Raw genomic sequence first — 1,153,433 nt, 5'->3', positions numbered from 1 at the left:
ACACAGTGATGCAAGCTTATGGAAGTTCTCTTCTGATTATTTCTATTTTCTCAGTGAATAGGGAAGCAAAGTCATGAGATGAGATGGAAGATTGGATAGGAGGTGACAGAAGTTTTAGATAGAGAAAAAGTAATGAAATGACCATCTTGGAGAGTGAAAGAATAAACAGATCAGGGAAATAGGGGCTGTTTGAGAATGATAATGAAGCTTTTGTGTATTTTTCTCTATTCACCTCAGGAGTGCAGATAAAGAGTAAGTGCAGAGTTAGAATTAACCAGAGATGAAGTTTTGTTAAATTACTAGTATTACAAAGAAAGAGAGGGAAAAGGGAATGAAGAATGCTTGCTAGTGTATGAATGTATTCTAACAATAGACAACGGAATTAAGCTGTATAAGGAGGCAACTATTGACTTGACAGAGGTAAAAGGCAGTGATGAAGTCACATGATCTGGTGATATCCAAGGAACCTTGCAGTCATGGTTCTAGCAGTATGAGCTGGAGAGATGATGATGACAGTCTAAGAGGAAGAGGCTTAAGACTGAAAAATGGTCAAGGCATGGGGGTGAAGGATTTGGAAGGATCGTCTACATAGATATTGAAATTGTCAAGAATTACAATACGAGTAGTGTCTAGGATAATGACTAATCCAATAACCAAAATCTCCATGGAACTTGTTTTTGAAGTTAAAGTGAGTGGAAGAGAATATAAGTTGCTATTGTGTGTGTTTTTTTTAATAAGTCTTAATCTGTCTTGAGATTTTTGGAATACACTAAAACTGGCTTTATTTCTTTCCTTATCCAGATTACTTTCTTTCCCCTACCCTTATTCTTCAAGGTCGAGATATCCTTCTCTCAAACCTTAAATTTCCCTACCTTTTGCTTTCCCCCTCACCTGCACTTTTCCTTTTGCCAGCATCTCTTCTAATACACTAATGCTGTCTTTGCTTCTTTTTATCCATAATCTCTCTCCCATAGCTCAAGTTTCATTAATGGGAGAGTGAAGTTTGGGATGATCAAGACCAGAAAGAGATTTAGGGCCAGAGACAAAAAATATGAGAGGAAAATGGGGCTGACATATCTAATTTATATCACCTCCTAAGATCTATTCTACTCAACTATCCATTAAACTCTGTTCCGACATGGTCTTGATATATTTACATCTTGGGCATGGTGTAAAGTTGCATGCATGAGACTCAATATCAAGGCATTACCTGAATAGATTCAAAATATTCTATGATATGTACAAATGAGTGAAGTAAATTTGATTGCACATTCTGAAAATGTACTCAGAGCTTCTCAAATGAATGTCTTTCTACAGAATAGTAGCAATAATGATGACTACTATGGTTTCTACTGCAATAACAACAAATAAAAAATCAGCTCCTTTTATGACCGAATTGAGCCCTTTGACTTTTGACTAAAACATAGCACTGCTTAATAACCAGCAGAACCTATTATTCTCTACCTTACCTTGCATACCATGGAGCTTGCCAACTTGCATTTAAAAATATTTAGAGGATAGACAGCAGCCCTAATTGTAAAAGATTGTTTTATGAGAGGAGATAAGAGGTCATCAAATGACAGCTAATAAATACACTTCTTTAAGTGCTGGGTGTGGTAAATTATAGACATTTGCACCTGAAATAAAGTATCTAAAAAACAAGATATATTTTTAAGTTGTTATCTACTCTGTAGCACAATTATGGCTAAACATTTACATTCAAATTCTTCTTGGTTCCAAGACTTTAACTCAATTCAATTAGTTTGACATTCTTTGGTATCAGGAGTAAGACAAATTCAAAAATGAATAATGAGCTGAGCTGATCTCTCACACAGCACTGGAAGATTTTTTTCTTTCCTTTTTCAATAGCTAGAAATCTTCATTCTCATTGATAATCTTCCTGTATAATTTCTCCCAGCATTGTTACTGTTTCTTTGTCATACACATAAAATTTGTGGCAACATCATTAGTTAGTCTTCAAATGTCAGCCTCTCTGGGCTTTCCCCTTACATTTATGGCTATATTTTCATCAGCCTAACACTGAGGAGAATTAAATTTGATCGATACTTATGTAGCAGATCTGGATGACTGGTTGTTGATGGTGATATTTCAATAACTGTATAATTCTCATCTTGGTGCATTCAGATTTAGTGCCCCAGAGTCTCTTTCCCAAGAGGCTGAAAAGTAAGGATCTTTAAACATATTTTATGAAATACATGTGCTGAATTTCAGTGATAGTGTTCAACTTAAATGTGGAAGGCTGCATCTTTTGGGAGCTTGTTGATATCCTTGCTACTGAAAATGTGATCTGTAGACTCCTGGGGCATCACCTGGGATCTAGTTAGAGATGCCTTGCCCACACTTATGAAATCCAGACTCATTCTACATCTACTAAGACAGAATCTGTGTTTTATCAAGCTCCCCAGGCGATTTGTATGCACACTAGAAATGGAGAAGCTTTGATCTATGAGATTTCCTTTGTAGCTATAGAGGAATGGAAAGGGAATGCAGGGAAACCATGCAATAAATATTCATAACATCTATTCATTTACTCAACTTGTATTTATTGGGTGCCTTCTATGGGCCATTCACTGTGCTAAGAGCTAGGGCACAGCAAAGAAAATTTAAGACTCTGTGTATATGGGGATTACAGTTGTGTAGATACTTTGCTATGGACCTAGCATTGTACCAAGCAATATGAGACTGCAAAAGAAGTAAAATTCATTTAGCCAAATATTTTTATGTAATTAGTACATGCACAAGTACTCTAGAGCTACAGGAATTTATAGAAGTAAAAGCTCTGCCCTTAAGAAGTTTACATCTAGTACCAAGACATGTTTCCAGCTCCTACAATTCAATGAGGCCAACAAGATTCACATACACCAAGCATTTTGGGAATTATACAAATATAATAGTGTTATGTGAAGTAGGAATAATGTTGCAATTGGAAAGAGGGAAAGAATATTACTTAAAGAACTCATTAGATTACATTTCAGAATGAGACCTGCAATGGCTATTGAAAAATACAAGGGAAATTCATGGTGGACTCAGGAACGAACTATTTCCAAATGGATTATGTAGAAAATAAAATTATAAAATAACATAATGAAGCTAGATTCAGAATTTGGGATCCATTGAGTTTCCTTATAAAAATATATACAGTTAGATCTATTAGAAAATGCACTGAGGAACGTGTACCCAGATTGTAGTTTCAAAGGAGTATACTGTAAAAGGGTTTAACATTTAAAGGAATATAAAATGGCCATTAAGCCACTTCTTCACACAGGCCATGCAGGTATCTGACCCACATCTCCAAGTGTAGGAAGGGCTAGTCCTTTGGAAAGGCAGGGGTTTAGAAGTCAAGAAACCTAAGGTTTTGCTTCTTAATACCTTGTCTAAGTTTTGATGTCATAATGTCCATCACAGCCCTCTCCTCCCTTACTGGTAAAAAAAACAAATAATGTTATTTCTGCCTCTGTTTCAGCAAGCATATGATGATTCCCAAACAGTGTCCCTTACTCCTCCATCCATTCCCAAAGAATTTCACACATCCAGTGTGACTGCCTCTCATAGAAGCAGGTAATCCAAGCAATGTAGTTCTCTAGTATGCTTGCTTATAAAGTTCCACAGAGTACCTACAACAACCACAAGGCCTGGATTTTTCAGGATAATTGTGTTTTAAATATTTCATCACAAAGTCTCCCTAAACACATTTTTTGCACTATGTAATGAAACAGGAAAAAACTGAGCTTCAAAACCAGATGAATGAAGTTCAAATCATCAGATAGTTCTTCTATCCTCTCTGAGACTTAATTTCTGGACTGTAAAATGAAGATAATACGTTATGAAAATTGTTATAAAGATTATGAATAATGTATGGAAAGTCTAACACAGTGCCACACAAGACTAAGCCTATATAGAAGGTAGATTGTATAGCCAGCTATTGCAACATATAATATATGATTCCTATATATGTATTCACATGTTTTTCCCTTTAATGCCTTAATCTACCTGATAATTTTCTATTTCATCGTGCTCAGTGCCCATTCACCTTCACTGAAGTTTCTCCTCCACTCTCTACACCCTTTTTCTCACCCCTATTTCATTCGGTACAATCATATTTCTCATGGACATCAAATCTGTCATGGAAAGGTCACACATAACCACAGAATAAAGCTAAAGACACCCTTGAAGCATATCTTTCCCTCTCCCCCACTCATTACCATATATGCCCCAAAGAAAGAAACTAAAGTCTAAGCATAATTAAATTAGCTTTATTCTTTCTCCAGTTCTCTTTTTTATGGAACAAGAGAGTAAAATGATATTTACAGCAGGTGCTCTATAAATTGAAAGGTGAATGATGAAATAAAAACATCGTCTTTATTTACTAATTACTAAAGGAAATTTGATCTCCTACTGTAATCAGTCATTGTAATATGCATAGGATGATAAAAAATTTAAGTCCCTTTGAAAGCTCACATTTCAATGTGAGAAACAGTTACAATAAAATGTAAAATCTATAAGAAAGATACACAATTTAAGCTAATTTTAGCTGCTGTAACCAAAAAATCACATAATGGTTCAAATATGATAGTAAATATTTCTCATTCATAATATTTCATACTTTAAAATGGATGATTGATCAGTGTGTAAATTTTCTCCAAGACAGAGTTCAGGGATCCAGGATCCTTCCCTCTTTTAGGCTATTCTACTCCTGGGTGTAGTGGTTAGAAACAGAAGAGGAAATAGATGTACACACATCACTTGTACTCACGTCCCATTGGCTGTAACTCCATCATATGGCCACATCGTACTGAAAGAGAAGCCAGGAAGTGTAGTTATGCTCTTTACTCAGACAGAGGATGGATGTGGTAATCAGTTAGCCAGATTCTACCACAAGAGGTACATCCAGAGTGCTATTGGACCATGAATTTCTCAAAGTGTGAAAGCTTTCCACCCCTTTCCAGGGGTAGCAATGAGAGTGAGATGGGGTCTGGAGGTATAATAAGGTTAACTTCATTCAGAAGAGATGTATTAAGTACATTCATCTTGGCAGTCATTGTATTAGACATCAACCAGAATCAGCTGCTATCTTCAGGAAATTTATGGTCTACTATCTTGAACCATCATCTACAGCATCACCTGGGAGATTATGGGAAACCCAGAACTACTGAATCAGAATCTAAATGATTTGTATGTAAGTGAAAGGTTAAGAAGCACTAGTGTAGGGCATTTCATAGCTACTACCTTCAAAGAACATTATTCTGAGCCCCATGAATTTGAGAGTCAAATTCTACAAGGACAAGCGCCTGAGGTCAGGAAGTTGGTAGGCATGGGTAAGTGCTGCTGGAGAGAACGAAGCTGACCAGAAGCCCAGGAGAGAACATTAAAAAGGGGCCAGTGTGGGTATCTGGGCAGGACATCAATATCCACTAGCTTACACAGTGATGAATTCATCAATGTCTTCACAAAGATGTATGTTACATATCTACACACTCTTCTACACAATTATATATATGTCCCCAAACATTGAAAGTTACAAGCATTAATGAAACTAATAAGTTAAATATACTGTTTTCTGTATATTGGGAAGAGAAGGGGACGCCTCTCATACAAAGCAGTAACATAAACATTCTGCCCTGTGTATTTTGTACCTGAATAAAAGTCAAAAACTCAAAATACTGGACCGGGTTTACACTTTCTAATATGGGCATAAACGTGTATAAAATTTCTCAACTGCTTTTACACAAATATACTTATGAATGCATTTAAAATCCTAAAAATATAGAGAAATTTATGCCAGCCCTACTTTGGTGAGGACTTACAACTTCACTTGCTTTGTAAGTGTGTCTTATACCATTTAACTGCTTTACTATTACCTGTTTGCCCCCTAGCTTCTCTCTCTTTTCTCCCTTTGCTTCTTCCTTTCTTTAGGAAATATCCTTGCTATTCTGAAGTCTGGAGTATATGACTTGGTAAATAGAGAATGACTGAAGGATTGAAATCTAAGCAAACAGCATACTTGATATAAGAGGAGATAGCTTAGAATTTATAATTAGAAGCTTATTTCAGCTTCCTTCATAGCACTACTGAAATCCTTTTCAGGGGTATCTTGACTGCCTTGAAAGTGAATGTCATTGAGGATTTTTTTGCCCTCTCTTGTTTCCTTGGCAACAGGTTGGTGATGCAGCAGCTGAAATCCACTGTGTCCCTGGAGATGCTGGTGTGGGCAGGTCACAAACCACTGGTAATGGCTGCAGTGGATACCGAACTTGACCAAATCTTTTCATTCTAATCCTTCTAAATGCATTATACAAAGAAATTGACTTAATAGAAGAATGCTTTGCAACATAATTATTGGCATGACTATCAGCAAGGAAAGTATTAATCCTTCTTTTAAAAATAGCTTACCTTTGCACACATAACTTAATAGTGAGTTTTAACATGTAGAAGTTTCAGGTTATTGTATACATTGATTCAGTGTCAGAGCAATACATTGAAAAAAGGCGTTCAGTGTTAATATAAAGTCTGAAAGAAAGGGGCAAGAGATCAAGAATCAGGACCCTTTCCTTTAGATTTATGTCAGGCACATGGTCCTCTTCGGGCAGCCACGTCCAACAGCTACTCTGTATCCCTTGAATGTTCTGAAACACATCATGCCTGTGATCTGCAGAGAAAACGTGGAGGGACTGTAAATGGATCTCATCTGTCAGTGTTCTTTTCTAGAAGACAAGGGAAAGGGGGCAACTAGGAAAGAAAGGTCAGCTGGGCTGGGAGCACCATTTAGGGAAAATGTACAAGATGGCTGCAGGGACAGACATAAATGGAAATGGCTATAACAGTCTTAGATGGACAAGGCAGCTGGAATACAGATGGGCCTACTGCCAAAGATGGGATGGCTTAGACACTCAGGAATTGGTGAAAGGGGCTTTATGTGAACATGATAAACAGAGGGAGATGCAGGTAACAAAACCATAAGGACCTATTAGTGGAACATGTGAGCAGAGAGGTCAGAATTTGACAAGGAAAAAAATTACAGTTTAATTCACTTAAAAAGTAGATTTTAGAACAAAATGGATTTCTTTTTAAGATAGTTGAATCCAACCATTTGTTGAATTTATGCTGAGAATAGATTCAGAAGAAAAGAAGGCATGAAAGAAAATGTGTTTAGCCTAAAAAGTATGCAGGGGAAACGAATGCTGAGAAAACATAGTGAGGGTGAGGGCTGGGTGGAGTCTGAGAGACAGATGAGCAAGATTATGTAAAGGTAAAACAGGAAAAGGAAAGACGAGGAAGTCAGACTAGATAAAGATGCTATTCCAAAACTATCAAAGGAAAGAGAGTGCCTACTATGGGTAATTCAACTGAAGAAAAATTACACTAAACATGTGTACTAAACATGTGATAGTTATCATGAAGCGTGCTGAGAAGTGTTATTTTAATATGATACATTTTGCAGTGGCCACATTATAGCTTGTGAACATTCTGAGTGATGAATTCCTTCTGAAGACTAGAAAAATGTACATGTAACTTGCTTTTTGTCCTCCAGTACTAATAGCCACTTCAGGTACTGAGGAATAAATATCTTGGGAAAAGACATTTTATTTATTTTAAGAACATGCTCACTGACCTAACCTTTTGCTCCCTCCATTGACATAAGCAGCATAGCCCAAATAAATCAAAAAGGTAGTTTTCCTTCATGTTAAGGTCAGAACACATAGCATAGGAACATGAAGAATAAAAAGGAACAATCAAAGAATTCTTGGGCCAGGCACTGTGGCTCATGTCTGTAATCCCAACACTTTGGGAGGCCAAGGCAGACAGATCACCTAAGGTTGGGAGTTCAAGACCAACCTGACCAACATGGAGAAACCACATCTCTACCAAAAATATAAAATTAGCCGAGTGTAGTGGCACATGCCTATAATCTGAGCTACTTGGGAGGCTGAGGCGGGAGAATTGCTTGAACCTGGGAGGCAGAGGTTGCGGTGAGCCAAGATCGCACCATTGCACTCTGGCTTGGGCAACAAGAGCAAAACCCTGTCTCAAAAACAAACAAACAAAAAAAGAATTCTCTCACTGTTGCACTTAGTGGTTAATTGCACTGATTCTGGAGTCAGGTAGCCTGTGCAGGAATCGCAAATCTAGTTTTTAACAGATGAGTGGCCTTGAGAGAGGAAATTAATTTGTCCAGGCAACAGCATTTCTGTCTTTAAAATGGTGATAAAAACAATACCCACCTCATATGGTTATTGTTAGAATTAAATCAGGAAATTCATGTGAAACTTTCAACACAGTTCTTGGCACATAAAGGAATCTTAGTTACTATATTTTATAATTGTCAAAATACTTGACTAATCAATCTAATTTTGAAACCCAATGGAATTCATTATTAGTTTAACGTCTAGATCGGGCAGCTATGTTGAACAAAATGGAGTAAATGTCTCATTCCAATTCTTTATCTGATAGTACATCTGATACTACCTCATATGTAAAACTAGGTTTGCTAATGCTTTCAGAATCAGTCTATTAATATTAAAGTGTTAGGCAATCATAGGCTTTAAATTATTTTTCTTCTATTTTCCCTTGGATGTTTCCCTTTTAAAAATAGTATTCAAATTTATTTAATTCCGTGAATTTAAGTTATGCTAGACTTAGAGAAACAGTATCTTTTTAATCAAACGATGGTTCATTACACATTCACTGAAAATTTTTGAATCACCTTAAAATGCTGCCTGTGATATTCCTTTGCTATTTTCTTTTCTGTCTCTTTTTTCTTTTTTTGTGGTAACCTATATGGATTTTATTGAAGTGGAAACAGAATAGAAAAAGGAATAGAATTGAATTCATCTTGGTCAAGTATCTTTTAATGCAGAGCAGAGGTCAGATACTTGATAAAATAGGAGTAAATGTTCTAGGTCATGCTGGCACCATCAACAGCAGTAGAGCCAGAGGATAAAGGAGGATATTTGAACAAGGAGAGCAGGGGACAGCCCACAGGATGGTGAACAGACCACAAGGGTAGTGATGTTTCTACATGACAATAGACCATCAGCAGTTGAGTGATGAAGGAGATGAAGGAGACTGGACCCTCAATACCAGAAAAGAAGGGCAGAGCATAATGATGGCTAGTAAATTAAATGAATCATAACCACATATTCAGGCAGGCAGGCAGCAGGTGTGAAGAATCCAAGAGAGAAGCAGGCTAAGAAGTGGGTAAAGAAGTCAAATAAGTGGCTGGGCACGGTGGCTTACACTTGTAATCCCAGCACTTTGGGAGGCCGAGGTGGGTGGATCACGAGGTCAGGGGATTGAGAACATCCTGGCTAACATGGAGAAACCCCATCTCTACTAAAAATACAAAAAAAAAAAAAAATTAGCCGGGCATAGTGGTGGGCACCTGTAGTCCCAGCTACTCAGGAGGCTGAGACAGGAGAATGGCGCGAACCCAGGAGGTGGAGCTTGCAGTGAGCCGAGATCGTGCCACTGCACTCCCGCCTGGGAGACTGAGCAAGACTCCATCTCAAAAAAAAAAAAAAAAAAGTAAAATAAGCAAAAAGCAATATTTACTATTGAATTCTATTAAATGTTTAATACCAATGTTTCTCAAACTATTCCAAAAAACTTAAAGCAGAGTGAATTTTTCTTAACTCATTCTATGAGGCCAGCATAACCCTGATACCAAAACCAAGCAAGTACCCAACCTTAAAAGAAAACTACAGGCCAATATCTTTGATGAACATAGACACAAAAATCTTCACAACCAAATACTAGCAAACTGAATCCACAACACATCAAAAAGATGATAAACCATGTCCAAATGAGATGTATCCCAGGAATTCAAAGATAGTCAATATATGTAAATCAATAAATGCTATATATCTCATCAATAGAATGAAGGACAAAAACCATGTGATCATTTCAATAGAGGCAGAAAAAGTATTTTATAAAATTCAGTATTACAAAATTCATGATAAAAACTCTCAATAGGTAGGGCACGGTGGCTCATGCCTGTAATCCCAACACTTTGGGAGGTTGAGGTGGGTGGATCACGAGGTCAGGAGTTCGAGACCAGCCTGGCCTACATGGTAAAACCCTGTCTCCACTAAAGATACAAAAATTAGCCGGGCATGGTGCCAGACACCTGTAATCCCAGCTACTAGGGAGGCTGAGGCAGGAGAATAGCTTGAAAGTGGAAGGCGGAGGTTGCAGTGAGCCGAGGTCATGCCACTGCACTCCAGCCTGGGTGAAAGAGCAAAACTCTGTCTCAAAAAACAAACAAACAAACAAAAAACTCTCAATAAATTAGGTATAGAAGGTAAGTACCTCAACACAATAAAGGCCATATATGACAAAGCCACAGCTAACATCTTACTGAAAGGGAAAGCTTTTCTCTAGGAACTAGAACAAGGTAAGGATGCCTACTCTCATTACGCCTATTCAGCATAAAACTGGAAGGGCTAGCCAGCACATTTAGGCAAAATAAAGAAATAAGGGACATTCAAATTGGAAAGGGGGAGTCAAACTCTTCCTGTTTGCAGATGATATGATCTTACATATAGAAGAAACTAAAGGCTTTACCAAAAAGTTCTTAGGACTGATAAACACATTCAGTGAAGTTGCAGAACACACAATTAACATGTATAAATCAGTAGTGCTTCTATACATGAACAACAATCAATAATAAATCAAGAAGGTAATTCAATTTATAATAGCTACCAAAAAAAAAAAAAAAAAAAAAAAAAAAAACAAAAAAAAAAAACAAGTACCCAACAATAAATGTAACCAAGGAAGTGAAAGACCTCTACAAGGAAAACTACAAAAACAGTGATGTCAGATGGTTTGGCTGTGTCACCACCCAAATTTCCTCTTGAATTGTAGTTCCCATAATTCTCATATGTTGTGGGAGGGAGCTGGTGGGAGATAATTAAATTATAGGGTCAGTTTCCCCCGTATTGTTCTCATAGTAGTGAATAAGTCTCATGAGATCTGATGGTTTTATAAAGGGAAACCCCTTGCACTTGATTCTCATTTTCTCTCTTGCCTGCCACCATGTAAGACATGCCTTTCACCTTCAGCCATGATTGTGAGGCTTCCCCAGCCACATGGAACTGTGAGTCCATTAAACTTCTTTTTCTTTATAAGTTACTCAGTCTCAGGTATGTTTTTATCAACAGTATGAAAACAGACTCATACAGATAAAGGAAATTAAAGAGAATACAAAACAAATGGAAAAAGCATCCCATGCTTACAGTTGGAAGAATTAATATTGTTAAAATGACAATACTACCCAAAGCTATCTATAGATTCAAGCCAATCTCTATCAAGATACCAATGACATTCCTCACAGAAATAGAAAAAAGTTATAAAATTTGTAGGAAATTACAAAAGACCCCAAAGAGCCAAAGCAATCCTGAGCAAAAATAACAAAGACCTCAAAATGTACTGCAAAGGTGTAGTAACCAAAATAGCAGGATACTGCCATAAAACAGACACATAGACCAATAGAACAGAATAGAGAACTCAGAAATCCACATATTTTCAACCATTTGATTTTTTACAAAGGTGCCAAGAATTCTCATTGGGGAAAGGATAGTCTGTTTAATAAATGATGCTGGGAAAACTGGATATCCATATGCAAGAAGAATAAAACTAGATCTCTACCTCTCACCCTAAACAAAAATCAACTCAAGTTGGATCAAAGGCTGAAATGTAAGACCTGAAGTGATAAAAGGAAGAAAATATACTAGAAGAAATAGAATGATACTAGAAGAAAATATAGGGGAAATGCTTCAGGATATTGGTGTGGGAAAATATTGCATGAATAAGATCTTAAAAGCACAGGCAAAAAAAGCAAAAATAAGGTAGGATTATATCAAACTAAAAAGCTTTTGCACAGCAAAGGAAATAATCAAAGGAGTGAAAAGATAACCTATAGAGTAGGAGGAAATATATGCAAACTACTCATCCAGTGGGGGATTAGTATCTAGAATAGACAAGTAACTCAAAATCTCAACAGTAAAAAAAACCCGATTTTAAAATGGGCAAATGATCTGAATAGATATTTCCCAAAAGAAGACATACGAATGGATAAGAAATATATTTTTAAATGCTCAACATCATTAATCATCAAGGACATGCAAATCAAAACCACAATGAGATATCATCTCACCTCGGTTAGGATGGCTATTTCCAAACAGACAACAACAACAAGAACAAATGCTGGTAAGGATGTGAAGAAAAGAGTATTTTTATAACACTGTTGGTGGGAATGTAAACTAGTACAGCTACTATGGAGAACAGTATGGAGGTTACTCAAAAAACTACAAATAGAATGACCACATAATCCAGCAATTCTACTACTGGGAATTTATCCAAAGGAAAGGAAATCATTCTGTCAGAAACATCTGCACCCCCATGTTTATTGCAATACTATTCACGATAGTCAAGATATGGAATCAGTCCAGGTGTCCAATAACATATGAATGGATAAAGAAAATGTGACATATATATACAATGGAATTCTATTAGGCCATAATAAAGAGTGAAATCCTGTCATTCATGGCAACATGGATGGAATTGAAAGATGTTATGTTAAGTGAAATAAGACAGGAACAAAGAGTTAACCACTGTATGTTCCCATTTATATGCAAAATCTAAAAAAACCGTGATCTCCCAGAGGTAAAAAGTAGAACAGAGGATATTAGAGGCTGGGAAGTATAGTGGGAAAGGAGGAATGGGGAGAAATTTGTTAAAGGATACAAAATTACAGCGAAATAGGAGGAACAGATTTTAGCGCTCCATGCTACCTTAAGATGACTGTAGTTAACAATAATACATAGTTTTGAATAACTAGAAGGAGGAAATGGAATGTTTCCAACACAAGGAAATGATAAATATTTGAGATGATGCATATGCCAATCACTTTGCTCTGATCACCGTATATTATATGTATCAAAACATTACTATGCACCCTGTGAATATGTACCGTTATTATTTGTCAATTTTAAAAATTAAAATAAAAAAATATATACCCAGCAACCAGGGAACTATTAGTCTTTTATTGGTGCAGCATCATTCTATCTCATCCAGAAATTTCTTGCAGATTTTTATTGGGAAAGAAATCCTTAATGTGAACAGCCTAGAACTCGCAGATTTGGGGAGAGAGGTCAGTCACCAGACTGAAAAGAAGAAAAGAAGAGGTAGCAGCTCAACGTAGATGTAGAACCAAAGCCTGTTTGATGATAAATTCAGATAAATCACCAAAATCAGATGGCATCCACCCAACAATCTTCAAAAATTTTGAGGTTGTGACTTTGGGAATCATGTTTAAACTGATATCCTGTCTCTGGAAATCATTGCTGTGAGGGGAATTTTCATTCTTTGTTTTTCTCCAAGACTCTCCCTACCTTGCACAAAATACCTGAAGGTTCAGTAGGCCATTTTCAAACCTGTATTTTTCAATCCTCAGGAAAATCTCCAGAGGAAGAAATGCTTGCCAACCAGAATTGCAGGGAGCCAACGTGGGCCATGTTCAGGTGGCTTTGAGGAAAGTAACACTGACCTCAAGCTGCAGGGTGGCACTGGTGCCACAGGAATGCAAAGATAAGGGAAAATTAAAGGAATGAGCCATCTAATGTGGGAGGAACACAAGTATAAAGCCTAAGAAACACATGACTAAATAGTTAAACTACCAGGTCTACTTATTAGTACATAGACTTTATATCCCCGATTTTCCTTCAATTATAGAAAAGTTGACTTTGCACTTTAAATGGCAGGATATGTGTATATATAAAAGTGTGTGTGTGTGAATGTAGGTGTGTGTGTGAATGTGTTCTTGGATTCCTGAGTCACTGAGCTGAGTCCCAGAAGCTAACAGAAGATCAGCATGTGGAATTTTTTACTTCTCACTGTAAGAACTATTTTAAGAAAGTAAATAATAATAGCGAACCAGTGTAAATTTTATTAGATTGTGCTCCTGTTGACCTATATTTTGAACAATTTAAAACAAATAAACCCAGTTACCAGTAATTGTTGGTAACACAGAGTTACCAATAATTCTTCTAATATACACCCAAGAAAAATAAAAACGTATAGCCAAACAAAACATTGTACATGAATGTTCACAGCAGTGTTATGCATAATACCCCTGTATTAGCTTGTTTTCACACTGCTATAAATAAATACCTGAGACTAGGTAATTTATAAAGGAAAGAGGTTTAATACAGTCACAGTTTAGCATGGCTGGGAGGCCTCAGGAAACTTACAATCATGACAGAAGGGGAAGCAAACACATCCTTCTTCACAAGGCAGCAGGAAAGAGAAATGCAGAGTAAAGGGGGAAGAGCCCCTTATAAAACCATCAAATCTTGTGAGAACTCACTCACTATTACAAGAACAGCATGGGGGAACCCTCTCCCCCATGCCTCATGATCCAATCACCTCCCACAGGGTCTGTCCCCTAACATGTGGGAATTACAATTCAGATTATAATTCAAGATAAGATTTTGGTGGAGACACAAAGCCTAATCATATCAACCTGAAAGTGGAAACAATCAGCATGTCCACCTGCTGATGAATGGATAAACAAAATGTGGCATATCAATACAGTGGAATATAATTTAGCAGTGAAAAATAATGAAGTTCTGATATCTGCTCAACATGGATAAATCTCGAAAATATTGTGGTATATGAATTAAGCCCATCCCAGAGGACCACATTGTGTATGTTTCCATTTATATGAAATATCCAGAATAAGGAAACCTACAGAGACAAAGTGATAGTTGCCACGGGGTATGTGAGGCAGAGGATAAATGAAGAATAACTGCTGATGGTTATGAGTGCTTTTGAGAGGGTGATGAAAATATTTTAGAATTAGATTGTGATGACGGTCATACAACTTTGAAAATATACCAAAAACCTCTTAACTAAACATTTTAAATGGATTAATCATAAGGTATGTGAATTAAATCTCAAGTTTAAAAAAATGAACCACTCAGAATTTAGGAAAAGTACTTCCCCTGGATGTAAGCTAGTATGATGCACCGGGTAACAGCATGGGTTCTGGAATCAGACTGCCTGGATTTGAGTACAACTTTGCCACTTACAAGCTATGTGATCTTGGGCAAGTTACTTGACTACTTTGTGCCCCAATTTCTTCATCTTTAAAAGGGGTGGATAATTGTACACACCTCTTGAGATATCCTTGAAGATTAATTAATAACATAAGTGCTCAGAACAGTACCCTGCACTTTGCACAATAAAACCATTTACTATTATTATCATTATCAGCTTTACTGATGTGTTACCTTGTTGGGACCTGAGAACAGGGTCACACCCCAGAGAGTAGAAGGTGATAATTCTCTTAGGGAAGGTCATTATTCCTATTGGCAATCAACCTGGCAAGCCACTGACCTTTGGAGAGGTAACGAGATCTTGGAATATATGACATAAACATATCACAAAGTCTAGGTTTTTATTTTTCTGAGCCTTCTGACCCTTGGAACCAGAATTCTAGAGATGCTTGAGTCGGTTTCTGGTGATAGGGTTATGCTGGTCTCTACCTCACAGGAAGGCTTAGAAGGCAGGGAGCCTCACAACTCATCAGGAACTATCTAAGGAATATTTGGGTGTGCAATGACTGGCCCTTGAGCTCTGAGTACAACCACATCCAGAAGCAGTTGTGTTACCCTATGAGTTGTGATTCCCTTTTGTCGATGAGGAACTTCAATAAAGTCCTATTAAAAGACACAGCCTGGGCTCTACTCTGCTATGGGAAGTGAAGAAAAGGGTGCATTCCGTCTATTCAATGAAATGTCATACAGGAAGGCAGCCTCTGGCCCCATCTCCATCTCACTCCAAGGTTAGTGGGATGGTTGCGGAATTCACCAGGGAGGTCAGGTTTCCCAGATCACAGGAGGAAATCAGCAGATGTGCAATAGGCCTATAGATAGAGTGGAATTGGTAAGTCCAGAGCACTAATGATTAGGAAAAGAGGCAGAGGCCCAGAATGACAAAGGATCCTGGTTGCACAGCACCATCCTGGACACTAGGGGAGGAGAGGACTAGGTGAGGAAGGGTAAGGACTGACATCCTTTTACACTGACAGGTGGTGCTGAGAACCATCATAATTGAGGTACTTAGGTTGCTATAAATGTGCCCATACTTTCAGACTAAGAGAAGAAGTTTAAAAAATTCCACAATCCTTATATTCAAGGAGCCTATGACCCAGTGTTTTTGGACTGTCAAGTAAATAGAACAATCATAAAGGCAAACACCAGATTTTCGGGTAGCTTGAGCCCTGAGAGATCCAGGAAGTTTTCTTCTTATGGAATATGTTGAAAGAAAGTCTGAAAGTAGAAATTTATAGTAACCTAAGTACCTCAATTATGATGATTCTCAGCCCCCCTGTCAGTGTAATAGGATGTCATTCCTTACCTTCTTTAGTACAGGTGAACTAGTCAAACTCTTTCAAAACCCAGGAAATGAAGCTAAAGCTTCCAAAATCAGTTCCACAACATCTTCCATAAAAAGAAAACTTCCTGGACCCCTCAGGTCTCTATCTACCCCCAAATCCTGTGTTTGTATTCATCATTGTTTTATGATAAAGTCGTAAAATAGTCCCAAACAACTGACAATCCCAAACACTGGGTTACAGGCTCCTTCATAGAAGGATTGTGGAATTTTTCATACTTCTCTTTTCTTCTGTTTTTTCATTTTCCTTTTAGATTTCTGGGTCACATTGCTTAACTGAACTTCCTATTCTTATGCCAAGCACACAGAAAGTACTCGTTGAATGAATGAATCACCAGTTGAGGATAATTTAATTATGGGAAGTAGTTAGAATGCAACCACACTTTTGTGTTAAGGTGGGATCCAGTCACAGTGCTTTTGTTCCTTTACTATCCCTGAGATGTACTGAGCTGTCTGTTCTGACTCTCCCATTTCTGCTCAGTTCAGCCCCTTCCTTTTTTGGGCCCATTTCCTCCTGTTCTCTATTCTTTGTGCCCTCTGAAGCTCCTGTTTTCTTACCAAGAACATTGCAGCTATGTTCAGATCTTTTCTGAAAAAGACCTTACACATTGTTGTTTAATGAATGCAGGACCTTTTACCTCTGGGGCTGCTTTATCTCAGTTCCACTGATTCCTCTTCTTTCAATTAACATTTAAATGTTGATGATTCTAGAATTAGACCATTTAATTTTATTCTTCTCAGTTTATATCATCTCTCCTGAGGGAACTGGAGACTAAGTATAAGGTGAACATTGGGAAGAATGAAGAGATAAGGCCAGAACATTTAAGTTGGAAGCTGATTGAGGAAAGATGTTAATGCTATGATATAGAGTCTAATTTGGAGGTCAGGGGTCATGGTGGGTATGGATGAAACGTTCTTAAGAACAGGAGTTGCATAAAGTTATGATTCTGAAAAATAATTGTTTGTGGGTTCTAAATGGACTAGTGACAGGAGAGCTTGAGTCAAGAAGATTGGGTGATTTGAGCTGACCCTGGGAATTGGCAGTGGTATAGGTGGGAGAGATGGATTTAACATATTTCCAAGGGAAAAAAAGTACAAGATGTAGTGACCTGTTAGACATAGCAGATAAAATAAAAGAAGTGAAAGGATCCTGGAGGTTTGGGCTTGGGTAATGCACAAATGGTGATAACATATTAACAAGATGAGAAGTAGAAGAGGACAAGAATAATTTGCCATAATCTGATGTGGTGGTATTATTAAAGTAATGTCTCTAGGTCTTTCGCAGTCAGTGTCTCATATGGATGAGTGGCAGCTAATTCATTCTATTAGAAGTGATATAGGCAGGGCCTCAGTTAACAGATGACAAAAATATTTCAACTTGAAACTTTATTTAACCAAGGCTTCATAGCTCTTTCCACATTAACCAGGATTACCACAAAGACATAGCGTAAGAGAACTAACATGAAAATCAAAATATTTACCTGAGTCCCAGTTATGCCACTTATCATCTGTGGAAGATAGAGTATTTCACTTGTTTGAGCTCATGTTTTTTCTCATCTGTAAAATGGAAAGATAATACCTCACAGGGTGGTGATAAAAGTTACATAAAACAATGTATAGAAAATTGATTTGTGAGCCGCCAACACATAGTTGGCTGGGGGAAATTTAATGCCAGTCTTAGGAATCATTTAGGCTGAGGGTTTGAAAAGGCAAGATTTAGAGTTAGAAGTATGCATCCAACATTCTGTTATAACTGCATGTCTATATTGTGATGAGACTTGGGAAGAAAATCCACCAAATAATCTAAATAGCTCCATGAGCGTGACGTTATACTCTTATACTTCACAGACAGATGGTGTGTCTAAGATGGAAGAGACCTCAAGGATCATATTGTTTTCTTTTCTAGATGATGAGTCTGAGGCAAGAGAGGTGATACAACTTATCTAAGATCACAGAAACCACTGATAGCCAGGATAAGACCCATGCTTCTCAACTAACTCCTGGCTCAGGGCTCCTCTGCTGTATTACAGAACATTCCCCTGCTACTGAAAAAAAGACATCTCATTCTGGCCAAGGAGTCATCATCTTTTTTTTTTTGTTGTTTAATTTCCGTTTCATAAAGCCGGAATAATTTCTGGTCCAAAACTATTCTTTGCTGGCCTGGCTGATTTACCCAAACTGTTTTTCATTTTATCTTGCCCTGAAAACTAACATTTTTCTTTCTTTGGGGGAAAAAAAAGAAAAATGGCAAAGCAATGGAAAACTTCTACTCATAACTTCAGCATTTCTAAACCCTGAGGCAAGGGAGAGGAGAGGTAGAAGTGGCTTCACACTGGCAAGGGAATGTTAGCTGGAGCACTCTGCAGCCTTGTAGCAATGGAGAACTCGTACTGTGTGAAGTCTGAGACTCAAAGTGACAGGAAATGTATGTTTTTTGCTTTTTATGCCACTGCTCCAACCTGCCATGGCACTTGTAGAAATCCCGTTTTGATCATCTGGTCCTTACCATCTCCATTCCCATAATAACCACTTCCCAATTCCTTATTGAGGAGACTCTTGACAGAGGTCACTCCGACACCAGGTTGGGCAAGGAAAGAAAGTGAAATGAGAAAGGACTTCTCTTGACTCCCATGGTGACTAGAGAAGCTGTTAGGTGATTCAGAGTGGGGGACCTTGTGTACCATCTTCAACATTGACTCATTCAGGTACATTCTCCTTTGAGTGCTGAAGCGTGCTCTAGGGATGTATTAAATGGAGAGTGAAGATATGAACAAAGCTCTGATGATCTCCCATTCACATCCAGGGGGCAGGAACTATGCTTTCTTTATCTTAATATCCTTTGCACTTATCTCAGTACTCTGCATATAGAAGAGTGCACAGTACAGTTCTGTGTTTGTGGTGTGTGTGTTTAACTTGTTGACATGTAGTTCATGTACCATATGCATGGTACAGTTTTGCTGAACAAATAGATCGGAAGGAAACAATAACTTCCTCAGGCATCCAGCAGCCAGATTATCAAATGCTAGCAGTGGCTCTGGGCATGATGGCCCACGACTATAATCCCCGCACTTTGGGAGGCCAAGGTGGGCAGATCACTGGAGGCCAGGAGTTCGAAACAAGCCTGGCCAACATAGAGAAACCCCATCTCTACTAAAAGTACCAAAAATTAGTTGGGCGTGGTGGTGCATGCCTGTAATCCCAGCTACTCAGGAGACTGAGGCAGGAGAATGGCTTGAACTCTAGAGGCAGAGGTTACAGTGAGCTGAGATTGCACCACTGCACTCCAGCCTGGGCTATGGAGCCAGACTCTGTCAAGAAAAAAAGAAAAAAGCTAACGGTATTATTTCAAGCAAGAACATTTATTGAGTCCCCTCACCCCCAACAAATACTCATCAATTTGCTTGTTGATAATCTTAATAAAGTTTTATTTTTCTTAAAGTTCTGATAATAAACACACAGATGTTCCCAAGACAAATAATAATTATTAAACCTTTAATGAATGCATATTATGAACCCATGCTATGTTAAGCATTTTGTGTGCCTTTCTCATTTATTCATTACAACACCCCTCTGAAGGAGGCACTATTATTAACCTCATTTTATAGCTGAAGAAACTGAGGCTAAGAGAGGCCACACAATTTGTCCAAGCTCAAGAGAAAAGCAGGGGAAAAAAGCAGGATCTAGAGGAAGGTCTATAGATTCTGAAACCTTTTTGCATTTATCAAGAACTTTCCAATTCTCCTCAAGTGATCATTTACATTTCACAAAGAAAACACAAAAATCTATGCTTTCATCAAGGTAGAGGATGCTGATGCTTGAGATAGACCAAAGGAATTGTTAACAGGGAAATACTTGCAGAGCTGAGAGGAAGAGGAGAAGCTGGAACCCACTAGAATGTTGGTGCTCTTCATGGTTTTACTGTGAACCAGTCTTGCAAGCAGAGATTATACAGATGAGGACACTTGGAGATTTTTTTTCCACTGCCTTTCTCCAGAGTTTTAGAATGCCTGACATGAGTTTGACATGGCCATCTACAAAGCATTTCTCTGACTGGGATGAGAGCCAGCAAATAAATCCTTGTGTTTCCATTACAAATTGTTTTGAGAAAAGCTTCATATAATCTTTGAAGTTGAAGGTGGAAAAGGGGTTGCAATAAAAGAACTGATGGCAAATGGACCTTTCAAAAGATTATTGAAATGTGTACCTATTATATATAGGTATATACATCTATTTAACATGTGCATACTTGGCCAGAAGCTGTGGCTCACGGCCATAATCCCAGCACTGTGGGAGGCCTAGGTGGGTGGTTCCCTTGAGTCCAGGAGTTTGAGACCACCCTGAGCAACATGGCAAAACTTTGTTTTGACAAAAAGTACAAAAATTATCCAGGCATGGTGGCATACAACTGTAGTTCTAGCTGCTCAGGAGGCCAAGGTGGGATGATCGTGTGAGCCCTGGAGGCAGAGGTTGCAGTTAGCTAGCAGTGATGGCACCACTGCACTCAAGCCTGGGTGACAGAGCAAGCTCCGATCTCAAAATGCGCGCGTGCACACACACACACACGTATATTTACACATATATGCATATTTACCTTATTTATAATTTTCTATACTCCCAAGTTTATCTTTTAATACCAGAATAATTTAGATTACACCAGAGAATCCACAGGTTTCATTCACACTAGAGATAAATGGACTTGGGCAATCACATATGGAAAGACCACAATCGTTGCTCCAAATAGACAGAGGTAATTGTGCCCTGAATATTTTTCTAAAGGGAAATAAAAACAAGAAAGCTTATTTCTAAAGGGAAGTAAAAACAACAAAAGGTTTAGGTTAAGGAGCCCAGAAAAGAATAAGAATAGACATGAGCACAAAAGTCAATGGCCACAAGTTGAACAGCATTGTGGGACTTGCAGGTGAGGAGACTCAACCTACTCTGTTCTGAACCCTCTATGCATTCCTCCTCCATAACCCTCTATACATTCCCAGCAGCATGCTTCACTGGAGACCTCCTAAAAATTTCAGATTCCTAGGCAACACCCATAGCTTGGTGAACCTGAGAAAGTCAAATTGTTTCTTATTTTTGCATCATTGACTAGTCAATGCACACAGGAGCTTAGGGTGGCCACTGTATTTTCTGAAGTTAAAAAAGAATGCTGTCTTGTTATGTTGTGAAGGTGGTGGGTTTACTTGCTGGAGACCTGAACTTGCTACAACTTGCTGTGCAATGGGGGTAGATCAAGTGATGGTTTGTAACTTCTTCCCTATCTCTAAAATAGAGACACACCATGCTCACTTCAGTGACAAAGGAAAGTAAAAGGATATAAAGCAATATGAGTATTTTGGAGGGAATAAACAATACAGATAGAACACAAGTTCCACATTGTATTTAGGAAAACCAAACAGAATGGCCATGTTTTGTCTATTGGTTTCCAGAACTGTGTACCTGAGAGTGGATAATGTAAGCTTGAAATACCTCTTTGACAGAGTTGTGTTTAAATATCCACAGGATCCCATGTCAGTTCTTTGGGGTGCTTATTCAAAACACCGATTCTCCAGCCTGGGCAATAGCGTAAGACCCCTTCCCTACAAAAAAATTTTAAAAATTAGCCCGGTGTGGTAGCCTGTGCCTGTAGTCCCAGCTACTTGTAGGACTGAGGTGGGAGGATCACTCCAGCGCAGGAGGTCAGGGCAGCAGTGAGCCTGTGATGGAGCCATTGCATTCCAGCCTGGACTCTGTTTCAAACAAAACAAAAGAAAACAGATTCTCAGGCCACCATCTACACCTTCTACACTGAGACAGTGCAATCATAATATCCGAGTTATGGAGCTTGAGTGTCTTGTTTTTGATAGGCTCTCCAGGTGATTCTTATGTACAATGAAGTTAAAGAACCACTGTACATCTTCTAAGGCAGGAACGAAAATACATTCATCACTGTAACCTTTTCAGTGTATTAAATATAGTAAGTGGCCAAGTAACATCCTTTGAGGAAACAAAGGCATAAAGAGAAAAATTATTTCATCCTTGATCCTTCTCATAGCATGTTTTTATAATCAGAGGCCTTGGTGAGCTGTGTCTAGGGTGAGTAAGCGGAGCTTTAGGCTATACCTCCTGATGGGGAGGGAGCTTTAGACACAGGAAATGCCCCTTTCAAAATGATCCAGAAAGACTTTCAAGAAAAGCCTCCCGGGAGCTAATTAAGGAGCCAGAGGCAGACAGTCTGCTGAATTAGATCTTTGGTAAGCCACTGAACTCAAAGATGAAAATCTTAGACCAGGAATAGCCATGAAAACCCCTGAGGCTGAAGGGATATAGGCTGATAGCCAAAGGTCAAACAGATCATGGTCAGTAAACTGGTAGCTAGAGGGGAAAAGGAAGCCACATGTCCAGCTTCTACAAAGCATTAAGCTTCTGTGCAAAGCATGAGAGAAAAATGGGACTTGAGACACTTCTGAGTCTAACTTTAGTGAACGCTGGGTGATGGGGGCCTGGGAAAGAGGGGGCAGGATGGGCGTTAACAGACAAGAAATGCCTGAGCAGTAAAGTGCAAAACTCAGTGCTGTTGGCTTCCCAGTTTTAAAAGGACTTTGGCCATTTGTGGGTTTGGTCCCTCGGAAAAAACACCTGAGGCTTCCACAGGGCGAGGTGGAAACAGGCCTCCCTGAAGAGTTAATTGTTACAAATTGCTTCTTATGATGATTGTATAATTACATTTTCTGTTCTATCCTTATGTATTTAAGGAGCATTATAGTACAACCCCTAGTAAACTATGTTTCACGCTGATTTCCCACATACCTCCGCATGCCGTAACATTTTCCAAACAATTTATTTTCTTTGTCAGCTTTTAGTTAGGTGAAAACTTTGAAAAATCAAATGTTAAAACTTCCTAGGACAGGAGCTGTGCAAATGGCAGGGGACCTGTGACAGCCTGATCACACTTATTGCTTCATCCACTGCTTCACTTGACAATATGGGAGCTGAGCCAGAGTGAGTGATGTAACTGCTCTGAAAAAGTGGTGGAGTCCCAGTTTCCTTCTGCATGCTAATGGATCATGCTTGACCTCAGTTCTCTAAAACCCTCGAAGAGCATCAAAGGAACCCCTGAAAGGGTAGGGAGTCCCCAGAATCCCTTTAAGATGCAAACAATCAAGCTTAGTGTTGCAGAAAGCATACAGATCATAGCCAACTACTGCCAAGTAAAGCAGCAAATCCCTCTAATTAGAAGGCCAATTAAAGAATTAAAAGGGAAATGGTGAATCTCTTACTATGGATGATAAAGAGTGTCTCTCTTCTTTCTTTGATGTTAATCATCTGTGTGGTATTGTCCTGGGTTAAGTACCCTCGGGACTGTTTATGAGTAGCACTATGACAGAGTGTGAGTCAGCCAGAGCGACACAACTTGAGAGAGAGACAGGGCAATCTAAACCCGAGAGAGACGGGGCAATCTAAACTTGTTGTGTATGTGCTCTTTTTTTCTTTTCTCTGCTTATCTGTGTCTCAAATATGTTTGCTTGGTCTTTTAAACCAATGGCTTCTGTGAATCATTGTTTTCCTATAGATGGGAGAGTAGTAGATGAGAACACAGGATAGGTTTGTCAGCCTAGGACCTGCTGCTGGTGAGTAAAACAAAGAGCTAGATAATTAAACCATCATAGGTGGGCGTACTTGTTCACCTTGGTGAGGCTTCCTAATTCATATTCCTGTCTTAGAACTTAAGAAGATTCTTCCTATTGAAACTGTTTTTGCAAAAATTATAACTGAGAAAACAATGACAGTGAAAGATATCTGACCTAACTGACTCCAACTTGCTTCTAACCTCCAAGCTACCCTTGTTTACACCTGGGCATAGGCCTAACTAACTTTGGGAGGAACTTAGTTTATAGTTGAACTTTGAAACAAAGATGATAACAGCCCTTTCCCAAAACAAACCCCCTTCCTGCCTAAGGACTAGACTGCCTTTGAAGGACTAACAAATTAGGCACGAGATTAGAAATTATGGTTTAGGAATCATGCAGCCGGAGGCTGCAAAATTCTGAACCTCTCCAAATTGCCCCTGTGGATAACATCACTATTGTAAAACCTAAGGTCAGTGAGTGAGTTATTTTGCAGACTCTGTACGCAGTGGATCAACTGGCACCACCCAGATCTGTAAACTGGCTGGTATTGTTGTCCCCACCTGGGAACTGACTCAGTGCAAGAGGACAGGTTCAACTCCCTGTGATTTCATCACCGACCCAACCAATCAGCACTCCCAACTCACCAGTCCTGTCCGCCTAATTATCCTTAAAAACTCTGATCCCTGAATTCCCTGGGAGACTGATTTGAGTAATAATAAAACTCCAGTCTCCTGTATAGCCAGCTCTGTGTGAATTAAACTCTCTATTGCAATTCCCCTGCTTTGATAAATTAGCTCTGTCTAGGCAGTAGGCAAGGAGAACCCGTTGGGCCATGACACTATTGACTCTACTTGGGTTCATAAATAGAAAAATGTACTAAATTGTCTTATAAGGGATGTAAAAAGAAAATTTTCATTTGAGATATTAGAATGATACAAACCTCTTATTTGAACTACTTTTCATTACCTAATATTGACTGAGAGGCTTACTGAATACCAACCACTGTACTAGTCTGTGCGTTTTCCCTGAATTGTCTCATTTTATCCTCACAATGACCTTTTAGGATATGTTTCCTTTAGGATATTATTTTCTTCTGACAGATGAGAAAACTGAGGCTTAGAAAGGATAAGTAATTTGCCTAAGGGTACAAATCTAGTAAGTAGCAGAGTAGGAACTTGTCCTAGGCAATAAAATTCTAGTTAGTTAATGCACTATGCTACCCTTAATACCATTGCCTTTGTAATGTGTTTAACATAAAGTCCTATTTATATGTAAAGTATTCTTGTTATTATTATTACTATACATTTAGTTTTCCAAGCCATTGAGATGATACAACAGACCCATTAAAATGTAGACACATGAGAATATATAAAACAAATCAACATGTTTCCAGTAATATCTTCTTTAAGATCAGTTATTGAGGGGTAGACCTGACTGTAGCTTCTTCTTATCTTTCATATATCTTTAAAAAATAAAATAGATTCTTTTGACCTATCCCCTAAATTTTTGTTACAACCTACCAAATATGAAAGAATGTACAGTTAAGGATAAAAGAGAAAGAATTAACATAAATAAATCTATTTATAATATTATTCAATGCTTTCCTTAAATCATTTGAATGATTCTACATGAAGCCATAATGATATGATTTTCTTTGAAACAAATTGCTTATTTTCTTGATTCTTAGATGCAAATTTCTTCACGTCCTGATGTTTTTGAAACCAGTAGATGCTTATAATCAATGTGAACCATTTAATGTAGAGTTTTTTTACCTTCCTTCCACCCTCCAAGAAGCTATTATTAAAACTATGGTGCATCTTAGTATCTTAAAATAGAAGAAATGCCATAGTATTTTACATTTTTGTTAAGATTTGTAATACTAGGTCTGCCAATATAGATCACCCACTGTTTGACTATATGGACAATTAAATTTGTCCAAACTGGCACTTAGCCACAACAGAAGAAACACTAAATATCTTTTAAAATCTAATTTTATGTCTAGATTTGGGTTTGTAAATACCATTCTCTCATTTAAAACACACATACACACACACACACACACACACACACACACACACACACGACTGTTTCTAGGGTTGGGGCAGAGAAAATACAAGATGAATTTAGAATATCTTACAGTGCTACAAAGTAAAGAAGTAATTTTTTTTAAATGAAAGATGTACACCTGTTAAAAGGACGCAATGACCAACTTGAAAGGGTTCTCTCTGATCAAATCTGTGATGATTTGTGCATTGAAAAGCATAATTATGGTAATTTATTATAGCCCATTGAATAAGAACCAATGAGTTCATATTGATAATAAGGAAATATATAAATAAACAAGAGGGGAGAAAGGAAAACCCTTATAATAGCATGTTACATCATAAATGTGGAAAGAATGATGGCATTTAAAAATCACCGTTTTTCAGTCATCCATGGAAATTAGGTAAGAATCATCAATGGGTGCTATAAAAATTGCTGAAAGTTTGATTAGAAAAAGGATATTTATATAATCTCAAAATATCTCTCCACAGACTTTGTTAACATGAAGGAGAAAACAGTAACCTTACAATGAAATAGCTGACACACAGCACCTCAACCAAGCAAGCACAGTTTACATCACCAGCAATGGGACAGTCTGACATCATGTCCCTCTTCATGTCATGCACTGGGAAGGACACAGCATTTCTTACACACTGTAGCTGCTGAAAATGCATCACCTGCATGAGAACATGAAGAAATATCAAGCTCCAAACAGCTAGCCTGTACTTTTCTAACAAAGCCAATATCATAAAAGACAAAGGCTGAAAAACTATTCCAGATTAAAGGAGACTAAAAACTTATGACAACTAATTGAAATGTATTATCTTGGATTGGATTCTAAATTGGGAATGAGACAGAAAGGATTACCCTAATAGTGAAAGTTCATACAGTGACTCTTATAACAGATAATAGTACTGAATAAATATCAAATGTTCTCAGTTAAATGTTTATGTAAAAGCATGTCCTTATTCTTAAGAGATATGGAAGTATCTAGGAGTAAAAGGCTTGATTTATGCAACTTATTTTCACATACTTTGAAAGAGAAAAGGGATATGTGGCAAAATGTTAACAATCAGTATATTTGAATTAATAAAATACCAGAGCTACTTTTATTATTTTTGAAACTTTTTTGTATTTGAAATTATTTCAAAATAATGAGTTAAAATTTTTTTAAAACCTAGGTGTACTCTGTTTGAATGTAATTTCAAAATAATTTTTGAAGCATTTTTGCCAATGGGTTTTGATAGAGGCCAACCTGGAAATTTGTAGTTAAGAAGTAATAAATAAATAAATTTAATTTCTAAGTTAAAGTTCAGTCCAAGGTTTCAAAAGAAGTTCTTATGTAGAGGAAAGTTGTTAGATGGAAATTATTTGGAAAAAGGATTTTACATATATCTTTGCAGTCATGTTGTATGACTATTTTATAATATTCTTTCAGAATTATGAACAAAAAAAATCACCATTTTGAAATTTAAAGAATTTGAAGAGAAAACAGAACAATGGAAATATTAAATAGTATGGGTGCCAAGCAAAATGGAGTAAAGTTTTTTCAAAGGTCTTTGATGGCAAGCCAAACATGGAAAAGCAGAAGCTGTATATAAATTTTATCCCTCAAAAAAATTTCAGGATGAATTGTTTTACAATTATCCAGGGCTAGAATCGGAATTAAATTAAACATACATCGATAATAGTTAAGAGTTACATATTGGTGTCTTATTATATCATGTATTTATATTTCTTTAGCATATATCTGTTTGTATTCCTTCAAGTAGTTTATTATTTTTGTATACCATCTTCTCATTAGTTGACTGTTCAACTTTGCTGTCATGCTAAAGTTCAATTTTAAAGTAAAGACAAGTTGACTATAGAATATACAATAACCCAGGCCTTCAGTTACTCATGATCATAGTCCAGAGAAAGTTACCTAATTTATTTGAAAGTTGCAAAGTGATTTGCTTTGGAATCCAAGTCCACGTAAGGGGAGAAATGCTACTGATACAGTTGCTTTTCCTTATAAACGTGTTCCTCACATCAGAGATGCCAAATAGATTTGATCTGACATGTCAGTTTCAGTTCATTTATTATGGCTGCTTAAGACTCTGTATTCCAAAAGATTGTGAGGCTACTTGAGTACTGCAGAGTAAAGAGCCCTGATGGAGCATGGCAGTGTGTCACCTCTTTGCAATCCCTGCCCTCACATGTAACAGATGATTTTCAGCTACCCCTAATTGAGGGTGTTCTTATTTTGTCTAGTACATGTCTCGGGGCACATTTTTAACTAATATCTTGAAAGATTAATGCTGGTATATACAGGAAAACTTTACTTTTGGTTCTTTTCACTAACAAGGATTATGATGGGTATCTCTGGGACCTGTGGAGCAGCTGACATTTTTTAAACAATATATTAGATTATAGAGATGTGTTCCCCTTCTACCCTTTTGGTAAAACCATTTTAGTTATCCATGGCAATCAGGTAAGAATCACCAATGGGTACTATAACAATTGCTGAGAGTTCGGTAAGAAACAGGATATTTATGTAACCTCAAAATCTCTCTTTACAGACTTTGTTAACACAAGGAGAAAATGGTAACTTCACAATCACACAGCCCCTCACACAACACCACACACAGCATTTAAAGCTACAGTTTTCAAACCGAAATGGTTAGAATCATAAGAATGCCAAATACTTGACGGGATAACGAGGCTGACCTTCACACAGGCATTAGTTAGTCCTGAATTAGAGCCCCAAATTACAAAATCATCAATCTACAAGTAGTTACTGAGTCCTAACTGTGTGGAAAGTATTGTGCTAGCTGCTTTAGGGGAAGCATAATTAAATAAAATTGTTCTGCTCTCCTGGAGCTCAGCTTTACTTGGGAAGATAATATATTCACAGAAGTAGCTACAATACAGGCTACATTCTCAGGGTCATGGGAGTGGTAGAGGATGGGGACCAGTGAGCGGTGGCTCTCTCTCCTTGCTGCTTATCTCTGGACCCAGCCCCATTATTAAGAGAGAGTTGAAGGCAACAGATTATCAGCCCTGGAAGGAGCCCTCTAACATCACAAATGCAAAAGCCAGACTCAGAGAGATTGTTATTTGATGAGAAGCACATGTTATAATTCAGGTCAACTGCTTTTTCTGATGTAAATAGTGAATTTCTCCTAGTCTGGTTTCTTAAGGCAGCTGTGAGGGGTGGAAAGGGCGTGAGACAGGAATGGATTCTCATTAATTACAGCTATGATACTTAATCCTGTGCTAACTTAATTTTCTAATTGTAAAAATGAGGATAATACTATGTACTTTGCATCTTATGCCCCATGGGTTGGTTAGGAGAGTCATGTGAGACTGCGTGAAAGTACTTTGAAAATAATTAAGTGCTATAAAGACGTAGAGGATTATTAATAGCATCTGACATTTATTAAGTACTTATGATGTGCCAGGCATTGTGCTGGCAGTTTATATTCATTAGCTTAGTTAACTCTTCTGCAACCCTCCAAGGTAGATGCTGCTATCAACATTTTATTGAGGAGGAAACTCAGCTTTACATCAATTATTTGCATAAAAGTAATTGTCCCAAAGAGATTTCAGACTTGAGCAACCATATTCTACAGTCCTCACATAATCATTTTTCTCATCAATTATTATGGAAGTTGCAAAATGGCTGAATGACCATTGTCTACAGATGGACAAGAACAAACCCTGCTCATTCTCCTAATGATGACCAGATTTACACTTGGGGTCAGCATGGAGTTAAAAACCAAGCACCTTGCTGGGGGTGGAGTCGGGCAGAAGTGGATGGAGAAGGTAAGCCTTGGAAAAAAGAGCATTTCTCAGAAGACTCACTAAATCCCTTTCCTTCATGTATGCATGAACATGCACATTCCTGCCTTGGGTATTTAACCAAGCTAATTTCACACTAATATTCAAGGCTTGCTACAAAGGCACTGATTAATCCATTAGCCACCCTTGGTAACAAGCTGAGGAATTATTACTTCAACTGCTCTCTTCCTGCTCAAAGCTCAAAGGGACTGCCTCACATTCTCTTCATTGCCATGGATTCAGTGGAAGTTCCCTGGTCAATGAACCAGGCCACTTGAGGACAAAGTTTGAAGCCAAAGCTGGGGAATCTGGGGAGCCAGCAGCTGATTCTGAGAATCTTGGCTTCTGTTTATAAAGGTGAATCCAAATTCTGCTCTCACTCTCCAAAATTGTCTAGCAAAAGCCTGAGGCTGAGAGCAAAAGGTGAAATGAGATTTAGAAATAGAACCCCAGAGAATGTGTGCCTGCATATTGTGCGGAAACAGGAAGAAGAAGAGAATAGACTGAAGGGGGAGGGGCGGTATAGTTGTTGTTGGAGTGTCAGCATTTCCCAGCTAGGAGAGAGCCTGGCTGGCCTTGAGAAAGCATCTCCCACAAGGCTGCCCTGTCCTCACCCTAACACCTCCTGGAGCGCAGGGCCCCAGGGAGAACTAGCAATCATGCTAATTGCATGCTGGCTGGAGAAGCAGTAGCTAGAGAAGAAAGTCACTGTGCGATGAAGTAAATGCCTCAGTGCTGCCCAGTTTGAAGAGAAATATTTGCAGATTCTGGTTAGGCCAGAATGAATAGCAGAGCAACATCATCTATTCTTTCTTGCCACCCCCTCCCTAATCCCTTCCAGTAAAATAATGCAACAGAGGCAATGGGAGGGACTTGGGGTCTTCTGACTTCTTTTCTAAAAGCCAAGAGTCCTCCCAAATGTATACTGAAGCTCATTGCCCTTTAATTTGATTTATTATGTATTAGGCACTGTGGCAATCACTCAGTATACATCATCTTATTTAATCTTCACCACACTCCTAAGAAATAAGTGTTATTATCCCTTTTTGCAGATAAGGAAGTTAAGGGTCAGAAAGATTCAATAACTTGTAGCAGGTAATATAGATACAAAGAAATGAATTAGGGTGAGAACCCATTTTCTCTAACTCCAGAGCTCAAGCACTTATCCCTACAGCTTACTGTTGAACTGCCACACTTTGGGCATGTCAAGCAAGAATAGCAAAAGAGAAGTTTGGCTTTGGTGATCTCAGGTTGTGTGCATGTGTGTGTCTCTGTGAGTGAATGCATGCTTATTTTTATTCTATTTTCAATCTCTTGCTCCCAGTCCCCCAATTCTTTGCACTCATATACACCTTTTACCTATCCTGTTTTCTTATTCTTAATTCTCTTGTCACCAACCTGAGAAATTAATTCATGAGCATGTGTTAAGAATTTAATAATTTAACTTTCCTTAGACTATTTGCATTTTAAAAGGAAATAAAAATGTACCAGTCCTTCAAGCAGGAGTGGGTCAAGATATTTTCTGGAAGAAGACAAAATGATAATTCGGGAACCATAAATCCCAGTTCTTTTCACAGAACAGGTGAACAGAAAAACTCAAACGTTCAGAGTAATCTCAGATGCATATGCATCAGAGGAGGAAGGAGAGCCCAGGCTGATTCTGTTTGAGATTGCCCAAATAAGCATATCTGGGTCTCAAAATGGAAAATATTTCTGTTATTTGAGCAACAAAAACTTTTCTGTGTCACCAAGGCCCAGATAAGGCAGGGCTGGGCCCAGGAGAGGGTGTAAGATGAAGCATAGTCTTCCCCAGCAATGTCACCTCATGCACCCCACCAGCCCAGGATAAGCAGGCACAGCCTTTCTGTCTGCTCATGTCACCCATTCTACAGCAGACCCTGATATACAAGCTCAGGATTTCTGTAGCATTCAAAGCAGATCAACCTACACTACAAGCTTCATAGTGAACAGGAAACAGTCTTTCTACCCTTGCATTTTCAACATAGAAATGCAGGCTGCAAAGGAAGAGGGGTTGGGAAGACAGGAGGACGGGAAACTGGAGAGTATCACCATGGTAACTACCTTCGTGGCATCATTTTTTCCCTCAGACCAAGCCCATCCCCAAGAGCCCAGTCCTTTCTGGAGTGATAGCCCTGTGCAGAAGGGACCATGTACTGCACAACTCTCTCAGATATCATGCTCGAGTGGTTTTTTCCTCCCTCCTCAGTGCATAGTCTGAGTGTTGGTTCTTCTGTAGTTTTCTGTTAACCAGACTAGTCATGGTCTCTGTTTCCATTTCACTAACTGCTACCTCATTCCCATTCCCCAAATAGAATATAATAAACTCCATGAAAGCTAGGAATTTCGATTATTTTGTTAGTTGATGTATTCCCAGTGCATGGAACTGTGCCTGGTACATAGCAGGTGCTCAATAAACTTTTGTTTAATAAGGGAAAGAATAAATGTATACATTTATCAGAAAATGCATAGCTTAGCTTTAATACAGACACCCATCAGCATTTGGCCAAATATTCCTAGTGAAACAATTGAAATTCCCATTCCTTGGCCACACATTGGGTTACAGCTACAGCTTGTTGCTTACTGAGGTAAATGCATAGGGCAAGGGTTGCCCTGTCTAGAAGGTCAACTTTCCCTTCCCAGAACTTTAAATCCAGATCTGAGTTATTCTACCTTCTGAGTTTCTGGTGAGAGCCATAAAGTTAAAATGGGTTTGCTCATTCATTTATTCAATTAATATTTAGTGAGTCCTGATACACCAAACACTCTTCTGGGTGCTGGAGCCAGAATAATGACTGAAACATAAACATGGAGTTTATGCTGTTTGGAGTCATGTATGGACAAGACAGGGCTTCTGCAATAAGACTCCCTGTACTCATTTTTTTTTTCCTGGAGATATTTAGCTAGTTGTTTAACCAAAGAGGCTGCATTTGGCCTACAAACATTCCAGAAAGGGCTGAGGAGGGGAACCTCTAATCCTTTGGTATAAAGAATTGGGAAATATTTACACAAAAGAAACTGGAGAGAGGCTTAAAAAAAAAAGGAGAGAAAGGTACTTCTGAGGGGTGCTGCCTTTGAAGGTCCTGGTAAACAGGGGTTAGCCAGAGGGCAGATGGGGGGACACTCAAGGACCTGAAAACCTAATGCCACTAACACACTGATGTGAATTAGTTTCTCAAGCAGGTGACTAGGGAGCAGATTTCAGTTTAAATGCCAGCTCTACCTTTTCTTAGCTCCTGGTCTTAAACAAATGCTCAACTAGCCTCACTTGCAAAATGGAGGGATGACACTTGCTCATCCCACAGGATTTAGTGAAGCCCAAGACCCAGTGCCTACCTCATAGTGGAAGCAAGACAAATCATAGTACTGATGAACTGTTGAAAAATGAAAGGGAGCAAAGATGAAAGGGAGACGAGAAGGTCCCCATAGACAAATCTCAATTCTGGATTTTGCCAAAACCAGATCTTGTCCCTCCTCTCAGAGTCAAACATAGACATTACTTCACTCAGGTTGGGTTTCATGCTCTATTTTTGTCTTTTCCCTAAGAATGGTGATTCTTGAACTTTAGTATATATAAAAGCAAATATGGACACGTGTTAAAACACAGTTTACAGAATTCAAACCTAAGAGACTCTGATGTTGCGAATCTGAGGTAAGGCCCAGCGATCTATATTTTAAAATGGCAATTCAAGTAATTTTCATGCATGTTATTGCTAGATCCTACTTTGTAAAACTTGCAGAGGACTCCAAGACAGAGGTTATGTAAATTAATCTGAGACATAGAAGTGGCGATGCATCGTAAATAGAAGGTGTAAGCAGAGGTTAATGTACAGAGTATAGTAGTAATTATGTTTAAGAGAGGCCTGACTCAAGACTACCTCTGGAGTGAGTTGTCTGATGAACAGAGGCCCTGCTATTTTTCATCCTCTCAATAAAGCAGCTATCAGTTTGACTTTCACTATGTGACTAAAACCCTAAAGCTATCCCCAAGTATCTAGATGTTTGATAGTCAGATGGTAGCCTGGATTTTCCTCTATTCATCTCAATGATTCAGACTCATGTAGATGACCTTAATTGTCCAAGTCTTTACCACAATTCTAGGCTTAGGCAAGTTATTTCCGTAATCAAGTAACTCTTCATAAATAACCAACTTCACAAAATTAGCAAGACAGGAAACAAGCAAGAGCAGCCTGCCATAAGTAGTGCATGTTTCCATGTGGATAATTGCTGAGGCCTATCTCTTCTCAGAATGTCAATGTAACAAAAGGAATCTATGTAGGAAAGGGGAACAGAAACAAATGACAATAATGAAAAACATTTTTATAACTAGAAGGAAAACCTTTTAGTCCCAAATATAGTTAGCCACAGTAGGCCTATTTAATAGTGATGGGGATATCAATTAAATAAAAGCTTACTGGCAGTGCAATACCAATTACTCCTAAATGAAGGTACATTCTACCAAAATGCAAAGTTGTGTCTTTAGGATGCCAAAATGCCCAGTCGAGTAGTAAAAAACCAAGCCACTAGGGTTACTTTATCTACATCCTTATTTTACAGGTCTTTTGTCTTCACTACATCCTTGCGTGTATACATTTTCTGCTATTGTCCATGGGCTATCCCCCAAAGCAAAAAGAAACTTGGAATAGCATTATGTATAGCAGTGTGGTGGACTGTAACAACATTGGTGGGCCCCAAGGACCCACACCTCTTAATATTCAGCCCTTCAGTAGTTCCTGCCTACATGGAGTTGGAAACCCAACGGTTTAGAAAATGAGACATTAGCAAGCATGACTCAAGCAGAGGCCTAATATTTGCAGATTGAGCTTGTCTTTTGGAACATTTGCTTTTGAAAACCAGCTACCACATTTTAAAGAAGCTTGATTTTGACAATGAATAATGAGAAGACAAGCAGATAGGGGCCCTGAAGCACCACCTTGGACATCCAGCCAGAGCTGACTCCCAGCTGAATGCAGTCACTTAAGTGACCTAAGCTCTCTCCTACATGAAGCACAAGAATGCTCAGCTGAACCAGTCAACCCACAGAATTTTGAGAAATAATAAATCATTAATGTTTTAAGTCATTGGGTTTGGGACAATTGTTACGTAGCAACAAATAATTAACAGAGCAATTACCTACAAAAACCTAAAGCAAATGGCACTGAATTGTCTTTCAATATACTTTTGTTTGTTTGTTTCAAGATATGTTTTTTGTTTGTTTGTTTTGTAATTCAAGTCTAAATGAAAGACAACAGAGATGTCAGGAAAAGACAATTGGTTACCCACCGTTGTCAAGAGGAGATGGCATACCATGCTACCCAGGGCCACATGGGGAAGCACCAGGGTCTGTCAGGAAGCAAAAGAAGTGAGGGTAAAGCATGGGCAAAAGTCCTTATTACAGTTTTCATAGTACTCAATGAGTGAGGCAGGCTAATTAGGCTAAGCAGGTTTAGGATTGCAGAATTTGAAAGATTTTAGGGGGCTCTGGGGTATAGGAGCTGTCCTGAGTTGTCTCATATTTATCCCTGGGGCGATTAGGGCAGTGGATGACAGGTGAAATCTTCATAAAAGAGGTAATTGGGGAGTGGGCTCTAGACTGACTGGTATTTTAGGTTGAATGCTTGTGTCACACCCAGAATTCATATGTTGAAGCCCTGACCCACAATGTGAGGGAATTTGGAGTTTGGGCCTTTGGGAGGTAATTAGGTTTAGATGAGGTCATAAGTGTGGGGCCTCCCAGATGGAATTAGTGACCACTTAAGAAGAAGAAGAAGAGACCAGACCTTTCCCTGTCTCTGCCAAGACAGGCTGTGTGAGAAGACAGCCATCTGCAAGCCAGGAAGAGAAGACTTGCCAACAATCGGACCATGCTGGAACCCTGATCTTGGATTTCCCAGCCTCCCATGTGAAAAATAAATGTTTGTTGTTTTAGCCACTTAGTCTGTGATCTTTTGTTAGAGTAGCCCAAGCAGACGAAGAAAGTTCTTTTGCATAGAAAAAGTGTGCTCTTGGGGGAATTTCTTGCTATCTCTAGGAATTAGCTAGCTCTGGAAGGGGCGGTCTCTCCCATGTGAGCAAGTCCCTCAAGATGTCAAAGCATCATCAAATACAAAATATGAAAGACATGATTAATACAGGATTTGGGACTAGACAGAAGAAGGAGGCCTGAAAAATGAGAAAATGATGGGTAGAGGCTGGAAGAACAATAAAATTTCTACTGAAAGCTAGAGAAAAAGGAACCTGTGTTATATATTAGTAGAAAAATGAAGGAGATTGTCACCTGCAGTAACATAGAAGGCAAGATAAAAGAATATAACTAGTAACTTGAAACTTTAGCTAAAGAGATTTCCAAGCAAAACACTGAATGTGTCAACTGGTGTTTTAAGTTATCTGTGATAAGATATTGCAAGAAAAATGGAGAGAAGCTAGAGTACTATTGAGTTTTCTAACAGAATTTAAAGGAAATATTTCCAGCTCATGACTTTCTGGGTTAGACAATACAACTGTTTCTCATTTCTTATATCTCCAGCTAGCAAAATGTTTTAAAGTAAGAAATGTCCTCAGGTATAAATATCAACTCCATGGGGCTATCAGTAAAATGAGGCCTAAGAGTAAATATCAGGTCAAAGATTTACAACCTCTCAGCTAAAAAAAATATCTCTTCTGAAGATCTCACAGACATTTTACACAACATACTTGCTCTCTGCTCAAATTAGGGAGAGACCTATGTAAAGAGATTTGTGTGTGCAAGATTTTGTGTAATGCAATGCATTTTAAATTTTAAATTTGATATATAGAAAGCCCATACCATTTTTAAAGGAGTTGTATCAGCTTGGATAAAAGGGACAGGTCAAAATGAAAAGAAGCCTCTGAGTCATCAACTTACTCTCAGCAGGAAACGGCCTGAGAGTACTACTCAGCTGCAGGCATGAGCCGTTCTTTAGGGAAAGGAAAGCCATCTCACAAAGTGGAGCCAAGAACTCAGAAGATCAGAGTTGAGGAGAGCAATGGATTCAGAAACCACTCTCAGGAAGCACAACAACCATTTCCTTTCCCCAAGTGATATGTGCTCGGTGGATGACAGAATTGCTATGGGGGTAATAGTTGTATACCTCTGGCCCTCCTCCTCACTTACATTTTTGGAAATGAAATGTCTACTGCAGTGATTATTTCTCTTTTTTATCATTGAACGTTGGATGTGTGGGGGCAGATTTCTTGTTTTACTTCACATTTCTCTGTACCTGAGGAACAACACCCCAGGGCTGTCATCTATGCAAAACTGTAACTGTCACCTTGTGACAATCAAGTTGGAACTGAAACTGATTTATATGCCAAGAAGTTAGATGCCAAGCCTGAACCTGATGCTCAAGTAAAGACATTTTGTGGGTCCTGGAAAGAAGGTAAGTATATTTTGAATGTAGGAAAGACATGAATACTTGAGGGCCTGAAGGCTGACTGTGGTGGTCTGTCACATTGCTGGCCCCCAATGATCCATGCTTCCCAGGAGTCACACTCCCACATTGTCTTGGGGATTATCCATGTGACTTTTGTTAGCCAATGAGATTTTTAGGAAAATGATGGAAGAAGAGGTTTGATAAGCACTTGCAATGTGGGGCTTGAACTCTTGGTCCATTCCTTCCTGGAAGCCATATTCCATGAGATAAAGGAGCTCAGATCAGACTAATGAATCATCAGAAGCTATGTGGAGAGAGGCCTTGGAGGATAAGGAGCCACCTTTGATGTTCCATCTGTAGTTAAACTATCAGCTAAATGCAACCACATAAATGACCTCAGTTATGCTATGGAGCAGAAATACTGCTCTGCTGAGTCAATCAACTCCAAGAATTGTGAGAAATGATACAGCTATTGCTGTTTTAAGCCAGAAATTTACAAACGATAGCCTTGCAGGCCAAATTTGGCCTGCTACCTATTTGTAAATAAAGTTTTACTGAAACACTGGCAGGGTCATTTGTTTACATCGTATCTATGGCTGCTTTTGCATTACAATGGCAGAGACTACATGGCCCATAAACCTGAAAATGTCTACCATACAGTTTCTATAGAAAAAGTTAGCCAACCCCTGTCAAACTTCAGCAGTGGTTTGTTATACACAGTATATAAATGGAGCAAGTGGCTAGAGAAAAGTGTAAGTCTTCATTAAGTGGGCATAGGATACAATAAGAGAGGCAAAGGGAAGAAGAGAAATAAGAATACAAGAGAGAACAAGTGCCTAAAGGGGGAGATGAGATGCAGGAGGAGATGTGACCAAAAGAATGGGAAGATGAGGAGAAGGCAGAGGGAGAGAAATAAAAGGAAGAAGAACATCTCCTGTGGAATAGGTATAATAGTCAAATTGTGTTTGAAACTTGGAATTATTTGGTCAGTAACTATGAATTATGTTTTTGTTTTGTAGGTGGTCAGTGTTTATATTGTAGTTAGTAAAAGGATCAGTGCTATTGGTTAGCACAATATCCATTTTCCCTTAATCTGTTCCTCAGAGCTATGGGGTTGTTTTTTAAGTATAAAATATGCTCAGTTAAAATATGAATGACCCCATACTTCCTCCTGCTATGAGTGGCCACGTGACTGAGTTTCCCCCAAGATGTAAGCAGATCACTGGAAGGTCTTTATGGAAAGCCTTTTAAAAGTGGACAGGCAACTACTGGCTTTTCACTTCCTTTTGCCCTTAGCTTTTGTCATTTCACTTTCCTGCCTGGAACATTGATACGATTTGCAAAATTGTAACCGTCATCTTGTAACCACAAAGATGGAAGCCCTGGCTGGAGATGGAGAAAGAAGAAGATAGAATGAGCCTCAGTTTGTAAGAACACCTTTGAATGGCTACATCAGCCTTGAACTATATACCTTCATATTTTTTGTTACGTGAGATAAACGAGTCCAATCTCTGTTTATGCCACTATTTTTCAGGTTTTTGTTACTTACAGCAAAAATAAATCATAACTGATATGGATAACGCTCTTGCTTTTCCTGAGTTATCCAGCCCTATCTTCAGAGAGTTGGCAGACAGAAGGATGAAGAGTAGGAATACAACATGAGAGCTGCTCTCTTTTTCTCTCTAGCTGTAATTTACCGTTGATCAAGCAGCCCTTGCTTTCATCATTTTATAAGTGATAAAGAGTAAGTGCATTCTTCTGATACTTTGGCTTGTTGTGAGTGAGAAATAGAAATTAAACTTAATTGCTGACAAAATTACATTAGACTGCTTAAACTAATATACTGTAAATTGTCCCTAAATTGCATGTTTCTTATAATACACTACTCGGGTCGATAGAAGATTTTTCATGTTTCATTGTGGAAAGATCTATGGTACAATTAGATCAAGTACTCTCTCTCTGTCTTATCATTTTTAAAACCTGTGAATTGACTGACTGAATCTGTCAATGACTTTCAAACCAATATTCCCCTCTGGGGCGTTTTCTCTGACACCAACGAGCTTTCCAATTTTATAACACCAACTTGGTGTCCAACAGTTCAATTCTGACACTATCTCAGATCCCACAGTTTAATGACTCCGTCCCATAAGACTTCAGGCACCAATGGTAAGTTTCAGAGACCACCCATACTCTAACCAACTAGCTACGAATCGGAAGTTCCCATGACACCCTCCTGATGTTTGATAATTTACTAGGTTGGCTCACAAAACTCAAGAAAGCATTTTACTTACACCTACCAGTTTATTATAAAGGATACAACTCAGGAATAGCCAAATGGAAGAGATGCATAAGGCAAAGTACGAGGGGTGAGGCATGAAGCTTCCATGCCTTTTCTGAGCATGCCATCCTCTGAGCAAGTGGAAATGTTCACCAACCTGGAAGTTCTCCAAACCTCCTTCTTCAAGAGTTTTTGTAACCCATGGCAAGGCACAGTGGCTCACGCCTGTAATCCCAGTAGTTTGGGAGGCCAAGGTGGGTGCATCACCTGAGGTCAGGTGTTTGAGAACAGCCTGGCCAACATGGTGAAACCCCATCTTTACTAAAAATACAAAATTTAGCCAGGCATGGTGGCAGGCGCCTGTAATCCCAGCTACTCAGGAGGCTGAGGTAGGAGAATCACTTGAACTGGGGAAGCAGAGGTTGCAGTGAGCTGTAGTGCTCAAGCACTACAGCTTGGGCAACAAGAGCAAAACTCCATCTCAAAAAAAAAAAAGCGGGGAACAGAGGTGGGTGCATTTTCTAACCCAATCTCCAGCTCCTCCTTCCCTCCCCAGAGGTCAAGAGGCAGAGCTGAGAGTTCCCATTCGTTTAACACACATGTGGTCTTTCTAGTGACCAGCTCTTATCCTGAAGCTATCTAGAAGGCCCAACATAAATCACCTCATAAAAAGAGTTATCCAAAGGGGTTCTTTATGAATAACAATAGACATCCCTATCACTCAATAAACTCCTAGGGTTTTAGGCACTCTGCACCAAAAACAGGGGACAAAGTCTAGAGTATTTTCTCCAGCGGTTAATGAGATGAGTATGAAATTCATAAAATTCTCAACTCTTACATCTTGATATGGTTTGGCTGTGTCCTCAACCAAATCTCAACTTGAATTGTATCTTCCAGAATTCCCATGTGCTGTGGGAGGCACCCAGAGGGAGGTAATTGAATTATGGGGCTGGTCTTCCCCATGCTATTCTCATGATAGTGAATAAGTCTCAAGAGATCTGATGGGTTTATCAGGGGTTTTCACTTTTGCTTCTTCCTCACTTTCTCTTGATGCCACCATGTAAGAAGTGCCTTCGCCATGATTCTGGGGCCTCCCTAGCCATGTGGAACTGTAAGTCCAATTAAACTTCTTTTTCTTTCCAGTCTCGAGTGTGTCTTTATCAGCAGCAGGAAAAGGGACTAATACACATCTGTAAGAAGAAGCGATGGTAGCCAATTTAAAACTCTTCAGATAATCCTTGTATTATCATTATAAAATTCAGATAATCCATGCTATCCAAGACTGGGTAATTTATAAAGAAAAAGAGGTTTAATGGACTCAGTTCCACATGGCTGGAGAGGCCTCACAATCACGGTGAAAGGTAAAAAGGCACATCCTGCATTGGTGGCAGGCAAGAGAGAGAATGAAATCCAAGAGAAAGGGGTTTCCCCTTATAAAACCATCAGATCTCATGAGACTTATTCACTACCATGAGAACAGTATCGGGGACGGTCTTTTAGATTATGGAGATGATTTTTTAGTTAACGTATACTAATTAAAAGAGGAAATCTATAAGGGACAACAGTTTGGTTCAACTAAGCTAATTGGAGTTCTGCTCCCTAGAACAGGGGTCCTCAGCCCCAGGGCTGTGAATGGGTACTGGTCTGTGGCCTGTTAGGAACTCGCCACACAGCAGGAAGTGAGCAGTGGGGGAGCCAGCATTACCACCTCAGCTCTGCCTCCTGTCAAATCAGTGGCAGCATTAGATTCTCATAGGAGCACTAACCCTATTGTGAATTGAGCATGTGAGGGATCCAGATTGCACACTTCGTATGAGAATATAACTAATGCGTGATGATCTAAGGTGGAACAGTTTCATCCTGAAACCATACCCACCCCACCCTCTCCATGGAAAAAATGGTCTTCCACAAAACCTGTCCCTGCTGCCAAAAAAGGTTGGCAACCACTGTTCTAGAAGAAACAACGGAGAAGTCCGAGATTTTGAGACTAAAATCTTCTCAGGCTGTCAAATGTGTTAAAGCTACTTCCACGAAGCTGTTCAGACCATGGATAGATTCTGTCTGAAGTGCTCTCTTATATATCCAGAGCCACCCACCCATCTGACTGCCTTGCCTGGAACTTTGTCTCTCTGACTTCAAGCACCCTTAATAACAGCTGCCCACCCTGACCCCATCAGATCCACATCTGCCCATCATTAATCCTTATAATCAGTTTCCTGATCCAATTGGTTGTCCATGACTTTATCTGACCTCAACTATCATCCATTTCAGTAGCATAACATGAGGCAATTACACACAGCATCTGTACTAAAGTTGTTGCAGTGAGTCCCCTACTGCTACTATTTTAACTATAATAACTGCCATAAAAAATGCACCCACATATATGCATTCACACACATACACAAACACATACATACACACACCAATAATAGTGCAACACTTAAAAGTTATCAGGTTATAAGAAAGAAGATTAACAGAAAGTCAAGATAATTCTGATCCAGTTTTCTTTTTTAAAAAAGAAAGCTATATTTTTTATATAAAACATTCTCTTCAGTCAAAAGTCTTTTCAGGAAACAAAAGTCTTTTCAGGAAACAAAAGTTTTACAAAATTATTTTCTGTGACTACATGTACCAAGCATTTGATCAATTCTAATCATTTCATTTAAAAAATCAGAAAAAAAGTTAATTTTTCCCCAAATTCACACAAAAAGACAACTATTAGTTTACCGAACATTTAACTTCTGGCTAATGAAGTGTTGTGTATGCTCAGCCTAGAAAAGCTGAGAGCAAAACAGTGATAAAGCAGTGGAATCTGACCCCTATAAAAAGATATGCAGTATTAAAGCTGGATATACAGTTAAGTAGAATTCATGAGGGAAAAAACAGACCAATCCACTTGCAAGATATGAGATGGCATATCTAGAATAGATGGTTAAGTATTTGGACGTGGATTACAGCTAATCCAAAAATACATAGGTGGGTATATATTTAAGCTAAGCACATTTAGGTAAATGCAAAAATGTCAGATGCATTTATTATGTCTTTGCTAATATGTAAAATATTTAATTTATACTAGTGTTTTGCTTGAGTTAATGCTATCAAAGAGAAGTAAGCAAATCAGAAGGCTCATAGAAATGTAACAGAGAAAACTGAAACAGAAAAAAATAGGTTTTCTAACAAGACATAATAAATAAGTAGGGATATAAAATGAAAGCTGGCTAAAAAATAAAAAAGTACCAATTGCCTTAAAAATCTGTCCTAATAGAAGAAATGAAGAAAAGTAAAATCAACAGAAACTAATGGTAATAAGCAAAGTTGAAGATAAAAACTTGGTGAGTTGAGTATTTCTAAGCAATTGGAATGAGGGAAATGCATCTGAACCACAAAAGGCATAAAAGCTAGGAGCCAGTATACACTTGGCAATCTCGTCTGTGTAGCTTTACTGAACTGACCAAAACACTGCCAATTTGTTTTGTTTTGTTATCTGCCATTATAATGAATAGTTACTGAGCAATTGATTGTATCATTGTGCACTTGGTTGGATTTGGTCATTAAGATGGATGAAATGATTGGACCAAGTGTTTCATGGTCTGGCAATCTTAGTCACCTTAATGACCCAATTGCATTGACCGTGGAGAAGCCTGACTGCCATGCATTCTCTCCATCTTCAATGGATATATTCTTATCATCCATAAACTGTACTTCTAGCTGTTTTCATGTTGCCTCTATTTTTTAAAAAGTCTCTGAAAACTAAGTTGCCGCTAAAGAAGGTCTAAAATGAACATAAACTAATAACATAACTATATTAAGACACAAATCTGTAAGCATATTGTAGATAAAGAATTTAAAAATAGTACCTACAACTGAGATGCTTTAAAAAAAAAAAAAAAAAAAAAGGTACAAGATAAAACTTCCACTATGGAATCATTAAATTGAGATTTGTAGATCCTGACATGCCTTTTTCCATCCTCCACCCAGAGTATAATTTTATGTCATTAAGTATAAATTGGACTTTATCAACTTCAGGGTATGGTGTCCTGATCTCCCAGCTGCATTCAATAGAGCCTCAAGCCTGTAGGCTTAGCCCTGTCTCCCATCCTGAGGCAGTGCTTATTGAGGCTGGTGAGGTCTTGAAATAAATCTAGACACCTAGACTGGAGGCCTGAAAATTTATCTATGACTGTTAGGGGTTTTTTCATGACTTACAACTGTCTTTTCCTGCCCGTTTAACCCGAAAACTGTAATTGCAGGGTGAATCGTAGGTGTCCTTGTAGCCCATGTTAGAGCTCTCCCCCTGATAATTAGCCTTGGCTGTGTTATCTTACTTCTGCTTAACGTACTTCTTTTTGGTTTGTGACCAGTTATCATGAGACAGGCATCCATCTCCCTATTCCCAGAGCCCAATTCTGCACTGTAGTATATCTGGCTAGAGCCTGGACCCCACCTGGCACCTGTCAGCGCTCCACCCCAGGAACTGGAGCTTTGCCTGAACTCATCCTTCTGGAGGGGATTCTGCAACATATGGGCACATCTCCCAGAACCATGACTGCCACCTGCCTGGCTCCCAAGGGCTCACCCACTGCTGTGCTCTGTCCTACCACATTGGACCTAGTGTCCAAGATTGCCTGAACCATGCCTGAACTTCCTCCGTGTTTTTCAGCTGGGCTTTGTCCTTGCCATTTCGGGAACTAACATTACAGTTTCATCTCCTTGGCTTCTGCTCCACTAGTCTGATGCTTCTAATATCTGACATCTTTCCTATACCAAACCCCTTCATACCTCAACCTACTAGAAGTAACATCAAACTGGAGGCCCAGAAACCAGTTTCTAGCATTATTTCAGACACTAACTAGTTGTTTTTAATTTTCCAGTCTCAGTTATCTGAACTACAAAGTAAAAGCTGTTGGAGCACAATGCCAGAAGTTCCATTTGATTTTGATCTTCATTTATTCTACAGAAAGGCTTAATATTTGGTTTAGAAAAGTGAAGAAATTGTAAAATGAGCATTCATAAAGTTGGTGAGAAATGTTCCTGTTAGGATGACATAAAGGTCAATATTATACATTCTGATTTGGTTCTATTTAGTGTTATATTCATGATCTAGAAGGGAGTATGCAGCACACAGTGAAATTTGTAAATTATATTAAAATTTAACTTATTGAAGACAAAATAATATAAATGGACCTAAAGTGCTTAGAAGACAGGTAGAAAATATTAGTATTTGGACTATAAAAATGCCAGTGAATATATCAGGGATAATATTATTCAAATAGATGTTACACAGGTAAGAAAAATAGTAGAATCCATGTCCAAACTATTCAAAGACAAGTTCCATAAAAATTTTGAATTAAGAAAGCAGTAGAGTAATATAAGATGAAAATCAATTCTAACTTGGAAACAGAGCGATGATTAGAGAGTGACACCTGATCTTATCCCCTATGGCAACCAGGAGCTGTTTTCCAACCCCATCTCTCTTGCTTTCCTTCAGCTATGAACACAGTCGGGGGAAAAGCAAGATACTTACTTTTCCAACCTCCCTGCTGTCCAGGTATGATCATTCAACTCAATTCTGACCAATGCAGCACAGAGTAGACTGCTGGGAGGATTCTGGGGAAGTTGTTACTTTTTTACAAAAGGGCCATGTATTGGTACTCCCGCTTCCTCTCTTACCTGCCTAAAAAACATCTGTAATATCTGGAGCTGCAGCAGCCATTTCACCATCAGAGACAACACCCAAAGGATGGGAGGAAGGCAGAAAGGGGGAAGGCACACACACACACAAAATGGTTAAAGATGTCCCAGCATACAAAAGTAAAGAGCTTGGGTCCCTAATGATGCCATCCATGAGATGAATAAATGCAAGCAACTACTTACCGCCATGCTTCTTATTATGGAATAATGTTCAACTCTTATTTTTATTTATTTATTTATTTATCTCTAAGAAACAAGGTTTTGCTATGTTGCCCACACTGGACTCAAACTCCTGGGCTTAAATGATATTCCTGTCTCAGCCTCTTGAGTAGCAGAGACTACAGACGCACCCCATTGTGCCCTGCTTCAATTCTTAATTTTTTAAGTCATTATTAATTGGGTTCAGTTACTTATAGCTTTAAAGCCTTCCTGGTACATCCGTTCTATGCCTGGTTTTGCACATACACACATACACTCCAAAAAATTTTACCCAACAGTCATGAGTCTTATATAAATGGCAGAGTATAAGTAGCATTTCTGGTGCAAGGGAGTTGGGTTTAAGCAAATTTTATTTCTGTTTTCAAAAAATTAAAATGAGGAGAAAAATGTTTATTCATAAAACTAATGAATTTATTATTGGTTCACTAATCTAGAGTTGAATATTGCAGTTATGTTTTGAGAATAGATAAAAAAGTACTAATCCCAAAGAACCAGCCTCTGTTCACCAAGAGCAAATCATGCTAGTTTCTACATTTCTTTGAATGGGATATAATGTATTAAATAAAGGAAAGTCATTCATTCACTGAAGATTTACTGAGTGACTTAAGATGTGATGGGCCATGTGCTAAGAACTGGAGATACAAAGATAAATACAATTTAATTCCTTCCTTTCACAAATTTGTTACTTTTTTAGTTCCCCTCTAGTGATGAAAATAGGCAGGTAAATAAATACTGTCAACATGTGATAAATGCTTGACAGTGGCCTGTACAAGAAAGAATTGTAACATAAGAAATGGTGGTATGAGGAATGTCATTTTTCACAGAGGAGAGTCAGTTTTAGCTGTTACTCGGAAAAAAATGAGAATTCAATCACTAAACAATGGGGAAAATTATTCTGTGAATTGAAATCAGTGTGTATAAAGACATAGAAATAATTAAGCAGAGATATATTTAGAACATGCAGTAAATTAAATATTTAGGGATGTCATTGGAGAGGTAGGCAGACAGGTTACGTGATGATGAGGCATTTAGACATGTTTCTGACATGAACTGAGAGCCACTGCGGGGTATTAAGTAGAGGAGGACCATGATCTGGCAGGTTTGTTTCAGAAAACTGATTCTGGTTGTAAGTAGAGGAAAGATTATCAAAGTGAGACTACAGGCAGGGGAAGTAATTGGAAAACTACCATTAAAAAATCTGACAAAAAAATGAGAATTTAAAGTATTGACATCTAGAAGGTTTCGTGACTTATTGAACGTGGGTGAAGAGAAAGAGAGAGGTTTCCAGGATATTTCTGGCTTGGGCAAGTGGGTGAGTGGTAGTCCTATAAACAAGAATAGGGATTGCAGGAAGAGGTGCATATTTTGGTGAGAGGATGCAGGGGGAAGAAAAAAATGTTCATTTTGGGAGAATGAATCATGCATATGGAGATCTACATTTGAAGCAAAATTCCAACAAGGTCTAGGCTGAAAATAGAGAATTTAGAGTCATACCCAAAGATGTGGTGGTGGTGGAAGCTGTGGGGATTGCTGAGAATGCCCAGGCAAGTGGAGACTGAGGAAGAGAAACCTGACAAAAAGAAAGGGAAGGCATCCAGTGATGGAGAAAGAAAATTAGGAGAGTAAGGTGTCATTGAAACAAAGGTAAGAGAAAATTAAAGAAAAAGCCAAACAAAACAGGAGTGGTTAGTCTTGAAGCTTCAGAGAAGTCATATAAGGTAAGAAATAATAAGGGTCCATATGTATGTATTTGTGTGTGTGTTGCAACTATGAACTTCCTGGTGAACCAATGTAGTGGTGAACCCAAAAGGCAAATTGCTGAGAGCTGAGAGTTGAAGATGGGGTGAACAAGTGCAGATGGTGGGCAAAGGAGTACAGTAAGATGGAGAACTAGAGTTGAAGGATAATGTTTTACTTATAAAGAGAAGAAAGAGGCTAGAGCCATCTAAAGGATGAGGCTAAACATTCAGTTGAAAAGAGGGTGATGATATAAGAGATGGGATAGGAGAACCAATGTCTCTGAGGAATTACTGTGAGAAGATGATATTCCAAATATGGAGGGGAAACTTCCACCTCCACTTGGCCAGGTTCGGGTGCTGATAAGTCTGAAGGTGGCAAAGCAGCAAATGGGTGGAGTCCCTGCCTGAATGCATCTACTTTGTAAGTGGGAGCAGGGTCATGGTATTAGTCATCTGCTGAGAATAAAGGGGGACAGATGGAATAGTAAGCCCAAGGAGAGTGGAAAAAACTGAAATCTGCAATATGCCACATGGGATAAAAGACAGAGTGGAGAAAAAAAAAATTTTCAGACACAGCTTATATGTTATGTTTATATGCTAGAGAGTGGAGGTAGAAGGAGAGACAGGTTGAAAAGAGAGATGAGAGGAGGCGTAATTGATGCATCCTGGAGAGTGTGATCAGCTTTTCATAGGGGGAATGTAACCTTTTCCTCTGACATAAGAAGGAATTAAGTGAGGGATTTGGGACTCAGTTATTCATTTAATAAATAATGTTTCCAGAGTCTTATGCACAAGGTGAAGAAAGAAATTTGGACTAGATAAAAAGGCAATTCAGTAGGCAAAATACCTTGCTGAATCAATGTTGATTAATGATTTGATGTTTGTGTGGAGGGAGAATTCTATTTGCCTGGCCAAGGATTCTGTCCTTGGCTCTGTCCTGTAAGGTTTTTTTGTTTTTGTTTTTCGAAAAATTCAATACCTTGGGTCAGAAAATATAAGGCTTGCTCATTAAATGTGTACAAACAAGCCAGAAGGGACAAAGATGATGGAGATCTGGGATGACAGAATTAAGATTTAAAGAATATTGACAGAGTGAAATGATTGGTTTTATCTAAGAAGATAAAAATAAACAAGAATATATATCCAATATTCTACCCTGGTGAAAACAATGAAACAAAACTATAATAGAATTGAAAAGTTCAAGATGGTATAAAGAAATGTTTTGATATTCTAGTTGGAGTAAATTAGTGGTATTCTAGACATGGTAGTATGGGCTTTTGTGAGCCTATTTTTTCTTAAATTTATTTATTTCAGTAGGTTTTTGGGGAACAGGTGGTGTTTGCTAACATGAATAAGTTCTTTAGTGGTGATTTCTGAGATTTTGGTGCACCCATCACCCAAACAGTGTACACTGTACCCAAAGTGTAGCATTTTATCTCTCACCCCCCTCAACCTTCCCTCCAAGTCCCCAGAGTCCATTGTATCATTTTTATGCCTTTGCATCCTCATAGCTTAGCTCCCACTTATGAGTTAGAACGTACAATGTTTGGTTTCCATTCCTGAGTTACTTCACTTAGAATAATGGTCTCCAATTCCATCTAGGTTGCTGAAATTGCCATTATGTTTTTCCTTTTTATGGCTGAGTAGTATTCCATGGTATACCACATTTTCTTTACCCACTCATTGATTGATGGGCATTTGGACTGGTTCTATATTTTTGCAATTGCGAATTATGCTGCTATGGACATGCATGTGTGAGTATCTTTTTCGTATAATGACTTTTTTTCCTCTAGGTAGATACCCAGGAGCAGGATTGCTGGATCAAATGGTAGATCTACTTAAATAGTGTGGAATCTCCGCACTATTTCCCATAGTGATTGAACTAGTTTACTTTCCCACCAACACTGTAAAAGTGTTTCCTTTTCACTACATCCATGCCAACATCTCACTTTTTGATTTTTTTTTTATTATGACCATTCTTGGTAAGAGTGAGGTGGCATCACATTGTGGTTTTGATTTGCATTTCCTTGATAATCAGTGATGTTGAGCCTTTTTTCATATGTTTGTTGGCCATCTACTGATCTTGGTTTGAGAACTGTCTATTCAAGTCATTAGCCCACTTTCTGATGGGATTGTTTGTATTTTTCTTGCTGATTTGATTGAGTTGCTTGTAAATTCTGGATATTAGTCATTTGTCAGATGTGTAGATAGCAAAGATTTTCTCCCACTCTGTGGGTTATCTGTTTACTCCTTTGATTATTTCTTTTGTTCTGCAGAAGCTTTTTAGTTTAAGTCCCATCTATTTATCTTTGTTTTGGTTGCCTTTGCTTTTGAGTTCTTGGTCATGAAGTCTTTGCCTGAATCAATGTCTAGAAGGGTTTTTCCAATGTCATCTTCTAGAATTTTTATGGTTTCAGGTCTTAGATTTAAGTCTTTGATCCATCTTGAGTTGATTTTTATGTGAGGTGGGAGATGAGGATCCAGTTTCATTCTTCTACACGTGGCTTGCCAATTATCCTAGCACCATTTGTTAAATAGGGTGTCCTTTCCTCAGTTTATGTTTTTGTTTGCTTTGTCAAAGATCAGTTGACTGTGAATATTTGGCTTTATTTCTGGGTTATCTATTCTGTTCCATTGGTCTATGTGCCTATTTTTATACCAGTACTGTCCTATTTTGGTGACTATGACCTTATAGTATAGTTTGAAGTCGGGTAACATAATGTCTCCAGATTTGTTCTTTTTGCTTAGTCTTGCTTTGGCTATGTGGGCTCTTTTTTGGTTCCATAAGAATTTTAGGATTGTTTTCTCTAGTTCTGTGAAGAATGATGGTGGTATTTTGATGGGAATTGCATTGACTTTGTAGATTACCTTTGGCAATATGGTCATTTTTTTGTGAGCCAATTAAGTTTTTAAGAATTTTGAAAGCCAGTTGGTAAACAGTCATTATTACAAATTAAATTTTATGAACACAAAATTAAATAATTATATTAAAACAATGATAAATACTGAAAATGCATCACTTCTTAATTATTATTATCTATTCTCTCGAGATTATTTATGTCTGTTTTATCTGTATGGTAGACGTACTATATAACGTTATGCTGTGCATAATTTTCCAGCTCTGCATTTAATGATGCTCATTGGTGGCTTGAAATATGTCATGGTGGGAATGTTTACATCATGGAAATTGAAAAATGTTACAAATAATACCTTCTCCTTCCCCCTGAGAGCCAGTCGTTAAACATTTAGCAGCCCATACCACTTAATAATTTCACAATTAATTGGTATGATGGTGAGACACACACACAGAGAGAGAGAGAGAGAGAGAGAGAGAGAGACAGAACAGAGCTCTTAAAGTTCTGTGATATATTATTTAATATTTAATATTAATTATGGCAGTGATTTACTCACTTTTCCCATCTCATCCTTTGTCACCTCAAATATAATTATTAGTTATGGATCCTACATTTTCAAGGATATAGATAAATTATAGTGTGTTCAAAAAAGATAGGAGAGTATCCAAAATGAGGAGACTCAAAATCTTGTAAAATGAAGACTAGCTCAAGAGATGTGTAGCATACCGAAGACTTGGGGAGGATGCAGGATTTGTATTAAACCACTTGCTGAAATAATATGTGAAAGTAATATTATTGTTGGTGGCCCCAAGGCATCCAAACAGGACTAAACAGGTGAACCTTATATGGAGACAAACATCAGTTTTTATAGGAAAGAATCTCAACAGTTGTTAAAAGTTAAAAATGAAAAGCTTTGGAAGTAATATGCTTTCCTTCAAGCACAGGATGTTTTAACATTTGGTAACATCAAATGGGGAGCTGTGTGGATGATCTTATAGGTATTGTCTAACCTGGAATCTTTGAAGTTCAGCACATGCAATGCAAATGATTGAAGTTAAGCAGAGATAAATTTCTGTGAAGCTAATTTTTCAAAGCTTATTAAGAGGGAGCCCATATCCTCATTGTCATTCAGACCATTAAACACATCCACTCTGATGGAGGTCCAAAAGATGACAATTTGCTAACATGAAGGAAAGACACTCCTAATATATCAGATATTAGGAATGAGAATGACAAAACTAATGAGAGACTTCCTTGATTAAAAGAAAAAGTAAAACTTCAGAGTAACTAGTTAGTGGTAGGAAAATAGACAAGAAGATGTTTTTGAGCTCCAACTTCAAAAATTGTAACCTTCCAATGCTGTATAGTCTAAAGAAATGAATTAAAAATATAATTAATGTATGTATAAAATCACCCTTTTATACTCAACATTCATATGTGGATTAGGGAGACTATGGTATGGATCAAAATACAGTTCACCCTTGAACAACACGGGGATTAGGAGTGCTGACCTTCCACCCAGCTGAAAATTCTAGTATAACTTTTGGCTCCCCTAAACCTTAATTGCTAACACCATGCAGTTGACCAGAAGCTTTATCAATAACATAAACAATTAATTAACATATATTTTGCATATGTAGTATATATTGTAGTCTTAAAGTAAGCTAGAGAAAAGAAAATGTTATTTAAAAATCTTAAGAGAAAATATATTTACTTTTCATTAAGTGGAATTAATCATCATTATCCCCATCATCTTCATGTTGAATAGAATGAGGAAGATAAGGAAGAAGGAGCAACAGTCTTGCTCTCTCAGGGGTGGCTGGCAGAGGTGGAAGAAAATCTGTGTAAAGTGAATCTATACAGTTCAAACCCCTGTTGTTCAAGAATCAGCTGTATAATGCAGTGTAGATAGCTAACATTGTCTTAGAAGTTCAGTGAGGGACCTTTTTTATCAACAAAAAACTTTGAAAGGCCTTAATGGTGACGTGTTTGGTTGAATTTTAGAGAAGTTTGGGATTTTTAGATGAACAAAGGAATAGAGAACTTGATGTAGAGAACTTGGAAGTAAAGAACTGAAAACCAGCAAAATAATTTTGGAGTAACTAATAGGTACTAGAAGCAATTTAAAGGAAGATCGAATGAAGATTATTGCAAATGTTTATCCCAGCACTTTAAGGAGAGAAAATGGAGAAGTTTGTTCAAGAAAATTCTGTGGATGGGTTACATTAGACATTCTAGGTGCGTTTCTGATACCTCCACTATGAAGAATTTTAATTTAAAGGAGAAGGGTAGATGGATTTCAGGCATAAAAAGACCAAGGTTGTTAAGTTAAAAAGCTCAGTTTTTGGCTTGACAGAATTATAGAAGGGTGGGGAAAGGGAACAATAACCCAAAGGATTAAATTACAGAACGAACTTCCCTCTTTGAATGAGGGTTGAAATCAGTGAAATGTATCTGTGCCTCAAGGCAAGAAAGCAAATTAAGTAAAATGATGCTATATATCTGAAATTTATTTTACCGTACAACTGTAAATTTTGTAATATATGAAACCTCCCAACACTTCCCCAGTCTGTAGAAAATAGTGTATTTTAGAAAGAGGTATCATAAGGTGTTATAGTAAAAGAGGTATCATAAGACAAGAGAAGATAAAAGGTGATGCATTTAGGGATATGGGTTTTGAAGAAAAACACCTCTCTGATACCCTGTGTGATGACAGTTAGCATTTAATGGAACCCAAATGGAGAGCTTCATGTTTAAAGCCCACCAGAAAGGCTGTGTTTTATCATTTCTCCAAACCATGTGTATTCCAGAAGAAAATTTAGAGTGGGACAAATGCAGGATATGAGTGGACATGGTGAGAAATCTAGCCGAGTCTGTGCAGAACAAAATAACAACAACAGATTGAAACAATTTGGTATTCTGAAAACTAGTGTTTGAAATTTAGCTAAACCAGCCTTCCTCCCTCCTTTTTTTTACCTTATTCTCCAGTTTTCTTCATTATCTCTTCCTTTCTCCCTCCCTCCTGTTTTTCTTTAATAATGAATTGTTTCTTGACGATTCAATAGCTCTGTGTTCAATCCAAGAGGCCAGAATCACATTAACCAAGAAACTAATGTGGCCTAAGCTTCAGAGCTTCTCACTTGAATGGACCATGTGTCCATGGTTCTGCTTTTGTATAATATTTGAAATAGCAAAAATATTTTAATAGCAATCCATTAAGACTGCTATCTCTTTCTGTTTAAACTTCCCCTCTGCAATATATCCCCTCAGGTCAGGTTGTGTTGAGTGGCTGTAGGAAATTTAGGAAATCAGCTAAGATGAGGAATTGTATTGGTATTACATGCAGATTGGGTTTAATGGGATATATTTATGTTGCAACTAGGGACTTTTATGTAGAGTTAAGGTATTGCCAGTCATCCTGGTGTAGGAATGGCTTCAAGTAATGCAATATGCCAACTCATTGGGCATTGTGACCAGAAGGGCAGGACCAGAGGTTGAATTACAATATAAGCATGTCATATGTCACCTGGCACCTGAAATGCATAGTAAAGATGAGAATCAAAGTTTGAAATGTATGACGCCAGAAGCTGGTCTGGGAGAAATTCTTCTGATCATTACCTGTGTGAAATTGTGAGTGGGATAATTCAGTTCTTATCAAAACTTGATAAAAATCAAAGTTATTTTTATCAAAAATAAGTTTGATAATGCTGTGTATACAACTATAAACATACATATTTTCCTCTTTCAATAGCAATTGTTTGAAATAGAATTTCTCAGAATTCATGTGTTTTTGTATTACTGCTAGTGCCCTACACAACAAATACATCTGTACATGAAGTCTCCTGTTTTAAGAATCCCAACTCTCAACAGTAAAATCAAATCCAACTATTTTAGAGGAAATACTGGATTATCTTTCCATTCTCCCATAAAAAAATTATATTACAAAGTCATTTTCACATAAAGAGGTTGTTGACGAGCAGAGAGCTAAAAATGAAAAAAAAAAATTATTACAGAGATCTGCCAGGCAGTTATTAGAAAATATTACATTTCTTAAGTAAGGATCCCTTTCCCCATTGCTTGTTTTTGTCAGGTTTGTCAAAGATCAGATAGTTGTAGATGTGTGTTCTTATTTCTGAGATCTCTATTCTGTTCCATTGGTCTATGTGTTTGTTCTTCTACCAGCACCATGCTGTTTTGGTTACTGTAGCTTTGGAGTATAGTTTGAAGTCAGGTAGCATAATGCTCCAGCTTTGTTCTTTTTGCTTAAGGTTGTCTTGGCTATGTGGGCTCTTTTTCTGGTTCCATATGAATTTTAAAGTAGTTTCTTTCTAATTCTGTGAAAAATGTCAATGGTATTATAATTTAATGGGAATAGCATTGAATCTATAAATTACCTTGGGCAGTATGGCCATTTTACTTTGGGCAGTCTGGCCGTTTTCATCATATTGATTCTTTCTATACATGAGCATGGAATGTTTTGCATTTGTGTGTCCTCTCTGATTTCCTTGAGCAATGGTTTGTAGCTCTCCTTGAAGAGGTCTTTCACTTCCCTTGTTAGCTGTATTCCTAGGTATTTTATTCTCTTTGTAGCAATTGTGAATGGGAGTTCATTCGTGATTTGGCTCTCTGCTTGTCTATTGATGCTATATAGAAATGCTAGTGATTTTTGCACGTTGATTTTGTATCCTGAGACTTCACTGAAGTTGCTTATCAGCTTAAGAAGCTTTGGGCTGACAGGATGGGGTTTTCTAGATATAGGATCATGTCATTTGCAAACAGAGACAGTTAACAAATGGGGCTGGGAAAACTGGCTAGCCACATGCAGAAAATTGAAACTGGACCCCTTCCTTACACCATATACAAAAATTAACTCAAGACGGATTAAAGACTTAAAGTAAAACTAAAAACTATAAAAACCCTAGAAGATAATCTAAACAATATCATTCAGGATATAGGCAGAGGCAAATATTTCATGATGTAATTGCCAAAAGCAATTGTAATAAAAGCAAAAAATTGACAAATGGGATCTAATTAAACTAAAAAGCTGTTACACAGCAAAAGAAACTACCATAAAAGTGGACAGCCAACAGAATGGGAGAAAATTTTTGCAATCCACTCATCTAACAAAGGTCATCCAGAATCTACAAAGAACATAAATACATTCACAAGAAAAAAAAAAAAAACACTAAAAGTGGGCAAAATACATGAACAGACACTTCTCAAAAGAAGACATTTATGTGGCCCACAAACATATGAAAAAAACTCAACATCACTGATCATCAGAGAAATACAAATTAAAACCACAATGAGATACCATCACATGCCAGTCAGATTGGCGATTATTAAAAAGTCAAGAGGCTGGGCGTGGTTGCTCACACCTGTAATCCTAGCACCTAGGGAGGCCAAGGTGGGCGGATCATGAGGTCAGGAGATTGAGACCATCCTGGCTAACAGGATGAAACCCCGTCTCTAGTAAAAATACAAAAAATTAGCTGGACGTGGTGGCGGGCACCTGTAGTCCCACCTACTCAGGAGGCTGAGGCAGGAGAATGGCATGAACCCAGGAGGCAGAGCTTGCAGTGAGCCGAGATTATACCACTGTACTCCAGCATGGGCAACAGAGTGAGACTCTATCTCTTAAAAAAAAAAAAAAAAAGGTCAAGAAACAACAGATGCTGGTGAGGCTGTGGATAAATCGAAACACTTTTACACTGTTGGTGGGAATGTAAATTAGTTCAATTCAACCATTGTGGAAGATAGTGCGGTGATTCTTCAAAGACCTAGAACCAGAAATATCATTTGACCCAGCAGTCCCATTACTGGGCATATACCCAAAGGAATATAAATCATTCTATTATAAAGATACATGCATGCGTATGTTCATTGCAGCACTGTTCACAATAGCAAAAACATGGAATCAACCCAAATGCCCATCAATGATAGACTGGATAGAGAAAACATGATACATATACACTGTGGAATACTATGCATCCATATAAAGGAACAAGATCATGTCCTTTGCAGGGACATAGATGGAGCTGGAAGCCATTATCCTCAGCAAACTGATGCAGAAACAGAAAACAAAACACTGCATGTTCTCACTTATAATTTGGAGCTAAACAATGAGAACACATGGAAACAGGAAGGAGAAAACACATACTGGGGCTTGTTGGGAGAAGGGGAGTGGGAAAGAGAGGATCAGGATAAATAGTTAATGCATGCGGGCCTTAAAACCTAGGTGATGGATTGATAGGTGCAGCAAACCACCATGGCACACACCTTTACCTATGTAACAAACCTGCACATCCTGCACATGTATCCCAGAATGCAAAATTAAAATAAATTGAAAAAAGAAAATAATACATTTATTTTTCTGAATGTTGTGATGTTTGTGATAGATATCAATGTTTAAAAATATATAACTTGTGATTTCTTTCCTTATTCTACATAAGTATTAATTTCATACTTAACTCATATTCTTTTTCTTGAAGAAGGACCCCTCCAAATCATATACTCTTTAAGTCCGATAAGGTCCATATATCTCTCTGCTGGAAACACCAACATATTGGCGTTTAAATTGTTTAAATTAAAAACAAATGTAAAACAAATTTAAAAATTGAGACATGGTGCTTGCCATCGAGAAATGTGCATTTTAGGCAGGATACAGGCTTGTAAACAAATTGTCACAATACCGAAAGGGGAATACAAAAGAGGTATGCAAAAAGTTCTGTGGCTACTTCAATGACTAAGTCCAATGGAATGTTTTGATTTCAGCCTGTGATGGTGTGTTGGTGGTGGAAGTTGGTGTAATTTAATGGGATTTTTCACCTTACCTGCTTAATGCACTAGTAAGCCATGAGTTAGATTTGTTCACTCAATCATAAACTTCCTCTGGAGCTGAGTGACAGGTTAAGTCTTAACTTATGGGCTACATAGACAAAAATCTTCTCTTCCCATGCCACCAGCACAGGGCTCCCTCATTAAGATTTCTTTGTTCTGGAATATTGGCTATTGAGAAATTCAGGCAGCCTCCATGGTGTGCTGGAAGGAGGAACTTTGAAAGGACTTGAGACAAGTCTGGAAAGATGGGTGGAGATTTGGAGGGTCCCCTAAATCAGCCAGATCTTGGCTTCAGAAATCTTGTCTGCCTACAGGAAGCAGGGTGAATCCCGGCAGTGAGGACATACTGAAATGCTATCAACCTAATTAATATGGTGACATCATATCATAGAGGCAAGCCTCTCCTTGGAACCAGATGCAGCCATGTCTGCCTGAAAGCTTTTGGCAAGCTCTGCCTGGCAGCATCATCTCAGAACAACAATCCAGGTCCAGTCAGAAAATGTTTGCTGAGTACCTGTTATGTGCCAGCCACCAGACCAGGTGCTAGGAGTAAAAAGATGAATAAGAGAGGGCCCCTGCAAACAATGAACTTACATCTGAATGAGGACAGTAAATAATATTAGTGTGGTAAGTGCCAATAAAATACTGTATCCTGCATGTTATGGGACCCAGAGGAGGTGAGCAAGTCTCTTCTGGGCATTCAGTGAAGGCTGCTCAGGGAAATTTACTATTTGTCTGGTTACTGAGTTTTCAAGACTCATATGAAGTGGGTAAATTTTTCTAAGTATACGGAACAGAATGGCTTCAAGAATGGAAACAAGATGAGGTGTTCATTGAATGATTTCTTCATTACATTATAAAGTGTAAAATGGGGAGAGGTAGAAGATACTGTCAGAACAGTATCAGGAGTCATGAATTCGAGCTTAAGCTTTGTCCCTCAGACCATTCTTTCTCAAAGTGTGATCCAAGTATCACTGTTCTAACCTTATCCCAAAATGATAACTATACACATTGCAGATTCAGAGCACTTCCTCTCATCTACCGAGTCCAATGATCTGTTAAAGAGCTCCAGAGAATCTGCATTTTTAGCAAGTTCCTCAGGCAGTTCTTTTGTGCGCTGAAAGTTTGAGACAGACTAATTATGGCACAGGGATCCACAGAGGGATTTTAGGAAGGGGAAGGGTGTTGTTTGATTTTCATTTTAGATAGATCCATCTGGGTGCAGTGTTGAAGGTAGAACTAAATGGTGGGTAAATACAAAAATAGCAAAACCAATTAGAATGTTATTGCAATAATCTTGGCCAGAAATGCTGAAGGCCTGTGTTAGAGGAATTGAAGAAGAACGACTTAAAAAAGAATATTTCAGAGATAAAGATGGGCAGAACATTTAGGAGGAAATGAAAACTGGTTGGTTGTGGAGTGTGGTTGTCATGGAGTAGGAGGAGGTGATGCTGACTAGGGTGAATGATGAATCATGGGGCGCTTTACTAATACTGGGAATACAGGGAAAGGAACAAGCTGGCAGCCAAGAGGCCAAGTTGAGTTTTAGTTTGAGATTGGGGTATCTATGAGCCATCTGTGTGTATTCACAGCAAGTAGATGAATACCTAGTTCTAAAGTTCCTATCTGAGAGAGATTTTATTTAATGTTGTACCGCTGAATGCCAAGCCATGGAACAGGGCAAACATGAGTAATCCATATTTAGGGTGGTTTGGTGCTAACAGACCTTGAGAAATGTGCCCCAAACCAAGGTCATCTGAGCCCTGAATGCTGTTAAAAAGTATTTAAAAGTCCACAGGAGTATTGAAGATTTCCCAGTACACTCCTAGATATAATTATTGTTGCAGCTTGATCTGTATAGAGCAAGGATCTAATTTTGTGATTTCTGCTGCTGTTGCTTCTTCACCTGGTAAACACACATGAGGCATCTTCCGCTGTAGAAAATGCCCCACTATAACTGAGAAGGTGTGGAAACCAAGTGCTGTATGACTCTCACCACTGAAAAGTAAAGATTTTAATTTGGAGTTTTCTTTGTTTTGTTTTTTGTTTTGTTACTTTTTAGGTAAGAGGATGTTAGTTTAATGTCAGTGCACCTCCATGTTGTCCTACTTTACATCTTGGGTCTTGATGATATATTGTTTTCTGACCAGCTATTGTTATGGTTATGGTTTTTGAATTTCAATATTTCCATTCAGGATGTTTAAAAAATAACATCTTGAGACAGCACAATGTAGAACGATCCTTTCCTCTGGAAAGACGTGTGTCATTCCTTGAATAGTTCTCACTATGGATACTTATAAAATCACACCTGGTTTACTTACTTATGCAGGTATTTAAATGACAAGTCAATTGAATTTATAAATGACATTTTAAGAGGATAAAGGCAAGGAACTTTCTCAAGCATTTTTTAGGCTATTGTTACCTCTAGTTTACCCCCATGATGGCTTCTTTTCTTGATCCTGTCTTTGAGTTCCTGAATCCTGAACATTTCTCAAAGTTCATTCTTTGGTCCTCTGATTTCTATAGCACACTGTAGCTCACAAAATGAATTCCCTTTGATGGCTCCAACAATGACCCGTAGAAAGACAATTCTGACTTTTGTTTCTTACCATCTGATCCTGTATTACTCTTGAATGTGTCAATGCTTTCATAAAATGAACACTTTCAAGCTTGACTCATCACCTTTCTCACAAAACCAGGTCCCTTTCCGACTTTTTAAACTCTCATTTTCCAGGCTGTCTAGGTTCAATCTCTGCACAATTTTTGGTTCTTGCATTCTTCTCTCCCTCCTAGATATTCTCCTGTGAGATAAAAGAAACAAAATACGTAAAGCACAAAATATGTGGTATATGGAACACACTAGGCACTTAACAGGTGACAGTTCACTTTTTCTTCCACGGTTCCTCCCAGATATAGCATTAGAACAATTCTAAGTTTTTCTTAACAGGACCCCAGTTTATCTTTCTCACCATTTTATACTATACGTTACCAGAGGCATTCTTTAAAATGTCCCCATTCATAAATCTGAGGTCTAATACCTCGTAGTGGGGTGACTTGCGTCTCCCAAAAAGCTATGTCCAAGTCCTAATTCCTGGTACCACTGAATGTGAACTTACTTGGGAAAAAAAAAGTCTTTGCAGGTAATTTGTAATGAAGTTGAGGATATCAAGATGAGATCATCTTGGATTTAGGGAGGGCCCTAAATTTGATGACAGATGTCTTTCTGAAAAAGGGAAAGATGGGGCTGGGCACAGTAGTTCATGCCTGTAATCCAAGCACTTTGGGAGGCCAAAGCGGGTGGATCACCTGAGGTCAGGAGTTTGAGACCAGCCTGGCCAAGATGGCAAAACTAGTACTCTACTAAAAATACAAAAATTAGCCAGCCATGGTGGCACACGTCTGTAGTGTCAGCTACTCAGGAGGCTAGGGCAGGAAAATCACTTGAACCTGGGAAGCAGAAGTTGCAATGAACCAAGATCTCGCCATTGTACTCCAGCCCGAGTGACAGAGCAAGACTCTGTCTCAAAAAAAAAAAAAAAAAAAAAGAAGAAGAAGAAGAAGAAAAGGGAAAGACACAGGGACCCAGAGAGGGGAAGTTCTTATGGAGATGAAGGCAGAGATTGGAGTGATGTTTCTTCAAAACAAGCAACACCAAAGATTGACCACAGCCACTAGAAGCTAAGAGAAAGATCTGGAAGGTATCCTCCCTCAAAGCCTCCAGAGGGAACAAACCCTGCCAACTGATTTCAGCCTTCAGGTTTTCAGAAATGTGAGAAAGTAATTTTCTGCTGTTTTAAGCTACCAAATTTGTTACAGCAGGCCTAGGAAACCAACATATCCCCTTAGTCTGATCTTGAAGATCCCTGTTAATCTGGTTTTAACCTACGTTTTCAACATTGTCTCCTGCCAGTATCCTTTACAGCTTCCCCCACTTCTGTATCCTTCCAGTCCCTTGATCATGCAGTGAATATTTGTGCATTTTGTCTTTTCTAATGTGATCCCTTTCCCTTGTCTAAAACTCCTATGTCTTCTCTATTCTTTCAAATCCTAATCCTGAAACGAAAGGCCCATCATAGTCTACAGTGATTTGTTTCCTATTTTGAATGCTTATCAAACAATTTGACATTGAATCATATTTTGTACACACAGTGTTTGGTTTTCTTTTCACATATGTGTGACTTTCCTTGAGGGCAGAATGATTTTTGCAACATAGAAACTGTAGATTAAATGAGTGAAAACAGCAAGCATGGACAGAGAAAGCAGGTGTTTGGGATGAATTATGTCCCCCTTATTTGCAAATTCATATGTTGAAACCTAACTCCCAGTACCTTAAGATGTGACTGTATTTGGAGATCTTTAATGTGACCCTTTAAAGAGAAAATTAAGGTGAAATGAGGCCATAGGTGTGGGCCCTAATCCAATTTGATTGGTGTCCTTATGAAGGAGAGCTTAGGATACACAGGGACAGACAGTAGGGGTGCACATGCACACAGAGGGACAACCATACCATGGGCAGAGGCAGCAGAGGGCAGCCAGCTGCAAGTGCAGGAAAGTGGTTTGGAAAGAACATTCCTTTAGGACTCTCAGAGGAAACCAACTCTGCCAGCAGCCTGATCTTGGACTTCTAGCCTTCAGAACTGTGAGAAATTACATTTTGGTTGTTTAGACCACCCAGTCTGTGCTATTTTGTTACGGCAATGCTAGAAAACTAATGCAGCAAGTAAGAGGCTTAGATTAGGCACTGAAAAAATAAGAGGAGGCCGAGGTAAGAGGATTGCTTGAAGCCAGCAGTGTGAGACCAGTCTAAGCAACATAATGAGAACTCTGCAAAAATAAAAAATAAAAAAAATTAGCCAGGAGTGGTGATGTGTAGTTTTAGTTCTAGTTACTCAGAAGGCTGAGGTAGAAGATTGCTTGAGCCCAGGATTTCAAGGTTGTGGTGAGCTATGTTTGTACCACTGCACCGCAGCCTGGGTGACAGAGTGAAAACTTGTCTCAGAATAAAATAAAATTTGAAAAAAGGGAGAAATAAGACTAACATATTTTCTACCTGAATTGATGACATTATCTTCTCTCAAGTACCAGCCATAATCCTAAAATGGTAAACTATTTGACAGAACCCTTAGTAAAGACCAGTGATTTCTGGGTTCATTATACAAGCAGTATCACTTTAGTATAAATTTCAAAGAGATCTGAGCGTGGAACTGGGACCTGGCCTCTACCACTCTTTATCTTTTTCTAGACTGTTACTATTGTCTAACCTATAGTCAGGAAGTTAATTGATAGTCTTATGAGTTAATTTGCTAATCTAAAATTGTAAAAGGGTTAGTCATGGGGTTTAAGCCTATGCATTTTCTAGGATTAGTTATAAGAGTACAAGGATTAGTAGGTCTATTGTGTTGTTGCTTGGCAAAAATCGGGACATCGGTTATTTTATTTTTTATATATTTTTGCAAAGCTCAGAGCAGTTTGTGCTTTCTCTTCCTTATTCTTTTGCCACCCATAACCGTCAATGCTTAGAGAAAAAGATGCATTAGAATTGATTCCGTGTTATGCAAATTAAATTTGGAATCTTAGGCTCCCAAATTGGGAGGTAATTTTTCAAGGTTCCTTGATAGAATGTAGTACGTCCAGCGGAAGGCATCAAGAAATGGTGAGAACCTTACACACTGAGATACCTGAGGGTAGGTGAAGGAGCAGACATCTCGTCAGAAATACATGGAGGGCTCTCTATTGTATGAAAATATTAGCTTGTTCTCCATGGCTCTTGAGGTAAGAGTCGGGCCTAAAAGATGGATCTTGCTGATTTCATTTCAACATTGAATGCTGATTTCATTTCAGCATTAAAACTTCCACTATGTAGTTTAATCTCTTAAGGACCAGAAGTAATGATGAGTAGAGACCTATTGAGTGGTGACTGATGTAGCCTAGTGGTTAAGAGCCTTTTAGAGTCCTAGCTTTACTACTTATTAGTTCTGTGACTTAGTCAAGGCACTTAACTTTCCTTAGCTTTGGCATCCCCATCAAAATGGGGTTACTGCTTGTGCCTACCTCATTTTGAGTATTAGATAAAATAACGCATGTAAACTGATGAGGAAGCTGATCCTGAGCTGGGTGGTTTCACATATTTAGTCACAAATTTCATCAATGCTTGTGCCCAGTTTTAAGCCCCAGCTTGTTTAACTTCATTATGCCACTGTTTCCAAATTTCCTTCACATAAATAAAGGGGAAAAAGTATAAATGGGATGGCTGAGGTGAGTACATTGAAAGGGAAAGGAGTTAATCTCACTGTTTAAGTTTAGCCACACAGTTAATGAAATGGCCTTATCAATGAAGTTATCCTGTTTAAACACCAAAAGGAGCAATTTCTTCTCCATCATCCCAAATTCCCACCTTCTCTGCCTCCTCTCTTCATTACTCTTTAGTCACTAGCAGGCTAGGTAGGGTGTTCCTAATCTGCAATTGGAATGTTTCTGGTAGGAGCCATTTCTCACCTACTCTTTGTCCTCTTCTATCACTTAAAATCATGGAAGGCTGTTCTGAAAGCAGCTGGGCTTTCAAAACTGGGCTCATTGTAACATTAAAAAATTATTAAACTCAGAAACTAATTCTGTTTTTTAATCATAAAATATGAAAACTAGGAAGCAAACTGGAAGAATGAAAGACCAAGTCAGCTGGATCTGAAGCGGGCCATTCTCAGGAAGACTACTGAGGAATAATTAAGACTAATTTGAAGTATCACCTCCTGGGTATCACCATCATCATCCCCAGGTACCTGAGATAGTTCATTTTGAAATAGATACACCTGAAATTATGTTAAAATGTACTAAGCACTTATTGAGCTCAGCAATCCTGAAATATGCCTAATAGTAAGCTGCCTAGTTGCCACTTATTAACTAGGTTTATGTCTAGGAGGGACTGTGAAGAATAAGAGCTGTTTAATTAGGGGTACTTGTCATCACTAATGAACAACAAGAAATAGTTTTAAAACTTCTTCGAGATATTCGCTTGCAAATGTCACCCGAGTTTCAGAAAAGTACAGTCTCTGGAGTAAATCTCCTATACACTCAGAGAGACTCTGTTGTGCTTTGCATGCGTTATGTCGTTTAGTCCTCAAAACATGTTGGCAAGGTTTGCATTATTATCTCCATTTTAAAGATGAGAAAATTAGGTGCAAAGAGCTTCAGTAACACACTCAAACTCATTCAACAATAAATAACTAAAAATTGTGCTATACACACTTTAAGAGTCACATGTTCCTCCTCCAAAATTATGAAAGGCCATAGAACGAATTCAAGAAGTAGGCTTCATGACATATCGTTTCTTCTCATCTCAGATGGATTCACTTTAATCTATCATGCCCACATTGTAAAATATCATTTTGATCACCATCAATATTACACAGACCTGTTTCAATGTGCTCAGGTTTTTCAGTAAAATTAGAAGAAACCACAATTTACAAACAGGTATATGTGCATTAAGAAAAAAAAAAAAACTACCATGTGATTTTATATATGGATGCCAATTCTTAAACATTATTTATTATTTCTGAGCTCTAGTGCTTAGAATGTTTAAAATGCAATATATTTATGTGGATTTTTTCCAGGATATTGGAACATACATAAAATATGCTTGTGCATATCTAAGCTTTGTATTTATTTCAGGTTATATGTATACTGAGAAGAATATATAAACAGTGTATGATAGTTACATCTTATTTCATTTTTTGAGGGAAATTAACCTCCACAATTATTAACTATGCATAAAATGTAATGGCAGATATATTGTATAGGACTGACTGCAATTCCTCTTTAGAAATAGTTGTTCTTTGCTTTTATAATACTAGGAAAAGAGGAGAAGAGTTCTTAAAGAAATACAAGGATTCCTCAAGCCCCTCTTCCCTAAAACATGCTCTATCATATCTCCTGGATTGACTGGAATATCCTTCTCTGCCCCCACCCCATTACCCTCTCAATGCAGTGGAAAAGTCGGTGGGTAATTGGGTCCAGATTGGAGGTGTTTAAATATTCATGAGGCTGGCAGGGGACTGGGAGGGGGTGACTGTCTAGAATGGGGGTAGGGGCTGGGGGAAGTGATTAGTCACTGAAGGCTAGCGAACAATTCCGAGAAAGAGACGGAGAGAGAGGGAAGAAAAAGACAGAGAGACAGATACTGGGGGGGAGGAGAAAAAAGGAGAAGAGAGGGAAGAGAAGAGAGGACAGCAGAGAGAGAGCACCAGAGAGAGAGAGCGCGTGCTAGAGAGAGAGAGCGAGCATGTGCGATGAGCAATAGCTGTGGACCTTACAGTTGCTGCTAACTGCCCTGGTGTGTGTGAGGGAGAGAGAGGGAGGGAGGGAGAGAGAGCGCGCTAGCGCGAGAGAGCGAGTGAGCAAGCGAGCAGAAAAGAGGTGGAGAGGGGGGGAATAAGAAAGAGAGAGAAGGAAAGGAGAGAAGGCAGGAAGAAGGCAAGGGACGAGACAACCATGCTGTGCTGTATGAGAAGAACCAAACAGGTAGAGCTAAAGATTTTTACTTCTTGCTGTTGTGGAATAACCAGAGTACAGTATTTCCCTATAAAGGCAAACAATTTTTTTACTGCTTCTGCTCTGGCCATGGTGCTCGCGCTTCCTTAGCATATGGTAACTGATGGTTGCATCCCAGCTTTTATTCTTTTCTGTCTTTCATGCTCCGGTTTTGGAATGCTGCTACTAATTAGGGTGAGGGTAGAAAAAACATGCCTGTTTGGCTAGAAATTTTTTTTTTTTTTTTTTTTGCTTATTAGTGAATGCTCAGCGTTTGAGGTCTCTGGTCTTGAGGGTGTGGACGTAGAAAGGGGTGTGGGGGAGATTATGTGGGCTCTACCTACAAGATGGGGAGGCAATTCTTTATATTATTTGCAAAAAGCAGGGTTGAGGAAATAATATGCAGGACTGAGTATTACCTCTCTGTCATACAATTTTCTCACATGTGCTGCGGAAGATGCCTTATTTCGTACATGCATGAGCTTCGAAGGGGCGCAGGTATTTATGGAAAAACGTGCAGGTCTTATTTATTTATTTATTTTTCAATGAATGAATGAAACTATGATTTGATAGATTTTTTTTTTTTTTTTAAGAGAAGCTAAGACAACTGGGGCTGGGGGAGAAATTGGCCATGCAGAAGGGGAAAATCCCCTTCCTTAAGATCAGCAGCCGATTGTGCACCAGCTGGTCGGAGGAGAGGGTGGACCACGCCCCTAGGAGCTCGGATGGGATGGGAAAGACAGCCGGGTGTTACCTGTTGGAAACCAGGTCTTGTCTCTTCTCCCCTTCCCTTGCTTCTTTCCTGGGATTGTCAGTGACCAGAGACAGGCTAACATCCTGGATAATAAGTATGGTGACTCATTTTCATCAGGAAGAGGGACACATCCAAGATTAGGAAGAATCAGAGCCCCTCCTTCCCTCCCCCACTGCCCAGGTTTTACAGCCATTTCAATTGCTCGCTTATTTCTTGAAAGACATTTTAGAAACTTGACTGGGGTGAGAGTGGGAAGGAATGACGAGTGTGGTATTCCGCAGCAACCGACCATGCCATGACAGTCTCCAAAAGAAGCTTTCAAACATTTGTTGGAATGCATTTGAGTGATTTTGGCGAAGGTTAAGGAGAAAAATGGGTGTGGGATATGGGTGAGTGTGTGCGTGTGCTTGACTGGGGTGGGGGTGGGGGTGTGGTGGGAGCAATCTTGGTCAAAGAAGCCCTTTGCAGACTGATTGCCTTAGGGGTGGGGTGCAAGAGATGGAATTTGGGTATAATTTCCAGTGCAGGTATTGGAAATTGGGCAATTTGTAATACTCTCTGAATCCGAAGGGGGTGGAAGAGAGTGGAGAAGAAACAGCCTGCCAGCTTAGCACATTTAGCCAGCGCCCTGGAAGGAAGGGTGGGGAGTGAGGATGAAGGAGAAGGAGCAGGAAGAGGAAGGGAGACTGAAGCAGAATGAGCAGAATGTCAGAGCAATGGGAGTAGAGGTTTGGCATAAATAAATAAAGTAGCAGACATCCTGGATTGTGTGGGGCTATTTGGGGGAAACGTCGGATAGTGGGGGATTGAGTGGGGGGCAGTATTTGCAGCATCTCCTGAAACTGCCCTATGGTTACAGAGATTGATGCTTCCATTGGCTCATTTTATCAAACCAGGGCATTTTCTCTCCGTGTCCTCCTTCATTTTAATATATAAATGTAATAAATACAGGTGTCTGGGTTAAGAACACTGTCAAAGAAAAGTCCTGAGGTTATTTCACTGGTGAGCTGGGGAAATAAAATTTAGGAAGGTAGAGCACTAAGTAAGCCAAAGCTATCCACTTAAAAAGCTTTGATTTTGGAAAGAAAAATATTCAGGTTCAAAATTTGTTCTCACCCTATGTGTATGCATGCGAGTATACATACATCTCCTTTAATAAAGGAAATCATGTATGATTTTTAGAAAAGGAATTAGAGCTAAAGGAATTCCCTTCCCAAAATGAAGACAACTGCCTTCCCTGGGGCTCTATTTCAGCAACAGCCTCAAGCATTTACTCTGATGTGCAAAGTGATGAAGATGAAATTGTGTGTTTAGAGTTGCAGAAATTCTCATGTAAATGCATACAGCATCCACATACTTCATATGCTACAGTTGCATGTGTAAGTGTGGTTTCCACATGCCTCCCTGTGTTTTAGCATCATTTATATTCAAGAGAAAATTAAAGGTATAGAAATTGTCCTGTTTTGCTCATGCATTTTATAAATGTGTACTTCTGTGTGAAATGCTCATGTCTCTTATATACCACTGTTGTGTATCATTCACATTAGCCAGTATTTAGGATACCATTCAATCAGACTACAGGAAATGGTGTATTCAGGGCGTGGGCTCACACTACACTCACTGGCATTTATGTAGCATGAGTACTTAAGTCTCACGCAGGTTGCCTGCTTGTGGATGAAACTCTATATCATTTATGACAAAATCCAGTGGTGTCCATCCTTCTGCTGGCATCTATTCATCATCTTAGTACTTAACAGGGAATAAAACAAGGGCAAAAACCTGCAAAGGTCTAAGCTCTGCCACACCCATAAAATCCAGCAGAAACGTGGGAGGGGGCTGAAGGGCTTGCACTTCCTTCCTCTTCCACTTGAGCGGCATAAAGAAGCAACCTTGGATTTCTAAGTTGGAATACATTGCCAGTGGGTGAGAAGAAAGCATAAATGATCTATATTAGCCATTAGTTATCACTATAGATTATTATAGCAGGAAGAAGAGAATAAGAATGGGGTAGAGACGAGAATATGGTAAAGGAGTGGGCAAAGGAGGAATAAAATAAAAGAATCCCTAAGATTGTATTGCCTTATGATATTCAAATATCTTGGAGTTTACTTGAAATAGCTTAATTGCCACGTGTATTGCAGATGATTAAAAACTTGGCAAGGTGTGAGCTATGTCTACAAAGCAAGAAAACTACGAGGTGTTTCTTTTGTTGAAAAATAATGACTTTAGTTTGTAATTGAAGTGTAAAGAATTTCATGCAAGCAAGTAGTCCCTCTACTCCCCAGCCCCCCATCCATGCCAACATCTGCTTTTTCCCTTATGCAACAAATAAATCTTATCTCTGAGAGTGTGATCTGTGGTTTAGAATTCCGACCTCTCTGTGCCTTTTCCTTGCAGTGTTGGGAAGGTATGGAAGGATGCTGCCTTGCTGCTTGGTGCAGGAGATTCTTCCTAGTGATAAATTGGATTCCTCCCAAATCTCTCTGAGCCACACCCAGTGTCACCCAGGGACTTAGTGAATTAATTAAACTGAACCATTTTATTTAATATAATTGAAGCTTCTTGTTCTTTTTTTTTTTTTAATAGTGATTTTCACCACAGGTTTCCAAATTTAAACAGAAAAAACATTTGAAGGGCATTTCCTTTCTTTCTTTCTCTCTCTCTCTCTTTCTTTCTTCTTCTTTTTTTTTTTTTTTTTTTTTTTTTTTTTTGCCAAATTATCTGGACTTGCAGAGAACCTTAGAAAAATCATGGTGAGTCTAGAAAGTGTTCATTTCTGGTGACTCTATAATTCCTTCTAACCCAGGCCAGGGTGCATACACAATGAGCCCTGATCTCTCCTGCTGACAGAGTCTGTGTGACTCTCTTTCCCCACCCCCTCCCCTACCAACCCATGCTGAGGCAACTGGAATAAGAAAATGCAGAGTTAATTTTCTATCTTGCTGAGCTGGCAAAACTACAGAACCCTCCTTTGATGTTTCACGCTAAAGGGCAGTACTCCTGCTCACTGAGAGGGAGAGTGGTTTGGGGTCTCCTTTGCCTCTGTCAGTGAAATTGCCAGTGTTATGCCTGGGGCTGAATTAATCCACAGACTTCAGACTTTTACCTGGCCCCATGAGGAAGGGTACTGGTGTTCTTTCAGGCAAGAATAGAGCATACATATTAACCAATCATATTGATAAAGTAAGACAAGTCTTCTTCTATTAATAGTTCAAAGAATGCACATAACCAGGTCATCTCAAGAGAAGGTACAGCAGCATTTAACTATTCACTTCCCTATTAGTATTAATAAAGGCATTAGGGCAACCAAGCAGTGGCTGTTGCAAACCAAAGAAGTGATTTCATGCAGGAATTCTCCCTTTTGAATTTCTGAAGTTGCTTTTGTACCTTTGTAATAAATCTTCATAACATTTTCAGAAGTGTTGGGAAGAATATTATACTGTGAGTCCTTAGTGGAAGCCACTTACTGACTGTGATTTGAATGAATCACATCACCTTGGGCTTCAGTTTCCTTCTGTAGAATGAAGAGTAAAAATCAAAAACCAAACACACATGAACACCTTGCTTACCTTAAGGATTTTTGTAGGGCTTAAACATACTTGATGTGAAAACAAAGATCAATATAAGAAATTTTTTTGTCCCCAAGTTTTGCAGTGTGAGGCTTGTCTTAGCGCCCCCAGCTTTGCAGGATGATCCAGTGCCTGCTATGTCTACTTTTCTCTGTTAGAGATGAGTTCCTTCTAGTCTTAGTTGAGCCTTCTGCTTGTGCTGTTGCTCCTCCCCGCGCCGTGTTTTCCCTAGAACCCCACTCCTTCATGCCCTGCTCTCTCTTGAGATTTCATCTTCTCGTGCTGCACTGGCTCCTTTCCTTATAGCTTATGAATATGCTTTCGCCTCATCTATCTTAAAAGATCCTCTCCTGACTCTATGTACCCATCTCTATAGTGTTCTCACTCTCCCTTTAGAACAAAGTTCCAAGTACTCTCCACCCTCAGTTTCTCCTCTTGTTCACTCCCCATTCACTATTCCTTCTAGTTTAATTTGGCTTTGGTTTTCATAATTTCACTGAAAAACATATTCTGAAAGGATGCCAAATCCAGTGACCCTTCATTGCACATCTTATTTAATGTCTCTTTGGCATTTTGTGTTGCTGGCCATCCTTCTTCCTGAAACTGTCCCCTTACTGGGCCTGCATGATATGAATAGCTCTCCTTATTCTCCCTCTCAGATAAGACCCTGCTCAGTCTCCTTATAGGCTTCTCTTGCTCTCTTCACCCACCTCCCCAAATCTATGATCTCCTGGATCATAATCTTGATTCATTCCACTCTTCTCATTTGACTCACTAATCCTAGGTGATCTCATCGTGTCATCTACGTCCAAATCTTTAGCCACCTGTGTGATTTCCAGATCTGTAGACCAGATATCTGTTTTTAGCTTCTGATCCATAGTTATCTTGGTCTAAGTGCTTCATTTCAGAGACACTCAAGTTTATTAGGTACAAAACCAAACTCAGTGTCTTCTGTTTTGTATCACACTTGATCTTCCTCACTACACTTATTGCTCTGACACTGTCCATCCAGCCTCAGAGCTCTAGGAACCTGAGAGTAATACTGAGTATATTTTATTTCAACTCCTATATCCAGTTTCTAAATCCTTTGAATCTTGTTTAAAAGATTGAATAAATCCTCTGCTTTTCTACCCTGTTTATATAAATAACCTGGCTAAGACTTTTCATGACTACTCATCTAGACAAAAGCAATAACTTTCTACGTGGAGTTCTACCACCACATTGTTCTTTAGTTTACCTTGCAAATAACACCGCAGCTATCTTTACATGATGCAAATCTGGTTTTGTTATTTTCCTTGTTAAAATATAAACTCTTCAGCATGAATGACATAATCTAGTTTTGCCTGCTTTTCTAGTGCCAAACTCCAACCCTCACCCCTGCCTTTTTTGTTTTTTTACCTGATGATACCATGCCAAGATTTCAGGCCTTGGTGCTGTCGCTTGTACTCTACTCTCTGCCCACATTACACTTCCCTCTCCGCCTGAAATATTCCCACTTTCCCTGTAAGAGTTAGCTCTTTGAAGCCATTCTTAACCTTCCTAATTAAGTTTTCTTCTACCTTCTCTTTGCTCATGCTGTATTTTGTACTATCTCTATTATCACTTATTGCACTATTTGACATTTATTTTTCACATACTGGGGTCCACACTGTTAGCTTCTTGGGGAAAAGGATGAAAACATAATTATTGTTTTATCTCTACCATAATACATGGTACATAAAATAGCTCATGTTAACCATGAATAATCTGTTTGCTAAATCTATATGGAACCAGGTTTATAGTATTTTCACAAGCTATAGCATATCTAAATGGACAGAATCACTAGGAGATTTTTTTTTTAAATGTCTTGGCATGAAATTTTAAAGTGGAACTGATCATTAGTGATTCTTGTTATTCACTTATAGACATGACAGCCATCAGTTTTTAATAAAAGCAGCTACAAAATGAACCCATTTATAGACTGTATTTCTCTGAACTCTCATAGCTGGCACTGTCTCCCCTCCATGTCCTCCTCATCCAACAACCAGCATTATAGCCCCACCTTCTCTGGTTACCACAACCCTGGATCTTCACGTGCCCTTCCTTTGAGGCTCCAAGTACTTACACTCACTGCTTTGCTTCACAACTATTACAAATAGACCGTAAATCAATCTGTGTGATCCATGAAATAAATCAACTAAGAGTAGCAAGATTTTTTTTTCTTTAAATGCATGTAGTGCTGGCCTGTGCTTAGGTGTGTGTGCTCAAAAATTAATTTTACCTTCATTTGGATTTCTTTTCTTCCCTCTGAAGTATCCACATAATAATATTTCACAAAGAGAAATCATGATTGGAAGTACAGGGAGGGTGAATGGTAAGTAGTCCCTCAAATGACTGTTAAATGAATGTTAATATCAGATGAATTGGATTTTTCTTAGGCTTAAATAGACTGAAGGGACTTGGGTTCTGAAGTAGGCCTATTGTACCCAGCATGGAACATATCGCAACCACTGTTTTCCATGAAAACACTCTTGCCAGACACTAAGTAGTGTATTTTCTCTGACTGAATTGGCATGTCCTTGAGAACAGCAGAAAGACTAAATAATTTGTAAGTGAAGTTTGTCTTCAACTGGTAAGGTTCAGTAGTATTTGTCAATTGCCATACCCTCACTTGATATCTTGCTTACTGCTCCCAATCTCTTTGGCATTGAGTTTTTCTATTATTTTCTCCTCCTGTCAGACCCAGGTAGAGTTTTTCTGATTAAGTAATACCAGTTCATGCTAGTGTTTAGTGGGTGAGGCTATGGAAGGAGAACTTTAAGAAAAAGTGTGTTTCTTCAAACTTTCTAAAAAGTATTTATAGACAAAACAGGCATTTTAAGCTATGTCTGGCACATCTTAGATTCTCAATAAATATTTGTTGAAGGAATAAATGTAGGAAGGGTGGGAGCATCATGATGGGTCATTAGGGGAGATGTTTTGGGACAGATGACCATTTCTGTTTACCTGTTCAGAGTGGGCTTTGTGTAAATGCAAGTTCAGCTCTATTGGTCCCCCTCACAAGGTGGACATAGTCAAAGTTCAGTTCCCACTCCTGTTTGCTTAGATCAGAGAGACACACTTGCAGTCATTTCATTCAGGTTTAGCATGGGAATGTGATCTTCCAGATTTCCTATCCTTAATTATTTACAGATCTTATTTTCTTAGATGTTGTCTGTTTAATGTCCTGTTTCATGTCTTTGTAGTGGAATAAACCCTTTCCTTGGGTTCTAGACCTGGTTCTGCCAATTGCTTGTCATGTGATGTTGGGTAAGTAATTCAACCTTTCTGAGACTAGTCTATTCATCTGTGTAGTGGGTACATAAAAAGAACCCTCCAAATCCTGTCTTACCTGTTTTTCTTAAAAAAAAGTAGGTTGGTGTGAGTCTCAAATGAAGAGATTATAATAAAAGTGTTTTGCAAACAATGTGTTTTTGAAATATAAGCTATTATTAATTACAGAGTTTCACAGATCGAACACTAAAGTATTCATGGCTCTAAGCAAACAAGGAGTACTCTTGCTCTCTGTATAGAATACACACATTCCCCATTTCCACCTGACTCCCATACTCTACAAATTTTTTTTTTTTTTTTTTAAGACGGAGTCTTGCTGTCATCCAGACTGGAGTGCAATGGTGTGATCTCGACTCACTGCAACCTCCACCTCCCAGGTTCAAGCAATTCTCCTGTCTCAGCCTGTCAAGTAGCTGGGACTACAGGTGCATGCCACCACATCTGGCTTATTTTTGTATTTTTAGTAGAGACAAGGTTTCACCATGTTGCCCAGGCTGGTCTTGAACTCCTGAGCTCAAGTGATCCACCACCTTCGCCTCTCAAAGTGTTGGGATTACAGGCGTGAGCTACCACGCCCAGCTCAGAGTAAATATTAACCATGCTAATGGATGGGAACATAGTATCTCTTTATTATTTTCTTTGAAAACTTCAGTGACAGAATTTAGATAAGCCAATACTCAAAGTGTTATAAGACCCAAGGATTACTTCAAATGATTAGAAATACCCACTGTTTTTCTTTTTATCTTTCTCTGTTTTCATCTTTTCCTCATATTTAGATCTCTTTACTTCTTCATTTGCTAAGTTTGCTGCCTCCCCCTCTATACCCACCCCCACTTCACCTCTACACAGGGTTCTCTGCACTGGATGACCAGCCATGCTGTGCTCATATCCATCACATGAGGGCCCAATCAGGCAGAAGAGTGGAGAGAAAATGCAATGCTGGTTGGGAGACTGAAAACGTAGATACAGTTTGGTTGGGGGAAGCACATATGACTAACATTTAGAAATATTTTAAAGTATAATAACTGGATCAAATTACTCTAAGAGATTCTATTTTTCCTAGAAACCAAAGGTTTAGCATAAAAAATTTAGTATCGTACATATTTTGCCAAAATACTTGTATACAAAGGGCTCATGTAGACTGCAATAGAAAGGTGTGTTAACTAGAAATTTGAAAATAAACCTGTGTCCAGAAGAAAATAATGATTTATTTAATTATACTTATAGTTGGTTAACAGTGAGTATCACCTTTAATCTTTCACTCTAGCTACATCCCTTACTCCCTCTTTCTTTCTTCTTCTGTCTCAGAACACAATACTTCTATTATATATGGGTTTTTTGATTGAGAACAAGTATCCAAAACCAACTTTCAGAGTCTATAAAAGGAATTCATTGAAAAAAAAAAAAGTAGGGATCATAGGAAATTAATAAGTTGAACAACCATGCCTGTGGGAACCAGGGTAGAATTTCAATAACAGGAATTCATAAACTATTTATAGGGCCCTGCATCAAAAAAAGACTCAGTTATTAACAACCCCCACTATAATTCTAAATTCTAGATGAAGAGAGAGAAAAAGAGAGATAAGAAAGAGACAGACAAAGGGAGAGAGAGACAGGGAGAGAGACAGAGAGAGACAGAATGAGGATGAATGAATTTTATTGGTTCTGCTTGGGTCACCTAGTTACTGCCACAGGGCCAATATCTCTGATTGGAAAAAAGGCTGGGTGATAGGTAAGCCCACACTTGTAAATCTAGTGAGAGGGTAAGTTGGTTGAGAATTAGTCTTCTGCATATATACCTCTATGTTCACATAGTCCACATGTGGGTTAGCTACCCGAGTCAGGAGGAACTTATCTCAAATGTGGTGGACTATTCATTTTTCCTTTTAGTTATTTTCAATTTGGTCTGTATTACATATTATTCAATTTGGTCTGTATTACAATTTGGTCTGTATTACATAGGGTTATTGTCACTGATGGCTCTAAAAGGAAGTAGTAACCGCACAGATAACTGAACTTATGAGCTTACACACGTAAAAAAGAAAGGCCAGAGCAAATCTCCCTACTGGTTTCAGTTATGGAGATGACAGACACTGGGTTTTCACCATCCTCCTGAGGCTTAACTCTGGCAGGTGCCACCTGTCTAGGAGGAATACTAGCTACCATATATTCTTGCTAATTTGAAATGGTGTAAAATCTCTTTTTCAGGTTGTGAGATCTAATTTCTGCAAAAATATTGGACCATCATGGGTGTAAAACAGCTCAATTGGATTTATATTACAGGAATGCTACTCCTTGACATTAGTCATCTCATTTTGAATGTTCTTGAATTAATTCCAGCAATAATAACCACATTTATCTATTTTTAGCAAATTGGCACTTTGTAAAATATTGAGCCGTTGTCTCCATATGCACCAGTTTGCTCTAAATGTAGAATATTGGTAATTAGCCTTACATCCTTTATTTATAATTCCAGTTCCAATAACTATTCAAAAATGTTATTTTTAAATGAAAGTTGGAAAGACCCTAATATATTTTCATTAATGACTAGATAAAAGAGCTAGATAAGGCAAAGAAAAAAAATAAACAGGCCGGGCACGGTGGCTCACGCCCTGTAATCCCAGCACTCTGGGAGGCCAAGGCGGGTGGATCATGAGGTCAGGAGATCGAGATCATCCTGGCTAATACAATGAAACCCCATCTCTACTAAAAATACAAAAAAAAAAAAAAAAAAAAAAATTAGCCGGGCGCGGTGGCAGGCGCCTGTCGTCCCAGCTACTCTGGAGGCTGAGGCAGGAGAATGGCGTGAACCCGGGAGGCGGAGCTTGCAGTGAGCCGAGATCGCGACACTGCACTCCAGCCTGGGTGACAGAGCAAGACTCCATCTCAAAATAATAATAATAATAAATAATAATACACAAAATGATCTCCAAAGGTTAAGCAAACTCAGAAATCGGTTGCTTTTCTTAAGTGGCTGCAGAACTTCTTAGTCAGCATAACTAGGCTTGACTAGAACCTGTGAGGATGCATATCCTCTTCCTATTCTTACTTAGCTTTGATTCCAGAACCAATTTATCAGGTTGGAATATAAGCTGAGAATTAAATTCCTCTTAATGGCCAAACTAGTTCCGATAACAGCTATTTCCAAAGGATGTATTCTACAGGTCTACACAAATTTTAATAGAGGCAATTGTCTCATTATTTACCTAAAAAGGAAAGAAAGAAAAAAATTGACTGGATATAGTGGCGCATGCTTGTAATCCCAGGAATTCGGGAGGGTGAGACTGGAAGATTACTCAGGAGTTCGAGACCAGCCTGGGAAACATAGTGAAACCTTGTTTCTGCAAAAAATCAAAGAATTAGCTGGGTGAGTGGTGCATACCTGTGGTCCCAACTACTCTAAAGGCTGATGAAGAAGGATTGCTTCAGCCTGGGAGGTATAAGCTGCAGTGAGCTGGGATCACACCACTGCACTCCAGCTTGGGTGACAGAGTGAGACCCTGCCTCAAAAATAAATAAATAAAAATAAAAATTCCCCAGTTTCTAAATAATTAACTTGCGTCTAGATTTATAGGTCCATGTTGTACTGAGGGTAGCCCACTTTGGTTGTCCAGACTCTTACTAACATTCCAGTGGGGAAAGGAATAAGCATTGAGTTATATTTTGCGTGGACATTGCATTTCGGTCTTTTCTCTTTAAATCAATTTTAAAAAGTAATATTTTATTTGAGAGGTGGGAAGGACTAAGAGACTTCATAAGGGAGAATGATATTGTCTTACTTAAAAAATACCAATTCTTTCTTCAGTAAAATCCAAACTGGGAGTTTGATTTATTCAAACGTCATTTTTTTTTTTCCCTGAAATGCACCATTTGCAATATTTCCTTAACTCTCAGGGACTTGTTTATCCTAATGAAAGAGAAGGAAATTGTTTTCTCTATCACCTGGGAAAGTTACTCTGGAGAACTCAGGTTGGTATTAAATATTCATTTGAAAAAGTCTTTCACGATAATCCTCTTAATTCAGTGTGCCTCAGGGCTTTGATTGCCTTTGGTTGAAAGACACAGGGTGATAGCTTTTTGATAACTCAGCCAGATTTGTGCATCCATAATGATGGACAATTAACTGGAGAACTGTATAGAAAACCTAAGGACAAGACTTCTTGCTTACACATTCTTTCTTCCATCTTAAACTTTGTACCTTACACCTCTTGAGTGAAAACAGTATGGAGGAGGAAATGAGGATTTCTATAATTGAAAAGGGAGAAGGAGTCTAGAGTTATAAAATAAAATTACTCAGTTTGGAATTGGGCCATAACCTTCTAGTAAAAACTGTCCTGGGATCATTAATGATCACAGATGGTTCAGACCTCACTTCTGAACATCATCTGGAAAACACAATAAGCCCAAGAGAAACAATATTCAGAAAAGAATCCAAGAAATACTCTGCAGGATTAGGAATGAAAAGAGAAAAAAAAAAAGTATGAGCACTAGTATGCTTAAATATGCATAATCAAACTTAGGACCCAATTCAGTTTTTATCTTCACTTAGTGAAAGGAAACTATTGAATCTTAGCTAAAAAGAGAACTGCCAATTTTGTCGTCATAGTTACTGCCGTATCTTATGCTAGACCAAATCTTTCAGCAATGAATGGTTTTCCTGCAAGCTTCTACCGTTCTCCTGTGTTATCATTCCCGTGTCATTGGAAACTGATTGGTTTGTGTACAAACTTAAGTCTATTTTATTAATCATATCTTACCAAAATTGTTACTTTTGCTCAACTTGGGTATATAGTAAAACTCCATCTGTAAAGAATCAAACCATAAGAACCATAGGAATACCAATAGGAAAATTAACTTTCCCACTATTCGAGGTCTTCAAACATTAAAAATACTATTTTTCCTTTTGCTCTTTGTGGTTCCCTCAAAAAGTGTCATGTTAAACTAATTATCTTCTTTGCAAATTAGACTTTCTACTCCCCTACTCTTAACAATATCTTTTAGAGATCCCAGCATATTTTCAGTTTTCCAGCTCATAACAGAAATAACTAATTACTCTCCTTCCCTTATAAAAGTCCTACTATCAGTTACCAAATTCTTTTTGTAATGTATTTCACATATGCTCTTTTCATCTTCTGCCAGCCTTTCTTAACCAGCATTCCAGAAGACAGCCAAACGTAACCCTTAAAGCCCTAGGGCCCTAATGTCCATATGTATGTAAAGAATTAACCCCTCTCTTGTACACCTAGATGGGTACCAGTTATATACCATCCTTGGAAGAAGAGAAAATATCACTCATTTTCGTGTTCTGTGGTTCAGATGAGAAACTCCACGTGAAAACAGGGCTGGACAGTTACCAAAATTCTCTATTTTCAGTATCACCTCTACATATCGCCTGCTGGCTAATATTATGTTTAATTCCCCCTTTTCCCAAATTTCAATGCTTTCTCTTTATTTCCAAGGTTAATTCTAATTTATTTACTTACAGTTGTGTTTCAAGGCTCCTTAGGATCTATTACCAATCTCCTATTCTTGTCTTATCTCCTACTGGCTCTGGCATTGACTAGGCTTGTGAATTTAAATAAATTTAGTCTCTCTCAGTTGTCATTTCCTTTTACGTAAAACGAAAGTATTGAATGAAATCATCTCTAAGGCTTTCCAACTTTTAACGAACAGTTCTATAACAAAATGCATCTTTTACTTGGATATTCTGTCCCACCCAGACTTAGTATAAATTTAAGTATTAATTTTCCTATACTTTTATTCATTGTTACTGCCACTACTTGAAAAGTCCCCTTTTGGGCCTAGCTCAATCTCACCTAAACTCTGGGTCCTGAATCAAGACTTATCTCATTTGTAAGGGCTTTCCTGATTAACACAGTCTTCCATGACCCGTTCTGCCTCTTAGATCTTTTGCAGCACGTACTACCTGTCCCCTTGCTTTGACATTCACCAAACAGAGCCTTAGCCATCCGTTTGCGTTTTTACGTACCTGATTCCCCCAACTGGTTTGCAAACTGTTTAAGGGTAAGATATCCAGTATAGTGCATGACAATAAACATATTGTATCTACTCTGTGATAAGCTCTGTATTGGACTCTAAGGGAATGTACAAGTCAAATAATTTCTCAGAAAGACAAGTGGAACTATCTTACATTACCTCTCTGGGACATTTGACATCATGAAACACATGAAACATACCTTGCTTCTTGAATCTCTTTATTTTCTTGGCTTTCATAACATTTGTTTCTGCTGGCTTTTCCCATCTACACCTTTGGTTGCACTTTTTTCCCCTGCTTGGCTTCTCTTTTCTACCAACCTCTGAAAAGTTGGTGTTATTCAGCGTTTTGTCCTTATACCTGCACTTTCTTACTCAACACAAGCTCCATGAATAATCTAATTTGTGCCCATAAGTCTCACTTGGACTAGTGAATCTCAAATTCTCCAGGCTCTCCATCCAAACCTACTTCCTCAGCTCTAGAGCTTTATATCTTACTGTCTCTGGGAAATATTTTTCTGACCCACGGGAACCCCAATCTCAACAGGTCTTAAAAGTAAGTCACTATGTCGTGTTCCCAAATCTCTTCCCCTTTCTTATCCAGTCATGTAATTCAGAAACAGAACCCTTCATTTCTTCCTTGTATCTTCTTTTTTTCATTGGATGCTACTATTCTTTGGTTTCTATAAGTGAAAACCAAATAAATAAAAAAACCTTTTCATTCCTTCCTTTCTTTCCTCTTCTCAAAAATACGTCATTCATGCAAGATGGGAGCATAGTAAAAATATAAATAAACAAAAGAAAGAAATATGTCTTGACTCTATCCACCATCTCCAGTCAGCTGTAACACAGCCATTTTTCATGGAGACTAACGCAATATCCTCCCCCTATAATCACCTTCTTCTACCCTAAACCCTTGACAATCCTTCCCTCAGCAGCCAGAGTGGTCTTTTGAAAAGTGTCTATAAGATTGTGTATCTCCCCTATTTAAAAATCTTTGATGGCATCCCATTCCACTTAGAATCAAAACCATACTCATTACAAGGCCTAAGAAATCCTACATTATCCAGGCTTTGCCTCCCTTTCTAGCTTCTGCTTAACAACCATGCATCTCTTGGTCACAGAGTCTGTTGGCCTCTTTTTAGTTTTTAAAACACATAAAACATGTTCACTCTACAACGCCTTTACATGTGTTGCTCCCTGTCCACAGAATACTCTTTCTCTGGCTCTTTACTTGAGAAGCCTTCCCATCTGAATGGTGTCCAAGTCACTCTCTAACACATCACACTTTTTAAAAATCTTTTTGGGATTGCTCTCAATCTGATTTTTTTTTTTTTTAAGTATTTACTTTTCAATATTCTGGTCACTGCCTATCTCTTCAAGCTTTAAAACCTACCCCTCTTCACATTCCAGACTCTATTGCAATTGTGTTATTTCATGGAATGACCCATATTATTTCATCCTTTTTCCCTTTCTAAACACTGTTCCTTTTGTCTGTAATGTCTTCCTTCCTCTCCTTTTCTACATGACACGTTTCCTGTTTATTTCTATGATGTGGCTGCAGTTGTTTTCTTCTTTATGGAGACTCTCTGATCCTCCAGTCTGATACAATTATCCTTCCTTTCCTGCCTTCATTATGTCTAGTACATACCTCTATTACAACATTCAACAGACTTTATTATATGTATTCATGTATATGTCTATCTCTTCTGCTATACCAGGAGCTCCTTTCAGGGAGGCATTATGTCCGTGTATAGATCTAGTTGAATGTTTTGCACACTATGATTTCTCATTAAATTCGAGTTGAATAAATGCAGTCTACAAGAATGAACAAATACCAGTGTCCAGTGAGTAGTATGAGATGGCAAAATTTGGTTAGGACTAAGGCAAAGGTTGACCAGCTTACAATGATCAGTCATGGAAACTGTTCACTTCTGGCACAGCCCATAATTGGGCAGCTAATAGATATTTCACACAGAGCTAAGACCATACAGACTTGGATTTCACTCAACTGATACCAGCTGGTTACTTCAGCAAATAACAGTCACCATTTTATAGAGAGATACTTTAGTAGTCAGAAAGATAGCCATCCTTGACTCTATAAACTTCTTATTATCTAGGCTAAGGATGAGTATTCACTGTAAAATATACAGCTATATCATTTTAGCCAATTATTCTGTTTCCTAAACTTGGTGCTTAGGAAGCTTGGCCTTTCCTCACATTTAAAGCTTGTATCTTCTGGTACTCCTCCCACAGGAATCCTAGTGAGGTTTCAGATCTTCTCCTTTGTCAATAATATGATTTATAGTTGCATGTACACTGTCTCTTTCCTTCTCTAGTTAAAAAAAACTATGTATAATAACGCTTAGTTATTACTATTTTTTGTCCCCCTTTATTACGGGGGAAGTATCCATCTGTCTGATGTTATTATATCTATCCCCAAACCAATAAACAAAGGATAAATACTAGTAAATTTTCCCATAGGGAAATAAAAGAACAAACGACCAGAAAAATCAATGACTTCTCAACACCTAACTTATATCTCCTACACACAAAAATTGAATTACTGGGGGAGGGATCTCGGAAGGAATGGCCTTCCCCTTATAATTCTGGTGAGGGAAAAATATCTCCAATTAAGTCTGTTCCCTTTGCAAGAATATTTAAGAGAATCAAGAAGGGAAAAGAATGGTCCATGAACATTAGGTAGCTAGATCTTTTTGAAGTGAAGCTAAATAACATAGGAATTAAATATACCTCTTTGAAGTCTAGATGGGAAACTTAAACACTCTCTTGAATTTTTTTTTTTTTCCAGGAAATGTTAGTCTAAGTTTCAAACTGGTATCTTGGAAAATAAACTTTGGAAATACATCTCACTTGTAGGTTGGGATAGTTCTCACTCAAAAATAAAATTTAGGAAGGACCAAAAGAATATAATTTTTCTGTTTAGAGAATGGATGATCATAAGGAAAGCAAGGTGAAGTGCCCTTTAGCTGAAAAAAATATGTCACTTTTTTTCCATTGTACTTTAAAAATTTTAATTATGTCAAAAGTGAAGAAGATGCATGAGTAGTTTGGGTTGCCAAGAAAGCAGGTAAGACAGGCAAGTATTCAATATTGAAGACATTGATTTGATGGGATATGGTAGAATTTTGAGAGACCCATCAGTCATGGGTAAAACCACTTGGAGCCTTTTCTGGAAGATAATTCATTTTCTTTTTTCTTTTCTTTCTTTTCTTTTTTTTTTTAAACCACCGTGCCTGGCCCATTTATTCTTAACTATACTTCTATGAGGGGTGGTATTTTTAGTCTCATGAAGACATTACATTTTAAAGCCTATTTCTTTTCACTATACCAGTAATTTCCAAAATTGTCTGCACGTACCCTTTGGGGTACAGAATTGAGAAAAGAAAATTTTAGAAGCAAACTGTGAATGAGAGAGGTTAAGTAATTTGTCTGAGATCACACACTTTAGCTTTTACATTTTCTATTCCACTTATCTGGTCATACATTCCTTTGCTTCCAGTTTTCACTGGCTTTTCTATTAGGCTGTTTACTCAACAAACTATATGTTGACAGAGTGGAATACAATTTCCACCTGAAGGCTCTGGACTCCTCAATTGATGTATACCCAGAGACACTGCAGTGTCAGTCCACTGTAAATTCAAATTGCCAGTAATTATATGATATTCCAAGAATACTCAACAAGTCTGGGTTACTCTGATTAAACCAAATTTCTTCCAAATTCTCTGGAACTAAGAAGGGGGTTTCCCTTGGATTCCAGTGAAGGGTAAGAGGTCAGGTCTATGTTGGCACAAGAAGATCGGAGATTAAGGAATAATGATGTTTACTGGGCCCTCTCTCTATGTATGAACTTTTATTACCACCTAACAATAAAACTGGTACTATTTTCTCCACCTGAAATCTTTGCTTCACTTTTCTTTCTTGCTTGCTTGCTTGCTTTCTTGCTCTCTGCTTTCTTGCTTTCTGCTTTCTTGCTTTCTTTCTTGTCTGCCTGCCTCCCTCCCTCCCTCCTTTCTTTCCTCCCTTCCTCCCTTCCTTCCTTCCTCCCTTCCTTCCTTCCTTCCTTCCTTCCATTTCTCTTTCCCTCTCTTTCTTGCTTTATTCTGTTTCTTTAAAAAAAAAAAAAAAAAGAGAGAGAGAGATTTTACTACATTGCCCAGGCTGGTCTTGAGCTCCTGGGCTCAAGCAATCCTCTTGCCTTGGCCTTCCAAAGTGCTGGGATTACAAGCGAGAGCTACCACATCTGGCCCTGAAATGTTTTTTCTTCCATTCTACCAAACCACGTTCTGCCTTCAAAAATTCTGTTGAAAAATCACCTTCTTCATAAAATCATTTAAAACATTTCCTCATTCCCTACCTGGTTCCATATGGCATTCACTATAGTAACCTCCTTAGCAATTCCCCTTTTCTCATATTGTCTATGTGTGTGCGTGCGTGTGTGTGTGTATGTGTATACATATACACATAGGGGTGTGCATATATATACACACACATATATATAAAAACACACACATATATATACAGAGAGAGAGAAAGAGTGCATTTATATGTTTTGTGCATATATTATATATATATATACACACACACACACACACACAGCGCTTTCCTGTTTCCCTAGAGACTGCTAAAAGGCTCATTCCTGAGGTTTCCTCTGTTTTAGATTTCACAAGGCACTATGCAATGCTTGCACATACTGGGTCCACAGTTAAAGCTACTAAATTTTTATTCAAGCTCCAAAGGAAAAGTTGTCACCTTCTTTGTCTTTATACCTGATGGTGATAATTATCACTGACTAGTAGAGCTAAAGAAAGCTTAGGAATTACCTAGTTTGTCTTTCTTTTATCTTGTATTTATTTAACCACAGCATCTTTTTGACCCAGATTGAAATGTTTCTCAGAATCCAATAATGTAAAACAGATAAAAAGGTGTTGTTGCCACTAAAGCAGAGTTTGGTGGCCCAGAGATCTGTCTGGTCAGCTCCCTCCTCTCTCCTCTGAAACCCCCTGTTGAAGACTGGGGAGCAGTTTTGAAACACTGATGTACAGCCTGTCCTTCATGGTGTAGATGTTAGGAGGTTCTATGCTCAAGGCCATTCAACTCGAAAGGGCTAAGATGGAATTTCTTCCCATGTCAGTGCTACTCTTTTCAGAGGAGTGAAAGAAGACCATACTCCCAACTCCTAGATGTACATATGCCTAAATTTTCTAAAGTTAACTCAGCATTTATGTGATTCAGCAGTAAACAGGGTTCTTTTACAAATGAAGACTTGGAAGTTATTTTTTTGTTTTCTACCTTTTGACTCTTACTCATCTTATTTTTCAATTAGACTGTATCACCAAGACCAATTTTAGAGACAATATCTCCTGTAATATTATATGAAAATCCTTTATTCATTCAAAAAACATTTATTAGTAATCTACCATGAGCCAAGAACTATGCCGGGTACTGGAAATACAGAATTTTTTTTTTTTTTTTTAAAGAAACACTCTTTACCCTGAATTAGCTCATAGTATAGTGTGGTAGACATATGTGTGTCAATTTAAAAGTCTGTATTCTAGAATGTGCTCTTAAATAATTTTACTTAATCTCAGGTAGTATTTTCCTAATTGTTCAAGAATATTTCCCAGTATAGGCTTACACTAATGTTTCTTCTTGTGTAGATTCGACTATCAACAAGCCTCAGAGGTTTGGGGGATAAATTTTGTAAATAATAGAACATCCATAGATCTACAGACTTAAGTACCACTATTCCAAAAGATTTTTAAGAATTAAATGTGTTAATACACCTACAATACTTATAATTATGCCTGCCAAATAGTAAGCACTTAACATTAGTTATTACTCATTATCATTGATGCTATTGTTGAAGATGATATTTTATCTATATTAAGTGAATCATATATCTAAATAGCTTTTTGTGGTGATTCTTAAAGGACTAGTTTCTGGATTTTGGGGGTATATGTGTGTGTTCGTGTGAATGTATGCATACACATCTGAAGTTCAATGAACATACAATTGGTTAACTGACAAATGAGTTATTAATGCCACTGACTTAAACTTTGCATGTCCTATGCTCTCAACACTTTTTAATGCTAATATATGTTGTTTCTTGCAGTCTTAGAACTCAGAGACATAATTAGCCTTATCTTAAAGATGTGGCTGATAAAGGTTGAATAAAATTTTCAGGCTGCCTCTACTTAGAAACCAGAGAGGCTCATCATTTTCAAGGAGCTGAAATGTAGACATCTCAATACCTAGACTCAGCCACTTTGTATCTTCAAGGAATGACGTAAAGATGCAATTGGCAGTTACAAATTATCTTCAGTGATGGTGGTATCCACTGTCTGTGGCTATGGTATCTATGGACCCATGTTCTAATCAGTTGGTGGTTTTGCCTTGACTGTGTTTCCCGGGTCCACCTTCACTTGGTTCCTGCCTAATTTTTGAGCCTGTTTCTCTAGCCTTGCCATTAATACTGTGAACTCTCTGATATTATCCTACTCCATTTCAAGTTCTATTGCTTGCACTGAAAAATCTTACTGATGTAACCCTGTACTCAGAAATCAGGTGCAAGCTGCTAATATTTTTCACCTGGATTATTGCAATAGTCTGGGAGCTTTGTACTCACTGTTCTGTCTCCCTGAAATACTTTGTTGCAACATATTCACATGAGTAGCTTCCTTACCTCTTCAGGATTCTACTCAAACTCACCTGTTTAAATCTTATCAAGGAGAAGTTCTCTCATTACCCTATGCAAAATGGCCACCCACCCTAACACTCCTTATCTGTCCTCTTTTGTTCTCTTTCATTTTATTTTCTACAACCCTTGTATCTACTCAAAATACTTATTATAATCTGCTGGCACCAGTGGTATGTAAACTCCGTGAGAACTCCAATACTCTTTTGGTGGCTTATATTTCCTGGAACCTAGTACAGTGCCTGGTATATATCAGGTACTCAACAAATATTTATTTTATGAATATATGAATGCACTTAAATTATGTTCAGATGTAATAATAATAATAAGCTAAACACGTGCTACAGCTAATGCATCCATTTCCACCTGCCTCCACATCCTTCCTGATTTCTGTTCCTTAATCTGAACCAGCAGTAACCCATATATTTCTTTCAGCCTAGCTGTCAGTCTAAGGTGTGTGATGCAGTGGATTTCCCAAGAGTGAGGAAAGAAGAATTTGGTCCTGCTCACCACTACAAAATGCCTATTTGTTTCTCCTTTTATATTTTAATTGTTCAACTATTTGGGGAGGATTGTCCTGCTGTGGTAAATTTATACTCATTAAATTGTCAAGTGTAACTGTATTATTTATTTATTGCAGGCACTGTAGGGGAAATGCTTGCTTTGCCACTGGCACCATCTGGCTTTGAGTGATTATTGTATTTTACCTGATAGTTTTTGGACAGGACTATCAGGGTGATGAATGGGTGAGAGTGGGAGGAGTTCAAACACTGGTTGAAAAAAGGATAAGAAACCTGTAGCAATAAGTCAGTTACCATGAGGCATTCTAAGCACTGAATAAGATAGAACATCCATTCCATGCCCTGTTTGCATTCCCGGTTAATCTTCAAAGAGTCAACATGGCAAAAAACATTCCAAGATAAAAATAGCAAGATCTTCTAGAAAAGATTTAAGTTTCAACGCAAAAAGAAAAATCCTTTATGGTTACTGAGTATTACTGAGTATGCTGTGAATCCACATAGTTGTGGTTGTAGCTAAAATGCTGCATATTTCTTTTCTCAGCATCAGTGATTTATAAATAGAGAAATTTTAAAAAATGAATCTCTGAAAACATTCCAGAAGAAAATTTGATTTGTGGGAACTGAAGGATAAAATGTGTAATGGCAAGTAGCACAATGTCAGACACTGGGTTCTGTGGTTATAACCTGATCTCAAATCAAAACCCAATGCCCCTGGCATTCTCAAAGCTGGATCATCAGAGGTTTTGTTCCAGATAGAAGTGAGGTCATAGCTCTGCTAATGTAAGGTAACTTCAGCATGTCTGAATCCATCTAACAGTCTTGTTGAGGCCAGGAGCCTAAAGAAGCTATTCGATCTTTTTTTTTTTTTTGAGACGGAGTCTCGCTCCATCACCCAGGCTAGAGTGCAGTGGCACGATCTCGGCTCACTGCCAGCTCTGCCTCCCAGGTTCACGCCATTCTCCTGCCTCAGCCTCCCAAGTAGCTGGGACTACAGGCACCTGCCACCAAGCCCGGCTAATTTTTTGTATTTTTAGTAAAGACGGGCTTTCACTGTGTTAGCCAGGATGGTCCAGATCTCCTGACCTTGTGATCCGCCCGCCTCGGCCTCCCAAAGTGCTGGGATTACAGGTGTGAGCCACCGTGCCCGGCCAAAGCTATTCAGTCTTTTATCTTTCCCCAAGGAGAAACGACTTTAAAGTGTATGTATTGTTGGCCCCTATATCATTTTTATCAACAGATCATCTATTGCTTTCATGGTATCTCAAGATTTAGAAGAAATTCAGAAGGCATCTTATCTATGAGTTATTCATTTATTCATTAGGAAATCTTTATTTAGTGCCTACTATAAATTAAAGGATGTAGATAAATATATGAATCAAATATGTCCATTCCCTTTACAGGATTCATTAATTATTTTCCATGACATCCTTGTTAGGTTGGAGTTCAGGCTTTGGTGCAGTATCTCCAATATTTTTTGTGTTGATGCTAGTCATTTAATACAACACTTCTCAAGTGAGTAAAAGCAAATTAGCCTTCACTCAAAGTAGTGAGGCCCAGTCAACTCTTGTCTACCCCTCATTCAAGAAGTCAGATGCAGGGATCGAAGAAGAATCAGAGTGGAAGTGCTGAACAGTTAACTTAGTGAACTCTTTCACCTTATCTTCTTGTTTTGGTTTCTGTCAGACTTCACTGTACCTGGTCATTCTTTGTGCTATCCAGAGATGGAAGCGAAATACTAAATTTTCATATTTGTAACCCAGTAAATACTAGTATCTTCATGACAGAAAAACAAAACAAAAATGATCTAAAAGTCCCCAAACCTCTTAATATATTTTAGAACACTCTTTCTTTTTATTGAATGAAAACTTAACTCAGTTTAGTTTTGTTTGCATACACAAATCAAGCATTGGAATAAATATTAAGAGAGAAAATGAAATGACTGTATCTGTAAAATGCTTAGAAATATCCCCAGAAAAATATTTCTTAAGGCTTTTCAGCATTGTCTGTGGCAAGATGTAAGGCATTTCAAGGTCTCATAAAATAAAAAGTAAAGTAGCATGCAAACATAGGCAGACACAAAACTCTAACTCCGGAATTTTAGGGATTTTTGAGATTTCTAGTTTGGGTTTAAGATAATGGTCAATTGTCACTTATTGGAACTTTGGTTTAATAATAATTTTAAAAAATTAAGTGTTGGACTAACTTTTAAAATTTTAAATTTACTCCTATAACTAAACCATATTGGATTATGCCTCTTGCCAAGATTATTCTTAAACCATGATCTAAGAACCTCCTATTATTCTTTCACTGTCAGGATCCAGAAACTCAGTGCCAAGGGTAAGTCAGCCTTAGATAAACAGATTGTCTGGCCTAGGCCACCAATCTGTCCAACATTTGTGACCTATAAAGATTTTTTTCCTGCAAGCAATTCTGCTTATGCCAACTGTTTATATGCACAGTGGAAACTTCCAAAGCTGTCATTTCCTAGGTTTGCTTTGCTTGTACAACTAATTACTACTGTGTTAGAAATTTTTCTCGATTTATTGGATCCCAGAAAGACTCAATTAACCAGTGCCTTTTGGTCAAGGATAGTAGCTGAAGAATAAGACCTCAAGATCACAGCATTTAAACTTTGCACAGTGCATCTTGGTGATATGACAAGGATTCAGGGATAAGCCTGATAGGCAAATATTGCCTTATAGGATAGGTGGGGGCTCAGAAGGGTTCTAATGAAAGAGAAAAAGAGAGAGAGAGAACTTCAAATCATACTGAAGAAATAGAGGAAAGCAGAAGTAATCTAAGACAAAAGAGGGAAAGCCCTTTGGATATCTTGAATTAAATATAAACCCTCAGAAATATTTGCAGTGCTCTAAGTTAGTAGATTGTCATTTCTTTTGGAGGCGACATAATTAGAATGGACCCCAACCACAAGAGACCTCTCCATTAAGACTCATTTGCGATTTGGCACCAGATTGCAAATGAGTCTTAATATAAAATATGTGTCAGAATCCCTCTTCTCACTCCACTTTATATGTTAAGTATCTCTTTTCAGGAAACTAAACAACCAACATGTATTTCCTGAACCCCTACAATGAACCAAAGTCTATTAGAGGTAGCATGGGGCATTGTGTTGGGGGCAGAGGCATACAAATCCCACCAACAAGGAGGGTGCTATGATTTGAATGTTTGTTCCCCTCACATTTCCTCTGTTGAAATCCTCATCCTCAGTGTGATAGTGTTAGGAGGTGAGGACTTTGGAAGGTGATTAGGTCAGGAGAGTGAAGCCCTCATGAATGGGATTAGTGCCGTTTTAAAGAGACCCCATAGAGCTTCCTTAACCCTTCTGCCATGTGAGAACATGAGAAGGCTCGGTCTATTACACAGAAGGCAGGCCCTCACTAGACACCAAATCTGCCAGCACTTTGATCTTGGACTTCCCATCCTCTGGAATGGTGAGAAATAAATTTCTGTCGTTAACTACTGTTACCCAGTTTATGTTTGTTTTGTTTTTTAATACCAGTGGGAACTAAAACAGAGAAGAAGGAAGGCTGATATTTAAGAAATATGTACAAATTAAGGAATAACACTCATAAAAATAACAAAACAAGGCAGTTTGTAATTAAAGTATACAAGTACTATAAAAGCTCAGGATTCACAGGAGGAGGCGGGGGAAAGTGAAAGCTTTAAAGAGGGAAAAAACTAGGAGAGTACCCAGTATGAAGGGAGAGGAGAAGGCATTCCAGAGAAGTGGGATAACATGGGGCATGGTCATGAAGCCTTGAGGAGACCATCCTAATAAACCATAGCCAAAAAAAGAAAAAAACAAAACAAAACCCAACATGATAGGGCAAGAAATTTGTGCCATTAGCAGCTTTTGGCTAGGGGAGCAAAGTGATGTAAAAAGCATTTATGGCACCTGTGCATGTAGGATTGCATGGGAGACTGGAGGCAGGAAGCAAGTTAAGAGGTTATCATTTGAAACATGTGTATGGAAGAGAAAATGAAACCATGGACTAGAGTGTTCATAATTGAAATATAAATGTGAAATGAATTGCAGATCTTTTGAAGAAAAATGGGTCATTTTCAGTGCCTATGACACATGAAGAAAAGTCTCTGCCAATACATGTGGTCCATGACCCTTTCAGTTTGGCTAACCAGTTGTCTTGTAGTCTAGGCTGTATGACGGTATGACAAGGCTCGTCATGGAAGTAATCCTTCTTTTACGCAATACACTGGGCCCTTCTGCAGATCTACTTGCATTCCATTTTTATTTCCCTAATTCTTGGACTGCTGGCTGTATACCGCAACCTTCTTTTCTGCTTCTGACTCCTTTAGGTAGACCCTATCTGATATGCTGTCCTTGCCTCTGAGACTGGGACTCCTCTATCCACTGGACTCTATCTCCTGCTCTGTTCTCTATCCTTGGACACCATCTTCAGCATTGAATTCCATTGTCCCATTTCCAACCTATTGCACCCTATAAACCAGGAGAATCCCCCTAACTTGCCCTATGATGGGTGGAGAAATAAATATGATTATAATATTTCTAGCTTAGATTTACTGGAATGGATGGGCTATTGGCAGAACTGATAAAAGAAAGAACTGATTTGGTGAGGAAGACAATGATTTTTATTTCCAGCATGGCTAGCATGAGGAAAACGTCCAGAAAGAAATGACTAACTGAAGGTCCGGAAGTGGAGGCAGAGGGTACAGGGGGCAAATGACTCAAAGGCTGATTGAGAACTTACTCATCTTCATGGCATTAGTTGAGGAAGGGTTAGAAAGAAAAGAGCTGAGAGAAGGGCTTACTCACCCTTCAATAGCAGAAGATACTTCATTAAGAGAAAAAGAGCAGTTAGTAAAAGCATATGGGATCAGGGAAGCCAACAAAAAGAAAGCTCTAAAATAAATGGTCAGTACTATTAAATCAGAGTGATTAAGAAGGATGAGAATGGAGAATAGACCATTGAATATAGGAATAAAGAGACCATTGATAACCTCCAAGTGGGTAGTTTTGTAGAGTAGTGAGGATGAAAGCCAGATTTTAAAGGCTTAGAAGAGGATTGAAGTGGAAGAAATACAGATAACTGGCATAGACCACAAATCTAGAAATTCGGTATTTCTCTCAGTCAATTCCTGCTGCTACAAAAATAATCACAGATTGGTTATTAGTAACAGAATTTTATTTCTCACAGTTCTGTATGCTGATCCAGGCACCGGCAGGTTTGGTGTCTAGTAAAGACCTGGTCTCTGTCTCCAAGATGGTGCTTTACTGCTGCATCCTCACATGGCAGAAGGACAACAAGGAATAAATTCACTTTCTCAATACTTTTAATGAGGACACTTGCTGAGACCTCTTGACCTAATCACCTCCGAAAGGCCCCACCTCTTAATACTATTGCATTAGGGATTAAGTTTCAACTTGAATTTTAAAAAGACACAAACATTCAAACCATATCAGTGTTGAATGGAGAAAGAGAAATGAGATTGTAATGAAAAGGTGCTATTTTTCAAGGTAGGGAGAAACCTGTGTTAAAGCAAAGGGAATAATAGAGAAGAGAAGACTGAATGGGTAACAGAAGAAATCAATGTGACATTAGAGAAGGGATAAGTTCAAATGTTTAGATCTCAGCAGAGTTCCTTGTGGAAAAATGATATAGCTTTGAAACAGAAAGGAAAAAGAAGAGGACAAGAAATGAGATGGTTTATATTCAGGGGATCCTGTCAAAATCCTGAATGTTGATGCTTCATGTGATGACTCCCACCTTTAATCCCAGCTGCTCGGTCGGGTGAAGCAGGAGAATTGCTTGAGGCCAGGAGTTCAAGACCAGTCTGAGCAACATAGTGAGACCCCGTCTCTAAATAAAAAAAAAAAAAAAAAAAAAGAAAAAGAAAATCCTGAAACCCTCCCCTCTTTTTCCCCTTAGTGAAGAACCTTGGTTGGCTGTTCAGAGTAAAAATGGGAAAGCAAAAACCTTCAGGGGAGTTTACTAACTGACAGGAATGAATTAGGCAACATTTTCCCAAGTGTTCTGTGGATCACCTGACAGTGTCTCCCGGAGAAGGTTTTTAAAATGATCTCGGAGGAGACACTTCATTCACAAGGTCCTCAGATGATTATGATGCTTGCAAACGTCCAGGAGTGAGTGCCTTGTTGGAGGTGGAGCCATCTTGAAAACACTGACTAATTTAGGAACCTAGCAGGAAGCTACATTGTCTCTCATCCTGTGGTTATTTTTCTCTTCACATCCCTCACAGGGCTCCCTTCACTGGGTGTATTTCTATGGTAAAGAGTGCAACTCATCCCAGCATACACCAGCATAAGCTCTTGGTTAGGTCCAAAATATCAGGGAGGGCATTATAGTATACCTACAACCCAAAAGAAAACCTCAGTACTTATTATGTGCACACATGAAGTTTCAGAGGAATGTAAACCATGTATTTTTTATACTGAAATTACCTTTCAGTCCATTAAGAGTTTATTTGGGGTAGCCATATGGGATCCCCTTCTCTCTGTGAGCCCTGTTTCTTTTCTCTTTCCCTCCCATACCATTTCCTATTCTTCTGTTCCTCCTTCTCCCCAATCCCACTTCCATCTTCGACTTGAGTGGGGACATTAGATCTTAATGGTTCTGCGCATTGCACTGAGCTCTACCCTAGAGACTCAGCACTAGACTCTGCAGACACTAGTCAGCACTAGAATCTGCACATGTAGAAGATCCACAGGTGCTTTCTTGCTAACATAACCATCTCTAGTAGCATAACTTTGATATGTAACTATTATTTTTACAAGTCACCATTTCTTACTCTAGTCTTACTCCTTCTAAAAATTAAAAGGGAAGGAAAAGGTGTGTGGAAGAAAGTAAAATCTGGACACGCATGGTGGCTCTCACCTGTAATCTCAGCACTATGGCAGGCCAAGGTGGGAGGATTTTTTTGAGCCCAGGAGTTCCATACCAGCCTCGATAGTGAGACCTTGTCTCTACAAAAAAAAAAAAAAAAAAAAATCAAAAAATTAGCTGGGCATTGTGGCATGCCTCTGTAGTTCCAGCTACTTGGGAGGCTGAGGTGGGAGGATTGTTTAAACCTAGGAGTTGGAGGCCACAGTGAGCTGTGATGGTACCATTGCACTCCACTCTGGGAGAGACCTTGTCTGGAAAAAAAAAATAACAATAATAATAATAAAGAAAGTAAAATCCAATTCTGTCACACCGAGAAACCTTTTATTGTTTGGAACCCATATGCCAGGAGGCCCTCAGTAAAGCACGGTCATTGGAGGTGGGGTTCTGTAACATTATGAGTTTCTTGCTAAATGAAGTCAAGTCTCCCTCTCTCTCTCTCTCTCTCTCTCACACACACACATATGCATGCAAACTCATGCACATACGAAAGACCTGTTGTTTGAAAAGTTAAGTGTTTGAAAAGTATATCATTTGTTTTTAATTTGTTGTATGAATTTTTTTGTTCATTTGGCAGGATAAATTTTACTACCAGTTATCTAGGATGAGAGCGAGCCAACTTTGAACCCTCACTTGTTGCCTAACCTTGGCATCAAGAGAAAAATCTATCCTAACTCAGTTCATATGTACATTTCTATATTTTTCTTTCCTCTTGCTGCATTCCATTTTATTTACCAACATAGAAATAGAAGGTTGTAGTTTCTCTATTTCCTTTTTCTGATAAACACCTCAAAAGAATATAGTAATTTCCTCCATTTTTATCTGGCCCATGCTTTTCTTAAACACATGTAATCTGTTCTTCCCTCCCTCCCCCACTGTTCGAAAATTGCTTTCCCTGAGGTCCCTGGTGGCCTTGTAATTTGCATTTGCAAATTCTCAGCCTTCACTTAACATTTTTGCATTGACTCTGCTGAACACCCCTTCTTAGGATCCTCTCTACTCTTGGCCCCTGTTCTGGTGCTCTTCAATTGTTACTCCCCTCGTCTAAGCTGGCTTTACTTTCTCCTCTGTCTTCTCAATAGAGGCGATACAAAAACACAATCTTAGTTTTTCTGATCTTTTATTTTTATTTCTCTCCATTAGAATTTTCTTCCACCTCCATAGCTTCAACTATCACCTTCTCATAAGACACTCAAGTTTATATTTCCTGTACTGAGATGCTTCTAGTTGCTTACCAGGTGTCTAGTTCCTTCCAAACCTTCACCATTGAAACTGAGTCCGTCACCTTTCCCCAAAATCCATCTTTCCCTTTGAATTCTCCACAAATAAACTGTGCCGCTCATTTAATTCTGAAGATACTATCTTTTGTATTATTTATTGAATTCTTTCATTTGTTGTTACCATATGTAAACAGTAATTATTTTGAGGGAAAGAATTGTATTTTCTACATCTCTGTATTCCTGTATTCCTGATGATTCTTATCCAGCACTCGTGTGTGTGTGTGTGTGTGACAGAGTCTTGCTTGTTGTCCAGGCTTAAGTGCAGTGGTGGCACCATCATAACTCACTGCAGCCTCAACTTCTGGGATCAAGCAATTCTCCCACTTCAGCTTCCCGAGTGACTGGGACTGCAGGCATGTGCCACCATGCCCAGATAATTTTACAAACTTTTTTGCAGAGACAGGCTCTCGCTCTTGCCCAGGCTGGTCTCAAACTCCTAAGCTCAAGTGATCCTCCCACGCCAGCCTCACAAAGCACTGGGATTACAGGCATGAGCCTCTGGGCCCAGCCTCCTATGTGGTGTTCAATAAATTATTTTTATTAAGATGTCTCAGCTAAGTTCCTAATATCTTCCATATACTTCTCACTGTGGTAATTTTTGAAAGGCTTGACAGATTTTGATGGAAATGAATAGATATGAAGTGTAATTTTGGTTCAGACCACCATCTTGAGACAAATAGTAGCTACTAAATGTACTGACAGGAGAATTTCTATAACTTATTAACAGTGGATTCTGTACAATTTTATACACCCCTGCAACTGAATGTGTTCTGCTATTCAGAACTTCTGAAAGAGGAAGTTACCAGCCAAAGAAATTGTAAGGCAAGTTGAAGGATCTAGTTAGGTTAGACTAAGCAGACACTCAAATGAGAGGTAAGGCTGAGCTAAAACTTCAAGACTGGGTTTCTATACCTCATCTGGGAGAATAATGACAACAGGGCATATAAATTTTTGTCTTTTTGCCCAAAATATGAGGTACTGGGCTGGGTGCAGTGGCTCATACCTGTAATCCCAGCACTTTGGGAGGCTGAGGGGGGCAGATGACTTGAAGTCAGGAGTTCAAGACCAGCTTGGCCAACATGGTGAAACCCTGTCTCTACTAAAATTACAAAAAAATTAGCCGGGTGTGGTGGTGCATGCCTGTAATCCCAGCTACTCGGGAGGATGAAGCATGAGAATCGCTTGAACCTAGGAGGCGGAGGTTGCAGTTGAGTTGAGCTCTTGCCACTGCACTCCAGCCTGGGTGACAGAGTGAGACTCTGTCTTAAAAATAAAATAAAATAAACAAAAGGGTAATTTTTCCCATGTCAAAGGAGACTAGAAAAAGTTTTTGAAGAATGGTGTCTGCCTCCACTTTGTGTGGCAGAGTGAAATACCACTATTTCACCAAGGGTAACCTCTGCCTCCTAAACTTTTATTTCTCCCAAGACTAAGTTTATAGATTCTTAGAATTAATGAGTTGAAAAAGACTTGGCCATCTGGTTCAAATCCCTTGTTTAGAGACTTGCCACCTGCTTCCTAATCCTGGTTGTATGTTAGGTTTACTAATCTTGCCTCTGGGCCTTATCTCTGAAGTCCCCACTCTGCACTGGCCCTAGAGTTTGAGTAATTCCATCCAAATGTAGATATTGCTATTATATTAAAAATAACACTTTGCCTTGTTCATGTTTAATGAATTTTCCTATGAAAGACAGATTCATGTATCACTTTTCAGATACTTAACATATGAAATTAAAAAAAAAAAAAATTGAGCCCTAATGAACATTTTCTACAATACGTGGATCAAGAGTAGGGAGAAAATACTGGTCTCCACATCTCCCCTTCCCACTCCCCCAACATCAAATCCACTGTCTATAGGCATTTATGCATTCCTTCTGTGATAGGATGATTTTGCCTCTTTTAAGGCTGAAAAATTCAATTCAGTTGACTCTCACAGATTTGAAGTTTTCTGCTGTGGTATAAAAAATACATCCATATTTCAATTGTTTTCACTTTAATTTATCAGTTGGCCACAATATGTATAAAACAGAATTGCCTGGTGCTCAGAATGAAGTACCAAGTGATTCAAATATTGACTATTCTATTCAATTTCAATATAAACTTAAGCAAGTCACATACTTGTCCACTTATCCAGTAGATGAAACAGCAAAGGAGGAGAGTTTATCTGAAAAGTTCTTCTCTGGAGAAAGATACTTAGAAAATACAAATGGTCCTTACTGAAGAGCCCAGCTCATCCCAGGAAGATCTGAGGAAAAGATGAGCAGACCCAATGCTACTTCTGCTCACCTCTCTTAGCAGTCTTTTTTTTTTAAAGCCCTGTTTTAATTGAACACTATGTTCCTGAGTCAAAAGAGTGCTTCAGTAAATCCGCCTTCCTGGGGCATAACGAATCACACACAGTCACACTTTCAGAAAGGCGAATCCTGCCAAACGTTGGCTGGACAAAAGATGGCTTTTTTTCCCCTCCAGCAAAAATTACTCCAATTGCTTGAGAAAGAAACACAGTATGTTTATCCCTGTTTACAGATGTTTAGCCAGTGCCCCTTCAGAGGGTCATGTTCCTATAAACAGCATCATGATAATTATATCCACTGCTGCAAAGAACAGATGTGTAAATTGGTGGTTTCTTGGGGGAAAATAATACCAAGTCCATTTTCCAGAAATGTACACAGTACAGTGCAGCTGTAACATTCTGTGCAGAGGTCTCATTAGTATCTATTGCTGAGTGAGGTGACATTTAAAGAATATGGAAATTCATGGGGTGGCATCTAGCAGGGAAGTCCAGAGACACCTAGGAAATGATTCAGATGTTTTGGTATATGTAAAAATTTCTAGTGATATTGGGCAAATCTCCACATCTAAAGAAAGTAGTAAAAATCTTCGATTATAAAGTTTTCCAGGAAAGAAATACGTATTGAGTAGAGGGAAGGATTAGGAAACTTCTCATGCCCCACATACCTCTGAGATCTGTGTAACTTAGATATGAACTAAACTTTAGTGAGGTCAGGTTGCATCAAGGTGGTCAAATTCTTGATCTGTGAACACCAGAATATTTCTAAACTCATTGCTGAAGGGTCTGGCAGGGATCAGGGTTCCTGAAACTAGAGTCAATGGTTCCTTATTTAAAAAGCCAATGTTACCTTGCACACAAGAATTAGATGAAATCCTTTCTACTAATGAATTTATTTTGTTGTAGATACTTGCTTTTCCCCAGAATATATATTTATGTGACTATACGGTAATCAGTATTATCCCTAAAAATTAAAACATAACACTAACGTCAGTTTATTGTATTAGAATAGCTATTGAACAGGTCTGTTATTGCAAATATGCCTATCACTATAAGCTTCGCTATCTTCTCTCTGTATAATTCTCTTAAATTATGTCAAATATGTGCAGAATATTATATACAGGGATCTAGTGTCTGCCTAAAGGATGGCATTTCTCCTGGACTGGGCTATCTGTACCTTCACATGTACCAAAACTTTGCATAAGACCAATATGTATTTCATAACTTAGTAAATGTGATAAAACACTGAAAGTTAATTTGCATTTACACTGAATATTATAATATTCAATGACATTATGCAAAACTGGGGGATTTTGCTTCTGGGACAGAAAAGCATAATCTAGTTTTTTCAAGCTATGCTTTTATAATTCCACACGAACTACCCAGGAGGACCAAGGCATGTTAGAATGATTGAAATACAACAGGAACAGTCTAGTCTGCTAATCTGGATTTTTCAGGCCTGGGATGGAAGGTTAATAAATTGAGACCTGCCACATGCCTTAGTCCAAAGCATGCCTTTGACACTAATGATCTAATTCAGTTATCTACTTTGTCCAAAATTCAGCCATCTCATACTCCATGCCCTGGGGACTTAAACAAAAACACAGGAGGTGGTGAGGGTAGCCCCAGATCTATCTGGGGCTCTACTGACTCACTCTCTTGGTCTCAGTTTCAATGGCTATGAAATGACATGGTGTGATGGTCTCTTCTAGGCCTTGTGTCTTATGTTCAGTGGGTCTGTGCATGCTGGAATTTAGAATAGCGTTTCTTGGTCATTTGTGTGGGATAGCGGCTGCTGGGTATCCACTTGACTTGAAAGTAAAGAGGTAATAGGGTAGAAATAGAAAATTCTGAACTGTTTGAAATAAGATCAAGGAAGCTGTTTCCAAACAGGACTGTGGTTCAGGTCTAAGGACCACAGATGCAGCCCACTAGCACATTTACTAAAATACAGTTTGGGCTCTTTATACCAGGCTCCCTCAATCAGCATCTCTGAAAGTTGAACCTATGAATCGGATTTAAACAAGCCTCTTTGGTGTAAATATGTATACTGAGAGTGGGGAACCCCTGATCTAGGTAAAAGAGGACTTTTTTCTGCTAATCCGAAATCTGGTTGGGAGAAAATTATGTAATCTACTTAAACTTTGATTCTGTAATAATAGTAATGTTATCTTTCCATCGTTCTCAGAAAGTAAAAGTGTGAGTATCAGTGGAACAGCCTCTTAGAGAAGTTTCTTAGAAAAACAAGCCATTCCCTAGTAAAAAATGGATTGTATTTTAAAAATAAATTGTTAAACTTGAAACATAAAACACTTTCCCTACAGAAATATCCTAAAATTTCCAGACCTGTCTGTAAAACTCAGATTGATCCAAAATGTAACTGAAATTCTATGTGTTTGTAATGGAAACATAGAAGAAAATAATGTTACTGGGCTTTGGAGTGTAATAGAACCATTTCTTCATATATAACTTCATTAAAAATGCAAATATATAAAAAACTATATACACACATATTTGTGTATATATATAATTTCCCTTTTCTAGTCTACAAGTATTGTGCTAGGCCCCCTCAACAGTACTGAGAATGAAAATTATAGCAAAACTCTTTTGTATTAGTTACTTTTGTGTCAGAATGAGATTCTCAAGATAAATGAAAAGAGGTATGGAGAAAATTATTTCTCATGATGGGCAAAGGTTGGAAGAAACACCATGTGGGGAAAGGGCAAAGATAAAACAGATAAAGAGAGAATAAAAGAGGAAATGAGTGGCTTATGTAAGCAGGTGATGAGCTAAAGTGGAAGTGTAGGAGAGGTGAGCTGCTTGGGTCTAAGGAGAAAGACTGCTTGGGTGTGTGTTCACCCACAGGCCGAAGAAAGGAACACTGGGTGAGAATGTGTCAACTACCCATAGTTACCACCAGATGGTGAAACTGATCCAGGGCCTCTTGGGTGTTGATCAGTTTATGGGGAGGTGGGGAGAAGACTGTCTTTCACTTGTTAATTCATTAATTTCTTTCACAAATATTTTTTCAGTACCTACTAAGTCCCACAGACTATGCTAGGAGCTGCTGTTAAAATGACAAACCAGATAAGGTCACTGCCCTCAATCAACTTACAGTTGGGTGAGAAGCTATCAGGTACAAGTATGGCCCTAGAACAAATTAGTCTTAGATTTCTAGTAAATAATCTTATGTAATGAGATTTGGCCTTGCTCCTTTGGTGACTTACCTCAAGGAGCCCCAGGCAAAACCAAAAGAAAGGCCCAGGAGTTCTTTTTCTCTACCATCCAGCCCATATCTCAGGGCAGCACCTGGCAGGCTTCTCTTCCCTACCCCTTGGTCTTTCATAATCCAATCTTCAGTCTTCCCTTAACTAAAAACGTATTTGCCTTTGGCCTCTTGCCTTCAAAATGTTTATCTCTGCTTGTCTGTTTTTTGAGACAGGGTCTCCACTCTGTCGCCCAGGCTGGAGTGCAGTGGCATCATCATGGCTCACTGCAGCATTGACCTCTGGGTTCAAGGGATCCTCCAACCTGTCAGCTTCCTGAGTAGATGGGACCACAGGTGTGCAACACCACACCTGGCTTTTATATATATATTTATATATACACATATTTATAACATATATAAAATAATATATTTTGTAGACACAATTGCCTTATGTTGTCCAGGTTAGTCTCGAACTCTTGAGCTCAAGCAATCCTCCCCACCCAACGTTCTGGGATTACAGACGTGAGTCACCGTACCCAGCCAAAAACGTTTATTTTGATTGGATGACTGGTATTAATCTGATTAACCAAAGAGACAAAGTATTACTAAATTCCTCATCCTTGGTAACATTTCCATGTTAGGTGTTTTCTATTTGTTTTTTCTTTTCCCTAGTGTGGCCGAGTAACAGTTAACCTTCTTTAGGGTATTACGTACCTTCGACATATAGAAAAGCTATGAACATTCAACACTGAAATAATCATATAAACTAAATATACTGCATACTACTTCAGGGATACTCTGAAGCTCATCCTTAGACCCAGACTCAAAACAAAATACGATTTAAAGAACTGACAGAAATCGTGGGAGTTTAGAGAACAACGTGACGGGCAGCAGAGGAGAGGACAGGGTTGAAGCAAACTTTTTTTTTCCCCCCTAAGTAGGGCTGGTTCTGGCTTGTCTTCCTTCTCCCCACTTTGCTTCTTACTCTTGGACTTACAAACTGTCTGGTTTCCCTTCTCCAAGTCAGGGCTTCGTTTCTCTGCCTTGGCCTTCCTGCCCCGCCTTCTGCGTTCTGACTCCATGAGCCCCTCTTCGCGTCTCATTTTCTGCCTTCTTTAGGCGTTCCCTCGGCGGCTCAGCAGTGTGATCTCATCTCTTTGTTTCTCCCAGGCTGCCGTCAGTCAGCGGCTCTCTGCGCCCCCGCCGCGCGGGCTCGGGGCCGTGCTGCGGGCGTGGCCTCGGCCGCAGAGACCCTGGGGACCGCAGGGCGTGGCGCGGCCTCCGCCCGCTGCCGGGAGCGACCCCCAGAGGCAGCCACCGGGCGCTCGCCGTCCGCGAGGCCCCTCCTCCAACTCTGCAGAACTCCGGGGAGGCCTCGTGCTCCCCGAACACTCGGGAGTTCGCTTTCATTTTAACGAACCTCCACAATCTCTTGTTTGGGAGATAATTGCTTCTTGGAGAACAAAAGCGTCAGCCCAGAGCCCCAGGTCTCTCCACGGGAGGAGGGCACCCAGGGGCAATGCACCGGGCTCTCGCCTTCGCCCTTCTTGGCCCGCTGGCCTTCACCTCCCACCCGCAGCAGCAACTGCAGCCGGCTTCCGCGGACTGAGCAGCCCTGGGTCAGCCAAGGTTAAGCAGCGGGTGGGGAAGAGGAGAGAAAGCTGGGTCAATTGGAAGTAACCTTCTCGTCCCGCCCAGTTTTTCCTTGCTTGGAGGCGGCAAAAAGCACTTTAGCATTCCTCGGACTGTGCGCCTCTTTCTCTAGCAGGGCCAAGGGAGAGGAAGAGCGGCCGGCAGGAAGGTTTCTTTGTCAGCAAAAGCGGACCTTTGGAAACTAAACAGCAATACCCTGTCTTTAGAAGACAGCGCAGGAAAGAAAAACAGCTAAGGAGTCAAGGTCAGAGACTCCATTTGGAAAACAATGGCCCTTCATGATTATTACAATTTTTGAAAAGTTTTCTAAGCTTTTTCATTTGAACTTTCCATTTCTCACTATGAAATGTAGGTTCTACAGACAATTACACACAAGTTTCTTTTTCAGGGGAAGAGGGTAAATGAAACAGGTGGAAAGAAGTGAAATGATTGTAGACGTGGCCAAATTTAGACTTGGTGTGAGATTTCCTCTTCGCTTGGAAACACATGGCACCAGCATGCATTTGTTCATTCAATAATGTGAATGAACCTTGAACACCACGATGTGATGGGCTTTGTCACAGGCTGTAAGTGGCTTCAGGTCCACATGAAAGGGGAGCCAAAAATTAAAATAAAACATTAGAGAGAGAGAGAAAAGGGAAGAGGGGCAAGGTGTCAGGCAGCAAGCTTCTTAGGGTCCGAATGGGTCGCCATCCCTAAAAGCTGATGACTGAACAGCTGAGACCAACGAATGTAGACGAGCAGTGGAGAGACAATACTGCATCTGCCAGTGATGAGTGAAGCTCATGAGGGTTAGAACCTTCCCTCTCAGTTTACTGACCTCTTTTCCTTTTTAAATAGGTTGAAGCCAACTGTGGTAGAGGATAACAGTGATTCGCCTATCTTATTTATTTATTTTTAGCAGCCCCCTCCCCCTCAACTAGGACAGTGAGTTCCATTCAGATTTTCAACACAGCTGAAAACTTGGCTTTAAAATTTGTGAAGGAAGGCATTTCTTTAGAATCTTTCACTTTTTCATCGCAGAGGCTTGGGGGAATGTTTAGCTTTTTGCTGAATCATGAAGGGTTTGTTACTGCATTCTGAGAGTGTAGGAATTAGGTGCCTAAAGAAAGGTGTTTGCTTTCCTGTCGAGGTGGTTTATTTAGCAGTTCATAGAAGCATGCGGGTCAAGTCATCCTGAACTGTGCGGAGTCAAGGGTCTTGCCGCATGGGAGGCTGGCCAGCGGAGAAGTTTTGTGCTCTCTCAGTTTGGTGATCCTCATGTTGTATACATATTCCAAAATTTCCAGTAATTATATACCTATAATTACTTATATATATATGTAATTTCACATATATATGTATAATTTTAGAAGATAAGTGACAATACAGGCCAAAGTGTCGGGGAGACACTGTCCATTCCAGATAATAGAATAAGATCACAGATAACTTCTTAGATGTTTCTTTTCTAGGGAAGGAGGGAAATGGAACATATATACATTTGCACACAATTCAAACTTACACTTTGAATGTCTGTCTTAAATCTCCTAGTCAACTCCCTTAATGTACAGACAAAGAAACAGGCCCAGAGAAGTGAAGAGACTTTCATAAAGTCGGAGTCAGGTTGGGATATGTCAGGCCTGGCCGCCTTGCTGCTAATTATTTCTTGCTGCTAATTATTTCTCTGAATTTTATAACAGAGGCACCTCTGAAACTGTCTGAAACTTTTCATTTAAAGAGATGTTCAAAAAGAACTGTAGATTTCTCAGAATGGGTGTGTTTAGTCTGAGTGTTGTGGGCCAGTGTATTTCATCTTTGAATGTGCAAAAGATTTATTAAAATGCAGATCCTGGTTCAGTGGGCCTGGGCGCGGCAACAGTCTGCATGGCCAGCCCAAACTGCCCTTAGTGGTGCAGATGTTGCTGGTCCACATGTGGAACGGCTAGGCTGTAGACAGCATCTTTCCTCCTTGCCTTTCTTTCTTGCTGAGGGAACAGCCCTGGGGATTTAAGAAGCCCTTTTTGTTTCTGTTATCAGGTCACTGTGCTCCCTTAGCTAATCTGGATACCTTTCACTGCCTTGTCTTCATCCAGATCTGAGATATTGTTAGAAATAGTCCCTAGAGACAGGTGTCTTGAGCTGGAGGGTGCGATCCTTTGTCTAGTGACTTAGCACCATTTAACTTGGTTCCACAAAATGTTTCTGTCACACATAAGCAATTTACTGAACTCAGATGGTTAAAAAAAACTCTTTTTCCCTCCACAAGTGTCCTCCCAGCTGCAGCTTATTGCACTCCCTTGCAGCTGGGAGTGCAGCTGGCATGCTGCTAGCTCACCAGCCTGGAGCTTCCACTGGAACCCAGCGAGTTTTTTGTGCTTTTTTTTCAACACTGTCTTCTGTCCTGCACTTCTGCATGTGATGTCTAGATTTAGCTCTAAGTGCCTTTGTGCAGCATCTGAGTTGAGCAAGCCACTAAGATATAACTGGGCAGAGGTTCTTCTAAGGCAGGCAAACTTAAGTGTCACCCATTTCTCGGTTTTCTGCAGCTTGCCTGCTTTGGAAGGGTGGTTTGACTTAGCTTTGGTTTGTCAAGCCCACTGAGCTTTGATATGACTTCGAATTGCAAGTTTGGCTTGGGGAGAAGCTAGGGCCTTTTTTTTTTTTTTTTTACCTAGGAGCTGTCAAATTGCAAACCACAGAGCGTGCTCACAAGAGAAGTGGCAAGGGCAGATTGGGACCATTTCATGAATTTCTCAAATGCCAAAGCAATGAATATCTTCTTAGCTTGATAAGCAATGGGAATGTCTAAAGTTTGTTTTTGGTGGGGGTTGGGGGGAAGGGGAAGGGCATATTGTAATGAAACCACAATTCTATTTTAGCTTACTCTGATAAAATATGTTGCACAGAGTGGAAGACAGACTAAGGAGGAGAGCTTCTTAGAGTGAATGTTATAGTGTTAGCTTTTCTTGTCAGTTTTAAACCTTAAAATATGAGAACAGTACTCCTAGGTAGAATTTCTGACATTTGGTAAAAGGAGAATCTTTGTCTAGGTCCTCCCTGCATACCCACTGCACTATCGCCACCAGCTACCTCTGTTATTGCCTTGATTCTCTGCAGTGATTTAAATCTTCTGTTGTATGTTTCTTGGGTGCTTCCATATCATGGCATAGTCACACAGATGCATACTCATTTACCAGAGGCTGCAGAGGTATCAGGCCACTTTGGTTCAGCTTACTGGGCTTTGATATGACTTTGAATTGCAAATTTGGCTTGGGGAGAAATTAGGGAATTTTCTACCTAGGAACTGGCAAATTGCAAACCACAGGGAGAGTTGGATACTGGATTTTTCTGGGAATCAACTTTCCTAGTCTTGGGTATAATTCTAAGCTGATACAGTAATATGGGGAATCCTTGGTTTCTGATGAGTAAATCAGAATCCCGGTAAGAGTGGCGACATCACCTCTTGAACTCAGGAGAGTCTCCACCATGCAGCAACACATCTGTAAAGTTCCCCATTGTTGGAGTTTCACTAATTTGGTGCTCTGTACATCCCTTTGGGCCGTGTGATGTCACTTATGAGAGGGTGATGGCACATCTCATAGTAGTGTATATATCAAGTGGAAAGTTATTTTCGTTTTGACCTCAAGACCGCAGAATTAGACAGTATCTCCCTATTTTTATCCAATTTAGCCAAATTCTTTCATTCAAAGATTAGATTATTATTAATCACTGAATTCAGGTTCATATAAATTAATTCAGGAGTTGTAAAATTTGCTTGCAGCTTTCCAAACCAAATAAAAGGGAATTTTCTTTCTTTGATGGCTCCAAAGGGTTTGGGAGGTGTGCTGGTGCTTTGTACCATGAACTACACAGTCATCGAACATATACAACATTTTCCCCACAACCTTTGCTGCATAAATAATATGATACTTTTTGAGTATCATTCGATTCAGAGCAATTTGTATGGCGTGCATGAAACAGCTCTAAATGGGATTTCCTTATATACCTCACTATGATTGTGAAAAAAGGAACAGGAATAGTTGGTTCAAGTAAAAAGCAATGTTTAATTCAGGAACTCAGGCTGAATTTAAATCCTCACACTCAGGAATAAATTGCAGAACCTTCTCTTTACCACCTGCTCAACCCCTTCCTTCTGATAAGAATGCATAAGTCTGACTCTAGTCCATTCATTTGCTTTTCTCATTTATTAAATAGCCATAGTTCCCGACCTGATGCCCTCTCCCTCCCTCTTCTCCCAGTATTGCTTTCCTTGCTCTCTGATATTTTTCTCTCTTGCTTTCAGAATTAAAAGGGAACCTGGTCTCTGGGATGTTTTCAACATCTCAAGTGTGAATTTTCCCTGTCAAAATCTTCACAAGGAAAATGAGTCACAGCATCACCTAGGTGACGAGGTCATAACACCTCGGCCCTTGCTTAAAAAATTTATTTCTACTTTTCTATTGTAAAGAGATCTCAAAACAGGAAGATAAAATTGGAGTGACAACTCTGCAGCCTAGTCTTTTAGACAGTGAACTAGGCCGGCATTGGCAGACACTGATGATGGCAAAGTCCTGCTCTGAATTATCCCACCCTGCACTCCACTTTTTACCTTGCCTGGGAGACTTGAGGAAAAACTTTCAGAGAGCAGATTGGCCTAGTCCTCATTCACTTGGCTTCTTGACTTTTTGGCTTTCCAGGGTAATTTTACCTCACATGTAACCTATACAAGTATTTTAGGTTCAAACCCTGACTCTGACACTTACTAGCTGTATGACTTTAAGCAAATTACTTAATTACTTAACTAATGTCCTTCTACTTAGTCTTTTCATTTATAAGATAATAGTACCCATTGCATAGTTTTGTTCTTAGAATTGAATTAGTTAATATAAAAACTATATGTTATAAATATGTTTAGGGGTGTGTCTATATCATATAAAAGTGCTTAGAAGGGTGCTTGACATATAATTTTAAAATTTGTTATCATTTTTATGTTCTCCAAGCATATGAAGGTATTTTATGTCATTACTTTTAAAGGTCACTTTTTTATATGTGTTGGTGGGAGGCATTTATTATTTTTTTAAGTGTGCATATCACTGAAACATCCCTCTATGGAGCTATAAAAGAAAACTATAAAATATTTACTATAAAATATATACGAACTATAAAATATTTACCATATAATTCACTCACTCTCCAGTCTCCAGAAAGTAGCAGTTTTTTACTTCACTTGTATTGTCTTCTTCCCGGCATTTTACAAATACTATTTTCTTTCAGCCTCAAAAAAATTCTGCACAATAGGTACTAGGATTCTAATACGGTGGATGAGAAAACTGAAATTTAGAGAAATTAAGTAATTTATCCCAGGTCATACATTTAAGCAATGAACGAGCCAGGATTCAAACTCTGATCTTTTGACCCCAAAACCATGCCAGGTAACAAGTAATCAATGAGTGTCAATGACTGATCATTGAGAGAGAATTCAGTGCCAAAAATCAAGAGGGTGTCAAGAAAATAAGAACAAGGACAATAGCAACATAAGCAACAAGAACAAACTTAGATCCAAAATTAATAGTTAAAGATTTTTCTAGAAGACTGTGTATTTTTCCTTAAACTGTCCAGCAGCTTGGGGACAGAAATCTAATTAAAATGGAAGTCTATGCATGCTCAAACTACATGCCTTGTACCTGATACAATCCGCTTCCACCCCAGTCCCGAAAAAAGGGCATTCAGTTATTTTCTTCTACAAGTGGAAGAATATAACAACATACCTTCTAGAATCAAGGGAAAATACAGAAATGTACTTGCTCTTTTTTTTTTTTTTTTAGATTTCTCAAATACTGTTCTACAAGGATAATTACTCACCTGGTGATTATTATAGAATGTTAAGGTGTGTACAAGTTGCTGCTGATAGATAGCACTGTCCCTGCAAAATCATCCCATGGGCCTGCCTCAAATAAATAGGTATACTTCAAAAAGCAGTATGCTTGCTATCCAAGTACAGTTTTAAGAAAAATCACTCAGCTCTCCCTTGCAAATGTGTTCTTTCCCCGAATGCCTCCTACACAGAGATTCTGGAGCCACCCCCTTCAGAATATCTGAAATATAGACCAATTTTGCTCATTAAAACTACTTCAAGTAGTCCTAGAGCTGATATTAGGGTTGCTACTTATTCAATAATACTTTTCAAGTATTTAGTGTTGAATTCTTAGATTGAATTTTCTATTAGCTTCCTTAAAATGTAAGAGAATGGAGGGCTAAGTTTAAGACCCATTCTACTAATTGTGAGGCTTTCCACAATCTGTGTTTCCTTATTTTTTTAAAGGGGATGGCACACTTGTTTAGCCTTCTTCATTATAGTTCTCAGAGGAACCATTTTAAGTTGAAAGTACTTCATAACCTATAATGCTTAAATTTAAACCACTGTCATTTCCCCCCACCACAGCCTTTGGCAAATGGGGTCTTAAATTCCTTCTATCTCCCACCAACCAGACTTTTAGCATGCATTCTGACACATTTGTATATCCTTACTAGATATGAGGTACATAATATTCAGGCTTTACTAACTATCCAATGGGGGTGCATTGGATATACGTGGCTTGGCAATTTCAAATTATAATGATATAATTAGTACCATATGTTCCTAAGCTAGTCCCCTACAAAATGTCTGGCAGCGTCATTTATAACTTTTATCAGGTTTTGAGTATTACCACACATAAGCACATAGAGTAGCTCTCAGAACCTGCAGAGGCAATTGTTTTACTAGATGTGTGAGGGATATAGTTGGATCAATGGGATAGATGCTGTATATGAAATAGTGGCTAAATGAGTTTGTGTGTGTGTGTGTGTATGTGTGTATGTGTGTGTGTGTATGGTTGGGGGATGTCAGGTGAAGGGGACATATTTTGGGAATGAAGAGATTTCTAGTTTCAGTGAATTTCTATCATCAAGCTGCTACACTAGGTGAAGATTTGGGGGATGGATAAGTTAGAGAAGACTGAGAAAGAATCAGTTGGTGTGTGTCAGGTGATAGTGGAGTGGGACTGTGATTTAACTTTGACAGTGTAAACAGATCTTCCCCCTTCCCAAGATAAGAAAGAACAGAGTTGAGTATTGTAGCACATTTTACATGGTTTTCTGCTTATCTCTTTGAGAATAGATAGCTCAGTAGTACTGTAGAGTTAAGAAACAGCTTTTCCACTCTCTGAGTGATGATACCTGCAACCATCGAGATGAATACAGTCTCGTGACCATATCTCCTCTGATATTTATCTCATCAACATGCCTTAACTTAGTGTCATGATGATGCAGAAATTACTCTGAGAGAATAATGGTGATGGCAATCACTATGATGAGAATGATGGTAGCAGCCACCCCTTTCTGAGTATGTGCAAAGTGTCAGAGACTGTGCTGGGTGCTTTATGTACATTAACTCATTTGATTCTCTTATCAGCCCAATGGGATAGTTTTATTATTCCCCCAGCCTACAGATGAGGAACCTAAAACTGACTTGCCCAAGGTCAGGATCTACCAAGTAACTGGCAGAGCAGGAATTTGAACTTACACATGTCTAACTCCACAGCCTATGCTCTTAAGCACCAGGGAATATTAACTTTTATGGGAGGAGGACTAAGCGTGGGCTTTGTCATTCAGAAGCTGGATGACACTGGGCTCCTTCCTGGTTCCTCATCTGTGTTGATTATAAAACAGGCACAGTGATGTGTTCCTCACATGATCGTGATAAGGATTGAATTGAAATACTAAATGTACATACTGTGCACTTATACATGTAAGAAGAGAAAGGAGAATGACAGCTGGAGAGTGGCTTGATGAAGGCTCCAGCATGAGTAACCTGGAGCGAGAACACCCAGCCAGTGAGCTGAGTGCTGCCCATTTATACTCTCTGAGCTCCAACGCAGTGTGGCATGTGGTCATGCAGCAACTAAAAATAACTTTTTTTTTTTTTTTTAGTATCAACTATGTGCCAGTAGTATTTTAGCCACTGAAGCTTCGAAGATTGTGAAAACCAGATAAAGTTCTGCTCTCAGATTGTTTATAGTCCAAGGGAAGATTCAGTTAGTAATAAAATAAAAACATATGGCAGATGATCATAAGAACTAAGAGGGAAAAGACAGAGAAGTGGACCAAGAGTGACAATATTTGAAGAAGGGTGTGTGGTAGAGTGGGTGAGAAAAGTCTCTCACTCATTTGTTCATTGAACAAAATGTCTCAAGTACCTACTGAGTCAGACTGTAACTTGTGAAGGGGGTTTAATTAAGAAAAAATAGATGAACAATCATTATTTGTTATAGTAGGAAGACTATAGTAATTTAAGTAAATACTTATCTTATTGCATCTCACATTTTTAAGTATCCAACAAAAGACACTTCACAGTGTCTTACCTGGAAGGAAGATTGTTTTATGCTAAGTTCCCTGGGCTCTGGGGCCGTCTTCCTGCTGGTGAGCTCTGACCATCTTCAGGAGCTTGGCATGTGCTTTGCTCTTGGGGTCTCTCAACTGGGAAAGATTTGCCGCTGGTGGTAGTACAGGAGTTTGTCTGCTGGTAGACTGCTTTTCTGTCTTTTTCTTGATGCATTGGCTTCCTGCAGCTCTTCTTCTGTCTTCAGTTGCTAGCAGAAGAGGCCTCACAGTCCCTCTCATGGACTGGTCTGTGATAGCCTTTTTGCCTGAGTGGTGGGGAGTTCCACCCTTTTGTTTCTAGCTCACAGTGGCTGCTAAAGGCATAGCAACCTCTCTGAGAGCAGAGTCTAGTGTCCCCCTCACTTTGCCAGCCCTTCTGTCCTTTGAGCCTGTCATTTCTTGAGGGAGTCAACATGTGCTTCTGCAATGGGCAGTGTTCATTAGAGGGTTTGCTCCCACTGCTCAAGAGTGAAGATGCTTCCTCCCAGGGCTGACTTCCCATAGGTATTTTCCTGAGTCTCAGAGATTTTGACCCTTGATTCAGTTACATGACTTATACCTATGTCTGCTATACCCCAAAGTTTTCTAGACGAGTTTAGTCAAGTTATTCTGTCTGGCTTGTGCCTTGGTACATGATCAGCATGATTAATGTGCCTCGTCGCAACAGTGGGCCCTTCCAACCCCAGTTTAAGGAAGGAGACTTCCTTTCTTGAATAACTAAGGGACTAGTTATTCCCAGCCCACTCCCCTTAAGCCTTGGAGAGCAATACACAGATTAAATGTAAATAGAGGGGAGCAGAGATTCTCCAGCAATCTCCCATGGATATTTTCATCAATTTTATTTATTTATTTGAGACAGAATTTTGCTCTTGTTGCCCAGGCTGGAGAGCAATGGCGTGATCTCAGCTCATAGCAACCTCTACCTCCTGGGTTCAAGCAATTCTCCTGCCTCAGCCTCCCGAGTAGCTGGGATTACAGGCATCCACCACCACACCTGGCTAATTTTGTATGTTTAATAGAGACAGAGTTTCTCCATGTTGGTCAGGCTGGTCTCAAACTCCCAGCCTCAGGTGATCTGCCCACCTTAGCCTCCCAAAGTGCTGTGATTAGGGGTATGAGCCACTGCACCCGGCCATTTTCACCAGTTTTGCTAGTGAAAAAGCATATAAGCAGGGAGCAGTGCCTCACACTGTAATCCCTCCCACTGTAATTTGGGAGGCTGAGGCAGGAAGATGGCTTGAGTCCAGGAGTTTGAGACCAGCCTGGGCAACATGGTGAAATGTTGTCCATCTTTACAAAAAATACAAAAATTAGCTGGGCATGGTGGCACATGCCTGTAGTCCCAGCTACTTGAGAGACTGAAGTGGAAGGATTGCTTGAGCTTGGGAGGTCGAGGCTGCAGCAGTCATCTGAGATAGTGCCACTGCACTCCAGTCTAGGTGACAGAGAGAGACCCTGTCTAAAAAGAAAGAAAGAAAGAAAAAGTAAACAGACACACAGGAAAAATAGTTTTATTGATATGACTCTAACAAGTCAATAGATAAATATAAATCAGTTGTCTTTATCTTAGATGTATTATTATTTTCAAGTGCTTGTTTATTATTATGATCAATGGCATTTCTACAGTTTTGCTATTTCTCTCCTTGTTAAACCTCTGCTTACTAATTTCTATAATTGGGGAATCATATACCTGTTGTAGTCAGATGCTCTTGAATTCCACCAGAGAAGTGAAGGATTTTAACAAAATTGACAAAATCGAATCCAGATTTCTTCACCTATCATTATCTTTCTGAAATGGCACTAATAGAGATGCTCAGATTTTGGATTCATCCAACAAGTATTAATTGAGCATCTACTTTGTGCCAGGCACCATTCTAGAAACTGGGCATTCAGCTGTAAGTAAAATAGGCAAGGTACTTCTCAAAGGCTGAGTTTTTTTCTGTTTGAAGACATAAATTGCAATATGTTATTTGCCTCTTCTATGTCTTTGTGGGACATAATAGGGTTATAGATATATAAAATAAAATAAAACATAACTTTTCAGAGTGGAAACTGAGTTCTACTCTGATAATGCTTTATACTATGTTGAAGATACAACCTCATATTATCTTGGAAGCAGGTGGATTGTACATGTTGAATAAATAATACATTAAAGTGGACTGAAGACCCAGCTTTTGATCACCAGCTCTTATCTGAAAAGTTAACATTACTACCGCAGTTTCCAATATGAGACATTTTGTTTCCTTTTACAGTTTCATTGCTTCTCTGTGCATCCTGCTCCCCATTCTGCTCATCCCTTAGTTAGATCTTCAAACCAGACTTCATGTTGAGGGATCCGGTGTATGCCCGCTGTGCCTTTTCATCTTTTTAAAGGACACTTTCTTCCTTACACCTGCACCGAAACCTGCAGTGACATTCCATCTATAGAACTGGAGGAGGCTGGCCCACCGTCCTCTCTCTCCTCCATAAGGGATATTTTACTGTGTTTTTGATCTTTGTCTAGGTTTAAAGAAAGTACAGAAGCTCCACTGTGAACTACTTTAATACTTGCACATTTTCCCTAAAGTCAATTGCCATGGTATCAATGATGCTTAAAAATAGAGTAAAATTTTGTTATGTGAATTTCACCTCAATAAATTATTAATAAAAAAATAGAGTGAGCCATAAGTAGGTACTTCCTAGATTTCATTTATATTTATCAGCACTTTATTCTGGTTCCTTTACAGGCTGTACAAGATTCTGATAGGCATGAAAACTAGAGGATGTTTAAAAAAATATTGCTTAGGATATCTCCGGCCTTTCAAGTTTGTTCTCAAAAATAACTTTGCTTGATCAAATGGTTATATTTTGGTTTACTAAAGATGTTCTCAGAAAGAAGAATTTGTGTACATCAATGATTTGTAATACACTTAAAATTCAATCCTGTTTTTTAAAAATTTAAGTATTATAATAGTACTATTTATAGCTAGCAGAAGTAGATACAGGGCCAAGTTTTAATTTGCTTGGAAGGTTGAGGCATTCCTATGATAATGGGGAAAAGTGAAATGCATTGAGGTATCCCAGATGAATGGATGATGTTATTTTTAGTTCTGAATGTTAGCCATTCATGGATTTTTGCCTAGAGCTCTTTTGTAACATGTTGAATGCAAACATTTGGACATTTTAGAATAAATCTTAAGTTGTCCATTCCTCCTTTCCCCAAAGGAAAAGAAGACCAGAGCAACAATGTTGGATATTTAAGTAATTACTTCTTATTTCTGGCTTTCTTATCTGTAATTTTTAAATATCAGTTAAAATTATTGTTTATTCATCTAATGGATTTAGAAATTTCATTAGTGTCAACAAGTTACTATAATGGTACTCTTCATTTTCCAACCAATATTCATCTGAGATTTTAATGTTTGTTTAAAAAGTAGGGATGTCCTATACCTTGGTTTCCTTTAAGACATCATAAATTGCAGAGCTCTCAAACAAATCAAAGAACTATTAAGCCATAACAATAAAGATTCCTGAAAAACTTACGGTAACTCATAATGACACCCTTCCTACCTCTAATGTACTGCATTGGAATGTCCTCTTTACTTAATTCGTAGATATCAACAATTCTGTGTAAAAATGAAATAACTTTGAAATTCCCTCAGAAACATTTGAGTTCATTACAAAGCTTATTTGTGGTAAGGCTTAGTTTAAAAAATAAATCTATCTTTAGTGACATTTATGAGCTGACTTTTTAGCCATTTAGATACCAGGATTCTTTTTCTGGACATTTCATCTGTAACTCACAGTTTTAGAGTGTTGTCCTCACTTGAAAAGATGAGTGTAAGATCAGGTGTCTACTGCAAATTCCTGGGAAGTAACTGATTGTTAAAGTACTATGGTGTGGTTTAAGTGTATTTTCAAAAGGATTCTATATGGGTAGACACAGTATCCTTCCATTCAGTAGCATTTGTACAGTGCTTCACAGAGGCACTGAATATTTTAAAATTAATAAATGAATGAAAATGCTGACGTGAAGCCTTGTGGATTATCTACTACAAGTAAGTCCAAGCTATTCCAGGTCAGTCATGCAATAAAATTGGACTTGAAGGTAGGTGGGAGGGGAGAAGAGTTGAGGTCGAATACAAGCTGGGCCGCTGCCTCCCTCACTTGCTCTGTGAATTTAGGCAAGTCACTTAACTTTTCAGAGCCAGGGCTGCCCCTTTTGGAAAGTGAAAGTATTGTGCTGAATGTGCTGAGTAGTCTCTGGTTTCTCTGGGCTTGAATGTCCTTCATCTTAAGTAAGCTCTTCTATTTCTAGTGGGGAAAGGGTCAAAGTGTTCTCAGAACCTGGGGCTACTCCACATAGCCAGTTTTGGGAAATGTTCTTTTTCTCCTTAACAAAATACACAACAAAATACACTCCCAGTCCACTTTCCTTTATACTGTACTGTGAAAAGAATTTTACCGGGAAATAACCTGTAATTTAAGGAGTATTAATAGAATCAATTAGAAATACAAAAGAAAGACACACAAACACAATCCAGTGCTGTCTAGCTTTGAACCCAGTTTTACCTTAAAGTATTTTTATTTATGGATGTCTCTGTTCCGTCACTGAAGTCTGCCCTCTTCTTAGCCTGGTTTCTTTCCTTCCCTTTCCTCCTCCCTCTTCTTTCATTTCTTCATCTCCTCCCCCCTTCCCTTTCTTCCTCTCTCCTGCCTTTCCTTTCCTTTCCCTGGGTCTGTTTCTTTACTGCTATCTGGAAAAACTTCTATTAATTGTCTTTTTTTCCCCCCCAACTAATCTGTAAAATTTAGTTTTCCTAAATCTCTAATGATGAAGTCCAGCAGTTTCTCCAGGATGAGCTACATGCCTGTGGAGTACTTTGAGCATCTTTTTGGGGATAGTCACTTATTTGCGTACCTGGCTGTTATAAGACTGTCTTCCCCTCTCTCTCCTAACTCTTGTTTTTCATGATTCTCCCCCATTCTGCTCACTCCTGCTTCCCTTGAATTTCTTATACTTCTGGGTTGTTTAGGTGAGGTTTGTCTCACAATCTTGTCACCCTAGTCATAGAATCTGTGTTCAGAAGCTTAAATTCTGATTTTTTAGAAAATCAGAGTTGCAGATGCTTTAAAAAATTGAGAGAGAGAAAGAGGAGGAGAGAGAAAATTGAGAGCCCTTTTTTTATCCATGTAATTTCTTTCTTTATATCATGTAGACTCTCAGCTTCCTTCTCTTTGTGATTTCCAGATTTTCAAGAGTTTCATCCCCCTATGCCTTATGTTCATAAAGAAAAGGCAGAGATCTAAAATTTTAGCTTTCTTGAGTCACTAGGGAGCCTTTTGTGGACACCTGCCCCTTCTGAAATAATTGACTTGTCTACTTTCACAAAGAACAGTATTTGTATTAAAGAACCAGTTGGCATCAATACCCAAGTGCAGGTGTCCTAACATATAAGATGGTGCTTCATTCAGAAAACTCAAGATAGAGTAAAATAAATTATCAACATCTTGGCTCCATGCTCCAATCACAACTGTTAATTTTACAGGGTTATGCTTCCATCTCTGAGCAGAGAGTTCCTGGCAGGGACAGCTGCTCCCGTGTCTCAGATTGGGCTGTGCTCATCCCAGTAGGTGTCATCAAGAGCAGCAGGGTAGCGAGAAGGTGATAGTACATCAGAGAACTGAGTAGTGGAGGAGGGAGCAGGACGGGCCTCTCCAAAGTGCTTTTCACTTACTCCTTTAATCTTCGTGTATATACATGCATGGTTAACTAAGGAAGAAGGAAAAGTTGACTTGAATTTGACTGAGAAAATTATCAAACCTGCTTTTACTCTTACATGTATCTCTTTTTCAAAAATACTTTTGTGTATCCACTGGTATGTTGATGGTCCTATGCAGCAACAGGTCTGTATGCTTGTCCAAAGAATGTCTAACAGTTCCACATCATGATTAGCAGGAGCTGGGTCAGTGGGGCAGAGCTGGTTTGACAGGTGGAAAACTTGTCCTGAGTTGTTCTGTATTAGCTTACCTCCTAAAATGGAGCAAAGGTCAAGGCCAATCCAAGATTGAGAACAGGCTCTGAACATGTTACATGATAAACACTCTTTTATTAGTGGTCTTTTGAGGGAAAGTTGCTATGCTGTTCTTTGCTATTATTTCTGCTAGAACAGTGTTCACAAAAGTGAACAAAAGTTCAATGCTCGAAAGTTAAAGAAATTTAAGAATGGAGACTATCAGTAGGCATGTTGGGGCACCATGGTAAACAATGGAACTGGATAGAATTTTGTGTACTTGCCTACACAATTCTTTCTATGACCATACCTGCTGTTCCTATCCTCTGATTTAATTTTCATGTGGAAAATAGTCATTTGCAGCATACATTAAGCTACAAATGTTGCCATCAAAAGGTAAAATTCTATATGCTAGTCTCTTAGTACTAAGATGGCTCTATTGATGATAATATGAACACATTTTAGGTTCCCAATTGCTTTGGGAATAAGGAATTGTGACTTAGTGAATATATGTTGCTTTTTCAAAAGGAGAAACAGTGTTTCCCATCATTTTTTAAAATTCAGGAATAACGGTCTTTTTTTATTCAGATTTTGAAGGTTTGATATGTTTATTATTAATGTTGGACCACATGCAAGAGAAAGTTAGACGTTATTTTGTGACCAGCATTGTAAGTTGTCACATTCTGAACAAATCCCCTAAAGACGTGGAACTCATTTGCATTTTGCATAAAATCCTGATGGAATTTATGGTTTAAACTTTTACTATACTCTTTGTCTTGAATTTATTAATTTCCTTATCAGGCTTAAAACTTGGGGGGAAAGTAGACTTTTGCATACTATTTTTTTAAGCCATAAAGTTTTATACAAAGTCCTTCTCAAAAACCCTGAAAACCCTGTATCTTTCAGAGGTCTGTGATAAAAACCTGGGGTGAATGTGATTCGTGTTTTGTTTTTGTTTCTGGTTTGTTTGCTTTTTGAGACAGGGTCTTACTCTGTTACCAAGGCTGAAGTGCAGTGACACAACAACAGCTCACGCAGCCTCTACCTTGCAGGCTCAAGTGAGCCTCCTGCCTCAGCCTCCTGAGTAGCCAGGACCACTGGTGTATGCCACCACACCCAGCTCTGTAGAGATGGGGTCTCACTATGTTGCCAGGGATGGTCTCGAACTCCTGGGCTCAAGTTCCTCCTGCCTTCACTTCTCAAGGTGCTTGGATTACAAGTGTGAACCACTGTACCCAGCCTGTAAATGTGATTTGAGTTGTCAAAGTACATCTAAAAAAAAAGGCTGGTTTAAGTTTGACGTGGAGCAACATTGAGCTGGGGAAAGGAAATACATAGACAATAATGCCAGTGGCCGGATGCAGTGGCTCACACCTGTAATTCTAGTACTTTGGGAGGCAGCGGTGGGTGGATCACCTGAGGTCAGGAGTTTGAGACCAGCTTGGCCAACATGGTGAAACCCTGTCTCTACAAAATACAAAACTTAGTTGGGTGTGGTGGCACATTCCTGTAATCCCAGCTATTTGGGAGGTCGAGGCAGGATAATTGCTTGAACCTGGGAGGCGGAGGTTATGGTGAGCCAAGATCATGCCATTGCACTCCAGCCTGGGTGACAGACTGAGACTCTATCTCAAAAAAAAAAAAAAAAAAAAAGTTGCCAGTGATTCTGGAAGGTCCAAAGAACATTACTTTTCCCATACAATACTGTGGGGAAAAGATGAGGCTTGACTTGAACTTCCAGAGTACTGTTGAATTCTTAACTCCACAAACAGTGCCTGGCACAAAATAAATCACTTAATAAATATTTGTTGAATGCTGAGATTTAAAGGAGAAGAACATCACTGGAGCCCTCTCCTTTTTTTCCCCTCTTTTCTCCACAAAGGTTGAAAAAAATGATGAGGACCAAAAGATTGAACAAGATGGTATCAAACCAGAAGATAAAGCTCATAAGGCCGCGACCAAAATTCAGGCTAGCTTCCGTGGACACATAACGAGGAAAAAGCTCAAAGGAGAGAAGAAGGATGATGCTCAAGCTGCTGAGGCTGAAGCCAATAAGAAGGATGAAGCCCCTGTTGCCGATGGGGTGGAGAAGAAGGGAGAAGGCACCACTGCTACCGAAGCAGCCCCAGCCACTGGCTCCAAGCCTGATGAACCCGGCAAAGCAGGAGAAACTCCTTCCGAGGAGAAGAAGGGAGAGGGTGATGCTGCCACAGAGCAGGCAGCCCCTCAGGCTCCTGCATCCTCAGAGGAGAAGGCCGGCTCAGCTGAGACAGAAAGTGCCACTAAAGCTTCCACTGATAACTCGCCGTCCTCCAAGGCCGAAGATGCCCCAGCCAAGGAGGAGCCTAAACAAGCCGATGTGCCTGCTGCTGTCACTGCTGCTGCTGCCACCACCCCTGCTGCAGAGGATGCTGCTGCCAAGGCAACAGCCCAGCCTCCAACGGAGACTGGGGAGAGCAGCCAAGCCGAAGAGAACATAGGTGAGCAACCGCGAGGGTCAGATGCAATGGGTGGATGGGGAGGGGAGTTGCTATTCGGAAGGCCAGGCCACCTGGGTCATCAAGGGAGAGGAAAAAGTCTAGAAGGTGTTTTCCAGAAATCAAGGGAAGCTGTGCTTAATTTCCCAAAGTGGCAGGACTAAGAGCTAAGGTTACATTCCCAAATATCTCCATGCCTGAGAGAGGACTCAGGCAGGTCTATGTAGCAGCCAGTACTAGAAAGATCTGGCAATTATCTTAATTGGATAGACATATGCAGTCAAACTAGATAAATCTGCTTTAAAAAAGTATTCTGTGTGCTGATAGACTTAGTTTAATAAGTAATTACTGAGGCTACATATATTATATGGATGGGAATTAGCTAATGTGATTATTTGGCTCTGGAAAGTGCCTGGTATAAATACAGCCATCCTCTTCTTGATCCAGATTATCTAGTGTGTGAATTGCTGGCAGCAAATGTATAATCTCAGACCACCCTTCCCTATCTCACATTATGTTTCTGGGCATTCTCTCCACCATCAGTTGGTGAGTAGTGTGTGTATATGTGGGTATGCTGAGAGAATGTTAATTGTAACATTAATTGGGGTCAAACATAATTGGGAAAATAAGTCTGTCGATGTTGCCAAAAACAAAAGAAAAACCCCAAATACAGAATATGTTGTGAAGTCAAACATAAATAATCATTTTATTATTGAAGACACAACTTTCTACAATATGCATAAATAATTGAGGGTTCCTATGATTACAAAAAGGTACTGGATTCTCTTCAGTTTGGAACTGTAACTTGAAAGTTGGAGTGTTTTCACTATTACTGCTCAATTGTGCAGAATTGGAATAGAATATTCCCAGAGCAAGATAAATTCAACAGAGCTTTGTCCCTGGAGACTAGATCCTTCCCTCATCTCCAACACATCCACAGTGGGTAAAGGAGGCCAACAGTTTCCACTATCTTTCTCTAGTCTAATATGACCCATAAATACTTTCCAGCCCCAAAGATCCTCAAAGATAAAGTTTCTTCTATGTCCATTTAAAAGATTGGGTTTACTCCTTTGGAAGCGCCTCGGTTTAACCAATGATGTTTGTCATCCAACAGTCCAAATACGGACTGAGCCACAGTGTGCTCCTTGGGAGAAAAACTATTCCATGGGAATGGTCTGAGAAATGTTTTGATATCTGACCATCAGATTGAGAAAGTAATGATTGGACATTTACTTTGATATACATTTCTCCAAAATCAGATACTACAATATGGTAGGTGGTATTCTAGATATTTTAGGTCTACACTTCTTTCATCTTATCCCTAAATTTCTGTGAATAAGATGCCAGATAATATTAATTAACATTGTTATTAGCATATTCCAGCTCTGGATAAATCATATGCTTCTTTTCATTTTGAATCTTTATTCTAACCACACAACTGTCCCAGGGGCCAGACATTGAGGTTTAGAAGATGGGAATTTTTCCCTGGAAAAGGTAAGGCATGTGATAAAAAGTGGGGTGTGAGTTTTAATTTACTCAGCAAAGCAAAACTTAACTACTTTTCTTTAGATTTAAGCTTTGAGCCTCAGATATAATGTCTGGAAATCACTTTGCATATAGACAAGTTACGTAATGTGTCGTTTTCATAAATCTTAGAAATTAATCATGCTTTTAAATACAGAACAGATCTGACATGGCACAGACCATATTTTTTAACTGGGATTTCTAAAGTTGTGAGAAACAGAGACATGATGTTATTTTAGGTATATGCTTATGATTTGGGTTGATAGAAGGATTTCTTGAATCAGTAAGAAGTCTAATATATATTTTAAAAGAAATTAAGTTTTATTATTTTTCAGGTTATGATAACTCCAAATGAATTAATGAAATATTTTATGTAGTAAGTTGTCAACAAATGTCAAATAGTGAATATAAATTGATGAAATTTAAATTATAGATAATAATTTGTTCACTCATTTATATATTTCTCTTGCATATTTGCTTATTCTGTTCATTTATTTGATTAAAAATGTGTCTGGCCAGTGAAAGCAAACAGCACTCTTCTCTGCCCTAAATGTTACAGTTTCTGACTGAAAAATATCTTAATTAATCAGACTTTATCGTGTGCATTCAAAGGTGATTGAAAAAATAGGTGAAGTTCAACTTGAAGGTAATCACAAAGGGCAATTTACATTATTTCTTAGAGTTGGGTAGGTATTGTCCTCTTGGTTAGATTCAGAAATGCTGCCTGTCATTTCTTTCTGGATTGAGGTATCTATTAGCCTTGCCTGCTCTGTGTGACAAGCACAAATTACCCGGCTGTGATGAATCTCATGGGATCACAGAAGGTAGAGATGACAAGGATATCTATCACATCATATCAGGTCCAAATTCCCAGGTGCCCTGTACTGCATTTCCTCTTTCTTCCACTGTATTTCATTTTAACCTGGGTTAAAGTAGCAGCATTTTCCACTGGGCTGTACTGTTTGGAAATGTGTGGCTACCATGGGTTACTTTAGGATTCTACAGCTGCCTGGAGGGGCATGGACGGACAGTCTAAGAGGGTGCAATAGGGTAAGGGGCAAAATAGGTACAAAGAGAGAATCCAAGAAAATAATTTCTGTCAGTATCAGGCTTAAAAATTTTAGATCAGATATGATTATTACTTTAATACCTATGGAAACGTTGCAGGAATTATAAATGTTATTTATTTTACTTCTTTTACTACTTACTACCAACCTGTTTGTTATGGGAGGATGTCATTTGTATTTTGATCTTTGAGGTTGGTTGATTATTGTCATTGTTTTAAATTCTCCAAGTATGTCCCCCTCGCCCTACTTTGCCACTCTGCCTGCCCGGCTCTTTATGTGCCTTGAACCAAAACATTTCAGTGCACCTCTGATAATGATTCCTTTAGAGGGAGAGGAGGATTTAAAACATCTGTGGGACACTGCCCTATTCAGCCATGAGTAGAGAACTTTCAAGCCCCCTTTAATGATTATGTCCTTGGGGTCTCCTGCCAAGCAGTGCCACTGTGCTCACTGGCTCTCAGTGAAGGAATTCTCTGTTATGTCTCCTCTTCTCCATGGTAGCCTATTGATTTTCCCCAACAGAGGACTCTACTGTGGTCATATTCAGTGATGTGGTACTACCAAGGTAACCTATCTAGAAGGCTATCAATCAGTGATATTGATTGGGTGACTGCCACAGGGTCCTTGACTGATGCTAGTTGGAAGTGGAGTTCTGAGTGACTTCATATGTTCTGCATGTTGATCTTGGCTGCATTGTATTTTCATGGTCTCAGTACATCTTGCAAATTGATGCCATCAGTAATGATCAAGAAAAGAGGGAGGAATTTCCTTTTGCCATTCCCTGAATAGAAAAATTAGCTTAGTGTCTCCCTACCTCTCTTCCTCCTCTTTTTTATCCTTCCTTCCTCCCTCCTTCCTTCCCATTCTCTCTCCTTTTATTCTATTCTTCCTTTCTTTTTCCCTTCTCTTTATGTTAACTTTCTTCTGTGCTAGGTATTCGGGTCACCAAGATGAGTAAGATATGATCCTTTGGCCTCATGCAGTGGCTCATGCCTGTAATCCTAGCACTTTGGGAGACCGAGGCAGGAGGACTTGAGTCCAGGAGTTTGAGACCAGCCTGGGCAACAGAAGGAGACCCCATCTCTACAGATGATAGAAAAAATTAGCAGAGTGTGATGGTGTAGTCCAAGCTACTCTGGAGGCTAAGGCAGGAAGATCACCAGAGCCCAGGAGATCAAGGCTGCAGTGAGCCATGACTGTGTGCCACTGCACTCCAACCTGGGTGACAGAGTGAGACCCTGTCTCAGAAAAACCAAAACAAAACAAAAACAAGATATAGTCTTTTGACCTTAATGAATTCTTACTTGATAGTGGGGGTAGTGTGAAATTCAGGGAATGACATTGAAAACAATCATATTTATAATCTCAATTAAATTCTGCAATTGGTATGGGGTATTCTCTCTACCAATGCACTTTGGACAAAATATGAATGAAGCAGTGCTTCAGGGGCCAAGATGCAGTCTACTACTTACTATAAAAATGTTTTATAGAATGTGTGTACTGATACTCAAATGATTAACGAAGAGAATGGAAGCAAAATTTATAATTTCTAGAATGATAATTATTTGTAAGAAAATGAGATACCCAGCTCATATTTCTGGATTAAAAATTATTTATGTTTCCCAGAGGTCCAAGTTTCCCTAAGGTCCAAGGTAACCATCTATTTTTCAGCTTTCCAAAAGATAGATCCACTTCTACCAAGCTGTGTGTTAGATGTGAGACTTTCCAAGGATATTTACACTTATTTGGCAGGGTGCTTCCTGAGCAGTTTTGATTTGAAATGTGGTTTCAACCACTTCCTGAATTTATACACAGCTCACAAAGAATGAAAATTTTGGTTGTGGAAGTCCATAAATGCTGTTTATAAAACATGGCACCCTGTCAGATACTCAGTGGTATACCTCTTAAATACTGTTGATTATTAAGCTTTCATGGAGCACTTTCATATTGCTAGAGTAATCATTTTTATTGGCTTTTCTTGACAACAGCCCAATGTCATTTGATAACATTTTTCTTTCTATTTTTATATTCTAAGAATAGGGACAAAGTAAGTGGGTATTCTGGCCACACATACAGCCAGTGACAAAACAAGGGTCAAACTGATAGAACTCTAAATCCTCACCTTCACTGTAGCCCTACAGTTCTTTCTATTAAGGTGTTATGCGTTATCTCAGTTTCTTCATTTTCTTTTTTTCTTAGCTGTTGTGATGATCTGATGCTATTGGGAAATACCAACAAGGACCTTACTAGGACATTCTCTGTCCTACCTGCCCTGTAATATAATAAGGGTAAAAGATCTTTGAACTGAAATAAAGAGACCAGGGTTCTAGTCTCAATATTTCTACCAACAAGATGAGAGATTTTAGGAGAGTTATTGCTTCTCTGGACCTCATTTGTGTCATCCTCAGGAAAAGGGACTACGATAGTTGGTTTTTGAGGTTTTCTTTCAAGAGTTAAAATATAAAAGTCTAATAATAGGTGGCACTTAATGAGCATTTATTAACTGCCAGGTACTGTGCTGAGTGCTATGTGGGGATTGTTGCATTTAATCATCATAACCACTCTGTGGTAGTAACGTAATAGTGTAATTTTCCCTTTCCTTTTTACAAGGAGAAATCTTAGCTTTAGAGAGACTATGGCACTTAATCATTGTTGACAGCTAGCAATGTTGAACTAGAAGCCTAACCCTGAGAGTCTGAGAGGTCACATGCTGAATGCTGACACTTATCCAAGTGATATTCTGGAAGAAACAAAGAGAAGAGAAATGTCTAAGGACCCCAGCAATGTGTTATAATATAAGAACATCTCTCTTCTTTGGATAATTGGATACTCCAGACTCTTGTCTGGGAATTATTAGGGATAGCATTTACAGATGGGTATCTAGTAACTACCAAAATTCCTGATCATAATTCCCTCACAGCCCTATCACCCCAGAATTATTGGGGATATTAAACTAGTTCTGAGTCTTAGATTCTTATTTCAAAAAACACTCCAAGGACTGTTTTATTAGACCTGAGAGAGCTATAAAGATCAGTTGAAATTGATTGTTCCTAACAGGTATATTACTGACTCCATCAAATACATCAGTTATTCCAGGAGGATCTGAAAATTAAAAATTGAAATTTTAATATCTTAATCAGATGAAAGTCATTTTATTTATTGTAGGCAATTGCTACCCTAAGTTTAGCTTATCAGAATTAGTATCATTTTTATATTCTTGTTTAGGTCTACCCCCCTTTGCAAGAGCATTTCCAAAGGATCTGGTACCTTTATAACTAAAATATTAAAGAATTTAATAGAAGAGACAAATTAGAGAGCAATCATTAACTTTTTTTTTTTTTTTTTTGAGACAGAGTCTCGCTCTGTTGCCTAGGCTGGAGTACAGTGGCACGATCTTGGCTCACTGTAACCTGTCTCCTGGGTTCTAGTGATTCTCCAGTCTCAGCCTCCCTAGTAGCTGGGATTACAGGTGCCCGCCACCATGCCCGGCTAATTTTTGTATTTTTAGTAGAGATGGGATTTCGCCATATTGGCCAGGCTGGTCTCTAACTCCTGACCTCAGGTGATCTGCCTGCCTAGGCCTCGCTGGGATTACAGGTGTGAGCCACTGCACCTGGCCCTTTCATTAACTCTTTAGTTAAAAAGAGTAAGTAGAAAAAAGACAAGATGAAGGAATGTGTTACAGAGTCACAGAACTCAAATTATTGAGGCCATTCCTTCATTCTTTCATAGCTTATATTAAATTGTTACTATCACCTCATAAAAGAAGCTGAAAAACAGAAAGACATGTTCCTCCCCCAGTTTTAAAGTTGTGAAACTATATTTGGAACTAAAAATTAATATTTCTTAAAATATAGACTATTATTCAGATATTAATACACATTCATAAAATATTGTTCATTTTTCTCTGCATACATGTGCACACACACACACACACACACACACACACACACGACAATCTTGCAATGGTAGACCAGGGAGGCATCTCTGAAGTGGGGGATATAGGGCTTCTTAGCCAACCATCCTCACTTTTCCATAGTCCTTTATTTTCTTAACTATTAGATAATGGGCTTAAGGGATGGGGTTGATAGTAGAGAGGTTTAGATAGAGGGGCAAAGAATCTAGGAAGAGTCAATTCTAAGAAAGTTTGTTATTAGACTAGAGACCCAGAAGACAGCAAGAATATCTCAGTAGAGGTTTGTAACCCCATCTTACACTTGAGATTGAATATAAAGAGTTGAAAATGATGTTTTCTGATATGACTGGACTCCTGATTTATAATCCTCCTAACCCTGTCTCTGGATGGAAAACTCTAGCTGTAATAGCTACAGTGGCTATAGCCTATAGACAGCCATCATTTGCTATCAGCAGTTTCACTTCCGTCTTACACTTAATTCAATATCAGTGTATTTCTATATGCTTTTATTTCATTAAAGTAATTAAACAGCTTCAAGGTTTAATAAAACCTTGGATGCTTATGTAGAGCAATGGATACATCTGATAGACATCTGATAAGCTTTTTAAAATTTCGTCAGTAGACTGTCATTAAAACATAAAGTATTATATAGACAAGCTAATACAAGCCTCTTCCAATTCTTCTTTTTTTTTTTTTAACTCTACATTCACAGTAGTTGGATCTTTGACGATTAGTGAAATTGGCTAACAGGCCTAAGTGTGTGAATTGGGCTATCAAATGTCCTGAGAAAAGGTAGTATGGAAGATATACAAGTTAGATGTGATTACTCAGCAATCCTCACACTAATTTGTAATCTCCAAATCACAAATTAGAGGATTATGAGAATTAAAATATTTCAGGTTGATCATCTCACACCCCTCTACTTGGAAGGGAAATTGTAGTTCTTAACATATCTTCAGGGGAAGAAAGTATTCTAGGAAGGTTTTTTGCCTTTCTTTGTAAATCATACTCAACATAAATGTTCTATCCTGGTGGCACATACACGTGAAATAACTTTTGAAGGCTACCCTGTTTTATTTTGTTTTTCCAGTATGAGTTAGTAGAATCTTTTGGAATTTAGAATAGAAACAAGAAGCCATTTACCTAAAATGATCCCTCCTTACTGGGGCATGATGAATGTGTGTGTCTCTCAGATAAAGTGGAGATGAACATTTCTGTAGCCTTGGAAAAAATGTTCTCTTCTATGGTGTGTGACAAAGTGAAGAATATAATTTAGGTATGTTTAAGCACTGTATCCATGCCTGTAGTATACCCTTCTGCCAATTTCCAGGCACTTATGTATACGCTCACATTCAATGTGTAGGGAAAGGGCTGCCCAAGAATTTAGACTGTAGGGAAAATCTGGAAGAATGGTAAGTTCCACATTTTCGTCACCCTTCAGGCCGAAAAGAAGTAGAGAATGGCTCCAGGAACACCCCTCGTCTCTCTGAGGGTGTGTGGGAAGAGTAATGGTCCTTTCTCGGCTGGTCATGTAATCAGGGTATGTTTGTGAACCTACAGTGGGTTGGGGAGAGCTAGGAGTTGGGACTAAAGTTATCTAAGATGAAATTTATAGTGCCTAAAAATTAAAACCCTGGTTTGGCTAATTAGGGGAACGTTATCCAGGAAGAGTTCTTGGTGTAGAGGTTGCCTCAGCTGAATCTTAAAGGATACATCCAATGAAAAGGGATATCGTTTATTTAAAAACTTCAGAAACCACCTTTCATTCAAATTAACACACACATATAAATAAATTGATTCAGGTCATAATTTTGCAGCAGCTTTTTAACCTTCAGTGGAAAAAGTAGCTTCATGTCTGTGTTATTATTGCATTTCCTGTTGTTTATTATTGCATTATGACAATAATTTGAATGAATAATATTATGCCGTAGAGAAAATCGTAAACTGACCCAGGAAAATGAATACAGAAGCTCACTGGAAAGTTCCATTGTTACTCAGGCCCATGTCATCCCTGAGGTTGCCAGAATTCAAACCATTTAGGGCTTCATAGACCAGTGTGAGCGTTTTGCATTATATTCAGAAACATATTGAGAACTAGAGGAAGTCAAGGCTGCTTCCTACTGAAAGCAGGTGATTAATTTCACTCCAGCCACATGAATGACCTGTGGGTGGCCCTTGCCAGTGTGTGACAGGAACACCCAGGGAAGAAATGATCTGCCAGGTTCCTTGGCTTCTTTTCCTCATCTGACACAATTAAGTAATCTTTGCAAGGTGTGTAAGAGTCTACTGAACCTGCTGTTGCTCCACTATAGGGTGAATTGTTAATGTGTTCCCAACCAACAGTGCTGGGACACAGACCAGTAAACAGGCTTTCCCACTCCTTAGTGCAAACGTAATTTGTGTACAGCCTGTGGGCTATTCAGATTACAGCCCATGAGGGATATTGCCGTGGGAGGCTGAAAGGATTCTTCCCCACACAAAAACTGCAACTTAAAGTCACCCTCATGTATCTGGTAAAAAGACAGAAAGTGCCCCACTTTGTGAAATTCTATTCCAGTTTAAAGGGCTAAGAAAGCACAGAGTTCAGTAATGTGGTTTCAGCATTCTCCCCATTGGTGTAATCAAATCCTTTTAGAAGGAAAACTAGTGGTGGAAGATTTTTGATTTCCTCCTTCCTCTTCTTTTGATACTGTGGTTTAATTATAATAGATTCATAAGAGAACCTGGCCCCTATGGGAAGATATGTTAGTTTTATTTTTCTTGCCATCAAGGTGTAAACCATTCATTATGATTTTATCAGATATCTGCAGCAGCGTGCTGGTAAACTGGCTCTCCAAAAAATAAAAGAAAACTCTAAAAGCTTTGATTTGTAGTTTTTGCCAATTTCTATGGTATAAATACTCCCATCCTAGCTGATTTCAGGCTACCAATGTGTTATTTCCAAATAAGCAGTTAGCAAGAGGTGCTAGTATCTTGCTCTCAGCAGCCAATGTTAGTCAGCTCCAGCATACCCCAAATAATTATATTTTAGCAATTTGATTAATTTTATTTTGATAATTCTAAAATACTAGGAATAGCAATTATCAACTTCCAAATAATGTATCAGTATAAAAGCATATAAATATCCATTTGTAAAACCACATAGTTATGTACATATATATGTGATCACATGAGAAGTATTTTCAACATTCAGTCTTTTCTGTTGAGCATTGTACATTTGTTAAAGGTTAAGGAAAAAAAGTAAAGTTTAGAATTGGTATTTTTATATTCAATTAGAAAAACAATTGCTACTGAAGGAATTCGTACATTGTCCTCAAAATTTGATCTGAGCTGTATCTTTTTAATGCATTGAAAGGCTTTTTATCTTTTTTAAAGGAAAGTGCATAATTTATTACATTTATGAGGTTATAATAAAATGGATACTTAGGAACTTTAAACATGAGTTAAAAGTAATCATCAGATATAAAATTCTCAAATCTTGGAACCCAAAATATTAAATTTTAGAATTTTCTTACAACCTCTTTCTCATGATTAACATAGTTTGAAAATTATTATGTTCTTTCATGAGAAAAGAAGGAAAATTTAAAAATAGACATGTTGATGGAAGCAATAGTTCTTCTCAGCTGGTTTCTCAGAGATGATTTCAGGGTTCAGATTGATTTACAACCATTTCACATTTAATGCAGAGGAAGAATTGACTATTTCCTTCCCTCATACTAATGTTTAGTGAGAAAGATGCTTTTAGTGCTAGGAGGAACATTGTGAAACAATGCCTTCACAGAGGTAGAATCAGATGAATGAGTAACTGCTGAAGGCAGACATTTTCAAAATTGTTAGCCTAGGCACTCTTTGCTCAAATGAGTTTAAAATATATACACTAAACCCCAAAGGAGAGCTGCTTTGGTTGAGAATGATAGGGGAAAGTGGAGATGACTGAAAATGCCCAGAAATCCCTATTTTTTTTTTTTTTTTGCATCTGTCCCTACCCTCTAAGTGGATCATTTCTGAGCCCTGAAGTACAGTTTGAAAAATGCACATTTAAGAAATTTCTCAGCTACTTATTGTCTACATGTGGACAGAAACAAAATAGTCAGTGCCAGTCGATCTCATTTACTGTACTGTAAGCTGATCTTTACAATGAGTATGGATAACTGCACCCATATTGATGATATAGTAGATTCCGTGTATTACTTATAAGGTCAACAGAAAATTGATTCATATTACAGTCCTATTTTTTAGTTGCAGATAGGACTGGTCTTAGGTAACTTCTAACCATGGTTTTAGGTAACTAAGCACTGTTCCATTTAATTTTAGTTCCATTGGTATTAAAACCATGCAGAATTTGTTCTCTAAATGATATTTTACAGATAGTAGTCCCAAAGAAAATTTATTTTCTAGAATCCTCAATCAGTGAACTTTGAGCTGTGTTGCTGGAGCCTGGAGTTCCATGGAGCAGCATCTCAGCAGTAGTTTCTGGGAATTTGGGTTGTTTTGCAGAGGCCAGGTTAACAAGGATTGGGGTCCTATCTCACAAGCCCCTACACCTCTACCAAACTATTTCTTGATCTTGGTTAAACTTTGATTTGACATTCTAACTAATAATAATTAAAAATCACTGTTTTAAGCTTAAGGCCAAATTCAAGAGGTCTTCAATCTTGGCAAGATTAAAACTCAACATAATTCAAAACTCATCTTTTCAGGCAGGCACCCACTCTGTATTTAGCTTGAATTGTTTATTTTATAAACAGATACTGCTCAAATTCTAAAATTTGACTTGTAGTATAAATCATAAACAAGTGGAATTTGAATGACTCACCCAGGGTTACTAACCAAATTATTTTATTATTTATTTATTTATTTTTGAGATGGAGTCTCACTCTATCACCCAGACTGGAGTGCAGTGGCGCAATCTTGGCTCACCGCAACCTCCGCCTCCCGGGTTCAACCGATTCTCCTGCCTCAGCCTTCCGAGTAGCTGGGATTACAGGAATGTGCCACCATGCCTGGCTAATTTTTTGGATTTTTGGTAGAGACGGGGTTTCGCCATGTTGGTTTCACCAGGTCTCAAACTCCTGGCCTCAAGTGATCCACCCTCCTCGGCCTCCCAAAGTGCTGGGATTATAGGCATAAGCCACTGCACCTGGCCCCAAATTATTAAAATTATTATATCCATGGGTACTGGGTCTTTAACTTAAAAAATAGGCTAATAATGCAGTAATACTTTTTAGTTCTACTCCAGTGTGCAACATAATTGTATAAATAATGCATTCCTTCTGATGGGATACAGCTTAAAAAATTCTATCTATACAATTTTGAAATACCCACAAAAATAAAATTTCTAGAAGGTTAAAGGCCAAAATCAGTCTCAAAAATTCTAAAAAACCTGTTGCCTTTCTTTCTCCCACTCCTTAGCCCTGGTGGACGATAGCTGTTGGTGCCTCTGTTGAAGCAAGTGCCCCAAAGGGAAACATGCATGGGCAATGGGGCCAATTCTTATTTAACTCCACGGACTGACATCCTCAATGCCTCTTCAGCGATTAACATCACAAGTGACACAACTCAACTGGGTAAAAGGGATAGGTCCCATGATGCCATGCTCACTGTAGGCTTAGGGTTTGAGGGGACTACTTGAAAAACCACTCATACAAAGCTATGAATTTATACCTGTCCATATCAAAGCCCCACATAAAACCTCCCAATGCTTGCCTGCTTTTTGCAACCTGAATACAATCTAACTTATTTCTACAGCCTAGGAGGCCTCATGTGATCTCATGTGTTAGCTTTCTGATCAGATGTCCTTCTACTCTGCCCTTCTTCCCCATTCTCTAGCCCTAATAGCTTTCTTAAGGTCTCTTGAGTGCATACAGCTTACTCCTGTCCCAGGGCCTTTGCACTTGTTTTCTCCCTTGAGCTTCCCATGGTTATCTCTTAGCCCTTGCCTCTTGGCATTCAGGTCTCCATTTGAATGTCCCTTACTCAGAGAAGACTTCCCTGATCATTTGGTCAGAACAGCACTACCCCTACCAGTGCCAACAGTTATATCACATTACCCAATTTATTTTCTCCATGGCATTCTTAGTGCCTAAGATGACTGTGTTTATCTGTGTTGTCCTCAGTTTCTCTCCCTCTCAGTAGACTTTTCATTTCTTGAAGGCTGCATGGTAGCCCCAGTGCTCAGAATAGAGCACAGCACATAGAAGGCTCTCAATAGACATCCACTGACTGGCCAATAATATGGATTGCACCTATGGAGAGATTTCTTTTCATAAACAGCTTGAAAAGGAAAGAACCATTTAATTTTTAAAATTTGAAGTCCCACAAGAAAAGCTAAGAGTTTTTCAGGCAAGTGTCCATTTTTATTACTTGCAGCCCAGTTCTTTGGAATTTTATACATCAGCAACTTCTTTTCCATGACCCATTTCTAAATATTTCCCAGGCACCCAGACACTCTGAGTTTGAATGAGCGTATTTGATTCAGAAGGAAAATTGGTCAGAATGTGAAAAAGGAAGATGGGCCCTTAGGAGGAAAAAGGTGGGGATGTGGATAGAAATTCTTCATTTCCTATAGAGAAAAGGGAGAATAAGAGGGAAGAATAATGGGATAGAAAATGGAGAAAAAAAATGGGAGGAAAAAAAGCAGAAGGGGACCAGAAATCGATCAGAGGAGGCAGAAAGAATAAGCAAGGGGAAAGTGGAGAAAGAATAGAGGGTAGAAAAGAGAAAGAAGGGGTAATAGGCGAGAAAGCAAGAGGCGTGGAAGAAACAGGACTAGAGGGGCGCTGAACAGCAGGGGAAGGCACTGATTGAGCTGAGTACCAAGAGGTGGCCATGGTTTTCTTGTAGCTCTGTTTCTGACAAGCTCTCTGGCCATGGCCAAGGCCAATTTACCTTCCTTGCTGGTAAAAGAAGATGGTTTTACAGGATCTTCCAGCACTAGCGCTCTCTGTTCTTGGCTTCACAAACAGCAGGCCCTAAAGGGTTCCTTGGCAAATGGATTTTCTGTCTTTGAGCAGATCTAAGTGGCAGATGGGGCACAGCTCCCCTAGGAGAGACCCCCTCCACCCCCTGCCCATCATTGTCTGAGCCCTTCTGCAGCTTCAGTCCCTAGCCAGCGCTGCCTCAACAAACCAGGAGATGTTGTCTCTGCTTGCTTCCAGAGAGGAAAAGAAAATGTCACGATTTTAAATGTAGGCCTATTTCGATGCGAAGTTTCAGATTACAAGGCATGTTTCAGAAACATTTTTAACTTTGAACACCTCATAGAGAAACAGTCTTGGAACTGGACAGTTCTGAGTTCAACCCCAGCTTCCTCACTGCATGGTTTTAATTATTTGTATAACCTTCAATGTCTTCATCTATAAGATGGAGATTAAAATGTTACCCTTAAACAGTTGTGGTGAGGATTTAATGAGGTAACATATTTAAAGAATCAGGTATAGAGTAGGTCCTCAATTAATATCATTTTGCCTTAGTTTTTTTCTGATAATCTGAAATAATCACTTCTCATCTTCATACTCTCCTCTGCCCATATGAAGATCCTCTGGGCAAATCTTAAAATTGAAGATGGTAAAAGCATGGATAATCTGTCATCTTCCTACAGGTAGAATAGTGGAAGGAAGTATTTTATCCAGCAAATAAAGAGAACAATGGTTTCTTCGTGACCCAAAGTAAAGTACTTCAAAGTATTATTTTGTATTCAAAGTAATACAAAAGACAAATGTATTATCCAATGGATACTGTAACAATAGACAAAATTGCAACAACCATGAATTTAGCCAAGTCTCTTGCTTGGAGGCCTGCAGTGCAGGAAAAATATCAGAGATGTCTTGGAATCAGACCTATCTATGTTTGAATCAAAGGTCCAGTCCCTAACCAGCTCTATGCCATTAACTCAACATCAGCTTTGTCATTGTGTCATATCTTCATTGCTGAACTTGGTGGTTGTCAGTATTAAATAGATCATGCATAAAAAGTGTCTATTATGGTATTTTATTGAACACATAGTAAGTGCCTAATAGAAAGTCACCATTGTTCCTGTTCCTTTCAGCTGAAGTTATTGGGAAACTTTTTTTTCTTTGGTACTACACTTGGTTTTATGAAGGAAATTAATGTGCAAATAGGACATGATTTATGGCCAGCAAGAGAGACACATAATGATTTGCAGTCTCCTCTGGGAGTCAGAGACTATTCTATTTGGCCTACCTTGTAGCTCAGCAACATTACCAAGTTCTTACCTTATCAGTAATGATTGAGCCTGGAAGTCAGCCAAGGCCACCAGGTAGTGATGTTGGGTTTAATTTGGGCTTCATGTAATTGGTCCCTCAGAAACTGCAATCTAGGGATTCAATAGAAAACGTTGGGATACCTTAAGGGAAATAGCTAACACACTCTTTCCAGGTAGATACCAGCTATAACTTGTCACACCTTGGATTTCAATCCTACAGTCTTAGACCTAAAAGGAAACTTAAAAATTGCCTAAGCCTGGGAACTGGATGGGCTTCAGGAGGGTTCTTTAATCTCCTAAGATTATTTGCAAAATATTATACTGTGTGTGCATATGGATGATATTCTTGGCGAAATGACCTTGTCTTTCGTCAGATACTTTACTGGGACCACTGCACAAAAATATGATCCACTATGCTCGAACAACCTCCAGGAGAAGTTGTGTGTGCCTGTGTTCTAATGAACAATGAAGCATGTTCTGGGATTCAGTTGCATGATCTGGCCATAGTCCCACAATGGGTTAACATCAGAATAGAGGAGATAAATAAACCCAGATGTCTCAAGGACTGTATTCTACTGTCATTCAATTAATTTGTACTTATTAATACGTATAAATTCCACACAGGCATTGTGAGGGATGTAGATTATAAAAGTGAATATCTGTTGTCATGAAAGTTACAGTCTGGATGGGGAGAAAAGTAAGGCTCTTAAAAGAAAACAAACAAAAAAGACTCCGGACCAGTACAGAACAAAGTAAGTTTGTGAGTGCTTGCAAACTGCAGTCTGTAGTTGTGGCAAAGGAACTCAGAGGCTACGATAGTGGGTAGGGTCTGAAGAAAAGAAGTGAGCATTATGATGAAGCATGGGTGAGGATACCAGCGGTAGTAGTTTGTGCCAGTGAGGAGAAGGTAGGGCATGTTGGACCTTGAAGTGGTCAGAAGTTTTCAGTCTTGGTCCAACAGCAAATAGAAGGTGGTTAAAGTTTTTACTTCACCATATTGTTTTTGCTCCCAGAATGACCCTGATGTCTCTATGAAGCGTACACAAAGCACAGTGCACCCTTAATGAATTCAGTTCAAAGACTATTAATATTATTTCAGCTTATTTGTTAAAATGACTTTATCTACTTCTAGACTGAGTTTTTGGTCATATATGAAGGACCAAAAAATCAAAATTGATGTAGGATTAACTTCAAAATAGGACCCAATCACAATAGTTGTTCCTGTTGCACTGCTATGCAGTTTGCCTGAGGTCATTTCTTTCCGGAGAGTGACGCCTGACGCGCCTGCCTTCCACTCAGCCTCCACAGCTGGGAACAGAATTACACTGGTGCCCTCTGCTGGGATGAAATGGGAAGCTCATCAGGAAACAATGGTGTCCTCGTCTTTTCAACGTAGAGACCGAGGTGGAGATTCTGGGTCCACCGCAGCCTCCAGGCTGGATTCATTTAGTGTTCTCTCCAGGCCTCCCTGTCAGGTGTCTTCTTTGCATCATGCCTGAATTTATTAACCAAAAGGAGTAATTGGGCTTTTATTGTAAGAAGGTTGTCAGCTAATTTTTAAAAGTAGTCCAAGAAAATGCCACCCCCTTTCCTCCCGCGGTTTGAGAGCTGGGCCCTGCTTTCAACACACGCAGGGACTCATCTCGGGTGGTGGCTTGGCCGTCTTGCTACAGAGCAATACATAGTAGGAGCCACGGGAGAATCTGGGGCCATTTAAAAAATCCTGTTGAATTATTATTATTATTATTTTAATGGTGAGGAAAGCACATTGATATTCATTGCTGATTTTCTTGGCTCAAATAAACAGCATTAATGCTATGGTGTTAAATTCGATTTAGAGTGTCTATTCTGGTGTGCCTTTGGTACCCTGCTCAGCTGATTTTTCTGCTAGAGGTGAAAAAACATTCAGTTGTTATTAAGAAAGGGGTTGGGGAGTGCTAAGAAGGAAACCAAACGAGAGAAGAGTTGTGAATTCTCATGTGTGCAAATTGGTAGTGAACTTCTAAAATAAAATGGTGGGGGCTGGGGCGGGGCAGGGGAGAGGATGGATTGAGACGATCCTTTCCAACTCCTCACTTTTATTTTATTTTATTTTGTTTAGGATCAATAATATGGACATGAAGGTCTGCCTTTGGTTTCCATAACAACCTGGCTTATTGAAAGACTGCAGGCTCCACGAATCCCCAATTATCAGCCTTCCAGGGCTTATTAATGGAGCTGAGCATCCCAGTGAGGCAGGCAGCTCATTGTTGGCACGTGCCCGGTGGGCTGGCGGAGGGTGGAGGAGATGGGAAGAGGAGATGTGTGGTGAGACAGCAGCCATTTGTCCCCCTGTCACTTGCAGGGGGGCGGGGGGAGCAGTCATTCAGGAGGCTGTGAGAGCGTCTCTTGAAGCCCTGAGTGGCTGCGGCTGCTGTTACAGGCAGCTTAGAAATCGAAGCAAAGCTTGTTTTTCCAGCTCCACCCCAAAGCCATCTATCTGGAATAAATCCATATGAATATATCACACACCCTGTATGTTTATTGAGCTTCTATAATTAATCGGGGCTTCCTCACAAAGACAATGGTGACTCTATATTTCTAATATTAACTCAAGCCTTAATTAAAATGTGAAGCCAACCTAATGCATATTTGATAGCTTTGAATTACTCAGTCTTTGGTTTGGCTTCACTTATTAGGCCCTCACCATAGAATAATCACAATAGCAACAATAATACCGATGATGATCAAAATACAGATAACATTTACTTATCTCGTGCCAGGCTTTCTGCTAAAAGCTCCACATGGAGTTTCTTGTTTAAGCTTCACAATGATCCTGTGATGAGGGGTATCACTGCTCCTTTTTTACAAATGAGGAAACAGAAGCAAGAGAACTTAAATGACTTATCTTAGGCCACGGGGCTAGTGAGTATATCAGAGTCTCATTTCTGCTCCCTTTATGTAATTATTTTTTATTATTCAACATGGGTATCCTCAAGATAGAAAAGGAACAGCACATTTACAGTAAATTTTGTGCTATCCGATGTTAACTGGGGAATGAAACATTCTGGTTTATCAAATATTTTGATTAATAATTGCTATCCATGTCATGATTGGATTTCCAATGGGAAAGATCTGGGATATAATAAAACATACACAACATTAGAAGTATAGTAATCACAGACATAAAATGCTTCAGGATCATTATACAAACGTGAATTTTTATTGTAGTGCAGAAGTGTTCGTTGATAAAGACTTCTGTTTGACAAAATGCCAGTTGAACTGTTTTTATAGCATGGAAATATCAGTGCCTTAACACTTTTGAATATTGTAGATTTCAAAGTGCTTTACATAAACTACCACAGAAGTTCAATGTGATCAGAAAAGAAAAATTTTAGGATCTTTCAGAGTTAAAGAATATTAGTGCTTGAAAAACCTTCAATGCATTAAATACTCTGGATCCTTAGACTATGCTTTGTAAAACTGGAACCTTAGACTAACTGGAAAATGGAATGTGACACACCCTTGAGGTGGTTCAATGCAAGTCTGTCATAAAGCACTGTTAAAATAGACCAACATTTCCAGAAGTTTCATCACAGTTTCTCAAATAACGTTTTTTATTATTTTAGTCTCCAGAAGTGAAAATAGAACTTGTTTCCAAGGACCCCCAACTTTTTAAGAATTAAGAGAAGTGACAATATGGATTGCTTTATTTAATACTTAGCGAGCATATAATCTAAGCATTTTACGTGTGTCATCCATACACAGCAACCCTAGGAGGTAAGTACACCCCAGTTTATAGATGGAGAACTCAACGTACAGAGAACACATAACATGCCTGAGGTATCACATTTGGGAAACACATTCAAACTCAGGCAGTCTAGCTCCTGAGTCCGTGTTCTCAACCGGAGTTGTCTATACTCCCTCCAATTTGTTTCTTCCTATTCTGCTTTTAATCCACAACAATCACATCTACCTCCTACCCACTTCCCCCACTCCCCATCCAGTGAAACAACTTTAGCCAAACTCACATATGACCTCCACATTGCCAAAACCTAATGGCCAATTCTAAGGCCTCATCTTTGACCTAATAACAGCATCACATAGTTGATCACTTTCCACTCTTTGAAACACTTTCATGACTGCTTTTCCAGGATTTTACCTATTCTGATTATTTTTGCCAACCCACTGGCTAATCCCGTTCAGTTTCCTGATTTCCTTCCTTTTTTATTTCCCTGATTTCTAAATGTTGAGTTACCCCACAGCTTAGTTCTTGGATGTCCTCTCCTCTTCTCTCTTCTACATTCTCTTTTTTTTCATTTACATTTATGTCTTTGGTGATCTCCCCGAGCCCATGGGTTTAAATACTGTCTACTATGTGATAAGCCCCAGTCTCCCATCTATAGCCCAGACCTCTCTCCCCACTTGAGACAACTGCTTACTCTAAATCTCAACTTGTATATCTAATCGATACCTCAAACTGAATCCTTGAAAACCAAACTTCTGTCTTTTTTCTCTGAACTTACTCCTTCTCCAGTCTTTCCCATCTCAGGAAATGACAAGTCCATCATTTCCTGATACTTAGGCCATATGTCTTAAAATTATTCCTTAATTTTCCCTTGACAACATTAAATCTATGAGCAAGTCTTATTGACTCCACCTTCAATGTATATCCAGAATCTCAGCACATCTCACTTTTTCTAGCACCCATCTCACTTCAGTAAAAGTCAAGTCCTTAAAGTGGCCTCAAAGCTCCGTGTCCAGGTCAGCACTTGGATTTCCTCTCCTGTTACTCTCCATTTTTTGGTCTTTTCTAGCAATACTGATTTCCTTGCTGCCCCCCACCCCCACCCCAACAAACAGGTATGCTCATGTCTAGGGAATTTGCAACTTACTGTTCCCTCTGCCTCAAAACCTCCCTACTCTAGAAATTTGTAGAGTTCACCCTCTAACCATCTTCAGCTATCTGTTCAGATATCACCTTCTCAAAGCAACTTTCTCTTTGTTTAATATTGTCACCCCACCCTTATCCCAGCATTTGCCCTTCTCTTTCCCAATGTTATTTTCAGGATTTTTTTTTGTTTGTTGGTTGGTTTTCGTTTTTTTTTTTTTTTTTTTAGACAAAGTCTCACCCTTGTTGCCCAGGCTAGAGTGTAGTGGTGCAATCTCAGCTCACTGCAACCTCCACCTCCTGGGTTCAAGTGATTCTCCTGCCTCAGCCTCCTGAGTAGCTGGGACTACAGGCACCCACCACACCCAGCTAATTTTTGTATTTTTAGTGGAGACGGGGTTCCACCATATTTGTCACGATGGTCTCGAACTCCCGACCTCAAGTGATCCACCCACCTCAGCCACCCAAAGTGCTGGGATTACAGTCGTGAGCCACCACACCCAGTCAATTTTGTTATTTTCATAGCGCTTACTGCCGTCTAATATATTATACATTACATTTATTTATTTATAATAATAATATAAGCTTCATGAAGACAGGGTATTTTGGGTTTTATTATTATTTCCTACATTATGGTATTCTCAGCAACTAGAACAAGCAGTAAATGCTCAATAAATATCAATTCTTTCGATGAGTGAAGATACCAAGCACATGTATTAGGCAGTTCTGAAGGAACTTCCTCTCCACCACCTAAGCACATGTTTCCTCACCTTCCTTTGTCCCTGTACATTCTTTGGTGACTCATAGAGTTCTTACATGTAATGCCATCCTCCTAATGACTGGAAGATGGTGGTCGCTGGACAGCAACTATAACTAGGTTGTGTCTGTGGCATCAGGGCACCAGCTCCTTGTTGTATCCTCACTGCTTCACAAGCCCTCCCTACACGGAGCCCAGGCCACAGGGAGGAAATTGTTTTATCTTTCAGTGCAAAGGATATATCTCTAAAAGCAGAGAACCATTTTAGCAAATTCAAAACCACTGGGAATTCTGCCCAGACTGGAAATAGATGGCAAAACACACTTTTGCTTAGCAGTGAGCTGCCTTTCTTTTATGTTGAATCATCAAATCAAAATCATAGAAACTTTAATGTCTAACAAAGACTCTCTGGCAGATTAAAATTTTCCACATATAAATTATAGTTAACTCAGCATTTACCTATTAGTAACCCTTTTTTAGTATGCTAAATTTGCTTACATATTGATTATAATTCAATGTGATTGGAGGGTTTTTCCATACTGGAGCATTTCTTCAAAGGAACCACTGCATAAAAATTCACAGAATATGTGTGTGTATGTGTGTGTGTGTGTGTGTGTGTGTGTGTGTGTGTGTATAAAATCAGTTCTGATGGTCATGATCAGAGTCCGAGGATTAAGTCCCATATCATCCATTAGCTTTGCACAATTAGAAAATAGTTTTCTGACTCAGATTACTCCAGTAAAACGGTCTTCTTTTAGATTCTAACTGTAGTTGGTAAGAATAAAGGCAGAAGACTGTGAGACAAACAAATTTAGTTCGTATAGCTGTAGACAATCTTTGGTGAGAAAAGACTGCTTCTTATGTCTTTGGGGCTATGTTTGTATGTGGTGGAATTTAGAAAGTGGAGTGGAAAAGTGTGGGTAGAGGGAGGAAATGAACACATAATTAGGTGACGAGAGAGGTGAGGATGTGGGAGTGTCTGTGCTACCTGAAAAATCCCAATCCCAAAGGAAAGTGGGAAGGGACCAGGGTGACAGCAAGCAACTATAAAACTTTAAAATCTACGGACCAGAACCCCTGATAATAGGAATCTGTTTGTAAGTAAGAGAACAAAATATGTTTGTACACATAATGACTTGGCCCTGAACTGGTAATCCTTCATGTCTTGCTCATAGCCTCAACATTCCCACCACCATCCTCCATTATTGGAACAGCTGCCCAACCCTTACCTATGACAAGAGAAAATGGGAGGAGCAGGAAGGCAGGACACCTTAGGCATAAAAGCCTGCGTTTCATCTTTACTGCTGAGTCCTTGTAAAAGTGGCAGCCATTCTCATGGATTGGAAATCCCTGCTCCTGATCTTAGGTGGACAATTGTTGATTGTGTCTGTCTACTGTGGAAAGATTTGGTTTACTGAGGAAGTACTTTGGCATTGGCAGGAGGTGGATGAGAATACAATCATTCTACCTCCGCTATTCATCTTCAGCATGCTGCATCCTGACACCTGCTGAGTAAGACAGATTTGTACCTTGTCACCACATGTGTGATGTGCATGTGAGAAACAGTAACAGGGTTAATGCCACTCTCTCACAAAGAGAATTTTGTTTTTACTTGTTCTCTCCCATATTGCTCTAATACCCTCTGTGCCATCACTCCCAACCTTCCTTCCTCTTCCCGTACCACTATGCGCCCACCCAGATCTCCTGAGAGTCGTTACTACTCAGCCCATCAGCCAAAGTTAGTGGGTTTCCATGGTAACCAGGCAGCTGGTGTCTAGACACTCTGAGAGATGCCTTGCAATTGAGCTGCAAATCTAGTTTCTATCAAACACCCCCTCTCTTCCCTCCTCCTCTTTCCTCCCATTTCCTTTTTATTTACAGCAGGCATTAATGCCAACACTGGATGGAGTTTCCTTTTGACAGGCCATTAAAGGAAGGAGGGGATGAGAGAGAGGGTGAAAACCCCCAACTTACTGTCTTGTCATATCAGTGCAGTGAGAAGACAACCGAGGTGACAGACTCTGATCTGGTTTGTTCTTTCTCCTTTAAGAAGGATTTTATTTAATTAAAATATTTTAAATTAGGAAACAGTGCCACTAGTCCATTGGGAGTCATATGCATCTTTAAGAGCCAGTAAAAGCATTTTCAGGATAGAGCTTGAGCTGATGGCACTGGGTTGAGGTAAAATTTTTTTCACTGTGTCTGGGCAATCAATGTAATTTCTCTTTCTATGATGCTCAGGGGAATTACATGCCTGTAGTATTACTAGATGGGAAACTATGCAATGGGATACAGGCAAGTATAAGAAAGGGCCTTAAATGACACCTCAGATCTGGAAAAGTCAAGTTTAACTGTTCCTTATTTGTCTCAAGAAAGAGAAAAGCAGCCTCCGACAGCCAGGAGCTGTCCTGGAGCTCACAAGTTAGCCTTAGTGTTCTCCTGTTAATATAAACAATTTTGCAGAACACCAGCATCAGACAAGGGCACTTTGTGTGATGGATCAGGACAAAACAAGACCACCATAGTAATCATGTCTGAACGCAGACTAAATATGCACATTGTCCAAACCATAAAATGTCTGAATATTTCCTCAGCCTGGCCAATATGAATAATGATGCTTACTTTATTCCTGCCTCTTCCTAGATGATATTTATTGAGATGCCTAAAAATAAAATTACTCCTGTTTTGTGACAGCATTCCAATCCAGAGCAAAGTTCTTTTTCCCTAAAACCACCTCCAAATCACCTAACACCTGCCCAAATAAAGCCCTTTCTAATCCCTTCTTGTGAGACACCTCATGATTCTCCATGGCATAGAGTCTTCCTAGCTGTAACATGTAAATAAGCCCACCTTTGCTCAACTCTATATGTGTTCCTTTCAGTCTTGGCTATAAGTGGTTGATGCTCCATAGAATTTCTCTCTGTATTATTATGTACACTGAAGTTAACTTCAGTGAAAAGGTCTTTTTCTCATTTTCTTCCACATCTAAATATTTTCTATACCATCTTTACCCCAAATTTATTGCTACACCTTCCTGAATTCACTAATTCTCCCTCTGAAATCTCATGAAAACCTAACACAGAAGACAAAATTAACTCTATTTTTTCTATCTCTAATATTTTCCCATTTTTGATCTCAATAATTACACAGGATGCCTCAGGGCACAGGTGAGTTTATAATTATCTTTACTACTCATTGAGAAATTTATTACCTGAATTAGCAGTGATGACAAGGACATGTAGATCAGACTGACGGCAGACATCAAACATGACCCAGTCAAATGACAGTAAGACTATGACAAAATGTTTAAATTTAGTACACTTTTCCTTAAATCCCAAAGAAAGTTATGTTCCCTGTTTCAGACTCAAGGGTGTCAGATAATTTGTTGGGGGAGCAACCATCTCCTCTCCCTTTCATATTATGATCTGTCGGCTTTAGGTGACTATTTTAGCTACCACTATCCACAACAGAGAAGAAGTTTGGAAGAAGTCCACCTTGGGAACAGAATGACATGTTAAGATATGACTCTACTTGTTCTGATATTAGTATCTTCTCTGCCACCCCCTGAAATGCCAGTTTGGTGTACTGTTATATATCCTCTCGGCCCCTCTGTAAGATCACTCACCACTCACCATCTCTTTCAGGTGAGTTCTTTACCTGGCTTTGGAATCAGTATCATTGTTATTCCTGGGGTAGGATCATTTAAAGAGCCCTACACACAATTGGCTCAACACCAAGTCAAATGGTACACACCAATAATTGGTTTCTTACTTGGGAACAGTTCCATTAACTAGACTTCTGCTTGGTTTACATTACCTATATTCCTATCTTATCTCTTTTAGATTCTGGTTTCTCCAAGACTAAGGCCTAGCCTTATTCTCATCCATTCTCTTGGAGATGGTAATCTTGTTCTTGGACCTGTAATTAGGAGGCTCTATTGTTGGCTGATAGATTTCCCCAAATGTCCATGGTTGATTTACATTGGACTTTTTTAGTTGCTGTGTTCTACCAACCTCCAATGTATGTTGACTACTTCTGCTGTTGACCTTCTATTTTACTATTTCCCATAATCATAAACCTCAGACATTCCCCACCCCACACCTGTCCTTCCTCCCATTGGCTATTACTGGTTCCATGCCCAAATTGTAGCAGTATTGCTAGACTCAATTCTCTTTGAGTCTGATATATTTAACATCAATTGTATTAGTGCAGTTCTTATTTTTAAATCTTTTCTTTCCATTTCTTGGCCTCAGTTAGAGAGATGTGCCTCTGACAAAGAAGAATCAACAGATATAGGTGCATTTGGGAGAGAGGGTTTTAAATTTGGACCACTGAGAGAATGTTAAGGCCAATCTGGTTACATTTGTAGTGATAATAGTCAGGTGATGTCTCAAATAAAGATACAGGATTGGAGCCAGGAGTGGAGTCAAGATTGTACATAAATATTCGGAAGTAGAATTTAGAATTTGATGGGTATGAGATAAGGAGTTAAGATTTCATGATAAAGAAAGTAATATGCTTACAGTGATGTTTAAGGATTAATGATAAGACAGTGGTAATATAAATCAGGTGGTTACCTGGATAGAGGTCAGGATTGAAGTCATTAGAGGGAATGAGTTTTCTGGTACAGAGTCTACAAGGATAATGTAGACTTGAATCTTGGATTGCGGTCATGTTAGGGGACAGAAAGAAAAAAACTAGACCCAGAATGGCAAAAGAAAATCTAGAAAACAGCAGAAATAAATCCAGAATATAGTGCTCATTGAAGTTAAGAAAAAGGAATATTTTAAGAAGGTGTCAAAGCCAAAATGCACCAACAGTTAAGGAGATGATTTTACTTAATCTTTTGCAAGAGACTCCAGGTCTCAAGATCATGTCTTGGCAGGGTGGTTTTCCATTAGACTTTTATAGGAAGGAGTAGACAAGTTATAGGTGAGGTGATTTTGTGTTGTTTTGCGATCAGGGGAAGTCCAGTCAACTAAACAGGATTTGTTTCTCTCTGTGTGTAGCTCATTTCAAAGGAAAAAGCAATTCTAATCTCAGCTAAACATCCATGAGACAAAGAATGGAAAGTTAGAGTATCTGTATCTATTTTTGTCATCAGGTTCAGGCAAAAGGGGAAAGGTCTATATTTGCACTTGTTACAGGTAAAGAAGGGGGTCATCCTTGAGTCTTACAGGAGTCCTGAGAAAGAGCTGAGGCAATTGGTATGGAGAAGAGTGTTCTTCAAGGTTAACCATTTCCTGGAGTACAAAACGATGTGGGAGATTTAAGAAAGCAAAAGGCTAAGGGACTTTCCTAATTGTTGCTGTTTTCTGGAGTACAGTGCTCAGGTAAAGGTCAACAGTCAAAATAAAGAGTACTTAAAGAAAGATAAAGAATAATGGTAAATGAGCAAAGGCCTTAGGATTGGGAATATATATATTTATGAAATCAAGGAGAACACTTATTAAAAACAGTAAAGCTAAAATTCAGTTCACAGAGAAATAAGGAAGGAGAGGTGAGGAAAAGATGGCACAATTCCAGTTTATTATTTAGTGAAGTTTGATGATTGAAGAGGAAAATAAGATGTTTGTAACTTTATGAGGAAAGAGGCTATTTTTGCCTTTTTGAAGGGCTATCATGTTCAAGAGAATATATTTGAGATATATTTGTTCTGTGTTATTCCAGACGACATAACCCCATAGAAACTTAGAGGGAGTAGATTTCAGCTGCGTATCTGAATAATTTACAGAAGAGCTGGAATGCCTGTTAAAGCAGAGGCTGTCCATCTGCCTGGGGTATCATAGGGGATTCCTGCATTAGGTGGGGAAATGCTAGAGGATCTCCACAACCTCTTTCTACTCTGAAGTTTCTGTACGTATTCTGATGGCTTTCAAATAAATAGGATTTTGAAATAAGGTAGATAATAGGAGGCAGTTTCTAGATGTAAAGTATGTCTTGGAAAATGGCTTTATTGGAGAGGGAATAAACATTGGGTTGAGAAAAGTGAAGGATGATTTTTCAAATGGCTGTATTATATGATAGGCAGAGCGTGCATGACTCTATAGTGCTATCCTCTAAAAACACGGACTCTCCATGACTCTTTGTTCTTTAACTGTTTATTGTTTCAGTGTTCCCAAATAGTCAAATCTATAACATTCTTTGCCACTAAAAATAAGTAAAGAGCTTGGAGATCTTTGACTAAAGAATGAAAAATCAGTACAAATACTAATATCACTTTTTCAATATAGTTCAGGTTGTGTTCCAGTGAGTGCTATTGATTCCTAAAGTGATTTTTTTACTCAAAAGCAGCGCCATAATTTGACAGGCCCCAGGAAGCCAAGGCACACAATGACTGCAAAATGAATTGTCCCAGTAAGAGATGGAGATTGCATTTATTTACACACATGCAAGCATATAATACAAGGCTTTTTTGTTATCATAATATTTTAAAAATTAACTCCCAAACTGAGTTAAACCTTCACAGTTGGCTTTTTAACATTCTGCTGGCACTGGAGGTGAAGGGGGTGGTAGATGGGAAGAATTAGCTACACTTTTATTTCCTCTTCCTCAGGATAGTGAAATGATCTCTTAAATTCTTAGATATGACAGCATTTGTAGTAATTTTAACTATCTCTGGATTTTCATTCTCCAGTAACTCTTAAGCCATTTAGTCTATGAAGCCTACCATAATCGAATGCTAACTATTCAACCTAAGTTACTAATTTTAGAGGTCTCCACTTATTTTCTTTCTGCATAAAATATCCACTTCACCTCCCACAATTTGAACATAACATGTTAGAATTTGATAAAACAGTAATCCTCAGCCATGATTCTGCAAGCTTCTGGAGTATCTAAAATTACTTTTGGTAGGCCTTAAAGCAAAATTATATTGAATTACCTTGCATTTTTCAAATGAAAATAGGAATGGAGGGAAGGAAGAAAGACGAGAGAGAGGAGTAGAGTAATACAGTACATTTAGGACTCTGGGAAGAGATACAAGTTAAAATCAAGCAGTGTAATATACTCATTCCCCAAGGCTATGAAAGGCAATACGATCTAATGGAGGATCGCTGAATTCTAATTAGCTGTGTGTCTTTGGACAAGTCACAAAAACTCTTCATCTTTAGCTTTTCTCATAGAGAATAAGGAACTGAAATCAGATAATCTCTAAGGTCTCCTTCAGCTTCCGTTACTTTGTAATTTCATGAACAACTACAAGCTGAGTCTGTGACAGTATATACAGATTTTGTATTTTTGTCCTGATTTATGTGGCTTAACCATTTGCTTTGATAAAATTAACAAGACAACTGCCAAGTCTCTAGTTTGCTTTGTGCTGTGTAGATACAGCCATAAGGGAAAATTAAACAACAAAGATAAATAATTGTCTGGCTAATCTCAAGTACTACCCAAACACATCATGCCGAACCATGGCAAGGCATGAGCTGAATGAATATGACTCATAAATGCAGTGCTTTTATTTAAAAATTTAAATGTTACCCAAGCAATAGATATAAATAGGAAATATTTTTAGGCAGCTGTAGTCACTATTGGTGTCATTCTTACAGAGCTAAAATTATGTCTGGCTTTAGTTTCTGTATTTTAACCCTGGTGTCAGATAATTAAATCATTTAATCAAATACCAGATCATGGGATTTGGCAAACCTAGGTCTGCTTTTGCTTTTAAAGGTAAATATTGGAAATACCAACTTTATAATAAAGAATATTAACTCATCATATATTAAAACATTTTAAATAATTTATTGAATTTTAAAATGGAAATCAGTATAACTGAAAGATAGTTCATTAACTTTCTCAAAGTCTGGCAGACACGAATTACTACAGTAACACTTTTATGACTGACTTCATTAGGTGAGATCTAGGGTGACACTGTGGAAAACAATGGATATAATAGAAATACCTAAACATAAAAAACCCAAATTTTTGAAAAGGCTGGTACAATGCCTAAGCAATCATTCAATGAATGTGAAAAACTGTGAGAAGGAAAAGCTAAGAAAGTGGATTCAATAAAAAGTTACCAACAAACATGATTAGCCTGTTTAATTTTTCCTCACCTCTCAAGTATGGACTGAAATAATTAACATCAAATACAGGAGGTATAATTTTTTGAAAATTATTAATTTCCTCCAGAATGCAGCAGGAGGAATTATAGAAAATCCTTTGTGGAGGGTGGGGGTCGGTGCTAACTTCAATCATGTTTGAACAAGATTCCAAAAGAAGTATGACATCTCTTTGCCTAGAAATCTTTCAAGAGAACAGCCACTTCCTATCCCATTCGGATTCTTTATTCTTCAAAGTCTTCTGGGATTCCCTATTTGAGAAGGTCCAGAAACGAGAGATTGTTTTGCATAAGTAGAAAGAGTAACTCCATCAGCGCAGTCTTCTCAAAGGATTTCTCCTTCATCATATGCCTGTCCCCAAATAACTTCAGTACTTCCTGGAAATGAGAAGAACTTTCTCACAAAAAAGCCGAAAAATCTCATTGCATCTTACCATTTTCCTGAAACTTAAGGGATCAATTATTAAAAAGAAATCTTAGGGTCCTTTTCAAGTATAGGATTCCAGCATTATGATTGAACAAGGGAATTTTTCTTGAAGTTGGATGGAATGTCTTAAGCCTGGAGAATTGCCATTGTCTCTGTAACTTGCCTATTGGATGCAAGATTTACTACCCAGCTGGGGGTAGACTGCGACTTGGCCTCTTACTCATTCAGTATGGTAAACATAGTTTTTCTACAAATGAAGCTAAGCTCAAAGATAAGGTTTTTGTTTGTTTAATCAACTGGCTGCTATTCTTTAGATGTGAAATAGAGAAGGTTGTTCTGCTTTTAAATACCATCGATGTCAGAAAAGTCTTTGCCCTTGAACGCATTACTGCTTAGTAGCTTTAATTCTTGTATCACTGAATCATGACTTTCTTCTTTGCTGCCCTTCAAGTTTGGCCAGTGGTCACCTTTGCCTTTGTGATCATTTTTGGACTTTGGTCCCTGACTTCAAAGCCTTTTTCAAAAAACTATTTTTTTTTCACTCCACAAGCAGAAACTTTACAAGTCAGAGAGACTCTTCTCTTTCTTTGTCAGGATATTTGAAGACAGTTTCTCTTTGGCTGTGAGTTATGATTGGATAAGCATAAATTAGAGGGGAAAATGTTGAAGATAACTCATTTATTAGGCATTCATGTGAGCAAAGAAGTGGCATTTTAAAAATTTTGTCATTTAATGTTCATCGCAAGTTTATGAGGTAGATATTTTTATTCCTATTTTACTTGTGAAGAAATGGGAAAGCAGCGAAGATGCATATTGATTACCTATATGTGAAACCTCTTAGCACAATGCTTGGCACATAGTAAACATTAACCAATGTTATATTCCTTCTAGTCATATTATAATGGCCAACACTTAGAAGCACTTACTTAAATATGTCATTTATTTATATGGAGTTTAAATGAACATGTTTAATTGTCATAACAACCCCATGTGAGGTGGGTACCAATATTATGAAAACTTAGGCAGTGAGAGGTTAAGTAATTTACTCAAGGTCATAGTGTCAGAAGTAGACTTTATTTATTTATTTGTTTGTTATTTATTTGTTTTTATTTGAGACAGGTTCTTGCTCTGTCACCAAGGCTGGAGTGCAGTGGCTCACTGCAGCCTTGACTGCCCAGGCTCAAGTGATCCTCTCACCTCAGCCTCCCAAATAGCTGGGACCACAGATACATGCCCAGCTAATTTTTAAATTATTTGTAGAGGCTGGGTCTCCCTATGTTGCCTAGGCTGGTCTTGAACTCCTGGGCTCAAGTGATCCTCTTGCCTCAGCCTCCCAAAGTGCTGAGATTACAGGCATGAGCCACTGCACTCAGCATGAGAGAATTTAAACGTAAACACACTGGCTCTAGAATCAACTCTCTTAACTACTACTCTGTACATCTAAAAATAGTTATGCTTATAGTAGATATCTATTTCTTATTTTGTTTTTATATATGAATACTTGGTTATAAAATTAGAAGATAGGTATAAAATTAAAGTTAGCAAAAAAATGGAGAATGATGGGATAATGATTTTCATGGCTATGAAACAGAATAGCATTGGGTTTCCTTTTTATAATCCAATATTTTTAAATTTACAAACTTTTGCTATTTCCTTTGATCATGGTAACATTGTAGGACCACAGGTGTTCTGCCTGAGGTAATTGAGGTTACTTCAATTACTTTGGTGACATCTACATGTCACAAAGCATTCAAGATATATATCTATATCTCTATCTGTCTGTCTATCTACATACACACACACGTGCACACACACACACACACATATATCCCAAGTACCTGGAAACATACTCTCCAGGCATGTTTCCAGGTATTTGTTATTCATTGGTGAACAAAATAAAAAAAAAAAAAATCTCTGCTTTCGTGGAGTTAAAACACCAACAAATGTATACTTTTCTTTTGAGAATTTAGTCCACAGTCAACTGAAGACTAAAAAGATACCGCAAACTGTGATATAGTGCAAGGCATACAACTTCCGTATGAGAATGAAGTGATGAATTCTGTTTAGTGTAAGCTTGGAGGTTGAAAATGTAGTTGAGCTGGGTCATAGGAATTATAAGCAGTATATCCAAATGAGTCAGCCTTGAAGATTTACTACATCCTTCTCTGAAATCATTGGCTGGTCTGCCTCCCAACTCCAGTTTTTAATTTTTGGTTAAAGAGATATCCTTGGTCCAGTTCTCCATAATCAAAGTCCAAGAAGGGAATTCTTGTGAATGTAATTTATTGGTGGTAACTTATAAGAGAGTGAGAAAAGAAGACAGGGCAGAGGAAGACACCAGGCAAAGATGAGAGTGGGGGGGAAATGTGGTCTCAGCCTGATCCAACAGAGAGCTCTGAAGCACAAATTGCACCACAGCAGTCGTTTTGTCCAAAAACAAGGGTACTGGAGTGGAGTCACAGTAGGCAGAGGGGCATGACCCCTCAGGAACAAGGTTGAGGTGGCTCCTATTTTCTATCCCTTACCCACGTGTTAGGTGGGGCTGTTAGCAGCCAACACCTCCGGCAGCTGGGGGATGAGAGCATGGACCTGGTAAAGAAGATCTGAGAGGGGCATCAACAGCATCTACTACAAGGAATGTTGAACATCTGAAAGGCATGTGGAGGGATGGATGTAGAGTTGTAGAATATTTGAGTGGCAAGTGAGGGGACAGATGATACTGACAACTGGCTTTTTTTTTTTTTTTTTCTATTTCTTTTTGCTTAGTGGGACATTTATAAAATCTGAAACAGGTATTATTTATTTTTACTTCACTGAAAAATCTTAAATGCCAGTAGTTTAAATTTAGTAAAATAGAAAAAGCAGCACTGTCATTCAGAACCCCAGATTTGCGGTTAATTCTTGGAGGCAAGTATGAGACTGTCTTTTATTTTGATTAATGGGAACCTCTTTCATTTTAAGTCAGAGTCCACAGATTTACATGTCTTACTCCAGACACCCTGCCTCCTCTTGCTGTTCCAAGGAGAGTTATTTAGCATTTTTTCATGCCTTTAGGCAAAACCTGCACTCTCCAGTTCCCCACAGACCCCACTGCCAATTTTACCCTTGGCCAGATTTTCACATTAATGTTGTCTGCCTGGCCTCTTAGGCAATTGAGTTTGTGAAGGCTGGAGACTGAAATCCCAGCTCAGATTTTTGCCTAGCTGGGATTCTTCTTAACTGGGATCCTGTGGAGTAAAACAGGGAGATGTAGAGTTGAAATTACTGATGTGTTTCTTGTAAACTTCTTTTCAGAGTGTTAAATACATTTAAGTACATACAATTAACATTGACCTCCTAGAATTAAAGGTTGGTAAATTGATCATGTTCTAAAACAATAGCATAAATGTGCTTATTTCACTCTAAGGCCTATGTCAAAGAATATATGCTAATGAACCAAATCATAAATCACTTTTTCATTTTCAAGGTGATGTACAAACATTGACTAAGTAGCTTTTTAAAATGCTAATATGAAAAAAGGTTATTACTGGATAATCAGTTATATTGTAACTGTCCTTTATAGCAGATTAAAGTCTCAAACAGAATTCTCAATTTTTACTGCATTTTTCAAGTATACATGAACATATACATATATATATGAGCAACTGATTTTAATGTTAATTTTAAATAGACGTTTTCAAACTTTTTCAGTTTATGGGTCGATAACTTTTTCACGGCACTCCTAAACCTCTGCTTATTAGGTAGTTAGGTTCAAGGAGCTTAATAATAGTATATTGCACAGTATCCAACAGATAGTTTCTCTCAAATTTAAAACTATATATTGGCACTCCTGTGAGTTCACTGTAGCGCCCACGGATTCATGTGTATGGTTTGAGAACTACAATTTAAAATGCTGATTCACTATAATGTGCCAAGCAATGTAGATAACTTATGGTTACCATATAAAATAAAAGTTTCCCAAAAGTTTGCTTTCTAGGAAATCACATTCTAAGTCAACCTAGAAAAATTATTCACCTACTCTTTTTTTTTTCTGTAGATATCATAGGCTATACCTTGACCCAGTTTTTGCTGTGAAAATTGAGAAGTTTGAACTGAGTGAAATAAGTGTTAAATTCAAATTTTGTTTGAAAATAATTTAGATATTTTAACTCAAATATTTAAAACATATTTGTTGGTTTTAAACCTGATTTAAACTGATTTGTGGAGTATTTAAAGAAAGAGAATAACAAAATCTTTTTCTGAGTCATTGATCAATATAAAAAAGCACTTCTATAGTTGAATTTCAGTGAGATGGTTCTGCTTATTCCAGTCTTTGTTTTATAATTTGGTTTAGTTCAAATCTCTGAAAAATTCATTAAAAATTGTTTTGAACTAAATTTCTAGGATATATAAACTCTTTTTATTGAGACCAATTAGCTCTTCAACCTCTTGCTTGTGTCCATGGTTACAGTTCATAGCAAAAAATTTTCATTATTTAATGTCCCTTCATAGTGAAAACTGGGTAAAAAAAAACATAGTTAATAATAAAATTCTGTTAAAGATGAACCCTCCCAAAATGAAACCTAGGTTCTACGATTTATGTCTACTCAAATTATTTAAGAATATAGCCTATGTTTGTTTTTTGTTGTTTTTTTTTTTTCCTTCTTTTCCATTTTTATGTTTGGTAAAATAATTAAACCAAACTATCAGCTTCATTGTCTCAGTGAATCCAGCCTGTCAAAGCATAAAGATAAAGCACGTTTTTGGGTTTTGAATGTCATCTGCACCAGTCCCCTAGAAAAGTATCGTAAGATAAAGGAAAGAGTACTGGGCTACGAGTCAGGAGTCCTGGATTACAGTGCTGCCTTTTTCAATTTTATGACCATGGAGAAATTACCTAATCTCCTACAGCTTCAATTTTCTTATCAAGAAATTGAGTGTTAAAGTATCTCTTACGTTCCTTCAAGCTTTAGGGTTCTGTGATTATACCATATATCAAACTTCTTAAATAAAGCTATAAATTCTTCATGGTCGTGTGTGTGTGTGTGTGTGTGTGCACTCGCACGCATGTATTTGGAATTCCCCTGGAAGAATAGAATAGTCCTTATTTCAAAAAGAATTCAGGAAATTATTTGAAGGGCAAGTGCTGTGAGCCAACACTGCAACTGTGATAATGGCCACTTGCAATCAATTTATGACAAGCTCATAAGAACTTGAAAATGCTGAGAGAACAGAGCTCCTGAAACTCAGTTCTTTAGAAGTCCATGATAAAGTTTGGGCACACATGGGATTTTTCAGTTCTAAATACACACACACACACACACACACACACACACACACACACACACACACTTCTACAGAAAGGAGGAAAACAAAAAATCCTAGGTTGAAATGTCTCTAATCATCACTATTAGTTAACAACACTCACTATCACATTACTTTTCTATTCTTGACATGGCATTTCTCATAATTTCTCAGTGCCATCGGAGCCATCAGTGTTTATCTTTAGGCTGATTCTGCATTCTACCTCTTCCCTCCCACCCCCAAACAAACTGAAGCAATGAAGCAATGCCTCAATAGACCCACAGATTCCACTGCCAGCTCAGCATGTAATTTAGCTGGGAGCAGAAATGAAGGAGTGGTTTTGACTGTTATACTAAAGTGAAAATACCCCTAATTTCTTGTTTTCATTTTCAACCTTTAGAAGTTGACTTATTCGTTGTAATGGTAAGAAATAAAGTTAACATCATTTAACTTAACATCTTTACTTCATCTTATTCCAAAAATTATTGAGGGCAAGTAGGCAAGCCATGTAAATTATTGACGTTTCTGCATATTTCTAGCTGGGGAAGAAGAGAGAACACTAATTTTTGATGATTTGGTAGCCATTCTTTGTAAATAATGTTTTAAGAAGTTTTCAAGGCTAGTCAACTTGTACCTTCTTTGGCTTTAGTTTTAGTTTTTAAAAAAATATCTCTGGGTTTTTTTCTCCATTCAGATAAAAACACTGTCTTTTGTTCTGTAGACTAGAAATATTATATTCTGTCGTAGCTTTTATAAGAATAGCTGTCTTTAATTAATAGTCACTCATATCTTTATTTTCTGAATACTGCTCTCTAATTAATTAGTCACTCATATCTTTGTTTTCTCATCAGAGTCAGACTTTATGGAAACATTCTAGGGGAGAAAGTATCTTAATCATCTGTCTGGGAAAGAAGTTTTTTTGGGGGGAAGGGGAAGAATTGCTTTTTTCCTCTCAAGACTTGGCAGCTAGAATTAGGTTGAGTCAATTTCCCAAATCCTTCGTTTCCTGAAGGTTGGATTAAAATTCAGCAAATCTCAAACCCCATAAATTGGATTAAAATCTCGACAAACTACGTTGTGCACTTTAGATTTTATAAAGCACTTTCAAATACCTCCCCTCAAGCTCCAAACAACCTACGATAAGGTAGGGTAGGCATTATTATTCACATTATGTGTAGATTAAGAAACTGAGACAAAGAAAGGGAAAGCATTCTTCTCTGAGGTCATATGATTACTTAGTGGCAAAGTCTAGGCTACAATAGGAATCAGCTTGGTCTTAGGCCTAAACTTGAGGAAAAAAGTAGACATGTAGATGACATATGGCAGATGTCGCTGGGACCCCATCATGCTGCCTCTGATTTTTCTTCTTGGTTACTCTTTGAAATCCTTAAGTATATAGTGTTATTAGCAAAAAGGTTATTCTCTCTTTCAAGTGCTTGGAAAGTAAGGAAGGAATGGGGGCAGAGGTGTTATTTGCATAATTCTCTTTACATCAAAATGAAATATACTGGCTCAGTGTTTTGAAAGAAACTTAAAATGTGAAACATGGTGATGAAATGAGCAAAATGTGGATTACAGTGACCACTGAAAGCCATGATCCAGGCTCCAGATGGACATCTGGTATATAGCTAAAGAAAAAGACTATGTGAGCAACAAAAGGGCCATATGTGAGTTAGCTGCCAAATTTTTTTTTATTATTATTACTTTCCTTTGAGCTTTTGAGGTGATGATGCTTAATATTCAAGAAAGATGAAAATAAAAAGGGAAAGGAAGCAAACACCCAGCCCATTGGTGATTGGTAGAGTAATTGTGGGCATGGCCCCAGGATGATAGCAGCTTCTATTTAATCAATGTTGACAAGGCTGGGGAGAGCTGGGCAGGTCCCAAGAGGTAATGTTTTACTCGGAAATCCACTCAACCTAATTTCAGTAATGTAGGGCTGTGGAGGGGCCTGGACTGGAGCCAGAAAACAGGGCCATTAGAGCTCAGCGTAGGCAATGGCAGCTGGGAACATCGCCATCCCTCCAGCAGCATTGCAACCAGGCTGCCTGGCTGAGCACACAAGCAGCCGCTGCTGCATATGCTTCTGGTATTTGCTCACCAACAGAATGCATCGACATGCTATTCTCACCCTTTCGAGGAAATGAATGGAATGCATAAAGGCAAGAACTGCTTCCAGACTCTATTTTAGCAAGAATCAGAGAGCAAGTCTGGCATATATCTTTCAAGGACCACTGTGAAATTGTCCACCTAATCCGCTGAGTCTTTTAAGGCTACCATTACATTGTTGCAAACACATGCAGAGATAACTCAGATCTTTATTGCTGTCTTAGTGTGGTTTTGATCTTTCTTAGGAATTGTGGTTGTGGATCAAGAATATGGAAACTACTATGGTTTTTTCATTTTTCAAAATTTCTGAGATTCATTCAAGTTAGTCAGCTTTGCAAATCCAAGAGAAGTTACCCAGGACAAATTATGCTCCTTAGGGCTGAGTGCTTCTTATCTAGCTATTCTTTCCTTTACCATTCTTTCTCCAATAAACAACACATTGTTACAGTAATTTGCTAGCATATAAATTCCAAGAACGTGGAGGTTTTTGCTTTGTGTTTTCATTGCTGTGTCACCACTGCTATATTTGCAGTTCATGGAGCAGTGTGTGAACATAGTAAGACTCAATATCTTTCACTGGATGAATAAATGAATGAACGAAAACATTTTCTTTCTTCCCTTCTGAAGGATCCTTGAACTACGATGCATCAATAATGTATGAATTTACTTTCTGTGATGTTAACTTTCTCTTTTTAAGTTAACACAGAAATGACAAAATTCATGGAGGCTGCCAGTGAACGTGGTGGTAATCTCTAAGCAGTCTTTGGGCTTGGAAGAGCAATGTTTTTGTCAAGGCTAAAATGCCATTGTTCTATCAGATTCTAACATTATCCGTCCAAATGACTGAATATAATTTTTGAGACTAAATCATGGCACAGCAAGAGTATTTAATCAACTTAATTAAATAATTTAATCAAGTTTTTGAGCCTCTAGCTTAAGCCTCTCATATAAATAAGGTTATTTACTCCCGAAAATAGGACCATGTTCCATTTGAAAAATTTATGTCTTGAAAAAACTTTTTTCCCCTAAAAGGAAAAAAAGCCTAAACTACTAAAACTAAATCTAAAACTAAAACACATCATCAGTTTTTGTTTATTGTTTTTGTTTTAGACATATTCTGTTTTATAATAGAACCGGATTTGGGGGATTGATTTTTCCCTGGTAAAGATGGATTTGGGGAGAAGCCATCACTAGGTATATAATAGTATATAATAGGAAATTATAGTAATAGTATAAAAATAGTAATAATAATAGTATAAAATAGTATAAAAATAGTATAAAATATATACTAGTATATAATAGTATAAAATAGTATAAAATAGTATAAAAATAGTATAAAAATAGTAATAATAGGAAATTCATTCAGTGGTCGCTATATACATACACATGTGCACGCACGCACGCACACACACACACACACACATAGCCCAAGTGTCTTTGGCTGCTATAATAAAATACCATAAACTAGGCAGCTTGTAAACAACAGACAAATTCTGCTAAGGGCCAGCTTTCTCTGTACCTTGCTGTGTCCTCATATGGTGGAAGAGACTAGCTAGTTCTCTGTTGTCTCTTTCATAAAGACACTAATCCCAATCATGAGTCCTCTACCCTCATGATTTAACTACCTCCCAAAGATTCCTACTCTTAGTGCCATCACCTTAGGGGGTTAGAATTTCAACATATGAAGTTTGAAGGAACACAAACATTTAGTCCATAATACTGTGACTCATTTTTGTTTTTCCTGTAATGTCTTTTTTTTTTTTTTTTTTTTTTTGAGACAGAGTCTCGCTCTGTCGCCCAGGCTGGAGTGCAGTGGCTGGATCTCAGCTCACTGCAAGCTCCGCCTCCTGGGTTTATGCCATTCTCCTGCCTCAGCCTCCCGAGTAGCTGGGACTACAGGCACCCGCCACCTCGCCCGGCTAGTTTTTTTTTTGTATTTTTTAGTAGAGACGGGGTTTCACCATGTTAGCCAGGATGGTCTCGATCTCCTGACCTCGTGATCTGCCCGTCTCAGCCTCCCAAAGTGCTGAGATTACAGGCTTATGCCACCGCGCCCAGCCCCTGTAATGTCTTAAACAAAATAACAGTACTAATATTAGGTTTTCATGTTTAATACAAGTAAAAGTACTATTTAGAGGCAAACTGAAAAAGAACAAGCATATTCTATGCTTCACCTTGCTGGATTTCAGCCCTCACACTAGCACTTCCAGGCTTTCATTTGCCAGCTCCAGGTCATTGCTTCTACTCACTTGTTCTATGTCACTTGGTGTTGAAAATCACACTGCAATCTTTCAGCCTCTGTAGCCTCTTCCTAAGTAATAACTGTCTCAGAGGGAGGTTGATCTGCTAGATGAGGAATGTGACTATTTACTCTAATTGGATCATGGTAATTGGAGTGACCAGCTGGCCTCAGTCATTCATTTGTCTTTGACATTCACCATGATGATCAAAGATTTTGCACAAAATACTAAAGATTACATAGTAACTCATCTCTAGCATTTACAAATCATGTAATTAGTGCTGGAAAGTGCCAAGACCAGATTTTTATATTACAGAAGACTAATCAGGATTCTTCCTTTCATTTTTAGCTGCTTTTAATGGGACAGTTTTTAAACATTGTGGGCTTCAGGCCTGCATAGCTGTGGACTGGACTCCCTGCTTTAGTTATCACTCTGAACTCACCCATTCTTTCTGGGCAAAGGTAAAACCAGGGAAAGCAACTAAAGGAAGAGCTGCTGCGATAACTGTGTCCTAGGTTGGAATTTACAGTGTGGCCTTAGGTAAACCCTTCAGTCTCCCTCTGTCTCAGTTTCTCCAGCTGTGAAATGGGGTGATTAAAGTAGATGTGAGAATCAAATGCAATGATGCAAGTATACTTCGCACTATTCTAAGCACATAGTAAGAGCTCCAAAATGTTAACTATAGCTAAATACTTTATACAAAGGACCAGGTAAGTCATAATTCATAATTCTTTCCAGGCAGTTTTTTTTTAAGCTGCTGAATAGAACAGGTAAGAAAATGTAGATGTAAACTAAACGGTCAACATGATTTATCACTGCAATGATTTATCTAGGGTTGACATCAGTGGGAGAATAAGCCAGCAATATCAAAATGTTCCCTCTGGTATTCAGGCTTAAATGGACCTATTTATACAAAAGTTGGATTCTGTTTATAATAAGTTCCGCTTTGTCAGAGGTTAAAACCTTTCCCAAACTCATATGCAGTCTCCTACCAAAGTAGAGCTAGCTAGAGCGGGCATATTGTCCATATCTGGCTATTGTTCCCTCATTTGGATGCAGAATTTTAAAAAAATGTTATCATGAGTTCTTAGTTTATCTCACTTTGGAAGTTGTAAAAGATTGTTTCTTTACATTGTTTCCTCCATCCATGTTTTATTTTCCTCCCCATAATTTCTTGGTGGTCTATAAAACTTTCACTGCATCCATTGACTTGATCCACTTTGTTTTCTGCCAACTAGTCATCCCTTCACTTAAAACAAAGCAAATATTTTGCTTAATATTCAATAATTTCAAGTAAAAAATTACTTTAATCTCAGACAAATATGGATAGATAGATAGATAGATAGATAGATAGATAGATAGATAGATAGTTTTATGTGTTCCAGCTAACATTTCCTTTTGTAGCCATCTAATCGAGCTTCATCAATTTTAATTTTATGGTTTTTATTTTATACTTTGGAGCCAACGATTTTTTAATCTCTGAAGTTTTATAGGTCACTAAATCCCTATGGACCCTAGCTGCTTAGTTTCTAGTGCTGAATTGGTAAAATGAGTTTGGCCACCTGATATAATCAGAAAACCTGAACAAATAGACCTGAGTTTTAGTTCTGGCTTGGTCATAAGCAAGTCATATGATTTAGGGAAAGTTCCTTTATGCACCTAGACTTCAGTGTCATCACCTGTAAAATGAGGCTGTCCAGTCATTCCTTCACTCAACAAATATTTACTGAGGGTCTTTCCTGAATTAGGTTCTATGCTGGACATGGGATTCAAGGTTGAGCTGAAGTAGGTACTGCTGTTACCCTTGAAGAGTTCATGGTTTGGTGACTGGATGATCTTAAAGGGTCCATTCATTTGTAACATTCTATTATTATACATTTTATTGTCTTTTTTTGTTTATTTGTTTTTTTGATAGAGTTACGCTCTTGTTCCCCAGGCTAGAGTGCAAAGGCGGGATCTCTGCTCACTGCAACCTCCGCCTCCCAAGTTCAAGCTATTCTCCTGCTTCAGCCTTCTTAGTAGCTGGGATTACAGGCATGTGCCACTATGCCCAACTACTTTTATATTTTTAGTAGAGACGGGGTTTCACCATTTTGGCCAGGCTGGCCTCGAACTCCTGACCTCAGGTGATCCACCCATCTCAGCCTCCCAAAGTGCTGGGATTACAGGTGTGAGCCACCACACCCAGCCCAAATTTTATTGTCTTTTAAAGGTATGTTATGAAAGGCTTTAAGGAGAGCAAGGATTTAGCTTTTTTTTTTTTTTTTTTTTTTTTTTTTCCTCAGTACCTAGAAGAATGGCTGGCACAGTGCAGGTGTCCATTAAGAACTTATTGAACAAATAAATTAATAAATACTTACGTTTAAAATACTTTGAAGGATTTGAAAAAATGAATATGTATTGAAGCTCTCAATAGGGAACAGACAGCAATAATTTCCTGTCATAATAAACAGATTTGTGCCAAATTTCATCTTTTGTCCTAGGACCAGGCAATGGATGACAAGAGAAAGTGGGAGAATTGGGAGGATTTAACTTGATTGTATTCCAACAAGGGAACAGAAAGTCTCAGAACCATCTGAATGTTCAGGTTTCTGTTTCTGCATTTTTTGAGTTTTGTTCCCTTTATTCAACAAACATGCATTTCTCACCTTTCCCGGTCTACTTCCCTTTTTCTCTCATTTCCTGATCTCTCTCTAAGCATAGAGAATAGCTCCCATGTCTTTATTTTGGTAGGAGAGATTTGAAGTCTTCTTTTGCTCGTAGAGCTACTATCTTTCTATATGTTTCTGGGTTGTATAAACCAATATTATGTTTATTTTGCAGTTTGAAAAGGGCACTAAAAACATTGCTTCTTGGAACTGATAAGTATGGTAAACTACCTTGGGCATACTTGTGATACCAAAGGTTTGAGCAGGGTTGGGGAAATAAGCAAAAGAATTCCTGATTGTTTTAGAAGAACTTCGCTGAAATAAATCTGGAATCTTTCTTCTGGTAGAAAATTAAATAACTCATTAGCACACCAAAATTTTTATAATTCCTGAGGAATACTGCTAATGCATAGAGTATTAGAATGATCAGAATTGAGTTAGTTTCATGCAAAACTTATATAGGTGCACTGTTGTTCAAGAGGTAATCATAGTCACTTTGGAAAGCCGTAGCCTTAAAAAAACCTTATGAGTAGTAGTAGGTAGCATCACTAGAATAACTATATTTTATGAATAGCTTATAGTGAGTTATGAACCCTATAAAATAAGTCAGACTTTAAAACCTTGGTCAAAAGTGAGTATTATAAGGTAAAGTTACCTATCGTAGCTGCTTACTTTATATACCAGACTAGTCTAGTTAGATTTTAAAAGTCTAACCTATTTTCAAAAAATAAGCATTTCTGCTACTGAAGAGCTTTAAAAGAATGTTTTTTGATAGATGTTTCAGAGAAGAAATTCCAGAAATGTGTTTAATAATGGTGGGTATAAACATTCAGCTTTATCTGAATGTAAATATGTAGCTGGCTGATTTAAAAGAGACATACATTTTGATGAGTTTTCTAATGGTCTCCTTAATGACCCCATTTATCTAATCTCAACATCTACATACAGCAAAACTATTTTATTTAATATTCCTAGTTTAATCTCCTCAAAGCATAGCTGTATTATATTCCTTGCTCAAGGGCTTTCAAACGGTCTATTGTCTTCTAATTAAACACAAATTTGTTAGCCTAACAAAATTCCACGGACTTCAGTTTAGCTTTCCAAGAATAATTAGCACCTAGTAGCTGTTAAGAGGAGGACAAGCAATAACAATAGCTTCATTTTAAGACATAGGCATCGCCAATATAAGGGATTGAGGTGGAAAAAAAAAAAAAAAAAACAGTTAATATAATAGGCCTGGGACTGCTGTCCTTAGAAAAGCTTGTTTGTAAAGTTGACCATTGGCTGGCATCTGGGAACTTGGATTTTGAGAAGATTCTCATCATTCCTTAACTGATAAGAGTGGTTCCAGGTGCCTAAAACCATAGTACAAACAATGTGGTTTATGCCGAACATCTATTTTACTTCTGGGAGTCTGAATTTTGTACCTGCTAGGTGGAGGGTGCCTACATGACCAATTACCAATGCAAACTCAGTTAAACTTCCCTAATAGATTACATCTTCCATGTGTTATGGTGATTTATTGCTTAAAGAATTAAGCACATCCTGGATGACTCCATGGGAAGAAGACTCTTAGAAACTTGTTTGGTTTCCTCCAAACTTTGCCCGTGAGCAACTTTTTGCTTTGCTTATTTTGCTTTGTGTTCTTTCACTGCAATAAATTTTAGTTATGAAGCAGACTGCATGCTGAGTCCCATGAGTCCTCCTAGCAAATCACTGAACCTAGGGGTGGTCTTGGGGGACCCTGACACAGGGAGTTGATTGTTTGGCAACACAAGTTGTTTCAAAGCAAATGAATTCTTTTTCTACAAGCTAGCATATTAGTAAACTATCAGGTAGTGTTAAACTTGTTGACTGAGTTCTGTCGGGAAACCAAGGGAATATTTTTCTTCAAAAATACTTGATATCCTCGTTGTTGAGCAAAGCAGTACTTTCCCTATGGATAAGTGTATTCAGTTGGAATGTGCTTGGCTGCAAGAAACTGAAAACTATTATATTACAATGCTTTAAAGAGGCTAGTGACTTGTCTCTGAGGGAAGGTATCTAGGAGTAGTACAGTCACTCAGTGATGAGTTTTTCTTTTTGCTCCACCATCCTTAGTGTGTAGTTTTTGTCTTCATGGTCACAAGGCAGCTGCTACAGTGCCATGTATTGTTTGAGGTCCAAGTGATCAGGAATAGGAGAATGTGAAGGGCAAAACCCAACTCTGCCCTCTCTAGGGACTTCTACTTCTAGAATTGACCAGCGCTGTCCCGCAGGAGCTGAAAATTCAACTACTTCACTTTCCAATACTGGAAATGAGTGGTAAGAAATTTGGAATGGATGCTCGATGGTCCACATAAATTATCTGTCACAATTCTTCTGACACTAATAGAACAGCAATACAAGATTGTCATTGATTCCCTATGTGAAGATCCTGTATGTGGATACCTCGATTGTAAGGCTGAGAGATTAAAGACCACAGTACCTTCTGTTAAGTGGGCTCCTTGTCACTCCCATACCTTTGCTCCTGAGTTCTTCCATAGGTGCCACTGAGCAGCTTCCTTGAGGTAAACTCTTCTGAACTTGGAACTTATATTAACTGGGATATTAATAATCTTTTAATCTTAATGCTGTTATGAAATGACATAAAAAGAAGAAATGCATTGCACCATTGTATGAACAGATAAGACAAAATACTAACTCTCTCCTTTTCCCCCCACCCTATCTTGTTTTCTTTCTCAGAAGCTGTAGACGAAACCAAACCTAAGGAAAGTGCCCGGCAGGATGAGGGTAAAGAAGAGGAACCCGAGGCTGACCAAGAACATGCCTGAACTCTAAGAAATGGCTTTCCACATCCCCACCCTCCCCTCTCCTGAGCCTGTCTCTCCCTACCCTCTTCTCAGCTCCACTCTGAAGTCCCCTCCTGTCCTGCTCACGTCTGTGAGTCTGTCCTTTCCCACCCACTAGCCCTCTTTCTCTCTGTGTGGCAAACATTTAAAAAAAAAAAAAAAAAAAAAAAAAAAAAAGCAGGAAAGATCCCAAGTCAAACAGTGTGGCTTAAACATTTTTTGTTTCTTGGTGTTGTTATGGCGAGTTTTTGGTAATGATGATTCAATCATTTTGGGAAATTCTTGCACTGTATCCAAGTTATTTGATCTGGTGCGTGTGGCCCTGTGGGAGTCCACTTTCCTCTCTCTCTCTCTCTCTCTCTGTTCCAAGTGTGTGTGCAATGTTCCGTTCATCTGAGGAGTCCAAAATATCGAGTGAATTCAAAACCATTTTTGTTTTCCTCCTTTTCAATGTGATGGAATGAACAAAAAGGAAAAAATTCAAAAAACCCAGTTTGTTTTAAAAATAAATAAATAAAGCAAATGTGCCAATTAGCGTAAACTTGCGGCTCTAAGGCTCCTTTTTCAACCTGAATATTAATAAATCATGAGAGTAATCAAGGTCCAACGGCTCTGTGTTTCTGTTCTACCTTCTCATTAGTTGGTTGGACATGCTAGGGTCTTACATTTCATCTTTTTCCTCTCCTCTCAGTTTGAGACCAACAACCCTGATAAAGAAAACACAGATGAAGCCTAAGGCTGTTGTCAGGACCAATAGCTCCAGCCCTCGAGGGAGACATCTGTTGCAGGCCTGTCTCCTTGGCTTATGTGTGGCTATCTTTTAACTGTGCCTCTTCACAGCTTCCCTTTATGCCTCTCTTTGTGTCCAAATTTCCCCACTTTACAAAGATACTAGTGATACAAAATTGGACCCACCCTAATGACCTCACTTTAACTTAACTACCTCTGTCAAGGCCTCATTTTTAAATGAGGTCACATTCTGAGGTACTGGGGCTTAAGGCTTCAACATATAACTTTGGGCGACAGGGCACAATTCAGCCCACAAGAGACACTAATATATGACCAGCCTATCCAACATGGTGAAACCCCATCTCTACAAAAAAATACAAAAACTTAGCCTGGCATGGTGGCGGGTGCCTGTAATCCCAGCCACTCGGCAGACTGAGGCTGACATTGCACCATTGCACCCCAGACTGGGCTACAGAGTGAGACTCCATCTGAAAAAAAAAAAAAAAAAAAGGACACTGAGACTCACTCTTACTAAAATAACCTCAGAGCATTTTCATTATTTAAGAGAACTTTAGTTTATCCAATGAAAAGTTATTCTAGGTTTTACTAAGATAAATATTACAAAGAGGAACTGGGCAAGGTGGCACATGCCTGTAGTCCCAGCTACTTGGGAGGCTGAGGTGGGAAGATAACTTGAGCTCAGGAGTTAAAGTCCAGCCTAGGCAACCTAAAGTGACCCTGTCTATAAAAAATACGTTCATTATAGAAATGTCTACAACTTTTGGAAACCCCCAGGCTTTTGTTTTAATTAATTTATTTTAACCCAAGTATTGAGCCAGTCCATTGCATCTTTATCAGCTTATAAATTTATGTTGAATTTACAATTCCTACACAGGGCAGCTATGAGATTCTTGATTAGTTATAATCATTGTTGATATCACTGCTGATGTTGATAGTATATAAAGAAAAGGTATACATTTTGCACATCCATTTCAAATTTCTTTCCAGTTTCAGTTTTTAAAATGCCTTCTATTAGAAGGTAAGTAGTTCTTATAGGAAACAAAGCACTATCTGAAGTATCTATGCTCTGTATTCCTACATTTTCTAAATCAATTCTGGTGCAGATTCTGAACATGTCATGTTCTGCTCTGGCCCTGAGTCTCCTCTCATAGACGTGCATGGCCAGGGGGTTCCCTTTAGCTTTCTACCCTTATCTGCAGATAGAACCTCCTAGCTAGGAAGAGAAAACTAAGTCAAAGAGAAAGTCCTCATACTAATGAAGATCAATGAAATAAGTCATCCTCGGAGTTTCAACCTGTACCTTGGTAACTATGCTCAGCTTTGTGTAGAGCTCGTGCTTAATTAATCAAAGAAAGATGAAAAATGAAAAATGAGTCCTCACTGAATCAACAGGGTCTTTCCTTGGTCACTGACACTAAGTTGAATTTTCATTTGGAGAAACAACTCTAAAGAAAAAAGAAAGTATCAATAACATATATTAAAATAGTTTAAGAGTTTGATTTCATTCTGAGTTGGTCTGAATTTCATGGAAGACTTGGAAGCAAGAATGTCTGGGGCTCAGTCATGATCTGCTTAGAGTCTCATCAGATGTGGAATAAGTTATTGAAAAGATCATTCATAGATTGAAGTTATATCACATAGCATATCTGTCTACATACTGCTTTAAAAATTCTATTTTACCTCAAAGGTTTTTGTTTTGTGTTTGTGTTTTGGTAAGAAATGCTATAATCCCCTTCTCAAATCTACACCTGAAAGCAACATTCCTATGGCTTGGAAAAATTCAGCTTCTTCAAAACACAATTCTAAACTTCTTCTGCTGAATCCACATTTATACTGAAAACAGTAGTGTATGATCTTTTAGGCATATATTAATATATACTGTTTAGTGGTCTTATTACTTGTGTTAGGGTTGGGAATTTTTTTTTAACTTATTAGTATCTAAATTTATTTCATTTATAAACTTTTGGTTCCTTAATAGAATTGTAAAGGTGGAGGAATACGCATTAGAGAGGCTCGTAATAGAGCCTCTAAGACACGATAGAGAGGCTCCCAAAAGACATACCAAGAATCATTGCAGCCCTAACACTAAACGCAAAACAACGTGACTCACACTTACAGACAACACACAAAGTCATGGAGCAATTGGGATGCATAGGCCATTCAAGACACAGAAACATATGGGTTCTAAATTCTGTTCAGAAAGCAACCTAAGTTGTTGATTCTGAAACACCTAAATCTGGATTACTTTGAAAAATAAAAAATAGGTTGAGGACAAGTAAAAATGACCTCAACACTGACAGGTGATTTTTTTCAAATAGTAATAAGGTCATACAGTGTGCTCCAGACCCAACATCTCATTGATAGCAAAACCATCACGTTGTCTGTATGAAATAAGGTCTTTTGACTGAGCTGTATTATTTGTGTCTAAAATGTTCAGTTATGATGTAATACAATTTAAGTCTCTTTGAAGATAAAAGGATTTCTAAAATAGAACTCTTTGTCTCCATCACCCAATCCACATTTGGCTGATTTTCCTGTCTTTTACACTATCATCTACCCAGTGGCTTAGGTCAGAAATCTAGAAAGAAACTTGATTCCTCTTTTTCTTTTCACATAACATTTAATTCATGAGAGCAAATCTGCTGCTGTGGATTTCAAAAGAGAATAAAGATAAAATTTGTGCCTCTTGCTCCGACCAATCCTGCACTTTTCTTGGTCAGTTTGTGGTGATCTAAGGGTTCTTTTACAATGATTCCACCCCATACTCAGTTCAAAAGAAAAATCACAGAAGAATTAGAATACTCTGTCAGTAACCTGGGTTAGAGGCACTTGGCGTTCTCGAAAATGCATTATTCCCAATGTCAGACAGCCCCTAGAAGCCAGTTAGTTCTGCAGTGGCATGGAAGCCCAGACAATAGGAAAACCAGATTAATGAATAAGTTCCATACAGCATTATTAAGATCACCACAAGTTCCATTAATTTCTTTTTTTTACCTTCCCAACATTGACTGTTGTCATGGAAACACAGCTTCTGTTAAGCTGGTTATAAAAATAACTCAATGATTGGTGATCCTCCTAGATAAATGTCAGCTAATGAGCATTAGAAACATGAGCGTCTTTAATTTTAGATAGAACTCTTGCCTAATTTTTCTTCCTGAGGGGTCAAAGCCTATGTCTGCCTGTCATGTAGGCAAGGCCTGCATCCATGTCTACCACCATTTTCAGCCACAAATTTACCCTGCTATAACCTCATTTTTTTCCCTTTCTTCATGGATAAAAATTCCATCATCAGGAATGAGTACAAGATTGAGCTATGAGAATGATGAGTTATTAAATCCTCTTGGAGAACATTATCAAGGTGGCAGAGACATTTTGAATGTACATTTTCCAGCAGATTGGTTACCTGATTTGTTTTCTTACAGGTATGTGTCATGGTTGGTGATTACAGCATGTTTAGTGTTACAGATGTACCTTACTAAGTGCATTTTCAATGAAGTGAGATGCCTCTCCATAGAAGTGAAAAATTTCAGTTAATCTCATATTATATAAGATCTGGCTATGGAAGTACATAAATTGTAATGAAATTTTAAGTTAATTTTTTTGTTTAATTATCCAAGCAATATTGTTTTATTATAGAAAGGTAGAAAATACAAATAAGGAAAAAGATAAAAATAATCCAAGGTTTACTATGCAGAATTAAGCCATATTTATATTTAAAGATTCAGCCTTAGATAATATGTCTACCTGCCTAACTGCCTCCTCTCTTTCCATATATCATCCACTTATCTATTTAAGACAAACATGGACTCATGTTATACCAGTAGTTTTATAAATATCTTTAGACATTTAACTGCAAATTTTTAATAATGTGTTTATAATATAATTTCATTAGCCAGATCCGTAAAAATGGAAAAATTAGGTCAAAGGACATGAGTACTTTAAACGCTTTTTATATAGATTACCATATTAGAGACAGAGGACTTTAAATCCTGTGGTTTCCGTTGTGACTTTCCAGTGTCATGCCAAGCCTCAGAAGCCTGAGACAAAAGGAAAAATGTGCAACTTTATACAAATGCTCTTTAACTTATGATTGGTTTATTGGTTTATGTCCCAATAAACCCATTGTAAAATTGAAAAATCGTAAATCAACCTATTGTAAGTTGAAGACCTTTTGCATACACTTATCAAAGTATTGTCCCATAGTTTGAACAAAGTGAGAAAGTTAAAAACAGATCTACAAACAAAAACATGATTATATATAAAACCCTGTGTTGCCCAAACTGTTGATGTGCTGTTGTCAACCCTCATAAACATGCTTCCTGTTTGACTGGTGGACTGTATTGCTTTGCCAGACCAGTAAACTGAGGGCTGAGTGGAAGGGACTTATTCTATTGCACAATAATATCATCATAAAGCAAACAGTCTGTCCCTATTTAAAATTTTGGTATTTTGTTTTTCCATAGGTATTAATTTTGAATTTTGGAATATTATATTCAAATCCTTTTTTTGTTTTTTTTGTTCTGGTGAGACATTCTCACTCTGTCACCCAGGCTGGAGTGAAGTGGTGCGATCTCGCTTCACTGCAACCTCCATCTCATGGGTTCAAGCAATTCTCCTGCCTCAGCCTCCTGAGTAGCTGAGATTACAGGTGCTCGCCACCATACCCAGCTAATTTTTGTTATTTTTGGTAGAGATGGGGTTTCACCAGTTGGTCAGGCTGGTCTCGAATTCCTGACCTCAAGTGCTGCCTGCCTCAGCCTCCCAAAGTGCTAGGATTACAGGTGTAAGCCATCGTGCCCGGCCCCAATACTATCTTGATTACTAATTTTTTGATGTAACCTTACATTTTGCACTTAAGGCAAGTAACCTTAACTTGCCTCACCCCAATCCTGGCCCTGCTGCTCCCAAAGGGAATAGTAGAATCATTGGTTCCCAAACATTTTCTGAGGCCCATTAGGCAGTTGTGATTATGTGAGGTCTTAGTGACACCCACGGACTGTAATGTTTGAGAATAGATGGGGCATGCGGACCTGGGAATTAAATATCTAATATTCCTAGAAAGTTAACAAGATAACTAAGAAATTTCCCTGCTTTTTAGAGAAGCCATTGCTATGAACTGACTGTTAGTGTCCTCTTAAAATTTGTATATTGAAGCCTAATTTCCAATGTGATGGTACGTAGAGGTGGAGCATTTGGCAGTAATTACACCATGAGGGTAGACCACCCCCCAACCCCGATGGAATTAGTGCCCTTATTAAATGAGGAAGGGGCATGAGATTTCTCTCTCTTTCTTCCATGTGGAGATACAGGCAAGATGCGGCCTCTGCAACCTGAAAGAGGGCCCTTACCAGAACTTGACCATGCTAGCACCCTGATCTTAGACTTCCAGCCTCCAGAATTGTGAAAAATAAATTTCTATTGTTTATATGCCACCTGATCTGAGGCACTTTTGTTATTGCAGCCCAAACTGACTTAGAAAGTATAGATTACAAAACAGCTAGATACAGACAACAAGGAGTGGTTAGAAACTGGTTTGGGCTATGGAGAAATGAGAATTCATGATCTATCTAAACCCTCTGAAAATACATTAAAAACTAAACAAGAATAAAACTGGGTCTATCAAACCAAAGCACCAATTTATAATGCCAACCACTCTTCACGGTTGCACTTGGGAAGAGTACAGTTATGAAACTAGATGTGATCATTTGAAAAATTGTGTTCTTACTATGAAGCCATAAAAAAGAATGAGATCATATCTTCAGAGGGACATGAATGGAGCTGGAGGCCATTATTCTTAGCAAACTAACACAGGAACAGAAAAACAAATACCACAAGTTTTCACTTATAAGTGGGAGCTAAATGTGAGAACACACGGACACATAGAGGGGAACACACACTGGGGCCTTTCGGAGGGTACAGGGTGGGTGGAGAAAGAGGATCCGGAAAAAATAACTAATGGATGTTAGGCTTAATACCTGGGTGATGAAATAATCTGTACAACAAATCTCCATGACACCAGTTTACCTATGTAACAAACCTGCATTTGTATACCTGAACTTAAAGTAAAAGTTTAAAAGAAAAAGAAAAATTGTACTCCTGAAGAAGTTGATCAAGTAGAACCTTTTATAAATTGGAGTGTTGTGGGAAACAAGTACTAATTAATTAACTCGCCATGGGTGCAAATTTATATTTAAGCGATAGATAAGAATATGGCTATTTCATTTTACATTTAGAAGTAAAAAGAATATAACTCTCTCTTGGAATTAGAAAAGAAGCATAGGAGGGAAAACATGCTTTAAAAATTTTTTTCTGCCACATTGGAAAAATAGAACAAGCATAGAAATGAAAGGAAGAACAATGGCATCTGTTTTTCTTTTTCTATCTTCCCCTATGCTTTCTCCTTTCTTCCTAGAGTAAGTAAAATGAGCACAGGATCTCCAGCCTAGGGACACTGGAGTGTTCACTAAGTAAGGGGAAATGGAGAGACAGCATGAGGGAGGCAGCACCCCTGTTCCAGCTTTAGCAGTCTCAAGATTCAGTGAAGGTTGTAACCATTACCTCCACCTGAAGGGCAACAGCAGGCTTTGCCTTAGCATCAGAGGCCACCAATAGGATTCGACAGTGCTGCCTTTGCCTACTTTTTGACCTCCTGCCTCTGAACCACACTGCCAGCCTAGACTTGTGAATCCTGCCTTCTTCTCCTTGATTTAACCCACCCTGTCTGCTTAGATGACTCCTGCCGGACTGTAAATTCCTTAGGCATAGCATGGGATATTTTGTCCTATTTGGTTCTGTACTCTGTAAATTCCTTAGGCATGGCATGGGATATTTTGTCCTATTTGGTTCTGTACTCTGTAAATTCCTTAGGCATGGCATGGGATATTTTGTCCTATTTGGTTCTGTACTCTGTAAATTCCTTAGGCATGGCATGGGATATTTTGTCCTATTTGGTTCTGTACTCTGTAAATTCCTTAGGCATGGCATGGGATATTTTGTCCTATTTGGTTCTGTACTCTGTAAATTCCTTAGGCATGGCATGGGATATTTTGTCCTATTTGGTTCTGTACTCTGTAAATTCCTTAGGCATGGCATGGGATATTTTGTCCTATTTGGTTCTGTACTCCAGAAGCATCTGAAAATAGCAGGCCAAACTCAATAAATGGATGAATGAATAAATGACTTCTAATTCTTGTCTATCAGTCTCTATCCTCTTTTTCCCTTCCTGTGGCTTCACAAACTTTTCATAGGGGTACCAAGATACAACTCAGGCCCCTTGTCCAAGAGGGAGAAGTATTTCCCGAGAACTCAGCGCTTTCACATATCATACCTGATGATGAACTTGGGGCAACAAACTACCACATGAATCTAAGTTGTATTCATTCACTAAACGACCAGCCGAGAGATTCAGCCACAATGACCTCATTGTTATCCTTGTCTATTCCACTCCTGACTTTGTATTTTTGGCTTTCCATTACTTCATCCCTGCCTTTGCCTTTCTGCTTTTTTTTTTTTTTCCTGGTTGGAATGCTCTTCCACAGATATTCACATGGCACTTTCCAGGTCATTTCTCAAATACTACCTTTCCATTGAAGCCTTCAAAGACCACCCCATTAGTATTTTCTACTACCCTTCCTATAAAAATATTTCAAATAGATATACACCTTAATTCTATTTAAAATACTATATCCTTTACTCAATTATTTTATTTACCCATCTTCCATTACTAGAATATAAGCTTTACAAAAGTAAGAACTTTCCCTGTTATGTTTATATCTCTAGCTCTTAAGACACTTCCTGACATCCAGTAGGATCTCAATAAATGGGAAATGAACAATTTTTAATTTAAGTATTTTACTTGCTCCTTAAAACTCATTCTTTCTAACTGTAGATTCATCCATGGAGTACTGTCTTGTTACATTCCTTAGCAGGAGGCATCTGTGTTCGGGCCAACTCAGCATCTTTTCACATTCCTCTGATGATAAGTTACCTCTTCCTATTCTATTTAGCTTCAGTGGAGCCGACTCTGATTCTTCTCCTCACCCTCAACATAGAAGAGATACAAGAACCAGGTCTGGCCAATCAGACCATCACATCTCCTGGTGCAATGATTGATTTAAGCACAGACACATGACTTGAGACATGCTCTCCCTTGGAGCTTTCTGCCAAAGCTAGCAAAACAAACAAACAAACATAACAAAACCCCCCTTTCATTTTGGTAGGATTTCTAAACAAGGGAATGTGAGTCTTCCATAGAGAATGGCTGTTTGCTCACCACATGGAGAGAGCCTTTCCAAGAAAAGAAAAAAGACACTCCTGGTAACATTTGTCCTCTAGATGTAACAATGCCTGAAGTAAGTACTATTCTTGGACTCTTAGTAATGTGTGTTGATACCCTTTTTGGCTTAAGCTTGCTTAAGTTGTATTTCTGTCATTTACAACTTAAAAGATTCATGATATATTAGCCTTTCCATGTTTGCCCCAGTCCCAGTAAACCTCTATGCATAAGTGACTCTCCAGGGAAGCTCCCACCCAGCTGGTCCTGACTTCTTGGCTCCTGGACATTTTCACAATATTTGTAGGATAAGAATAATATTTGTTGTCTAATGCAATGAGCATAGCATATCATCATTTCTCCCCCATTAGGTTGATAATATATTTTCTTTTTTTGCTATTATTTATATTTTCTTTTATTTTAAGTTCTGGAATACATGTGCAGGATGTGCAGTTTTGTTACATAGATAAACGTGTGCCATGGTAAGTGTGTTGCTGCACCTATCAGCCCATCACCTAGGTATTAAGCCCAGCATGCTTTAGCTATTTTTCCTGATTCTCTCTCTCCCCTTGCTCCCCCGACCCCTGCAAAAGGCCATAGTGTGTGTTGTTCTCCTCCCTGTGTCCATGTGTTCTCATTGTTTGGCTTCCACTTATAAGTGACAACATGTGGTGTTTGGTTTTCTATTCCTTTGTTAGTTTACTGAGGATAATGGCTTCCAGCTCCATCTATGTCCCTGAAAAGGACATGATCTTGTTCCTTTTTTATGGCTGCATAGTATTCCATGGTGTATTTGTACCACATTTTCTTTATCCAGTCTATCATTGATGGACATTTGAGTTGATTCCATGTCTTTGCTATTGTGAATAGTGCTGCAATGAACATACATGTGCATGTATTTTTATAATAGAATAATTTATATTCCTTTGGTTATATACCCAGTAGTGGGATCGCTGGGTCAAATGGTATTTCTGGGTCTAGGTCTCTGAGGAATTACCGCACTGTCTTCTACAATGGTTGAACTAATTTACATTCCCACCAACAGTATAAAAGTGTTCCTATTTCTCCACAGCCTTACTAGCATCTGTTGTTTCTGGACTTTTTAATAATTGTCATTTTGACTAGTGTGAGACAGTATTTCATCATGGTTTTGATGGGCATTTCTCTAATGGTCAATGATGTTGAGCTTTTCTTCATATGTTTGTTAGCTCCGTAAATGTCTTCTTTTGAGAAGTATCTGTTCATGTCCTTTGCCTGTTCATGTACTTTTAAATGATATTGTTTGTTTGTTTGTTTCTTGTAAATTTTTTTTAAGTTCCTTATAGATTCTGGATATTAGACCTTTATCAGATGGAGAGATTGCAAAAATTTTCTCCCATTCTGGAGGTTGTCTGTTAGATCCCATTTGTCAATTTTTGCTTGACAAAAGCAACAAGCAATTGCTTTTGAAGTTTTCATCATGAAATCTTTGCCAGTGTCTATGTTCTGAATGATATTGCCTAGATTTTCTTCTAGGCTTTTATAGTTCTGGGTTTTATATTTAAGTCTTTAATCCATCATGAGTTAATTTTTGTATAAGGTGTAAAGAAGGGGTCCAGTTTCAATTTTCTGCAATGGCTAGTCATTTCTTTCAGTACCGTTTATTAAATAGGGAATTCTTTCCCCATGGCTTGATTTTGACAGGTTTGTTGAAAATCAGATGGTTATAGACGTGTGGTCTTATTTCTGAGTTCTTTATTTTGTTCCATGGGTCTATGTGTTTGTTTTTCTACCAGTACCATGCTGTTTTGGTTTCTGTAGGCTCATAATATAGATTGAAGTCAGGTAGCGTGATGCCTCTAGCGTTTCTTCCTTTTGCTTAGGATTGTCTTGGTGGTTCAGGCTCTTTTTCGGTTCCATATGAATTTTAAAGTAGTTTTTTTTTTTCTAATTCTGTGAAGAATGTCAATGGTAATTTAATGGGAATAGCATTGAATCTATAAATTACTTTGGGCAGTATGGCCTTTATCACAATATTGATTCTTTCTTTCCATGAGCATAGAATGTTTTTCCATTTGTTTGGGTCCTCTCTGATTTCCTTGGGCAGTGGTTTGTATTTCTTGAAGAGGTCCTTCATTTCCCTTGTCAGCTATATTCCTAGTTACTTTATTCTCTTTGGAACAATTGTAAATGGGAGTTCATTCATGATTTAGTTCTCTGCTTGTCTATTGTTGGTATATAGGAATATTTACGATTTTTGCACACTGATATTTTATTTCAAGACTTTGCTGAAGTTGCTCATCAGCTTAAGAAGCTTTTTGGCTGAGAGGATGGAGTTTTGTAGATATAGGATCATGTCATCTGCAAATAGAGACAGTTTGATTTCCTTTCTTCTTATATGAATACTATTTATTTCTTTCTCTTGCCTGATTGCTCTTGCCAGAACTTCCAATATTATGCTGAATTGGAGTGGTAAGAGAGGGCATCTTTGTTTTATGCCAGTTTTCAAGGGGAATGCTTCCAGGTTTTGCTCATTCGGTGTGATATTGGATGTGGGTTTGTTATAAATAGTTCTTATTAGTTTGAGGTATGTTCCATCAATACCTAGTTTATTGAGAGTTTTTAACATGAAGGTATTTTTAATTCTATTGAAGTCAATAGACTTTTTTGCATCTAATGAGATAATCACGTTTTTTTTCCCCCTTTTTAAAAAATCATACTTTAAGTTCTAGGGTACATGCACACAACGTACAGGTTGTTACACAGGTATACATGTGCCATGTTGGTTTGCTGCACCCATTAACTCGTCATTTACATTAGGTATTTCTCCTAATACTATCCCTCCCCCTGCCCCCCACCCCATGACAGGCCCCAGGTTGTGATGTTCCCCACCCTGTGTCCAGGTGTTCTCATGGTTCAATTCCAACCTATGAGTGAGAACATGTGGTGTTTGGTTTTCTGTCCTTTTGATAGTTTGCTGAGAATGAGGGTTTCCAGCTGCATCCATGTCCCTGCAAAGGAGATGAACTCATCCTTTTTATGACTGCATAGTATTCCATGGTGTATATGTGCCACATTTTCTTAATCCAGTCTATCATTGATGGACATTTGGGTTAGTTCCAAGTCTGCTATTGTGAATAGTGCCGCAATAAACATACGTGTGCATGTGTCTTTGTAGTAGAATGGTTTACAATCTTTTGGGTATATACCCAGTAATGGGATTGCTGGGTCAAATGGTATTTCTAGTTCTAGATCCTTGAGGAATCACCCACTGTCTTCCACAATGGTTGAACTAGTTTCATCAACAGTGCAAAGGCATTCCTCTTTCTCCACATCCTCTCCAGCATCTGTTATTTCCTGACTTTTTAATGATCACCATTCTAACTGGTGTGAGATGGTATCTCAATTTGGCTTTGATTTGCATTTCTCTGATGACCAGTGTGATGAGCATTTTTTCAAGTGTCTGTTGGCTGCATAAATGTCTTATTTTGAGGAGTGTCTGTTCATATACTTTGCCCACATTTTGATAGAGTTGTTTTTTTCTTGTAAATTTGTTTAAGTTCTTCATAGATTCTGGATATTAGCCCTTTGTCAGATGGGTGGATTGCAAAAATTTTCTCCCATTCTGGAGGTTGTCTGTTCACTCTGATGGTCATTTCTTTTGTTGTGCAGAAACTCTTTAGTTTAATTATATTCAATTTGTCTATTTTGGCTTTTGTTGTCATTTGCTTTTGGTGTTTTAGTCATGAAGTCCTTGCCCATGCCTATGTCCTGAATGGTATTGCCTAGGTTTTCTATAGGGTTTTTTTTGTGGTTTTATGTTCAACATTTAAGTCTTTAATCCATCTTGAATTAATTTTTGTATAAGGTGTAAGGAAGGGATCCAGTTTCAGCTTTCTACATATGGCTAGCCAGTTTTCCCAGCACCATTTATTAAACAGGGAATCCTTTCCCTATTGCTTGTTTTTGTCAGGTTTGTCAAAGATCAGATGGGTGTAGGTGTGTGGTCTTATTTCTGAGGCCTCTGTTCTGTTCCATTGGTCTATATCTCTGTTTTGGTACCAGTACCATGCTGTTTTGGTTACTGTAGCCTTGTAGTATAGTTTGAAGTCAGGCAGTGTGATGCCTCCAGCTTTGTTCTTTTGGCTTAGGATTGTCTTGGCAATGCTAAGACATATGAACTTTAAAGCAGTTTTTCCCAATTCTGTGAAGAAAGTCATTGGTAGCTTGATGGAGATGGCATTGAATCTATAAATTACCTTGGGCAATATAGCCATTTTTACGATGTTGATTCTTGCTCACCATGAGCATGGAATGTTCTTCCATTTGTTTGTGTCCTCTTTTATTTCATTGAGCAGTGGTTTGTAGTTCTCATTGAAGAGGTCCTTCACATCCCTTGTAGTTGGATTCCTAGGTATTTTATTCTCTTTGTAGCAATTGTGACTAGGAGTTCACTCAGGATTTGGCTCTCTGTTTGCCTGTTATTGGTGTATAGGAATGTTTGTGATTTTTGCACTTTGATTTTGTATCTTGAGACTTTTCTGAAGTTGCGTATCAGCTTAAGGAAATTTTGGGCTGAGATGATGGATTTTCTAAATATACCATCACATCATCTACAGACAGGGACAGTTTGACTTCCTCTTTTCCTAATTGAATACCCTTTATTTCTTTCTCTTGCCTGATTGCCCTGGCCAGAACTTCCAACACTATGTTGAGACAGGGCATCCCTCTCTTGTGCCAGTTTTCAAAGGGAATGCTTCCAGTTTTTGCCCCATTCAGAATATTGGCTATGGGTTTGTCATATATAGCTCTTATTATTTTGAGATACATTCCATCAATACCTAGTTTATTGAGAGTTTTTAGCATGAAGGACTGTTGAATTTTGTTGAAGGCCTTTTCTGCATCTATTGAGATAATCATGTGGCTTTTGTCATTGGTTCTGTTTATGTGATGGATTACGTTTATTGATTTGCATGTGTTGAATCAGCCTTGTAACCCAGTAATAAAGCCAACTTGATTGTGGTGGATAAGCTTTTTGATGTGCTCAAATTTGGTTTGCCAGTATTTTATTGAGAATTGGATTTGGTTTGCCAGTATTTTATTGAGAATTTTTGCATTGATGTTCATCAGGGATATTGGTCTAAAATTCTCTTTTTTTGCTATGTCTCTGCTAGGCTTTGGTATCAGGATGATGCTGGCCTCATAAAATGAGTTAGGGAGGATTCCCTCTTTTTCTATTGATTGGAATAGTTTCAGAAGGAATGGTACCAGCTCCTCTTTGTACCTCTGGCAGATTCGGCTGTGAATCTGTCTGGTCTTGGCCTTTTTTTGGTTGGTAGACTATTAATTATTGCCTCAATTTCAGAACGTGTTATTGGTTTATTCAGACATTCAACTTCTTCCTGGTTTAGTCTCGGGAGGGTGTATGTGTCCAGGAATTTATCCATTTCTTATAGATTTTCTAGTTTATTTGCATAGAGGTGTTTATAGTATTCTCTGATGGTAGTTTGTATTTCTGTGGGATTGGTGGTGATATCCCCTTTATCATTTTTTATTGCTTCTATTTGATTCTTCTCTCTTGGCTTCTTTATTAGACTTGCTAGAGGTCTACCAATTTTGTTGAACTTTCCAAAAAAATAGCTCCTGGATTCATTGATTTTTTGAAGGGTTTTTTTGTGTCTCTATCTCCTTCAGTTCTACTCTGATCTTGGTTATTTCTTGCCTTCTGCTAGCTTTTGAATTTGTTTGCTCTTGTTTCTCTAGTTCTTTTAATTGTGACATTAGGGTGTTGATTTTAGATCTTTCTTGTTTTCTCTTGTGGGCATTTAGTGCCATAAATTTCCCTCTATACACTGCTTTAAATGTGTCCAGACATTCTGGTACGATGTGTCTTTGTTCTCACTGGTTTCAAAGAACATCTTTATTTCTGCCTTCATTTCGTTGTGTACCCAGTAGTCATTCAGGAGCAGGTTATTCAGTTTCCGTGTAGTTGAGCGGTTTTGAGTGAGTTTCTTAATCCTTAGTTCTAGTTTGATTGCACTATGGTCTGAGAGACTGTTGTGATTTCTTTTGTTTTACATTTGCTGAGGAGTGCTTTACTTCCAAACATGTGGTCAATTTTGGAATAAGTGTGATATGGTGCTGAGAAGAATGTATATTCCGTTGATTTGGGTTGTAGAGTTCTGTAGATGTCTATTAGGTATGCTTGGCATAGAACTGAGTTCAAGTCCTGCATATTCTTATTAACCTTCTATCTTGTTGATCTGTTTAATATTGACAGTGGGGTGTTAAAGTCACCCATTATGATTGTGTGGGAGTCTAAGTCTCTTTGTAGGTCTCTAAGAACTTGCTTTATGAATCTGGGTGCCCCTGTATTGGGTGCATATATATTTAGGATAGTTAGCTCTTCTTGTTGAATTGATCCCTTTAGCATTATGTAATGGCCTTCTTTGTCTCTTTTGATCTTTGTTGGTTTAAATTCTGTTTTATCAGATATTAAGATTGCAACCCCTGCTTTTTTTTTCTTTCTTTCTTTCTATTTTCTTGGTAGATCTTCCTCCATCCCTTTATTTTGAGCCTATGTGTGTCTCTGCATGTGAAATGGGTCCCCTGAATACAGCACACTGATGGGTCTTGACTCTTTATCCAATTTGCCAGTCTGTGTCTTTTAATTGGGGCATTTAGCCCATTTACATTTAAGGTTAATATTGTTATGTGTGAATTTGATCTTGTCATTATTATGTTAGCTGGTTACTTTTTCCTTTAGTTGATGCAATTTCTTCCTAGCATCAATGGTCTTTACAATTTGTCATGTTTTTGCAGTGGCTGGTACTGGTTGTTCCTTTCCATGTTTAGTGCTTCCTTCGGGAGCTCTTGTAAGGCAGGCATGGTGGTGACAAAATGTCTCAGCATTTGCTTGTCTGTAAAGGATTTTATTTCTTCTTCACTTATGAAGCTTAGTTTGGCTGGATATGAAATTCTGGGTTGAAAATTCTTTTCTTTAAAAATGTTGAATATTGGCCCCCACTCTCTTCTGGCTTGCAGAGTTTCTGGCAAGAGATCCACTGTTAGTCTGATGGGCTTCCATTTGTGGGCAACCTGACCTTTCTTTCTGGCTGCCCTTAACATTTTTTCCTTCATTTCAACCTTGGCAAATCTGACAATTATGTGTCTTGGGGTTTTTCTTCTCGAGGAATATCTTTATGGTATTCTCTGTATTCACTGAATTTGAATGTTGACCTGCCTTGCTAGGTTGGGGAAGTTCTCCTGGATAATATCCTGAAGAGTGTTTGCCAACTTGGTTCCATTCTCCAAGTACTTTCAAGTACACCAATCAAACATAGCTTTTGTCTTTTCACATAGTCCCATATTTCTTGGAGGGTTTGTTCATTTCGTTTCACTCTTTTTTTTTTTTTTTGAGATGGAGTCTCGCTCTGTCACCCAGGCTGGAGTGCAGTGTCACTATCTCGGCTCACTGGAAGCTCAACCTCCCTGGTTCATGCTATTCTCCTGCCTCAGCCTCCTGAGTAGCTGGGACTACAGGCGCCTGTCACCATACTCAGATAATTTTTTGTATATTTAGTGGAGACAGGGTTTCACCGTATTAGCCAGGATGGTCTTGATCTCCTGACCTCGTGATCCACCAGCCTTGGCCTCCCAAAGTGCTGGGATTACAGGCATGAGCCACCCTGCCTGGCTTCTTTTTACTCTTTTTCTCTAAACTTCTCTTCTCACTTTATTTCATTGATTTGATCTTCAATCAATGATACCCTTTCTTCCACTTGATCGAATTGGCTATTGAAGCTTGTGCATGCGTCACATACTCTTGTGCCATGGTTTTCAGCTCCATCCAATCATTTAAGGTCTTCTCTACACTGTTTATTCTAGTTAGCCATTCCTCTAATCTTTTTTCAAGGTTTTTTACCTTCTGTGTGATGGATTCGAACATCCTCCTTTAGCTCAGAGAAGTTCGTTATTACTGACCTTCTGAAGCCCACTTTTGTCAGCTTGTCAAAGTTATTCTCCATCCAGCTTTGTTCCATTGCTGGTGAGGAGCTATGATCCTTTGGAGGAAAAGAAGTGCTTTGGTTTTTAGAATTTTGAGCTTTTCTGTTCTGGTTTCTCCCATCTTTGTGGTTTTATCTGCTTTTGGTCTTTGATGTTGGTGACCTACAGATGGGGTTTTGATGTGGATGTCTTTTTTGTTGATGTTGATGCTATTCTTTTCTGTTTGTCAGTTTTCCTTCTAACCGTCAGGTCCCTCAGCTGCAGATCTGTTGGAGTTTGTTGGGGGTCCACTCCAGACACTGCCTGGGTATCACCAGCAGAGGCTGCAGAACAGCAAATATTGCAGAACAGCAAATATCGCTGCCTGATCCTTCCTCTGGAAACTTCATCCCAGAGGAGCACCCTCCTGTATGAGGTGTCAGTCAGCCCTTACTAGGAGGTGTCTCCCAGTTAGGCTACACAGGGGTCAGGGACCCACTTGAGGAGGCAGTCTGTCCATTGTCTGAGCTTGAACACTATGTTAGGAGAACCACTGCTCTCTTCAGAGCTGTCAGACATGGACACTTAAGTCTGCAGAAGTTTCTGCTACATTTTGTTCAGCTATACCCTGCCCCCAGAGGTGGAGTCTACAGAGGCAGCAGGTCTGGCTGAGCTGCGGTGGGTTCCACCCAGTTCGAGCTTCCCTGGCTGCTTTGTTTACCTACTCAAGCCTCAGCAATGGTGGATGTCCCTCCCCTTGCCAGGCTGCTGCCTCACAGGTGGATCTCAGACTGCTGTGCTAGCAGTGAGCAAGGCTCCGTGGGCATGGGACCTGCTGAGCCAGGAGTGTGATATAATCTCCTGGTGTGCCGTTTGCTAAAACTATTGGAAAAGTGCAGTATTGGGGTGGGAGTGTCCCATTTTTCCAGGTACCATCTGTCACAGCTTCCCTTGGCTAGGAAAGGGAAATTCCCTGACCCCTTGCACTTCCCGGGTGAGGCAATGCCTCACCCTGCTTTGGCTCACCTCCATGGGGTGCACCCACTGTCCAACCAATCCCAATGAGATGAACCAGGTACCTCAGTTGGAAATGCAGAAATCACCCATCTTCTGCATTGATCATGCTGGGAGCTGCAGACTGGAGCTGTTCCTGTTAGGCCATCTTGGAACAGACCAATCACATGGCTTTTGTCTTCGATTCTGTTCATGTGATGTATTATGTTTATTGGTTTGCATATGTTGAACCAGCCTTGCATCTCAGGGGTGAAGCCAACTTGGCTGTGGTAGATAAGCTTTTTGATGTGCTGCTGGATTCAGTTTGTCAGTATTTTATTGAGGATTATTGCATTGATGTTCATCAGGGTTATTAGCCTGAAGTTTTTTTGTTGTTATATCTCTGCAAGGTTTTGGTATCATGATGATGTTGACCTCATAAAATAAGAGAGGATTCTCTTGTTTCCAAATGTTTGGAATAGTTTTGGAAGAAATGGTACCAGCTCCTCTTTGTAGTTCTGGTAGAATTCAGCTGTAAATCTGTCTGGTCCTGGGTTTGTTTGTTTTTTTTTTTGGTCGGTAGACTATTACTGTGTCAATTTCAGAACTTTTTATTGGTCTATTAAGGAATTCAACTTCTTCCTGGTTCGGTCTTGGAGGGTGTATGTGTCCAGGAATTTATCCATTTCTTCTGGATTTTCTAGTTTATTTGCCTAGAGGTGTTTATAGTAATATCTGATGGTAGTTTGTATTTCTGTCAGGTCGGTGGTGATATTCCCTTTATCATTTTTTGTTGTGTTTATTTGATTCTTCTCTCTTTTCTTATTAATCTAGCTAGTAGTCTATCCATATTATTAAATTTTTGAAAAAACTGCTACTAGATTCATTGATTTTTTGAAGAGTCTTTTTTATCTCTATCTCCTTCAGTTCTGCTCTCATCTTGAATATTTTTTGTCTTCTGCTAGCTTTGGGGTTTGTTTGCTCTTGGTTCTCTAGTTCTTTTAGTTGTGATGTTAGGATGCAGATTGGAGATCTTTTTAGCTTTTTGATGTGGGCATTTAGTGCAATAAATTTTCCTCTTAACACTGCTTTATCTGCATCTCAGAGATTCTGGTACATTGTTTCTTTGCTCTCATTGGTTTTGAAGAACTTCTTGATTTCTGCCTTAATTTCATGATTTACCCAGAGATCTGTTGGAGTTTGCTGGAGGTCCACTCTAGACCCTTTTTGCCTGGGTATCACCAGCGGGTATCATTCAGGAGAAGGTTGTTTAAATTCCATGTAGTTGTGTGGTTTTGAGTAAGTTTATTAATCTTCTTCTAATTTGATTGCTCCATGGTCTGAGAGACTGTTTGTTATTATTTCAGTTCTTTTGCATTTGCTGAAGAATGTCTTACTTCCAATTACATGATCAATTTTAGAGTAAGTGCCATGTGGCACTGAGAAAAAGGTATATTCTATTGTTTTTGGGTGGAGAGTTCTGTAGATATCTGTCAAGTCCACTTGACTAAGCTGAGTTCAATCCTGAATATCTTTGTTAATTTTCTGTCTTGATGATTTGTCTACTATTGACAGTGGAGTGTTAAATCCTTCATCATTATTGTGTGGGAGTCTAAATCTCTTTGAAGGTCTCTAAGAGTTTGTTTTATGAATCTGGGTGCTCTTATATTGGGTGCATATATATTTAGGATAGTTAGCTCTTCTTGTTGAATTGAAGTCTTTACCATTATATAATGTCCTTCTTTGTCTTTTTTGATCTTTCTTGGTTTAAAATCTGTTTTGTAAGAAACTAGGATTGCAACCCCTGTTTTTTTTCTGCTTTCCATTTGCGTAGTAGATTTTCCTCCATCCCTTTATTTTGAGCCTATGTGTGTCTTTGCATGTGAGATGGGTATCTTGAACACAGCACACCAATGAGTCATGACTCTTTATCCAACTTGCCATTGTGTGTCTTTTAACTGGGGCATCTAGCCCATTTACATTTAAGTTTAATATTGTTACATGTGAATTTGATCCTGTCATCATGATGCTAGCTGGTTATTTTATAGTCTTGTTTATGTAGTTACTTCATAGTGATGTTGGTCTGTGCACTTCAGTTTGTTTTTATAGTGGCTGGTAATGCTTTTTCCTTTCTACATTTAGTGCTTCCTTCAGGAGCTCTTGCAAGGCAGGCCTGGTGGTGTGAAAGTCCCTCAACATTTGCTTGCTTGAAGAGGACTTTATTTCTCCTTCACTTATGAAGCATAGTTTGGCTGGGTATGAAATCCTGGGTTGGAAATTATTTTCTTTAAGAATGTTGAATACTGGCCCCTAATCTCTTCTGGCCTGTAGGGCTTCTATTGCAAGGTCTGCTGTTAGTCTGATGGACTTCCATTTGTAGATGACTTGGCCTTTCTCTCTGGCTGCCCTTATCATTTTTGTTTTCATTTGACCTTGGAGAATCTGATGATTATGTGTCTTGGGGTTGATCTTCTCTTGGAGTATCTTACTGGGGTTCTCTGAGTTTCCTGAATTTGAAGGTTGACCTGCCTTGCTAGGTTGGGAAAGTTCTCCTAGATGATATCCTGCAGTATGTTTTCCAACTTGGTTCCATTTTTCCTGTCTCTTTCAGGTACCTTAATCAGTTACAGGTTCAGTCTTTTTACATAATCCCATAGTTCTTGGAGGTTTTGTTCATTCCTTTTCATTCTTTTTTCTCTAATCTTGCCTGCTTGTCTTATTTTTGCAAGATAGTCTCCAAGCTCTGATATTCTTTCCTCTGCTTGGTCTATTCGGCTATTGATACTTGTGATTGCATTGTGAAGTTCTCATGTTGTGTTTTTCAGTTCTATCAGGTCATTTATATTCCTCTAATATTTTACCATGGTTCTTAACTTCTTTGCACTGGGATAGAACATACTCTGTTAGCTCATCAAAGTTCATTATTACCCACATTTTGAAGCCTACTTCTGCCAGTTCATCCATCTCAGCCTCAGCCCAATTCTGGATCCTTGCTGGAGACGTGTTGTCATCCTCTGGAAGAGAAGAGGAACTCTGGATTTTGAGTTTTCAGTGTGTTTTTTCATTGATTCTTCACACCTTCACAAGTTTATCTACCTTTGATCTTTGAGGTTGCTGACCTTTGGATGGAGTTTTCATGGGTACTTTTTTGTTGCTGGTGTTGTTTTTGTTGCTTTCTGTTTGTTTGTTTTTCTTTTAACAGTCTGGCCCTTCGTCTGTAGGGCTGCTGTGATTTGCTGGGGGGACCACTCTAGATCCTGTTTGCCTGAGTCCCTCCCACACCTGGAGGTGTCACCAGTGGAGGCTGCAGAGCAGCAAAGATGGCTGCCTGCTCCTTCCCCTGGGAGCTCCATCCCAGAGAGGCACCAGTTCGATGCCAGCAGGAATGTTGCTGTATAAGGTGTCTGGCAACCCCTGTTGGGGGATCTCACCCAGTCAGGAGGCACAAGATCAGGGACGTGCTTAATGAAGCTCTCTGGCTGCCCCTTGGTGGAGGGGGAGCTCTGCACTTAGGAGAATCCCACTTGTCTAGACTTCCTGGATTCCTCAGAGCCAGCAAGGGAAAAGACTAAGTCCACTGATCCATGAAGACTCCAGTTGTCTCTCCCCACAAGGCCTCCATCCCAGGGAGATTAGAGTTCTGTCCCTAAACCCCTGGCTGTAGTTGATGAAATTCCCAGGCCTTGTCTGATGAGGAGGGATGGGTCCTGGTACAGCTTAAAGAGGCAGTCTGACGAATCTGCCACAACAGCTGTGCTGTGCCGTGGGAAATTCCTCCTGGGGCCAAACCGCCCAGTCTCCCCAGCACTGGCAGGGGAAAATGGCCAACTGGAGCTACAGTGATGGCTGCTGTCCCTCCCATCGGGAGCTCAGTCATCTTAGGCAGCAGGCAACCACAGTGATGACAGCCACCCATCCCCCCAGGAACTGGGTAGTCTTAGGCAGTCTCTAGCCAAGCAGCTACCAAGAATCTGCACTGCTCTGTGCTTAGGACCCAAAGCCCTAGTGGCATGAGCTCACAAGGGGATCTCCTGATGCACAGGTTGCACAAATCCATGGAAAAAAACGTGGTTTCCTGGGTGAGGCAGCACAATTACTCAACACCTCCCTTGGTTGGGGGTGGGAGGTCCCCTTGCCCCATTCGGCTCCTGCATGGGCCGTCACTCTACCCTGCTTTTCCCTGCTCTCCTTGGGTTGTGCCAATCTCCCAGTCAGTCCCAGTGAGAGAACCTAGATACCTTAGTTGCTGATGCAGGATTCACTCACCGTTTTCATTCTTCTCAGTGGGAGCCTCCAACTGCAGCTGATTGTCGTCCAGTATTTTTTCAAGATTGAATCCACAAACTAAAAATGCTGAAGGACAGCAGCATTATGTCTACAGAAGAGGGAACATGTAGTAATATACAACTAAAGTTGGAAGAGAGGTTAGGTGTTACCAATGACAATTCTCCCCTCTCCAGACTTTCAGCACATTTTATGCTTAGAAGAACAGGATAGTCTATGCAATCTAATTTTGAATCCATAGGTGTCTCTTTAAAAACTCTAAGTTTATTTTACATCAGAAGAGCATATGGTGTAAAAGTAATTATACATTTTAATGAACATGAATTCTTTCCTATTAGCAAACTATGTTGAACAAATATTTTTAAATATTTACTCTGGATATATTTATGTTATGCCACAATAGAGTGGGTGTTTAATGAAATGAAAATTAGTATGGTTTTGTTGCTTGGAGTAGAAAACACTATGTATCTATGTACATATATACACATATATGAGTATATGCATGCAGGTACATATATAAAAATGTATATATACATAGTATATACATGTATAATTTGATGAGATACAGAAAAATGAGATGAGAAATACAAACTTGAAAACAAAATAAAGCCATCGAAGCTTCAAGCTTCACGTCAACATTTATAACACAGAATTAAGTCTCACTTGCACTTATGTTGAATCTTTTTCAAAGGAATTAGGATACAGGAAGAGCTCATTTTACTAGAGAATTTTTAAAAATAGGGATCATTAACCAGCATCAATGATTGCCCTGGAAAGGGGTTTTATTATGTTTCTGAAGAGGCAAAGTCATGTTGTTGTTGTCCCCACCTACTTTTGCTCCTTTTCTCCAGATAACCCTTGTGAGCACTAAATTGGAGCTATCACATCATGCTGCGTGTTACTAAGTTCAAGTCTTCATCTGCTGCTTTAAAGCTATGATCTGGGTAACTTGGATGGACTCACTTCTCCAATTTATACATGCTCAATATCTGTTTCCTTTTCTTTCTTTCTTCTTCTTCTTCTTTTTTTTTTTTTTTTTTCTGAGACAGGGTTCTGCTCTGCCACCCAGGCTGGAGTACAGTGGCATGATCATGGCTCACTGAAGTCTCAAATTCCTCGGCTCAAGTGATCATTTTGGCTCAGTCTTCTGAGTAGCTGGGGCTACAATCATACACTACCACACCCAGCTAATTTTTTCAATTCTCAGTAGAGATGAGGTCTCTCTATGTTGCTCAGGCAGGCCTCAAACTCCTGAGCTCAAGCCATTGTCCTGTCTTGGCCTCCTAAAATGCTGAGATTACAAGCATGAGCCACTACATCTGGCCTCAATTTTTGTTTTATAGGTACTCCACAGGAGCCTAGAAACTACTACTAGTTCAAGACATCATCAATTGAATCCACAAAAACCTATTAAACATTTGTACTACCTTAGATACAAGAGATAAAAGAAGATAAGATAAAGAAGTCATGGCCCTCAGGCAGGCAGACTTTGGAGGCTCTGGAAAAGGGAAAGACTGGGCAAATTGAATGCCTAATAGGGCTTGCTTTCAGTGTGGTCTACAAGGACACTTTAAAAAAGATTGTCTGAATAGAAATAAGCTGTCCCCTTGTCCATGCCCCTTATGTCAAAGGAATCACTGGAATCACCATTCCCTTATGTCAAAGGAATCCCACTGCCCCAGGGGATGAAGGTCCTTGGAGTCAGAAGCCACTAACCAGATGATCCAGCAGGAGGACTGAGGGTGCCCAGGGCAAGCACCAGCTCATGCCATCATCCTCACAGAGCCTCTGGTATGCTTGACCATTGAGGGCCAGGAGGTTAACTGTCTCCTGGACACTGGCGCAGCCTTCTCTGTCTTACTCTCCTGTGCCGGACAACTGTTTTCTAGATCTGTCACTATCTGAGGGATCCTAGGACAGACAGTCACTAGATACTTCTCCCAGCCTCTAAGTTGTGACTGAGGAACTTTACCCTTTTCACATGCCTTTCTAAGTATGCCAGAAAGTACCACTCCTTTGTTAGAGGGAGACTCCTAGCAAAAGCAGGGGCTATTATATACCTGAACATAGGAGAAGGAACACATGTTTGTTGTCCCCTACTTGAGGAAGGAATTAATCCTGAAGTCTGGGCAACAGAAGGACAATATGGACAAGAGAAGAATGCCTGTCCCGTTCAAGTTAAACTAAAGGATTTTGCCTTCTTTCCCTACCAAAGGCAGTACCCCCTTAGACCTGAGGCCCAACAAGAACTCCAAAAGAGTGTTAAGGACCTAAAAGCCCAAGGACTAGTAAAACCATGCAATAGCCCCTGCAATACTCCAATTTTAGGAGTACAGAAACCCAACGGACAGTGGAGGTTAGTGCAAGATCTCAGGATTATCAATGAGGCCATTGTCCCTCTATACCTAGCTGCACCTAAACCCTTATAACTCTGCTTTCCCAGATACCAGAGGAAGCAGAATGGTTTACAGTCCTGGACCTTAAGGATGCCTTTTTCTGCATCCCTGTACATCCTGACTGTCAATTCTTGTTTGCCTTTGAAGATCCTGTGAACTCAATGTCTCAACTCACTGGGACTGTTTTACCCCAAGGGTTCAGGCCATCTATTTGGCCTGGCATTAGTCCAAGATTGAGCCAGTTCTCATACTTGGACACTCTTGTCCTTTGGTATGTGGATGATTTACTATTAGCCTCCTGTTCAGAAACCTTGTGCCATCAAGCCACCCAAGTGCTCTTAAACTTCCTTGCTACCAGTGGCTACAAGGTTTCCAAACCAAAGGCTCAGCTCTGTTCACAGCAGTTTAAATAGTTAGGGCTAAAATTACCCAAAGGAACCAAGGCCCTCAAGGAGGAACGTTTCCAGCTTATATTGGCTTATCCTCATCCCAAAACCCTGGATACTGCCAAAGGAACCCAAAAATGCAGGAGACAATGCTAGCTATTCCTGTGAACATCTAGAGGATCTGCGCCTGCTCTTCACATGGCAACCATAAGGAAAGTAACTAGAGTCGTAGATCCCCATGGCCCTCTCTTGTCATATTTGTCTCCTTACTGTTTTCTTACCCCCTTTCACTGTCACTGCACCTCCTCCATGCTGCTGTACTACCAGTAGTTCCCCTTACCAAGAGCTTCTACGGAGAATATGGCTTCCCAGAAATATTGATGCCCCATCGTACAGGAGTTTTTCTAAAGGAAACCCCACTTTCACCCTCCATACCCATACTCTCCTGGTAAGCCTATTTAATACCACCTTCACTGGGCTCCATGAAGCCTCAGTCCTAAACCCTACTAACTGTTGGATGTGCCTCCCTCTGCACTCAGGCCATACATTTCAATCCCTGTATCTTTAATCTCCTTGTTAAGTTTGTCTCTTCCAGAATTGAAGCTGTAAGACTATAAATCGTTCTTCAAATGGAGCCCCAGATGCAGTCCATGACTAAGATCTACTGTGGACCCCTGGACTGGTCTGCTAGCCCATGCTCCAATGTTGATGACATCAAACACACCCCTCCTGAGGAAATCTCTACTGCATGACCCCTACTATGCCCCAATACAGCAGGAGGCAGTTAGAGCAGTCATCAGCCAACCTCCCCAATAGCAATTGGGTTTTCCTGTTGAGAGGGGGAACTGACAGACAGGACTAGCTGGATTTCCTAGACCAACTAAGAATTCCTAAGCCTAGCTGGGGAAGGTGACCACACCCACCTTTAAACACGGTGCTTGTAACTCAGCTCACACCTGACCAATCAGGTTGTAAAGAGAACTCACCAAAATACCAATTAAGCTAAAAGCAGGAGGTAAAGAAATAGTCAAGTCATCTATTGCCTGAGAGCACAGGGGGAGGGACAATGATCGGGACATATAAACCCAGGCATTCAAGCTGGTGCTGGCAACCTCCTTTGGGTACTCTCCTATTGTGTGGGGGCTCTGTTTTCACTTTATTAAATCTTGCAACTGCAAAAAAAAAAAAAAAAAAAAAGAATGAAAACATATGTTAACACAAGAAACTGTACATAGCAATTTAATTTGTGATAGACTCAAACTGGAAACAGTGAGAAAGTTCAAAAAGTAAGTGGATGAATAAATTAGAGTGTACCCCAAAAACAGAAGGTATTCTGCAATAGAAAGGTATAAACTAATGGTACATTAAACAACATGAATGAATCTCCAAAACATAATGCTCGTGAGAAGCCAGACATAAAAGAGTATATGACGTATTATCTCACTTATATGAAAATCTGGAAAAGACAATGCAAATGTACAGTGATAAAGTCTCAGTGGTTGCCCGAGAGTCGGGGTACAAATGAAGATTGACCGGAGAGAAGCAAAGAAAGTAACTTTTGGAGTTAATGGAAATATTCTCTATCTTGACTATAATGAGAGTTACATCTGTGTATATATTTGTCAAAAGTTATTGAACAGTAAATTTAAAATATGTGCATTTACCTTCTTACACCGTATTGTAAGATACACACATATAAAATCTGATATATCTATATATTCTAGATACATATATATCTATATATTATGTTACATATATAGATATAGATATAATCTGATATCCCAGAACTAAGTTCTGTATCCCAGAACTTAAAGTATTAAAAAAAAATTCTTTTAAAAAATATAAGAAAAAGAGCATTATCGCATTAGGTATATATATTTTTTGAAGATGAATCCCATTTTAGAATTATATTATTATATCAGTTTAGGAATTCAGGAAATGAATAATGTATAAACATACACATTATATTAATGTATTATATATTGTTATAAATATGTATATTTATAATATAAATGTATAACATAGATAGGCAAGGGCCTGCTTTCCCACTTTCGATTCCTCATTGTCCTGTCACTCAGGAAGACCCTGATTCTCAGTTCCTCTAAACATCTTTCTTAGCTATATTGGAGAGCACCTGTTTGTTCTCATTTTCTATGTGGATTCAGAGCCAGCACTGTTCCCATCACTGAAGGCCTCCAAAAATCTGTCATTGGAGACTGTTTTAAATATTGCCAACCTAGTTTAAAGGTCACCTTCCAGGTTCTTTGCAACTACCTACCATACATGCAATTGCTTAGAAAACGGATAAATCCAATGCTACCTGCAAAATAGCACCACTCTCCATGTCTTTAGCAAATGCCCGATAAATATTCCTTAACATGGGTCAGCTCTTAATTGAGAACATTCCAAAGTAATGCAAAATAATAGCAAGTGGAATTGTTCATTATTGATGAAATTTCCAGATTCTTTCTAACTGTTTGGTCTTTATTTCATACTTCATTACCAGCAAATGAATAGATACATTTTTCACTAATGGATAAAATGTATAATGTTGACCACTGGAGAAAATAAAAGAACATGTTCTGATAGGAATGATCAAGTTGAATTGTTAAGAGAGTGAACAGAGCATAAATCCAGAGTTTCCAAAATACGTATCAATATTTTATATTTATTCTTTTTTAAATCTCTTTTTATAAGTTAAATTGGCTCATTTAGCAAAGAGAAATGGAAATTTTTTAAAACTTCTATTTCTGTAAGGAGCTAAAAGAAGGAAGCATCTGCAGGGAAGTGCTAAAGCAACATTATTATAAATAGGGTTACCTTTACAATTATTCCAGCTTCAGGCTTACACCTTTAGAAACAATTCATCACATTGCATCCTTTCTTCTTCCTTTGCCAGAACCAGCCAGAGATAAGCTTCCAGTTGCTAAAGCTGTGTGAGAAAAATAGAATTTCTCTATCCCTTCGATATGACTTCAGCTCTGCTGATGTTGAAAAAACCATAAGCAGATAGAAGGTCCATGATTACACCAGGCAACATTGCTCTCCTCCAGACAACCACCCTCTGGGATCTGGTCATGTGGTAGAGTTCTGAGAAACAATGCAGAGAAGAATTCGTCCAAATTTGGTAATAGATTCACAATGGTATGTAAAGGTGAAAGAGAAGGGTATTGAGGGTTGCTGTGAGGTTATGAGTTTGAGATTTTAGAAGGATGTTGGTGACAAGGAAGCCAGATGGAAATATGTGATTGCAGGGATATTTGACATTAGATAAACAACTTGGTTATTTGCCTCTTTAAGCTCCATTTATTACTACTTAGACTGAACTGATTTCTGCATGGCAAATATTGACTCAGCTTTCAGAAGCCCCAGCTAAAATGTCACCTCCATGGAGAAGCTTTTCAGATACTCCCCAGGCATTTAGTTGCATCTCCAGGGTATTGGGAAAGTACACAATACATAAACTGTTCATATTGCTATCTCAATATTTCCCATGCTGTAATTTGCTGCTTATATATTTTCTCTATTTGACCAAGGGATCAGTATGACATGATGAAAAGAGCACGGCTCATGAAGTAAGTAGACAGACCTGGTTCCATTTCCAGCTCTGTCACCATAACATTGTGACCTTAGAAATGACTAGGGTACATATGACATAAGGAGAACAGTAGCAATTATGGAGGATAGTGGTAGAGACCAAATCAGAAAGATACCCCAGAGTTTGACACTTAGTGGCACTCAATTCATGCTCTTCTCTGTTTCTACAACTTGTTAAGACCATGTGCTCCTTGAAGGCAGGGATTGGTTTCTTGGGATCCCTGGTTCCTGGTACTACGCAGGTACTCAATAAATGTTTCTTGCATTAATGAATTGGTCCACTATCTGTGTCCCTTATTTTATGAAGTCGCCCCTTACTATACTTATTGTGTGGTCTTTGTCTATCTCCTTCACTTTGCTGAGGGCTGTCCAAAGGCAGTAGACCATTCACATACAGGCTTCAGAACATTCTTCCTTTTCACCAAATTTTTATGGCTTTCTACCTTCTGGGTACACAGTGAGATTTTACTTCTTGTTCTTGTGACTGTATGAGGTTATGGGACTGGTTTTAGTCATTGAAATGTAAGTAGCAGTGACTTCCTGGCAAGAGCAAATATGTGAACATGTGAGACCCTCAAATTCTCTTTCTGTCATTGCACCTGGCAATACTCAAAATTGTGGTTGGCCAATAGCTTGTGTACTTGAGTGACTGCAATGAGCAGAGTTCCCATTCTCTACCCACAATCTGAAAGGGAAAAGTTAAATAATCAAGAATAAACCCTAGTCAATGTAAGTCATTGATATTTGGGGATGTTCTTGATCACAGCCTACTCTCACCTGTTCTAATTGATACAGGGGACAATGAGCAGAGTATCTAGCATTATATTCAATAAAGGGTAATTATCAGAGGCCTGTTCCACAAGCCATTCTACAGAATTTTACTACCTCAGTGTTTTTAGAAGTAGTCTATCATTGACATTACACAATCCCATGTGGCAGCTAGAAGAGAGATATTATCCCCATTTTACAGATGGGGCAACTAAAATCAGCAATTACTCTCCATGAGGATTTCGGCAAGTCATACAAACACTTTCAGAGTTAGGAATAGATCCCGCTGTTTTTGCCTTCCAGTAGGCTACCATTTTACAAAACCACATAGGAATCTTTGGAAATATAAAATTCACATTAATAAAACCCCTACTCTTGGGAAACCTGCATTCTATTTAGGATTGAAAAGATTGGAAATGGTTGAGAAACAGCAATGCAAGGTTTGGTTTTGCTTAGGTTCTAAATTATAGGTGTAAATGAATAAGCTATAGGATATCAAAAAGAGGTGAGATTATCTGAAGTAGGAGATGAGATTTGAGAGCAAATCTATAGCATTCTATTCGAAAGAATTTGCTCTGATAAAAGTTGAAATTGTGTATTGTACCAAACAATCGGTTAATTCTTACCCATATTGTAGGGCTCAGTTCAGATGTTACCACCTCTGAGAGGTCTTTTCTGACTCCCTCATGTACTTTAGGGCACCTCCTACATGTGCCTTGCTCTGGCATGTAACTGCTATGCTAGCTCTCCACTGTATCATAATCACGCATTTAGTTTTTCTACCTTCTCTATTAGACACCAAGACACTAAGGGCTGGGAGCACGACGGCTTTGCATAGCCAGCATCTAGCATTGTGGATGACAGTTTAGTGGGCATGCAATAATAATTGTGAGTAGAAATTGCAGTTTTTTTAATGACTCAAAAAATTCTGTAATCTGGAGAACATAGATTAACTGATACCAAAATATCTTGGTCAGTGCCTCTGTTATCTCTGCCCTCAAGAAATTTATACAGAGAACCTTAGAGGAGAATATTTCTCACGTTTCCTACTCCACCAAGGTTGGAGTTCAAAACAGATATCCAATTGCACTCTGAGGTGATAATGAAAACCACAGATGGTCTGAAACTCAGAAGCAACTTTTATATTTTGTGGAGGTAGCTAAAAAAAAGGGAAAGAAAAGAGACCAGAAAGCAGCCCAGACCAGAAAGCAGAAGGTACCGTCTGTTACACATCAACTGACTTAACTGGTCCTGACAGTGCATGGGCCATTAACAAAAGCTTTCTAGCCTGTCGCATGCATGTACAGGCTTAAAAGCCCTGTTCCCCCAGGGCCATTAGAAACAGGACTTGGTCTGCTACAACATATGTGTCTGCTAGGCAGAATGGCTGATTACCACTGGAAATGCCAGGGCTGCCTACTGACCTGACCGATGCGGCAGGTGCCTTGCACAGCTGTGGTTTGTAAAGAAGTTGGGAGAAGAAGACAGTTTTTATGAAAGTAGAAAAAATGTGGATGAGGAATACATAATAATAAGAAGAAACATTTAATAAGTGATTAGCCCATGCTCTGAGATTTACGTGCTTTGCCATATGTCATTCTCATCTAAAGTTAGCACTCTATTACAGTCTCTCTCTCCCTCACTGTCTTCATCTTGACGCCATGATAAAATAACCTACAGTTCTACGGTAATGCAGACGATCAGTGTGAGACACCAGATCCCAGCCACGACTCTTGGACTAGAAAATTTCTATCTTTAGACACTGTACAGTGTAGCCTCTGTGCCTTTTTGTAGTGATAGGCAAGAGGAGTTGGAGATCTAAAAAAAAATTGGCTGAGAGAGAAGGCTACAAAATAAATTTGAAACTTCATCACGGTGAGAAGCATTTTATTTTATATCTGCCTGTTTTTCTCTGAAATTGCCTCAATACCTCTGAGCATTTCATTATTCAGCCTCTTTCTCCATTTACAGAATAGTGTACAAGGTTTAATGGAGTCCCCTGGCTTTTCCTTTTGAAATATTCATGGGCCTTTAGCAGTTTCTTTCATGCTCACCTTCTCCTCCATTAGGAAAGAAACCTTGGAGGAGCTAAAGAAGAAGAACCTGGTGCAGGAGATAGGGGTGTGTGTGTGTGTGTGTGTGTGTGTGTGTGTGTGTGTGTGTATGTGTGGTGGCTGCCTACTCCCAGCTCTAGCAGGGAAAAGAAAGTGCTCATCTCCCAAGGAGCATGTCTTCTTTCCCTAGAGCTGATATGTGTACTTTCCCCAGATCAAAGGGAGTGAAGAAATGGCACATTCTGGGAAAAGGGATTTGACTATGTCATTTTTCAACCTGTGTCTTCTCTCTTCATTATATATGAATCTACTCAGGTCCAAAGGAATCATGAGAAGTTGTCTTCATGGGGAGGTTTGGTGAAAAGTCAGCAAATAAGAAAACAGCATTATTTGACCTCACACTTCTCAAAATAGCACCTTCTCATAGCTTTTTGGGGGCCTTGCCCTGCCTTCAGACCACTCACCCAGCTCCTTTCCCTCCTGTCATCCAGCTCTTCCCTGTCAATCAGGGCCTCTCAGTGATTTTAATCCTGGTTTACTAAAATGAAAACAGAAAGCTATCCTTTACTGAGTGCTTACTGTGAGTACTACACTGAGTACTACGTGCCAGGTATCATAACAATCTTATCAAATAAATATAATAATCTTTGAGGGATAAGGAAACCAAGGTTCAGAGAAATCAACTTCTATTGGAAGAGCTATGATTGGAACCCCACTCTGATTCCAACACCCAAGATCTTGACTTTTCTGCCTTTCTTGCTATGGGAAGTTTGACAGTGCTAGCCTTTAATATCATTAAAAAATTAATAATCAAAATTGTTTTTCAAGCCAAATGGGGCTACTCTAATTTTAAATTTCAGGGAATTCTTTGATAACCACAATTAAAGAAGTTAAAAATAAGAGTGTAAACTAAACAAAAACCATAATAATTATTCCTTGTAATCATATATATATGATTTATACATATTATAAATCAGACTACAAATCATGTTAAATGGAAGAATTCCTAAGAGAAAGAACTGTAAAACTGCACTGATGTGTACAAAGGAAAAGCAAGACAAAACTTAAAGATGCAATAAAAGCAGGCCCGGAACAGTGGCTCACGCCTGTAATCCCAGCACTTTGGGAGCCCAAGGTGGGATGATCATTTGAAGTCAGGAGTTTGAGACTAGCCTGGCCAACATGGTGAAGCCCTGTCTCTACTAAAAATACAAAAGTTAGCCAGGTGTGGTGGTGCACACTTGTAATCCCAGCTACTTGAGAGGCTGAGGCAGGAGAATCGCTTGAACTCAGGAGACAGAGGTTACAGTGAGCCAAGATCATGCCACTGCACTCCAGCCTGAGTGACAGAGCAAGACTTTGTCTCAAAAAAAAAAAGAAAAAAAGCATAATAAGCAAGCAAGATAGGAAAAGAGTACCTAAAAAAATCTGAGATTAGTCCTCAATACTATTTCTTTAGGCTTTAAAATATATTCTCTCTTCTCCTAGAAATTCTTTATAATCTATAAATTATGTTACTATTTAATATCATCTGTAGTCAGATTATATGATATTAACATAGCATTTCTATTCACTGAATATATATTTCGAGCAATGATAAGTAATGTTTATTAAGTACTTGTGTTCTAGGCACTGATCTAATTATTTTAGATATATTGTTTCATTAAATTCTCAGAGTGATGTGAAGTAGATATAGTCTCTGAACTTGGCCACAAGATGACAAAGACACATACAGCTCTCTCTAAGGATGTCACAGTCTTCTAGGAAATAAAGCCTGAGATCAGACCATCACCTATCTCCTGCAACCCAAGTCCCCCAAATATCCCATGTTATGTTGACATTCCAGTGAAGAAAGGCCCCAAAAGCCCAGAAAAAAATGCGTTTGTTCCCCATTAAAGAGCTCATGTTGAATTGCTACCGAATTATTTGGGTAAAAAATGTCCAATGAGTGTAAAAGATTACACTAAATGTAAAGATTACACTAAATGAGTGTAAAGATTACATTAAAGTATTTTGCACCATTCCCTATAAGCAACCTCCTAAGGGAGAAAGGTAAAAATCGAAGTTAGGTCTAACTCTGTTTTTATCTGCAAAACCATTTGCCTCACTTGCCCTGATACGCTGAAAAGGCAGTTCTGTCTGGACATATAAAAATAGAGCTTTTCTCCCTTGGTTCTGTAGGGAGGGGGTAAGGCCCCTGTTCTAACTACTGAGATAAGAGAACCAGAGATGAGAAACAGCACAGCAGATTAAATGGGCTGGTGCAGCGTCAGAATCATAGTTCCTGTACCTCATTGCTATGTATTTCTTTTATTTATAAAAGTTAACTTTTCTTGCAGAGACTTTAAAACACAAAATGATATTACAAAACCAACCTGGCTGGGTCAGAGGTTTGGTAGTTTTCCTTGTAACCTTAATTAACTAGATCACCAGGCAATTTCTCCCCAAAGATCAAATAAAGGTTATCTTCCAGTTTCCCATCTCTAAGGCCTAAGATGGGGCCAAACATAATCATTGGACATCAGCTGCCTATGTCCCACTGTGTCAGACCCAGTGCAATCTATCTGGATGAGGATCATGTTAAATGGAAGAATTTTGTGAGATCTAAATGAACTGAATTTGAACACTACCTCTTCTTTCATAAAATATCTTCATCTCACATAATCAGTGCATTTACACTCATCATAGACCCTCACTACCAAACGGGTAATGACCTCATCTTCTGCTGCTCATTTAAGTTAAAATATTTATCTGCAAAGTGTAGCCAACGCCCGTCCTCACACATCTCTAGCAACTGTTTTACCACCCTCTGAGATTCCTGAAGTCCTTTGTTTCTGGTAAAATGTAGCTAATACTACATACGTCATCAGATTATTGTGACAATTACATGAAATGATTTCTGTAGGAATGTTTAAAAAAAATAGATGTCCAAATCTGGTAGGTTTATTGTGAAAATGGCTGCAGTTTTTGACCTCTTCCTATGTCCAAATTTTTTGTAGTGTGACTTTGGGGCACCTCTCCTTAAGAGATGAAGTCCATTTCCCAATCTAGCAATCTAGACTAGTCTTATTTATTTATTTTTTATTATAAGTTTTAAAACTTTTAGGTTCAAGAGTACATGTGCAGGCTTGCTATGTAGGTAAAATTGTGTGCTAGGGGTTTGGTGTACAAATTATTTTGTCACCCAGGTAATAAGCATAGTGCCCAACAAGTAGTTTTTCAGTCCTCACCATCCTCTTCCCCTCCACTCTCTAGTAGGCCCTGGTGTGTGTTGTTTCCTTCTTTGTGTCCTGGGTGGGTCTTTTATTTGCATTGGACAACAGGATGTGGCAGAAGAGAAGATGTGCCTCTCTATTGCTTTGATGCATTTTCCATGAATAAACCTGGACTAGTTTGTCAGAGGGATGTAAGAGAAACATGAAAAAGAACCAAAATTGTCCTAAACCAGGCAACAGACAGACAACAGCTAGTCAGCACCCAACACGTGAGCGAATCCAGCCAACTTCAGCAAAGACAATACCCACCTGATTACAGATGCATGAGTTAAGTCAGTCAAGGACAGAAGAACCACCCATAGACTTCCAAGCAATAATAAATGCTGTTCAAAGCTATTAAATTTGGGGATGGTTTGTTATGAATCAAGGAATTATGCATACATTGAGCCTTATTTTGATCCTCTGGATCAGAAGGCCCAGAAGTGGAACCCAGGTTTCTGCACCTTTATAATATCACAACCCAAATCTGGGATGTTTGTTTAATATGCATGTTTCTAGGATTTATCGCAGGCCTAAATCACCAACTAGAGGTGCAGGCACCTGGCATTTGCATGGTTAACATGCTCCGCAGGTGATTCTTAGTGAGAAATAAGAACCAATGCTCTAAGTCTTCCCTTCTCATACTTTAAAGTTCATACCCTCTTTTGAGTGAACTCATCTCTATCTAGTTAGAGTCATAGAACTTAGAACCTAAAACTAAAATGTGTAATCCCTTTTTTTTGAATTAGGAAGGAAAATCTTTATAGCTAAAACTATGCAATAGTTTACAAACACATTTGCACATAAAAATCCATGAATCAAATTTTGGCAAGATTTATTGGTGAGATCCTAAGGCCTGGTTCAAAAGCTTGGCTATATACTGGAATCACTGAGGGAGCTTTAAAAAATACTGAGCTTGGCCGGGTGCAGCCTCCCAGTACTTTGGGAGGCTGAGGTGGGCAGATCACAAGGTCAGGAGTTCAAGACCAGACTGACCAACATGGTGAAATCCCATTTCTACTAAAAATACAAAAATTAGCTGGGTATGGTAGCATGTGCCTGTAATCCCAGCTACTCAGGAGGCTGAGGCAGGAGAATCGATTGAACCTGGGCGGCAGAGATTGCAGTGAGCCTAGATCACACCACTGCACTCCAGCCTGGGTGACAGAGCGCGACCCTGTCTCAAAAAAATAAAAATAACAATAAAAATAAAATGCTGAGTTTGAGTCCAAGCCTCAGAATCTCTAATTTAATTGGTGTGTGGTGTGGCCTGGACTCTGGGATTGTTTAAGGCTCCCCAGACGATTCTGATGTGCAGCCAAGTTTGAGAACCACAACTCTACATTTTTCTGTGCCACACTATTTCCAGTTGAGAAAAAAAAAATTAAAAAAATAAAATAAACAGGTGTGTGTGGAATGGTCATTAAGATTCCCTGTGATGGCCTAAATTACCTGCCCTTCAGGAAGCCTTGTAGCTCATTTGACACCATTTTTTAGCAAACTTTTTTATCCTGATTTAGATTTTAAATTGAGGGAATAATGGGACAAAGAAATCTGGCCAAATCTTTCTTAAATTGAAAACACATTAAATTCTCTCACAAGGTTGGGTGAGTTGGCATTTGGATATTTTAGATATATTTTTTAGAAATGTGCCCTTATTCTGAGAATATTTTTCCTAGTACAGGTGCGTAACATTAAACTTACTGTCAATAACTGTAGCGTGAGCACACACTTGATGATAAATCTTAATATGATTTTAAATAAAGAACAATCTTGCCATGGCCTTAGGTAGTTTTAATCTGGGTTGACCATGGTCCAACTTTATAAAGTATCTACCATCATGAGCAGATACGTGGACTACAGTGTCAACACTATTATTAATAACATGTGTTGATGTGATACACAGGCCTTACCACTGTTTCTGTTTATTAGTTGAAATCAAATTTAGAGAATTTCCCAATATAATCAAGGATAGGAGTACAAAGAGCATTGCACAGAGTTGATGTTTAAATGTGTTGCTGATCCCTTAGCTGTTAACCAGGTATTTTAAAAGTTGTTATTTTAATCACTCAATCAAAGCACAGTCTTAAACAACTCGTCTTCTACTGGACTGCTTCTTTCCTGCTGAGTCCTGATTGTGAAATAGAAATTGAAAAATATCAATGCTTGTGAATGCCTTACCTCAGATGATTACAATGATATCACTACCACCAAGTACAAAACAATTATTAAGCACTTATTATGTTCCAGCAACGCTGCAAAGGTATATAAGTATTAGCTAATTTAATTTTCACAATTGCCTTGTAAGGTAGGAGCCATTATTGTTATCTGCGTTTTATACATGAAGAGACTAAAGCACAGAAAAGTTAATTTCCATAAGGTCCCTCAACAAATAAGAAAATCAATGCTGTGGAATCAGGATTAGATCTTTGGCTAATGGACCCCAGGAATCTTGCCATTAACCATTGTACCATATTGCTATATTCAGCATGCAATAGTATACTGTAAAGGCATTTACATAGAGTTGGGTGGAAACTTGGAGATTTTTTCAGACTCTCTGATTGATTTTATGGATGAGAACGCTAAATTCCAGAAAGACGGACTGATTTGTTTCAGGTCACTGTGAATGTATCTGGAACATCATGGATTCTGAGGATTCATGATTCCTCAGAAAACACTCTTACAGTCCCACATTTTAGAAATAATTTCTTAAATCTTGAATTACTACCCATAAAACTTCAGTTCTGAGAATGTTGTCATGTTTCGACACACATGCAAAGTGATTAGCTCAATGCCGGATATATAGAGGATACTCAAATAACATTGCTCCCTCTCTTTGGCACTTTTGCTAAGATACTTTCTCTCTTTATTAATTATTTTGAAAAACAAAAAATATACTTCATTTTTACCCAGTGTGCCCACTTAAAACTCCCTCTTCTTGACTTCTCCTTATTACTTTCTACCTCTGAAAAGATCATTTTCAGCTTTCTTCAAGACTTCTTAATCAGTTCTTTAATTCTGATGTTTCTAGACTGTGTTCTCAATCCTCACTTCTTCCCAGATTATACATTCTCCCTGGGGAATCCCCTCCTCCTCAATTGCTTTATCTACTTCTTATGCCAGTAAGTTCAAAAGCCTTATCTTTTTTTTTTTTTTTTGAGTCAGGGTCTCGCTCTCTCCTCCAGGCTGGAGTACAGTGGCATGGTCACGGCTCACTGCAGTCTTGACCTCCTGAGCTCAATTGATCCTGCCATCTCAGCCTCTTGAGTAGCTGGGAGTACAGGCGCATGCTGCCACTCCTGACTAATTTTTGTATTTTTTGTAGAGACTGGGTTTTGCCACGTTACCCAGGCTGGTCTCAGACTCCTGGGCTCACTCCTGGGCTCAAATAATCCACCTGCCTTGGCCTCCAAAAGTGTTGGGATTATAGGCATGAGCCACTGTGCCTGGTCCCAAAAGCTGTATCTCAAGGTTAGACTCTATCCTGAGCTACAGCCTTATGGTTCAAACTGCCCACTAATACCTGAATGTTGTCCTTTGGTTTAAGGACAATATAATTCAATGTAGAACATTTGAGCGGGTGGGGGTGGTAGGAGATAATTGTTTTTATTTTTTTTGAATGGAGTTTCGCTCTGCTGCCCAGGCTGGAGTGCAGTGGCATGATCTTGGCCCACTGCAACCTCTACCTCCTGGATTCAAGCGATTCTCCTGCCTCAGCCTCCTGAATAGCTGGGACTACAGGCACAGGCTACCATGCCCGGCTAATTTTTGTATTTTTAGTAGAGACGGGGTTTCACTATGTTTGTTGGTCAGGCTGGTCTTGAACTCCTGACCTCGTGATCTGCCCACCTTGGCCTCCCAAAGTGCTGGGATTACAGGCATGAGCCACCACGCTCAGCCAGTAGGAGATAATTATTTGGGACAACTAAAACTTCAACTAGTTGTCTGAAATGAATCGCTTCCTTTCCCCACATTTATCAGCAAAACAGACCAATTCAAATCTATGGAGAGAGATTCAGTGGTCTAGTCTACTCTGCTTGCAGGTAGAGTCCAGAACTCATCATTTCAAACATACATTTTAAAGCCCCTACTTTAGGATATAAGAGTCTGTTCTTCTTTCATTTCTTTCTAAGCACAACTATGTATTTATATTTATGTGTACGTGTGTGTGTACGTGTGTGTGCGTGCAGTTACATATACATTCACATACTTACACAGACACATGTTTCCCCCTCCACTTTTCTCATAACAAGGTTGGAAGGTAGTGTGGTGGAGTGGGAGCGGAGGCCACGACATTCACATATTTATTCGAATCATGAAAATACTCACCTGACTGCCTACACACTCTCCAAGAGGGAAATGGTTATCAAAGCATTCACAGCTTGTGCATTGCTGCCATGAAATCTTCCTAATGTTCCCAGAATCATTCCACTTATCAGGTATTCATATGCCTTCTATGTTTCCCACAGATTGTTCTACAGGGGCATGTCGTTGAGTGAGGTGGCATGTTTCTGTCCACCCTGCCTTTTAGAGACTCAGAGTCATTCGGAAGTGAAAAGCAGGTGGAAGGATGCACTTTCCTGATGAAGACCAGAGGAAATTCCCAAGGCTGCAGAGTGTCTTAGCTCATGAGGAGGAAATGCCCACCCCAGGTGGTGCTTCTCAGCAAATAGATTTAGTTTTATATTTTATGAGGGTATTACTTCTAGGTCAGGTTTTCTTTTTCATTCTGTGTAGGTGCATGTTGTTAAATTGCATTTCCTATAGGCACAAAATATATTACCTCTGTTTTACCACCCTCTAGATATGGAAAACCATGTAAAGGACTAAGACAACTTTTATTGTGGACACATTGAATGCAAACATGCTCTTAGACTCCTAACAAGAAGAGAGGGAACAACAGGTTTAACTCCAAGTTGTCAGTTTATAACTGAAAAGCTGTCCTGCAGGGAAGGAGACACCCAAATCCAGCTCTGACCTTCCAACCTTTCTTAGGTTTTGTTCTTGCAGAACAGAATTGGAGAGTGATTTACATGGTAGTAAGACAAAAGAAGTATAATCAGCTCAGCTATGACTCAGCTCATCTTGACTCCTTCACACAGGGCACAACACAGTCAGATTCTTCAAAGTTAGAAGGACCAGAAAAGGAAAATCTGAAAAGGAAAGCCTTTGAAAAGAAATTTGGCAAAAGGCCTGATCTACAAAGCTGATTTTCCCTGGTATAAAATGTCCCCATAGCACAAAGCTTTTTATTCTGTATGAAGTGGGCTATCGCGAGAGTGACAGATGACTCACCCACCCTGACAAATTAGAGCTCATGACTTGATGTATTCACATTTAGCAGAAGAGATAAAAAGATGGGAAAGGTAAGGCCCTGTTAATTCACTGTAGGGATTTAGGGGAAGGATAGACGGGGCCCAAGATCTTGGTGAATCCTTTTTCTAATAGTAGTCACTTGTACTCTCATTGAGCACTGAGACCAAGGAGCAGACAGATCAGAAAAGTGATTTCTCATCCCACTCTATTCAGCATTAATGGCACAAAATCCCATTAGTGCACTCTAGGGGTTCATTTCAAAACAGACAATGGCCTCTGAATCAGCCTGCCATGCATAATCATCCGGCAATAGGGAAATTACACAATCAAAAATTTATCAAAGGACCATGAAAGGCAGCTATGTGAGGTCATGCCCATTCCTTGTTTTGCAGGGAGGAGGGGACATCACTTTAAGACCAGCAAGATCGATTTTTGTTTCATAACCATAGCTGGATTCACATAATCAGCCAGAAAAGATAAAACTCTTTTAAAGGAGAAAGTGAAAGGAAAGAGTCTTGTTATTATAATTATTTTATAAATAGGTGAAAATAATTTTATCTCCCTTAGGCATTTTTATGTTCTATATCAACCTTTTTAAAGAAAACTCTCCCACATTCTCTTTTATTATGATTCAAATTCAAGTCCCAGAGCGTTGTCCAATGTCCTATCTTTAGCCTCTACTCTCTCCTCATCTTGGGACCTGCTTTCCCAATAGTTTGTCAGACTTTATCACATGGATTTTCTTCAAATCCTTGTCTGGCATTAAAATATCATCATTCTTATCCTTTCAGACACATTTATTGGTACATTTATATAGTTCTTTTTTGGTTTTAACATACATTCACATACATTATCTTGATTCCTACAACCAGGGTGTAGCCAAATTTATCAGTGGGATGACTCCCAAATCCTTCTCTCTGTTTTCTATTCTTACTGCAATCACCCAGTTTAAAATTTTATTATGCGGAACTATGGTTATTGTAGTTTTTATCCTGATCTTTGTGTCTTCAGTCATTCCCTTCTTCAAATTCTCCTGCTGCTAAAGCAATCTTGTAATAGCAATGCTTTGTTTAACTCTCTTTTGCCTAAAAGGTTTGAATTATTGGCTTAAATGAATTGATTAAATTATTTACTATTTAAAAATTAAAGCCCTTCAGCCTAGCATTTAAGGTCCCCAATAAAAAGGCCTAAATCACCTTTTATAAATCTTCATTTTGTCCATCATTTCCCAGCTACCTGTATACTTCCTTCTGTAAGATCTTCAGAGTCCACTATGCCACATCTCCCTGAGTAGCTCTGTGGCCCCATCTTTCTGAACATAGCTGATTGGCAGGGATAGACACCTGACCCAGCTGGATTAATCAGATTATCTGCCCAAGGAATTTGGATTTAAGACTCAGCAACTCAGCCCAATCAATTACCTAATGTTACTGGCCCTGGAAGACATTATAGATACATCATTTTGCAGCAGCTATTTGTATGCTGAGACCTGGAAGAAAGGAGTACTCTGCAGAGAGAGGCAGGAAAATGGGGCCAAAATCCAGAAAAAGGTAAAAATTAGATGTTTTAAGAGAGAGACAAGAGATGGAAAGTAGATGGCTTTATTCTTGAAGGCATGACTACTTTCGGTTCTGTACAAAAATGAAGCTTAGCTGCTGTCCCTGCCCTTTGTTTCCATGGGTTCCAGTTCTTAGAATAAATTCCCATTAACTTATGGTAGTTTGAGTGAATTTCTATTTCTTGCAACCAAACAGCCCCTGGCTAATAAATATTCCTTAGGGACAGCTAGATAGCCTTTTGCCAGGTCTGAAGTACATCTTGCCATTTCTCACACCATCTGTCAGAAAAGCCCTCTACTTTCATCTGCTCATATTCTTTAGCATTCACTTCAAATGCCACATTTTTATCTATACTTCCATAATCACCCATCTCTCATGGATAAAGCAACTTCCAGCAATTCTGCAATCAGAAAGCAACAGGAGAATTTCAGGAATTAGCTTCTGATCTCTTGGATTTTTAGACAAATGAGAAGAACAACAGCAGCATTCTGTTTTATTTTAAAAGAAAGAAAAAATCCACTCTTGTTTACACTTAGGAACAAATCAACTCAACGAATTAAGAGGGGGCATTGAACTAAACCTCTGGTCTCCATCCCTATTTTGGCCAGGACCTTGCGTCTACAACTTCCTCTTTACCAAATCCTGATTTTCAAGTTATTTCAATGATGTAATCCCATGAGTCCATTTTAGTGGCGCTAAAGGTCTGGAGGGGAGCACACTTTCCCAGACACAACTTCCCTGGGTACTCCCTCTCTTCCTGTGTCAAGCATCCCAAATTGGCCACTTTTGACTGCCGACTCCCACCGAATTTGCTGCACACCATCACCTCAAGGTCACTTTCATTATCATTATTGTTCAGCGTTCTCCTGCTCATTGGATATGTAGTACTTTGGGTATTTTCCCCAGATGATTCAGCTTGCATCGATTCAAGCTAAAACTCATTTCCCTCCTATTTTCACAGATCCTCCTAATCAATTTCATGCTGCAGAACAATTTCACCTTCCCTCCTGTTGGGCATGTTAGAAAAGCCAGCTGAATCATGTGCTCTAAGTATTTAGCTCTGGCTTTGCCCTGACAGCTTTGCAGTTATGTCCTGGACCAGTTTTGAAGCTGGTTGTTGTAGTAATTTCTCCTTCATCAGGGCCTCATGAGAATATCTCATTTGACGGCAAATATTATTCTGATTCCAAGACTCACTAATTTGGAAATTTCTTTTAAAAAGTCACTTATACATTTGTTCATTCAAGTTTTCTTTTTAATCTTTCTTTTCCAGATGAAATTTTAATTCTGTAAAATATCATACTAACGATTTCTGGTTGATTTCACCACTTGGTCTGCTGAAAGGATGTTCTCAGACCTCATACACCCTGACCCTTTGACAGTCTAGAATTGAAGTATTATTTCTAAATTCTTCTCCATGACTTCCTGGACTTGTAAACCTATCTTTCTAGCCCTGGTAGATCCTCCTGTTTTTCAAAGCTCCCTTTTCTGCTTCCTTTTGATCATCCTGTTCCTAAACATCCCATGCTCTCTTATGATCAAACTCTTTCGAAAAATAGTCATGTAATAAATACATTAGTGGTATCTAATCAGACTATTTTCTCTAGACTTCTGGAAGCCAGATTTCTACTCTATGACCTTGCTACCTTGGCCACAGCTAGATAACAAATTCAAGTTCAAACAGTCATCCTTTTTTTAGGGTGGGGGAGGATTTGAACAGAGATACAAGGAGTAGCAGCTGGGTGTGGATTATAATAGTGGTAAAACTTTCTTAAGGAAGGTCTTCAAACTCCCATGTCTGAGGTCTAAGTTTCCATAATATCAGTCTCTACAAGGGCCTAATTACTAACCTTTCTTATAGTCCATGGGATACTCAAGTATCTGTTTTTAAATTGGTGAACCTTGAGTAAAGTGAATTTCCTTCTTTAATCTAGGTTGGCCTCACCCCATCAGCTGGAAACCTGAGTAGTACAAAAAGACTGGCCTCCATGAGCCAGAAGGAACCCCCCCGCAGACTCCTTTCTAGACTTCATCAGCACCATTGGCTCTCCTAAGTCTCCAGCCTGCTGGCCCACAGTACAGATTTTGGACTTGCCAGCCTCGATAATTATTACATTAGCCAGTTAATCATAAAAAATTTTTAAAACATATATCTCTCCTGTTGATTATGTTTTTCCTTTTTTTTTTTTTTTGAACTCTGACTAATACAGGTGGAGTTGGGGGAAAGAGGTTGAATGGGTGGGGAGTGTGAAGAGTTTTATGTTTTATGTTGATTAGTGCTCGAGAGGTAAGAGGTGAACTAAGAGAGATGAAGGGCTGATGTGATTAATCTCAGGGATCTCAGGGCTCTATGTTTTGTGGAGTAGGCTCAGAGGGCCTTCAAGGGTCATGAGATTGATCCCAGTTCACAATTCTTCTCTTAGCCTTGGATGCAGAGATGGAAGGTTTAAAAAGGTGTGATCTTTTTCTACTGCTCAGATTCACACTTGAACTTTTGGTGGTAAAGAGGTGATCTTTCTCTGAGTGTATATGCCAAATCACGAACCCTGTTGATTAAATAAAGGCATTTTGGTAAAGTTGGGCGCACTGTCAAGAGCATGAGTTTCTTCTCCCTATCTAATAGAGAGTGAAGAGCCAGGAAGGCAGGACCTCAGACCCAGTGCACAGCCAGTATTCTAAGTGCTGTGAGGAGAATAAGGTAGGAAAAATTCTGCCCTCATGCAGCTTACATTTTCATGGAGGAAGACAATAAATAAAGCATTAAACAAAAATTAAGAAATTAAGAAATTTCAGATAGTACTAAAAACTATCAAGTAAATAAAATAGGTTGATTTGCTAGTCAAAAAGTAGTCAAGGAAGGACTTTTTGAATATAACATTTGATCTAGACCCTTGGGAGATTCAAACATACACCTTTTTTTTGGCAGAGAAGTATAATGTTAAGTAGGAGGAAAGGTAATAAAGCTGATAATTAGATATTTCTTGTAAGAAAATCATCTAGAGAAGCTAAATGTTTCAGGAGTTTCAGCTGCTTCTTTTCTCAGGAAGTAAATGAGGAGTGGGTTCATGGAGGAATTGTGTCCTCTAACCTCCGTAGACTGACTTAGCTAAATCAGGAAAAGTCCCTGTTGACTTCCAGCAGAGAGACGGGGTAGCCAAGTGCATCAGAAAGAGAAGAAAGAATACAGGGAACAGCATGGTGAGAGGCCACTGTTTGGATTGGAGTAGGAGGGAGCAATGTTAGAGGCAGCTGTGAGTTTGGAACTTTGGGGAAAGGAAAAATGACTAAATAGAATATTTGAGAAAAGTTTTTATATTGGATGGCAAAGACTAGGATAAGCTCGGTTTGTTCCTGGGTTAGTTTTGGTCTATTCCTATTGGTCCAACAAGATTTTTAAGAAAAATTTCTCATTTTCAAAAACACCGCACTTTGGACAGTAGATTATATGTTTACATTACTGTATAAAACCCCTCAGCTGCCCTCTATGAAAACACATAACAAAAATTTAGATCATTTTTGAGAGTTTGTAGAGTTAAATTTATAGTCCTTTTGAATGTCACTGTAAGTAAGGCAGGACTATTTGGGGCTCTGACTCATGTGGATTATAAAAGCACTTACTGTGACATTTAAAATTGGAATTTGTCCGTCTTTATTTCATTTTTATAGAAATAGTTTATGATCATCCTGCAATGAAGTAAAGGTGAAGCAGACCTAGGAAATAAATAAACACATTTTTATATGAAATTCATGTTGGATATATAGGGAAATGTGGAGCACGTACTGAAGAAAAGAGTATAGAGTCAGGGAGGGAACAAATACAACCTCTGGTTTACCTCTTTATTTCAAATGTACTTATTTAACAGCTATTAGATTGGTGCAAAAATAATTGGTTTTTGCCATTAGAAGGGGGAAAATTTATTGTATAAAAAACTATACTAAAATGCATTTATTTGTTTCCTAGACCTGCTTCACCTTTACTTCATTGCAGGATGATCATAAACTATTTCCATAAAAATCAAATAAAACGGATAGTATGCAATTACTTTTGCACCAGCCTAATACTGTATGCATAGCACTGTGCTAATCTATATGTGTTGTGTGTACATAAGTGTGTGTGATATTCGGGTGGTGTGCGTATGGTATGTTGTGTGTATGTGTTTATATTAAAAGTGAGAGTTCTATGGGAAGTGGGGTCTAGAAAGATGAATAAAATATGTAGGTAGTTTACCAGAAGGAAAGAAAGTAGAAACATAGCTAACATGTATTTAACGCCTACTATGAGTCACTGAGCTTTATGAGGCACTTCACACATATCACTTAATCTCACAAAGCCATAAATATTATATTAATATTCATTTTATATAAGCAAATTGGCTTTGCAAGGTTAAGTAACTTGAAGTCAAGTTTCAAGCACAAATCTGAAGTCAGGTAAACATGTCTCCAATACCTGAGAAGTCTGCAATAGAAAGTCAACTATGTGTTAAATGATCTGATAAAGACAAAAAGTATTATGGGAGCATGGAGGAAGGCAGGAAAGACAAAGAAGATAAATAAAAATAGTCAATAAATATTGAGCTTATTAAGTGCCAAGTATTGTCTTAAGGTACTAATATATTTTCATTCATTTAATCCTCATAACCATTCAATGCGGTAAACCCTATTATTAACCCTGTTTTAAGCATAAGAAAACTGAGACACAGGCGTATAACTTGCCCAAGGTCATACAACTAGCAAGTGGTGAACCAGGATTTAGCTCTAGGCTGACTAGTTCCAGGGGATACGCTTTACAAAAAAAAAACAAAGCGAATCCCATATTCCCTTTACTTGGCTTACCTAATGTTAGCATATTGTATAACTAAGGTACACTTATCAAAACCAGGAAATGAACATTGATACAAAATTAGTAATGAAGGAACATGTTTTATTAGAATGTCACCAGTTTTTACCCTAATGCCTTTTTTTTTCTGGTCCAGGATAAAATCCAGGATCCCATATCGCATTTAGTTTTTGTGTTTCCTTAGTTTCCTTCAATCTATCACAGATTCTTATTCTTTCCTTTTTTTTTTTTCATGAACTTGACACTTTTGAAGAATATTGGTCAGTTACTTCGTAAAATATCTCTCAATTTTGGCGTGTCTGGTGTTTCCCTCATAATCAGATGGAGGTTGTGAGTTTTTTGGTGTGAATACCACAGAAGTGACGGTGTGTCTGCTGTAGACTGAATGTATTCCCCAGAATTCATATGTTGAACCCTAATCCCCAATGTGATGGTATTTACAGGTAGGATCTTTGGGAAGTGATTAAGTCATGATCATGGAGCCCTTGTGAATGGAATTTGCAGTCTTATAAAGAGACCTCAATGAGCTACCTGGCCCTGTCTGCTTTGTGAGGACACAGTGAGAAGCCAGCCATCTAGGTACCAGGAAGTGGGCCCGCAATAGAGACTGAGTCTGTTAGGACTTTGATGTGGGATTTTCCAGCCTCCAGAACTGTGAGAAATAAATTTCTGTTGTTTAAGATATCCAGTCTATGCTATTTTCTTATAGCAGTCTAAACAGACTATGACTGTCCTTTTCAGGGTATTTTCAGTTGGTTAAGTGGTAGTGCCTGCTAGATAGCTCTACTATAAAATTATTATTTTTTTGTAATTGATAAGTGTATTGGGAGAATATGCTTTGAGACTGTGCAAATATCCTATTTCTCCTCAATAACGGATATGCTCTTAATCATCATTCTATACTTTCCCCACGTAGAATAATTTTTTGTTAGGAATCAGGGACATGATCATAGAAAAGAAAGAATGTGATCTGTCAATCAATTGAAGGAAAAATATTTTAAAAGTATTAATTCTTCTATGAATTTAGAGTGCCTGCAGAAATATCAGCTCGATCTTTCCCCCAGACATTGGAAAGAAAAATAAAAGGGCCCTGAGATCAGCAGTTAACAGGGTTTCCTAAACTCACTCAGTTCTATTAGCAAATGGAGCTTTGTAGACAGACCGTATTGATAGAAATAATTTTCTGTTGCCTTCTTTTTATTGCTGAATGCCACTATGCTTTATGAGAGTCCCAGACTGATGCTAAAAGTTCAGATCAATGTGAGACAAACTATGATAGACTGTCACTAGGTTTTTTGTTTAATTTTTTCCTTGGGTTTTTTCTGTAATGACTCTCTCTCTCTCCCTCTCGCTCTCTCTCTCTGTGTGTGTGTGTGTATTGGGTGGTGTCTTTGATAGCTCCCTGATGTAGAAACAAACAAGAATTTTCCGAAGCAATTCTCCGAATTGTTACCTTAGATAGCTTGTCTTATATTAAAAACCAATTCATGTTTGTATGAGTCTGACTCTTCTGATTTTTTTAAGTCGATTATCATAAACAATGTCATGGGTTTTTGCTTTCTGTGTTATCAGTATTGGAGATATTTTATTTTGCATCTTCACTACTCCAGAAAGCATTTAAGATGAGTTCAATGATATATGTCATACAATAGGTAACATAAATTAGAAGCAAATTTTTAAAAAGTTAAATAGTGGGTCAGGACATAAATTAGAATTAGAAATGAACTTAATATAAAAATAGATTCCTATTCTACACTGTCTAGCATTCATTTATATAAATTCTGAAACTATTTCTATGTCAAAATATGAGTTTTTCTCAGCAAGAAATAGGTTTCCTTTTTTTTTTTTTTTTTTTTTTTTTTTTTTGAGACGGAGTCTCGCTCTGTCGCCCAGGCTGGAGTGCAGTGGCCGGATCTCAGCTCACTGCAAGCTCTGCCCCCGGGTTCAAGCTATTCTCCTGGTTCAGCCTCCCGAGTAGCTGGGACTACAGGTGCCCGCCACCATGCCCGGCTAATTTTTTGTATTTTTAGTAGAGACGGGGTTTCACCGTGTTAGCCAGAATGGTCTCGATCTCCTGACCTCGTGATCCACCCGCCTCAGCCTCCCAAGGTGCTGGGATTACAGGCGTGAGCCACTGCGCCTGGCTGAAATAGATTTGTTTCTTAGACTAGAAAGATATTTCTCCTGAGAGGTTTTTTGTTTTTGTTTTTTTCTTCCTTTCTTTTTCTCAAGACAGAGTCTTGCTCTGTCACTCAGGCTGGAGTACAGTGGTGCTATCTCAGCTCACTGCAAACTCCACCTCCCAGGGTCAAGCAATTCTCCTGCCTCAGCCTCCTGAGGAGCTGGGATTACAGGCACAGGCCACCACGCTGGGCTAATTTTTGTATTTTTAGTAAAGACGGGGTTTCCACCATGTTGGCCTGGCTGGTCTCAAACTCCAGACCTCAGGTGATCCGCCCGCCTCAGCCTCCTGAGAGTTTTTATAAGGATACCACAATATCATGAGCATATTCCTCAACAACATTCATATATTTGAGGCAATGCATTTCATTGCTTCTTAAAGAGTCCCTCAAAACAGGGCTGTTGGTATTACCCTAGATACAATTTAGAAGAAGCTATTCTATGGAAATTGGAAAGAGATTGACAACATAAAATACATCCAGTTTGCAGCTTTCTGTTGGCTTGACTTAATCCAGAGGTAGATTTGTACAGTATCTAAAGAGATGGATGCACTGCAAACTCAGGCTTCATCTGCTCTCTCAGCTGAGCTTTTGATAGATATTGGGTAGCAACAACACTTTAGTCAGGGACATTTTTGGTGGGAGAGAACAGAGACTCATATAAGTTGATGCAAGAAAAAGATGTAGGAATACAGACAGGACTGACACAATGCAAACACAATAAATAAAGAATAGTTGGGTCCCATGGGAAGTGTCTCTGGGAACTGCAAAGAAACAAGGCAGTTTCTTTATCTGTCTCTCTTTCTCTGGGCTTATCTAGTCATTTCTACCCTCATCTTTATGTCTGTTCTTTTCTTCTTTCTAGAGAGGTGTTACCACCATGGCCCAAAGCAGCCACTTCAGCCCTCAGAATTAACAACTCCAGTACTTACAGACACTAAACATCATTCATCATGTCCAACCCCAAATTCCCAGGAAGAGAAGCTGGCCCAGCTTTTCTTTATGATCTGCTATAGGCAGTGGTCCAGTAGTGGAGAGATGGCCTTGAATCTTTTGTCCAAAGAGTATGGCTGGAGGTGTGTGAATACTTGGTTCAGATCTCAGGTGTGACCCTTCATCATAAGGGCCGTAAGTAGGGGTAGTTTCCAAATGTGACCAGACCATCTCTGCAAACGTGACATGTTACCAAGGTAGCCACACTTCTTAAGAAAACACAGCCCATTGCTCTGTCACGCAGCACAATGTCTGAACAAGGTGAGGTGGACCTAATTAATGCAGAATGATCTCTTGGAGGGAAGAAGAGAGAGACTTATCTGCTGGCTCCTTTCCCTTTTCTATATCTCCTTTCTCAGAATTAGCCCCATAGTGTTACTTACACCCCACTTTAATTCCTGTTACCCAGGTGCTTGGTGGAGCTGCTAAAAGCTAAATTCTATACTGTGAAGCACCTTCATTTAAACCCTAAAACAATAGTAATTGCCATGGTCCTAACTGATAGAAATTCGTATCACAACTCAGTCCCTAGCCCATTTTTCCAATCTGGATCCCATATTCATTGTCTAGTTAAGTAAAGAGAAAGTGCCTAATGTCCAAAGTGAGTTTATGTGAAGTCTTTTCTCCTCTTATCTTTTTGCTGTACTTTCTCCGTGTAAAGTACAGCATGGAATGGGTGATGGGGTGGGTGTGGCGGGAAAGTCATGGATCCACTGTTCCATTCTCATCCCGTTTCCTTGGTCATATCAAAACACAAGACTGTTTACTTGTGTAATTACTCGTTTTTTAACATTTTGCATGATTTTTTCCACCTCATAAAAATATTTACAAACAACTAGATCTATCAGTAATCTCTAGAGTATTGCAAGATGATCCAATAGAGTATAAAAAGAAAATATTCAAATTTCTCTTCATGTATTTTTATGTCATTCTTTAAAAAGGTTTATTATTTGTGTATGTTTTAAATGATATATAATTTATTAGTACAGAAATGCAGCGACATACTTTATAAATAAATACACATGAGGACATATGCCCAAATTATTTTTTTTCCAGATTGGATGCGTGATCAAAAGTTTGGAGGCCACTAGTATTGAGATGTCAATGAATGAGCATTACTGATTTTATATCTATAGAAAAAATAACAATTCCCATTGAGGGTTTGTGGCCAATTCTGACTTTAACTTCTTTGATAGAGCCTGGTCCCATAGCACATTACATTATTCAGCATGTTATGCTTTCAAACCACTTACCTTTTATTTAAATATTTATTTAGTATTTAGGATTTCATACTAGCAGACGGATTGAATTACGGTAATTTATTTATGCGTTTAATTTTGAATCAGAAAGTATGAAACAAGTTCACTATCACCACAGGGTGATCAAAGGCTGGTGCTTTTGAGTATCAGCATATATGGGTTTAAAGAGTTCCCTGGAATTCTTGTTAAAACAGTGATGTCTTAAACAGAGAACCAGAAATGCAGGCGTCTATATCTTGTTATCACTCCATTAGATATATGTAGTACCTCATGACCGGAAATGTGTCATACAGGCTCTCTACATGTAGAACAATTCTTTACTTATGTCGATAATCAATGATTATTGATGTGGGTGAGACTGGAGATCAAAGGGGACTCCAGGATGACTCTGAATTGTTAGTAAGGGAGTGGAGAGGACAGACGCTGGCAGGGCATGGGAAGAAGGGAAGAACGCTGGTTATCTATGTAGGCACTTTGCATTTTTTTCTTACAAAGATTCTGTAAAGTTAGTGCTATGGTCCCCTTTAGACAAGTCCCTGCATCTCTCAAAGCCTCAGATTTCGTATCTATAGAAGGTCACATTGCAGGTCAGGCGCGGTGGCTCACACCAGCACTTTGGGAGGTTGAGATGGGTGGATCACGAGGTCAGGAGTTCAAGATCAGTCTGGTCAACATAGTGAAACCCCACCTCTACTAAAAATACAAAAATTAGCCAGGCATGGTGGTGAGTGCCTGTAGTCCCAGCTACTGGGGAGATTGAGGCAGGAGAATCGCTTGAACCTGGGAGGCAAAGGTTGCAGTGAGCTGAGATGGCACCACTGCACCCCAGCCTGGGCAACAGAGAGAGACTCCACCTCATTTAAAAAAAAAAAAAAAAGTCACATTGTAAGTAAGTGGCAGAGTTGGTTTTTGAATGCATGACTCTCATTCAAAGCCCATGCACTTTCCACTATGGCATCGTTCCTCTCTAATAATGTAGCCCACATGGTGGATAAGTAGATATAATGACAAACTGGCTCTGAAAGTGTATAAATTATCCCTGACTTGAGTGAGCTTCTGATTTTTCAGTTGAGATGGATCTGACTAAACTCTGTAAAATATGTATTCAGACATTTAGCACATATTTGGGGGGCATTTACTATGTGCTAGACACGGTGATGTGCTTTTGGTACACTGTAGTGAACAAGAAAAAGTTCTTACTCTCAGTCTGGTTGAGAAGACAGCCATACATAAGTAAATAATTCCCTAAGTAAGATTTTCTCATAATCCTAAGTGGAATGAAAGAAGTAAAACAGGATGATGTAATAAAGATGCTGGCATGCTGTGTATCGTGGATGGTCAGGGAAGGGCTGAGAAGTTTTATTTGAACTTGGCCTTTAATGATGAGAAGGGGCCAGCCTTGCAAAGAACCACTGAACAACAAGCACAAAGACTCGAAGGAAGAAGCGAACTGGCATGTTTTAGAAAGAACAGCAGTGGGGACCGGGCGTGTAATCCCAGCACTTTGGGAGGCCGAGGCGGGCAGATCGCGAGGTCAAGAGATTGAGACCATCCTGGCCAACATGATGAAACCCCGTCTCTACTAGGTTGCAGTGAGCCAAGCGGAGATGGTGCCACTGCACTCCAGCCTGGCAACAGAGTAAGACTTCATCCCAAACAAACAAACAAACAAACAAACAAAAACTGAAACAAAACAAAAAAACAAGAACAGCAGTGGGAATGGAGCACAGCAGAAACAAAAGTGAAGGGAGAGAAAAGTCATAAACAAGGCCTTGAGGACTTGGCAGATTTATTTAATCGGGAAGTATATTTGTTTACATTTCAAGGTGTGATAAGAACCAGGACCATGGAGACATCTCCAGGTCGCAAGGCTGGACATGGGGGGACAGCTGCCCCTCTTTTTCCTACATAAATGCCCAGATTCATGTGATCAGGCCCCTTGTCTGCAGTAAAGTGCTTCACACGTATCACGACATGCAGTTTTCACTATATTGCCCTGGGGGTAAGAACTGGGGCAAAGGATAGCTAGTGTGTCCTGTGTGTAAGTAAATAATAATACGGTCTGCTCTAGAACCCATAGGTTGGCATCCAGGATAATACTATCAAATACGGATATTATGTGCTTAATACATAGTATGATTCCTCTTTTTATACTAGCATGCTGGCTGCTGTTCAGATAATGGATTAGAAGGAGAAAAATGAAAGCGGCAAATCAGTTGAAAAGCTGAAACAGTAGATCAGGTTTGTGTTATGGTGGTGGCAGTAGAAGTGAAAATATTCAAGATCTATTTTGGTGATAGAGTTGACTAAGTTAGCAGAGGGAATGAGAGAAAGAGAAATCAAGGTTGATGCCCAAATTTTTGGCTTGAGAAACTGGGTGGATGCAAGGTTGGTTTCAGAGAGGGAGAAGCCTGAAAGAGGGGCAGGTGGTGAGGGGCAGAATTAAAAGTGCAGTTTTCAATGTGGTGATAAACATCACCCAGCATCACTGTTGGTGGCTGGCCTTTTCTGTGTTTGCCATTTATGCCAGAGAGATAATAGGTAGTTTTTCTTCATGTTCATTTTTTTCTCTTTATGATCTGAAGCTACAGTTCTATATCATAGGGAGCTACTGAGTTCCCCTTGTCTTAAATCCTATTAAAATACCTGGCCTAAGTGACTCCATCCAAGTTAATCTGTGATATCCTCTGGAGTCCATCCCCTCAAATCACCTTGAGTACTTTCCTTCTTGCTGTTTATTCTCCACTGAATTCCCATGCTCCCAGATTAAGAAAGGAATCTGATAAATAACTTAAAAAGATATCGTTTGGGCCCATATATTTATGATTTATTTTTGAATATTCAAAATACCCTGCTTTAGCCCAAGTATCACAGTGATTTTTATGCTGCTATCTTAAAGATTCCTTTATTATGACTTTGCGTGTGTCTGTTTTGCTAAGCCAGAACCACGTTTCCAAGAACTCCTTTTGTTTCCGGGTCAGGGCTGGCCACAAGGAAAAAATGAACAAGATCTGGAAGGCAGAAAAGCAGCACCAGCTATCTTTATGATTTGAAGGTAGGTGTGAAGCCAGCTGTGGCTGCCAGCTCACCTAAGTTGTCACTGATCTGCTGGTTCACCCTGTTGGCATGGGCTCCTTCAAGTCCTGCTAGATTCCCCTGCTTCCACTTCTCTGAATCCCTGGCTAGGTATGTGTATGTTTCTTTGGTAAAAAGCGTCAGTTTATCCTGCAAGTCATTTACATGGAGACCACGAGAAGCAAGTATGAGTTTCATTTTTTCCTTGCTCTATCCATTTCATATGCATCTTTCCTTCTTGATCGTCAGCCCTGCAGACTTCATGCTCAAGAACAGATGCAGAGGCCTTAGACTACTTAACACATTCTCATAATTGCATAGAATCTAAACCCTGTAATAAATCCCTGGTTTTATATCACTCACAATGGTTCTACTTCCCTAATAGAACTGTAAACGATACATATGCAGTGTAGTATCGCATAGCTAAAGTTTCCATACAGTGTAAAAGAATATTAGTTTATTTTTCCACTATGATTTTGATTTATATTTTTATCACATCATATCTCTTTTATCTCTATAGCAGGCTTGAAACTTGCTATAGATGGAAATACTTATAAAAGAGTATTTCTGTCATTCTTTAGTATTTCTCAGACTATTACTGTGTCTGATTACTAAGGAACAAAAATGTTTATTTTTATAGTTAAGGACATATACATTAATTTTTTTGTACATTTTATTTGCTTTCAACATCAAACTGTTTATGCATGCATGTATGGCAGAAATTGTTGTGCTTTGTATGAATGTTTTTATACTCCTTAAAAAATAATGGATGCAATATCTGTGGTAGCCTGACACTTTAAACAATGTTCCATTGCTCATTTTATTCAACAAATTTCCATTCAGCAGTTCTTACTGGTATCTACAATATATGTCCAGATCAATGAATTTCTATGAGAGATTCAAAAGAAATATAAGACAAAATTCCTTCTCTCGTGAAACTTATAATCTAATATTTACTTTTATAAATAAAGGAGAGATTGAGAGACAGAGTGAGACAGAGAGAGAGAGAGTGTGTGTGTGTGTGTGTGGTGTGTGTGTGCGTGTGTTAGGGGAGAGAGGGTTGACTTGTAACCCTCCCCCAGGAGTGCAGCTTCAAGTAATAACAGTCCGTATTAGGGCAAGGTGGATACTGTGGCAAACTGGAGAGCCACTTGCCCCTTCTAATGGCAGTAACAGCTCCTCAACTCCCACCAATGGGGTTACCATTTAGGTCGAATCTCTAGATGTTCTCTTGTTCAAAGGATGCTGTAAACTGGGACAGTTACATGAAAATTCCCATTTAAAAAATATGCACGGAGTGGGCCCAGCCCGGTGGCTCACACCTGTAATCCCAGCACTTTGGGAAGCTGAGGCAGGCGGATCACCTGAGGGCAGGAGTTTGAGACCAACCTGGTCAACATGGTGAAAACTTGGTCTCTATTAAAAATACAAAAATTTTCTACAGAACTCTCCACCCCAAATCAACAGAATATACATTATTCTCAGCACCACATCACACTTATTCCAAAATTGACCACATATTTGGAAGTAAAGCACTCCTCAGCAAATGTACAAGAACAGAAATTATAACAAACAGTCTCTCAGACCACAGTGCAATCAAACTAGAACTCAGGACTAAGAAACTCAATCAAAACCGCTCAACTACATGGAAACTGAATAACCTGCTCCTGAATGACTACTGGGTACACAACGAAATGAAGGCAGAAATAAAGATGTTCTTTGAAACCAATGAGAACAAAGATACAACATACCAGAATCTCTGGGACACATTTAAAGCAGTGTGTAGAGGGAAATTTATAGCACTAAATGTCCACAAGAGAAAGCAGGAAAGATCTAAAATTGACACTCTAACATCACAATTAAAAGAACTAGAGAAGCAAGAGCAAACACATTCAAAAGCTAGCAGAAGGCAAGAAATAACTAAGATCAGAGCAGAACTGAAAGAGATAGAGACACAAAAAACTCTCCAAAAAATCAATGAATCCAGGAGTTGGTTTTTTGAAAAGATCAACAAAATTGACAGACCGCTAGCAAGACTAATAAAGAAGAAAAGAGAGAAGAATCAAATAGACGCAATAAAAAATGATAATGGGGATATCACCACCGACCCCACAGAAATACAAACTACCATCAGAGAATACTATAAACACCTCTACGCAAATAAACTAGAAAATCTAGAAGAAATGGATAATTTCCTGGACGCTTACACTCTCCCAAGACTAAACCAGGAAGAAGCTGAATCCCTGAATAGACCAATAGCAGGCTCTGAAATTGAGGCAATAATTAGTAGCCTACTAACCAAAAAAAGTCCAGGACCAGATGGATTCACAGCTGAAGTCTACCAGAGGTACAAGGAGGAGCTGGTACCATTCCTTCTGAAACTATTCCAATCAATAGAAAAAGAGGGAATCCTCCCTAACTCATTTTATGAGGCCAACATCATCCTGATAGCAAAGCCTGGCAGAGACAGAACAAAAAAAGAGAATTTTAGACTAATATCCCTGATGAACATCAATGCAAAAATTCTCAATAAAATACTGGCAAACCGGATCCAGCAGCACATCAAAAAGCTTATCCATCATGATCAAGTGGGCTTCATCCCTGGGATGCAAGGCTGGTTCAACATACGCAAATCAATAAACATAATCCAGCATATAAACAGAACCAAAGACAAAAACCACATGATTATCTCAATAGATGCAGAAAAGGCCTTTGACAAAATTCAACAGCCCTTCATGCTGAAAACTCTCAATAAATTCGGTATTGATGGAACGTATCTCAAAATCGTAAGAGCTATTTATGAGAAACCCACAGCCAATATCATACTGAATGGGCAAAAACTGGAAAAATTCCCTTTAAAACTGGCACAAGACAGGGATGCCCTCTCTCACCACTCCTATTCAACAGTGTTGGAGGTTCTGGCTAGGGCAATCAGGCAAGAGAAAGAAATCAAGGGTATTCAGTTAGGAAAAGAAGAAGTCAAATTGTCCCTGTTTGCAGATGACATGATTGTATCTTTAGAAAACCCCGTTGTCTCAGCCCAAAATCTCCTTAAGCTGATAAGCAACTTCAGCAAAGTCTCAGGATACAAAATTAATTGCAAAAATCACAAGCATTCTTATACACCAGTAACAGACAGAGAGCCAAATCATGAATGAACTTCCATTCACAATTGCTTCAAAGAGAATAAAATACCTAGGAATCCAACTTACAAGGGATGTAAAGGACCTCTTCAAAGAGAACTACAAACCACTGCTCAGTGAAATAAAAGAGGACACAAGCAAATGGAAGAACATACCATGCTCATGGATAGGAAGAATCAATATCGTGAAAATGGCCATACACTCCAAGGTAATTTATAGATTCAATGCCATCCCCATCAAGCTACCAATGAATTTCTTCGCAGAATTGGAAAAAACTGCTTTAAAGTTCATATGGAACCAAAAAAGAGCCGGCATCTCCAAGACAATCCTACGTCAAAAGAACAAAGCTGGAGGCATCACGCTACCTGACTTCAAACTATACTACAAGGCTACAGTAACCAAAACAGCATGGTACTGGTACCAAAACAGATATATAGACCAATGGAAGAGAACAGAGTCCTCAGAAATAATACCACACATCTACAGCCATCTGATCTTTGATAAACCTGAGAAAAACAAGAAATGGGGAAAGGATTCCCTATTTAAGAAATGGTGCTGGGAAAATTGGCTAGCCATAAGTAGAAAGCTGAAACTGGATCCTTTCCTGACTCCTCATACAAAAATTAATTCAAGATGGATTAGAGACTTAAATGTTAGACCTAATACCATAAAAACCCTAGAAGAACACCTAGGTAATACCATTCAGGACATAGGCATGGGCAAGGACTTCATGTCTAAAACACCAAAAGCAACGGCAACAAAAGCCAAAATTGACAAATGGGATCTAATTAAATAAAGAGCTTCTGCACAGCAAAAGAAACTACCATCAGAGTGAACAGGCAACCTACAGAATGGGAGAAAATTTTTGCAATCTACTCATCAGACAAAGGGCTAATATCCAGAACCTACAAAGAACTCAAACAAATTTACAAGAAAAAAACAAACAACCCCATCAAAAAGTGGGCAAAGGATATGAATAGACATTTCTCAAAAGAGGACATTCATACAGCCAACAGACACATGAAAAAATGCTCATCATCACTGGCCATCAGAGAAATGCAAATCAAAACCACAATGAGATACCATCTCATACCAGTTAGAATGGCAATCATTAAAAAGTCAGGAAACAACAGGTGCTGGAGAGGATGTGGAGAAATAGGAACACTTTTACACTGTTGGTGGGATTGTAAACTAGTTCAACCATTATGGAAAACAGTATGGCGATTCCTCAAGGATCTAGAAGTGTAAGTACCATATGACCCAGCCATCCCATTACTGGGTATATACCCAAAGGATTATAAATCATGCTGCTATAAAGACACATGCACACATATGTTTATTGCGGCACTATTCACAATAGCAAAGACTTGGAATCAACCCAAATGTCCATCAGTGACAGACTGGATTAAGAAAATGTGGCACATATACACCATGGAATACTATGCAGCCACAATAAAGGATGAGTTTGTGTCCTTTGTAGGGACATGGATGCAGCTGGAAACCATCATTCTCAGCAAACTATCACAAGAACAGAAAACCAAACACCGCATGTTCTCACTCATAGGTGGGAACTGAACAATGAAATCACTTGGACTCGGGAAGGGGAACATCGCACACCGGGGCCTATCACGGGGAGGGGGGAGGGGGGAGGGATTGCATTGGGAGTTATACCTGATGTAAATGACGGGTTGATGGGTGCTGACGAGTTGATGGGTGCAGCACACCAACATGGCACAAGTATACAAATGTAACAAACCTGCACGTTATGCACATGTACCCTAGAACTTAAAGTATAATTAAAAAATAATAATAAATAAATTAAATTAAATTAAATTAATAAATTTGCCGGGCGTGGTGGTGCATGCCTGTAGTAGCAGCTACTGAGGAGGCTGAGGCGGGAGAATCGCTTGAACCTGGGAAGCAGAGGTTGCAGTGAGCCTATATTACGCCAATTCACTCCAGCCTGGGCAACAAGAGCGAAACTCCGTCTCAAAAGAAAAAAAAAAAATACATGGAGGGAAAACAGCCTGGAGCCTGAATTCTGTCCAACAGCAGTTATAACCCTAGTTTTTCCAACATAAATATAAAGGCATCTTGCTCGTCTGGAAATAGGGAGAACCAGACCTATCTTCTTGAAAAAGAAAAATATACTTCTGCATCCTCTCAACTTATAACGAAGGAAATAAGATAGTTAATCAGCATCACTTGGGCATATTGCTATTATTTACTATCACTTTATTAAAATTAATAATTAATAAATTTACTGTAAAAACAGAGCCTGCCTGGCGCGTAGCACTCGATAAACGCTTTTTATTATTCTGCTTGTTGACGATGTTACCCCTCTTTTGGAGTACAAGGGGGCGGAATCGCAACGAGACCCCAGGACCCCGCGTGTGCGCGAGTCGGGGGAGCTGACCTGTGACAAACGTGCAGAGCTCTAGTCCCCAGCCACGCGGAGGCTGCGGGTTCACAGAAGCGCTGCCGCCCCCTGCCGCCGCGTTCACCCTGCAGTCACTGCTGGAAGCCGCACCCCCGGGAAGGGCTGCAAACCCACCCTGCCCCCAACACACCCGCGTTCCCTCTCTGCAGGCCGGTTCCATCCCCGCCCCCAGGTGGCCAAGCAAAGCCGCCTTCTAGCTTCCTCCCGACCCGGCGGCGCCTGCAGCTGCCTGGGGAGGGAGCCTCGCGGCTGCGCGAGCGGGTGGGCCGGTTGGCGGGTGGTCCGGGAGGCGCGCGGGCCGCAGGGCAGGAGGAAGCCGCCGGTAGGCGGGCGGGGAGAAGCTCCGCTGCGGGGCCCGAGCGGGCGCGCCCAGCCCTGCCTCTCTCCCTTCTCGAATCACAGACGGCCTGACTCACTCCTTTGTTTCTGGAAAGGATCTATCTGTACTAGCCTGAGGCGGAATTCACCCCGCCCGCACTCATCAGAAATCGTTTGCTTATTCTCTGCGCCCCTCCGTGCTCGCCTGGGACGCGGGCGGAATCCTGACGCAGGCTGTCAGCCGCAGTGACGGGTGACACCGGGTGAGCAGACCTGCGCGCCGCCTTCCCTGCGCGGACCGGCAGCAGGGCGTTCGGCGCGCACCGCTGCCCCCTCGTGGCAGGAGCAAGCATCGCAGCAGCGCCGACCCCACCGCCCACCTGCAGCACGGGGAGCGTCTCTTCTGGGTGTTTTTCAAAGGGAGCATTTTTACAGCTCCATTCAACTACTGGGATTAGGAGATGTGACTCCCAGGTTGATTACTAATGAATAAGAAGGGGTGTGGTCTGTGCGTGTATGTTCGTGTGTGCGTGTATGCGTGTGAGACAGAGAGAGGGAAGGGAGAACAACTGTAAGAGCATGTTTGTGGTGACAGGATAATGGAGAGGGGAGGAAGGAAGGGGTAAGATGAAAGAGATTAAAAAGCAAGAGAGGCAAAGTGACAGTGACGAGGGAAGAGAGTGACAGGGAAGGATGCAGAAAGAATGCAGGGAGCAACAGTTTGATGGGAAATGGGAGGGGACTTTTGCATGACAGAGAGGGGAGGATTTGACATCCTTGAGAGGTAAAGTTTCATTTTGGTGAAGTGAACCTTGTGAACATTCCAATATACCTCTCTCCTGTTTTACATCCCATTTTGTTTGGCAGCTGCTAGAAATGAGTTTCCATTTTTCTGTCTTGTTTTAATATTCTCATGTCTCCCACATCACTAAGATCATTAGAGGCAGAAACAATTACGCCATACATCCCCTGCATCTGACAGAACCCTCTGTGCGCGCTGGTTTATTAACTCCAGCCTTGCCCCTCTGCCATTAGCTACATCTGCTTTTGTTATTCTGATCCACGTTTCACCAGCATGCACACACACACTCTCTCCCTCTCTCCACTGACCTCTGTGGGCTCGCTTGTCCTTTGGGAAATAGACCAGTAGCTGCTCAGAATCCAAATGTATGTGACAAACACTCTTGAAAAGGCTTCTGCCACCTACTCATCAACCAACAAGCAAAACAAAGCCCCAACAGCAACAAATAGCCACAAAAAAAGGTTCTTCTGGATCGCATCTGTAACTCTTGACCTAATCCTTTCATTTTCCCTAGAAGAACAAAAGAGAGAGAGAGAGATTTTGCAGGGTCTGTGTTAGGCTATAGCTTGTTATGGTGGCAAAAAGGTTAAAAGGGATTTTCTATACCCCATTCTTAGTTACTATTTTGCCAACATTACCCCACACACAAGTGTGTATGTGGGGGTCACATTTAGAAAGTCTGGACAGGATGATAAAAATTGTTTTGGCAGAAGATAAATCATTGCATATGGGCGTGGGCAGTAATGCCCAAACTCATTTACCGTAACAAATGGTTTCATGAAAATATTTTGGTCAGTACAGCTTATTTTGGCATACTGAGAGGTGGTTGCCTATCTGTGGGATTGCACAGACAGGATGGACATCTTGTGGGTCAGCATTGCTTAATTCATTCAGAGGGAGCTCTCAGGAGAGTGGCCATCCTCGGTGTTTGACCTTCATACTGAGGCATGCCCAGGGATTATTGAGGAAAGAAATTCAATTTGGAGATAAACCATTCTTTTGTAATTTTAGTAAATGGATTATGATGCACATAAGCAACAGGAAGAGGAAAATGCATTGGGACTTCCAAATACAAAACCTTTCTCTGACATGGTTATATCAGAGGGGAAGAGTTATAATATTTTTGCCTCAATCAGTTGTTGTGAAGTTCAAAAGAGATAATGTAGGTGGACATGCTTTGCAAACTCAGAGGATGCTCCCTGGAGTAAAGGCAAAACAATGCCATGGAGAAAAAGGATGTTTGCCACAAGTGTTTCCAAACCAATTAACTATGTTATCTTCAAATCATTAAATAATTTTTTAATTATCCTCTTAACATGCGAACATTTACGTTTCACTTCCCTAGTTTCCTTTGTATTCCTCCATTATATGTCTTTCTGCTTGAATCTGTTTAGTGCATTTGTTTAGGATCCTTCATCAGGGTTTCAGCCAAGGAACCCCTACTCTTAGTTGGGGTTCATTGACGCTGTGACCAAGTTGAGTCTACAGTAGCAGTCAATGAGTGCTGCTCAGTTCCCTGCTCACCTGCTCAGATCCATGCTTGGCTGCTGTGCCCTACAGGGAGCTCATCACAAAGCACTTATATGTGTCTGTGAATCTAGGTCTTTATGGGATGGGGATGGGAATTGCATTTTCTACTGATAGTAGAAATGCAGTGATTATATATATATAATATATATATATATATCACACACATATATGTATACTGCATATATATACACACATATATCCATATATGTATATAAAATCTCACAGTACATATATTCTCCTACCCTGACACACACCTACCAATGTTTCTTACCCCTACACACAAAATTTATCACTTTATAAGACTCAGTGGTTTGCGTTCATATTTGGAGTGAGAGTAGAATATATGTCTCTATAGTAACTATCACCGTAGGGTTGAAAAGTGAGAACATTTAACAAAATCTCACATAGAGCTTGCTCTTTGAATTAGTTTGCTAGGACTACCATAACAAAATACCACAGTGCAGCTGCCTTAAACAACAGAAATGTATTTCCCACAGTCCTGTCTGGAGGCTGGAAGTCTAAGATTAAGATGTCAACAGGTTCATTTTCTCCTGAGGCCTCTCTCCCTGGCTTGCAGATGGCCACCTGTTCATGGTGTCCTCACATGGCCTTTCCCTCATGCATGCATATTGCTATGTCTCTTCTTTTCATAAGGACACCAAACAGCATGGATTAGGAACCAGTCTTAATTGATTCATTTAACCTTAATTCCCTCTTTAAAAGGCCCTATCTCCAAATAAGAGTCATAGATTTTGTAAGGTACTAAGGGTTAGGGTTTTGACATACAAATCTGGTGGGACATAATTTACTCCATAAGATTCTCCAAACATATTCACATGGGCTACTGAGAGTAGTCTTCCAGGTTCCACAGGGATAGAGAAGTCTGTATCAGAAACAGCACTCATATTAGACGCAGAAATCCCAGAGATTGGGTGCTGGAGTCCTATTATTCAGCTGACTGTGTGATCTCAAGTCAGATAGTTAATTTTCTGAGGCTCAATTCACCTTGCCTGTGAAACATGAGCTAACTGTTAGTGTTTTGCCATTATTATTAATTATGATTACATGTAATTATTAGTATTCGGTTGCCTAAGATAGCTGTATGAAGAAGTTCTGTGAAATGATATGTACTGCTTCATTGCACAGCATTTTTATAGTTAATTCTCTGGCAACTTTTCTTAGTGTTTGGGAGACAATGTAGTGTTTAAGAGCAATGTCTGTAAAGGCAACAGATCTGAGTTTGAATTTCAGTCCATTTACTTCTTGTCTTAGTCAATTTTGTTAATGAACAGACATTTTTTGGCTTATTGTTGTGAAGGCTGGGAAGTCCAAGACTGAGGGACTGCACCTGGCAAAGGCCTTCTTGCTGCATCATCCTCCTTTCATAACCAACCCACTCCCACAAAAACTGCACTAATCCATTCACCCTTATGACCTCATCACTACTCATTAGGCCCCACCTCCCAACACTGTTACTTGGGGGATTAAGTTTCCAACACATGCCTTTAGGGGAACAGATTCAAACCATAGCACTTCCTTGGGTAATTATTTAATTTTAAAAGATCCAGTTTTCTTTTGTGTAAAATAGGACCAATAATATAAACAACAGACAGAACTAATATGAAGATTAAGGAAAATAATACAATAAAATGTGAGGGCTTGGGCCCAGCATGGTGGCTCATACCTGTAATCTTAGCACTTTGGGAGGCCAAGGCGGGTGGATCACCTGAGGTCGGGAGTTCAAAACCAGCCTGACCAACGTAGTGAAACCCTGTCTCTACTAAAAATACAAAATTAGTCGGGCATGGTGGCGCATGCCTGTAGTCCCCGCACTTTGGGAGTCCAAGGTGAGTGGATCACCTGAAGTCGGAAGTTCGAAACCAGCCTGACCAACATGGCAAAACCCCGTCTGTACTAAAAATACAAAATTAGCCGGGTGTGGTGGCGCATGCCTGTAATCCCAGCTGCTCGGAGACTGAGGCAGGAGAATCACTTGAATCAGGGAGGCGGAAGTTGCGGTAAGCCGAGATCACGCCATTGTACTCTTGCCTGGGTGACAGAGCAAAACTCCATTTAAAAAAAAAAATGTGAGGGCTTGAAAATAGTTTATCATTATCATTAATTTATTTCTATAAACTCTTTCCCTTTCCTCTTTCCTCTTAGCACAACTGAACTTCCACATGGAGTTCAGTTCTATTCCTGATTTGAGTTTTGTAAATAATCTTTGTGGTATTCTTTTGTGCCAATGACAGCAGTTTATCCTTCAGTTGATCTTTTTGCCTCTTCTTCGTTTCCCCCAGCCAGCTTTCAATGGATGGAGCTTTGGCCTTCTGTGACGATAGGACAAGCATTCATATACTTACTTCCCTTGGCGGATCTCTCATCTCCTTTCCATTAAAGTAATCCCTTGGTATACCACATACTTGAGTCTTAGTCATTTCTTTCAAGATGCGATGGCGACTTGTTGGCATAATTTCATCTCACTTATACATTTTCACACACATTCTTCTCAACCTGAAGTTTGAGTAAGCTGGGTAGAGATGAGGACAAAAACAGTATTCGCCTTCAATCACCACGGCGTCCCAGCACCTAGCTCGGTGCCAGCCAAATAATAAGAACCCACAAATATTTGGGTAATGAATGAGTAAATGGGCTGTGTGTTGACAAGAGAGTAGCTGAAACACTAAACCCATTGGTGTTTTAGTGGCAGTTACTAAGTGGGGAGAATTCCAGAGGGAATATTGATGGAGGACAGTGTGAAGCTTAAAAACCAAGGAAACACTGACATGGAGGCGGGTGTGTGTGTGTGTGTGTGTGTGTGTGTGTGTGTGTGTGTGTGTATGTTTGCATATGTGTGTGTGAGAGAGAGAGAGATGTTGAGAGAGTAGCAGGAAGTGCAGTTCAGAATCAAATAGCTTAAAGGAAAAGGAGGGATTGGGACATCATCCATGTTAAAGGGTTCTGAGAAGCTGCCTTTTGATTCACAGAGGGTGTTCAGAGCCCCATGTTTTAGTGACCCCAGTTCCACCTAGACCCAGCTCTAGGCATAATGTGTTTGGCAAAATGACACGACAATGAAAGGGTCATTAAAATACTTTATTTGTATCATGAAAAGATTGACTTACAAGTCTTCATTAAATATTTGCCTTCCTAGCCAGACATAAGCTCCATAAAGACAGGATCTGGCCCGCAGGGAGCAAGTGGACTGGCATGGTACCTGGCCCCTAGCAGTTCCTTCATGAAGATTTCAGAATGACCAAATGAGTGAACGCACAGCACAGGCATCTGTGTATTTGCCGCTCTCCAGGGTCTTTTCCACTATTCACACAGAAAAACGTGTTAACTATTGTGAAGCAGCCTTGTTATCTGTAGCTGCCACACACTTCTCAATGACCTTCCTTTTTCAAGTTGAGTTTTGCACCATGTCAACAAGTAGCAGCTTTCTATCATCAAATTGTTTGTCCATCATTACTTTCTTTTCTTGTCCTCACTACAACACACATGCCCATCTCAAATTAGTTCCATTGTTACTTAGGTAATAATATTTTAGGGTGTCTTTACTTCAGAAAGAATGATGTATTTAGCAAATGTTATAGATATAGGAGGTTTTAAGTGGGACTAAATGCAGCAATTAATGCTAATGAGTCTGCTGTTAGCATGTAATATTCTTGGTGTTATAATCATGCATCACCGAATGTGAAGCCTCAGTTTGTGCAACAGATGCCGATCTTAATGGCTATATTCTCTTCCCATGGATAAGCTAGCTTTAGTTAAATGTACCATTAAGAATAACCATTTAAAATGTTAATGAAAACAGTGATTATAACCACCAAGATTTTTTTTCTTTTTTTAACTTCTGGCTCTCTCACTTTTTATTTTCAAAAGGACTTTGGGAAGGTGAGAAACTTATTGCCTATGTATGTTATTTTAAATAGGGAAAGCCGATACAGTTTCTGTTCACAGCAGCCCTGAGGCTGCATGCCTATGTTATTAACACCAAATGTACTTGGAGACTAACTCTCCTTTGTTCTCATTTGTCATTTCTTCTAAATATTCATTTAGGATGTAAGATAGAATTGGGTAAGTAGGATCCTTGGCAGTCCAACTAGTTGGTAAACAAATATTTTGTCTTCCTGAAAGTATCATCATACTATCACAAATTAAGACTGAAAAGGGAAAAAACACCAGGATGTTGATATTTAAGAATAAATACTTTTCAGAACAACAATAAAAAGGCTGGATTAGGCTTTATCGCTGGAAAATGGAGTTTGTGAAACAAAGAAGTAATAGATGCATAGCAAGAGCTCTGTCTCTTTCCACATTGTGTCACTGGTTATAACTTGAGACAGATTCTGCAAGCCTTAGAACATGGATATGCAGTGAGAGTGAGGTTTAGGTAGAGAAGCCTTTGTGTGTTGGGAGTGCCATATGTATTGAATGCATATGACCCCTGTCTCCCTTTGACTCACTTCTTGGCTGGGCCACATGACTCATTAGGCCTGGTAGGTTCAGGGCAGTGTAGCAGGTGGGGAAGGGCTAAGTGAAGAGGGGCTGACTAGACCTGGGGAGCGTGTTTATAATGAGCTTTTTCAAATGTACAACTCAACTCCCTTGCACCTAGGAAGTGTCTTCATTCAGAAGGAGTTCTCAGTTCTTTCCCTGGGGAGCTGTCTTGATTCTGGGAGTTTTATTTGTTTTGTTTTCCTTTGAGAATTGGCCCAAATATTAATATATCTGGGTAAATCAATGCTACTTCAAGGCTCTGTAATCTCATGATTGTTAATGTAGAGCCTCGGGGTTTATATATTAAGAATAATAAGTGCAGGTTGAGTTAACTGTCTAAGAGCCAGAAAATAGAGAGGAATGTTTAGAGTCCAAGGGTTAATACGATAAAGATTTCTGAATGAGGTCTGTGGTTGCAGCAGTTGAGGTAGTGCTGTATCACTTATTTTTCAGTGACAATTGCCTGGAAGCTTCTGATGACGCTTACTTAGGGCTGCCCAGGGTTGGAACTGCACTATTTCTCTTAACCTGACCAGCATCCTCTCCCACTTCCTGAGTTTCTGATCAAGGTCCATCTCTGATGTTTGTTCCGACTAGTAGACACATCTTTTTTTGGGCAGGCAGAACCTGAGACAGAGGTTTCTTTGTTTGTTTGTTTGTTTTTGCAATAGGGGGTCTTTGCTGTAAGATTAATTTCTAATTTGATCTAGGAAACCAGGCAGGGGCAGGGTGAGCAGGTAAAATGATAAGGATAGTAAGTAAAGATAACAAGGCTGAGTCAAATTGTTTTACTTCCTGTGATGGTTAATACTGAGTGTCAACTTGATTGGATTGAAAGATACAAAGTGTTGATCCTGGGTGTGTCTGTGAGGGTGTTGCCAAAGGAGATTACCATTTGAGTCAGTGGACTGGGGAAGGCAGACCCACCCTTTATCTGGGTGGGCACAATCTAATCAGCTGCCAGTGCAGCTGAATATAAGCAGGCAGAAAAATGTGAAAAGAGAGACTAGTCTAGCCTCCCAGGCTACATCTTTCTCCCGTGCTGGATGCTTCCTGACCTTGAACATCAGACTCCAAGTTCTTCAGGTTTGGAACTTGGACTGGCTTTCCTTGCTCTTCAGCCTGCAGATGGCCTATTGTGGGACCTTGTGATCGTGTGAGTTAATAATAAACTTCCTTGTTTTAAAAGCACATGGCAAATCAGTAGCACCTTACATTCTGTGGTAGCACCTGAGAATGGTTGGGTTTTAAAAGGTGAGTTAGAAGATGTCCCTCAATGAATGTTCTCGGACACAGTCCCCAGTGCTCACCATAGATCCTCAACAGTTTGAAATCCATTGACCAGGACATAGCTTTGACTGATAAAAGGATATCCCAATTGGCCAGTAGCCAGTCTGGAGAACAGTAGAGAATAATTTAGAAAGGAAAGTGAAGAGAAATTCATTTCCTCTTCATACCAACAAACAGTAAGACTTCAGTCTTGGGCTTACAGGCAACCATATTCTCCACGTTTGTGTAATAATTTTCTTTTTAGCAGGTGAGGGAGAGATACACTTTTTGTTTCATAGATTTGGATTCAGGTATCCTCTACAGCTATGGTGAGGTTACAGTGATTGATGATAGAAAAGAATTTCAGGTATAGTGGGTTGGTGTAGTTGGTTGAATTGGATACAACTTAATTCTATATTGACAAATATTTGAAAACTCCTTTAGAATCATAGACCCACTTTCTTTTGAGCTCTTACATGCTCATTTAGGCATACTTTAAAATAGATGGATGTAAAGGTACTATAAAATGGAAGCAGAGCAGAAAGAATTTCTTCTGAGGCACTAATGATAGCAAAGCCTCAAGGTTGTGTTGACTTTGTAACCCTGAAGCTTCTATGGCTTAAGAGAAATAAAATCTCAGGCCATCTTGGAAAACTTAGAGACTCCAAGTAATTTTTTTATAGATTGGTAATATAAGGTATTGTAGCAGGACGAGCTGCAGACAAGAACCCCTCAAACACTGAATTGTAGAAGGAAAGGGCTTTATTCAGCTGGCAGCATCGGCAGACTCATGTCTCCAAAAACCAAGCTCCCCGAGTGAGCAATTCCTGTTTCTTTTAAGGACTTAAAACTCTAAGGGGGTCTGTGTGAGAGGGTTGTGATCAATTGAGCAAGCAGGCTGTACGTGACTGGAGGCTGCATGCACCTGCACCGGTAATTAGAACGGAACAGAACAGGACAGGGATTTTCACAGTGCTTTTCTATACAACGTGTTTAATCTATAGATTGCATAACCGATTAGGCCAAGGGTGGATCTTTAACTACTAGGCCCAGGGTATGGCGCCGGGCTGTCTGCCTGTCTGCCTTTCATTTCTGCCTTTTAGTTTTTGCTTCTTTTTTTCTTTGGAGGCAGAAATTGGGCATAAGACAATATGAGGGGTGGTCTCCTCCCTTAGTATATGATAAAGAATGGCTGACTTTTGTCCTCAGGTCTTGGGAGATAAGCTGTAATTCCCAAGGATTTTCCAAGAAAAAGTTCTTTTTTTCATTATTCATGTTGAGCTCCTTGGATCACACCTAATAGCATGTGCCAATAAGATGACTCAGGGTGGGCCGGCCATGGTGGCTCATGCCTGTAATCCCAGCACTTTGGGAGGCCGAGGCAGGTGGATCACGAGGTCAGGAGATGGAGACCATCTTGGCCAACATGGTAAAACCCCCTTCTCTACTAAAATACAAAAAATTAGCCAGGAGTGGTGGCATGTGCCTGTAATCCCAGCTACTCAGGAGGCTGAGGCAGGGGAATTGCTTGAACCTGGGAGGCAGAGGTTGCAGTGAGCTGAGATCACGCCACTGCATTCCAGCCTGGCGACGGAGCAAGACTCTATCTAAATAAAATAAAATAAAATAAATAAAATGACTCAGGGTGGGCCCCTAGATAGTTTATACTAACTCGATGACTCAGGACAGTGGCTGCACATATTAGAAAGACCACCCGTGTAACTCAGTACTGAGGCATTGAATCACATGATATCAGCCTGACCTCTGGGCAGGGGAGGAGACTTGGACATTCAATCAATCATGCCTAGGTAATGAAATCTAGAATCAAAAACAAAAAGTCTAGATGCCTGGTTGGTGATACTGTTTGTTGTCACTTATTAGTGTGCTAGAAGGTTATTACTTCTTCAGTCCACAGGAAGAGGACAATAGAAACTCCCCCATACTTGGGACTCTCTTAGACCTTACCCTATATGCCTCTCCCTTTGACTGGTTCTGATTTGTATTCTTTGCTATAGTAAGATTGAAATCCTAAGTATAATTCCCTTAGTTCTGTGAGTCATTCTAGCAAATTATTGAATTTAAAGGGTAGTAAGAACCCTGGATTTGAAATGATAGAAATGAGAGTGGTTTAAGAACCCCAACCTTGCAGCTGAGGTTTGAAGTGAGAATAGTCTTTGAAGTGAGGCTGTGTCTTTAACTTTGAGTTTGAAAAACTCATTGCAGAAGAACATTTTTAGAGTTTTTTGTTTTTTTGTTTTTGTTTTTTCTTTAATAAAATTCAAAATGTGGAGAGATTGGGCCCTTCATCTGTTTCTTTTGGCCAGAGGGGTCTAGGAATTTTGTTTCTGTTTGAGATCCTTTTCCCATTATTGAAACCCATCATGAGTGCTCATTCTTCCATTCTATCCCCCAGCCACCCCAACTTGGGATTAATTCTCATAGAGGTGTTTCAAATCCACTTTGACTCCTAAGAGTAGAACTTCAGATGCTCCCAGTGACTTCTGATGTATGATTAGCCAACCTCACCTCTTTGGATGATAGATTGCTTATTTCTCATTTTTTTGTGTGTGTGTCCTGTGTAATGCAATAGGGATTCTATAGAGATTCAGGAAACATTTCGTGAAGATAATAGCTCTCAGCAGTAAAGAAAACAACCTGCATTTTTGTAAGTAGAAATAATAGGTGGCTGTAGAAGGTACCTTAGTTCCTTCTACTGCTATAGGTAGCATCTCATTAAAACTAACCCTTAAAAATAACCACTACTATGGAGACTTTAAAGAAAAAGCATATTTTCTAACGTTTTTGGTATCATAACCCAAGGTCGCAGTCAAGTCTAACAAACGTAAGTGTCTTAATACTTTATTTATAACATTTCAGTGGTAATTTATACTTATTTCTTTTGGTCCCTTAAGGGGTGGGGGGGTGGAACACGTTCACAGAACCTCTTTGCTTAGGTGAAGAAAATTCTTGTAAATTCCACATTCGTTTCTGTGACAGAAGACTCATTGTTAGAACGCCTTCAAGTGATTTTTCAGTATTTTTTCTGCCCTTCCCTTACATGATACTCATTATCATAGGCTTCATTTTCTATTTTATTCATGAAAACCTCCAAGAAATAGTGCAGTCAACCACATGATCACTGACTCAGGTCAATGAAGACACATCTCCTTTTCACGTTTATTTCGTTTTAAGATCACAGAAGAGCAGAGCATTCATACGTGTAAAGTAACAGAAGAGAGAAACAGAATTTAAATACATTTAAAAAGAAAAGAAAAAAAGCATTTTTTAATTTTAATTTTTTTTTTTTTTAAACACACACACTGCGCTTTTTATTTCCTTCACAGAGCTAGTACCCAGGGAAAAAAATCCACCCAATAAACAAAAATGAAAATCCTTGAATAAGAAAAAAACCCAAACAAAAAATGGCCATGTGTTTGTTCTGATCTTCAAGGGAAGATCAGTTCATGTCTACAGGGCTGAAAAAAGGAATATATTTATATATATATTTATATGTATATAACACTGTTAATAAGGAGAATTCTAACCAAGAGCAGGATTTATACACCCTTCAGTAGAGCAGTGAGAAGGAAGGTGGGGAGCGTTGGGAGATGGGGGAGGGAGTTGGAAGTGTTCTCCTTTGCTTCTCTCCCCCTGAATTTCTTCCCTTTGACCTCCCCACTCCAAGTAAATACTTAGGGAGCAGAACTTGGCCACAGTTCACCAGGATGAACAATTTCCATTCTCTGGTGAAGAGCAAATACCTAGGGAAGTGGGTTCAAAAGAGGCTCCTGGTAGCTTGGGATTGCTGCAGCGTGCCATGAAGCTAGGACTTCCATGGGTTTTCTTCACTTGCAGGAAGCATATTTGTACTGTGCCTGGCCTTACACAGGGAGGGCTTGTGCAGAGAAGAATGTGGCTGTAGAAGTAGATCCAGGAGCACTGCCCAAAAAGAGGTACTTCTGAAATGACCATGAAAACAGGGAGTTTTCCCATGGACAGGTCATTCTCCCACTTAGAGAGAGCTTCATAAGTACTGTAAGCACGTCATATATCCTTACCTACACAAAGTGATGTGATGCTGGGAAGTGATGAACGAACCCTACTCTTTAGTGCCTGGAAACTCCAATGCCTTCTGTTCTTTCAGACAATAAAATCAAAGGACAACTTTGGATAGATGCTAACCTGAGCCTCTAGGACAGCTTGGGACAAGAGGATCTGTGCTCAAATGCATCCAGAACATGGCACAAGAAAATCATTCCTTATTAATTGCTTGAGAAATCATCCTTTCTGCTTACCCTCTTCTCAGAGAACCTAACTTTCACATTTGGTTTTGGCCTTCACAACAATTCATACTGTCTTCAACTCTGTAACCTCCTAAATTGTGTTTATTTTTGTTTTATTTTCAGCTTGTCTTCTTTAAATAGAATTGACTTGTACTTTTTGAAAACAGTACTTGTTTTCTCTCCATCTATTTGCTTTATTTCATAGCCTATAATTCAAGCTTTGGGAAACTTATTCCATGAGAAATTCCTTCCAAAACAAAATGTATTGTCTTGCCCATTTCTCACAGATCAGCCTTTGAACCTGCCTGGGACCACATGCTTACCGCCATCAGCACAAGCAAAGAGTTTCCAAGGACACACATTTACTGTAATGAGGTACTTGGCCCAGGATGAGAGAAAACTAATGTTTCCTTTCTTATGCACAACGTCCTCATTTGTTACATGCATAATACCCAGTCTGGCTATTTTCCTTCCTATGAAAGATTATTAGAATATGGTTCCACATTTAGGTTTTACAATATTATAAACAAGGAAACAACCCCAGCTATGTCAGTGTCCTTAGTGTAATTTGAATGTGTCCCTTCTCTACACTGCTATGAAGTTTTGATCAGAAGAAATTTACAGACCCAGTCCAGAGTCCCTGTATTCTAGCAGTTTTGGGTTTAGAAATGAAGACAGTAGAATGATAGTTCTGAGAAGTGATGAGAATACAGAGACCAAACGAGAGATAACAAACAGCTGCTGTTTACAAACAGTGCTGGGCACAGCACTAAGTGAATATTAAATTCTTATTCAGAATAAAGGTTAGAGTTGAAAGAGATTTTAGAGAGGTCTACCAAATCCCTCACTTTCAGGATGAGAAGACCAAGACTCAGGAAGGTTAAATGACTTGCCAATGTCTCACAGCTTTATTTGTGGCCGAACTTGGGGTTCGAACCCAATTCTCCTGACTCCCAATTCAATACACCTTCTACCCGCCTTTAAGTTGTCATTTATCTTAGATGATGAGGAAGCAGGACCAAGAAGACACTTGGGAGTTGATACAACAGACACATGAGCCCTTAAAACTCCTTCCTCTCTGTTTTTTTTTTTTTTTTTTTTTTTTTCTTTCTCTTAGGTAGATTAGTGCATTTAAAGCCTGAAGTTAATTTGACCTAAAATTTTTCTAAGTCTTTGCAGAAAGTTCACTTGTTTCCTGAAATCATCTCCTTGATGATTTTTTATGTAACAGTTGTTCATATTGTAGGAATGATATATATGTCATCCTGTTACACGCATCAGGCACTTCAAAAAGACTCCAAGAGAACATGCCTGAGAGAGATAACTCCCAATTAAAAATGATTCAGTCCCTCATTTGCAATATTCAGGATAAATATGTGGAAACATTAGGCTACCAGATAAAGTAAAGGTAGTTATTTCCTAGGGTGACTCAGCAAGATATTTCTCGAGGATATCACATTTTTTATATCGCACAATTTCTTAGAATCCAGATGGCAAGCTGTCTCACTGCTTTTGTTGAATGGAAAATAAAAACTGAGTAATATTTTGCTCATCAAGGTTTAGGTCACTTCCTTGGAGCTATTTGAGTAAGACATCTTAGATGGTGAGAAAGGATTAAAAAAGAAGATATCTGGGAGTGGATACAGTAGGCACATAGCCCTTAAAACCCTTCCCTCTCTTTTTCCCTTTATTTCCTTTGCTTTGGGGTCGGGTGAGACAACTACAGCAACAGTTGGGACAATCTCCACTTAGATCCTGAAAGACCAGAGAGGTGAAGAGCAGGATATAAACCTTCAACTGTTCCTGTGGGTCTGCTTCCTTTTCTAAGGCAACCTCGTATTTGGAGCTTTAGTCATAATTCTTCCCATTCTGAACTGTGAAACATTTCGGTTTTTATTTATTTTTATTTGATTTTTTTTTTCCTTAAGAATCATAGGATTAGCAGTAGTTGGGCACTGCATGAAAAATGAAGTTTACATAGTTTATATTATGTACATAAACTAGTGATTTACATTGATTTACACATGATTGGTGCCTAATTTATTAATCAGCACGCAGTATGTAAATGTGCTGAAAAGAAATCAAGGTTTAAAATAAGTTTTCCATAATATTCATAAACATTTTCGCTGGTGTAAATGTTAAACCTAAACCCAACGTTAACACCAGCTTCCTTGCCAAGAGAAAAGTGATGTACATTGCTGGGTGAAAACAAATTCTTTCCTAAATTTTGGTTGGCGACATTTGAACAGCATAGCTACATGCAAATGAGAATAGTTTACTTCTTTTCTGCTAGTATGCACATAAATGTAAACTCCATTTTGCATTTAGTGAGATGTTTACAGATATTATGCCAACCATGATGGAAAATTTACATCACTGAGGCAAATGCAGTCTTTGGAGAAGAAATATTCTAAACATTTAAGCAAGGGAGGAGGCTTCCTAAACTGCACTTTTGTTTCTTAATTCAAGGTCTTATCTCACCATTTTTGTGGTATGTTTCATATTTGTCTTCAAAATATTAATAGTTTATGTAGGTCAGATATAGCATTGTACTTTCATTTCTCTTAAAAAATGATACTGGTAACCAAGACTAAATGCAGGCTAAAAGTTTATGAGGATGAAAAGAAAAATGAGGACATGGTTAATCCCGTTATACATGTTTGACAAGCAAATTTCTTTTTGGCAAATAATTACAAAATGGAAAAAGTGGGGTTCTATGTCTTTCCACATGAGCATAGATTTTTTTTTTCCAAACAACCAAATTCAGTACTTTTCTTCCTTTTAAGTTCAAAACATTATTCTTAATTTGTCTTATAATACACACATTATTGTAAATATAGCATCTATAAAGATAAGATAAAAAAAATACACACACATATATATTATTGTTTTCCACAAATAATTCGAGCCCTGCAAAGAACAAAATGAAAAATTCAGGGAGACTAGCCAATAGAAACAGTGAAACCACAACCAACTCAGGGATGGAATCTGTGACTCTGGAGGATTCAAGAAGCTCACAACTTGGTAAAGTAATAACTCAAATAATTTCATGCTGAGGAGTTTAGCTTTTGTGTGCAAAGGAGGTAAGTCCATTTTTGAAGGAGAAACAGATTTTTGTTTGGTCCTCCAAGAACGTGAAAATCACGAGTACTTTTACAAGGTCTCTATGAATAGTCCCAGTAGTCTGACTACGTAGTAAAAAAATGCCCATGGCAAGCGAGAAGTCTGTCTGACTTGGAAGAGAAGGCAAAGGTCAATGGGGCAGTCCTTCCTGACAGAAAACACATACGGTTTTCTATAAGCCTTAGTTCTTTTAAGACAGGGGAATTTTATGTCTCAAAACAAGCAAGACTTTTTATCCAACAAGGCAAAACCTTTGCTCAACAATTGCACAGAGCATGATTACAATTCTGCTGTTGTAAAACCCTGGATAGTTCTCATTCTTCAGGAAGCGCCCTGGGTCAAAGTCATTTCTGTTCTTGTCAACTGAAAGTTGGGTCTAAGGGTTTTTTTTTTTTTTTTTTTTTTTTTTTTTTTTTTTTTTTTGAGAAGGAGTCTGGCTCTGTCGCCCGGGCTGGAGTGCAGTGGCCAGATCTCAGCTCACTGCAAGCTCTGCCTTCCGGGTTTACGCCATTCTCCTGCCTCAGCCTCCCGAGTAGCTGGGAACACAGACGCCCGCCACCTCGCCCGGCTAGTTTTTTGTATTTTTTAGTAGAGACGGGGTTTCACCGTGTTAGCCAGGATGGTCTCGATCTCCTGACCTCGTGATTCGCCCGTCTCGGCCTCCCAAAGTGCTGGGATTACAGGCTTGAGCCACCGCGCCCGGCTAAGGATTTTGTTTTACGAATGGTGGAGTTTTACTTTGTATAGAAAGGATATTAAATATATTAGCCACTCAGATTGATGAATTTCACTCCTCTCAGTATATTATTTCCAACCAGTTGGTGCTTTTCAGTGCAGGGTTTCAAGCTTTGATTACCAAGGGACAAGATTCTTGAAGGAATTTATTCCAATATGATTAACTAAATTCCAAGAAGTCTTACGTTGAGACTCAGTGATTTCTTGGTGTCAGTCTTCTGGCCCTACCTTTTCCTGACCTTTTTCTAAACTATATTTTCCTCCATTGTTCACATTGCTTAGGGAACACTTTCAATCCTATGAGATTTCTGGGGACAATGTTTTCTCTGAAACAGGAGCCAGAAGCAAATTTTTAAAATTCCCAGATCCTGCTAGAGATATAGGCAAACACCACATTTAAATATTTGTTTAGTTATGTTTAATATATGGTTCATTATATTAAAACCGAGGGAACAAATGGTGCTGACATGGCAGAGACATTTATTTCAATGGAGAAGTTCCTCTCATGAAACCAAGACCTTGTTCTCACGATAAAGTGGAGACAATAAGAAAGCCAGGTATATAATTAAGGCCTGTGACATGCCATGGGGATCTGTTCCTGAAGCTAATACTAACATCCAACTTAACTCTTCTACTTTTCTCTTCCTGTGTATCTTTAAATTAGCATGCACTTTTCTAAAGCCACACACTTAAGCGTGTGACTGCCTCTTCAATTTATGGGGAATGCTTATTATTAAAGATGATACCCTTTATTCTTGAACTAAGAAGACCAAACTGTTAAGAGAAATACCTGATTGTCAATAAATTGATGCTGCATAGGAATATGGCTCACCTTCCCTATATTTTACTAGCTACCTTCTTGGTTGAGAATTTGTTTTCTCCCCTATGTCAGAATCTGCTATAAACACTCTTAACTATCCCCAAGCTGAATTTTTCCTTGTTTCAAGTCTAAACTGCCAAATCATGAAAGAAGGCTGTGATAAGCTTCTAAAACAAACAATACAATCCCTTAGAAGAAATTAACAATGCTACTTAGATCTTTCTCCCTCCTTCCTTCCTTTTTCCTCTCTCCCTCCCTCCCTCCCTCCGTCCCTCCCTCCCTCTCTTCCTTCCTTCCTTCCTTCCTTCCTTCCTTCCTTCCTTCCTTCCTTCCTTCCTTCCTTCCTTTCCAGTTACAAAGTTTCACATTTTATATCATGTAACAGCTATTTACAAGGTTCCAACTTAACGACAAACCATATTTGGCTCTACAAGATTATATTCAAATATAATCTCAAAATAATCCTCTGTCCTCTCATGAACTGAACCACTTTCAATGCCTACTATTGTGTAAGTGAGAGCAAGGGTTGCTTTTCTGACAAAGATATCTACATGCAGAGAGCCGGCTCTCTCTGCAAGACATTTCCTAAGAAATCCTTCTGGTGATGTGGTAACACCAAGCTTTGTGGTACTCATAAAATTTCTGTCTAAATTTATTACAAGTTGCCCAGCAATTTTGGTTAAGGACCTAGATCACATTTCAGTGTTAATGTCAAGATGACTCTTACAGATGTAAATTTAAATAGAGCAGGGAAGGTGAATATCATGCAATTTTTAGCACCCTGGCATAGGATAACAGTGGACCACCATGAACAGTGATGCTGCAAACACCATCAGTGAAACAGAACAGGGATTATGCAGGCAACCAAATAAAATGTTAACCTAGAACACTGGGAAAAACATCTGCAGAGGAGCACAAGGAATGGACTGCTTTTCATTATGGCCAATGCTCTGTATTAGAGCTCTGACAGTATCTCCAGAATACGGTAGGAGCCTGGGCATCTGTTGACTTTTTCTGCCTTGCTCACTTTCACTGTATTTTATCTGAAATAGGAAACAATCTCTGCTCAGGGGAATTCATGGGACAAATGTTATTTGAAGATTAGGGAGGAGGTAAAACAGGGCTGCTTAGGATCTCCAAGTGGTTCATCATTCTTCCACTGGGAGTTGACACTTGGAGACCTTCCTGTTTCTGGGGATTTACTCAACACATGCTGCTCATTTTCGCAGCAGAGCAGGGCCCACCCTGTTAAAAGCCAGGAAATATATGAATCCCTCAGACTCATGAAACGAGAGTAAAATCTGAAATTTTCTCTCCTAGGGCACCTCATCCATGTCATAATTCCTTATATTGTTTGCTTACCCCATCGATAGTAGGCACTTTCATTTACAGTGATATTCTGAGTGACTCCCCACTCGGTTCTGATGATGGGACTAGGAGGAATATGGGGTCCTGCCCTTGGAAGGGGCACAGCTTGGTTTGAATACACACTGATGCCATGTGACAGCCATGGATGAGAGGAGGACTCTGCTCCTTGCCTCTTTCCCCGCCATCTCCCCCAGCAACTTGTTACAGCCGCATCTCACAATTACAATGCAGGACAGTATCTACAGCACAATGAGTCTATGTACACATGGACCATTCCCTTGGCATGCTTTAGAGAGAGACACACACACACGCTCACACACGTACACCCACATGAGAGCGAAAGACTTGAGCACACACGCACAGTGGAGAAAATTAAAATGACACTTCCTAGCATTTGCGGCATGACTAGTGCTCTGGGGAGGGAGTGGGGGTGAGGAGAGGTGAGGGAGGAAAGGTGGGTAAAAAGGGAGTATCTAGGGTGGGTGTGGGGGAGATAGAACACACTGGAGGGAGAGGGGATATCTCTAAAGTTGGAGAGATAGTGGAGGAAGGAAAGCCAGAGAAAGGCTCAACATAAGATTCCATTGATAGTCTGAAGTGGCTACAAGTCAGCTCAAATGAAAAACAGAATTAAAAGGTTATGGAAATATAAACACCAAAGGCAAGACCTTATTTTTTTCCCCACAGATGAAAAAAGATGAAGGAAGGAAGGATAAAGTGTGTGTTGGGGGCTTAATATCCATCTGGTTCTTCTCTTATTTTTACAGCATCCGGATGTCCTTAGTGTAGTGTAGTCTTTACACAGCATACATTTGCTTAGTAGATATAAACATATCCTGGTAGAACCTTCTCCATCCTGAATGATACATAAATTTTTAATGATGGACTGTGAAATTATTTTAAATGTTGCATTTTCTTCTTCATTTTCTTATTTCCCCCTTCATGTATAAACACACAAAGTTGTGAAATAAACGGTCTCCCCCCATCTCTCTCTCTCTCTCTCTCTGTCTCTCTCTCTCTCTCTGTATTCTGTGTGACGCATTTTTGTGTGTTTTTTAAATTATTTTTAAATTTTTATTCTATTAACATTTGCTGAGAAGGCAGAGCAGAGATGCTGCCAGCAGCCACAGTGGTACGGCCAGACTGATGGATCCATTTATTCCTCTCACCGACCCAGGTCCTGCAGAGCAAAAAAGGAGAGAGAGAGAAAGAGAATGAGTTACATGGGCCCACTGTATGTTATAGCTGACTGCTGACGGAATCAGAGGTAAGACCTAGCCGGGTACTAGCGTCTCAAAGTTACTGATTTACGTGCAGCCCAAGAAAGGCTCAAAACCTTCCTAAATCCTTCTCCTCCTCAGGCTACAAGTATCCTAAGGGGCATCATTGGCTGAAACATTTCTAAATACAAAATGCTCTTGCCAGATAAGTCCTTAAACTGGCTATCACTAATGTGTCTCATGATGCAGCAGGCTCCGGTTCACCTAGCCTCCTCCTGTTGGCCCTGCCCTCAGTAGTCCTCTGGTGCCAGCACTCGTTAAGGTTCTAAGCATTGGTGAGGGTCCTTCAGCAGTCAGACACGGGTCTTCCAGCCAATTCATCACAGCATCTCCACCAATAAAGCACAGAACCAAACCATGACTACCTCTGTCCCCGGGGAGAAGCAGTAATTACTTATTTGCTAATGGGGAGGAGAACTGTTTTAAAGTAATGCTTATGGCTAGATGGTACCTTAGCAAGGGATAAAATACGTCAATACATTTTAAAATCTTAAGAGGCAGCAAAGGATCAACTCCTCCAAACTCTTCATTTGTCACTTTAAAAATCAAAAACAAAAACAAAGACGATAACAACAACAACAAAAATAAACAAACACACCTAGAGAGGTTGAGAGGCAAGTCCCAACCATGAGCAGAACTGAGATTTGAACTCACCCAGATTAACCTGGAATGGCAATCCGTGTTTCCTGCTGCCATCTTAGTCTTCCCAATGTGGACACAATTTGGGGGATGTGGGTGTGGGTCTGAGAGGGGAAATAGGATGGATAGGCAGCTGGAGAAGGGGCTTGTGTGTTCATAAAAGAGAGGATTGGGGAGGAGGCAATCAGTGGTCTGGCAGAAGAGCTTATCGTCTGTGCTTTGCTTGTTCCACTTTTCTCCTTTTGTATAGTTCTGCTCATATTCCATTAAAGCAAAAAAAAATAGTATTTTTCACTACAGGGACTTTTGGATTTAAGACTACATACTTAAACAATGATGTTCAAAAGAGAAACTTGTGTGACTGTAATTGTCAGTCACTTTGAAATTTTGAGGGTGCATATGCAGATGGATTATGTGTGAGTGAGTGTGTGTGTGTGTGAAACTATGATGGCTTGCAGGTATGATGGAAGCATCCTCTGGTATGTGAATTTTTCCAAAACTGTTTACAAACATACCCAATCGGAGATAGGATAACAGGGAAAAATGCTGAATTCCATGGTCTCCTAATCTATGCTTTATGTAAATAATAAAAGTAACAACAACAATAAAAACAAAACCACAAACACTTATACAGCACTTACAACACGATTTTGTCACAGCTGCCCTATAAATATAAGCACACAACCATGCTATAAGGTGGATACTATGATGAAACCTGTTTTACAGTGAAATGATCGAGGCACAGGGAGGTTGGATCCACTGTACAAGTTTACACAACTTGCAAGCAGAGGAACTGGGGTTTTTACCCAGGTTTCTAGCTCCAGAGTCTTTGCCTGTCACTACTACACAGTAAAGGGGTACCTGTAAGTCTTCGGTCAACATTCAGCAAATTAAACTTGGGTTTGATTAAAATGGCCAGCACAAACAAAAACAAGGAGACAACTATTATCGTTGCAAAGAAGATTTTTGATAGGAGGGTTTTGACTGGAATACCTTCTTGAGAATATTAAAAACATCACCTAATATAAAAATATGAACATATACAAACTTTGATCAGCACACACTATAAAATGAGCTTTATTACGTGTAAATCTATGGAAACACAGAATAGAGATTCGATGAATTAATTATCTAATTTTCTGAATTGTTATAGGATCATATTAACAAAAGACACCTTAGCTACCTTCAGGTTCATGCATTTATTTCATGAGGAATTAAGTTCAATGAGATGCTGTATCTTGCATGAAGGCACCCGATTAGTAATTGTTGACCAGGAGCTTAATTCAAGTGTCTTAAGTCAGCTCAAGGCCTTTCCTAATCTACTTCTATGTCTCCTGCTCCCACCCTTTTTGGACTTTTGGGACCTTCAAGCTTTCTTAGTGGCAACTTCCCCCAGGGCTTTTGGGCTGGTAGGAATGTTACTTTCCTAACCTTTTAGTCTCTCTATGTACACTAGATGGCAAGAGCTCCTTGGCAGGTTTGGTTGTATTTGTGTTATTGATGAGGTTTTCAAAACAGAGAAAAACTACACAAAAATTAAAGCCATAGAGGGTTAGGCAAAAAATACTTGTGTTTGCACCAGAGATAGTGTAAAACAAGAGGTTTTCAGAAAGAGTCCAATTCTGCTGATTGCCTTAATCTCATTTTTGGTGCAAGGGCAGGTTAGATTATCTTGTTGACATCCTGGAGCTGAGTGATATCTTGGCAAGGTTAAGACTAATCTTATCATTTTATTTGATGGTGGTAAGTATTCGAGAAAGCCAAAATTCCATTATTGAAAACTATATTACAGAATAAATGAACCTAGATAAACACATTCACATATAACATTCTTGATAATACATGTATACATACACATACATACAAAGTATATATGTTATATACTTATATATACACATGATATGCACACATATTATTGATCTTTTACAAATAATTCAGAATTAACTGCTATTTTCACATGCTATTCTATGTTATAATGGGGAATCCCAGTATAACTATGTTAATAATCTTTAATTTTATCTTTTATAATATTATTATATACAGTCATGTGCTACATTATATTTCAGTCAAAGATGAATCATGTATACAAAGGTGGTCCTATAAAGTTATAGCACTGCATTTTTACTATACCTTTGCTCTGTCTAGATAAGTTTATATACACAAATACCATTGCCCATAGTATTCGGTATAGTAACATGCTTACAGGTTTTTAGCCTGGGAGTAGGCTATACCATATACACTAGGTGTGTAGTAAGCTATACCATCAAGGTTTGTGTAAGTATATGCTATGATGCTCACAAGAATGAATTCACATAATACTGCATTTCTCAGAATGTATCCCAGTCATTAAGTGATGTACAAGTATATTTGAAACTTACTTTGTGCATCAGTTAAAGATATCTTCATCTCTATCAATTATTATTTATTAAGTGCTCTCATATAGCTATTTAGTCTACTTATATGACTTACTCCTTTCATAATTGGGTTTGAGAGTAAATAAATAGGCTTAAAAATACAAGGGTAAATGGGTGGTAGTTGGGAAATCATCACAAGTGTGTATGCAATTATAGATATATGTGACTGCATAGGAGACTACTTCAGTTAATGGCTATTTCAGGGAAGAATAATCAGCAAAATCATTAATTATGTTTTACTTCAGAGTTATGAAATTTCTGCTTATTTGTGGAAATGCAAATGATAAATCTTATTTCCCACACCAGATGGCCAAGCTCAGCAAGTGCTTTCATATACTGACAGATAAAATGAAAGCAAGAGTCTGCAAACATAAATTAGCCTTAAGAATAGATGGGCAAATAGAACCACAATTCAAAAATTTGCGACGTGTTTTTCATATAACAGACAAAAATCATATTTTAGTCTCTAACCACACTGTATATGCGTGTTATATATGTGCACACCCACTAATATATGTGGTATCTGGTAAACATTTAGTAAATTGCATTATTACTAATCCAAATGCAGAAGTTTGGATTACAGAAAGAGATGAAATACCAACCTGAATCAAAGGCATTGATTTGTGAATTGGGTCAAGGTTTTAAATGTTGACTCTAAGGAGCAAAATTCAGCTGCAGCAGGACTGCAAATCGTAAGTCAACATGGCAGGTCAAGGTTCTCAACCCCAAGGTGGATTAAGTGAGATTCTGTGTCCAGGTGAATGCTGGATTGCACTTTCCCATAACAATGAAAGGGAATTTGTGATTAAGGGCAACATTGATAAAACATTCTGAAATTGAGGGATATGAGAATTTTTCGGCAAGTCTCTAGACTATAAATTTCATTCAGGATCTGGAGCCAATTGATTTGTCTTTCAGTAAAATCTCAAGGAAAGGACCAGATGATTTTTCAACACCTATTTAAGAAAGCGTATGCTTAGAGACACTTTGTAATTCAAATCTGGTCAACAGTTTTCTGTTGCTCCTCCTGAGAGCCCATTTCTTGGATTTAGGACTAAATTCATTCAAAGGGGTTGTTAATTATGCTCTCAGTGATCCTTAGGTATTCCTTTCAGCCACTAAGAAATCATAGATAAATCATAATTTTATTCCAGTTCGTAGTTCAGCCATACGAGAAAAAAAAGCTAGAGGAGTTAAAGTTTGAATTCTCTCAGAATTATTAAGGGCTGATTGAGTGACTGAAAATAGAACAAAATTCTAAACAATTTGTAAAACACTTGTTTAACAAAGGAGAACACGAATCTACAAAGTCTCCTAAGAATCTGCCTCCCGTAACATCTAGCGCAGCCGACTAAGGCATGCTCGCATCCTGGGAAGACATATTTAAAAGGAAGCCTGATAAAATTGACTTTGGCGCCACCTACTGTCCATTTTCTGCCAGTACAGCTTCCTCTGGGTGAAAGGATTAAAGCTCAGACTGCAGCAAATTAGAGGAGAGGAAATACGGTAGTCCTCCCTTAACAGTGGCTTTGTTTTCTGCCGTTTCACTTACCTGAGGTACATACAGTATAATAAGATATTCAGAGAGACAGAGAAAGAGAGAGATAACGTTCACATAACTTTTATTACAGTATATTGTTAGAATTGTTTTATTATTATTGTAGTTAATCCCTTACTGGGCCTAATTTATAAATTAAACTTCATCATAGATATGTATATGAAAACACATAGTGTGTATAGGTAGGGTTCTGTACTATCTGCAGTTTCAGATATCCACTGGGGTCCTGAGGCCATATCCCCTGCGGATAAGGGGGAACTACTATGTCGATGTTTTCTTTGAGTAATGGGTCTTAAAATCAATACAATGTGAGCTCTTCCTACATTTTCTTTAGCTCTTTATGCATTTTCTCTACTCTCTATAAAGTGAGATTTTGGTAAAACTCTCACAGTAAAGTCAGAATCATCACATCTTTTTCATCAACACAGCAGCAGGAATTTTGGCATACAATTTTTTAAAATTGTAGTCTAATACGTAGAACTTCTGGTGACACTGGCAGTTTATCTTGTCTTTGAAATTAAAAAAAAAAAGCTATGCCCTATTTCTTCAACCACATATCAAATCCATAATGCATCACATATAATACTAGCCACTTAAGATTAAAACATAATTGGTAATGATGGCATTGGGAAGTAAAGAAGGGCTGAAAGGGACAATATTTTATGCCTTCTTGAAGGCCTCAAATGATCCTGTTTCCGAGTATATATTCATGGCCGCCTCTTCCCTGTTCCCTTAGGGAGGACCTTGTAGCACTGACCATAAACACGGTGCTGGCCCTTTCTTGGGAGTAAGCAACAAAGTGTCCATAATCTCTGTGGCTCTTGATCATAGGTGGACATAAGTTCCACAAGAATAGGTTTCCACAATTGAGAGTGATCTTGGTTGTCTCACCCCTCTGACACTCACAGAGGAAGACGCCTTCATATGAGACAATTATAATCATGTAGGTGACCTTCAGGAAGTGAAGAGGGTGGGGTCTGGCCACATAAGTGCCTCTGTGGCTCTGGTCTGGAGATACACACTGTTAGGGACTATGATTTATTGGACTTGTAAAGACAGCACCTCAGAATTAGTAACTACTTGCATTTTAGGGTCTGTTTTATGAAGTCAACAAGTGAATGTAAATTAGGCTTTGCATCTCTTCTGAGAGCCCTGTCACTGGGCAATGAGCATTTCCAAAATTGCAGCTCTGTCAGAATGAACCATGAATACTTAAGAAAGGGAAAGTAGGAACAGGGAGTAGGGCAAAGCATAACTTACTCTGTTCCAGGGACTTAAAAATAAATTACTGTCAAGAGCAATGTAAAGGTCATGGGTTTGATCACGAACTATTTGTAAATGAAAAAGTTCACAATTTGGAAAAAATAATGCCAGTTGTGTTAAGGAAATCGTTATCACAAATTATTCCACTGAAACTCAAGTATATAAGACAACAATATATTGCTGTGAAACCTTAATTTTGACATATGGAAGGTAACCAAAAATAAGAACCATACCTTTTTGCTTGAAGTGCACGGTGGTACCAATTTCTAAAATAAGAAACATTAAGCAAAACAAAAACAAATAAAAAATCTTTATCAATTAAGAAGAAACACAAAGGTAGTCTGATACTCTCCACTGAAAGGAGAATAAGAGAAAAGGAGGAAAGAACATTTTAATAGGAAAGAATATTGGTAGAGACAGAAAGAAAGGCAAATGGAAAGAGATTGTTTTATTGGAACAGATATTGTGCAGTTGGAGGTGGCAAAAATGATTTGCAGCTTCAAATACCTGATGCTACATTGTATGCATGTAGACAGGTTCAAGAACTCTGAGTATGGAATGTAAAGGTACTCTTGACTGCAATTCAGTGGAACAATAGAATGTGTCTGATCCATAACCTCATCCTACCATTTCGTTGTGGTTTATTCCACTCAAGCCAATTGGCCGTCCTGCTCTTCTTCCAACAGATCAAGTCTATTCCAACTTAAAACCTTCACACTCGCTTTTCATTTGCTTGGAATATTCTTCCCCTAGATCTTTGTATTGATCACTTAGTCACTTCCTTCAGATTTCTGCTGAAATGACATCAACTTGAAAAGGACTCCTCTCACCATCTTGTTAAAAATAGCATTTTCTGTTATTTTCTCTATTCCTTTACCCTGCTTTACTAATCTACATAGCACTTACCTCTAACCTGACATCATGTTATGTGTATACTTTTTGCCTGTTTATAGTTTATCTTCTCCATTAGAATATATGCTCCACGAGGGCAGCAGCTGTGTATGCCTTCTCAAATACTGTATCCCTAGTGCTTAGATTAGAGCTTGGCAGGTAGTGGATATTCAATAAATATTTGTTTAATTTATAAATAAGTCTCAGGGTCGGAAGAGCTCAGGTAGGTTAAATATTTGGTTTCTCTTTTAAGTATCTTTATCAAGTGAACCACAATGCTCTTAGGTCTTTAGAAGCAAGCATGTAAAATTTCTATAGGATACCACTTTGAAGCTCAGGAACAACTTAGTGGGTGCTCAGATAGAAGAGCCCAAACTGCTGGTGGAATACAGAACCTGTCTTTTGTCCTTGAAGACCATCACTTCCAGTTATTTCTATTTAACAAATGCAACATGCTGCAAGTCCATACAGAAAGATGGAGTAAGAATTCTCCTCTCCTAGCAGAAGCCAGCACTCACCCTGGAAGTGAAGCCAGGTTCTATTAATACATGAAACAATAGTCTCCAGCTGTTGTCTCTAGTCGTTCTGTATATGTCTCATCATCTAACCACTGCTGTTTTAAGTTGTATATTAAACACACTGCCACTTGCTTCCTTTCATAATACCAGCTTTGACATCTTTTCTTTTGGATCTACATATTGCATTAAAAAATATTGAAAGGCAGTGTGGAGAATGTGTTCATGAAAACATGAGGAAACTGAGGCCCAAAGAGGTCATTTGCAAAGTGAGAGGCAAAGCTGAGACTGAAATTTAGGGCTCCCACTTCTCTAGACAGAACCTAGCCCATTATTCCACAATACCCCTTCAGCAGTTTTTGTGAAAGCAATGCCTGTATGACTCAAGAGGTATCACTGGGACATTTAAATGATTCAATACTGGTTGGAAAGGCACGACTTTTGTGCAAAGTGCAACTTTCCTTCTTTCTTGCATTAAGCCTCATAGCTTATTATGATAAGAATTTTTAAGAACCCCTTAAGGCTACAGAGCGATGCTCTTTCCTAAAAGAGGCCTCAATCCTCAATGAGGCCATCCTCAGTTAAAGAACACTAAGTTTCTGGTACACAGGCTTCATGGGAATGATTTCAAGCAATTGTTCAGAAATCCAGACAGGTAGGAAGCCCAGTGATTCAGCTGAAAGCTTTCTCTTACCCTCTGTTTGTGTCAGTTTCATCATCTCTAAAATGAGTTTTACATGCGCCTTATAAATTTGTGCTCTGAATTACATCAATTAATCAACATACTATACTTACAATGGTGCCAGACACACAATAAATGCTCAATAAATGAAAGTTGTCAATTTTGTGGTAAAATCCTTTCTACACAATTTTAGTGGATTTTACACAATATTAGTGCAATTTTAGTGGAGAGAGAAAAATATATCTTAACAAGTAAGTAATGGCATTACAAGTCCAAATAATTTATATATATACATAATTGCAACAACATGATGAACAAACACTGGGATATTGTAGCACAAAAAAGGTGATCGGAGGCCGGGTGCGGCTCACGCCTGTAATCCCTGCACTTTGGGAGGCTGAGGAAGGTGGATCACCTGAGGTCGGGAGTTTGAGGCCAGCCTGGCCAGCATAGTGAAACCCCGTCTCTACTAAATTAGCCTGGCGTGGTGACACGCACCTGTAATCCCAGCTACTTGGGAAACTGAGGCAGGGGAATCACTTGAACCGGGGAGTCGGAGATTGCAGTGAGCCGAGATCAGGCCCTTGCACTCCAGTCTGGGCAACAGAGCGAGACTCCATCTCAAAAAAAAAAATAAAATAAAAGTAGCCGGCTCAGTGGCTCATGCCTGTAATCCCAGCACTTTTGGAGGCCAAGGTGGGCAGATCACGAGGTCAGGAGTTCGACCAACACGGTGAAACCCCGTCTCTACTAAAAATACAAAAAATTAGCTGGGTGTGGTGGTGCATGTCTGTAATCCCAGCTACTCGGGAGGCTGAAGCAGGAGAATCACTTGAACCTGGGTGGGGGTGGAGGTTGCAGCGAGATGGCACCATTGCACTCCAGCCTGGCGACAGAGTCAGACTCTGTCAAAAAAAAAAAAGTGACAGGAAAGCAGATTGATTAGAGTACATTTTGATCAGGAAAAGTCTAGCAATGTGCCTGCATTAACCTATCACTGGCCTAGGTGTGGGTAAGAATCCACATGTTCTAATGGATTCTAATGGATCTCTTAGGAAACAGATTCTCCCCTATGAATCAACTAGAGACAGTTGATTGCAAGAAGCATATAAAAAACATTCCCAAATATTCTCTGTGAAGCTAATATCAGAAAAATTCAGATATGAAATATACATTTGCTTGAAATATCTTTAAAAAGCAAAATAAGTTGCCAGTTAAATGTTAAGTACTCCTCCCTATGCCTGTAATAAATCAACTTCTTTGTGGAATCCTAAAGATCTTAACACTTGGAATTCCATTTTTCTTTAGGAAAAGGGAACGGAATGCTTATTTTGGACTATTATTTCCTAACCACCACCTTCTGTAGGAGCAGAACAGTCTGAGCACATTTTTGAAAATGTGGGTATGTGTTGCCATCTTGTGGTAATACTAAGACATGCTCCTATGTGCTGTCCAAATAAATCACCTTTGTCCACGAGGTGGCAATAATGAGAGAAATAAACACTTTTTTTTCCCAGTGTCAGGCCAGGCATGAAATATTACTCTTCAAGAGGGGACTTTTCTGTCGTTATAGATAGAATTCTTTTTGCATTTAACACCTAAACATTATTGTTGCTTTTCTAGTGAAAATGCAATCTCATGTTTGTGAATCAAACTGCATTGCCAGGGATATAATTTTTACAGAGATTTCCAGGGCACTGTGCTTAGAACGTAACCTGGAACCTATGATTTTTATGCCTTTCAGGAAAACTTCTAACTACATATTAATCTTGCTTCAGCAAATACACTTAACAAGTGTTAAGTGTGGCAGTGAAGGTACAAGGCATAATAGAGAAAGGTAAATCGACTGAAGCAATGCAAAACACAACACTGGGGGATTCTAGTATAGAGAATGTACTAGGCTTTCTCTTAAGAGCCTTACCATCATATGCTTAGATCTTAGCTCCTGATGAGGTAGTAGAAGAAGGCAGTGGGGAAATAATTTAGTATTAGGAAAGGCGAGTGCCTTGAGACATTTATTTAAGCTAATCTGTCCTTGATTTTTGACTTTCGGATTCATTACACCCAGCCACATTAGCCTGCACCATTAAAAACATTGATTCAAGCTCTCTTATTGGCATAGACAATATATCTGCCTTGTTCCCTACTGTATCCTCAGCTTGGTATTTCTCTAGCACAGAAGAAGGATCCAGTAGATATGCTGAACAAATACCTGAATGCATAAAGAAATAAGTGAATGAGAGACTGAATGAATCAATTAATACCTCAAGTGTTACCCTAGTTAAGATTCTAGAGAGGGGAGATTCTATTTTCTTTTTAGAACCGCAGTGTCCGAACCCACGGTGAGATTATTGTTGGGAATTCACAGTTATTTGAAGAGCCACATGGGGACAAGAGGTCCTTGTATTATTTCCCAAATCCTGTCAGGTAGAACATTTTTTGGAGGGCTGAGTTTTATTTTCAAATACCTTCATGACTAATAAAAATGTAAACCTTAACAAATAAAACTCCAAGTTTCTTTTGAAGATATATTCTTCCTCTTACCCTTTACTATAATCTCTTACTCTTATCTCTCACTATGTGACATGATTTTTTTTCTCTTTCTCTGTCTCTCTTTCTCCCCTTCCCTCCATCCACATCCCTGAAAAAATTCAAGTGACTGTTGCAAAGATGAAAGATGCTCCATTGGAAACTACAGTTTATAGTTCGGGAACTCCCTCATTATCTTAGGAAATCTTCATATCTTTATGTGTGGAAAATTTTGGCATTTTGCTTTCTTTGAGTTCTATCTGGGAGATGAAGTGAGGGTACAACACATTTATAAGGAAAAGAATTGACATTTAGTACTTTGAATCTTGACTTTGGACAACTTTTCTCCAATCCTCTACTCATAAGAGTTCATTCACATTCGCATGTAGGTAACGTAGAGTTTGGGGAGTTTATATTGTTTGCACAGTTGTTCTAATTCTAGGGTATTTACTTGAACACAAATGTCTTATTTTTCAACCTGCTGCAGCCATTTGTAAAAGCAAACATTATCTCTATGTTTGTGACGTAAGTCTTTCTATAAGGCCAACCCTCTGATGTGCTGCAGGTTTTGAAAATGACATAAGAATAATTAATGGCACTTTAAAAATTCTGGGCCAGAGTTAGTAAGAGTGTGTATTTGCAGAAGTGGGACAGGAAAAGGTCCAAATTCAATAGGGATTTTATTCTCCAGTTCCTGGAAATTGCAGAAAGGGGTAGGGTTAAAATTATTAAGAAATGTAATAAAAGAAACAGAGGAGGAGGTCGCACCTGCTGCTGCTTCTTCACTGACGCCAAGGACCTGAGGCATCACATTTGTAAGATTCTGCCATGGAAATTTATGGATTTTGCCCTCTGACCTTTGTTTATTTATTTATTTATTGGCCACCATTTTGAAAAATAAAACCTTTATAATTATAGTGGCTTAAAGGGGGGCAATTTTTATTAATTCAATTTTCAAGTCACACTTTGAAAGCTATCAATGTCTTTCTCACAGATTTCTTCACTCAGAGGCTTTAGGGACTAGCAGCTTGTACTTACAAATATTATTTTTTTCTTTTGCCATAGAAAAGTATTTGTCTTGTGATTCCTATTTGAATTATTAGAACTTTTGATTTTCTCCCATGTGTGATATTCATGTTGTATAAACCTCAACGCCTAATATTTCTAGAATAATGTTTTCTGAGATCAGAGTATTCATTCTGGGTCTAGTGAAGTGGGAAAAGAGTCAAAATAGAGAAATGGATCTGAATCCCAACCTTAAGATTCTTCCTATTTTCTTTTCTTTCTTTTTTTTTTTTTTTTTTTTTTTTTTTGAGACAGAGTTTCGCTCTTTTTGCCCAGGCTGGAGTGCAATGGCACAATCTCTGCTCACCGCAAACTCCATCTCCTAGGTTCAAGCGACTCTCCTGCCTCAGCCTCCCGAGTAGTAACAGGCATACACCACCACGCCTAGCTAATTTTGTATTTTCAGTAGAGACAGAGTTTCTCCATGTTGGTCAGGCTGGTCTCAAACTCCCGACCTCAGGTGATCTGCCTGCCTTGGCTTCCCAAAGAGCTGGGATTACAGGTGTGAGCCAACATCCCCGGCCTTCCTATTTTCTTAGTTAATAGGTGGACCATTGTCCTCATGACTAAGAGAAAATATCAAACCAGCTGAGAAAACTAAGCAAGCTTAGCATGTCATCAATATTCGAGAAAGGAAGTTGGCCTCCCTTAGCCAGATTTGGGCCAGCAAGGAATGCTACACTTTACTTTGAAATAGCGCTAAAGGCTTTTCTTCTTTATAGTTGTCTGTGACTGGAAATGGACTTCAGTTTAATGCTCTGTCAGAGTAAATAATGACATAGGCATGAGTAGACAGTACCAGAATACTGCAGCCCTAGACAAATGGTGTTAATTCTTCACTGAATGAATGAATGAAACCAAACTAAAATGATGCTGGTATAATTTCTTGTTGAAAAATGTGAATAAAATATTTGGGCCTCACTTCTTATATCAAATATTCTATAGTGAATAGAATGTGAAAAAAAGATTAAATTGTCATTGCATTAAAAAGAACACATCTATTAAATGGACAATATTAATATGACAACTTGGAGAGAGAACAGATGAGCCCCCACATCTGAAAGGAGGACCCTTACTGCGGATCCTGGAGGTGCATGAAGGAAATCCCTTGTGAGTCAAGATTTGACTTAGACCTGAAAGCACTTTGGGTGTGCACATCACTGTGGAGAGCACCCTGGCCCAGGTAGGAGGGTGGCTCCTGGGCCTGCCTCTGCTATAACCTTGAACAAGTAACAGAAACATGCCCAGCTTCTGAGAGCATGGAAAATAGAAGACTTTTTAGGTTTTAAACTTCAACATTCTGTAGTACACTGGCAGCTCAAACATTCAGACAAAACATTTGTTTATATTGCATTAATGGTGTTATCTCTAAGGATAGGGATAACATATGAGCTTTATTTTCTTCATTATAGTTTCATATTTTTCAAATTCTTCCATAATGAGAATGCATAACATTTATCATCAGAATAGAAAACTATTTATAAAAACAAATCAATGCATTCTTTTTTTAAAAAACCTTTAAATGCGGAGAAAAGGAATTAATCACTTTCTGAGTATTTGGCATTGGCATTGGGTGAACCCAATGTGAGATTATTGTTGGGAATTCACAATATGACAAGGAGAATAAAATTTTTTCTCCATTTTTCAGTTGGGAGATACCATATAGTAAAGCAAAACAGAAGCTAAGATGGGTGAGTCCTAATTTCCAAAGCAACATGGTCTTAACAGTATGAAATGGCAATGCAATAAAAAAAAGTTATCATCCAGGTTGATGAGGTCCTACGGACCAGAGGCTTGATATACTGGGTAATTGTCCTATGAAGTAAGTATAGGTATATGATTTGACTTTAACCATTATGGGCATTGCTCAGTGGTGATACGGATTGTTACAGAAAGAGCAGTCTCACTAAACACTCTCAACATAAAGAAAATACTTTCTTAAGTCTCTTGCACTAAGTCAGCTTTCTTACATTTTGAAAGTTTCTTATTTAGCCTGAGAGGTTTAGTGTTTAATAATCAATGAATTAAATGTTCCAGAATGCCAAAGAGGCTAAGTTTAATAAAGGGGTTTCTCTGGGCTATGCCACCTGAAAATATGTATAAGATTAGAAATCCCAGAAGTAAATTTATTTGGATCAGCTGTCAGTAAGGTACTCAGGACTACACATGCAGCTTCTGTCATAAAGAAGAAACAGGTTTCTCTGCTCTTGTGCCTAAAACGCACCTTGGCACTTGTCTATGGGTGCAACCTGGCCCTTTGACCTTTGTAATTAAGAGACAAGCCAACTCATTTAATAAAGAACTATATTCCAGGCCAGTTGCTGCAGCTCACACCTGTAATCCCAGCACTTTGGGAGGCCAAGGCGTGCGGATCACGAGGTCAGGAGTTTGAGACCAGCCTGGCCAACATGGTGAAAATCCGTCTGTACTAAAGATACAAAAAATTAGCTGGGCGTGGTGGCGGGCGCCTGTAATCCCAGCTACTCGGGAGGCTGAGGCAGGAGAGTCGCTTGAACCCAGGAGGCAGAGGTTGCAGTGAGCAGAGATTGCACCATTGAGTCATTGCACTCCAGTCTGGGTGACAGGGCGAGACACTGTCTCAAAAAAAAAAAAAAAAAAAAGAACTAGCTTCCGGACCTAAATCTACTCAGTTGTTTATTCTACTTAGTTGTTGAAACATAAAATAGATTATATATGTCTTCTTTGTGTTTAAAAACATAAACTTTATGTATACTCTAAAGCCTTTTGTACTTTCATGTATCTGATTTGGTAAGAAAGAGTAAAACTACAGGTTCGGATAGGTCTCCAGAGATTTACACTCTTTCTGGTCTTACTCCTCACTTTCTATTTTCCAGCCACAAATTGTGAATTTCTGATTTATTTTAGAATGCATTTTACATTCAAAATCCTAAGGCATGCAAGACCATCTTTAATCAATGTAATATGCATTTTGATTTTGTATGTGTTAAAATCAAAACCATTCAAATACCATGAAACGAGGTAACTGGCCTGCAGAATTTGAATGCAAAGATAACAAGTGAGTTTGTGAGATTTCCCAGGGTTTTTAAAGCTCCTGGAAATAAGGAGATAAGGGATTAAAAAATGTTGGTATGCTCTGAGTCACCCTTGGACCTACCTCTATTGCACTAACCACCGCAGTGCAGAACTTGGTAAATGTAGTTCTGCTTTGGACTACTTCCAGCAACATTATTCCTTGCAGTTCCAGAATGCTTCAATAACAAGTTTGGTTATCTGTAACTCCTGCTATGTCAGTGACTCCAAATATAACATTATAACCAGGTTCTTGTGCAACTCTCTGAAAATACTGATGACTCCTTACAACCTATTTCTACAACTAAAAATAAAAACCTACCATCAAACCTCCTTACTGAAAGGCTGCAAGTTTTCTCTAGACATTCTGCTAGATAACAGGCTGTCAGTATCCTCCAGAAAGCTTAACCTAAATACTGCTACCTGCCACACAGTACATAATATCAATGTGTGTCTATACAATTAAGCCCACAAGTGCTCTTCCTGGTCCTGAGTGCAATACAGGTGAAAATGCCCAATCTCTAATCTTTATTTGTATTTTTCTAGAAATTATCTTTTTTTAAAAAAACTTGATATATTCATATAAGGTATAAAGATCAAATCAGGGTAATTGGGATATCCATCACCTTAAATATTTACATTTTCTTTTTTCTAGAAATATTTGAAGTATTCTAGCTATTCTGAAATGTACATACATTGTTGTTTATTATAGCAATTCCTCACCTTTAACTCCACTAGGTTTATCATGTTTATTTCTTTTTGTAAACAGGCCAGACGCAAGAGAGAATAAACTATTAGGTAAAAACTATTATTTTTCTAGATTTAAAAAATGTATTAGGCTTTATAGTGGATCCCTGTGAGTTACGTTCTTTCTGGATTCTGGACCTTTGCAGGTACTGGGTTGTCCTTCTCTTCCCCCGCTTCTCCTCTTTCTGTCTTTTAAACTTCACTTTGACCCGGAAGTCTTCCCTGACCAGCCCAGACTAGCTAATGTGCCTTGGTTTGTTCTCCCCAAACACCTCATAGTTATCTTTACATCGACTTAAAGTTTACTGTGGTTGCTTAGTTCATTAAGTGCTTCTTCTCCATTTGATCTGTAAATCCTCTTAGTGCAGAAGCTGTACCTGCTTCATTCTCCTTTGTCATCCCCAAAACCCAGCTCAGAGCAAATACTAAGATATTTCTTTGAGTAAATGAATGGTGTCATCAAGATATTAAGCATGTTATGTTAACTTGATCTGTGCCAAAAAATGAGTTTTAACTGCCTATCAAGAATGAAACCTCTTTCTTGTGCTCCTAATGATTAGAAATCATCATGAAAAGAAAACGTGACCTCTAAAAGAAATTCTACAAAGCAAAGGCAAGAGCAAGTGGAGAGTACCTCTAAATACAGAACAAAAAATCCTACTATTTATGAGTTAGAATGGGAAGACCGGTGTCTCCAATGAATGGGATAATTCCGTCTTTTTGTTGTTGTTTTCTTTTAGCACTGCTGCACTTAACAGCTGTCAGCGATCAACTTACCTGTGTTCTGGAACTCAAGGGAGAAAAAGAAAACACATTTCCCAAGTTACTCTAGCTTGCAATTCAACGGAGAAGTGCAAGTTACTGCTTGGTTTCATTTTGTTTGGTTTGTTTTGTTTCTAGCTATTTCTGCTCTCCAAACATCCCCAGCTTCCAACTCATACAAAACCCACACGTATAGTTGAAAAACCATTGTAGAATGGCCAAGCAAGTTTCCAACATAAAACATGGCTGGGAATGCTTGCTGCTGTGTGAGCTACAGAGCATGGGATGGTAAACAGAATGGACACTCAGCCAAGGTATGGCTACCTTCTACTGCTTTTTTTTTTTTCCTACAGGATGCTACTATTGCCCCCAAATGTCTTTTTAGGCTTTTTAGGCAGTTAAAAAAAGTCATGCTGAGATTCCGAGGTTTAGAAGGTGGGTGCTTAAGTCAGAATCTTTATTGCGAGTATGGGGCAGATAAAAAGTAGAATGAACTATTAGCTGCCATTGACAGTAAAGATACTATGTTAGTGGTAATGTCTGGGTGCTAATCATACATATGTGTTACAGACATGTGGGAAGCATTTTCTTTTACAATCAGCTCAGTGATAAGCGAAACTGTAGAGTAAACTATGGCAGTGCTTGGCTCCCCAGGGTCCAATTAGGAAGCATGATAAATGACTTGTAAGGTCTCTCCCCCACTGATCTGTGGTGGATATAAGCTGACATTCTCTGTGGAGTCCTAGTGAGTAGTCTGCCTACTCCCACCATACATCTCAGTACGTAGGAAAACCTGAAATTGGAATTCCAAACTCATTATGCCATGCTGTGTTCTTACTTGGCAGGTGTGTTTCTTCACAGCAGTATACAAGGGGAGGTGTAAGGTGGGATGTCTTACACTGATTTTTTTTTCCCCATAAAGGTGCTTGTTTAGTTTTATAGCTACAAGTAACTTGTGTTGATGAAAGAATATCATGAGGCTGGAATGACTGTATAAGGGAAATTGTTACTAAGCTTAATTTGTATCTTGCCTCTTCAGAAGTTGATGCTTTCTCCAGATAGATGGGATAATGGCTTAGTGGTGCTTGCATGGCTAGTAATCAGTGTTTAGAAGTGAATGTCAATACTATCAAAACATTTTCTTTGGTTTTGTTTGAAAGACGTCAAAGAGAACATGCATAGGTAATGCCTGGTAAATACGGTGGAAAATGTAGAGAAAGGAGCCAAGGAACAGATTAAAATTAAGGTTATACTTTTTGGGTTATGATAAGACATTTTTCAGGGGCTGGGACTATCTTGATGATTTAATTCTTTTTTTTTTTTTTTTTTTTTTTGAGACAGAGTCTCGCTCTGTCGCCCGGGCTGGAGTGCAGTGGCCGGATCTCAGCTCACTGCAAGCTCCGCCTCCCGGGTTTCTGCCATTCTCCTGCCTCAGCCTCCCGAGTAGCTGGGACTACAGGCACCCGCCACCTCGCCCGGCTAGTTTTTTGTATTTTTTAGTAGAGATGGGGTTTCACCGTGTTTGCCAGGATGGTCTCGATCTCCTGACCTCGTGATCCGCCCGTCTCGGCCTCCCAAAGTGCTGGGATTACAGGCTTGAGCCACCGCGCCCGGCCGATGATTTAATTCTTAGAGGAGTTTTTTTGCTGTTTTTTTTTTTGTTTGTTTCCTCTATGTACTATCACTTTTTAAAAAAGACTCTCGCTCCATAGAGTCTCTGTACCCAGAACTCAGTTCCCAAAGGAAGGACTTCCTTCCTGTCTACACACAGCAATGTTTCTCACAGTTGACTGCTATGCTCATGTTAACTGGCACGTGAGGCAGACTCAAGAGCAAGCAGTGCCGCCATGCACTCTGAAGACCAGAGGAGCCTATGTCAGTTTTCTGTCCATCAAAATCCTGGTCTTCTCACCCTTTGGGGCAGCATGCCAACTTTTTCTGCTGCAAATCTCTTTGAGCTCCTCTTAGGCAGCTTTATTCCTTTTAATTAAAAAGACAAGACTGCCAATTACTTAAACCTAATCCCCAAATGTAACTGTTACTTTGAAATATTTTTTTTCTATAAAGCTCATAGAAGAGCAATATTTCTGTCAAATTAAAATTTAGTGGAAGCTTGGATTTTTTTTTTTTTTTTTTAAATACTCATTTTCAAATCCCTGCTGGCTCTAGACATCTAAATAGCACAGCAAGGCATTAAGGACAGGGAGATCACCAGGAAAGGCTGACTGGTACAGGCAGATCCAGAGTCGAAAAGCAGGAAAAGGTATTAGGAAGGAGTTCTAGGACTAAACATTCTCCTATCTTTAAATTGACTCTGTAGGATTTTTAGTCATTTAGCTTGAAGCTAAATGTAAATTTTGAGAGAAATAACACTTCCAAGCTCTTGTTGAACATTTAAATAATGGTGTGAATAAATTTTGGATTTATTCTTGATAGAAACTTTTAGCAGGGGAGAGAACAACAGTTTAGGAAACAGAGTAGAAGGAAGAGTAAAGAGGTGGGGGAGATAAGACATAGAAATGGGGAGTAAACCTCACCTATTACACGGTGTCAAAATCATTGGATTGATGAGTAAACTATTGATTCCACATGAAATATTGGTACAATTATCCCACTTGAGTCTCTAACCACTAAAGCAAATCAGAAGGAAATCAGACTATTGTTCCCATAAAGGAGCCAGGGAATGAGGTATGAAGGTCAACTCAATAATTTTCATGTGTATTAATCAGAGCCAATCATTTTGTTGTAAATTGGTGCTGACATGGCTGCCTAAATTGTATTTGTAGAAACAAAATCCTTGTTTCTGCCAGCCAGTGGGAAGGAGAGAAGTATCTAAAAAGGGAAATCCTTCCTAGGGCATACTTTATACCCTTGACCAGCAAAAACGGCAGGTCCTTTAGGCTGATGGTTTGGCAGTCATGTGGTAATATGTATAAAGGGCATCCACTGTGCCGGGCGCGGTGGCTCAAGCCTGTAATCCCAGCACTTTGGGAGGCCGAGACAGGCGGATCACGAGGTCAGGAGATCGAGACCATCCTGGGTAACACGGTGAAACCCCGTCTCTACTAAAAAATACAAAAAACTAGCCGGGCAAGGTGGCGGGCGCCTGTAGTCCCAGCTACTCGGGAGGCTGAGGCCGGAGAATGGCGTGAACCCGGGAGGCGGAGCTTGCAGTGAGCTGAGATCCGGCCACTGCACTCCAGCCTGGGCGACAGAGCGAGACTCCGTCTCAAAAAAAAAAAAAAAAAAAAAAGGCATCCACTGAAAGTGTGTGTCTATGTGTGTGCCACACAACAAGGGACTGTGCAATTTTGCAGCTCTTCTTAAATGTAATATTATGATATTGGTAAGAAAACAGTGAAAAATATTTTTTATTTGGCCTTAGGATGCTTCTACATTAAAACTTTAGCAGTGTGGGGATTTCAGAAATCCTTAGAATCCATAACACATCAAAATATAATAAGAGCACATTGAACTTATATCTAGCTTATGTCCATGCAATATGATATGACTATACCTGCCAATATCAGTGCTTTTAAAAATTATAAGAGACATGTGTATCCGAATATGATTATTTTAAACTCAATATGCCTTCTTTCTAGGAACTTGAAGCTCTCTTTTGTATATTATTTAAAATACCACTTTGAGCTTGTAGGCATGAAAAGTATAATTTCTTTCCCATTTCACAGTTGGAAACACTGAATTACAGGAACAATGCTAGTAATTATCCATGATTAATAGAGGTGTATATGTAAATCAACCTGAATAAGTGTGTGAAATTAGATGTGCCGATGCCAGATAGCTCTGCTCATGTTTTTAAAAGATGAATGCTTTCATATAAATCTGTGTAAGTTGGGCAGAAGTGTGTGCTCACTGTGCTAAGCATATTTGAAAATAGATTTTGTAAAACTGTGTAGACAAAGTAACTGAGTGTTATAAGCATTGTAATACATAAAACAAATTACATGAACATTTAAAATTCATTGAAAAGATGCATAAATAATGAACATGAAAGTATACATAAGGGTGATTATTAATATACTATAGATTTGTTTATGTGCCTGGGTGCAATAAGGGGTAGGTTGAAATTTAGGTGTCCTTTGATCATTAAAAAGTGTAGGAGAAAGTTGCACGTCTCTTTCTCAGGGTTTTGGGAGTTAATATAGGCAAAAGCCCTTAAAACTCTAATGGTACATTAGAAGGCCATTATGTATGTTAACTATTGTTATTATTATTATTACTACCATTATTAAACAAAGAAAAATACTGTTGTATTAAGGAGCTGAAAAGAAGCTTTTTCTTTTTAATATTAAGGATGGTATTCTACAGAAAATAAATGAAACTGGAAATTATTCAGTGATCTTCACAGCATGGGATATGTTCAAAATTTTTCTCCCATTTTACCTTTCATCATTTTGGAATTTGATTTCAAGAACCTATTACTGGGAATGCCAGGTGAGGGCGGGTGTACCCACTCCTCTGACTGTAGCTAGGATATAGCTGTTCTGATGCCAGGCCTGCCTGTAGGAACATCAGTCTCCCTTAGGGAGAAGACATGCCAGGCCAACTTCAGATTTCTGCAAGCCTCGCTTGTTTGTGATTTGGATTTTAATTTCTTTTGAAACTTTAATTTTTGGAGGGGGGGTTTGTTTTGTTTTCTGAAAAAGCTTTGGACAGCTGTATTAATCATGCAAACCCAGCCATGTGCAATGCATTTTATCAATGGAAAAACAGGGATGGAATGGCAAGCAGCTGTGAACAAACCCGGTGCCATGCCTGAACCTGGAAGATAATCTCAACATTTCCCAAGCCCACTTGCCACACGGGGTTAGTGAATGGAAAGGCTGTTCACTTGGGAGAAATAATCAGATGGGAGGCAAACAAGTGAGACACATTCCAGAATTTGTTTTGTTTTGTTTCAAAGTGGCAGTGATCAGAAAGGGATAGGCTGATTGAGTCCAGAGAGCCCCACGCTCAAGGGAATTTTTCGCTTGAGAGTTACATAAACAAAAAGGTTGTTTGCCCTTGTCCTTGCCCCTTGTTTCACTTCTTTTTAATTTTCTGAGGCGGTTTCAACACTTCATTCTGAACCTATGGTCCTCAATGTGAGATTGTCTCTGGGTGCACTTCCATTATGAAGAAGAGCTAGGCACAAGTAAACTGATGGGGAGAAATATTATCATTGCTCAGTACCCAGAAACCTCAGGAAACAATGTCACCCTCACAAAGTGAGAAAAGTTCCCCCAGACATTGAGAGCTGACTCTTTCCTCATTTTGCAGTTCAGTGGATTTTCTGCAGCAATATAGTCGGAGGTATTTATGCAAATTTATGCAATTCAGGACTCATTTCAGAATAAAGCTAAATTAAAATTAATGGAAGAAAACACCTATCAGAAACAGATCAAGGATAAAACACTATTTTATTTACATGTTTTAAACGAAGGAGCAGGGAAGCAACTGGTTTTATATTTTGTTTTGTTTTTGGCAGATGGGGGAAGGACATTCGGAAATTTCTGATTGGCCACAGCCAATGTAAATTACCCGCTGGTGGAATTCCAGTATTATTATTATCACTGCAGAAAATCAAGCAATATGATGAAGGAAACCCAAGGGAAATGCATTTGATTTATTGAGCCTTGTTTTTGTTTAATCACAGCTTGAAGGGGTTTAGGACTGCATTCCTGCTGCGACTCTGCTGTGCATCCCCAGTCAGCTTGATGAGCCACGTAGAGTGGGGATAGGAGGGAAGATCCTCCAATGAGAGATATTAACAATAAAGCAGCTGAAATGAAACATATATCTTTGTGAGGTTGGAAATTAGGAAAGAAAGTTCTCCTTTTTATAATGGGAAGGCAGAAAAAAATCTTTGTAACTTTTGAAACACCCACTTTCAAAACACCTTAAGGAAATTAATTGTCTTAAAAATTTTAGGCTATTTTACATCAACCAATTTCTAAGAGACAATTGATATTTTAGGAATGAAATTTAAGAGTTCACAAAGATGGTGACAATATATGATATTCAATTAAATGAAGATACCTTGCATTATAGCTATGACCACAGTGAGGCATGATTCTCATAGATATTTGGGTACTTAATTGGCACCATAAAAAGGCTTAAGCATCCTATTGTTAGTATTTCTTTCAATGGGAAGCTGCATTTCACTTGGGTTAACCTCGATTGGAAAGACGAGAAGAACAGTGATTCAATCCCTAGGAAGTTAAAGTCCTTGTAAAGAACAGAAAACTTAAGAGGGGACTATCTTTGTATAGCAAACTCTCACACCAGCCATCCCAGGTCTTAATGAACAGCTTTTCAATTTCCACTAGCAGAGGACCAAAGTATTAGTATAAGATAAACTATATTCTCTAAAAACTATTGGATCTAAGAAAGCTAACTACAGTCTACCTACAATGTAAAATCAAACTAGGGTCATTCTCCAATCAACAGTTCAGTTTGTGGGAAACATGAAGTTCAACAAAATCCCTCGTGCTCCATCCCTAGTCCAGACTGTTTTTCAGTATCTGACAGCTGCCCTTTGTGAACGGTGTCTGGCTTCACTTTGTTTAAAGTTACATATATCATAATGCGTGATCAGATAAATATTTGAGTTGGTGGCTGCAGAACTGCTCTCACAAAGGATAACTAGAGTCACAGTGATACTATACAAAGCTCATCTCAGATGGGGCATGACTTCTTTGAAAATGCTATCCAATGGTACAAATGCATATGTGTGTGTTTTTCATATCAGGACATTTGCAAGATGGCAACATGATAAAGTGGTGTCAATCTCTGCAGCAACACTAGAACATAAATGTGTTAAAATAATTGTGGCATGTCAGGAATTCAAAATGGGATATTTTCCATTAACAGTAAGTATCATGTCGAGTCTAAAAAACAGGCACATTTTAACAGTCTTATTTTTAGTGGCTGGGATTAGAAACAGATTTCATTGTTTTAGGGAAGTTTTTTTGTTTTTTTGTTTTTTTTTTTTAATTCAACAGTTCTAAGCTTTCACACTAAAAATAGTTTGTCCTCTTTTAAAAATTTGATAATAACCCTTATTAAGCTGTCTTGTTGATCCTTGAAACCTTGCAATCCTTAGCTCAAAAGTAATTAAAATACATTTGCATATGTGAATGCATATACATGCAAAACATTGCATTATTGACACTGAATATCTACACACAAGTTTGCAAGAATTTATAGTTTGGACAAATGTTAATGAAACATGATTCATCTTCAAACTTATAAAACAGCAGCCTTCTACCTTTAATTCTGAGCACATTGCCTTTATAGTGTGTATGATAATCTTGCTTAATTGGATTTATTTTTTCCACGCTAGGCCCCGCATGGCCTAGTTTCTGTTTTTTCTCAGGTCTTTGAGTGCTATTTGCAAATCACTTTTCTGGAATTTAATTTCAATGGTAGGTTGGTTTCATTTCAGATTTTTTATATTGTTTTAATTTTATTTGCCAATTTCCCTTTAAATAGCCTTAAGCTAGAAAGTTGTGCCTGCACCTTGCATCTAAATATGATGCAGGAGGCAAAATTTAATTTAAGTGCATAGAAAGTTTATGAAAAGGAATTCAGAATGATTATCTTGTTTTTTCATTTGTGTTTTCTAAGACAGGTATATTTAAAAGGACAGGAAAAAACCCATGAATTGGCCATGATTTTAAGAAAAGATAACATCTTTGTTATAATCCGGTTGAGTTGGTTAACCTTTAGCAGCATATACATTAATTTTTATAAGTAATACCAATGACTTCAGATTTGGATTGTATAGACTTTCAACCATGAGGGTGGTTAGTCAGAGAATTGGTATTTTTGTGGCTAGAGAATTTAACTGGCTGTGTCCCAAATAGGTGAGTTCCTGTTTACTTGTAATAAATATTGACTGTAGGAAAAAATTGCTTGCTAAGTTTAGCATTGCCTTCACAGCTACTGACCCGTTTGAAGATGAGTCAGAGTTTGAAGATGAGTTGGGTAATAGTCTTGTTCCATGCCTATTCAACTGGTGTTGGAAGCAACTAATTGGCTTTTCTAAAAAGGTTTAAGGGAAAAAAATGATTTACACTGTATGTGAATTTTATGAATGTGTTTTCCCCCCTTTGTGTGTTTTGCATGTTAAAGACGATGGAGAATGACCCAGGAAGAGAGCTACAGTGATAAAAATCATACTGACCTTGAATGGGGTGGGGGATTGTGGGTAAAACACGTTCTAAAGGGGAAAAAATAGTAATCATCATGGAGATTTTAAATATTATATATATATATTTTTTCTCATGCTTAGTTATTCAAACAATTATACAACAGACGAATTTCCATGCTTACAGGATCATATCTCTCATAAAACATTTCTCTGTACTTCCTATTAACATTAAACTATCGAAGAAATTTATTAACAAAATTAAAAATGCAGAGCATTTAAAAATTTTAGCTAGTGTAGGAGGACAACATCAGATTGTGGCAACCCTACATACAGAATCCTACTGGAAAAAACCCACCATCAAGATTTTAGATCTTTTAGAGAGTTGAAGTTGAGGGTGGGTTTATAATCGTGATCAAATTCAGGTGATACATCTTGGTCTTGGTTCTCGTCTCTTTAGCTCATGACATGAACGTGTGTCAGCTACAGATTTCTTTCCTCTCTCTAAGCCCTATAGTTCACATCAGTTTTAGCCAAGCATTTGAAGAACTTACTGTGGGCAATGTTAGCTCAACATTTCCCTCAGGTTTTTACTTCCACATTACTGATACCAGTATAGGAGTAATGTCAAGGTAATACATTTCTTAGCATGATATAATTTTATTTTTAGTCTATTCCTTAATTCCCCCTCTTTTTATAATACAATCTTACTTGAAATTTGATCAACCAATCAAATTTGCTTGGTGATACATCCTGTTGAGTATAATAAGAAGTACTTTTCTTTTGAACACTGAGGTCTTAGCTTAAAAGTATCTGATAGTCCCATACATAAGCTACTGACCATAAATAGAATGTACTGACAGAGTTCAGAATTTAGGGTGGCCTTCATTTATCTCATGAAAGACCTAAGCTTAAATCCTTTTCTGAGGCTCTTTCAGAAATATAGAATGGAATATTAGGGATAGGATGTATTGTTTGCTAACTCCAAAATTATGTGATAGTGTAACATAATTATCACACACTTTTCTGTGTTTCTCCTAGCAGCTTGATTAAATAAAGACTAATGGAAAATGAAAATCAACAAAAATCAAAACCACAATGAGAAAAGCATATGTGCATATTCAAATCTGATAGCCTATCATCTTGTGCCATATGCTTAAAAATAGTAGATTTTACCTGGACTTTGGGCACTGGATACATCTGGACACTGAGAAAACTCAGTCTCCTTGCAGAGTCAGCTTTTCTCTAACTTGGCTGAAGTTGTCACTTAAATATGAAAGTTTCCTAAGTCCACTAAGATGAAGCAGGTCAACAGCAACAACTAACAATTGTATGTTAGTTACACAAGTGTCAAGTAGAAAAATGGTTTAAGCCTCCACTGGTTATTTGGTATTAAGTTTCCAGCTTTGCAAATAAATAGCTAAACTGCTTTTAGCATTTATGTAGCAGTTGGAGACCACTGTCCCATATTATACTCTTTCTACTGAATTTTATTTTTATTATTACTATTATTATTAAGACTGTTTAAATGACTCCATTTAATATTTTCTCATCATGCCATTCACAGCTGGGTAAATGCACTCTGCCCTTATTTCCACATGACCATTTATATTGCTAAACCATCTCACCCACCCTCCTTTCAGTGCCTTTCAACTGCTTCTCAGCTTATTATCACCGTCTTAGCTCCACCTTGTTATCATCGTCTTAGGCTTATCACGCCCCATTAGTTATTCTCATTCTCTTAATTCCATCCTATTCACGTATCTTTCCTTAGATGCTTCTCTTTCCCAATTTTCATTCTTATTCTTTGCGCATTTTTCTGCTGCTGTTTTATACTTCATGCTAGGGTTTGCAGGATCCTGTAAGAGTGTAATGTGAAGTAAATACCACTTTATAAGGAAAAAGAAATTTTCCAACTTTTGATTTTCAAAACTAAGGGTGGGCAGAACCCTTGGTGCTATGCACTTCTCCTTTGGCTGCTGCTACTTGAGGAGGATAACATGCTTAGCAGCTGATTGGGAGATAGTGGGAATAGAACTATAAGGTTGGCCCTAGTACTATATGATATGGCTCTTAGCAAGGTCTCTTAACTCTGAGCTTTGGTTTCTTACCTGCTAAGTGGGTGGGCGAGGGGAGGAGAAATGTATCCACAGAGAACTCATTTAAGGAGTTTGCATCTAGTGTTTCAAACTACATGTCGGTAAATAGCAGCTCAAGCTGTTTTATTGTGTGGCATCTTAAAGTAGCTGGTTAAAATGCTTTGCCAAATCTTCACTCTGTTAACCAGGTTAGAGTGCAGTGGCCTGATCTTGGCTCACTGCCTTCTGCCTCCCAGGCTCAAGCAATCCCCCCACTTCAGCCTCCTGAGTAGGTGGGACCACGGGTGCACGCCACCATACCTGGATAATTTTTTGTATTTTTGGTAGAGATGGGGTTTTGCCATGTTGCCCAGGCTGGTCTCGAACTCCTGAACTCAAGAAATCCACCCCCCTCAGCCTCAGCTGGGATTACGGGCTCGAGCCACTGTGCTTGGCCTAGGCTTTGCCAAGTCTTGACTGGTATCATCAAATGCTGTATGTTTAAACAGCAAGTCTTTCCGATAACAAAATACTTTTTAAAGAAAACGGGGAGGCCCTCATTATAAAGACACCCTCTAGGGCTGGATTACTCTGGTAGTACTTGAAATGTAGTCAACTACGGCTTTACAACTTAATGATATTTTAAAGTTTAAAAAGAAAATTAAAAACACCTCCTACACATGGATGCAGCAAAGCCCAGTGTAGATTTTTTTTTTTTTTTTTGTATTTTTATTCTTTTGTACTCAAAAGCCTCAAAAGACCTTTATAATCCATGCATTTCTCTAAGGCACAAGGTAATCAATCAGTGGGATTGTTCTTTAATGTGTGGGAAAATTCTCCTCCTTATTCTCCTCCTAGACCAAACGCTGACTACTAGGCTGGAATATTCACTGAGAACGTCAACATGCCAAAGAGAAGCCAATCATCGAACTTACCTGGGGTAGCAGGCTACTGGGGGTTAATGAAAACGGAAGTGGGAGGCAACACAAGCAGTGCCCTTGGGTGGGAAGGGATGGAGCAGTATAAAGAAAGTGGAAAGATCTCGTTGAGTGAAAAAAGGAGAAAAACAAATAGATTCTGCTCACCTCCTAACTTACAAGATATATCTCCTAGTATTTATGCCCACATACACCAATGCAGATAATGTGTTGATTTAGGGCCTGGACTCTCGAAATAGACTACCTGAATTTAAATCTCAAGCTCAGCCTTACTTAGTTGCACTGGTCACTTAACTTTTCTATGTAATGGAGAAACACAAGTACATAGTAGGGTTGTTGTGATGCATGCCTGTAGTCCTAGCTGCTCAGGAGGCTGAAGTGGGAAGATTGCTTTAGCTCAGGAGTTCTGGGCTGTAGTGTGCTATGCTGATTGGGTGTCTGCACTAAATTTCACAAGGTGGCCTCCCAGAAGTCGGGGACCAACAGGTTGCTTAAGGAGGGTCGAACTGGCCCAAGTCAGAAATGCAGCAGATCAAAACTCCTATGCTCATCAGCAGTGGAATCGTGCCTATGAATAGCCACTGCACTCCAGCCTGGGCAACATAGCAAGACCCGTTTCTGACAAAAAAATATAATTTTAAAAATCAGATCATGCATGTGAAACATTTAGCACAGTGCATACTGCAGAGTACATTGCACTCACTTAATAAGAAGTGACAACATTTAAATTATCACCCATCACCCTTTCTTCCTTCATGTCGGTTATTTTAATTCTAACTCAACAAGAGCATGAAACAAGATACACCTATCACCTTTGTGGGTGAATTTTAGTTATCAGTGTGGAAACACAGTCTGTTGAGTTACTTATGCAGATGATGGAACTTGTCTTGGCATCACTTGAAGTCCAAGTTTTCATCCATGTCATGCATATCCCCCTGTCTGACAAAGACTAGGGAGCCGAATCCTTGTCCATACATTGTGCCATTGGATTAATGTATTCAAAACGTTCGATAAGGTAATGCTTAGCCCAAGGATGAAGAAAAAGATATACAGGGCACTACTTGGTTATACCGACTGAGGTAGTGTGGATCTTTGACAGACACAGTGCTAGAATGTGTGGAGAACTAGATGAATGAGAAAGGAATGCTTCCACCAGCTTGGGGAAAAATTACTATGAATGCAATGTATTCTTACACTCTCATTCCATGACTTTGACCCCTCTGGAGATCAGTATTTGAATAGAGAGTGGGGAAGTATATGTATGCATGTGACCACAAGTTGACACTGTGTGAAAAGTCAGCTCATCACTGTTGTGGATACGGCTGAAAATGCGCTGACACACCAATGGAGATGAATAATCGCTAACTCTTCAGGGGCTCTGGCTCTGGGTCTCTACCTGCTGCTGCCGCTGGCTGGCAGAGGCTCACCAGCTGCCTGTTATTCTCTGGACTGGCTTGGTCAGCAGAGCACCCCGCTGCCCACACAGTGCTTCCATCAGGGTTGTGGCCACAGACACCTGCCCCCGAGCGTTTCTCCCCTCCTGACTCTGTTCTGTGGAAAATTACCTCTGCTGACACTCGCACAGTGTCTTCCTTTCCCCATTAATCCCATTTATTTGAACGTAAGTAGCAGACAATTGACCCACACATGTACTCTTATTTTTTTCCCTTCCCTCCGTCCCTCCCTCCCTCCCTTCCTTCCTTCCTTCCATCTTTCCTTTCTTTTTTCTCCCTCCCTCTCTTTTTCTTTCTTTTCTTTTAGAACTCTGTGAAATATAAGGTTCTAACTATGCAGGTTGTAACAATGGACCTTCCAAAACTAACTGGTGGTGGGTGGGTGGGTGGGTGGAGGGACTGCCAGTCCTGCTACAAAAGAAGGAGAGCTTCTCCCCCAAAATGTTTGTTCTTAGGCCTTGGATCTAAGAAATAGTGCAATAGATTTGACAATATTCTGCAATTCGAATAGTTCCTTTTTACCTCAAAGCCTAATGATCTTTCATATTCTATTTTTTTTTTTTTTTTTTTTGAGACGGAGTCTCGCGCTGTCACCCAGGCTGGAGTGCAGTGGCCGGATCTCAGCTCACTGCAAGCTCCGCCTCCCGGGTTCACGCCATTCTCCTGCCTCCGCCTCCCGAGTAGCTGGGACTACAGGCGTCCGCCACCTCGGCCGGCTAGTTTTTTGTATTTTTTAGTAGAGACGGGGTTTCACCATGTTAACCAGGATGGTCTCGATCTCCTGACCTCGTGATCCGCCCGTCTCGGCCTCCCAAAGTGCTGGGATTACAGGCTTGAGCCACCGCGCCCGGCCCATATTCTATTTTTCAGTAAGGATTATACCTCCTAACTTTCCCGTAAAAGTGGGACATCCATTCTAAACCAAATGCTGATGCATGTGGTGCCTCTGCATGCTGCCAAAGACACAACTATGGTAGTGCCTATGAGGGACCACCAGGAAGTACTACATCATTAATCACTGCACCACAAAATCCTCAAATGTATAATGGAGGGTGACTTCTACTAAATCATAAAGGGCAGTGTGATAGGATACACTTGTCTGATTATTCCCTGATTTTCAGCTTACAAACAGAAACTCTGTAAGATTTTTGACATTTCTCAATTTTACTGGGTTAAGGGCATTGGTATTGTAGGGCTTGATGTTACCTTTCATGAACTCTAGCAGGATCTCATTGCCTTTGACCTAGTCTATGCTCACTTTCCCTCCTCCCTCAAGTATTCCATCCTTCCAGCCTCTTTCCCTTTCCTCTCTCTCAGGCTATGGGCGGTATTTTATTTATTATTTGAAATATATCATTAGCATAGTTCTTAGTCTAGGTTAAATAGAAAGAAAATATACTTTAATGCAAATGTATAATTGCTCGCTTTCTGTAACTCATCCAGTTGTTCTACCTTCTTTTCACTAATCTCTAAACAACCTTCTTTTTAAGTTTTTAAGTGTATGTTGTTCTACCTAGCCAGGTCAACTTAGATTTGGTAAATCTTAAATTCCCAGTTGAGGCTGTTTTCCCCCGGCTACCATTTATGGAATCCTTAATGTTAGGAATGAATCAGGTAAGTACAGTTCTTAAGAAGTATATTCTCAAATGTCTTAGGGATATTGATGTCTCTAGTTGCGGCAAAGAATACTGATGTTTGCTCTTTGGAGACAAGTAAACATGTTGTGAATTTTAAACTTCGTGTGGAGGCAGCATTTGTATAACTGTATCTCATCAAACTGTCACAGACTGAAGTCAATGAGGGCTATGAATGAGAAACTAAAGGCCAAAGTTAGAGTCATTTGTGGTTGTTGCTTTTATAAATGGAGTTTAATCTTAAACGGTGTTAAAATGGCTTTAACACTACATTTCAAGAGAACTCTCACTTAAGTTGATTTTTTCCTAAAAATATTTTTTTTTCTCGAAGGCTCATCTAAATGGAATATAGCAAGATAGAAAGATTTCTTCTGGTCATAATATTTCCAGTTTTTCCAATAGAATCTGTGCAGGAAAAAAAAACAACTTAGTGGTTTGTTATTCCAAAATAATAACAGTACCTTTTTTGGACTTTTCCCTTTAGTCCAAATGAACTTTCTGATTCATCATGAGCTAACTTTTTGATTTGTTTTGCTTATTCTGATAAATGTGTCTCTATTCCAAACGTTATCATTTTCTTGAGACTCCATTTAGCCTCCTCCTGTTTCTCAGAGGGTGTCTTCTTCTGTGCTCATAGTCACCTGCCCAGCAAAGCTGGGAGTGGGAGACTTGACTCTAACTTGCTGCTAAAGCGCAGGACTCCAAGGTGGGGTCTCCTATTAACATCAGTGACTTTAGAATGACTGCGCCCTCCTTGGTCTACTTTCAGGATCTTCTCTGGTCTTCAGAAATGTTCCTGTTTCCTACCATTCCATCTCTGTTCCAAAAATATATCAGAAAAGTAATGTCTCTTACTGTCATACAGAAAACTTTCTGCAACCATTTTTCCTCCTTTAGATTTTACGTTTGAATCATTTATTCCACCCTTCCTCTTGTGTTGTTAAAAATGTACTTTCTTTTTCCAGCCTCTCCCTTCTCTCAGCACCTTATCTATTCTCACTGAATATTTCTTCCTCAATCACTCTTATCACTGCCTTCAGAACACACACACACACACACACACACACACACACACACACACTGTTATCCATTTCCAGGCTTTTACATCACTTCTGCTTCTTAAAGGACCACTGCCAAAGAGACTTGTGTTCTCTGAATATTATTTCAGCTTAACCAGGAAAAAACAAAACAAAACAAAAAAACAAAAACTAAGGAAAACAAACAACAAGGCCGTTATCAGAAGTAACAAAGACTATAGAGAGAAGTTGCTCCATTTGTAAATCTCTCCTATGCACAGGGACTGAGAACCTTGCATTTTTGTTTCAGTGCATAGATCCTTATTTGTGTTTAAGGGAACCTTTAATAGATAAGGGAATGGTTTTCACGTTTTTCATGTGAAAAGTCAATTTAATTCCACCAAGTTGGGCCCTGCTTTGGCATACTTACTGAAAAGGACTAGGCTGGCATTGGTGACCCCCAGCTTGTTGGCAGCCACGCAGGTGTAGTTGCCATAGTGCTCCTCAGTGACATTGGTCACCGTCAGGGAAGACTGGCCCTCCGTGCTCTTAATCTCAAGACCATTGGCACTATTTATCCTAAGAGTTCAAAAACAGAAGAATAGAAAGGAACACTGGTGAAGGTTTTAGCTTAGGAATTTTTCCCCATCCTGACACTGCAGGAAAAGGAGAGAAAGGAAGTAGCTAGGATTTGTGGTTCCATGCCCAATTCCTATTTTAATTGTGCAATGCCATATTATCAGAATCTATGTCCATCAACAGAGAAAACTAGGGAATGGGTTTGAGTTTCTGTTATAGGCAAGAAAGACATGTAGGTGAAAGCTACCCGTTGAACTGTTTTTATATTTTACCTGACTGCTTTTGGGCTTCAGCTTAAGAGCTACAGGCCCCAAAGAATTTGGTAAGAGATATTAAAAAGGAAGAGTGTGAGAATATAGTTCTACACAATTACAACTGGCTTGGCTTTGGCTTTGTTGTGGGGCTTCCGGTGTCCCCAGGCCCATGCAGTGGAGTCACGGGGGATGGTAGGTTTGGCACATACCTAGTGTCATCCCGGTACCACTCAAAGTCAGGTGCAGGCACTGCCGAGGCCTCACATTTGAGTGAAGCTTGTCGTCCTGTGGTGGCTTCATTGCTCTTGGATTCTGTGATAGTGGGAGGATCTGTAGGAAGGACAGGCACACAAGTTTATATGAGGGTCGGGGTGCTTATAATTTCTATTCAGGAAGGAATGAAGAAGGAAAATCTGATTAGAGAGAGGCAGGAAGGGAGCCATCTTAAAGCTCCATTTGTATGAATTATATGATCAGCTGAATGGGGTTGATCACCAAAAAACTAAATAAAAATAAGAGATAATTAATGAAAACATAGACTTGGTTTACTTAAATGAGACACTTAGCAGGGTTTTATGGAAATGGAATCTAGAATTTCTTTATCCCTCCTCCAATAGGTCATGGTATACAATTATAGATTATAAATATTTGTATAGCTTCTTTTTATAAATGAAGCAATGATACCAAAGAACTTAGGAATCTCAACATATAGTTTGACCATTTTTTCTTTTTCTTCTTGTCATTATAGTTTAAGATGGCCTTGAGGAGTCTGATGAAAATAATAGCCAGCTAAAGCCTTTCCAACGCAAGTTTGGTCTGATACTGTTGCAGGATTCACAAACAAACAAACAAACAAAACTAATATTAGGTGATTACCTTCTTTTCTTTAATGTGTTCCCTTATCATCACAACCCAGGTAAATTTAGCTTTTATGTGTGGGGGTATGGTTTAAAGCCTATCCTGGTACATAGAAGACTTACTGCTATATCAGCCTTCTATTCTCTCTGGCAGTTGGGCCCTTGATTTTTATGCCCAGGAATGGGCCTACAAAACTATCACAGGCTTTAAATCAGCTGGGAAACACATTTGACACTCTAATTTTCCATGACTCATTCAAACAGACCTACATGGATGGAAAGAGTGTTTGCATGTCCACTTGACTGTGTTAGGATTGTAGACTCAGCCTCCTGCACCGGATGATGCTGTGTTTGTGCAGGTTATGGACCTTCAAGGAGAGGCCTTTCCTATCCAAAGGTTGTTTGCTAGAAAATGGCAACTTGGCTATGTACACATGGGGAAAACAGACCCAGACACTCTGTTTAGACTCTGTAGAGGAAAAAGCTCATTTAGGAAAATTAGTAAAGTGAACGTTAGTGGGTAAACTCATTTAAACCCTGCCCTTTGGCACCTGGTCTATCTTCCTTATTTCTGATTTTTTTTAATGCTAAAAAACTATTGCCTAAGTTTTCTACCTATAGAAGACTGTAATTCTCTGAGTTTAAAAGAGTGTACGAGAAAGCATCTGATTTGTCTTCAATTTCCTTCTTGATTTTACTTTTCCATAAGCTTAGACATTTTTAAATCACTGTCAGAGTTAGAGCTCATTTGAATAAACACTTGTATGTAAACAGGCATGCTAAATGGGGTTTTGTTGTTTTACTGCTGCTGGTATTGTTTTGCTTTAGACTTACTGCCTTATTTCCGTATACGCACTAAATGGGAAGATGCTGTCGTAAAACGAAACCTGGATTGGAAACTAGGAGTCCTGGGATTTAGTTTGAGTTTGGCTGTTTGGACTTCCCATCATACATTTTCTTTCTGGGCCTTGGTTTTATTACCTATAAAATGAGGGGATCCTATTTTAATGATTTATAGCATCTTTTCCAACTGTAAACTATCCCAATTCTACTTAAAACTGCTCATTCTTTACAAATGGGTGGTTGGCATCATTATGATCCAAGAGTATTTTCAAACCCTTAACTAATTTAACTCTTAAATTGCTAACTTTCCCAATTACTCATTTATCTATTCCATGGTTTAAGAACCAGAATTAGCAGTCGAGAAGAGGAAATCTGAGGTCTGATTTTGACTCTACTCTTAAACAGATCTGTGGTCTGGGAAAACATCTGTACCAGTTTGAGCCTTTTTCTTTTTTATCTTTTTAAAAAAGAAGCTAGCTTCTAAAATTGGTTATATAGATCATTAGAGCACATCAGTTCAAAGGATAATGCAATAGTAGTAGTGGTGCTGTGGGGAGATATTAATAAAGGACACAGAATAGAGGTTCTGGGCTTGGATTTAAAGTCTGGTAGACATGAGCTCAAATCCAGGCTCTGTTCCTCCTTGTCCTTCCTCATTTGAGAGTTTAATACTTTGCCCATAGTCATATTGCTTCCGTTTCCTCACTTATAAAATGTTAGGGCTGGGCATGATGGCTTATGCCTATAATCCTAGCACTCTGGGAGTCCCAACCAGGTGGATCACTTGAGGTCAGGAGTTTGAGACCAGCCTGGCCAACATAGCAAAACCCCATCTCTACCAAAATACAAACAACTAGCTGGGTATGGTGGTGTGTACCTGTAGTCCTAGCTACTCGGGAACCTACAGCACAAGAATTGCCTGAGCCCGGGAGATGGAGGTTGCAGTGAGCAGAGATTGAGCCACTGCACTCCAGCCTGGGCAACACAGCAAGACTCTGTCTCAAAAACTAAAAAAAATGTGGAACCCAAGGCAGGGAAGTACATTTGAAGGCTGAGAGATAGTAGGCCTCAGAACTGATGAGACTAGAAATGGATTTCATAAGGGTGAGGAAAAGAAGCAGTGTTGAAAAGGCAACACTGTGATTTCTGGCTTGGGCATCTGGGTAACGCCATCCACTGAGATAAGATTCATAAGTAAAGAAATAGACGACCAGCAGTAGAATACTCAATATACATTACTTTCCAGTCCTCATTTCTTTTCACTGTATTGTGTCCTTAAGCTGCCAATGACTCCATCATCTGTAGCACAGTGGCCCATTGACATTGACTTAAGATAATTTTGCTTATGAATTTTGTTTGTTCAATTTCCCAATTTGTAAGATAAAATTTAACCACTGTTTGTGAGTCTCTAGAGCCACATGGTTATAACTGCAAACTGGTGACTATTTACCCTTCATCCCCTATCACTTCAGGACCCAGGGGAAATAAATGATTTTTCTGATTGAAAAATTTAGGAAGAAGAAACTGGGCCTGTTTGACTCATCTATTTCCTTTCTTCCTTTTGGGACCAAGCTTCTGGCTGGTAGCAGAGGTTCTCCTCTGTTTCTCTATGACAGAAGTCTTACTTGGGCTCTCTCCTTTCTGCTTTCATGTGGGCAGGCCCATCCCATCCCAGGGCTGCCATGATTAGGGAGGTAAGTCGACCACACTAACCTATTATCTCTAGCCACCTTGATCTCTAAAAATGGGAACATTTAGGTCTCCTGACCACTCTTTTCCTTACTTGTCAATTTGTTTGGAATCTGAATTACTAAGCAGTAAGCTATTTATTAGCCCTTCAGAGACCCCAGCATGGGGAAGCTGGCAGTCAACTAGGATTGAGCACTTACAAGTGCATTAATCTAGTCAGTTACAAAGGCCAGCTACTTGCTTCTCTCTTTGAAAACTTGGGAATTTTCTTGTATCACGGTAAATATATGAATACTGATAAATATACAAAGAGCTCATTGTTTCTAATATTTTTCAAATGACACCATGGTGCAAGTTTATTTTTTCATGGCTTATTGAAATGAACATTTCAAAATTCATTTGTAATGAATTCTGAATAGGTGAGGCTAAGAAAGACTATTACAAATCATACTGCAGCATGCCTTGTGTAGTTAAAATAATAGATGTCCTTATTCAAAATATGGTTATAATAAAAATGTGGCTTCATAAAAATGCTGCACAGAGAGGTCCATTGTTATTCTTTATATGACTTTGGAATAGCTTACAATTGTCAAAGGACTCTTCCAGTTTACATTAATTCAAAATTCCATGTTCTGAAAATATTAATAGGGCCTTTCTTCTTCTGACATCACCAATAACAAGACTCTTTCAATCAGAATGAATAGGGAAACAAAACAGAGGACTAGGAAATAAAATATCATTCATTTAATCTTACTAATATTGGGAATATTCATATAAAAGAATATTCTGAATAGAAAATTTAATGTATAGTCATTTACTGCATGTCAGCACTCTACTAGGTTTTAGATATCCTCTTTATCCAAACAATTAGCCCTAGGAGGTAAATATGATTAACCCCATTTTATGAAAGAGAAGACAAGCTAACAGAGGGTTATTAAGTTGTCCAAATTCACATGGTCAGTATTTGATGGACCATGGATTTAACCCCAGGTCTGTCATGCTCTGAAACTCATGTTCTGAACCTCTCTGCTCTGGTACATCTATTTGAATGAATTCTTTTGAAGAACAATGAATTTCTAACAGGAAAAAATACCATCTGGGGAGGGAGCAGGCCGGTAGATGGAAAGATAAATGATGCATATTTCTATTATTTATAGGGTACCAACAATGGCACAACATGCGGTGACACAGTGGATATAAACCTGTATTAGGAGTCAGGAAATGCAGATGCAATCTCTGCTAGTGCCACTTAGGTTGTTACCATGGGACACAATGCTCCCTTGCAGCCCCTCACCTAGGAATACAGACAATGATGCCTGTCTGTCTATCTCACGGGTTTGATGTAAATATCAGATGAAGTCATTAATATGAGAGCACTTTAAACACCTAGTGATTACATGTATTATTTTATAGTATTATTCACTTGGTATCATGGATAAAGAAAGAACTTTGGAGTTAGACCTGGGTTTGAGTTCCAAGTCCACCACTCACAAAAGCTGTTTGATTTTGTGTCAGAGCATGCTTACGCTCACTGAGCTTTGTTTTCGTCCTCTCTACATGGGGATGATATAGATCATCTCCCATGGGTAGTGTGCAGCGGTGTAAAAAGCAACAGAGGCAGAGGGTGTAGGCAATAAAAAACACATTATCTGAGAGAATTTAGAAATGATAATAAGACTGATTTAGAGTTGCTTTTTTTTTTTTAAGTCGCCATGTGCCAGTAATATTAAACAATGACAGTGATAAAGTAAATACTTCTCACTGGGGCAGACCAGGCCCAATACACCCTCCCATTTGGTTGGTGATATGGTTTGGCTGTGTTCCTATCCAAAATCTCATCTCAAATTGTAATTCCCCATAATCCCCATGTGTCAAGGAAAAGACCAGGTGGAGGTAATTGAATCGAGAGGGCAGTTCCCCCATGCTGTTCTCATGATAGTGAATGAGTTCTCATGAGATCTGATGGTTTTATAAAGGTTTGGTGGTTTCTCCTGCACTCATTCCCTTTCCTGCCGCCTTGTGAAGAATGTGCCTTGTTTCCCCTTTGTTTTCTACCAGGATTGTAAGTTTCCTGAGGCTTCCTCAGCCATGTGGAACTGTGAGTCAATTAAACCTCTTTCCTTTCTAAATTACCCAGTCTCGGGCAGTTCTTTATAGCAGTGTGAGAATGGATTAATATAGTTGGCCACTGTTGGTATGATGATTACAGTGAATTGATATGAAATCTCTAGGAGAGTCTGGGTACTCTGAAGGTACTTAGAATATTATGGTTCCTGTCCATATTGCAAAATTATAATGAAACATTGTAGTACTCTGGGTTGTCACTGAATATTTCCTCTGAAGACCTCATAATCGATTCATAAGTATTAGGATATGTCTTTACCATTACCTACCCAAAGGCAAGAATAAACTAAAGATGAGCATGGAGACTGAATAGGTGTAACTATGAAAAGCTAGAGAAGCTGGCCAGTCTGGTTCCATGTTAAACAGTTATTTTTCTGGCCAAGGCAGGCAGATCTCTTAAAATCAAGAGTTTGAGATCAGCGTGGTCAACACGGTGAATCCCCATCTCTACTAAAAATACAAAAATTAGTCAGGTGTGGTGGCACGTGCCTGTAATCCCAGCTACTTGGGAGGCTGAGGCACAATAATTGCTTGAACCCGGGAGGCAGAGGTTGCACTTAGCTGAGATAGGGCCACTGCACTCCAGCCTGGGCAACAGGGTGAGACCTTGCCTCAAAAACAAACAAACAAACAAAAAAGTTATTTTCCTAATGTTTTCTCATTAGGTGATTTTTGAATCAAATCACTGAAGATACCAGTTAAAATATATATACATTATCTGGAGGTCTCTCCAGCCCAATTGTGTATTTTGTGACAACCTTTGCTTCCACTAAATAAATGGCTCTCCAATGTAAGGCAAGCCCACATTAAGAAATGTCAGCTCCCCAAGGGCCCCAGCATGGGTGTTGATTGGGTTGATTAGCTCTGGACACCAGGGTGGAGGCAGAAATGAATTCAGAGAGAGAGAGACAAATAAAGGGAAAAGGAGTTGTGAGGATGACAATGTGAACCTATTTGGAGAGAGACCTGTGGGAAAGTGGAAGGTGGGAACATCAGCTGGTCAATGGGGCGGAGACAGGCTTGAGAGCTGGGAGCAACTTTTGAGAAAAAATTCTCCAGGAATAGGAAAGGAGTCCAGTATTGCAAGAGTCTAGATAAAATTAACAGTTTGTATTTGTTAAACATTTACTAGGTGCTAGATACTATTCTAGATGTACTGGGCACTAGGATGAGACAAACTCAAAAATAGTTACATTTAATGCACTGTGAGAACTGAAATTGAGGAACTGCACCTAGAACCTGCAATGAAAGAACAGACTGTCCCTAGGACTGGTATCTGAAAGAAATTAACAGTTACTTTGTTGGGTAAGATACAGAAACCCGGAAGTCCTGTCTGTTGTCTAATTTATACTAAGCCTATTCAGTTGAAGAGATTTTGAGCCAACATTTTAGCTTTCTGTAAATTCCAGGACCTCCTACCACTTAGAAAATAGATTTTGCATATAAAAGTGGCTATGTGTAATGCTGTATGCCTACTGCAGAGAAGTGCCATCCAAAAGAAGTAAAAAGGAGAGACCACAGAATCCAGCTTGTGAGCTCAACAGGAGAGACTGTTAGTCTCTCTTCTTTACTGCTCTAGTCTCTCAGTGCCCTGCAACAAACATCTGTTAACAACTGAGTAAATGAGTCAATGAAGTGCTGGTGGGAGAAAGTTAACAGCCCTGAGATTTTTTCTTTCTTGTAGTGGTAGTACTCAGGGTCTGTTCACTACAATAATCTATTTGGCCAGTAGTTATCTTAACCATCCTGATCCCCTGACCTAATTCCAAAGCCTGTGTTTTGAAAAGGAAACAGAATCAGTTTAAATAATAAATTTCATGGCCAGCAGGATTAGATGAAGTGATAGAGGTGATCCTGGGCATTTCTCTGTATGCAAGAGTGTTGCTAGGCAGACTTGGTTCCATAATTCAATCTGAGAGACTTCATCTACTTAACACAACTATATTTAAGTTGGATGAATTGTTTGAACAGGACAAGTGCTGTGATGACTAGTTTTGATATAATAAAAACACAGCTCATGAGGTTTTGGTAAAAGGTGATTCCAAAGGAAATTGATAAAATATTTTTCCAGATTTGTGACCATATTATTTGCAAAATTTGGAGAAATGTTAAGAGGGCAGAGTTTATCTGTGAGTTTTTCACCTACTTATTCAATACACATTTACTGAGCAATTTTGATAAAGTCAGGCACATGTTAGGTCCTGCTTGTTAGGACATACTGGATGTGTGAGTAAACTCATTATAGTTTTCCATATAATTTGTTATGAGGTATCTTTTTAGAATCTCAGGGTTCTGTCCATATTCTGTGGTTCACTCATCATTAGCAAAAGCTCACATTTTCATAAAAGTCTTTTCTTGAAAATTGTAAGTATTTTCTTCTGCTTTAAATTACACTTTGGGGACAGTCAAGAAGAAGCAATGTCAGACTAATTGCACCAATAATAATAGGACCCAGGCGGCTAGCTTTGATCTTGGGAACCATCTGCAATCCAGACCACTTTGATGTTTCACACAATGGAAGCATAAATATTTTCTATGTACACTATGATTGGACTTTCACAAATCTAATTAAGTTGAAGGTCAATTAAGAGAAAATGAAATCTTAACTCCAAAAGTCAGGGAAGAGATGGAAGATGATGGCATGGTTGTGTGTACATAAAAGAAGCTAACCTAATTATAAACTTATACAAACAGCCAGAGAAGTTTCCTTTCATGTGACATAAAGGTCCTAAAGCATTTTATAACACTGCAATCATTAATGTGTCTTTGAAACACACCCAGCACTAGAAAAGAATAGTAATAACTGGCATTTCAAAACTCTATTACTAAAAAATTTGAAAACAGCTAGGGATAGAAGCACTTCAGAACTCATGAAATGCAGCCCCTTGCTTCTTGGAAATGAGTGCCATAAACTATAGCAGAGTCATTTGTATCTATTGGATTCCTCTAGGTTTGGTGTGAAAGAGATTTTGCTGCTTGTTTCAGAAGTCTGCAAGGCTGGAGCAAGGCCACAGGTAATGGTGCATCCCAGCACAGGCTGCGTAAACTTTAGCAAGTTTCCTCAGCTCTCCAAGCCTCAGTTTCCAAATTTCTAAAGTAAGACTAATGATGCTTATCTCATAGGTTTAAAATGGCTGTGGGGATTAAACAATAAATGTAAATCAATCAATCAATCTCTCTCTCTCTCTCTCTCTCTCTTTATTTTGAGACAGAGTTTCACTCTTGTTGCCCATGCTGGAGTGCAGTGGCAGTCTCGGCTCACTGAAACCTCCACCTCCTGGGTTCAAGTGATTCTTCTGCCTCAGCCTCCTGAGTAGCTGGGATTGTAGACATCTGCCACCACACCTGGCTAATTTTTGTATTTTTAGTAGAGACAGGGTTTCATCATGTTGGCCAGGCTGGTCTCAAACTCCTGACCTCAGGTTCCACCTGCCTCGGCCTCCCCAAGTGCTGGGATTACAGGGGTGAGCCACTGTGCCCGACCAATATAAATCTCTTAACTCAATACTGCACATAGTAGGTATGTGGAACTGAAAATTCCTTATCTTCCTCGTGAGAGTGTGGGCTTTAGAATCAAATGGACCTGAGTCTGAATCCCTTTTCTTACATTTACTTTCTGTGTCATTTTGAAGGGGCAGTTTTACCTCCTTGGGCTGCAGTTTTTCAAACTCTAAAATGGTCTCAATTATATCTACCTTGCTGGGGTTGTTGGGTAGAAAAGAGAGAATTTATACAAAAAACCTAGTACATAGGAAGACATGAGATGACAGAAAGTACTCATCACAGCCTAAAGGATACTTTCAAATATGGGTTAAGATATTTGTACATGTATGTCTGTGTGCCTATGTGTGTGTATGTAGGATGTGTGTGCGTTCAATGCATAGAAGGGAAGAACTGTCAACGCTTCCCTTTGTCCCTGCCACTAGCCACAGTTGTGTGATGTGGGAACTTGAATTTGAGTGATGTAGAGTCAGTGCTAACTGAACAGGGTAAACGAATTCTCTTTATTCCTTTGCTGGGTGACACACATCATATAGATCCTCCCTCCGCCCACCCTCTTTTGAACTACATCTAAGAATCCTTTCATCCGAGAAGTTCAAAGTATGCCCACTTACCTATGCATCTTAGTGAAATCTTCCTTTCTAATGCCCATACTTTGGGACAAATAGGTAACGGAAATTAACTTATCAGACATTTGTGTTAGCCATCAGGGACACATGGTATCTGACCACAGTGGCTCTAATTTGTTTCCAAGGCCAATTATTTAAATAGCGGAGGATAAAATATAATCTTGAGGCATTCCCTCCTGACAAACAATGCGTTAAGATGGAAATTCCAGTTAAACCAGATACAAATTGCTGTTTTTTCTTAAGTAGTATGACCTTGATTTCCATGAAGACCAGCATAGTGACCGCCAGCAATGTTAGTGCTGTCTGATCATGTTTTCTTAATCCTGTAGTGTGAGTAAAAAAGGGTATTGTTAAATGTGTTATGGATTACATTTAGAGTTGATTTCTCAAATTCAAAGGCCAAGTCCTGCCCTTGGATGTGTTCAATGTATAAATGTGCATTCCTGGCCAGAGGAGCATCTGCTTGAAGTACAATGCTCTTTTGCTAATGGAATCTAATTTAGAGCTCACTGGAGGTAGAGGTGCACCCTGGGCACCTAGTACCTGCTGGCTCCTGCTGTACTCACAGTTCACAGTGACCTTGACTTGTTTGACATCCGCTGAGGAGACCTCGTTGGCAGCTTTGCACTCATATTTGCCTGACTGCTCCCTGGTGATGCCGAGGATCTCCAGGTATTCTTCTTCTCCTTCAAATTCCCTTCCTGAAAAACAGAGGTTTTCATGATTCTTTTTTAAAGTCTGAAATAGGCAGCAGATCCTCTCATTATTCTTTTTAAAAGCAATAAATCCATATTTCTTTTCAATGATTTGACAATGTACTTTGTCTGACATCAGATTCCACAGAAGCAGACCTCAAGACAAAAAGTCTTGTGAAAGTGATTGAGTAGAAAATGCTCTCAGGAAAAACCAGAAAGAAAATGGGAAAATGGGACTTGGAAGAGAAAGAAGTCAAGCAAGGGTGCAATGTCAAGCTAAGTCCCACAGAGAGCAACTGTGGCTCAGTCTTTCAGGGAGGCCTGGGGACAGCTCATGTCATACTTCAAAATGATTCTGATCATGAGGCTGGGAGCTGGGGTGTTTATAGGTGCAGGCACTCACCAGTCACTGGTTAAGGGTTTGGAACAAAGTGGGAGCTGGCAGGAGGTACATGCAAATCATAAAGTGCTGTGAGGGGCTATGGCACCAACATCATCTGTCACACCACGCTGCAAAGCACTCTTTTTTTGTTGTGCAAGGCACTCTTTACAACCAACATTGTTATTAGACAAAGTGGCTTCCTTTTGAGAAGCCACCACTCTTCTCTAGATTCTGTTAAATTCTGTTCATAAGGATTGTATGCTAGACTGTCTTGACAGTTGTGTCCTATATCAAACTACATCATCATAGAGGCTTTTAGGCCATGGGCCAGATCCATGAGAATGTGCTGCTGATGGTGTGTTTGTGATGGACTGTGTCATCTGGGGTTTGGGGTAGGGAGTTAAATATCACTGGCTTAAAAGTTTGGATTAGGAATAGGGAGGTCCTGTTTGGAAAAATCTACATAATTGAGTGTGTGCATTTTAGTAAAGTAATCTCAACTAAGGAAACCTTGTTTAAATTCCCCTATGTGGAGTGTAATTGATTAAACTATTTTCTTCCTGAAGAGATGGAGAGAGAAATAAGGAAGAAGTGGAGGGGGAGAAAAATGAAAAGAAGAAAGAGAAGGTGATGAGGAAATGAGATTGGGCAGCAGGAAGAGCTTAGCCAGAGCTTGGCCAGAAAGGCCCAAGGACTTCAACTCTAGCTAAATTGAACCCCCTTGCCCCCAAATTTCAAAACTCCACTGTTACATGAGTTAGGATAGAGCAGCTGGGAAGGGTGTTAAAGAACACAGTCCTGCAACCATGATGCTCCTGGTCATTCCACACTAAATGGAACCAGTCATTAGCTCTGCTCAAATGCCACAAGCTGTTTTCCTTTTCTGGGAAGTCCCCGATGACCAAATCAACATAACAGACAGTTAGCAAGGAGACAAATTTACTCTAAATATGTCAGTTAAACCTGTTAACTAGGCTCCCAACAGAACATGGGGCTTCTCTGCTAACATTCTATAACACAACTCTCTGGATATTCCAAGCTTCAAGTCTTCTCTCAATTGTCAATATCACTAGTTTTGAGGAAACTATACAATCTTGATTAAAAAAACAGGCAAGAGTAATATACCATTATTTGGTTCTGAAGTTCTGCACATTATCTAGCATATGCTTCTACTGAGAATTTTTTTTTATAAGAGGTTATTTTTTTCCTGTCTACGTTTTTCTCTTCTTCCTTGCTAAAATTTAAAGCAAGTACTTAGATCTGATTTTACATGTTACAGAAGTAGAATGTAGTAGGGAAGAAAAAGTAATCTCAGAAAGGTAACTGGCCACTTTTCTGGATTAATTGGGCAGGATTTGGGATTGAAGAGGTAAAAAAGATCTTTCCTGCATATTGTTTCTATGGACTAAGTGTCATGCCAACTATTTGATGCTAAGACTCTTCTAGCTGAACATAAATACCCTGAAGGCTAATGGCAACTTTGACAATTAGTTTTTTATTTAGCAGGCAGAAATAGGTGTAAGCTCATTGAAAACCTAGAATGCAGAGGTGGAATAGAAAGTAAGACAGCATTATTTATTTTGAGCATAATGGTAAATTGTAATGAGAAAATAGTTAATAATAATTTTAGAATGTTTCAGTATTTCTTCCCATCCTGCATATTCCCCACCCATAATCTTAACCTTGGTTGGGGACAGAGCTGTCAGTAGAAGGAGAGAACAAGGATAATCTTAGAGATGCTTGGCAACACTGAATTCTTTCCAATTCCCATGAAATACCTAGAAATGGTGGATTATGGGTCCCTACTTTGCTTTTTGAATTTCTAAAACAGAAACAAAAACAAAACAGTTGCAGGAGAGAGAAAGATTATTTTTAGCTGCACCAACTAAAGCCCTACCGATTCTGGAAGATGGCACCTATGAGAGTAAGTACTAAGATGAATGAGAGAAAATAAAACAATATTTATTGTGTTTGGGGCCTGGCATTCTTACGTTACCAATATAAATATTAATAATCTCGTTTTTTCCTGATAAGCAGATAACAAAACATGTCCTTATCAGATAAACTTTCAATCTCATGTCTCTAGAATTTCCCCTAAACTACCTGAGGATAAAAGGAGAGTTTTCCCTTAAGAGACCCACATGGGAGGCAGAGACACTATTTTTGCTTCTCCTGTGATAGCTCTCCTCCTCTCCAATGGCAGCCTCTGTCTCTAGCACACGATGTGCATAGCTGTCTCAATAAAGTGGGAGCAGGCTCAAGGTGCAAACCAACTACAGGCAGAGGAAACTGCACTGTATTCCATCATCCAACCAATCTCATCCAACAATTCTCTTGCTCCTTTCTTTCTTTTTCCCTGATGTGTCCGTTCTCATGAGAGCAAATTTTCTCCAGTTCTTTCAGTTCTGACTGGCTGCTCTCAACCCAAGAGTCCTGCCAGTATTTCCTTTCATTCTCTCAACCTTAAGAAGACTCTCAGGCCAGAAACTGAATTTAAAACATTGAGAGACATCCCTGGGCCCTCCCTCTTGTCATGCTTCCTTTCCCTATCCCCTGGATCCTCCAGTTGAAACTCTTGCATTCCCTGGCCCTTCCTGATTAGTCTGTTCTAGTCACACCCAGGAGATTTTCCCATAATGCATTATCTCTATTGCTTCACTTGAGAATTTCTTACCAATTCACAGAAATTTAACAGGAAACGGGAGCTTTTCTGTTGCTGGAAAGCCAAAGCTCCAGATTGTAAGCGCCGCAGGGACCATGCCTTACTCATAATATCCTCATGAACTAGCACAGGGTTTGACTCAGATTAGTCACTCAATAAATGTTTGTTGAGTTAGCTCGCTACAGACTCAATGCTTGTGTTTCTCCAAAATTCATATGTTGAAACTTAATCCTCAAAGTGATGATGGTATTTGGAAGTATACCTCTTTGGAGGTGATTGGGTCAGGAAGATGGAGGCTTCATGAATGAGATTAGTGCACTTATAAAAGAAGCTGCAGGCTGGGTATGGTGACTTATGCCTGTAACCCTAGCACTTTGGGAGGCCGAGGCGGGTGGGTCACTTGAGGTCAAGAGTTCAAAACGAGCCTGGCCAACATGGTGAAACCTCGTTTCTACTAAAAATACAAAAAAAATTAGCGGGGCGTGGTGGCATATGCCTGTGATCCCAGCTATTTGGGAGGCTGAGGCAGGAGAATTGCTTCAACCCAGGAGGCGGAGGTTGCAGTGAGCTGAGATTGAGCCACTGCACTCCAGCCTGGGCGACAGAGCAAGACTCCATCTCAAAAAAAAAAAAAAAGGAAAAAAAAAGAAAATAGAAAAGAAAACAGAAACTCCAGAGTTCCTTCGCCTCTTCTGCCATGTAAGGACACAGAGAAAAGACAGCTGTCTCTGAATCAGGAATTGGGCCCTCATCACACAGCAAATTTGCTGGCACCTTGATCTTGGACTTCCCAAGCTCTGAAACTGCGAGAAATACATTTCAGTTGTTTATAAGCTACCCAGTCTATGGTATTTTTGTTATAGTAACCTGAATGGACTGAGCTAAATCCGAACTGAGTTAAGAAACTCAAAGAGATTCTAGAGTTATTGTCAGCACTTCCTGTAGTTTAAGAGATAGAGCTAAGTATTGAAAAGTGGCTAAGTATTTCTGTCAGAGAAGTTGGCATAAAACTCCACTGCCTTTTAATGATCCTAATAGAGTTCTCTTTTACTGGGGAAGAAAGGGTGTGCTGGGTACTCTGTTGCTGAATGACTGCACGGGGGCATATCTGGCCATGTCCCAAGGAATTATCTGCCATGGCGAGTTATCGTTTTGGAAACCAACAGAACTCCCTGTGGACACAGGCACGATACAATCTCAGCAAGTGCCATTTCTTGTTTTAAGGCATGGAATATACCACCTGAATCTTGAGTCACAAAATTCTAAAATGCACTCAGATTCTCCTGTTCCTTTCTTTCCCTTTGTCCCCATGTGCCTGTCCCCAAGAGGGTAACTTTTCTCCATTTCTTTCAGTTCGCCCTGACTGGCTACTCTCAACCCCAGGGTCCTGCCAATATTGTCTTTTATTCTCTCAACCTTAAAAAGACCCTCAGGCCAGAAACAGACACAAAACCTACTGTTTAAGTTCTCTGGTAGACGGGTTCTATGGCCACAATTTGGGTCGTTCTCTTGTTCCTATTATTTTTTGTCCTTACAGAAATGTTTACTTGAAATGCAAATTTCAGTATTTTGGTATTTTAAACATCTCAACCAATTTCCACAAGCCTGCTCACATCGCTGAGTGTTATATTTATTCTGGGATCTAATGTTTAGTTTAAATCTCCCTTTGCTTAATGTGTTTTTGTGTCTCCTGGCAATATTCAGCTACCAGGCTAAATAACTTCTCATCCTCCTCAGTGTATGCACCTTTTAAACTCTTGCACATAATTAGCATATCCCTTCTTAGTCACTGTTTACTGAAGTTGTACATATTAGTTCTTTTAATATTTCTTCATAAGTCAGAAAGAAGGGCCTAGAGCTAATGGCAAGAGAAAAGTGTTCTCTCCTATGTTCCCAAATGTGGAGGCAAATCAGCCAGGAATAACACCAATTAAAGTATGCCAGGTGCTGCCTTCTGAGTACAGTGCCTTCAGAGTCCCATACTTTAGTGAACCCTGAAGTTCCTATGCAAAATGTTGACTTATTTAGATTTATAAGGTCAACCAAGCATTTGTAACAAGGAGCCATTTGAAATTAAATGTATTTCCATGGTGCTGCTTTCTCTCATTCCCTTTCTTTCTCTCCTCCCTCTCCCTCCTTCTATCCTCCCATATCTCTCTCTGTCTCTCTCTCTCTGTCTCTCTGTCTCTCTCTCTCACACACACACCCATGCGCACACACGCACACACCCACACACACACCCACAAATAACTAGTTATTTACATATAAGATTTTACTGTTAACTTTTCGGGAGCAGCACACACATTTCCTCATCCTCAAATATTTGCTTCCTAAACAGAGCAGTACTAGTTTCAAAAGCTTCCCAGGACATGACAACCAGCCCCATATTTGTAATGAAAAACATTTTTTAAAGACTATTACTCTAATAATCATTATAGTACCTATCTTTCCTTACATTTGAGATACAAAAAAATACAATTTAGGAAACTTGCTAAATTCGAGCATTTCGTGACTTTAAAAATTTAGAATTCCAAGGAAAGTATGTTAGGAAATGAATGGATCATTTTTTCACTGTTCTGAGAAGACTTTTGTAAGTACAGCTTCTCAGTAGATCAGTGTTTCACAGATGGGAAGATGTGCTTGAAATGAGGTGGCTATTCCTTTTACTCATCTACGTTTGAATATTTACATGTAAGTGGCTATAAACACATTAGCTATAAACACAACCATACATACAGTTTAATGAAAAGCAAAGCACTGGAATTTATCTTGCAAGATGTATATGTGTGCATATTTGTGTTTGTGTGGGTCTGTGATTGGAAACGTGAATGAAGTAGGCAAGCAAGAAAAGCAAGCTATGAACTTCTACCTGTGAAAATTAGAGGACAAAAGATCACGAATCAATGATGCCATTTGAAGTTTCCTGTGAGAACTTCAAATGCTGTACCATGTTTCTGTTCTTACAGTATGTTTCATGTTTTCCTTTTGTTTTCCCCTAAGGACATGCTCACCTATTCCTGTTTTTGTTTTCTTCCCTGCTTTCCTGCACATCACGTTCTACACAAAAATGATAAGGAAAGGAAGACAGAAAGACACACAAGAAATCTAGAAAAGATGCCTGCAGTAGGGTTCTGTTTGTATTTCCAGCCATGTTTCTCTCCAGATTCTTTGAAGTTTTTGCTTCTCCGCTTCACATTCCACCTTAGAGATCCCTTAGTGTTTGACAATGTTGCTGTCCAAAGGCTGAAACCACTTCTCATCCTCACTTTTCACCACTAAAAGGGAGGGGTGAAGAGTGCTAAATGATCCCTGATTGAAAGAAGGCAGGGAAGGGGTAGATGCAGTCGTCAAAAGCAACAACCACAGGAAGATGAGACACAGGGAAGAACAAGGTATTGAAGGGGATGAAGAAAAAACAAAACAAAACAAAACGGAGCGATGTGATATAATGAGAATGATTTTAGGGAAGAGTTGGAGGAATGGAAATGAAAGCAGAGAGTTCTCTGAAGAAAGAGGCATATGACTATTAAGACATTTGAGCTGCATGCAAGGGAAGGGGTGGGTTACTCTGCTATAGAAATGTTCCCTATTTGAATAACAAGACACAACAGGGGGTGGATTATGCAAATTGGCCCCATGCCTTATGCAACCCCCAAGGATGTAGTTAGTACACAGAAACCAGTGACAAGAACAATGCCAGGGAAGATTCACAACTGGCTTTGGCTCTATGAATGAGCATGGGCCAAACGAAAAAGAACACCCTGGGATTATTTTTCCTGGCATCCAGAGAGATCCAATTCATTATGATTTGCATTTTTGCTTTCACATATAAAAAATAAGCCAGCTGAAATAGTTTGAGCTCAGCTTCCAACCTGAGGCTGCCATGCATGCATCCTTTTTTCAGTCCTGGGCCATGACATTCTTTTATTGTATTTATACTAAGCCATTACCCCCTACTTGGTGTCAGTTTTTAGAAACTGCCCTGCCCTTCTAAATGTGATGCTTGAAGTCAGAATCCCCTATATTTAGTTCTCTGAAGGGAACTGTACTGAGAATAGCTATGGTTACATTGTAAGACTTTACCACTGTAAAAACCACATTTGGTTTTGATCATCACTGTATCCTTTCCCTAGCGTGTAGCACAATGTCAGAACCTATTAAAAGTTTAAGAAATATTGTAGAGTGACTGTTGAATGAGCTACTGCTTAATAAACACTTGTTAGGCACTGTGCTGAGTGACTCAGATATATTATCTTATTTAATTCACAATAGTTTTAAGATTGCTTGCATATGTGTAACACATAGGAACACAGGTTTAGATTGGACAAGAAACTTGCCCAAGCTTATAATCTAGTAAGGAAGACATGAGCTTTGACCCAGGTCTGTGGACTTTTGGGATTCATGTTCCTAACTAAGCATGCCTACTTTTATCATTAGAATGCTGAAAGATGCTATAGTTGGCTGAATTCTTAGCTCTCAGAATCTGCTTTATTTCTTTCTTTCGAGTATAGAATGGGAGATTGAGAATAAGACATGTGAGAAATTTCCAAAGCAATGCAGCTCAATTATTGATAAAGAAGGTAAAAAGACAGGCTTCATTTTTTATGAGGTTTGCCCACTTCACTTGACTTCCTTATTGAAAAGATCAAATGAACCAATAAATGAGGGGAAAATAGTTGGTCTTTAAAAATTTAGCCTCTTAACCATTTATTTTTAGGACTCCCTCCATTAGCAATAAAAACCTATTGGTACAGCAACCAGCAAAGGAGCCACATGGACAGTGTAGAGTAGACTTAGTAGTAGAGAAGATTTCCTGGGAGAAATAAGTTTTCAGGAACTTAAGAAATGCAAGTGGAGAAAAAATTAGAGCTGGCAAATTGTAAAAGGGTGTGGAAATCTGATAAACCTGACTAAACTGAAGTCTCTGAGCAGGAAAAATGAGCACGGTGATGTATGAAGACATGCACTGGGATGTGAGGGGTGGTATGAGGACTCTGGGTTTGCTATGTTAGGTACTGCTAAATCCTCTTTAAGCCTTCCAGCACCCACAGGGTACTGAGTACAATGGCATTATTCTGTAATTTGTTTTCTTCCTTTTTTCCTCCCTCCTCCCCTCCTCCTATCCCTCCCTCTTTCCTCCCCTCCTTCCCTCCCTCCCTCCCTCCCTCCTTCCCTCCTTTCCTTCCTTCCTCCCTCCCTCGCTCCCTCCCTCCCTCCCTCCTTCTCTCCCTCCCTCCCTCCACACCATATAGGAAACATGATGTGTAAGCATAAAATCCTATGAAAATTCTATTTGTTTGAAGTCCTTTATACACCAACACTATTTACTCTCAGTGCCTGTTTCTTAACATTGAGTACTAACATGTATTTTGATGAACCTTCCTGTGAATTACTGTGAAAGTGGAGATGGGCTCTTCAAGGATTTCAAAAGAATTGTGATCAACCTTGTTTAACTGAAGTGGCTGCCTGGGGAATGATGTTGAGAAGGATTCTGAGGTGGTGTCTGGGCTCAGTGGGAGAGAGTGGCACTGTCCCCTTGGAGGGCAGGGGAAGGAATGTGGTCCCTGTACACAGACCCTCACCTGCCCTGAATTTCCTGCAGTCCACTTGGTTTTCTCAGGTATAAAGAAATGTATTCTAAATGCAGTATGTAGGTTGGAAGCTAATGACTTCCTAAGTGCGAATGCAGGTGGAATCACTTGGCGAATTAGGAGGGGGTACTTATTTTGGAGTGAAGATAATGAGTTTCATTCTTGATATGGTTGGTATTAGGTTTTCCTGGGGCATACTGTGGAGTACATTCTATAGGTACTTGGAAATATGGGGTTGGTAAGAGATTTGAGCTAACTGTGGATTTAAATTTGTAATCTACACATGGGTTGTAATTCAAATCACTGGAGCAGGGGCTGCAGAGCCTTTGTAGGATGTAGCTCATAAAGCCAGCACCCACTCTCCTACTTCATTTTTATGACCTTAGGGGTGTGGGGAAGAAGAGGCAAAACTGAAAACAAAGGATTAAAAAAGCCCCAAATACTTAAAGAGTCCTTTGGGAATAAAATGGAAGTAAAGATTCCTGCAGATGTTAACTGTTTTTTAGGCTTTTTCCTAAAACGTGGGGGCAGGGGGTTGGTTGGCGGGGGTTGGTTGGCAGAGCCAAAGATTAGAATTGCTGGACAGAGTCAGCAACAAGCAAGATCACTCACCATTGTCATCAGAACTGTGGGGGTATTACCAGAACTGTTATTAGCAACTCTGCCATGGCTCAGGATTAAATATCAAGAGAGATGGGAGCAGCAGTTGCTGTTTTTAAGAGTCACATAAATCAATTGGCATTTAGTAAGTGAATGTGTTAAACTCAGCAGGGTGATTGCACTATGGAAGGATTGCTAGGCAGAGTTTTGAAGCTGCCACAGAAGCCTTTGAAATGTAATTAAAAGAAAGCAGACAATAACACCATCTAGCCCTTCACCCTTTCTTAACAGACCCTCATGTTGCAATGACCTCATATGGGTTCACACTAAAATCCCAGATCTACTTCTTCAGCTAGGCCCAGTGCTGAATGAGCTATTTGATCCAATTTGGAGAACTGTTCTTACTTAAAGTCAATACATAAGTAATGAAGAGAAAAGAAGGGTAAGGAGCGGGAGTGGGGCAGAAGAGGAAAAGGTTTAGGTATGAACTAAAGTGATGTTCTTGGAATGTTTCCATTTAACACAAGGTAGGCATCTCAAAGGTCAAAACAAATTATTAGTAAAGGGTCCAGCCATTGGCTTCTTCATTTTGACCAAAAGGTACAAGCTAAAAATTACATCAACATTCATTTTGGGTTGCAGGCCTCTGCTTACCATCACCCCTCAATCTGGGCTCAGGATTTTTAGCCTTTCTGTAAAGGAGATGGGTCACAGTGGGAGTGGGGGTCCCAGCTGCAGTATCAGGAGTGCAGGTAGAGGTGGAGTGGGAGAGAAAAGAAGAGAGAACTTGCCTGTTCTTGAAAGCAGTCCCTCTCCCAGGCTGGGCCCATGCGCTCCTAGAAGGCTATGAGGCCACTGGGCCAAAGCTTAATAGGAAAACAGCAGCGATTTGTCTCCACTGCTATTTATGTTTCAAGTGCTCGACAGGCTGTCAGTGCAAGTGAGGGTCGCTAAATTTACTGCCTTTCAGATCACTGCTACAGTCCCGGACTTGACAAGTCACTTCATTTAAAAAGCGCAGTATGGGCCGGGCGCGGTGGCTCAAGCCTGTAATCCCAGCACTTTGGGAGGCCGAGGCGGGCGGATCACAAGGTCAGGAGATCGAGACCACAGTGAAACCCCGTCTCTACTAAAAATACAAAAAATTAGCCGGGCGCGGTGGCGGGCGCCTGTAATCCCAGCTACTCAGGAGGCCGAGGCAGGAGAATGGCAGGAACCCGGGAGGCGGAGCTTGCAGTGAGCCGAGATCGCGCCACTGCACTCCAGCCTGGGCAACAGCGTGAGACTCCGTCTCAAAAAAAAAAAAAAAAAAAGCGCAGTATGAGGGTGTTTCCTCCACTCCTTTTTAAATAAAAAACAAAGGGAGAAGAAAAGTCCACCTCAGAAGTTTAAATGGTTGAAATAAAGAAAGTCCACAAGACTGTCTTATCCTGAGGGGTGGACATCAGAGGGACAGTGCTACTTTCACACACTCACCTCTAATTAAAATGGCAAGTGAGGGAGAGGGATGACCCCAGGGTTCTTGGTTTGACTGATCTGTGTACTGGATGATATTTTTATGGGTGGTTGGGAGTGATTGGGGGGGTAATAGTATGAGTTTTTGTATCTATTGAATTGGAATGCTTAAAGGACACTCAAATGGAGATTCCTTCTAAACAATGGGATACAAATAAAGGATAAAAATACTTATTCATATACAACACATTTGCATATATATATGTGTATGTGTGTATATATATTATATATATACATATATATAATATATATAATGTTTACATAATGTTAACAATCTTGCTTCTGGGTTGTGGGACCAGGAGGCCCAGAAGTGTGTGGTCAGGGAATTTCTCTTCATTTGATGCCTTCCTATCCTGCTTGAATTTTTGACATAGATTATATATATATCACTTTCATAATGCAATATTTTGAAAGGAAACTGAATTTAATAATATCAGTGTTGGGGAAATACATACCTATTCTTCTGACTGTAACCTAAGGGCGGGTTTCTCAGAATGAAAAAGAAAATCTGTACGATTTTTCTATTTCTGGCATAAGGGAAAAAGAATGATTAGGAAACTTAGACACCAATTCCGAATGACAGGAGGAATAGTAAGCAAGTTGACATTATATAAAATCAGAACAATTTTCTAATTAGATGGACAAAAATTTTCAGCGACTATCCATGGGCATCGTGTGTTGCAACCTACCTCCTTACTGTTCAACTGTGTCTATTAAAGAATTGTAACCACAGATCCAGTCCACTTGGCCCCCAAAGCAGTGAGACTTGGGCCTGGCCAATTGTTAGAAGCACTTTGCTCATGATGGACAGGTGTCTGGACTTAAGAGTGCTGACTCTGAAGGTGGCAGGTAGCTGTATGTGCACTCAAATGAATTTTCCTTACTATTCTCCACGCCATGGTACCAGTTTGTCTGATTGCTCTTTGATCCTTGTTACTGGCAGTCAGATTGCACTCCAGTTCCCAGCTTGCACTAAAGTTGAACTAAATTAAGAATTTGACCCATCATTTAGTTGTCACCATCACTTTTCCTACAGGGCTGAACCCTTCTTGCTGTATTTTATAGTTGACTAATAGCCTACTTGCATTGGTGCAGAATCATTCCCAAGAAATATCCGTGCTTTGGTATTACCCCTTTGGATCTGAGTATTCTGAGAACAAGCCCAACCTGAGTTTCCCTAATTATATGAACTATAAATCTTACAGGAAAGGGGAAAAGTTCTGAGGTGGAGGTAGAAAGAACTCATCCTTTGTTTTAACTCAAGTCTTTTAAACTCCCTCAGCCCAGGAAACAGCTTATTTTCCTTTCTCACTGGGAACTTCTAAGTTCCCTAGCGTCCTAGTACCGCCCCCTAATCTTACCAGCCTAAAGAGTGTGAACCGCAAAATGATTTTCATGAAAGTGTACGATTCATAGAGTGCACATGGAGAATGTTCATGGATAGAGGGAGCTAACTAATACCTGCCATACAAAGTGTCAGGTTGTGCAGTCTTTTTCTATTATATATAGCACATAACTTAGGATCTCTATCAAGCACTTAAATGTACTCAATCATTTGTTTATATGAGAGAAAAACATTATTGTGCAATGTCTTAGCACTTTACTGAAGCTATTTCATTTTATTCTTGGGGGTTGACCAAAAGATTGACCCCCTCGCCTCCTGTACCTATCACATGAGACCTCATGCAACCACGCAGAATAACTGTCTAGAGATCACTTGCTAATGGATGTCAATGTACAACCTATCAAATGCTTGTTTAAGACACCTAATAATTGCAAGGCATATCTATTTGGTATGCTACTACCAGTTTATTCAAGTCTTTGGATTCTATCCAAGAATCACATATTTAGAAAGCAAACCATTTTGACCATAATTATTTCAGTACTTCCTAGAAATGGCTTTACTGAAGTGAGACCATGGACTTTTCTATAAAGACTATTTAAAAATTACCCCTTTGAACACATTTTCTATGCATTTCATAAATTTCAGTCAAACATATTGTCTAACATATTACTCAATATTCGTTATAAAAGGATCTTTTTAGTTTCCAGAAAATATGTCTCTGTAGATGCCTTTTTCAACTCTTGCTACTATTTTGAAATAAAAAATAAACTATGTGAATCTATTTATTTTCCCTTTTGCTTTCACTTTAAAAAATTATACAAATATAGCATCCAGGTGTGGTGATCAGCTTATCTCAGATTCTGATCAGCATCTGTATAGGTGTTTCTCAGTGATCCCTGGACCACCTATAAGATAATCACACTGAAAATGCTAATACATGCAGATCACTGGGCTCTTTCACAGACTTACTGAAACAGAATTTCTTGGGATGAGGCTCAGGAATCCATTAATTTACAAAATCTACCAGGTGATAATCAAGAACCCCTACATTTGGTAAGCATCCTTCTGATCTTACTAGTTTGGCATTCAGAAACATATACCTTTTCTTTTCTCAAGGGAATTAGGTTAACTCCAGACACAGAAATCAGCTTGACCTGGGATCAGGGATCAATCCAGTATTTAGGTCAGGAAATATTGAAGGAGACAAGTTAAATTACGAGGAGAATCAACATTCTGTCTTGAACTCAATTCCCATTTCTGAATTTACAATTCAGTCTCCATTTGTTGGGTAGCCCTTCATGTCATGTGGATTGTTTACATCTGCTAGTTTATCTATACAGGCTTCTTCTTTTCTCTCTGTGTGTCTCTTGTTAACCAATGAAGGAAGTGAAGTTTAGAAATGTTAAGGCACTTTCCCAACATTACACAGATAGTAAATGGCAGAGCTAAGATGCCTGTGTGACTCCAGTGTTTTAATCAATTATATCATATTTGTAAAGTCCTCTGTTCTTGTGATGGATCCTCATTTGCCTACCAGTTCTAGACACTAGATTCATGACAAAATCCAATGCTGACTGCCTTCTGGCCTGCCTGGAACTCCACAAAAGCCTGGATCTCAACTCCCAATTGTGGGTTACCCTTTTCTTTCCTCTGTCCTACAGTGCTCAGTGTTGCCTGGTCTAATCACTAGATTTCCTTACTGTAAAAATCACTGAGAATAGGTCATTTACACCCAAAGTTGAACAAGAAAACATACACTACCTTTCTTGGCTTCATTATGCATGGATTTTGTTACAAAAGCACCTTTGATGGGTGGATAAGCTGTTGGTGAACTTGGAGAATGACAGATGGAGGGCTATTGACCTTCTCAAGTGTTGGAAGATCATTAAGAGTAAGTTAATCTGTAAATAGGTGAGAGTTTCTTTGCATCATGCTGTGAAGAATTCTGAGCTCTCTTACCCCACATTCAAGTCTTGGTTTGCAAAGTTACATTCAAATAACATGTGGCCAACCTGAGGTGCAGTAAAGGGAAGGTGATGTAAAGTGAGCAGAATTGACAGGTTGCCAAGCAGGATAAATTGCCTCAAAGATATCAAACTTTAAAGCTTAATTATTTTCCCATTAAGGCTCCTTTTGCAATGCAAATATTAATGCAAGTGGTTATACCTTTTATCAGCTAACGTCTTAATTCTCAATTAACACCTAAGGGATTTCGCAGCCTGCAGGTAATCAGGATTGGTACTTGTGGGAATAGGTTCTGTGGAATTGGAAAAAGACTAGAATGAAAGAAGAGGATGCTGCTAGGGGAAGAGGGGGGTTACAAATTCAGATGTCACATTTTGCACAATGCTGGCTTCATGTATCTAACAGTTTGGGGTAGCTAGGAATTGAGTAGCAAACACTGAGACAGAAAATCATTCTCACTAATATGTAAATCTTGGTGGTCTTTTAAAATTGTGAATCCAAATACTGATAAGAACATTAATGCTCAGTTTTTCAGAAGATAATTGGGTAAGTTATAAGCAGGAGGCCTTGGAATATTTTCAATAAATTCCTAGGCTTTCAAATCTCCTCAGCCTTCCCAACCTTGTATACTAATCTGAAATACTGTCGGTTTCTGGAAGGGTAAACCTTATTGTATGAGTAGCTCAACATATCATATACTGATGCAATTTTAATTTTCTAGTTGGAAAAACTTCACAATTTCAAGATGAAAAAAGTTCAGCCCCACAAATCCTCCCCTTTTGACAGATGGCTTTACCTGAAGGCAAACCTAGCAGTGGCTCTCAGGGGACATTATCTGACCAGCTGTGCCGAGGGGCAGAGGAGACACAGGGAAAGACGTGTAAGCAGAGAAACATGAGGGAGACGTCCTGAGCAAACAAGAAAGTAATAGGGTGGGACACAGGAAGATCACAGAAGAAATCAAGCCAGCCAAATCATGGGGAAGAAGAAGAGCAGGAAGAAAATCCATGAATCTCAGCCTAAAGTAATCTCACAGATGCCTTCAGAAAAGAAATCAGCTTTGTTGGTGGTCAGGGCAAACAGAGAGGTTTGTTTTGGTTGGTTGAGTCTAAAGTCGATTTGCTATGAGACTTCGTTTTGATATGACATATAACAATCATTCTAAGAAGTGCTCTCCTGGCACTCTACATATCTGAGGGTAAGTAAATAGATGAGCGTGTGACTGCAAAGGCAGCTGAATGAGGAAAACTTACAATTCACAAAACTGTAGTTTTCATTCCTGATAATACAGTGGTAAGCTTTTGTCCTCTTTAAAGGACTGGAGGTCTAAAATATGTTTGTTTATCTGTTTTCAACCTATATCCCTAGTCCTAATATAGTTACAGGTGGTCTAAGTGCTTTAGATTTAGGCTTGGGAAGGTTATCAAGGCACCTTCTGCACATCAGGGGTAATGGAAAATTTAGTTCCTACATACAACTCATAGCTAGTGTCCTGTCTACGTGGAGAACTGTTGAATGCTATAACAGAAAGAGCTGTGGGCCATTGGCATGAGAAATGGCGTGCTGGCTACATATTAAACTTCACATGCTGTGATGGGACTAGTTAGCCATTGGCTAGAGCATGGCAAGGCTGGATCCACACTAATCAGAAGATACAGTTCCAAAAATGTCATGTGCCTGATCTCCAACTTCCTCAACCCAGGAACCAGCCATTGAGAAATCTATCCCTCTTTCCATCAAGCCGTCAAAACAGGAATATTATAAAGCAACTTAAGGATGAAAAGTATTTGGAAGAAAATAGAGGTATCGGTGTATATGTGGGATAGGTGTAACATATTTATAGCCAGTTAGAGAATGGTACCTGACTAAACTTGGATTTGCAGGAACATGGAATTGTCCCCTAAACTAGCATAAATATATTTCTCACTAAAGAGTTGAAGATACGAAACTTAATTAACTCATTTTAAATACATATATTTAAAATGAGGTTGAAGGAAAGTTCTCACATAATTTAATCAAAACCATATGGATTTAATATTCTTTTTCTAGAAAAGATACTAACTTTTCCAAAATACAATCCAGGACAGATTCTCAAAATTGCTCAAGTGGTAGGTCCAAATACAAAAAGAAAATATTTGATTGTGCTTTTTTACATTAGATTGTTAGAATTTAATTGAGAAAAATGGTGCAGACAGTAAAAAAAACTAATAATATTTTATGGTAAAAACTTCAATACACAAAATGATACTCAGTAATATTTGTCTTTTATAAATCAGGAAAAAAGTACCCACATTTTATTTTAGTGACAAAGCTGTTAAGCTCAGTTTCTAGAATATGAGTGTTTTGTAGCATATAGTTTGAAAACCATTTAACTCATTTTCAGAAACAGAAATCAGTGCAACTATGTTCAGTGGTTACACTAAAATCAAATAACTTAGAAGTATAGTAAAGAGCACGACTGTTGCATAGACCAACTGACAATTGTTCAAACTTTGAGAGCCATAAACAAAAAGCTAGATTTGGTCAGGAGATCATTTGACATCTCTTGAATCCTTCATAACCTCTATCTTGGGGACAGAGAAAGAGAGAGAGAGAGAGACAGAGAGAGGGAGAGAGAGAGAGAGAGAGACTGCCTACAAGTACAAAAAGAATGACTCTCCCTTTGAAATCCCTCCTGGATAAGTGCCAGCTCTCTGGAGTAAAATAACCTAATAGAAAATTTAATTTGACAACTGTTGTATGTCCAGCACTATGCTGGGGAGATGAAACAAGGCATCGTAAGACAATACTAAAAAGTAAAGAAGATGCCACTATTTGGGAAGCTATCATTATATTGATAACAATTAATTAGTAATAAATTAAATTTGCTCTTACCATTAATATTCATTACTTGTAGATGTTCTAGTACTTTACTTTTGAATATGATGAACAGTGCCCAGACACAGTAGGTATTCACTAAATATTAATTCTTTTTAAATCGCTCGTTCTCTTTCTGCTACAATAATTGTCAAGAGTTTTTACCTCTTAGACTTTGAGAAACACTTCCTGTGTCTGGTGAATCACTTGTAAGATGTTAGATTGTAGATTAAATGCAACCTCTTTTCTGAACAGAAATCCTGTAGTGCTAGGCACAGACATTTATAAGGATATGTATATCCTTATATATATGTGTATGTATAAAATTATTTCCTGAGATTGTTGTTTATTTTTTCCCAAATTTGTCTTAAGTTGGAACCAGAAGAGTTATAGAGCAGGACTTGGCAAGCTATGTCCCAAGAGCCAAATTTGATCTTCTGCGTGATTTTGTACAGCTCATAACTAAGAATGAATTTTACATTTTGAAAGTTAAAAAAATTAAAATAACAATATTTTTTGACACATAAAAATTATATAAAATTTAACTTTTGGTATTTATAAATAAAGTTGTACTTGGACACAGCCATGCCCATGCATTTATTTATTGTCTATGGCTGCTTTCTGTTACAATGACAGAATTTAATTGCAACAGAGATCCTATGGCTCACAAAGTTTAAAATATTGACCACCTTGTTTTTCATGGAAAAGTTTGTTGAACCATGGTGTAGAGAAACAAACTCTAACATGCAAGTCTGAAGAAGTGTATTTTTCATTGGGCTGTTGTACTTCCCATTTTTTAAGTTGGGGAGTATAGTAGATGAGAACAAAAGTATATTTCAGAAGTAACATTCTGTGACCTAGGCTCCAATAAATTATTTTCAAGTAATTATGATACCAGTACCTGTCAGTACATTTACATTTTTAGCTCTTCCTAAATATTTTTCTAAAGTTGTGGCTCCCAAAGTAAGAAAAATCACCTAGGGAACTCCTCGAAAAGGAAGATTCTTAGGCTCATCTCCAAAAGTTCTAATCTACTAAGTCTAGGGCAAGCCCCAGGAATCTGCATTTTAACACTCTGGTGGTGATTTTGATGTACACACTCACTGCAAAAGCTTCACAAATGTGGCCCAACTCACTGGTTCCTTTGCTCTGGCCTCAACAAACTAGCCATGCTATAAAGAAAGCTTTAAACACTCCGGCTACTGGTATGAACTATACTATTTCAGCGTGTATCCTGAGACTTTCTAGGGAAGAGATTGCTGCATTTGCTGTGGAGTTGATCCCAGGAGAAATGCAGTAAAAGTTAGAACCAGACTAACGGCCTTATACTTGTTTCTTTCTAAAAAACCTAAAAGGGCCCCAGGTGTTTCTTCTGCTTGCTGGAGAGATGGTGATCATAGACCTGTAAGGTGCACAGTGTTTACACTCCCCGCAGCAGAGAAAACTCATTATATGAAGTCACAGGCAAACTCCCAACAAGAAGATGGGAAAGAAATACATAGGCATCAGCCACGGAGCTTTCAAATTACGGAACTAGAAATTATATTTGCAATAGTTGAAAAGATTTTCCTCTGAGAATAGTATTATTCCAAATTCACAGTAAACCTCTTTCTCATTTTATGCTGCCTGGGAGTTCTTAAAATTGATAGACCATAGAGAAAATGGCATTGCATTCTCATAGGGATTGGCAGCCTAGAATGGTCATACGGTTTAAACCCCGAAACACAGAGATACTCATTTTTCTCCCTTCGTTTAAATTGTCCTCTCTGCCCAGGGTCAAGACTCAAGACTAAGTTTATTCAGCAGAGACAGAAAAAAAAAAATGGCTACGGGGAATCAGAAGACAATCATCCTTAGACAGGTGTATTCCTGGGAAATCAACCTTACCATGGAAGGTTTCAAAGGCCCTTGGAGGCCTCAGGAAAGGCACAGTCAAAGGAAAAAAAATATTAGCAGTGCAGTGCTGAAATGAAGGATACAAAGATACGATACCCCTCTTTAAATTGTTTCAGTGTACAAAGAACAAAGCTATCTAAAGAAAACCAACTTGTATCTCGTGTGTGTGAGTGTATGTGTGTGTGGGAGAAAGAAAGAGAGAGACAGAGAGAGAGGGAGACAGAGAGATAGATGGCTTCAACTTCCTACTCCTTGACATGTTTTTTCTAACCTGAGGGTTCCCTATTGCTAGACTTTCCTCGGTTACTTTTGAAGCTTTGTAAGACTCTAGGAAGAATTAAACCTCTGTGCGAATGAGCAAAGCAGGAATACCATCTGAGTTATATAAGCTAGAAAAAGTATGGCACACACCATCAATCCTTTTGCCTCGGGATATAAACTGATCACCAACTGGACTCAGAAATATTCCTACAGTCTGTAGCAGAGAGTCTTGTGGGAAAGAAGAAAGAGTTGCAAACAGCTTAGAACAAGTGTACAACTCAGCTGGTATAGTTAAGAGGGTGCTGATTCTCAGAGAGTTAAAATGTTCATGTCTACTTGTCATTTACATCTCAGCACTTCCCTTTTTATCTCCTTTTTCTCTCTTCTTAGATTTCGGTTGATTTACAGGCCCAATTATTTTTGATGCTCTGAAAATAAGTGAATTAGTATTAAATATAAATACAAAGATAAAAGGACCCACAAGAATGGGTGAAGAAGTGATAAAATGCATAATTCTTGGGTGGGCGTGTGTGTGTATGCTAATGGGAAAGGTGATGAATCAAGAGCATTTCTACTGTTAAATATATTTTCTTGCCTCCATTCTCCTAAATCAAAGATATCTAGATCACTGATCCTTTAGTTGTTATAACTACTTAGACAGTCCTCCGGGTAGATTCGGCTGCCCCATGTGCCACCCTGCGGCTTCACCTGCACCTTACTATAGAGCTCAAAGAGTTAGCAAAGGCAAGAAGAAAGGCAGAAGGCGATCAAGGAATGAAAACTACAGAAGAGAGTGCAGGAGAAAATAGCAGGTAGAAGTCTAGAAAAGAGGAGGGGTATGAAGGTCGACAGCAGGAGGCCGATAGGAGGTGGGAAAGAGAAAAGAATTGAGCCTCCTGAGAATGGAAGAATGGAAAGAAGTTTTTAAATGGTATGCAGAATAAAAATACAGAAATGAAGAGGAAGGAACATACGTATTTATTCAGTGAAAACTATGTGCTAAGAATTCTCACGTGAATTATATTATTTAACCATTTTGAAAACTCTGAAGTACAAATATTTTAAACCCTGAACAGATGAGGTAGCTGAGGCTCATAGCTGTTACGTAGCTGATCTAAGATTACACAGGTAGTGGGGAAGGAGAAGAGAACTAATACTCATTCACCAAATACATATTTACTGAGAATTTATTATGAACTAGGCATGTGCTAAGCAACATGACACATACTAATACTAGTTTAATTAAGTATAACATGATTATATAAATGAAACATATGTATGATACATACATACACATGCGTACATATATGTAAACATTCCCATTCATTAATGTGATTGAGACAGAGAACCGAATTAGTTTTTCACAACTATAAAGCTACAAAGTAGTGGAATCAAGATTTAAATTCAGGCTGGGCGCAGTGGCTCATGCCTGTAATCCCAGCACTTTGGGAGGCCGAAGCAGGAGGATCACCTGAGGTCTGGAGTTCAAGACCAGCCTGGCCAACATGACGAAACCCTGTCTCTACCCAAAATACAAAAATTGGCTGGGCATGGTAGCATGTACCTGTAATCCCAGATACTCAGGAGGCTAACTTGGGAGGCTAAGGCAGGGGAATCATTTGAACCTGGGAGGTTGAAGTTGCAGTGAACTAAGATCACGCCACTGCACTCCAGTCTGGATGACAGAGTAAGGTTCTGGGGAAAAAAAAGTCTATGCTTTTTTAGACTAAGGCAGAAATTCTGTTTCAGAAAAAGGACTAGGCTAAAAGGAGATCTATGGCATAAGACAGAGCAAGTCTAGAAAATAAGGGGAAAAAAAGGGAGGAAAATATTCTAAAATATGAGCTATTTAGTAATTATTTTTTCTGGTCATTCTATTTTATTTTACTGTTTCATTTTGTTTTACAAAATAATTAATCCTATATAGTATAATAGAGCATTAGAACTCAATTTGGGGAACCTGAGTTCATAGCTTGCCACTAACTTTGAGCAAGTTATAGAAAATCTCTGAAATTTAGTTTTCTGTAAAATAGAGGTTATAATACCAGTTTTGATGACCTATAAGATTGCTAAGAAGTTCAAAAGAGATAATAAATGCAAATTACCAAGTATTAGATCTGTAAGTAAATGCACACAGTTATATTTAATAGCTGTCTTGTCCTAGCCTGCTGGAGAGCCTCTAGCTTGCTTCCCATTTGTTCCCTCTAAAGGTCACCCCAGGATTTGCCCTTCCACTTAGGAATCAGTCTATGATGGTGCATTTCTGAAGGCACTGACCACTACCCATTCGCAGGATGCCAGAGCCTCCACGTAATAAGAAATATATTACACTCTGACCTTCTGTCCTTTTCTACGTTTATCTTTCTCGCTTGGAGGATTTTCATAGTTTTTAATTGTATATTTACATCTAAGGAAGCCTTGAATATTGCCTCTGAATGTTGCCTCTGAATATTGCAAAATATCAGTTTTGTTTGATGTAACAGAGTTGGAGCTTTTAGATTTCAGCACATAGATTGATCAATGTAAACAGCACATGCTGTCTCTCTTCCTCCAAAAAGGCATTCCTTTCTCTTTCTGGGTTCCCTCTACTCAGTCTTTGGGAACCAGCTCCAATACCCTCTCCCTTAGGAAGTCTGTCTCAGCACCCTTCCTCTTCCTGCTTCTTCTTCCTAAGCCCTGCTTGGAACTATCCCTATTCTCAACCCCTATGTTTTTGTTTTGTCTCTCTCTTCTCTCAAAGAATTTTGTTCATGCAGTGATTGTAGCCCAAATCAGGCTGTACTATCATCATTTGTATACATTTTGTCTCCCTAGCTATACCATAAGATTTGTAAAGTCTGTGCTCCAGGCCCATTTATCTATATATTTCCCCATTGCTTCATTGACTTGTACATTCATTTATACATACAATTAAATATATCGTTGAGTGCCTCTTACAGGCCAGATCCTGCACTAGATGCTGAGTGAAGATATAGGGGTGAATAAATCAGCCTGTCTTCAATTTCATGAAGCTACTATCTTAATGTATGTATGTATGATTATTTGATTGAGCCTAAGTTATAACTCTGTTCAGTGTGAAGCAGGCAAGATATCTCGAATGAAAGAGTGGATCAAAGAGAGGTTTCACGTGGTTACGGAGGTTAAGAAAGATCACCCAGGAAAAAGCCACTGAAGTGGAGATCCAAAGGAGAAGTATTTTGTTATCAAATGAGTTTTCAGCACATAGTAGGTACCTAAAAAAAAAAAGAATGAAAGGTTTCCTCAAATTAAACAGACACATTTAATAAAAATAGCTGTTATTTACCTAAGGCTTTCTACACACATCAATATTATCTCAGGTAATTCTCAACCACATGAGAGAACACTGTTTCTTTTATTTCTTTTTATAACAAATTCAAAAGATAGATTAGGAATTGGACAGTGAGTAAAAGATAACACAAACTGTCTACTACTTTCAGTCCCGATCACAAATTATTCTAGAGATCCTTACCCAAATATTTTTCTCGGAAGAGATGTTATCTTTTTCCTTTCCATCAGAAGACGCGAGGCCAGTAACCTTAACCTAACATTTGAATGTATTTGTCCCAATTGTATTCTTTAACTTCACTTCCTGAATAAGATTTTCCTCCTGCTCTCACTCATTGCTGTACTGAAATATTTAATTGAGTGAAATATTAAAGTAGGGGTTTGATAAGTGGCCGCTGCATTTTATTTTAACGAATGTGATGGGTTATCAAAATTGCTGCACTGTAGCCGTCTCTCTATAAATAGAAACCTATTACTAAAGAGTACAGAATAATTACAATATTATCCCAAATATCACTATGTGCTAGGCCTGTCACATAGTAGATACTCAATAAATGATGACTCCTTAATGATGAATCTCAAATAATTTTTCTTTGACAAGCTATTGCTATTGTGACTGAATATTCATGTGAGGGGTCACATTCAGGGTGAAAGACTGTGGTCAAAGGACAAGGCAAAGCTCACTAGATTAGGGAAATTGTCCTCATTGTTCTTTCCTCATTAGCATTATTTCCAGGGTTCTTGAGCCCAGTACCAAAAATAGGCCTTATGATTATGTTAAAAAAAAAATCATAGTTTCCATCTACATGAACACCAGCGTGGAAGAGTGGAAATAGATATATATTTTGAAATTACTTTTAAAAATGTGATCGTGAATGAGCTCTATACAACAGTATTTTTCTACTGAAATTTATAAACAATATCATAATGCCTTAAGTACCATTAACAGCAGGCTTCTGGTGTATTTTTACAAAGGCAAAATTGTCCCCTAACTTCCACAAACAGGTAATTGATTTTTTTCTTTTATTTTAATTCTTAGAGCCTGAGAAATTTCTTTCTGTTCCCAACTATAATGAGAACTCTGTTCAGGAGATTTGTCTCTGTAGCTAATTTTTTATGCTAATCAGTCATAGGGTTGTCTTCATTTTTTTTTTTTTTTTTTTTGAGACGGAGTCTCGCTCTGTCCCCCAGGTTGGAGTGCAGTGGGGTGATCTCGGCTCACTCCAAGCTCCGCCTCCCGGGTTCATGCCATTCTCCTGCCTCAGCCTCCTGAGTAGCTGGGACTACAGGCGCCCGCCACGGCGCCCGGCTAATTTTTTGTATTTTTAGTAGAGACGGGGTTTCATTGTGGTCTCGATCTCCTGACCTTGTGATCCGCCCGCCTCGGCCTCCCAAAGTGCTGGGATTACAGGCGTGAGCCACCGCGCCCAGCCGGGTTGTCTTCATTTTAACATCCTTACTGATTTAGATCTTTTGCACGAATTATCTGCATTAGTCCTGTAGAGGATTTCAAACTTACCCAGTAATGCCTGAAGTTCCTCATTCACTTTTGCTAAAAGAAACTGTTCTGATTTTAAAAAAAGGAAAAAGAAAGCTTTTTTTTTTAAAGGCTACAAATGATATTCTTAGTTTGCACAGGGATCATTAACTTTACCTTGACAGAGGTTTAATTTCCATCAGATATTTTACACACTCTGACCAGTAATGCATTCAGACTCACCAACCAGTCCTGCTAAGAAATGAGTGTGTACTTGTAGTGTTTAACTGTAAAACGGGACCAAAAGCCAGGCACTGTCTGCCACTGAGTAGTACGAGGTTACTATTGATTTCTATCTTACCCTTTTGCTCCACTGATTTGATTTCTGTTAAAATTCTGCCACAGGTTCATTCTCTGGATCAACTTTGCCATCATAAGCATGTGCAGTGACTTCACCCAGGTTTCTGTCATCACGATTTCACTCAAGATCTCCTCATCCAGCACTTTCTAGTTATTCCAGAATTCTTGTTACAACCACCCCTCAGCAGGTTTTCCTGCCCCTCTTTCATTCTATTTTTTTCTTCCTATATTCTTCTTTTCTCCATTGTGATCATAAATGCGTGAGGAAAAAATATGTTGGGACTCGAAAATGCCATCTAAGTCCCTGAGTTATGATTCTGAGAAGACATGGATAGTTCTTCATCATCAGGAGAGCAATTTTAATGAATTCTTTCTTCTTATAGTTTTTCTTCTTAAGAACTGTCCACATACTCTCCCCTCCCTAACTCGCCCCTTCTATTTTGGAAGCTTTCCAGCAATAAAGCAGAAGGAGGCAGTCTGAGAAAGGTTAGGCAAACACAACAATATTACCGGAATAAGTAACATATTGCTCATTAAACATTTAAAATCAACAGTTGCTTGCTCGATCTGCCAATATTTTGAGAAATGCCAGTTTTACTGCTAGGTGCCACTTGGCTTGAGCTGCTTAATTCATGATTTGTGAACTGACATCCGGGATAACAAAACCTTATTCCAGTTAGAATTTTGCCATCAAGAGAAAAGCTGAAATATCACAACACAAAGCTCCCTGTTTTTTTTTTTCTCCTTCCTGCCTCCTTCCTCCCTCCCACCCTCATGCCTCTGCCTTCATTCCAGAAACAAATGGATGTGTTAAAACAGTGAAATGTGTTTGTGGAAGATAAATAGTTTATCTTAAATATACTGTTGTAGTGTCAAACCGAGTCTCAAATACATGTACATATTTTATTCACAGACATAACATTTCAAAATGAGTAGTTTTTTTCTTTTTCAAACATTTACACATGAGCGCAATGCCTACAAAAAATAAAAACAGAATGACAATGTAGCTCAGATCTTATCAGCATTATGTGCTGATCTCATCAAGATCACGGGCTGAGAGTGTAGTATTTTGTTTCAAAAAAGGCATCCCTTCCCTACTAGCAGCAGAGGAAAGTTTCTGGACTTTTAACACATCTCTCTCCTTTCTCCCAAATATTTTGAAGCTTTGTTTTGTTTTCACTTTGCTGCCACAAATGTGATATCCTGGCCAAAGCTTCCAATCATGTGGGCTTTCTGTGCCCTTCAGCAAGGGAATAATTTGGTCTGTTGGAGCATCAGAAACTATGTATCTGGTGCCATGATATTTTGGGGAGGGGGGCTGCAAAATTTTTTTTAAATGTGGTTCCCATCCTTAGGTAGATCACAGGCTACTGAAGAGATAACTAAGCAAGCAAATGATGACAGTAGCAATAAGTGCAGTAACCGAGCTGTTTTGACCTTCTACTATAGTAAGGATTTTAAACTTCACGGGAAAGAAGGTGTGCCATCAGGCCAATGAGCTCCATCGCCCTGGGCCATACCCGGAGACATGATTGTTCTGCAGTATATGTAAAGTGTGGGAGTACCAACGCTGATTGCTAAGATGAGGATTCTCGACATCCACAGTCATAAATGTAGATAATCAGAACTCAGAAGGGGGAATATCACAGAAAAGTGAGACTTGATGAATGTCCTCCAAGAACAGTAATGTCTTAGCATGAGGCCATCTAGAAAGATGGAGACCAAGGGGAAGGTGATGGAGGGCACTTTGTACCAAGCCTACTACCACTGGTTATGGGATACATTACATTTAAGAAACACAATGATGTATTGTTGTTCTGGTTATAAAGAGTGACAAACAAGGAAGAGGCAAGAAAACGTATCTGCCTCAGACATTATTAACCAGTAAAAGATTTACTTGATACTTTGAGAACATGCTATTCTTCTTTTTTTTTTTTCTGAGACAGACTGTTGCTCTGTTGCCTAGGTTGGAGTGCAGTGGTACGATCTCAGCTCACTGCAACCTCCGCTTCCTGGGTTCAAGCGATTCTCCTGTCTCAGCCTCCAGAGTCGCTGGAACTACAGGCACGCACCACCATGCCAGGCTAATTTTTGTATTTTTAGTAGAGATGGGATTTCACCATGTTGGTCAGGTTGCTCTAGAACTCCTGGCCTCAAGAGATCCACCTGCCTCAGCCTCCCAAAGTGCTGGGATTACAGGCGTGAGTCACCACATTCGGTTCAGAACATGCTATTCTAATATCATTGTAATAACAATAACAACAACGATGGTGGCCCATGTCACCAATACCAGGAGTTAGAATTACTTGCGAATGCCATGTGTGTGGCATCTATAAAGGATATGATGGATCTGATTCGTTTTGGTGAATTATGGGGTCAACTTGAGGAGTGGAGACTGATGCTTCTGAAGCCTTGGTATTTGCACTGTCTGTAAGTTGAATACATTACTCCAAAGCTGCAGGACACATGTCTCAAAATGTTTATTAAAGTTACATGACAGCAAATTTATAACAGGCCCTACATAATCACTCTCACGCCTTTGGGGCTGCAAGTTCAGTCAAGTTTATATCATTATTACCATTCCTTGGGCTTACAGAGGACAAATTTTATGATCCAAGAAGTACAAGTCCAGCCAAGCAGGTAAATGGGTTCAGATTTATTGTGAAGATATACTTATCTACCCTTTTCAGTTACCCATGACACAGATCTACAAATGTGTACATTTGACAAAATTAATGGAAATTGTCAATTTCAAATTACCCAAGCCATTGGAGACTTGGAATATCATAAATACACAAATAAAACCCAAAGATAAAGTTTAAACTTTATACTAGTAAAGAATTTCAAATTCTACCCCAGTCACTGAAACATTTATTAGTTATATCAGGTGGAAAAGGTGACTAATATGGGTTTTATAAGTTTATATAGATGCTGTATGCATTGGTTTATACTGTAAATAATAAATAAAAAGCTGACATTAGAAGGTAGAAAGAGATGTAGTCATTCACTCATCCATTAAGAAAACATATCATTAGTGCCTATAACATGCTCCACTAAGCATGGGTTGTACCAATGGAGGGCAGGGTTCTTGCCCTTCAGGGGCTCACAGTTGAGTGACAATTTTAAGACTAGTAGTTACCTCTGAACAATTTAAAATTGGCTACTTGGCTAAGCCAATGTGTAGATGAGAAATAATGGCATCTTATTAAGAAAGAGGCTAACTTTTCACAAAGGAGGCCTGGGTAAAACTCAGAGCCGTGGGATATAAGCACTGGGTACTACAAATATAGCCCTTCTTTTCAGGTTCTTTATCAAAAAATTTGATGGTAATCCCTATGTCACAGATCAAAACCCTTAATGTGAGTCTAAAATGTTAACATAAAACATAAGCTTGGTGTTTCTGAATCTAAATTCATTCAACGTAGCATAGCATCGAAAAAATTCTAATTAGGTGTAAGAGTTAAGAATCAGCAAAGAGGCCGGGCGCGGTGGCTCAAGCCTGTAATCCCAGCACTTTGGGAGGCCGAGGCGGGTGGATCACGAGGTCAAGAGATCGAGACCATCCTGGCTAACACGGTGAAACCCCGTCTCTACTAAAAATACAAAAAGAAATTAGCCGGGCGTGGTGGCGGGCGCCTGTAGTCCCAGCTACTCCGGAGGCTGAGGCAGGAGAATGGCGTGAACCCGGGAGGCGGAGCTTGCAGTGAGCTGAGATCGCGCCACTGCACTCCAGTCTGGGCGACAGAGCTAGACTCCGTCTCAAAAAAAAAAAAAAAAAAAAAAAAGAATCAGCAAAGAAACACGAAAATAAAAATATAAAGCTCTTACAGATTTGAATACACTGAATTCAACAGATATTCCAAGGAGAAACTAATGCCTAAGCCAACACATACTGGGATAGCAGAGTGGAAATCAGTGACTTCTCTGGTGACCATTTGTGTGTCACTATTCTCTGGACAGACTGATCCAAGGGGGAGAAACGACTTAGGCTAGACTAATAAAACTCTGTCCTGGAAATGTGAAACTTGAATGCAGTATATCAAATAATGAGTTTCATTAATGGCATCATGTTGTAGAGAAACTCCCCAAACAACTCCTTTTTAAGAGTTGCCTTATTTTGCCTTATAAAGAATATATTGCTCCATTTTTCCTTTAAATCTATAATTTACTTCAAATTCTTAATAAATTTTGTTTTGCCTTTTGTCAGGTGAGTTAGTTTCTGTTGCTTACAATCAAAGGACATCAACAAATATAAATATTTGACAACCAAATTTTCCTCTTGAGATGCTCTTGAAAACAACTTCAATATCCCAGAGTCTCTATTTTAATAAAGGACTACACTGAAAATTCTGTTTGTTTACCAAAACTTCTAAATCACTGGGAAAACATAAGGTCAGGATTATGAGTAAAATTAATGTAATCACTGAGGAAATAGATAATATTTTTAATAAGTTTGAAAATCAGATTAAAAGATCATGGTTACTTTGAGGCCTAAACATTTAAAATCTGCTCTATTAAAATAATGTACATAGGCTGGGTGTGGTGGCTCAACCAGTAATCTCAGCACTTTGGGAGACCGAGGCGGGAAGATCAGTTGAGGTCAGGAGTTCAAGATCAGCCCGGCCAACCAACATGGTGAAACCCTGTCTCTACTAAAAATACAGAAAAATAAGCCAGATGTGGTGGTGGGCGCCTGTAATCCTAGCTACTCGGGAGGCTGAGGCATGAGAATCCATTGAACCCAAGAGGCAGAGGTTACAGTGAACCGACTGCACCACTGTACTCCCAGCCTGGGTGACAGAACAAAACTCCATCTCAAAAATAAATAAATAAATAAATAAAATAATGTACATAATGCCATTATGTGCCATTTCCAGTAAGATTCTGTCATCCTTACACCCAAGTTATTAATATCATACTTCAACAAGTAGTATTTTTACAGTTTGTCACTTGCATTCATAAATGCTGCTGCTGCTAAGGGTGGCATTTGACTGTGTTCACAAAAAGTATTATGCACATAACCATTCTCTTTGCCAGTCTGGGCATTCTTGAAAACTTCCTGAGCATCAGTAAATCAAATTGTCACTCCTGTGCCTTCTAACATTTGAGGCCTAGCTTGGACCCATTTAGAAAAAGCAATCCATATTGGATGTTACTTGTCTACTCTGTATTTCCAATTCTTTTGTGAGTATTATAGAGTCATTCTGCACTGTTGTCAGCCTTGCTTCGGTGTGCTAGGTTAGTATTTCTTCCACCAACTTTGTTAATAATCTCATCCATACAGTTGCTTATAAATAGTGTTGCCTTCCCTGTCAATAAGAGCTATATTAAGAGCAAGCATCCTTTTACTGCTTTTTGACTTGTTATGTTCTTGGACTTGGTAGTTGTTTATATTCACTTGCTACTTAAATGTGGGTTCTAAAATGACACTGATTAAGCCAGATGGGATATGTGCAGTATGTTGAATAAGATTCATCGCCACGAAGACAAATTGGAAAATATCACCCTTCCCATAAAATGAGAATTTGTTTTAGAGTCAGATTGGGTCATATCCATCCCTTCACTCATCTAATAAATATTTATTGATTATTGCAGTAGATGCCTTAAATACCCAGTCCAGATTCCCTTTCCTGAATGTGCACCTGTCTCTCAGCTGTTCTTAGAACTGTGATTAGTAACATGCACCTGGGGCCCTCTCTGGAGAATTGTTGGTGGGTGATAGCCAATATGTCCAGAAATTCCTGGCTGATTACAATTTCCCTGCTCCCAAGTGATTAATGATAGACTGATTCAAGGTTTAAAAAGTGAAGCCCCTTCTCTCAAGGTGAGGCAACTCTGCAGTGCTATTTACAGTATAGAGCATCACCATGTATCAGGACAAGGTGAGAGTTTTCCTAAGGCAATATTCTTTTTTGAGTCTTTCCCCTTTCCTATCCCACTTCTCTCCTGCTTATAGGTTTTTCTGAGGAACACTCCTCAGTAACTCAAATACACCTAACACACTGTCTCAGGCTCTGTAACTAAGAAATCTGACCTAAAGCAACTACCCACCTTGTACCAGGTACTAGACTAGGGCTAAATATTTTAATAAAATTTTTGCTCAAGGATTTTTTAAGACTTTTGTAAATAAGACAATCTTTTCAATAAGATTGTCCCTTCCTTCAAGGGCTTGAGATTTCCTTCTGAATTTTCCCAGATACATTCTGATTCAATAATTGCTGAATAATAAATGGTTTTCTTGACTCACAATTTCCAATTTCTCTGAATCCACACATTTTTGATAGTTTAGAAGAGCCATTTTCCTAAAAATTTGCATAATAGAATTCCCATAGACTCATAATTGAAATGGTATAAGAGAGTATACTATTTAAGTACTATTGTTAATTTTTCCATAAACCGAATTATTAATCACTAAACTCATCTGTTTTGAAATATGAATTTTCATATGTCACACTGACATAAAGAAGGGACTACTTTACTGGATAATGCTTTGATACCAAAGGAATTTTCTGGCATCTTCTCTCCTTCGTCTCTCTCCCTCACCCCATTCTTATTTTTGGACTCCTATCCCTGTTTTTATGGTTGTAACAAGCTGGCTCCAATTCCTCCATCCGGTTGAGTTTACCTCATGCTGATAAAAAACAAAACAAAACCCTAGCAGTTTCCCCCGACTTGTATCCTTATGCTCAGGTTATGTGATAGATAACTATCTGGAAGATAGTTAACTATAGTTACTATAGATACTATAGATTCTGTAGTTACTATCTTCCATATAGATAACTATATGGAAGAATTTGTGCAGCGAGAATGAAGCAGGTAGATTGAAGGAGAAAGAGAACTAGAGGTTAATTCCTGTTTCACTAAATTCCAAAGCATTATTTATATTTTTCTCAGTTCTTAAAACTTAATTTCATCAATTGCTACTGGTAACAAGGAGGCAACTGGGTAGGGCTGGGGAACACACTGATTAAACAGAGGATTTTGTACATTGCCATCTATCAGAACGCATTTGGGTTATAGAACAGGGAAGTGACTAAAAGGGATAGGAAGTGTAACACAATCTGTTAGAAACCGAGGTGGGAAGATCAGTTGAGGTCTCTAACACAATCTGTTAGAGAACAGGGAAGTGACTAAAAGGGATAGGAAGTGTAAAGGTAAGGAGGTGAGAAGATAAATAGAAAGGTAAATAGAAGAAAAAGTGATTGGGAACGGTGAGGATCAATAATAAGGAATGCAGAGGAGCCTTCTCACTGCACAATGTAGATGCCTTAGTGCCAACCTGCACTTGGCTAGTGACGGTCCTCAGGGAGGTTGAAACTGTAGTCCTAATGTGATATATTTTGAGGAAACCAGGGATGGAAAACACTCAATAATCAGACTGAATGCACTGGAAGGGATGGGCATATAATTGAGACTACAGTGTATATAATGTAGGCAGTGTATGTAGATGATAGACGCATGGAAATCAGCTTCAAGTTGTAACTGATTGGGTCCTCAAGCAACCACTGAATCCACCTCTGTAGGAATCCCAGATCTAAATCTAGTGAGGAGGAGTAATCCTGACTGTTCTCTTTTTATGCCTTATTGTAGCTGTATTTATACACAAATGATAGGTATTATAACATAGGAAAGAATGGAACCTTAAAAAAGAAGAATGAATCAGGATTCGGCACAGATGGCTAAAGGTAAAAAGAAGTATTTTTATCTTAAGAGGGGACACAGTGAAAGACAAAATAAGAGAGTGAATGGAATAGAAAAAATGAGAGACATTAATGGTAAGTCAAACTGAGAAACCCAACTAATTTCTTAAATCTTGCTTTAATAAGGAAACAATTACTGTGTATGATTAGGATATAATTAAGATTCTGCAAAAAAAGCTTCTAAAAGCAGAGAATGTAGTAATTGGAAAATTGGAACATTAACAAATCAATGATTCTGGGAATATGATGCCCACAATTGACTTGATAGTAGGGTGTCACAGTGATTGAATTTGATTTTTGCAAAGGTATGAAGAAAAGAGAGAATTCTATGTATATATAAAAGATGTAGTAATAACGGGTGAATGGAACTAATCTTCATAATACGTACAGAGAATGATTTTGGAGGCTGAATTAAGCAGTTTTTGAAAGGAACAGATGTTCTTAGAGAACAATCTTAAACATCAAGATGACAGGTAAGCAATATTATCTCAAGAAGAACAAATAGTGGACATCATTTCTGATAGCTTTATGGAGGACAGAATTCTAAGGAAGTAATAAAAGTCAACGGAGGGCAACTCATAGTTGAATTTCAATAAATGTAAAACAGGCATTAAATATTATAATTCAATTCAAATTCAATCTGAAATTAATGCTATTGGATTGGCAATTAGTAAAGGTTGATCATGGCTTATTAGAGATGTGGTTCTGGTGATCTCTCTAGTGACTCTATTATAAGGTTCATCACTGTATAGAAGATGACTATAGAGGGTTGCGGATGGTACTGGATATAAGATATGGCAAATATCGGGGAACAGAAAACAATGCAAGGAATGCTAACACATTTACAAATATGAGGAGAAATCATCTAAAATCAGATTGAGCTTTGAAAAATACACGCTTTAGTAGAGGATAAAACAATCTAACAAACATACATATTTGCTAAGAAGATGGACCTGGAAATCAATAACAAAAAAAGAAAACATGAATGAATATAAGAAACACAAGTATATTCTGCGTACAGCAAATGTAAATAAAAGAGCTATTCCTTTAGATGTGGAGTGTAAGGAAGCACTCTTCAATGGTCAGGCAAATTGATTTTGAAAAGAAATGTCATTTAATAGGTAGTATGTACAAAATACTAAAAAAGGCTCTCACAGAAGAAAGTATATTAAATATATAAAATTGAACTTGGTATCTTTATAATCCAAGTAAAAACATTTAGGGAACTTACAAAAGCGAAGAGGAAGGGAAAAACACAAATGAGAAAGAGAACTGCAGGAATGATGCAAACTCATTCAACAAGTACTTAAATTTAACACCTGCAATGTGCAGTGCCATGTGGCTGGTGTTCCGGGTGGGAAAAAGCAGAATTTGCATTTGTCTGTTCCTGTCCTTCAGTGTTTCATTCTTCTTTGGGAGAGAGATTTATACACAACAGAACCTATTTTGTGTTCAAGAATTTTAAGAGTTGTAAGTGTGGAAACTGCAAAAAGGACAGTTGGAGTAACAGAGATCCAGGGTTCATAATGATTATGAGATTGTTTACGTGCCCAGGAGAGATAATCTCAGTTCCCTTCTATATTACAATTTCATGGTTATTAGTTCTGAAGAAAAATCAGAAGACTAGTGGGGAAGCTAGGTTATATTGAACAACAAAATATGAGGACAGACTGAAAGAGGTAAGTGTAATATCAGCCAAAGTCTTGGGCAGCTAGTCAGAATCCAGATTGGATTCATGCTGTACCAGCAGAGGTCAGTTTGAAAGGTAAACAACTTGTGTGTGTGTGTGTGTGTGTGTGTGTGTGTGAGAGAGTGAGTGGCGGGGGTGGGGAGGAAACTATCTGCTGCATAAAGCAAGATAGATACTTCTTATCAATCAGAATACTGGAAACAACTTAGAAACAGCAAGGTTTAAGTTAGAGTCAATAATCATGCAGGCTGATGCTACCAGGATCTGAAACAGTACCACCGAGAGCTCTCTTGAGGCTGGAGAGCCTGAATAAAAAAACTATTGCCCTGTCATCTCCAAAACTACAAAATGAGTACTTGACCTCTTAAAGCACTGAATAAAAGACAACATTGGAATTTTCATCTGCAACAGAGGTTTGTCTATTCAGATATGACTTTTAATGGTTAATTGGTTTCTTTAATTATTTGGCAAAGACTTACTCTTTGAGAGCACAGATTCTCTATGTGGTTCAGAGAACCAGGAGCTCTAACGTCTGAGGGCAAGGGAACAGCTGTCTAAACTCAACCAAAGAGAAAGAACTTGCCCTGCCTCTGCCTTTCCATACTAATTCACATCAGTGAGGGGGCATCTTCCTTAGTGCTGTTGCAAATGCTAATGTCTTATAGAAATACCCTTGCAGACAGACTCAGAAAAAAAATATTTTAACAGCTGTCAGGGTACCCCTAAGCCCAGTCCAACTGACACATAAAATTAACCAGCCCACCAGGTATGTATGCTTATCCAAACATGTATTCTTAATTTCTATATTTATCTCATTGTGGACTGTTAATAGTTTACCAACTGGCCATGACCCAGTCCATGGGTCACACTTTAAGTGGCAATGATGTAAATGACAACACGGACTATTTAAAATCAGAACAACCAAAGGTGGTTACTTAGTTGAAAGAATCTACATCCAAGCAAATGAAGTTCCAAAATTCCAAAACTCAACTCTAAATTCTCCATGCTTTTCTTTCAGATTTGAAATACTGGTAAGTATTTTATTCCTAGATTTTCCCTAAACAAAAGTTATTGGTGCTTTCACTTCTGATATTTAGTGCCTCTAGCTAATCTAGTCCTTATCCTCTATTAAGTCTTTGTCAGGAACAAAGTGGGAAAATAGAGCCAGTTCAATAGGCTAAAGCTGCATTTCCACAAACCCACTTCACTTGTGGCCCAAGACGAAATGGAGCAGTTGTTTCTGAGGACGGGATATCATTTTAGGTTAACAATGTGTTATCTTTTTTTCTGTATTTTGGAAATTGGAAACCACCTTGAGATGCTAAGTCTACTTCTTTTTTTGTTCAAATGGTTGAGTGTTTCATTGTTGCTTATGTAAACAGAGTTCAGCAATAATGTTATCTTGGATAAATATGCCCAGCTTTAATTATTTTTTAAAAACTATTCTCCCATGATGGAGGCCTAATATGAAATGCCATGCCAGTATCAGCAACTATTAACATACAAGGCATTTTACACATTCTTGATATTAGAAAAACAGGTTTTCTTGGAACCCCCTTGACCTTAAAACATGGGACAAAGGAATAGCTTATCTAAACAGGAAAGCTTAAACAATTTTTAAGTTTTAGCAAATTCAGTTTTTTCAACTGACTCAATACTTTCTAATATTAAATAAATATTCTATGGTGAGACTGATTATGATTAGAGGGGTAACTATGTAAGAGCAACTTTTCTCTTTCCCATTAAATATATCATTTTATAATTTTATTATGTCTGTCTATTTATGCATATATAAGAACAGCTTGTAACTTTTGTCTTATAATATGAAATCAAAGTAAAGAAATATTTTATTTTAATAACTAGCAATAACAAAGTTCTGCATATTAAGACTACTACCTTGTTTTGATGAAATGAATGAAATACTTTAACAAGTGTCTGCCATTTAATAATTTATTTGACTCAAATGTTGCTCTTTTGGTTTTGCATTAAGCAGAACAACTATATTGAATGAATTCATGCAGGAAGATGCATATTTTAACTACATTTAACCCATTTCTCCGAATTGTAGTCAATTTGTTGGGGGACAGAAATAAGATGTGGTTTTAACGTTTTCTGAAATGTGTTTTTCAGAGCCACAGGCAGAAGCTGAGGCCAGCCTGTCATTTAATGAATTATCAGTTTAGCAGGCATTGGGTATCTATATATATCCACAATATTTTTAGTGACAAGGAGCAGTGGATAGAAAATAGGTAGAAATTTAGAGCAGGTGACCTTGGGGAGATTTGGTAAGTCACAGAATCTGCTTTACCTGGCTACAGTGAGAGCATAATCACACTTAAAGACCGCAGAATGAAGTATTCATTGATATTTCTGAAGTAATAAGTATTTTAATATATTTTTACCATTAAATCTAAAATTAACCTATTTGATAGGCAGTAAAGGCAGTCAGATCCCCATGTCTCAATGGCTAAATAGTGGACACATTTTAGCAAAGTACAGTGATATTCATCTTGTCACTGATTGAATTTATGTCAGGCATTGATGAGTAAGGCAAATAGTTGTCTTTTTATATTCTCACTCAAAATACATTTAGGTGCATGGGGATGTGTGTATAACTATTTACATATACAATTATTTTGATTTAGAAAGAAGCATAAAAGTCGTTTTCCATTTTCTTCTCATAAACCATGAAATACCACCACAAGACTAAAAGAAATAAATGCTTTTTAAGTGTCAATTAATTATTTTGTCATTAACATAACCGTAGAAAAACATCCATCTCTTAATATATTGCTGTTTATCTTTCTATAACCTCCCCAGGCCTTTTCTTTTGCTTCTAGTCCCATTTGTTCCCAAACCTAGATTTACTTGGAATATTGTTGTTAATTACCTCTTTAACACCTCTCCACTACTTTACACAGCATTTGACCTCACATCATACTCAGTCTTCTGGTATAAATCATCCTCCATGCTGTTCAGAGTTCCAAGTGTCTCCATTTTCAGTCTTAAATCAACACCTTCCAATTACATTTTAAAAAAGAAGTGAGGGATATACTCAAACTGATCTGAATCCACTCCAAAGTTTGGTCCACTGTTTTCTCTGAGAACCAGACTTCCAGACTTATTACTTGGTCTCTTGAAGCTCATAACCCTTCTCTTTGTTGTTTTAAAAAATTCTCCCAAGGAATACCTAAATTGAACAAAATTCTATTTTTTCTTCTTAATTCCTTCCCATCTACCATCCTGATCTCAGACTGTTTGGAAGTATAATAAGTGTAGAAAAGAGGAAAGTTAACTATGTGGCAAATTTGGTTGGTGAGATTATTTAGAATGGAATCCTAGTCTATTCTAAGTCTGTGGCTAGAAGAAGGAAATACTGAGGAATAAGAGACAGCCACCCCATACCAACCCTAAAGATATTAGTCTCCCTCAGGGATAGGCTCTTTCTTCTAGCACACAGAAAGAATAGACAGGAAGGGAAAGAAAGCCAGCAAAGTGGAACCATGCCTTGTTTATACCATCTGTTGAGATTCCTGTGAATGTTCTCCCTCTCTCTAAAGCACTCACCGCACATGTGTTCCAGTTGGGTAGGGAGTTGGGGTCCTTTTCACCCAGTACAGGACTGGAATGGAAAGGTGAGCCTGAAGGTGGGCAAGGTTCCTTGTGTTGAAAAATTGGATATGAATGAAGTTAGCTGTCATTCTACCAAATGCAAATACTACTCTTTTGAAATTAAGTATAAAACTTGAGGTTGAATATCTGTAATCTAAATGCACTTATGCTGGCTGTTGTGTTGGTGAATTTTCAGAGACCTATGAACTGATAAGAATGGGTGTGTTTGCCTGTGTGTGTGCAGCGGTTACTAAAGAATGAAACTTGGATTCTGATGCTCAAATTGGGGTTATATTTAGGTAAGGTCTAAGAACTTGAGAGGGAGTCATGCTGTAGAGTCTGGTGGTAGATCTAAGTCCAGGCAAAACTGATATTTCTAACATGAACACAGCACTGGATTAGATCTTAGAAGGACTGGTTTTCAGTCCTGCTTTGGCCCGCATTTAAGTATAACATAAATGGAGAAGGTGGCATTGGAGTATAAGTGGAATAGCCTTTGAGAGTAAGAACTAGCAGTGACCTTAGAGATTAATAGTCTGTAACTCTATATAGTAATCCTATAGGAAAAGTTTACCTCTTTACTCTACCTGAATTCTCTATAAACAATATGGCATTAGTAATTGTGTTTAGGCATTTCTACAAGGCTAAGACATAGTCCTAAAAATTGAGCACTGCAAAAAGAATCCTGTCTGTGCTTCCATCACTACTAACACAATGTGAAAAACATACAAATCATATTAAGAGCATCTTATATTGCATTTAAATATAGTAACAGTGGGAGAGATAATTTTAGTTACTCCCTCAGAACTAGCAAAACATACTCTTTTGCAGCTCTCCCATTTGTTATTGTTTGCAGACACAGTGCATACCTAACACTTGTTTTATGTAAACAAATAAAAAACTCAATAAACAGTATATCCCTTCATTCTCTATAGCAGTAAACTTCCATTTTAATGAGATTTGAGTTCAGTACAGCAATTGTGATTTCTTTTCAAGTGGGTTAAAATAAGATTTTACATGAATTCCTAAATCTCAAAAGCATCCACGGCTCTATATGCTGGCTCAATACAGACAATGTTAATGTGCTCTCTTTGGGACATTTTGCAAACAAGTTTCTGAACTTGTAGAGAGAATATCGGAGCATGGACCAGCTAAAATTACCAGTGACCTAACAGATAGTCATACAGTCATGTAACTATATGTCACATAATAGTCATGTAACTCTACATGATAATCCAACAAGCACAATTTTTTCCTTTACTATCTCTAAACTGTCTATTAATCAACATGGAACTAGTAGTTCAGGTTAAGCCTCTCTTAAAGACCACATTACTAGTTTGGAATGATGATATTCCTCACTTTTCCCGTTAAGAATAAGATGTTCTCACAGCCAGTTAAAGTTGAATCTGAATTATGGGAGATATTTGCCTTCTAAGTCCTCTCACTTCCTATCCATTCTTTCTTCTCTACATTTGCAAAACGCATATTCTCCTACTCTTTACTGCTTAAAGTCTTTGCCTGTTTCTGTTTCCCTTTTTCCCAGGAAACAAAACAAATGAAAATGAAACCTCAGTAAAAGATGTAGCCAGTAAGCCTTCATGTACTCATATGTAAATGACTGATGAGGCTTATGTTGCATCATCCCAGAGGTGCTTCTCTGTGAAAACAGTTTCATGCAGCCAAAGGGTAGCTATTGTGGTGAAAGCCTGAGCAGTCTCAGTCTGAATTCATTCCAGGTATACAGAGATATTGGGATCCACATCCCTTAAAGGATCTATCCAATTTGCCTTTCATCATGAGCATCCCATTTCAGTATCCTGTGATGATATTGACATTTTCCATGTGTGCCTTGACGGGAAAAAGTTTTTGGGAGGCTTAACTAGGAATAAGGTTGATAAGGAGTGTTTCCATTATGACACAAATTTTACTACACTTTTGCCCTCTGTAAACTTTGCTCACTCAATTGTAGCTTACTCCTAACAATACTTTCAGTTATATGTGGAGGGAAGGCGGGGAACCAGAGGCATACACTGGATACCTAATTGTTGTGACATGACATCAGGAACAGCCCCAGTCTTCCTCCATCCGTCTATACATATTCATTGCAATGGAAGTTTGTAGGCCCCTCCCACTTCTGACTGTAGGCCCAGCCTTGTGATTTGCTGTACCCATCAAGATGCTAGTAAATGTGATATAAACAGAAGCTTAAAATGGGCATGCACACTGGAGCTTGTTCTTCTCATGCTCCCTGCTACTGTCACGAGAAGAAACAAGCCTGGGCTGGCCTGATAAAAGATAAAGGACATGCGAAGAGCTGAGCCACATCGTCCCAGTCAAAGTCTTCCTGCATCATTTGACCTCGTAACATATGAGTGATCCCAAGTGAGATTAGCAGAGTCACCTGGCCCACCACCAGTGCTGACACATGAGCAACATGCTTATTGTTGAATGCCAATGAGTTTTTATAGTTGTTTGTTATATGGCAGGGTTCAAGCAACAGATAATGAATAGTCTAACAAAGCTGCAGCTTCAGGGCCGGTCTTTTGCCAAGGCCCTATTCCAAACCACTTAACTATTTGTTCAATTTGGTCAGATGTTTTGCAAATTTTGTAAAAATATGATATTTTAATCACAGGATTAGAGTTGTTGCCTCCCACTATCCCTCTTCTCTTCCATCACACTTCTCCTGGTAGTAGGTGGCATTTTAGTTGCTTCAGTTATCTTGGGAATCCTGCTAAAGGGAAGTTCAGTTGGTGCTGCATATAGTTAAGTTGAAAGTGATATGATTATGATGTTCACAGTTGGTTCTTTGAATAGGTAAGTTATTATTAGCACCCCACTGCTGGAATGTACTTACTTTTCACTGTACTATATCACTTAGCATTGCAGGAACAAAGGTTGTAATATGATATGAACATGTCTTAGATTACCCAGCACAAGAATTATAAGAATAGTAGAGGACAAAATGTATAAAGTCAGAAGCTGGTCAATGAAAAATTCTTCCAAGCATCAGACCCGTAAATTTTAAGCAAAATGGTTCAAACCCTTGGGAAAAGTATTTGGTAGAATCTACTAAAGCAGAATAGCTACATATTTTAGAATCCAGTGATCCCACTTCTAAAAACATAACCAACAGAAACAGGTTCATATGTTCATTAAATGACATGTACAAGACATTCTCAGCAGCACTATTTGTAATAGTCCCCAAATAGAAACCACCCAATGTTTATAAATAGTAGAATAGACTCTAAACATTGTGGTGTATTCACACATTGGAAAATCTTACAGAGTAAGATAAACTGTCCAAACTATGTGTATATCACAAACACAAAGTTGAGTGAGAGAAGCCAGACACAAAAAGAAGTATCATAGGTATGATTCCACTTATGTCAAGTACAAAAGCAGGCAAAGGGGTTACTCTTCTAGCAGGTAGGGACAGGAAGAAAGCATAAGGGGGGTTTCGGGAGTGCTAGTAGTGTTCTATTTGTTGATCTGGATATCAGTGTCATGATATACATTTGTTAATGTTCATTGAGCCATACAATTAAAACATGGACACTTTTCAGTACGTATATACTTCAATAAAATATTTGAAAAATTATAAACAGAGGATACAGCTATCATCAAAATGGAAAAAGTTTACCTTCAGGAATATACTTGATGAAGTAGTATATATGAGTATGCATATAATATACATCAATTATATTTATATATATTATTTTAATTTAAACTGTGTGAAATGGCGTTTATCAGAATCTCTTTTTAGGGCAGACATCTGTCACAGAACTACAAATATTGGGTATGGGAGTATGTGAAGCTGTATGTGAAGTCTCACTGTATCACTCAATCAGGGAATACTTAAATTTCTTATCAACTTTATACAAAACATAAAAATCTTCTCAGCAAACTAACACAGGAATGGAAAATCAAACACTGCATGTTCTCACTCATAAGTGGGAGTTGAACAATGAGAACACATGGACACAGGGAGGGGAATATCACACACTGGGGCCTGTCAGGGGATGGGGTGCTAGGGGAGGGAGAGCGTTAGGAGAAATACCTAATGTAGATGAGGGGTTGATGGGTGCAGCAAACCACCATGGCACATGTGTACCTGCTCAACAAACCTACACGTTCTGTACATGTATCCCAGAACTTAAAGTATAATAAAAAAAATAGGCCGGGCGCGGTGGCTCAAGCCTGTAATCCCAGCACTTTGGGAGGCCGAGACGGGTGGATCACGAGGTCAGGAGATCGAGACCATCCTGGCGAACACCGTGAAACCCCGTCTCTACTAAAAAATACAAGAAACTAGCCGGGCGAGGTGGCGGGCGCCTGTAGTCCCAGCTACTCGGGAGGCTGAGGCAGGAGAATGGCGGAAACCTGGGAGGCGGAGCTTGCAGTGAGCTGAGATCCGGCCACTGCACTCCAGCCCGGGCTACAGAGCGAGACTCCATCTCAAAAAAAAAAAAAAAAAAAAAAAAAAAAAAAAAAAAAAAAATCAACAAGAATAAATAACTTTTGGTTTGCTACTAGAATGAGAACACTGACAACAAACTGGTTAATGAATATTGTCGACTCAAATATTATTTAAGAGTGATCAGCACACAAGAAAACTTGAAATGCACTTAGTTCCTATAGCTCATATACAAAACAGTCTCAGTAGAGGTTCCTTTTTCCCCAAATTGATGACAGTCCTAAACATTTGCATAATATTGGCAGGAAGAATTGTGAAAATCAAAGGAACTTTTAAAACTATCAATATCAACATACAATTTTTGATCAATCATAGTAGAGAAAAATTGAGTTGTTTATTTGCTCTATAAAAATATTAGGAAAGTGTAGTCTTATGAAGAAGCAATCAAAATATGTTCAAACAAAAATTTAGGAATAAAAGTATTAGATGTATAGCAGGCAATTAATTCATAAAATGATGGTGATATTCTCTTGATTTTATGTTTAACTTCTATTTTTACTCTAAATAGAAATTGACTTTTACACCCAACTTGTGTTCTTCTTTTCTAGAGGACTTACAAATTACAGAACTTTCAGGTACCACAGAATCGAGATAGATGAGCATGCTGGAATCAACATGCATACTCCACAGCCATGTGACCCAATTGCAAGACTGTCTCCTGGCAGACAGATTGTCATCACTTCAAATCCCCTTTCAGCTTCTGACCCTTCCTATGTTGCAAGCCAAACCTCCTTTTCTCCTTTTTTATGTCTGCTTTTTCCCTTTTCACATTCTTACTCTTAATTTAGACAATCCTATTCTGCAGTATTATTTGAATTAGAGAAATATGCACAACTATTGCATCAACCACACTGCAAGAATTTAGACCATCTGTCTTCTAGCCTGGTTGGACAAAAGTCTATGATGCACCTATTTTCATCCAGGTTACCTTGCCCAGATCTCTGACTTGTCAAACAAGAGCTTTAACATTTTATTCACCACTAACAATTCCTTGCCTTTTGCCAGTGCCTATATTCTAATATTTCCTTCTATTTCCATTTTTGTCCCTATTTACATGCAACACCTGAAGGGCAAAGGGAAATAAAGTATGTGCTCACAATGCATGAACTGGCCCAAGACCCTCAGTACTCTCTGGATAAAGGAATACTCTTCTATTAAAATACTATGTGAATGAGATGAGAGAATGAACTCATTCTGAGCCCTCTACCTTTATGCTAGAATTTGGGGACGAAGAAAACATAATAAAGTAAGAAGAAAACGGCTTATTTGGCAGACCATCTTATTCAGAAATACCATTTTCTGAGTTAAGACCAGTAATTCAGCATTCAGATTTAATGCATTGTTCATGAAAAATGGAAACGATTGATAACATATTTTTTTCTATGAGATGTTCAGAAAAAAAATCTCAAGCCACTGAAAGAATAATTAATTTGCCTGTAATGAAACTGACACGCAGGAAAAATTTAAAATCAATCTTGTGCTTAAAAGCAGAACAATGCTGATGGTGCCTCCATATTTCCTCCCTCTTCCCACTGCTAGCTTGTTACCAGTGAACACATATTATGCATATTACCCACAAATCTCTCCTTTATTTAAATTTAAAAAAGAAACACCATGTTTTTAATCAATCTATTTGCACTTGGCTGTCAAGACTCACAAAGGCGCTTTGATTTCCTTTCATTATTCTCAAGAGAACCAAATGCGGATGAATAGAATAGAGAATAAAAAGGAAGAAAAATTAAGGGTTAATACACCTAGCTAAAGTCAGACAAACAGAAAAAAAAAAGAATGTGTTTATTCACGGCCTATGAAAAAATCCTTGGTGTGCTTCCTTCCCATTGACAATTACCAGAACCATCAGGTATAAATGCAGGCTTTTGTCCCTTAACTATCAGATTGTTCTTCCATGGCTCTTTGTTCTATTTCACAAGTCACGGCTCTTCTTATCAGAGCAGTTCGATCCCTTCACTGTGAATTGTGAGGGTTTAGAGGCTGGATAGGAAAATCACCGAAGACTTTAGGGATTGATCATTTTGGTATTGTTGGTCAAAGCTCTTCTACTGACAGTCAAGAGACCAAACACTCATTAAAGGACCAAACAGATGGGGTCAGATGACTCCTAGCAAGTTTTGGGTATTGGGAGCAAGGGTCTCCACAGGGAAGGCAGAAACTCTGTTGATTTCAAAAACTGGCTGATTATTAGAACTTCCTGAGTGTGGTTTCCAGATTTAGTAAACAAAAATACACACAGCCCAGCTAAATTTGAATTTCAGGTAAAAACAAATAATTCTTCAGTATAAGACCCCTTTGCTGGAAGTGCATCAAGAGGGGGAATATTTCTTTGAACGGATCTATGGAATGGAAGGGGAGTAGTATGATGAGGAGGGATGTGCGTATTTAATACATAAGAAGAATATGTGACAAACTTGTGATTTCCTTTCATTGTATTTATTCCTGGCAGAATACAAAGCATATCTGTAAGACCATATTTATCCAGGGCTCCTTGGGAATGATTTGTTCCGGAGAGAAATATTTTGTTTGTTTTCATAAACGTTGAGGGGTTACTTCTTTAAGTAGTAAAACATTTTACATTCTAACTTCTAGGGATGAAAATCTTTCTTAAATGTGTCACGCATATATTCTTGCCATTTCAAAAAGAAAACACTGCTATGAATTATTTTTCCCTGAAGAGCCAAGGTTATTATTATGAACATATTGTTGTACAACATTGATACCATTAAAATTAACTGAAAGATTTGTTGGGCTATTTGCCCTTTCACTAAATGTTTGTATACTTGGGTGAGCTTTAAGTTTTTGCATCTGTGTTTTTTGCTTATGTTTTTATGTTGTCATTTATGTTTTCTCTCAAGTCAAGCTATTAACTGTTATTCTTTCTCCTTTCTAATTTTTGTAAAATTCTCTACCCCTCACTAAGATTTATAAATAAGACAGCAAGGAAATAAATTCAGTTCTTAGAATTGTTTGTAAATAAAAAACAAAAAAACAAAAAAACAATTTAAGGTCCAAACAGGGTTTCTGTGAAAAAAGTACACTAGTAGCTAAAAATAATGGTCTTTAGCTGTAAAATAGTTGGCCACATATGTATTCAACTGAAATTGATTGCTACTCAGTTCCAAGTTGGCCTAATTATAAGGTGGCTAACTCCCAGGTAGTTGAGTGAGGTGTAATATACTCCTTGTGGATATATACAGTGGTATCTGAGACAAAAATTATCCTCAGAGTAGAGAAAGATGAAATCAGTAGCTGCAAGCCAGGTGATTCTGGATCCAAGATACTGGGGCCATCCTGCACTGTCAAAAACAGTGTAGAATGAGATCTGTCTCTCGCTGGCTTTTATGAACTTGTACCATTCATTTAATCAAACCTGTGGCTTGGTTTTCTCATTTGCAAAATGACGTAGATAATCAATACCATTGGTTTAGGTATTCAGGAAGTGAGGACAATTTCTACTGTTCTCCTCATTTTTCTAAATTGGTCTCAGCTTTTACTGTTTTTCCATGTGGCCCACGCATCATTATCCTCAGTGGAAGGACTTTCAAATGTGAGGGAAGAGGGCCTCCGTTTCTTACGGTCATGATTTGTAAGTGCAGGATTTCTATGCCCTGAACATGGGTTTCTAAGTTCCAGTATGCTCTTGCATGGAGAACCTCTTGTCCTCCTTGGAAACACATTCTGAGCAAAGCCTGCCCTTTGGGGTTGGATCTATTCCCACTCCTTGCTTCTGTCAGTGATGGGTAAATACAGTCCTAGACATTTAGGTATGAAGGCTAGGGGATAGGGAAGGAATAAGAAGCCTTGCTTATGATTCCAAGATTAAGCTTCTCATTGGTGACTCTTACCAGAGAATCTCTGAAATGCATGGGGTTAGCTATGGTATGTGTGTGGCAGGGGGAGGGGGAGGTGTTGCTTAGATGCTCACCCAGCTGTTAATAAAACTGATCATTTGTCCCCTCATTTGGCCAGGGTTGTTGTTGTATATAATTTTTTCTATAGCAGACTTGGAAGGAGAAAAGCAGAGCAGCATGAAACTCACTAAATTCCATCAAGAAATCTTATTACTGTTGGAGGATTATGGTGATTAGGTGATTTTTTTTTTAAAAAAAGCTTGACATACAGTGGGCCCTCATTTAGTTATTTACCTCCCTCTTCTCTCCATGAAGAGAAGAGGAGAGGAACTGAATGGAGGGCTATGAAATGGTAAAAGTGGTAAATCATAGTGTTCTACCTAATAAAGAAGCTGGGGGGAATAACTAATGAATAATTGTAAAGCCTTTCAGAAAGATAAAAGTCTATAGAAATGCAAAATAATAATATCAGGGAAGTAGAGATGTCAGTTGAATATAAAGGAGACAGCTTTTTTTTCCATACAAATATCTTGGTCACCATCAGCAGCGGTGGAGAAGAAAACAGAAAGAAGGGTATGTGACAGTTTAATAGTGTTTTGTTAAAAATAGAACGTGTTTTAAGAGTGTCTGGACTTTCTTTAAAATAAAAAGATGAGCACTGACTCACTTCCTGTTAGAATAGATTCAGAAGTGCCTCTGGCAAAAATTCACTGGCTTTCCCACCTCCAATTTCCTATGTTAATTAAATTGGGAGGGCAAGTTTGGTATATGAGAGGAACAATGTCAGGAAGCCATGTTGGCAGGCAAAATACTGCTTCATGTGGAACAGATCGTGAGCTCTGGCCAGCTCAGCTTTCCACGCTGAATTCAAATCTCACTCCAGATCCAAAATGCTAGTCCATAATATCCCTCCTGAGGAAGTCCTAGGGGTTAGGATGAGCTCAAGAAAGACCATCTGCTTAAGGATTTATATTCAGAAACCTGGGACAATGGGGAACTCTTGGCTCATTCTCAGGGTGTTTAGGGTTTAGTGTTTCCCCAAATTTTGGATGATGGTAAATGCTATGCAAAGTAGTTTCTACATCAAGATAAATTTGGGAAACAATGTATTTAAAAAAAATTAACAGATTATTTTTTAACTGTAGGAGTTCCTAAAACCTTTCATATGTTAATGTGAGCTGAAAATTTCCAAAAGATAAAGACAGTGTGTTCTCCAAATTTATTTCACTACAGAACTGTTTTCTAGAGTGTTCATCAGGACGAGCCATAAGGTGCACTTTGGGAAATACTGTTCTGGGGTCACCTACAGATTTTTCTTTCTGTTTTGGGCAGCCTAAGGATTTTCTAGAAAGAGTTGAATCTCCAGAAGAGTCAAGAAAGTAGATTTGAGAATTCAGCTGAAATCTGAACGACCTACTGAGGTTGCTTTAATCCACTTTAGTAACAATATATGATTGTCTCATTGCATGAAGATGCATGTATACAGGCACCCAAAAGACATTCCTTTGGTCTTAACAAGATACAATTAGATTGAGACTCTCCTAGTACCCAGCCAATGGTGCAGCCTCCCTGGCTGTGCCTGAATCAAGCAGACTTCACTTAGCAGAAAGCTCAAAGATAGGGGATGGGCAGCATGGTGCTTCTTTGTTTGAAGGTTGTGAGGCATCTCCAGTGGTGACCACCCACTACATAGCCACAAGGGAAGTTAGACAAAAGGACGAAAGGGACTAGCGTGTGGTAAATTCCGTTTGGGTGCTATGAGCAAGCACACTTAAGTCTGGGTTGCAGTGGCCAAGGGGCTGTCACGCAATGGCCATTTGAAGCCATGCATCAATGTGTACAGCCATGGGTGTCTCAGATGGCAACACAGTATAAATATAGTCAAATCAGTTCAGTATCCAGAACTCAAAGGAGAGAATTGTGCTGAAATCGTGGAAAAGGATAAAGAAGCCTCATTTTAATATGTTAAACACACACACATAACTAAGGCAGCCAATCTGAAACAGAAGCAGATGTATTCAGGGTACAAAGAATAACATTTTTAGCTAGCTCGGCTTCCTTTCAAACAGTTTTTTTCAACAGTGAGAGCTTTCTGAGAAATGCATTTATATAGGTACAAAGCATGTGTCTCTGTGGCAGCAGGAGTCCTTATTTGCATCAGATTTTCTTTAACACCTGTTTGTTTCAGAGGGCACTGCCTTCCTAGGAAACACTCCAGAAAAGGAATTACATAAAGAAAGGATGCTTTAGTTTGGAAAGAAGAGGCAGTGCAGAGCATTCACAATTCCTATAAATCACCAAGTCTACTTTCCTTGGTGAATAAGAGAAAGGTACTTTAAAAAACTATTATTATGAGAGCTGTGATTACCCTTGTATACATAACTGCCTGATGCCTATTTTTAAACCATTTCCTTGGAACACAATGAGTATTCAATAAGGGATGTAGACTTAACTCTTCCAATAACTCAATCCTGCACATCCACTAAATCTTACGTGTCAAATTGCCATAAAATCTAGATGTGATGCTGTTTTATTCTGTTGATTAGAATGATTTTGTATCTAACTCTATACATAGTCCAAACATCAACTTTGCACAGTCAGCAACAATCTAGATTCTTAAATATCCTGAGAAAGGGACATGGCATCTGGCTCTGCTTTAAATTGTGCTTACTGCCAACAACAGAAGTCTCTAAAAATGGCATGGGAGTCTATATTTATTCACATCTAATTTATTTCAGAGGGACAGACCCAGTTTCCAAATTGAAAGATGGTCTTCCTGATGACCATTAGGAATGACCTGCTTTCTTAAGACGTGAAGGAAAAAAGAAGATGAATAGCTTCTATGTATTATAATCCTTCATGTCCTCACAGTGGTGCTGTAAGCATGATAAATAATTTTGGATGTAGAATTACACTTAACTATTTGCTCTTAGGATATTTGTTTCTTTACCTATCTTCCTACATTCAGTACATCAGAGAATTTCAGTGTGGGTTGTGACCTTAAAGATATTATTCTCTAGTTCCAAATGCTATAGATGAAGAAACTGGGGCAAGACAAAACTAAGAGCTTCACTCAAGTTTAAATTGCTATTTGAGCTGGGTGTGGTGGCTCACCTCTGTAATGCCAACAGTTTGGGAGCCCAATGTGGGTGGATCACTTGAGGTCAGGAGTTCAAGAGCAGCCTGGTCAACATGGTGAAACTCCGACTCTGCTAAAAATACAAAAATTAGCTGGGTATGGTGGCCCATGCCTGTAGTCCCTAGCTACTTGGGGGGTGAGGCAGGAGAATCTCTTGAACCCAGGAGGCAGAGGTTGCAGTGAGCCAAGATAGCACCACTACACTTCAGCCTGGGCAATACAGTGAGACTGTCTAAAAAAATGCTATTTGATACCAGAGCCAGCTTTTGCCACAAAGTCTGGCCATAAGGCTAAAAGATCAGGGATTTGAGAACTCTCAATATTTGCTAATGTTCTGCATCATGAAAGGATGGAAGGGTACATGAGCATGCACACAACCAAAAGGAAAGAAGTTGGCTGCTCCATTTATTTTGTTTCCTGTCTCTTGTCTTCAGCATCAAGGGAAATGTCGACAGTGAAAGAACAATGGTTAAATGGAGAAAAACCATTATTTGCTTTCAGGTACCACACTGGGCCTTTGGCATTCACAGTGGATTCTGCATCAGGATGAAAACAGCTGATTTTGGTTCATGGCTATAGATCCTGGAGTTAAAAATGTCTAAAGCAGCACAAACAAATTTCTCATTTATTTGGAAGTATTCTTTGCTGAGATTCTTACTTTCTTCCTTCTCAGTTTTGGCAAGACAAAAACAAATTTCATTTCCTCCACCAACACATTTCTCCCTGCCGTTCCTATATTCACCTTTGCTTAGTAGTGAGTAGCAGGCTCTGCTATACCAGCTGAGTAAGAGAAGCTAAAGCAGGAGGAGCATGCTTATGGATACATTCTCTGCTATTAGCTGCTCTGGACAGACCTTTGGATGCTCTGCCTCTAGAATCATTTGGGGTCTGAGAGTCTGTACTTAACCTGTCAGTTATGGCAGCCGAGAGCAACTTATATAATCACTGGCTTTTGACAATGTAGCAGTAAAATACTAGATAGGAAGGCATGTGAGGAGGTAATATGTATAATAACACATTTTTGTAGGTTTCAAAGTGCGTCTTTGGCTGCCTTCTCTTCTCATTCTACCTACTTTACTTGGGCTGCAATTACTCCCTTGATGTAGATGCTTCACAAAATAGTGTTCAAGTCTAGGTTACAGATACCTAGTTTCAACTGTCTCCTACACATATTAACCTGGATAACACACAAACATTTCAAAAGCAACATGACAAAACCCAACTTTTCATTCTATTCCCTCAAACCAGCTTATCTCCCACAAAACCAGTGTATCTCCCTGTATTTCCTATCTCAATGTATAGCATCTAAATCCACTCAGTAACCTAAGTCAGAATATTGTTAAACCATCCTGGATTTTTAATTGCCATAATATTTAACATCCAACTAATCACCAAATAAAATCTTCTAAATACCGCCCCCAATACATTCTCTTCCTTTCTCCCTTATCATGGCTTTAGTTCAACATCTTATCACATATAAATGATAAAATTTAATTCCTGGGCACATATAAAATATCACACTTTACAAGCAAAGAATACAAATTCTCTTGAACACATATGGGTTGTTTACAAAAATTGACCACATTCAGAAATAAAAAAAGCAAATACCAATAAACAGAATTGTTATCTACAGATAACTATTTCTTGGAAAAATGCAATTACCTTAGCAATCAATAATAAAATTGAACTAGATAAGAAAAAACCCTGTCCATTTAGAAACTAGATAACTCAATGGCAACAAAAGAAATCACAATAAAGCAAGATGAAAAATAATAAAAACATACAGATCAAATCTTACGCATTTTAGTTAAAGCAGATGTTAGTGGATAATCTATAACATTAAGTGTTGATATTATAAAGAAATACTTATTAAAAATGAGCTCACGCATTCTAGAAGCTACCAAAAGAATCGCTCATATAAATATATAGTATCATATATTACTGTTATTCTCTAATAAACTCATTGAAAGTAGGAAGGAAATGATAATAAAGATAAGAGCCCATAGTATTGGAAAAGACAACAATAGGAAACAATATAAAAATTAACAAAACTTTTAGTTTTGTTACTTACTCTTTAAGAAGGTTAAAAAATGCAAAACTATAAAAACCCTGGAAGACAACCTATGCAATACCATTCTAGACATAGGAACAGGGCAAAGATTTCATGACAAAGATGCCAAAAGCAATTGCAGCCAAAGCAAAAGTTGACAAATGGATCTAATAACTAAAGAGCTTCTGTACAGCAAAAGAAACTATCAAGAGAGTAAATAGGCAACCTACAGAATGGGAAAAAAATATTTGCAAACTATGCATCAGTCAAAAGGTTTAATATCCAGCATCTATAAGGAACTTTAAAAAATTTACAAGAAAAAAACAAACATCCCTATTGAAAAGTGGGCAAAGGACATGAAGAGACACTTTTCAAAAGAAGATATACATACAGCCAACAAGCATATGAAAAGGAGCTCAACATCATTGATCATCAGAGAAATGCAAATCAAAACCACAATGAGATACCATTTCACACCAATCAGAATGGCTATCATTAAAAAGTCAGAAAATAACTGATGCTGGTGAGGTTTCAGAGAAAAAGGAACATCTATAAACTGTTGGTAGGAGTGTAAATTAGTTTCAACTATTGTGTAAAGCAGTGTGGCAATTCCTCACAGAACTAAGAACTACCTTCAACCAGCAATCCCATTACTTGGTACATACCCATAGGATTATAAATTGTTCTATCATGAAGATACATGCACACATATATTCATTGCAGCACTATTGACAATACCAAAGACAGGGAATCAACCCAAATGCCTATCAATGGTTAGACTGGATAAAGAAAATATGGTACAAATACACCATGAAATACCATGCAGCCATAAAAAGGAACAAGATCATGTCCTTTGCAGGAACATGGATGGAGCTGGAAGCCATTATTCTTAGCAAACTAACATAGGAACATAAAACCAAATACCGCATGTTCTCACTTACACGTGGGAGCTAAATGATGAGAACACATGAACACGTAGAGGGGAGCAACAGACACTGGGGTCTCCCTGAGGGTAGAGGGTTAGGGTAGGGAGAGGATCAGGAAAAATCACCAATTGGTACTAGACTTTATACCTGAGTGATGAAGTAATCTGTACAACAAATCCCAGTGACATGAGTTTACCTATATAAAAAAACCGTACATGTACCCTTGAATTTAAAATAAAAGTTTTAAAAAAAGGTGTCAACAAAGTGGTTGGCTTGAGAGATGGAATTTGTTGGAAAAAGGCATAAGGAACCCTCATAGGATGATGGAGATGTTTTATATCTTCTTCTCAGAGATGTTCACTTGGATACATTAGCTTTTATTTCTGTATAAATTTTACCTTATTGAGATGCTATTTGGAAAGAGGATAAGGTAAGTTAGCCTCTGATAAAAATGTATCTCTAAAAGGAACAATTTTATAGGATCTGAATAGGTTTAACAGATTTTAATAGGTTAGACAATACAATATATTTTATGAAATAATATCCCACGGGATTACTATGCCTTAAGATACACTTTGGGAAACTCTTATTTAAATGGTACTTAATATTTAAGGAAGATATTATATTATAACTTGTTTTTAAAAAATAAATGCTTCCTTCCAAAATTCTTTTGAAAAACTGTCTTGGATTTGCATAGCTCACTGATGAGCGATTCCAGATAAATGACACATTACTGCAGAAAGTTGAAAATGTGGCTTGAATTTCACTGTCTGAAACATAAAACTCATTCTCAAAAGGAGATGTTAGTGAATGGAGCAAACCAAAAGATGTTATGAATCATCTGTCGAGGGTAGTTGAAAAAAGTGAAGCAACAAATAAATGTAGGAATAATTAAGTGGACCTGTCTATATAGATGTTAGTCAAAAATTGGATGTCGCTATACATTAAAAAATAAGGCGCTATTAAACATATTTTAGGAATTATTTATTGGAAAATTAAAAATACTTTTGTCAAATGGTTTTTAAAATGTAAATGAAAAATTTAAATTTCTAAAACAATATAACTTAGAAAAAGGGATCCACGAAGAAATAGGAAATATTTACAGTTTTATGGCAACTTACGAAATTGATCTAGTGGATACAAATCTTCCCACAAGAAAATGTCAGTCCCGGATAAAATTACAGAAGAGTTCTACTCAACACTGAAGGAAAAAATAATAAAAACAATCCAAATTTACCATACAACTCCTGCATTTATAAAAATAGCAACCAAACACTTTACAACTTATTTTGTTAGGCTGGTAAAACATTAAAATGTCTTCCTAACCTGTGTCCTTGTCCTCTCTCTCACCTCTCCCAGATCTACCCTTCACTCTCAGTGTGATCTTTCTAAAATGCAAATCCGATCACGCCAGTCCTTTAGGGACACTCAGGGGTTCTTCATTATCACTAGAACAAAACATCAACGTTCCTTCCTCTAGTAACCTGTCTCCTCACTGGTTTCATCTCTGCCTACCTTTACAACCTCATAATTTACCACTTCCTATAGTGCTATTGTTGCAGTTTTTAAAAGATGCCTCTGATTTTTACTCACATGTCCTCTGACTTCACACTCCTGCCTTTCAAAACTAGGCGTTGTTGGTCCCTCTTTTGGACTCGTAGAAAACTTTTGCCTGTCTTCACAATACCTATCCCACCTTATTGAACTCTGCTTATTATAATAGTTTGTTTTCCTCATGATGTTTCAAACTCCTTGAAGGAATTTGTGAGTCTTTAGGGTCCAGCACATGGCTGGCACATGGTGGGTTACATGCTCTACCTCAGGCATATCTTAGATAAAATGCTCTTTGGTACATACAGCCTGTCAGTCATCATCAAGTAGAATCCTATATCTATGGGAAGATACACTCCAGGTTACAATGAACAGCCAAAATTGCTCTTTTAGAGTATAACCTATTTCTAAGTCAGAGTCTGTCTCTATTAGTGATGAAAAGTTTCTCACAAGTTTGGTGTATGGAGAGACAATAAAAGCATCACCTCTCTCTCCTAGGTACTTTCAAAAGACAGGAAACTCACAGTTGCTCTAATATGAGATACCGATGATATTGGGAAACATTCTTTAGTGCACAGACACATGGCATCCTGAAAAAAAAAATCAATGTTTTACCTTCCTCCCTGCTGAGTTTCATTTCACAATAGAGAACTATCATTATAAGCCCCCAAAATGTACCTGTTCAGTTTTTCATCTGTGAACAACACTGATTTCAATTAAATTCCAAAATAGATACCCCAGAGTCCTCCCTAGAATTTTTAATATTTGGCCTTTAATATAAATTGATCCATTGCTATTGAGTCAGTAACACAAAACCAAAAAAAAAGGCTTTAAGAATTATTAAAGTCACAGGCAGTGCACAGGACATACTTGAGAACATGTGCTGTAGAAAACACAGCCTTACATGGAGAAGCCACTTACGAGGCCGATAAAAGATGCTAAGACGCTCATTCCCCTCCCCTTGCATTGGTACCTACTGTTCCCAGAGGAAGGGGCGGTCTCATCCTGGCAGCTGCTCAGGAGCATCTCTCATTCCAGGGTGTCAGGAACTCAAAATATGTAAGGACATTTTTGCGAGGGGTCTTGATGGTGTGAAATTACTGGGTATTCCTATTTTTGGAGAATGCTGAAGAAGTGGGATGAGGCTAGGGGACACTACAATGCCAAGGTCATGAGACTAGTACAAGACTGGAAACAGCAAACACGACTTTTGGCATTCAGTCTGATCCTCTGACCACTGGACCCTGAAAACAGGTGCTGGAACCTTATGGAAAGCAATTAGAGCTTCTATCCAGACTACAGGCTTTTGCCAATGTCAAAAAGGTGACAAGGTTACCAGCCCGAGGAATTTCACACTGTGGCTCTCTTCTTCAGTATTATGCCAGAAATGCGTTTAATGATGGAGTTCTGCCATTTATAATATGTGTCACTTTGGGAGCGCAGAAAAGAAACTTAACTAATGCTACTTTTATTTATGCCGTTTCATCTATCTGAGACCAGCATTTATTAAGCATGGTGCTGAGATGACATTTGATTTCCCCTCAGTTCTCTTTTATTGTTTTTGCATGTAAGTCCTGAAAAAATAATACTGCTTTGGACAGCAAATGACTTAAATGAATCAGATATTGTCTGGGTGTAGGTATTACTAAGAGACCAACTTAATTATTAGTTGTTATCATGGTTATTGCAACATCTAGTTTCCTGCAGACTAGACTTTGAAGAGAAGGCAGTTCACAGCTCTGGAATCCAAAGAAGGGAGGCAAAAAGGAAGAGCAGACAAAGCATTAACTTTGGAGGCCCATTTCTCTTTCCTACTGGCTGCATATCCAGGAGCAAGTTATTTCCACCATCAAAGCCTTAATTTATTTATCTGTAAAGTAAAACTAATAATTTTGTTTGCTGAAAGCTTTAAATAAATTACTATCTATAAAGCGCTAGACACAGTTTTTGGCACACAGCAGGTGCCCATTGAATGTTAAGTCCTGTTTCTTATTTTTAAGACATACTTTGCTAAGGGAGCTCAGAGAAAAGATGTGGTCCCATAACCAAGTATTACATATTAAACTGAATTAGATGCAGCTAATTATATCTTTGCTAGCTTAAATTCAGAGAATGAGAAGCATAACTTTTGGGGCTTTGTTTTAATTCTTGGTCAGGTTCTACATAGATAAATCCAGGAGGTAAACAACAATCCTAATAACTTAATGTTAGTACTATACTGGAATAATTTGAATATTTAAAACAAACTCCCTTTCTTTCACAAACTGCACCAGTCAGCTAGTTCTCCATCTCAACCTTGTACTATTAAACAACTACAGCAGACCCAGTGTTATTTGCTATAGTCTCCTTCAAGTCTTGTTGCTTGTTTCCAGCCTGTTCCCACTTGGATCTAATTCCTGTCTAGTTTCTGACATTGGCTTCAGTTTTCCTTCCTGATTTTGCCGAAGCATTGCTAAGGTCTGAATGTTTGTGTCACCCATAAAATTTATATGTTGCAACCTAATCCTCAATATGATGGCAGTAAAAGATGAGGCTTCTGGGAGGTGATTAGGTCATGAGGGCTCCACCTTCGTGAGTAGGATTAATAAAGAAAGAGGTAGCTTGTTTGCCCCATTCCACAAGTAAGGATGCAGCTATGAAGCAGAGAGTGGGCCTGTCCCAGACATCGAATCCACTGGTACTTTCGTCTTGGACTTCCCTGCCTCCAGAACGGTGGGAAATAAATTTCTGTTGTTCATAAATCACCCAGTCTAAGGTGTTTTGTTATAGTACCCTGGACAGACTAAGACATTCATCTTCTGACTTTGATCTCTTCTTCAAACTCACTTCCCAGTCAGACCCATCTGACCCTGCATGAAAGAAAATTCACTTAGGAACACCCAAAATTGCAAAAAGTAGTTCTCAAATAATTGAGAAATGGTTTATGAGTCTATGGCAAACTCAAAAATAAAAAGTTTTCATTGAAATTATTTAGTTTGTAATTAAAGTAAAATCACAGATTTTTGTATGAAGTATCTTGCTGAAGAAAAGAGAGCTGTATGCACCAGCTATTGCTGAGTAAAACGTGACATAATTTTGGGGCTTCTCAAAGCCTTTTTATTATGAAGATCAACATGACACTTACTGGACAGTTTTCAAATGGGCAACGTAGCCCTGTCTCATGTCACAGATGACTTCATCTGTCTAAAGTAGGATCTTTAATGTTAAAATAAGGCTAGTAATCTACACTTAAATCATGGGGAGATTGAGCCCAGTGTATGAAATCCTCATGTTTGACCATACAGGGAAGATAAGAAAGCTCTTTTACATATATATATATATGAAAAAGATCACCTATCACTCAAACCTACCCCTCAATATCCAATCAAATGATTCTAGTTTACCCTAAACTTTACAAAAGAATATTGTAGCAAGCTTATTCAATTGTAGACTTAGTACATTTTATCTCGCTATTATCTAGCTAACAGAGAAGCTTTAGTATATCTGTCTACCTGCAAGGCTCAGAACAAAACTTTGCAGATGGCCAGATTTGCAAAAACCTGAACACAGGAACTACCTTAGTATTTAGCAAAGTGGAAGATGAGGTGGAGTCGTGTTCTGATCCTCCCAAAGCCTGATTCTGAAGTTGCTTATAATCTGACCTTTTTACTCTGTGATTTTTCAGATATGCAGCCTCTGATATTTATATAGAACTTATTCCTACTGTTATCAGAGCACAAAGGAAGAATGTAGGAGGAAAAGCACAAGAGGTAGCATTATCACTCTGATTGCTGTTAATATTATACCTCTAAGTGCAAAAAGCATTATTTTTCAGTCATCTTAGGCATGGAATTTGCAGGAAATAAAGTATAGGTGTCAGTGAATTTACAGCTTTCTTTCCAAAAGCCTCTCTATCTGCAGCTTGCCTGTCCTCATCTCCAACCCAGCTAGATGTTTGACCTTCTGCCTGGCACTTCCGTCCTCAGTCAGGAGTGACATAAGCTGTTCTAGGTCACTCTTTAGGATTCCAGACCAAGGCATCCTTCCTGTTTGTTTTGCATCCCATGATCATGTACTTAAATTTAAATAACATAACTTTCGGCTTTTTCTCGAAGTCTCAACTTAGAGGCTAATTCTGAAAAATAACTGAATTCCTATATTGTTGTTATACTGCCTTCCCTGTCCTAATGGCCCGTCCAGTTCAATATCCGTCTAGGACTGGGAATCGGCTTTATTATAGACAGTCTTTTCTCCTCCTCCATCCTTAGCTTTCATCTCTCTTTAGCCGTCCCAAAGACACAGATTTTGGCTCCCAGCTTTCTGAAATTCCACGTGTTTTGGTTCTAGAATTTTGATTCTCTGCCTACTGGCCCAGGCATCACATCTCTGCTAGTTTTCCATCTAAGCTTTTCTGAGTCTGCACAGTCTTGCAAGTGTTCCTTTCATGCTTGTCTTTGTCTTGAGATATGAGTATAAGAACCAGTTGGAAGAGCTCCAAATAAGTGACAAATGCTCAGGTATCTTTTGTGGGTGGTGGTTGTTCCATTGGTATCATCATTCACCTAGCTTACATTAGTTCTTGTCTTTTGTTCAGCAGCAATGTAAGAATCCTGCTTCTTCCAATCCCCGTTCAGTACATCTTGGTTTGGGAACTACTATTGCTAGATGTTGGTTTTATCTGGAACATGTACTTGAAGAGTTGTAAAATTAAATGAAATTACGTATAAAGCATTTTACACATGGTAAAAGCTCAATAAATGACAGCTATAGTAAAAATATATACAGTTTTTCTTCTTATTGCTATGTAGTGTTTTGTGGAATGGATGTACCACAGTTTATTCAATCATTGAGAAACGGATGGGTTGTTTTTGGTTTATAGCTATTATGAAAAAAGTTGCTATATACCCTTGTGTATGGGTTTTTGTTTTTGTTTTTCTGAGACAGATTCTCACTCTGTCACCCAGGCTGGAGTGTAGTGGAGCAATCACTGTTCACTGCAGCCTCGACCTCCTGGGCTCAGGTGATCCTCTTACCTCCTGAGTAGCCGAGACTACAGGTGCCTGCCACCACACCTGGCTAATTTTTTGTAGAGACTGGGTTTCACCAGGTTTCCCAGGCTGGTCTCGAATTCCTGGGCTTAAGTAACCCATCCTCCTTGACTTCCCAGAGTGCTGGGATTACAGGTCTGAGCTACTGTGCCTGGCTTATGTATGGGTTTTTGTGTGACCATAACTCTTTCATTTCTTTGGGACAAATGTCAACAGTACAACTGCTGGAGCATATAGTAGCTGTATGCTTAATTTTTAAAGCAAAAGCCAAAATTATTTTCCAAAGTGGCTATACAATTTTACATTCCCACCAACAAAGTATGAATTATTCAGATTCTTCACATCCTTGTCATTATTTGGTGTTGCAATATTTTTTATTTTAGCCATTTTGGTAAGTGTGTGGTGATCTCTCATTGTGACTTTAATTTGCATTTCCCCAAATGGCTAGTGATGTTAAATATCTTTTACTTAACATCTACATAACCTCATCAGTGAAACGGTTGGTTCTTTTGTCCATTTTAAAATTAGATTGTTTTTTGCTGACGAGTCTTGAGAGTCCTTTATACTTTCTAGCTATCACTCCTTTGCCTGATATGTAGTTTCTCCCACTCTGTACCTTGTCTTTTCATTCTTTACACAAGTCTTTTGCAAAGCAAAAGTTTTTAATTTTGATGAAGTCAATTTATTGACTTTTCCTTTTATGGATCATGCTTTTGATGTCATGTCTAGGAACACTTTGCCTAACCCTAGATCATGAAGACTTTTTTCTAAAAAGTTTTATAGTTTTACATTTACATTTAAGTCTGTGATTCATTTGAAGTTAATTTTTGTACCCGGTGTTAGTCTTAGGTCAATGTTTAATTTTTTCTTTTTGCACATGCATGTCCAACTACTGCAAACCCCTTTGACACCAATCCCACTGGGAGGAGGAGGGACCCCTTGTTACTCTCAGGTGGGTGTGGAAAGCCAGACTCTCCATGTGGACTCCACTGAAACCCAGAGTGAGAGGTGGCTCCTTACTGGTCAGGGAATATGAAAATCTCAGCTCCATGCTTGGCCTCCTCTGACACCACCTTGGCAAGGGATACTGTGCTGCCTCATTGCAGCCATATGAATGCAGAAGTCTGGGCTCCATACTGACCTTTGCTGGCATACAGTTTTGTTTGTTTGTTTTCCCCTGTGGTATTTGGCTGGTCTAGAGTGGTTATTGTTTAAAAAATTTTAGTCTTCCTATTCTGCCTCTTTTTTGGTCTTTTGGCTTTAGAGAGCAGGCTTTTGTTGAGGCTTCCTTTGTCTGTGTCCACTGCATTTTCAAGTTGCTGGCTTCTTCAACTCTGGGATATGCAAGACAAAAAGAATACCCAGGGAACTGCTCCTTACATCCTGAGGTCCCTACCTAGTCTATTCTTCTCTCCAACTTTCAGAGTCTTTTTGGGCTTGTTTTATATGGAATATTCAGGGGTTTTAGTTGTGTTTTTCTGGAAGTATAGGAACAAATATGTGTATTCTGTCTTCTCAAAAGTGGATTTCCCCCAGTTGGATTTTTAAGTAGAACTTGATGGTCTAGAAAACACGTGATGTTTATTCCGGCAGACAATTATTATTTTAATATGCTCTTCAAAGTCCATAGCACAAGGCTATAGGGAGGACAGGTGCATCAATAAATTACAGAATTTTAACGCTGATGATTAAATTAAGAGAAAAAAACTGGTCTTTATCAGTCGTATAGTCTGCCTACGTAATGACACCTAGTGGAGCGAATATAAATGATAATGTGTTTCTCTCTGACTTCATGTTCCTCTACATTTGTAGAACAGTGTTTCTTGTCTATCTCATGCAGTTGGTTTTATTGACATCTCCAGATCACCTGGCTGCATGACAAAGCCATGGTCTTTCTGACCTGCAGGCTTCTGACAGGCTGCAAATATTTACCAAATGCCCCTCAGCGTAGAGACTTTTGCTGGGTGCTTAGCAGACTAGCAGGAGCCAGTGTACTATGGCCCTCAGCTTCCCCAGGGCAAGGACTGTCAGACAGCTAAAGGGTACACAGGTATTTTAGGTTAGAAAAAAATGCCCTGGAAATACCTTTCTTCAATAAAGTTCTTTTGAAGCTTGGTTTGAGTATTATCTTAAGAAAATAAAAATAATTACACTCACCTTAATTGATGAGGAATCTCTCTTTGACATGGAAATGAAAGAGAAAACAGAGTAATGCCTCATTTATGTGGGCTCTGTGACAAAACCTGAATTTTCCCATGAGGTATTTCCCATAAGAAGAGGACTTTTTCATGCATGTGTTCCAAGTGCCTACCATGATGCCTGGCGCAGAGTAAGGGCCGAAATCCATCTATGCCACGCTGAATGAACCATGTATTAAATGAATTATGTATTAAACCCTGTGTAGACCTTGAGAAGAGAATTCCAGGGAACTGTATTTAAACCTTTAAAAAAATAAAAAGAAAAGAAACAAGAAAAGTCAAGATACAGAAACCAAAGACTATTAAGACCAATGAGTTTCATAAGATAAAAAATCATAGGACTGTGGCAGCTCTGCAGATACAAGTTAGAGTGATTAAAAGAAAAAATAAAGGCCCTCAAAGACATGGAAGATCTAGAGATCCTTGACCAAACTTTAGTCAAGCTCCTCTGAGCCCTCTTTGAATCGATGTTGACTTTGGTCTGCCACCTCCACAATCCATTCCCCTTGCAGGGCTCGCATAGATCACTTTTGGCAAGAATCCTACTAAGTCAGTTTAGAGGGAATCCCCTAATCCTCAAAATCCAATCACCCTCAATATCCGATCAAATTTCTCATCCCCCACCACCCCAACCATAATATCTGTTCACTCTGGCTTGCCTTCAGCAGGAATCCTGTTAGGTTAGTTTAGCAAAAATCCCCCTATCCTTGGTGTTTCCTCTAAATAATTTTCTATACACTGACCCTGCTTTCCACCAAGTGTCTATAAATCTGCACTTATTCTTGTTGCATTCAGAGTTGAGCCCAATCTCTCTTCCCCATTGTGATAGTCTTGACGTTGTTTTAACAAGTACCAGGATAATTTTTTGTTTACTAGTGGATTAGAGAGGCTCCCTCTTTCCTCCATCCCTCCTTTTATATTTCTTTCTTTCACCTCTAATAGTTAGAAAAACTGAAGAGATAAGCATTTCTCTCGTAAACAGGCAGAACTGCTCCTTGTTACCCCTAGATCTTTCTTTTTAGCTGCATATCACATAAAACCCTACCTGTTGTGTCAGGAAGAATGTGATGCTAAGTACTCTCAAGCGCATAGATTTTAGAGGCTTCTTCATTCTTCCTAACCTTTTAGGAATCTTCTGCACTGCTGGGAAGATGGAATTAGGAAGTACATTTTTATACTTAAAAGGCCTGTATCCTGGGTTAGACTCCAAAGGGGGTGCAAGAATCATCACCTTGAAAGAGGCAAGGTGGGGAGGGGTGTGTTAGGTACTTCTTTTATTTTCCTGGAAGCCAGAAAGCAGCCAGAGGCTGGCATCTTGCTGCGATATAGAAACAGTTTGAAAAGGGATGTCCTCTTACTCTTTCCTTGCTGTTATGTAAGTTAAACTAAAAATGGGGCACCTGGGATTTGCCGCACCTTTCCATTGCCTATGGTTTTCTTCAGTTGTGACCAAACACTCGAGTGAAGTTTGACATTACTAACTTCTCTGAGACAAGTCCCATGCGATTAAAGATGGCTAACTCAGCTCACTTATATTGGGCAATATCTTGTTGATGACTGAAGTGATAAATATAGAAGTAGAGAAATGAGATAGAGTTTCTCCTGTGTCTGCTTGCCTAGTTGTAAAAGGTGTTGTTGACTACAGAATTTTTCTGCTGGAAAAGACCTTTGATATCAACTAGGTCAGTTCCTTCCTTTTTTATAGATAGGAAAAAGAATTTTAGACAGGTGAAACAATATGACTGAGATCTCCCAGCAGTTAAAGACTGGAATGGTTTAAGAATCTATAACTTCTCGCTCTCAGGATTTTCTTTCCGTCACTGTACATAAAACTCCCGAGTTCACTTGCTGCAGCCTTTTAAGTGGCAGTCTTGGGATATGATCTGTGGATGGAAATTAGGAATATCCTTTTTTTTTTTTTTTGAACAGACTCTCACTCTGTTGCCAGGCTGGAGTGCAGTGGCACGATCTCGGCTCACTGCAACCTCCACCTCCCAAGTTCAAGCGATTCTCCTGCCTCAGCCTCCTGAGTAGCTGGGACTATAGGCGCACACCACCACGCCCAGCTAATTTTTGTATTTCTAGTAGAGACAGTGTTTCAACATGTTGGCCAGGATGGTCTCAATCTCTTGACCTTGTGATCCGCCTGTCTTGGCCTCGCAAAGTGCTGGAATATCTTTTACTAGATACAGCCCCTAGAACGCTATGCTAATTCTGGCCTAGAAGGAACAATGCTTAACATAAAAGTTACCAGAAATGCCTTGCAAAGACCATCCTGTTTTCAGTCAGACTGTTCTGGCAGAGCATGAGTGAGACTTTTTTTTTTTTTTAGTTTATAGATGAATAGGCTACATCTGAAATGTAGAATATTAAAGCTTAAGGTCCAACACCGATCATTCAATAGAGAAATAAATGCAAGCAGACACAGAAGCCCACAGAGAATGCTTGGTTCCACTTTAGGGGATATCTCCCACCTGCCTTTTCTCTTCAAAACCTGCTGCTTAATCAGCTGGGGTGTGAGCAGTAGAGGGATTCAGAATGGAAAACAATGGAGAGCTGCAAGGGGCTCAGCGGCCAAGATAAAAACTAACAGATGTTTACGCAATGGGACATGAAAGTCAACACATATGAAATGTACAATAAGCAGATAGAAATTTAATATATCTGCCAAATGTCACCTCCTTTACCTCAAGTGTAAATTCCCATCATTTAACAGATCTCAATTGTTCTGTATAGCTCAGATCAAGAGAAAAGAGGACCAGTCATTTATAATACTGATATATAAGGTATATCAAATTAAGAAAAATCTCTATGGTGTTTAGTGGTAGTCACTTTTACCTTCTGTTGTACTAATTTCATTCACTCATTTATCCATCCATCCATCCATCCATCCATCCATCCATCCACCCATTCTTTCGTTCATTTTACATCCAACTTTCCAGGTATTGTAGCCTATTAGTAACTTGAAAATATTTCTTGAATACAGAAACAGATGAATGTAATTTCATTTATTTCTCATGATAACAATCTGATCAAGTAGATATTCTTCTATTGCAGATGGGAAAATTAAAGCTGTGAGATTTTAAATCACTCTCCTAAGGTCAGGAATCATATTCAAGTCTATCTCTCTGTCTCTGTCAACCAAGCATTACACACATTGCATGAATGCCTTTATATTTCTGAAATCCTGGGGAGGATAGAAATAGAAAGTAGTAGGATAGAAAGTAAGTGGTAATAGTCTCCTTACAAAGGCTAGCTTCATTTTTCTGTGAATGAGATCCGTAACGTGTATATTATTAAAAAGTCTAAGTAAGAGGACAATAGTTCTGCAAAATACCAAGTAGAGGAACAAGGGCCTCTGATAATGAGTTCCTGAAACTTGCCTGGGGCTTGCAGCTGGAAAGAAGGAAATGATTGCATCCCAAGGCACAAAATGACTTACTGCAGATGGTTTCAGATATTTCCTAGGTTGGGAAACTTAAGAGAAAAATAAAATATTAAGGTGAGAGTTGAACTAGGACATTAAACAATGCTCCAATAGCTTTGGGAAATCCCTAGACACTTGCTTCCATACTTCTTACTTGCAAGCAACCTTTCCCTTTCTACCACTTTAGCCTATTGTTTATTATGTGCCTTTGCTTCTATATTGTTGCTGCCTTCTGAAATAAAATGTTTCAGTCCAGAGATCATAGAACTTCTGTAGCAATAGGACCCATCTCTCAGTAATTTCCTCTTTATCACTTTTCCAGAGGTAGCTCCATTACCACACCCATTCCTTCCTGATACTTCTAAAACTTTTTTCCTTTTACTTTTTCCTACACTCAGAAACTGAATAACTCATATCTTTTTATTTTTCAGCATCCCTAAAGGTCATTACATATTTAAATATTTTCCAGTTTATTCCATTCCCTCCTGTTTGGCATCAAACACTCTTTTAAATTAATGACTTCTTTTTTTTTTTTTTTTCCCAAGTTCATAGCTACTAAATATCTGAAAGCATGCTTTGGAGGAAAATAGCACCCCCAGTAGGGATATGGGTTAATTTGGTATCTTTTAGATACTCAAAATATAATGGGATTTTCTTCACTTTTCCCATTTTTACAATTTGCTTGAAATACTATAAAACACTTTATTAAGCAAAGTACATTAACCTTGCAAATATGCTAGTACCTTGCTGCCTCACCAACTTCCATAAATATAAAAATTATCTCTATGTCCTTCAGAAATATTTTAATTATATACTATTATTTTCTAAAAGCACCTCCTGTTTCAAATTGAAACAGTCCTTAAAATGCAAGTACCCTTCAGTTAAAGTTGCATGAGAAGCAGAGCAGAATTCGGGGCCAGTGCTGTGGCTGTGGGCAGGGGTCAGGTCAGGTTCAACTGCACATTTTTATCTACTGACCTCTCTGGCTCTCTGATCCTTCAGGTCACTGGCCATTGCTTCTTACTGTGGGACAAAGAAGGACTTTTATTTTTCCAGTGCCATTAAGACCCCGGGTCTATTAGTAGCTTCTTACATAGGGAGATTACTAGCACATATCTAGGATAAGATCACATTATTCCAAATGATGCAAAGGTTATGGATTATTCTTCCTGGCCTGGATAAAAAATAGCCAAGTGAAATGAAATGTACAAGATTTCTCCCAAAGCTGAGAAATAAATGATGTTATCTGTTATCATATTACATGTTCTTTCAGCAAAACAAATCCAGATTCAACCATTCAGGCAACACTTTCTGAAATCATGATAACCTCTTAGAATAGCTTACTAAGTTTTGAGGTAGGAGAAGGTTGCATTTTGTTATCTCTCTGGCCAAGACTTTTACCTACATCAGTCTCTCACTGGCATGGCTGTGAAGGAAAGCACAGGAACCAGTCCCACAGTCAGCTCAATTATTCTGGCCCTGACTGTGGCTTTGGCTGAGTGATGATGAACTGCAGCGCTCAGTGGCCGCTTTGCTCAGAGTAAATCCCTCGATAGCTTCATTTTTAGATTAGGGACAAAATCTTAAAGAACAGATTTTTTTTTTTTTGTCCTTGCTTCATGGTACTTATAGCTCAGAGAGATGGGAGGTACTCTTAACTGGCTCCAAAGGAGTTTGGAATGAGTTAAATTTGGCCACATCAGATAATGCTATCATTTTTGTAGCGTTTTCTGTGTGCCAGCCTTTGTGCTAAATTCCTTACATGTATTTTTCTCATTTAATCTTGTAACAATCCAATGAAATAGAGGCTAAATGATTGCCTGAGGCTACAAAACTGGCATAGGGAAAACTCGGACCTAATGGACTCACACCTCTAATCTTAACACTATCTACAATATCTCTCGGGAGAGGGACTAAGAGAGATGAAATATCTGCTCTGGAAGAGTTGATGCTTCTCTACTTCCTGTAGGGCAGACCACACAGCACTTGAAAAATTCTGCTTCCTCCCTCCTCACTCCTCATCCCGACTGTCCTGCTGGATATTGGGTTGTCAATAGGACATTCTAAATTTAGCTTCCTGAATCTAGAAATTAAATGCCAACATGATCCATCCAGAGTCCTGTTTCTATACACCTGGGCTTTTTTGGCCCTTAGGGAAAAAGAGTTGCAGGTGACCTTTCTTGTGCTTGCTAGACTCATAAATGCATAGTCTAGGAAGATTTAATAACTAGATAGCTTCTCAACTAGTTAAAGCAGCTCAACCATACCAGCTGAGAAAGAGGGTATAACTGCCTTACATCAGGCCCAGGCTTCTGCTGGCCAACACTTTGTTTTCACTGTAATTCTAGAGGTCAGTTTTGGGTTGAGCATGTATGTGCATAGATAAATATGGTGTGTATGTATAAATGAGTGTGAATGGGGGTCTGGGATGTGAACATTACCATCTCTGTTGCTTGTTTCTTTCTTTTCTGCATATGAAAGTGTGACAAAACAGGTTATTTACTTATTTTATTTTTGAGATGGAGTCTTGCTCTGTCACTTACGCTGGAGTGCAGTGACACGATCTTGGCTCACTGCAACCTCTGTCTTCCAGGTTCAAGTGATTCTGCTGCCTCAGCCTCCCGAGTAGCTGGGATTACAGGCATGCACCACCATGCCTGGCTAATTTTTGTATTTTTAGTAGAGAAGGGGTTTCACCATGTTAGACAGGCTGTTCTCAAACACCTGACCTCAGGTGATCTGCTCACCTTGGCCAAGTGCTAGGATTACAGGAGTGAACCACCCACCGTGCCCGGCCCTTTGACTACTTTAGATACCAATATAACTGAAGTAGCATTTGTCATTTTGTGACTGGCTAATTTCATTTAGCATAACATCCTCAAGCTTCAACCATCTTGTAGCTTATAACAGAATTTCCTTCCTTGTCAGTAACTGAATAATATTCTCTTACATATATACCACGTTTTTCTTATCCTTTCAATGAATATTTAGGGTGTTTCTACCTCCTGGCTATTATGAATAATGTTGCAATAAACATGGCAGTAGATATATCTCTTAAAGATCCTGATTTCAATTCTTTTGTGTAAATACTCAGAAGTGAGATCACTGGATCGTAGGATAACTCTTAATTTTTAAATTGTTTTGAGGAACCTCTTTACTGGTTTCCATCTATCCACGCTTATTATTTTCTATTTTTTCCTCTCTCTCTCTTTTTAATATGACCATTCCAACAAGCGTGCGATAATGTCTCATTTTGATTTTGATTCGCATTTTCCTAATTATTGGTGATGCTGAACATCTTACATATACCTGTTGGCTTCTTGTATGTCTTCTTCAGAGAAATGTCTATTCCAGTTCTTGGCCCATTTCTTAAATCAGATATTTTGTTATTGAGTTCAATATTCTTAAATTTGTTAAGGCTTGTTTGTGACTAATTATGGGATCTATCCTGGACAATGGCTCATGTGCACTTGAAAATGTGTATTCTGTTGCTGTTGGGTGGGATATTCTGCATATGTCTGTTAGGTCCATTTGGACAATAGTGTCTTTCAAATCCTCTGTTTTCTTATTCATCTTGTATATGGATGTTCTATCCATTATTTTAAGTGGAGTATTGAAATACCCTACTATTACTGTGTTGTCTCTTTCTCCCTTCTGTTCTATCAATATTTGCTTCATATTTTTGGGTTCTCTGATGTTGGGTACATATATATATACACACACACACATATATATATATATATTTAATTGTTATATCTTCCTGGTGAATTGAGTTTTATCATTATATAATGTTCTTCTTTGTCTCTTTTGACAGTTTTTGATTTAAAGTCTATTTTGACTATCAGAAATATGGCCAGCCCTGCTCTCTTTCAGTTACTATTTTCATGGAATATATTTTTCCATCCTTTCACTTTCAGCCTGTATGTGTCCTTAAATCTAAAGTAAATGTTTCGTTGACAGCATATAGTTAGATCTTATTTTCCTATCCATTCAGTCATTCTATATCTTTTGAGTGGTGAATTCATTAACTTTCAAGTAATTACTGATAATGAAGAACTATCACCATTTTATTCATTGTTTTCTGCCTTGTAGTTCTTTTGTCCTTCATTTCTTCTTGTTGTCTTCCTTTATGTTTCATTGATCTTGTAGTGACATACATTGATTCTTTTCTCATTTTCCTTTGTGTGTCTTCTAGAGATATTTTCTATGCGCCTACAAAAAGCATCTTAAAACAATCTGTTTTAAGGTGACAATTCAGTTGTATACAAATTCTCTACACTTTCATTTCTCCCCTCCACACATACGTATGTATGTATGTACATGGATTTCTCATGAAGATATTTTGGTGCATATATTGTTAAATCAGTGTTTCTGTGGAAGACAAGGACTGGGACTTCCTATTCTGCTATCTTGTTAATATTACTTCCATGTAAGTCTTAATCTAAATAATCTATGTGAGATGCTTAACATATTTTTGATATATAGTATCTGCTTAGTATGTCCTATTGGCTACTATGATTATCACAATCATCTTCCCCTTTAACGAAAATTTATATCATTCCCTGAATACACTATGCTTCCATTTTTTTTTTTTTTTTTTTTTATTGTCTCTCCTACCTGGAATGCTTTTCCTTCCTTTTTTGCCCAGTGAAATCCTACTTAGCTTTCTAGAACAAGCCTGAATTTCACTTGCACTGGGAGTTACCAGAGAATAACTCCCCCTTCTAAAATATTAATAGCATTTTTTTCCATTTTTATATTAGTATTCATATAACATTGTATTGTAATAGGTTTTTATCATTATGTGTCTCCAAACATTTTCAGAAGAGGACCACTACTTAAATTTATCTATTTCTATTCATGATGCCTATTTTTTTCTTTTCGTCCGGTATCTAGCAAGGCAATCAGTATAAAGGGCTTATTAAATGTTTACTGAGTGAATTGTGTAGAGCAGTTATGCGACTTTAACTTGAATTTCTAGGAACCTGATCCTAATTCACATTAGCAAAGATACTGAAGTTCTGAATTTTTCAGTTTGTTTGTCTTTTTCTAATCTGGATTTTTTTTTTTTTTTTTTTTTTTTTTTGAGACGGAGTCTCGCTCTGTCGCCCGGGCTGGAGTGCAGTGGCCGGATCTCAGCTCACTGCAAGCTCCGCCTCCCAGGTTTACGCCATTCTCCTGCCTCAGCCTCCCGAGTAGCTGGGACTACAGGCGCCCGCCACCTCGCCCGGCTAGTTTTTTGTATTTTTTAGTAGAGACGGGGTTTCACCGTGTTAGCCAGGATGGTCTCGATCTCCTGACCTCGTGATCCGCCCGTCTCGGCCTCCCAAAGTGCTGGGATTACAGGCTTGAGCCACCGCGCCCGGCCTCTAATCTGGATTTTTTTAACCTTAAGTAAAATTTTTAGCTGGAGTGAAATAGTAAGCTCCTTGCCCTTTTTAATCACCGTTTGTGCGGCCTTATTCTAATTACCTTAGGCCCCTTCCATTAAGGCGATCTAATCTTCTTTATTTGGATTATTTGGATCAGAAGTTCATCAATACATATAGTTTCCATTTTCATCTTCTTTTCTGGTTCTTCTGTGTTTCTTCTACATGCGCCTTTCATTAAATTTTACAAATGCCAATGGACTTATTTTGTAGGCCTCTAGGAAAACAGTGAATATATAGGGTGACAGAGAGAATGTTTGATTGGAAGGGACCTTACAGGTTGTCCAAATATTGCCTTCATATTTGCCAGAGGGATAGAGAAACTTGTCTAAAATCACTTGGACATTTAGAGACAGAGAAGACATTGCCTCATTATATGTTTAAAAGGGAAGGCACTTTTGAAAGATTATTTCATTTTACATAAGATATGCTGATTAAGTGGGCAGAAAGTTTTTTGTCCTGCAGAATTATTTGAGTTTTTTAGGAAGGTATTAAGGGGAAATACAATATCCTTAAAAATACCTACATTAAAAATTATGCTTAAATAAATGTTGGGTCAAATTGGGGTTAATTGGAAGCCCATTTTATTTGAGTCTTTGCAACTGAAGTCCTTCTAAACATTGGGTCCTACTTCTTCCTTAGTACTACAGTGCACTTAGACCCAGGCTAGAAAATCCCCTACACTTTGACACGCCCTGCTCTGGCCTCTCTCTTGCTATGCTCTTCCTTATAAGAAATTCATGAGACCACTGGGACATTCCCTCCCACAGACAGTACCCACTCCACAACCCATTCTAGACCATGTTCTAGGTATATGAGACTCCAAAATTCCCTGCCTGTGGGGCTCATAGTCTGCTCCTTGGTTCTGCCTGGGTTTCTTTCCAAGTCCATTCTTTGATTGGTGGGCCATGTCCCAGGTATATGTGTGTTCCTGGGCCTGGGGGGTGAACAAGGGAGAGCTGTTTGTGGAGAGCGTAGATGGAGCTTGGACACATGGGCTATGATGTCCACACATGTGTTCACAAAGCTCCTTGTGCTGTGGGACAAAGTCAAATGTAAAAAGAGGAGAGGGATCACTACAAGCCAGGGTTCAGAATTCAGCTGTTAACACTACCACTTTCTGGCACAAAACTCAAAGGTATCCAAGAATTCTAAATTCAAACCGGACTTCTATGCCATTTTGAAATAATTTTATAAGTTAGAAGATAGAATTTTTAAGCTTGATTTGTAGTTTTAAAGTATATAGCAATTAAATGATGGGCCTCCATTCGCACTTTTGCTCCAAGATTCACAAATGTTAGAGAAAGCCCTATCTGTCTTGGCAATATTAAGTATTATAAAAATACTATATTTGATATTGCAACCTGTATAACAATAAAATTATTTGAGAATGATGGATCAGAGACATTGCAAAAGTTTTTGGAGTGTAACTAATATGAACTGACCCTGAAACACACCTTGAAATTAAACACTGGGTTACTGGCTTATTTATTAAAATTTCATTTTTAATTCTAAAAGTGGAATGCCACAGATTGAATGTTCCAGTTAATTGGGTCAATTAACCTTTTCCTGAATAATATTATTTATGAATGGATAGAAGATGTTGACATGCCTAGTGCAGAAAAACAGGAATATGATATACTGAATCAATGGAATGGGTTTAATAAGGCAAACGAAAACTGTAAAATAGCATTTAACCTTGCTATTTGGGAGAGAACTTCGGATCCAAAGGGGAAAATCAATGAAAGAGAATTGAAGAACATAAATGATGATTACATGTGACACAAAGAAACAATAACAGAGAAGGATAACAGTACATCCCAGAGAGCATTAAAAGGAAAAAACAAACAAACAAAAAAAAAACTTGTAAGGGAGTTTGCTACATTGTTACGTGAGATGTATGAAGAAATACAGAAAACAAGTGCCTGGAGATGGGCACATGCTGCTTCTATGATCATAAAGGGAACCTCTGTCTTAATTCTGGGCATGGCACTTAAAAAACAGTCTGGACACATGGGGCAAAGCTAGATGAGAGCGAATGGAATGGTAACGTGTCTGGTATCTCTAATACAGAGGGATTAAGGGAACTCATTTGAACAAGTGCTGCCTTCAAATACCTGAAAGACTGCCACATGCAAGGGGACTGAACTTTGTAGTCTTAGAGAACATAAGAGCAGAGCACAGGAAGTCACAGGGAAATGGTTTTGAACCAACAAATATATAAACATTTTTCTAGCATTGAGAGCTCACCAATAAAGTGTCATGAGGACAGATAAAATTTTTGCCATGTTCACAGTTGGATCACCAGTGCAGTTGTTCTCAAACATGGATGAACATCTGGTGGAAACTTTTGAAAAAATAGGCATACTCAGCTTCCCTAGCGAGAAATTCAGATTTGGGAGTCCTGTGGGGGTGTGCTCCTCTGGAGTCCTGAAATGCTCCATAAGGATGCAGACGTGCATCAGGAATTGAGAACCACAGTCCTACTGTGAAATACAGGACTTGACACATGCTAAAGGATTATTAATTTCTTGATTCTGGACCTTTGAATTTGTTCTCTCTGTCAAGAATATTATTCCCCAGGCTTCTGAAAGTTTTACTGCCTCACTTCACTTGATCTAAAATAAGACCATCTACCATCCTTCCTGAATTTTCTCTTTTTTGTACTCATTCTTTATCTAAAATTCTATTAATCTATCTGATAATTGGTCTCCTTGCCACTATAATATAGGCTCCATAAGCACAGTAACTTCGTCTTATTCTTCACTGCATATTCAATGTTTAGAATGAAGTCTGGAAAATAATAAATGCTTAAGAAATATTTGTTAAATTAATGAGAAGATAAATGTATGAATGACTGCTTATTTGTTGACTGTTTGACTGACAAATTGAATGGTACTCTTCTTTATGGGAAATATATTCAACCCCACGCTTGCTGACCAAGCAAAGATGCTCTGGGAGAAATCACACATCATAAAGGACATTGATCTCAAAAGTTTCCCAGCCACAACGAATAGATAGGGCATGGTGAAAAAAGAAGATGAGGAGAGGCTTGGCATAAAAGACAGCAGAATTAAGAAGGAACTAGAGAGCAATGGAGTGAAACAGCCTGCTGAGAAGCTGGCTATGGCAGCTGACTTGTTGAAATATTCACCACACTCTGAAATAACAGATGTGCATTGAGGGATCTGTGAAAGCATTTGTAATCTGCAGCTTTCTATGCCTCCTCCTCCTACCTGCCTCCCACACATAGCAGCTTGCTGCCTGGCCTGGCCATCTATTCCCAGAAAGCCCTTCTTCTTTCCCAAAGAAAGAAACAACCCCACCCCACATAACCATGGTTATGTATTATTTTATTTCTGATGGAAAGCTTCTGCATTCCTCCTTCTCTTAACTCTTTGGCGTTCTATCTCCTCCTCTGGTACTCCTGCCCTTGCTCACTCTGCTTCAGACACATTGGACTTCCTGCTCTTCTTTAAACATGCCAGGCATATGCCCACTTTAGGGCTTTGCACACACTGTACTTGCTGCCAGGAAAGGCCTTTTTCCAGAAGGCCACCTGGCCCCTTCATCCCCTCCATACACTCCTGCTGCTCAAGTCTTTGCTCAAATCTCACCCTCTTGTAAAGTCTGACTTTGACAACACCATTTAAAGAGCAACCTTGCTCCAGCCACATACCTCGAGACCATCACTGTGCTCTACATTTTTCATTTCTCCAAGTAATTGTTACTTGATAAGTATACTTTTAAATTTCATTTACTGTGTCTAATTGATTATCTGCCTTCCCACAATAACTACTAGAATGTTTATGAGGGCAGTGAAAAATTTTTGTTTTGTTTAAAATTGCAATCCCCATGAACAGAAAAGTGCCTAGCATATAGCATATGCTCAACAAAATTTGCTGAATAACAAAATGAATAAATGATAGATCAAAATTAAATAAAACCAAGAAGAAATTCATTAAATAACACTAATTCAAATGAAAAAACCTGGGAATCTTTGGTCTTTTTCACTTTTTACTTTAGCTTCCCCTTTCCCCCTTAGCTTTCGTCTTAGCTTCTCATATTTGCTTCTCTTCTTCAATGATTAATTTATTCAACAGGCTCTTATTTAAAACCATTGTTCATAGAACATCTTACTGAGCTTGTGAAGGCGGCAAAAGTAAAAGAAGACAGTGCCTAGGAGTTTACGATGTGGATATGAAGAGAAGACATTGATAAAAATGTCCCCTTCTCAAAGACTGTGGTTTATAAAAAAGGCTTACACTATATTTCCTTTGCTAAAATGTAAATGCGAGAAACAAAATAGCTTTAATGGCTTAATGGAAGTCAGGGATTTGGGGGAGAAGATGGGAACTTCCTTTAAAATGTTAAGTGCATATTGTGAATCTCTAGAGATGTTTTATAGGATTTGTTGATTTATTTCCAAGTGAAATGACCCCTGGCAGGAAAGACTGCAGAGTCCTGCAGAGTGCAGGGTGGGTGAGGAGGGGCTATAAAGGAAAAGGGTGAGAGAAACAAAAGCATAAATCAAGCATATTCAGGACACTTAACCCCAAGGTGTGGGAATTATATTCTGTAATTGTGGATCCCAGGTCACAGGCCAGTGAAAGGAAATTAAGAGAAAATAGGAATTCTGAAAGAATGTTAAGGTATTTTTCATTTGAAATGCTAAGGACATACGGAAGAAGACCAGTTTCATGAATGTTGGGATGTTAAGATACCTTCTTTTTTCTATTTGACTTACGGTTTATCATCTAGGTTTTTTTTGTGTGTGTTTTTGTTTGTTTTATAGGGCTAGTTAGGTAGCGCTCAGCTGTAATAATATTCTATGCGAATATTGGCTGATTAATGTGGGCCCTAAATCTTACTAGATAGAGGGGTGTCCCTAGAACCTACCAGGAAAGCATCTTAGTCTTTTAGTGCATCAAATTAAGAAAATAAATGCAATTGATTAACTCTGCAATGAAGAGTAGAAAGATAGGAAGACTAGTCAAAACAAAAAACAAACAACAAAACAAAATAAAACTCCAAACTAACAAAACAAAATCCCACCTTAATCCCAAAGAGCCAGGAGGAGAGGCATAGATATTTCAAGAGGCAGGAAAGGTCTGAAAGGATTGGTGAGAACTAGAAATCTAGGCAAGCTAAGAAGATCACATGGAATTCTACTTGTGACACTACTTTGATCCTCAATTCTCAAATAGGTGGTATTTCAATAAATTGTATATTCTGTACAGAAGTGGAGAAAATAAAAAATTCCCTTCTTCAGTTTCTTGGTGGTCGCTCCAAAGAGAAAAAACATTCTTGATCTACTGAGCAGGCAGGTGAAAATACACATCAAACAGGGAGAATATAGTTCCTAAAATTTCTTGGCAGCATGTTGCTCATTGACCAAGTGTCTAACCTTAGCTAAATAAATTTTACCTGTTCAATAGGTGGATTGTAAATTCCTTTCCTACTCATAAATGCTATAAAATTCTAAATATATTTATAAAGAAAAACAATGTAATGAAGGCATAAAAGAACCTCTCCTGAGATTCACAGGGCTAGTTCTAATAAAAGTGGCAAATTTCAAAGTAGCTTGAAAGGACTGAGTCATTCCCTTCTACCGTGCACCCACTAGCTTCTTGGAGTTCTACTATTTGTTTCAGCCTTTTGTGATTAAGCATAGTCCTATTTTAGTGACCAACTTAAAAACTCTAGCAAAACTTCTGGAAGAGACAGTGACTGACAGATAATAGATACATAAAATAAATGTTTATTATCCAGATCTATAAATTTAGCAGCGTGTTGTTTTTTGTTTGTTTGTTTTTGTTTTTTGTGATACAATAGATAGGTCTTGTGAAGTACTAAAGCCTATGGGCAGAGAATTAGACTGGGAAAAGGATTAGCTATATAACCAGTGACTTTGGGTGGGACTCTATACCAGCTCCATCTGTTTTACAGTTGGTTCTGATGCCATAAAGAAGGGCAATGGTATGCTCTTCTCAGCACGTTGAATTATGAAAATAACCTCCTTCAACAAAATTACGGATTTATTTTTGAGAGAATGTAGCTTTTTAGCCTCTAGCCCCACAGCTAAAAGAAGAGAATAAACACCCAGTAAGCATGGATTACGGGCCAGGCACAGGGTTAGGTACTTCTACTTTTATTATCTGAGCACCTCCTTGCGGAGGGATACTGGGAAATTCAACAGTAACAATATGGCTATGAGGTGGCTAACTTGCTACTAGGGAAAGGACATAAGTTTTCTTAGCTAGGTTAGTCTCCTATTATATTCTTAGGGAAATCAGGCTGGGAAACCCAGTCCAGGGTAAGTAAAAAGAAGAGGTATATGGATGAAGAAAATCCACTCCAACCAAATGAGACTAGCATTCATTATTATCACTTCTTAGCTTTGGGTCACCCAACAGCCTACAAGTCAAGTGAAACATGCACCTGTGTAAATCTTTAGATTTGAACGACTTTAAAGTGCAGTCAAGCACTTCATTAATGGTCAAATGCTAACCTTTGCATTTTTCACTTTGTGAGATGAGAGGAGATTAACAGCAACTTGGGTCTTTAGAGGTTCCTCTTCCTAACACCCTGACACCACGGGGTTTCCCAGGCTTGTTTTGCGGAGATCATCTGGTCTTCCTTGGGATGAGGATCTAAGTCTGAAAATCTTAATGGAATAGTTATATTTTTTTCTATCACATTTTATAAAAACAATAAGATAAAAATTACATAAATTGTTTGAAAAGAAATACTCTTAAACTGAAGCCAGTCCTAGGTTTGTTATAGAACAATTCTATTTTTACAGAAAATGTGATACGGTCATTGTTGACTGCAGATGATAAGCAACCCAGTTGCATGTTTATTCTAAATATATCACTGCCAGTGTAACCCTTGGCAGCACCCCACTTCCTCCTTCCACCCGGGATTTCCCACCAGATGGGGAGAGAGCTCATTACTAACCCAGAGAAGAGAATTGACGCCAACACCCACAGCAGCAGTTCAGTCAACCCCTTCATTACTCTTCCTTCTGCCTAAAATCCCAGCAGCCTCTGGTGAAAACCTTGGCCACAGAATGCTGTAAATCCCAGGGTCCCTCACTAACGCTTCACTTTTCATGGAGGTCATGACTAAGCCGAGAAATACTTTCTTTGCCTGCCCCCAGCTGAGTGACCTGCTTTCTCAGCAGCACGATTTCTCTAATGAGATTGTTTCACAAAGAGAAGAATGAAATCAAGTGTCAGGGGGTTGGATCAAAGTAGCTCTTATTCTCTGAGGCACAGGGTCAGACTGCAGGTACAAATGAGCCGTTGGGTCAGAGAAGGTCCTGTTGAGAGCATGTCTCCACCCCCATCATGTCTCTTCTTTCTCCTTGTCATGACCCATCTTTAAAACTATGGAAAGGATCTCTCATGCAAATTTTTAAATTGATTTCAAGAAAGATGCATGGAATATCTAATATGTATAGCTATTCTTTGGAGCTCTTAGCTCATCATATATACATTCCTATAACAGTAATCCTGTATACCTTATCTTATTAACAGTAACCCCATGAGGTAGACTGTTATTATTCCAAGTTTACTGAAGAGAAAACTGTGACTCAGAAATGTTGAGTAAATGTCTCCAAAACAAAGGACTAGTAAATAGCAGAATGAAGACTTTTACCCAGTTTTTAATCTGTCTTCAAAATATATAAGCCCAACCCTCTGATACAGCAAGTAATAGATGTCTAGTATTGAGCTGGGCGGTGTGGGGGATTCAAATATGAAACAGGCCATGTTATGGACTTGAGCAGTTTACAGTATAATTGTTGAGAAAGACGTTAACATAAATTATATATTACAAAAGAGAGAATGTGAAAAGTGTTATGCCATGGTAGGAGTACAAAAAAATGCTTTGATAACATTAAGGTGAGAGTAAGATGATAATAAAATAGCTATCATTTATTATGTTATTTTAAACCTGACAAGAACTTATAAGAAAGATACAATGACTGATCCCATGTTATAGATACAAGCTGAGAAAATGGGAGAAAGGAAATTTGGACCTGTGTCTTCTGACCACAGAACCTGCACTTTTAACTTTCACATTACACTAATTGGTTGTCAGTGAAAGAAACTATTTTATAGAGAAATTGTAATTTTAGGCATGAATGGATAATTTTTCTTTTTTTAAATAAAAATGTTTTCTGGTAAGAAAGGGGAGTAGGTCATTCCAGGTAGTGGAAAAATGTGTGCACAGGTACAGAGTGGGATAGGATAGCACGGTGGATTCCAGAATCACAGAATAGACAATGAGGTGAAGAGAAGAGAAACAGTTCACTACTAAAGCTAAAGCTGAAGAGACAATCGTGCAGATTTTTTGGCATGTATAGTATAACTTACACTTTAGAAAAATCATAAAGTAGTCAATTTGAAAGAAGAATTATAACCCATGGAATAGTTCTCTTGACTATCTCTAGTTATTTTTTTTTTAACTAGTCTTTTCCAACACTGTAGTCATTTTAAAAAATGATATATATCTAATGACTTCATTTAGTAGAGAAATATTATTCAATTATTATTCATTTGTTTTCTAATTCCTAATGATGTTCAAGTAACTCAATAAATAAGAGAGTAATGGCCAAGGAATATATAATCCAAATGAAGAGAACGCACTGGCAGAAACATCTCTTCATGCTGAACAGTGGGCACGCAGAGGAAAGAGGTGGTGACTTGGGTGTTAGAGGAGGGAAGCGAAACTGAACTAGCTCTTGAGCATCAACTGATAATGTTTCAGGGGGAAGAAAGAGAAAATAAAGTGGGGAAATGGAATAAGTGAAGTGAGAGCTAGCAGTCAAGGATGGCCGGAGCATAGACCTCACAAAAGGGAATGGTTTCACTCGACAAGTATGGAGAGACCCTGTTGTGGCCAGGAATGTCAAGCTTTTAAAAAGGCATTGGGAGCCCACTGAAGGTTGTTCATAGGATAGTGACAATAGGAGACCAGCAAAGCATTAGAAAAACATTATTCTACAGTGGTGATTTTGAATGGTTCAGGACGGGAGAGACTGGAGATTTGAAAGACTGGTTGGAAGTCTACAGCATTTGCTTAGGGAAGTGGTAATAATAACAATGCAAAGGATGGATGGGTTGAGAGATGTTACAGAGCAAAGATCCACAGGCTTTGTGAATGAGTAAATTTAGGGAATAAAGAAGAAAACAAATCAACTGAATGCTGGATGAGTAGAGGAAAAATTATTAACATTAAGAGAAACTAGTTGTTACAAAATTAGAAGACCTATTGACCACGTTGAAATTGAGACACCTGTAACACGAGCAGACACCAAATAACATGGCTAGCAGGCAAAAATACTTATATCTAGAGCTCAGAACAGCCTGTTTTTAAGCTCTGGTCTGTACAGGCATAGGAGCACTCCTGGAAGAGTGTGTAGAGAAAAGATCAGTGGCAGAAACGTAATGAGTATCTCCACATTGTGGTGACAAGAAAATGATCAGCCATCTAAGGAAACAGTAGACCCTTAGTAAGATGTTATTGAAATGGAGGAGAGTCAGCAGAGTCAAAGCTGCAGTGCCATCAGTGAGAATGTGCCTGTTGATGTTGTCAGTCTTCTGGGAAGGAAACACTATATAGTAGAGTGTTTGGGATAGAAGTTAGCAGGTAGACTTAACATGGAACAAGGGGGCAGAGGCAACAAATGTAATTCATTCTTTTAAAAATGTTGGCATTAAAAGGAAAGGAGAAGGATTGACTAGTGACTTGAGGAAACAGCAATGATAAAGTTTTTGCTATGGAAAACAAAATTCTATCAATGTGTTTTGAAGGGGACCTTGCAACTCAAAAGCTTAGATTTATTTACCTTAAAATAATTTCCTCAAATGTTTTTCTCAAATGTATAGTTGATGCGGTGTTTTATTTTTTATTTTTATTTTATTATTATTATTTTTTGAGTCAGAGTGCCACTCTGTCACCCAGGGTGGAGTGCAGTGGTGCCATCTTGGCCCACTGCAACCTCTGCCTCCCTAGTTCAAGCAATTCTCGAGCCTCCGCCTCCCAAGTAGATTGGATTACAGGTGCCTGCCACCATGCCCAGCTAATTTTTGTATTTTTAGTAGAGATGGGGTTTCACCATGTTGGCCAGGCTGGTCTTGACCTCAAGCAATCCACCTGCCTCGGCATCCCAAAGTGCTAGAATTACAGGTGTGAGCCACTGTGCTCAGCTTTATAGTTGATATGGTGTTTTAAAAGTGTTATGGAGCTGAAGAAAAATCTTATATAAAATACATATATACTATATTTTAGTTGAACCTCTGGATCATGATAAAATGGATACTGTATTATGTAAGATAGTACTTGATGAAGTAATGGTTTGAGTAGATAGAACATGTGTTTTGACATTAAATGAGAAAATTTATTTTCCTTTCTACACAGATTGCTTATATCAGCTTGACTCCATATGTAGAAGAATGATTTTGGGTTTGTGACCGACCAGCTTTGAAGCCTAGAGAAAATTAATTGACTTTTCTGGGCCTCTGTGCCATTTTCTATAAATCAAAGTTTCAGACTTGATGAGTTCTTAGGCATATTACATCTAGGAAATGTTATATATCTTCCCTTCCTTGCTCTAGCTCTATTTTGGGGAAGATTTTAAAAACACTGTGTACAAGTGATGGGTAAGATTAGAATATTGGTCAAGCTTCAAGAAAAAGTTTCAAGAATTGAGTACTAAATTATTTATTGGGAAATAAAGGAAGGGCATGAATGAGACCGAATACAAAAACAAACAAACAAACAAAAAACTCACCAAATAATGAAAAAAAAAAAAAAAAAAAAAAAGGAGAGTTAATGAGGGCTTCTGAAATGTTAAATATAATCTTGAACAAGAAAATGAAAGAAAAAGGTAACTCAAGGAATAAACTAGGAAAGGAAGGAAATAGAGGGTATAGAAGCAGTAAAGTTCATTTAGTACAGGCAGTTTTTTACTGTGCTTAGTTTTAGATGGAAGGAAGGCTTGATCCTGAGGATGATGAATGAACTGCAGGGATCAGAAGCCCCCCAGGATGACTTCTCTGTTTCGTGAGAGAGTGGTGTGGGATAAAGAGGCTCTTGAGAGAGTCAAGTGGAATGAACTAGAGACAATGGCAAACCACAGTCTTGCCTTTATGGTCCTTGAGGGCAGTGGACAGAGCCTGAGTGCTGTGCTTCACACACTGCTCGTCCCAGCAGAATGGAAGTCCACCAGGTATTGGAGGCTCTGCTATTTATCACTGAGTTATCTCATCCTGTTCTCTATTCTCCTGGGAAATGATTTAAAAGTCTTATCTTAGAATGATGGTTTCCAGCTCAGCAAACTATAGCAAGAACAGAAAACCAAATACCGCGTGTTCTCACTCATAGGTGGAAACTGAACAATGAGAACACTTGGACACAGGGTGGGGAACATCACACACCGGGGCCTGTTGTGGGGCAGGGGGAGGGGGGAAGGATAGCATTAGAGATATACCTAATGTAAATGATGAGTTAATGGGTGCAGCACACCAACATGGCACATGTATACATATGTAAAAAGCTGCACGTTGTGCTCATGTACCCTAGAACATAAAGTATTAAAAAAAAAAAGTCTTATCTTATGGGAGTTGATTGGGTAGACACTGCCTTATTTCTTTCTGGGTTTGAGACATACCTCTGCACCTTTTGTCTTTTAGATGAAAAGAAATTCTCATCTCAGAGTGGCAGGATGGGGGTATGTCTTCAGGGAAGCAGAAAAGGAAGAGACAAAAATTTTTCACATCATGACAATTCCAAGAAATAGCAAAATGTTTTAGTGTCTGTAAAATCTAGCAAGGTGTCATGACACTTCTTGGCTGTAAATAGCACTCTTTCAGAACCTGGAACGTAATTTGAAGCGTCCTGCCAATCTCCTCCCTTTCCTTCCCACCACACATGCTGTAATACCTGTCCCAGGCAATACTGTCAGCTGTGACTTTATGATCTGACCACACTTCTACTATTTTGGTATTAAATTGGATTTGAACTTGGGTCTAAATTCAATTCAGTTCAGTTAACATTTCTTGAACACCCATAAGCCAAGGTCTTTAACCTTCTCTATAAGTGACATCCAAACCTCTCTAAACAAGCAAATCAATCTCGAAGTCCAAGAGAACCATGCTTTCTTACAACACTTCCAGTCTCTTTCAGTGTTTTCCTACTTAAAGTATCCCAGGTTTGCTTTAGCGAGTCAGTAGTCTTTGGTAGCTGGAATAGCTAAGGGACTAGATTTCATGTGGATCTTTATTTGAGCAGAGAGAGTGTATCCTGCCAAATGTTCTGTAGGTCGTATTTAAACTGTTAGTGAAGACTAGCGTGCATTTGGGTTGCTGCCCCTGACGCTTCAGAAGTTCAGAACAAAATAAATCCTCAGCTTGATTGCTTCATGCTTTTATTAATGTGGTGTGCTTTTTCTTTATTTATTAATCCATTATGAAAATGCAGACAGAGTGAGCTGTCATAAAAAGAGAATCCCGGATTGGCCATATAATGATTGTGGGACTCTGGGAGTAATGCTAGAAGGTCATTTTTACTTGGACCTTTTAGGGAGGTGACAAAGACCTATCACTATTCCTGAGCTAAGGAGGAAAACTGAGACATTTAGGTGATAAGAGAAGCAGCAATCTAAAAAAATTAGCCTTCGGGAACCTGGAGGGAATTTTTAAGCCAAGGAAGAAGTCATGTCCAAAGTTCATTTTCTTAACTCATTCATTAAACATTTTTAGATTAAGGTCCTGCAGTATTCTGGGCACAATTGTGGGTGCTGGGAATACATATAATGGAGCAAAGAGCAGAGTAGCCACACTAATGTCAGCGAAAGTAAGAGAATTCTGACTCTAGGAAGGAAGTTTGGGGAAATGTACAGACTAGATCTGAGTAAATTCAGATTTAGGTAGAGCTGCAACTAATAGTAGTTTTCATTTAGTTAAGTGCATAAACTACATTAAATATTTTAATTACTTTAAAATTTTCTTTACATTGTACCATATTGCTTTCATATACTCATGAATTATAATAAAGGTACCATTAAAATTGTAGTATTTTTTAAGATTTATATGTTGCATCACAAGGTCCTATTAAAAAAATACATTGTTTAGATCACAAAGTATAATTTAACCTGAAAACATGTGCTCTATCTATCCAACTATCTACTTTTTATGTTTTATATATAAAATTTTTCTTTGAAGAGAACCTACTATTTAATTAACCAAACCATTAACAGCAGCACCTAGTGTCAGCTTCTAGAATTTCAGGCACAATGAATAAAGGATATAGTCAATACAATAGGATTTTATGTGGATTGTAGTTTAAAAATCAAAACATGATGGCATAGAAATGTAACGTTTTGGCCAGGCATGGTAGCTCATACCTGTAATCTTAGCATTATAGGATGCTGAGGTGAGAGGATTGCTTGAGCCCAGGAGTTCAAGACCAGCCTGGGCAACAAAGTGACACTCTATCTTTATAAAAAATCAAAAAAAGTAGCCAAACATGGTAGTGCACACCCATGGTCCCAGCTTCTAGGGAGGCTGAGGTGGGAGGATTGCTTGAACCCGGGAGTTCGAGGCTGCAGCGAGCCATGAATGCACCACTGCACTCCAGCCTGGCGACAGAGTGAAACCCTGTCTAAACAAGGGGAAAAAAAGCTGGGCGCGGTGGCTCACGCCTGTAATCTCAGCACTTTGGGAGGCCGAGGCGGGTGGATCACGAGGTCAGGATATTGAGACCATCCTGGCCAACATGGTGAAACCCCGTCTCTACTAAAAATACAAACAAATTAGCCGGGCGCGGTGGCGGGCGCCTGTAGTCCCAGCTACTCGGGAGGCTGAGGCAGGAGAATGGCGTGAACCCGGGAGGCGGAGCTTGCAGTGAGCCGAGATCGCGCCACAGCACTCCAGCCTGGGCGACAGAGCAAGATTCCATCTCAAAAAAAAAAAAAAAAAAAAGGTAATGTCTCGCATTATGTAACACATTTAAAATACAGTGGTTTATATCTTTACACATGCTAACTTAACAAACACACTATTCCGTTGCTAAAAGGGAAGCCCACAGCATGCTAAATGATATTGGCTAATCCTGTATGGCCAGCTACTTCTTCCACAGTGAAGATGTATACTTACTATGATCTGGTTGTGTTTACTATGAAATCTCTTTCTAATAGTTGTACTATTAATTATAATTAAGTAATTTAATTTAGTATTGTGTGGGCTGTTAAAATATATGTGTGAAAGAAAAGGTTTTTATTTAAACTATAGTCAATTCTTTGAAAGTATTCATTAAAGGCAAGTAGCTTAAAAAGTACTCTTGTATTGAATGTGGCCAAGACAACAGTAAAAGAACGAAAACAACTAAAAATAGATTAAAACACTGCATTCATATTATTTTACAAAGGTCTTTAGATTTTCACTGCATTAAAAAAAGTCCAAACCAGAAAATGAATAGACAATTTCTTACGAATGTGGTTTATGAGAGAAAGAAGACCCAGAATTCTACTGAGCAGACCCATGCTTGCCAAAATTACCTTGATTCTAAATCACAAAATAAGTATATCAGTGCACACTCATTTGCCTACACTGAAATAAGGAAATGTTTATGGAATAGTTTTTTTTATTATTTCCATGTTTGAAATGACTTTTCCAACATTCAACCACTTAGTTTTCCCACTACATTCCTTTTATAATGAGTTCCTTCTTTAATGAGTATCACCTAAAGTATTTAACAAAAAAGTCAAGCATTATATTTATCAGAAATTACATGTTGAATACATTGTAAACTATGTTTACGTCCTTATAACATGGAAGCACAATTTTAAGCAAAATACCAATCCACTCCATCTTTGGTAGAATTAATCTTGAATAACATGAGTTTTGACATAGAGAAAGTTTTAAGAAAAACTTCCCTTGTACAAAATGCAGGTACGAAAGAAGATGCATAATGCACACAAATTAAATAAAATATTATTAAATGTAGACATGTCAATATAGAAGGACAAGTAGTGAATTTCAGTATGTCAACAATTGCAGTCATGTTGTTGCATAAGGCCACTGAAACAAGCATTTGTACAAGTCTTCATTCAAACTGAAGTGCATCTTTTGTTTACATACGTATCTTCCTTAAAAGACAAGGAATTCATCCATTTCAGTACTATGCCTAGTTTTTTTTGAATCCCTAGCACCAGAGAGCAGGTATTTAGGAAACATCAGTTTATTGTAACAATATAGGACTTGATCATTTTTATTCTATGTGTTTCATTGCCTTTCAGATGTCGCATCTAGACTTCTGAAATATGTAGGAACATAGTAACAAAGGGAATGCACTTTGACCTTAGAAACTGGTATTGAAAGTCATAAAATGACTTGATACCTGTCACAAGATTACTTTATTGCATATTAGTAGAAAAGTCCAACTAATAGAAAGCAGGTTCTAATAAATAATAAAATAAATTTACCATTGAGATATAATTTTTCACTGAATCCCCAGTCTAGGTTTCCCCATCTTAAGAAGACTTTTTATTTTATAATAAAAAGCGAGGAGGAAATATATAACCTGAAGTCGAACAAACCAAGTAGGCATTGACCTTATCTAGGGATGCAGCATTGCACTTTATTCACTACATTAGATGGCTGCCTAAAAGGTTATAGTTTACTTCTGTTTAAAAAACTATTTTTGTTTGATGTAGTCCTACTTATTTATTTTTGCTTTTGTTGCCTGTGCTTTTGATGTTATATTCAAAGACTCTGCCAAGATCAGTATCAATGTCAAGGAGCTTTTTCTCTATGTTTTCTTTCTTATTTATTTCTTTTGTTAAGAGACAGGCTGTAGTGCAATGGTGGGACATAGCTTGCTGCAGCCTTGAGACTCACTTGGGCTCAAGTGATTCTCCCACTTCAGCCTCTCAAGTGTCTGAAACTATAGGCACACACTACTACACTTTATTAATTATTTTATTTTATTTTATTTTATTTATTTATTTATTTATTTATTTTTGAGACGGAGTCTCACGCTGTTGCCCAGGCTGGAGTGCAGTGGCGCGATCTCGGCTCACTGCAAGCTCCGTCTCCCGGGTTCCCGCCATTCTCCTGCCTCAGCCTCCTGAGTAGCTGGGACTACAGGCGCCCGCCACCGCGCCCGGCTAATTTTTTTGTATTTTTAGTAGAGACGGGGTTTCACTGTGGTCTCAATATCCTGATCTTGTGATCCGCCCGCCTCGGCCTCCCAAAGTGCTGGGATTACAGGCTTGAGCCACCGCGCCCGGCCTATTTTATTTTATTTTTGTAGAGACGGGGTTCTAGCTAGCACTTCCAGGCTTGTCTCGAACTCTTGGGCTCAAGCAATTATACTGCTCCTCCTCTCAAAGCACTGGGATTACAGGCCCTACGTTTTCTTCTAGGAGTTTTATGGTTTCAGATATTACATTTAAATCTTTAATTACTTTGAGTTAATTTTTGTATATGATAAAGGCAAGGGTCCAATTTAATTCTTTTGTAAATGGATATCCAATTTTACTAGCATCATTTATTAAAGAGACTTTCTTTTCCCCATTGTGTATTGTTGTCCTTGTCAAAGATTAGTTAACCACATATGTGTGGGTTTACTTCTGGGTTCTTTGTTTTGTTGCATCAGTCTATGTGTCTGCTTTCATGCCAGTATTATACTGTTTTCATTACTATACCTTTGTAGTATTTTTGATTACTATAGCTTTGTAATACAGTTTGAAATCAGGGAGTGTGGTACAAAGAAGCTTTGTTCTTCTTTCTCAAGATCACTTTGGTTATTCAGGGTCTTTTTTAGTTCCATTTCCTTTTCTCTAAAAAGCTTTTATGCATAAAAGGGAATAATCAACAAGATAAAAAGGCAACCTACAGAATGAGAGGAAATATTTGTAAACCATATATCTTATAAGGGGTTAATATTCAAAATACATAAGGAACTCACACAACTCAATAGCAAAAACTCAAATGACCCAGTTAAGAAATGAGCAAAGAGGCCGGGCGCGGTGGCTCAAGCCTGTAATCCCAGCACTTTGGGAGGCCGAGACGGGCGGATCACGAGGTCAGGAGATCGAGACCATCCTGGCTAACACGGTGAAACCCCGTCTCTACTAAAAAATACAAAAAACTAGCCGGGTGAGGTGGCGGGCCTCTGTAGTCCCAGCTCCTTGGGAGGCTGAGGCAGGAGAATGGCGTGAATCCGGGAGGCGGAGCTTGCAGTGAGCTGAGATCAGGCCACTGCACTCCAGCCTGGGCGACAGAGCGAGACTCCGACTCCAAGAAAAAAAAAAAAAAGAAATGAGCAAAGAAACTCCTGAATAGACATTATTTTTCCGAAGAAAACATACATATGGTCAACAGATATATGAAAACATGTTCAACATCACTAATCACCAGGGAAATGTAAATCAAAACCAAACTGAAATATCATCTCACATCTATGAAGATGGCTATCCTCAAAAAAACAATAAGTGTTGAAAAGGGTTTGGAAAAAAGGGAACCCTTGTACAATGTGGGAATGTAACTTGGTACAGTCACTATGAAAAAGATATGGAGGTTTCTCAAAAATTAAAAACAGAACTGCCATATGATCCAACAATCCCACTTCTTGGTATGTATCCAAAGGAAATGAAATTATTACCTTGAAAAGGTATCTGCACCACCATGTTCACTGCAGTATTAACAATCACCAAGATATGGAAACAACTTAAATGTCCATCCACAGATAAATGTATTTAAAAAGTGGCACACATACATACACACACACACACAAACACACAAAGACACACACACAATAGAGTATTATTCAGCCATAAAAAAGAATAACATCCTGCCATTTGCAACAACATGGATGGAACTAGAGGACATTATGCTAAGTAAAATAAGACAGGCACAGGAAGAAAAATATGTTCTCACTTACATGTGGAATCTAAATAAGTAGAACTCATAGAAACACAATAGAACAGTGGTTGCCAGGAGCTGGGGAATGGAGAAATGAGAAGATACTGATCAAAGAATGGAAACTTTCAAATATGAGGTAAGCAAGTTCTGGAGATCTAATGCACAACTTGGTGGTGACAGATATGTTAATTAATTTGATTGTGATAATCAGTATACAATGTATAAATACATACAATCACCACATTGTATACCTTGAATATGTACAATCTTTGTCAATTCGATATTTTAAAATAAGAATTATTTTGTTTTAATTATATTTTTTCTATTAATTATACAATAACTTGACAATTGTTTTTAAAATTCTACTAAAAGAAATATATTACAAAGGGGAATCGGTAATCTGGCTAGTTGGCTAATTAATAAAGGAAAAAATACTAGATACCTGCTATAAAAAAACAAAAATGGAAGGAGAGGTTAAGGAAGCAAAACAAAGAAATAAATAGCTTTGCAAACAAATTTAGTGTCTCTTTTGAATTCCATCATAAATGTTGCCTAGCTTCAAGTGTGTGTCTTTACTGATTTCTCCTTTATATAAAAACCTGTATCCCTTTTAAAAGTGCAAGTATTTCTCATCACCAACGGCCATAATTCAAAGCAGCAAAAGGTGTCTACTTGTAAAAATTTTGTCATCAGACAAAGCCAGACCGTCATGACTGGGTCAGTTTCTCCTCTCTAAGCTGATAATTATCTCATACTGTTACAGAAACACTGTGGAGAGGAAAATAAGTACTTTAAGAGACTACAAATCTGAGAAAAGAGTTTCTCTAAAAATTTGAACTGCAATGTTTATAGTTTCATTCACATATTTTTTGCTGCATTTTATAAACATAAACATGATGATTCCATCATTTCATGTTTTAGCATGTACTAGATATCTCTGATGTGCTAACACTGTTAAAATGTATATTTCCAGGTCACATCCTTAGAGATTCTGATTCAGTAAGTCTATGGGAAAGCCTAGGAATAAGTATTTTTAAAGCTTGCCAATAAATTTTCATGCAAGTGATCTGCAGACCACATTTGGGAAGCTGGGTAAAAACTTATCTTGAATGTTTAGGTTTATGTTAAAGGTGAAAACAGAATCATGGAAGCATCATCCATGGCTTTAACAAACTGCTCACATTCAATTATCAACATTAGTGCTTTAACTCAATTTTATAGTGTAGTAGAGGGAGATGAGCATAGGCTCAAATAAAAATAATACAATGCAATAAAAAGGTATTAGTGACTTGCATGGATGAACAACATATGTTAAGACGAACTCAGAAGAAATAAACATTATTTTCAGTTGTAAGGACATAGGATTTAAAAGCTGAGCATTTATGAGGGGGGCACATTTCAGTAACAAAGAAAAGTATGGAACACATCGTGAGGAGGAAGTTTTCGCCCTGTGGTGCTGCTGATGAGCTAGTAAGGCAGCAGCACTGGACCTGTGTCAGAGAGCACTGGGAAGAGTGTCTGGGGAGGTCCTCTGGGCTGAGTTACTTTATGGGTCTATTCTCATTTCTCCTGATTTGACTTTCACTTCTTTTCAGAATACTTTATCCAGATTGACTCTTCCTTGAGACCAGCTAGATACATCTTTCTTGGGAGGTGGGGAGCTGGTAGTTCCTTCCTCTTTCATGGGGAAGTCAAAATGGACCTCTCTTCCCCCTCATTGAGGTGACCACCCTTAATTAGAGAGTAAGATAGATTCTGGTTTCTTACCGTTCTGCTCCTAGAGTTAGGCTGACTAATTTTTCCTATAATCAGGGAGACGATGAGCACATACCTGACAGGCTATCTGTTCTCAGGTCCCTGGGCTCTTACCTCCTTAAACTCCTACTGAGATTTCCTTTAACTAACAGACATCTGCATGTCCTGATTAAGCTATTGTCACTTAAATGGGCATTTGCCCGAGAGATGCTACTTAACCTTCTCAAATCTAATCCGAAACAGGAACTAAACTGTACACGTGTAGATTTAGAGCTTCCTGCTCTTCATCAGCCCTCATCACTGCCTCCAGAGAGCCTTTGGTAGGATCCTAGGTTATGAGTATCTCTTAGAAGATACTACCTCACCAAAAACACCTGAATCAGTCCTCAAACAAGTCTTTGGGGAAATCCTCAACTGCTTTCGAACTGCTTCTCTCTCTCCCTGTGGGAAAATACATCTTGTAACAGGTTGGTTTAGAAACAAGTCCCTAGAAGCTGTCCTGGTGGCTCAAAATCCAGGGATTCCTTAAGAAGAACATGATACATAACCAAATCCACAGATTTATAATGCAGCATTAAAAACAATCATTAATGCAGTGTTCCCACAGTACTTAATGAGGATGATGGCTGGCGGTAATGATAAATTTCTGACTGTATACTCTTGCCAGGGGCTCTCTAGGGAAGAAAGCTGCTGCTAGCTAAGACATTTAGAATTTCTGCTAAACTCTTCTCAGTAGGAATGTCCTTGCTGATGCTACTGAGGAGATGAAGGTCTGAAAGTGAGGTATTAGCTCTCATTGAAAGTAAGAACATATCGACCCTAGGCAATTAAAGACAATCTCTTTGGATACATGCATTGTTATCAATAACATGACAGTTTTGCCTATTTGAAATTCAGCCTCATGTTTCACATTGAACCTTTGGGTGACTGTCGATTGAAATCTTTAAAGGGGACTACATCAGCTAAGTATTAGCTCCCTGAAACTCCATCCTCTTATAGTTTAATTTTTCCTGATGGAAACAACAAATGGTGGATTTGAAAGTCTCTGAGGTCCTAGTGTAACTTGTTCTGCCAATTCTGAAAGAATTTTAGCTACCATTTATGAAATAAGTGCCATTTACTCCATTTTATGGAGCAAAACTAACTATGCTGTATACTGTGGCTAATATTTTATAAATTATCTTAGTTTTTAATTGCAGTTGCACTCTGAGTTAGCTATCATTATTCACTTCACATTTTATGAATAAAGTAATTGAGGCCCAATGAGTTAAGATCCTGTTCAAGGTCACATATCTTAGAGGTGGCTGTGCTAGAATTAAAATCGAAGAATATCTAACACCATAGCCAGAGCTCTTTAACCTCTATGGTATAGTGCCTCTCTCCAGTCTACTGGGAGGGCATCCATGTTCCCTCCCACTGTGCATTTGTTCAGGTTATTTGTGCCACCCAAATAGTTTCTCTATGTATATTCCTTTCCTTCCCTGTATCTGCCTATCAAAAGTTTGTATGTTGCTTCAAGGCTGATCTTAAGTACCATCTTTTTCTAGGAAGCTTATTCTAATTTTTCTTTCCTCTTCTTTACATCCCTCTAACCAGATGCGGATTCCATCTTTGAGTAATCTCAGTACCTTCCATAAAACTCATAGGGTTCTTATCTTATTTGCTTGGTTTTCTTGGCTATTCAACATAAACTTTCCAATTATGGCTCATATACATTCCCATATTTGCTTTGTTTACTTTGCTATTCAACAGAAACTTTCAAATTATGGCTCATATACATTCCCAAAAGACAAATAAAATATTACCCATAGTGTAGGTGCTCAAAAATATCGATGCAATGTAATGCACTGAAAGCATTCCTAGGATTAATCTGGGTCAGAGCTTGGATTAAGGACTTGTCCTAATTAGGTATTCACATATGGGAGCCTGGGATCATAGGTCTGTCTCCGACGTGAAGGACAGAGCGTTGTGATATGAGTTTCTGGGCTCTACAAGACTTCAGATATTGTAAAGGGGTGAGAAATGGGAGGTAGGAGAAAGTAAATACCAAAGGTCACACAACTTTGAAGCTTCAGGGCCACCAAACTGTAATTCAGATCACCTTCATACTCCTGCAATATTCTTTTCACTACATCATGCTGACACAAACAGAATGACCAGTGACATTTAGAATATCTTGTCATCAATTTCTCTGGTCCTAGCATTCAACCACTTTTCCTTTCTAATGTGACTAGAAACTGAAGGAAATCAGACCTCAGCTTTAAGAAATAAAATTGCTTAACAGCTTTTAAAAATAAGTTTCAATCTAATAGACTGTACTGTCACTAGAACTCTGCTCAACTAGACACCTCTCAATTATTCACAGATGGATCATCAAGAACAAATTTTGCTTTTGAGTTCTTATTGACATTATTCCCTACTTAGTTCAGTTAAATCCTTTGTTAAGGCAACGTTAGTGTACTTTTCAACTGAAGTTTTTAAATACAATGAGTTTGAAAGAAAGACTGTTTTAAAGTCAAACTCTTAAATAGAACATCCCTTGAAAACTCTGCTTACATATTTAACACATTTTGATTGAACAAAGCCTCACAGTCAATATAAAAAATTAATACCATAAGTAGACTTCCCATTTCTAGGTATGACAAAGTAATTGGTATTATATTAACCCTCCCACTGAGGAAAATTATAAAAACTGGGTTAAAAAACAAACAAACAAAAACGACAATACTGCATGATCTCACTTATGTGTGGAATGTAAAAATGTTGAAATCATAGAAACAGAGAGCAGAATGATGGTTACTAGGGGCTCAGTGGCTAGGGTGGTAGTACTGGGGAAATGTAGGTCAAAGAATAAAAACTTTCGGTTAGCCAGAAAGAGTAACAGAACAAAAGGAATGGAGTGTTACCAAAGCAGCCAAGGCATGCTGGGCTGTGATCCTGGGATCTACAAGAAATGTTCCCTATAGGCAGATGTCAATTTCTAAGATGTCTATGTGAGTGCAAATGCCAAAAAGCCAGGCAGAAAACAGCTGCCAAGAAGCTAGAAAATATAAACAGAGATTTTGCACCAGTAAATTAAAAAACCTGAGTGAAAATAATGTATTCCATGAAAAACAATTTACCAAAATTGGCACAAAAAGTACCAGAAATTCTAAATAGTCCAATATCTATGTACAAAATTTAATGCATAATGAAAATCTTTCTACAAAGTAAATTGCAAGCCCTTCATTGGAAAATTTTTGTAAACATTTAAGCAAAGAATAAAAATCTGAAGCAAAAACTCTTCCAGAGAACACGAAAAAGGGAAAGTATTTCCAAAATTATTTTTTGAGGTCACTATAATCTCAATAAGAAAGCCTGACCAAAAAATACAAATAAAATGAAGAGTAAAATAACAAGCCCATTTCTTTTATAAATGTAGACACTAAAATATTAGCATGTCAAACATATATGTTTAGATATATATGTATGTATAATTGTATATATATGGTAACATGCCAAACCAAGTTAGATTCTTTCTAAGAAATAAAAAGTTGGTTTAGCATTTGAAAAAAAATCAATGTAATTCACCATATTAACAGAATAAATAAGAAAGACAATATTATTTTTCTCTACATATGCAAAATAAGGATTTATTAAAAAGTAATTCTCATTAATGACAGAAATCTTTAACAACTAGGAATAGAAAGGAATTTCCACAATCTGATATAGAAGATTAACCAAACATCTATAGTAAATATTATATTTGATTATGAAATATTGAAAGTTTTCACTTAGCAGAAATGAGGCAAGGATATCTGCTATTCCTTCTAATAATATTATACTGAAACTCTCAAATAATGAATTAAGGCAAGAAAAATAGTGAAAATTAGGAGAATTATAAAGGAAAAACTAAAACTCCCATGATTTGCAGATGGCATGATGGTGTGCATGGATCATATACATAATACTACTGAGTGAAAGATGTCAAACATGAAAGAGTATACACTATGGATCCCATTCATATTAAAATAAAAAGGGGAAACCTATTTATGGTAACAGTATTCGTGATAGTGGTTACGTTGGGAGAAGTGATACTGACCACAAGGGAGGCATTTGGGTTTCCGGTATGTTTTATTTCTTGACGTGGGTTGTAGAAACACTAGTATGCTCACTTTGTGGAAAGTCATCAAGATTATAAGTTTTTAAAATTTCTATTATATGCACATTAGAATTCAATAAAAAGTTTACAAAAATAATTGATAAATTATTGACATATAACCCATGCCGAAAGACTCCAACTGGTAATTAAATGTGATACAAGTTTGTGCATGAGCTGATGAAAGAGTAAGAGAGGGATGAACTTGAATGAGCCAGTCTCATGGGTAACATATTATTGACTGTGTTTCTGTGCATTCTTGTGATATAACAGCTTCCTTAGGCACCTCCAACCAGGTAGCTGGCTGATGGGAGGGCCACTTTCTGGGGTCTGTCTCAGAATTGCACATTTGAGAGAATGTTAAGGAACAAACTCACAAATAAAATGCATCTATGTATAGGTGGAACCTTTGATTGAGCTATGCAGTAAGGTGATAATCTTATTACCCTAGCATGAGAGTGTGCAATAAAGAAAATCTGGGGACAAAATAGTAAAGTCCAAGAACATTTCAATCTCTTCTGAATCATGTCTAAATAATATACATGCCCTAGTTGAAATGATGTGAATTTCCAGATACACACATCCTCATAAGTTACAAATCATATGACAAAGACACGATTTATTGAATGAAGATTTCATTCATTTGGTTTCCAGCTCATTTCTGCCTCCCTTCTTCCCTATTTATTTAAGAAGTCCTGATTTACAGAACATTCTATGCAACAACTGCAGAATATACATTCTTTTCATCAGCACATGGAACGTTCTCCAAGATAGACCATATGATAGGCCACAAAACAAGTCTCAATAAATTTAAGAAAATTGAAACCATATCAAGCATCCTCTCAGACCACAGTGTAATGAAACTGGAAATTAACTCCAAAAAGAACCCTCAAAACCATAGAAATGTATGGAAATTAAATAATCTACTCCTGAATGATCTTTAAGTCAACACTGAAATCAAGATGGAAATTTAAAAATTATTTTAACTGAACAATAATAGTGACACAACTTATCAAATCCTGTGAGATACAGCAAAAACAGTGCTAAAAGGAAAGTTCATAGCATTAAATGCCTACATCAAAAAGTCTGAAAGAACACAGACAATGTAACACCACACCTCAAGGAACTAGAGAAATAAGAGCAAACCAAAATCAAACCCAGCATAAGAAATAACAAAGGTCAGAGCAGAACTAAATAAAATTAAAACAATAACAACAACAGAAAATAATAATAATAATAATACAAAAGATAAACAAAGGCTAGGCATGGTGGCTCACACCTGTAATCCCAGGACTTCGGGAGGCTGAGGGAGACAGATCACTTGAGGTCAGGAGTTTGAGACCAGCCTGTCCAACATGGTAAAACCCCATCTCTACAAAAAATACCAAAATTAGGCAGGCATGGTGGCACATGCCTGTAATCCCAGCACTTTGGGAGGCTAAGCCAGGTGAATCACCTGAGGCCAGGAGTTTGAGACCAGCCTGTCCAATATGGCAAAACCCTGTCTCTACAAAAATTACCCAGGCACGGTGGTGCATGCCTGTAATCCCAGCTCCTCAGGTGGCTGAGGCATGAGAATTGCTTGAATCTGGGAGATGGAGATTGCAATGAGCCAAGATTGGTCCACTGCATTGCAGCTTGGGTAACAGAGCAAGACTGTGTCTCTAAATAAATAAATAAATAAATAAAAACTATTTTTAAAATGATAAACAAAACTGATAGACCGCTAGTGAGATTAACCAAGAAAAGAAGAAAAAAGATCCAAATAAACTCAAGCAGAAACTAAATGCAAGATACTACAACTGATACCACAGAAATACAAAAGGTCATTCAAGGCTACTATGAACACCTTTATGTACATGAACTAGAAAATCTAGAGGATAGATAAATTCCTGGAAATATATGGCCCTCCTAGATTAACTCAGGAAGAAATAGAAACTCTGAACAGACCAATAACAAGTAGTGAGACTGAAATACTATTAAAAAATTGCCCACAACCAAAAAAGTCTAGGACCAGATAGATTCACACTTGAACTTTCTATCACACATTCAAAGAAGAATTAATGCTAATTTTATTGAAACTATTCCAAAAGGTAGAGAAAGAGGGAATCCTCCACAAATAACTCTAAGACACCAGTATCACCCTAATACCAAAACCAGGAAAGGACATAATAAAAAAAGAGAAAACTACAGACCAGTATCCCTGAAGAACATAGATGTAAAAGTTATCAACAAAATACTACCAAATCCAACAGCATATCAAAAAGATAATACACCATGATCAAGTGGGTTTCATATGAGGGATGCAGGGATGGATTAACATATGCAAATCAATAAATATGATACATCACATAAACAGAATTAAAAACAAAAACCGTATGATCATCTCAGTAGACACAGAAAAAGCATTTGACAAAATCCAGCATTTCTTTATGACAGAAACCCTCAGCAAAATTGCCATAGAAGGGACATACCTCAAGGTAATAAAAGTTATCTATGACAAACCCACAGCCAACATTATACTGAAAGGGAAAAAGTTGAAAGAATTCCCCCTGAGAACTGGAATAAGACAAGGATGCCCACTTTCACCACTTCTATTCAACATAGTACTGGAAGTCCTAGGCAGCACAATCAGACAAGAGAAAGAAAGAAAGGGCACTCAAATTGGTAAAGTGGAAGTCAAACTGGAGCTGTTCACTGATGATATAATAATGTAACTAGAAAACCCTAAAGACTCATCCAAAAGCCTCCTAGATCTGATAAATGAATTCAGTAAAGTCTCAGGATACAAAAATCAATGTATACAAATCAGTAGCACTGCTATACAACAACAACGACCAAACTAAGAATTAAATCAAGATGAAAAAAATCAATCTTTTTTAGAAAAGCTGCAATAAATAAATAAATAAATAAATAACTTAGAAATATACCTAATCAAGAACGTGAAAGATCTGTACAAGAAAAACTACGAAACATTACTGAAAGAAATCTTTTATAACACAAATGAATGGAAATATATCCCATGCTCATCACTGGGTAGAATCAATATTGTGAAAATGACCATACTGCCAAAAGCAATCCATAGATTAAGTGCAATTCCTATTAAAACATCATCATCATTCACAAAGCTAGGAAAAAAAAACCCCTAAAATTTGTATGGAACCAAAAAACAGCCCACATAACCAAAGCAAAACTTAGCAAAAAAAAAAAAAAAAATTTTTCTGGAAGCATTACATTGCCCAACTTCAAACTACACTACAAGGCTATAGTTACCAAAACAGCATGGTACTTGTATAGAAACAGGCATATAGACCAAGGGAACAAAATAGAAAACCCAAGATAATATTTACAGCCAAATAAAGCCAGATACTTACAGCCAACTGACATTTGACAAAGCAAACAAAAATATAACGTAGGAAAGGACATTCTGTTCAACAAATGGTGCTGTTATAATCAACAATGGTGCAAGCCACATGATGAATAATGAAACTGGATCCTCATTTCTTACCTTATACAAAATTCAACTCAAGATGATCAAAGACTTAAATCTGAGTCCTGAATCCATAAAATCTCCAGAAGATAACATCAGAAAAACTCTTCTAGACATATGCTTAGGCAAAGAGTTCATAACCAACACCACAAAAGCAAATGCAACAAATACAAAAATAGATGGGACCCAACTAAACTAAAAAGCTTCTGCCCAGCAAAATAAATAATTAGCAGAGTAAACAGCCAACCCACAATATGGGAGAAAATATTCTCAAACTATGCATCTGACAAAGGACTAATATCCAGCATCTATAAGGAACTCAAACAAATCAGCAAGAAAAAAAAAAAAAAAAACAGTCCCATCAGAAGTGGATGTGGTGGTTAATGTTGAGGGTCAACTTGATTGGATTGAAGGATGCAAAGTATTGATCCTGATGTGTCTGTGAGGGTGTTGCCAAAGGAGATAAACATTTGAGTCAGTGGACTGGGAAAGGCAGGCCCACCCTCAGTCTGGGTGGGCACAATCTAATCAGCTGCCTATGTGGCCAGAATAAAAGCAGGCAGAGGAACATGGATAGACTAGACTGTTTTAGTCTTCTGGCCTACATTTTTCTCCTGTGCTGCATGCTTCCTGCCCTCAAACATTGGACTCCAGGTTCTTCAGCTTTGGGACTTAGACTGGCTTCCTTGCTCCCCAGATTGCAGATGGCCTACTGTGGGACCTCATCTTCTGATTGTGTGAGTCAATACTCCTTACTAAAGTCATATACATATATATATATATATATATATATATATATATATATATATATATATATAGTATTAGTTTTGTCCCTTTAGAGAACCCTAATACAGTAAATAGATAATTCTCAGAAGATATACAAATGGCCAACAAACATGAAAAAATGCTCAGCATCACTAATTATCAGGAAAATGCTAGTTAAAACCACAGTGAGATACCACCTTAGTCCTGCAAGAATAGCCATAATTTAAACATCAAAAAACAACCTATGTTGGAATGAATGTGGTCAAAAGGGAACTCTTTTACACTGTTGGTGGGAATGTCGACTAGTATAACCACTACAGAAAACAGTACAGACATTCCTTAAAGGACTAAAAGTACAACTACCATTTGATCCAGTAATCCCACTACTGGGTATCTACCCAGAGGAAAAGAAGTCATTATCTGAAAAAGACACTTGCACACGCATGTTTATAGCAGCACAATTCACAATGGCAAAAATATGGAAGCAGCCTAAATGCCCATCAACCAATGAGTAGATAAATGAATGAAACAATGGCATTTGTAGTAACCTGGATGGAGTTGGAGACCATAATTCTAAGCAAAGTAACTCAGGAATGGAAAAACCAAATATCATATGCTTTCACGCATAAGTGGGCGCTAAGCTATGAGGACATGAAGGCATAAGAATAGTACAACGGACTTTGGGGATTCAGGGGGAATGGTGGGAGGAGGGTGAGAGATAAAAGTCTACATATTGGGCACAGTGTACACTGCTCAGGTAATGGGTGCACCAAAATCTCAGAAATCACTACTGAAGAACTTATCCATGTAATCAAAAACCATCTGTTCCCCAAAAACTATTGAATTAAAAAAACTAGAAGTCCTGGTGTGCTCTTGGGCTTGATAAGCTTGTGTAGGGTCTGATCTCTTGTGGAAAAGACTTGGGAAGTGGATGAAGCGGTATCAAAATATGTAAAAGTAAAGAACAACAGAAAAAAATCAGTTTGAGATGTAAGAAAAATTATTGTAATAGTAAAAATAATTACTGAATGCTTATTGTATACGGTCTCTTTGTAAAGTGCTTTATTATTTTATTTAACCTTGCCAAAAACACTAGGCAAAGTCAATGTTAATTCCATGTTACAGATGAGGGAATAATTTGCTCAAAGTCATAAGAGATAGTGGTAGAACTGAGGCTTGAAAATTTTCAGTCTGATTCAGAGCTTCTTCTCAGCCACTATACCTCATCAACCTCCTCATCCAGAGGAGATGGCCAAGGGGTATGTCCTTCGTGTCTGCATCTCAGATCTCCTCATCCAATTGCTGCCCATTTTTTCCACATGTACATCTATTTATTAATTTTATTTTTGCTGATATAGTATAACCAACTTTCATTATTTAGGTGATTTTTTCAGGCAAATTCTCATTTTGAGCCATTTTCTACATATCCTAGTCATGAATGTATGTATGTAGTAGAATCAGACCAATGTTAGTTAGCAAAACTGATTAGTGAAACAAATTTAATGGGATGAAACAAAATGTACTGTGCTTAAACACACACACACACACACACACGTCTAAAATAAGCCGAATAAAAATTCCTTGTAGATCAGCAATTTTGGGTTTTCTGCAATATTATCTGCAGTCATGCTTTCCCTTCGCCAAACTTTTCCCTCATCAGGATAACTAAGCTTAGTGACACACTGAGCAAAATGCTGGTGACCAGGAGAGATGCTGCCATAAACGTGTTCTGAGGAAAACTTGGAGATTAAAAGGGCAAGCTTTTAAGGACTCTTAATAACAAAACAAGATCTTGAAATTTGCAAAATTCCTTACCTTTGTTACATTCTACCCTGCAGAGTCTGGCTTCTGCCTACTTCTCCAAAGTCTTTTTTATAAGAGTGAGTCCTCTCACTGTGCTGTAACCACATTGTCCAGTTTTCCATTTCTTTAGTCATTTCCTGCTTTAGGACCCCTTTGATCCTCTAGATCCCCTTGCCTGGAATGCTCTTTGCACAGTTCTTGCCATGGTTGGTTCGTTTTTATCTTTCAGTTCTCAGGTCAAATGTTTCCTTCTGTAAGAGGCCATCCTTGTCCTCCTTAGCCAAAGCAAATGCCCCTGCACGCTTGACTGCCTCTTAGAACATCCTAGTAATTTAAATTTTTTTGTATCACATACGACAATCTAAGAGTATCTTGTTTATTTGTTTTTTAACTGTTTATTTTCTGCCTTCTTCCCCACTCCCTCATCCGGATTCCCAGTTTGCATGTTATATCCATAAGATACTTGATGAATACTTGTTGAGGGTTTATTTATTTTTTCCTTTACTATATTTTCTGGGCCTGCTTATTTGGAATGTCTGCAACTTTCCCTCATTCATCTCTGGCATATGTGCTTCTATGGACAGCCAGCCTGGGAGCACAGTTTTACTGTGGATAGCCTACATTGGGTCTGCTGTTTGCTGAAGGACAGGCCCTACCTCCATAACTCCATGCTGAGCCATTCATGCACTTAGCTCTGTGAGATCTTCTGGTGAGAAGAAATTGACCCATCTACTCCTCTAGATAGACAGGTACAGAGATACTACCATGGGGAGCAAGAAAGATTAAGTTCTGAATTTGCAGGGACTTTTTCAGCAAGAAGCTAGATAAGTTGAAATGGACATGGCAAATGGAGACAGAAAAAATACAAAAGTCTGATACATTCCTCTTTGACACATCAGCTGCTGCACTGAGATAAAGCATTCATTTGTAATAAAGCCAAGTTCTTTCAATATTGGGGCCAAATATAGATTAGAATAAAAGGACAATGTGTTTTTAACCAAATATATGATTTTAAGATGACTGGCAAAGAAAAGGCACTCTCTCTCTAGAGCCCAGCATTTGTTAGATGCCACCTTTCTGGTAGTTTTTAATCAGGAAGATATTGGCTCAGGCTTTTAAAATAGCTCCATTATTATTTATTTCTCAATGCACCAGATCCTGTTGCCAGATTGGCTTCTGTGCATTCCTGAGCCCATGGGTCCCCTTAGTCTTTGGTAATTTTTTGTCAGGCTTTCTATACTTGAATTTGACATCACCCTTCCACCTATTTGCTTCCTAATGTTTTTGATTTATTTTTATTTTTACTTTATTTTATTTTATTTTATTTTATTTTTTGAGATGGAGTCTTGCTCTGTCGCCCAGGCTGGAGTGCAGTGGCGCGATCTCCGCTCACTGCAAGCTCCACTTCCTGGGTTCATGCCATTCTTCTGCCTCAGCCTTCTGAGTAGCACCACGCCCGGTTAATTTTTTGTATTTTTAGTAGAGACGGGGTTTCACTGTGTTAGCCAGGATGGTTTCGATCTCCTGACCTCATGATCCGCCCACCTCGGCCTCCCAAAGTGCTGGGATTACAGGCGTGAGCCACTGCACCTGGCCATTTTTTTTGATATTTTATTTGTAACTTGTTGGTAAACCTAAATCTCATTCTCAATCCTTACATCCTAAATAGAATTTTTCAGGTTTCATATTTCTCTAGAATTATAATTTGTTTTTCTCTTGCTCCTGGTTTAGCCCTGATAGTTTCTTTACTAAAATATCCCAGCAGACCACGTTCACTTCTCATGAAAGTAGTGGTGGTATTAGACTTCATTCATTCCTTTCCAAATACTTATTAAGCACCTACTGTATGCTAGACACTGTACTAAGTGCTAGGGATATAACCATAAACAAAATCAGCATGGTACTTGTTCTTATGGAACTTATAATTGGATGTAGGAGACAGGTATTTAAACAAGCCATTGTATTAACTGCTGATGAGGAAAGAAGGGTCTGCTAGCCCAGTAGGTAGTTGTGTGTGTGTGCCCTGTGTGTTATCAGATAAAACATTTAGTCAGAATTACCCAGGTACTTGTAATAGACAGCAGCAAAAGAAAACCTCTCTGGTTGCTATTCTTATGGCACCCATACTCTACCTGCTTCACTGGGCAGGGAGCTCATCAGTCTTCAGAGTTGCCTCCAACAAAAATCTCTGACATGAATGATATTGGTCCTGAGAAGGTCAGTGGCATCCCTCATTTAAACATCTGGGCAGATGAAAGGAGTGAAGTCCTGTGAATAAACTCCCAAAGTCCTCATTAGGCCAGCATCAGGCATTTTTTAAAAAGAGTTTTTATGGAAAATTCAAGCTACTGCCAAGGATAAAACTTTAACTGAGCCATAGAAGAGGCTTACCAGTTCAAAATGTGACTCAGTTCAAATGTAGGCTACCACGATTCACTTCTTTGCTCAAAACTTCACCTAGAGACATACTATTCTTTATGATAACTTTTAGGGCTTGTGTGCTCTCCCATGATTATTATCTCCATATAGCTGTAAAGGGAAACTTACAGTCTGACCAGAGAGGAAGAGTTGGGAAAGCACTAGGGTATGTGAGGTTATCAGGCTGGAACCAGAAGCTGCATATACAGAGTTCTGCAAGACAGATCTGATCTCATAGGCTTCCCATCCAAGAATGAGCAGCCGTGCATCATTTTGACCAAACGATGATAGAAGAGATAAGTTCCAACTGTAGTCCATCTAGTCACTTCTCAGTGATCTTAATCCCCATAGAGGAGAAAAACTCTGACATGGTAGATTGACACAACTGAGAATCTACCCCCATTAAATCCACTCTTTCTGCACCATGGACTTCAATTGATTCTTAACATCCAGATGGTTGCCCACCTCTATTCTTAGTTCAGACTATTCTTTGGTAGAGGATACTCATGTTTTAAAGATGTCCTCCCTGAGAGCTGAGGCAAGTGTACTTATCACCCAGAAGATAATTCACTAAAGATTTGGATTTAGGTTTATGTCAGTTAGTTTTCAAGATAAAAATACAAAAGGCAACAAAGGAGAGAAAAAATTGGAAGCTTATATAGTTAAAATTTTATAATTCTTTAACTATTTCCAAATAAGAGATATCAGAAGTCATCAATACCAACGATCTTAAATGAGGATTTATTGTATGTAACCTACCATGTTAAGGATGTTCAAGGGTTTCTTGGATTTAGGAGCTTCATCTCTTCAGCCCTAATCTCCCCTTCCAGGCTTCTTGAAGAAGTCATTCCAACATTCTTCAGGTGCCAGAAGGTTTCAAGAACCTAAAATCTAGCTTTTCTTCGACTTTTGTGAGGACCCATTTAGTATACTCCCAACAATGATTTATGGTCAAAACTAATACCTCAAACTTTTATATTTGTCACATTTTTAATGAAAGTACTCTGATTCTATCTCCACTCCTCTTTGTGAATATCTTGTAAGAGTTTAACTCAAATCAACTGAATAATTTATGTAGTAAAGATATGCATGATAGGCATGAGAATCCTGACATTTTCATTTGAAGAAATCAAGTACCCATAGAGGTCAAAACTTATATCAGACACTCAGGAAGCACCTCTGATTACAGATGTAGAAGTCCCTTTCATACCACATCCATCTCCAAGGGCTATAGCCACTACACAAATGGCTCATGTTGAAAAACAGAGCCTGTTTGTTTAGGAAACTTTTATAAACACTTTGTGGCCATATACTAATTTTTTTTTGGTTATTTATTTATTTATTTATTTTTGATTTTCTTTTTTTAAATTTTTTTTATTTTTTTTTTTATTATTATTATACTTTAAGTTCTAGGGTACATGTGCATAACGTGCAGGTTTGTTACATATATATCCTTGTGCCATGTTGGTGTGCTGCACCCATCAACTCATCAGCACCCATCAACTCATCCTTTACATCAGGTATAACTCCCAATGCAATCCCTCCCCCTTCCCCCCTCCCCATAATAGGCCCTGGTGTGTGATGTTCCCCTTCCCAAGTCCAAGTGATCGCATTGTTCAGTTCCCACCTATGAGTGAGAACATGCAGTGTTTGGTTTTCTGTTCTTGCGATAGTTTGCTGAGAATGATGTTTTCCAGCTGCATCCATGTCCCTACAAAGGACACAAACTTATCCTTTTTTATGGCTGCATAGTATTCCATGGTGTATATGTGCCACATTTTCTTAATCCAGTCTGTCACTGATGGACATTTGGGTTGATTCCAAGTCTTTGCTATTGTGAATAGTGCCATAATGAACATACATGTGCATGTGTCTTTATAGCAGCATGATTTATAATCCTTTGGGTATATACGCAGTAAAGGGATGGCTGGGTCATATGGTACTTCTAGTTCTAGATCCTTGAGTAATCGCCATACTGTTTTCCATAATGGTTGAACTAGTTTACAATCCCACCAATGGTGTAAAAGTGTTCCTATTTCTCCACATCCTCTCCAGCACTTGTTTTTTCCTGACTTTTTAATGATTGCCATTCTAACTGGTGTGAGATGGTATCTCATTGTGGTTTTGATTTGCATTTCTCTGATGGCCAGTGATGACGAGCATTTTTTCATGTGTCTGTTGGCTGTATGAATGTCTTCTTTTGAGAAATGTCTGTTCATATCCCTTGCCCACTTTTTGATGGGGTTGTTTTTTTCTTGTAAATTTGTTTGAGTTCTTTGTAGGTTCTGGATATTAGCCCTTTGTCAAATGAGTAGATTGCAAAAATTTTCTCCCATTCTGTAGGTTGCCTGTTCACTCTGATGGTAGTTTCTTTTGCTGTGCAGAAGCTCTTTAGTTTAATTAGATCCCATTTGTCAATTTTGGCTTCTGTTGCTGTTGCTTTTGGTGTTTTAGATATGAAGTCCATACTAATATTTAATGATGTCTTTCAATAATGTCCTTGCCCCAAACTTCATCCTGACCAGCCTGAGGCCCCATCACCTAATTTTTTTTTAATGCCTCATTTGAGAAGACCTAAACCCCAGTGCAGCTGCGGCAACCTAATGGAACGACATGATCCTCAAAGGGACATTAGGACAACAGCTAATTCATCAGTATTCTTGCTATCTATGATAAGTATGTCACCATTGTATGCTTTGAGCTAAGACAAAGGTGCCAGGAAATTTGTGTCTTCCACATCAGCCTCAAATGCCTGCATGGTATAATTTCAATGAATGTAATGATTCTCTTGCTTCCATCTCAAAGCTCTGGTGCCATTATTGTAGTTTTAATGTATACAGCAAGACCATTTTGTACCTTTCCTTGGAAGACATGGTGACCCACTTATCCAGAAGGGCTTTCAAAAACATGTTCTTCTCAAACCCTAGGATTTCCAACTGTAACTGAGTGATCACCTAGTTGTAAAGACTTTTTGTCTACTAGCTCTATACCACCTCTATCTTTTATCAACATTTCCAGGTGTTTGCTGCTCAGGTTTCCCAGGAGTGGAGTAAGAGAGGTGGAAGGTTTTCTGGCCCCAAATGAAAGGGGATATAACAAATCCCACTCTTGTCAGGAATGTAGTCATAACTAGTTCTGAGCCTGTTATATTTTTTAGATGAACATATTTACATAAAAAAATCTATTCATACATGCACACATACATACATATGCACATAGTTTGGCTCATTTTAGGAAGGACTTGAGGTGTCGCAGAAAAACATTGTTACAGGGGTTGCAAAGTGCCCATTTTGATGCCCTCTTAATTATAACTAATATAACTTGAACTTCTTAATCAAGACTAATCTAACTTGAACTTTTAAGGGAAAATGTCTATCTATAATTATTGAGATGCTAATTTTGACAAATTTTCCAAATATATGCTTGATTTCTAAATTACAAATGACTATAGGGTAAAGATCTTTTATTTCAGGCTCTTTGACAACCTTACAACGGTGTTTTTAAGTAGGGGTTTTGAATTGTAAAAGTTTCAAAGATGTTTATGAGATTCTATGCCAATATTCTTAGTATTTTTCTTCAATTTGCTCAGACATTATAAATCCTGTGTGAGAAGTGAGGAGAAAATGGAGGTTGATATGAGGTTGATATAACTTCCCCGAAGGTCAGCCAGTAAGCTAGGGGAAAGGACAGAATTAGAACTCACACCCCTCAATTTTCCAGGCTGTTGCTTAGCCCACTGAACCCCACTGCCTCTGACTCAGTGTATTAATATAGACTGAAACACAGATTGCTTGAACATATGGCAGAGAGGATGAGAAGATAATATTCTGTGGCAGGATTCATTTCTGAAGGCAAGTAGACGTAAAGGCTGTTTTTCTGCACAGGATTCAGCAAGTGAAGCGTTAAGCAAGCACTTAAAAAAAAATTGTCTCCAAATGATACAACTTTTCCCCTTGAATGAGATCTGTTTCTGGGCATTCATTGTCAGGGAAAGCCAGTGGAAGTGGGGCCAGGAGGACTGTAGGCCACCTATAGGCTATAGTAAAAATAAGTAACGATCTTCCAGAGCCCCAGAATTGTGCATAGAGGGAGGAGTGCCTAATAAATGCCAGTTCCTTCTCCTTCCTCAGCAAACCACACCCTGTAGTTAGGACACAAATTATAGATTTGTCTCTTGATCTAGATGTTTCTATCTTCTTTAGCAATAATCTGCAGTATTCTACGTTCATAATAAGACTTAGTTATTTCTTTTCTCACTATTATTGATGCCACTTAGGGCTTCATTCAGTACATTGGGCAAGTTATTCTGGATTTCAGCCTGAGATGTTTTTCTTGTGAGACACAGTGATATCGGGTTTGTAAGGAGACAAAGCTCAATGCATTCAAGGCATAGAGTCTAAAGGTTCAAAATTTTAGGCATGATTTAGGGTGGTGGTTTTCAAATTGGTGGATCCACCAAGAAGAGGAAAGGGAAGAGGCTGCATAGGGAAGTTTCAGTACCCCTCTTCTCTTCTTATATGTTGTAAATATGTGCTGTATAAGAGTTTAATGTAAAAGTTTGGTTGGAAAAATTGAGGGTTTCGTAACTGAAAGACACTTTTAAAAGCCTGATTTAGGGAATGGTAGCTTTTATCTAATAAAATGTAGTAGTTCAGAGCATGTGTATTGGTTATAAGACTAATCTTACTTTGCATCTAACTAGCCTTGTGATCTCAGATAACCTGCTTAGCCTCCCTGTGCTTTAGTGCCCCTAACTATAGTAACTGTGCCTATCTCACAGGTTTGTAATGAGGCCTAAATGAGGTAATATATGGATGTGCTTGACATTGAGACTGGCACACACTAAACACTCACTAAAAGGTAGCTGCTGTTATAATTTTATCATCACTATTACTATTATTTTTGCTATTATTATTAGATCTATTCCAAAGGTTGGATTTATTACCTTTTTCTAGTTTGCAATTTAGGTAGAATGGCATGGGAGTTCAATGATCTGAATGTGAATGGCAGCCACCCGCCCCCCCCCTCCGCCCAACTCAGGGAAAGAGAATATGAAATGTTCTGGTGGTAAAGGGAATATAGAGAGAGTTCATGGAGAAATGGTGTCTTGGGGTCTGGGCCATGCTGACTGGTGAACATCCCTTTTACCAAACTGAAGATTTGTGTCCCTTACTCTTATGAGCTGAATTGTGTCCCCTGTACCCCAAGTTCATATGCTAAAGTCCCAACCCTTAGTACCTCAGAATGTGGCTTCCTTTAGGAAGTGAGGTGTGTAAAGAGGTTAAGTTAAAATCAGGCCATTAGGGTGAGCCCTAATGCAATATAACTAGTTTCATTATAAAAAGAGGAGGTTTGGACACAATGCCTATAGAAGAAGGACAATCTGAAGATACAGGACCACCTACAAACCAAGGGAAGAGGTGTGAAGCAGAGTTAGCTTCCAGAAATGTGAGGAAATACATTTCTGTTGTTTAAGCCACCCAGTCTGTGCTATTTTGTTATGTCAGCCTTGGAGACTTCAAATTTTAGTTTAATTCAGAAAACAGGCTTTTCTTTACCAATCCAAATGCAGAGAAAACACACCAGGGCCTGGTACTCCTTTGAAATTCCAATTCTGCTCTTCTTTTTTCCTTAGTAAAATTCTACTGGTTCATGTTGTCATCTTTTAGGCATCCACCAAGTCAGCATGTTAATTTTTTCCGGCAGCGTTTCATCTGGTGCTCCCCAACACTGTTATCCTTTCTGGACAATTGTAATGGCCTCTCTAGCACATGGTTGGCGTGGCTTTCCGCCTGCACGCTGGAGTCTGCCATATGCACCACTTACAAGAAGGACTTAAAGAGTTATCAATTCAGGTTCATATCAGATAATAAAATGCCTGCCAAAATAATGCCCTGGAATACCCTGAAATCAACTGTTAATAAAAGGCAAACAAAAAAAAATCGTTAATTTTTTTCCCCATGGAGAATTTTCTTTAAAAATCCAGCACAGTCAAAATGAAAGAGCTATCAAAGAAAGCTCCCCCATTAGCTGTCAGTTCACAGCAACTTCAATCAGCTGGTGTGCCTGCGCCTGCGGTAATATCTCCCCAGCATCCTCCCACACGCCCAACTTGACTGCTCTGTGCAAGCCACATTAAACCTGTCTGCCATCAATCCCTGGGTCTGCTTTTCAGCAGCAGCTTAACGAGGTAAGGGAGCTGCCATCACCAAGAGGCAAATGCTATTTCAGAGGGACTGGGAGAAGCTGAGAGAGGGGTGGAAGTGGAGAAAAGCTAGATATAGGCCATTAAGCAACAGGGTTTTTCTCATAAGATCTTCTCACTTTGTCATTTCTATGCAGATGTGTTTTCCAGCCTCCTAAAGTCAGAAGAGACAGTGGGAGATGAGTTAGGAAGCACTAAATCATAGCAAACTGGTCACATTCACACAGTTTTATCTTATGGAGTAACTAGAGGACACTGCCAATTCTCCTCTTCTCCCAGGATGAGCTACAACTTTAGGGCTGGGGCTTCCTTTAGAATTCATAGCAAGAAGCACGAAGAAAAGCATAAGTTTTTGTGTTTGTTTTTTTACCCTCTTAGACAAATCTGGCTTGAAGCATATTCACAGTGTACATCACCACTAGGGAAGCTGATCTAGCCTTCTCCCGGAGCTGCCAATGAAGGGCATAAGCCTGTGGCACTAAGACCAAAATGAAAAATGACTCAGTAACTAAACTGAAAAACAGTTCCCCAATCAATTCCCTGAGGTGGCAATGAGAACACCACGTGGGACAGCTCAGCCTCCTTCCTCCACTCTCTTCTGAGAGGCCAGTTTCACAGATTGCTTAAAGACCACAGTAATTTTGGATCTAGTGGGGCTTCTGGGAATAGAAGCTGAACTTCTATTTGAAATGCCTCCCTCCTGCTGCTCTTAAATAACACTGACAACAATAATCGGCATTTATACCAAGAGGGTCCTTCAGAACCTTTCTTAAATCCTTTCAAATATACTCTCTTACTTCTCTCCAGCAAAGATAATATGCTTTGTGACAGGTGCCTAAAAGATAGCTGCACAGCTTTTGGGTCCTGGAACTACCTGTTGTCTAAAATAACTCCCTGATTTGTGTCCAGACTCTGACAAATGCCCAGCAAAGGCACTGGCCTGCACTTTTTCTTGACCCAGCAAAGTGGTCTGCTATTTTTTCTTCAAAATCACGTAAACAGTAAAGAGACCTTAATGATCGACTTGCCCAACTTCACAGCTGACGTTTGAATTAGAACTGCAATCAAATGGCCATTCAGCCTCAGCTTGAAATCCTGGGATGAAGAATTATAGAAGTTACTACCTCCTGCAAGCTGGCTGTCACTGACCACCATGTTTTTCCTTCATGTGCTTAGGCTCTCTTTTTACTAATTCCATTTTACTGACTGCTTTCTCCAGAGGCAATGAGTATGATAGTGCTTTATACAAAACAGGGTCAATGTTGGAAGAGGAACGTTTTCTTCATGTCTTTTATTATACAATTTGGGATAATTCTCTAATGACACACCACGGCATAGTAAAGATTGCTCTGACCTTGGAGAACGAAGATCCAGGTGTGAGTCCCAGCTTGATCAATTACTACCTTGTAAATTGGGAGGCCTATCCATCTCACTATCTATTTGCAAAACGGGAATAAAACTGTGTATACTCAAGAGGATTGTGAGAGAATTAAACCGGATAATATATGTGAAAGGAATCTCTAAGTGGTAAATTGCTACATATACATAAATTGTTTATTCACTTTTCAACTTTCAGGTTACTCCTTGGAAAATTGTGCCAAAGTGAGTAGAAAAGGGAAAGGGCCAAGAGCATAGTGATTTAATTAGATCCACAGGACATTGCCTTCGCATGGGTAGACGGAGCCCCCAGCCCTTTGGATTTCAGCACATTGATATGTGGTAACTTAATATGCAAATGATAGGCCTCAGAGGGCACCCAGTCTCCACATGTGCCAATTAATCAGAGGAAACAGTATCATCCTCTAATTCCACTAATTAGAGGATCATCCATAAGCTACTATGTTCTGAGCTACTGAGGTTTAATAAATTTGCAATAAATTATGAGTAATACATTAGCCAGGGACCAAATTACTACTGAGCAATAGGATGAGGTTATTTATGTATTTAGAGGGTTTTTATTTCTCAATTTTCTTCTTATTTTCTATCCTAAAAATTTCTGAACAACTTGATTGTGTGGGACTACAGGATCTCCATGTTTCATTGTAACAAGGGGTCCAGAAATAATATATAAGTACAACTACTAAATAATGTGATTAGAATTTTAACACACGTACCATAATTAATCTAAATGATTGGTTGCTTCAAACTGCCATCGTGTAAATGTGTACACTTGCTCTGATGCTACTACTATGACCCAAAATTAGGGAATCCTTTGAGAATTGCCTTCTCATGCTTATTTATTCTTTTGAATCTTCTCAGAGGTGACAAATTGTTCTTTGAGAATATATTTAAATTTGGAGGCAGTTAAAAGAAGTTTGAAAGTATGGTATTCTGGTTATTAAGGGAGGTAATCAAGCAGGATAATCCTATTTGTGATCAGTTGAAGGACCCATCCCATTACCCATGTGCTTGAAAGAGGGAATAGATCATGCTAAGACAAAACTCTGACCATTACATGTGACTCCAGTATATGATTGAATGTGATTGAGGGAATGGTGGGTATGACTATTTGAAATCTGTGTAAGAGGGTTTTAACTTCACTTAGAATACCGACATAAGAGGTACAAGCCTTTGTTCTTGCTGTCTCTATACCCAGAATGTTTTTTCCAATTAAAACTCTACTCATTCTTTAATGCTGGTTTATTTATTTATTTTTGAGATGAGGTCTTGCTGTGTTGCCCAGGCTGGAGTGTAGTGGCACAATCACAGCTCACTTCAGCCTTGCCTTCTTGGGCTCAAGCAATCCTCCCACCTCAGCCTCCCAAGTAGCTGGGACCACAGGCTCACACCACCACACCTGGCTATTTTTTTATTTTTTGTAGGGACAGGGTCTCCCTATGTTGCCCAGGCTGTTCTTGAACTCCTGAGCTCAAGTGATTCTTCCTTTTCAGCCTCCCAAAGTGTTGTGATTACAGGTGTAAGCCACATCACCCAGCCTTCTTGAGTGTTAGCTTAAATGCCATCTCAATTAGTAGAATTTTCCTGACAGTGTTCAATTGACAGTTTTTGATCTGTTCTTAATAGCTTTTATTGTATCCTGTTTGAACTCTTATGGCACTTACTTTTTGTGTTTTATTGTATTTGGTTTTAAGTAGTTCTCATCACCTTTTTTAGGTAGTAAACTATTTAGGAGTAGGATATGTGTCTTACTCATGTTTGAATCTCACATATCAACTAGAGTAAACTTTGGGCATGATGATTAATCAATTAATATTAGTTGAACAAATGAGTTATGGTACAGTCCAATTGTCACTATATAAACGCAACAATAGCCATATATACAGAAGTACATCCAAGTAGGTACCTAATTTATTTACATGAAAATTACTCTCAATGGTGAAGTGTTAGTAAGCGTTTCTTTTAAAATTAGAATGGTACAAGAATGCCCTCTATCACTACTTGTGTTCAGCATTTGGCTGGTGGTTCCAGCCAGTAGTATAGGAAAAGAAGAAAAAGAAGTATAAAAACTAGCAGGAAAGAAACAAAATGTTCATTATGCACAGATGATAAAATTATCTATATAAAACTCCCCAAAAATCCATACATTTTTGGGATTTAGACAGGTTAGAAAATTGGGTGAATACAGAATGAAAAAACAAAAATCAGCTGCGTTTCTAGAAGGCAGCAAAAACTTAGCTTGAACAGGGATATTTCTAAAAAGGTAACATTAACAATGGTAAGAATAATATAGCAAACGTAGAGATAAATCTAAAGCACTATGTGCTAAACCTTTAGGCATAAAATCATAGAACATTATTGAAAGCCATTAAAGAAGACCTCCACAAATGAAAATTGTACCATATTCATGAATAAGAATACCTAATATTATTAACATATCAGTTATTCTCAAATTGACCAACAGATTTAATGTGTGACTTTTAAAATTATTGTTGAACTTGTAAAAGTGATTCTAAAATTTATGTGCATGAACAAAGAGCACAGAGTAACTAAGAAATACCTGATGGCAAAAAATATGATATGAAAGAGGGTCTTGATTTATTAAATAGCACATCTACTTATAAATATTAGGCAAGTATATATTTAATATATACAGAGAAAGTATAAATAGACATAGAAATAAATAACTAGTTCCCAGAAACAGATATCTACAAAGAAAGGTAACTTGAATATTACAGAGTTGGCATTTCAGATAAGTGAACGTTTAAACTATAATAATTGTGCTGAGACTATTAGTTTTTAATTTTCCAGAGGGAAAGAAGTGAAATCGTAATCTTACTCAAAATGTACAGAAAATATCAATTCTAATTCATTGAAATGCAAAAAAAAAAAAAGAATCAAAACTTTTAGAAGAAATCATAAGAATATCTTATAACCATGGGGTGGAGAAGGATTTCTCAAATAAGAAACAAAAAGTTTAAGTCATAATAGAACAGATTAATAAATTCAAGTAAATTAAACAAAATATCTCTTTTAATCAAACAGCAATTGAAAAATAAAAAGTTAAGACACCAACTAGAAGACTTTCGTATTTTGTGGGGTTTTTTTGGTGGTTTATATAACCAGTAAGGGGTTATTTTCTATATGAATACAAAACTCTTAAAGTCCAAAAAAGAAAGACAAACAACACAAAAATGAAAAATATAAGCAGGTAGTTTCTTTAAAGATTAAAATAATTAATAATTATGAAAAGATAATAATTATTATTAATGAAAGGCATACAAGTTTTTAAGATGGCATAATATTTTATAAATAGCATTTTGACAAACCTTTAAAAGGCTGATCATTTTGAGTGTGGAAAGTATGTAGAGAAACACAAATTCTCGTTAGTTTTATGTATGTAGAAATTAATATAAATTAGTAGAACCACTGTGGCAGAAGCTGCTAGTTATCTGCTAATATTTGTCTTTCTCAGTAATAAGATTTCTCTATTGCTAGCTGGCTCCATGGCAAACTGGCAGAAAACTACATTTCCCAGTTTGCCCTGGGGCAATGTAATGATACGGCCATGTAAATTCTGACCAGTGGGATGAAAATAAGTGTTCTGTACATCTTGAAGGGAAGCACTATGCACCATTTGGTTCTTTCTCCTATTGCCAGCCAAAATGTGGATACACTGGCTGGAATTCCAGAAACCATTTTCGACCTTGACGGATAAACTTGGGAATGAAAATTGTTCATACAAGGTAACCTACACAGTACATGAAGCCTTCATCTCGACACTGTGGAGTGACTTACCATCTCTGGAATAACCACCTCCAGGCTTCTTGAACCTGAGATAGAAAAGTATGGCTATTTCATTTAAACTACTGTGATTCTGAAATTTTTATTAGCCACAGCAGCCTCAACTAATCTTAACCAATACAACCTCATTAGAAAAAGATTTGACACTCTTCCATAAAGTTAAAAGTGTGCAAATTCTATAGTCCCACAATTTTCTGCCCTAAGTATATGCCTTGAAGAACTTTATCCTTACATGCATCAGGAAACAAAAAAATGTTCATAAAAATGTTCATAGAACCACCATGGTTCTAAGACCAAATATTGGAATAACCAAATCCATGGATGGAAGAATAGTTAATTTCATTACATTTTTATCCCATGAACTACTAATATGGAGCTAGGAATAAACTCAATCTCTGAAGAAATCATAAGCATAATAAGATCCATAAGCATAATGTTGAATAAAAATTCAAAAACAACAAAATTTAAACCATTTATTATTTGGAGGATACCTACATATAGGAAATTTATAAGTAAAAGCAATGCAATAATAAACCTAAATTTCAGGATAGTGATTAATATAATAGAACCTTATCAATATCTTTGAAATTCTGCTTATGCCTCTCCCTGATTGCATCCTGAAGGAAGCGGGAGGAGATGTAAACAGGGAAGGGCATAATCAGAGCTTTAAAGATATTGGTAAGGTTCTATTTTTCTTAATCTAGGTGCTAAATAAAAAATACTCATTTTATTATTTTAATCTTAACTTGTATTTTGTATTATGTATTAACTATAAATTTTTTCTAATTTTTAATTCTTGTGGGTATATAGTAGGTGTATGTATTTATTCATGGGTAGATGAGATATTTTGATACAGGCATGCAATACATAATAATTGCCTCAAGCATGTATTCTTAATTTATGTTACAAACAATCCAATTATACTTTTAGATATTTTAAAATATACAATAAGTTATTATTGACTGTAGTCACCCTGTTGTGCTATCAAATACTAGATCTTATTCATTCTATCTAACTATAATATATTGTTGTACCCATGAACCATCCTCTGTCCACTACCCTTCCCAGCCTCTGGTACCCATCACTCTATTCTCTATGTACATTACTTCAATTGTTTTAACTTTTAGCTCCCATAAATATGTGAGAAGATGTTAAATTTGTTATTCTGTGTCTGGCTTATTTCACTTAACATAATGACATAACATAATCATTAACATTAACATAATGACCTCCAGTTTCATCCATGTTGTTGCAAATGACAGGATCTTATTCTGTTTTATGGCTGAATAGTATTCCATTGTGTATGTGTACCACATTATCCATTCATCTATTTATGGACACAGGTTCCTTCTACATCTTGGCTATTGTAAATAGTGCTGTAATAAACATGGGAGTGCAGATATCACTTCTATATACTCATTTCCTTTCTCTTGGGTATGTACTTGGCAGCAGGATTGCTGGATCATATGCTCTATTTCCCATATTTTTAAGGAACCTCTAAACTGTTCACCACAGTGGTTGTACTAATTTACCTTTCCACCAACAACGTAAGAGAGTTCCCTTTTCTCCACATCCTTGCCAGCATTTGTTAATGCTTGTCTTTTGGATAAAAGCCATTTCAATATCTCATTGTAGTTCTGATTTGCATTTCTCTGATGATCAGTGATGTCAAGAATGTTTTCATATACCTGTTTACCATTTTTATGTCTTCTTTTGGCAAACGTCTATTCAGATCTTTAGCTCATTTTTTAATCAGAGTAATATTTTTTTTCCTATTAAGTGGTTTGATCTCCCTAAATATTCTGGAAATTAATCTTTTGTCAGATGAATAGTTGTAAATATTTTCTCTCATTCTGTGGGTTGTCTTTTCACTTTGCTAATTGTTTCCTTTGCTGTGCAGAAATGTTTTAACTTAATATGATCCCATTTGTTCATTTTTGCTTTGGTTGTCTGTGCTTGTAGGGTATTTCTTACTTCAGAAATCTTTGCCCAATCCAATGTTCTGGAGAGTATTTTCAATGTTTTCATTTAGCAGTTTCAGAGTTTTAGGTCTTAGATTGAAGGCTTTAATCCATTTTGATTTTATATTTGTATATGGCAAGAGATCAGGGTCTATCTTTATTCTTCTGCGTATCGATATCCAGTTTTCCCAGTATCATTTATTGAAGAAACTTGTCTTTTCCCCAATGTATGTTTATGGCTCCTTTGTTGAAAGTAAGTTCCTTGTAGATGTATGAATGTGTTTCTGTGCGATCTATTATGTTCCATCGGTCTATGTGTCTCTCTTTATGCCAGTACCATGCTATTTTGGTTACTATAGTTTGTGGAATAATTTAAAGTCAGGTAACATTATTTCTTCAGTTTTGTTCTTTTTGTTCAGGATAGCTTTGGTTATTCTATGTCTTTTGTGATTCCATATAAATTTAAATATTTTTTTCTTTGAAGAATGTCATTGGTTGATACAGATTGTACTGAATTTGTAGATTGCTTTAGATAGTATGGACATTTTAACAGTATTGTTTCTTCCAATTCATGAATATGGAATATATATTTTTTGAGTTCTTTTCAATTTCTTGCATCAATATTCCATAATTTTAATTTCAGAGATCTTTTACTTCCTTGGTTATGTTAATTACTAGGTATTTTATTTCATTTGCAGCTATTGTAAATGGGATTACTTTCTTTGTTTATTTTTCAGGTTGCTTGCTATTAGCATATAGAAATACTACTGAGTTTCATACACTGGTTTTGTATCCTTCAACTTTACTGAATTTATTTATCAGTTCTAATAGTTTATGGTGAAGTCTTTAGGTTTGTCTAAATACAAGATCACATTACTTGCAAACAAGGATAATTTGATTTCTTCCTTTCCAATTTTTATGCACTTTGTTTCCTTCTCTTGTCTGAATGCTTAAGTTAGGACTTCCAGTACTATGTTGAATAACAGTGGTGACAGTGGGCATCATTGTTACATTCCAGATCTCAGAGAAAAAGCTTTCAACATTTCCCCATTCAGAATGATAATAGCTATGGGTCTGTCATATATGGCTTTTACTGTGTTGAGATATGTTCCTTCTATACCCAGTTTTTAAAGAGTTTTTATCATAGCCGGGCGCGGTGGCTCAAGCCTGTAATCCCAGCACTTTGGGAGGCCGAGACGGGCGGATCACGAGGTCAGGAGATCCAGACCATCCTGCCTAACACGGTGAAACCCCGTCTCTACTAAAAAATACAAAAACTAGCCGGGCGAGGTGGCGGGCGCCTTTAGTCCCAGCTACTCGGGAGGCTGAGGCAGGAGAATGGCGTGAACCCGGGAGGCGGAGCTTGCAGTGAGCTGAGATCCGGCCACTGCACTCCAGCCCAGGCGACAGAGCCAGATTCCGTCTCAAAAAAAAAAAAAAAGAGTTTTTATCATAATAGGATACTGAATTTTATCAAATACTTTTTCAGCATCAACTACAATGATCATATGGTTTTTGTCCTTCATTGTATCCCATAGGTTTTGGTATGTTTTGTTTCCATTATCATTTGTTCAATAGCCTTTTAAATTTCATTCTTAATTTCTTCATTGACTCACTGGTCACTTAGGAGCACATTGTTTAATTTTCTTGTATTTTCTAAGTTTCCAATCTTTTTCTTGTTGTTGATTTCTAGTTTTATTCCATTGTGGTCAGAGAAGATACTTGACATAATTTCAATTTTTAAAAACTTTTTGAAGACTTGCTTTATGGCTAAACATATGGTCTATCTTTGAGAATGATCCATGTCCTGAGAGGAACGTCTATTCTGCAGCCATTGGATGAAATGTTCTGTTATGCCATTTGACCTACAGTGCAGATTAAATTCATTGTTTGTTTGTTGATTTTCTGCTTGTCTGATGCTGAAGGTGGGGTGTTGAAGTCTCCAGTTATTATTGTATTGGGATTTGTCCCTCATTTAGCTCTAATAATACTTGCTTTAGATACCTGAGTGCTCCAATGTTGGGTACACATATATTTACAATTGTTATATCCTCTTGCTTAATTGACCCCTTTGACCTTCTTTGACCCTTTTTATAGTTTTTGTCTTGAAACATATTTTGTCTGAAATAAATATAGCCATTTCTGATCTTTTTTGGCTTCCATTTGCATGGAATATCTTTTTCCATACCTTAATTTTCAGTCTATGTCTGAATAAATCTTTATAAGGGAAGTGTGTTTCTTGTAGGCAATAAATTGTTGAGTCTGGTGTCTTTGTAATCCAGTTACTGTGTGTCTTTTAATTGAATAGTTTAATCCATTTACATTCAATGTTATTATTGATAAGAAATTATTCATGTTATTTTGTTATTTGTGCTATGGTTATTTTGTGGTTTTCTCTTCCTTCTTTCCTTCCTTGCAGTGAAGTTGATTTCCTCTGCTGGTATGTTTTAATTTCTTGCTTTTTATATTTTCATATCCATTGTATATTTTTTGATTTGAGATTACCATGAGGCTTGCAAATAATATCCTATAATCTAATTATAATACCTTATAATCTTTTTTTTTTTTTTTTTTTTTTGAGACAGAGTCTTGCTCTGTCGCCCAGGCTGGAGCGTAGTGGCTGGATCTCGGCTCACTGCAAGCTCCGCCTCCCGGGTTTACGCCATTCTCCTGCCTCAGCCTCCCGAGTAGCTGGGACTACAGGCGCCCGCCGCCCCGCCCGGCTAGTTTTTTTTTTTTGTATTTTTTAGTAGAGACGGGGTTTCACTGTGTTAGCCAGGATGGTCTCGATCTCCTGACCTCGTGATCCGCCCGTCTCGGCCTCCCAAAGTGCTGGGATTACAGGCTTGAGCCACCGCGCCCGGCCATACCTTATAATCTTATATGTTATAATCAATATCTTATATCTTATTTTAAACAGATGACAACACATTGTATAAACAAATAAACAACCTAACAAACACGCAAAGAAAAAACTAATAAAAACTCTACAATTTAACGTTGTCCCCCCACTTTTTAACTTGTTATTGTTTCTATTTACATTTTGTTGTAGTATCTGTGTCATGAAAAGTTATTATTTTTCATCATTTCATCTTTTAGACTTTCTACTCAAGATATGAGTAGTTTACAAACCACAATTAAAGTGTTATAATATTCTGTATTTTCCTGTGTGCTTACTCTTACCAGAGAGTTTTGTACCTTCTGATGATTTCTTATCATTTCTTAATGTCTTTATTTCAGATTAAAGCACTCCTTTTAGCAATTCTTGTAGAATAGGTCTGGTGTTGATTAAATCTTCCAGCTTTCGTTTGTCTAAGAAAGTACTTATTTCTTCTTCATGTTTGAAGGATATTTTTGCTGGATATACTATTCTGGGATTCGAGGTTTGTTTCCTTCAGCACTTTATGACCCATCACTCTCTCCTGGCCTATAAGGTTTCTCCTTAAAAGTTTGCTGGTAGACATATTGGAGCAACTTGCATGTTATTTGTTTCTTTTCACTTGCTGCTTTTAGGATCCTGTGTAACCTTTGGGAGTTTGATTTTTAATTGTCTTGAGGTGGTATGCTTTGGGTTAAATCTGCTTGGTAGTATATAACCTTGTTGTACTTTAATACTGATACCTCGTTCTAGGTTTGGGAAGTTCTCTGTTATTAACCTTTTGAATAAACCTTTGTACTCTTATCTTTTTTTTTTTTTTACCTCCTCTTTCAGGTCAGTAGCTCTTAAATTTGCCCCTTTGAGGAGATTTTCTAAATATTGTAGTCATGTTTCATTCTTTTTTATTCTTCTTTCTATTGTTTCGTCTGACTGTGTATTTTCAAGTAGCTTGTTTTCAAGCTCATTAATTCTTTCTTCTCCTTGATCAACCTGCTTTTAAGAGACTCTGATGCAGTCTTCATTATGCCACTTGCATTTTTCAACTCCAGAATTTCTGATTGATTCTTTTTAATTATTTAAATTTCTTTGTTAAATTCATCTAATAGGAGTCTAAATTCTTTCTCTGTGTTATCTTGAATTTCATTGAGTTTTCTCAAAATGGTTATTTTGAATTCTCTGCTTGAAAGGTCACATATCTCCATTTCTCCAGGATTGGCCTCTGGTGCCTTGTGTAGCTCATTTGTTGAGACCTTGTTTTCCTGGATGGTGTTGATGCTTGTGGATATTCATCATTGTCCGGACATTGAAGAGTTGGGAATTTATTGTAACCTTTGCAGTCTGGGCTTGTTTATAACCATCCTTCTTGTGAAGACATTCCACATATTTGAAGGTACTTGAGTGTTTTCACCTAAGTTTTCGGTCTTTGCAGCCATATCTGCATTAGGGGAAATCCCAAGCCCAATATCTCCATGGTTCTTGCAGAGTTGTAGAGATATCTCCTGACAGTCTCAGATAAGATCTGGAAGAATCTTCTTGATTGCCATTAAGAGATTCTTATTATCTTCACTTTTTCTCTCCCAAGCAAACATTCTCTCTATCAGTGCTGATCTGCCTAGTGCTAGGGAAGTGGTAACACAAATACCCCTATGGTTACCACCACTGGTACTGCACTGGGTCAGACCTGAAGCCAGCACAGTATTGAGTCTCACCTGAGGACTGTGGTAACCACTTTCTGGCTACTATCTAGAGTTCTACAATCTGCAGGTGGCACAGCCAGCCAGGATTTTGTCCTTCCCTTCAGGGTGATGAGGTTCCCCTAGCCCCAGGTGGGTCCAGAAATGCCATCTGGGAGTTAAGGCCTTGCGTTGGAAACATTAGGAGTCTACCTGGTTCTCTACTCTATTGTGACTGAACTGGCATTCAAACCATGAGAAAAAGTCCTTCCCACTCTTCCCTCCTGTATTAGTCTGTTTTCACACTGCTGATAAAGACATACCTGAGACTGGCCAATTTATAAAAGAAAATGGTTTAATGAACTTACACTTCAACATGGCTGGGGAGGCCTTACAATCATGGTGGCAGGCAAGGAGGAGCAAGTAACATCTTACATGGATGGTGGCAGGGAAAGAGAGAGCTTGTGTAGAGAAACTGCCATTTCTAAAACCATCCGATCTCACGAGACTCACTCATTATCATGAGAACAGCATGGGAAAGACCATCCCACATGATTCAAACATTTCCCACTTGTTCCCTCCCATAACATGTGGGAATTATGGGAGCTACAAGATGAGATTAGGGTGGGGACACAGATCCAAACCACATCATTCCGCCCCTAGACCCTCCCAAATTTTATGTCTTCTCATTTCAAAACCAATCATGCCTTCCCAACAGTCCCTCAAAGTCTTGACTCATTTCATCAATAACTCAAAAGTTCACAGTTCAAAGTCTCATCTGAGACAAGGCAAGTCCCTTCTGCCTATGAGCCTATAAAATCAAAAGCAAGTTAGTTACTTCCTAGATACAATGGAGGTATAGATATTGGGTAAATACAGCCATCCAAATGGGAGAAATTGGCCTAAACAAAGGAGCTACAGGTCCTATTCAAGTCCAAAATCTAGCAGAGCAATCAAATTTTAAAGCTCCAAAATGATCTCCTTTGACTCCATGTCTCACATCGGGGTCACACTGATACAACAGGTGGGTTCCCATGGACTTAAGCAGCTCCGCCCCTGTGGCTTTGCAGGGTATACCCCCGCTCATGGCTGCTTTCACAGGCTGGCATTGAGTATCTGCAGCTTTTCCAAGTGTTCAGTGCAAGGTCTTGGTGGATCTACCATTCTGGTGTCTGGGGGATGGTGGCCCTCTTCTCACAGCTCCACTAGGTGGTGCCCCAGTAGGGGCTCTGTTGGGGTCCTCCAGCGCCACATTTCCTTTCTGCACTGCCCTAGCAGAGATTCTCCATGAGGGCCCCACTCCTGCAGCAAACATCTGCCTGGGCATCCAAGTTTCCACTCATCCTCTGAAATCTAGGCAGAGGTTCCAAAACTTCAGTTCTTGATTTCTGTGCACCCACAGCCTCAAAGCCATGTGGAAGCTGCCAAGGTTTGGGGTTTCCAACCTTTGAAGCAACAGCCTGAGCTGTACTTTGGCCCCTTTTAGTCATGGCTGGAATGGTTGGGACGTAGGACATCAAGTCCCTAGACTGCACACAGCAGAGGGACCCTGGACCCAGCCCACAAAACCGTTTCTTCCTCTTAAACCTCCAGACCTGTGATGGGAGGGGCTGCCTCAAAGGTCTCTGACATGCCCTGGAGACATTTTCCCTATTGTCTTGGTGATTAACATTCAGCTCCTCATTACTTATGCAATTTCTGCAGCCAGCTTGAATTTCTCCTCAGAAAATGGGATTTTCTTTTCTATCACATTGTCAGGCTACACATTTTCCAAACTTTCATGGTCTGTTTCCCTTTTAAAACCAAGTGCCTGTAACAGCACCCAAGTCACCTCTTGAATGCTTTGCTGCTTAGAACTTTCTTCCACTAGATATGTTAAATCATCTCTCTCAAGTTCAAAGTTCCACAAATCTCTAGGGCAGGGGCTAAATGCTGCCAGTTTCTTTGATAAAACATAACAAGAGTCACCTTTGCTCCAGTTCCCAAGAAGTTCCTTATCTCCATTTGAGACCACCTCAGCCTGGATTTCATTGTCCATATTATTATCAGCATTTTGGTCAAAGTCATTAGAGTTCCAAATTTTCCCACATTTTCCTTTCTTTTTCTGAGCCCTCCAAACTGTTCCAACCTCTGCCTGTTACCCAGTTCCAAAGTTGCTTCCACATTTCCATTTATTTTTTCATCAGTGCCCCACTCCTGGTACCAATTTACTATATTAGTTCATTTTCAAACTGCTGATAAAGACATGCTTGAGACTGGGAAACTTACAAAAGAAAGAGGTTTAATGGACTTTTACTTTGACGTGGCTGGGGAGGCCTCACAATCATGGTGGAAGGCAAGGAGGAGCAAGTCACTTTTTATGTGGATGGCGGCAGGCAAAGAGAGAGCCTGTGTAGGGAAACTCCAGTTTTTAAAACCATCAGATCTCATAAGACTCATTCACTATCACGAGAACAGCACGGGAAAGGCCTACCCCCATGATTCAACCATCTCCCACCAGGTTTCTCCCACAACATGTGGGAATTATGGGAGCTACAAGATGAGATTTGGGTGGAGACACAGAGCCAAATCACATCACCTCCCTTTTTCACAAGCAGAGGAGTCCCTTTCTGTGGCCACCACCATCCTAGGCGCACAGTGAGTACTGCCGGGCAACCACTGATGTTCACTCAAGGTCCACGGGCTCTTCAGTCAACTTGTGGTGAATGCTGCCAGGCCTGAGACTCTGCCTTCAGGGAATTTGGCCCCCTTCCAGCCCAGAGCAGGTTCAGAAATGCCATCCAAGAGCCACGTTCTGGAATAAGGAACCCCAAGAGCCTGCTTGGTGCTCTACTGCACTGTGACCTAGCTGGTATTTAAGCTTCAAGACAAACTCCCTCTTCCTTCTCTTTTTCTCAAGTAGAAGGATTCCCTCCCTATAGCCAGAACAGCTGGGAATGTGGGTGAGTTACATCTGAAGTGAGCTCACCTCTGAGTCACACCCAAGGTCTATGGCAATTACTACCTGGGTATTGCTGCTGATTATTGAGGGTCCAAGTGCTCTTTAGTCAGAAGGTGATAAATCCTGGTAGGACTGGGTCCTTTCCTTCAAAGCAGCAGGTTCCCTTCTGGCTCAGGGTGTGTCTACACATGTCATCCAGGAGGTAGGACCTGGAATGGGGACCTTGGAACTCTATCTGATATTCTATCCTACTCTGACTGAGCTGGTATCCAAGTTGCAAGACAAAGTTCTCTTTACTCTTCCCTCTCCTCTCCTCAACAGAGGGAAGGAGTCTCTCCCAGAGCTGTGAGCTGCACTGCCTGGGGTTGGGGGAGGGATGGTGCAAGAATTCCTTTGGCCACACCAGGTGATGTTTCACTAGGTCTCTTTTCTTCCAAGTTTGGTGGCTCTGAGCTTAGCACAGCACCAGGACTTGCCAGGGAATTGCAGTCCTTGTGGCCTAGACTGCCTTTCAAGTTTATTTAGGACCACAGAGTGCTTTGGTCTGCAATGGCAAGGCTCGTTGGAACTCAGGTTTTGACCACTGGGATGGGCAATTACCCTCTGGCTAGGACTGATCTACATTCTCCTTCCATCACCACTGGCTGGGGTCTACCCAGTCTTGCTTTCTGCTGTAACAAGCAGCACTGAGTTCCAATGCAAGGTCCTACAATCACTGAGCTCACCTTCCCCACAGATTCTCTGGCCCATACAACCACTCTCAGGGGTTGTGTCGGCAAGTCAAGAATGTCTTTCCTATCCACTTCAGTGCCTCTTTCAGTGATATGAAGTTAAAACCAGGTACTGTGATTGCTTATCTGATTGTTGGTTCTTATAAAGGTGCTTTTGTGTGTGGATAGTTGTTAAATATGACATTTCTGCAGAGAGGACCACTTCCCCTCACGTGTATGTGTAAGTATTCTTTTGAATGCATGAATAATTTTACAATAATAGTTGGAAAAAGAGTAGGCAGGGCAGAGTAGCATTCACAGTTTGGTATGTGTGTGTGAAGTGAATCTATCTCTAGGAACATGAAGAGATTTAAGCCTGATCATAACCTTCATATTGAAGTACAATTGATACAGCAGAGCACTTCTTCCTCTCCTTTTAAATACATGAGTGTTTATCACAGACTTGCAATCCCAATGGATGAAGGTGACCCACTCCTTCTGGTGAAAAAATTCTTCGAAAGTTCATGTCTATAATCACCACAATTACAGCTGCTTCCACCACTGCTACCGCCTTCACCACCATCTTGATATCATTTGTTTGTTTTAAATGCTTTCATGTTTCTGACATTTTACTCAGTGTTTTAAAAATATTATTATCTTTATTAATCCTCAACTACTAGTGAGCTAGATATTATTAATCATAAGATCTTCTGGGGTAAGGCTCAGCACAGTGAATGAACTAGCCTTATCACTGCTAGTAAATGGCAGTTCTTGGGTTCAAATGCACACCGGTTGGGTTCCAAAATGTTTATTTTTAACTTCACACCATACTGCCTAATTTCAAATATATATATTGTACTGTCACCCCTTCAGTGACAATAATGTGTACCATGAATTCTCCAAAGCAATATTCATAAGGATGTTTTAAAGGAGTAGCAGCAAAAGAATAGACTGAATATATAATTGATTATATATTCATACTTCTGAGAGGTTGGAATACTTCTGAGAGGTTGGAAGATGAGACATAGAGAAAAGATGCAGAACATTCTGAAACAGAGTAATACAAATTAAAACCAGGGAAATAGGCAGGAAGGGGAGAAAATGAATCAGAATGAACAGAAAATAATAAGACCGTCCTAAAGAATTTATTTTTTCCTTTCCCCAGAAGCCTCTTTCCTCACCTTGGAATAGGTGTTTCATCTTTTGAAATGAGTTGGATAAATAAGAAGAAAACGTTGAAAAGTAATTTCAAGTCCACAGAGTGAACCCTAGGATAGATTGTTTTTCCCTTGCAAGCCTTTCATCCAGAAAGCTTTAAGGTCTTATGGTTTTAGCAATAATTATAACAGTAATAATAATACTGCCTAGCTGGTGTTTTCCCCTTGGCGGCATGTCTGTACCAATCAGTTTGGCAGGATAATATCTTCAAGTTCACACACTAATTTGCATGAATCTGTTTGTTAGTCTACAGAAGTGAGGGTTCTTTCATGCCCTTGGACCTTAGTGTACTTGGGGCTGTCTATCTTGGACATTGGCGCTAATGAGGTACTTTTAGGTCAGAACGAAGAGGTTCTTGCTTTGACTTATTATATACATTTGAATATTTTAGCTATGCATTTGAATGTATATATCACAGATATATGTACAGATTTCTATGGGGTGTGAAAATTCAGATTGTTAGGGTGGAAATGTGACACTTGTACTTGCAAAAAATCTTTAAAAATAGTATATTTACCTGTTTATTAAAACAGTACTTTCGGTAATGCTGGTTAGCAGGTGGAGTGCATGAGAGAACTTTTCTTCCTCTGAATTCTGTGACATATATGTTGTCCTGAGACCTGTTATTGATATGTGTTAGGGGTTTTTCATAGTAATCACTGTATATTATAATTCATTTAACCCTTTTTATTTTAATGACTTGTTATGAGAGCTGAGGATGGGAGAGAGGAAGGTGACAGACAGAGTAATGGGAACAGTTTATTCAGCTCCTCCAAGCCATGCCAGGGCAAGAAATTTCAAGCGCTGATTCAGATTATTCAGAGGCATAAGGATTAATCCTAGCATGGATAGGCTTTGCATATGGGGCTGGAGGAGAAGCTGTGGAACTGTGGTCCTGGAGTGATGAAAGGGCTATAAAACAGGTTTCTTACACTGCCTTTTAAAAGTTCAAAAATTGTGCCTGTACAATTAATGAGGAATGCAATATAACTGGATATGCCTGTACATGATTTTGTTTGTTCCATTAAAAGTTTCATAATAAAACAGATATCCGAAACAAGATGATGTTTTATACTATACGTGGCAAAACTTTTGTTAGAAGTTCATGATAAAGCTTTTAAAAGGGCTTTATCTTATCTTTAAAAGCCCTCAAGGAAAATGCTTTTTCTTTTGCTTCATGATACTCAAGGACTCTTGGCTTTATATAAACAGAGTCCTCTTATTTCTAGTGGACTGACTGACCTAATACTATGAAGCTTTGGAACCACTCTTGGCTTTAAACCTAATTATTATTTCATTGCTGCTGAACATCAGTAACATGCCAGATATTATTGTGTCAACTCTTTCTAAAAGTTAGTAAAAATCATAAAGACTCTCTATCATTTGGTGACTCCAATACTTAAATAACTTAGCCATTAACTATTGAAAAAGTGATAATGGGCCGGGCGCGGTGGCTCAAGCCTGTAATCCCAGCACTTTGGGAGGCCGAGACGGGCGGATCACAAGGTCAGGAGATCGAGACCATCCTGGCTAACATGGTGAAACCCCGTCTCTACTAAAAATACAAAAAACTAGCCGGGCGAGGTGGCGGGCGCCTGTAGTCCCAGCTACTCCGGAGGCTGAGGCAGGAGAATGGCGTGAACCCGGGAGGCGGAGCTTGCAGTGAGCTGAGACCGGGCCACTGCACTCCAGCCTGGGCGGACTCCGTCTCAAAAAAAAAAAAAAAAAAAAAAAAAAAAGAAAAAGTGATAATGACTATGGGAATTTCCTTTCCCTACTGTATATAACATTAATCAATTGTACCTATTAGATGGTAAGCTGCTTAAGGGAAAGTTTCACATCAGTAGGGGCTCAATAAATGAAGCTTATTCAGTGAAGGAATGAACAAATCGATTAATTCTATAGTCTTAGTAGAAATATAGTATAGCTTCTGATAATGTAGATTCCATTCTTACATTATTTTCTTTTGTTGCATTCAATGATCATTTGAGAGGGCACATTTTCCACATTTTTTTTTTTTTGCTACAAATCCTATAAATCCTATACATCTATTAAATAAAGATGTAGAAAATAATTTTCAAGAATATACATTTCATTAGGGTTAGCACAGTAATAGAAAAGCTCTAATGGAAGAAAATCTATAAACTCTGGCTATAATTATAGACATCTTCTCCTTCCATGAACAAACTCTGAACTCTTTATTCTATGAACAAGCATGAGTTCATAAAGAAGATTCAGAGAATTACTAAAAACAATGTTGATAGTGGCCGGGCGCGGTGGCTCAAGCCTGTAATCCCAGCACTTTGGGAGGCCGAGACGGGCGGATCACAAGGTCAGGAGATCGAGACCATCCTGGCTAACATGGTGAAACCCCGTCTCTACTAAAAAGACAAAAAAAAAAAACTAGCCGGGCGAGGTGGTGGGCGCCTGTAGTCCCAGCTACTCGGGAGGCTGAGGCAGGAGAATGGCGTAAACCCGGGAGGCGGAGCTTGCAGTGAGCTGAGATCTGGCCACTGCACTCCAGCCTGGGCGACAGAGCGAGACTCCGTCTCAAAAAAAAAAAAAAAAAAAACAATGTTGATAGCATACTGCATTTCCAAAGAAATGGTAGGATAAAAGGAAAGCCAAAATTTATAGCAACTAAATCATATGAAAAGGAACTGCAAAAGTAAATTATCTGCTTCTAAAAAGAGAGCATAGAAATAAGTTAGAAAGACCAAATTAATAGAACTATACACTAAAAAGCATGGATTTTTCCATATACAAGTTATGTCAATAAACTATGACTAAGAAAAAAGACATTTTATTAGTGTCTAATGTCATTATTAAAATTTTTGTATTTTAATACATTTAAAATATTTAAAATTTTTAATATATTTAAAATATTCCCCACAAAGTATTTCCATTTTGTCAAGGGAATAAACTCTCCTTTATTTGAATTCAAATAAAATTCAAATTACTGAAGCCCTGTTACTATGGCTTCAGGAAAGCCAAGAAACTCATTGTTCTACCTTAAGGGGTAAAGATAAAATTAAAAATATTTGAATTAAGTTTAAGAACACTGACTTTGAGATTATATTAATATGGAAAGCTACTAGTTATGATACTGTTAGCTAAATTAACAAACCCATAAAACAGTAGCTTATTCATTGCTAAAATATAGAAAATAGCAGATATGTGACGCAGTTATTGTGAGAATTTAGCATGACAATGCATGCAACACATTTAACGTATTAGCCCAATACTTTTTGAATTATATATTATTAATATTTTCTGCTGGGACAATCAAAATGGTTTCACAAAGAAGAGTGAGAAGAAAGGACATTACTGGCAAAAATAGTGGAATGAATGAAGAGATTGAGGCTGACAAGAGAAGGACATGTTGTAGTTTAAATGCAGTATTGGATCTTTGAAAGGGAGAAATGGGAGATACATCTAGAAATATAGGATATCACCAGATGGTGATGGTGTTAAATGTTATTTTAAGGAGTTTGGATCTTATTCAATGGGTAATAAAAAGCGATTAAACATGTTGGGATAGTAGAATTATATGATTTAAATTGTACTTTAGAAAGATTAATTTGGCAGCAGTCTATAAAGACAAATTAGAAATGAGAATGGTTAGATGTGAGAAGTCCATCTAGAAGAATAATGCAGGTTGAGTGTCTCTTATTCAAAATGCTTGGGACCAGAAGTGTTTCAGATTTTGAATCTTTTTCAGATTTTGGAATATTTGCTTATACATAATGAGATATCTTGGGGATGCGATACAAGTCTAGGTATAAAATTAATTTATGTTGGCCAGGCATGGTGGCTCATGCCTATAATCCCAGCACTTTGGGAGACTGAGGCAGGTGGATCACCTGAGGTCAGGAATTCAAGACCAACCTACTCAACATGGTGTAACCCCATCTCTACTAAAAATACAAAAAATTAGCTGGGCATGGTGGCAGGCCCCTGTAATCCCAGCTACTTGGGAGACTGAGGCAGGAGAATCGCTTGAACCCAGGATGTGTAGGTTGCAGTGAGCCGAGATGGTGCCACTGCACTCCAGCCTGGGTGGCAAGAGTGGAACTCCATCTCAAAAAAAAAATTTTAATTTATGTTTCATATACACCTTATATACATAAAGGTAATTTAATGTAACATTTTAAATAATTTTGTTCACAAAACAACATTTGTGTTAAGTACTTATGTGTGAAATTTTCCACTTATGATGTCATGTTGGTGCTCAAAAACTTTGGAATTTTTGAAAATTTTGAATTTTTAAATTAGGAATGCACAACCTGTACCACTTGTAAAATAACAATGAGGTCTTGAATGGGAATGGTGGTAGTTGTGAAAAATATAACGCTGAAGGTATGGATCTGGAATATGTTTTGTGGGTAAAATTTATAAGATTTGGCCTTAGAAATGGAGGATAGTGTAATCCCAGCAATTTGGGAGGCCGGGGTGGGCAGATTACTTAAGGACAAGAGCTCCAGACCAGCCTGGCCAGCATGGTGAAAACCCCCTCTACTAAAAACACAAAAATTAGCCAGGCATGGTGGCAGACTCCTGTAATCCCAGCTACCTAGGAGACTGAGGAAGAAGAATTGCTTGAACCCAGGAAGAGGGGGTTGCAGTGAGCTGAGATCGCACCGTTGCACTCCAGCCTGGGTGACAGAGCTACACTTTGTCTCAAAAATATTAATAATGATAAAATTAAAAGAAAAAAGAAATAAGAAAGAAATGGATGATAGTGACAACTAAAATGAGTGACTGAGGCAGATGTCCCAAACAATTGAGGTGTGTTGAGCCAGCTTGAGGGTGCACCCAGAAAATAAATGTGAATCACAGACACATCTGTGACTATTTTTTCCAAATAGGTTCTCAGGAGGTTTAGTACCTACACATTTTCCTTAAAAGTAAGGGCAGCAATGAGACAATGATTACATATTTGTGAGGCTTTAGTTCGTGCCCAAATTTTCATTTCACATAGAGTAAGGTGAATCTTTGAAGACAAAGGGAATAGAGGAAGCAGATGTCTCAGGAAGGGGTGAAAAAATGACTAATCTCATCTTGTCTTTGTTTTGTACTGGGAAGATAAGCTAGTAATAGATGTTAACAGTGTGGAGTCTTTTGAAAGGGCTGGATTCTGTTTAGCCCTTAAGAAAAAATGTGCAGGCTAGGCATGGTGGCTCACGTCTGTAATCCCAGCACTTTGGGAGGGCAGATCACAAGGTTGGGAGTTCGAGACCAGCCTGACCAATATGGTGAAACCCCGTCTCTACTAAAAATACAAAAAACTTAGCCAGGCGTGGTGGCGCACGCCTGTAATCCCAGCAACTCAGAAGGCCGAGGCAGGAGAATTGCTTGAACCTGGGAAGCAGAGGTTGCGGTGAGCCGAGATCGTGCCACTGCATTCCAGCCTGGGAAACAGAGGGAGACTCCGTCTCAAAAGAAAAAAAAAAAAAGTATAATGGTGGTTAAGGAGGGAGGTGGTTATAATGAGGCGTGTCCAACCTCTCATCCTGCCATGGCTGGGAACTCACTTTCCAAGGTTTCTCTGGGGTCCCCTTGGCCAAGAGGGGATCTGCTCAGTCAGTTGAGGGCTTAGGATTTTATTTGTATTTCTCAACAGTAAGGGGCAAGAGAAGAGCAAATCAGAGCTATGTTGGAGGTTTACAACATGGACATCTTGGAGTGTTCCTGAGTCAATAATGATATTGTTCTGGAAGATTATGGATTCCATTTAGGATACTTTGTGTGTGAGATGCAAACATGAGAGACTGGCTAAGTGCAGTGGCTCATTCCTGCAATCCCAGCACTTTAGAAGCCTGAGGCAGATAGACTGCTTGAACCCAGGAGTTTGAGAAAAGCCTGGGCAACACAGTGAGACCCCATCTCATAAAAATAAATAAACAGAATTAAAAGAACCTGACCAAAAAAAAAAAAAATGAGAGACATCCAAGTTGATTTTATGGCACTTAGCCTGTAAATACAGGTCTCGAACTAATGAAAGAGGTTGGGGTAAAGTTTTAGCATTTTCCCAATTTATGCAGATGATTGAAGCAGAGACAGAGCTTTGGGGTGCTCTTGCAGTTAGAAGACAAGAAAAAGCAAATGAGACAGACAGTCAGTTGTTTTCTGAGAAATCAGTTTCAATCTCTGTAAGGGCGGGCAGCTGGTTATTCAAGATAGTGAGAAGGGAGATGATAGTGTGGGGATGGTGAATGGAGATGACTCATTCAAAAACAAACACTTCACTCTCCTGGCTCCTGTACTTCTGTGACCTCTAAGTTATCAGAGATTTCTAAACTGCCAAAGCATTGACTACTTTTTTCCCTGTATCTTACATTACTGACCTCTTGAAAATCTCTAACCAATAATCTTCTGTGTAAATAAGATACATATCTATGTTTCTAGTCCCTATCTCTTTCCTGAGATCCATCCTATCATTTCTAACCATCCATCTGCACAGCCATTTTCACATCCGTATACCTGACTTCAAACTCAAAATGTCCCAAGAGTCCCCTCTTTCCAAAGCAACATCTCTCTTTAGTTTTACCATTCTCCCAGTCACTACAGGTTGAAACCTTACAGGGAACTTTACTTTTCTCAGCTCTTTCATGGTAATCATTAATAAGTTCTTCAGCTTCTTTCACCATGCTTAACACCCTTCTCTATTTTCTTTGACACCACTCCAGAAGGCAATTGAAATCTTCTCCAAACTGCATTCCTGTTTCTTCCCATTTTAATCTGTTCTATTTGTGGCTGCATGATTAGTCTCCTTAAAGAGAATTTGGATCATGTCAAAAGTTTTCTGTGGAGTGTCACTGTCTACTTAACTAAGTGCAAACTTATAATACTTTCAATAAATATTCTCCATAAAATATTTCCATTTTTTCAAGAGAATAAACAATCCTTTGAATTCAAAACAATTAAATTCACAAGAAGATTAGGGGAGATGGAAAGGAGTGGACAGAAAAACTGATTTAGCAACTGCAAAAACAAATCGGCTAATATTTTTGGAGACATAATATATACATGACAATAAAATCAATCTGAATCAAAAGAGGCTGAGCATAAACAATAAACAAGAGAAGTCATCATCACTGTGAAGGGACTTCTATTTGTTTGAAGACAAAGATTTCAGAAGCAATTTTACAAAGATGATCTCCAGGAGATGAATAGTACATACAGTATTGTTTTATTCCATTTGGTCAGAATTCATAGTGAGTGATATGGTTTGGCTCTGTGTCCTCACCCAAATCTCATATTGAATTGTAATCCCCAATGTTGGGGGAAGAATGTGGTTAGCGGTGATTGGATCATGGGGGCAGATTTCCCCCTTGCTGTTCTCATGATAGTGAGTGAGTTCTCATGCAACCTGATGGTTTAAAGGTGTGTGGCTCCTCCCCCTTAACTCTCTTTCTCCTCTGTTGCCATGTGAAGATGCGCTTGCTTCCCCTTCGCCTTCTGCTGTGATTGTAAGTTTCCTGAGGTCTGTCAGCCATGCCACCTGCACAGCCTGTGGAACTGTGAGTTAATCAAAAGCTTATTTTCTTTATAAACTATCTACTCTCAGGTAGTTCTTTGTAGCAATTCGAGAATGGACTAATACAGTGAGTATTTCATTCTGTACTATATATTATCTTTTAGGACAGAACAATTGGGGAACATCCTTGGGAGAGGGAGCATAACATTGAGTCGAAGAAATGAAATCTATTTCATATAATATGAACTATTATTGAAAAAGGAATAATATTTGGCTTGAAAGTGAGAAGATTTGGAATGGCCCAAGATGCCTTTTACATATATAAGAATGATCAAGAAGAATGGTATTTTACCTTTTTCAGTATGGCCCAGACTAGCATATTAAGAACAATGGATGAAAAGAAGATAGATTCATGCTCAATGTAGAAAAGAAAATTCTCATAGTCACTGCTGTCAAAAGACAGACTAGGTTGCTTCAAGAAAGAGTAAGTTTTCTGTCATCACAGGTTAAATTTACTCTGAGTAACAATTCTGAACAAATATTATAGGGTTAATTCAAGCATCAAGAGTACAAATTGATCCACATGATCTCTGGGGTGTTTCCCAAATCACAGAATCTAGGATCTACCTTTCTAAAGCAGATTTGACCCAACCACTATAATTTACCTTAGGTTCCTGCCAGACGTAGCTAGTCACTATCCCTTGTGTTTACTCTACACCTTCCCAGTTCAATGTCTTTGCTTAGATTTTGTCCTTTGCCTGAAATGCTTACATACTCCACCAGTTCATATTGTACTGACTCTTGCAAGTCCAATCTAAATAACTCCTTCTTACTGAATGTTTCCCAACTTAAATATCTCCTCCCTATTTTCCAACCTGGGTATAATATTTATTAAATGGCAGAGCAGGAATGAATATAACAGAACACCGAAAAAAAAAATATTTGTCTTTTCTTCTCACTGTCTCTCTTTTTCTCTCTTTGAGATTTAAATATGAATAGTTGACTAAAGCAAGTTCCAATTTTGAAGAAAGGAAAGAAAGCCAAACTAAAATAGAAAGAAGACATAGTTTTTATGACACTGAAGAACTGAATAAATTAAATTTATCCTAAGTTATTAAAAAGTTGGTAGATATTATGACAAACCCCATAGTCTTTCTTCCTTCCTTCCTATCTCCCTTCCTTCCTCTCTTCCTGCCCTTCCTTTCTCTTTCTATATTTTGAAACACGGTCTCTCTGTTGCCCATACTGGAGTACAGTGGTGCAATCATGGCACACTGCAGCCTCGAATTCCTGGACTCAAGTGATCCTTCTACCTCAGCCTGTAGAGCTATGAGCACCTGCCACCACACCCAGTGACTTCTTTCTTAGGGCAAGGTAATGGTAGTTATTTCCTTCTTATAGCGGAGGCAAAATCTATGCCCTCTATAAAAAAGAAAAGTAAAGGACAAATTTGGTAATACATGGATCTACTTAACATTGGTTCCCAGTAAGAAGAGATTATAGATTGAAATAAACACGACAATCAGGGAGGGCAGACATTATAATCCTCATTTACAGGTAAGGAAACTCAAGGTAAATGAGGTTAAGTGACCTGTTCTTCACCACCAAGATCTTTAACATTCTAATCCAGTACTCTTCCCACCACATCAAAAACTATTCATCAGTAATTTACTCTAAATATTTGAATAACAATGGTGTAAAGCAAGAAATTTTTTTTAAATGATACTGACAAATTACAAGGAGAAAACAAGCTCAGAAATGCAGTATTGTTGGCAATATTTCTACTAAATAAATAAACTATCCTACAGTGATTATCTTCAAGGTAACAAATAAACAGATCCCATCTTATTTCATAGATGGGAAACTAAGAAAAGAATCAATGGGGAAAAAAAATTAAGGAGTTGGCAGAAATGATAAAGTGGGGGAAAAAATAGGGCAGGCTATCAACTTATGGCCTATCAGTGGCCTTGCTGATAAAGGCTTTGGTTGAGAAGTTGAGTGCTACCATGATAAAAGAATTAAGAGGATGCCAAGACTATTTGATTTTGCAGTTAGGAAGAAAGCAGTGATAACCAACATGAATTGAAATCAAAAGGAGTTGAGTAAGGAGATGAAGTCAACTTTCTAGAGAAGTTTGGCACTAAAGGAATAAGAATGTATTTATTGGTAGAGTGGGAAATATTGTAAAATAGAAAAAAAATCAATAGAACTGAGTTTTATACATTTAAGGCAGAGAGCTAAGCATGAATAAAGAGATATTGAAAAGGCAAAAGGAGATCAATATCTAAGGGTTCAAGACATGGAGTATTTAAAAGATTTTTTTTAAAAGGAATGCACAGAGAGACTAGTCATGGGGAAGAAAAGCAAAGAGGGGAGAGAGGGAAGAAAAAAAAAAGATTAAGTTGGTCGTGTTGAAGCTTCTCCATCAACCCTAGAACAATTAGCTTCCACCAGTATTTGTTTTAGGAGGAATAGTTAAAAGAGGAGAAAATAAAAGGTGAAAATGCCCATGTCCAAGGGCTCTAGTTTATATGGAAGGACGTGAGAAGAACAACAATACTGTGAGATTTACCAATTTGAAGAGAATGCAAAACTTTTATTATACCCATTATGAAATATATATGAGATATTCAGAAAGAGTTAGATACAAGTATTGATTAGCAGCAGGATTCAGTTGACATGAGAAAGCATTGCTTTGATGGTTCTATGATTTTCTTTAGAAGTACCTTTGGGCCCAGAAATATAACCAGAAATTAGACAGTGGCTAGTATTCATATTAGAGGCTTAGAATATAGTTTCTTCATATAACCTTGGATTGAACTTCCAAGGGAGACTGAGGAATCTCCATTGCTTTTTTTTTTTTTTTTTTTTTTTTTTTTTTGAGACGGAGTCTCGCTGTGTCGCCCAGGCTGGAGTGCAGTGGCGCGATCTCGGCTCACTGCAAGCTCCGCCTCCCGGGTTTACGCCATTCTCCTGCCTCAGCCTCCGAGTAGCTGGGACTACAGGCGCCCGCCACCACGCCCGGCTAGTTTTTTGTATTTTTAGTAGAGACGGGGTTTCACCATGTTAGCCAGGATGGTCTCGATCTCCTGACTTCGTGATCCACCCGCCTCGGCCTCCCAAAGTACTGGGATTACAGGCTTGAGCCACCGCGCCCGGCCGGAATCTCCATTGCTTAAAACCTCAAAGAATATGAAGTTCCTTGGAGTATTATGGTTCCATGAATAGTAATTTTGATCACCATACATCAAGTTTTCTCCTCTAAATAAAGAACAGAGATTATTCCTTCTAATCATGGTGCATCTTCCATTGGCTCAAATACTTATAGCTGCATATAGTAGTTGTTTAATAAGTGTTTGCTAACTAATTCTAAATGGAAATAGGTTTTGGACACATTGAGGTACTTTGGTGAGGCTTATAATTTTTCTGCTTACAGGTGCCCTTTAATCATTAGCATATTTCTTTACATAGTCTGTTAAGTTAAATTAACATACTTTTTGACTCTAAAGTCAACTTGTATTTGAACTTCCAGTAAGATTAGTACATGCAATTAAATTTTTTAAAGTTACATTTATTATTAAAAAAATACTTAAGATACCCCATGACATTCTGAGAGTTTAGCCTAGAAGTGGAAGAAGATATTTTAACATGCATGAAGTAAAATATTCTTTCAAGTTTTCCGACTATTAATCCCTTGTCAATTCATTTCCCTCTTAACAAATGATCACTTAATTTAAACTGTAGATTTGTTACTTAGAGTTTCACAAAAATACTAAAGAAGATTGTAAGTTTTTTTTGTTGTTGTTAAATTTAGCTGTTGATGTCTTCTCTTTATAATTTTGAAATTTTCCAGTTTCCAGAACTTCAAAATAGATACTATTTTCCAACTCCTCAATCTTTTTTCTGTATAAAAGTAAAATAAGCCCTATGGTGATCTCTCAATTTGGAGTTTGGTTTCTATCTGTTAGAAAGAAAATAGTCTGAACTTCTACTTTGAGATTATAGACAGCAGAAAACATTTCTATATTAATTTTCCCACATACTCCCTTTGATTCTGGTTTTATAAAAGTATAATTGAAAATACTGAAATACAGCAATTTGGCAATCCATTTTGGAACATTTAGATACCTTGAATAATTATTGAGATCTTTGGGTTATTACCTGTACCGAGTGCTTTGAGATTCATCCACCTCTATTTTCCATTTAAAGAGGACCTTGGTTCTATGACTTCAGAAAGGACAAGCCCCAAGGTCCCAGCTGTGTTCCCCTTTTATCTCCTAATCTAGTCATCTCACTTACCTCCTAAGGCCATATATCTTTTGCCGTTCTCTGTTGCATGAAGTGGCCTTTATACTTCAGAAAATTTAAAGGTCATTTTCCTTTCTTTGAAATCTCACTTCGTTCTGTTAACTTACAGTGTCAGTTTCAGTGAAAGAAAACAGAGAGGTGAATTGTCATTTCACTGGTGATAACCAGAGCTTTGGGGAGTACTTCACTAGTTGTTTTCAACCCTGGGTCACAATGCCAGTGTCCCAGACTGAGTTCCCTTCCCATTTAAACTTCGTAAACTATAACCCAGCAATGGCATGGCATTCATGGTGTGAAATGAATGTTGTTTCACAAGAAGTTGCTGCATCATGGAAAATACACTTCAAAAGAGAAAAGCAAGTAAGTTCAGTGATCAATCAGAGAGAAAATTTGGATAGGGCTAAAAGATCCTGCCCTCCAAAGCTGAGTTCTCAGAAAGATGTCAGGAAACTAATACCCACTTCACCTTTATAGTAAAATTATTTCTCAGGCAAGTCCTTAGATATTCATGTAAAGCTAGACCTTTTGCAATGAAAGCAACAAGTGTTGTGAATTCCTTTTTGTGGCTTTGAGCTTCTATTTTTTCCCTATTTTTGACAGTAAGATCTTTAAAAAAAAATTGTATCTTTTGAAAGCTACAAAATACATTTTTCAATCCTCTTTAACCTTGTATTTTTTATAGAAATGCACTCTGATCTATTATTTTATAATCATATTATATACCTGAATGCTGCCTTTCATCCATTTTCTGACATCAGCAGGTTGCTAGTCACATGAAATGAATACTGATTGGATGTGGATGGCATCTACTTGCCATGAATTCTGATTGGCTAGTTGCTCAGAAGCATGAAGGTCACTTGCTGAACTGTTTGTGCTTTAGTCAATATTGTCCCATGTTCTCTTGCAGACCTGATTTCTGAGAGCATTATTTCACAACAACAACAACAAAAAACAACTAAATCCGCACATCAGAATTCTAACCAAGAACCCTTGTTTCCTTCCAACCTCCAGCTATGAAAATTACATTATTCTTTTTATGCCACCTTCCTTTGAATGGTCTCACAAGAAAACCTTTACATATTTATCTAAAGAAGCCCAATCCATATGCGACTAGGTATCTAAGGGTAAAAATGACAAGAGTCACTAACAATGGAAAAGTCTAAATTGGAGGTCCAAAGCACACCCATCTTAATCACTTGTATGCTTCTTGGTCAAAATGTTTTTCTTTAGATAATTTAACATCAATGCCTCCACATTTTATTTATCTTTGAAGGAAGGAGGAAGTATAAAATAAAACTTAATCATCACTATCAATTCATTCTACGGATAGAGAAAGAATAAAATCGAGACATCCTAAGGCTTTCATAAGCTGTTATTGATGAATGAGAACAACACCTTTATACAACTGGTGGATGTTTGAGACTGAACTGTGTATGAAGGAGATATCTACAGGCAGAAAGTTAGGGATGGGTGGTGACTGCAAGAAATGTAGATGGCGTGAATCCCATTCAAGAGATAAGCTTGCAGGTTCTCTCACTTCCTAGTTTAGTAACAGCTTCCAAATCATCTGGATGCCTATTAGTCCACACTGATTTTGAACTTAGTCTCATAAGATACAGATTCTTTATTTAAACATGACTTTACTTGTTTATTTTAAATAAAAAGGAGAAATCCTCAAATTGCCCAAGATTTTTCTGGTACAGAAGTTAATAAAACAGCCGAAGTAGGACCCAAGAGGTTCTCAGTGTCTCAATTTCCCATTTTCTACACTCTTTGACTAGTTTCTCAGGTTTTTAAAAACCTTTTCCTATGTTCCTTTTTCCCTGGTATTGTGCATTCTCTCTCTTTTCTTTTCTTTCAGTCTCTGAGCCTCCATCCCCCATTCCTCCAGCCTCTCCAGTTACCAGCAGTGCTGATTTTATTTCTCCTCTTTCTCTTTTTATCTCCATCACCGTCTCAGCCAGGGCTTTTCAAGTACCTGAGATTTCTATTTTTATTTTTAATCACTTCCTCTTTTTCTGTTTATCTGCTTGTCACTGTCTTTGCTTTCCTCAGCCTCCTCCCATAGGTGCACCATTATCTCTTTTCTCCATCTTAACCAATCATTGCCTATGGAGACTTTTATTTTTTTTTTTTAATCCAGTCTAAGGCAAAGTATGAATAGCTTGCCAGAGAGGTCAGTTGAGATTCAATTTAAAAGTAATGCTATGGAAAATCCAACTTCCATATCTCACTCCTTCATTGCTGCCCCTGCCAATACCAAAATATAGCAACAACAACAAAAAACAAACACCAAGTTAAAAACTTGGCTTTCTGAGACACAAAAACGAAAATGAGTATGGGTCATCTGGGTCACTATAGAAAAATCTTAACATTTGACGTGGTATTTAGCAGTGTCAATAAAGAAACTAATGGCCAAGCATGGTGGCTCATGCCTGTAATCCCAGCAGTTTGGGAGACTGAGCGGGGAGGATTGCTTAAGGACCAGAGTTCAGGGCTAGCCTAAGCACTATCGACTTCGTCTCTAAAAGAAAAAAGTAATAATAAATTAAATTAGCCTGGCGTGGTGGTGCACACTTGTAGTCCCAGCTACTTGAGGCTGAGTTGGGAGGATGGCTTGAGCCCAGGAGGTCCAGGCTGCAGTAAGCCATGATTGCACCACTCCCCTTCAGCCCGGACAACAGAATGAGAGCCTGTCTCAGAATAATAATAATAATAATAATGACTAAATTACAAAGTACATTCTATTTTTCAGTTTTATGCTCATCAGTATTAAGATTTCTGATAATCACACATTGAGCCAACAACTATTTACAGAAAGGTCTGCCTAAAAGGAAGATTTTCCAAAATAAGTAATTAACATCTAGTCAAAGAAGAGTCATACAGAGGGTAGGGCAGAACACATGAGAAGACAGTGCCTAGTGGAAAACACAGATGATTTACAAGATATGGCTCCCTACACAGGGTCCTGCAGGAAGAAGGAGAACAAGCAAGAGATGAGTCTCCAGAGATAGGCAAGGGCAGAACCACAAAGTATTCTTGATATTGGCACAAAAGTGGCAATGTTAACATTAAGAGACAATGGGAAACTATTGATGGCATTTACACAGAAATAGAGGTTGCAAATTTGTGCTATAGAACAATCGTTTGACAGCACTATGGGAAATAAACTGAGGGAATGTTAAAGAGGAGGTAGGGTGACCAGCTAAAAGGCTCCTGCAGTACTCTAGATGAGACATAATACCAAGTTGAAAAAAAAAATCACGAAATAAAAACAGTTCAAGAGATATTTAAGTCACAGCTTAGAAACAAGCTGGGTGTGGGGAGCAAATTAATAGGAAGAGTCTGGGATGACACCCACACTTCTGGCATGCCTGAATGGGGGTGCTATTCACAAAGAAAAAAAATCAGGAGTAAAAATGGACATGAATGGGAAACATGATGAATTCAAATTTTCTACATATGAAAATCAAGTTTATTTTGGGAATTATAAACAGAGATTTCCTTCAAAGAGTTAGATATATGGGCCTTAAACTCAGGATATAAGTCTAGGCTAGATGTATGCTAAAATGAGAGCATCCAAGGAGAACAGGTACAATAAGAAAGAATCAGTGATTTTCTTCCATTTTATAGTTGCTAAACCTTTACTGAGAGTCTACTATAGGTACAAGATGTGAGGGATTTAGCTATATGGTGAGAATAAAAAGAAGGAATGAATGATCCTTGTCAATTCATTTATCTAATCATTTATGGGTTCAATAAATGTTTATCATATTACTAAAAATTAAATAGTATACTAATTAGTAAATAGCAGTACTTAGTATTAATATTAAGAACCCAGTTAGAAAGTCAGATTGATAAAGCCCAATGATAATGGTAAGTAATTTCTTGTGTAGCTCCTTTCTGGAGTAAACACTATAGTGCAATAGACATAATTCATTGTAAAGACTGTTACAGTAAAGTTATGCATACATTGCAATGGTAAAATGAGTGAAAGGGTGACATCAGGGTTCTATATAGGTTTGAAGGGAGGACATGTAATCCTAGGTAAAGTGATTGGCATGTACACAACACGGAGGTGTAAGAGTGCTTCTTATATTCCACAGATGGTGAGCAGTCTTGTGATCAAAGCTTAGATTATGTATGGGGAACAGTTGGAAATGAAGCTGGAAATATGGTCTAGGGTCAGATTGTAAAGGACCTTGTAAGAAGCAATAATAAGATAAACTTTGTCCTGAAGGTATCAAAGCCAAAATGTTTTCATTTAGACTAATATGCTCGAACACGTATTTTACAGACGAACTTCTGATCACTTTACACAGGAAGGATTTGTTGCAAGAAAGCCTGGAAATAAGAGACATTTAAGAATAATTTAACATTTACTGTGATAGCTATTATTAAATATCCTAGCTAATAAAAAATCAGCACCAAAGCATTGCTGGAACAAACTTTTGGACCGATTTGTTACCCAACAATATGTAATGAATACAGGTGCTTTTGGAAGAGATGAGCAAAGGAGATAATTGCCAAGTTTGCAAGTGGAAAAAAAAAAAAAAAAAGAAGAAGAATCCAGAAGTTTGGGGCTTTGAAGGGTTAAAAAAAGCCAACTGCTTCTTGGTATCTTAAATGGTAACAGATGGAATTTTAAAAGACTTAGAATGACAAAGGGCCAATGAAACCTCTTAGTTGATAAAAGAAACATGGGGCAAAGACCATATTAAGGGTGGGGATCAAGGTAGCTACAATTAGTTGGCTGGAGAGGGAATGTAGGGGTTAGAAAGCAAACGAAATAAAACATGCTTGAGAACTATTTGAGTTAACTGAGTTCAAAAGAACATCGAACATAGTTAGCATGAGTAGCTGACTAGAAGCAAATAGATTAGAAGCCTACTAAGACACATTTCACTAATATATCTTAGGGATATATAGATCACCAAAAAATAACGAGCCCAGACTAAGAAAGCCAGAATTTCTGTGAAAAACATATGATTTTTGATTTTTTATTTAATTGAGAAATTGACTGAAGATTTGCTTTTCTTTTTAAACTCTGGACCACCACGAGAAGAATGTGAACTGAAAAAGTTGTGCAGCCCCTAAGGAAAGCATATTTCTAAATACCCACTTCAGATGTGATTGAGGAAATAGTAAGCAGGTGAGTGATCATCTCTACCTCTAGATGGCAGTTCTAGGAGCCACTGAAGAAAAAGTGGGGGTGGGGGGCAGTGAGGAAGAACACAAAATCAGAGACTCAACAACAATTATACCTCACCACTAGGTGGGAGGAGGGAGCTTCCACAACACCCAGTGGAATTTTGGAATTGCTTTGAACCAATGACTAATGTTTCTCCCATTTATACCTTTTTCCCAGGGAGACTCATTCCATTTCTCTTCTATCATTTTATATTAGGCATATATGTGATGGAGAGGGGAGGAGACAGACAGCTTATCCTTTTATTTCCTTAATTGCTGGGCTAAGAGAAAAAATATCTGAACCTCATGAGTAAGGGTGTGTATTTTGGTAAGACTGTGGAACTGGAGGTGCCTGCAGTTACCAGGTTTTCCCCCTTAGGGAGAAGGGGACAGTATACTATGTGCAAAAGGAAATATATGGCTCTCTGGAGGTCAGAGTGCTGACCACGACAGAAAAAACTGTTTTGTATTTACCATACCTCATTTCATTTTCTTCTTCCTGATCACGAACAAGATCACATTTCTAAGCCTCCCCTGTGTTGAGTCTCCCCCATAAGAATGACTTCTAGCCAGTGAATTGTGAGTGGAAGTGAAACATGTTTCTTCTGGTGGAGGTAGTTATGAGCTAGTGCCTCTCCTGTTCTTTCCCTCTTTGCCCATCACAGTGACCTTGGAGGCCATGTTTTTCCAATGGCAGAGCTGCAAGGTAGAGAAGAATGATACACACAGGACTGCAATGTAAAGGAGGAATACAGTTTTATTGTGTTAAACCATATTTTCTTAACATTGTGTTATTGAGATTTCAGGAACTACAGTGGCAGCTGGGATTAATTATCCCAATTAATTTAGATCACTTTCCCTTCACTTCTCCATATCACATAAGAACATTAAAATGTCCACTAAATAAGTAACACTGTTTAGGTCAACATCTTGAAAGTTTAGAAAACATTTATCAGATAGAATATAGTTTTACAAGGTTTCATGCATAGAATGGTTCATGATGTGTGAATTCATGTATATGCTATCAGATGATTATGAATTAGGACTTAGTGTATACACTGAGTTCTGGACTACACATCCAAACAATACCTCTGATATAGGACCTTTAGTGCAAGCATATTTTACAGTCAGGAGAAAATTCTTGAATATAAGATTTCCTATTTAAAAATTGCATGGAATAACTTCCTATCATTGCATAGCCAAACTTCTTCAAACTCTTCAAATTCATCCAGCAGGTCAGACATCTTTCCTTCTAAGCTTTTATGTACATAAGGACAATTTTATAAACTATATGTATGTGATTTGTATAAAGCTAAATATGTAATTTTTCTCTAATCTTTCTCTGACTGGATGACTTTTTTATTCTGCTAATATCTTCATGATCCCATCTCCTCTGCAAAGATGAAAGACTCATCTCATTTAAAAGCTTTCTAACTACAAGTAAACCAGACAAAGGTAAACTACTCCAATGAGTAACTTCTTTATTTCTTAATTTTTGAGATAACAAAATCACATGAAAATTTTCACTACAATGCTTCAGAATATTATATAAGTGATGCATTTCCATTCTGATCTACTATATTTCACTTAAAATCTCATAGTTAACTCTTTTTACATAGTGTTTAATTTGTTTTCATGTGCACATAGAAACAATCATTCCTAAAAGAGTAGTGCCAAGACAAGAAACACTTTCTCAAGCTTACTTCTGGAACAAAATTTAAATGTTGGATGTCAGGACAGGGAATAGAATGTCTGTAGAGCAAAGTGTTTTTTCTGTTGTTGTTGTTGTTGTTTTTGTTTGTCTGTTTGTTTTTTTAAGAGAAATATGGGGTCTCACTATGTTGCCCAGGCTAGACTCAAAATTCTGAGCTCAAGTGACCCTCCGGCCTCAGCCTCCTGAGTAGCTGGGATTACAGTTACACACCATTGTGCCTTAGAGAGTGCCTTGATAATAATTGTGGGTGGATGTAGCATGAACTCTTTAGACTGGGCTAATGTTGAAAATTAGCGAACTATAAATTTAAACACATATCTACTTCTTTATATTCTTTTTTGATTTCCTTCATTTTTAATAGCAAAACAACACTTTCAGTTATCAACATGGCTGGTATTTTCCAATCCTTGTTCTTTCAGTTGAGATACAATAACAGTGGTCCAGATGTCATCGCTTATTTTCATCAACATTATCTATTTTGTTATCTTTCCCATGTTGTTATGACAGTCTTAAGATATACTTGAAAACAATTAAAACTCTTTCATTCTTCAGGATGTTTTGACTCCCTTTCTCTTGCTATATTCCCTTCTCACCAATAAAACCATAGCATTTTTCTAAATGAGAGGAGCACAGTGATATCAAACACTGACAATTCATTTCTTAAAGGGCATTCAATTTTCACACTAAATGAGTTGTTCAGAGGATGAGAGTACAGTTCAAGTTATGTGGCAAATAGAACTGAAGAAAGTGAAAGCAATTCATAGGAGAGAAGAAGAGAAAAAAAGGAAAAATAGAAAAGTGAATAGCTTATGTTCTGTGTGCAATATGAACAGAGAAAATAAATGCTAACCACATTCCTGGTGATTTTCTGTTCTAAGGAAATATCAACCACCACAACTATAATTTGCATTGTACCTCACACCACATTCTTAGAAGGGACTTTTTAAAAGAAGATATTGGTAATTAGAAAAATATTAGTATTCTGTAAATAGTACTTTATTTTTTGCGAAAAACAAAGCTTGATATTGCAATGAAGCTTGGTAGTGGTCACTACATTAGTATTACATCTAGCTGCTAATTTCCAAAAGTACAATAAAGCCTTCTTTATTGATTCTCTTTCCATGTTCTCTTTGCCCATCTGTCAATAATTGAAAAGTACGCTATCAAGAAACGGAATTTGTATGATCTGTCTCCTCTATAGTGCTAAAGAAAAAAATGCTTAACTCTGTGTTAGACTTTCTTGGTTTGGTATACCCTTTTGTCACTAATCCAGGCATATTTTAGAAGGGTTTTTAGTTTGTGCATTTCCAGGAGGGAACCATTGTCTTTTTGGTAATGTACTTAGTCTCTGGAATTATTGTCCTCAATTCTTCGATGTAGACTAGACTGGGTAGAAACAACTTATTTCATAGCCCTCTTTTTTAGCCATTGCTATTATTAATGATAAGTGAATCAAGTGAGCACATCCAGGCTGAGGGCTTGATTTAGAGCAAGTTAGAGTAACTCAGAATAAACCCAAGATCCTGTTAGAGGCACCTGACACTTAACAAATGATCAAAAAAGAGCATCCCATGTACATTCAGAGTTATAATACAAGTGGGTAGATTGTTGCATGGGATTGGAATTTAAAATCAGAGTTAAGAGCTGCATAGATTTCTGAACTGAGTGTGTTGAGATGACATACAAAGAGATTTGCGTAAAGATCAGGAGAATCTAGTTCTTAACCAGCCTCCACACACAGCTGACTGTGGTTTTAAAAGCATTCCTTCTTTGATTCTTCCTTGAAATGTAATCCAGTGAGTGAGATAGAAATCTCCCTGCACTTGAGTCTTATTTGTCATAATTATGCATCTTTAGGGTTTCATAATGACCAATTTAATCACTTTGCCGTTTAGAGGGCTATAACAGCCAATCATGATAATAGGTTTGGTATTTGGGAGGAACCATTTAATGCCCAAGAGCCCTTATTCTGAGCCTCTTGATGCCACTTCAACTTGACAGGCAGCTTCTGATTAGCACACGTTGCAAAACCTTTGGTAAAATGTTCATTTCTTTTAAATAAATTCTGTGACCTAGTAGTAGCATCTTAGCTTGCATACAAGGTCATGTGTAAGAGAAGTTTCCTCCAAAATGCTCATTTTCTTCCTAGCCATCCATTAAAACAGTCTGAACACACCATTCAACTTCTATTTTCTCAGGAATTCCAAATGTAACTTGGTTCTATGTGGCTGGCGAAAATGAACCTGAACTTCCCAAACTAGCTCTGTTACTGTCATTGAATGATATTGAAATATTTTTGAACTATATCTACCTAAAATTTACCATTTTCCTGTCATCAACGGCCTTGTCTAATACCTGTCACATTAACATGAAGAGAAACAAAACGAGGTCTTAGGGCATTTATTCTCAATCTTTAGTGGACGTGACGATCACAGGGAGAGTATGCTTATTTGAATGTAGATTCCTAGGGCTTATCCTTAGAGGCTTTTATGTGTTATGTCTTGGAAGGCCCTAGGAAACTCCATTTAGCAATCAGCCCAGTGATTTGGATATAAGTAGCCCTGAATCACATTTTGAGAAATATTGTGTAAGGCCAATTCCTAGTAGATTGGCTGCTATGAAGGCATCTCAGCATTTTATCTAAAAACATTAATAAAATAGTTTTCGTTTTTTTTCCCCCGACTGTGCCTCCATTTCTTCTAAACTAAATAATCACTTTAAAAAAGTATTTTGTAAATGAATGTTTGAGTGCATTTACTTCCTTGGAAAAAGCAAGACGAAAAATACAGAGCTTTTTCATTTGCATAGCATGATTTTGAAACTAAACAGGGATTAGACTTTGGAAAGCTTTGCCAAGATTATAACTCACAGTATAGCAGTTTGAGCATGGGATGTGAACTGATATATCACCTACAGTACGTAGATTTTACTTCTTTAATTTCCTAATCCTCAGTATCCTCATCTGTAAAAGAGGGATAGTCATACATGTCATATAGAACTCCATCAAATTAAATACAATTATATATTATACATACATATATGTGTGCCTGCCTGTGGACACACACAGCACAAACACACATGTATGGCTTAGCAAAATACCTGATCCAGAGTGATCTTTTTATTGTAAATTGATAATTTATAATTGTATAAATTTGTGGGGTAAAAAGTGATAATTCATGAATACAAGGTGGAATGATTAAATCAGAGTAATCTTACACAGCCATTGTAATCAAGGGGTTAGAAACAAACGTTAACATCTCCAAATTATATCTATCTGGGAAAAGAAAATGTGGCTTCTAGCCACTCTGTCTAACCTATTCTTCTTTATAGGTAAAGTTAAAGTAGTAGAAACCCCAAGAAAGGGAAAGTGCCATTTAAAGACAGGCAGGCAGTTTCTATGAAAGCAATGCCACTGATTGCACTGCCGGTTGCTAAATGTGCTGAGGTTATTTGTGCCCAGCAGTAAATACTGTTGCAAGCCCTGATGGCAGGAATAAGACCATGCCATGCTCCAGGGTAAAGGAGAAAGGAGATTATCTGGAGCTATCTTCTTTTCTCCACCCATGTTTGCTCTTGCACATGCTACTAGATTTCTCCCCCCTCAATTATCCCAATGTCTTGTTTTGAAAGGGGGCAGGTGGACAGCATGGATGTGGAAACGAAGTTTTTTATTGTCTTTGCCTCCAGTATAGTTTGAGAAGAAAATGTGCAGCATATACATTTTGTATAAAATATTTTACAAAGTATTTAGCTGAGTAATAATACTTTGGATTGTTATTGCCAGATTAGAAGTCCCCAGCCCCCAGCTCCAACTTTACACCAGCATCAGCCTATGTGATACAGATAAGGACCCAGTCAAGATGGCAGTCTAAACTCTCGTTTGCAATGACAGCAGTAGTTAATGAGGGCCAGAGGAGGGTGAGGGTGTCCAAGTGATGATTCTCATCTTGCTACTCTCCTCCTCCAGTTCAAAAAAATCTTTCTTTTTTTTTTCCTGTAGCTGCTGGTCTTCTTTCTTTATAGTTTTAAGGTACATGTTTGGGCTCCTACAGGTGAGTAGCATGATCAAAGACACCCTCCCTCTTCTATTATCAGGGTTAAATCCGCGTACATATTAGATGATACCACTGAGTAGATTTGGCCATTTGAAACCACAGAGTCAAATCTTCTCATAAGATGCAAATAAACATAAAAGTAAGATTCATTACACAAACTTTTTAAATAAAAAGCTTTTCAAAAATGCATTTATTTCATGTATTGATGGCCTTTCTACCATTGTAGAAGACTATCAGATAATGTTGATACAGTTCATAAAGATGACTAAAGGGTAATAATAGAATATATTTAATAAAAGGTAAATTTATGACAACAAGACCATCTAAGGATGGATAATTAAGAGGTTGCATTGATATGACTGCTCATTAATATATCTGTTGCTCTAATTAATGCTGTCGGGGTAACAGTGGCCTCCCTTGGGTGCTGGCTGTCTCTTCAGTCACAGGACTTTCAGGGCTTGGGAGAGCCCTCTTTTCTGCTTCTCTTTCTCTCTCTACCTAGCTGATACTGGATGTATGGATGGTATCAGTTTCTCCTGTAGTTGTTTTCAGCTTTCTGAAGTTCAATATTGCATAGACATCTGGCTTCAAAGCTGTATGTGCCTAAGTAGTTTTTACTCTGTAAGCTAGGAATACATTTATATTTCTCCTACATACTCTATATGGTTAGTATTATTTGTAAGTCAAATGCTTATAAAGCACAGAGATTTTTGGGAGAAGGTAATAAATAAATGCTTGGAAAAAGAAGCAAACAAGAAGCCCCCTAAGTTTTTCTAGTGGCAGTTTGGATATGTTAACAGAAATCTGAGCTCAGCGCCACTATAAAACCCTACACATCCTCATAACTGTCTTGAAAGTGTTAGAAAAAAATTCATCTAGCATTTTCATTTCTACTGCTGTATTGCCTGGGTTGGTGTATTCATCCTCTCTTTAGTGCATCTAGGAGAAAGAATTTAGTATTCCATAAAGGAATCAGTTCCTCAAACTTTCTGACCATATTTTGTATGTTCAGATAATATTATTAACATTTAATGATTATGTAAACTAAATTCATCTATTCCACTTTTTAAATTTGTTCATAACTTGTCTACTCAAAGTTTTCTAAGTCATGACATGTTATGCTAATTTGATTACTTTAATGATATTTTCCTTGTGTTCTTAAAGAAACAGACTCTGTGTATTATTATAGACATGAACATACATGTTTTAAACCTTTTGCCCTGAAAATTATGACATCTGCAATAGTGGCTTTTAAAAAAAATTTAAGTAAAAAATGTGGTATCTGTAAAAAATTTAAAATGATCAAGTTTTCCCCATCTCATTGCATTTTCAATTCCTTTCCTTTCTTATTAGTATGCAATTTTTTATTACTGACAAGTGGATGAATCAAAATGAGAATGCCGGTGTATCTCAGCAAACACTTTACACCTGTAGGGAATGGTGCCGTTGGGTCACATCAGGACACCCTTAGAAAAAACGCAGAGGTGTCTTCTGGGTTTGAACTTTGTTTTGGAAGACTAAAAATTAGTGGTTCAAGTTCTAGAGCTTCTACATGGTGGAAGTTGGAAAAAAGAAACTTTGGTGGGTTTTTTTTGTTTGTTTGTTTTTTCTCTACCTTTTTTGATTTGAACCTGGCCTTTGGAAATGACCACTGACAACCTGGCATTGCAGCACTGACAACAGCAATGAAGAGAGCGACTTCCTGGATGTCAGTATGGAATCAGCTCTTCAGCTCTCCTGCTCTTATTGTTGGCATATTCGGGAAACAATAACCCAAAACAAAACAAAACAAAAAAACAAAAAACAAAAACAAACAACAAAAAAAGTCAGCTTCAGGGAAAGAGGGAGGAACCAGGATGAAATTTTATGAGTCTACCACCTGGGGATTTGTGAGGAGTGACTTCTAAAGAGGAGAAAAGAATAGTCTCACTATAGATATGAAGGGAGCTCTAGTCATTATAATAAAAACAGTTACTACCCTCAAAAATGCAACTTCAGTTGGTAATGCAACCTGAGAATTGTGTCATATCAGTTATGAAATTATTGAATTATAAAAAGTCATGATCTTTATGATCCTTTCATGAAGCTTGGTTTCTCCTAATGTGTTTCAGTCTTTGTAACCGATATAGTGTGCTGTTGAATAATCACTAGACTAGCCACATTTAACTGCTGACAGGTAGCCTCATTTCTGCATGGATGAGTGATTCCTCAAATACTGGTAGTGAAATGTCTTGGGATTTCAATAGATAAAAGAAACAATGTTAATGTAGAGTCATTAAGATCAAATCTTTAATTTGAGAACTTTGTTTTATACTAGAATAAAAAATGAAATTTGGCCACAGGTGCCTTCACTCTTCTTGTAGCTTTAATCTGTGGACTCAAAAGAAACTATAGTCAAGTTGAACAGTTGTGTTTTCATTCTACCTGGATAGGGATTTGGTTGATAACAGGCATTTGCATGTGGAGATGCTGGGGTGATAACCTATCAGAGAATGACTTTTTCCACATCCCTTTCTGAAACAGATGTGTCAAGTCTGATACAGGTATATGTGAGAATGTAGATGCTGGGCATTGCACAATGCCCGTATTTTCAGAGAAAAGTACAAATGAAGATTTGTGTAAAGCAGTCCTAGAAGCTTTCCTGTACTTGTACACCAGCCATCTTTAAGTCTTGCTGGTCTATCTAAGCTTGTCAACTTTCTGTACATAGTATTCACTAAATCACGTTTCCATAAATTCTTTTTTGAAATAAGGAAAGAAGCCTGCCCTGCCCCAGGGGCCATCAACTCTCTGTGTAATGTCACCATTATTCCTGTCAGTAGCCAGGTAATTAAGGATACACATGATCAATAGATTTGCCCCTTCCAGAGCTTTGTTATCTTCACCTAAAAGTGCCTGTTCATAGTGAAGGTCAGTACTGATCCCAGACAAGGGGTGCTTTTTCCTCTTGCTAGATTTAGTGCCCCTCGTCTTCCACAGTGTTCAGGATCTCGAGCACTGCATGGCACATTGATAGAAGCCACTCACGGAATACTTGTTGATGATGATGGTGATAATTATTCTATACCACAGACCACTAGTGCCTTCTCTGATTAACACCAATTTCTAATGATTGAATTTATGTTTTTGTTGTCAATGAATTAAAAAACTGCATACATTTCAGAGGATGTTCAGAAGACAGTTTTAGGGTTTTTTTTCCCCCAATAACCTATTCAATGACCAATGTTTCACTAGACTTAAGGAGGTGGAGAGAAAAATAATAAAATGTGAAGATATATGTTTTAGTTCAATTGACTTTACATGTTAGTAATAGAGAAGTATCATTCAATACGAAATTAAGAAAACTCATGTCACATTTGACCCCCAATGACTTATCTCCATGATCAAGTTTTCTTGGAAAATTAATAGACATTTATTTGGAGCTTGTGAGGAAACTTGTATTTTTTCTGAGTACAACAAGTGATTAGTCTATGGGGATATGTGAATAATCATCAGAGAAAACTTAGCTGGAGATACAATATATTAACAATCAGAACTCTAGATTGAACGAATACCTGAGATTAGTTTACTGTGATTACCCAACAACTGGTTAAAGAAACACTTTAGAATATTTTTTAAATATATACTTTAGAATATATTTAATTTAGATCCCATTTTTATAATTAACAAGGAATATGTGAACTGGATTATAGTAAAGTTGATTCATAACTGATTAAAATTTTTTCCTAAACTGTGCTAATTAAAGGATTGATATCAATTTGAGGGACTTAGAAAAGGACATGATAATCAAATTTACTGAGAATAACCAATTAAAATAGCCAAACCATAGAATAGCAGTAATAATAGTTACTACACATTGACATTTACTACATGTTAGGAATAGTTGGATAGTAGAATAGTACCCAGTTAGTGAGTTTTACTTCTGGGCTGACATATGCAGATAATCCCCCCAACCATCTTTGATTTCAAGAGAGATCTACAGGGAATTGGGGTTTTCTTTGGTCTGTTGTAACAAGGATTTCAAAATCATTGCTTTACAGCATTATGACTTCAGTAATAAAGCAAATCTGCTAACACGTAACAGGGATAAATGTACAGTTTCCCCCTTACATTAAAAAAAAATGATGTAAATTCAAAATGGGAAATACATGGCTCATTAGCTTTGTATGTGAAATGACTCGCAAGTTTTAGTTGACTATGATCTCACAGACACTGGTATGGCTGTGGGGAAAAAAAAACTAACAATTTTTTAAAGTCCATATAAATCTCATTATTTGAGGTTAAATTCATGTAGTTTTTGCTTATCCTTTATTCATTTCTTTATTTATTACTATTTGCTCAGGAAAGGTCATTTCCTCCCCTCCCCTCAGGCTCCCTTCAACTTATGAAGAAAAATAAACCAGGTACATTCAACCTCAGGGTAAGGAAGGATTGGAGCCTGGCCAGAGTTGTCTTCCCAACTGGGAGTCGTCCCGATCTCCCACCCACAGAAATAAAACCAAAGACAGTATTGCTGGCCTTTTCCAAGCAGAACAGAAGATAAGCTGATCAGCTGGCAAGATCCATGTACAGGCTGGGGTGACTATGTGACTCACTCTCTGTTAGCCATAAGAGTTAGTTAGTTGTTCTCTAGCCCTGTGGACCTTACACACCAGTGTGTACAGAAATCACAAAGGATGCTTGTTAAAATGTAGATTCCTGAGATTGTGTTTCAGTACATCTGGAATGGGGCTTAGAATGCTATATTTAAAAAATACATAGTAGACTTACTTTGCATTCATTTATATGCTAAGTAACTCAACATGTATCTGTGAGCAGTAAATATGCCCTGGTCACCCTTCCATAGTATATTAGTATCACCAAGGGTAAAGCAGTGAATAAAATGGACAATGTACATTCCATTGTGGGACTATGAGACTTATATTCTACTGTGGGGCTATGGATAAAAATCTCACAAATAATAAACTTTCAAATAGTGACAGTGCTACAAGGAAATAAAATAGCACAATGGGAAAAGAGTAGCATGGGGGTGTGTGTGAGCTAAGGTGATCAGAGACAGCTTTCTTTAGGATGCCATATTTGAATTGAGGCCTTAATGATGAGAAGAATGTGTGTGTATGTGTGTGTGTACATATAGTGAGTTGAGGCACAGGAGGTACAGCACAGAAGGCATAGGAGGTACAGCAAGTGCAAAGGCCCTGAGGTTGGAAGGATCTTGGTAAGCTCGGGCAATACAACGCAGGACTGTGTGGCTAGGGTGGGGTTTCTCAAGAGGGAAACTATTGACATTTTGGGATATATATATATTCTCACACACACACACACATACATATCTATTTAAATATGTACATGCATATATTTAAATATACTAAATAAATGTATTTTATATATTATAATATATAATATATATGTATTTTAATATATTATACAAGTATATAATATAAATATGTAAATATATAAAATACATAATGTATTTGTATAACATATATTATGTTATATATTTTATATAAATATACATTATATATTATATGATATATAATAGATCATATATTATATATTATATTATTATCATATATCTATATATCACATATATTATATATATTACAACATATATTATATAAATATATAAAATATATACATTATAATATACTATATAACATAATATATAATATATTATAATGTATTATATAACATATATCATTTATACATTATAATAGATAAAATACATATACATATAATATATACATATATTATCTATATATATATTAAAAATATAAAATATTAAAAATATATATTATATATAATACATATATATATTATATGTGTGGTATGGGGCTTTTCTGTGCATTGTAATTTCAGCAGCATCCTTGGCCTCAACACGCTAGATGCTGGTTTTACCTTCCTGTCGGTGACAATCAACAAAGGTCTCCAGCCATTGACAAATGTCCCCTGGGAAGCAAAATCACCCCTAGTTGAGAACCACTCAACTAGAGCACAGTAAGAGAGGGAGAAAGATAGGGGGGTGGGGTGATAGCGAGTGACCAAATTATGTAGGGCCATACTAATCCCTGGATTTCATTTCAAGAGATTCTGGAAGTCATTGGGGGGTTTTAACTGGGGTAAGGGGAGTGATATGATCTGATTTATGTTTTCAAAAGGGCTCTATGATGGCTGGGTAGGGAATAGGGGGTGTGGAAAGCAGAAGAAAGGATACCAGTGGGTGGATTGCCGAATAGTCTAGCAGAGAGATGATAGGATTAAACTGGTGTTTAGCAGCTAGAATAGTGAGAACATGTTGAATTCACAAAGTGTAATGGTTGAAGCCCTGACGGGACTTTCAGTGGTCGCTAGACCACGCTCAGAAAAACAACATCTTTGACCCTTGCATTGTCCTTGACCCAGAAGTGCTGTCATCACCTGGGAGCTTAGATGTACCATCTCAGGCCCCACCCAGAGATGCTGAATCCGAATGTGCATTTTATTAAGATCACCAGGTGACTGATACGCACGTGAAGTTTGAGACACACAAGTCTAAGCTAAGTTTCAAATTTTACTTATTAAAAAAACAGATGCTTTGATTTGAAGAGTGATCTATCCAAGGTCACACAGACAATCAGGAGTAGGGTCAGAACTGGAACCCAGTTCTCCCATCTCCCGCCCATGTTCCGACAGCCTGCCTGGTAGGATGACATCTATCACCTCTTAGGGGTCCTTACTTAAGAGAGCCAGGAATTATAAATCTGTCCCTTAATTCTCATAGGATGAAGAAAAGTCACCCTTCAAAAAATAAAAGATTGAAATTCCCCGAGAGAGGAAGAATGAAAGACCCATGGTATCAATTTAAAGCAAAAAGCATTTAAAAACCAATTACCAAGCTGTGTTGCTGCTGCTCATGGGGCTGTCATTCTTTCCTAGCTCAGAGTGTTAATACTGAAAATACAAAGCGAATCCCTTGAAAAGCGATGCCAGGATTGGCGTGTGTGCAACAATGATGAGGCTTTGAGATCATCCCTTGCAAAGAGGGCTGCTCAGCTGCATATTCAGTGACAGGAATCTTCCGGATCACAAACAAGCAGCAGGATTTGCAACTTAAACAATGTTTCCTTTCCCTCGATGGGAAGAGAGATTTTGGAAAGCTGAATATCAGTCAGTGTTCCCCTTGTCTTTATCATTCTCCTCTCTGGCTACTCTAGACTTGCTGCTTTGTTATCCCCCAAGGACATGGGCCATTTGTCAAATTCTCTTCTCCTCAAAACCTAAAGCACAAAATAGCTACTGTCCTTTCTGGCAGCTCCTGCAGGGCTAATATGTGGTGCTTATCCTAATATGTGGACCCCATCATGTCCTAAATTAAAGAGCCTGGTTTGAAGGATGAGCTTCAGGGGAAAGAAGAATAAAAAAAGAGATTCAAATCCCTGAGGCTACCATTCATGGGTCAAGGTACCCACCTCCATCTCTAAACCTTGGACATGTGAGGGAAGCCGATTCCTTACAATCCTGAAGGTGGTTTGGTAAACCACTTCTGCCAAGGGTTTTTTCCATTACCTGGAATTAGCAGGTTACTGAAGGGCAGATAAACCAACCGCTCTATGAGCACAGTGGTTGGTGGGGAGGGAGGCTGCCTCAGGCTCTCATGGAAAGGAGGAAAAAGCTGAATGCCTCTTTAGGACTGGGTGTGAAACTGCTCCTCTCAGTCGGAGACTGGCCCCTGAAAGCACACAGCTTCTGTCACTGCACAGCTGTCAGCTGCCATTAGCAGGTTCCTGACAAGAACATGTGGCATTCCCCAGTCCTTCTTCCCAGCAAATCAAGCTGGGCAGTGATCCGAAGGTGTGTGTGGTATGTGTGTTTGTGTGTGTGCATGTATCTGTGCACGCTGGGAAGAGACCACAAAGAAAAAAGAGAGATTAAACAATGGTTTCTGGACTCAGATATTTACCCAGTATCAAGAGAAGATTCGAGCCAGATTTTCTCTCTGGGAATTAGGGACTTTGGGTAAGTCACTTAATGCCTCTGGTCTTTGTTTTTCTGCACCAACTGAGAATAGCAAAAATCTATGATTTATACACTCCTTTGTAAGTGCCAGGCTCTGTGCTAGAGCCCATTGTGGAAACCATCTCACTTAATCATCACAACAACCTGAAGATACAAGAACTATATATGTATATATATTTGCAGATGAGAAAACTGAGACTTGAGAAGGTTAAGTAAATTTCCCCAGAACCCCTAGACAGGGATAATGGAAACAGAATTCCATGGCAGACTATGTGACTGTGAGTCATAATGAATTAGGAGCTGTACCTCCTCAAACGCAGATGGCCACCTCACTATGTGTTTGAGTGATCAACCAAAGCCTGTGTGGGAAAGCACCCGGTACCCCCAGGACTGCACCAATGTCAGCAACTGCCCTTTAAAGAACTCAACATCAGCTTAGTCATTCACTGAGTACTTGTTGTGGACCTGGTTCTATTCTACGAATTATAACACATGGAGAAGGGGAGCGAGGAAAGACAATATTGGCTCTTCCTTCAAGTAACACATGTTATCAGGTGTTGGCAATAAAAATATTGTATCTGTATGACAGGTTCATAACCCTGGAGTTGAGGACACCCCACATGCTCACCAAATGAGACTAAGGCAAAACACCTGCTTACCTAACCCCTTTTCTAGTAGAGACCACTGATGGGGAGTTCTCATATCAGTATTCTAAGAGCTGCATTTAACAGTAACCATGGGACCTCCTTTTATCTCTCTTTCTATTTCTGTCTTCATGGAGTTTCAAGGCAAATACCTGAAATGAGTAAATTTTAATTCTGAAACAGTTATGCAGTTTTCCCAAAGTTGTAATTTAACAGGTGTAATCGAGGCACTATATCATAGTAAATGATGGTTTATCTGGTGTTCATCACCTAGAAATATTATTACTAGCGGGTGCTTCTGTGCTTCAACGGTACAATGATAATTGATGTTCACAATGATTACCCTGAGGCAGTGCAAGTTCCTGAAGTGCTTTGTGGATCATAAAAAAAAAAAAAAAAGAAAAGAAAAAAGAAAAAAAAAAAAAAAAAGAAAAGCTCCCTTTGTCATTTTTTGCATTACAATGGAACATAACACAGTTCTTTGACTATTAGTCACCAGTAATAAAATATGTGCTAACATCACTGATCAGAGCATTTCAATTCCCCATTACACGCCATTATGCCAAAAAAAGGAATTCTGTACAGACATATATTTCGTATCTTTCATTTCCTTCCAGAAAAGCTCAAGCTAATTTTACATAACTGAGTGTCTGCCCATGAAGAACTCTGAGGGGAAACTGCTTGTGTTAGTTTTTTATTGCTATGCAAACTTAGTGGCTTAAAATAATGTAAGTTTATTATCTTACAGTCCTGGAGGTGAGAAGTCCAAAATGGGTCTCACTGGGCTACAATCCAAGTGTCAGCAGAGCTGAGCTCCTTCTGGTGGTTTGAGGGGGAGAATCTGTTTCCTTGTCTTTTCCAGTTTCTAGAAGCTGCCTGCAGTCCTTGGCTGTGGCCTCCTCCTCCATCTTCACACCACCAGTGTAGTATCTTCAAGTCTCTCTAACTACAACCCTCGCTTCCATCTTCACATCCCATTAGCACTCTGACCTTCCAGCTTCCCTCTGATAAAGATCTTTGTGATTACATTGTGCCTCTCCAAATAATCCAAACTAATTTGTTCATCTTTAGATTTTAACTTAATCACATCTGCAAAGTCCCTTTTGCCATGTAAGGTAACATATTCCCTTGTGTCAGAGGTTCAAATATAGACATCTTTGGGGGTGGGTCATTATTCTGTCTATCACCCTCCTCTTAACAAACTTTTCATCACAATGCTATCCTTTTCTTTCTTTTCTCTTTGACTTTAACTTTTGAAACAATATCATCTTTCTATAGATGATGAGTAGAGTGATCCTGAAATGAAAATTATAGAATTCCATAAGGTCATGGGAATCAAGTTCACATAGACTCTCTGCTAATATTTGTCAGATTCTCACCTTGCTCTGGACCAAGCCAGCAGGAGAGAGGTTCCCCTGGCAATTGCCAACTCCACCGTGTGTGGCTTACTAGCACTTATGCCTTAAAGAGGGCAGGTGCTTAGACTTCTGTTTCTTAGAGCTTTCACTTAAAGATTAGAAGAACTTGAAGTTAGATCATAAAAGAAAAAAATATGAAGAATATTTTCTTGGTGCCAGACACTGGAGAACACACGGGGATATTAGGAAGGATAAATGCAAAGGCAGAAAGCCAGGCTGAAAGAAGCTTTGGATGCCATCTGACAGGCCTTTTGAATGTGCAGTTTTGGCTGCCCTCCCAGCTGCACCACATACCCCTACATCCCTCTGTACATTGCCGGAGGAGCAGGAAAGCATCCCTTGGAAAAAAAGTCCCAGTGCACTCAGAGAATAAGGGGAAGTCATGATTAAGGTTTTGAGAGAGATACTAGCCAAGGGGTAGTGGAGGTTACAGCTGTGTGGATAAAATGTCCAGACAGGAAGAAAGTACATGCAAATGGAGCCAAAATGGGCTTCTGTTTCTCAGCTGTAGACAAATGTCCTCTCTGCTAACCTTTTGCCCTCAGCTCACTTTGGCTGCTTGCCTCTGAATTATGTTAAATGTTTCTCTTTTATCTCATATTTGGGTTTTCATAAGGCCTGATATTTACAAAACCATTAGGGTTTAAATAGGAAACCTGACACATCTTTTATGAGCAGTGTTTGAAAGAACAAAATTCATCATTTCAAGACTGGTTAAGACATAGAGGAAGTCTGCTATAACTAAAGCACTAGGGTGAAGGAAAGATGCAAACATGTTATTGTTAACTGTGATAGTATTTTTAAAATATTTTACTTCAGAAATGTTAATGGAAGAACAATATAGCCACTATCTTTACCAAGAGCTTAGCAGTTCAGGTACTGTGGAATGGACTTCATGAAGATTGTCTTTATGGTATGCAACAGTAATGAGAAAGTTCTATGATAGCATCATTTTGTAGATCATTAGGTGACTGAAGGAAGTCACTTTACTGAGGTCACACAGTTTGCAAATCATAGCTAAAGCTCAGATGTAGGTTAGCCTACTTCCTAATTGCATCCTTTTAGTTGTATTACATATTTCCTCTGTTTACCTAATACCTTTGACTTTATAGATAAACTCAGAGAATTGTGTGGTATAGAAAATCTCTTCTCAGATTATTTGATAATAAAGGCAATACCTAATTACATTTGATGTGAATATTGCAAGAGTTGGAACTCCCCACATTTTGTCTTTCAAAAGACATTTGGGTTTGTTCCACTCAAATCTCATTATTCTCTAATCTTTTTATTCTGTAAAGCAGATTGTAGTAGGTTGAATAATGGTCCCCCAAAAGATACATCCAAGTCCCTACCCCCAGTACCAGTGAATGTGACCTTATTTGGAAAAGGGGCTTTTGCAACGGTAATTAATTTAAGGATCTTAAGATGAGATCATCCTGGATTAAAGCTGAACCCTAAATCCAATGATGTTAATAAGAGAAAGGAAAGGGAGATTTGAGACACACAGATACAAAAACACAGAAGAGAAGGCCATGTGAAGACAGAGGCAGAGATTGGAAATAAGCTGCTACATGCTAAGGAAAGTCAGGAGCTACAAGAAGCTAGAAGAGGTAAGGAAAGTTTTCCGACTAGATCCTTCAAAGGGAGTGTGGCCCTGCCAATACCTGGATTTTGGACTTCTGGCCTCCAAAATAGTGAGATACTACCTTTCTGTTGTTTTAAGCCATGTACGTTTGTGATTATTTGTTGCGGCAGCCCTAGAAAACTAATACACAAATGTAGCTGATGGTGCAGATGTCAAGATAGTTTGACAAACATTACTGAGAAAAACTCTGTGATTCATGACTGCAACTATGTCTCAGGGATACATTTTTGTAGTTTAGTTTCTTACTGATGCAAACTGAGAAATCATAAAGTGTTATAATATTTATTACTAAAAATCTAAAAGTCCAATTGACATTCAGGGCTTCAATATAATATTCAGTATGGTCCCAAATGGTTTTTTTTTCTAGTACAGGAACAGAATGAAAACTTATAGTCCCTGTGCTTTGAGGGTAAAAATTCAGGCCAAGGCTAACAAGTATTTCATTGTAATTGAATATTTATCGTTATAGTGATACAAGCAACAAATTTTCATTAAAACTAGTAATAAAAACAATATCAAGTTCATACAAATAATCTAAGCAAATGTATATATATGTATACATACATATACACATACACATATACATATATACACAATTATGCATACATACATGAAACCAAATGTGTGTGTATATGTAGATATACATATATACATTTGGTTTCATGTCTATATATACATATGTATGCATATATACACATATACATAAGCATGTGTATATATATGTATATATGTACTTTTATACCATTTTTATACTATTTATTGCCCATTTGATTGATTTCTTATGAATGGTCAATAGGGAAACAAGTGAATATGGAATCCCTCCTGGTATCTGGTAGATTTTGCTCTTCTGGTAAAACCCAGGAATACCCCTTGGCAATTCTCTCTGAACCCAATTCATGATTTATAAACGACTGCCTGTAGAGCTCTGGGCTTGGGTACTGAAAATTCATAGAATCAAACATGGGTGGCTTCCCAGTAGCTCCTACATATGTGAGAAATTGCCAATGCAGAGTACCTGGGACATGACTGACATGAAGTAGGGACCCCATTATTGACACCAGTAGTTGAAACTAATGTGACTGTTCTAGTGGTGGTAGTAATAGTAGTAGAAGTAGTAGTAGCAGTAGGTAGTAATATTAATAGTAGTACTGGTGGTGATAGATACTATGGTGAGAAAATATCTGAATATTCATTACAGTTTGTCCAAATCTAATGTAATTCTCTTACATAAGAAAGAAGCCCTAAAGAAAGAGAGTTAACTCCTTATCTTAGTGTTTCCATGGATATTGAGAATCTCTTCAAACCCAGAAAGGCACTACCTCAGGCAACTGAGATCAATAATAAATTTTCTGGATCTACTGAAATAATTCTTCACCTATCTCCACATGAGGACTGTATTTATGATCAGGTCAGAAGCAAGATTCAGTCCTTACAGACTGGCCATGGTAGCAGCCCTTTATCCCATCTCAGTCCCCAGTCTCCCAATCTTACACAGCATGATAGAATGACATTATGGGTTACTCCTGCTGCCAGACATTTACTTGGCAGAACCACACCTTTGACAAGAAACAGAACTGAGTGAAGATTCACATACATTCTCAAAGGCTTAGTAACATCACACACTAGCCTCAGCAGAGCCCATGATCCACTCTGACATGCAGCAGCTGAGTCAGCCTGCTGTGGAGAGCTTAGAGTGCTTAATTGTTCCTGGGGGAATTATCCCCTCTAGCAACAATCAGTAACATAACTGCCAAGGGTAGAAAGTTATAGCTGCTCACACAGGCATAAAACACGTTTTCCTTTCAGGCTGGCCTTGGGTTACAGGAATAACCCAATGGGGTGTTCTTTGGGTCTCCTTCTAGTTTTCTGGCATTATAGAGAAGATGACCAGGGTTGGCTCTACTGATAGGCCATTCACACTTTGGGGTGGGGAGCTAGCAATAGGCGGCAGTACAGGTTCCAATTGGTCCTTTGGTTATGGCTGCATATTCTGAGTTTAAGAGAGGATTTACCTCTAAGATATAGCAGTCATAAAGAAACATGATAGCAGGGCAATTAAAAGTCTGTGACCCCAGAGCTCAAAGAAAGACAGATGAGCCGGAAGTCCTGATGATCAGCATCATGTGAGCAGGTATTATATGCTATGTACTGAATTGTGTCCCTCCAAAATTCCTAGGTTGAAGCCCAGATGCCCAATGTGATAGTATTTGGAGATGAGGCTTTTTGGTGATAATTAGGTTAAAATGAGGTCACAAGGGTGAGGCTATCATGGTGGGACTAGTGCTCTTTTAAGAGGGGACACCAGAGAGTTTGCTCACTGTCTCCACACACACAAAGAAGTCATGGGAGGACCTAGGAAAATGGTGGCCATTGACAAGCCAGAAAGAGCCCTCATCGGAACTTGAGCATGCTGGCACCTTGATCATGGACTTCTAGCCTCCAGAACTGTGAGAAAATACATCTCTGCAATTTAAATCCCCAAGTTTATGGTATTTTATTATAGGCCACAGCTGATGGATACGATGTAGACTAGTAAACTAATTACTTTACTAGAAAATAGAAGATGTTTATCTCTGCTCTCTTCATGGGAATCCATCCATCCATCTTCACCTAGATGGCTCCAAAAAAGTCAGCCTGTCTAAATTCCAGAGTTACTCAAATAATTGCCCCCTGCCTACTTCTGTGTCCATATCACAGACGTGACCATAAGCAATGGGCAGCTAAGTCCTCAATACTATGTGTTATCATCAGAATGACTTTTGTTCTGAGGTGAAATTATTGAATATATAATTTGGTGCAATTTGAAGCAATTTTCCTATTTTTTGAAAAATATAAAATGTCTGCTGGATTGTTCTATGAAGACTAAATTTCTGTGACTATTTTCCCATCTGCTTTTCAAATTTCTCATCCCCTGATCTGGATCTGTCTTCCATAGCCCAAACAGCATAAAGACTCAGCTATCAGGCCAAAAAAAAATTAAAGAAAAAAAGACTGGTGTCATTCAAAGACTGACATTTTAGTTTTTATTACTAGAATACCTTAAAGAATTAGATCTGATTTGCATTGATATTTGCCAACTGAATTATTAAAGTTTTTTTTTTTCTTTTTCTCTTCCCTTCATCAGATTTTAACACTCCAGTCAACTGCAGACAAAGCCGCAATCTGTGACTTCACAGAGCCTCATGGGCTTTTGAGTTGACCAACTTGAGAAAAATTTCTGACTTGATGCATGAAATGAAGGCAGGTGACACATAAAGGAAATGACAAGGTTTTTTTTTTTTTTTTTTTTTTGCCAAGGAGTTTGCTTCTCACAAAGTTTCATAAGTGACATGGGGCAATTTTATTGGCATGTCTTTTATGGGCAGCAAGACCCCATTTGAATTACCTATTGAGGTTTCTCTTTTTTATTAGAATGAATTGCAGCCTCAGTGTACTGGGAGACTTGCAAATGAATATGCCAAGAGAATGATGAGGATTTCAGAAATGTGTGCACATTTTAAGTGATATGTTAGACTCAAACATCATTAGAATGTAGATAGAAAAAGACAAAGTGGGAATTTTTGCGCAGTTGTTACTTCTAAACCTCTTCATCTAAAGTGACAGAAATTCTAACCAAACAAATGTGATAGTGCATCTATATCAAGATATTTTTATAAGCAGACACAAACACACAGTCACTAAAACATTTGCTGTTGATTTCTTATTATTGCACAGGAAGAATCTCAAATGCTCCTATATTTGTGCTTGGTAGAAACAGTACACAACCCTGACTATCTCAAAAAGATGTGTTTTCTTTAGTGCGGGGGTTCTCTAAGTTTACTTTGCATCAGAATCACTAAATTTTTGGGGCCCACACCTAGAGTTTTTGATTCATGTAGGTCTGGTGTGGAGTCTGATAACTTGCATTTCTAACAAGTTTCTAGGTGATGCAGATGCCGCTGGTTTAGGAATTATACTCTAAGAACCAATGTTTTGGACTATCCAGAAACTGGTTTTATTACTTATTTAGTCAAGTGGAGTGCTTTCCAGTCTTGAAGTTAGTTCTTTCTACTATCTAACCAAAATGATGATTGTAGTTTAAGTCTTTATTTTGTTCTGTGGAACCTAAGACAATAACAACAAATACTTGAATAATACTTTTTCATTAATGAATCACTTCTGTGTGGATTATTTCACTTTAGACAATACAAGGTTTATGGTAGGTGAGTAGGCATTCTATTATTCATGTTTTACAGACGGAAAGTAAAGGGTTTAAAGAACTTACCTAAACTCCTATAAAAGTAAATTATGGACAGCAGGGACTCGAACCAAGGCTTTCTGACTTTAAAGACTGTATTCTTTCTATCAAATCATCAAATCATTCTTCCTCTCAATTCGTTACATTTATAGAGAGCTATACATTTTTCAAACTACTTTCATATTCATTATCTCATTTGATCCCTGAAAGCAACAGTCTGAAGTAGGCAGGGCACATATTATTGCGTACATTTTGCAGATAAAGCTATTACAAAAGATGATGAGAAAAGTAGCTACTGTCGTTCAGACTGCATCTCTGTACACTAGGCAACATTTTTCCTGCAATATTTAGTAGCAGCACCTGATGTAGCAGGTACAGCATTAGATGTTGTTCTTTCCAGTGATAAGTATTCCATGACAAAGTATTAAAACTGCACACCCTACTCCCCACCAACATTTTTTTTTCTCTTTTCATGGTAGAAATGCATTTGAAGGGAAAGGAAGTGGGGATGAACTTTAGTGTTACCAGATTGGTAGGAATGTGGCGAAAGGTCCCTAATTGCTATACTTTGAATACTAAGGACAGCAGCTTTCTCCACCTGTAGCCCAGGGTTTTTCAAAATTTAATGAGCACCTAGGGATCTTGAGGAAATGCAGATTTTCAACCAGTGGGTCAATGATGGTACCCAATATTCTGCATTTCCTTGTTTCCTCTACTACTTCTTCCAGGAGCAATATTCTACATTTCCACAGTGATGCCAGTTCTGATGGTCAGGGTTCAAACTTGTAGCCAAGGAACAACCTTATTTCTCAAAACTATTATTTTCATTCTCTGAACCACCTCTCAATCTCTAGGCTGAAACTGAAAAATTGAAAATATAAAACATTGTAACAATATTTGGTGAGTACTACACACATCGTGGGACTTACTTAGGTGTGTCTCTGTGCTAGACTACTTAAATATTTCACAATCTTCCAAACTATGTTGTTCTGAAGATCCTGGATGATGCTCAAACTGTGGTCCATAGAGCAGCAGTGCTCACATTACCTGAGTGCTTGCCAGAAAAGCAGAATTTCAGGCCCCACCCAGACCCACTGAATCAGAATCCACATTTTAATCAGATCATTTCCTAGCACAGTTGTAAGAGAAGTCCTTCCAATAGTCTTTGCAATCCCCCTGTGATTATAGTGTCATCATTCTGTTCACCTGGCTTGTAATCTAACTCCCTGAGAGGCTTTACTTCTATAGAATCCTAAAATTCACCAAAAGAGATAATTTAAGTGTGAGACTAGCTAAGGAATCTATATTGTTCAATACCTTTTCTTCCACTCTGGGTAATTCTGATGATCAGCCAAATTTGTAAATCCAGCAGCCATCTCATAGTGGCCGCAAAATTTATGCCACAGGTGGCCACCACCAGAAGGGTTTTATAGTAAATTACAGGAAGTATTATTAAACTTCCAGCTCTTGTAATGGGGGCTCCTTCGTCTGTCTGACTCAACATATTAACTGTCAGAGTGGGACTGAACCCTTCCCTACCACACCCTCACCCCCACTATAGCACAAGTTCATTGGAGTGATAGTGTTGAGATCCTTGTCATAACATACATAAAGAAAAAAAATCCTTTCCCAGATACGAAATTTGCAATAGACATTTCACAGTGTTTTGCTTTGTTGCTGTTGTTTTGAGATGGAGTCTCACTCTGACATCCAGGTGGAAGTGCAGTGGTACAATCTTGGCTCACTGGAACTTCCACCTCCTGGGTTTAAGTGATTCTCTTGCCTCAACCTCCCAAGTAGCTGGGACTATAGGCACAGGCCACCACACCGAGCTAATTTTTGTACTTTTAGTAGAGATGGGGTTTCACCATGTTGGCCAACCTGGTCTCGAACTCCTGTGATCCACCCACCTTGGCCTCCCAAAGTGCTGGGATTACAGGCATGAGCCACTGTGCCCGGCCTGACATTTCACAGTGATTTCAGGAAAGGAAATGTCCTATATTTAAAGATGTATATTATACAGTACTGTAAAACTATAGTTTATGAGGACTCTGTTCTTTAAATGTAAACTTTAAGCAGGTTGCAACAGAGTCTGACTTTTCCCTAGAATAAGTAATTCATTTATTCATTCAGCAAATATTTATTGAACACTTAGTCTGTGCCAGGCACTATAATGGGAACTAAGGACATGCAGGTGGCTGCTTTCATGAGGAAAATAGACAGTAAAAAAGTAAACAAATGTTTAAAACAATTACTGAGTGTGATAACTGCTGACAGGAAAAGAACAATTGCTGATAATAAATGGGTGATAAGAGACTATGAAAGGGCCAGCAACAAGAATGTTGAGATTTGGGAGTATTCTCCATAGAACATTGGAAAATGATGCAAGTGGGATGGAAGCAGGTCAGCACGTCAGAGAAACTCAAGGCGAGAAGAATCTGAATTGGACCTAGACAGAGAACTTTCCTGAAATGTCCAGAATCTTCTTGGCAATAAATTACCGAAAGTATTAATTGGATAGGCTTAAGTTCTATAATTTCATTGTATCATTTGTAGTTTGCTTTATATTCACTCATGCTTTATTATCAGTTTGTATTTAGTTCATACTTCATGATATAAGTTATTTCCCACTAATACTTCTATTTTTTTAGAATGAAATCCTCCATTCAGTAACTCAGTTGAACACCTATAATATGCCAATTAATATCCTGAAAATATACACTTGAATAAGGCATAGTTTTTGTTTTTTGTTTTTTGTTTTTGAGACAGAGCCTTGCTCTGTTGCCCAGGCAGGAGTGCAGTGGCGCAATCTCGGCTCACAGCAAACTCTGCCTCCCGGGTTCACACCATCCTCCTGCCTTAGCCTCCCAAGTAGCTGGGACTACAGGTGCCTGCCGCCACGCCCAGATAATTTTTTGTATTTTTAGTAGAGATCGGGTTTCACCGTGTTATCCAGGATGGTCTTGATCTCCTGACCTTGTGATCCACCCACCTCGGCCTCCCAAAGTGCTGGGATTACAGGTGTGAGCCACCACACCCGGCCAGTTTTTGCATTTTTAGAGATCTTATAAACTAGGGGGAGAATGAATGAGCACATAGTTAAAATGCAGTTTTATTAATTTTATGATATTCCTTCCTGGAGGAAGTATCATCTTGAAGGTCTTGCAAGAACAAGTTATACTGTTAAAATGATAGTATGAATGGGATAAGCAATCATGTATGAAGTAGAAAGCCAGAAATGTGAAGGCCCAAAAGCAAGTGAATAAAGTACACTCTTGAAATATAAAAGGAGTATAATTTCAGGAGTGTTCCAGGGATAGGATAATCACTTGAATCAGGGATTTAATGTCATGCTAAGTAGTTTGAACTTTATTCCAAAAGTGCTGGGAAATAGGAAAATTAAGCAGAAAAATTAACCTGACCATTTCCATACTTAGAAATAGTAGCAAAGGGTCCAATTGGAAAACTGATGAAATGCAGGTGAGAGGAAATATTGGCTGAACTACATTGTGACAATGACAATAAGGAAAGTGAATGAATTAGTAGTTACCAAGGAAAATACTCAAGATAATGTATGAAATTAATCATTGCTGGGGCAAAGGAAGAAAAAGAGGCCAGGATCATTTTCACCTTTCTGACTCAGACCACTTTTATTTCCTACCCTGAACATCTCTTAGAACTTGTTCTCTGGCCCCTTTGCTTCTGACAACCCTGGGTACGTATCTTGATTCATGAGACCTGAGATTGTCCCCCTTGGCAAGGATCTAAATCAGACCTACCTTGGCATCTCATGAGGGATATTGAAATAGATCTTAGCTGACATCCATAGACAACATGGGAAAGTCCATTGTGGACAGTCCACAGGAGCTGTACAACCAAATGAGACTTTTTCCTGTATAGATAAGCCCTATCAACACAGTGTGAGTTCTTTTGCATCCTGTTGCTTAGTGGCTTGGTGAACTCCCAAATCTACCTGCACTTACTGTGATGAATTTTATTGTGCAAATATCTGCTCATTTCAACAATTCCATGGTCACTTTGATTTTTAAATATGCTCCTTGAAGAAACTATAATGTTGTATTTGTTTATTGGCTTATTTGTTTGCTTGTTTATTTTTCTGTGTAACTCCTCTCTGTTGCTGTTCAATGGCTCACTCTTGAACACTGCAGGTCATTTTTTTGTGTGTGATAGTATAATCATCTCTTGCAATACCAGTTTTTAAAAAAATAACAAGGGTTGTAATTCACCATTATAGGTTCTATATAGCTATAGTTAATAAAATATTTACTGTTATATAACTGGACTATGGGAAAACTATCCTCTCAGGTGAGAATGAATATATGAATAAGCCATGTCAGAACTTCTCCCTCTAACAAACAAGAGACTGTCATTGTCATGGCCTTTTGAAAAATAGATCTTAAGTGGGTACATTGGGATAAAATGTAACATAATATATAAAATATTAAGGCTAACTTGGATGTTAGCTTTTTAAAAATCCCCCTGGTTATTGTGCTGGAATGAAGGATAGACCTGAATAAAGAAGAGACTGAGGTGGTTTTCAGTCAAATTATTAATCTCACCCAAAATGATCACTATAGGCAGCTAATATATAGTTAACTAATAATTACAATAAATAGTAATAATAATAATAATATCAAGAATAGCTAACACTATATCAAGAACTTTGCCTACATATTATTTTAATTTTCAAGGTAAATATATGATACATATTCTATTTTTAAATGTATTTTAAACATAGACTAGTTGGAATAGTGGCAAGAAGTATTTGAAGGAGTGAGATGCTGAGAGATGTGGACTCTATTTCTGTTTTACTAGGCCATGGACAAAGTTTCTGATTAAGTTATTACCTCTCCCCACCCAAAGTTCCACCATGTCTTGGAGCACTGATGGCCAAGCTAGTCCCCCAAGAACACATCCAGGCTGATTCACTTCTCTTCAGGCAGAGTGCCCTGGGAATCTGATGACACATCTGTGTAGGGTAGGAGTGGGGTTGTAGGGTGATGCTAGGGCATTTGTCCATCACTTGCAATAATAGCTAGCACATTAGGTTGCGCAGATCTCCTCAATGACTTAAAGGCTGACCATGTCAGTTACTGTGAACATATACAGGATTTTTAAAGTTTGGGTTGCGGAGGCCAGTAATCATGTGGTTAAATTTTGTAGTCATTTTCTAAATGATCCGTATGTTTTAACAATAAGGTTACTAAAAAAGAATTTGTATTTACTTGATTAGCCCATTATGGAGTTGTCTGTATTGGGAAAACGTATTTCAAATCTAAATTTAAGATATTTTATACACACAAACAGCTGTCTACATACCTGCTACTGTTATACTGAGACTATACTGGGAAAGTATATAACTTTCTCTGTGAGTGTGTGTGTGTATAATGTAGTAGATACACTGTTATTTACTATAGTATATATAGTAGTATATACATTAGTATATATAATATCAATATACAAGTAAGGCACTGAAAATAAAATATAGCAAACATTTTAAAATTTATTATAGTGCTTTTGGAAGAAGGAAACGGATATATTAAAAAGTAAAAAAAAAAGTGTGATTTAAAGAAGAGATTTAAATATTAAAAGAAAAGTAGCATAACAAAACCCCTACATCATGATTTCACATACAGATGCTTGCCTGGATTCTTAAATGCATTATCATTCTAGGCCATTATATATGTTGTTTTCTATACCTGGGATACTCTTTCTTCCTCTATTTTCTTGGCTAGGTCCTATTCATTCTTGCGGTTTCAGCATAATACTTCTCAGGTGAGCTTTGCTGGTCTTGCAGATTTTGCTACATGGCCCTGTTTTATGGTCTCATTGAATGCTGTAATTTTTCCTTGTAATGAATCTAATTATGGGGCTCTTCATGCAATTATAGATGTCCTGACTTATGGTGGTTTGACTTACAATTTTTTGACTTTACAACAGTGTGAAAGCCATATGCATTTAGCATGTGCATCAATTTAGGATGGGGTTATATCTGGATAAGCCCATCCTAAGTCAAGAGGCGTGTGTATTAGTTTAATGCTTTGCTTTCTTATTGAACTGTAAGCTTCATTTGTGCAAGGACCATGTCTGTCTTGCTCTTCCTTGTGTCTGTTTACAGAGTGAACACTGTAAATAATTCTTGACAAATGAACAAATTGTCAGATGGAGATCAAGATTAATCTAAGTATAATTCTGTATTGATGGATGGCATATTTTAAAAACAATATACAAGTAAGACACTGAAAATAAAGCATAAGATTGTTTTTTATCTCTTTTCTCCTCTTTTTAAAGAAAAAAATGAAAATATTAAAAAATTATTGTATATTTAGAAAACCCCATTGTCTCAGCCCAAAATCTCCTTAGGCTGATAAGAAACTTCAGCAAAGTCTCAGGATACAAAATTAATGTGCAAAAATCACAAGCATTCTTATACACCAGTAACAGACAAACAGAAAGCCAAATCACGAATGAACTTCCATTCACAATTGCTTCAAAGAGAATAAAATACCTAGGAATCCAACTTACAAGGGATGTAAAGGACCTCTTCAAGGAGAACTACAAACCACTGCTCAGTGAAATAAAAGAGGACACAAACAAATGGAAGAACATACCATGCTTGTGGATAGGAAGAATGAATATCGTGAAAATGGCCATACTGCCCAAGGTAATTTAGAGATTCAATGCCATCCCCATCGAGCTACCAAAGAGTTTCTTCAAAGAATTGGAAAAAACAGCTTTAAAGTTCATATGGAACCAAAAAAGAGCCCACATCTCCAAGACAATCCTAAGTCAAAAGAACAAAGCTGGAGGCATCACGCTACCTGACTTCAAACTATACTACAAGGCTACAGTAACCAAAACAGCATGGTACTGGTACCAAAACAGATATATAGACCAATGGAACAGAACAGAGTCCTCAGAAATAATACCACACATCTACAGCCATCTGATCTTTGATAAACCTGAGAAAAACAAGAAATGGGGAAAGGATTCCCTATTTAATAAATAGTGCTGGGATAATTGGCTAGCCATAAGTAGAAAGCTGAAACTGGATCCCTTCCTTACTCCTTATACGAAAATTAATTCAAGATGGATTAGAGACTTAAATGTTAGACCTTATACCATAAAAACCCTAGAAGAAAACCTAGGTAATATCATTCAGGACATAGGCATGGGCAAGGACTTCATGTCTAAAACACCAAAAGCAATGGCAACAAAAGCCAAAATTGACAAATGGGATCTAATTAAACTAAAGAGCTTCTGCACAGCAAAAGAAACTACTATCAGAGTGAACAGGCAACCGACAGAATGGGAGAACATTTTTGCAATCTACTCATCAGACAAAGGGCTAATATCCAGAACCTACAAAGAACTCAAACAAATTTACAAGAAAAAAACAAACAACCCCATCAAAAAGTGGGCAAAGGATATGAACAGACACTTCTCAAAAGAGGACATTCATACAGCCAACAGACACATGAAAAAATGCTCATCATCACTGGCCATCAGAGAAATGCAAATCAAAACCACAATGAGATACCATCTCACACCAGTTAGAATGGCCATCATTAAAAAGTCAGGAAACAACAGGTGCTGGAGAGGATGTGGAGAAATAGGAACACTTTTACACTGTTGGTGGGATTGTAAACTAGTTCAACCATTATGGAAAACAGTATGGCGATTCCTCAAGGATTTAGAACTAGAAGTACCATATGACCCAGCCATCCCATTACTGCGTATATACCCAAAGGATTATAAATCATGCTGCTATAAAGACACATGCACACGTATGTTTATTGCGGCACTATTCACAATAGCAAAGACTTGGAATCAACCCAAATGTCCATCAGTGACAGACTGGATTAAGAAAATGTGGCACATATACACCATGGAATACTATGCAGCCATCAAAAAGGATGAGTTTGTGTCCTTTGTAGGGTCATGGATGCAGCTGGAAACCATCATTCTCAGCAAACTATTGCAAGAACAGGAAACCAAACACCGAATGTTATCACTCATAGGTGGGAATTGAACAATGAGATCACTTGGACTCGGGAAGGGGAACATCACACACCGGGGCCTATCACGGGGAGGGGGGAGGGGGGAGGGATTGCATTGGGAGTTACATCTCATGTAAATGACGAGTTGATGGGTTCTGACGAGTTGATGGGTGCAGCACACCCACATGGCACAAGGATATATATGTAACAAACCTGCACGTTATGCACATGTACCCTAGAACTTAAAGTATAATAACAAAAAAAAAAATTAAAAATGCAAGAGATAAATGAAAGCAATTAATAGAATAAATTGCGTCATTATTCTCTTTTGAATGTTACTGCATGGTCAACAGTCTTCACCTGCAAAATGCATAACTTTGACTATTCCACATCCATATGCTACCAAGTTTGACTCACTGAATCTTCTGGAGGGTCCACACAAGAAAGCCCCAGAGAAATAATTTCCTGAAACTTAACCTGTAGATAATGTGTTCTTTGTGTTAAATATGAAATCATACAAATTCTAACATGCTAACTTGAAGGACCAGATGTTACTCGCAACAGGTACTTCTGTAATGCAACTTAAGTAAATGAGTTCAGTTTAACATTATATATTTCTCTCAAGCCCATGAGGTCAGAGTCTAGGCTGGTCTTATTGGGTGAGTTTACAATTAGAAGTAAAACAGATGGGAGTAATAGCATTAATGAAATTAAAAAGTACCATCAGTCAAGGGTTCAGACTTGGAAATGAATTGAAAGGAGAATCTCAGATCAAGTGGTTAAAACTCAATGTCCAATGAGAAAATGGGATTTCACACTTTTTGGACTCGTCTTAGCTTCTCCAAGCACAATATTTTCCCACTCACTCCATCAAATTGCAAAATACTTTTTAAGTGAGATCTGACTTGTGGCTGAAAAAGAAAATTACACAGTACCTCTTGGGTTGTTCTCAGCCTAAAGGGTTAAATCCTCAGTGTACCTTTTGAGTTTTTCAGTGCTGGAGAGCTACGGAGGTTGTGAAAACTTTTGCAGAAATGAAATGCATAGAAACTCTTTCTGTGACCCTGAGCAATCCTGACAACACATGATGCACATTTGAGAAAGGGACTTCCTCATGAATGTGAGAATAAAGATTTAGAAATAAAGTTAAATGAAGATGGGAGCAGCATTGCTCACAGAAGGAAGATCAAACACTCCATAGAAAATACACGTTATGGTGCAATTGCCCTCTGGGAGTCACAGGATTATGAAAGTCTAACTTAATTAAGGAAGAAAATAGGTCACATTTAATAACCACATGTGTGACACATCATTTTGAACTATATAACTGAAGAGGGGAGAAAAATTAAGAAATCAGAAATGTAAGAAGGCACGCAGAGAATGCATAAATGTCTTCGACTTCATCTAATTCAGGTGTTTTTTATTTTGTATGTATGAAAAATTCACCATTCTTCTAATTTACCTTTTTAAAAGCACTTGCAGTATACTTGAAAAGGAAATTTCAGGCACAAAAAGAAAGAAACAAAATGGCCTTGCCAATTTTTTTAAACTAAATTAAGAGGTAATAAGTATTCTCCTCATAAAAATATACCATGCATATTTCTTTCTTTTCTTTCTCTCATGTCATCAAATGACAATCAGGTATTGTGAACCCTGCGTAGAATCTTCCCCTATCCAGGGCTCAATGTCCCTGTGGGGTCGAGCTAATTACAGGTACATTTCCTTTGCAAGGCAGTCACACTCTGTACTGTTGAAGGCACAATTAATAATTGAACAAAGCTAGCCATTTTTTTTTTTCCTCACATGGCCACGGGTTGCAGGCAGCTTTGCTGTCACACAGGGAGCAGAGTCTCTTCTTTGGGTCTCTTCCACATAGCTTGTTTATAATCTCTAAGGAAGACTTCACATTATAGGCTGAAAAGAATCACCTACTGTTTCCGTATTTTGAAAGAAATTTTTTTAAAAAACATGAAAACAAACAAACAAAAATCCTAGTTGCCTTTATAAAATAGCAAAGGAAAGTTCTCTCTCCTATCACCAGGAATATGATTATGATCAGTTGGTTATTTAGGTCAGATGTAAAAGAAATGAAAGAGGAGGCGTGGGAATCGAAAGGAGAATAGTAGTCTGCCCTCAAGTCTGCAAATGCGACAGAAAACTAGCTTTGCATGTGCCAGAGTAGAATCTGACTTACAAAGTGGGCCTAGATGGAAGACCGTAGAAGAGTAAAGTTGTTTCCTTTGAGATGTCTGAAGGAGCTTGGTGGGGGATATCCCCAAAGCCCTACCCGGCCATGGCTGAGTGCAGCAAATCCTTGTCCTGTGTCCCAAGCCATGGCCTTGAACAGGAGTCTATAAACTTTTCTGTAAAGGGTCAAATAGAAAATATTTTACATTTGTGGGACAAGTGATCTTTGTCGCAATTATTCAGTGATGCTGTTTTAGAACAAAAGCAACCATTGAGAATTAGTAAATGAATGAGCATGGCTGGGTTGCAATAAAACTTTATGTATGTACACTGAAATTTGAATTTTATATATATATATGTGTGTAAATATATATATATATATAGAGAGAGAGAGAGAGATTTTTGCAAGTCAAAGAAATAAAATTATTTTGATTTTTCCCCATTTAACAATTAAAAAACTATTCTTCACTTGCAGGCAGCACATAAATGGAGCAGACTAAATTTGATACACAGGCTGTGGTTTGCTGACCTCTGTTACTGACTACTGAGAATCCCTGTGAGTGTATCTATTTTCCTGGTTGATACTGAAGTCTCCAGGGTCCTCTGAGTTTATGTAAATACAGCCTTTACTCTGGAAGACATAGCTTGTCCTCTGGTCTTTTGGTGACTTGAAACATTACAGAAAAACAAGGGGTCAAATCACATGTTCATTATCATGGGAAAGTTTATGAGTGTTAGTTATGACTACCCAAACTCCTAGACAAGGTGGGAAAGGCTCTGAAACTCTGGTTCCACATCAGAAGTTTTATAAATTCAAGGGATAAAAAGGAATCTATCTTTAGGTTCAATTCAGCCATAGAAAATTTTTCTTGAAAAGCCTACTTGCTAGTCAACATTGTGCCAAAATAAATATTTTCTATTAATGCAGTTCATTATTTGATTGTAACTTGAATAGACTCTTTCTTCCTTTCTAACTCCCATATCCCTTCTTTTATCTACCACCTTGTTCCACAAAAGAGTAAGAAATTATAAATAGTATCTTTACATAGACATTTAAATTAATTAGAAAAAGTGAGACAAAATAAAAATAATGGTAAGAAAACAAGATGATAGCACAAGTGTGATCTGAAATGGACTTGATCCCATAAATTTCTGCATAGCTTGTTTATAATCAATTTTTAATGTGTAATTTATGTATAATAATTTATATATTTTTACAGATGGTCCATAAATTTGACTCTAAGTTTACAATAAAGGGCATACAATCACTTATGAAAATTCACTGGGTCCTTTCTTAAAAAGCAAATGATTGCTTAGGAAAAAAGAAAGTAGAGATACTGAAAAACAAAACAAATTTCCTCAAATGGTCTTCTCAAAGGAAAACTGTAAAACAATTAACAATCTCTCAATTATAACATTACAGTAAACACAATGATTTTAGAAGGTGTCTTTTATAACATCCTTAAATATGAGCCAATAGCTTCTACACCAAATTGCTATTCAGTAAAAGCAATGCTACTTGGGACACGGGTAGGTGGCATGGGATTGGAGCCAACACAATGCCATCCAAGTAGAATGTGCTCTGAAGGTTTAATTCATTCCAAGGGAAAGATATAATAGCTGCACGTTTGTACTCAAGACAATCCTTTATACATTTTTTTTCCCCACATGAGGTCTAAAATAAGTATGTGAGTCAATGAGTTTGAGATTTCTCTCCCAAATAAATGTCTCATGTATATATTATCAATAAATGAGAAATTGCCTGTGTTAATAAGGATGAGTTTTGCGTGACATTCTCTCAAGAAAATAGAGGCCTCTAATAAGAATATCTGCCTAAATATAAAACTATTCTATAGGTTGGTCCAAATTTTACTTGAGAAATCAATTTGGGATCTACTATCAAACAGAGGACCCATCTTTTCACACCACAAAATACAGATAGTTTTAAACACATTATAACCAAACGCTATCCTGGATTTTTAGAAGTGTCTCAGTTTAGCTCCTGTTGTGCATCTAGTCTTGCATAATATTTTTATGGTGTTCATTCTAAAATGAATATGTTGTAACAAATCTCTAGTTGCTTACATGAGAAAATTTTGTGACTATAATATATAAATTAGTTTAATTTGTGGGTTCTCTACAAAATCAATAATATTTTATAAGAAAAATTGACCTGTTGCCTATCTTTCTGGAAGATTTAAATAGAATGCTACATTCTATAAAGACTGTGTTATTTGACAAAACATAGTTTTGCATACCAGAAAATGTAATTGGTAGAGTAGAGGAGTATGTATGCAGCTAATCTTAAATAATTTGCTCAAACATTTAAATAAAGTTCAAAAAGCAGGAGGCCTGGGAACATTTTCACGGCAATGATGGTAAGAAGGGGGAAGAAAGGATGCTGAAGACATTCCAGGGAAATGAGTTTCTGATTTTGACTGAATTAGTATCAATAGCTGGGACTCATAATGAGTTCATGCAACTTAGTCCATGTCTGATGCCCATCACAGAACCTGATGCCAAGGACAGGACAATAAAAGTGAGAAACAATTCTGTATTTTCCTGATATATTTCTTCACAAGGTGCTACAAGTTAGAAAACTGTAGTTAAAAGCAACGCAAACAAACTTACAAACAACTATGTAAAATTAATTCAGACAAAATATCACCCCAAGACACTCAATCACCAAACTGGCATATATTTTACATATAATATCAAGCCATTTAATGCTTCTGTATTTGTTGCATTGCAGGGGGCTGTTCTATTGAAACTGAAATTTTACAGATAGATAGATAGATAGATAGATAGATAGATAGATAGATAGATAGAGATCTACATATATACTCAGTACAATGATTATAAACCTTATAGAGATTAACACACTAGCAAAGACCATGAGGACCCTGAATAAGACCTATGTTGCCATTCTCTTAGTATTTTAATAACAAAATACATGCATGTCCTTCTGATTCAACAGAATTTCAATTCTGATTCTGAATTGAATTGATATTTCTGATTCAACAGAATTTCAGGAGCATGAGGATATTTTAAACAGTATGTGGCATATTAGAACCTGGAGCATTGCTTACCAGTTGGTGTAAGGTGTCTCCAGGTGATAACAGGTTCAGGACGGCCATTGGCCATGCAGACCAGAGTCACATTGCTGCCCTCATTCACAGTGACATCCGAGGAGATGTTGGAGATCTTTGGTGGGACTGTGAAAATAAAAGCAAATGGAATATGTAACCATGTCAGTAAGATTAGGCTTGTAGCCATACAACTGGAAGTGGCAAATTCAAGGTTTTATAACTTAATTTGAATTTTTGTGTTAAGAAGTAAGGTGCTTTTAAGACCCATGCTTGTCATCTGCTTACCAAATCTGTAAGTTATCCTTAAGCACATACATTGTGAAGGTAAGAACACCCTTCACAATGGCCATTTGAGTGCTGTAGGAAATACACAAACTAGTAAGATGAAAATATCTTTGCTTTTAAAAATACTAGAATGTACCTTATTTAGATATTAGACAGCATGCACATTTATGCAAATTAATAATATATTATTTCTTATCATTGTTGTTTAAATTTATTTTCTTATGTGTATATAAATATAATCCAATGTCTTCTCCAAGTACCAGCAAAAGAAAAACAATGCTATTTAGCATAAGATTACATTACTGTATTATTAAGATGTGGCAATACCTGGTTACTTATAATCTAGCAACATAATGAACATGGATTAATCATCACAATAGAAAGCATTTAAATATCATCTTTGTGTATAACAGGCTGCATGAAGTATCTTAGAATTGAAAATGTGAATTAATAAGGCCTATGTCACAGACAGGTAGACATTCAAAAATACTATTACTTCTAATACTTCCAATACCACTACTACTAACAATGTAATTAATAGCTAACTGTAATTAAACATTTATTATACATAAAACCCAACATAGAGTATTTAACAAATATTACTTCAATAACTTCTTACAATAAAGCAATGATATCCTATGAAGTTTTTATTTATGGGTGGGAAACTGAGGCATAGAGGGGGCTAGGTGAGGGGCAGAAAATGAGTTTGAATCCCAGCCAATTCTGGGCCTTTGCTCATAGGCACTACTTGATTGCAACTTCATCTTCACAACCCAGGCTACCAGATGGCTGAAAACAACAGAAATTAGTTTTTGGTGATGTGAGAAATGAGTCCCCAAGGGCAAGCTGTACTGCCGTCTGACTTCCTTCATTAGTGTTCAGGGTGGCAACATTAGATCACACGTCGGTAGGCTTAAGTGGGGAGTGAATTACTCACAAATTTCATCACAGAGGTTATGCACTGATTACAAATAGCAGGGTTTATAGTCTGACTGTGAATTTCTTCTTTTTTACTCACTTGTTTAGGCTGTCCCTGAGAAAGTATGTGTCTGGGGGAAGGAGGAGGACAAAAGAGCATGAAGGAGTTCAATAATGAATTTTATCTTTTCTCATTCTTACTGCCCATTAGGGACTCTGTGTAGTGACGAATAAAACAGGAACATTTTCTGCTTGCAGAAGCAAGCACCTGACAGCCAAACGATCCCTGCAAATCTTCATTAGGAGACACTGATGGTACTTGGGCAACTGACTGGTTCAGAGTGTGACACGGAGGAAGCAGGATGAGGACTCTCTCCACCTCAGCTTTCCACTCTTGTAGGGCCTCTGGGTAGGGGACCGGTCATTACAAGTCAAACCCAAGGGCAGCAGACTGTAGCTGATTCCAAATATTTAGCAATCTCTATTTACAGAGTTCCTAATCCTCCTTTTGGCTATTGGGGTTAAGGGTCGTTTTCTCAAATTCACACACTGTCTTGCAATATGTTCTCACAGACTTTTGCAGTGAAAACCTGAAAGATCATATATATTTTACAGGGAAGAATATCAGGCACAGAGAAAAATGATGGCTTGTTAAGGACGAGCCCATCAAGAACTATGGCTGGATTTAGAATTCAGAGCTCCTGAATGTCCGATTGTTCCATTGTTTGGAGTTCACAGTTACTAACTCTCAGATGAGTAGGCTAGTGCTCTGAACATCTTCGAAACAACTGCAATGAACTATAAATCAATGATAGTGTTTCAGAACAAAATGTGGACATACTAGGTGCCATCCTCAACAATCCAAAACCTATCACAGAAAGCTATATAGTAATTCTAAGATTCCGCATTACTAAAGTTGTAGTTACATCTGAATTGCAACATGGGACACAGTGTGAGGAGAAGAAATACAGATATGTTGTGATTAAAAAAAAAAAAGGGCTCTATATCCCTAATATAAAACCATGCACATTTATAAAACAGAAAAAAAATCCACAACTAAAAAAAATCCCAGACAATTACTACCTGTGGTACAACTGACTGACAATCTCTCTCTCTCTCTCTCTTTTAAATAAAAGGACATAGAGAAAAGACTTTGCATTTACATGTCACACCAGTTAAGCCACTTGTTCAATTTCACATAGACAGGTACTGATAAAGTTGGGAATAAAATCTAGAATAATTGACTGCAGGGCTATGTTCTGGCCACCAAACCACACTGCATCTCCTAATTAAGGACAATCTATTTAAGTACTGAGTCTCAGAGACTGGAGATAGAGAAAGTGTTCATGCTGAATAGTTAGGAATGTAACCACCTTGTATTCCATGTGCCTCTGGATCACTTTCAGTGGGTCTTACTTCATCAATTGTTTTCCTACTTTTATTTTATTTTGTACTAGCTTCTTCCCATAAGCATGTACATGTGATACAGTCTTTTCTGCTGTCAAAAGAAATTTCTCCTTAAACTCTTCTTCACTTCTGTTTTTTCTTTTTTTCTTTTTTCCTGTGACTTAGCTTTCAGGAGATCCTGAGAACATGCGTCCCTTTTTTATTTTTTATTTTTTCCCACCTTATTTACTTTCAATCTCTCTTTCCAAATCTCTTGAGGGAATTGCCCTACACCACATCGTCATCTCCCATCCACACCTCAACCTTCAGTGCAATCTGGATTCTCTCCTTAACCTCAAATGAAATTACTGTCAGGAAGCTCACCAATTATCATATTGTTTCTAGGTCTATGGACAATTTCTGTTATCTTGTTTTTCTCTGAACTGTTTGGCTCTGTTGATACTCCTTTCAGTTGTTATTTTTTATTTCCCTTGGTTTCTAGGACACCAAATTTAACTGCTTTTCCTCTTATCCTTATAGTCAGCCTTCTCAGATTAACTCTTAGGCTTATCTTGTCCTTTCCTTAACTATCTGTATTTAAGAGTTTGATCACTTACCTCTTTCTTCATCTCAATCTATACATTCATCAAAGGATCTTACCTATTTTCTAGCTTCAGAAGCTAAAGCACCACGTACAGCCCAGATTGTTTTCATGATTGTTATACCTACATTCCAATGGACTATTCCGTATCTCTACAGTTTGCCTCACAGACACCCAAGATTCAACAAACTCAGGACTAAAGTCATTATCTTCCTTCCCACAAAACACTTGTGTTTTATTATCTTAGTTAACAGTGTCATCAGGTAGAATTGTCTAAGCAAAAAAAGCGAAGCATCTCCCTTGACTGCTGTCTCCCCTTCACTACACTCATAAAAAATTGATCCTCATGTTCTGTGGTTTATGTCATGTTCTGTGGTTTATGTCATGTATTGAGGATCAATTTTATATTATATGAGTGTGATGTATATACGCATATATATACACGCATATATATGTATATAGACAAATATATATGTATATATACCTGTGTGTGTGTGTGTATGTGTGTATATATATATATATATCAGATTCATTCTTTACTCCCAGTCCCTACTCCCACTAACCTTGTTTCAGACATTAACATTTCTTTCTGGGAGGGCCTAAATTACCGAAATGAGAAAATATTAAAAACGGTTTCTTTGTCTCTAGCTTTCCGCTCTTCATGCTCACTGCCACACATTCACCATACTACAATCAGATATTTTTTTCCTAAATTGCAAATGTGAATGTAATATCTCTTGATTAATCTCATTGTCCTCAAGATAAAATCCGAACTTTGAAATATGGTTTAATAGGTCATTCATGATTGGCCCTGCTTATCTCTCCAGCTTCATTTCCCACTCCATTTGCATTGCATCATCCAGTGGCATCAGGCAAATTTTGGCTTCTGGAAGTGCTCTCCTCACACTCTGGCATTTGAGATTATATTTCTTCCTACATGAAATATTCTTCTTTCAACTCTTCATGCAATTACCCTCTTCCCCTTTCAAATTTCAGCTTGTCAGCTTGTCTCCTTACTTGTTTGCGAAAGACCTTCCTGTTGTTCCCCACCCTGCTGCCTCCCACTCTGTTCCTGGATCCACACTGGGTGAAACGCCCTGCTGTGTTCTCACCTCATGCCCCACTCATGAGGCCATATTGGGTGAAACGCCCTGTGTCTCACCCTCACGGCACTGAACCGTGACAGCTGGGTTACTTACCTGTGCCTTTCACAAAACCGTGAGAGCCACACAGTGTTTTCTAAACCACTGAATCTTACAGAGCATGGTGCTTAGAACATAGCAGGTGCTCAAAAGGTGCTGAAAAAAATTCACTTAGTTTTTCCCAACTTTTTACTTCACTCAAGAAGGGTACCTCACAGAATTTTTGTCAGAAAGGAGTAAGTTTTCATTTTGAACGAGTAAAATGGAGCTCTTATCAATATTTATTTAGCTACCCTTTAGTCATCTCTTTCCCTATCAACTTATTTGACTCTTAATAAAAAACATTAACCATGAGGTAGAGAAGTGTCTGTATATTTCAGGAACATAGCAACCAAGAAGAACTTGGTGTCTAACTTCCTCAACTACAGGCTTTTTTCTGAGTTTTAGTGTCTTTGTTTCTTTTCATGTGAGGAGGAAGAAGTAGATAGATAGATATACCTTTCTTAGTGTAATAGTTTACTATTTCTTTCCTAGTTTCCCGTAGCCCTCCATAGAATTAAATTTAGATAATCACCAATAACATCGGGTGGCAATTCAAAAATTTTATTCTATTACCCCATAAAATCTTTATAAAAATCCTGGGAAGTAAAATGTATTATTATTATTATTATTATTATTATTATCAGCATCATCATTATTACTACTATTACTACCATTTCCCACATGCAGGCAAACGGGACAAAAATGGGTAAATATCACATAGCTAATGAATAATAGAGGTAGAACCAAAACCTAGAATTTGTATGTTTCACAAACTTTACTCTTCCTCTAGATCATATTCACTTCTGCAAAAGTGATAGAGATAGTATTTTTTCCTTAGGTTAATTCTCAGTAGGAATGACTGCCTAGAAAGTACTGTTATTAATATAACACGCCTATTTGAATCAGCAAACGTAAGTTGTTTATTTTTCAAAATCACTGTAATATTGATTTATGCCGAATTCTTGGAACAACATAGTACTCTGTGTAGTGCTTTTTTTCCCTTTCTAGACAATCCCTTAACAATTCTTATTTACAGAATATTAGTGAGATTTATTATATTTTCCTATATATAATGCCATGAACCATTTATTCAATGTTTTCAATCTATTCAGTTTCAGTGGTAACTACATTTGTCTGGATTATTTTGTTTTTCTTACTGATTAATGAGAGCTACTTATATTGTAAGGAATTGACCTTTTGTTGTCATGCAGTCATATTTACAATTTATTCTTCGGCTCTGTCTTTTGTTTATGATTATTTTTGTTCTGCTGAAGTTTAAAACTTCCTTGTTGTTGTATCTATTGATCTCTCTTTTGTTATTTCTTCCATTGCTTTCGTGCATAAATAATCCTTTTCCAACATAAGAACAGTGAAATATTTATCTCTATTTCTTCTTTTTATTTTAATTGGTTCTTTTTTTTATATTGAATTCTTAAAATCATATGGAATTTATTTCTGGTATGAGAAATAATCAGTTTTTTCCTCCCTATAATTTTTTAGCCAATGTCCACAATACCATTTGTTGAATGATGTAAAGTGCATACACTCTTTTGGTTTTCAGAATTACCCTGTAAAGTGCTACCAACCTGGCCAGCTCAGTATTTCTGGGAAACATGTAAATATAAACATTACTTACCATGCTAACTAATTCAACCAAAATATTTCTAAAATATATAATTAATTTTTTGGATACTATACTATTTTGTGTTAATTTTAAAATTTGGATTATTAAATGGGTAATATTCTTTATTGAAATGCACGTAAATTCTGCATTACAATACACATTTCTTTCTTTTGTTTTTCTGAGCACAGTGGAGCGATCATAGTTCACTGCATCCTCAAACTCCTGGGTTCAAGCGATTCTTCTACCCTGACCTCTCAAAGTGCCGAGATTACAGGCATGAGCCATTGCATTGGGCCTATATACTTTTTTTCTATTTAGTAAAAATTGAATGGTGATTTCTGAAATAATGCTAAAATCTAGGTGCATCTAATAATGTAGACTCCCTCAGCTGTGCAATGGGGCAGCCTTAAGTAAGATTATGACACAGTCAGTCTGGCTCTGCCACCTGTTTTTCTGGCCCTCCTTATTGTCTTTGCAGTTCCTTTATCCACCCTCTACCAGATCTCCAGGGTCTGCCCTGACTCTTACAGACCCAGAGTTGACCGTCCAGAGGTGTTTGTACAGCTCTGTAGGTTCACAAATCATCCCTCCTTCTTTTTGTATAAGACTAACATTTCTTATATATGCCAAAAAGTAGAAATGGAGTCAAAGTCAGGGACATAAGTAGAATAGACATATATGATTTACTTGCCGAGAATCCATGCCTCTTTCTTCTGGTAAGACATCCTGGTTTTCCTTTGGAAAAACCACTGCTCACCCACAGCTATTGGTTTGTTGGGACTCTTAATCAAGTGACCAATTCTTGGACAAGGAGTGGGGACAAGACCTAAGCTGTACTGTTCAGACCTCCCCCCTTGGAACCTGGTTTCTATGAGGAATGATTCAAAAGAGGATGAAACTGACTTAATCTCTTGCTGGCAGACTGTGTTAATGGCCCCAAATCTGTACCCTTCCCTCTATCCCCGTCCTTTGCCACATCTATGCCCTCCTACAGAGGGTGACATATACTTTTTCATCCCTGGGGCATGTTACTTGCTTTTGCCAACAGGATGTCAGCATCTGGAACACAAGCATAGTTTTGAAAAGTGCTGGTACCATTGAATTCACTTGTGCTTGTGCCTCTGCCATGACCACCAGAAGAACATGCTCAGCTGAGCCTCTTCATCCCAGGAGAAGGATGGGAGATGCCAGACAGAATTGTCAGAGAAAATACAGTGTACCCAGTTAAATATAAATTTGTGACAAACAACAAATGCTTTTTTAGTATAAATGTGTTCCAAATATTGCATTAGACACATTTATAAGAAAAATTATTTGTCATTTACCCCAAATCCAAATTTAACTGGGCATCCTTTATTTTGACTTGTCAAATCTGGTAACCCCAGGAGCAGAGTCACCTCAAGAAATTCAGCCTCAATCAGCTGACTTCCCCATTTGTGCAAAATAAAGAGTAACTATTATTTTATGCTCCCGATTTTGATTTGTTCAGCAGCAATGGTTAATATACATCATGAAAGGCTAACCACCTAAAAGGACTATTATTCTTCCCTAGTTTTTGCCACTAATTATTTGAAGTTATGGTTTGGATATCCAGAGATACAGCCCTTGTGTACTTGCTGAAGTAAAGTTTTTCTGTTTTCCTTCAATTCTGTGTTATTTCATATTCTTCCAATGGACCACCTGCTTTATACATCAGATTAGCCAGTCAATTTCTATTGCTTAAACCAAAGAATCCTAATTGTTGCAAAATTAAGGATCAGCCATAATAAGGGGAAAATCTGAAGAGGGGACTTTCCACAGAGGTAAACTGTTGTCATCTCTGCCTAGATACTCCGTTGGCTTCCACATGCTAGCTTTGTTGCATGTTAAGCATTGGTTGAGTATCTGTCAGTTTGGTTGCTTTAAAATAACCTTAGATCTACAAAGCCATTTAATTCCAGCTGTGAATATTTTAATGCGTTTATCCTTGGTTCCTAGCTGAACAACCAACAGAAGGAAACTAATCAGTTCCAGAGTAGGAGAGAAAAGTGGTCAGTTGGCTCATTTCCCTAACCTCAAATAATTAGCGGTTATTACTTGTACTCAATTCAAAGTGCCATTTCTAATGGTACAAATTAGCAACAAATTAGTCTCATTAGTTATTGTTCATTCAAAGATGGGGCAAGGTGTATACACTACTGGTATGTGGTGATGGTGGGGTCTTAAAAAAACACCATCAACTCCCTAATTTTTAACTTTTCTTTGGTACAGCAAGAAGAGCTTAAGCCCTGTTTATTTGCATATGTCACAGGCTATGAAAGAATATGGTGTGTCTATGTAAGAACTGGGTTCAGAAATCTACAGAATGTTTCTTGAGCAGCACTTGCTGTATTTAGTAAGCATACTCCCAGGATTCAACAATGAGAATAAAAATATACAATGCAACACATAAATGCCATCTAGTGAAACATCAAACATCCATCTAACCTGGCATTTTGTTTCTGAAAATGCCACTAAAGCATGTTTTGCTGCATGGTGTGGGAGTTTGCAGGATGGATGACAGGACTGGGAAATGTAGCACAGTGTACTAGATTGAGAGCCGGGGGATTTGTGATCCTGCCCAGCGACTAGCTCACAATGCAACAGAATATTCTCCAACATTTTGCTTCTGAATCCCCATCATCAGGCACTTTGTAGGTGCTTACCCAATTTTGAGTGAATAGATGACCAAACTATAACAAATTATTTAAATCCTTCTGAGCTTCAGTTTCCTCACCTAGCAATTGGAGGTACAAGGTTAGCATTAGGCAATATTACAGGATTGATATTAGGGTCCAATAAGATAACGCATGTGAACTTGGTCTATCTATAAAGCAGTAAGAGGTCTGACAAATGTACCTATTATTTATTACATACTAAAACTAGCTAATAAAGAAGTGTTGTCTTGAGCCCTCCTAGGATAACATGGTAAAATAGCCCATGCATTTCTGTGGCTAATGGCATTCTAGTTATATTTTTGCGGACTCCATGATTGCCAAAAGGTATAGGTAATTACTATAATTTATAATTAATCATTAATTGTGGCATTAAAAATAAATTACCCCAAAGATCTGTATTGAGCTTTTATCTACTATTATGGAGAGCTCTGCCAGTATGTTTAGCCATTTAATAAATGTCTGGATGCTTTATATCTCCAATAAAAAGTGACACAAAGATGCAAGAATATATACCATGAGTGAAATAATTTTCACCATTTTTTTAAGAAACTTAGCTGACTCTTTTTTCCAAGAAAAAGCAGCCAAAATTAAAATTTGTCACAATTTTACATAATTTGTCATGTCTCCATAAAAAATTGGTCTTCTTTAATTTGTTGCCCTTGTAAACAACAGATGTTGCCAGGTGTTTTGTGGCTGTCATTGGAGTCTCTGAAGCCTTAGACCTTGTAGTAGAATACAACTGGCAGTGAGAATATCTTTTCCACTAGCACTAGTTCCCACTTCTATTAGGATCCATTTGCAAAGCAAGAAACATCAGCCTGTGGGGTCGGCATTTGAACCACATTCTATCGGAACATGATTTCATTTAGACACAAATTTCATGGGCAAGTAGAAAAAATACAGAAACTATAGCTTCTTTGAGTGTCAGGTGAAGCTGAGGGAAGAAAAAAACTCATTATAAGTATCAGTTACTCAAATTTCTCTGCCAGGAGTGATTACTAATGCTACATTCGTGCCTGCATTAAGTGATGATCCAAATAAGGTAAGAGGGATAATATGCTAACTATTTAGAAGAAAAGATAAAATGTATGCACAAAACAAATCTATGCTAGGTACCGTGTGTGGTAATGTAGTTAACTCAGGGAAACTGGAGCAGGAAGCTAATAGAAATGACATATTAAGACAATGTATGGTCAAGAAAAAGCCATCTTCCTTTAATCCTCTTTTCATCCGACAGGAGCAGTTTCTGAACTGCACATGTAACTAAAAGTTAGTGCCTGACGCTTCAGTGATGTTGTTCTCCGAGATGTAGCCGGCATTTTTGTATGCTGGCTAAGGTTGTAAGCTGGGTAAAGCATACTCTTCTGGGCCTTTGAGCCCTACATTATTACATTCTCAAGTGGCCTTATGAGTCCCAAGCACTGTCCCAGGAAGTCAGATTTACAACAAAACAGTCCCTAGAGACTCATCCAGACAGTTGCCATCATCAAAAAGTGTTGCGGGAAGTCAGGGACCCCAAACGGAGGGAGCGGCTGAAGCCGTGGCAGAAGAACATATATTGTGAAGATTTCATGGACATTTATTAGCTCCCAGAATTAATACTTTTATAATTTCTTACACCTATCTTTACTGTAATCTCTGAACATAAATTGTGAATATTTCATGGACACTTATCACTTCCCCAATGAATATCCTTGTGATTTCCTATGCCTGTCTTTATTTTAATCTCTTAATCCCATCATCTTCTTCGTAAACTGAGGAGGATGAATGTTACCTCAGGACCCTGTGATTGTGGATTGTGTCACCGGCACAAATTGTTTGTAGAGCATGTGTGTTTGAATATGAAATTTGGGCATCTTAAAAAAAGAACAGGATAACAGCGATGTTCAGGGAACAAGAGAGGTAACTTTGAACTGGCTGCTGGTGAGCCAGATGGAACAGAGCTATATTTCTCCTCTTTCATAAGCAAATAGGAGAAATATCGCTGAATTCTTTTTCACAGCAAGGAACATCCCTAAGAAAGAGAATGTGCCCTGAAGGTAGGCCTATAGACGGACCCTTTTAAGGCGTCCCATCTTTTATGGTTGAAGCCAAAGGGATGAAATAAGCCCAGGTCTCCTATAGCACTCCCAGGCTTATTAGGACAAAAATTCCCACCTAATACATTGTGGTCAGACAGGTTATCTGCTCTCAAACCCTGTTTCCTGATAAGATGTTATCAATGACAATGCGTGCCCAAAACTTCATTAGCAATTTTAATTTCACCTCATCTGGTGGTCCTGTGATCTCGCCCTGCCTCCATTTGCTTTGTGATATTTTATTACCTTGTGAAGTATGTGATCTCTGTGATCCACACCCTATTTGTGCACTTCCTCCGCTTTTGAAAATCGCTAATAAAAACTTGTTGGTTTTAAGGCTCTGGGAACATCATGGATCCTGCTGACATGTGATGTCTCCCCCGGACACCCAGCTTTAAATTTCTCTCTCTTGTGCTCCTTCCCTTTATTTCTCAACCCAGCCGAGACACTTGGGAAATAGTAAAGAACCCATGTTAAACATCAGGAGTGGGTTCTCCTGATAAAAAAAAAAAAGGAAGGTTAATTTGAATTAGATGGCTCTAAATAACTTAAACATGGGAGCCATGGGACAAATAAATGTTACATAGCTCATTTATATACCAACCAGTGGTGAACGTTCTCTGCTGGTGACACATGTGTAGTGTGGATATCTGCGAACTGAGAGTCCCTTAGTCTACCTAAAATCAAGGTATATTAAATTGAAATCTTTCTATATGTATTAAATGTTCACAATCACCCCAGAATCTAAGTGAGTGTTCAAGTTTAGAAATGGGACAAATTATCCAGACACCAGCATGTGCATTCAGCTAAGGGTGCCCATTATTGCTGCTTCAGCAATAGGTGCACTCTGTGGGATATCAAGTGGCTGTTCCCATGGATGGGTCATTGCCTTGCTAAATAAAAGCAAATGGAACCCTTCTGAGTCTGTTCACTGAAGCTGCAGTTACTCAGCAAGTCAGCAACTTCTCTGAAATCTCATATTCCCAGACTCTTATTCTAGCCATTTGGATATTTGTTTTTGCTAATTTTGGAAAGCCTGCAGATGCTGATTTAAGTAGATAGAATGAATAAAATTACTATCTTTCCTTTACCTAGGCAAAATATCTTTTATGTTTCTGGTACGAACAGAATAGGATTTAGATACTGTCCAACCAGAGCAGATGGTTTTACTTGGCAGAAATGTGGGTAGTTAACAGAGGGAAGCTCAAAAAATATCAGGCTACCTTGGGTAGGTGGCAAATAGCAATTGAGTGAATTCCAACTGGGAAGTGGCACCCTAAGACATTGTCAGAGAAAAGAAAAGTGTACTTTTCCCCCTTTATACTCTAAAAGACATATTTTTCTATGTGAAAGGAAGTTGCATGGTATAATTCTTAGACAAGATGAAAATTCGGGTTGCATTCCTGGCATCTACCAGAAATCCACTCCTTATTCCAGGGGAAGCCAGTAGGATTTAGTCCTAAAACATGACATATCCTTAAAAACTTCAAAACACTTCATGGGCAACCAAAATACTTTTTCTGTGTTCTATTAATATTTTTTTAAAAAATTGAATGTGAGGAAATATTGCCTATATCCCATAAATGAATTATTTAGCTACTAAGACAATATGATAAAAGATAAGTCCTTATATCAAAAGCAAGAAAGATTTAAAACCAGACAGAAAGGACCCAGAAGTGAATAGGAAACAGAAGTATAAAGGGTTCGGGGACCAATTTATTGTCTATTATGCTTAAGGATCATACAAAACAACATTTATTGAGTGCCTACAACACATACAGACATTGTGCAAGGCATGAGAAAAGGTGAGGAGGGGATAAAACAATAACAATTATGACTTAGATCAACCATGTTTTCTTGTTTCAACAGAAGTGCCAGTTGGAGGTTATCATGAAAATAATATGAAGAGTTACTCTTACATTTTCAAAATGACTTACTGTTCATCTTATTTTTCATTTCATTTTGGGAATCAGAAATGTGTAGAGATAACTCTGGTGCTTGTAAGAATCTCTTAAATGTAAGGATTTCATGCCTACATAACTAGCTGCCTAATTTTATTTTATTTTTTTTTTAGTTGCTTAAGGCATATAGTGTTCTTTGCATGTAGGGAAGGAGGTAGATTCTAATAGAAACAACTAGGGTGAACTAAAGCATGCCTAGAATACAATGAAAATAATAAAAGTTGTTTCTTGCCACTGCTTAAGGGCCCAGAGGATAGAATATTTAGACAAAGAATATGATTCACAGGAGGTTTTAGAATTTCTTTCTTTGCATTGCCCCTGCTCAAAGCTTACCATACACCATTTTAAACAGAATGTGGAACATACATATTATTTCCTTCTAAACAAATAGAGTTACCATTGTGATTTAATTAATACATTCATATCAATTTTAAGTTTTTCAAAAATTATAATAATGATAGAAAACACAGTAGTTGCTGCAAAGGTTAAACATACCTAGGAGAGATAGAATTTCTGTAATTTTAATTAAGTTTGAAAATTCCAGAGAGGTACATAATGTCATGCCAGGTGTGGGATGGGGATAGGAGAGAGAAATCCCAAACAAAACCTTGAATTGATGAATATGTGTTAGATTTTTTTCCTTTTTATCTTTGTTTGCCCTTCTTTGGAGGGGCAAATAAACATTACATAATAAAAGAAAATGCAAATAAGTAGAAAAGTGAGAAGATTTAATAAAAATAATAATGATAGTAATTAATAATAACATCTAAGGTAGCATAACATTATACAATTTGCAAAGCACTGGTATATGCCTTGCCATATTTCATCCATACCATATCCCTGTGTGATAGCTCAGACAGGTATCATTACAACTATGTCTCACCCTTAAATTGCTTGGACAACTGAGGCTCAGTGAATTCCAGTCTCTTGGCTGAATCACAGAGCTAAAGAGTGAAAGTACTAAGTTCATGACCAGTTATTTTGATTATGTCAAGATGAAAGGAAAGCTTTGATATTTCACAAACTAAATTATATACCACTGACCAGGCCAGGTGGCTTATGTCTGTAATCCCAGTACTTTGGAAGGCTGAGATGTGAAGTAGCAGTTTGAGACAAGCCTGGGCAACATGGCGAGATCCTATCTCTATGAAAAAATTATAGAAAAAAAATTAGCTGGACATGGTGGTACACACCTGTAGTCCTAGCTATTCAAGAGGTCGAGGTGTGAGATGGAGGCTGCAGTAAGCTATGATCATACTACTGCACTCCAGCCTGGGTAACAAAGAAGACCCTGTCTCCAAAAAAAAATTAAATAAATAATAAATAATTGACCACTGACAAAGTAGATGCTATCGTGTTGATTTAATTAAACAGAGGCCAAGATAACTGGGGCACAACTAGAGATAAGAAAGTCTGGGTAGGTGGGTAGTTGTGCTGAGCATAGAAATGGAAATGCCACTGATCGCATAGAAGCAATGGGAGATTCGTTTACTGAAGTTAGTTTTTCTCCTGCATTATTCAGTTCTAAGATTATGTGGTTAAGGATTTACTTTCTGATTTGGAGGTATTTTTCTAAATAATGGTGATAATATTCAGATGTGCAACTTGAAAAGCTTGAACAATTTTGCAATGAAAAGTAAATCCATTTCTATGAGCCTATTTACTGCCTGTATCACATTTCCCTTCCCTTTGGCCAACATGAAATGGCATTTCTCTTCTCTCCCTTCTCTTTTTAAAACTCAAGAAGGGGGGCATGGCGATGATGGTGAGAAGGAGCATTCCATCTCTGCTTCCACAGATAAATCCCAAATGGGGCAAGCCTCTCATTAATCTTGAGCTAAATGTGAAGTTAGACATGGAGGGGCCTCTTGTTCCACCTGTTTGTTCAGAGCCCTGGGCATGTTATGGAGAAAATGTCAAAAGATTTCTCTTCTCTTACTTCTGCACCCTGCCGTGATGTTTTATTCAAACCTCTATGTCCTAAGGAAACAAACACTGCCTATAGAAATCTCCCCGTCGTGGCTCCCAGTCTCACACATAAACATGCACAACACCTGTGTTTAGGAGCGCTGATCAATTCTCACAAAAAGCAGTCTCTCCATAACATGCTGCGGGGCCGGAGCACTCTAGCGAATGATTTCTGTGGCAGCCGCGACCCTCTGCAACTGTGTTTGTATCCATCTGGTAATGCTTGTGCTTATACAACACGATGTGTCCACTGACCCTTCCTTCCAACGAGAAATGATTTTAACTGCCACTGGAACTCTGAGTTCACATAGAAAAAAAACCTGACTGCTGGAAAAAATAGGGCTCGGTGTGGGGAAAACGTGATGCAGATGCCCCTGAGAACCAGTCGGAATCAGCAGCTCATCCACAAGGGAAGAAAGGAAGAATTTTTCCTGCTTGACTTTGCATCAGCTCTGTATTTGGTACTGTCCTTGTGGCTAGCAGGGGTAGTAGCTTTTCAATAAGGCCTCGGCTGGAAATCTACAGAAACTACATTTGAGATTCTATAGAAACTCTAAGGAAATTGAGCACAGGATAAGGAAAGTGAGCAGCTCCCACTGTCTCTATGTCCCATCACCAGCGCATGAGATGGGTTACAAGGCAAGAATTAGGACAAGACGGTCATGGTGGTCATGCAATTGGATGCACATTGGCACAGCCAGTTAAGGCACCTGATATGATGGATCCTTTGTTCTCAACGAGCCACAGACTGCACAAGGCAGAGACACATGCAGCAGCAGTGAGTAGGATTCCTGTTTTGATCGGTTCCAAACAGCTCCAGATGGACTGAGAACCAGGCCTGGTGGCCACCAGGAATATTCTTGGTTCTCAGCCCATATCTCTTCCTTTTTAATCCATGAGGAAAGGGCGAGCTGCTCCCTCTGTCTGTTCCTCTACCCATCCTCCCTCTGCCTTTGGCAAGTCACTTAACCTCATCTGGAATATAACTTGGCCCCCAGAGACTTTGGACATAGGGTGTTTTATTTCCAAGAGTCAGACTTGTCACACCAGCAGAAAGCACAGTGCCTAGTTTGATATGGCTTTTCATTAACTGTGTGATAAGGGAGTTAACGCATCTTCAATACCATGTGTAAAATTACAAGGAAACAATACTCAGGGCCACTTTTGATTACTTTGCTCTCTTAGCCTTTTGCTAATGCTTTTTCATTAATTATATAGCCATCACATTTCTCCTGATGGTAAAATACCCCAAGTGGCTCAACTCCAAACTGCAAATTTTAGCTATTTGCCCTTCCTCTAATGATTACAGGCTGTGGGACAGAACATAATATTAGCCTCTTTCCATGTTACGAAAATTGAAGGTATGCCCAGAGAAGCTAAGATTTAAGTCTCAAAGAAAATCTTCTCCAACATATTTAACATATATTTAGTGTTACCAAAGAAACGTAAAAGAATGCAAAACATCTCCTCACTACTGACTTTTCATGAAGCTGCACAACACATTAGGCTTTGCCTTATGCTGGTCCCTCTGATGGCTTTGGGAGTCAGATCAGGTTTCAGCTATAAGCCAGCTGGTGCCATCCATGTAAGGGAAAACAGTTATGTAAGTGAAAAAGATTCTAATCACTAAGTCTAATTACAAAGTAGAGTAAATTATTATAGATGTTTTTTAAAGTATCTTAAAACACTGTAAAAAAGGAAAATTATGAACCAAACAGAAACCTGCTATGCTGGTAATTGATAACATGTTTGGGATTAAGACAGTCACATGTTAAATTTTATATGCTCTGGCTATTCATGAAACGTGAATCCACATTCACACGTGAAAAACTGTATAACCTTTTTCTCTGTTTCAATCAGATGCTACATTGTTTGACTCAAAGTACACCTTAGTTTATAGGTCCTAACAGGAGTAATAGAAATGCTTCACTTACACTGGACAAAGGGAACATCAAATTCGTCTACTAATATGATAACAATTAGTCAAGAGAAGGAAAAGGGGGTGGGGAAATGGGTGACACTTTACATAGATGTGTGATTTTTCCAAATGCAGATCTAGCCTCTTCTATTTAACATGTTTCATTAAAATATTTCAAATGCTATATATTCTCCTAATCGATGCAAAAAACAAAGACAAACACATTAACAATTAATCTTTGGTTTGTAAACTAGGCTTCCGCCCAGACATTTCTTAAATTAGCTCTGTTTGTACTCTGTCCAGTGACCATGGACCTCACCATTTAGTCCATCTGCTTCCTGGAAAAATGAAAGTGTGTGCTCTTAACTTTCAATGTGCTTCTGAATGGTATTCCCAATATATTGTCTATTATGTCACTGGACGTTGTGGAGAAGGCTGTCAGTGCTCACCAAGTATCTATGTTGCTTCTTGACATTCCCCAACCTCTTGGGGTTCCTTTGGGACCACACAACTGGGCTGTAGCCAAGAAAATGTTGGGAAATGTGAGGTAAGCAATATGGAGGCCTGGCCCTTAAATAAAAGCCCCTTCTGCCGGGCGCGGTGGCTCAAGCCTGTAATCCAAGCACTTTGGGAGGCCGAGACGGGCAGATCACGAGGTCAGGAGATCGAGACCATCCTGGCTAACACGGTGAACCCCGTCTCTACTAAAAAATACAAAAAAAAAAAAAAAACTAACCGGGCGAGGTGGCGGGTGCCTGTAGTCCCAGCTACCCGGGAGGCTGAGGCAGGAGAATGGCGTGAACCCGGGAGGCGGAGCTTACAGTGAGCTGAGATCCGGCCACCGCACTCCAGCCTGGGCGACAGAGCAAGACTCTGCCTCAAAAATAAATAAATAAATAAATAAATAAATAAATAAATAAAAAATAAAAGCCCCTTCTTACCTTGTCACAGCGACTGTGGTGGATACATGATCAAGAAGGCATAGCTGCTACATAACAGAGGCATGCATAAACTGAACTGGACTACATGAGCAAGAAATAAGTCATGAGAACTCAGCAATATCTGCTTCAGCCACTAACATTAATGACTAAAATGGCTCTGATGAAAGCATCATTAAGAAGAGAAAATTACACAAGTTTTATTTAGGAGTATATGGGTCTGAAAGACAGAAACTTGATATGATGTCCTCTCAGGGTCCCTCATGTTTCATGACTATGACCATTGAATGGAAACCCTTTCTTTCTCCATTCAATGGAAACTTTGGCTGTTGTTAATGAGTACACAATTAACCCTCCAGTCTACTCATCCATTTCTTCTTTATTTTCTAACGAGTTGTAGCCTCCTGCCTGACATAGGCCATCACTATATAAGAGATATAGGCCTTACAGGAACTTCTCTGCTCTGTGATTTTGAAGCCACAGTTCAGAGTCAGAAATCGCTGTCTTTGACTAATTCTGTGCCTCACTTTTGTCTTCACTACCTGTCAGGTGTTCGCTATCCGTGAGCCCATGCCGATTATAAACCTTTGGTGCTAAAAAACTGTAAGTGGCTACTTCCAGGCCCCTAACCTATAAGTCACTGTTCCTGGAAATGTGGCAATCTCAAAATGGAATTTTATAAAATGCATAGTGTCAAAGAAAGTATTCTGTACGATCTAAACAAAGACAATATAAAAGAATATTATTTGAATTAGCAAAATGGCCTTCTCATCCATAGAGTCACAACTTCCATTCACAACTGTTAAGACAATGAACAGTACCAAATATTTCTAGAAATTGCTTGAGGAAATAGTGTACTAAAAATTCTTACTTTGCAGTCCAGGTACTATAACCAAGTTTCTCTCTATTTGCATATGCTAGCTAGTAAATAGCACAGCTGCTGGAATAAATGAGTCCTGGATAATATTTTTGACTTTCTCTCTGTCTTGGTATCTTTTGTACCTGCAGATCTTTTTTTCTTTCTCCCTCCAGCTAGAGGAGAAAGACAATACCTCAGGAATTATTTAAGGAAAGTCTGTTACATAATCAATGCAAGGACTCGGGGACCTCTGTATTAGTTTCCCTTACCGAAATACAAAATTAGACTTTATCAGAACGAATAAGATTTCAAACATAGGTTAAGTATGTTCTCAGTTTCCCATAGTGAAACAATTCCATATTTGGCATTTTGCAGGTTTCCTTATTACACAATCATTTCTTCATAAGAAAAACATAAAGGAATTTCACTGAATATATTTCCAGTATAGAAGCTATTTTTAAGGCCAACCAGGGAGGGTTTCAGGATAATAGTGAGAGGGACAAACTGAAAATGTGTGACTCTGAATAGAAAATAAGATCTGACCTACATAAGTAAGCAGTTATCTAAGAGCAGTCCCATTCACTAAATGCAAGGCTTCAGGAGACCTAGATTTTGAGCCCCGTACTTTCTCTGACTCTCAGTAGGGCTCCTTCATGCTACAAAATCTTTCCATAGCTCAGTGTCTTTATCTCCAAAGAGATAAAAATAAAATTCCAATTTTCTAGATTCCAGGACAGACACAAGGATTAACTAAATCATTTAGGGAAAGTATATTGGGTGTATACGCTTAGAATATTTTCTTTTATGTAACCTTTCTTTTCAGAAAGCACAAAAGGAAGATAAAATTGAGCCAGAATTGTATGGTAACATTACTGATTTTTATGCGGGGCTTGCAGAATATGTCCCATGACTATGTGGTTATACTTGGCCTAGCACACCTTTATAGTTTGTGTGTATATATATAATCAGATATATATATACAATTATATATATATATATACACACACACACACACACACCAGTAATGTCCTATATGACAAGATTGTACCCAACTTCAGTGGTATAAGCTTATTCTGTTTAGATGAGCATTTTAGAAATGAACCAGGAGGACTACCCCTTGAGCTGAACTTCCATAGTCTCATGGTTAATGCTTCCTTATATGGATGAACATAAGAAGCCAGGGATCTAGAACAAAAGATGTGAGTGTCATCAGTGCTCTGATCAAAGGATGTCTGAAGATTCAGGAGGATGGGGACCATCTCTTTCAATATGTATTCGTAGGGTATAATTTGTGGTTAGACACTGGGTTTCAGAGCCTTTAGACACTGGGTTTCAGAGCCTTGTTTCAATCCCGGGTGTTCAATTTACTAGCTATTTAATCTTGGGGAAATTACTTAGTCTTTCAGTTTTTCTCATCTGCAGGATGGGAAAATTAACTTATAGGCTTTTTTCAAATTTTAAATAAAAAAATGCATGTGAAATACATTACGCCTGGAATATAGGAAGTATTCATAATAAATGTCACTGATCTCTGAAGACGCTAGTGCCACCTGATTGGAACACCAGAAATAGTGATTTGAAATATTTCTCTGGAACACAGGAAGGGAAAGCATGAATAAATGTATCAGTGAAGTCCAGAGACCTCTCTCTGGACACACACTTTGGGAGGTAACAGGTGACCAGCAACTTCTATTTACTTTAATCTGTGACATCTCTGTAGAGAAAACTAAAGCATTAAATAGCATTTATTTCTTGAACCATGGAATGCCTTGAATACTTTCTTTTTATTTCTAATTCCTTTGCTCTCAGATGAGAGCTCTCTCCCCTTCTCTGAGATGTATACTATATATATATATATATATATATATATATATATATATATATACACACACACACACACCCGCCTCTCATTCTCTGAGATACACACTACAGTCACTTAGCACTTCCACTTTTAATTGAAGGCTGTTCATTTGGCTGGCCTAAAGTAAGAGAGAGAAGTGCAAGTCAGAAAGGCCAGGAAGGACAACAGAATAGAAACATTGCTCAAATGCTTGTCATTTTCTGCATGTCATAAGACAAAAGACTGAGATCTTCCCTTACATTGGGTAAGAGTTATAGTTGATTGAGAAACCACAATTGAATAATGTTTCTTTTGTGCAAATAAAAATACCAACCTTAAGGCAGCATTAGAATACTTTGCATAACATTTACTTCAGGTTTTCACGAGAGAGGGAGGATAAAAGCAACCTATATTTGATGCAGTTCCAAGGTCTTTCTTTTTTCCCTGCCAGAGTTTGCAATGGCCTATATTTAAATGTATAGAGGTGTCTTCAGAGAACCACAGGCATAGAGAATTAGAAGTCTGTAACTGGAAGCATCTTTTAGGGTTGAGAAATGTAAGCTATTGTGAAAGCTCAACAATACATGTTGAAATAATTAAATCTTTTGGAAATGATTGAATCGGATGTTTTCACATAAGCAAATCTACATTTGTCATTCTGAATTCTTTTTATGGAAAGATAGTGTTTCTCCCTCCTGTTTAGGTAATTAAAACTAGTCACTTGATGATCATTCATTATCAAACATTTCTGCACGTTGCAAAAAATGCTTTGGGGCTGAGACCCTGCTTATACAATTTCATCCTTCAAAGGAAGTCTTTCTCCAGAAGCTATTATTCACTCTGAGAGTACGTTTAAAAGCATTATTTCACACCTAAGTAACGTGGTAACAGCACAGAGTGTCTCTCCCTTGGTGGCTAGGCTCCAGTGCCTGTATTTTATGGAGGTGCCATGCACCATCTTGAAAAGCTGGACAGCTTCCAGTAGCATTAGGGTTTGGAGGAAGAGCTGTTGCTCCTTAGAACTTTACTTCTCTTTTGAATATTATTGTTTCAATTTATTTTAACGCAATGAGTGGGGGAGAAGGTGGGAATAAAATGCCTACACAGAAGCCTCTATCTAACAGTCCTGCTGGTTGGGGCATCACAAAGAGAGGCCACAGGAAAACCTTTGAGAGTTTGGAGCCTGCTGCGTGAGAGAGATAAAAGTAGAAACAGCAAATTGGCTGCAATACGAATGGCAGGTGCATTTGTTCACTGGAGGCAAGTTTGGCAATTTAGTTTTCGATGACCAGCTTGTCTCTTTAAGGTTCACCTTTCAAAGTCCTCGTTTTTGCCCTCAACATACATCACTAAAGCCCTGTCTCATCTTGAGTCCCCACGCTCCAGGTAACAGCAACTCTGTACTCTGCCTCTCTTTGGGGAAAAAAAAAACAACAAAAAACAAAAAACAACAAAAACCTGGCCCCTTTTCTACTTACTGGGAGTGGAATTAAAAAGAAGGCAATGGAAAGCTTGCTGAACTGAAGCACAGTGCACAGTGGAATGACATACCCAAAGAGAAAGCAAATTCCTGTTATGTGTAGATAGTTTTGTCCTTCCTGGGTAAACACAGTTGAGGGGAGGAGAACTCTCAGGCAAAACACTATGATTCTGACCTCACTCCAGTGTTTTTATAGATGGAAGAAAATTCACTGCCTGTGTTTCCACTGCCAGAATGGGACTTAAGAGACACAGGTCAAGGGAGAAGAATTCAGAATGGAAAGCTGATGAGAGCAATCTGTCTTCACTGAAAGGAGATGAAGGGAGGTGACAGTTGTCCAACGGTCTCAGATAAGCAAGGAGAAATGATGGCTATCTGTGTAGGCTCTTCTGGACAAAAAACCACATTCATTTTTCCCTCTACATAAAGCACACATAACCTTGAAATGCACACGTTCTACATGCCATCGCTTGTTTATTTGTGTACCCACCATTCTTATTCTATTGGTTGGTTTTTCACTTCTGTATTTCTGTCATTATTAACTGCCCTAGCAGTTCCACAAAAGAAGTGAACATAATCTCAAATAAAGTTATGATAATACTGTTTGGAATACCTTTGGTGGAATGGAAGTGGCCATAGAAGAGTCTCCCAAGGCAGCTTCATGTTAGGAAACCTGAAGCGGCTAGAGTAAATGAGGTCCCTTTTCTTTTCTTCTCTTTCTCCCTTTCTTTTGTTTAAGAGACAGGGTCTTACTCTGCTGCCTAGGCTGAAATGCAGTGGCATGAGCGTAGCCTGCTGCAACCTCAGATCTCTGGACTAAAGCAGTCCTTCTGCGTTGCTAGGACTACAGATACGTGCCACCATGCCTGGCTTATTTATTTTCTTAATTTAATTTTATTTATTTATTTACTTTTTTGGAGACAGGGTCTCAGTCTGTCACCTAGGCTAGAGTGTGGTGGTGTGATTACGGCTCACTGCATCCTTAACCTCTTGGGCTTAAGTGAGTATCCCACCTCAGCTTCCAGAGTAGCTGGGACCACAGGTGAGAGCCACCACACCTGGATAAGTTTTAAATTTTTTGTAGAGATTGAGTCTCACTATATTGCTCAGCCTGGTCTCAAACTACTGGCCTCAAGTAATCTTCCTGCTTCGGCTTCCCAAAGTGCTGGGATTATAGGCATGAGCTACTATGCCTGATCCTATGTATTTTTTAGGCCCACACTAGCTAACAAAATAGTAAATTGATTATGAGGAACAATCAAAAGAACAGTATATAACAAATAAGTGATTTCTGAATTGTACAGTTGCTTGTTAATGAACATCAATGTATCAAACATGCTTGTCCAAGGTTTAGCCAAAGATTGGTGAAACACGTATGATTTCAAAATCATCTCTCCCCTTTTATAGAATCAAAGACCTCTGAATTTAGCCAGATGAATATGATTTATATTCAAAGTTCAGTCCTTTTGCAAGTACATGATTAAACTGAGTGTCCCTGGGATGAAGCCTCTTCTGCTTGTTCCTGTAGTGGAGAAAGAGGGGAGGAACTCAGGTGCTATACTTTCAAAATGACATTGATCGTGCCATAGAGATGTGTACCATAAAAAATGACAGCAGAAGCGAATGCTTGATACCAACCAGAAACCTCTCAGTCCTCTCAATAGATACAACTCCTGAGATAACACTTCGATTCAGCAAGAAGGAAGCAAAGTCATATACATGTTTTGGGAACCACAAAAGTAAACAAAAGCATGCAAAGAAAACCCTTGATTTTAAAACGGGATACATCATTTTATGTAGCAACCAGTTTTGAAAACTTCATAAATGTGGGGGCATTTTTTTCCTATGGTTATTTTACTTGGATATGTTTGGACGATTCATTTATGCTTGAAGTCAACTATTTTACTTATTTTTCCTTGATATATATCTCAACACACTGCTCTAGTAGAACCAACAAATGTATATATTATACAATTCACTTAGATTTAATTGTGCACTAAGTTTATGGATAATGTTAGGTGATGAATAGGATCTTCACTGCCTTAAAAATTTTATCCACTATTCTGAAGCATGTGTGGCTCTATGAAGTTTAGGATTACCTATTACCATGTTCTCACCATTATAGGATAAGATATGAAGGATTATAACAATACCTAACATTCAATGAGCATTTACTAAGTGTTTTGCACATATCAGTTCATTTAATCCTCTGTACTACTCTAGGAGCTATTCATGGTATTAATGGAAATACCAAATATTTTTATTTTATAGATGAAAAAATAGTCTGGGTTAGAATCCTACATCTGTTCTTTTCTATCGGTCTTAAGACTCCGGCAGTATCAGTATTTACCAGTCTAATAATGAGCATTTCTTTTTTATTTTTCTTTCTTTCTTTCTTTTTTTTTTTTTTTTAAAAAGACAGAGTCTTGCTGTTGCCAGGCTGGAGTGCAGTGGCACGATCTCAGCTCATTGCAACCTCCGCCTGCTAGGTTCAAGCAATTCCCCTGTCTCAGCCTCCCAAGTAGCTGGGATTACAGGCATGTGCCACCATGCACGGTTAATATTTTGTCTTTTAGTAGAGACAGGGTTTCATCATGTTGGCCAAGATGGTCTCGATCTCCTGATCTTGTGATCCACCCGCCTTGGCCTCCCAAAGTGCTGGGATTACAGGTGTGAGCCACTGCACCCGGCCTAATGAGCAGTTCTTAATCAAGTAACCTGGCTGCATGATTTCTTTCTTTTTCACCATTCTGCATGTATGTGTCTCTATCAAACACACAAAGTTGGTAGCAAAGAATGATGTTACTGAACAAGGTGGATAATCTTTCAGTCAGAGTTGTATAAACAACTGTGTTCGTATTCTAGAAACTCCAGGAGTATAATGATCCAGTGTCTTTTTTTTTTTTTTTTTCCTCTTTCAATCTATCCCTGATCTGTTTGGAAATTTTACACCTTTCTAACACAAAGCTTCTCAGCCTTGGAAGTATTGAAATTTTGGGCTAGATAGTTAATTGTTGTGGGAGTTTTTACATGATATAAAGCAACATCCCTGGCCTCTATCTATTGGAAACTAGTAGTATTCACCCATTTGGATGGACTTTTCATTCTTTGAGATGCTGTTCCACTTAATTAAAAAGTGATGGTTTTACTTATTACCATTACTTTTTACTTTTTAAACACTCATCTCTGGTTACCATATCCTTTTTTTAAAAAAACAAACTAATCAACTCAAACTTCCCAATTTAGGTGATTGCAGACAAGGTTCTAAGACAAGCATTCAGGTTACCTTCTTCCATGTAGAATATGAAACATGAGAATTCTGGCAGGATAATACATAATTACGAAAATCAGCTTAATGCCAGTGGACACAAAAAGGTTGCTTCTGATTCACTACTTTGCTTGAGGAGGGAATGATGGCAGTATCTACCTAACTCAGAGCAGATGTCACCCCACACAAGGCAACAAATTGGCATTTCCTGGGCATAGAAGCAGCATCACAGTGTGAAATGCTATCCAACAAAACTTACTAGGGACACCACTCAGTTAGCTTGCTGCTCTGGGAAGCAGACCTGCCAATAACACCTGGTCTGTTGTGTGCAAATGGGTCTATATGAAAATGAAAATTGAAAAAAAGACATTCTTAATGTCTTTCCACTTATGCTTTCAAAGGTTGCTCTACTCTTTCTCCATGAGCCTTCTTTACCAATTGAATGCAGAGATAACATCCCCTTTTTAATTAATATATTACCTATTAAGAATGCTCCAGATAGATGGACAGATAGAAGGTACGCAGGGACAGTGCTCAGGCTTGATTACCTGCAGTGTGGTGAGTACAGAGAGAAAGGCTGCTTTGCTTTCTGGATGGAAAGCAATAGGAATAATAATATGTAAATTGACGTATCAAAATTTCTGAAAGCTCAGCGTTATTTCCCCTTGCCCAAAGATTTCGCCTCGCCTTATTAGCTATTCTAACAACCCTACCTTTTTGTTTTGTTTGTTTGTGTAATTCTTGTTTCCTCCCATTTAGCACATAGAAAAAAGCATTAGTAACACTCCTGGTTTTAAATGAACCCTATTAATATTCGTCTCTGCAAGGGACTCTGGGATAATTTTGATAAATGTGGCCATGAAGCTGATCTGACATAGCTGAGTGTGATGTTTGTGTGTTCCTGGAGAACCGCTTCATGCACAAAATGGGGACAGACTGAAATGGGGAGTCTGACAGGTCTCTATTTCTGGGCCACAGTTAGCAGCTGAAAGTAGAAATATAATTGTACCTAAAAAAAACAAAAACAAAAACAAAACAAAACAAAAACTAATGCAAAACAAAACGAGCAATCTTTATGAAGATAAAACAACCCCACTGGTTTCTGATTAGGAGGTAATTCATATATCACAGTCTCAGCTCTCACAGCCCCAGCTGGCCAGACCTCCAAGGCTGTACAGGAGGGTAATGTGAACAAAACTTGTGCTTGTAGAAGGAGAGGTAAGTATGGGGAGCTCAGGCTGCATGGAGTGGCTTCCATTTCTTTCTGTGTCTCCCACTTCCTCCAGCAGTGGAAGATGCCCTGAAAAGACTAGATGCCTTTCAGTCATGATTACATTTCCAGAATGAAAAGAAAAAAAACAAACCCAGGCTGCCATTTCTGAAAAAGCTTTATAGCAAATGTCAGACGTTCTTGAAAATAGGATCATTCCATATACATGGGTTGCCTGAGGTAGGCTTCACAAAGGTTCTTAGCTTTAAAATGGAATACATAAATAAGCAGTATGGTATTGAAGGATTATGAGCAGCATAAAGACAGTTATTGAAAATGTTCAAAAGGATCCTCTAACCTAAGCAAGATGAAACTCCAAATATAGTCATGTAGAATAAAAGAGAAGAAATTTAACTTCTTTCTACAAGTGCCTCTAAATTCTGTACTTTATTATCTTTACCATTCATTTATTAATTTTTATTATGAGCATTGGTCCTATTTTGGGGACAGGTATTTATTTCCTCAACGTAAAAGTTTACAGAAGATCACAATGAATATCTTTCAAGAGAATGTGGCAGGAAACAAGTAGGGAATGAAGGCAGTAGTGGTAGTGGTTGGAGGTTTCGCTGTCATGTTTCAGAGAGTCAGCAAACCTGGGAAAAGATGATAAGAAAAAAAGTGTAAAACCACAGACAGCTCAAAAATATTTTTCATTGGGTGGAGGTGGAAAAAAAAAAGCCTAAAATGGCTGATTAGGTCAGAATTTTTCAAATCATCTCCAATTGCAAAGCACTGAGAAACAAGCCTTGTTTTATAAAAGGTGAGAATTCTTCATAAGTTGAATGTTACGTGTCTCTGAGTTCAGAATGTAAAGATTAATGATTATATGCCTATCATTTATTGAGAATATACTACATAACAGGCCTTGTTTTAAGAATGTTTTATTTAATTACCAGATTCCTCCTTGAGATGTAGATATTATTATGCCTACTTTACGCATAATTAAACTTTGCCCCAAAGAGATCAAATACGTTTCAATGTAAATGGCACCTCTGGTAAGGAAATAACCTAGGCTCAATTTTAAACTCTCCCAAGTTTCACAGCTTACAGGGTCAGAGTCCAGGTCCGCCTAACCTTGGAATAGAAAGTCTTTACTCCACTTACTCATGTTTTTGATAATTTGGCCTTTGTATTAGAAGACAGGAGGTAGAAATCCCTTTCTATGAGCTGAAGTAGGCATGTTAGCTAATCAAGTCATTCTTCATCCATAAAAATTGTTGCCTTTCTCTAATAAGTGATATAAGGTAACTCAGTCAACATAGCATTTCCTAGAATTTAAATACACACCAAAGTTGTACTTTGAAGCTGACATTCTGGGCTACATTGACTTTGGGTTGAGGCAGCCCTCCTGTTCTTAACTTGTTTACTGGAAACTGCACCTGGTAGAGGCATCTCCATCTGGTGGTCCAATCAGAACCCATTAAGCACTGAGGTAGACTGCCTGGAAGTGGAAAATATGGACTAGGGAAGCTGAGCCTGAGCTACATACATGACTTCACCTTTGGAAAAAAGAAACAGGAAAAAAAAAAAAAAATACAGCCCATACAGCTTGCAGAGAAATTGTTCCTGCACAGAACTCTGGTCTAATTGATTTGGACACCACAGCTAATTTTCCCTCAGACATCTGTTAGCACACATTAGTGGATGTCGTTAGGTAGGGAGGCGCCGATTAGATGGGGAGCAGAGCTCAAAGGCCCTGGTTTGGGAGGCTGGAGCAGACGGAGGAATGACAACAGATAGAGTTTGCCAGCACCCCAGCAACGTCAGATACTTCTGCTGCGGCAACCCTGAAAGGAAGCAATAATTGCTAGGGAGCCATGGCAGTTGTGCATAATAGTCTGATCCTTTCTTGCATTTGCCCAAATAATAAGCATCTTCTGAATTTCTAAAGGCAAAACAAGAGTGCTCCAGATATCAACAGAGCCAAAACACACATGAAATGAAGATAATCATTGTCAATACCCCATTTGCTTCTTTCCCCAAATCTCATTCACTCCTGTATTTTAGACATTCGTACGTAGCAACTATTCCAGGGGCTCACTCATACCCAAGTCAGGCAGATGATAAAATGGCTGATCAGGTCAGAGTTTTTCAAATTATCTCCCATTGAAAAGTGCTGAGAAACAAGCCCTGTTTTATTTATTCTTTCTTATGCAGCCATGCTCAGATACTTAACTGATGCTGGAATGCAGTTCCTATCCTTAGGGACATGTATTTCGGTTAAGCAAGTCAGAAAAAATAATCTGATGCCCTCAAGAAAATCCTCCACGAGCCAGTCTATACTGATGACTACTCTCTCAACGAATACATTTAAAAGATTATGATCCTCTTTCAGAAGCAGTACAATGTTATGCATCACAAATAAGCTGAAGAAAGAAAAGGCTGCAACTCAGTCCAAAACAGAAAAATCCTATATAGAGGCAAATATTTCAAAGAGTGGTATAGACTTAATCTTTTCCTTACTGTTCCTAGCATCTGTCTTAAAATACAACTCTAGTCTTTTCACAAAAACAAACAAACAAACAAACAAAAACCCTTACTTACTCTAGTCTGTAAGGTAAAGTCAAATATTTTAAGGTGTTTAAAGCCCATCATTCTGGACTCAACCGATTTTTTCCGGGTTTATCTTTTCCAATTCCTCTCCATGTACCTTTTTCTCTATTGAAAACAGACTATTACCTGAATATCCCAACCACTTCTACATGTATGATCTCTTTCTTTTGATCCTTTTGCCTCCTTGGACAACTCTGACTTCAAGGGCCTGCCCCTATTTTCCTCCTCAGTGAAATCTTCCATATTCTAGGAAAAGAGCCATTTCCCCTCTGTGTGCCAGCTGGACCCTGTTCACATTTCCATAGATGTTGTTATTGAACATTATAATTTTTAAGGTATTTTTGAAATTGACAGGCATAATTATATTTATCATGTATAATGGATGTTTTGAAGTATATATATATTGTCAAATAGTTAAATCCAGCTAATTAAAAAATGCATCACCTCACATAGTTGTCACTTTTGTGATGAAAACACTTAACATCCACCATCTTTGCCTTTTTGAAGAAAAAATATACTGAGATTGACTACAGTCACTTATTTTTGGTTGCATTTCTGTTCTTCCCTCCTTGGCATCCATGCGCCTTTGGCTTTTGACGGCAGGGCTGTTCTTAGTCATCTTTGAATTTCCAAAATCTGACACAGTGCTTGGCATATGATAGGCCCTTACTAATAAATATCTGTCGAAGGCATGAATTTGTAAATAAACTTTGCCACTGAATACAACTGTCTTGGTAGCAAATGGTAAAGGGATTTGTTGTTAGAGAAGACTATCAATGACAGGGCTTTTGAATGATCATGTATCTTTCACTTCATAAAGTTAACAAACATAAACATCTTGAATAACTTTGTTGTGTGTATGCATTCTTTACATAAGATGTCAAAGAATCACCAAACAAAATATCCTGTCTACCAAGGAAGGAATATTTTGTGCAATATAGTTGTGAAGGCTAAGTAATGATTAGTTATATCTGAGATTTTGAAATATAGTGCATTAAAGTGGCGTGACAATAGGCAATGCTTAAAGTATCCACAAAAGCACATCTCTGTATAATGTAACTTAGCTATGGACTATACATTTAGATAAGAAGGAATATAAACAGAGTCTCATGACTTCAATTGTGAGTAAAATGAACAAATGTAAATCTAACAAGTCTTTTGTGTGAGCTACTTTTGCATTCACACTACGCTAATGATAAGGGAGGACAGAATCATATTGAATTATCTATTTAGAATTAATACATTTTAGAAACTATGCTATATCCTTTCATATTATTTAAACAGGGTCTTATCATCATATCAATATTAAACATCAGGAACTGAGGTGTAATGAGGTGATATAATTCAGTCACAGAGCTAGAGGTGTAGACCAGAATCAAACCAGTGTTCCGGTTTCAATCCATGACTCCTTGCACTAGGTAGTACTGCCTGTTTCTTTCTCCATCACAATATGAGACAAAATGTAATGTAAAGAAGACATGGCAATTAAAAATAAAGAGGGCAAAGTGCTCCTGGAGTTGAAGAGGTGAAAGAATATGCAGGAATGAATTAGCTGAATTTCAATGCTACAAAAGGGAGCTGATACTATAGAAGTTCAGTTGAGAACAGAACCTCCTCTAGGTTCACTCTCAGACAATGATTAGGAGACAGTAAATACAGTGTCTATGTCACAGAGCATTGAAATGCTCAACCGGAGCTTGAAGCCAGGGTTGTCCATCTGTCCTAGCTTTAATGGGATTTACTGGGCTTTGCTATCTCTGCTTTCTGCCAAACAGAATCAGAAGGCATCAGTGTTAGTAATTTAGGAGCAGTTTTTGGCCATATAAGTGGCTGTTAGTAGAATTTATGGACAGTAAAGCTTGATTCAGGGCCAGCCTGTAGCAAAACCAGGGAGCAGGCCATTCATCTTCAGCAGTCTCTACATTCTTAAGTGTGCCATTTTTCCCAGTGACCATTAGTTGGGAAATAAAGTATTTGAAAAATTCCAGTAATCAATTGCAAGGTGTTGGTTGCATCTGTCACCTGTTCCTCCAATCTCACCCAGCAAAAGATATTTGCTTTTTAACCTCTGTGTTTGTAGGGTAGTTACAATGGCGATTACAATAGGGTGGTTACTTGTAGAGTATGGTGGTTACCTTTGCTGACTACGCATGAAGTTATCATTTTTTTAGAATGGATGTAAGAGGTCTCTAGCTGCCTCATGCGTGATGCTACTCGTACGTTCCTGAATCAATTACACATTTTTTTCTGAAGGATAGTCCTGGATTTATAAATATCTATTTGTAATATAAATTATAAGCCCTCAGAAATTAGAGAAAAATATGAATCTTTTCACTTTATATTTCTATCACATGAAGATTTTAATCAACATAAATTGCTGAGTCAAAACAGACACACAAGATTGAGTTAGACACTAGATATGTTTTTCACTCAAGGGAAGCCAAAGGCTCTGTTCACTTACCCTATTGACAGAGAAGCTGTCTCTTCAAAGAAAAACTAAAGGTTACACGAATCCTGGGAATCATTCTTTTGCTGGATACCCTCCATTTACACAGGGTGGCCCATCCCCTGATGCCCCCTGCTCTGTGCCCTGGGAGGCTGATCACCTGAATTATATCAATGGCATCCTTGTCTCTGGCTTCCAATTGGGATCAATCAGTGAAGAATATTAATAAAAGATCTGAAAGGGTGGCAGAGTGATATCTGGGCATTTATTTCCCTGGCTCCCACAACACAGCATCTCCATGGGCTGCCTGTGTTCTCCTGGTACAAGTCCCAGTGCTTGTCAGAGGCTCTCTGCACACAGTGCTCTGTTTCTCTAGCTTCTGGTAACCAACCCCTCCCATTACCCTCTTCAGACATAAAGGTGTTAACAGCTTCCTGATGTTACTAGCCCCAGAGCACTGCACTGTCCCCTTTGATTTCCTTACCCCCGCCTCTTGTCCAAACATTAAAAAATATTTTCTATTAAACTCCTTCGACATTATCCAATTTAGGTTTGCCATCTGTTTCCTGCAGGGAGTCTCACTGAAAAAGCCCTAAAACTCAGGTTTCCCTTTATTCCAAAGCCTGAATATGGTCCTTAGGGAAATGAGGGGAAAAAAAATGTATCCACTGAGTCACATGGTCAGAAATGGGTGCTTTAGCCTCGAAAAGCACCAGGAAATGAGATGAATTTCTTATGACAGATACTGGCCGTTTTGCTGTGGCTCACATTCACCCACTAAAGCATGCTTCCTAGCCAAGGTTTTAATAGCAAAATAAAAGGTTTGGAGTCAGCTTTGCTCTCTCTCCCCAGGCCAAGGGCACATTTCCCAGTTACTTCTAAATGACTTCTTTCTTAAAAGATCCAAATATGAGTTGCTATGAAATGCTGTCTTTTTTCCAAGAACCATATAATTCATTTGTATCTGCAGTATGATCAATGACATCTTGTGGAAGATAAATTGTGCCTTATAAGGCCATAGTATAGGGCACACCAGAATGCCAACAGGACTCCCAGCAACAACTTCAAAATTCCAAGAAAGTGTTAAATAATAAAAACTAGCACAGAGTATTTGAAATGGTGCTATAATAAAATCTTCCTTCATGTCTGCCTCCAGCAGAAACCTGGTGGCGGTAGCAGTGAGGGACATATTTGGGAGCCTCACTTTCCCCTCCAGTAGTAATGAAATCTACAATTCAAAAAAAGAAAGAAAGAAAGAAACCACTTCAGTACCTGGCACACAGCTAAAAGTTGTGAATCATCAAGGCCGGCCCAGGAGCAGCAAGGTGAATGACGGTGACCTCCCTTGTCAGGTTTTAGCCTCCCATACATTTGGCACGCAAAACATCAGTTTAAAATAGCTTTCCTGCAGGTTCCATGTGACTCGTCACTGGACCCAGACAGCACAAAAGGGTTGATTAGTGAGGCAAAAAAAGAGAATCTTCTCCTGAGATGACTTCCAAAAGCTGCTTCTTGCAGCACAAATATCCCTTTGGAAATGCAGAACTGGCTAGGAAAGGCAGCAGCATTCTCTCCTTCAAATGATTGAATTTTTCCTTGGGAATCCTTTATTACCATTGTTGTTGTTTGTTTTAAGAGTTTCACCTTCCAACTCCAACAACTTTTACTTTGGGGAGATATCAGGATGTGAAAAATCAAAGGGCAATCCCTAAAGCCATCACCCTAGCTTTCTTACCCACTAGCTTTGGGCAGACAGAATCTAGACCCTTCTTTACGGAAAGTAGAAAGTTTTGAGCAATGGTTTCTTGACCAGATCTGGCTGCCAGCAGAGTCACAGGGATGTCATTTGTAGTTTGGTTGCCCACCCAGAAAGTGATGGAGGCCTCTCTTGTCATGGCTGCCAGTTGGAAGGCACTGGCAGGTGCTCATTGGTGAATGGTGCAGGGGGCGGGGGAGGGGTGATTTAATTTTCCTCTCCTGATGGAGTAAAATTGCTCCCTGGGGGAATACTAGTGGAACAGCTGTCATACCACCACCAACTGCTTCAGAACTTCTTTGTATCCTGTATTATTCTTTAAATGTTGAGCAAAGCAAGAAGTGCTAAGACATGAAGAAAGAAAGAACATAGGGAAAGCTAAAATTTAAAAGTAGAAAAGTGAACAGTAGGGAGAAGAGCCATGAACTGAAACTTGCCATTTTTGGGCTGGCCAGTGATCCAAGTACTTCAGCACTGTAGACAGAGGGCCAACAATGAATGCTTCACAAGGATGCTGTGCCTGATAGATGATGATTATGAACAAAATTCTCTCTGCTTAGTGTCAGCAATGAAGAGAAAGGAGGATAAAAGGAAGGAGGAGGACAGGAGTAGAAGGGGATGATAAAGAAGAGGTAGAACAGCAGCAAAAGGAGAAGAAGAGAGAGACAGAGAAAGGGGTAGGGGATGAACACTCCAACTGAAAATTTAGAAGAAAAGAGTCAGAAGAAACTTTGCATGTGTTTTTCAATTTCCCCTTTATTCTATTAAATCTCTTGGGTTGTAGCTTTCACAAATAAGTATTCATTTTAAATGAAGAAGACGAATCATATAAAATATATATTTTAAATATAAATGTACTATAAGGATTTCTTCCTTCCAGGAAACTCCGGACTGGCTTTAATGCCTCTAGGTCTCTGGTAGGTAAGCACCATCCCAGTGAGGCCGAGAAGTTCAAATTTAAAGGATGATGGGCCAAACAAGACAAAGCATTCTTGTGTTTAACCTCTGTTGAGAAAAAAAAATATTTACCTGCTTGCTACTAGTTCCCAGACATTTGGGCTCAATTACCCAGGAAACTTCTTTCAGAGAGGGCCTGCACTCATCCATTCTGGTAGCAAACAAGTCAGTGTGACATCATTCAAGGTGCTCGTGTGCTCCCAAACCTATTTCACATCTCATTGCTTAGTTGGACGGAATTTGATTGTACATGCTCCTTGGACTCTTTAACCTGGTGTGGAGAATCAACCAGTTCTGAAGCAAAATTTGGTTTTATTAAATGGTGCATAGTGGAATGCAGTGGAAATAAAATCTGGGTAAAACGTCTCTATTTATAAGTCAGCCTGCTCTGAGTCATTGGGGAGGAAGGGAGGATGTTCACTCTTAAGCCCAGTGGCACCAGTCCTCACCTGATGTTTACTGTCACCCAAAGTAGAAATTCTTATTTCACACTTGAAATATGGATCTCAATAGTAAAATTGAGAACCGTATATCTCAGATCCACAGCCCTGAGTACATAGGTCAGCTTTTCAATTCAATTAAATCATGGTTATTGAGTTTCTAGCTCAGGGTACTTCGGGAAAAAACAGGCAATTTGCTCATCCTTCTTTTCTGCCCTCAGTATTCTTACAATCCAGGAAGTGAGACAGGAATATAGGCAACCACGGCACAATGAAATGGGTGACACCATGGAATAAAAACAACAAACTAAAAGAGTTTTGAGGAAGGAAAGGTAATTTATGAATTGTACAAAAGTCTCTTTGAGGATACAGCATAATACTGGACCTTAGGGCCAAGTAAGTTGAATGAAAATGTATAGAAGGGGTGAAGAGGAAATTCTAGGCTGAGGACTGCTTTGGGCACAGGTTCAAAGGTGGCAAACTTAAATGAGTTTTCAGAGATTGACAAGTAGTTTGATATGACTGAAACATGAAAATGTAAGTAAATGAGAGACATAGAATGTAAAGTTATAGGAAGTTCATGGGAAAGATGAATATCAGGCAGAGTGTGGTATTATATTCAGCAGGTAATGTTGAGCCATTCAAGTGTTTTTGCATGGGAGCGTAATAGTCAGTGGTGTGTCTTTGAAAGGCAGCTCTAATAATGAGGTGATAGGCGGATTGGAGGATTTTAGAATACAGGAAATTGGTAAATCTGTTTTCCTTTTCGTTCTATATATTTAACACTTTGTTTTTAAATACCAGATTACTTTCCTATTTCAGCTATAGTAACTTAACTCAAACTTGGAAACTTAAGGCAGCCCAAACATATTATCTTACAATTTTAGAGATCAGATGTCCAGAATGGGCCTCACTGGGCTAAAAGCAAAGTTGTGGCATGGCTGTGGTCCTTCTTGAGGCTGGAGGAGAGAATCAACTCCTCGGCTTTTCCAGTTTAAAGGCTCTCTGCATTCCTGAGCTCCTTCCATCTTCAAAGCCAGCAGTGCAGCATCGACAATCTCTTTTTGACTTTGACTCTGAAGCTATGTTTTTGTCATCACATTTCCTTCTCTGATTCTTTTAAGGACCCTTGTGATGACACTGGGCCAATTTAGATAATCCAGGATAATCTCTTAATCTCAAGTCCTTAATTTAATCATATCTGCAAAGCCCTTTTTGCCATTTGAGGTAACATAGTCACAGATTCCCAGGATTAGGAGTAAACATCTCCAGTGTGGGGGCATTATTCTGCCTACCTCAGGCATACTTAGCCCAGAGAATAAAGTAGGGGTGAAATATGAAGCTCTAAGCGTGGGCTCCTACAGACCTTTTCTAGATTTCAGCCAGTGAAACTGGTCCTATTCATTGTCTCTCATAGGTGAATCAAAGTAGCCCAAGAGAAAAGGGCTTCACTCCTCCACCAACACATTCAAGCCATTTTATATTACTTCCAGTCAACACTGAATAGAATAAAGATTTAATAAATATACAAATGATTACCTGCACTAAATATAAAATGTAAAAACATAATTTTTACAAAAACTGTATTAACTATTTGGAAGACTAAAATCATTTTCCTATCCTTGACTGAAAAATTAGCAACACAGTCTGACATTTACAGTCACATTTACCACCATGTGGTAATGTTCTGCTGCAAGATTGAGCAACAAAAGTGCCCTGTGTTTGGGGTACTCATTTCTAGGGTTTGATGTTTTGGAAGCTTTGTCTTTTTTCTTATTCTCTATTCTATTTTCCATGCTTCAGGTACATGAAAATGTATTCTGAAATCTGAATATAGCTGATATAAGAATGTAGCACATCTATTCTGATGTCTGAGTATAGATGATATAAGAAAGTAGTACAAAGATGTTGGGCTTGGAATTCAGGCAAACTCCCCATTTGGTCCCTGATTTGCTGTGCAGTTGGGAGCAGAGTAATACACATTATCGCACCTCAATTTTTCTGTGTGTTACTCAGGGATTTAAAAAAATTGGCTCTTGATATGCTATGGAAATGTGTTATAAAAAGAGATTGCCTATGTGAAAGCCCTTTGAATAAAGTTCAAAACTGATGGTGGTTACTGTCCATGGTTACTGACATGTGCTATCTGTCATGCACAGTGGTACACTAGGGATATGGTGATGGTAACATGCCACCGAAAGCCAAAAGTGGTCAAGAGTGACCTGGAAACAAGCACAGTGAGTTGTGATCATTGCCATAACAGAAACACATAAACTGTGTATTTATTTAACCTTATTTGGTAGTTGAATAATTAGAAATGAATGTGAGGATCTGAGGAGTCTATTTAGAATAATGTAGGCAAGTTTTCTCTAGAAGTAAGACTTGAGGGCTTAGGTCCCCCGGCCCAGGCTTTGGAAGACACTGCTCTGCCTCACACTCACAAAAATGAAAATGACTACATATGACAATGCCCTCTACTCACAAGTAACCTAATGGAGAAGAATAAGGCTCTTTGGAACTCGTTGCAAACCATGTTCGCTCGTCCTGGCTCACTCTGGGACCTATTCCAGGATCAGTCATTTTTGTAATCCTTCAAATATATGTGGAAGAAGTGAAGAGTGATTGGAGAAAAGTGACAGTGAATTCCATATGCTTTCTTTGTAAATCACTTATATAGCAAATCTGCTTAGTCTATATGTCAAGAGAGGATTTTTCAAGCTAAGGTTGCAAATTCCATGTAGGTTCTAAAATTCTGCCTGTTCCTACATCATCACTATTTTCAAAGAGTTTGCAGTTGGAGTGTAACTAGCATTATAACTAAGCAAAAGATGGAAAAGGATCCCTGCTTTTTTTTTTTTTTGCACTGGTTCTTCTGATTCAATACGACTATTGAGGGAGCAGCTTCATTAAGCCTGGAGGCTTGTCTCTTATAAAATAAAGGCAAGTTTCTAATGCCATGATAATAAGGAAAAGACATGGGTTTCAGTCCCCACTCTGATACTAATTTTATTTATTCATGTATTATTTATTTATTTATTTTCACCTAGAATGTATATCTGCTACAAGAAAGAGTATAAACTTGGGGACAGAATTGCCATGTCATAACAGTTAGTATGCATAATGTTCTGAATATTAACACAAAGATGGTCTGCTTTCCTGAACTATTGTCACTAGGCCACATCTTTCTCATATTAGGGATGAATCAGACTAAGTCATCCACACTCCTGTCCATTCTCTTCTGTGATCAAATACGCATGTTGAACTAGTTTGGGCTAAAGTGAAATCTTGTACGAACCTACCTAGCTAATATAGGAATAGGAACCCAAACTAAATATATGATTCAGACAGAAAATTGGCTTAAGTAACCTAAATATGTCATAATGGTACTTATTATTAGTAGAAAGTAGAAATCACAACATATTATACAACCATATAGTCAGAAACACATTCTGGGAAGAAGATTAGTTCTAATTAACTTTCTGATCATAACAAAGTTATCTTTAAGTTTAGAGAGGTAACTCCATGAAATATGATTTTAGCATCCCTTCTCTCCATTTTCTGTGTTTTCTTTGCTGTTAATGTCTCCTGCATCCCCCAGAGATACCTAGTACTCACAATAAACCTTTCTTTCCTGCTATTGGAGAAAAAGTAACCAAGAAACAAATCCTCATCAAGACAGTGGGATCTAGATACAATACCGTCTGAGAAGTTATTATTCATTGATTTACAGATTCACTAAGTACATTTTTAGTGACTAGCTAGTACGTACTAAGTGATATCCCAGATGTGGCATTCATAAAAGAATGACACAAAAAAAGTCCTGATGTGCAATGCAAAGGAATATGTAGTAAAATTAAGCTATGAAGAATTGTGGGTGGATCCCTTATGAGGTTTGCACATATCATTTACCCAAAGCCTGACCTTGTCTGTAGCAACTGCTGTGACCTCTTCTTAACAGCTTTTCCACTGAATGTCAAGATCCATTGACAAACTCTCTTATTTGTGGTTGTTGTGGAGCCACTGGTTCCTAAAACCTCTCACTTTGGATATTGCTTTCTTTAGCGGCACATTTACCAAACAAGTAAAGATGAAACAGAAGAGAAACAAGACTGATCAACCAGGTATTAGATTATAGGTAAAAGAACTATGGTAGGTAAAATCCTATTTTGGCATTTTTAGCCATACATGCATCTGGAAATTATCTTCATGTAGAGTTATCTTTCACTTTTATCTGCCTAGCATCTTTTCTTCCAAGAATTGTACTCACTTGGTGTCGCTTTGTATTATACAACTTGACCTCCCTTGATATGGCACTGGTCATCTGACAAACTAGTCAATCAGAGTACTATTTCCCTTAGAAAGAGCACTTGGCTAATGAATGAGCATTGACTAAATCAGAGCCAGTCAGATTATTTCTTTCAATAAACTGAAATGGCTGGAAAAAGAAGAAGAGAGAAGGAAAGGGGGAAAGATAGATGAGAGAGATTGGCTCTTTTATCTTCTGAAATCTCATATATAATCTAGTCTGGAATTTCCAGGGTCATCTTTCCCATTGTATGTAGAAGCACTTAGGTAGAGAGAAAAACATGATTCTTTTGACGTCATTCGAGCTTCCAGATTCAATCATGCTTGAAATGAAACCACCCTTGTGTTTTCCAATTACATGGGCCATATCTTCCCCTTTCTACTTAACCTGTTTTAAAACATTTTGCCATTGAATCATTCGCTCCAAAAAATTCAAAGACCATGACTTATGGTTTGAATTCCCTTCAGCTTGAAGTTTAGCACTATATAGTAGCTACATACACACACACACACACACACACACACACACACACACACACACACACGTGAATGCTATTTATTCTAGCGAACCTATAGTGCAGCAGCATGGTACGGTGGAAAATAAAATTCTACTGGGAGTTAGATGCCATACAGTATGTGGAATTATCTACAATGAATGTATTTTGTTTTTAAATAAAAAAAGGAGTGAAGCCAGCTTTATTACGGAAGCAATACAGGGAAGGTCTGGGTTTTAGCTTCACTTCTGATACAAGCTAGCTCTTTTGTATAGGCAAGTCATTCTAACATTTTAATCCTCAGTTTCCTCCTTTGTAAAGTAAAGAGCAGTGGTTTTCCCACTAGACTCTTTTGATCCCTAGATGTTTCACAGAACACCACAAGAAGTGGAATATGAGAGGTGGAATATGAGACGGAATGTGAGATATCCAACCTGTTTTCTAAACCAGAGGAGCACTTAACTCCATCTACAAAGCTTTTGCTCCATCTACAAAGCTTGGATGTCAGTTTCCAAGGGTTTCTGTAGTATAAAATTTTGGAAAAAAAATTTTTAAGTTTTTAAAAAATGGGACTTGATAATTCCTAAGTCCTTTTTAGTTTTAACACTCTTTGAAGTTAATCCCCAAGTCAAAATTTCTACTAGAAATATAGTAATTTACTCACAGAAAATAGTCATCTTCTGTAATTGCTTTTACTTAGTCCAAGCCTGTTGGTCACATTTGAACATTCAGAGTCTTTACTTTTGTGAAGTATGCTGCATAAAAGTTAAGAAAATTTAGTTTGGGTGTTCAAGTTCATATTTTAGATACTCAAATTTAGAACACTTTAGGAATAGAAAAAGCACAAACCCTATTTATATCATTGGGACATAAACGTTAAACTGAGAAGACTGATAAAGACTCACGTGTTTCTAAGACATATACAGGTCTTCAGCTTCTTAGCCACTAGGAAAGGAACCAAGCAAAGATGAATAATACTCATAAACTAGTACAAGAGTTTTGTTTGTTCATTTTGTTTTTAATCATTTCCAATCAACACTGACTCCATGCTTATCTGTGCTAGACACCATGGCAGATGCCTTCGATACAGAAAGGGCTGTGACACATTCCCTATCTAGTTAAGAACAGACATGTGCCTTAAACATAATTATAGCTGCAAAGTTGCAAATGGTAAATCTCCAGAGATTAAAATTTCTATGTCCAAATAAGAGGGTAACTCATTTAGAGCCTGCCTGGCTGAAATTACAAATGATTTATGTTTCACCCTGGAATCTTATTTTACTTCTCAGTGGATTAGAGAGGTAAATTATTTTTATTAGAGGATGTTTTGCATCTTGCAGAGATAAAGTATCAAAGCTTTTTGCCTTTTGCAACTCTTTTCAACTACTCACATTTTTGAACAGATTAATGCAAGAAAATATAATCAGGAGAAGATATGTTCCTTTAGCTGCGCTTCTTTTGGAAATCCCTTGGTATTTTGCTTATCAAGTTGGAAGAGTTGTGGCAGAAGATATCTAGCTCCTGAGAATTCTGAAGACGAAATAATTATCACCTTTGTTCTACTTTTCTGAGCTATCTTCCTTTTTCTTCCAACATTTTCCATACCAAACACCATGGTTCACCTAGATAAAGGTGCAGCACAGTTCCACCAAAGGAGCCAAAGGGCTGAGTCTTTTTCAGCAGGTAGAGCTAGTGTATCCTAACACAGGAGTTTTCATAGATACTTCAGCTTAGACAATCTATGAGCCTTCACACACAAGCAGCCAAGCAGATACAAATGAGGTCTTTTAATTAGGTATCTGGATTTATATTGGCTGACTCAGCTCCCTCTCAGCTTTAGAGGATGAAAAATCACCTGAACGCTCTCTAATGAAATACCCCTTGCCCTAGCATGTGAGTGCTTGTCTGAGTCACCAGGAAGCGTAATAAGGAACACTCAGGGATCCAGCTGTGTATGTAGCCCTCCTGCTGGAGGTAGGGCTGGCTTGTCACCACCACTTGGAGTTCTCCCTGAGTTGTTCAGTTCCTGGCTGAGCACAGCCATTCTGTGATTTATGTTACATACCAATGCCTCCAGGCAGAAAATGCTGACAATAATTGCTTGCTATGGGGGATTAGGAAAAAGCAAAGGCTTTCTTTGGGATTTCCTTTTCCTTTCTTCTCTCTTCCCTTTCCTTTTCTCTCTTTCCCACCTTTTTGCTTTCCTAACCTCCCCTTTCTTCATTTCTCCTCTTCCCCTCTCTCTTGCCTAAGTCTTTAAAGCAACATACTTTTTTTTTTCACTAGCAGCATTGTAAAGATAGCCAAATAAATTCTGAGTATGAGTTCTTCCTTATTTCTCTCAAATCAAAGTAGAAAGTTGAAAAAACTCACAAATACATCAAATATCCCTTAAAGAGGTAAAGCAACTACTATTTGGTGAAATTTTAATAGCTAAGAAAACCCAAGTGCTAATGTATAGGTAGCTTCAAAATCTGAGATGGAATCTCTAAACAGGAGGGATTTATTTTAAAACACACACACACACACACACACACACATATAGACATAAAACATATCCATCTGTCTGGGTGCAGTGGCTAACGCCTGTAATTCCAGCACTTTGGGAGGCTGAGGCGGGTGGATCATCTGAGGTCGGGAGTTCAAGACCAGCCTGACCAACATGGTCATAGTAGAGACAAACCCTGTCTCTACTAAAAATACAAAATGAGCCAGGCATGGTGGCACATGCCTGTAATGCCAGCTACTAGGGAGGCTGAGTCAGGATAATTGCTTGAACCCAGGAGGCAGAGGTTGCAGTGAGCTGAGGTCGTGCCATTGCAGTCCAGCCTGGGCAACAAGAGCAAAACTCCATCTCGAAAACAAACAAACAAACAAAACAACAACAACAACAAAACCCACAAAAACATATTCATTCATTTCGCAAAATTTTGCACCTATAATACCTGAGGAACTTGGCTTTGAGAGATACTCAAATAAAAAATAAAATACCACAATGAGAAATACATTAAATTAAATAATAAACAAATAATTATAATTAATTTCTAACATTTTGCAGTTTACTTTCTAGTAGGCAGAAACCTATCAGAAGACATGAGACTACTCATCCTCAAGTTGCCAGGGAAATATAAACATACAGAATGAAATCAGGGACCAGGAGACTGCTGGGACATCTAATATACTTTAATCACATTTCATTTAGTAGCAATGTTCAATTCTCACAAGAACATTTTAATATTAATATTTTTATTTTGCAAATAAGCAAACAGAAGCTTTTCTGTATTAAGGACATAGCTAGTCATTAGCAGAGTCAGCATTTGAATCCAGGTCTCTCTGCTCCAAAGCTCATGCTCTTTCTAGCATACCACATAGGAAAGAGAACTGTCCATAATTCACTTATTGGAATATGATTTTAAATAAATTTATGTAATTAACTATGAAAAGCTGCTTAGGTTCTTTTTCCTTAGGGGGCTGAGGGAACAACCCGTCATGTCCAGGCCTTAATTATCCTCTATGCATGGACGTGGAGCTTCTGTGATACAGCCCATTCAGATGTGGTGAAAGGCATGGTAGGTGGTGGTGGTGGTAAGCAAATTGTGTTCATCCTCACCTCCTTCAGGTCTTTACTCAAACGTCACCTTACCAGGGAGGATTTCTCTGTCACACCATTGAAGATTGCAGCAACCCCTGTCCCCAAATTCCAACAACCCCCATATTCTCCTTCCTTCCTTTTCTCCAGAGCACTATCACCATCAGATATATTGTGGATTTTTCTTGTTTATCTTCTTTATTAATTATCTCCTGGTCTGGAATCTAAGCTTCATGAAGAGACGGTTTTTGTGTTTTTTTTTTTGTTACTTTAATTATTTATATTCACTGGTCTATCTCCAGCATCTAGGAGGCAGATACATATTAAACAAATATTCATTGAATGTATAAATCTTTATAAATTTTTAGGCAGCAAGGTGTAAGTAGAAGGAATTCAAGGATATTATTGCTATTTCTATAACCTATTTTATTTGTTCTTGAAAGACAATGTGACTCTGTGAAATAGGGGCACTTACTCCAAATGATTACAACATTTTTTTCCTGATGAATTGGACTAGAAATTGTGGAAAATGGAGCTTCCAATTTATCTGTGTTGTTTGAATATTTTATATTTAAAAAACCTGTTCATAAACTACTTATAAAATAAAAACAAAAGAAGTACTAATAAGCCAATGAAATGGAATCAGCTTCATTACCTTACTGAGTCTCAGCTCTCCTGCCCTCCCCTTAATGATAGATGGCCATTGATTTATACTCAGTGTGAAATCCAGGCCGGGCACAGTGGCTCATGCCTGTAATCTCAGCACTTTGAGAGGCCAAGGCAGGCAGATCACATGAGGTCAAGAGTTCGAGACCAGCCTGGCTAACATGGTGAAACCCTGTCTCTAATAAAATTACAAAAATTAGCCGGGTGTGGTGGTGCACAACTGTAATCCCAGCTACTCGGAAGGCTGAGGCAGGAGAATCAAGAATCACTTGAACTCAGGAGGCAGAGGTTGCAATGGGCTGGGATTATGCCACTGTACTCCAACCTGGGCAACAGAGTGAGACTCCATCTCAAAAAAAAAAAAAAAAAAAAAAGAAATAAGAAATTAAAAAGTATATACTCAGTGTGAAATCCAAAGTACAGGAGAGTCTCTCTTTCTCTCCCTTTTTTTTCCTTCTTCAGACATAGACGGGATCTGTGCCAGTTATGTAAGTGTAACAGTCATCTGTGAGCTTTTCAGAAAATTTATTTTTCAAAAATATATTCTTATTTCAATAATGAAATTATTGTTCAAATTTTTCCTGGAATTTATTTTTGAAATTGACTTCAAAGACCTTGATATCTTGGTACCAACACAACAAATATTTATTAACCAAGCCCAAGTCCAGATGTTAATAATTACATTGTATAATTAAGTTGGATGACACTGTGTTCAGTAAAGAAACAAACTTTCATAAAATTATAAAAATGTATTTCTTGTTGTTCATAAATTTATCCGTAAATGAGAAGTTCTCCAGAAGAGTGAAAGGACGACAACATGAGAAGAGTATTCCATTCAAGTTGTGTGAATTATTTTGAAGAATTAAACTTATTTGATTTTTATAAACAATTCTTATACTGCTTATAAATTGGTTTTATTATATATTATCACTTCTTATGTACATACATATTGCGTGTGTGTGTGTCTGCGTGTGTCTATACATAAATACCTTGGATTCGGGCACAGTACATTTTCTTATCTACTTTAATCTGAATACCAACTCTGGATGTCTATTTATAGTGTTTTGATCTTTGCATTTGACAAACCTCATTAAATATTTTACAACAGAAATTGCTGCAGTTTTTAGTGCTCCTTCTGAATTAGACACAGTACAATTCTTACAGTACTTTAGCAATTAAGCTTATTGATACACACTGAAGAACAAAATCCAGCCTAAGCCTTTTTTTATTAATGGGAAAAAGAGATTTATTATCATCCATTGTCAAAGGCACCTCAATTTATATTATGATTCCAAGAATAGGCTTATCAGTCCTATAGGAAAAAAAACAGAATAGCTGTATATCCTACTTTCAGAAAGCCCAACGTTGCATTGAAAACATGAATGCAAAACAAACAAATTGGAGAATATTGTTACATTAAAAGTTAAGAATAAATGTTTCATTTTGAGAGATATTTACCAATATAATTTTGAATACTGAAAACTTCCAAGGCATTTATGTGTATTTAAAATTGTTAAATACTTGATCATGATGAGGTACAAACATTATTAGAAATTATTGTGAAATAAAAATCAACTAGGAAATAGAACATTTTAAAATAAAAATGACAGTTTATCAAAAATAAAGATTAAGTTTAATATAGACTCTAAAGTAGGTATCTATGGCGAAAAAAACAAAAACAAAAATCCTTTTCTTCAAAAGGCATGGAACCCTATCAAATCTATCATGTTGCTTCTAAAACACTTTCCTTCCAATATCTGATTTTTTCTCTTCATTTTGAAGCATACTTTAACCCACTGTTATTTGCTTTTCTTTTTGTTGTCTTTTGTCCAAATTCTGAATAAACATGATAAAGTAGGTAGTAACATAGAGGAGTGAATTAATAGATTATTTTCCCCTTTTAGGGGTTTGGTCTCAGAAGAGGGTACAAACCCCTAAAAGGGGGTACCTCTTCTGAGACCAAACCCCTAAATTACTGAAACTCAGTAATTTACTAGAGCAAATCTTATTAATAGTCTTCAAAGGTATAACCTCTTCTTCTTCAACATCATGAGCATTTGGAGTTTCCTATGCAAGATAAATATAAAAACTTTCAGAAACACAGAAAATGATTTTGTAACTTTTTCCTTCTCTATGGAAAGTCAGTCTGAGGCCGGGCATGGTGGCTCACGCCTGTAATCCCAACACTTTAGAAGGCCAAGGCATGCATATCACCTAAAGTCAGGAGTTAGAGACCAGCCTGACCAACATGGTGAAACCCCATCTTTACCAAAAATAAAAAAAATTAGCCAGGCGTAGTGGTGGACGCCTGTAATCCCAGCTACTTGGGAGGCTGAGGCAGGAGAATCGGTCGAACCTGGGAGGCAGAGGTTGCAGTGAGCCAAGATCACACCATCCAATCCAGAGCGAGACTCCGTCTCAAAAAAAAAAAAAAAAAAAAAAAAAGAAAAAAAAGAAAAAGAAAGTCAGTCTGATGAGTTATTGAAAATAATTTTCTTAGTGTGAAAAAGCAGTAAAGCACAGCCCTTATGTGACTAACATGTTTTTAAAGTATTAATAGATAAAATTAAAATGAAAACGATAATAATACCTAATAAAAAATTGAGCACCTACTATATCTGGCAGTCTGGTAAAGACTTTAGACTACAGTTTCTCTTAATGGTTACACACACACACACACAGACATACAAACAACTATGATTGTTACTGTCACATTCTTTATAGAAAAGGAAACTCAAGCACAAAAGGTAATATAATTTGCATGGTATCATACAACTAGTAAATGAGTCAGACTGGAATGAAATTCATATGGTCTGACCTTAGAACCTATGGTCTTAAGCCACTACATACTAAACATTAAGCCTAGATATGGGATTTTGGCAAGCCCATAGTCTAAAGCTCTAAATGTGAAGTTCAATGCAATATAAAATAATAATCATATTTTAAAAAATTATTTACAATGTATGAATTGATTATGTCAGATGGACATATTTACCTGATTCATATGAATGGAATTTGACAGTAGCCACTTTGTCAGATATTACTTAGAAGATAACATATCCCAAAAAAGTCTCCAGTAAACATATGGATAACATTTAATTTGGATTTGTGACTGAGCCAGCAAAGGATTCTACGAATAGCTGTTCATTCCGACTGTATGAGCAGTATGCTGAAGGTAGGTCTGAACTATGCTTATGCCAAGTGAAATAAGAAGAGGAACTGAACATTTTCAAACAGTTCGATTTATATATCATTCATGATATTTGTCATTTCATGAGACAGTAATGCCTCAAAGACAATTATATTTCTAGTTTTTTGCAGCTACATATATTACTTTTTATATTTGGTTGATATTTGTGAAAAATTATTGTCTGCTGTCTAGACACTCAAAATGCTTTTCCAATGACCTGTACCGTACTACAGGGCTATACTTGGAATAAATACAGACTGAGCATGTGGATCATCTTTACTTTCAGCATAAACTAGTTTTGTTAACATAATCCACTCCGTTTCTTAAGCTCTTAAATTATAAAATAGGGACTGTAATATCTAACACCACACATTTCACAGGTATGCATGGAGCAAACCCAGCAAGTATTTTGTCTCGGCAGCTTCTCCAGATGGCTATTTCCTTGCCAGCTCGAATTAAGTATGCCCAAGAGAACTGTTCACTACCTTTTGTTTATATTCCTCCTCTGTGTCTAAGGAAGCAGCATGTTAGCAAAATGGGCAAACAAGCAAATAAACTGAAACGACTTGTGGAATCCAACAGACCTGAGCTCAAATCATGACACTGACACATATCAGTTGCATGAACTTGGATAGTTATTTATTATTTTCTGTTTCCATTATTTCATCTACACTAGGGATGATGATATACACTCATGTGTTTGTGTAAGGTTTATAGATAATGAAGGTGAGTATTTGGAACATACACTAGTGTCTTTATGCAGGCTACTATAACAAAATACCATAGACCTTTATTTCTGATACCGCCACTTTCCAGAAACTGCCTTTGCAAACATACTGCTTCAAATTATGTTTTCTATTTGAAGATTCCACCCACCATATTTACTAAATTAACATCCTCAGTTGACCTTAAGAAATCTGCAATCTCACAGCAAATAAAGGCTAAGATTCTCAACCACCTCTGAGTTCTTTATACGACACTTCCACCCTAATAGATTTCCTCCTACTCACCAGCCACTGTCACTGTTCCTAAGACCACATTATTTTCACATATTCATTGTTTATTTATCCAACTCCTATTTCCTTTAAGCTACATTCTTCACGTTCTTTTTATCCAATGTGCCTGCCCCCATTTTTTTCTGCAAATAAGTATTCTATATTTGATATTTCAAACAACTGTGGAAATCTCATTTGTTACAGGATCCCTGTAATATTACTATTTAGAAAGAGAAGCCTCAGCTTAGAAGTTCATTTATCTGACTTAGCAGAGCAGTTCTTACCTTCTTAAGTTCTCCCCAACTTTAAGGAAAAACATCAGTAACTCCCTTCAATGTGCAAATCCCACAATTCTCACTTCAGGTTTCCACTTGACTAAATATATTCCTTTAATGTCTTCCTTTCTATATTCCTATGATGCCTAAATATCTGAGCTTGTACCCTCCTAGAGAGCATATAATGTGTCTGCTTCAAATGGTAGCCCATGCATATAGATGACTCAGAAATATTACTGAAGTTGATGAAGAGAGAGATGAACACAAATGTGGCATTACTGGCTAACCTGCAAAATACAAAAACCTAAAATTCTCATTTTACTCAAACCAATTCTACCATCTCATGCCTAGAGGCACTCAAGCAGTAAGGCTACACAGCTTATACACACTGCTGTGAAATGTAGACCTCATACAGCAGCCGAGGTATATAAATATGCAAATCATAGATGTATACAGAAACAGTCTTCCAATAGAGAACACCAGCTGTCACAAGCAGCAAACTCACTCTGAGGACTTGGCACTGGTGAACTGGCAAATACCCCCTGGTTGTTGCTGCCCTATCAATCATGGGCCATTTGGCTGGGCAGCATTCTTGAGCAGGTTTTCTCCCCTTTTTAACTCCGTTAAAGAACATTATTTTAAGGTGATGAAATAAGCTGCTGTAAAGCTTGATGTGACTGTCTGATATAGGAGAGTTCATCTCTTGATTTACACCTTTCTGTATCTTGCCGTTGTTTTTAAAAAAATCTACATCCCCCAAAAGTATCAAATTAATGCTTTATTTATCTTTATTGAAGAATTATTAGGAAAGATTTTGCCGATATATGCTTGATGACCAATGTACAGAATTTAGTAGTTTGTTAACTTGTTTTTCAGACACTGTTGAAGACTATTGACCCTCAAGTTATCACAAATGATTATGAAATGGAAATGGAATGGGAAGGAGTATGAAAAAATCAGCCGAATACTGACAAACCTAAGGTATCCCAAAGTCTATGGAAACTCCAATTTAACGAGGGGATGAATAAGAAATTTACTTCTCAACAAACAAATAATGGTTTATAACCATGGAAGCATTCTGAGAGAAGTAAATATGTCATCGATTTTAAACAGCAGTATTATCCAGCAGAGAGCAGATCAATGAAAGTTGCCTAGGTTTTCACATGCTTCAGGATATTAAAGAACAATCCCATTTCCCCCCTCTATAAACCATTCCATCCAGAAGAGTAATTTAAAATGTGCTATAAATCATTATCTGTTCAACAACCAATCTGCATTCAGAAAAGTTATATCCATCCCTATTCTTCTTCCTTGGAACAATTTTAAATGCTCTCATTTTTGCTAACTTGTAGGCCTGCTTTGGGTCTTCTGACTGGATATGTGGTTAAAAAAATAAGTTATTTCTCAAATTTAATATAGCAAATACTAGGAGAGAAAACTGATGTATTTTCTTTAGAAAACTTACAGTACTCAATGATGATTAGTTGTGTCATGTTTATTACAGCCTTGTAAATGAGTTGATAACATTTACTGCTGTTTCAAAGATAGAGTGAACAATATATAAATAATTACAAAGTTTTGCTTCATCTACACAAAGGTAGAGTGATGAAGAATCATAATGAATAAAGACTAAGATTTTCATTAACTATCTCAACATTCTATGTATGATTGCATTCTCTCCTGTGAACTTGAATGTTAATGTTAGAAAGTAAGATATTCATATATTACCAAGTATTTTGTGAAGTTCTGTGTGGTTTCAAAGAGAAACAAGGTACATTCTGTACACTCTGGGAGCTTGCACTAGTAGAGGAAATAAGGTGTGTAGTGAAACAGCTATGTTATAAAGTGGTATGTGATGTATTTTAAGAGAGAGGTAAATGTGCTTCCCACATTAGAGAGAAATAACTCACTTGTGGATAGCAAGATCAGGTAAGCCATGATCAAGATATCCCTTTACATAAACTATGCTTAGTGACATGTTTAAAACGTCAATGGGAACCCATTGTTACTCCTCTGCATAAAACCTTCAGTCAGTTTCTATCACACTTTGAATATCCATACACAACAAAAAAGAAAAAACACAAAACACAGACCGTAACAGGCCTTCAAGTTTCTGGGTACCTCATCATCCTCCTCTTCTTTTCTATCTGCCCCTTCTTACCACGTTTCAGCTAACTGACCAGGCCCTTTCCACATGTCCTAGTTCTGCCTGCAATCCTTCTCACACTCCATATGTGGCTAACTCTACCTTCACAATTTTGGGGAAGACTTTGATTATCCAGGATATAAAGTATGCACACAGAAAGAAGTAAATTTGGAACAACGTTGGGACTCACTCTAGGCCAGACTCTTCTGTATGAGTAGGCTATCACTATTGTGAGCAGCTGAAAGATTTTTAAGACAAGAAATGAAAATGACAGAGCTATATTTCATAAATATATTGTAGGGATGTTTAGGACAGTTTAGAATACAGAAAGGTGGGTGTGAGAAATACCACTTTCCTCAGAAAAAAAAATCCAGGAAAGAGGTAATGAGGGTCTATGTTAGAGAAGGTAAGAAGGCACAATTTACAAAAATGTTATCACTGATTGAAAAGAAGAGATCAATGGAATGGAGATGTTAGAAATAACTCTGCTTTCAGGGAGATCAATTGTGCCATTATCAGAAATAGGCACATCAGAAACAAACAAAATAGATGTTTTGGAGGCAAAGATTAATTTTTTTTTTTTAGTATAATAAAAGTAAAGTGGCTGATAGACAGAAATGTTATAAAGTATTTCTGGGCTAGAATTCAGAAAAATAAAGGGAAAGGCTGGCAATGATTCCAGGGAAAGGCTGGAATCAAAATATATAGATGTTACCGTTAAAGATGAAGTCATCAATGGACAAAATAGGAAAGGAAAGGAGAAGCAAGGACAGCGAAGCAAGGACAGCTCTGATGAAACATATAGGAATATGAAGATCACACAACTAAAGGAGATCAAGTTGACACAATCTGTGAAGGAACATGAGAATATTGCATTATTTCAGGAAATAAAGAGAAAAGGAATTGCAAAAAAAGGGAATTACTCATAGTGTGCTTAAATAGAGGTCAAAGAGAATGACATAAGAAGGCTGGCTCTTTAAAAGGGAGGGACACTGGGAGGCTAAAGTAGAGGATATGGAACACAATAAGACAGGCAACTGAGTTAAAAATTAGCAAGTGATGAATGGAGAGACTGAAAGCCTAAAGACTCAACTGAGATTAGTGGGACTTTATAGGGTACACAGCAAAATGTTATTATATCCAATTTTCTAGGAATATCTAACACTCTTTAAATAAAGGGGACAAGAGAATTATAAGAGTTGCTTGTGGTTAGAGACAGAAGAGATCAAAACAAGGTAAGATCGAATAAGAATTCTGGATACCAGTAAAGCAGACACTGAAATGTCAGACTATAAGTTCTAGCTTGGCTAGACAGGCAAATTATGTCAGTAAATGGTTAAAGGAGCATCCACGAGGTCTTGATTTAACTGTTCTTTTTTAAAATTTAAATTAGAAATCTTATGCAGTAAATTGTTTATTCTGCAATTTTACTTGAGTTGAGGAGATTGACAAGGTCCTACCCACACAAAATCTTTGCCTTTGTTCCTCCTTGCTGAGACTCGTGCATGACTGTGCAGGCAGCATTATCTTTGTGATATCTCTTTTAAAAATAATGTACCAGCTGGGCACAGTGGCTCATGCCTGCAATCCCAACACTTTGGGAGGCCAAGGCGGGCGGATCACCTCAGGTGGGGAGTTCGAGACCAGCTTGACCAACATGTAGAAATCTCATCTCTACTAAAAATACAAAATTAACCAGGCATAGTGTTGCATGCCTGTAATCCCAGCTACTAGCGAGGCTGAGGCAGGAAAATCGCTTGAACCCGGGAGGTGGAGGTTGCTGTGAGCCAAGATCACACCACCGCACTCCAGCCTGGGCAACAAGAGTGAAACTCCATCTCTAAATAAATAAATAAATAAATAAATAAATAAAATAATGTACCTACACGAGGTGTAATAACTTAAAAACTTGGGGCCTAATCCCTTTAGAATAGATGATTTTGTGAGTTTGCATGAAGAAAAAAAGAAGAGTATGAACACTCAGGTGAAGAAATGATGGAGGGCTAAAGAGGAAAAAACAAAAAGAAATATAAAAGGGGGAAAAGGGCATCACAACTTTCACTCTCTGAAAAGTTTTCTGAAGGGTTATCCTCTCAATAATCATGAGAGTTTGTTGTTGTTGTTGTTGTTTTAACAATTCTTGTTGAGCTGTTCTACCTGTAAAGCCAACACCCATCCCCCCAAAAAATGTAAAAAATATTTTGTTATATATTATTGTTTTTTTCCAGTGGAGGTATGAGTACATATGATATATTGACCATCGTTTATAAAATTGAGGTTACATATTTTACCGTTTTGTAAACTACCACTTCATTCTTTTCTTCAACTTTTATTTTAAGTTCTAGGGTACATTGGCAGGATGTGCAGGTTTGTTACACAGGTAAATGAGTGCCATGGTGATTTGCTGCACAGATCAACCCATCACCAAGGTATTAAGCTCAGCATCCATTAGTTATTCTTTCTGATGCTCTCTTTCTCCCCGGCCCCAACTAATAGGCCCAGTGTGTGTTGTCCCCCCTCAAACGTCCATGTGTTTTCATCATTCAGCTCCCACTTACAAGTGAGAACATGCAGTGTATGGTTTTCTGTTCCTGCATTAGCTTGCAGGAACAGAAACAGCTTCCAGCTCCATTTATGTCCCTGCAAAAGGCATGATCTCATTCCTTTTTATGGCTGCATAATATTCCATGGTGTATATGTAGCATATTTTCTTTTCTTTCTTTTTTTTTTTTTTTTTTGAGATGCAGTCTCGCTCTGTCGCCCAGCAGGCTGGAGTGCAGTGGCGTGATCTTAGTTCACTGCAAGCTCCACCTCTTGGGTTCACTCCATTCTTCTGCCTCAGCCTCCCGTGTAGCTGGGACTACAGGCGCCCATCACAATGCCCGGCTAATTTTTTGTATTTTTAGTAGAGATGGTGTTTCACTGTGTTAGCCAGGATGGTCTCGATCTCCTGACCTCGTGATCCACCCGCCTTGAACTCCCAAAGTGCTGAGATTACAGGCATAGCCGCTGTGCCCAGCAAGCATATTTTCTTTATCCAGTCTATCACTGATGGGCATTTGGGTTGATTCTATGTCTTTCCTATTGTGAATAGTCTTGCAATGAACATATGAGTGCATGTATCTTTATAATAGAATTATTTATATTCCTTTGAGTATATGCCCAGTAATGAAATTGCTAGGTCAAATGGTATTTCTGCTTCTAGATCTTTGAGGAATTGCCACACTTTCACAATGATTGAACTAATTTATACTCCCCCCAACAGTGTAAAAGTTTCCTTTTCCTCTACAACCTCCCTAGCATCTGTTAAGTTTCTTGACTTTTTAATAATTGCCATTTTGACTGGTGAGAGATGGTATTTCATTGTGGTTTTGATTTGTACTTATCTATTGATCAGTGATGTTGAGCTTTTTTTCATATGTTTGTTAACTGCATAAATGTTTTGAGAAGTATCTGTTACTGCTATTGGCTTACTTTTTAATGAGGTTGTTTGTGTGTGGTTTTTCTTTTCGTAAATTTGTTTAAGTTCCTTGTAGACTCTGAATATTAGACTTTTGTCAGATGGATAGATTGCAAGATTTTTATCCCATTCTATAGGTTATCTGTTTACTCTGATGATAGTTTCTTTTTCTGTGCAGAAGCACTTTAGTTTAATTAGATCTTAGTTGTCAATGTTTGCTGTTATTGCATTGCTTTTGGCATTTTCATCATAAAATCTTTGCTTGTGCCTATGTCCTGAAATGGTATTGCCTTGCTTTTCTTCTAGGGTTTTATAATTGTGGGTTTTACATTTAAGTCTTCAATCCGTCCTGAGTTAATTTTTTAATAAACTGTAAGGAAGGGGTCCAGTTTCAATTTTCTGCATATGGCTAGCCAGTTCTCCCAGAACCATTTATTAAATAGGGAATCCTTTCCCCATTGCTTGTTTTTGTCAGATTTGTCAAAGATCAGATGGTTTTAGGTGTGTGGTCCTGTTTCTGAGTTCCCTTTCTGTTCCATTGGTCTATATGTCTGTTTTTGTATGATTACCATACTGTTGTGGTTACTGTGGCTTTGTACTATAGTTTGAAGTTGGGTGGTGTGATGCCTCCAGCTTTATCTTTTTGCTTAGGATTTTCCTGGTGATTTGGGCTCTTTTTTGGTTCCATATGAATTTTAAAATAGTTTTTTTTCTAATTCTGTGAAGAATGTCAATGGTAGTTTAATGGGAATAGCATTTAATCTATAAATTACTTTGGGCAGTATGACCATTTTCACAACATTGATTCTATCCATTAGCATGGAATGTTTTTCCATTTGTTTGTGTCCTCTCTGATTTCCTTGAGCAGTGTTTTGTAGTTCTCCTTCAAGGGGTCCTTCACTTCCCTTGTTAGCTGTATTCCTAGGTATTTTATACTTTTTGTAGTAATTGTGAATGGGGGTCCATTCATGATTTGGCTGTTTGCCTGTTGTTGGAGTACAGAAATGCTAGTGATTTTTGCATATTGATTTTGTATCCTGAGACTTTGATGAAGTTGCTTATCAGCTTAAGAAACTTTTGGGCTGAGACCATACTACCACTTAATTTAACCATATATTGCAAATATTTTTTATCATTTATTAAAATGTCTCATAAAACATGATAGTTACATATACTTAGTTGTATAACTCATTGTTTTTATTTGAAAAAAATAGAAAAAAAAATCTTTGGCTGTCTTAGGTAGAAAAGGAAATCATTGCAACCCACATCACTGGGAAGAGTCTAAAATAAGAATTATGCCAAAAATCATATAAAGAGGGCATGACTGCTATTGAATCTGAATAAGAATGACATAGCTCTCACCACCACCAACATGGCCCCGCATCCAGGCCTTACTGAAACATCAATGATACAACCACTTCCATATAAGCTCACTGGTACAAGTGCCACCAAATACCTGAATAAATTCTCCTTGGTTTTGAGTTCCTTCTATCAACAATATCTATTAAAAATTCTAAGTCTGGGGTAGGTGCACTGGAATCCTAAAGCCTGGATCTCATACTGAGGCCTCAGTTTTGAGGATGCCTGGATTTTATTTCAGCATTTATGTGGGTGGTAATGTCTGCCTCCCAACCATATTGACAAGGAGGAAAATCCTCCCAAACAGGGAAGAGGTTTGAATGCTGGGAAACCATTATAATGTTCATTATAATAGTATTTCTCATGAAATGACCTTAATTTAACTTCCCAATTCCTAATTCTGAATATTTATGACATTTTCCATAATTAAAAAAAAATAATTCTGTAATGACCACTTTGCCCAAAACCGTTTTGTATTTCAGATGGTTTTATTTCTATACACATGGAAGTGGAATTACTGGGTCAAATGATGCAAATATATTTTAAAACGTTGATAGATATCCCTACATTACCCTAGGGAAAGTTTCCATTAATTTATACTTTCAACAGGGAGATATAAAAGTGTCAGTTTTCCTACTAACTTGTCAACTCTGGCCATCCTCATTTTGTTAACCCTTTCCTAGTATTACTAGTTTTAAAAATAACAATTTATTGCTGTTTTACTTTGCATTTCCTTGATTATTAGTGAGGTTTTAATAATTTTCCATGTTTGTTATTGCCATGTGTTCTTTTGTAAATTGGCAATTTATGTCTTTGACAAAGTTTACTCATATTTTCTTTATTCTTTTTTTGTTTGTTTGTTTAGACAGAGTTTCGCTCTTGTTGCCCAGGTTGGAGTGCAATGGTGCAATTTCGGCTCACTGCAACCTCCACTACCCAGATTCAAGCAATTCTCAGCCTCCCGAGTAGCTGGGATTATGGGCATGCACCACCACATCTGGCTAATTTTGTATTTTTAATAGAGACACAGGGTTTCTCCATGTTGGTCAAGCTGGTCTTGAACTCCCGACCTCTGGTGATCCGCCCACCTTGGCTCCCAAAGTGTTGGTATTACAGGCATAAGCCTCCGTGCCCAGCCTTTTTTTCTTTTTCTTCTTCTTCTTCTTCTTCTTCTTTTTTTTTTTTCTTTTTGTGACAGAGTCTTGCTCTGTCACCCAGACTGGAGTGCAGTGATCTCTAGGGTTCAAGCAATTCTCCTACCTCAGCCTCCCAAGTAGCTGGAACTACAGGCACATGCCACCAGGCTTGACTAATTTTTTGTATTTTTAGTAGATACGGGGTTTCACTATGTTTGCCAGACTGGTCTTGACCTCCTGACCTCGTGATCTGCCTGCCTTGGCTTCCCGAAGTGCTGGGATTACAGGCGTGAGCCACAACACTTGTCCTTTATTCATTTTTTTTTAAAAATTGTCTTCATTACTCTGCTGGAATCTATTCATATACCAATGGCATTAAAGCTTACCTGGTTTTTTATTTTGTTTTTAAATCACTTTATCGCTTTTTAAAAATTTATTTATTTATTTATTTTTTATTATACTTTAAGTTCTAGGGTACACGTGCACCACGTGCAGATTTGTTACATATGTATACATGTGCCATGTTGGTGTGCTGCACCCATTAACTCGTCATTTACATTAGGTATATCTCCTAATGCTATCCCTCCCCACTACCCCCTCACCACAATAGGACCTGGTGTGTGATGTTCCCCTTTCCGTGTCCAGGTGATCTCATTGTTCAGTTCCCACCTATGAGTGAGAACACGCGGTATTTGGTTTTCTGTTCTTGTGATAGTTTGCTGAGAATTATGGTTTCCAGCTGCATCCATGTCCCTACAAAGGACACGAATCATCCTTTTATATGGCTGCATAGTATTCCGTGGTGCATATGTGCCACATTTTCTGAATCCAGTCTGTCACTGATGGACATTTGGGTTGATTCCAAGTCTTTGCTATTGTGAATAGTACCGCAATACACATACATGTGTATGTGTCTTTATAGCAGGATGACTTCCAATCCTTTGGGTATATCCCCAGCAATGGGATGGCTGTGTCAAATCGTATTTCTAGTTCTAGATCCTTGAGGAATCACCACACTGTTTTCCACAATGGTTGAACTAGTTTACAGTCCCACCAACAGTGTAAAAGTGTTCCTATTTCTCCACATCCTCTCCAGCACCTGTTGTTTCCTGATTTTTTAATGATTGCCATTCTAACTGGTGTGAGATGGTATCTTATTGTGGTTTTCATTTGCATTTCTCTGATGGCCAGTGATGATGAGCATTTTTTCATGTGTCCGTTGGCTATATGAATGTCTCCTTTTGAGAAGTGTCTGTTCATATCCTTTGCCCACTTTTTGATGGGGTTGTTTTTTTTTTTCTTGTAAATTTGATTGAGTTCTTTATAGGTTCCGGATATTAGCCCTTTGTCAGATGAGTAGATTGCAAAAATTTTCTCCCATTCTGTAGGTTGCCTGTTCACTCTGAAGATAGTTTCTTTTGCTGTGCAGAAGCTCTTTAGTTTAATTAGATGCCATTTGTCAATTTTGGCTTTTGCTGCCGTTGCTTTTGGTGTTTTAGACATGAAGTCCTTGCCCATGCCTATGTCCTGAATGGTACTACCTAGGTTTTCTTCTAGGGTTTTTATGGTTTTAGGTCTAACATTTAAGTCTCCAATCCATCTTGAATTAATTTTTGTATAAGGAGTAAGGAAAGGATCCAGTTTCAGCTTTCTACTTATGGCTAGCCAATTTTCCCAGCACCATTTATTAAATAGGTAATCCTTTCCCCATTTCTTGTTTTTGTCAGATTTGTCAAAGATCAGATGGCTGTAGATGTGTGGTATTATTTCTGAGGGCTCTGTTCTGTTCCATTGGTCTATATCTCTGTTTTGATACCAGTACCATGCTGTTTTGGTTACTGTAGCCTTGTAGTATAGTTTGAAGTCAGGTAGCGTGATGCCTCCAGCTTTGTTCTTTTGGCTTAAGATTGTCTTGGCAATGCAGGGTCTTTTTTGGTTCCATATGAACTTTAAAGCAGTTTTTTCCAATTCTGTGAAGAAAGTCATTGGTAGTTTAATGGGGATGGCATTGAATCTCTAAATTACCTTGGGCAGTATGGCCATTTTCATGATATTGATTCTTCCTATCCATGAGCATGGTATGTTCTTCCATTTGTTTGTGTCCTCTTTTATTTCACTGAGCAGTGGTTTGTAGTTCTCCTTGAAGAGATCCTTTACATTCCTTATAAGTTGGATTCCTAGGTATTTTATTCTCTTTGAAGCTATTGTGAATGGGAGTTCATTCATGATTTGGATCTCTGTTTGTCTGTTACTGGTGTATAAGAATGCTTGTGATTTTTGCACATTAATTATTGTGTCCTGAGACTTTCCTGAAGTTTCTTATCAGCTTAAGGAGATTTGGGGCTGAGACAATGGGGTTTTCTAAATATACAATCATGTCATCTGCAAACAAGGACAATTTGACTTCCTCTTTTCCTAATTGAATAATCTTTATTTCTTTCTCTTGCCTGATTGCCCTAGCCAGAACTTCCAACACAATGTTGAATAGGAGTGGTGAGAGAGGGCATCCCTGTCTTGTGCCAGTTTTCAAAGGGAATGCTTCCAGTTTTTGCCCATTCGGTATGATATTGGCTGTGGGTCTGTCATAAATAGCTCTTATTATTTTGAGATACGTTTCATCAATACCGAATTTATTGAGAGCTTTTAGCATGAAGGGCTGTTGAATTTTGTCAAAGGCCTTTTCTGCATCTATTGAGATAATCATGTGGCTTTTGTCTTTGGTTCTGTTTATGTGCTGGATTACGTTTATTGATTTGTGTATGTTGAACTAGCCTTGCATCCCAGGGATGAAGCCCACTTGATCATGGTGGATAAGCTTTTTGATGTGCTGCTGGATTCGGTTTGCCAGTATTTTACTGAGGATTTTTGCATCGATGTTCATCAGGGATATCGGTCTAAAATTCTCTTTTATTGTTGTATCTCTGCCAGGCTTTGGTATCAGGATGATGTTGGCCTCATAAAATGAGTTAGGGAGGATTCCCTCTTTTCCCATTGATTGGAATAGTTTCAGAAGGAGTGATACCAACTCCTCCTTGTACCTCTGATAGAATTCGGCTGTAAATCCATCTGGTCCTGGACTTTTTTTGGTTGGTAGGCTATTAATTATTGCCTCAATTTCAGAGCCTGCTATTGGTCTATTCAAGGATTCAACTTCTTCCTGGTTTAGTCTTGGGAGAGTGTAAGTGTCCAGGAAATTATCCATTTCTTCTAGGTTTTCTAGTTTATTTGCATAGAGGCATTTATAGTATTCTCTAATGGTAATTTGTATTTCTGTGGGGTCGGTGGTGATATCCCCTTTATCATTTTTTATTGCATCTATTTGATTCTCCTCTCTTTTCTTCTTTATTAGTCTTGCTAGTGGTCTATCCATTTTGTTGATTTTTTCAAAAAATCAGCTCCTGGATTCATTGATTTTTTGGATGGTTTTTTTGTGTCTCTATCTCCTTTAGTTCTGCTCTGATCTTAGTTATTTCTTGCCTTCTGCTAGCTTTTGAATGTGTTTGCTCTTACTTCTCTAGTTCTTTTAATTGTGATGTTAGGGTGTCAATTTTAGATATTTCCTGCTTTCTCTTGTGGGCATTTAGTGCTATAAATTTCCCTCTACACACTGCTTTAAATGTGTCCCAGAGATTCTGGTATGTTGTATCTTTGTTCTCATTGGTTTCAAAGAACATCTTTATTTCTGCCTTCATTTCGTTATGTACCCAGTAGTTATTCAGGAGCAGGTTGTTCAGTCTCCATGTAGTTGAGTGGTTTTGATTGAGTTTCTTAGTCCTGAGTTCTAGTTTGATTGCACTGTGATCTGAGAGACAGTTTGTTATAATATCTGTTCTTTTACATTTGCTGAGGAGTGCTTTACTTCCAACTACATTGTTAATTTTGGAATAAGTGTGATGTGGTGCTGAGAAGAATGTATATTCTGTTGATTTGGGGTGGAGAGTTCTGTAGATGTCTATTAAGTCTGCTCGGTGCAGAGTTGAGTTCAATTCCTGGATATCCTTGTTAACTTTCTGTCTCGTTGATCTGTCTAATGTTGACAGTGGGGTGTTAAAGTCACCCATTATTATTGTATGGGAGTCTAAGTCTCTTTGTAAGTCTCTAAGGACTTGCTTTATGAATCTGGGTGCTCCTGTATTGGGTACATATATATTTATGATAGTTAGCTCTTCCTGATGAATTGATCCCTTTACCATTATTTAATGGCCTTCTTTGTCTCTTTTGGTTTAGAGTCTGTTTTATCAGAGACTAGGATTGCAACGCCTGCTTTTTTTGTTTTCCATTTGCTTGGTAGATCTTCCTCCATCCCTTTATTTTGAGCCTATGTGTGTCTCTGCATGTGAGATGGGTCTCCTGAATACAGCAAACTGATGAGTCTTGACTCTTTATCCAATTTGCCAGTCTGTGTCTTTTAATTGGATCATTTAGTTCATTTACATTTAAGGTTAATTTTGTTATGTGTGAACTTGATCCTGTCATTATGATATTAGCTGGTTATTTTGCTCACTAGTTGATGCTGTTTCTTCCTAGCATTGATGGACTTTACATTTTGACATGTTTTTGCAATCGCTGGTACCTGTTGTTCCTTTCCACGTTTAGTGCTTCCTCAGGATCTCTTGTAGGGCAGGCCTGGTGGTGACAAAATCTCTAAGCATTTGCTTATCTGTAAAGGATGTTATTTCTTGTTCACTTATGAAACTAAGTTTGGCTGGATATGAAATTCTGGGTTGAAAATTGTTTTCTTTAAGAATGTTGAATATTGGTCCCCACTCTCTTCTGGCTTGGAGAGTTTCTGCTGAGAGATCTGCTGTTAGTCTGATGGGCTTCCCTTTGTGTGTAACCCGACCTTTCTCTCTGGCTACCCTTAACATTTTTTCCTTGGATTCAACTTTGGTGAATCTGACAATTATGTGTCTTAGAGTTGCTCTTCTCAAGGAGTATTGCTTTTTTTTTGAGATGGAGTCTCGCTCTGTCACCCAGGCTGGAGTGCAGTGGCACAATCTCTGCTCACTGCAAACCTCCGCTTCCTGGGTTCAAGTGATCTCCTGCCTTAGCCTCCCAAGTAGCTGGGACTACAGGCCCATGCCACCACACCCAGCTAATTTTTGTATTTTTAGTAAAGATGGGGTTTCACCGTATTGGCCAGGCTGGTCTCGAACTCCTGACCTCAGGTGATCCGCCTGCCTCAGCCTCCCAAAGTATTGGCATTACAAGTGTGAGTCACTGCGTCCAGCCTATAGCATCTTTTAATTTTATATATTTATATATGTTTAGCCAAATTTGTTTTCTATACTTTTCATTTACTTTTATGCTAAGACAGCCTTCCACACTTCATTGGAGAGACATATTTATGGATAATTCTAGCCTTTTTCTTCACTTTTTACTTTTAAATCTTTAAGAGATCTGGTGTTAATTTTCATACATGGCTGTTTAGTAAAAATACAACTTTTAAAAAAATTAATTCATTCAAAACATTTTGTTGAATAATCACACTTTCTCCATTATGTTAAATCTACATCATATTTGACATGACCATATGCTGTAGAGTTTTGAGCCTTTCATTTAGATCCACTGACTTTATGGTTTTTAAATATGTTTTGCAGATGTAGTTTTCTAGCTGTAGAAGTCTTTCTTCCCAACAAAATAACATATATATATATGCTTGGATTTTTTTTGAGACAGAGTCTTGCTCTGTCACCCAGGCTGGAGTGCAGTGGCGCAGTCTCAGCTCACTGCAACCTCTGCCTCCCAGGTTCACACCATTCTCCTGCCTCAGCCTCCCGAGTAGCTGGGACTACAGGAGCCCACCACCACGCCCGGCTAATTTTTTGTATTTTTAGTAGAGACGGGGTTTCACTGTTTTAGCCAGGATGATCTGGATCTCATGACTTCGTGATCCGCCTGCTTCGGCCTCCCAAAGTGCTGGGATTACAGGCATGAACCACCGTGCCTGGCCAATAATTATTCTTTAAAGTTGGTTATTTATGCCTGCCCATTCTTCATAATTAATTTGATGAATTTGGTGTAATTTCAATTTTAAAATCCCCAAAGTAATTTTTAGGTACATAAAAAATTCAGTTTACCTTGGCGATCATTATATTTTCATTTTAAACATCTTTACATCTTTAATATTATTTTAGTTGCCATTCAAGAATTATTTCGTTCTAATGTAAAACAACAGCAAAAAATACCCAAGCAAGCAAACAAACAAAAAAGTGTGTTCTTTCATCCTTTTAATTTTTGCATTTATGTTCTCTACATTGTTTAATTTATTCTTAAATGTTCTTATATTTTTGCAGCTTTTTGAATGACCATTTTTAATATATTTCATGTTTTTTTATAACTATATATAGAAACTAATGATTTAATATATTTCTTCAGATAAATGCACAAATTATCAAACTACTGTTAGTATTGTTAATACAAATTTATTTATTAGTATTGTTAATATATTTGTATTGTTAAATATTGTTAAGATATTTGCTAACTAATTTATGTGTTTTTCTAGTTAATCATATTAGCTGAAAATATTGACAAATTTATTTCCTCTTTTCCCATATTTAAACCATTGTATTTTATTACCTTGTTTCATTGCACTGACTATAGCCCCTATATAAATAACTATATAATGTTAAGTAATAATAATGATTGTTGGTATGCTTGCATTAGTTCTGACTTTAATTACCCATCTTTTTCATGTTAAGAAATAAATCCTCTATACTTAGCTCACTAAATTTCAGAGTATTTTAAACACATCAAAAATAGAAGTTGGCCGGGCGCGGTGGCTCAAGCCTGTAATCCCAGCACTTTGGGAGGCCGAGACGGGCGGATCACGAGGTCAGGAGATGGAGACCATCCTGGCTAACACGGTGAAACCCCGTCTCTACTAAAAAATACAAAAAACTAGCCGGGCGCGGTGGCAGGCGCCTGTAGTCCCAACTACTCGGGAGGCTGAGGCAGGAGAATGGCGTGAACCCGGGAGGCGGAGCTTGCAGTGAGCTGAGATCCGGCCACTGCACTCCAGCCTGGGTGGTAGAGCGAGACTCCGTCTCAAAAAAAAAAAAAAAAAAAAAAGAATAGAAGTTAAACTATATTCTATGTATTTTGTTCCTCATGGGATTATCTCATGATTTTTGTCCCTTGACTTTTTAATGAAGTATATTTTATTCATACACTTCTTTATAATGGATTATGCTTGAAAAAATCTGCTTAATTATGCTGTATTTAATATTTAATATAATTTTTTACTTTATTCGCAAGCTTTTAATCCTAATACCTGCCTTAAGTATTATTGCCTTAAGTATTATTGTGTTTCACTTTCACTCTGAAATAATTTCAAGTTTATAGAAAAGTTATAAGAATAATACAGATAGTTCCTATGTATCCTTCACCCACAGACTCAAGTTTTGTCAATTGCTGCATCATGCCTTGTCTAGCAAAAAGGTCACATAGTACACCCAGTTGTCATTGCTCTCTTATCTCCTTCAATCTTGGTCAGTTCTTCAGTCTCTCTTGACTTTTATAACCTAGACATTTATGAAGATTAGAGGCCAGTCTTTCTATAGAATGTTCTTTAATTTGGGTGTGTCCAATGTCTTCTTATTATTAGACTCAGGTTTTGGGAAATATTTCACAGAAGTGATGTGTGTTTAGCTCATTGCCTCTTATCTTTTGGCAAATGATGCCAATTTGTCCATTACTAGTAGTGTTAACTTCGATCACTTGATTAATATTGTGTCAGGTAGGTTGTACTACTTTTTTAATTAGTCTTTTCTTTCTTTGTATTTAACAAATATTTTGTGGGCAGCTACTTTAACATTATTCCTTATTTCATTTTCACTTGCAAGTTTTAGTATCCATTGATATTTCTTGCTTGAATTAATTATTTCTGTGATGGTTGCCAAATAATATTTTTCAAACTCCATCATTCCTTCTATGAGCATTCTATAATACAAAAGGGCTTTATATTCTCTTTATTTAATAAATAGTGTCTAATTTACATCAGAATTATAATATATTGCAGTTATTTCTTTGTCCTATATTCCCAATTGTCCTATACTTGGCTGGTGAAAGTCCCTCTCAAGCTGGCTTCCGTGTACTTTTGACATGACTCGTCATTTTTTGAGTACATTCTTACTCCCTGGCCCAAGAGATGCTCCAAGTTATATTGTTCCTTCCTTGCCCCAGTCCTGGTACCAGCTGTTTCTCCAATAATTCTTTCTTTAAGTGGATAGTGATATTTTAAAACCAAAATGAGGATGCTAAGTATTAGGTATATGAATTGCTACTGGGGTGTCAGTGCTCCAGGGCCTCTTAGTGGGCAGGGTTAGGAAATATATGTACACATCTCTCTCTCTCTCAATCTCTCTCTCTTCTATTAAAACTTATGAATAATCACTAATAACTTCAATTTCAATCCAATAGCACAAGACTCATGTTAGCTTTCTCCCTGTCCACATTTATACTCTCTTCTCCAACAATAAGAAACTGGTTATCATTATCTTCAATATTTTTATTTACTTGCTCAATTCTCTTCAATGTAGCCAAGGTCCCAACTTTCCCAGGTGGTTTTCCCTTCAGCTGCTCTCTTGGGTGGGCCTGGCCCTTCAGAGATGCTTCCTCATTCAGAATCCTTTCTTCTTCAAGCCTTGGTACAAGTTGGGCTGCTCTTCCACAACATTTCAGCCTGCCTACTAGCTTTTTAACTAATAAGAATGAAAGAAGCCAGCTAGGCATGGTGGCTCACGCCTGTAATCCCAGCACTTTGGGAGGCCAAGGCAGGCGGATCACGAGGTCAGGAGTTTGAGACCAGCTTGGCCAACATAGTGAAACCCTCATCTCTACTAAAAATACAAAAATTAGCCGGGTGTGGTGGTGCACGCCTGTAGTCCCAGCTACTCAAGAGGCTGAGGCAGGAGAATCGCTTGAACCCTGGAGGCGGAGGCTGTGGTGAGCTGAGATCAGGCCACTGCACTGCAGCCTAGGCAACAGAGCGAGACTCCATCTCAAAAAAAAAAAAAAAAAAAAAAAAAAAGAAAGAAAAAATGAAAGAAGCCTTATTGTGTTTTGTACACTTAATTTGTTTTTCACTCAGGCAGACCTAGGACTGGAAACATTATAAAGACAACCCATGTCATACAGAAGAGTTTTGTAAAAAAAAAATTGCCTATTTGTAGCAAACTGAAAACAATAGAAATAGCTATATATTGAATATATACATATATATGTCATCTTTCTTGGCTGTTTAAATACATAAATTCAAAAAATTGCCTTTAATATTTTTAAGAGTACATTTTTAAGGTAATTTGTAGAAAACATAAATGTACAGATAACGATAATTTATAGTGGTTTATGGTACTATTTAAACATATTTGAAAGGGTAGATATCATTATTTTAATACTTAAGTTTAAATATCTGTGTAAAAGCCAGATCATGTGTGAATAGCCACATATGATATTGTGTAAATCCAAGTAAAAATAACTTGCCATAGACTGGATGTAGTTACAATATTTAGCAGAGGCAGATACGATAAGAAATAAATCTCAACCTCCACATCTTCCTAATAACTCTCAAAATTTTCCCCATAAGGTATTAAAATCTTCATAGATTCAATGATTCAATATTTGAATATAGGTAAATATTAGTTCATCTCTGTCTTCAAGTAACTTCTTTTTTCTTTCATGAAGTCTAGATTTTTATCCTGAGCCAACTCTCGTGCCACTATTGGTACTAAGATAACTTTTTCTCTTTTCCCTTATTTTTTCTCCTTTGAAGAAGAACAAAAGCAGTTTAGATTAGAAAGTATGTGGATGTATACAGGTTATATAATTTAATAACTAAAAGATGGACTACAGCTATATAAAAAGGGTTTGTAGACAGTAATTAATTATGCTTGGATGGGATTGGTTTAGACAAAACTTGAAATCCTTTCTACAGGGAAGCATATCAAGTTAAAACTGCATGAGGTAACATTGCTAACCATCTTAACTAAAAAGTTGCAGTTCTTCCCTTTCATTAGCTGTCTGGTTGCTGACGTGAATAGTTAAGGCTTTCAAGTCTGAGCCTGACCAATTATACAGTCAATCAAGAGCCTACTGTCTCAAAAATTAAGCTGAAGAGTAGAAAAATTAGTAGACTTCAGCATATAAAATTCAAATGAGAAAATTCCAGTTAATCACTAAGATTCTCAATAGTCAACAAAATTAATACTAAGAACAAATCTAAGACTTCCAATTCTTATTTTATTAGAATGCCTTAAATTTTAAAAAGGAGCTATAGGCAAAACTTTTGAATAAAATTTTATAGGCAATGTACAGTTGTTGAAAGAATAATCAATGCAACATGATATTTATTACAAAATGGAAGGAAGAAGTGTGGGAGTGAAGGAAGAAAGAAGAAAGTAACAGAAGGAAAGGAGAGCGATTCTGAGAGAAAAACGAGATACCGTCTTAGAGTTCTGGGTAACAGATTTTGGTCAGCATTCAGAGTGGTTAACAGAATTGTAAAACTTGCTTCTAAAAATTTAAATCCTAGAAACAATAAGCTCTAGAGTAATCATTAAAAGTGCAAATTGAGGGCCAGCGTGGTGGTTCATGCCTATAATCCCAGCACTTTGGGAGGCCAAGGCGGGTGGATCACAAGGTCAAGAGATGGAGACCATCCTGGCCAACATGATGAAACCTCATCTCTACTAAAGTTAGCCAGGTGTGGTGGTGCGCACCTGTAGTCTCAGCTACTTGGGAGGCAGAGGCAGGAGAATTGCTTGAACCCAGAAAGTGGAGGTTGCAGTGAGCCAACATGGTGCCACTGCACCCCAGACTGGTGACAGAGTGAGATTCTGTCTCAAAAAAAAAAAAAAAAAAAGACGTTGGGTTTCCTATTATTTAAGTTTTCAATTATTAAATTTACAGGGCATCTAGAGACATTATAATTTTAAGTCATTATGTATTTATAGATATTCTAGGATTAATGAGATATAGAAAATGAAGCATTTTTAATGTGGAGATTTTAAAAAATACACACCAAGCATGTTGGTCTAATAAGGAGTCCTACTCTCATATTTTTTCACAATTATATTATTTTATATAAAGTAATTATGCAATAAATTTCCTGGCAACTAATGGATAAAGTCCGACAAGCCATGTGTGTGATTTGAATCACAGTGCTGAGAAAAATGTATGGGATTCTATTTAGCACTACAGTGAAATTTAAGTCTTTATTTAGAAAAAATATTTAAAACTTCAAAATGCTAAAAAAAATTATCTCCAATTTTAGTATTTGCAGATTAGGCCATTTTGAAAACAACATTAACCAAATTAGAATAGCATGAAAATGGGAGCAAAAGATTCAACATAAAAATGACCACTCTGTTATTTGTACCAACTTAACAATTAGGCAGTACGGAAATTGAAAATATGATAAAAGATGGGTTGTAAAGTATGGTGAATGGGATATTTAAAAATAAGATTCTCATTTTTAAAATATTGTCATGTCAGGATTTCCTTTGTATTCATACACACATGAAGGTTTTTAATGTAACATTTAAAACAAATACCCTAGTTTTTGGAGCCGGTATTCCCAGGGCTCAAGCACATGAGATTAATCTATGTTTTTGATGAGTCCACAGATATTTTATATTATTTACTATTATAAGGCTCTAGTACCTGCTCTGTAGAGTTTTATAGATAATTTGATTCAATGTCATACAAGAAAATAAGCAGGTAGGGAGCAGTACATCCCTCTCACTGATTGCTTAGATCCTTAGAGTAGTAGTTCTTGATTTTTTGTGTGTGTGCATCTGAATCACCTGCAAAGCATAATGATTTAGAAGTTTAAGTCCCAGTTTTAGAAATTCTAATTCCATTGTTCTGGATGTGGTTATCCAGAATCTGCATTTAAAACCAAAATGTTAACTTTGCTGCAGGCTATACAAGAACCACACCTAGAAATGCTAGTTTAAGAAGCTCTCTATGGTAGAATTCTGCAAATGTTCATTGCAGCACTGTTCACAATAGCAAAAACATGGAATCAAACTAAATGCCTATCAATGACAGACTGGATAAAGAACATGTGATATATGTACAACATGAAATATTATGCAGCCATAAAAAAGAACAAGACCATGTCTTTTGTGGGAACATAGGTGGGGCTGTAGGCTATCATCCTTAGTAAACTAATATAGGAACAGAAAACCAAATACTACATGTTCTCACTTATAAGTGAGAGCTAAATGGTAAGAACTTATGAACACATAGAAGGAAATAACAGACACAGGTTTATTTGAGGGTGGAGGGTGAGAGGAGAGAGAGGATAAGAAAAGATAACTATTGGGTACTGAGCTTAATACCTGGGTGATGTAACAGTATGTTCAATAACCCCCTCTGACATGTGTTTATCTATGTACCTTCAAACCTAAAATAAATTTTTAAAAAAGAAGCTCTCTAGAATCTGAAGGAAGTAAAGCTGGAGACTGGATGCTAAGGAAAAGGACAGCTGAAAAAATGGGCTAGAGGCACCCAAAACAAAAACTGAAAGAGCCTACTGCAAGGATAATAGGCAACGAGTGAAAGCATATGTTAGATTCTGGGCAACACCCCAGGACAGGAGTGAGCTTTATGGAGGTACTGAAGTACCAGCAACATCATGGTATTCGTCATCATCATCAACAGCATTGTTTTTTTTTTTTGTTTTGTTTTGTTTTGTTTTGAGACGGAGTCTCGCTCTGTCGCCCAGGCTGGAGTGCAGTGGCCGGATCTCAGCTATCAGCAAGCTCCGCCTCCCGGGTTCACGCCATTCTCCCGCCTCAGCCTCCCGAGTAACTGGGACTACAGGCGCCCACCACCTCGCCCGGCTAGTTTTTTGTATTTTTTAGTAGAGACGGGGTTTCACCATGTTAGCCAGGATGGTCTCGATCTCCTGACCTCGTGATCCACCTGTCTCGGCCTCCCAAAGTGCTGGGATTACAGGCTTGAGCCACCGCGCCCGGCCAACAGCATTGTTATCAACATCATCATCAACCTAGTGGGTGAGAAAACATGATCTCCAGACACTGGACTAGAGGTTTACATAGATCATCTAATTTAATCCTTACGATAAATTTAGGAGGACTTAAAATGTTAGTTTTATATATATTTTTCATATGACAAAGCTGAACCTCAGAGAAATTAAGTGGTTTACCCCCAAAGTGTATTTAAATAGCAAGAATGAAAGCAGATTTGAATCAAGCAATGCAACTCTGCAGAACCCACCTTCTAAACTGCTATTCTTTAGTGATATCTTGTAGCACCTTTGAGCTCAAGGTGGCTTCACCATTGTGTAATGAGAAGGAATACAGTATTTACATAACAATTAGTTGAACTGAATTTGCAGAAACTATGGAGGGTGATCATGGCAGGATGTAAAAAACCAAAAGTATCTTAGAGTCTAAAGAAAGGTGCTGTGAGGTTAGGGAAAAGGGAGAGGTCAGCCATTCCTACAAGTAATATCTTTGATGTGGTGACAACTGTATAGGGTTGAATAATGGAATAGAAATAAATGGGAACAGTGTGAATGGATGGAACCTCTGATAGCCACAAGGCTGAATGCCCCAAGGAGAAGTGTCAGCCATCTGGTGCTTGAGATCAAATTATCTAACATGTATGTAATTGTCCAAAAAGTTCCCTTGGCGACTCAGGCTTAAGGAGGAGACCATGCTTTCTTTATCCCCCTTGTAAGTACAAGCTTTGTTGTTGATTTTTTCTGTCAAAACAATGTGGCTGAGAATAAAATACAATAATATCTTGAATCAGACAAACAGGTTTGAAACCCTGTCCTAAGCCAACAGAGAGCCTTTGGCAGGCTCCTTCCTGTCTCTGAACTTTAAACTTTTGCATATATATAAAATAAAGGGGTAAACATCTACCTAAAAGTAGTATTATTAGAATTAAATGAGATAGTAGATAAACAGTACTTGGCACTTCTCCATCCCTTAAGTTAAATTTAATTTCATTTGCACTGCCATGTCAGGAAGGTACATGCAGTAGTATCTAACATAATTTTAGTTTTAACCCTTGTGAGATGCTCATGTTTGTATCTTAAGAGTAAAAAGATAAATAAGAAAAAAAAAAAGAGGAACAATGGGCATTTGGTGCTAAGAGTTCAGACTTAAATATAAATTCTTAACTATGAATCCTTAAATTAGTCTTTAAAATCATGGCCCCCCCCCCCCCCCCCAAAAAAAAACCCAAAAACTCCATTCCAGTGGAAAGTGCTTTCGATTTCCAGATCTGCTTGGCACTCAACTATTCTCTGAACTGTCTTGTGACCTTAAGCAAGTATAACCTAAATTTAACTTCTGTTTGCTCATCTAGAAACCAAGGGATATAGTGCTCAGATTGTCAAATGTATTCAGTATAGGACAATACACAATTTTTAGTTATGGTCTCTAGTGGCTTTTTAGTGACATCAAAGGCCATAAAGCTACTAAAATTGTGTAGAAATATCATAATATAATCAAGCAGTTTTTTTCAAGCATAACCCATTATAAAGAAATATATGAATAAACAATCTTACATCAAAAATCAAAGAAGAAAAATCACGAGATAATCTCAATAACTGGTCAGCAGGTAAAATCTGTTCTAAGGGGTCCTAAGTAAACTAGTTCTCTCTCCTCCTTCTGCCATTGAATTTAGTAGAATTTTTTCTTTTGTTTTGATATGTGTGTGTGTGAATAAATGTGTGCTTGGATTTGTTTTGAGGGAGTTGGTAAATTAACCCATTGGCATATTTACGTATTTCTATTTTGTTTACAAATGTAAATAGGTTGCCTAGATCCATACCCTGGTGTCTCTCTTGTAATGGAGCTTAAATACTCTCTACTAAGCTACAAGAAAAGCATCCTATGGTTTGACTGTGATTGGAACTTTGCAAGCTAGTAGACATGCCTTTTACAAGCAATAAAATGAAGCTATCAGCCATTGCAAACGAACCAAAATAGAGGTCACATGACTAAAGCACCCCTGCACCAGGCAGTCTCTGATGTATTTTATTCCAGTTTCAATCTATTAATCAGAGGAGTTGGGACAGCAATAATTTAAACACTGCAATAATCAATTCCATAACACATTAATAGAAGCTACAGTCAAACTTTGCCACACCACTGACTGCATCAGAACCTTGACAGGAGCCCTAGGGCCATGCCTAATTTGCATTACATTTACATAAAATTATAAATCAAGAATACGTGAACACAGCCCTAATGTTTGTTAGTGCTTAGATCTTTCCTGATAGATACATTGAAACCGCTGGTGGCTGGACTTCACTTGCAATAAAATTGTGCAGCTGATCAGTTTTGTTCTCATTCTGCAATTACGGGAAAAGAAACCCAACACAGCAATAGTTTGGGGGTATGTGAATGCCATTTAAGGTTCTTGTCCTGTAAAACTATCACTCAGATGTGCCCTTGGAACCCCCAATCTAGAAGCAAATTGTCCCCAATTACTTTGCAGATCCTGGTCACTGGATTTGATCACTAGTAACTTGTCATTAAGTAGAGATACAAACCACATAGAAACCCGAACAGCTGAAAACATAAGTCTGCTGGAAAATTTTATTTTTCCAGAAGAACTTTGCTATCACAACAAAGATAATTAGTGATAATCTTCAGGGTGAGGACAGATAAACCCAAACTTTCTTAAACTCAACAGAGCATCTGGTACCTAATAGGGTGGAAAAGTGTACTTCATATGGCTCTAAGCATTCTGTGTGTTCTGGTATCCCTGATTTACATTGTTCCAACAGCTGTGGCTTTTGCTGTGGGTTTTCACACTCAGGGCTAGGTGAAAACATTCTCACTAATGTTACTGGCCTCAGTAACGGAGTACACTCTCTATATTGTTTTTGGTCCTCTCATTTTAAGTCTCTTTTTAAACAGAAAATCAACACTTAAGTCCAATAGTATCTTTGGGAATATTTCTTTTCAGAAAGGGTTCTGCAAATATTTTGTACATTATTTTTCTGCAACTCCCACCTCTTTCTTACCACCCTTCTATCCCACACTTTCCTTACCTTGTACGATCAAGTAAACTTGGGAGGTCTTGGGCTCATGCTGTGTCTGAACTGAGCAAGTGTAGGAACCCTCATCATAGACATCCACCTTCTGGATTCGGAGGCTGTATTCCAGAGAATGGCGTTTCTCCAGCTCAACCCGTGGGTCCAGAGACCACTTGTCATGTCCAGCAAAAATGATGCCAGAACGGTTCAACCAGGCCACCTTTGAGTTCTTGTCTTCTACAACGCACCTGACAGAGCAGAGTAACAATATTAGTGCCTTAACAACAACTGTTTCTGTGTTTCTTTTCTAGGTGATCAGACTCAACAAGTCCAAACAAGAAAAATAATTATATGCCGAATGAATTACTGCCATGCCATTCTTGGAGTCCTTAAATTTTCACTATTTCATTTAAGATGTAATTACCATCCAGTGGATGGATGTCATCATATTAGACTCAGTTCAGCAAAAAACAATCAGCGTATGAGTAATGAAGGCAAAGTTAAATTAGTACTGACTTCCCATTATCTTCTTGTTTGGGAAAAGGCCACTCACTCAGAACTCCGTCTTTTTAAGTAATTTTGAGAATTAAACAATTGATATCATAGCACTTTTACTCCATCTTGAACTGTGTTTACTTTTTTTTTTTTTTTTGAGACGGAGTCTCGCTCTGTCGCCCAGGCTGGAGTGCAGTGGCGCGATCTCGGCTCACTGCAAGCTCCGCCTCCCGGGTTCACTCCATTCTCCTGCCTCAGCCTCCGGAGTAGCTGGGACTACAGGCGCCCGCCACCACGCCCGCCTAGTTTTTTTGTATTTTTAGTAGAGACGGAGTTTCACCGTGTTAGCCAGGATGGTCTCGCTCTCCTGACCTCGTGATCTGCCCGTCTCAGCCTCCCAAAGTGCTGGGATTACAGGCGTGAGCCACCGCGCCCGGCCCTGTGTTTACTCTTTTGTAAGTACTTCCTATAGTATTGTGTAATGATAGATTAAAGTTATACTCCACCATTATAGGAATTAGACTAGACTTCTGAGTTTACTTCTAATCTTCACAAGTTTGGAATGCCCACTTCCAGGAGTAAAAATTGTGTGAGCAGATCCAAGCATAAGGGGATAGGTGTTATGACAAGGAAATCAAAGCAAACATCATCTGGCGTAAGTTTGGTTCCAGCTGCTGAAGGCAGAAGTTTGTTTGGTGGCAAGTTAGGTTGCTAATAGCATTTCTGGTCATACTGAATGCAGGCAATCTTTAACAAAGATGAAGAAGACAATTTTGTCGTTCATAGACCAATGTATCAAAAAGGGTAAAGGAATAACGCTTATTTGAATTACTGCTTTAAAAAATGTAAAAGGGTCTCTTTCTGAAATTTGAAAGAAAGGGGCAAAGAACATGAATTAGTGAAGGAGGGATAAATCCTTTTTGGGGAGTATGGTTTTCTCCTTCAGTTCCAGCAAGAGTCTTGCAATGGAAGAATCTAGCAGAAAACAAAAACAAAAACAAAACCTTCTGTCTGCATCCCTGTGGCAAGATTTATGTCTACCCCATAGGGAGACGTCCCAAACCCTGTTGACAGCTGCAAAGCCAGCTGCTCCACACTCGGGGGCAGGAGGGAATGAACAGAAAGAGCCACGAGCACCACAGCAGGACAATGAAGACACCCTGTTCCCCTGTATTTTCTAAACCAAATAAAATCCAGTTTTTCTCTCAGGTCAAAACAACTAAACATAGACAGAAAATTGATGCATAACCCCTAGGCTGTCCACATGGGAATATAAAGGCCAACTGTGTCTCTTATAAGAAAGAGAAAAGCTAAGTCTTTTTACATACTCCATCTATGGTGTAATACAAAGACCTCCTTATCCTATTAATTTTAAATGAATTGTATATGTTATTTAGAGGGAGAATTTTTTTTTTTTTTTTTGAGACAGGTCTTGTTGGGTCACCAAGACTAGAGAGCAGTGGCCTGGTCATAGCTCACTGCAGCTTCAAACTACTGGGCTCAAGCAATCCTCCTGACTCAGCCTCCTAGGTAGCTAGGATTATAGGTGCATGCCAGCAGGACTAGCTAATAAAAAAAAAAATTTAGAGATGGGGTATTGCTATGTTGTTCAGGCTAGTCTCAAGTGATCTACCCAACTTGGCCTCCCTAAGCACTGGGATTATGGTCATAAGTCACCATGCCTGACCCTAGAGTAAGAATTTGACTTAATAAGTTAGGTGCCAAGATACACAGGTCTTACTTTTCTTCTTTACCTATTTTTTTTCATAAACACAACTAGATTTAGGTATCATTTAATATCTCCATTTCCCAGTATGCGCTTCTCTGTCATGCATATATTATTGAGTATAATTTATGTGTTTAATAATTTAGAGGCCTTTTATCATGAGCACCAACTTAACTTCATGAATGCTTGCTGCCTCATTCCAGACTCAGTTTTACTTTTGCTGTTCTCCTCTCTTGAGGCATCATTTCTCTGTTCTTGGTGATGTTTGCAGCATCTCTGAATGTATAATCATTGATGAATTAATTAATAGGATGTTTGCTATCTTACTCTAGACCATTATGAAATTGTTGAATGTAGATTTACCATGTTTTTTCTATTCTACTAAGAAGGATAGAAATTTACCTATGTAAATGTGTTTTAAATCTTCTATCATTTTTCCTTGTGCATGTTTCTCATCTGCACAGCTTAACACAAGAATGGCCAGATTTGCTACATTATAGATGTATTCCAAATGCCTCTTAGCCCCAAATATGGCTCCAATCTGTTCACTTTGAAAGAAAAAGTACTATATAATATAGCCTACATAAATATGGCCTGTGAATCCAATAAAAATAGCAAATTTTTACCTTGCTCATTTGGATACCACCAATAACTAATCTGGGATAAAAAAGGCATTTGATAAATGTCTGTCCTGTGAACTAACTGGGTTACACATGCAGACACAGGACATTTGGTAACCTATATTCCACGTCCCCATCCCTAGTCCTATAGCATCCACAAATAAATTGGACAGATTTCTTTAACAACATAAGGTAAAATTTTTAAGTCGGGTCTTTATAGCCCTTTGACATTTTAGCAATTTTCATTCATGGAAAAGTTAAAATCATACAGATTATTATTCTAAATTATTATTTGAGGGTGTTCAGCTCTATCTTACCTAGAGAAGTAATCGACTATTTCAGCAAAATTGCCAGATGCATAAAAGTGCATCTAATTAAACAATGTATTATGTGGAAATTTTGTTATGACAATTTACATAGCACCTCATTTTTGCTTTGGGTTTTATCCATATTTATTTTTAAAATTCATCTTTTACTGACAAACGAGTGAATAGTATATTAGAATACACATATACTTTTTACTAACTCAGATGGTTAGCCAAACTCCAAGCACCAGAACACAATACAGTATAGTGTTTTTTAAAACGAAACCACTTCTCCAGATCTTTCAGGTTCCTTTTTATATACTCAATAGTTGCAAAATAAATGTATTAGCTCTGTAAACTAGAAAATAATCCTTCTATAATGTGACTAAAATTTTCTTAATAAAAAATGAGTAAAGGAATAATGCAATTCCAGAACTAAATATTTTCTTAATTTCAAAATCTTAATTTAAGGTGGCAACTATTTTTTATCATAAAAAGTACACATAAAAAAAGATGGTAGGACCAGGCATGGTGGCGCATGCCTGTAATCCCAGCTCTTTGGGAGGCTGGAGGCAGGACGACCACTTGAACTCAGGAGTTCGAGGCTGTAGTGAGCTATGATCACATCACTGCACTCCAGCCTGGCCAGAGTGAGACCTTGTAAAAAAGGAAAGAAAAGAAAAGAAAAGAGAAAATATAGTAAACCAAAATCAGTAGTTCAATTTGTAGGGTCTATGTTTATTAAGAGATAATAACTAGTCATACAGTGTAATGACAGACCACCCGGCTATCTGGAAATAAGAAATGCTGATATAAATACAGACCCAGGTTCCCAGCATTCACTGACTCACCAATAAGCATCATGGGCTTGCATCTCAGAGGTATGCTGGCTCAACTGTGCATCAGGCAGGCTTGTGGAGTAAGTGAGAATTCTTGGGCCATGCTATTATAATATGATAATAATGAATTATCACCTACCTAGAATGTTGCTGCAGTTTAGTTCTAAACTTTGTACTTAATGATTTTATCTCCAAAATCAGCCTGGGCTAAAGCAGGAAGATGAAGAGATGTATTTCAAAAACTTGTTAGTGTTATGTGTTGTTTTAATAGAATGTTGTCTTGAGGAACACATTATGTTGCAAATAATTCCCAGGTTTAGAAAGAACTGGACCCTAATGACAGTGGGTGTTAGTGCCACGAGGAGAAGATCAGAGACTATCCTTCCACTTTGGGTGGGTTTTATGGAAGGCAGCTGAGGACACGGACGTATGCTACAAAATGCCACCTCTCCAGAAAATCTTCTCTCGTCAGTGTAACCTTCTTAAAACTTCCTTTTTATGACCTTATCATACTCCACATCGCATTAGAGTTATTTGCACTCATCTTTTCTCATAAGCTTATTAAGACAGTGACCTTCTTGTAATTCACCTCTGGAGCCCTCACTGAGCCTAACAGCATAAATACCACGTGCATAGTAGATACTTGCTGAAATGTGGAATAAACAAGATGAATTTAACAAATTGCATTAGGTCAATTATAAAATATTCATTAATTATCTAATAGGCACAGTAAAGATGGATTACTATTTTAATATTTCTTAAGAAATAATTAAAGTTATCAGATATAAAGGGAAATTTTAAAAGACTTATTGAGTGTGGTATTAAAATGAAAGTAAAGGAGAGAAAAAATGTGTTCCCATGTCCACTACAAAGAAAGATCATCTCTCGGAACTAGATGATCTATATTGCATGTGAAAAACTGAAAAAAAGTATTGTATCCTAACTAAGTGCTTAGTAGGTTGTTCGCGTTAATCATGAACCCTCGAATATCAGATGGGTTACCTACCTGAACTGTAAACGTATGATTTTTAAAAAATCATCTCTAAAAAAAAGTTAGGAAAGGTAAGCACACAATTTTTTATCTTCTTTGTTTAGTATATTTGATTCCATAAAACTGTCACAAAAAATCAATGCACCCATACAAATCTTAAGCATTGAATTTCTTCAAACACTTTATACCAAGTCTGTTATGCAGACTTATACAAACAGGTACATTGACAATTCTAGTAACATTGCACAAGAGTGGGGTTTATACTGCTTAAAAATGAATATAACTGGAGGTAGAAAAGAAATGCTAAAATCAGTTTGTACCAACAGATTACTTAATAGCATATGTACTGACAAGATATCTATGATGTAATTGATACGTATCTACCAGATATTAAGCCTGTTCAATTGCTGCTGGACACATTTCATATTTAACAAGCATTAATAACTGCTAAAAAACATGCCAACTTAGGATTCAAATTTATCTAGACTTGGCCTTGCATAAATTTCCTTCTTTTCTTAAGAGTATAATCTGGTATTTATTCACTGATAACAATAAATACATTTTATGTAATCTCTTACCAGTTATCTATACTCATATTTATACGTTGCAGAGTCTGCGAGCGGTGTAACTGGATGGGTAAGAGAAATCTATTTGTTTCTTAAGAAAGAATAGTTAGATAAGTAGTTCCAAAGTGAAGGCAATTTGTGCCCCTAGATGACATTGGCAATATCTGGAGGCGTTTTTTGGTTGTCACAACTAGGGAGGGGGTGTTGCTATTGGTTTCTAGTAGGGAGAGGCCAGGGGTGTTGATAAATGTCCTACAATGCCGTGGACAGCCCCCATCACAAAGATGTATCTTATCCAAAATGTTGACAGGATCGAGGTTGAAATACCCAGATACAGACGTCTTTCTCTTGGTTTACATATCCAGAAGCACAGGATAAATATCTAAAGTGCAGTAGTGTGTTTTCATAGGCTTATGCTTTTTAATTTACACATACTTAATTGTCAGCAGCAAAGTTCATGACAAAGGCACAACAATGAGGCCTAGTGAGGCTTTGGTTATAAGTTAATAGTTAATGACTATAAGTTAGTAGTTAATCATGCCCCTTTTGTTGTTTTTAGTTTCATAATCATAAAATGATGTAATTGTTTCCTAACACCCAGGATAGGTAAAGGAGAATCAGTTGGAGAAAATTGATTTTTTAAAAAAATATTAGTCTTTGTTCATCAGAAAACTTTTTCATTGACCTTTATTATTTTTCACATTTGTGAATCTCCCTCTTTTGTAAGATGTGGAAAGATTCAAGATATGGATGGGAAGGATGTCTTTAAGAATGTTATTTTGATGCTGTTTGCCTTGTAACTTCAATCCTACAAATAAAACCCTTAGTGAATCAGCAAAACTATCATAGAATCATTTCACTCTAGAAGGAAAGATAATTGGTCTGGGAAGTGATGCTATATATTCCCAGCATTAAAATGTGGAATCAGAAAAATTCTAAGCAGAGAATGGAATAAAGTATGAAAATATCCCAGATTCTCCTGAGTCAGAAGTCCTTAGTCTGGTTTTATAACATTATTTTAAGTATGATGAATTCCAACAACTATGCAAACACATCAAAAAAATAAATACCAAGTTAGTTAAAAACCAAATTTAAGGAATTTTAAATCATCAATCATTTTGGATCATCTTTTTGCTTCATTACCATTTTCTAAGATTAGAGTCAATTAGAAATAAAAAAAGAACTGTGGGAATTCACTGCTGACACTCAGGAGCCCTGTTAGCCTCCGCTGCAACTAAAACCTTCAACTCCTTAACTTCCTTGCTCCTAGCTTTAGTTCTTTTCACACTTGACCTCTGGTTGGACCCCTGTCTGCTCTCGTGGCATCATTCTCTTGCTGTTGTGCATATTTCTTCTCCTTATCTTCATCCACTTGACCCAGACCCTAATCTTAGTTTGGTAATGGTTGACTTCTCTAGATTTATACCAAATTGTAGACCGGTTAACACTATGACAGCATCTACATGATCAGATTATCTCCCCTCACCTTTGCTTCTTTGCACACATTCATGTACAAATGGTTACATGCACATGTGTACATGCACACACATGGAAGTAGTAATGGATGGTCAGGGCAGAGTAAGAACACCCAGGTAGTAGAATACAGAGGTAGTAAACCCACAGGAACTAGATTCATGTAAATATATTGCTGGCCACAATGATTCAGAAATCTGTCTACCGCTAATGGAGTGCTAGTGTAAAAAACAAACAGTTTAGCTCCTGAAGAGGCTCATTTTAGTTCTGGCCTTGCAGCCTATTTACTATTGGAACACAGATAAGTCATTTAACTTTTCTTTATCTTAGTTTCTTCGTAAGTAAAATGGGGCTAACGATACCTGTTCAACCCCTTAGAACCATTCTCAGGTTAGTTCTTTAAATCAAATGAGGTGATGTAGATAGAAACATTTCATAAAACGCAAAGCTATATATATGCTTATATTCATAGTATCTCATTGTAAAGGACAAAAAAAAAAAAAAAACCCAGTCATATAAGAGAGATAACTAAAGGAAAAACATTGATTTCTCTAGGTCACATTGAAAAAATTAATCTCTTTATATTTTGTAGTATGATGAAACCCACTAAATATATATTACCCAGACTCTCAGATCAATCACGTATTTCTCTAAATGCCAAACTTTCATTAGTTATTCACATGTACTCTACTGTGAAAGCACCCTTTCTGTGATTAGGCTACCACTTACTACAATGATCATCACCTGAAAGTGCAAAAAGTTCACCGTGGCAAATGGCAAAACCCAGATAAGGTGTGCAATTCCTGGAGCAATGAAAAGGCTTCCATAGACATGCTTTTTGTCTCTTACTATCACTAAAGAACACCTTGTCCAGTCATACATGCATCGTTATATATGATACATGCATGACTACATTTCAGAATCACCTTTTTGAAGAAGCGTAGTTGCATATCCATGCAGATGGTAGAGGTTAAGAGAAGAGTGGATGGACAAGAAACAGGACCACCCAATTAAGCCCTGAGTGTGTCTCCACAAACTGTGTCTTCTAGGACCATCTTTATTCCTATTCTTGTCACATGAACTGTGCTGTCTCTACATTCACATAGAAGAAATAAATGGGAAAAATAAGACATAAATTCCAAAAAGAGATAAATATTGAGACTGAGACCAGGAGAGAACTGATTTCTGTCCCAGTCACAGCTGGAGTTAGAGTCAATCCCAGGAACATTTATAAGTGGTTGGAAACAGCTCTTCTAGGATCTTTCCAAGAGTCTGGATCATGTCAGAAAAATAAATCATTCTCTTCTTAATCACATCACAACTCAAAATTCTTCCTTATTTTGTAAGTGGTGAAGTGGAAAAGTTATGGGTTCAGTAGTTTAGTAGCTTTAGGCAAGTTATTTAGCAAAGAAAGGCAGCATGGTGAGGTGGTGATGGCTTCAGGCTGCAAAGCCAATTTTCTGCTCTAAATTCTAGCTTCACCACATACTTGCTCTGTGGTTTTGGGACATTTGTTTATCCTCTCTGTGCATGTGTTTCCTAAGCTATAAAATGAAGATGATCATAGTATCTACCTCGTTTGGCACTAGTAATATTTAAAAGGTTTTAAAAAAACATATAGAGCAGTGCCTGGACCTAATGTGTCCAATATTTTTGAAGAGCTTCAGGGTTTTTCTTCTGCAAGACAGGAGTAGTAACTACTTCCTCAGATTGTTGTGACTATTAAACAGGATATATTTGGAGTACACAGTGAGCTCTGGAAGATCCTGATGCATTTTTGTTTCCATATCCTTCCATAATTCAAATCTTTGTCATTCGTTCTGTAGAAACCTCATTTTTGGGATCAATCCAGCAGCTCCCGGATATTGTGACTCAATCTAATCCTTGCTTATTAATAGGCATTTTCAGGGAAACCCCCTTTTAGGGGCTTGGGCTGTCTTGCATCTGATAGCCCCTTGGTCCCTCTGGTTAGCAATCGGCCTCTTACAGCCCACAGAATTTAAATCAAGAGCAGGATGATGCAGCATGGTTATAGTGCAATGGTGTAAACTGAGGATCTCATGCCATCTTTGGAACACTTTCAAAAGATTTTTGGGATCCCTGTGCATAGGCAGCACAGGCCTTAATTGTCTCACCACTTTCAACCAGATCCACTTAGTTTCATCAGAACTCATACATGGCTGTTTCTCTAGGGTAGCTGAAATAGAGGCCCATGCTGTGCTTTGTGATCCCCTGAGGTCTGCTGGCTGAACTAGGGTTCCTCCTGAATTGGATGAAGCACACCCTATGCTTTGAGGACTCTCAGGTTGCAAGAACAAGGCCTGTTCTGTCTCCTCAGTGACTGAGTGGCAATTATATGCTCACTAAAGTAGCAAGAATCTACAACTTTTTCCTCTCTTTTGAACTACAAATTCTCCTCTTTCCTCCCTATACAGTTGAGAGAGGATGAGAAACAACTTTAAATTTTGCTTTTGTTTTGATTCTCCCTATGAGTCTTTGTTCTCTGTGAAAAATACCTCTCATTTGGAAAGAGAAAAAACTGCCTTTGGTTGTACTTTTGAAAGAGTAAAATTAGTCTTGGAATTGTAGCTCAGATTTGTAGTTAAAAACTTCACTCACTATGCAATTAAAAATAATTCCACAGCTATTTGAAGAAAATTGTGTTACCTCTGCATCATTACAAATACCAAAAGCATGCTAAGTTCTAGATAGAAAAAAATATGGTCTTTTCCATATAGGGTTTATACTTTATCTCATTCCAGCAGTAAGGAAAAAGAAAAGTGCTTGCAATAAACCACAATGCACTTAGGATGAGCATTGTGATGTATGAGGCATGGCTGTAAAGTCAGGGGACTGTTTTCCACAAGGCTCACTTGAAAACCCAGCCCCTTACTTTATAGTCTTGTCATATATACCATTATGTAAATGTTATCATTGGAGCAGAACCACATTATAATATGACTCATCATTACATTACATGCATCTAGACATAATTCAGATCCAATTATGCCCTCTAAGACATGACAATTAATAGATACAACATGTATGTTATAACAAAGTTAACACATAAGAAGTATGTAAGCACGTAAGTAAGTAAGTAATGAGACTGTCTTCAGGACTACCATTAGAAAATGGCTCTACTCTCTGGTTTGCCTTCCCTGGTAGAGGTAGAGGTAAAAGAGACAAAGATAAAGGCAGGTGCATATGAAGAACAAAATGAGTCTTTTTGTTTTTTTTTTTTTCTTTTAGACACAGTTTTGTTCTTGTTGCCAAGGCTGAAGTGCAATGGTGTGATCTCGGCCCACTGCAACCTCGGCCTCCCAGGTTCAAGCAATTCTCCTGCCTCAGCCTCACAAGTAGCTGGGATTACAGGCATCCACCACCATATCTGGCTAATTTTGTATTTTTAAGTAAGATGGGGTTTCACTATGTTGGTCAGGCTGGTCTCAAACTCGTGACCTCAGGTTATCCACCCACCTTGGCCTCCCAGAGTGCTGGGATTACAGGCATAAGCCACCACACCTGGCCAGCAGTCTTTATTTTTGAAATGTAGTTTGTGGAACTAAATGTGAAATAGGGGACTCCAGAAGCTGCAAACTGAAGGAGATATAATCAAACAGATCTATCACAGGCAAAGGAAATGTAGTGGTCTTCTCCCCCAGATGACAAGAAGCCGATAGAGCACTGATGGATGCATATAAATCACAAGGAGGCCAGGCGTGGTGGCTCACATTTGTAATCCCAGCACTTTGAGAGGCTGAGGCAGGAGGATCACCCGAGATTGGGAGTTCGAGACCAGCCTAACCAACATGGAGGTGTCTAGTAAAACTTCAAAATTAGCTGAGCGTGGTGGCACATGCCTGTAATCCCAGCTACTCAGGAGGCTGAGGCAGGGGAATCACTTGAACCCGGGAGGCTGTGGTTGTGGTGAGCTGAGATTGCGCCATTGTACTCCAGCCTTGGCAATAAGAATGAAACTCTGTCTCAATAAATAAATAAATAAATAAATAAATCCAGGACACTTCTCACATGGAGAATTATAATTGTAAGAATTTTTATGACTTCCATGTTTGCTTTTCCATCACACACTTTCCCCCACCTCACCTCCTAGTTGTTTCTATTTCCAAAATTATTTATTTTCTTCGGCATTATCTTCCAAAGGACAATGGTGTGAGGAGGACTTCATCTTTGTGTGACAACCTATGTGTGTGTGTTTTTCTTCTTTCTCTCCCCAAAGCATTTTTCCCCCCTTCTGCTGGAGGCCTGTTTCTCTTGAACAGATCAACAATCAGGTCGTAAATGGGAGTTGGAGCCGGATGATCAAAAAGAACTTTAGACAAATGGGAATAAAAGCAAGAGCTGATGAGTTTGAAATGAAAGCCCATCTGGGAGAGCTCTTCTAATGAACTCAGCCCACTCAAGCTGTACAAAGAAAACTGAAGAATGATTGCAACTACAATCTCCAACCTACATAAAGCACTAACACTGGTAAGGTGATGAAAGCGAAGGGAGGTAACTGGTATCTGGATTTGGGAGAGAGAAGAAGTCAAAGGCTATCACCCCCTTGTACTACTGCATTCACCATGTAAGTTCCTTCAGAAATTTCACAGTCAGTCTGAATTAAAGAGAGAACTGCAGATGCTTCAGGATGAAGGTCACATTCTGAATTCTAAGAAGAACCCTATGATTCAAAAGTACCATCTCTTTAGCCTCAGAGCAGTTGTATACCACCTTCTCACTCGCTCTGTCCCTGGGCTACTATGGAATTTGAAATTATGTTAAAGAAGAGGCATTTTCCCTCACAAAGACTCCCAAAATATGACTATTAAGTGAAAGGACAGGTAGAGGGAGGGAAAGAGCTAAATCTACATGGAGATTAATGAAGTGTTCTTTTGAAATTGTTCCCTTATTTTTCCTGGGTTAATTATTGCCATTTACAGTCAAGACCTCTTGACACAGCACCAGAAATTTTGTTGAAATCTTAATATTCTGCAGAAACCTGACCTACCAGCAGGAATTAGATGGACTAATTCATAATGTCCAGTCTCCCTCAAGGATGAGTCACCTTTGTCTGGCTCTATCACGACCACTCTTAGAATGATGGTGATAGTCTACTGATTGTGACATCCAGTGAATTTATCTGAAGTATTTGTCCTACGTAACCTCTTCAAAGCTTTCAGCACAAGTCACCACCGGGTCTTCATTTTCTGGATTTTCTTCCTAACTCTCTCACAATTTCTCAATTTCCAAAATTGTCTCCTCTTTCTCCATGCACATTTTTATACATTGTTTTTCCCCAGGATTGTACTTGTCTTTTCTCCTGACCTCACAGAGCACTCCTAATACACTTTTGGCTTTAATTACACTTAATATGATTGAAATCTAAAACGGCATACTCAGCTGCTTCATGTAGATATTTGAAGGTACCTCAAATTCAACATGTCCTGAGCTGAAGCTCATCATCTTCCACTTTACTCTGGTTCTTATTCTAAATTCCCTGTTATCAGTTAATGGAACTCTATTTCATCTATAAATTTATGCTAGTATCCACAGAATTATTCTTTTTTTGGGGGGTGGGGGATGGGGTACAGAGTCATTCAGGCTGGCATGCAATGGCACGATCTTGGCTCACTGCAACCTCTGCCTCCCAGGTTCAAGTAATCCTCCACCTCAGCCTCGCGAGTAGCTGGGATGACAGGTGCACACCACCACACCTGGCTAATTTTTGCATTTTTAGTAGAGACAGGGTTTCAACATGTTGGCCAGGCTGGTCTCAAACTCCTGACCTCAAGTGATCTGCTTGCCTCAGCCTCCCAAAGTGCTGGGATTACAGACATGAGCCACCATGCCCGGCCAAAGTTATTCTTATTTCCTTCTTCTTCTTCATGTGTCTTATGTAGTCACATATTATTTTACATTTTTTCTAATTGCTTAAAAAATATTTTTAAAAACTTTTAGCACACACCACCTTTGGGATTTTCATAAATTGACCTCTACTCTCCATCATCACTTCCGCTGCCATTGTTCAGTGCCTTGTCATTTGTTACCAGCATCACTACACAGATTTCCAACTGGTGTTTTAGTCTGTGATACTGTATCCCCTTACCCACAGCTATTCCATCTGTCTTTCATAGTGAAAAGAATGTACATACATAAAGTTGATCACGTACTCATCTTATTTAAATGTCCATGGTCTTTTTACCTGTAAAAATCCAAATAGATCAGTAAAATATCAGTTCACTTAACCTAGTTTTCCAGCCCGATCTCTTGACATTACACTGTTTTTGCTATGAATTTTATGCTTTGTTCAGACTTCAATCTCTCTTTTTCTAGCTCTGGTTTTTCCTTTTTATCTAAAATGCCTTGTTTGGCAAGCTCCTGCTTACTATACAAAATCTATCTCAGATGTGCCCTTCTCTGTGATTCATTCTCTCCAATTTCCCTAGTTGATTCTCAGCTTATGCTAGCATTTTACGTCTTTGTTTTCCTGCCTTTCATCAGTATTTTAAGAGTAGGCCAAAACCATGTCTTCTCAACTTTTGCAATTCTATTGCCTATCAAAGTGCCTTACACAAAAAAGTTTCTAGATAATTACTCAATGGATGAATGCATATATGAGAGTCTGTTTTTTTTTTTTTTTGCCTCTCATCTCACATTCATAAGAGTGTCCCCACTCTGAAATATCTTGAAGGTGAAAAAAACCTACTATTCCAAGTGGTGTTGAAAGTGGAGGAATTGTGACAGGACAAGAAACGTTTTTCTAATCTAAACCAGGTATCTTATTTCCCTATAATTTCTCCTATCATTTTCTCTTCTCCTCTAGGTCTAGAAAAATGATGATATCTATGATGCATCTATGTTATACTATAATAGATATGTGAAAGTAAATTTTTTATCACTCTTCTAATTTTTTTTAATTGACATGTAATAATTGTGCATATTCATTACATGTGATGTTTCAATACATTTAATGTATAGTGATCAGATCAGGACAGTTAACATATACATCATCTCAAATATTTGTAATTTCTTTGTGTTGAGAAGGTTCAATAACCTCCTTTTAGCTGTTTGAAATGATATATTATTGTTACCCCTAGTCATCCTATTGTGGTATAGAATGTGCTAGAACTTATTTCCCTTATCTAGCTGTAATTTTGTATTCTTTAACACATCTCTTCTTATCATCCAAACAGTAAATTAAAAAATAAATACAATATGCAGGGTAAACTTCATAACTCAAGTAAGTTCTAAAAATATGCTTAAGAGTGAAAACAAAAACTGATTTCTAATATATTGATGCCCCTTCTCTATTTGGTAGACTTAACTATGAACTTTTGTATTATCTTTTGTTAGTGTCTCTTGTCTTAGAGGCTTACATTTAAGCATCCCAATAAATATTTTTTAATCCATACTCAGATGTCACACCGAGGACTAAGCACCTGTGAGTTTATAGAGGGATTGTGATTAGATCATAATCAGTTTTCTCACCGATCTATTGAAGCAGGTTAATTTGGTCTCACAGAACTTTAAAATTTTTTCTTTCTCTACTTCATTTCACTGTGAAATGAGCAATTATTTTTTCCTTTAAGGTAATAATATGATCAACAAGAAAAACAGGAAGGCTGATAAAGAGATAAAGAGTAAAATTTTCTCCACTGATCCTTTGTCTGGGAGGCAATGAAAATTTAGGCAGTCCATATTCTTTCAGTCAACAGGAGGCACTATAGTTATTCAGATAAAACTATGTTTCATTACTTAATTTTGGTAAATATCATCCTATATTTATTTTCTTGGATTATTATAAAACACAATCTCAGAATTCTGTATATCATGTCTGAATCTGCAATCTGAATTAAGCAAAAGAAAAAATTTAGAATGAGATTAATTTTATTTGTCTAACTGACTGGGCTAAGTGGTGCTTAGACATTTGTTTAAACATTATTCCTGGATGTGTCTGTGAGGGTGTTTCTGGATGAGATTAACATTTGAATTTGTAGACAGAGGAAGCAGATTGATCTTCCTAAATGTGGGTAGGCCTTGCCTAATCCATTGAAGGCCTGAATAGAATAACAGGCTAAGTAAGAAAGAACTTTCTCTCATTATCTGCCTTCAAGCCAGGACATTAGTCTTCTCCTGCCTTCGCACTCGGACTTGGACTGCAGTTCCGTTTCCACTATCAGCTCTCCTGAGTCTTCAGCTTATTGGCTGTAGATTTTGAGACTTCTCAGCTTCCATAATCATGTGAGTCATTTTTAAATTTTTTCTATCTATCTATCTATCTATCTATCTATCTATCTATCTATCTATCTATCTATCTATCTATCTTCTATGGGCTTTGTTTCTCTAAGAAATAAGACTAATACAGCAAGTTTTAACAAAATATTTTTAAGTAAGCTGAGCTTAGCTCAATCAAATGAATAATACGTTGTCTTTTATACCTTGCTCTTTATCGCACTCTAAACAGATATTTCTTAAAGTCCTTATTCTCTTATCCTCAATCACAGTATTTCCCCCCTGCAAAAAAAAAAAAAAAAAAAAAAAAAAAAACAAAAAAAAAAAACAAACCAAAAATCAACAACAACAACAAAAACAAAAAAACACTTTACTAAAGGAAGTTACTACTTTAGCTCATCAACATATGTCCTTATATTTAAACTTCAAGAATATTGATGTGTATCGCTTTAGTCAGAGGTGGATTATCTAGTTTCTTTACTATATTGATCATTGTCCTGAGACTAGAATATACTGATATAATAGACAGTGTAGGCTGGGCACAGTGGCTCACGCCTATAATCCCAGCACTTTGGGAGGCTCAGGTGGGCACATCACTTGAGGCCAGGAGTTTGAGACCAGCCTGGGCAACATGGCAAAACCCCATCTTTACTAAAAATACAAAAATTAGCCAGGCATAGTATCACATGATTATAGTTGCTGATACTTGGAGATTGAGACATGAGAATCACTTGAATCTGGGAGACAGAGGTTGCAGTGAGCCGAGATTATGCCACTGTGCTCCAGCCTGGGTGGCAAAGCGAGACTCCTTCTCAAAACAAAAACAAAAACAAAAACAACAGTGTACGTATCATATATTTTTGTTCATGTGTTCTGTGTCACTTCCTCTCATTCCATCTTTTTTTTTTGGCTATATTCTTTGCTTTGAGGACATGAGAAAATGGCTTATTTATATGTCCTTCCCCTTTTGCTCTTATGCAATGTGAGTCCCTTACTCTTTATGAACATTCTTCTGTCTAAATAAGACCTTGTGCCATGTCACATGATGCTTCACATTAAAATTATACCTCTGCTAGACCGTAAAATTAAGGAAGTCAGAGTCCCTAGTTTATTTGTTCTAAGTGTATCAGTGCAGTAATGATTTGAGTGCACAAAAATCCTACGGGTATTCAATAGAAAATTCTGTAACAATAAAGATAATTTCAAAAATAAAATTTCTGATTTACCATTCTACCTCTGCATAATACCTGAATCACAGAATACTGTGACAGAGGGTAACAAAATAGGAACTTTATGAAATATGCCCTGAGAGGACAGAATCAGAAGGAAAGTGGGCAAAGCATGCATTGTTTATTAAGTAGAAAGCTTTCTCTAAATAAGCCCAAGTAGATTTGTTTCCCCATCACTGAGTTCTAGACGGCCTCCGTGGCCCACCCAGAACTCAGTATGAACACTGGCCAGAGAGTCCAATCTTATAATTTCAAAACCTTTCTGGCAGTTGTCACTTACTGATTTATCCTAATCACCAGCTCTTAACAGCAACAAAACGGTAAGAGGAACATAAAACATGATCGAAAGATACATATTCAATGCAAAACAGCTCAGCCTGTTAGCCCCAAGCAACGAATAAGTGAAGAACACTCTCCATTGTGCAGTGAAATGTTTCTGGGAGGCTAACCTTGTTGGATGCAAACCTGCCCAAGGCAATGTTAAAAAAAATTCAACCAGTCAACAAAGCAAACTAGGCTTACACCTGATGTTCTTCCATGCACTCACCCAGGCTTTGTTCATCAGGGAGAAATCTAGTATTGTGATAAAGAAAGATTTGAAGAGATTAACAACCTCGCACCAAATATTAACTGACCCTTTCTATTATATCATTTTGCCATTTTAAAACAACATAAAAAGTCAGATACTGGAGTTGCGCAGGACTAAGATAGCGTAGAAAATGTTTCTTGCAGTATGATTCTTTGCCATTCACTCACAAGTGAACTACCTCACGTCTCTCTAAAACTGAGAAATGCAATTTCTCTTATGTTACCTCATAATACTAAGTCTGCTCACTCTACCATTTTAAGAGTTGCTGCTCATCTGGGACCCAAAACTACACAAAAAGACCTTACAGACATTCCTTCTCTGTCAGATGAAAAGTTAATAAGGATATATTGTCAGGCCTCTGAGCCCAAGCCAAGCCATCGCATCCCCTGTGACTTGCACATATACACCCAGATGGCCTGAAGTAATTAAAGAATCACAAAAGAAGTGAAAATGCCCTGCCCCGCCTTAACTGATGACATTCCACCACAAAAGAAGTGAAAATGGCCAGTCCTTGCCTTAAGTGATGACATTACCTTGTGAAATTCCCTTTCCTGGCTCATCCTGGCTCAAAAAGCTCCCCCACTGAGCACCTTATGACCCCCATTCCTGCCCTCCTTTGATTGTAATTTTCCTTTACCTACCCAAATCCTATAAAACAGCCCTACCCTTATCTCCCTTTGCTGACTCTTTTCAGACTCAGCCCGCCTGCACCCAGGTGATTAAAAAGCTTTATTGCTCACACAAAGCCTGTTTAGTGGTCTCTTCACACGGACATGCATGACATTTTGGTGCTGTGACTCGGGGGACCTCCCTTGGAAGATCAATCCCCTGTCCTCCTGCTCTTTGCTCCATGAGAAATATCCACCTATGACCTCGGGTCCTCAGACCCACCAGCCCAAGGAACACCTCACCAATTTTAAATAGGGCAAGCAGCCTTTTTTTACCTTCTTCTCCAACCTCTCTCACTATCCATTAACCTCTTTCTCCTTTCAATCTTGACGCCACACTTCAATCCTTCCCTTCTCTTCATTTTAGTTCCTTTCCTTTTCTGGTAGAGATGAAGGAGACGTGGAGACGCGTTTTATCCATGGACCCAAAACTCCAGCACCGGTCATGGACACGGGAAGGCAGCCTTCCCTTGGTGTTTAATCATTGCAGGGACGCCTCTCTGATTATTCACCCATGTTTCAGAGGTGTCTGACCATGCAGGGACACCTGCCTTGGTTCTTCACCCTTAGTGGCAAGTCCTCCTTTTCTGGGGGAGGGGCAAGAACCCTGACCCCTTCTTTCCCTGTCTCTACCCCTTCTCTGCTTTTCTGGGGGGCAAGAACCTCTCGACCCCTTATTTCCACACCCCGACCTCTTATCTCTGTGCCCCAACCCCTTATTTCCATGCCCCGACCTCTTATCTCTGCACCCTTACCCCTTATTTCTGTACCCTGACCTCTTATCTCTGCACCCCAACACTTTATTTCTGTGCCCCAACCCCTTTTCTCCATGCCCTGACCCCTTTCCCGCTTTTCTGGAGGGTAAGAACCCCCGAACCTCTTCTCTCCGTGTCTCTACTCTCTCTTTCCTCTGGGCTTGCCTCCTTCACTATGGGCAAGTTCACTACCTTCCACCCTCCATTCCTCCTCCTTCTCCTTTAGCCTGTGTTCTCAAGAACTTAAAACCTCTTCAACTCACACCTAACCTAAAACCTAAATGCCTTATTTTCTTCTACAATGGCGCTTGACCCAATACAAACTTGACAGTAGTTCCAAATAGCCAGAAAACGGCACTTTTGATTTTTCCATCCTACAACATCTAAATAATTCTTATCTCAAAATGGTCAAATGGTCTGAGGTGCCTTACGTCCTGGCATTCTTTACCCTAGTCTCTGTTCCCAATGCAACTCATGCCAAATCTTCCTTCTTTCCCTCCCGCCTGTCCCCTCAGTCCCAATCTCAAGCGTTGCTGAGTCTTTCTAATCTTCCTTTTCTACAGACCCATCTGACCTCTCCCCTCCTCGCCAGACCAAGCTAGGTCCCAATTTTTCCTCAGCCTCCTCTCCCCTACCCTATAATCCTTTTATCACCTCCCCTCCTCACACCGGTCTGGCTTACAGTTTCGTTCCGCGACTAGCCCTCCCCCACCTGCCCAACAATTTCCTCTTAAAAAAGTGGCTAGAGCTAAAGGCATAGTCAAGGTTAATGCTCCTTTTTCTTTATCCGACCTCTCCCAAATCACTTAGCGTTTAGGCTCTCTTTCATCAAATATGAAAAACCCAGCCCAGTTCATGGCCCATTTAGCAGCAACCCTGAGTTGCTTTACAGCCCTAGACCCTGAAAGGACAGAAGGCCATCTTATTTTCAATATACATTTTATTACCCTATGAGCTCCCAACATTAAATAAAGCTCCAAAAATTAAATTCCGACCCTAAACCCCACAACAGGACTTAATGAACCTCGCTTTCAAGGTGTACAATAAGGCCGGGCGCGGTGGCTCAAGCCTGTAATCCCAGCACTTTGGGAGGCCGAGGCGGGCGGATCACAAGGTCAGGAGATCGAGACCACAGTGAAACCCCGTCTCTACTAAAAATACAAAAAATTAGCCGGGCGCGGTGGCGGGCGCCTGTAGTCCCAGCTACTCAGGAGGCTGAGGCAGGAGAATGTCGTGAACCCAGGAGGCGGAGCTTGCAGTGAGCCGAGATCGCGCCACTGCACTCCAGCCTGGGCAACAGCGTGAGACTCCGTCTCAAAAAAAAAAAAAAAAAAAAAAAAAAAGGTGTACAATAATAGAGTAGAGGCAGCCAAGTAGCAACTTATTTCGGAGTTGCAATTCCTTGCTTCTACTGTGAGACAAACCCTAGCCACATCTCCAGCACACAACTCTAAACGCCTGAACTGTGGCTGCCAGGGGTTCCTCCAGAACCTCCTCCCCCAGGAGCTTGCTACAAGTGCTGGAAATCTGGCCACTAGGCCAAGGAATGCCCGCAGCCTGGGATTCCTCCTAAGCCATGTCCCATCTGTGCAGGACCCCACTGGAAATCAGACTGTCCAAGTCGCCTGGCAGCCACTCCCAGAGCCCCTGGAGCTCTGGTCCAAGGCTCTCTGACTGACTCCTTCCCAGACCTTCTTGGCTTAGCGGCCCAAGACTGACACTGCCCCATCGCCTCAGAAGCCTTCTGGACCATCACAGACACTTTGGGTAACTCTTACAGTGGAGGGTAAGTCCGTCCCCTTCTTAATCAATACGGAGGCTGCCCACTCCACAGTACCTTCTTTTCAAGGGCCCTGTTTCCCTTGCCTCTGTAACTTGTGGATATTGACGGCCAGGCTTCTAAACTTCTTAAAATTCCCCAATTCTGGTGCCAATTTGGATAACATTCTTTTATACACTCCTTTTTAGTTATCCCCACCTGCCCAGCTCCTTTATTAGGTCGAGACATTTTAACTAAATTACCTTCTTCCCTGACTATTCCTGGGCTACAGCCACACCTCATTGCTGCCTTTCTCCCCAGTTCAAAGCCTCTTTTGCATCCTCCCCTTGTATCTCCTCACCTTAACCCACAAGTATAAGATACCCCTACTCCCTCCTTGGCAACTGATCATGAACCCCTTACCATCTCATTAAAACCTAATCGCCCTTACCCCACTCAACACCAATATCCCATCCCGCAGCACACTTTAAAAGGATTAAAGCCTGTTATCACTCGCCTGCTACAGCATGGCCTTTTAAAGCCTGTAAACTCCCCTTACAATTTCCCCATTTTACCTGTCCTAAAACTAGACAAGGCTTGCAAGTTAGTTCAGAATCTGTGCCTCATCAACCATATTGTTTTGCCTATCCACCCTGTGGTGCCAGAGCCATATACTCTCCTCAATACCTCCCTCCACAACCCATTATTCTGTTCTAGATCTCAAACATACTTTCTTCGTTATTCCTTTGCACCCTTCATCCCAGCCTCTCTTTGCTTTCACTTGGACTGACCCTGACACCCATCAGGCTCAGCAAATTACCTGGGCTACAATGCCACAAGGCTTCACAGACAGCCCCCATTACTTCAGTCAAGCCCAAATTTCTTCCTCATTTGTTACCTATCTTGGCATAATTCTCATAAAAACACACATGCTCTCCCTGCTGATCGTGTCCAGCTAATCTCCCAAACCCCAATCCCTTTTACAAAACAACAACTCTTTTTCTTCCTAGGCATGGTTAGTGCAGTCAGAATTCTTACACAAGAGCCAGGACTGCATCCTGTAGCCTTTCTGTCCAAACAACTTGACCTTACTGTTTTAGCCTAGCCCTCATGTCTGCGTGCAGTGGCTGCTGCTGCTTTAATACTGTTAGAGGCCCTAAAAATCACAAACTGTGCTCAACTCTCTATAGTTCTCATAACTTCCAAAATCCATTTTCTTCCCCCAGCCATCGCTCAGGACAATGCTTATGCTGATAAGTTAGCTAAAAAAGCAGCTAGCATTCCAACTTCTATCCCTCACAACAGTTTTCCTCCTTCATATCGGTCACTCCCACCTGTTCCCCCACTGAAACTTCCACCTATCAATCTCTTCCCACACAAGGCAAATGGTTCTTAGACCAAGGAAAATATCTCCTTCCAACCTCACAGGCCCATTCTATTCTGTCGTCTTTTCATAACCTCTTCCATCTATGTTATAAGCTGCTAGCCTATCTCTTATAACCTCTCATTTCCTTTCCATCCTAGAAATGTATCCTCAAGATAATCACTTCTCAGTATTCCATCTGCTATTCTACTACTCCTCAGGAATTTCTCAGGCCCCCTCCCTTCCCTACACATCAAGCTTGAGGATTTGCCCCTGCCCAGAACTGGCAAATTAACTTTACTCACATGCCCCGAGTCAGAAAACTAAAATACCTCTTGGTCTAGAGAGACACTTTCGCTGGATGGGTAGAGGCCTTTCCCACAGGGTCTGAGAAGGCCACCGCGGTCACTTTTTCCCTTCTGTCAGACATAATTCCTCAGTTTGGCCTTCCCACCTCTATACAGTCTGATAGCGGACTAGTCTTTGTTAGTCAAATCACCCAAGCAGTTTTTCAGGCTATTGGTATTCAGTGAAACCTTTATATCCTTTACCATCCTCAATCTTCAGGAAAGGTAGAACGAACTAATGGTCTTTTAAAAACACACCTCACCAAGCTCAGTCACCAACTTAAAAAGGATTAGACAATACTTTTACCCCTTTCCTTTCTCAGAATTCAGGCCTGTTCTCAGAAGGCTACAGGGTACAGCCCATTTGAGCTCCTGTGTGGACACTCTTTGTTTTTTAAGCCCCAGTCTCATTCCAGACACTGGAACAACTTGAATTGCACCCCAAAAACTTAGAGCCTAAAAACTCACCAACCAAGCAAGTAATTATGCTGAACCCCCTTAGGCTTTCTCTACTTAGATGTCCTAGGTCCTCCCAATTCTTAGTCCTTTAATACCTGTTTTTTCTCCTTCTCTTATTCAGACCTCATGTCTTCTGTTTAGTTTTTCAATCCATACAAAACCGCATCCAGGCCATCACCAATCATTCTATATGACAAATGTTTCTTCTAACAACCCCACAATATCACCCCTTACCACAAAACCTTCCTTCAGCTTAATCGCTCCCACCGTAGGTTCCCACGCCGCCCCTAATCCTGTTTGAAGCAGCCCTGAGAAACATAGCCCATTCTCTTTCCATACCACCCCCCAAAATTTGCGCCGCCCCAACACTTCAAAACTATTTTGTTTTATTTTTCTTATTAATATAGGTAGGCAGGAATGTCAGGCCTCTGAGCTCAAGCCAGGCCATCGCATCCCCTGTGACTTGCACATATACACCCAGATGGCCTGAAGTAACTAAAGAATCAAAAAAGAAGTGAAAATGCCCTGCCCCGCCTTAACTGATGACATTCCACCACAAAAGAAGTGAAAATGGCCAGTCCTTGCCTTAAGTGATGACATTACCTTGTGAAATTCCCTTTCCTGGCTCATTCTGGCTCAAAAAGCTCCCCCACTGAGCACCTTGTGACCTCCACTCCTGCCCGCCAGAGAACAACCCCTCTTTCATTGCAATTTTCCTTTACCTACACAAATCCTATACAACGGCCCCACCCTTATCTCCCTTTGCTGACTGTCTTGTCTGACTCAGCCCGCCTGCACCCAGGTGATTAAAAAGCTTTATTGCTCACACAAAGCCTGTTTGGTGGTCTCTTCACACAGACATGCATGACATATATTATAAACCAGACTTTTTCTAGACTTATCACACACACTTTTACCTGTCATCCTCATATAACATACTGCCATGGCAGAAGCACAGCAGTGGAAGAAACCTATTGCTTTGGCACTTTCATAGCAGGCACCAGTGTCAAATATACGGCAGAATTTGTGTTTGACCATCAGCAAGCACTAGCCTAGAAGAGCCAGCTATACTCTAAAAGCGTTTGAAAGTTTGACTTGGGTATAGGATAGTTAGCATGATGAAGGCATTTATAGAACTTTTGGCTACAGAAGAGATATTTTTCAATTTGACTAGGAAAAAAACAAAAACAAAAAACAAACAAACAAAAAAACTGCCACAGCTGGTGATATACAGTCTGGGATAAAGAAACAGATATTGCTAGCCAATTCTTTGAGACTCTGTTCCAGCCACACAGTAGAAGCATGATGAGAGAGGACTAACTGCCACAAAAACCTCCCAGCTTCTGCAGTCTACTGACTGCCAGATATGGTCACTGTCAGTAGAAACAGTTTTGGAGTTGACTATAGGACAGTTGGCACCGGACTGCCAGAGTCAAACGCACTGTCATTGGTAGGACAGGTAGTAAATATCTTCCTTTGCTTAATAGTAAGTTTTATTCCCTCTGATTGGTACCTAACAGAAGGTATTTCTTGACACTTGTGGGTTCATAAATTTTCACTGAGACATGAGTTAATTCCTCATTTCCATCAATGCCATTAGGGTGTTCAAAGGTTTATTTAGAATCACTTAACAAATGTTAATTTCAAAATGTCTTTATTTTTGAAGCTTACCCTTATCATACCCTCTGCAGAAGTAGATTTTCATAAAGTGATATTGTTTATCACCTTAGCAGTCTCTTTTTTTCATTTTCCTTTCTTCTCCCCCTTTTAACACTCATTTTTTGCCGTAGGTTATGAAAAAATTTGCTTAGTATGTTATTGCACAGATTTGCAAGACGATGTTTCTTTTCTGTTTCATCAATTCTGCTAATTTATCCATTAATTTGTCTAATGACACTTATTCCCTTTTCACTACTCTTCTGACAAAAGTTTTCTAATGAAAGAGATATAATAACTAGCTGTTTTAAAATGTTCTCAACAAGGTTAAGATGGTCACTGTAACAGATGTTGGAACAAAATCAAGGGGACCCTAGCCACAAGGTGGAGGCATGTGAAAGCCACTCTGTTTCTGCTAGCCTGCACTGAATTTTCAGAGGCAAAGGGAGGGAGACAATAGGTTTAGATAGGTAGGACGGTTCCTTCTCCAGCATGTAAGGATAATTACTCAATGAGATTAACCTGGACAGAAGCCATGTGTTCTTGATGAGGCCTGCTTTCTTGCAAGGGTAAAGCTTCTTAGCTGAATAACAAAATTGAAAGTTTTATTCCAACCTGGAATGCTAAATAGCTATAACAGAGAAATTAGAGTCCTAAAAATACTTTTCGTGTGGAAGTTCAAGATTAGTACAGAGATTCTCCTTAGAAATGTGTATCTTGGGACTGCAACTAATCAAAACCAATCACGCTTTTAATAATAAAGAGTATGATTGTGTGCACCTTAATAAAAGGACGCATAAGAATGATAGAGGGCAAGACGGGAGAGAACAGAATTCAGCTTGGCTACATGGATGAACATAGCCAGGTAGTACATCCTTTTTCTATAACTCAAAGGAAGGGTGTGGAGATGGGCAACGAGCTTGCGAATGACTATGATAATAAAACTAATAAATGATCTATAAATTAGAATCACTCACAATCTGAAAAAGAATCATTCATTTAACAATCAGATGTTACAATCCCTACTCAGCCCTTCAGTATTTTAATAGATGGCTCTTTTGGTCCATGGCTCAAGAACATCTTAAAGATTTTGGTAGCATAAGAATCAGTCTAGGAAGTGTGCAATTGGAAAGAGTGGATCTGGTGGAATCCACAGATAGGTTTAGGATCTCCTGAGAATTAAACAATAACTGGATAAGGAAGTGGGGAACGAGTTTGGTATGAAAATAAAATTAGGGGAATTAACTATACTGTCTCCCCAGGGAAACTTCTCACAAATGCGTTGGCTACCCTACCCAACAATACTGTTATCTGCCCTGAATTTGCCCTTGACGTTTTAAATTTGAATCTCAGTGTTGTAGACATAATCCCTGAAAATTCTGTGGCTCTGACAGAAAAATGCAAAATATTCTCTTACGTACTAATGAGTTCAAGCTTTTGGAATTCCAGTACTCACTTCTTTTTAGTAGATTCAGGCAGTTGGAAAAAGACAGAAATGTATCTACAACAAATAGTAAGGAAAGCATAAGAGAAATATGAGGCAGAGAGAAGGATGCATGCACAAACTCAGTGTGAGAAACAGTGAGAAGGAAGTAAAGAGAGAGTAACAGTGGTTACAGAGCACCTACTAAAGAATCAGATAAAAAGACATGATATGAAAAGCCAAAGAAAATTCTCTAGTAGACATTCAGATTTTTTTTTTTAAGTAGGAGATTTAGAAAAAAAGAATAAGAATGTTTGTATTTGACAATGTTAAGTCATTCTCTCTCTTTATACCAAGTCACACCCTACCATTCATCCTCTGTAAAACAACAAACTTGAGGGGATAGGCAAATGATGTTCAGAGAAGTTTAGAAATTTAGAAATACGTTTGCCTTATATTTTATGATACTTGTTACACACTATTGTTGATACTGTCATTGCTATTGTTTTTATTATTACTGATATTATTGTATTTACTACTCATAAACACAAAATGACAAAGAATGGATATGAGACTTTTTTTTTTCTGAAAAGAGTGGATCAATAACTGCAAGCTACAAAGAGCAATGAGGAGAATCTCAGGAATACTCGGAGGATTATAACTCTGATTGAAGCATGATTTACTGAGTTGAACTTCTAAATGGCAGACATGGAAATAGTAGAAGACTATGTTGAAAATGTTGAACTTTAAGCCCTGTGCTTCCAGGAATCAAGGATTGCTACGAAACCCCCCACCCTTTTGTGTTCTACAAAATGGCTAACCAACCAAAGGACCCCAGCGCCCTCACATAACATGTCTCAATCCTTCCTCATAACACCTATAGACTCCAAAGACTCCCTGCACCTATAGCACCCCATGCTCCCTTCTTTCCTGAGGTATTCTTCACTAATGAATATCCTTATTGCAAAAGCCTAAGTAAGAACATGTTGGTAACTATTGGGTGCCTTCCGTTTTTCACATCCTGTATCACGAAGCTCTCTGTGCTAGCTTACCCTGTGGAACAATGGGCTGGGAGCAGCATCCAGAGCAATCCTAGGCAGTGCATGAGTTGGAAGGAAGAAGAAAGAAAGGGAAGTTTTTACTCTTATTTGTGTTGTATAAGGAACAAGGTCTTGTTCATTATATTATCTCTTATTTCACAAAATGTACACATTCTAGAAATGTGTTTTTTTTTCTCCCCACCCCCCGCCCCGGGGACTTAGTGACAGCTATTAGAAAACCAGAGAGCCTTGGGTATAATAAAATCTTGAGATGTAATAAAACCAGACACTTCAGAAAGCAGTAGTACTACTTTTTACACTCACATATTTAAGAGAAATACTAACGTTGCTTTTATAAAACACTCACAGTAGTATTCTTAACATTTATAATCTTGTGATATCCACCAAATAAATCTCACAACGAAAGCGCTGAAAGTGAATCCCTTGGGTAGATTGTATACTCTAATAGGTCTGCCTACACTTTGGATCATTCCTCTATGTAAGTCATAAAGTTAGGAATTTCACATTCCTTGTCTATTTAGTTCAGCTATTATGTCAGTGGGATGCAAAGTCCCCTACATTTCACAATGTTTTCCATTTATTTTATGCCACTGGGTTAACAGTTGAGTATGGCGGCTCTTAGAATCTAGAATAATTTGCAAATGTAGAGGCTTTTCAATAGTATTTTACGAAGTGGAAGGAATTCTTTTGCATATTATTCACCTTTTTATAATTGTTTGCAGGTTTTGTAGGTTTTTGGAAACATTTTAAAGAGAATTTTTAGTCTAGCTCAGGTTTTATGAAATTATAAAATGAAAACTAAATGTAGCTTACATTTGGAGAATTTATTTTTTCTTGAAATAAGCCAATATATTTGCATTACTTTCAACGTGGAATGAAGACAGCAAAGGTGAAAGGGGTTTTAATAATAAAGGGTAAAGGCCAATATTTGTTGAGCATCTATTTTGTGCCAGGCGCAGCTCAAATATATTTACATGTGTTGTCAGGTTTAATTCTCACAACAGCCTATGTAATGTAGGTACCCTAATGATCCCCATTTTTCAGAAAAGAAAAGTGAGTCACAGATAGGTCAATTATTTGCTTAAGGAATTCTAGTCAATAAGTGGTAGCACTGAGAATGGAATCTAGTCTGTTCTGAACTGTTTACTCTCTACATCCACATAGGGCTATAATCCTGGAACCTCTCTTTACCTCTGTCCTGTGTTCAGTCTCCTTTCTTCTCTTGTCCATTTCTTTTTCTTTTTCTGTTTATTTAATTACTTTGGTAGAAAACATCCTCCAGTGACTTCTTAAGATTTGTGAGATAGAAATTATTTTCTGACTTTTGTATCTATCAATTAAAAGTGAGGGCAATAAAACAAAAAACAAAACAAAAAAAAATCTTTGTTGAGTTGAGAACCCTAAATTAAAAAGCATTTTCCTATAGAATTTTGAAGACATTTTCCCATTGAATTCTAAATTCCAGTGTTGCTATTGAGAAGTCCAAAATGATTTCTGGTCCTTTGAGCATGACTTTTTTTGTTGTTGTTTTTTTGTTTCTTCTTTTCCTACTTTGAGTTTTCTTGATTCTTCTCCTTATCCCATTATTCTGAAATTTTATGCTTAAATGCCTTGAGGTTGGGCAGCTTCCACCCTTTTCAATCCCTTCAACCTGGAGACTCATATTCAGTTCAAGAAAGTTTCATTGAACTATTGTTAATTTTCTCTCATTTTTCTTTCTTTTTTTCCCCTGTATTTATTATTAATTGGATGGTAGACTTCCCGGACTGGTCCTATAGTATATTTTTTTCTTCTATTTTCCTTTTATTTTTGTTTTCCTTTTGGCTCCATTTCGTGAGACATTTTCTCAGCTTTTATATCATTATGGCTATTCGGTTTTTTATTACTACCATCATGTTTGTAATTTCCAACACCTCTCATTTCATGGGTGTAATATCTTCTCTTGTCTAAGAATATTAATAATATTTAAAACTTTTCTCCAGCTCAACTCCTTCTTTTTCTTCAAGTTATGGTTATCATTTGTTTATTTGGTTTATTTTATGCTAGAAGCATTCCTTAGGTCTCTGAAGCTCTTCATATGCAGTTCATACTTAAAATGAGGAACAACGGCCAGGCGCAATGGCTCACCTGTAATCCCAGCACTTTGGGAGGCCGAGACGGGCGGGTCATGAGGTCAGGAGATTGAGACCATCCTGGCCAACACAGTGAAACCCCGTCTCTACTAAAAAAAATACAAAAAACTAGCTGGGCGTGGTCGTAAGCGCCTGTATTCCCAGCTACTCAGGAGGCTGAGGCAGGAGAATCGCTTGAACCCGGGAGATGGAGGTTGCAGTGAGCCGAGATCCCGCCACTGCACTCTAGTCTGGCAACAGAGCGAGACTCCGTCTCAAATAATAATAATAATAATAATAATAATAATAATAATAATAGTAAAACGAGGAATAAAATGTAAGTGGGTTCTTGGAAGACTCACTAGGAACCACATCAAAAGTTTGACTACAGTGAGGTCACTGTACTACAGAGGCCATGCATAGGTTCTCTGGCCAACAGTCTAGCCTTCTAACCAGCCCTATCAAGCTTCCAGACAAGTGAGTGAAGCCCACCTGGACCCTCCAGAACTAGCCCACCGTGGGCTGAACAGCATGGGGCAACCTCAGTCAACACCACGTCAAATAAAAGAATCACCTAGTTATGTTGTGTACAAATTTCTGAATCTTGAGATATAACACAATGGCAGTTGTCTTAAGCCACTAAGATTTGAGTAATTTTTTACGCAGCAAGGGATAATCAAAACATTCGACTTATATGGACTATCACTGAAAAGTGATATCTAAAATATTGGTATGGAAAAATAAAATGCAACTTGTATAATTATTTTAAAAATGATGATTGGTGGCCGGGCGCGGTGGCTCACGCCTGTAATCCCAGCACTTTGGGAGGCCGAGGTGGGCGGATCAGGAGGTCAGGAGATCGAGACCATCCTGGCTAACACGGTGAAACCCCGTCTCTACTAAAAATACAAAAAAAATTAGCCAGGCGAGGTGGCGGGCACCTATAGTCCCAGCTACTCGGGAGGCTGAGGCAGGAGAGCTTACAGTGAGCAGAGATCGCGCCACTGCACTCCAGCCTGGGTGACAGAGCGAGACTCCGTCTAAAAGAAAAAAAAAAGAAAAAGAAAAAGAAAAAAAAAATTACAATTGGAAACTCTGAGTGTGTGGGTGGGACTTCTTGGCTAAAGGCTTCACTGCAGGGTGACCTGGCTGTGCTATTTATTGCAGGAGCCCCTAATGTCTGTCATTTCCTCCCCCCCATTTTTTCTTTCTGTATTATTTTTAAAATAAACTTTATTTTAGAACAGTTTTAGATTTACTGAAAAATTAAGAGCAGCACAGGGTTCCCCATAAACCCCATGCCAATTTCTCCCTATCATTAGCATCTTACATTGGTATGGTACATTTCCCATGATTGATAGGTTAATAGTGATACATTCGTATTAAGTAACATTCTATACCTTATTTACATGTTCATAATGTTTTACCTAAGGTTCTTTTTTCGTTCCAGGACCCCATCCAGTATGCCACATTAGTCATTATGTCTTTTTAGGCCTCTCTTGGCTGTGACAGCTTCTCAGTCTATGTTTTTGATAACTTTGATAGTTTTGAGGAGATGCGGTCAAGCATTTTGTGGCATGTCTGTTTAATGATATTTGTCTAAATTTTTTTTTTCATGATTAGACTAGGGCTATGCGTCTTTGGGAGGAAACCACAGAGGTAAAGTGTCATTTTAATTATTTCTATTGAGAAGGGTATATACTCTCAACATAACTTGTCACTATTGACTCGGACCTTGATTTCCTGCCGAAGGTAGTGTTTGTCAGTTTTGTCCACTGTGAAGTTACTATCGGTACGGACTCAAGAATATTTATTTCATATATCATTTTTTTAAAGATCGTTTTTCTTTTGAGTTATTTATATTTCTCGAGAAAGTCTCACAATACTCTGCAGAGAGGGAAAATCCAGGCTGCCAATACTATGGAGTCTCAGTGGAAAATTAAGGCTGAAGTCGGGTGTGGGTAGGGTCTTAGCATTTAATAAGCATATGTCACACACCATTCCTTCAACTATATCTGGGGTCCCCCAGTACAGAGATCTTGTTTTTCCTCTCCAGAGAATGAGCCTAAATTAGGGAGAGTCAGCCAGAGGCTTAGGAAGGGGACAGGATCTATGGATTTCACTGACTCTTAAATGTCATTCAAACAATTTCTCTTATTTTACTTGCTCTCCATCCCAACTCCAACCTTCCTGCCTTCCCCCTATTTCCAGTCGTATTTGGTGCTGCCAATTCCTGAACTGTCTGTGGGATGAATTGCTTTGGTTCTCAGCTTTTCCCATTACTGGCTTACGCTTCAGCATTTTCACATCTGCTAAGTCAGTTTTACTCATCCATCTGCCCTACAGCTTCCAAAATTGTTTTTGCTGTGCTCTTCTCTCTTGTTCTCGCCATTCTTGTATATTTGTCTTTAGAAAAAAAACAAATCCCTTTACAGCAAATTTAGTAGAGTTTGCAGGGGGGTGGGTGAGAGGGAGCAAAATTGGATGTGTGTTTGATCCATCATCTTTCCACAGATTTGCTAAGGATTACAGAGTTAGCTCTGTGAGACCAGAGGCTCTATCTGCTCATCTTTGTATACACATCACCCACACACATGCCTGATAAAGAGTAGGAGGTAAATATTAATTGAGTCTTGTATAAATGAAAATAGGAAGCCAAGTCAGGACTCAAATACAAATCCAAATTCAAGTTAATTTTTATTTTTTACATTACACTAAACTTCCACCCCTCATCTATTATAAAGTTTGTATTTTTAACATTTAAAATGAAATTTATCATCCATATGATCATGCAGATCAGTGCTTTTCAAATTTTTTATCTGCATAAAAATGGCCTGGGGATCTCTTAAAATGCAGATTCCAATTCAGTAAGTCTGGGTGAGGTTGAGACTGCTGGTTTGAGGACCACAGATTTGTATAGCAAAATGTTTAGTAATAGATTTATAGCACTATATAGTCTGACATTATAAAATGCCATTTCACATTTTATTTCTATTATAGAGGTACTATTTGCATAACAACTTTGTCAGGGCTTGGATAGCAACACATTGCCTCATTCCAGAGAAAGGGAGCCAGAGAAAAGACTCAGGTCAACCTAAAAGTTAATTACAGATGTAGGGAGAAAAGTGAGAGTAAAACATGCTTTTTAAAAATTGTGTCTTTCTTCTTCCAGTGGGAACTAGATTCTATTAGATAGCCATAAGATTGTTATCTGTACAGAAATGGTTAGAATAGGAAATATTACATGATTATATAGATATATATGTATGTTTACATCATAAATTGTACCAAACTAAATAATATTTACTAAAGGAAACAAGTAAATCAAAGCAAAGAGAAAATTATCATAAGATAAAATAAAACAAATATTGGGGTTAGTACATAAAATATATACCATGACTACTACAGTTAATAGCAGAGATATTATAAATAGAGTACTGGACATTCAGCACAAAAATGGATACATAATCATTTATGTAAGTTACTAAGGCTAAAGAGATCATTTCTTTTTCTTTTTCTTTCTTTTTTTTTTTTTGAGACGGAGTCTTGCTGTGTCACCCAGGCTGGAGTGCAGTGGTGTGATCTCGGCTCACTGCAAACTCTGCCACGCGGGTTCGAGTGAGAGTCTCCTGCCTCAGGCTCCCAAGTCGCTGGGATTATAGGTGCATGCCATCACACCCAGCTAATTTTTGTATTTTTAGTAGAGATGGGGTTTCAGCATCTTGGCCAGGCTGGTCTTTAATTCCTGACCTTGTGATCCATTTGTCTTGCCTCCCAAAGTGCTGGGATTACAGGCGTGAGCCACCGTGCCTGACCAAGAAAATTTATTTAGTTTACCTTTATAAAGAGGAGGCCAGGTCATGTTCCACATAATATTTTCAAAGATAATCTCAGGATAAAATTTTATAAGGCAGTCAGAAAATAAACATTTGTTCAGGCATGAATTTAGATGCTGATGATGGAGAGATAAATACATATAAACTTTTTCAAGGAGCTCACAGTCATATGGAGGGACATACACAGCCAAGAAATTTCAAATAAGATATATTATAGTAGAAGCCAAAGGTATCTTGATGGACCAAAGGAGGAATAAATAAGCTTAGCCAAGGAAATGGTGGTGGTGGTGGGAGGCATGAGCTAATTTACGGCATAAGAAATAAAACTGCGGCTGAACATATTACATATTGCCAAAATCTGTAAGAATACAATATCTTAACCTAAGTGGACTCTGGATTGTAGTCAGTAGAAGAAAAGGAATGAAAGAAGGAGTGAGGAATGAAAGGAGGGAGGAGTGAAAGAAGGAGGGAGGGAGGGCGGGCCTGGGAATTTTGGCAACAAATGTGTGGAACACAGTTTCTCTGGGAGACTGAAGTTCATGGGTGAGAGACAGATATTAAAAGAGCCCAGTTATTTTTTACTTGCAGTAGAAGTCAGAGGAACAAGCTTCTAGGGTGTCAAGGTGAGGGCAGTTCCCAGATCAAAAATCACTTAAGGCTAGGGCTAGTCCCAGGTTCTGGAGCAGTTAAGTAGGCTGGATGAGTGGTCCTTAACCTGCTTTTATTTCATTTGAAAATATAACTAAGGCTATTTACCTTCTACTTAGCAAAACTCCAAATAATAAACACATGCAAAGTTTGGGTTTGGGTTTAAGAGTTTTAAGGATTTTTAAGCTCTTCATAAACCCTAAGTAAAACAAACTAAATTTGATGGATGCATAAGGTATCATCATAACAGGAGGCTAGGAGCCATTTAGATATTCTTGCTAACTCCCTTTACTTTAATTCTATGCTCATCAAGTGACCTTCTGATTATAGAATGTTAACAATTTCAGGTGGATGACAAACTCTGTGAAACCCATTACAGGAACTCTAGGTTACGAGCACTCAGACTAGGGGCAATGTGATGGCTTAGAGTTGAGAAGGTCCCGACATCTTCAGTTTTTTCATCTCAATCACATTTCATTTGTGTGCACTTTTCTCATTACTTGAACTCACTGGCCTTTCTGCAGAACTTTCTACCCAATAATAGTAATTTACTAAAAGACCTAAAGCTAAAACTGAAATACTGCATTCTTGCTTAGCATTGAGGCCTCAGTGAGCAGGAGATAAGCATATTATCAACATCCAAATATTAGGCCCAGAAACAAGTTTGCAACGTTTCTGACCTTCCCAGAAAATACAACCATGAACTTCACAGGGCCCGAAAATTTGTTTATTCTTGAGTGAGTTCCTAGCAGAGTGTAGTGGGATGTTTTTTTATCTACACAATTTTAACTTTATCTAAACTTTCTTATAAATCTTTAAAAATAAATCATAAGCTTCTTCCATAATTAGAATAGTGGAAATGTTGGTTTGGGAACATTTATTTCATTCTCCACCAAGTTCTCTAGAACCTGAAATTTTTAGCTCACATTTATCAATATGCTCAGTTGGCAGCAAGCATTCCTAACTCAGTGAAGTTTCCTACCAGCAACTTTATGAGGTACGTATTACTATTATGCCCATTTTAGAGATGACAAAATTGGAGCACAGATAGGTTAATCAGTTCACCTAAGGTAACACTGATGGTAAATGGTAGAGCCAGGTCAAGACTCAGGTAGACTGGCTCTAGAGCAAGCTTGTCCAACCCATAGCCTGTAGGCCACATGCAGTCCCAGATGGTTTTGAATGTGGCCCAAAACAAATTCCTAAACTTTCTTAATACATTATGAGTTTTTTTTTTTTTTTTTTTTTTTTAGCTCATCAGCTATCAGCAGTGTTAGTGGATTTTATGTGTGGCCCAAGACAATTATTCTTCCAGTGTGGCCCAGGGAAACCAAAAGATTGGACACCCCTGCTCTAGAGTCTGCGCTATACATTATTTCACTATACTCTTTTTTTTTTTTTTCCCCAGAGGCTATCACTGCAAAAATAAAAATCAAGTCATCAAAGCATTGGAGATATGGTAAATGTGAGAACAATAGGGGAAGGCTAACAAAATAACATTATTTGCAATCAATGGAATTCTATGCCATCATTAATTTAGAAATAAATTTAATAAGCTGGTAAAATGTTCACAATATATTGCTACATGAATAAAGCAAATATGTTCTATAATAAACCCCACTTATACATATATGCACATGGAAACATACACACAAATAAAGGATATATTGATGATGGTAATTACCAAGTGATGTTTAAATAGGTTACGTTCATTTACTTTCTTAAGTATGATCTGATCTTTACACAGCTGGTTCCCTTTTGCTTTCTAGAGCTCAGTTTAAATGTCACCTTATCAAAAGGTCTTTCCTGACCCCCTGTCTGATGAAGAGACCCCATCACTCTATCTTCCTATAAAGTACTAACCATTCTTCAATACTTATTATTATTGTTAGTACTTTTTAATATGTTTTTCACATTCAGCCATCTTCTCTACAAGTAATCTCCATGAGTGTGAAGATTATGTCTGTCTAACTCACTTTTGCATTGTCATCACTTAGAAAGTTGTGTGAGTGCTCTTTAAATATTTATTAAATAAATGAGTTAATGAGTGTTAAAAATAAATATCTCTAACAGTCAACATACATTTAACATATATTATTTTACCACAGCAAATGTCAACTTCACAGTAAGTCTAAAGAAGCTCCTCGATTCTCTCCCTCTGTCCCATCTTCACTTTCACTCACATTATCACAGGTAACCGGAAACCTTGGGTAAAATGCTGGGTCAAGAGCTATGGTATTCATGGGAGACATGGAAGAGATGCTCCCTGCCCTTAGAAGGTTATGTCTAATGGCTTTGGAAGACTTTTAAATAAATGGCTGTATAGTGATAAAAGATACACAAGAGGTACTATAAACTGTAGGCACTGAGGAAAGACTAGCTTTTTTTGAGTTACTTTCTGATTGAGAAAAGTCAAAAAAATTATTTTGTTTTAAACAATTGTCAAAAAAATGACAAAAACAATTTTCATGAAAATATCAATAACAGGAAACCAGCAGTAAATTATTAGTGTTTGAGCATGTCTGCTCTACCCACACGTAAACAGAAATAACCAAGGGTGGAGAGAGCTGCCTTCTCATCTGGGTATGTGTGATCTGTGTCTCAAAAGGAGCTTTGGGAAAGTGGCCAAAGGCCACCAGAGGAGGCCATGACACCTCCTCCAGTCGTGGGCCACAGCCAGAACATTTTTTGTATAGAGATACAGTTTATCCTCTGCATATATTCTGAACTTAACTTGTGCTTCTCACAATGCGTATGAAAAAAAGAAAAAAGGAACAAAAGTGTAGGTTTTTCAATTTAGATGAGATTCCAACAATAGGCAACATTATGCCATATGGAAAACATGATGATGTAGAAGGAAGTTTGGGTTGAAAAACAATTACAAATTGACTATGGAACTTGAAGAACAAAAGCCATTCTGCTTTAATTGCTACCCTCTTTCCTTTACACCTTTCATTAAAACCATTGTGAATCAAAAATGTTTCCTTGGGTTATCTTTTTATTTTATATGGATAAAGGTATCCATGATGCTAGGTTTGATATAGCTAAATCTTAAATTTAAAAAGTCACTATCTGCCTTAAGATTTTATTACTACAGTAGATATTAATCAGACTTAGACAACCCATCTTTGGAGTATATGCTAAGTGCCTTCACTTTGATGCTCTACAATGTCCCATAAATGTTGAGATGACTTAATTCATTGGGTGCCAGATAATAAGGCATGATTTGCAGAAAACAGTATTCACTAAGGAACTATAAGAATACAACTCTCAAACAAGAGAGTATATGCCTTCCTTACCATGAAGATATAATGTGGATAAAAAGACTGTTCACTGAGGAACTGAAAGATTATAATTTGGGGGGCAAAGACTTCCTTACCATCTTATATGGTTGGCTCTTTAGGCAGAAAAGTAACAAATGCAACATTCTTTTCACATGTGTTGTGAAAGACAATCTTTTCATCTGGAAAGAACAAAGGAATCACTCTGCATTTTCCACAAATGTACAAAAATGAGAAGAACCTCAGCATCTTGGACAGAGTTGCTGAGGTACTTCCCATGTTTTGAGTTGTGGATGGCCCACAAATGTTGTAAAAATCTTTTTCCATTGAAATCTGCCTAGTTTGAATAGAAGACCTACCACTCACATATCCTCAGGGAACTAAATACGACATTCATGAAAATTGTCTGTGGGCTCCAGGCCTCTGAGTTGCTCCAGAATCATACCACAGTATCACATTCTTGTCTGACACTGATCCAGTCTTTGAAAAATTATTCAGTGTGTGGTCTTTGTCTCAAACTTTGAAAAGTTGATTTGCATTAAGTCATTTGGGAAAAAACAAATCTAAATATATATCCTTAGCATTTAAGCATTTTAAATTCATTAAAATGTAAATAACTTTGAAAACATTTTAAAGACTGATTGTACCACCAACCATATTTTTAAAAGTAAATTACAGTTTGGGAAAACATTTCTGTCCAGGAGAGATTTGAAAACACAAAATGAAAATGCAAAAATATGGAGAAGAATAAATATTCTCCATTAAACTTTAAAACTGCAGGATATGTGGAATTAAGATCCAGTTAAAGAAATGAAGCTGTTTACAGCAGCCAGATTGCTGTAGACATGGACATGGTCATACACACTCAGAGAGAAAACACAATTGGGCTCATAAATACATGGGGGTTTTATAAGAAATATTCATTTTACACATGCAAATATATTGTTTTCATTTGTAAACTCCAACTCTGATTTTGCATAGCTAATAACTGACTGGTTTTTGCTGATTCTAGGTGGATAAATCCGATAACAGTGTTTGGAAGAATGTCGAGATCTTGGGTTTTGGAAGGAAGGAGAGTAAGAAAAGAAATTCCTCTCTGCAGTACTTGGGGTCCTTTATTTCCCAGGGACCTCTAGCTTTGCCTGATACGCTCCTATTGCATGTGGTGCCCTAGCCCTGTTGTCCCTCTCCTACTTGAAAGCAGAGAATGGCTTCTGTTATAGGGAACAAGACAGTGACAAATTCATTTCCATATCTATAGCCAGCTCTGAAATGTCAACATATAATGAAGTTTTAACAAGAACAAAATAAGACTTCATCTGCTTTGTGCATATTTTTTTCCCAGACAAAATCAAGAGTCTCTTTTGGGATATTTTGTTAGCTTCCTCTTTCTCTACTTCTTTCCCTTACATAGTTATTAATTATTCATAGCAGTTCCCCCATCCCCTGCGATGAGTTTTCTTCACTGTTTTTTTTCAGTGTGTTTCTTTATCTTTCCTTGGTTCATTTCTTGTGATCCTTCGTTCCTGGTTGAGAGTTTCATCCACTGTCAGTGTCCTTCATTTATTCTCCTTCACTACCTTAACTATCTTTCCCCCTTTTCTAACACTCTCTCAACTCTTTTCTTTAACTTCCCTCAACTTGACTGTCTTGAACTCAACAGGAATGGGTTTTCTGCAGGTTTCTTATTTGCTTCCCTATTTCAGTTGGATAAACAATGATATGGAAGAGCATTTCGTAAACTGGTTCCTAGAAATTTTGTTCTGACCTCACCTTCAATCCACTACTTATAATAGGCTTTATAAACTAGGGCAGTTCAATAAATAAATAGAGAAAAAAACTCAGCAGAGTGTACATGATGGTATTTTTTTCTGGCAAAATGAAAACTGAAAATAATTTATAATTAGTAACCAAAAGAGAAAAGACAGTAAGGGTTAGATTAAGATTTGTGGTTGTGCCTGGGCTCATTGCTCTTTCATGGTAAATAATATTCCTTCACATGTTAAGAAATACATCACTGTGGAAAATAGATAATAAAATCTGGACTCAGTCTTCATTTCTAAGCTTCAGATTTTATATCCATTTGCAGACAGGATTCTTCTGCAGTCTTCAAGAATGCAGGGAAAGGTTTTTACTTGGGAAGATGGGAATAAACATAGCTTTGGACTTCAAATATATTGATCCAAAGCTTCTAAACTTTTGTCTACATGAAAAGAAAAATCATGACCAAAGAGGAAAGCTCAAACGTGGAGCTAAAACATCTGGACCTCACAGTGAATTTTCTGTTGGCAATGTGTAAACTCAATCTGAATCTTGGCAGCATCAACATGAGACATGACCACCCTAGCTACCACAGTGAAGCTGATGACTGTTGAGGGTATATAGAAGTAGATAGGTCAGAAGACAAGACCCTCTCAAGAGTGCTATAAATGGGACATGCCCAAAGTATATCAATCCCCTTGCCAAATTTCTCTTGGAAATAGGGGGTGTTGATTCAAGACCTAATGAATGATAGAAAAATTTACCATGGATTATGCCCCTCATTTTTGTTTTTTTGAGCACCTATGTCCAGAGTCTGAGCACTGTGCTGCCTACTTGCAGGTAAGAATAGAATTTTGATCTATCCCTTAAGAAATTAAGAATCCAGCTAGGGGCCAGAGGCAGTGGCTCATGCGTGTAATCCCAGCACTTTGGGAGGCCAAGGCAGGCAGATCACTTGAGGCCAGGAAGTCGAGACCAGCCTGGCCAACATGGCAAAACCCTGTCTCTACCAAAAATACAAAAGTTAGCTAGGCGTGGTGGTGTGTGCCTGTAATCCCAGCTACTCAGAGGCTGAGGCAGGAGAATCACTTGAACCCCGGGAGAAGAGGTTGCAGTGAGCCAAGATCATGGCACTGCACTCCAGCCTGGGAGACAGGGCAAAACTCCAATTAAAAAAAAAAAAAAAATCCAGCTAGAGAGATGAGGGAATTATGTTAATAAATTCTAGTACTTGCACATGCTAGTTATCTGGTCCCTAACTCTTTTCCTCTGAAAATATTTAAGGCATTTTGTGAAATAGAAATCTAACTAGAATGAGAATTACTGGTTTAGACCTAAATTATTTATTTCTATAAAATTCTCATATGCCTGGATTGATCTACTGTGGTTTATTTACACGGAATAAACCAAGTGATAGAGTAGGCATCTCCAGGATTTGCTAGGAATTTCCTACTAATAAAATGCAAAATGCATAGGGTTTAATTATCTAATTTACCATATGAAGTTTCAATTAATTTGGATATCAAACAAGTTTGGTTTATAGTCTCTGTTATGTAGTGACCAAGCTGATTATTTTGATAATTTTCTGTGGGTATTGACAATAATATCCAAGTGACACATATGTGTCTTGGTCAAAATACATGGATATTCTCTTCCCATCTATACATCCCATTGTAATCAAAGAGTAGGATTCAACTAATGTTCTTTCTTTAATGCAGTAATGCCATTTTTAGAGAAAGGCAAGAATGCCCAACAGGTGACAAAAAGGACAGAAAAAAGAAAATAAACACATTTTCAAAATAATACTATCAAAGTACATTTACAAGTTATAAATCATTTTCAGAAGATGTGCAAATTCACAAGTACAAAAATACTCACATTTAAAAATAAAAGCTGAGAAAGTAAGTTCCTTTTAAATATACCTTCTCTCAAAGTGAAAATTAGTATTTTTACAAAGACTGAAAGCTGAGTTGGCAAATGTTTTCAGTGTTTGTACATTTTTTTTTTTTTTTTGGTAGAGCTGTTGGATCATGAGGCAAATAATAAAAAATAAAAACCCTTTGACTTTCCTTTTTTAAATAATGGAAATATTAAAAAATGGGACATTTCTATATTTCTGCCTTTTATTCATTAGGGGAGTTAATTTAATTTTAAGCAACATTTACCCTGAAACCACTATTTTTAAAGATTAACTTAATACATCACACTGCTTAGCATTTCTAGTAGAAGTTTTAAAATCTTTACTATGAATCGTTCATCAGATTCTTCGAGTCTTAGTTTTGCCTTCATTATCACAACTAGGACAAATTAGGTGATCAGGACCCTTGGAGTATTTTTATTGGCTTGTTTCAGTTTTTAATTTGAGTACCTGGTTGGATATAGTTGTCAAATTTTAACATTTACTCATTAATTCAATTAACACTTATGGAATAGTTTATATGTCTTAGGAAATGTCCTAGGGCCTGGAAATACTGGTGGTAAAGGTATAATTGTTACCCTAGCAAGAGCATGACATAGTTGAAGAACAATCATATTGATTGAACAACTATGATGTTCAAACATTTTTACAGAAATCTCTTCACTTATTTATTCCAAGAAAACAAGGAAGATGATCAGAGAATTTAGCCAATTTCTCATAGCTACATAGAAGTAGTAATGGTATTCAAACATCTGAGCTTCTGACTTCAGAAGCCATACTTTTTCCTGACTAAATGATGTTCTTGGAAGTTGGTAGAGCATTTTCTCCCTTTTATGCTTGGAAACACACAGATTTCCATACTATATCCATGGGTGAGAAGTTAGCTGGGTTTGATCATGTTATTCACCCTCAGAACAAATTCTCTCAGTAATGGCTCCCATAATTGCATTGTGGTATGTATCACATGATATAACGGACAAAATCTAGAAAATGTCTGTGCTACCACTCACTTGTATTGCACATTGGGATACCACTTCAGTATTCCAAAGAATGAAATCATTTAAGTGACCATTGTCACTATACTTGAAATCTGTTTCGCCGGGCGCGGTGGCTCAAGCCTGTAATCCCAGCACTTTGGGAGGCCGAGACGGGTGGATCACGAGGTCAGGAGATCGAGACCATCCTGGCTAACACGGTGAAACCCCGTCTCTACTAAAAATACAAAAAACTAGCCGGGCGAGGTGGCGGGCGCCTGTAGTCCCAGCTACTCCGGAGGCTGAGGCAGGAGAATGGCGTAAACCCGGGAGGCGGAGCTTGCAGTGAGCTGAGATCCGGCCACTGCACTCCAGCCCGGGCTACAGAGCAAGACTCCGTTTAAAAAAAAAAAAAAATCTGTTTCATCATTACAATCGCATGAATCACTGTTCCCACTATTTGATAAGCAAACTTAGAGAAAAGACCCAATGTACTTCTTCAATTAAGATTAAGAAGTAGAATAAGAACACAATGCAGAAAAAGAGGGAAAAATTAATTCTCACTTTCATGGGACCTCTGCAAAGAAAAAGGACATTAAAACAACATGTCACTAATATTTTTGCTCAATGCCATTCACATATCCCCTGAGTTAAGTAAAAACCTTTCAGCGATGTGACAACATCCCTGAAAGGTTTTATTTTCAAAAATAAATGTTCAGGCTATTGAAAAATATAAAATCACAAATAGACTGGATTTGGTGGGTTCATAGATGTGCATGGTATGACAAGAGTATGTAAAAAAACAACTATATTTACACTACATTTATGATACCCCTTGAAAAACATAAAATGTGAATTCAAAGGATCTTGATATGGATCCTTTGCAATGAGGACTGTTAATAAAAACTTTTTATTTGGCAATACAGAGGAATGTCAGATAATAGACTAGGTGCACAATGTAATCAGAAATACTGAACTTTCTACTGCATACACAAAAGCTTGTAGCAAAGCTCTCAGGAAATCATAAACACAAGAATGGCACTGCATTGCACTTCATAGAACATCCTTGGGCCAAAAAAGACAAATAGGAGAGGTTCTGATTAAATATTTGCTCAGAAAATACCCACTGATAATATACTGCCAATTTCCTACCTTGGGTAAATAGCATCCCCCTCTCCCAAGGTAAGTAGGTCTCTGCTTATATTAGATTTTATTTACAAAAAGGAAATCTGGCCACAAAACACCCCACAGTTATGTGAAAGGTATGGCCCAGCTTGTCTCAAAACATTGTCAGTGTGACCTTTGGCAAGGACCCAGTAGAAAAGCACTTTCCCTAAAGGAAATGAACACCTTTTCCCCTATAATCCTGCTAGCAAGATGTGGCGTTAATGAAGCAATCCCTGCTTCCAGTGGCCATAGCACAAATTGCCTCATTTGGCTTGGTCAGTGGAAGAATGAATGCCAGGTGAATATGTGCACATAGGAGCATATGCAATGTTTCCATGGAAATGCTCCTGGTTCTGCCTGAACGGCCTTGGGGATGCATCCAGCCCTTCGGGGATGTACTGTCTCTTTCCAGAGGTCAGCCCAGTGGAAAGTAAAGCCTTAAGAGAGGCACTGAACTCCAGATTTTACGTGTTCTTCTGGAGGATGATTTGGGGACTGGATTATCAATCTCGCTTTTAATATTCACTATATTCTGGACACCTAATCCAGAAACAGAAGCCCAATATTCTTTTATTGCAGAGTATAAACATAAAGACAACAAGCTTTTCCAAGCATATCTAGGAATACTCTCAGTAGTTTCAAGGACAGTATTTTAAAGAGACAAATATTCTGGGTAATTGTGCTGAGAAAATATGCTTTCTAGCTCATTTCATGGCTGCCCTACCTACCTGACTTTCTCTTTTCCTTTACTGCATACATCCGCCACTATCCTCTCCTATCCCCTCATTATCTGTTTCCCTTATTTACAAAATTGTCTGTCTGTGTCCCTGGAGTCCTTTGGAAGGTCATTTGGCTAATTAAAGAGTCCAACAAGCTGATGGCTAATTTAGTATACAAAGACACAGATTATAAACATATGAAAACTTCTGTTGATTAAATCTCAATTGTAAAGGCACAAAAGTAGGTAGCCAAAGTTCTTACATGAGGTGGCTTGTCCTTTTGAACATAGCTCAGACATGTAATACCTGATTGGAAAAATATTAAGCATTCAATAAAAAACAACATGGATTACAAATATTGTCATTTTAAAGGCTTCAGAGCTGCAATGAGAGATATTTGTAATTTTTCTCTACATCATTGAGTGTGTTGAAAATATAATTTGAATATGGGCTTCTTTTTGATGGTAATAATGGGAATCCAAACTAATCTATTCTTATTCTTACTTTTTAATTCTCACTCTCCCTATTTTTAAGTATTTTGTAAATATAATTTTAAAACTAAGTATAGAAAGTACAGTTTTTAATACAGTGTATAGCTACAGGTTTTTCCACATTGAAAAAAATCACCTACCGAGAAATCCTAAACATATATGTAGGTAGAGATCATATATATGTAGAGATTTTTCTTCCCCCTTTTCCCCTCTTTTCCTCCTCCTCCCTTTTCAGATTCTTCTACTTCTCTCACTCTGTCTTGCTCTAATGAGCATATGCTGTTCCTTAGTCATTCAAAATTCATTCACTTCACTTTAGGTAACAACCATTTAAGGTTCTACACTTTTATCATTCTCAAAGTTTGTAGGTTGGCCAACAACTTGCTGACTGCAGGGATGGTACTCAGGGCTGAGCCACCAAGCAATGGAACTATTATGGGTTGAGGGACAGGCATGTGACCCAATCAGGGTCAGTGACATAAAATGAGATGGTTTGAGACTTGTACTGTCTTCTGGGAAAGAGATACTTGCTCTTCCCCAAGGGGCTTAAAGCACAGAAGGTGCAAGGCCTGGAGCTGCTGCATGGCCATCTTCTGGCCATGTATAGAGAGTCTACCAGGGAACAAATCAATAGAAAAGCAAGTAAACCAAGGCATAGCAAAAGTGGTCATCCTACATTTGCAGATAGCCCCTCCATTTTTTCTTTTCACTTATACAAACCAATAATCTTCGTCATTGCTTAGGCTCTTTAAGTCAAGTTTTCTGTGTCTTGTAGCCAAAAAAAGTACTTAATGATAAGCCTACCCCACAAACAGTGTTAAACAAAGAGAGAGATTGAGTCCTATAACAGTAGCCTCCTAGATTTCTTTTTGTTTTGAGATGGAGTCTTACTCTGTCTCCCAGACTGGAGTGCAGTGGTGCAATCTCAGCTTACTGCAGTCTCCACCTCTTGGGTTCAAGTGATTCTTGTGCCTCAGCCTCCCAAGTAGCTGGGATTATAGGCGTGTACGACCACGCCCAGCTAATTTTTGTATTTTTAGTAGAGACGGGGTTTTGCAGTGTTGGCCAGGCTGGTCTCGAACTCCTGACCTCCAGTGATTCACCTGCCTCAACCTCCCAAAGTGCTGGGATTATGGGCATGAGCCACCATGTCCAGGCTTGCCTCCCAAATTTCAAAGTCCAAGAACTCCTTTGAACAACTGCTGCTATACATGGAAAACTACTTTTCTAATCTTTTGTAGCTCAATAACATGTTAACTATAGAATTATTAAAAAAAAAAAAAAAAAGTCTAAATGGCTCCAAATTAGCATCACTGGAGGCCTTGAAAGACAAGCATCTTTAACCTGGTAGCACATACCATTCCCCACAGGACAGTCAGTAGCTGTGATAAGCCTCAACCAGCACCCCTTAGCAATGAGGACTGAGATAAAGAACGCAAAAGGTCAAGTGGCCTTCCTCCCACTGCTCCACCCCTGATGGATTATTTGTAATAAGCCATGTTGATTCATCTTTCCTTTGTGAAACAGGTACTGTAAAGACTAGAGCACAAATAAGGAATGTAATCTTCTACCACATAACATGTTTCTTGTGAACTTCTCATGAATGAAAAGTCCACAAATTTTTAAGGTGCCAAGTAGTCTCAGCCAATCTTTTTTCTCATTTTTTTCTTACCAAATGTCCCCTTTTTCTTCTTCTCCCCTTTTTCCCTTTAGTTCTCTCTCTTACGTCTCATAATAATTTAGCACTTTTATTTCTCTGAAACTAGAATACCCAACAATTAGTAATTATGTCTTGGTTTGCTTCAGTGAATGAGTTTATAGTTTATGTTGGCCCTAGAATACATATCTCCCAAAACATGTGCTGGAATTACCCTGTGATGTTCAGCTCAGAGAACCTCTGTCCTCCCTATCAATCTAGTCCCTGTTGCTTCACAGCATCTCCCACACCTCTTCTGTGTTGTTATAAATGAGGTATAAGGAAGGGTTTGACAAAATAGAATGAGATCTTTGTTATAAATGGTGCCTCAGATCACTAAACCAAAGGTGTGTGACATAGCCAAGCCTCTTCTCTGTGTTCGAAGGAAACAGACATTTTCATAACAGGAAGCTGCAGAATAAAGATTTGAAAGATTAGCACTTGCCTTCTTGTTCAATCAGCTATAGGCAGGACAAAAGAGAAATTCAAATTCTACTCAGGTGCACAACCTAGGAAATTTTGTGTGGTTACCTTAAACTTGGTGACTCTCTTTCCACATTTACTTTTTTTTCCCCTTGTTTGTTTGTTTTTTTATTGTTGTTTTGTTTGCTTTGCTTTGTTTTTGTTTTTGTTTTGGAGATAGGATCTCACTCTGTCACCTAGGCTGGAGTGCAGTGGTGTGATCACAGTTCACTGCAGCCTCAATCTCCTGGGCTACAGTGATCCTCCCACCTCAGCCTCCAGGTAACTGGGACCACAAGTGTGTGCCACCATGCCTGGCTAATATTAATTTAATTTATTTTATTTTTTATTTTTTGTTAGAAATAGAGTCTCGCTATGTTGCCTAGGCTGGCTTTGAACTCCTGCATCCACGTGATCCTCCTGCCTTGGCATCCCAAAGTGCTGAGGTTGCAGGCATGAGCCACAGATCCAGCCTCTTTCCATATTTAAATTGAGGAAATAATACCTACATAATTATTTCAACAAATATTTTTGAGCACATAGCTAGGCATTATTTTAGGGTTCTATAATACACTTTGATTAAAATAATCAAAATGCTATTTTCATGAAGTTTATATTTCACTTAATAGCATTTTTGAATGAACTAAATGATATCATTTAAATAAATCCAGAGTATAGTATATACCACAAGGTGAAATTCAAAACCTGATATCCAAAGTGAGTTCTTCCCAACTGGTGTATTCCCAACTCTTTTTTCTGTTATGAATTTGGATATTGATTTATGAGGCTACAAGGTGACAAGACCTACGTTAGTGACACAGATGGAAAAAACTATTTTTCCAGTTTCTTAGAGGTTTTTGAAGAAACTGGGTAGGAGGAATAAGCTTTGGACTGAGTTAGAACATGATCTGAACAGGCCACAACATCACCTAGAATAAAAGACGGGGTCTCATTTGGATTGATTTAGTCCAAGCTGAATATGACAAGAGTAATTATTGGTTTAAAAAGACATTTTCTCAAATAAACTATTTTCAAGCCATACTTGATTTTTCTCTTTTAAAAAATTCTCTTTGTGAAATTAATCAGCATATCCAACAAGAAAAATATACCACATGCCCATTTACATTTACTTCCCTTCATCTCCACTGATACAGTCCTAGTATACATTTCTGTAACTTTAGTATAAATCACCACCATCTTTTCTCTTCCCTGCAGTCAGAATTACCTTAAAAAAAAAAAAAGAAAAAAGAAAAAAAGAAATCGGACTGTGTGATCCCTATCCACATCCGCTCCAAAACCCTTCCAGTGGCTATCCAGTGTGTTTAGAATAAAATCCAAACTGTCATAATTTTCAATGTCCTTAAACGACCTTGCCTCTAACTCATATTTGGCCAACCCATCCTCTGTTCACCATGCTTCAGGCATCCTGGACTTCCTCATCAGGCTTGTTGCTGTCTCAGAGACTTTGCTCTTGCAGTTCCCTTTGCCTCATGTGTTCGTCCACCCTTTTCCTTAATATTTGCATTGATTGTTCTTTCTTAGTTCAAATCAGAGAGGCCTGTGCTGACCACATGGCCTCTTTCCATTCTCCAATCGCTCTCTTTCACATCACCCTGTTTTAGTTACTTTATAACGTGCATATCCTTCTTCATTGAGATCATAAGATCCATGAGCAGAGAACTTGGCATCCTTGTTCTTCCCTCTATCCCCAGTGTCTCCCTCTAGGAGGTACTCAATAAATACTTGCTGAGTACATGAATAAAATCTATGAAATTAATAATTCTATGGGAATCCACATTGATATATCTTTCTGAAATTTTGCTGGGCTCTCAATAATAGTATAAAAATGTTATTGATGGACTGTTTATGATGTGTAAGGCACTACAGGAATATAGAAAGCACTCAACATACATTACTAAAATGAATTTTCCATTTGGTTTTCACAACTTTGAGGGGGTGCATTATTATGTTCATAACCATTTATAGCTTAGGGAACTAAAACTCAGGAATTGAATTTATTACTCAAGCTCTCACAGCTCATAAATGGCAACACTAGGATTCAAATCTAACTCTGACACTAAACTCAACGCTCTTAATATTACAAACATCACCATACATGTATCTTTTCGTATCAGTCCTAGATACGAACTAGAAGCAAACATCTGTCAAAATTAAGAACGTTTATAGAGGGCATTCACTGAGTGCTTACTATGCACAAGACATTATCTATGTTAGTTTCACAACTGTGCTATGATGTAGATACCTTGTTATTCAGATGAGAAAATTTCAGCTCAAGTAGGTCAGATGGAACTTGAACCCAATTTTGTCTGGCTCTGTAGACTGAACTGTTAACTACTATGGGGCTGCATTTTCCTGACCTAGTGAAAGAGAGTATTACTTGCCAAGTCACGGATGATAGGAACCACTAGACTAGGCCTCTGCTGCTACAGGCTTGGTGCAGCCCTACTGTCTGACCAGTACATTCATCTTGGTCAAATGACAGATGTATTGTGTCACTAACCATGGAAACCAGAAATCACTGCTGGCTGACCACCAACTCTCTGTCAAGTAGAGGAAAAACAACCAGAAGCCTAAACTTTCATGATTACATTAGTGCTACCTCCTTCATTTATTTTAAAAGTAATAAACTGTGCTTGTCCGTTGTTTCGATTACGAAGTTTCAAATGAGATTGAAGATAATGCATCCCATAATTTCTCATCCTTCCCTGTTCCACAGGCTCAGGCAGGCTGATTCCAGGGTGAAATTTGCACTTTCCTGATTGATGAGGCTAATAAAGTGCCTTTATTGTGATATAAATAGCCTTAAAAATGTCCTAGAGAGTCAATACCCATGCTTGATGGCCTCACACAAGCAAGGTCCTTGTCTTAAGTAGCACTAAAGCTTAATGAGTTATGTTTTTGAAAAGTTTGTCATTGAATTTGGATATTGATTTGTGAGGCTACAAGGTGGCAAGACCCACATTAGTGACACAGATGGAACAATCTATTTTAAAACCACCCATTTCTTTCACATACCTAATATATCAATAATTGTAACATCTTGCTGGATCATGTAGCTTTGGCAAGGGATTGGAGCATGTCTGGAACAAATCACAAAGGTATTCATTCAGCCAGACCGATAGCTACTTTCTTGGTCACATTTTGGTTATAAGAGTGCAGCAGAGTCTTCTGAGAAGATAAGAGTGTACTTTTAAACCTCATCTCTCAGTCACTCTGGTCCATGCACATGCGCCCACACACATGTGGACAGAGGTCAACCCAGGTGTCATGAAAGAACAAAATACTCTAACTCGAATGACTTCAAAGTCCCTGGGTTAATCTGCGATTGTTGCATTAAATTTATTAATTTGCTTGTGTATCGGGAATATTATAAGACACATGTTTTGGCCTTTAATAGTATATCTATTCCAGATCTTTGATTCTGTTACACATCTACCCGCCCAGTTTCAAAAGCTGCTTTAAAAATCTTACTTTGCTTTTTTCTTTTCTGCCAATTTTTCCATTCCTGGTGGTATCACCCCTTCTTATCCACTTGTTCACTTCTTATTATTTTCTCAGTCTTCATTTGTGTGTGCATGTGTCTTGCCATCTGTGCCTAGGTATGTGTCTCTACACTTGCAGAAGGAGGATCAGAAGATAATATATGATGTAATGTAAGGGTGCTATGGTGCCAAGTAAGAATATCATGTCAAAGTCACTCCTTCAGTCACTGCGCCACAAAACAATGCATTTATTTAGTTATTACATTAGTTTCCTAGGGACTGCCATAAAAATTTATCACACATTTGGTGGCTTAAAACAACGGAAATTTGTTTTCTCAAAAATATCGAGGCCAGAAATCCAAAATCAAGGTTTTGACAAGGTTCTAAAGCTTCTAGGGAAGAATCTTTCTTTGCCTCTTCTGGCTTCTGATAGCAGCTAGCAGTCCTTCGTGTTCCTAGTGTCCAGACACAGCATTCCAGTCGCTGCTGGATTATTCAGGTGGCTGTCTTCCCAGTATCTCTCCTTCTCCTTCTCCTTCCTCCTTCCTCCTTCCTCCTTCCTCCTTCCTCCTCCTCCTTTTTTTTTTTCTGTCTCTTACATATACACTTGTCATTGGGTCTGGATTAGTCCTACCCTAATCCAGGATGATCTCATTTTGAGATGCCTATCTTAATTACATCAGCAAAGGCCCTTGTGCCAAATTTGGTTATATTTTGAGGATCCAGGTGGACATCTTTGCAAGGGGGAAAGTTAGTCATCATTCAACTCACTACACCTATTTCCAGACTTCCAATGTAATTAAATAAACTATACTGAGTTTTTTTTTTTTAAACGAGTAATAAACATTTCATTTGTCAATGATATGGATGCTAAGACTAACCAAAAGTATAAATTTTGGACCATTACATGGAAATATTAAGAAACTTACACTAGTTATGTTTTCCTTTATCCTTCCAGTAGACTTACATATAACATACACAGCCTTTGAGAAATAGTGAAACATAATCTTTAATGCTGAAAAATAATCACAAGGCTTAAACTGATTTGTTTTTATGGCTGCCCCAGCTAATCAATTTATTCTGAAATTATTGATTGATCTTCAGTAGACTTTGAATCACGACAGAAAAATCTTGAATACTTTTTAAATTCTAGAGATGAGACCATTGGGCTTTCCGTTAGAGAAGATCAGGCTGATATTAACCTAGATAATGATGTCCTTATCAAACCCACAAAAGGGGGTGGGTATGTTTTGGTTTTTGCCTATTGGTAATTAATATAAACAAGTCCTCTCTGCCCATTTCACTTAAGGATCCCATAGAAATCAACATAAAACTACGAAATATGTTCAAAGGGCAAGAGCTAAGGAAAACAAAACCTGACCAGCCTCATAAAAGAATAGGACTTATATAGAAGCAGTGTTGTTCACATACAGATCACCTAGGAATCTTGTTACAAAGCAGATTCTAGTATAGTAGGTCAGTGGTAGGTCTTGAGATTCCATATTTCTCACAAGTTATTAAATAATGAACAAGGACCACACTTTGAATATCAAACTTGTAAAGAATCAAATTATTCTAACAGGGCTTGCCAATTATTATTATGTCACACAAGCTAAAAATTATATGACTTTTAGTCATTCAACAAACATTCATTGAGCTCCTATTCTATACAAGTTGTGCTAAAATTAAAGACAAATGAAACATAATTCATAATTCAACCCTCAAGTGTTTCTCAGTCAATTGTGGATATTTTCTTTCAATTATAAAATTTGGCAACAACTTTCTATTTTAAATATTAGGGAAGTGGTAGAAATACATTTTTTATAAATAAATAAAAGTTTATCTTAAGCAATTTTCTAAAGACTGATGCAATTGATCTCTATTCTAAAAGATTCAACTTTTCAGCAATGAGGACAGTGTCTCCTTTAGGGACTGTTGTCAGAGGGATGCCATGGCAACGCAACTCTTGCTTGGATTCTAGGAGCAGCATTCAGGATGGCACTGTGGGTTCCAGTTTGCAGGTCTCAGTAGATGCAGCAATGAGTAGGGATCAGTCACAAAGTGAAGATAAAACACTTTCAGAAGAATGTAAGTTAATTTACAGAAAAATCAATATGTTCTTGTTTTTTGTTTAATTTAATTTCATGCATTGCCAAAGAACTGTGCTACAGAGTAATGGCTCTAGTTGCTGAAGTCTTACCTTATGCAAAGTGACTTTTTTTTTTTTTTTTGCATTTTAGCTTGGTTTAATATTATTGAATTCATGGGCAGGTGGCAGCCAAAGCAATTTATGGTTTTTGTTGAGTCGTTTTCAGTAAGAATCCACCAGAGACTATGGTGATCATAATAGTGATTCAGAAGTTTGCACTGTCTACTAAAAGTATGCATTGAGCATTATATACATATATGATATATAACGCATATGCACATTACATATGTATATAATATGTATAATGTATATATAATATACATTATGAGGAGGGTCTTTAAAGGGCTGAAACTTGCCTTATTACAAATCTGCTCATAATTCTGCTGTGAAAGGTAAGAGTACTTTTTAATTTTTATGCCCGAAGAGTCAAAGAAAGTTGTAGTATCCTGACTTTTACCAAGTAAATTCTCACGAAAGGGCAACTATTACGCACCATGGCAAGCATGGGCCCAAATTTGAAAGGATGACTCTTTGCCTTTAAACTTATTTTGATCAGAAGCTTTTAAGACCACAAAGTATTCTGTTCTGACATTAAACATGCATCTCCATCAATTAGTGGACCAAGGTTTCTGAGGCCAACTTGGAGTTCTTCATTATGACGTCAATGAAGTTGGCAAATGACTGTTTTTACTGCCATAAATGAATCTCACAGCAGAAGGTAAAGACTAAATTCTTTCTTCAAAATTTTAACTGTATCCATTCATCCCCAAAGTAGACATAGTGGTCTGAAATGTTTGGATTTGCTGTCTTCGTTGGTCAGTTGAGCTAGTTCATTGCCAAATAGATGCTGCCAGATTCACTGCACAGTTGTATTGCCTAAGTCATTCATCGTCAACCTATGGGCCTTTATTTTCCTCCTTAAAGGCATATCCAGATCAATATATTATAGCACACATGGGGCTTATTTTTAGACCTATAATGCTTCTCATGGTGCCTGCTTTGGGGGAATGGGAAAGATGCAGCTAGAGACAACAAACTGCTTTCTGTTCTCTCACTAGCCAGGCACTCTATGACTCATTTCAGTATAGAGAGGGGAGCATTGTCCCTGTAGACAGAGTTTTCTGTGGGGTTACAGTAACTCGTCTGTGGTTCTTGTAGAATTTATGGCCTACTTTTCACAAACTAGCAAAGGAGCACAATAAGCAGAGACGGTTTTATCGGTCCAAAGTGTTACCAAGATTCCTTCAAATTTCTGCAAGTTACAAACGCATGTGATAAAAGACACAAAAGGGTAAACACAAATGGTCCCTGAACACTATGTTAGACTTCTCAAAATGAGAAAAGGTCTTAGGTCCTATAGTCTTAAAGTCTTATGTCACAACATAAAGGGTTTTTGTAGTTCTGACTCTGAAATACACTTAGTAAACTAAGATGTGGTGTATAATTTCTTAGATGTGGATTTATTCTTCTCTAAACATGCACATCGAAAAACCTGAAGAAAAGCCAAGTGCAATAACTCTAACATACCACCAGGTGACAGTGTTTCTAAAATTAATATTTGATTCTGAAGACACCAGACTTGTTTTTGTTTATGGGGCCATATTTTAACAGACATATGAATGGACAATCACATGATTGCTTTTTATACAGAAAGTCAAACCATTAACTGAATTTATTTTCATGATTACAATTATTTAAACGCGATGAGATCCCCCACCCAAGTGACGGTGGTGGAAGATTAATCTTGTTCTGAATTGGCCAGAATGACTGGATCATCTTAGAAAAATAAAGTGCTTAAGCAGTTTGAAAAACTAACATTCAGTAATCCCTCTGAAGGCCTAGATCAGCTAAATTGAATTAAAAAGGTGGAAAATGTAATTCATATTTGTTATATGATGGCAGCAAAATGCAACAACATTGATATTTTAAGGCAATAGGTAGTAATCAATTCACAGCAAACTAACATTCATGAAGCTTTATCCACAAAATATATCTGCTCAAGGGTGTATATTAACTGATACAGATAAAATGAGTATCTGAGATTCATGTTCTGAAATGGTCATAATTTTAAGTAAAATTATAGAGGGAAAAATGTTTAAACCAACCCAAAGGAAATTCAAGTTTCTGGAAAATAAGAATAGGAAGAAAAGAAGAGGGAGAAGGATAAAAGATCAGTGGTTTTCTCTGTAGGCTAGGGTCCCTCAAAGGGACTTAGGTTGGCCTAAATGGAAGAATTATGAAAATAATATCCACTGGAGCTAGCTTAAGCACTAAGGCATCCTTGTATCTAGAAAGAAAATGCCATTGCCCACCATGTTAGAATTGATGCCTTAAGTCCTATTCATTCCACTAAAAATGTCTCATCTGCATTGACTGCCAAGGGACCAAATTTTATTTATAGTTTACTTGAAACTATATATATTTTATATAAAGATGTATTTATGGTAAGTGACGGAGTGAAGATACATATCCAGACCTGCTGATTATAAATAGTGTTCTCTGCATTGCACCTCATACATCTGTGGTCTACTACCTCTATTTTTGGACAATTGGAAGAGACATGCAAAGAAGGGGATGCGGAGAAGGGTGAGAAGAAATGGAGGGGGGATTGCTTCAGAAAGGTGTACATTCGTAAAGAAAGGTGGAAATGTACTGATAGCTAGAAAAAAAGTAGCACATTCTCAGCCTTTTATTTCACCTTTCTTCTCCCTCTCCTCCATTTCCATTATACGCTGCAATTTTCATTACTACTTCCTCCCCTAAATCCCAAGTTAAATTACACAATGTGGCAGGAAAGGTCTTAGGTCCTAGGTCTCAGGTCCTCTTTAACACTGCTGAATGACTGTAGCAATGTAATCATGGCACCTGAGAGTCATCATGTGATTGTATGGGTCAGCCTACTGCACATGCCACAAAAAGGAGCCCGGAAGACATAAAAAATCACGCTAATTTTTTTCATCTCAGATTCCCCAGGAAACAGCCTCAGAGACCAAGATTTCCTTGTGAGAGCTCTGGAGCTAAAATGGCCTTTCAGAATCATACAACCTTTGGGCCAGGGAGTTTTTAAATACTTTATCAGACAATCATTGGTTGTGGACTGTCCTCAAGGAGAGAATATGACTTAGGCAAGTGGCTGTCTGTGGTTGAAAGCAATGCCAAGTGAGGAAATTGGTCAAGGGTAATGTATCAGCATTGGCAGCAGCTGTGGAGTCAGTTCCCTGACCTGAAAAGGGGATCTGGGCAGTGCACTATAACATCCAAAATACAATCTGGATTTCCTCAGTGAGGTAAATCATGCTCACGAGTATAATATGCTCACGAGTAGGTTAAATGTTTGTGGCTGAATTAATTCTTCAGGATTTAAACACTTATAGCACGGACACTAATGATTGAAGTAGTTTATGTTTTTTGGACACTCCACATCCGCCTGCTGTAGGAGTTCAGTGCATTCATTCCAGACATTGAAAAGCTGTTAATTGCAAAGGGTGGTTAGAGATTTATTTCGCATTTGCCTAGGCAAATCATAAATTTGCATGGGATGACAGAAACTGTTTCCCAGGAATGACCCACCTAGGCAAACCCAGAAAGTACAGTTTTTATGTTCATAAAATTAAACTCCAAAGGACATCTTGGTCCACCTGTAATCTGCTGTTTTTGTCCCCTCTGTTACATCCTAACTAAGTGACCATCCAGCCTGTGCAGGTGCAGTTCCGGAGTTAAGAAGGTCATAATCTCCAGCCATAAGTCGTTCCATGTTGGGACAGATCCAACTGCTAGAATGTTAGCTCAACATAAAGATAGACTATTCATTTATAATTTTCCTACATTGATCTTAGTTTTCTTTTTAGGAACCATATTATATATATTTAATTATTCTGCATGTTATCCCTTCAGATAGTTGAAGACAGCTCATGACTTATAACATAGTTTAAAATCCTCTGGTCATTTTAGTCATTCTCCTTAGAATACATTCCAATTTAAATATGGCCTGTTACAGGGTGATATTCACAGTAGAATAGAAACATCAGGTTTCATTTGAATAACAACAAATTCAGGTGCTACTTTTTTATTAAGGCAGAGTGAAGGTGACATCAGCCCTTTAGGCTGCTACATTATGATGGCTGAACCACAACCTTTTCACAAAGTTTGTGTCCTCATTCATATTCTTTGCTGTTATTTCAGGATAGGGTTCACCTGAGGAACTGGTGTTTTAATTTTCTTCCAAAGTTTAACATCATATAGTTATATATAATTTAACTATATTATATAAATATATTATCTATAATATATAACTACATATGATATAATGTATATATTATATAATGTATCTATTGCATATACATTATATCTATATAATGTATTTATTGTTTGTTCACCATGATATAACATTTAAGCATGGATATTGGATAGCATTCATAATCCCTCCACATGTTCCTTTTTGCCTTTTCAATAAGTTATAAACTCCTTACAGGCATAGTTCCTGTTGACCACACTAAATAAAGTGATTAAAAATAATTTAAAAATGAAATAATTTCTCATTTCATCATGTATCAGTTTTGCCATTTAGTTTTTTTCTAAAAATACCCATTTTATCTGTTTTCAAATATGTTTGCATAAAGTTGTTTGACACTCTTATGTTCTAAAATTTCTACTAAATGGACACAAAACCAGAAAGAATTAATAAGACCTACTACTTAATAGCACAACAGGGTGACTATAGTCAATAATAACTAATTGTACATCTTAAAATAACTTAGAGTGTAATTGGATTGTTGGTAACTCAAAGGATACATGCTTGAGGGGATGAATACCCCATTCTCCATAATATGCTTATTTCACATTGCATGCTTGTATTAAAACATCTCATTACCCCATAAATATATACATCTACCATATATTCACGAAAATTAAAAAAGTCTACTATATTTTAACTATGACCCCTTTCACCTAGCAGTGATTTTTCTGCCATCTTTTTTTTACTTGATTATTCATTGTGTATGTTTCCTATTTTATTAGCTTTTCAAAAAAATAGCTTCTGAATTTGTTTATCTTCTCTATTGCTTTCTTATTACTTATTTCATCCATTTGTTGCCTTGTCTTTATTTCCTTCCACTTGTCTAGTTTAGCTTCCCTCCTCCTTTCTACTTTCTATAACTCAATACTAGGCTCATCAATTTTCAATCTTATTTAAAAATATATTTATTTATAATATTGCCAAAATTTCCCTCTAGACTCTCTTTAGTGCCATATTAAAACATTTGGTATAAAGTGTTTTCAGGAAGTCTAAATATTCTAATTTTTTTCATGATAAATGTTGCTCTGACAAATTATATATTTAAACTGTGTTTTTTAGATTCCAGGCAGATCAAATTTGGAAGTGGGGAAGTCATTGCATTTTTATCAGTTACTTTTGAGAAGTTTTATGTTGTCATTTTTTTTTTTAAATGAACCATTCTTTCTTGCAAAGAATATATATTTTCCAATTGCTTTGTGCACGGCTTTATATATGCTTCCACTTAAGCTCACTAACTCTGTTGCTCAAACACTTTATATCAGGCTGGGTGCATTGGTTCATGTCTGGGATTCTAGTACTTTAGGAGACCAATGTGAGAGGATTGCTTGAGACAAGCCTGGGCAATATAGTGAGACCTCGTCTCTACAAAAAATTAAAAAATTATCTGGGCATGGTGGTGCATGCCGGTAGTCCCAGCTACTTGAGGGGCTGAGGTGATATGATCATCTGAGTCTTGGAGGCTGAAGCTGCAGTAAGCCATGAAAGTGCCATTACACTCCAGCTTGGGTGACAGAGTAAGATCCTGTCTCAATACAAAACAAAATAAAATACTCTATATCATCACCTTATTTTTTTTTTTTTGTATTTTGCATCTACAAGTTTTAAGTGAAGGTACATTAAATTTTCCACTATGTTTATATTTGTCAGTGTTTTTTATTTATTTGTTCAAATGTATTTGGATATAATTTAAAGTTTTCATTTGGTTACATTTCACTTCAGATTTTTTATATTCTGTTGCTGAAAGTCTATTTTGTTATTTTTTACATCTTACTTTTTAATTCAGATTTCCCTGGTGTTTTTGTTTGTTTCAAACTTTCTATGTTCTAGGTATGTTTCACACTTTCTATGTTCTAGGTAGTTTAAAAATTTTTCTATATCTATTCACATACAAATACATAGGCTCAGTTGAACTAATTATGTGAAATAATATAGTTGGGTATAGAACTTAGAAAAATTGTTTTCTTTCATCACCACAGAAAAATTGTTTTCTTTCATCACATTGAAGATAATCCTCCATTGTCTTCTGGTCTGTATTGTTGCTGATGATACATAAACTGAATTGATATTTCTTTTTAAGTATTCTGTCTTAATTTTGTTTGATTGATTTTAATATTATCACTTTTCCTTTGGTGATCTTTAGTGTAACTACAAGGTGGCTTTGTGCAAATTTGCTTTTGTTTATTCTGCAAATAGACTTTTTATATTTGAATCTTAAAACTTTCTTGTTCTTTATTATTTTGAATATTTTTTCTTCCCCATTTTTTCTATTTTCTTTTTTTTGAAAATTCTATCAGGCCATTTTTGGAATTCTCATTTTGTATTAGTTATGGTTTTCCAGAGAACCAGAACCAATAGCATATATATTTATATGTGGAAAGAGAGAGAGAGATTGATTTTAAATAGTGACCCACACCACTGTGCTGTCTGGCAAGTCTAAAATTTGCAGATGAGGCCAACAGACTAAAAATTCCAGCAGGCATTAATGCTATAGTTGTGAGTCTAAAGGCAGTCTGGAAGCAGAATTCCTTCTGTAGAGGACTTCAGTCTTTTCTCTTAAGGCCTCAACTGATTAAATGAGGTCCAATCATATTGAGAAGGGTGATCTATTTTATTCAAAGTCTACTGATTTAAATGTTAACCCGATCTCCCCCACCAAAATACCTTCACAGCAATATCTAGACTAGTGTTTAACCAAGCAACTAAATACTATAGCCTAGCCAAATTGACACCATAAATTAACCATCACACATTGTATCTTTTATAGAATATATAAAAATATATAGGAATATTATTCATTGAATATTTAATATGTCTTTATTTTGATTTGCTACATTGTATATGACTTTCATAGATACAACTTCCAGTGTATTAATTTTACTTTCAGCTGTGTCTAATCTGTAGTTGAATTTATGCATAGATTTTTTAAATTGTATTGACTACAGTTTTTATTTCAGAAATTTTAGTTGCTAGTTTTAAAAATAAACATCTTTTCTTTTATATTATCATAACTACTTAGAAGTATTTATAATGTTTTTATTGCTACATTATCTCCATTTAAAAATTATGAATTACTTAAGTCAGTGCAGTCTCGGTTTCAATTTCATGCAAGACTTTTTTTCCCACTGAGGCCTGGCTAGGTGGTAAACTTTAGTGTTGCCTTTTGCACCAATTAGCTAAGGTTTCATGGCTCTCTTCTTCCAGGGAGGACACTTTTTAAAGTTCCAGCTTTTTTCAGTAGTGACTCTTCCTGCTTTCTGATTTATACTGGCCTATAAAGCCTGACTCCACACAAGTACCCTATAAACCATGTATCTCCTGTCAGTTATCTCTTGTCATGTATGGCATCAGCTCATGTTATCCTCAGGCTTTGAATGTCCGTGTTTCTTTCAAAGATTTCTATTTCTTAATTTTGATTCAGCTCTTTGCTACTTCTAAAATTGGTCTTGGAACAGAACTATTAACATGACTAAAGTAGGTGAGACATGGCTTAGCAGCTGCTATGAAGCAAAAAGAGCCTTAGAGATTTTAGTTGACAAAAAACTTAATATGAATCAGTAATATTTGTTGACACCTTTTAGAAAAAGTGCTTCTTTGAAAGCAGAGAAAAAATCTACTTTTTCTATCACCAATACTAGCACACCAATTAGAAACAGTAACTTTGTGTTGCATGAATAAACAGTAATACTAACAAAAGAGAAGATGTTGAGAGAAGATGTTGACATGATAGTGTATATTTTGCAGGGAAATAGCATCTGATTAGGATAATGAGGTGATTATCAGATTACTAAAGGATTGTCAAATGGAAATAGGTTAGGACTGTTCTGTGTGGTTCAAGGAAACAGAATCATATCAATTTGGTAAAAGTTTTAGGCAAATCAATTTGGACCTCAAATAAGATATTTTTCACATTTTTTACTAAATAAAAGAAGAATGACCTGTTTTTATGATATTCAAGAGACTGGAACACTACTTATTAGAAGTATGGTTGGTTAGACTAACCATAAAAATAATTGAGCAAGATGACATTTAAATCCTTACAAATTGGGGGTCCTAGGATTTCACGGTTAAGAAGGGTCAGGTTGGATCATCATCTTCCTTAATTCTACTACAACTTAAAATTCCCTTTATTGTTGACATAACTATGTCAGACTATTGATTTGAGCTGAAATTGTAGTCAACTCAAAAGTCAATTTTTTATACATATCTAAATGCTAAACTTGACATATGTTCTATTTGCATCATTATTCTAAATTCCTGAAAACTTAAAATTTCAAGTCTGTTATTCAGCATGTTATGTGCTTATCCACATTCCTGTTACATACATCATCTCTGTGTTTAATATTCCCATATAATCCACTGACAGAAACATTGATCCTTATAAGATGCCTTAAGAAATTTGCTCCAGGTGAACTCAGCTTTATTAACATTCTATTCATTGTTCTCTGTCTGTCATCTATGGTATCATGGTATATATTCTCCAATATTTTGCTACTCCATTCTTCTAATTAATAGTCTTTTAAGATGGTCAAGAAAGTATAAGTTTGATTAGATATAACATAATATTTGGTGACTCTATCCTGGCTCATGGTGATCATCACTTTCTTTTCTCACAATCAAGTTAGCAATTTGTCCATAGTATTTTTCCAAGAATTGACAACAGACCCTACATTTTATGGTTAGAACATCCAACTCCTTACTCTTTTTACAAAACCAGGGCTGAATTTTTCCACATTTACTCCTCAAGTCCATTATTATTGATTTTTCAAAAATTCTAAGTAAGTTTCATTGATTTTATCAGCAGGCAGTGGGGCATATTTCACCTGGCCAACAGCAATTGACCTCACTTAAGTTAGTCAGATGGTGTCACTATTTCTATGTTTTGTGCTTCATCTTTTGCAATCTTGAAATCTTTCTCCTTTACCCAGATGACAATTGCAAAATAGGAAAAAGTGATACCATTCTTTCCTTTTTGTCTGAGTCTAGCTCTTCCTTATTCTTTCACTTAATATGAATAAAACTAATATATACAATTATTTTGTCCTTAGAAATTATTCCCAGAGTTGACCTAATTCTATATCAAGACTTCTAAACACTATTCTGAAGGTTCGTGCTATGTTTAAATATTTTTCCTGTATCATATCTAGTTCTTGATTTGTTTGTTCTACAAAAATGTGTGTGTTTTTTTTTTAATTCATGAGGAACGTTATCCAATTTGCACTTGTTTTCTCAGAGGTTAGTTAAAATAACAGCAACAACAACAGAAGCAAGAAAGAACAGAGGATTGTATTTGATTCATTATTTATTCACACAAGTTAATCATTTAGTGGATGTCCTTTTAAAAGAAATAATCATTTTGCAGACTAGTATTAACACTTATATAATGTCACACGGTGACTCTTGCTCACCTTTTCTAGATTATGATTACTAGCAAAGAGCTCAAATTAGCAGAGTGAGCGGCAATACAAGAAATTTGCCTTTGTTTTCCTCTATTTTGAAGCAAAAACTCTACATGTTGCTACAACATAAAGGACATTCATTATATTACTTTTATAGTCATATCCAATGGCAAATAAAAGTTGTTTGGGGGCACAAACCAGTGATCACGAAGTAGAGAAGTAGATATTGAACCTGTAATAAGTTCAAGGCAGTTTCTAGCCCTGTGGGAAATTCATAGATATGTAAGTTCCAGTGAGTTAATAACACCAGAAGCTAATGATAAGCCATCCAACATCTTTGTTCCATGTAACCTCAGACTAAATTTAGTCACTTTTTAAAATGCATCTGTTAGAGTAATTTAACATGTGATTGGTAAACAGAGAGGGGCCTGTTGCAGATTCAAAATACATCAGTAACAATATTGGACAATACTCCCCACTATGTTTCAAAAGAATGTCAGTAGTTTGCATTTAACAAACTACTGATTTTGGACAACAGCACCTACTCTCTGCTATCTGTAATCACAGAAGTCAATAGAGAAAATGGCACAGGCTATGAAAGGCTAGTTATAACAGGAGGCCCACTGCTATGCTGGGGCACAGTCACAGAGCAACTGATTGCATAAGATCATCTATTCAGCCTTTAATGAGCTGTTGTTAGCGCTTCGTTCAACCTTCCACTAGTCACCAATTATGTTTACAGTTAGCAGTTTGAGTACGTATTTACTTCTCTAGAGAGTGGGTTCATGTGCAGAATGGTGGTGAACAGTTCACAGTATGACCCTCATGCCCTCAATGTGCAGACTCCAGGAGACCCTGCAGTATAGTTAGATTTTCACTAGAAAAAAAGGGAAAGAAAAAAGGAAGGAAAAACAATATGGGAAAGAGGGCTGGAAAGCATGGCAGAGTAGGAGTGGAGGGTGTACACTGCCTTTGCTGTCCCTAACAGGAAATTACAAATCCAAAAACCTTGCCCTGTGACTAAAGAAGCATTTGTTCCCGACCATTAAACCTGGCTTGCTCACCAGAAGGATTTTACAGTCCCTTTGACCATGTTGAAAATTTGAGGATGGAGATAATCCCTTTCACTCCTGTTTTTCTTGGTTTGCAAAACTGTTTGAGAGATTAAACCTTGGGCATTTGTCAGCGAGGTCTAATGCACATTTTGCTCTCTTTCAACGGGTATTCAGCAGATTTCAGATCTGTAAAAATTCAACTTAGTTGTTGCCTATTTTCTGATCTATGGGGGCTGGGTAGCTCAGCGTTATCTGAGAGGTGCCAGCTGTTGCTATTACAGACAGCGTTCAATGGTTCATTTATCTGAATATGTACTATTACTCCACAAGATCTCAAGGAAGGAGACTTTGTTGTAATGGTGATGTACTTCTTTTTTGATGGAGCTCTTGAATAAATATCTTTCATAAAAGCCTCTATGAGTGACTGGAAGCATTTCTTATACACATACTGACTTCGGCAGCTGAGAGATATATGAACACCCCTTGCATATCCTTACCTGTACCAAAAAATATGTGTTGTTGAAACAGCAAATATCTTTCTAACTGTAGCATTGAATATTACTCAGGTTACGTAAGTTAAAAGCAATAACTACATTCATTAATCTGATTGAAAATAACAAGTTCAATTATTAGATGACTTACAGAATGTGAAACAGAATGTACAAAGCTGATTCAAAAGTATGTGGACTTCATTAAAGCCATTTAGTGTGTTTTAATTAGTAAATTACACTCTTCTGACCTCATGAATGTTAGAATTTAATACACTTGCTTTTCACAGCAGGGGCCTGAGTTTAATCATCACTTTCATTTAAACTAACACAAGAAATCAAGGCCTAGGGTTTACTTAAGCCATCAAATATTTTTGCTTTAATTCCTAAAGTGGAAGTAGATCTTTATTCATAAAATAGCTATTCTCCCCTCTCATGGATCTGAGCCATTGTCTAATAATTGTCTCTAACACTGATGCCTGTAGATTTAAACAACCTTAGATACTTGGTTTAAAGAAACTTTCAAAAGTTTCAGAATGGGGGTTATTATTATGGTAGTTTTACAATAAATGTCTGCTTTAGGTGAAATAATTCAAATATCAACTAACAGCAGCAGAAAGAAAAGTGAAAATGATGTTTCTATTATCAATAATAAAGGCTGGCCAGAGAAAAAGCTAGACTGGGGAAAAAGAGTTGAAGTCGGAACGGGGCTGAGGGCCAAGGAAGAGTTTGATAAGTGACCTGCAGTGACAGGAGTCAGGGTTATCAAGATGCAGTGAAACAAGAAATACAGCTACCTACCTGCAGGGCTGGAAAATGCCCTATGAGAGGACAAGCAGTTTTAATTCGACCCTGAACTGTTAGAAGCGAGTTTTAAAATAGTAAATATAAAATTATGAGGATGTAATGGCATAATAAAAACTACTAAATTAGAAAGAAGGAAAACCTGCTGAATAGGCAAAAATCTAAATTGCTAAATATACTATAGAAATGTCATTTCACTACCTTAGCATATGCAAAGTCAACTATCTTTGGCTAATAATAGCGTTCTCAAGTAGTGTCTTACTGGATCTGCTTTAAGAATTGGATGAGACATTTCACAGAATCTCAGATGAGGGAGGGGTCATAGCCACTCCCTATTTTCCATTCTGAACTTGTGCTGATAGAACTATTTGCCACAGCTCATTTTAAACCCTATTATTTCAAAATCTTTTCTTATATTAAGCAAAGGTAAACCCCTAGGATACACAGCAGAAAGTCAAAGTCATTGGCATGAAGAATCTTACTTTAAAAGGAAAACAGAAAAGTGATAGTAGAATTTATGACCGTGAGAGATATATGCAGAGTACCCTGGGTTATAGAAAAGGGGCATTTATGTTATCTCAATCTGAGTAGTCGTGGAAAGGACATAGTAAGAAGGGGTTTTCTGGGGATGACAACATGCGAGTCGAGCTTTTAAGAATGTGTAGAGGTTAAGCCAGTACAAGAAGCAGGAATGAGTGTCCCAAGCAATGAAAATAATATATTCAGAGACCTACAGACCAGAGGGAGATTGTTGTGGCAAGTGAACATACAATGTAGTATAACTCTAAATAGGGAGGCCAGATACCCTTTTCTTCTGAAAATGCTTCTGCTTTTTAAATACAAAAATATCTATTATGGGTCTTCCGTGCATTAGTTGCTTCTCTACCCTCAAGTTGCTAAGAATTGGAAGTAGGAGCAGGGTGGGAGAGAGGCAGGGAAATCTGACCTTGCTATTGAAACTGGAGTGAACAGGATACTTGACATGTCGCTGGACTTGTCTGTAAAGACCAAACCCCAGGAACATAACTAACTTTCCTCAAAGGAGCAGTTCCTCAACTCTCTGTCACTTCTTCATTACAATGCAGTCCATAGAACCCTGTGCTCCCTGCTCCACAAACTCTTGGTAGCCACTTGCTTCTCAATGTACGAAGAGGGTTGACCAGGCCCACGTTTCTTTCTAAATGAGGCACCCAAAAGTGACACAAGACTCTAGCCACAACGAGACCAGCAATTAGTTAGAGAACAAAAGAATAAGAATATATTTATATTTGTCTCCAATGTTTTCTTTTTACCTTTTCAATTTATCTGATCTATCTGGTCTTGACCTCAGGCCTACCTTACTGCCAGTCTAAGCAAATTCTTCCATACTAAGATTGTTTTGTTCCTGCTTCAGATCAGGTCTGACATAAACTCTTGAGACATACATTATTATTTTAGTTTTAGGCTTTAAAAGTTGTAAATGCCACGATATTTTGGGGCTTTTTCTCATCCCTAGTCTTGCAATACACTCTACTATTAATAGACAGAACACACACTGAAGGCATACTATGTGCTGGGCACCCTTCTGGGTGCTTTCCATGTACAAATGCATTCATTCCTGATAATCACCTAAAATTTATCTGCAATTGGTAGCCACGTTTTAATATCTAAAAAATAGTTTTAAAGCTAAGGAATGTGAAGAAAGTCACACAGCTAGTCAATGATGGAGCTCGGGTACACATCCAAGCACCCTGGTTTCACAGCCTGCGCTGTTAACCATGACACTGCACTGCCTTGGCCACTTTGCTATACTACACTTAAGTGCATTAAATTGAGCTTGTACAATTTAGAAAGACTATTCACTTGTTCTCTCCACTTAGGACATTTATTGTAACAATTACTTGATTAACAAATATGTAATGAGCAACATCTATGTGCCAGGCTCATAGATACATAGAGAGAGTAACCACATGGTTGATGTTTTTATGCAGATTAAATTATTATGGCAGTAATTGAAATGAAAGAAGATCATGTGAGTTGAAACGTATAAGAGATCCAAAACTCATCAGATCAAATGTACACAAAACAGAAAAATCAGGCTCAAATAAAATTTGTTATAAATATGTATACAAACACAACTGATCTAAAGTTATAAACAGACCAGTAGAAAATGAGAACTAAAATCGGGTCTCTATTTCACCACACTATTACTTGCACACTGTGAAGAACATAAGCAATGTCTTTATTAAACAAGAGCTTCTGTGTATGGTCTCAGCTATACAAATATATAAATAAATATTCCCAGGGTTTACTTTTCTATATTTAAATAATTTTTAAAAGCTATCTCTTATCCTTTCAAAAATATCTATTTTAAGAATATACTAGTAGAATGAAAGTATAAACTGAAAAAAAAAATTGCCTCAAAAAAGAAAAACAACAGAATGTTTAGAAACACTATATGTGCCACTACAAAATTACTTCTAGTTTGATTTCATGCTCTACTCAAGTTCCTCTAAAGTTGGAGCCCTTCTATCATCTTTTGGCTCACTCGAGACCATCTGAGAAATGCAAGGGATTTCTCAGACTACACCTACGTGACATTCATGATTCAAGCTGACTGTAGGAAAATGAGAGTGATTCCATATTTAGGAGCTCAGCTTTGCAGGGTTTCTCCTGAATAATGGCTTTAAATTATGCCACATGCTATGGAGAGCTTTCTTTTTCTTAAGACGAGATGACTTATCAAACTGTGCTATCTCTTTAGTAAATTGACTAGGCAAAAGAACTCAACAAGGATGAAAATAGCTTTGGGGCTGGAAAGGCCACACATATCTCCCAATAATGATTCTAGTGTTTAAGGAAAAAGAAGAAAATCAGCCAGGAACCTTCAAATTCTCCCATTTTACTAAACACTACAGTCTATTTTCTCAACTTCAGTGTAGCAGTGTATATAATTATTATTCTTGTTTTTGTATAGAATGATTGTATATAAAACTTACAGGAAATTTAATTGAAAATAATAAGGACTTTTATAGGATGGTAACAACAATATGTTCACAAATTCCTGGAAAACTACGGGTGTCCACTTATATTATTTAAATTGGATCAATTAGATCGACTCTCACTTTTTCTTTAGGGTTCAGAAACTGTTCTTGGGGCAAGAGACACTCTACTTACAAACCTTTTAATTTCATCTTGTAAAAAAGAAATTAAAACATAGTTTTAACTCTTTGACTTTCACTTAAGCTTAGTTTAAATTATAATATCTACAGTACTTAGCAACTACTCATTTATTGCCTTAGCTAGTGAGATGTAATAGATTTGCTAGGTAAATAAGAGAAAGTAGAATACTTTTATATAAAAAGTATTTTATATACAATTATTGTAAAAAGCATTAGTTTTAGGGCATCAAAACCAACCAAGCAACTCTAGCTTTAGTGAAGTAAGCATTCTAAATCTGTGTTTATTCTTTCAAAAAAATTGACAATCTCCCAAAACACTTCATATAGAATAATTTGTAACAATTAAGCAACATGAGAGTTATCCTGAGCCTATGTACCTCATAGAGTGGTTGTGAGAATTAACAGAGTTGTTCCAAGTAAAGCACTTTCTTGCTGTTTTGTTATATATTTTTAGACAATAAAGTGATATGCTAAAAGAAATGTGATTCAGAATGATGATGATGGGCATTGTCAGGATAATTATTTTTATTTTATTTTATTTTTTTGAGACTGAGTCTGGCTCTGTCGCCCAGGCTGGAGTGCAGTGGCCGGATCTCAGCTCACTGCAAGCTCCGCCTCCCGGGTTTACACCATTCTCCTGCCTCAGCCTCCGGAGTAGCTGGGACCACAGGCGCCCGCCACCTCGCCCGGCTAGTTTTTTGTATTTTTTAGTAGAGACGGGGTTTCACCGTGTTAGCCAGGATGGTCTCGATCTCCTGACCTCGTGATCCACCCGTCTCAGCCTCCCAAAGTGCTGGGATTACAGGCTTGAGCCACCGCGCCCGGCGTCAGGATAATTATTAATCACAAATATCTATTGGCCTATCTTGAGGAGCTGCAAGACCAAAGATTTCATTATGCTCATTATGCTACGTGATACACTATATACCTTGACTAACTTAGAAAAGCATTTTTAATAACAAAGGTTGGAGCACAAATAATATTCCCATAAACTTTAATTCACCCTAAGCAAAATCAGTTGCCCGAGATGTAACATGAGCTCTGAAAATCCGTTCTCCATAACAAGATACAGTAATGCTTTTAAAACTCAAATGGAATCTTCTAACCCACTGATTAAACATTTCACAGCTTGCCACTGGTTTTAAGTTAATGCTCTAAGACTTTACTGGGTTCTACAATGCCCTGCCTGGTCTGTAGCCTAACTTTTAGCCTCACCTAAAGGCATGCCGTCCCTCTCATCTGCACTCAGCCCCACTGGGCTCCCTTCAGCTTTTCAAGCATACTTTGCTTCCTTCTTCTCCAAAGCCTTCACACATATCCTTCCCCCATCCTTACTCATTTTGCTTAGTCATTTTATTCATAACCTCAAAGAAGTCTCCAAAGTAGGATGTGAGCATTCTTTGGGGAATATGAGACAATTCTTTTGGGGACTGGAAAAAAGACTTAGAGCTTTTATTCTGCTTACTTTCACCTAAACTTAAAAGTAAATTATGCTTTAAAGATACTGAAATAGCCATTGGTAGGAGTATATACAATTTGTGCATAAACATATATGTATTTGGAGTATATTATATAAAAATGTTTGTATCCACTGCTTCAGATCTCAGCTCAACTGTCATTTTTTCATGAATGTCTTTTTTTTTTTTTTTTTTTAACGTCAGACCAAAAGAAAAACTCACCTTATAGACCTACATAACACCAGACACTTTGTCTGTTCTCATTCACTGGACTCTCTCATGACAGCAGGTATTGAGGTTTTTTATTTTTTTATTTTTATTTTTGGAAATTCACTCTTGTTGCCCCAGGCTGGAGTACAATTGCATGATCTCAGTTCACTGCAACCTCCACGTCCTGGGTTCAACTGATTCTCCTGCCTCAGTCTCCCAAGTAGCTGGGGTTACACCCGACACCATGTCTGGCTAGTTTTTTGTATTTTTAGTAGAGATGGGGTTCACCGTTGGCCAGGCTGGTCTCGAACTCTTGACCTCAGGTGATCCACCCACGCTGGCCTCCCAAAGTACTGGGATTACAGGCATGAGCCACCACACCCAGCCCTATTTTAGATTATGTTTTATCTTCATAATACCTAGCATGTTGCCTAGCTTATCACAAGTACTTGATAAGCATTTAATGTGAGGTATATAAGAAGGGTGTGTGTGTGTGTGTCTGTAAAACATATATACATACACATATGCATACAAAAATTAGCCAAGACGAAAGCTCTGTAAGTGGAGATTTGCATTTTCTTTCCTTCTATATTTCTTTTTTTTTTTTTTTTTTTTTTTGGAGACGGAGTCTCGCTCTGTCGCCCAGGCTGGAGTGCAGTGGCCGGATCTCAGCTCACTGCAAGCTCTGCCTCCCAGGTTTACGCCATTCTCCTGCCTCAGCCTCCCAAGTAGCTGGGACTACAGGCACCCGAGCGCTTTTGCCATTTCTCTAGTTCCTTTTCCATTGATTTCAGTTGACTATCTTTGTGTCATAAGTTTATTTGCCACAGATTTGTTAGGACAAAGCTCAAATATCAGCTGGGTTCACGATGCCCACAGTAATTGCAAAACTGTTTGCTGTAAAACAGATTAAGAGGCCCTACTCAGCAAGCAATGAGCCAAGTTCTTCCCCGGTCGCTTCAGGAACATGTGGCACGGCTCTGTAATGTGATGGATAACATATGAAGTGCAAGGGGCCGCCCATATGCTGCTGCAATTTTCCTGTACAGGATGTGCTCTTTGGACTTAATAATGGTGATTTAGGACACTGGTGAAAATTCCAGTTCTCTTCAGATCTCATTCAGAGTCCCCAGGCAGGGGGTGGCAAAGGTATAATCCCACACTGCAGGATAGGAAATGAAAGAAGGGAAAAAAGACTTCCAGGACGGACTTATATTAGAACTGATCAGATCAGCTTGTACTACCTGTTACAGAAAGGAACAGATATCACTGCTGACATCCTAACGTTGAGTAAAATGCAGAAAGTCGGGTAAAATCCTCCTAATTTGGAGTGGGGTCAGAGGAAAGAATGCTATTTATTTCCATCTGAACACTTATTGATACATATAACCAACAATTAAATTAACAAAACACATATTTGGGATTAGGGAAGAATGACATGGTGAACAGCAGTGTACAGAGGAGGATGCCCGGATTTCAGTGGACAGAAAGTGTGATGTGATGATGATATGCTACTAAATGGTACGAATTAAGTCAGGCTTTATTAATAGGAAAAATGGTTCAAAGTGCTACATTTTTTCTGTATCTCAATACTACATTCAAGAGTATAACAATTTTCTACACAGTGAACAACATAGAATGCTACATATAAAAATGATGCAAGCAAACCAAAAACTTTTTAGGACAGAGGACCACCATGATGAGATGACACAATGCCATACGTAAAATAAAATGGTTTACAAAAAAGCAAATCATAATCAGGACAAATCACAGGAAAAGAAGGCTCTGGAGAAATGTGGTTGGTTGTCTCAAGTGGAAAAATGTGTCATGTGAAAGGACTGTCAGGTAGAGAATTAGGCGTATTCTTTAGATGCTTAATGAGCAGCACTGGGACCTGTGGATAGATGCTTTCAACATGAGTTTACCTTCATATAAGGAAGGATATTCTAAGGACTCTAATGATTGAGTAGGCAGTCTCAGGAAAGAGGTTATATGCGGAGCACTGGAGATGATCAATCTTAGCCCAGATTAGTGGTTTTCAAATCCTTCGGATTATCAGAATCACCTGGGGGAACTTCCTAACCAGATGCAGACCCCAGTCCCAGGGTGGTTCTAACGACCACCTAAGTTGTGGAGCCCCAGTGCTAGATGATCATTCTGCTTGTATAGACATAATTCAAGCAGGGAGGGGAAGCTGATTTCTAAGAGTCCCTTTATCACTGAGGCTGTGATTCTGTCTTTCTCCATAACTTACAGGGATAGTAATACTAAAGGAATAGAAAAAAAGGAAGAGGGGCATTTCTGAAGTTGAAGAAGATTTCAGTGGAAATTTTAGTTTCCTCAGGTGTTCCTATGTTCATTACTTTATTCTCTGGTTATGTTCCCTAATGCTGCAATCATTGGTAATAAGGAGGAATAAAGATCCTTGCTAATCACTTCAACCAAATAATGTGGCAATTACTCTCCTTATAGGAATTACATTATGACTCCAAAATACATGGCAAAAACATATTTCAAAAAAATAGAGAAGAAAGGAAGAAAACGTAAAACAAATAAGTAAGGGAAGAACTATTTTAAATAAGATATACTTAGAATATCCTGGAAACATACAACCCTCCAAGATTGAACCCAGAAAAAATTAAATCCCTAAACATATCAATAATGAGTTTTGAAACTGGATCAGTAATAAAAAGGTTACCAACCAGAAACAGGCTATGGACTGGATGGAGTCACCGCCAAATTCTACTAGATATATAAAGAAGAGGTGGCACCATTTCTACTGAAACCATTCCAAAAAAATTGAAGAGGAAGGACTCCTCCCTAACTCATAGAATGAGACCAGAATTATCCTGATACCAAACCCTGGCAGAGACACACCAAAAAAAGAAAACTTCAGGTCAATATTCTTAATGAACATAGATGCAAAAATCCTTAACAAAATACTAGCAAACTAAATCCAGCAGCACATCAAAAGACTAATCCACCACGATCAAGTAGGCTTTATTCCTGGGATGCAAAGTTGGTTCAACACACACAAATCAATCAATGTGATTCATCATAAAATCAGAACTAAAACAAAACAAAAAAAGAGATTATCTTAATAGATGCAGAAAAGGCTTTCATTAAAAGTCAACATCCCTTTGTGTTAAAAACCCTTAACAAACTAGGCATTGAAGGAATATGCTTCAAAATAATAAGAGCCATCTACGACAAACCCACAGCCAATATTACACTGAATGGGCAAAAGCTGGAAGCAACACCTTTGAAAACCAAAACAAGAGAAGGATGCCCTCTCTCATCACTCCTACTCAACCTAGTACTCTAAGTCGTACTGAGAGCCATCAGGCAAGAGGAAGTAAAAGGCATCCAAATAGGAAGTCAAAGTATCTCTGTTTGCAGATGATATGATTCTGTACCCAGATAACACCATAGTCTCTGCCCAAAGGTTCCTTTATCTGAGAAACAATTTCAGCTAAGTTTCAGGATACAAAATTAATGTATACAAATCATCAGTAGCATTTGTATACACCAGCAACATCCAAGCTGAGAGCTAAATCAAGAACACAATCCCATTCTCAATAGCTACAAAACGAATAAAATACCTAGAAATACAGCTAACCAGGGAGGGGAAAGACCTCTACAACAACAATTACAAAGCACAACTCAGAGAAATGAGAGATGACACAAACATATGGAAAAACATTTCATGCTCATCGAGAGGAAGAATCAATATAGTTAAAATGGTCATACTGCCCAAAGCAATTTACAGATTTGGTGGTATTCCTATCAAACTACCAATGACATTCACAGGATTAGAAAAAACTATTTTAAAATTCACAGGAACCAAAAAGGAGCCCAAATAGCCAAGGCAATCATAAGCAAAAACAAAACAAAACAAAAAAACAAAGCTGGAGGCATCATGTGATCTTCGACAAAGTCGACAAAAACAAGCAATGGGTAAAGGAATCCCTATCCAATAAATGGTGCTGGTATACAATAAATGGGGCAGAAGATTGAAACTGGACCCCTTCTTTACACCATATACAAAAATCAACTAAAGACAGATTGAAGACTTAAATAGAAAACCTAAAACTAAAACTATAAAAATCCTTGAAGACAACCTAGGAAATACAATTCTGGATATAGGACGTTGCAAAGATTTCATGACGAAGACACCAAAAGCAAATTGCAAGAAACAAAAGTTGACAAATGGGACCTAATTAAACTAAAAAGCTCTGTGAAACATAAGAAACTATCAGCAGAGTAAACAGACAACCAATAGAATGGGAGTAAATATTTGCAAACTATGCATCTGACAAACATTTGATATCCAGAATCTATAAGAAACTTAGACAAATTGAAAAGCAAAAACCAACCCCATTAAAATGTGGGCAAAGGACATGAACAGACACTTTTCAAAATAAGACATAGATGTGGCCAACAAGCATATTTTAAAAAGCTCAATATCACTGATCATTAGAGAAATGCAAATGAAAACCACAAGATAATATCTCACACCAGTCAGAATGGCTATTATTAAAAAGTCAAAAAATAATAAATGCTGGCGAGGTTGCAAAGAAAAGGTAACAATTATATACTGTTGGTGGGAGTATAAACAAATTCAGTCATTGTGGAAAGCAGTTTGGTGATTTTTCAAACAACTTAGATCTACCATTATTGGACATACACATAAAGGAATGTAAATCATTCTACTGTAAAGACACATGCATGCTTATGTTCACTGCAGCACTGTTCACAATAGCAAAGATGTGAAACAAACTAAATGCCCAACAATGGTAGAGTGGATGAAGAAAATGTGGTACATATACATCATGGAATACTACAAAGCCATAAAAAAGAATGAGATCATGTTTTCTGCAGCAACATTGATGGAGCTTCAGGCCATTTTCCTAAGCTAACTAACACAGGACAGAAAACAGAATGAGAACATTCAGTATTTTGAGTACATTGAGCTAAACATTGAGTACATACGGACACAAAGAAGGAACAACAAACACTGGGGCCTACCGGAGGGTAGAGGGTGGGAGAAAGGTGATAATTGAAAAACTACTGACTGGGCGCGGTGGCTCAAACCTGTAATCCCAGAATTTTGGGAGGCTGAGGCAGGTGGATCACTTGAGGTCAGGAGTTTCAGACCAGTCTGACCAACATGGTGAATCGCTGTCTCAACCAAAAGTACAAAATTAGCCAGGTGTGGTGGTGCACACTTGTAATCCCAGCTACTTGGAAGGCTGAGGAAGGAGAATTGCTTGAACTCGGGAGGTGGAGGTTGCAGTGGGTTGAGATCGTGCCATTGCACTTCAGCCTGGGCAACAAGAGCAAAAGTCTGTTGAAAGAAAGAAAGAGAGAAAGAGAGGGAGGGAGGGAGGGAGAGAGGAAGAGAGGGAGGTAGGGAGGGAGGAAAGAAGGAAGGAAAGAAGGAAGGAAGGAAGAAGGAAGGAAGGAAGGAAAGAGAGAGAGAGAAAGGGAAAGAAAGAAAGAAAGAAAAGAAAAGGAAAAGAAAAGAAAAGAAAGAAAAAGAAGAAAAGGAAAGGAAAGAGGGAAAGAAAGAAAGACTACCTATTGGATACTATGCTTATTACCTGGGTGACGAAATGAACAATACAACCAAACATATGTGACACACAATTTACTCATATTACAAACCTGCACATATACCCCTGAACCTAAAATTGAAAATAAAATAAAAAGTAAAATAAAATATATTTGGAATATATTTGGCAACACTTGATGACTGGTACGTGAATATGTAATGGATGTGAGGACATACTCTATGAAGCAGTCTGAAACTTCATTGCACATAAAGAACATTTAAGAAGTTTGTTTACATGCATATTTTAAGGCTATGCCTTAGAGACTCTGATTTAATAGATCTTGAATGAGACCAGAAATCTACATTTTGAATAAGCAGAAGGAGCAATTCTACACACTGCATTTAGAAAAAATAATACTTTACATTGCTTTCCAATAAAATTTTTTGCAATGATGGAAATGCTCTACATATGTGCTATTCAATGAGGTAGTCTCCAGCCACATGGGGCTATGCAATATTTAAAAAGTAGCTAGTGCAAGTGAAGAACTGAATTTTCAATTTTATTAATTTTAATTATTTTAAGTTTAAATAGTCACATGTGGCTAGTGGCTGCCACATTATAGAGTTTAGCTTCAGAATATACTGTACTTTTTTTAGGGACCAGGAGCATGCAAAGCTTTTTACATTGTACCCACCACAGTGAGGAAGCAAGAGACACTATACATATCTCAAAAATAGCATGAAATAACACTTTCTGCAGAATGTTTCCATCCAATCCATGAGTGAATATAGCAGGATGATTTTACATTAGTATTCAGAATTATCAGAGTAAACATGTTTATTCCTATACTAGTCTGTAAATAGCGAGTAATATTATAGTCATAGTGTGAACTAAATGTGCCATCTGTGGTTAACTCCATTTATTTGTACTTGAAATAACTGAATACTGAGCAGTGGGTATGCCATTAGATGATGTGGCAGCCTCACCAGTTAGCTCTATGACTGTTCTGCCTGTGGCTGATCAGATCAGGTACATAAGCCTGGACTGGGTGTTAGAAATGGCTATGTTGTAGGCTTCAAGAGCTCCCCAGATCCATTGACCTCCCTGTTCTAAGCTGACACTAGGAATGCTGACTGCCAAGAAAGTCGCAAAAGAAATTGAGATTCCAAACTGTCTACAGATGGGCTTAGTGCCAAGAAATATTCTAAATCAAAGAGCATCAATGTGTAGTATCCATGCACCAAAAAAGATGACACAGCAGTTCTTCTTCTTCCAAAAAAAGTAGTTGGATTCCTATGTCAGGCTTAGTGGGAATAAGAAGCCTTATATTTATTGGATCTGTGCTGGGAAGCATTTAGATAAAAAAGCTAGAAAATGCACAGACAAAAACACACACATATACACATAGATTCAATAGATGGAGGTTGGCAGGCAAGGGTGGCTAATAGTGGATTTGGATGCAGAAATGAGAGTACATAATCATGTCAAAATAACTCACCCCCAAGCAGAAAAGTAAATGAAAGGGAAGTAGGGCAGAAAAGAAAGAACATTAATGGATCCACCGCCTCCTTTACCCCTGGAGACAAAGGTTCTTTCTGCACATTCACATTAGCATTTTGGCATATGAAAATGAATTCTAGTGCTAGCCTATAATAAATTACTGCTCTCCAAACTAAAATCTTAGGCAAGCTTATGTGACTGGTAATAAGTGGTCTTAGAGAATTGTTTTTAGAAATTCTATGTTTGGCAGTACACATGCCTTGTGCATGGTTTGGTGTTGGTGAAACTTCATATCCTGCACAGTCTGGTGAAGTCACCTGTTTCCTGGGAGAAATTCCCCTAGAAAACCAGTTCTGGCCAGAAGACAGGAAGAGGGAGGGATTCTGGAACCAACACCCTTAAATCTTTTTCTGATGATGTTAGGATATACTGAGGACTCAGCACATACATTTGGTTCTTAAGACTCACTTTGTTATCAGAGTTGGGAAACTATTCCCTATTAAAATGTTTCATTAAGCTATCCTCCACATATTACTTTGACAAACACAACTTTGTTTTGCTGCCTATACAGGTGTGTGCATGTGTGTGAATATATGTATGAATGTGTATGTTTTATATGTGTGAGTGTGTGTGTACATTTTATTTATATATCTAGATATAGATACAGATACAGTGGCTCTTTACTGGTTCGCTCTCTCTCTCTTTGCATGAAAGCAGAGTGTGTGAGAGTATATACATACATATTGTATATACATACACACTCATACACACACACACACACACACACACACACACACACATACTTTGCTTGCCAAGGCAGTAATGTTCCTGGATGTCCCAGCCTTGATAAATATCTGTGACCTACAGTTCTGGAAAAAATTGTAGGCTTTGTTCTCCCTTTCAAGGTGCTCCTTGACAGGATCAACTGTGGTTGCCATGGCTTGGCCTTCAGCCTACATGTTCCCCCATCCCTGGACCTGTTGTTTACTATCCTCACTAGGAACAATAGAAGGAGCTTGGGAAAGAGGGGCAATAGCAAAATGAAAATATTTTTTTAAAAATGAAGAAGATCACACATATATACTTTTGAGTTTTCAAGATGCTTTTGCATTTGGAAATAAGGATCCTACATGCATGTTGAGGAGTCTCTGAGTTGTCCAGACAGATTCATAGCTGAGGTTAAAGTTTGCTAGAAAAATGTTGTATGTATTACTGACTTTTGTTTTGTATTTTAACATTGTGCCTACTAAATTATCAGCTTGAGCTGGGTCCTTTGAATCATGAATATGCCAAATATTTGTACAAATATTGGGTAATAGTGCTTTTTAATCCAAACATACACCATGCTTCTTAAATCCCTGTCCTATTTACTGATTCAAAATGCAGTTAACAAGAAGCATCTGGTTTCCACAGTTAGACTATTTAACACTCACCAATGCACTATTAGGATGGATAGAGCAACAGAATCTGCTTAAAACTGTTTGAAATTGTGCAACAGAGGCAATCATTCTTCCTTCTCATTCCTGACTCCATCATGTAAGAGTTGTGCCAAATACTAAATGAAATGAGGAAAAGTAGAGGTTTCTATTAGGTTGGTGCAAACATAATTGCCGTTTTTGCCATTAAAAGCAATGGCAAAAACCACAACTATGTTTGCACCAAGAGTGTGGAGAATAAACTGTTTAGTAAGTAATCTTGTTCCATTTGAAATCAACAGGGGATCACTAATCCAATTATAAATACATATATATATGTATATGTACACACACACACACACACAAACACACATATATATTCTCAAGTAGCATCTAGCTTAGCAAAGCTGATGACCAGGAAACAATGTCAGTGCCAAGTACATGGTGTTGGGGGAGCATGAAGGAGCCATTCCTAACTAGTACTGAGGTGTAATCAAAAGGCTTCGTATAGGAAGAGAACTAAACTTGTCTATTATTTATGAGATAGATTGTCCTCATCAGGTTATCTGCCTCTCTGAGCCTGAATCCTCACTTGTTACTTTTTTAAAGGCCCCCACAGTTAAAAGACTCTAAGATACTTGATGTAAACATTCACTGAATCTGTTCTCCCCATATTAATCACTCAATGCTTCATCCAGGTGTACAGGATAGTATGTCTGAGCAGACCTTGCTTCTAGGTTGAAATTTTGTTCTTCTAGCATGTATACCAGGTCTAGCTTCCTTCACCCTTTGGCTGTGGGCAGGAGTTGATCTCAGATGTCTGGGCTTGACTGTGGGTAGTCATTGCTGACCTCTCCCCAGACATAGTCCAGCTATACACTGTAGTTGTGCCCCATCATTGCAGATTTCTCCTCTTTGTTAAATCAATAGTTTATGACATCTACAAGGGAAAGCTGTAAATTTAATTTTGTCCCCTGCAGTGCAATTCCTATCTTGTTTGCTGGCAACATAATGAATGTGTTTGCCCTCCAGACCCCCCACCCAGTGGAGCAATTGGAGGATAAAGAAAGAGAAAATAGCAAAGCACAATGAGGTAGATAGATTAAAACTTGGTTAATCAGAAGCTTAGCTATAGATAGGCAGATGTCTGTTGTATATAAATATAAACACACACACACACACACACACACACACACACACACACACATATTTGTTTTAAGAAATCCACCAAAGAGGAAATGATAATGAAGGAAAATTGAGGCTTTATCTGTGCCTTGCAAATCAAGGATGGTCCAGATAGATTGTGTTTAATTATGAGAGAAATGTGACCAGGGCAGGCTAGTCTTAATGGGTTAGTTTTTCTCTACCCCACAGGCCTCATCTGCTGTCACTCCCCTCTTGTTCTTAATGTCGCAAACATGCCAAGCTTCTTATCACCAGGGGCCTGCATGGCTGAGCCCTGGAATATCTCCCCCTGGTTCTCTGCATAATTGGCTTCTTCTCATCTTAGAGTTCTCAGTTCCCTTCCCACCCCATCCAGGGTATCCTGATCCCTTTAGCTCTGTTGCATAATCTCTAAAGCCCTTATCACACCTACAAACATCATATGTGTGTGTATGTGTGTATTTCCTTGTTCTTTATATATTCTGATGTTTGTTGCAATAGAGGATAATTTGGTGGACCAGGGAACTTCTCTATTTTATCCCCTGTTCAGCCCCAATGATTACCATAATACCTGTCATGTCATTGCTCAATTACATACTGAATCAATGAATGAATGATTGACGTAGTAGTAAATACTCAGAAAGAAAAACTTTCAGCAGCCTTCTGCCATTGGAACAATAACCCAATTTATCTCCTCACAACTGCTCTCTCTGTAGCACTTGCCATGTGCCAGGCACAGTTCTAAGTGCTTTGCATACTAACATATTTAGTCCTTACACAAAATTAAGGACCCAGGTACTATCATGATTCCTATTTTTTAGATGAGGAAACTGAGGCACAGAAACCTTCAGTGACTTGTCTGTATTCACAAAATTACAAATGGCAGAACTAACAAGTGGACCCAGGCAGTCTGGCTCCACAGTCTATGCTACTAGGAACTATGCTATATTGGCTTTCAATTTGTAGTATTGTTATAAGCAATTGCAGGCACTCAGCATTGAAAAAATAATGCCATTTTGTTATGCCTGTGATTGTGTGTCTGTGTATATATGCATATATATATGTACATATATGTATGCATTTTTTATAATTGCATTGGACCATAGGCTTCAAAAATATATAGTCATTGTATACAGAAAAAAATCTAGTATGTACATTTAGAATCCATTTGCTGAATTTTGTGACCTGATGTCACATCATCAAACCTATCCAGCTCACAACTCTTAAATCTATAATTTTAAATTTGTTAAAATTTCAATAGTTTTTGGGGTACAGGAGGTTTTTGGCTACATGGATAAGCTCTTCAGCAGTGATATCTGAGATTTCAGTGCACCTGTCACCCAAGCAATGTACAATATACCCAATATGTAGTCTTTTAGCCCTTAACCCCCTTCCAACCTTCCCACCTAGAGTCCCCAAAGTCCATTATATCATTCTTATGCCTTTGCATCCTCATATCCAACTCACAATTTATGCAGTTGTATTGCACATGAGTGAAGACATATTTCTTCATAGTATTATTTGGACTGAGAGGTTATTATACAAATCCACTCATCCAAAAGGATAGAGGAAAAGATGTGAGTATGTAAACACAATGAAGCTGAATTCAAATGAGAAAGGCTACAGGATCTCATAAAGAGTGTAGCTGGCCATTGTATCTGATCTATATACATCTCTCTGATTGTCTATCTATCCATCCATTTATCCATCCATCTGTTCATTCATCCATTCTTCTATCCATTCATCTGTCCTTCCATCCATCTATTGAATTCTTGTCATGGATCAATTACTATATAAGTGATGTAAGTAGAGAACATAAGCAGTGATCAAGGCAGATACTGACTCTGCCCCCATGGAGAAACATTTTGACATATGTTTTTCTCAACACCTCTCAGCCCACACTCCTTGTATACAACATACTATGTATAATAATATAGGGTTATTATGCACTGCCAATTCAAAAACAGGGCATAGATAAATCTGTGTGTGAATATGAAGACTGAAAGCTGAGCAGACACAGAGGCACAGCCATCAAGAGGAGAAGCACTGAGCAAGGGGTAAAGGAGCAATGACAGTAAAGTAGCAAGTATGAAGCCAGGGGATGAAAGAAAAGGAAGGGGCCCATGGAAGAGTAGAATTGAAGAGGGAAAACCAACTCTGTCCTAACAAACTCAGCAGGTTGAACCCATATTCCTAGGATAAGTAGAACTATCCATCTTAAAGTATTTTTAAAAAAATATTTCAAGATATATTAGTGGAAATAAACAAGTTGTTCAAATTGTTCCTTTTTCTAAATAATACAAAGAACTCCACCAGCCTATCACCACTGTGTTTGATTTGGGAAAGACATCTTGAAAACTTTTATTATTATTATTCTTTACTGACCAATGGATCTATCAGGTATAAGAGATGATATCCCTGGAGGGGAGCTCTCCCTGTGCCATGGCAGGAGGCAGAACTATAGCTGCATTTCCTGAGAATCAAAGAACATTCATTTACATTTGAAACAAGAGAGAAAAAAAATACCATCATTTTATTGTCAGTTTTGTTCCAATCAATCCACCCCTTGCCATGATTGCCAAGTTGTCCTTTGATAGAAATTCATCCCAGAGATAAGATGTAAAATTTTAATGAGATTATTTTGATGCTTACAACCTCTAAGAATGTCCCCCAAAAGTCTTGTGGAGAAGGGCATTTCCTTCTGCTTTTTCTCAGCATACATCTGCTTCCTAACTTATGGAGTTCTGATACAGATTGATTGGAATACTCCTCGCTATGCAATAGGTGTTTGCTCCCATGGTGTGAGTTGACAGGGTGCAGGGCAGCCTCAATGACCCGAACATCTTCCCCACTGATGCCAACAATTCCAGCATTAGTGATTAATGCTTAGGATAAATCAAGGGAATATTATGGATTAGATATTGGTAGGTACCAGTTTTTTATTTATTTCTATCAAAGCACAGTACAATTCATTATATATTTCTAAACACTAAATCTAACTCTGCTATCTTACCGTTGTTCTTTTTAAAAATGAAGACTATTTTGAGAGAGACAGAGATATAAACCAGGGCTAGGCACATGCCTGTAATCCCAGTACTCCGAGAGGCTGAGGCAAGAGGATCACTTGAGGTCAGCATTTGCAGATCAGTCTGGGCAACACAGCAAGACACGGTTTTTCACACACACAAAAAAAATTTAAAAAACCATAACTGCGTGTGATGGCACATGGCTGTAGTCTTAGCTACTTGGGAAGCTGAGATGGGAGGATCCCTTGAGCCCAGGAGTTCCATTTACAGGGAGCTATGATCACGCCACTCCATTCCAGCCTGAGTGACAGATTGAGACCCTATCTCTCACAATAATAAATAAATAAATAGCTCTACTCTCTACTGTTGGGAGTCAGGATAAGGCATATGGGGGGAAAGAAAGCAAGGAACACCAAAACTTAAATTGCTTTTCTCCCAAAATGACTGTAGTGAATCTAGAAGTGGAACAGTTGTGCTTGAGGACCTGTTTCTGTTTTCTAGTTCACATCCTGACCAGAGAAAAAAATGGGAAGATAGGCTCAGGAAAGGGATGGGTACATGTGCTAAGGTATTCATCATAGGTTAAGCTTCCAGAGCCTGCTTCCCTCCTATTCACACTCTTCTTCCTTTCTGCTTCTCATTGTGAAGGATGTAGCAGTGAACAATACACAGTCCTATGAGTGTGTCCAGAAGGTCCAAAGCCCAGCAATGCCAACAAAACAATCCCCATTCTTCACAGAGAAAGACATTAGTGTTTATAAGGCAGGCCTTCCACAAATTAAACTCATTTTATAAATTCTTCATTTTAAAATCACACCCTCCAAAGACAACCTTATTTTCTTAAACCCATTTAATTCTTTGTAGAAACAGAAGAATTATTGAATTTTTCAGCTAGAAGTACCTTTTAAAATCTAATTGATTTTTCTCGCCACTCATGCTGTTGTGCAAATAGAATCATTCATTTCTGAAGTCTATCATTCAGTAAACTTTTAAAACAAGTGGGCATGAGTGTGAGAAAGGCTTGTGCCTCTTGTTACAGGCTGTAAACACCAATGATGGGCACTAATAATTTCCAGCCAATTAACGAGCTTGAACCTCACCTATGATAAATCATAATCATACAGCCAGCCAGCTTTCATGATAATTATTAATCTATATATTGTGCTTGTCTGTGTACTTTGCTTTAGTGTTTGGATTTTTAAGATGCCAACATTTTTTAAGTTCCTCTTCAATAAGGCAATGCGGTACAAGCATGTATATATAAGATCAGATATAACTAAATAAAATTCAATTTGGAAATTTTTTTCCAATCTGCATACAAAGCAAGAAAAAAGTAACAAAGAAGTCCCAATGCCTATCAATTGCCTTGACTTGTTTTATAAGCCAATCAGAGGAAACCAGTATTTTTTATTTAATCTAATCGCTTAGTGGCATAAGATAGCAGAATATATATAATGTACTTGCTTTGTGGCTACTCTATGAAAATTTAACAACTGAAAACATCCAGATTTTATAATTACCTTTCCTATTATAAAAGGTAAAATTTGCTTTGTTTAACAGGCACTGGATAAAAAAGTTATTATTATGAAATAATGTTTATAATTGGGAAAATAGACATAGTTGTGGAGAGTGTTTAAGAACATGGGTTATAACATCTAGCATACCAGCCTCTGACATTTACTTGCTATATAACTGTGGTGAATTAGTTAACTTTTCTAACCCTCAGTCTGGAAAGGGGTATAATAAAAACAATTTTAGTTTGGAAGGTTATATAAGACACTACATGTAGCACACTTGCTATGTGAGAAGCACTGAAATTAGCATTCAATATATTAATAACTACTTGGATGATTTCGGCTATAAAAGAAGAGAACATCCTGACTCAAACTGATTTATACAATGAGGACTTCTATTATCTCACATAATAAGAGGTACACAAGTTGGGCAGGCTCCAGGGTGGTGTGTCTGACCATTACTTTGCCATCTCTGTGGTTCCTGGCTCTTCTTTCTCGATGTTCGTTCAATCCTGAGGTACTAGAAAACCATGAAATTTTCAACAGTTTATTTTTCTCATATCTCGTGGACAAGAATTGGGTTGTGCGCAGGTTAATATAGTGGTAAAAGCATGAAAACTGGAATAAGATGACTTGAGTTTGAATTCCAGCATTGTGCGTCAGAGCTATTTAACTTTGGGCTTTGCTTTATTTCTGTATGCTTCAAATTCCTTATCTATAAATGGAGGTCATAATACAGCATTCCACATTGGATTGTTGTGATGATTACATGTGTTAATACAAATCATGTGCTTAGAACAGTAGCTGGCACATAGAAAATGTTTAACAAGCATTTGATTTTTAAATTCTATATCAATTGCTGAGAAGGGGAATAGGATTACTATTATTGGTTTGGATTAATAAGACTATATTAGCTAGAGATAAGATCACATTTCACTGAATCATGCAGGAATATAGAAACCTAACAACAAAATTGAGTTATATTAAATAGAAAACCAAGTCTGATCACTACACTCAAAGTATTATCACTCTTACTATTGCTCCTATTATCTTAATAACATCGTCACGCTACCTCCCCAAATAACAATCAAATGACAGAACTGTAGGTGGCCCTACCTGATTTTTTAAAATAATCTAAACCATGAACATATTTTTGCCAGCAAGTATTTGGGCAAATAAAAGCACAACTTCTTATCACCCATAATATCAATAAAATAGGATTTTATTTTAGCCTTGAATCATCTCTGAATCCAAAGAATCCAGAATCTCTGGGCCCTTCTGTCCTCTGAGGAGCCATCATCGGTGGGACCCTATTAAGGTGAGGTTTTGATAAAAGGAAACTATAAGAGATTGGAGTATAAGGAGCAGGTGGAGAAGAGAGGATCAATTTTTAGACAGGAGCAAAAGAGACCATTTATTTATCTCTATGTCTTTGGAGTTCAGACTGTGACCAATTAATTGTGGTTCCTCAAAAAATGACTGATCGATAAAAGGAAGACTGAATAGGCATGCATGGATCCTTCATGAGGTGAGCATCCATTCACTCAAAAACTTTTTATTTGCATACAATAAAAGTACTTCTTTTAGTGTGCAATTTTATTGGTTTCGATGAATCCTCAGTCATGTAACCACCAACATTATAAAAACAGAATGGTTTTATTGATCTTCTCCCAAAAGGTTAAATAAATAATTAAATTTATATATTTAATAAATATCAATTGAGCTTCTACATCATGTCACGTACTGAGTCAGTGTCTATGTACAGATTAATGATTAAAAAAATGACTTCTGGCCATGCAACAATTACAGATAATAGTTTATATGTTCACAACTGTCTATAATCTGACAGCAAAAAGGGTTAAAATTATACCAGAGAATTAGTAAGAAGTAAAATCGGATCAATTTTATTATTTTAAGGCTTTCCTTTCCTTTTTTTTTTTTTTTTTTTTTTTACTTGAAAGCTCTTAAGTTCTTTTACCCTAATTGTCAGTGTCTCTTACTTCTTCTGGGGATGAGATTATCCATAGAAGCTCAATATAAATATCTGAAATTTGTTACTGGGGCATCCCAAACAACTAATATTTTTTGCTTTAGCTTGTGATAGAGCATAAAACATGCAGTAGGGATAAAGGCAACTTCAAACCTAGATTTAAGAGCATTTGAAAACTCCCAGGAAAGATGGTAGCAATGTTGTTGAGAGGATATGGGATAGAAATATAAGCACCTAGTTTCTCTCAGTTCTTCTCTCAAGAAGGCCTGCTTTCAGAATCATTAGTGTAATGGATGTTTGTGTCATGATTCAAGCTTTGCTTGATAACCTAAAAGTAAGGGTTGGTTCACTTATATTGGCATTGTTGAGTGAAGCGTTTCTTCCCCCTCTTCACGACATGAAACATAACAGTTTCCACATCGACAATGGCTACTGGGAAAGAGGGAGAGAAACGATAGAATGAGAGAGAGAGAAAAAAAGAGTCCCACCTTCTCAAATAAAACACAAAGAGCTGAGCACATTGTAAATAGTGCTATCCACTAAATTCTCAAAAATCTTAAGATCTACTTATTTCAACACACATGAATGTTATGATAACTAAAAGAATCAGGTTAGTGTTCTTGCTATGGTAAAAGTCCTTTATGGTAATCGGTAACTTGCACATCCCTGCAATCTTAGCACAAAAATGAGGCTGAGTACAGAACTGGCATTCAATAAATGTTGGATTAACAAGTGACAAAAAAGGAGGCAGGTTAGCTGTCCTGGACGCAAGCATGGACCTCTTGTAACAAAGCAAACCTCTATTTGGGTAAATCCCACTACATTTGTTTTAATTGCTTCATCCAAATATTGGTGCAACAGAATATGATATATACCACGGCCTTTTCAGTTTGCCAATTAAATGGCTGAACACTGATCAATTTGGGGATAACAAAGATCCATTAGAAAAACACTAATAGTAACTCTAGAATTTATAATCCAGTGGCAAATGCCCACTAATAATTCAGGAGTTAAAAAATGTGTAAATCATTTGCTGTCACCTTCTGTTACCACTTTCTTTATAATAGGGATAGGACTGTTAAAACTTAAAAATGGAAAACATATGTGTGCAAACCTATACACATACTAGATTTCTATTATCTGTATAATACTGCTTTGGCATCAAATATTTCAAAACCCCAGAAACTTGAATCATTGGACTACAGAAGAATTACAAAGGCAAGTGCTTTAATTGAAGATCAACGCAAGAATATTTAACATTTTATGTTTTGTCTGTCATAACAGAAGAAAAATAGAAGAAGAAGGAAAAACATTTTTTTTTGTTAACAATTGGGAAAGCAATCTCCAGTTTCTCTTGCCTTCTTCCTCTTCTTCCACGTCTCCTTGTTCCGAAGATGCATTTCACACAGTTACCATTGTTATTGGACAATCTATTTCCTACCCTTTTTGAAAAAGTATCCAGCACTTTGATTAAACAGTTTTTGGTCCTCATATTCCTATACTTTTCAACTCTGACAGTTTAATTTCCAGACTCAGAACTTTTCTAAATCAGAAAATGCCAGATTTGTGCATTGTCACAGGTAAAAATCAAAGCAGCCTCATTTATTTCCAAAGCCTGTTTAGCTGCCTTTGGACATTTTTAATATTATGACCCAAAAGATTATTTCTACAGCTTATAGCTGCAGTATGAACTGCCACTGCAATTAGTTCTTATAAACTTCCCAAGACAACAATAACAACCAACACTGTTATGACTATTGATAATGACACCTTGCTTTTTTATGGTTCCTTTTATGTGAGCTGATCCCCAAATACTCTGTAAACCATATTCTTGGGTATCACTTCACCCATCTTTGGGAAGCAGCCACCGTAGGGTAATAAGTAATAGCTGTTTAACACAGCACTGGCCTACCAAATACCACATTAAAATTATTATTCTCTCTTGAAATCTCCAAACAGATATTATAAAAATAGCAATCATAATAGCTATGTCTTTTATTGTGCTCATTCTTTTGGTCTACTTATGGACCAGAGGCATTTTTCAGTAAAGAAAATTGATAACTTTACTAAAAAGCACCCAAAGAATTAGCCTGTAAAACTATTGCTCATCAAATCTAGCCATATCTTATATTTGCCCCTTCTCCTTCACTTCAGCCATAAGAGTAAGCAACTTATTACTCACAGGGTGATTTTTGTGACCATCTTTCAGCTGACTTTCTCATCGCTGTGCTCTTCCTCTATATATAGCTAAGTCCATTTCAAAAAACAATACTCAATCCAAATCATGTACAGTGACTCTCTGCTGTCTACCACATCATATACAAACTCCATCAATTTCCCTACAAAATCACTCCATCATTTAGCCTATCCACCACTCTCTTTTCCATCCTTGTCTTCAAACCTGGCTATATGTGCGACCCTTTGCTTCAGTTTATTTCCTATCACCTTTCCTTATTCTTTTGTGCCTCACTTTTGTGCACTGGTTTATGCCAACTCCTTCACTGCCCACCTTCTCAAATGTCTCCTCCCTCAATATGAGGACAAGTATAAACTGTAAGAATTCTTCTTTAATAAATATATACAACACTGGAATTGTTCTTCAACCTACATGAAGAGCCTTTACTCACAGTATATAACATTCGTCCTGAGACAGCTGTGATTATTGTTCTTTAGTTACTTTTTAGGTTAGACTATTCAAAATGGTTCTTTAGACTATTCTCTGCAAGGCCAAGGGTATGCTTGCTTTCTTCTTTTTTTCTTTCTTTGAGAAGTAAATTTTTTCATTTTTAACAGTGTTTAAATTGACATATAATAGTTGTACATATTTATGATACCTATAATGTATAGTGATCAGATCAGTGTAATTAGCATATCCATTATCTCAAACATTTATTATTTCTTTGTGTTGGGAACAGTCAACATCCTCCTCCCAGTAATTTGAAAGAATAGAATATATTATTGTTAACGATAGTCGTCCTACAATGGTACAGAACACTATAACTTATTTGTCCTATCTAGTTGTATCCTTCTTTGATTTCACCAAAGCATCCAGAGCTGTGCTGGGAAGCCACGAAGTCTAAATATCAATAAATATTGATATCAATCAATAAACATTGATTTAGTGTAGGAGAGGTGTACACCCAAGGAAAGTGAAGAGGAAGCAGATCTATGGCAGCACATGCCCATACCCATATTAAATCACACATATTTACACCTTATAATCTTTCCCTTTTTTTCCTAAAAAAAAAAGAGACTGGGTTAAAGTGAGTGTCATATGGGTATACGTAGACATATTTGCAGGATGATTTGTGAAAAAGACATTTTCACAGAGCCAACGTACCTGACACTTTCAGTACAATGCAGAGAACACTGTGCTAATGGTTATAGTAAATCCAATGAAAACTCACATTGAAGGATGTGAAAGCCTAACACCCAAAGGCCAACTTTTTTTTTCTGTTTATAAAATTGCATCCTTGTGCTATAACACAGAATCATAAAAATTAAGAAGTAGAGGAGCTTTGGAGGTCACCCAATTTAACCCTTTACTTGATATATAGAGTCCTGACATAATATCCCTGGGAAGAATAGTCTTCTACCTTGATAGAGCTTGGCATGAGGCTCAAAAATACCTGCAATAGTTTAATCATTGTCCTCACTCATAGAGCCAGAAATGCAGAAATATAACTGGCATTTTCCAACACTTTATGGAGTACTCTATATGTGTAAAGAATTGCACCAGAAGCAGTAGAAAATGCAGGATTTCATGAATTTAGAAAAAAATAACCTCTGCTATCAAAAGAAGTAGGGAGGTATTAGTTTGCAGGAAAAACAGGAAAAAATAAAAGGGAAATTCTAAGTACAGTACTAGTACAGAAGTAACAATTCCATATTTAAAACTGAAACACAATGCACCATTGCCAAAGATTATTGCAAACGGAAGAGCAATTAGCACCATTTCATCATGTTGCCCTACCTCAACCACTGCCGTGATCTTACTTGTCAAAGTAGTAAAAGGATGAAGTAACCAACTAAAGAAGCAAATAACTCAACAATCAACCAGGCAACCAAAGTTCTTTGTTAGTGTCAGGAATGGTGAGTTTGAAAACACAAGCTCCATTAGATAATAAGGCACATAATGTTGGGAACCATAGCAAATTTTTCTTTGTTTGTTTAAAACTAGTTGTTATAACTAGCATCATATCTAATATCTGGCACTTGGAGAGAATCAGTAGATACTTACAGGAAAAAATAAATCCTGAGTCATTTTTTGAGGGGAAGTGGTGTGATTATCATACCAATAGGAACAGAAACCAATAGCATCTGGTCTTCATAAGTGACTTTCAAATGGGGTGAGCATTAAATAAAATCAGAAATCGGTGTTAAAAAGCTTCCAATAATCGAAGCGTTCCTTAAGGCTAGTATTAGGTTTCTATATCTTTCTATTTATCCTCTAACATAGTTAATTTCACTTTTTTATTAAGGTTTGAAAATTTATTGTTGTGTTGTTTTCCCAAGTAAATGTTACTTGGAACCCAAGTTCCATAATTAGATAAAAGCAAAGTTGGCCAAAGTAGTAGCTTTTCTTTTAAGAAACATCTTGAGAAGTCTCTAATGAATGCTAGAAGTCCTTGGAACACAGTTTAAAAACCACTGCCCTGAGATTCAGTAAGTGCATTACGTATCTAAGGTGCAGTGCTTGTGTGCTTGTATTAGGGCTTTATATAACACTGATTATAGGAGGGAACAATAATTTCCAAGGCTGACATCTCTGAATTGTAGTATGTCTCAGAGATTTAAGATGAGGAATGCTTGGATCCTACATTTTATAAGTGACAAGGGAAACTAGTCAAAAGCAAACAAGAGCCATCTTGCCATGATGGAAGTTAGTAGGAATCTGTTTAATATAGAGCACATGAATACACTACACAAGAAATCTCCCATAAGGCAAGCAGGATGTAGGCTTCTTGAGATTCAATAGATGCAAAATAGGTTGGTGAGTTTTAACAATGTAGCCACAGATGTGTTATGTGCATTTTACAATGTGAAATGCCACATGTGAATAAACCAATAGTGAAAATTTAAAAACTAAACTAAAATAACAAAATAATACAATAAAAATAATTCTTCTAAAAGTGTCAAAGGATAAGAAGTATAATCAACCTTGTGGAAAGTTTTGAAAATTAATCTCGTGAGAGAAAAAGTGAGGGGAGGTGGTATATTTATCAGGTTTCTCTTGTGGCCTACATGAGATTGCCCTCAAACTCATGAAAAGCAGTCATCCCTTCATGTAGCATTTATTGAGCACCTACTACATGGAATCACATCCTAGCTATTATGGGGATGCAGCAGTTAAAAAAAAAATGTCTCTGACTTGCGGAAGCTCACAATCTAAATGGAGAGAATTGTGCGTCTATAAAACAGCTGCTAGGATATATCGCAGACTGTGCTAAATTCTATCAGAGATACTGGAGTTAAATCAATGGGCAGTCTTGAAAATTGAAAAGAGGAGATTAGAGCTTAAATGATGAAATGAGAAAACACCAAAACAGGGTCAGTATGTAACAATACCTGTCTTTGAGGACAATCACTCTGATAGTCCTGTGTACATGTATGTGTGTGTGTGTGTGTGTGTGTGTGTACATGTGTGCTTGTGCATGAATGCATATGCATGCAAAAGGGAAGAGACTTAATTTTTATTTATTTATTTATTTATTTATTTATTTATTTATTTATTTAGACAGGGTTTCGCTCTGTCACCCAGGCTGGAGTGCAATAGCACAATCTCGGCTTACTGAAACCTCTGCTTCCCAGCTTCAAGCAATTCTCCTGCCTCAGTCTCCCGAGAACCTGGGACTACAGGTGCACACCACCATGCCCGGCTAATTTTTATATTTTTGGTAGAGATAGGGTTTCACCAAGTTGGCCAGGCTGCTCTCGAACTTCTGACCTCAAGTGATCTACCCACTTCATCCTCCGAAAGTGCTGGGATTATAGACATGAGCCACCATGCCTGGCCAAAAGGGAAGAGATTTAGAACAAGTAGATCAGTTAGGAGGCAATGATAAATCTAAGCCTTAGCACCTAAACCAACAACATAAAGAGAGAGTAGAAAGCACAGTATGAAATAGAGGAAATATACCATGAATGCTAAGAAGGAATAGGATGGTTTAAGATATGTAGGTAACAGATAATCTGCACCTCTTTTAAAAAAGGCTAACAAGCAAAGAAACAGATTCTTGTCACTTAGGAGCCCAAGATAAACCAAATTTATTTCTCATCTGGCTCTCTATCCCGCCCTTCAAAACAGATAATAAAAATAAATAAATTTTAAAATTAAAGAAATAAAAGGAATTCAGCAGTCATTTGAGACAAAACTGGAAGTTATATCTTGATAAAACTCCCACCAGAATTTCCTTTAGTGCTATATGTTCTCACTGTCTTTTCTTTCCTCTTTCCCCCTCCGGTAGCAGTCTCAGTCTTTGGGATTTTATCAAATTGGGTTTTAATCACTTTACATTTCATGAGAAGATATTGTATCCCACTGCCTCTGCAACGGTCTCAGCTACCCAACATTTTCTAACTAAAAAAAAAATGCCTCTTAACAGCAGAGGCCTTCCCGCAGAATAATCCCCATGATTGTGATGATACCCATGATTGTGATGCAGTTTAAATTTCTTAAGAATATAATCAAACAGGGTGAAAACAAGGACTTACATGCTAAGACTTCTTTCTGTCTGCTGGGGCTGCTTCCTGCTGTACTTCAGTCCACACAAAACCCAAAAACCTTTGTAGACATCTGGAAACAGTTTTATCTATGGTCACCTCCTCAAACAATCTCCCTGCTTAGAAAATAAACACACTAGTAACATCACATGACTGCATAACTTCTGTACTCAAGCACTTCCCATTGGAGAATGCCATCTATGCTTGATGGCTACACATCAGAGGATGAATTTGGGTAGAGGAGTGTCGTTAGAGAGGGAATAATTGATTAGGTGAGTGTATCAGTCCCTTCTCACACTGCTATAAAGAAATATCCCCAACTGGGTAATTTATAAAGAAAAGAGATGTACTTGGCTCACGGTGCTACAGACTGTACAGGGAGCATAGCTGGGGAGGCCTCAGGAAATTTTCAATCATGCGGGAAGGGGAAGCAGGCATGTCTTACATGGCGGGAGCAGGAGGAAGAGAGTGAAGGGGCAGGTGACACACACCTTTTAAACAACCAGATCTCATGAGAGCTCATTCACTATCATGAGAACGGCAAGGGGGAAAATCTGCCCCATGATTGAATCAGCTCCCACCAGGCCTCTCTTCCAACATTAAGCATTACAATGTGACATGAAATTTGGGCAAGGACACAAATCCAAACCGTATCAGTGAGCATGTTAACAGTCCCCAAGAATATTAATGTCACAAAATATATCTAATTAATTGCTGCTAGACAGAAATACTTTTGACCTCCTACTCTTTTTAGTAGTTTTTGTTCTTGTTGTTAAATGGAATGCTTGTGCTTGGCCAAAGAAGTAATATTTGATGTAAGTACATATAACATATTTGTAGTAGCATCATGACAAACAGCTTGGACTCAGATCTGGAGATGTTTGCTCATTTTCATTCAATCATCGTTTCAAATTACAAATGTTTTTGAGATTATACCCATATACTTAGTCTCCAGAACCACAGAGGTAGTATGTACAATGAATATATGTCAGGTGCTATGCTTTGTCTTGGGGGTATATCCATGGATTACATGAATACAGTCTCAGCTCTCATGAAACTTTGAGTTCAATTGGGGCAATGGATATTATTCAATTAACTGCCCAGATGAACATATAATTACAACTACAAAGGAAATACATGCAAAATACAGGATGCAATGAGAGTTCATTACCTGAATATGGAGACAGGAAGATTTGGATATCTTTTTTTATCCCAGATTTTTAAAAAATCATTTTTCTGTTAAAAGCTAGAGCATTATAAATGATATTAAACTAGTTAAATACCTGTTATGGTGAGAAAAAGAGATGTTCCATAGGGAAGATTTCTGGCAGAGCAAAGAACATAGGTGGTGTGATTTGAAACGACTTTTGGATAATAGAAAAGGGTCACACGATTCTTCTTATGATGTAATAAATTGCGTATTTTCAAGGTTGAGGAAGTGGAAGAATAAGAGAAAATGTGAGATATGGCTGGATTTGGTGACCAATAGTTTTATAGGCTAATCATTTTGTTATATACAAAAGTTAAGCTTTCTTTACTGAATTACATCTCTAGTTTATAAGTAAGGCAAAGCAACCAGCATAATATAAAATGTAGCCATTATGATGGCTATTACTATAAAATTTCTCTAAAGTTTTGAAGAGATAATAATAACCTCAATGTGATGTTTTGTGGGCCAGTGCTGTGTTAAACAGCCATTCCTTTTTACCACAAAGATGGCTGCATCCTTAACATGGGTTAGGTGATTCCGTGAATATGATTTGTAGAATATTGAGAGAGCTGCTGAAATAAAAGCAGCATATGAGTGCTGCTAAAAGTTGGCCAATAACAGTCCAAGATAATTTTCACAGTGTTTTGTACTCCAAGTAATTCTTTTGGCCATTAGTTTTGCCCTGTATGTAGGAACTGTGCTTGGCCAAAGAAGTAGTATTTGTTGTAAGCACATATAACATCCCTATAATAGCATTATAACAAACAACTTGGAGTCAGATCTGGAGATGTTTGCTCATTCGGTCAATCACTTTTTTCAAATGATAAATTTGAAAAATTCATACTTCATCCAGGTATAACTTAGTTGTAAAAATCAGAACACTGCCAAACAATTCAAACACCTTTAGTTGAGTAATTATGTTTAAGCTTCTTTGATCCTTCCTTCTCTAGAGTTATGCTAACATAGTAATGAAGGGCAGATTTACAGTCCAAGCTGAAAAGTCATAATTCAACACATAATTCTTCAGTTGTCAACCCCAAGTAGAGCATTGATGATGAAGTTTTGAACTGACATAATTATTTTAAAAATACTTAGTTACAAACCTACACAGGAAGTTTATGTCTATAATGACTTAGGACATCCAAAATGAACCTGTTTCCTAAGGAGGCACATCGTTCACAGTATCAGAAACCCTTGCAAGTGTTGCATAATGATGACATCAATATAACTTATGCAAAGTAAAAGCGTTAAAACATTCCTAAATACTTAGCCTTTATATGTCCCCTTATTTTTACAGAGCACTTTCAGACAAATTATTGTTATTATTCATCACAATATCCTAAGACAGACAGCCATTATCGTTCAGATACCGCACTCCCATCTTCATTGCCACTGTGACCCAAGACTGATTTTCCAATCAGATGTCTATGCATCTGATTTCCTTAGAATGAGGTTTAAGAATTTAGATTTACAGATCCCATCACAGACTTGTTGAATGAAAATCTCTTTCGTGGGAATCAGGAACCTATATTTTTATAAAGATCACCCAGGTAACTGTGTTTCAGTCTATCCAATGATTGCATTTAGGAACCATTGTTGTGGAACAGTCATGGAAGAAAACTTGAAGATGAAAAGACACAAGTTTTATTTAAAATGAATAGAACATGTTGTGTTTCAGCATCAGTGAGAATTGCTAGCCTGATTTGTGCAGGTAGTCTCCAAATGTGTTATGTTTGAAAAGTTCTTTTAAATTAAAATAATTAGAAATCATTCTCCCATGGAAATAACTTGGTAGGTACTGGTAGATTCCAAGAACATTCATGACACCTCTGTATCCAATGATGTAGCCAAATAATAATCCTGTAAAGAACTATTTCAGTTATTCCTAAGGTTCTTTTCATAAAATACATTTTCTACAGGAAAACAGATACCATATTTTAGGAATTGGTTACCTCATTTATTTTTTTATAAAAACATTGAATTTTTAAATTAAATATATATTGAACTTACATATATATTGAAATATATATATGTATGATGGTGAACAAAATAGAAATAGTCTAGCACTCATGACACTTACAGTCTAATCTAGAAGTCTGCCAATTAAAACAAGCAATTAGAGCGTCATGAGTGCTGTGACAAGATGCTATGGAGATGCCCAAAGATGGGATCCAATTATTTAAGGGTAGGTGTTTACATGTGGGTGAAGTAGGAGTAGACGAAAGTTTAAAGAAGATAAGAAGACTGTCTACAGAAAATCTTTCCTAATATCATTTCTAAACAGAATGGAGAAAAGGCAATAAAGAATCACCTGTTTTTCTGATATTGTTGTTGCTTGCTTGTCTTTTTAGTAGAGATGTCTGAGTCCCATACCAGACCTATAGAATCTGAATTTTAGGAGAGAGTTGATCCTGGTAATGTATATTTTTATACATTCTCATAATAGATATATTTCTTGAGTTTTTATTTTATAGTAACCATTGTGCTACATATTGGTAATACAGATATAAAGGTCCAAATTATACCATCACAATGACTATTGTAGTTTTGCTGAGAGAGATCTGTAAACAAAGAACACAGGGTGGAGTTGAAACTTAGGTCTAATTGCTCGTCTCTGTTTACACCTGCATAAAATATAATAAATACTTCCTTTGATCAGTATCTTCTTTGAGTTTTCAAATTTGGCCTTATTGATAGATTTTTTACTTTAGGCAGATTCAGGCTATTAGTTTTGATATACATTGAAGTAGATAATTATCTGTATGTGACCTCTAGAGACAGAATGATTGAAGTGATGGGGATAAAACTAAACTCATAAATTATCTCCTTTTTAAGGAAACACCTTAGATTTAAAACTGAGGAAACAAGACATGGTAGGATCCCATACCTCCAGCATGGCTATGAACACTTTTCTAAGTACCAGAGAAATTCAATTCAATTCAGCACGATGGCATGCTTATTGCATGGAAGGCATAGCATAAAGTGTTGAAAGATATGTACAAGTAAGACAATGACCTTGAAGAGGTTTTTAACTTGTGGAATAGAGGATAGTATCAGGTAAGAAATAAACACATACACAGGTATTAGGGCAGTGTAATGGGTTAGAGCATATGGGCCCTTGAAGCAGATAGAAATGGGTGTGTGCATCATTCTCAACTTTTTGGTTGGGGTATTTTGAACAAGTTACTTTACGTTTTAAGGCATAAGTTTCCTTATTTCTAAAATGATGATAATGGTAGTATTTACCTCATAAGATAGAGTTTCTGGTATACTGTTATCATTCAAATAAATGACAGTTGTCCATTTAGTATTAACATAGGGATCATGTTTTTATTTTAGTGAACGGTCACCATTTCTGATGAGAAGACCTAGGAAGGTTTCTAATAGGCAAAGATTAGATTTAAAAGCTTCCCTGATAATAAAAATAGCAAGAAGAAAAATAAAGTGATATCAAAATTAGGACACATTTTGAGCAAGAACCAGTAGGACACATCAGAGTAGAGAGGAAAACAGGCAAATGAGCAGAGGAAAAGTTGTAGAAACTGAGTTGATTGATTCCTAATGATGGAGGACATTGAATGGCATGTGAATGGATATGGGAGCAATTGTATAAGCAATAAGGCTTTTGAACAGGAGGAAAAACATCATCATATGTGCTGTTCGATATCAACTTTAGTACAGATACAAAAGTTGAACTCAAGAGAACAGAAAGTAGAATCTGGAAGACTCAATAAAAGACTAGGTCACATGAAGGATTAGAAGGCTCTGAAATCATTATTTTCATCATCAGCTTCATTATCATCATCATGATAGCTAAATGTATCAAACTTTGCATGTATCAACTAATTTAACTTTACCACAACCCCATGATGGATTTTATTACCATTATTTCCAGTTTACAGATGAGAAAAGAGAGGCCCACAGAGGTTAAGTAACTTGATAGCTCTTACTAAGTGGAAAGACAAGGGTATAAATCCTGGCAGTCAACTCTACTATTTGCATTCTTAGTCATTATATGACACTGAATCTTGGAGGGAAGTACAGAAGTTCACTGTCATTTCAAGATGGAATCAATATGACCAGGTAACTGAGTGAGGTATACAAATGAGGAAGAATAAGGGAGGCAAAAATAACTCAGATATTTTGACCTGGGGTAACTGGGATTTGGGGGTATCTTTAAAAATATAAAATTTGGTGGAATAGAGTTTGTTTTTTAGCAGGGGGCTTTGAAGATTGTGTTGCAGGTGCCTGCAGGCACACTTGAGCTTCAGATACAATTGCTTGCTAACAGACTCGGTTAACTGATTGAAAAGCATTTTTAGTATGACATATATTTTAGTGCTTTTGATGGGATCCTACTATATTTAGGGGCCTTCTAGAATTCTTGCTTGCTTGGTGCTGAATCCTGCTGGTTGATTTTTCTTAGTTCCTTTTAATTGTTTTTCTCTTCCTCAAAGATTTTGTTTTTCTCTTTCCATCAAAAGATTCTTTGACTTCACTGGATATTCACAGTTTTGTTTTCCTTTTACCATTCCATGGTCTGTTTGATTCTCAGAATACATATATCTTGAATTTCTAATGAAGTCTTCTAAACGTTTCCAGATTCCTTGTGGTGTAACTTTGCAGATTTTTTCTTTCTTTATTTTTTTTTCAGTTCTCACATTTTGGCACAGTTTTCTTTCCTGGAGATTAATAGCTGGGTGATAGATTTCTTCATTTTCCCCTCTCCCTCCAGAATTTTGTGATTTTATTTTTTACACATTTACGCATACCTCCAGCATCAGTTTTTGTTTAAATATAAGGATCATCTCCAGACATATTCTTTTCCTTTGAGTTCTAAACACCTACTGTATAATGTAGTCACTTACCTCATCTGAAAATCTTATCATGTCTTTTTTCCCCCATGTGGGTATTTATACACTCCATATGTGGCCAACTCTTAACCCTGGATATTAATATTTGCTCTTCTTTTACAGATGCTCTGTGTTCCTCCATATTTTAAGATCAGGCTCAATGTTTTGAAGAGACAGATTAGAGTGTATCCCTATGACCTCATTTTATTATTTGTGTTCTTCCACACGCAGGGATTCTATCATACAGTGTTTCCTTTACACTATGAGGTTTTTACTCTGTTTTCATTTATACCCTCCTTCATGTACAATGCTTCAGATCTCTCTTATGCATCTTCCTTATAAATTTTGCAGGCTACACTCATTATACTCTATTGGTTACCTTTTCTCCTCCATGCCACCTAGTATTAAATACCGTTATCTTAACATATGCAACAGATGTTGAATACAGTGCAGTGCTTTGAAACATTCTAATTATCTATTGTCATTCTTTAACAGTAAATTAATGTTCAGGCTTTTTAAATTCACTGTAGTGGCATGAAAGCTTTCCAAGAGAAAATTATTTATCTAGCTGTTTCCTGCTCCACACCCAGTGCTATTACTTACTGCTGAAAATGGAGGAGTTGGGGTAAAAGGTGGAAAGGAGGAAAAAGAAGCAAAAAAAAAAAAAAAAAAAAAAGCCTCTTTAGTTTCTCCTTTAAAGAAAAGTAATGATTTTCTCCTGGAAGGAAATCAAAGGCTGCATGAAATGTCTACCCCTTTAAAAAATGTAAGCTGATTTTTTTTAATGCTAGGTACTTTTATCCTTGTAGCTTAAAGGCAAAGAATGAATGAAATGCAGAAAATGAAGGACATGTGACAGCATCAAAGAAGTGAAGCAAAGCTGGAGATTGTGTGTCTGGCTATGTCAGGCCAGGGTGGCCCTTTTTAGGCAGACCATTAAGGCAATCTGGCTGCCAGATGAAGACTTTATGAAAGGGCAGAAAAGATGTATAAAGTCTTTTTGATGTTTTAAAGGAAACTCTTCTTTATGCCTACCCCCTCCCTCTTTTCCTCCATCATCTTGTCCCGACCAATGCCATCTCCTCTTGCAAGGCAAACCACAACCATCGGTAGAAGTGTTTTCTGTTTTAGAGCATTTGGATTTTGGCTTGATCTCAATCTTGAGTGATACAGGGTACATTTTTAGTTTCTGCTGGGAGAAAATTGTTAATTCCTGTGTAGAACTGGTAAAAGCCTCTAGGACATTTTGAGAAGCAGTGGTTAATCAGAGTAGAATTAATCAAGTTCTATTTACCTAATCAAGATAAGGATAATTTCTTGAATAGACTTAATTACATCACACTGGCACCATTAGGACATCCTGACAAATTCCCTCATTTTATAAAAAGAAAATCCAAGCTTCAAGGACTCACAATTAATCCAATAAAATTATAGGACTGCAATCCATTTAGCCACACTCTTGCTTCTCACACGATATAATCTTTCTCTTTACTTGCAGAAGACCTAAATTACTATTTCTACTTGTGGCATCTCCTCCTTGGTATTTTAATTTTACCCCTTCCCTCTGCCCTGGAAAATCATTTGACCAGCAGGGTTTGCATCAACTGGGTATTATACTTGAATCAGTATATTCAAGCCTGTGGCTTTGAACATAGCTGGGTCAGCATAGAAGAAAGGCCTTGCTATGCAGGAGACTATGTCTAGTGGTGGTAGGTGGAAGGAGGGGCAACCAGGTGGTGGGAGGGGTGGTGATGTGTGTATGTAATAATGATCATATTCACCGAGACAATAAAAAACACAACAAAGAATGTATTGTGCTCTTACCCTGATGTCTCCGATCTTCATAGTTCTTCTAAATTAAATGTTTTCAACCCCTTTATCCTTCAGCTCTATGTCAGCTTCTCGGCCAATTTTGCACTCTTTGCGTATTGTACATGGTGCACAGGTGGTGCAGGTGGTGCCACGTTAGTTTAGCCGAATATCCTACTGACGCGTAATGAAAAAGTGGACAGGCTTAAGGGGAAACCAAAGATACCATAAATTTAAGTCCCAATTGCTGATATCCATGTGGGTATCTTTGAGCAAATTACAGATGGTAAACCTGGCCCAGAAAGATGATGAAAAATGAAGATATTAGATTTCCTAAATTTTAAAGTGCTTTTCAGTACTAGCTATATCAAAGAACCAGAAAAAAAGAAAAGAAAAAAAAATGCAGCCTTTTATTTCCTCTTTGCCTGGTCTCTACTTTCCACTCTTCTTTCTCAATTACAGTGATCTTTCTATTACCTCAAAATGTCAGCAGTGCGTTTTTTCAAAGTAGCAAGAATCCAGCAAACATGAAAGTTTTATATTCTTCCTATTCTTTTTCCACTTGACAGAAACCTCTTCCTTCATAGATATTACACAGTAAGGTATTGAGTTATGAAACTTCCCTCTGACTCACACAGCATCTTTCTTTTCTCAGCACATAGCTTCTTTACAATACCCACACCAAAGGTATATCACATTCTGATATTTATTTTACATAGTTACAGAATGGATACTCTTCCCTTTGTACACATTTTTTTTTCACTTTTATGTTCAGGGGTACACGTGCAGGTTTGTTACATAGGCAAACTTGTGTCATGGGGGTTTGTTGTCCAGATTATTTCATCACCCAGGTATTAAGCCCAGTACCCATTAGTTATTTTTCCTGATCCTCTCTCTCCTCCCACCCTCCATCCTCTGATAGGCCCCAGTATGTTTTGTTCCCCTCTATGTGTCCATGTGTTCTCATCATTTAGCTCCCATTTATTTGTGAGAACATACAGTATTTTGTTCACATTTTTCTATGCAAATCATTCCAACACATAAAAACAACAGGCCCTTTCAAAGTTCATTGGTGCTCCTTACTGGTGTCAAATATCATATCTACATGCCTTTAAATGCCCTCGCTATCCTGACCACTTATCAGTGGGAGTTATTTGCCTCACTTAGTGATCGTGCTATGTATGAGGAAAAGCAGATGTACAAAAGTCATTGCCTTAAAAGGGCCTCCTGTCAGACCCATGCTTTTCCAGGAAGACCCCCCAGGAACAGTTAACTTTGAGATCACATGCAGCTCTATCGATTAAAGGTCTAATTTGATACCCTACAACATATTTATGAATGCCTGGTATCTGCATGTTTCCTGACGGACGCCCCTTGGGAGCCATTGATCTGTGAAGCCTCAGGGCTTCTTCCTTGGCCTAAAATCCCAGGGACTTTGCTGCTTTTCACTGGCAGCTGCCAAAACTGACTCCAGCCTTTTGACTTTCTAGTCTCCCTTTAGCCTGTTTGTGGAGTAAAATGCAGTCTGTTTATTTGCTCTCAAGTTCTTGCTGGCCCTGCTAGATTCACACAAGCTTCTTTTATTGTAACCTAATGAGATATTATGAATCACTCCTGGGAAACAGGGCATAAGAATAATAAAACAAAGTGATGAGTTTATTTGCTCAGTTAACATGTATTTCTTGAGCTTCTACTACATTGCGGGAATGGGGGAATTCAAAAGTAATTAAGAAATGATGTCGTTCTCTAAGAGGCTCCCAGTCTAACACAAAGCTCACATATACTCAGCAGATACTATGATAGAAAGATGAATGAGAAATGGGAAAAGCACGATGAGATTGACCATTCATTAAAAATGTTCCAGAACTGTTAAAAGTCTTTGCGGTCTTCATCTCATCAGTATTGATCAGTCATGCATTTTATTCATTAATGCAACAACTACTCCTGAGCACCTACTACAAGTCAACTTTATTCTAGGTCCTGGAGACACGATAATAAAGACCAACTGAAAAAAAAAAAAAAAAAGACCAACTAATTCATAAGCTTCTCTTCTAGTGGGGGAATAATAAACAGATAATAAACAAGTAAACATATAGCTTCGGTTCATGATAAGTACTATGAGCAAAAAGTGGATAAAGATTAATATGGGTCAGTGAAGGCCACTCTGAGGAGGGGACATTTCAGTGGAAGCCTGAATGAAGTAAGGCAGAGAGACCTAAGTAGTGGTCTAGATAAATAATTTTCCTGGTATAAGGAAGAGCAATAGAGATATTTTTGAGAAGAGAGTGGTGTTGGCATTTTTGCAGATCACAAAGAAACCCTGCACAGGTACAGCAGAGCCTCTCAACTGGCTGTAGTGGGAATGTTTACACCAAGGAAACTGGCAAGTGCTACAAATCAAGGCTTCCTCTGGGTCTGGATGACATTCAGGAAATACTGTGTCTGGGCAATGCCACACATCTAGAGAAAAAGCCCATTCATTTCTCAGACCTCGAAAAGCAAAACAACCTCATTTCTAGGGAAGGCCTTCAACAGAGATGGACAGTCCCAGAAACTCAGCCCTGTGAACACCCTGCCTGAAAACTTCCAAAGCTGCTTGGATTCAGGGTAGAAGAAACCATTAGAGAAGGTCCTACAATGCATTTTGGTGTAAGTTTTTAAATGGCCTATATCATTTCAAAAGGAGTCATGATCCTCCTTTTTAATAATTGCAGAACCCCAATTTTCCTTTTGTACTTTTTGTCACGGGATGGTATCAGATTCATCACATGTAAATGTCAAGTAAAAGAGACATTGGCCTGTATGAGAATGGGAACACAAATAAGTTGTACAGAAAGATGAAACAATCATTTCGTAGTTTAAAAATACTGAGGAAGTTTCCTGTTTTTAACAAGCATGAGAGATTCAAAAACCAGACGTCTAGTTTTAGTGATTCCAAAATGCATATATACATCAAAATATCATGTTGTACATGGTAAATACATATAATTTTATCTTTCAATGTAAAAAATTAAGTAAGTTTTTAAAAGAACCAAAAACCAGATACCACCATGAGCCTCAGGTCCAGTAGTAGACACAAACACACACATACACACCCATTAAGAAATCTCCACAGCTAAAATCTTTTTAAGTCTGCTGGATGATCTCTCCATCTCCATTCCAAATTCCTGGATGGTGCACTTGTCACGCAAGAAACTGAAACAATTATATGTGATATGTAATTAAGCATCTATACTTCCAGTGAATGATAGATTTACCTTCCTTTCCCCTTTTTATTAGACACAGTCCAGAGATAAAACCTTCAAGTTATGAGTAATTATACCCCGCTGAGAAAAGTGATAGAGTGCTACACTCAGAAGGACTTATCAAACCCTGAAAATGTGGAGTCAACACTTAAGACTTTTTTTTTTTATTATTATTTTCCCCAACACTAACAGCTTCCCAGCTTGTTCCCAGAGGGAGATAAACAAACAGTGTGTACCTGCATTTTAATGGGAATAAACAAACTGGCCTATGCACTTTTTTACAACACTGGCTTCATATTTCCAAACCAGTGGGATACAGTAAAAACTGTATGGATCATAGACAGTGGAAAGCTACAAGGAAGGTAATATTCTCTATTATTATGTATGTAATTTTAGAATAAATGGGATCATAACATTTTGTTAACAAGCCTTCTTAGCCACCCAGAATCCTCTTTCAGTTGGTGCTAGACAATACAGAATTACCCTTAGATGCCTTCTGAGGCCTTGGTAAGTCAGGTGCCCTCCCGTCTTGAGCATCTTTGGTGGAGAAAAACACAAGAACAAAGAACCACTGGTCTTCCTATAGTTTACGTCTATTCCAGCTTCAATATGCACTACTCTGAAACCTTGTTTAAGGGTGGAACAAAATAGGTGAATTTGTGAGTCGGTGTCAAATTTAATTTTCTAAGACTCATGGTTTTATGCCAGGCTCAGTGGATACTTAAAACGTTGGTTCTCACACCATTGTTTGTGTAAAAATTAGCTGTATGGCTTGTTAAGAATGCAAGTGTCTATCCTCCATACCCAGAGACTGTTTTGATTGGCTTGGGGTGAGGGTCAGGAATCTGCCTTTTAATAAGAATGCAATATAAGAGATGCTGATGAAGTGGTCCAAGGGACACACATTGAGACATCACCCTAAGGGATCTACAGGTGGGTTTTAGGAAGCCTGTGAATGCCGGATACTGAGTGAAGAATTCATTGTGTGAGTTTTTAGGACTGCACATTTTTGGGGGGATTCCCAAATGACTCTGCTGCCCAGGAAGGTTAAGAACCTTTCAGGGCATGAAAGAGTTTAGGGCTGAGGATTCCACTCAACTTTTGGATCCCAGCCAGCTTCACTGAATCCCAGGACAATTCAGCAGCTTGGTTTAGGTAAGGGAAGTAATTTCCTCGGCCCATCTAGTTTCCGGGTTTAGCTCTTCTGTCTTGAATCAGGTTTTTGTGCCATTCCATTTTCCCAACATTCCTGCATGGTATTCCTGCAGTTAGCCAAAGACTTATTTCAGGAACCTAATGGGGCTTCTAAAGCGAGGTTTTCTAAACTATAAAAGTTTTTTATGATAGGTGAATAATAAATGTTAAAAATATACAAATCACATCTCTGAATTCTTTTCATTCATATCCAAGCATCAGATTTAACTCTTTCACCACTTAGATAAACATGGCTAACTTGAAGTGTGATCTCCAGTAAATTACTTAGTAGCCACAGGCCTTAGCTTCTCCATTTACATACTAGGGACACATATATCTGTCTAAATTTCTGAATTACTGAGGAGAAAAAAAGAGATAACAAACATAACCTAACCTAATAATCATTTAAAATATTCTATTACAGCAGTGTATTATTCTCGTAACTAAAACATTCGTGTGACTTCTGTGGCTTCATGATTGTTAAATTCATGAAAACAGATGTCACTGTATTGGATATTTAATACAAAAATTCATGAGCCAAACAAGGGCTTAGACAAAGGCTTTCTGATTATTCCGATCAGTGAGCGGTACCTTGAGAAGCACCTCTTGCTGCAGTGATGATGCAGGAGTAAACTTAAGAATTGGAAGGAAATGGAACAAAAGCAGATGTATGAGGAAATGCCAGACACCAGTTCTAAATCCTAGAGCTCCATCTACTTCTTATTCTTTAATCACTTGCTTCCCTGCCCAGCCATTCTCACTAATATTTGCATTCCATTACTCTCAATTTCTCTGTCTTCTTTAGTAAACCTTTCTCTCCTTCATTTTTCTTCTCTCTGCCTGAGTCTTTGCCCCTTTCAGTGTCACTCATTTTCCCTGTATCTCCCAATGCACTGGTGGGAATGAGATTAGAGAGAATGTGTTAGAAGATGTGAAGGCATATGAAAATCTTATTAATAAGTGACGCCTGGAAAGATGGACAATTAAAGAAAAGTATTAGGTAATGAGTCAGCAAAGATGGAAAAATGGCAACGCTTCTGCCTTACTCCAAATCATTTCTTTTACAACCTTGTTAATGGTTAGTGCTGTGCTGCTCCATGTTTCCAGTGGTTTTTCTTAAGAAGCAATTAGGTTATTGGAATAGATGATATCTAAGGACCTTTTCAGCTCTGAAAGCCTGGCTAATGATCAGGGAGCCATTCATGACAAATACTAAATTTCCAGTCTAATTTCCTCTACCTGGTAAATGTAATTGGATTACATTGGTACCAGAGGTGCTTCAACCACCACTTAATTAGATAACTTTTGTAGTGCTTTGCCAACAACTGCACTGTAATAGAACAACTCCATGGTAGATGAATGGTTTCCTGTACAATTACAAATGAGGATGAGGGTGATGTTATTATTCTTTACTTTTATAATGCTTTATTATTATAAAGCACATTCACAGACATAAACTTACTATGTCCTCTCTGAAATCATGAGTAAAAGCTTTTACAAATTACATTTTAAAAATGAGAGTGCTATGCTTGCAATTATTTGATCTGTTCAAGGTTAAACAGGGACAGTAAGGTACTCTTTTTTCATAAAAAAGAAGGTAAATCAATGCCTGATTGTCCAACTTCTCCTCTGGTGTTAGGGCAACTGGAGGACTTGAGCTCATTCAGGAAGGCTCTTCTTCAAAGTTCCCATCTATGGAGTTATTTGTCATAATAGACATGACTGACAAGCCTTGGAATCATTAATTCCTGGTAGAGAAGTTCAAAAAAGCATTTGGTTTTGAAAAGCAGGATACCATTTGTCTTGTCACATAATGATTTGTCAAAGTTAAATGAAATGCTCCCCATCTGAAAACCTTGGTGAGCCTTGTAAAAAAAAAATGGTATATTTACAAACAAACAAACAAAAATCATGCTTGCAGTAAGCCAGACACTGTGCTAGACAATGATTGATCTCGTTTTGCAACACATGCTTCATTTTGGTATTGAAACAAGCTCAAATTCATATTAAAAACAGAAGCTGGAGAGGACCAGAAATCCTGGCCACCAAAATGTAAGAAAATACGTCTAGTATTTCCCACCCTTCCACCCATACCATCTAACTAAATAAAACATTACAGTGAAATGAAGACTACAATGTCATGAATGTTAAACATTAAAACACTAGCTAAAACAACAAAATAATAAGTGCAGTGCTTTTTATGAATTAAACACCACATTATCACCAGCTCTACAGTCATCATCCCTTTGCTGACCCTAGTTCAGTCACACATCCACTTCTTCAGTTGTGCACAGTGTTAGCTAAGTCATGATGAGTTCCAGAAAGAAAACAAAAAGCCAGTTGTAGTCAAGGTGCAATTGGAACTGACCATTCTAAAGCTTATCAGTTAACACAATCTGACTGCTACAGGGGAGAAATCAGGGTTAAAAGCACATCACATTAGGAGGAGATGGCAAAGGTGAGAGGTAAGGGGTGATGGCCATGAGAAGATGCATGCCAGATTTTTCCATGTAAACTAGGATATAGGAAGCTGAAGATGGACAAACACTCATGGCTCCCATGGGAGACGTCAGAGAGAAATGCAGAGAAGGGTCCAGGAGCAATATAGGCAGTGGAAGATACAAACCGAAAAAAGCCATCATCCTTTTCAATTTCTCCTGTGGATCCCAAAGAATCAAACAGCAGTACTGATATGGGGAATTGTTTTTTGTTTGTTTGTTTGTTTGTTTGTTTGAGACGGACTCTCGCTCTGTCGCCCAGGCTGGAGTGCAGTGGCGGCGAGATCTCGGCTCACTGCAAGCTCCGCCTCCCAGGTTCACACCGTTCTCCTGCCTCAGCCTCCCGAGAAGCTGGGACTACAGGTGCCTGCTATCACGCCCGGCTGATTTTTTTTGTATTTTTTAGTAGAGACGGGGTTTCACCGTGTTAGCCAAGATGGTCTCGATCCCCTGACCTCGTGATATGCCCGCCTCGGCCTCCCTAAGTGTTGGGATTACAGGCGTGAGCCACCATGCTCGGCTGTGGGATTCTTAAATAGCCCACTACGCCTCCTATCCTTCCCAATTCCTGCCTAATGCTCAGCTAAATGATTGTTCAATATTCAGGTATGATACAAAAAGGGGTTTATAAAGATTATCAGAAACAATCATAGGTCTTGACATTAAAGTAGATTTGAAAAAACAATTAAAGTAGATTTGGGGAAATCATTAAAGTAGATTTGAGAGAATATACACTTCCAGACTGGTCCTTGACCTATTATTCTAAGAGTTATTCTTCATTCTTTCCCTTGTTTTCTGAATCACTGTGCAGCAGACTGGTACAGGTTGTATTTCCAAGGATCCCCTGCCAACCGGGTTCATTCAGAGACATGAGCTAACAGAAAACTAGAGTATGAGGGCAGGGAGTAGGCAGTGTATTTATCTCCCTTTTCCTCTGTCTTGGTCATAATCTTTGGCAATGGCTATGTTTCCTCTAGAGGTCAATCCCTTCGCTCCAGTAACCCCAATTCCCCTCCTTTGTCTCTTCCGTTGATTCTAATCACTGGGTTACTGAGTGCCCTCTAATTGGCTTTTCAAAATGTCATCACTTCTGTGTTACAAATTATTTGAATTGAATGTTCTTTATTTTAAAACTGAGTGATTTCCGTCTCCTGTTTTCTGAGTGTGTCTTCACCAATGCAACCATCTTTTTTCAGGCTTTCTATTATTAAAAGCAATTTTAATATTTCTGATTAAATAACTTTTCTCATATTAGTATTAATCAACATACCACAAATATAATTAAACAGCCAACATATACAATTCAACTATCTCACCTAAACAGTTCTGCTAAATTTCTCCTAAATTGGTATGACAATAAACCAACATCAGTTTGTAATGTACCACAACTAATATTGTCTAAACTATGAACAAGAAGCAAAATAAATTGACAGAAAGTTGAAATAGCACATACTTAGTCAGTTTTGGTAAAGATGGAAGCCCAAAAGTAAATGAATATATTTTAAAAAATGTTCTAGGAGGGGGCGGAGCAAGATGGCCGAATAGGAACAGCTCCAGTCTCCAACTCCCAGCGCGAGCGACACAGAAGACCGGCGATTTCAGCATTTTCAACTGAGGTACTGGGTTCATCTCACTGGGGAGTGCCGGACGATCGGTGCTGGTCAGCTGCTGCAGCCCGACCAGCGAGAGCTGAAGCAGGGCGAGGCATTGCCTCACCTGGGAAGCGCAAGGGGGAAGGGAATCCCTTTTCCTAGCCAGGGGAACTGAGACACACAACACCTGGAAAATCGGGTAACTCCCACCCCAATACTGCGCTTTAAGCAAACAGGCACACCAGGAGATCATATCCCACACCTGGCCGGGAGGGTCCCACACCCACGGAGCCTCCCTCATTGCTAGCACAGCAGTCTGTGATCTACCGGCAAGGCAGCAGCGAGGCTGGGGGAGGGGCGCCCGCCATTGCTGAGGCTTAAGTAGGTAAACAAAGCTGCTGGGAAGCTCGAACTGGGTGGAGCTCACAGCAGCTCAAGGAAACCTGCCTGTCTCTGTAGACTCCACCTCTGGGGACAGGGCAATAGCAAACACAGCCGAAACATCTGCAGACGCAAACGACTCTGTCTGACAGCTTTGAAGAGAGCAGTGGATCTCCCAACACGGAGGTTGAGATCTGAGAAGGGACAGACTCCCTGCTCAAGTGGGTCCCTGACCCCTGAGTAGCCTAACTGGGAGACATCCCCCACTAGGGGCAGTCTGACACCCCACACCTCACAGGGTGGAGTACACCCCTGAGAGGAAGCTTCCAAAGCAAGAATCAGACAGGTACACTCGCTGTTCAGAAATATTCTATCTTCTGCAGCCTCTGCTGCTGATACCCAGGCAAACAGGGTCTGGAGTGGACCTCAAGCAATCTCCAACAGACCTACAGCTGAGGGTCCTGACTGTTAGAAGGAAAACTATCAAACAGGAAGGACACCTACACCAAAACCCCATCAGTACATCACCATCATCAAAGACCAGAGGCAGATAAAACCACAAAGATGGGGAAAAAGCAGGGCAGAAAAGCTGGAAATTCAAAAAATAAGAGCGCATCTCCCCCGGCAAAGGAGCGCAGCTCATCGCCAGCAACGGATCAAAGCTGCACGGAGAATGACTTTGATGAGATGAGAGAAGAAGGCTTCAGTCCATCAAATTTCTCAGAGCTAAAGGAGGAATTACGTACCCAGTGCAAAGAAACTAAAAATCTTGAAAAAAAAGTGGAAGAATTGATGGCTAAAAATCTTGAAAAAAAAGTGGAAGTAATTAATGCAGAGAAGGTCATAAACAAAATGAAAGAGATGAAAACCATGACACGAGAAATACGTGACAAATGCACAAGCTTCAGTAACCGACTCGATCAACTAGAAGAAAGAGTATCAGCGATTGAGGATCAAACGAATGAAATGAAGCGAGAAGAGAAACCAAAAGAAAAAAGAAGAAAAAGAAATGAACAAAGCCTGCAAGAAGTATGGGATTATGTAAAAAGACCAAATCTACGTCTGATTGGGGTGCCTGAAAGTGAGGGGGAAAATGGAACCAAGTTGGAAAACACTCTTCAGGATATCATCCAGGAGAACTTCCCCAACCTAGTAGGGCAGGCCAACATTCAAATCCAGGAAATACAGAGAACGCCACAAAGATACTCCTCGAGAAGAGCAACTCCAAGACACATAATTGCCAGATTCACCAAAGTTGAAATGAAGGAAAAAATCTTAAGGGCAGCCAGAGAGAAAGGTCGGGTTACCCACAAAGGGAAGCCCATCAGACTAACAGCAGATCTCTCGACAAAAACTCTCCAAGCCAGAAGAGAGTGGGGGCCAATATTCAACATTCTTAAAGAAAAGAATTTTAAACCCAGAATTTCATATCCAGCCAAACTAAGTTTCATAAGTGAAGGAGAAATAAAATCCTTTACAGATAAGCAAATGCTTAGAGATTTTGTCACCACCAGGCCTGCCTTACAAGAGACCCTGAAGGAAGCACTAAACATGGAAAGGAACAACCAGTACCAGCCATTGCAAAAACATGCCAAAATGTAAAGACCATCGAGGCTAGGAAGAAACTGCATCAACTAACGAGCAAAATAACCAGTTAATATCATAATGGCAGGATCAAGTTCACACATAACAATGTAAATGTAAATGGACTAAATGCTCCAATTAAGAGACACAGACTGGCAAACTGGATAAAGAGTCAAGACCCATCAGTCTGCTGTATTCAGGAGACCCATCTCACACGCAGAGACATACATAGGCTCAAAATAAAGGGATGGAGGAAGATTTACCAAGCAAATGGAGAACAAAAAAAAGCGGGGGTTGCAATACTAGTCTCTGATAAAACAGACTTTAAACCATCAAAGATCAAAAGAGACAAAGAAGGCCATTACATAATGGTAAAGGGATCAATTCAACAGGAAGAGCTAACTATCCTAAATATATATGCACCCAATATAGGAGCACCCAGATTCATAAAGCAAGTCCTTAGAGACTTACAAAGAGACTTAGACTCCCATACAATAATAATGGGAGACTTCAACACTCCACTGTCAACATTAGACAGATCAACGAGACAGAAAATTAACAAGGATATCCAGGAATTGAACTCATCTCTGCAGCAAGCAGACCTAATAGACATCTATAGAACTCTCCACCCCAAATCAACAGAATATACATTCTTCTCAGCACCACATCGTACTTACTCCAAAATCGACCACGTAATTGGAAGTAAAGCACTCCTCAGCAAATGTACAAGAACAGAAATTATAACAAACTGTCTCTCAGACCACAGTGCAATCAAACTAGAACTCAGGACTAAGAAACTCAATCAAAACCGCTCAACTACATGGAAACTGAACAACCTGCTCCTGAATGACTACTGGGTACATAACGAAATGAAGGCAGAAATAAAGATGTTCTTTGAAACCAATGAGAACAAAGATACAACATACCAGAATCTCTGGGACACATTTAAAGCAGTGTGTAGAGGGAAATTTATAGCACTAAATGCCCACAAGAGAAAGCAGGAAAGATCTAAAATTGACACCCTAACATCGCAATTAAAAGAACTAGAGAAGCAAGAGCAAACACATTCGAAAGCTAGCAGAAGGCAAGAAATAACTAAGATCAGAGCAGAACTGAAGGAGATAGAGACACAAAAAAACCATCCAAAAAATCAATGAATCCAGGAGTTGGTTTTTTGAAAAGATCAACAAAATTGACAGACCACTAGCAAGACTAATAAAGAAGAAAAGAGAGAAGAATCAAATCGACGCAATTAAAAATGATAAAGGGGATATCACCACCGACCCCACAGAAATACAAAGTACCATCAGAGAATACTATAAACACCTCTATGCAAATAAACTGGAAAATCTAGAAGAAATGGATAATTTCCTGAACACTTACACTCTTCCAAGACTAAACCAGGAAGAAGTTGAATCCCTGAATAGACCAATAGCAGGCTTTGAAATTGAGGCAATAATTAATAGCCTACCAACCAAAAAAAGTCCAGGACCAGATGGATTCACAGCTGAATTCTACCAGAGGTATAAGGAGGAGTTGGTACCATTCCTTCTGAAACTATTCCAATCAATAGAAAAAGAGGGAATCCTCCCTAACTCATTTTATGAGGCCAACATCATCCTGATACCAAAGCCTGGCAGAGACACAACAAAAAAAGAGAATTTTAGACCAATATCCCTGATGAACATCGATGCAAAAATCCTCAATAAAATACTGGCAAACCGGATTCAGCAACACATCAAAAAGCTTATCCACCATGATCAAGTGGGCTTCATCCCTGGGATGCAAGGCTGGTTCAACATTCGCAAATCAATAAACATAATCCAGCATATAAACAGAACCAAAGACAAGAACCACATGATTATCTCAATAGATGCAGAAAAGGCTTTTGACAAAATTCAACAGCCCTTCATGCTAAAAACGCTCAATAAATTCGGTATCGATGGAACGTACCTCAAAATCATAAGAGCTATTTATGACAAACCCACAGCCAATATTATACTGAATGGGCAAAAACTGGAAAAATTCCCTTTGAAAACTGGCACAAGACAGGGATGCCCTCTCTCACCACTCCTATTCAACATAGTGTTGGAAGTTCTGGCTAGAGCAATTAGGCAAGAGAAAGAAATCAAGGGTATTCAGTTAGGAAAACAAGAAGTCAAATTGTCCCTGTTTGCAGATGACATGATTGTATATTTAGAAAACCCCCTTGTCTCAGCCCAAAATCTCCTTAAGCTGATAAGCAACTTCAGCAAAGTCTCAGGATACAAAATTAATGTGCAAAAATCACAAGCATTCTTATACACCAGTAACAGACAAACAGAGAGCCAAATCATGAATGAACTTCCATTCACAATTGCTTCAAAGAGAATCAAATACCTAGGAATCCAACTTACAAGGGATGTAAAGGACCTCTTCCAGGAGAACTACAAACCACTGCTCAGTGAAATAAAAGAGGACACAAACAAATGGAAGAACATACCATGCTCATGGATAGGAAGAATCAATATAGTGAAAATGGCCGTACTGCCCAAGGTAATTTATAGATTCAATGCCATCCCCATCAAGCTACCAATGAGTTTCTTCACAGAATTGGAAAAAACTGCTTTAAAGTTCATATGGAACCAAAAAAGAGCCCGCATCTCCAAGACAATCCTAAGTCAAAAGGACAAAGCTGGAGGCATCACGCTACCTGACTTCAAACTATACTACAAGGCTACAGTAACCAAAACAGCATGGTACTGGTACCAAAACAGAGATATAGACCAATGGAACAGAACAGAGTCCTCAGAAATAATACCACACATCTACAGCCATCTGATCTTTGACAAACCTGAGAGAAACAAGAAATGGGGAAAGGATTCCCTATTTAAGAAATGGTGCTGGGAAAATTGGCTAGCCATAAGTAGAAAGCTGAAACTGGATCCTTTCCTGACTCCTCATACAAAAATTAATTCAAGATGGATTAGAGACTTAAATGTTAGACCTAATACCATAAAAATCCTAGAGGAAAACCTAGGTAGTACCATTCAGGACATAGGCATGGGCAAAGACTTCATGTCTAAAACACCAAAAGCAACGGCAGCAAAAGCCAAAATTGACAAATGGGATCTCATTAAACTAAAGAGCTTCTGCACAGCAAAAGAAACTACCATCAGAGTGAACAGGCAACCTACAGAATGGGAGAAAATTTTTGCAATCTACTCATCTGACAAAGGGCTAATATCCAGAACCTACAAAGAACTCAAACAAATTTACAAGAAAAAAACAAACAACCCCATCAAAAAGTGGGCAAAGGATATGAACAGACATTTCTCAAAAGAAGACATTCATACAGCCAACAGACACATGAAAAAATGCTCATCATCACTGGCCATCAGAGAAATGCAAATCAAAACCACAATGAGATACCATCTCACACCAGTTAGAATGGCGATCATTAAAAAGTCAGGAAACAACAGGTGCTGGACAGGATGTGGAGAAATAGGAACACTTTTACACTGTTGGTGGGATTGTAAACTAGTTCAACCATTATGGAAAACAGTATGGCGATTCCTCAAGGATCTAGAACTAGATGTACCATATGACCCAGCCATCCCATTACTGGGTATATACCCAAAGGATTATAAATTATGCTGCTACAAAGACACATGCACACGTATGTTTATTGCAGCACTATTTACAATAGCAAAGACTTGGAATCAACCCAAATGTCCATCAGTGACAGATTGGATTAAGAAAATGTGGCACATATACACCATGGAATACTATGCAGCCATAAAAAAGGATGAGTTTGTGTCCTTTGTAGGAACATGGATGCAGCTGGAAACCATCATTCTTAGCAAACTATCACAAGAACAGAAAACCAAACACCGCATGTTCTCACTCATAGGTGGGAACTGAACAATGAGATCACTTGGACTTGGGAAGGGGAACATCACACACTGGGGCCTATCATGGGGAGGGGGGCGGGGGTAGGGATTGCATTGGGAGTTATACCTGATGTAAATGACGAGTTGATGGGTGCAGCACACCAACATGGCACAAGTATACATATGTAACAAACCTGCACGTTATGCACATGTACCCTACAACTTAAAGTATAATAATAATAATAAAAAAAAATGTTCTAGGAGAAAAGCCTTTTAGAAAAAAAATGAAAAAATCATTTAAAGGAAAAGTCTCTTCATAAAGCAGTGTTTTGCAAAGATTTGTTCATAGATCGAGTGTGTTGGAATCAGCCAGGTTCTTACTAACAATATTAGATTGTTCCTAGTCCCTACCCTAGATTGACTAAATTAGAATCTTTGGTGTGTTGGATCCAAGAATCTATTTTTAAAATAAGCATACTTAGTGATGTTTATATGTATTAAATGTTGAGATTCACTGCCCTAAAAATGAAAATAGAATACTATTGGTCACTAGAAATGATTGAACTAGTAATTGTTTGATAGTGCAAAGTCCACATTTCAGAAATTTAAACACTTGTTTTTGCATAGAGACTGAGCCATAAGGATCAGTGCCCTTCACTTCATCTTCTCATTAATCATCCAAGGACTATCAGGAATATTCAGCTAAATTTTTGTCTGTGGAGGTCTTTAGCTAAATTCTGATATAATTTTGACTAAGATTACTAGTAAGTACTCAAGGGGACAGATTTTAATCCTTAGTTAGAGTGATGTCAGGCTTCATTTCATTATAGCAACTAGAATAATTCCTGGCTCTATTAAGTCTTCTATAAACATTGGATAATAATATTAATTATTTTATTCATCTTTTTATTCACAGAACCTAATACAATGTCCAACTATCAATATATATTTTTTGACACAACTAATGAGAATTCTACTAAACTCACTCATGTCACGTGAATTTACCAGTGGTCAGATGGAAACATTTGAGAATCCTATCTCAAGTAGATCATAATTAGTAATAGTATTGATTTTATTTCTCCCCAATATACTATCTAAGCTATACTGTTCATTATCCAGGGATTTTTATTTGAGCTATTCATTGCCAGGATAAAACTTCAATTTTATATGAAAACTGTAGGGAAAAAGAGGTCAGAGAAATAATTTAGATTTTAAAAAGTAGCAGAAATTATTTCCTCCTAGAAACCTGCCTTATCATGTGCAGTCAAAATATAAAGCTAGTTCCTGTTATGGGCAAAATTTTAAAGTGCTGAAGTGTATCAGTCTCACTTTGCTCCCCAGTATTTCATTCATTATACTTTCCGGAACCTTTTCCTTTGGATTACCCTCCCGCCAGGCACTCCTTCATTCAGGATCTCACATCCTTCTTGGGTTTCCACTCCTGTATGCCTGCTTCTGCAGAATAACTCCTGAGAGCATCCATTGACTGGGTTTTTCATTGCTATGTCTCTCATTCGTTATTCCCTTCATCTTGAGCCCAAACTGTCTGTACCTCCCAAAAGGTCCATTAAATGAAAGGGCAGACTAGAAGCCATTCAATGATTCGCTTCCAAATAACAAGTACTTTGTATCAGCAGTCTCTGATAAAATGGGGGTCCCCTAGCGAGGCCTAAAACAAAAGTAACTGCCACTCTGACACACACACACACACACACACACACACACACACACACACACTCACTTTGTCTACGTTCTGTCACCCACTCCCTGTTGTAACCTTTCTCTGTCCTCTCTTTCCAGGATAAGTTTAGGAGAGAGAAAGAAGAACTGCACGAGTGCAGACTATAGGCCTGAAACGTATAACTTTGTCCTTGCCACTTCTCCTTCCAAATGTCTCACCTCCAAAACTCAGATGGAGCCAGCTGCTTCAAGATGCAGACAACATCATCTTTTTTTAAAACTATAGTGCAGGCAATCATGGTTTACAAACTAGTTTGAAGTATACAAACTCACCTTACTCAGCTAGATTGGATAAGTTACAACTCTACAGACTCAGCATATTAAGTTAAAAATTGCTTAAAGCAGTGTGCCAACTCTTCAATGTCTTCCTTATTTCACTTTCTAGGTAGGGCAGCACATTTTCTAACTCAGTCATTTTGAATTGCTGTATTTTCTTGCCATTATAATCTTAATTTTTCTATTTCAGTATCAAGTCATCTATTTCAAATTATTCTTAATAATGAGAATCTCTGGTTCTGCAGAAGAATACTGGGAAACTGACAGTCAGGGATCCAAATTTTTATTTTACAGATGTGTTTGCTGGGCATCTACTGAGCACTAGTACGAGATCCAATCCTTGTTTCCAATGATATACAGTTCAGTAGTGGGCAAATACATTTATGGACAACTTTATTATAATAGGATGTATAGTATTGTTTATATAGATATTGATATATAGATATAAATATATATGATATTTAAGCTGGAACATAAAGGATAAATCCAATTTCACCAGTCAAAGAAAGGCAGGCAGGTTACTGCAGAATGAGAAATGGCATGGAGATATAGACATATCTTATTCAGGTAAGCAAGAGCCATTCGTTGTGAATGATGTGCAAAGTTGGAATAAAAAAATGAAGAAAGATGAGGTTGAAAAGATAAGGGCAGAATGATATGCTAAAAATGCATGAACTTTCTTTTGTGAGCATTTCTGTAAGAAATCAGATGGGAAGTTGCTACTGTTCATAGTGAGAAATGGTGAAGACCACAGTTTACAGGGATAAAAAGGAGAAAATAGATTTGATGTTCCTTTCGGAGATAGAATCTCCAGTAGTTGGTGACTAATGTGTTATGTAGGTTAAGGGAGAAGAATGAGAACCTCAAAATGCCTCCACAGTTTCAAGTGTTAGTGAATGATGAAAGAGTTTATTATGAACTGAGATTGAGTACTCCAACAAAAAAGATTTCTGGGTGGGAGTGATGTTTAGTTTTGCTATTTAGAGAAGGAAATTTCTATTAGCAATTCAGAACTCGGCCGGGCGTGGTCGCTCACGCCTGTAATCCCAGCACTGTGGGAGGCCAAGGCGGGCGGATCACGAGGTCAGGAGATTGAGACCATCCTGGCTAACACGGTGAAACCCCGTCTCTACTAAAAAAATACAAAAAATTAGCCGAGTGCGGTGGCGGGCACCTGTAGTCCCAGCTACTCGGGAAGCTGAGGCAGGAGAATGGCGAGAACCCGGGAGGCGGAGCTTGCGGTGAGCCAAGATCGCGCCACTGCACTCCAGCCTGGGCGACAGAGCGAGACTCCGTCTCAAAAAAAAAAAAAGAAAAGAAAAGAAATGAAAAGAAAATGAGAACTGGACTGGGCACAGTGTCTCATGCCTGGAATCCCAGCACTTTGGGAGTCTGAGGCAGGAGGGTCACTTGAGCTCCGAAGTTCACGACCAGCCTGGGCAACACAGGAAGACCCCATTTCCACAAATATATATATATGTGTGTGTGTGTGTGTGTGTGTGTGTGTGTGTATATATGTATGTGTGTGTGTGTGTGTGTGTGTGTGTGTGTGTGTGTGTGTGTGTATATATAAAATTAGCTGGGCATGATGGTGCATGCCTGTCGTTGCACCTACTCAGGAGGCTATGGCAGGAGAATCACTTGAGCCTGGGAGGTCCAGGCTGCAGTGAGCCATGATCGTGTCACTGCACTATAGCCTGTGTGACAGAGCAAGGCCTTGTCTCAAAAATAAAATGAAATAAAATAAATAAAAATAGAAAATCAGAACTCAGTAGAAAAATTAGGGTTGAGATAATTTGCTTGTGAATCATCAATTTTTTTTTAAGGAAAAATTTATAAGGAAGTTTGGCGCTGGGTGGGAAGAAGACTGAATAGGAAAGCTTAGTCAACACCTATTGTTCAGAAATACATGGTTAACTATTTCTTAAAACTTTGAAACTCAGTTCAGTTAACACTTCTTCCAGGATGTCTTTCCTGATATGAAATCCCAACAGTTAGGTGTTCTTTCTTTCTGCCTTCAATCTTACCTCTTTTACACTAGTATTATACTTGACCACAATATTATGTTAGTTCATTTGCTTTTATTTTATCCCCACTGAAGTAAAGTGTCTAAGAATGGGACTGTGTCTTATTCAATTTTGTGATCCCAGAACATATCTCAGTTCTTAGCACAGAGTAGAAATCTAAGCACTAGTCTTAGCACCTAGTCTGCTAGGATAAATAAATGAGTGAGCAAATAAGTGAGCGAGACAGGCATTATCAGGCAAATGTGTAGGCTAGAAGTAGAATGAAGACAAGACAGAATTTCCAGAAGATGAACAGTATGAAATGTTAGAAAGCAGTCAAGTAGAGTGAGATTAGAAGAAGGACTCTATTATTAGATTAAGCAAATAATATTTAATTGTAGGATTTATAAAAAAATGTCAGAGGAGAGAGGTCAGAATTTGGTTCTTTGATGAGTTTATGAAAGGGAGAAGGTGGTTGTGGCAACCAGTGACTATACATGGATAAATTTAGAAAATGAAGGAAAGGTGAATATATAGATGTTAATATTGGGTGGCAGATCTGGAATTTTAGGAAGAGAGAAGCTTAAAAATGCTTGAAAAATGATAAATATTTGCAGGTGAGGGAAACTGGAAAGGAATGTAGAAGGAGCTTGGAATGAAGGCTATGGTAATAGAATTATCAAAAAAATGGGGAGAAAGGTACCTTATAGTTTTACTGTTTTTCAGTCTAACTTTACACACAGACACACACACACACACACACACACACACACACACACACACAGCTACATGTACAGCAGGAATTTCCTAACAACTTGTTGATCAACTAATAAGAGGTTGAACAGTTCATACTAAATGCTAACAGAAGAGAGGGCACCATTTTCTATAGTTACTCTGAGATTTCAGGAAGCTTCAGCCACACTACTGGGAGAGGAGGAATAATAACTGGCAAGCTATAAGAGGTGGTTGTCCAGCCACATGCTCAGGTTGAGGATGGTATCATCTGGATATTGTTCCCTAAGTACAGAAATGTGGAATGTGCCATTCCCAATTAAGAGTCTGATACATCCTATCTGTTTTCCTAATAACAGTGGATTTTTCAGAGTCAGGTAGCTGTGACATTCTCATCTACTGTGCAATTCAGTTTATCAAAGAGAAAGTCTAGCTTGCTGGACTTGCTTCTCTCTAGCTTTGAGACAATCAGCTCATGACCCCAAACAGGAGACACACAGCCCCCAGTGGCTTCAAGTATCATTTGTCACGAAATCCCCCAGTTCCCTTTAAAACCCTGTCAGCGAGTTTGGTTCAGTGACCTCTGCAGCTGTGACTTCAACAGGTTAAAGCTACATCTTGTGAAAAGTGTTCATTTGTTCTAAATTTACCACCCACTAATGCCATGGAGTGACCTTTTGTTCTCCTATGAAGCAACCAAATAAAAAGCAAGAGAAAGTAGCAGCCCAGCTCAGGTAAGCTTGATGCTGCAGTGTTTTCCCCTTTCTTGTTCTCTTCTATTTGTAGGTAAATAAGCATCCAGGCTCCTGTCTGCAAAACTCATCCCAAGCTCCCACCACCTTGTCAAACTCTTCAAGGGAAACATTATTGCCTTAATTGCTTAAGCCCAATTTGCATAATATGGAGCTCTGACAGCCACAAAAACAGGGATGCAAAAAGGAGATTAACAAGTGAGGAGCACGCTTAGCCAACCCTGTGCAGTTTGGAAATGAGAGCAGAGGAGAATTCATCGGATGGGTGGGTTAGCTGTTTCATCCGCTCCCAGTCCCTCCCCGCTGTACCTCCTTCTCCCCATCCCACCTTCAGGTTTGTTTGTTTTTCATTTGCATGCATTGGCTCCTAGCATGTGCCCATGTGCCCAGACTGTTAATTGCCATTCCTAGCAGGGCCTACTTCAGGCCCTGGTAAAGCTCAGGCAGCATCAGCCAGTACAGATTTAAACACAGCCTTTCCCCTTTACACCAAGCTCATCCAAACACCCAAAATGTTAACACTGCTTGGGAAGTCAGGGACAGTGTCCTAGTCACCCTTGTGCCTTTAGTGTCTTTTTAAAAAATTAAATTGGTATCTCTTTGGAAGAGTCATGGATAGTCCACTCCCATCAGGAGCCTCCTGTGCATGACTGGCAGAGTGCCCCAGTTGCCACAGCAGAATTCTGTCTGTGCCATTCTCTCTCAGAGTATTTTGGACTCCTTGCTGCCTACAGGTGAATGGACCCCTTAAAAGCCTCAAATCCAGATCCAGACACCCTGCATTATTACTTCTGTAAAAGGAGAATGATCTACTTACTAAGGCTCCTGTCCAGGAGACATAGAAACTGAATGCTGTGTTTCATAGCCACTCATATAACCTACTGAAGCTCTTCAAGTACCATGGACTTTGAATGACTCTTTTCCCCTCAATATTAACACCGTGACTGGACCTAACTGAAGACTCTTTTCTGACCAATGAAAAGTGGAAGTTATTTTAATCAGCTGTGGAGAGATCAATAGATTCATTCAGCCCTCTCAAGGGTGCTACCTTTTCATATTTAACTGGCACAAACACCGCTAGTGTTTTCCATTCTATCACTTAGAAAACCCTAATGTTTCCCCCTCAGCCGAGTATACGTAGTGGTGTTTCTTGACAAGTTCATAAATTCCCTCTTCCCCGGTGGTCTCTGATTTATTCTCTGACCCTTACGATTCCAGGTTTGCCTACTTCAGTCATGACTACCCTTGTCCCACCCGTCCACACTCCTCTCCTCTCCTCTCCTCTCCCGTCCTTTCCTCTCCTCTCCTCTCTTTTCTTTTCTTTTCTTTTGGCAGAGTCTTGCTCTGTTGCCCAGGCTGAAGTGTTGTGGTGCAGTATCAGCTCACTGCAACCTCCACCTCCCAGGTTCAAGTGATTCTCGTGCCTCAGCCTCCTGAGTAGTTGAGAATACAGGCAAATGCCACCACAACTGGCTAATTTTTGGATTTTTAGTGGAGACGGGGTTTCACCATGTTGGCCAGGCTGATCTTTAACTCCTGACCTTGAGTGATCTGCCCACCTCAGCCTCCCAAAGTGCTGGGATTACAAGTGTGAGTCACTGTGCCCAGCCCACACACTTTGTTCCCTTCTCTTTTTTTTGAGACAGGGTTTCGCTCCCTCACCCAGGCTGGTATGCAGTGGTGTGATCATAGCTCACTGCAGCCTCTACCTCCCAGGTTCAAATTATTGTTCCATCTCAGCCTCCCAAGCAGCTAGGACTGCAGATGTGAGCCACCACACACAGCTGAAGGAGTCCCACTTTGTTGTCCAGACTGGTCTAGAACTTCGGGGCTCAAGTGATCCTCCCAACTCAGCCTCCCTAAACGCTGGGATTACAAGTGGGAGTCACCACACCCAAACACCCTTTTTTTGGCTCATTCCTAAGTATATTCAACACTAATTCCAGTAACTCCTGCTCCAGGGAGCCTTTCCTACTATTCAATAAACTGCCCTAGTATGCTGCCTCCTTGCCTTTTGGTCTGGAAGTTCCCACCTCTGCAAATTAAGTATTCAAGCCCTTAATCATTATGGGGAAGCACCACTAAAGTTACAGAGGAAAAGACACATAGAATTGTGTTCTTTGCTGCTGAAGTATACAAACACGATTGATTTTTGTGTATTGATTTTGTGTCTAACTACTCTTTAAAACTATTTTAGAGGTTCTAAGAGTGTTTAAATCCTCTAGTTTTAGAGAATCATGTTTTCTACAAATAATAAGAGCTTTATTTCTTGCTTTCCAATCTTCATGTCTTTTATTTTCCTTTCCTGTCTTGCTGAGCTGGCTATGAAGCTTTCAGCAGTATGTTGTCATATTGAGCACGGTTGTCTTATTCCTGATAGCCAAGGCAATATTTAATTTCACCATTAGGTATTTCATTATGTTCTCTTCCGTAGATTTCCTTTATGAGGTCAAGAAGTTCCCTTCAGTTCTAACATACAAAATGTTTTTACCATGAATACATATACAATTTGATTAAATGTCTTTTCTCAATTTTTTATATACACATTTTCTCAAATTTCTATATTTTTAGAAGTTTGTGAGCTTTTGAAATAATTTAGTTTGTTCCTATGCATATAGTTTTCCAATCTTTTTGAATATGCTGGATTATGGAAGCCAGTAAGGTTCAAACTGATGTGTCTTGTGTACACTGTGGTTTCAGTATGTGTGTATGTTTGTATGTTGGAAGAATAAGAGGGGCTTTGATGTCAGGGAACTAAGATGAGTTAAGGTGGAGCCCAAAAGCAAACAGTGATCAACGACGTGGCTGGTATTTCATCTTTAGTCTAGGGTCTCAGATTGAACAAACACATTTTGGGATTTTTTTTTTTTTTTTTTTTTTTTGAGACGGTGTCTCGCTCTGTCACCCAAGCTTGAGTGCAGTGGTGAGATCTCGGTTCAGTGCAAGCTCCACCTCCTGGGTTCACGCCATTCTCCTGCCTCAGCCTCCCTAGTAGCTGGGACTACTGGCGCCCGCCACTGCGCCCAGCTAATTTTTTTTTTTTTTGGTATATTTAGTAGAGACGGGGTTTCACCATGTTAGCCAAGATGGTCACCATCTCTTGCCCTCATGATCCTCCCGCCTCGGCCTCCCAAAGTGCTGGGATTACAGGCGTGAGTCACCAAGCCCGACTGGGATTTTGTATTTTTAAAATTGTTCATTCAATAGGAACCTGTTTACAAATAAATAATGTTCCTTTGGCATTGGTGTCTCATGTTTCATTTGTGATGCTGTTGATGATGGTAATGATGATGATGATGATGATTTTGATGGTTAATATTGAGTATCAACTTGATTGAATTGAAGGATGCAAGTATTGTTCCTGGGTGTGTCTGTGAGGGTGTTGCCAAAGGAGTTTAACATTTGAATTAGTGGGTTTGGAGAGGCAGATCCATCCTCAATCTGGGTGGGCACCATCTAATCAGCTGCCAGCATGGCTTGAATAAAGCAGCCAGGAGAAGATGGCAGAGCAGGCTTGCTGAGTCTTCCGGCCTCCATCTTTCTCCTGTGCTGAATGCTTCCTGCCTTGAACATCAGACTCCAAGTTCTTCAGCTTTTGGACTCTTGAACTTACACCAGTGATTTGCCAGGAGCTCTCAGGCCTTTGGCCACAGACTGAGGGCTGCATCGTCAGCTTCCCTACTTTTGAGGTTTGGGGACTCGGACGGGCTTCCTGGCTCCTCAGCTTGCAGACAGCTTATTGTGGGACTTCACTTTGTGATTGTGTGAGTCAATTCTCCTAATAAACTCCCCTTCATTTATACATATATCCTATTAGTTGTGTCCCTTTAGAGAACACGAATACAAGGATGATGATATGGAAACACAAATACAGCAATATAGAGCTGAAGTAGAGCAAGTAAATAACAATGAAAAGTCAGAGACAGATAATAAAACAGTGGTAACTACAAAGGAAATGAAGTCAGTATGTCAAAGAGATATCTAGTTTCTATGTTCATTGCACCTCTGTTCAAAATAGATAAGATATAGATTCAACCTATAGGTCTATCAACAGATGAATGGATAAAGAAAATATAGTACATACACACAATGGAATACTACTCAACCTTAAAAACAACAACAACAACAAAAACAAGTCCTGACATTAACAGTAACATGGATGAACCTGGAGGACATTCTGTTAAATAAAATCAGTCAGTCACAGAAAGACAAATAACACATGATCTCACTTATATGTAAAATCTAAAAAATGCTAAACTCATAGAAGCAGAAGGAAGAATGATGGTTACCAGGGATGGGAGGAAGGGGAAGGATTGGCAAGATGTTGGTCAAAGGATACAAAATTGCATTTAGACAGCAAGAATAAATCTAAGATACCTATTTTATAATATGATGACTATAGTTCATAACAATGTATTGTATACTTGAGAATTGCTAAGAGAGTAGATCTTAAGTGTTCTCTCCACAAATAAATGATAAATGTGTGAGGTAATGCATATGTTAATTAGTATAATTGAGCCATTCAAAAATGTATACATGTCAAAGCATCATGTTGTACACCATTAATATAAACAATTATTTAATTTTAAAAAAGTAATAAATAATAAAGCAATAACCAAGACTCTATTAAGCTAATTGGGTTTGCACTCTGTAAATACAGAAATATGGGAAAGGCAAGAAATTTTAGGGGGTCCAAAGTGAATACTGAGAAACCAAAAGGAGGATAAGGTGGGCAGATCCATTACCTACAGCTTAAATATATTAATAGGCAGCAATATGCTGATTTTACATGTATGTGATTGAGCTCTTATTAGACATTCCATATTTGGGCCCTGAACTTAGAAGAACTAGTCCATCTGGCAAAAACAATGAAAAGTAATTTTGGGTTAGACCTTATCATCACAAAGGAAGAAGCCTATATCACTTCTGATCTAATGAGGACTATGCCATCTTCTAGTCCTTAGGTTCAGATAAAAACAAAATGTGAGGGAGGGCCAGCAGATAGATGATAGCAGGAGACGTTGGTTCCATGGGTTAAAGCTTGTGTCAGTATTCTGACTGTACTCCCATACATGTAACAGAAGAGAGAGGTCGGGTTACAATTGGGTTCTTCTTGTGATAAAGACTATGAAAAGAGTGCTAAAGAAGGAGGCTTTTACCCAATCCAGTGACACAGAAATTTATTGCTTGACACAGTTTGCTGAGCAGCCATGAGGCAATTCACAGCCTAGTACTTCTGGAGAATAATGAACCATGTGTGGTGTGATATCAAATAAATGGAGTTGGGATTGAGAGAATGCTTATGATCATCCAATTGGAAAGATGCACAAAGTTCAGTTCTAGGTGCCAAGTGATTCAGGAGTAATAAATTACTCCCTGAACAAATTTAAAGATGCGAAAAGTGAAGGTTTCTTTTTTTGTTTTGTTTTTCATTTATGGCAATATCATAATGTTTCCTGGTAAAGATCAGATTAAGTGGAAAAGCCAATTTTAAACAGAATAGAGAAGGAAGTAATTGAGAAATTAGTCTATGAAGATTGACATTCTTCTGAGAATATTCACTTTGCAATTTCATTTTTACCATTTACCCTGTTAAAGCTGAGATTTAATTTAAAGAATTTTGTTTAGAGATAAAATAAAAATTCAAAAAAAAAAAAACTACAGAAGTAAAATTATCTTCAAAGACACCCTTCTGAGTTGATCAGATACTAAAAATGTTTATTTAAGCATTTAATGACCATCTAATGTAGAAAGTTTATAAAAATCATCAAAAGTTGTTTTGGAGTTATAAGTTTATTTAAGTGCTAGTTCCTTATGGCATTCTTCCCAAGCAGTTGGGTGAGAGTATAACATAGGGTTACTTTATGTATGTACATAGGGTTACACTCTCACCCAACTACTTGGGAAGAATGCTGCAAGGGGGATGGGAACAGTAGACAACAGGGAATCTGATTTATTTGTCTCTGTAAGTACAAAGTTGTACTATTTTACTGCAGTAAAGGTGTAATCTGAGTAAAAATGTAAAGACTTTAAGTCTCATCAGTAAGTAAGAAGTTCCAGTAACATAAGGTTTTGCAGTGGGTCACTTTGTACTGTGTGTATTTTTAAAACTATATTCAAAGATCCTGAAGTTTCACTGTCCATGACCAATTTTGCTCTTATAATATTTATAAATAAACACCCAGAGGTGGGATAACTGCATGATATGATAGTTCCATTTTTAATTTTTTATGAAAATACCCTACCGTTTTCCATAGCAGCTTTATCATTTTGAGTTGTGATATGGTTTGGCTGTGTCCCCACCCGAATCTCATATTGAATTCCCATATGTTGTAGGAGGAACATAGCGGGAGGTAATTGAATCATGGGAGCAGGCTTTCCTGTGCTGGTCTTGTAATAGTGAATAAGTCTATGAGATCTGATGGTTTTATAAAGAGGAGCTCCCCAGCACAAGCTCTTTCTTTGCCTGCTGCTATCCATGAAAGATGTGACTTGCTCCCCTCCTAGCCTTCTGCCATGATTGTTAGGCCTCCCAAGCCCTGTGGAATTGTAAGTCCACTAAACCTCTTTCTTTTGTAAATTGCCCAGTCTTGGGTGTGTCTTTATCAGCAGCATGAAAATGAACTAATACAAGTTGAAATCAGGATCTTCAGGTGATACTTGCATTTTCATGTTTATTATGAAACTCAATAGCCAACATGTGGAAACAAACTAAATAGACAGCATGTGGAAACAAACTGAATATACATTGATAGATAAATGGATAAAAGTAATGTGGTATGCATACATACAATGGAATACTATTCAGCCTTGAAAGAGGAGATTCTGCAATATGGTACAACATGGATGGATCTTGAGGACACTATGCTAAGTGAAATAAGCCAGGCAGATGGACAAGTAATGCATGATTCCACTTATATAAGGTATCTAAAATAATCAAACTTAAAGAATCTGAAAGTGAAATGATGGATGCCAAGGGCTAGTGGCAAGGAGAAATTAAGAGTTACTAACTAATGGGCATGAAGTTTCAGTTGAGCAAGATGAATCAGCTCTAGAGATCTGCTGTACAGTACTGTACCTATAGTAAAGGATAATGTATTGTACACCTAAAAATCTGTTGAAAGATATCACATGTTAAGTGTTCTTATCACAATAAAATGATTTTTAAAAAATTTATGGGATATTTAAAAGCACACACATCTCATACTGAAAAAAGCAAATGTCAACATTATTAACCAGGGGCTACAAATTTTCAAGATATAAATTCACAGCTAAATTTTAATGGAATTTAATGGCAAATTATGACTCAAAATAAAGTTGTTTGCTTTCTAAAAAGCGTATCATTATTTCAGCTAATGTGTATATTAAGCTCAGCTCTGTAGGTCAGGTCCTGTTCAAAGAATTGATCATATTACAAAATGCTCTATAACTCTCCAGCCCAGAGTGAAAGTGCATTGCTGACCTCTCTATGAGAAAATGTTTCCCTGCTAAAAAGCCAGGAATCAGGTTATATCCTGTGGCACAAGGCCCTGAGTTTTCTGTTTAAAATATGAGTCCTCAAATAAAGAATAAAAATGGGTCCTTTTTTTTTTTTTAGACACAGTCGCACTCTGTCACCCAGGCTAGAGTGCAGTGCAGTGGTGCAATCCTGGCTGACTGCAACCTCCACCTCCAGGGTTCAAGCAATTCTCCTGCCTCAGCCTCCCGAGTAGCTGGGAATACAGGTGCCCACCACCACACATGGCTAATTTTTGTAGTTTTAGGAGAGATGGGGTTTCACTATGTTGGCCAGGCTCGTCTCGAATTCCTGACCTCAAGTGATCTGCCTGCCTCAGCCTCCCAAAGTGTTGGAATTACAGGTGTGAGTCACCGCAACCAGCCAGAATGGGTCCTTTAAAATATATGAAGGAGCCATCAGGGGGAAGGTATGACGGGGTCATCTCTAAGTGGTAAAGAGAGTAATGGGAAGAGGAGAAATAATAAATTTCAATGAACTGTGAATAAATATTTTTTAAAAGTCTTAGAAGGACTGGAAGTTAACAAAATCAGCACCTTCTCCAGGAAATACTAATTGGACTTTAAAATGATACTTTGGGTTATCTATTAATTCCATAAACATTATTAAGAACTCAGTATGTACATACATACATACTAGAACACTACACTGGATACATTGGGGATGGATGGACCAAAAAGAGAAGACATTGTTCTTATTCTCAAAATGCTTATGAAACGTGCCATCACAATAAGGAAATTGAAATGCAACAAATAAAGGAATAAATTGCTGAAGTGTGCTCTGGCCAACTGTGATATGCTCTTCAATATTCATTCTCCCTTCCATCTGTGATGAAGTCTTAGCTGGTCCTTAGTCACTCAGGTAGGACCCTATTTCCCTGCGTTCTTTGCAGTTGGGTATAAACATGAGACCGATTTCTGGCTAATTCAATGTGAGTGCAAGTGATATCTGCCACTTCCAACTTTGCTCTTTAAAGTATTGAGCACTCAATGCCTCAGTACATTTTTTTTTTTTTTTTTTTTTTGGCCCACTGCTGCAAGAAGGAGAGAAAAAACAGCTGCCTAGGTCCCAGAGGTGGAGGCCACTTATTGAAAATGCAAAAGTACCTTCTTCAAGACCGCCTACTTCTGAACCTTTACTTGAGAGAAATGAACTTCTATTGCATTTCAGCCACCAGTTTTTGTCTGCCTGATTTTCTGAGATATTTGTTGCAGAATCTTACCCTAAACTTTAATTAGCTGCCAAGCAATCAGAGAGATGCATTTAATTAGAGAAGACTCCTTGAGTTGATTTTGAGGGAGATGATAGGGATGAATTGCCCAAAGTTGGGTATGGATGTACAATGGCACAATAATCAGGATACACCATGGTAGGCGGGGATAAGAGAGTTGATTAAAGCAAAACAGAGGCACAAAGAAATTGGCAGTGAATAACATGCTTGGATGATTGTAGAAACACAATTATTCATCATTGTAAAGGATTCCAAGGTCATGTGGTCTATTTCTCTTACCAACACATTAACATTGTTTACCAAATTTGGAGTAAGTAACCATGCAACAGCTCCTTGAACAGAAAAGTCATTGTATCACAAAGGTGCACATTCTCTTTTATATGCTCTAAACATTAAGTAATGTTCTTAGATGAATCTGAAATCCACCTATCCATAGTTTCCAGTGTGATTCATGATTTCATGAAAGTGACAGAAACTAAGTTTAAGCCTCTTACTACGTGATATCCCTTTAAATCTTAGTTTATATTCTAGTCATGTCTTCTTTTAACCTTTTTATTTTCCAAAGAAGTTCCTCAAGGTTTTTCACTTGTCCCTCATCTCCCATGATTTCCAGGCCCATCGCTGTCTGGACCACTCTGTAATGGGTCCTCTTCAGTCTGTTGATGTTCTTGATGTGCCAGAATTGAACATGCTACCCTAGGTATGCTCTGATAAGGACAGAGAAGAAAAATGACTTTAACCATCCTTGTTCTGAGCAGTGTACATCTTGTAATTGATCAAATTAGCCTATTTTTTCCTGAAAGTACTACTAGCATTTAAAACGATTTACTCTTATATCTTGTATGATGGTATGGGCATGGGAGGATCCAGAAGCAAAGAATGAGAAAAAAAAATTATAATAATATAATGCATGAAGTGAATAGGAAGTGGGAGACACAAAAAACTGTTTAGGAAAAAAATTAGCAGGCATAGTAATGAATTAGATGTGAATAGTGAAAAAAAATCAACATCTTCACTGAAATAACTATGAGTTTAAAACAGGAGATTTAGGAAGAAGTGTTAGAGAGGTAGTATTAAAAAGGGGTGGAAATTCTTGCAGTTCTGTTGAAATATTCACAGCTAGTTTCTGCTTTACTTGATGGGGAAAGGAGAGAGATAAACTACTTTGGAAATAGATCGTGCTCAGATGCAAAATGGGACAGGAAGGGGAATGCTTGTTCTTATGTACTGTTCAGAACCATGATGGAAGAAGAACAGATGGTTTGGTGGTTAAGATAAGCGCTTAAACTGAGGCTGTTCTTATTCTAAGCTTATTCCAAACACCAAAGTTTCTTGAATCTGCAAGATGACATTGGAAATATCACAATCAGGAAGCTTTCAAATGAGATTTCTGGCACATTCTGAGGCAGTTGTATTCTCCAAAGGCTGTTTTAATTAAGACTCAGGAGATTAATTGTCACTGCTGGTGGCTGTTTTGGTATGAGCCCACACCTTCACCAAACAGATAAATTCATGCAGGTAATTGAGCCAAAATGCTTTAATATCAAGTCCCAAGGATTTATGGCTGTTTTCATCACCAAGCCTGTAGAGCTTAAGGGATCATGCTTTATGCAAAAGCTAACCATCCACAAACTAAAGAAACTGAAGACAGCATTCACGTTGTAGAGGAGTGACTGGCAACATAAATTAAAATATATCTGGACTCAAATTCTAGCTTTTCTAACAATGACTAACTTTGAACAAGTTATTTAATTATCTGAGATCCAGTTTTATGGTTTGTTTACAAATGCACGCATTCTTGCATTCATTTCTTCCAAATTAACCAAGTGTCTTCTAGGTTCTGCACAGATATTAAAACATAGTCTCTGCCTCGAGGCATTTTACAGGCTTGCGAGAAGAAGTACATTGGATTGCAGTTTTCTCTTCACTTATTGTAAAATGTTCCCATGTGCCAATTGCTGTGCTAAACATTTTGCACAGTATTTGCTTATTTATTTCACACATGGTTTCTATGGAGATATTAGTGTCTTCAATTATGACTGAGAAACTGAGAATTTGAAAAATTAAGTAATTTGCCCAGGTTAATGTTTAAAATCATGTATTTTTGATCCTGACACTTTTGTTCCCCATCTCTGTAGCACACTGCTTACATATGCATAACTGCGGAGGTAGGAGGTGTAGAGGGGACCATGAGAACTCTTGATGGGCTCCTACCTCAGGCCATAATCCAGCGAGCATTTGAGGAAGGCTTTTATTCCCAATGTGGTTCAGGTGAAAAGAACCACATTTTAAAACTTGGTATAAAGCATGTCAAGTCTTAAACGTTTTCAGCATGTGAAGTTGCTACTCAGCAGTCTGTTGATGCTGAAAAATATGGGCGCTGTGGATCCTGTGGTCTTAGTACTCAGGAATGAAAGACAATTCTGAAGAGTTCAGGTGGGAGAAGAAAGAGAAGGAGTGGGGAGTCTTCCTTCCACGCTGTAATTTTCCAAGAAGAGTAGGGAGCATTTGATATTTGGAAAGTCAGACTTACAGACTAGATTTAGGAGAAAGAAGATGCAAACTAATGATGTAATCAATCTCGGAAGGAAATAAAACGGATCAATTATCAACATACTACCTATGTATACTACCTGTGATTTGCAATAAATTGTGACAGGCTTTATCTGATGAATTCTGCTTTAGAAAGTACAGCAACCCCGGATTTACTATATTCACAAATTTGCCGTGTAACTTAAACCACTCCTTGCCACCATTGAATTTCCATTATCCCCTCCCACAACCTGTCAATAGTTTTGATATAGATTAGCCAAATTTACTTCCCAGTGTACAACATTGAGGACTTCTCTGTGCCCACCAATAATGTATGGAGCTCACTGATAACCTTGCATTTCCAGGTGTTTCTCTACTAAATGGGCTGCCACTTCCTTTTATTTATTTATTTATTTATTTATTTATTTATTTATTTATTTATTTATTGAGCTGACAGTGTCGCCGTATTGCCCTGGATGGAGTTCAGTGGCTATTCACAGGCATGATCATAGCACACTGAAGCCTGAAACTCCTGGGCTGAAGTGATCCTCCTGATCCTCCCACCGCAGTCTCCCAAGTAGCTAGGACTGAAGTTGCATACCACCGCGCTGGGCTGCTTTCCTTTTTAATGCCATGAAATCAGTCCTCAGCTTTTCAACGTATTCTGAATGGGTTCAAATTTTCTATTGGTAACAACGTATGCCTCTGCTTTTGAACCCTAGTACAAAAGAACCATATACTTTTTCTGCTTCATTGTGGTAAGAACACTTAACATGAGATCCATTCTCTTAACAAATTTTAAGTGTATATTATTGCTTACTATAAGTACGATATTATATAGTACAATACAGATCTTTAAAGCTTATTAATCTTGCTTAACTGACACTTTATACACATTGATTAGTAGTTCCCCATTTTCCCCTGCTTCTGATTCCTAGCAACAACCACCCTTTGATTCTGTGAATTTTATTATTTTAGATACCTCAAATAAATGAATCATGTAGTATTTGTCTCTCTGTGACTGGCTTATTTCCCTTAGCATAATATCATCAAGGCCCATCTATGTTGTACCATATTGTGGAATCTCCTTTTTAAAGGCTGAATAATATTCCATTGTATGTGCATATGCCAAACTGTCTTTATCTGTTCATCTATTAATGGACATTTAATTTGTTTCCACAGCTTGGGTATTGTGAATAGTGCTGCAATGAACATGGGAGTGCTAACTAATATCTCTTTGAGATCTTGATTTTACTTATTTTGGACATATACCTATAATTCAATTTGTGGATCATATGGTAGTTCCAGTTTTATTTTTTGAATTACCTCCATACTGGTTTTCATAGTGGCTGCATCATTTTGCATTTCCATCAACACCTTACCAAGAATCCAGACAATAAAAACAAAAGTAAAGAAGTTGGACTACATCAAACTAAAAACTTTCTGCACAGCAAAGGAAATAATCAATGAAGCAAAAAGGCAACCTATGGATTGGAAGAAAATATTTGTAAACCATATACCTGATAAGGGGATAATATCCAAAATATATAAGGAACTAATGGAACTCAAAAAAATAAGCTAAAATGAGCTAGGTACCTGAAATTAAAGGTAAAATTAAAAATGAGCTAGGTACCTGAAGAGACATTTCTCCAAATAGGACATAAAAATGGCATATATATATCATCTTTAATTACCAGAGAAATGCAAATCAAAAGCACAATGAGCCGGGGATGGTTGCTCATGTCTATAATCCCAGCACTTTGGGAGGCCAAAATGGGTGGATCACCTGAGGTCAGGAGTTTGAGACCAGCCTGGGGAAAATGGTGAAGTCCTGTCTCTACTAAAAACACAAAAATTAGCCAATGTGGTGGCGCATGCCAGTAGTCCCAGCTATTCGGATCTACTTGGGAGGCTGAGGCAGGAGATCACTTGAACCCAGGAGGCAGAGGTTGCAGTGAGCTGAGATTGTGCCACTGCACTCCTGCCTGGGTGACAGAGTGAGACCCCATCTCAAAACACACACACACACACACACACACACACACACGAGATGTCACCTGACACCTCTAAAAATAACTATTATAAAAAAAGAAACAAAAGATAAGGGTTGGTGAGGACATGGAGAAACTATAACTACATTCATTTTAATAAAGTGTCTTGCCATTTTGCCTTGTCATTTGCATATGACACACACACACAAGATACTTCTAAAAAGAACAAAGTGCACAAAGGGTGTAAAGCATTCTGCAGTATAATTGGCACAATGCCAATCAAGCAAATTAAGGAACTTTTAGCCTAGATGGCTGGGCGAGCTGAAGTTAGAAAAGAAGCCATAAGTGGAAAAATGTTTAATAGAGGATAATTTAACAGTTATTGGGAAAGTGACTATTGGGACTTAGGGACATTTTCAGCTGCCAAGCATTAGAGATGGCACATAGTTTGAAATACCAATTTCTTATTCCTTTCAGGTGTCAGGATTTGTTGTACAATGTAGCAATCTTGAATTCTCAAGTATCATACATTTAAGAGTTTTAGGATCAAACTGGAATGGAAGAATGAGATAAGGGATTTGGAGGCCACTTATCTACTGCTGTAATCAAGCACAGTGGATAGGAGAACAATGTTGACATGGCCAGAATAAGCAGCCATTCTGCAGTCAAAAGAAAATTAAGTCAGATTCAGGAAGCATGGTTCCAGTCTGGTTCTGAGACTAAGAAAAGAAGAAGCAATATATATAACCGAAACATATATTTAAAATATACAAACTACTTGTTTACATATACTGCTTCATTTTATCTTAAAATTGGCCTTCATAAAAATGCAATTAACCCCATTTTGTATACAAGAAAATCGAGACTCTGCAAGTTAACTCTTGCCTAAGTTAACACACGTGATGAACTCATGGAGGCAAGTGGTGGACCAAGAACCTCAGGATTCCAAGCTACAGCCTTGTCCACTCTCCCACCTCCACTCTGAACTACCTAGGGAAGTCATTCAGCCATTCCACCTGTATGAGCTTCCACTCATTTGTCTGTAAAGTGAGATAGATTGTCTAGATCAGTGATTTCCAAAGACATGTGTTTGCATACATGCCCGTGTGTGTCTTTCTAGACAGAAAAGTCTAGAAAAGACTCTCTGTTTGGTGTGAGAAAGGTAGAGCCTTCATGAACACAGATTCTTACACATACCATTGATATATGCAATATATTCTGGCAGAGCTGTTCTGATTAAGGCACCAGTGAAGATCCTGGTGTCTTACTACTTCCATCCCCACTCTTGTCCTAGAGAGATGCCAAGGGACACTTACAATTAACTTTACAGAGAACAGATTGAAAATCTCTATGTGCAACATTCTATGAGCCCAAAAAGAAGTGTGTGTGTGTGTGTGTGTGTGTGTGTGTGTGTGTGTGTGTGTGTAGGTGAGGAATGGCAAACACATTGTCCTGATCTTTTTCTGTTTATTGTTCTCAAAAGACTTTTTGGTCACATGGGGATTTATTCAAAAGACAATTATGAAGCATCTCTTATGAGCTGATTCTGAGAAGCCACTCCCACTCCATTGGACTCACCTCCATTCTCCATCACTTGATATTGGGGGCTGCTTCTCTTTCTGGGAGTAAGATCCCTAAAGATGGGGTTATACAAGCCCACTGATCCGGGTTCTAATCCTCCTCCAACACAAACAAATTGAGATCTTGAGAACCATGTTAACTCTATGGGCATTGTTCTTCATGTGTAAAAGGAAGGGATTCCTAAGACTTCTGGCTCAGATATCCTATGATGTTATCCCTATTTTATGACTTCAAAAAAAAAAAATAGATACTTTTTTTTTTTTTAATGCCCACAGTGCTGTATCCTATGGGTTGACAGTTTCTTGCCATGGATGAAATTGTTTTTTAATAACTATTTACTTGGTGCTCATTTTAAACTTTTAAAAAATGTCCCCTTCAGGACATGAACACATTTTTATATCTGCTGATTTAAATGTGAGGGAGGAAAAAGGCTTAAACTCGTAATTTTGTTGGTTGAACTTTCAGTCTGGGTGTGAAGTCTGTAAAATAAGAGCTGTGTTTGAGAGTTTTGCTCTGTGAACAGAAAGTATAGGTTGGGGCATGGGAAAGGAAGAGAGGAAAAGTCAACATGTACCATTTTATAGAAGCCAGGAGTGGGCTCTCTGAAGGAAATGAACAATTTCTTTGAGTCTGTTGCTCTTTTTTGCTCACCTTTCATCTTCTCCTTATTTTTGAGTATCACTTAAATGTCTGTGGATTTTTTTCTAAAAATCCTCTTTTCAAAATACATAAACTGCACAAAGGGTGTAAAGCATTCTGCAGTATAATTGGCACAATGCCAATCAAGCAAATTAAGGAACTTTTAGCCTAGATGCATTTTTAAGCGTTTGTTTAACAGATAAAAAATACTTAAGAGGTTGAGACCAAAGAATACAGATATAATTTGGTGACACGGTAATAGTATATGACCCTTTGAATAAGTCATAGAAATTCCAAAATCAGAATGACATTTTCAGCAATACTAGCTAAGACAAAAATAATTGTATTTAGTTCCTTATCAAATATGTATTGAGCACTTCTGCCGGGCACGGTGGCTCAAGCCTGTAATCCCAGCACTTTGGGAGGCCGAGACGGGAGGATCACGAGGTCAGGAGATCGAGACCATCCTGGCTAACACGGTGAAACCCCGTCTCTACTAAAAAAAAATACAAAAAACTGGCCGGGCGACGTGGCGGGCGCCTGTAGTCCCAGCTACTCGGGAGGCTGAGCCAGGAGAATGGTGTAAATCCGGGAGGCAGAGCTTGCAGTGAGCTGAGATCCCGCCACTGCACTCCAGCCTGGGTGACACAGCGAGACTCTATCTCAAAAAAAAAAAAAAAAAAAAAAAAAAAAAAAAAAAGGAGCACTTACATTATGCCAGGAACTGTTTTACTCAGTCAAAAATTAATTGCAAATGTAGCTATAGTAATCAAAAATTAGAACTATTCTAAATGTCCAAAATTAGGAGATAAATTTAGTTGTGGCTTATCAATTCATTCAAATAATATGAAGCCACTTAGATTTAAAATATGCAAGAATAAGAAAACTACTGAAAATATTTAGACTATCATTTTAAGTAGAAAAACAGACCATAAAATAATTTGCATGCTAGTATCTCAACAGTATTCATATAGAGATTTGAAAGAAATATGAAAATGTACAACTTTACAGTTTTTATTAAAGTGGTGATACTGTAGGTCATTCTTCTGAGGATGGTATTTAATGTTGACACTATAGTACATTTGTTTAATGATAAAAAGTGCCAAGTTCCCTAATGACAGGTTTGAAAGTGACAGCATTTAACTACATGAGAGTCTTCTTAAGGTTCATGGTGATTCCAGTCCCACAATGTTGCTGCCTGAGGTCTGACCCTTTATGCATACAAACTATATAGAAGATTGTATAACCCTTTGGAAATTGCTGATACTTTCACAGCTCTAATTCTTCCTCCAGGGAAATACTTTAAAGTGGCTTCTTTGCTGATTTAATAAATTTTCGTTTCAAACTTTTCCCCTCAGTCTCTTTCTAATGAACTTTCTTAAAAAAAGAAAAATCTTTCCTGAAATTCCATGCTGTAGTACTACCTGTGGGTCTGATTCCGCATGTGAGTATGTCAAATTTAATTAGATTGTGCTCTCTGCTGCTTAATGACTCAACTAGGCTTACAAGTTCAAGATCACAACCTCCCTACTAGGCTGCCATGTTAGCCGTTTCAATGAACAACTATTCATATTATCCAGCTATAATTATTGTACTCCATGCCCTGAAAATAATAAAAATAGTAATGCTCATTTAATTAGACCCTTCACCCAAGAATCCTCAAGCATTTTACAAGATTTCTTTACTCAGTCATTTGCATAACACATCCTAGAAACAGGTGAGCAATATTAAAAATCATGCTTCTAAGGACTTCCTTTTTAAAAACGCATAGACTCATCCTTGGTTGCTGCCTTTCCTTTTAGAATAGCTGTTCAACTCACTGACAGATTACAATGGAACCTGACAGAAGGATACAGAACTCAGAACTAGGTAATGCAACTAAGATTGGTGTTTTTAAAAAAACAAACATAACGGGGATATATTTTTCTGGGTCTAAAAATGTTTCCTTTTTTTTCTGCATATCTTCACAACCTGTTCACGTTCTAGTTCATAATTTATCATTTTGGTCTATAAAGTGCCTGTAAACACGAAACTAATGAAATAACACATGACAAAAATTTAGACACCTGAGAGAAAAGCTTGTCAGGCTTATATTGTCAAAAGGTACAATGGAATAGGCAATCTTAAATCCCTGCATGGAAGTCACAGTTTTTGAGCTTATTCAGCTTGAAGCAACACTTGTGAGGTCATGTTACTCTGTGATAGTGCTACCAGCCCTGGAATGATCTTCCAAGTAACTCTCTATTTTGTTCACCACTATATGACCAGCACCTAGAACAGTAAGCCTTGCCTGTAGCAAGAGCTTAGTTTTAATACATATTTCTTAAATAATGATTCTACATATTTTGATTTATTGATCAGAGACAGATTTTCTCAGATTATAACTTATTTTGTTTCATAAAATAAGGAATTTGACAAGAATGTCAGCAAACCAGCTGTAAAGTGGATATTAAGGGACATTTGGGGGAAATTTGAATATGGACCATGTGTAGATTCACTAGTGGCCCCCACAAAAGATATGTGCAAGTGCTAACTTGTACCCATAAATATGACTTTATTTGGATGTAAGTTCTTTGCAGAGGTAGTTAAGAATCTTGAGATGAGATCATCTTGGTTTTAGGGCAGTTCCTAAGTTTAATGACTGGTATTTTTATAAGAGAAGACACAAAGAGACATAGCAGAGAAGGACATTTTAAACCAGAGGTTGAGATTGGAGGTATACTGCCACAAGCCAAGGGATTCTGGGAGCTACCAGAATTGCAAGAGGAAAAGGAAGGATTACCCTCTGGAGCCATGAGAGGGAGCACATCATTGCCATACCTTGACTGTTGACTTCAGCCTCCAAAACTATTGTTTTAAACAACCCAGTATGTGGTAATTTGTTATAGCAGCACCAGGAAACTATTATAGCCCTTATAGTAAACGTTATTACAGATAACAAAATTATTGCTATTTGTGTTAGATGTGATATGATATTGAGGCTATGTACAAAAATACACTTTGTTGGCATTCAAAATTTGATTACTTTGGGTTAAATATGATATCTTTAATTGACTAAAATGCATCATCAAATATCAATTATATGGCAAAATAATAGCAATTGTTAAGCCTAGGAATTGAATATTTGGGTATTTAGTATATTGTTGTTGTTTTTTTCTGTGCAATTAAAAATATTTAAAGAAAATGTTAGCAAAAAGTGTTCCCCAAGGGCTCTCATATTTTGATGTTTGGTTCTTTAACTAAAATAATGATCAGTTTTACAAATAAATAATCTTACAAATCATCTTCCAACATCTAAAAGAAAAGCTTTAAACCTCATCGTTTTCACCTCTACGCCTTGTCATTGGCTCTTTTTGCAGCTTATGTTCTGTGCATCTTTCTGTCTGGTTTTCAAAATCAAACTGAAAGCTTTTCATGGTACCTCCTCAAACCTTCCTTTTCCTCAGGTGAAAATTAGTGATTTAACCAATGAATAATCAATAAGTTTCTCCCAAATTCTATTTCTAATTCTCCCCCACCGAAACTTGGTAAGCTGCTATACAAAACGGCAACCATGATTTCCTTACCCTCCCAACCCCCAACACACCTCTTCTCCTGACCTTTAGGTCCTGGGCTGTGCCATTCTCATGCTTTATAGTCAAGTTCTTTCCTCAGATAATAGTCTCCTCAGTTTCTGAAAATAGCTGATTGTCTATTCCACGGAGAGCAAGATCAAAGTTGGATAAATTGCCATTTATTTCACTTCTACTAGAAAGTGATCCTAACAAATAAAATTTTCTTTCTGACACCCTTGGTTCCTTCTCATCTCATTGCTGATCTTTGCTAGAGGGATAAAGCCATCTGTTTACTCTATTTTATCACCAGAAGCTGTTCTCTCTCAGTGACAACATCCTCTGGCTTACAGAACTTATCTGTTGATCACTGAAATAGCATTGAAGGCCCCAGGAACATGGACAATCCACTTCTCTGGAATCAGTGACATTTAATATTGCCTGTTCATCTTTTTAAGGCCCACATTCTTGCAGAATTACATATTAGGTAGTTGAATCCCTGCAAAGGTTATTGTTCTCTCTTTGTTGTGTGTGTAATATAGACATGCCACAGATAGGCCTTACTTTGTGTGTGTCGTGTAGACATGTCACAGTTAGGCTTCATAAAGTGCATGGCTGCATTATGATAATAGGAAGACTACCTCTTCCAACCTGTCCTGCAGTGGATCGTGAGGAACTGGGTTCCATGAGTTTCTTCTCACCCCAGCTCCTCACACACCACCACTGAGTTGCCTTTTGTAGCCCTTCCTTCCTTTTTCCTCCATTTTGTAACAAGGTGAAAGCTGGGAATTTTTTTTTAGAAATACATAACCAACATTTTATTCTGACATCCAAGGAATTAAAGGATTTTTTGTTTTGTTTTGTTTTGTTTTTTTCTTGAAAGTGGCCTTTGGTTTTGCACTCTGCTTCAGGTTCCTCTAAAATCAAGTCCCCTTTATAGCAATGCACCTAAATTATCACGGAGTCAGTTTTTTAGGATTCATGAAATGACTCTGCTACTAACATTTTCAAAGGAAAACCTACCCATATGCCTGTAAACTACCCCTACATAGCTTCCCTTGTACTGCACTACACTCAAGTAGAGCCTACTCATCTTTCTAGTCTCAATTTAGTCACTCTTTGGAGTTGTCTTATCTGACCATTTAATCTCAGGAATATCTCCCAGCAAAAGTCCCACCATAGCAGTAATTATAATATATATATTTATATAGTATTTGTGGGTTAAATTTTACTTCCTTCACTTGGCTTCACGCCATTTTCCACATCCACTTTCTTCATTGCTATAAACTTAGCACAATACCAAATACATATCAGATGGTAAACTATTTGTTAAATAAATGAGTATAGCTCACATCCAAAGTCCAGCTTTAATCTGCTTAACTGATGTTGAACATATGTTTTTCAGCCAATCTATGTTCTCAGAATAAAATTCCTCCTTTTCTTACCCTTCTCCATTTTTCTTTCTCCTCTCCTCTTAATTTTTCTGCTATCATCTTGCTCCATAGTTCCTTTTTTTTCCCTCCTCTGCCAATGTATGGATGACTTTTATGGGTGACTGTTCACATATGGAAGATATATTCCTATTTGGAGTTTATTAAATAATAAACAGAAGAATGGAAATAATTGATTCACATTTTAAATGGTCATAACTTTTAACTACATGATTTTGCCTAGTATCACAATAACTGATTTTAAACATCTTATGGAAATTCAGTCAGATGGATATTGCTCTAAAGCAGACTGAAGATAAAACATTCTACACTTGTCTAGTTAATATTAGTCATATACAGGGCGGTAACTATTTAAATGCATTGCTATATGATTGTAAATAGTGACCACAGTCTGAGTATTACTTTTGAAGGGTAGCATAAGCCAGGCCCGAAATAGAAGATGGGAAGGATTAGTAGACTTTGCCTTCTAATGGGAGAGAGGAAGGACATCATTCCTGTTGTTTTCTTTAAACCTTTAAAAATTGTCCTTAATTTATGTGGTCCACGATTTTTCTAATGTTCATCAAAACTCTTCTTGCAGAGATTGCAATGTATTATAGAAAAGATGCCCTTCATAAAGTTTTCTACAATCGTACTTAATGATAAATCAATATTGCAAAGACTAAACAATACAGTAATTGTTCTTAAAGGATATGCCAAAATAGAAATAACATCCCTAAGTGTAGAATGTACGACGTTATCATTACTATCACTAGAAAAATCACAACTCAGGCTCTGAAATCGGACGGACCTAGGTTTGAGTTCAGATTTCACCCCTACTAATCATGTCAACCTTAGACAAATCACTAAATTCTCTGGATCTCAATTTCCTCATACGTAAAACGAGGGTATACGTATCATACTATGTACCTGATATGATGATTAAATGAACCTAGAAATTGATTAGTCCAATATAGTGGTAAATACATGAAGTAAGTACTCAATAAATGTTAGCTGTAACTATTACTATGATTCTCACCAGTATTGCTGTGTTGTTATTGTGGTAGAAGCAGAGGTCACTTTGTTATTAAATGTAAAAACAATTTGGCAAAATAAGAGAGGCCAATTCTAAGTATTATCATAAGGAGAAAATGTCAAGTAAATCAAATGTGGGTACCATAAGAAAACTAGCCTGGACTCTGAAAGGGAGATTAGCATTAATCCCTCTGTACTCACTGAGAAACCTGGAGGCATTAGGGAAAGCAGGTGGTATATTCAATATCTCATCCAGTATTTCCTACAGGCTCTTTCAAATGATAACTTCAGGAACCACTTGGAAAATATCGGCTCTACCACATTTCTCTAGGGATCAGTGAACTCACTTGGATTAAACAAGTAGTAAAAACACTTGAAAAATTCAAATCCAAATAAATGCCACATTTCCTAAAAATTGGAACAAAGTCAGCAATTAATTTTCTGTATTTTTTAAAGTATGGTTTGTAAGCTTTTTCGTGGGAATGTTACAAAAGAAAAGACAATGGAACTTATCTTGAAAGTGTTTCTTTTGAGGGAAGTATAGTGTTATTCTATGAAATTCAGATATTGAGAGAATAACAAACAAAAATGCTTGCCTCTCCTTTCTCTGACATCCTTTGAACATGATTTATTTACCTAAGAAAAAAGAAGAAATCTAGAAGTCATAATATATTCTCCAAGTCTAAGTCAAGTCTAAATCATGGTGTTAAATTTTTTTGGAAATCCCTGCTTTTTTAAAATTTTGATAGGCTAGAGGTGAACTTGCTAGTGGATATCACTAAGTTGAACTCTTGAAGATGAATAGATACAGGCAATTGCCAAAATACAAAGCACACATTCCAAAATTTCATTTATAATTCAGTCACTCGGAACAGGCAACACAGTTTTCCCACAGGAACACTTATAATTTGTGTTTAAGTTCGTAGGTAAGCGCACAAATGCTACTTTTACATGTAATCACTATGAAATATCTTAGATCTACAGAAGAAAATCAATTAATATACACTCTTTCAAAAATAAAAATAGAACTCTAAAAATTTAAAAGTACCATTTGTATTTAAATTTCACACATTTAAAAAAGATGACAAAACTCAAAAAATATCAGAGATATGGTATCTTTGGTAGAGTTTCCAAAGATTTAAGGGTATTTTCAAGGCCCTCAGGAGTCATTAGGCCAGATTTTCTTTTTTCTTAAATAATTTCAGATTGTAGAGGGGGCACAGTTATCTTTTCAGGAGCGTATCAGTTATTGACTAAAAACTGTAATGGAAAGAAAGAGAGGGTAACTGAATTACAAGGAGATGGGGTGGTGGGTGGAAGATTATAAACAAGCATTTATAAATATTTGTGAACAAAGAAGAAAAACTGAAAAATGATTACTGTGCTGTAAGCAGAGAAAGAGGCACAGAAAATCCTTTGGCAGAAGAATGAGAAAGTGTTGAGGCAGAAACAGGGGTCCACTTGTTTCACGAGCTGTCTCTAAAGTGGCAGGAATATTTCCTCATGACATTTTGATTGCCAAAGAATACACACAAGTTGCAAGAACACAGATACTTGGGCTGGTGAATGCAGTTATTGAGTCTTTCACACTTGTGGGTAGAATACATTTTTTGTTTTTGACAGATTACTATGGAAACTTTCTGATCTCAGAAACACTCAACGTTGGGCAGGCCTTCCTAGCCATGTCTTCAGTATTGGGTTTTAGCTTTTTAGCACATCATGAGATTGCTTCTTAATTAGTACAGCAAAAAGTGAACGGATGGTAAAAAGAAAGATGTTTGACATTGTATCTACACCTATCATACTGCTATGCTATTGCAGCTGTTTTCATATATATCAAAACTTGTTTGATTTCTTGGTTCCCACATGACAGTAGACTCAGCAAGAAGTCCAGAGAGACTCTCTGTGAATAACCTTTTTCCTGTAATGCAATAGTGCTGTCTCTAGTCCCTAGGCTATGTCACCTTCAATTAAACAGTGGCTCAATCAGTGTGAAGACAGCTTTCATATTGTTACCATAGAAAGGTTTCTCCTTTGTGACTAAGCCTTTTCCAGTTGTTGAAATGTTCACCAATTGCTGCCTCAGCTCCTTGGAACCCACTCGGCTTTTGTGCGCTGATGCATTTACTGTACTAGTAATTAATGCCGTTAGCTTTGTAATTAAAAAAAAAAACTTTTTGCCTTTATACTCAGGATGATAATGCTGCAAGTAAAAATTAATTAAAATGAGATGAATTGCCTTCAGTTAAACGAAACGGAAAGAGAAAAGGAGGGGTAAAGGAAGGAGGAACCTGAGGAAGAGTTTGTAGTCTTATTAATGAAGCCAGCTGAGGAGGTTGGGCTTTAAATTTTCTCCTGACTCTTTTCTTTGTGTTAGACCCTGGGTTAATGGAGCCAAAAACCTTCAGCTGGTGAGAGAACACAAAGAAGCTATACTTTCTCTGATTTGTCTATGGGTCACGATGAAGACCACAAACATGAACACCCATGTTTGTTTAAGCTCCCCCTTCAATTTTCTAGTACCAGGCTGCTTGAAATAATGGGCTGTGAAATTGGCTTTTATATTATTATGAATTAGATCTGATGCCTGATTTTCTTTTAACACTTGATGCAGTGAAAAGTTCTGCTTCTTTAGGTAGGACACAGTTCTGACATATTCAATCATTGATGATAAGAGCTTGGGTGTGAAAATCTGACTGTTCTCCATGCTGAAGCAAAGGACCTGTGAGAGTCAGGTTTATTTATCTTCTGTTGTCCTGATTTTTTCAAATTTTGCTTCCAATTTCTATTTAAAGGACACAACTTCTTTTAAATTAGCACAATGGCTAGGGATCTAAATTTTATAAAGGAGCAGCAATCAGTTAATCAATAAACATGTGCTTAATGGGATCCTAGTGTGTATCTTACGATTATGTCAAGGTGCTTCAGTGGGCATGGTAACAGTGGAAAACGTAACCCTTGTCTTCAAAGAATTGATACACTCACCTGAAAAACAAAAGCTAAGCTGCATAAATCACAGAGAAGTGGGCAATTAAGGGCTAAAGCCTCTGGCACTTGGAGTAAAATAAGAGTTCTGTTAAAGAGAAGGGACACTGTGGGCTGAGGAAATGAGTAATGGCTTCACGGAGAGAATGAACCCAAGTAAGAAAAAAGGACACAGTTAAGGAGAAAAGAATTTCCACTGCAGCTCAGAACTTAGAATCTTTATATATTTCAGTCACCCATCAATGGGGGAGAATATTGTCAGCAGGTAAATAATTGTGAAATCTTTCTAGCACTCTTTTGCGCTTTAACAATATCTGGGAGATATCTTAAGTTTTGTTTGGTGTTCCACAGATTGTCACACCTTGAAAATTCCACCTTGTTAAGTCTTGTATCCCTGATATGCCTCTGTTATATTTTCAACCAGAAACATATTTCTACAACTTACAAATGGGAATAATTGCATGCACCATCTTTCAAAGTCAGGCCTCTCGTCTTGGTGCATGAACTAAGCAAATTTGGAGAAATGCACATTAAACCAATAGCCTTCTGCATGGGTTTTAATGGTAGTACAAGAAGAGAGGCTGGAGTGCCTCCAAACAATCTTTGGGAGTACTAAAATGAGTCCTCCAAATTCTACAGCCATCCCATGTTTAGGGCCATTTCACTAGCATCACCAGGTAGCAGCTTTCCAGGAAAATGATAGTAAGTGTGATCGTATGACTTACTTCTCCTTCTGTTCTCAATCCCACGGATTATAAATTTAGATTTCCTTAGATTTAAAGATTTAAAGTTGATATTCTCTTAGTAAAACCATCTGTATTTGTACAAGAGGAATTTGTAAAAGTCCTGTCAACCTAAGATGTTTAGAGAAAAATGTTCACTTGGTCCATTCAGTATTGAGATAGAAAGCCTACTGACTGTTCAGCCCTGTAGAACCTACCTGGTTGCTTTATAAAGGTTTTGGCTTGGTTGTGCAGCATTTGCAATTTCCAAGTGCGGAAAATCAATCCTACCTCCAGCTAGTTCAGTCTGAGAAAGAGACAATTTAAGGAGCGTTTTCTTTTTCTTTTAATTTTCTTTACTTCTTTTTTTTTTTTCCCCAGCAGGTAGGTTTGCTAACAGAGGCAAGGAAGGTCCTAGTCTCAGATGAGCATAGGTCTTAAACACAGAGAAAGTAGAACTATTAGGTTAAATGAACCTAGCTGGGTTTTGATGGATGTCAGATGGGGTTCTGAGCAAATGCTGAACTACTCAAACTGGAGAAAGGCCCCTACCAGTTGCAAGAATTCTTTTGCCACTTTAGTAAGAAATTAGCAAGCCAGGGAAATTTATTTAATACCCCCCAACCCCAACCAGCCTTTCTAATATTTGTCAATTTTCTGTCAAGTTTTGCGGCATTGACAAAGCTAAAATATACAGTTGATTCTTTTCTCGCTGCTTTTAATCATTCTTTAGAATCTTGCATTATAGAAAAGGAAACTGCCATTTAGAACATCTGAGAACATGCAAGAAAAAATGTGCAGGCACATTTTAATTAAGAAATGATGGCACTGTGGGAGGCCGAGACGGGTGGATCACAAGGTCAGGAGTTCGAGACCATCCTGGCTAACACAGTGAAACCCCGTCTCTACTAAAAATACAAAAAAATTAGCTGAGCGTGGTGTGGGTGCCTGTAAGTCCCAGCTACTCGGGAGGCTGAGGCAGGAGAATGGCGTGAACCCAGGAGGCAGAGCCTCTGCACTTCACTCGCCGCTGCACTTCACGTACCATTGCACTTTAACCTGGGCGACAGAGCGAGACTCTGTTTCAAAAAAAAAGAAAAAAAGAAAAAAAAAAAAGAAATGATGGTGGACTGGACTAGATAATACTTATATACATGAAAAGATGGCCTTGAAGTAATGAAGCAGTATAGGAGAAAATGGGCCAGAATAGAAATGACAGTAAATTACCAGTTTAAGGTGAATTGCTGATATCCTGTGACCTCCAGTGTATGAATTCCACACTGCAGTTCAATTTTTAACAGTCACATGGTATATCTGATTCTCCCCTCCTCCTTCCAGAAAGCATAACAACATGCTCTATGAGCAGCAGAAAATTCTCCTGCTGACTGGTTTGTAGACTCTCCACTTGAAGTGCTCGACTTAAAATCTGGTTCAAGCAAAAAACTGCTGACTAGCAGCTGGAACCTGCTCAGCTACTGGCTCAACTACTTTAAGACGTGGCTTTCAGAAACAAATACAGTGATATCAAGGATCATGGAGTTGGCTGCAAAGGACACAGCCTGTCTCTATGCATACTCCTCCTGATAGTTCAGTCTTTTTCTGTTGTATATGTTGAATAGGGGCTTTTCTTAGCTTTTTACAGGTCTGATCACAGATCCCATGGATTGGAGAACACAAGCTCATTCATTTTTCATTTTAACTTCTCTTGGGATATGAATGTTAGGAGAAAGAAGAAAGAATGAAAGGGCATACACAGGGAATAATTCATGAAATGACCAGGCCGGGCGCGATGGCTCACGCCTGTAATCCCAGCACTTTGGGAGGCTGAGGCGGGCGGATCACAAGGTCAGGAGATCGAGACCACGGTGAAACCCCGTCTCTACTAAAAATACAAAAAATTAGCCGGGCGCGGTGGCGGGCGCCTGTAGTCCCAGCTACTCAGGAGGCTGAGGCAGGAGAATGGCGTAAACCCGGGAGGCGGAGCTTGCAGTGAGCCGAGATCGCGCCACTGCACTCCAGCCTGGGCGACAGAGCGAGACTCCGTCTCAAAAAACAAACAAACAAAAAAAAAGAAATGACCAAATGCTGCCTGATTGATAAGAAGGTGGAACTTAGTAACAGAAGCACATGGTGAAGGACACTGTAGCCAGCTTAGAGATTTCGTTCATTCATTCATCTATTTATGAAATATCTACATATATTTATCATATATCTATGAAATAAATTCATCTATTTATTTATTTATTAAAATAAGAAATCCTGTTACCACCAAAAGAAAATTACTCTTGTTTAAAATTCAATAATAAAATTAACATCAAAGCTGACCGCATTAGTACTGATAGAGTAGTTTCTATAAAAAAATTTTAAAAGAAATTAATCTACAGGTTTCAACGGAAAGATAAACAAGCCCTCTAAAAAATGAAAAGTATCTTTTCTTCTCTATTTGAATATTTAATTATATGCCTTTGAATTGAGTCCCTGAGTACCTGTATTTCTTGATGTTGCTAATGGAAACAGCTAATTTTTACAGATTTTTTTGCTATTAGTTAAATTCTGAAGTGGAATGTACCTCCCAAAATTATGTTTCATGGCACATGTGCATTCTTTGGAAAATAAGTTTGGAACACTCAAACAATAATATGCTTGCTTCAAAATTGATAGCTCATATAAATATAGTAAAGGCACTGAGAAGTCCTATAAGAAAGACTTTAAATCAGTATCTACCAGGTTGACAGTAAACTTTTTTTTAATGTAGCATTATATTTCTGCAGGAAAAAAATTCTAAAAGACATAATTTGGAACATACCATTATAGTATAGAAAATAGACTGAGACTGAAGTAAGCCAGCATTTAAATTCTTGTTTTCCTGCTAAAGTGTGTTTTTATTAACTTTGTTTATTATTTATTTATTATTATAATATATAATTATTTAATATTTATTATTATAATATATAAATAATAAATAACTCACAGCAACTTTGAATTCCTGGGATCAAGTGATCCTCACACCTCAGCGTCCCAGGTAGTTAGGACTACAGGCACATGATACTATGCCCAGCTAATTTTTGAAATACTTTGTAGACACGGGATCTCACTATGTTGCATAGACTGGTCTTGAACGGCTGGGTTCAAGTGATCTTCCCACCTAGGTCTCCCAAGTTGCTGGAATTATAGACATGAGCCACCACACCCAGGCTTTATTAACTTTAAGAATTACATATACTCATGCATGAGTGCACAAAAGGGAGAAATGGAAGGAGAAAGGGAAGGAGAGAGAAAGAGAGAAAGACATAGAGATAGAGATACGATGTTCTAAGTCTTAAATAATTGAATCTCCAAACCTTTTTCATCAGTAACAGTATTACTACATATCAATAAAGGAAAATGAAATGACATCCCAATAAATACCATTGTCATTCAATTTTTCAGGCACTTTATATGTTATTTCATGAAACTACCAGAATAATTATTGCAAAAAGCATATTTGTCTCTGAAGAAATCTAAGTACATTCAAAATATGGTCTTACTATATAGAAAAAATTAGCATAGTTCTACAATTCCTGTATCTTCTATATTCTGTTCTTACATTTGAAATAAATAAAGAACTGAAGAATAAATCCCACTGCATATTTTAACCCAGATACTGTGATGGAATTTAGACTATGAAAGATGCTTTACTTTCTAGCATTATGATCTCATTTCCAAACACTAGCCTTCCACATGTTTTTCAACATATGTGAAAATACCAGCAGGGACATTACAGGTGCTGAATAAATTTATTTGGTGCCTTTTATTATTAAAATTGATAGTACATCTTTACACTGCTTGTGTTTTTTCACTTTATATTGACTATAATCGAATGAATAATGAGACACAATGGAGCCCAATTCTTTGATAAGTAGAAAAAAAAAAAAAACAACTTTGTTGTGAATCATTTTTTTATTTTATCTCCAAAATATATTTTCATTATTCTAAAATCATGATTTGCTTAGAATTTGATTTTTTAAAATATTGTTAGTTTATTATTTTTAATGGGCTATGCATTTTCCATAAAACTCAAAAAATAAAAATAACCCAAGTCATACTTGTCAGAAGATCAGGCAAATGATTCATTTCCAGGCCAGTAATGTGTAGTATAGAGAGAGGTTCAACTATAAGATTTCCAATTTGTTTTAAGGTTCATGTTAAAATAAAAGAATACCAAATGTAAAAAGAAACAATGAATAAAATTATTCTTAATGATCCATACCCCTTCATCTGAACTTCATCTTGATTTTCACTCACTATTGGTGCCCACCTTGATTTCACTTCTGAAATACTAAACCACATAACATTGAATCATGGCTTCTTTATAGCCCCAGGCTATAAAATTAGGTAAAATAAAAAGTATCCTAATCAAGATCATAAGAGGACAGCAAATGAGAATTACAATTGAGCCAATTATTATTATTATTATCTTTTTTTTTTTTTTGAGACAGAGTCTCGCTCTGTTGCCCAGGCTGGAGTGCAGTGGCCAGATCTCAGCTCACTGCAAGCTCCGCCTCCCGGGTTCACGCCATTCTCCTGCCTCAGCCTCCCAAGTAGCTGGGACTACAGGCGCCCGGCTAGTTTTTTGTATTTTTTAGTAGAGACGGGGTTTCACCGTTTTAGCCAGGATGGTCTCGATCTCCTGACCTCGTGATCCACCCGTCTCGGCCTCCCAAAGTGCTGGGATTACAGGCTTGAGCCACCGCGCCTGGCCTACAGTTGAGCCAATTATTGTACACTGCATAACGCAGTTAACACCTGTGGGCCCACAAGTTGCCTTTAGTGTTATAGTATTTGGAACAGGTCCATTGTTCAAACTTCTTTACCTCAAGATATTTGAATAAAACACAATAGATGAATTCAAGAAATATTCAGATATATTCCTTTGAGCTAGACTTTAAACATGAGTCTGCCTACATGGGTCTTAGATTCTTTCTTGTTCTCGAATTCCTCTTTTATTCTTTTTTAAATGTCATTATTATTTTTTAATTATACTTTAAGTTCTAGGGTACATGTGCACAATGTGCAAGTTTGTTACATATGTATACATGTGCCATGTATACATGTGCCATGACCCATTAACTGGTCATTTACATTAGGTATATCTCCTAATGCTATCCCTCCCCCATCTCCCCACCCTACAACAGGCCCCAGTGTGTGATGTTCCCCTTCCTGTGTCCAAGGATTCTTATGGTTCAAATCCCCCCATGAGTGAGAACATGTGGTGTTTGGTTTTTTGTCCTTGCAATAGTTTGCTGAGAATGATGGTTTCCAGCTTCATCCATGTCCCTACAAAGGACACAAACTCATCCTTTTTTATGGCTACATAGTGTTCCCTGGTGTATATGTGCCACATTTTCTTAATCCAGTCTATCATTGATGGACATTTGGGTTGGTTCCAAGTCTTTGCTATTGTGAATAGTGCCGCAATAAAGATTCTTTATCTGTAAAACAAAATAACTATACTAGATGATTTATAAGGTCATTCCCTACTCCAAAAATGTAATATCTTTACAATGTAAGCCACATATGTATATACACACACACATATATATACACACATAGGTATATTTATATTAGACATAATGTTTGAAATAAATCATTTCAAAGTTTGGAAGGTAAAATTGAAGACACTAAGATGACTTTCTGATGATGACATAAAAAATATGACAATATGATTATAATTCAGTTGGAATATAAGGCTTAGTCCTATCCTAACATGTAATAAAATACACTTTCTACTCTCTACACTCTTCCACACAAAGGCTCAAACAAAACTAATGCGATTCTCACATCAGCATTAGTAACAACACATGTAAACCCTATAAGTGGTGTGTTCCTTTTATTGTAATATGTGCAACTCTTTGTTCAGTGTGCTTGTAAGTAAGCAAAACATTCAATTCAGCAGCAATTTTGTAAATTTGTGCTCTTTTCCTTCCTTTCTTGGTTTAATCTCTGTGGTTATAGTGGCAATGCTAATGATTGTTGATAAGTGAAAAAATCAGGAGAGAAAAAGTGAGCATGAAGCTTTAGCAATACATTCAAGGTAAGGAAGTATGAAATGGAACCCCAGGCACAGGGCCAAATACTTGGGCTTCATGCATATCTGCTTACACAATAATACAGAGGTACTGTTATTACAAGGTATCTACTTCCATCCCTTTTATTCATTTTCACCACAATTCATTTAATGCTTATGCTAGCACTGAGTCCTCGCCACAAACCTTAGAGATGTTGTTAGCCCTATTTTGTATATGAAGAAGTTGAGGTTTGGAGAGGATGATAAGTGAGCACAGGTCACACATCTTATTGACTGGAACTCAAACACACGCCATTCAACTCTGAAGCCCATGCTCTTAATTACTGCATAATTCAACAACACATTAACCAAGTTCTCATGCATATTTTAGAATTGATGAGGGAATAGTTTGGAGGGCAGACATCCAAGGGCCAGTACAAATAAGTCTCTTGAGCAGAATTTCTCAGCCTTGGCACTATTGACATTTTGGAATGAATAATTCCTTGTTGTGAAGGACAGTCCTATGTATTGTAGGATGTTCGACAGCATCCCTGACTTCTATTCACTAGATGAATGTAGCATCCATCCCTTCCCCCACCAAGTTGTGGTAACGAAAAATATTGCCAAATATTTCCTGCGGGGCAAAACTACTGCATATTGAGAACTTCCATTCTAAAGGAATGATGCATTTACTATGAACACCTGAGTAATCAATCCTCATAGGATCCCCATATTTATCACCAGGGCTTCTGGGGCTTTTACCTTTTTGATTGTCTCCTGCCAAGTTACTGGCTCCCTCAAAGGTTCACACACAAAATTTTGGTCTTTATTAAACTAATCTAAGCTGTTTTAGTCATTTCATAATATTTTGATCCTGTCTGACATTTTTGAAACATGGTTGAGATTCTAGAACAGGAGCATAAAATAGCTGCAGTTTTGAAAACATTTTTCAAATGTTTAAATATTCATGCATAATTGTGATCCACACAAATACCCATCCTGACTGATGCAGGAGTTACTCACATATGGGATGACAACTAGGCAGACAGCACATTCTGAGTCCACCTGTCTGGAACTTTCCCTGTGGCCTCAACTTGGGTGCAATATATCCAGGAAGGGAGGACAATGAAGGAGAGGAAGAAATTACCTAATACCTCTATACAAAGCCTATTTCCTCATGGTAGTAGAGTCTCTCCCCAGTTTGTCATGTAAGTTTCTAGTCTGTCTTCGCTATGACCAATAAAATCAGTCCATCAGATTCCAGTCCATCTGCCCCTCCTCTAAAATTAGATACGAAAAGATAAACCTGATATCAAAGCATTCCACATGTATTGGTATTTTCTGACTTCAGCAGGAAATGTGCTTAATATAAAAATGAAATAATGACATGGTTACCTTTTTTTTTTAAGTTGCAATACTAAATCACTCCTCTGCAGTCTGAGAAAAAGACTGCATTGTGTGCTTTTATTTGTCCCCTCACCCCATGTATCATCAACACTATATCCTATAGCCATAACCCAAGTGACAAGGTTTTGATGATTCACAAGTTGAGAGTATATTTAGCTTAGTTCTCTCCATGTGGCTAGGCATAGCTATGCTTTTAGAAACTATGAGTAGTAGACGTGCATTTGTGTCATGTCACCTGTCATAGTCTGAGCCTAGAATAAAGAGAATCTGTTCCAGGCTTTCTTCTGTGAGGTTGCTGACCTCACTACAGGGCTATGAAATATATAGAGTCTCTCATGAGTAGAGTAAAGGGGATGACTTGGTGTCCCAATCAGTATATGCTGCTGAATGGTCAAGTAGGAACACATAGCCATATATCTCCGTCTTAGTAAAGTTCACTTACTAAGCTATAGAAAACTAAAGTGGCTTCCTGGCTCACGAGGTTTTGGAATTATAATTTCAGTTCCAAAATCCTAGTGAATACTATCCAGAACATATGTTAAAAAAAAGAGAGAGAGAGAGAAAGAAAAACCTTTCAGCAATAAAAAGATCTATTGAAATCCATGAATCCTATTCTTAAATTCCTGAATAGTGTTTATAAGACAAAACAAGATAGTATATTAGGGAATATGTTATTTAATTCAGTAAATAAATTAACATGTTGTACCCCAAATTAAAAAATGATTTTAAATTATAAATTATGGAAGCATGGAAGATAAATTAACTTGCAGAAAATCAGGAAGGACCAAACAGAACAATGTTGGGTCTTTTAAATAATGAGCTCTCTATCCCCGGAAGAGTTCAATCACAGGTTAGATGACCATTAGTCAGGAAGTCCATTAAATGCATTCTACATTTGAGTGAAACAAGAATTAGATTTAAAAATTACTCTAAATCTAAAATGTAAAATTCTTAGTATACCTTCCATTCTACCACTAATAGATGGTAGATCAATTTTTTTGTTGTTACTTAATCCTTTGGTCCTTCCTGAATTTCTGCAAGTTTAATCAGTTAAATTACATTCCACACTTCTTTATATGAATAAGTTTATAATCTACTCTGCCATTCAGGTTCCCCTCCACTGGATATATTTAGCTGTCAATGGTTCCTTCCATTTTTAAAAAGTTGTATTGTAGTATATGTGTGTTCAGTTACACATAAAACACATAGCATCATATAATAATTCTTCATGTACTTACAAAATCTATATACACACAAAATATTTTCAAATTATACAATTAATGATTATTATGAGAAAGTATGGTCCTAAGAACAGGTCAAAAAGTTTTACGGATATAAGTATCCTTGAATCCTTGCTTTGCAAGCTACATAATATGAATACTCGATTTGACAAAAATGATATCTATCATGCATGCTATTTATGAGATCTATGAAGGCAAGGTCTTTTGGAGCTTTTGGAAGACGGCAGACTTTAGTGAGAAAACCATGTCATTGGACCTGGATCTGCTGCTTTGTGGTTACAAAAATAAAACCTTGGCAGTCGGTTCAGAGTTAAAAAGGTCAGGGGAGCAATCCACACTAGCGAGATTAAAAAAGACAATATGGAAGAATGTAATGTTCTAAATTTACATAGAGATATTAGTCTGCCAAGCAAACAAAAACATTTGTACTAAGTATGGTTGGCACAATGTCTCCCCTAGAGAAAACACTACAGGAGAAGAAAAAACGAAATTAAAAGTTCACTTGGCAAGCATGAGATTAAAGTAAAGCCAAAGAGGAAAAATGATCCGTAGAGCTAGCAGCACCAATTGTAGAAGGTGCATCAAGAATTTTTAACCTCATGTCCATGGACTCTTGGGCTTTAAGTTGTCTGTGGAACCCAAGTTGCTGTAAGAAAAAAATATGTTTTTATGCACATATCTATTTTCAAGAGTGAGAAGGCAATAGTTTCATCAGATTCTCAAGAGAGTTGATAAAACAAATAATAGCATTAAATAACATGCTATGCCAGGTAAACAGGAAAACACGTGTCATCTTTGTAAAATTTATTTTCCTTAAACAACCTGCAGACAGCCGGGAGTGGTGGCTCATGCCTGTAATCCCAGCAATTTGGGAGACCAAGGTGGAAGGATCACCTGAGGTTGAGAGTTCAAGACTAGCCTGACCAACATGGAGAAACTCCGTCTCTACTAAAAATACAAAAAATTAGCCAGATGTGGTGGCGCATGCCCATAGTCCCAACTACTCGGGAGGCTGAGACAGGAGAATTGCTTGAACCCAAGAGGCAGAGGTTGCGGTGAGCCAAGATGATACCACTGCACTCCAGCCTGGGCAACAAGTGCAAAACTCCATTTCAAAACAACAACAACAACAGCAACCACAACAACAAAACCTGCAGACATTCCCACTTTTTTTTTTATCTTTTGCTTCCTGTCCAAGGTTTCATGTAGACCATGCTTCCTGTTAATATATTCTTAACGTTGGCTGGGCGCAGTGGCTCATGTCTGTGTAATCTCAGCACTTTGGGAGGCTGAAGCAGGCTGATTGCCTAAGGTCAGGAGGTGGAGACCAGTCTGGCCAACATGGTGAAACCCTGTTTCTACTAATAATACAAAAATTAGCTGGGCTGGTGACACATGCCTGTAGTCCCAGCTACTCAGGAGGGTGAGGCAGGAGAATCTGCTTGAACCCAGGAGGGGGAGGTTGCAGTGAGCCGGATTGTGCCACTGCAATCTACCCTGGGCAACAGAGTGATATTCTATCTAATAGATAGATAGATAGATAGATAGATAGATAGATAGATAGATAGATAATTCTTTCTGTGGAAAATGTCTTAGTATACTTTTCTTTATATTAAAAACTTCTGCCTATCAAAATAAATAAAATTATGACACAGATCATGCCATTCTATGGCTAATTATTCCCCCAGTTCGCTAGCCATATATTTAAGGTCCATTTCTGAGGGTTGGGTGCATCGACAATCAGCAAATGTCATCCACTGCATAGCCCCATGTTCTAGAGGCATTGTAGAAAAGCTTCCAAATATGTGCCCTCATCATTATCATTATTAGAGAAAGAATATTGCCAAGGACATAGCCATTGGTATTGGGGGTATAACCCTATGCAGAGAACAGCAGATTTGGATTCATCCCTTTCATTTTTACGTATAACTTTTGGTAACTTGTATTCCCAGAAATTTGACATAACTACCATAAAAGTGAGGCTTTCTTTTTAGACTCAGCTTAATCAGATGGGTGGAACTTCATTCCTCTCTCAAGTATTCCGACTGCACATTCCCTCCCATGTGTTATTTTGCTCTGTAGCTTCTATCTCTGTGGAACACAGGAGCAGAAAACCACCAAAAGAATGAAGAGTAAAATAAAACAAATTGCCAAGGAAAAATATCCAAAAACCCATCACAGAAAGAAGGGAAAAATCAAGGTCTCCACAGATGAGTGCTTTTAATTAGAAATAGGGCTGAACAGCAAAGAGCTTATGCTAATAAGCAGCCTCTTTTAATCAGCTTATTAAAAAGAAACATTTTTAACAGCCAAAATAGTTTAAAAATGGTAATTATTAGAAAAGCATTAGCAGGTTGATGGAAGGGGAAGGGAAGGGCTGGTCATGAACTGAAATTAAAAAGCTTTCTGGATACTCCAGCCAGGCCCAGTTGTCCTGAAGAAGTGGGAAAACATCCCAAGTGGGCATGTTTGATGTCAGCTTCATTCCTTTTTCTGTTATAAAAGACTCTTTTCTTTTCCAGGTCCCCTGCTTTCCCACTATTCCTTCTTGCTTTTGGAATTTTATTTTCTCTGTGCCACCCCTTAATCATTTCTAACATGTTTTCCCAAGTACTGTTTCTCTTCCTGCTTTTTCATTCCAAGGCTTTGGTTCCACTTTCTTTCCCCTAATAAATTTGCTTTTCTTGTGTACTGATCTTTGCAGCCCAAATATGTTCAACCTATCTAACTTGAGTTTTAACCTTGAAAAAAAAAACAAAAAACACTTAAGATTGTCTTCTAAAAAATATTTCCAACACTTTCACTCTTACCTGCCTCATAGACAGAAAGAAGTGTCCAAACGGTTATTGAATTCTCTTCAAATGTGGATTAAAATATTAAGATTCCTTATCCTGAAGTAAACTCCTGATTTGACTGAGTTAGTCAGGTCTCATCAGGAAAATATAATCCTCTATGAGTCATTAACAGAGAGAGAAATTAATGTAGAGACTTTATTAAGGAGGATGAAAGACAATGAGAAGTCAACCAGGGGACGCTAAGGCAACAAAGTGATTAGTCAAGGTAGGAAACTACTTCTACTCTCTAGTTAGAAAGACAGAGAAGACGGTATTACTTGAACTCAGCGGCAAAACCTACAGCAATGCACGTCTGTCCTGGGGATCTGGGGCTGTAGAAGAGATTCAGCAGTTGCCCAAGATACCAACTGAGGCAAAAAGGACAGAGAGAAATATTCTAACTGTTCCTTTCCTCCTGTCCTCTAATTTCCCACCATGCCTTCCACTGGGTGAGCCCAGCATGAAGCCAGCTTAATAGAAGAGTCTGAGAAAGACATGAAAGTCAAAATCCTGCCATGAAGAGAGGAGCAGGGCAGTATGAAGATCAGATCTGAGGACTAACTACCCCGGGGCTAGCACAATCTAGCTGTTTAGTATTTGAAGAAAGTGGATTATTCTATTTTTTTCACTTTTCATTTTCTCTGTGTTAGCATTTTGTCAATGATAGGATTGAAATAGAATTCGTATATCTATAAGAGCTCCAAAATCTAAAATATTGAAAAATTTCTAAGTTCTCCAAGTCTTAACTACTCAATGCATGTTTTAGCTTTGAACCATCCACCCTGAAACAGTGAGAGCTCAAGAATTCTTATGTTTAAAGACAAAATTTTCTCTCTGCAGCCATTCAATTTGAAGAGAATCAGGGCTAAGAAAAGGTATCTGTGCAGCTATCACCTTTATTTCAGAAACCATATGTTGTTACTGAACTAAATATCTGTAGGAATGTGGCAAGGAGATATATGGGAGTGCATGAAAGTCATATTTGTGACAGTTTTTTTTTTTTTACTTAAAGCCAGGCTTAATTTATTAAAAATTATTTGAGGATTCACAATTATAAAATTTGTATTTCCAAATTATTAATCTGGGCAATGGTAGAAAAAAACAGAATAAGATAGTCTAATTTCAGTAGCACATTCCCTGTGGTTGGCAAATCTTTTATTTCTCCCTACTAAATTCTCTTGTGCACTGTCTGTAGCAGGTTTCCTAAACTTTTACCACTTTTCTTTAAAGTCCACATCCCAATGACTTTTAAAATAAAGTCCTCTAGGTAACAGACGTTTCTCAACTTCCCTTCCATCTACTTTAACACTTACAGGTTTATTCATCTTCACTTATTCTCTAGGAAGCACTTTATTCCTTCTCTCTTGAGTCCTATGCTATCATGAGTCTTAGGTCCTAGCCTTTCTTTTTTTTTTTTTTTTGTTTTTTTGAGACAGAGTTTCGCTCTTTTTGCCCAGGCTGGAGTGCAATGGCGCGATCTCGGCTCACCGCAACCTCCGCCTCCCGAGTTCAAGCGATTCTCCTGCCTCAGCCTCCCGAGTAGCTGGGATTACAGGCATGTGCCACCACCCCGGCTAATTTTGTATTTTCAGTAGCGATGGGGTTTCTCCATGTTGGTCAGGCTGGTCTTGAACTCCCGACCTCAGGTGATCCACCTGCCTCGGCCTCCCAAAGTGCTGGGATTACAAGCGTGAGCCATCGTGCCCGGTAGGTCCTATCCTTTCTCAGCTCTTCTAGCAACTGGTTATATCAGGCTTTTTCTTTGAAATGTTCTACTTTATCTCTTTTTCAATGACAATATCACTTCAATTTTCCTCTGTAATCTGGTTATTCCTCTGTAATCTGGTTATTCCCAAATTTATGTCCTTTGACCTAATCCTTCATCATGTACTGAATATATTTCCCAAAGCCTATCAGGCAAACCCATGTCCTCCCACCTAACATGTCCTCTATGAAGTCACTATCTTCCCTTCCAAACATTTTCTAGTACCAATTTAACTTCTAAGACTGGAACCTGTTCCTGTGTCTGGAATATGTTCTTCCTGCTCTTTTTGTGACTGGGCCATTCTTGTCATTCTTCCCTTTGCTGCAGTGAGACTTACCTAAATATGCTATCTTCCAACAGCTGCCCAGGGACTCTCACACAGCATCTTGTGTTAATAATCCACAGAGCACTCTCATCATCAGATAGTGTTATTTATTTGTTTATGTAAGTTCTGTCCCTTCCTTATTAGAAAATAAACTCCAAAAACACCAGGGACTCACTTTTATTTATTGCTGACACATAGTAGTGTTTAATACGTTTGAATAAATGGGCAATGACCTCATTCTATTTGTTATCCAGTCAGTAACTGAATTTTGTTGATCTTACCTCAGAAATCTATTTCTCCTATCTTTCCTTCAGTTGCTGTTCTTAGCATCAGTTTTCTGAACTATTTCAGATGGTTCGAGTGTCCAGTGTCCAGTCTATAAATAAAACTTACTTTGTATTATCATCAAATCACATCATCATAGCTATTATGTTATCAGGAGATTTCATTCCTCCAAAATGTATTATATTTGTTGAGGTCTTCAGTTGAGACCTGAAGACCTCAATGGTTATATGTTGAGGTCTTCAGTACCTCAGACTGTGACTATACTAGGAGATAGAGTCTAAAGAGGTAATTAAGTTAAAATGAGATCATTAGGGTGGGCTCTAATCAATATGACTGATGCCTTTATAAGAAGAGGAGATAAGGACTCAGACCTGCATAGAAGAAAGACCATGTGAAGGCACAGGGAGAAGATGAACACCTGCAAGACAAGGAGGATGGCCCCAGAAGTCGTCAACCCTGCTGACACCTTGAACTTGAACTTTTAAGCTCCAGAACAGTCAGATAATAAATTTCGGTTGTTTCAGTCACCCAGCTATGGTATGGCTGTCCTATTAAACTAATACATGTTACAAACAAATAATCTGATTATGTTACTTAGCTTTCCTCATAAAAATCTCTATTTTCTTATTGCCCAAGGGATGAAATTCAAATGTCTTAGACAGGAATACAAAACTCTTTAAAATTTGGTCCATATTTTACTCTTAGCTTTTAACTTCTGTCTTTTTCATCTACATTCTATATGCAAGTTATATTCAATTTCTCACTTTCCCCCTAATATGCCAGAACCTTTCGTGACCCTGTATCCTGGTATGTATTGTTCCCTCTGCATAAAGTAATATTTCTTTCTTCTTTGGAGAAATTATAAATTCTTTTTAAAAAGCAGAATGCACGAAAAAGTAAGTTAGTTAATTAAACACTTGAGAGATTACAGCCATTTTCTTGGAAATGATCCCATTATCTTAAAGACAACCAAAACTGAGGCACACAAGTATTGATTCTAAGGAAAGAGAGAAGGGAAAAAGAAAAGAAAAATGGTATGTACTTCAGAAATAATATGTATACTGAGTCCTATGGCCATTTTCATTATGTTCTTTCTCCTCCAGTTCCATGATTCTTTAAGCTAAAAAAAGTCCCAAAGTAGGCCAAAAGGTAGGTGGCCTGCATTATTACTTCACCAGTTTTCAGAGAAAGAGCAAATCAAAGAATATAAGAATTAGAAGAAATCTCAGCAGTCATCCAGTCCAAACTCTTTACTTCCCAATGAGAAAAAAAATGAAAAGTCAAATAGGTCTGACCTGCTTAAAATCACCAATTAATGAGTAGTAGAACCTTAATTCAAGTTTCCTAAACAAAAGTCAATACTCCCTTTACGACATCCTATTTCTGTTTCGAGCATTCGACAGTTCCTAAAGTGTAAAACACATTCTTATTCTTCCTTCCATCATTTTTCCTTCTATGTTTTCAAACATTCTCTATATTCCTGAATGCAATCTTCTGATGTATCATTGCCAGAAGACATTTATGGGAATACATAGGAACACAAATATATATTAAAAATTTTTCATATACAATATGTTCTTGACATAAAATTTCAGGAGTGCAACCATGTTGTGTGCACACAACAGCAGTCCACAATGCTTAAATACATGTGATTTAAAATCTCCATACCTTTTTTGCAGTACTACCTTATTTTCATTGTTATGTTTTGATGTGAATGACTATAGCAGGCAAATGCCAGTATTCACAGCCCTAGTCCTAGTTTGTCTGAGAAAATTATGCCAAGCGTGCAGTGCCATCTGCTCCTGTAGCGATGCCATCCTTCCATTTTTCAGCACCGTGATAAACAACCCAACTGCACATCATTCTCTTAGCTCCACAAGCACCTCAGGGCAAGAGGGGAGGGCATGTCATCCTCCTAAGTTACATCCAAAGTGATGCATATGGCAGGGTGAGGGAAGGGAGAAGCAGTAAGTGAGCACTTGGACCAGTGATAAATGGACTAGCAGTCCTAGAAATTCAAAACAGCTACTTGACCGAGAGGCTTTCTCATACTTTGCAAATGTCCTGGTAGTGGTGAAGATAAGTCATAAGAAGGGTAGGGTAGGGTGGGGTGGGGTGGGGTGGAGACAATGTTCATTTCAGGACCCTCTGAAATCAACAAGGCTCATATCAGCTTTTCCATCCCCAATTTTTCTGAGACTGTGGTCATCTTCTTACTGATAAAGACATGGTCAGGAAATTGATATGCGATTAGAAAACAAGCTGGTAAAATTATATAGAACAGTATGGTATTAATAATTCATGCAGGGCTTACATTCCATTTTCAGTTAGACATAAAAGTAAGGTCATGGAACTCTGATCTCAACAAAGTAATGTGAAAGTTAGGAGCATTACAAGTCTGGGAGTAACCACTGTCTGATATTTAAGTTGCTTCTGTTAATATCCCTACTTCCGTATTCTGCTGGTTTCTGCTTATCCACAATCAGTGACAGAGAACTCACTACTGTACTCTAACAGACAAGAGCCTTTCTAGATACATTCAGACTGTCCAGCCCTTTTTCAATATGCACCTGTCACACGTTTTCTTAATTTGTGAATAAAGAAAATTGCTATATAAGATCAATGTTACCCTCTAAACACACTAACTGATAAGTTGAAAAAGTATTTAAGAATGTCAGAGGCATTTCTGCCTATGTGGGCATGAAAATCCTACAAATATGACATAAAAGAATAACATTATGGAGATTTTGAGAGATATTTTTGAAGAAATTGTGGGAAGAAAGTAGATAACATTTTAGAAAGAAAGAAGTTTTGGGACTATGGTAAGTTTAGGAGTGTACTCAGGGAAAAAGCCTCTCTGTGGATAAAAACCAGGGATAAATATCAAACTGAATTTTGGACTGGAACCAAGTATGGAACTCAGAAAGAAGACACTTCAGTAACTGAGGTTTATCACTAGTTTTCAACTATTAATGTACAGGTGAATTATGTAGTTAAACATAAAGTGAAAATAAGAACCTGGCCAACGTTAATCTTTATCAGGCCATATTGACTCATCTGAGGCAGTTTAACATCATTCACTTCTCCTCACCTAAATTATAGTGAAACATCACATCCTCATAAAGCTTTTCAGATCATGGCAGGTTTAAGGCCACACAGCACAGCATTGAAATCATAGGAGAAAAAGAGTATGGTGCCCTTGGGAAGATATTTTCAAGGACATGTTCTTCAATGCTGTCACTATTAATCATCTGGGTGGTAGCAGTTACCAGACTCTGTGCCAGGTAATGTGTTACATACTAGAGATACAAAGATGAAGCAGATAAATGCCCTATTTCTACAAGCTCCCAGATTAAACGGAAAGATTTATACACAGGTAACTAATTCACTTGGGAGCAGGGAGGGACCATCCTTCTGGGGAAAGAAACGGTTTCAGAAAGGAAATAGAATCTGATCATTCGGGGCCTTGAAGGCTGGTAGGATTTTAACAGCTAGAAAAAGAGAAATGGCATTTTAGGTAGCTATCATATCTAAGCAAGAACTTTGGGGCAAACTGGACACAGGTGCACACACCTGTAATCTCAGCTACTCAAGAGCCTAAGATGGGAGGATCACTTGAGCCCAAGTGTTTGAATCTGTCTAGCCTGGGCAGTATAGTAAGACCCTATCTCTAATGTGTGTGTGTGTGTGTGTGTGTGTGTGTGTGTGTGTGTGTGTGTATCAGACTATGGGGAAAGAGTAAACCCTTTAGTTTATTCCCTCATTTTGCAAATGTTAGCTTGACCTGTCAAAAACTCAGGCAAAGGAGACAGGTAAGTGTTCTCCATCATGGCCAACCTGCTTAATTTCCGGGCCAGCCACTTTGGACCCCTTTGGCCTTCATTTCTCCCCTTTCCTTCCCCTGACTCACTGAGGTTTCTTAAGCAAGAAGCCAGGCCAGGGATGCCTGTGCACATATGTAGCCATGAGCACACCCATGTCTGTGTAGACTGATGTGTGAAAGGCTGGCATTTGGATATGATCCCTATCAGTTCCTTAAAATGGACTAAACTGCCGGGTGTGGTGGCTCACACCTGTAATTCCAGCACTTTGGGAGGCTGAGACGGGTGGATCACGAGGTCAGGAGATCGAGACCATCCGGCTAACATGGTGAAATCCTGTCTCTACTAAAAAATACAAAAAAAATTATCCAGCCATGGTGGCGTGCACCTGTAGTCCCAGCTACTCGAGAGGCTGAGGTAGGAGAATGGCGTGAACCCAGGAGGCGGAGCTTGCAGTGAGCCAAGATAGTGCCACTGCACTCTAGTCTGGGTGACAGAGTGAGACTCTGTCTCAAAAAGAAAACAACAACAACAACAAACAAACAAGCAAAAAAAAAAAAAAAAAACCAAGGCCTTACCTTAAACACCACTTTTGATACTATGAGAGTGAAGGGAGAATCAGTATTCATCTAAATGTGTCCAAAATAATATCCCCTAATTTCAGAATTAACAGCTCACGCGAACTCTTTATCTGATATTCTTTTCACTTTCATGTCAAGATGACAAGACAAGTTTTCTGCCTTATCTTAGAAGCTAGTAGTTCTCAGAAGCTTTGGAAACTAGTAGAAGATTCTTTTTTTTTTTTTCTTTTTTTTGAGATGGAGTCTCACTCTGTTACCCAGGGAGTGCAACGGCGTAATCTCAGCTCACTACAACCTCCGCCTCCTGGCTTCAAGGGATTCTCCTGCCTCAGCCTCCTGAGTAGCTGGGATTACAGGCGCATGCCACTACACCTTGCTAAGTTTTGTATTTTTAGTAGAGGGAGGCGGTTTCACCATGTTGGTCAGGCTGGTCTTGAACTCCTGACCTCATGATCTGCCTGCCTCAGCCTCCCAAAGTGCGGGGATTACAGGCATGAATCACCATGACTGGCCAGATGATTCTTTAATACATAGTCTTCTGGGTACCATATACCCAAGAGAGTCCTGAAAAATTAGTATTTTCAGCAAAATCAATAATAGGCCCCATTAGATCATACTTAGCCACAGGTATGGGCCAGCACTACTCTTTAGCATATGTTTATTATTATTATTGTCTTAATTATTACCAATGACAATATCATACTGTCAAAAACTCTTGCCATTAAAATTCTAATTTAGAATTTACAAAGTGCTTCTAAGAGCATTATCTCACTTATTTTTCTCATGACCCATAGGATAGCCATTATTACAAATCTTATTTTATTAACAAAAGCTCGTAGATCTAGAAAGATGACTGACTTGCCTAGGATAACTTAGCTATTTCATAGTCATGTACAGAAAAATCCAGCTCTTCTTAACATTATGTCTTTTGTTGCCCCAGAATAATGAGTTGTGCCACATAGAATCATATTCGATGAAGTAAATAACAGAGTGCTTGACAACAAAACTCATACTATATTTCTTCCCTAATTTTAGTTTAAATAGATATAATCGTGGTATTGTTATCTTTCCTACATGTACTTGCTTCAAGTAAGGTAACATTTTTTTTTTTTTTTTGCTGCCTGAAATATAATGTCAAATACAGAGTTCCAGGAGCTTGGGGACTTTCTATCTACTCTAAAAGAACACATTCTACTCCTCACTATGCATTTGACAACATCTCCTTTATTAAAGAGGTGCCTCCTTTATCCTGACTTTCATTCACTTTCAATTCATCCATCCCTACAAAATATCCAAGGAAGAACCATTTCTGTATAGAAATTAAACACAAATTAGCATCAATACTGGAACATCTATTTTCTACCTCCATAGATGTCTAGGTTGTGATTTAAACAAAACAAAACAAAAAAAGCAAAAATGTCAGGCCTGGTGGCTTACGCCTGTAATCCCAGCACTTAGGGAGGCTGACATGGGTGGATCACTCGAGCTCGAGTTTGAGACCAGCCTGGGCAAGATGGCAAAACCTTGTATCTACAAAAAAAAAAAAAAAAAAAAAAAAAAAAAACAAATATCAGCTGGGTATGGTGGCATGCACCTCTAGTCCCAGTGCCTTAAGAGGCTGAGGTAGGGGATCACTTGGGCCTGGGAGGTGGAGGCTGCAGTAAGCAGAGATCGTGCCACTGCACTCCAGCCTGGGTGACAGAGTAAGACTCTGTCTCAAAAGAAAAGGGAGTATTGAGGGAAACAAAAGAAAGCTATAAAAGAAGGGAAAATAAACTCATTGCTTAATGTGTGTATATCTGTCTTAGCGGCAGGACAAACTTTCTGCAAAGAATGGATGACCTTAGCTGGAATCCACTGAACGGACAGAAGGTTAACTGTCCATGTGCCCACTGTGTTGTCATTAGTTCACTACCCTCTTTGCTAAAATATGCTGCCTCCTTCATAAGATATGTGGTTTCAAGCAACAGTTTCCCTTTTTACAAAACGTGTCTCTGCCATTTGGACAGATTAGTTAAAACAATAAACTGTTGAATAAATTGTTGTTAATTTAAGGTTGAAATGTCTGATTAAACATCAATTTAACTTATGATTTCTCTGATGAAATCCTCACTGGCATTCTAATCTGAAATCTGGAATTCCTAATTCAGCCACAAAATTTGGTGGTGTTTTTTGGAGGAGGCCATGGTCAGTACAAAAGGTAGAGATAGAAAACAGGCAGAAAATACCTCAATACCAAGAACACCTTTCTAACAGAAGTTGTTCATGGGAGCAAAAGCCACCCAGCAAATGCTTTACCCACAAGGTTAATCACAAGCAGGTGCATTCATTAGCAAAGGATGGGTCAGGAATACAGATATAGACAGGTGAGATAAGATAGTACAGACCCAGAGGGTCATTCCTTTTATGTCAAGACTACAGAGGGCAGCTCCTTTAAAGAAACTAAATGAAGCTGGGCAAAATGTTACAGCAAGAATAGATAACTGACCCATTCCTCAGGAGGGATTACTGCAAGGAGTGGGAGCTTAGGCTGAAAGACATTTAAGAACAATTCCAGTGATTAGATTCTATTAAAGATTTCAATTTGCAAATATTTTAATTTTATCTTATGAGAAACTTGTTTTTCTTACACAAGCCAAAATTCAGTAATGTAGCACTTAAATCATGTTGTACCTTTAAATTTAAATAGATGGTAAATAGAATTATTTGTTAAGCCTTAAGTCCTAAAAGCTGAAAAACTCATTCTGCTTCTCATACATTTGACCAATAGTGACAAATCACCAGCTGTAGGCAGCCCAAGAGGCCAATGTTTATTAAATGTCTCACTCGACCCCAAATCTCATGAATTGTTTAACATACAAGACAGACAAAAAGCCAGTATTTCTCCTTGTGTCAGCTCTCGTTAGGAGCGTCTCTGCTTTTCTCACTGCTGGCTAGAAACAACATTAACATTCATTGTTCTTAAACACATGGGAGACCTGGGGGTCTCTGTATACACAGCTTATCCTGTGCCACATGTGTGCAAATGTGAACCTTGTCCATAAGCATAAAGAAGCAAATGTTAAGGCCACATTGATGGTACCCACTTAGGAGGGCAGGGCAGTTGGCAGTGTGTGCTGTCACCACGGGGGGCAATTGAAATGTGCTGGAGAAAGAACTCAGTAATCTCACACCAAAAAGAAAACCTCATGAAATCAATTGTATAGACAAAGTGAGACTTTTCAAGCCATCCATTTAAAGGCAGTCATAATAGAATTGGCTTTAGGTGGCCAGTGACCTGCAAGACAGATGCTTATCCAATCTTTGAAGTAGCTAAAGAATTTTGTCATTGCTTTTTTCTCATGCTGCCTTTCTCAATAATGTATGAAAAAAAAAAAAATAGAAGGAGCACTATCAGCGTGATGATGGGTGGTTCATTTGGAAAATCTCTAGAGGCTCTTGTAATCTTATGAATTCCCGTGATTCTAAGTGACTAAACATTTTTAATGAATAACAATTTTCTCAGCGAAGTAAATATTTCAGCATTATGAATGTGAATAACTCGAGGAAAACCTTACTGCACTAAATGTCTACTTAACAGGCATTCAGCTCTACCATTTCTGTTAATAGTGTGGTTTCAGCTAGCCCCACAAATGTCATTATGAATTTAAACTTAAGGGATGTTTTCTGCTTTGCACCAGCCTCCAGAAAGGCCAACTCTGACACCCGTGGTCAAGGATTGGGGGCACACTATACTGAACTGGAGGCATAAGTACTGATCAACAAAGAGAGAGACTTATTTGGTTTATAATAACCTGACCATCTTAAGAAAGCGGCTTTAAATATTGAATCAGTCCAGCCCTTTCTGGACTTCTTGAATCAATACGACATTCAAGTAAACCAGCAGTTCCAAAACTGTTCTAGCCTTGGATTGTTATCAGAACTATGAAGCACAGCACATGGCCCCACCCTTTCCCCTCTCTCGTCATAAAGAGAGAGTTAGGAGTTTTCTTGATATATTACTATTACAAAGGGGTATAAGAAATGAATGCAGTCTGCAACTTCAATAAATATAGAAAATAAATACAGAAAAAAACCCTCCTCACCATTTGCACATACCAACCAATGTGATTTGTAGTAATCAGTTGTCACCCATGGAAATACAGAAAGTAAGAGGTGATATTTTCCATTAGCCACATCCAAACCCCTAACAAAGAGTTCCTGTGGTGGTGGTGGTTATAAACATCAGCTAACCTCCCTAGAGAGACACATCTTTTCTAGAGCATTACATATAAGTGATTCATATAACATATTTTTATTACTATTATTTGTCTTTTATCTTTTACGTATCTTTGCAGATGGTAATTCACAGCAACCCAAAATAAGACTACAAAGGCAACAGAAAAGAGCACTCCATAATGTTAAGCATAATAAACCTTAAGAATTTTCTCACTTGTTCACAAAGCTGGAGCTAGGCTACAAGAGGGCCTGTGGAGCTTCCTTTTCTAGGCGTGAACATTTCTCATTTGTTTAACATTGTGAATCAGCAGTTATTGTGCTTCAGTGAACCCAGAAGTTTTAAAGCAGGAAGAAAGTAAATTAATAAATCCGGCAAAGTTTAAAACTTAAGAATGAAAGACAGTGGCAGGAAAACAGAGTAGAATGGTATGAATCAAGTTGCTGTAAGGGGCAGGATGATAGCTCTCTATTCAAAAGGGGCCAACCTAGCTCATTCTCATTTCCCAATAACCATAGCATTTTATGAACTGCATATGCATTTTCAGACCATCAAGTTCTTCCCAATTTAAATACCATGTGCTTCTTCACATGATTTCCTTTCCCTGCAGTTCCATGATGGTCTTTTATCTTCTAACATCCAGTAGCACTGACTGCATATCCTTCATAGAGGATGCTTAATTTGATAACTTATGGAGTAATTTAACTTTTAATATGCCTTAAATATATGTGGAATACTCTCTAAAGACAGGGACCATCATGTGGTATCCCAAACTTCTTATACCATCCAACACAGAGAAGGAGGTAAAAAATTATCTGTTGATTAAAAAAAGCTTCTGTATCCATCTTGTAACTATCAGTCTGTCCACAAATTAGAGCTTTATTAAATAGTCCATGTATTGATTCATGCAACATACAGATTTACATACAATTTCACTCACCACTGCCTAATTGCTTTTCAAAAAAGAAATATGATGTAATGTGGCCATGCCAAAGATGGAAAGTGAAGAGATTATTAAAGAGAAAACAATAAAGAAAGAGGAGGGGGTGATAGAGGGAGAAAGAGAAAGGGAAAAGGAAGAAGGGAGAAGGAGGAGGAGGAAAAGAGGAAGACCCAATGTGCCACAATAAAGATGGCTGTTAAGGTGGTTTCTGCCGTATGTGCCTCTCATGAGTAAACAAAACCAATTCCCTCTATTAACACCGTTTTGTTTCAGTAAGGTTATAGCACAGTTCTGCTAGAACTCAAGCTTAAAAGTGAGGGCCCCTGACATCATCAGAACTGGAAAAAGCCAACTTTCGCCCATGGCTTGATCCGAGCTTCTGACAACCATCTGTTAAGCTATTTGACTTTACAGTTTTAACTTTTTGGAAGATGCACCAATGGTTGACACTATTTCCCAGAATCTCAGATTGTTCAACAACGTCTTTTTCCACAAACCTCCCTGGATAAAAACTCATAATTTTGCCAAGAATTTTAAATTTTGCCCTGAAAGTTGTGCAATCTCTCAGAATTATTCTATTTCCTTGGAATTGATTTCTGATAGAAAATTAACCCCTAAGGTACTTAAAGATTAAAGGGACACTTTTCACCAATTACTGAGGTTGGATGTTAGGAAAGCATCTTTCTCTTTTGCTCTTTGGTCTTAATATATCTTTATACAGTACTTCTACCCGAGACGTGAAACTGCATTTTCTTTACATTTCCTTCTCATTTCAAAGAAGAGCTCTATTCTACAGTTTTGTAGACAAGGCCCTCCTCTTCTTGATCCACCCATCACCATCAGTAGTGATGTTTGTTTTAATAACATGCTTATGTATTGACATGAGAATTACTGAATCAAAAAAGAACTCAACAACCCAGTGCACTACTAACTAAAGAAGAAATTCCAAAAGGGCAGTTATGTTTTATCAAGTAAGTGAAGGAGAGGAATGTTGGCCAGAGAGCTACAAAATCATACAAGAGAAAGAACATGCTACTTTAAACATGAATTTGTTGACAAGTTTGCTACAGCTTAAAAGTCTTTGGTTAGAGCAGACACAGTGCAGGAGTCCACAAACTAGAACGGTTTGATTATGTGCCCGAAGTCTTTTTCAACAGTCATTCTGAAATGTGTATTTATAGACAAAGAGAACCATAAAAATTGCATATAGTCTTCTGACCGCTGGAGCACTTAACTTTAACTGGAGAAGTGAAGTGGAAGCCAATTTAATCTTTTTCCCCTCTTATTTTTAATACTTTGGTGGCACATTATTACACCTACCATTACAATTTGCTACTCTTAAGTTAAATCCCTGAAGGCCAGGCACTGAGAAACCTAAAACCAGATGCTGGTGAATATAAGGAGGGGAAGGGTTAAGCTTCCATGACAACTAAGCAAGAAATCCCTGGAGAAATCCAAATCAGCTTTGGCTATAGGGGGAAAAAAGTATGCTTCCAGGAAAAACAAAAACATGTTATTAACCCATCCTAGAGGCAAAAACTACACTTTAGTAGGAGGTACTGCTATCTGAGAGGTTTGTTTATTTATTTTTTTGGTGACATATTGAGTAATAATGGAAATAGTCAGACACTAGTGGATTGTATATATTTGGCCATTTTCCTTCTTTTTGGGTTTTCCTTTTCCTTGCTGGACCTTCCTTGTTTATCCGATCTAATGCAATAAAATGCGTAATTAATTTCTAAACGCTTCCATTGAGCAGTGCAATTTGTCAAGTCGAGTTGTTAATAGAATTAAGCTTTTTATCAGCGATTAGCAAAAGAAGGTTAAAAAAAATTAATTACGAAATTGTATGCCTCCCTGGTTCAAAGCCAGGTTTTGGATTAAATGTTCGATAAAGGTTTCCTGACACGTTATAAAACATTTAGCAAAAGCTGCTTTCCCCTAGTGCATTTAAAACCTGTCTCTGAGCAAAACCAACCAGCAAAGCAAGAGCATTTGCGCAGACCTCAGTAGTGCACACAAGCGTGGAAAGATATAATACCACTTTTACAAAATACTGAAGAAAACACTGGTTTTCCTCCCCCTACTCAGGAAAAGGGACAAGCCGTGATCTCGCAAATGTTTTTCATCTTTAACTTTTGATAGTGTGGTTTGCAGCTTGAGTAAAATTGAAGAATTGGTTGAAAGAAGTAATAAAACAGTCCATTGATGTCATAATTAATATATAACATGCCTTTATCTGTAATTATATACAACATATCCACAAAGGCTAGTATGTAAAGGATAGAAAGTAAAGAGTTGAAAGCCTGCTCGAAATATCTGATCTTCTCTAAATTGCTGTTAAAATTTATGCATTTCTCCTGTACTTGGTCCTCTCTTTTCTTTCTCTTTTGTGTGTGTTAGTCTCACCTCACTTTTCTGTGAGCGGAGTAATTCAATTCATTTCATCCTATCACTGTCTCCACTCCAAGTGAGGAGGAGAGAGATAGGATGAATCTGACGAATCAGACCCTGACATCTATCCACTGAGTCACATGTCATGAGTGTCAAAAGCGATTGTTCCACAGTCATAGAAATCAAGTCCTATTTTACCTTTCTTTCAACTGCTGCACTCAGGCACAGCAAGCAGTATTTCTCTGCTTTCACGTCCGGGGCTTCTATGCTTATGCTATCTGCTTCCAAACCCTATGTTGGAGGCACTTCTGGGCAAGACCCTGAGAGTGGTTTTCATGGGAAGGTGTGTGCTCTTCAAAGGAGGTACATAATCTGTGGCTGTCAAATTCTAAATTTAGAATGGGAGGTCAGAGGATGCCCTTCAGCCTTAGATCTAGGTCGTGTTCACTAAACTCCCTTTTAGCAGGGACCCAAGCATTATAGTTACAGGGAAATTTTACTGACTAATGTAACTGGTAACACATTTACAAATGGAGTATGCCCAATCTGTGCATGTATACTCCATCCCTCAGAAGGCTGGGAGGTGAAGATATGAATAATAAGTCAAACACTCACTATGCAAAACGTTCTTTTTTCTATTAAGCAGGGTTACTCTTTTCTTCTGTTTTTCTTAGTCCTTTTTCTTTCCTTTTTTTCTCTTCTGTCTTTTCTGCTTTCCAACATTCTTTGGATAGTTTTCTTGAGAAGTCATACAAGATTCAATTTGTAAGAAGTATTCAAAGAATGGTGCAGTGTGAGTTTTACGAAACAAATTTGGATTATAGGAAACAATGTTATTGTACTTTCTGATATCATATTAATTTTTTTTCTGAATATTTGCTGCTAATGATAAAATAAACAAACAACAAAGCAGATAGAAAAAACAGAGTCAGCTTAGAAATCTGGTAGAGAATTATAATGAGCAATGTAATTTTTTTCTGGTTGCTTGAATTTAAGCTCTGTGACCTCCACGGAAATTTCTAGTCTTGCTTATTCCTGTAACCTCATTACCTACAGAACTGCTGATACATGGTGGGTATTCTATAAATACTAGTTAAATCAGTGAATGGTTAAGTGAATGTTATTCTTTGTGTCATTTTTCCTTGTTGCACTTGCCTTATTGAAATTTTAAAAAGGAAGTATTCTTTGTTTCCTCAGTAAACATGGAAATATACTTTGACTTTCCTTAATGACTCAGAATTTTGCAGTGCCTCATTAAGTATGAGTAATATTAATTAACACTACAAAATTAATAACTAGGCAATTATCAGGTAAAATAGGAATTAAAACTGATCCTCATTGACCTTAGCTTGTCACCCTTTTTACTTTTGACTGGTTCTTTGATTTCAGCTTGTTTTCTTGTTCTTTATCTCATTCTCATAAAGGAAAGAAGAATGTGCAATTCTTTGGCATTCTAAACTAAATTTAACACCATTGCCTTTCTACAAATTTGATGAATGAATCTGAGGATTAATCCATCTTCTCCCAAATTATTTTCCAACCCACATTATCATCTTTTTTCACCATTTATATCAGTCTCCTTTGAATTCTCAATAGCTTTCAAAATATGTTTTATTATCTGAGTATTACCAACAACTTATTTAAATATGGAAGTTTCATTTAACTCTTTTGTATCTCTTTTTAAATCAGTTAATAATTTCCTCCATTTTAAAAATTAATGCTAGGCTAGTATATTTAAAACCCATAATCTTTAAAGTGGTAAACACAATGTCAGGGATACATTTTTCTAAGCATTTTTAAAATAAAATTTTAACAGAATTCTAAAAAAAATAGTATTTTAAAAAATCATCCTTTATAATTGTGTACCATAATCAGGTGACAGAAATTTCTTTTAAGGAAATGTATCATATTCTAAGTAACAGTGAGGTCCACAGTTTGAATCAATGAAGCAATAGTGGGAAACAGGAAAATTATTTTCAAAATCATGTGTTTGCCCTGCTTCCTAAAGGTGAACACAACACTTGTATAACAGTAAAACAGAGTTGTTACTTTCAGGTAGGCACATACTTCTAAAGTGACCTCTTATTATATGTATAATCATACGAGACTGCTCAATTAAAAAGATAGAGGAGAGTGACAACTACGCATAAGCTTGTACCTTCTTATCAAAAGGTTTATGTGTAACATTTGAAAACTATTGGGGAGACATCTTTCATCATTAAAAATATGTTTTTAAAAGAACTCCTACACATAAACTGTCCTTGTTTCATCAAATCTGTAGACATTGGGATTTAGCTTGACCCTACTCAAGGATTGTCTTTTTATTAAATCAGAACATATCAGTTCACTGCTGGTGTTAACGCTGTTCAACATATTCCGTAATTAGAACAAGAGAAATTCTACAAAATTGTTCAGTGGCTCTGCAGTCAGCTGTTAGATTTTCACAACCATACATTTAGCAATTCGATAACATGTCAGACTTAAAATGCCAAACTGATCTTACCAACAGTGCACATGCCTCAATCAATTGCATTTACTCAAAAACCTTTTTTCGCTTATTTATGAGACACTGGCCCAGAGACAGGAGTTAAAAACACTTATATAAAATATGGTTGTTTGTTCTAACATTGCTCTAGAGGTATAAGACAGTATTCAATGGCTGTACTTTGTTCATAAACGGTGAAGAATTTAGACTGGTTCATTTTCAATCTTGACAGTCTACAAGATAAACTAAAATTGGAAAATTTCACCAAGGCTTACTTCTTATGCCCATTTTTAAAAATAATTATATGTGTTTGTGTTATCATATTTTAAGACTTATTTCATTTTGCTGGATTACTTCTCTTTCACAACCAGAAGGCAATATAATAATGATGTGCAGGAAAGTAGTTTTAACTTAGAAAGCACTAAATAAATGTGTGATATGTGTAACTGTGGTGCTGGTGGTGTTGCTATGCAATCATTTGGTAAAGTTGTTTGCAAAAATATGTTTATTTCCTGTTGGTTAAGTGTACAAGTGACTGGATAATACTTTTGATAACAAAAATTCTCAACTAAAAACAAACAAACAAAAAAAACCAGAGTGCTTGGGTCTTCTCCTTCTTGGTTCCCTGCCTTTAAAACAGCTGTCTTTATACTCTGCGGCAGCATCACAGCTTGCTTTCTCCTCATTTTTCTCATTTTACCTCATCTCAAAATACTACTTCTATCCATCTTCCAGATTCTCTTCTTTTCTTTTTTCTACAGTCTTTCTTCTCAATATTCCCCCTGCAATTTCCCAGGTATGTTCCTTGGAGAAGTTACATTTCCAAGATTCGGTATTTACCTCATATATACGGCTAAATCTTTCATTTACATTCAGAAGATGTTTTCTGTGATTGTCTTTTTCTAAGGAAAGGAATGCTAAACTTTCCCTCCTTCTAATCCTTTCAATAAGGATCTTTCTTTACATTTGTATAGTAAATTTAACTTTCCAAAGGGCTTAAACAAACACACTTGATCTCACTTGATATTTACAGACACTGCCTAGTGGTAGGTAGAATCTTTAATCTCCAGGACTCTCCCTTCTCTCCAGTAATAAACAGATTTATTAAAATAATAATAATTGGTCACATGACCTCATATACACATTTTTTAAATTTTTCAAATAATATATAAATAATAATGAACTGCTACATCAACTTACTATAAACTGTACTAATATATTATGAATGCAAAATATATAAAAATACGAATAAAAATGAGCGAGATAAAAAATACACAGGGTTTCTAATAATTTCTTCAAGTTCTCAGTTCATAATCTTGGTATCCTCTTTGAAACCACTGCATGATCTTCTAGGGCTTTTTGCACTTGGACACCTTCTAAGAGCGCTGGTGACCTGGAGGAGGTTGAGGGAGAGAGCTAGGAAAGGAATTCTTTCCTGCTACACCAGCATAATTTCCAGGTTTCTAACTCTGGCTCCCTTTTCCTTGGCCTGAGTCCTCAACCTACATGAGGCTTAGAGGGGAGAAAGCCAATTAGTGTGTATCTGTGCCTTGAGGATAAAGAATGAGAACCTAAGCCTAAGGCCTAAAGTCCAAGAAATCATTTCCTTTGGGAGATTTAGACTTCAGCTAAGTGCTTTTCCTTGAGTGTTTGTTGATGAGGTAGAGGTGGAGGCAGAGACAGAACATCACCTGGGAAAGGATGCAGCTGATTAACATTCTGGGCATGTAAAACAGTTTGTGCACAATTAACTTTTCTAAAATATATCCTTAGCTTTCAAATTATATTTTGCAAAGTGTAATTCTATCCTATTACCCTTAGCCACATGCACCTTGGTATCATAGTACTGTAAATTATTCCTTTGCCTCCTTAGTGTTTACAACTTTCTGATATAGCACTTGTAGATAGTGATCATGCATATTCCTTCCTAGTTATCACAGTAAAACTAGGGCTATTTTATTTTTCTAATCTTTCTGCATGCACCCTAAAGTTCTTCAATCATTTTTGTTGTTGGTTTCTTCTTTCATTTTCAGTTATCAGCATCTTTCTGATCCTGGGGCATTCAAACCTAGAAGGGGGATGCCAGATAGCAGCTCACCTTACCTTATAAATAGGAGCTATAGGGTACAGCTTTCCTGTTGCATAATAACATGTGTCTGTTTACGAGGCCAGTGCTCTTATGCATTTTTATTATCTTGGCATCACATTGAATTATCAGCATGTTACCTCACTATTTAGAAAGCTATCATCTGATGCTCTCTTCTTCATAGCATCCTTCCACTTTGGCTCCATCTTTCTCATACCTTTGAATTCCATTTTCTTTTTCAGTTTTACTTTGTTGAAAGTTATCTGTATTTTAAACAATTTTCTGATTTAAAAACAATTATTTATCCAGGAAATTAGCACAGTGTCCTGCATCCCATCTTTCTGAAGACTTAATTCTTCAAAAAATTCTTAGCCAACTAAAAACAGATTCACAAAATGTGGCTGATCTTGGAAATCTTTCCAAAATGCTCTTAGATCATTCTCTTTTTCATTTGAATGTGTGTTATTCTCTATGTGACAGGTGTGTGTTTGTGTTATTGATATGTTATACACGTATGTTATTACTATAATATATATAATATATTTATGCAATATATTAATAAAATATGAAATATGATAGAATATATAATTACATATATGTGTATATATATACCTGCATTCACATCTTTTTCTAAATTAAAGTAAGAGACCAGTTGAGCAAGTGTTTTTATACTTTATGTGGCTGATCTCTATAGCACAAGAATAATTTAAGTATGTAATAATTAATAAATCACTTCCCTATTGATACTAATGGATCCCTTCTTTACCATTTTGTTATCATTTTTCCAACCCAAATTTGGATAGGAATATTCATCTTTTCTTTGCCATTTTAGGACCCTTTCACCTAAATGCAATGACTATTATATTAAAAAGAAAAAAGATTCCAGCCTCTCCTCCATTTCCTGTGTGAATGAAGTTAATAGTTACTATCTGTTGTGCCTGTTGCTGTTATTAACTTGGTGATATTGAATCTGGAATTTCATTTTAATTATCAAAGAACTGTAAATTGTGTAACAATAGATTCTAGACTGATGTGAGAATATTTTAGTCTTCTTGGGTGGTAAGGTTTCTAGGTATTATGGGATATATGACACAAATGCTAATAAATTTCTTCTCAGACTCCATATTGAAGTCTTAAATCCTCCCATAAATGCATCTTTTTCTTTTGATATTTTGTCCACTTTTGACTGTAAAAGATGCCCAAGCCCTGTCTGGGATTCTAGGCTTTTGGGCTGGAGGCATATGAGTCTATTCACTTTGGTGTTCTCTGTAGGTATCAGATAGGCAGCAAGCAGTTATGGGTGTACACAAAACCGAGTCTCTAAAACTCGGTTAGACTATTGTATCAGGAAAGCTATCACTGCACGGAAAAGAATGCAATACATTTCAGGTCATAAATCATTCAGCATATCTTGATAGGGGAGCAAGGAAAAAGTTGAAGAGGATATCATGTGCTTAAGAGGACAGACAGAAGGAGGGAAAGGACATTTACAAGGGAAACATGAAACCATTAAAATAAAAGCAAGCCACATAACTTTCACTTTTCTGCACTTGGAAAACTCTTGTTGGTTCCTCATGTGGAAGGGATTGAGGACTCCAGATACATTCATAGAAACTGTTTTCCTGAGTGCTCAGTGAGAAGAAGGCTAAAAAATCTTAATTTTTAGGCTCTTAAAGCAAAGCTTTTATTTCTATGGGTTGAGCTCTGCCACTTTACCCACTTTCCCTGGGGAGGCCTGTCTGCTCCCTAATGGTCAAAGGCAAGATAACACTATAAAAGAGAAAGACAAAAAAATGTTAGCATGGGACCACTTGTTTAACTTATGAATAACAAACACAACAAAGAATGTAATCAGGACAAAAATAGGAAGGTAATCATAATGAACTATGTCTGCTCTCAACTGCAGGAACTGATTAACCTACCATAAAAAAGGATGGTGCTGGGCACTGTGGCTCATGCTTGTAATCCCAGCACTTTGGGAGGCCGAGGTGAGTGGATCACCTGAGGTTAGGAGTTGGAGATCAGCCTGGCCAACATGGTGAAACCCTGTTTCTACTAAAAATACAAAAATTAGCCAGGTGTGGCAGCACGTGCCTGTAATCCCAGCTACTCGGGAGGCCGAGGCACGAGAATGGCTTGAACCTGGGAGGCAGAGGTTGCAGTGAGCCAAGATCGCGCCACTTCACTCCAGCCTGGGTGACAGAGTGAGACTGTCTGAAAAAAAAAAAGGATGGATATTTTTATAGTAACATATATGATAAGAAACTGTATATTGAATGATATGGTTAAATATTTTCAGCTTCACTCCCATAAAGCACATATCAAGATTATACTAATTTTTATATTGCATTTGATTAGAGTAAAATTTTATGTTTTTAAGTACCAATCTAGATAAATGACCTTGCGTTTGTAAGATAAGGCTGAGTCCAAACAATTAATGGTTATATCCACTAATATCACTTGTATTAATCTTCATAGAAAAATGTATTCTCTGTGTTGCATCCTTTGACTTCTAAAAATATATGGTAGCCTAGTTTTCAGGCCAAGAGTTTTGCTAAAAGTCTGAGGGAGTGATCCATGGCTTCTTTACTCAGAGGAGAAAGGTACACATGTAACTGCTTACAAGAATGGGAACTAAGTGTAGAGAAAAGTACAGAACATCTCCTAGAGGCTTCATCTGAAAATGATACTGTGCTACTTCTAAACAGGATGGCAACGAAACAAGTCTGCCTGCACTTGGTTGTTACCACAGGCCTGGCTTATTTAAGGGTTAAGGGAAGTATTACCTTTTAGTATTATGTTGTCTAGCAGTTCAGCAGGATCTAATTAGGTGTAGTAGCTCATCAAGTTAAAGACAGTATATTCTGCTATCTCCCTGGTCTCTTACTCAATCTCTAGGTAAACGCTAAAAATGTACTCTTATGAGATAAAGCGATAAAAAAGCTGTCCCTCTGTTCTTCTTCCAGATTACATTCTTAATCTGGACTTTATTTTGTTCCAAGTTGGAGGGTTGTCTGGAATTGCTTGACTGTCAATCTTGGGCAAAAAAGTAGCCTTATGATGTTTCCCATATGCTAGTAGGAGGTGGCGTCCAAGACATTGAGTCATGGCTTTAGAACAGCCTCATCAATTGCTGCAGTTTACCTTCTGAGGCCAGAGTCTCTGAGAGGCTCATGGGCTCTAAGGGGCATTGTTTAGTGTTTCTGCTTTACTGTGACTGTCAAAAAATAAAAGAGTTAAGGGATAGAGAGTTAGAGAAGAGAAGATGGTGGCAGTTTTGTTATTTGTTTTCTGTTTTTTTTTTTTTTTTTTTTTTTTGAGACACGGCTTTCATCTGTTGCCCAGGCTGGAGTACAGTGGCATAATCATGGCTCACTGAAGCCTCAAGCTCCCAAGCTCAAGCCATCCTCCCACCTTAGCCTTACCAGTAGCTGGGACTAATGGTGCATGCCATCTTGCCCAGCTATTTTTTAAATTTTGTTTTTTGTAGAGAAGAGATCTTGCTATGTTGCTCAGGCTGGTCTCGAAAAACTGAGTTTAAGCAATCCTCCCACCTTGGCCTCTCAAAGTGCTGGGGGGGAAAAGAAAAGTTTTCATAGAGGTCTGCTTACTCTCTAGCAGCACCTTCCTTCCCTGAAGTCTGTGGATGGAGCTGAATGTTCCAACCTTAGAATCATTTGGTTTTCCTGTGAGCAGCCCCATACTGAGGCTCTCTAGAGGCTCCTGCCTAAGCTACCTCATTAGCATAAACTTAGGTATGATCAAAAGGGACATGTTATGAATAACAAAAGACATTCCAATTACCCAGCGATTTTGTAGGGTTTTAGGAACTCAGTGCCAGAAATGGGGACAAAGACCTAATATATTCTTCTTATGTCACAACATGAAAAAGCACATGCTGAAGAATACGAAGCTGTGGAATCTGCTCTTCCTGAGAAAGGGTCACTTAGAGAGAGGCTAAGGTTCATGTTGGAATTGTTTTTAATTGGGAGTTTGGCGCTTGTTGGAAGTAGATATGGTGTGTGAGAGACTGTGTTACTATTAAGCTCAATGTGGGACTGCATTTGGTGCGTTCCATCATAGCAGGTTTACAACTGTCCTTTTGACAATGTAGTAACTTTTCAAATCCACATCTAGACGATTCATAGCCTGCCATCTGCTCTCCTATTCGAAGAAACTCGATAGCATATACCCTGCCAGAATATGACTTCAGTTTATATGTCCTGCTGCTCTGGCCATAAGAATCTAAATACTTGTTCAAGGATGATGAAGTTGTTGGGAAGGGCATTTCTTTCCCCAATGCCTTGTCTCACACTAATGGCATAACAGCAGTCCCAAGAGGTGGTATATCATCCTTCCCACCTGGGAAAAGAAATGATTAGATTGAACAGGGTAACAATTGTGGTCAATCTTTGGGACTCAAATACAGGCTTCCTGAAATGTTTCTGTGTTGAAATATCAAGATCCCATTAGGATTCTTCAGTCAACTTAGAATGATGGCAGTTGTCTTCCCCCAATCCTCTTGACCTGGACAAGTCCAATAATATCAGCTGTGCTCTCATCTCAAAACATAAGACAGAGTAACAAAAGACAGTCTTTGGATCTTATTCATTTGTGTTTATCTTTAGTTTAAAAAGTTGTATTTGTTGTTCTTGTTGTTGTTTTCCTTCAAATAACTATTAGCGAGAACAGGGGAGGGAAGATTTGTCTCTTGATTTTTTTTTTTTTTTTAACAGAAGAGAAGTACTTTATTTTCTCCCCTTGAGAATTTGCTGACTATTTTGTCCCCAGGGTCACAATTACTTAAAACTTCATACTTAAGCTTTAACACCCCTTTCTGTTGCTAGCCCACCTCTTCCCTCCCTTTCTTCCCCACACAAGAGGAAACTGTAGAGAAATACTACTTAATTATCACACCACGTAACTAATTAAAAGCAAGATGCTTGTGTATGGTATGCTAATAAGCTATTAGAGATCTAGCATGCTTTAGTGACAAGACATGGGTTCCTATTCTACTCTTCACCTGGCTGTGGATTTCCAGTTGACAGTTAATGATGATGAGATGGGAATTTATTATGCTGCTTGCAAGCCAAGAACTTTGAGAGAGGGCAGAAAGGTCAAGTAACAGAATCACTCAGAGGAAACAACACTTGAGCTGAAACCAAGAGACAAAAGGAATGTATTTGATTTACAGGAGACCACAAAGAATATGGAATGCATAGCAGAAGGTGTTCAATAAATAGAGAACTTTTATTATTATTTCTGGTAGGCCCAGTGATGGGAGATGAGCATATTGGAAGAGAACCATTGATCAGCTACTTGTACGTATGCCTTATGTCCAGATTTGAGTATATTAGCTTAGAAGTCACCAAAGACAGCCTGAAAAGATTGGCATTTCATGCAGAAACAGAGGCAGGGGCAAGCACAGAAGCATATAGAGAGGTAAAAAAGATGATACAGGAAGAGAGGAAAAATGAAAAAGATTAGTTATATAATATATATGGTTAGTCTGTGAGAAAAAAGATTACAAAGAGTAAAGAGGAATGTTATTAAGAGGCAAAAACACAGCAACACTAATACTAACAATAATAATAGTGAACACTAACACTAACAATATTAATAACCAACATTTATTGGAGTGCTCCTTTTCTGCGTGGCAGGCACCTGTCAAGTGCTTTGCACTTTACACGTGTCAACTCACTGACTCTTTATGACATCTCATCCTACAGGGCAATGTGATAAGATCAATGCAGGTATTTCTAACCTCTATCCCTAAACAGGGATTCAAAACTAAGATCTTGTGAAACAGAGCAGGAAAAGTAGACTCCCAATATGTACACTGAACTGGAAAGCAAGGCAGATGTTACATTTTTTTGAAGTTGGCCCCCTTTGCATCCAGAATATAAGAGGTGCTCATTTAACAGTAAATAAAAATGAACAATGGGATGTTAGAAATGTAAGTGAACTTTGAACAGATCCATTCCTTTTTGTGAAAAATAGTAGGGGCATCCAATAGCAGGACAAATGTTCTGATGCCATCCTCTGTTCGTCTGTTTTTGTTTTTTTTTGTTTTTGTTTTTTGAGACGGAGTTTCGCCCTGTCGCCCAGGCTGGAGTGCAGTGGCCAGATCTCGGCTCACTGCAAGCTCCGCCTCCCGGGTTCCCGCCATTCTCCTGCCTCAGCCTCCCGAATACCTGGGACTGCAGGCGCCCACCACCTCACCTGGCTAATTTTTTTTTTGTTTGTTTTTTGTATATTTAGTAGAGACGGGGTTTCACCATGTTAGCCAGGATGGTCTCGACCTGCTGACCTCGTAATCCACCAGCCTCAGCCTCCCAAAGTGCTGGGATTACAGGTGTGAGCCACCGTGCCCGGCCTGTTCATCTGTTTTTTAGGCACATGAAGTTACTCTCAGCCTGCAGCAGAGACTGACAATATTCTCCCCAATATTTCTTCTTCCCATCTTCCTCTGTAGGAGAACATATGTATTAATGGTTGAGCGATAAGCCAAGCTAAAATCCTCCAGTTTATAGTCTCCCTTGCCGATGGAATGGCCAATGAGATGTAAGTAAAAGTCAACGGAGAGAGTCTCAAGGGAGGTCCTGTGAAGAAGGAATGGTGTGTAATGACTGGAGCATCAAACTCTTCCTTGTACCAGCAGGGTGAAAGCAACACATTCAAGACGGCAAAATTAAATGATATGCCAGGGATATTCTGATATAATTTCTGCTCTGGACATCTCTTCTGGGCTATTTTACATTAAAGAAAAATAAAAACCCTAACTTGTTAAAGCCACTTTATTTGACCTTTCTGTAATATGCAACTAAATCTAATCCTAACACATCCTTTTTCCAGTTTCTTTTTACTATGCCTAAACTATTAAGAGTGGCCATTAAAAAAAAAATGTGTGTGTAGTAGGTAAGACACAACCATTCCTTCTTACTTTGTTTATAAAGGGAAGTCTTTTTGATAAGTAGAGTGGTCATGTCCACCACGAATGCTCCTCTGCTTGGCCAATCCAAATGCCTCTTATTTGCTATAATGGAAATATAAGGCATAAATCCATACCCTATCCTTCATGTAAGGTATAATTTAAATTTTTTGTATCTTCTTTCTTTCTCAGCTGTATCTGAGGCGTGGACGGGGGATGGGGGAAGACAACCAGCTCTTTATATGCTGCTGTTTCCAGATGTGAATCTGGAGGCTCATGCCGCTTCTTTAATGTGCTTAGAGCACTGCAACTGGTGGGGATATGAGGAAGAACTATCACTTTTTGGTGAACTTGGCAAACATAGAGTCAGTCTCTCCCCTTTTGGTTAGACCTCAATAATTTCTGTGTGTTTTAAGATTTCCAAAGTGTTTTTCATTAAACAATTTTTTTCTATTTTTCTTTCATTTTTAAACAATTTTCTCTTATAATTTTAGATTATAAAGTATATAATTTGTTGCCCATTTGTTGCTTATAATTTGTTGCTCATTTTAAAAAATATTATTATTCTCTCGAAGGATGAAGGACAGGTTGGTAAGAGGGCAGGAATTTTCATGGAGAATAGAAATAGAACTAACTTTTTTGGGGATTTGAACAGTCGGTGAAATAGCAGTCCAACCAGATTAAAGAATCTGTGTAACATCATGTCACTCAGTGGGCCCAGGAGCCATGCTGACCCTGTTAGTGATCAAGTAATTATTTCTCTGGCAGGGCCTAGAGAAGCCCTTCTGTTGGGTGGTCCTGACAACTCAGAAAGCTGCTGTATAGAATAGTAGTCCACCCATTCCTTTTTCATCATCACCTCTGTTCATCCCCTCCCACACACCAAGCACAAAATGCTTTAATTACTCTCTCAATTACGCCTTCAAGGGAAAATGATGAAGAGATAAGTGAAAGAATTTAATAACAAGTGAGTTCGAATTTCGGCATTTTTATGTAGAAGCTGTGTGATAATAAGCAAGATTTGAAATGTCTGCAAGCCTGTTTCCTCATTTATATAATGCTAATGGCAATCTCTCTTATTACATGTTAAATAAAATATGCAACACACATATTATATACTCTGTTCACATTTACAATCTACCCTGCTTATGAAAACATTTAAGAGTGTACTCACAGTTGGATCTCTGGCATCCTACATATTGCCTGGTACACAATGCTCAATAAATATTTGCTCAGGTATGAATACTACATAACAATCTGTTGAATGAATGATGCTAAACCTAATGGCACTGCTGTGAGTGCTGGCTGCATTTTCTTTATGTAATTCTGTTCTATATTCAAGCTAATATTGGGCTTATTTCATTGTACAGCAGCCATGGAAATAAGTGACCATATAACTTATCCAAACCAGGACACTTCTGAGAGTGAAGAGGGGCACTATTAATAATTACTGTAGGACAACTGGTACAAATTTGGACTGTCCTGAGCAAATAGGGACATATATGTAATCACCTTACTAAAAGGCACATGGTTCTTTGCTTGATCGATTGATCAAGATCACAAATGAATATGTGCTTATGTACACACAGGTTCAATTATCTCACAGTTTAAACCAAAGAAACTGCCCAAACATTGTATAAGCATACCTTACATTGTACAACAAATTTGTTCCTAAACAACTGTGTTTACTGCATTTCTAATAAATGAATGTGTGTCTACATGCCCATGGGGGCATTCCATTTAAAGGATTCTTCAAGCTAAACCATTTTTAACATGACAAATTATTCTAGAATTCAAATCATCAACCCTACCTCCCACCTGCAATCCTGTTACCCAAATTACTTGCCTTATTCATAAAATAAAATATTATTTTCTTTGGCTTTATTTTGTGTTTTCCAAAGCAATATACATTTTTAGGTCAGATTTTTATATGAAACATGTCTTAATAAATATGTCATTGGTCAGTTAGTCGCTGAGGACCCTTTTAGTCATAGAAAATTTTCACTGTGATGATAAACAGAAAAGATAAAAGACTGTTGCTGTACAATAGGAAAAGTCAATTCCCCTTCCAGTTAACACCTCATTTATCTGGATGACCACAGAGTTCACATCCTTCTGCCCAGTACAACTCAAGCAGGATTGTCTGGAATTCAGGTTGCAGTGTCAAATGGACCCTGAAGCTTCTTTACTTCATTTGAGAACAACTGTGATTGTTTTAGCAGTTGAGTTTACAGAATGACTTCAGTAATACTGAAGATGGGTCTGAGGCCATCAGCAGTAGCCTCGGCCCTTCAGCAACCAACAAGGACTAATAATAAAATGAAACATGGTTATGTTGATCTCAATTAGATCCAAGATAATGTGTTCCTAGAAACACCAGGGCCCTATAACTGCTGGAGCCTGGACAACTGTGACTTGCCCAGGGAGCTTTAATGTTTAATGTTGGAGGGTTCAGGAATCTTTCAGCTATAACTTTTCTAAGGGCTCCCTGTTTATCCTGTTCAAGCTGCAAACACAGAATGTCACTTTATAGAAAATGTTCAAGGTAAACCCACATTCTCCATACAAAACCCAATATTCCACTTGAATAATTATATACAATAAGCAGTAAAAACTACTGTAACTTTAGTCAGAAAATGCAGTTCAGGCTGTGTTAGTCACTAGTTCTGAGATCTCAACAAAGCTTGCTTACTTCTCCAGATTTCAATTACTTCATATGTAAAATTAAAGGATTGGAACAGATATACTACAGATTCTTTTCATAAGTAACATGCTAGAAGTGAGTCCTTAAATCTTTAAAAAGGTAGAAATATAGGGTTATGTAAATACACATCAGATAATGATGTTGCCATGGTTCTACTCTAAAGAGTTGATGGTCAAAGAAGGAAATTAATTCAAGACTTAAGACAAGAAAAAACAGAATTCAGCTATTTCATATAAAACAGCTTATTTTTAGTATAAAAATACAAGGTATTATGCTACCATTACCATAATACATTTTTCAATTTAAAAATAACTGTCTAGTAAATAAGTTGATTGTACTCATTGGATTACTCTATCCACAGAACAGTAATGAAAGTCCAGCTTCTCTTGTAGACGAACTACAACTTGGCACACTATCCCTCAGCAAATTGTATTTTATGCTTTGTCTACAACGTAGATTATATTTCTGTGGTGTAAGATAGGAAGAGAGAAATAAGACTCCATGGAGTTAAATATCTTCCTTAAGATTGCTAAAACTTGACATAATACTCTCAGGTTCTATCACTCCCAGTTAGTTTCAAATTTTAAATTTCTTTGGGTGGAAGAATCAAAATAACAAAACTGGATTTTGTTAATAAGCAGTTGGGGCCACATGCTTTAGGAATATTGAGCAAAAACGTTCTACTCTACTAATAGTAGAAAACAAATGGAAACTTTTTCCTTTAAACTTCCCTTCTTACACCACAGAAATATAACTGATTTTGTCGACAAGCATAAAATGCAATGTGCTGAGGGATAGTGTGCCAATTTGTAGTCAGTCTAAAAGAGAAGCTGGACTTTCATTACTGTTTCGTGGGTAGAGTAATCCAATAATATGCAAATTTATTCTTGGACTCCTTTCTGTTATAGAGAAGGATAGCTAGAAACTAAGAATAGAAGAAAGTAAAATGAAGTATTTTCCTATTTATTCTATCTGAAGTGAATACAAAAAAAATATGGGCTAGTATTCACTTGTGAAGGGAAAAATAAATTTAAAACCCAGTAATGAAACAGAGATTGGATTTTAGGAAAGCAAGTAGAATGATAGAAGAGATGGATGTAAAGGTGGAAGGAATTCTCAAAGCCCTGTTTATCTCTTTGTCTTTGGAAGCATTGATCACCTATATGGCATATGTCTCACTAAATTACAGTTCCATAAACAAATATATATAATAAAAACAACACAGAAACTATGTATGTGTGAATAACACTTCTGCCCTGTGATGCATTTGTTTATGAACATGGACTTATCCTGAGTCCCGTTTTATCATGGGACTGAGACAACTAATTCAATATTTGGAGAAAGGTAAAAATAACACTAGACAACAGAATGACTATAACACCAAGGCTCTGAGTTGGCATTCTGTCACTGGGCAAGATAAGTCTCATTGTTTGATAGAAAGGCCATCTTACTGCACTCATCGAAGCACTGTTCCCTAGTCAATCCTTTGATAATGGCTTGAGAAGTAGCAGTTCAATACAACTCCTCAAGTTGGTCATATCATGCCCACTGGCTAATAAGAAGATACAATTTCTCAATGAAGAATTAATCTAATTTGTCTTGACTATTTTTGAAGCAAAGGCCTTGAACTACACTGATGATTTATGTTGCCGTTAGCCATGGTGTTTTCTTGCCTTTGCTTTGTTTTTATTTAAAGACAGTAGGAATAAATATTCATCTCCTGGATGGTCCATTATTTTCTGCATGGTATTGGACCCCACAGGTTCAGGACACGCAGATAATGTCCTCCTGTATGTGTAAGAATCTGTCCTAAGTAAGTGACAGAAAAGACTATTCTATTCACGTTTTTAAAAAATAAAAATGAAACTTTGGTTTGCTATTTGATTCAAATGTCTTGGCTATAGTAAACTAATTTTTGTTGTTTAGTTTTCTGTTCTTTTATGAAAGGAGCATTTTGGGCATAAATAACCTTTCAGAGTCAGGTAAATTATTTCTGGGGTTTATGACATGCTAATATGTTCCCTTGGATTTCTTGAGTCCTTCTGGTGTTATTAAGTACTGTCATTCATTCTTTGAACACTATTCAGAATTGGTCACTGTTCACTCAAAGGTCATCAAAGCACTTAATAATTTCAGAAAGAGATAAGCAGGACAGAAGACCTTATCTGTATATCAAATGTGAGTTCACGTGTGACCTGCTACACCAGCCAAACTGCTGTCCCTATCAATTCTGTCTCCACCTCATGTTATCCTTGACTGACACAGCACTGGATGAGAACTCCCACGGTTTCCCATTCTCATCCTGGCTTCCAACTTGATTCCCTGTGTAACCTCTGACCAGCCACACCCTACCTAGTTCTTTATTTTCTTCCCTCAAGTGGGAAACCTGCCTCCATCTTAACAGAAAACTGAGAGAAGTAGAATATTCATGTAAGAAGCATTTAAAGAGAGATCATCATTACACATCAGTTAATTCAAACATTCAATCCCAGAAATACTTCTGGGTCTGTAGTCTTAGTCCAAGAAAGATAAAGGAAATTAGACCACAAAATAACTATAACACCAAAACTTTGAGTTGGCATTAATGTTCTCTTGGAGTAATCTATTTTAGAATATGGAATTATGAGGCTTAGTTTGAATTCATGCAATCCATAGTAGGAAGATGTTTGACCATGGGTTAGAGGAATAACCCCAGAGGACCACTAAGATAAAGAGAAAGATATATATATAGAGAGATACAGATATAGATAGATAGATATAATATTTTTATTTTGAATTATGTAATTACAGATTATATATATTTTATATATATCTTTCTCTTTCTCTTAGTGGTCGTCTGGGCTTATTCTTCTAATTCATGGTCAAACAGCTTCCTAGCATGCACTGGTAAAAGGTGTTTGCCCGTAGGTTAGAAGAATAACCCCAGAGGACCACTAAGATTCCTCCAAATTTAAGATTCTCCACTGCTTCCTATCTGTTATTTTCCATTTACAGCACTTCTTCTCTGTGTTCTCATTAAATGTTACCTCTTCATTATAAATCATTTCAGAGGAGTTTTCTGGCTTGTTCTCTCTCACATTTAGGTTACTATTTTCACAGTTAACATTCCCCCCCACCCCACCTTCTAACTGACTTTGAACTTCTCTCTGAGTTTCTATATGTGGTTCATATGTTAGGATTTGGCAGACATACAGTTTCTATTGCAACATGATTAAAAATAATTGTTATTCTGTTGTGCAGTTTGTCTTTTTGTTTTTTCATTATTATCTTCCTACTTCTGTCACTGGGATTTAGGTAATGGAAGAATAAGTAAATGACAGGAGCTCTCCAGAGTTGGGAATAGAAAAGAAACAATGTTCATAAAACTGTTCATTTTCTATGTATCAAATGTTATGTGACTGAAACGAATACCACCGTATTATTTGTTTATTTTTCATACTTTTTTTTCTTATATATTTTTCTAATGCCTAAACTACGGGTCCACATGAAATAAACATCCTCAAACCATGTGCTATAATTTCAGTAAATCATTTAAAACACACATATTGAACATCTACAAGGTGTTGAACTAAGATTTTTCTTATCCCTCTGCCTACTTAAAACTATGCTTTATGTGAGGTTAAAATAATGAAACAGTGAGACAGAAGATATTTGTCACTGGATTTGGTAAATAAGGTGTTTTATTTCCTTGGCTTTTTATTTTCTTCTCTCTTTTTGTGTTAAACCACTTTCCAATCAAGGGCAATCTAGGCAAAAGGATTTTGCCTAAATGCAGTAAAAATAATTTGAAGGGAAGATATAATTTATAGGCATACTGTAGTCTTCCCCCCCTACACAACATTAACAAATTAAATGGGCAAAATTCATTTAATTCATCAGGTACTGGTGTAGTTATACATAAAAGAATATTTTTATAATTCGGAGGAATAACATTGAGTAAAAATAGTGAAAACTGTTGCCTAGAGAAACTTTTATTTTTGTGCAGCTTAAAACTTTTGTCATCTGCCTTATAAACATGGACACAAAGGATTTTAAAAAATAAAATAAATAGGCTTGCTCTGTCACTAAGACTGTAGTACAGTGGCACCATCATAGCTCACTGCAACCTTGAATTCCCACACACAAGTGATTCTCCTGCCTCAGCCTCCTGTGTAGCAGGGACTACAGGTATGCACCATCATGCCTGGCTAATTAAAAAAAAAAAAAAAAAAAAAAACCTGAAAGAGGCAGGTCTCACTATGTTGTCCAGGCTGGTCTGGCACTCCTGGGCTCAAGCAATCCTCCCTCCTCAGCCTCCCAAAGCACTGGGATTATAGGCTTGAGCCACCACACCCTGTCCCCCGCCTCTGCCCAAATTGTTGTTTTTCCTATTCTTCTCTTTAAAATAATGTCTAAAAAGATTATGTTTAAGCCACCTTGGTCATTTTTACAGGAAAATTCCAATGTTTATGAGTGTGTGTGTGGGCACTGGGGAGAGTCTATAATTTAAAAGAAATGTTATTTACCTAATTAATTGTTAAGCATGACAACAATAGAAAAAAATCACCTAGAATTTCATTGCATTTTCCATTTTTTGTTAACCTCATTCTTTAGGTTTCATAGACTGCTGCAGAAAAATTGTGAAGACCAAATAATAGTCTTCCCAGACTTTTGCAGATGGGATTGTGTGTAGAAATTCAAAATCTGCTTCTCAAGAAGACTAAATCATCACTAGCAATAATGAGGTTGTCTACATTCCCCTTCTCTCCTCTCCTATATCTCCATCTCTAATTCCTACTTCCATTCTCCCAATTTGAGACTTATTCATCAATTAATTTTATTTCCATAAAGGACAAACTGGTAGAAGATGTAGTAAGCGATAGAATCATTCCAGAAGTAACTGAATAAAACCAAATCAAGGGAAGATAGAATGGGTGAAGTTATGTAAATTTTTAATTTAATTATGTAAATTATGCAAACTTTTTGAACTATGTATAATCACATACATGAAGACAGAGAAGACAACCCTGAAAAACACGTTTCAAGAGTGACTAGACTTACACCAGGCTATGTTTTAACATTAGCACTAACCGATTTGATGGATTCAACAGGCTTTTTCTTGTTGGATGTTTCTTTATATTTTAATTGGTCTATACTTTAATACATTAAAAAAAAACTTGTGAAAAGGTGCAAGGAGTGAATGATCTTTAAGTAGTAAATGTCTGGATTGAAAAGAAAACAAATGAACCCACCTGCTTCATTATGTTATAGTTGAGTGTGCCTCTGAAACCCTCAAAAACCACATTGGAATTGAAAAAGATCAATCTTCTGCACAAATAGTCAATATTCAGAACGTATAGATTGCTTTAAGAATCAGTGTAAGCTGAAACTAAATATAGTTCAAAAATTTAGAAATTTCATAAATAGCAAACATACAAAGTATTATTAAGAAAACATCATATGTTCTACTTATATGTGGGAGTTAAACTATGAGCACACAAAGGCATAAAAATGATACAACGGACTTTGGGGACTTGCGGGGAAGGGTGGGAGGGAGGCGAGGGATAAAATACTACAAGTAGGGTGCAGCATATACAGCCCGGGTGATGGGTGCACCAAAATCTCACACATCACCAATAAACTACTTACATAACCAAATACCTCCTGTACCCCAATAACCTATGGAAAAATAAAAAAGAAAAAGAAAAAAGAAAACAGGGTCCTTGCAGCAGATATTTAAGCTAAAAGATTGAAGTCTGCAAATAAAACCCATAAAAAATAGTGTTAGCCCAACCACATGGGGCTGGCCCAGTAGGACAATTCTTACTGAGAGCATCCTAGACAACCTGCTGAGAAAGGCAGACAGGCAGAATGACCATTACTGAATGGCCTGATTGACAAGGGTTCCTAAGGAGGGGCTTTGGAATGAACAGTATTGCAGTGCACTCACGTTTCTCAGGTTTGTTGACAGTCATGATTATGGCAGATCCTGTCTGATTATAAGTGAGTACACATGGAGCAGAAGACAGAGCTCTAGATGAATCAAGAACAGAGGCAATAGTGGCAGTAGGACACTCAGTCCATGCATCAATGGACACCTAAGGGATCATCAAACACCATAAAATAAAACATGGCCCCTGGTAAGAGATGTCAAATAATAGTAGCTCTGTAAAAATAAATTAATTATAAGGCTCCAGTAGGGAGTTTCATGTGGTCAGCATGGGCTGATATTACCTAATTATTATCAGCTAAACTTCTTGATTCAGATAATTAACTGAAATTTCCAAGTATGTAGTACCACTCCAGGCACAAGAATTTCCAGGGCTGTTTGGTCCTAATATTTGTTCAACATTCTTTGAATATAAGAATTAATTTGCTCTTCTTGTTTTTATACATCTGTTTAAAGAGTGTAACCATAATCTGCCTACCTATTTAAATAATGCATTTCAGAGCTGTTTAACAGTTACCTGGTATAAAGGTTGTGGCTGTCCTTGGACAAATATACCAATTATTTAGAGAATCATGAGAGACTCAGCCTGTTCTTATTTTCATCATATAAAAGAAGAAAAATATGTTTGCTGCTTAATAAAATAAGTTGTCCTATCTTTTAGACACTTGCATGACATTAGTACTGTAATGTACAAGTTGTCACTGCAATGTCTAATAATTACTGTAACACTATTTAACATTATCTGTATAAGATATTGTGCTGATGAAACTGCACATTTAGGAGAGAAACTGAAAGCAATAATCCTGTAATAAAAGTGAAGTGTATTACAGATGGAAAGCACCATTACTACAGGTAAAATCCTTTGAGAGTGCTCTTATTTATAATTTAGTCCCAGCAGGGCAACCCTTCTGTGTGCTGATTATCAGAGCAATTCTAGCTTTGGGGAGGAAAAAAGTCACAAACACACCCAGAGGCTGCAATAAGCTTTTCCTTTCGTGTGATTTCAGAGCTATTGTCACTTTGTGGAACTCTAAACATTATTCCATTCAGTAATTCGGCTCCTAGATTATATATTGTCTAGGTTTCCTCTTCCTGCTATTTGCTACTAAGAACATTTAAATGAAACTATCAGCTGATTTTTTTACTGCTTGTTCTCCACCTGAAGTTATTATCCTCAATTCATATATCATACTCATCTGCAAAACAACCAAACAGGAACATATATTCAGTTGGGAGAAATAAACAAGAGAAATAGAAAGCAGAATAAGCAAGGAGAAGCAGGGTCTCTGATGGGCACACTTATGACTGTTTTCAACTTTAAATTGCAGAGTTAGCTTTGAGGTAACAGAAAGTTACTTCCATTGTGACATAACTGTGGCTTTAGATAATTACAGGAACCCCTTTTCTATCATGAAAATATCTAGCACAGTTAGCACTTTTGATGATAATGTTATCCACGCTTAATGTGAATAAAGTTAAAACTCAACACCTAACACCAAACCTAGCACATTGCTGTTGCTCAGTAGATTTTTGTTGAATAGATATTTGATAAAGACAATTTTATTAAATAGATTATAATGGATATCTGTCAAATTAGGCATTTTGTTGATACTTTTATATTTACTCATCTGTCTCAAAGAAGATGGATAGCTACGTTATCCTAAAGTCACCTGCTCCAGGGGCAGCCAAGGAAACTCCTACTCTGCTAGTGCCCTGGGAGAATGTGGCTTCATTCTACAAAACTGTCAGCAAGTTTTTGTACCTAGTTTTTGCTTTTTCTGTAGGAGAATTTTCATTAAGATTCTTTTTGCTACTACTTGACATTTAAATAAAATTTGGACACGAGTCACAGGAATGCATTCACCAAATTTTCAATCCTATATTTGGTTAATTTTATGTGTCCTTGGGAAAGAGAGGGACAGAGGGAACCCTGAGAGACTGAGAGAGTCTTCTGCCTTGCCCCAAAACAATACCTATCATTTCTTAATAAAGTACCAGTCACAAGGAGTTTCTCTTTAGAGGAGAAAGTAGAATCACACAAGAGCACTGCCTAAAGCAAAATGGCCTCCTTCTCACTGAAAGGCCTCATTTCCAGCTAGGCTTTCCAAAATGACGGCATACCCTGGCTACTAGCTTTCTTGGCCGTCCAGAAAGTATACTTCTGTCCTTGTATAAACATCACATCTTCAATATAACTCTAGTCTTTGACTTAAGACGGGTGTCGAAGGGCAGGGAGCCCATTCTATCGGTCTCATGTGAAAGATTCGCTATCCTGATTTTTGCTTGTGCTAGTCTCAAATATTGAAAAGTAGTATAAATTTTTCATATTTTGAAAAAGAATTATGTGCTTGCCTAAAGAAACAATATTCTTGGCTATTACATTTTATTGCTTGTAATTATTGTAGACATAAAATTATGTTCAATAATACTATTATATGTAGATTGCTGAATGCTGAGTATAGATTATCTGTATTGAATTTTGAAAATCTGTTTTTATATACAACATAAAAATTTCACTGAAAATGATAAGCATTTTCCCAAAATTCCAAAAGTTAATGATTATTGAACTCTGCTATAAATAATTTTCATATATCATATGATAGGTTAGCTGTACTTGCCCATGTTTTCAATGTCAACTGTTCTAGTAAACATTAATAATACATTGAAAACATTTACCATTATTTAAGTTCAATCCTAGTTAAGAAACAATCATTAAGAAATCCGAGTTGGGTCAAATACTATGTCTATAATACAGGCATTTACATGGGATTATTCATACATAAAAAATTAAATACCGGTGGCTTTAATTATTGATGATGCTTGTAAACTTTTCATTTTGGCATAACGTAAGAGAAAACAGAATCTGACCAGAAACATGTACATCATGAAGACCAAAAAATAGAAAGTACAGTAGTATTAAATCAATACATAACAACTTGTTAATCTTCACATATTTCACCTAAATCACATTAGTTCCCACCATGATAACTGAGTGAGGAAAGCATGGCAGATATTTTCACTACAGAGATGAAGACACGGAGGTTCTGAGCAATGAAGCATCTCAGGATCACATGACCCCTGAGCAGACCTGAAGAGACCTAGACTCAACTTCCTGAGCCCTAGTCCTCTGCTTTCTTTCTTGTACTAAACTGAGAAGGGACATTTTCAAGGACTTGGCGACTAAGATTTTCAATTGATATGCACCACACTGCTCTCCTTCCCCAAAGTAGCTTGGCTGTGGGTCAGGATTCAATCAACTGAAAAGAGACCCAGTATTGGCATCTATTTCTATGGTGCTGGCCAGGGAGTTTTTAAAATGCTGTGCTATTCGATGATACTCAGGGCCTGGGGCTTCTAAACAAACTTTCATAGACTTGGAAATAAACATCTTCGGAGAATGTGATTTACTTATAGGAGAGGGCAAATTACAGCATTTGCTAGGTGACTGGCTAATATCCAGTGGCTTCTCTTTCTTTCCAACAGTCGTGGTTCACTCTATTATGATTCTCAGTTTGTTCTTCTCTAGCCAGTGAAAGTGACCATTCAGCACAAATTGAAGCAGTGGATTGCGAATAACATGCTGCCTCTTACGGAAAGCCCAGAATAGTGTGATAGTTTTTTCTGACATAACACCCATCTCATGAGTAAAAGAAATGATTCTATCCTCAATAAACTGGAAGACATTGAACACACAAATGAAAAAGAAGGAGAAAGAAAGAAAAGGGAAGGAAAGAAAAAGAATGGGAAGAGACAGGAAGGGAAGACTGAAAGGAAAGTAGATGCAAATGATAGAATAAATGTGAACGAAAAACCAGCAGGTGCAAACTTGGAAACAATACAGGCATGAGAGCTAAGGGATTCCTGAAACAAAGGAAGACATGAAGTACAGAAAATTAGAACTGAAGATATTTGTGAAGGAGAATGTTGAGGGTGTTTGAAGAGGGGAAAAGAAGGACATTAAAGATGTATGGATGCCGGGGAATAGAGGCAGGGGAGGATAAGTTATATCTCCTTTGAAACTTTTGCCTTCTTTTTTGCAAGTTTCACCTGGGCTGACATCTTGCTGTTTTCAAAGAGAAGTGCTTATTAGAAAAATTGGTGAGACAATCCTTAATATACCCTCCTTTGCATTCATGACAATTACTCATTTTATAATGAGAAAGAATGACAGCTATCATAACTGATGAATGCAAACTGAGGAGCCATATTTCATCTCTACAACTGCCAGATTCAGATGTGGTAGTTAGAAGGTGCATTAAACCACCAACTGTAAAAATAAACATGATGACACCACCTTACAGAACTTAGTTGTGGGAACTAAGCATGACTATGAAAGCATGCTGTAATATAGAAGATAATAAAATGCTATTACTACTATTACTTTTAGCATGAATGCAAATCTAAGAGCCCATCTCTTCATGTTAAATAGATACTCTTAAATCAAAAGCCATTAGTTATCTTTTGAGAGGAATATGATTTCATTTAGAGTGTGACAGCATTCTGAAGCATATTGCCCTCCTCCCCACATTTAAGTTGAAATTTTCTGTGGCTGTTGGGTATTTCCCCACGTTGTCTATGACATATTTTAGTACTAAACCAACGAACATTAGTTACACTTACATCTTGAGAGGTACCAATCTGAAATGAAAACATCCATCTTCACATTAACAGCTTTTTAATTAACCTTCTGACACTCTCAATAAGAAGGTTCACTGTTGTTGTGGAAGGGGATGCTATCTAAGTGATTACACATGTACTGCTGCTTTGTTTATTTTCTATAAGAAAATCAAGATGCTCTTTAAAAACATCTTCACCTGTTACTAAAAGCGAGGGTAATTTTGATAAACTTCCATGCTCAGAAAACAGACTGTGCTCATGCTGGGCAGGACTTAATTGAAATAGTGACAGTTTGGTTTGATGTTACAAGGACAGAGGGAAAAATGCAGAGGAAAGGGGATAGGCCAGAGTCAGTTGCCTTGGATTTCCCTCAACCCCAGTTTTGTAAGAGCAAGAATACCATGTAGATATCCAAACTATATCTTGGGGAGGCAGTCCCCTGGAAACAGCCTATAGTTTTAGGATTTCAGAAAAATAATCTGTCCTTTTAACTAGTGGCAGATAAATTCTTCATTAAAAGTAATTTAACTGACATCAGTCTGTCATTGTAACATTCTTTTTTCCTTAATATGTTCTTTTCTTTGAAGCATCTCCTTGTGAAACACGCAGTTGTGATATACCTTTCTTAAATGGCTTCGGTGTAGCAGTAATAGGGAACACATCTTCCATGTCCTTTAGTCTCTATACAAGGATGCCTCCAGTCTCTCAATCCCACATTTTCTGACATGTAGATTTTAACTATAAGCAGACAACACCAGAGCAACCACAGCAAAAAATTCTCTGGAATGTAACTAAGCTGAGGATGTTGTGATACATCTTTTTGCCAAATAGAAGGTTTCCCATTAACTTAGGAATCCCAATGATATTTCCCCCACCCCCCAAAAACAATGAGTTGACATTGAGACCTAAACGGAAGCTGATGTCTTTCTGCTAGGCAAGACAAACCGCAGGCAAATTCATGGAAATGCTGTGCTCCTTGTCAGTGTCCTTTTCAGGGCCTTGCTCTCTCCCCTGTCTGTCTCCCAGCAAGCTGCTTCTTACTCTCATCCTGCTCTTGCCCACCCATGACCCTATCAAGATTCCGTAACAAGCTGCCCTTCCTTGGCAGCTGGTCACCTTCTGGAAGCATCTCTCTATTCTCCCACCTATGACAGGAGGGTAGTACTAGCAGCTGTAACAGTAAGTAAGGTAAAATGTTTCCAGTTCTTCTTACTCTTCCTCCCTCCCCAAAGTCCCAATCTCAGAAAAATGATTTAGAAAAGTAAAGAAAGAGAGAAAAAAGAAAAGTACCTAGAATTCCAGAAAAGAAAGAAGGTAAGAATCCGGAGGTAAAGTACCTATAATTGCAGAATTTCAAAGTACCTAGTTACGTGTTCATCAGTGCTATTTGAAGAAATATAAAATATGATATAATTATGAAAATAAAATAAGCCATGACAAGCATATAGTTGTTGAGTGAGAAGACTGGGAGAGGGAAATAAGGAAAAGCCATCTCTTTTCCCTGACCGAAGTACACTTTAGCGTGAGATAGAGGAAAAAATTATTGAGTAAACGGCTTGACAGTTTACTTTTCAATCAAGTCCAAGTTTTGTGCTTAAAGTTACCTTAGGGCTTTTTCTTATCTAACCTCATCTGGCTAAGTTACCTTAGGACTAGCTTTGTATTATCTAAGAGTGACCAGAAAATTCCTGGTCAGGGGCATAAGAGAATAATCCCAGTGACTAAGTTTTAAAGAGATTCTGGGAATCAAAAATAAAGATGGCTTATAACAAACCCTATGAACCTTGTTTCTTGTAAGAGTCAGATAGAAGTTGTGACGGGATGTGCCTAGTAAAAATGGCACTTTCCTCCTCAGTCCTTCTTAGTTTTTGTTTTTCTTCTAATTAAGATAGTCTCACCAGCCTGGGAAACATGGCCAAACCCCATTTCTACTAAAAATGCAAAAATTAGCTGGGCATGGTGACATACATCTGTAATCCCAGCTACTTGGGAGGCTGAGGTAGAAGAATTGCTTCAATCCAGGAGGCAGAGGTTGCAGTGAGCCAAGGTTGCGCCACTGCACTCAAACCTGGGTGATAGAGTGAGACTTAGTCTCCTCCCCCACCAAAATAAATAAATAAATAAAATTTTTAAAAGTCTCAACTTAAGATATTCTTTGATACAAGTTTGTGATTGTTTTAATATCTGGTCAGGAGGAGAAGAAGACTGGAATGTGTGTAAAAAACATTTTCATAGTTTATGACTTCCAAAATTGAAGATGGTAAAGGTGATTAGGAGGCTGATTTTAGAGCCCCTCCACCAAGAAATCTATTGCTTCGTGCCTGAAACTGCTTACCTATAGTCATGTTCCCTCTTGTAGGGCAATTTACTACCTCAGTATTTAAATTCAAAGTTCTATGCCCCAAAATAATGCTTTTAAAAATATATTAATCTCACACATCTATCATTATGAAACCGGTATAGTTTTGTGATTCTTTTTTTAAAATAATTTTTATCTAGGAGATAATGCATATATTCTTTAGTCTTCAAAAGGACCTTGGAAGGCAAGCAATTTGCTAGTAATGTTTTTGCATGATTCTGGTTTTACAATTAACAATTAAATTTTATCATCTCCAAGTCTACTATATCATAGAAGATGTGGACCATTTCTCAGAAATGCAACCTATCTTCTTTCTTCCCATCAGGTGAAATCTGTATGTTCCATCCTTAACTCCAAACCAAGGCATTTACACTTTCTGGTACTGATGGAAGGATAACCTCTGCATTTAATTCCCTGGTGGCTGTCATCCTGCAGTATATAAGATAGTCTACCAGGAAATCACTTCCATCTCACGGGCTCTCAATCCAAAGAACCCAAAGGATGGTTTCCAAACTTCAGAATTCCACTAAAAGGACCAAATCCATCTGAAATTCAACTACGTGATTTCTAAAAATAATCAAGTCCACAAGTTCATCCACAATACCAAAGTATCTAGTTGTCTCTTCATCAATGCTATCTGAAGAAATATAAAATATGACACACTTATGAAAAGAAAATATGCCATGGCAAGTATATGTTCTAACGGCAAGTATATGTTCTAAGACGTCTTCCCATTGTGGTAAAGTATCTTTGCGTCGTAAATGACTGAATGATCTCACTACTTTCAAAGACAAATAACAGAAACAACAAAGAAAGCAAAAGTCTAAATCTCAAAATCAAGACTGAAATCATTGAGCCCTAAGACTGGTTTGAAGCTTGAGTGGCAGGGCTGGCTCCACTCCAAATTGGCTGAGTGGTTTTGAACTCCCTTCAACTTCCTCATCCCCATTTGTACCAGGTGATTTTTTAAAATGTAAATCACCTCATATCACTGTTCTGCAACGGCCTCCCGTGGTCGCTCACGGAATAAAATCACAACTTCTGATTGACCTACGTCTCTACAGGAGGTGATCGAGACCAATCACAGGAACCCATGTCCCACCAGACTCGGCCTCCCTTTTTCTCTTAGAGATACACGGGTGAGCCTGCCAATCCTCAGGCACGTATCCATGCCAGGTGACCTTCATAAATGTCATTTCTTTTCCCTGGAATGTTTTACCTCCAAACTTTTGCATGGCCTATTCTCTCTTCTTTAAGACTCCGCTCTAATGTACGTGCCCCTGAGAAATGTGTATTTTTTTAAAATTTTTATTTATTTATTTATTTATTTATTTATTTATTTTTGAGACAGAGTCTCGCTCTGTCGCCCAGGCTGGAGTGCAGTGGCCGCATCTCAGCTCACTGCAAGCTCCGCCTCCCGGGTCTACGCCATTCTCCTGCCTCAGCCTCCCGAGTAGCTGGGACTACAGGCGCCCGCCACCTCACCCAGCTAGTTTTTTGTATTTTTTTAGTAGAGACGGGGTTTCACCGTATTAGCCAGGCTGGTCTCGATCTCCTGACCTTGTGATCCGCCCGTCGCGGACTCCCAAAGTGCTGGGATTACAGGCTTGAGCCACCGCACCCGGCGTATTTTTTTTTTTTTTTAAAGGATAGTTTCTAAAACATCCCCCATCCCTTGTGCTTTCATTTTCATCCTAGAATTTATATAGAAACAAGTGATGGTATTTGCTGTCTTTTCTCATTAGAATGTAAAAGTCATGAAAATAGTGACTTTGCTTCCAGACTGTGGCATTCCCTAGTATCTAGAGTCAGGCCAGGTGCATAGCAAGTGCTCATTAAATGTCAATGGAAAATAAAAAGAAATGCCTTGGTTTTTTTGCCTCCCACTCCTCACCCCACTACACAAAACTATTAGTTGTAAAACTGTGAAAAGGGAAAAGGCCTGTGCATTTGTGTGTGTCTTAGGAATTGGTCATTTTAGAGGGATTCTGAAGTTTAGAAACCATCCTTTGGGTTCTTTGGATTGAGAGCCCATGAGATAGAAGTGATTTCCTGGTGGGCTGTCTTAAATATAGCATGATGACAGCCATCAGGAATTTGGGAGTTCTTTTAAAGAGAAAACAGGCTTCATCTCTAGAGCTTACAAAAAAGAGGACAAAGACTGTGGGGGAGCCAGTCTAGGTCTGGGACAAAACCTAGAGGACTTAACTGCAGAAAGCTTCCTGTGGTTCGCAGTAGTCCTGGACTAACTTTGAAATTCCAGGAGAAGAGGGGCATTTGAGGCAATGTCCTTTCTATGTCCTAGGGAACAGGGAAGCTTTGCAATGCATATGGAATATACTCTGCAGCCCTGGCAGACATCCTGCCTTGGGAATGACTTTCTCACTTAAGCCAAAGACCTTGAAATGGAGACCTCATGTGTAAATATGTGCAAATGTTGAACTAAATTTATCCCATAAAATTTTTAGGAAACAACCTTGCCATGGATACAAGCTGTTGAATACATTATCTGCTGGGGTTAACAGGGTTTCCTTCAGCAGAAATAAATAAATTAAGAGGAAGCACTGAAGGGTTGACTACTCCAGATTTGTCTTTAATAACATTCCATTAAAAATGACGGAAAGGCACAGCTCTCACAGCAATTCAGGCTCAGAGTGATGCTGTTCTCTTTCAGGCTCATGTCCTCAGATGAGGCTTCTGTGGTTTTAATCACTTCTCTTCCTCTAACGCACCCTCCTCCAGCTTTTTTTTTCCCTTTCATTTTTTGGTCTGTCTTTCCATCTATCTGACTATGGCTCATTTACCTTGATTAGCAGAGGGACTGGTATCACATTTTTCAATAAGAACTAGTGATTTTTAAACTATTTAGAGCAAAAGTTACATAAATTATCTGTACCATGCAAAAGCAGAGGTTTGTGATAGAAAATTATGTTTAGCATCTAGCTAGTTTTTATCCGTAGAAGAGCCTACTATTAAATATTAATGCCGCTGACTTTTTCTAGTTCTGCATTACCTACCTCCCATACCATGTGTACTATATCTCAAGTAAAAAAAAAAAAAAAGAAAAGAAAAAAAAGAAAAAAAAAGGTAACTAGGGCCTAAAAGTCCTATGGAAAGGACCCTGCCATAACCAGCTGTGACTCCCTCATCCCTTTCTATCTACAACCATCTAGAGATAAAATGGAATATTCCTCTCCAGTCTCTCATTGCTTGCCTTGTAGTAGCCACCGATGGATATAGCAAGGACTGGATGAATTTGGTAGCACTTTCTTGGAAGGTTTATATGTAATTTTTTTAAAGTTAACTGTTTATGACTTGGTGGTGTGTGTGTGTATGTGTCTGTGTGTGTGTAGGTATACATATATGGAGAATAGTGCGTCACATGCAGAGAGAGTCATAAATGCATGTTCGCAGCTAACATGTTGGCGTAGGTTTGCATTATGGAGATTAGGTCAAAACTGCTTAGCACTCCTCTGTGATTTTCTCACCTATAGCTCTCACAACGTGACCCTGTAATATGAGAAGATGCACTTCCAAGCATGAAGACTTAATTTGCAATCCACACAAATCCCTCTGTCCAAGTGGGCTCAGGGCATAATAATCAGGCTCTCATACAGTAATGATGAGCTTGTGTGCATTCGGAAGAGCAGCTGCCTGTAAAAAGTTTATTCCTTTTTGTGTGTGTTAAATCTGGCTCTATCACTTACTACAGCTTGGTGGATTTGACATTTCCTAAGACAAAAAGGTAAAGAGTAAAATATTAGGAATTCTGAAAGCAAAATCCACTAGAAGAATAAAACTGAAAGAAAATAAATGTAGAAAATGAATGAAATGTTAGAATATTCTCTCCTTACCTGATGGAAAAAATAGAAACCAAAATAAATGGCCATTTATCTAACTTTACCATCCTCGTCACCAGCATATCCCAAAGTCCCACCTCCAGTTTGGTCATTTCATGCTCCAATCATTAACCTCACAATGCAGATTTCTCTGCCTGCTCTTATAGAGCTGTTAGTTTGCCCTCAACAAGAAGTGTTAATGGGCAGCCTCCTTGGCTAAGAACACTGCATAAGCCTCAGACTTTATGCAAGTCCAAACCAGCTTGCTTAGACTCAGGAAGCATGATGTTTCCTCTCCATTTCTAATAAATTTGACCTTGAAAGAGGACAGAGAGTACTGCCCCTTTAGAAGAGAGGCAAAAAGAGTTTTAAAAAGTAGATACTATGACCATATCATAGAAGGCAGGTATGTTTCTTTCCTTTGTTTTAGAGTGAAGGAGGTAGAGCCTATGATCCTGGTGTCTTCAGTGTTTTGTTTATATTAGATGGAAGGAATAGGGAAAAGAGTAAGAAAAAAATGCAAACTAAGGCGCACGGAGGTGGCACTCGTGCTCTCTTTGGAGTGGATGTAAACTACCCTTGAGCACCATCCCTGTCTTTCTGCCCATTCACATCTGCTGCTGCTTCTGTTTTCCTCTCTGAATGGATTCTCAAAGACAAGACAGATGAAAGGAGGTATTGTTAATTGTGGGCAACACAGAACAGTTGTTAGAGAAATGGTAGAACTGCCATTTAGCCAGTGTCTGCTCCCCTATCATGACCACTACAAGCAATGGATTAAAATGTGTATTTATTGCTTCACATATGGTTACTTTTACATTGTTGATTCTTCACTGGGGACCCGTAGAGTGAAGGTCAGTGAAACTTCTAATCTTTTAAGTTTAAAAAACTGATTAAAAACTTCATCCCATTTATGCTGTTCTCTCCCTCACAAAGTCAGAAGGTTTCCTGTGATGACGTCCCGAAAATACTGAGAGTTTCAATTTGCTAGCTTCCCCAAACATGCAGTATCTAAATTTTCTCCAAGCCACTTTGATCTCCTGAGTTTTCAGCACAGCACTATTCAGTTTCCTGGCACAGGCAGTGAGAATTTCTTTTGCTACCAAACCACCTGGTAGAATGTTTTTCATAAGGGGACCTCAAACAATAGCTGCACTCTTCCAAAACTGTCTTAGTATTTATTAAGTTATTTCAGTACCAAAAAGAGACAAACAGTATGCCAATTCATTTGAGAATAAATGAAGTTCAATTTTTTATAAATGTTTAAACCATTTCACGCATAGTAAAACCAGATCTGTGCTTTCCCAGTTTTAAATTCCATGATTTTATTAGGTTGGCTTGAAAGGATTTATTTTACAGTACAGTGCACACTTAGAGATGAAAACTGAATTCCTAGAACCATGAGTTTTGTTTATTTATCTGTTTTATAAAATTTCATGAGAGAAACAATCAGTAGCATCTACAGCAATCAGAGAAAGCCCACACAAAAGAAAACACACCAATTTATAAAAGAAAGGAGTAAATCAAGACTGGTATGTCCCTGAGATATAAATAAGCAGTTCTCAAAAACTGAAGGTAGGGGCTTTCATTGTCAAACATTTGAAAACAGCTACACATTTTATTTTATTTTTTAGATATTCACAATGTACCATAACGTAAGAAAGGCTCTGAAAAGCACTGTTTTCCTAAAATCTATTTAATTTGCTTAATTTGTTTGAACAGCAATTTCTACCAGTATTTAACTTAGAACAATTTTTTTTTTCAAGAAAACAGAATATCCACTAACATTTACAGCATGCCTTAGTTTGTCATAACAAACTTAGCAAAATGTATGATTAGGTCAATAGCCAAATGATGCTGCAAAGGCTGTTGAGGACCCACTGACTTTGCAATCAATTTCCCCTACCTTTCTACTCTGTTCCTTTTATATATGCCAGTACCTAACTACAGGCCCAGAAAACTCTTCTATGTGACCTTTTGTAAAGTCAGAGTGCCTCGGTGGTAAGATCCTATAAGTGAAATACATCATTCAACAGTCACGTTGTGGCACATTTAAATGGAAATTTTAGTACACTGTCCCAGCACAAACCTGCTTATTAACTTTTTAATTATCTAATTGGCAATATTAAAAATTAACTCAATATGCTTATCGGTTTGCTACAAAGAAGAGACTCACTCAGGCTATCTTAGGAAAAGAGGATTTATTGTAAAGACATGTATAGCCTGAAGCTAAACCTGGATTAAAAAGCTATCACAGTACAAAGCAGCTGTATGAACTAGTTGCTTGCCTCATCTCTTTTTCTCTTTGGATTTCTTCTGTTTTCTCTTTTCATTAGTTGCTGGCTTATCCTCTTATATTTCCTAGCATAAATACCAGAAACGGCTACTCTGATTGATTAGTAAATCATTAATTACCCTATTGTGTAGAGCTTTTGTATCAATCTGATGAATTCTAGAATGGCACCTTTGAGTGGGTATACAACTCCCTCATTTAGTCAAAAAGATCTCTAATTCAAGTAGTCTATGGTGACTTTCAAAAAAAGGAATTGGAGTAGTAGCATTTTAGTTTACAGGAGACACTGTATGTGGTGGTTTCTTTCAATGTCATGTCCCTGCACACTGCCCCTTGTTACAACGACACAGGGAAAATATTAAATTTCACTCCATATGTTGTAACACATTCAAACATAAGTGGATATTAAAAATCAAAATCTGGAAATTGAACAATTCCCCCCCCCCTCCTTTCCCCACTACATATGTAAAATCATCTAGACATAAAAGTACTTTTTGCCGGGCACGGTGGCTCACATCTGTACTCCCAGCACTTTGGGAGGCCGAGGCAGGCGGAGCACAGGGTCAGGAGTTTGAGACCAGCCTGACCAACATGGTAAAACCCCTCCTCTATTACAAAATACAAAAATTAGCCCGGTGTGGTGGCGTGTGCCTGTAATCCCAGCTACTCAGGAGGCTGAGGCAGGAGAATCCCTTGAACCCAGGAGGCAGAGGTTGCAGTGAGCCAAGATCATGCCATTTCACTCCAGCCTGGGTGACACAGTGAGACTCTGTCTCACACACACAAATAATAAAAATAAACTTTCCTAGTTGATCTTTATGCCTCTAACTTCTCCTTGATATAATCAGCCCTATTGTCTGCTATTAATCGAATTAATAATAGTTAAGACAAGCCAATGTTCTCTTAAAAAATCTCCTGTGTCTCTTCTTGCACACATGGTCCCATCCAAACTCTAAAATTGCACTGTAGATGTTTCATATCCTGACTCTGAACTATGTCTCTAAGTTTATGCACCCCTTACGTTCAAACAGAAACTGTTAATCTTTGCAATGGTTGCAAAGGACACCAGTCAAATTATCATTTTTACGTCTTTTCTCAAGTCATTATCTGTACTGGGCATGTTCCTCTTTGTCTCCTTACCCCAATCTAACCTACTTACTCCTCTGAATATATATGCTCCAAATTATAAATCTGTGCCTTTCTAATTAGAGTTCACATATATGGATAGGTGAATTGGAAACAAAATTGAAGAGAAGATAACAGGCAGCTTAGATTTTCTGGGGGGATAACTAGGTCTTTGAGGACTCTGCCATATGGTTGGGCCGTATGGACAGACTAGGTTGAATTTGACCAAAAGCACTGGCTTAGAAGTCATGAGATCTGGGCTGTAATCCCAGATATGCTACTAACAAACTATTTAACCTTGGGCAAGACACTTAACCTCTGTGGGTTTCAGTATCTTCATCTGCAAAATACATGCTTTGGTCTAGATGATACTTGGAATGTTTTCAATTTAGGATAGATGTTTTGTTCTAATTATTAGTTGGCTTCAACTGGTTTGCTACAGATAACATTAGATTGGGAAATGACCTGAGTTAGAATAGGGGGTAGGGATCGATCCAAACTTTCACTTCAGATCTATAAGCAAGCTTTGATGATTTCTTTCTTTCCTCCCTTACGGCCCAGGTGTTTCTGATGCCCCATTGTAACTTCCCACACTCATCATAGCTTTAGATAGACTCTAAGGTACTTGAAACATTAGCGGTGACCCCCATTTGTAAAATAGACACATCAATTTTCAGGCTACACTTTAGAAGTTGCATTAACCTAAAGTTTTTCTGGAAAAATAATCCTTAATTCACATACAGAAGTGCCCAGCAGAGCTCCTGGTTTTACAGAGAAATCTGCCAGGCAACAACTGTTTGAACTTTTGATCTTTATCTCTTTTCTTACTCTCTTCTTCATTACTGCAAATTTCCCAAGCTTTAAGATCACCACTTGCACACCAACATGGCACAAGTATACATATGTAACAAACCTGCACGTTATGCACATGTACCCTACAACTTAAAGTATAATAGTAATAAATAAATTTAAAAAAAAGTTAAAAAAAAATTTAAAAAAAAAAAAAAGATCACCACTCAGCAATCATGAATGTAAAATGGTACCACTCACAAAAGATGTACAAGAAACAGTATTTTTTCTCCTGACTTGCAGAGCAGTGGGTTAATTTAAAATTTATCCTTGTTAATCTCCCCTACTTCTTTTATTTATTTCATTTTTGCAGTTTAGATGGAATGTACATTTTATAATTAAATACAAGTAGGAAATAATATCACACTGACAAGGCTCTTAATCTCCTCAAGATATTAACAGTCAGTGCATCAAGTCAACTCATCTTTAATCCTGGGTCTCACTATGCAAAAGCAGCACGTAAGAATGAAAAGAAGATGATTCCAACCATAACTCCTCAAATGGTGATTACAGGACAAAAACTGTGTGGAAGTGATGTAAATAAATCATTAATATGGATAAAAGACATTGTATAAATGTGTGCTGCCTATCTCAGAGGGTTAGAAAAAAATCCTACTAGGAAACAGAAAATCAGGTTTCTAATCTGAACCCAGCCACTATTTAACTACAAAATCTTGAGCAAATGCACCCGGTGACTTTTTCAGAGTTGTCCTGAGAAATCAATAGGGCAAGAGGGACCATTTGAGTTTATAATTTGTAGCGGACTTTACACATGTACGATTTTGTTTATAGATCTTTTGTTCAACTCAGTGTACTTGATCTGGCCTCCTGACTGATGATCCACAGTATCAAAATGAACACTAAAAAATGACTTCACAAATGATTTTGTTTCCCAACTTCCTTTTCCATGGAAGAAAACTGAAGCTCGCAAGGTTAAATGATTTGCTCACATAGTTTCTTTGTTGTCCTTAAAGTGTTCATTCACAACACAGTGAACCTAAGGGCATGTAAGGGTAAAACTCAAAATAATATCAATGTGCAATAAACCAAAGGCTATCACATTAACCTTTTTTAGTCCATATCCTGTGGGAGGGTTACCTCTTGAAACCTTTTGTGTCAACCTTAACAAAAGGAAGCAGAAACGATTTCCTTCTCTATCTATTATCTTTCCACGTCATGAATGAATACCAGCCCAAAGATGTTCATTTTAACACCCTCACCCTCTCATATGTACCATTATTTTCTTCAGAATGCTCAGGTTTGGCTTTTTCCCCTGTGAGATTAGAACATCTCTTTTGGATGTCCACTGTTACTGGCTCTGCTACTGAGGTGATTTCTGTTTCATAGGTCTTAATACTCAGTACTAGATCCATATTGTATTCACACCAGGGAACTTTACCAAGGATGTATCTAATATCCATATATGGATATCCCTTCATTTTAAATTCTAATGGTGGGCATCAGTTGTCCTGAAGATTGCCCTGCAACCTGAAAACTTTGCAAATTATGAAGGGATATACAAAAGTAAAATAATAATGCTTTATTTTCTATTTTCATTAAATACTTTTTTTTTTTTTTTTTAAAAGGTGAGAAACAAAGTAAAGAGACAGGCAGAAATCCAAATTGTTCTTAACTTACAAGATGGGGGTTAAGAAATATTGTATATGGTTCATAGAACAAAAAAATGGAGGTTTGAATTTAGTCACAGGCATTTCATACAGAGGTGACTAGTAAAATAATTGAGAAGAGATTTATTATCACATTGAGTTAGGAAAATGAGGGCATAGTTTGAATAAGCAAAGTTGTTATCTATTATAACATTAAATCAATAGATATTATCTAAAGTTAATAAATACATAGGCACCAGCATAAGTATTATAGTGAGATACATGGAGTTATTCAGCATGATAATTAAACCAGAACTGAAACTGTCAAAAGTGGAAAGTAATATTCTGAGTAGGAGGTAAGGCAGGAATTGTTCTATACTTCGATGGTTTTAGTTATATGCATGTATTATTTTGAATTCACAAATAAACACTAAAAAATGTACTATTTTCTTTTTCAGATGACATTCAACATAATGATATGCTGTACATATATACTATATGTATATACTATATGTATGAGGACAGCTATGTGTCCTCAGTATATGTTAGTCATTTACTTCACTGGTTGTTTGATTCTCTAGCTGAAAGGATGAATAAATGAATAATTGAATACATGATAGAATGTATAGTAATGATGATGATCATCATTTTCAATCTGCACCTCTCACACACACACCACTACTAACATCAGGGTGTAAGAAGCCAGACCCATAGTAGGTAGCTGGGGTACAACTACTTGACATTGAACACTGGCAACAATCGGTCCACACAGTGGATTATTCACATGAAGACTGTCAACTATTAATGGTTGAATTTCATAAAATAGGCTGGAAGGACAATGTTTGGAAAAACATATTTCTATGCAATTTGGGGTCTTGATTTTACTATAATTATTCCAGATGTTGACTGCTGAGTCTTACTACAGTTTACTAAAGTATTTGAATGTTCTAGGATTCAGAAATAAGGAGAACAATAAATAATCACCTCTTTCAGCAAAGTCATTTTATAAAAAATGAATAAAAGCATATGAAAATCAATCTGAAATAAAAAGAAATCCTTTAACAGACTCTTATAATAAAGAATAAAGATTTTTTGAGTTACCATAGCAGCAGTGATTTTTAAATACTATTCATACAGATTTCAGCATTATAGTAATCAGTGTTTCCTATTGTGCCTCAAAGTATTAAAAGTAACACACAATGTTACAAGCTTAGATCGCCATTTACATTTAAATATTGAGAAATGTAATGAATCTAAAATTAATTTATATGTTCTGTGGATATTATCTGATGTGGAATATTATAGAAGCAGCCATTTCACCATTAACTTCAAATAACCTAGGTAACCTGCACTTAACTTTCAAACCTACTGTGATTAGGCATGGGGAATAGTGAAGGAGGGTGACAGAGTGTGTAAAATTCAATTTGGCACCAACTGAACTTGCAGCATTTATACTGACTACAGGCCAGATCAGAGGAGTTGTAGCAACTGCATAGTTCTTCTTATAATCTTTTCCCAAACTTCAATTAAAACTCATTGTCAAGAGAGCAGGAAATGAAAAACTTATAGAACTGACTTTATCTTTTGGCATTAGGGGGTATAAGAATGCCCCTGTATGGAACACAAAAGATTGATGAAATACTAAAAGAAAGAAGATGATGAAATAGGACCTGAAAATCATATCTTTATAGTTAAGAGAAAAAGAAAAAGTAGCCAGAATTGACATTGTGCATTTATCCTGCTCTAGGGGGAATCGTACATCTGGCCAAGGCTAAAGGAATTTTTAAATTCTGAATAAAAGTAAGGATGAGGGGAGCCTCTTTTTGCTGATTTCCATTTTCCATCTGGAAGAACTTCACCAGTACAGCAATACCTTGGCCTTATGACTCTCCAAGATTGAATTATTTCAAAATCAGGTGACATTCATGGATCCACATTTCCTGATTGGCTGGAACTAATCTATTTAAAATTTGCAAGCTATAGGAATTTATTTTTTCTTCATTTTGAACAGCATAAAGCTATAATTCCAGGTAAGTGGACACATCCTATAGATTTAAACTTTCTGTTATGTGGTCAGTCCCAAGGTCTAGTCACCAGGAACAGAGGGAATTAGAGGGAGATAGAAGGCGCAGAAAGTGTTAGCATGTCCTTCTAGTCACAGTTCTATAGCTCCATTCTTTAGCTGGCATTATTGCTAATACTGAAATCACCATCTCATATCAGATGAGACAGAGGAGGTACTTGTCTTCTGTGTCTGGTGTCTTAATTGAATTAGAATTTAGAAGGGTAACAAAAAGGTATTATGTATTGACCCTCCAAGTACCAAAAAGGAAGCTTCTATGACTATTTTGTTATGTAAATAGATGCATAAATGAGATACCGTGTGAAAAAACATAATAAACTCCCAGAGTTCCGACTTCAGATTAAGAAGGGGACTAGAGTATTATTTGTGCCTTTAGAATAGTACATTAGAAAATTTATGTACTTGTTTGTCAAATTCGGATGAGACATTAAAATCTAGGTTATAATAAAACACTCATTCCCGCTAAGTTTAGAAGTCTATGTCTGTGTGTGCTGGAAGTGCTGAAACACTGTGAGTATGAATATGGTCACCATAACCAAATCATATATGGAAAAATCAAATCAATTGCTAGAGCCTGAAATGAACAGCTATTGTCGTAACTCTCTACTCACTTAGCTAATTCCCTCCTAGTCTTTGAAACTTTGAGCATAAAGAAGACTTTCTTCTTATATTGAACAGGACAAAGCTGCTACATTTTCTGGATTATTTAAACCCTAAAGGCTTTATTTTACTGTAAAAATATTCTGCAAACAACCCCCACTGGAAGGGATTTGGTTAAGAGCAGCCAGAACTATACTGTTTAACTACAGCAATATTTGCTTTGTTTTGCTTTGTTCAAGCAAGGGAGTGCCCACAGAGTTCTTCAGGTGTCAGGCTTATACAGAACAATGATTTATCTTTAAGAAACCCATAAAGGTCTACTGAGGTTCTACTCCTATGGGTAATACATTATACCCAGAATTGTGGGAAATTCAAAGTTGAAGACATAACCCTTATGCCATGGAGGACCTTGGAATTTACCACCATGAAAGAACATGGACAAATAGTCCAAATTTGTTATTACATAAACAAGAAGGCAGTCCTGTGGAACTTAAATGACAAGCCCCAGATCATAGTTTTAGAGGCTGATCTAAATAAAAAACATGTTCTGAATGCCCTCATAGGATTCTTTTCCTCGTATCTGTTGCCTATCTTTGAAGAAGTAAAAAGTATAGCAAGAAACATATCAGGGTTCTGAGCATCAGGGACTGTGCTTCTTAATTTTCTATAGAGTCTACAAACAAAATGTTGTGACTGGGTTTCCTGTGGATCCTAGTGAAGGGACTGAATCCTGTATTTAAATTGAAAACAGGTGAAAGAGAGATTGTCTATATAGATAGAAGACGTAGAGGTGAAGAAAACTAAGAAAATAAATCCATGGGAATTATTAATAATCTTCAAAAGGGGTCACTGAAATCTTGGAGAGACCATTGAACTTTTCCAGGATTGGATATTATTGGGGTGGTCAAAGAAATTCACCCCAGATAACGAAGGACAGTGAGATCCCTAGCTGACATTAGATGTATGACAAACACTGTCTTCTAAAGAAAATACTGTATGATTCTTTAAAAACATAAACTTTCTTTGATACATGAAACATTTATGTTATTCCTTTGGAAATAAAGTCACTTTTTTTCTTGTACAGGTGATAATATATGATATGATATTTTCTATTGACATACTGTACCTAAAATTTAAATGCCAAGTTTGGGGTTGAATATATACCATCCTATATTTCAATCCACTTACCTTATTTTTGTCAGTCTTATCCTGGAAAAGTCTTTCTGGATAGACTGAGAAAAACAAAACAAAACATGGGGTGATTTTAAGACATTAAAAAATTGAAAGAAGTCAACTAACTTCTCTGTACCTTGGTTTATTTGTATGTAATAAAAATAAAATAGGTGAAAATTATTTTTTAGGAAATATTCATCCTTTGCACTTATAGGATGAGTGAAAACACAGTAGTTTAGTTTTGCTCATGTTTTCTAATTTTGTCTTCATTATATTTCTTCATTGATATCCTATTGACCAACACCCTTTCTCCTCTTCCAGAATCCACTAATTCTGTAGTCATACCAGCTTTCCTGCTTCTTGGCTCTATCTCCTTTATCTTCCTTATGCATGGCATCTCTGGCAGCCAAATAATCTTCCAAAAGGCATGCTTCTTCAACAATTCCTCAATGTATGTTCTGTTTCTCTTTATCATTCATCTAGGTGTCTATCTATAAATCCATCTAGCTATCCATTGTGCTTTGTGGCAGTCACAGACACCTAAAATATAATACAACAATTGACTTACTATCTCTTGGAAGCTAAAGAAACCTTCTGTCTAATTCTTCTCTTCTGGTTCCAACAGAAATCCCTGCAGAGCCATGGACAGAAGGGAGAGACCCTCCTTCTGTTTCCCTCTCTAGTTTTCTGCCCAAAATCATGCCCAGTTTTAGCAAGTAAATCATGGACTTAAAACCAGCAGGTTTATATTTGCTGGCTCCAACATGTCTGAATGCATTTGAGAGATGTGTGTGTTCAGAAGGGAAAAAAAACACTGGAAGTTAGGAGGCTTTTCTCTGATTTCTGGAGTTTGCTGGAGAAGGGGAGGAGGAGGAGAAAGCGCAGAGATACCAAGGATCTTGGAGAATATTGTTAAGTAGAAAATATATTTCTGTGGTCTCTTATCAATCTATAAAGATGTAGCCATTAATCTGTGGCACAGGGAGAAAAATAGCTCCATAAAATTGTTTCCTTATCTATCAAAGTATGTTATATATGTTTTTAGAACTAATGTCACGGCACAGTTTCACTTTATTTTCTATTCTTTTTCTTGTTGGAGATGGAAATAATTTTCAAGTTGGGCTTAATTAAGCACTTACAATTTTTGAATTCACATGAGCCTGTCTAGAGATACTGGTTTATTTCCCAGTATATTTAGAGTTTCTCCTTCTGTGCCAGATCCTTATAGCAAGCAGAAGGAACAGATACAATCTATCTTTGTAGAGGTTTCCAAAATTGAGCAATGTATACCCTTACATATGGGTATTTGCCAACCACTTAAGGACTTATGAAGAAAGGGGTGTGGGGAGTGGGAAAGAGAATGGAACCAAAAATTTTTTAAAAAATATATTTTTTATCCAGCAGAAATGAGAGAGTAACACAGCCTTATGCAAATGTCTCAGAGCACAAGAGTCTTTTTAAGTAATGGGCTGAAAGTTGTTTTTTGTCTCACCATTTAAGTATTCTGCCCTTTCAATGTCCCTAGACAATGACCACCCACAAGACCTTGAACTGGGGAAATGGGAGAAGTAGAAACAAAATGTCTGAATTCTTCGAGAACTGCTGTGGGTAGGAGAAGGATTACTATTGACGTGCTGAAAGGTCACTGATATATAATCTGAGACAGGTAGAGCCTAAAGAAGACAGAGGCTCACATACTGGAAATAGGATTGATGGAGAGCAAATTCTTAGCAAACATTATGAAAACACCATCAAAGGATTCTGCAGAACCACACAGGACCATGGTCACGCTTTCAATATCCACTGACTGAGAAAGTACACAATGATAAAAAGTCACTATGCATTCAGAAATATTTTTAATTAATTTGAATTGTGCTGATTGTAAAACATACTTACATTGGGAATAATAGCAACACAAATATAAATTGGGCTTGCTCTTTATTCTACATACAGAAGCCTCTGGGTATATAGATGGTTTCAAGACTCTGAAATATTTCTCTGGCTCTCCAGGTTTCAGAATCACTGGACCATTAGACCACATCAGCACTGGACCCAGCTAAAGGGCAGAGATTCAGAGATCCCCAACTGTGACTAGTTGTGCAGGAAGCATGCAGAATGATGAGAAACCTACAGCTCAGAAAAGAAATAAATTGTCTATACGGAAGTCCAGTCTTGCTCTGGAAAGGCCCAGAAAGACAAGACCCTTAGCATATCTCAGGAAACTAAAAGCCTGTGGGGAAACCAACAGCTTGCTGCAACCACAGCCACAAGTCAGGTAAGCTTTGAGCCTGACAGCTCAGGAAAATGACCCACTTCTTGCCGACTCAGAAAAAAAGGTTTCACTTAGGCCTAGGGAAAGTGTCTCTAATAAGGCCATCTGTTAACCATGTCGCCTGAGTCCCTCTGAGCAATTCCTCATTCCCTCCCTTTCCACCTTCCACCCTGAAGCCAGACATTAAGGCAGCAGAGACTGAGTAAAATGAAGCTGTTGGGCTCAGTAAACATTACTGAGCTCCATGAGGGAACACAGTCCCATTATTTAGGTTCCCATGTCCAAGGCACATTTTGATCACATTCATTTAGCAGAGAAGTAAAGGAAGAAAGCATGTTGGCTGTGCAGCAGCATTGTGCTGCATCCCCTTGCTCAGGCAAAGTCATCACAGAGAGCAAAAAATAAGAGCTTGACTACAGTTCCCAAAGGGTTTGAACCTGAGTACACAGAACATGAGAAACCACACAACCTCAGGAAGAAAGCATTGGGCAAGTGTTCACAGGCCTTATTGACAATGGGCCCGCTCTCCTATTGACTTGATTTGTAAACCTGGGGTCCCCAGCCCCATACTGGTCTGTGCCCTGTTAGGAACCCAGCTGCACAGCAGGAGGTAAGGAGCAGGCCTGAACTCCACCTCCTGTCAGATCAGCAGCAGCATTAGATCCTCGTAGGAGCATGAACCCTATTGTAAACTGCGCATGTGAGGGATCTAGGTTGCATGCTCTTTATGAGAATCTAACTAATACCTGATGATCTGAGAATCTAACTAATACCTGATGATCTGGGGTTTCATCCCCAAACCATCTCCCCTACCCCAGTTTGTAGAAAAATTGTCTTCTATGAAAGTAGCCCCTGGTGCCAAAAAGTTTGGTGTTGCGGGAAGTCAGGGACCCTGAACAGAGGGACCGGCTGAAGCCATGGCAGAAGAACATAAATTGCGAAGATTTCATGGACATTTATTAGTTCCCAAAATTAATACTTTTATAATTTCTTATGCCTGTCTTTACTGCAATCTCTGCACATAAATTGTAAAGATTTCATGGACACTTACCACTTCCCCAATCAATACCCTTGTGATTTCCTATGCCTGTCTTTACTTTAATCTCTTAATCCCATCATCTTCATAAGCTGAGGAGGATGTATGTCACCTCAGGACCCTGTGATGATTGTGTTAACTGCACAGATTGTTTGTAGAGCACGTGTGTTTGAACAATGTGAAATCTGGGCACCTTGAAAAAAGAACAGGATAACAGCAATCTTCAGGGAACAAGGGAGATAAGACTTTGGACTCTGACTGCTGTTGAGCCAGATGGAACAGAGCCATATTTCTCTTGTTTCAAAGGCAAATAGGAGAAAGATCGCTGAATTCTTTTTCTCAGCAAGGAACATCCCTAAGAAAGAGAATGCACCCTAAGGGTAGGTCTATAAATGGCCCCCTGGGGGGGGGCATCTTTTACAGTTGAAGCCAAAGGGATGAAATAAGCCCCGGTCTCCTGTAGCACTCCCAGGCTTATTAGGATGAGGAAATTCCCGCCAAATAAATTTTGGTCAGACAGGTTGTCTGCTTTCAAACCCTGTCTCCTGATAAGATGTTATCAATGACAATGCGTGCCCAAAACTTCATTAGCAATTTTAATTTTGGCCCATCCTGTGGTCCTGTGATCTTGCCCTGCCTCCATTTGCTTCGTGATATTTTATTACCTTGTGAAGTATGTAATCTCTGTGACCGACACCCTATTCATGCACTCCCTCCCCTTTTAAAAATCGCTAATAAAAACTTCCTGGTTTTACGGCTCAGGGAGCATCACGGAACCCGCTGACATGTGATGTCTCCCCCGGACACCCAGCTTTAAAATTTCTCTCTCTTGTACTCTTTCCCTTTATTTCTCAAACCAGCCGAGATGCTTAGGGAAATAGAAAAGAACTCATGTTAAATATCAGGGGTGGGGTTTCCCTCGATAGTTTGGGGATGGCTGACTTAAACTTCTAGTAATGATCTATCAAGTGTCTTTATCTCATCACATAAGTTGGCACACAATATTCATGAAAGACCAATCCAACCTCTGAAAACAAAATGCTCATTTTGGGGAAACGACTTAACTTCCAGGTCATCTCTGTCCATCTTAACAAAAAAGAAAAAATAAAAATAAATATAATAAGTATTATTTTTAATGCGTAGTGATTCAGTCTCAGAATATTATTGTACCTTAAAATGAAAAAAAAAGCTAACATATTGAGTACATTTTTCACATATTTCGGGAATTAAAATAACATCTTTAATATTTGGAAATGAAAGGGAAGAAAGAAAATTTGATATCACTTATAACCAGGATCATTTTAGTTTAAATATGTCAATGGAAATAAAAATCCAAAAATAGAAATATGAAATACAAAGCTACACCTGTATGTCTCACCTAAAGTATTTTTCCAAGGCTGAAGAATAGATCATTAAATTACTTGTAGGCTACAGCTGAAAATACGACCCTCTGACAACCAAACTTATTGTTTATACAACTGATACTGAATTCAGGAGAAAGATTAATTCAACCCTCTGTACCTGACATCCAAAAAGCAAACAAACAAAAATAAATAAAATCAATAATGAAGACTTAGAACACTTATAATCAAGGAAGATGATAGAAGATTGTGGCAATAACATGTTTTAATGTTCTTTATCTGAAAAACAGGTAGACTGTTCGCTGATTTCCAAGACTATACTTCTTCCCCAAAACGGTTTCTTGAGAAAGCTGTCCACCCTGAAGGGAGTAGGAGAGATTTTTAATAATGGCCTAAAATTTATGCATTTCATTGGATTGAGTCACTGGAGATATAACTGGGCCCCATTCCTCATGCATATATTCATAGTAAAATGTATTCCTGCCAAACCATGGGAAATTAAGGCTTCAGAAGGTGAATTTTAAAAGTTAGAACAAAAGTATAAAATTATGAGTTTAAAACTTATAAATATAATAATTTTTTCCTATAGATTGAGCAAGCAAGATATTTTCTTGACATAAACCTATCATGATAGAACTGGTAATCTGATCTGAATTGGTGGGCTTCCCTCCTCCTCCTCCCCAGTGAAAGAGCAAACAAAAATGGTTGACTGCAGCTGTGTGGATGTGGTAAAAATTCACTCACATTTCCATCACCCAGAGCAGTTCTGCTGGTCAAGAAGAGGTACATACTCTAGCTCAGGTCCCTTTTTTTGTAACAGATACTGCTCAATGGCTCCAAATATTAAATCAATACTCATTTACTGTAGAGACCATGGCAATCTGTCAAGAAGGAAGAAGGTGTTCTGAAATGAAGGCACTGATAATTGTGACCCAATAATGCAATAGAAAAGGTCCACTTGTTATGGTAATCACCAGTGGCATTCTAAATCATGTGTTCAGTTTATTTATTGCAGCACATTTTCAGAGAATGTTGCTTTCCAAATAAGCATGCCTGGTGTGGCTCTAGGCAAAATTGTATATAAGTAACTGTTTCCCCCCATGACTCACTGTTCCTCTGTAAATATGCTCATTTTACCTGTTTCTCTTTCTCATTCCTTCATCTTTCTAAGCCCATAAAATGTTGTTTTTCCAACAGTTATTTAAAACAGTAATCACCTCTAAAAACTCCACCCCCTACAACACAATTTATAGAAAGACCTCCATTCTGCTAACTTTCTAAAACAGGAAGAACGGCACATCAATGATTAATGTATTGTCTGACACATAGGAGGTAGTTCATAACTTTTTGTAGGCTGTTGAATAAATACCTTTAACTAAAAATATGAGTAGTATTTGATTTAGTCCAGATGGCTATGATGTTTTATCATGTGTTTGCTTTAGTAAAACATAATAGTCATTCAAACTTACAGATCTGTTTTCTTTGAAAACCATTCTCCTATAATGGCATTTGTGCATGGAACACAGTAGAAGACAAATAACATGATGTGGAATCAAAAGAATATTGGGATGGATGGATGGTTGGATGGACAGCTGAGATCACTCAAGGTGAAAGCTGACATTTTAGTAGCACTGATCTCCCAATGTTTCCATTAGGATATATAAAATGGGCAGGACTAGCCTATAAGTTAGTCACATACATTATTGTCAGCCTATAAAATAAATATATCCCTTTTCAAAATCAGAGAATCTACAATTTTAAACTACTTTGGCATTTGCCATCAGTGATTGAGTTCTAAGTTACACATATCCTAAGTGGTTTTGTTTTTATTTTTATTTTTTGAACTATGAAATTAATGTGCACCCATGAACACCATAAAATGAAATAGCAAGAGAGGGCTTCTCAATCTCAGGCAAAGGCCTGGCTTCATCTGCAAAGAGGGTAAAAAGTAACTGAAATGTCAAGTTGTCTCTGGCTTACATTAAGCAAACGACAGAAGTCTTACTTCCTATAGAAGATTTGGGAGAAACAAAGATTTTTTTTAGAAAATTGCCATACATCATTAGAGTTTAGACGTGAAACTAAAGATGCACACTATTTTGCTTACTTCAGATTATAAACATTGAAGAAGTAGACTTTGAAACGACTGACTAACCTGGTGCCAAATATTTGAGTGTGTGGCTATGAATACAGAAATGTTGGCATGTAGGTGTGACATAAGTAATCTCAAATAATTTTTTTCCTTTCTGTTTTGGTTTGAAATTCAGTGTCTAGTATCTCTGAGATGAAAACAAATAAAGCTAGAGAAAAATGCTATTTTGACTCTCCTTGAATTTGAAGAGCACTGAGTTATTCCACAGCGGTAAAAACTATGTCAACAGATATTCAGCAACATCTCAGTGATTTAGGGCATCTTCATGATCTGAACATGGCCCAGAGTAAGTGCTTGTGAAGTGTACAGAGAGGTTAATCAAAAATGTTACAGTCACTAACCCCGCGAGCAAATAATCAGTACGTGTAGATTGGCATGGGCATCTCGGAGCACAACAGATTTAACAACTGGGTGCGCAGAACAATCTTTTACATGGTGTGTGATATTTGGGTTGTTATCCCTTATATCATTGTGAAAAGCAAGTGTGAACTGATGGAAGTGTTAAAGCAGCCAAAAGAACTTAAGGAACAGAATCACTTAAATAACATGGCTGGTGTAATGCCTATGGAAGAGTGTGATAAGGGGTCAGAGTAGACATAAAACCTCCCAAGAATCATCCTGAAGAGGTAATAAATGATTTTTACATTACTGAATGTGACATGGTTAATGGTATGTGTATTTTCTCATTGGCTGTGCTAACTCAACTTGGTGTGCTTACTTGGTAACATGTTCTCTGCGATTCAACAAAGATATTTATCTATTGCTATGTGCCACATCTTGAGGATGAAGAAGTAAAATCGTGTGCCCTCAAGGAGTGAAGAGTCAATTAGAGGGAAAGCAGACATGGAAAAGATTTAATCCAATATACGTATAATCATAAAAAATGAATAAGATGCAGGAATATTATATAGAGAGGAGGAAATATGTAAAGATGTTGGTCTTGGGGTTGAAAGGGAAGTTCCTGAACAGTAGGCTTCCCTTAGTAGGTGAAAGTCAGAAAGAGATTCAGACATGAAGAAGAAGCTGTTTTGGACAAAGGAAGCTACAGGGAAAACCTTTTTGAAACAACCTGGTGGCTACGAGGAAACATGTGAGCCAGATCTGCTGAAGTTCAAAGTATGAAGGATGAATGAGGATAAGGGTGCGGAGACATGGGAGAGGAAACTGAGCAGGGAAGCATGGGTCAGGATGACACAAGTATTCATCCCAAATGAAGACAAAATAAAGGATTTCAAGCAGGTGCATGGAAAGTCTGATGTATATTTGACTTTCCAGGAAGAAAGATTTCTCTAGCAGCAGTCAGGGAAAATTAATTTTGGGGTATGGAGAACATCAAGAATGCTATCATAATAGCCCCGGTGCCTACTTATGTGAACTTAAACTAAGGCCATGGTGCTTACGGTATCTACAGTGAATACCCATGTGATACTGTAGTAGATTGAACAGAAATTTATGGCAGGATCTTATTGGTGGGGAAGACGGAGAATGGAAAGGTGGAAAGGAAAGAGAAGAGTTACTTTTCTGTTTCTGAATGATTTCCTCATGGAAGAAAAGGAGAAAAGTCAGAAGCTGAGTTATAGAATCCAGAATGAAAAGGGAGATAAGTCAAAATACACTACTAAAGGTGTTTTTAAGACTTCCAGATGGTACCAGATATCTAGTGCTAATTATAGTAAATTTGTCTTTTAAAGAAAGATCAAGAACAGGCAGCCTCCTTGTTTGAGTGCATAGCTCCAATATCCTTCCCTATTCCCAAAGAAATACAAATGAGAATGTGCCTTGCACATAATTCTACTATAGTTCCCTCATAATATGTCCTACTTACAGTTTACTGTATTTATTGCAACAGCAGGTAGGTTTCATTTTAAGATCAGCTCATTTACACAATTAGGTCAATAAAAGGGAATAGAAATGAGCAAGAGGACAGCCATAAACCTGGTACAGTTCTGAAATCTAGGATTAAAATTTTGTATGGTTTATTCTATCCCAACTTACTTCATCTTGAATAAAGAGGCCCAGGAAAACCCAGATTCTGAGGCAAGATGCCCTTGAACCAAATAGACTCTGACTAAAACAAAAATGACCACCTCTAGTCTCGTTTTCCATTTCTACTGTAATCCTTCATTTCCTTCAAATACTTTAAAATAAAGTATGCGCAAGCTCTCACACACACACACAAAAATACAGAGAGAAAATAAATAACATTGATATGAAAGTGCAAACATCAAAACACAAAAAAATTTTCTTAATTCTACAAAAACTATATGATTTGTATTAATCATAATTCTATATCCATTTCCAAATTGCACTCATAAAATTTTGTAATAGTATGTTGAAAAACAGAATTATTTAAACTAGAGAAGATAATAGAAAAAAAAGGACTTTCCAAGAGAAACCTATATTAGAATAGATTGAAGTGTGACACAAACACGAAGCTTCTCTCATTCCCCAGTTTGAGATACTCTGAACTTCTTTAGAATAATATTTTACCTCTGCCTCTCATAATGACATTATTTCAGTGCTTTTTTATTTTACTATATATTCACTTTTTCTTCAGTTGTTTTTTTTAATTTGTACACTGTGCCCAGTACATTTCTAAGCTTCAATGTGACGCTGATATCTCCTATAGCATAAAGTTAATGTTTATTCAACAAATATTCATGAAAGGCTATCACGTACCAGGAATTGTGCTAGACCTTAAAGAAACAATGGTATATGAAAGTAGGTACAATCTTTGTCCTCAAATAGGTTGAAGTTTGGGGTGAGATGGGAGAGTGAAGGAATTATTTTTAAATAGAAGGTAGCACATCCTCCATCTTCCCATTGTAATAGGAAGTGGAGGATGAAGGGGTGAATAAAAGTGTAGTCAGATTAGAACGTTTAGAGTCAGGCAGTGGACAATATTCCTGTATGCAAAATTCTACAAGGAATAGTCATTTACTGAGAGAGCTGAGAGAGCAGATCAGAATATTTTATTCATGTCTGTATTCTTGGCAACATGTAATACGATTCTTAGCGCATACCTAGTGCTTCTGAAATTTTGATCATATAGGTGGCTTTTAATGGGAATGAAGGAGTAAAGAATTGAATGAAGGATTCTTACACTTGTACTTAGAGGGCCTGATGCTGGTAAAAAGTTAATGAAGGGTTCAGAAAATGTTAGTTCTTCAATCTGAGAGCCATCTCATCCCTGGGCTTAGTGGAATAAATGTCCACAAGATTTTGCTGTCCAGATTCCACAGCTGCAGGGAAAAGAGATGAGTTGGAAAAGAGAACTATAAAACAAAAGTCATACTACACAATAATAGAATCACTGTTTTCTGCATGTCTCTTGTTCTATTTTCCGAAAGCAGGCACATTTTGAGTGAAAACAGGTTTTATGTCCCAGCAATAAAGGGGTATAACTATAAAAATATATGTCATATCAGCAGGCATGTCTCTAAATAGAATGTTTTACCAAGTTTCCCAAGAGGTGTCTGAGGCCCTTTAAATTATAGTGTATATGAGCTTCCCTGCAGGGCAGCCTTTGAACTACAACTCATTGTCAATCTAAAGTAAAAGTGGGAAATGAACCTTCGGAAATGAAGGGTATGTGTTCTTTGCTCAGCATTTCCAGGTTTGTCCCTTAAAATGGATGCCATCACTATGCAAGAAAAGAGATATATAATTGGTATGGGTCAAGTGAAGCTTAATAATTTAAATTGCATTTATTTAGAGAAAAACATTTCACATTTTAACCTAAACCTTAGCATTCTCTTTGCCAAATTTGACTTAGGGCAAAGTAATCAAAAGCTGCCAGCAGTCACTTAAATGGACAGAACACTATAATAAGTAATTTAGAAGAGCAGATAATCCAAAGTTCACCTCTATTTGAGTTTGCAGTAACATTTTCAGCTGATTTACTTTTAAAATTATTTTTAGGTTAATATTAAAACTAATTTGCAATACTTTAAAATACACTAACTGGGTACCAGAGGCCTAGAAATATTCAAGACTTCAAATGGAGCCAGCTTGGGTTGTTCAACATGCTGGGGATAATTCCCAAAGCAAATAATCCAAAATAGAGTGCATTTAGTATGTGTTTTCGCTTTCTCTGACCGCTCTTGTTCTTGGTGATAGTACAAAAGGAAATCTCATGGTGCTTTCTCCTTTAGATTGGGCCTGTTAAGAAAGTCCTGATTCACAAAAATAGTCACGCACTATTATTCAAAATAGTAAAAGATTGGAGACAACTTAATGTCCAACAATAAAGGACTAGTTAAACAAATTATAATGCATCAATAAGATAGGTTTCTGTACTATTAAAATAGCATTTATAGAGAATTTTAATGACTTGAGAAACAGCTTATGAGATACCATAAAAAGAAAAAAAATTTTCACGTTATAAAATTGACTATACAGCATTATATCCACTATGTGGTTACGAGCAAAATTGCTGGAATCTAGCTGTGTCCCTCTGAATTCTGCTTCTGTCAGTTATTAGATATTTGACCTAGACTAAACTACTTAACCTTTCTGAGCCTCAATTTCCCTATTTATAAAATGCACATCATGATAATCTCTATCTCATAGTGTTGTTATGAGAATAAAGAGATGTTTAAGGCATTCATAAAATGCCTGGAACCAAATAAGCACAATAAATGGTACTATTTTTATTTGTTTTAAATCAACAGAAACTTGCTCACGCTGTTTCTTCAACCTAAAAACCTTTCCCCCTACCATCTTTTAAAATATACCTATTAGATCCTACTTTCCCTTTAAGATCCATCTTACATGTCATCTATATGAAGTATGAAGCTTTTGCTCAGGACAAGCTCCCTCTAGACAAAATTAATCACCCCTTCCTTTTTTGTTGTCAGAGCACTTTACAATAAACCCTTTCTCAGCATCTATGCCATAAGATGTAAATCAACATGTATCTCTTTCCCCGAAGGAATGTGGAGTCCTCAAAATTAGAGGGCATGTCTTGATCTTCTCTGTATCATCATAGCCCAACAAGTGTGGCAGACAATAATTGCTCAGTCTACATTGGATTAATGAATGAATGAATGCAAGATAAATTCTGTGAATGAAGCAGGCAGAGAGGAAAGATGAGACAGCAGCTTCTTTCCCTGTGACTTCCAAAGGTTCAGGTCTACTTCTTGACCTGGAGGAACAATATTTCCAGTCTATATTTCATGGCTCCAAATTCTCAGATTTCTATTTTTCTATTTTCTTTCTATTGTCACCTTTCCTAAAACATAATACATGTCCTAACAACTGAAACAGAGTGGAATAACAGAATAAAACATGAACTTAGGGGTCAAAAGTCCAGGTTCTATTGCTGACATTGCCACTATGACCTTGAATAACTTTTGAACATGTAAAATGGGCATGATAATATACTATTTCAAAGGGTTATTTTAAGTATCAAAGAATGCATGTGACAGCATTTCAGAAAAGCAGCACACAAATGTAAGATATCATCATTAGTTATTTTGCTGGTAAAGCTTTGCTTATTTGAAAGTCACATTTGGTAACATACAATTTACAAATTTACAGTAGCCTTTAATTCTTTGACAAGATTAAGGACAACTTTTCAATATTTCCCTTTGCCCCATTGTACAGAAAGGTAGTTGGAAAGATGGAGAGATTTAAAATTGTTAAATAGAGTTCCTATGGAACACAATAAAATGGGAATGTGATTCACATCAATATTTAAATATACAAACTATTCTTCCTTCTATTAAGAAAGCATCAATTAGCAATTACATTAAAATGCCCACATACTTCCTATTTTGTCGACAGCATCCTTTTTCCCATTTCATAGACATGTTGAGGCACAGCTAGGTCTAAGTATATCATCGCAGATTACCAAGTAAGTATAATCTGGTAAAGTAATTGAGAATTACTTTCTAACCTAGAGCTGCACAATAGAACTTTCTGTGACAATAAAAATGTTTGATAATCTGCACTGTTTCATATCATAACCGTGAGCTATGTATGACTTTATAGCACTTTAATTGTGATTAGTGAGACTGAAGAGCTTAATTTTTAATTTAGTTTAATTTAAATCAATTTAAATTTAAATAGCTACATTTGGCTAGTGGCTACTTACTATATGAGGAAGTGACTTTCTAACCAGTCCCTGTATTCAAGAGGGTGACCCCCCTCCTTTTCACATGCAATGTAAATACAAACTTTGTATATGTTTCTTAGCCAAATTGATGCTTTAAAAAGAACAAGAGTTTATTACTTTATGATGTGAAAGACAACTCCCATACAAACTCTTGGGCATGGCCAATGTCTTTTCTCCATGGGAAGAACATTATGATTAGAGGTTGATTTAGGGGGCCTAGAATCAGAATAAGGAAGGTGATTGGATGATGGAAATGTTTAATGACATCTGATTACAATAGCTGTCCAAAGACATGGACTAGTGCTATTGCTAGAATACTTAGTCTGCCAGCCAAGGCTTTCCTTTGATATTGTTTTGGCAAGCACTGCTGCCCTTGTTTTTGTGACTCTTCTTTCCATGGTCAACCTTTTTTGATTGGCACATCCTTCCTTCTCTGTTTCTCAAAGCTCACACTTGATCTGCACTGGCAGAGAGAAAGGTTTGTCTCATCTCTTTGGATTTGATTCCCCATAACTCTCAGTCCAACACACATTTCCCCTTTTATCAACTAGAGAAATGCTAGGAAGGCACAAAAGAGAAAGAATATTTATTTTAACCCTTCTGATAAGGAAGGAACTCAACCTATCTGGAAACAGACGTTCCTTCTTTTCCTTCAGACGTACCGTCAAGAGCATCTTAAGGTCAGGCTGTAAATCATGTAAAATATCTTTATCTTTTCAAGGCAGTTTTTTGCTCATATTATAACCAAGGACAAGAGAAGTCACACAACTCTGGCAATCCAAGTCCTTGCAGCAGCAGGTGAGAGTGAAACTTTTAGCTACTAAAACTGCTCTTGGAAAACTAAGTCAGGTTCTGGAAGGTGTCGATTCTCAGTCAAGATGAGATCCTTGGCTTCCCAATTTGGTGTATGAGTGATTTTGATATTCATTAAAATGACAGACTGACAGAGTGAGGCACAGGCAACCTTTACCCACTCACCAGCTGTCCAGTCCTGAAATGCTCTGGACTATTTTGATCCTCTAGGCTTTCTGTATATATAGCTATTCAGATGCAGACCTTAAATCTGCCCAGAAATATTCTCAATTATTCCGGAGCTGGCCTTTGAAGTTGTGATTCTATATTTACTAAATGATGAGTAAGTTTCCCAATGAAAGAAAAATTTCTCAAGGCAATTGAGTTCCTAATAAATGATGTCTAAAGATCGTAATGTCATAACTTTACACAAAATTGAGGTCACTAAGTTCAATTTCCTCTTTACATACATGGAAAAATTTGGATCCAGAAAAGTTAACTGACTTGACCAAGAACATACAAATGTATCTAAACAAAATATTGATAGTTATAACTTAAAATGGTGATGATGATGGTGAGGATGATGATGTTGATGATGATAAGTTTTTTTTTTTTTTTTTAAATCATGGATATTCATAGTTCATGGATAACTAGATTACTAGACTGGGTTACCTGAAAGATCATACTATGCAGTTTTATAGAGAAGTTTGTCAATCTAAGGGCACACTGAAATAACAAGATCTATTTAAATTGGCAAGGGTTGAGGATCATCACTTACAGAATTAGTAGGTACTAGTCTAAAGCTACGGAGGATCATTTGTAGAAATCATTATGTAATTTCTAAGATCTGGATAACCCTGAAAACCATAAAAATAACCTCAAACAACCATTCTCAATTCCCATCCCTTCTCGGTGGAACTACTTCATCCTTTCTTATATTACTTTCAGTATTAAAGACAGTAGTTTCAATATAGTTCTCAAAAGTGGCTGGGCATTGAAATTAGTAGATAATTTCACTTTTTTTTTCTTTTAAATTTCCAAATTCCTTAGTTTCATCCAAGAGTTTCTTGGTGGCAGTCTGGGAATCTATGTTTTTAATAAATTCTCCCAAGCGATTCTGATGAAGCATTTGAAAATACCATTTATACAGAATTGGAGTTATTTATACTTCTGGTTTTTCAACTACTATATTTTAAAGGCAGGAACAAGGCTTAATTTTATTCCTTTGTGTATCTGTGTTTGAGCTCCATCCTCGTTCTTTACAAGGTGACCTGTACAAAGGTTTAGAACCACACAACCAGACACATCTCAGCTTGGATTCTAGCCCTGCCACTACAAGCTGGAGCAAATTATAAAACTTTTGAGACCTAGTTCCTCATATAATTGTATATAACTTAAAGGTTTGTTGTACAATTTAAACAAGGTGATGCACCTTGAAGGCAGCCTAAAACACTATGAGACCAGTCATTGCAGTAGTACAGACAGTAGTATTAACAGTACCAGCAGTAGCAGTGGTAGTATTAGCAGTACTTGCTCAATAAATACCTTTTGATTTAACTAAGAAAGAAACTAAATCTGTTAAATAAGCCATTGGAATAATTTGAAGAAATAAAGCCCTGAGCAAAGATGAATGCATATATGAGGAGAAAATAGTGATGAGTCAATTTAATATTCATCTCTGGTGGAGTGGAAAGCCAAACAGAAAAGGGAGAAGCAATAAATACAATCCATTGATCAATAATGTTTTTGACTCAGTTCTATTTGGCATTCTTATCAAAAAGCTAGAAAAAGGTTGTATTGATCTGTGTAGCTAAAAATATTTTTCTTCACCCTAAATTCACATGTACTCCCACATTTTCCTCTCTTTATTTCACCCTCTACAAATAAACAACCAAATAATCCATCAGGGTTGATCACAAATGGTGTTTATACGGAGGCTGGCTGCAGATGGCAGGTGAATCAGACAAAAACATCTCCTTAGAAATGTTGGCTCAACAACCCTGACCATCTTTGGACTTCTCTTTCACCTCTCTAGAGGCTATGACATAACATATGAGCATTAATATTCTAAGATTCATTCTGAGCACATTTTACAGAGTCAGACACTGTGCAGCTATGAAGATAATGGCTAGTAGCATGCTTGCCTCCTTCCCTTTCCCTCTTTCCACTCTGAGTTATTTACTCTCCCCATCTTCATTGCATTTTTAAAAGAATCCATTTAATTTTTTCTTTTGTATTTTTTTTCTATCATCTATGTCTCTAACCTATTCACAATTCTTGCAGGCATTTCTTAGATATGCCAGAGCATGCAGGGCTTAGCAGGTATCTACATTCCCCTCAAGAAGGGGTGCGGGTCACTAGCCTCAAACCAATGCTATGGGATGTCTCTCGGGAAACTAAGGTCTACTGGAAAGTGAAAGAAGCCACAATAATACAGCAATAAAATAATAATTTTTTCATTCAAATAATCCAAAAAATCCAATATTTGCCTTTGCAAGCGTGTGTGTATGTGTGTTTCTGTGTGTGTGTCTTGATCTGTAGACACATATGTAACTCACAGAATGCATGCATTCCACTCATGACATTGCTCTCCAACAAAATTTTTATGTAAAATGTCATTCCTCATCTTATTTTTCAGTGATGGTCTTAGTCAATGTTAAGGACACCGTTGCACAAGTATAGATGCTAAGTTCTTTGGAACAAAAACATTCTGATGATGACCCCATAGCACAAAAACACCTTTATGAATATTTTTATTTCTAAAAATCTCAGATGCACTCTTGAACCTCTTGCTTTGCTTAACCCATGAAGGCCTGGTTATGGAGACAAAATACTATTCCATGACTTTCTAATTTGTCCTTCAATTAATCACCACAGCTCTGCAACACTCAGCAGTACTCTGTTGGAGTCACATGAAACAAAATATGCCCTTCTGCTGATGAAACTTTGCTGTCTGTGGAGATATTTTAGCCTGCTTCCTGGATAATTACATGTGTAACTCACATTAGCAACACAGAGTGACTTGAGGTGGGTGCACCCAGCAAGGCCACACGGGACCCCGTATGGATGTGATGGCCCCTTGCATTATGGATCATAGAAGGGCAACTGCAATAACCCTCAGCCAGTTCCGTCCTCTCAATAATCATCTGGCACTGCCTGTGTTTTCTGTTATTCAAGTGAGGGCAAGCACCTTCTAGTCCATAGGGGTTGGGCACAGATTGAGACACGAAGTCATGTGCCTTAGAAAGGGTAAGGTTGGTTAATAGGCCTCTTAGAGCAAAGAAGGGCAGGGGAGAAACAAAAACCAGCATTTATTAAAAACTTAGAATGTGGCCAGGCACAGTGGCTCATGCCTATCATCCCAGTACTTTGGGAGGCCAAGGTGGGTGGATCACCTGAGGTCAGGTGTTCGAGACCAGCCTGGCCAACATGGTGAAAACTATCTCTACTAAAAATATAAAAATTAGCCAGGTGTGGTAGTGTGCACCTGTAATCCCAGCTACCTGGGAGGCTGAGGCAGGAGAATTGCTTGAACCTGGGAGGCACAGGTTGCAGTGAGCCAAGATCACTCCATTGCACTCCAGCCTGAGCTACAGAGCGAAACTCAGTCTCAAAAAAAAAAAAAAAAAGAAAAAGAAAAAAAAAAAGAAAAAGAAAAAGACTGTACAAAGTCTTGTGTGAGGCACTTTCCCACAGCTGTATAACTTAATTCTCACAATAATACAGTAAAAGAATGCAGTTGCTATTTTACACACAAAGAAATGTAGTAATGAGAAGTTAAGATAATTGCTTAAGATTGCTCAGCTAGTTTGTAGCCAACCTAGAACTAGAGATTCAGTGTCCTAGTTCCTAACCCAATGTATTTAAGAATTCAGGCTCTGGAAATAGATGGAGTTCAACATCTAATAATTATATAACCTGGATAATTTTCTTACCCTCTCTATACATCAGATCCCTAATTTGTGAAATGGAATTAATAATAGTGCCAACTTCATGGAATTGCTGTGAAGGTGAATCCAAGTAAAATCCTTAGGAAAATGATTAGAAACATGGCAAAAGATTTCAAGAAACTCCCGGTAGAGCTCATAGGCTGGTGGGAAAGACAGATGCATAAACAGATTAATTACAGGACAAACCTGCCAAACACTTTTCAATAACATTAAAAAGAAAATGGCATGAAATCTCATAGGAGAATTTACTTAGCATCTCCCATCCTGTAAAATGTGAAATGGGCCCATCTGAACGAAAGGAAAATAAAATTCACAATGGTCTTTGTGGAAACTGACTGTGTCAGAATATAGTTATGGGTTTAACTGAGAAAGACAGATAAGGTAGTTCCAGGAATCATGTTTTACTTAGAGCTCCCCTGCCTGCATCTGGAAGCCCTTTGGGGTTGCTGTACTGAGTGCTTAGCTTGACCATTAGTACTGCTATTTTTAGAGCTGTCAACATTTATATAAAACTGAACTCATCCAAAAAGACCATATATAGGTTCTAAGAATGGAACAGTTTTCTCTTACAAAAAAAAAAAAAATAAAGACGTCCACTATTCCCAGAAATCAGAATGCAATATCAATTCTTGGGTTTTGTTGTTGTTGTTGTTGTTTAATAAACAATGAAAATGTTTAAGCACTGTATATTGAATAAAAACATCATTGGCCCTGAAATAGAATGACCCTGAATTTCAAAACAGAATGTCCCTTCAGTTTAGCAAATCACCTCAATTTTCAGGTTTTTGCTTCAATACTGTGCTCTGATACTACAGGATCATTACCTACCAGCTAAACTGAATGACTTTCAATTTCCCTAAACACACTTCCAGGCTTTCTAGCCTCCAGGATTTTGCCTATTCTATCCCTTCCACCTGTATTGTTCTTACCCATATCCCAGTTTCTATCTGTCAGATTCTACCTCCCAAGTCTCCAAGATGCACTCAGAGGCCTACTTCTTCCTAAAGCCTCTTTAAGGCATCAAAAATTTTCTCAGATGCAATAGGGGACCAGTCTTATGTACGCTGTCTTCTTCCAAATCCCCTTTGTCCTGTATTAGTTCTAGATATCCTCTTAAATTGAGACCCACAGCATGTGGCATAACTATTTTAAATGGTGGGAAGGGAAATTTACGTATCTATGTTAAAAATGGAAACAGAGTTAAGTGGAAAAAAAAATAGCTGTTAAACTCTTCAGTCAATTTAGTATCCCCTATCTGACAAAGACCTAGAGAATTCTCCATTGATTGCAGAAAAAGACAGTAACCTGACTTTAAATAATTTACACTTTAAGAAATGGCACATCTACACAGACAATAGTTATTTACAAATGTAAATATAAAACAGCATCTACTATTTTTCTAAGTGTTTGCTATGTTTTAAGGACTGTTCTAAGTGATAAAATGATATCTTTATCTACCATCTAGCTATCTACCTATCTCCTCATTTTATTCTCTCAATAACTCCAGGAGGTGTGTACTATTATTATCTCAATTTTACTGAGGATAAAACAGAAGCATGGCACCATCACTCAATTGGTAAGTGATGGAACACTAACTCCAGAATTTATGCCCTGGATGTACTGTCTTTGGTATATGATGAATAGCTAAATTTTCAAATTTCAACTATGTGTTCAGAAACTAAAGGGAAAAAAAGTTATTGAATTTAAATGAGAATTCAAGTGTTCAAAAAGAGGGGGATTAAAACAAAAAGTACAGCTTGAATAGTTAGAGAAGTTCAAGTGTGATATTTTGGATAAAGGAATAAATGTTAACAAAGTCACAGAAGTGAGAACATCCACAATTCCTGCAGAGGGACCTAGAGAGAAAGAGGTGAAAAGAGTGTATTTGATTCAGGGCCTTGACGATTGAAATGCTGAGTTGTAACAACTCAAATAATTGGGAAACATCAGAGGTTCTAGTGAAGCAGTAGGATACAGAATTGAAACTACTAATCATTAGTAGTTACTGGCAAGTAGGATTTCATATAACTCTGTATTCTCTAGAAGGCTCTGTTTTGGTATGCTTTTCAGGTTGTTTTAGGAGTTATCATTCATCAAGGTACCCTCCATGTCTAGCAAAGTATCTGACAAATGGTAGGTGATTATAAGTGATTGCTGAATAAACGAACATATATGAAAAGAAAGTTGGGAGAAAATAGAACAGTACAGAAAGGCAAGGAAAAGGCTGGGCGCCGTGGCTCATGCCTGTAATCCCAGCACTTGGGGAGGCCGAGGCGGGTGGATCACGAGGTCAGGAGTTCGAGACCATCCTGGCCAACATTGTGAGACCCCGTCCCTACTAAAAATACAAAAATTAGCTGGGCAGGGTGGCAGGTGCCTGTAATCCCGGCTAGTCAGGAGGTTGATGCAGGAGAATCGTTTGAACCGGGGAGGCGGAGGTTGCAGTGAGCTGAGATCATGCCATTGCACTCCAGCCTAGGTGACAGGGCAACACTCCATCTCAAAAAAAAAAAGAAAAGAAAAAGAAAAAGAAAAAGAAAAAGAAAAAGAAAAAGAAAGAAAGAAAGAAAGAAAGAAAGAAAGAAAGAAAGAAAGAAAGAAAGAGAAAGAAAGAAAGAAAGAAAGAAAGAAAGAAAGAAAGAAAGAAAGAAAGAAAGAAAGAAAGAGAAAGAAAGAAAGAAAGAAAGAAAGAAAAAGAAAGAAAGAAAGAAAGAAAAAGAAAGAAAGAAAGAAAGAAAGAAAGAAAGAAAGAAAGAAAGAAAGAAAGAAAGAAAGAAAGAAAGAAAGAAAGAAAGAGAAAGAAAGAAAGAAAGGAAGGAAGGTAAGGAAAATAAGCGTGCTTTAAAAATGAGGTGTCAAGCATAAAAGTTATTGCCAAAATGAAATAAAAGAGGATTAAACCTGAAAATGGGTCACTCAATTTGGCCAGAGGGATATTTGGATGATTTTCAACAGTACTGCTCCAGTGATATTGAGAGGTGAAGCCAGCTGGACTTCCTGGCTTGAGTGGAGATTTGGAGAACATTTCTGTAGCCAGCTAGAGGTTTCTAAAATAGACCAATCAGCACTCTGTAAAATGGACCAATCAGCAGGACATGGGCAGGGACAAATAAGGGAATAAAGTTGGCCATCCCCGGCCGCCAGCAGCAACCCACTCAGGCCCCATTCCAGGCTGTGGAAGCTTTGTTGTTTGGCTCTTCACAATAAATCTTGCTGCTGCTCAATCTTTGGGTTCATGCCATCTTTAAGAGCTGTAACACTCACTGTGAAGGTCCGCGTCTCCATTCTTGAAGTCAGCGAGACCAGAACCCACCAGAAGGAACAAACTTCGGACACAATAGGAAGAGAACCCAGTCTCATCTGCCTGATGTTAAGGGGGAAACTGGAGGCAGTAGTTATAGTTCATGATTTTTGTTTTTAATTAGTAGCAAGAAAAGAGGTTTCTAAGTGAGCAATTGGATCAAAAATCCATTTAAGAGGCCATAAGTCTCTTCATTTAACCAATTAATTCTAATGTGTTATATAAAATCAGTAATAAGGCCAGGTGCAGTGGCTCACGGCTGTAATCCCAGCACTTTCAGAGTCTGAGGTAGGCGGATCACTTGAGGTCAGGAGTTCGAGACCAGCCTGGCCAACATGGTGAAGCCCCATCTCTACTAAACATACAAAAATTAGCCGGGCGTGGTAGTGCGTGCCTGTAATCCCAGCTACTCAGGAGACCGAGGCAGGAAAATTGCGTGAATCCGGGAGGCGGAGGTTGCAGTGAGCCAAGATTGCGCCACCACACTCCAGCCTGAGCCATAGAGTGAGATTCCATCTCAAAAAAAAAAAAAAAAAAAAAAAAAAAAAATCAGTAATACCAGTAATACAACATGCACTTGATCATGGCACAATGTGTCACGTCTTTTAAGTTCCTTAGACAATCTACATCACATTAATAGAAAGTTGGAGTTTAGTAATGGATTGTATGAACCAGACATTAAGAAATTAAATTATTCATTTAAAGATTTCACAGCAAGTCATAGAGAGATGTAGCAGCTAGTGCTCCAGTTAGTCTCCACACCAGGAGGAGAAAAGGGTTGGGCACAACCATCTCTGATGTCCTTCCAGTCTGACATTCTCTAAGTGTACACAGAGTGTATCTCCTTACTGCCATTCACTACCCAGTAAGTCTCTCACTTGTCCCAAGCCAACTGTCAGCCTGACCTTTACAAATGATCTTTACTCATCTAATTAGCTCCAAGAGAGGTTTCTGTTATCCCATGGTTATAATTTTAACTAACTTAAAATTACAAGAAAAGTTAAATAACAGAAGTAATTAAACATAATGCAGCTAGTATTCAATGTACACATCTAATTAACACCAATACCCACATGAAGGCAAAATTCATAAAAACAAAAATCAATACAATATATTATATTTAGATACTGTAACCAAGGCCTCTTTAAGTATTTTCTCTGAAAGTAGAACTTTTTGGATGATAAAGATAATTAAATGCTGTAAGAGTAGTGATCCATCTGACAGAGAGAATTAAAACTATGAGCGATCTCTAACAGAAATATGAACTCCCAACCTCTATTCTATCAGGCTGACACTCTTTCCACAACAAGCAGGAGTAGAGAATGAAGAAAATAAAAGAAGTGAAAGGCCCAGTTCAAGAGCCTCAACATTTTACGATCTAAGCTAGTTATGGATGGCTTCCTTTGTTGAGGCAAAATAGTGTTGTATAGAATTGGGACGGGGGGAGGATTACTGCGGGAAGTTGGGGAATAATGCAAACAGTAATTAGTAAATTGAATTCATGGATCATCAACCATTTTTCTTTAAACAGTGGTATTTATTTAATGCCATAGAAATATACTTGTTTTACCAAAAAGTCAAATGCAAATTAAACTAAATTTACTATGCTTCCTTTCCTCTATAAAAAAGTTAACAGATTAAAAAATGAGATTTTCCTGCAAGTTGGGTACATATATTCCCAGTTGAAAGCAGTGTTTTGTCAGCTGTGTTGGAGTGATTAGTTTCACTACGTCAGGCGTCACCCCAGATTCCCCATTCATTAGTATCTTGTATACAGATACTTACATGATTTCTCTTTCTATTCCGTACTTTAAATCGGCACCATCAGCATTCATATTATATACGGAAATCTAATCATACCAGCCTATGTAACACTTGGAGGGGCTTTAGTTACCTAGCTAATACACCGAACACAAACATGAATGAGTAATAAATTTTTTAAATATCATCAATTTTCCCAGTTAAATAAATATATGAAAAAGAATACTAGCTGGAGAGTGTGTACATGAGAAAGAAAAGGGATGTGTGTTAAATTCCGCATATCCCTGTGGATCGGCACCTCTCTAAAGGTCAGCTCACTAGCCTCAGGTTTAATTCCCTTTCTTGCTGCTACTGTTCAGAGGTAAATGCTCGCTTTTTATTAAAAATCAAAAGCACAGGCGCTTGTAATCCTCTAGACTCAAAGTTGTTTTTTCTCTTTTTTTTTTTTTTTTTAATAAAAATGGAAAGTTTAGCTCAAAGCAATAGCAGCTAAAATTAGAGTGAAATCAGCAGCTGCTCCCCAGGGAAGATGGAAAATCAAACAATGGTCTGCTTTTTCCTTGACTACAATTTATGTTGTATATTTTTCCTCCTTTAAATTTGGAAGACTTTCCAAACATTTGCATATGTCAGCAAGGCAATATATGTGTAAGCCCCCAACTCCTACTCCCATCAAAATGATGTCAAACATTAGCGTTTCAGGTAAATGTACAAGAAAACTGCTATTACGTTTCCAATGTTGCAGCCTTTGGAAATAATAACACTAATGAGGCCGGATGCGGTGGCTCATGCCTGTAATCCCAACACTTTGGAAGGAGAAGACGGGCAGATCATGAGGTCAGGTGTTCGAGACCAGCCTGGCCAACATGGTGAAACCTCATCTCTACTAAAAATACAAAAAATAGCTGAGTGCGGTGGTGCACGCCTGTAATTCTAGCTACTCAGGAGACTGAGGCAGGAGAATTGCTTGAACCAAGGAGGCGTAGGTTGCATTGAGCTGAGATCATGCCACTGCCCTGCAGCCTGGGTGACAGAGCAAGGCTCTGTCTCAGAAAATAATGATAGTAATAATAATAACACTAATGAATAGCATTAGTGAGGTGTTAATCTGTACCACCAGTTAAACTTTCCTCCATTTCTCTCTTTGTACAATTATGTAACTGCAGATAACAACTGCTGTGAGCCAGAAGTATTGGATTCTCCTAGGGTGTTGTGTCATATAGCTGATTGTGTTGCTCAGAAATCATGGTCAGAATGAGTTAGGAACCAAACACTAAGACAAAGCTCAGATTTAGTCATTTATTCTCACTTTTACCCGCTTCTCTCTACCCTGTCTTCTGCTTCATTCATTCGCTCTCCTCTTGACATATTTAAGGATGACCTAATTTTTCTCTCCCTCTCACCATTTATAGCCCAAACCCCACCTTCATTATAGTGGCAGCACTAGTACAGTGACTGGCACATCATAAGCAGTGAATGCAGTTTCACACTTGGGTAAATTTACTCGCAACATTTTTTTCTTTACTTTCCTTCAGAGTATTTTCTTCCTCCCTTTAGGATCATTCTGAAATCATCTGGGCTGTGCATTTTTATTTCAACCTGCTTTGGTGCAAAAGCTTCCTCCCCAAACATGTCCTTTACCCCTTTCAGTGGCCTCTTTGTGAGGGTATCTTTGCATAGAAAATATTAAAAGAAAATATCCTTCGTTCTATTTATGTGAGCCAGTTTAATCACTATGACCATATAAACAATAGTTGCCAGGCATGGTAGCTCATACCTCTAATCCCAACAATGTAGGAGGGGGGGTAGGATCACTTGAGCCTAGGAGTTCAAGACCAGCCTGGGCAACATTGCAAAACCCTGCCTCTATCAAAAATTTGTTTTAAAAAATAGCTGGGATTGGTGGTACATGCCTGTGGTCCCAGCTACTTGGGAAGCTAATGTGGGAGGATTGCTTTGCCCCAGAAAGTTGAGGCTGCAGTGAGTCATGATCTTACCACTGCACTCGAGCATGGCCAATAGAGTGAGGGTCTGCCTCAAAAAAAAAAAAAAAAAATCACGAAAATAGTCATAATGATGATTGGATATTCACCTTTGCTTAGTGTTTACCACATGCCAATTAGCATATTAGGGGTTTTTCAGGCTCTTTCTCACTGAATCCACACATCTAGAAAGAAGTTACTATTATTAATGTTTTACTGCTGGGGAAACTGAATTGAGATGGATTAATTGTCCACGATGATATAGTTAGCAAGTGATGAAATCTGGGTTCAAATTTAGGTACTTTACCTTTCACTCTTTCTATCAGTGCTAATGTTTTAGAGAGCCTCTCTGACACACAAACTCACACAGGCATTCTTAGGACCATGAGATAAGACAGAAAATGACTTCTAGACCTTTCCTTCTCCTTCAAACTCAATCAATTTAGTACAGTCTGAGGCTGGTGGTGAGAAATTGTTTGGACTTTTCAGTTTGGTCCCAATTATTTTCAACATGCTTCCCTGTTCTTAAGGCTAGTTCCTTTATAATAGCTATTCCCCCAAATACACTCATTTTGTATATGGTTTAGTGATGCTTATTTACTATGTGAAATAATAACACTGGAAAATAATTTGAGGGAGACACATGATAAATACAATAATTGTTCAAGGAAAATATGGTATTTATAGGACAATAAAAGAAATCTCTTGTTACATTGTTCACTGAAGCAAACCTATGTTATAAGGGTCATCAACTAGTATGTCTTATAACATAAGCTGATTAACAGAAAGGGTCAGGAGAATACTTCCCTTGGGTGTGCAGCTTGGGACACTTAGACACATCTGAGAGATTTCACATCTTTCTCAGTAGCATCCTATACTAGCTGCTCTAAGAACTGATACACTGTTGGTGTAGCAATTTTATGATGGAATATACAAGTAAATTGTGTTATATTATCAAGGAGGCTATACCCATTCCATTGAGTCATTATATGAAAATAAGCCTGCTTATTCAACCAGAAACATGCAGAGACTCAACCAGGAACATCCAAACATTTTTAAAAAATATATTTTGGTTTCTGTAAGCATGGTTATGCTTTTTAAAAAAGAAAGGAAATGTTACTGGTGGACAGATTATTGGTACACAAGTCACATGCAAACACCACCAATCTTAACACTGAGAATGTTTATTTTATGTTATATGTGGAAGCATTTTGTTTACCCAGAAGATTCAGGTCTTATATATTTGGGCAAGCAATTGTTTTTCTCTGAAATTGACTAACATGTCTTTTGACAGATGGTAACTTTAAAAGACTTGTTGTAGGTAAACAAATCCTAACTCCAAACTCAGGGGGATTTGCTAAACATTGGATCATATTCTTCCTATCCAAATCTTTCCATCTTTTAATCTTTATTTCTTTGTCTTTTTTCTCTCCTTTTAGTCCTCCATCTTTTCCTTCCTCTTTCTCTGATTCTCTACTTTCTTTCCTCCTTCCTTCTCTTACCCTCACCCTGCTTTATAAATTGTATCAAGCTAGCTAAGAGCATGGGGTTTGTATTTTCCAAACCACACATAGAACTGAATTTACTGCGAATTGTGTATGAACAATGTGACAAAATATCTAAAATTGAGAAAGTGCCAATGAAAACTGGCTTAGTTACTATACAGGTTATAATCTGGTACTTGGTCGTAAAGTAGGTTTATCACAAAGACTAGCGCTCCATTATAAGGATATACTTTCTAATGAATTTTTTACTCTGAATTCAGAAAGAGCAGGAATTATAACAGAGCAAGGTTGCAGAAAGAGCAGGAACTGGTTAATATCTTTCTATCACAAAGATGACTTAGCTACTTTCCACAAATATCCATCCCTGAATATCCATTTTTCTTCCTAGTTACACCTTGACTGTGATTATTTCCCCTTACTTTTGCATACCCTTTTTCACCCAAACTATATTTGGTCAATCATAGCATCACAGAAAGAGCAGGAGTTGGTTAATATCTTTCTATCACAAAGATGACTTAGCTGCTTTCCGCAAATATCCATCCCTGAATATCCATTATTCTTCCTAGTTCCACCTTAACTGTGATTATTTCCCCTTACTTTTGCATACCTTTTTTTCCCCCAAACTATATCTGGTCAATCATAGCATCTGTTTTCTCACAAATCAAGCTTCTTATGAGTATTAAGTCATGGGTTCTTTGCATGATTCAGCTTCAATATTCTTTTCTAAATAAACCATTTTGTGGTAAAACATCCATTAAAAGTCCAGAGCAAATCTCTTTGAACCAATTAATCATTTTAAATTGACTGTACCCTAGTCCAGTTCATATTTTTTCAACCTCTCTATGCCTCAGATGATTTGATAAGGATGTTTCTGTACATAGATGAATTCTCTTCCATCTTGATAACTTTACTTATTTCTCCCATCAGTAAAGGACAGCGCTGTTTGTCTCAGATTCATAGGTTCTTGGAAAAGCAGAATCTTTTTCCACCTAAGATCTAATTCTACCATCTTCTGCTGGCTCTTCCAACAAGTACATAAGCTCAATTACAACCTCTCATCATGGCCCTCAAACACTTTTGGAATACATTGCCCTACTTTCTGAGCATAGATACCGCTAAACTGCCTTGTTTATAGCATTCTTTCAGCTTCATTGCCCTTCTTTATGTATTGCTCATGAAGATGTAAGAACTGAAGATCCAAAACAATCTTCAACCCTTCCTTCCAAGCTTAAATTGCAATTATTCAAAGAATGATTCAATGCCTTTTGGGTAGAGACATTGTTTCTTTTCATAGAACATTAACATAGTTTAACCAAAAGAAACTATTTATGTTCACTGAGGTGATTTGGCCTTGTTAAGACCAGGAGAACCTGACTATGACAATTGACATTTGGGTAAGCGCTTTGGTATTGTTTATTTGACTAATTTTTGTGTATGTCTTGTTGGAAATTACTATTGGAAAGTAAATTGTAATTGGTAATGCTTCTTTCTGAAGTTCTTTATGAATAAAAGGAGTAAGTTTCTTTATGGGGATAGTGCAAGAGTATTCATCTCAGAAGCAATAACAAATTTGAAGATGCTGTGATGTCTAATGCAGTCCTCACATTCTTTAGTTCTCCATATATTAACTTAGTGTAAAACACAATGTTATAATACTATTTCTTACCTCCCTAAACATCCTACATTATCATGCATCATAGTCATTCATTTACTCACTTAGCAAGAATTAATTGAGGATCTACTTCTGAAAGCCAGGAATTGTGGATATAAGGATTAGCAAGGACACAGAAAGACACAGTTTCTACTCCTGATCTATATAGACATTTACAGAGTATGTAGTGATAAAACGTTTCATTAATACTAGAGTCATAATCTCTTCATTCCGAGTTCTTACACACCTGAATCACAACATGTAAGGCTTTAGTTGCCCCTGAACACTCTTGTCTTGCTTTCCTTGAATTCACCCTTTTGCAACAAGTCATGCCGGCTGCCCATAGCCTTTGTGTGAACAGCACTTTCTCATGAGCTAAGAGGAATTATTTTTCTCTTCTTCAGCTTGTCTTTTCTAAGCTGGGTGACAACAATCAGTGTATCTTGTCATTATCTACAACATATAAGATTTTACAGCCAATTAAATTCCCTCATAACTACCTCTTTCTTTTCATAGGCTGTAAGGATTGTGATATTATTTTTAGCCCTTCCAGGGCTAGATTGAGCCTCTCGGCCTCTCATATGGCTTCTATTACCCTCCTTCATAGTCTTTCACACTAGCAAAGTGTTGATAAACATATCTACTGGCATTATTCAAGATGATAGCTTTAAACATTTTTTGTTTACGCTTCTTGGCCATATCTAGAAGATCTGACTCCAAATGACTGTTTCCACATATTATTAAATGCTATTTTGTGTGTGTGTATATATATATATATATATATAAAATATACATAACATAATATATATTATTTCACATATATACTAGAGATGAGTTCTCACTGTGTTGCCCAGGCTGGAGTGCAGAGGCTATTTGTAGGCATGATCATAGTGTACTGCAGCTTCAAACTCCTGGCCTCAAGCAATCCTCCTGCTTCAGTCTCCTTAGTAGCTGGAACTACAGGTGTATGCCACCACACCTGGCCTAAATATTATTTCTTAAACAAGGAATCACTACCTCTTTCTTAGAGCTACTTTTTGCTATATTGCAATCTTATCTTAGTCATATCTCTTATCCCCTGTCTTAACAGTGTTTCTATGATTATAAAGTAAATGACAAGGTAAGGAGAGAGAGTCACATATTTGTCTTAAAAGTCAACATCTCTGATTTCAATGAGGGCATACAGGTCCCTCAAAGTTTGAGATGAATTGAGATTTTATTTCTACTGGAGGTAGAACTTCCAAAGCTGACAATGACATATATAATAGGAACAAACAGAAGATCTCACCATCCTATTTCTACTTTCTTATACTCAAATATTTTTCTTCTCCCTCAGTTTTTTCTGTCCTGAATTTATAGCAGATATTTTCTCTTTATGTACACTTCAGATGCAGAGTTTTAGGGTTTAAGTAACATCATTTGCCTCTGAGCTGAAGGTGTGAAAAAACTGAGTATAGAGCTACTTTGAATCCTCAGTGATGAAATTATTACTGACCACTACAGCAGAACAGCATCTCTATTTTGATGATGAAAAGTCTCTGCTTTCTCTCTACCAGCCAAAGAGAAGTTTAGGATTTCAAACCTTCAAAAGAAATTGAGTGAAGAAAGCACAAGCATATCTAAAGATATTCATAATTTTTTCCCATGGTTCTCTTTTGTCCATTTTCAATTGATGATCAAAAGTTGAATAATTGAGGAGTGGGGAATTTTATTCTACCCACATTAGAACATTCAGTTATTTCTCAGTATAATCTTTGCTTCTAATTTAATTATTTTAGTAATAACTCATCTCAATTTAATCAATCAAACCATATAGACCTTTTAATTCAATCATTAAGATGAATTCTCAACCCTACCCTGACCATGTTCCAGTGGAATGGTTTTTACCCCAAAAACATGGTATTTTGTATCCTTGAGCAGTAAAAAGGAAAAAAAGGCAACTTTCATCAGGATTTAATCCCTATTCTCAACTAGAATTAATATAAAAATAACGTAATTGTTTTCCCTGGCTATTTTTATTACTGTTTAGGGCAAAAGAACCAAACTTCTTTAAGATTCACCAGATCTGATTCCTTTGAACAGGCTGAACACAACCATCCTTTAGCAGACCTCTCCTGAGTCTCTCTCAACTCCAGTGTCCTTGGATCCTCTGTCCCACAATGACACCAGAGTGCAATGCAGCAATGGGAAACAGGTGGGCCAGGGATAGGGAGGCACACGAGCTTGGAGAACAACCTGAAGAAGCAGCAGCAGCACTTAGCCTGATATTAGAAAAGCCAGGGTTCAGTCTCTATTTTGCTTCTTCCTCAGCCATGTGACTTTCCACAGTTGATACCATTTTTCTCAATTTCTTCATTGTAAAATGAGGAAATTGATCATGATCTCACAGGCTGATGTGAGAAAAATGTATGTGAAAACACTGACACCATCATGCACTGAAAGAATATTAAGTCTTCAAGGTTTTCCATAATGCCTTTGCCACCTTCCTTTTACCCTTATACACCGAAGGCATTTCATGCTCAGGCTTTTAATGGTATGGGGATGTGGTCATGGGTGTCATGAAAATCAAGCAGCACAAAGCAGGAATTCAAGTTCCAAGTTGAAACTGAAGCTACTGTAGGGTGTTAGTATTGGTGAGAAAGGAAAAGAGAAAGGTGGAGACCATAGCTGAGAGGAGCTTGTAGCCCCTAAACTTCCAGTTAGGTTTTTCTTAGATCTGTCCACATCTACTATACCAGTGCTTTTGCACATTAATGTGCAAATGTACCACCTAAGCATCTTGTTAAAATGCAGATTTTGATGTAGTGCTTCTGACCTGAGATGTTACATTTCCTATAAACTCAAGTAGTGGCCAATGCCAAGGGCTGTGGATAACACTGAGTAACAAGGAGCCCCATGCCCCTCCATAACCTGTTGCCTACAGTTCCTACCACCTGTCATAACCATGTTCTTGCATTTTACCTTCTAGTAAGGCCAAGTTGTTCAGAGTTGCCAGCAACACTCTACTGTTTTGTTCTATTTTGTTTATGCTATACCTTAGTTCATCCTATTCTCTATGTATGGAATATTCTTCTTACCTTCTTTTTAGACTCCACCAAAACATTATCTACAGGATTTTATCCTCTAAATCTCTGTTATATGACACTTTCCTATCAAGATTTAAGATTATATGGCCATTTCTTCTCTACGAGATCCTGAAGCTATCAAGAACAAAAATCCATTGGGTTCTTCACTATATAACCTTATTTTCTAGTACTCTCTGTAACATGCTAAAGTATTTTGCAGACATGTGTTCAACTAATTAGTGTATAAAGAACACGCTGAATTTTAGATCCATTCTTGACTGAAAAGTTGAGTATCGGGTAGAATGTCAGTCCCTAATAACATCTTATTGTGTGTTTTACTAAGAAATAACACTCATTTGGCAACAGGATGTGACTGTGAGAAACGTAAAATAAAAGAAAGCAAAATGAATCTTGAAAAAATGTTAACAGGCAGCATAGATTAGGCTGGAGTCTATATGATATGCCTTGACATCAGTGAATCTCTCTTGTGCCTGTCCTATTTGTGCTGAGATATTACAAATGGTCAGGACTCCTGATGGATAATTGTGTGATCAAGTTCTGACATTTCCTCAATTCTGTTCCTTATTTCTGAGGCACTGTTTCACTCACCTCCCTTCTCTTTGCATTTTTCTTTCTACTGCATTGTGTATAGTCTTTTTGGTGCTCATTAGTTGAGCCCCCAAGTGTTTCAGTCTGCTTCTCTACCCTTGTCCTTCTTCCCCAAAGCTGGATAGAAGGAAAACAAGTAATCCATCAGGCAAGGAAAGTGATCTTCTCCCATAGTCAGTTGGGCAATAAAGCAATGCAACGTCAAGAATATATTTCCCTTTGCCATCTTCCATCTCTTTCCATTAAGAATTACAACTATGCTGTTCTTCTCTAAGCCACAAAGAGCTCGCTTGCAAGCTTGACATTGATGATGGGAAACTGGAATCAAAATTCTTTATTGATTTAAATGAATAGGCAAAAGACTGAGAAGAAGATTTGTAGAATTGCAAGTGTGTTTACACATATACATTCATTTTCTTCTAAATAGCATATTTTATTCCCAACATACAAAAGATACACAAACTAGAGATTAACATTACAGGTAATATGTTTTGGCATTACATGCCTAATATGCTTCTATAATCATTAATTATTAGAATTGTCATGTAAAATGAGAACCATTTGTTAACATTTAATATACTGAACTAGGGGGACTCAGTCATAATAAATGAAAGTGGTTAGACACTAATGAGAAGAGCTGAAAAGTGATAGGGGCATCATCATTACTGCCTTGTCAACAAAGAAGGCCCATCTGTACAATGACATGCCAAAGTAAAATGGGAAAGAGAGGATGCTGTTATATATTACTAATGCTCTAGAGAAAAAGCTAATTATCATTCATGAAAATGAGTAATTTTTATTTAAATTTTTTTAGAAAAATTAATGTGTAGTTTCTATATACTTATAAAAATTAACAGCATTCTTATTTAAAATTAAATCTTTATGACTCAACTGTATAGGAGTATAGCTTGATGTATGTGGAAATAAAAGCAAATGAGTTTGAATATCCAGATCTTTTTGGTATAGAATTTCATTGTCATCAAGATGGGTTTATAATTATAAATAATGTAAAACATCACACAACTCTGAATAATGCAGGGTAAAAGACTTTTGGTTTAGCAAAATTTATAAATTATTGGGTAGGTTTTAATAAGAATAGGCTATTGTCTATAGGCAGAATTTAATAGATAAATAATAAAATAATCGGAAACAGGTATTGAGCTTTAATAAGCTCTGTGCTAAGCACTGAACGTACATATTCTAAACCTTACAACAGCCCAGTGAATTTGATCTATCTTTTGTTGCAATTTTAGGATTAGACAAACTAAAGCAGAGAGTCACCCAAGGCAGCTCATGTGTAAGTAGAGAAGTTCACATGCAATGTCTTTTAAAATTCAAGTATAATTTTTTTCTGTGAAAATTGGTAAATGAAAGAAATCTTAGTTGTTTGTTTCTGACTTGATAAAAAGTGCTGAATTTAAAGTGGGTCTCCTTTTTAAGAGTATGATTGCAAATTGTTGGCAGAAAAAAATACATTTTAATAAACATGAACTTTGGACTTTTGCTTATTTACTAAAAAAGTGAATGTTTCTGCCAAATCTAAAATTTGGTGATGTTATAGAGGCAAATTCTTAGCTATCAAAAATCACAAATGAAGTATGGTCCAAATTTTCAAGATTCAAAACTCATTATTCCAGTACCAAGTATTTACATATTATTCAAAAATTTTGAAGGAGGACTTTATGATATAACGATAAAAACTGGAGTAGAACAAATATACCATCTACCTACTCTTCAAATTTTACAGAGCAGAATATCTAATTTTGGATTTCCAGTAACTTTCATCCTGTTTTTAGTGGATGTATGAGGGACAAAAACCAGTTTGTGTCACAGAATACATAAAACAGAAAAAAAAAAAAAATGGTTAACTAATATATAAGATTTAAAATAAATAAATACTGATAACTTACATTAAATTAAATTAACATTTAATGTGTCATTCAATACAGTGCTTGGCACATATCAGTTACCAAATAATTACTACTTACTGTGTCTCTTTTCTACATCACTCCTCCAATAACTTTAATCAAAAGTGTAATTAATTCACATAATCTTTGCATGGTGTTCAGTTATTAAAGTACATCATACAAGAGAGAATTCTGGGAAGATGGCATGATAGGAAGCAACAGGAATATGTTTCCTCGTTGAGACAACAATTGCACTGGTAGAATTTGTTTGACGTAATATTTTGGAACACTGGAGTCTACTGAAGGCTTGTAACTTCCAGAGGAAGGAAGGCTTGGGCAGTAAAGTGCAGTTAATTTTTTTTTTTTTTTTTTAGCATTTTCAGCCTTTAGTGCAGCAATAGCTACCTATCCCACATCCCCAGCTCTGTGGCAGGCAGCTGTGCAGGTGTTCCTGTAACAGCTTGTGGGGACAAAGGGGAGCAAAAAAGACCTTATCCTACAAATACAAGGAATCTTTGGTCTGATCTCTGATTAATTCTTCTGATCACAGAGGGACAGACAAAGAAGCAGGTAACCGTTATTGTTACATCTGCCTCCATTGTTGCAAGCCCCACCTCCTGTGACTGAAGAGATTTCCAGAGGACTTAAAAGGACCAGCATGCCCCCCCACAACCTTTTTACTTTTTTTCTCCCTTTTGGTAGCCAAACATTAACAACTAGCACATTCAAAAATAATTGTATATCTGGGAAAATTAGAAAGTGACAACACACGCCCAGGGAAAAGCACAGGCTCCAAAAAGACCTGAGGAGGGCCTAAGTTTAACTCTCAGTCTGATCCATGACACAGAAACAGCCTAAACAATTTTCAAAAACCAATGAACAAAAACAACAAACTAAGTATGGGAAAGATTTCCAAAGTTACCACATTACTAGATTCAAATGTCCAATTTGCAACAACAACAAAAAGTCATAAAGCACACAAAGAAAGAAAGTAGCATGGTACATTCAGATATATAAAAATGAGTCAACAGAAACTGTCCCTAAAAAGACCTGATGGCAGATTTACTTGATAAATACTTTAAAACAATGGTCTTAAAGATGTTCATCTTTAGGAATATGTGGAGAAAGTTAAAAAATTATGTAGGAACAAAGTATAAATATTAATAAATAGCAAACTTAAAAATAAATTCTGGAGCTGAAAATGTCAATAATTGAAAAAAAAATTACAAGAGAAATTCAAAGACATAGGTGACCAGTTATAAAAGGAGAATCTCTGAAGTTGAATATGGGAAAATAGAAACTATCTAGTCTGAGGAATAAAGCAAATAAAATGAAGAAAACAGAACAGAACCCGAATGATTGGTGGGACACCATCAAGTGGACCATCTACACATTATGGAAGTTCCAGATAGAGAAGAGAAAGGGAAAGAACCAGAGAGAACATTTGAAAAAATAATGGCCCAAAACTTCCCAACTATTATTAAACACAAAAATGTAAATACACAAGAAGCTCAACAAACTCCAAGTAACTCAAAGAGACTCATGATAAGACACATTATAATCAAACTTAGGAAAGACAAATATAATTTGAAAGCAACAAGAGAAAATGACACATCACATATGAGAGCTCCTCAATAAGATTAAAAGCAGATATGACATCAGAAACTTGGATACCAGATGGCAGTGGCCTGGAAGAAACTGAAGCATGTCCACATAAATGAAAACTAAGGAATTTCCATACCAGTAGACCTGCACTGAAAGAAGTGCTTTCATGGAGTTCTGAAAGATAAAATGAAAGGACACCAGATAGTAACCTGAAGCCATATGAAGAAATAAAGATCCAAATGAAGATAAATATCTGGGAAATTATAAAAGTTAATATTATCATAACAATGGGTTGTAACTTCACTCTTTGTTTTGTTTCTTTTTATTTTCTTTCTTTATTTTAATTTATTTTATTTTTTTAGAGACAGGGCCTCATTCTGTTGACAAGCTAGAGTGCAATGGTGCAGTTGTAGCTCACTCACCTTGAAGATCTGGGCCCAAAAGGTCCTCTCACCTCAGCCTTCCAAGTAGTTGGGACTATAAGCACATGCTATTACAATCAGCTATTTTTTGTTTATATTTTGGTACAGATGGTGTCTCGGTAAGTTGTCCAGGCTGGCTGGAACTCCTGGACTCAAGTAATCTTCCAGCCTTGGCCTCTCAAAGTGCTGGAATTACAGGCATGAGCCACCACACTTGGCCTTCATTCTATTTTTCTGCATGATTTAAAAGTCCTGATTTCTGCATGATAGAAATTATTAATATAAATGATAGTATTATTGAAACTTTGGTTTATAACTGTACATTTTGTTTATACACAATTTTAATAACTAATACATTTAAAATAGGGCACAAAATGTGTAAAGATAAAATTGTTTTACATCAACAACTGAAAGAGGTGGTGGTGAAGCTGTAAAGGAGCAAGGTTTTGTATGTTACTGAAGTTAACCCGATATAAATCCAAATTAGAGTGCTACAATTTTAGAATGTTAAATATAGTTCCCATGCCAAACACAAAAATATTCTATAATATATGCAGAAAAGAAAATGAGAAAGGAATTTAACATTTCTTTAGAGAAAAATGAACTAAATGCAAAAGAAGAATAATGCAGAAAATAAGGGACAAAAACAGTTATAAGGCATATAGCAAATAAGTAGCAAAAAGATAGAAGTAAATCTGTTCCTATCTGTAGTTACTTTAAATATAAGTTGATTAAATTCTGAAGCAAAAATATATGGATTAGAAGAATGTATAAAAATACATGATCCAATTATATGCTGCCTACAAGAAACTTACTTTAGATTCAAAGACACAAATAGGTTGAAAGTGAAAGAATAGAAAAATATATTCTATGAAAATGGTAATCAAAAGAAAGCTAGGATGACTCTATTAATATCAGACAAAATGAACTTAAAATAAAATAGTTTATAAGAAATAATAAAGGGAATTACACATTAATAAACTGTTCAATACAGTAGGAAGATATAAAAATTATAAGCATACAACTAATAATAGGTCTTCAAAATACATAAAATAAAAATTACAGAATTAAAGGGAGAAATAGACAGTATAGAATAATAGTTGTAGACTTAAATGCCTAACTTTAAACAACAGAACAATCAGATTAAAGATAAGTAAGAAAATATAGGACCTAACACAATAAACCAACTAGATCTATCAGACGTATTCAGAATACTCTGTCCACTTAATAACATACATATTCTTCTCAAGTGCACTGGGATATTTTTAATGATTGACCTACATTAGGCCACAAAGGAAGTCTCAATCAATTTAAGAAAATAAGTTGGACATGGTGGCTCACACCTATAATCCCAGCACTTTGGGAGGCTGAGGCGGGTGGATCAGGAGGTCAGGAGTTCAAGACCAGCCTGGCCAAAATAGTGAAACCCTGTCTCTACTAAAAATGCAAAAATTAGCAAGGTGTAGTGGTGGGCACCTATAATCTCAGCTACTCACGGTGCTGAGTCAGAGAACTGATTGAACCTGGGAGGCAGAGGTTGCAGTGAATAAGGATTGTGCCACTGCACTCCAGCCTGGGTGACAGAGCAAGACTCCGTCTCAAAAAAAAAAAAAAAAAAAAGAAAAAAAGAAAAAGAAAAATAGTAAGCAAGTGTCTTTTCTCAACAAAACAGATTGAAGTTAGAAATCACTACAATAACTAAAACTGAAAAATTCACAAATTTGTGGAATTAAACAACACACTCTTAAATAATCAATAGATTGAGGAAGAAATCATAAGTAAAATTAAAAAATACTTAGAGACAAATGAAAACATAAACAAATACATCAAAACATATGGGACATATTGAAAGCAGTGCTGAAAAATTTATGCTATGAACACTTATATTTAAAAATTTTAAAAACTCATTTTACAAATTTTGAAATTAAAAAAAGACAAACTAAATCCAAAGCTAGAAGAAAGAAGGAAATAAATAATAAAAATTAGTGATAAACAAACTAAAGATAGAAGAAACAATATAAAAAATAATAAAGCAAAAAATGTGTTCTTTGAGAAGATGAATAAAAATGACAAATATTTACCTATAAGAACTAAGAAAAAAGAGAAGAGATCCAAATTACTAAAATCAGAAACGAAAGTGGGTACATTACTATTGATTCTACAGAAAAAAATTAGAAGTCAATACTATTAACAATCAGATGCAAACAAATTAGAAAACCTAGTTGAAATGAACAAATTTCTAGAAACACAACACCTACCAAGAGCAAATCATGAGAAAGTAGAAAATTTAAACAGATCTATAACTAGCAAGGATATTAAATTAGTAATCAAAAATCTTCTAAAAAAGAAAAAGCCTGGAACTTATGTCTTTATTTATGAATTCAACTTAAAAATTTAAAGAACACCAATCCTCCTCAAACATTTCCAAAACATCAAAGAGGAGGGAACACCCCAACTTATTCTAGGAAGCCAGCATTGCTCTGATAGCTAAGCCAAAGACATTGCAAGAAAATAAAACAAAAGACCAACATCTCTTATGAGCATTCATTCAAACATCCTCAACAAAAGTCTAGAAAACTGAATTTAGCAGCATATTGAAAGGATTTTACAGCATGACATGTATTTCAGGAATACAAGAATCATTCAACACACACAAAAAGTCAATCAGTTTAATATATCACATTAACAGAAGGAAAGAAAATTAAAAACACCTGATTATATCAGTTGCTCTAAAGATGGTAGTTTACAAAATTGAACACTCAACAACTAGAAACTACATCCACATAAGAAAAGCTGTATATGAAAACCACACAGCAAACAGTATTATCAATGGTGAAAGACTGAAAGCTTTTCCTGTGTAAGAATCAAAGCAAGGACTTGCACTTTCACTATTTCTATTCAACAGAGTACTGGAAGTTATAGCCAGATCAATTAGGAAAGATAAAGAAATGAAATGAATCCATATTGGAAAGGAAGAAATAAAATTATGTCTATTTACATATAATAAAATTTTATATATAGAAAATCTTAATAGCTTCACAAAATCCTGTTAGAATAAACACATTTAGCAAAGTAGCAGGATATAAAGTTAACACACAAAAATCTAGCATTTCTATGTAATAATAATGAATAATCTATACAGGAAATTACAAAACCAATGTTATTTACAATAGCATCAGATAAAATGCTTAGCAATGAACAGAGTCAGTGAAAGAATATATAATGAAAACAATTAAATTTTGCTGAAAGAAATTAAAGAAGACATAAACAAATGAAAACACATTCCATGTTCATGGATTGAAAGATTTAATACTGTTAAGATGTCAATACTAACTAAAGCAATGTACAGAATGAATGCCATCCCTATCAAAATCCTGCATCATTTTTGCAGATATAGAAGAAACACATCCTAAAATTTATATGGAACATCAAAAAGATCCCAAATAGTCAAAATAATATTTAAAAATGAAAACAAAACTGGAGGACTCACGTTTCCTGGTTTCAAATATTACTACACCACTACAGTAATCAAGAGTGTGGTATTGGCATATAGACAGAACTATAAACCAATGGAATAGAATAGAGAACCCAGAAGGAAACTTCTGCATATGCAGATGTCCCTTAACTTATGGTGGGCACCTGCTAAACCTATCATATGTTCATCAGGATTATGTCCTGCTAAATCTATCATATGTGAAAATTATCATAAGGCAAACATGTATTTTTCACACCTGACATACCAAACATCAAAGCTTAGCCTAATCTGCCTTAAACATGCTCAGAACACTTACATTAGCTTAAAGTTGGGCAAAATTATTTAATACAAATCCTGTTTTATAATAAAGTTTTGGATATCTCAGGTATTTTATTGAATTCTCTACTGAAAGCGAAAAACACAATAGTAGTATGGGTAATGAACTTACAGTTTCTACTCAATATGTTTTCCTTTCACACTGACGTAAAGTCAAAAAATTATAAGTTGAACTATTGTTAAGTTGTAAACAGTGTATATGGTCAAATAATTTTTGACAAGACTGTCAAAACCATGCAATGGGAAAAAAACAGTCTCTTCAAAAAATGGTGCTAAGAAAACTGGATATTCACATGCAAAAGAATCAAGTTGGACCCTTGCCTAATATCATATAAAAGTTAACTCAAAATGAATAAAGGACCCAAATACCAGCCATAAAATTGTAAAGCTCTTAGAAAAAACATAGGACAAAAACTTCACAACATTGAATTTGGCAATGATTTCTTGGCTATGACACCAAAGGCACAGGCAACAAAAGAATAGACAAAAAAGATAAGGTGGACTTCTGGAAATTTAAAATAATTTTGTGCATTGAAAGACACTATCAGCAAAAGATAGCCTACAGAATGATAGAAAATATTTGCAATTCTGTCTGATAAATAACTAACATACAGAATATGGAGAAAGCACCTAACATTTAAAAACAGAAAAACAAAAGTCTCAATTCAAAAATGGGCAATGAACCTGAACAGACACTTCTCCAAAGAAGTGGCTAACAAGCACGTGAAAAGATGCTAACATCAGTAATCATTAGTGGAAAGCGAATAAAAACTACAATGAGATACTCTCTCACACCCATTGTTGACAAAGTATTCACTTCTTCATAGCTACTCTCAAAATAACAGAAGGCTGCTGTCAAAATAAGCGAAAATAAATGTCCGTAAGGATGGGGAGAAATTGGAACCCTTGGGTACTGTTGCTGAGAATGCAAAATGGTATAGTTACTATGGAAAACCGTATGGCAATGCTTCAAAATGTTAAAAATAGAATTACCATATGAAAATGCAATTCTACTTCTAGGTATAAACTCAACATAATTGAAAGCAGAGTCTCAAAGAGATATTTATATACCCACGTTCACAGTAACGTTATTCATGACAGCTGAAATGTAGAAGCAATGCAGGTGTTCATTAATAAATGAATGGATAAGGCTAATATATACATTATATTTGGCACACACACATATATGCATATATGTAATGAATATTAAGTCTTGAAAAAAAACAAATTCTGACATATTACAACATGGATGAACCTTAAAGAAATTATGCTAAATGAAATAAACCAGTCACAAAATGACAAATACTAAATGATTGTACTTATGAAGTACTTAGAATAGTCAAAATCATAGACAGATGGTATAATGGTGGTTGCAGGGCCTGGAAGTAAGGGAATATGGAAAGTTACTGTTTATTGAGTATAGATTTTCAGTTTTACAACATAAAAAATGTTACAGAGATGGATGGTGGTAACTGTGGCACAACATTATGATGTATTTGATACACTAAACTATACATTTAAAATGGGAAATTTCCTGTTACATGTATTTTGACACAATAAAAAAGCTAGGGAAAAAAATCATAGATAATTTTATATCTGTTCAAACCCTACATTGATTAGAATGTTACACAGTCTCCATTTTTCCATGTAGTGCTAGGAAAATTATAACAGCCATTTGGATAAGCAATTTTACTGGATTGAGATATAGTATATAATCTCTAACTTTTAGTCAAAAACCAAAGAGTATTTTTACTGTATGTTGCACTCTAGCTAGCTTTGTCCTTTAGAATGCTTGCTGACCCAATGATTAATTAATATCCAAGAAGATTCTTACTACCTATTAAAGTCAACCACTGAACAACATCAAACTTCAAAAGACCCTCTTAGTGCCCCTGGGTCTCCTTGAGAGTCAAGGACAGAGAAAAGGTAGGCGCATGTTAACAAAAATATTCAGGAACACTCTTTCAGATCCAAGCAATAGCAGCATGTAGGTCAATCCTTCTTCAATTCAAGTATGTAACGGAGTCAGTGAGCAACTCATTACAAATTCTGATTCTAGGAGCCCACCCCCAGAGTTGCTGATTCAGTAGATGTAAGCTGGGTTCCAGACATCTTCGTTTTTCCCATAAAGGATTTTGATATAGGTTGTCTAAGAATTACACTTTAAAGAAATAGATATCTAGGCCGAGTCTGAAATCACCCAAGAGGTAAGAAAGGAAGAGAAAAATGTTACCTATTTGCTTCTTTTCCTCCACAACCTTATTCCAGTCCTAGAAATAATTAAACTCAGCTTTCACTGATTTTTGCTTGTTTTACCTACCTTTTCCAAAGACACTCAATGTTGTGAAAGATTTGTGGAAAGGATTCTTTTTCATCATTACCTTTTATCCTCCTCTAGACATAGCTCTGAAGAAGTGACAGGAGTTTAGGATGACTGTGGTCTAATGAGCTTAGGAAGCTGAGTTTGCCTTTCCTATCCTGTGGATAAATACTGTAGGGTTTATACGGTACCCTCTCTATTGAATTGTCGGACAATTTCCTTAGTGACCTGCTCCTTACTCAAGATAATTACCAAGTGCCCTTTCAGCCTCAAATCTACAGAAATATCTTTATCCTCCCCAGCTGTTCCTTTATAGTCTCTTCTCTCCCATTCCATATATGGATAGTAGACATCTCCACATACAATCTTCATGTGGAGATGAATCTGTTTGTAAAATTCATAATCTGAAAACCACAAATGGGCAGGTAAGCTACAAGCATCTTTACTCTTTTATTTTCAATTCAAGTAGTGCTAAAATCCTTACTCTTTTATTTTCAATTCAAGCAGTGATAAGACTTCCACTGAGGGGACTGGTTGCTGCTGCAGCTGAAAGATGGATGTGTAAGGGGAGAAGGAGTTAATAGATTTTATCAGGGTTCTTTCTGCGGTGTGGACTGTCATTCTCCTCTAATTCTAAATCTGAAAAGAATGCTGAAGGAAGCTGACACGGCTCTTTGAAGATGTTTTGAAGATGTTTTCATTGGATTGGAGCTGCTGCAGTGGCACCCCAAAGTGGCACTTCTGTGAATACCTCAAGTCATAAATATTCAAATCGAATCGCTGGGTGCTACTAGCCCAACGATTCACAGTAGAGTGATTATCAACCAACAGCTTTAAGCTGGTATACCTCCTGCTGTGAGAGTTTCAGCAAAGACTTTGTTAGAGTCTTGTCATCCATTCCGGATGAGATAAAGAAGGAAGCTCTCAGGATTCTACTTGCAAATGTAAAGGTGATATTTTATAAAGGTTCAGGTGCCTTTCCTAGGCAGAGGGAAAATATGAGAATGATAGGGTGCTTTAAAAGCAGAGGCCAGGGAGTTTACCAGGTAAGCTTTTGAGAACAACCCTATCTGTAGAGAGTGGTGTAAGTAAAACTTGGTGCGTAGGTCGGGCCAGCTGCCTAAGAATCACCAGGAACTTGGTGAAACTACATATTCCTGTATTCCCCTCCTGTAGATTTTTTTTTTCCCAGAAAATTAGAAGTGGATGCCAGGACTGACAGATTTATCATGCTCTCCAGAGATGACTTGTAGCCATGGTTGAGTGCCATAGTAAATAAACCAAAGCCATAAGAAAGAGAGTTCTTCAAAAATTTAAAACAATCAGCAGCACTGAATGACCATCACAGCCACTAACGAAGGTTTTTTAAAATTATTATTATGATACTGAATTGTAAAGGTTTTAAACATGTCTGAAAATTGACACTTTTCCATGGAGAAGTGGGGTCTACATTCTCTCTCCTGGAACCTGGACTAAACTTAAGGAATGATTGACTGGTAGAGCACAGAGGAGGTGATACTGTATGATTTCCAAGGCTAGATCATAAAAGGCAATGGAGTTTCTGCCTGATTTTCTCAAAATACTTTTCCTTCAGAGCTTTGAGTCACCAGATGAGAAGTCTGAGTTTTGCCATGCTTCACATGAAGATGTCACTGTAAACATTTTGCCTGACTTCCCCAGCTGAGATCCCAGCAAATAGGTAGCATTAATTGCCACCTATCTAAGTGAAGATGCATCCAGTTATTACCAGTTCCCAACCACTGAGCCATTCAAAGCCACTGAGTCACTCCCAGGCTTGAGTGATGAATTTCCAGGTATCATGAAGCAGAAACAAGCTGTCTCCACTGTCTGCCCAAATTCTTGACCCAGAGTCTAGAGTACAACAACATGGTTATTTTACAGTTAAAAGTTGAGGGGTAGAACATACAGCATGACTAGAAAGTTTGCAAGGCATTGGGAACAGAGGAAGGATTAGAGAATTTGATCGTTCTAGCTCTGTAACTCAATTATCCCTATCATTCTCTTAAAACCTGTGTGACTTTGGGTAATTTAGTCTGCATGCTCTCAGAAGACAAATTTTCTAAAATATAAAGTAGAGGGAAAAACATATCTTAAGATTGTAATAAAGATTAAAAGTTGCACTGTGTATGAATATGCCTGACATGTTGCCTGTTACATATGAGAATAAATTCTTACAGTGAAAATTTAATATGTATTGCTATTTTATTCGTTGTTGTTGTTGCAGACTCCATTCTAACTAAATATCAAGATCCCTACATACCCCAGTGTAGATCAAAGTTATTACCCCTTATAATTGAGAAAAATCAATAGAATGCATCTAAATTGTGTCAAACAAAACTCAAGATGGAAAAAAGTACTCTAGAATCTGTCCTTCCAACGTTTTCCTTACACAGATGAGATATTTTATTGAAATATTTATTGCAGATCAGTGAACCCAACATTTGCCTTTAAGAGGAGTCATTTTTAAGTATTAAAATCATCTCCAGACTTACATATAATAGTAGTATTTATGTTAGGAAAAAGCCTACATGTTTTGTTACTAACCATGGCTTCTATCTACATATAAAAATATCAGTATAGATCTGTCACACAGCCTACAGACAATACTGTGTGTAAACACAGATCCAAGGCTCTATTAGAAAAAGTGCCTTTACTGCTCAGTAAACCTCAGAACCTAGGAATTATTATAACACATTAATGTCTCTTTCTAATTCTCTGTGTCTAGACTCTCTGAAAGTGATACTACATAATCACATCCAGTTGGGAAATTCTTTGTAATTTTCTCTGGCTCTTCAACATAGGAGAAGAAAACATTTCTGATGAGCTCTATATGTATCATCGTCAGTCCCCCTGTACGAGAAGTTGATACGATTACTTATGTGGCATATGGAGACAAGAGAAGCTAAATGATCTTTTTACAGATCCAGATGGCCTCCAAGTAGCTAAGGTAATGACACTTAAATACTTTAAAAACAGATTTTTGTTTTAACAACTCCAAGTTATGCATAGATAAAATGGAGTCTCTATGAAAATATATAAATATCAGCAAACTCTCAAAACCTTTATTAAGAATGTAATCCAAATTAACCTAGGTAATTTAAACTATGAAGAAGTAGAAAAAAACTAATATTATATATATAAATAGTGTTAAAAAGTGTTTTTCTGTTGTTGGTGATGGTGGCGGTGGTATAGTGTTAGCTCAGGTTCTATTAAATCTCTTTTAAAATTACCTGGAAGAAGGATTATTTTCATTATTTTAATGATCTCCTAGATAAGGAAACAGTGGAAATAGCTTATTAATGAACTTTGCAGGTGATAAGTGAAGATATATGGCAGGGACCTTTGAGGCTCCTCAGATGTCATATAAATTGACCGGAGAGGGTAGTAATATGAGTTGAAAATCACAAAATGAGATTCAGCATAGAAAAATGAAAACCAATACATCTTGAGCAAAGTAATTCAATGGACAGGAGAAACCTGGTGAGTGGTAATGCTGAAAAAAGACCTGGAGCTGATAATGGAGGACAAATTAGATATCAGTTTGCAATATGATATGGCTGCCAAAGGGGCTGATGCTATTTCGAACGGAATACAATGATCCATTATGTTGGGGCAGAGCAAAAATATAGAGAAATGACTCCCGCCTTCCTTGACTCTGGTTAGGCTAAAGTACCATCAGGCTCCTCGACACTTGAAATGTGTTGAGAAATTGGACTGAGTACGGAGAATAGCACTGAAATGATGAAAGAAATGGAATGATGTATTTACGGAAAAAGATTAAAGGAGCTAAACATATATTGGCTGGATAAGCAATGACTAACAGGGCTAGGGTAGCACTAAGTCAACATTTGAAAGGTGTAATTTCCCTCAGAGAAAAGGGCTATATAAAAGTAAAATAATAGTAATAGTATTAAATGCCATAGGAAAGCATCTAAGAGGGGATAGGGCAGACTTAGTATGAGGTTGGTGATCTAGATAACATCCTGACCTTAACCATACTAACAATAGTCCTTTATTTGCCATGATGTCATTGCAAAGTACTGGATAGACCCTCTTGTCAATTGCAAGGTAGAGAAACTTGAGCAGTTGGGAGTTGTTATTGGGAACAATTGCATTTTGTGTACTGTGGTTTCAGTGCCTTTTAAAATATTGATCTCCATTACCCCACTCTTTAGTCTAAATTTAATGTCCTAATCCTTATTTCCAGAAGCACATCAAATCTTTCTTTTGATTATCGATCTCTAGGAACTTTCTTCTTCTAAGTCAAACAATAAAGGAAAGAAAATAGAGGATCTGAACCAATTTATACTAAGATACTAGTATATTAGATACCAGTTAAATATATTTCTCAAATATATGAATATGGGACAATACATTTTTTTTCCACAAAGAAGTCGCTGTTCAGTAGATGAGGAATATGTTTTGATATGGATCATCCCTATGACCTTCAAATGACATTCCCTAAGCTTTCAGCTGGAAAAAGCTTATATTTTGAAATGCCTTCTGTACTATGCAGGGCTATGAAAATAGCTGCATCATAGTCTTAGAGATTGAATGGGCTCAATTTAATAGATATTTGGGGTTTTCCATTAAAACCCCAAACATCAAGAGCATGTGACGTGCTTTATGACATAGGAAGCTGCATGGGAGAAATTTTTATGCAGTTACAATGATCCAAGATATGCTCTATTGGAAGCATAGATGCAAGAGAAATACAACTTAGCTTCTTTTCAGCTCTAACTTTCTATGACTCTATAATTCAGTGACTGTAGGATCATTTTCATGATTCAAGAGTAAATATTGATGGATTTTTTCCAAAGTGAACATGTGAGAAAGAAAGTGAAAGAGAGATGAATAGTTGTTCCATTATGTGTTAAGTATTTACAATACTAAGAAGATACAATTTAGGAACAAAGTAAGTAATGAAGTATAATGGGTTAGCACATGAAAGCGGGAAAATAAAAAACAAAAGCGAAAACACAACAACAAAATCTGCCTTGACGATCCATCGCTGATCCCTGGAGTGGAAAGAAAGAAAATGTGAAATTTCTGCACCTACTTGTGATGGATTTGGAAAGACAGGATATCTTGCTCAGGGGAAACTTAAAAAGTCAGACATCTGCTGTAGAGCAAACACAGTGAAACACAGGTCACTAAAGAGCCCCTAAGTTACAGAAAGGATAGGTTTGTGACCCTGAAAGTAGGCAATGCAAACAGAGCAAAAACCCACCCTAGATCTGCCACTGTCTGGCCTGAAGGAATTGGTGAGGAATGTGGAAGCAATATAATAATCACCACGGTCCACTTGTTATTTATATTCTACTAGTAAAGAAAATAGCTTCTTAGGTTTCAGGTAATTTCCTAATACAAGTGCTTTAATGGATACAAGATAGTCACCTGAGGCAGCCAGTTTAGCCAAACATGGTCAGTAAAATGCATCATGCCATGTATAAAATGGCCTGTACTGCTGGCCACAGGCAATCTTTATGATAAATTCAGGTCATTCCTCGTTCACTGATAGCACGAGTCTCTGTGTTGATTATTAGTGACTAAACATAAGAACTATTTTGGCCATATCTCATAAATTTCTTCATCTTCAGAAACCATGGCCTGGGTCAACACAACATAAGCAAAAGATGGAATGCAGGTCACTTTGAACTGCATAGACACACAGATACCTGAACAATCTAGCTCCATTTCAACTATGTCCAGATAGGGTAGTCATCTGAATTTTTTCAAAGAATCCTGGTAGTTTGTAGTTTTCAAATTATAGCATCACTCTACAAACACTATAAGACTGTAAATGTATTATTCCTGAGTAAAAGATAAACTGGATAGTATATGAAAATCTCCTTGTCACAATATTTAGGTAATATTCATGGAAAAGTAAAATTTTCATGAAATACAAGAACTTAAACTATAGAGTAATAAGCTCATCATGTGGGTACCAAAAGCAAGCAAATAAAACCCTGCCTGGCTCCTATGGCAACATGTGAATAAAGCCACCACATTTCCCCAAATGCTGAGTAGCTCTGCTGTATGGATTGGCTGTAAGTTTTAGGTCACAAATGTGCTCAATTTTCTCCTTAAAAGCCCAACTCTGCTGTGATTATACTGGTACAGATAAAGAGGCATATATGAAGATTTGATTGAAAGAAATAAATTGTAGAAGAAAATGCAAATAACCCAGAAATCCATTAATCATTTATGGCTTTGGGGTAAGAAAAATCTAAATGATTAATAGCCAAAGATGGAAGAAGGGGGTGAGGAGGGGGAGAACATTATTATAATTTAATTGCATGCAAACTTGCAAGGAGATTCCAGAAATCATTCAACAGAAAATATTTTATTATACTCATAACCCTACCTTCACCATACCATATTCTCTGAAGAAATCTGCTGCCTCTAGCCTCTTCCACTCTACTTCCTTTAATTGTCACATCTGAAAGCACCTGGTGCCAACACGCAAAAACCACACCCCAAATGATCCCAACTCTAATTCTTATGCAAGCTCTACAACCATTAATCTAGACACAAAATGTGTTAGGGGCTTTCTATGCATATTTAATCAATACAACAACCCTAAGTGGTTAAGTATTATTACCTTAATGTTAAAGAAGAGGGAACTGGGAGGATAAACATTTACTTAGTCAGTCTAGCACTGAGGTTCAAAGCCAAGTTTGACTAACTCCAAAGTTTCCAGCAAGAATCAATGAAAAAGAGATAGGTTTCTGTAAATCCATTTAGATCCCACTCTGATTTCTATATTATTCACTGTAGTCATTCCTTAAAACTTGTTTTTGATCTCCTTTAGGATATAAGCAAATAGATTGTAATACCTGTGTGTATGTATCTGTTACATATTTGATTTCATTAGCATATATTTATTGAATACATAATTCTGCACTATGTACTGTGTGAAGGGCTGTGGATAAAATAATAAGGATGCCCTCTGCTCTCATGGAGATTACTATTTGTCTGCTTTGCTTGATGAGACAAGATTCTTTAAAATCAAATAGTAACCAACGTACAAAAAAATAAAGGAACAGGTTTGATTCTTTGCAATTTATTAAAGAAAATGTGTGGCTACATAACAGAGCAACTGAGTATGAGATATCAATCTCCCATTACTACTGTTGTCATCATCATTATACTATAGTTATAAAGTAACTTAATATTGTAAAAATGCCAAAATTAGAATTCTGCAGGGCTGTCAACCCCTCAGGGCAGGGGTCATCTGGAGAAATGAGAGGAACTAGATATCGGCCCTACAGTTCAGGACTCAGGGTGTATCAGTCTTCTCTTTTCTGTAAACGAACAGAGAAATGCTACCAAATGTACATGGCAATCATTGGAATGGTATTTCTCCAGTAAATTTCAGAAACTACAACTGGGTGGATACTTAGTTACATTCACTAATAAAACTGTTCATAATTTCATTGATTTTTAAAATTTTATCTTTTAGATATTTATTTTCTCCAGTTTCATAATAATGCTATTTTTTAAAACTTCTGAGATTTGTTTGGTTTTTTGTTTGTTTGTTTATACTGACTTAAAGAAGAAAAAAAAATATTTTGTTACTATCTAGCCCAGGAAGTTTCCCTAAAATTAGGTATAGCAGTGTCAGTTGCTGGTTCAGCTACCGGGCCTAGAGAAGCTCGGGCTCTTATGTGATAAAACAAACCAAGACAAAACCTAAACAAATAAACAAAAACCCAGAGAAGCAGAAAACAGAATTAGAGATAATCATAATAATTATGGACTGCTTCCGACTAGTGTTTTCCGTTACTGTGAATGCCATACTTGGTATAGAAATAAATACGGTGTGCCATGCACATAATCTAAAGGCAGAATCTGTTCTGAAATGAGATGAAGGAAGAAACCAGGGTATATTCTACCAATTAAAGTGTCTGGGTGCCAATTATTAAAATTACTACACATCCTAAAAGGATTAGACTCTAGAACTTCAGTCAAAACTTACAAAAACATAAACTAATTTTTTGCATTGCAAATAACCATATCTCCGTTTCAAGAAGATTGATTCTACTTTGCATTGTTATATGTTTCTATTAATAAGATTTTAAAATTTTATGTGCACATATATGCCCAATGAGATTTTTGTCTCTTAAATTCAGGAAACATGATTTTTTTTCTAAGGGTTAGTTTTATCTTATCTTTTTTTTTTTTCTTCTTCTTTTTGAGATAGGGTCTCACTCTGTTCGCCAAGCTGGAGTGCAGTGGCACCATCTCAGCTCACTGCAAACCTCTGCTTCCCAGGCTCAAGCAATCCTCCAACCTCAGCGTCCCCAGTAGCTGAGACCACAGATGCGCACCACAACTGGCTAATTTTTGTATTTTTGGTAGAGATTGGGTTTCATCATGTTGCAAGGCTGGTCTCAAACTCCTGAGCTCAAGCAATCTGCCTGTCTTGGCCTCCCAAAGTGCGGGAATTACAGGCGTGAGCCACCATGCATTACAGAATTTTAGAAATGAAACAGTTCTTAGTGATCCCTGTCTAACACTTTCATTTTTCAGAACATGATACTGAGTATCAGAGGGGCTGTATGTGTCCACACATGTCACATAGATATTTCAGATTCATTCAACAAACATTCATTAAGTACCTACTATGTGTCAGTTTTGTTTCTACACATATCCTAGAGCAGTGGTCTTCTAACATATCCAGAGTCTCCTTCTCTCACTCAGCACCTTTGAATCCATATGTTCATTTGTCCATCAGAGTAAGATTAAATAGCACAACTCATTCCTCTACCCCTAAAATCAGTTTCTGGACTTAATAAATAAAATGATAAAATGATATATTTGTGTAATTTTGAAAAATACACAAATGATACTCCGTTTAGGATAAAACACTAATACAGAAAACCAACTTTCCACAAATGTAGGGCAAACCCAGAGTGTTGCTGGAACAATATACAGCAAGTACATTTTCTAAACTTGCTTATGGCTATACTTTGAGCATTAAAGTGCTGATACTTTTATACTTAAATAAAACCAAAGTCATAATAATAAAAATCCCTCCTTCTATTCACTCTTTATGACAGGAGCTTTGATGGTGAGGGCCAGTCTTTTGCTTGTGCATACAGAACTTGCTTCTTCTTCCCTATGCTGACTCTTAACTTGAAGAAGTATTTTCACGGTTACTAGGTCAGTCAAATCACTGCTTCAGAAAACAAATATTGGCTCTCTCCAGACTTATAGGCAAATTTATTTTGGTCTCATTTAACACGGTCAGGCAGCAACTTAATGTGTGTATAGAGAATTGATAGTAACTGTGGTTGAAGGATTTGATAACTTATATCTGATATAAACTTCCTTGTGTTCTCTTTCTTGTACTAGCTAGTTCAGTCACTGTCTCTCCCCCAACCCACCCCATTTTATTTTAAAATATTTAGTTGTATTTGTTTTCATGGAATTCAAGAATCTCTATTTTAGAATAACCCATAAACTGGATTTTATGAGGCGGAAATTGTAGGTAATGTGACAGTAAAATAAAAGGGTAAGCACAGGAAAAACCAAGAGAATGGGAACACAGCTCCATGGTATATCCACACTAGAACTCAAGAAACCCACAGCCAACTTCAGCTCATCTTTTGCTTTTATTTATAATCTTATCAATCAGAAATAGAAATACTATATTTTGAAATGAAAGAATATGGCATGGTAGAAAAATGTCAAATGAGAAAAGGGAAGAGGGACAAGGAAAGACAGACATAAAAAGAGAATGAGATGAAAAATACTACTGTCCATCACTTAGCCAATATTTTTTTACAAGTAGATTTTGAAGCATCAATGTGGGAAAAATAAAAAATCAAAATCTGGGGTATGTAGAGTGACTATATACATCTCTGCTTTCCAGGAAAGTTCTCAGTGTATATCTGGTACTCCAGAATAATTACCGGTAGCAATCCTTCCACTCTCAAAGTTTCACAGTTTGATCCAGAAACTATACAGTCACCCTAAGGATAGAAACTATTCACAATAGGTTGGCAATTTTACAATTGAATAAATTTGGTCTCATTTCTCATTCATGGCCTGTTGTTTGTAATATAGACCCCTTTGCCAAGGGATCATATTCCGTTCATGCCTCGGTACAATGAATTTGATCCAGGTCAGAATAAACTCAGCTATAATTGCGTTCTTGAAAACCTCTCATATGGCAGACTAAGTGAATAACCAACCCATATCAAAACATCAACAGCCCAAGTATATCTGGCATTATGATTTCCCTGTCATGCATTTGTCTTCCTTTTTCTTTAACAAAGCACCTGACATTCAAGGTTTGTTTCATCCTGTCCTATGAGAAGGAAGGGGAAGTGGTGGTTTGAAACAGCCTCATTGCTAGGAATAGGCATTTTTTAAACCACTGTAACCTTAATAGTAATTTAGAGGCCATGACTGTGTAACCCCCAGAAATTAGCCTTCATTTCCATTTCACCGAAAGCATTTGTGACATTTTTTACTTGTAAAGCAATATATCCAAACTAGTATTAATTCCCAACCACAGAATTAATCCTCACTAGAAGCTGCGTTCAAAACATCTTTTCTTTTAACCTATTACTTCTGCGAAATTTTAAAACATAATAAAATGAGGTGAAAATATCAAAAATCTCCTGAAGAGGATAAAGGGAAACAAATACTTTTATTTATTATTGGTGACGCTCTTATTTATAGTTGGTGACAAAATTAATTTTCAGAAATTACCTGGCTAAAGCTGTTACACTTAAAATATGTATTATGTTTGACAAGTCAATCCTACTTTTGTAATCTGTATAATTTTTAGGAAAGCAGTCTCTTGGTTCAGACTGCTGGAATTTCCATCTTGGCTTAGCTTCTTGGCAGACCTGTGACACTGGGCAAGTTACTTAAACTCCCAGTGCCTCAATTCCCTCAGTTGTATTCCACTGAATATGGATAATATCTGTATCTAATGAATAGAACTATTGCAAAAATTAAATGAGTTAGTGGATGTAAAGTGTTTAGAAAAGTTCTGCACTAAAAGTAATCAATAACAGCTATTATTATTATGCTTTAGAAATAAAAGCACCAGCACATAAGGATAATATTGAAAGTGTATTATATTGTATCTCAATTTAAAAAATGAAAACAACTGGGTATCCATCAATATTAGAATAAAGTATGATGTGAAGTGCATACTGTGGAATATTATGTATCTCAAAATGTAGAAAATATACTATATATGTGTCTATTCTTCTTGCTGGATTTTTTTAGTATGAGAAGCAAACTGTACAGTTATTTACTTAGTATCATCACACTTTAAATTTAAAAAAAAAAAAACAGAATAATGACCTTCCCCCAAAAAACTGCACAGACACACACTCATACACACACACACACACACACACACTCACTCACATATTTCTTCATAATTTTTTAGCATTTACTGTCAGGCGCTGTTACAGCATTGGGTTGTAGCAGTAAACAAAACAGACACAAATATTGGCCCTCACAAAACATATTCTAAGGTGTGAGGACTCTCTCACACACAAATAAATGAATAAATAAAATATATATTATATCTGGTGCTAAGTGTTACAGGAAAAAAATAAAGCAATGTAGTCCCACGCATGGGATTTCCAATGAGGCTACAATGGTTAGGGGGATACTAACTCCAAACAGGGTGGTGAAGAAAAGTCTCGCTGGGGAAATAAAAAAGAAGACGTTTGGGCAGAATCCTGAAAGAGATGAAGAGGTGAAGTATATTTACATGTTTTCTGAACAAGTGCATGTGTTTGTATATTTTGTGTGAATATGGAAGGAAAATATATGAAAGTATACCAAATTGTTGAATGTATTACATTTAATTACTTCAGGGAGGCTACATGTTGGGGATGTAAACCTGGAAGAGTTGTAACTGTCTTCTTCATACATTTTTATTAGTACATATGTTACTTTGGATATTAAAATAATTAAGAAGATTAGAGCTAATAAATAAAAGAGTAGGTGGAGGATGGAAATGAGCCTTGGAATCAGAAGAATTAATTTCCAGTCACAGCACATAGCAGGTGCTAAATAAATGCCGGTCTAAGTAAAATTTCACTATATTCTTTCACCATTTAAATATTCTACAGATAAGGAAATGAGGCCTGCAGAGGTACAACTATTGATTAAGGACACACAAATACTAATTGCTGACAGTATGTACCCCATACGACCGTCCTCCTTTATCTGTGGTTTCACTTTCCATGATTTCTGTTACTCTCGGCTGCAGTTCAAAAATATTAAATGGAAAATTATAGAAATAAGCAATTCATAAGTTTCAAATTGCACTGCATTCTGAGTGTGGTGATGAAATCTCAGATCAGTCTTGTTCCGCCCTGCCTGGGACATAAATTATCACTTTGTCCAGCTCATCCATGCACTAGTCACTTAGTAGCCATCTTGCTTATCAGATCAACTATCATGGTATCACAGTGCTTACGTCAAGGAACACTTTTTTTACTTAATAATGGCCCCAAAGCACATAAGTAGCGATGCTAGCAATTTGACCATGCCAAAGAGAAACCATAAAGTGTTTCCTTAACATGAAAAGGTGAAAGTTCTTTACTTAATAAGAGAAGAAAAAAATTGTATGCTGAGGTTGCTAAGGTCTACAGAAAGGAGAAGTCTTCTATCCATGAACTTGTGAATGATAAAAGAAATCCATGGTGGTTTTGCTGTCACTTTAAACTGTAAAAGTTATGAGGTGCCACAGTGCATGGAAAGTGCTTGGTTAAGATGCAAAAGGCAATAAACTTGTGGATTTGGGACCATCCTTGGTTTCAGGCATCACTGAGGGTCTGGAAACATTTCTTCCACAGAGGAGGGATGACTATACCCATTTTTACCAGGGGATTTGCCTTTATAACATCCTCAGTACTTTTTGTAAAGAAGCTTTTTTTTTTTTTTTTTTTCTTTTCCAGCCCTGACAGTTTCAATAAACTGCCTGAGAGTTTATTGGAAAAGTTTTCATAAAGGAGGAGGGATTCAAAAGTTTGGATTTGGGGGAGTAGAACTGAAGAAAGAGCTGCACTGCTGAGAGTGAAGGCAGTGTACCTGCTGTGTCCTACAAACAATACCATTGATTAGTTTAAATTTCTCTTTGTTTATTTCCCACACCCTACCTTCCAGTGGAGATGCCATTAAACAGGAAAATGATCAAAAGCTAGACATCTGAAGGGACAAGATACAGAATGAGGACACCTCAGCAGCATCAGTCTCTGGGTAACAGAGAAGTAGCTTTGGAACCTGACAGGGGAATGGCAGGAGAGTTCACCATGGCTATGTTGGAAACGGATTCTAAAGACTTTTCCAGAGTCAGCAGCATATTCACATATGTACCCGAGCTCGCGAACGTTCTGAGCTCTCACATTACATGTAATTATGTTCCTTGTCAACTGAACACAGTAAGAGTTCATCAGCCTGGACTAAACAGCCTCTTCCCAATAATTATAATAATACTCCACTGGAAACTACAGAATGGATGGCAGTGATGAACTAAATGAATAGAAACATAGCCCTGTTTATCTGGATTGCAGCTGAAATGTGAAAGATGCTTTTGCCATCCAATATCATTCCCTTCAAACTAGCTGGCTTACACGTAATGTGAATAAATACATTTGAATGTCTGGAAATCTTCAAGGAAGTTCAAAGAAATGTTCAACTAGAAACCAAACCAAAGTATATCTCATTGCTTCTCAGGGACATATATCAACTAACTCCTTATTTCAATGTATTAATACACCCAGCATGTGGATATATATCATCCTCTTTCAGGAAACGAAGTGTGTAAAATAGCACTTCGAGTGTCAGAGGAAATTGTAGTTAACCCTTCAAACCTTGTGTCACGCTTCTTCACCAGCTCCATAGTTTGGTTAAAAGGTTCATCAGACTTCACCATATGTACAGGCAGTGGAGGGAGACAACAACTCTAGGTATTTGGGCAGAAAGTTCCACTTTTTATAAAATTTTTCCATGACTTCTCTGATGTTTCCAACACTAGGGTAGTCAACACAAAGGGATCCTTTAAAATCCACACATCACTCCACGAATACCTGATTATCATTGATGTGGAATTAGTTTAGCATGGCAGCTAGTGGAGAGCAAAGTTCTAAAGTACATACAATGGAAGAGTTGGGTTGAAGAAAAAGACAAAGAAACAGATCCAGAGTATGGGATCTTGCCATTCAACCCTAACTTACATGAGCTCTAAGGGACCTCATATGGTGACTAGTGCAAAGAGAAACTGAAGGCAGCAAGAGAAGTCACAAGTAGAGACAGAAGAACTCAGGAAAGACCAGCCAATCTCGTTTACTTTATAGTGTCAGCTAGGGACAAAACTGAGTCTAATGATGGGTCATTAAATACATCCCCTTTGAAGTTTTGTGCTCTAATATGGAAATACTCTCTGTTAGATACACAGTCATAGCTCTTTTACCTAGTCTCTCCAGAGAATGTGATGTACCTCAAAGTAAAACATTCAAATAACCGAAAGTTATCTCTTTAATCTTAAAAAACATGCTTTTAACAGTTTTTCTTGTAACTAATTATAAAATATATCAATCACGTTCTTTACCTCATATGTATTCCACTTCAACAAGCACTTGCTGCAATGTATAATAATGACTTTTTTGGGATGTCTTGAATATTTATATAGGGTTATTTGCCTCCATGTGAAAAGGTTTAAACACTTGTCCTAAGTTTATAGCTGTATAGTTTCTTCCCTGTGTCATTGGTGGTCTGAACAAAGAGATGCTTGCTTCCTTTTGTAAAATGTAGAATTTCATACCTAACTTCGTTAAGATTCTAAATACAGGTCAGCTTCCTCTACAACTCATTCAGTTGGGCTCTGTACCCTTAGAGTTGGGCTCTGTACCCTTAGAGTTTTCTCACTTGTTCTTGTGTTCAAAGACATGTTCTGGATGGTAGTGATTATCCAGAATCTGACCTCTGGATAATCAGGGTGGTATGCTTCAACAAAAACATTAGGTTCATGAGACAGAGATACAGCTGCAGGCAAACCAAGAGGAAATGAGGGTTAACAATACTGCATGCCTAGAAATATGATGAAGTTATTAAAAGGGTTAGGTGACCTAACTGGGAAAATTTAGACAAAGATAAATTTTATTCATCTACTCTTTTAGTGAATTTTTCAAAGTGATCAATTAACTCTGGCTAGTTCTGCACAAGAGTTACAGTTGGAACCCTATAATTATAGTACTTGATAATATTTAATTTAACACTTTATTATAAACTGCCTTGGTATTGTTATTTAGTTACTTCATATGCAAAAGTTACATTTTATAAAAGGACCATACACTTCTTGAACACAGAGATCCTGTCTTCCCACCTAATTTGGGTTCCTCTACCTCCTCCTACCAAAATAATCCAGTACGTGCAGAGTACACTCCACAATTCTGTACTGAATTGAATTGCTATACATGAATCTTTAAAATTAGGATAGTATAAACCTCTTTCCAGAACTATCTAGACCAGTGACAATACAAAAAATGGGGGGAGAGAAGAAGCAAAGAGTATAGGTATATTATGTAATAAAATCAAGAAATTCATTTTCCATCCCATATTTTAATATAATGAAATGCAATTATTTTATAATTTCCACTGAAAGTTTACATATATGAGCACGTTCACATGAACACTGGATTATAAATTATTAACCGACTTCAGGAAATAGTCGTTTGTATCTATTAAGTTAATGATTCAATTAAAATAAAGTTCATAAAAATCATTGTAGGAGAGCCTCTAAAATTTCCCAATTGCCTATCAATTCAATGGTTTTGTAAAAAAATTTTATTTGGAACTTGACCACTATGAGCATTACTAATAGAGTTTGACTGAAGACAGTATTACCAGGATCTACTAAAACCCTTCCCACATTTTCCTTTTCACCGTTGAAGCTGGAGTCACTTAATGCCAACATAAACTTTTAATTCTGATCAGGGGATATTTAAAAAGCTGTTAGCTAACAGAATAGTTGGTCTTGCTTCACCTTCATACCCAGATCTGAAATTAACTGATTGTCCTGTCTTTTTCAGTGTTCCAGCCATATACCCTTGGCTCTTTCCAAGACATCCCTGAATCAAAAGCAGGTATTCCCAAGGTCAGACACTTCTATGCAAATTCCACACCTTGTTGATGCTACCTGCCTCTTCATGTGTACTGCTATTTATAACTACCTTGTTACAAACACCTTAGTTCAGGCCTAGTCGTTTCAGCCTTCACTGTCTCTATCACTATCGGAGACATGGCTCTGGCAATTACCAAAACATTGTTGTGAGTTAGTCTTTGTTGAATTTGCAGAATCATAGTCCCAGTTTCTTTCCCTTGGCAATGAAGAAGTTTCAGTATTTCCTTATAGCTAGAAACACACAATTATAAAATTTTATAGTTGACAGGGATTAAGGAGATCCTTCAAGTTTAAAGCTGATTTGGGCATTGCATGCAAATGCGATGTTTTATGATAGGTTGCCTTAGAGTCTGTCAGAGGAAAGACTAAACATATATGCATTCTCAAAAGAAAGTAATGGGACCAGGATAGACACTGGGGCATCATCAATGGTTTTGTACTTCCAGAGGGAAATACGGAGAAAGTAATCAAAGACTTTAAAACTACATAAAAAGCTCTCTCTCTCTAGGTGTATATGTGTGTGTTTGTGTGTGTGTGTGTGTGCATGTGTGTAACATTTTCTTGAGGAACAGGGAATTTAGAAGACTGAGATGAACACAACACGTATATCTAAATGGCATGACTGATTCTCCAGCATTCCATTATAGATGCTGTTTGTTTATCACATAATAATATATAACTGGCTTCAACAGTGATTCAAATAAGTAGCTCATTGTATTAGCTATTGACTCTATAAAATAAAATTCATGACATAAAATTAACTTGTTCTTTACCATATGTGTGTGTGTGTGTGTGTGTGTGTGTTTCACATGGATATGTGCATAAATATTCTGAGTTTTAAGATTTGAGTAATATCTGCAGTAAGGAAAAAAACAGCAAGCAAATTGATATACAGTCTGCTTCACATTTTCAAGATAATTCTTTTCTTAAAAAATAAGCATTCCTGCTGATCGGGAATTACTGTATAAAAATATCTCATTTATTTGACAAAGGTGCAAAGAACATACATTGGGAAAAAGACAATCTCTTCAATCAATGGCCCTCAGAAAACTGGATATCCATATATAGAAGAATGAGACTCGACCTCTGTCTCTTACCATATACAAAAATCAAAATCAGATGGGTTAAAGATTTAAATGTGAGACCTGAAACTATGAAATTACTAAAAGAAAACATTGGGTAAACTCTCCACAACATTGGTTTCGGCAAAAATTTCTTGAGTAATACTCCAAAAGCACAGGCAACTAAAGCAAAAATAGACAAATGGATCACATTAAGTGCAAAGGCTTCTGCATAGCAAAGGAAACAATCTGCAAAATGAAAAGACAACCCACAGAAATGGAGGAAAATATTTGCAGACTATCCATCTGATAAGGGATTATAACCAGAATATACAAGGAGCTCAAATAACTCTACAGGAAAAAAATCTAATAATAATGGGCAAAATATCTGAATGGACATTTCTCAAAAGAAAACACATAAATAGCAGACAAGTATATAAAAAGGTGTTCAATATCATTAATCATGAAGAAAAATGCAAATTAAAACTACAATAAGACATCATTTCATCCCAGTTAAATTGGCTTTTATCCAAAACACAGGCAATGCAAATTCTGGCAAGGATATGGAGAAATGAGAACCATGATAGACTGTTGGTGAGAATGTAAATTAGTATAGCCACTATAGAGAATAGTTTGGAGGGTCCTCAAAAAACTAAAACTAGAATTACCATATGATCAAGCAATCCCACTGCTAGCTATATACCCCAAATAAAGGAAATTGGTGTTTCATAGAAGAGATAACTGCATTTCAATGTTTATTACAGCACTATACACAATAGTCAAGATTTGGAAGCAACCTATGTGTCTACTAACAGACAAGTAGATGAAGAAAATGTACATATTATATACAATGGAGTACTATGCAGCCATAAATAAAGAAATCCTGTCTTTGTAACAACATGGATGGAACTGAAAGACATTATGTTAAGTGAAGTAAGCCAGGCACAGAAAGAAAAACTTCACATGTTCTCACTCATTTGTGGGAACTAAAAATTAAAACAATTGAACTCATGGAGATAGAGAATAGAATGATGGTTACCAGAGGTTTGGAAGAATAGAGGTGGTGGGAGTGGGCGGTGGGAAATGGTGATGGTTAATAGGTACAAAAATATAGTTATATATGATGAATAAGACCTAGTATTTGAGAGTACAACAGGGTAATTAGTTAGCAGTAATCTGGTGTACATTTTAGAATAACTGAGAGAGTACAATTGGAATGTTCGTAACACAAAGAAATGAAGAATGCTTAAGGTGATAGAAAACACATTTTCCAAATGTAAAAACACATGTCCAAAGCATGTACAGATGACACCTATAGATTTAAACAGTAATTAAATAATATAATTTAAAACCTTGCACATGGTAACTAAATTATTTCCAGAATACTGGGTATAGAGGATTGCAAAATATTATTTATCCAGTACATTTTAAGACAATAAAAAAGTTCATATACAGGGTATACTCCTCAAAGAGATGGTCTAACATGCAAATTGAAAATTTTATTTTGAGACACATTTTATATATATGCTGCATAGGTTCTAGGTAAGGTTTACAACCATTGAGCCCAATTACCTTGTTCCAAAGCTAATATAAGTAAATAATAAATAAACCCTAAAAGGAAGACTCTAAAAAGAATTTACATCAGTTCACTCTTCATTGAAAGTAACAGAAAATCTCCCCTGGAGCTTACACAAGGAAAACAATAAAACTGACTTGTTTTTGCAAACAAAGTAAAACACAGAATTAAAAAAATAAATAAATAAAAATTAAAAAAGAGATTGAACACCTAGGTCTTAGGAAAGCAAAACAGTAGGAAACTTTAGGAAACTTGGAGGCAGAAATTCATGAAGAATCTCCTTGGGTTTCTTCCTTATGATACATGAGTTCCAATTACTTTCTATCCTTGAATGAGAGTGCTTCATATTCAAACTGCTAGGAAAGTATTGTTTAGTCTAATCGCCTGAATCTAGATAGAGAATGCTTCATGGTTGACAGGCAGAATGGCACCAGGTAGAACATAGGAGTGTCTGTTCCTCAAAGAAAAAGCTAGTTGCTTTTACTGGAAGGAGGGAAAAGAATTCTAGCAGGCCAAAACACTACAGCCCTCTTAGAAAGGCTACACAAGAATTTATTCTTCATTTTTCCCTCAACATAGGTGTTTCCTGGACTTCAGGAGTAATCGAGTAATATATGGTATATAGTAATACAGTGTGAGGATATATGGATATAGGGGAGATGCTGGATGACAATAGTCTAGATGACTTGGGAACACTGCATCTGAGGTTACTAACCTCAGAGGCAAATGCATACAAAAAGGAATGGCATAGAAGCATAAACCCCTCCCCACACTTGGAAGGAGGAAAAGCTTTGTTATGCAAAGTTACATCTGATAGCAATTTTTTAAAACAATGAAAGCCTGTTAAATATACTCATTACTAGAGCTTAATAATAAAATCCACTGGTCGAAATGCTTTTTTCACTTTAATATGATTGATTTATTAGATAAAAGACATTCTGTCTCTTTATGCATACCTGTTTCTACACAGAAATGCTGACTGAATCATTTGCACTATAAAGCACAAAAATGTGAGTCATTCAAATATCATATCTTAATGAAAGGTGTTACTGGTTTTAATAAAATTTTTAAAATAGTAATATGTACAAATAGAAAGCTAAAAATTGTTAATAGAACAAACATGTATTTGGTAATTATTCTCCATCAAAAAGTGTTTTTGGAATAATATTGAGTATAAAGAAATAAATAGTTATTTCCAGTTACAAACTTTGGATTACATTTAAATGTCTGCCTATTTGCCTTTGATATCGTTACCACGTATAAAATCTATGGGTTATTTTTGTCATACTAAACTACACTAAACCTAGTTTCAATGAAAGAAAAGTTCGCTTGATTTGACCTTTCTAAATGTCGTTACTATAAAATATTACGTTTAAAATTATATATTAAACTTACTGAGAACAGAGTCTATGATACATACTACTTTTTGGTTGAGTCTTTTCTAAGATAAAATACATTTGTACTGGGTGTATAATATACTTTTAACGAATTCATCAGTCCAGCAATCAATAAGAAAATATTTTCCCTTGAGTTAGCAGGTAGTGAAAAAATGTAAGTTTTGTATGTGATACAAACTCAAAAAGTGTTCAAATAAGATCAAGAACCTGAATATTTTCAAATGGTGATGATAAAAAATGCATAGGCTTGGCCTTTCTCCAACAAAGCACTATGGAATCATATCCAGACCAACCATAGTCATCTTGGTAAAACCGACTGGATGTCAGAAATGTAGCTGGTTCCAACGTGTAAAGGTTGCCTAGCCTATGCATTAAGAAGCTTTTTAGGAAACTTCACTCATATTATCCTGGACAACAAGCTGCAGTTTAATTGGAGTAAACTTTTTATTTTTATTTTATTTTAAAGTTCAGGGGTACATGTGCAGGATGTACACGTTTGTTACATAGGTAAGCATGTGCCATGGTGGTTTGCTACACAGATCTTTGACAAACCTGACAAAAATAAGCAATGAAGAAAGGAGTCTGTATTTAATAAATGGTGCTGGGAGAACTGTACCATTTTCTAGCCATATGCAGAAAATTGAAACTGGGCCCCTTCCTTAAACCAAATTCAAAAATCAACTCAAGATGGATTAAAGACTAAACTGTGAAACTCAAAACTATAAAAACCCTGTGAGAAAATCTAGGCAATAACATTCAAGAGATAGGCACAGGCAAAAATTTCACGACGAAGATGACAAAAGCAATTGCCACAAAAGCAAAAATTGACAAATGGGATCTAATTAAACCAAAGAGCTTCTGCACAGCAAAAGAAACTACCATCAGAATGAACAAATAGCCTACAGAATGAGAGAAAATTTTTGCAATCTATCCATCTCACAAAGGTCTAATATCCAGAGTCTACAAGGAACTTAAACAAACTTAAAAGAAAGAAAAATCTCATTCAAAAGTGGGAAAAGGACATAAACAGACACTTCTCAAAAGAAAGCATACATACAGCCCACACATAGGAAGTAACTTTTTCTTTGTTTCCCTACCAAACTGAACAAGGAGAGATTTTTTGCCTCAAGCCAATATATGAGTCAACATATGACTTCTGTCAAAAAGTACCTCTTTTTAAGACTAATCAACTTTTCATGAAAATGAAGGCCAAGACTGATAGGCAATGAGAATCAGTGTATTTTTTCCAAGGACAGATATGGTCTTTTGACACTGATTACTTTCAATGACCATCCATGCTTAGCTGCACAAAGAACTATCATTCAGGGTCCTCCCCATAGATATATTTACATGAGTGAAGAAAAGGTTGCAATGACCATGGAGGAAAACATCTAAGGATTAAAGAAGTCCTAGTATGTGGTCCCCAAGAAGGTATGGAGGAAGTGCCGCAGAAGTAATGCATTTTTATTCATTTATTTAGTAGCTGTTTTGTACTAGGGGCTGGGAATTCACAAATGATTGATAAACTCTGTGCTCTTAAGGGCCATCATCCTCTCTGCTTTACTACAATAAAAGTGGCCAGGATTAAAGAATGATTCTACGTACAAAAGCCAAGGCCTACTGATTTGGACATTTCATGATATTTTCTTAGTCTTCCTTATCAATGACACACATGCCCTCCCATCCCACATTATCTTCCTGAGCCACCGCATTGCCTAGCCCTTCACAAAATATGGATGGTAGGGAAGGGTGGATCTATGTGATTTGCCAGACTTCAGGAGTAAGACAGCTGGCATATCTAAAACCTGTAACAATTACTTGTATTATTTCTACACCTTACCTAAACACTTCTAACTGGCATATTAGACTTGACCAAACAGATTAACAACCCATTCAATAACAATTGATCAGATTAATGCTAAGATAATTGGATCATTTCATTAGAAGAGTCATCGGAATAGAGAGAGACCAATAAGATCCTAGACTTCTTGAATATGAGGCATTACATGAAAGAAATCACACCCAGAAGCATTTTCAAATTAGTGTCAGTGTTCTGTTGCTTAAACTAAGTCATAAAATATGTATATGCTAAATACTTAGCAAAAGGTAAAAAGAGAAATTAGGAAGTCATCCACTACTAAGGCAGTAGAATATAAATAAATCCCACCTGAATCACAAGTTTGTATATCCCTTTTATTTCTTCTATAATTTATCAGATGTACCTCTCTCACCACCTGTGTTTCCCTACCTCTAAATAAGTAGAGAATGTTGCTTTCTCATCTTTACATTTATTGTTTTTCTTCTTCTTCTTCTTTTTTTTTTTTTTTTTTTTTTTTTGTCTTTTTTTGAGATAGAGCTTAGCTCTTGTTGTCCAGGCTGGAGTGCAGTGGTGCAATGTCAGCTCACTGCAACATCTGCCTCTCGGGTTCAAGTGATTCTCCTGCCTCAGACTCCTGAATAGCTGGGATTACAAGTGTTGTCTGCCACCACGCCCGGCTAATTTTTTTGTATTTTTAGTAGGGATGGGGTTTCACCATATTAGCCAGGCTGGTCTCGAACTCTTGACCTCAGGTGATCCATCCACCTCAGCCCCTCAAAGTGCTGGGATTACAGGCTAGAGCCACCATGCCCCCTGGCCCGTTTTTCTTCCTTTCTTTTTTTTTTTTTTTAAAAAAAAAAAAAAACTTTACAAGAAATCCACTGCTTACAAACAGGACTAATGACACAACTGCTTCTCTTGTATTTGCTTCCACACACATTCAACATTCCTTTCAGGTGGAATGACTGTGGCTCTGTGCCATCTCGAAATCTACTGGTCTCCAAGCACAAACGAACATTCTCTTAAACTAATGAAATGAGTGGCAGGCAGGTAAGTGGAAGCAAAATTGCTTGTGGTAAATGTGGGTGGGCGGAAAATATTAGCTGCTTGATAGGTTTTTTAAAATGCTGTAATAATATTTCCTATGTAATTAACAGTGTGAGCAGAGCACCAGCAAAGGCTCAGAGGATGCCCACAGAGTTCCACTGCAGCCGTGCACAGAGGAGGCGGAGAATGCTCCCTACAGGTGAAAACTAGGCTAATACACAATGATTGAAGACTGAAGGCAACCTTGCACTCATAACTCCAAAAGATGCATTTGCCACAAGTGAGGCAGGAGTTATGTTTACTCTGCTGTAAGCCCCCAAAACCACTTTTGTTAATATTTAGGTAGCTCACCTGTATCTCTGAAGATATATATATCTATTTTTTTATGTACAGAAAGAGTGAGTGGGAAGTTATTAATATCCATTGCTGACAGTGATTGTCAAGATTCTTAAAAAAGTAAAGGACCAATTGAAGATAAAATAATTTTAGATTTATGTAGTAAAATATTCACAAAGCTACATGAAGAGTCTTTGGTCAGAGAAGCCTTGCTCTGAATCTATGTCATAAGCTTCCTCTTAAAAGTGACTGGTTTCAACAAGCTGTTTCAGTCAAATAGGCTGGTTATTCCCCAAATTCAAAGGAAAAAACAATGTCTACATCATGTTGGTCTGTTTGATGGGATTCACCAGCTATAAGTGTGAGATGAAAGAATAACTAGTGACCAAATGTTGTAATAAGATATGTTATAATAGAGATCATATGTCACTTAACAAAAAAATCCATCCAGGGTTGTTTCTAAGTCTTCCCTTTTTAAACTTTTAGAAAACAAGCAGCATTTCGAAAGATGGAAGATAAACCTCATGGCTAAGAAGTTAGAATTTTACTTCACTGGAAAAGAAAGTTTATTTTTGATAAATGGAAATGAGATGATCAAACATTCTAGAATGGGTACAAGGTAATTTGTATTATTTGAAGTACATAGGTAGATTTTAAGGACAATTCAAGGACAAAGTTTAAGATCTAATGTGCAGAAATTACAGAAGAAATAACTGTATTATGTTTATTGAAGGAAATTCACAGCTTTTCCATAGAGAAGAAAGCAAGAAAAAAAAAAAAAGAGAAGATTGATCCTGTGATATGAAGGCTTCAGCTAGGGGTTGTAAGGAATACAACAATAAATAAGACAGAGCTTCTGCCTACGAAGACCTTACAACCTACTGGTTGAGGCAGACAGATGCAGCAAATAGTTGTAATAGAAGGCTGAATGTGATACACATTGAGCAGTCAAGGGAAAAAATGTTATTTACAACACTGGCTGCAGTTTGAGCCACAATGATAGAAGTATTCATTCCAAGGACAGCATTGCTCTTACCTTCCAGAAAATATTTTTATGTAACTCTTCTGGCTGTGTCTCTTCTTCCCACTCTGGCAGGTCTATCAAAGAGAAGAGAGACCAAGAGATATCAAGTATAGAAATATGGGCTTGCCCTCTAGCCACTCTAGAATGAATAAGTTTAGAGGAGGGCACAGAGATTTAAAGAAAAGGAGGAAGAGGAGGGTCACTGGAGAAACATGAAGTGGCTAAAAATAGAAGTGTTAGGGAAAATAGAATGTTATTGACTGGAATTACGTCCCTCTCCAAAAATCCATACATTAACGTCTCAGCTCCCACCCCTCCCAAACCTTCCTCACCTCAGAATATAACCATGCACGGAGCTAAGTTCTTTAATGAAGGAATTAAGTTAAATGAGGCCTTTAATGTGGGCCCCTAATCCAACATGACTGGTGTCTTTATAAGAATCAGAAGAGCCACCAGTGGGGCGCATTCACAGAGAAATGGCCACAGGATGAGTCAGCAAGAAGACAGAAATTGCGAGGCAACAAGAGAGGCCTCAGAAGAATCCAACCCTGGTACCACCTTCATTTTAAACTTCCAACAACCCCAGAACTGTAGGAAAAAAAAATTCTATTGTTTGTCTATGGTATTTTGTTGTGGCAACCCCAGCAAACTAATACCTGAACTAGTGATGTCAGGTTGAAAACAGAATATTAAAACGAGCAAAACGTACTGTTATTTATTTTTAGTATGTGCTATAGTCTGTATCTGTTTATTATCATTAAGCTTTTAAAAATTCTGTGCGTACAACACTTTTGTAGTTATAGTGTTTTGGGGAAAAAAAGGGAAAATATGTTTGAGGGGACATAAAACAGAAGACATCAGCTGTAAGGAAGGAGTCTATAAATATGTAATTAAGAATTCAACAAGAACAAGAATTTAGTAAAGCTAAGAGAAGAATGGGAGGATTCTAGAAAGATGATGGAGAAGGAAGCACCAGAAATCTGTCTCTCCACCTAGATAACAATTATACTGGCAAAATCTGTCTGCTTAATTATTTTGGAAATCTAGAGTGTACTGAAGGCTTAGAAATGTCTGGGAAGGGCTTGAAGAGTAAATGGTGACTCATTTTGTCCCATTTCATCTATTAGCAGAGTAGTAGCTACCCTTCACCCAACCCTCAGTGTCTTGGCAGGCAGTTGTACACGTATTACCTAAGCAGCATGCACACATTTTGTGGGGAGTTGAAGGGAGGGTAAAAATGACCCTGCCATCCAAAATATCAGGGATCTATGCACTGATCACTGATTGCTGCTTGTGATCACACAAGTGCAGACAAAGAGGTGCCGTCCGTGGTTGTTTCATGTCCCCCCACAGGTGCAAGCTGAAATAGAGAACAGAAATATAACAGGGAAAATCAACAAAACCAGAAGTTGGTTCTTCAAAAAGATCAACAACATTAACAAACTTTAGCTATAGATGGACTAAGAAAAAACAGAGAAAACTAAAATTATTGAAATCTGAAATAGAAGTGGAGACATCGCTGCTGATTCTACATAAATAAAAAAAGATTATAAGAGAGTACTGAGAAAATTGTATACCAACAAATGGGATATTTCTAGAATCACAAAACCTACCAAAACTATGCCATAAATAAATAGAAAATCTGAATATATCTTCAAGCAGTAAAGAGATTGGATCATAAATCAAAAATCTCTTGAAAACAACATCCCAGTAACTGATGACTTCACTGGTGAATGCTATCAAACATTTAAAGAAGAATACTAATCCTTCTCAAACTTCTCCAAATATTTGAAGAGGAGGGAACATTCCCCTTACTTATTCATGAAGCTAGCATTACCGTGATATCAAAGCAGAAAAAGACACTGCAAGAAAAAACTACAGACCAATATCCCTTATGAACATTGATGCAAATATCCTTAACAAAATATTATAAAACTAAATTCAGCAGCATATGAAAGGATTATACACAATTACCAAATAGAATTTATTCCTGGAATAAAGGATGGTTTGAAACAAAAATTGATCAATGTAATATACCACATTAACAAAATAAAGAGGAAAAATACACATTATCATCCTAATTTTTGCATTTGTCAAAATTCAACATCCTTTTACAACAAAAGCAATCAACATACTAGTAACAGAAGAAAAGTACCCCAACATAGGAAAAGCCATATATGAAAACCCATGGTGAACATCAAAATCAATGGTGAAAGACTGAAAACTTTTCCTCTCAGATCAAGAACAAGACAAAGGTGTGTGCTTTCATCACTTCTTTTGTTGTTGCTGTTTTTTGTTTTTTTTTGAGACGAAATCTCGCTCAGTCGCCCAGGCTGGAGTGCAGTGGCGCGATCTCGGCTCACTGCAAGCTCCGCCTCCGGGTTCACGCCATTCTCCTGCCTCAGCCTCCCGAGTAGCTGGGACTACAGGCGCCCGCCGCCACGCCCGGCTAATTTTTTGCATTTTTAGTAGAGATGGGGTTTCGCCGTGTTAGCCAGGATGGTCTCGATCTCCTGACCTCGTGATCCGCCCACCTCGGCCTCCCAAAGTGCTGGGATTACAGGCGTGAGCCACTGCGCTCGGCCATCACTTCTATTCAACATAATACTAAGTCTCATCCACAGCGATTAGGCAAGAGAAAGAAATTAAAGATATCCAAATTGAAATGGAAAAAGCACATGTATCTTTCTTTGGAGATATATGATCTTCTCTAGAGAATACTATAAAGATTACACACACACACACACAAACCTGTTAGAAATAATAAATAATTTCAGCAAAGTAGTACACAAAATCAACACACAAAATTGGTTACATTTCTGTACACCAAAAATGAACAATCTGAAAAGAAAATTTTGAAAATAATTCAATTTATGACAGCATCAAAAACAACAAAATACTTAGGAATAAACTTAAGAAGAAGAAGAAACACTTGTACAATAAAAACTATAAAACATTGCTGAAAGAAATTAAAGAAGTTATAAGTAAATGGAAAGACATCCCATGTTTACAAATTGAAAGACAACATTACTAAGATATCAATACTACCCAAAGTGGACTACTAGTTCGATACAATCCCCATCAAAATCCCAATGGCATTTTTTGCAGGACTTCAAAACTTACTACATAGCTACAGTAATCAAAACAGTTCAGTACTAGCATAAAGACACACACACACACACATATATATATATATGCCAATGGAATAAAATAGAGAACTCCAAAATAAACCTTTGCCTGTATGATTAAATAATTTTTGACAAGGGTACCAAGACTATTCAATAGGGGAAAGGATGGTATTAACAAATGGTGCTGGGAAAACTGGATGTCGAAATTCAAATGAATGAAGTTGGATCCTTACCTAATACCATATACAAAAATTAACTCAAAGTAAATAAAGGACCTAAATGTGAAATGTAAAACTGTAAAATTCTTAGAGAAAGACAGGGCAAATCACAACATTGGATGGCAATAATTTCTTGGAAATGACACGAAAGGCACAGACAACAAAACAAGACAAAAAAGGCAAAAGGTGAACTTTATGAAAGTTTTTAAAAATTGCACTGAAAGACACTATCAACAGAGTAAAAAGGCAATACACAGAATGGTAGAAAATATTTGTAAATACTACCATAAAAAGAATACTCAGAATATTAATTGAATATTGCCCTTATTAAAAATTGGGCAAAAGACTTGAATAGACATTTCTCCGAAGAAGATACAGAAATGACAAATAAGCACAGGAAAAGATGCTCAACATAACTAATTATTAGGGAAAAGCAAATCAAAACCACAATAGGTGCCATCTCACACTCATTATATAGCTGCTATTAAAAAAAAAATATATATATATATAACGTGTGTTAGTTAAGAAGCAAATAAATTAAAACAATTTTGCACTGGTGGTAGGAATGTAAAATGGTACAGATGTTGTGGAATACCAACACCTGTACCATTTTACACTCTTACCACCTGTTTGGTAATTCCTCAAAAACTTGAAAATACATTTACCATATCATCCAGCAATTTCACTTCTAAGTATATTCAAAAAATTGAAAGCATAATCTAAAAACATATTTGTATACCCACGTTAATAGCATTACTCACAACAGCTAAAACATGGAAGCAACCTAAAGGCCCAGTGACAGATAAATAAACAAAACATTATATATATACACACACACACACTACACACACACACACTACACACACACATATACACGTACACACACAATGAAATATGATTCAACATTAAAAATAATACTGACATATGCTACAACATGAATAAACTTTGAGGGCATTATGCTAATTGAAATAAGCCATTATTCTACTTATATGGGGTATATAGAGTACTTATAATCATAAGGACGGAAAGTAGCATGGTGGCTTCTAGGGACTGGAAAGAAGAAGGAATGGGGAGTTACTATCGAATGGGTAGACAGCTTAGTTTTAGAAGATGAAAGAATTATCTTCTAATTAGTGATGGTTGCACAGCAATATAAATGCACTAAATACTACCAAACTGTACATTTAAATATGCCTAAGACAGTAAATTTTGTTACATGCATATTATAATTTTTTAAAAACTGGAAAAAAAGTTGTGAGAAGCACCTAATTCCCCCAACTCTGCCAAGACCTACCAAAATTATGCCCTTGATATTTTTTGGAAATTTTGAAGAAGACTCTGAATGTCTTCAATTATATGGAATTGGAAATGAATAATTTTATTTGAATATTTAAGAAAACTGGATTCCAGTAGTGTGGGCAAATGGGAGGATCTGGATTCCAACATACTCTAAAGCAATAGTCTATAATCAATATTGAGGTTCATGGAGCTGTTGACTTTAGATTTGGTTTCTCACATATCAAGGCAATGGTGAACATATTAGCTGAGTCGGCCAACATGATCAAAGACAGTATCTGCAAACCTCTTAAGAATCCCAGAGTCCATTACATAAAGCAAGTGAGAACACTCACATTTTATTATAATGACCTCTTCAGGGTCCTCCACGTAATGTACAGTTCAATGTTCCATCACTAATATCTTATATGAAAGAAAACGCCATCCATATAGAGCTCAAAGTATGTGGTGAAAAAGGTCAGCAGTAAAGAGATTGAACTGTGGAATTAATTAACAATCACTTTTTAGAAAATATGATTAATACCTTGAAAGACACTGAAAATTTCTTTATTCTGCTGAGGATAGCAGTGATTCCATAGTCATTTTCAATAAAATCACATTCAGTTGTAATATAAGAAGAAGCTGTTCTTATATTGCATTCAAGAGACTTACTTTTTGCATGGAGACATTTGATTTTCATGAAACACTTTTGAGAAAATTGATAGGCATTTCCCATTCCGTAAGAATGATGCCATTTGAAACTTAGCACCTCTCTCCTATGAGTTTTAATAAGCTTAATAAGTATTATAACAACATTAAGTAATAATGAATTGAGATACTAAAAGATCGTGTCTGACTCCATGACACCAAGAAAGTCAATCATATAGAGAGGAAACCCAAAACCTGGTTATCTGCACTTTACCTACTGGATTTCTGGTTGTGTTTTTATTATCTCTGAATTGTACAGAATTTCAATTAAAAAATTAAAAAATACAATAGTGAATAATCAGTAAATCTTGTCAGCACTCATTTCTTATATTTCAAAGCCACTATAACTGTCACTATTTCATTTATTGGTGTATTTTTGGTGCCACCTGATCTCTACAATCATCCTACAAATTTCTCTACAGGCTATTTAGCACAACTGACCCTAGACTCAAGAACTGGAAGATCACAAATTGAGCTCTCCTAGGACCCCAGAACATTAATTGCTACCAAAAGAGATTCTGACAATTAGGAAATGGTGATAAATATACTCCCTAGGTAAATAAACAATGGTTCAGTCAAGACTTAAGATGTCTTTCTTCCAGGCTGCATAGCTCCTTTAATCTTTCTCCTGCCTTGGGCCCAGGCACAAAAAAGAGTTGATTCCCTTTAATAAATAAGTCATCTACTTCACAGAGTTGATATCATGAGGAACGAATCAGAAAATATATGTGAAAATTGCTTTGAAGTCATGTTATGATTTTCAAACGCATGCTATTTTGTGTTCTTTGTCTACCATCACTATTATAATCATTATTATATGCTGACTAAGAGAAGAAAGGGTGGCTATTTCAACCACTGTTGGAAGAAAAGGACTCTAAACAGGGTTCCACGCTGAACATTTTTGGGCTGCTGTTTGTTGCTGGGAAGGTATTGGAAAAAGAAAACAAACTGTTAATATTAAAAAACAGGCAAATTATTTAAAAAAATTTTAAAGTATATGTATCCATGAAATTTAGATAATTTATTACTAGTCATATTGGATTAGAGAAAAAGAAACTTAGGAAATGTTTTAAATTCATAAAAAATAAAAATAATAAAAAATAAAACCCATAGCCTGTCATCTAATGCTAAACACCACTAACATTTAATATTTTTCCTACAGGATTTTTTTTATATGCTTGAGTTTGGCTTTATACTACAAATGTCATAGTATACATAAAATATTGCTTTTTACTCATTTTTTACTCATTTACTTCCTTTTTACTCATTTTTAACAAAAGTTTTTTTTGTTGTTTATAGTAACTACAGCACTCAATGATAGATTTTATTTGTAGTATCTATAAGATATGGTATTAACGTTTACAGTTGAGGATCATAAAACCATCCTGAAATTAAGTGTTGAAAAGAAACTGAACATAATTGATAAACTTACTTTGAATAATTCTAGATTATTATTGTCATCATTTGACTCTCTTTAGTGTTTTTAAGATTAAAATCCCTACATACTTTCCATGCACTGAAGTTTCATTTTGTTCAAAAACACTTCAAAATGTAGACTTTTATGTAAACTGTACATCATTTATAACAACTTTCTTTGTAGGATTATAACTGTTGTGTGTATTTTTACTCTGTATATAATTAACTTTTAATAATTCTTATTTGACTTCATCAATGCACCGCTTGCTAATATTCAAAGAGGCCTGCTCTAGTACAGCAGGATGAACTTTTCAGAACTTCAAGATAATTACTCAGAATAATGTCTGCCAACAAATGTTTGGAACCCAATCTGTAAGTTGGAGAGGTGCTGCAGTTAAATATTTGGAGTTTTATCAATTCCTTATAAGAAATGCTCTTTGAATTCTGATAAATACAACCACAATAAGGTAAAACAGCTACTGGGTCCACTAATTTTATTTTTTATTTATTTTTTATTTTTTATTATTATACTTTCAGTTCTAGGATACATGTGCATAACATGCAGGTTTGTTACATATGTATACTTGTGCCATGTTGCTGTGCTGCACCCATCAACTCATCAGCACCCATCAACTCGTCATTTACATCAGGTATAACTCCCAATGCAATCCCTCCCCCCTCCCCCCTCCCCATCATAGGCCCCGGTGTGTGATGTTCCCCTTCCCAAGTCCAAGTGATCTCATTGTTCAGTTCCCACCTATGAGTGAGAACATGCGGGGTTTGGTTTTCTGTTCTTGTGATAGTTTGCTAAGAATGATGGTTTCCAGCTGCATCCATGTCCCTACAAAGGACACAAACTCATCCTTTTTTATGGCTGCATGGTATTCCATGGTGTTTATGTGCCACATTTTCTTAATCCAGTCTGTCACTGATGGACATTTGGGTTGATTCCAAGTCTTTGCTATTGTGAATAGTGCCGCAATAAACATACGTGTGCATGTGTCTTTATAGCAGCATGATTTATAATCCTTTGGGTATATACCCAGTAATGGGATGGCTGGGTCATATGGTACATCTAGTTCTAGATCCTTGAGGAATCGCCATACTGTTTTCCATAATGGTTGAACTAGTTTACAATCCCACCAACAGTGTAAAAGTGTTCCTATTTCTCCACATCCTCTCCAGCACCTGTTGTTTCCTGACTTTTTAATGATGGCCATTCTAACTGGTGTGAGATGGTATCTCATTGTGGTTTTGATTTGCATTTCTCTGATGGCCAGTGATGATGAGCATTTTTTCATGTGTCTGTTGGCTGTATGAATGTCTTCTTTTGAGAAATGTCTCTTCATATCCTTTGCCCACTTTTTGATGGGGTTGTTTGTTTTTTTCTTGTAAATTTGTTTGAGTTCTTTGTAGGTTCTGGATATTAGCCCTTTGTCAGTTGAGTAGATTGCAAAAATTTTCTCCCATTCTGTAGGTTGCCTGTTCACTCTGATGGTAGTTTCTTTTGCAGTGCAGAAGCTCTTTAGTTTAATGAGATCCCATTTGTCAATTTTGGCTTTTGCTGTCGTTGCTTTTGGTGTTTTAGACATGAAGTCTTTGCCCATGCCTATGTCCTGAATGGTACTACCTAGGTTTTCCTCTAGGGTTTTTATGGTATTAGGTCTAACATTTAAGTCTCTAATCCATCTTGAATTAATTTTTGTATAAGGAGTAAGGAAAGGATCCAGTTTCAGCTTTCTACTTATGGCTAGCCAATTTTCCCAGCACCATTTATTAAATAGGGAATCCTTTCCCCATTTCTTGTTTCTCTCAGGTTTGTCAAAGATCAGATGGCTGTAGAGGTGTGGTATTATTTCTGAGGACTCTGTTCTGTTCCATTGGTCTATATCTCTGTTTTGGTACCAGTACCATGCTGTTTTGGTTACTGTAGCATATGGAACCAAAAAAGAGCCCGCATCTCCAAGACAATCCTAAGTCAAAAGAACAAAGCTGGAGGCATCACGCTACCTGACTTCAAACTATACTACAAGGGTCCACTAATTTTAAACATGGATGATGAGATAATCTCGCATCTAATTACCTATTTCTCAAATACAAAAACTTTGTGTCTCTTATTTTGGATAAAAAATGTGATGGAAAAGGGATTCCTTCTTATTATAATAACAAAATATTTTACGGTCACAGGCCATACCAATGCTTGACTTGTTTCAAAAGGAGACAAAAACAAACAAGAAAACCTCTTATATCAGGGGATTGCAGTGAGATTGAGGTTTATCCTCGAAACCCCACAAACACTTCAAGAAGGCCATAGTTTAATTCTTGCTCTTGATGGTTCTTTGGGTTCATCCAAAGAAATAATATTTTTGTACTATTAGTTAACCTGTCTGTAAGCATTTTTTCTTAGTACAGTTTTTACATTTAACTAACAAGAGTAGTATGTTTGATATATGTAACTGGATATCTCCAGATTAGGTATTTTTTACTGATGCCAGAAGAAAACTTAAGGGAAGCTGAAGAAGGAGAACACATTTCAAAGACACCCCAGTGGAGTCAATTAGCACCTATAAATGTTTATATAATTCATCACGTACTGCCAAATTAATCTGTTTAAAACAGTTTTTTTGTCAAATCAGAATCTTGTTCAATAACTTCTCCACAGATATTAAATAAATCCCAACTCTTAACCCTGTATTTTAAGACAGCCATCAACAAAATTTGTCTTAACTATTTGTACTACTACTAAAACAATTTCAGTTAGGTTTTATTGAAATAAAAATACCCTCTCTTTTATTTCCCTCTTTATTCCCTCTTTTCTTCAGTCTACCAGTTCAAATACTATTTCATTTACTACGCACACCTCACTATTTTTTATTCGAATTTTATTTTAAGTTCTGGGATACATGTGCAGGATGTGCAGGTTTTTTACAAAGGTAAATGTGTGCCATGGTGGTTTGTTGCACCTATTAACCCATTACCTAGGTATCAAGCCTAACATGCATGAGCTCTTTTTCCTAATGCTCTCCCTCCCCCAATCCCACCCCTCAACAGGCCCAAGTGTGTGTTTTCCCCTCCCTGTGCCCATGCGTTCCATTATTCAGCTCCCACTTATAAGTGAGAACATGTGGTGTTTGGTTTTCTGTCCTTGCATTACTTTGCTGAGGATAATTGGCTTCCAGCTCCATACATGTCCCTGCAAAGGACATAATCTCATTCCTTTTTATAGCAGCATAGTATTCCATAATATATATTTACCACATTTTCTTTATCCGTTCCATCATTGATGGGCATTTGAGTTGATTCCATATCTTTGCTATTTTGAATAGTGCTGCAATAAACATACACATGCATGTGTCTTTGTAATAGAATGATTTATATTCCTTTGGATAGATACCTAGTAATTGGATTGCTGGGTTAAATGATATTTGTGGTTCCAGATCTTTGCAAACTCACTATTTATTGGTCAATAGCCTACAATTTCTTCTAAGTCGTGGCCCATTCCCTTACTTTGTTTTCATGCCCTTCATGACTTCTAATAATATTGAAATCCCATAGAGCCCTTCATGTATGTCATAAAGTATATGTGTGTCAATAACAAACACACACACACACACACACACACACAATACTAGGAGTTAGATAAGAAAAACATCATTGTTTCTTTTAACCAATTAGAAGACAGAAAATACACACAGTTGGCCTGAAAATAACCTAGAACCAGGATTTCAGTTTAGCATACCCCTCTGACAGTACTATGCCCCAGGCATCAGCATGGCTCTCCCACCTCAGTTTCTAGAAAGCAGAGCCATAGTCTGGCCCCAGTGCTTCCGGGAGCACCTAAACTTTAGAGTGACTTCCTGAAATTTTCTGTCTCCTTCTAGGGCTTAAAGCTTGACAGAACTGTTTCCTCCTTCACGTTTTTCTCCAAACTTCTACTTTGTGTGGCTTTGACCACATATTCACAAGAGCAAGAGCACCAAGGCTCATGACAGTGGAAACAACCTAGGGTCCTGTGGCCACACTCAGTTCCAGGTGAATGGTCAGGCTAATGGATTGTTCCTGGAAGCTATTGTGGTATTTTATTCAAGGGATCATCTCAGTCTGGATTACCAGACTCTTGCTGGCACACTAATTTTAGGTGATTTTGCAACCTATATGGACAAAGCCTTTTGCAAAAAATAATTTCTCAGAGCCTACTCGCCTGAGGGGTGGCCTTTCTTTTGTAGGTATGAAGAGCAATGAGTAAAAACATCTCTCTCCCTCGCAAAGAGTTTATTGTAGAGAATCATTTAATATTGTACATTTGTAGTACATTTTAGAAGTCATAAAGAGCTATACTATATAACATTTTATTTGATCTTTACGAGAAATTAATTATTTCAACACGTATTATTGATGGTCTTCTATGTCTTGGCATTGAATTAAATGCTGAGCATTTATAGATTTACAAAATGGACAATATTCCTGATGACATGAGAAATACAGTGGTGAAGACAAAAAGTTAAACTAATTACATAAGTAGTTATTGCTTACAATTTTGAAAACTGAAGTAAGGGTGACATGAGAAACCTCCTACTCTGACAACCTCACCTAGTCTATAAGGTAAATATGTCTATAAGATAAATAAGATCAATTTCATTTTACAGCTGATTTAATTAACTTTACAAAGTTAAATTGACCTTGGTCAAGGTCACACAGTGAGTAAAGGACAGAAGTAATGCATGCCCCAGGATTTATGCTTGATCTGTTCCTTTTCCTGTTGGTAATTGCTCAGAACACACACACACACACACACACACACACACACACACACACACACATGTCCTACCATGACAATCCGATTCTTGAGAACAGCAATTGTGAGTCTACGGGCATTCTGAATGCTGTTGACTTTCAAGGTAAATGTTAAAGAAATAATTAAATTAGTGAATAATTTAATTGTATTATTGACTATACATTGTGTTGCTATGGTAATTGTAAATTAAAAAGACGATTATTTTTTATGAACCTAACAAAGATATAGTCACATGTTCTCACTGTCATGCTGAGAATTAAAACAGACCACTGGGATAAAAAGTGATGGGGTAGCCAGAGCAGTTTCTCTGATCAGATAGGTGAGAAGGACGAGAAGAATCACGACTCTTAAGAGATCCAGATATGGACATTTCAATAAGAGTATAGTTAGGTTGAGACATGGAGAGTAGAGTATATATTATTGGACATAAAGAAAGAGCCAGATCATGTGTGGTTTTTTGATAAGTTGGGGCAGAAATGTTGATTTTAACAGCAATGGGAAGACTTTGAAGAGTTCTAAGCAGGAAAGTGACATGATCTGAACTATATTTTTGGAAGATTGCTCAGATCAAAGTCTGTTGGGATCAAGTGGGCAGTTGGAATGGAAATAACAGCTGGGCAAACTGTAAATAGTATTTAAGAATCCTTTATAGGAAGTCAGAGGGTACAGAAGAAAAAAATATATATATTTATAGGACCAGAGGTGAAAACCATAAGAATCAGCATAATCAAAAAGATTTGTGGTAAGCAAGAGAGTGGAAATTAGAAGAAATATTTGAATAAGCAAGAGTCATAGTCAGACATGGATAACCTGATAAAAAACACTCACTTACAGGCAAATGTGGGATTGAAAGATGGAAACTTAGTCATTGTCATAAACCCTTCATTTCACCCAGATCTCTGATTTGGCAAGCTATCTATAATCATGGGCTTTCCTATGTTTAAAATTCTGTACCCTCAGAGTCTTTCTAGAACACTACTACATACTGTGTAATAACATGAGTTTGCTGAGAACAAGGACTTTAGATGCACACAGACCATGGTTTAAAATTCCATGCTACCAATTTCAGGACCTGTGAATGAGATACTGACAACCTCACTGATCCATGGTTTTCTCATTCATACAAAAGGATTATCAATAGCACATACTTCCTAGGGTTGCTATAGGCAGCAAAAATTATAATCCATAGAAAGTGCTGAATATAGTATTTGGAGCATCTAAAGATACTGTGAGCTGTTTTTAATATTATTAGTTATATGTCAAAATAGAATTATAAAAATCTACTTTTAATGTTTCTTACATGTTAGTTGGCATATAGTTGATTTTTTGCTCATTGAAATGTAGTATCTATTTAAGGTCAGTGATATATAATTATGCCCTATATTTTCTTTATTTATGTGCCTTTCTTTATCTTTATTTCTGTTGTTAATTTGATCAATAAAGTTTCACAATCTCTACCCATTATTGCCTGCCCTCCTCACACTCCCTACTCCACTCCCCTGCCACTGGTACTTTCCTGAGGCAACCAATTTAACGTATATGTTTTTCCTCATATTTCTCCATTTTATACAAACCAATACAAATATATTGTGGAGTTTGTACTTACAAAGTGGGGCTCGCACTATATAAAGAGCTCTGTAACTTAATGCATTCAGGACATTCTTCCACATGAATAGATTATAATCTAATTCTTATCAATGACTGCAAAATATTTCAGAATATGAATATATTACAATATCTTCAAGCATTCTTCTACTGATGGGTATTTCTATTGGGTATAGTTTTGGTATTTTTGTTTGTTTGCTTTGGTTTAGTTTACACTGTTACAAGTACTGTTATACTAAACACAACATGAACTGATATACTTATGACTGATAGAATTAATTCATCAACATCAGAAGCTAAATCAAAGGCTGCTGCTTCCTATGTTATATTCATTACAGGTATATAATATATGCACATTAAAATGAATTCTGACAAAATGTATTTAGGTTTTCTGTCTTCGTTGTCAATCATATGGAAAGAGGTATTTATTTTAAAAGAGATATTTACTCCCTCTTTTTCTTTGTTACTCCATTTTGGTTTTATCAGATCCAAATGAGAGAAAAATGTAATCTAGATTTAATTAACTGGTGCTTGTTTTATAGAATATATTTCCATTTGTCTCTTTTGACCAAAAATTCTTTATTGCAAATATACAAGTTCAATGGATCATTAGACTGTCCAATGAACAAGTTACTAACTACTTGAAATCTGGAACTATGTATTTGTGCATACACACATATGTATTTGTGTACATTATAATGTGCATGAAAGATCATGTGGATTGGTTACTTCTTGACAAACCTCATTGAGTGTTGCATAAGGAATGAAGGGAATACAAATTATTTGCCACAAATGAATAGAACAACAGTATTATAAAGAGCATTCTCTATTATGTCCCACAATAAAATATTTTTTCTAGGGGAGTTATCAGTAATATTATATTAAAACGACAAGAGAAAAATGATTCACTCAACAAACTTTCAATTTTAGGATTACTTTTCAGAAACCTATCAGTTTTATAAGATGGAGACAATCTAGACAACAACATGTATCTTGAGCCCTGATGAACTTTTAATAGAATTTAGAAATCTGCAACTCAGGTTTATGTTACTTATTAGAGAGTGCATTCTTTCCAACAAATGAGTCTTATTTTCATAAAGCTGACTACCGCAGAGACCACCTTTTAGATGTGGACTTTATTTATCTGGATATGTTAACATCCCCTCTTAGGAGCATCGGCATGTGAGCATCAGTGTTCCAGTGGGCCTAAGTGTCTTCAGATCATACAATATGGACATGATTCAAAGGGAAAGGTTGGCAAACTATGTTTTTGAGGTCAAATTTGAGCATGGCTTGGTTTTGTACAGTCTTTGAGCCAAAAAAAAAAAAAAAAAGGTTTTTATATTTGAAAAGGGTTGCAGAACATAAAAAGAACCTATAGGCAAGAATCTTTGTGACCTGCAAAGTTTAAAATATTCACTATCTGGTCTTTAACAGGAGAAGTTTGCTAACCTCTGATCTAAGGTCATGTTTACATATTTTTAAAAAAATCTTTTAAAGGCCCCAAGTTTGTTATATGTTACAGCTTTTGTCTATTATGGGAGTAAAAATTGCCTCCTTTCTTTATTTGACTTCAAGGTGAAAAAGGGCAAAGTGCCTTACGATGTTGAGTTGCATTTGCTGAAAATATCTTCTGTAAACACACATAGAAGAAAAGAACAGCCTTAAGATAAAGAATGCTTTCAAAAAGGAAATGTGTAATGCAAAATTGTTCTGTCCATAAATGTTAATTTTCTTTTGCCCGCTTTAGTTATTATCTGCCCAGCTATCCACCTATCTCACTAGGATGTTGTAAACTGAGATAAAAAGGGGTCTGAGCTGCTCTTCACTAGGTGCTGTATTGATCCAAAGCATTGCTATGATAATTTACTATTGAAGAGATTATAAATGAAAAACTCTTCTGCAAGAAAAACTACTCTAGTAGAAAGTTTGGAGGCAAGACTGTTACCTTGCTATAATACTTGGAAGTATTTTTTCATATCTGAAACCTCTATTTGCTCTTCCCTCTTCTAAATCTCTACAGCAGGTAAGCTCCATTTCCTGTGTCATTGACTAACAGTAGCCACCTTGCTTGCTATATGCCCCATAGCTCAAAAGCAAATTTCCATGGTGATGAATAAACTTGAAAGAAAAAAAAATGGTACTATGGACAAAAACATAGGGTGGACATAAAAGGGAAATGTAGAATTCTATTATTTTAAAGCAATAAGTACAATATGCCTTATCTAGTTCTTTATTACTATAAGAATAAAATGCCTTGCTCTGACACTAGTAAACCAGGACCAGGTCCTAGGGCTCTTAAGTGCCTATCCAGTATTCTCGTCATTACTTTTTGCAATAAAAAGAAATGAAAATAGGAAGAAAAGACAAAACATGGAACTTGAAAAACAAGAAAATGAAAGAAAAATGAAGTATATAAGTACACATTTAAAAGTATATATAAAATGACATACAGGATCTCCATGTGAAGAGAAATAGAAAAGTAGATACAAAGTGTGTGATACACTGGCAATGTATGTTCTTATTCACCAATGCCAGGATTATCCCTGGTGAACTTGGGCCAAATTGCCATGACAATAATTAGCTCTAGTACTTTGACAGATCATTATGAGAACATTAGCAGGGCATTAGTGAGCATTACCCATTTTTCACACATTGATTAGATGCCATAGTTGGCTCATTAGTGTATTGGTGTCTAATAGCTGCAATCTAACTAGGATTTTCCTCCTTCAGCTGAGATCTAAACCTGCTAACCTCAGACCAAGCCACGTAAAGGGACTTTGTTAAAAAAGTACATGCTCATTTCACTTGTTTAAGAAAAAAACTCATTAATCAAGCCAGGGAATTACTTGGCCTATCTCTGCTTGGCAATGCACAGTAATCTACCATCTTTCTCTGATTAAAATGACATGTTAAGCAATTTAGAAAAAATACCACACCAGTATCCTCCACAATTCATTTGATTATTTCCTAGCCTACTGCTACTTCATGTTTCATTTAAGGATGAGGTTACCTCTTTATTCTGAAGAATATTCTCATATTTTGACCATCTCAGTCATCAATTGCTTTGGCTTCTGAAATCAGTAGCTTAGTTGTACTCAACAGTCTGTACATTAGGATCACCTAAAAATATTTCATAGACACCCTATGAGGCATGGCCTACATCTCAGCCCAACTGAATCAGAAATTTTGGAAATGGGACCTGGGTATCCATATTGATTTATTTTCTTATGCTCACAGAGTGAGTCTGAAGCACACTGGAGGTTGAGAATTACTGTATTCTGAAACATATAATTAGACCCATTAGCCTAGGATACAGAGTGAGGTGGGATACATACAGTGATAAACTTAACAAATCAGCTGGATAACTCCCAATATTGATGACAGATGGTGCATTGTTCTCAGTACATGCAAACATTCTAAAAATTAGAAGCAGAGAAAAGGTAACTCTGAGGAGGTGTTTTGTGATTTTTTTTCCCTTTTCTTGCATATCACCACCTGTCCACCCACACAGAAAACACATTTAATTTTGAGTCACATATTTTAGTAGGTACAATTTTCTCACACTATTTTATGAGTAATTATGTTTTTCTTATTCAAAGCAGTCCAGCATGGATACCCAGGGCAAAGCTCTATCCTCCCTTTCTTACCTTTCACTTTCAAAAGCTGTATGTCAAAACAATACCGATTAGAATATGTTAAATGAATTATTGAGGTGCTTGGCACTAAGCAGTCACTGAGGCTGGCTGGATTATAGGACAAGCAGGGATGCATGTAAGTCACTGAGCTTCACTCAGACACAGGGTCAGAATCTAGCTCCTTTTAATTTCCCTAGGAAACTCAAGAAGAAGGAATGAAAAAAAACAAAAAACAAAAAAAAAAAAAACAAAGAGAAAGAAGGTGAAAAGGAAACCCTGTATTTATATGACTCTTTCCCTAAAAGTCTAAAAAGAAAGATTGAAATTAGGGAGAATTGAAATCAGCCACACCATCTTGACCAAGATATTTCCCATATTCTGGATTCAGTTTCTATATACATCGCTTGAGAAAGTTGCTTAAAATCCTTTAATTCTCAGAAAGCTTTAAAGTGTTACGATTCTGTGAGACAACTTAGGATACAAATAGTAAGGTGCACATAAGCTGACTTCAGCAATATAAGGATGCCATGTAAGGATTTATTTTTTATTATTCCCTCTATTTGAGAGCACTCTTAAAGATGCAAGGGAAACAGTAAATTGTGACTTCACAAGGGCCAAGTTCAAGTTGAATCTCAAATCCAAAGCGGCTGCTGTGTAGGGAATTTGAAGCCTGTCCGGCCTCTACTTCAGTGTGATGTCCCTATTCTCGATGCATCTTTGCAAATCTCAGGATTCAAAAAAGTCTCAGTCTATGTCTCATGATTATTAAGAGACTCTTGTAAGTCACTCTGCATTTGATCAGAATGTCTAGTCTGTCTAGTTACCATTTGGGAAAATGAACAGAACAGGCAATTTAAAAGATAATGAATGCCTTGAGTACTGTTTGGGGTAGAGTTTTATATAAGCCAAAGAAGATTAGCCTTTGTGGTGTTAGTAGCTATGTGTATATTAACATTTTTGAGGTTTCTATAAAAGAAATAAAGCATTATTATTATTGACATTAATAATACTACTACTATTACAAAGAGCCACCATTTACAGAGTATTTACCATGGGCCAGAAACTGTGCTAATTACTTTTTATGTATTATCTTATTTAATCTTCAAAAATCTTTGGGAAATTCTTAGTATTAAACTTCATTTTATAGATGATGAAATGAATTTTGAGAGAAGCCCAAGATCACATGAATAGTAAAGCAGTAGAGGTAAGTTTGCAACACAGATCTGCTTAAAAACCCTAAAGCTCCTAGTACATAGTAACTGCCAATAACACAGTGGTTAGGATCATGGGACTTGGAGTCAAAGGGGTATCTGAGAACCTCTTCTCTCTCCAGTAGATTCTATATTCAGGTAAAGAGCTAATTTTTCTGAATCCAGTTGTGACCAGAATTTTCTGATTAAAAGAAAGTGCTCATGCCTTTGTATCTCCTACCTTCCAAATTCCACCATCTCAGGTAGACATTCAAGGTACCCCACCATCTGGTCACAGTCTACATTGCCAGTCTTACTGCTCACTAATCCTCTACAGTACCCTAGCACAGTCATACAGTACACTTTCTTGTCTCTCTCTTTCTCTCTCTAAGAGAGATGGGGTTTTGCTCTGTTGCCCAGACTGAAGAACAGAGGTGCTATCCTAGCTCACTGCAGCCTCAGTGTCCTAGGCTCAAGCAGTCCACATACCTCAGTCATCCAAGTAGGTAGGAATACAGATGCACATCACCACAGTTGGATAACTTTTGTATTTTTTTGTGGCGATGGTATCTTGCTATGCTGCCTAGGTTGGTCTCGAAGTCCTGGGCTTAAGTGATTCTCCTGCCTTGGCTTACCACAGTGTTGGGATTACAGATGTGAGCCACTGTACCTGGCCAGTACATTATTTTCATTTAGGTAAGATGTCATTTTCCATTTGGAGTCTGCAGTTTATGTGCTCAGGGAAACTTTAATGGAAGAAGTGACATTTAAACTGGATCTTGAAGGATGACTAGAATCTTGACAGATGGAGGCTGAAACAATGAAGGAGGAGAAGTGAACATCTGAGAAGATGTGTCTGGTTAAATAAACCCATGGGCTAAGATACAGAAGAACAGAATATATTAGGAAACAATGATTATCTTATAGAGAGAGTCAAGGACAATAGTGACAATTATATTTAGAAATAAAATTTGAGATCACATGAGGGAGAAAATGGATATCAGGCTAAGAAGTATTGACTTTATACTATAAGCATATGTAACTAATAAAGGTTTCTAATAATGTAGCATTGACAGGAGTAGCATTTAGATAGCAAAATTAATCAGGGTCCGGCATGCAGGATAAATGGAGAGGTAAAAATCTAGACCCAGAGTGACTGTTTAAGAAACTCAGGAGAGGCTCTAGAAATAAAAGTATATGGACAGAAAATGCCCAAGCCTGACTATATTGCACAGCATTATAAATAAGGAATCTCTACAATTAGAACTAATTAGATATTTAATGTCAGATAGAGAAGAGTCAGAGAACATCTAATATACACAGGGGTGTTCAGTAAATGTTAGTTGACAGGGTAAATGAGTTTAAGCATTACAGAACTATACTCCAAATATCACAAGTACCCTAAAAATATGTGCAACTATGTATCAATAAAAAACTAACAAACAAAAACTAACAGACAAACTTAGTCCAATGGTTCCATACACAAAAGATGGAATTGAAGCAGGAAAGCAGTGTTTTGGGTTTTTTTTCCCGCATGGAAAAGATGGTAAGTTGGGGTTTAGATGTAAGCATCTAAATGAGAAGGCAAACAACATTGGGATTTCCCAGTGAAAATAAAAAAAAAATATATAGAAACTGAAATTGAGTCACTGACACATCATACATGCATATAGATGTAGATACAGAAATAGCTATAGATTTGATGTGATTGAATATATCTACTTTCATAATTGGAACTAAAAAGAAAGTGTAAAAATAGAAGACCATAGGAATATACCCACATTTGAATTGGTGGTGGGGACAAGTAGAGAGAGTGTGGCATTGTAGCCAAGAAAGAAACAGACATGCTGAAGACGGTGTAGTAGTGGAACAAATATCACAGAAGCATGAAGAAAAAAACTGAGGCTGCTTGACTGAAAAATTAGGAAGTCATTAGCAATATGCATACATTGACCCTATGTTTCAGATTTCAGAAAAACTTTTGGTTGATTCACCTAAAGGTAAAGGTGGAGGGACTGATGCTGAGTATTTTTTGTTTGTTTGTTTGTTTGTTTGATTGTTTTAGCTTTGGATTCTCAATTGTTCTTGCCATTTTACAGCTCTGCGCAATTTACACCCAGAGCTGCCTCTATCACTCAAGGGCACGTTACTCTGGAATTGGCGGGATCTAACTAAAGGACCTACCTACTTTCAGAAATCTTTCTTTAAATGAAAAGTAGGGCTCTAAAACACTTGAAAATATTTTACTAGATGCCAACAGAAAGCTCTGAGGAAGAAGAGATAGATAGATAATACACTGCATCTCTTTACTTCTTTTCCAAAGTGGTTGCCCAACAATTTGGGGAAGATTTGATATTCAGCTTCACTGTCTTCTCTCTTTCTCTGCTCCTTATTCCCAATAAACAAAGTAAAGAGACTGAAACATCCAAAATGTTCATTTGAAGATAATGCCAAAGTAATCTGGCAAAATATAACTATAGCTCTTTTCACCAATCTTAATGTACATTGGAACCACAGTTCTGAAAGTTCTGGGCACAAACACATTTGAAGGTAAATCAAGACTGACGGAAGGCATCTTAAACAAACAACAACAACAACAACAACAAAAAAAAACAAAAAAAAAAAAACAAGAAAAAACAACAACAACAAAGAAAAAGATGAGCCCAATAGAAAATAAATTGGCATTAAGAAATAGGATGCCAGGCCAGAGAAAGAGGAGGTGCATTTGCAAATCTCCAGGAGAGCACTGCTATGCAAAAGCAAAAGGAACCAGTCAAGAAACCCAAGTTCTGATTGCAGATGTTACATTTGTGTCTTGGAGGGATGGGAAAAAGGTTTTAGCAGTCAGACAGGATGCTGAGGCTTCTCTCCTGACCCTGGGCCAAGACAATCTGCTTTTTAACTGGAGGCAACTGTAATCCATTCTGTGAACAGATGGCATACAGGAAAAAAATGCAAACACAGGCTCTCTAGCGTCTCTTCCAAAAGCTAGCCTACTTCCAGCTGTGATAGAATAGGCAAAAGATGCATTTTTTTTAAAAAGGTGCTAGTCGGTATGGAAGAGTCCTGTTAAGAACAGAAAAGATACTGTCTAACAGACTGATGGGCAGAGAGGACCTGCCTTGGCCACAGTGATGCTGGATAAATTTGTATTGCAATCACTTTTATATCAGTTATATCTCTTAACTCTTTTGGATCATCCATGATTTCCCCCTCCAAAACAGGCCTTTATTCCTTGTCGCTCTAATAATAACAAAGCATTCTGGGTATTTCTCATTTGGACTACTTGAAAGCCAGAAACTTCATTGCTAAATTTGGTCAGATGATTTGCTAATGAACAGCAGGGTCACAGGAAAAGATGTAGCAGAGAAAACACTTCCCTGGACGTAAATCAAAAGGAAAATACACATGCGAGAATGAATGCCCATGAAATGTCCAGTGGTGGATAGTATCAGCTTTGAAAATGATGTTCATATATCTTCTGTGTTGGAATTCTCTACTGACTTCTGAACCTAGAATATATTGACATCAATATAACTATCACTGAGTCTGTGAATTTCTTATTTTATTTAAAATAATAAAAAATATTAGACTTAAAATAAATTCTAATTACTGAGAGAAGAATGTGAAGATTTTAGCCCAAGGAGTGAGCACTCCCATAACTAACTCTTACTGCTGCACAATGTATGGTTAAACAAAAGGTGACAGTTTTAGCTGGAACATTAAATGTCCACCAGTTGTGAATGCTACAGAGAGAAATTCCTATAATGGGTGGGAACGTGGACTTGAGTACCTCAAAAGCACCTTCCAGGTTAAAAAGTCAGTGTATCTTCTATATTTAAATTATATATGTATGTATGTGTATATACACACACACACACATATATATACACACATACACACACACCACACACACACATTTAGTCACATTCAGCAACATTCATTGATAGCAACCACATGCCAAACACGCTTTGGAGGATCTAGGTTTTCAAAGATAAACAAAGACACCATAACCAAGACACTGTAAGCAGTCATGTGAATTAAAAATTATAATCCAGCGGGATATGTTTTATGTTGAAGACTAAAGGTGCCATATTTCATGATGAAATGAAAGACAATTCTTCCCAGTCCAGTTAGAGAAGACTTCACATAGAAGGTAAAGCTTGAGTAGGATCTGCCAGAATGGGGGTTAATTTATCAGGGAATCAAAAGACAGAGGTTAGTTAAGGACATTCCAAAGAATAGTCAGGTATGAGGGTAAGGAAATGTATAACAGCATGGTGCATTTGAGATAATGGAAGCAGTTCTGCAGAGTTGGAAAGGAATGCAAGTAGTAAATGGAAGAAAAGGCAAGGACCACTAGCTGGGCATGGAGGCATGCACTTGTAGTCCCAGCTACTCAGGAGGCTGAGGCATGAAAATTGCTTGAACCTGGGGACGGAGGTTGTAGTGAGCTGACATGACATTGTGCCACTGTACTCCAGCCTGGGCAACAAAGTGAGACTCCGCCTCAAAAAAGGAAAAAAAAAAAAAAAAAAAAAAAAGGCAAGGGCCATGCTAACAGTAACAATAATATCCATATTCTGCAGATAGTCGGGAGCCTATGAAGTGTGGTACCTTCTCAGGAGATTTTTGTCAGTGGTCTCCTCATATCCCTTCCAATCTCCTACCACTTTCACGAACACTGCCTTCCAGTGGGGTTCACTCAGAACAGCTGACACCTGAAAATCTTTGTCAGTGGGCTGTCCTTGGGCTGCTGGTTTGTTCTGTCTAACATATAGAGCTCCTCAAGTGAACAGGACTTAAATTTCCCTTAGAACTTCTCTGTGGAGTTGAGCCAAAGTTGTCCACAGTAGGATTTTGCCTCATATTGCACTCCCATTTGGGATTCTTCCTATTAGTTACCAATTTTTCTACTTCTGTACTGATTTTTCCAGGGAATGATTTCGGGGAAATCAGTTTGATAGTACTGATGTCAGCAGCGGACCGTCTGGAACGGCTGCTGCCATCGCGCTGGCAGTAGCGGCAGGAGCAGCTGCGGGAGCAGCAGTGACGGCGGTGGGACTCCTGTGTCCCGGGCCCCCTGTGCCGCATGTCCCCGAGGCAGCTGACTGCGCTGTCCCACCCTTGTGCAGCCAGGCAGGACCCACCCGCAGGCCAGGAACCTCCGCTGCTCCAGACCCTGGCCCCACATCGCCACTCTCGCCTGCTGCTGCTGCGGGGAGGGTATGGGAAGGAGGCGGACAGTCTTTGGAGCCTGCCCCTGGGAGACTTATGGAGCCAATCACCCTGGGGGCCACCACCGTGGAGTTGGGTGGAGTCGCTCACTAGCTGGGGAGCAGTACGATTGGGCAGGAAGCTGGGCAGGGGAGGGCATGGAGGGGCCCAGAGGCAGAGCTGGACCAGAGGCGGTGCCACACTTGTACTGATTTTTCCAGGAAACGATTCCGGGGAAATCATTTTGATGGTACTGATGGCAGCAGTGGACCTTCTGGAGTGGCTGGAGCATGGGGGCTGGCCCAGGGTGGGAAATGGGAGCGGTGACTGGTGCCCACTTCAGGGATTCGGCCAGCAGTGTGGCCACTGCACTCATCCCCCACTGATGGTGTTGGTTTCTTGCGCCTTGGGAAGAGGCTCTCTGCTGGGCTGCCCAGGGCCACATCCTGAGGCCCATCCTCCATTAGGGTGACTGCCAACCCTGACACTCGAAATGGCCAGGCCCAGGGCAGCAATCCACTCCCAGAGGCACCCCACGGGCAGGGCCATGAGTCCCGTGAAAGGGAGCCTTGGGCTACCCCTAAGCATCCAGACCATGGAAAGAAATTGTGGAGACATCACACCTGCCCTGAAAGGTTGCTCAGGCCCAGCAAGGACCTGAAGCTCCTTCACCAGGCTGCAAGGAGGCATGGCCAAGGGTGCACACTCCACTGAGCCAGTGGGAGTGGGAACAAGAGGGAGCCCTGCCCTTTCTGAGTTGGTGGAGTGGGAACTCTCCAGGTGCAGCTACAGCCACCCTGCCACAGCTGCGAACTCAGGCATCTCTGTACTCACAGGGGCCTGGGAAAATATTCTTACATCCCACAGGCTGGAGGTTGTCTGCTCCCACTGCCTGGCTTCTCCCCACTGTTAGCACCTGCTCCAATCTCAGAGCAAGGTCAAGGACCCAGCCCAGGTGCTGCTGTCACAGGCCAGCTGGAGGTGCACACACTCAGGGCAGTGCTGACATGCCAGCCCCCTGCCACCTCGGCTTCCTCTGGACTTAGGGCACTGACAAGCACAGGAGGGAGGCTGGGTGGGTGCTGAGGACAGCCTGGTGCTGGCCTGAAGGTGCCCCTTAGCATGAACAGCCTGGGCATCGGCAGGCAGACTCCTGGGTGGAACAGGGTGGGTCCCTGGTGAAGCTCCACCTTCTGACTGGGGAGGGCCTGAAATCAGGGGGCTGGGCTGCCAGTCCCATGGACCAGAGGGGAAACTTGTGGTGCTTTTCCCTGGGCCTGCCCATGGCTGCCCATGGACCAATCAGCACACACTTCCTCCCCTCTGAGGCTCATAAAAACCCAGGACTCAGTCAGACTTGAGCAGAGGATGGAGAGACAATGGGGACACGATGGGATGACAAGCTACAGAGAGGAGCTGCCCACCCCAGGGTCTCCTCTCTATTGAGAACTAAGGAAATGATGGCACAATGAGCTGCAGGGAGGAACGATCCTCTCTGCTGAGAGCTGGACACTTGATGGGACACCTTGGCTATGGAGAGGAGCTGCCCACTGGGGGTCTCCTCTGAGCTGCTCTATTGCTCAATAACCCTTCTCCTCATCTTGCTCACCCTCCACTTGTCTGCATATGTCATTCTTACAAGTCGCAGGATAAGAATTTGTGACCTGCTGAATGTTGAGGCTAAAAGAGCTGTAACACACATAAACAGAGCTAAAACATGCCCTTTGCTCACAACATTGTGGGAAAAGAGAAGGAGAGAAGAGCTGCAGCCCTTCAGAGATCCCAGACCTAGGAACTCCCCAAACCAGGCTGTGACTCCCTCTTTGGGCCCCTGTGGTTCCTGGCATCTCCAAGTTTCTGGGCACCATTGCATTCCCTGGTGCCAGCTGGGTAAACTGCTGGCAGTGCATCTAGTCTAGCTGCAGCCTCACAGAGAGCCAGTGCCTGTGCTGGCATCTGGAGCTGCCCTCCCAGAAGCAGCAGCCAGTGCGTCTGACAGTGCACAGTGCCTGGACCCCACGCTTGCTCACCTACCCCTCACTGCCCCATGCCTGACTTGCAGTCTCACTTGGAGGTGTGGGACTCAGGCTGGTAGTGGGAGTCAAGTGCAGCCCACCAGGCTGAGTGGGTGGAATGAGCACAGTGGGCCCAAGCAAAAACTCAGGCAAAGGCACCACTGACCACAGAGTTTTCTGGCCAGAAAAGCAGCACCCCAAAGATCCCATAACAATATAATTACCCATTTTAGGATCTACTTTTTAGGGGTGTCCAATCTATGATATCCCTTTAACTTATAGATGTGAGCTATTAAAGTAAGTCTGTAGAGATAAGGTTTTATTGATAAACTAAATATAACGTTGTGATGAAATGGGAAATGTGTTTCTAACTAGTTTTTGGTATATTTCAAGGCTGGTGACATTAAGAATAGATGAGATTATATATTTACACTACATTTGCATGGAACAACAAGGAAGCGAGGATTTTGCTGTATCGCTTACACTAAAGTACTGTTTCATGAATGAGTTTTCAGTTGGGACTGATTTTATTATGGCTGGAAGACTAGCGAATCTGCTCTTCTAACTCCAGTATTAGTGTTTTGTTCATTTATCTAAGGCACCTGTTTTTGTTTCCTTTCTATGTCTCTCTTTTTATTGTGGAAAGCTTGTGTTAACCCCACATGTATCAGGTTAGAGGACAATTAAGTAATGAGATACTTTGTTGCACAGGCTAACATTCGGATTCTGTGTCCATCATCAGCATCTCCCTAGTCCCAACCCAAACTCAACCTTAGAGATATTTCACTGCATATGAAGACTCAAATTTCTTATAGATGAAAGGCAACTAAATGAATGGTTTTTGATATAGATATGTAATGTTATCTGTGATTATAGTAACATTGAGATAACATTCATATAAGCCATTAATAGACCTTAATCCTGCTCTAATGGTCCCTCTGTTATCCCTGACCTAGGCCATGAAGAATTCTGTCAACACACCTTGAGCCAGAGGAAAGCTTTTCGACATTCTCTCCTGAAAAATGACACCTTCCTCCCACCTCCACACACACAAGTCCTTTCGTGTAACAGATGCCAACCTGCTATAATTTTGACTCATTAGAGCATGACTCAGACAAGCCCCCTCGTTATGCTCACTTTCCAATTACTGGGACTGGACAATTTGAAGCAGAAAGAAAAACCACACACTGAGATCTTTGACGCTTGATATCAACTGACTTTTTATTCTGACTGTGACTCTTTTCTTCTCCCAACTCCTTGCCCCATTCCTGCTTCCCCAATTTATTGAACTAATATGTGTTTTTCTTCTACATCTGGTAGAAGACATAAATCTCTCAGCAAGTGTTAATATGTAAAATCTTTCCTCTCACCTTTCATCTTTCCTTGATTATTAGCTTTTATAAGCCCTGTGGCTGTCGATATACAGTTGCATTTATGTAGACTGACAATGATTTAGCAAAGAGATCTCAAATCCACTTATTTTTAAATATTATCAAGAGGTGCGCATCAGCTTCCTACAAGGCAGACAACTCTGTGTTTCACTCTCATTTCTACAGTTCTTTTCCTCTTTGCATCACTGTTCCTCTCTCTTTTTCATTTCCTCTGTCATTCTATTTGGATTTTTTTTCCTTTTTACTCTCACTACCTACCTTGCCTCACATGTAGTGACCTGTACATTCATTTCTTTTACTGGAAATGAAACAAGAACTTCAAAGGAGCATTAATGATCTCTCCTGTTTTACTAATTAAAGATGAATCCACCACAAAGCTTTCTCTGCCATTCCCTGTGTTCACATTAGATCAGAAATGGCATTTGTAGCCCCAAAAGAAATAGGGTAGTTCCCACCCTGAGATGCATGGCACACAACTCAGCTCTTCGCTGGATGAGCATGTTACCAATGAGTTTGTTCCAAAGTAAGTGTAGCTTGAATATGGGAAGACAGGATTCGATAGTATTTGATAATTCACAATTTAAGGGCTAAGGAAAGATGGTTTATTATTAAATGCAAATAAAATGAAATGAAGTCCGGTTGTCTGGGTGCAGACAGAAATTACACAAAGCTCATAAGCCACACTGGAGATCTTAACTACTAGACAGAACAGAGCTCTGGGAGCTGCGAGAAAGCACAAATCCTGTCTTTGAAGAAGACTGCACCCAGTATTATCTCTAGAGAAAGACTCGGATTGTACAGTCTGCTTGGAAAACTAAGGTGTGACTAGAAACAGGGCAAGTAAAGCCACTTCATAGAAGGGGATTATGTGTTGATTTTTAAAGTATTTCAACCTCTTTGGTTCCCATTGTTACTTTTCCCTTCTGTAAGATAGCGTTTCCTGGCCTCAGAAAAATTGCCTATTTTCTTACAGGGTTGACGGACAGCCTGCCTAGAGCAAAAAGATATATATTGCCCTTGACTATCCAAATATATAAAAATGATATGACAGCTTCATAATGGACACAAGTGTGAACTCGAGGACACAATAATAATTTTATATCAATATTATTTAAATATCTTTGCTAGGTTGACTTATATTTTAAACCAGTGAAAGTACTTCAAAAGCTATGAAATTTTTGTTGTTATTAACTAGGCTCCCAAGCTCTAGTGGACAATATTTTGGAGGAAGTACTAAAGGTGGATTTATAAAACTGAATATATTCAATGTGGCTACCGGGCTAATTTATGCACTGAAAACAATGCATTAATCTGTTATTTACTAACAAAAAATCTCTAGTGATTTGTTTTTATCAGATCAGTTTTCTTGTTGCAATTATATCCTCGAAAGTCTAATTTGAGACTTCCATACATACATTTTTAGGCAGAAGGAAAGAGCATATCTGTGTTTCAACAGTTTTGTGTTCTTCCTACTTGTTCTGGGCCTGGGATTCACCACTTTTTTGTAACTACTAAAATTCAGCACCTGCTTCAAGTCCATTTCAAATCCCATCTTCTCTAAGGATCTTCCCCTGGATGTCTATCTCCCGTCTCTGAAGTGCTATGACACTTATTTTCTTCAGCACTCATTTTGGTACTCACATACTTTGTAAAAATACTACATCTACTGCTTTGCATTGCTTGTTAATTACTTTCACATATCTATTATATACAGCCAACAAATTATACATCTCTAGAAAGCAGAGATGGTATTTTAGAGCTACTTTCTATTTCTATAGGATCTAGCATTATACTCACTATGTCTTCATCCTGGCCATCTCCCCTGGACTTTAGACTTGTTTGTCTACTGTTCTACTCAGTGTTTTCCTGTGGAAGTCTAATAGACATATCAAACTTCTGATAACCAAAGATAACTCTCAACCTTTTCCCCCCCCATATGTGTTCATGCTTTGGAATCAGTTTTGGAAGCTCCATTCTTCCAGTTGCTCAGGCCAAAATACCTTGGATTCATCTTTCTGTCATACTTCACATCCCACCCATCATGACATAATATCATTTCTATCATCAAAACAAATTTAAAATACGATCAGTTTTTCCACTTGTACCACTATAGCTTTTGTCCAAGCTACCATGATTACAATGCCATCACAATATTCATCTAATTGGCCTTCTATTCTCAACATAAGACCCAGGTTGTTCTTTGAAAACATTAAGTCATCATGTCACTCCTCTTCTCAAATGCCACTTATGGCTTCCCATTTCAGAGTAATTGTAAGTCTTAATAGGATAAGTGTTAAAGTCCTAACAGTAACCTATAAAGCTCTATAGACCTGACATTCGCTTATCTCTTTGATCTCATGTCTTTTCTCCACCACTCACTCCACTTTAGCCACGTGGGCTAGAGAAATCTCCTTGCAATTCCTTGAATTCTCTAGGCAAGCTCCTGCCTGAAGGCCTTTTCACTTGCTGTTCTTTAAACCTAGAGTGCTTTTCCCTTAGCCTACCCTATTTAAAATACATCCCCCACACAGACACACACATACACACACATAAACCTTTGACAACCATATCCCTTTTCACTTAATTTTTGTTCTTCATACTACTTGTCACTATCTAACATATTTACTTATTTATTTATATTATTGTTTATCTCCCTACACTACAATGCAAGCTTCTTGAGGACTGAAATTTCCGTGTGTTTTATTCATTGCTTTAGTGCCCAATGCTAGAATACTCCTAGGCGAGAAGTGAATGCTCAATAATTATTTCAACGAATACACAAATGAAGAAATGAACAGCCTGGTAATATAGTCTTGCTAAAGTTCTTATAAAGTGAATATAGTAGAAAATAAATGGGAATTGCACTGAAAAAAATCTCAGAGAAAGGCACCACTCAGAGAAAGCACATTTCTCCTGTAGCACGAGACATAGTATGTGTCCCACACGGCCAGGAGTGGTAGGCTGCAGGTCAAGCTCAAGCCACTGGTTACCATTGTAACCCCAGGAAAGGCCTGACATTCTTCTTGCCTTGAGCACACATCTGTAAATTTGTTTTGATGCCTGACTTCCACTTGAGTGCTTTTCACATTGTTTTGTAGATTTTTCTCATGATGTCTTTTATGGGAATATTTAACTTCTAAAATAGGGAAAAATACACTTTTACATAGCATTCTGTATTTAGTAGTAGATATATGATACAGGATTGGTAAATTTGATAATTTCTGCCATCCCAAAGTTTACCCTCTGATGCAGAAAAACAAATAAAAAACTCCGAACCATAAATTTAAGACATATAATAAAGACATAATTAGGATTTATAATGTTACTATACAGTCCTGAGCTCTACACTTGTGTTCTCAGTATCTAACACTGCTTAGTTAGATAATAATATCTGTTCAATGAACAAAAATTAAAAACATACATAAAACACTGTGGAAAGTGAGTATTCATTGAGGAAAGGAGAAATGAAGAGAGAAAATTCTATGAGATGATCATGTGTGATTAGAGACATCGCCTCTCTAATTGCTAAATCCCCAGTCCATAGGAGAGTATCTGGCTCAGTAGGTATTCAAATACACATGAATCAATGGATAATTTCAATAATGTCGACTGATTATCTGACAAAGCTCTATGAAGGACAGAAGTATTTAATAATTCTTATTTGATTTTAGCAAGGTGTGGTGGTGCATGCCTGTAATTCCAGCTACTCAGGAGGCTGAGGCAGGAGAATCACTTGAACCTGGGAGGCGGAGGTTGCAGGGAGCCTCAACTGCACCACTGCACTCCAGCCTGGGCAATAGAACAAGACTCCATCTCAAAAAAAAAAAAAAAAAAGAATTGTTTTGATGAAATAGGAAATAGAAAGACATGGTCCTTGGACTATGCAGCACCTAGACTACATGGGAAAATCACTCAAACAATGAATGTGTTTGGAAAAGCATTAGAAAAGTATATTTAAGGAGGGTGAAGAATATTCAGCTTCTAATTGGTATAAGCATAAAAAAGTCTGTAATTTAGAAAATAAGTGTCTTAAATATGTTGTCAGTTTAATTGGGCCATTCATGTATTAAGAATCTATATGTACCAGCCTGTGCACTAGATGATAAAGATGAACAAGACTTCACTGTTCTAAAGGAGCTGACAGTCTTGTGAGGCAGAAACAAGACAATTCATAAAACATGACGATTCATAAATGAATCCAATAAGAATCCAATAGACAGTGTTGAATGTAAAATGGTTACCTAACCAAGAGAACTGGTGGATTAGGGAAAGCTTTCCAGAGAGAGTGAAAAGTGAGATAAGGACTGAAGGAAAAGTTAGAGTTAGGCAGGGGAAAGATTGGACAAAGGGTGAAAGAGAAACTTGCCCTTTGAAAGGCATGGAAGAAGTTCAGTGTGATTACATTTCAAATGGACTGGAAAGCAAGAGAAGGTAGAGGTGGAAGGAGAAAGTAGGCAGAAAATGATTTAAAATAAGACTGGAGAGGTAGGTAAGTAGGGGCAAGATTACAAAGGACTTGTTCATCTTTGGAAGACATTTTAATTTCATTCTAAGAATAATGGGGAGCAATGGAATAATTGTAAGAAAAGCTGTGATATGATTAGAGTAGAATCAAAATTTAGAAAGCTGTAACTACAAAATGTAGAACAGATTGGAGGGGCAACACAGAGCATTGCATACAACTGGAGGTGCTTTAAAAGATCTAAGCAAGAAATAATATAGGCCTGAGTATGGGTAGTAATAATGGGAGAGAAAATAAGAAGAAACAGAATTGAGATGTTAAAGAAGAGAGATGTTAAGTGACATTGACAGGGACACACTATAGAAAACATTGGCAAAGAGAGGAAAAGTGATGTCGCAAAGTGGTTAGGATCAAACACAGAGGGGCAACACCAAAAATGGGCAATATAGAGAAATTTCTGTTGACTGATGAGACCACAGAGGTTTTGTCAATAAGCAGAGGTGGGGGCAGTTAGTGATAAAAAAAAAATTGTGCATGGGTCTTCTCTTTTGAGTCTGCAGGTTGAAGTCACATGCTATGTGAAGTCATGGAGAGAAAGAATTCCTTTTGATTCACAAGTTTATATCCCATTGAGCAAAAGTTACTGACCAGCAGTCCAGAGCCTATGTGAATTGTCAACTCTGACATCTCATTGCACATCTACAAGCGTAAACGTATCCAAACTCTGTCTTCAGCTCACTTATGTAGAAAGCATTTGCAAGATACAGCAAGAGACTGTATTCAGAGTGCTGGGTGTGTTTCTGAGCTTGGTGGTCAGAAAGAAAGAAAGGAAAAAGAAAATCAAAGAAAAGTTGCAAAATTAATGTTTAAAAAACTTGATTCTGGTTTAAATATTTTTGTCTATGCTTCATTCCATCTGAACTACTCAGGAAATCTGAAGACTAAATATTAAGGCTATAGTAATACTTTCTACAAATCTAAAAACCCCTAAATTTCCTTGATTCTCTCATATATACCAGGAGGAGCCAGCTGACTATTTTGTTCTTGCTTTGCGTTATTAGGCTTTAGTTTTCTAATGAGAAGGTTTCCTTTTTTTCTTACAGCCTTCGTCCACTACATGGGCAAACGTGTCAACATTTGAAATAATTATTACACATCCAAAAACTCATGTGTCTTCCATGGCTGGCTTGTCCACATCAGCACCACTTTGAGCCAAGTTTGATTTTTCTTTCCTCTTTCTTTCTTTTCTTTCTTTCTCCTTCTTCCCTCCCTCCCTCCCTCCCTCCCTCCCTCCCTTCTTTCTTTCTTTCTTTCTTTTTCTTTCTTTCTTTTTCTTTCTTTCTTTCTTTCTTTCTTTCTTTCTTTCTTTCTTTCTTTCTCTTTCTTTCTTTCTTTCTTTCTCTTTCTTTCTTTCTTTCTTTCTTTCTCTTTCTTTCTTTCTGTCTCTCTCTCTCCTCCCTTTCCCTTTCCCTTTCCCTTTCCCTTTCCCTTTCCCTTTCCTTTCCCTTTCCTTTCCCTTTCCCTTTCCCTTTCCCTTTCCCTTCTTTCTTTCTTTCTTTCTTTCCTTCCTTCCTTCCTTCCTTCCTTCCTTCCTTCCTTCCTTCCTTCCTTCCTTCCTTCCTTCCTTCCTTCCTTCCTTCCTTCCTTCCCTTTCCTTCCTTCCTTCCTTCCTTCCTTCCTTTCCTTTCTTTCTTCCTTTCTTCCTTTCTTTCTTTCTTTCTTTCTTTCTTTCTTTCTTTCTTTCTTTCTTTCTTCTTTCTTTCTTTCTTGAGATGGAGTTTCCCTCTCCTCACCCAGGTTACAGTGCAATGGCATGATCTTGGCTCACTGCAACCTCTGCTACCCATGTTCCAGTGATTCTCTTGTCTCAGGTCCTGAGTAGCTGTAATTACAGGCAACTGCCACCACACCTGGTTAATTTTTGCATTTTTAATAGGGATGGGGTTTCACCAGGTTAGCCAGGCTGGTCTCAAACTCCTGACCTCAGGTGATCTGCCCACCTTGGCCTCCCAAAGTGCTGGGATTACAGCATGAGCCACCACTCCCAGCCTGATCTTGTTTCTTTTAGGCACCACTCTTGTTTGCTGGGTGCATTTTTTTCCATCTTCCACCTTTTATTTCTTTTTCAGTAATGTATTTACTTTTCTTTATTTATCTCTGCAGTGGTTTGGTTATACTGCTGTTGTCACCTGTGGATATATACTGCATACCACAGGATGGATCTACTAGAAAATAGTGTACCACCTGTCTTTCAAAAGAATCATGTAAATTCAGATCCCAACAAGAGAAGACCCACTGATAATAATGATGTTGTTCTGCTTTTGCTGCATATTTTCCTAGGTAAACCCTGGCCTCCAAGACATCCCAGATATGAGCCAGATAAGGGCTAACAATAAACTGTTGCTCACCTAATATCCCTCTGTACTTTACCACATGCTGAATATCTCAGAGCTTCCATATAAAACCCCAGAGAGATTTATTACAGAGAAACTTGTTGCCCAGGCAGTATTCAACATCTGGAATGATTTCTTTGTATCACACTACAATCTCCCTTGCTGACATTTTTTTTTTTTTTTTTTTCCTGAGATAGGGTCTCACTCTGTTGCCAAGGCTGGAGTGCAGTGGCACAATCACTGCTCACTGTAGCCTACACCTCCTGGGCTCAGTTGATCCTCCCACCTAAGCCTCCCGAGTAACTGAACTACAGGCACATGCCATCATGCCCAGCTAATCTTTGTATGTTTTGTAGAGACAGGGTTTCACCATGTTGCCCAGACTGGTCTCAAACTCTTGCTCTAAAGCCATCTACCTGCCTTGGCCTCCCAAAGTGCTGGGATTACAGATGTGAGCCACTGTGCCTGGCTGGCTGTTGCTGACTTGATCATCCCTGCTAATCCTTCAGGATTCATGCGTAATCTTCTCTTTCAAGTTCTACCTCACCAACCTGATTCTTTTTTTGCACAGAATGGGATTTATCTTTCTCAATTCACACAGCAGCTCATAGATATAATTAGTTCACTATTCATAGAGATAGACCAAGTTAAGGCTATATATATTCTATCATATAATATCATCAAATACACACATAAAGAGATATATACATTTTTTTAATTGCTTAAGTTGGTTCACTGTGTAGATTGTGATTTTCTTGAGATGAAAGGCTAGGTCTTATAATTTTTGTGTTCTGACTGCCTAGTAGTACACTAGTAGGTAGTATTGGTAGGTAGATACTACATAAATTTGTAAGAAAATAATTAAACCACTTGTTATTTTATGAAGAATCTTAGTTCATGCTTCCATTATCCAACATAACAACCCAAACTAGAAAATTCAACTGCTGTCATTTTCTAATAATGCATTTCACTACACCACTATGAAAAACATTTGGTGACTCACATCTCAAACTGAAATAGCTGATATTGTGCTATTTTAAAGTGATAATTTTGTATTTTATTTGTGATTTCACATGTTAGGGCTAAAGACCAATTTAGGCTAATATATCTAAATAGTGAATAGACATTAGTACATCCATTCATTAAGGTATCATTTGCAATTTTATTATGATGAATAACCACTTTTCATTTAAGAACGATCTTGACTTTTCCTGCAAACTGTTATCCTGTGAAACTGCTGACTGAGGATAGGCCTGGCTAAGAAAGCAAAGTGTGTGCATGTTACTTATACCTGTGTCACTCTAATTTAAAAACAGCTTATCTCAATATTTCAATCACCAACAGTAAGAACATTTTTTAAAACATACAAACAAAAACTGCCTATGATCTTTATTCAGACAAAGTCATTTTAATTGCTTATGTAAACACAGACATAATTATAACCCTACAAAGTATGCTAATAATTCACTATTTACTGGCATTAAATAAGATTAAGGCTGTGCGTTTTTATACACACATATACAGACATATGTCTACATCATCAAGCATATATATATGCAAGTATATGGACATAAATGACTGGGCTGATTTGTTCAGAGTATGCACTATGACTGTCTTCAGTTTTAAAAGATAAATCTACTATACAAAACACTAGATGCAATAAAACCCCATCTAATACTGACTGTGCCTCTGCTCAGCATTCTTTGTACTCTGTTATGACTCAATGGACATATGTGTGCTTTACCTGTGTGGTAAGTACATCTTTACACTGTTCGTCTAGTGAAAACCACTCTTGCCTTCAGGGAATGCACCTCTGGAATCCACCTATGTTTCAAGTGGAAGCTGCCAAATTCCCTAGGTTTCTGGACTCAAGTGTTAGTATATGATCCAGATATGGCAAATCATTGTCTCCTATTCCTCTGATCACAGTGATTAGTCCAGAGAGGTCATGAAACCTAAACCAAGTTAATCAGTCTTCCCAAACGTATAGTCATAAAATAATTGATTGCCTAAAGTGGAATTTTTTGAAATTGAAAGAGAATGCTATTCATAGTTATGCTAGAACAAGAAATTTGGAGACAGTGCCTTGGACAATAAACTAATGATAATAGCAACCCTCTTCTGAGATTTTTCTATGTGGCATTTGCTTGAAAGTTTCCTTTTCTTTGTAGTTAAAACTACATAATTCTGAATGTAAGCTCAATAATAAACAATGTATTTCTATTTCCATAAAATCACTGTGAATGTATTAAGATATTTATCTTAAGGGTTTGCTTTTTCATCTCTTGTTTACTGAACACTTAAATATATACTACTGATGGTAGATTAATTTGGGAGATATTTGTGTACTTTCCCAGAACACTCTTAAAAAGAAAAAAAATCCCTTGGTAGAAATTTAATAAACCTACAACTGGAAGAGCATACATTAACAGAATCCAAATGAATAAAATTTAGCTAAAAGTCTAATTGAAATGATTCTATGTGCTCTCAAAAATTTATGGGTTGAAATACATATGGGTTTATTATTTTACATATTTTCTCAAGATTTATGCAGTGAATGTGTCTCATACATGATATATTAACCACATTAAAAGTTGCAAAATGTAGATTTGGCATAGAATTTTTTCACAAAAAAAGGACAGGGTCTCATTCTGTTGCCCAGGCTAGAGTGCAGTAGAGTGATCATACCTCCTGCAGCCTCAAATTCCGGGGCTCAAGCAATCCTCCAGCCTTAGCCTTCTGAGTATCAGGGACTACAGGTGTGTACTACTACACTACTATGGATACTTTTTAATTTTTTTTTTTTTTTTTAGCTAGAGACAGAGTCTCCCTATATTGCCCAGGCTGGTGTCACACTCCTGGCCTCAAGTGATCCTCCAGCCTTGGCCTCCCAAAGTCAACTTAGAATTTTTTTATGTTAAAATACGAGATTAAAGGGGGAAGTATTTTTCCCCTAAAGTTTTAATTCATAAAGAAATTAGAAAAGAAAAAAAATCATAAAAGTTCACCATATGAAATGTTACCAGGTATTTTTTGATGCCAGAAATGGGTACAAATAGTCTATGTGTTCCATGATTATATTGATTGCAAATTTTAGATTCAGTTGTAAATACAAAATCAAGTTTAAGGATCTAGTTATTGTGATCTAATAGAGAAAGTTAGAATTCTCTCTGTTTTTAATGCTTCAGAAAATATTACTTTTTCCCTGCTTTGGAAGGGTTTCTCATAAAGTAAAAGTATGCCAGTTAGTACCAGACTGGCTTAAATAGATAGTTATAGTAAATTATAAGGAACTTTCTAGTTCCTTGCCAAGTGCCTTGCATAGAATATATGCACAGAAGACATTCAAGAAATTAAGAGATTAATGATGGATGGTGAATGGATGAATGTGGTGGGTAGATGAATGGACAGATGGGTGAATAAATGTAAATAAGTTGTAAAGTCAAAGGAAGACATGCTGTCATCATTATTACAATGATAGTGATGACAATAAAACTCTCTACAGATATACTCTCTCACAAAGAAATACTATAATTTAATTTAATAAAACAGATGGCTTTTTCTTCCCGTTAGCCAACCTCAGACAGATCACGATTCTAAGGCAACAAAATTGTTTTTGTTATGGTAAATATCAAAAACCACACTCAGAATTTACAGGAGAAATATGGTTCATATTTTTTTCTAGAAATTTTCTTTCTCTTTTCTTCTATATAGATATTCAAACATGTGACCAGTTCTGTTTCTCTTCCTCTAAATGTCTCATTTTCCAGTCTCTGAGGTCAATGTAATAATGCACCTCAGGACTTTCGATATGTTAACATTGCCCAAAGCCAGGATTTATTGAAAAGGGGCAACTCAATGGGAAATTGGAATAAAAGGAGCCCAAAATCATTGGATTCAGAGGCTAAGAGTTTATTCAAATTGGACTATCTATAAGTTTTAGGTAGTACGTAAATAATATGTTTGCTTCCTAGAGATAGGCAGCTTGAAAAGATTCCAAAGAACAGGCATAGATGCATGGTACTGACCACAATATTTCTGTGAGTAGGAGGCTGGAGTAATTTACTGCTCTGAACAACAGGGCTGTCTGGGTTGCAGTTTGGGGGTGTCTCGTTTCCTATTATGTTACACTATCAAAATTGCAGGAATTACACATCCTATGCCATTACCTTCTAGACAGACAAGCTGCTAAATTATTTCTATGAGGAACATGCGCTACTTACTTATCTTCCTGATAAGAACAGAAGACAGGTGGAGAGCGTCTGGGAGACAGACAGTGTGAGAAACTTCTTTGTCTGGGTTGCAAAAATGCCACTCTGAGATGTTCTGTCTGACTGACACACTGTTAGTAACAGTCATACTGGCAATATGAAATGCTTCCAATATGATAAATAGTTAAAGAGGAGATGTTGCATCTTGACTTTAAATGAATAACACGCAAAAAACATGCAAAACTCCAAACAAATGAGCAGTGTTGTGATCAACAGAAACTCCAAGTTATAAAATAAGAAAAATGAAAAAAAAATAAGGAAGAGGAGAAAAGTTTTTAATGAGCCTTATAAATATTGAGATCTATAACGCTCATTAAAGGTGCTATTGATTAATTATTTTTTGCAGGTGCTGATATGGAATCCACAGATTTTGAAACCTGCCCAAGATCAGGCAGTGAGTTAATAGCAGAGAAGTAGAATCCAACTTTCTGATCTGTTGGGAAGGAGGTATATGTGAACCACAGTGGAAAGAAAGACAAATAACTACTTGAAGGTGGAAAACCTAGAAACAGGTAAGACTTGAGTTTCTCACTGGTGTATGAGCCTAGAAAATTATCTGGACTCTCAGCAAGAACTTTATGAAATTTCTAGTTGTTTCCTGTATTCATTTTGCTGCAAATTCGAATGATATAATTTTTGCAGAGCAGTTACATTTCTATCTTTTTTAATACTCTCGTTTAGCTCTGGTAAAAATCTGGAAGTATACACCTGCCAAAAAAATTAAAGGTCAACAAATAACATGGTATCTGAAATTATATTTTGAAGACTCACTTATTGGAGACTTGGGGAACTCTGAGGATGTATATTGCATGAAGCAGTACAGGCCACAACCACCAACACTGAATAAATTAGCATACAAAGAGATTTATTCAAACACCCAACTCTATGTCTTGGAAATCATACCATAGATATAGGTTAAAGGTTACACTACCCAGTATAGCTTGGAATCAATAAGCAGTGTTAAAGCTTTATCATCAAAGATTTTAAATTTTCAGAGGCATGGCTCTCTTTCAGGAGGCATGATATAATTAGGAATCCTTTCTTGGTGATTTCCCTTTTGGTTATCCTCTCTGAGCCTCTTGTTTTTACTCTGCTGTCTTAGATTTGCTTCCTGCCTTTCTAATTTTTAATTGATATTTAAGGCAAATACTTCCACTTAAAACTCACATTTTTTCCTTGCATCTTCTTCTCATTCTTTGATTAGGAATTGAGTAGAAAATGCTTGCTATTGCAATAGAGAGAAAAAATGGCAAATCTGGAACAGCACTTCTATTTCTTTTTGAAAGCTTATCTCCTGTTCTCCATGCACTCAGCACCCCCATAATAATAAGTAAAAACTAAAATAAATGTTTGGTCACTTTTGACAGAACTAAGGTAGAACAAAATAAAGAGAGACTGAGAGAAAAAAAAATAGCAAATAGGGCACTAAATAAAGGTAAGTATAAAGAAAAGGAAGATGAGGCCTAGAAAGAGGTAAAAAGAGAAAGTGCAAAGGAAGAAATTATGGCAAGAAGAGAATGGAAAATAAAAAAGACAAGTGATGGCTCTTTTTAGTAATTCTTAAGCCACCTGTCTTTGATTCTCAAAGCATCTGCTGCAAGAGTATGAAGAAACTTTAACTTTCTGCCTTCACTAATTGAATTTTTTTTAATTTAAATTTCAAGTTCTTTAAGGAGACAGATAAAAAAAATAGCCAAGCGTATCTATCTGTCTGTGAAGGGAGCACACAGTACATTTTCATCATTCATCATGCATTTCTGTATCCTTCCCTCTATTCATCTTCCGTCTACTTGTCTATACCCTGTATTATATATACAGGTTTCTTTCCAAACATGCATCCGTCAAACACCTATGTGAAGCCGATACGGAGAGAAGCCTAAAAGACTATTTTGAATAAAGCAGAAACAGTTACGTTATTAGAGGCAAAATGTGAAGGTAATTAAATAAAAGTCAAATTTAAATGACCTTTAGTTGATTCTCAATACTGATTATTGCAAATTTTAAATATAGATTCTCAACAGTAGTAAGGTTTTAAGGAACCCCTATGCCATTCCCCCCATGCCCACCAGCAAGGATACAGCAAGATTCTATTCTACATCTTCAGGCCTTTGCAAGGAATGCTTACGTTAGGAGAAAGGTCTAAGTATAGCCTGAGGATGTGCATAAAAGTGAATGGTGACTTACAGAAGCAACCTTGGGTTGTTCAATTTTAAGAAATTGTTGTTTATTTTTAATGTAGCAATCTTCATGACTGTGGTACATGATTTGCATGCCTCATCTACTTTGTCATGGAAAATGATGAATTTACATGTTAAAATTTGTAAGCTGAGCATGATAGGAACAACCTAGAGGCCAGTGTGTACTAAGCCCAGTTCCCCAGGTGGCCACTGATGGTATTTTTTCTTAACTCCAGACCTAACTATCATTCAGCAAGTGGACCCATTCTTGTGACAAGTGATAAGTTTTAAGCTCCTACAAACACAGTTAGGCTCTAACAAATTTCATCCTATTTTATATATTATTAAAATATACTATTATAGAACCATGAAGAATAAGAAGGTACATCAGAGCCTAATGTAAATTTATTAAGGAGTAGACTTGAGGTAATCATCACACAAACTTATCATAATACTTCCAATGACATAAATTGGGACAGAACATGGACTCTGAGAACTATGTTCTTGGAGGAGATTGTAAAGAAAGATGCATCAAATACTATTAATGTTTTCCATCTTTACACATATCTATGTCATTTAAATTTTATGTAATGATTATATATTGTCTACAATTGGAAAACGTGATTTATATAAAAACTACAGTTATAGTGAGTGTTACTGTAAGTAAATAAATGGATAGATGAGACATTCATCAATGCTATGTGTTTGTCCTACAAGTACAGAAAGAATGTTTATTTTCATTCTTTGGAGAAGTTAACTAAAATCAAAAATTTATTTGAAATTGACAAATCTACAATGTGGAACTTCTGAAAATAAACTCTGAATGAAGAAGAATATTTAGCATTCTTATACTTTTGGTATTTTATTTGAGAAAGAAGCAGTGGGTATTAAATTGAGTTTTCCTGCCTAGCAACTTAATCATACCTGAATGACTGGTACAATCTTTCAATTTACATTCAACACACTGAGAAACATCCAGTCTTAACTATGGGCAGAGTAAAAATAGGCATATAATCCTCATAGCCATCGTGCATGATAGATACTATTTTCCTCTATGTAACAGGCTGGGAGAAGCTAGAGAGATTGCACAATGTCTCAGAGCTAGTTAATGGCTGAGTCTGTCTGACTCCAAAGTCAGTGCTTTTCTGTCACACCAAGAGAATAATAACTACATAAAAACATAAGAACTGGAAGTTTGAAAATGAGTTGGCTTACTGATTGTCAGATACACAATGATTATAAAGCATAAACCCTTCTTTGCTTTAGTTGTACATATGGTCTTTCTCACAAGGAATTCCTCATTAAGCATGTGGTCCAGTGCCTACCCATGTGGACTATAGTCAGGAGACATACATTCTATTTCCTGCTGTTGAGTCATTGTGCAGAAACAGAAAAAGTGATTTGCCCTTTTGTCTATCATGTGTAAAGCTCTCCAAAATTCTTGAATGAGAGAAGTTTATCATTGACATTGTTATGAGACACAGTAAAACTTAACCACCAGCTGTTTGTTTAAGCATTTTCCCTTTGCATCAATCAGGGATGATGTAAGTTTGGTGTGGGCAAAGTGTAGTTTTCAGGCCAAATTTGGCACAGAGATGCTTTAGGTTGACCACAGTCATCTTCCTCTTTACTGCTGAGGGACAGCTCAAGGAGATGAAACACGTCTTTTTGTAAGGTCTTGTTCTGATGAGTACTACCAAGCTGTTTTGCATGATGGGATCTGTAGTTTTCACTTATCCCATCTCCCTTAAAGATGAAAATAAAGGTAATCTCCTCCAATTTATACCTATAAGAAATTGCATTCACGACCTGAGGAAGTCAGGACAACTGGTAGAATCTGCTCCCTCCAATCCGTAAAAATAGCACTAATGGCGACTGGAAGGGTGAGCCATAGATCCATTGTAATGCTGATGACATTGGCTAGCTCTGAGGTACTTCTCCTGCCATCATTTAATTACTCCTTATTAATGTATAAATACAAGGAGACACAACCGAAGATGAGGTAAGTAGAGAAAGAGCTGTGCTTATTTAGTTAATAATTAATTACTAGAAATATTCAACAGTGGGACATTAACCACTTGCCCTTTTAAATGGTAATAAATAGCAGACATATGTCTAATTAAGGAGCTGTAAATGCTTTGGAGGAGCTGAATGGAAGGAGAAAGATGCTTATTTACGGAGGCATGCTGAAGGAAAAAGAGAATTATTGGCACGTTTAGAGCCAGTTCTCCCGCTAGGTGTCTGCTCAGATTCCTAACTGTGCCTCCCCTGCCAGGACATTTCTCACTGAGGCTAGTGCCACAGGAAAGACGACTCACAGGATTCCTTAAGTGTTTTGTTTGTTTCAAGAATGGTCCTTTAGTTTACCTCAGGTGAATCTCGCTTTCCCATCCTTTCTGAGTTTTCATTATTAGGATACAATTTTCATCACATTAAGATAATTTCTTCTGCTTTGGGTAAATCTCTATATAGCACCTCAATCATGACTCTAAGTAATAAGATTCTTGGCACTCTTCATAGACAGTTATACCGAATAGGAGGGACAGATTTTTTTTTTTTAATAAGACTCCTGATTCTTGACCTCACTAAATAGAGGCTTAAATATTGAAATGACAAGGGGAGCTCAGAAAAGGGATTTTTGCACAAAACCTCCAGTGTCGTGTTATTCTGATGGACTCTGGTAAAGCTGAAGGACACTGCACAGCAGAAGGATTAACATTAGAGGAAGCTCCATCACCTGCTAGAATCTACCTCTAAAAGTAACTGCTAGTTTTAAACATCTTTTGTAGGATTACCTAATTAGCCATTTTTTTAAAAAACTGGGAACAAACTTCCTTGGCTTTCTTCTATTTCTAGCTTCTATTTTAAAACACCTCCTTAACTGCTTTTCTTACCAAACTTTTCATAGCAAAATTCAGGTCACAGCAATAATACATGGTCAGACAAGTGCACAATGTTTGTCCTTTGATTCATCCATGAAACTCTATGATGCTTCCTAGAATTGTTTTCCTAGGGTTCCAATCCCATAGCCACATCAGGTCTCTCCTCTTCATTCCTTGCCCATCAAGCTCGGTAACTTGCCAGGAAAGATGGAATTTTTTAGCTGTCCTTTCTCTGGTCTAACTTGAATTTCCAAAGCAGAAGCAGAAAATGTTACATAATGACTTTTTCACTTTTTCACAGGGTCTTCTTTCTTGCAAAGGGAGGGGTCTCCCTCTCCTATAGCAGCTCTATTCCTCCAGGTCACAGGTGGCTGGCTATAATGTTATTGCTGTGGTTTGAATGTTCCCTGCAAAACTTGTGTTGAAATTTAATTGTAACAGTATTAAGAGGTAGGACCTTTAAGAGGTGATTCGGTAATCATGTTTCATCTCCTTGAGATGTCCCTCAGCAGTAAAGAGGAAGATGATTGAGATCATCCTACATTCATGAATGGGTTAATGCTGTTATTGCCAGAGAAGGTTAATTATTGAGGGAGAGGGATCCTGAAAAAAGGATAAGTTTGACCCCCATTTCTCTGTCTTGTATGCTTACTTCTGCCTTTTGCCATGGAACAATACTCACCAGATGCTGGTGCTGTGCTCTTGCACTTCTCAGTGAGCAAAATCAACTGTTCTTATTAAATACCTGTGGTAGTCCATTATATCAAGAGAAAGCGGACTAAGGCAGTTATATTGCTGATACCATTATTACCATTAATTCTGCTTCCCTGAAACTATTACTGCTGAGGGACTTCAATGGACACAGGTAGAAGCTGTAATTATTCATACATGATTATTCTACCCAATAGCCAGAATGAGCATGGTAATGTATGAAATGAACAGAAAGGCAAAACAATAGATTAGATTAAGTTAAAAAGATCTGTTTTCTAGAAAGCATCACAGAGGATTCTCTTGGTTCTGTCTGTCTGGAACTCCCGAAAAACATGCAGTCTCACTATTGCAGCTTCCCACATCAAAGGCATTATAAAAACATGCTTTACTCGGCTGGGCGCGGTGGCTCACGCCTTTGGGAGGCCGAGGAGGGCGGATCAGGAGGTCAGGATATTGATCAAGACCATCCTGGCTAATACGGTGAAACCCCGTCTCTACTAAAAATACAAAAAATTAGCCGGGCGCGGTGGCAAGTGCCGGTAGTCCCAGCTATTCGAGAAGCCGAGGCAGGAGAATGGCGTGAACCCGGCGGGCGGAGTTTGCAGTGAGCCGAGATCACTCCACCGCACTGCAGCCGGGGCGACAGAGCGAGACTCCTTCTCAAAAACAAAACAAACAAACAAAAAACATGCTTTACTCATGATTGTTTCCACATCTCTGATCACTCACTTGAACTCTCTTCCCCCTCTACAAGAAATCAAGGACCGAAGTCAATGAAAAGAGGTTTTTAATGAGAAAATAAGCCATCTACCAAGCAAGAATTAAACAAGTACTGACAGCAAGTTCGTAGTTTAGAAGCATCTTCAGAAATCATGAATTACATTTCATTTGAGCTTGGGTCAAAAAAGCTGTCACATCAACAATCTAAAGAAAAACTAATCCCTAAATTATTTTAAAATGGGTGATTTTATTGTTGAATGTTATTATTTAACATTGTTATGGTTTGGTGACTTTCTCAACATTACATTCTGAGATAAACCTAAGAATCAAAAAGAAAATGAGAGTCCTTTACTTCCTAAGAATAAATCTGAGGTGGAAGCACTCAAAATAGTATTGGAAAGAAAGAAGACATTTCTTCTTTGAAGTTAATTATTTTTTCCATTTACCAGGCAGAAAACAATAAAGACACTAAATACTCACTAAATCACTGCCGTAGCCAGATCCTGTTCACCATCAGCATTCGGCTACCACAGTGATTCTCAAAACGTGGTTTCCTAGACCAGCCACAACTTCACCTGGGAACTTGTTAGATATACAAATTATTGGGTTCCGCCTAGCAATCTGTTTTTAACACATCTTCCAGGTGATTCTGATGTAGTCTCAAGTTTGATAATCAATGGCTTATAATGATTTCAGCAACCCTATGATTATCCCATTAAAACCACAAATTTCTTGTGAAGAAAACTATAAATGACTTCAAACTAATCATGCTTTGAGCATACTTTTCGTGACGTTTTTAAAATATATGTACTCATATTTCTATATTTCATTAAAATAAATTAGGTTATTCAAAAGAATAAGCTACTCGGAAATCCTGAAAACTACCTAAATGCCTAATAAAATAACATTAAAAAACAAATAAACACTTTCTCATTTATTAAGGACCTATTTTATGTTAAGCACTGTCCTAGTCTTTGCAGATATTCTATATAATCCTTAAAATATTTATACAAGATGCTCAAAAACTCTCCCCGTATGTTTATGCGCTCTCTACTTGCTTGCCACAAAGGGTGGAAAGGTTGAATTTGACCGTTCATAGCCCAGATACTCACTTAACCCAATGATTCAGTCACCATGAGCAAGGGTACTATACTTTAAATTGGATCAGCACCAAAGTCCTGTATTTTCTCATCCACTGGTTCCTATATACATGCAGCAGGCAGAGAAAGGCCACTCTGCATCAAAGGGTATGGGTATAAATTATCCACAGAAAAAGTCTCAGATACCAATTGTAGTTCAGGGTCTCCTGTGCACAGTAAACAAAGAGAAAAATTCAAGAGAAAGAACATCCAGTGACAGAAGCAAAAGTCTTCCTCCCATATTGGTGGTTCTGGTAAGGACAAGAAAGGACAAGAAAGTTGAAAACAGTCATCTGGTAATCTAACAGAAAATTACGGAAAAAAAACCCAAAAAACAAAAAACCAAACAAACAAAAAAAAACAGGAAAGTGCTTTTTGCAATCAGTCTTTTTTGTTCCTTTACCCTAATGCATGTCTCTAATAGTTAATCAATTCTAAGAAGGTGGAAAAGGAAGGAGGCAGGAAAGGCAGCTGGATGAAAATATCCAATTGAGGGAATGGACATTATTTGTTTTAAACAGCACTTCCTGCATCTTTAAGCAGGCTGTTGTACACTGCCAGATCATTACACCAACTTTCATTTTGGGGAATTACATTTTAGGAGGGTAAATTTTATACCTCATCTAGGGATCATTATCACTGCAAAAATGGCAGAAGTCTTCACTACAGGAGAAAAAAAGCCAGCCGACTCTTTCTTTCCCTAAAATACTCCCTACTCCTTCAGTAACAGGTGTCTCAAAATTCTCTACCCTGCAGCGCAGTGGATTTCAATAACACACCCATCCTCTGTATTTTACGGCACAATTCCTTCTGCATATTTCAGTCCTGCCCTGCCCAGCCAGTGTCTTCCAGTTCATCTGTTCATTCATTCGTCTACTCATTTATTCATTCTTCATCAGACATATGTTGAAAACATAGGTCTGACCTCAAAAATCTTACATCTCACCGAGTTGAAGCAGACAGAGCAATAATCCAACGTTTGGTTCTTCTCATTTCAGTGGAAATTATATTTCAGCTAAAGCACATCTAACTCACACAAAAGGCTGACGAGACTCTTTAGTGTATCTTGAGGAACTGGAGGAAAATGGAGTCTGAGAGAAATCAAACTAGTGTTGTTGAATACGTTTTCTGTTTGTCTCATGGAACATCAGTGAGTTCTGTGATTTCCACTCTGTGACCTGTGACTTTTTGTGTATGCACTGCCATTTAATTCCTACAGTAATTGTAAATAATAGTGACATAGTGACCAAGTAGTCATGATTGCACATTTTTACCCTCTGCTTTGTATTGACCAAATTTTACTAAGGTTTCTCTCTTTCCTACAGGCCCTTAACTCTGCTTGCCCCCAAGCCTGAGCAAGCAATAAAAAAGTGGAGCATGCTGCCTTAGTTTCTCCAGGCAAGTGGCTGACCATAGCATGGTAATTTCCTATCAGACGTCATTGGCCATCTCCCCTTGCTTGTCCAATTTTTCTTCCAAAGATTCTGCTTACCTCTGCTTGCCCCTCCTTCACACTGAAAAAGAAAAAATATCTGCTTAATTTGAAGATGCTTACAGATTTCTGAGATCAGAGCATTCTCCCCATTTCAATAGTCTTTCTAACTAAAGGCTCTCCCTATCTTAGTCCAAATTTGTTTTTATTTTACAATCGTTATTATCATGACCATTTTACAGAGGAAGAAAATGAGGCTCACAGAGATGGCTTGAGCTCATACGACATAAAAAATGACAGAATATTATAGTGATTCATAGATTTGTCAAAAAAAAAATGGCTGCTGGACAAGGTAAAGGTATTTCAGGCTTCACAACATTGCTGAGGGAGGGCTATAGATACAAAGACCTACAGGCCTAAATGACAAAGGTTGGAGGACACAGTTAAATCTGCTATGATACAGATTCATTGGCCACTGGGCTGAGAATAAGAAATACATTCCTTGATGCTTTTCAACATGCATAACAAAATGATCTAGAGGAGGGAGATTGTTCTCTTTGGTACTGTGGCAGGAATAATTACCCAGATCATCTTGGTTTTCTCGTTCCATTTTTGAGAGCGTTTGGCATCCCTCAAGTTAGGTGTATAGATGATTATGGGAAACTGGCATGACACAGGCATTTGAAACTTCCCACAGGTAAAATATAAACTCAAAGCATAATAAATAATAATAGTGTTTTACCCTTCATGCTGCATTGTAATGCTGCTGATATTGAATTAACATAGGCCCTTGCAGAGAATGCAAATGAAAGATTCTGGAATATATCAACAAGGCTTTGGGCATACGAGGGGTGAGAAGTTGCCAAGGGGAAGGCCAGCAGTGTAGTTAGGGATCGGGGTGAAAGGAGCAGGGCTAGTGAAAATGTACTCCATAAATTGCATACATTTTAAAATGAAATGTTTATTCCAACTCAAACATTTTCCTTAAAGTGATGACATTCACAAAGTCTTCACTGTATATTCTTGCCATTCTAACATAGAAATAATACATAAATTCAAAGAAGCAGAGTTATAATTCATGTGTATTTTATTTCCATAGATGAAAACTTTATTCTGCAAAACTGAGGTAGTATGGGAAATGGTTCCGGGCCATTTTCCTTCAGTCAGCATTATTGAAATAAATAATACAAGCACTAATTGAGCACTTCTGTGTGCCAGCTAAGCCATACTTAACTGCTCTCTCTCCAAGCACGTGTTGCCTCTCCCTGGTGGGCACCTACACATGTTTTGTACCACAACTGGAAAAGGAGTAAGGCATTTTTACTCACAGTTGCAGTGACATGTAAGTGTTAAATACAGGATCTTAAGGGAGCACCATGATTAGAGTTGGAATAAACTAAAAACCTAGATCACCAGTTTAAGATACCACGTTTTGAAGGAGAATGGGTTATATAAGCAAAATGGGGATTAAAAAAAAAAAAAAAAAACAATGGAGTTAGAAAGTGATTGAAAGTGTCAAGCTGAGTGGTGAATGTGCTGCAGTTTTCAAGGCTGGAATACAGGTGACAAACTACCTCAAAACATCACATTCTTTCATGCCTACTTTTGGAATGCTCCTTTCCTTGCCTTTTGGTGACCACCTGACCATCCTTCAAGGCCAGGACAAACCTAGTGTCTTCTATGAACCTATGAACCCTCCCCTGGTATCTTTCTGCTCCCATCCACGTGGCTTATCACATTGCTGTTTTGTGAGTTATCACCTCCTGGGTCCCTTGCTGAGTTAGAGGCATGTCCATGAGGGCAGAGATGACTTCTCCTTCTTTTTTTTTTTTTGTTTAACCTCGTTGTGTCCTCAACATTTAGCAAGTGTCTTAATAATAAGTAATACATATTAAACAGAATAAAAGACGGAGAGAAGGAAGTTAGAAGGATAAGAGAAGAGGCAGAAAGGAAGGAAAACACAGGAGGGGTCCAAGAGAGGTGAAAGGAAGGCAGGGAGAGGGGAAGGCAGGGAGGAAAAGTGAAAGACTAAAGGAATCTCTTTTTTCTTCCCCTACATAAATTTGGATGCAGTTTGTAATCTATTTGCTCTTTTCTTTTGAAGATTCTATTTGTTCAACTCTTCCACATTTTTCTCCATCAAAAAATGGGCATACCTGAATCCTTAAAGTTCAAGAGCAAATGGTGTGTATGTGTATCAACCAAAAATTCAGAGAAAATACATCTTTATTCTGAGCACTGTAAATTAAGCCCAGAATCTGGCCTTACTACAGTGGATTTCAAAGCTGAGGTAGCTGGGTTTTCAGTTCCTCCTCCTCAAAAGGAAGGGATTCCATTGCACATTTCACAGGGTTGTTTCTCTGGGTCAGTCCCAGCCACGTGGAAACCCATTTGGGATGCAGCCAAGGGGCTGTGCTGTCTATGCTGGAGGATGGCTAACCCAGAGTGAGAGAAGAGATTAATCAATCCAAGACAACATCTGTCAGGATATTGAGTTTGGCTCTTGTTATCAGCTGCCTGCACTTCAGGGGCTGTGTAATATTTAATTTGATTATCTCTCACCTGCAAAGAGTAGGTTTCTTCCTTTGCTTAAAAAACACTGGTACTAGCTGAAAAGGAATCGACCTGCTGGAGAAAATGCTGACAAGAAAATACAGATCACAAATAGGACAAGGGGATGAAAAAGGGAGAGAAAGAGAGTTTAGCTTACATCTTGGCCATTTTTTTTAAAACCAACTGGCTTGGTTTCCTGTTCTTTTAATAATAGCAGTCTTTTTGTTTCACTTGGCAGTCCTGATTATAATAAATAAATGATGACGAGAGGACAATACAACTCTTCTGTGTATCTTTGAGGCTCCATCAGTAAAAAAATATTTTGCTGTGTCTCTAAGTATCAGTGCGTAGGTCCTGTAGGTCTTATGGAGTTCCTGCTGCAGGAGTCATAGAAAAGGCCTGCACCCTTTTACACACTGCAGAGAAAATGTTTACAGTCTAGAGAGATAGAGGTTTGAGACTAATTACAGTGGCTTTAATAACCTAAACTCCCTTGAGTTATCAAAGATGTAATCTTAAAAAGTTGTGCCATTTTTAGAACATTTGTTTTGTAAATATGTGTTTTATTCTGTCTCTTTCCCTCTCACTGGTATCGGGATTTTTTACTTGCTGACTTTCTTGTATAGCCACAGTTGAGTCAATGTATTTTTATGCCATTTATGTTTATTTTAAAATACAAATCTTCCTTCCACTACACTGCAAACATTCCCAATCGAATCTTTAGAACTGATCTCACTCGTGAAACTTACTTATCTCAATAGGCCATCAAAAATGGTCTATTAGATATTTTAATGTCATCTTAAACCCAGCAGGTATAGAAACCCAATTTATCATCTTTCCCTCACCAAAATGCTCCCCTTCCTTAATTCCCTATTATTTGCAAGCTTGAAATTTCAATGACATCTTTACTCACACTTGTCATGTTAAGCCAACCAGCTACAAATTCTTGTTAATCATTTCCTCATTATATTTCTCATGTTTTTTAAAATTTATTTTTAATGCCACATTTACTATTCTAGCTTATCCCTTCGTGTCATGAAATACATACTACTTCAGGAAGCTTCTGGATGATGCCCTGCTGCCAGCCATTCCTCACGTTTAAACTATGCCATGGGACACAATTATATCATTGTGTATTAACAAATTACTTTCCTTTGCCCAATAAAATTAAAATTAAATTCAGAAACTTGAACTTGGTATTCCAGGTGGCTCAAAACTAATCCTTGTCTATATTTTCAGATAGATAGATAGATAGATAGATAGATAGATAGATAGATAGATATCTTAATTTTTTCTGCAAACTTCATATTTATTTGCCAGGTAAAGAGATTCACTATTTCCTAAAATGGCTTGAGCTCCCCCCAGGTTTACCCCTTCACTCATGGTCACATCCATACTACGCTTCCTCCATACCAACTCACTCCTAGTCCCCTGAACTCTCGATAAACCTGTATGTGTCTGTGCCTTTGAATGTGCTATTTCCTCTCCCCAACATATCTGTTCTTCTTCCTTTTAAGCATCATAGGCAAACTGTTACTTGAACATTAAAGACACCATATTGATGTCACCTTTTGTAGAAGTGCTACCCTGTGTCTCCTATTCTGGGTAGATAATTCATAAATATTCTCCAGAATCACCCCATGCTTCCTGCCACGATGGTGTTATACCTGGTAATGACTGAATGGATAAATGAAACGATACTGCCTTGAGTTCCCTACTTTTCTATCCCCTACCACATCAATACACAATTAATCTCATCCTCCTTAAAGAAGCTTCATTTGCCACAAATTTTCGAAGCCTTTTTTTTGACAATTCCAGTTAAAAGTGACATCCTTTTTTAATCCCCTGAATGTGTACTCAATAAATCATGTACTGATTTCATTTGGAAGTTATAGAAATTAGATAATCCCCTGTGTTTCAAGAGGCTTGAGAATAAGTAATTGAGATGTTAAATAATACTGGTCTTAGAATTGCTTAAATTTCTTTTTTTAGAAAATGGGTGCTCTGAGGTCTAGACAGTGGGGAGTTAGAAGACAGGAGAGGAGAAAAGTAGGGCAAAGTGGGTCAAGATTCAGTGTACGAAGATAAGGAAGTTCTAAAACACACTTATTTGGGGTAAAGCAGTAAACTTTCTTTAAAATCCAAAACAGGTATCAATAGGGACAAGGCAGACTAATGGAAACCCAGGTCTGTAAATTCACAGGGAAAAGATAAGAAACATGAGAGCAAAATGATCCAACTTGGGCCAGAAAAGATAGGATCAGTTGCTCATTGTCCAATATAGAGATGTGTATAACTCTGAGCATTCATCTACTTGTACTAGTCATTTAAAAAAATAGCGGAAAGCAGCAAAATCACCAGTAATATATTTATCATAATACCTTGTACAAAAATAACTGTCACAAGTCAGTTTCTCTTGACTTAGAAATTCTGTTTTGTTCCTGTAACATCTAAGTGACACTGTACCTATTCTTGTTGAATGCTAAGGCAGATATATCATTTCCTTCCTGAAAACTGAGAGCAGAAAAAGGGTTTGTAGCTATCTGTGCCTAGTACAGACCAATTTTTTCTTTTTTCTTTCGAGAGAAAGTCTTGCTCTGTTACCCAGGCCGGAGTGTAGTGGCACGATCTCAACTCACTACAACCTCCGCCTCTGGCATTCAAGTGATCCTTCTGCCTCAGCTTCCCAAGTAGCTGGGACTACAGGCAGCTGCCACCACGTCTGGCTAATTTTTGTATTTTTAGTAGAGACGGGGTTTCAGTATGTTGGCCAGGCTGGTCTTGAACTTCTGACCTCAGGCAATCAGCCTGCCTCTGCCTCCCAAAGTGCTGGGATTACAGGCCTGAGCCATTGCGCCCAGCCCAAATTAATTTTTTTTCAAAGTAGATAATCAAAAGACTGTATCTTGTACATCTTTTGAAAAACTCGTCATGAAGTACTAAGAATTTCAGCATCAGATAACAAGGACTGATCTAAGGACAAATTAACATATTTCAGCTTTCATGAACCATTGTTCTCTTCTGAAACAGAGCAATTAAAAATAAATAAATTGGGCCGGGCACGGTGGCTCAAGCCTGTAATCCCAGCATTTTGGGAGGGAGGCCAAGGTGGGCAGATCACTTGAGGTCAGGAGTTCGAGACCACCCTGGCCAACATGGTAAAACCCTGCCTCTAATTAAAAAAAAAAAAAAAGAAAGAAAAATATTAGCTAGGCATGGTGGTGTGTATCTGTAATCCCAACTACCTGGGAGGCTGAGGCAAGAAAATAACTTGAACCTGGGAGGCAGAGGTCGCAATAAGCAGAGTTTGTGCCACTGTACTCCAGCCTGGGTGACAGAGAGAGACTTGTGTCTTAAAAAATAAATAAATTAGCAAAGATGCCAAAGCAATTATATAGAGAAAAGATAGTCTTTTCAACAATTGGTGCTGAACTAATCAGATCTCCACATTGAAAAAAATGTAAATTTAGAACCTACCTCATAGCATATATAGAAATTGATAAAAAATGGATCATAGAATCAAATGTAAGAGCTAAAACTATATAATTTTAGAGAAGAAGGTAAGAATAACTCTTTGTAATTTGAGTCTAGGCAAAAAGTTCTTACCTACGATGCCAAAAGCAGAATTATAAAAGCAACCTTGATAAAGTGAACATCAAAATTCAAAACTTTTACACTTTAAAAGAAAATAAAAAGATAAGCCATATCCTGAAAGATAGAAGACTTATATGCAGAATATATAAAGAATTATTGGGCTGGGCACGGTGGCTCATGCCTGTATTCCTAGCACTTTGGGAGGCTGAGGCGGGTGGATCACCTGGGGTCAGGAGTTTGAGACAAGCCTGGCCAACATGGTGAAACCCTGTCTCTACTGAAAATGGAAAAGTTGGCTGGGCGTGGTGGTTGGTGCCTGTAATCCCAGCTACCTGAACCCAGGAGGCAGAGGTTGCAGTGAGCCGAGATCGTGCCATTGCACTCCAGCCTGGGCAATAAGAGCAAGATTCTGCCTAAAAAAAAAAAAAGAATGCTCAAAATTCAATAATAAGGGACAAAATTCTCAATCAAAAGTGGGGCAAAATATTTGAATAACACATTACCAAAGAAGAGATACGAATGGCTGATAAGTACAAGAAACCATGTACAACATTAGGTATTAGGTAAGTAAATATTAAAACTATAATGAGACATCACTACACAGCCACTTGAATGGCTATACCCAAAAGACAGACAACCGTAAGTGTCGACAAGTATGTGAAAAAACTGGAACAGTCATATATTTCTGGTGGGAATCTAAAATGGTGTGGTTACTTTGGAAAACAATATGGCAGTTTCTTAAAAAGTTAAAAGATTTACCATACAATCCAGTAATTCCAATCCTCAGTGCCTATGGAAGAGAAATGAAAATATATGTTCCCTCAAAGAATTGACCATAAATGCCCAACATTCCTCATAACAGCCCCAAAGTGGATGCAATCCACGTGTCAATTAACTGGTGAATGGTTACACATAATATGGCATATCTACACAATGGAATACTATTTAGTATTTAAAAGGGAGCAAACTATTAAGTCATGCTACAATATGCATGAATCTCAAAAACATTATGCTAAGTAAAAGAAGCCAGATGCGAAATACTTCATAGTGTATGATTCTATTTATATGAAATGTCCAGGAAAAGCAAATACACTTAGCCCTTCATATCTGTGGGTTCCACACTCATGGATTCAACCAACCTCTGACTGAAAATACTGAAAAAATGAAAAATAACAATACAACAATAAAAATAATGCAAATAAAAAGCAATACAGTATGACAATTATTTACATAACACTTACTTTGTATTAGGTATTATAAATAATCTAGAGATGATTTAAAGTCTATTGAGCATATGTGTAGGTTATATGGAAATACTACCCCATTTTATAGAAGAGACTTGATTTTGGTATCAAACGATGTTCTGGAACCAATCCCCCAGAATACCAAGAAACAACTATATATAGAAACAGAAAGTTGGAGGTTGCCCAGGGTCTGGAATACAAAGGGAGACTGACTAAACGTGAGCATGAAAAAAATTTTGGGAATAATGAAAGTCTTCTAAAACTAGATTGTGATGATGGCTGCAAAACTCTGTACATTACTAATAATGAATTGAAATGAATATTTTACACAAGTGAATTTTAATATATATGTTATACCTCATTAAAACTGCTAAAACTAAATAGTGCTGCTAAGCTTATATAAGCAGCTTTTAGGTCTAAACCGCAATACTACCCCTTCAGAAAGGTCTTACCTGGATACCTTCTCCAAATTATCCTTTTCATAGTTTTGTTATTATAATCTGTTTATTTTCAATTTCACCATTTACCACAAGCTGTGACTATCTTATTTATGTATTGACATACTTGTTTACTGCCTTTCTCTTCAATCAGAATGTAGGCCCCATGAGAGTTGTTACTTTGTTTCTCTTATTTACTACTTTATTCCCACAATTTTGCACAGTGCCTGGCACAAAGACATGTTTAACAGCCATCTGTCAAAGGTATAAACAAACAGATTAATGGATGACTAGACAAATAGCTAAATAAATAGATGAGCCATATTTGCTAAGCAAATTAGTTTTGTGTATCTTTAGGAGACACAGAATATAATCTTTCATTTTAAGAGGGGAATCAAACTTGCAACAGAAGGAAAATGGTATTTCCTCATGATCAAGAGAGTGGAATTCCTTCCCCAGATCAGGCACCTGAGACTTTTATTCCCAAAGAGGACACGATGCCAGCACTGAGCACAGCCAACATCTACCTCTCTTTTACTTTAACCATCCCATTAACAAAGTTGTTTTCTCTGGAGTCTAGATCCAATTAAGAGCAAGGGCGGCAGAGAGGAGAACATTGAGGAAAGCAATGTTAAAGACGTTTGCACACATTCCTCTGGGGGATACAGAAAGCTTTATTGGCATTCCTACCCCTCCTCCTCTTTTGCCCGTCCATCCCCCACCTCCTAAACTCTTTTACAGAAGGCATCAGGACAAAGAAGCACCCAGCATTCAGCTCAGGAATAGAAAATAAATACACTGGGAATACTCCATGGTCCCTGGCTGAATACAAAGCAGTGATTCAGCAGAGAAGCTGCAACCTCAATGGGAACAGAGAGCGAGTACTGAACATAGCACCAGAAACACGAGAGAAAGAGAGAGACTGAGAGAGAACATCTTAATGTTCTCACTGTGTTTTCCTCCTGTGATGTCTCCTATAACAGTTTAAATGCAGTAGTAAGTGAAAAGAAAAAAGAAGAGGAAATAGATTCATAAATAATAGTGCACAAAGGGAAGAAGAACACAGCAAGATCACAAAGAAAGTATCAGTATTTTTTTAAAAAATTAAGACAAGAATGAACCAGAGTCTAAAACAGGTGATGAAAACAAATGATTAAAAAGGGAATAGAGAGGGAAAAAACAAGCAATGTACTTTATTGGTTAGTTCAGAATGAGTAGGGGAGTGTGTTCCATTCGTGTCCTGTGGCCCTTTGGCTTCAATTATCTTGTTAAAAAGTCTGAGCTTTATATCCAGTATGTGTAGTGGGAATAATGTGCATGTCCTCCTTTCCTCCTTTCCTCGGGTCTGGTGAGGACTAATTAGGCAATGTATGTGACATGTCTTTAGAAGTTTAGAGGGCTAGATAAACAGAATGCTTTTTTGAAGTGGTTGTACATTGTTGGTGCTGAATAAACATTAAATCACATTCAAGTTTTGAGGCTGAGCAAGAGAGAGCAGTTTATAGTTCATTGGGGAAAGATTTAAATTTCATTCCAGCATTTCTAAGCTAGTGACAAAACACAAACAATTTTCCATAGTCCTACCTTCTCCAAGGGGCAATTATTGATAGAAAAAAAAAATCAGAGGAAGCTCTTACTAATGAAGGGTGAACGTTTTATAATCAATTGAGGGTCACAGGACAACACAGAATATGGCAGTATGGGGATAGAAAGTAATATCCAGATAGATATGAGGAAGAAATTAAAAAGAATATTTCTAGGTCTTATATAGAGACTTAGAGACTTAGTCTTACACAGAAGAGAGGACATAGTGTGAATTAAATACCACATTACTTACTCAATAAATTCTATAGAACCTAGTAAGTGAAATGCAGTATTGAGAGTCTTGGAATGTCAGGCTTTCCATTTTTTCTGATCGATGGAGCTCTGTATGCAGCAAATAAGGCTGGGTGCCAGGTTTAGACTCTACATATTAGGAAAACTTTGGGGAGTGTGCCATTTTATTATAATTTCATTTCTTCTGTATGCAGACTTCCATTTTTCTTTCCTTTCAACTAGATTAAATACTGTAAATCACAGCTTTATTGATAGGAAAGGAGGTATCTCCATTACTCCTAAAAATGCCATCTCTAAGAGGCCAACTTCACTAGAAGTTGAAGAAGGAAAAAAAAAAAAGAGAGAGAGAGAGAGAGAGAGTGGAGTTTGCCAAGTCAAATAAATTGTCTACCATGCAGGGGCTGGGCATTTAGATCTGATGGTGCCTCTAGATGTCTAAATCATAAAACATTTGTTAAGTCATCATCTCAGGAAATGCAATTATCACCCAAAATTAGCAAGAAAGTAATTTTAAAAGAATTGCTCACCTATAACCAACAACATAGTGAGGTTATATGCTCACCTTTGATATTTTCATTGACCCTTCATGTTTCACCATCCCTTATTTACTTATGATGAGGGAAAAATAGATCCTGTATTGTCAACCTTTACCTTTGGCCATGTAACCATAGAATGAGGCATAGAAGCAAATATACTTCATTCTGTACATACCATTAAAAGAAATTATTGAGCCCTGCTACCCGTTCAACCCTGGCCCAGGCAATATGTGGAACATGGAAGGTAAGGCTTAGTGGAAATAGTACTGTTGTAAATATGGCTCTGCTAACAAGTAGTTGTTTGACCAGAGAAAAGTCATTTTCTTCTTGGAGTTTTATCTCTTCTTCTTTAAAATGCAGAGAATGTGATATACTTAGGTGAGTATGTCAATAAAAATATTGATTGAAATGTTACTGAGACCAAGTTCCTCCTGTCATCTCTAACCGTCTATGATTTAGGGAGCTTACAATCTGGCTGAAGATACAGAGCTAAAATGCAGAAAACTAGCAGCAAACATAAGCACAAAATTGATACTGCCTGTAAGTCCATAAATAATAAATAAATTATGTAATTAGAGGGGAAAACAATAAAGATGAAAAAAATGAATGTTTTTTACAGGAGGATGGGCTTAAAATGAGTAAAATTTAGGTAAATAGAAGAGAAAAAACCCATACATCCTAAAGGGAAAAAAAATTAATACACACTAAAAGAAAGATGGACATGATACATCAGGAAACATTTCTAACCAAAAGAAAGGGTGAGTATGAGAGAGATACTTTAAGACCTGATGGTGCCTTCAATTTGAGGCTGATGCAACAAAAACTGGAGGCCAATTTTAGTTTATTGAGCAAAAATAGAAAAGAAAAAGATGAAAAGATATGTTTAAAGAAGAACATAAACAGTAGTGAAAATCTAAAAGGCTAGACTATAAACTCCATCTCATCCACTGCTCATCACCAGTATTCAACTAAGTGCCTAGCAAAAAGTAAGAACTCAACACATGAGGCCAGGTGCTGTGGCTCACGCCTGTAATTCCAACACTTTGGGAGACCGAGGTGGGTGGATCACCTGAGGTCAGGAGTTTAGACCAGTGTGACCAACTTGGTGAAACCTCGTCTCTACTAAAAACACAAAAATTAACCAGGCGTGGTGGCAGGCACCTGTAATCCCAGCTACTCGGGAGGCTGAGACAGGAGAATCACTTGAACCCAGGAGGTGGAGGTTGCAGGGAGCTGAGATCACACCACCACACTCCAGCCTGGGCAACAAAGAGTAAAACTCCGTCTCAAAAAAAAAAAAAAAAAAAAAAAAAAAGAACTCAATACATGAAAAACATGAAAAGACTGAGGTTGGTAATACACTCATGCACTGATAAGGATTTGGAATAGAATGATAGCAGTGGGAATAAAAAAGCACCATTACTTAGAGACAGCTCATTAAATTTACCAAGTGTAAAGAAAAATAAAGGCAAAATAATTAATAATAAAACCCTAACAGCATTGCAGCACAATCGGGAAACCAAATCTGAAATGTGAATACATCATCTGTGGCTGCCTGTATCTTCTCTCTTTGTTCTGAACCCGGGGGCCATCATCTTACCATATTTCCTAACTCTGTAACAACATGGTGCTGTCAACAGCATAGTGAGGTTATATGTAATGGTAAAGAATTATAAACCAAAGTAGACTATAGTATGGGGGAGTGTAATTATTATTATTAATACTAATCTGCCTTGAGGTTAAAAAAAAAAAAAGTATGCCAAGAAACTTGAAAACAAAAATCTCCTGGGGTTTCTCTGGTAGCATACAGCCTAAGATTGATTTACTCTGTTGTTGTGTCCTCACTTCCTTATTGAAATGCTTGTATTTCTATTCATTCTTTCTCTACCTTCATTCATTCATTCATTCATTCATTTCAGTGTCATTGCAACCGTTAAGACTCAGCTCTTTCATTAAACATGTCCATAGAAATACTTCAGCTCACAGCACTTTTTGAATAGCCATCAGAGCTACAATTAGAAACAAATTGTTTTTATTGTTACTTAATTTTTTAAGCACCTTGAGGGACTAGAACATGTATGGATCCAGATTTTTGTGGGGCCTGGAATTTTACAGTTTGAAGTTTTTCTTTTAAAAAAATAAATACAAAATTATAAATTAAAAATAGGAGCTATTTAGAGGTAAACCCTCATAATGGCCCATGCAAGTAAGGAACTCCAAAGCTAAGCTTCCCTATAAATCTACGTCTGTTGAACATTTATTTAATCCTCACAGAATTTCCAGCAGAGGGCTATGCATACTAACTAACCATGTTACACTCTCTCGGCAATTTCATCAAACTCACAGTTTAAACTCTACCCTAATAGGAAAACAGTTGACGTTCCCAGGTAACTCAGAGCTTTTTCTTAATCAGGTCCTCAGAGTCACTTGTCAATGGGCTCTACCTGAATACCTGATCATCTTTCAAACTCATTTTAGTCAATGAAATAATCTCATTTTGAAAATCTACTATTTCATTCCATGTGTCTTTTTGTATTTGTTCCCCATCTTTGCCATGTAGGTATTTTCATTTATACTCTCCCTTATTTACTTAGGACTGTCTGTCTCTCTACCCTCCTGCCAACCTTCTCATGCCAATTTCCTACCTATATTTAAACTGGACATATCATTACCTGGTCTAGAATTATCTGCAAATTTTATTAAGATCTTTTTTTGGGAGTCTGAGGAGGGCAGATCATGAGGTCAAGAGATTGAGACCACTTGGCCAACACGGTGAAACCTCGTCTCTACTAAAAATACAAAAATTAGCTGGGCGTAGTGGTAAGTGCCTGTAGTCCCAGCTACTCGGGAGGCTGAGGCAGGAGAATTGCTTGAACCTGGGAGGCGGCAGTTACAGTAAGCTGAGATCGCGCCACTGCACTCCAGCCTGGTGACAGATCTTTTGTCATCAAATTAATTTTCTTAACTGTTTATAACTAAGGAAATGTCCACTTTTTAAGAAACCTATCATGTATTTGGGAAAAAAATGCATTTTTCCATTATAAAAGAGACTACACAGACTCAAAAAAGAATAATTCATTTATGTTTGAGGTATGTAATGTCTACATATAATGCTTAGAGAGTATTTGGAAGTTTGGAACTTTTGTACCAATCCTGGAGCTCCCCAGGAGCCTATGGTTTGGGAACTGACTGTTTAAAGCTTTTCTCTTGGGACTAAAATTGAGTGAAACTGTACTTTATTTTCAAGAAACGAACTCTGACATATTTAGGACTTTATTAGATAATTCTTAGGATCCCTTGCTATTACCTTTAAGAAGCCCCATTTTTATTTTAATATCCATAGATTTTTCCACTGGGAATTTGTAACATTCTTGGGAATATTTTCAGCTTTACACACAGATAACTAACTTCGGGATGGGGGTATTAGTGTTTTACTGAAATCCTGATACCTGATCCTTCCCTAATCTGTTGGTTCCTAAACGCTCTCTATCTTTTCACTTTTTGTAAGTCCTCAGTTTTCTTTGTTTGGGATTTCTGAGCTATTTCAAAACTGTTACCCAAAATGCTATATTATATATTTAACAGTTGCCTGGCTCCACAGACAAAGCTGTGCATAAATGCTTCTTTCACTGTAAATACTGCTAAGGCAATGATGAGGTAATTAGCCAAGTACATGTCAGCTCCACAGGAAAGAGACTGGTGTCATACTCTGATAATTGCTGTTTATAAGTTTTAACAGTTGCACTTTTAGGTAAATTAAAGTCACTTTATAAAAAGAGATAAAATAATGAACCATGCATACAAATACTAACAAGGCAAAATACTGGTGTTGGTGAAAGAAATTGGGTTCAGCAAGAGGTGGAGATACATTCAGTAAAATAATTGACAGATGACCTTCATTTGATAGTTGACCTCATATTTTGTGGAAGAAAAGGATTTTTTTAAACTATAAGAACAGAAAGCCAGAAATGCAAATTATTTTGCTTCATTATTGCTGATGAGTGCACTTGATATGAAAAATAAAGAAGTGACACAAACAAAGCATTTCTCAATTTAGAAATAACGGATTTACTTATAGGCAAATGGTGTCTACATACGACCACTGCCACCACATTCTACTGGAGATCATCTTTGATGATACTGTGGGAATCAGTAGAGAGAAGGATTACATCAAATATCTAGGGAGACGGCTGTGTGCTGGCATGGTTCAGAGGGAGCCAAAATTGCAGAGGTTCAAGGTCTGGGATAACACAGGCCTTGGAGTAGGAAGAAAGCCAATATGAGGCATGGATTTGCAGATGACATCATGTTTTACTCTTTGGGGGAGTAAACAGTTCGAGTCATATTAACCAAGAGGTTGACAAAGGGTAAAGATTTCATGGTTAATATAAGAAACCCTGTTTTCATAATTTCCTAATTCAGATGGTAGCAAAATGTTCAGTTAGAGATGTGATATACAGTGGGAATTAAAACCACAGTGTAGACGTGAGGCAAAATTATATCAACATGTGTGGCGAAGTAATAGAGGGAATTAGAAGACGTAAGAGATGAGATCAGCATTTGACCGGATTAATCTTATGCATTTCTATGAAGCTGACTGACGTTAAAAGTAACTTTCTGAGACCAGGTTTGTCTTGATATTGCTCTACCTAGAAAGATGAAAGGCCTAAATAGATCTTTAATCTTAATGATATCCAGTCCCTCTCTCTTGACATGTTTGCAAATTCTCCAATGGGAAGAAAATAATAGAGGCATGAATATTAAAACACACTGAAAATTATTAGAGAACATATTTCTAAATGAAATTCTTCATAAACAAAGTAATAATAGAATTTCATAAAAAACGCCTCCAAAATAAACTAGAGAGGGAATTCAGAATATCCCCTAGTGATGAAATGTAAGTACTAGCAGAGACCTGAGAAATCACTCACTTCAATCTTCTACTCCATAAAGGTGTTTTTATTTTTGTTTTCATTTTAATACCATTTCCTAATAGAGGTCTGCTTAAATACTAAAATAGATGAAAATAGAGTTCCTTAAAAGGAAAGCCATTCCATTTGGCCGAAGAGAAACTGACATTTACAAAATAAATACACCTATATCCAAATACATGCCTAAATATAATTGTAGATACTTCTAATTCCTTCATATAATGATCTTCTTAGATGAGAAGTTTAATATCATTATTATAATTTTTATTTTATAAATAAAGAACCAGAGGCCTAGTAGGGATAAATAATTTATCAATGTTTGCAGAGCTGGTAATTGATAGGGGGATACTTAGAGCTAGGTCTTCTGGCCCAGAACCTGTGTTATTTCTACTATGCCATTTGAATGGTCATTTTTATGTCATTCAACTAGATTTGCTTATTTAATTATGTTCTATTTAAATTATAAACTACCATATTTTTATTTCTTTCTGTTATTCGTCTTCCTTTTCTTCTTTTTTGAATGAGATTTGGTATAATCACGAATATACATAAACAACTTTTTTTTAACATTAGCTAAAATTTTCTTCCCTATAGTTTTCAACCATATTTACCTTTTAATTCCATCAACAAATACCTCAGCTATCCCCTTATCTTTGTCTCATACACATGATGGAAAGTTTACTTCCTATGGTTTTATCCAAGTGTTAATCCTGGCCTGAGACAGAATGAGAGAGACCTCTACCACTATCAATCTGTATTTTTTTGGCATAATTGTTTGAGAAAAAAAATCTAGCTCATTTTTGACCCATAATATATTAACAAGTCTATTAGAAACCTGTGGAAGTACAGATACCCAAAGTAAATGGCATTTCCTTGATCCAACAGCCTGGAATTACATTTGCTCATTAAAAAAAAAATCTATTTGCCATGCTATGGTTTGTTCCCAGAGAACACATGTTGGCTTCTAGTGATCACTGCTTTCTTTTCCAAATCTATTTAACACTACATTCTAGCACGTAGGCTTTTGGTGGGTAGAGTGATTTAATATGATTTTCCCTTGTAGTTATAATTAGGACAATATTTTATGTCACCGTTATGAAACTGTTTCTGTTTTCTACAGATTTTCTAATGTTAGTAATAGTATTTGTATAATTATGCTCTCAAGTTATTTTAGTGCCCTGGATATAAAGCATATCAGTCTTACAGCTGAACTTGTTTATATTATTCCAATCACATCTTCGTATGCCCTGAATTTTAAAAATTGCAAAGGGTATAATAGCATAATTTTGAGAATTTCACTTGGTAAACATTATTCTTCTCTTCCAGTGGACACTCCGTCATCTTCATCAAGCATGCTTATTAACAAATCATTAGATCTCTTTGTGACTTTGAAAAAAAAATAGAAATTTAGTATGGAATTGGAATCATAAATTCAAAGAATTAAATTATATTTTTTAAAAATGCAGTTATTTCTCCTTTAGCTAAGGCAGCATTAATTTTTGTCCTATAATAGCAAATAGAAAAAGAGTTAGATTTCCTTTCATTTTTTATGAACTATATGATCACCAAGATCTAATAGAAGCAAAAAACATTGTTTGACTCCCCTTACAATGTAATCTTAGCACCTTGCATGATTAATTAAAAATAAAACATATTAATCAAAACAAATTAAGGTAGCTATTGTGTGATACCTCTTATATACTGTATCTGTTTACATGCTTGATACCTTTAAAACTTTGGTTTTCTGTATGATCGATGCATCAAATTAATTATGTTCCTATTAAAGTATGACATGACCCAAGTTCAAAGTAATATTCATGTCCATATTTTGTGTATGTAAATTTTATGTACATATAAAAAGCACATTTATGCTTTTACTTTTTTATATATAATTATAAACATATACAAAAATAAAAATAAAAATAAAGTTAAGGTCTTGTACTCAAACACAGCTATACTATATAGATCAAGTATATTCATGATACAAATTTTTGTACTCTTATTTTTAGAAGAATTAGATTTTGAGTTCTGTTTTATGTTTATGCAAGAATTAAAGCATCAATGTAAACATATTTTTAAAGTTTTCTATATTATGACATTTATAATATAGGAGTTTTAAAAAAATTGTGGTTATCATCATTCTATTTATAACTTCTTGCATTTCTTCTTCTTGTGAATGCAGCTATATTCAAAAACATAAAGCCACTTCACAAGACCAAGTAGGAGTTGGAACAATGGAAGCTAATTTCTAACTTTACACAGTTAATGGTTTTTGCAAAACTAAAGGCTAAATTTTTTTATGCCCAATCTAGAGGTTTATCCAATCAAGTAATATCTTGTAGACTTTAAGCAGTTTATTGTTGTGGTGATGATCAGTGCATCATATTAGTGCCCAAAGAGATAGAACAGAGGTCAGAAAGAGAGACAAACAAAAAAATCCATTCTCCTGCTAAGTTAATGATTCAGCAATATAGAATGCTGATCTTTAGATATGCTTATACAATTACATCATGAACATGTAGAAGGTGACAGCGATCTTTAATTATCTCAAAACAAACACCAGCTGAAATTGGCAACCATATGTGGCTTACGTCTCATAAAATGAACAGGCCTAATACACATATGCTAGAGTGAGGTGTGTGTGATGACACAAAACAATCAGAAGTCAGGAAACCAATTATGTTTCCCAGTCAGTGTTTTCACATGTAGATACTTACTATGCGTGACTTAGTGTTAGGCTGCATCACTTTCTTTTTTTTAATATTTTGTTTCTGGTATGATAGGGTGGCAAATAGTACCATAACTAAAGTACAACTTTAGAAAGGATAGAATTAATTTTAGGCAAATTATAGAGATTCAATATAGAAATGCATCATTAGACAATTACAATAAAATAAACAGTAATGCATTATTTTATGGAAAGCTAGGTTGCATGTTTCCTCAGGCTTATTCATTTCCCTCCAATCTCACATAAATAATACCCTTGTGCATGAGGGAAAGATATACAGAAGGAAATTTGGGATTATTACAAATTCCACTGAACATTCCAGTTTTAATTTTTCCAGGAATGCATAATGAGCTTTAAGATGCCATGCCCAGGTAAACATCACTATCAGTGTTAATAACCACTTTTAGTCAAATAAATGTAAGTGATATGCACATTGCCTCATTTCAAAAGAAACTAGAATGGATCGATGGAGATGAATACACCTGTTGCGCACAATCCCGCTATTTAAGTAATTCCCAAATCCCCTATTTAATTCCTGAAAATTCAGTCACCTGTAGAGGGAGAAAGCCATCTAGCACTCCAGGAAGGTAGATTCCTTCTTCTCAGAGCTACCCAGGATACTGACCTCTTCACAGATATCTCACTTCAGGGCCATTGAGTGAATCCTTGTTCTGTCAGAAACTACTATTTTACCTAAGAAAAGGGCGTGCTTTATCTAGGTCCCTATGTCTGTAACATTGAAACTTTGGGATCCTTCCCAAAATACCCCCATTTGCCCTACTCATTTTCTAAAAAACAATTCTGAAAAGAATGACCGCAATGGGAAATTTTGAAGGTATTTCTAACCAAACCTTTTTACCCTACCAATAATCAGAGAATTATCTATCTCTCATTTTACGACTGGACCCTCTTCAACCCCACATCCACAATTACTTCAGTGGTGGCTGACTTCATCAAAATATCTTCCTTCAGTCTGATATTCTTCTAATGTGTTTCCTCTTTTATAAATCAACTTTAGTCAGCTTGATTTATAGTACAACCATCTTTCTCTGTTCAATTCAGTAGGCAAATATTTATTTGAGCATTCAAGGGTACTGAGCTAAATTCTGGGATGAAAAGGTAAAGTAAATGAGATGCCTATATTTGAGGCAAGACACAAGTAAACAAGATGTTTTTAAGACATGTAGTAAATGCAAAGTTTAAAGGATTCAGGGAGGCTAGCAGTGATAATAAACAGGATACTTAGCTTAGCTTGGGAGAATTAAGGAGGATTTCCTGAATGAGACAGCACCAGAACTGAGTCTTAAGTCTTGAAGGAGGAGCAAAGAGGTAACCTAGTAAAGATGTTTGGAGGACGGAGGGTTAGAAGGAGAAGGAGGAGTCTCACTCTGTTGCTAGGCTGGAGTGCAGTGGCACGATCTCGGCTCACTGCAACCTCTGCCTCCCAGGTTCAAGCAATTCTCCTGCTTCAGCCTCCTGAGTAGATGGGACTACAGGCACGTGCCACCACACCCAGCTAATTTTTGTATTTTTAGTAGAGACGGGGTTTCACCACGTTGGCCAGGATGGTCTCGATCTCTTAACCTCGTGATCCATCAGCCTCGGCCTCCCAAAATGCTGGAATTACAGGTGTGAGCCACTGCACCCGGCCGGGGCTTTGACTTTATGGTGGATGTTCTTGGAAGGATCGAGTGACACATTTAGACTAATACTGGAAAACCACAGGTCTTGCATAGGCCATCTCCGGTCCTTCATTCTGCCAATTTCATGAAGTCTAGAAGTTCTAAGTAGACTGAAGATGTGATCTGGTAAACTTAAATAAGGCAGGAAGAAGCACTAGTTCAGTTCTTACTTAATGTCAGACCTTTGTCTCCATCTTCTCCCCACAGAGCTAGACCAGGTTTTATGATCTGAGATTATACAGTAAGAGTTTGAAAAGATGGAGCTCCACGCTTTGAGATTAACCTTCAAGTCATCCCTGGGTTACCATAGCTTTGATACAGAGCTTCAGCTCTAAAAACTGGGTCCCTCTCTTTTACTCCTTAACCAGGTTACCCATCTTGGTAATGTGCTCAGGTCTAAGTCCCTAATTCCTGAGGACTCAAGTTCAAATCAGCTCTTGTCCCAAGGACTCTGTTCCTTTCCTGAACTCCTGGGGCTTGTAACTGAGTCTTCACTACCAGTTGACAACCTCCGTGTCACCCCTGCCTGCCTCCCTGTGGGACTAACTAGGGGGTGCTGGCCTGTTGTTTCTCCTTATTGTGCTTTGTCCTTCTCTTGATAAGACCTTGTTGGATGTCCCTGGCCCCACCTCTCACTGCTCAGAAAAGCTCAAGAGATCTTATCCTGCGTGCCACACCAGAAACCACTAGACACCTGCAAGAGGGCTTTTTGCACACTGCCTCACTACTCAGGAGCCAGAGCTGGATCTATACTCAGTTCCTCTTAACTGGCCACCATCAGCTTCATTGTTAGCCCAAGGCAAATTTTGTATCTACTGGGGGAAAAAAAGTTCTGCCTTCCACAAAGGATTTTAAATAATAAATCTACAGGGAGTCTAATGAGTAGAGAACCTCTTGAGGATGTTCACAGAATATCTACAGCCATCCTAATCAGGCAGAAGTTCATAAATAACAATAAGAAGGCAGCAGGTTTAGAAATTCGGTTGTAGTAACTGAGAGAAAGGGTCAAATTCAGATGAGAAGACTGAGTAACAGGCAGAGGTACCAGAAACAAGAAAAAAGGCATTTTCTTAAAAGGGGGCCGGAGTTGTGAGAACCAAGGGATCCTTGTAGAGGTTCTACCAAATGTGAAAACAGCTTTAGGAATGATCTTCGACAAAGCAAACAAAAACATAAAGTGGGGAAAGGACACCCTTTTCAACAAATGGTGCTGGGATAATCAGCTAGCCACATGTAGGCAAATGAAACTGGATCTTCATCTCTCAACTTATACAAAAATCAACTCAAGATGGATTAAGGACTTAAACCTAAGACCTGAAACTACAAAAATTCTAGAGGATAACATTGGAAAAACCTTTCTAGACATTGGCTTAGGCAAGGATTTTATGACCCAAAACCCAAAAGCAATTGCAATAAAAACAAAGATAAATAGTTGGGACCTAATTAAACCACAGAGGTTTTGCACAGCAAAAGGAACAGTCAGCAGAGTAAACAGACAACCCACAGACTGAGAGAAAATCTTCACAATCCATACATCTGACAAAGGACTAATATCCAGAATCTACAACCACCTCAAACAAATCATTAAGAAAAAAATCCCATCAAAAAGTGGGCTAAGGACACAAATAGACAATTCTCAAAAGAAGATATACGAATGGCCAACAAACATATGAAAGAATGCTCAACATCACTAATGAAAATCAAACTACAATGTGATACCACCTTACTCCTCCAAGAATGGCCATAATCAAAGAATCAAAACACAATAGATGCTGGCGTGGATGCGGTGATCAGAGAACACTTCTACACTGCTGGTGGGAATGTTGACTAGTACAGCCACTATGGAAAACAGTGTGGAGATTCCTTAAAGAACTAAAAGTAGAACTACCATTTGATCCAGCAATCCCATCACTGGATATCTACCCAGAGGAAAAGAAGTCATTATTCGAAAAAGATACTTGCACACGCATGTTTATAGCAGCACAATTCACAACTGCAAAATCTGTGAAGCCAACCCAAATGCCCATCAATCAACAAGTGGGTAAAGTGATAAAGTGTGGAATCTATCTATCTATCTATCTATCTATCTATCTATCTATCTATCTATCTATAAAAAACTCAGCCATAAAAAGGAATGAATTAACAGCATTTGCAATGACCTGGATGACATTGGAGACTATTATTCTAAATGAAGTAACTCAGGAATGTAAAAACAAACATCATATGTTTTCACTGATATGTGGGAGCTAAGCTATGAGGACACAAAGGCATAAGAATGATACAATAGACTTTGGGGACTTGGGGCAAGAGTGGAAGGGGGGCGAGGAATAAAAGACAACAAATACGGCGCACTGTATGCTGCTCGGGTAATGGGTGCACTAGGATCTCACAAATCACCACTAAAGAACTTACTCATATAACCAAATATCACCTGTATTCCAATAATTTATAGAAAAAAATAATAAAAACCAATAAGCTGGTAGCTTCAAGTGGAGGAAGGAAAACTCATGCGGTATAGACAGATGGTAGACATGTGAAAGATGGGACATTTCCTTGAAACAAATCCTCCTTGACCAACACTAACTGGATGATCCTCCACAGGTAAATGCAGATTTGATTTACAGGGAGGAGAGAGAGGGAAAAGGGGAGAGGAAGGAGAGAGGAGAAGGGAGGAGAGAAGGGAAGAGGGACGAGTTGGAGGGAGGAGGAGGGGAGAGAAGGGAAGGGGAGAGGAGAGAAGAAGAGAGGAAGGAAGAGGAGAGAAAGACATTTTTAAGCATACATTTATGTATAATAAAAATGGCATTTCATCAGATAAAATGAAAACCAAAAAGGTAATCTCAAGTGGTACTGTGAAATGAAAATTAAAATACATGAGTTCTAATTCTCAATTGATCACTCAAGTTTTTGGACAATGAGCTAAATTTTTCTCTTCTCAGTTACCTCACTTTAAAATGAGATGGTGGACTGCCTAATCTCCAAGACCTTTCCTATTCTATATTTCTATGAAGTTTCCCTACAGTAATTAACAAAACCCGAAGTAAAGGGTTTATTATGTAAAGGTTAATCACACATTAACTGGAGGTTAAGTTTTAATTACAGGTAACTACCAAAAAAAAAAAAAAAAAAAAAAAAAGGCTACTTGCCCTGCACTCTTGATAAGAAACTCAACTATATCATAAGATACTTGTGACTTTAAAGGAATTGAAACAAAATAATAAAAACATTGTAGTGCAACTGGCCTATGTGTAGCATAGAAATAATAATACAAATCTTGTTTTCTTACATTTTTAAAATTTTCTAAAAGTTATATCCTGCTGTAAATATGACTATAGTCTTAAGAGCTTATAGTTTACACCATTACATAGTTTATAAAATACTTTGATACAGATATCATTTGATCATAAAAATAGTTTGTATAGTAGGCAAAAATAGTTGTCAGTTACCTTTATTTAATAGATTAGAGTCTTTCATGCTATTTAGAGGTTGGTCTTCTGACTACTTCTTGACCATTTTGAACTTATTATATCCTTTATGAAAAGTCTTTTATCTGTGACACAGGCTTATCTATAAGTTTTAACTAAAGAGAAATCAATATATAAAATTGAGATGAATTATACAAATACAATTATTTAGCAAATCACATATTCATATATATAAGCGCACAGAATTTACCATGCTTGAATATGTTAGCACAGAAGCCATGTTCCTTGTCTAAATACTGTCTCTTTTCTCCCTTAGTGATAGCATTAGAAGCAACAAAAAAACAACTTAGAACAGTTCTGTATCTTGTCTAACTCAAATGAGACAGCACGGAAGAAGCTTTATGTTATTTCGATAGAAATTATGTAAATCTGATTCATATTAAAGAAAGTCACCCCATTTTCCATGGCCTTATAATGATGAAATTGTGTAACAAACAAATGGGTTTATGGTGGTCTATTTCCTCTCTCCTGTTTGAATTTGTTCATCTTTAGCTACTGACATACTTCTCAAATGGTACAACGTGACTTCAGCTTTTTTACTGATGTCTATTTAGTGCTGCCCTGAAAATGATTTGTAAAAGAGATTCCTTATCCAGTGAGGTACTGGTTTTTACCTCTATGTACATAGTAGAATCATTAAAAAACAAAAGAACAACAACCTGTGCCCAGTCCCTTCCCCAAACAAACCACATCAGAAATTTCTGAGAGGAGAGGATATGTGGCATCAGTATTTTTTAAAAGTTCCGCAGCTGACAGTACTGTACTCCCATGGCTGTGATCTATCTAATGCAGTGCTTCTCCAACATCAGTATGCTGGCGAACCGCTAGTCTTGTTAAAATGTGGACTTTGATTTAGTCCCTCCAGCACAGGTCCTGAGATTTTGTTTTTGTAACAGGCAACTATGTGATACTTAAGATGCCCATCTGTGGATCACACTTGTAGTATCCTGTAGTATCCGCATCAGCTGAGAACTTGTGAGGAATGCAAATTCTCAGACTTACCAGGGACCTGTAGACTCAAAAACTCCAGCGATGGAGGTCAAGCAATCTGCTATAGCAAGCCCTCCATATACTTTACCTACACACTGAAATTTGAGACACACTGGCCTAAAAAAAAAGAAAACAAAAAAGAATTCCCTGAAGTCTAAATAACTGGCTGTATGTGGTTGAAAAGCCATTGATTGTTTATATTTGTGTAGCACTTTACAGTTCAAGAAACTTCTACCTTACCTCCTGTGAGCATCTTAAAACAACCCTGTAGGGTAACTAAAATACATAGTTTCAGCATTTTTATTTATTTATTTATTTTTGAGTTGGAGTCTCGCTTTGTCACCAGGCTGGAGTGCAGTGGCACGATCTTGGCTCACTGCAACCTCTGCCCCACGGGTTCAAGCAATTCTCCTTTCTCAGTCTCCCAAGCAGCTGGGACTGCAGGTGCACACCACCATGCCCACCTAATTTTTGTAGTTTTAGTAGAGATGGGTTTTCACCATGTTGGCCAGGATGGTCTCAATCTCTTGACCTTGTGATTCCCTGGCCTCAGCCTCCCTAAGTGCTGGGATTACAGGCGAGAGCCACCGCACCCAGCCGATAGTTTTAGCATTTTGTAAATCAAACTGAAGCTCAAAGTATTCAAGAGACTTGCTTAAAGTTATAGCATGCAAGTATAGATCCAAATTCAGAGCCCAGATCTTCTGAGTCGTACAAACTAACAGGCAGGACATTAGAGAAAAACAGGGCCAATGGCTATAAGCTCTAAATCATGCCCTGGAGAAGGGATATCTCTGAGGCTCAGATGATGACAGGGAGAGGGACAAGGATATTCAGGCAACCTCCTATCAGGTGAGTCACAGCCCTTTGTATTTGGCATTCTCAGAGACCACAGTAAAAAGCACTAATCCTTTTTGGCCTGAGTTTGCTGTTATGTGGAATCAGCTTTGAGAAACACAAACATTTAACCCTCACCAGTGACTTAGTGGATGAGTTAGTCACCTTTGGTTCTTTCCACAATTCTACAGATATGTCATTCCAAGTCAAACCACATAAAATAAAAATCTCTTGTGTATTGCATGTGTGTATAGACGCACTTATATGTCCCATACTTACAGAAAAACAAATGGCCACAATTTGCCATTTTCTTACGAGATTTGCCCACTGTGTTTCTCAGGCCATAAATGACAACAAATGATAAAGTTCACAGGTACATAAATATTCTTTAACAAAATGTATATAATATGCCATATTCCTAGATGACATATAGTATGCTATACTCCATTATCTACTAAGTATATCTGATAAAGGATTTATCGGCAATGCATGATCCTTAAAGTATCAGGGCTAACCATCAAATTTTGATTACATTTAGTGATTTAACTACAGAAAAAGAAAAGGTCATGATGGTCACAAACTTACCCAGTAGGCCCATGCCCACAGTTTGTTTCAAATAGTGAATTGTAAGTCATAGAAAATCACGTATCGTGTCAAGAATTTGAGTGTTGACACTTTCTTAGTGAATATTGGCATTCCAGATGACTTACAGAAGATAAACAGAAATTTGAACAAGATCTTCACATTTTACTATCAAAGAATCACATCTTCGTTTGTTGTTTCTTCTTTTCCCCCCTTGGTGTAGAAACAAACAGAGAATTAAAGACCCCAAATTTGAAAAAAACTGAATATTAGCTATTCTGCATTTAGATGCTTAGTTTCCTTGGGAATCTTTAATACTTGCTAGGTATGCTGACATTTAACTGGGAACAATGTTATTAACATTAAAAGTATTATAATATCCTGTAAACATCAAATAGGGTCAGAATTACGAAGTAAATAAAATTTTATTACCTTGAATTTAGAATATTTAAAATCAAAAGTGTGAAGTCCCTGTATTTTATCACATGTCCACTTGTTTTATATCCAGATACACATGTGTATGTGTGTCTTACAAAGTTGCCTTATGAATAGATATGTGACAATATAATGTATTATGAAACTAGCATGATTCTTTGTGGTCAAATATTTTATTATTATCTTTCCAGAAATCTTCCACTCACATTGAAAATATGGTCAGTAGGACTACTAAAAATGAAATTTTAAAGGTTGGTTTGAAATACCCTCTATTTCCACTATTCTTTGACTTGTAAGAGAACTATTAATACATAGTCTCAACCTGCCAATATTAAGCAGGAGGTGAATCTCTATGGGTATGACGGTAGAGAGGGAAGAAACAGTATTAGAAACTTATCCAGTAATTGAACTCTTACTCCTGTGGGAGCTGGTAATGAGGCAGGTAGACTCTGTTTAGTAAAGCACCTGAGGCAGCTTCATGACTGAAGTCCTGTGGATAAGCATGTCTCATTCTTTCCTGTGCACACAAATATAAATGCAGATTCTGGTTATTCTATTTAGGGAGGACCTCCAAGGCTGCTGTGCTGCTGCCACTACTTTATGAATCACACTTTGATTCTTTGTCCCTGGGATAGAAGAAGTTGGTATTGTGGTTATCTTTAGTTCTTTATATAATTTCTCATACAGATCTGTCATCTCCTCTAGAAAATAATTGAGTTAGGTATATATACAGGAGGCTATCTCTCTTTCCCTCCAGTTTTGTCACCATAATTATATCATTTTTATTATTTTCAAAATGATAGAAATTGCAGGGCAAGACCTGAAGACTAGTGTGCACTCTCCTATCTGATGCATAATTACACTAAAGATCATAATTATATAAAAATGAGCATCAATCTCCAAAAGAAACTCTTGTTTCACAGAAAACTTTAAGTCAGTGAAGGTAAGTGTTTTGAGGACAGACAGCTGAACTCCTGTCACTGGATCACCGGAATTACAAACCTCCCTTGTCTCCTGTTGCCGTCTCAGATTATTCAGGGCCACAGACTCACTAAGAGAATTATTTTTTTTCTCCTAGCCATTTCACTTTCTCAGTGCCAAACATCTACTGTGGCTTCCAATGAATCGAGGTCTCCTTCCTTTCCTCCCCTGAAAGCTCATGCACCCAGTAAAATGTCACAAATAAAGTGAAAACACGCCTTTCCCTGTCTGGCCTTATAAACAGAAAGCAAGAGCCCCATTCTTCACCAGGAAACTGACCCAAAAAGCTTACTGGATTTAAAGAGATTGAGAAGAAGGTCAGCTAAGAAAACAAAGGGAATTCTCTCCATAGTTAATTCGGATGAAGCTCCACCAACCCCAAAATAAACCCTTGTCCAAGGCAAGGAAACAAAAAAGAGGGCATGTAAGGTGAGGTCTGGAAAAGAAATGGTGTTTCACAGGCGACTTATTTGCATGCTCTGTTTGTCTATCGTTTCTTTCCCAGAGAATAAGTGGTTCTGTGTTTATTTTTTCTCTCATAGTCCCTATTTCCACACTGTAATGTCTGCTAAAGTGTAACATTTAAAACTCTGTTTCTATTGCACCATAGACATACAAAAGCACATATGTATCATCCATAGATATGTATATGGTGAGATTGCCTCTGTACAAAAGTATAAGAATATTTTTATTCTTCTGAATTAACATTTCTATACTTATCTAACTCTTAGACAACTATAGTTTAAGGTATAGGAGATGCTAACTTCGAAAGACCTTACAAAGCTCAAGGACACTGAAATAAAAAACGTATACATTCAAGTTATTCATTTTTCTCATATTCAATCTTGTAACCAGTGAACAAAATTTCTAGGGATAGCATACGTTCATATAGAGTGCTTCACCATTAAAGGGTTAATGATGTTATGGATTATGAATGTTAGCAATCGAAATGGCATGCTTTTGTGTTTGCAAAAACATTTTCTGCACCATGTCCGAATCCCTTTGCAAACAGATAAATTACTCTATAAATCTTACTACTCCATGTGGATAAATCACACATGCAGGTTTATAAGGCTGAAGAGCTAGAAGGGAAAATCTGCTTTGGATAGTAGGATCTTTGGGATTCATAATCACCAATGCTCAGGAAATGAAGAAAGGAGTGCTTACACATTAGCATTTTCTCACTTTTTACAATCTGGAGAAACACATACCCACAAAACACACACACACGCAATGCACGGCACACAACGCACACTTTCCTCTCTAACAAGGCTAGAGCTCCCAAAGCAGGACACTGTGACAGCCAACCAAATTTATTTCTGAGAAAAAGAAAGAAAACTTTGCTGCTGTCGGCAGCTCTGCTAGAGAACTGCTCCCTGATGCCCCAGGGTTTATGCACTATCAGCTCCTTGCACACAGATTAGAGGTTTATTTTCTATCGTATACTGTGTTTTTATTGCCACAACAAGCAATATTAGCTAGATAGACAGACTGACACTGGGTCATTTTATTTGGAGGAAATGAGATTTTAAAAGATCTCCAAGGAGAGTGGTTCTTTCTTTCTTTTTGTTAGCATCTGCCAGAAATTCAAGGAAAGCTAGAAAAAAGAACAAGGGGTAGGTACAGTTGGTAGAGAGGAGGAAGAGAGAAGAGAAGCACAAAAAATAACCTTGGAGCATTTTAGAAATAAAAATATGACTAGGTCTCACTTGAGTCTCTCTAGCTCCCAGTACCTGATAGGGGTCAAACTCCCAAGGACCTGGGACTCTTCCTTTCCAAATTTCAATCTCAAATTATTTTAGAGTTTGGCAGAGCTGCACAGAAAAAACACTTTGAAGTCAATAATCAATTTGAAATCTCCATTGTATGCCAGGTTAATTCTTTCCCAACCTCTGTGTTTAACACTCCTACTCCAAATATCAGCAGTTTGGCAAGTTCCTTTTCTTTCTGCTCCTCATATCTTGTGTTGATTTATATCCACATTCCAGAAAAGGCTCAGTAACCAACCAAAGTTCTAAGATTGATTTATTGCCCTCCATGTCAATTAGAAGATCCGTACAGAAAGTCTTCTATCAGAAACCCTCACACACATCCTTGATGTGTGTGTGTGTGTGTGTGTGTGTGTGTTGGCATGCACACACACACACACACACACACACACACACACACACACACACGGGAGGAGCAAGGAGAATGCAGTACTGTGTACTACTCTCTGAGAGCCATAATCCAACAACCTTTCTTCAGAATTAAGGAATCCCAACAAAACTCTCAAGTGCAATGCAACAGCAATAACAATAGCAAGAATACTGCCTGCCCAGAAGCCACTAATGTCATGGGTGAAGTTAGGCTTCCTTGGTAAGAGAAACAAGGTCCTAAGAACCGAACAACACTTAACCAACACCACTGCTGCTTGACAGGGACCAGAATTCCCTTGAATTTGGTTAGCTATAATGCCAACCAGTCAGTAAAACGGGGACACACACACATACACACACACACACACCACACACACACACCCCACAAACCTGCACCATCAGGAGCCGGAGTTCAAGGAGATCAGGCGCACACACACACACACACACACACACACACACACACACACACACGTAGACGCGCGCAGCAGAAAAGTTGCCCGAAAGCCCTACCTGAGGATGGCTGTGTCCCCCTGCCTCACGGTGATGTTGTCCGTGCCTCGGTTAAAATCCACGCTGCGAACAGGCAGTCCTGTGGGAAGAAGGCAGAGCAATCTCAGTAGGACCAGCGGCAACTGTTTCCGATCCGGCTGAACTCTCCCGACCATGGTGGCCACGCCGAGGTGCGGGTCCGCGGGGTGCTCTGGAGGGGTGCGCGCTGCTCGCGAGGAGAGGCTTCACCAACACGGGGCTTTCATCCACAGCGAGCGCAGAGCGGGCTTTGCCAGTTTATGGTCCTTTCCACTTTGCCTCTCTCTTTCCCTCGCTCAGTCTCTTTTCCCTCTAAGACTTAACAAAGCCCTCATAAAACCCAAGCAGAAGGGTGAAAAGTAAAAGCAGCACAATTTCAAAAGAGAGAGTGCAAATAGCAAGCCCCGTGGAAGAGCTGAAGAGGAAGCCAAAGGAAGGGGTTCTTGTTTGGTCTCTCTGTGGCTGGATGCTCCTCTGCCAGTGTCTGAGCTGAGCTCCTTCGCTCTGTAACCCACTTTCCCAGGCTGGCTGGCGGGCGGGCGGGCGAGGGAGCCGGCACCAAGCCTGCCAGTGAGTGTACAGAAACAGCCACACAGCAGCAGCAGCAGCAGCAGAAGCAGCAGAAGCAGCAGCAACCCAGAGCCTCTCTCCCCCTCCTCCCTTTCCTGTTTCTCCCAGTCCCCGGCGCTCTCTCTGCTCAGCACCTCCCCCCCAACCCCCGACCCTGCTGGTTATCAACAACCCCTCCACGTCATCCCCTCTGCCCTCCCCTCGACGTGGCCCCTCGCTTTGCACAACTGCCCCCTTCAGCAGCAGCGAGCCTCAATGAAAGCCTGATGCGCCTTTGGGTTGTCAGGACGACAGCTCCATCTGAGGCCTGGCTGATTTCCTTAAGAAGGGGGAATGGAGTTTAGAGGTACCGTTCAGGAGAGAGGGGAGAAGGAGAGGGACTTAAGCTATAAAAGAACAGGAGAAAGAGTCCAGGAAAGGAGAGGGAAGGAGTGAGGAAAGAAGAAAAAGGAGGTGAGAAAGAGAGTTGCAAATGGGGGGAGTGGGACAGAGAAGGATGGGAAACCATTGAGGTGGGGAGTGAGGGTGGGGAATGTCCTGAAAGATGGGAGAAGGAAACTGAGGAGAAACGTGACAGTGGAGTCTAAGAATAAAAGCCAAAGTTGATTTCAAACGAAACATTCTTGGCAACTGGCTTTGCGTGTTCAAATCTTGTTCATTCTTTCCTCTTTCCTGCACTTTCTCTTACAGGATTAAAATGGTTTATTTTCTCTCCTTCCTTCGTCCCCTCCCCCTCTTGGAACCCCCTTATGAAAGATGGATTGGAGACAATGCTGGTATTGAGTGGTCTGGGGTGTGAATGCTTGGCTTGTTTTTTCCAAGTGCCAGCCTCAGCAGCTGATCCCTGATCCCTAAATCAACTTCACTCTCCAGGAAACCCTCACTCAATCCTACACATGAGTAATGGTATTAAGGATTACTATTTAAAGGACACATTGAATTGCTACCCAAGTTCCTCCTGGCACTTACTTCTCAAAATGTTCATATGCAAGGAAGGAGATTTGTAAATCACAAAGCTTGTCATTTGCAAAGAGACACTAAGTAAGGTTGTGTGCAGTACTCCAGCTAATGGCAGACAGGTTACCATCATTTGTCACTCCTTCTATTCCATGAGCCAAGCAAGTGATGAGGACCATAAAGACCACTGATAGTCACTCAAGTGAGAGCCCCACACTCTTGGACATCTCCCTCAGTACTGATGTTGAGGATAAAGAATGTGTTTGTACCAGCCAAGGACTTCATTTTTCTCTTTTTTGATTATATTTATTTAAATAATGAAAGTGTTCATATAGTACAAAAACCAAATGGTACAAGGTGCTATAGAGTGAACTGTTGTTTTCTTCTTATTCCTATCTTTAGGCAACCCATTTCTCTTTTTTGGAGGCAACATATATTTTCAGTTTGTTATGTATCTTTCCACAAATATTCCATACATATGAAAATACATATGCACATAGAGAGATATTATACCCATCCCTCTTATGTAAGCAAATGTTTAGCCTAGGACATTTGCCAAAAATAAAATAAAAAGAAAGAAACATGCTTAGGATTCCTTATCAAACCCTACCAGAGCACAAGCCTTAAGGAAACCCTGTGCTGAGACTGGCTTGCCCTCAGAATACTCAAAGCACTTTTTCCGCTGCGTGTTATCAGTTTAAAAGATAGATAAACTCTTACAGATTACGTGAGGAAAAAAAGGAGGACCTCTTTTGCTTTTAAGAAAAAACTGAGGACTGGAATCTGAATTGTCACAAATTCATAATTGATGGAGTTCAATTAATTTTATGTGTACTGTGCATTCATTTTATATAAATCAAGGTGTCCTATGTCAGGGATTATAAGCAGTGCTCAGTTAATAAACCAATGATCGACCACTAAGTTATAAGTCAGCTGTTTAAAACTTAGAATCCATTTTGCCACAGGAGAAATGGTTAGGCCAAGTGGATAGTTGACTACAGAACTCATAATCCTGTGAATCCCAGTATCGATGGGAAAATGAGCTTCAAGTGCCAAAAAACAAAAACAAAAACAAACAAACAAACAAAACCCCCACAAAGATCAAAGATGCAAGGATTACATAACTTTCTGCCTCTATTGCAGAGAAGCACCCTCCCTTTCCCCACACCACCAACAGACTTGACCTTCTTTGTCAGGCTAATTCTAAGCACTTAGGAATGAAGAGTTAGCTTAGAAAAAGGCTTCTATTAACATATATCCTTTGGTTTGGTGCTTCTTCCATGTCAAGTGGAAGCAAAGAGAGATAAAAGGGACTGGTAGCTATGAGAATTATCTGTTTCCACTGCTGGTGCTAGGTGAATAGTATGACCCCCAGTAAGAGCAGAGATACTCTGAGGGGAAGGATTAGACATTGAAAGAGTATGAGTATTCTCCTGTGTCAGTCAACTAGATTTTGTATGAAGAAAGAAAAGGTTTTTTTCAGGACAAGGAGAAAGTATGGTGGGTGGTAGCGTATTATAAACAGAAGATGTTTATACATGATTGTTAGCTAATACCTATACTGCTAACCTCATACTACCAGAAGAACTTGCCTGGTGGTGCTTGGAGAAAACATATGCTTAACATACTGAAATCCAAAGTAATTAATATCAAAGTAGTAGGAATGTGGAATTTGTAGTAAATCAATCAAATCTGGAATTTGCCTCTACATTCACTATGAGAAAAGGATATATTAAAGTAAATCTGGATTGTAATCAGAATTATAGAATTGCCTAACCTACCTAATGAGAAAAAAATTACAAGCATATATGTGTATAAAAATCATATAATGTAATTAAAGGTTTTTAAAAAATCTTTATTAAATAAAGTCCATTTCTTGGCAACTTTTGTTAAACTAGGTTGACTTACTATGACAACTGAAAGTAAGACGCAGTTTTTTAAAAAGGCTGTATTTTAAAAATTCTCTAATTTAGGCTGTTTAGAAATTATTTCTAATCAATTAGACTGAATCTGTCTCAACAATTTCAAAATTACGAAGTTTGTTGCATTTATTTAAGATTTATTATTTACATCCAGGGAGTACTTCAAGTACAGCTCTTTAACCCAGCCCTTGGCCCAGAGGGAGTACTCTGTACTTGATATCTACAAGAACGGAAGAGTGATTAAATGCTCAGGCTTACTCAGAGGCTTACCTCACCATTTACAAAATAATAAAAGTATTTGAGGGTGCACCATCTACTTCCATTTCAATATTATGCTTTCTCAGAGTTCTTCCTCTTTTCAATTCTTGATAGAATCCTTCTGGTTTTTTGTCCTCTATGATCTTTTGTTTTCTAATAAATCCAACAGTCAATATACATTGGATAATGTATCTCATCCTAATGGTCAATCCCTTAAATCTATCCTGATATTAACTTCTCTGCTTTCTTTCCTCGGAAGTGTAGAGAAGGAAACAAATAAACGTGTGGCTGAAATTTACACAAGCTATTTTTCTGTAAACCACTATATACATTCTTCCAAGAGGGTTAGCAAAAATGAACATACTTTCAGGTTATTTGTGAGGCAAGTATGGCTGTTAGCCATGTGAAACAGCCATCATCACCCAAGTAAGATGATCTTAACTACTACTTTAAAATAACATACTGCCTTTCTAAAAGAGGCTGTAGAAGATTCTGGCGCTCTCCAGGGACAAATGTTGCAGGAAAAACAAAAACTGGCTAACGTCTGAGTACCCTAAGAAGCATGAAAGGTTTATTCTTCTGTTTAGCTTTATAAGGTAATAGGCTCACATGAAATCCAGATGCAGCCTGGAATGTGCAACTAATTTAGCAACACTGCTTGCATTTTATGCTAAACATGTCTATAATATTAATATACTATTCCACATTTCTACAGTTGTAAGGTCTTAATCATAATAACACCATGCCTGTACCTTACTTTTCTAAGTGGAATTAACATTTCCATATGAACTAGAAATGCAGAATTGTTAATACTTCTCCTTAGGATCCCTGGTATGACATTTTCAATGATTTCATCATAATTTAGCAATATTCAAGTATCCCAGTTTATGCTTATAAACATAGCACTATCTTATGTGAGTTTTTTCTGGAATCTAGCCCTTCCAATACAGACACTTCATTGGCATGTGTGTCACTGCCTAAGAAAATCAGTCAGCTGCAAGTCAGTTACATATTGTCTAAATCTTTACTATAGACCCCCTCCCCCAGTGATGTAGAACACTCTTCCACATCCTGCACAATTAAAAAAATCACTCTTTAGTTTGCATTTAGTGCATGTCTTTGTGGTTTATTATTATCATATCAGTCTTTTGCTTCTAAGTAAGTATACTTTGGTCACTTGTTCTATTTTGGTAGGCATCGATGATTGGATCTGTCCCAGTTTTTGAAAGACCTTTGGGATTCTTAAACTGCTACCTGCATCCTCACTTCCTGCTCCTGCTCGTGATTATGCATAAACATATATGGGCTTACACTTATTGATACATTTGCACATCAGAAAAGCAATTTTCATGTGCCTTATTATTTCCCGGAAATACATACACCAGCCCTTGGACCTTTCTCTTTCTAGGTTGTCCCCTCTGCCACCATGTACAAGGAGGTGGAAATAGTTAAAAAATGCTGCATCTGCATTGCTACTACTCTTTTCGATATACCCCCCAGATATGGGAAGAATATTGCAACATCTGGAAAGATGACAGTAATGGCATCTTCAGTATAGCAACATGTTAGTATAAGCAGGTAATCAGGAAACTCTACCCTCTATTTGTGGTTGTTGTAGTAACTTGAATTCCTACAATCAGAAAATAGACCAAGGAGAAGTGAGGAATAGTGGAGGTGGGTGTACAATTCCATATTCTGACATGCCTAGTAGGTTTGTAATTCATTCATTTGATCAATATGCTTTTATTGATACAGTAGTGAATCAAGACAGGCCAAGATTCTCTTCTATTGAACTTATATCCTAGATGCAGAAATGAACACTATACAAGCACATACATATTAAGATTATTTCAGAAAGTAAATGCTATTAAAGAAAAATGTGTGATACAGAGTATATGGCCTGGAGATGTGGTGATGGGAACATAAAGAAAAGTAGTCAACCAACACCTCTTTTTAGAGGTTGGCATTTTAACTAAATCCCAAAATCTAAGGAAGATTCCATGCAAATATCAGCACGAAGGCCTTTCCGGGTGAAAGAAATGGCATTCACAAAGGCCCTGAGGTAGAACTAAGTGTGTCATACACCAGGAACCAAAATAAGGACAATAAACCTGGGATGTAGTTTGTGTGTATGTTATGGGGGTAATTGGAAAAGACAAATAAAAATTAGAAAGTGAGGAGGGGTTATAATGAAAACATTCCATGTAAGAAATTTAGATTTTAGTCTAATGACCTGAATAAGCAAGGGATTGACATGATCTGATTTACATTAGAAAGATTGAAGAATGGACTGTAAAAGAGCAATGGCAGAAGCAAGCAAACAAGACAAAGAAAATCGTAGTCATCCAGTGGCAACTGGCTTAGACTATGGGGTAAAAATCAGATGGAGAGGAGATTGAGTTGGCTAGACTTGATCATAATGGGAAAATCTTCCCCAAAAGACCGTGTGCTATCACAAGTGATCAATGTTTTCCATATGCCAGCATTTGTCCTCACTGTATTAATTCAACTCTAGTATACCCTTACAGAAAGCCACCACTCATCAAATCATCAAATAAGAATTGACGGAATGTCAAGTAGGATGTTATGAATACCAGCTAGCCAAAAAAAGTGTTCCAGTTGCTGCTTTTAAGTATAAACTTTGCTTACCATTAATATGTTTATTGTATGTTAATTAAATATCAGTGTAATAAGTCAGTGTGTTAGAAATTAAGAAGTGCATAACAAGATCAACAGATGCTATATAATTATTAAACTTTACTAAGTATTTCCTTACATATCTGTATTTATCAGGTAATATCTATCCTGCTAAATCTTAAAAAAATGCCTAGTTAAATATCTTGAGGCTGTAAGACATGTAAATAACACTAATATGTTTTCTCCAAAGTTTACTGACAATATCGAGCTGCAGGGCAAGTTCAGTATTAGGTCATTTAGGTCAAAGCGTCCCAGAAGTCTATCTGCTTAAAAGTATCTTCCTGTCTTATCTTGTCCGTAATTCACATTCTCAGCCCTTTGTGCTTTTAATATTGAGTCTAGGAGCATTGCCTAGATGAGAGGAAGAGGATTCACAAACCCTGCCAAATCAGTTGTGTCGCCATGTATGAGAAAGTTCATTAAATTAATGAATAATTCTTGAGACCTATCATATAACAGGGACTGTGCTAACCTCTAAGGAAACAATGATGTACAAGACTGACCACCCTGCCCTTGTGCAAGTCTAATGAGGAAATGGCATTAGAAACTCCTTCCAGAGAGGAATTAAATATTGTCTTGTAAAATTATAAGGCAAACGTTTCAAACCTGCTCTTCAGTATAGAACAGAGGCAAACTAATCAACATATATGCCCAGTCTTCTCTTTGGTGGTGATTAGTACCGAAAATACTAAAATTCAGAGTCCTTATTTTCAGGAACCCAGAAACTCATGAGATAGAGCAATAAGATGAACACACATGAAGCACAGAATAAGATTCATCAGTGAGTAACTGAGGACTGAATTGTAAGGGAGCGGAATCAAAATGTTATGGGAGTTCAGAAAAGGGAAGCCAGTAAGGGACGTTGTGGAGAAAATGGCATTTTAGGTCATCATTGAAAGGTGTGTAAGAAGATAATGGAGGAAGACAACTCTTTAAGCAAAGTATGGCCATGAGAATCAGTCTACAACAAGAATGGAGCTGCAGGAAGACTCACCCAACTAACAGAAGGAGAGGAGAGGACAGGTGGAAGAAGGTGGGTTACAGAAGCTACCTAATGAAGATTCCCAAATGCCTAAATGAAGAGTCACGCTTCATCTCATAGTTAGAAGGCTACTTTAGATTCTGGAGGAGGGAGGAGAGATACTGACATCTTAGGGAGCTTATTTTGGCAATGCAAAGTTAGAAAGTAGAACAAAGATGAAGTAGAATAACTAGTTAGAAGGCTAATAAAGTTGTAGATGAAATGAGAGGCAAACCTTATCAATCATATATACTGTTGCTTCCTAATAATGATGAGGAATGAAATCCTTCATTCAGAGACTTCACATTCATGGGGAAGGACATGTTGTAGGAAAGTGTATGAAGGTGGAGATGGCAAAAAGTTAAAATGGAAAGTTACTCTGCTTCTGTAAGCTGGGGCTAGTGGGGGTCTTGACAGGCATGTTAATGAGTTTGGCCTTTATTCTGTATACAATATGGAGCCATCAAAAACTTTGAGCAAGCAGTATTTTAAGAAGATAACTAACTGGAAATGGAATGGAAGATAGATTTGGAGAAGTCACAGTCAGGGAAGGCCAGTTATAAAGTTTCTGAAACAGCACAGGCAAGAGATGATAAAAGCAGACTACAGGGCAATGACAGTGAAAAGAGAAAAGAGGTGAAAACTTTTAGAGAAATTTCACAGGACTGATGGGACTTGTCAACTTACTGGATATGGAAGTTGAAGAAATAGGAAGGGTAAAAGATGCCTCTCGTTTTCTTTTCTTGAAGTCCAGGTTGATAAAATAGAAACGTTGGGTTAAAAAAAAAAAAAAAAAAAAAAAAAAAGCTAGATTCAGAGGGAATTTGCAAATTCTACTTTTAGAATTCTGGATTGGTTCCTAAACTGGTACTCAAATAGCCTGCTCTTCCAGATGGACAGGCTCGGGACGTTGTCTTAGGAATATGACATTCTTCACAGGAGAGCCGTCTCTGCATTCTGTAATAAACTAAGTCCAGAAATTCAGATGCTTTCCCCCACATTTGTGTTTTTTTCTTTTTTTTCTATCATATGTTTCTGTTACTTCAATATATTTATATATACAGCATGTTGACAAGCGACCTATTTGCCAATAACGAATCTCATTTTGAATTTTAAAACCACATCCATATAACAATTAACTGATTCTGTTTCAAGAAAAAATATCATCTGAACTTGTCTCCCTCTGCTGGCTGCATATTGAGGTATCATAAATCTTTTTAAATCATAGTAACATTAGAAATAGACATATCCAATGATAATGTGTTTTGTTCAACTATAGAGCTTTGCAGTTTGCAAATGTATAGTGACACACATAATTTAATATGGTATCTTTCTGCAACTTTGTGAGATAAACTGTACAAGTATTATCACCCTACTTGTCAGAAAATTACTTTGAGACTTTAAGCCAGTAAATCTCATATGAAATTAGAGGAAAATCAGGAAGCATATGTAATTAGAAGAATTGCATACTGTTAAAGATAGAAAAGACCCAGAAAATCTTCTTGTTCAATCCTCTGATTTTATAGCTGAGACATGGAAACTTAGACTTTACACAGTTATTTAGGATGACTGAGATTAGTATTTAAAAAGCGCAACTCTCAAAACAGTGCCCTTTCTATTATACCATGCTGCCTGCCTAATAATATCAGGATATAAAGCTTTTATAGCATAGCTGAAGCATTTACAGAAGTAGGCTGGGTTGTAGATTGAAAATGTCTGTTTCTCTGAGGCCAAATCTACATTGCATCAGAACAACCCACAGCTATGTTAAACTTATAATAAAGTAAGGAACAACAAGAAAACACCACCAAAATAAATGGAATTTACATCAGTTGGACAAATAAGTAAGGCGATCCTCAATAACCTGTGTGAATAGACTACTTGTCTGTCCAGGCTGGGGCTGTATAACCATAGGCAAGGCTTGAGATGATTTTCAGGAACTCCAGAGTATTACAGACTGTGTTTGTAGAAGAGTTGCAGCGAAATTTTCTCACCCTCCCACTGCCTGGGGCACTGTTTCTTCCTCCCTGTATGTCCTACATAGACAGTCTACTATGGCTTTCTGGCTTTTCATCTGAATTACTACTCCTCAAAGTTACTCCCATTCTTAATGGATGTCACTATTCTGTCTTGGCAGGAAATAAAATTTGACTGAAATAATTTATACTTGTGTGTGAGTGACTGGTAAGTTCCAACATCTGAAGGGATAGAAATATCATAAAAGGAGGGCTTCCTAAACTCAATACATTTCTAGTAGATAAAATATTAGGAAAAATATTTTTGTATAGAAGAGTCTTTTAATACATCTTGCTTCTTTCCAGCAAGAGATAAAGACCTTTGTTTTTTAAAACTTTCAGGTCCACAACTCTAAATGTACCTTAAGAGACGCAAAATTAAAATTACAAACATAATCTATATGATCTTAATCCTTCAAGTCATGATAGCCACTCACATATGAGAAATCTTAGCTTAGATCATCGACTCAACACATTGTGTCTATTAAAATTTTTTTATATAGATACTAGGCATCAGTCAGGAATAGATAAATAAATTAATATTACTCGTGAAACTTTATATAATATGTGTATATAAATATAAACAAATAAGGACACTACAGACAATTCACAAATATACCTACTTTCCAATACACTTGGTAGATATTCCTGATGCCCATGTCCAGCAACAATTTATCAGTTAAAATTTTCACATGGCTTTTTTTCAGGAGCAAAATTAGTCGTCTTCTATGGTGTTCTTTTTGATTTCAAGAAAGCATGACAGAATATTGATCTTACGATAAAATCTGTCTGGTAAGTGGCTTTAGAAGCCATTTGTGACGTTTGGAAGTAATGGGAATGAGATGGTATAAGGAATATTGGCTGTTTCAATAGAATTGGGTTATAGGTAGAGCTTTGATCTAGGAAGTATCTAGCTTCGATATATGGACAAGACACTTTCAAGGGTAAGGAGGCTAGGTGAAAGGATAGACAGGGGAGACAAGTTGGGTTGTGACAGCATTAAATGAAAAAGAGGAAATGTGAGCCAATATAGGTAGTGAAAGAGAAGGATATGAGGCAATGAAGGGAAACTTGTAATGTGGTCAATTATTTATTGAGATAGAACGTTTTTATTCACAAGCTGATGTGAGACCTTCTAATGCTGGTGCCTGTTTTAATGCATATTGTAACTGGCAAAACGATTTTTCTTGGGACAAAAATGACCACCTTTCTATTAAGAAACAATACTGAGTAGTAGTTCACAACTTCTTTTCATTCCTACTAATCGGGGTTACATTATTTTTGGTTAGTGATAGTATTGGCAATAATACTTGGTTACTTAATCAAATAACAAAAATTTATTGATGATCACCTACTGTGTAAGTGGGTACTCTGAAAGATCTGTAGGAACTGTTCTCTATGATCCCTGTAATGGGATTCCTCTGTAATAAGATGATTTTAATATTGTTAGAAAAAGAAGATCAATACATAGAAAGAGTGATTTGAAAACAGTATGCAATTAAGTGTGAAATTGTTAGAAAAGAGCTCTAAATGCCCAGAAAGGTCACTTCAACCTACTAAGTGGCAGTTAGGATACTAAACACTGAAGTCACAAAGTACCACAGGATCAGATTCTTACACTCAAAGAGTGAACAGCCTAGAGATAGATGCAGATGAACAGAGAGTGAAAAGATAGTATTAGCTTTGCAAATACTCACATAGTACGCGTTCACATAAAGGAGGCCACCCAATCCCGACTGAAGGGCCCCAATCCCGACTGAAGGGCTCCAATCCAGACTGAAGGGAAAGTTTTCTGGAAAAGGTAGTAGCTGAGTTGTGTCCTAAATTAGGGATGAACTAAGGAGTTAGGTGTTGATGGTTAAAAAATAATGTGGGAGAAATTTCAAGAAGGTCAACAATAGAGATAAATGTTTGGAGTCAGGTGCCAACACCGTAGAGCAAGGACATGGGGCAGGAAAGAAGGGGCCCTGACCAGAGAAGGATCACCATGGAGTAGCAGGAATCCCTAGATAGGGAGGATGGAGATGGATTATAAAGAACCTTAAAAGACAAAAAGAGGGAAATCTGAACGTAATGCATCAGTAAACAAGAAGGGCTTTAGTCTCTTGGGCAAGTTATTGAAAGTGGCACTTGTTCTATCAGCTGTCTGAAATTGAGGGCCCAACTAGGACATTTTCTCCATAATTCAAGCATAACAGGTAATGATCTGGCAGTCAAGAATAAAGAAGAAAGATAAATGTAACATATATTAAAACAGAAGACTCAAATGGAATTGTTGTCTAATTGGTTATATGAAATGGGTAAGAGGAAGGTATTCAAGATGAGTCCCATGAATCTCCACTTCCTCCCAATCCTGGTTTCTGAAGAATGGAATCATCATTGATAGGGACCAAGAAGTTGAGAAAGAATAATGAAGTATATCGGGGGTGGTGGAGTGAGGAACTAATTCTTCATAAACATCAGGTCTGCTATCTAGTTAACTACTTGTATGAGATGCAGTGTGCCTGTTACTGGTTTTGGCTCCATTAGCTCAACCAATATTAATTTCTCAGATGCGCACAATTAAGAAAGTAAAACTTGCAAAAAAAAAAGCCATATGATCCTTTCAATGTTGATGCTTATATTTGTTAGTATTAATAAATAAAATGACATTATTCTCTAATATCCATTCTAAAAATGTGATACACATAATACCTGGGCTTAAGTGGACTTTATCCACTAAAGTTTGAGTGTCATCAACTTATGTTTAATATAACCCAATAATCTATTTATTTTTATTAACTAGATCTCGTCTTCAAATTCTTAGGGAGTCCAAAATATTCTGGGATACGCTCACTGAATTTGATTGTTCATCATTATCCTCTGCCCTTGGGCATCTCATACCTTTCTTTATTCTAATCTATTTCTAACTAGAGCCAGACATTTAAAAAATATATTCTGTACATTTCAAAATGCATTTTGAATACCAAATAAAGTTATAAAACAGTTTTCCTCAATATTAATAAATAATAAGATTTATGTTGGGAAGGTTAGATTTAAGTTTACATATTAAAGAAGAAATTTACAAAATATAGTTATAAATATGGATCTGGGCTTTAAGAAAGTACCCCATAGTGGAATACAGATTTAGAAGTCACCAGGGTAAAGGTGAGAGGTAAGAGTTGCAATGCAGGTGTGTGTGTGTGTGTGTGTGTGTGTGTGTGTGTGTGTGTGTGAGAGAGAGAGAGAGAGAGAGACAGAGAGAGAGAGACTGACAGAAGAAAAATAAGAGTACAGTCTAATAACTGCATCTTGAATAGGGTTTGCCATGTTGGAGCAAGAAGTAAGAAGCAAGAAAAGTTGCTCCTCAAAAGCAGCAGGACCAGAGTATATCTCTTTTCGTCTGTACAGCACAAAATGCTTTCACATTCATTTGTCTTCACTTGACACCTTATAGCACTCCAGAGAGCTCTTTGGAAGAAAGATGTTTTAAGTGTCAGGTATTAAGATAATAAACATAAAAACAATAATAGATACACAAGACCTTTAAATAGAAGGAGGGTACTACCTATATTCATCACTAAGTGGTTTGGATCAGTACCAAAGGCTGGTGGGAAGCCAGAGTAGGAAAAGTCTAGGGCATCCCTAAGTGTATAGTGAGGTGATAAACACACTGTGTAAGAGGGTGGTCTCCTCTCCAAATATGCCCTTTTGTCTCATCCAAAGTCTTATTAGTACTGACACTAATTCAATAGTTTATTGCTACATGTATAATGGGACTTTCATGTTCCCAAGAGAAATTCTTAGATCACAGACCATCATTATTATCATTGAAGTGGAAGATCATGGACTTTTATGAAGGGAATTGTTTAAATACATGTGGGATTTTTTTTTTCTTGTAAACAACTGAAATGAAATCATTCCCCCCAAATATCATTTTATAATGGTTACTCTGATTTGCAAATACAATATGAGATTCTGATGTTATCCAAGCATTTCACAAATGAAATAATGTATTACCTCTGGAAACTGGCAACAAATTATCATTTATCCCAAGACATATTTTAAAAATTTGAAAAAATATAGAACATCACCAACACCCCCAACATACACAAAAATACATATGCAAACATATTCATTCAGTAACTCATCCTTAATTTAATTAAAGCCTTACTATAGAAGATTAGATTCCAAGGCTGGTTCTTCATTGTGCTCATGTTGTTTCTGGATGAGGGAAATGCAGAACCAGAGAACTGAAGACTGAAACCTTGAGCTCCAAGTCATGTAGGATGTTTGCAGAAAGAAAGATATGTGTCTGGGGCTATCTTTGGTATTATGCATAGGTTCTGAGCTTGAGTTTTCATATTTGACAAATAAAAATCCTACAGATATTCAGATATAAGAAGAAGATTTGGTACATCCCCACTGTATTTCCAGCCATTCAATTGTGTCACCTGAAACTCGGTGCTGAATACTGCACTGATTCTTTATCATCTCCTCTTGCCTAGACAGAGCCAAAGTATTATAATGTACTCTGCGTCAATGTCCTCTCAGCAGTTTTTTTAATCTGAAATTTAGATGGAAAATGTCCTTAATTTATATAGAAAATGTCAAGTTTATATCCACAGATTTCTGTGTTATAAAACAGCAAAAACATTCAGAGTGAAGGCATATTTAAATTGCAGGGTTTTTTTTCTGTTGATCAAAATTTAAAATGTTTTCCCTTACAAGCAATAAAAAAGGGTAGTTCTGATCACTTCTCAATATCTGTAATTATATCCCCTAAATTATAAACTTTAAACCACACAGTTTTTATTGTATCTTCCAATTTTTTCATTGGAAAATGGGGTCATATGACAGGATGGGGTCATAGCTGTCATAAGATCCAGCTCTTTCATTTTACAATTGGAATAACTGAGACCCTAAGACTAAAGATCTTCCTCAAGGTCACATAATAGATTGTAGGAGAACCAGGATAAAAAAGCATTTCTTCTTATTCTCAGTTCAGAATTCTGACTTAAATACAATGACAGTCTGTCAAAGGAAGACATATATGACCATGTGCATATGTGTATGTGTTTGTGTTGGTGTGTGTGTACGTGTGTTGGTGTGTGTATTTCTTTGCTTAGTCTGTTTCGTGGATAGAGTTCTCCTACTTCCTTCCCCACTCCCTTCAACCTTTCTTTATGCAGCAAATTCTTGTTTTGTATATTATTTTTATTTGTGTTAGTGAACAGGTTATTCAGGTTAATCTGCTCATGTTAGTGAATAATCTGCTCACTAACACAAATAATAATATATAAAAACCAGAATTATTATCATTTTATCATTTTTAAATTTTAGTTTTAGGGGGTACATGTGCAGGTTTGTTATATGGGTAAATTGTGTGTCACTGAGGCTTGCTGTATGAATGATCCCATTACCAAGGTGCCCAACAGGTAGCCTTCCAATGCATGCCCACCTTTCCATCCTCCCCCCTCAAACAGTTCCATCTATTATTCCCTTACTTGCATCCATGTGTATTCAGTTCTTACCTCCCACTTATAAGTAAGAACATACAGTATTTGTTTTCTAGACAGAGCCAAAGTATTATAATGTACTATATGTTTGCTTAGGATTGCATTGGTTTCCTTAGGATTATGACCTCCAGCTGTATCCATGTTGCTGCAAAAGACATGATTTCACTTTTTATGGCTGCATAGTATTCCACAGTGTATTTGTATCACATGTTCTTTATTCTGTCTACCACTGATGGGCATCTTGTTTGATTCCATGTCTTTGCTATTGTGAATACCACTTATGCAGCAAATTCTTACTCCTTAATCAAGACCTGTTTAAATACCATCTCTTTCTGCTTTCTGCTCCCATCTTTGGTAGCGTCCCTTGCTTTACTCTCATAGAAGGCACGTGAATCATTTCAAGTACACAGTAGCAGAGCTGTCTGCACTTGAATCATTTTGGTAGCAGAGTTGTCAAACACATCAGAGTTCTTTGAAAATACATCTGCATACTACTTTAGAGTAGATCATAGACCATTTTCACTATTTTACAAACTCCTTAAGAATATGAATCAGGCCAGGTGCGGTGGCTCACACCTGTAATCCCAGCACTTTGGGAGGCTAAGGAGGGCAGATCACATGAGGTTAGGAGTTCGAGATCAGCCTGACCAATATGGAGAAATCCTGTCTCTACTAAAAATACAAAATTAGCCGGATGTGGTGGCTGTAATCCCAGCTACTCAGGAGGCTGAGGCAAGAGAATCACTTGTACCTGAGAGGCGGAATTTGCAGTGAGCCGAGATCGTGCCATTGCACTCCAGCCTGGGCAACAAGAGTGAAACTCTGTCTCAAAAAATAAGAGAATATGAATCATAAGCTACTTGCCTTTGAATGCACAGGGACTAGCACAGTGCTTGATTATGGTAACTATTTCATAGGGGTTTGTAGAAATGGTTCAATTTAATTTAGACAAATTTAGCAAAACCCTACTCTTCAGAGGATTTAGTTTAACGAAGAAGTATATCTTTACTGTAGACATCATATTGTACTTCATTTTAATGTTTCTGAAATTTATAGAAAATATAAGGACCTGACTTTCATAAATACCAGTAGTGGAATGTTAGGGGTGAACCAAGTGTCATTTTTCAGAAGCAATACTGGTAGCTACACTTCCCATTAAGTATTATTCTAAAGAAATAGTACCTATAACTTCTCATCACTTTTTGAAATCTTCACTTTTCTCCCTATGTGAAGATAATATTTTATATTCATTTATACATAGTTTGTTAAACTCGTCAGAGACCTGGAATTTCAGGACTAATCTTAATTGGGTGATGCTTCAGTTAATGGTCTATTGAGTAACCTGAAGATTTGTTACTGGGGAATATCTGAATGGTTACATCTATTCCTATATGACTAAAAATACATTATTTAGAGAAGGCTACAATTTTAGAATGTGTGAATGAGACCGCTGAGAACAAGAGAGAGTAGGACCAATCATCTAGTTCAACGATTCTCCCATGACAGACAGTGGAAGGTCATTTAAGCTAAGCTGCATATCCAGGCCTCTCTGGGCTGAATTATGACCAAAGTTTGATGGGTGGGGAAATTAGGTTGGTTACTAATAATCTTTGCCCTTTTTAGCATGTGCTTCTCTGACTTTGCCCCAGTCACTGTCTGTCTCCACTTTGTTGCCTCTCCCTTTCCCTACACTTTTCACTCACATTCACTCTAATTTCTTGTCTGAAAATTTTCCTTCTCTGCACTCCTGTATCTTTTTTTTTTTTTGGAACAATCTCTTTTTTTTTAATTTCTTTTTTTTTTATTATTATTATACTTAAGTTCTACGGTACATGTGCATAACGTGCAGGTTTGTTGCATATGTATACACGTGCCATGTTGGTGTGCTGCACCCATTAACTTGTCATTAACATTAGGTATATCTCCTAAAGCTATCCCTTCCGCCTCCCCCCTCCCCAAAATAGGCCCCAGTGTATGATGTTCCCCTTCCTGTGTCTAAGTGATCTCATTGAACAATCTCTTTCTTTCGTTTCTTCCTCCTCACTCGACACCCTATGCCCCACACCGGATTATTAAAAAACAGTTGAATATTTAAACATTATCTAATATTTGTACTGAAAACATTTTCTGGAATTTTTTGTTCTTAATTTTCCATTTGGTATTTAGTCACCAAGCATTCTTGATTAGGAGGGTTTCAAGATGAAAGCAGTAAACGAATCCTGAATTTTTACCTTTGACAAAAGGGAAAAAAACAGAAGACAGAGACTGCAAAGTGCTAGGGGAAAATTTTGAAGAAAAGTCCTTGACCTCAAGAACATCCTACTGTAGTGGGTAAAGCACATGCACAAATTGCTTTTTGCTTATGTGTAATCTCAGATTGAATTTTTGTTTTGTAAGTCATTGGCTCCTGGAAATTCAAGGATATCTATTCTGCTTTATGATATATTTAAGTGAGACAAAGAGTGGAATCTTAAATAAGAATACTAAATGTGGGAATGTAAGGTAATCCTCCTAGTCCTTTATTAAAATTGGCGTAGACTTTGAAGGCTTGGGACTTTAGTGAGAAGGAGGAGATTTGGAAAGGTTCTAAAGCAAAGCCCCCAAAATGATTAAAGCAGTTAGGAAAATTAGCAGATGCCCATTAGTTTGGAGCCAAGCAGACATTTGCTGGATCACATCAGAATCTGTCCAGAGGCCTTAGGAAAATAGTTTTGTAAAGTAATGATTTTAAACCATGAACGTCAAATACAGCTTCATTTTCTTAACACTGCCTTAACCAGCCCCATGCAGCTTCCTTCTAGAAATCCTTTTCTAGCTCCCTTCTAGAAATTCAGGTTGGCCTCATTCCTAACACCAGCTCAGCAAAGGCAAGACGTGCAGCAGTCTTTATTGTCAGTCCTTCATATCTCCACTCCGTGGCCCTGCCATAAGTTCTGGCTTCCCAGCAGGTCCTCTCCCCTCCCTGCTATATCCTCCCAGCAGTGCCCTCAAAAGCCAGCCAATCCTAAAAAAAAAGCACATTGGAGGCAGAACCCAAATAATCATCAAGTAACTAGATGCTCTGATCCTTATATAAAATTGAGATTTGTCACAATACTGTAGATGTAGTGACATTGGAATATGAGTATAATAACAAATACATGATTTATATATTACAGATGTATAAAGCTTCCATGTCCAGATATTTGGTCAGATGATAGGAATATGAGAAGGAATCAGGTATACTCCTACTTTCAGTTTATACTTTCACAGAACAGGAAATATCATGCCAACTAACACATTAGCACACTAGAAATTTGAGATGCTGGGATACATATTTGCAAAAGGAAGACTGAAGGCACAAAGGTGAAACTGATTAAGTATTCTCAACGTTTCTGAATGGGGCAAATAATTTCAAGTAAATCTTCATTGTAAAAGTGATGATAAAGCAAAATATATTTTTTTATAAATTGAGAAGAAGGAGGAGTGAGAAGGAAACTATACATTGCTCTACTCATTTGGTAATGCAAGCTTTTTAGTATATCCAGAGTAAGGCTATCAGTAGGAGAAATCGTTGAGAGAGATACACAAGAGTGAAAACACAGACGGCTTGCACTGAACTTTACTAGCAGCACAATAGTTGTGGAGACAACACGTATAATTATATGAGACACATTTTCTTTGTAGCTACACACAGACCTATCCCACACACTAAACACACACACACACACATACACACATACACACTCCTCATCATTTTCTTTCTAAACTAATGAGGTATAGTATCAAGTATCCAAATTAAATAGTCATTTTAGGTGGGGCTCAGTCTGGGATATAGAAAAGGACTTGACATAATGAAAAATAAAATTAAAATTATTTCTTCTCTTTTCTCCTTAAAACTCAAAGCTAGCCAGGTGTGGTGGCTCATATCTATAATCCAAGCACTTTGGGAGTCCAAGACAGGAGGATCACTTGAGCCCAGGAGTTCAAGATCATCCTGGCAGCATAGCAAGATCCTTGTCTCTACAATTTTTTTTTTTTTTAATTAGTGAGGCATGGTGATGCACACCTGTAGTCCCAGCTACTTAGAAGGCTGAGGTAGGAGGATCGCTTGAGCCTGGGAGCTCAACATTGCAGTGAGCCACGGCACTCAGCCTGGGTGACAGACTCTGTCTCAAAAACAAAACAAAACAAACAAGCAAAACAACAAAACAAAACAAACAAAAAACCTCTAAGTCTAATCCTTACTCCTTTCTTTTTAATCTCTCCACACAACACACATACACACACACACATAAGCATGCACAATAGAAGAACAACAACAAAAGGATGGAAAGACAGAAAAAAATGAAAGATAAATGGCTAGATGTGAGGTCTTCAATTGCTTGGATAAGAAGGAGCTAAAAATATTAGAATGCCACTTCCTCTTACTCATCCTTTGCCCCTTCAGATATTAACCATAACATAAGCTGACTTTCCAAGATCATCAGGCATGCCAAGGGAGATTTCAGCCACATGTCTGATTTACAATCCTTAGTGAGTAGCATCTGATCTTAAAACCAACAAAAGTGGGTGTTATAGAAACTTGAAACATTTATATTAATAGACTTCTAAAAAATCAGAATATTTAAAATTCCTTTTGAGATAAAAAATATTTCAATATCAAGCTTCACGAGCTTGTTATCGCATCAACGATATACAGACAAGAGCTGTCAGAAGACTATCAGAGAAATGTGTTTTCCCACCCAAAGCTGCATTTCTCCATTTCCTCTCTCAACTGTACAGCCCATCTGGCAGTGCATGTACAGACCGCTGGGAGAACTCAAACTTGGAAATTGAAATTTCAGGCTCAAAGAAAAGGTGAAAATATTACGAATTTCCCCAAAGCTTTAAAACCCCAAACAATAGTAATCTTATTCTGAAACTCAGGAAAGAGTTGTATGAGCTTTCTTGTAAAAGAATTGTGTGCGTGTGTGTGTAGCATTTTACAAAAACCTTTGGTAGAAACTGATGACTTCATTAGAACGCCAGGTGGATCTTGTCCCCCAAAACCCTCCTTTCTGTTTGTTTGCAAAAGATTGAATGAACCTTGTTAGAAGTCTGTTCACTTTCCTCTTTCAGGAGTGGGCCAATACATATGCTATATCTCTTTAGAAATTTCCCTGAATTACCAAAATGTCCATCAGTGACAGACTGGATTAAGAAAATGTGGCACATATACACCATGGAATATTATGCAGCCATAAAAAGGATGAGTTTGTGTCCTTTGTAGGGACATGGATGCAGCTGGAAACCATCATTCTCAGCAAACTATCGCAAGGACAGAAAACCAAACACCGCGTGTTCTCACTCATAGGTGGGAAGTGAACAACGAGATCACTTGGACTCGGGAAGGGGAACATCACACACCGGGGCCTATGATGGGGAGGGGGGAGGGGGGAGGGATTGCATTGGGAGTTATACCTGATGTAAATGATGAGTTGATGGGTGCTGACGAGTTGATGGGTGCAGCACACCCACATTGCACAAGTATACATATGTAACAAACCTGCATGTTATGCACATGTACCCTAGAACTTAAAGTATAATAATAATAATAAGAAATTTCCCTGAATTATTGGGCAAAAGGGAAAGAATATAACAAAGTAAGCTGTGTGAACGAGAACTGGCGAAGTTTACATCCCTATGGATCCTCTACTTGGGTGTATTGGGATGTTTAGCTCATCTGAGTTGCAAACCTGATCAGCCTGCATTAGATGTCAGTGAATGTGGAGAGTAGAGGCTGCCAATGCAGGTTATTTTCATAGACTCTTTAATGGCTGCTCTACCTACTCTGCTTATACAAATGTTCTTAGAATGGTATTGATTTGAGAGACATTACTTGCCTATGGACTCTTCTCTCTTTTATGGTGACTATTGTTTCTAGATGTTCGTTTTTATGGACCAGCTCAGTCAACAAGAAGTTACTTTTTCCACCTGAGTCATTCTTTAGTTTCTATTTTAATTTCCTTCTTGAAGGAATTCAGATTTCACTAAGAGTGTTTGAATCTCAGAAGCAAGAATAGTACAGTTAGACCACTAGATGCCATCCAGTTGCCTGGTTTTCAAGCTATGAGTTTCCAAATTCTTGGATTTTTAAATAATGTGTCCCAAGACCACAATGTGAAGTGGGAGTAAAGAAAATGCTGATAAAGCTTTCAACAAAAGAAACAAGATTTTAAGTGACTTTCATACACCCAGGTTCCATTTTCAATTTCTCATTTGATAAAAGATCTTTTTGTTAGAGGATGAGAACCTCCAATTGCAGAGAGATTCAGCAGCTTGTTTTAGGCCACCCAGTGAGTGACAGAGCCAGGAGTTGTCTCCAGAGTTGTCAGCAAGCATCCTTCCTGCCCCTCTACACCCTCCTCTACTCATGCCTCTTTACATCCTGTTGGCATCTACTTTTTTCCTTTTTAAATGTTTCCACAGTTCTTTCTTTCAGTATTATATAGTAGTGTCTAGAGCAGTCTTCTTCTGGTTTCTCTGTGTATTTTATTCAATATCCATTATTAATCAATTCTGAGAGTATTAGTTCACTCTCAAAAGACAGGAGGAGTCATTATTAGCATGACTAATATTATCATCTTTTACACTGACAATGTTTTATTTAGAAACGTTCACCTTTTATAGATTTTACGCATTAATTATATAGTTATAAACATATACATCCTTATAAAGTACATAGAGGGGGAATATTAAAACTACGGTCTTAAAATGAGAAATGACTTGCCCAATGGTCCACACACATTTAGAAGCACAAGCAGTTTTAGAGTCCTGTTTCCAGTGTCCGCTCTTTCCACTTAAACACTCTAACTGAAGACAAGGTTTGGGTGGGGTGGGGGCAGTTAAATTTTCACCTGTGTAGGAGATAAGTCTGTCTGCTTTCCCTTGACATTTCAAATGACTTGATTCCTTATTAAATCAGTCATGCACACACTTACAAATTACGCATTCACCTTGCCAACCTCACCACCAACCTGCTGGAGCAAGACCAGAGGACCACAAGTTTCCCCATAAACCTTTCTGCACAATCCACAGTGTTGATTATCCTTTCGTTATCAATGTCAATACCTAGACATTCTTTGCAACCATTAAATTATGACAATGTTTTGAGCACAATTGATTCTCTCTTGACCTCTCATCAGTCCTATACCTTCTTTTCCACCAGATTTTTATTCACATAGTCAACTCTGCTCATGACAGAATATCTCATTTTTGGGACCAATCTGTGTAATATGCTACTCAAGACCCCCACCTTATCTCTAAATCCTTATCTGAATATGTAGACTAACAAGCATAAGAGATTGGAAGGATGGATAGAAATCAAACATGAAATAGACACTTTCCGTAGAAAAGAACAATGCCAGGGAAAGGACACATTCCCCAGCACTAGAATATGTATAGCTCTAAGGAAACGTTCATATATCCAGTCACGTATTATACAAAATCTTATGCAGCCTCTGAACACCCTTTCATTCCATAATGTAATGAATGCAGAAACCAGGAAACAGCCCAAGGTAGAGGGAACAATATACTCCAGCCACTAGCACAGTTTTCATCAAAACCTAAAATTTGCAAAGAGGCTCATTCATTTCCTCTATTCTCCAGCTCAATCAAAGCATGGAAATAGTAAGAATACTAATAAATCCTGAATTAGTTACTCTTGGTCTTAAACTAATGTTGTTTGCCCCACAGTTGACAGCTTGGAAGATTAAAGGTATCAATTTGAATACCCTCTGAAGGGAAAGGAAGATCTTTGTGGTATCAGCAATTCAATTTTCTATTGAAAACTAGTGTCTTTTAGAAAGTATGGAAAAGCCATTTCTGGGTGAGTCATGGCAAAACAATTACAATCACATTCCTTTGTTGCTTGGGTAGATCACTGTTCACTTATCCCTGCATCCATAAGCTTCTTTCGTGTCTGCCATCTCATACCAGATACCACTTGTGGTGAGCTTCCTTATAACTACTTTGGAAAACTAGTTGAAGGCAGAAGGTAGTTTTCTTTCTTTATTATATAATGAGAGCTTTGGGTCACTGGTGGTTGCTTTCCTACTGTGCTTTTAAAAGGAAGAAATGCCTTCAGTTTGCTGGGAGCAGAAATATGTTTTTTCATCTAAAACCATTCCTTGCATCTCACTAAATATTACTGAGCGAACCACAAGTAGCTTATGATCTTATCTATTTGGAACAGCAAACTGAATGTATTAGGAAAACCTCTTTAGAGCAGTGGAGCCCAGCAGCCCAGGAAGCTTTCAAGAATAAAATATCTGATGGCAGGTGGCCTGGGTAGTAGACCAGCTGTGTGGCTGTACATAGGAACTGCCACTTAACAAGTTAGGGCATCCTGTTCCCATTGCTCATGGGAAGTTGGACAGAATTCTATTCCCTTTAGACACTGTGGGCTGCAGGAGAAGAGGCAGCATTTCATTATGTCCTATGGTTTCTTTTTCATGTGATTTTAGGTTGTACTTGGACAGAACAGTTTCATGTGCAGAAGTAAAAACATCAGTCCCAGGAGATACTGGACCATTGGCCCAGAGTCCATATGTCAGTAGTCTCTTTCCCCTTTGGGACTTGGCTAGTTACCATGGTAACTGGCAGCCAAGGCTTATTAGTGCTTGTTAGTGTTTAAAAGGTGATTTATAAGCATATAAATAATTGGCAGCTCTTTAACAGGTGGGGCTCCTGAACTCAGCTGCCTTTGGCAATTATCTACGGGATTCAAGAGCTGTGCTCCTATCCTCTGCAGCTGCCTGCCTGCCTGTCTGGCTCAGACACCATCAACCTTGAAAACAAGGCAAAGAGGAAACAATCCATTAGTGGAGTGGGTGGAGTAGACTGTATGACCGATGGTGGTCGTTCGCCTAGCCTAGTGCACAGGGACAGATGGGAGGGAGTGCAGGTTGCCCACTTTCAACTTTTCATTTAGAAAATATACATACTGCATCCCAAAAGCCCTTATTTCTTGGAAAATTCATTAGAAATAGAGCCAGACTTACATATATGTGGTTGTTTATACTGGAAGGGCCCCTTATCTAAAAATACCTCCTTGAATCAGCAACCACAGGACCTGAAAGTGCATCAGAATAGATGTACTGTATTGCATTATTTTCAGCTCCCTCTCTCTCTCTCTCTCTCTCTGGGTGTGTGTGTGTGTGTGTGTGTGTGAGAGAGAGAGAGAGAGAGAGAGAGAGAGAGAGAAAGAGAGAGAGAGAGAGACAGAGAAGAGTTGTTTGAGGGTATCAGGGAAGAAAGAAGCTGAGAGAAAAATGGAATAGTTCAATACTCCCAATGTTATTAAACACACAAACCTTGTTTTTTGCCACATGTTTAATAATTGAAGACACCCAGGAGAGCATGAGAAGACTGAGAAGACTGAGAAGACAGAGCTATGAATGCCAGGGATACAAGAGTTTGTGGACTAGAGCCACAATTTTGTCAGATCACAAATTTGACTGGCTAGACCCAACTCAAATAATTCTGGGTTTGTTGGTTTGTTTGTTTTAATTGATAAGATCTTTTCAATACCTTTTTTTTTTTTTTTTTACAGTTTTGCAGTCCTAGATTACTAAGAAATACATTTTTCAAAGAATGTCATGCATTCATCTCTCTAATACATAAGTGATACTGCATCAGTTATTATTATTTTCACTTTAAGTACATGAGAAAAAGAGAAAAAAATGAGAGGATATTTGATAGGTATTACAATGGTAATAAGAAATAAGGGGTGAGACTTTGGAGAGGAAAGACTTTGAAGAGAAAGACTAAAAGGGGAAAAAACTGGAGGCTACAAAGTTGTTTCCTCTGGTTTTTGCAGCCTATTTCTTTCATTTGTAGAGAATCTCAGGAGCCTATAACCAGGCAAAGTCAGCCAGTGCTGCTTGAGGGATGGCATAAAAATGGTGAGTGTATCAGCTGTGCATTGTCCTGTAGGGCATTCCATCAACTCTAGGAGTTATACAGATCAGCAGTGATTATTTAGGCCTTCAAGCAAGAGGGGCTGATTAGCACTTTTATTTTAACTTATGTAACAGCACATTTTCTCCCCCATTCAACTAAGTGTCTAATTCCAGTGATGAAACACCTCACTCACCAACAACTTGAAAGTGTTATTCAGGTTGATTAAACACTACTCTATTTATGGAAATACTTTTTGTTTTAATAATTGGTAGTGGTTTTTAAGTCTACCCTCTACAAAGCAGGGGGTAATTACCTTGATCCTTTCTCTTCCTTGCTGAAGTTTTTGAATACAATATATGCTTTCTGAAGAAAAATCCTATTCGAAATAAAAATAGAAATAACAAACATTTTTACACAATTCTTACTATGCTCCAGGCATTAGTCTAAGTGCTTTACATATAGTAATTCATTTAATTCTCACAAAATGTATATAAATTAGGCATAATTATTATCCTCTTTTTACATTTCAGAAAACAGAAACGTTAAAAGAAACCTAGTCGTGGATATAGTAAGGAATACATTAGGAACAGACCTAGAATTTGAAAACATAGCACAATAGAGCCTGCCCCCCTGCTTCTTTCAATTTAGTCAACAAATGTGTATTTAGTGATAGTTTCCCCTTCCAGTTAAGAAATAGAAAGTTATAAGAAAGTGCAACTCTCATCATAACAAACAAAACAAATTCAGAGAGGTACAAAATCAGATTTTCTGAACCCACCAAAAAAGTGACAATGCAAAGAAACTTTAAATAAACTAAACTTCAGAGATGAACACTTTTGGGAGAGAAGACATACAGAGCTGCTCTCCTCCCTGGCTGCTGGGCAGAGAAAGTAAAATTCCCTTATGGACAGGGAAAAGGAAAAAGCAAATCTTTAACAAAATTTTAAAGCCTATGTGTGGACTGCTAAGAAAAACTGGAATTCTGAGCCCCCTAACTACAGAGCAAATCTGCATTCACTTGCCAACTCTATTGCCTGAGTCTTTACCAAGTGTTCGGGGCAGCTTTCCAAAGGCTTGAAGGCAGGAGGGAAGAGCTAGGAGTGATCAGTTTCAACTCAGGATTTATCTTCCAAGGGCTGGGGGCAGATAAGAGTTCTAAGAGAGACTTATCTGAAACATTTTGGGAGGAAGGAGGCCTTCCTGGCATAGAAAGCCTCGGGGAGGACTGGAGGAAAGCAAAGAGAACTCCCCAGCAACCCACAGAGCTTGCAGCCAGACTGCAAAAGCAGAGAGAGAGAGCTCCATGTTTTCAAAAGCCAACATTTGGACAGAAAACCATAGAGACATATGCATCTTAGTAGCCTTTAGACCCCAAGTCCACCAGAGGTAAATTCTAACTCCACTCACAAAACATTTAAAGATTATGGTTCAATTAAAGATGCAACATAGCCCAAACACATATCAACCACAGATAAGGTTTATTTGGCGCTTAACTCTAGCTATTTTCTGGAAATAAATATGATTTACTTTCATTTCTACTGTTTTTCGAATGTAAAATATCTCTAGTACCATAAAAACTTACATGACATTCAAAGAAGCAAGTAAATAAAACTCATGGCCAAGAGAGAATATACAAGGAAAAGTAGAGCCAAAGATGGCCTAGATGTTAGAATTGTCAGACACATTCTTTAAAAATTTATAATTAGACATCTAAAAGATCTAGTATAAAAAATAGCCAACAAGAGTGAGGAGATGGAGAAATTTTTGCAGAGACAATGATACTATATTAAATAAAAATATCTGATGAAAATTCTAGAAAACAGTACATTATCAAAATGAAGTTTATTAGATTAACTTAACAGCAGACTGGAAGAAGAGAAGAATATAAAGTTATTCTCAAAGATAGGCCAATACAAAGCATTCATTTTGAAGCACAAAGAGAAAAAAAAAAAAAATAGACAAAAGTGCTTGCGATCTGTCGGACAATATCAAACCTACCATGAGTGTAGAAAGAGAAGAGAGAGAATATGATTTTTAAAAAAAGAATCTACATAAATTTTCATGGAATGATTCTAAAGGATTAAAGGACATTAACACACATATCCAAGACACTCTGTGATATGGTTTGGCTGTGTCCTCACCCAAATCTCATCTTGAATTGTAGCTCCCATAATTTCCATGTGTTATGGTAGGGACCCAATGGGAGACAACTAAATCATGGGGGTGGTTTCCCCCATACTGTTCTCATGGTAGTAAATAAGTCTCACAAGATCTGATGATTTTATAAGGCGCTTCCCTATTTGCTTGATTGTCTCATCCTCTCTTGCCTGCTGCCATGACTGTAAGGCCTCCCCAGCCACATGGGACTGTGAGTCCATTAAACCTCTTTTTCTTTACAGATTACCCAGTTTTCAGTATGTCTTTATTAGCAGCATGAAAACAGACTAATACAGTAAACTGATAACAGTAGCATAGTGTGCTGCTATGAAGATACCCAAAAATGTGAAAGCAAATTTTGAACTGGGTAACAGGCAGAGGTTGGAAGTTTTGAGGGCTCAGAACATAATAGGAAAATGTGGGAAAGTTTGGAACTTCATAAAGACTTGTTGAATGGCTTTGTCCAAAATGCTGATAATGATATGGACAATGAAATTCAGGCTAAGGTGGTCTCAAATGGAGATACGAAACTTGTTGGGAACTGGAGTAAATGTAACTCTTGATATGTTTTAGCAAAGTGACTGGTGACATTTTGTCTGTGCCCTAGAGATTTGTGGATCCTTGTACTTGAGGGAGATGATTTAGCATATCTGCAGGAAAAAATTTCTAAGTAGCAAAGCATTCAAGATGTGATTTTGGTGCTCCTAAAAATATTCAATTTTAAAAGGAAAACAGAGCATAAAAGGTTTGAAAATTTGTAGCCTGACAATGTGATAGAGAAGAAAAAAAAGAAAAACCTATATTCTGAGGAGAAACTCAAGCTGGCTGCTGAAATTTGCATAAGTAACAAGGAGCCAAATGCTAATTGCCAAGACAATGGGGAAAGTGTCTCCAGGAAATGTCAGAGTCCTTTGCGGCAGTCCCATCACAGGCCTGGAGGCTGAGGAGTAATAAATGAATTCCTGGGCTGGGCCCGAGGGCCCCCTGCTGTGTGCAGCCAAGGGACTAGGTGCCCTGCGTCCTGGCTGCTCTAACCATGGCCAAAAGGGACCAAGATACAGCCCAGGCTGTGGCCTGGGTGCAAGTCCTCAGCTTTGCGAGGTTTCACATGGTGTTAAGCCTGCAGATACACAGAAGTCCTCAGATTTGCGAGGTTTCACATGGTGTTGAGCCTGCAGATACACAGAAGTCAAGAATTGAGGTTTGGGAACCTATACCTGGATTTCAGAAGATGGATAGAAATGCCTGGATGTCCAGGAAGAAGTTTGCTGCAGGGACAGGGCCTTCATGGGGAATCTCTGCTTGGGCAGCATGGAAGGAAAATGTGCAGTTGAAGCCCCCACACAGAGTCCACACTGGGGCGCTGCCTAGTGGAGCTATGAGAAAAGGGCCACCATCCTTCAGACCCCAGAATGGCAGATCCACTGACAGCTTGCACCGTGTGCCTGGAAAAGCTGCAGACACTCAACGCCAGCACATGTAAGCAGCCAGGAGGGAGGTTGTACCCTGCAAAGCTACAGGGGCAGAGCTGCCCAAGAACTTGGGAACTCACTTCTCACATCAGTGTGACCTGGATGTGAGACATGGAGTCAAAGGAGATCATATTAGAGCTTTAAGATTTGACTGTCCTCCTGGATTTCAAACTAGCATGGTGCCTTTCACCCCTTCTTTTTGGCCAATTTGTCCCATTTTGAATGGGTGTATTTATCCAATGCCTGTCCCCCCATTGTATCTAAGAAGTAACTAACTTGCTTTGTATTTTACAGGTTCATAGGCAGAAGGGACTTCCCTTGTCTCAGATGAGACTTTGGACTGTGGACATTTGAGTTAATGCTGAAATGAGTTAAGACTTTTGGGGACTGTTGGGAAGGTATGATTGGTTTTGAAATGTGAGAACATGAGATTTAGGAGGAGCTGGGGTGGAATGATATGGTTTGGCTGTGTCCCCACCCAATTCTCATATTGAATTGTAGCTCCTATAATTCCTCTGTGCTTTGGGCAGGACCCAGTGGGAAATAATTGAATTGTGGGGGCAGTTTCCCCATAATGTTATCATGGCAGTAAATAAGTCACTCAAAATCTGATGATTTTATAAGGGGTTTTTCTTTTTGTTTGGTTCTCTCATTCTCTGTTGCCTGCTACCACGTAAGATGTGGTGCCTTTTTCCTTCTACCATGGTTGTGAAGCCTCCCCAGCCATGTGGAACTGTGAATCCATGAAATCTCTTTTTCTTTATAAATAACCCAGTATTGGGTATGTCTTTAGATGGAGGTTTGCTCTTGTTGCCCAGCCTGGAGAGCAATGGCATAATCTCAGCTCACTGCAACCTCTGTCTTTCCAGTTTCAAGTGATTATCCTGCCTCAGCCTCCTAAGTAGCTGGGACTACAGGCACTTACCACTATACCCAGCTAATTTTTGTATTTTCAGTAGAGACGGGGTTTCACCATGTTGGCCAGGCTGGTCTCGAACTCCTGACCTCATGATTCACCTGCCTTGGCCTCTCAAAGTGCTGGGATTACAGGTGAGAGCCACCACACCCAGCCTGGTACGTCTTAATCAGAAGCATGAAAACAGATTAATACACTCTGTGAACCCTATACAGATATTACAAAGCAAAATAATCCTGGGCACCTCATAGTCAAATTGCTAGAAACTAAAGACATTGAATGTGACTTAAAAGTAGCCATTAAACTAGACACATTATATGTCATGGACCAACAATATGCACACCAGTCAGAATAGCTATTATTAAAAAGTCAAGAAACAATAGATGCTGGTGAGGCTGCAGAGAAAAGGGAAAACTTAGACACTGTTGGTGGGAATGTAAGTTCAGCCACTGTGGAAAGCAGGTTGAAGATTTCTCAAAGACCTTAAAATAGAACTACCATTAGATGCAACAGTTGTTTTACTGGGTACACATATTCAAAAGAAAATAAATCATTCTACCAAAAACACATGCACTCATCACAGCACTATTCATAATAGCAAAGACGGAATAACCTAGCTGTCCATCAACAGTGGATGTGATAAAGAAATGTTATATATTGAGTAATTATGGACATAAAGATGGCACCATAGACACCAAGGACTACTAGAGGGGGAAGGAAGGAGTGGGAAAAGGATTGAAAACCATTGGGTACTATGCTCCATACCTGAGTTAAGGTATCAATTATAATCCAAACCTCAGCATCACACAACATACACAGGTAACAAACCTGTACATGTGCCCCTTGAATATGAAATAAAAGTTGGAATTATTTAAAAAGTAAAAATCAATATAAATAAAATAGTTGACAACATATTATTGGAAAAAGTAACAATATATTTAAAATGCTAAAAGAAAAAACATCAACCTAAGTATGATCTATCTATTTATCTGTTTATTTATTTATCTATCTGTATATCAGTTGCCTTTTAAAAGGAAGGTAAATAAAGTAATTTTCAGAGGATATAAACTGAGGGAATTTGCTTCTCATGGCTTTGCACTATAAGACATGGTAAAATAAACTTTTAAGTCTAAAAAGAAATTATACCAAATGTAATTCCAGGTCTGCATAAATAAAAGAAAGACATGAAAATGGGTAAATACAAAAGATCTCCAATCTGTATTTATTTTTAAATGTACATTTCTATATTTTTAAAGGACTACAGAAGATATATATATATGTGTATATATATATTCAGTATATATATATATATACTGAATATATTAAGAGGCTCTTAGCAAATGTAGAATAAAGGTATGAGAAAAAGGTGCACAAAGCACAGGAAGAGAAGAAAATTATACTTTCCACAAAAATTCTACCACTAATATAATACTTAATTGTAATAAACTATAAGCTTCCTCACTAACATCCAGAACAAGGCAAAGATGTCCCTTTCACAACTATTCCATGCCGCAGTGGAAGTTCTAGCTAATACAATGAGACAAAAAAAGAAATAAAATATCTAAAGATTGGAAAGGAATAAATAAAACTATTTTTGTCCAGAGATGATGTGATTTTCTGTGTAGTAAATCAAAAGAGTCAACAATAACAACAACAACAAAAAACCTCCACAAACTAATAAATGATTATAGTAAGGTTGCAGGATAGAATGTTAATGTTCAAAAGTCAACCTCTTTCCTGTATACCAACAAAGTTCATGCGGAATTTGAAATTAAAAAGTCATTACTATATATGTTAGCACCCTAAAAATGAAATACTTGGACATTAATCTAATAAAATATGTACAAGGTCCAAATAAGGAAAACTAAAAAACTTCGATGAATGATATAAAAATAAAACTACACAAATAAATGGAGTTGTATTCTATGTTCATGGATAGGAATACTCACTATTGTCAAGATATCTGTTTTTCTTAACTTCTTCCATAGATTCAACACAATCCCAACTGAAATCCCAACAAGTTATTTTGTGGCTATTTACAAACTTATTCTTTTTTTTTTTTTTTTTTTTTTTTTTGAGACGGAGTCTCGCTCTGTCACCCAGGCTGGAGTGCGGTGGCCGAATCTCAGCTCACTGCAAGCTCCGCCTCCCGGGTTCACGCCATTCTCCTGCCTCAGCCTCCCGAGTAGCTGGGACTACAGGCGCCCGCCACCTCGCCTGGCTAGTTTTTTGTATTTTTTAGTAGAGACGGGGTTTCACCGTGTTAGCCAGGATGGTCTCGATCTCCTGACCTCGTGATCCGCCCGTCTTGGCCTCCCAAAGTGCCGGGATTACAGGCGTGAGCCACCGCGCCCGGCACAAACTTATTCTAAAGTTTATATGGAGAGACAAAAGATCCCAGAAAGCCAAGTCAATATTAAAAGAGAAAAATAAAGTTGGAAGACTAAAACTACCTGACTTTAAGACTTACCATAAAGCTAACGTCAGCAAGACAATGTTGTATTACTAAAAGAATAGACAAATAGATCAATAGAACTGAATAAAGAGCCTGGAAATAGACCCACATAAATACAGTCAACTGATCTTTGATAAAGGAGTGAAAGCTGAATGAGGCAAAGACTCTTTTCAACATGGTACTGGAACAACTGGACGTCTACAGTCAAAAACAAAAAATCTTGACACAATGTACACCCTTCACAAAAATTAACTTAAAATGGATCATAGACCTACATGTAAAAAAAAAACTGTAAAACTTTTAGAAAAAAAAATTAGAGAAAATTGAGGTAACCTTGGGTTTTGGACGGCTTTTAATATATAACACCAAAGGCATAATCCTCAAAAGAAATAATTGATAAGTTGGAGTTCGTTAAAATTAAAAACTTCTGCTCTGGAAAAGAAAATGTCAACAAAGTGACAAGACATCCGTAATCTGGGAGAAAATATTTGCAAAAGATTCATGTAATAATGGATCATTATGCAAAATGCATAAAGAATTCTTAAAACTCAACTATATTAAAAGGAAGAACCCAATTTAAAAAATGAGACAAGTACCTTAATAGTCACCTCCCCAAAAAGAATATACAAATAGAAAGTAAACATATGAAAAGAGGTTTAACATCAGATGCCACTAGGGAATTGCAAATTAAACCAGTGAGTTACCACTAAATCCCTATTAGAATGGTCAAAACCAAGAACACTGACAACTTCAAATGCTGATGAGGGTGTGGAGCAACAGAAGCTCTCCTTCATTGCTGATGAGAGTAAAATGGTACAGTAACTTTGGAAGATAGTTTGGCAGATTCGTAGAAATATAAAAATGCTCTTGCCATGGGATTCAGCCATTGTTCTCCTTTTCATTTACCCAAAGCAATTAAAACACTAATGTCAACACAAAAACCTACACACAGATGTGTATAGCAGCTTTATTCATAACTGCCAAAACCTGTAAGCAACCAAGATATCCTTCAGTAGGTTAACTGATAATTAAACTGTGGTACATCCATACAAGGTAATGTTATTTAGCATTAAAGAGAAATGGGCTATCAAGCCATGAAAGGACATGGATGAACCTTAATTGCAACGAGAGAAACATAACAAATGGCATAAGTAAAAAGCAAATATAAAAACAGGAGATTTAAACCAAACTATGTAAATAATTTTCTTAAATGTTAATAAAATAAACGCTTCATGTAAAGGTCAGAGACCAAAAGATTATGTAAAAAAAAGAGAAAAATCTCTATGTCATTTATGAGAAATAAATTTTATGAATAAAGGCAGAAGTTGAGGCTGGGTGTGGTGGCTCATGTCTATAATCCTAGTTGGAAGATCAAAACAAGAGAATTGCTTGAGGTTAGGAGCTCAAGACCAACCTGGGCAACCTAAGGAGACCCCATCTCTATGAAAAGGTAAAGTAAAAGGAGCCAATATGAAAAGGATACATACTGAATAATTCCAACTATATGACATCCCGAAAAAGGTAAAACTATTGAGACAGTCAAAAAATCAGTGATTGTGAGGAGTTGTGGAGGAGGACAGATGAATAGGCAAAGACCAGCAGATTCCAAGAGCAGTTAAATTGTTTTGTATAACATAATAAAATGGTGAACACATGTCATTATACATTTGTCAAAACCCTCAGAAAGCACAACACCAAGAATCAAGTATAATATAAACTATGGACTCTGGGTGGCAATGATGTGCCAATGTAGGTTCATCAATTATAATAAATGTACCACTGACCACTGTGGTGTGAGATGTCAATAGTGGGCAGGGTGTGTGCTAGGGAGGTTGGACAGGGAGAGGAATTATATGGAAACTCTGTACTTTCCACTTAATTTTTCTGTGAATCTAAAACTGACCTAAAAATCAAATTCATTAATTAGATATATATGTTAATATATATTTAATGTGTATAAACCATTTATATGTACTGCCTGTGAAGTAGCACAGTATTATTTGAAGATGAGCAGTAATGAATCTAAGATTTGTATTGTAATATCAAAATTTGTACTGTCAATAGGATGGATACTTGCTATATGTTTGTATTTAAATTTAGATAAAAATTAATTAAAATTAGATAAAAATTAAATATTCAGTTCCTCAGTAACACTAGTTACATTTAAAGAACTAAAAGGGGCTATTATATTGGACTGAAGAGATGTAGAATATTTCCATCATAACAGAAATCTCACTTAGAGAGTACTTCTCTAGATAAACTCCTAAAATACAACATAAAGGCATATATATAAATATTAAAAATAGGAATTAATATGGAATTCAAATATCTGTGATTTACCTTGAAGAAGGCAGGAAAGAGAAACAAATAACAAATGGAATAAGTAAACAACAAATACAAACCCAGGAAACTCAAACCAAACTATGTCAATAATTACGTTAAATGTTAATGAACTAAACACTTCATTTAAAGGTCAGAGATCATATTATATTTTAAAAGAGAAACAATTCTATGTTACTTATAAGAAATACATTTTATGTATACAACCAGAGGCTAAGGCTGGGCACAGTGACTCACACCTGTAATTCCCACATTTTGGGAGGCCAACGTGGGGGGATTGCTTGAGGCAAGAAGTTCAAGTCCAGCCTGGGCAACGTAGCAAGAACCTATCTCTACCAGAAATAAAAATAAAAATAGAAATAAAATATAAAACTATTAGCCATGTGTGGTTGCTCACACCTGTAGTTCTAGCTACTTGAGAAACTGAGTCAGGAGGATTGCTTGAACTCAGGAGTTTTAGGCTGAAGTGAGCTATGATCATGTCACTGCACTCCAAATAGAGTGAGACCATGTCTTGAAGAAAAAATAATGACAGGTTGAAAGCAAATGTATGAAAAATATGCCAGAGGCTGGTCAAGATGGCCGACTAGAAGCAGCTAGTGTGTGCCACTCTCATGGAAAGAAATAGAAAGGGTGAGTAAATACAGCACTTTGATGGAAACATCCAGGTTCAAATGTTGGGATTCATCAAGAAAACAACTTGATACAGGAAGAATGAAGAAAAATAAGACAGGAGGACTGTCCACCTGAGAGTGACATGGAGCCAGGGGAGCCTCTCCTGCCCAGGGAACTGGTGAGTGAGTGAGTGACCCCAGGGACCCATGCCCCTCCCATGGATCTTTGCAACCCTTAGGTCGGGAGATACCCTCATGAACCCACTCCACCAGGGCCTGCAGTCTGACATGCAGAACTATGTGGAGTCTTGGCAGAGCAGTCACTCAAGTACATGCACAGCCCAGGGAGCTTTACACACCAGGGATTTCCAGCAAAGGTGGCCGCAACTCCAGCAAAGCAAGAGGTTAGACTCCCATACACACCCCTTGGAAAGGGGCTGATTCCAGGCAGCTGAGGAGCTGCGGTCTGCCGGCTCTGCTGAAGCAACCGCACCTCATAGGATAAGACTTGCTGACTGGGGACTCCAGTCAGCCAATGTTACACCTCCCTAGAGGAAGCTCCCAGAGGGAGGGGTGGGCTGTCATTTTTGCCATTTTGCAGCCTTAGCTATTGTTTCCTTCGGTCCAGCCACCCTACAGAAAGCAGCTAGACTGCTATTTTTATGCAGGTCCCTGACCCTGCTTCTCCTCACTAGGTGGGACCGCCTGACCAGGGTTACCAACCACCCTCACTGGTGTTTTCCAGCTGGTAGTGGTTCTGAGACTCCCTGGAACTGGGCACTATCTTTGCTGTTTCACAGCCTTACCTATTGTTGCCGGCAGGTTCCAGGAAGTCCAAGGTGACTAGGTCCTGGGGCAGTTCTTCAGCGCAGAGCAGCAGCTCTACAAAGAAGGGGCCAGACTGCTTTTTCACATGGGTCTTGGGTCCCGTTTCTCTTTCCTGGGAGAAATCTCCCAACTGAGTGAGGTCCACAGCCATCTTTGCCAGTGTTTTCCATCTGGCATCAGTTTCACACCTCCCTGGGATGGAACTCCTAGAGGGAGGGCCAGTCTCTCAGCCTTTGGCATTGTTGCCTTTGGGATTTGGAGAGTCCAAATTGACTGGTGGCTGGAGTGAACCCCTAGCACAGCACAACAGCTCCACAAAAAAAGTGACTGGATAGCTTTTTTGCATGGGTCCCCAATGCCATTCTTCTTCATTGGGTGGAACCACCCAACTGGGGTGTTCAGTCACCCCCACCAGTTCTTGCTGGCCAGCAGCAGTTTCAAACCTCCCTGGGACAGAGGTCCCAAAGGGAGGTGTGAGCTGCCATCTTTGTTATCTAGCAGCATTAGCTGTTGTTGCCTTCAGGCTTTAGAGAGTCCAAGGCAACCAGGGGCTGGAGCAGACCCCCAGGAAAGCACAGCTGCCCTACATAAAAGCAGTCAGATATGGTTTTACATGGGTTCCTGATCCCATTCATCCTCAGTGGGCGAGATCTTCCAACAGGGGTCTCCAGCCACATTCTGCTGGTGTGTTCAGGCCAGTAACAGGTTCATATTGCCTGAGAAAGAGTTTCCACAGGGAAGGACAGGTCCCCATCTTTGCTGTTTTGCAGCCTTCACTGTTGTTATCTTCAGGGGCTGGAAAATGTGAGGTGACTAGAGACTGGAGTGGATCCCCAGCCTACTGCAACGGTCCTACAAAAAAGTGCCAGACTGTTTTGTTGGCAGGTCCTCCCAGCCTGGGTCTCCAGCCACCCCGTGCTGGGACTATCAAGCCAGTACTTCCTCTGTAACTCCCTGAGGCAGTAGTTCCCCTGCAGCTCCCTGAGACAGAACTCCCAATGGGAGGTGCAATTTGTCATCTTTGTTGTCTCATAGCCCTTGCTATTACTATCTCTAAGCTCTGAAGTGTCCATGAGGACCAGAGGCTGGTCTAGACCCTCAACACACAGCACCCACCTCACAGAGAAGTGGCCAGACTGCTCTACACACAGGTCCCATCCTTACTTCTCCTCACTGGGCAGGGCTGCCTGACCTGAGACTCCAGTACAACCACTGTGCCTCCAGCTTGCCACTTCAATCAGAGGTAGCCCAACAATTAAAGGAACACCCAAATGAAGAGATGAGAAAGTGCCAGCACAAGAAGTCTAGCAACTCAAATGGCCAAAATGTCTTACATCCTCTAAATGACTGCACTACTTCTCCAACAAGGGTTTTGAGCCAGGCTGAGCTGGCAGAAGTAACAGAAATGGAAATCAGAATGTGGATAGGAACAAAGATCATCAAGATTCAGGAGGATAGCAAAACACAATCCAAGAAAAGTAAAAATCATAATACAATGATACAGGAGTTGACAAACAAAATAGCCAGTATAAAAAAGAACCCAACTGAACTGATATAGCTGAAAAACACAGTACAAGATTTTCACAATGCAATTGCAAATATTAACATTAGAATAGAAAAAGCTGAAAAAAAGAATCTTAGAACTCGAAGACCAGCTTTCTGGAATAAGACAGACAAAAATAAATAAAAAAAAAATAAAAAGAAATGAATAAACCTTCCAAGAATTATGCAATTATGTAACGAGGCCAAATCTATGAATCACTGGCACCCCTAAAAGGGAGAGGGAAAAAGTAAACAACTTTGAAAACATATTTCAGGGTAATTTTCTCCAAAACTTCCCCAGTCTCACTAAAGAGGCCAACAGTGAAATTCAGAAAATACAGAAAATCCCTGCAAGATTCTACACAAGAAGATCATCCCCAAGACATATAATCATCAGATTTTCCAAGGTTGAAATGAAACAAAGAATGTTAAAGGCAGCTAGAAAGAAAGAGCAGGTCTCCTACAAAAGGAACCTCATCAGGCTAACAGCAGACCTCTCAGAAGAAACAGTACAAGCCAGAAGACATTGGGGGTCTTTATTCAACATATTTAAAGAGAAAAAAAAAATCTCCAACAAAGAATTTCATACTGAGCAAAAGTAAGATTTCTAAGCTAAAGAGAAATAAGATTCTTTTCAGATAAGCAAAAGCTGAGGGAGTTTGTTACCACCAGAAACACCTTACAAGAGATCTTGAAAGGAACGATAAATATGGAAAGACCATTGCTAGCCAACACAAAAACACAATTAAGTACATAGACCAGTGACACTATAAAGCAACCACACAAAAAGCCAACATAACCAGCTAACAACACAATGACAGGATTAAATCCACACATAAATATTAACATTGAATATAAATAAGCTAAGTGCCCCATTTAAAGGCACAGAGTGGCAAGCTGAATAAAAAAGCAAGACCCAAGGGTATGCTGTCTTCAGGAGATCCACTTCATGTGCAATGACACCCACAGGTTCAAAATAAAGGGAGGAAAATCTACTAAACAAATAGAAATCAGGAAAAACACAGGGGTTGCAATTCTTATTTCAGACCAGACTTTAGACCAAGAAAGATCAAAAAAGACAAATTACATTATATAATGGTAAAGGGTTCAATTCAACAAAAGACCTAATATATATACACACACACACATATATATATATGTCCAGCACAGGAGCACCCAGATTCATAAAGCACGTTCTTACAGAACTACAAAGAAACTTAGACTCCCACATAATAATAGTGGGAGACTTCAACACTCCAATGACAGTATTAGGCAGATCATCAAGGCAGAACATTAACAAAGATACTTAGGACCTGAACTCAATATTGAATCAAATGGATCTGATAGACCTCTACAGAACGCTGCACTCTAAAAAACAGAATATGCATTCTTCTCATTGCCACATGGTTTGAAATCAACCACAATCAGATATAAAACAATCCTCATCAAATGCAAAAGAACCAAAATCATACCAAACACATTCTCAGGCCACAGTACAATAAAAATAAAAATCAAGACTGAAAAAAAATCACTCAAAACCATGCAATTACATGAAAATTAAACAAACTGCTCCTGAATGACTTTTGGGTAAACAGTAAAATTAAGGCAGAAATCAAGAAGTTTTTGAAACTAATGAGAACAAAGATACAACATACCAGAATCTGTGGGACACAGCTAAGGCAGTGGTAAAAGAGAAATGTATAACACTAAATGCCCACATCAAAAAGCTAGGAATATTTTACATTAACAACCTAACATCACAATTAAAACAATAAGAGAATCAAAAGCGAACCAACCCCAAATCAAGTAGAAGACAAAAAATAATCAAAATCAGTGCTGAACTAAAAGAGATCAAGAGACAAAAAACAAACAAGCAACAACAACAACAAAAAACATTAAAAATATCAATGAGGCCCGGCACCTGTAATCCCAGCATTTTGGGAGGCCAACACGGTGGATTACCTGAGGTTAGGAGTTCAGGACCAGCCTGGCCAACCTGGTGAAACCCCATCTCTACTAAAACATGCAAAAATTAGCCGGGCATGGTGGCAGGCAACTGTAATCCCAGCCACTCAGGAAACTGAGACAGGAGAATTGCTTGAACCCGGGAGGCGGAGGTTGCAGTGAGCCGATATCATGACATTGCACTCCAGCCTGGGCAACAAGAGTGAAACTCCGTCTCTAAATAAATAAATAAATAAATATTAAAAAATCAAATAATCCACATGTTGCTTTTTTGAAAAAATTAATAGGATATATAGGCCACTAGCTAGACTAATAAAGATGAAAAGAGAAGATCCCAATAAACACAATTTGAAATGACAAAGAGGATGTAACCACTGACTCCACAGAAACAAAAACAACCCTCAGAGCATGTTATGAACACCTGTATGCACACAAAGTAGAAAACCTAGAAGAGATGGATAAATTTCTGAACACATACACATTCCCAAGACTGAACCTGATTGAAGAAATTGATTTCCTGAACAAATAATGAAACCTAAAATCAAATCAGTAATGAATAGCCTACCAACCATAAAAAGCCCAAACCAGATGGTTTCACAGATGAATTCTACCAGATGTATAAATAATTGCTGAAACTATTCCTACTGAAACTATTCCAAAAACTCAAGGAGGAAGGACTCCTTCCCAACTATTCTATGAGGCCATAATCATTTTGATACCAAAACCTGGCAGAGACATAACAAAGAAGAAAACTTCAGCCCAATAATCTTGATGAACATAGATGCAAAAATCCTGAACACAATAGTTGCAAACTGAATCCAGCAGTACAGCACAAAGCTAATCTATTACGATCAAGTAGGCCTTTTCACTGGAATTCAAGGTTTGTTCAACATAAACAAGTTAATAAATGTGATTTATCACATAAACAGAAGTAAAGACAAAAACCACCTGATTACCTCATAGATGCAGAAAAGGCTTTTGATAAAATTCAACAGCATTTCACGTTAAAAACTCTCAATAAACTAGCCATTGAAGGAACACACGTCAAAATAATAAGACCATTTATGACAAACATACAGTCAACATCACACTGAATGGGCAAAGACTGGAAGGATTCCCACTCAGAACCAGCACAAGACAAGGATGCCCTCTCTCATCACTCCTATTCAACATAGCATTGAAAGTCCTGGCCAGAGCAATCAGGCAAGAGAAAGAAAGGACATCCAAATAGGAAGAAAATAAGTAAAATTATCTGTTTGTAGTTGACATCATTCTATGTCTAGAAAACCCCATATATCTACCCAAAAGCTGCTTGATCTGATAAACAACTTTATCAAAGTTTCAGGATACAAAATCAACATACCAAAAATCAGAAGAATTTCTAAACACCAAAAACATTCAAGCTGAGAGCCAAATCAGGAGCACAATCCCATTCACAAATGCTGCAAAAAGAATAAAATACCTAAGAATAGCGCTAGCCAGAGGGGCAAAATATCTCTAAAATGAGAACTTACAAGAACACTGCTCAAAGAAATCATAGACAACACAAACGAATGGACAAACATTGTATGCTCATGGATAGGAGGAATCAATATCATTAAAATGGCCATATTGCCCAAAGCCATTTACAGATTTAATGCTATTCCTATCCAACTATCAATGACATGCTTCAAATAAGTAGATAAAAACTATTTTAAAATTCATGTGGAACCCAAAAAGAACCTGAATAGCAAGGTGATCCTAAGCAAATAAAACAAAGTTGGGGGCATCACGTTACACAACTTCAAACTACACTGCAGTGCTACAGTAAGAAAACAGCATGGTACTGGTACAAAAACAAACACATAGACCAGTGGAACAGAATAAAGAGCCCAGAAATTAAGCTCCACATCTACAACCATTTGATTTTAGACAAAAGCTGACAAAAACAAGCAATAGGGAAGATACTCTCTCTTCAATAAATGGTGCTGGGATAACTGGCTAGCTGTATGCAGAAGATTAAAACTGGACTCATTCTTTATACTGTATACAAAAATCAACTCAAAATCGATGAAAGACTTAAATGTAAAACACAAAACTATAAAAAGCATGGTAGACCAGCTAGGTAATATTATTCTTGACATAGGAATGGGCAAAAATTTCATGACGAAGATGCCAAAAACAATCACAGCAAAAGCAAAAATTGATAAGTTGGATCTAATTAAGCTTAAAATCTTCTGCCCTGCAACAGAATCCATTAATATTAATGGACAACCTATAGAATGGGAGAAAATTTTAGCAAAGTATGCATCTTACAAAGTTCTAACATGTAGCATCTATAAAGAACGTAAACAAATTTGCAAGGAAGAACAAACATTATTAAATAGTGGGCAAAGGACATGAACAGACACTTTTCAAAAGAAGACACGCGTGTAGACAAGAAGCATATGAGAAAAAAGTTCAATATATTGATCATTAGAGAAATGCAAATCAAAACCACAATGAGATACCATCTCACACCAGTCAGAGTGGCTACTATTAAGAAGTCAAAAATTAACAGATGCTGATCAGGTTGTAGAGTAAAAGGAAAACTTATACACTGTTGGTGAGAGTGTAAATTAGTTCAACCACTGTGGAAAGCAGTGTGTTGATTCCTGAAAAAGATAAAAACAGAAATACCATTTGACTCAGCAATTATATGATTGGGTATATACCCAAAGAAATATAAATCATTCTATCATGAAGACACATGTACATGTATTTTCATTGTAGCACTATACACAATAGCAAAGACATGTAATCAGCCTAAATGCCTACCAGTAGCAGAACGGATAAAGAAAATGTGGTACATATACAATATGGAATACTATGCTGTCACAAAAAGAATGAGAAAATGTCTTTTGCAGGAACATAGATGGAGCTAGACACTATTATCCTTAGCAAACTAAGGTAGGAACAGAAAACCAAATACTGCATATTCTCACCTGTGGGAACTAAATGAGAACACATGAAAGCAAAGAGGGAAGCAGTACATATTGGGGCCTACTTGAGGTTGGAGGGTGGGAGAAAGGAGTCGATCAGAAAAAAGTAACTACTGGGTACCAGGCTTAGGACCTGGTTAATGAACTGATCTGTATTATAAACCCCTTGATATATGTTTAGCTACATAACAATCCTGCACATATACCCTGAACCTAAAATTAAAATTAAAGATTAATAAATACGTATAAAAGGAACAGAGAGAAAAAGGAATAAAGAAAAATGAACAACAACAACAAAAAACACTTAAACACTACGATAAAAAATCCTAATGTTCAGATCATGATTCATTGTGTTAAATATACCATCTACAGTAAGACTAAGAAATCTGGTGTGGCTATAGTAATATCAAACAAAATGGACTTCAGGACAAAGAACATCACTAGAGAAAAAGAAGAACATTTTATAATTATGAAAAGATTAATTCATCAGAAAATCATAACAATTCTAAGTGTATATGCACCCAAAATAGGATTTCAAAATATGTAGGGCAAAACCTGATAGACCAAATGGAGATGCAATCTACCTTTATAATCAGAGATTTCATATAACACATTACTAAACAACTGTGTGGGTGTAACATGACAGCAACAACTGTACATGGTCTTTGCATGTGCACATAAATTATTAACCATAATAGACTACATACCAGGCCATAAACATTTCTCAAAATATTAAAGGATTAAAATTATAAAGAATATATTCTCTGGACACAATTGTATCAAATTAGAAATATATATATACGTAGATAGATATAATCCTCAAATATTTAGAATTTAACTAAAAATTTCTAAATAACCTATGAATCAATGAATAATTAATAAGCAAAATTAGAAAATACTATGAAATAATAAAAAGCTATTAATATTTGTGTAATTCAGTTAAAGGTAGGCTAGAGGGGAGTTTATAGTTTGAAATGCATATATTAGAAAATAAATGATCAAAGCTTCTACCTTAAGAATCTAGATAAAGCAGAATGAATAAATCCAAAGTACATGGAAAAAGGAAACAATGAAGACTAAAACCAAAATTAATAATATATAAAGCAAGCAACCCAAAACCAAAATGTCAAAAGTGGAATAATTAAAAAGATTAATAAACTTGACAAACTTCTAGCAAAGGTGATGAAGAGAAAAGAGAGAAAATAAAAATTGCCAACATCAAGAACAAGAAAGGGATTCTACAGGAAATAAAAAAATAATAATAATAAACAATTTTATTATAATAATAATAAACAATTTTATGCCAATACATTCCACAAGTTTGATGAAGTGAACCAAAAGTATAAACAGCACACTTGCCTAAAGTGACGTAAGTAGCAGGACAGCTAAATAACGCCATAACTACAAAAGTAATTGAGTTTATACTAAATAGTTTCCTACAAGTTACTCAAGGCTCAGATGGCTTTACTGAAATTTTATAAAATATTTAAGTAATAAATAATCCCAACTCTACACAAATTATTTCGAAAAGTGAAATACGAAGAAACACTACTCAATATTTTTTTGTATGAGCAGTGTAAGTCTGATGCTAAAACCCGGCAAAGATATTACAAGAAAAAATATAGACCAGTATATATTATCATCACAGATACAAATTCTTTAACAACATAGAGACAAATTGAGGGTATACACACACACACACACACACACACACACACACACACACACACACACACACATCCTGAACAGGTGGACTTTATCACAGGTATGCAAATATACTTGAACATTTTGAAAATGCAATTAAAGTAATTCACTGTATGTTAGAGTAAAGGAGAAAGGCCATATACATCTCAATTGATGTAGAAAATAACATCTGACAAAATGGCATATACATTCTGAATAAAAACTCAGCAAATTAAGAATAGAAGAAACTCTCTTCAACCTAATAAAAAACATCCTCAAAAACCCTATAGCTAACATTTTGAATTGTAAAATATTTTATACTTTCCTTTTTTCTCTCCTAAACAAAGCAAAAACATCTTGGTTCATCATTTATGTTTAATATTTTCCTGTAGTTTCCCTCTTGTGCAATAAAACAGGAAAAGTAGAACTGTGTTATTTGTAGGCAAAATTATTATATATGTAGAAAATTATTATATATGTGGATTCTTCAAAAGACAAGAACTACTAAGTACATTTTTTAAGATTTCAGGACTCAAAGTTATATCACAAAAGATCAAGAGCAATTTTAGATACAAACCAAAAATTAGAAAACAAAATCTAAAATATTTACAATGCTGTCAAAGAATATTAAATATATAGGCAATAATTTATTGAAAATATACAATATTTTCACAGTGAAAACTACAAAACATTTCTGAGAAATTTAAATAACTCAAATAAATGGAGACCCATGCTTATGTTCATTGACAAAACATGTTTTAAAGTAGTCTGTTCTCCCCAAATTGACCTATATATTCAATATGGTATCTAACATGTTGCAAAGAGCCCATTTTGAAGTCATTGGCAAGCCAATTCTAAAATTCGGGAGGAAATATGAAGGATCTAGAATAGCCAAAAATCATATATTTATTTAAAGTTAGAGGACTTAACATTACCTAACTTCAAGACTTACTATAAGGCTATAGTAAGTAAGACAGTATAGGAATGAGCTTAAATATATAATCTATGGATCAGTGGAACAGAATAGAGTCCAGAAATAGACAATACATATAGTGTCAGCTAATCTTCAGACAAGGTATTGAGTTCATTTAAAGAAGGAAAGGAAAGTCATTTTAATAAATGGTGCTGGAACAACTCAAACCTTATATTTTGATTTTAAAAATTAAATGAATCTTAGATTTAAATATAAAATCTAGCACCATGATGCATAGAAGAAAAATAATAATAATATCTTTGTAAATTTGGGGGCATGAAAAGAGTTTTCAAAAGGGTACAAAATCAGTAACCCTAAAAGAAAGAAATATGAAATTCATTAAAATTAAAATGTACTGCTCACTAAAAGAAATATTTTCAAGAAAAGAAATAGGCAAAAAACATTAGGAGAAAGTTTTCATAGTACATATATTTGAAAAGAAATTATATCCAGAATATATAGAGAATTACTACAAATCAATAATAAAAATTCAGCCTGATTACAAAATGGGTAAAACAATTAGGCAACTACTTCACAAAGAAGAAATATAAATGGCTAATAAGTGGATGAAAATGTGTTCCAAATGTCCAAAAATTATTTTATAAAAGAATATTTTAGCAACCTTTACAGTCATAATTGTCCCCAAAAGTAAATAATACAAATATTCATCAATGGGAGAATGAAGAAGCAAAATGTCATAGTCACCCAATATAATGCTACTGCGTCATATAAAGAGAGAAATTACTGATAAAGGCAATAACATGAATAAATTTCAAAAACATTATGAGTAGTAAAAGAAACAGCAAAGAAAACTGTATTTGCTGATTTATTTTATTTATATAACTGCCAGGAGTAGACAAAATTAACTATGGTGAAAGAAGTCAAGTGGAAAGATGGACAACTAGAAGCAGCTAGTGTGTGTGGCTCTCATGGAGAGGAACGGAAAGGGCAAGTAAATACAGCACCTTCAGCTGAAGCATCCAGGTACTCATACTGGGACTAATCAAGAATATTTTTTAATTACCTCCCTTGGTGTTCTCCGGCTGACAGAATTTTTTTTTTAATGTATTTTACTTTAAGTTCTAGGGTACATGTGCACAACGTGCAGGTTTGTTACATATGTCTACATGTGCCATGTTGGTATGCTGCACCCATTAACTCATCATAGGAGATTAGGTATATCTCCTAATGCTATCCCTCCCCTGTCTCCCCACCCCACGACAGGCCCCGGTGTGTGATGTTTCCCTTCCTGTGTCCAAGTGTTCTCATTGTTCAATTCCCACCTATGAGTGAGAATATGCGGTGTTTGCTTTTTTGTCCTTGTGATAGTTTGCTGAGAATGATGGTTTTCAGCATCACCCATATCCCTACAAAGGACATGAACTCATCTTTTTTCATGGCTGCATAGTATTCCGTGGTACATATGTGCCACATTTTCTTCATCCAGTCTATCATTGATGGACATTTGAGTTGGTACCAAGTCTTTGCTATTGTGAATAGTGCTGCAATAAATATACATGTGCATGTGTCTTTATAGTAGCATGATTTATAATCCTTTGGGTATATACCCAGTAATGGGATGGCTGGGTCAAATGGTATTTTTAGTTCTAGATCCTTGAGGAATCGCCACACTGTCTTCCACAATGGTTGAAGTAGTTTACGGTCCCACCAATAGTGTAAAAGTGTTTCTCCACATCCTCTCCAGTAACTGTTGTTTCCTGACTTTTTAATGATCGCCATTCTAACTGGTGTGAGATGGTATCTCATTGTGGTTTTGATTTGCATTTCTCTGATGGTCAGTGATGATGAGCATTTTTTCATGTTTCTGGCTGACAGAGATTTGTAACTTCCCTTGGATAGAGCTCCTAGAAGGAGGGGCATGCCACCATTTTTATTGTTTGGGGGACTTAGCTGCTCCAGCCTTCTGGCTTCAAAGTGTCTGAGGTGACTGGGGCTGAAGTGGACACAGCACAACTGCTCTTTTTTAAGTGGGTTTCCAACCATGTTCCTCCTCACTGGGCAGGACCTTCCAAGTGCGGTCTCCAACCACCTCCTACAGGTGCCTTTGGGCCAGCAACATGCCCATACCTCCCTGGAACAAAGCTCCCAGAAGGAGGGACAGGCTGCCATCTTTGCTGTTTTGCAGCCTTCACCAGTGATACCTCCAGATACTGGAAAATTTGAGGTGACTAGTGACTGGAGAAGGCCCCAAGCATATGGCAGCAGCCATATGGAACACACCTATTGAATGGTGACCAGACTGTTATGCAAGTACCTATTCCCATATCTCCTCACTGGGCAGGTCTTCCAGGCCTGGGCCTCCCACCAGTCCTCACCAGAGTTATTGTGCCAGTAGCAACTTGACAGCTCCCTGGGCGGAGCCTCCAGGGGTAACTGAAAGCCTCTCTGCCACCACTCCCTCTGTAGTGGAACTGCTCTTGCCACCCTCGGGCTAATGAAGAAGCAAATATCCAAATTGCCTTATTCACACGTACAACAATCTGCAGTTGACCCAAGGAGAGGAGTCCAGTCCATCTCCTACAGGGTCCCAAACACTCTGAAGTGCTTGTCACCAGACAGGGAACCACTGGCTTAGGCCCACAGTACAGACCCTCCACCCTAGGCTGATTGCACTGAGTGAGTGCTGATATGCATCTCTCTGGAGTAGAGTCCCCAAGAGACAAGCAAACAACCCTTGGACACTACCACTACTAAGATCCCTTCCTCTCTTGCCTCCAAGTTAGAGAAGGAACATAAACACTGAGATTGCCACTGAGATTCAGTGGGCAGCCCAGAAGTGCCAAGTCACAGACTACAGACAGCACTCAACAAAGAGTGTAACCCTCACTTTCTGACCATTTAGAGAGAACATGGCTGTAACTGTGAGGAAACATAGGAGAGCCACACAACCGAGCAAGACTCTACCAACTGACCAATAAGCCTAAGTGCCGTCTGCTGGATCACACCCCAAAGCTTCAGCAGCAAAATACCTAACTAACACACTCCCCTCTGAAAGCAGAGACAAGAAGTCAGCTTCAAATAAATATACTCTACAAAGCCTTGGCCCAATAAAAAATATCTAGAAAAGAAGTCTATTGACTGTACTCAATCTACACTGCAGTTAAGGGAATACCCCACATGCAGAGATCAGAAAGTACTAACACAAGAACTCTGGTTATTTAAACAGCCTTAGTGTCATACGTCCTCCAAAAGACTGCACCAATTCTCCAACAAGAGTTTTGTTTTAACTAGGCTGAACTGGCTGGAATAACAGAAATAGAATTCAGAATATGGATAGAAAAAAACATCATCAAGATTCAGGAGGATGCAAAACCCAATCCAAAGAAAATAAGAATAACAATGAAGTGACACAAGCTGTAGGACAAAATAGCCAGTAAAAAAGAGAACATAATGAGTTTGACAGAGCTGAAAAACACAATACAAGAATTTCACAATGCAATCACATGTATTAACAGCAGAAGAGAAAAAAACTGAAAAAAGAAACTCAGAACTTAAAGACTGGTTCTCTGAAATAAGACAATCAGACAAAAAGAAAGAAAAAAAAAGTAATAAATAAAACCTCCGAGAAATATGAGATTATGTAGAGGCCAAATCTATGAATGATTGGCATCTCTAAAAAAGGGAGTGGGAGAAAGCAAACAACTTGGAAAACATATTTCTGGATATCACTTATGAAATTTTCCCCCACCTTGCTAGAGAGGACAACAGTCAAATTCAGGAAACACAAAGAACTCCTGCAAGATTCTACACAGGAAGATCATCCCTAAGTCAAATAACCATCAGATTTTCCACAAATGAAATGAGAGAAAGAATGTTAAAGGCAGCTAGGCAGAAAAGGCAGGTCATCTACAAATAGAATCCCATCAGCCTAACAGTAGACCTCTCAGCAGAAACCTACAAACCAGAAGAGATTGGGGCCCCTTATTCAACATTATTAAAGAATAAAAAAATCTTTGGTAGGGGCAGGGATGTGAGGGGGGTGGCTCATGCCTGTAATCCCAGCACATTGGAAGGCCCAGACATGCAGATCACCTGAGGTCCGTAGTTCCAGACGAGCCTGGCCTACATGGTGAAACCCTATCTCTACTAAAAATATAAAAATTTGCTGGGTGTAGTGGCATGTGCCTGTAATCCCAGCTAACTCGGGAGACTGAGGCAGAAGAATTGCTTGAATCCAGGAGGGAGAGGTTTCAGTGAACCAAGATCGCACCAGTGCACTCCAGCCTAGGCAACAGAATGACCCTCCTTCTCGAAAAAAGAAAAAAAAAAAAAGTCTTCAACCAAGAATTTCATATCCAGCTACATGAAGCTTCCTAAGTGAAGAAGAAATAAAATCCTGTTTGGATAAGCAAGTCTTGAGAGTTTGTTACCACCAGACCTGCTTTACAAGAGATCTTGAAAGGAGCACTAAACATAGAAAGGAAAGACCACTACCAGCTAGTACAAAAACATAAATACACAAGTCAAAGACACTATAAAGCAATCACATAAACAAGCCAGCATAATAGCCAGCTAACAACACAATGACAAGATCAAATCCACACATATAAATACAAACATTGAATATAAACAGGCTAAAAGTCTCACTTAAAAGGCATACAGTGGCAAATTGGATAAAAAAGCAAGAACAAATGGTATGTTGTCTTCAGGAGACCTGTCTCACACATAATGACACTCATAGGCTCAATGGACTGAAGAACATTTACCAAGTAAATGGAAAACAAAAAAGCAGTGGTGGCAATCCTGATTTCAGACAAAACAGATTTCAAACCATCAAAGCTCGCACACACATGAAAAAGATGAGCATTACATGATGGTAAAGGGTTCAATTCAACAAGAAGACCTAACTATCTTAAATAAATATGCATCTAGCACAGGAGTACCCAGATTCATAAAGCAGGTTCTTATAGACCTACAAAGAAATTTAGACTCCCACACAATAATAGTGGGAGACTTTAACACTCCCCTGGCAGTATCAGACAGATCATTAAGGTAGGAAATTCACAAAGATATTTAGAACCTGAACTCAATATTGGACCAAATGAATCTGATAGACCTTTACAGAACTCTCCACTCCAAAACAACAGAATATACATTATTCTCATTGACACATGACACATACACTACAAATGACCTCATAATTGGACATAAAACAATCTCCATCAAATGTAAAATAATCAAAATCATACCAAACACACTCTGAGACCACAGTGCAATAAAAATAGAACTCAAGGCAATGAAAATTTCTCAAAGCCATGAAACTACATGGAAATTAAACAACACGCTTATGAATGATTTTTGGGTAAATAATGAAATTAAGGCAGAAATCAAGAAGTTCTTTGAAAATAATGAGAACAAAGATACCACAACTAGAATCTCTGGAGCACAGCTCAGGCAGCATTAAGAGAGAAATTCACAGCACAAAATGCCCACATCAAAAAGTTAGAAAGATCTCAAATTAACAACAACTTCACAACTGAAAAAATTAGAGAAGCAAGAACAAGTCAACTCCAAAGCTAGCAGAAGACAGGAAATAACAAAAATCAAGCAGAACTGAAGGAAACTGAGACACACACACACACACACACACACAACATTCAAAAGATCAACAAGTTCAGGAATTGGTTTTCTGTAAAAAATAAATAAATAGAATAGATAGGCCACTACCTAGACTAATAAAGAAGAAAAGAGGAGACCAAAGTAAACACAATTAGAAATGACAAAAGGAATGTTACTACTGACCCCATAGAAATAAAAACAACCATCAGAACCTGCTACAAATACCTCTATGCACACAAACCTAAAATAAAACCTAGACAAAATGGATACATTTTTGTACAAATACACCCTCCCAAGACTGCGTCAGGAAGAAGTTGATTCCCTGAACAGACCAGTAACAAGCTCCTAAATTGAATCATTAATAAATAGCCTACCAACAAAAAACTTCTCGGGATCCAATGGCTTCACAGTCAAATTCTACCAGATACATAACAACAGCTGGTACCATTCCTACAGAAATTATTCCTCTCCTCAAATCATTATATGAGGCCAGCATCTTCTTGACACCAAAACCTGACAGAGATAGGACAAAAAACAAAACTTAGGTCCAATATCCCTGATGAACATCCATGCAAAAATCCTCAACAAAATACTTGCAAACTAATCCACCATGATCAAGTAGGCTTCATCCATGGACGCAAGGTTGGTTCAACATATGCAAATCAATAAATGTGATTCATCACTTAAACAAAACTAAAAACAAAAACCACATGATTATCTCAATAGATTGCTAAAAGGCTTTCAATAAATTTTAACACCTTTTTATGTTAAAAAAAATATCAGTGAATTAGGTATTGAAGCAATATACCTCAAAATTATCAAAGTCATCTATTAAAGACATACAGTCAACATTATATTGAATGGACAAAGGCTGGAAGCATTCTTTTTGAAAACTGACACAAGACAAGGATGCCCTCTCACCACTACTATTCATTATAGTATTGAAAGTCCTAGACAGAATAATAAGGAAGAGAAAAAAATAAAGGCATCTAAATGGGAAGAGAGGAAGTCAAGCTATCTCTTTTGGCAGACAACATGATTCTATATCCAGAAAACCCCACAGCCTGGACCCCAAAACTCTATGATCTGATAAACAACTTCAGGAAAGCCTGAGGATGCAAAATCAGCATACAAAAGTCCTTAGTATTTTTATACACCAACAACAGCCGAACTGAGAGCCAAATCAGAAAGGCAATCTCATTCACAAATGCCACAAAAATAATAAAATACCTAGGAATAGAGCTAGCCAGGGAGTTGAAAGATCTCTAAAATGAAAATCATAAACACTGCTCAAATAAACGAAGGAAGACACAAATAAATGGAAAAATATCCCAGGCTCATATATGGGAAGAATCAAAATTATTAAAATGGCTATATTGCCCAAAACAATTTACAGATTCAATGCTATTTCTAACAAATTACCAAAGACATTATTCACAGAACCAGAAACATGATTTTAAAATTCATATGGAACCAAGAGCTTGAATAGCCAAGGCAATTCTAAACAAAAAGAACAAAGCTGGAGGCATCACATTACTTGACTTCAAACTATATTACAAAGCTATAGTAGTGAAAACAGCATGGCACTGGTACAAAAATAGTCACTTAAACCAATAGGATAGAATAAAGAGCCCAGAAATAAGGCCACACATCTATGACCATCTGATCTTTGACAAAACTGAAAAAACAAGCAATGGGGATAAGATTCCCTACTCAATAAATGGTACTAGGATACCATTTATCTAGGTATAATTAGATAAATGTACTAGGATAACTGGCTAGCCATACGTAGAAGATTGAAACTGGATCCCTTCCTTATGTATAAAAATCAACTCGAAAGGGATTAAATACTTAAATGTAAAACACAAAATTGTAAGAACTGTGGAAGACAACCTAGGCAATACCATTCTGGACATAGGAGTGGGCAAAGATCTCATGACAAGACATCAAAAGCAAGCACAACACAAGCAAAAAATGACAAGTGTGATCTAATTAAACCGAAGAGCTTTTGCCAAGCAAAAGAAATTATCAACAGAGTTAACAGACGACCTACAGAATGAGAGAAAATTTTTGCAAGCAATGTACCTCATAAAGTTCTAATATCCAGCTCTATAAGGAACTTACACAAATTTACAAGAGAAAAACAAACCACCCCATTAAAAAATGGGCAATGAACATGATCAGACAGTTCTCAAAATAAGATATACATGTGGCCAATAAGCATATGAAAAAAAGCTCAATGTCACGGATCATTAGAGAAATGCAAATCAAAACCACAATGTGATACCATCTCACACCAGTCAGAACGGCTGTTTAAAAGTCAAAAAATAGGCAGGGTGCAGTGGCTCACACCTGTAATCCCAGAACTTTGAGAGGCCGAGGTGGGTGGATCACGATGTCAGGAGTTTGAGACCAGCCTGGCCAACACAGTGAAACCCTGTCTCTACCAAATATACAAAAATTAGCTGGGCGTGGTGGCGGGCACCTGTAATCTCAGCTACTTGGGAGGCTGAGGCAGGAGAATTGCTTGAGCCCAGAGGTGGAGGTTGAAGTGAGCCGAGATCATGACATTGCACTCCAGCCTGGGCAAAAGAGGTAGACTCTGTCTCAAAAAAAAAAAAAAAAAAAAAAAAAAAAAAGGCAAAAAATAACAGATGCTGGTGAAGTTGCCGAGAAACAGGAACACTTATACATTGCTGGTGGGAGTTTAAATTAGTTCAATAATTGTGGAAAGCAGTATGGCAATTCTTCAAAGACCTAAAAGTAGAACTACCATTCAATCCAGTAATCCCATTACTGGGTATATACTCGGACAAATATAAGTTATTTTACCATAAAGACATATGTATTCAAATGTTTGCTGCAGCCCTATTCACAATAGCAAAATCATGAAATCAACATAAATGTCCATCCAATTCCATTGGAGAAAGAAAATGTGGTACATATATACCATGGAATGCTATGCAACCATATAAAAGAACAAGATCATGTCTTTTGTTGGAACTTGGATGGAGATGGAGGCTATCATCCTTAGCAAACTATCGCAGGAACTGTAAACCAAATACTGCATGTTCTCATTTATAAGTGGGAACTAAATGACAACAACTTACGGACACAAAGAAGGAAACAACAGACACTGGTGTCTACTTGAAGTGGGAGGGTAGGAAGGTAGAGAGGACCAGGAAAGATAACTATTAGGTATTGTCCTTGATACCTGGTTGATGAAATAATATGTACAACAAATCCCTGTGATATGTGTTTACCTATGTAACAAACCTTCATATGTATTCCCAAACCAAAAATAAAAGTTAAGTAAAAAGAAAGAAAGAAATCAGAAAGTGGTCAACTCTGTAAGTGGGCAGAATGAAAGGAAAATTGACATAAAAGGGTCATGAAGAAATTTTCTGAGGTAGTGTAGATGACATCACTAAGAAAATAGGCATGCCACAGATTGGAAAAATTTTTCCTAACACAGATATCTGACAAAGGACTCATATGCTGATTATTTGTATTCTGTATATGGCTACATGCATACATAAAATTGCTAAAATTTATCAAACAGAATACTTAAAATCTGTGCATGTTATTTTATGTAAATTGTACCTCAATTAAAAATAAATATATATTAAGCACCTACCAAGTGCCAGATTCTGTGCAAACAACTGTAAATACAGTGATGAACCAGACTTTGCTTTCATAAAACTAGAATATCCAATAAATAGCCTTTTGTAGGCTATTGAAGGATTTAGACTTCTACCATATCCTTCTCTTTATCATCAACATAATCAACTATATTTTTAAAATGTACATCGTGGAGCAAAAAAGTGCTATGTAAGGAGTCAGGAGCCCTCAGTTTTCTGTCCCTTGAGCAGTTTCCTGAACCCCAGTTCTGTATTTCTCTTTAATGCCCTAATTTGCTAAACAAGGACATCAGTGCAGTATTTAATTTAAGCCCTATATCTTTACTTGTTTTTATTCTTATTGTATATAATAAGGATAATAATATCCATTTCTATAAAGCTATAAACATGGGGGAGAAATTGTTCATCATAGAAGGAGACAGCCCTATTTTCTTTGGCCCTAATATGATGCCTGCCATCATCAGATGTTCTATGGTGCCTCCACTGACTAATTTTTGGTGAGGTAAGCCAAGAGACTGACAGGTTTATTGGATTTTGAAGAAACTGAGGTGTAACTTGTCTTTATTTGAAATCTAATTGCCTTTGTAATGGCTTTTTCAATTATTTTAATTCTGAGACAGAGTAATCAACCCAGAACCCCTATCTTCAAATCAAAAAGCGTCAGCCATAGAAAGACCTTTTTAGTTTTCCAAGTGTAGAAACTTTTGTTTTTAAGATAATTAGTCAAGAGTCAGAGATGGGAAGGAAATCTAAAAAATCAATATGCCCATAAACCATTCTCTCTTATAAACATTTAGAGAACATGCAAGAGTAAATTGCTCTTTTATGAGATCTGCAGAGAAACATAATACATAACTTGCTTTTGTTGTAATTTTTTAAATTTCATTTTGCTCCCAAATTGCTTAAACATTTTTTCATTAGAGAAAATAAACTCACATACAGTATTACCAAACCTTTACACAAATACCCCTTCCTGTCTCCCATGCTGTTCACTTTCTGTAAGAGTCTGTAATCCCTTCTTCTCATCCTTTCTTCATATCCATGCAATGTCTTTCCTTCCTTTCTATGCAATTTTTAATTTACTTCTATCAGTTATTTTCTCTATCAGCCTCTACCCATAACTAATTTTGCTTCATTCTTAACACCTCTTTTCAATATCATTAATTCAGTAATAGATTCATCAGCAAAATCTTTTTAAAGCACAAATAGTATTTGCAAGGTGTGGGCTCGGTGCCAAGGATACAGTGGTGAAGAGTTTTCCTGCTGTCTTAAAGCTCATAGTATAGGACACATTAAAAAGAAATAATTGCAAGTGTGATCATTATTCTTTAATAAGTCCTTTTGCCACATTTAAATTTGGTCTGTGAATGTGTGTTTAGATTTGTTTTTCAGTGGCCTTCCGATTCAAGGTATTAAAGTACACCAAGCTTCTCTCAAGGCTGCCAACTACCACTACCATCTTTTAACAGATACGGTGTTTCTTGCTTAGTAGTTTCTTAGCATTCTAAAAATACATCTCCCCAGGATCTCCCTATCTGACCAGCAAAAGGAAAACAACTGGTGAGAAAGGAATGACAGCTGTGGTCACTGCTCTGTTCCTTTTGTGGTTTTCAACATTTAATGTTTGCCTTTCATTCTCCTATTCATGTATTCACTTATTGATTTACTTAATTATTTATTTATTTATTTATTCATTCATTCATTCATTCATTCATTCATAAATACATATGAGCCAGGGAATACGCAGGATGAGTAGTATCTAGTTCTTGTCTTGAGAAGGTCGAAATATAAAGTTCTATCTCAAAGTTATTTTGCCATTCAAAAAAGGTCAATCTCTCCACTTTGATTAAGCTATACATATATAATATATAGTTACATGTATAGATATAGATATAGAAGGCAAAACACATTTAAGTGTAAAAAATACTTTTTTAGTAGTGGAGTATTCTACTAGATAGTATTTGATGTACGTGTGTGTGAGAGAGAGAGTGTATGTTTATGTACATATATGTATCTTTACCTTACACTTCTATTAGTATCATACTCCTATAGGGGTGTTTTCAAACTAGCTTTGATATAAACCACATTCTAAAATAGCCTTTCAATTATGCAGAAAATAATGGTTATAAAATAATTTTAATAAGATATTGCATGAAATTTTTAAACCACAAATTTAAAGTATCTTCACAGCATTCCCCCAAAACATCAAAATACAAATGTGTGAGTGCGCGCACACACACACATACTCCCACTTTTATTCAATTCAGAATAAAGTGGCAATATTTTTGGCTAATTTAATTTATATAAGAAGTGATTATTTTATTATCAGAAATAATAGATATTTCTCAAGGACTTATTTTTCATGCTTGAAGTTTCTTTAAGGTAACAATTCATTTTTATATACACTACTCTAAGAGCTAGTTAGTATTATTATCTAGATTTCACAGATGAGAATAATAAAAGGAAATAGAGGTGAAAGAATTTGATTTATTGAGTTCTGAGCGCAAAATATAAGATAATAAATAAATTTTGATTAAAAAAAGAAAAAACCTGTCCAAAACAACCTTTAATAATTGGTAAGAATTATTTTAAAATAGTGGATATTAGTTACAAAAAAGTTATGGGAAACTGTTGAAAGGGCATGACTTTTTTCCTGACTGAAAGATGCCAGTGGATAATATTTATCTCCTTGTATTCATCTCCCTCTTAGCATTTTACCAATTCAGAATTCCTCCTTATTTTCTTCCTTTTCTCTTGTGATTGAAAAGTTTTAAATGACTGCTGAAGAGTCCATCTGCATTCTACAAGAAGATTCCAAATACAGAATTTTAAACAAGCCCCTTGCTGCTTAAGAGAAATATAGCACAATGTACTCATGTGGAAACAAAAAAGGGATCACTTATTTACTTTTCTGTAATTATACAGAACCATTATAGTCTTCCAGTCTTTTCATTATTAATTGAACATATAAAACATGTTTCAAACTTAGAGCAATAAAGCCCCTTCTTATCTCATTTTGCATTCCTCTGAGACTTCTCCCCTCTATTGCCCTACGGAAATTCCTTCTGTTCTTCGTCATTTTCCCATTGTGGCCTTCCCTACTTATGCTACACATTTGTTTCTCCTAATCCTGTTCATAGAACCATTATTTTTCAATATTATTAGCCTGGTTTCTTTTGACAAAAGCCTTAAAAGCCACTACCTTTTTCTGCCTGTGTTGCCAACTTCTCATGTCCCTGTCATGGTAACACCTTAAATCTCTGACAGCAAATGACAAAATCTCCCGAACTGTATTGTAGACCAAATTCAACTAAATAGAATAAAGAGTTGGGTAACTCTGAATAAAACAATTGATGTTTGTGGGATAAATGGTGTTGATGGAGTCTGAATCCAAGATATTGGTTATCTGAAAATATAGTGTTAGCTTTGTGTATTATGTTCACAAGTTAGTTCCTTCTTTATATTTTACCAATAATTTTAGTGACTGCCTACAGGTGAGTCAGGAATAGGCTTGAGTAAGCTATCCTGGAAGTTTAAGTATTTTCCAGTTATATAGCCAATGATGGAGCCTGGATATAAAATAGAAAAGGTTAGAATTTTAAAAGTAGTTAAAGTATAGCTAGTCCTTGTTCTCTACCAATTACCTGCAAACTTTTGACTTCTTGCTTCTGATCTTGATATACTTATCTGCAGAAAAAGGTCTCATTCCCTTCTCTATTTATCATTTCTTTTGCATTTTAAAAGGTTCTCCCTCCTTTGTAATTAATAGTAATATTGAAGGAATTTTTTCTTTTGGAAAAGGGATCACAGCAAATTTGTATAACTTAGTTAGAAGCCACAATACAATCTTTTAATATGTTTTCTAAGTCTTGTTGGGAAAATTGGTTTTTCTTTTCTTCACCTTTAAAAATGGTTTGAATGTAAAAGGACACAGTGATTCTTAAACACAGTCACAGTAACATCTGCCAAAACTAAAAATACCTCATTGATTTAACAAGCCAAATTTGTAGCCATGATAAAGCCATAATGTTATTGTGAATGCCCTGCAATGGGTTATGTGGGTAAAGTAATGTGTTTGTAGAATTGCATAGTTACTCAAAGAGACACTGATAAGCTATATTTTGCTCCTTTGTTCCAGATCCAGGAAGGAAACATTTATTCATCTGTTTTGACCCAAAATATTGTCTTAATGACATTTGGAAGGACTTAACACCATTTTTCTGGGTTTCAACTCCACTATTCAGCCATACTTCATTCTATATGATTAGGCTGGGCCTTTGTAGACATAGCCATAGTGTCCAATGCATCAAGTTCATAATCAAAAGGCAAACCAAAAAGGAGTCGAATTTTGCAAATTACTCCTTTCCAAATGATTGTAACTACAACTCTCTCTCTCTGCTCCCTGCTGGAACCTACTCCGTGATGCAATTACTTGTTGGGACTCTCACACTTGACTTACCCTAGGATCTGTAATAACTGCTTTCATTTCCCAAATTCCTGCTATCATTCAGAGGTCAAAGGATACTACATAAAGTAACAAAGGTATAAGAATGTAGGATTCAGTGGTGGCTAAGGAAATCAGAGAGGGCCATAAATAGAGCACGGGGTAAATATTGGGGTAGTGTTATGGGTTAAAATATGTCCCTCCAAATTTGGTATCCAGAATCCCTAATTTCCAGTACCTCAGATGTGAACTTTTTTGGGAGAAGGGGCAGCATTGTAGATGTGATTAGTTAAATAAAGATGAGGTCATTAGGGTGAACTCTAGTCCAGTATAACTAATGTCCTTATAAAAAGGGGAAATTTGGACAAATTCACTTCATGCGAAGATGAAGGCAGTGATCAAGGTGATGCTTCTAAGAGCCCAGGAAGAGCAAAGATTGCTAGAAAACCACCAGAAATTAGGAGAGAGGAATAGAACAAATTCTTCTTCACAACGTTCAGAGGAAACTAACCCTGCTGACACCTAGATCTGACTTCTAACATCCAGAACTGGAAAACAATACATTTCTCTTGTTTAAGCCACTCAATTTGTGGTGCTTTTATATTTAGAGCAACCCTTACAGACAAATATAGGCAGTCAGCTTGGGAAAACAGCAGAAGCTGATAATTATAGACAACTGGTACAAGTACAGTATTCAGAGGAGAAAGACAACCAGGTATAGCCCAAGCAAATACCAAGTGCCATGGCAGAGACCCAGCCAGGATGACTGGCCTTTCTTACCTGTAGCAGGGAAGGGTTAGATTCTCATCACCCATAAACTAAGAAGTTCATGAAGTGGGAGACATTAAGGAGTTCTTAAGGTGGGAGAAAAGGCTAAGGTATTGGAAAGTATATGTTATGTGGATACATAACAAGAGGAAAAGAGAAAATCAGCTGGTTCCCATGAGAGTAGAAGCTGAGAGGGCAGCAAAGTATGGCCCAGACTCTAGAGTCTCAAATCCATCGCAGAGTTTTGTTTTATTATGTCAGCAATGGGGACCATTGGAACAAATCAGTAGGGATTTAAATTCTAATCAAAGAAGTATTTAAGGTTTCTCTGGCAGTTACATACAAAGTCCATAAAGTTTGGAGAGACTGGGGACCGAAATCGTGTGACCTCGGACTCGTTACTTAACTCTAGCCTTTTCATCTGTAACATGGAATCGAGCATATAATAATCTCACTAGATTTTTGTCAGACTTAAATGAGATAGTTTGTGTACACTGCCTGAGGTCATAGGCTGAATCAGATACGTACATGACTATAATTTGCCTATTTCTTCAATTTAAATGTAGACATTATTAGCACTTCTTCTTGCTCTTTCCTGACTGTAAGATGCTTGAAAGTAGTTCTTGGAACTCAAGTTTTAATGTATTCAAAGCAACACTTACCCAAGTATTATGAACAGTGAAGACATAGATATCTGAGGTATAGGAAAATTATTACCAAGTAGAAGATGGAGGGTGCATTCAGATTTCCCTTTGCCCGTTTCTGTTATACTCGTAATCTAAATCTGAGTTCAAGGCTGAATGCATTGCAAGAGAGTCAAAACATGCTTGTAAATTTGGGCCTGATTTGCTTTAACGAGGTCTTCCTTTCCTTGATTTCTAGGGGAAAATAAAGCACTTAATAACATGATCCAGAGGGCAGGTAACATCTCTTTAATATCTCTCCACATGCTGACCTATTTCAATGCACTGCTCTTCTCAGGGATGAGAAGCTATGCAAAGCCTGAGGAGGCTGCCTCCTCCTGGGAATGTTTCAGCTTTTCAAGATTCTAGGTCATTTCTCTCTCTGATATTTGGAGTTCATTCCCACTGGAAAACCAATCTGTTCACACAGACTTTTTATTTTTGCAAGCAATTATTGTTTAACCAACTCGAATAGAAATCACATATAAAGATAAAGCCTTGGCCAGGCGCGGTGGCTCACGCCTGTAATCCCAGCATTTTGGGAGGTGATGACAGCGGATCACCTGAGGTTGGGAGTTCGAGACAAACCTGACCAACACGGAGAAACCCCGTCTCTACTAAAAATACAAAATTAGCCAGGCGTGGTGCGTGCCTATAATCCCAGATACTCGGGAGGCTGAGGCGGGAGAATCGCTTGAACCCAGGAGACGGAGGTTGCAGTGAGCTAAGATCACACCATTGCACTCCAGCCTGGGCAACAGAGTGAGACTCCATCTCAAAAAATAATATAATTAATTAATTAATTAATAATAAATAATAAATTTTTTAAAGCGCTGTATGAAGTTTTTCTTTTTAAATTTCACCAAGAAGAGAGAATAAAGGGCATTCATTTAAGGTAATTTGATTAATTTTGAGTTAAAAAACTGAGCCACCTCCTGAGAAAGGCATTGTTTATCTGTCTACAAAAGACCAAATAAAGAAACCACAGGTTGGATAAAGTTGATTAGGGACAGGTGAGCTTGTTAGGAACTAAGAGGTGTCTCAGATGGTGGAGAAAATGATCAGGAGATATTTCTGTCCTCTGGTGGCTTTGTAGCTTCTTGTAACAAAGAATGTTGCTCCTTGAAATGACCAGGCAGGAACTTCATGAACTGCCTTCAGGCATTAACAAATTTCCTGTTGGTAAGCACATGAAGAAACAGATACAGGAAAATATGAACTGAGACTCATTGGGATCAGAAGCATGTTCCTTTTGTGAAAATGACAGACAGTGTGTCTTCACATGAGATGAAGAATTATCCACGGATAGAGTTTCTGGAGACCAGGAACTCTTTCTCTCAATTAGCTTGTCCTGCAGGCATTTCAAGTCATAATCTTAGGCACATCTTCATGGCTCTCAATCTTGCCATACTTCTGCAACAAATGCATACATTTCCTCGAATGAGGGACTATGTTTTTCAGGATGTGGTCTTGATTAAAACCGCTATCCAGGAGGTCTCTGCACAATTTCAGAATGTTGGAAAAATAAAGCAGCTTCAGAATATGGCCTCAAGATTACACATAGAGTGTCTTCCTCCACTTAGTTTTATTTCCTCCACTTGCTTTTTACTTGGAGTGTGTGACTATGTCTTGTGTCTTTGTATGCAGGTGTCCTCATATTCAGGTGTGTACGTGTTTGGTATGTACACAAGATGTGAATACACGTATGTTTATGAATAATATTTTTGGATCTTTCCAGACAACATTTCCTGCTTTTTTCCTAAAACCCAAAGTGGCAAAAGGCCAATACTGAGAGATGCCAGTTTCTGGCATTTTTGTACGTTTTAAATATTTCCCTTCTCACTTCTTGTTGCCCCATCACACGGAGATATCAAAGGGATCAATGTTAACACTGAGATTAGTGATAACTCTACTTGTGACATTTTAAATCACTTCAAGCAATTATTAGCATTCTGTCCATAAAGTTTTTGGAGGATGAGTTATTTTAAAAGAACAAAGATTTGACTTTAGTGTAGTTTACAAAACATAATCAGATGTGCAAATGCACAAAAGTATGAAAGCCACTTTCCAATTTGACAGTAGTTGCTGTGATCAGTGTATTTTCAGTGTCACACAGAGTGTTGGAAAAATAGTGAGGTACAATCAATGTTCAAATGAATTCAAAGCTTTACAAATAAGTTAGCAGATTTTTCCATTACAGTAGAAAAGCTAACTGCCTAAAAAATCAAATGGCTGAAGGAAGAAGGAAAATGGCAGTTGCATCAAGCTGGAGAGCATGTTGCTTCACAGGACCCAGTATTGCTTATATTCACAAAGAGATCTTGACAAGAAAGAAATTGCCTGGAGGTGGATGAATGCTAAAGCATACCCACTGTGGCAGGGCTGTCAAGGGGCAAAAGGGGACAGGTATAGCACATTTACATTTAAGTGATATCAAGGGACTCTGGACAAGAAATGTCTTACAAACAAAGAATGAAAAACATTTTGAAAAGTGAGGGAAAATGACATGTGTTTGGAAGATACTCGATAGTAGCCAGAGAGGGTATAGAAGACCTATCCAGCGCATCTAGCGTCCAAAACCTGTTTAAGACATCTGGGTTCTAGGATGATATCTTTCATGGTCTATTGGCTACTTGAAGGAGAACAAAAACTGAATTTAAAATTACAGACCACAGTCTAAATTAAGGATTTTCCACAGTGTTACCCTGACTTCCCAGCCCCCACCATTTCCAACTATTTCTGGTGACTTCTCTAATTATCCTAAGAAGACAAGAAGAGAAAGGAAGAAAAGTAAGGTTAATATAGTTTTAAAAACTAGATTTTTAAGTACAAGAAAGTAGACACTATACTCATTTTAGTAAAGTATTTGCGTTGTATGTTTTTTAATTTTATTTGCCACATTACAGATGTCTTAAACACCACAGGTAATTGTACAATTACAGTGTTTGAGGAACAAAGTTTATCTTCAACCTCAGTTTGCTTAGTCAGAAAGTTGTGTGTGCATTTGTGTTTATGCCTCTTCTTTTTCCCAAAGAGATTGGAGAGGGGGTCGGGAAGATAAGAAAACTTTTAATTGGTGCACTCAGCCAAGCAGTTCAGCAACAGAACATTAATTTTTATTTTAATAATGTGATTTTAATTGAATACTTTGCTGGTGCTGCACTAAATTGGGTCTGTTATTTAAAATTAGACCAAGAAGGATTACCCCCCCTCTACAACTAATGCCACCCACACTCCCAAATAACGTGTTTTGCATATGGGAAGAGGCAGAATTTAAATTACTATTCCTTGAGGGATTCTTTAGCAAATGATACTAGTCAATGTATCAATAGAATAGCAAGTTAGTGTTTTAGAATAAACAAACATACAATTGAAATAGTTTCTCTTTAATACACTGTGGCAGAGATCTCTCACTGTCCACTGCATCCTGTTATGCTTTCTCCTCCAGAAGTAGGTTTCTGGCTCAACACCTCCCCTTATAACTAATGAAGTGTGTCTGTATGACTATGTCCTGACAATGGGTATGAGCATATATGAGTCTATAGCTCCCAGACCAAGGTTACTCTAAAGTGAGGTATATATCATCCGTAATTGCTTTTTATTCTTTCTCTGGCTAGAGATTATTATCATATGGCTCTATAAGATGATGAAACAAGATAGAAGAAACTGGCATCGCTTAATGACCACTTGGGGTAGAATTTTTCTGCTGACCTGAGTACCTACTCAGGCATGAGTAAATGGCTATAACATTAAACTACTAAAAACTGGATGTCTGCTATTGTAGTCTAACATGCCTTCTCTATTACATACCCACCTCTAACTGGGTTATCTTTCTTAATAAGTGTAGGAAGTAGAAAATATCCATTGATGGCTTGTCTGTTTCTTCCAGTATTTCCAAGAAGGACCACCTTTAATATAGAAAATGTGTAGTAGGAGTCAAATGTTGTGGTAGTGATTGGAAGTCCCAAGACTTTGGGAATCAGAATCTTCTCATAAAGTGCCAAATATTTTCACTGAAAAAAGAAAATGCTAAAGAAAGCAGAATGTAATGCACTTCAATAAATGTCAAAATGAATGAATGAGTAAGTAAGAGAGTAGATGGATGGATGACAAAAGAAAGTAGGAAGATAGTCCAGGATCTAGATGAGGATATAGGAGGGTCAGCTCTTTTCTCAACTTGGAAGTACAAAGGATTCAATAATGGTCCATCTTTCCATGGAATAATCAAGAAGAATATGGAACATAACATCCTGCAGACAAAAATTGGCATTAATTAAATAGGCATAACATGTCATGCACTGTGCTACATCTTTTCACATGCAAACTTGGATTTTCATAGAGGTGGTTTCATAAAAACCTTGCAAGGGAAAAACCATGCTGTCAACTTTTCACAGTAAGAGGCTGCTGAGACTCAGTTTCAATATTACTGGGTTGTATTGCAAGCATGTGGCTAAGCCAGAATTAGGTTTAAGTCTTTCTTATTTTAGGGTCTATGTTGTCCAAAGCATACTACTTATTCCTGGGAACTTAGAAGGCAATTCTCTAAACTTTATTTTGTCAGCTATAACATAAAAACAATAACTATTAAAGTTAACATAATCATATATGTTCATGTGTTTTATTAAAATTCAAAGTGATTATTGTTGCTGATACACTGAATAAATTTTACTATAATTTAGAAACATCAGATGTCCTATGTTTCATATGAGAATATTTTGAATAAGACAATAATATTTGGATTTCAGGAGACACAGAGGGAGTAGAAAATAGGAAGAAACATGTAAATCTGCATTCCAGGCACCCTGGTCTTGCTGGGCTTCCAGAATTTAATTGCTGTACTGCTCCCAAGTCCCGTTCTCACACACATGAATCCTCACTTCAAGTTCTGGACTTTCTATGTCCTTCAATTGCATCTTTTTTTCAGTCTATCTTTTCTGTTTTGTTGTGGTTATATATGAAATGGAGGTAAAATCAGCTAATTTAACAAATCAGACCGCACTAAGTGGGTGATGTTGTTTTCCTGTTAAATGTCATTTGAGCTAGAGTTAGTACCTCAATCCTAAAATTACTATGAAGAGGATATTTTAGGTAGTACAGAAGGGCTGTGAGGAGCATGTTTTTGGAATATGATGCTGGCTGTGATTAATAAGTATAGCTATGAGGTATTGAGCATATAGCAGCTACCAGGCCCTGTACTAAGTGTTTTACAAGGACAGTCTCATTAAATGTAACCAATAAACCTGTGGATTGGTGCTACTAAGGATGGTACTGAATAGATCAGCTAACTTGACAGAGGTACAGATTTGATTGAAAATTTACTGTTGCTCTTTCTAAGATATGTGGCCAACATATGTATCTGTCCTCCAAAACTAGGTTTTTAACAACCATCCATTATTGTATATTCTGTGGGTAAGCTAACTAAGATTTATTTTTTAGGCATTGGAACAAAAAATAGGCCTTTAAAACACATTGAACATAAAGAAACATTAGTTATGAGCAAGAAAAGGGAGGAGGGGACTTGGCTACAAAATCTTAAATCCAATTAACGAACCATGAATAGTACTAAAAAGTTGGTGCTAAAATATCTGCATGGTAAGACCTTCTGTGAAATTCAATATGATGTCCAAAAGGACTACAAGAGAAAATATTTGTGTTGTTTCCTTAATATTACTAAATAGTCACCAAATCTTCAAAATATAGGTGCCAAAATGTAAGAGTAATACTGTACTCTGAAAGACTGCCACCTTGAGGTCACTTATTATTAAACAGAAAGAGATACCAGTGGCCTCTACCTCCTGAAAGAAGGAAGATGCCTGCTGCAGTCAGGATGCTGAGGTTAAAGAACAGTACTTTTCACACGTTTGCATGTGCTTACTATTTGAAGCAGGGAGCATGTGAGTCAACATTTGAAAATAAAAACAAACCAAACATTCTGTACATTTTTATATCATTTGCATAAAAGGCGTGTTGGCACCTTATGTTCTCTTAACACAGGTGTGGAATGGAAATGTAATATTGAGATTATAAGATAATATTTGATAGAAAATAAAAGCGACCCTTGAAAGAACACAACAAATGACTATCAACCTCTGGGTCAGAAATGACAAATCAAAAATAAAACTTGTCATATTTCTAATTATTAATTAATTAATTACTTTACTTTAAGTGCTGGGATACATGTGCAGAACCTGCAGGTTATTTTATATAGGTATACGTGTGCCATGGTGGTTTGCTGCACCTATCAACCTGTCACCTAGGTTTTAAGCCCTGCATGCACTAGCTATCTGTCCTGATGCTCCCCCTGCCCTCGCCCCCAACCCCCACCAACAGGCCCCGGTGTGTGTTGTTCCCTCCGTGTCTCCATGTGGTATCACTGTTCAGCTCTTACTTATGAGTGAGAACATGCAGTGTTTGGTTTTCTGTTCCCGTGTTAGTCTGCTAAGGATGATGGCTTCCAGCTTTCATCCATGTCCCTGCAAAGGACATGATCTCATTCCTTTTGGTGGCTGCATAGTTTTCCATGGTGTATATGCACCACATTTTCTTTATCCAGTCTATCATTGATGGACATTTGGGTTGGTTCCATGTCTTTGCTATTGTGAATAGTGCTGCAATAAACATACATATGCATGTATCTTTGTAACAGAATAATTTATATTCCTTTGGGTATATACCCGGTAATGGGATTGTTGGGTCAAATGGTATTTGTGATTCTAGATCCTGGAGGAATCGCCATACCGTCTTCCACAATGGTTGAACTAATTCACATTCCCACCAACAATGTAAAAGCCTTCTTATTTCTCCACAATCTTGCCAGCATCTGCTGTTTCGTGACTTTTAAGAATCACCATTCTGACTGGCCTGAGATGGTATCTCATTATGGTTTTGATTTACATTTCTCTAATGATCAGTGATGATGAGCTTTTTTTCATGTTCGTTGGCTGCATAAATGTCTTCTTTTGAGAAGTGCCCATATCCTTTGCCCACTTTTCAATGGGGTTGTTTTTTCTTGTAAATTTAAGTTCCTTGTAAATTCTGTATATTAGAACTTTGTCAGGTGGGTAGATTGTGAAAATTTTCTTCCAAAAATAACACCACACATCTACAACCATCTGATCATCAACAAAAACAAGCAATGGGGAAAGGATTCCCTGTTTAATAAATGATGCTGGCAAAACTGGCTAGCCATATGTGGAAAGCTGAAACTGGACCCTTTTCTTAGCTTACATAAAAATTAACTCAAGATAGATTAAAGACTTAAATGTAAAACTCAAAACCATAAAAACCCTAGAAGAAAACATAGGCAATACCATTCAGGACAGAGGCATGGGCAAATATTTTATGATGAGATCACCAAAAGCAATTGCAACAAAAGCTAAAACTGACAAATGGGATCTAATTAAACTAAAGGGCACAGCAAAAGAAACTATCATCAGAGCAAACAGACAAACTCCTCATATTTCTAAGGATGCTTTCATGGGTCATAAGTGAAAATTTGACTACTGTAGAAAGAGAACAATGTTCAAAAAATTTCAGGAATAACAAAGCCATTTTATGGATTCAATCACATATTATGGCATTTTCCCTCTCCCTCTGCAAAAGTAGCCAATAGTTACTTTAACATATAAGCATATTAAAGTTTGAATGGTTATTCCATGAATCTCCTTTTCATGACATTTCTCTTCTTTTCATAAAAACATTTGACTTTCATTATTTCTCTAGGACCTAGAGTCTGGGTTTAAAATAATTTTGATATTATACACCTATAGTGATAGGGTGCTGTGCCATCATACCACTGGAGATAATTAAGTGTAGATTCAGCAAAGAGAACCAGGAGAAGTAATCTAGGAATCAGAGCCAAGAAACACCTAATGACTAACTGCACACAAAAAAATGTTAATCATTTGTGCTTTGCAAATAAACGAGGATATAGACACCGTTCTGATAGAACACAAAAGCATGGTGACCAGAAAAACCAGTGATGCAAATATATAGTAACCCCTCCAATTAGGTATAAGCACCTTAAAGGCAGGCACCACACACTCATTCTGCATCTTTCCTTTAGTATTCAGTTCTTAGGAGTAAATAAGTGAAATTCATGTATTAAGTAGAAACTTAATAATGGAGAGGGTGCAAGAAATATAGAAAGATGATGTGAGGGGGCCTTGCCCCCAAGAAAGGAAGTTAATCCGCCAGGAAGTTCATAGGGCTTTTATGGACAAAGGGCCAACCCAGAGAGCAGGACCAGTCCCATCTGCAGGTTGGTATGCATTTTGGAAGGTAAATCAGATGGAAAAAAAGCACAATGAGATAGGAAATTAGGTCGAGTTTCCAAGTATAGAGAAGCACAGGGGAGCAGATATTTTGGTGTTCAAGAAATAAAGATCAAAAAGGTCAAGGCCAGGCAAACAGCACAAACTTCAACCTAACCTGGAATGAAAAGAATGACTCTGGGATCTCTGCCTCTAAATAAAAATACAAAATAGGTTATGAGAGAGCCTGAAGATCAAAATCTTTATTAAACCAATGAGGCTTTGGGTAGCTGTTTGAGTGTTTCAGTTAAGTGTGCATTCCTCTACATGGAATTGTCTTATATTTGAGGTGAGGGAAATTAGCAGCTTCCTGAACTAAGCCAAGGTAAGTCCAATTTTAGCTAATGAGTCAGTTCTGAAATCTTTGTTTTTTAAAATACACTCACTGCTCTTATATTTTGTTTTTATTTAAACTTAAAATATCAAGTAAAGTTTAATCTTATTTTAGTTAAATGCTAGGAAAACTTTTTTTTTCCACACACTGTGTAGGATATGTAGGGGGATCAATGAGCCCCTGAAGCCAGATATGGTAGCGAATGGGAAGAAAGGGACATTGAATCAGGGCAGAGTGTGTCCACAATCAAGGAAGGAAGGTTTCTAAGCATTTCTAAAACCTCCTGTGATACAGTTTGGATGTTCCCTCCAAGTCTCATGTTAAGATGTAATTCCTAGCGTTGGAGGTGGGGCCTGGTGGGAGGTGTTTGGATCATGGGGGCAGATCCTTCATGGCTTGGTGCTGTCCTCACCAGAGTGAGTGAGCTTTCACATTACCTGGTTGTTTAAAAGTATGTGGCACCTCCTCCCTGCTCCCCTCCCTTGCTTCTGTTTTGCCATGTGAAATGCCTGCTCTTGCTTCACCATAGGACATGAGAAAAAGCTTCCTAAGACCTCCCCAGAAGCAGATGCCAGTGCCATGCTTTCTGCATGGTCTGCAAAACTATGAGCCAATCAAATTTTTTTTCTTATAAATTACCCATTTTTGGGTATTCCTTTATAGAAATGCAAGAACGGCCTAACACATACCAAAAACAACTAGGAGTCAACCAAAACAGGGGAAAGAGTCAAGTGCAGAAGGAAGCCATCACCTAGAGCACGATCCCAGGGGGAAAAAAAAAAAGGTCTATCTTAATTTCTGTGCAGTTAAAACCTGGGTACTCTAGACTAACATTATTTCATGTGTTATGCATTGAACACATTCTTTCATGTGTTATGCAGCATATAAAATATGCTGCAAATGGGCTGAGTATGGTGGCTCAGTTTCAGACCCAACTGGGCAATATAGTAAGACCTCATCTCTACTGAAAAAGAAAAAATAGCTGGGCATGGTGACGTGGGGCTTGTAGTCCCAGCAACTCAGGAGGCTGAGTCAGAAGGACAGCCTGAGCCTCAGAGATCAAGGCTGCAGTGAGCTATGATCATACCACTGCACGCCAGCCTGGGCAACAGAGTGAGACCCTAAAAAATATTTATATACTGTAAGTGAACTGATTGTGTTTAAGATAGGGCAAAGAGGGATATGTCTCCAAAAAGAGATTCATTGGAACTGTAAAGTTGTAGAGAAAGTTCAACTAGAACAGCACCATTTTTATTGAAGAACTAACATATGGAAAACAATCAAGGCTGATTCAGAAGCTACTTAATGAAGCCTAACAATTCTGTAATAAACAAAAAGATCCATATATTTGCAATCATCACTTATTTAAATTGATAATCAAATAACCACCATTATAATACAGAATGGACCTTAGACATTAGCTAACTAAATACATTTAGAGAAAACAAATACTTTATTTTTCTCAAAACTCACTTAATAGAAAAACTGCAAATTTATTATCTCTAAAATTGCAACAACTTAAAAAAATTTAAGCATACATCCAAATTCATTAAGTTTAAAATTTTAAATACATAAAATTTAGTGTGTATATACATACACACACACGCACATACATACATATTTGGTGATATAAAATTAAACAAGTACTTCATAGAGTTCCAAAGATTATACCAAAAAGCATTTTAAAATTAGAAGAGTGAATTTATTTTTTTCCAAAATTTTTTTTTCAAGTAATAAATTTCCTACTATAGTTGGATAATTATTTTTCTTATCTATGGGTTCTCCTGCCTCATTTTCCCTACCTTTCATCACACTTGCCACAAATTTAAATGCATGTAACACAGATAAAATGGCAGTTCTTAGTCACTTGCGTCACCCAACTCCCTTTTCAGCATCTTTTTGTTGTCTTACAGTCTCTCCCCTCTACACCGTGAATTTATTTGTTATTATTATTAGGTCTTAACTAATATAGTTCAGGTGCCCTCTCCTCCCGGACTGCCTCAGATTCCTACAGCTACAGGCAATTTCTCTCTATTTCAGTTTTTTCGTTGTTGCTGAAATTTATTGATTGTAAAATCTGAACAGTATTTTTCACATACTACCTTTTACCACACTTCTTACTCAAATGCATTTGTCTTATTTCTTCAACTGGATTACAAGATATTTGAGAGTAGGGATTTTCATTTCTCACATTTAACGCTTGGAAATTACACAAGAGATACTTAATAAACCTTTATTGAATAAATGAGTGAATCTTTGTAATCTCCAATTGTGCCTAAGACAGTATCTGACACAAAGTAGTCATTAAGTATTTGGTTGAGAGTTGTAGGTGAATTGAGTGGGAGACACTCCAAAGAACAAAAATCTGTGTCCATTCCTCTGTTGTAGAATTAAAAACTATGACAGCAGATACCTTAAAATGAATGCTTTCATGGGGTGGTTAAAACTGTTACATACAAATACTCAATCTACTTCTCATATTGCCCAAGTGATTCTGACTGTAGATATCTGTGAAATGAATGTTATATGACTCATATGAGAGTGTAATGAAATATGTTATCTGACTGTGACCAAATGGAAATGTTTCTTTCTATTTTTTGGTACATCTTTATTAGGATTTCAAAAGTATTACATACACTCATTCTTCATGTTATATTTGTCTTGCTCCACATTGATTTTACCCATAATGGTATACTCTTCTATAAGAAGATAAATTTAAGATTGCTCAATTTCTCTAAGTGTGTGTCATTAAAGAACAGAAAATCCAATGATGAATTTACTTTGTCTTACAATGAAACATGCAAGGTAACCACAGTGTTGGAAAAGAGGATGAGTGAGTAGTCAACAGCAGTGACAAAGGACTCAAAATAACACTTTTAACTTCTGTTATGCAGCTACTGAGAAAGACATAACTTCCTACAGGATGTCCACACCACATTAGTCAGCTTTTAGCACTTATTTCATTCTTGTTAAACAGTGAACTTTGTGGAGAATCCGAAAGAATTTAAATATAAGCTTCTTGCCCTTAAAAAGCTTATAATCCTCTATTTGAGACATTTCTAAGTGTTTCTTTTTAATTACTGCTGTAGATTTTGCTACCTCATCTGCCATATATTAGATTTCTTAGGCTTATTGTTAGTGTCAGATTATTCAATGATAGATCGTGTTGGAACTGGCTTGATATTAACAGTGGTAAATATTATGGTGGTGGCCAATATTATACTTTGTTTTTAGGGCTCTTTTAAATAGAGAAAGTTTGTTAAAAACAGTTAATAAAAGTCAAAGTGTCAGAGACCAGTTAAGAGAAAAATGTCTCTGAAGTCTAAGAGAACTACAGGACGATTTGCTCACAGACCTGCATTGGTATGTTTTATCTCTTTTACTCAAGAGGAATTAAGTATGCAAAGGGAACACATCACTACACTGGGGAAGAACAAGTGTGGCATGGAAAAAGAAAGTGGCTGTGAATTGAAGAAAGGAGTGAAATAGAAGATGATAACACATAGTAATAGCAGTGAAATCTTGAATGATGTCCTATTAAAGTATCCTGTTATGGAATAAAAATAGAGATAGTTTCCAGGATAAGTGAAGAGGCCAATGCATGAAAAATTAATGAAGAAAAATGTTTTTTCATCTTATAGACTGTACACACACACGCACACACACACACACACAAAACTTGTTTAAGTGCTATGACAAGAATGGAAGAGGGGAGGAAGAAATAACCACAAATAAATAATATATCCTCATGGAAATGAGGACAAAATACACATTAATCATTTTTTTTAGAAATGTACAAGCTGCCTTTGCATAATAATGTTGGCTTCAAGGAAAATACTTTTCTACATATGTCATGACATTTGAAAATTTGATTAGGATTTCAGATTCCTGTTTATGAAGTATCAAGAATAACATCTTCTGACCAGGATATCAGAGTAGAAAATAGTGGGAAATACACAAAGGTTACCTTCCCATTGAATCATAGCATAAGCCAGAGGCCAGGAACCTTTTTTGTAAAGGTCCAGATAGTAAATATTTTTAAATTTGTAGTAAAGTTCCAACTACTCTACTCTCCTGTGGGAGCACACAAGTAGCCATGGATGATATGTACATGAATCAACATGGCTGTGTTCAAAACTAACTTTATTTACAAAATCAGGTGGCCAGACAGATTTGGCCCATAAGTTTTAATTTCCCTTTCCCTCTCATAAGCAAATAATAATAGTGGATAAGACTTTCATAGTACTATTACACATTATTTAATTTTCTTCATAAAAAGGGACCAAGAAAAAGAATTCACTACTTTTTAACATAATAAACAATTCAGATAGTTCAGATGCATTTATTTTATAAAAATAAATGTGTTACGGTATTTCACTGAACAGCTCATCTGAAAGAAAGCACTTTAAGTAATACATGGTCATGAAATTGTGGCTAACTCTGAAAAAGCCTTAACAAAAAAACAATCAAAAACACTATTTCCTAAATATATTTGAACTACTTGCTGTTTCTTAACTCTCAAGAATTAATGACACAATTAGTTCATAAAGTTCAACACACTTACTGCATTTCTGACATAGTATGTTTTCCTATTCATCAAATACTATATGAGGCCAAAGGCTAGTTACAAATAACAGTAGGTTGTTTTGTTAACTATTCATTAAAAAATAAACAAGAAAAGTAAATTTAAAACTTAAAATCTGGTAGACGGAAACTCTTGTATCCTTAATGGATGTACAGAATGAGCATTATCATAGAACTCCAGAGTTGGAAGTGTGCTTAGTAAAGGGAAACTAAGGCACCTTATCCAGAGGTCTCTCTGCATAGTTTCCTCAAATTTTATTTTCTTTTTATGAAAGATTAGATGCTCCACTTGTGCCACAAGTACCTCCCAGTAACCTGGAAGAATTGAAGCAGAATGTCTATGTGATGTTATATGAAAGACCTTGCTCCACTGCCCATAAGAAATCAGGGACATGTCCTATACCAGCACAATTTGTGAGCTAGGGAGGGAGCCTCCCATTTTATAGAAACCAGTCATTCCATAGTTATGACCAAAAGATCAGCTATATGTCATGTACTCTGTTGGGCACTTCTGAAGACATTTCAACCTTGGCTACAAGGCGACATTAATCAATAACAAATTGGTTACAATTGTTTCTTAATCTAGGATCAGAAAACTTTCTATTTGGTACAAGTTAATGAAAATACTATTTTTTATTATTATTATACTTTAAGTTCTAGGGAACACGTGCATAACGTGCAGGTTTGTTACATATGTATACTTGTGCCATGTTGGTGTGCTGCACCCATCAACTCGTCATTTACATCAGGTATAACTACCAATGCAATCCCTCCCCCCTCCCCCCTCCCCATGATAGGCCCCAGTGTGTGATGTTCCCCTTCCTGAGTCCAAGTGATCTCATTGTTCACTTCCCACCTGTGAGAACATGCGGTGTTTGGTTTTCTGTTCTTGCGATAGTTTGCTGAGAATGATGGTTTCCAGCTGCATCCATGTCCCTACAAAGGACACAGACTCATCCTTTTTTATGGCTGCATAGTATTCCATGTTGTATATGTGCCACATTTTCTTAATCCAGTCTGTCACTGATGGACATTTGGGTTGATTCCAAGTCTTTGCTATTGTGAATAGTGCCGCAATAAACATACGTGTGCATGTGTCTTTATAGCAGCATGATTTATAATCCTTTGGGTATATACCCAATAATGGGATGGCTGGGTCATATGGTACTTTTAGTTCTAGATCCTTGAGGAATCACCATACTGTTTTCCATAATGGTTGAACTAGTTTACAATCCCACCAACAGTGTAAAAGTGTTCCTATTTCTCCACAGCCTCTCCAGCACCTGTTGTTTCCTGACTTTTTAATGATTGCCATTCTAACTGGTGTGAGACCAAATCTACGTCTGATTGGGGTGCCTGAAAGTGAGGGGAAAAATGGAACCAAGTTGGAAAACACTCTTCAGGATATCATCCAGGAGAACTTCCCCAACCTAGTAGGGCAGGCTAACATTCAAATTCAGGAAATACAGAGAATGCCACAAAGATACTCCTCGAGAAGAGCAACTCCAAGACACATAATTGTCATATTCACCAAAGTTGAAATGAAGGAAAAAATCTTAAGGGCAGCCAGAGAGAAAGGTCGGGTTACACACAAAGGGAAGCCCATCAGACTAACAGCAGATCTCTCGGCAGAAACTCTACAAGACAGAAGAGAGTGGGGGCCAATATTCAATATTATTAAAGAAAAGAATTTTAAACCCAGAATTTCATATCCAGCCAAACTAAGTTTCATAAGTGAAGGAGAAATAAAATCCTTTACAGATAAGCAAATGCTTAGAGATTTTGTCATCACCAGGCCTGCCTTAAAAGAGACCCTGAAGGAAGCACTAAACATGGAAAGGAATAACCGGTACCAGCCATTGCAAAAACATGCTAAAATGTAAAGACCATCGAGGCTAGGAAGAAACTGCATCAACTAACGAGCAAAATAACCAGTTAATATCATAATGGCAGGATCAAGTTCACACATAACAATATTAACCTTAAATGTAAATGGACTAAATGGTCCAATTAAAAGACACAGACTGGCAAACTGGATAAAGAGTCAAGACCCATCAGTCTGCTGTATTCAGGAGACCCATCTCACATGCAGAGACACACATAGGCTCAAAATAAAGGGATGGAGGAAGATGTACCAAGCAAATGGAGAACAAAAAAAAGCAGGGGTTGTAATACTAGTCTCTGATAAAACAGACTTTAAACCATCAGAGATCAAAGAGACAAAGAAGGCCATTACATAATGGTAAAGGGATCAATTCAACAGGAAGAGCTATCTATCCTAAATATATGTGCACCCAATACAGGAGCACCCAGATTCATAAAGCAAGTCCTTAGAGACTTACAAAGAGACTTAGATCCCATACAATAATAATGGGAGACTTCAACACCCCACTGTCAACATTAGACGGATCAACGAGACAGAAAGTTAACAAGGATATCCAGGAATTGAACTTATCTCTGCAGCAAGCAGACCTAATAGACATCTACAGAACTCTCCACCCCAAATCAACAGAATATACATTATTCTCAGCACCACATCACACTTATTCCAAAATTGACCACATAATTGGAAGTAAAGCACTCCTCAGCAAATGTACAAGAAAAGAAATTTTTTTTTTTTTTTGAGACAGAGTCTCGTTCTGTCTCCCAGGCTGGAGTGCAGTGGCGCGATCTCGGCTCACTGCAAACTCCGCCGCCCAGGTTCATGCCATTCTTCTGCCTCAGCCTCCCGAGTAGCTGGGACTACAGGTGCCTGCCACCACACCTGGCTAATTTTTTGTCTTTTTAGTAGAGACGGGGTTTCACCGTGTTAGCCAGGATGGTCTCGATCTCCCGACCTTGTGATCCGCCCGTCTCGGCCTCCAAAAGTGCTGGGATTACAGGCTTGAGCCACCGCGCCCGGCCAAGAACAGAAATTATAACAAACTATCTCTCAGACCACAGTGCAATCAAACTAGAACTCAGGACTAAGAAACTCAATCAAAACCACTCAACTACATGGAAACTGAATAACCTGCTCCTGAATGACTACTGGGTACATAATGAAATGAAGGCAGAAATAAAGACGTTCTTTGAAACCAATGAGAACAAAGATACAACATACCAGAATCTCTGGGACACATTTAAAGCAGTGTGTAGAGGGAAATTTATAGCACTAAATGCCCACATGGGAAAGCTGGAAAGATCTAAAATTGACACTCTAACATCACAATTAAAAGAACTAGAGAAGCAAGAGCAAACACATTCAAAAGCTAGCAGAAGGCAAGAAATAACTAAGATCAGAGCAGAACTGAAGGAGATAGAGACACAAAAAGCCCTCCAAAAAATCAATGAATCCAGGAGTTGGTTTCTTGAAAAGATCAACAAAATTGATAGACTGCTAGCAAGACTAATAAAGAAGAAAAGAGAGAAGAATCAAATAGACGCAATAAAAAATGATAAAGGGGATATCACCACCGACCCCACAGAAATACAAACTACCATCAAAGAATACTATAAACACCTCTATGCAAATAAACTAGAAAATCTAGAAGAAATGGATAATTTCCTGGACACTTACACTCTCCCAAGACTAAACCAGGAAGAAGCTGAATTCCTGAATAGACCAATAGCAGGCTCTGAAATTGAGGCAATAATTAATAGCCTACCAATGAAAAAAAGTCCAGGACTAGATGGATTCACAGCTGAATTCTACCATAGGTACAAGGAGGAGCTGGTACCATTCCTTCTGAAACTATTCCAATCAATAGAAAAAGAGGGAATCCTCCCTAACTCATTTTATGAGGCCAACATCATCCTGATACCAAAGCCTGGCAGAGACACAACAAAAAAAGAGAATTTTAGAGCAATATCCCTGATGAACATCAATGGAGAAATCCTCAATAAAATACTGGCAAACTGGATCCAGTAGCACATCAAAAATTATCCACCATGATCAAGTGGGCTTCATCCCTGGGATGCAAGGCTGATTCAACATACACAAATCAATAAACGTAATCCAGCAAATAAACAGAACCAAAGACAAAAACCACATGATTATCTCAATAGATGCAGAAAAGGCCTTTGACAAAATTCAACAGCCCTTCATGCTAAAAACGCTCAATAAATTCAGTATTGATGGAATGTATCTCAAAATAATAAGAGCTATTTATGAGACACCCACAGCCAATATCATACTGAATGGGCAAAAACTGGAAGCATTCCCTTTGAAAACTGGCACAAGACAGGGATGCCGTCTCTCACCACTCCTATTCAACAGAGTGTTGGAAGTTCTGGCTAGGGCAATCAGGCAAGAGAAAGAAATCAAGGGTATTCAGTTAGGAAAAGAAGAAGTCAAATTGTCTCTGTTTGCAGATGACATGATTATATATTTAGAAAACCCCATTGTCTCAGCCCAAAATGTCCTTAAGCTGATAAGAAACTTCAGCAAAGTCTCAGGATACAAAATTAATGTACAAAAATCACAAGCATTCTTATACACCAGTAACAGACAAACAGAGAGCCAAATCAGGAATGAACTTCCATTCACAATTGCTTCAAAGAGAAGAAAATATCTAGGAATCCAATTTACAAGGGATGTAAAGGACCTCTTCAAGGAGAACTACAAACCACTGCTCAGTGAAATAAAAGAGGACACAAACAAACGGAAGAAGATAGCATGCTCATGGATAGGAAGAATGAATATTGTGAATATGGCCATACTGCCCAAGGTAATTTATAGATTCAATGCCATCCCCATCGAGCTACCAATGAGTTTCCTCACAGAATTGGAAAAAAAATTCTTTAAAGTTCATATGGAACCAAAAAAGAGCCCGCATTGCCAAGACAATCCTAAGTCAAAAGAACAAAGCTGGAGGCATCACGCTACCTGACTTCAAACTATGCTACAAGGCTACAGTAACCAAAACAGCATGGTACTGGTACCAAAACAGAGATATAGACCGATGGAACAGAACAGAGTCCTCAGAAATAATACCACACATCTACAGCCATCTGATCTTTGACAAACCTGAGAGAAACAAGAAATGGGGAAAGGATTTCCTATTGAATAAATGGTGCTGGGAAAATTGGCTAGCCATAAGTAGAAAGCTGAAATTGGATACTTTCCTTACTCTTTATACGAAAATTAATTCAAGATGGATTAGAGACTTAAATGTTAGACCTAATACCATAAAAACCCTAGAAGAAAACCTAGGTAATACCATTCAGGACATAGGCATGGGCAAGGACTTCATGTCTAAAACACCAAAAGCAATGGCAACAAAAGCCAAAATTGACAAATGGGATCTCATTAAAGTAAAGAGCTTCTGCACAGCAAAAGAAACTATCATCAGAGTGAACAGGCAACCTACAGAATGGGAGAAAATTTTTGCAATCTACTCATCTGACAAAGGGCTACTATCCAGAACCTACAAAGAATTCAAACAAATTTACAAGAAAAAAACAAACAACCCCATCAAAAAGTGGGCAAAGGATATGAACAGACATTTCTCAAAAGTAGACATTCATACAGCCAACCGACACATGAAAAAATGCTCATCATCACTGGCCATTGAGAAATGCAAATCAAAACCACAATGAAAATACTATTTTTAATACTAGAAAGTCATTACATTTTCCTGTGATTATTCTATGTCCTTCACATACTGATGGAAATCATAAAAATATAATATTACCTCATTAACCTTAGCTTATTACATGACTTTTTCAACTACCTTACAAAAAGAACTATCAAATTCTTTGCAAAATACTCTATTTTGATAGGCAGTGTATTCTATAACTCTTGATAAATACATTTCAATGTATTAATGATATAAAGTTTGCTTTTTCATCTTGCTGTTGCACATAAGAGCTAAAATATTAAACATAGAAAAAATAAGCAAAACTTGATAACTTTTCAACTCTACTTGTACTTGTCCTTCATTGTTCCCTTTTCTAAAAATGCTACTGTACTTTATAGTCATTTATATTTGATTTATGTATCTCCTAATAGAGAAAGAACTTTTAGATTTAAGCTGGAGTAGAGGGAAAGGATTATGACTGATTGAAGATCGGGGACGGGAGGTGAATATAGGATGCAAGCTCTGCTATTAATGGTAGTGTCACTTATAAACTGTCCAAGCTCTTGATGACTTCCAAGAGCCTTACACCACAGAGTTGTGTGAAATACTTTTGATATTGGAACCCTTGAACCTTGCATTGAGTAAAGATGCTGAAGAAAAGCTACAGTGTGTGTGTGTGTATGTGTGTGTGTGCGTGTGTGTGTGTGTATGACACACGCACACTCAAACGCATGGGATCCTACGGTAGAATCTGCAGGAATTCAGTTGCCCTACCTCTATAGATCCTGCCCCAAAAGTCAGGCCAAATTTTCTGAGCTCTCAAACATATCTATATATGACACAGGATAGATAGATGATAGGTAGCTAGCTCAGTAAGTATATACAGATAGAGAAAGAGAGATGGTTGGATAGATAAAAAGATAGATAGTACATTGATAGGAAATCGAAAAGGTAGACAAAACCGTAGTGAAACATTTTGGCGATAAACTCTTTCTACCCACGATATTGAACAACTAGTAAGTCTCTCCATCGAGACTCTTCGATGACGCCAAGAGGCTCTGCTGCTTCCAATTGTGTAATTTAAAGATTATGAAATGGGGATAGATTGGGCTAGAAAGCCAATCTGTCACTAAGATTTTTAGTGGCTTTACTTTATGCCCAGAATATTTGGAGGAGATAAAGGTAGTTCTGTTGTGTCAGTTAATGTCAACGATTCATCATAGGACAAGCCTATAATCCCTTGATACATTTTGCATATTCTGTGATGTTGGTCTTGACAATCCAAGAGTAGGATGACATACTATGTAAACTAAAATGAGAATGAGGTACCACAAACATGGTAAACCCTTATTATTTGTTCTTTGTAAGTAAGGGGAATATGGATGAAGTAAGTAATGGAGAAGAAAAACTTTCTTAGAGATGCAAAAATGTAGAGAGAACCACAGGATTAAAATAGCTCTCATTGTTTAACAAACGTAGCCATAAAGAACCAGGGTGAGGAGAAATGAAAATCTGCCTTAGTGTGTGTTTCTTTTGTAATAAAATCTCACGATTTTGAGGTGGACTCACAATATCTGAAATCCTGGTAGATAAGTCTTATGTAGTCATGGGCATTTGTCCCAAGTAATGAAATACTTTCTTCATAATACAGATTTTTGTTTGATTAGCTACACTTTTATGATTTAGATTCAAATAGAGCAACACTGTTATTTCATCACTGATGTATGGTAAAATATCCTACTACATTCTGTCTGCTTCTGAGCATGCTTCCAACATTTTAATCTGTAGCTTTTGCAGTTTGTATCCCAACTACCTTAGAAATTGTAACCTTACAATTTTCCTTTTGCACTGTAACAGACAAAAAAAATGACTAGAGCTGATTGTATCTAGATATAGAAGACAAGGGAGCAGGTAATTACCCACAGAGATCTGTATCCTCTCCACTTGCTATGATAAACAGATAGCTGTTTGATTTTCCTAACGTGAAAGAAGATCTATTTGTTTAACTTGGTTTATTCTGTTGTTGCTGTTTTTTCCTTCTTATTCTTTATACAAGACCTATCTTTATTGTTTGCTCAGTCATCTGGAAAATACAATGAAAAAAGGAGAAATACTATGCCACATTGAAGGTAAATGAAGTTAATCTGTCTAAGGAAACAAAAATTTTTAAAAAATGTACTATATAAGAACTTTGAAGATATTAATTCAGAATGGTCACTACTCTTTAATCCAAATTATACCTACAACACTTCTAAACTGGAATTACTTGTGCTCTTGAAAGTCTAGTAGAAAAAAATGGAGCCCCACTACTTCTTCAATTGCTTAACATTTTTAGAAAATAACATATATAACATATTTCGGCATGGTATCAATTCTTACTGTCAAGACAGTCTTCCCTATGTTGAATTCAACTGCATTAGCTTATTTTTACATGTTCTTTCTTAGTAAAACCAGGAAATACTTAAAATCAATTATTTGGTCTAGATATGATTTTCACAATGTCTCCCTTTCTATAAGAACAAAAGAGAAAAGTCAGGGACTTATTTCTCCCTTTCAGACACTTAAAGGAATGCATTCACTACTTTAGGAGGAAGAAGATGCTATGAAGATGGGTTTCTTGACCCCACCAGCAATCAAGGCTCCACCTCATCAATTTTAGTATGAACAGCCAAGAGCCATATTTCTCAAACCATCAATGATAGGCTGCATGATAAAGGTCTATCTTATATCTGATTTTGGACTTAGTGGTATCCATGGTTGCACAATCTCAAGAAGAAGTGTGATTTTAGCTCATCTTGGCAATACTTGGGACTGAAATGCAGGGAAAAAATTTGAAAGGAGCCTGTATAGGTAGAAGTTTAAAGGAAGATTAATAGACTAATTGGCTGGGTGAGACCTTAAAAGATGGCAGCTAATTCCCATGCCTTACCTTTGAAGAAAAATATGTTACCAGATTGATTGTAACTTGGTTTTCAAAATACAAAGTCTATATTTCATTTATCTAGTGTTGTTTTGTTATAATTCTAATTGTTTCATATCAACTAAATTTTATCATTCTATTTGTGAATTTTATAACTCCATAATTTAGAGTCCAGTGTTATACCACTTCTCTCCTCTATCTGTACTTAATTCCCAGGTAATCTCTTCCAGTCTCTTAAATGCCACCTTTATGCTAATGAATTCTAAATTTGTATCTCCACACAACACCTCTTTCTTTATCCAGAATCCTATAGCTGCCTAATTAACATCTTTACATGAGAGTCCAACAGGCATTTCAAAAGTAACAGAGAATTCTGAATTTCAACACCTACCGCTGCTGAACCAGATTCTTCTCTGGCTTTTCCCATCTCAGTAAATAACATTTCCATTACGCTAGTTGCTCATGTGAAAAACCACAATGTGATTCTAGACTCTTCTCTTTCTCTTATACCCTACATGCAACCCATGCACACACCATGTTGTCTTTTCCCTCAAAATATGTAAAAAACTGATGAATTCTTACAACTAATATGCCTATAAACATGATCTAAGCCATTATCTTATTTTGTCTGAACAATTGCAATGATCTCAACTAGACTTTATCCTTTCATCCTGAATTCTCTAGCAGAGAGTCTATTCTCCACTCAACAAATACATAATTCTTTAAATATATGTCAGGTCTTGCCACTCTGCTTAAAACTACCCACTGGCTTCCAATTTCAGACAAAGTCTTGCATTATCTAGCTCATGCTACTCTTAGACCTAATCTATTAATTTTCTTTGACTTACTCTCAGACACACTAGCCTCTTTGGTACTCATTGCCTTCTGCCTCAAAGCATTTTTACTCACTATTTTCTGTTCCTGAAAACTTTTCCTCCAGGTATCTTGAATGGCCTGCTTCTTCACTTTCTTCAGGTCTCCATTTAAATAACATCAAGAAGCCCTTCCCTGAACATCTTATTTTAGAGGTGCTACCTCTTCCCTTTTTATGTCTCTTATCCTACCTTATTTTTATTTGTAACAGCTTTTACTATTTGACTTTTATGTAAAACACCATAAACTCTTTAAGGGAAGAATCGTTTTGGTTTGTTTACTATAGTATCAACAGAACCTTGAACAATGTTTAAATATATGAATAGTAGTTTGTCACATATTCTCAGGTATTGCCTCTGGGAAGGGAATGGCTATTTTGTAGGCTGTAATAATGAGCAAGTATCCTCAAAATCACTGACTACTTTTCTCCACACCAAAAAATTCAAGTAACAAATAAATCTCATATTTCGAACTTGTAATTCTAAATCTAGGGAAGTTTAGAAAATAGTTATTAAAGGTGGCCAGGATTCTCTGTTGTACTCATTGACTAAATAATTCATAATTCATTCATTGCTCATTTGAAAAATATTTATTAATACCTTCATGTAATACACTTGGCCCTGGAAGATATAAAATTGATTCAATATTGTCCTCAATGAGCTTTTTCAGCTAATGCAAACGTGGTGATTTACAACAATCTGGTTTCACTTCTCAGCAGCTACTCATCTTCTAGATACTCCTAATACAAATTCGGTGTTCTACAAATAATGAAAACCCAATACATCTTATTATAAAAATAGTAATAACAATAAAGCTCTTAAACAGATTGGACTTCAAAAAAATGTGAGAGCTTAAATCTTAATATAGTCTACCTTGACCTCTAGGATGATGAGTTTTTCAAATTGTTTAGTATTTTCATTTGTCATTTACTAATTAAAACCTAGGAACTGTATCTACAAAATAGAAAATAATATTATTGATTGTAATTTTTCTATATTATAACTTTATATAATTTGTTTCATTATTGGGAGGCATAATTCTCACAAAATGACTTTACCTAAGATGAACTTCCTAATCTAGCAATCATTAGTGCCATGTCTGCAATTTGTTTTTGCCCCATAGGACATCCATACCAAAATTATGTTACTCATTAATGATTTAATTGTAAAAATGTAGAAATGTATATTTAAAACTCAGGAAAAAAAAGAAGCTTAATTAAATCTCACAGAAGTGAGCAAAGGGAATTTGAGTGATAAAAATAAAATAAAGATGTAGAGATTACTGCAGAAATGGAAATCATATCAAATAAATATTGAAGTGAACTATTTAGAGAGATGAGACCACTGAAACACACTAAATGATGATTAAAACAAGATAAATATTTATTAAATGTGGCTGTGATTTATTAAGCTGTGCTGGACGAAATAAATGTAATTTGATATCTGAGTCATATCTTTCTGATACAGCCTTCATTAAATCTGAAGTCTCAGCTTTGAGGGAATATTATATGTTCCCTTCAGTTTTTAATCTCTTTGAAATATCATTTTGATTCTGGGGAAGGCTCTGAAAGTCACAGACTGAAGTCTCTTGCTTGTCAATGAGGTTGTTCTGTTCTGCCAGATAGAGAGGACAACCCATCAACCTCTGTGAGGGCAGGGGTTGCTGTCACTAGCAAGGAGCTGGACTGCTGCCTGCCATGTGGTGCTCAATAAATAATACTTATTTATAGTTACAAATGAATTACCTCTTTATTTCTTCTTCTCTAAAATGAAGTGATTTAACAATACAAGTTTTTCCGAAAATCAGAACTAAGTTTCACCAATCAGATATTATCAGGCATTCTTTGAATGCCTAGCACAGAGAATGCCTAATAATATCTAAAAGATTTAATTTATCTGCCTCAAGTCTCTCATTTGTAAAAGCAGTGTAATTATGATTTTTACCACAGAATTATTGTGAGAATTAAACAAGAAATGGCATAAAGGGACTTAGGAAATAGTTTAGCACTAAATGCGTTTTCAGTGAATGTTTATTATTAATAAAATTCTCAGTAATAGTCCTACTCTCTGGTACTGCATTGACTTCACCACCAGGGACCTACATTCTTTTAATCTACTCTTCTAAGAACCAGAATAATAGTGCCTTACCTAAATTAGATAGAGGCAGTTGCTGGTTTTTTTCCATTAACATTTAGCTATAGTGTCTACCATATATAAACAAACTGACAGCTTTGGTTCCTACCAAAGATAGCATGTATTCAGATAGCACACATTTGAATAGTACATATTCGGATAGCTCATATTCAGACACATAAAAAGGAGGATTGCTGGGGAGAAGGGAGGAGAGAGGGTGGTAGTTTTTGAGAAAAGCTGAATTTTCCACACTGGTAGTTTGCACCGATTAGTCAACACTTAATTATTCAGCAAAATATTTTATCTTGAGTCTATAAACCCAAATTTTTGCTAAGTCTATATGACATGACTAATCTGCACCTTTATAGTTGATTTTTTTTAATCTTGCCATATTAGCAAGTGATAGCCAAACAATTAATCACAGATAGACTACTGTGTGCTGAACAAGCTGTCAAAGAAACTAAAATAACTAGACCAACTATGGTACAATCTGCTTATTTTCAGATGTCTAAGCATGGCCTGAATCTCTCACTTCATTTAATTCTTTGTTAACTCTCATTTTCCTGGAATGTTGCTTTTCTATTTTTATTGAATAATTAGGAAATGGCAAAGGAAACAGGAGTAGAAAAAAAGTGAAGCATAGGTACTTGACAGATTTGTATAGGAAATACTCAGGAGACAGTGACAAGTAGTGGTGTCCCAGGGCAGCAAAGACACATGGACGAGCACTGTCCATCAGACTCATGATCAAAAACTTCCAGCTATAGTAATGAAGTGTCTGGCTTAAGGATTCGATGTGTCGGCACATCATCCTTTCTTTTATCATTTCTTTTCTTCCCCAGGAGAAAACAAAGGAAAGCCTGCTCATCTCTACAGGAACCATGCATGACAATTTTATTTTAAAAGGTAAATTTATAAGAAAAATGTGTGACACCAAATGTGTGGAGAGAGTTGAAAAGTGAACAGCTTGTCAGCCAAAACTATAACAAAGTTGCTAACGAATAGCAGCCTTGTAATGACTAAAGTGACAAAAGAAAGTCATGACTGGGTTGAAAATGCAATGATAGTCAAGTGACCAGTAATAGAATAATCTGAATCCTAATCTTTATTATAAAGACTCCAGAATAAAGAGATGTGAGCTTTGATTTCCACTTTCCGCAGCTGGACTAAATGTTCTTTTTCCTTCCTCAGGTTCTTTTAGGACTCGAAAGTCATTATGATCATAGGAGATGGAGACACTGCCTGATCAATGTCATCAAAGATGTTTTACAAACTATCCAGTGCCCCACTCTGTGTATCCATGAAAAAACTTTTTTTCAGAATAAATTTCTTCCTGCCAATATGATTTATTTTATACTTATTATATTTGGAATCTCGTTTTGATTTATATATCTATCTTAGTTTGGCTCTTCCGAGGAGCACATACTGAGACAAGGATTAAAGTAAAAGTTGTTTATTTGGGAAGGGCCATGAACACTGGCAAAGAAGTGGAGAGGTGATGCAATCCATGAAAGATAGATGAAAAACACTACCAGTGTGAGCCATGAAGCCTCAATCCCACTGAGAAACTCTGGGAAATGATGGGAAACATGTGCCTTAGAATGGTCATTCCCAAGTGGTGGGGGAGTAGACAAGTCTTTGAATGAAGTTGCTCTGGGTGATAAGTTCTCAGTACTTCCATCTTCTTTCTTAAGTTCTTGAGGAAAGAATCCTAAGCACGGATGATCCCAAGTTAGCTGAGTGTTGTCAGGATCACATAGAAATATTAGGCAATATGGCAGGGCACTGATAACGTCAGCTACAGTTTTGTAGTTTCATTTTGTTATGGTATCTGGAAAACACGTAGTAAAAAAGGGGCCCATATTTAACAACTATACAAGACAGTATTTTATATATTTGTGTCTACTTATCCTTGCTCGAACTCTGTACCCATTTTCCCCTTTCCCTACTTAAACATACATTTATTTTCTACTGGTATCCAAGTGTGTAAGCTTCCCCATATCATTTTAAAAGGTGAGACTGGGTGTAAATCAACAAAAAGCCTTAATGAATAATTCAACAATTATGTATTAATTATCATTTTATAATTCATTCAAAAAATATGACAGTCTAGTTTTTTTTGTTGTTGCTTTGAGATGGAGTTTCACTCTTGTTGCCCAGGCTGGAGTGCAATGCCATGATCTCAGCCCACTGCAACCTCCACCTCCCAGGTACAAGTGATTCTCCCGTTTCAGCTCCCCAAGTAACTGGGGTTACAGGCATGCACCATCATACCCAGCTAATTTTTTTGCATTTAGTAGACATGGGGTTTCGCCATGTTAGTCAGGCTATTTGCAAACTCCTGACCTCAGTTGATCCATCCGCTTTGGCCTCCTAAAGTGGTAGGATTACAGGCATGTGCCACTGCTCCCGGCTGATAGCCTAATTTGTGTCAGGTATTAAGTTACATTCTGAGAATAGTGTCAAAGATGAACAATACATGCTTCCTACCTTCAAGGAGCTTGCAGACTAACTGGAAGAATAACAAGCAAAGACACACAAATAAGATCAGTGCCAGAGCTAGGATGTGTAGTAAAATCTTACGTGACCTACGTTGTTACATTGATAGCATCCAATATTACCTCTGTCAGCCCAAAATTTGGGGAGACAATATTTTTAAAGCAGAAATATTTATTGCCTTAACTGTGGTTGAACTGGGTTGGCCATGACTGTGTTTGAAATGAGATGGTTGTGTCAGAGTAATAATTGATAACCCTCTTTCAACATCTGTGTAGCTGGTACAGATATAACAACTGTCCCCACGTTGTTTGCACAAAAATAAATTTAAAACCCCAACATAAGCCTTGTAGCCTCATCACAAATTATTCTCCTCAGCAAGTCTCTGACATGGCACTTAGATGTAGAAAGTTTGCGTAAAGCTGTTTATTATACCTTCAGCCAAAACTACATTATAATCTTCATTTAGAAACTCTTAGTCAGGGTCCAAGACTGATAATCACAGAAACTCAAAACTATAGCACAGGATTTTAATGAGAAGGAGAGCTATTCTACCAATGTCACTTCTGAGTGTCTAGGAAGGGAACATGACCTTTCCATGAAAACGGGGTTTGCTGCATTTCAATAAGTTAAATATACAACTGATTCTGATACATTCCAAAATAGATAATGGGATCAATTTTTAGGCAAACTGTCAAAAATTATTCGGTTAATTATTATATATGCACATTGGTCAGAACACTTTCCCCTGAGTTTTCACATTTATTTAACATCTGGGGGCCTTGATAAGATTTAATAACAAGTTCTTAACAATTTTAAAGAACTGAAATGGAAATGCGGAAGTGGTTTCCTCCCTTTAACATCTCAAAATGAATACATAAACACTCATTTAAAAAAAAAAAAACAAACAAAGAAGTTTGAGTAGTATGTGGAGATGAAGTTCTAGATCTACTCTTCAGTTTGTGACTTTGGCCGAGACAAATGCTCTCTCTTCAAGGATTGTACTAAAGGGTTCCCTAGCTCTCTCCAACTCTAATATTTTATTTCTTGCTGATTTTCAGTACAAAGATATCAAAATCTAGATCAAGTATGTATATGTAAAAAAGAGCAGAAAGTTTTCCTCTAATACAGTAGAGGTCATACCAGACCTGACTTAGAAAAGTAAACCTCATTGGGAAGGAGTCTTAGCAATTCAGCTCTCTGAAGGACCTAATTAGGAATTCTAGTTTAACACAAGGAAAAAGCCTTTCACAGATCTGAAAATTATGGAGTAGAACAAGAGAATTGTGTGCCCAAAACTGAGGGGCACTGATAGACAGTATTTCATTAAATTTTAATAAATGGTGGATTTGTTATCCATGTTTTGTAAGTGATAAAATCAAGGCTTAGAGAAATTAGATAATTTACCCAATAACAAACTAGTGAGTGGCAGGACAGATTAAACCGTGGTGTTCATGTTCCATTATAGTGGTATAATCCACCTACTATTCATCTGGAACACTCATTACAACTAAAAACTTCTGATGAAACAATACAAAACCTCCAACTTCTGAGGACTCAAATATTAGTCAAAATCAGGTGGAATACGAATAAAAAATAAACCTTGGAGAGGTGATCTGGTTTGGCTGCGTCTCCACTCAAATCTCATCTTTAATTATAGCTCCCATAATTCCCACATGTTGTGGGAGGGACCTGGTGGGAGATAATTGGATCATGGGGGCAGTTCCTACCATACTGTTCTCATAGTAGTGAATGAGTCTCACGTGATCTGATGGTTTTTTAAGGTTAAACCCCTTTCCCTCGATTCTCATTCTCTCTCTTGTCTGCCTCCACGTAAGATGTGCCTTTTGCTTTCCACCATGATTTTGAGGCTTCCCCAGCCACATAGAACTGTGAGTCCATTAAACCTCTTTTTCTTTATAAATTACCCAGTCTTGGGTATGTCTTTATCAGCATTGTGAGAACGGACTAACACAAGAGGCATCCTGCATGGGCTGAATTTTCTTCTCTTTTATTCTCTCTCATAGCTCTGACTCAGGAAGAGGCCCCATTCCATAGGGAGCTGCATGGACACCTAATGCCCTAATAGAGAACCTGCTTGCCTTCTGCCCAGAGAAACCAGAGAAGAGAACCTGAGCAGTGGAGACTAGGGAGGAAATCACGGAAGGATCAGGACAGGAAGAGGGAACTCTAAAGTACTATATAGGAACACATACAAGTCTTAGCCTAGACCATGACCCACACATATGTGGACTGACATGAAACAACACAACCAAGTCTAAGATAACTAAGCTGAGGCATGAACACTGAAAATTAAGCCAAATTTATAATCTTAACGTGACAAGATTAATTCCTACAAAAACAAAAACCTCAACATTTTCCACAGGATTATAGCAAGACCCAGAACATATACATCACATTTAAAATTACTCAGCATACAGATAAAAAGAAAAATATGACCCAATCTCAAAATTGACAGTCAAAAAAACAAAGAGGTAGTGTATTTGAAAATAGAGCAATGGAAATTATCTACTATGAACAGAGAGAGAAAATACTGAAAATTGGTGGGGCACTATCAAAAGATTTTAACCCTTTTCCTGTCTTGGAAAAGAAGGTGCAGCTTGCTGCCAGGGCTCATTTAATTTTATGTAAAAAAGCTCTTTGAGGCTAAAGAAAATCTCACTGATTTTTGACATGAAAATAAAATGTAAAAAACTGTTCTTCAAGTGATTTCTAAAAAGAACTAACATCAAAATTATCTGAATCATCAGAATCATCTATTTCAGAAAAATCAGATTCATCAAATGAATCTTCAGTCAACAACTGCTCGGGAATGATGCTGCATTTTCTAGGATTTGACATTTTCAGTGATTGAGATTATACTGTATTTTGTAAATGAAGGCAACACTACTAAAAACAGAATGCTATAAATAGGAGGATGCTTTTTGTTTCCAAAGTCCGTATATGAGAGCAATGTGAAAAATATTAGGTTGGTGCAAAAGTAACTGCATTTTTTTTTTTATTTTTGCCACTGAAAGTAATAATATAAACAGGATATTTTGTGCAAAATTGTCTTCAGGTAAATGTTGCAGCCATAAGCCCCGCCAGAGAGTATTTTGGGGATAAACAGGTAAAGGGTTAAAACTGTAATTGGAATCTCAGCATGAGAAAAAGACATAAGGGTAAAAAATATAATTTAATTAATAATTGTCCAAGTCTTCCCAATTTTGTAAAAGGCATAAATTTGTAGATTAGGTTAACCTCACATAACATAATTTTTTAAAAACAATGTGTAGGTACATTACAATCAAACTGATGAAAATGAAAACTAAATAATAATATCTTAAAAATTAGAGACAACTTACATGTTGTATAAGAGAATAATATTTTCAAAAAAAAAAACCACATTGAATGGTTTTATTTGAGATATAATGGAGGCCAGAAGACAATGAAAGAACATGCTTAATATACTGAAAGAATTAAACAAATAAACAACAAAAAACCTGTCAAATTAAACCTCTTTTTTTCTGAAAATACCTTTTAGAAATGAAGGTAAAATAAACATATTTTATAAAAAAAGAAAAGCATGAAGACAATTTGATGAAAGCAGACTTTTCTATAATAAATGCTGAAGGGAGTTTTTCAAACTGGAGGAAAATTATGCAAAAACAACTGGCAACTTCAAAAACTAATGAAGAGCATCACAAATGGTAAATAAATATGGGAATAGATATAAAATACTATTTTCCTTTTATGTTCCTCAAAATACATATGACTACTTAAATCAAATAATATAAGATTGTCTGGTGATGTTTTAAATATGTATAGATATATATTATATATGTATATAGATGTACTTTATAAATGACAGCTATACAATAAAATATTGGAGGGGGTAATGGGATGTTTACCCTTTTTGATGCCAATATTTTCACATTTAACATGAAGTAATGTAATATTAACTCTATGTAAACACATATATAAACACATTATAGTGATGTATATACACATATGTGTACATATGCTTAAGAAATACATATGTGTATATATATGAAAAGCAACTGTCTGCCCCACCAGTGCTGTATTGAAAAATACACACACACACACACCACTAAAACAATAATACAAAGATATAACCAAAAGTCAACAGATAAATTACAGTGTAATATAAAAATACTCAAGTCATCCAAAGAAAGGTAGTAAAGTAGAAAAGGGAAAATAAAAATAGAGGAAAATTCCAAATAGAAAACAAAGTTTAAAATGGCAGGGCTAAATCTAACAATATCAATAATTACATTAAATGTTAATATGTGAAATGCTTTAATTGAAAATCATAGATTATTGGAGTGAATAAAAGTTTAAGACTCAACTAGATGTTGCCTACAAGAGAGACACTTCAAATACAAATTTAAAAATACGTTCAAAGAAATGGTGGAAAAATATATGCCATGCAAACAGCAAGTAAAATAAGACTAAAATGACAATATTTATATAAAAAATAAAATTATCAAGTGCATAAAACAGATGAACAGCCCTATCAACTGTCTTTAACCAAGTCAAATTTATATAATAAATGTTCGCATAGGCTGGGCGCAGTGGTTCATGCCTGTAGTCCCAACGCTTTGGGAGGCCGAGATGGGTGGATCACAAGGTGAAGAGATCGAGACCATCCTGGCCAACATGGTGAAGACTCGCCTCTACTAAAAATAGAAAAATTAGCTGGGCATGGTAGTGCATGCCTGTAGTCCCAGCTACTCAGCAGGCTGAGGCAGGAGAATTGCTTGAACCCAGGAGGCAGAGGTTGCAGTGAGCCAAGATTGTGCCATTGCACTCCGGTCTGGTGACAGAGCAAGACTCTGCCTCAAAGAAATAATAATAAAATAATAAATAAATAAATAAATGTTCATATAACGACTTTGGAATACACATCTTTTTGCAAATTTACTTGGTATATTCATTAAGATAGACTTTGTGTTGGACTATAAAACAAATTTCAAGACGTTTAAAAGGTATATATAAATATATATATACACACACACACACACCATGAATATTCTCTGAACACATTGGAACATTGGAATTAAATAAAGTCGGTAAAACATCAAGGAGACTTCAATTACCTGCAAATTAATAATACCATAGATCAAATAAGAAATCATTGGATAAACTGGAAATACAGTCATGTACCACATATAACTACATTTCTGTCAACAATAAACCATATATATGATGATACTCACATAGAATTTTAATACCATAGTTTTACTATACTTTTTCTATGTTTAGATACACAAATATTTGCAATTGTGTTGTAAGTACCTACAGTATTAAGTACAATAACAGGATGTACTGGTTTGTTGCTTGGGAGCAATAGGCTATACCACATAGCCTAAGTGTGTTGTAGGCTATACTATCTAGATCTGTGTAAGTACATTCTGTGATGTTTGCCCAAGGATAGAATCTCCTAATGATGCATTTCTCGAAATGTATCCCAATTGTTAAGTGATGCATGATTATACATTGAATTAAGTGGTAACAAAATTGCAACATATGAAAATTTGTGAAAGGCAGATAAAGCAGTACTTACAGGAAAATGTATAGCTTTAAATATATATATAAGAAACAAAAACCTAAAATGATCTAAAATAAATGACCTATATATCTGCATTGAGAAATCAAAAAAGAAGAGCAAATTAGCCCATGATGAGCAGAAAAAACAAAGAAAATTATTTTTAAAAATAAAAGTAGAAATCAGTGAAAGGCAAAACACTTTCTATATTAAAAGTCGGCTGTTCGAAATTATCATAAAACTTGGTTTTATGTCTAGATAACATAAGAAAAAGAAAGAGAACCCATATCATCAACATCAGCAATAAAGAAGAAGTTACCAACAAAAATTCTATAATCATAAAAAAGATATTAACAACATAGTAATAACCAAGAACAACAAATTCATTATTTTGGATTAAATGGAAAAATATATTGAAAAATACATTTGAAAAATATAAATTAACACAAGAAAAAAAAAGAAAACATGAATAGTTATCTAGCTATTAAGGAAATTTAGTTTAATCTCAAAATTAAAGAAATTTAACTTAATCTCAAAAATCTTTCCTAAAAAATGCAGATATAAGTAGTTTCACTAATGAATTGTATCAAAGATGTGAGGAAGAAAACATATAGGAAAATATAAGACTTTCACATACTTTAAAAAAAATAGAGATGGAATAAACACTGTCAAATTGTTTTCTAAGGCCAACATAAACCTAATACTAAAACCTGGCAAAGACATAATGAACAAGGAAACTTAGAGGTCGATATCACTCATAAATACAAAACTTTTATGGGAGTCAAGATGGCTGACCAGATAAAGCCAAGAGAAACATCTCCAATGCAGAGGCTGGGACATCAGGAAGATGGGAACACTCCAAGCAGAACTTTAGAGGGAAGGCATTGAGAGTGGTTGGAGGCAGAAATCAGACACTAGGCTGAAGAGGCTGGGAACACTGCATGGGGCTGCCAAGCACTGGGACTCATTGTGGGCCTCAGGTGACTCCTGGGGGAGGAGTGAGTTGAACAGATGAGAAGTGGCCTGCCCTTACCACAGATGTCTGGAATTCTAGCACCAGGAGACTCCACAGCCCTCAAAGACACTTGACATGGCAGGGAAAGCTGCTTGGAGAGGTGGTGGGAACATGACTTCAGTCTGTACAAAGCCTAGAGGGTTTGGTGTGGAATGGTAGGAGAGGGGCATGGCCAGGGATGCCCATTCCTCAAGGCTCACCATACTCCTCTAGGAACTTTGACATTTGGGTGACTATAAGACCTTGACATAGCAGGCCTGGGGAACAGGGCCAGTCTGATTTTAACTACCCTCTCTCTTCTGGCCTCTCTGGCCATCCCTCCTTGAAGCACAGCCTCAAATGACTAGCCAGGGTGCTTAATGGGGGCACACATCAGAGCTCCTTCACCACCAAGTCAGGCATGACCATTGGAGAGCTCCAGCAGACCAGCCTTGGCCAACACACAAAAATCCATCTGCAGCCTGCCCCTACTGTAGCCTCCACCCATTACTTTGTCAGCATGAACTTGTCCATGACCTCCCCTGCCACTGCTTTGCCAGCACACAGGCATGGGCCGATCTTACCTCCCCTCCCAAGCCAGTGCACATGTGCATGCACATCCTGTCACTCCAATGCTGCTGGTGTAAGTGCACCTCATAGCCCCACACCTGCTAACACATAGGCACCCCACCACCTCACTACTGCCAGTGCAAACACTGGTAACTCTCCCCTCATCAGCACCACAACCCCACTGCACCACCACCAACACTAGTGCAAGAACACACAGGAATGCCACCGCTGCACCCCCACAAATGACCTGCTCCAGCTGATGCATGGGCACCCCACCACATTGTGGCATTAGGTACATATGAGCAAGAATAGATCCCACTACCACCACCCCAATTAAGACCGTTGGCCTGCACCCCCCATCAGACTGTTGTGGCCAGTGAACTGGGAACACCTCAGCCCCTCTCACACAGCAGGTTTGTAACCTTAAGGGGCCAGAGAACAAAGCTTGGGGCTCTTTACCAGCCACCCAGAGTAACAGCACACAGCCCATGAGTTCCAAGTTCAACCTTGGTCCCCTAAAATCTTCCAGAAATGAAACCAGTCACCTGAACCCATCTTATGCAAAAATCAAAACCCTGAATGCATCAAAAAGATATCGCAAGAACAGAAAACCAAACAACGCATGTTCTCACTCATAGGTGGGAACTGAACAATGAGATCACTTGGACTCGGGAAGGGGAACATCACACACCGGGGCCTATCATGGTGGGGAGGGGGGAGGGATTGCACTGGGAGTTATACCTGATATAAATGATGAGTTGATGGGTGCTGACGAGTTGATGGGTGCAGCATGCCAACATGGTACAAGTATACATATGTAACAAACCTGCACGTTATGTACATGTACCCTAGAACTTAAAGTATAATAATAATAATAATAATAATAAAGAGATTAAAAAAATTCCAAGGAAAGCAACTTCAAAGATTAAAGGAACATCCACCCACAAAGATGAGAAAGAATCAATGAAAGAAGCCTGGAAACTCAAAAAACCACAATGTCTTCTTACCTACAAATGACTGCACTAGTTTCCCTGCAATGGTTTTTAACCAGGCTGAAATGGCTGGAATGACAGACATAGAATTCAGAATGTGGACAGGAATGAAGTTTATCAAGATTCAGGAGAAAGTCAAAACCCAACCAATAGAATCTAAGAAACACAATAAAATAATACAGGGGCTTAAAGATGAAATGACTATTGTCAGAAAGAACCAAACTGATCTGATACAGCTGAAAAACTGACTATAAGAATTTCATAATACAATCTCAAGAACAGACCAAGCTGAGGAAAGACTCTCATAGCTAAAAAATGAATAAAAACGACTGAACAAAACCTGAAAATTATGGAATTATGTAAAGAGACCAAATCTACAATTCATTGGCATCCCTGAAAGAGAGGGAGAGAAAGCAAGCAACTTGGAAAACATATTTGAGCATATTGTCCAGGAAAATTTCCCCAACCTCACTAGCGGGGCCAACATTCTAATGCAGGAAATGTGTATATACTATACAATACTATACAATACAACCACTCCCAAGACAGATAGTCATCAGATTGTCCAGAATCAAAATAAAAGAAAAAACATAAATGCAGGTAGTGAGAAGAGGCAGGTCAACTACAAAGGGAACCCCATCAGGCTAACAGCAGACCTCATAAGAAGGTCAGAAACCCTACAAGCCAGAAGAGATTGAGGACAATACTCAGCATTCTCAAAGAAAAGAAATTGCAACAAAGAATTTTTATATACAGCCAAGCTAGTCTTCATAAGCAAAGGAGAAATAAGATTCCTCTCAGACAAGCAAATGCTAAGGGAATTTATTACCACCAGACCCACCTTACAAGAAAGAGGTCCTTAAGTGAATGCTAACTATGGAAATGAAAGATCATTACTGGCCACCACAAAAAAAAAATTAAGTATACAGACCATTGACCCTATATAGAGACAATAAAATCATGTCTGAATCATAACCAGCTAACATGATGACAGGATCAAATCCATACATATCAATAATAACTTTGAATGTAAATGGGCTAAATGACTCAATTAAAAGGCACAGAGTGGCAAATTAGAAAAGAAAACAAGACCAAATTGTATTCTGTCTTCAAGAGACTCATGTGTCATGCAGTGACACCCATAGGCTCAAAGCAAAGAGATAGAGAAAAACCTACCAAGCAAATGCAAAATAGAAAATAGTAGGGTTGCTATTCTAATTTCAGATAAAGTGGACTTTAAACAAATAATGGTCAAAAAAGACAAAGTAGAGCATTATATAATGGTAAATGGTTTCTTCCAACAAGAAGATTTAACTATACAAAATATATGTTTACCCAACACATTAGCACCCTGTTTCATAAAACAAGATCTTAGACACCTATGAAGAGACTTGGATAACCACACAATAACAGTGGGAGACTTCAACACCTCACTGACAGCGTTAGAAAGATTATTGGGGTAGAAAACAAATATATTTGAGACCTTAATTCTGCACTTGACCAAATAGCCCTAACAGACATCTACAGAACTCTTCACTCCAAAACAACAGAATATACATTATTCTCATCTGCACACGGCATACATTCTAAAATTGAGCAGACAATTGGCAATAAAACAATTCTTGGCAAATTCAACAAAAACCTGAAATCATACCAACCACACTCTCTGAGCACAGCACAATAAAAATAGAAATCAATAATAAGAAGGTTGCTCAAAACCATACAATTCTGTGGAAATTAAGCTCTAGAATGATTTTTCAATAAACAAGGAAATTAATGTCTAGTCAAGAAATTATTTGAAACTAATGAGAAAACAGGTATAATATATCAGATTCTCTGGGACACAGATAAAGCAATGTTAAGGGAAAAAAAAGCTTATAGTGCTAAATGTCCACATCAAAAAGTTATAATGATCTCAAATTAACAACCTAACAATTAACAACTTAGAAGAACTATAAAACAATAGCAAAACAATCCCAAAGCTAGTAGGACAAGAAATAACTAAAATCAGAGTAGAACTGAGTGAAATTGATACATAGAAACCTTCCAAAGGATTAACAAATCCAGGTGGTGATTATTTAAAAGAACAAATAAGATCGACAGACCACTAGCTAGACAAATAAAGAAGAAAAGAGAAGATCTAAATAAACACAATAAGAAATGGCAAAGGGAACATACCCACTGATCCTACAGAAATACAAAAATCTCTTAGAGACTATTATGAACACCTCTATGCACACAAACTAGAAAACCTACCAGAGATGAATAAATTCTGGGAACTATACAACCTCCTGAGATTGAACCAGGGAGACACTGACTCCCTGAACAGACCAATAACAAGTTCCAAAATTGAATCAGTAATAAAAAGTTTACCAACCAAAAATTTAAAAAAGCCCAGGACCAGAGGGATTGACAGCCAAATTCTACCAAGTATATTAAGAAGTGCTGGCATCATTCCTACTGAAATGATTCCAAAATAAATTAAGGAGGGACTCCTCCCTAAGTCATTCTATTAGGTCCAAATCATGTTGACACCAAGAAATGGCAGAGAAACAACAGAAAATAAAACCTCAGGCCAATACCTTTGATTCACATAGATAGAATTATCCTCCACAAAACACCAGTAAACCAAATCCAGTAGGAGATCAGAAAACGAATCCACCAAGATCAAGTAGGCTTCATTTCTGGGATGCAAGGTTGGCTCAACATAAAAAAAGCAGTAAGAGTGATTCATCACATTAACAGAACTAGGAACAAAATTCACATGATCGTTTCAATACATGCAGAAAAGTCTTTTTATAACACTCAAGATCCCCTCATGTGAAAAATCCTCAACAAACTAGGCAGTGAAGAAACATACTTTAAAATACTAACAGCCATCTATGACAAACCTACAGCCTGCATTATGCTGAATGAGCGAAAGTTGGAAGCATTTCCCTTGAGAATCAGAACAAGACAAGGATGCTTACTCTTCCCACTCATACTGGACACATTACTGGAAACCCTAAACAGAATAATCAGGCAAGAGATAAAAATAAGTAAAAGCCATCCAAAGCAGAAGAGAGGAAGTCAAACCTATCTCTATTTGCAGAAAATAAGATTCTAAACCTAGAAAACCCCATATTATCTGCCCAATAGCTCCTTCAGGTGATAAACAACTTCAGTAAAGTTTCAGGATACAAAATCAATGCACAAAAATGATTAGCATTTCTATAGACCAACAGTGTCCAAACTGAGAGTCAAATCAAGATGCAATCTTATTCACAATAGCCACAGTAGAAGTAAAATACCCAGGAATACACTAACCAGGGAGGTGAAAAATCTCTACATAGAGAATGCCAAAACATTGCTAAAAGAAATAAGAATTGACACAAATAAATGAAAAAACATTCCATGTTCATGAATGCAAGAATAAATATTGTTACAATGGCCATACTGCCCAAAGCAATTTACTGATTTAATGCTATTCATATCAAACTACCAATGACATTCTTTATAGAATTAGAAAAAAAAAAACTATTTTAAAATTTATATGGAACTACAAAAGAGTTCAAATAGCCAAAGCAAACCTAAGCAAAATGAACAAAGCTGGAGGCATCACATTACCTGACTTCAAACTATACTGCAATGCTACAGTAACCAAAACAACACAGTACTGGTACAAAAATAGGCACATAGACCAATGGAACAGATTAAAGAGCCAGAAGTAAAGCCACACACCAACAACCATCTGATCTTCAACAAAGTCAACAAAAACAAGCAATGGTGAAAACACTCTCTATTCAACAAACGGTGCTGAGATAACTGGCTAGCCATATAAAGAAGATTAAAACTGGGCCCCTTATTTACACCACATACAAAACAATTCAGGATGAATTAAAGACTTAAATGTAAAACCTAAGACAATAAAAAATCTGAAAGATAACCTAGGAAATACAATTCTGGACATTGGCCCTGGCAAAGATTCCGTGGCAAAGTCATCAAAAGCAATTGCAACAAAAACAAAAATTGACAAATGGAACCTCATTAAACTAAAGCGCTTTTGTATAACAAAAGAACCATAAACAGAGTAAACAGAAATCCTGCAGAACAGGAGAATGTTTTTGAAAATTGTGCATCTGACAAAATTCTAATATCCAAAATATACAAGATAACTTAAAGTAACAAGCACAAAACAAACAGCCCCATCAAAAAGTGGGCAAAGGACATGAACAGATACTTTTCAAGAGAAAACATACATGTGGACAACAAGAATATGAAAAAATGTTCAACATCACTAATCATTAGAGAAATGCAAATCAAAACCACAAAGAGATGCCATATTGCACCAGTCAGAATAGCTATTATTTTAAACAGTAAAAAGTAACAGATGCTGGCGAGTTTGTTGAGGAAAGGAAACTCTTATACACTGCTAGTAGGAATGTAAATTAGTTCAGCCATTGTGGAAAGCAGTTAGACAATTTCTCAAAGAACTTAATTATTTTCTGTTGTACTATCATTTGGTCCAGCAATCCCATTATTAGGTATATACCCAAAGAAATACGAATCATTTTACCATAAAGACACATGCACACATATGTTCATTGCAGCACTATTCACAACAGCAAAGACATAGAATCACTGTAAATGTCCAGCAGTGGTAAGCTGGATTAAAAAAATGTGGTGTATATGCAGCATGGAATACTACACAGCCACAAAAACAACAAGATCGGCCAGGCATGGTAGCTCACGCCTGTAATCCCAGCACTTTGGGAGGCCAACGTGGGCAGATTACCAGGTTAGGAGTTCGAGACCAGCTTGACCAACATGGAGAAACACCATCTCTACTAAAAATACAAAAAATTAGCCGTGCATGGTGGCGCATGCCAGTAATCCCAGCTACTCGGGGGGTTGAGGTAGGAGAATCTCTTGAACCCAGGAGGCGGAGGTTGAAGTGAGCTGAGATCACACCATTGCACTCTGGCCTGGGCAACAACCGAGATGGCAAAACTCCATCTCAAAAAATAATAAGTAAATAAATAAATAAATAAATAAAATAACAAGATCATGTCCTTTGCAGCACAGAGATGCAGCTTGAAGTCATTATCCTTAGAGAACTAATGCAGGAACAGAAAATCAAAACTGCATGTTCTCACTTGTAAGTGGGAGCTAAACATTAACCACACCTGGATACCAAGAAGAGAACAACAGACATCAGGGGCCTACTTGACAGCAGAGGGTAGGTACCATGCATATTACCTGGGTGACAAAAGTATCTGTACACCAAACCCCTGTGACATGCAATTTTACCTATATAACAAACTTGCACATGTACCCTTGAACCTAAAAGTTTAAATATATTCTTAAAAAATATTAGTAAATTTAATTTGACTATATATACAAACGATAACATATAATGAACAAGTGAAGTTTATCCTCAAATGCAAGGTTGGAGTAACATTTAAAAACTCAGTCAGTACAATCCACCATATTAACAATACAAAGGGGAAAAATGATTATTTTAGTTAGGTACAGATAAAGAATTTCACAAAATTCAACTTTTATTTATCTGAAAAAGCCTCAATTGCTTGAGCCCAGGAGGTTGAAAATGCAGTCAGCCATGAGCACATCATTGATCTCCAGCCTGGGCAACAGAGCAAGACCCTGTCTCTAATTTTTTTTTTTTTTTTTAAAGAAGAAAAAAAAACACTGAGTTTTGTTTGTTTTGTTTTTGTAAGACATAATGATTGGAAGTAAAATAGTAACACTGTTCCTGTTTATAAAGATATAATGGTTTATGTGGAAAATCCCAAGGAAACTATAAATAAATTTCTAGAACAAACGAATTTAGCAACATCACGGGGTTCAAAATTAACATAAAAATCAATAGCATAATTACAAATTAGGGACAGACATTTGGGAAATAATTGACTTTAAAAAATACCATGTATAATAGTTCCCTTACACCCAAAAAATGTATACTAAGGATTAAATATATAAAAGATGTCTGGCTGGGCGTGGTAGCTCATGTCTGTAATCCCAGCACTTTGGAAGGCGTAGACGGGTGAATCACTTGAGGTCAGGAGTTTAAGACCAGCCTGACCAACACGGTGAAACTCCATCTCTACTAAAAATACAAAATCAGCCAGGTGTGGTGGTGCATGCCTATAATCTTAGCCACTTGGGAGGCTAAGGCAGAAGAATCGCTTGAACCTGGGAAGTGGAAGTTGCAGTGAGCTGATAAAGCGCCATTACACTCCAGACTGGGGGACAGAGTGAGACTCTGTCTAAAAAAAAAAAAAAAAAAAAAAAAAAAAGTCCAAACTTTTTTCTACATGGAAACTACAAAGCATTTCTTGGAGAAATTAAAGGAGATCCAAGTGATGAAGAGATATACTATGTTCACTAATTAAAAGGCTCAATATTTTTAAGATGGCTATTTTACTCAGATTTACCTTTGGAGTCAACACAATCCTAATCAAAATTCCAGCTGATTTGATTTTTTTTTTAACAGAAACTGATGAGTCAATTTTAAAATTTATATGGAAATTTAATGGCTCTAGAAGAGTGAAAGCAGTATTTGAAAAAGAAGAATCATGTTGAAGTATTTACCTGACCTAATATCAAAACTGATTATAAAGTTCACAGTAATCTGAAAGCACAGGTAATAAAAGCAAAAACAAATATCGGTGCCTACACCAAACTAAAAAGTTTTTCTGCAGCAAAGGAAATGACAATATGAAAAGGCAACCTGCTGGATGGAGAATGACTTTGACGAGATGAGAGAAGAAGGCTTCAGTCCATCAAACTTCTCAGATCTAAAGGAGGAATTACGTACCCAGCGCAAAGAAATTAAAAATCTTGAAAAAAAAGTGGAAGAATTGATGGCTAGAGTAATTAATGCAGAGAAGGTCCTAAACAAAATGAAAGAGATGAAAACCATGACACGAGAAATACGTGACAAATGCACAAGCTTCAGTAACCGACTTGATCAACTGGAAGAAAGAGTATCAGCGATTGAGGATCAAATGAATGAAATGAAGCGAGAAGAGAAACCAAAAGAAAAAAGAAGAAAAAGAAATGAACAAAGCCTGCAAGAAGTATGGGATTATGTAAAAAGACCAAATCTACATCTGATTGGGGTGCCTGAAAGTGAGGGGGAAAATGGAACCAAGTTGGAAAACACTCTTCAGGATATCATCCAGGAGAACTTCCCCAACCTAGTAGGGCAGGCCAACATTCAAATCCAGGAAATACAGAGAACGCCACAAAGATACTCCTCGAGAAGAGCAACTCCAAGACACATAATTGCCAGATTCACCAAAGTTGAAATGAAGGAAAAAATCTTAAGGGCAGCCAGAGAGAAAGGTCGGGTTACACACAAAGGGAAGCCCATCAGACTAACAGCAGATCTCTCAGCAGAAACTCTCCAAGCCAGAAGAGGGTGGGGGCCAATATTCAACATTCTTAAAGAAAAGAATTTTAAACCCAGAATTTCATATCCAGCCAAACTAAGTTTCATAAGTGAAGGAGAAATAAAATCCTTTACAGATAAGCAAATGCTTAGAGATTTTGTCACCACTAGGCCTGCCTTACAAGAGACCCTGAAGGAAGCACTAAACATGGAAAGGAACAACCGGTACCAGCCATTGCAAATACATGCCAAAATGTAAAGACCATCGAGGCTAGGAAGAAACTGCATCAACTAACGAGCAAAATAACCAGTTAATATCATAATGGCAGGATCAAGTTCACACATAACAATATTAACCTTAAATGTAAATGGACTAAATGCTCCAATTAAAAGACACAGACTGGAAAACTGGATAAAGAGTCAAGACCCATCAGTCTGCTGTATTCAGGAGACCCATCTCACACGCAGAGACATACATAGGCTCAAAATAAAGGGATGGAGGAAGATTTACCAAGCAAATGGAGAACAAAAAAAAGCAGGGGTTGCAATCCTAGTCTCTGATAAAACAGACTTTAAAGCATCAAAGATCAAAAGAGACAAAGAAGGCCATTACATAATGGTAAAGGGATCAATTCAACAGGAAGAGCTAACTATCCTAAATATATATGCACCCAATACAGGAGCACCCAGATTCATAGAGGAACTCCTTAGAGACTTACAAAGAGACTTAGACTCCCATACAATAATAATGGGAGACTTCAACACTCCACTGTCAACATTAGACAGATCAACGAGACAGAAAGTTAACAAGGATATCCAGGAATTGAACTCATCTCTGCAGCAAGCAGACCTAATAGACATCTATAGAACTCTCCACCCCAAATCAACAAAATATACATTCTTCTCAGCACCACATCACACTTACTCCAAAATCGACCACGTAATTGGAAGTAAAGCACTCCTCAGCAAATGTACAAGAACAGAAATTATAACAAACTGTCTCTCAGACCACAGTGCAATCAAACTAGAACTCAGGACTAAGAAACTCAATCAAAACCGCTCAACTACATGGAAACTGAATAACCTGCTCCTGAATGACTACTGGGTACATAACGAAATGAAGGCAGAAATAAAGATGTTCTTTGAAACCAATGAGAACAAAGATACAACATACCAGAATCTCTGGGACACATTTAAAGCAGTGTGTAGAGGGAAATTTATAGCACTAAATACCCACAAGAGAAAGCAGGAAAGATCTAAAATTGACACTCTAACATCGCAATTAAAAGAACTAGAGAAGCAAGAGCAAACACATTCGAAAGCTAGCAGAAGGCAAGAAATAACTAAGATCAGAGCAGAACTGAAGGAGATAGAGACACAAAAAACCCTTCAAAAAATCAAAGAATCCAGGAGTTGGTTTTTTGAAAAGATCAACAAAATTGACAGACCACTAGCCAGACTAATAAAGAAGAAAAGAGAGAAGAATCAAATCGACACAATTAAAAATGATAAAGGGGATATCACCACCGACCCCACAGAAATACAAACTACCATCAGAGAATACTATAAACACCTCTACACAAATAAACTGGAAAATCTAGAAGAAATGGATAATTTCCTGGATACTTACACTCTTCCAAGACTAAACCAGGAAGAAGTTGAATCCCTGAATAGACCAATAGCAGGCTCTGAAATTGAGGCAATAATTAATAGCCTACTAACCAAAAAAAGTCCAGGACCAGATGGATTCACAGCTGAATTCTACCAGAGGTACAAGGAGGAGTTGGTACCATTCCTTCTGAAACTATTCCAATCAATAGAAAAAGAGGGAATCCTCCCTAACTCATTTTATGAGGCCAACATCATCCTGATACCAAAGCCTGGCAGAGACACAACAAAAAAAGAGAATTTTAGACCAATATCCCTGATGAACATCGATGCAAAAATCCTCAATAAAATACTGGCAAACCGGATTCAGCAACACATCAAAAAGCTTATCCACCATGATCAAGTGGGCTTCATCCCTGGGATGCAAGACTGGTTCAACATTCGCAAATCAATAAACATAATCCAGCATATAAACAGAACCAAAGACAAGACCCACATGATTATCTCAATAGATGCAGAAAAGGCTTTTGACAAAATTCAACAGCCCTTCATGCTAAAAACGCTCAATAAATTCGGTATTGATGGAACGTACCTCAAAATAATAAGAGCTATTTATGACAAACCCACAGCCAATATCATACTGAATGGGCAAAAACTGGAAGCATTCCCTTTGAAAACTGGCACAAGACAGGGATGCCCTCTCTCACCACTCCTATTCAACATAGTGTTGGAAGTTCTGGCTAGGGCAATTAGGCAAGAGAAAGAAATCAAGGGTATTAAGTTAGGAAAAGAAGAAGTCAAATTGTCCCTCTTTGCAGATGACATGATTGTATATTTAGAAAACCCCATTGTCTCAGCCCAAAATCTCCTTAAGCTGATAAGCAACTTCAGCAAAGTCTCAGGATACAAAATTAATGTGCAAAAATCACAAGTATTCTTATACACCAGTAACAGACAAACAGAGAGCCAAATCAGGAATGAACTTCCATTCACAATTGCTTCAAAGAGAATCAAATACCTAGGAATCCAACTTACAAAGGATGTAAAGGACCTCTTCAAGGAGAACTACAAACCACTGCTCAGTGAAATAAAAGAGGACACAAACAAATGGAAGAACATACCATGCTCGTGGATAGGAAGAATCAATATCATGAAAATGGCCATACTGCCCAAGGTAATTTATAGATTCAATGCCATCCCCATCAAGCTACCAATGAGTTTCCTCACAGAATTGGAAAAAACTGCTTTAAAGTTCATATGGAACCAAAATAGAGCCCACATCTCCAAGACAATCCTAAGTCAAAAGAACAAAGCTGGAGGCATCACGCTACCTGACTTCAAACTATACTACAAGTCTACAGTAACCAAAACAGCATGGCACTGGTACCAAAACAGAGATATAGACCAATGGAACAGAACAGAGTCCTCAGAAATAATACCACACATCTACAGCCATCTGATCTTTGACAAACCTGAGAGAAACAAGAAATGGGGAAAGGATTCCCTATTTAATAAATGGTGCTGGGAAAATTGGCTAGCCATAAGTAGAAAGCTGAAACTGGATGCTTTCCTTACTCCTTATACGAAAATTAATTCAAGATGGATTAGAGACTTAAATGTTAGACCTAATACCACAAAAATCCTAGAGGAAAACCTAGGTAGTACCATTCAGGACATAGGCATGGGCAAAGACTTCATGTCTAAAACACCAAAAGCAACGGCAGCAAAAGCCAAAATTGACAAATGGGATCTCATTAAACTAAAGAGCTTCTGCACAGCAAAAGAAACTACCATCAGAGTGAACAGGCAACCTACAGAATGGGAGAAAATTTTTGCAATCTACTCATCTGACAAAGGGCTAATATCCAGAACCTACAAAGAACTCAAACAAATTTACAAGAAAAAAACAAAAACCCCATCAAAAAATGGGCAAAGGATATGAACAGACATTTCTCAAAAGAAGACATTCATACAGCCAACAGACACATGAAAAAATGCTCATCATCACTGGCCATCAGAGAAATGCAAATCAAAACCACAATGAGATACCATCTCACACCAGTTAGAATGGCGATCATTAAAAAGTCAGGAAACAACAGGTGCTGGAGAGGATGTGGAGAAATAGGAACACTTTTACACTGTTGGTGGGACTGCAAACTAGTTCAATCATTATGGAAAACAGTATGGCGATTCCTCAAGGATCTAGAACTAGATGTACCATATGACCCAGCCATCCCATTACTGGGTATATACCCAAAGGATTATAAATTATGCTGCTATAAAGACACATGCACACATATGTTTATTGCGGCACTATTCACAATAGCAAAGACTTGGAATCAACCCAAATGTCCATCAGTGACAGATTGGATTAAGAAAATGTGGCACATATACACCATGGAATACTATGCAGCCATAAAAAAGGATGAGTTTGAGTCCTTTGTAGGGACTTGGATGCAGCTGGAATCCATCATTCTTAGCAAACTATCACAAGAACAGAAAACCAAACACCGCATGTTCTCACTCATAGGTGGGAACTGAACAATGAGATCACTCGGACTCAGGAAGGGGAACATCACACACCGGGGCCTATCATGGGGAGGGGGGAGGGGGGAGGGATTGCATTGGTAGTTATACCTGATGTAAATGACGAGTTGATGGGTGCAGCACACCAACATGGCACAAGTATACATATGTAACAAACCTGCACGTTATGCACATGTACCCTACAACTTAAAGTACAATAATAATAAATAAATTAAAAAAAAAAAAAAAAAGAAAAGGCAACCTTCAGAATCCTAAATGTAAAATCTAAAACCATTGAACTTTTATATTAAATCATATTTAATAAGCCATGTGATATCAGGATAGTTAAAAGTATCTCAGAACACAAAAAGTATGAAGCATAAAATGTATAATTGCTAGGTTGAATTTCATCAAAATTAGATACTTTTACTTTTCATAAGATTCATTAAGAGAAAGAAAATGCAAGCCCCACACTGAAAGAAAATATTTGAGACATATACATCAAAGAACTTAAGAAGTCTTAAAACTCAGTGAGTAGAAGGTGAAAAATAGATTAAAAATAGACAAAAGATTTGAACAATTTTTTTAAAAAAGATATACACATGACCATTACATGCATAAGAATTTGTTCCATATCATTATTCATTAGAGAGATGCAAATTAAAATTGCAATTAAATTTCACTGCATATTGGATTGCCCAGGATGTGGAGCAACTGAAATTCTCATATACTGCCATTGGAAATGTAAAATGCAACAATTATTTTGCAAACATGGTTTGACGGTTTCTTAAAAAGTAAAATATATATCACTCGTACAATCCAGCCTTTCTACCTTCAGACATTTTACCCAGGGAAATGAAAACATGCATATACATAAAGCCTTGTACGTGAATGTTCATAACAGCTTTATCTATCATAGCATAGCTTAAAACTGGGAGCAACTGACATTTCCATCAATAGGTGAACAAATAAAGGATTATAATATTCCCACACATGTACTACTACTCAGCAATAAAAAGGAGCAAGTTATCGATACATACAAAAACATGGATGAATTTCAAAATCATTATGTTGAGTGGCAAAAGCCAGGCAAAAATTAATACATGTAAGGTGAGTTCATTGATATACAATTATAAAAATATAAATCAGTCTATAAACAAAAATGAGATCCGTGGTTGCCTAAGGATGAAGGTGAAGTGAGGAAGACATTATGAAAGGGCATGAGGGGACCTTCATGGGTGATAGAAATAGGTATCTTGATTGCAGTGATGTCTTTGTGGGTATAGAAATATATCAAAACCTAACAAATTGACCACTTTAAATATGTATAATTTATTACAATCAATTATACGTCAGTAAAGTTGTTCATATGAATCTAGAAGCAATATTGTTGTTCCATATTTCATAATTTTTTTTGTTGAAGTTAAAATATGCTCTTACCATGTTCTGAATAAGTTCCACACACTCAAGTAATAATTTCTGCAGAAGCCCACCGAAATGTCTTAGCTTTATTTCCATTTTTAAAAATGAAATATGTAATTTATAAACTTTTAAAAATTCAAGTCAAATTTAAATTTCCAAGCATATAATTCTTTATAGCTAGACTTTTGAAGAAAATAATAATAATCTGTATCTCTGTCACTAATTTTTAAAACTTATTTTAACCACCTTGGCCACCCACCATCTCACAGCCATTGCTGAGTATATTTTTCATAATTTACCTAAAAATATAAAGTGGCATCAACCCTTACCCTCCCTCAACTTCTGGGCTACAGACCTCAAAACCTTTAATGGTTTTTCTGCTACTGCTGAGTGTTACTTTGTTCTTATAAGGGATCTTTTTCTGCTTATCCTCTGATCCATCAAGAGCCAAGTAAGAACACCAGCCAGCAAAAAACACAGAAAGGGGATAAAGAATTATGAAGACATTCAGAAATTTCTTTAGGGAGAGCTGGGAAATGTCAAAGAACACTAAATCCTAGGTATTTTTGACCTGTGCTTTTGAGGTGTTACGGTGCTTTCTTTAGTACACACTGGAGACCCTGATAGTATTACACATATACATCTGCCACAACCAGTAACTTTAAAAGCTTCTCTAGGTCTCGATTGCTGCTCTTTTTTCCTTGTTTACTCTATGACTTTTCATAAATAAATATCGGTTTTTCTGATTATAAAGATATGTATATATATCTACATATAATGAAAAATAAGATGATACAGAAATATACAATGCAGAATATTTAAAATCCCCTATAATTTCATGAATAATTATCTGTTATTTACCCCCTTTTTTTCCTATGCAATTTTCTGTTTTTGGGAAACACACACCCTTCATCGTATTCAACATTTACAGAATGAAATAAGACTGCACCTCCTGCTCTTGGTTTGCTTCTTTTCGTTTAACCATATGTTTTGGAAATTTATCTGTATCTGGGCATAAACTTATCTTATTTCTTTTAACAGTTGTTTAGTAGTCTATTATAGCCATCTAATTTACTTCTTTTTTAACTTTTATTTTAGGTTCAGGCATACATGTGCAGGTTTGTTATATAGGTAAATTTCATGTCATGGGGGTTTGATATACAGATTATTTCATCACCATGGTAATAAACAGAGTACCCCATAGATAGTTTCTCAGTCCTTACCCTCCTCTCACCCTCTACCCTCAGGTAGGCCCTGGTGTCTGTTGTTCCCTTCTTTGTGTCCATATGTACTTGATGTTTAGCTCCCACTTTTAAGGGAGAACATATGGTATTTGATTTTCCTTCCTGTTTTAGCTTGCTCAGGATAATGGCCTTCAGCTCTGTCCAAGTTGCTGCAAAGCACATGATCTCATTTGTTTTTAAGGTTTTGTAGTATTCCATGGTGTATATGTAAAATGTTTTCTTTATCCAGTCTACCATTGATGGACATTTACAATGATTCCATGTCTTTGCTATTGTGAATAGTGCTGCAGTAAACATACACATGTATGTGTCTTTATGGTAGAATGATTTACATTCATTTGGGTATATACCCAATAATGGGATTGCTGTGTCGAATGGTAATTCAGTTTTAGGTTATTTCAGGAATGGCCAAACAGCTTTTCACAACGGCTGAACTAATTTACATTGCTTAATTTCTTATTAATTAAGTTTATACACAATTTTGGTCATTGTGATGAGTGCTGGAATGAATATGTTTATGTGTGTATGTGTGTATATATATGTACAAGGACACAAAGATTATACCCATGTAAGTACATATTTTACAAAAATAGAGAATCACACATACGTATATATCTTTATGTGCTTTTATAAAAGACTATTACTGTGTGAATGTTATATAATACGACTTTCTAAATAAAACATGTTTTTTATTTTAATAAGTGTATTTTAATTGCTTACAAAATAATTGTACCAATTAATGTTTCTACCCACATTAAAAGAAGCACCCATTTCTCCACATCACTCTCTGATTGTTTAGATGCATGTTTAACAACTGAATAAAGCTAAGCCACTATATCTGTGGCTTTTACACAGAATTTAAAGTAAAGTAAGCTCTTCAGATAAAATGTCTGTTGCGTGGTGTACTTGAACTCTACAAAATCTACAGGTGGTTATGCTAATGTTCAAAGGATGTCACACATGGCCTGAGATGTAAGTGGGTCTCCCCTGTACAATCAGTTCTAGAACACCAAATTACCTTTACCTTCTTCTTGCCTCTTTTCTTAAAAGTCTATTTCATGTCCCAATTTTTAGAAGAACCACCAAATTCCATATTTCACATAAAATTACACGAGACCATTAAATCTTGCCTTAAACTTTCATCCTTCCACCTTCTGACACACATGCACAAAAGGATTCAAGTAATGTTATTTCATCAGCTTCCCTCCTGGACAAAGATGACTTTACTGATGGAGCAGAAACGCTTTGCCAGCCCATATTCCATTCTCTTCAGAAGCTATTCTGAATGGGAGCCACTGCCATTATGTGAATAAGTCATGCATGATCCCTGGGTATATTATCAGCCCCTTGTGGAACATTTTTACCAATGATGAAATGTTATTGTTGTCAGTATCAGACTTTCAGTCTTTATCAGTTTCCCTCATGACAGCCCTCATTATTCAGGCAGTCTTGGGACAACTTCAAGGTGAGAACTTTCAGCACAAGGTCAAGTGGATCAAATTTCTTTCCTATCCACCACTCAACCATTTCCTTTCCCTTTTATCATGGCTCACAGACCACCTCCTCAGGACTGCAGTGGAAGGAATGCAATGGCAACCTGATTCTGCTGGGACCCTAGACACATCTAAAGAATTGAAATTTATAGTTTCTTACTGTGTCTTCCTTAGAGACTTTAATTAGGTCCTTAAATACTGATACACATTTTTATCCACAGAATTCCTGTTGAGGCACTGCTATGTACTAAAAACACTCATGGGCTTTAGAATCAGAAATGGTTGTTTTTGTTTGTTTGTTTGTTTTGTTTTCTTTTGCTTTGTTTCAGATTTCAACTACGTGAATTTTGGTCAGCTACTTAACATCTCTGTGTCATAAGTGTCATCTCCAAAATGGATCAAATGCTACCTGCTCTGTGAAGCTGTTCTGAGACTTAAATGTGATAATGTATATAAATACTTTGCTCATTATCTAGAACATTGTAAGAATTCAGCAAATGTTCACTTTTTGCTTCCACTATATTCTTATAATGCTTTCTGCCAAGTAATGTCTCAGCATCTTTATGATTATTTTGACACAAAAATGGAAAAAGCATAATCTTTACCCAGTTGTATCTTGTAGTTTACTGAACACTGGAGCTTAAATTTCAGATCTAAGGCCAGGCATGGTGGTTCACACCTGTAAGCCCAGCACTTTGGGAAGCCAAGACGGGTGGATCACCTGACGTCAGGAGTTCGAGACCAATCTGGCCAACATGGTGAAACCCCATATCTAGTAAAAATACAAACAAACAAACAAATAAAAAAATTAGTCGGGCATGGTGGTGCATGCCTGTAATCCCAGCTACTCGGGAGGCAGAGGCAGGAGAAATGCTTGAACCCAGGAGGCAGAGGTTGCAGTGAGCCAGGACTGCACCATGGCACTGTAACTTGGGCAACAAAATGAAACTCTGTCTAAAAAAAAAAAAAAGAAAAAAAAATATTCAGAACTAAGAGCTTTGTAGAATTGCTTCTTTTCCCCATGTCCGCATTCCTTTTTGCACACCTAATTCTGATTTAAAGCACTTTATGGATTACTCAATAGCGGTGCTGAAATGTGCCACAGGGTTTAGAGGATTGACTGGAATACATGCATAAGCATGCCAGGATGGCAGCTCTCCACATTTAGACTGGCAGATTGGACACATATTATGTGCGATTATGCATGAATTAGAATGATGATGACAACTCTTCAGTCTCAGAGGAGCATGGCAGAATTGGTGTGTTCACAAAGACAGTGTGGAAGCGAATGGGGGCAGATCCTCCATGGCAATAGATCCTACATGGGAAAACTCGGGGCTCAGGAAAACATTTATTTTCTCTTACAGACAATGTGTTTCACCATTTTCTTTTACTCTTACTCATCAAAAATAAATACGTCTATCCAAAACCTGATGGTCCCCAGAAATATACTCTCTGCAAGAAACTTCTGATCAATGATCTTATATATATATATATACACACACACACACACCAAAATAAGGCAATATCAGGGAAGATATTTAAGTTCAGTACTACATAAATTTAGTTAGTGGAAATATATTTAAGAGCATACTATGATGGAAAAGATTAAGTAATTGAGTCTGAAAACAGTCATTATTAATAATTTCTCAAGATCAGTCTATGTCATACTATATTAATATCATGCCTGCTGTATATGGACAGTGTGTTTAGTGCTTCACATGTATTATGTAATTGTGTTCTTTTAGAGATCCTCTTAAATAGTAACTCTTACCATTTATGAAGAAAAGATAAAGGAACTTAGTTTGGTAGGAAATGAGTGATTATCCAGTATCACCCAGCTAATAGCCATGAGATTTGAATCCATATCGTCTAGCTAATTGATAATTTTTTTAAAAAGTTTTCTAAAGTAAATGTAAACTTATGATAAAATTAATGTTGCAACAGCTGTTGTGTTTTATGAGAAGCCAAAGTAGATGAATTTTCAAAACTGAATTTCACTGAGGTATGCAGGAAGTTATCTGTCATTCAGGCAACTCCTTCATTCTTAAAAAGCTTCCTTGGTACTCATTGTATACAAAACACCTTGATAGGAATCTCTAAATTAGGGTAAAAAAAATTCCAGATGCACAACTACAAACACACAAAAGAAGGCATAATGAAAATGTTCTTTATGTTTAGATATTTTTAGTTTTTCCATGTGTGGTCTAGTAAAAAATAGTAAAAAATGAACATCTGTTTTGGAAAATATTATAACTAATACATTATGATAACTGCATTATAAATTGAGTCATTAAAATTTTGTCATATGGGAACATTTCTTTGGAACTTAACAATCCAGGAACAAAAGTAAAAATAGTATTGACTCACTTCTTCTCTGGGAATAAAAAGTGAACTTTTGTCTCATTCAAAGACATCTGTAAACAGTAAACAGTAAACTGTAAACAGTATACTCTCAATTCCGCCACCATAAAAAAAAAAAAAAAAAAAAAAAGAGTTGAGAGCTATAGTCACCAAAATTTACATGCCAACCTCTGAAGCCCACTCTCTGGGTTGGAATCCTGACTCCACTATTAACTAGCTAAGAGACCATGGGCAAGTTATTCAACCTCTCTAGGCCTCACTGAGGCTGTTGAAAGGATTAAATGATATAATATATTTAAAGTACATTGGAAGCACTTTAAATTATTAACACAAAGAAAAAACGCAATAGAGGTTGGCTTTTATTATATTATTAGTAGTAGTATTTCTCTAAATTCTTTTTCTTGCTAGGGTCATACTACTACTCTTAATTCTTCTAGTTCTAATTAAAAAAGAGAGAGGAGAGGGAGGGAAGACGAGAGAGAGAGCGAGAGAGAGAGAGAGAGAGATCTTAAATGTAGTATCTATTGAAGAATTGAAGTGTAGGATTATTGAATAATTAAAACTTAATGAAGTCATGTGCTCATTAATTAGGTAGGGTTTTCAAAAAAAAAGGTGAATAATATGACTCTGTAGCAGTTATTACTATAGATCTTTGTAAAAAGTCTCATGATAATTACTAGTTAAAAAGTTGTTGACAACAATAACAAAATATGGACTAATAATGACAGGAGGCAAATATAAATGTAAATGGCATGTTCTGAGTGTTCCCCATAATTCATGTGTCAAAAGTGTATTACTGTTGTGGTGGTCTCAAGAAGTAGAGCCTTTTGAGAGATGATTGTCATGAGGCCTCTGCCCTCATGAAAGGATTAGTAACTTATCAAGGAGCTGGAGGGAACTAGCTTAGACCCCTTTTTGCTCTTCCACCATCTGAGGACACAGCATTTACTCCTTCCGACATGTCAGGACACAGCAAGCAGGGCCTTACTAGATACTGAATCTGCCAGCACCTGGATCTGGATTTCTCAGCATCCAGAACTGTGAGGAATACATTTTTATTGCTAATAGATTACTCAGCCCATGGTATTTTATTACAGCAGCACAAATGGACTAAGACAGTAGGTAAGGATAGAAATCAAACTGGTCAACATAGGTTGAACAACCCTTATTTTAAAGGTCCAAGTTTCAAAATACTCCAAAATCTACAGCTTTTGAGCACTGACATGATACCACAAGGTGAACATTCTATACATAAGCACTTAATGCAAACTTTGTTTTATGCACAAAATTCTTTAAAATACTGTATAAAATTACTATCAGATTGTGTGTATATGGTATATAAGAAACAAATGCATTTCATATTTAGATTTAGGTCCCTTACCCAAGAAATCTCATTATATATATATGCAAATATTCCAAAAATTTTACAGAAAGATCTGAATTCTGAAACACATCTGGTCCTAAGCATTGCAGATAAGAAATACTCAACCTGTATATATTTGGGTGAGAATGTTTGATGGGTTTACACATTTATGTTTGTTGTGTCCCATTTCAACTACTGTTTGTCCTAGAAAATTAGATGAACAATAAAATTTCAGATTTAGGTTTTATAAATTTGTCAATATACACTTAAATGCATGCACACGTGCGCGCACACACACACACACACACACACACACAGTAGCTAATAAATGGCTCCTACTTCACCATGTTCAAATTCCTTTACAAAAAATCTTCAGAAGTATGGTATGGGCCTTTCATTAAGGGTATACTTAAAGGGTACAATCTAGAAAGGATGTTAGACCCTGACCTGAATAATACTTGGGAAACCTGAACTAACATTTATTTTCTGTAGAATAAAAAGATAAAAAGAGGCTGGTCTTCATCTGGAAGGGGGTTATAAATAAAATTCATATCATCATTTTACTTATGACAAAGTCACAATTTTTTTCTCCTTTAAAATGGCATACCTTATTTTGTGATTTTTTTAAAGAAATAAATACAGATCTGGGTGGTTAAAATTGCCAAGGGAATGGAAGTGGGTAGCGATGCGCATGCAGTGTGATGGCAGACCAGAGCTGTAGGAGCTCTTCACACTGTTGCAATGAGGTTGCTGTGGGATATGAGCCCTAAACCAATAAATGTTATGGATGAGATAAAAGGGATCTTACCTACACAATTCCCATATAATAAAACAGAAGACACCCTCTGAGGCTTGAAGTAGCTTTAAAAATTGCTGTCTTACAAAGGTAATAGTAAACATTTCAGCTTGCTACCCTAGAAGACACAGATGGAGAAGAGTTTACGTAAAATTAAGAATGACAGATTCATAAAGTGTATTTAGGAGGGAGTTACAGGTATTTAGAATACATCCCTCACACTTTGAAACAATTATAATTGAAAACAATAATTATATTCTTCTAAGTGAACCTCTTTATCTCTTTTTAAAACTATAATACAAAACAATCACTGAAATAATAATTCATAGTTTTATCCTCTGTAGTTCTTATAGCATTCCTTGCTTGTTTAGTTATACACCAACTCATTTTTAAATACTTTCTATGCATAAGCTGCTATGCTAAATACAGAGATGGCAACATGAATTAGACAAATATCTGTCCTCTAGAACTATATATTTTAGTGAAGGTAAGAAACAGAAAAACAAGTTACAAAGTGACAAGTATCAAAACAAAAGGGATGTCAAATGCGGTATAGAAATAGAGAAAAAAAACATATTTTGTTTATATTCATGAGTTTAGAAGTAGACTAGATGTCTACCAAGTAAATGTATGATCAAACTGTCATTAATGAGTCTGAAACATGGAAAGAAGCATTTAGGAGTGTCTTTGGGTAATAACAAGAGAATTGGAGGAGTGTTGGACCAAGACTTTGCCAGTATTATTTCTCAACATGAGAACAAGAATAAAGTAACTCAGAGTTACTTTAAAAGGATTCCATGGAGAACCTATTTTAAGGCTGTAATTTAATTCAGGTGTAAATTACTAGACTATATTTTAATTACAGGAGTAAATGTCATCCATATTCATGACCAATGAGTAGGGAGTAAATGAATGATATAGTACAACATTTGCATTCCATAAGTCTATGCTGTGACAATATCTCCCTATTTAAAAATCAACTGTAAACCAAGGGAACTATGAAAAACACAACACTCTGAAGAGACTTCACAGAATTTTTTCTTCAGCATTTTTGCTAATCTTTTTTTTTAAGTATGGTGTTTTCTGCAATGTCTATTGTTCAAACTTCCTTCCAAGTACGTGTAACCTTCTAATAAGCCTTTAAATCTCAAAATAGAGTGTGCTTGATACATCTGAGAACAGAAAAATAAAAAAATACTTTCTTCAAAATATTTTGATAACTTCTTTGACATAAGACACCCTAATTTCTAAGACCAAATCCACGGCTCTCAAGAGGAATGAAGAGACTGAGGAAATTAGAGAAATCGTAAATTTTATTCAGGATATTTTACTATTAAAAAATAGCTTTGTAAACAATGTTTACTATATGTTGATAAATACTAACAGAAGCATGAAAAGTTATATATACATTGGTGCAGGGCTAATTTTTCAGCAAGCACACCAATAAGTGCTAGAGGCTTTTAATATACAGTGAAACTTGTGTACAGGTGAGCAAATAACCACTGTCCTGAGGTTCTCAAATACCATATCCCTTAAGGACCACTGGAGCCTAGACCAGGAGCCCTAGGTATCCATCCCAGGGAATCACCCTATTACTTGTTGACCTCTTACCCACCAGCCAGCCAGCTGTTGATGTTAGCAACAGCTCTCCTGGAGGTGGCTAATGAATGTCCTAGTGGACATGTGTTTGATACCCAGCTGGCCCACTTCTGAAATACCTGGGGTCTGGGGTTAGGTGCCGTGGCTCACACTTGTAATTCCAGCACTTTGGGAGGCTGAGGCAGGCAGATTACTTGAGGTCAGGAGTTCAAGACCAGCCTGGCCAACAGGGGGAAACCCCATCTCTACTGAAATACAAAAATTAGCGGAGCGTGGTAGTGCACATCTGTAATCCCAGCTACTCAGGAGGCTGAGGCAGGAGGATCACTTGAACCCAGGAAGCAGAGGTTGCAGTGAGCTGAGATTGCACCAGCCTGGGCGACATAGCAAGACTCCATCTCTACATGAATAAATAAATAAGAAATACCTGGCACCTGGAAAAGCCAAGGGAAAAAATAATAAAAATAAAAAGAAGAAGGAATAATGGGAGCTGCCACCAACACAAATCAGAGCCTACATTTTAGGCTCTGATGGAATGGACGACAATCTAAAGATAGGAAGAAGGCTAAAGGGGACAGATGGAACATGTGAGCATCTGTTCCACTAGAGACAAGTGGAAGCCTCATGTGGAAGTATCCATTTTCCTATCCTGTTGAATGTAATATCAATTTGATGGGACAGTTTACCTCTATTTAATAAGACCTTAAGATAAATCATCAAATGCTTGGTCACGGGCATTAACATTAATTTTATTTATAACCTTACAGTCAGTCTTATATAAAATATGCTTTATAGGTACCTGTTTTAAAATACATTCACTTGAGTACTATAAATTCAATCAATACTCCCGTATTTTGGGTAAGAAAACTGAGGCATAGAGAATTATTTAAAATTTAAGTAGCAGAGAAAGAATTTTAGTCCAAGAAGCCTAACAAAAGATCTGTTTTTATTGTCTTACCATACTACTTCTTGTTTGGAATAAAAACGCAGGCTCCATCAGTTCGAATATGTCTTTCCAAAAAAAGGTATTTGTGAAAGAGTCAGTAATCAAAGTATTTGCTATATTTTAAAAATGTCAGGAAATACATTAAGGGCTAGAATACTTTTATTGTCTTATCTAGTTGAGCACAAGCTGAAAACAGATTAAGTGCTATTTACAATATAATAGAAGTTAAGAGAAACCCTGTTATTGGGACTGAAATCATCCAGTGACTATCACTTTAACAAGAACATTACTGGGAGAATTTGATAGGGTCTGCTATGTCAAATCATGAGGAAGATTGGAGCATCATTTCCTTGTTGGCAGAAGCATCAAATAAAAGGCCACAAGTGAGAAAGCAGAGGATAGCAGTTATCTCTAAAAATCCACTTATTTGGAAATTATTAAGAATGAGTTAATGAAAAATTTATACCATGGTTTGTGTTGCTTGGTAAGCAGATTTGTAACACATATCATTGTATATATTTAGAAAATATGGTGGAATTTAAATTTTTGGGATTGATGTATTGATTTATATATTAATTTATATTTCCATACTGATTGCTAAATAGTATTAATAGCACACTGCATATATGCATAGAAAAAAGTGAGAAACTGTGCACAAAAATGTTAAGATTGGTTATATCTGGGTGTTGAGATAGATATATATTTTATACATACATCAATGCACTTGTATTTAGTGTTAACAGAAAAAAATACATGCAAGTTATATTATAAAAATACGGTTTCTCTCTAGCCTATCCTTTTATTCCTTTAGTAACTGAAAACATAGATTAATGCTTTAAACTTAATTGAAACTTATTCTTAAATAGTTCATAGGCCGAATGGTAATTTCTCTTGGGTTTTCTGCAGGTTCCTCAGCCCACTATTTTGACCACCTTCTTCAACCCAGTATTGACCCGAGAGGTCTTAGTCTCGCTTGGAATTCTAACACAAACATGGAACAATTGAGTTGACTTTTTCTAAACACTTTCATCGTGCTGTTTCCTCTTTTTCCCTAGAAATCCTTATTTTCCCCAAATCACCCTACACACGCACCAATCAAGTAAGCAAAGAAATAAAGAAAGAAGTGCTGTTTTAAGAATGCTTCTCACCTTAGTGAGCAGAATATTCTACAATGTGATAAGTCATGAAGGACAAAGTGGCCATTTTGGGAAGAGGCTCTTTTCAGAAAGTTACCACAAAAGGGGTGACCTTGGATTTTTGATTTTATAAGATATTCAAATGATCTGAATTGTCATTCCTTCTTTCCCTAGAAAATTGTGAACTGGCCTGAGAAGATAGGAGTGGAGAGTCAAGGTAATGTATTATCTCTCCACTCCAGCTTAGCAGAGCCTTGCTCTTGGTTAAAGGTCTCTGCTTATTCCTCATGGAAAAAACTCTTGTTGCAGCCTCAATCAGCTCAGAATACAAGAGTGCTGGTAATTAAAACAGCTAACAGTTACATAGCATTCACTATGTGTCAGGCACTGCCTTAAGTACTATATAGTTATTCACTCATTTACTCTTCACAAGAAATCCATGACATGACGACTATCACTCTTCCCACTTAGGTAACTTGCCCGAGACCATACACTAGTATATTCATGGCATGACTGGGATTAAAACCTAAATAGTCTGGTCCCAGTCTTTAACCACTATGCTGTACTGAAGTAGGCCTGGAGAGGGAGATCCAGTAGCCCCAACTTGAACTCCTTGGACAGTAAGTACTTTCATTGCTAAGTTGTTTCCAGAATCCTCTAGCTAAGAGAATTGCAGTAAATCACAGTATTAACTCTCAGTTAATTGCTGTTTTCTGTGAACTAAAGTCACATTCTCTCTTATCAATATAGAGAAACAAATTTATCAATATTGAGAAATTCCTTAAGAATTCGGCAACCAATCTTTCCCCCACCTTTTCAGCATCTCTAAAATGGGACTATTAAAAAAAAAAAAAAACTTCTTAAGAATGTTATGAAATTCACTAAGATCTTGAATATATTAAAAACAAATAGCAGAATGGCTCCCATATAGTAGGCGTCCATAAATGGTTACGTGTCACACAAAAACACAACAGAATACAGATGATGGCACAAAGTTAAGCATTTAGGAACTAAAGAATATAAGTCTCACACATCTAAAGAAAGGGAGTAGAGAACTAGCCATTTGAAAGCTAGAGAAATAATTGTCAAATAGGATTATAACTATAGAGCACCTATCTTGAAGTGAGGCTGCTAACCACACCCCTGTATTATCTGTCTCTGCTGTATTGTTTATAGCCAAGGATTACACCGTCCTATTGATCCTTTTTAGGTTACCATGACATAAAAATGCCATTTTCAATCTAGGTTTGAAAACGCCATTTTCAAACAAGGGTGAGCATCTCAACTTACATCTCTCATATTAGTCCAGAGCCATTTTCAGAGAGATTTCTTATGCTGAATCAACAAGCTGAATATTTTTAAATTATGCCTTATTCACACTTATACAGAACCACCCATAAAATTGTCCACATATAGTGATGATTATTACTACTAGCGATTGTATTTTACTTTGACAATTCTAAATGGTTTACATTTATATATTCATTCACTTTACATGTATCAGTGTTAATATATACAGACGGACATATTTTTCTACTTCTTAATTATTTTTATTGACTATTATTCTCAAATTTCTAATTTTTTTTCTTCCCTTCAAATATCTTGCACATATATGACACTAGAATATTGAGCAAAATATATATCTGAACATGATTAATGATAAATAATTATCAGCACAAGCATACTCAAGTTTAGGAGGAAAGTATCTGTATCATGTGACTCTATAACACCTAAGGAATCTCCTAGAATATTAGGTGCCCATCTCTTTACTACCAGTAAAAATCTACTTGCTTCCTCTAAGGATCTCTTGGATTTTGTAGAATAGGGAGTTCCTACTCATTCCCCTTTGTGAAAGATGCTGGACTGATAGATTTCCATGATGAATTCTCCCACTTCTGAGTTTTGAGTGATTTCTAACACCATGATAAGGAAACGAAGAAAATAGTGAGGAGAAATTTTGAAAAAGGGTTATGGAAATAGCTAGGAGTCTTCCTGCTGAGCCATCCCAGAACTAGAGTTTTGAATAATGCATGTTCCATAAATCTAAATGTCCCACTATGCCACATTTTAGAACAGGGAGAGAAAATAATAGCTACTGTCCACACTTATCACCAATAATAAATTGCAGGGCTCCTGTGTGTGGCAGTGATTAATGCAAAATGCAACCCAAAACACATAACTAAATAAATAGATAGTTTGACTTTCTTGGGGGTTATCTCTCTTCCTCTTTCTTTCTCTTTCTCCTCTCTAAATAGAAAATACATTTTTTAAAAATCTCTCGAACACCTACCCTATTCTTTCTGAGACAGATAAATGGGCTTTTTTTCTCTGGCAAGAGCAGGTAAGTGTCTCTCTCTTGGGCTCTCTCTCTGTGTGTGTGTGTGTTTTTGTGTGTGTGTGTGTGTGTGAAGGAAAGACAAGTAGACAGATAAAGAGAGGGAGACACATACAAAGAGTATTCACTGGCAGGAAGTTGTACTGAAGAATTCACTTGAACTAGTAGGATATAAAGGAGAGTGGCAATTGGCAGGGTTACTCTACAGCTCTGGCAATCAAACACAGGAGTACAACAAGCAACTTTTTAGAGATTTAATTTGCAAAGAAACATCAGCCTTGATAGCTTTCTATTCAATTATGAAATATTTTACATAAAAGCAACCCCTAAGCCTTTCAGAAATTTAAAACATATTGAAATTTACATGAAAATTAAATATTGATCATGCATCAGACAATGAAAACAACTTTTAGAAAATTAGAGAATTAAACTCCATCAATAATAACTGTTACCAGTTTTCACAGGGCCCTCTGAATGCTGCTGTGTTCCAGATGGAGCCATCATTTATCAAGACTCCAATTTGCAGACATTCCATCATACAGTTCATGTATTAGCTTATTTAATCCTCTCACCAACCCTATGATAGATATTAATATTATTTTCATTCTTCAAGGGAGGAAATAGGCTCAGAGAGACTAAGTAATTTTTTTAAATGCACACATCTGCTAGGTAGCAAAGCTGGCATTGAAATTCATGTTCTGTTAAACACAAAGGCCTATGCTATTTCTACTTTGCCATGTACAGGCAGGACTGCCAAACAAAATACAGGGCATTCAGTTAAATTTGAATTTCAGATGAATACGAATTATTTTTATCATCAGTCATGGCCTAAATATTCCATGGGATATACTCATGTCCCCAAAGTCCTACTATCTGAAATTGAAATTTAACTGGACATCCTTTGTTTTTATTTACTGACTCTGGCATCCTTCATTATATATCTTCTTTGGATCCAGGTTTCTATTTTTGAGAGGAAGTAAAGCAGTGAAAGAGAGGATGAAATGAGGGACCTATCCCACTCAGTGTCAGCATGTTTCTGCAAGGTGTATTATGCTCTTGAGAAGATTATCAGAGTTTGTAAGATAATGCCTGACAACAGATAAGGTGATCTATTCCATCAAGGATAGCAAAACATGTGGAGGTTACACCATACATTGTGGGGACAACTGAATTTACAGGGTAACCCTGGATCTCAAATATGAGACCCAGTGGAGGGAACTGGATGACCTCTAAGCTCTAACATTTTTGGACACTCTCTACATATAATCAGTCAAGGAAGACATTTGTACCCCAAGATTTGTTTCCTCCCCATCCTGCTCCTTCAGGATGTAGATGATTGTCCTAGCTCCCTACTCAAAGGAAGAAAAAAATTTCTTTCTTTCTTTTTGAAATTATATTTCTAAGGTCAACACTCCTGGGCATTTGAGTACAACATTTGGTTACAAAACTAAGACTGCAGTAATGCCCTTGCCACTCCCCCTGACCCAGCGCCGTTGCCCATCTCAGCCTGTTGCAGCACCCATGGAGAGGCCCTTTCCTCACTGTTTTCTTCTCCTCTTCTCTGAATTTTACCAGTCAGAGCATATTTATCCTCTGCCTCACTTGCCTAGCCTTCGGCCGTTTGCTCTCTGCTAGGGAACTGATAAAACTAATGTGAGCTAATGTGTTGATGATCATCGAAGGGCTTATTCCTTCCAGATAACATCTTCTGCCTTAAATGGTATAACACCAAGGCCTAAGTAGGGTGGTAGTGGAAATATTTTACATCAGGTAGATGTTTTCTTATCAGCTCTATATTACATCAGATCAATAACGCCCACCCCACTCCACCACATGGAATTGATCAACCAAACTATTTATTTCCTCACTCCAGAACAGTGGCCAATTTATTTAAGCATGGCATGTTAAGAAAACAATGTTTTCCCTTATCCTTAATTGAAGTGTAGTTAATCGAATAGAAGAAGCCAAATCTATTGTATAGAAGCCTTGGTTAGTAAAATAAAAAATTATTAACAAAAATGTCTCTGCCCAAACTGTATATCCCCGACTCTTTCCTCTCTGCCTGACCCTCTTATTTATATATTTTTAAAGACCAAACTCAGTTTTACTTATCTTTATGATACTTTTACTTACTCATAACAACTTCCCTCATTTAAATTACCACATTTTTCCATCATGAAACTGTGGTTAAACTTACCTAGGTGCACATTCTCACTCTATCACTTAATAGTTGCGTGACTTTGAACAAGTTAATTTAATCTGTCTGTGTTTCTTATCTGTGAAATCGGATAATATTGTTGCCTCCTCATAGGGTCCCTCTGAGGATTAAATGAGAATATATAAGAACAGGACCTGGCACAGAGCAAACATGGCACACATACTTACTGTTGTTATTAACTTATACATGTGTTTGCACATCTATCTTTCAATTGTTTGAACTTTCAGAGCAACAAATTTATGCAATTCAAGGGAATATTTGGAGAATTAAGTGCCGTACGAACATTAGTCACTCAATCAATGCTTGTGGAATAGATATACACCCATATATGGCTCTCTGAACAATATGAGAACAGGGTAGTGTCTTTGCTATAAGGTTAGAAATGCCAAATAACTGGCAACAGTTCTAAAACCATATTTTTTTTCTGTTAAAGTCTCAAGGTCTATTGAAGAACCACATTTTTCCTTCAGACTCCAAGTACAGAAGATGGTTGTTTAGTTGATTGATTTGAGTATTTATCTATGTTTATGTAGTATCTGGCCTGAAGTGGCTGATCTTGATTGTGTATCATTTTGTTTCTATATGAAAATTCCTTTTCTAATCAAGAATGGTTTCTCTTTGTATTATCATTCATTCTCAGACAAAACCTTACCTATTCAAAGAAAAAAATTTGAACCATTCATATGCATGTGGGTAGATATATTTATATAAATATAGAAACTTGAATCTTTTATTATAAAATGTTTAATAGTAAATATTAGGGATAAAATGACTCAAGGGAAGACTTACATGTATACGATCCCAAAACTAAGTACCAAGGATACCTTTTTGAGGTATAACTAAAAAGTAGGTCACATCTGTTTTGCCTGCTCCCTTGTAGCCAGGCTTTATATCCATGGGCATCCAAGGTCTCCATAGTTTTCTTCTTTTTCCCCAACCCCTTTTCTTGCCAGCTCCTTCAGCCTCCACTGCAATAGTCCAAGATCATTTTCTTTTTTGCTCCACTCTTTGAGGCTTTCTTTTTATCAGAAGTCTAATCCACTATTATGAGTTAACTCATGTTTATGTCTGGCACTAATTTAGTCTTCTAAGATAAGGAACACACTACAGTTTATATAACACCCAATCACATTTCCATCAAAAAATGTCAACAGAATCTCACCCTGAGTTCAGAGGAAAAGAAGAGTGAGAAAGGAGATAAAAGGCCTCTTAAATTTTCTTAAATTTCAGTAATCCACTTTAAATTCAACAAACATATTTGGCCTCTGCATGATGAGAATGCAAAGGTGGCTCCCAGCACTCCAGGAATTGTTTCCTATTAGATGTTGATGGCCCTGCTCTGGTGTATCCAGGAAGTGATTAGACTCAAACTGTCATCCATCCAGCTCAGGGTAGATGACATCATATAGGTGTCTACAGCCTAGGAAGTCATACTTATCCCTAAGCATTCTACTATACCCATTACTCTCAATATGGAGTGGGGCAGGGATGGCAGGGCCAAGGAGAAGTGTTGGGCAAGATGCTTACAATATAAAATCATGAGATATTTATTTTATGAATATGAAGTTAGATCCATATCAGTGTTTCCTAAGTTTAACTCTATATTCCAAGGTCAGAAAATGATATAAAATACACTTCAAGTACATATATAATGCCCTTAAAAAGCCACCCTATGAATTTATGATAAAGACCTAATTTGTATGACCAGTTTGGCAGTGCCATTCACTCCCATTTGAGACTGTCCTGAGCATAGGACAACTTTCTTTGTAGGACAAAGTGATACATAGTTCCATGTTGTCACCATTACAGAAAAAGATTTGTTCTCTTGTAAAACACAGCTATACATTATACTGCCTTTTCTTCTACAGTGAATAGGAAGGAAGAATTAGTTTGCTCCATGGAATTTTTGTGGACTGAGGGTTTGGTAAAATAAAATGCAAGGGGTAATAAATTTCTCTTATTATGAAAGACTTGCAACAAATTATTTACTACTGAAAACAAACAAACAAACAAACAAAAAAACCAGCAGTGGGTGAGCTAATGTGTACATTTATAAGACTGAACAGTGAGAAAAAGGATAAAAATAGAAAAAAATTAAAATAAAAGGAGAATCAAATCAAATCAAATATCTTTCAGCCTGTTGGCGTATTTCTCAGTGAGCTGGCTATGGCTAGTTTATGCTGGGTCCTGATTATATGTTATACTCCTGATTCAATCTCAGTCTAGGCAAACTTTAACAGTTTTACGTATTATAATTAAAGAAACTCAGTGTTTTCTAATCTTTTGCTTGGGAAGCACAGGAGAAAAATTCCAACATTCCTTTTAATACCACGCCTTGTTGAGCAATTTCCAGGTAAGTGAGCAAACAACCCAAGAATTATCAATGAGATTTTCTTCTTTTCAGCAGGAGCCCATTCTTCTTTTCTGGTTCATGTACTCTAATCAAAGACACCACTCAATAGCGCACAGTGTGTGGAGAAGGAGACGGAAGATGGAAGGAGTATGAATGTGGGCACTTTTTAAAAAAATTCACCCAAGAGAAATATACAGTCATTTGTCAGACCATTGATTTTACTGTCATATGCTATAACTGCCAAGAAACGCATACACACATAGGAAGTACTTCATAGTGAGGTATGTAAACATATCAGAAGGGGTATAATTGAGTGGCTATGGCTAATCACACACATTAGCCAGCATGCAGCATGGCATTTGAATTTTTTCTCGTGTATCAGCATTATGTTAAATATATCAAGAGTAAAGGAAGTCGTAGAATATTAGAGGAGAAACAAAGAGAGTGAGAGAAACAGAAAAAAAGAGACAGATTTGAAAATGTATGCCGTGCATGTATATATGTGTCTATGGTATTTTACAGTTTCTATTATAAACAGCACTTGTGAGCAGGGCAGTGCTTGGTGCCAAGTGCCCTGGGTATATATTTGCCCTTGTTTTTCATTGACAAGATGCAGGCCTATGTATACACTATCAATGCTACTAGTCATATAAGATTATTACGCAATCTAAATAATATAGTTTGTCTATACTATTAAAAATGTTTGGTTTTTAGACTGAAAATGATAGAATTTTAAAAACATTTATTCTGAAAGTCTCTTCTCTGGTGGCCTAATATTTTCACTCTAAATTGGGTAGGTGAAAGGAGGAAAGTCATGCCACTTGTGGGCTATATTCTACTATCGTCATTAGAAAATTCATTGGCCTTTACATTAACAATCCAATTTATTAAACAAGAGTGGGAAATTAGCTAAGTTAATCAGAATCTAGAGCTCTTAAAAACTACTATTTGCAAATTCCTTTAATTTTTTTTTAAAAAGTGCCATAGAAAGAATTTCATTTGCTTTCACAGAAAGCCTCAGGTAATGGGAAGAGATGGCTTGTAACTGATGACAGGTGGTGTTTACATTTATAATTTCCTTATTTTTTATGTTTTGAAATTGATTCAGATGAAAGAATTATCAGACAACAGTTGCAGCCCTGGATATCATTTATGGCCATTTTCCTGGACATGTTAGACATACTTTTAGAACAATCATTCTGCACATTAGTGAAAATGAGATAATTCAGGGGCTGAATCCAGGAAGGCAGGAAAAATAATGCAAAGGTTTGGTCAATAGTCCCTGAAACTTGCCTACTCAGGGTCCTCATGTTCTTAAGTAATGTGACTTTCTTTCTTGATCCTCAGATCATTTCCTAAAATAAAAGCTGTAAACCCTCTATGTAAAATTGGCTAACAGGACTTCATATAGAGGAATTAAAAACAATTTTTTAAACACAGTAAATTGGATTTCAGCATTTATGGTATTTGTTTTAAGAGGTCTAATGAGGTTTTCTGGTTGGTTTGTTTTTTACCTAGGATGCTGCAATCTTCAGAGCCTTATGCATTCAGCACTCCTAAACATCTGTTCAGCCTCCAAATGATTAGGTTGTTTGACACTCAAATGCTGTCCCCTGGCAATAAAAATCTGACTATATCCAGTTGACCGTATAAGAAAGGAGGAGCTGCTGACTCATTTCCCACAAAATCTAAGGTAAATATACACACAGTTGGCACATGCTAATGCTATGGTATCTGCCTGGGACATTCTTCCAGACTTCCTGTCTTTCCCTTGACTTATAGTGAAATGATTTAGTTCTCTGAGAACTCTTGACTTCGTTAACATTAGCATGTTAAAGTTACTGTTAGTTAGCACTAACATTAGTGCTGCCCTGAACTGGATAGAAAACACAGCCCTTAACGCATTCCCCTCTTCAGGAAACAGCTCCTTTTCTTCCTTTCCAATGAGATTAGGATGTCAGGAGGAAGCACTGAAATTGGCTTGTTTTCATTTTACTCTTCCATTATCTATGAATAAACCTCTCAGTGTAGATTATCATTTATCTAAACAGAAACAAATTATTCTAAGGTCAATTTATTAAACAGTTCATTTTCATACCATAGAATCCACCCATTTAAAATGTTAAATTCAATCATTTTAGTATACGCATGGATATGAGCAACAGTCACCATAGTGAATTTTAGAACATTTCATCACCACAAAGAAAGATTCTATACCCTTTAGCTATCCTGTCTCCTATTCCCTGTCTCCAGCATTAAGCAAGCAGTCATCTACTTTCTGCTTCTCTTTATTTTCCTATTCTGTATATTATATGTATATACAACGTATGTGGTCTTTGGTGACTGGCTTCTTTCCCCTAGCTTTAACCATGTTATAGCATGTATGAATCAGTACTTTGCTCCTTTTTGTGGCTAAATAATATTCTATTATCTAGATATACCACATTTTGCTTATTCGTTCATCCATTTAAGGAAATGTGGGTTGTTTTCATCTTGTGGATATCATGAATAATTATTCTATGCACATTTATGTACAAATTTTAATTTGAATACCTGTTTTAATTATTTTGGGCAAATATTTAGGAGTTGAATTATTAGGTCATATGTAATTCTATGTATAACTTTTAGAAGAAGTATTAAAGTTTTGCACATTGACTGTATCATTGTACATTTCCATTATAAGCTCCGTTATGAAACTAGAAAAGTGGTAGGTATAAAATGGTGACTTTTATTTTTCCTATACACATATTAGTAAAGAAGGAGTTTCATGAATCCTGGTGTCTTCTGTGGCAAAGACAATTTTTAGCTTTATATTTAAAGGTTAAGTTATAGGTTGGGGAACTAGTGAAAGGTTTAGGTGTTGCAGGCTATATAATGAAATGAAATGAAGCACAGGACTGGGGTAATCATGAATAGGGCATACAGCAATCAGACCAAAGTAACTTACCACCACGATAGCTTGAAATGGGAAATGGTTCCGAAATGGCATAAGGGAAAGAAATATTAGAAAACATTGACTAGAGGAATATTATAACGGAGAGCTTAAACAGAGTATCACAACTTGCTAAACAATATTAAAACAAGTAGAGAGCCCAGATATAAACCAGTATCCGTTTTGTTAACTTAAAGCCATGAAAAGCCAAAATGCCTACCCCTAGTACTGATTCATTGTTTTGAATGCTTAATACCTAAACAGTGAATACACTTATTTGGAATGTTTTGTATTAATGAAAATCAGAGTATCTCATTATCAAACATTTTCATCTATCAATGCATCTATGCTTATGCGTCTAAGTATACATTTCTTCCACAACTCCAGCATTTGGCTGGATGATTTGAGAGTGCAACATACATAGAAATGCTGGGAGATTTTAGTTTAGATGATAGTCAGGGAGAAATACTTACATAATAACCGAAGAGGTGAAATAGCTGAGAGAATGAATGATAAAGGCATTGGCTATGAGATTACCCTGTGAAGTCATTACAAGAGTAGGCCTCAAAAAAGACATAGATGAGGGATAGGAGTTTATGTTTAATGTTTATTGGTGAAGGGAGAGGGGCAGGGAATCCAGGCCTAGAGCATACCATGAGTTCAAAAAGGCAAGGAGTAAGGATGAAATGTTCAGTAGATCACCCATGGAAGATTCTATACAAAAGAATGAACACATGTGAATGATTAACACAATGAAAGATTAGTAAAACAGGTAGTTGTTACATAAATTTAGGTCTTAGAAGTCATGTTAAAACATTTCACAAAACAAGAGGAATCTCCTTAAACATTTTAAGAGAAAGCAAAGTATCATCAAAATAGTGTTCTTTAAATGCCATTTAACTCTGGAGAGCAGGAGAGATTTAAGGCCACATAGAAAACTGAGAGAAAAGTGTGTTGGGACATTGCAAAAATTCAGGATTCTGGTATGAGCACCTCCTTTATGGAGATAGAAGTGAAAATAATGGAGCAGGAAGAGAAATAGCAGTTGTTAGTGAATGGATTAAACATAACAGGTGGGAAAAGTGAACTCAAAATAACTCAAGTTCAATAACAATCAACAAAAGCAGTTGTGTTGGTTAATACTGAGTGTCAACTTGATTGGACTGAAGGATACAAAGTATTGATCCTGGGTGTGTCTGTGAGGGTGTTGCCAAAGGAGATTAACATTTGAGTCAGTGGGCTTGGCAAGGCAGACCCGCCCTTTATCTGGTGGGCACCATCTAATCAGCTGCCAGCAGATATAAACAGGCAGAAAAATGTGAAAAGCTGAGACTGGCCTGGCCTCCCAGACTACATCTTTCTCCTATGCTGGATGCCTCCTGCCCTCAATCACTGGACAGCAAGTTCTTCCGTTATGAAACTTGGACTGGGTCTCCTTGCTCCTCAAGCCTGTAGATAGCCTATTGTGGGACCTTGTGATTGTGTAAGTTAATACTTAGTAAATATATATATGTATATATGTATATCCATACATATATGTACTCCATATATTTGTATCTCCGTACACATATATATGTATCTCCATACATACATATAGATACATATATGTCCTATTAGTTCTGTCCCTCTAGGGAATCCTAATATAGATTTTGGTACCAGGAGTGGTTCTAGAGGAAGCAAATATTAAGGATAGAGTCTTTCATTGGTTTTGGGGTTTCTGGTGTTGGCCGCTTAATATGATTCAATCCCAAAATGCTAAGGACTCCACATTTAATAGTATGAAGGACACTGATAGTCCTTGGCATGAACTGTTTGGAGAGTTATGCAAAATAAATGCTTTTGACAGTCCTGATTCACCACTCATGAGAGGCAAGGAGTTTAGTGATTCTACATGTAATGCCTTTGACCATATGTGGAGAACCAAAGAACATAATGAAGTAGGTTGGTTGCTCCTAAGTTCAGCAAACAAAGTGACGAAGGAAAGTGTTGAACTCAGGGATTATATCTCCTGGCTTCAGAGGCAGATACTGAGCATCAAATCTGTTAAGAGTGCCCTGAGTGAGAGTCTTATCCCCTGTAGAGAAAGAGTTGAAATTGTGGAAAAACAGACACAAACTCTTATCATGCAAATGGCTGACCTGCAATGAAAGGTGCATGCATGCACAACCTCGCCAGTTGACTACTGTTAAAGTGAGGGCATTGATTGGAAAATAATGGGACCTGCAACTTGGAATGAGGATGTGTGGGAGGACCCTGATGTAGCTGGGGACACTGAGTTTGTAAACTCTAAGGAACCTATCTTGCCAGAAGGAACAACTTCACCATCCCCAGTAGTGGCAACATCCTCTCCCCAACCCATGCTACCATCAGCCTTTCCACCTTTGTCTGAGGAGATAAACCCGGCACTGCCTGAAGCAACAGTGATGTCCTCCCCTGAGGCAAGTTGCCAGGCAAAATAATGTTGATTCTCATCAGAAGCCACCCCCAAGACCCCTGCTTGCTTCTAGACCTATAACCAGACTAAAGATCTGGTGGGACCCTAGAGGTGAGGTTGAGAGTGTGACCCAGGAGGAGGTGCATTACACTTGAAGGATGTTGTATTATGTTAGGTGTAATTATGACATTATTTTTGTCTTTATTTGAAGATTATGTATTACCTCAGGAGATGTGCATGGGCTCAGGTTGCCAAGTGGTAGACTTGTGCTGGTTAACACTGAATGTCAACTTAATTGGATTCAGAGATACAAATTATTGATCCTGGGTGTGTGTCTGTGAGGGTCTTGCCAAAGGAGATTATCATTTGAGTCAGTGTGCTGGGGAAGGCAGACCTGCCCTTACTCTGGTGAGCACAATCTAATCAACTGCCAGAGAATATAAACAGGCAGAAAATTTTGAAAAGGCGAGAGTGGCCTAGCCTCCCAGCCTACATCTTTCTCCTGTGCTGGATGCTTCCTGTCCTCAAACACTGGACTCCAAGTTCTTCAGTTTTGAGACATGAACAACTGGCTCCCCTTGCTCCTCAAGCATGCAGTCAACCTATTGTGGGACCTTGTGATCATGTAAATTAATAGTATCTATCTATGAAGTATAATATATATATATGTATACACTATTAGTTCTGTCCCTCTGGGGAACCCTGATTAATACAGCAGTATTTTGATTATTTTGAAGTTGTTGTAGACTAGCTGAAAAGCGATCACAAGTCACCAAAGAAATAACATACTACAAAAGGGTTTCATGAACTAATGGCATAAAAGAAGTTTTGAAAAGCATCTCTCTGTTATTTATGTCTGAAAGTATAAGCTCAAAAACTCAAAGGAAGAAGGATAGGGCACAGAATCAATCCAGATTACATTTTTATACAAAAAGTAGTTTTCCTTCTAAATTTTGCATTCATAACATGTACATTTCTCTAAGACATAAGGCAAATAATGAACTCAATGTCCTGAGATCCTCAAACAAGCCATATAACATTTACCTATAGTTCTATATAGAATAATGCCAATATTCACCAATAATTTTTTGGAGTTGGAATTTTTCCTTTTCAAAACATTTTTAGGATTATTCAGAAATATTAGGACATTTTTGGGAGATTGAGATTTTTCCAGAATGGTAAGAGAGTATCGGGGACCTTTCTTCTTTAAACATTGCCAGTGGCTTTAGTGATAAATAGAAGCCCTGTGTTCAAAACCACTCCAACTCTGAGGCTAAGGAAAGGACTGTGGTTAAGAAGGAAAAGTCAGCACTGAAAAAAACGCAAAGAAAAAAAAATGAAATAAATTTAAAAAAAAAAGAGCTTAGTCAGTTTGGAGACATTTAATACCTTTCCTATGTCCCTATATAGATTATTCTTACACATTCCTCCACAGTAATTCTTTAATATGCCAAGAAAAAGGGTGGTAGGTAAGTTTCAAAGACAGAGAAAAACACAGTATTTAAATAACTGATTTGGAAATCCTCACAGTAGGAAACACAATTTAGTCAGTGCTCATTTAAAGATGAAGCAGGTACAATCTCAGCTTTATTGGAATACTCGACAGGTGGCAGAAGAATGTACTTTTCTCTTTAGCAGCCCCCTAGGAGAATATTTTATTTTCCCTTCCCATAAAGAACAGAACTGATTTAAATTGATGCATTAAACATTTCTGCCGCAGAATCCGTGGATCCTTACCACTGGTATAGCAGTGAGGATCACTTGAATACTTTAAATTAAGTTTCATAATCCAAGTGTCACTGAATATTCTGAGTGCAATTATAAAATAGCAAAGCTGTTTTTCTCTTTTTTGTTCTTAATTCAAACGAATAAACAGCATAAAATCTGCACAACTCAATTAGTAATGTTGTCAAATTTTCTAATTGATGTGCTTTGAATATTCAAGAAATCAGATAATGCTTATACTACCTTTCTTTTATTTTAAAATTTTTAAATAAATTTAGAAGCTAACACTGAATGGCATGTTCAACTGAACATCTGTTCTAAGTGCATGTCAAATTAACCTGCTAAATTAGCATCTACTGCAACTTTACTTTTTTCCCCTATTCTCTGTTAAACATCTCTAAACTAATTTGAAGACTTCACATTCTGTTACAAAACATGCAATTGCAAACATTTTTGTCAAACAGTGTTTAACTCTACTGTGGAAATCTAAAATTGCATGGTTTGTCTGTTTTTGCTTCAGGACCATGGACAGAGGTGCAAAGTGTCATTCCTGCCTGTTTAAGATGGTGATAATCACCAAAATATTCCTGTTCTGGTAAGGATTTGGCATTGTGCCAAAATGAAGCAAGCGGTGCTCCTGATTTTTCCTCAGTTCTAAAATTTCCATTACCTACTATATGAAAACAACTTCAAAGTGAACCAGGCCATTATAATAACTCTGATACCTGTTTTGGTCTAGCAACATTATGCAAACACAGAATAAGTATGAATTTAGAGGCAGTTATTAAGATTCATATTTACTTCCTGCTGGATGATCCTGGAGTGCAGTTCATGTTGACTCAAAAGGTCACCCAAGTCCTATATGGAAAGAGCTTCTCCATCTGTAACACTATCCATCCTGAAGGCAGTCTATCTTTATAGTGGCTGTTAGCATGAGGCATTTCTGGCAGATTAATTTTAGTTCAAAGATAACCATTACCTACAACACTTTTGGAGTTTTCAAGATTCCCCCCCCAGATATTGGAGGAAATTGGAACCTTATCCTTAATAATTTCTTGTGGGAGAATTTCTTTATTACTTCCAAGAAATAGAAATTATCTCTGATGAGCTCTAAAGTGAGGTATCATCAATCTTAAGAAAAGCAGAATAGGAAACACAGGCATAAGTTCTATTTCAGAATCGCAACAGTGATTGTCATATATATTTAAGGTTACGCATAAAACAATCGGTGAGAAATCGTGTTTATTTCTTTTTTAAATCATTAAACTGCTATGTATTCTTTCAACATGAGCACTGTATTTGAAATAAAAGGTATTGCTGCATTATTACATTTTAAGGTGGTTTTAGTATTTTTATACCAGTGGGAAGTTTTAATTAGAAATCTTAGCTTATTCTATTCAAAAACGAATGAGATAGAAGTAAATGCAAGTGAAGCATTAATCTGCTAAAACTTTTTTTTTCTCTTCTTTATATATTTTGTTTTCTTTTTGTCTTCCGCCAAGTGAAAGAGCTCTGTGTATCAGTGCCAGGAGGAGCCCAGTAATGATTAATTTACTGAGTTGTCAAACTAGGACACTACGTGTATAAGCAGGTGAGTAGTGTGAGGGGTACAGGCTATCCCTCTTATGAGAGAAACTTTGTTTGAAAGCCATTTGTAATTAAGAAAGGGTAGGAGGTGGTAGATGAAAAAAGAGATGAGAAAAATGACGAAATGAATGTTCCAACTAAGAAATTCATTATTAAGCGAATTTTCAAGCCTTCAAATATGCCCTAATCCTTCTCTATGTTAGCATGTTTTCTGTATATTTTAAGAATTATATGTTAGCTAATTAATAGGAAACTTACAATGTTTCAATGGTCAATCTGACGTTGCCCATTAAGTCTTCTCTGGGTCTCAGTTCACCTTTCATTTTGGAAAATTTACTAAATTTGCTTTATTCTTATTTGTTTCTGAAAATGGAAGTAAAACATACCACAGAGAAATACTATAAAGAAACATACAATTAATAATCTGACATAAAATGCAGTCATACTAAGTACTGTTTAAGATTATATTCTCACATTGAGTGGAGGAGGATCTTCATAACAGATATAGACTATTTTCATCAATCAGGTTTCCAAATTTAGGCTTGGAGTTTCTCAATCCTGTTTTAATGGAATTAATACGATAGAAGATACAAGGATTTTGCTCTGTTTTTGTTGGGTTCCCAGTCGCTTGAACTTACTGATATAAGACTGCTCATGAAACCATATTACGATATTACATATTCTTTCCTAGAAAGTAGCCTTGTTGTTAAAGTTTGAAATGCCAATTCTATTTCTATTGGTATGATAAAACTCCTGAATTTTTCAAAAGCACCATTTTAACTTAATTTTAGGGGCTGTGTTGGGAAAAGAGGGGATACAAATAAACCTTGTGTCTAATACTTTCTAAATTTATGATTGTAACTCAGTAGTCTTAAGTTTAAGAGGGGCATTCAGTGCTAGATATCTTGAGAGATCATATCTTGAAACTAACTCTAGTTGCACGGTCTGTGTTTACACAGAAGTTAGTTCACCATGTTCATCCACTAGCAGTGAGAAGACTTACATTGCTTAAATGTAACCTTTTCTTTTAAATATTGATGAGCTTTGAACCCAGAACCTAATCAAATACTTAATCATAGAAAACCTCAAAACAGAAGACATATACTTCATATAATTAATTCAGTTCCAAGGATAGTTCATCATTATTTCATTGTATCCTGAACTAACTGTACCAAAATTAACTTTTTCTGTAAAGAAGAAAGTACCTTTTAAAACACAAATTATATGCAATAATAAATTGGTATACACTCAGAAAATAAAGTGGTTCCATAACTGTGTGAATATCAAATAATACATTTCTAGTAGCACCTCTATTTGGATATTACTTAACAAGGTTCTATGGATCTCATTCTCAAGAATTTTGTGAAATTGTACTATTAAGATAATAGTTACATTATTACACTGCTTCCACCAATGAACCTATATCTTATCTGCTCTAATGATGATAATAATTAACATTTATTCAGCAGTTATTTATGCCAAGCATCTAAGCTTCATAGCCGCACTCAGAAGTAGGTTTTACTTTCCACATGAGGAAACTGAGATTAAGAAAAGATACTTTAACTTTCTGATCAGCGCAAGAGTTTTGACCTGCTCTGTTTCCGACCTGGGCCAGCTCATCCCTCCTTGGGCAACCTCGTGGTCTCCTGCTCCGGGGAGGTCACCATATTGATGCCAAACTTTGTGCAGACACCTGATCCTGCTAGAGAACTCCTAGGCTCAAGTGATCCTCCCGCCTCAGCCTCCCAAGTAGCTGGGACTACAGGCATGTGCAATACTTTAACTTTCTAAAGCCATATTAGTTTTTGAACTGGAATTAGAAACCAAATTCACCTAATCTTAAATCACATCCTATACCACCCACTACCACCAACTCCCCTCCACCCCTCAACCCAGGCCCTGGACACTTTTCCTATTCTGCTGTTTATGACTTCTGCTTTTAATCCTTTAGTTTTATGTGAGCAAACATAGTTGGATCTTTTTTGTGTGTGGTTTATGTCATTCCAACTTTTTACATAAGGATCCGACATAACTAAAGAGTTTTGCATGTATCTTCCAGAAGACATCCTTTATTTGTAAGATGTTTGTAAGTTCTCACTTTCTGTTCTAATTAATTGTTGGAATTTTTCTTATCAATACAGGATTCATGCTCTTGGTGCTTTGTATTTGATTCCCCATTCAACAAATGAGCAATATATTCATAAGACTTAAAAATCAATAAACAAAAACAAAACAAAAACGTTGGAATGAACAGGCAAAGTGTACCAGAAACTGGGCTGGAAACTCAGGATAGAGAACTTATTAAAGTCCAGTCCATAAAGTAACTAAGTCAAAAGAAGACAGGCATGTAAACAAATAAATTAGAATACAAGTAATAAATACAATGACAGGAACATGGGTATGTAATAGAAATAGTTTTGAAAAATGATTTATTTTGGGGGGGGTACAGGTAAAGGTGGAGAGACAAAGAATTTAAAAAATGACACCTGAGTTGAGTTTTGAAATATGAATAAGATTTTGCCTGGTGGGTAGAGGCTTAAGATGGTTATGGGAGGAGAAAGGGATTCTGGGCTGATGGCAAATATATCATGCATGATCCAGCTAGTCAGGGCATAAGTTCAAAGTATAATTTCCCAAGGATAACTCTAAAAAGGTACTTCTCTGCAAAGCCATCATCCAGAAAATGTCAATGCCCCTTTTTACACATCCTTCTTGTCAAGAAGTCAGAATACTGCAGTGGCAATTTAAACACTAGTTACATTTATGCTTTGTAGATCCATGTTTCGTACATTCTCTGAAGATCTTATCTAATTGTACTATCTATTTTTCTTATTTTATTAACTACATTCCTAGATCTGCTTATATTAACAGGACCAGATCAATCATTAATACCGTTCCACAGAAAAAAGGGCACAAGGCACTATTAATGGCTGTTACTTCTTTACAATATTTATTCATAGGGAAAAAATCCAAAGTGGAGTCTGATTATCCTAGCCATCAAAGATTAAAATAAAGTTTAGAACTACCCTACTGGATTACAGTGCTTGTGGAAGAGATATAGTAGCAAATACATTTTAGCAATTCTTATGCAACCATTTTTTTTTAAATAAGTGTTTTACATATAGTAACTCAATTTAATCTTTACAACAACCTTGAGAGGTGAGCATTATTGTGATTTCCATGTTACAAGTGTATACACTGAGGCACAGAAAGGTTTAGTTACTTGACCAAGTCACACAGTTTAAAGGGATAGAGTTCAAATTCAGACTTAGACAGTTTTGCTTCAGAGTCCATGCTTCTAAATGCTGACTGTGTTATGTTGTTGATGGGCAAAACAAAAGAGAGCCTTGTTTTATTAAGATAATTCAGCAAATTATTACTTAGAATCTACTACTTTTCCAGCTCAACTTTTTCAGTGTTCTGGAAAAAAAAAAAAAAAATTCAAAGTTCTTTTGCTAAAGGAGCTTACAACTTTTCTTTAAAGATAATATTCCAAACAATTGGAAAGTACAGCAAGATCAATTGCAGAAGTAATAATGAAAAAGCAATAAGCCTTTTTTCTAATAGTGAAAACATGATAAAATCATAATTAGTTAACTTCGTTATTTTATTTTAGTATGTCAAGACAATTTTGATTACTTATTGGGTACAGAACCCTAAAAAAGCTAAAAAATATACAATTGAGGGTTTAAAAAATCTAACTGGAGATTTTTTCACACCTATATGAAAAGAAACAGCAATACAAGGAATATATCAATGAGGAAGTGAGAGAAGAATTTAGTTAAGAAACATTCATTTATATCTATTATGTATACAATTCTATACCAGGCATAGCAAAATACAAAACATCTTGTAAGCAAGGTCAGTGATAAACATTAGTTTATAATTTAACAGGAAAAGGAAAGCACACACTCCTTGAGAAACACTGCCAGGTAACAGAGCAACAAATGAAATCTGGCTGCCAGCAATGTTGATACATAAAATAAAACTATGTAGAACACTCACAAAGGTATAAAAATCCCCAGAAACAATTCCAGGAAGGTGAGAAGTTTGAACCACTCATAAGGAAATGAAGCATGCATTGGCAGGGTACGACAGGACAATCTGTGCAAAGTGCTCCAAAACGCCATGAAGAAAACAAATTAATGGTACGAGAGGGTGCAAGGCAACTGGACTTGGCAGAATAGAGATATGCAAAGGGTTAGTGTAACAAATGATGCTACTGATGCTGTGGGCAGTCAATAGAAAGTCTTGAATTATTGACTTGTAGCTGAAATGTGACTCATTAGGCATTTAGGAGCCACATTGATAACTTGGGATAGGAGAGGAAAGAAAAGATTGTCTGGAAACTGCATGAAGGATGAGTAAGAGTATGTGTGAAAGATTGATGGCAGGTCAACAACTCCAAGTGGTTGGTCACCAAAGCTAAGACAGAAGCTGTGAGATTTAGAAATAGAGCTGAGGTTGAGAGATTTAGCAAGGGAATTACCCAAGGGACAGACTAGAAGTTATTAAGGCAACCCTCAATTTTTCATTTGAAATAATTTATTACAGAAGAAATATTAAAGGATCAAGGAAATAGACTGCCATTAGAAAAGGAGTTGAAGGACTGTTTGGAAGAGGAGGAAGAGGGGGAGGAGGCCAGGAGAGGAAGAAGAAGGAAAAGAAAGAGGCAGAGAAGGAGGAGGGTTAAGTGGAAAAGAAAAAGGAGGAGTTGGGGGGTGTGTGTGTGTGTGCGTGCGCGCACGCATCCGTGTGTGCTGTGATTCATCTATAAGAATCATCATGGTCATGATAAGTACTGTCAGTTAATCAATTCTACAAAATTTCCTTTTATCTTTCAATTACCTCAGCAGTAGCTTAATATTTACTGTACACCCACATTATACTGGGTTCTGGTAGAAAAATCTGTGTGTTGTTGCTGGCAGTATCCCAGGAGGTATGGTGTTCAGGTAGAACCAGTAGGTGTTAATTGATAATTGGGCTTTATGGAACAAGATAATGTCTTTACTGTGCATATTTGCCTCCACCATATCAAAAACATGACCATTTTTCATATAAATTGAGAGGGTTTTTTGAAATATATGTTGCCTGCACTTAGTATTTCTCATGAATATTTCTAATACTCATTCACAATGCATTCAGGTGTTAACTACAGTCTAACAGATGCATAGGTGAATATGAACACACTGTTTGTAAATTGCAGCCTTTGTAGAATGCCTACATTGTTTAAGTCCCTGCAGCATTGAATGTGAAGCAGAGCCCACTCTGCTCTATCCATCTGTTGACAATGCATCCGAGGAAAATAGAAAATGATGGCCTCCCAAATCTGCACATTAGTGAACACAAACTGAGCCATACAGTGACATCTTTCTCCTTAAAAATAATGATGCAGGCTGTCTCCATTACTTAAGAAAGCCAGAGCTCACACTGAAAGGTGTCAAAAAACACTGTATTATCCCACTTTGCCCGGAGGTGCCTTGACAGCACCTTTCCTGCCATAAGAATGGATTACAGGCAGGGTGGTAATCAGCCAAGAAGTTAGTAAAAATAAGTTCTTTTAAGAGCAGAGTGTGAATCTGTGAACATAATAAAAGGAGATTACCACCACACTGACTAAGGGAACACTTAGCTCCTTGCTGACTTAAATGAACCAGGAAGAGTATGACCCCATGATACAGGTTAATGAAGGGCAGCAGGGACTTAATTGTACTTTGATTTAAAAAAAAAAAAAAAAAAAAAACCTGATGAGTGCTCTGTGAAGCCCATTGAGTAACAACTATGTTGAGCTCCAAGGATCTCTGGTGAAAGGTGCCATAGCGAGGCATAGAGACAAACTGATATGGGGAAAAGTGAGAGACAAACAGATGGAAAAATGAAAGGGAGAGAGAGGCATGAGAGGAACTGGATGATGTTTTACACAGGCAACAGAAGGAGAAAACAAGAGTCAAAGACAGAATAGGACAGACACCGATCTAAATTCAAAGAGTTTAGTTCAACAGATTTAACACAGTCTAATTCAGCAGGATTCTCTGAGATGTCCACCCAATGTGCACAATTCTTTCCAGGATAACACTAAAGAAATCCCCTAGAGGCCCACAATAGCAAATGTTCTATTATTCCTCTAAGTTTTCCACCTGCTCACCTAATTATCTCAACAGACTCTAACTGGCTAATACTGACACCCTAATGAGAAGCAGGATACAAGGGAGACTTCAGATAAAGGAGAGCCAACATTATCACGCAAGTCAAGTTCATAGAAGGTGTTGTGAGAGAAAGAAAACCTGGGTGTGAAAAGAGCCACAATTTGAAATCTTTCTTCTTTTCCTTTTTGAATTAGATTTGTCCTGTCTGTAGGAGACCAGTTGATTTCCTTGGTTATCCATCTGGAAGCATGGCTGCTGCTACCATGTTGGTCGGCAGGTAATTATATTCTTCTTTATATACTTGTACCTTTATGATGATACCTACTTATTAAAAACTTACTACATGTCACTTGTGGTGCTGGATGCCAAAACTATGTGATTTCACTTAACTCTTGCAAAAATGCTATGAGAATGATATTATTAGCCTCATTTTTCAGAAGATCATGCTGAAAGTTCAAAGAAGTTAAGTAACTGCCCAAAGTCCAGGTAAACAGGAGGTTGCAGCCCTGCCATTCAAGCCCAGGCATGTGGACCCCACAGTTAAAATTTCTGTCACTCATTTAATATTACCTCTCACTTTTTGGTAATAAGAAGATGAAATTTTACTAAGTGACATATTATTTAAAGAAATTATGAAAATAGACAAGTAGATAGATTTACCAAGCAGAGTTCATAAAGCATAATGTGGACTGGGATCATCAACTTGCTTGGAAAAAGATACTAGGTTCACAGATTTTCAGGGCTTTTTTCTCATCCAGTTTCAACTAGTTTAATTTTCTGCAGTACATTATCTGCTTAGGCACACAGGGCAGTCTTACTCTCCAAAGAAATTCTTGTTGTTAATCCATAGTTTAAAGCTAGCATCTATGCCCAGATGGGGAATCCCTCTGAGCTTCTCAATCAAAGGTCCTGGCCATTGACATCTTCTGATTTATAAATGTTAGCCTTGCACTGGGACTTCTTCTTTAATTCGATTTTTTTGTATCTAAAGAGTATCCTGAGGTCTCAGCTCAATTGCATAACCAATTTGACTGGTATTCCTAAAGAATAATACATCCTTTTGAAAATTGGTTATATGCAGATTCTCAAATTCACCAGTTATCTACCGTTTCTCATCAACTTCCCTGCTAGCTGCCAACCTACTAGTCAAAGTCACCATCATCTCTTGTGTGAATTGTTTCAATAGCTTCTTATCTTGTTATTCTGCTTTCACCACTTCTCCCCTATTGTCTGTTTTGCAGAGTGGAGAGTAGCCGGAGTGATTCCTTGAAATTCTAAATCAGATTGTGTCCCCATCGTGTAGTCAAGGCCTCCTCTGGCTTTCCTTGTCTCTAAGAGTAAAATCTAAATTTCTGGTCATGGTTTAGAAGGCCTTAAAGAGTCTGCCCCTTGTCCATTCCTTCCAGCTATACCAGCCTGCTTGCTGTTCCTCCAACGTAAGAATTCCAAGTACGTTTCCACCTCAGGCACTTTGCATCTCCTGGTCTCTCTGCTCAAAATGCACTTCCTCCAATAGTCATACATTTCTCACCATCCATTTTTCTTGGGTTCTCTACTTAAATTTCACTTTGCCAGTAAATCTTTCCTGGCAACCCATTCTTCTTCTTTAAGACTTTAAGATAATCTTTTTTTACTTTTTAACATCTCTGAGAATTGGACGCATCTAATGATTGATGATGTCTTACAATTATACTTGGAAGCTTTTCTTTTAAAATTGGTAGATAAATATAGTTACATATTTGCAACGGTTGATGTCTTTGCCTTAATGAAATACCACAATTTAGCACTACCTGCTTCTTTTTGCATCATCACCTTTTTTGCCCACTTTATTTTTTCTTCATGTCACCCAGATGTATGAGCAGTAACAGATTATGCCACTTGAAAATATACCTCTTGGACATATCAATTATTTTGAGCCAAAGGTCAAGAAAAGCTCTAAAACAGGGCCCAAGATTTTCCTTTGTAAATAAAAGTTATATTTACTTTTTGAAATCCCATTTGGAGAGATGTCTCCTTCTTCTTTACCAGGGAAAGGAGGAATCTTAGCTTTTATCAGTGGAGGAATTTAAATTTGCACAATGAAACTTATTTAAAAACTCTTGTTTACCAGACTTTTTTTTTCAACTTTTATTTTAGGTTTGGGGATACATGTGCAGGTTTGTTACGTGGGTAAATTTCATGTGACTGAGGTTTGATGAATGAATAATCCCATCACCCAGGTAGTGAGCATATTATCCCATAGGTACCTTTTCAGTTGTCACACCCTCGTGCCCCGCCCTCTCTAGTAGTCCCCTGTGTCCATTGTCCCCATCTTTATGTCCATATATACTCAATCCTCCACACTTGTCTTGCTCACCTTCCTATAATTTGGTTACCCGCCTAGAATCGCCAATATCCTTTTTGTTGGTTACAGCCTAAGATAATATGTACATACACGTTCTAACCACTGCTTTGAGTTACACATCTCTGAGCACTCCCATTTGTAAGTACAATGCTCAAGTTAATAAAATTCTGCTTGTTTTTCTCTTATTAATATGTCTTTGGTCAAATTAATTTGCAGGGCCCCAGCTGGAGAACCTATGATGGATAGAAGAAGAGATTATTTCTTCTTCTTTACAGGTAGGTATGCTATATATTTATTAATTTAATTGTTTATTTTCGTCTTCAACTAGAAAATCAGCCCCCTAAGAGGAGGAACTTCCTCTTTTGGATCATAGTTTTACTTCCATGTCCAAAATCGCGCTTGGCATATACTGGAAACTCCATAAAATACTTGCTGAATGAGTACATTAAAGATTCTCTTTGATGCGTCTCTCAGATGTGACTCCTGCTGTCCTACCTACTAACGTGATAGTTAACAGAGAGACATGAGACACTGTCCTGTAGACAGTATCGGGGGACTACAGTCTCTCCTGAAGCCATATGCAAAAAAGTTGGAAATAAACTGCTAAAAATCCAGTAAAACAGCATAGGCATCCTTTAAAAATAATAGTCTTAAAATACCTTTACAGCATAATGGAAAACAAACAAACAAACAAAAATCCTAATAACACTGATAGCTAGTAAACCTTGACAAGGGGCTGTGTCAGATCATGACAAACGTTTTTTAAATAACCATTTCTAAGGTAGTTCATTTGGGAATATGAAGAACAACTCAATTTTAATAACCGATTTCTATTTTCAATTGCTCCTGAAGACTTGCTGATTTTACTCAGAACAGTGACCACAAGAGACAACAACTCCTCCTCTGTGTGTGCAGCCACCAAGAAGGAGGAGTTGCTAAAACCCCTAGGCTGCCCAAGTACATCCATTAGCAGAGAATCAAGTCTATCCACAGATTTCTAAAAGGTGTGAACTATTTTACAGTATTTATATTTTACAGGATTTTAAGGCTTTTTGTAGTAAGCTTCTGTAAATAAATGATTTCCTAGTATAGCCACTGACCCACGAGATTATTCCCTTTGTGTTTGGAACTCAGTGAAAGCTTTCAAATTCTCTGAGTTGGGGCCCCAGGGAGTAGCCTCCAATATGTTCAAACAAAGGAATCAACAGCAAATCCCATGAACTCATCTGCTAAACAGTCTCCAAAATTTGATATTCAGATGTTCTTCTATGGACATGGGCATTTCAGCATGTTATGGACAGCAGACTTTCTGTGGAAATGTAGTTGCTTTGATTGGCAGATGTCCCTGTGAATGTATCTCCCTCACTACGGTTGCATTTTCTGTCTTCTAACTTAATAGCCAGACCAATTTTAAGAAAAATTGGGTTGAGAGAAATATTCTGAGACTGAAGCTTTCTCTGTCAAATACTGCACCCTGGGGCCAATTTATACAGCTGGGGCAGAATGGGCACGGAATATGATGATTGACAGACCCTTGGGAACAAGAGTGTTTTCTAGTGTCGCAATCATCTTTATATATTTTTGTCTTGGTTTCAGAGGCCCTTAAATAAAAACGACCCCCACTCAAAATAATATACTCATGACGATTCCAGAAGACACTATTCTCCTTTGAAAATAAAACAAAAACCATGCTCCTCTCTTTCAACTCTGGGGCCTAGCTCTCTGGCATTTGCACTTGAAAGTTTTCCAACACCTTTGAAGTGAGAGACTTGAGATTTTTCCGGCTGCTTAGAGCACATGGTTCAGTAGACCTCAATGTTCCTGGGACGGTTGATATTTTTTCTATCCTTTCAGTCACAGGAAAAGCTCCTATGTTACAACTCAGTACCGTGTCAGAGCGACACTGCTTCAATAACCCCTCTCCTCCTGCTCACTGCTCGTGAAACTCGTGAGACCTAGAGGAAGGCTTTCATTTCTTGTCTGTCATGTGCTATACAGGGGGAACATAAAACATTACAACTTTTAAAAATAAATATCTCTGCACATTCATTAAAATTTTATTCAGGGAACATTAAAGTTATCTAAAACAAAGTTGTAAGTGAATCAACCAGCCATCTCCCCAAAATGTAGCTAAATAGAACAGTTGGGTTTGCATTATCGGTTCGTTCCAAATAAGATGCTATGCAAGCCAACTCTAAATGCTATTTGACCTCAACTAGAAAGCAGCCTTTTAAATGAATGGATCATTTCTATACATTACACAACTCATCTACTCCATCATGCAAGATGCACACACACTTTTTCCTAGAATGCTTATCCTTGACTGTCAACAGTTTCTGAGCAAACTGGCCCTGACATCCCTCATGGGAAATACCTACTAATGTATTAAATGGTCTGTAAGAGATTATAGAGTGGGATCTATAATTAACTCTAGAGCAGTTGGCATTAAACTATAGTGTGTGTAAGATTCAGCTAAGGCTCTTGTTACAGTAACTGAATTAAATTCTCAAAGTGGGGCCTGAGAATCTAAACTTTGATCACACATACTGGATAAATTTGATGGAAATGTTGAAAGGCCAGACCCTAGAAAGCCCTGGCTCACGGAATTGACTTCTCCATGAAAAGTTTATGGAATAACTACACTAACTTAAAGATAAGTTCCTCCTTAGGTTTATCATGTATCCAATACAAAATTATTTTTTATTGAGGTATTGGGAGGCTATCAGACACTATCTCTTAAAATGTGAGTATGTTCACCTGAAAAATAAATTTATTTGGTACATCAGGGACTACCAATATACTGAGCATAGAAAACTTTTTGCTAGGTATCAACCAGGAATGGAACTCTAAGGAATTAGAATAAGCAAACATTAATGGAAGGGGGTCAGAAACATTTGGAAAGAGTTACTGCGGTAGGAGTTCAGACAAGCAAGGGAAGAGTAAGCAATCAATGAGGACGTATGAGGAACAGGACTTCTAGATATGACTCAATAATATATTAACCATACCTCCATATTACCTTCCAGTTTACAAAGTGCTTGCATGTACACTTTAAAAAGTTTTGTTTATGACTACCCTGTAAAGAAATGTGTAGTATCAGAAGTGTAATAATTAGCAAAATGTCTCAAGTCAAATTTTTCTGGGTTTAAATCCTTTATTAATCACTTCCTATCTTTGTGAGTTTAGACAAAAAAATTTAGCCTTTCTGGATTTCAGTGCCCTGTCTGTGTAGTAGGAACAATGATAATGCTTACCTCATGGGGCTATAACAAAACTCCATAAAATTAATGCAAAATATTTAGTCATCACAATGTCTGACACTTAACACAAGTTCAAATGTAAATTTTCTTATTTTTTACTTGACAGGGAAACAGACTCAGAAAATTATGTGACTGACTATTACACCGTGATTATATTCGGGAAGACTGAACTCCAGTGTTTCTGACTCCTAAGTCACATTCCAGTTCTTTCCTCTATACTAGATTTCTTTAAAAGGACGAGTTAAAGATCAAGAAATGGATACCTCATCTAATTCATAATGACTTTAAATAGTACATTTATAATCTATACCTTGCTTATTGTGACAAAGGCCTCTGTGAAACTGTACTAGCATATTGTCTCAAATATCTTTCACAAATACAGATTGAGTATGTCTTATTCAAAATGTTTGGGCCTCAAAGTGTTTCAGATTTCAGATTTTGTCCGATTTTTGAATATTTGTATTATGTTGGCTCAGCTTCCCTACTCCAGAAATCTGAAACCCAAAATGCTCCAGTGAGCATTTCCCTTTGATTATCATGTTGGTGTTCAAAATATTTCAGAATTTGGAGGATGATTTTAGATTTTCAGATTAGGGATATTCAACCCATGCAATAAAACCAGAATAAATTCTGATTCATGGTTTGTAAAAATCCCAGATCTGTGGGACTATCCAATTGCGATTTTGTTTATTTATGTATATATTTATTTTAAATTTCCATTTTTATTTTAGATTCAGGGGGTATATATGCAGGTTTGTTACAAGGGTATATTATGTGATGCTGAGATTTCAGCTTCTATTGATCCCATCACTGAGACACTAAACATAGTTCTCAAAAGGAAGTTTTTCAGCCCTTGCTGCCCTCTCTCCCTTCTTCCCTCCTTTTAGAATCTCCAGTGTCTATTATTCTCATCTTTATGTCTATGTGAACCCAAGATTTAGCTCCCACTTTTAAGTGAGAACATATAATATTTGATTTTCTGTTTCTGTGTTAATTAGCTCAGGATAATGTACTGCAACTGTATCCATGTTGCTACAAAGGACATGATTTCATCATTTTTAAGACTGAGTACTAGTCCATAATGTATATGTATCACATTTTCTTCATCCAGTTTACCATTGATGAGCACCTAGGTTGATTCCATGTCTTTGCTATTATAAATAGTGCTACACTGAACATACAAATGCAAGTATCTTTATGATAGAATTTATATTCCTTTGGGTATATATACAGTAATGGGATTGCTGGGTCAAATGGTAGTTATATTTTTAGTTCTTTGAGAAATTTCCAAACTGCTTTTGACAAAGGTTGAACTAATTTGCATTCCCACCAAAAAGCATATAAGTATTTCCTTTTCTCTGTATCCTCACCAACATCTGTTATCCTTTAACTTTTTAATATTAGCCATTTTGACTGGCGAGACAATATCTCATTGTGCTTTTGATCTGCATTTCTCTAATGATTAGTGATGTTAAACATTTTTCTATGTGTTTGTTGGCTGCTTTCTTCTTTTGAGATGTGTCTGTTCTTGTTCTTTGCCCACTTTTTAATGGGTCAACTGTTGATTTAAATGCAAGATTTCAAGTGAATCCTTGAATATTACTAGGCTCAATAAAGTCCTTGGAGATGTCCTGAAGAGGTCAAACTAGAATTTATTCTGAGCAGACACTGAGTTCTCCTCATCACTCTGGGGTTTAGATCTGTATTGCAACATCCCTGATGACACTGGAATCCCTGGCTTCCTGCTTCCTTGGAGCTGCCTTAGAGACAAGAGTCCCCTGGAGTACAAATGGGGACACCACAAGCATGACATTGCTCTGCCATTTGCACCACCGGCTTCCCTTTGGGAAAATCCAAGAAGAATAAAGTAGACAAAGATATCCTGATTCTTGGGGCCAATCAGGTGATGCTCTGAAAGATAAGACTGGCTGCAGGCAAAGGACTACATGATCTATAGACCCTTCATTGATCTTCCAGCTACTTGTACAGTGTTGAGTATATTACAGGTATCCAAAATAGCTTGCTAAATACTCTATCAAATCTTTTATTCCATACACACATAGAATATATGCATGTATATAAGAAAAAAAAAAACAGTGGCCATATTGTCTGTTTTTGCCAAATAAGAATGTACAAACTCTATAGCAATTTGTGACCCAGAATACCATAGACCAGTATTCTCTCTTCCCCTCACCACCAGCCCCACAACAATCATATGGAGCATGAAACTTTTTAATACATTGGCCAATGACATCTACTTCTTTCCATGGGGAATATACTATAATAGAAACAAATCACCTCCAGTCATTCCCATGTAAGTAAAATGCACTGAAGGTGTGATCACCATAAAGCTTTTGATCTAAGTGTTAAACAGCAACAGTTATAAAGCATAATGTGAGATTTTCCTCCTCTCACTCTTCTAAGTATTGACTCAAATTACCCAGTTAAGACTTGGAGCATGTACTCTGAATTATATATGGAGGAGATATATTGACAGTAAGCGCACTTAACTAAGCCCATCCCGTGCTCTGAGGTTAAAACTAGAGAATGTCTGTAATCGATTCCCTCAAGGAGCTGTTACAAAGCCAATGTGTACAAGACTAGTCTCCACATGAGCTCCCCAACATGCTTATTAAGTAACAAACAATAACAACAACCACCACAAAGAACAACACTGGACTAATGCCTAAAAAGTAGCTAGGTGCAAAGAGAACTTGATCTGAAAAATATTTTAACCTCTGATCTGTAGTGTTCTTTTTTTTTTTTTTTTTTTTTTTTTTTTTGTCCTGTGGCTTTTTAGTTAAGAGCTTTGACAGAGAAGCACTGATAGTCATCTTTCTTCAAACTAGGTAGATGTGTTTTTCCTCAGGCTTTGTTTTGTAGTCACAATTCAGGATTCTCATTTATCTCATGCTATTTATACATAAGTCTTTGCACCCCACACAGCTTATGGTGAAGTAGCAGAGGGTAGAGAAGCAGTGGTATAGGATTAAATTTTAGGCCCCAAGCAAAGCAAAACTCCATAAAAAAAGCCACTCTTCTCAACTGTATATTCTTGGCATCAACATAGGACCATTTCCTGCCTTGATCCAGGAAACACTGCAAAATTTTAGTGCAGCACATAAATTGTGAGCACAAACTCAGTCCCATTGAATTTTTTTCTGCAAAATACCTTCAGCTTTTAGTATTTGTTACAAAAGTAATTACAACCTCCAACTACAGATATAGCCCTGCTCACTCTCGCTGAGTATTTATTTCTCTGGTTAGTGTTACCATTGTGCCAGACCCTGAGTTCAAAATGCCATGAAGTGTTCTCCTGTCAGTTATCATAAAGCATGGTATTAATGAGGTCAGAGGCTGCTGCAGGTATGACATCATAACAGTGATGAGTTCATTTAAAGACTCAGGTGTGACACATTTAGCAGGTCTGGATTCCTTATGTCACTGACAATATAGCCAGGCCATATCCAAGCCAGTTTCTGGTTTGGCTTGCTATACGATGTTGTTTTGGTTGTGTTCTAAAAACCTTTTAAAAGATAAATCAATGTTTGGAATTCATTGTGCTTTCAATTTTGTGTATTTGACAGTATACCTGTAATTTCAAATGAGAGAATCCCAACTCAAAATAGCTTAGAAAAAAAAAAAAATCTCGGCATTAAAAACCCAAAGATAGATTCAGGATCAACTACAGCTGATTGCAGTTTTTGAAATGATTCATAGTCCCTCATTTTCTTTCTTCTCCCACCCCACTACCCCATCTCTCAGCTTTGCTTTTATCTCCATTGGCTTCATTCTTAGGCTCATTATCCCTCCATGCAGAGGGAAAGATTGTTACATGCAGTTCCAGAAAGCATTTTCACCTCATAGCTTTCATAAATGTCCTGGTGAGGACTCTGAGACATTAGACATCAAGCTGGGTCACATGACCACACTTGAATCAATCACTGTGTTAGGGTAGGGCGTAAGTTATCCTAATTGACTAATTCTGAGTCAAATACCTACTCCTGGGTTTATACAGGTAAGCAGAGGTTATAAGATAATGGGACATAATGATTTCTCAAAGAAAGTGATGGTTGACAGGCAAAAAATCACATTTCACTTTACTGGCCACAATCAATCAGCTTATCACCATCCAAGTCTCAACCTAGTTTTATATCCCAAGCTATAATTTATACAGGTTTTCACTTATGTAGGTGAATGTACAGCCTCCTTGTTTTTCCGTTGTACATTGAAGTAGTCTGCATGTTTTCGTGTTCTGGTGTATAGACACTACTAAAGAAGCCTTTTGTCTACAGATATCCCTGGTGAAATGTCTCAAGGGTTTATAATGTTTACATTCTTCTTGAGCTCAAAAGATTTCCATTCACACAGGGAATGTGTTCTGGTGCTGTCCTTTAAGCTTCTTGTGGCTTGCAGTGTAGTGGTGTAAATACGAGCATACTAATATGTCTATTGCATCTGTGTTCCACTTTACCAACTATTGGGACAAGACAGGCCTGGCATCAATAGTGCTGGATGAAATGCCATCAAGTGGCCTTGGTGAGTTTTTTGGGGCAACTCAGCTTGTATTAGAACTGTAGTTTTCTAGATCTACTAAAGATTCCTGAAATTTAAGGCAAAATGATAGAGTTGATTTTAATCCTTCTATTTCCCTGCAATTGGAGTTTATGGAATATCACATACTAAACTGTAGCCAATACCACTCTGTTATGCCATGGGTTTCTGATTGGTGATGGTCTATAGAAATCTACAAGGATGCTAACTAGAATTTTCCTAATAACCAGAATGGGACATGATCTCAATCAAATTAATGCACTCCACCAAGACAGTCAGACATTGCTTTGGTCTTGGTGGTTACAATAAAAAAATGTAAAGTTGTTCTAATATTAAATGCCTTCAGCTTCTGGAAAAACTTGACAACTTTTTCCTATTTACGAATCCAGGTGCTAAGAGATAGTTCTATTTCCATGGAAACAAATACCTTAATGTTTTTTAAATTGACATTTAAATTGAGACAGGTAGGGTCATGCATGTCTATGCGCCTTACCAAGAAGTTTCAAAGTGCACATATGTAGTCTAATTTCTTTGTTATCCCATAGATCAAGCTACATCTCATGTTACTCCTACCATTCTACACTTATGCCCAAGAAGACTGATGAGAAAAGAAACTATAGAAATACATCCTAGGCCTTTGCTAATATAGATAGATCTTTTTCTTCTTTTAAAGGTCTCTCTACACAGTACTTTTTCCTGCAGGCTGTTCTCTCCTTTGTATACTAGCTCTTCCTCAATCACCTTTTAAATCATGTAACTAGGGAAGAATTCTTGCCCTGAAAGTGCTATATACTAACGATATAGATGATGCTACTGCATTTGCCACTATGGATACAGATAGCAATTGTTAAGCTCATGGGTAAATACAATGAGATATAAAGGCTGTGACTCTATTACCATCATCAAATAAGAAGAAAGTCTTTATGCACACAAGTTAGCGTGTATCTTTCTCTTTAAACCTATAAGAAGCACAATACTGGTTCTAGTCATATTTACAGATACAACCAAGATTGGCTGCCTACGTGAGAGTCATAGTTGCTAATTGCAGTGCTTTGACCATTTATAATTCATCTAGATACAACTACTAATTAGCTATTGTTGGTAAACTTAGATGTGAGCACAAGTCAATGCCTTGTTGGTCTGGTTCTTCTTATTTGCTGATTTTTACAGTTACAGACATATCAAAAAACAAAACAAAACAAAACAAAACATGATTTGGATGGTTTCTGTTCCAAGAAGCTAAATATTCCTCAGTTAGAGTATCTAACGAGAAAAATCAGTTTAACACCAAATGCAGTCATCCTATTTGGGAACTGGCATATTTGGGTAAATAGAAATGTTTTACATGCCTGTATCTCTGCCACCAGATATTGGTGACTGAAGTCTCAATATAACAAAAATGTTGGTGCCTGATTAGGGAAAATTACTCAATTTTAAATGATTTCATTGATACTTTAGTTTATGACAGATACTTTAAATCAACTGCCCAAATTCCCCCAACCCACTTTTTTTTTTTTTCCTAAAATCCCCAAATTAAAGTCAGAGCAATATTGTACTTAGGTAAAAACTTTATTTTTTCCACTTGCCTTTGCACCAACAGGTGGCCCCAGTACTTTGCTATAATCAATGGGTAGAAGTGAATATCTGCTGAAGTTTTCTGGGAAAACTTTTGATTTACTGATGAAAGAAGACAAATATCTCTGTATTTGATAGATTCGTTAGAAAAAGTGGCTGTCATACCCTTCACTTCCCCCCATTTTTTTTTTCTTTTTAGGGACAGGGTCTCTTTCTGTTGCTCAGACTGGCACATACCCCTGCACTTCTTTCCACCTTGAATAGAATCTGATACTGAGGGTTGAGGACACCATTTTACACTCGTAAAGGAAAGTCAAATAATATTGCAGATGTACTAGAACTGGCAGCAAGGAGATACAGGGGCCAGAACTACAGCCTCCTACATCTAGCCTTCCTGAATTATAATAAAAAAATAAAACCTTATTTTAAACAACACTACAAAATGAGTCTTCTGTTACTTGCAGTTGAACACATTAAACTGACACATGGACCTGAGTTTCCTTCATTCTGATCAAAAGCACAACTAAAGTCTCTAATCACCAGGTAAAAGAATACAACACCAGGCATGATGACCACAAAACAGCTTCTGAAGCTTGTTCCATTTAAACCCATTATAACTACATGACCACTCAAGTTATAGTTTTCAGCTGAGTTTTCTGATATACATTGCATAGTTGGGGATTACTTATTTAATACAAGCTATAGTTAGCCTCTATTTCTAAGTAAACAAACTAAGGGTGAGAGAGGACAAGCATCGTTTTATAGGACAGCAAATAAATGGTTAAATGAAACTCAAGCTCAAATTTTCTGGTTCCAACTAGCTTTTCTCTATAATACAGTGCACATGTGTCAAAAAGAAATAATAAAGAGAATGTATTCCAGACTTCAATACCACAGGTAGAAAATTTTGCCTCTCCAAACCTGTAAGTGTCATAAGGTCATGTCAAATTGTCAAAATAAGAGAGCTGGGTCTATGTAGTGGGGTGTGTGTGTGTGTGTATGTGTCTGAGTGGTGGGGACAGGCTTCTTAATTAGAGCTCTGGGATGTCTCTAAGAGTCTTGATGTTTTATGCTCTTTTCAGCAGTGTGACCTCTTCTACATGTGAATCCTCTGCTCATTGGAGATCTACTGAAAACACTATTGACTCTCCATTTCATTTATAACTTGAGCTAAAAATATTTTCGCATGTTCTCTATTTCATTTCCCTGTTTCTTTTTGTTTTGACTTGTTACTAGAAAGCTTAACTACATTATTGAATTCCAGGTAGGAGTTTGGAGAGCCAGATTATGTAAATGTAATAAATAAAGAAAGCTGAACTACAGTAAATTATAATTTTCTAGCATTTGTAACCAAAACTATCAAGTTACTAAAAAGCATTTATTGTGAACAGCAGTCGGATACTGTAACGAGGTACCTCTGCTATGTGCAGACAGTTTTAAATGATGATTCCTAATTTATACTAAATGTGTTGTACCCCAGAGACAAACGATGCTTACAGGACATTCAGTGTGATGTGTCAACCCAAAGGCTCTTCCAAAAAACAAATCATTAGATGTAAAGTCATTTATGGTCATTTCTTTACTGTGCTCATCTGACTCACAGACAGATTTGGTGACTCTCAGCGAGATATAATTTGGAGAATACACCCCCATTCTAAACTGGCCTTCCTTCTCAGATGCTATCATGTTAGAAATGTCACCATTAGCTATTTAGGTCACAAAAGTTCCTCTGGAGCAAGAACATGTCTTAAAATTCTTTGTACTTCGGTATAACTTTCCCGACAGTGTCTGACACGGTATAGGTCTTATCAATAGGAGAAAGCCTAAACAAGAGAAATGGAAAACAGAAAGGTAGAAACCAAAGATCAACCTCAGACTTCCAGTATGTTACAGTTTTGCCTACGGTTAACTCAGGCTAGAAAGAAACATAAAGGCAGCTTACTGAGCCATTCCAGTCCTGTGTTTTGCCTGAGGGAGTGCAAAATATAGATTTTCCCTTTGTAAGTCGGTGACCTCTGTGTGTCTGGCATTGACCTGAAGGCATAACAAGGCTGTCAAGGATAGTGTCTCTTTTGTAGAGTCATATTCCCTGAATAAAAGATAGAAAATGCCTGGAGGTAGGGTGATGAGAGTGAAGACGACACAGCTGCAACACACAGGAAAATATTTCAGTGGCAGGTGTTCCCCTATCAATCTAGTTAGTGCCACTTCTGGTCTACTTGGCCCTATTTCTATCCTAAGAAGGAAAGCAGTGTGGCCAGAGGAGGAGTATTCTAGAGAATTAGCCAAATCCCAGTTTGAATGCCTAACCACTTACAGGGTGTCTTATGAGCACCACATGTTCGGCACAGAAGCACATTAAGGAAGCATTTCTATTGGTGATGTGACCCAAGATCTCCCTGCCATTTGAAGTGGATAGGAGATCTTCCATTCCCGTGTAAAGCATTTACATAGACTTGTATCTGCTGAAGAGTGGCCATGTTGCTTCCCAAAACTGGCTGCATGTCAGAGAACTAAGTCTAACATAGAATACACCAGATCATCTGCATCACTTAATGAGTGGTATGTGAATACAATTTGTAACACAATTTGGCTATGAATTTTTAACATGATTTCTCCAACACAGTGAAAGATATTACATTAATATTTTAATAAATGTACAAAATGGATTAACCATTTCATGATCCATGTATGAGACATGAGTTTGTAGATTATTTTTGTAAAACTAAAATCTTTGTTAACTTTCCTTAAGACTTAGTTGACTTCTAGGCCATTATTCATGCCGCCTTTGTCTCCTTTTTTCTAATAGATTTCTATTCTTTAGCTGTAGAAATTTATATCAAAATCAGCTTTGACTACATAAAAGTGCTTGGAGTTGTGTAAGTAATATATCCTTACAGAATTATTGTAAGCATCAAATGGCATAATGTATGTGAAAGTGTTTTGTAAAATTTAAATATTATGCAAATGTGAGTGATTATTATTGTTGTTAACTTCTGTAACTGTGCACAGTGGTCATTAGGTAACAGGAATTGTACTAAGTGCCTTGCATATATTATCTTGTTTAATATATTTCTCTCAACAATACTATCAAGTGAGTATTATTATCCTAGTTATGCAGAAGAGGAAAATAAGTCTTAGAGAGGTTAAGGAACTTGGCCAGTGTTATGCAGCTACTAAAGGATGAAGAGGTAAAACCTGATTCCAAATCAATATAATATCATATAATTAAGAACCAAATATAGATGAAATTTTGGATTAGTTGCTATTTGGGATTATCATTACCACTTTTCTCTTCCAAAAGCATGATGAATGGAATTTTATTTAAATAAATTCTTTTTACCATAAGAAAGCTTCAGGAAAAGTCATCCTGTGATGATTAAAAAAAGAATAATGGATATCCATCTACCATACACCCCTTGGGTGTGAGGGTAGGCTGGGCTGTTGGATCCCAGCCTGAGGGAGGGCCATCTAGAGCCCAAAATAGTGACATGACATCTTCTACTGCCTTCCACCCTTCTTGAAAAAAAAAAAAAATCAAAATTCCTCATGAAGTAGCTCTAGAGGTTTCAGGTAAATGGCCTACCAAAAACTTAGATTGCCCTAGGCTTATTAGCGCAGCTCTTCTCTTATATCAGTAACTCACCTTTTCTCATCCATTTTATTAAATTACCTCTCCTCTCCCAATGTATCTGCTACTTATAGATTCAAAATAAGCATGAAATCACAAATGATGAATTCCTCATCTTGGTCTACCACGTCCAATATCCTTGTCTCCTTTTCAGACATCATCTCCTACCACTTTCCCTCCTGCTGTCTACCCTCTGTACCCTGGTCTTCGTTGTTGTTCTTCAAATGCACCAACCTCTTTCTAGCTTTAGGACCTTTGTGTCTACACTCACACTATCTCAATGGCAGCCCCATTAGTAACCAGGGCTCAATTCAGAAAATACTTTCTTCAAGAAGCGTTCCCTGAATACTAAATCTAACCACTGCCCCCACCCTACCCCACTATGTCACTTTCTTATGTATCCCCTTCTCTTGTTTTACTTCATAAAATTTATAACTCCCTAAAGCTACCCTATTCATTGTCTGTTTGCCAGTGTATATTTTGTCGTTTTCTGTGGCACATAAGCTTCATGAGTAGTGTTTCGTTGACCACTACATCTCCCACATCTAGTTTCTACCTAAAACAATGTCTCATAATTTTAGTGCTCAGTAAATGTTTGTAAAATTTAGTAGCAAACTGGTTCAACATATAGCACTGATAAAGCAACAGTTTTCCTGAATTACTACAGTCTGAGACTGGTTGTATGTAATGTTATGCTATGTAAAGAAAAGTTAAGTGGGAAATAGCACTAAATTCTGTTTCGCAGATATTTTTGCCCACAAAAATCCCAGAACCTAGGCTTCTGTATTCTCTTGGTAGCAGTGTACTGCATTATGGAGAGATTAGCTTTTGAACACCATCAATAAACATCTTATACTCATTCCTTTAACGAACCTCAATGGAAAATTTTGAAGCCACAAAATAAGAAATAGAAATGCACAGCATAACCTACAGGGAAATGTTTAAAGACTGCCATCTTGAAGCCCTGTTAAAATAACTATGTTCAACAACTTTAGAAATGAAAGGCTTGAAGTTACTCCAAGATCACAGCGTTTTGTTATATCTTTCTTAACTAACAGTTCAGAAACTTAGGGTCAGATTAAAGGACTCAGGCTTAAATCAGAAAGAAGGAAAGGAGTTGGTTAGGATGATATATTCTCAAACAACCCTGAAAAGGTTTGAGAAGAAAAAATACATGGCAATTGAATCAGGCTGAAGAAAAAGTGAAAAAAGGAAGTAGAGTCAAAGAAAGCAGAAAGAAAAATCAATGCTCTTAATAAGTTTGATCAAAATGAAGAATAAGTAATTTGAGTAACAATGCTTGAGGTCCCCAATGAGATATATAGAAAAAAAAAAAAAAAAAAACAAAGAAAGTTGTTAAGACTAAACATACTCATTTATATTGGTGATGACTTTCCTTTCCTCATTGCATTTTCATTGTCTCCTCAATCTCTAGAATAATAAATAGTGAAATCTTCATGGATTACTTTTTAAAGCATCCTGCTAGAATGGAATGTATCAGATGTGGCCGTGTCTCAGGTTCCTCTCAACTCTACAATTATGCAGCATTTGGAAACATCTAACCTCTGAAAAACCCAAAGCAAGAATTATATACATTTCACAATCACATCATCTTTCTCAAAGAGTAATCATGATAAAATCACTTCTGGGACAATTATAACGTAAGTGTACACATGCTCATACACACACACACACAGTCACACCCTAGAAGTCATATGTACATATGAAAACTCCAGTAGGTGCTATGTGGTATTCTATTGATGGTGGCCTGAGATGGATGCATAATATTTCTAATGGCTTTTTAAAATTATTATCTTGTAACTTCGAAAAGGACTTTTCAGGGGAAAGCTCTGCCATCAAACAGATTGAAATGTCTCTTTTCAGAAAAGCCTTTGCCAGATTGGTAAACAGTGCAAATAATATATATCTGGGCACAAACTGATTCTCTTGAAGGAAGAAGCTTGTGGTACATGTCCCATATGTACCTTTCAAAGACCATGACAGAGTAAATAAAATGAAATCCCTAAAGTTAGCTGCTGGTGGCATCACAAATACGAGGCAATATATAATCTCTCTGGTCAGAATTGTTCATCCTCATCATCCATACAAGATGTAAAGTGAGTTCCCACCAGAGCAGAGGCCCTTTGGAGGTGCAGAGAGCCATCTGCTTCCTTAGGTTGAGTTAAAAAAAAAAAAAAAAAACGGATTTGGGGCTGAAGGGGCTGAAAGGGAAAAGAGCCACTGAAGACGAATGACCTGGGAATCTGCTCAAGCTATGAGGCATTTGCACACTTGTGTTCTTCTGGAGCCCTCCACTGGACTATAATAATTCAGGGTAAACAAATGGGGAAGCATGGGGGCGCCCAAGATGGCCAAATAGGAACAGCTACAGCCTCCCACTCCCAGCATGAGCGACACAGAAGACTGGTGATTTCTGCATTTTCAACTGAGGTACTGGGTTCATCTCACTGGAGCGTGTCAGACAGTCAGCACTGATCAGTGGGTGCAGCCCGCCGAAGCAGGGGGAGGCATCACCTCACCTGGGAAACACAAGGGGGAAGAGAATTCCTTTTCCTAGCTAAGGGAAACTGAGACACACAACACCTGGAAAATCCAATAATTCCCACCATATTACTGTGCTTTACCAAGGGTCTTAGCAAATGGCACACCAGAAGATTATATCCCACACTTGGCCCGGAGGGTCCCACACCCACAGAGCCTCCCTCATTGCTAGCACAGCAGTCTGAGATCTAACTGCAAGGTGGCAGCGATGCTGGGGGAGGGGCACCTGCCATTGCTGAGGCTTAAGTAGGTAAACAAAGCCACCAGGAAACTCAAATTGGGTGGAGCCCATCGCAGCTTAAGGAGGCCTGCCTGTCTCTGTAGACTCCACCTCTGGGGACAGGGCATAGCTAAACAAAAAGCAGCAGAAACCTCTGCAGATGTAAATGTCCCTGTCTGACAGCTTTGAAGAGAGCAGTGTTTCTCCCAGCACGGAGGTTGAGATCTGAGAACGGACAGACTGCCTGGTCAAGTGGGTCCCTGACCCCTGAGAAGCCTGACTGGGAGACATCCCCGACTACATGCAGACCGACACCTCACACCTCACAAGGCTAGGTATACCTCTGAGACGAAGCTTCCAGAGCAAGAATCAGACAGCAACACTCGCTGTTCAGCAATCTTCTATCTTCTGCAGCCTAAGCTGCTGATACCCAGGCAAACAGGGTCTGGAGTAGACCTCAAGCAATCTCCAACAGACCTACAGCTGAGGGTCCTGACTGTTAGAAGGAAAACTAACAAACAGAAAGGACACCCACACCAAAACCTAATCAGTACATAACCATCATCAAAGACCAAAGGCAGATAAAACCACATATATGGGGAAAAAGCAGTACAGAGAAGCTGGAAATTCAAAAAATCAGAGTGCATCTCACCCTCCAAAGGAACGCGGCTCATCACCAGCAATGGAACAAAGCTGGTCGGAGAATGACTTTCACAACTTGAGAGAAGAAGGCTTCAGTCAATCAAACTTCTCAGAGCTAAAGGAGGAACTACATACCCAGCACAAAGAAACTAACCTTGAAAAAAGAATGGATGAATAGATAACTAGAATAATCAATGCAAAGAAGACCTTAAAAGAATTGGTAGAGATGAAAACCATGACACGAGAACTACGTGACAAAAGCACAAGCTTCAGTAACTGACTTGACCAACTGGAAGAAAGATTATCAGTGATTGAAGATAAAATGAATGAAATGAAGCTAGAAGAGAAGTGTAGAGAAAAAAGAGTAAAAAGAAATGAACCTCCAAGAAATATGGGATTTTGTGAAAACACCAAATCTACATCTGATTCGTATGCCTGAAAGTGATGGGGAAAATGGAACCAAGATGGAAAACACTCTGCAGGATATCATCCAGGAGAACTTCACAAACCCAGCAAGGCAGGCCAACATTCAAATTCAGGAAATACAGAGAACGCCACAAAGATACTCCTCAAGAAGAGCAACTCCAAGACACATAATTGTCAGATTCACCAAAGTTGAAACGAAGGAAAAAGTGTTAAGGGCAGCTAGAGAGAAAGGTCAGGTTACACACAAAGGGAAGCCCATCAGACTAACAGCAGATCTCTCAGCAGAAACTCTGCAAGTCGGAAGAGAGTAGGGGCCAATATTCAACATTCTTAAAGAAAAGAATATTCGGGCCAGGTGCGGTGGCTCAAGCCTGTAATCCCAGCATTTTCGGAGGCCGAGACGGGCGGATCACGAGGTCAGGAGATCGAGACCATCCTGGCTAACACGGTGAAACCCTGTCTCTACTAAAAAAATATAAAAAAACTAGCAGGGCAAGGTGGCGGGCGCCTGTAGTCTCAGCTACTCGGGAGGCTGAGGCAGGAGAATGGCATAAACCCGGGAGGCAGGGCTTGCAGTGAGCTGAGATCCGGCCATTGCACTCCAGCCCAGGTGACAGAGTGAGACTCCGTCTCAAAAAAAAAAAAAAGAAAAGAAAAGAATTTTCAACCCAGAATTTCATATCCACCCAAACTAAGTTTCATAAGTGAAGGAGAAATAAAATCCTTTACAGACAAACAAATGCTTAGAGATTTTCTTACCACCAGGCCTGCCCTACAAGAGATCCTGAAGGAAGCACTGAACATGGAAAGGAACAACCGGTACCAGCCATTGAATAACATGTCAAAATGCAAAGTCCATCGATGCAAGGAAGAAACTGCACCAACTAATGAGCAAAATAACCAGTTAATATAGTAATGAGAGGATCAAGTTCACACATAAGAATATTAACCTTAAATATAAATGGACTAAATGGTCCAATTAAAAGACACAGACTGGCAAATTGGATAAAGAGTCAAGACCCATCAGTTTGCTGTATTCAGGAGACCCATCTCACATGCAGAGACACACATAGCTCAAAATAAAGGGATGGAGGAAGATCTACCAAGAAAATGCAGAACAAAAAAAAGGAGGGGTTGCAATCCTAGTCTCTGATAAGACAGACTCTAAACCATCAAAGATCGAAAGAGACAAAGAAGGCCATTAAATAATGGTAAAGGGATCGATTCATCAGGAAGAGCTAACTGTCATAAATATATATGCACCCAATACAGGAGCACCCAGATTCATAGAGCAAGTCCTTAGAGACTTACAAAGAGACATAGACTCCCATACAATAATAATGGGAGACTTTAACACCGACTGTCAACAAGAGACAGATCAATAAGACAGAAAGTTAAGAAGGATATCCAGGAATTGAACTCAGCTCTGCACCAAGCGGACCTAATAGACATCTACAGAACTCTCCACCCCAAATCAACAGAATATACATTCTTCTCAGCACCACATCACACTTATTCCAAAGTTGACCACATAGTTGGAAGTAAAGCACTCCTCAGCAAATGTACAAGAACAGAAATTATAACAAACTGTCTCTCAGACCAGAGTGCAATCAAACTAGAACTCAGGACTAAGAAACTCAATCAAAACTGGTCAACTACATGGAAACTGAACAACCTGCTCCTGAATGACTACTGGGTACATAATGAAATGAAGGCAGAAATAAAGATGTTCTTTAAAACCAATGAGAATAAAGATACAACATACCAGAATCTCTGGTACACATTTAAAGCTGTGTGTAGAGGGAAATTTATAGCACTAAATGCCCAGAAGAGATAGCAGAAAAGATCTAAAATTGACACCCTAACATCACAATTCAAAGGACTAGAGAAGCGAGAGCAAACACATTCAAAAGATGGCAGAAGACAAGAAATAACTAAGATCAGAGCAGAACTGAAGGAGGGAGAGACACAAAAAGCCCTCCAAAAAAAATCAATGAATCCAGGAGCTGGTTTTTTGATAAGATCAAGAAAATTGATAGACCACGAGCAAGACTAATAAAGAAGAAAAGAGAGAAGAATCAAATAGATGTAATAAAAAATGATAAAGGGGATATCACTACCAACCCCACAGAAATACAAACTGCCATCAGAGAATACTATAAACACCTCTATGCAAATAAACGAGAAAACCTAGAAGAAATGGATAATTTCCTGGACACTTACACTTTCCCAAGACTAAACCAGGAAAAAGTTGAATCCCTGAATAGACCAATAGCAGGCTCTGAAATTGAGGCAATAAGTAATAGCCTACCAACCAAAAAAAGTACAGGACCAGATGAATTCACAGCCGAATTCTACCAGAGGTACAAGGCGGAACTGGTACCATTCCTTCTGAAACTATTTCAATCAATAGAAAAGGAGGGAATCCTCCCTAACTCATTTTATGAGGCCAACATCATCCTGATATCAAAGCTTGGCAGAGTCACAACAAAAAAACAGAATTTTAGACCAATATCCCTGATGAACATTGATGCAAAAATCCTCAATAAAATACTGGCAAACTGAATCCAGTAGCACATCAAAAAGCTTATCCACCATGACCAAGTGGGCTTCATCCCTGAGATGCAATGCTGGTTCAACATACACAAATCAATAAACGTAATCCAGCAAATAAACAGAACCAAAGACAAAAACCGCATGATTATCTTAACAGATGCAGAAAAGGCCTTTGACAAAATTCAACAGCCCTTCATGCTAAAAACTCTCAATAAATTTGGTATTGATGGACTGTATCTCAAAAAAATAAGAGCTATTTATGACAAACCCACAGCCAATATCATACTGAATGGGCAAAAACTGGAAGCATTCCCTTTGAAAACTGGCACAAGACAGGGATGCCCTCTCTCACCACTCCTATTCAACAGAGTGTCGGAAGTTCTGGCTAGGGCAATCAGGCAAGAGAAAGAAATAAAGGGTATTCAGTTGGGAAAGCAAGAAGTCAAATTGTCCCTGTTTGCAGATGACATGATTGATACTTAGAAAACCCCATCGTCTCTGCCCAAAATCTCCTTAAGCTGATAAGAAACTTCAGCAAAGTCTCAGGATACAAAACTAATGTGCAAAAATCACAAGCATTCTTATACACCAGTAACACACAAACAGAGAGCCAAATCATGAATGAACTCCCATTCACAATAGCTCCAAAGAGAATAAAATACCTAGGAATACAACTAACAAGGGATGTAAAGGACCTCTTCAATGAGAACTACAAACCACTGCTCAGTGAAATAAAAGAGGACACAAACAAATGGAAGAACATACCATGCTCATGGATAGGAAGAATCAATATTGTGAAAATGGCCATACTGCCCAAGGTAATTTAGAGATTCAATGCCATCCCCATTAAGCTACCAATGACTTTCTTCACAGAATTGGAAAAAAAAATTGCTTTAAAGTTCATATGGAACCAAAAAAGAGCCCACATTGCCAAGACAATCCTAAGCCAAAAGAACAAATGTGGAGGCATCACGCTACATGACTTCAAACTATACTACAAGGCTACAGTAACCAAAACAGCATGGTACTGGTACCAAAACAGAGATATAGACCAATGGAACAGAACAGAGCCCTCACATATAATACCACACATCTACAGCCATCTGATCTTTGACAAACCTGACAAAAACAAGAAATGGGGAAAGGATTCCCTATTTAATAAATGGTGCTGGGAAAATTGGCTAGCCATAAGTAGAAAGCTGAAACTGGATCCCTTCCTTACTCCTTATACGAAAATTAATTCAAGATGGATTAGAGACTTAAATGTTAGACCTAAAACCACAAAAACCCTAGAAGAAAATCTAAGTTATACCATTCAGGACATAGGCATGGGCAAGGACTTCATGTCTAAAACACCAAAAGCAATGGCAACAAAAGCCAAAATCGACAAATGGGATCTAATTAAACTAAAGAGCTTCTGCACAGCAAAAGAAACTACCATCAGAGTGAACAGGCAACCTACAGAATGGGAGAAAAGTTTTGCAATCTACTCATCTTGCAAAGGGCTAATATTCAGAACCTACAAAGAATTCAAATAAATTTGCAAGAAAAAAACAAACAACCCCATCAAAAAGTGGGCAAAGTATATAAACAGACACTTCTCAAAAGAAGACATTCATACAGCCACAGACACATGAAAAAATGCTCATCATCACTGGCCATCAGAGAAATGCAAATCAAAACCACAATGAGATACCATCTCACACCAGTTAGGATGACAATCATTAAAAAATCAGGAAACAACAGGTGCTGGAGAGGATGTGGAGAAATAGGAACACTTTTACACTGTTGGTGGGACTGTAAACTAGTTCAACCATTGTGGAAAACATTGTGGAGATTCCTCAAGGATCAAGAACTAGAAATACCATTTGACCCAGCCATCCCATTACTGGGTATATACCCAGAGGGTTATAAATTATGCTGCTATAAAGACACAGGCACACGTATGTTTATTGCAGCACTGTTCACAATAGCAAAGACTTGGAATCAATCCAAATGTCCATCAGTGACAGACTGGATTAAGAAAATGAGGCACATATACACCGTGGAATACTATGCAGTCATGAAAAATGATGAGTTTGTTTCCTTTGTAGGGACATGGATGCAGCTGGAAACCATCATTCTCAGCAAACTATCGCAAGAACAGAAAACCAAACACCACATGTTCTCACTCATAGGTGGGAATTGAACAACGAGATCACTTGGACACAGGAAGGGGAACATCACACACCAGGGCCTATTATGGGGAGGGTGGAGGCAGGAGGGATAGCATTAGGAGATACACGTAATGTAAATGATGAGTTAATGGGTGCAGCACACCAACATGGCACATGTATACATATGCAATAAACCTGCACATTGTGCACATGTACCCTGGAATGTAAAGTATAAAAAAATAAAAATAAAAAAACAACAAATTGGGAAGCACACACATGCCCACAAATCACTGTGCTAAAAGGCAAAAAGGAATTGAGAGACAAGAAATACAAAGGGCAGCTGATCTCATGTTAAAATAAGAGATTTCAGAGGTTCATCCAAACAGCGATGTTTAAAGTAATGAAATAAGAAATCTCCATCTACCTTGCTGCAAGAAAAGAATTTAAGGACTCATTCCTTGGAAATTTTGCCCTTTCTTTATTTTCCTGGGGCATTCTCTTGTATAGTTAAGAGCTCATAAAAGTCCATCATTTTTTAAATTCTAATTTTGAAATAATTTCAAACTTATAATGGTTGCTCAATTAGTATAGAGGACTTCTGTATATCCTTTCCCAGTTTCACTAATTTGTATTATTTTGCTACCTTTGTTCTTTTTGTCATTAAATTATATAATTTAATATTAAAATACATATTATAATATTAAATATATATATATACTTGTACATATGTACATTTCAAATTCAAGAAATTTAACCTTGATACAATGATTGTCTAATTTACATCTTATCTACCAATTTTGTCAAATGACCCAGGTCTGCCCTTCATAGCATTTTCTCCCTTCAGTATAAGACCCAGCAGTTCATGGTCATTCATTGCATTTAGTTGTCACATCTGATGTTTCCTTTTAATTCTATTCAGGTAATATATGCCCAGGTGGAATATGACATAAGTGATATGTTCTTTCTATGGTATCACATCTGAAGGCATCTTATTAATCTCCCTGTTATTAGTGATGTTAATTTGGATTCCCAGGTCAAAGTGTTGTCCAGTTTCTGCACTGTATAGTAACTACTTCCCTTCTTTGCAGCTAATAAGCAATCTGGGGGGAAATAGTTTAAATTATACAAATACACTGTTTCTCACCAAATTTTTCTTCCTAGACTTAGTATCTATGAGTGATTCTTGCCTACAGCAATTTGTTCTGTGATGATTGCAAAAAGATGTTTTTCCAATTCCACTATTCTTTTCACATTTATCAGTTGGCAGTCTACTGTTAGGAAAAGCCTTCCCTTATTCCCCATTTATTTATTTGTTTATTGTTTATCAATATGCACTCATGAACTCCTGTTACTCACTGTGTTTTAACCCATTATACTCCTTAAATTTTGATGCAGCTATTACCTAGATGAATGCAAGCTGGCTTCTGTGTCCTTTTAATACACCTCTTTGGGATTTTTGTTTGGGGTTTTTTTGTTTCTGTTTTTGTTTTCTGCACTTCCTGAAAAATAAGCTGTTCCAGACTCATACTTCTGATAGAAACAGGGGGCAGAGGAATTCTAGGTATAAAAAGACAGTGAGAGGTGAAGCCAGCTGGACTCCCTGGGTCGAGTGGAGACTTAGAGAACTTTTCTGTCTTACAAGAGGTTTGTAAAATGCACCAATCATTACTGTGTAAAAACGCAACAATCAGTGCTCTGTAGCTAGCTATAGGTTTGTAAAATGCCCCAATCAGTTCTCTGTAAGAACAGACCAATCAGCACTCTGTAGCTAGCTAGAGGTTTGTAAAATGCACCAATCAGTGCTCTGTAAAAACGCACCAATCAGCACTCTATAGATAGCTAGAGGTTTGTAAAATGGACCAATCAGCACTCTGTAAAATGGACCAATCAGCACTCTATAAAATAGAACAATCAGCATGACATGGGCGGGGGTAAATAAGGGAATAAAAAGCTGGCAACCCCAGCTAGCAGCGTTAACCCCCTCTGGTCCCCTTCCATGCTGCAGAAGCTTTGTTCTTTCACTTTTCACAATAAATCTTGCTGCTTCTCACTCTTTGGGTCCATGCCATCTTTAAGAGCTGTAACACCCACTGCAAAGGTCTGCGGCTCCATTCTTGAAGTCAGTGAGACCACGAACCCACCAGAAGGAACAAATTCCAGACACAACAGGACCCCAACAAAACCCTACCCTCAAGCCAAAAAGCCTGAAACTGGGTGCCAAAGTGAGAACTTACATTTCTGTTTTCTCACTCGAATGTTGTCTTCTCCTAAACCACCCCTGACCCCGCCCCACCCCCATTCTGTGCCTATAAATACCACAGACTCAGCCAGTAGGTAGGACTATAGCTAGACATTGGAGACAAACAGCAGCTTGAATTCAGAGGGACAGCTTTACAGTGTAACTTCGAAGAAGAATCCAGCTGGAGAAGGCTGGACTTCAGGGGAAGATTACCTACCTGCCCCATCCACTTTTCAGCTCCACTTCCCTCTGAGAGTCACTTTTATCGACAACAAAATCCCCCTCATTTACCATCCTTCAATTCGTTCACAAGGCCTCATTTTCCTTGGATGCCAGGCAAGAGCTTGGGAGCCACGAATGTGGATACAAAAGGCTGTTACACTGGCCCCTGGCCCTTTGCCCTCACTCGTGGAGGGCAGCTGTCTCACACAGAAAAGCAGAAGGCCCACTGCCTGTTAACACTTAAGCCGTTCGCGGAAGGCAGTGCTAAAAGAGCACCATAATGTGCTCTCCGGGACCTCAGGAGTTGCAGGCACCTCTGCCTGGATGCTGCCACAGGGCTTGCACAAAGTTTGCTACTGCCGGTGACCAAAAGCAGCTGCTCCCTTTCCTGCACCCATTCATCTGCATGCTCCATCTCATGAGGGGAGGAAGGCAGCAGGCCCAAGTGAGTGGAGTTTGATCCCACCGGCATCAAAGCAGCTGGCTGATTCCAGTGCTCATTCATTCCCATTCCTGCACTCACTCACTCACCTGCACCTTCCTGGAGGAGTTGAGAACAGTGGGCTGAGTAAACAAGGCACCCCCATTACAAGTCTTAAGAAGGGGTCAGAGAAATATCCTGCTTCACCTCCTCTGCCCAAGTCCTGATATTAATCATATCTTCAGTTATCTCTGGTTTCATTTAGTGAAGAAACCCAAATGTGATTGTACTAGAAGATGGGAGTTTCGAGATTCATTAGGTTTAGAAGAAGTCATGAGGGTGGAATCCTCATAATAGGATTAATGCCATCCTGGAAGAGCAGAGAATTTGTTCACAACCTTTCTCGATCCCTGCTATGTGAGGACACCGCAAGAAGATGGCCGCCTGCAAGCCAGGAAGGGGACCCTCACCAGGAACCAAATCAGCAGGCACCTTAATCTTAGATTTCAAAGACACCAAACCTGTGAGAAATCAATATCTGTTGTTTTGGCCACCCAGTTTATGGAATTTTGTTATGACAGCTCACACTGACTAAACCAACACTTGTAGAAAATCTACCATTCACAAATCATGGTTCCCCAAACAACTCATTTTATTATCAAATGAATAAAAGTATGCTTATGGCAATCATATTTTCCAAGTCTAAACATAGAAAAAATAAACTTACCGTTTAATAAACTATTTGAAACAATCACTGCCCTGAGAAATCTAGGACAAATAGTATTTTTTGATACACCACAAAAAATTTAAAGGCAAACTTCAACATGTCATTTTGTTGGTATGTCTTACAGAATGACTTGTTATTGCCACTTCGTTTCATCTATTTTCTATCTCCCTTACAAGTGTTGGACAAAGTAAATTCCACATGAACTAAATAAAACAAATAAGGGAAAATAATTTTATTATATGTAAATTACAACTTGATAATTATTTAATAATCTTAAAGCACTTACATTAATGCTTTGTTTTTTCTTCTAAATGTCCTTATGCCATGCATTTAAAAAAACAGTGGAAATTGTTTCTGTTTGTAGTTAGTCATTGGTTTTCTTCTTCCTATTCTTATTTAAGTTTTATTTTTGAATATGTAGAATATAAGTTTCCAAAAGTTAAAACTATACAAAAAATTATAGTCAAAGAAGTATCTCTTTCTCCTTTATCCCTTACATTGTGTTCCTCCTTCCAGTGCCTTATAAACAATGTGTTTGGTTGTTCACTTTATATCTACTATATCTCTTTTGTAAAAATAAGCAGATGTGTGCATGTTTTCTTATTTGCCCTTTTTTCTTACACAAAATATGGCATGAAATATATGTACTTTTACAGTAACCTACTAGGATGAAAGATAATCTACTTTGATGCAAGGATTTTTAAGATTACCCATTGCCTACATTAAATGAATAAAGACACAAGATGAAGAAACTTCTTATTGAACTATTCAAAATTCTGAAGTCTTCTATCCAGTTACTTAACTGATGTCATCTTCAATTACACTTGCTCAAAATCCTCTGAAGTTCATTACATCTTCTTTAATTTCCTGTACTACCCCGTTTTTAATCTTCCCCCAAATCCTGTGTTGTTCTTGAGTTCCCAAACCTACCTATCTTCTATTTCTCCACTCATCACCCCTGTCTCTTTACTAATAGATTTGTCTTGATTATTAGGCTTCCACTCAAATTTGGATGAGGTCATTGTATGCAAATTAAGTCTGACAGGTCTAAAATCAAGAATCATCCCATCATTGCCTTATAAATGTTGTATTTTTCGAGATATTTTCCTGTAACAGCTGACATGGAGTACATCTCACATCCTAGTTATAATTTTGGGCAGTAGGGACAAATAATTCTGGACAAGGAGCCAGGAGGTATTTCCCCGAGATCCAGTTCTTTCCTCCAACTTACTTGAATTCCTTAAAGCAAAGTAGCAATCTGGGCTTGCATGTATGTAGTAAGAAATCTGGCCTCATCTAAAATAGAAATCTATTCATTACCCTTGCTCTTAGGAGGCAGCCTCTAAACCCTTGTAATTTCCTGAAACATAGGTGTGTCTTTGTTATTGATGGTGGGCCCCTCAGTCATACCCAACAATTTATGCTAACATGGCAACTCACAGAGGAGCCCTAGAAACATTATACTAATGAGATGACTCAAGCTGAGATCCGACCATGTCAGAAAGACCAGTCACATGATTAAAGGGTTGGCGTGGGAGGCTAGGGACTGAGTTCACCCACATAGGCAATAATTCAAATAATCATGCCTATGTAATAACCACCCCCTGCCCCCCCAAAATTCTGGAAACCAAAGCTCAGGTGAACGTCCCTGTTTGACAATATTCCTTGCACATTGTCACACATCAGTGCTGGGAAGAAAATACATTCCTGGGGACGATGTAAACTTTGCATTTTGAACCCTCCCAGATTCTGCCCTATGCATTTTGAACCCTCCCAGCATCTTTTCCTTTGGGTTGTTCTAAGTTACGTTATTTCAGTACAATAAAGCTGCAGTCATAAATATAGCACTTTCCTGAGTTCCATGAATTATTCTTGTTAAGTTACCAAACTTGATAGTGGTCATCCGTAGACATCCCTGAACTTGTAGCCAGTTTGAAGTGATGGTGATCCTGAAGACAGATGGATTTGTGGCTGCTGTCTTCAGTTTTGGGAGTATTGTGGGGACTGTCCCTTCATATAGTACATTTTGCATAATACTTTGCAATGCATAAAAAGGAAATTAAAATGTGATCATTGAAACTTTTCCCAGCCCTAAAACATCAGCTCCATGACTCCATGCTATGTTTCATTTAGATTTCCATTTTCCCAATATTTTCATTCATTTGGAACCTGAGAAAAACATACACGTGAAATAACAACACATAATCCACAAAATGCTCATAAAGCATAGTATTGCTCCTGGAGATGGAAATGTACCTCCAACAATGGAACAAAGAGTTAGATAAGAGAGGTTTTCCTTCCAAACTATGTTGCCAGTTTATGAATGCCCTAGAGTGGTAAAATGTGTGCCTTTCGAGCAGGCAATTCCCTGCAAATGTATGTCTGTTAAACAACATCACCATTGCTTCTCCAAGATTATGAACTTTTAATTATTCCGACTGTAAAAGCAAAGGTCCATTTTCTGTCTAGTTATTACCTTCCTGTGTTAAACACTGCCCAAGACCATACTCTGTTCTGCATAATTACCTCACAGTGAAAAGTTAGTAGATGAAAATAGTGAGATCTGCTTTTTCTCCAAGCAATTCAAAACCTGAAAATTAGATGTCAACATTCACTCAGACCCAGTTCTGTTTGCTGCAGTGCAGTAATTACTAAATGAAAAAAAATTAATCCAATATCTTTCTTTACTCATTTCCTCATGGCCTCTCTAAACTAGTCCATCATCCAGGCAGAGAAATGAAGCACAAAGTGAGAATATGTACTCGACTGTGGGTGGCAGCTATACAAAAGCAAACTTCGCTTTGTAATAATAACAGCCCCCATTCCAGTCCCTGCCCTAAAGCAAGCTTTGCTGAGATGCCTCCAGGTAGGTTCCATCAGGTTGGGCACATGTTAGGACTCGGAGGATGGCAGTTGCCTAGGGAAAAGAAGGTTAGTAGAAAAGAAAGTACTAGAATGTAGGAGAAACATTATTGAATTTTTCAGAAAGACTCCTCAAAACCATTTTCCTTAACAAGGCTATAATTATAGCAAGGTTCATGGAAATTAAATCTTATTACTAAGCCTTTTCAGGTTAATGGGCAGTTTCTAGAAATGAAGAATGAAAAAGAAAAATGACCAGTCTGCATATAACCAGTATTTTCCTGAAGTTCATTCATTCATATTTTTCACTTATTCTATGGTATTTATTAAATATTTGCGAAGTTCCAGGCCTGTTTTAGAAACAATGGATACAGAGTAGTTGGCTAGATGGACATATTACCTACAGATCATGTTAATAATTTATGGACTATTGAACACATAAGCACTCCACAAATGAACAAGCATGAGAGGGGAACTGCTCTCCCCACCCCCAGGAAAACAAACAAACAAACAAAAGACAGTTAGTTGACCTTCATGCTGGTAATTTTAACAATAGAAAACTTTTTTTGTTTGTTTGGTTTTTGAGACAGAATCTCACTCAGGCTGGTTGTACAATGGTGCAATCTTGGCTCACTGCAACCTTCACCTACTGGGTTCAAGTGATTCTCCTGCCTCAGCCTTCTGCGTAGCTGGGACTACAGGCACCTGCCACCACACCCAGCTAATTTTTATATTTTTAGTAGAGCCAGGGTTTCGCCACGTTGGCCAGGCTGGTCTCAAACTCTTGACCTCAGGTGATCTCCCCACCTCGCCTTCCCAAAGTGCTGGCATTACAGGCGTGAGCTAACAGAGAACTTTAGTTCAATTTCTAATCTTGAGGCTGGGCACAGGGGTTCATGCCTGTAATTAGTTTTCTTGCATGAGCTGTCCTTTCTATGTGAGGGCATAGGGAAAAAGCATGAGGAATATTTCTCTACCCTCTCACTTATTAAAAAAAAATCAAAGTATTCATAGGCTACCTACAAGAAACAATACAGGTAGAAAAGACAAATAATAGTTGTGTTAGACTGTTTTGAAAGCAGAGACTTGAAGGCAGAGATAAAGTCTATCTTATTCACTATTTTATGTCCAGTGCCAAATAAAGTGTCTGGAATGCATTAGGAGCTCAATGATCACTTGTGGAATGAAAGCATGAATGGGTAAAGGAGATTTAGAGTGTTTTAGAGGAAGGACATGACACAGACAATAGGGAGAAAAAAAAAATCTGTCTCATCTAACATAAAGCTATTATGTGTCTCTTCCCATAGTATTTACAGAAGCAGCTACTTCCCATGAGCCACATTATATAATGAAGAATTTATAGGCACTAATAAATTCAAGGCATCTTATTACAGACCTTAGAAGAAAGATATGAGGACAGTCACTTGTAGAAGTGTATTTTATGTAGATTGACAAGGCTGATTGAGAGGTTTGTTATTCTCCCAGAGCATTTATCCGAAGCTGATGCTGTGCCTCCCAAGACTCATCAAACTGTCCATTTGCTACCCACTTCTGTTGATTCAAATGAGAAAAAATATTTGAGCCAGAAAAAAAAAATTCTAAAATGTATATTTAATGACTTGACCTTGGACAAATCATTTGCTATTTCCAGTCTTTATGTTTCTTATTTTCAAAATGGGAGCATTGATGGCAATGATAATTAGAGTCCATTAAAGAACTCCAATTTTTTTATTTTTTAAAAACCTGAGTAGAAATCATAAAAGTACAAGTATAATTTTTATCTAAATTTAAAGATTATTGTTTTGGAAAAGATTTTTGAATGCAGATATTCAAAGTGAAGGTATTATGTGGGTGTTTAAAAATATCAAACAGCAGCTTTTAATACCAAAAATATGGATTTTTGAAATAATACATCTCACAGAGTTGGGAAGAATGCCTGGCAGAAGTCCTCTGGATATGACTGAGTGAGCTTTACACTGAAATCTCATAAGGATGAAGAAGAATGTTTACAAAATATCAGAGAACCACAGAACTGACAGATAAAGGAGAAAAAAAGGATGGAAAGGAGACTTTTCATAAGATTCTCTAAAAATAAAAAGTGACAAACAACACTTATGACTTAAGATACTACAAATCAATGCACAAATTGTGGAAAATAAAAAGTAACCTTTACATTTTTAAATACAAGGATTTAAATATGATCTTAAATTTCAGGGTGTAAGACCTGTGGCAAGAACATGGAAATAAAAATTTCTGATTTGGTATTAGAAACATGGGTGAAGAGAATTTTAGTGATAAAATTAAGATTATTAATCAAAGTGATATTACTACATGTGCATGTTACTATAGTGTATATTACATTGCACTGTAGTCACTGTTCAAATATCAATTTTCTCCACTAGATTGCAAATTTTGTAAGGGCTGAAACCTATTTAACTATAGTAGTTAGAATGTAAACACTCAATCTTTGTGGAATTAGTGTTAGGTAAGTATTAGCTACTTATCAACTAGTTAAGTAATATCACAGAACATAGAAAAATACTGTATGATTCTACTTGCATGAGATATTTAAAGCAATCAAAGTCATAAAAACAGAAAGTAGCCAGGAGATATGGGCAGAAGGAAAAAGAGAGTTATTGCTTAATGGATATGAAGTTTCGGTCTTGTAAGATGAAGAAGTTCTGGATATTTGTTGCATAGTAATATGAATATACTTAACACTACTGAAGTATATGCTTAAAAATGGTTACAATGGTAAATTCTATGTTATGTGTTTTTTAATCATAATTAAACATTTAAAAATTATTTTACAAAACCATAAAACATAATCAATAATAAACTACTTGTCCAAAGAGATCAAAGTCTGTTATGAATCCAGATGGATCGCTGGTTTTAGAAGGTAAGGATTGAATTATTTACTCAGCATATCTATACATTTTCTTATTACAACCGCTAGGGGGAAATGTTTAAAGAATGAACAGTATTTGACTGGCTAGACTGTCAAAAACATCCTAGAAATGTAACTTCGTGCTCAAGGACTCCAGCCATCTGACCCTTCCTAAGGAGGCATGGACAATCTTTGTGAATAATGCTCTTCTCATCCTCCTCTTCAGTGGCCTCCAGAGCCATGAAGGGCAATGCATCTGTTTATAATTCCCTTGTGACAACTGGACTCCCATGTGTGAAATAAGCTGAAACTCAATTAAAGAGGCTGTGGCTCCTGCAATCTTTCATTAAGTCTTTTGGCAGCAAACACAGCTGTAGGCCTTTCTTCTTTTCTGCTCCCTGAGAAGCACCTCCTGAGTTTTAATTCTGAATGAAGAGAGATGTAGGGGCTTCCTTAGGATCCTGTCCTGAAAAATAACTTCTTGAGTTGAAATTAAGAGAATGTCAATAAACAACCTCATGCTCTTGTAGGAAGATGAAGAGGAATGGATCTGATTGCATTTCCTATAGATACCATAAAAGAGAAGGAGGGGCTGAAGGGAGGTGGTAAGTTTGACAGTAATAGTTTTCAGCAGCTCTGACAAGCCAAGAAACTTTATCTGTTCATCACACTTTTCCTTCTCTGCTGATTTTAAATGCAAGCCCCTTACTTCAAGCCTGACTGACTTCTCTCTTGATTCAGAGTAATTGGGATCCTCAGAGGCTTCCCAAAAGGAAACATTTTCTGGTTGTATCATCTCCGGGTGTTAACACTAGATAGTGGTGTGGCTTATGTTCAGTATCTTTGGGAATCACATTAGGGACTTAGAGTGTTGGGCTGCTGAAACCCAAAAAGCCCACAATGGGTGGAAAAGTCACATAGCTAGCTTCTCCTCTCCTACCTAGATCATCACCCATTTCAATTACATTGTGTAATAGAAACAGGGATATAGTTTGAAATCTTACAGTTCAAAACGATCTTAAAGTATTTCCAATGTCTCCAAACCATGCCACATGCAAAAGCATTAAGTGCACATTGCAATCACATTGATTACTACTTGTCATCATTACAGATGGGGCTTGAAACATCTAGGGTTTTAATGAGCCAGCATGAATTTTACGTTCTACTTTTGGTCTGAGAGACAGTGTAGCTCCTTTCAGAGATCGATTCCAATGAACCTAAAAATTTCAGTTCAGCTTGTTTCCCTTTGGATGGAAGTAGTATTTTGTTAAAAGGACAAAGCACAAAAATCCAGATTATTAGGGTAAAGTAGAGGGAAAAAATAGTTTTCTATGAAATCTGATTTATTAGGTATTTAGCATGGACAATTCAGATCTCTTTTGCCAACAGCTTTCAACATCTAGCCTGCGTCAGCTCTTTTCTTACATTTCCTATATAAAATATTAAAGGAAATATTACTTATAATATCCTCCAGTTTACAGAACATATTTTCTTTGAACTTAGCCAAATGCTTTTCTCTTCACCTATTTAATCACATTTTTCAACAGTAATATTCATATGGATATTATATTGTGTATATATGATGAAAAAAATTATAGATGTGAGATATCATCAGTTTCATGTTTAGCTAGTAACACTAAAAGGCCAGACACTTTGCACTGCTGGACTGGTGTGATTGTATTCTCTCACCACTCCTTTCCTATTTGTTGTAAGTAGTTTAGTAGAATTAACTAATATGTCTTCTCTCTGACAATGTTTCTATAAGCCTGAATCTTAGAAATATTTCAGAATCAAGGAGGGAATCTGTTATAAGTAAAACTCCTAGGTTATGGATCATGTGAGCACACAGACACAGAATTGTGCATCTTTAATCAAAGAAATGCATGTGGAGAGGAGATGGTGTAAATTCTATGTTTTCAGGAGACTGGGGGAGTTTAACATTGACCCAAAATAGCTTTGACTAGGAGCCAGCTATCCCCAAGTCATTTGCACGACCATGTACCTACTTCCCTCTAACTTGGGAAAAGAGGGCTTTTCATTTGGGATGCAATTATCACAGCAATCAATCCATCAAAAAGTTTTTTTTTTTTTTTTTTTTTTTTTTTTTTCCTTTAGGAGAATGAAAAAAGGATACGGAAGCTTCTGAGTGAATGTAGGAGCAATTGAGACTTGAAAACCAAAAAACCTGTATCAGTTAGACTGGTCTTGTAGCTTTTGGCCAAAGCTTGCAAACCTTCATATTTTATTTCCTTTTGGCTTTCCCAGTCACCATGTGTTCTGATTTTTGCTTCTCTGGACAAGTCGATTTATCTTTCTCTCTCTTTTTATTTATTCTCTTATTAAAATGAAGTTTTACTTTTACTTTTTCCTCATTCCTCTCTCATTTTTAAAGCCCCATTTTAATTAAGGTAGAAATATACAGAAATATTGTGTCTCTTACAGAAACTATGGAAAGAACAGATGCAAAAAATACAGCCCTCAAGACCTTATCAATAAGGTTCGGAGACTGTCAGAAGAAAATGACTTAAGAAACAGACTGCACTTATTTCCTCCTCTACCTTCGCTTGAAAATAGGAGACAATGATTCCATTTAACAGTAGAAAATTTTCTCTCCCATCTAGCTTTTAGAATAGTTTGTAATAAAATCTTAGCCGAATAATTTGGGGAGAGGGGTGGTGAAAAGATAAGGGTAGATTTTATAGGGTTTATTTTATAGTCTCTAACCATGAATGGAAAGAGGGTGTGTGTGTATCTAAGAGAGTGTGTGTGTGTGTGTGTGAGTGTGAGTGACGACATAGCATATATGTGCTTATATCAGACATAGTGAGAGATGGATAGAACTGACAGCTATAAAAACATCCCTGAGTTTTGACTTCCTACCATCAATATGTTTTTTTATTTCTGATTATAAAATTTGAAGTAGGCACCTCGTGAGAGAGGAGAAAGGAAGAAATTTGACAGGAAGGCAGTTAGGGTGGGTCCTTGGTCGAATTCTTTCAAACAAACAGCCTAAAATATCAGGCGGCAGGTACAGATAAGGGAAATTGCAGAGGGGCTTGCCTAAGACATAGCCACAGTCACACAGATAAAGTCTACACAGGTGATTTGCCCAGACATTCCTGAAATGGAAAATTTTGTTCCCTAACACATGCGCAGTAAGGGGAACAAAGCAACATGGAGTAACTCAAGCTAAGAGTCTGCATGCGCACTACGAGGATGGGGTGGAGCTACCAGAAATTTGTGCCTTATGCAAATGAGACACCCAACCCTCACTGGTTTCTTCTACAAGCCTCTGCATTCATCTATAAAAATGGCAATCCATTCAGGCCCCCTCTACTACAGAGACCTTTCTTCTTTCGCCTATTAAACTTTCACTCCAGCCTCACCCTCTGTGTCCATGCTCCTTATTTCTCTTGGTTGTGAGATAAAGACCTCCAGGTGACACCTCACAAGCTGAGACTGCTACATTGTGGTGCATTGGCGAGACTGTAACACTCGCATTACTCCCATACCTCCGTCGGCATTTCCTTCTTTCCCTCATTGCCCACAGAGCCACCACTTCAGCTGCTAACTCAGATCAAATCTATCCTGGCAATGCTAAGAACTCTTAAGTTCTGACACTTTGCATTAAAATTGGCCTTTCCATTCTTTCATGCATGAAGCTTGTCTGCTTTCTAAGACAAGCCTGCTCAATGAACTAAGCTGTGTTATAAAGTATAAAACATTGCAATGAAGTAAGATAGCTCTAGATGATATTGCTGAAATAGACAATGTAGTTTTTACCACCTGCCCATATCATCACCAGAATTTCAGTCGAGAGGCTCTAGAATCTGTACTCGACAACAGCAACCCTGATGGTAAGTCATGTTGAATACAGTGAATGTGCAAATAGGCCAAGAATGTGTCATGGCTTGCTCGGAAGTGCAATATTATAAATTTGCATATTTTGCAAGTTATCACTGAGATTTGATGATCTGTCCAAGTAAAGTAGTTAAAAATATAAAGTTTAATGGGTTCTTAGTCCATTGCATTTTCTGACGTTGCCTGTTGACACATCCTAGTATATTTTAATGCTTTTTCACACTTGACATGGCACTACTGTACAATAATTAAGTTCCCATAAATATATTCAGTAATGATTGCTATTGAAACTGATTAGCCATTGATATGCTCATATCAATTCAAAGACAACTCGGCTTCTCAAATTAAACAAACCAACAAAAATTTGACGTACTTAACTTATATCATTAATTTTAAGTAGAAAATAAGAACATACTAAGACAATATTCTTGGCATTGATCAGTATAAATTCATTTTAAATAATAGTTGAGTTTTATACAATATGGGTACTTAAGTTTTCTCACATTACCAGAATGAAAAATCAGAATTCATGTGAATAATACTCAATTTATCAAAATGTCCCAGGTAATCCAGAAACAAATTGCAAAATAAATCTGAAGGACATACAACACAGATTTACTTCATCTCAGGATATTTACCTTGGCTAAGCAGATCAGATAAGTTGATGCTATTTTACCTGTACATAACTCTTAAGATAAAAAAAAAAAAAAAAAAACTGATTATTTTTCCCAAAAGCATCCCCTAACTGCTTCCCTTCAGGCTTCTAAATTCTCCTGAAGATGTTACTGTCTCTCAAGTTTCTATGCAGCCGATTGATGATATCCAAGCTGAATATTCTGGCACTTGGGAGACCTATATATTTGGTTTCCCACCTTATCATCTCCCTCTCCCCAACATGAGCTCTCTTTGAGGTGATCTCATCTACTTATACTCTCATCCAACTAAAACTTCTCAAAATCTCATTACAAGTCTCTTCAGTCACAGATTCCTTTGCCTTATCTTTCAAAATAAATATTTAGGAAAAATTACAATGCCAGTTTTTTTTTTTTTTTTTTTTTTTTTTTTTCTTTCCATCTGTCTTTTCCCCACATTGGAGTATAAGTCATTCAGAATGATTCCCTTCCACCCTAAGCTGCTGCAAATGGTCACATATTTTATGCTGCACAACGGTAGGCAACCCTATTCACAATGACCACAATGCAACAAGGACATCCGTTTGTTTCCCCTAACTTTATAATTTATAATCAACAAATGGCAGAGCAAACACTGGACACATATCCAACACAGGAAATAAACTTGTGCATCATTTTTAAAAGCAGAAAGTGAGAAAAATTAATGAAGAAAATGTTGACTCTTCACACTATATCTGCCAAGGTCAGATAACTTTCTTAACTTCAATCTTCAAATGTCCAGTGCTTTATATCAAATGGTGCAATGGTGAGCCTGGCTGATAAGCCAAAACACAGAGGGTTTCGTGGTTCACTCTTCCCCTTGATGCAAGAAGAATCTGGCAACTGGGAGTTTGGCCTTAATTATCTTCTATTGCAATTATTACTGTCATTTTCCTCGTCTTTCTAGACTGCTCATTAGCATTGTTGACAACCTCATGCCAGCCTCTTTTGTTTGTTACTGTTGGTCCTGCGAAACAACACAATTTAACTTCTGCTTTCAAATACTCCCGATTAAAAAAAAAAAAAAAAAAGAGACCCAGAAAATTGTTTTGAAATGGTTTCTTAATTTGTACTCTCTGATATTATATTATCTCCCCCAACTCCCAATTCTTTAATCACTCTTTTCTCTGCTCTTGATATTTTTCTGACTTCTTCACTCTTTTCATTCCCCTAATGATCATCCTTTAAGGTTCATGTCAAAAACTACCCTGTGTTTTTCTCTGTATATGCTGTCTCAGACAATTCATCCAATTATTACACTTTCTGATCACCTCTATCTAGAAGATGAAATGAATATATGTTTATTCATATATTCCTGGCCCTGTTGCAAGCTTTGCACCCACATATTCCATGTTGTACTGAACATGATTAATGGGATAAAATGCCATCTACTTAAATTAATGTGTCCAAACAAAACTGTACCGCAGACTGGATTCTTCCTTCTCTACATCCATTAACACATTACTAGTCTTCTTCTCACCAAGAATTGAAACCTTAAAGTTATCATTTTTATTTCCTTTTACTTTTGCCCTTAACCCACAAATTCATCAATAATCAGAGTAACCCAATAATTTATTCTAAATTACTTATCACACCTGGCAGTTAAAAAAAAATTCATGCCATTAACACAGGTCATGTCCTTACTATCTTACATCTAGATTCAGATTAAGATATGAAAACGATTTGTCGGCTACCTCTTTCCAACATGAGCTCTCTTTCAGAGGATCTCATCTACTTACTCTCATTCAAAACAAACCAACCTACCAACCTCAAAATCTATTCACAACTTTCTCTACTCACTGATTCCCTTGACTTTCTTTTCTGTAAAATAAATATTTGGGATTTGCCAGTGATTGTGGGTGCCACTGTTAGCTACTTTCACAAACATGGAGTGTTTTCCTCTATTCTCTCTCTTCCAAGATATCCTCAACCCAACTTTTAAATTAACATTCATAAAATGCTAATTTAAACACCTCCTCTTTCCCTTGATAAAATCCCTCCAATAGCTCACTCAAGGACACCTGACCATATTTCTCCACTTGTTTTCAACATAAACTCTACCCCACCACAACTACATCTTTGCTCACTGCTTTATATATTCTGGTACATTGAAAAACATGGCCATGTATTTTTCCCATTCTCACATAAATGCCACTTTGCAAGGTGAATCTGGAGCTCCTCTAATCAAAGTATGGCATCTGTTTCTCCACTTTGTTTTGCAACTAGCCTTGGCTCATGGAATAATATCAAATATATCAAGCAGAGACTTGAAAAGTAGTTTTGCATTAGGACTTGCCCACTCTTGCTGCACTTGGAACCTTGAGAACACCAGGTGAATGAGCCCAAGCTGGTATACTGGAGGAGTCTTCCATCTGACTGCAGAAACTACTGGACATGTGAATGAGTCCATCCCGCATTACCAGTCACCAGCCAACCACCAGCTGCCCACGCATGCATGGGGGACCCTGTAGAAATCAGCAGTAGCAGTCTGGACTCAGCCATCCATCAACTCCTGAACTAATTAAATTAGTAGTTTTAAACCAGTAAGTTTTGGCATTTTTTTTTTAATGTAGAAAAGTTAATCAAAACTTATTATTTAATGTCCCCCATTTGATGTCTTCCTTAAAAAATTTTAATTATTATGGATATATGACAGGTATACATATTTATGGGGTACAGGTGATGTTTTTATACAGGTATACAATGTCTAATGATCAAATCGGGGTCACTGGGGTCTCCATCATCTCAAACACTTATCATTTCTTTGTGTTAGGGAAATTCCAATTCCATTATTTCAATTATATGTAAACATACAATGAATTAAACTATAGTTGCCCTATTGTGCTGCCAAATACTAGATCTTATTCAGTCCATCTAACTGTGTTTTTGTACCCACTATCTCTTCTTTATCACCTCCCTCCCCACCACCTTGCTGGCCTCTGGTAATCATCATCCTATTCTCTACCTTCATAAATTATATATATATATTTTTAGCTCCCACATTTGAGTGACAATATGGAATCTTTTTCTTTCTGTGCTCAGCTTATTTCACCTAATGTCCTCTAGTTCCATCCATGTTGTTGCAAATGACAGGATGCTATTAATTTTTGGCTGAATCATATTCCATTGTGTGTATGTACCACATTTTTTAATCCATTCATCCATTGATGGACACTTAGGTTGCTTCAATATCTTGGCTATTGTGAATAGTGCTGCAATAATTATAGGATTGCAAATATGTCTTCAATATTATGATTTTTTTCTTTTGGACACATACCCAGCAGTGGGATTACTGGATCATATCGTAGGTCTATTTTTTTTTTTTTTTTTTGGAATGTCTATACTGTTCTCCACAGTGGCTATATCAAATTTGCTTTGTCACCAATAGTGTACCATACAAGTGTTTCCCTCTCACCACATCCTTGCCAGCATTCGTTATTGTCTGTCTTTAGAATAGTAGCCATTTTACTTGGGGTGAGATGCCACTCATGGTAGTTTTGGTACACATTTATCTGATGATTAGTGATATTGAGCATTTTTTCACATACCGTTGTCCATTTATATGTCTTTGTTTGGGAAATGTCTATTCAGATCTTTTGCTCATTTTCAAATTGGATTATTTGTTTTTTTACCTATTGAGTTGATTGAGTTCTTTATATATTCTGGGCATTAATTCCTTGTCAGATGGGTAGTTTACAATTATTTTCTCCCTTTCTGTGGGTTATCTGTTGACTTCATTTTTTCCTTTGCTGTGTAGAAGCTTTATTAGATTGATGTGATCCCATTTCTCCATTTTGCTTTGGTTGCCCATGCTTTTGAGGTTTTACTCAACAAAGCTTTGCCCAGACCAATGTCCTGGATCAAGGGTGTCCAACCCTTTTAAAGGGAGGACTTTTTGCTTATTTGTGGTGGTGAATATCATAAAAATTATTCACTAACTTTTTTTTTTAAGCTCATCAGCTATTGTATTAGTGTATTTTATGTGTGGACCAAGACATTTATTCTTCCAATGTGGCCCAGGGAAGCCAAAATGTTGTACACTCATGTTCTGGATTGTCTCTCCAAAGTTTTCTTCTAGCAGTTTTATACTTTCAGGTCTTAGATTTATATCATTAATCCATTTTGATTTGATTTTTGTATGCAGTGAAAGATAGGGGTGTAGTTTCACTCTTCTAGATATGGATAAGTTTTCCCAGCCAATTTACTGAAGGGACTGCCCTTTCCTCAGTGTATGTTCTTAACATCTTTGTCGAAAATGAGTTAAATATAAATGCATGCATTTATTTCTGTATTTTCTATTCTGTCCTATTGGTTTATGTGTCTGTTTTTATGCTAGTACCCTGCTGTTTGGGTTATTATGGCTCTATAGCGTAATTTGAAGTCAGGTAATGTGATTCCTCCAGCTTTGTTCCTTTTGCTCAGGATAGCTTTGAATATTTTTGGCCTTTTTTGGTTCCATATAAATTTTAGGATTTTAAAAAATTTATATGAGAAATGTCATTGGTAGTTTGATACGGATTGCCTTGAATCTATTCATTTGGGTAGTATAAGCATTGTAACATTTAACATTTTAACAGTTCTTTTCAGTTTGAATGTCCTATATGTCTTTTTCTTGTCTAATTGCTCTGACTAGGACTTCAAGTACTATGTTGAATAAAAGTGGTGAAAGTTTCAGCTTTTTGTTTCAGACTGTAAAGAAAGGGCTTTAAGTTTTTCCTCATTCAGTATGATACTAGCTGGGGTTGTATTGTATATGGCTTTTATAACATTGAGCTGTGTTCTCTGTGTTCCCTATTTTTGTTGAGAGTTTTTACCAGGAAGGGATGTTGAATTTTTGATCATACGTTTTTTATCCTTCATTCCATTGCTATAACGTATCACATTGATTTATTTGCATATACTAATCACCCTGGGATGAATCCCACTTGGTCATGATGAATGATACCTTTAATGTATTGCTGAATGTGGTTTGCTAATATTTTCTTGAAGATTTTTACATGTATGTTTATCAGGGATATTGACAGGTTTTTTTGTTTGTTTGTTTGTTTTTGTTTGTTGTTGTTGTGTCTTTGTCTGGTTTTGGTATTGAGGCCATACTGGCTTCATAGGATGGATTTAGAAGTATCCCCTCCTCCTTCATTTTTTTTTTGAATAGTTTGAGTAGGATTGGTAATAGTTCTTCATTAAATGGTTGGTAGAATTCTCCACTGGAGCGCCATCAGGTCCTGTACTTTTCTTTGATGGAAAACTTTCTACTACGGATTCAATCTTTTTACTTGTTACTGGTCTGTTCAAGTTTTGGATTTCTTCATTATTCAAACTTGGTAGGTTGTATGTGTCAGGAATTTATTCATTTCTTCTAGGTTTTTATTTGCATTTATTTATGTATTGACTCATAATAGTCTCTAATAATCCTTTGAATTTCTGTGGTATCAGTTGTCTCCTTTTTCATCTCTGACTTTATATATTTGGTTCTTTACTTTTTCTTCTTAGTCTGGCTAAAGGTTTATTGATTGTGTTTATCATTTCAAAAAACCAACTTTTCATTTTTTTGCCCTTTTGTATACTTTTTTAGTTTAAATTTTATTTATTTATGCTCTGATCTTTATATTTCTTTGCTTCTACTAATTTTGAGTTTGGTTTGCTCTTGCTTTTATAGCTCTTTATGACACATTGTTATGTTGTCTATTAAAGTTTTTCTACTTTTTTATGTATGCATTCATTGTATAAGCTTCCCTGTTTTTGTTGTATCCCATAAGTTTTGGTATGTTGTGTTTCTATTTTCATTTGTTTCCAAAAATAATAAACTTCCTTTTTAATTTTTTCATTGACAGAGTGGCCATTCAGGAGCTTATTGTTTATTTCCCATGTGTTTGTATAGTTTCCAAAGTTCATCTTGTTATTGATTTCCAGTTTTATTTAATTGTAGTCAGAAAAGATACTTGATATGATTTCAATTTTTAAAAAATTGAAACTTTTTTTGTGTCCTAACACATGGTCTTCCCTTAAGAATATACCCTGAGCTGAGGAGAATGTATATTCTGTAGCTGTTGAATGAAAGGTTCTATAAATGGCTATTAAGTCCCTTTGGTTTATAATGCAGATTAAGTCTGATGTTTCTTCATTGCTTTTCTGTCTAAATGATCATCCCAGTGTGTTAGGGTGCTGGAAGTCCCCAGCTAGTATTGTATTTGGGTCTGTCTCTCTCTTTAGCTCTAATAATATTTACTTTATGTATCTGGTTGCCCCAGCATTGGATCCACACATATGTACAATTGTCTTATCTTCCTGCTACATTGACCCCTTTATCATTATATAATGACCTTTTTTGTATTTTATTATCGTTTTTGTCTTGAAATCTATTTTGTATAATATAATATGTCACTTTTGCTCTTTCTTTATCTTTCATTTGCATGGAATATCTTTTTCCACCTCCTTATTTTCAGTCTATGTATGTCTTTATAGAAAAAATGAGTTTCTTGTAGGCACTACATCATTAGGTCTTTTTTATGTATTCACCACTCTGTTTTGACTGGAGAATTTAGCCCATTTGTATTTAATGCTAATATTCATAAAGACTTACTATTGACATTTTGTTATTCATTTTCTCATTGTTTTGTTGGTCCTCCCCTCCTCTCTTTCTCTCCTTGTCTTCCTTTGTGTAAAAGTGATTTTCTCTGGGAGCATGATTTAATTTCTAACTTTTTATTTTTGCATATGTATTATAGGTTTTTGTTTTGTGGTCACCATGAGGCTTGCAAAGAACATCTTATAACCAATTATTTTAAACTAATGACAGCTCCACCCTGATTACAAAGAAAATACAAACAAGCAATGAGAAAGGTAAAAAAAAAACAAACAAAAAAAACAAAACAAAAAACAACAACAAAAAAAACAACTAAATTTATGTATTTCTTTTCTTTTTTTTTTTTTTGAGACAGAGTTTAGCTCTTGTTGCCCAGGCTGGAGTGCAATGGCATGACCTCGGCTCACTGAAACCTCCTCTTCCCGGGTTCAAGCAATTCTCCTGCTTCAGCCTCCCGAGTAGCTAGGATCACAGGCATGCACGACCACGCCCAGCTAATTTGTATTTTTAATAGAGACGGGGTTTATCGATGTTGGTCAGGCTGGTAGCGAACTCCCAACCTGAGGTGATCCACCCGTCTTGGCCTCCCAAAGTGTTGGGATTACAGGTGTGAGCCACTACACCAGGCAAAAAACACTAAATTTCTACTCCATTCCCCCTGCTTTTTGACTTTTTTGTTGTTTCTACTTATATCTTTTTATATTGTCTATTTCTTAAAATTTTGTTGAAGTTATTAGTTTTTGATTGGTTTTTTATACTTCTTACAAAATATATAAATGGTTTACATGCTGCATTTACAGTGCTACAGCATTCTGTATCTTTCTTACTTTCTTTCTTAATAGTGTACTTACTATTACCAGTAAATTTTGCACCTTCAGATGATATCTCACAGTTCATTAATGTCTTTTTCCTTCACATCAAGAATTCCCTTTAGCGTTTCTTGTAATACAGTCTAGTTGACAAAATCCCTCAGTTTTTGTTTGTCTGGGAAAGTCTTTAATTCTTCCTCATGCGTGAAACATAATTTTTCTGGATGTAATATGCTAGGTTGGCAAAACTTTTTTCTTTAGTACATTTAATATGTTATTCCAGTGTCCTCTGGCCTATAAGGTCTGCTGAGAAGTCTGCTGCCAGACCTACTTGAGCTCCTTTATATGGTTTTATATTTTTCCTCTTGCTGCTTTTAGGATCCTAATCTTTGTGCTCAGAGAGTTTGATTATTATGTGCCTTGAGAATTTGACTTTTATGGTGTCTTCTTATTTGGGTTGAAATTTTTTGGTATTGTATAACCTTCTTGTACCTTAATATTCATATCTTTCTCTTGGTTTAAAAAGTTCTCTGTTTTTATTTCTTTGATTAAACTTTCTATCCTGATCTATTTCTGCTTTAGGACCTGTAATTTTTAGATTTTTCCCTTTTAAGACTATTTTCTAGATCTTGTAAGTATGCTTTATTTATTTATTTATTTATTTGACTTTTTTCTCATATGACTGTGAATTTTTATATAGCCTGTCTTCAGGCTAACTAATACTTACTTCTGTCATTAATTCTGCTCTTGGGAGACTCCGGTGTTTTCCAGTTGGTTAACTGAATTTTTCAGCCAGAATATCTGTTGGATTTTTATTTTAATTCAATCTTTCTGTTAAATTTTCATGATAGAATTCTGAATTCCATTTCTGTGTTATCTTGAAGTGCTTTGAGCTTCCTCAAGATAGCTATTTTGAATTCCCAGTCTGAAAGGTGACATATCTTTAACACCCCAGGATTATTCACTGGTGCCTTATTTAGTCCATTTGGTAAGGTCATGTTTTCCTGGATGTTCTTGATGCTTATGAAAGTTGATCAACATCTAGACGTTGAAGAGTTAGGTGTTTATTCCAGTGTTTGCAGTCTGGACTTATTTGTACCTGTCATTCTTGAGAGGGCTTTCCACGTATTCAAACAGGATTGAGTGTTGTGATCTAAGCCTGTGGTCACTGCAGCCTTATTAGCACTAGGTGGGGGTACCCTAAACCCAGGAATGCTGTGACTTTGGCAGACTTCCTCGGTGGACTTTGGTGAAATAAGGGACAATTCTCTGGGTTATCAGGCAAAGTCTCTAGCTCTCTTGTCTCTCCTTCCCGTAATCATAAGGAGTCTCTCTCCATGCTGGGCTGCATGGAGTTGGGGCTGAGGTAACATGAGCACTGCCATGACCACCACAGCTGGCACTATGCTGGATCAAACTTGAAGCCAGCACAGTACTGGATCTCACCCAAGGCTCATGGTGACTACTGCCTGGCTACTGCCGATATTTATTCAAGGCCAAGGGCTCTTTATTCAGCAGGTGGTCAATCCCTTCAGGGCAGTAGATTCCCTTCTGGCCCAGGATGGGTCTAGAATTGCTGTCCAAGTGCTAAGGTCTGGAGATAGGGGTTTCAGAAACTGCTTTGTGCTTTATTTTACAGTGTCAGAGCTGGTACGCAGGTTGCAAGACAAAGTCTTCTGTTCCCTTCCCTCTCCTTTCCTCAAGTGGAAGGATACTCTCCTGAAGCTGCACTGCCTTGATGCAGGCACTTTCTTGACTGACACAGCTGGTATTGCACTGGGTTGTGCACATGCAAAGTCAGTGCACTGCCTCTGAGACCAATGTAGCACCAGGGCTTGTCCAAAGACTGCGGTCCCTGTGGACTGATTACCACTAAAAATTTTTTCTGGGTCCCAGGTCACTGTGTTAGAGCCAGCCTGTGGTAGCACCAGCCAGGACTCAGATTACTTTTGCTGGTGTTGAGAATTCTCTTATGGCCAAGGGCTGGTTTAAATGCTCTCTCCATGGGTACTGGCAGAATTCTGTCCTGTGTTGTGTTCTGCCAGGACAGAGCAATGCTGAGTCCTAATGCAAATTTAATATACTCACTTCACTCTCCCTCCCCCAAGCACACAGATTCTCTCTACATGCAGCCCTGCCTGGGGTTAGAGGAGGTTAGTGTAGGCAATGCAAGACGGTCTTTCCTATCTTCTTCAATCCCTTGTTCCTTGATATTATGTTGAAATAGGTACTTTGATTGCTCCCTTGTTTTGTTCTTATGAAGGTGCTTTCTGGCATGGATAGTTGTTCAATTTGGTATTCCTGTGGGGAGAAGATAGCTGGAGGGTTCTATTCAGTCATCTTGCTTCACTTCCTCTCTCTCTATTCTACTTGATGTCTTTCTTGAAATACTCTGGCTCCACAATGTGCATGCTCATTCTCTCTCTTTTTCTTTTATGAGTTCTTACGACATTCTGACTATACCAGCAATTTCAAGAGATTCTGCCATTTTCTCAAACAATGCCACCAGTGCCTCTTTCATAGGAACAAGTTCTATACTACTTATCAAGTACTTAATTGTATACTGTCTTGTTGTTAATGTCTTATAAATCTATTTTCCCCTATAGACAATTAATCTATTTTATCTTCTTAATCTGTTAGTATATCTTCAGAATTTATCAGCATTCTATTAGCAAAGTAGGCTTTCAAGAAATATTTATTTGGTCAGGCATGGTGCCTCACGCCTGCAATCCTAGCACTTTGGATGGCTGAGGCAAGTGGATCACTTGAGGTCAGGACTTTGAGACCATCCTGGCCAACATGTTGAAACCCCATCTCTACTAAAAATATGAAAAATAGCCAGGTGTAGTGGCACACACCTGTAATCCCAGCTACTCAGGAGGCTAAGGCAGGCGAATTGCTTGAGCCCAGGAGGCAGAGGTTGCAGTGAGCCGAGATCACACCACAGCACTCCAGCCTAGGCGACAGAGCAAGACTCCATCTCAAAAAAAAAAAAAAAAAAAAAAAAAAAAAAAAAAAATCAAATATTCATTGATTAAATGAAAGTTCCTTTTATAATGAAAAAATACGAAGCAATTTAAATTCAAAAACCAGGTAGATAAATTACATTACTGAAAAGATATATATTCAACTAAGTGGTATATTTGAGTTGAGTTCTCTTCTCTGCCCTCCTCCTGAGCTCATCTCAGAAATCCGACTTTAGAACTCCCTGCCCAGAAAGATACACAAGAACAAAACAGGGGAAAAAGTAAGACCCCAGCTTGCCCTGAATATATTTTTCTAATCCTTCATAATAAGTAGTAAGATGAAAGTGGCTTATCTTATTTATCTTTCAGCTTTATGTCAAATGTACATTGTGATATGCAAAGGATACACAATGAAACTGAGAATTTTCTTCTCCAGGACCATTAAGTTAGAAATTTCTGGCTTTTATTTTCTAGAGTGCCTACAGCATTTCACTTCAGTGCTGCATTAAAGTAATTTTTGCATTTAATATGGAATAAAGGCAAAGCTGTCTCACAATGCCCTAACCACAGGTACGTGGGCGAACAGTTGTCTACAGATTATGGCTTAGAAACAGATTCAAAGGAAAGCTAAGAAAGGCAAAACAACTCGATTTGGAATATGAATCAGTCTTGGAATTGGCATGCTTCAGTGAGAATGGCGTATTATTTTTTCCTGTTTCAGAGATGGTGTCCCAAAGCAATTTCTGTTTCCAAGATATAAGGGGTGTTGCATTCCAATTTGGAGAGATTTTGAGGGTCTCTGAGAACAGAATTAAAGAGAAACTAGACAGCATAACATACGCATTTTTCATCAATGTGCTATTAAAGGTAAATGTTTGATATAATAATCATCTCCATGTATTTTACCTCCTATTCACCTGACAATTTTTACACCTTAAAATCCTCATCCATGAGAGTCCAAAAATAGGTAATATTAACTGTAGTATCCGAAGAAAAATGTGATAGTTTTAGTCCTTTTGTGATTATTCATGATGGCTGTATGTATGGCTTGTTTTTCCTTTTTATGTTTAATAGGCTTTATATATTTTTCAGGGTAAATAAAATGATAATGCAGCTTTCCTTGTTTTGGGGGATTTCTGATTCAGTTCAGGCTACATGTAATAGTTCTGTGAAATTTCCTTTCTGCTGCAAAAGCTACAATCCTCTCTGATAAGTGGTAGAAATAAATTCATAGTTAAGTATGCATGGGTTGGGCAAAGAAGAAGCATCAGAGAAGCTGAGGTTGAAATAAATTAAAGAAGTTAGGTTCTTTCCTTTTTTTTTTTTTTTTTAGTTTTAATCCTGAAGACACTGTTTTTCTCATTCAATACCACACTCCATTCTTTTATGGATCAAGACATAACTGTGCTAAAAAGGCAAAGCAGTGAGATGTTGTTTCAATGGTAAATAGACAATAAAATTGTGGTATATTCATACAAGGGAATACCACTTAGTGATAAAAGAGAAATGAGTGATCAAGCTATGTGAAGACATGGATGAATCTTAAATGCACACTGCTAAGTGAAAGACATCTGTCCCAAAGACTACATATTATATAATTCCAGTTATATGACATTATGGAAAAGGCAAGCTATAAAGACTTTACAATGATTGCTGGTTGCTAGGGATTCAGGGAGATGTGAGTAGGTAAAGCATGAATGTTTTTAGGATAGTGAAACTATTCTGTATGATACTGTAATCCTGGATACCTGATATTATAAATTTGTTAAAATTCATAGAAATTTACAGCACAAAAAGTGAAACTTAATGTGTGCAAATTTTTTAAAAAATACTTATAAGACTGAGAATACCAGGATGGAACATAGAATTGAAAAACAAATCTAACTTTGTTATAGCCCCTCTGTGTGAAATTACCTCATTGATGAGGGTGGGAGGAAACATAATGATCTAGGTAACTTTGGAAGTTGATAGAGCTGCTTCCCAGAAGGGGACAGGTTAACAATTCTCAAACCACTATATATGTATAGTAGAGTTGAAAGGAAAAAGATGGAAGACAGATGGTAGAAGTCAGGTTTCTTACTGTTGGAGTGAGAGTCTACAGATAGCTAAGAACAAGAGGCTAGGATGATCCATGTAGCAATATATTAGAATTAGAAGCATAAAGAAATATTTACAGGTTTTTATTTTGTATTAGCCCATTTTCATGCTGCTGGTAAAGACATACCTGAGACTGGGAAGCAAAAAAGGTTTAATGGACCACAGTTCCTTGTGGCCAGGGAGGCCTCACAATCATGGTGGAAGGCAAGAAGGAGCAAGTCACATCTTATGTGGATGGCATCAGGCAAAGAGAGAGAGGTTGTCAAGGAAACTCCCCCTTATAAAACCATCAGATCTTGTGAGACTTATTCACTATTACAAGAACAGCATGGGAAAGACCTGCCCCCATGATTCAATTACCTCCCACTGTATGGGAATTCAATATGGGATTTGGGTGGGGACACAGCCAAACCCTATCATGTATATATGTTGGTTAGCTAATGAACACACATATATTTCTTTGTCTTGCGAGTTGAGACAGTTAGAAATAAGGTACTCTATAATAACAGGCACATGTGACACAGAAATCTTGGTTTCTAATACTATTTTGCAATAAAGGGAACCTCGGATTTTGGATAAATGGCTAATTCATTTCTCCAGTACATATATAAAATAAGCCTGGAGCATCTTGTAGTGCTAAAGAATGAAGAAGTGCTAAATACACACACACACACACACACACACACACACACACACACACGCACACACACACACAGATGGGATTATGTTAAAGGGACACAGTAGCCAAGTGAAGGAGTTCAGAACTGGAACAATTTGAGCAGCAAAATCAACAAAGTAATGTTTCATTATAACCTGAAGTAAAAAATAAATAACTATGAGTTCACATTGATAAAAAAACATTTGCATACATAAATGAGAGAGAAGAGACTATAATGGTCAGTTGAATGCTTTAACTTGGTTTGGCTGTAGTGCCTACTTATTCAATTAAACACTAATCTAGGTGTTATTGTGAAGATATTGTAAAGATGTAGTTAATATCTGCAATCAGTTGATGATCAGTAAAGGAGTAATAACTACCTTTACTTGGGAGATTATCCTTGATAATCTGGATGGCCTCATTCAATGAGTTGAAGTATCTCAAAAGAAAAACGGAGGTTTCCTGGAACAAGGAAAAATTCTAATTTTGGACTCTCTGGGCTGTAGCATCAACTCTTGTATGAGAACTTCTAGCATGCCTGCCTGTCCTATACAAATCTGAGACTTGCCAGCCCCCATAATCACACAAGCCATGTCTGTCTGTCTATCTATGTATCTGGATAATCCTATTGGTTCTGCTTTTCTGGTAGAAGCTTAAAATCCCCCATGCAGAACAATTCCAAATAATATTTAGATACTTCACCCTCAAGGAGATAGAATATAACTCCCCATATTTAAAGTGTGGGCTGTAGATTGTGACATTAAAATGTGACAATAAAAATGGTAATTTTATAATGGAGAAACATGACAAATACTACCTTAGGTGAGGTCAACAATAACACTGATAAGTCACTGATAATATGTACCCTCAACATGATGATGAAAATCCCCTTTATTTCTGTGACCCTCCTCTCTGAAATACATAACCTCAGTCTAATCACAAGAAAAATCAGAAAAATTCCAGTTAAGGGACATTTCACAAAATACTGACCAATAATTTGTTTCTTTCTCAAAAGAAACAAAATAATCAAAAAAGGGAATATCTGAAAAACTACCACAACCAAGAGGAGCCTGAAAAGATGTGATTAAATGTAATAAACAGTGGATGGGATTTTGGAAGAGAAAAAGAACATTAAGTAAAAACTAAGAAAATATGAATAAAGTATAAATTTAATAATGTGTCAATATTGGTTTGTAAATCGAAACAAATGTATCATACTAATGTAACATTAATTGTATGAAAATGTGGGAAGTAAGTGGGAACTATCTTAGCAATTTTTCTGTAAATCTAAAAGTGTTCTTTTAAAAACTTTATTTAAAGATATTGTGCACTGATTTTGTTATGTTTTTCCCTAGACTGAAAAAAAGAATCTAGAAGTTTATAATCTAGTGGAAAGGACACAGGTAGAATACTAAAGTTTATTGAGATTTTAACATATACCTGTCACTACACTAGGTACTTTACAAATAACATTTGATTCAATGTTGCACATTATTATGTTCCTTTTGCAGATGAGGAAAATGAGTCTAAAATAAATCAGATAATTTTCTGAGGGATAAATAACCATCCTGAGATCCAAAATCGGTATGATTCAAAGGCCAAACCCCTTGTGCTGCAGAGTTCCCCTCATCTAATTAGATACGATAAGTACTCAGACCACAGAACTCAAGATAGCTGCATTATGTGCGTGGTACTGAACTGAAAACAACAGAGATATTGACATTTGGGGAGGGAGCAATGTACTATTTGAACAGGTGAGGCTTTACACCGAAAGGGCTTTTTAGACGGGATAGGTGAGTGTGCTTTTTTATTGTTGTTATTAAAGAAAAGAAAGTCATTTCATGAGAAGGAAGTAAATGCATACAGCTAAAACCCCATGAAATAGGGTCTGGGAATTACAGTAGGTTCAGTTTGGACAGAGGGTAGTGTATATCTATGAGAATACTGAGACAAAACTAGTGAAAGAAAGTTCTTTTCCTTCACTCTCCCTCTTCCCTCAAATTTAGACTGAGCCTTGGCAAACATAAAATAGAGATTCCTGGATCCCTCAGTGAACTTAGTCAGATCTTTTGTGAAAGACCTGGTAGAAGTGCTAAGAAAACACATGCACAAAACAAAACCTTAATACAACTGAGTTTTTTCCCTATTAGGAGAAAAGTGAAAGTGGTTATTTATTGTATCTCATTATTGTGAGGCTTATGCCAGCTACTTTCAAATTGATCTGGCAAGTACTTATCTAAGCAAGCACTATTTTAGGCAATGAGAACCCAATGACATAGTCTCTTCTCCTTCTCATTGCATTGTGATGATTTGTTTACATGTCTACCTTCCTGCTAGATTATGAATTCTTTAAGAACATTGAAAACATCACCAAGGGAGGCGGCTTCCTTCTCTGATACTTAAAATACCACCCCCTTCTATCAGTTAGACCCGAAAGAGGCTGAAAAAGTCATTAGTTTACAAAGAACTTTTTTTTTTTCTCTCTTCTGCCTTAAAACACAGTTTTTCAGTCTTGGAGTAATTATCACTATAGACAAATTATTTCTGTGGCCAAGTTTTCTTGGCCTGGGAATGTAGAAAAAAATTGAATTTGAAGAGAATTTTGGAAAAGTAGAGAGAGAATGTGTTAACCTTGCATTTTCTTCTCTTGAAAACCACAGAGATCCTGTATAATTTTTCATTTACTGAAAAAATATTCTAGTCCATCTACTGTGTATTAGGAACTATGCTTCATGCTATTGTCTCATTGATGAAAAGGCACTTGTTCTGGCTTTGGAAGAGTGAAGTCTAGTACAAAACAGACACATGAATAAACAAATATAATGGCAATCAATCATTTAATCAATCGGCTTTTAACTGAGCATATACTATTGTGCTAATCAGTAGCTGAGGCAATGAGAATGCCTTAGTTAACTAACTGACTCAATCTTCCCTTGCAGAGGTTAGAGTTTAGAGGGGAACTATATACATATAGAATTATATTAGACTCTGCACCAGGGCTTCACAACTTCAAAAGTATTGACATACTAAACTGAATAATTCTTTGTTGCATTTTAGGACATTTAGCAGCATTCGCGGTCTCCACCCTCCTAGAAGCAATACCCCTCCCTCCATCCCCTGCAGTGATAACAAAGATAGTTCAAACATTGCAAAGTGCCTCTGGAAGGAATACTGCCTTAACTTAAAAACTCTAGCTCTGTAACAAGTAGTGTCAAAAGAACTTGGAACCAAGGAATTTAACCTAACCCCCGGGTCAGGGTCCACTTTCTCGAGGAAGAAGCATTTGAGTGAAGAGTTGAATGGGAGAGATTTAATTAGGCAAAGAAGTAGCAGGAGAGTCTACTCTTGTAACCTGGCTATCAGCAAGAACCTTCATCCCTTTGCTCTAAATATAAACCTTCCTCCCCGTACCGCTTTCTTCTTATCTAGGCCCTTTTCACATTGTCCTTGCTGTGAAATTCAGTCCTTCCTTGATGCTTCCTGAACTCTTCACCAACTCCTTCCAACACACCTGCCATGTACACAAGACAGCATGCAGCAATATTTCTTGAAGATGTCAGGAGGAGGCAGAGGAGAGGTTAAACATTTTGCAGGTCTGGCCAGGTGCAGTGGTTCACACCTGCAATCCCAGCACTTTGGGAGGCCAAGGCGGGTGGATCACCTGAGGTCAGGAGTTCACGACCAGCCTGGCTAACATGGTGAAACCCCATCTCCACTAACAACACAAAAATCAGCCAGGTGTGGTGGCACGCACCTGTAATCCTAGCTACTCGGGAGGCTGAGGCAGGAGAATTGGCTTGAACGTGGGAGGCAGAGGTTGCAGTGAGCCGGGATTGTGCAACTGCACTCCAGCTTGGGTGACAGAGTGAGACCCCATCTCAAAACAAACACAACAAACAAACAAAACAAAAAAAGCAAAACAAACCAACAACAACAACAAAACACTTAGCAGGTCTGTACATAAATGTCCTTCAAACTCCTCTATACAAGTGTATCTTCCCTGAGCCATCATCTGGAAACTCCTTAATCTCATACTCACTAACTTTTCCTCTCTTTCTTGTAGGATCCAGTTTAAAATAAAACCCCAGTTTCTCACATAGAAAACCTGTACTGACCCTTTGTTACTTGGGTTCCTACTGGCATCTAGACACTCAATGTTTCTACTTCTAATGAGAGTAGCTTACTAAGTTTATTAATTAATTAATTAATTTATTTGAATAAAGATTATGTGTGAACCAAACTCTGGTGCCAACTCTTAATAATTCTTTACCTTTCTATGCTGTGGTAGACTCATTTGATGGACACGAAGAAAGAAAACATGAAAGAAAACATGAAGGAAAGCATGACTATGTTGGTTTGTTAGACAAAGAAAAAAATTCACAAAGTCTTGAAAGAGAATCTTGAAGCCTGTAATCCCAGCACTTTGGGAGGCCGAGACGGGCGGATCACGAGGTCAGGAGATCAAGACCATCCTGGCTAACACAGTGAAACCCCGTCTCTACTAAAAAAAAAAAAATACAAAAAACTAGCCGGGTGAGGTGGCGGGCGCCTGTAGTCCCAGCTACTCGGGAGGCTGAGGCAGGAGAATGGCGTAAACCCGGGAGGCGGAGCTTGCAGTGAGCTGAGATCCGGCCACTGCACTCCAGCCTGGGCGACAGAGCGAGACTCTGTCTCAAAAAAAAAAAAAAAAAAAAAAAAAGAGAATCTTGAAAAAGAAACAATTGTTTGTCACCATGAGGAAGAAAGCTGGAGAGGCAAACAGGCATGTATCAGTACCTGAGTGGGAATTAACCACTGTAACTTGAGCATAATACTGGGGGAATCAATAGGAAATGAGATTGGAGGGGACAAAGCGAGGACTAGGAAGAAAAAAGGGTAGCAAGGTAATGTTATAAATGCCTCACTCTTAATAGGAACATTTATTGTGTAGGTAATGTGGGACTCATAACAAGATTTTAAACTAGTTGAAGAAATTAAACGAGTTCTCATTTTAGAGGAAAAATAAAATCACGAACAGAGTTTGCCACCTGGTATCAGGGAGGTCAGATAGGAAGTTTGTGCAATGAATAATACAAGTAATACAAGGGAGACGATGAACCTGAATTTAAAGGGGGAGTTGATGGTTTTATTAGAATAATAAAAACAAGAGACAAGAAAGAGCTAGCATCTATTGAGTACCCTGTGCCAAGCACTAAAGCACTTTATGCTTCCTAACCAGTTCAGTCTACCAACAAATTCTATGCTATCATTGCCAATGTTATCATCATTTTACAGAGCTATTTCCTAATTTGACTGAGATTGCATGGCTAAAAAAAGGCAGAACCATGATGCCAACCCAAGCCAGATTTTAACCCATGTTATCCAACATGTGCTGTATTAACTACTATAGAATGGAGCCAGATTTCATTAGGGACCAAAAATCTGGGGCTAGAGGTTAATAGGTATTTGTATGAATGTGGTCTCAAAAATTCTTAGGGAATACCTATAAAAGAGATATAAATGAAAGGTAAGTTTTTGTTATGTTTTTAATATATAGTTTGCTAGGGCTTGGCAAATAAAGAGACCTAGATATGACAGCAAGAGAGAGGGAAACATTTGGATTTACACCTCAGATTTTCTTTGACTTGAAAGATTACCCTGCCATGAAAAGAATTGTGGAAAGAATATTGGGGGGACAATATACTGGGGGCAAGTTGTTAAGCTTAGTTTTAAAAAGGTGATCTTGAGGTGCCTGAGTGCATTGCAACTGGAAATACTTAGTAGACATTTGAATTTATGAATCTAGGTTTCCATAAAAATCTCCAAGTGAAGATTGGAGGAAATGTAAGTAAAATCACCTAATGAACAAATCACAAATGGCTTTAAAAAAAAAGAATGTAATGATTATTTCCCCACTTGGAGATGAAATATATGTGTATGTATGTGGGGATACATATATAATCTCCAAATTTTGCCCTTCAAATCTATTAATGCACAGTCTTCCTCATCTTAGTAAATAACAACCTCACCTCTTCAGCTTTCTCCAAGATATTCTAACCTGAAAATTTGGAGCCATTCTTGATGTCTCCTCTTCTCTCAAACCACATTCAATCTATTAGCACATCTCCTTACTTTACTTTAAAAATATATCTAAAATTAGACTTGCTGTCACTGTTGTCCAAGCCTATCATTTGGATTATTTTAATAGCCTTCTAATGGTCATCTCTGTTTCTTTCCTTGATGTGCCTACCACAATATATTGTCAACACAGAAACCAGTAATACTTGTAACATGTAAGGCATACATGGTCAATTAATGGTCAACCAAGTCACTTAGCCAACACAATAAGGAAAAAGAAAGTCTTTTTAACATATAGATATCTACACGGGATAAAAATCCTCAATCTTTTCCTAACTTAATATACAAAAATTAATTGTATATTATTAGTTTGGGCTGCCATAACAAAGTACTGTAGATTGAGTGGCTTACAAATAATAGAAATTTATTTCTCATAGTTCCAGAGGCTGTAAAGTCTAAGATCAATGTGCCAGCAAGTCATGTCTGATGAGGGTGGACTTCATGAGATAGATCACAAAGCGAAATATAAAAGCTAATACTATAAAACTTCTAGAAGAAAACGAGAAGAATAGCTTTAAAAGCTTGTGAAAATTAATTAAACAGGGCACATGTGCTACTGAACTGAACAGAATAAAAATGATAAATTTCATCAAAAGCAGAAATTTCTGCTCTTCAACAGACTCCTTTAAGAAAATGTAATAGGTAAAAACTATACACTGGGGAAAAGTACTTGTACTACATACACCTGAAAACAGTGCTTCCTATGAGAATATATAAAGAACTTCCACAAATCAACAGTACAAAGACTGGCTACCCATTTACAAAATGGACAAAATATTTGAATAGGTGCATCACAAAGGAAGACATGGCCAATAAGCACAGCAAAGGTGTGCATTAGCACTAGCTATCAGAGAAATGCAAATTAAAACAACAAAAACCATTTACATTTACACCCACCTGTATGGCCTGTGTGGCTAAGATTAAAAAAAAAGAAAAAAAGCACAGTAATACCAGTAGAGAACAACCACAACTTTTTACAATGCTGGTGACTGTTTAAAATGACACAACTACTTTGAAGAACTATTTAGCATTTTGCTATAAAGTTGAACATACATCTGTCCTATGATCCAGCATGACAGCTAGGTAAATACTCAAAATAATTAAAAACATATGTTCTCAAAAAGACATCATGGCAGCCTTATTTATAATGGCTTCAAACCCCAAACCACCCAAATATCCACCAACAGGAAAATGAATACATGAAAATATAAACAAATTAACATTAGAATACTACACAGCAATAAAAAGAAATGAACTGTTAATTTATGTAAAACAAGGATGAATTTCATAAACATATGTTGCACAAAAGATGCCAGACACAAAAGAGTACATACTACATCGTTCCATTTATGTAAAGCTTAAGAGCAGAAAAAGGGAGGAACTGAATGGAAAAGGCATAAGGAAATTTTCTGATGTGATGAAAATGTTCTATATCTTGTTCTGGATGGTCATTACATGGCATATAAAAACATATAATTGTCAAGAATTTTAGACTCAATCATTTAAGACCAGGATATTTTATTGTTCATAAATTATACTTCAAAAACTAAAAAGAAATAAAATAAAAATGCAAGCCAAATCATGTCAGTTCTGTAAGAAAATCAATATTTTTGCAAAGGCTTTCAAAGTCTAAACATTATCTTCCTTCCCTCCCCCCTAATCTGTTACTTTCAGACCTATCTCTGAGGGGAGTGCATACCCGCCAACTCCTTCCTTCCTTCTGTTCCAGCCAAACTGGCCTTCCTTCTGTTCCTTAAATATGCTAAATGAAGTCGCCCTTCATATCTTCTGTTCCCCTCCCCTGGAAAGTCCTCTAGAGTTTCATAATTGACTCAATTGCTTCCTTTTGTGTCTGTCAAAATGTCATCTTATGAAACCTCTCCTAAGAAATCTACTAAAACATCACCCCAAACACCCACATGCACAGATGCATGCAAATCTAAATGCCTACACACATGAATTGACACACATACAACACCACCATCATTCTATTCCCCTTAACCGATCTCTTTTTCTCTGCAGCACTTAACACCACACAACTTACTATAAAATAGACCTACTTATTCTGTACCACATATCTCCACTAAGTTGAATGAGTGCTTATTAGAACAGGGCTTTTGTAATTACACTATTTATTTCCCAGTACTTAGATCAGTGCTGTTTTGCTATGGACAAAGTTTTTGTCCCTCTAAAATTCGTATGTTGAAATCCTTACTCCCAGTGTGATAGTAATAGAGGTGGGCCTTTGGGAGGTAACTAGATAATCAAGATGGAGCTCTCATGAATGGGATTAGAGGCCTTACAAAAAGACACAAGAGAGTCTGTCATCCCAGCATTTTGGGAGGTCAAGGCAGGCATATCACTTGAGGTCAGGAGTTTGAGATCAGCCTGACCAATGTGGTGAAACCCTGTCTTTACTAAAAATAAAAAAATTGGCTGGGCATGGTGGCGCGGACTGTAATCCCAGCTACTCAGAAGGCTGAGGCAGGCGAATCGCTTAAACCTGGGAAGTAGAGGTTGCAGTGAACTGAGATGACACCACTGCACTCCAGCCTGGGCAACAGAGTAAGACTCTGTCTCAAAAAAAAAATAAATAAATAAAACAGAAGATAACTTGCTTTTTCTCTCTCTCTGTTCTTCATCATCTGGGAATATAATGAGAAGATGGCTATCTGTGGAACAGAAAGTCCACCCTCATCAGACATGACTTGCTGGCACCTTGATCTTAGACTTTACAGCCTCTTGGACTATGAGAAATAAATTTCTATCATTTATAGGCCACTCAGTCTATAGTACTTTGTTATAGCAGCCCAAACTAAGACATGTATATATTAAGCTCTTGGTAACTATTTATTGAGCAAACATTATTTATAGAAATAATTCATCATGAAATCTGGAAACAATAAAATTTATGGCCAAGGAACAAAATGAGTATATAAAAATATAAGCAACTATGTAAATGTGAAATTAATAATAGGACAGTTAAAATTCTGCAAAAGTCTGTGACTCAGGTAGTCACAGCCTAAAGGTTTGAATAAATTAACTCATGCACATTTACAAGTATTCTAGTTGGAGAAACACATTACTCCATTGAAGCCTTGTATATGATTTTGTTCAATATTATTGAAAGGCCTGTTAATTGTATCCTAATGAGTGAAGAAGTAGTAAAGCATGCAGGACTACCGAGGGAAGGTGCTTTATTTTTTAATACATTCAAGTTTATTTCATGTTCATAAAATGATTATATAATAATTCTGATTTTAATGACATAAAACATTTTGTATCTGAAGAGAAAGTACATTTAAATCTATGTAGGGCTTTACTTTATAAATAATGATGTACTCGTTTAATTATCCAAATTAAATTATAATTGTTAAAATATAGTTAATCCTTTTTTCTTTGAGAATTTAGCAAGAAGTGTATTCTCTTCACCTCAGTTGTACTTCAGAATGGGCAAAATAATTAGGCAAAGCAAAGATAGAGATTAAAAGAAAAGCTCTTTTGAAGATGATAGATATGAAACTGGAATTTGAGAAAGAAGGCAAAAGTTATTATAAAAACATTTTAAGGAAATGCTGTGAAACTACTAAACAAAAGTAATTCTTTCATATTCTTCTAGTTTATTCAACAACCAAAAATAAAAACTAGACCAAAAATTTTAAGGAGTGTATTAGAAATTTTGTAGATATAGTAGGAGGCAAGAGGTAGTCACTGACACACTATTTTGAACAGTCTAAAGCTTACCTAAAAAAGAGGGGTAGGTGACCTGCCACGTATTACACTAACATAAGCTCTACCTGTGGCTGTCCTATATTCTATAGTCAAAAAGCATGGAGAAGAAAGGTCTATGTCTACTAGCTTCTGAAGTAAAAATTGTTACTGAAAATTATTGTGCATTCTAGGACCTGAATGCATGAGACTTACCATTCCCCAATACGCATTTCATAATGCAATCTAGGTTGCAAGGTGTCGATTCTTACTTTTAAATTTAAAATTCATAAAGTGACATTCTACGACATATACAGGTCACTACATGTCCTCAGATTTTAAAGAGAAATAATTATTATGTCTTACAAATATTCAGGTAGATTTTAAGTGCAAATATATATGCAGAGAGAGAGAGAGAGAGAGAGAGAGAGAGAGAGCGTGCGCAAAGAACAGCCACAAATATAAAAAGGAGGAAGGAGACTGACATTTAATGAGTGCCTTCTATGTGCCTGACACGACCTGTAGTTGCAGCATCTTATTTGATAAATATCATGATAAACCTACAGCTATTTCTGGGGTCTTGGCCACGGAACCTCCTTATAGGTAAGACCATCTTTCCTTAAGTTGCTATTGATGTTTTTATAACTAATCTACTTTAGCTAGGGCTATAGATTTGATCATCATTTTTGTTGTGAACTGTGATGAGGAAAAGTTCTAGGATGTGCTTTATAAACACCTCAAAAACAGCATGTGATGGCACCTTCTGATGTGGCATAATTCTTCCAAGAAGATCACATTCTTTATAAGTCTTTATCCCTAGGAAAAGTACTACTCTAAAAAAAATCTGACACAGAATTTGTCTTTTTTCCCGAAGTGAGAGAGTAGAACAAGTAAGTCATCTGGTGGGTAGCTTTTGCTTTTCCTGACTTTCAAGCCAGAATCAATGAACTGACAAGTAACACTTGGCTTACAGATTTGGAAGAGAAGGTAGATTTAGGATTTAGAAAGCAGAGAAAGTCTTGTAAAATCCATTCCTGAGGAGAAGTTTAATTTAGAATAAATGAAAGAAGTACAGCCTAATCTGAAGAAAAAGGAATGGGAAAAGATTTGAAACAGAAACTCCCATCCTCATGGGTTTCGTAGTCTTGAGTTTGGATGTCATTAGTCAAAGGAAAGTGCCATGGGAAAATTGGCCGGGGAAGATATAATTAAGTACAAGGAGAAAACACGTGTTTTGGCATGGGGGAAAATAAAATAATACTGAGTGGAGGGTGGAGGGCTGGTTAAGAAGAGCGGAGTAGTCATGGAAAGTCAGGGCAATAATAGTCTGTTTGTGTTGAAAGCAGTGTGTATATTCAGGATCCTGAAAAAGGTAAGGAAACTCTTAGGGTATAAGTGAGATGTGATTGGAACCAAAAAGTGTAAACTACTTACACATAATAGTTGGTGCTAGAATTTTTAAAAATTTTCCTACTATTTTCTGAGTGATCAAGTCAGAGACATAATATCATTACATGAGCTGTCATTCATACTTTAAGGAAGAATTGCTTAATGGAGCTCTTCTTTTCTGTAGTTATACTATAATTAAGTACCATAAAATAAATAGACTATCATGCAGTCTTCACTTTTTGCCTATTTAAAGCTAGTAGATTATGAGATCTTGTGTTTTAGCCAATGCCTACATACACACTGGTGCTCAATAAATACCTAGACGTCAAATGATTTGACACCTAGGTAATGGCAAAAGTTTTACAATATAGTAAAATTATTACTAACATAATTTAAAATGCTTCATTTTCCAGGCTGATAGAACATATTAAGAAAAATAACTTGAGCTGAAAAAGAATGCAAAGTTTATTCTCAATAGAGAAAGTATTAAATATTAGCAAAGAACTTACAAATCTCAGAAGTCAGTTCTGCTCTATGTGACTCCACCATTGTAAAGAGTTCTATGTATATTCTTACAGACCAAAAGGAAAGATTATCTGTCATGTAGGAAACAAATCATGCTTCCTCAGGAATGCTGTCTTAACCGTAAATCAGTAGAAATTACTGCCTAGGAAAAGATATTATTCATTTCCAACAAGCTATCAATTGCAGGTAAGAACATATTTGTCTTATTAATATGTATAGTACAAGTGTAATTCCCTCATCAAAATATTTATGTCCTGCCCTAAACAAAAAGGGCATCCTTATCACATCCTTTCTGTTTAAAATACCATTTTTGGTTCCTTCTTTACTTCTCTGGTCACCAAACCCATCTATCCATCCCTTATACTAATCAACTCTGAGTTTACATTGCCAGGGTGTTAGGCCTACTTCTAAGTCTAACACCCTGGCCCATTTGTACCTAGATATATTACTCCTAATCTATTTTTTCACATGTCTACCCTCTGAAGTTTATGTCTCCTTTCTCCCTTGGTAAGAATGAAATCCCAAGTTATGATGAATAGATCCAGGCTAAGCTATTAAGATCCGATAATAGAAGCGAATGCCACCCCTCTTAATATTTTCAATAGGGAACATTTCCTTAACTGAAAGATGGAATTATAGGTAACTTTGCAAGAAAGTGCAGAAAACTTTTTATTACAGAAATTTATGAAAGAATATGTTCTTTCTGATAGACGGTACCCAGGGAACTGGGGGTGTATCTCAAAGTGAAAGAGAGTCCAGTTATAAATTTAGGGCATAAAACATTTCTAATGAGTAGTGAAGGCAATGGTAGTTGTGCTTCAATGTGACATATTCTGTATCAACTTTGAAAGTAAACTCAGTGATCATTCACAGTTTAACCATTTTGGGTCTGAAATACTGGGTTTCTTCCTATGTCTGTAAGCTAACTTATTAATGCATAAGTCAAAGTACTTTTGCAGTTTTCTCATAGAAATGTACCCCAACAAATGTTATTACTCTATAGTGTTAATAAAGGATATAGCAAGAGTAGATAATCTACTATAATTCTACTTTATCTTTTATCTGGCATCCCTGGCTATTACTTTTTACTCATTCCCTCATTTGTTTATTCAATGGGCACTGACATCTCATTACATATTTGACATAGAGCTTAGAGCTTTGTGCTGAATATAGAGTTTATTTTTCTTCCTACTATAGCTAATTTAAAGGCCAAAGTTCCAATAAAGGATGAATATGTACCTTGGGGGCAGTCATATAGTCACATGGGAGAGGAGATTGTAAATAATAGCAGAGAGATTGTTTGTAGGTCATAGCAACAGTACATATTTTTAAAAAGATATAAATACGATGCAGCAAGGAAATATCATTGAAAAAGAGATAGGATATGTGATGATTAATTTTATGTGTCAGCTTGACTAAGCTAAGGATGTACAGAGAGCTGGTAAAACATTATTTCTGGGTGTGTCTGTGAGAGTGTTTCCAGGAGAGATTAGCATTTGAATCGGTAGATGGAGTGAAACAAATCAGACTCACCAGGATCATCCAGTTCATTGAGAGCCCAGACAGAACAAAAAGATGAAGTAAAAGTGAATTATCTCTTCTTGCGCCCCTCCCCACTTCCTGTATTAGGACTTACATCATTGGCCTTGTGGTTATCAGGCCTTCAGGCTTGGACTGGAACTATACCACCGGCCTCCTGGGCCTCCAGAGCCTGGAGAGAGCAGACCATGGGACTTCTCAGCCTCTATAATTGCATGAGTCAGTCACTTATAATAAATCCCTCACAATAAATTTATATTTTTATATATATTATATATATTTATATATTTTTTATATTTTATATACATATGATATTATATACTATGTTTTCTGTTTCTCTGGAGAACCTTGATTAATATAGGGCAACATACCTTCCCTAAGATATTATCAAGGTTAGAGTTTTATCCCAAAATTCAGTATACACTTGTAGAAGAATGGAATTTTGCCATGATGGATTAGGAAATTTCTAAACATTCTACCAACACAAACATCTTTAGGAAGATTCCAACAATATTTTACTCAATCTGGGCTGTCCCGAGAACCTTGTTTATGTTTTGCTTCATTTGAGGCATCCTGTTAAACACAATATCATATGTGTGTGCTATTCATTCTTATAGACAAACATAAAAATATATATATTTATTTTGGCTTTAAGGAAGAGAATGAAAGACAGCCTAAAGGTGGGTAACAGAAGAGTCAGCATAAATTGGCAGCCAGTCAGATGAATCCAGTGAATTCTAGAAGAAAAGACGATAAAGAGTGATTTCTCAAGTGTAAGGTAAGTCTCAACTGAAACTGAAGCAAGAAGACCAATAAGATGTATATGTAATGACAAGTGACAAGTGATCACTATAACGATTTTCCTGGAATGGAGTCTTGCTAATCTCTCTTCTAAGTCTAACACCAACTGTTCTGGCTCTTGTAATGCTCTTTGAAATGATATGTGTGTAAGCACAAGCAAGTGCATGTCAAGAAGGATTTTTTTTTTAAATGTTTCAAAAAAACCAAAACAACTACTGGTTAATCATGGTTGGTATTTAGAGACATGCTTATACTTTCGTTGTAATTTTTATTTATGATTAAACAAATGTATTAGATATAGATAGCTGTTTTATGTGGTATGGGTTGGTGGGTGTGGTGCCTCCAAAATAAAACCACAAGGTACCCCTTTATCTCAGACTCAGAAAAATTTGCCTCTTGAGAGCAAAATCTGTTATATTACAGATTTTATAAATGCCTTAAAACAACAAAAATAGAATTGAACTCCATGTCCTCTTCTTACTCACTTTGAGGTCTTTTCTGGAGTCAAGAGAAAAACAGTAAAATAATACTTAAACAAATTATTCTGAACAAATGCTTCTCTTACAGTCTCAAGACACAGTTGCTGTTTTGCTCACCTCGCTCTTATTACCTGACAAGTTATAGCGGGTCAAATATGTTTGACTGTGATCACATTTCCTGGCTTTCTTTCGTTCCTTTTTCTTTATCATTAAGCAATCAGTTTTAGTCATTCAAGAGCCAGATCAAATAATACCTTCTATGTGAAGCCTTCTTTGACACTCCACTCCCTAGTCAGAATCAATTTTTCCCTATGAAGAATTATCATAATACTTTCTTTATATTTCTCATCTTTTCATCTCTGTTTTTTCACCTCTGACTCCTTCCCACTCCCAGCATCAGGAAGTCAGAGATCACAAATTATTCTATCCCAAAGAGCCTAGAAAATGGAGGGAGAACTAGAAGAAGTAACTGAGGGAAGGAGAAAGGGTGAAGAAGAAGCAAGTATTAGTAATAGCTGAGATGCACTGAATGCTCATGAAAGCCAAAATATTATAGTAAGTATTTTGCATATTCACCTCATTTAATCAATTACTAGCTATGTGCCAAGAATCTTACATATGCCACTGAGATCTTTTTGTTTGTTTGTTATTTGTTGCTTTATTATCTATCTGCTCACATTTTAATTTTCCTAGGGAAAATATGACATTTTCAGAATTTGCTGGTCAGCATCTTCTGCTTCAAGCTTGGTGAAGGATTTCCATTTCAGGGCATTTGTAACCTCTCCTTTCCCTAAATGCCACCTCTCTCAATGGATCTAGATTTATATACCCCTTCTTAGGGTCTCCGCCTGGTGCTGATTTATTAAATATAGACTTCTCTGTTCTGGTCTCCACTTAGTAAAATGTTTATTTAACATCTCCCCTTTAAAGTATTTTCTCATTCATAAATCTATGCATGCAAAATAGTCTTAATACCTCCTATGCGACTAGCAGTAAGAATAGCAGTGAAAAGATTAGAAAGAACTCTGAACTTGAAGTGAGATTATCTGGGTTTGAGTTCTGCTTCAGCAAGTCAAATTAGAATGAGAATGAGGCAGTTACCTAGTCTTTATGATACTTAATTTTCATTTGAAAATATGGAGATAATATAAATCTACCAGGTGAATATTTTCTGAAGACAAAATGAGATAAAAGATGTGAAAATCCATTGTACACTGCAAAATTGATTGCACATGGAACGTGGTACTTATTGATAATATTTTACATACAATTCAAAGAAGAGCTTCATTATTAATCAAATATTTATGGTTAAAACAAAATAACATATACCATTATTTTTTAATCCTCACAGCAACTCTTTACATTCAGTTATCAACATCGCCATTTTATGAACAATGAAAGAAAGACTCAAAGAGGTTAAATAACCACCCAAATTCATCCAATCAGCAAGTTAGAAAAGGGAGATGAAGCCAAGTCCGAATGATTTCAAAGCCCATGATCTAAACAGCCATGCAACACTATTCATTTGTGGAGATCTGAGGAATTTGGGAGATGTAATCTGACTGTTAACAGTACATGCTCTTAGGATAAATGATGATGGGAACAGGTAGGATAAACTGCCTAACCTGGAGACTGAAGAGATAAACTGCAGTGATGAGAAAAATTAGAGAAGATGATGCATAGGCTGTGACAAGATGGAGAGGTTACTCACGTGTGTGATAATAGATAATAACCCCGGGCTATGGAGTATGACTCAGAGTTTATTCTGGTACAAAGCTTAGTTCCAATCAAGATGTAATTTCACTTTTTAATTACACGAATCAGAACGCTGGTTAACTCTAGGTATAAGCCTTCTCTCATGCTGATCGACAACTAGGCGGCAGTACCAGAATCTCCAGGGCCAGCCTGTGAGATTTCTTTCGGCTTTATCAAGCCAAAAGAAAAGCCTAAGGTCACTGAAATGTCTCCTTGTAGCTTTCTCTATGAATCCTGCTAATACCTGGCCAGACCAAAAACCCATCCTCCATAAAGAGTGCTTGTTCGTAGGTGAATAGAAGGTCTGACACAATGGCCCACAATCTAAATGGCTTTCAGCTCCTTCCCCAGAGACAGCATCAGAAATAGGGCTGTCAATCACAGAGGAGCACCCTGGGGTGAAAGATACCAGCCCTTAGTGAGGTAAAGCACTCTTGTTTGGGGAAGAGTTTCTTAGAATGACTTTTGGTGTACGATGTTCCAATCTAAGAGATTTTAATATGAAGACTCCTGTCTTTCTTCAAATCTTAGTTCATACTTTCCTAGGAAAGTAATTATGTCATATAACACCTACAACCAAAACAACACATGAAACAACATTAACAACAGCAGCCACAGCTAACACTTATTGAGCAATTAGCATGATCTAAGAACTCTTTTATGTGATTCATATCAATTAACTCATAATACAGATAACCACATACAGATGTGGGTATATAAATACAGATATAAATATTCTATCGCTCAAACTCACCTTAATCCTCATATATTATCTATGCCTAAATTATCCAGTTATCAGATAGAATTGAAGAAACCTGAATCTGGGCGCCTACAGGTTCCAGGTCTGGGGACATCTTTGTCTATAATTATGTGACAAAATCTAGTGTGGAATTGGAGCAAAACTTTCAGTCTTTCTAATGTTGGACTGTGGTAGGACCTGGTTCACTTTAGGGAATGTCACTTCACTTGGGTAATTTGAGATCATAAAATTCAAGATAAACCTTTAATCAAAAATAAGTTTTAAGGGAAATTATTGTTGGCTGAGACATAAGATTATACTCATAACTTTATGCTGGGGAATACCTGGGAAGATTTTAAAATAAAGAAGATAAATTCTAAATAAAAGGGATTGTAAATAGGAACAAAATTGCTACAATAATTCGACATGTACAAAGAGTTTCTGGTAGCTAAATAAAATACTTTACTCACTTCTCACCCATTCACCAACCAATATCACTTCTATATAACGTCCCTATTTCCAACTGAGTCATCTAAATACACTAATTCACATTCAGCTAGGAAAACATGTTCCTTTGATTCAGACAGCAAGGGTTCAATATTTTAGGACAGAACTCAGGAGGAAATGATGCAACACTTGCTTGTTATATTGGCAAGGCCTCTTTGCAACCCCAATAAAAAGTCATTTGTGCCAATGTTAGTCTTTTAATTTCCCTATCAATACACAGCATAACATATGTTGTAAACTGTTACCCTCACTCTCCAAATGTCAGCTCTAATATTGCCTGATGTCATAGCTATTTACGTCATGCCTATGAAAGTTCTAATACGCTTCTGACCATCTGTATTAGTCTGTGCTCACATTGCTGTAAGGAAATACCCAAGACTGGGTAATTTATAAAGGAAAGAGGTTTAATTAACTCACAGTTCCACATGGCTAGGAAGGCCTCAGGAAACTTATAATCATAGCAGAAAAGCAAAGGGGAGGAAAGGCACCTTCTTTACAGGGTAGCAGAAAGAAGTGCAAGCAGGGTAAATGCCAGACACCTAGAAAACCATCAGATCTCGTGAGACTCACTATCACGAGAACAGCACTGGGGAAACTGCCCCCATGATTCAATTACCTCCACCTGGTCCCACCCTTGATGTGTGGAGATTATGGGGATTATAATTCAAGATGAGACTTTGAATGAGGACACAGCCAAACCATATCACCATCTATTATTTATACTAAGATCAACTTCACTCATTAGACATACTTTCTAGTCTATGGATGCCTACTTGCAGGTTGGCCAATGAAGTACACCTCTAGCTCAATAGTTTTTTGTGGTTTTTTTTTTCTAGCTTAATAGTTTTTGAGAAGAAAATACAATAATACAGAAATGCAGTTAGACTATGAGCTCATGTGTGTAGATTTTGCTTCCTGCTGCTTCAACAAAACTCTACCTACAGACAAGCCGTTAGAAAAAAGAAGGTAATACTAGAAATACATTGATGGATATTTGCATGAAACATGAGAGACTTTCGTCTGTTTGGTCATTATATCAAGATCTTACATGGAAGTAATTTTTGTTTTATTCTGTGTGTGTCTCTATGTATGTGATCTATATAGGTATGTGCATGCATGTACATAAACATCTATGCATAAAATATATATGTGTATCTTTTTTAATATTTACAAAACTGAGTCTGGTTGATGGATAGCTAGAAATTGCAAAAAAGGGGAGAGATAATTTCACTTATTACAATCCTGGGTTTTAAAACATGACTTCTATAAGAAATAAAATATTTTAAATTTTGACCTGGGATGATGCCACTACACTACAGTAATACTTTCAGGTGTTATACATTATTTGGGGGAAAAGAGATCTTCAGTGTCTGAATTCACAATGACAAACTGTCTTTCTATATGTATAATAATTCAAGAAGTGTAGGATATCAAATGAGTTCAAGGACTAGGGAACTGGGTTGACAGCTGTCATTTCCAGTTGTTTCAACCAAAACCCTATTTAAATCCCCAAATGCAACTTAGCTTTTCCACATTCCATTTTTTAAATTTGTAAATTGGGATTTAAAGTGTTTAACCTTCTTGGAGCATATTAAACAATTTCCAGTGACATTAGACCACAGTAATTAGTATTTTTAAAGAGATTTGGGAATCTGGATGAAAGTAGTTATAAAAGTGTGGAATCCTAGAATTTCTGTGTACCAAGAATCAACTTTAAACAAAACAGAGATAGAATAACCTAAGAGGAATCAAAGAATCATAGCTACATAAACCCTTCAATTTAACAACAACAATATTTTTGTTGGTTTTAAAGCAGTATTTACTTTAGCAAATATTTTTTAAAATGTCAAATATATTAAGTCAACATTTTTGTAGATAGATACACGTGGGCTTTTTCTTTTTCTTCCCTGAAAGATGGGATTAGGCTGAGCAGTGGTAGCTGTCAGAAGCTCAAACTCCCTGCCTCCCAGAATGGGTACTTGTAATTAAAAGCTTAGCTCACCTTATCCTTCCAGTTTCCCAGGCGAAAAGTCAAAGCCTGCATTTAATTGCATATATATGTGTGCATGTTTCTAAAACAAAATCTCCAAAGAGAGCCAGTGCTTGGGAGGAACAAGGGCAATACACAGACAAATATTTGACACAGAATCAAAAATGGAGGGGAACAGAAAAGGGGATAATGAAACAACAGAAATGTGGCACTTAGTTCCCTTTTGGTTTGTTGACACTTAGAATAGGAAGTACTTGTTTACCATTTCTACTTAGACAAGCAACAACAAAAACAACAACAACAAAACAAATATGCTATATTTGCCTGAAGATTTGCCATAAACATATTCTATTTTTTGGTTGGTGTATTTAATCAGTTCTGTCAGAACATGGATTGGAATGTGTTCTGTTGAGGGAAAGTCAGCATCAACTGTGTTCAGTGGAGCCAATCTGGGCTATAGAAGTGAGGTTGGGTGAATTATTAGAAAGGTGGTCATTCAGGAATCAAGATTTTGACCAGTGTACAGAGAAAACAGGATGCAGATCTCAGGAACTCAGGACCAAGGGCCAGACCAAAGTGTATGTTTAAGCAGAGAAAGGACAGCAAGAAATAGAGCTTCTAGCAGCAACTAATAAGCAGGCGGAAAGAGGCAGGGGCACGGTAGTCATAATCATGGGAAACTGGAAATCACATACAGAAAAGTTCAGTGTCTGAGAGGATTGCATATAGAGCCTGTAATACTCACTGGGTAAGAAAAAGTCTTTTGATTGGATTCAGAGACCATATCATGAAAATCTTTAGCAAATTGTACCCATTGATGAGTCCTGCCCTGGGCTAGGACTGAGAAACAAAGCTGGAGGATTATAGTTCAAAAAGGGAGTTAAGAATTATCTAGGCTCACAGTGCCCCATGCAAAGTAGGTTTTTATGAAGCTACTACTTGATAAGGATAAATGAATCCTCTTTGTATACAAATGAAGCAACTGTGTCTCAAATAGGGGAAATGACCATCAAAGTTAAAATGTTAGAGCATAGTCACAGCTAGATTCCAGCTTTCTCCCAAGGTTAAAACTCTTAGGCCTTCATTCAGTCACCTAACCCTGGAGAGCAGTATGAAGATTTCCTGGAGCTGAGGGCTAAGCAAGGCCTGGTTTTGAGGTCACCTGGGGGACAGCAAGCCAAGGCTTTTATGAACTATCACTGAACGTACACTAAAAAGACAAAGCAGTCACCCTTTGTACTCAGATGATGGTGAAAAATGCTTTGGTCATTATCAGTTGTATGGTGGTAGGGCTTTCTGTGGTACAGATTTGGAAAATGTGTTGTTCAAGAAACTAAACTGCTGAAAAAAGCATAAGGTTTTAAAAACACTAGTATCTAGGGGACACTGAGATGAAATGTGCCTGTGGAAACCAGAGCTACAGAACACTAATTCTTCCCTGGAATAAGTGAACAGCCCAAATTGGCCTCCCCAAATGGATATTTTAATTTCCTTTTTTGCTTCTAGAGTTCATGTAATCCTTAGAGATCTGGCCTGATTGACCTCTGGTAAAATTGCTGAAGTAAGTCACCTATTTCCCATCTCAAGGTCTCAACCCTTTCCCAAATATTCATCCTGCTCAGTCCCCTGCTCACACTGCAGCAATTAATTCCTCTGAGGTATGTATTGATACAACTGATTATCCTTCAACAGAGTGAGTCTTCCTTCCGTCTCTTCCTTCTTCCTTCCTTCGTTCCTTCATTCCTTCCTTCCTTCCTTCCTCCCTCTCCCTCTCCCTCCTTTATACCCTCCTTCCTTCCTTCCAAATAGTGTGCACTTCACATGTCACAGTCTTTCAATAGACAAGGTAAGAAATTAATAATTGAGAAAACTCAGTCATAGGCAGAATGAGTGACCAACAACAAAAAAGCAATGAGAAGTAGTATATATAGTCCTTTTATTGCTTCTCGAATCACACAATGAAGGTAAAGCCCTACTTTATCTTTGCCCTGGAATTACTGAGCACTAACAGGGGAACCTACAGGCCAAGCTCCACTAAATAGTTTTTTTAAGGCAGGCGGTGGTAAGTGGGGAGATGAGCAAATTTTCATTGGACTTGAATATGGGAAAATTAAGGATAACTGCTCTAGTAAATTACCAGTTGAGACAGAGGCATTTATTCTTTTACATCACTGCAATTTGGACTACCACAAAGCATCCTGATAAAATGTCCTAAACTGAAAACCGTATTCATCTCCTTATATTTTTTCACTTGTTTTGCAGAAAACCATTTCTCTCTTTCAATATCAACTCTCAAGTTCTGCATCAAATTCCAGTTTTTAATATCATCTCAGAATTTCTATTTTTCAGAAAATAATGTTTGTTATTCTGTTCTCGCTCATTCTTTCTTATCCTCTTCTAAAAACTAGAAGATCTTGTCTCCGAGTAGATTGCTCAGTTCTCTGTGGTATATTCTCTGCTGCAAAGGATACACTATACCTCTACTACCAGGGAACATTAGACCACAGGTTTATTGATTTCTAGTTGTTTAGCCAGTGTCTCCTAGCAACTGTTTTATGAAAAAGGGAAAAAGAGTTTTTCAAGTTATAGAATCTCTTAGACTACAAAATGGTATAGAACTTTCAACTCTTTCAGCAAACAAAAAGGAAACTTCATCGAACACTAGAAAAAGGTAGAAGGAAACAGAAAACAAGAGTAGAAATGGAAGGTCTTTCCCACCTAAGCTCTGTATGGGTTTATCTCTTTTTATTGTATGTGTGCTATGATGGTCGTGTTGTAGAGACACATAGCTATTTTTCTGATGCTTTGTAGAACCGGGGCATTGGTTGATAGGTGAGGTCAGGAAGGAAACTCTAGATTGTTGGGAAAGGGACCTGCAGTTAGGTGATAATAAGGTTGGCCGCTGTATTGTTGTCTCAGTGTATAGGGATGTAGTACTGGTTACTGGCTACTAAGATGCAGAAAGATTCAAGAAGGACCAAATATTCTGAATAAATCAATAAGCTAAGAGAGTCAGATACAGTTTTTCAAATCAGATTTATCTCAGCAAAGAATTTCAGATTGATATTTCCAGTCCATATAGGGACTCCAGAGAGTTCATGAATTTTATTAACACATAAAATTTTTTGTATGAGTGTTTATGTGTAGTTTAATCATTAAGATAATCTATGATTTCCATTAGATTCACAAGTGCCTATACAGCACACAACAGAAAAATGACATGGATCCTCTGTTGATTTTTGTTAGTAGTGTGTTGGTTATATATTACAGACTTGTCTCAGCTATGCTATAGATATTAAATGAAAGACTAGGACAAATGTGTTAAGAGAAATCAAGCCTCATGGGCATTATTGAATTGGCACCATTATTAGTAAGGAAATCCATTGGGCAGGCGGGTCTCAGAGGCAGAGTGGCACTGTGGAGTTTAGTTATTCTTTCCCACTAATAAAGTATCTTATCAGTGCCAGCCTTAGTGATTTGGCGTTACTTTTACCCAAAAAGGTAGCTTTTTAAAATGAGAGGCTAAGAGGATTCCTGTACATAGTGAAATCCATGGAGCTAGATGAAAATTATATGCAAATTAAAAGCCAATTGGCACCAGCTATTTTCTTTTAGCAGAGACCATAAATTTTTAAAATATTGGATCTACACTATAAATATAACAAAATATTATCTTACCTCCATGCTATGGTTTGAATGTGTCAGAAATATAATCACCAAAGCAACAGTGTGGGAGGTGGGGCCTAATGAGAGGGGATTAGGCCATGAGGGCAGAGTTAATGGATTAATACTATGATTTTAGAAGTGGGTTTGTTATAAAAGAATCAGTTTGGCCCCCTTTTCCTCTCTTTCTCCCTCTCTCACTTGATCTTGATGATGCAGCAAGAAGGCTCCTTGATCTTGGACTTTCCAGCCTCCAGAACTGTAAGAAGTACATTTTTTTTCTTAATAAGCTACCTTATCTCAGGTGTTTTGTTATAGCTTCACAAAACAGACTAAGGCACTCCATGAAGAGATGATAATGAAAGTATCCTGGAAGCAACAATCATTAGACTATCAAGGAAGTGATCACGCTAGGTTGCCTTAGTTTAGTCAACTATAAAAACTGGATATTCTCTCCTCTACCTACTTCAAGTGATAGCTATAAAGGTCAAATGGTTCAATAAATGTGAAAGCACTTTATAAACACCAAAAGGTTTTTGGTTATTACCTAGCGTGTGTGTGTGTGTATGTGTGTGTGTGTGTTTATTAGTGATTAGATTTATTGGGCATTCTCTTAGTGGAAAGGATAAATGGTTCAAACATTTGAAAGCACAATCTGGTAAAATAAATCATAAATCTAAAAATATATTCTGTGAGATTCAACAAATCACTAAGAATGTAATTAAAAATTATGTATCAGAGTACAATGAGATTAACATCAAAGTTGTATTTTTAACAAAGTCCATAGGTGTGGTTTATAAGAACAAAAAACTGAAAACAACCACAATACTCTTTAGTAAGGAAATGGCTAAACAAGTAATGATAGTAATATCTACTATGGTCTGAATGTTTATGTCTCTTCAAACTTCGTATGTTGAAATTCAAACCCCAAAGGTGATATTAAGAGGTGAGGCATTTGGGAGATGATTAGGTCACGGGGAGGGAGCATTCATGAAAGGGATTATAGTCCTTATTAAAAAAAAAGGCAAGAGAGAGACCCCCTCATGCCTTCCTACCACCTCCCATGTGAGGACACAGCAAGAAGGTACTGTCTATGAACCAGAAAGCAAGCCCTCACCAGACACTGAATCTGCCAATGCCTTCATCTTGGACTTTCCAGGATTCAAAACTGTGAGAAATAAATTTCTACTGTTTATAAGCTACCCAGTTTATAAGATATTGTTATAGTAGCCTGAACAGAGAAAGACAACAGGCAATATAATTCTATGTAGCCATTACAAATGATCATGTAGATTTATCTTTATTGACATTAAAATCTCCCATAACCTATTTCTTACTGAAAAAGGAGAGTAAAATATGATACAACCTAGTTTTCTTCTACATTAGCAGAGGAAAATACTAAAAATATATATTCCAAAATGTTAAGAGTAGAGAAGGGTCTTATAAAAGATTATTATACTTTCTTTCCTGTATACCTAATCCCCATTGATATAGTATGTATGTAGATTGCTTTAATAACCAGAAAACAGTGAATAAAGTTATTTTCATTTTGAATGAGAAAGAGAGTTTTTTAAGCTTTTCAAAGGCCCAAACAGCTCCCACCAACCACTGTCAAGATTCAAGTGTCAGCACAAGGACACACAAAATCTACGGTTTTATGTGACCTGAGAAGCACCAGCCAAAAACATTTCATCAAAAGTTTGGCGTGTTCTCTACAAACAGTAACATTGAAACAGAAACTTAATTTGATTAAATCATAGTCTGTTTAAAACTTCCCTAGCAGAGATCAATTTATCAGATTAAGAAAGAAGAGTAGAGGCCTGAAGTATTGGATGGTATTTAATAAGGGTTTTCAAAGAAAATAGGAAAAAGAAAGGGCTAAGCAGGAAACCCCAGCAAGGTTACTGGAAGTAGCCTGCAGTTCCTTGGGGGAAGTCAAGGACCTGACCAATAAAGTCAGAGAACTGGTGGTTTGAAAGAGCCAGAGCAGTGCAGGGACAGACAGCTGCTTCTCAACTTTGTCTTGCATGGATATGTTTATCAGTGGTAGGAAAGCCAGCACCTTTCATGATTCATGGAATTTCCAAAGACCAAGTCAACATTTTTTTTCTTTGTTCTTCCCTCTTCCTTTTCTGACTATTGACATTTCCTGTTCCCAGGCAAATTCTCTTCATACTTTTACATAGAAAGAGAGAAAGACTGTTTACTGGAAAGATCAAAGAGCCATGCACAGCAAGTTTTTCTCACATAAGACTTGAATTCCAATCTGTATGATAGCGATGTAAAGGAGGGGAGCGGGAAAAGAAGTTCCATGTTTTAAGCCCTCAATATGTGCCATCTCTTCTAATATAAATTACTTTTATTTAAAGTTCACTATTACCATAAGAAATATGGGAGGTCTTCTTTCTTTCTTGATGCTAAAACCAATTACAATGAGGTTCGGTAACTTACTCAAGGTCAGCTGGATCACATATAGTATAAAAGTGACTACTGTATGCCAATCACTGTGCTACGTGCAGGGACTAGATAGCCATGCTGTTTGTCTTCAAGAACCTCATAGAGCAGTTGAAGACGGTGTTATGAAATACTTGGAGCTATACATTAACCAGGTTCTGTATACAATTTCCTATAATTATACAGGAGTACTTGTATTGAGCGTTGTTATCAGAGCTCTATTTTACAAATACTTATACTGAGAAAGTCAAATAATTTCAGTGAGATCACAAATGGATTGGGAGGCCCTGAATTATGACCTTTTATCTTTAGCTCTCTTCCTACGTAACATACCCCCCTTTCCATTTTTGTGGCATTTGTGGGTAATACACAAATTAGTAAATGCATGAAAACCCAGATTATTTTAACTTTATATTACATATGCAAAACATGTGCCAATTTGCTTTGTAATGTAAGTGTTGATAAATTTTATATTAATACTCCCTTATATAAATTTGCAATTTAATCTAAAGAAGCTTAGATCAAGTTGTAGATTTGGATTGAAACACATGACACTTAAAAAAACCTTCAGTTAGGAAAAATTTGAAAATCTAAGGAACGTGTTTTAACTTAGCAAGTAAGCATATTAACTGGCATTTAAAAATATAGAAACAATTATCATGCAGAGTCATGTCAGTGTGGACCATGCTCACTACACTGAATTATAGAGTAGTCAGAATATGTCCCTATTGCAAATCTATAGCTTGGATTGCACAATGTTTAAAACATTATAGAAAAATGCTATATAATTAGGTGTGGCTTCCTTAAACAATAGAGTAAAATAGAGAATATCTGTGTCATATTTACCTACGGAATTAATTTCTTTCTTTCCTTCAGTCTTTTGGTGTGCTTTGATTTGTTTTAAATTATATGTCTGCTATCCGAGGAACCCTAAAAAGAAGATATGAGATTTTCAAACAAGAGGACATCCATTCCCATCTCTGTATAAATGAAGAACTAAACAGGGAAGAAGAATAAGAAAATAAAAGCCTAGATGTTCTTACTATTTTCCCTTTTGCAAGACCTAAGGTACAGAGATGAAATATAAATGAAGGTAGGGACCTGGATAGCACCCTCCCCTCCTGAATTCATAGCTGCCCCTCATATCTGCCTGTCATGTTGGTCAGGGGTCCCCACTGTGAAAGATCTGAACTGAATATTAATGGCACTCAAAACCCAACTCCATTTCCTTTCCTTTTACTTCTAAATTCTGAATTCATTAGTACCTCAGGCTCACTCAGTACCCAGCAGCACTGTATGATGTATCCAAGTTAAAAATGAAAACACAATAAAGGTGCCTTTGAATGGTAAGTCAACAATGTTGCCCATATCAATGGACTGTTAGAAATCACACCTAGGAGAAAAAAAAGAGAGATCACCTATAGAATCTTATTCACTATTTCATATACTCCTTTTCTGTAGTATCTGCTAGAATGAAAGCTGCTGACTTTTACTCAGACTTCTTAACATTCACCAAAGGTGGTGTAGAGCCTGACACAAGAATCAACACAGACCTGAAAAGCCCCAGAAAGGGCAGGAGAACTTTCCAGCTGCTATCAGATGAGCTACTTAGTTAGTAGCACTTCCTAAACCCAAACTGCTAGTGTGATGTGTCTAACTGCTTGGTGTCAGTACCTTGTCAAAGAGATGGCTACCACGTGATATGTTTTTAATTTGCAGCTTTCTAGTGCTATGTGGGAATTAGAAAGCCTTTTAAAATTATGTAGTAATTTTCCCTTACCAAACTAGTTTTAATTTCCTGCACGATGTGTGCAAAGTGTACACAGGGGGAATGTCAGTTTGGTGCTCAAAGGCTTGGGAGTAATATCACGCAGGATGGCAGTTTAATCACCACCATCCAGTTCAAGATTCCATCAGACTTGTGACTTCCCAAGTTCTAACCATCTATTAAGCTCCACAACTTTTACAAAGGCAGAAAGGAAAGAGGGGTACATGCTGAGGAACGATTTATTGGAATTGTAAAGCCAGGACAACACAAAAACCCCATAAATATTCTTCTTAATACTTTATTTTATATGACAGCCTTCGAGTGATATACTGTCTGACAATTTTCAAGATGGCTATATAAACACATTTTTTTTTTCTGCAGCCTAATATATGACAAAGTCTCTGCAGGCAAATATATGGAACCAGGGTGTGTTCTAGTGTTCTAGTGTACACATTCCTGATAATAAAGATTTCTGTACCTAAATAGCTCTGTCTTTATACAGTAGGTTTCTTATTATCATCAAAAAGCAAAAATATATGAAGGCCAAAAAAAAAAAAAAAAACAGTCAATGATGCTATATGGCACTATGTGGCATGGGTTTCCATTCTTACACAGCTAGCTTGAGTATCTGAGATTTTCTGCAGAAACAGAACTCAGAATATAAAAATCTCTTTTCTCATCTATATGGGCCTCTACACCATAGCGAAAGTTTTGATAGTACCTTTTAAACTAGATGCTTAAAATTAGACAGATGTTTAATTTTTCTTGGTAAGGCAGCCATCAAAGATAATAAAAGTATAATAACCTTGCAGAAAGACTCCTAGGGATGACTGAAATGAGATACTATATTATAATACAAACAAGTGTTTCTTTTTCTGCTTCTGAAAAATTGCTAGAATCTGATACTTTGCATAACTCTAGCCTGAATTTTGCCCTGCAGCGTAATAGTGGAAAGAAGGAAGCTATCTGGAAACAATAAAACAAAGACTAGAAAGAATAATCCTAGGGTAGATGTTATAACTCAAAGGGAAGAGGGTGTAAAGTTAAAATTGCTAGATCTAGTGTAACACAGTGAATCCTCCAGGCTAGATCTGGTTTCCCAAAGTTCTGCTTTAAAGGAAGAGAAGCAAGAAAGCTCAAACAGGGATTGGTTTGGTATCTAACATTAGGTGAGGGAACTGAGCTATGCTGTCAGGGAGTTCCACGGGGATTAAAGCAGAGCCACAGCCAGGAGCCGAGGATGCAAAGAGTAGGAACTAGACCCTGGAGGAAGAGACCTGCGGGAGCAAAAAGGAGGGAGAGCCCTAGAAAACTTACCTTGTGGTTGAGGTTTATTACAAGGGGCCCAGGAGGGCAGGCAACTCAGAAGAATGGAATAGAAATGCAGAGGGAAGAAGGGGGAGGGTGGTTAGAGAAAGAAAGCTTAGCTTGATGCTGATGTAGTCCTTGGGAGAAAAGAGACACGTGGCATAGGGCTACAGACTAATTTTCTTATTCCCGCTGGTGGAGAATTAGTTTCTAATATACCACTGGGCCTGAATCTTAATGATTCAGGCATTAGGCAAAGCTGAGCAATCTGCTGGGAGCTCTTCAGTAGCCACAGCTGGGAGTACAGTGGCAGGAACTGACAAAGAAGTCCATACATAGCGGGAATCTTTTTATTTTAGGAAATTTAAAAGAAATGGGAGAATCCATTTAATGGAACACATTTTATGCTTCAAGAATACATAAAACTTAACTATTTAGAGAAAGAGAATATGTGCAGTGATTTTGAATGTGTGTGTGTGAGAGAGAGAGGGAGAGACAGACTGTGCCGTGGAGCAATCACAGCTCACTATAGTCTCGACCTCCCTGGCTCAAGCAATCCTCCCTCCTCAGCCTCCTGAGTAGCAGGGATCACAGGTGTGCAACCAACACACCCAACTTTTTTTTTTTTTTTTTTAATGTGTAGACAGGGGTCTCACTATATTGCCTGGCTTGTCTCAAACTCCTGGGCTCAAGGGATCCTCAACTCTTGACCCAAGTGTTGAGATTACGGTAATTTTTAAAATTCAATTGCAAATATGTAAGCCACATGTGCAAGAATTATTCTGTAAGGTATAACATGAATTCATTCTGGTCGGACCACACTTTTAAATAAAATGTTTTCTAGGGAATATCTTATTCCAGGTCTCAATCAGCTTTTAATATCAAGAATAAATGTGATATTTTGACCATTTTCTCACTTATAAAATAAGAATTTGGGGAGAGGAGGGTGTAGAAGTGCTAAAAATATTATATCCAAGGCCCCTTCCAACTGTAATATTCTGTAACCCCATGACTCACTCATTCTTGTAACACATTGACCCTACCAAAGGATATACCTTTAAGCAAAAGTAGCCTATTTGTGAAAGGACTGTTGAAGCAGAAACTCTTTGATGTTTATCTTGTCCCCAGGTGTAGTTAGCCAATGATGAGGAACCTGAAACCCCTCCTAGATTTTTCAGATCATTCACTTGTCAGGAAGATGGTGGAGTTAACTTCAGAGAAGACAAATTCCTCTATTAACAAGTAAGATACATTTTATATTAATTTATATTAATCGAATCAGAATCTCTTCTGGAACGGCAGATGTTGGAAAGCCTAAGCTAGAACAACTGATTGATTTGGTCAGGATGCTTCCTAATCCCATCTAGGCTGCTCAAATTAACATAGCATCAGTTTTGTTTGTTAAAATGAGCTCAGTTTCCCAAATGTCTTTGAAGAAGGAAAAAAGATGACTTTTCTAGCACCAAAGTTGAAAAACACTATGTAGACATTGATGATTTGCATTAATTGGATCAATTAAATATACAGTCATGCATTGCTTAACAATGTGAATACATTCTGAGAAATGTGTTGTGAAGCAATTTTTTCATTGTGTGAACATCACAGAGTGTACTTACACAAAACTATATGGTAGAGCCTTCTATACATATAGGCTGTATGGTGTAGCCTATTGCTCCTAGCCTACAAACTTGTACAGCCTATTACTGTACTGAATACTGTAGGCAATTGTAACACAATGGTAAGTGTTTAAGTATCCAAACATAGAAAAAAAAAAAAAAACCATAAAAATACAGCATAAAAAAATGGCATACCTGTATAGAGTCCTTACCATGAATGGAGCTTGCAGGACTGGAAATTGTGCTGGGTGTCAGTGAGTGGTGAGTGAATGTGAAGGCCGAGGACACTACTATTCAGTACTGAAGACTTTATAAACACTGGACACTTAGACTACATTACATTTTAAATTTTTTCTTTCTTCCTAATAAATTAACCTGAGATTACTGTAACTTTTTTTAACTTTATAAACTTTTAATTAAAAAAACTTTTAAACTCTTTTGTAATAGCACTTAGCTTAAAACACAAATATATTGTATAGCTGTCCAAAAATATTCTCTTTCTATCCTTATTCTATAAGCATTTTCTATTTAATTTTTCTTTTTAATCTTTTTTATTAAAAGTGAAGACACAAAACACACATTAGCCTAGGCCCACACAGGGTCAGGATCATCAATATCACTGTCTTCCACCTCCACGTCTAGTCCTGCTGGAGGTTTTCAGGGGCCATAACACACATGGAGCTGTCATCTCCTATAATAAAATGCCACCTTCTGGAATGCCTCCTGAAGGACGTGCCTGAGGCTGTTTTACAATTAACTTTTATATAAGTAGAAGGAATACACTCTAAAATAATATTTTAAAGTGTAGTAAATAAACCACTATCATAGTTGTTTATTATCATTATCTAGTATTATGTACTAAACAGAATTGTATGTGCTATAGTTTTTTAGGAGACAGGTAGCACAGTAGGTTTGCTTATACCAGCATCACTACAAACACATGAGTAGTGTGCTGTGCTGCCACATTATGATGGCTTCCACATTACGAGGCCACAGACATTTTCAACTCCATTATAATCTTATGGGACCACTGTTGTGTATGTGGTCTGTCATTGACCAAAACATTGTTAGGGGGCACATGAATAAGAATGTGTTAAAATTATAATATCTTGGATATGTTAGTTAAATAAAATACATTATTGAAATTAATTTTCTCTTTTTAAGTTTTTCTTAATGTGACCCTAGAAAATTTGAAATTACATAATTCACTTGAGTGAATTACATTCAAATTTTGTTGGACAGCACTGATCTATAGTCTGGTTGAGACAAAACAAGTAAATCAGAAACCCATAAGATAGTATAGTAAGTGCCGAAAGAAGTCACAAGTCAAATATAACGGCAATCAGGAAAGAGTGTAAGTCATCAGGCAGTGATTTTCCAACTCTCTGCCCAGCAAACCTGTACATTATGAGAAATCCACACCTAACTTTCGGAATGTCCTGTTGGCTACAAGTAAGTAACTAACCTCTTGCCTAAGAGTAATGGTTTGTTGTGCTTTGTTTTCTTTCCATAGACCTATTGAGTAAGAGTTTATCCCTCTCCTGTATTCCTAATCTTTCTTCTGTACCTTCCTCAACTATCCAAACATATTATTTCTTTCATAACATAAAACATCCTTTTCTCAACCCATATTTACCTTTGGCTACCAATGTCTTTCTTTTCACCCCTTCATGGCCAGTCTTCTTATAACAGTTCTCACTTGCAGTGTTACCATTTATTTCCCAGTCTCATCTCAACCCATGGCTCTCTGGTCTCACTAGTCAGTCCATTGAAGTGTTCTTATTTTTAGAGCTCCCACTGATTTTGTTTTGGCTAAATCTATTGGGCATATCTCATTTCTCATCTTACATAACTTCTTAGGAGCATTTAATTCTTGACTAGCCTGCCTTGTGTCTTGCCAGACCAGCCTTGTGTCTGGCTGATATGCTATCAGATTCTTCTGGTTTTTCTCCCAGTTCTATGGCCATTCTTTCAACTACCTCATCATTCCTTAATTACCAATGCATTCCTCAGGATTGTTTTAGGGTCTCATTTTTGCATACTCACCTTGAGTGATATCCACACTCTGTCATTAAATTAGTGACTAACAATATATGGAAGATTCTCAACTACAAATTTTTAAACTAAATCTCTCTTTTTTCTTGACCTGTAAATCCAATTTTCTATTGGATAAACTTTCCCACTATTGCTCAAAAGCAACTGAAATAATTTTCCTCCCAGCGTCAGCTTTCATGACTTCTTTCGTTCATTTTATGCTCGGATTATTTGGAAATTATGTGTATTCCTCAAATATGCTGTGGCTTTTCTCGCCTTTGGGCCTTAACACATGTTTTCCATCTGCATGGAGCCTTCCTCCCTCTTCCTTAGTCCTTATCCTGGCAGGTGGTAAATTCTTATTCTAGCTTTGGCAAAGATATCACTTTTTCTTAGAATCCTTCTTTCATTGCTCAAGACTGGTCTAAGTTCCCTTTTTATGTGTCCCCATAGAACCTTATACTTCCTCCATTATTGCATTCTTTATAATTTGTAGTATTGCTCTGTTTCCTCTCCCTGGGCTTTGAAATTTCTGGAGGAAGGAGGCTCCTATTTCCGAATTAATCACCATTGAATTTCCAGCAACTAATGCTTATGGTGGTTTATCAATAAAAGTCTGTTGTCCATGGAAAGAAGAAAGGAAGGTCATAGGGACCGAATGAATGATTGTGTGGCAGAGATGGCATTTGAGTTAAATATTAAAGATGACAAAATTTTATCATTTGAGGAAATGTTATTTTAAAAAATGGAAATAACAAAAGCAATTTGTAAAACATTGACAGGAATATGTATATGTAAAAGACTTTATAGACCTGATTGGAAGCAGTTCAAACATATATGGAAGCAATAATATACTAGAAAGAAATTTTGTCATGACAGACCTTGAATGTCAACCTAAACTCGTACTTCATTTTTAAATTAATGGAGGACAATGGAAGATCATAACAAGTTTTTGAGGAAAAAAATGACATGATTGGTGATGTTCATTTTTTAAAAGTAAGTAGTCATATATAGGATAAATAGGAGAGGAAGATTTTGACGTCTTTATAATAGCAAAAGCTAAACTCTGTCACTATACTTTAAATATCTGGGATGACGGAAAGTAGAAGGAAAAAACAGAATGGGTAATGTGAAGAGAAACAAGAAGGCTTACTGCCTGTATGAGGGCAGGCTTGATTTTAAACAATTGAAATCAAGCCAAAAAGCCTTGAATCTAAGCCACAATTATCTGCAAGCATAAATTATCACTGGGAACTTCGTAATCCTGATAATGTGTAAATACGGCCACATGTGTTTGTGAAAGCAAACAACAAAACTGGTTTATATGTGTCTCCTGCAGTTGAATCAGCAGAGAGAGCAATACTTTTTTCTTATTTGGGACAAGAGAGATAAGTCTACAAAGAGTAAGCTAAGTATGATTTTCATCTAGGCACTAGGACTGTAGAATTGATGAATTCTCAGAAAATGGAAAGTGTTGGTCTTTCTCCCTTGAAGGATGAAGGGAAAGAAGAAATAGCTTTGAACAGTCCATCACAAAAGACAAGCCATTTTCTATATATCCTCTTCAAAATCAAACCATCATGGAGGGTTGTATATAGAAGTTACTGGCTTGGATTAAGTACAGCAGATTACAGGAAGTGGCAAAAACTGTCAAGGGTCATTCAAAAATGTAACTCTTCTCAACAAAATGTTGGGGTGCCCTGTCCTCCTCAAACATGCATTATATATACTTCAAAATGCTTACCCTTAAGAAGTCATCTCTTCATTTTCATGAGGTAAGGAGCTTCAGGCTGCTGCATAGAAAAGGAAAGAGGAAGCAGGAAGATCCTACCCCATGTGGAACGGTAATTTCAAATTAGCTGTCTTAAAATGCATATTATAGAGACAACTTCAGGAGGGCATTTTGCTGCAAGCTAATGGTCAAAGAGACATGAGGATCGGAGAACACAGCAGGCAGCCATAGAGCCTGTGTTCTAGTATTGTTTCTATTTCTGCCACAAATGTTTTTGACCCAGGGTGAGCTGAGTAGAAAATCTGAGCCTTTGTTTTCTGGTTCGAAACAATAGCACTCTTATAGCTGCACAATGTTCAAGATTCATCTAGATTTCACATTATTGTCTACTTAAAAATCTGTCTGGTCTTTGTTCTGGGTTCCTGCCACAGAGCTTCAAAAACTCTTGGAATTTCCTGAATGATAGAAGTATCTTGGCTATTCACAAGTCCTTTGGCTCACACCTGAGTTTACATTGAGATTCATGGTAGCCCCCAACATAGCTTCAGTATGGGCCTGGTTATCAGAAACATAAACCATATGATGAAAGAGTTGGGACTTTGGACCAGCCTGACCTCCAGGCAGAGGAAGGAGGCTAGAGATTGAGTTTCATCAATTATGTCTACGTAATAAAGCCCCAATGTAGATTCGGCACTGAGGCTCAGTGAAGCTTCCTGTTTGGTGAACACACTGTTGTTACAGAAAGGTGATGTATCCTAATTCCACAAGGAGAGGACATAGAGGCTTTGCATTTTAGACCCTCCTAAACATTGTCCAATGTGTCTCTCCATTTGTCTGGTCCTGATTTTTATCCTTAATAATAAAACTGTAATTATAAGCATAGTACATTACTGAGTTGTGTGTGTTGTGATAGGGAATTATCAAACGTGAGGGGCCCAGGGGACCTCCAGATGTATAGCCATTCAGTCATACGTGCAAGTGGCTTGTGGACTCCCAGTGGAAATCTGTTCCTAAAGTCAAGGCAGTCATGTTGGGGACCATGGCCTTAAACCTCTGGAGTCTGACAATAATTCCCTGTGTTTAGTGTCAGAATTAAATCACAGTACACCACTTGTCAGAATAAATATTATTTGCTTTTCCAAGGTGAGAGATAATTAATGCCAAAGAGGGGGGAATTCTTTCATTTAACTCTTAGCACATATGCTTGAAGGGAGGTATGACCAATACGAGACTGGCAAATTCTAACAAGTTTGGGTTAAAGGTATATCTACTTATGAATCTGGTGATTTTTCTGACCTGAAGTAAATTTTAAGAAAAGAGTATCACAAATTTTTAACTCTGTTGCCCTTAGAATCCTTAAAAATGATTACCCGTGAGTACAATCATTACAAGCATGTTGAGAAGATTCTGGATCAGTTTGTCCAGTGTGGCATCTCTTATATCTCACAGAGAAGCTAAGACCTGTAATATGAAACTGCGCTTGTTATCTGATAACTACTACCATTTTCTTGCTTATATAGAACCTGCTGAATCATATTACAAATTTACAAGACCTCATTCTTATTCTTCCTATAGAGTTTGGGTGGGGGAAGGGAAAGGGGGGAAGGAGGCAGGAGTAGACATGCTATTAGGTTCCTGGTCTCATGCTACCTACCTCTCAAAAGGCTCAGAGATCAAACAGTAGTGAGTGATGAGAGACAAAAAAGCACCATCAGGTCTCTCTTTTGCTAAAGGAGTTTAGACTTTCAACATGATGAATTCTCTTTGATAAAAGAATAAAGAGATGTGTTGTCTCTAGAGGAAGCTGCTGGGGGTCCTGTAGTCTTCACAATAGGCAAAGTGCCAGCTATCCATATCTCCTGACTTCTTGTTTTGTCTTTTCTACATGGCTAAAATGAAAGACACAGATGCACAATTCTACTAAAATGTTCTCTTTTAAACTACAGAGATAGACTGCTACCTCTCTCCATTTGAAGGATTGGACATTTATGAGAAAGAAATCATAAAAAGACAGTTTCATCAGAAGCAGCTGCATAATGGGGCCATGAGGCATGAATGGGACATGTGACCCTTTAAACATCATAAGAAGTATCTGTGCTATAGTTATTCAGCTATTAGTCCAAAGGGCCAAACTATACCATGTTCTTTTTTCTTTATTTCTGTAAAATTTTAATCAAATATTTACTCTTTAAATGATATCAGTAGCTTGAAAAAATTTAATCCTAGGTTAGTTAGTATTAAGTTTCCTAGTAAGAAAATAAGTTTTCTTACATGCATCTGTAATCCTGGATTCAGCTGGGACTGCATAAGACCCTAGTACTTTACAGGGATATTGCTTGTATCCTGGGGGTTAAACTGTTTTTGGAATCCCAGTTAGTGTCACTGTAAGACTAATTACATCCTAAAAATGGAAATTTGAAATTCAAGTAGTCAGTCTTCACTCAACAAAGATAGCTATTGTTTGGAAAATTTTATCCATTCCAGTTTTCCAGATCTTCCTTCAGCCTCTTTTTGTGCAGAGAAGCATCCTTTTAGATAGAAGCAGAGAAATTCACACATCATATCCAGCCAAGGTCTACAGTAAACTATATTCACACTCTACTCCCTTACCCATTAAGTTTCAAAACATTCACAGCATTTGTGAAGTCACAGTTACTAGATTCTTATTTATACCAGAAAACCCCAATTCCTGGTCTTCACACATATTAAAACTTCTGATTGCATCAGTTTATTGGGTAACACATTAAATTGACTGTGACTCTAAATATGTGAGAATACATGATGGAAAATTTAGAGTTCAGACTCAAATTCTATAGAGTGGCCACAGTGTTGCCATGCATGCTAGTTAAAAATTATCTGCATGTGATGCTGGAGAGGATGTGGAGAAATAGGAATGCTTTTACACAGTTGGTGGGAGTGTAAATTAGTTCAACCGTTGTGGAAGACAGTGTGACAATTCCTTAAGGATGTAGAACTAGAAATACCATTTGATCCAGCAATCCCATTACTGGGTATATACCCAAAGGATTATGAATCATGCCACTATAAAGACACATGCACACGTATGTTTACTGTGGCACTATTCATAATAGCAAAGACTTGGAACCAACCCAAATGTCCATCAATAATAGACTGAATAAAGTAAATGTGGCATATATACACCATGGAATACTATGCAGCCATAAAAAAGGATGAGTTCCTGTCCTTTGCAGAGACATGGATGAAACTAGAAACCATCATTCTCAGCAAAATATCAAAAGGACAGAAAACCAAACACCGCATGTTCTAACTCATAAGAGGGAGTTGAACAATGAGAACACATGGACACAGAGAGGGGAATGTCACACACTGGGCCCTGTTGTGGGGTGGGAGCCTGGGGGAGGGATAGCATTAGGGGAAATACCTAATGTAAATGACAGGTTGATGGGTGGAACAAACCAACATGGTGCATGCATACCTATGTAACCAACTTGCACATTGTGCACACGTACCCTAGAACTTTAAGTATAATAATAAAAAAATTATCTGCATGCTACTTCCAGTCACTGCACAATATTCGTGCATCTTTTTCTGGATTGCATTCATGTTGATGATTTGGAGTTATTAAAAATAGACCTGAAAACTTTTTTAGTCTTCTGTTCTACTCATGAACAGAGATGTTGGCCACACTTCAGTGTCTACCCTGAGCATATCTACCACTTTTCTTGTTGGTGACAATTATATGTAATTTAGAATGAAACAATCCCAGGCCTGCATCTCTCACTTTCTAGTCAGTGATCTTGGATCCATTAGTGTTAGACATGTCCCATCATCACATTTAGGTTTTTGGGTTTTTACTCTTTGTTTTTTTCTAGACGGAATCTTGCTCTGTCACCCAGGTTGGAGTGTAATGGCATGATCTCAACTCACTGCAACCTCTGCCTCCTGGGTTCAAGTGATTCTCCTGCTTCAGCCTCCCAAGTAGCTGCAATTTCAGGCATGCACCACCACACCTGGCTAATTTTTGTATTTTCCTAGAGATGAGGGTTTCACCATGTTTGTCAGGCTGGTCTTGAACTCATGATCTCGTGATCTGCCCTACCAAAGTGCTGGGATTACAAGCATGAGCCACCGGGCCTGGCCCACATTTAGGTTTTTATATATGTGAAAATGAGGATAAAAATGTTTACTTTGGGGGATGATTGTATGGATTAAATGAAAACATATTTAAAAGCCCAGGATAAAGATTCACCCATATCAAGTGCTCAAAACATGTAAGATTATTTTCAATGCAGAAAAGTCACATAAACCACATACATTATCTGAATAAAAGAGGGACAATTTAGAATATTTGAACCAAGGTCAGGAATGTTTTCTTTCTAAGTTGGTACTTGGTATGCAGGTATGAACTTTTCCTTAATCTTCAACTCATCCATAAAGTTAGAAGCTCCTCCTTAGATATACAAAAGAGAAAGTGTTAGGAAGAAAGGGAATCAATGTGCCCCTCCATCCTCTACTATACTGTCATTTTGATTTAAATATCATCATTTGCATATTTTTTATCTGAACTGAGAAAGGCCACCTTCTCACACCTAATCACCAGGAAGCAGCAGGCATCAGCCTTGGAAGCTTTTATCAATATGCCAATTTTTATTTTAGTTTATAATTTAAAAAGTGAGAGTGAAGTGACAGAGACGGTATCATTTCAAAGGGTTTTTTTTTTAACATATTAAAAAGCACTCTTTTTTTTGACACTGAGTAGGAGGAGGAAAAACATGGAAATGAAGTGGAAAAATAAAACACGAAGTAATCAGGATCCAGAGAAAGAAAAGGTGGCAATACCAGCCACCCCCACCTCCTTCTGCATGTACACAAACTATCAGAATGATTAAGGAACATAAGGTTAGACGAAGTAAAAATAAAAAAAAGGATGGGGGCAGAGATCTAGAAAGATAGAACAATATCCCCAGTTTCATTGCTTCAGTTAAAATCATTGTGTAAAATGTTTGTTAAAGTTGAATGTTTGTAAAGTTAAACTGGATGTTAGACAATCTGACTCTTGGGGTAAAAGTTTCCAATGTGAATAATAATAATTTTTATTTAATTTAAAATGCAACACAGAGTTAATATTTATTTGAAAGCAAAGTTTGAAGTAGGCACCTGGAAATTTAATGAGATTGGATAGTAGTATGATAACATCTGTGAACCCTGTCACTTATGAATAACCAATATAACGGGCACATATAACCACAATGTCAATTTCCTCTAAAGGATCTCCATATGTATTCAAAGGGACAAGACACAATTTTATTTTCTCTTTATTTCCTTTTTTCCTCCCTCTTCACAGATGGTGAGGAAGGTGTGTTTATAAGACAGAGTCGAGTCAGACATTTTTTTGGCATAATAACTCATCAAAGTAGTGCTATGTGATCTGGTCAATATTAGCAAGAGAAAGATACATTTGTCCTGCAGATGCATGGCTCTGAAGATTAGATCTTTCAGAAACGTCTATCAAAGATGCACAGTAAAGACTTGACACCCACTTTCAGAATGATCTCATTACATCAGGACCTTGGGGGGTACTTTCCTGGATGGAGCCAGCACCTATTGGCAGAACTGAAGATAAAAACAAATGACTAAGGAAAACATGAAAAGTGTCTAAAGAGAAGGTGATCCAAGAAGAGATTGTAGATGACCATTGACTCAAAGGAAAAAAATAAAAGAAAAAGAAGATTTTTCAGCATTCTTGCATCTCTATCAAATCCAACTGCACTCTGCATTCTTATCTGGCTTCATGGTTTACCATGAACTTCCCTTCTTCATGCCTCTACAGCATAACCCTTCTGGCCACCCTTCCTTAATCTTATATGCATGCTCTGCCTCCTGTACTTATCCTTTAAATATCAGTGTTTCTCAAAGCCTTGTCTTGGTTCTTCTGTTTTTCTCACTCTTAGAAACTTCACAGGACAGTGCTTTCTAGGCCCATGGCATCAACTACCAAATACATCAGATGACTAATACACACACATACACACACATACACACACACACACACACACACACACACACACACACACACACACACACCCTCAGATGTTTCCTGAGCTCCAGGCATAAATATCCAACTGCCTGATTAAATGCATACACAAAGTCAATTCTGAAAATGAAGACGTTTAAAGCTAAAATTCTCTCCCTCAATAAATTTACACCTATTTATCAGCATCCTAATAATTGCTCAAATCTGATATTTAATTGTCTTTGATTCCACTTACTTCGTCACCCCTGAAATCCAACTGGTAACTGAAGGTCATGGAATCTAGCTCACCAATCTCTCAAATCTTTCTACTTCTCTTCATTGTTACTATCACCAATGTCATCAAAGGCAACTTCATTTTCTCGTAGAGTACTACAATACCTTCCCAATTGGTCCCCTTTCACTGATGTTGCTCTCCTCAAATCCATTTTCTACTTTGCAGTCAGAACAGTACTTCAAAATCACACAATTTTGTATGGCATTTGCCTTTATAAGTCTTCAACATTTTTTCATTTTATTTCTAATGCCGTCCAACCTCTTCAGCCACACACACACACACGATCACTTCCTCCATCCCCATCTCTAGCCTCTCTGTCACTCATAATATATTTAAGCAATAATAAATGCACTTTATATCTTCAAAAATGCCATGTATTTGCTTTCTTTGTTGCTTTAAATACTTTTCTTCTTTTAGCAACTGGATATGTGCCTAGCACTCAAAACAATGAAGTTTAGAGACAAGACGGGCTTTGCCACTTGCTAAGTGTTTTGTGACAGAGTTGTATATATGAAGTGACCCTCAAATGCAGAAGGAACCAAGAAACCAAAGAAGGAGGGAGATGGGTCCAGCTTGTCTTCATATGGTGATTTTATTTGGGAACTGACAGATAGAAGTGTGGTCCTGAGCAGCCACGAGAGGCAGATCTCTGCATCATTAACCCCCAGACACAGAGGGTTGTATATTTAATAGAGCCAACACACTGAACATCATAGCTTAACCTGGACTACCTTAAAAGTGCTCAGAACATGTCAATGAGCCTATAGTTGCACATAATAATGTAACACAAGGCCTATTTTATAATAAAGTGTTGAATATATTATGTAAAGTATTAAATATTGTACAAAAGGTGAAAAATAGAATGCCTGTATGAGTATTTGAATGTACACTGCTTTTGTATGATCATAAAATTGAAAAATAATAAGTCATGATGATAAGTCTGGGGCTGTCTGTGCATTGTACTGTTTTCACCTTGATTCATAAAAAGTTGTAATCATACGGAGAGACAGAGAGGAAATCACTTCATTAATTAACAATATAACAGAATACCTTTTAAAATTACTGAAGTATGTTTTGTTTATTGGTAAAAGCAATATTAATAAAAATTACTTGTAAAAGTAACATACTATAGAAACATGGTCAAAGATCACAGGATAGAGAATGCTAGCTGCTCACCGCAGAGCCAACGAAAAACTCTAAAACAAGAAGTGAAGAAAGAAAACAAATTTCTATGAAACAAATAGCCATAATTTCAACCCAAAACTTAGAAATAATGTTCCGTAAAAGCATATTTGGGAACTGCTATGGTTTGAATATTTTTGTTCCCTCCAAAATATATGTGTAGAACTTTTTTTTTTTTTTTTTTTGAGACGGAGTCTCACACTGTCGCCCAGGCTGGAGTGTAGTGGTGCCATCTTGGCTCACTGCAACCTCTGCTTCCTGGGTTCAAGTGATTCTCCTGCCTCAGCATCCCGAGTAGCTGAAATTACAGGCATGTGTCAATACGTGCAGATAATTTTGTTGTATTTTTAGTAGATACAGAGTCTTGCTATGTTGGTCAGGCTGGTCTTGAACTCCTGACCTCATGATCCGCCTGCCTCAGCCTCCCAAAGTGCTGGGATTACAGGCCTGAGCCACTGCGCCAGGCCATGTGTTGGACTTAATGGCCAATGTGATAGTATTAACAGATGGGGCCTTTAAGGGGTATTTAATTCATGAGGGGTTCTCCCTCCTAGATGGGATTAAGTGCCCTTTTATAAAGGGCTTGATGAAGGGAGTTAATTCCTTTTTTCTCTTCCACTGTCTGCTACCTGTAGACATGGCATTCCTTTCCGCTGGGAGATGCCGTGTTGAAAGTGCCATTTGGAAGCAGAAAGGAGCCCTCAGCAGGTAACCAAACCTGATAGCACCTTGATCTTGGACTTCCTAGACTCCGGAACTATGAGAAAATAAACTACTATTCTTTTAAAATTACCCAGTCTGTGGTATTCTGTTATAGCAGCAAAAAATGAACTCAGACAGAAATTGATCCTAGGGAAGTAGAATGTTGTTATAACAAATACCTGTACCTGTGGAAACAGCTTGGAACCAGATAATGGGTAGATGTGGAAATGGTTTTGAAGTGAATACTGAAAAAAAGCCTATACTGCCATGAACAGAACACTAAGGATGATTCAAGTGAGGGCTCAAAAGAAGAGAAGAGCTGTAGGGAATGCCTCGGTTTTCTTAGGGATTAGTTAGGTGGTCATGACAGTAAAGACTATTCTGATGAAGTCTCAGATGGAAATGAAGAGCAAGGTATTAGAAGTTGGGGGAAAGGCCACCCTTGCTATAAAAGGAAAAATAACTGGACTAAATTATGTCTATGTCCTAGTGATACGGACAGGAGGCGGAGAAATACTCGGCAGAAGAGGGCAGTCCCCGGCCAGGGTCACACCCTCAAGTCTGGGACCACGGCCCAGAGTGAGAACATACATTCCTGTTGTCCTGCTTGAATGTTGCTTTTTGGCCCACTCCACCCCCCATACTGTACCCATAAAAATCCCAGGCTCCACTGGCAGAGGAGCGACAGAGTAGCTGAGTGGCAGAGTGGAGCAGCAGAGGAGAGAAGCAAAGATGCAGCCGGATATTGGAGAGAAGCCACTTAACTTCAGAGGGATGGCTTGACAGTGAGACCTCAGAGAACTGTCTGGCTGGAGAGGGCTGAACTCCAGGGAAAGACCACCTTCCCGCTTCATCCCCCTTCCAGCTCTCCATCCTGCTGAGAGCCACTTTCATCGGCAATAAAATCCCCCATATGTACCATCTTCAATTCGTTCCTGTGACCTGATTCTTCCTGGATGCCAAACAAGAGCTCAGGATAAACACTGAGCTGAGCTGAGCTGAGCTGAGCTGAGTGAACACTTGAGCTGCTAAACAGCTTCAGCTGTCCACAGAGAACAAAGCTAAAAGAGCACACCGTAACACATGCCCTCGGGGGCTCCAGGGGCCGCAGGTACCCCGTAGACTCTGCCATAGGGCCTCACAGAACTCTGCTCCTGCTGGATCCCAGATGCACTCGTCTTGGCCCCTGCACCTGCTCACCTGTGTGCTCCCCGTCCCATGAGGGTTTGAGAGCTGCAGACTGAGTAAACAAGCCAACCCCTTCACATGTTCCGCGAATGGGTCAAGGGAGCTATCCCATTTCGCTAGTACTTTATGGAAGGAAAACTTAGGAGTGAGGAGCTAGGATATTTGGTGGAAGAAATCTCTAAGCAGCAAAGCATCCAGTGTGCTGTGTGGCTTAACTGGCTATAGTAAAATGTGAGAAGAGTCAAATGATATAAAGATGCAATTTGTAATTAAAAGAAAAGCAGAATGTAAAAATTTGGAATATTTTTAGCCTGATCATGTAAAGAATAAAAACAGCTAGTTCAGGAGAGAAAAACAAGGGCTTGGCCAAGCAATTGTTTAATAAGAGGATTAGTCTAGCTAGAGGAAAACCAGATGCTGTTCTTCAAAACAATGGGAGAATGATCCTGAAGGCACTTTGAAGATCTTTGGGCTACCAGAGTGCTAGAGCCTTGAGGGCAGAATGGGTTCAGGGGAGGGTCCCAGGGCACCTGTAAGAACTTGGGGCTCACTGCCAAGGGTTGCCTCATGTTTCTGCTCCCTATATTCGAGGGCAGCACTACTCAGCCAACCTAGCTGTGGCTCAAGAAGGCTTAGGTGCAACTCAAGCTGAAACTCCAAAGGGCACAAGCAGTGAGCCATGGCTATATTCACACAGTGTTAATTCTGCAGGTGTACAAAGTGCAAGAGCTGTGGAGGCAGGAGTACCTCCACCTAGATTTTAAAGGATGTCTTGAACAGCCTCATAGCCTAAACAGGTACTTGCTACAGGGTCAGGGTTGATTTGGAGAGCCTCCAGTAGGGTAATGCTTCATGGAGCCATGGAGCCAGGCTCACTCCCAGAACTGTAGAGCCACCAGTGTGCAGCAACAGCTTGGGAAAGCCACATGCATACAACTCTAATGTGAAGAGCTGAAGCATGGGCTACACCCAGCAAAGCCATGGGCAAGATTCCCTGGAGCTTTAAGATTAAATGTTTGCCTTGCTGGGTTTGGACTTATTTGGGACCTCTTGCCCCTTTCCTTTTCTCCTCTAGCTCCTTTTAGGAATGGGAATGTCTATCCTATCCTGTCCTGCCATTGTATTTTAGAAACACATAACATGTTTTATTTCATAGGCTCACAGCTGGAAGGAAATTTGCTTCAGAATGAATCATACCTTGAGTATTACCCTTATGATGTTTAGTTGAGACTTTGGACTTAGAGTTCAGATTGATGCTGGAACAAGCTAAGACTTTCGGGGGCTATTGGGATAAAGCAAATATATTTAACATGTGAGAAGGACATGAATTTGGGGGGCCAGGGGCAGAATGCCACGGTTAGAATGTTTTTGTCCCCTCCAAACTTCATGTGTTGAAATTTAATGGCCAATGTGATAGTACTAACAGGTGGGGCCTTGAAGAGGTGATTAAGTCATGAGGGCTACTATCTCTTGTATGGAATTAGGTGCCTTGATAAAAGGACTTGATGGAGGCAATTTATTCCTTTTAGTCCTCTTGCCTTCTGCCATGTGAGGATATAGGATTTCTCCCCTCTAAAAAATGCAGCATTCAAGATGTCATCCTGGAAAAAGAGAGCAGCCTTCACCCATCAACCAAACCTGCCAGTGCCTTGATCTTGGACTTCCACGCTTCAGGACTATGAGAAAATGAATTTCTGCTCTTCATAAATTACTAAGTCTGTGGTATTCTGTTATAGCAACCCAAACAGACTAAGACAAAACCAAATTAAGAAAGATTTACTGAAGCTGATCCAGGTTTCTATAGATGCCTCATAGGACACAGAGTGCTTTGAAAGCAGATGACATGACCTGAATATCAAATAGCAATCTCTCACCTGGAATCCCTCCCATGTGGGCTGCAAGGCCATCTCATGGTCCTTTCTTTGAGAATAAGGAAAGCAAAAAGAACATACAGACCACTCAGGTAGTTTTTATATGCCATCTCTTCAGGAAGCAAGTCAGATGAATTTCAGGGTGGAAAGTGGGGATATGCATATCCTGTTGATCAAAAAGGTAGAATCTAAATGAATAAAGATGGGCCACATGGCAGAGAATTTGGTGAATTTGATGAGGAAAATGTTTTGAGACAATCTACCTGATTTGGAGATTTTGTTCCCTAACCCATAGCTAATTTATGAAATGATAATTATAAAAACATTATGTATCACATCTAAGGATATAAAGAAAGCTGTACTTGAAAAATTGTTTATACAATTAAATTCTCACATCTTTTAAAAAGAAAGAATAAAAATAAATGGATTAATTATTCAACTCAAGAAATCAGAGCAACAAAATACAATTAAGGGAAACAAAAAGAATGTATTAATAAAGATAAAACCCAAAATTAATACATTTGAAACTGCAAAACAAATCCAAAGACTGATGTTTTGGAGGAAAAACACTGATACAGTACTAGATAATTCAGAAGATAAAATGAAAGAAAAATGCAAAACTCAAAATTAGAAATAAAACTGTGGATCTATTCACGGATATATGGCACTGAAAAACGTACAAAAATAAGAAGAGATTTGTGCTCAAATTCATTGTTGCTTCCAAAACTTTGGTGAAATGCAAAACTGACCCAGAATAAAAGCAATAACATAAAGAAAAAAATGATATGTGATACCATCAAAAAGAGGGTAAAATAGCAATGCACAGACTGGGAAAAGATGTTTGTAACACATTTACAAAATGCTCAGAAATCAAAATCAAAATTTATAAAGAACTCTTAAAATTAGTACAAAAAAAATCCAATAGCACATTTGACCAAACGATTTAATAGAACTTCACAGAAAAGGCTATCCACATAACTAGTACATATGTGAAGTGGTGTTCAATTCATTAATCATGTCAGAATTGCAAATAAAAACCACATTACATAGCAATATACTCAACAGAATGACTACAATTATAAAGATAGAAATTACCAAAGGTTGATAAAGAACTGGAGCAGTTAAAGCCCTCATACACTGCTGGTAGGAATATAAATTTATATGCCACTTGGAACTGTTTTGCAGCATCCGCTCTACCTGAATAAACACACACTTTGTCTTGGCAATTCTACTTCTAAGTATTTACTCAACGGAAATACATTCCCAGTTTAAAGAAAAATGTACTAGAGTGTAAAAAACAAAACTATTCATAACAGCCTCTTAATGGAAACTATCCAAAATGTTTATCAACAGCAGAATGGATAAATGTACTGTGGTATTTTCCCAATTCATGGAATACTATACAGCAATAAGAATAAATAAATACCCCAATATCAATTAATCTCTTAACTATAATGTTGAGTGAAAGAACTTAGATGCAAAGAGTACGAATGTGATGTATATTTCCGTTTGTATGAAGTAAAAAAAAAAAAAAAAAAGGCAGGCAAAACTAATGATGGTAATAGATGTAAGAATGGGGATTACCCTTAGTAATGGAGTAAAAATTGGTATGGCAACAAGGGCTTTGGAAGTACTGGAAAAATTTGTTTGCTCATCTGTATGCTGGTTACAAATTTATGTTCAATGAAAATTTATTGAGTGGTACCTTCATTTAAAAAAAATTGACCCCAGAAGAGATGGAGAACCCAGTAAGCTGTTTTGTATAGGAAAAACAGGAGAAAAAAAAGAAAACTTTGTTTAAAAAAAAAATATATATATATATATTTACTTCCTTTCTTGTGAGCCATCCCTAACTCCAGCCCAAAACAACAACAAAAACCATTTTCATCTTTGCCACTTAGGAAACATTTCTCTGATGCTGTTTAATTGCTTTTGAACACAGAGAAAAGAGCTTTCGATTTATCTTTACAAGGCCAGCAAAACATTGATAATAAAACTTGTCAAACTAGTGCCAAAAAAGATAGAAACCATAAGTAAATTTTATGGATACAAATGCAAAACTACTAAATAAAATATTATCCAATAACACGCAGCAGAACATGAACTAGGTTTCATAGCAGGATTGCAACGTTGGTCCAGATGAATACATCTATGAATACAATTTACCACAGTAAGAGGGAAAGTATAAGAATATATTTTACAATGTTAAATATATATTTAAAAATTATGCTCAACTTTGTTATTAGGTAAAATATCTAACTAAAATATATAGATTATTTTATTCCTATTGGGATCATGTGTGCTTCCCGGCAATCTTTTTTTTTTTTAATTGAGGTAAAATTCACATAACTTAGATTTCACCATCTTTCTATTCTTTCCAACTTTATTGAGGCACAACTGACAGAGTTTTATATATTTAAGGTGTATATCGTGATGATTTTTAAAATATACAGTTCAGTTACATTTGTACTTTAAAAATATTATACAGCCATTACTTCTCTCTAGTTCAAAAATATTCTTATCACCCCAAAAGTAAACACCTACCCATTAACCAGTCACTACCCATTTTTCCCTCCTGATTTCTGGCCACATTAATCTGCTTTCTGTCTCTGTGGAGTTGTCCATCTAGGATTTTGTATTTAAATGGAATCATATAATATGTGACATTTTCTGTCTAACTTCTTTCACTTAGCACAATGTTTTTGAGGTCATTCATGTTGTAGTAGGTGTCAGTACTTCATTTCTTTTGATGACTGAATAATATTTCATTGTATGGAGATACAACATTTTATTTATCAATAGATAGACATCTGTGGTCTGTCTCAACTTTTGGCCTCAAAAACAAAAAGTTTCTACCTTTTGGCTATTGTAAGTGGTGTTGCTATGTACATTATGTATAAGTTTTTTTTAAATTAAGATCTATTTTAACCTGAGAAGGCTGCCATAACAACACCACCACACATTGAGTGGCTTAAATGGCAGAAATGTATTTTATCACAGTTCTGGATGCTGGAAGTACCAGATCAATGGGCCAGTAGGGCTGGCTCCTCCTGAGGTCTCTCTCCTTTGTTTATAGACTGCCACCTTCTTGTTATGTCTTCAAATGGCCTCTGCTCTATGGCCATGCATCCCTGGTATCCCTCTCCTCTTACAAGGACATCAGTCATATTGGATTATCACACATCCTTCTGATCTCATTTATCCTTAATTACATCTTTTTTTTGAGACAAAGTCTTGCTTTGTCACCCAGACTGGAGTGCAATGGTGCGATCTCTGCTCACTGCAACCCCCACCTCCCAGGTTCAAGTAACTCTCATGTATCAGCCTCCTGAGTAGCTAGGACTACAGGTGAGCACCACCATGCCCAGCTATTTATTTATTTTTATTTTATTTTATTTTTTTATTTTTTTATTTTTTTTGAGACAGAGTCTCGCTGTCACCCAAGCTGGAGTGCACTGGAGTAATCTCAGGTCATTGCAACCTCCACCTCCCAGGTTCAAGCGATTCTCCTGCCTCAGCCTCCTGCCAGCTAATTTTTTTTTTTTTTTTGTATTTTTAGTAGAGATGGGGGTTTCACTATGTTGCCCAGGCTGTTCTAGCACTCCTGAGCTCAAGCAATCCACCTGCCTTGGCTTCCCAAAGTGCTGGGATTACAGGCGTGAGCCACCACACCCAGTTACCTTAATTATAGCTTGAAAGGCCTATCTCTAAATACAGTAGCATTGAGGATTAGAACTTAAGCATATTAATTTTGTAGGAACATAATCCAATCCATAACAAAATCTCTTTCCAATTACTTGAGGCATATACCTAGGTGTGTAATCACTGGGGATCTGGTAAGTCTGTGTTAAACTTTTTGAGGAATGGTCAAACTTTTTCTCAGTGGCTGCACCATTTTATATTCCCTTCTTGCAGGCAATGTATGAGGATTCTAATTCTCAAAATCCTCATCAATGTTTCTTATTTTCCATTTTTTTTGCTTTTTTTTTAAACTGTAGTAATCTTAGTGTGCATGAAGTAGTATTTCATGGTGGTTTTGATTTGCACTTACCTAATGACGAATTACTTTTTCATGTGTTTATTAGACATTCGTATATCTTCTTTGGAGAAATAGCTATTCACATCCTTTGCCCATTTTAAAATTGGGTGGCTTGCCTTTTTTTGTTAAGTTTTAAAGTTAGATACTTTTTACTATTGCGTTTTATACATGTGTATATTTTACAAGCACATATATAATAAACACATGCATACATACAGAAATTATTTTCTATCAAACTGAAAGCCAGTATCATGTTTAGAGGTGAAATATCTAGATGTATTACCATTAAAGTTAGTATCAAGTAAAGGATGTACAGTACCACAACTATTATTTAACATTGTTCTGAAAGTAAAAATCACTGTGGAATAGACAAGATAAAGAAATAAGGTCTCGAACTAATAGTAAATTGGATGCAACATTGTTATCATTTAGAGATGCTATGTTTATGTTTCTAGAAAACTGGAGAAGAACAGAGGAGTCCTGAAAGTACAGAGGATTACACAAACATTTCTGGCATTAGCCTATGCAAGAACTGGACCACCTGTATCCTCTAGTACTAATTTCACTGAACAAACTCACATGAATTTGAAATTTTCTCCAAGTTTTCAGAAGTTTCTGACTCAAGAGGTATTTGGAACTCTGATTTGATTGCGTCATCAATTAATATATTGTTCTCTTTACAGATGGCTATACAGTTATCCAGAAGAACTAAAGGTAAAATTAACTTGCTATGGCAAGATTTAAAATAACTTAGAATTATGAAAGAAAGGAAATACATCATAGAAACAACCTAACAGTGTCGATTATTAGACATATAAAAAGGCGGCAAGAGTGTCAGAGGAAACAGCAAGGTTGCACAGTTATGAATTTTTAGGTTATGTTTGGTTGCACCACGTTTGAATGTTTGATTTAAGGCATTATCTTCTTCTAAGACATTCTCTTTTGCAAGGCTAATACTGTTTTTTGTTTTGTTTTGTTTTTTGTTTGTTTATTGTTTTGAGACAAAGTTTTGCTCTGTCACCCAGGCTAGAGTGCAGTGGTGTGATCTCGGCTCACTGCAACCTCTGCCTCCCGGGTTCAAGCAATTCTCTGCCTCAGCCTCCCGAGTAGCTGGGGCTACAGGCACCCACCACCATGCCTGGCTAATTTTTTGTATTTTTAGTAGAGACAGGTTTCACCATCTTGGCCAGGCTGATCTTGAACTCCTGACCTCGTGATCCACCCGCCTCGGCCTCCCAAAGTGCTGGGATTAGAGGTGTGAGCCACTGCGCCCAGCCGCTAATACTGTTAAATAGGAGGTAGATAGTGATAGTTACCTATCACTTAGTCACCTAGTGACTGTCACTTAGTCACTAGGACTTCTATGAATATACTTGTTTCTCACTTTTGACTAGAATCAGCCAAGAATTTATTTTAAAATACCTGTGCACAGGCTCTACCCCCAGAGGGTCCTATTTAGTTGGATTAGGCTGTGGTCAAGTTATTGGTCTTTTTAAAAATGTCACAGGTGGTTCTAATGTACATTCAAAAATTTGAGCCATGTAATCAAAGGACCTAAATGAACTACCCCCTCCACAGCTTCTCTATTTAACTTCTCTTCTATGTCAAGTCTAATTTCTTCTGTCACTTAAAGCAAACTATGAAATACTGGACTTTTATACCATCTTTAAATCAAGTGTCTCAAATGTCTTTCATTTTATATTTTTTCAAGATGCGAATTACTTAAGTTTCATAAATCTGTGAAGAGGAGCGTGAGTACTAATAAGGATCCATTCACTCATCCTCAGAGTGGCTCTAGCAGATGTCTAACAGCAGTGGCAGAACTAGCACTCAAATATAGAGTATAGTACTGTATTCAAATACAATTGTTGGAGTAAATTTAGAAAAGCAAAAAAATAATTAAGTTGCATTTGGATTTGGCCAAGGGGCCGTGAGCTAATACCTGAAAATTGTATGCCTAAAATAAATCTTCAATATTGGCAAGTCATCTCGATCTTGACTTTATGTGTCATCCAAAACTCATCACACTGTTAGTAGACAAAATATCCCTGTAAATGAAAGGAATATTCATTTATTCACTTATGGTTCAGCTTCAAGTGAACTACTTGTGCTGGATAAACAATAAAGATACAGATCCACGCACAGACTTGTTTAGTAATGACACTGATTGCTGGGAAATCAGATATTCTCCAGTCATCTTCCAGCCAACATCATAAGAATTTCAACTTAATGTAATCACAAACCATGACAAAGTCATCACATGAATACACACACACACACACACACACACACACACACACACACCCCTACCTTTGTTTTTCTTCAAAAAAACAAACAAAACCAAAATTTGAAATTCACCTTAAGAAAATACTAATCATAGTAATCTTTTAAAAGAACTCTTCATGGACAAATTGTAACAAAAATAAAAGATACCTTTCTCAAATAATTTTTACCTTTTTCTCCCCCAATTTACTCACTGCCTGGAGCTTGATCCTTTTCAAGGGTAAGGACTTAGGAGCCTTTAGTCACAAATCTGCATTAGCTGTTGCATTAAAATGGGGCACCTTTTAGTATGCTAGTGGGACCTTGCCTTCCACCTAGTAGTTAGAACATGAACCCCTATGTTTCTTTATCAACAAAGGCAGCCCTGCTCAGAATATTACGTCTTCAGTTAGCAATGCACCTCAGAACTTGCTGTCATTCCAAGGTCATTGAGATGTCGGCATGCAACAGAGCCAAAGACAGTTTTCAAGTTTCTGTCTTTGAGAAAGAACTCCATGTCTGTGTTATCTCTGACTGAGGGGTTCCCTCTGCCAGCTTTACTGAAATTATTGCCAATTTAGGGATGCCATGCTATAAGACAAGGACAGATTACGATGCTACTTCTAAGACCTATCACGCCTTATTTTATGAGACTGATTTTTGGCCTCAAAAGTCAATTTATTTCCTACTATTTAAGCAATTTTGCCATTTTTCCTCAAAGAAGTGGCTATGCTGAATACTGTCTCACTGAGATCCCATGGGAATCAAAATACTGGGAAGTTGTAGAGTAGACATTGTATTAGATTTTCTTGGTTGTAAACAACACAAACTTGCTTTGGTACAGTTCTGGGGGAAAAAATATTTAGGAAACGTATATTGAGTGCTTTTTATATACATGGCCAAGGAAAGACAGGGACCCAGGTATCTCCCAGGATCTGGTTTGCAGAAAATTTAAGGTGATCTCATTATGGTCCTACCATACAAGCCATTGGCCTTCAGCCATTTTTTACCTCTGGATAAATCAGATTTCCCAGTAGACACCAGAATGCTACACCTCTAAGCAGTCTCATTTTAGTCTCTCCACAACCTTAAGTTACTACAGGTATTAAGTCCTTCACACTTGATTGGAATTTTCCAGATCACCTGACAAACTGGGACCAGAACTATACTCCAAACTAAATATCCTTAATCTAGATTTTATGTTTTTCATCTTCCCATATTTTCTATGATAAAGAAAAAAAGATTGCTGGAAAGACACTCAAGTGAATCTTACAGTTCCGTAATCTTCTCCCAGGAGTTTGCTGTGAACTACTGAGAACGCTATAGTAAGGGCAAGAAGAATGACAGGAAATCCATGACTTTCCCAAGAGCCAGTATTGGATGTTAAAAAGGATGGCTTTGGGAATTTTATAATCTCAAGTAGAATTCTGGCTTTTTCTCCTGTTACCTGCCTGACCTTGGCCACCTTTCTTGCATCTGTAATATAAGAATAGAAATACCTAATTACAGTCTCAAAAGAATTAAATACAATGACATAAGTAAATCTCCTAGCAGAGTGAACCTAAGTGTTATTAGTCCATTCTCACACTGCTATGAAGAAATACCCTAAGCTGGGTAATTTATAAATAAAAGAAGTTTAATTGACTCATAGTTCTGCATGGCTGGGGAGGCCTCATGAAACTTGCAGTCATAGCGGAAGGCACCTCTTCACAGGGCAGCAGGAGAGAGACATGTAGAGTGAAGGGAGGAAAAGCCCCTTATTAAACCATCAGATCACATGAGCACTCACTCACTATCACAAGAACACCATGGGGGAACCTACCCCATGATCTAATCACCTCCCTCAAGGTCCCTCCCCCAACATGTGGGGATTACAATTTAAGATGAGATTTTGGCTGGGAACACAGCCAAACCATATCACTAAGTGGTTTTGATAAAATGGATGAAAGAGAGGTAGAAATTAATAGAAACTTGTAAAACAAATATAGAAATAGGGGGAAAAGATGGAAATAGAAGAACTCATCTAGTGAATAAGTCACAAAACCATAGGATTCTGAAGTAGGAAGATGATATAGAATAGGGATAATCAACAGGTCCAATGGGGTTTGACCATAATACCATCTTTTGACTGGCCTTCGAAGAAGTAGAGGATATATAACATAAAGTCCACTGCAAGAAGCAAAAAAGATAGCTGATGGGGGATTTGGCACTGTGATTATTCACCAAGGAGGAGATGAGATTCCATGCTATGCCAGAGATGGAAATATCACCTTAGCAAGCATGGACAGCCCCCAATGGACTATAAAATTCATTTGGTGGCTGTAATAATTCAAAAGAGCCAGGTGTTGTATCAGTAACAAGGGAAGATATAAATTTTAATTTATGAGGCTCATCAGTGTCCTGGTCAGAAAGGGACAAACCCTCCACTCTCCGGCTCAGTAATCCCATCTAATGGGAAGAAAAAGCACTTTGAAATGATACTCATCAGTACCAGAGAACACTTTTAAAAAATTAGTTCATATAGGTGTGAGAGTATATGTGCATGTGTATATGCAATTGGAGGCCAAATTCTTGAAGGGGTAGTACAGGTGGGAAACAATCAGTAAATTCTTGAATTATATAGAAACTCACACTTCCTATCCTCAAGGCAATCGTTTCTCTATGACTCTATAAAGTCTGATGGCTTTATTACTGCCTTCAGTAAATGTAGGGCTGACTAGACTTTGTGGTCTGCAGGGAAAAGAAAACTTGCTTATGTGATACAAACATGGCTCTAAAATGAAAACACATTTTCCTTTACTAACACATTCTAAAAAGTAATTATATTTCTGAGAAGATACATAAAATGTGGCAGGCACAATTCATGAATTTGCTAAGTATTCTTTGCAACAGACACAGTCCATGCTGCTTCATATAAAACAGACCTTCCTATGTAAAACACATTGTGCACCTACACACATATCCTGTGTGTCTGAGTATCTAGCACATTGCCTGAATTAAGCATCTGCTCAATAAAGATTTAAACAGCGCCTGGATCCTGTTTAGTCTACTTTTTAAAACATGGCTTGTACCTTCTCTATAGTCTCCTATCTCTCACTCCTCATGTTTTAAATATGTAATATATATGAATATATTTGGCAATACAGTAAAGTATAAATATATATATATACACACATATACTCTGTTATGTATATACACATATATATCTATATTCTCTCTATATTTATATGGAGCATATATATATAGTATATACATTCATGCATGACTTAATGATGGAAATACATTCTGAAAAAATGCATCAGTAGGTGATTTTGCCATTGTGCAAACATCATAGAATGCATTTACACAAACTTAGATGGTACAGCCTACTACACACCTATACCATAGAGCCGATTGCTCCTGGGCTACAAATCTATATAGCATGTCACTGTATTGAATACCATAGGCAATTGCAACACAATGGTAAGTATTTGTGTATCTTAAACATACCTGAATAGAAAAGGTAATACATTGTACTACTTTACAATGACTGTGACATCACTAAGCGATAGGAACTATTCAGCTTCATTATAATCTTATGGTGCCACAGTGGTATATATGGTCCACTGTTGATGCAAATTTCATTATGTGGTGCTTGACTATATAGAATATCTGCTTTCTCTCTATTTACTTATACTCTACTCCACTGCCACCACCTTATCATAGCCATTGCCATCTCTGCCCTAAACAGCTACAATGATATTCAACCCTCAGACCCTAGTCTTACCACCACTCAGACTTGCCCTCACACTTGCCTCTAGAGCTGTCTTTCTTAAGCACAAAACCACAAAAAAATAATATTGCCATTTGTTTTACCACAGATTTATTTCTATGCCCTCATCCCATGTTCCATTTCCACCTACCTAGCTATATATTGCATCATAGCATTTGCCAGAAAATGGTAATGTACATTTGTTTGTCTGTTTTGGTTTCTTTTTATTTTTTTTTTTCTGAGACAGAGTCTCCCTATGTTGCCCAGGCTGGTCTCGAACTCCTGGGCTCAAGGGTATCCTCCTGCCTTGGCCTCCCAAAGTGGTAGGATTACAGGTGTGAGCCAACGCGCCCAACCTGGTTTCTTGCTTACTGTTATTTTCCTTTTCATATAATGTAAGCTCAGTGGAAGCAGGAACTTAATACTTTTGCTTCTCTATCATGAGGGCTTAGAACAGGGCCCGGCACTAGTAGGGGTGCAATGCATATTTTTTTCCAGTAAAAAATGAATATAACCTGGGTAGAGCATAGCGTCGTGGCACGGAACAAGCAACCAAAATGTCTTTGTTGAATAGACGAATGAACACATGAACATATTAAAACTGAAAATATGTTAAAGAGTTTTCAGATTTGTGAAGAAGTAAAAACTACTCTTTGCGTCCCTAAATCTCCTTCTCTCTGTATTCTCTCCTCCTCCTCTAATTCAGATTATGGCATTGTAGTTAATGATAATACAGTCTGCATGAATTTTCAGGTTAAGTAAGATGCAGTAGGGCCTCTTCTGCCCCTTGAGCTCATCCTGGTTACAACATGCCTTTACTCTTCACTCCCTTAAAAAACTGGCATGAAGCAGAAATTAATAAATTGATGTTATACTGCTGATATGTGTAATCAATTAACACTCTGCCTACTCATTCATTTCTGGGCTTCTTCCAAAAGCTCTAAATCTATCAGACAGTGGGGAACAACTGTGAGACTATTATCCAAATTATTAAAATGAAAATAAAAGGATTCCAGATACAAAAGCAGAACATTCACAAGACCTCCCTCTCTTTCTTAGGCCACTATATGTATATTTCCAGAGCGTACTTCACAAAAAATGTAAATAAGAGTCCTGATGAAAATTTTTTCAAAATCAATTTTTCTAAAGTTAAAAATCATGAAAGTGTTACCTTATATGTATTCTGTTTGAATGAGATTTCTCCCTTTTTTAAAGAAATATCAGTAGAAATTCTCCAGGATCAATTACCTAAGATATTTCTCATCTTTGTTACCACAATAGCCCTTCTGTTTAAAATGTTATGATTATACAGCATTTTTAGTAGTTTTCTCAGTGCATCAGAACTTATGAAAATAAAATTTTTAAAACGTTAAGAGAGGCAAATAGCTCTAAAACAATTGAGCATTTATTAAGAAAATATTTATCGAGTGTGTATGTGTATCAGGCACTGTTCTAGAGGCTATGGGTATAGCAGTGAACAAAGAAGTCACACCTATACCTCATACATATGTGTATATAAGTGCATATATATATGGTGTATGACACATCTATATGTATATACACATTTATACACACAGTTATACATATACACCTGTACAGTGTGTGGTGTGTGTGTGTGTGTGTGTGTGTGTACATACACGTAAAGACAGTATAAGTATAAACATTCTAGTTGGATGAAGGAGGATGTACATGAATGTAAAATCCTCTTTGAAAAAGTTAAACATAGATATGTTAAATGGATTTAAATGCTATAGAGCCAAAAAAAAAAAAAAAAAAAAGCAGGGAATGGTGATAGGGAGTGTTGAATGTAGGAAGGGCCAATGTTAAATGAAGTGACCAGGAAAACCTTACTAAGAAGGTATTATCTAAGTACAGACTGTATAAAGGTAAGGGAGGAAGCCAAGTGGATATCTGAAGGAGAGACTCAGATGCCACACTCCATCCTTTATTCCATCAGTACACTTAAAAAGCACACCAGTACATGCTATGTTACTTATGGCAGGGAGTTTTGATGGGGAGCAAAATAATTTATTTAAAGAGCTAAAGATGTATTTTGAAAGTTTAACTTCTCTTCTCAAACTTATAGTCTCCTTCTTTTACTTCTGACCAATTCACTTTTCTTATTTTATCTATATTATTTCTTCTTTATCGCTATTTTTCATTTTTATATAATAAATTAAAATATTTCAATGGATCTGTCATAGGATTGGTTCCAGTGTGCAATAACCAAGGCATTTATTGCATATTTGTTAGAAAATAATGATTTTCAGCACAATTAAAAGTGTTCAAATTGCTCAGGACCCAGAAATAGGTGGTACGTTTGAACATTAGCTGCTCTTTCTTCCCCGAAGCTAGCTCTGTTTCTTCTCTTAGTATTTGTAAAGGAAATATATAGGCATTATTTGAGGTTAGTTATTAGCTTTAGGCAGCCTGTTCAGACTTACATGCTCCCATGTAGAACCCTTGCAATAGTCAACATGAAACTGACCAAGGTATACCAAATCATTTGCAAAGAGAACGTCTGATGTGGTTTAGCTGCAAACAGACAAAAACAAACAAATAACCACAACAACAACAACAACAAAACAAGACTCATGGAATGAGTTATTATTTGAGTTGGAAGGGACTGAAGGTAATCTCTAATGCTAAAATTTAGCCTTGTAGCACACACAGGTATAGTAGGGCAAGGCATGATAGGTGAGTGGCATGACAAAATTATAGCTGAGAGGAAAATAAAGGTATCGGCAAGGGAGGGGGAAAATGTGGAAGGGGTTGAAGAAAATGTGCTATTATCATAAAAGGAACAGAAGTTGATGATGTTAATGCAGTATAGTTAAAGTAGATTTCATTTAGAAAAAAGTGAAAAGAATGGCCTGCTGAGAAAAAAAAGACAATGCAGTGATGTACAAAACCTTATTATGTTATTACTCTGTGCCATCGTCCTAACCTCAGTAGCACTCCTCTGACCTTTTTATTCTCAAAGCATGACTTCTCTACTGTTCCCTCCCTGTGCAAACAAACACCCTTGCCCTCCAGCCAGCTGCCCAAGCAAGAAACAAGAGTTATCTTGGACTCCTTCTTTAACTTTGCATCCCACATTTCCATCAATCCTATGCTAGATGAAGCAGCCATCTCCTGGATTTTGAAACATATCTTTTGATCTTCCTCCTTCCATTTTTTCACTATTCCCTAACACCAATCTATGTTTCATAATGTTGGAAGAGTCCCTTTTCTAAAGCCCAAATCAGATCATGTTCTACTAATTCCTCAAACTGTCCAACAGCTACCTATGAATTTCACAATAGATCCCAAACGTCCAGTGTTAGGTTACACCCGGCTTTTCTTAAATGTCCTCTTGTTGTCTCCTAAAAATCAACTTTTGCCACTCCCATTACATACACTGAACAGTCCATTCCTGTTTAGTTTTCCACTTTCCAGAATGACCTGAGTCCTTGCTTTGACCACCTCCTGTACTCCCTTTTAAAGCTCAGCTCAAGAATCATCTCTTCGAGAAAGTCTTTTTTGTCATTCCCCAGGCTAGTAAAGTGACTGCTCTACACTGTCCCACATTTTCCACAGATCTGTCTTTATGAAAAGGAACTGTGGTATTTCTTTCTTCATCTCCATGCCCCAGAATAAGCCTGGTACATAGCAGGCAAAAATTAACTTTGTTGAATGAATGAATACATGTATTCTAGACAATTGACTGGGCACCTGAATTAGAAAAATAAGATGGGGTAACTACTTTCAAAGAGCTCACAGCTCATCATACTTGGTTGTGAGTGTTTCTAGCAGTTTATACAATGATTTCAACTCCCTAGGTAAAGGTATTTTTGAGTTATGATTTGAACACCTCTAATACTACCTTTGTACTTAAATTTTACAAAGGTTGTTTATTTCTTAGTTGCACTTGAACGACATTTGATACTATATAACCAAATTTAAACCATCTGCCCCTCCTTTCAATTAAGTGAAAGGAGCAATGACTTACAGGAACTGTAAATGTATTAAAAATGTCAAAATTGCTTTATTTATAGAGCAACATAAAAATGTAATTCGAGTACTTAAAAAAAAAAAAAAAATGACACAGACTAAGCAGAGGAGATGAGCCAGAGGGGATTACTTAGTGATCTAAAACTCAGCTCTGCAATATCTCCAACCTCAGCTTCAAATCCAGCCTGGGTCAAGACAACCTGTCATTCTCTAGAGACTGAATACTGCCTATCTCATAGTTCACTGTGTGTGTGTTTTTGATATTTCTTGAGGACTCCATGTACTTAAAAAACCTCATGGAATTTTCTCAAAAATGATAATGCTGTCCCTAATAAGCTTAGCCAAATTCAGAGAACTCCTTGATATATAACTGTCAGCTTTGGATAATGCCCTTGGGTTGTTAGCGATTCTATAAAAATCAAATTCAATCAATTCAGAACTTGAGTTTGCCAGAAAGTTACCTCATGCCACTTTCTTCCCCACACCCAGTGCTCCATAACAAAACCAGTGTCTAATTACTATTAACTGACTTTGCATGAGTAACAATCTGTTTCTTAAAACCAGTGAGGAGCAGGTGTTTGACTTTTGAAGTATACAGGGAAATGACCTGATAATATTCTCTCTTATAAACTTCTAACTTTTTTGCACCATCCACAAATGACAATACAAACAGAAGACACCTGCATAATTTTGAAAATTTGTGATTGATAAGGCATTATCTTGTCATTTGAAGACATTTGCATGACAAGTATTTATGATATAAGGAGGTTTCCAGTTCTAAAGAAATCAAGTTTGGTCTGATAAAAGACGTCAAGAGTTCTAGTACTATTCCCTTCAGGGCATGAGGATTAGTGCTGATATTTTTAGAACACTATCATATTATATTCTGAATCCAGTTATTAAGAGGGAAAAGAAATTTGGCTCTCAGTATACCAACACATACACACACACACACACACACACACACACACACACACACACACACACATATGCACACATTTACAGGAGTCTGAGGAAGCACAGAGAGAGGAGCTGATAAATATGGACAGGGAGGACCATCAGGTTTCAAGGGAACAGAAGCAGAAAAATTAACCAGTCGTTTGACTGACTCACAAGTGAAATGACAAGTGATGAAGGTGTGTGTTACTACCTTGAAGGAGCTTTTAGCCGCACACAAAGAAAACCATATTTAAAACTAAGCCAAACATGTGACCTTAGAGGAGACATGGGAGAATCTTAAAGGTAGGCGGTATCAATGAGAAAATTGAATTTCAGGCCGTAAGAGTGCTTGGAATCCATCTGACAGTTTTCCTGAGGCTTTTTAAAGAAATACAAAGCAAGGAACTCTTTGGAAAATCACAACTATCTAAAACAAAAGATACTCACATTCTTTTCCTCAAGTACTCTAACTGATTTCTGAAGGTGATTTTGAATAATAGTAATCTGAGTGTCACTTCCGATGTTATGAAGACTGAAGAGACAGTGTAGAAATAGAAACTTTTACTCACTCTGGTCTTTATTTAGGTGGGAGACAGCTGAGTCAAATCACACTGCTGTACTTGGGCACATAACACATGAAATCAAGCTAATGCTCATCTTAGGTAGAAACTTTTGAGAAAAATCATAAGGGCAATGTGGAGTTCATGGAGCATGGTAGAAAACCTTGAATTGGAGGTGGATTGAGGAGGATTGTACTTATGAGTTCAGGTGTGTACACATGCTCCCTGGACAAATCCATCAGCCTGTATACTTGCCTGTGACCCTTGGGTTGTGGTTTTGTTTTACAAGAATTTTATTTAGTATCAGCCATCTTCTCCCTGCTCGTTTAGTTTTCATCTTCCTATCAATGCAATAATAGGCATGGTTGGTATTTGTAACATCCAAGAAATTGCTTGATGTGCATATAGTAGGCAGATAAATGGCCTGCCAGAAATATCCACATTCTAGTCCTTGGAATTTGTGAATACGTTACTTTACTTGACAACAGGGATCTTGCAGGTGTAATTAATTAAGGATGGGGAGGTTATTCTAGGTTATCTTGAATTACATTTGTGGGGCCAGTGTAACCACAAGCATCCTTAAATGATGGAAGAGAGAGGTAGAAGAGTCAGAAAAGGAGATGTGACAACAAAAGTAGAAGGTCAGAGTGATGTGGGGCTGAAACAGGAGAATTCCATGGCTCTCCTCGCAGGATGTGTGACGGGGTGTGGCTCACCTGTTGGGCATGCTCAAATCCCTTATGGGAAGGAGAGCACGCAGGCAGGCAGGTGCAGCAGCTTGGCAAGTGCCCCTGGGCTCTGGCCCCACGGCAGTGTCCAGGGGTGAACGTCTGCAACTACAAAGCCCTAGTGGACCTTGTGTTACACTACTCTTTTAGCCTTGCTGTCCTTGGACAGCCTAAGTGTTAACCAGCACAGTGCCCTCTTGGTACTCAGGTCCTTGTTCGGCATCTAGGAAGAATCAGATCACACACACACACTTGAAGGATGGTGAATTCAGGGGTTTTACTGAGTGGTGGAGGTGGCTCTTAGCGGGATGGATGAGGATGAAGTGGGAAGATGATGTTCCCCTGGAGTGTGGCCGTGCAGTGGTTGACCTCCTCTCCAATCGTCCCCAGCCAAACTCCTCTGGGCATTCAGATGCTCCTACTCTTCTCTCTGCCACATCATTCTGCTGTTCTTTTGCTCTACTGTTCATCTTCTCATCAGCCTTCTGGAGCCTGTGGTCTGAGGTTTACATGGGTACAGGATAGGGGTGTGTAGCAGGCCAAGAGGCAACTTTTAGGTGCAAAAACAGGAATGCCTGTTCCCAGTAGGTTGTGGATTTCCAGGCTTGAGGGTGGGGACTTTGCTGGGGAATCACCCTCTTCTACCCAGTATTTCCCAGTCTTCTGTCTATATCAGGACCGCAGACCAATGAAAGTAGGCAGCCGCTAGAAGCTGAAAAAGGCAAGGCAACAGATTCTCCTCCCTACCCTCCATACAGAGGGTACTGCCAACCAGTTTCAGGCTTCTGGCCTAGCATGTAAAATTATAATTTTATACTGTTTGAAGCTACAGAGATTGTGGCAGTTTGTTACAGCAGCAATAGAAAACTAATACACTGGGTGAGCCTCTTCTCAGATATTCTTCCACAAGAGTATCACACTTTGACCATTCATTTTCTTAGCTCTCATTTGTTAATTCGTTCTCATTTTCCTTGTGTTGAGCACTGACTGTGTTCTACTCGCTCTTCAAGAAGCTAAAGAGATGAATATTTGGATCCCCTCTTTGAGGAGCTTACAATTGAATGCGAGTAGATGTAATATTGTAGGTATAAGTATAGAAGTATGCCCAGTCTATGGAATGGGACTCAAGAGAGAGGACGTTCAATCATGCTTAGGAAGATGATTATAAGAAACTCTCTTAAATAAAAATTTGAAAGGTGCTTTGTTGGTTATCAAGTGGAGAAAATAAGAAAAAGAAGGGCATTATAGGGAAGGAATATGTGAAAAATTCCTGGTGCTGAAACAGCTGGATATATTCTGGTGGAATTATAGGATATAAGTATCTATGGGGATGTAGACAAAACTGGGGGCCCAGATCAAGAATACAGGGTCTGGACATTTTCTCGTGACTGATGGAGAAAAATAATAAGAACAGTGTAAGTTTTAGATCTCTGTTTTAAGAAACTGGTTTGGTGGAAAGTCATTCAGGAAGATGAGTCAAAATGTAAAAGGGTATTGCAATAGTCTAAGCCAAAGGTAATGCCAGCCAATCTAAAGCAGCAGCATAAGAGAGAAAAATATATTGAATCAAGAAATATTATGAAGATAGAATCCACTGGATTTGATGATTGACTGGATGTAATGGGAAGTGAAAGGGAGGATTTTAGGATGAAGTCTGAATTTAAGGCTTAGGTGCTGCTCTCTAGAAGAGAGGTAGAAGGAGGTGAACCAGCTTGGTGAAAACAGATAATGGTTTAATCCATATATGCTATTCTGTTTCATGTTTTCTTTGAGAATCTCTCTAACTGTATTATGAAACAATATATATGTTGTATAGAGAGGAAGAGCCATATGCTGTATAGCTTTAGCATTTCCCTTGCCTATGATAATGCTAAGCACATGAAAATTCTTGTTGAATTGAAAGAATGTTGTGCTCAGCAAGAAAGACATGTGTTTTGATTCCAATTCAGATGTGGTGCTCAGGCTTTAAAACTACCCTGAAGGTCAATCAACATAGCTCTAGGCAAAGGCATATCTCTTAGAAATGGATTACAGAACGATTGATGTTAGAATTTTTCTTCTAGCATGATGCATTATCTCCAACATTAGGGAAAAGAAAGAGCTCCCTTTGCATTGTGTTTCTTTGATTGTAGGTATAACAGTTAAACAGGGTGGAATTTCAAAATCTTTACTGATAATCTCAGAAATACAACAAGTATTTTTGAGCACCTACTGTGTTCATGGAATTTCTCTGCTTCAGAGATAGAAGTATTATTTTTTATTCTATTAAGAACGGATTCAAATTTCTACAAGGTTGATCAAATCCTCTGCTGTAGAATTAATGACTAAAAGTTACAAATACTGAATTAGGGACACCACAGCTAATTTAGTCACAGTGGTACACATGACAGAATGAAAGAAGTTTTAATTCCCCCAGAGTTGAATCTACTCAGCCAAAATGAATTTTTGTTCTGATTTTAATCATACACTATCCCAATGCACCAGTTAATATACTTTATTTTGGCTCTGTAGTTACCCAAAGAAGAAAATACATACTGAGTTTTTCCTATTTTAATATCAAACTGGAGTAAGATCTTCAGAAACACGTCCCTGTAACTGCATACTACAAATAATGTACTAGAAAGAACTCCATACCACAGTGACTCCCTCAGAGGCCAAAGCAGGTTTGAGTCTCAATTATATGGTAATATGCAGAACAAACTTGGTACTATGGCACTTGAGGAGAACAGCTGATGAGTATTTTCAAGGTGGTTTCATGGTGTTTTCTCAGCACAAAGCAATAACAAACAATAGGTCATTTAATGGGGGTTCATCATTAGCCCATAGGAATTGGCAAACAAAGTGATATTTCCTGGTGAAGAATGTATCAGCAAATATTATTTCAAAGGTTTAATCTTGTGACCAGAGTCAGTAACTGCTTCACTATTCCTTGGGCATGAAGAACTTAGAGTAAATGATTTATTTTTCTGACAACATAGAACACATTTTAGCATTTTGAAAAACATTGAGAGCTATTAATCCTAGCGTGAGCTACTCTTAAACCCAAGGAAATGAAGAAACATTGATCTAATTTCTGTCTTTCAAAGATAAAATTATATATTAACCACAGAGCGCCCAACAGTATGACCAACCAGCATCCCCAGAGATAGTTAGCCTGACATCAGAATTGTGTTTTGTTAGTAAAATACAGATTCCCTCTACAGTGTTATACAATTTATTACAAGCAGGCAGGCTTGATCCAGTAGCTGAGAAGTCAGCTGAGTCCTCCTTAAGAACCTGCTGAAATAAAGGGAAAAGGAAGGGCAAAGGGTCCAAAGACAGAAAAGGCAGAGACAGTCAGAAATAGAGTTAGAACCAATGTTTTTAGCAGCAGCTGAGAGAGACACAGGGGGACCTTGTCAAATGCGGATTCTGAATCAGTAGATGTGAGGTGGGGATAAAGGGTCTGAATTTCTGACAAGCTCCCAGGAAATGCTGTTTATCCCAAAAAAAACAATAGTGTCAAGAACACTAAAAGTACCGAGAGTGACATTTTTCTTTGTTTAAAGATGCTTTTGCTCCCAAAAGGATACATTGTATATATGCTCTGGTTTTCTCTCATATTCTCTTTATAGGATGTAGTTTTGTTTCTCTCTAATGTTATTTCATTGGTACTGCTTTCAGGCCCCATAACATGTCTGCTACATTACATTCTGACCTGGTTTTTTGGAGAAATAATACACTCTCGGCCCTGAAAGCATCCCTTCCTTTATCACTACTTCCCACGTACACTGTGAAGTAGGCATTCCTTTTTTTTTTTTTTTTTTTTGCCACCATCACTTTCAAAAGCCACCTTGCATGATAACCTGTAGTAAGGTTTCCTACTTATCCTTGAAAAAGAAAAAAGAAAACAACAGAATTTTGAAAAATTCAAGCCAGTGAAGAGAAAAACTCCCTAAATCTCCAGATTGCCAGTCTCTGAGGAAGAGAACTGTAATTCTTAAAAACAATTTAAAAACTTTTGAAAAACACCTTTCATCCTTCAGTTCTCTTTTGAAAGACTGCATGGAACCAGAAGGTCTGCTGTGGGTGGGGGATTCAAGTCTGTCACTGCTGCTGTCTAAATATTTCTTCGCTGAGGAAGAAACATTTCCTGTAAATCTCATGTATAAAAGCCAGACTCCCTTGCCAGTGAGGAAGATAGGGAAAAATTAGGGAGTAGATTAAGGATAAAGAAGAGAAGTACTTTAACACCTGTTTCCTCCTTTAAGAGGTACTATTCCTACTGAAAAAAAAAAAAAAAAAAAAAAAAAAAAGCCAGCAGCCATCTCTTTACTTTTTCTTTAAACCATCTCTGCCAGGTTAAAAAAATAGAAGTTAAAAAAAGGAATTAAAAACATCATATTGCACAGAAGGCTAGAGTAGTATAACACAATGGCACTTAGCCTACCCAGATTTGTAAAATGGTATTCAAAACATTTGACTATAATTTCAAAAATCTTATTTACTCTTGGGTAAATATTGCTGTAGCTGACACGGGTAGTCCACATTGACAAAATAGAGAGTGTGGTATGCATTCCAAAGGGCATCAGTCATCATTCACTTTGACAAGGGCAACACTGGCAGAAGTGATTTGGTCACTGTCTGCTTCGTGGTTACATCTGTGAAATGGAAATGCTAGCAGGAGAATCACACATAGTTGTCATACAGGAATTAAGATGATAAGGTTTGTCTTAGATCCTTTTGTGCTGCTATAACAGACTATCAGAGACTGGATAATTTATAAAGAAGTGAGATGTATTTCTTACAGTTCTGGAGGCTGGGAAGTCCAAGATTAAGGGGTTTGCATCTGTCAAGTGCCTTTTTGCTGGGTCATCCCATGATGGAAGGCAGAAGGACAGGAGAGAAACAGGTAAAAGGGGGCTGAACTCATTCTTTTATAAAAAGCTCACCCGAAGATAATGACATTAATCCATTAATGAGGGCAGAGACCTCATAGACTAATTGACTCTCATTAGGTCCCTCCTCCCAACACTGCTATACTGGGGATTAAATTTCCAACACATGCATTTTAAGGGCACATTCAAACCATAGCAGGGTTTATGAACAACAAGAACTATCACCATCATCATTACAATTACCACCTAGCCATCTTTTTAGACACATAGGAAGATATGAAATTTTTTGAATAGAATAATTTTTAATTCAGTCAATCAATAAAAATACTTATTAAATATGTGTGGTTCAAACACTGAGTCAAGGCTAAAAGAGAAATATAAGCATTGGGTAAGATAGAATCTCCATCCCATTAGACTGAATAAAGTAACTGTGTTAAACTGAATAAACCTAATATATATGAGATTATTTATAAAGTAATTTTAGAATAATTCTAGACAGTATATAATTAAATAATAAATTACACAGAGTTGGTATAAGTACTAAAATAAATCAGCAAAGGCAAGGATCAATATAGGCAAGATAGAAAGACAGCACAGTTTTGCGTAAAGGGCATAATATCAGGAGTCATAACACCTAATAGTTCCATGTGATGTGGGGCCTGGGCTTGGTTTTCTCATCTGCAAATTGGGAATGACAGTAATGTGTGTCTTGTGGAGTTATTTCAAGAGTGAGATAAAACACACCAACATGGCACAAGTATACATATGTAACAAACCTGCACGTTGTGCACATGTACCCTAGAACTTAAAGTATAATAATAATAATAATAAAAAGAAAAATGAAAATCCTAGGACACATACTAAAACCAAAATTGACTTAACAAAGTTGTAGGATACAAGATTAATATACAAAAAGTATCTTCCTGTATACTACTAGAAACAATTATAAAATTAAAATTAAAACATTTTCATTAACAAGCACAAATATATAATAAATTTAAAGAAAAGATGAAAGATATTGTTGAGTACTTAAAGCATAATAAAAGTGTGAATATAAAAAAGGAAAAAAATGTGAAAATTAAAATAAAAAGTTACCCTGTAAAGCAATACACAATTTCTTTATTATTATTATTATTCATTAGCAAAATAATATAAAAGAAGGGATATTTATACTGATGGAAGTATTAAATAGAGAAGAAGGAGGCCAGTTATTTAGGAAAGAGAAACAGTATAAGAAAAAGCAGATGGGGAAATGAGCATTGGATACCAGAAAAACAAAGATCTGAGGTGGGGAAGGGCAATCAAACCACAGATTGTTGCTATTTATTAAAGAAATAAACGTAATACATTTTATTTATGTGAAAGAATGCCAGTAGTATGCAACAGCAGCAACAACAGCAGTCCTCTCAAAACTCACTGACCCCTTTGCTGTGTTTCTGCTTTCATGTTATTGGACGATCCCTTCACACATCCTTGATTCTCAGTCTTCCAGAAGCTGACAGAAAGCAAAACAATATAAAACAAGGCAAGAGAAAAGAAAACTGGGAGAAAAAAAGTTTGCATGACTCTTAGTACTTTGATACAAAAGAAAACAGAGGAGGGGCACTGGGGAAGAAGAGATGAGAAAAGGTATTAAATCCTCGCCTCGCCTCAGGTATGGAGTTTCTGCACATTGGTAGGCTTTCTCCCAAGGCAGAGAATATACTTTGCCTCATGGCCACAAGTGAGGTGGGCTGGATATAAGGATATTGGGAAATAGCAATTCTATTGCCGATGTAAAAGGAACAAAGTCAAAAGAAGGAATGAGAGAACAAACAGGAATGAAGAATAAAATAAGGGAGTAGCAAAATCCAGGGAAAGATTAAAGAAAAGGCAACAGAAAATGGTTTATCTGTAGAACTAATACATTAGGTTGAATTATAAAACAGTGTTCCAGGTTTCAAGGACTTCATGGAGGTTTTGTTTGTTTGTTTGTTTTAATGAGATGGAGTCTCACTCTGTTGCCTAGGCTGGAGTGCAGTGGCGTGATCTCGGCTCACCTCAACCTCCGTCTCCTGGGTTCAAGCGATTCTCCTGTCTCAGCCTCCCAAGTAGCTGGGACTACGGGTGACCACCACCACAGGGTTTTGCCATGTTGGCCAGGCTGATCTCAAACTCCTGACCTCGAGTGACCCACCCGCCTCAGCCTCCCAAAGTTCTGGGATTACAGGTGTGAGCCACTGCACCCAGCCGACTTCATGGAGGTTTTAAAGAAGAAGCTGTTTTCCAAGGATCTGAGTAAATTATAAAACATGCAAGGCTGGTTTGTGAAGTAAGAATAATAGGATGCAATTTGTTAAACTCCTACTATTTGCCAGACATTCTATTGGGGCTTTACCTTCTTTAAATCTGTAAATGTTTGTTACTGTCACCTATAAGATGTGGGCTTCTCCAAATGCTTGAATTCTCTGAAATTACCTCCTTCTTCTCCCCTACAAAAACTCACTTCTGCTACAAGCTGAAAACAATTGAAAGTTAATTGCTACTGTTACAATATAAAAATATAAAGTATAGTATCACGTTTTTTCAAAACTAATTTACCCTGGGTTAGCAAAAAGCTAGCTGAGAAGAGGTAAGATTACTGATGAAAGGGAGGGGAGGACAGACAGAAGATGCTGGGGGAACAGGCAGCCTTCTATTAATTTAGGAACCAGTGTTCTGAAAAAAGAGATGCATAACCGCAGGCACCGTTTTCTGTTTCTGTTTTCTCTTCCATCATTTGCCTGGGGCAATGACAAGCATGTAGGGGGGTATTTTAGAATTAATAGCAAATATATTTCTCTCAGGAGGGGATAGAACCCTAATTTTGTGACAATTCAATATATTTCCAGTGTTATTATAAAAGAGTAGACAATCAGGTAGTTTCAAAAACTTATTTAAATACACACACACACACACATTTGAGGAACTGCCTTTGCTGAGCTACGTGGGTATTATAGATAGCCTAGTCTGACCTCATCCCATTTTACAGGTGAGGAAACAGAGGCCCAGAGAAATCAAGTGACTTGTTCAGCCCATGCCATGCAGCCAGTTATTAGCAGGTCTGAAATGGATGTATTTTTCATTAGTCCATGATCCTATAATAGGGAGAAGTCACTATTTAAATAGCTGTACATAACACCAAAGAAAGTATACTTTGGATTGAAATGAAACAAAGCTCAAACATTGTCACACACATATGACAATGGCTAAGGGAATGTGATGAATGTCACTTATGATGCAGTGGAAAAACATGGGCTTCCTAATCAGAGGTAACATAAACATAATTCAAACCTATACTTAAATTGTGTGGGGTGTTTTTGGACAATGTTCTATTATTTATATTTCACATTATTGGATTATGTGTTGTAAGAATTAATGAAAACACCTATAAGAGGCCTAGTACAGTGTTTACTTTCACTCCTTACTTCAATTACCAACAGATCATTCCCTTTAGAGGAAAAAAAAAGCGATTCTCTTGTTAGCCTTCCTGAATGCTTTCAAGATCTCCTCACAGCAGACTAATTCTGTTTAATTTCTCCTTTCTCTTTCAGAGATGATGATCAAAAGAAGATATGAGAATTTTTTCTTGATTAATCACCCATGTCCACTCCCAATCCTAGTGTATAAAAACTTAGAGGAATGGGAATCTTACTCTGCCTTATAATTTTTTTGGCGGAAACAAAGACAAAGTAAAATGCCAATGAATTTGCTATAAGAGCCATAGAAAAATTCTGAAATACAAGTACTGCAGGAGTTGCTTCTACATTTGACAAAGAATAGATTGTGCATGTTTTCATGGGAAAGTGTATGATTGGAGGTGCTTGTGCACTTGTTCTTGTTTTACATAACCTACCTCTTTCACGCAGGGCACAAAGATCAAAAATTGGATCTTGGTTGGCTATTTAAAATTCACAGAGTTCTATTCTTAGCCATTTATATTTTTTATTTTCTCAATCTATACTGAAACTTAGGAGCAAAGATTCTCCTGATTTTAGGTTGTGGTTTTGGAAAAGAATCAGAGAGAAAATGAACAATGTACATTACTGAACATGCCCTGTGTGTAAGAAACCACTGCAGATGATTCTTTCAATCCTTACAACTACCTTGCCTTCTGTAAGGTACAGCATTTGTTTTCTGGCTCTCCACTAGCACCAAGAACAACGTCTAGCACATAGTTGGGGTTTAATATGCACTTCTTCAATGAAGAAGTGAATAGTCCGCAAGCTGAGTAGCATTATCTTCACTACACTGATAAGGAAGCTGAGGTTCAGAAAGATTAAATTTCCTGGTCATAGTCTTAAAATTAAATACTAGGTAGAGCCAGCTGATAAATCAGAGTTGTTGACCTTCACTACCAGGGCTGTGTTCTCTCTACTATGTTGGTAAAAAGAGCAGTGGCTAAACTTAGTTCATAAAGTCTCATGGTCTAATAGCTATAGAGGTGAAGCATTCTATAAAAATGAAAACTATATTGATTTGTTTCTCCCTATTCCATAGCAGGACCATCCTCCCTGCCCAATGACTGCCTTAAGACTTATTGAAAAATAATAAAGGCACATCTTGCAGACTGCCAACATAAAAGATCAATGCCAATTCCATGTGTTGATTTATAATAATTTCTAATGATCAAAGGCAGCACTATCTGTAAACCTAAAATCCTGTTTTCTAGTCCTTGCAATAGATGAATTGTGTTACTATGGACAGTTTCAGTTTCTTCATTAGTAAATGTTGGGATGTGGGAGAAGTTAAATGTTAGCAAGAGTCATTCCATCTCTAATATTTTCTAATTCCTACTCCCCCAACCACAATTAGGAAACTTACATCTTAAGAATTGAGAAAACATAAAGTCTGTTTTGTTTTCTCTTTATTCAAGTAATCCAACATCATTTGTATAATTTATAATTTGTCTATGATTACTTATATGTAGAATCTACTCAAGGCATTCTGAATTGGAAAAAATGGAATATGCTTTGTTCTTGCTTTAGCACATGGCGGGTTAACTTTTTTTTTCAGTGATGGTCATCCATCCAATAAATATGTCTTTCTACATTTTTACCCCTTGTTAATAATAATAATTATTATTTTGATCAGGTGGATTTTTACAGTTTTATTCCTTCTTTATTATTTTCACTTTGTGGTCCAAAAATGCAGGTTTGTTATGGATGAAAATATAACAAATTTTAACTTGGTTACTGCCACTAAACAGGCTTAGCAAAAAATTAGAACATTGAACTGATTTTCCACAGCTCAGAATCATGGATTCTGAAAGCAGAAATGGATTTTTTTTTTCTTATGGATAAGAAAATCAACGCAGTGAAGACTAATAACTAGCATGGCTTCCATGTTGGGACAGTAACATACCATGGCTGAATGAAGACCATACACACTGCCTATAGAAGGCAGCCCCTACTCAGCTTAGCCAAATTTTCTCAAGAATAATTATAGGTCTAGTGGATCTAGATCTTATTATATTTTTGAGAAAAGCTAGAAATGTGGATTTTTATATCAAATGCATCCGTTTTTAGTGTTGGTGCAATTTCTAAAAATAAACAAAACTGTATGGGCCAAATAAAATATATATGTGAGCTGAATTTGGCTAGTGGATTACTAGTTTGTGAACTCTTATTTAGAAAGATCTGCCTCTGAGAATTAGTGTTTCCTTCTTGAGCAGGCAGCATGTGGATCTGTGTGTATGTGCTTCTATGTATGTGATTTAGCAATTAACCAGTAAAAACGCCCCCTTCAAAAGACGCATATTGATGAAATCATTTGTGACCTCACAGGAATCACAAACGATGTTCCTATGACACCCTAGATTGTTCTGTTACACAAGGAATACCAAAGTCCACCCTGAGCTTTTCCTCTGGGAACAGATTCCAGATTATTCTAGACTTAGGACATGGAGATATATCTTGCTAGAGGTAGGAAGATGATAAGATCAGTTTCTGTAGGTAGAGAATAATGTGTCCTAAAATGTAGGTAGAGATAAGTTTGACAGTGGTTTAGACAAGAAGGGCCTCTGCTAATGGTGGAGAGATCAAGGAAGAAAAGAGCAATGTTAAAATTGCTATACCCACAGGTCATGCTCAAGCAAACTCGAACCATGAGCACATTTCTCTTAAACAAGGAACACTTAGAATACAAATAAAAATTTCCCACAAATTTCAAATTTTAAAATAGTTTCCCAAGATTTCAGTGGTATCATATATACGCCCACATAAATTTTGGATTACAATTCCCACAAATGTAAGATGAAAGAGGACCTGCCCTCCATTCTGTCTACTCCCTCTCTGCAAAGGCCATTTGGAAGGTCTCAGTTGTACTGAAAGGGGTCTGCCACCCGTAACCTCCCTGGTGTACCAGCAACAAGTGTTCAGTGGACCATGGAAACACAAAGAATGATGGAGGAGAGAAAATGCCCTGCAGAAGAGAGAGTCAAGATGAAGATGTGGGAGAGGAGCAGGTATAAACCCCTTCTTATACCAAATAGATTAGGGGGAAGTGACCAGAAAAGTGATGCTAACCATGCACTTAGGGTACAGCCATATAATGAGATAGAAGAGTCTCAGCTGGGACTAGAATAATTTTCTATCACTTATTTCTCTACTAAAATTTTAAAACTCTAAATTTATAAAACAGATATGAAAGAAAAGTATAAATGTAAGTACTACTTTTCATGCAATGCAAATTACTTTCCCATTCACTACTCTGAAACTTACAAGCAAAACTAATATGTTTGCAGAGTTGAATCTTTTCTGAGCTTTTTTTTTTTTTTTTTTTTTGGAGTAAACCTTAGAGTGAAGATGAAAGACATGTAAAGAGACATGATTACCTTTACCACAAAATGAAAAACAATAAAGAATTATTGTACCTTTCAGTACAGCACTTTCCTTACTATTACCCCTTAGATATTCCTGACTACCCTGGGAATTAGAAGTGTGTAGATAATTAGTCCATTAAGAAACTGCATTAACCAAGAGTGCTTCCCAAGGTCACATGGCTGGATAAGCTAAGACCCAAACTTTCATTCTTATGAATCCAATTACATAGCTTTGTTAATTGTGCCTATATTTCTGGATTTTACTTTCCCATTTTCAAAACCTGAATTTTAGGATAAAGGTATCAATGAGAAAATATGAATTTATAATTAAACTTTGTACTCTGACTAGGCCAATATCTAAGAATTACCATCAGTGTAAGTATTGGTAGTGTGTAGACCAACAGAATCTCAGTAATGTTCTTGGAGTTCTAAGAAGTAAGGGCATGCATATTTATTTTCTCTGCAGCTTTAATGCTAGAAAACATACATGCATTGTAGGAACTATTTCTCTTCTCCTCCTTCTAGCACAAAGTAACACATGGGTTATCTTAACTAAAGATGTCAGCACTTTATTGACCAAGTTTCTGCTAGATTCTATAATAGCAATATGTGAATTGTGATTTCTCCTTTCAGGACTAAGAGGGCATGATTATTATTCAGGAAACCTGATTTGTTTATTTTTTCATTTTCCTATTCAAGTGTTATATTCCATTTTTAAGATACTTGCAGTTTTCTCATTCTACATTGTAGTCCCATATAAGAAATATTTCCTTTCTGAATCATAATTCAATCCTCAGACTATTAGACCATACCACCTGCTAGAGGGTGACATGCATCTCATTAAAGATAGCTGCCATTATTAATGATCAAGCACAGTTCAATGAGTACAGTAAAACTTTAAACATAAGCATAAAGCAAAACACTAAAGATAAATTAGGGCTGTAACAAAACTCAGCTTCAATAAAGCATCTGGTGAAATATCTATATTCAGCTTCAGTCTAATACACTAGAAAATACTTGCTTCTGAGTATTAACTGTGAAAAGCCTACATAAAAAATATTCATACTTTAATCTGTCACTCATCCTGCAAGTAAACCTAAACCTAAATCTTGAAACATAACCTAAAAAACTTTGATGGAAACTATAAATAAAAATAAATTTACAGAATTTATCCTTTTTTTGTGAGGCACATTTTATGAATTGGTTATTATCTGCATTAGCATGGTACAAGAAATATATTAAATGTTTTAAATTATTTGATCCGAATTTCCTGTCTGCTTTCATACTGAATAAAATAACTAAAAGCATTTTCAAGATAATATTGTTCATAGTTTACAATTGTTTCTCCAAATGTGAGAAAGGGTCTGATTTACAGCATTATGCTCTTGTGTTTTCTTATCTTATTAAATGATGCAGTTTTCTGCCTTTGTCACCAAAATAGCATCTGCTAGTCACAAAACTAGAAACACATCTTTTAATTAAATGCTTATTTTATCATCCCTAGGGACAATGAATTATAGAATTACTTTCTCAAGATTTACTGGTTCCTTTTCCTTTATCTCAGCCCCCAGTATAGATTCAGTGTGTCCTCTGAAGTAACAACCATCCCATCTGGCTGAGAAGTGATGGACACGGCTCCTTAGCCACACTGTACACTCCGTTCTTGGCACCTCTCTACCAGAAAGATATCGACAAATTGGATGGAATTCAGAGAACAGCAAGAAAAATGATTAAAGAGATGGAGGCAGTGACTTATGAGGAAAGATGAAAAGGACTAAATCTGTATAGCTTGGCAAAGCAACAACTGAGGTGGCGTATGAAAACTGTCTACAAGCATTTGAAAAATATAAATGCCAAAGGAAGAGAGGGAACTTTTTAGAATGGTCTGGGAAATAAGCAGAGCAAGAGGACAGAATTGAAGAAAGGAGAGAGATACGCTAAGTTGGGTAAGGAGTGGGGGGGGCGTTTTCTCATCAATTGTAAATTTTGATAAATAACAAAAGAAGCCTAGAGAGAAAGAGTTGCATTTCATGCTTTTAGGTTACAATCAGGGTTGACCTGCATTGAGAGAATGGCGAGAGAATAAATAGTATCTGTTTGTATGTAGACATATAATATTTGAGCTGTCTTTTTCAGTTTACCAAGTGCTTCTACATGCATTACACCATCAAATTTTCAAAGTGACTGTGTTTCATTATGAGTTCATTTTAAATAAGAAAAAGCTAAAGATTACTTCTAAAACACACACAAAAATATCTCTAACCCTGAGTTCATAACCCCTTTCTTCTTATTCTGGATTTTAAAATTTTAATACAATGTAAACTGTAAT

At 37.6% G+C, this 1,153,433-nt stretch overlaps 2 protein-coding genes, 3 long non-coding RNA genes and 1 pseudogene across 7 annotated transcripts; 2 read left to right on the top strand and 4 right to left on the bottom strand.

Moving 5' to 3' along the window:
- Positions 1-58,603: 58,603 nt before the first annotated feature.
- On the bottom strand, positions 58,604-101,339 carry LOC135969410 (uncharacterized). The gene is made up of 4 exons (XR_010584655.2): positions 101,054-101,339; positions 93,273-93,361; positions 92,145-92,237; positions 58,604-59,789 (listed from the first exon to the last, which is right to left on the bottom strand). It is a non-coding gene; the product is annotated as an uncharacterized lncRNA (long non-coding RNA).
- GAP43 (growth associated protein 43) lies at positions 65,365-163,134 on the top strand. Its single transcript, XM_015445341.3, has 3 exons — positions 65,365-65,502; positions 117,982-118,579; positions 162,428-163,134. Exons 1-3 carry the CDS (start codon positions 65,473-65,475, stop codon positions 162,514-162,516), a joined length of 717 nt encoding a protein of 238 aa, XP_015300827.1. The 5' UTR covers positions 65,365-65,472; the 3' UTR covers positions 162,517-163,134.
- A 21,070-nt stretch (positions 163,135-184,204) lies between these two features.
- LOC123571713 (uncharacterized) lies at positions 184,205-188,368 on the top strand (annotated as a pseudogene).
- Positions 188,369-233,630: 45,262 nt separating this feature from the next.
- On the bottom strand, positions 233,631-886,563 carry LSAMP (limbic system associated membrane protein). Of its 3 annotated transcripts, XM_005548086.5 has the most exons (9): positions 885,968-886,563; positions 533,113-533,345; positions 461,030-461,155; positions 284,517-284,651; positions 274,517-274,637; positions 273,905-274,053; positions 266,391-266,426; positions 248,194-248,226; positions 233,631-241,986 (listed from the first exon to the last, which is right to left on the bottom strand). In XM_005548086.5, the coding sequence occupies exons 1-9, from the start codon at positions 886,120-886,122 to the stop codon at positions 241,889-241,891; spliced, it is 1,086 nt and encodes a 361-aa protein (XP_005548143.1). In that variant the 5' UTR covers positions 886,123-886,563; the 3' UTR covers positions 233,631-241,888. The 3 variants fall into 3 exon arrangements, with proteins under 3 accessions (XP_005548143.1, XP_065395243.1, XP_005548145.1); XM_065539171.2 differs by lacking the exon at positions 248,194-248,226; XM_005548088.5 differs by lacking the exons at positions 248,194-248,226; positions 266,391-266,426.
- Positions 401,297-410,194, bottom strand: LOC135969409 (uncharacterized). The gene is made up of 2 exons (XR_010584654.2): positions 402,497-410,194; positions 401,297-402,173 (listed from the first exon to the last, which is right to left on the bottom strand). It is a non-coding gene; the product is annotated as an uncharacterized lncRNA (long non-coding RNA).
- On the bottom strand, positions 654,156-667,089 carry LOC141409728 (uncharacterized). The gene is made up of 2 exons (XR_012431688.1): positions 660,467-667,089; positions 654,156-659,534 (listed from the first exon to the last, which is right to left on the bottom strand). It is a non-coding gene; the product is annotated as an uncharacterized lncRNA (long non-coding RNA).
- Positions 886,564-1,153,433: the final 266,870 nt, after the last annotated feature.

The sequence above is a fragment of the Macaca fascicularis genome, chromosome 2 (genome assembly GCF_037993035.2).
Source record: "Macaca fascicularis isolate 582-1 chromosome 2, T2T-MFA8v1.1".
Classification (NCBI taxonomy): Eukaryota; Metazoa; Chordata; class Mammalia; order Primates; family Cercopithecidae; genus Macaca; species Macaca fascicularis.
The sequence above is the reverse complement of the archived record's forward strand: the minus strand, read 5'-3'. Positions and strand labels throughout refer to the sequence as shown.

What these genes read in the sequence shown, in the direction of transcription:
- GAP43 (XM_015445341.3), top strand. Translation starts at nt 65,473, where the DNA reads ATGCTGTGCTGTATGAGAAGAACCAAACAG. An exon ending in GTATGAGAAGAACCAAACAG is followed by an intron (nt 65,503 to 117,981) that starts GTAGAGCTAAAG and finishes TTCTCCACAAAG; the next exon opens with GTTGAAAAAAATGATGAGGA. An exon ending in CCAAGCCGAAGAGAACATAG is followed by an intron (nt 118,580 to 162,427) that starts GTGAGCAACCGC and finishes TTTCTTTCTCAG; the next exon opens with AAGCTGTAGACGAAACCAAA.
- LSAMP (XM_005548086.5), bottom strand. Translation starts at nt 886,122, where the DNA reads ATGGTCGGGAGAGTTCAGCCGGATCGGAAACAGTTGCCGCTGGTCCTA. An exon ending in GAGACACCTTACACCAACTG is followed by an intron (nt 284,652 to 461,029) that starts GTAAGCAATGCT and finishes TCTGTTTTTCAG; the next exon opens with GAAGGGAATTTGAAGGAGAA. An exon ending in CGTGCACTTCAAGCAAAAAG is followed by an intron (nt 241,987 to 248,193) that starts GTATGGTTCTTA and finishes TTTGCTCTGCAG; the next exon opens with GACCTGGGTCGGTGAGAGGA.